We start from the raw sequence: 1,153,433 nt of genomic DNA, 5'->3' as shown, positions 1-1,153,433 counted from the left end.
ACGTTCTGCTTGTTGGCGGCCCAGGGTTCACCGGTTCGGATCCTGTGTGCGGACATGACACTTCTTGGCACGCCATGCTGTGGTAGGCGTCCCACATATAAAGTAGAGGAAGATGGCCATGGATGTTAGCTCAGGGCCCGTCTTCTTCAGCAAAAAAGAGGAGGACTGGCAGTAGTTAGCTCAGGGCTAATCTTCCTCAAAAAAAAAAAATAGGCAAACTTTCTACATTTTCTTAAACTCAAAAGGGCAAAGAAATAGAGATTTTGTGAGGATTTTATGTATGTATGTTGTTTTACTTTCTTCCACATTCTCTGTCAATTTGCTCAACTGCTAGCACTTCCTAGGATTCTCATGTGCTGTAGGTGAGCAGGGGCTCTGCCGGCAGTTCTAAGAAATAGGCTGGTGAAGACATAGTTTAGGGTCCACAAAATACCTTCTGCACTCAGAGAGACATTACTTGATCACAAAACTCTGTCCTTGGAATTGTTCTCATCCTTCTAACTCTGTGCTCTCGGCAGCCTCCCTCCATCGATAAGTAGAAGCTGACATTTGGAATCCAGTTCCTGCTCTCAAGAAGTGCACCTTTTCCAAGTGTGTATACAGAACTTACACTCAAGTTAGAATTTCATCAGTGTTTTAGAAGAGGAAAAAGAAAGTGTTGATGAGTAGGAGGATTCAGAAAAAGAAAAACACCAGTTTCAGATGTTCAGAATCTTGGGTGCTGCTGGGGTCAGAGGTAACTGATTTCCTGTCACATCCGTAATCTAGTTAGAAGCAATAATATAGTTTGGAAGTGATAAGGGATAGAAGGGGGAAGGGATGCATGTTACAAACCCTGGTCATAGCTTTTCCAACAAGAAATACTAAGTTCCTAATATATGCAGGTACCGAGATTTTCTGACTTGAAAGGACTGGTGTCCATCAACAGCTTTCCTGTCCAGTTTACTAGAAACAGCTGGACTGACCTGCAGGAAGTGTCTCCTGATGGGCAGCGCTGTCTTCATGAATAGTATGATCTAGTGTCTTCACTTCAGAAGAGCTTGCTTGAGAAAGCATATTTCTAGGAGAGGAGAAGTGCTAGGAGATGCGAGGGACCAATGATCCTTGAGCAGTGAAAGCATAATTGTGGGTCTATGTGGCTTTGGCAGGGTGGAGGGAAATGATGTGTAACTTTTTTCAGATTCCCAAAGAACCCGTGGCTCAAAGGAGGCTCACACTCTTCTCATTTATCGAGTCCAACTTCCTAGAACAGTTGTGACTTCCCTAGGACCTGGAGGCTCGCCCACAGCCAGATTTGAAGTGGTTTGTTGGCATCCATGTTAATGCTCTTTCTATCGCATCACTCTCCATGGCTTCAACTAAACTTGGAAAATGTCCTTTCCTTGTACAAACTTTTTTGCCTTAAAGCACCACTTTTGAACCGTTTTTTACAGAGGCATAAAAGCCCTTCCAGGAGGCTGTGAAGAAGGGAGTCTTTGGGATTCCCCACCTACACTCCCAACAGAGCGGTTGTGCTTTTAACTATTTCCCCTATTGGTGTTCTGAATATGATTTTTTTTTTAAAGTTTCAATTCTTCTTGAATGAAAACTATTTCTTTCAGTTTTCTAAAATGATAAACATGGATCTGGGGCCACAGTGTAGACATCACCGTGTAGTCTAAGTGATCGAAGCTTCTTAAGTTGTGCAGCACACAATTACACCATGATATATGACAGCCCTGAATAAATGGTGGTACTTTGGGGCATAATTTCCCCAAAGGGTTTTGGAAATTGGAAAACATCTTCCTAGGGTGATTTATCTCAAAACAAACTCTTTAATGTCTTATCCACCCATCCTGTTCTGTGATTTAATAATGTGAGATGTTTAGTCCTCTTATGTTGGAAAGTTTATCCCCGAAGCTTCTGAAATGTTTCAAAATAGAATTTCTGATAAAAGCTTCTATGCTCATAAAAATAGTACTGAAAGAAAAAAGGTACTTGGCCACATCTTTTTTAGATATGAAAATTGAGAAGATGATTAGTTTCATGGAAGAAATATATCGTTTTTTCAAGTAAAATGAAACAAAATGTCACAGTGATTTTTTTAAATGGCCTTTTAAAGTGCCCGGATAAATAATAATCACTTCAAAATAGAAGATTCTATTTTCTCAGTCTGCCTCCCCATCCCCACACTTAAACTCTGTTCCATGGATGTTAACTCTTGCTCATAGGTCAGGACGAGAGCTAAACATAAGACATGGAGAACTGCTGAGAGACCGAGAAGGCCCTGGCATACATATGTTATACCAGTCCATACTTAGCCCCATTAAGCCCCTATTATTTCTTTATGTATTACTTGTCTTTCAAAAAGTGATAGACAAGTTTAGTAGAATATAGACTAACTTATTTCCTTCTCAATGGCCCAGCCCATAACAAGATGCAGTAAAAGAGTTCTGAGTTTATTTGAAAGAAAAACTGATGTCTGGTCAAGGGAGAAGCTTTCTAAATCCCTTTGTGTGTTGAAGGACAAGAAAGAAAACAGATCCCACAGGATGTCAATGGTTATCTCAAACCTCTCAGAGAAAGCATTTTGCATACCACCGTAACTACACACTTCTGAAGCACACTGTTGATGTCCTGATATTGTTCTAATGGAGAAGAATTACCTGAATAGATTGAACTATAGCACAGTGGGGACCTAGCAGATATTTACACCATCTCATGTAATCTGAAGGAGATATGGAAACTTGACAAGAAAGACAAGCAGTTGGTACTGCCATGTAATTATGGAACACGTGAAAGCCCACAGGTAGGTACTTCTTCAGAGCTGGCAGGCATCAAAGGATCATTAATTATTGTCTTCACTGTTGTTTTTCTTTGACAAGCCATCTCAAATCTCACGGGGGAAACAGAGAGACAAGCTGGATAGAATGTTCTCAGTCAGCCAAGGAGCAAGAACAAAAGGGAAAGTAGAATTTGTGCAGTTTTCAATACACCAAGTAACTCTGTAGTTATCTCAAATTCCGATGTGCCTGAAAAGACTGAGGTTAAAATAGAACAGCGATTGTCTTGAGGGCAATGACAGCAACCAGAATAGTCAAGGCCTACTATACTCGGCTCAGGGAAGTGGTGCCAAGTCTATTCATACACTTGAGAGAGATGTGTTCTTAAGAGATATTTCCCCAGGGAACCAGCAAAGTTACAAAGAGAAAGCGTATGTACCAGCTGTAGACATGTTTAAGTAGGAAGGACTTTGCCCTATAGTTTCAACTTTAATTCACTCCAACTGAGAAATTTACTTTTGATATAGAAATGAAGATGGGTATGAATCTGGATCAACAACTGTTTCATTCATTCATTCATTCATCATTTAATCTCTATTGAGCAAATGCTGTATTGAAGACCCTGAGGTGGATGTTGTGGGGATACAAAAATGTAGAAGATAAAGTGCCCATCTTCAAAGAGTTCACAAAATTTGCAACTTGGGGGTGGAAGTAAGTATTTGGGAAACGAAGAGTCCCTGGCATAGGCTGACTGTTATTTTCAGACATAACATGGTTAAATGGGGAACGATAGCAATGAGTTCATAGTAATACCTGGGATCTCATCACAGCTCCTGTGCATGTGATAGAAGTGCATGCAGATTCGATGTGGGTTATTGAGCACGGTGTGTTTCATCCAGTCCCAAAGTTTGCAGGCACTCTTTTGTTATCTGAAGCAGGAGATGTGATTCTCAACACAGCTTCAGCCTTTTAACACCTTGTAATTGCAAGAAAGATGGCCAAAGTTGGAAAGATTTGACATTCATGATTTTGACATATCACCTATAAAACATCAATGTCGTACCTGTAGTTTACAATCTGGAGTTCTATCACGTAGTAAAATGAGCCCTATGACAGTCTTATACTATATGTCTCCTACGTCTACTCACGTTTTCTTTCATTTATAACTATAATCAATGATCTTCTACTAAGTTATATAGACATTCTGTGTATGATCCTTTCTTCTATAGAAGTGAGTTTGGGGGATGCTAATTTCATAATAAGACAAAGATGAAGGAGAGGAACAAAATAATGAAGACAACATGGGGCTAGAGAAATGAAGATAAGGTCCAAAACAAAGAAGAATGGTTGTTTGTAAATATGATCAAACTCGGGGCACCTGACAAGAAGAACATTTACAGGCTCTAAGGGGGAGACCATCCATGGGGGCTAATTGGCAGTCAGTGAGAAACTTGACCTCAAACTTAGAGCCCAACCAGAAAGAATCCAGATATTCAAAGTATTGATACTGTGGCAGACAGGCTACCAGCTCTGGGCAGGAAACAGATCTTAAGATTGACAACAAGATATATACAGTAAATTACTCGAATCTGACTTCTGTAATAAGCTGAGAGCTGTATTTGGTTTGTAGTCTTTCAGAATGTTTGAAACCCCCGAAACCAGAACAAATACAAAAAGAAGAAATAACAGATATAATGAAAGAAAAATATTTCTGAATAAAAGAGACCTAAACACACATTCAAAAATACTCTGATTATAGCTAGAAAGAATAATGAAAAAAGAGACTCATGTCTCAACACACTATGATCCCTTTTTTTAATGATGACGAAAAAGAAAAAAATCTTGTAGTAAAAACGTCTAGACAAAATTCCTACAAAGGAACAAAAATCAGAATGGTTTTACATTTCCCTGCAGTTTCAGATACCAGGGAGAACAGACCTCTACAACTACAGGGCTGGGAGGGAAAAGTTGTACCGCAAGAAGTCTGTACCCAGCAGCTTAGGGATGGGGGCAAAGGCAAGGCATTCTTTCAGGAGATTTTCCAGGAAAATTACTTTGACACATTCTAGCCAAAGGTCTGAGGAATCCAAAGTGAAAATTCAGAGTCATGAGAGAAATGGTTTTGAAATGACCTTGAAGTCAGCTAAAAGTCAGGTTAGATTAAATACCAAAAGCAGTACCTGCAAATGCTAAAAATTCCAGGTTATAATTATAGAAGGAAATATCAGGAAATTATAAAGGAATATAATTACGCCCTAAATACCTAGATGTATCTTGGCAGGATCAAAAGATTGTTTCATGCTCGACTTTGAGAAGAAAAATATTCATACTTTTGAAGAACTTATTGTCCCTATAGAAGTTTTAAAAAACAAAGAGTGTGCATATTTCAAGATCCTTAGATGATAATGCAAATCTCTAAAAAACAAAAGCCACAGTCCAAACCAAAAAGACAAAATATAAAGAAAGACACAGTTCAACAAAAGACAAAACATAAAGAAAACATGAAAGAAGAGTAAAACAGTAAGCCAAAAATAGAATTTCAAAATTAAGATTAGACGTATCAAATACTATAAAGAATAAATGGCTTAAAATTCCATAACTAAAGAATTAATAGGAAAAGACAGTAAAATCTAACCATAGTTTCTTACAAGAGTTATAAATAAAACTAAATAACACAAAAACATTAGCAATGTAAAAATAGTGAAAGATATATTAGCAAATATGAAAAGAGAAATACTAGCTGATTGATTAGTTGGTTGGTTTTGGCCTAGATAAAAAGAACTACTTTAAGGAAGTAGCCAAGGATCTCTCCCCCTTTAGGACAACATAATTATTAGGTATTTATGGGTCTGAAGCATGAGGAACCTGTTTTATTTATTTATTTATTTTTTGCATTCTGTTTTGTTTTGTTTTGTCTTGTTTGTGAGGGAGATTGGCCCTGAGCTAAAATCTGTTGCCAATCTTCTTCTTTTTTTTTTTCCTCCCCAAAGCCCCAGTACATACTTGTGTATCCTAGTTGTAAGTCATTCTGGTTCCTCTCCGTGGGATGCCACCACAGCATGGCTTGATGAACAGTGTGCAGGTCCACATCCAGGGTTTGAAGCTGCGAACCCCAGGCCACCAAAGTGGAGAGCACAAACTTAACTGTTCAGCCACAGAGCCAGCCCCCAGGAGCCTGTTTTCTTTGTAAGAATGCTTGGAATAACATGTATTATTTGCCTATACTTATAAATCAAAAGAACTCAAGATATGTTCTATCAAGTTGTGTGTTCGCTCAAGGGAGCCTAGGACTGCTGTGAGCCACTGAAAAATATCAGCTGATTTCATTCTGGAGATTTTTATATTTGAGGCATACGCATTTTTGAATCCTTATAAATGCATAAGGATTTGCATGCCCACATATAAAAACATATCTAAAATGCACTGGGCACCTTAATGTAAAAAATAAAAAAATTATCCACTGTGAAATTCCCAGTCTCATCTGTTGTTTTATGTTCATTTCCTGTAAAAGCTACCCTCCCTAATTTAAATAATCTAAAGAAACTTTGACAGCTTTCCAAGCAATTTCTTTATAGAGACGCAAACGACATGTTTTTTTCTTCTTTCTGCCTATTTCTGCTTTTTAATAGGAACAAATGATTAAAAGCAAAGCTATTATCAACATAGAGATACTGAAAACCCAGAGACAACAAGCAGCAGCATTAATTATCTTTTTAAAAAGGGTTTATGGGTTAGATAATACAGGCAGGAATAGGTCCATTTTAAATTGGAATTGCTGCTATCATTTTAGAGTTACAGGAGTTGCAGTGCTGCTGAATAAGTGAATTTTAATTCTAAATTAACCAACTGCGTCAGATGGAAAGGTGCAGCTGACCATTAATTTCATCCTTAGGGAGAGTAAAGGACCAGGAATCAGAGAGAAAAAAAAGAATAAACAATAAAGGATTGCAGGAATTTTAGTCTTTAGGACAAAAAAACTCCCTGCCCACTTAATTTTCCACACCAATAGGGGTGTGCTAGGACCTTTGAAAGTAAATTCTTATGTCTTCTAAGAAATTTCTTCTCATGAGGATGAAATACTCTGTTGCAGAAATGAAGCCATGTGACTTGTTTTGGGTAGCGTGTTTTAATTGCCTGCATTTGGATAGTTAAAAAAAATATGATTGAATGGGATCACTGACCTGTGGTTTCGGTTATCCTCACCGCCTATGAAAGAGGGGTCAGTGCATGTAATCCATCAGCCCCTTCCTCACTCAGTAACACTGGTTAACACCTAAAATTCATCCTTCCATATTTTTCTCTGCATATGGAGTTTCCATTGTTACTGTTCATTTTTTTAAACAATAGTGTATTATGAACTTTTCTATATCTTGCTTTACTTGCTTGAAAGTACCTCTTGGAAATTCCTCAAAGATGAATTACTACAACTCAAATTCATTCTTTTTAATAGCTGCATATTATTCCCAATGGATAGGCCAGCAGTATTCAACCATTCTCCTTTGAATAGTCTTATTTTCTCTTGGGATATTTTTTTTTCTACGAGACTCATTATCAAGAAAGAGACTGCTGGCTCAAAAGGTATACCAATTATTAATTTTATGAAATGTTGCCGGATTGATTTCCAAAACATGCCAACACCTCATATTTCCACCATACTATTTGCTCACATTCTCACATACAATATATGTTCTTAGTCTTTTAAGACTCTGGAAGTTGAGCATTCATTTTACCATGACTCAGGAAATCCTTTTGGGGGAAATCTCCATTAAAAAGAAAATCTTGCACATTACAAAGGAAACGTACAAAATATTCATAGTATTATTTCCAATAATAAAAGCTAGAAATAACTCAAATGTCCATTTACAGGAGAATGGATTTATAAATTGCATATTCACACAATAGAATATTATCAACAATCAAAGTGAATAGATTATAGCAACAAGCAACACCATGGAAAATCATAACAATATACTATATAGGGAAAATAATGAGTACCAAAAGACAGGTCATATGCTATCCTTTTCGTAACATTAAAAAGAACTAGAACAAACAAACAAATGATACATACAGAAGCAACAAATTATTTTCAAAGGGAAGCTGGGAAATGATGAACCCAGAATTTGGGATGATGGCCGCCTTGCATAGCAGGGCCAAGAGGGGTGTGCTGATGGAGGAATCAAATCACGTAATTAGATGTAAGTTATGCTCAACACGGTAGCTTTTGTTTGGGGATGGTGAATCAGCAGGTGTTTCTCACATTATTTAGAAAACACTAATTGAGTAACTAACTAATAAAAGCAAGCCATGTATGGATCAATGATGCTAATGTCATGGCACAAGGATATGATTCATCTAATACTGTGCATCTGAAGTCCAATAGGGAAAAATTATTTAAATGCATGGTTTATAGTCGAAGTCTAAAGGAAAAACGCTAATCATGCTCTGTTGTGATTATTAGGTAGTGCTACTTTTTTAACTGAAACATGAACTCTCAGTGTGTACGGTGAGAGACTGGGGAAAAAAACCTCTTGTTCAGAGATGCTACGTTATCCAGATGCAGAAATATTCTTTTTAAATAGCTTGTGTTGAAATCTAATACAGAAATCATTTTGTTCATTATCTGTTTGCATAAGTTCAGGAAGAGTTCATTTCAATTTATTTTTTTCTCTCTCTCTAGATAAGAAGCTGTTATTGAGGCTTATAGAATATGGTTAAAAACCATAAATCCTGGATCTTTCAAGCCAGAGTTTGAAAGCCAGAGCTTACTAGTTTCTTTTTTCTTTCTTTTTTTTCTTTTCTGTACAACTATGATAGGAACAATATATTTTCCACACAGTCTCAACTTTGACACTTAAGTTAATTGCTTAAGTTTGTGGGAAACCATTTTGATAACAATGGCCAGTTGCCTTGGATTTCAGCCTTAACTGACGACTGGCCTCTGGATTCCCTTGTAGTACTTAGAGATCCCAAGCCATTTTAGCAACTGGGTATTCTGATCACCTTTTTATTCAGCATCCCACACACGGTGAACCCCTTGTGTGTTTATAGCAGAGTATAAATAAGAAGGCATTCCAATCAGGAGGCTATTGTATTTCAATAGGCATGTTAGAGTCACTTATGTGGAGGAGTTGTGCTCACATCACCAGGAGGACATATTCTTCGCTAATAGCCATTTTGCTGGAGTGAAAGCATTTCTGTGTTACACAGTCAAGTACTGCATAACAATGTTTCAGTCAATGGCACACCACATATATGATGGTGGTCTCATAAGATTAGTACCATATAGCCTAGGTGTGTAGTAGGCTATGCCATCTAAGTTTGTGTAAGTGCATTCTATGAGGTTCACATAACAATGATATCACCTAACAATGCATTTCTCAGAACATATTCCCTGTCATTAAGCAACATATGATTGTATTTTAAAATTACCCATATTTTTCATGTCCATTTTCTTTGAAAACTTGATTCCCGAGAGAAGAGTGCCTGTTGGCAGTTATTTTACATTCTAATTATGTTGATCCCATTGGAAATAATGCTAGATTGTTTGTATTACAAAAAGAAGACATTCATATATATGGTGTTCAAGATCTTTCTTTGGATACATTAACGTTCGGTTGGTCTATACCAGTAGGGCCTTACTGATTATTAAAATATTGAAATTCTTCTAAACTGGTTGTTGAATGTCCTGTTACCTGAGCCTCTCAAATACCTCTCTGTTGTTCCAGACTCTCGCCCAAGACTCCAGAAAGTACTCTCAATCCTGCCACTAAATGGTTAATATCTGGCAAAAGGGATTTGGTCTAGCTGTATAGCAATGTCTGTTATTATCATTACAATTATTATAATAACAGTCATCGCATGCCTATTGTTAAATAATTTGGACTATCACCCCTGGATATTCTTTCACTATATAAGTAATGGTTCAAGTCTTCATAGGAAAACTGAGGACTGCTCAAATCTTCAAGAAGCAATGTCTAAGTAGCAAGGTTAGTTTAGTTTGATAATTATAATCATAGCAATGAATGTAATCCCCAAGGCTTATAAAAATGCATTTTAATAAACATTGTAAGCAATTCCTAACCTGTTTTTTACATTATTCAGCACACTAACACTTTCCTTGAACGTGTTGCCCAAGAAATAGATACTGAGCCAAGGGTTCAAGCGCACGTCATTGATTTGGGAGGTACAAGGAACGCCAACAAAGAAATAGGAAGTGATACAAGGAAGGGAGGCAGCTCATACAGTATATGTGTTAACACAGCGTGAGAGAAGCTTAATTCCACAGGGAAACTCAGAATTGTTGAGATGTGTGCTTCAGAATGAAGGGGAGCAGAATTTGCCACCCTAAAATATGCCTCTTTGACATAAGGACTATTTTGAGCTGGTTTTCTTTAAGAAATAACAGAAGCAGGAAAAACTCTGAAAATGAGTGGTAAAAGTTACCCTTTTGTAAGAGACATTTACATTTATAAGAGAAATCTCCACTTGTGTGTCTCCCTCTCTGTACCAGGAAGAGGAATAAGACTAAATCTCTAGAAATTCTTATCAATGGAGAAGGCATCGACTTAAATCTAGATAACAACCATATCTGTGCTTTGCCTGATAAACTCCCATAACTGGTTCCTCCTCTCCCCAACATTGTCCCTCTTTAGCTGGAATTAGTATTTAAGGTGGTGGCTTGGGCCATTTCTGGGAGTTACTCAGTTTTCCTGGGTATCTCCCATGTCTACAGAAGGTATATATGTTACTACATTTCTGTTTGCTTTTCTCCTGTTAATCTGTTTTTTATTACAGAAGGTCTCCGTCAAGACCCTGGAAGGATCGAGGGAAAATTATTTTTCCTCCCCTACAAGAATAGTTGTATTTATACACACTAGTTGTATTTATACACACACTGCCAGTCATTGGTTGAGGGCTGCTCCTCAGAATGTTAATTCCTTGGCGCCTCTGATCTGTGAGTCCCAGAACAGAGTAGCCTTCAGGAAAAGTCTTCAGACATGGAGAGCGCGATTACTTGTATGGAATTCCCGCGTTGTGAAGCGATGGGTCTGAGGGATATGGATGGGACCCTGACAGCAGCTACTATAATTATTTTATTATCATCAGAGTTGGGTTCCATGTTTTGCTGCACTCGAATTGCTTTTCTAATCTATCCTCATCAAAGATCCATTTTGCTATGATAAAGAACGATTTATTTTAGTCTTTGGAGGAGAGAGAGAATTGAAAAGCTTCTTTTAGAAAGGTCACATTTCTTAAAATAAAAGGGCTTAGTAAATTTGAAGTCTTCGAGGAGTAACTTGCCTTCCAATTTCAAGATTGCCTCCCATGTTCATGCAAGGCAATATTTATTTCCATCTAAATAATAGGCAGGATTTCCTCTCTTATATACCCCAAAAGTAGATGTGGGTATGCAGAATGGAAGTCGTAAAGATAAGTATAAGAGTTCAGGCAAACTGACTGTACAGTGCCTTCCTAAGAAGCTCTTCTGGTTCAGCTGATGATAGAGCACATTAAAAGACCAAAATAAACACGTTTACTAATATACCCAAAGTATTATAATCACTTCAGAAAATCTGGATAATGGAAAAACATATGAAGAAGAAAATTAAAAATCACCTACAGTTTTACTATCTAGCAATAACTACTATCATCATTTGTCATATTTACTTCCATTCTTTTTTTTGGACTTTTATTTATATGTCATTAAAATAATAGGTATAAGCACTTTTTCCATTCTATAACAAAATACATTTCCTAGGCTAGTGGTTTTTAAACTTTAGTGCACCTCAGAATCACCTACAGGCTTTGATAAAATGAAGATTGCTGGGCCTCATTATACCTGAACCTTCTAATTGGGCATATCTGGGGTGGAATCTGAAAATCTGCAAGTTAGAGAAACTAATAAGTCCCTGTGTAAGGTTGATGCTGCTGGTCTGAGGACTATACTTATAGAACCTAGATTTTTAAATTTTTAAGTATTGGAATGAAGGAAATGTTCTGTTTCTTGATCAGGGTATGAGTACACGTGTGTGTTTATTTTGTGAAGATTCATCCAGCTATGAATTTTTATGTGTATGTTATACATCAATAAAACTTTAAAAGAACCTTCAAAAGCATGATGGTGATGACAGTAATATTTTATCTATGCAGGTGTCAAAATTTACTATTCTTTTAGTTTTATTTGTTTCTAATGAATATTACTGTATTCTAACATTAATTCTAATATTAATATGCTAATATTTTAAAGAATTTCAGATTGTTTCATAGCAATGAAAACCCAAGATAAAACAGACATGAATATTTTAGCACTTGGTACATATTGCCATAATGCTTTCCCCAAGTTATAATAATTCATATTTCAAACAACAGTTATACAATTTCTTATTTGCTAAATGGGTGATTGCTCTCTTTGGGTGAAGAAGGTAGTATAATAATGTTTCTTCATTATTTAGGTGCATGTGTATATGTGTGTGTATACATATATGTGTATATATATATATTTGTACATTTAATTTTCCTGGGATTCTTGAATCTGAATATTAATATGAGCTGAAAGAGATTTTCAGTACATATAATTTTTCTATGTTCAGAGAGAATCACAAGTATAGTAATCAAATATTGCTATATCACTCATTTTTTTAATCTGGTAAGAACTTCTTATAACTATGACAAATAGCTCTCTCCAGTTAATGGAATAATTTCGTCTTTCCCAATATTGCCTATTTCTCATGATAGGAATTTGGGTAGCACTGTTATATGTGTTTGGACAAGAGGGAACGTGATAAGTGTAATGTAAAAGTGGAACTTTAAAGAAACTGACACATAGTGGATGCTCATGAATATTTCTTATGCAAATACATTAAAACTAAAACTGATCTTTCTATAACTGGGGCATGTTTCTGGGACAGAAGTCAAAGTCTCGATGACAGAAACAGTTGCTGGTTTTGATTCCTGTGGTTTTTCTAAATGTTTGGGAGATAAATAATAGGGGTAAAATTTGAAGATAAGGGGAAAAAGGACAATAAAATATGTTCTCCAGCGGTTGCTTGCTTCTTTCATTTCCTTTTATCTGGATGTTTGCCCTTATATTATTCCACACTCTCAATTTAATTTATTAATAGAAATAGAAAACATTTTATGTAAAGATGTATATATTTTAGGTATTTCATGATTCTGTGTTTTTCCCTCTTCAACCTTTCTTTTGCCTTTTTTGTCATTCTTTCCATATTTATCTTTAAAATTTGGCTGGATGTATCACATGGCTGCTATAAAAATGTGGTAGAATTATATACAATAATGAAAAGAGAGTGAAATCTATGTGAGAGAGCTTCCTTGAGTCTGGTATCCTTTCCTTTTGCTCTCCAGCTACTAGTGTTATTAGGATTTGGAAAGGTGTTTGACTCAAATTTTACCATCTCAGAAAGTCTTTCAGAGAGAAAAAAGGCAATCGTTTTCAATAGTATGTTATTATGTACGATATAATACCAAGGTGGGGAAAGATATGCAGCAACATAGATATGTCATTATTAAACCATTATATATCATTTTGTATACATGTAATGATATACATATTTATTTTTATCTACTTTACATATAAAATGATATATATAAAATGTGATATATATAAAATGATATATATACTACATTTATATTCATGATTTCATATACATACACCACAATTCATCTAAAAGCATCACTGAGCACTTCACAGCCAATTACTGGTCTTAAATGTCAGGGAGAGGATGTGTTAATTTTTAAGCAAAACCAAAATGACTTTCCTATCTGAGCAGCCAATGAAATTTTGCATCTAAGGGATTTTCTCCCACAAATGCCAAACTGGATATATTTGCATGTGTTCTCTCTGATGTATCAAGAATTTGGAAATTGCACGTGACTTTAAAACAATTTAATAAATTGCTTTTACAATCTGGGTGTTTGAGTCTGTGTTCAATTACTTTATTTTAATTTTTGCTGTTAGGTGACTCTAAAAAAGTAACGAGTAAAAATTGATTTCTGTTTTTTCTTATCTGTTATCTAAATATAGTTAAACTCTTAATGCTTATATAACTTGATACTCTAGCTTATATACTTAATATAGAATATAATGATTATTCCTAGACCAAAAATGTAAATATAATTGAAGTTTGGTACATCAGGGAAAGGAATATTATGCTTGAAAGCAAATAAACCTATTAGTTTTATTGTATCATTTGTGACACAAATTATTGGGGACTTCTCCTTAAAACCTACCACAGAGAGCAAGTAGTCATATGGATCTTTCTTTCTTCTGATTAACTAGCCACTAAAATTCATAAACAACAGTGGTCTCAACCCTTCTTCACTATAGGAAAGCACTGATCACTAAGTTAACTCCTTTCATATGATATTCAGAGAACCATTAAACTTCCGTTTCATCATGTAGCTTTTATATAGTCAAGAAATTCACCCCATACTTCATATAAACTTCTGAATAAAATTTATATTTAAAGTGACAACATTCACATATGAAGAATATGTACCTAGTAGGAGTAAAACACACTGGATTATGTGGGTGCATTTCAGGGTTTATTTGTATGAAACTATATTTTAATTATAGAGCATATAGTAAAAATAACAAATACGTAATAAACACTATGATAATTATGCAGGATTGCTTAATAGCCCATTGCTATTACTACCCAATTTTTAAACACCAATCTTTTCCTGCCCAGACACCAAGAACCACCCCATGAAGTGCCAACTAGGAGTCTATGAATGTGCAACATTAAAAAAACCCACAAAGTATGTACAAGAACTTAATTAAATGGGTACTTTTGCTGACAGAAAAGCCAGGATGCAAAAAGAAGAAGAACGAAAGCAGCCATAAGAAAAAGAAACTAAAATAATTCAGGGAGGAAGTGGACTTCTCCTCTATTTCTTCTTTTTCTGCCAATTCTAGGTGTGAACACTAAGATATGGAATAGGTAAAATGAGAAGACATTTTATTTCCTGCTGAGTATCTCTGACTTCCCTTCATAGGGCAGAGGCACATAAAGAGGTATCCCCACATACGTAATTTTTTCATTGTGGAAAGGATTTCCTCAAACTTGGAATTTCTATTTTGACTGTGGCAGAATAAATCCATCCAGAAATTACTTATTAACTGTCCGTTATATGCAAAGACACTGTTAGGAATCAAAAGCAAAGACAATACCACACAGTACTCCCTTTCATATCTTCCCAAAATTATTATATCCCAGTGAAAACTGCACTGTTTGACTGCAACCAGCTTGAAATGAACCTTTTTAACTTTGATACAGACCCTTTCTATTCGTTCTTCTTAATTTCTGTTTCTAATATGTTAGTTAGTGCTCAGTGTCCTAACACTGTATCTATAGTGAATTGTTGGACCTGGGAGTACCATAAGTCTTCACTTAACATGCCTGCTATATACCAAGCATTGGACTTGATGCCATGAAGATGATGAAAAGAGCTAAGTGTTGAGGGCTTTTCCGTAAACGGTGCTAACCATACAGGTAGAGATGTTAATGAAATCAGAAGTAAAACAGAACCAAAAAAAACAGACAAAATGAGAAGCAACAGGTCTGGTAAGGAATAAATTCTCCAAAGGGTGGCCTTATTGGTATTGAAATATTTGATGACTAACAAAGATCTTACCTTCTTTACATCAAGGGATGGTTTATTCAGATCAATGAACCCACACATTTACGGAAATGATTTGCACAGCAAATATGAAAAACAGCTCCTTAAACAGCATCTACTGTGGTGATTGCAGCTGGTCCATTAAGAACCTCTGGGTGCCCACATCAGTCATTTCTAAAGTGTTGCTGTTAAAAAGGAGCACCAGCTCGTGCCTCCTGAGATGGTGAGGTCTTGACCTTGTCTGGGGCTCAGGCCCTCGCTCACAGGGAGAGACATTGCATCCGGTAACTGCAGGGGAGGTCTATGTTATGACCAGAAAAGCTGTTTACAGGGGAGGCCATTTTTCTCTGAGTCCAGATATTTTTATGTGCTTGTTTTTAAATAAGGTGGGAGTCTATTGCTTTTCCTCTTGTGTGCTTTAGCTGAGATCTCTAGAGAAGCACTGAGAACTTTATGGATTTTAGCAATGACAATGTTTTGTATTTCTCATGCCTGGCTTTCAAAGCGTTTTAATCAGAACAGGAGTGCCCTCACTGGGTGAAAATGAAGAGCAGGTTGGTCATAAATCCAAGGGAAGGCTCTAGTCACTGGTTCACACTACTGTCATTCAGAGTTTTATGATCTTCTGTGCCAGACATATGGCAGCATAATGGTTTCACGGTCTCTTCTTTCATTGTTCTTTTCCTCCAGATAATGTGGTCTCCATTTCAAAAGTGCTTGCGAATTATGATGAGTCTCTGGGGATGCAAGTCCTTTGTTTATTTACAGAGCCAGAGGATTGTCTTTCCTCTCTGTTGTTGCCTTTAGATACTTTGTTGAAAGGGGTGAAGACCTTCATGACTGTGGACATTTTCTTTCATGAACACATGCCACACCAGGCAGAGCCTCTTGGCAAGCACTGGGCATTCCAGGACCAGCATCTCATCTCTTTCCATGAAGTCTCTTAAAGATGACATGACTTCAGATTTTCTTCCTTATGTTAGAACTTTGAAGGGTGGAGGTGTGAAATCTGGCTTCCCCTAAGGCTCTCATACGAGTGTGAGTATTGGTTTCACAAGCCATCTATGAAAAGGGTGTATGAACAGACTGTACAGATGCTGCGTCTGGCTTCGTTGTGCCAAAGAAATTAAAGGTACTCTGCCACCGCATTTTCTATTTCAAGATGGCTTACGTATTTTGCTTGTTTCATTCTTTACGAGATATTTGTTGTCGTTGATAACTGATCTAAATCCTTGGTCAGTGAGATGGAAAATGGCTAAGAAATTCCTTTGTAGCCAGACAGCCCAGATTTGTGAAAGGAGTAAAATCCTCAACGTAAATCATATATACAGATGGTAAAACATTTTAAAACTTGATTTGAGTATTTGAAAATAAGTGGAATTAATATCTTAGTCTTTAAACTGTCTTTAATTCAATGCAAGTTGCTCATTTCTCTTCTCTTCTCCCCCGTCTCCCTCTCCCAGAGATCACGTGCTTATGAGACCCTGACTCCCTGGGCCACACGGTGTGAACTGTCTGTGTATCACCATGGGAGTCATTCAAGGGCACATCTCTGGCTCTCTCATCTGTAATTCTACAGACTCAAGCCCCGTCGCAGCTTCCCCTTCTCCTTTTGGACATTTTCAGTAAATGTCTTAAGAGTGCTAATGAACTGGCCCTCAACTTGTATGTGACTTTCAGCATTTCCTTCTCCTCCTGTGGTTTTCTTTCCTGTCACAAATGTGAGCTGATTCAGCCTGCTGCTCTGGTTCTGTGTCCCTTCTCTGCCTCAGTGAGTTCCAAGAGTCGCCCTAAACAGAGGTTCTTGCCAGGATCTGATACAGGTGAACAGCGAGGCCATTCTGAGCCAAGACCTTATTTGAATGAATGGCTCTTTAGACTTTTATCACTGGTTAGTGGTACTTTACCTTCTCAGAGGTCAGACATTAGTCCATGAGCACTAGAACAGAAAACAGAAAGCAAGCTCTGATAAAGCTCACGCTCTCCTTTGGAGACCAGCCTATACCGCCCTGGGCCAAACTCCTTCCACAGGATGAGTTCTATCCCAGGAGAGAATTGGTCCTCCAAACATATGTCGAACTTGTCAGGATAAAGGGTGGACACAGTCTTCTGGTCAATGGTGATCCCTCCTCCCTTAGCATTACTCCTTCATCGATAGATTAAAGACAATAGATAGTCAAATAAAATTTGAAAAATCTTTATAAACAATAATAATTATTATCAATGTTGGTAGATTCTTATTCAAGCATCCCTTTTTTGTTTTCTTTAACTCTTATCAGTAGTCATATTCCAAAACATTCATTTTGTGATCTTAGTTTTAAATGTTAAACTCAATATTTGAGCAAACTCTTATGTTAACTCAAATGGCTGAACAGCACAAATATCTTGTCATTGGAACAAAGGGAGGCAATAAGCGTATGAGAAAAATCATGCTTCTGCCAAAACTTTGGTCACCACACCGCTAATTCTTGGGAACCATGACACCGTCCAATAAAGTTCTGTATTGCATGTTTGAAAGTTACCAAGAGAGTAGATCTTAAAAGTTCTCATCACAAGTAAAAAGAAACATTTTTGTAACTATGTAAGGTGGTGACAGATTTTAACTAGACTTATTGTGGTGATCATTTTGCAATGTATACAAATACCAAATCAGTATGTTGTGCAACTGAAATGAATATAATGTTATTTGTCAATTATACCCTAATAATAATAATAATAAAAATTCTGGACATTTAGAAATTCAAATGGAATTGAAAGAAAGTTCAACTAGAGCATAAAGTAAAATCTGTTGTACATTTACCTGAGAGGAATAATAAATAGGTCTCACTGCAGAATAGACCTAAGCTAGGCGACTTTATTTGTCTATCAACAAAGCTATATGTTTTAAAATAAATATGAAAAAAATGAATATACATATATTTTTACCATTGGTAACTTTTTAAAATAGACAGTGCACTTGAGAAGAAAAGTATGGTAATACCAAAGTTATGGGAAGTCTGTCTGTCTGAGACATTGGTTATAAGCAAGCCATTATGACTCCTCTTCTAGCAAACAGCTCTAACTATAGGCAAAGACCTGAGGTAAAAATAAATCCTGAATGTAAACCTTTCAGCAGAGACTACTCACTCACCAAATCTGTTTTTCTTTCTTCCAGAGTGATAGAACCCCTGATTTTTAGCTAGGGACGTGGCCTGCTGGAATAGACTACATTTACCAGCATCCCTTGAAGCTAGCTGTGGCCCTAGAAATACAAACAAAAATTTTATATGTGATTTCCAGAAAGCAAACTTTAAAACAGAGGGTTATTAATATCTAGAATATACAAAGAACCCCTGTACTTCAACAACAACAGAAAACAAACAACCTGACTTAAAATAGGCAAAGGACTAGAAGAGACATTTCTTGAAAGAAGATATACAAGTGGCCAGTAAGCACATGACAAGATGCCCAACATCACTAAGCATTAGAGAAGCGCAAATTAAAACCACAATAACATGTCAGTACACACACATTAGGATGGCTATTATTTAAAAAGAAAAGAAAAGGAGCATTAGCAAGGATGTGAAGAAATTGGAACCCTTGTACATCACTGGTGGGAATGTAACATGGTACAGCCACTGTGAAAAACAGTACGTCAATTACTCAAAAAATTAAACACAGAATTACCATATGACTCAGGAACTCCACTTCTGGATACATGTACATCTAAAAAGATTGAAAGCAGAAATTCAAACACATGTTTATAGCAGCAATACTCACAATAGCTAAAGGTGGAAGCAACTCAAGTGTTCACCGATAGATGAATGGATAAACAAAATGTGGCATATACATAAAAATGGAATATTATTCAGCTTTTAAGAGGAAGGAAATTCTGACACGTTCTACAACATGGACGGACCTTGAAGACATTATGCTAAGTGAAATAAACTAGTCCCAAAAGGATAGATATTGTACATGAGGTACCTAGAATAGTTAAATTCATAGGCAAAAAGTAGAATAGAGGTTACCATGGGCTGAGGGAAGGGAGAGGGAGTGGGGAGTCATGGTTTAATAAGTCTAGAGTTTCAGTTTGGGAAGATGAAAAAGTTACGGTAAGGGATGCTGGTGATGGTTGCAGAACAATCTGAATGTACAGAATGTCATTGAACTGTACCTGTAAATGGTTAAAAGGGTACATTTTGTTATGTATATTTTATCACACACACATAAAAGAGAGGGCATGTGATTCTGCTCCTTTCTTTCTTTCTCTGGCTGGAATGCAGACCTGACAGGTGGAGGTTGAGCAGCCGTCTGGGACTGTGAGGTAGAAGCCACATGTTGAAGATGGTGGAGCAAGAGGACACAAGGAGTCTGGGTTTCCGATCATCATGGAGTTGCTGTAGCAGTACGGGGCAACTCCTAGATTCTATTTCAGTGAGAAATAAGCTTCTATCTTGTTTGAGCCACTAACAATTTTTCTATCTCTCTTTACTGAACTTAGTCCTATTGTAACCACCTTAACACTGGCTTGCTTCGCTAGAAATAAGTGCCCTTCCAATTTTTAACCAGAATATTTGATCTGTGCTTTACATAGACGTGCACTATTATCCACTCTGACTGTGACCAGCATCAGCAAATAAATCCACAAGCAATGTGTCATAAAAATGATGATTATCTTTCTCCCTTACAAAGAGAAGGTGCAATAAACGGGTAAGAATGTACAATTTTAATCTGTCTTTGCTTCTCTTGAACTTCCCTGTGTTTTGGGTAGATTGTTTCTGTAATTGGCCTTGGTTGCTTGTAATTTTAATTCGGTCTTCCGGGACACTAGAAATTGGGCCATCCTGGCATCATTCATATGATAATTTTCTCAATTTTGCAGTTTAGATGTTTATTAGAGGGGCTGGCCTCGTGGCCGAGTGGTTGAGTCCACGTGCTCTGCTTCAGTGGCCTGAGGTTCACGGGTTTGGATCCTTGGCATGGACATACACACTGCTCATCAAGCCATGCTATGGCGGCATCCCACATAGAAGAACTAGAATGACCTACAACTGGGATATACAACTATGTACTAGGGTTTTGGGGAGAAAAAAAAGAGAAAGATTGGCAACAGATTTTGGCTCAGGGCCAATCCTCCTTACCAAAAAACATACTTGTACAAAAAAATGAACAACAACAATTCTTATCTTGACTCAGGGCCTCACCCTGACTTCTCCCTTTAAAAAGAAAACTATGTTTATTAAAAATATTAAATGAGGGAGCCAGCCCAGGGGCATAGTGGTTAAGTTCACATGCTCCACTTCAGCTGCCCAGGGTTTGCAGGTTGGGATCCCTAGCACAGACCTATGCACAGCTCGTCAAGCCTTGCTATGGTGGCGTCCCACATACAAAATGGAGGAAGATGGGCACAGATGTTAGCTCAGGGACAATCTTCCTCAGCAAAGGGGAAAAAAAGTTAAATGATACTAGACCCAGTGTCAAATCTTTAGAAGCACCATTTGAATTTCCAGCCAGTGGAGGCCAACCAAGAGACGGCTCATTTGGAGGCAACAAATGCAGGGACTTTGAAAACGAACACAAAAAATAAAACCCAATCCTTTAGAAAACTTGTCTTCAGCTCATTATTTAAAGCAGATTTTAAAAATTAGGTTGTGTCCATTATGATTCATGAAAGTCATAAGGCGTTTTATGAAGAGTGATTGATAGACTATCCATGAATTCTTCTATATTCAAACCCACAACAGGCTTAATCGAAACTGTCCCATCGTTCCACCCTGCAGGAGACGGATGGTCAGACCCTTAAGTTCTTGAAGTTTTGAGTTGAAAACAGTCATTTGCACATAATCATGGTCACTTCTATGGTCATGGAATGTACCTATCATGTATAAAATACAAATGTTTCTAATGTCTAGTGGAGAAAAAAAATCCCTATGTCTTCTCTGTGTGAATATTTATTTATTTAGTCTATTAAATGATACATGTCAAAGAAACTAATGTAAACTTCCAGCACCCTCGGGGGTTAGTTTGTATTTATTTATAGTATTCCAGGCGAGCTGACATTTGGTCATTCCCAGATTAGTAATTGACTTAATTGTGATGTTCACAAAACAAAGATGTTCAATCTGGCATGAGAGGGGAATGGGAAAAGGTGAGACTGGAGCGTGACGACCCTCCTGTGCCTTCAGATCTCATCCCCTCATTGAGAAGATAACCTGATCATCAGATTAGTTATTCTCTCAACTCTTTGGAACTCTGTCTATCACTGTATCCTCTTCCTTCACCCCTCCTTCCACCATCTCTTCCAACTCTGGAGGACAAGCTGTCTCTTTTGAAGTTCAAGGTTAACCTTCCACATACTCACATACTATATATCTTATCCCTCCTTGTCTCCTCTAGGTCCTTGGAACATCTCTTTCACCTTCCCTCTCCCTTGGCTCCTTCCCCTCAGCTGATAAAGTTGTTTATATCTCTTCCTTCTTTACAAAAGCTCAACCAATTTTTTCCCAACTCCGTGTGGTGATCTGTTGCTACCATCTCTCTCTTTGGCCCTTCACAAGCAAGCTACTTGAAAGCGTAATCTATACTCACCATTTCAGTTACTGGCCTGCCATCCACTCCTTCTAACCTGGCCTCCATCCTTTGCACTCCACTGAAAGTGATCTTGACAAGGTTACTGATGATCTCATCAGTGCTAAGTCCAATAGGTACTTTTCTATCATTATTTTACTGGAACTCTCAGCTTCAACTAGTACCTCTCTTTTTCCTTCTGATTGTGTGTCATGTGACATTTTTTCCTCCATCCCTCCCTTAAATATGATTGTGCTCCCTGGGTTCTGTCCTTCACCCTCTCTCTTCTCATTCTCTACCACTATCCCTGAGAAATTTCACCTCCCTCACAGCTTTATTTCCTGTCTTATCCTTCAAATCTATTTCCCCAGCCATTCTAGACAATTATGAAAACCTCAGAACCCAATCTTTCCATTTGGACATCCCACAGACATGTCCATCTCAACATGCAAGAATTTTGGCTTATCACCACTAATTCTCCTTATTTTCCTACATTACCTCTCTTGGTGTATGATGTTACTCAATCTTTCTCTTTCTTACAGTTTCCCAAACAAACGCTACATTTTCTTACCTCTATGCCTTTGTATGTGCTAATCCCTCTGCAAGGAATATTTCCCTAGTCCATTTCACTTAGCTAGCAGTTTTTGTCACTAAGATCTCAGCAGAAATGCTATTTCTTTCAGAAATCTTTTATTGAATCTCAAGTCTGGGCTAGAAGTCCTTACTGCATTCTTTTATTCACCCTTTTTGCTTGTCTATAATCTTTCTAGACTGTGAGTTCCTTGAGGCTTAGGGCTGTGTCTTGTTTATTATTGTGTTAATAGAGCCCAGGACATAGTACGCATGTGTATATACATATATATTTCCTGAATGACTGAATGAAACTGGAACCCTGGGAATCATCCTAGACCATTATTGTTTATTCCACAATGTACCAGGTTCTAGTGATTTAACTTCCTGGATTACTATAAAATCTGTTCCCTTGTCTTCTTCCCCTAACCTGATTTCTTACTTGGTTATTACAACGATCTTCTTACTTGTCTTCCTGCCTCTAGGTATATTCCTCTCAAATTCATCACATATGTTGGCTCCAGAATTATCTTTCTAAAATATAAATCTGATCATGTCACTTACCTACTTAAAATCTTTCCATGTCCTCATCTACCATGTACATCAAACTACCAAACACGATATACAAGGGGATTCATGCTTTGCTCCTTGCTACATTTCCAGATCCATCTCCCACCTCCCACCTCCCACACACCCGCCTGACATTTAGGTCCTGCCAAACTTGCCATAACTCCCCAAATGAGATGTCATATTTACCCCCCTGTGCCTTAGTGCAAGCTCTTCCTTCTGCTTACAATATCCAGTTCAAAAGTTGACTTTTAAAACTTGGCTCACGTTTCACATTCCCAGGCAGAACTCTTAACTCCCTTAGCGCAGGTGAGGTGCCCTCCTGATTGTCTTCATAGAATCTTCTGCATAATTCTTTATTTTATTTTAAAGGGTCCTTGGACACTGACATATATGTACTTCGGAAGGCTGGAAGTCCTGATGTGACCCTATAGCAATTTTGTCTTCCCAACTAAATTTATTTCCTTTGAGATTTTTATGATTTGTAAGGCTTAATGCTAAAATCTTCTCACATTTTTCAAGGCTGTTATTCATAACTATAGACTGAAAGCTTTTGGTCTGCTGAATGTTAAATATCAAAATAGAAGAAAGACCCAGTCTTTCTCCCTGGAGCATGACGCTGCGTTTCCTTTGTAAATGTTCTCATTCTTCATAGCTGTACGCTTACGGGCACTTTTCTTTCCTTGTATGTTCTCCTGGGATTGTATTCTTGTATCTGCCTGGGAGAGAGAATGCTGTGGCACATGGCAATGTTTTGAGAGCCAGGAGAAATAAAAGAGATACTTTCCTGAGCAGTTATGCCAGGGAGCACCTTCCAGCACACGTTGGGACTCTGATCTGATGTGCTTCCTTTTAATGCAAAAAAGTACAACTATGTGGCGGACTTCACCTCCCTCTATTCATTCATTTATAGTTCCCAAAGAATTATGGCAATGCTAGATGCTGAGGATCAAAAATGAATACAGCAGAGCTCTTTTCCCCAGGGAACTTATAGTTCAGTAAGTAGAATAAAGTTAAAAAATGCATGCATAAAGGTCAGTGATAGACAAAAATTATTCTGCAAAGATGAGCCTGATCAGGCAGTAGAGAGAATCAAAAACGAAAGATGATAGCTTTGATTTCAGCCATGCCGAGTTTGAGGTGCTTGTGTGACTTTCAGGGGGAGCTGTTGCATAGGCAGCTGCTATTACAAGTGCGACACAGGAGACAATCTTATCCTGATAACATAGATTTGGGATTCATCAGGTGAAAGAAGATGTTTGAAGTTGTGTAAAAATTGATAGAAGCAGGCTAGTGGCAGTAATATTTAAGAGATATATGAGGGGAGAAAAAGGAACCAGCAAAAGAGAATCAGTGATCTCAGAAAGAGCTTGAGATGGGGACATTTCAGACGCCTAAGAAGGATATTTATGAAGAAAAGAATGATCGTCACCAGTTAGGTGGTTCTAGGGGGTTAATAACAAGGCATCAAGAAGAGTCCATTGGTTTTAACATTGAGGAGGCCATTGATGACCATTGTCTGAGTAGATATAGCAGAATGTGGGAGCAGACGCCAGATTGGGGGACCAATGCAAAGTCAGGAAGTCCACATAGTGAATACAGAGTATTGTCAAGGATCCTGACTCTAAATGGGACAAAAGCAACAAATGAGAAGCCAGGCTAAAAAATACTCTTTATATTTAAAAAATTTGAAAGACATTAGAATGTATACATGCTGAGGAGAAGTCAGTAGAGTGGAAGCAATTGAGGATACATGAGAGAGAGGAATGAGCTGATGATAAAACAAGGTCCCAGGCGACAGGAAAAGATGGTATCAGGCTACCCATTTCACACATGGGCTTGGACAAGGGAGAAATTCAAACAGATACACAGGAGCTCACGAACACCAAGCGTCGCAGGTGCCCTCATGAAATCTATCTAGCCCCTTTCAATTGTCTATTGTGTAGAAACCTCAGCAAATGTGATGAATTTATTTTTTAGTTCACATTAGCAAATAAGAAAAACGCTCCCTGGTGCCGCAGAAGTAGTTCCAAATATTCATTTCTTTAACTAGAACAAATCTCTTCAGTCCTCTCTGGTACTGCCGAGATCACTTAACTGCTGCGCTCAGAATGTTCAGCCTCCCTCACTTCGCTGAGCATCCAAATTGAGCTTCAGCTGCACCTCGAGCGGAGCCCAGACTGTCTCTGCAGTTCCTAAATCAGACCGAAAATCGGGTCATCACCACAGTATTTATTGAGTGCTCAAACCTCCCCAATCTTTTCTTCCTACCGATAGTCCATAATTCATAACTAAACAAATGCCACAGAAATTCTAATGATCGTAAATAATTTTGTTCTCTCTTTATTTAAAATCAAATCCATAATAGTTTGACCAGCTGGCCATCACCAGCACACATTGCATAACCAAGGGCTGATTTCATTTGGACCAATATTCATATCTCTAGATTATGGTAAATAAATGCCTTCTAAAGTGAGCAGCATGTTGTATTCTTGTGGATCAATAATATTCAAATGAGAAGTGAAGATTATTTATATTATTGTGCCCACTAGAGGGTAAACAGTTCATTTAGAGCAGATATCTCCAATCGGGGGGCCTTGTGACCTAGGAGTACAGGGCTGGGGACAATTAGGGCTTTGGCTCCTATCCGTTTCTGAGCTGGAATACTGTTCCTTCAGCTTTTAAGTCTGGAAGTGTGTCTTTCTGGGACTCTCTGCAATCTCCAGAAAGGGTGAGGTGTTCCTCCTCTGAACTCACATCTCGCCTGTACACACAGATGGTGGCAGGGAAATTGCTGCATTACTTTGTCTGCACCACCCAACAAGACTGTCTCCTTAACTATTATACCACCTGGTCCTCATCCAGCTCCAGTTCCCAGCTGCCCTTTAATAGAATGCATTGAATGATGGAACGACTGAATGATTCTGTCCAAATTTTGTGATGTTGATTTGGACAGTTATTTTTGTAACTGATGTGGTGCGGGGCTAACTCCCCACTCTAGGATGTTTTCTGCTACTTAAAAGCCATGATTCTCAGCACAGTGGATGCAGAAGGTTTCCTGTAATCTTGTATCCTCGGAAAATCCCATATTCTCAGAACACCTGGAGGGGAAGTTTCTAGCTCTCAATTTAGTGGATATTTTTTTTTCTTTTTTCAAATTTTCATAGCTTTTTATGTCCTTTTTTTATGTCCTTTTTTTTGGCATTTGCCACAATCTGAGGTGTAATAGTGCTATTCAAAAAAAATTATCCTATTTTCTTTCTGGCTTGTACTTTACTTGAAGAGAGGGATTGCATTTATTTTATTATCTCCTACAGTGCTTTACATTGAGCTTTGCTTATAGGTAATGATTAATAAGTATTTGTCATATTAAACTTCACCAACAACCACCATTTAAATGGCACAGCAAAATGCAAAGGGACTTTGGTGCAACAGTAGTAGTTTATGGCATGGAAGTGGGACCAACGGATGATGCTAATGACCACGGAGTGATGCCTCCTCACAACAGCATACTCTGTGGCCTCTGACAAAGCCAAGCACAGCGCGGGGCCCTCCTGCTTGGCAAAGGCTGGTAATGACCAAGCTAATGCATATCCCAATTGCCAGGCAGTCATTTACTAAGGAGATCAATGCGGCAGTGAGAGAAACTCAACCAAATGGGAAGGGCTGACATGGAGAACCAGGTGCTATCTAAGCCAACATTTCTTGGAGGAAAAGAAATCCCAATACCCCTTAAATAATAGAATTCCATTCACAGTTGAGTTCTCTCAGGGTATCTGGAACTCACATGGTGAGGTAGGGTTGAATGAAATAAGTTGAGAAATTTGCAGTTATGACAAAACATACTCATTACAGCCAAATAGATAATCTTGTCTGAATATGTAAGATTAAATAGTCAAGTACTGATGTGTATGAAAAAGGGATGGGACAAGGTACATTCAAAGTCAACGCTAGCTGTTGCCTGTGTCATGTTATGTTCTTCAGTGCATTTAAAATCTATATGAGAGTGCACTCTGTAGCAACAATTGAATTTCAGCAATGTTTAAAAGAGAGCTTAAAATGCATTCTCTTTTCATTTATTAAAAAAAGGAATCAGTCATCCTATAAAATTGTTCAACACCCATAGGATTTATGAAGCAGAACAAAATAACCTCTCTATTTACAAGAGGACTAAGAAAACAAAGATAAGCATAACAGTAGCCCATCATTTATCACACTTAATAAATTAAGATGATTTAGAGAACTGTGGATTAGAAAACATTTCCTGCCAAACGCTAGTTTCAGAAACCTGCAATTATTTAGGAGATAAAAGTGTTTATATCTATATCTTAAATTCTGGTTATGTAGAAAAAATAGTATCAAAGAGGATGGCTTTATTAGACTTTGAGGCTATATTCAAGACACAAAGGAAATATTAAGAGGAAAATATAACAATTAAACTCAAAGTTTAGTGATTTGTATTATATATACAGAAATTACACAGAGATCTGTGATTGTTGAATTAATTATAGTAGATAGGCTTGTTAAAAATTCTTATGCTTAAGAATAAATGGTTAGTTTCAAAGTATCATCCTCATATTATTTATTAATTACAAAGGGAAAAGCTACCTTTACAGTAGAGAAGTCTGGTGGACAACACACCAAGTGATAAAACCTAGCATTGCTGATAGTGGACAAATGGACACACATTATCTCGACAAACTGTTTAACTAAAGTCTAATCATGGGGAAACAATAAAGCAAATCCAAATCGAAGGACATTCTGCAAAACAATTTTTTTCTACTCTTCAAAGATAAAAAACAAAAAGATGGTAGAGCCATTCTAGATTAAAGGAAACTGAAGAGATGTGACAAATAATTGCAATTATTTCAAAAAGCTATAAAGCACATTATTAGGACAACTGGGGAACAGGAATATGGATTGTATATTTGATAATATTTGTGGATCAACGTAAAATATCCTTAGTGCAGCACTTGAATTATGGTGCTAAGGGAGGATATCTTTATTTTTATGTGGTACAAGCTGAAATATTCGAAGTACAAGCTAAAATATTATGACTGTAACTTACTCTCAAAGTGACCGATTAAAGAGAGAGAAAAGAGAAAGAAAATGTGGCAATTTGTTAACAATTAATGGAATAAGCTAAAACATGATTTACGTGGGCATTTATTGCATTTTTCAAAATATAAAGTTAGAAGAAAAAAATGGTTGCCAGACCCAAGTTTGAAGAAGAATAGTAAGGGTTTTTCTTAAAAGTGTAAATTCCTGAACTCCACACTCATATATTCAGTGGGCCTGAAGTGGGGCCCAATAGGACAAGAGCTATATCAGAATTAGATCTATCAGCTTTCTGCAATACTATTTACGAGTACATTATTATTCTGTTGACTTGGTCCCTGATGTCCATCCTCTCACCAAGATACCAACAGGGCCAACAAAAACGGGCAGGTGAATACAAATGTCTTGGTCCAGTGGTTTGGGAGGGATTCTGGGACCATTATGTTGCAAATGCACACAACTTGCAGGTGAAGGTTCTAGTCTGTCCACCATTGATGGGGTGGGGATGCTTTCCCAATTTTTCACCCGGGTTTTCACCTGCTCACAGCACTCCCAGTTACCAGCAACAGTCGTGAGTCTGTCTACCATCTTGGGAATGTGATGGAGAAAGCTCAGATGTCAATACAACTGGCATACGGATGTCCTTTGAATTGAGCCAACACTGTCTGATGTAGGTTTTATTAAGCTCTTTAAATTTTTGGAAGTTGAGGCATCATTCACATAACATAAAATTTACTCTTATAAAGTGTACAATTTTAAAGTGATTTTAATTTTATTTACAAAGTTGTGCAAGCATCACCACTATCTAATTCCAAAACATCTTTATCACCCCATAAAGAAACTCTGTACCTTTAGTGGTCAAACTCCATTCCCCACTCCCTCCAGTTCCCGGCAAATGTAATCTACTTTTTCTGTCCCTATGGATTTGCTTATTCTAGACATTTCATATAAATAGAATCATACAATATGTGGCCTTTTGTGCCTGGCTTCTGTTTTCAAAGATCATCTATGGCATAGCATGTATCAGTACTTGATTCTTTTTTATAGCTGAATAATAATGTATGAATATAACACATCTTGTTTCTCTACTAATTACTTGATGGACATTTGTTTTTTCCTCATTTTGTGCCTATTCTGAGTAATGCTACCATGAGCATTTGTGTACAACTTTTTGTGTGAACATATGTTTTCATTTCTCACAGGTATAATTTACCCTGGAGAGGAATTGCTGAGTCATATGGTAACTTTTTATTTAACGTTTTGAGGGACTGGCAAACTGTGTTCCAAAGTGGCTGCACTATTTTATGTTCTTAACAGCAATATATGAGGGTTCCAATTTAACCAAATGCTTGCCAACACTTGTTATTTTCAAGGTTTGTTTTTTTTAATGTAATAACCATCTTAATGGGTGTGAAATAGTATCTCATTGTGGTTTTGATTTGCATTTCCCTAATGATTAGTGATGTTCAGTACCTTTTCAGGTGCCTATTGGCCATCTGTATGTCTTCTTTGGAGAAATGCCTGTTCAAATCCTTTTCTCGTTTTTTGTTTTTGTCTTTGTTATTAAGTCATAGGAGTTCTTTATATATAGGATATTAATCTATTTTTCATTTTGTTGCCTGTATGTTGTGTGTTATATTCAAGAGATTATTGCCAAATCCAGTATCATGAAGCTATTCCTATGTTTTCTTTTAAGAGTTTTATAGTGTAAGCTCTTACATTTGTTATCGATTCATTTTTAGTTAATTTTTGTATATGAACTAAATAAGAGAACAACTTCATTCTTTTGCACGTGGATATCTAGTTTTCCCAACACTATTTGTTGAAAAGACTATCCTCTCTCCACTGAATGGTCTTGGGACCCTTGTCAAAAATCATTTGACCATCTGAGTATGGATTTATTCCTGGGATCTCTATTCTATTCCATTGGTCTGTATGTCTGTCTTTATACCAGTACCACACTTTATGCCAGTATTGTAGCTTTGTAGAAAGTTTTGAAATGAGAAAGTGCAAATCCTCCAATGTTATTCTTTTTCAAGATCCTTTTGGTTACTCAGGATCCCTTGAGACTGCATATGAATTTTATAGTGGATTTTTCTATTTCCTCAAAAAACATCATTGGGGTTTTGGTAGGGATTACATTGAATCTGTAGATTGCTTTAGGTAGTATCAATATCTTAACACTATGTCTTCCCATTCGCAAATGTGAATATCTTTCCATTTATTTGTGTCTTCTTTAATTCCTTTCAGCAATATTTTATACAATTCTTTTCCCTCCTTGGTTAAGTTTATTCCTGAGAATCTTATTCTTTTTGATGTTGCCATGGACTTAGTGTTTGTGTCACCCCAAAATTCATATGTTGAAACCCTAATCCCCAGTGTGATGGTAATTGAGATGGGGCTTTTGAGGGGTCATTAGGTCTGGAGGGTGGGAACCCTCATGATGGAATTAGTTCCCTTAAAAGGAGAAACAAGAAAGCTTTCTTCCTGTCTTTCTGATCACTACCACGTGAGGACACCGCGGGAAGACAGCCATCTGCAAAAAGAAAAGAGGGCCCTCACTAGAACTCAACCAAGCTGGCAGCCTGATCTCAGACTTCCCAGCCTCCAGAATTACAAGAAATAAATATTTGTTGTTTCAGCCACCCAGTCTATGGTATTTTTGTTATAGCAACCTGGCTGACTAAAACAGATACTATTTTAAATAACGATGCTATTGTTTTCTTAATTTCCTTTTTGAATTGTTCATTGTTATTGTATAGAAATGCAACTACTTTTTGTGTGCTTATTTTTTATCCCATAACTTTACTGAATTCATTTATTACTTCTTACAGGGAATTTTCGTGTGTGTGGAATCTTTAGGATTTTCTACATATAAGATATTGTCATACACAAACAAAGATGATTTTAATTTTTCCTTTCCAATTTGGGTGCATAAACATTCATTTTTAAGCCAGAGTTTCTTGTGGTAAAAATGGAATAATTGTTCACACATTCATTTCAGTTTTGAAGTTCTGCTTGAAACCTTACATATAATTGTAAGAAGAGAGGCTTCGATATTACTGGTGTTTTAAACAAAAGGACAAATTATAGTAAGTACTCACTAGTACCTGCTATTTTTATCTTCTCACCAGATCTTGGCTCCTCCATATGACCAGTTTCAAATTCAGGCAACAACATTTAAAATGAGCTGATTTAACTGCTTTGGCAAACAGGACTGGTTTTTAAAAAGAAAAGGAAATCTTATTTTACTACCTACATTTCTACCGACTCTGGGCTGGATCTCTCTAATTGATTCTTTCACATCGACTGTTGACAATTTGATTGGTTCTCTGTAACCAACATTAGTGACACAACCCAAAACAATTTGGACCACAAATATTGAACTTGGTAGTGTTATGAAATGTAACTCACACGAAGCAGCCATATAACAGTTGAACAACAAACCCGTTAGTCTTCTGGGGAAGGAAAATGCCACAGAGAAAAAGCCATTTGAGTGATGGGGCAAATTCTTTCAGGTCAACTCCATTTGGAAGATATTATTTCTCCACCAAAATCCAGAGTTCCATAAAAATTTTCCAGGGCAAGAGTAGAAACTTGGTAATGAATTTGCACAGTCAGGTGAATGTTTTGTAAGTGAAAGTTACATAAAAATGGGCTTTAAGCATTCAGTATTCCCAGGATTCCTCAGCTGGGGGAAATACACAATAAGACCAAAAATAGAAGCAAGAATAGCAAAGACAGGAGAAATCAAAATGCAGGTGTTTAAATTTGTGCGGTTGATGCTGAAAAGTTCTGTCCTCCAAGGATTCTTTGGAGAGGTGTAGGCAGAGAATCTAAAATCTGTTATTCTCTTTGACCCCAGAAAATGACAAAACAAGTTTCCTAAGCTCAAAAAGTATTACAAGCCATGTTGTGTGTCCATGTTATAACTCATTAGCAGGTAAAGTACAGAGGATTTATGTTTTAAGAAATTTTGCTTTTTCTAACACAGGAAATGAGAACAGATTATTGCTACTACCACTGGTCTGGCAGGATTTAACTAATCAGCTTCTGAAAGAAAGTTCTGGTTTGCATTTTCCAAGTACCACTGAAAAGGGGCTTGTTTATTATAGTAATTATGCTATCAGCATACATTTAAAGAAAACTGCTATGGGAAATTTGATGAAAATGGGCTTAAAGCTTTCTTTGGACCCCATGATTTAAGCTTCCTTTTAACAGGGCAATCTACAAAAGCCTGAAGCTGCAAAGTGGCGTTTTTCCACCCATCTAAATTCCTGTCGAGGATTAAGCACTGGTAGAGTCTGAAGTGAGGAACAAACAGTCACTTAGACAGCACATCTTGCAGAAATATCCCATAAAGATGCAAGAGTCTGCATTAATCATCTGAGTGGGACAATGGGTGACCTTTTCTAATAAGAGCTGGAGCGTCTAAAGTGAACATTAAATTTCACGGCGGCCCTATTTGCTGTCTATCTGCGGCATTCGTCACTGCTGAGATGTAAATGCCCTGAGACGGCTGGAATCTGATAGTCATACTTCACGGAGACGGAATGTTCTGAAGAGCACAGAAAGCTTGTTCACCCCCAAATTCGGGCAACCTTAGGGCCATTATGGCTTCATTTCTCTTTCATTATGAAAGCAGAGCAGCTGTTGAGTGAGCAAGGTTAACAAACCTTGGAAAAACATTAAAGTTAATTTGTTTTTAGGGCTTTCCTAAACCCAGAAGTTGGAAGAAGATTATTTTATATGGACCCATTAGTCTTTCAATAGTCAAATCTGCAGAGCTACTTATAAGATTTACTCTTTGGGTTTTAAGTAGATATTATCAAGGGTGGGCATCTGTTTAACTGGCATCTGGAGTCACCTTGGGCCGATGGGTTGGCCTAAAATTGTGCTTTGGGCTAACGACCTGTTCAGAGACTGGAGAGTCGTGAAATCTCAGCTCAACTCCTGACATTTAAAAAGGCTTTGAAATTAACTGGTGAACAGGATTGATGTTTATACAGAATCAAAACATGTAGGTGGAGAGAGGAAAAGTAAGTATTAAAGGTTACTTGGGTGAATTCAAACTTTTAATTTAAAATCAGTCAATTTAAGTCAACCAAGTTTGAGCAGGCAGTATGGAAACACAATGAGAATGGCCTTTTGGGTCAGTCACAGCTACTTCTTAGCTACCCGAAAGCTATGTGATCTTCTCTGAACCTGTTTCTTCATCTTGAGATTGTTATAACGAGTGTGACCTGCAGATTTAATTTGAAGATTAAATGTAATAGATAGTAAGGTTAAATATAATAAAGTCCTGGAGTCTTACATTTACACGGTTGGTGATCTACACAAATGATATTGACGGCTGTACAAATAGTCTGAGGGATATGCATTTCAAGACACTTAGAGTCTTTCAGATAGAAAAAACAGAACACTTTTAAGACCTTAGGAATTAAATCTTAAACGGTGAAATTTTTGGACTGTGGAAGATGGACAAGAAGGAAGACATTTTTTAGGAGACCTGTCTACTGCTGTTCAAAACTTACCAGTTTGGGTTAAATATTCTGAATTTGAATTCTGGTCTAAATGCTATGTAAATTAGTAATTTCCCTTATTGTGGGCTGTGAGCAGCGTCACCTGTTTCTAGGATAGGGGTCTAAAAGCCCAGTGGCTGATGGACTCAGACCAAGGATGGGTGATATATCAATCGGAGAGTTGAAGCTAAAGGTCAGTTCAGAAGCGGAGGCTGGGTCTGAGCCTAAGAAGCTGGGATTTGGAAGGACGGAATTCCTGGGGCGCTGAGAACCAAAGAGCTCCATTGAGAGGCCTGCATCAGAAGTCATGAGACCTGTGGGAAACTGGCCATACCTGGAATTATCACCAGCCTAGTATGGGCTGTTGAAGCTAGTTTGCTTTCCTACCCTTCAGCCCCTTAATGGCCTCCGACATTTTGCTGCAGGCAGAGTGGTCGGGTGTGCCAGGACCTTCAGATTTTACTGGGTCCTGTCAGGCTACACTTCTCCATCTTGGACAGGGTCTGTGGTGGTGGTGTGCATGCAAAGCAATCAGCACAGTGTCTGTCACATCATAGGAAGTCAGGGAAGCTTACTCTTCTCAGGATGAGTATGATTGGAGAGACTTCATGATTCCCAGCAGGCATCTGAGCATCCTGTATCTGAGCATCCTGCAAAGCCATGAAGAGATCAGAGCTGAGCGCTTAGTGCAGGGTGTCCTAAGGACTTTCCCAGGAGAAGATCTGTTGTAGTGGGAAACTGTCATTTACTTTTAAATATAAAATAGGAGGGCAAATATGCTTAAAAATACTTTGATTTATTTTGATATTTGCATTGAAGCTCAATAAGCTGGGAGACGGAAGAGGAGCAGTTACAAAAGAATTGAAAACTCATCTTGAAATTGGAGAACAATGATAGGGGTACTCTACCTTTCCTGGTACACAGACTGACTTTTTGTCAGGCACTGTTCTAGTTGTTTTAATGCTCTCATTTTAACCTTATGAAGTTGATACTACTATTACCACTTCCGTTAAACAGAGAGTTTAAATAATTTGTCCAAGGTCCCAGAGCAAAACCAGGACTCAAACCCAGGCCCTGTAGCTCTGGAGTCCGCACTCTCAAGCCCTCTGCCGAACTCCCCTTTGCTTATATCTCCTTTGTTCTTACTGCCACTTAGTTTCCACAGACTAGAATGTTGCCTACTGCCTTGCTTCGCCAGCATTCCCAGGACGTATCAAAACTACTTTTGTTAACTGGAAGTGAACATGACTAACATTGACAAATGCAATCTGCTCTCAACTTGATGGAATCAATTCACATAAATTAGACATTACCACAATGTCTTTAAAAGGAATTCATTCATTAACTTAACAAGTACTCATTGAATGCCCCCTACATGGCAGGCAGTAAGCTAGATATATAGGGGTGTGTGGTGTGGTAAAGGCCATTCAATAGCCTCGTCTGACTCCTTGGTGACACTTCTGAAAATATAGATTCAATGTCTTAAAGTTGAAATATTCTGAATTATCAGGTGTCAAATTCACCCCAGGGATAACCTTTAGAGTACCAAATTCCAGGCCTCAGGAGGCTGCCTACCTCTGATAAGAACCAGCAAAAAACAAATTTAAAAAAGTGTATGTATATATACACACCCATATATATTATACATAAAGAATATATATCACTTTAGATATTGTGTACAAATAATGGAGACACGCTCCACGTAAAAGAAAAATTGACCAACCAAATTACAGGGGAGGGCTGAGGAATGTTAAATTAAATTCACGGATTTCTGGTATGTCTACTCTAGAAATAGCACTTTTGGAGGGATGGGGGGAACATTTGAAAAGAAAACAATGATTTGATACAAATCAATCAGCAACAAAGTATAGAAACACAGCAAGGGCGTTGGTCAAAGGTTTTATGCGCCAGGCTTTCAACGACCTCTGAAAGCACAGTATCAGACAATTGGTTGGAGAAAGAGTGAAGGTTGCAGTTCTATTATACAGTAATTTCATGACAAAAAGGAATTAATTGTCCGGTCTCTTTGTACTCTTGATAGTTGTGGTCAATGAATTGATCTGACACTGAAAATTAATGACTGCCATATATTTTGTGTGAAATGATGATACTATGCTCACCAAGTTGTCAAGGCAAGCTATTACCTTCAGTGAGAAATCTATCTGAAGATTAGCTTTTACAAAAAATTGGAAAGTCTAGATGTTTTATCAATCAACCATACTTTCTATTCAGCAATGAAGTTCTGCGTACCTAGCCAGAAGATCAAAGTTATCCTGAGGTTTACTCCCAGGTAAAACATAACTGAAGCTGTTTACATGTGGTACCACAAGGACACCTAGATTAGAATAAGAGAAAACTGATGAATGAGCCATGCTATCCCAGGCGGCAGCCAATACAGAATAATCCTGTTAGGAATTTAGGAGGTACAAATTCAAATTTTGCTCTAATGATTATCACATAGCAGACACACACATTAACAGTTAATTGAATCTTAAGATGGACTCAAGTCTTTTTGAGGGGGCAGGGAGCTTATCTGCAAATGTAGATAACACCATCCTTGAACAATGTTAGAGATCAGTGAGGTAATATATGTAAAATGAAATTGATTGTTCCAGGGAAAAAAAATCCCTCATCTTCAGGCTAAGTATTCTGTATGTCAGTTTTTTCCTGATCTTATAGTTAATGAAGCAAACTAGTGCAGTTAACAAAAGTCAACTTTAGCAAGTCCTCCATCTGAGAGATGCTAGGTGATTTTTGGCTAGAACGGAGAAAGAGTCTACAAGTCAATGTCATAGAGCAGATCAGCATTTCATTTATTAGTTTGAAATATATTAACTATATTTTGTTTTCCACTTTGCTTTTATTTTGCTTTTCAATAGGAAAACACAGTTGAAATATACCTTCTTAAATAATGATAAGCATAATTATTATTTAATACATCCTTGATAATCAACATCTTCTATGTAGGATGCAAAGCTTTAAATAGTAAACTTGCTATTTACATCTTCTCCTTTTACTTATGTCTACTAATAACGGATTTTTAACATGTATATATAACACATGTATATTATGTATATATATAATATGTATATGTATAATATTATATATATACACACAAATATTTTTGGACAGCATAGCTTAAAAAATGTATTTAAAAAATTTTTAAAGACATTGATTATCTTCTAAGAGGCATGATTTTCTCCTATTTGCATTATGCATTTTAAAAATCTTTGACACAGGTTGCTACTTCACTAATTACAGATTGGCAAGTGATCAGGAGAACTAATAAGAGCATGCAGATTTTCCTTTAAAAAATTCTATTATAACATTAATAAAAGAGGCAAAGTTACAGTGGCAACTGAGGAACTATTTTCTTTTCCAGACACTTGTTCTTAATGACGAGTTATACTTGAGGAAGACAAATACTGTTCTTTCCTGAAGAACTCATTTTTCCCCCATGATGGCATTTCAAAGTCTGTGATTTGTCACAACTCTCAGTAGGAAGTATAATGGCCAAGCATGACTTAACATGTCATTTACTCAAGTAACGTCGTCTCAGCTCTGTGGGTGACAAAAATTCTCAGTCTCTGATTTGCCCTTGGCCACCATTTTAGTCAACAATTACAATGAAAGAATAAAGTTTGGACTTTCAGAGGTGTTTTATTCTGGATAAAGTTCAGAGTCACCTTGCCTCATCCTATGGGAATCGTAATTAGACGTCCAGTAAGGAAATTGGATATTAGATATAGGAAATTAGAAATCCAGTTAGGAAAACGACAACAATGGCACCAACCACAAGTCCCTTACTTTTCCATATGTGGAAGGTAGCCTGAGGCTCTAAAGAGATCCCTTTCCATATACGGTAAAAGTTCCCCAGAAAAAAAGTACATAAGAAGTAGACAAGCGCCCAAATATTTTCGAAGAGCACAGCCCAGGCTAGAACCCCCAGTGTAAAGACAATGGTAGCCTTACAGAAATCAGGGATTAGTCTAGACATTTGCATGAGTATGCTGCAAGCCTTCAGGCCTGGGAATTTGCGTTGGCAGCTGAATGTGGATCGTATGAATGGAAATAGTCACCAGGCTTGAGTTCCTTCCACTTAGAAGAAAAGCCACTAGGAAGGAACTTTCTCCAACAATGAGCTTTTTGACCCAAGTCCTCTGTCTTTGTTTTATGGGACGTGTATATCACTTCTTTTCATTTTGTCCTCCTAACTTTCCTCTCTTAAATCATCCTATGTCTTTCTGAAGCCCATGTGTCCTTCAACCACCATTCCAAAAACTCCAGTTTGAAATGTTAACAGTATCCAATTTCTCCCAAGTGGTACGTTCTAGGTCTGCATAAACATTAAAAATCTAAAGTGTTGTCAAAGTCGTCCTGAAAAATCACACAAATATTTGATGAGGAGCAGCGCAACACACTTAATTTTGCATGTATAACCTGCAGACATTTTTAAATGTTGTTCTGTTAGTCAGGGTTTCTCTGTGACCCTCAACTAATCATTTAATACTTTCTCCAGGATTTAAAGAAGTCATCATCACCCACATACCTGGGCATCTTTGTAAATGGTCAGAAAACTGTTATAATTATTCATACATTACTTTCATACATTTCACGGGTGTACAACAACTGTTTAAAGCTTGATTACGTTCATTGCTTGCAGTATACAGGCACTCAAGTGGTATTTTAGAGGGAACTTCCTATACTGTTTAAAATGCTACTTTCCTTTCTTTCTCAATGCTTTTACGATATTATTATATACTTTAGGACATGAAATAGCAAAAGCTTCTTGTTTAATTTAAACTTTGAACACTAACCTATACAAAATGGTATGATCTTTCTCAACTTTGATTTGTCAAATTATAAGGACCTAGCCCAGTTAAAACAGCAATTTGCTTCTTGTAGGATTAAAGGAAATCTCAGGCGTCATCGGCTGAACAAGTGAATTAATATAGTGGAAAGAGCATAGAGGTCAGACTGCCTGGATTCAATTAAATCCTGGCTCTGCATTTTCCTACCCAGACAACCTGAAGCTAAACTCATTACCTTGTCCTGAGGCTTGGTTTCCACATCTTAATAAGGATGATCATAATATTATCAAGTCCATCGAATTATTGGGAAGTTGAATAAGAAATTCACTAAAATAAATCACTTGTATGGAAAAGTGCCTTCTAAATATTGTTCCTATTTTTTTTAAATGTGCAATTTGAAGAATAAAGCAATGTAATGAGTTTGAATAATTATATCTAAAATGGTTTCTTCCTATGAGTTGCTCATACTGTCTTAGCAGAGAGCATTCTAGAAAGAGCCACTAAGGAATGGAGATGTCCCTTCTTGCACGTGTTTCCTTCTTGTGCTTGCCTAGTTAGGGGTCTAGCGATCTAGGTAAAGCTGCATATTTGGGTTTTATTTGTTTGCTAGGTTTTCGAGAAAGGACTTGGATAGGGCTGATGGGATGCTTTTTTACATTTTAAAACATATTGTCCTTAACAAAGTGGCCAGGACCTCCTGAGTTACACTTTATTGGCCTTCATTCTGCCACCTCCTCTCCCATCTTCTTATTTCCCCATGAGCAGAACATCTATGTGGTATAAAACTGAGACCTGAGTTGGATAGCTATTTGAATTAGAGCATAAATTCTCCAATCCAATGCATTCTTCCCTACATCAGAGTGATATGTCCTAATCATTACTCACATAATTGACGGTACATAATATTTGTGATCCCTTTTTTTTACACATGTGGGATTATCACCCCTGTTGTTAAATGTCCATTCTCTTTCATGTGGCCGTGTTAACAGAAGCTGTATTCTCCAAAGTCACCATTGGCTGACTCATGGCTTAACCCTGAAGCCGGGTTTCAGGTTTCCTTGGAGCACTGGATAAGTTGATCACATCCTTCTTCACAGGCTCATCTCGATTTGCCTCTTAATTACTAGTATTTAGTGATTTACTAGTATTACTAGTATTTCCTCTCAGTCTTCAGTCTTCTTTTCTCATTGCAGACATAAACACTCAATGAGATCATCATCTCCCAAGGCTTTAACTGGCAGTTATGCAATGATAACTTCCAAATGCTTATCTCCAGAGCATTGCCATGCATTTCCACTGTCCAACAGACACATAAAAATCAAACATAATGCCAAAATTCAAACGTCATTAGCTTTCCAAGAGAAGAAATTTGCCATTTCTTTTATAATTCCTGTTTCAGTTACTTAAATCACTTTTTGCCCAATCAGATAAGGCAGAAAATTTAAGAGAATCTTTGACTCTTTTATTCTCCTTTATTCTCCATAACAAATCAGTCAGTAAGCCTTGTCAATTGCCCTTTCAAAAATGTCTCTTTAATCCATCCATTCCTTTCACCACCACTGTCCATGTTCTGGTGCAGGTTCTCATCAGCCTATTAACTGTTAATCCAACACTTTACTAGTCTCTTCTTCCTTCCATCTACCTTTTGCACAGCCGCCTAAGTGGTCTATCTAAAACAAAATCCAACTATGGAATTCTTTTACTAGTTAAAAACCAAAAAACAAATAAAAACTCAATAATTCACACTTATGTAAAGAATAAAGACTGTCTTCATTAGCAAGTTATTCTCAGATTCACACATCTAGGATTTTACACATTTTCTTTCTGGTATATGGCATATGTTTGCTTTTTCTACTCACCCTTCAAGATTTTGCTCAAACAAATCTCGTTCTAACTCTCTAGCTAGAGTGAATCCCTTCTTACTCTATGCTATCTTAGTGCTTTGAACGTGCTTCAGTATTAGTGATGGGGACCATATTTTCTTAAGCAAAAATGGGAGCATTAGGCCTTACGACTATGGTTGCACTTATTAGTAGAACATGACAGAATCTCTGAAGTGGGCCATGTCCCAAGATATTCAGTAAGAATGGTCACTGGAAAGATACATATCATATTCAAATAAAGGGAAGTATAGTATTACTTTTTTCTTCCATGTCTGTTTCCCCAACTCGACTGTAAGCTCCTCTGTAATCATAGTGACTAAAACTGATTCGGGTAGTAATTTTCCCAGAGTTGATCACAGTTGCCACATTCTAGATGCTCAATAAAAGTTTGTTAAGAAACGAGTGGCGAATGCATGAGTGAAAAAAATGAACACCTTGTTTCAGTTGTTTATAAAAATATACTAGTTTCATGGCTTGAGTCCTCTTGCACCCTATATAATTTGACCTGGGAACAAAATTCAATTCTTCTTCGTAAATTGCCAGGTGCTAGGTGCCGTCGAACTTTTAACCATTTCTCCTTTCTTCTCAATCTTTGCTCACCTTAAAAAATGGAGAAGAAAATTTCCCTGCTATGCCATCACCATATCCACTAACCTACTTACATTTATGCGCATACCTCCATCTTCCTTCCTGTTAAAATGAATTTTACATGCACTATTCGGTCCCTTCACGGGGACACTGAGTGTCATCCCCTCTTGGCTACTCAAAGACAACACTTCCGCAGGCATCCTTTCTCTCACTTGTGTCATAAATTATTCTCTTTCTACTGGATAATTCCCTTCACCATATACACATGCTAAAATACCTCATTTTTTTAAAAAGAACTACTTTTTCTATCTCCTGTAAGAGGCAATACTCCATTTTTTAATTCATCTTTTCAGCAGAACTCATTCAAAAAATTGCTTATACTCAAGGCCACTACTTCCTCCCCTTCTCCCTTGATTTCACTGTAATCAATTTTTCTTCTCCAGCAATCCACTAAAATCTCGTCTGTCAACATTAAGTATGACTTTTATGTCATCATTCAAAGTCATTTTGGTTTTCATCTTACTCTATTAGCATCATTCAACAAAAGCAATCTCTTTAATTCTGAAACAATTTCTTCACCTGGACTCCAGGCTACCATTCTGTCTTGAATCTTCTCCTTTCTTTCCCAGAGCCTTCACTAGTTCCTCATGATCTTCCAGATTCCAAACATTTGAATGCCTGAGGGCTCAAACTTCCAAGTCTTCTCTGCTTGCATTCATTCCGTAGTTGATCTCATCTGTTCTCATTGCTATAAATTCCTTACTTAAACTGACTTCCAAATTTTTACCTCTGGCCGTGACCTTATTCCTGAACTTCAGACACATTTGCGCAATTGCCTACTTGAGATTTCACCTGGATGTCTAATAGGCTTCCTACATGTTCAAAATGGAGCTCTGTCTCTCCATCATTGTTAAACATGCTCTACCTGTAGCCTCTCCATCTCAGTTATTGTCAACTCTATTTTCTATCATCCAGGCCAAAAACTGTGGAGGCATCTTTGACTTTCTTTTTTGCTCACACCCACATCCAGTGAGGCAACTTCTTACCCTCCTCACTGCTGCTTTCCTAATCCAAGTTAAGTTATTCCCACATTTACCCCATTGAGGTGGTTTCCTATCTTATCTCTCTGCTTCAGTCTTTGTCCTTCTTTGGTCTTTTCTCAACATAACAGCCAGAGAGATCCTTTAAAATATAAGTAAGATTACGTCATTCTTCCATTTAAAGCCCTTACGGCTTTCTCATTTTGCTCAGAGTAAACCCCCAAAATTCTTACTATGGCCCCAAGACCTTCTGTGGTCTTGCTTCTCTGCCCCTTTCAAACCATGCTTACCTGCAACCATCCTTCCCTCACTCGCTCAGCTCTGACCACAGTGGCCTCCTTCCTGTGTCTGGAACATGCCAAGTATGCTATAGTCTCAGGGCCTCTGTACTTTTTTTATTTTCCCAGAAACCTTTATTATTTTCTTCCTTCACTTTCTTCAGGTCTCTGTTCAAACATCGATTTATCATAGAAGTCTTTTACCACAACCTCATGTCAGTAACACCCCTTATCATTCTGTATCTCTTTGTCTTACTTCCTAGTACTTTTATCACCTTAGGAACATTATGTATTTAAGTCCAATTTATAGCATTACAATGTAAGCTCCAGTGAGGGCTAGGACTTATCTGTTTTTATTTGTTGATAATTTCCTTGGGTCTAGATGAGTACCTTGATCTACTAGGAACAATAAATATTTACTGAATAGACAGTTAACGCTGTGCATATAGAACTATGTAAGCGAGATTTTTTAAAAAACATAAGAAATTCACCACAATTTCTGTCAAAACTACTCAAAATGACTGAGAGTGGCCTATTTCAATAATCCAAAGAGGGCAACTCACGGCATTTCACCTCACATTTTGTTCAGAAAGAAACATTAATAATAATTTAGTTTTTAGCAAAGGCAGTGGTTCCACAAGGACAACTGAGCACCTGAAAAAGAGAAGAGGATTAAAATTAGTGAGACTGGAAAACCGAGAGGAACTTAATGACTAAATCAATATCACTATTTGATCTTGGCCTCTAATCAACATGTACCTGCCAGTTGACCCCATGAAGATCATTAGGACAGTGTTTACTTTTTGCTCCCAATCTCATAAATGCTAGTGATAGTCGTGCACAGACTGAGAAGTGGGTAGTCTGGAGCTGAGAATTGGTTCTTATTGCAATTAGAGTGAAATGAACCTGACAGATTAACTGGACCAGAAGTTTTCAACTATTTTTCCCCTATAGCAAGATACCTGCCGGGAAGCATTTACCTGAGCTACACACATCACTCAGCTGAGTTTGCTGCATTAGGTAACATAGCCTATGGGTTCTGTGCAATTCCCAATCACCTTCCAAGTGCCCCTCTCCTGGAGCCATTTCTCCCATCCATTTGCACACTCACAACGTGAGGCTGGGAACTGTTTTCTAGATGAACTCTGTCATGTTTCAGATAAGAAATCTGAGATTTACAGAGAATAAGTGACTTACCCAAGATGATGGAGATAGGGAATTAGAGATCTTGGAAGTCAGAGACTAGGAGATCTAAGAGATTGAAGACATCTTACTGGCCTAGTATTTGTTTGTCTTATAGCGAGAGACTAAATATACAAAGAGACAATGGCCAGACCACATATGAAAATACAATTCTGACCCACAACCTGCAGCAACCAGCCCTCGGAGCCAACCTACTGCCTACAACAACCGAGCCAAGAAGTCAGACTGCTCTCTGTAGCAAACAGTCCAGGAGGCCAAACACAACCGTGTGACAATTGGTCCAAAATGGCTCCCCTAATTTTTGCCCTATCTTTCCTTTAAGGACCAACCAGAGAAAGCCAAATATGCACCCCTAACCAATCACATAGGATTCTCTACTCCTATTTGCCCCACCTGCAGTGTCTCCATGCCGACAGCCTCCAATCACAGCACACCTGAAGCCGTCCCTTCTTCTACTAGGAAGCTTACCCACTCCTTTACTTGCCTTTGAGTTTCTGCCAAAGACAAGTGATGGTAGTTGACTTCCTTGCTATAGCAAGCATTGAATAAATAGCCTCTTCTTGCTCTCATTTGGGTGGGCTTAACTTATTTCCATAGTTCTCATGGATGTCCCATTGAGACATGGTACACACTGCCCATTGCTGCAGACCCCAGCCTTTGACCAGGGGCAACCAGAGAAGACACGGATACACCTTGTGTCTAGCAGCTCACAGCTTGTTGAATCCACGCTAACCTGGTAAGTCAGTAAAGAACCTGAACAGCTGCCTTCGCATTGAATTTCTCAGCTATTTATTCTCAGTTTGGTACCTAGGTTTTGTTCTTAGTTCCCACTTGTTTGGCATCTTTGGTGGAATTAGGCTTTTTCATCCCTTTTTGCTGTCCTTTTTGCTACTGTTTTACGTCGTGCTATCTAAAAGTATTTTTTGTCATAAGAAGGAGAATCACAATGGAAACACAGGCATAGACCCTCTAAGTCTGTTATTAGAGCTAGCCTCACAGACTGGTGAGTTTGGGGTTCTCACTGGACTGGCATCGACGTGGACAAACTTTGCTGTGGGTCACCAATGAAACCGGATGAGAGTCTCCTTCTAGTTCTATTTTTTTTCTGTCCTGAAAGCTTGACTTTGATCCAGAGAGAACATTCTCCCTATTAGAGGATGAGCTTCAGACAACTAAGAAACACCTGGAAAATATTTCACACTTGCTTAAAGTTAAAATGAAGTAAATGATGATAACAGAAATAGAGCAGTGTATAGTTTTAAATGGGAGGAAATGAGAGAGGATATGAAAAGTAGAATATGCTCATTGATTGCCTTGTAGGTATTAACTGGGTATAAAAGGTTGCTACCTTAAGTCATATGCTAAGCAAGGAGAGTAAGGTGAAAAAGAGATTACTAAGTAATTTAAATTTTGCTCATAGTAGGGAATCAACAGTCACCATTTACAAATGAGAAGACTAGGAGTATTTTAAAAGGAATTAGTATAAAGATACCCATCAGAGAAGAAATACAAACTTCAAAAATTGCAAATAAATAGTAAAAAAGATAAAGCAAATAAATACAATGGACCACAGGTCAGAATCAACACCAAACATATTGGTCATAACAATAAATGCAAATGTGTGTAATTCACTCATTGAAAAATGAAGATTTTCTAATTGGCTAATAAAACAGAACTCAATTCTGTGCTGTATACAAGTCACACACACAAACCAAATGAATTTAGAACAATTTTTTTTTTAAGGGAAATACAAACAAAAAGATGGAAGGATTGCAATACTGATATTGGACAAGGTATAATTCAGGCCAAAAAGACTTAAATAGAACAAGGAACAAAGATTATCAGGCTTAATACTATAATTTATAAAAAATATATAGTAGTTATTATATTTACACACCCAAACACTCAGAAATGACTTTTATAAATGAGAATCTACAAGAGATTCAAGAAAAAATAGACAAAACCAACACTAATTATAACATACATTCCTGTATGTCTCACAATCTAAGACCAGATCAATTAACAAAAAATACAAAATCGCAGAGGAGGTCTTCATCTCCACGTGGAATTCAACACCTCAGTCGTAGAGCGCACACCTTTTGTTACCAAAGAACTTGGAACATTTCACGTAAATTAATCACATATTAGATCTCAAAGGAAGACTCGTAATTCTAAAATAGAGATGGAAGACGAATAAAATTCTCACACCACATTGCAATAAAAGAAAATCACAAACGAAAGGGCCCTGATAGCTCGAATGTTATTGAATGCTATATTCAAAGGAGAGTTGGAGATTTGAATCAAAAGGGAAATAAAATCAAGGTTGTAAAGCTCCTTGAAAATAGCAAAAACTCAACACATCAGATTCTATTGGCTATTGCAAAAGTGGTGCTCAGAGTAAAATTTATATCATTAAATATGTATATCAATAAAAATGCTAAAAAAGCTCAAATAAATTAAACATGATTCAGAAAGCTAGAAGGAGAAGTGAAAAGTAAACCACAAGAAAGCCAAAGGAAGAATTAATAACGATAAAGCCAGAAATTAATGAATAAGAAAAGAGTAACATAAATAACAAATAAGTAAAAAACTGGTGCTTTGGAAAAATAAACAAAATAGTAAACTACTAACTAGCCAAATTAAAAAAAGAGAGGGATAGTGGGAGCACAAATACACAAAATTAAAAATAGCAAAGAGAAAAAAACATAAGGGAGAAGATAAAAAATTATCCTAAAATATAGTCTCGAGCATTATATGAAATTAAATTTGAAAACCCTGAAAATTGAACAACTTTGTAAAAACCTGTTTACCAAAAACAACTCCAAAAGAGATAGAAAGTCTAAACAGACTAATTTTAGTAAAAGAAATAGAGTTATCAAGGAGCAGCCAGCATACAGTGATGACACTCAGTTTCCCAGGGAAACGCTACTAAAACTTCAAAATCAGGTAATCTCAAAGCCATTTAAACTATTTTAGAGAGCAGAAAAAAGGATAATCTTCCAAGTTCACTTTAGAATGAAATATAACACTGATATCCAAGCTTAAAAAATATGACAAAAAAGGAAAACAACCAAGCAACCACAATTACAATTATCAATGCACAAACTATAAGTAAAATAATAACAAACAAAATTCACCACCACTACTTTAAGAATAATGCCTCCTAACCAAGGGGAGCTTATTCTAGAAAATGCAGTAATAGACTATATCATATTAAAAGACAAATTCCCAATACTCGGCAGAGCTGTATTAAAACACTAGGAATAAAGTTGGACTCTTTAAATTAAAAGCAACTAAAAATGAATGATAAACATTTTGAGTAATAAAATCTATGAGATTTGGACAAGACTGGAAAATCAGAACATAATTTTATTTAATTTCACATATATGAAATATTATTATGTTAAAACTGGGGATTAAATATTTTTTAAATATAAAACATACTAAGATAGATATTAAACAGCATCTTGAGGGATGTGATAAAGGCAGCTTTACTGAGATATAATTGACGTATAACAATGTGTAAGTTTAAGGTGTACAATGTGATGATTTGATATACACATATATTGCAAAATGATTACCACAATAAGGTTAGTTAACACATCCATCACCTCACATAGTTACCATTCTTTTTGTGTGTGTAGTGAGAACTTTTAAGATCCATTCTCTTAACAATTTTCAAGTATACTATACAGTATTGTTAACTATAGTCACCATGTTGTACATTAGATGCCCAGAACTTATTCATCTAATAACTGGAAGTGTGTACTCTTTGATCACCTTCACTTAGCATGATACCCTCAAGTTTCACCCATGTTGTCACAAATGGCAGGATTTCCTTCTTTTTCATGGGTGCATAATATTCTGTTGTACACATACCCCAAATTTTCTTTATCCAATCATCCATCAGCAGACACTTCGGTTGTTCCCATGCCTAGGCTATTGTGAATGAGGACTAACATCCCTTGGGTTCCTACCAGATCCTGGGACTTGCAGCAGAGCTGTATTGCACTTTATCAAGTGGCTTGGTCTTCCATATTTCCATAAATCCATTGTGTGTAACGTGTTTATTATTTCCAAGAAACTTTACATTATTATTAATATTATTCCTAATATTTTAATACTTTTTGCTAGAGCTCTTGGCAGGGAAATTTTGCTCACTTGGCAAATTTACCCAATGCTGGTTCTAGCTGGGCATTTTTTGTTCTGCCATGGTGCCTTGCAATTCACTTGCATATGATAGACATTTGTAGATATTTGTTTTTCTACATGGGAAATAACAGAGAAGGGGCTGATATCAAGCTGATACCCATATTTTTATTTGATCTTATGTTAACTCCATGAGGTAGATCTTATTATCTGTTTTAAACAGGAGCAAAAGGAAGATTGGAAAGATCAAGTAACTTTACCAAACCACACAGCTAGTAAGCAGTGGATTCCAGATGTATAAACCTGTTCTGTCTAGCCACACAGCCTCTGTTCTTTCTACTTTGCCACACTGCCCCTCAAGGCATAAATAAAATCGCAGTTGGAAATGTGTGGTAGAAATTAACGAAATGATGTCAACACAAAAATATTTAAAGAATAAAACTTTTTCAGGAGACTTTTGGTTGAGGTCGAAGAATGTAGGATCTTTGCTGCTAGAGCACTTATTCCAAGCTCTGGCTGCTAAAGCAGGAATTCAGTGCAACCTGCTCTCCCAGTTAATGAAGTGTGTGCTGCCCTCTACTGGCACACAGAAAATGCTACATCATGTTTTGTGTAGGCTCAGTGCGGTTTCTAAAAACCAAGAATGTGAAGATTCAACTCTCCTGCGAGATATCAGAGTTTTCCAGTGGGTCTGGGTTCTTTCTATCATATTTTCTCCCAGAATAAACTTGTGAACTTCATTTCTCTTCTCTGCTAATCTCATCCGGCTATGCCTTTCCTATTAATATATGTAAGGTTTAGCAGAAGCATCTAGAAAAACTAAAGCTGTGTCTGCATAAAAGTAAATCCAGTATATTAGAAACTGGTATACAGGCTTGGGTCACGGATGCATTAGTCCCTGTTATTTGCTCCTAATATTGCCCCATATTACAGATGACTGCTACGTAAACCTTTGAATCCATTGTTCTTTCCTGCTCTATAGAAAACAGACTGTTGATTCTCAATAGGGCAACTTTAATATTCAACCATTTATTTAATCATTCATTCATTAAACAAAGAGTCATTTGACTCTATTTTGCACCACCATGCTAATAGTGGGTAGGAATAAGGAAGAAACAGTTACCTCACAGTTCAGTGATGGAGATGGGCGTGTGAACAAATAACTGCCATCCAGTTTGATAAAGCTATGATATTTACAAAGTGTTACGGAATCTCAGAAAGAACGACTAATTTTTGCATGAGTATGACAAAGAGGTTTCACAGAGGTATGTGTGCGTGCGCTACAAAATGAGAAAGAGTTTACATGACTGAAAAAAAGGGAGGGACATTCCAAATTGAGAAAATCTCATGCACAAAGACGAGCAGATAGAGAAACGCGGAAGACCAAGGCACAGCACCCAGTTCCATATGTCGATCAGGAATAGTATCCAGGTAGTGCTGTGAGTTAAGTCCGGGACATGAAAGATAGAGTTAGGAAGGGGCTAACTTGTCTGCATAAGGAGTCTGCACTCTGTATGACGTGTACAACGTTTATATGGAGAGAAAGATGGGGGAAACTATTGAGGGATGATATTTTAAGTCCATGACTCTTGTTCTGGTTCTATCCTGTTCAATATACAGGGAGAATCAATTATAGCAAGGGAAAAATCATCCATATAAATACCAATTTTACTCTAGAAAATCCATGCCCTATGTGATATTTTCTTAAGTCTTCTAATTGATGGCCAAATTAAGTGGATAACTACTGATTCCACATAAGACTGTGTTATGTCACCATATACTGGCTCTACGACATTAAAGTGAATTTGAGAGTAAGAAATTTTGCAAGCATCTCTTGAATAAGATAATTAAAACAATTCTCCTTCTCCAATATCTGCCGTTCACGCCCCTTCAGAAACAAAATTCTTCATTATATTTTGTTGGTATAAAACAAATTTCTGGCTACATTTTATCTACTTTATACCAGTTTTGTTTTTTAGTGAATTTTACTTTTTGTATTATTAAAGTCATATTTGATAGAAAAGGTTCAAAAAGTAGAAAAACAGTTAAAAATATTCCCTTGTAACCAACTTGCAAGAATTCCCATTTTTAAGTATGTATTTTTATAGCCCAGGAAAATAGCAAAATTTTACTGCTGATTATTTTTTGGGCTACATGTTTTATATTAAGATGTTAAAATATCTCCAATGTTATCAGCTCATATGGTATCTGATTCCAGTAGCACGAATCATGGGTGAATTTGCCATTCAGACAAAATTTCCATGGCCATTGTAATTTATTGTAATGAACTGTTAATAGAAATTTTTAAAAAATGCTACCTTTCACACTCTGTTATGGTTGCTACTTTATTTTCTTCATTATTAATTAATTTTCTATTTATAGAGAACCAATACAGTTGCTGCGGAAAGCCTGCCATGTTATCATATTTAGCTAATAAGTTCTTTAAAATTCATTATACCTAACCTCTAATCAGAAGACTTTTCCATTAGGCAGCAATATCTTACTGGGTGCTAGGGTGTGGGTGGAAGTGATATGAAGGAAAGTCTCCTATATTAACCAAAGAATTTACTGAAATTTTGTTAGCAGTAGATTTCTGCTCAAATCCCTTTCTGAAATCTGTTCTCACTTTCTGCATCTCTAGGACTTTTGGCATTATTACATACAAGACATTTAAATCCTATGAATATATTATTCGAGAATGATATTAATTCCAAATTCACTTTTGGATGATCACTACCTATTCTCTTACATACTGAAAACAAAACAAAAACACCCATAAACGTGCCAAAAATATGTCTTAATTCTTTTTCCATTTCTCTCCTTTATGATCCATTAGCAGTTCCAGTTCCAACATGCTCCTGCTTTTTAAAGACATCCTCTCCTAGCTGCAATTGATGGAGTTAAGCAGTTGGCTGGGGAAGCCGACCCAATAGTGAAATGGCTCTACCATTTAGAAATTTACGTACTGAAAAGCTAGTTTTTTAAGTACCACTTTTTCCCAGCTGGAGCATTCCTGTTTCTATAGCAGGCCTGACTCAGTGGAAGAAAGCTCATAATTCATTTAAAAACAGACACTAAGCTGGAGATTCAAATGGGAAGTACTAGCAGGTGTCATCTGCTCCCAGTGTTGGGTGGAGCTGCATTCATCTTTTCCATAAAGAACATTCTCCAACTGCATCACTTGGTTAGAGTGAGATATACGCTGCTGCATTTTCCTTTCTAGGAGCTGGATAAGCATCGTGTCCTCTGAGATCAACTTAACCCCTGAGGCAAGCTCAGACATGTTGGCTCTTCAGATGATTTTGAATAGTCTTAGTGGTTCTCTGAATAGCTGTAGACTCTGGTCATCCTTGTTTCTGATGTAGACAAACATTAGACATAATTTAATCTGAAGGAGATTTGCTGTTTTCCTTGAACTTTGAGAAAGTGAAAAGCCAGATATTTGGAATTGCTTTTACTTGCCCCTCTACATTCATTCTTCATCTGTCTCCACCTTGTTCTCTGCCCTAGGAAGCTGACTTCGGTGCATTGCACCAATCAGTTTCCATTGCCTTCTGCCTTTCTGGATTAGCTGGGGGGAGGGTCAGGCAGCAGACAGAGAACTGGAAGGAACAGGAGCTCTGGTATGTATTCCTGGGTCCTCCTGCTAGGCTATGAGTTGGCAATAGCTGCATTCTGTACTGAAGGTCATGGATCCCATCGTGGTGGTCTGCTCTGATGACTGGAAGTCTCACTCAGTTCTGGTAACTGCTCCTCTCCTTTCCACTCAGGTTTACGAATGGCAGTGGCTTCCCAGAGCCTAGGATTTCTCCATCCCTGTGGGTTTCCCTCAATTCTGCTAAACCTTTGTAAGTAGTCTTGTGGCAGACACATCCTAGGATGACACCCTCCCTCCACCAAATGGGTCAGGCTCATGTGTAATCCCCTCTCCTTGAGCAGAGGTAGAATCTGTGATTTGTTTCTAATCAATAGAATATGGCAAAGGCAATGGGTTGCCATTCCCTTGATTAAGTTGTATTATGTGAGGCTCTGTTGGCCTTGAAAAAGCAATCATATTGCGAACTGCTCATGGAGAGTGTTACATGGCAGAGAACTGTGGATGGCCTTTAGAAACTGAGGGCAGCCTCTGGTCAACATGAAAATCAGAACCTCAGTCCTATAACCTTAAGGAGATGAATTCTACCAATAACCTGACAGCACTTGGAAAGGACTCTTTCCCCAGTCAAGCCTCTGATGAGACCACAGCCCCAGCCAACACCTGGATTGTAAACTGCTGAGACCTTAAGCAGAGGACTCAGATAAGCTGTGCTCAGACTCCTGAACCACAGAAACTATGAGATAATACTTGCGTGTTTTTTAAGCCACTAAGTTTGTGGTAATTTGTTATGTAGCAACAGAAAACTAACACAAATCCCTTCATTAAATGCTCTTTTGAAGGTGACATCTGTTTCTTTCCAGGACACTAAGTAATACAGATAAACCAGGAGTTAGCAATCATTTTTTTGAAAAGCCCAGATAGTAAATATTTAAAGCTTTGCAAGCCACAAATGGTTTCTGTTGCATATTCTCTCTCTCTTATGTTCCCCCATCCATTTAAAAATGTAGTAACTATTTTTAGCTCATGGGCTGTACAAAAATAAGTGTTATGCTCAATTTGACACATGAGCCTTAGTTTGCTGACTCCTGCATTTGACAAATGTATGGTATCTGGGAAATGTGTATGTCATATATTCATCATCTTGAAACTCTTCATCAAAATCTATGACCTCTACTTCCTAAGCACAAATCGAGGCAATATTTCCCAGCATATGATGTATATGTGTGGCCATGTGTCTGAATTCTGAGCAGTGGAATGAGGGTGAGGATGATATAAGGCAACTCCAGGTCTAGTCATAAAAACATCTTGTGCGATTGTCCACAGTCCCTGATTCTGCATCCCCTGGCTGGAACGAACAGCTCCAAGGTCCTAGTGGATGAAGGGTCCCCACATCTCAGCATGGAAGACTGCCTACAGAACATTCGTGTTTAACTATTACATAAATGAGAAATGAATTTTTTATGGCATAAACCACTGAGATTTGGGGGTTCATTTGTATGTATCTCAAAGCTGAAGTTACCAAGGAGTAGCTCATTCTATTTACATTTTCAGAAGAGAATGTCCTAGAGATGTATTTAGTTGCATCAACAAAGGAAACTTTCCTGATTTCATGTTGTGCAGGTGTGTTCTGTGGAAATGAGTAAAAGAAGGAAAGATCTAACAAAGTTACATTATGGCTCAAAAATCCACATCAGCTTAATGGAAAAATCCACATCTAAAGAGCTTGAGTCCTATGCTCTTGCCACTACTTTGTGCTTCCTCTGTGTCTGAGACAGAGCTCTCCTCTCTACCGGGCTCTCTCCCAGAGAGCTTCCTGGATCTCTAGACACACATCTGCTCTACCTCGACAAGGCAGGAGGTAATCACAACATCCTCCCTCTCCTGACACCTGCTTCTCATGTCCTCAGACACTTGCCACTCTAGCTTGTTCTTCACCCTGGAACTCTAGCCTTTCATGTTTCTAGCAACACTTTCCTGAATAGCTACTATTGAATGGCATATAAACACCCCCATAAAATGGATATGAATCTTCAAAGTCATTTAAATCTCATTATTTTAGACCCTTGGACAGGTAGTTCCTATTCAGTAAAATAATATCTCATACAAGGAAATTATTGTCCATTGTTTGATCAATTCATTTGGAATACATTAGTGAATTTCTTTGTTGAATTTGTCTTTTCCCTGTAATGCAAAATGACTTGGTGGTGTGTGGATTTCTCTGATATCTTTGGCTCAGCTATTGACAATAACATCCTTAGGAGGTTTGGAATTGACATGAATAGAATAAAAAGGACATGTTGCTCTTACACATGGGTTATGGCAGCATATATCTATTCATAGTGAACTTCATCCGTATGGATGATTGCCTCAAGCTACCACATTGTCTTTAGCGATTCATTAATTTAAAACATTCAAAGAATTCAATGGCCAGGCATGTTAAGAAAGCATGTCTGGAACCCAGACTATTCAAATATACAAGAGTCAATAGAAAGAGACAAAAGTTTCCTAAATAATTAATTACTAAGATTGTTGCTAAAGTAACTGATCCTTCTCTTTTTCTTTCTCTCTCTGTCTCTTTTTCCATACGAAAGCTGGTGTCTCTGACACAAAGACAAGGGATCAAGTGGAGGCAGTGCTTGTCCAGTAACACTAGGTGGCAGCAGTGGGTTTTTAGCCAAAGCACTCTCCTTTTTCCAGTGGGCAGAAGTTACCATGATTGAAAGCAAATTTGCCCTACAAGGGAGTATCAGGAATGGTGTGATTGCAGTCTATGAAAACTGAAAACAACACACATAAAATTAAAAGGCTTCCTCTTGCAGAAAATAAACTATTACTTTAGGAGAAGCAGTGGTTTCACAGAAGACTTGCATTTAAAACACTAGCGTTTGCTACCAGCTAGACAGTTCTCAGCAATCTGTAATGTGAAAGGGACAGATTTGCAAACAGATGATTGATATTTGAAAGGTAACTTGAACTTTCGTTGATTTATTTTCTGTTGCTACTCAGTGTTTTTTTAAGACTCTGGTGTAAATATATTTTAACGCGAGAGAAACCTATTAATCCTTCTGGAAAGAACTAAATTGTGTGTCAATTTTTGAATCAAGAAATAATACAAGATTAACAATCTGACTTTAGTCTGGCATGTTGAGTCAAGAAATAAAAATCGGGTATTTTCTCAGATTCTAGCAAGGTTTTACTCAGCATTTAAATTTGAACAGTTGAAAACAAGTTCAGAATAACGTTGCCAACAGAGCCAGGAGGATGCGGCGGAAGGAGGTCTAGACAGAGTCTGAATTTTAGTTCTAGCCTGCCTCTAATTTATTTCGTGACCTTGAGTGAATAACGTAGCAATCCTAGATGTCAATTGTTCATTTTTAAATATGTAAACTATGTATGTTGCTTTAGATGATTTCTATATTCTCGTCTGATGTTGTGATCAACAGATTCCAATTTCTTTGCCCAATGATCAGTTGATATATGTATTTGGCATATAATATGAAAAATTTATGTGCGTGTGTATACTAGAGGATTGACCTTGGTGTTAAACTCACAGCTTCTTGTGCAGGACTGCGCTGTGTGTATTAACTTACTTTACAAATAGCTTTTGAGAACATTGTGCAAGTCACTGTATAATGTTGTAGCCAGGAGAAGATAAAGGGGACAATAACAAGTGATTTTGTTACAACCACAGAGAATTATTTGCATTTTTCATCATTAGTTTCTTTACTCTCTCTTACCAGGTGCAAATTGAGCACCTTTCCTTGAAATCTACCACAGGGAGCAATTTCACTAAAGTCATTAGGTCTTAGCTCAGGGACTTCTGATTCTGCTAAAATGGAGAATGTCCTTGAGTCCCAGAGAGACACGGCTGATGAGATTGAACCTATTCAGTGTTCGTCACACAAATTGGACTCCATGATATTCTCAGAAATGGTGAGCTCAATGTGGCAACTTTCAGGTCTTCCTTTGTTAGAAAGATGTGTTAGCTAGGGGAAGGACACCATTGTCAAGTTAAATCATGGTTATGACACGTCATGAAATTGAGGATGGGCAGACTGGAGTTTATGAGTTTCTGGGAGGACTTAAGAGTTCTACGTCTGACAACAAGTAACGTTTATTGAGCATCTCCCATGTTCCAAACTCTGTTCTAAGTGCTTTATCTATAGTATCTCATTCAAGCTTCATGTGGAAATATGAAATTTATATGATCAATTTATAGATGAGGAAACTAAACTGGAGGAAAGTTAAGAAACATGCCCAAGGTAATTAGTGGCAGAACCAAGATTCGAGCCCAGGAAGTTTCAGTTCTGAGCCCATGTTCTAAACTGTCACTTCCAGTTATCGGTCTTAGAGCCGAATCTTCTGCTGTGAAGCATAGGGAAGAAAAACTCTTAAAGAATTAATGCAATCAGGGCCAGCCGGGTGGAGCAGCGGTTAAGTGCACACGTTCTGCTTTGGCGGCCCAGGCTTCGCCAGTTCAGATCCTGGGTGTAGACATGGCACCACTAGGCAAGCCATGCTGTGGTAGGCACCCCACATATAAAGTAGAGGAAGATGGGCACGGACGTTAGCTCAGGGCCAGGCTTCCTCAGCAAAAAGAGGAGGATTGGCAGCAGATGTTAGCTTGGGGCTAATCTTCCTCAACAAAAACCAGAGAATTAATGCAATTAATATGTAGCAGTTCTTTTTTAGGTTTGTCAATCTCAGCATTACTTTGTCTCTTTAAGGAATAATTAGAATATTAATATCCAAAGAGAACAATCAATTTTCAGCAACTCTTGCTGCAGCCATCTCTGACATCATTAGTGGGAAGGCTCTTTGCTCTTTAGTCAATACTACATGCTTTAAAAACAAACAAAAACCGCAACAGTTTTGAAGGGCTGTTTCATTATTTTAGAATGAGTCAAATGAAAAGATGTGTCATCATTTTCTCTACCAAAGAATCATATTCCATTTGTTCATGTTTCTTATTACTAATGTGTCTACCAGTCAATAGATTAATGCTGCTGAGGAAGCTTCTATTTCTCTCCTGCTACTATTACAACAGAAAGAAGCTCAGATAGTTGAAAATGGCATGAACTATCACTAGCAACAATTGCTTTCCCCAATACCTGGCTAAATGTACAAAAAAGAATAAATTAAACTGGTTCGCTTCTAACGGCATGCCTATTCCATCGCTATAAATTGGTTACGTTGTTTGTAATTCTACAAGTGAAAGAGAGAGTAATAACAAATTCCCAATTAATGGAGAGGTGCAGACCCGTGGGAAACCACGTCATTTGACCAATGATTTCTTCATTGGAGGCAAAATAATCTCTTTGGCTTTCATGCACTGTAGAAGTTACATTTTTCCTTACTTCAACCAAAAGCTGCATATCACCAGGGATGATCATTTAATTTCACATTTTATTAAAACACTTAATGCAAAGCCATGTTATAACTGAAGGCAAAGCACAGAGCCTGGTGTAAGAAGCTCTTCTTCAGAACATAGTAATGAGAGAATTACCACATTAATCTATGTATAAAGGCCCTTTGGAGATTTTCATGCCTCCTGTGGTTTCATTTTGCATGGAAATGTGGAGTGAGAAGAGCTTCAAACAAAGTTATTCATCGTTAAACATTTCCCTTTTACAGGTACCACTCGGTCAAGACGCTGCTTCCGTGGCAACATGTGATGTGACACTTTGTTCCAGCTGAGTTCTCCATAGCATCCGCCGGCAGTGCCACACCTTGATTCAGGGCATGCAGAGCTGTCACTCAGCCAATAAATATATCCTGGGCAAACTCAGCCTTCTCTGCTACACAAAGGGACATTCTCCAAGTAGCAACTCCATTATCTGTCTAATCATTGTATCAAACTGATAGATGCTGGCAAATCAAAAGAACTCTGGGTAGCGTTCTTGTAATGCTATTTATAAATGGCAACCATCCAGCCTGGAATCTCACTAGCCTGCTCAACTCTCTCTGAAGTTTCCAAAAGGGGAGGAAAGATCAGTGGTGAGACTAAAATTTATGTTGATAAATTATGTGTCTGCCCCCAGGACTCTTGCCCTGTTTTCTCTGGTTCCAGAAATCACCCAAGCAGATAATGAAGTGAGTTGCAGTAAGATGGAGCCTAGTGGGTGAGGAGACGGAGCAGCGTTCATCTGGAGCACCCTCTGTATTTCCCTAGTCCTGACAGATGCCTTTAGTCGACCAAGGTTTCAGCACAAAACTTCTGTTATCAAGTCAACAGTCAAGGGTGGTTAAATATAACGAATATGAGGGGCCAGCCCCATGGCCTAGTTGTTAAGTTTGGCACACTCTGCTTGGGTGGCTCAGGTTCGGTTCCCCCATGTGGACCTACACCACTCTTTAGCAGCCATGCCGTGGCAGTGACCCACATACAAAATAGAGGAGAATAGGCACAGATGTTAGCTCAGGGTGAATCTTCCTCAGCCAAAAAACATATATATGTATGAGGAACATCAGAAGTTCGATAGGTGCTACAAAAGAAAAAAAAGAAGTTTTAGGGCTATGGTGCTAGGAAAGCTTTAAACATCTTTGTAATAGGCTAGAGTACTGTCTCCTTAGTAACAAAAGACAGTAGATTTTATATCAGCTAAAGCCAAATGCAGTCCATGCCTGTTACCAAATGGTTCTCGTTGCTATTCAAATGATCACCAAGGAGTTCAAGGCCTGGGGAGCCATTTGAAACAGCCTTGGAAAATGTGTTGAAAGTATTGCCTCAAACCATTTTCCCTTGGTGCTTGTTCTTTATCCTTGTGCTCTAACACACAGTACATGATAAAATAGATCCTGTATATTTATAGTGTGTCCAGAAAATGCCAAAGTGCTTAAGGCTCTGACATTGTTTTCATTAGAGATGGATCCTTTAGGGAATGTAAATGCCAACGTTTCAAATTTGCTATGGGTGGAAAATCCAAATGATGCCAGCTTTTAAAAATATTTTATATTGTGTGAAGCTCTGGACCAGCTGCTTGTGACTAGAATGGAGAAAGGCTTTTGTGTAAAATGCAAACAAAAGCGCCCCCAGCTCCTAACAGGGATATTGGTGGTCATACTAGTCAAGACCCAGAAACCTGATTATTCGTCTAATCTCATCTTTCTTCAACCTCACCAATGCTAGTCAGTAAACCCAAGGTAGACAAAATAGATCTAAATGTTAGTAGCCTTTAAAATTGCAATACTGCTCCTGCCTTCTGTTCCAGTCCATCAGTTCCCTCTCCTCATCCATTGCATGTATCACAGGAATCGTGCTCCTTTATAGGTGTTCTTTTGAAGCCCTTAGTGCGTAGAGGGCCACAGCTTCTATGCTGCTGAAAAGTACCAGGCACTGCCTGCCCTTGTGGCTGCCCTTTGCTTTTCACTTGGAAACAATCACATCAAATCACAATGAGAGCAGGCCAGCCTTTCTGTTTTTGCACCCTCCGGTTCCTCTATCAAATAGACATTATAAGAATCCAAGCCAATGCTTTTCAAATCATCCCCTGACTGCCTGTGAAATCAGTCTTCTGAGGTTTTCACACCGAATGAGAAGCTTAGAGTCATCACCCATTCCAGGTAGGAGGCCAGATGACTGGATAAACACACTCAAGCCTAATTTTTGTATGCAGTGATGGCAGAACACCCCCTTGTGATTTTTCTTTGAGCAAAGAAGATGTAGTTGTCCTTTTCTCTGCATGGCGATAATAGAAGGATGATAATACCTACTTCCAGTCATGGAAGAAGATGAGGACACACATAATAATGACATCTCCTTAGCCACAGTATTAGTGTTTCTGTTGTCTTCAATAAACATGTATTTATCACATAGTTCGTGCCAGATACTGTGTCAGATACTGAAAACACAAAGAGGAATACGACACACTTCTTGTTGTTCAAGGGGCTCACAATGTAACAAGGGAGCTAGATTCATAAACACATGAGACAATGCCGCATTATGAGAGCTTGATGATGGCAGCCATGCAGAGGGCATTATTAGGAGGACGTACCCAGAGTCTCCGACTCAAAACTGGGAGGTTCAGAAAAAGTTTCTTGAGGGCAAAACCATCATGAACAAGGTTAATCGAAGAAGGGATTTGGATTGGGGAAAAGTAACTGGAGTGGAGATGGGAAGGAGGGGTGGAGTAATACAACAAGGAGGAAAAGAGCTCCAAGGGGAGGAAACATAAGTGAGAGATTAAGTGATATGTTTTGGAAACATTGAATGGTTGGGCCTGGGTGATTATAAAGCACCATTACAGGCCAGGATGCCAGGCCAGCAGAGAGCTGACCCTGAAGGGCTCTGGAAGCCTTGATGCGAAAGAAGTTGCTAGCTGATCTGAAGGTTATAAGAAGCCAGTGAAGAATTTCATCTGGAGGAGTAACATGATCTTATCTATTTTAAAAGATCACACTGCCCTTGAAGTGGACGGTGGCCCAACTATAGCGAGATTTGGAGGTGAGTTGGGGACAAATAGTGAAGGAAACCATATATGACCTTTAAAGATAAATATACCTTTGACCCGCCTCCCTTTTGTCTATTAGATAGTTTAGTATTTTCAAATTTGTACATACATGTTTTATTAAAAAATGCATTCACACTATCATTAATATTTTTAGAAATATCTTTTTTTCCCCCAGAAAGTGAAAAAATTTAAGCCAGATAGGAAAGAAGATTTTGCATAAGATCCTCAGTCTTCCTAATAAAATGATTGCTTCTGCAGCCCTAGAAAAACGAACTCTCTGAACTTAATGTGGAGGAATTGATTCAGTATCCTGCATCTTCCAGGTCCAGGAGGCACTTTGAGATATGTATATGCTAAGTCCAATTAAGTTGATAGATCAGACGGTACTGGTTTCTTGATCAACAGGTGCTGAGTTTACCGTCTAGATCTTAATCCAAATGGGAACATTTTTCTTTTTCCCTGAAATCCTAGCTAACATTGGTAGCTGTATTAAAAGAATCATGAAAGTTGTTTGTGCCTACGTAATCAGCAAACTTGACCATTTAAAAGTTCGTTCAGTGACTCTGGCTTTCTTATGTGGCAAACCTTGATTGATTTGTTGAGTATCCCGAATTGGTCATCAGAACAATATCAGGTTGCTTTTTTATATCAAGTACACATGGCCTAAGTTTATAGTTTTTATTTCTAGAGCTATATCATCAAACGCAAAATTCATCAGTTGACTTAAATATGGTGGTGGTAGTAGACATTTGTTATTTTCTGGTTAGTCAGTACATGATTTCCTCTTCCTAATAGCATCTCCCTTTCCTCTGGGGAACTTACCTTTTCCTCCTTGTCATCTTGGAAGGCCAGTGATTGAGGTGCCCTTTCTTCTTGCTAAGGAAGCTGACAGGACTTGGGTTGCTCTTTATGATAGATCTCTCTTGCTGCTCTGTTGCGGCAGAAGGGGTACATTTGTGATCTCATCTGAGCCAATCAGTTCTCCCTTCCACCATTTTGGATCCCCAGTAGAGGGTCAGACTGATGGAAGGAATGGCTGGAGGAGAATCATTCCAGCGCTGGTACTAGGTAACACTGTGCTACTCTTCCCACTTCCAATACTCTGTCTAGCACCCTCATTCTCATCCATGCCAAGCCAGTCATTTAATATCCCCTTTCAATCTCTGAGCCCCCTCATATTATTCTGATCAGTTCACTTTTTGCTTAGGTAAGCAGTATGCGTTTTCTGTTGCTTGGCATCAAAGAATCCTAACTGATTGAACCGTATTAAATAATTTGCTTTTCACAGAAGCTGAAGTACATTGCTCATGTCATGACGCACAAGCTCTAACAATATGCTTATGAAATATAGAGGATCCAGGGGGTATGAACACCATTTTATAACAGAGGCAGCTAAAGCACTAAGAAATTCAGTATTTGGTTTATGTCACGGAGCTTATCAGAAGTAAAATTAAGAGTAGAGAGCTGTTGGCTTCTAACTCTGCTAATAATTAGCAGCGTGACCTGGAGTAAGTTATTTAACCTCTTTTGCCTTCAGTTTCTTCAACTGTAAAATTAGAGGATTGGGTCAGATGATCTCTAAGACCCCTCCACCTCTAAATCCGTTTGGTTTTCTTCATCTGAGGCCCTTTTCTGGAGACTTCTGCTCCAAAGTTGGAGACCCTAATCTTTGAACAGAATCCATCAGTAGCTGAGATATAGCTCTTAATAAAATATCTTTTAATCATCTGTGAAAGCAAAATATGATAACAGATTTCTCTTTGCATTTCCAGAGGCTCTGCGACTGTCTCTCCCTAACATCAAAGTTTTCCTTTTCTTTCAAATAGAAATTTCGAGACACCCTAAATATGTATTGTCAATGGAAAAACCAGTAAAATTATCAGAGCCCAAACTGAGCCTTTTCGGCTTTTCCTAGTGATATATTTGTATATTTAAAGTAGTTAAACATAGTGGGAGACAAAAATACCTTGAGGTCGATGTTTCACTAATGTTATAGTCAGCATCATAATTTTTAATCTCAACTTTGTGAGTATGTTTGTTTGTCTGTTTCTTCATAATATCTAACCCCTGACTTTAAAGAGAATATTTTCCAAAAAGGAAATCCCATGCTGTTAATTTGTACATACCATGATTACGATAGTCTATTTTTTCTGCTCTCTACAAGAAAAAGGAAGCAAACGAGAAAAATAAGTGAAGTAACATTACAAAATGGGAATATTTAATTGGAAGAATTGTTATCCACTGTTTGATCATCTATTTCACTCATAAAATGATGAAAGCACAAATGAAAGTTTTCAAAATGGTTTTTTATATCAAATTCCTCTAGTGTTTTGAAGCACTTGGCTGAGTGGCTTCTAATAAATGAAATAACGTCATGAACTGGTTTACTCATTCTTGATGATAATACTCAGAAAAGTTTAAGCAAATACTTTGTAAGTAAAAAAGTACTGAATTATACTTAAAAGCTTATATTTTTTTAAAACTCAGCCTAAGATATATGTCACTTTTTATAATTAATAGTTAACAGTTTTCATATATTATTATTTTGAGTTTGTTGTTTCAGAAAAAGCACAATATGTATATTCTTGTGTACGTGTACATATGTGTATACACATACATTCATCCGTACACCTAGTGTGACACTAGACACTATGAGAATAAGTTAATCATGTTGATAAGCAATTAATCATTTGAAGAATACAGGTGTAACTGGCCACCAATGCCCACCATGAAACAATTATTAAAATTTCAGAAAGAGTGATTTAAAGGAAGCAAACAATGATTGCTTATAACTTTTCACACCTAATTCTAGAAAATAAAAACAGTTTACATGTGTTCTGTATCAATTTTAGTTCGTCTCAGATAGCAGAAAGCCCAAATCCCAAATTTCCCTAATGGGGGAATAAAAATTTAGCTGTTAACAAAACTGAACATTCTAGATGTAAATGGAACTAAAGGTGAAGCTTTGTCCAAGGGTTATAGCTCACAGGATGTAATCTGGACTAGTTTCTCCTTCCTCGTTTCTTGGTGTTGCTTTCCTGGTTGAATCATGGTTTCAAGAGGCTTACCAGTAATTCTGAATTCACATGCTTATAGATTAAGAAGCAAAGGCGAAAAACATGAATCTCTTCCAGAAGACCCAGGAAAAATACCATTGTGACCTGATGGCTCTGATTGGGTCACATATTCAAGCATGTAAAGGTATGAGTGGCAAGACTTGGATCACCTGCCTTCTCCCAGAGCTAGCGGAGTATTAACTCCAAAGAAAGTGCACAAATTGGGGGAGAGGTGGACCTCCAGGGGAAAGTAACAAAAGAGTGAACACAAGTTAGACAAGGAGGAGAAAAATTCCACCCATCCTCCCACCATTATGTCATCCCTCTCCTCATGAAAATATAGTGGTTCCAAAGCTCAGTCCTCAGCATACTATTTTGGGTTCTCCTCTCTCATTTGAGGAACTCATTCACTCTCGGTGCTCAGGTATTGACTTTTGACTAAACTTGTAAGTTTAGCTCTGTAGTCTACTTTGTTGTTCTGAGTTCATTGTTTGCTCATGAATTTTTCAAATTCACTCCCACACTGGGGTCTTGAAAGTGGGCACATAAGCCTGAGAGTGTGAAGAAAACATTTCACAGGGTACTTCGAGTAGAGGGTTCTAAGGGTTTTAATTTATAGATTCTCAACTTCCATATACTTTTCCCAAAAATGAGGCCGCCTGAGAACAGGCTTGTGTTCATACTGCCCTTTCCCCACTTCAGAAAAGAAAATGAAACATCATCCTCTCCAAATTGTACTAGAGTGGTTAGTTCTGGGCTTTGTTTGGTTTCAAAGATTGGCACTAAGCTAACATCTGTTGCCAATCTTTTTTTTTCATCTCCTCCCCAAAGCCCCCCGGTACATAGTTGTATATTCTGGTTGTGAGTGCCTCTGGTTGTGAGTGCCTCTGGTTGTGGCATGTGGGATGCTGCCTCAGCGTGGCCTGAAGAACAGTACCTTGTCAGCGCCCAGGACCCAAACCGGTGAAACCCTGGGCCGCCCAAGCAGAGTGTGCGAAAACCACTCCGCCAGGGGCCAGCCCTCCAGTTGTAGGTTATTAAAACTTCCTAGATATCAGAATAGTCATAATTTGAAATGCTGTTTTCAAAGATACCTCCATTATTGATTAATTAAGATATCCTAAACCTACACAGCTTTCCGTCCTTCCCTTTTCCTCATGTCTGTTAAGGCAGAGGTTGTTCAGAATTCAGAAAAAACAAAGGAGTATAGGTCATGATGTTGACTTTTCAAAATATAACTGGAATGCTTGCTGGGGTTCCCTGCATTTTGCAAGAACACATTAGATTACCATTGATAAAATATTTACATGACTTTTTCTCAAATTCTGTGAACATTATTTAATAAAGTAGTTAAAATCCATTTTAAATAAAATTATAACATTATTTAATAAAGTAGTCAAACCTATTTTTACCAAAACATGAAATATTTATTTATTAGAGTAAATTTTCATCATGTTTTACCCTACTAAATCTAATTTTCTCCTTCCGAAAAACAATAAAAAAGCAAATGTGTTTGAATTCACTTTGTAAAATTTCCAAAGCAACTTACAAGGGGTCAGAGGCACATCATTTTTTAAAAATTGTAAGGAATTATTATATGAGTTAAAATATTCAAAAGCTGCTTCCCCAAAATGTCAGGAAATGAGTCTGGGAGCCATGGGTAGGTTTAGCTACCTATGAATGTGGGGCTGGCACACGCTGGTCTAGACCGAGTTCGAAAGTAACACCTAGACTTCTTTTTTTCTGCTTAGTGTCCAGGACTTCTGTGTATCCAGAACTCCCTTCCGCAGCATGTGACAAAAACTGCCCTCCAACTTTGCTGACTTTGTCAGGTAGTCCTTTTTATCAAAAATAACACACACGCCAGTTCCAAGTGGGTCTTGCTTTCTGTTAGAGTTAGAAAGTCAAAGTGAGATTATGTGTGAAAATACTATTTTCATCAAATAATAGGTTTGGATTTTAATAAGAAGAAACACTTTCTAGAACAAATGCGACCACATGGAGAAATTCCATTGACTGTGGTAGCTCAAGGAGTAAAGAATTTGGGGGTTTCACTTTATAGTATCTTTTAAGTTGTTTTATCTATGTGGGCAGGAAGCTCTCTTGAGAGTTAGTAAATGACCATTACATATGAACTATAAAAGACTTAGATCTATTATTGAAATAATAATAGGCAAAAATACAAGTAAATTTTGTTGAATGTAAAGTTGTTGTGAATTTAATATGGTCTTCAAAAAAAGGTCGCCAAATATATACCTAGTTATTTTTAAATAGATGGAACCCACAGACTCAAAAAGATTACTTCTATCCTTTCTAAGAAACAAATAAATCTTGAGGTTGGAACCCTCATGAATAGGATCAGTGCCTTAGAAAAGAGGACCCAGAGAGATCCCTACCCACCTCTGCCATGTGAGGATTCAACCAGAAGTCTGCAGCCTGAAAGAGGGCCCTCACGTGACTGTGCTGACATCCTGGTCTCACCCAGCCTCCAGAACTGTGAGAAATAAATTTCGATTGTTCGTAAGATACCCATTCTGTTGTGTTTTGTCACAGCAGCCCAAACAGACTAACACAGTATAACTTCAGATATTTAACTTTCTATAGGACATATTATTTATCTTAGCCGTAAGCATATCTGTGGAGAGAACTTTCTGAAGCATCAGGCAACAAGCTGGTTTCTTTGCCCAGCATAAGGTTATCAACTTCCTTCTAACTATTCTGTATCAGAGAAATGTGAATGAGACCCTATACTGAGACCCAAGATATTTTCAATGATCCAGATGTCTGCAATGACATTGTTAAGACCTCAGGATATTTAACTGAACTTAAAAAACTGTCTGAATATTTTGGCACCATGCAAACACCCACACAAAGAGTGTAGGTGAACAGGTGTGCCCATGCATACTCAATAGCGTATTGTCTGAGTGGGCTCGTCTGAAAGGCACATCTCTTCTCATAAGTATAGCTATGACAGAAAGCACTTCAAGTCTTTTCTCTCAGGCTATCATAGAAGAGCAAGTAGTTATTTTCTATTTGGATTTGAAGGTGATGAGAGTTTTTATTAATCCTAGTCAGAAACTGCATCTTAAAAATAAAATTTCCTTTTAGACTAAAAAAAAGCCCAAAGTCCCCCACCCTCCTAAAACAAAAACCAGCTGTTCTTTGAAAAGCAGTATTCTGTTGATAGACTCAGTCCCTACAAGTCCACTTGCTATAAGCAACACGGGGAAGCCACCTAGGAAAGGTGGCCTGCTCTCCACTTGACTGATCATATTTCTTTCAGCATCCTTAGTTCCACCATTAAATCATAAGAGAAATAAAATAGTGATGCAACGCATACTCTGGGCGGCGTTAGTAAAACGTGAGAATTAAATGAGAACCAAGAGTATTTGGAAGTAACTAGAGTTCCACCCCTGACTCACATCCAGTCAACATAAGTTCCACGTGGATTTGACATTTAAAGATAAAAAATGAAGTTGCAAAACCGTTTCCTACAAGAAAGTGTAGGTGCTTACTTACATAGTTCTGGGGGGCCGATCATCGTAAGCACACAGAAAAGGGAGAAATCATAGCGAAAAAGAGCGATAGAGGTAAGTACCTTAAGTACACACAGGTGTGCATGCTCACACACATGCACACACACAACTATTTCTGGGTCTTAAAAAGCCATTAAAAAAGGCAAAGAGAAGCTTAGAAATATATATCGCAATTGCGATATATAATTGCAAATAAATATGTAATTGCAAATTGGCAATATATTCATATTCCCAATTATAAATAGCTTGTCTTGGCCAATGGAAATAAGACAAACATCTCTAAAACTGGGCAACTCCTAAACAGGAAATGAAATGACCAATTGAGAGCAACATATTATAGTATTACTAGTAACTCAATTGAAGGCAAAAGAGATATGAACTTTTACATAAACACTAGCAAAAATGGCCCAAAAAGATTTTCATTGTTAGTATGAAAGGTGTATATTTTCATGAGCTAGTGAGCAACTGAGCAATGTGCTCTTTGCCTTACACGTGTGCAAACCCCAGGGCACAGCCCTTCCACGTCCATGAATGTATCATAAAGAAGGACTCATAGATGTGTGCCAGTATAGAAATGTAAAGCAAAATGCTGCTGACAATTCTGAAAGATTAGAATTGAACAAACTGATCAAAAATAAGGTTTTTGATATCCATATCGACCTCTATGTTGTTATTTAAAACTATGTTAAGTAACCTTTAATTACTTGTTTTTATTTGTTTCAAGTTATTTGGTGCACATTATTGCTAGATATTTTTTTAAAAGACTGACAAATATATTTGATCCTAATAGCAGTTCTGTGAGGTGAGGCCGTTCCTATAATCATCCTTATTTTGCAGATGAGAAAACTGATGCCCTGAGCGATGATTGACAGGCTCAAGGTCATACAACCAGTACATGGGAGATCTGGTCTGCCTGACCACGCACTATTGTCTGAACTTCTATCAATATTTTGGCTAGTAGCATGTTTTAATTCTCAGGATTACAATATTCAAGTTAGGTCGGCACAATGTAATAAACTGCATTTCTTCCAAATTGTGTTCTCCTTCTGATCAAGAGCTGAATTTCAGTACATATCATTCTATGAGGGTGCAGGGAGAAGAAAATCAGCCTTGGAAATACTCCACTGTAAAGCCATTTTGAAGAATATGCAGACCCCTTTTTATATTATCCTTGCACAGTGCTCATTCAGTATAAGTCTCTTTTCTCTGAATGCTTTTGTGCTATATACATATAAAGCCATCCGTTTCAGTACACTCATAGTATGAATATATATACATATTCCCCAACCCCCGTGCTTTGAGTGCTATCTTATGCTCTGAGCCAAAGAATTAGAATAGCTAGGGCAGACTGTTTTGTACATTCTTGGCCAATGAGTTTTAGTGCAAATTCTCTCAGCCAGTAACCCTTCTAAAGTGCTGTTCAGAACTGACTGTTCTGTACTATGTACTATTTGTTTTGTCCTGACCTCAATTTCTGCCGTGTGTTTTATCTTTGACTAGGAGTTTTGACACACCTAAAGCCGATAAAGGATGAGCAAATGTTAGTGGCCCTGCCCCAAAGCAACAGAAGATGAGCATCTCTGTGAATATTAAAATGAAAGGACATGTGTGGGAACTGGGTGGGGGCGTAGGTGGCATGGAGCATAGCTCAAAGCAGAGAAAACAGATGGCAAAGACCACCAGACAGTGAAGGATTGATGGTAATTCATTGACATTATGAAGGGCAGCATAAACATCACTGCCACCTGTGAAGCTTAACCAAAATTGGATGGACGGTGAAGGGAGGGTTATGACTTCAGGGAGATTGAGAGGAAAGGAAAAGCAGTTGTTGATGTAAGATGACTAAAGCACACACTGATTCAGGTACTCTTCCATTTCCAATCTCCATTTCCTTGATTGAATCCACTCCCCTTTCCCTTATTTCCAATATTGTATTGGGTTCTCAGTATTGTGAAGGGGGAATCCAACTCAAATATTTTAATCACCTCGAATTTAGATACCTCTTAATGTTTTAAGAGCCTAAAGATAAAGATCTAGGGCCACCCCTGGTGGCTTAGTGGTTAAATTCAGCATGCTCCATTTCAGGAGCCCAGCCCTGGTTCCCAGGAGCAGACCTACACTATTTGTCTGTCACTGGCCATGCCGTGGTGGTGGCTCACGTACAAAAAGAGGGAGATTGGCAGCAGATGTTAGCTCAGGGTAAATGTTCCTCAGCAAAAAAAAAAATGGGAGAGAGAAAGAAAAAGAAAAAAGATCTAGTTTTAGTACAGACTTGCCTCCATTACTGATCAAGCTAATGTCTATAATCAAACTTTTGATCTCCATTTGGTTACACTCCACAGGGTAAATACAAAGAACGGTTTCAAGAGGATGTGATCTTTCTCCAGGACAATGCTTCCCAAACTTGTGTTCCTCCAAACGAGTCCCGCAAAGTGTTTTGAAAGACAAATGGAAAAGTTTCCTCTGGCTGAAAAAAGTTTAGGAAAAATTGGATTAAATAAAATTTCTCAGTGTTTTTTACTTCTGGATTGCTCAACAACTTATATATGCAAATGTATCTTAGGCATTTCCAAAAGTGGGCTGTATTACGATGCTGCATTTCTCAAAGAGAATTGGCCTTGAGAACCCTCTTTTACGGAGCCTATGTCACCATCTCGTGGAACTGGGGCTCTGCAGGACACACGTAGGGGATGCTGCTGGGGGGCATCATCCAACAAACTTCTGATTTGGGTTCTTTCTGTTGCCTCATTTTTCTTTTTTTGCATTTCCCACTTACTTTTTCATGGCAAACTATTAGTAGAAGAACCCTGCCAGGTGGTAGTTTATCTGTTTAAAAATTTTCCGTGTAATTTGAGTAAAAGTGTCATGGATTTTTTTTAAAGATTGTTTTTCCATTATAAAACAATATATGCTGATCACAGAAAAGATTCTAATGTGAGAATAGTATAGACGATTATGAACATACATAATCTCACACCTACAGAAAACGTTTGCATTTTAGTTTAATTTCTTCTATTTTTAAAAATTCCTATCTGATGTTGTAAAAGTCATAATTATAATCATGCTATATAATAATTTTGTATCTTTATTTCAACTTTACATCATATTATTATCAGATTTTAGTTAGATTACAAACTCTGTGCAAACTTGATAGAATAAGATCCAAATTATTTACTTAAGCCCATCGGGCCCTCAATGTCTTGTCTCCTGTTTGCAGCTCCGGTGGAGGATCCTAACCTTCTTCTTTTTAATGACCCTTTGGGCCCACCATGTCCTTGCTAGTTCCCATTTCAGAGCTTTAATGCTAGACTCTGTACACAGCATATTTGCTATTCTTAAGAAGTGAAATTCTGGTATTTTTCTTAGTATTACACTGTCATTGTACCAATTTTAAAAAACCTAAAATTGGATTCATTGATTTTTGGAGATCAAGACTAAAACTTCAGTTACCTAATTTACATGAAAAGAAGACAAAGCTCAGTGGGTACATCTGGAGTGGTGGACGCCTATAGGTGACCATGGATGGTGGCATTACAGAGCTTCTATTGCAACAATAATTTGCACTTCAAAGATATCTTCGGTTCAAAGATATTTCAAATGAGTGGCATATAAAGATGAGAGTATTGATGTTGATTCAGGCAGTTTTATCTATACAAGATAAAACTCAAGAAATGACAAGCTACAGGTGTTTTTTTAAGCAAAACCTGCAATTTCTGTTTATGATATTAATTAAAAATTATTTTTAATTAATTTAATTTTAATTTAGTATTATTAAATATAAATTTAATTTAATAAATAATTTTGTTTATTGAAATTATTAATATACAATTAATAATTAATAATTAATAAAAACACTACAGTTTCTTCAAAAATACCAAAATAAACATATAAAAGGGTTTTCAAAAGATCTCTTCAAAGATTTCTGATCGGAGATGGGATTATAAGAAGAGTGAGAAGAAAGTATTTGTAGTTAGCACAAAATCCCTGCTCACCGTCTTCTTCACTACTGGACAGACAGAATACACTTGGTTAAAAATATACTTATTATGACCTTTGCTACAAAATGATGACAGCATTAATAAACTTTCTTTTTTAGGAAATATGCTAAACAGTGCTACCTTTGAAATTTTAAGAATTAATTAAAATTTTCTCATTTTGTGGAATGTTTAGTTTGTTTTTAAGCAATAATTTTCTTCTGACAATTCCAGCTAATATTTTGTATTATAATGATCATGCTTGTTTGACCTCTGAATTTATGAATGTGTGGGTTAATTGATGTCATAATTTATTCATACATCTTTAGGTTTGAAATTATTAAATATTTAGCTTCATGGATTTGTATTTTGTGAAATCTGAACTTATTTATTTATTTTTTTGCAAAATACCAGTAGGTCAGTATTTTGTAAAATAAATGATGAAATATCAGTAAGTCCTTTTTTTTTTTTTTTGGGAAAGATTAGCCCTTAGCTAAAATCTGCTGCTAATCCTCCTGTTCTTTTTTTTTTTTTTTTGCTGAGGAAGACTGGCCCTGAGCTAACATCCATGCTCATCTTCCTCTACTTTATATATGGGATGCCTGTCACAGCATGGCTTGCCAAGCAGTGCCTAGGTCCGCACCCAGGATCCGAACTGGCAAACCCCAGGCCATCGAAGTGGAACATGTGAACTTAACCTCTGTGCCGCCAGGCTGGCCCCTATTAGTATGTCCTTCTGTTTTCAGTACTGCATTCCCTAATCACTGAATCAATTGGATGGCTTATGAAATGTCACCATCTCGGAAAGGCCTTTCTCATGACTCTGGCTGAACAGTCGACTCCAAACTTCCCCATCAGGCCCTCTTAGTACCTCCCACTGCATAATTTTCCTACCACTCAGACAGGGATCTGAGATTATATTATTTATTTTTTAATCTGTTTATTGCACGTCTTTTCTCAAAGGAATATAAGCTCTCTGGGGGTAGGAATTTTTCTGTTCGTGGCCCCAGTGCCTGAAAAAATGTCTTGTATACCGTAAGTGATTAATAAATATTTGTTAAGTGAATGTGGTAATAAGTGAATGGAATAGTTGCTTATTCCAGATTTTGAATATATAATAATAATAATGGTGACTATATAAATTGCTACAATTTGAGGATTATTAGTATTGATGCTGAGATGAATATCTTTGTTATTTTTAAATTTGGTATTATTTATTTAAGATTCAATCTCATTTTTTAAAATGACTGAGTCAAAGATAATGAATATTCTAAAGAGACTAGAAATCCATTTAAAAAATGCTCTTCAGGAAGATTATGGTAATTTACAATTCTACCAATGATTCATTCTCCCTGTACCGTTTGACTTTCAAACTTCTGTTCGTAGCCTCTGTCTCCAACACTACTGGCCTCCCTCTGCTGTCTTTCTTTCAAATGATGGTATTAGATTTGTTTTTCCCTGCTAAAAGCCACAATGCCCCTTGCTACAGAAGAAAAGATTTGCGAAAACAACTTGAAGCACCGTTGTTATAGTCCTTAGGAGTTCTCCATAAAATTTGTCATGGTAAATGATCTTAAAGATTAAAAAAAAAATTTACTAAAAATTCATCAGTTTCTTCAGATACGCCCTTGCAACCATTCCCATAAACAAAAAAAAACTAGATGCCTTTCATAGGATAGACTCAGAGTTTGTGTTTTCATCTAGTTTATACACTAGCACATTGTTTTATGGTAATTTATGTGATGTCTAACATTTTGAATTTTGCCAATATACAAAAAAAACAATTCTCTTTAGCCTTTGTTAACAAGTTGCTTGTCAAAATCTGTATGTGCGTATGACCATGGAGGCAAGTTTTTTTCTTTCTTCTTCATTTTTTTTAATACATGCTTTTATATTTTCTACGGCTAATTAATGTGGAGTGCTGTGCATACATCTGAAAGGCAGCACCTTCACTCTCAGGCTTTCATCGCAGACATCTGATAATAATTACTGCATAAATAAATTCGTAACACCAAGCAGTTAGAAGCAGTCTAATTGCAACAATTAATTTGTAGACTTACCTAATTAAATTTCCCTAGCCGGAAATGTGTTGTCTGCATACATCAAAGTTTACAAAGGAGAGGTAACAGAGCAGAATAAAAAATGACAGCATCCCTAATAGAGTCCCTCGAGAGGAACTTCTAAGGTTAAAAAAAAATCTATCAATGCTGAACAAGAAAATACGCCGTTCGGCTGAAATGATGGATGATTCTGCTAACCTTCATGCAAAATGATCCTGACACATATTATTATCAAAATAGAAGCGAGCATATCGTTGTCTACCTTATTGCTTTTATAAAGTGGATGAAATGGTTTGGGAGTCTGAAAACTCTTTTCTATGTGGTACTTGGGAACATTAAGACGAGCCTGATCTCTTTCTTCCTTTTGAGACTTCTATAGCTACTTGTTTAGCTGCTTTCTTGCCTTCTTGCAAGAGTTGAGTAATTGCACAACGGCGCGCTGAGGAGAGAAACTGCATAGCATTCGTCTTTGGCTCACACAAAAGTGCTTGCCCTGCCACTGAGGGACACCGGAAGATTCAAGTTTCCCAGCCTTGTGTGATATATACAAGAACAAACGATAATTATCATGTCATATTATTTTTAAAAAGAGAGAAAGGAAAATAATTTAGTGGCTAAAAGGAAATAATATGGATCAGTTTAACTGGGATATAGTACTATCAAAAGTTTTTCAGGAAGTCTTTTTTTTTTTTGGCAAAAGTCTCTGCTTTTGATTTTCTTATATCATGCACCTTGGTAGCTAATGCTCCTTTTAATCTCCTCGGTATTTATGAACATGTAGGGAATGCTTACTTCAATCTTGTATTACAACTATTTTACGTACATATCGCCACCCTTACTGAACTGTAAGTGCCTGTCTAGCCCTGCTTCCCCACCACTGCCTGTCTCTACCTCCCACGGTCCCCGTCCGCACTCTCAGTCCATGGCTGGCCATGACTGCCGGCTGCTGTATAAATGGCCTGCCCTGTGTGAGCTTCTGAGCCAATCTGGAAGAGGGCAGGCTGAGTATGAGGGGCCCCAGATCTCATCTGTACCCTGCCGGTGGTGAGGGGTATGGATTTAGTCAGCATGATTGAATGCTAACGGATGACCCAGGCAGTAGGGAGTCTTCCAGCTTCTTCACCTTTCTTACCACACAGTTGTCCCTGAACAACTAGCTCTTACTTGTGAGGCATGGAGATGGGTTTTCTTATTAAAATAAAGTACAAATTAATTTAGAAGGAGATCTAAAAAGGGATGTTATCAATAAAGAAAATATTATTATAGAATTGTAGTGGAGGATAAAGCCTTATTTTTAGTCACTGCCATATGCCTCTTATTCTTTTTTTTTTAAATGCCACTAGATTTCTTCTTCTTCTTCTTCTTCTTCTTCTTTTGGTGAGTAAGATTGGCCCTGAGATAACATGTGTTGCCAATCCTTGTCTTTTTGCTTAAGGAAGATTGTCACTGAGCTAACATCTATGCCAATCTTCCTCTATTTGTATATGGGATGCTGTCTCAGCATGGCTTGATGAGTGATACATAGGCGCACACCCAGGATCCAAACCCCTGAACCCTGGGCTGGCAAAGCAGAGTGGGCGAACTTAATCACTATGGCACCAGGCCAGCCCCTCTCATTCCATCTTGACCCATCTCTGGAAATGTACATAGGAGCAAAAGGCAGACAAGAGAGGTTACACATAAATTTCCTTATAGAAACTTCTGTTAAAATTTTAGTATCAAATAAGAGAATAGATAACACCAAGAGAAAACTGAGAAACTGTCAGAGTGCAAAGTGGGCGACTGCTATGTCTTAATTGATCGTGAGATAGCCTTTTCCATTCCGTGAAGACAACCTAAGTTCTTAACTTGGAGATAGAGGCATCTACGAGGAAATTTGTTGACTTCAAGTCTTTCATTGACGTCATCTCCATCCCTTTATTTTCTCTTCCATATTTTTTAACTAATAGGAGCCTTTAAATGCCAAATGAAATACCTGCCAGAAAATCCTAACAGTCTTCTCCATTCTGCCCAGGGAGGTGTAGTTCCAATGGTTTTGCCTGGGAAGGTTGCCTTTGCTTAGACTAGGCTCTATATCTCGTACCCAACAAGGAGTGACGACATGGTGAACAAAGACAGGTGGATACAGGAAAGCCAGAAAATTTCTTAGTTAATTTTTAGTCAGAATATTAGCTTGACTTCACTATTTTATTTTACATGTAGATTCCCAAAGAATTAGTTGTAGTCAAATTCAAATGCAAGTACAATGCCACGTCATTTAGAGTACAGACGATCTTAGATTCCATGTAATAATGGATTATTACCTCCCTTTGTGAAAGTAGAAAATTAGGAGCTTTCAATCCCTGTACCTATGGCATATTATTTGATTTATATATCTGATTCATATAAATTTGACTTTGAAATGTGTCTGCCACAAGAAGGGTCTACATATAGGATTCAGGTCAAAATAAAGTAAAAGTAAGTCCTAGCTTCTCAAGTGAATTAAGTTAGAAACTCTCAGAACAACAGGATGAAAGAAAGATAATGAAGTTTGGGTAATCGAATTAATGAGGAGGGACCTCCTCCCCATTTGACCTCTCTTGGAACACTCTCTCCTTTGGCATCTGTGATACCACCTCTTGTATGCTTATTCGCAGTAAACTTTACTGGCTCATTCTGTCTTCCTTGGGTCTCTTCAAGGCTTTATCCCAGCCCCTCTTCCCTCTTGCTCTGTTTTAATGGCCGTCCACGTGAGGTCTCTGAATCGGCAGCATCAGCATAAACTGACACCTGTTAAAAAGGCAAACTTCAGGCCTCACTCCCAAATCTCAAGTTCTATTTACTAAATCAGAAACTCTGGAGGTAGGACTCAGCAACAACATATGCTTTAGCAAACCCTCCAGAAGATTCTGAATGCACACTCAAGTTTGAGAATCTCTGCTCTCTTCTGAGGCTTTCTGACCCATGAAAAGGGGCTTCAGGTGCGATGTATGTACTGTGAGAGACCATAGTTTCCAAAGATGGCCACCAACATATCTCCTGTCTCATAAGCCCTTTTAGAACCTTGCAACCATCGGGTGGAATCCGATTACCCTCCTCTTGAATCTGGGCAGAATTGTGACTTTTGTAACCAGTAGTGTGCAGTGGGATTCAGTCTGAATAACTTCCAGGGATAAGCCATAAAAGGCGACGTCCTCTATCTTGTTTACTAGAACATCCACGCTTGAGGTCTTGAGCCACCAAATAAGAAGACTGACTGCCCTGAGGTTGCCATGCTGTACGGAAGGCAGCCACATAGAAAGGCTGTCTGCTCTAGCTGCTGTCCTAGACTTTGAACCCTTCCTGCTCAGGAGCCAGACATGTAAGTGCATGAGCTGTGACATGATTCTAGCTCCCATTTCTCTAGTCACCATCCTGCCTTCAAGTCTCCCCAGCTGTGGCCTGTACCTCATAGAACAGAGGCAAGCCATCTCTGCTGTACCCTTTCTATATTCTGGACTCAGAGAATCCATGAGCATAATAGAATGATTCTTCCTTTCCCGCTAAGTTTTGGGTGGTTTGTTACATAGTGAAACTGGAATGCCCAGTGACATTCAAATTTGTATTTCCATTTCAAACTTCTATTTGAGGTCCAGACATGAAGCTCTAATTGCCTACCTGACAACTCCACTGGGAAGTGCACAGGCATCTCAGACTCCAGAAAAACAAAAACAAAACAAGGATTAGTTAAAAAAGAAGAAAAAAAGTATTATTAATAAATCTAGAGGCTTGTTCTTTGGGGAAAAATCTATAAAGTATGAATCTCTAGCAAACTGAACTTTTATCAAAGAAGAAAACAAAAACTCATAAAATGAGAAAGTTTAAATAGCCATCAAAAGAGAAGAAAACTCAAAATAAAATGAGACTTCTTAGTACCACTGTACATAAATAAATTTGAAAATCTATATGAAATGTTTAACTTTCTGGAAAAATACAATTTATCAAAATTTACTCTAATAGAGATAGAAATTTTCTCCTAACAAATTTTCATGTAGGAGTTAGAGAAAGTTGTAAAAGAGTTCTCTACAAAAAAATTAACCTGATGACCCAGTGGCTTAATGTGAAATGCTCTCGAACCTAAAAAGACTGGGTATTCTTAAGCATATTTCACCATTCCAGAACATTGCAAAGTAAGAAAAATCTCCAAATTGTTTTATGAAACAAGTTTACATTGATACCAAAACTAGCAAAAAATGTACAAAATACTGTAGCACAATCTCACCTATGAATATCAACACAAAAACTTAAACAAATTAGCAGGAGAATCCAGCATTCTTATAAAAATAACATATATCATATCATGACCAAGTGGAGTTAATTATACTAACAACTCTTATAGGAAAAAGCATGCTATGAGGTCCATAGATAAAAAGACCTTGTGTCAAAACTCAACTCTCACTCATAGTAAAAAACACTCAAAATAGAAATTGATAGATATTTCCTTAATATTATATATATATAATATGTATATAAATCACATCTACTTTGCTGAAACCTTCTCTGTGGGGCTTCTCCCTTGCTTTTGTATGAAATCAGAATCTTTAACATGGTGTTATGGACTGAATATTTGTGTCTTCCCCAAATTCAGATCTTGAAATCCTAACCCTCAATGTGATGGTATTAGAAGGTGGAACTTTTGGGAGGTAATTAGGTCATGAGGGTGGAGCCCTCATGAATGAGCTTATTGCCCGTATAAGAAGAGACACAGAGCTCTCTCTCTGTCTCTGTTCTCAGCCATGTAAGAACACAGCAAGAAGATGGCCATCTGCAAACCAGGAAGTGGGTCCTCCCCAGCACTGAATCTGCCGGTACCTTGATCTTGGACTTCCTCGCCTTCAAAACTGTGAGAAATAAATGTTTGTTGCTTAAACCTCTCAGTCCATGGTAATTTGTTATAGCAGCCTGAGCTGACTAAGACAATGGCCTACATATTCATGAGTAATCTGGAGTTGACTACCTCTCTAGCTTTCTCTCTTGTCATTCGCCTCCTCGTTTTCTGAATTCTAGCCATAATAGATGTATTAGTTTCTAGAACTCATCATATTTTCTTGAACCTCAAGGTGTTTGCTGTTGTCTGTTCCTGGAATGCTCTCACCTCCATTCTGTTGATCAGTTTGTATATATTCCTCAGATTTTAGCTCCAATGTCACTTTCCCAGGAATTCCTTCCCTGACTCCCATGACTAGATTGCTCTCCTCTGCCCCCATCATTACGCACTACACTAGCACCATATAATTTCCTTTGTAGCACATATGGCAGGACGTAATTTATTTGTTCACTGTTAGCTGAGTTCTATGAGAAGGAAGCAAGTCTGGGTATTCCTCACCATAACCTCAATGCTAGTGCAGTGCCCAACACAGAGTAGTGCTCTGAAATATTTGTGGAATGAACGACTTAATGAATTCCTAGGGAAACTGAGACAGTCATAATGTAGTCCAAAACATATCGGACTTAGAGAGAGATTTGAGTTCCTTCTCCACTGTATCCTAGCTGTGGATCTTCATTCTCAGAATCTTATTTTTTCTCCATTTGTACATGATACATCACAAGATGGTCTTGAACAGTAAAGGAATAAAATATGTTTAAGCCATTATCAAAATTTAGAGCAACATACAAAAGAAAGATGCTACTGTTCTTAACAACTTCAAAATGTTCTTAATATCACACAAGTACTTCTTAGCATTATAGAACCAGGTGACATTTATATATATTAATGACTACACAATGGAAAGGTTAGAAGTATCTAGGCATTTCAGAGAGAAGTAGTGAAAACACCATAGGCTCCTCCCCTGTCTGAACCTGAGCTCTGCTGTTCAGAGACTCAGTGACTTCTGGATTCCAGGTTGGGCCCCTAAGCCTTGTGAGCCTCACTGTAGAAAGGAGAGCAATAGATACCTCATGGAAAGAGTGGAAGCTTAGCACAAGGTAGACAACAAGGAGAGTTCCTTTTCCGTTCACACGTTAATACTGTGTGTGTGTGTGTGTGTGTGTGTGTGATGTAAAAGTCAAGGATCATTGATTTTTCTAGGCTGGGTTTAATTGTGGTATTTTAAATACAAGAAAAAAGGAACAAACTTCAAGATTTAAGAGATGCTAAGAGGTTCAAGATCTAAGATCTTTTCTACAGGATATTTATTTTCTACCACAAATAACAACTAATTACATTGTCTACATTGGCTTAAGCCCTCTGCTTATATGCTTCTTCTCTCTTTGTTTAGAGAGAAAAAAATGTCCTGGCAGAGCTTACCTCTACACCACCCACACCTTTTTCCTTTACCCTAGTGTCTGTTTAAAAGGAGAGGTTGTTTTGGTGCCTTTTAAAAAGCTATTTTGAGCAGAAATTGTTCTCAGTGTTGCGAGTTAATCGTGAATCCACTACCACATTTGATGTGGGTTTAATTGATAGGTTCAATCTCTGTTTTGTAGTAGCAACTTCAGACAATAGGTCTCTTTAGAGAGAACCTCCTCAAAGGAACTTTGTAAATATTGCAGTACTACTGGTGGCAATTTATGAATTTATCTTTGGGGAAGATCACACACAGATCTCAAGCTGACATACCTAACTACAACCACACATGCTAATTCTACGTATTTCTCGTTAAAAAAATTATTAATTGTAAAAGGGAGTGATGGAGGTCATGTCAGATCCATAAAGGAGAATTTGATCAAGAGTCTTCCAGAAAAATAACATAATACTTTGATATCAGTATTCACTGAAACACTCCCAGATAATGCTCATTGAAATCCACTGCAATATGCTAGACTGATTTTGGGGTCTAACACATTCCTTTCTTTAAAAAATCTCACAAGTATTCCCCTGCTCTCCCTACAAAACTAGAACACATGCCTCTTGAGGAGCGCTAGACCAATCTCTAAATTCCTGCCATCAAAACAGACAGGGTTGCTGCATTGGCTCTCATGGCCTGTCTACCATGTCCTTGCCCAGACCCGAAGTGGGGTAGTAATTTCTGCCAGTTCACCTGCAGGCCACAACAGGAGGAAAAGGGATAGTTGGTGGGCGAGCCAGGCCAGGCCTTATAGGTGCCTCTCTGCTTAAAATTTGGTGAAAGTGACCCCTTGGACTTGGCTGGGATTATCTTTTCACTTTGTTCTGCTATTGAACAAGCAAATACACAGTGCAAATAATACGCATGAAATTACAGATGCAAGGGGACCCTTTCCTCAGGGTCTCCCTTGTCTTGTGAGGAGGATTGCTGGACCTTCTGTGGCCTCAGGAGCCGGCATGGAATAAGGAGCCCACCTCATCAAAAGAGCTCAGATTCATTTAAAATAGTTTTAAGGTGAAGCAGGACGTGGTCCAGTGATCTACACTGCCTCGCCACACCTGGTCTCAACATCTGTGTTCTGGGTTCATTACCTCCAGTCTTGCCGCAGACAGGAACTTCTGCAACGGATTTTTTTCCGCATCATGAGCCCTATTTGAAGTTTCAGTGCAGCAAGTCTAGCCACGGCAGTAACGCAGGGAGATAGAATATTCTGTGTATAACGAGTGAGGTAAACGTCCAAAGAGGAGAAGGTTCTTGGGTTATTAATCTGCAATCTATTACATGTGATAAAAGGGCCATTGAGAAAGCCACTCTCCATCAGCCTTCAAGAAATGGTGGAATAAATATAGAAAACATACAATTTCAGGGCATGTGTACTCCGACTGGAAGGAGGGGGCAGGGTAACATAGTCGACTGAGACTCAGTTACTCTGCCCATCCATGGCCCTTCCAGAACAGCACGAGATAATTGTCCCATTTAAGTGGCTACTTGGTTAGGACTACAACTGAATATTAATGTTTTCTTTATTCAAAAAGTCTCCGGCGCTCATCAACCAGTGGCATCTTGCTTTTCCTTTTCATAAGCTCCCTTTTGACTACAAGTGTGTACAACGTTTATTAATTCATCTACTCTATTCAGTCACATTTAAAGCCAGCGTATCCTGTCCCCCTTTCCTTTTAAATGAGAAGAAACTAAAACTGAAAAGAAATCTTTCATCTCTCTCCCTTTCCCTCGACTGTGAGAGCTAGGCTTCAACTAGCTTTTCTGCCACTCGTAACTTCTCGTGGAGTTGTTGAGTAGGTTTTCTTACAAAGCAAGGCAATGTATTTTGCTTTTAGGGAATAAAGAAAGATCTTTTAAAATACCTTTCATCCTCAAGTAGATTTCCATTAGCACAGTGGTCAGTTTCATTACATGGTATGAATACCTCCATTATGTGCTAGAAGCTCTCGTTCTTTTTTCAAAAATATGTTGAAAAATAATTTGATGTCAATTTCCATGGTGATAGAAAAGAACACCACTTAGAACCATAACAAGTACATTCGTCTGAATTATTGTGAAACACTGAGTTGGTCTCTTTGTGTCAAGAGTTCTCTGGTTTTTGTTATTATTGTTTCATCACCTGAGAAGGAAAAAGGCTTTTTTACCAAATGTAGGGCAATTATCGAATCTCATCCTTTTTTATATCTTGCTGGTCAATCATTCTTTTTCATGAGCTAATGCTTTAAAAGAAGCATCCTAATTCTGCTTTTTGTGAAGATTTTAATAATGAAACACTTTCTAGGTGCAAAGGGTTTTATATAATGCATCAATCAATATCTAAAATTCCCTTTGTATTGCCAAATGTCACCATATAATCTTTTTTATTGTTTCAGAGGCAGGGAAACTGTTAGATAAGTACTACTGATGCACCTTCTCTGTCTTCTGTTTCTTGCACTGTTTGTACCTACTTGGTATCACATGTGAAAAATGAACTGTATTGGTGCAGGGCATTGTGAGGGATGTAATTAACCTGGGTGGCCTGTTCTGGGTTCCAGAATCAGGCAAACAATTGTCAGATAGGGGCCACCCAGTCCGGATAGTTTCTACATCACATTGAAAAGAATGTAGAGAGTCAGAACTACAAAAAAAGAGACATACAATTAGTTGATCACTAATGAGCTCACACTCTGGGATTGCTGTATATTTTACCTTATTGAATACAACACACTCAAATAATATACCTCAATCAGTCAAATTAAATCCCAATTACTCAACACAAAAGAACTCAGGAAGACCTTGAATCCCGTAGTCAGATGTTTCTAGGGCCTTTGTCTCCATCCTATTCCTGTTCAGGTCCTCTGCTTTCATTATTCAGTTGCTATATTCTTCCTGCCTACATTCCATACCAGTCTCTATTAAAATGGCTTCTTGCTTATGTCTGGACTTTTAATGCTATTTGCAGAAATTCATTAATCTCCCTTCCTGCAAGGATCTCTTTCTTACCTATGCGTCTGTGGAGTTTCCACTTTGCGCTATACTTCCTTAAATATTGCCAGCCTTTAGTTACTGAGAAAGTTCTAGAGATGGCTTTCTCTCTGCTTGCCAGCAGCTCTTTCACAGCTTAACTGTAGTTTTAGAAGGTATTTCTTTGTCTTTAAATTTTCTCCAAGTTGGGCATGATTTAGAAATGATTGTAAAATCAAGGAGGGATTATGTTCTTGTGGTCACCTCTGGCTCCGGGAGTTACTTCAACTTAATTAACCCAGGTAATGGATCATTTTGCTGTCATGAGCATGCTGCTCTTGCTCCTTGTTACGATACGTGAATTGTGGGTAGAGTTGGACCCTTCTTTGATTTATACTGAGAGAGAGAGAGAGAGAATATAGCACACTTTGCTAAAGACTTGGAAGATGGAAGAAGTTTACTTTGCAGAAATTTAAAAGCTTGAAATCGTGTATTAAATATTCCTCTTAGAAGGTCTTTTAACTACCTTAGCACTTTAGATTTTTCCCTAATGGCTCATCATTTATTCTCTATTTGTTTCTTTCTTCCTCTTCCCTCTCATCTCTCTTCTTCAATTTCTCTAGAGTACCCCCCCACCTAAACTTTTTTCAGTCTATTTGGCAGAATAACTTGATCTTCCCTTTGCTTCCAGTCTTAAACTCGGTCCCAGGATTTCCCAAACCCACCACGGTGTTAAGTGAATGGAAAGACCACTCTCTCCATCAATAGTAGCCTAGAGGCCTGGCAAAGACCTAGAGATTTCATTGAATAGGAATATAGCTCTGACTTTTATGTCCAATTTTCCCTCCATTTTTCTGGGTTATAGTCTTATTTTAGTTTATGTTGATATAACTAAATCTGTATAATCCTATTCCATTTGTGGCATTTTATTTTGAAAAAGACTTCACTAAGCTGGAGTTAAAGGAAGATAAAGCCCTTAAAAATCAAATGTAAGAAACCAGTATAATAACCGGGGGTATTAATCTGAAGAAAAACACAAACTGAGCAAATGGGGAAAATTAGTGCATGCATTTTTTATTAGAGATATCCCTACAGAAAGTACTTTAATGTACTTCCTCTTTATAAAGTGTTTGGAAGTATAAACTTCATTCACTAACCTTGTTGTTACATAAACCGTTTGGTGGTAATTTTGTTACAATTAATTCAAATCAGGCTTTCATTTTCAAAAGGTGACTGATTGCAAATGGAAATAAAATCTTACAGTGAGAGCATAGTGTAGCCACATTCGTACCAACACCCCTCCCAACAATGCTGCACACAATTCTTCATTAATAACAGAAATTCTTGTGTGACCTTCAAGAGCGGACACAAAAACCTGGCTATGAATTTTGTGTTCAGCTCTTTAGGACAAGCAGCTGCTGAAGTTCATCCAAAAAGTTTGCCATGAAAGTGGACGTGACTGACCCTTCCAGAGCAGTGCACCTTGCGTAATTTGGATTCTCTTGAAATGGATATTTGAGGACACGATCACAGGTCCAGTTTCATGATTATCCCAAGAGAAATGCTGATCAGCATTTAATTTATTTTGGGAAAGGAAAAGTAATCCACTGTGTGTGTCTCAGTTACCTGCCAATTCTTCAGTCAGAGGTCAAATTGCTTCAGCCAGCTGTCTTGGCCTTCCAAAGTATTTTGAGCCTTGCCCTGGCCATACCTCACTACTGATCATCACCTCTGGCAGAAACTGTGTGGGAACAGACATGACCTCGGGGCAGGCTCACTTCTCATAACATCTGAGGTTGTGGAAATGCATGTGTACTTCACCTTGTGTCACTCTTACAATCTAGGGAACTCTGGAGCACTCTGCTCATAACAATAAACACAAGATTTCTATTTTATTTGCCCAAATTATCATCTGTTTATTTGTTGGAAAGACTGTGCCACAACATAGGAAGCAGGCTTAAATCATCTTGTAAAAATTATTTGCTTTGCACACACACTTCTTCTCCATTTACTCATGCCATCCATACCTCATTAACGATCAGTACTCATTAACGAACTTAGTTTGAATATGGTTGAAGAAGTTGAGTGGAGAACTTGATATTTGTTAAAAATAATTTTATATTTTTCTAAAACCAAAGACAATAAAGTTTTTAAATAAGACTACTGTACTCTTACTAGAAATTTCTGTTTAAGGGACTTCCAGGAAGCTTCTCAGAGACATTCTTTTGTTCTAAAAATAGTCATTGAGTATCTACCATGTATCAGACAATTTTTTATGCACTAGGAGTACAATGATGAATAAGATAGATAGATGCTACTCTTTATGGTTATGGAGCTCATTGTTTCCGGGAGAGGCAGCCAAAAAACAAGTTAAAAGATAGACAGAAAGGGCCAGCCCTGGTGGCCTAGTGCTTAAGTTTGGTGCATTCTGCTTCGGCAGACTGGGTTCAGTTCCTAGGCACAGAGCTACACCATTTTGTTAGCATCCATGCTGTGCTGGTGGCCCGTATACTAAAAAAAATAGAAGAAGATTGGCACAGATGTTAGCTCAGGGTGAATCTTCCTCAGCAAAAAAAAAAAAAAGAGAGAAAGAGAGAAAAGAAGGGAGATGTGTGGTGGGATGGACAAAATGGACTAGATGGAGACTGGAACAAGATGAGGTTAAAGAGAAAGACGGGAAATACGCACAGATTTATAGACCCAAGCAAGGAGTTTGGATTATACACTGAGTACAATGGCAAGTCTAATAAAAGTTTTGCTTTTTTCTAATGACATAATCCCAGTTTTACTTAAAAATGCCGTTTTTCTCACCTGTGAGTAGAAACGTTTGGAAAGGATAGAAGGAAACAAGAAAAAAAAAAAAAAAACAGGGGATACAAGTCAAGAGACTGTTGCAGGAATCCTGGAAAAGAAAATGGTGAGATGACTTAAGATGGTGAACGGTGGGAAATAAGCAAAATATCTGGATGTAGTTTGGAGGTGGAATGTGGAGAAATGGCTAATACATTGGATGTGGGAGGCAATAAAGAGAAAAAGATGACTCTAGGTTTCTGCTGAAATAATGTGGCAGAAAATGGAAACAAGACAAGACAACCTGCTCCTTATTTTGGGAACAGCAGTTTTACCCAGGACTCTGACCAGTCTGTAGAGTACAATTGTTCATATTTATTTCTCTGGCATTGAGGCTGACACTAGAGACTATATAGGCAAGAGACTTCGATGGAGAGCTCCTTTCCTGTGAGGACCAGAAAGCAGAGCTTTAGGGAACATTTGCTTTATTTCAGATGGTGATAAAGACTCTCTTCTTGACCTAACTCTAGTCAGGCTCCTCTAAATCCTCAAGGCCTCAACCTTGGCCTCTACTTTTGGCTTGTTTAGTAGAATTTTAGCAAGAATCATGCTGGGTCAGTTGAGCAAAAATTCCCCACTCTTAATATCTGACCAAATTCCTGCATCCCCTAACCCTTGAAATCTTATCCTCTGGCTTGCCTTCAGCAAGAATCCTGTCGAGTTGGTCTAGAAAGAATCTCCCTAGCTTGATGTTTCCTTTTAATAATTTTCCATCCACTGACCCCACGCTGCTCCTTGGTTATAAACCTCCAATCGTCCTTTTCGTATTGGGAGTTGAGCCCAATCTCTCTCCTCTATAGCAACCCCCCCATTACAGTGGTCCCCCTGAATAAAGTCTGCCTTACCCTCTTTAACAAAGTGCCATGAATAATTTTTTCTTTAACAGTGGAGAAAAAAACAGTCTGAGAAGAACGACAAAGGGTAGCAAGGACTAACAGTTTGGAAAATCAGAAGTGGATATATTTCAGTGGCAGGAGGAGACCAGCAGAAAGAAGTGATGATGAAGTGCCTGGGAGCGAGGGCACGCTGACATAGCTCGCAGGCGACGAGTCTCAGCATCTCGTGCACATCTGCTCATCTTCTTCCCGCTTCTCAGAGGAAGATAAGGGAAAGTCTCTTGCTCTAGGGGCCTTTCCTTCCCCTGCCTTCCAGCAGTGCAAGTTGTTTTTCTGCTAAAAGGATATTTTTCTTTTAAACCCCACAAATCCTCACCATGACAACAATTCTGTGCAAGTGGAAACATCGTGGTAACATTTGTTTACCTGAGGAAGCACCTGAATTTGTGTCTTCTTACAAGAACCTGAAAAAGATGCATGTTTATTTGGGAAGAAACAAGTATAGCTATACTACAGAGACAGCATGCTGAGTTTATGGTTATCATTTCAATGACACCTACATCTGAATTATACCTGAAGTTCTTGATTGTTTTGAATGCCTCCTTTCAGCGTCATGTAAGGCAGAGCAGATCAATCTAAAACCTTAAAAAAAAACCCACACACATCTCTTAAGGGGTATATATGATATAAATTCAGCCTACACTAGATCTTCATTGAAGATGGTGGTTTTATTCTTGGTTTAATCCCTCAAGGATTCCAATATTAATCTGAATGCAGGTTTGACTCCATTTTCAGTGCGCATCTCTTTGAAAATAGTTAATGCATTGGCAACTTAAAACCCATGCAGATTATTTTAGCATTGTTTGCCCCCTGAATTAGATGTTTTTGAGTATACTGGCCAATATTAATTTCCTAGATAGTTTGACTCAGTGTGCTTTTCTCATACTCCTAAGAGTTCAAAAGAGACTTCTTTAGAAACATGCAGCTCAGGTGAAGTGCTCCGTCTGTAATATTCTTTCTCTCTTCCTGTAGAATATTGGTGGCAATCTGTCCTGAGAGCTGAAGAGGACCAGAGTACAGGATATAATTTCAGTATCTTTGGGCTCTGACATTAGATTATTCATCTAGAAGTCATAGCGAAGGTTAAGAATCTCTCAACGACCAAACGGTCTTTGGTATTGGAATTGCAGGTATCTCGTTGACGGTTTGATCAAGCCAGCTCATCAGGCAGACCAGTGAAGTTGCACGAGCAGCCTTATTCACATAATGCAGTCTCATAGCTGTCAGTCAAGTCTCTAGGGTTTTGCACACTTGAATAGAAATAATACCCAACCACAGCATTTATCATCAGGCCCAAAGTACTTACCTATCATGAGTATTGTTTTATCACTGAATCAGGATGAGCCTGTAAAATAAATTGTTAGGGGGGTAAAAAAAAGCATCTTTTGTCCTTTGGGTTTTGAACAGAAAGGAAAGGCTTTCTTATGATAAAATGTGGCCAAATTAGGGCCTCTAGGTGAATCAGAAGATAGGACTTTTGTAGATGACAAAGGGTAGTTAGATCCCTGAAACAATTATGTAAAAATGGAAGTTTTGGTTCTAGGATCTATTTTTCACTTTCAGAACTTCGACAAAGTGCGCTAATGATGCTTAAAACTTTTCCAGACTCTGACAACCTAAGGTCTTCCTATTCTCTCCATATTTTTCTTTTAATGGTAAACAGCCCTAAGACACAGAACACAACTGACTCTCCAAACAACCAAAAACTTCTCTCACAAGGAATATGAAGCAGATATTTGACGATTATAAACCAAAGTAGAAGCAGGTGCCAATAGAATCTGGGAAAATGCAAATATACTTTTAATCTTCTTATAACAACACCTCCTGTCAGGTATTTTTCATAGTCAAAATTTCAGTTCTACCTTCTCTCTTTGTAATTTATCTTCATTCTTGATTTCTCTTCTATATTTGCATTACTTCTAAACTTCAATTTCTCTTTTATACTCGCCTTGATGGCTTTAAACATCATACTACTTGTTTCGAAGATCGACTTAATAGTCTTGTGTGTGTGTTTGTGTGGACATTCAGATGTGGGTGTGAGTAGGTGAAAACATGTTGATGTCTTTTAAGCAGCAATATTAATGTGATCACGTATTACAGGAGTCTGTTGACTATCTGAAATTAACCGGTGGTGGCAATTTCTCATTCTCACAGTGTACCCACATGGAATTTCTTCTCAAATCCTAAAAGCAAACATAGAATAACATCTTGTGCATGCTGTGTTTGAAAATTCCTCCACACTGGCTGAATTGCAATTTATTTTTTCTGCAAGCTGGGTTGCCAGCACTATTGTATGTATTGGAGTTTGCCTGAGCAGAAAGTCTAACACTCCTTCTCGTTCCTGTTGTTTACGTCTAGGGATCTGCCAAAAAGAGAGGCAGTTTGCACTCACGAGTGGCAAAAAATAAATTAATTAGATGCTTGGGGAAATAATTATGTAAATATACTTTGAGAATTCCATACATGGGCTATAAAATAAGACAACTTGGGCACTACCGGGTTGGCTCTGTAAACAGTACCCAATCACAGGGCTCATTTTTAAGGAAAAATTGTAAATAAATAATTTTAAAATTTAAAACTGTGACCATTTACACAGTTATATGATGTTTGAAGGTGTTTGAAATGCTTGACCATAATCAAGGCTTTTCCAACTTTTCTAATTTAGCAGCAGAGAAAAGTAAATAGGAATCCTTGGGTATTCAGCGTATAGTCTGCTGTTCCCTGATCCAAGAATGAAATTTCTTTGAAGTCCTGTGCTTTCTCATAAATATTCATAAGCATTTTGCATGCTATACATATAATATACATGTTTATTTCAATACAAAATTAATATGTCCTACATCACCTTGAATAAAATGATGCTGGAAGAAATACCAGCTCTATTCTGTGGTCTCCAGTAGCTGTAGGGGTTTTGTCAATACCGCTAGGCTGTCCTCCAGGGTAGGAGAAACGCAGTGATCTGGCTGGCTTGTCACAACGGCCCCCCGGAGCGTTCTAGGAAGGTAGTTCTTGTTATCCTTAGTTTACAAGGACAGGAACTGAGACTCAGAAATTTTAAGTAACCTGGTCCAGGTAAGCTGTGGTCTCCTGATGATTCCAAGCCCCGTTGCCTCTGGTTGTGCCACGGAGCTGCCTGTATCAATGAGCTTCCATCCTCAGTGCTCTCCATGGAGCCAAAACTAAGCCCCCTTCCATCAGCACCTCCCTGCTTCTCCACCCCCTCATGCCAGCCCAAGAATTTTGGAGACAAATCATATAAGACTGATATTTTTCTGCAGAACTATTTTTGCCGCAAATAAACTCTGAAAAATGTCACCAAGATTTGGTAATTTTCTGGGTGAGGAGCATGGGTAAAGAAAACATGCAAACATGGGCCTCTTCTTTCCGGGTTCATTTGCTTTCTAAGTCACTCACTCACTTGCTCACTCTGCAGGCAAGTATACATTACCGAAATTGTAGGCACCGGGTTCTAAGCGCTGTGCGGTAAGATTTAGTTGCCAGCCACAGACAAATCAAAATTTAGTTGTTCTCTCTTCTTAGTTTACTTAGATCTCTTTCATATACCAGTGAATGGAACGGAGAAAGAACTAAATATAGAAGATGATACAATGCAAACAGCTCTTTCATTGAGGTATGCCCAGGCTTTTATGAGAATGCAAAAGAGATGCATCAAAATGAGAATGATTAGCTAGGGAAGGCTTCCGGGAGAGGCGGTAAGTGGGCTGAAATTTGAAGGATGAGTAGGAGTTGGCTAGATTCACTAATGTGTGCAGAGAGGGAAGGAGGGTGCATGGGTCAGGGAGGGCAAATTGGTTTCCTCACGTTGCTCATTCTAATCCCACGGTGGAGTTAACAAAGAAATAAATTCAGGTGGATTAGAGACCTGATCCAGCCTCTGTTAACAAGAGCCCCAAATCTAACTGTGACGTCTGCCTTGGGTGTGAGGAGAATGTCAAGCATTTGCTACATTAGCCCTGTTCTCAATGGATTGTTCAAAGTGAAAGAAACAGAAAAATTCGGGTATGATTATTGTGACTTGTGGTAAGCATGGAAAGAAGAAAACCTGACAAATTACAACATTGGAAATATACTGCAGAATTAACAGGAGGAAGTTATACATTTGTCTATGTCTTTTGTGTATTCTCTCTTCTCATTTAATCAAATAAAGATGTAATTTTATTTTTCCTGTGAGATTCTAAAAATGTCACTGTTCTTATTTGCACATTTATTTATCTATTTGTTGCCTTGGTCACAATGCCATCTTTCCTATTCATATGAAGTATTTCTAGAAACCTGAGATATGGGAAGACTATTATCTATTTGTTAATGTATTATACATAAGTACGGTTTGAATCCGTTTTATCTATTCAACTTTGAGTTTGCATAAAATACGTATTTCTATTGACCTTCGAATACATGACATTTTATCAAAAGTGACCTATGTGCTCCTGTATGTTTCTCCTGGAATAATGCCTCCTGGGTTTCCCGTAACAAAGGACCTCAAGCTTCTGAGGAGAAGTTAATGTTCTTTCTTTTGAAGACTGTGAGTTTGCGAGATCACACACTAGGTAACTGAAACCTGAAATATCATAAAGGTATTTTCAAAACTCAGGCCTTCTGTGAATGAGACATGAAATGAATTCCATGCGCATCAGCTCCCTGGAGCCTTGTCACAATAGATAAGGCCAAATCGAAGGATGCAGCATTACTTCTTGTGGGCTACTGAGCAGCAGAGTTAATAACTGAATCATAATTTCACTCCAGGACATAGAAGCTGCTACATCCTGTCCTCTTTTGATCCCTTTCTCCATAATAGCAAAAGCAGAAATACTTTCGAATCAGACCAAATGATGAATACGTCTATACGTGCTCTCCTATCGTTTGGTTTAAACACTTACTCAAAATCCCTTTCTCTGGGTGGGCTTCTCAAATTAATCCTGCCATCTGATTACTTTATTATTTCATTTACGTGGTACTTTGACTTTATTAATGATCCCCATTCTTCACACACACACCCCCCACCCCATATCCCCAGCCTCTGCAACGTGACACAGCAGTTCTTGGCATTCAGGAAGTCGATTTCCCTGACCCTTGGTTCTGAGTTGGACCACGTGATGTGATTTGGCCAATGCATATTCACAGCTGTAATGTGAGTACAGACTTATAAAAGTCCCAGGCATTTCTATCTCCTCTTTCGTTCCTCTGACTTTGCCATTAGAAAATGTCTAGGCTAGCCTACTGGAGGATAAGAGATATGTGGCCCCAGATGCCCTATTGCTCCAGCTGACAGCCAGCCAACCACCAGACGTTGTTATTATGGCAAAACCCCACAGATGACTACAGATACATGACCAGCCTGCCAAGCCCAGCCAGTATCTGCCGAACCCTGCAGACTCATAAGTTAACCTCATCTGATGGCACCGAGATTTTGTGTTTGGTACACAACTGTATTGTAACAACATATAATCAGTAACAATTCATATTGTTTCTTTATATTTATATGCTTTGTAATTTATACTATAAATACATATTTATATTATGCTTTTGTCACATATACTAAAACTATTCCAATATCTTCTTCCATATGCACTAGCTTTTTTTTTCTTTTCTGTATTTTTTTGGTGAGGAAGTTTCACTTTGAGCTAACATCTGTCGCCAATCTTCCTCTTTTTTTTTTGCTTGAGGAGGATAAGCCCTGAGCTAACATTCGTGCCAATGTTCCTCCACTTTGTACATGGGATGCGGCCACAGCATGGCTAATGAGCGGAATAGGTCCACGTCTGGGATCCGAACCTGTGAACCTGGGCCGCCAAAGCAGAGAGTGTGGAACTTTAACCTCTTGGCCACAGGGCCAGCCCCTCCTATCCACCAGTTTTATTTAAAGAACATTCTCTTCGAGAACCTAGAAGAGGCTACCACATAGCCCTTCAGCCTCCTTCTGCCAGCATGACTGTTTGGACTTAGGTTACACACCTGTCTCAAGGACAGAAAAGCTGGCTGGCAGCTTAGCAGATTCCGTATCTAATCTGACGAAAGGAATTTGAATTAAGGCAGCTGAGGTGCTTGCTGAAGCTGAGGTAGTGATTGCGAGGTTAGGGACGGCATCCATAGTGGACCACATGCATGGTTAGTTCATAGTTAGAGGAAGCAGGTGGTGAAACAGAAGTCAATATGACAAAGGAAGCACAGATGAGAGACCTTGGAGCTGCTCAAAGACTGCAAGGACGACCTTGCTCCTTATTGTTGCCTGGTCCCCAGCTCTGGTTTTCCTGGGCATGGCCATGAGTCTTACCTCTGATTCTATGAGATTCCCTTTCATCTTCTGCAACCAGCCAGACTTTGTTACCTCTACTTTTTTAAATAAACTTTATTATTCAAAGCAGTCTTAGATGTACAGAAAAATTGCAAAGATAGTACACAGATTCCTATAAATTCTGCACCCAATTTTCCCTATGATTAACATCTTACATTAGTGTGGTACATTTGTTACAATTAATGAACCAATATTGATACAGTTATTTACTAACTAAAGTCCTCACTTTATTCAGATTTCCTTAGTTTTTTAACCTCATGTCTTTTTTCTGTTCCAGGATCTCATCTAAGACACCACATTACATTCGATTGTCATGTCTCCTTAGGCTCCTCTTTGTTGTGACAATTTCTAGGATTTTCCTTGTTCTGAATGACCTTAACAACTTGGAGGAGTACTGGTCAGGTATTTTGTAGAATGTGTCCTAATTGGGATTCATCTGATGTTCTCTTCATTACACCAGGGTCATGAGTTTTTGAGGCAGTTCACAGAGATAAAGGGCGGTTCTCATCACATCGCATCAAAGTTACGTGATATCAACATGATTCATCATTGATGGTGTTGACCTTGCTCACCTAGGTGACGTAGTGTTTGTCAGGTTTCTCCACTGTAAAGTTACTCTTTTTGTGCTCTTTTCATACTGTGCTCTTTAGAAGGAAGTCACTATGTGCAGCCCACATCTAAGGAGTGGGGACTTAGGCTCTCTCTCCTTGAGGGAAGTGCACATGGATATATTATTTGGAATTCTTCTGTGTGGGAGACTTGTCTACTCTCTCAAGTATTTATTTCTTCAACCATTTATTTATATCCATATTTAGAGAGTCATGGATATTTATTTTATATTTTAGGTTATAATCTGATACTATGCTATTTATTTTATTGCCAAAATTTTTTCATCTTTGGCCAGTGGGAGCTTTTCCATTGGTTCTTGTGTCCCTTTGGCATTTGTGTTTTTCGTACCTTTTTTTTTTTTTTGCTGAGGAAAATTCACCCTCAGCTAACATTTGCTGCCAATCTTTCTGGTTTTTTTTTTTGTATGTGAGTTACTGCCACAACATGGCCACTAACAGATGAATGTTGTATGTCCATGCCCAGGAACCAAACCAAGGCCCCTGAAGTGGAACGTGCTGAATTTAACCACTAGGCCACCAGGGCTGGCCAATTTTTTTTTTTAAGCTCTTCCTTACTTTCTGGCACTGGAAGATGCTCTCCATGCTACTTTTTATTCATTATTATTTTTATCCATTTATTGATACCAAGCAATGGGCTTGCTCTGCTCATCATGATCTGAGTCAATTAATCACAATGAATTTGGAATCAAGAAAGGAAGTTTTAATCAGATTAGACTAGGCAGCAAATCAGAAGACAGGTGACTAATGTCTAAAAAATCCCATCTTCGAGGATCACAGAATCTTGAGGCAGTTATATAGGGAAAATGGGCAGTAAGGAGGGGGGTTAGAAATGTACATGATGGACTCCAGGATCTCTCATTGTTCTTTTCTTCTGTAAGCGATGATGAATATCCTACAGGTGTTCTTTCTTTAGGCCTTCTTATTCCTTGGGGAAAATTCATTAAGATTGTTAGGAAGAAAACTCTCAGCTGGGGTATGTGCACAGGATCAAGTCCAGTTCAAGGCCTCAGTTCTGTTCACTTACAGTATTGCATTCAACAAGTTCCACTGGAACATAGGTTTACTTAGGTTCTCAGTTTAACGTCCTTGCTATGAACCTATTTTATTTTATCTATACATACTCCATGCAGTGTGCATATGGGCATTTGGTCACTGTGTGTGAGTATCTGCATGTGGTAGGGAGGCTGGCAGGAGGGAGAGAAGTATAGTGAGATAGAGGAATAAGAACATGAGTTAGGAAAGACTGGCTTCTAGAACACCCAAGAGAAAAGTCAGTGAAGGACCAAGCTCTTCTTGTTCTGCTCTGCTTGCTTGCCAAAAGAGAAAATAGGTATATCTTAGCCTAAATTTTTAAGATCACTTATAGTTTAAACTAATTATAACTTCATAACTACCCACATTTATAGTATTTTAACTTCTTTATTAGTAGCATGAACAAATGAAATCATGTTAAAATACGTCGAAATACCAACAGGATGTTATTTCTTTATTGGAATGAGTGGAGCAGAAGCTATTTCAGGAGCATTTGTTCCACAGTGAGCCCATAAGGGGAGAATTTACATATAAGAATAATACGGCATATTACATGCTGATTACTCCACTAAGTGCTTTACTGAAATATTAATTTTAATACTCAGAACAGAGTAGCGTCATCAAGATGGTAGTATAGGTCATTGTCGACTTCAGTCCTCCTGACAAAAACAACTAGCAACTCTTCATAAATAAGACATCATTATGAAAGTCCCAGAGCCCAGAGGTGAGGCTGAAGAACACCCCTGGAACATAGAGACTGAAATGGACCACATTAGAAGGGTAAGGAGAGGGGTTTTGTGTTGACTGCATCACCTCTCCCTCAGGCCAGTACAGCGCCCAGCAAGTGGGCACCCCAGGGCCTATGGCTTCTCCAGCAGAAAGAGAGAGCCCAGGGGGACATCCAGCTTCCTCAGTGTTACAGAACACTTTCCAGGAGGCCCCTCAGGTCTCACCTCATGAAGATCAATGGGGAATCTACAAGGCTTACCCACTGGGGATCAGATAGAGATGAAGAAGGGAGGTGGGGCTTAGAGCAACCAGGGCTCAGATCTTGGCAGATTGCATTCCTGCTTGCAGCTGCACCCAAGCAGATATTCCAGTCAGTGGCTCTGCCCATCTGCAGAGCCGAGCTGATGGCCCCATCTGGTCAGGGATATTGGTTGGCAGTTCTGCCTGATTTGGGTCCCCATCCAACAGGCTGTACTGGCCGTGGAGCCCATTCTATGACCCATCTGGGCAAGGAAGTAGACGCAAAGCCCCAACCAACTGTTGAACATAACCTCCAGTCTGCTCTACCAGAAGCAGGCCACAGGTGCCTGGCAGCCAAGGAGCATATCCTATAGCCTACCTGTGTCAGGGAGAAAAATTGCAGCCCCACTCAACTGCTGAGTGTAGTCTTTAGTCCCAACCCACCAAGAAGCCTCGCCAGAGAACCTGGGCAACCAAAGAGCCCATCCTACAGGCCAGCTCAGGTAGAGAGCCTATCCTACTGTTGAGCATAGCCTCTGCCCTTGCATAACAAGGGATCCTAAACAGAGACACTGGAGAGCCTTAGAGCCCAGCCTACAGTACGAGCCAACCGAGATGCTACAAACACTGGATATCCACACAGAAAAGAATGCAACTGGACCCCTATCTCATGCCACTCACAAAAATTAACTCAAATTGGATGGAAGAATGAAATGTAAGACCTTAAACCATAAAATTCCTAGAAGAAAATATAGGGAATAAGCTTGTCTTGGCAAAGATTTTTTGGATATGAAACCAAAAGCATAAGCTACAAAAGCAAAGATATCCAAGTGGGACTTCATCAGACTAAAAAGCTTCTGCACAGCAAAAGAAATCATCAACAAAATGAAAAAGCAACCTATGGAATAGAAGAAGATGTTGTAAACCGTATATCTGATATGGAGTTAATATCCAAAACACAAGCAACTCATGCAACTCAATAGCAAAAAAACCCAAATAATCCAATTTAAAAATGGGCAAAGGCCGTGAATAGACATTTTTCTGGAAAAGATACTCAAATGCCCAATAGGTACATGAAAAAGTGCTCCACATCAGTAATCATCAGGGAAATGCAAATCAAAACCAAAATGAGGTATCACCTCACACCTGTTAAGATATTTATTATCAAAAAGATAAGAGACAGCAAATTGCTGACAGGGATGTGGACAAAAGAGACCCATTGTGCACTGTTGGTGGGAATGTAAGTTGATGCAGCAACTATGGAAAAGAGCGTGGAGGTTCCTCAAAAAATTAAAAATAGAACTACCAAATGATCTAGCCATTCCACTTCTTGGTATATATCCAAAGGAAATGATATCACTATGTTGAAGAGATGTCTGTCCCCCCTCATGTAAATTGCAGCATTTATTCACAATAGCCAAGACACGGAAAAAACATAAGCAGCCAATGACAGATGGATGAATAAAGAAAATTTGGTACATATATGCAATATAATATTATTCAGCCATACGAAATAAGAAAATCCTGTCATTTGCAACAACTTGGATGAAATTTGAAGGTATGATGCTAAGTGAAATAGAAACATAGAGTACATTGGAGGTTGCCAAGAGCCATGGTTTGGGGGAAATAGATGAAGGTGATCAAAGGGTAAAAACTTCCAGTTATAAGGTGAATAATTTTTGGAGATATAAATGCTTGGAGACTATACTTAACAACACTGTATTATATAGTTGACAGTTGCTGATACAGTAGATCTTAAAAGTTTTCACCACACAAAAAAATGATAATTATGTGAGGTGATGGATGTGTTAACTAACATTATGGTAATTATTTTGCGATATTCATGTATCTCAAATCATCACGTTGTACACCTTAAACTTACACAGTGTTATATGTCAACTGTATCTCAATAAAGCTGGGGAAAAAATACTCAGAACAATTCTGCTACGCAGTTGGCATTATTCTATTACATAGGGGAATCTTATGCTCAAGAAGGTTAAGCAACTGACCACGGTCATACCATTAGTAAATGAGTAATCAAGATCTCGATTCACATTTTTATGATCCTCAAATCCTTTCTACAGTCAGCACCTCATTGCAAAAACTAGTGCTTGTCATGAGAGAGACTATCTAGTTGCAATAGAAAAGAAGTCAACGGGATGATCTGGAAGGTCCCTTACCTAGGCAGAAGTTATCTGGAGAATAAGACACTGCCAAGACTTCCCAGATGTACTCTTGAGTAATCGATGCTGTCTTATACATGTTTTGGAATTTCCTGTCCCCAAGAGAAGAATCCCACATAGACCCCTACATACAAGGAAAGACAAAATTCAAAATGCACTGAACATATCTTGAACACTTACAAATTTTAATTAACTAGGGGCTGGACCAGGTAATAATTTGTATGGCCTTCCACCGCTATCTCTTCTGATGATGTTAAGAAAGTTAGGATAAAAAAATAAGGAACATAATGTCAAATGCGAAGGTATAGAATTATCCTAAATTTTATAGAGCTATTTTGACTAATCTGGACTAGAATGTAACTCTCCTGATCTCAGGTCAGTGGCCTTTTCTCTAAAACATGTACTCTCCAATAGGAGGACTTGAGAAGCTGGTTGTAGTTATTGGTACTAGAGGTCTCCCTTCCGTGCCGTGATCCCGGGATAATTATAGATATCAGTTTGAGCCTCAAAATTTCAGTATAATTTACTTATGTCATAATGTCTAACCTATGGCATCTACACCATTCCAAATACAAAACCCAATCTCCTTTCAGTTCTGTCAGCATGATAATTTATATTTCATAGTGAACATCCACAAGTATTCAACAAGAGGGTCTGCAGAGGAAACTTCTAAGGTTACTGTAGATAAGGAATGAGAGAAAATTCTCTCTGTCTCTAGTTGCCTTGTGTTAGAGGTGGAAGAAACAAAGAAAATTCTTATTTTATAACCTGAGAAAGATTTGGCTATGTACCTATGTTATTTCTTGGTTTACATATATGTAAACCTTGATCCTTAGATTCTTATCTGTGGAAAATGTAGTCTCTTGTATTCTGAAATTTGAGGGAGAATAAGACTGCTGGTGATTCAGTGATGGATTAAGCTACATGACAATGTTCTCTACGCTCCGACCTTGAGAGGAGAACTTGCTATATACACTACCTAGAGGCGGTGGCTAAATCTTGTTGAAAGTACAGAGAGTTATCCTTATCCCTGGGATTTATCCAAGAATATCTTAATAAAACTCATGTAAAAACTACCATGCACTAGTTTAGAGATCATGACAAATGAAGTAGTCATTCTTTGGCTTAAATTTTGATCTCTTTAAAGAATGCAATTGAGGGGCCGGCCTGGTGTCATAGTGGTTAAGTTCATGTGCTCCACTTTGGCAGCCTTGGATTGTGACTTCAGATCCCAGGTGTGGACTTACACACTGCTCATCAAACCATACTGTGGCGGCATCCCACATACAAAAGAGAGGAAGATTGGCGTAGATGTTAGCTCCACAACAATCTTCCTCAAGCAAAAAGAGGAGAATTGGCAACAGATGTTAGCTCAGGGCCAATCTTCCTCATCAGAAAAACAAGGAATGCAGTGGAAAGAAATCCTCTGGATAAAATAAAGCCCAGAATTTGTACCATTAAATCTTCTATGTAGAGTGGAATGCAGGTTTCTTGGGGAAAAGTGTTGTGTCTTACACTCATCGTATTCCTTTCACCAGGACAGGGATTGACGAGAGTAAGTGCTCAATAAATTTGTATTGAATGAATGAAAGCTCGTATCTGACTTATTCTTTTCTCTTCTCTTTCTGCAAATTTTGTATTTCCTACTTAGTTTTATTCAATTATTTTTTCAATTTACCTTATTTCATGTCAGCAAGGCAGAAGGGAAGCTGAACTTGAGTCTATTTTTGTTCATTATTCCATAACAGAAAAACCACTTCAAAGAATTGAATAAGTTGGATAATACTTGTTAGATAATTACTATATATACTGTATTGTGGCAATCAAAACAGTGGCTGCCCTCGTCTTGCCTGTATTACTTTCCATCCCACTCAGAATCTCCAACTCTTAAAATTCTTCTCTGGTTTCAGAGTCCCAGTTGTCTCTCACCTCAGGTCTGGCTCCTTCTAAGATTCTTACTTTTTTCTGACCTTTATAAGAACACATCAAAACCATCAAATAATATGGTATCAGAGGTCAAGTGCTTGTAAGATTTTGAGTGCTTTATTGCAGCTGAGGAACAGGAAACATTTGATAAATCCTCAGCCAGTGATCATCTGTTAGCAACATAAATGATTAGTTACCAATCAAGTAGAAAAGTAAAATGAGACAGCTGTAATTTAAGCTTCTCTGTCTGAGTCCGGGAATGGTCAGAGAAAATAATGTGTTGGTTCTGTTGCTAAAGTTGACTTTGTTTTCCTTTTTCATCAGCCCCTCTTCTCATGTCTTCTTCCTTTCTCCTTCAAAGATGGTCCAATAAAAAATCCTGAAGGAAGCAAGTGTTACTCTGTGACATGCCTCCACTTCCCTCACTGCCTTTCTCCTTTCCTCACTCTGTCCCTAAGAGCCCAGGCTCCGTTTTGGATGGGACTTGACAACAGCTAGACTCTCAGAGAAAGTTCATACCTCCAGCTTGTTAGCTGATTCAATGACTAAATCTATGCAGAAACAACATCTATGTTAACCACACATAGAATCTCATTTTCTATTATAAGTGTAGTGTCCTAATTTGTGCTATGATATTTTAAGTCTTGGAAAAGATAAGCACTGACCACTCCTCCTTTGCTGGCTTCTTTTCCTATCTCTGAGTCTGAGAGTGAGAATAACCTAGGGATCTGTCCTTGATCTTTTTTTATTTTTCTTCTCTATCTTGTCTCACTATCATCAACCCTGCCCCAAAGAATATTCTGTAGTGATGGAAAGGTTCTCTGTCTGTGCTGTCCAATATGATAACCATTAACCATACATGGCCATTGAGAACACATGATGTGACTAGAACACCTAATTTATAGCCACATGTAGCTACCATATTGGACAGTGCAGCAGGATGGTTTCATATAATCCCATGGCTTTGAAAACCACCTTTAGGCTTATTTTACATTCAAATTTTATTCCAAATATTACCACTTCTTATTACCATCACCTTGGTTACCCTAGTCCAAGCAACTATAGTTGCTTTCAGGATAGCATCCTAACTAGTCTTTCTGCTGCTATCTTGCTCTTCTGACACTTTATTCTCCACTTAGTTGCCAGAGGGATTGCTTAAAACATAGGTCATAGATATCATATCACTCCCCTGCTCAAAACCCTCATATTGGTTTTGTATTGCTACCATAAAAATGACCACAAACTTAGTGACTTAAAACAACACAAATCCATTCTCTTACATCTGTAAGTCAGAAATCTGACATAGGTCTCACTAGGCTATGATCTAGGTGCCAGTAGGGCTGCATTACTTTCTGGAATCTCTAGGAAAGAATCCATTTCCTTGTCTTTTGCTTCTAGAAACCACCCACATTTCTTGACTTGTGACCTCCTCCCTCCATTTTCAAAGCCAATAACAAATCATCATTTTGACCCAGCTTTTGTCATCATGTCATCATGTCAAGAAAGTTCTTTGACTTTAAGATCTCATGTGATTAGATTCGGCCCACTCAGATAATCCAGAATAATCTCCCCATCTCAAGACATTTAATTTAATCATATTTACAAAGCCCCTTTTTCCATTTAAGGGAACATATTCACAGGCTCTGGGGCTTAGGACATGGACATCTTGGGGGTCATTATTTTGATCACCACAGCCCTCTGATCACTTCCATCATCTAAACGATTTTCATGATCTGGTCCTTCTCTAACTCTTCGAACTCTTTTTCTATGATCCACCCTGCTCTGACTCCATTCCTGCTACTTCAGAATGCTCTAATTCTCAATAATCCCTTCTCAGAGATTTCCTCTAGCTTTATCCTTCTTCTCCAGCATTTCCTTGAACCTGTTCGTGACTTATCAGGGCTCTATTCAACCGTCACTTCCTTAGAGACAAATTCCCTAACCACGTTGAATGAAAACATGAAAAACACAGACAAAACAACCCTCCACACACAGATCAAACTCTGTAGACTTCACTTTTATTGCTTGTCTTTATAGAACTTAACACTCTGGAATTATATGAAATAACATCTTTTGTGTTTTTATATCATTTATCTCCCTCAATAAGATGTAAGCTGTGAAAAAAACAGGAACCTATAGTTCTAGTTCATTCTTGAATTCCTAGTACCAGGACAATGTAGATGCTCAGTAAATATTTGTTGAATGAATGGATAATTGAAAGCATTGATAATGTTCTCATAATAACGGAAGATGATTTGGTAATTCTGATCATATTCAACAGACTTAATGGTGTTGTGTAAAGTGATATATCCACCCATGGATAACTTACATCCATTTTGACCATTATCAGACTGAATTCTTCAGCTAGGTTAACTCTATTAGTATAATTTAGAGAGAAAATATTATAACCTCATGATTGCCCTTGAAGGCAGGATGTGTATTTGCTTACTGTACCATGAAAATGTAGGTACATAAATTATATTTTATGAGAACAAAATAATTCTAATGAAAGCAAATGGGGCAAACACTTGCATGACATATAAAAACTAAATTTATCCTTATTTTCAAGAGTAAGCTTAACATCCACTGCACAGATTAAAATTGTATACTACATCAATGCAGAAGGTCCCAAAACCCCATTAATATCTGTACATAGAGCAACACACTAATTATTGCCATGATGATTTAAAAAGCCTGTAACTGGCAGGTAAAGTCTAGCTTCTCTCTATTAAATATTTATAGAGTAATAAGACATTTTCATACTTCTACAATTTTATGTGTCTACCAAATATTTCAGATTCTGAATTATACACTATAAAGTTAGAACAATTAAAACTTAAATTAAGCACGGAATAGTTATCTGTTACTGGGCATTGAAGCATTTACAAGAGCTTTTAAAAGATGATACTCAGTAGTCTTGAATAGATCTATTTTAGTGATTTCTTCCCTCGACCAACTTGATAACTGCTGGTCAGAGCTGCACATTTTCTTCATGGATTGGAAAGTTGGCTATGAATGCTGTATCATATTCATGCAATGTATTCCATATGCAATGGGAAGTATGAGTAGATGAAGAGGGAAAAGCCAGCGAAAATTGACAGCGAAAGATCCTGGTGTTCATTTCTGAAATGAAAATAGGACTACTATTATTTTGCAAAAATCCAAAAAGGCAGCAGTCAATTAAGAAATAAGAAAACGAAGTATTGAGCCAGACCTGATGGCCTAGTGGTTAAAGTTTGGTGCTCTTCACTTTGGCAGCCTGGGTTCTGTTCCCAGTCATGGAACCATACCACTCATCTGTCAGTAGCCATGCTGTGGCAGTGGCTTACATAGAAGAACTAGAAGGACTTACAACTGGAATATACAACTGTGTACCAGGGCTTTGGGGAGAAAAAGAAAGAGGAAGATTGGTGAAAGATGTTAGCTCAGGGCTAATCTTCCTCAGCAAATAAATAAATAATAAAAAATGAAGTATTGCCATTAATACCTCCCACCTAAGGATCTCCTCCTGTTTCCACATCACTTTATATTAAAGTTCAGGTGGGCACATGAACTTTCTAATACTGTGATCATTAGCTTGATTGACCACACATAGAGTACTGTTTGCCATATCAGACCTGGTTTATAGTGGTTGTCCCAGTGACTCCCTTTAACTGTAAAAGATGTCTTGTTTTGGATGACATATTGTATACTCACCAACACTAGCCCATATGCATTACAAAAGAATAGCAGTTAGCAAATGCTGCCAAGAAAAAAGACTTTTAAATACCTAATTGTCCACATAAAAATACAACAATACAGCTTTTATTTTCCTAGGAAATTATAATCAACTTATCAATTGGTTTGAGATGTTGATAGCTTTTGTGAATGTGGCAGTTGAGTTCCAGATTTAGTTACTTAGAGAAAATTTGTGATAACTTTCCATGTGCCATGGTGGTGTATGTTATCATATGCATAAACACACAGACACACAAACTTGTAAACAGAGAAAGAAGGCCCAAGTTGCTTAGACACTGTGGCTTCAGACACACCCATGCTCATGTAGAGAGCTGGTAGGATGGACCTGCCTCTGGAGTGATTGCCACTTGTCTGATGAACAGAGAAACCTATTAAAAATGTGAAGGCTCATAAACTTTGTCAGAGAAGAATGGATCCACTAAGTGTGATATGTGCTAATGTAAGTATGAATGTGTGTATCTTCTCCTTAGCTGACTCTGGTGCATTAAAGGGTGGAGGGTGATCAGGTAATGATAATTTAACAAATTCTAAGTGTGTAATTATACTTAAGCTTTCCTATGGTTACATATTTCTTTACTTCAACTGGTCTATTACAATGCCTCTTTCCTCCCTCCTTCTCTTTCTCTGCCCTTCCTCTCTGTTCCTTCTTCCTTGCTTCTTCCCTTCCTTTCTTCCTCTCCGCTTATACTTGTTTGAACCACATATAAATATTAAAAATAAATTAAATATAAACCTGACAATTGATAAAACCTTCCAAATTGTTCCTACCTAGAAATCTTACCTTCATCCAAATATATAGAACTTATCACGTGTACCTGAAACTTATAAATTCACTCCATAATGATTTATGATAGCCTTGTATTTTAGCTTGTCAATAACTTATGTGTATGTGTGTGTAAAAGTTCCACATATTTACACCTAGCTTTAAAAATAGAATGTAACGTCCTTTTGATCAAGGAGCATGTCTTACACATGTTAACACAAAAAGTGGTCAGTAAATATTTGTTAAGTTTCATTTGTGCTGGTAGACTATAAAGGGCTATGAATCCAAGTCAGAAGATTTGGGTTTCAGTCCCAGTTGTGTTCCTAACATTTGTACCATGTGGGACAAATCAATCCCTTGGGGCCTACTTCTTTGTGTATATGATAGTGCACAATTTAACAAAGAAAGAATGCAGGAGGCAAACTTGGAAAGAAACTTCTAAGATAGCTTATAAGTCTTGTTTTCTTTCTCCCTTGGGTCTCACACCTTGAAGGGATGCTGTGCCCCAAAGCAGAGCCATGCAGACCCATTCTACCTGGTGTCAACATGGCCTCTCCAGTTGCCCCAAAATAGCCTTATGGGGCAGCTTGTGGACGAGGGCTGCAGTGCTGCAGCAGCCTTGCTGTAAGAGATAACGATGTCCTCCTCTTTAATACAAGAATGAAAGGACTCCATTCTTCTCCAAGTTGCCATTTAAACTATATTGGTCCAGAAGCTCAAGTCCTATAGAACAGAACTAAAGCTTTACAACACAGTTTGCAAACAAGTAAAGGTTTTAGTAAAAATGCAAAGTAAGGCTGGATCAAAAGGACACCATGTTCAGGTGAAACACTTAGAGTGAAAACACTAAGACAAACAATGTGCTCTTGGATCCATAGATCGATTTATGGATCCAAAGCTTCTTTCAATGTAAGGACAGCATGACATTATAGTCACATAAAGGACACACACCACAAGGTCAAATGACACTCTGCTGGCCACACCTTGCCTGCCTTTGATTACTTTTTCATTTCCGCTCTCACTGGCAAAGGGATGATTCTGTGCTGTATGGACTACATTTTTGATGTGAATTCTCATACTCATAAGAATGGTAAATATTATATAATAGCTTCTAGGATAGTCTATATCATGGAATTATTGTTTGGAGCCATTTGGACAGTCCTCATTTAAGGAATGCATAAGCTCAGTACACTGATATTGGCTGACTAGATAAAGTGGAAGAAAATTGTTTATTTGATTCAGAGAATGGAGCCTCTTGTTTGTAATGTCAATGTATATGTACGTACAGGCTACGCAGATGGAAGTAAATGCCCAGGATAAAAGTAACTAGAAAGTCTGAGAAAGCCACAGATCAGAGCTGGACAGATTATTTAGGGTCTGGCTAGATGTGGTATCAAGGCATCAGTCAACAGCAACAATATTGTGATTTATAGAGCTTTTTATAGTTTAATAGGTATTTTCATGCACATTTTCTTATGCAATCCAGGCCCAGCTCTATAAGAAGCGTGTTATTATCCCCATTTTCCTGATGAAGAAGAAAGTTTAGAGAGGATTAATGAATTGCCAGTGTCCTAACTCTGCTACTAACCAGCTTGAGCAAGTAACCTTTCCTGTCAGTGTCTCAGGCTCTATAGAGGTACAATGTAGATGATAATAATAATAATACTTAGCTCATATTGATGCTGTGAGAAAAAAATGAGTTATGCATATAAAGTGCTAAAAATAGTGTGTGAAATATAGTAAGCCTCAACAAATATTAGCTAAAGATTGTGCTGATTGTATGAAGAAGGACTGGGATATAAATGTGGGTCTTCTGATGTCAAGTCCAGTGAGAGTCCCACTGTGGTACAGCTGTTCTTTGACTAGAAGGGTCTGAAGTGAAACTCAGAGGCCCTAGATTCTAGAAGCATGTGTATTTGTGTGTGTGTCTGCAGGGAAGAGAGGCAGGAAGAGAAGATCAAGCTCAAGGTCTGAGCAATAAGGACCAGGTTATTACTGTGGGGCATGACTTGAGAGAGAGGATCTCCTATTAAGTCAGATTCTTCTCTGGGAGTCTGGTTTGCTGCCTTGTAGGGCTGGGACTATGTCCCTGGAACAACTAGCCTGAGGTCTGTAGGCAGAGATGAGAGATGGGCAACTGGGCTGTTCATGACCTTGTGCCAGCTAGTTTGGACATCATGTAAACTTAGAGAATGGAAAGCCCAGTGATTTCTTCTGATTCTTGATGACAGAGAAGTATTAAAAAACTGCTTTTAGATTGTGCCTTAGAAATTTTGTGACATATAAAAGATGGAGGTTGGAAACCATGAGTCAAGTTCATAGTGTGATTGGAAAATTTTGGGAAAGAAATCGTATAATCACTAGTTATTAATCTCATAAATTCTGGTATACTTAGACCACATGACCGATTGTCTCTAACGTGAGGAGTTAGAATTTGGACAAAAAGAAGGAACTATTTAATAATTGCAAGTTTCTACATTGTACTCTGTTGAAAGTTACTCAAATTTAATAGCTCTGTGATTTTCAGCCAGAGAGTTAAATCTCTGAGTCTCATAGTCATCATTGGAAAGAGATTCCTACTTTAGGGAGTTGCTGTAAAAATCAAATGTGAAAATACTTTTTGAAAATTGTATGATGTATGATGACTAATTGTCTCCCAATTTAACATAATCTTTCCTTCCGGTTTATTTTTTAGCTGTATAATCCCAAACTTCCAAAATTTGTTGACAGAAGATACCGGTAGATTGCCAATCCAACTAGCGATAAGAACTCTATTTCCAATTTATGGATTATACCAACACATGAAGGTGTGGGAAGACTAAAGGCAGAATGACCAGTCAGGAGAGTGTTGTAAAACGGCCAGTTTATGGGAATTGGATCCTCTGTAACTGAGATTATGGGATGTCAGGAGTCAGGAGGAGGAAATGCATTGGTGAAGAGATAATGAGTTCAATCTTAGCCGTGTCCAAATGTTGAAGCAGAATCTCAGAGTCATCTCTGAAATTTATTCAGAGATGCCATTTTAAGTCATTTACTAAGCCTTGAAAAGTCACCCTTCTCGATACCTGGAAAAAGTCATCTCTCTTTCATTTTTGCTGCCAAGATGACCCTCATCATTTCTAGGCTGACAACTGCCATAGGCTCCTCACTAGTCCGTCTGCTTTCACTCTCAGGCCTTGCAATTTCCTCAGCCACACTAATCGCATTTAAGTTGCTAAGAATAAAAAAATATATTCTTCCTCACTCAACTCCAAAATCACAAGCATTTGGAGCCTATTGATCTGCCCTTGTTTAGACCCAATGAACTAGAAGTTTCACTTCAAGAGGCAACTGCTATGTGCTGAGTTAAATCACTCCTTCACTTCAAATTTTACATGAATATCCTGGGGTCCCTTGTGATTCCTCTCAGAGGACATATCAAGAAAGTAAATGGTTATTCTGAAATTGTTGCAAAGCTTTCAAGGAAGTGATGTTTGAACACTGTGAAATGTGTAAATAAGATTTACCAAGTAGTCAGTTCTTGGTTTAATTAAAGTTGAACAGGTGTTCATGAAAAGTTCATAGTTTACATAACAAAGCTTACATTTGGCTGGAATAGTTTTAAAAGTTCTACTGAGAAAAAAAGCACATGGAACATTCTGGCAAATTCTAGAATGAATAAAAACTATTGCCTAATACCCCAATGAGAGTGTAGGGACCTGAAATTGGCCACCCCAAGATATGTCTGTTTGGCATCAGGATTATTTGAGGCTGATTGCTTTTGATAAACTGGGACAGGGAAGGAGGCTCTGAGGAATGGAACTTGCCCTTTGTTAGGACACCTTTACATTTGTAAGGTAAATCTCTATCTGTAAAAGGTGTCTCCCTCTTTGTACCAGGAAGAAGAAAGGAGATGACTTTCTCTCCAAAAACTCTTAATCAATACCAAAGGCAAGGACTTAAAATCTGCATTTTATTGTGCTTCTCTGGTAACCTCCTGTAACTGACTTCCCTCCCCCTCCCAACGTTGGCATTTCTTTAAGGATTAAGCATCTTTCCTTAGGCTAGGAACTGATTGCTGTGCTCACCTGTGACTGCCCAGATCCAGACAACCGACTTGCTTCGTGCTACGCCCACCACCAAGATAGCAGACCACTACCTGCTGTGTCCATCAAGCACTATGCCGATGGGGGCAATCTTGTGACTATTGTGGGAGGGACTTTTCAGTCACATGTGAAACACCCTGTTTGGGGGTATATATCGACTATGTGCACCCCACTTCTTCGGTGCCCTTTCTTCCTTCGGGAAGAAAGGCCCCGGGCCATGGTTCCTCATAAAGCTTTGTTTAATTTTCTCTTGCTATTCTGTCTCATGTGAATTTAATTCATTCTCTGGCCAGACGAACCCACATTTGGGAAGAGGAAACGTCTTCCTCCCCTACAAGAGCTAGATATGTATTGTGAATAGTTGCAGAGAGAACATAGTAATTACAATTTGATTGTGAAGCAAAAACTAAATCAGATTAAAATTCTGAAGGGATATATCACTGGAAGTAAAGAAAGTATTTTTTTGGCAATTTCATATATTCCTAGAGTGCCTAATATCTTTGATTTTTTTTTAAATACACAGGCCCTTTATAAAGTGATTGTCTTGATTTCTTCCTATGGTTTATGAAATCCAGCAGTCTTCAAAGGTAAAATTATGAGCAAATAAGGGTGTTGAAGGTCATTTCAATCACTATCGTGCATGATATGTATGCACTTGACCTTTGAGCATTAAACCATTGGTTGAGCATCACAATTTTGAAGGTCATTAACTGTGATGGGTCTATGAAATTAAGAAAGACTGAGAGTAAAAAGCTAAAAGTTGTCAGTAACTGTAGGGTGCTCTATGTATAAAGTTATTAGATAATTAAAGAGTGAAATCTCACATGAGCATGTATATATGATATATATGTGTGTATATTATACATATATAATATGTGTGTGTGTGTGTATGTGTGATGTGGAGAGAGAGAGCAAGAGAAGGAGAGGAAGAGATGGGAGGGGAGAGAAAATAAAATTTTATTAATATTACTGAAGGAAGGGAAAAAGAAAATTGCTGTGGTGCTTTTTTAGTGGAAATATGTGATATGCTGGTAGGAGAGCAGGAGTTAGGGTAGGATTTGTTCAGAATCAGTAGAATGGTCACTTTATCACCTCTGGGGGCCTCCTGTCTTCCTTCTAGGCTGTTGGATATTATATTCCCTGTGTGGGAATGCTACACACAACTTGGTCAACTAAGAAGCTTTTGTTCTTAGATAAATTACTTTAATTCTATATCATTTATTTCACCAAATTCAAAAACTCTTATAGTAGCTACATCACAGCAGTATAGTCAGGAATTGTTTTTTTTTCAGAGGTGGGAGATTTATGGTACCCACCCATAGGAACCGCATCACCCTCACTGCAGACACAGAGCAATTAGCACGTGGCATTTTTGTTAGTTGTTTATTACCTATCTCTCCAGACCTTACTGTGAGGTCTTTGAGAGCAAGAGCTACCTCATTTGTCTTTATAATTCCAACAGAAAGGCCAATGCCTGACTCATAGAAGATGCTCAATAAATGATTATAGAATTCAAAGAAGTTTAGATTTTATCAAAAGTGCTTATGAGGGCATGACTCAATTTTACATTGCAAATTATTTAACGTAGCAAGTCCAAAAGCAAGTTTTTGTGCAGAACTATTAGCAAACCAATAACACGTATTTTTCACTTTTTAAGTAAAATGTTATAGTACAATGTTTCTTCCATAAAAAGCTCCATGACAGTAGGACACAAACGTCACTTAGGGATATACTACATTGTGGAAAAGGTCTGCGGTGACTTTAGAGTGTAGTTGCTTACTGAAATGGAAAACTATTCCACTCAAATCCAGACATTCTAGAAAATAATAAAAATTTATAGTCATGAGAATAAGGAAACTGTTTGAGGCAAATATATCTGTTTGAAGAATCTTTTTAAGGAACTTATCCTTTAATCATTATGGAGAACGGACCAAGAATAATTCAAGTAAGAGAAACTTGGAGATGGAGAAGGATGTTAAAAAAGTATTGAGAGTTTAATTAGAAAGCACTTCTTGCTGCTAAAATAACACCACTTCCTGTTATTTGATTGGCAACAGTGTACTTGGTGTGATTATCATTTAAGCCATGGAACACTATATTGGATTAGCTTCCATCTCTCTCAATCTCTTTCCTCAAACGTGACTCCCCTAGGCACCTACAAGGCCCAGAGAAAAGCTGAAGTGTTACACACGGAAACAGAAGTGTCCTTAAATACTGCTATGGAGCAGCACAGCTTGCCTTCTCCACAACAAGGCAGAAAGGGCTGAACTTTAAATCAAGCTCAGGGTGATGGTGCATGGGCTGGCTGTGTGGAATGCCCCAAGGGGTGAAAGATCAATTCAGCTTTGCTGAGCCATGTCAGCAGTGGGTATCTTTAAGATGCTGACATGGCTCTGGTTGACAGTTTGAAGAAATTTTACTGCTTTGATAAGGTTAAAGGGGGCAACCAACCAGGAATAGAAAACAAAACACGAGGCTGCTTAGAAGCTTGGTTGGATGCTAGAAACGAGTTGTCAACTGGCAATACTACCAACACTCATTACCTCCTTTTCATTAAAAAAAAAAAAAAAAAAAAAGAGGAAGAAATGAAAGCAAAGAAAAGGAAAAAAATCAAAGTCTCTCATAAAAACTAGCCCACTGATTTAGAACATTCATCAGCTAGTTTGGCTGATATTGCAAAACAAATTTTGGCTACTTCCAGTTAAATGCACATAATGTCTATCGTATATAATCCCTTTGAGCTGTATAATAGCACCAATTAAAAATCCTTATGGGATCATGGAAGGAATCACGGCCTTTATGGATCTGCTGGGAAAGATAAAAAAGTTTGTATTTTTTTCAGAAAATATGAAATCTAAAAATAAACAATTACTGTTGATGTCCATACAATATAAAAAATTAGTCCAGTAAAATTTAGTGATATACGCCTAAATATGACCTATACTCTTATTTTTAGAAATCAAGCAAAAGTGTTAAATTTATGCCTTGACATTGACCATGGCCACTTAGCTTTCATTTTAAGAAACTCAACTGAGCAACATGGGACAGAACATAACTTATTAAAGAGGTTATCAAAATATTCCCAAGGAGCCCACAATCGCTGTTGCACGAAATAATAAAATATCTGGTTGGATATATTTGTTCACTTTTTAAAAAAGAAAATTCCACTTGTGCTGCTCTCAGGATCTAAATATCTGTTTTATAAAGATGTATCTAGGGGAGTTAGTTACAAAGCATAACACTTCGAATTTCTGCTTATAATATTAATGAGTGAGTGAGTCATTAATTACTTGAAGTCATGTAAACTGAGTGTGCATTATGTACCTATTGCTGTTCTAAGATCTAGGGATTCAGCAATGAAAAAAGCAAAAGTACCTTCTCTCAAGGAGCTCAAATCGAGCAGAAGGGGCCATAGACAGAGGGAGAAAGATAGGAAAAGTAAGCATAACTGGTAAGTCAACGATCTGCAGTGTTAGAAGATGAGGAGCTCTGTAAAAGAAAAAGAAGATGAGAGAGCAGAAGAAGAGGGTGTGATGTTTGTTGCACCATTAAATACAAGGGTCAAACTAAGCTTTATGGAAGAGAGATTTGAATTAAGAGAAGAAACTGTGTGTGTCTGTGTATGTGGTGGGAGGTGGGAGGGGACTCCAAAGAGAGCGAGTGCAAGGCTCTAAGGCTGGAGTACGGACCTGGAGCATTTAAAGAAAGCAAGGGGACTCGGGTTGGTAGGAGAGCATGATAGAAATGGAGAAAAAAGGAAGTGAAGTTAGAGAGGGAATTGGGAGCCAGATTACGTGGGCTTTGTAGTCTTTGATGGAAGTAAGGAATCATTAGAGGATTTTGAGCAGAGAAGTGACATGATCTGACTTATGTGTTCAAAAGATGACTCATGGAGGCAGGAAAACCATTAGGAAGCTGTGTCAGAAATCCAGGAGAGCTGACTCAGACCAGGGTGGTAGAAATGATGGTGATAAGCATTCAGATTCTGGATATACTGTGTTTCGCTCTTTATTTTGAGCTAATTTTTTTATAGCCTTACAGAAATTTGCAAAAATAGACTAAGAATTCCTGTATATACCTCACTCAGCTTCCCCTAATGGTAACATCTTACATAACCATAGTAGAATTATCAAATTAATATTGATGCCCTGCTATTAACTAAACTCCAGGCCCTATTCAAACGTCATCAATTTTTCTAATGTCTTTTTCCTGTTCCAAGATATTATCCATGATCCTGCCTTGCATTTACTTGCTATTTCTCCTTAGTCTTCTCCAATCTGCGACAGCCCTTAGTCTTTCTTATCTTTCATAATCTTGTCTTTTTTGAATAATACTGATCAGTTATTTTGTTGAATGCCCTGCAATTTGATTGTCATGTTTTCTCATGAATAGAATGAGTTTATACATTTTAGTCAAGAATACCATAGAAATGATATATATTTCTCAGTGTAGCATGACAAAGGGTTCATGATACCAATACATCTTATTACCGGTGATGTCAACTTTAATCACTTGGTTATGGTGGTGTCTTCCCAACTTCTCTACTGCAAAGTTCATACTTATATACCACGCAAATCTGTTTCTCCTCAAACATCTGTCCACTAATTTCAGTATCCATCAGTGGATCTTGTCTGCAACAATTATTCCTATAGTGTTGTTACAGGCTGTTTCTAGCTGAAATTAAAAATACACAGGTTAAATTACAACCTGACTAGCAATGTCTTCCTTATCTGAAGTAAAACTTTCCCAGCAACTGAGGCTGGCAACTCAAAGAATATATAATCTTTCCTTCCTCATGTCGTCTGCTTATGCTCCCCTTCCCTTAGGACATAAGAATAACCCTGATTCTGGGGAGTCCAGATAACATCTTGCAACAAAGGAGTCTGGTTATCATGTCCCGCACTTTGCCAACCATAAAGAAGAAAAACTTCTGCATCAGCGGATGAGCTTCCTGCCACTAGAACCCACAATCCACCATGGAGGCAGACAACCAAAGACACCTGCCTGTGGATCCCCTTATCTCAACATCCTCCTCCCTTCCAACAGCCTCATAAGGCTAAAGGCAGGCTTGTGGGAAAGCACTGACCAACAAGGCCACAGGCTCCTCCTCCCTACAAGTAGCCACGTTCCTCACAACCTCTAAAACCCCTTACTCACTTCTTAATGAGGAATCAGCAGTTTCCAAGGGACTAGCTTGCTGCTGCTGCTCCCTTTGCCTAGTAAAGAAATAAAGCTTTATTTTTTTCCTTTTCATCCAAAACTCTTTTCTCGTTATTTGAATTGGCACCCAGTTCAGAAACCCAACTTCAGGTCACGGTTTTTGTCTAATAATGATTTTATACTTCTTTTACTATGCTTTTAATTACAGTCTTATTGTAAGGAAGGGCTATCTCCTCTCCCCTAGGTATTTATTGATTCTATTTTTTTTATCTTATTCTATTGGTTAAAATTGAATGCTATCACTTATTTTGTGTTCAAATTGTGCAGCTTTGATTATTGGAACCCTTTCAGGTTGGCGGCTCTGTTGTTTCTACCAGCCCCCATTCTTTTTTATCACTTCCTTATTTCTGGTACTATAAGACGTTTCAGGCTTGTCTTTTCTTTTCCCCTACCCCAGCCCCTAATCAACCATTTCTCCATTGATCCCTCATTTCCTTTATCGGAAAATGGTGTTTAAAAGTGATTATCAGGGCACTAATTAGTAAGCTAATCTGCTCACTGCTACTGGATTTCATCTTCTAGGTTCTCTTGGTGAACAGAGCTAGGGTGCTTTTGAAAATTCTAATGCTAGTCTAGTTCCTTTGGCTTTAATGGCCTTTCTTCAAAGCCCTTTTAATTTTTCATTTGACTCTCTTCTTCCTTGGGTATCTTCTAATTTATTCTTCATTTATCAGGTAATTTTGTCATTTTCTTGCAATTTTTTTGGCATTCAATCTACTCCTTTTTTATTTCTCCTATGTTTTAGTCCATTTCAGCCTTTAGTTTTTTGCATTTATGATTCAGGGTGAATTCTAATATCCTTAAATGCTTCTTTGAGTATCTGTATTTAATTCTGTTTGAATTATAGACCTAGACTTTTCTTTTGTTTCATGATTATTTTCTAGGGAAGTTTTCCTCTATATATTTGTGTGAAATTTTGTTTCCAGGTTTTTTCTACAATAGTTCTCTATGGATTTTACTTCTCTTTTGTCAACTTTCATGATATTGGGGTGTTTTATGTGATTCCTACTAGAATTATTTTTCTATCAGTCCAGTAAAATCTAGGTCTTTAAATGGGCTTTTGTTTGTTCGTTTTGTTTCATTGGTGGGGAAGTTGCAAACTTTCCAATGTTATAGTTCTCTTTTGTCTTGTAGAACTTTAAAATCTCTCTCTGCCCTATTAACCGTGAAATTTCCCAAAAGCAGTTCTTTCCTTTCTTTATTTTTTTTCTCCCCCAGAAGCTATGCTTTTGGAAGACTGTCTTTCTGTATTGTGCCTATGCTTTTAAATTATACCCCACCCTTAAATCTCTTTAAATTGCACACCTGGACCTTTGTATACCCTTTGGTCCTTTAAATCAAGTGTATTTTGAAACTCCTTTCCTGTACTGAGTGCTCTGATCTACCTGGTTACTTTTTGCCATAATTCAGATTTTTGTGTGGATTTAATCTTTGTAATGGCCACCCCAACTCTTGCATTTTGCTAGCGACCCTCTTTTGTTTTCTTGACAGTTTTCTCTGTCTGCCTTTGCTTACTGCACAGCTTTGTGGCTGGGCAGAAATGTGAAGGGTTAGAGTTCTGGCTTTTGTTCTTTTTTTCTCTTTAAACTCACAGGTATATTGAAGTTTCAGTATTCTCAGTTTTCAAGGAGAGTTCTGTTTTGTATCGGATTTTGTACTTGTGAAGCTATTTTTTATGGGGTTTGGGAAGTTGTTTAATACAAGACCTTCACTTGCCTTTAGCTACCTGGATGACCTCTGGATATATTTTCATTGTATAGCCAATAGGGTTTCCTAATAGATTATGTGTACGGTGAGAGAGGATGAAAGGATTAAAGGATGATTCCAAGACTTTTAGCCTAAACAACTGGAAAAACAGAGTTTCCAACAAATTATAGAAAAGACTTTTATGTGGGAAAGTTTTGGAGGGTACCTAAGTAATAACTTCAGTGTCATTCTGGACTGTGTAGTCACAGTTTTTCTCAGAAAAAAGGCAAAACCAAGATTTTACAGTTATTTCTCTCAGTCTTATAGTAGATAAATTTCAAGTCTGTTTTGTTTTTTGTATTTCTTTTCTATATATACATATCCTGGAGTCACTCTAATTTTTATTTTAACTTCTGTTGGCATTTTTTCCATTCAGGTTTATCTCTATTTTTCATCTTCAAGTTACGTTGGTTTCCCCATCACCACTCTCACTCCTTTTCAGAGAAAATCTTTCTCCAACATACAGAAGGTAATCAAAAACTGGGTTTTCTGTCTATCTCTCTCAGCTAAAGTTAAATATGCTGTGATAATAAACAACTCCAAAATCTCAGTGCCTTAAATCAATAAAATATATTTCTCACTAAAGTTACACATCTATGACAGGTTTGTTGAAGTTTGCTCCATGTCTTCTTTGCTCCAAAATTCCAGCTGATGAAATAACCTCTATCTGGAACATTACTGATCTCATGAAAGAAGGAAGAGACATGGTGAGCCATGCTTCTACTCAGAAGTGATGCACGAAACTTCTGCTCGCATTTCATTGGCTTAAGCAGGTCATATGGATGGAACTGACAGCAATGAAGGAAAGAAACTCAATCCTCCAGCAAGGGGAGTCCAGTGGGAGTGTGAGGGGTGGGCATCAGATGTAGGTGGACAGAAATCTAAATCTAACCTACCACATTCTTCCTCTTGCCTGTATGCTTTCTGAGAGAACTGTGCTCTACCATTGTAGGTTTTGCTCCCAGTGCTAGTTTTTTCATGGAGTGCTTTCTAGCTACAACTCCTCATCTGCTAGACTGTCTAGTTCCCTTTTTCAATAAAGTCCTGGATAGGAGGAATATTTTTGTGACAAGGTTCCAGTCACATGGCGTGACTACATCCTCAGGCTGGTTTGCTTCATTCATATCTTTTCAGTTTGGAGATAGAGGGTCAGCTATTCTTAGTGCCATTTTTCTAGCCTTGGAAATTCCATGACTCAATCTTCTACTAGTGTTTATTCAGTTAGTTACATGGCAGTCTTTTGAAACACAAAAGTTACCGAAGTAAAGAGATATTCTCATAGAACTGGGCATATTTACTTGCGAGTATACCTTAGGTAATTCTCCAACTTTATTCTTAAATTTGATGTAGTAAAACTGGTAGAAAAATATCACCTATAGCAAGGTGGACTTGAACTCAGACAAATACTACTAAACAAGTTTAATAAAGTCTCAATTATTCCTCTGTCTTCAAGGTAGTTTTGAAAATATGTAAAAAAAAATCTGATATTTCCAAAGATATCACATCTGCCACTGGAAAGCATTTTAGTCATTTGATCAGTGGCATAGTATAACTTCTTTATTTCTATGTCTTTTCCCTGATACTAATATTAAAATTAGTCTATATTCCATTCACTCACCCAAAAATATTTATTGATACCCAATTATGTGCCAGTACTTTGGCAAGGCATTAAGGAATCTTTGGTTTTCCTGAATGAGCTTGCTGTCTAGTGGTGAGATAAATATTGGTTAAACAAATAATTTTACAAATAATGAACTACAATTCTGAAGAAGATGTTTAGCCTACTAGTCCAGTGCATAAAAGGGAAATTTGATGGTACACAAATTGCTTGCGGGTGACTGTAAACCAGACGCTTATAAAGTTTGCTATGAATACTCTATGATACACAGAATTTGGAGACAGTTGTCAAATTACATACACAGATAAAAACCTGGCACATCATAGGCACTTCTGATGGTGTGTAACACAAAAGGTGGCCACTCAATTAGTACCCCAAGCAAATGCCAATGTTAATACAGTGTTTAAAGCAAAAATAAAAAAGATCTTTCTGAAGTCTAATATATGAGTTAAAATTTTGGAGATTTTTGAGTTTGCTTTGTCCCTAGGACTTTTATTCAAATTATTCAAAAGTTTACAGAGTTAGGAATGTTTCCTGATGAGCTGGATATTGTAGAAGAAATTTCTATTTCTAGAGGAGTTGTTAATTAACTTGGTTACCTTAAGCAAATAACAACCTCTGTGGGTGTCAGTTTTCTCAACTCTAAAATGAGAGATTAAATTGGATGATCTAAGCTTCCTTCTAGCTATGCTTGCTAAATGCTTCAAAGGATTGAAGCAGATTGAAAGGCAGTACATATTATAACAAATGCACCTGTAGGACTCCATCCTTAAGCAAACCAGGCACCTGTGCCATTTAATGTTTTCTTCCCAAGTTTTTACTCTCACTGTAATTCATCTGATACCATGAAAGCAATTAGCAACCCATACAAAGCAAACCACTAGCTTAATTATATTGACATTTAGATGTAAGGTTTATTTTGAGAAAAAAATGTCCAAAGAATCAATATAACACAAGATGATACTGTTATGTAAAATTGTTATTTATATAAATATATATAAGTATTATATACATATATGGCAATCCTATATAACTATTTTTCATGATCTTACACTTTTCTACTATAAAAGAGTTATGAGAGTTCCTGTTTGGGGAAAAAATAAATAAGTTAGTTTTTTGCTAAGAATATCAGGTCACATCCTCCTCAGAAAAATAATTTAGCACTTTTTAATTTGTATATGGTCAACTTGCACACATTGCTAAGCCCTGGGCTGTTTTGCATCCATCTGTTGGATGCTCAGACATTTCTATCAATCACACAGCAGATGCTGTTCAATCAGAATCCTTGGCTCTCTTCCCTGATTTTTTGGATGGAATGGAAGCCCAGTTAGGAGTTTTGGAGGCAGTGCTTCAATTTCTAGTGGATCCACTTGTCCATGCAAAGCAGCCACCTGATGCTCTCATGAAATCTATCAGTCAGGGTTTCCCACCCACTTGGGTGCCAGAAAGCTGTGGCTTAGATGAACTTTCAGCAACCACTCTCAGGCCACTCTTTACTACTCTTGGCCTTTAGGAAGTCTTGGTTGGTCCGGAAAGTTCCACAACAGGTCTAGCCTGACTTATAGCTAAAATTCTAGATTTGCCCTAAATCCCAGAATTCTAACAAATCCTCAGGAGAACTTGCATTCTTCCACAGGAATTTGGAATAGCTCCTGGGTATCTGAATTCTTTCAGGAAACCAGACAAGTTTCCATAGTTCTGGGCATATTCAGTTGCTTCAGAAGAGTTTTGGCTGATATTTATTAAGTAGATACACGTGTCAGGCATGGAGCTAAGTGTTTCTGAATGCATTTTCGAACGTTAATTCTCACACAACTGCCTTGAAGAGGATGCTTTTAGTATCACATTTTGCAGAGAAATTGAGTCTTAGAGAAGCTGAGTAACTTGTCCAAGCTTGCAAGTAGCATAGTCAGGAACTTCAACCCAGAACTGTCTGATTTTAACGCTCTAATACAAACCCGAAGCTATACTGCCTTTATTGGAATGTGGGCCCTCCCTACCTGTGTTTTCTTAGTACAGAAGATGACAGAAACCTGGAGGCAGATTTAGGGTTGCAGGAAGGATTTTGTTATTTTGGGTACACTTTTGAATTACACAAAGCTGGGCAAAATCGTGGCTCTGTCAATTACTGGATCTGTTATACTATACTTCTCTGAATCTCAGTGTCTATTTGTAAAAAGGGGACGATAGTGTATGTCTTACATGTTTATTACCAAGATTACATAATGTTAATGCATAGAAAACTCTTGGCAAATAACTCTTATATTGGCGTCATACCTGATAAATAAGTATTCTCTTCTTTCCTTTCCTTCTCAGACATCTCAAAGCAAACAGGGCATTCTTTGGGATATACTGGAGTCTTATGAGTTCAGGAATCGCTTGGAGAACCAAGAGATATCGTTTGTCTCCTCCACCTGGTGAACACTTTCGCATTATTAAATCTTTCTTGTGAAGATTTCCCTGACATCTTAACAAATTTAGTCATAGCTTCATCTGTGTTCCAGGGATTGTGATGATGATTCTTACACCAGTCTCCCCAACCAGACTGGATTGTCTAAGAATAGAATGTAGATTATGTGTTTTAGTCCCACTACCTAGCACACACCACATGCCCAATAAGTGAATGAATAAACTAGTGCAACCATGTTTGCTTTAAGATTTTTCACAATAGTTTTAACAAGCAATCACTGAAAAACAAATTTTAGAATCTCAAATTTTACTATTCTTAAATTCTGTAAGGTATAAAAAGATAAATGTAGAGACTTTTAAATCTCTAATAGGAGATCTATATACTTCTAATTGGAAAAGGCTTCACAAAAGTGCTTTGCCAAGAAATCAGCTTCATGTAAATTATTAAAAGAGGACTTTCCCATTGCGCCACCCTGAATCCTGCTACAGCGGGATGGTATACAATCTGAAATTAAATGCATTTACTTCACCCACTGTTATCTAGTAGGATACACTCTGGGGCCAGAGGGTGAGATGGAAATGGTGGAAATTCTCTTTGAAACAAGATATTAGAAGCAGCAGAGAGCAGTGCCACCAAAATGAGTCCCTTGGAGGAACATTGCCCAAGGTGCTTTACCCCTGACTGTATCCCCATACCTGCCCTGGTGTTCATCCTTGAGAGTGAGATCATGTGCAATAGCCACAGCAGGGCCAAAATATGCCAGGCAGTCTTGAAGTGAGGGAGTTATTTGACTAGTTCCTTGTCTTATTTGAACTTTGTATCTAGAGGCAGCCCATGATCCCTTAAATAATCCATGTCTTGAAGCTAAGGTAACGGATTAACTTGGTGAAATTGGTAATTCTGACTTCATTAGAAAACAACATGAAGACATTTTCTAGTGACTGATAACTAATACTAAGAAAAATGAATGATAGCGTAATTCTGAGCTTCAATTTTCAATATAATATAAATAAGAGGATTGCTAATTATTCTGGGGACCACTGGAAAATGCCAAACAGACGATTTGTTCTCTAAAACTCTTTGGGGAAATTGAATTACCTGCTTTTACTCTTTTCTCTGACAACTGATCTACTTTGTACGGCTCAGCCTGTTCAAAACAACAGTTGTTGTTTTTCTGTCTGAAAGTTGGGATTCTATTCATCTTTCTTTTAAAAGTTGTCACCAATTTATAACGTATTAATTGATAACAATCTCATTTAAAAGTTCAAATATTGGTTTTCTAGACTAGAAATAATGCAGAATAGGGGAGATTATTTTTTACTCTTAGGGCAAAAAAACCTTAAGCTCAAAACACTCAAGCGTACAAGTTGGCATCTTATCTTGAATTTGGGACGCAAGCATGTCACTGAACATGATGTGTTCTGTGACTAATAGAAACTGTAGTATAGTGCATTAAAGAAGCAAAGAAACAGTTTAGGAGTTTAGGGCAATGCCATTATCCTAAGAAACTAGATTATTACTCCACCATCTTACCTCTTGGCATCCATCCTCACTTCATAGTCCAACAGGACTGCTGGATATCCAGCCATACTGTCTAGATTTCATTCTGAAATAAGGGTGGGTGGAAGAGGGAAAAGTTGCCCTCTCCCTTCCCGTGAGGAATGTTTTTGGAAGTCTGCTTGTGTACCACTTACCAGGACTTAGTCACACGGGCCGCATAGCTTATAGCGAGGCCCTGTGCAGAGAGGAAAGTGGGGAAGTGGAATTAGGAGTCTTTGTCACAGCTCATAATTTAAACTGTGGACCTCACATAGTAAAGGAAACAATAAAAACTACAGATTTTTCTAAGAGTTTATTATGTGCCAAGCATTAAACTAAGTGCTTTATATGCTTTTTTATTTTTCATTTAATGTTTAAAACAACCATATACAGTTGAGGAAAATGATGTTCAGAGAGGTTAAGTAACCATTCAAGGCCACGCGCCAGTGGCAACACCAGATCTGAACCCAGATTATTCCACACTGTATTGCTTTGCTAAAGTAACAATACATTAGTAGAGCAGAATAGAGAGCATATATAATAATTTAATACAAGATAAAGCTCTCATCAATTTATTAGGGAAAAAAGATTATATATTTTATGATACAAAGGTAATTGGTTTATTATTTAGGAAAAAGCCAGGCTAGCTCCTCAACTCAGAACATACAATAAGATTAAGTTTATGTGAATTTTAAAAACCAAAACTACAAAATACTTCAACAAAATATATAAATGTATCTCATCTGTACTGACTCAACATGGGACTTCTGATCATATGTGTAAGGAACAAAATGCAAATGAAAAAAATTAATTTAACTTTGGAATCATTGCCCCCAAAAATAAGAAGAAAAAATAAAGATGAACTAGCAAAGAAGATTTAAAACAAACAGAATATTCAGAACACATTTTTGATTTGATACATAGAAGTTTCATGCAAATTTGAGTAAACTAAATATTGGCAAAAATCATGAACAATAATCAGGAAACATAAACACAAGTGAATAAACAACATAGGAACACACTAAACATGATAAATATCTGGCCATTTTTCACCTATCAAAAATTAACAAAATTAAAAAGCCAATCTTGGTTAGGTTGCAGTATTCTCATGTATTGATAAGACTGTTCTAAAAAAGCAATTGGGCACTATGGCTCAAGTCTCCTTGAAGAAACCGTACTTTTTGACTTAAAACCTTGACCACTTAATCCTTCTTTATGAATCTATTCTAAGGATATACTGGTTAAATATTTATTTCCAACTGTGTTTATCACAGAATTGTTTATAGGCAGTGACACAAAAAGAATATGTGTATCGTATAGTGACAATATGAATAGTAGAGTTTGGGCAAGACTACGGTCTACAGAGCCAGAAATTTGAGTTCCACTACTTACCCGGTGTGACACCTTAAAGAGTTGTCTAACCTCTCTGTGTCTGTTTGCTTAGCTGTGAAATAGGCATGGTAATGATAATAATAATAATAATATCTCCTTCATGGAGTTGAACAACACTTAGAACAGTAATTGGTACAAAGAAAGAGTTAGTCATTGTTTCAAGTATTGTAATTATCATTATTTTATGATTATTATTATTATGGCATATACATAGGTATCCTTTTATCCAGCCAAGAAAATTGTGCTCTTAAATACAGTTGAATGACATGAAATAGCTCTTAATAATATGTTAATAAATATACAAATTATATAAATACTATTTTTCTATTTTAGTAAAGTTATATTTATAGATTGAAGACTGGAAGAAAATATAAAAATGTGAACAGTGTTTACCTCTGGGATTGGGGGGATTATGTGTGATGGAATTCACCATATCAACAGACTAAAAAAGAAAAAAATATCGAGTCATCTCAATAGATATAGGACTTGCATTTGGTGAAATCAACATCCATTCATGATAATAACTCAGCAAACTAGGAGTAAAAGGGAAATTCTTCAACTTCATGTATGGCATCTATTGAAAAACCTACAATGAGCATACTTTACAGGTGAAAGACTGAATTGTTTTCCCCCTAAGATTGGAAACAAGGCAAGAATGTCTGTTCTTACCACTCCTTTTCAACATTAAATTGGAAGTTTTGTCCTGTCTTTCAGTACAATAATGCAAGAAAAAATTGCAAAAGGCCAACGGATTAGAAATGAAAACATAAAATTGTCTTGATTTGAGATAATGTGATTTTCTATGTAGAAAATTCCAAAAAACTTATATAAAAACTACAAAAAGATCTATTAAGTGAGTTTGGCTAAGTTGCAGGATATAAAGTCAACATACACAAACAACTGTCTATTGTATTTCTGTATGTTACCTATAAATAATTGCAAACTGTAATATTTTTTAAAGTTCCATTTAAAGTAGCACTCCCAGAAAGGAACTATTTAAGGATAAATCTAATAAAGTATGTGAAATTTTGTATGCTGAAAGCTATAGATTATTGAGAAAAGTGAAAGCTATAGAATATTATGGCCTAAATAAATTGTGAGATATATCAGACTCATTCATTGGAAGATTGAATATTGTTAGATATGTCAATTCCATCCCAAATTAATCTACAGAATCAACACAACCCCGATAAAATACCAGCAGGATTTTTTGAAGGAATCAACAAGCTAATTCTAAAATTTACATGGAGAAGAAAAGGGCGTTGAATAGCTTAAACAAAAGAACCAGGAAAGGTGGAGAACTCACATCACCAGATTTCAGTACTAATTACAAGGCTCGAGTAACCAAGACAGCATGCTATTAGCAAAGGATGTACACATAGATCAGCGGAACAGAACAGAGACACTAGAAGTAAATCAATGAATATATGATCAACTGATTTTTGACATATGTGCTAAAACAATTAAATGAACAAGTAATAGTGTTTTCAACTAATATTGCTGGAAAAATTGGGCATCCATATGCAAAAATATGAATCCTGATCTATAATTCACACCATTTATAAAAATTAACTCAAAATGGATCATAGACCGAAACGTAAAAATTAAAACTATAAAACTTCTATCAGAAATCATAAAAGGCACTTTTTGATTGTAGATTAGACAAAGGCTGTTGCTGTTGTTTTAGACAGGACACAAAAAGCATGAACCATGAAAGAAAACTTTGGTAAATTGGATTTTGTTGAAATTAAAAAGTTCTTCTCTTTGAAAGTTGCTGTTAAGATAGAAAAAGACAAGTTGCATACTTGGAGAAAATGTTTGCAAAACCATATCTGATAAAGGACATATATTTAGAACATATAAACAACTCTCACAATTCAATAATAAAAAACAATCCAAATAAAAAGTGGACAGATGGTTTGAACAGACACTTCATTGCAAAATAGACATGGACGTCAAACAAGCGCAAGCAAAGGTGTTTAACATTGTTAGGCGTAAGAGAAATGCACATTAAAAGCAAAGATACCACCACTCACATTAATATGTGTATTTTGCCCAATCTCTCATTTTTGTTTACTCAACAATCCTGAATCTAAATCTTACTTGGAATTCTGCGACTCAAATGAGGTGTGGTTTCCTTTCAGAAAGCCTAGTAGTTCTCAGCTTTGAGTCTTGGTCCTCATTAAGCACAGAGGGAGCTTCTAATACAGATGCCTTGGCTCCACTCCCTAGGATTCTGATTTATAAAATTGGCATGGGAATTTGCAAGTTTCACCAGCCTCCCAAATGAATCTGGTCTAGGTTTTCCCAGGACACATTTGGAGAGAAAATAGCTTAAAGCTGCCAGTAAAATTCTTTTTTTTTTTAAGATTTTATTTTTTCCTTTTTCTCCCAAAGCCCCCCAGTACATAGTTGTATATTCTTCATTGTGGGTCCATCTAGTTGTGGCATGTGGGACGCTGCCTCAGCGTGGTCTGTTGAGCAGTGCCATGTCCATGCCCAGGATTCGAACCAACAAAACACTGGGCCGCCTGCAGCGGAGCATGTGAACTTAACCACTCGGCCACGGGGCCAGCCCCTAAAATTCTTGAAAGAGATGTAAATCAAGTTATTATAAAAGGTGAAATAATTGCACTCAAGGTGAAATAATTGCACTAAGCTTGCCTTAAAGAAATAAAAAAGGTGAATGAATTTGTAATTTTTAAAAAATTAGGCCCATTTTTAAAAATCTGGGTATTTTATAAGTGCCAATTATTTATTCTTTTTCTCATTTTAGTTTAAGTATATCCTTTAGGAGCAGTAAGATTAACTTAAATACGTAGTCCAAGAATTCCTTATAAAGACATGAAAACAAATAAGAGTAATCATTTTTAAAAATATGGCAAATGGAGGGCAGGTTCCATGGCCAAGTGGTTAAAGTGCCACACACTCTGCTTAGGCGGCCCAGGTTCGCAGGTTCGGATCCCGAGCACGGACATACTCCACTCATCAGTCATGCTGTGGAGGCATCCCACATACAAAATAGAGGAAGACTGGGACAGATATTAGCTTAGGGCTAAGCTTCCTCGAGCAAAAAACTGAGGAAGGTTGGCAATGGATGTTAGCTCAGGGTGAATCTTCCTCGCCAAAATAATAATAATAATAAGGCAAATGGTCTTAATTTTAAAGACAATTTTGTTAAAATTTTAAGTTATAAGTAGGAATTAGGTGCAAAATTAGCTCATGAATGATTCTTTAAATTCACTTTTTAGAATTCTGTATTTCAGTGGAAATTTTGTAAAATCCAACTGAAATATAGAGCATTGATCCTTTTCTCAATATATCCTTTTCATCTATCTTTACGTTAAATAGTGCAACAAAAGGCTTCCTCATCCTGATATTTGGTATAGTTATAATGTCTGTTCAATTCACTAGACATGCCAGAAACATTTCTTCAGCATTTCTTCAGCATTTCTTCTCTGATTCTGTAGCAGTTTGTGAGTTCATCATTACCCTGAACATTTTGATTTAAGCAAAGCAGGAACTCCAAGAATGAGGCCAAACAGGAAGGAAACAGAACTCGGTGCGCCAAAGTGAGCCTTTCAAAAACTGCCTGTCATCCGTGGTCTGTGGGGGCCCAGCCAACAGCAACTCCTTGGAGGGACTTCACAGACCTGGAACTCGGAATCAAAGCCTCTGTGTGGATGGCAGCTGTGACACTGATTAGGACAACGGCATCTCACTTTCTTAGAATTTGGGCATTACCATTATTAGAGATAATTGGGTACATGTAAAATTTATAGCCACTTAAGACTTCCCACTTCCCAGTCTTAGCATCTTTTGTTCTTAGGGAAGATTTACCTCACACATTCTTTCTAGAGGCATCTTCCTTATTTATACTGAAATAAAGCCTCGAGTCATGAACAACATTTGAAGGAGCCCATCATTCGTCTCAGGAGAAGGCCAAAGTGTTCCATCTCAATTGTACAATGTCCTAGAGCTACCCTAGGCAGCATCATCTCTGCCTAAAGTTTCTCTACTTGTAAATTAAAAAATAAGAATGTGTAGAGGGTCATAATTCTTCTCTGTACCTGTTCCACTCAGTTACAATAATTTTCTTTGTCTAGCAGAGCAGGAAAATAATATATCCAGTGCTCTTGGATAACATACTGAGCTGTCATCATAAGGCATATTGGCTAGATAGCGGTACTTTGCTGCTGTTATATATTCAGTAAGAATGGAGAAGTCTAAGTGTCTTTATGTGCAATACCACTCTCTATCCTGTTTTAAGTAGTTCACAGAAGAGTACCCTGTCCTTTTTGGGGAGGGCCAACATATTCTAGGTGGTGTCCAGTTCCTGACTGTAAAGTCCGGTGACTATTTTCACACTATTTTGTTCGAAACCACTTGCCACACCAACTGTGGGAGGTGAAGTAGCTACTACTATTTTAACAGCAATCCATGGACTTCATTTTGTCCTCCTAATCCTGGTCCACAGCCAGGGGGGCAGTACCTATGTTTACCAGGGCTGTAGAATCTTGAGCATGTCCTAGTATGCTCAAGCCCGCTCACTTCAAGAGCTCTACAAGGTAAAAATTCTCTGAGATTCTCATTCTATATATTCCTATCGTATATGTATATAAAATCCATAGAGAGTTCTATCAACTAAGTCAGAATGTGTAGGGCGTGATTCTGATGTGTAAGACAGAGTTTGGAATCACCTCCCTAGGATAGGAAAGGTTAGCATGGCTGCCTATTCCTTGACCCAATTTTCACACACAAACTTTGTCAATCTGATACTCACATTGCTACTGAGTTAAAATGCCCTGCCATTTTTCCTTCAAAAATTTTTTTTCAATTTGTGTCTACCACTCCATGTTATTTTTACTGCCGTAGTTATAGGTCTGGATTATTGTAACAGCCATGAGCTCACTCCTGTTATTTGCACCCTCTACTTTGCATACCATCTTTCTGACACATTTATTATAGAGTTCATTTGGTTGATGGTGTAGAACCATACTGTCAACTTTGCTGCCAAAGTTGGTTTGTTGCCTAGACCAACTTGTCTCTGCCATGGCTATTCTCAGTGCATCCACCTAGGCAGAAGACAAAGAAAAAGGGTATCAACCTTCATTCTGCTTCCCATCAATGCAATATCAAGTGCCAATATCACTCAGAATCCAGTTCCTGGGCTTGGAAGCAGGACATAGAGGTAAAAATCCTTGTTCTGTCATTTACCAGCTTTGTGCTCTTGGCCTTCAGTTTCCTCACCTATAAAAATAGATACTGAGCATGGGGCTGGCCCCGTGGCCGAGTGGTTAAGTTCGCGCGCTCCGCTGCAGGCGACCCAGTGTTTCGTTAGTTCGAATCCTGGGCGCGGACATGGCACTGCTCATCAGACCACGCTGAGGCAGCGTCCCACATGCCACAACTAGAAGAACCCACAACGAATAATACACAACTATGTACCGGGGGGCTTTGGGGAGACAAAGGAAAAAATAAAATCTTAAAAAAAAAAAAAAAAAAAAAGATACTGAGCAGTGGTTCCTAAACTGGGCTGTATGAGAATCTGGTAGGGAACTTATTAAAAATATGGATTCCCAGGTGCCCTGTAGGCATAAAGAAACAGAATGATGAAGTGTGGAGGTCTGGAATTTCTACATTTAATAAGGTTCCCAGGTACTTTTTATGCATCTATCTAACATTTGGCTAGTGTTTGAGGAACTTTGATGAGGTGACTTTTTGATGTCCTGTCCTGATTTAATAACCTATGATTCTAGGTCAAAGAAAGAAATAAAAGGAAAATAAAAATGAATAACATCTAGTCCCATGACTGGCACATATCTGACATTTTGCTGGTGTAGTTTGGTTCCCAGTGACTGTAACAATACTATTGTACATTAAATTGACAAACATTCTTTAGCCACTTTATACGCATTATCTCATGCAGTCTTAATCATATTCTACTAGGCAGCTGTTGATACTCTGCTCCTTTCTGAGGTGGCATAGGGGTTGGGTAAGAAGTAAGAAGGAAACTACCCAACATCCTGCCCAGCTAGTCATCTACTGCCTCTGGTCACTCCTGCTCCTTCACTGATGATTTTCACATGGCGATCACTGCATTTTTTCCAGGGCTACTCCTGTCACCATTCCTGGTAACTCCAACATCCTAATGGATCATGTAGCCAACATCATTGCGTCTCCATTCTTCAATTTCCTCTCTCTAGGAAACTTTTTCTCTGCTCTATTTCAGTCACCCATTTCGACAGTCAAACCCTTGAACTTGTCATTATAAATAACCTCTAATTCTGAAATCTCAGCTTCAACCATCACCTCCTCTAACCAGTTCACTTACTCTATTATTTCTGTTCCGATTTTTCTTCAACTTCGTGAATACATTATCCATTGAACCTGCAACTTCCTCACTGTCAATCATTCCTTTCATTTCCTCACATCACTCTTTACCTAACTTAGATTCCATGTTCCATAATGATAACCATTCCCTTACAAAGACTCACAACCCCTCTCCTTCTTCTATAACATCTGGTTAAGCATGGGTGTTGCTTAAACACTACTATCAGCTTACTCTGCGCCTGCACACCAGCAGCTAATTACACATTGCTGGAAAAAGAAAACCATGTAGACCAATGTCAATGTAAATTCATGACCTAAGATTTAAATGAATTATCCCTAGTTCTTCTTTAGTTTGTTGCTCTCACTACTCTGCAAAACTACCATTGCATACTTTCTTCTCTCTCAAAACATTTACGCCTTACAACTCCAACTCTTCATCAGCTGATGGCTTATTGAGAAAAGAGAAGAGGCCAGAGTAATAAGCGTATTTATGTTCTCAAATAACTTATTTTTTATTATCCCTTTGTTTTTCGCTATCAATCCATTCCAAGCCACCATCATCTCTTTCTAAGACTTCTGCAATAGCTTTTTAACCAGTCTCCCAGCTCTAATCCATATTCCACTACAATCCCTTTTCCATTCAGCAGTAGTGATCTACGAAAATACTCTGTATACATTTCCCATCACATTTAAAATATACACAGTCTCCTCAGTCTAGCTTATGAATCTCTCCATGATTTAGCCTTTGCCTAGCAATCTTTTCCCATATTACTCTCCCCCTTATTCACAAGTACATGCTGACCTTCTTGCGGTTCCCTGAGTATGCCCCACTCATTCTTGCCTCGAGGTATTTATACCAATTATTTTCTCTTTATGAAATGTTTATCTTCTTACTATTTGTAGCTCCCCTCTTTTTAGGTCTTGGCTTGAATGTCACTCTTCACAGTGCTTTAGGTGAGCAAGGCCTCCTATTGTGACCTCTTTACTCAGCTTCTAGAATAGAGACTGACAAGAGGGTAGACTCAAAAATACTGAATGAATTAACAAATTCTACCTGTGCAGATGAGAACATTGATGCTTGAAGAAATAAAGTTACTCAACCAGGGTTGCAAAAATAGAGAATTGCACATCTGGAATACAATTCTAGAGCTCTCTTACTCCCAGGCATGTGCTCCTAACTACTACATTCTCCTCCTAAAACTAGACTTGTGACTTGTTGCTATGCCTATGTTGTCCTCCCTTTAAAACCATCCTGCTAGGTAATCTCAAGGCACTACTTTGAAAACCTTTAGTAGCTCTCCGTTGCCTGTAGGTTAAAGTGAAAGCTCCTCTTTTTAATGTTTAACGCTAGAAGTTTCTCTTTCTATCATTTCTAGATCCATTTACAGCATTTAATATTACTAGAAAGAATATTTTCTAGAATTTCTAGCATTTAAATGTTTGGATCCTAACATTAATCTAGCAGTGTGAGGATGACACTGATTTCACCTCATCTGTGAAACATTTTTTCCATTACTGTACAAAATCCCTGGCTTGTTGTAGCCAACATTTGCCATGTTTAAAAATCCCTCTATTTCTTCCATTTAACTCCCGTCTTTTGAACACTGGTTCTATTTCCTTGTTTTTGCTCTCATCGGTGGGAGACATTCATCCATTAGATGTTCATTGAGGGCCAGCTCTGTGCCAGACATTACTTGGATTCAGGACCCTCCTCTGAATCAAGGCACTAGTAAAGGCTGTGCTCTAGAACATTCCAGGATGCACACATCTTTGGGTACAATGCCATTGAAGGAAGCTCCTGTAGGGCCCATTCTTCTGATGGCTTAACTTCTCATTTCATCAATCAGGGCTCCCTTTTGGCTTCGATTTTAAAGTTTCTAGAAAATCAATGGCAAACGGTATAAATCTTGCTACAAAGTTAATATGAACCAGCAGTTATCCTTCCTTTCTCTATCAAAGCTTGTAGTGAGTGAATTAAAAAGCAGAGAAGGGAAAGAAAACTTCTAAGTGCTCTCAATCTTCCTCTGTAGAAACCCACTGCCATGCTGAGGCAAACTTTAAGAAATATATACTTTTAATGAAGTCCCATTAAAAACAGATATACTGTGCTGGGTAGCTTTTATGTATTTCTTTTCACATCATTGCTGATTTCCCAAGGTACTTGTGTTCACAGAAGCTCTCCCTTTTCCCATCAGCCTGATCCTCCTGCCAAACACTTTCGTTAAGGCCACAAGGCAAAGATTTAGAGAAATTACTTCCATGGAAGCAAAATGATGCCTCCAAAACAGCACTGCAATTTTGAATCCTAGAGAGGGAGCACGCTGATTTAAAAAGAGAGAGTTCGCTCATGTTATAATTGAGGAAATTATGTTCAGTAATGCAGAACAAAAGAGAAGAGGAAAAGATAGAATACTGTATGCCCCTTTATTATTATTATTATTATTTTGAAAAATAATATTGGTCAGAATTTGGCCATACGGGACACTGTAGGGGCATTTCTTTCATTGTTTCAAATAAAGTGTAAGACTTTGAATTCTGAAACAGATATGGTGGCCCCCAAATTCTTCTTTCTATGCCCCAGGAACAGCTGGTGTACTCACCTGTTTCTGCCTGGACAGGATTCCTCCGCATAAGGACTGGCTTCCCCTAGTGATACTGGAGGTCCAGAGCATAATTCTGGTGGCTGACTCTTCAAAATAGGAATCCCTTTGAGTCTTTCTGGGAGTTTTCACTTCCAGTAATTCTAGCTAGAACACCAGATGACCAGTCTCCTGGTTCTCCAATCACTACTGACTGTATAAACTTGGTCATTTTTCTTTACTTTTCTAGGGTTTATTTCTTTTATTCATTAAGAGAAGCAAATAATACCTATATCATATGACTATCGTAAGGATTAAATGAACTCTGTGACAGCCTTCATCAAATCCTTCGCAGTCTGAAGTTGGGCATTTTTCTTATGAGCTACGACTGTCTTCTTTGGAGACAGAATCTTATTCTCAAAATCCTGTCTCTGCATCTTCTTGCTATTCATCTTTTGATTGAAGCAATTACCTGCTTCCTGAGATTTTTATTGCTTCCTTATGCCCTACTCCTTCATAAACATCCTCCGGTCGCTTATTACTAGATTTCCCAGATGGTCTGCTTGCCTATTGCAACTTATTTCATGCATTCATTTCATAATTATTTAACGCCCAGCTGCTCTGTGCCACGGAATAAGCTAGGCACTGTGGATAACAAGACAAAAACTAAGACAAAGTCTTGGGTACAGGTGATATATTTGAAAGGTAGGCCCAGGCTGAACAAGAGGGAAGTGAGGCAAACGGGACATGGAAGAGAGAAAGCCAATAATGGATGCATTGATGGGTGGACCGTGGAGCTCATGGTGGACCACTGGGGCTCAGTCCTCCTGGACACACTCTGAGGAACCTTGTAGAATGCAGCTCAGAATTTTCCCACCAAGAAATGGGAAAGCTGGGGATATTTATCCCTTGCCTGTTATCCCTGTTTGTTTGAGGAGTAGTGTCTGGGTCTTCAATCCTGGACAGTTCCAGGTTGCCTTGAACTTGAGTTGAGAAAGGGGCACTTTCATCTTTCAGGCTGAAAAAGAGCTTTCCAAGAAAGTCCTCAGGCAGAGAAGCAGAAAGAGGCAGGTATCTGCAAGGATGCTATCGGAGTATATGCAAACTGACCCCAGTATATGCAAACTACATGGAAATGAGCTGAGAGGCTGTGGGGCAGGGCAGCCACAGAATCTGCTGCATACTTATTATTTTTCAAAGTTGAGTCCCTTGACCCGGGTCCCCTAGTTTATATTCTTGCTCACCTCACTACTGCTCTAATGTTACTTGAATCTCAGCTCCTCCACAAACAGCTAACTGGTTCTAAACAAGCAAACACTGTAGAAGATATTTTACCTTGTATTTCTTACCTGTACTTCTCTTGGTCGTAGGTATGAGTGATTTCCCCGGCAGAATCAAGGTTTATGTGCTTTACATAGGCTAGGATGAAAGGCAGCTTCCCATTATATCCCTCTGCTCCAACAGACATTAACTGATGGGTTTTTTCCAGTTTTGTCGAGAAATAATTGACATACAGCACCATATAAGTTTAAGGGGTACAGCATAATGATTTGGCTTACGTATATTGTGAAATGATTACCACAATAAGTTAGTTAGCATCCACCATCTCATATAGATACCAAAATAAAGAAAAAATAAAAAAAAAGTTTTTTTCCTTATAATGAGAACTCTTAGGGTCTACTCTCTTAACAACTTTCAAATGTACCATACAGCAGTGTTGACTATAGTCATCATGCTGTACATTACATCTCTAGTACTTGTTTATCTTATAACTGGAACCTTGTACCTTTTGAACATCTTCATCCGATTCCCACTCTCCTCAGCCCTCACTTCTAGCAATCACAAAGCTGATCTCTTCTTCTATGAGTTTTTTGTTTTCGTTTTTTTTAGATTCCATATCTAAGTGAGATCAAACAGTATTTGTCTTTCTCTGTCTGACTTATTTCGCTTAGCATAATGTCCTCAGGGCCATCCATGTTCTCTCAAATGACAAGATCCACCTCTTTGTTACGATTGAATAATATTCTGTTATATATGTACACCACAACTTCTTTATCCATCCCTCCCTCTATAGATACTTAGGTTGTTTCCATGTCTTGGCTATTGTAAACAATGCTACTGTGAACACGGGCGTGCAGATATCTCATTGAGTGAGTGTTTCTGTTTCTTTCTAACATATTCCCAGAAGTGGAAGTGCTGGATCATATGGTAGCTCTATTTTTAATTTTTAGAGGAAACTTCATACTGTTTTCCATAGTGCTTATGCCAATTAACAATCACCTGGTGGGTTTTTATAGTCTGGAGTAGGCAACACATAGGGTAATTTTCTTTACCCATTGATTGTGAGAACTTCCCTCTAGCCTCAAAGTCTTTTACGATTTATGCAACTTTTCCTAAAGTCAAAATGATACTTAAGTATTTTTGGAAACTGTTTCACCTGTACCAAGTGATTCCTTCTCCCTACTTCAAGTATCCAAAATATGGTGAATTTTATGGCAGCAGTGGCCTTAGCCCCCACACTACCTCTTCTCTCCATCTTTTCCACTACTTCCAAAATCATCTTGCTAAAATATACATCCAAAAATAGCATTATCTTCCTCAAAAGTTTTGCTGTCAAGTTCAGACTTTGGTATGATATTCAAAATCCTAAGGATCTGGCTCCATCTACATCTCCTTCCTTAGATGCTTCTTAATCTATACTCTACTCTTCAATGTCTCTTTAGTTATGTTGTTCTCAACATTTGGAATATATACCTTCTTGCTTTGTTGCCGCTTACTGAAATCTCACTCGTTATGTAAGACACGAAATAGTTGTGACTTTCCACTTGACTGCTGAGCCTCTGCTATTACAGAAGCTGACATAACTTCCACCACCACATGATGACAGTGCAGATGGGGGGAAAAAATAGAAAGAGATGAAGCAGAGCGAAATTTTATATCCTGTACATATACAAGTTCAGATATTTAGCACTGAGTAATCTCATGGAAAAATGAATTCTGGCAAATATGTGGGTTGTTTTTAACTCTATTTTCTGAAATAACATGTGGTCAAGGATGAGGAAATCTAGGAAGATGGCAGCATAGCTGTACTGAATCCCACACAGAAACAGACAGGGGACTAGGATAGCTAAACAAAAGTTCCACAGCAACTGTACATAACAAAACTGAGTGTCAAGGAATCCCCAAGAACTCTAAAAGATAAGTGAATGGAAAACTTCAACAACAGCAACAAGATTGATATGGTGTCAGGAATGCGGGAGAGAAGCTGTCTTGATTGCCAGAACCCAGAATAACCAACAGGTACTGCATAGAAAGCTGGACGTGTAAATCTGATCAGGAGCTGGAGCACGGAGGGAGTCTGTGCAGTCCTCAATTCAAGGGTAAGTGCAGGATAATGGTGGTATATTGGTCAGGGCTAGAGTGGTCTGGGCCCCAAGCACTTCCGACCGTAACTGAAGAACAAAGTCCAACATGGAGGAGAACTTCCCAGGATAGAATCAAAATTGATCAGGACTGGAACCACAAGGCAAAGAAAAGAGAAGTTCCAGATAAATATGGTGAAGAGGGATAGAGCTGGAAGATCTCAGGATGTACCAGACCTTATATCTGAACACTTCACAAACATAGTACAACAGGGTGTTGCAGAGCTGGGAAGCCGGGAAATGTAGTCCAGTCTTGCCTCCTCTCCTAAGAGAAGAAAACTCAGCTAACAACATAAGAATGGAAAAGGACCATGGAACAACTCCACACAGAGTTATTATAAAGGAGAGAACAGAAAGACATGGCCACAGAACAACTGAAATTTCTAGCCTAATATTTGAATATGACATAAAAGAAATGAAGGAAATGTTAGAAATAGATGCTTTGGATAAACAGAATAAAGGACAATTAGAAAAGCTCAGAAATAACATAATTGCAGAAAGAAAAGTTTTTAAAGAGTTGTAACAAGTCTCAAGAAAGATTTAGAAATAAAAGAAAAAAATCACTTCAGAAGTGAACATTAAATTATAAGGAACTCAAGAGTGAAGACATTCCACAGAAAATACCTTAAGAAAAACAGATGATTGGAAGGAAGAAAAAGTTTAAACTCAAAAAGTAAAGAGAGAGACAAAGAATGCAAAAGAAAGTGGAAAATATAGACTACAGGCAAAGAGGATTTTCTGTGCATAAAATAGAAATTGCCAAAGAAGAAAAATCAAGCAAAGGAAGAGAACAAACACTGGAAACATAAATCAAGAAATATCTCCTAGGATAAAAAGATTGGAAACCACAAAGTGAGAGAGTTTACTGCTTATCCAGGAAAATTAAAATTAATCTCAAATGGTCAACATTGATACATAGTCTAGTAAAACTATTGGACTTTAAATAAAAGGTATATATATACATATATATATATATGTATATACATATATATGTAGAGAGAGAGAGAGAGAGAGAGTCTCCTTTGAGCACCCAGACAAAAGGACCAAGTAACTTACAAGTGAAAGGATATCAGACCTTTTGGCTTTTATGCCAAAAAGCAGATGGAGTAATATATTTAAGATACTTATGGAAAAAGATGTGACCCAAACTGATCTTTATGTTATAAAAGCCAAAGGCAAGTGATTATCGGCTTGCAAATTTTAGGAAATATTATTCCCATGGTCATGCTCCAAAAAGTCTATTAGAGAATAAACTTCAAATGACCAAACTTATCGGAGTGACATCTTCATAAGGACTGATCATGAGCATTAAATATTTATTTACCTGTAGAAGTAAAACTAACTTATATTTCTAAGGAAGACAGTGTAGTATATAAGGGTTGTATTCTTTGACAACCAACAAAATATAGGGGAAGTTTGGAGAGAATATATGAAACAGTAGAACGGGCTCATCGTCTCATAGGTTTGATGGGGAATAAAAGGATATTACTTCAAAATAGATGGTGAGGGGGAAGAGAGGTTTGGGGAGAAAGGAGTGACTGGCTAATTTCACTGTTACTCATAATAGAGAACCAACAAAGAGAACCGCAGTCCCCTGAAAAAGAAAGAACCAAGGATACTGTACAGTAAAATGTTAATCTTTAGAACAAAACACAAACCTTTTTAAATACCTAAAGATATACAATGTCACTTTGAAGAACTATCCTAGATCTGCTGCCAAAATTGTAAAAAAAATAATAATAATATTCACAGAAAGCCACTCCTTGTAGCTCTACTGGTAACAGCAAAGACTGCAAACGAGCTAAATTATCATCAGTAGGAAACTCTGAAAACCTGTGGTAGATTCACACAATGAAATGCTAAGCAGCTATAAAAGGGAATAGATGTTAGTTTTATACTTCTATGGAATGATCACAGGATATATTACAGAGTAAGTATATATATTCAAATTTTAGCTTTTCCAGGAGTTTGTATTGCTTTGGTGACAAAATTAAATATTTGATATCAGGTTTGTACTGGTTTTCTTAGACAAGGTCCAAGTGTCTCTGGGTGGTATGTACTAAAAATGCTTAATTCCCCTAACTCATTGGCAAGTTAGATGCTGAGAAAAATATCTGAACATTTCTAGATCATTAAGTCATCAGGCTGACCCTTGGGTTGATGTAAAGTAAGTATATTTGTCTCTGGTACTTTAGCTTCCCCTTTCTTAGTACTATTTCTGCCTTTCTTACATCCTCGTCAGACATTGGAGCCCCCGAAGGTCTCTGGTTAGTCCACTGATTCAATAGCACTCATTGTGCGTTGCATCAATCCACTTGAACTTACTCAGTATCAGGTGTAGAAGAGGAAGCTAGATGTTTTTTAATATCCATTCTTCACTTCTTACTTAGTAACAGAATTGATAAAGAATAGAATTTATATAAGTAGAATTTATGTGATGACTCAGCTGAAGATCACACTTTTTATCCTCCCTTGAAGCTAAGTGTGGTCATGCAGGTAGGTTCTTCCCCTTGGGATGAGAATGCATGTTTGGGTGCCATTTCTGAGTATGCACTTCAAGAGAAGAAGCACGCCTGACCTCTCCAATGGCCTCTTCCCTGGGCTATAATGTGGATATATTGGCGGGAGCTGGAACATCCATCCTGAATGCAAGTTCTGTGCTGAGGATGGAAAGCAACGAGATGGAAGGAGTATGGGTCTCTGTTGATTGTGGCACCTCCTACCAGCTCTGGATAACTGACCTAGACTTTCATGTGAAGAGCAAGTAACTTCATTTCTTTAAATCATCATTATTTTGATCTCTCTCTTATAGCAATCAAACTTACACCCTACCTAATACATCAGGAAATGACTTAGATTCTGTGAGGCATACAGTCATTTTTTTTGTCCCTAGTTAGTATTCTTCACAATGGTTAGATTTTTTGAAAAGACTAAAAGTCTAAATACTAAAAAAGTTTAAAGACTAAGGTTAAAATAATTTTATAGTTTGAAAATCTGTGCTGATAGAAACTACTTAAATCTGTAATCCTAATATGTTTTCCTCTGGTGCCCTTAATCTTTTATGGTCTGCTCCCAAAATTCTAAAGTGCTTGAAAGTTGAGCTAAGGGACAATGTATCAAAAAGTATCGATTGAAGCAATTTACTGACACCAGTTTTAATATCAATTGTATAATGATATTGCCAATTGGCAGAAGAGTGAAATGAAATCCAGTGTAAACCTTGCCCTAAAAATAATTGTCTAAAATGTTGAAGTTCAAAGAATACGTGGGTAACCCGAGGCCTGAGCCATACTTGGAAAATGGAAATGGCAGTTGTAATATGAGAGGGAAAAAAGTTTGTGTAATTTTCAGGCTGTGAGAAAGCAATTATTTTCTCTGGTTAGAAAAATTACGCTAGGTAATTTTTCATCCCTGTTTTTCAAACTAATAGCTCCCAGGTTGTTTCAACAAGCCACCTAACTTTCAAGATAGCAGGCATCAAAATAATTTAATATTTTCATACTTAGTAAAGAGTCAAAGGCTTGACTCTGGATCTCTGAGGAATGTCTTCTAAGAATTTCAAGAATAGAGATGAGTTACGAACAATTCAACTGTGAGACAGCATTTCTCAAAGCAAGTTTTAAGGATCACCAGAGTCAGACTCTCCAAGGCTCTCTAAGGTCCTAAGAAGCTAATATTTGAGGAGCCCCCCAGGAGATGTTGTCGCACACAGAAGTCAAAGACCACCGATTAGTTGTATAAACGTACAAAAGCAAATGTATGGCTGTCATGCTCCCTCTAATAATAATAATACCGATAGTTACAATTTATCAAATATCTATTACGTGTCAGCCTTGCTCATGTTCTTTCATTTAATCCTCCGAATATCTCTAAAAGGCGGGTGACAATTCACTCTTCACAAATTTGGAAATTGAGAGGTAGAGACCTTGGGTAAATGGCGGAGTCAGGCTTTTGACCCATGTTCAGTCTCATAATATATTACCTGGGTGTTTAAAGTTGCTCATGTTTAACTTTAATGGTAATGCAGCTGATACAGTGATTAGATATTTATAAAAGCTACTTGATCATTGAGTGCTCAAGGTCTCTTAATGCCTAGATACACAGACATTAAGACATACATAAAAGACAAAAAGAAGTAGGGGCTGGCCTGGTGGTGTAGCGGTAAAGTTTGCATGTTCCATTTTGCTGGCTCGGCATTTGCCAGTTCGGATCCCAGGTGTGGACCTACAAACTGCTTATCAAGCCATGTTGTGGCAGGCATCCCACACATAAAGTAGAGGAAGTTGGGCGCAGATGTTAGCTCAGGGCCAGTCTTCCTCAGCAAAAAGAGGAGGATTTGGGGCAGATGTTAGCTCAGGGCTAATCTTCCTCAAAAATAAAAAAAAAAAAAAAGAAGTATAAGACACAATGCCTTTCCTTGACGAGCTTACAATTTAGATGGAGAATGAAAACATGTAGACAATTAAAGTAAAATAACAACAAAGAACAGTCCAGAAGAGAGCCCTTCCACAGTACAGGACTTGACAGGGTGGCCTGATGTGAAGAGTAAGTGGAAGGACATTCCAGACAGTTAATATTTAAGACAATCAGTTAAATTTTGTGATCTTTTTCTAAGTCACTTATGTTTAAATCATGAAGGCATTTGTCATCCTGATCTTTGAGGCCTTGAATTATAATTGTAATGTCATATACCATGGTGTACATAAATCTGTGCATAAGATATTACACTACCCTATTTTCTTGACATTTTGGCAGATCTCGAAGGGAAGTGAGAGATAACCTGTACCGACTCCATGATTCACAGATGAAGAAACTGAGGTTTAAAATGTTAAGTGAGTGCCCAAGGTCATTCAATTTGTCCATCGTAGTTCAATGAAACAAAGTTAATTGTTGGCAGGGCTGGAATCTGTTTCCAACTTCTCCTCATTGCCCTTTAGCAAGAAAAATGATACGGAATAAATGTTCTAAAAGAAATCACAATCCTAACGTCTTCTAGGAAGACTCAAGGGAGATGCATCATATTTTTATAGCACCTCAGATTCTATGTTGCTTTGCTTCTTCCGGTTTAGAGCAGCATGGGACTTGTGGACATGACCAGGGAGGGAGCAGACATGTCACATCACTGCACACATAACACAATTCCATAGCATCTTTATCCTGAAGAATTCAATATGCTTTGCAAACATGGTTTAATTAAGCTCCACAGTGGGGGAATCTAAGATGGAAAAGACAAGAAGGATTGTGAGAAAGAAGCATGTGATGCTTGGAAAATGAAATAGATATGAGGATGACCTTTCTATAATCAGTGTCGCTTTATTGAACTCAAAAGTGGGTTGGTCTTCTTCTAGAAGTTGTACGTTGCATCAAAAATGGTGACCTTTTTTTCTGTTAAGATATAGTATTTTTAAGTCAAAGATATGTCCATTTTGCCTTAAATCATTTTTTCATCCTGTTAACTCAGAAAATATCTACAGAGCAAGTACACATGTAAGGCACTTTGGGACATACTGTACATTAAAGGAATAAACAATAAAGATCAATAAGTCATGGTCCCTAATAACGTGGAGCCTACAGTTAGTAGAGAAATCAAGAAATGTACCAAAATCACTGTTATTCAAAGTATAACATGATAAATGCAATGTTGACTCTATGAAAGAACATTTAGAGATTTATAACAGATGGAATGATTTTACCCAAAAAGAGCTAAGTTTTGGCCTACTATCAATTAAACTCATAAGGCTGAAATTTAGGGATCTGAAATTTAGGACTCTGTTTTGCCTGCTGTTTTTACAAATGAGTTAGGTAAAGATTTAGATGACATGGCAATCAGAATTTTGAATAGTATGAGGCTGGGAGGGATAAAAGAGAGGCTGGATGATAAATTTGAGATCTAGGGTGATATTAATTATGTGAGGAGATGGGCTGCATTTAATAAGAAGACGTGTAATAAAAATAAATTTAATGCTCTGTACCTGAATGCAAAAAAATAAAAAATGCTATAAGTATGTAAAGCTATATTAACCAAGCCCATTTAGGAGAAAATTATAGTATAGTAATAATAAAACGACTAACACTTACTGAATTTTTATTATGTGCCAGTCACTCAAATATATGCTTTATATGTTGTTTCACTTAACCCTCACAATAATCCTATGGGGTAGGCACTATCACTATTCTCATTTTATAGTAGGGAAACTAAGTATTGGATAAGTTAAGTAATTTGCCTAAGGTCAACTTGATTGCTGACTCTACATTTGAAGCATGGTCTATTTTGTAGCAGATCAAAGGCATCCCTTATTTTCTCAGTCATCATATGTAGGAGTGTTCTCTGGGTACCCAATTACAAAAAATAATAATAATTACAAGTGGATTCTGACCCCCTTATCAGATCTTTTTGAAGTAAAATGTTAATCACTTAGATATGAGTAACTTTGTATGGGCATTTTTTAAAATAAAAAAGATATAAAGACTTTCTAAAAAATTATTTATTTAGTGTATTTTGTTAGCTACGTTTGCTAGATATATTTAGTGAGCAAAAAATTTCACACCATTAACATTTTTGATGAAAACAATCCTTGATAGAGTATATTATCATTTTTGAGTAACCACTATTATTATTTCTGCAAACCAGGCTTGACATTTTTATTAGCTTGCTTTGCATTTCTAGAACTTTGGCTTTGCCATCCACTTGTTCTTCTCTCCATGGTAGAATAAACCTTCTCACTTAAGCCAACTAACATCAAAATATGTTATCAATGCAAACAGGTGCAGCCACTATGAAAAACAGAATGGAGATTTCTTAAAAAACTACAAATAGAAACACCATATGACCCAGCTATCCCACTACTGGGTAGCTATCCAAAGAACTTGAAATCAACCATTCAGAGTGACTTATGCATCCTTGTGTGTGTTATAGCTTTATTCACAATAGCCAAGATGTGGAAGCAACCTACGTGCCCATCAACTGATGACTGGATAAAGAAGATGTGTATATGAATACAATGAAATACTACTCAGCCATAAAAAAGGACAAAATAGTCCATTCACAACCACATGGTTGGAGCTGGAAGGTATTATGTTAAGTGAAATAAGGCAGATGGAGAAAGACAAACAACAGATGATTTCACTCATAAGTGGAAGACAAACAAGCACTAGGGCAAAGAGAACAGTTCAGTGGTTACCAGGGGGAAGGTGGCTGCAGGGAGGACACAGGGTGCGAAGGGAGCACTTATATAGTGACAGACAATAATGTACGACCAAAATCTCACAATGTGGTAAACTATTATGAACTCAACAAAAAGTATGTTATCATTCCCATTATCAAATGAGATCTCTGCTTGGAGTTGTGATCATAGAACCAAACATATTTTAAAGCAGAATTTAAAATCATCTCCCTATATAACATGGTTTTATTCTTTACTTTGTAAGGATCAAATATTATAAATGTTGATCCTAAGTTTCATGTAGATATCTGTTTCTCCATAGTAAGTCTTACATTGCATTCCCACTGTTGAGGGCATTTATGCTTCATTTATTTAAGCAAATAATTGTTTAAACATGACCTTGGAAGAAAGTTCAGAAAAATTGGTATATTTTATGTGACAGCATAACATGGACTTAAAAAATATTTAGTATCATAAAATACAAACTACTAGCTTTCAATGCTCAACTGAAATAAAGTGTAAATATAAAGTCTAAATACTGGGGCTTGTAATAAAAGTGACACCAAATGTCCTAGTTATAAAGCCACAGAAAACTAAGTCATTATCAAAAGGTCTGAAGCTGAGACTCTAAATTTTGCTCTCAAAAGTTATAGACCCACCCTAGCCCTGGAGCCCTCCATAGCTGTCTTTCTTAGGAAAGATAAGGATGTCTAACGGTGTTGGGATAATTTATTGTTTGTCTATCATTTTCCCCTTCTCATTCCAAGCAGAGAAGGTTTGGGCCAATGTTGAAAGCGTAAGCTGTTTAAAAGTAATCTCCCTCATGGCTTTCTTTTCTAAAAGGGTTATATCAGAAGTAGCACAGAAGCCCCATGAGAAAGAAGACATGGTTCCCCACGCTGGGTGGAGAATAGAGATCGTAGGGCCCTTGAGTAGCGATGACCCATTTCACTGTGTAGCAACACTGCAGGGATGCGGCAAGATTCAGAGAGGCCAAAAGAATGGTGTGCTTGTGAGGCAGGACTCCATCCTCTCACTCATTCAACTAAATTCATGGAAACTTTCCATGTGCCAAGCACTGGGATAGACAATTGGGACACATCATTATAAAAATAAAAAATCACTCCCCTTCAGGAACTTATCCACTAGCTGGAAAAGACAGATAACAAACAATGACTATCATAAGTAAATATATAGGACATTCAAATGTAATAATTGCAATTAATAACAAAGCAAAAAGCAGGATCATAGGTATTAACTGAGGTGGCTGACAATTTTAAATAGAATCATCACGATAGGTCTCATTGAAGCATCATGTCCTTGAAAAGGTGAGATTTTAGTAAAGACTGGAAGGAGGCTAGTGGCTTAGTTATGGAGATATATATATCTCCATATAGAGAAAGAGCAATCCAGGTAGAGGCAACAGCTAGTTCAAAGGCCCCGAGGCAGAAATGTTCCTGACAATTCTGAGGAGGAGAAGGAGGCCAGTGTAGCAGAGGTGAGTAAATGTGTGTTTGTGGGAAAGAAGAAAGACAGTGTCAGCCTTTAGCCATTGTGAGGGCTTCGGCTTCTATTCTGAGTGAAAGGACAATTATTACAGGGTTTTGTCCCAAGCTGAGACACAATCTTTATTTTCAAATGATCACGCTGGTTTGTGTGTTGAGAATAGATCATTGAGGGGTTGGGGGGAGGTGCTGCACTCTCAGAACTCAAGGGTAAAAGCCTGGAAATGAGTTAGGATACTAAACCAGGAAAGACATGATGGAGCTTGAACCATGTTTGTAGGAGCAAAGGTGGAGAAAAGTGGTTGCATTGTGGATCTGTGTTGAAGGTAGTGTCCATAGGATTGCCTAATGGCTTGGGTATGAGATGGGAGAGACAGATTACAGTCAAACAAGGAACCAAGGCCCTAAGATGCAGACATCCCAGTACCAGGAAAAAAAGACGAGTCCTAGTTTCCTCTGTAAGTAGCGATGCCTGAAAGGAACACATAATTCAGAAAATAAGGACAGTATAGTAACCATAAAGCCCAAGGATGAAACGTCTTGCCTCAATTTTCTGGGTACCACAGAACCCCCCAGATTTTTACACGACCTTAGAGAGAGGAGAGCGAACTTCAGTAATTTAAGTTGTATTTCTCTATAATCTGTCAGATGCAAGTTGTTCAAATAGTATCTGCTTACACATATCGTAAGGTTACAGCTTGGCAGATTTTCCACGAAGTGAACACAGCTGTGAAACAAGCAGCTCTTCGAAAGCGTCCCTTAGTCCTCTCTTCCACTTACTGCTACTCTGGTTGCGTGTAACTACCAGCCCAACTTCTAAGACCACAGGTTGACTTTGTTTGTATTTATATGGCAGGTACGCTTTGTGGTTATAACTCCTCTGACTCAACATGTTGCTTGTGAATCCACCCATATTGTAACTTGTAGCTGTCGTTTGCTCACTCGCTTTGCCGTATTCAAGGATAGCAAACTTTTCCTATAAAAGGCCAGACAGTAAATATTTTAGGGTTTGCAGGCCACGTATAGTCTCTGGTACATGTTCTTGTTTTTTGTTGTTGTTGCTCTTGTTTGTTTCCTTTTGTTGTTGTTGCTTTTATGACTACTTAAAAATATAAAATCACACTTAGCTCAAGGATCAGTAATAAAACGGGCGTGGAGCTGGACCTGGCCAGCAGGCCGTAGTTTGTCGATCCCTGCTGTGTAGTATTGCAGTGGGGGAATACTACAGTATATTTATCTATTCTAATGTTGAAGAGTATTTGGACAGTTTCCGGTTTGCACCTATTGGAACATTCAAGTGCATGTCTTTTGGTGCACATATATACACATTTCTATTGAGTGCCTACCTGGGAGTGGAATTGCTGGGTCATAGGTTATAAGTATGTATGTATTCAATGGAAGTAGGCACTGCCAAACAGCTTCTAAAAGAATTATATCATTTATACTGCCAAGATCTGGTATTTTTTATCTTTCTAAATTTATGCCATTCTAGTGGGTAGGCAGTGGATTCTCACTGTTGTTTAATGTACATTTTCTTAATGATTAATCAAATTGAGCACCCTTTCTCAGTTTTACTGGCCATTTTGATATATATAAATTGAATTAAGGTAAATAAAAATATGAAAATCATTAAATGCAAGTTTGTGAGCTGAGATTATTTGATCATATCATTCCAATGGCTACAAATTTCACTTAGAATAAAATCTAAAAGCATCATCTTGGATTGTAAAGCTGTGCACGATCTGGTCCCTGCCTGCCTCTCTGACCTAATTTCATATTAGTCTCCTTCTTGACCACAGATCTTCAGCTGTTGTGGCCTTTTAAAAATTCCTTGACCATACCAGGCTTCTTCCCGCCTCAGGGCCTTTACACCGATTATATACTATGCCTGGAATAGTCTTACCCTAATTTTGCTATGATTGGCTCCTCCTTTTCATTAAGGTGCCAAGTTAAACATGACCTGCTATGGAAATCCTTCTCTGCTCACCCTGTCTATCCTATCTGCCAGTCATTCTTCTTCCCATCACTCCACTGTAATTTCCTGCATAGCATTCATCACTACTGACATTTTAGGGACTATGTCTGTCTTACTCCCTTTTATATTTCCAGCCCGTAGAACAGTACCGACACATAGTATACTTTCAATAAATGCTGGTTAGTAAGAGAATATGTGTGTAAGATATGTCAGTTATAATGTCTGGCCCTCCACCGCCATTTATTAGGGAAACATCTCCCCCAGTGGTCTCAGCACACAGCCACCTTATTACAAAGGTGACTTGAGAAGATGACTTCAGCTAATAAGAGTTCCTCTAAACTCTGAGCCAGGAAGCAGATAAAGGATTGCCAGAAGGCAGTGAAGACTGCATCTGAAAGATCATGAAATAGGGCTGTGGCTGGGAGAACCTAATGGAATGGTACAAACTGAAGTGAAAGGACCGGGAATGGGGAGGGAGAGAACTAGAAGTCAGCGGAGGAAGGCAGCTGAGAGTGAGAGAGCTCGAGGCATTCCTCCTTGGGGTACCTGGGAGGATAGCAGGTCACTGGAAGGAAGGTCTCTGAAGGTCTAGTAAGTTCTCTAGAACCATTTCAAACCTAGCGCTAGTCCCCAGCATCCTGAGACCCTCACTGCTGTGACTCCCGACCTTAGCGTTCCTTGAGATTCCACTTAGATTTTGAGTAAATCGACCTTTGGTTGTACTCACTTCAACAAATCAATGTTCCTTATATACCAATGAAACAGGACTGTAGTGCTAGGATAGCCTATGGGTGAATACTTAATTATCAGTTGATTAATATTTATTTATTGAACATGAGATCAATTCACTAATAAGCATTAACTGAACAATGCCTATTTCAAGCTGAGTATAAGAAAGCTGAAGACATACTTTAACAACAAAATAAGAGACTACAGCTGCAGCATTTTTGTTTTCTGCAAGTCTTCTGCCTCCTGGCCGTCAGTGGGCACCTTGCGCATCAGTCATAATCTACAGTCCCCCGCAGTGAACACAGCAGCCTACACCTAATCAGGGGCAATCATAAGGAAGATTATTTTGCACCATTTGGCTATAATTAGACCAGCTTTCTTTTTAGTGATTCATTAGCATGATACTTTGCTTTCAGAACCAACAAACTCAATCTAAATTCCTCCATAAGTAGTGGCAGAGTTGTGAATTGGAATGAGAGCTACTGGTAACAAGAACAAGTAAAAAGGAAACAGAAAAGAATATTGTTGGGTTTCCCTTCATCCCCAAACTGCAAATTGCAAAGCGGACAAAGGCAGATGCTTGCCTGCCTGCACTGTTGAACAATAACCTTCATAGACTCTGCTCCCAAAGGAAAGCTGGCTGACAATTAGACTCTTGCAGCATTGTTGGAGTTTCTCATTCAATTGTTTTAATCCTAGTTTTTCCTTGCTATTTCAAGAAGAGAAATATTATGTACATGAAATTCATACGTCCTGCTGTTCACCGGACCGTTGTCTCCTGTTGTCTTTAGTGTACAAGATATAGACATTTTTAACTCTTAAGGTTACTAACTGTCACACAAGCAGTATTTGTAGCCATTATCATTTCAATATGGAAAAAGCAGTGATAGTACTAGAAAAGGAATATCTGATTACTTGTTGAAATCAATATTTACTCAGCATTGAAAAAGCCCTCAAGTAAAGGTATACTGTAGGTACTTAAAGGGCATATCGTAGGTGCTTACAGAACTATGATAATTTCTACAAAGACACTGTGCTCAAGGGATTGCAAAGGTATGGAGAAATAAGAGACAGTGTCTGCACTGAAACTCTCTTGAAGTCAGGAAACTTCTTCTCAAGCTGTTATAAGAATACAAATAGCTTGGGCAACTTGTTAAAATGCAGATTCTGATTCAGCAGTTCTTGAGTGAGTCCCAAGATTCTGCAATTCTCACAAGCCCCAGTGGGTACAATGCTACCAGTCAGGGGGTCACATTCTGAGTAGCAAGGATCTAAGGAAGGGCTGTCCAATGGCAACACAATGTGAGCCACATATGTAAATTTCCAGTAGGCATGTTAAAAAAATTAAAAGGAAAGAGATGAGATTAATTTAATACTATGTTTCATTTGTGGGGGACTGGAATTGGCCACCCCAAGATATGTCTCTTTGGCATGAGTATTATTTGGGGCTAGTTACTTTTAAAAACTGCAGACAGGAAAGAAACTCTGAAAAGCAGAATTTACTCACCTTTCATTAAGAGATATTCACATTGTAAAGAAAATTTCCATCTGTAAAGGTGTCTCTCTCTCTCTCTGTACCAGGAAGGAGAGATGACCTTATCTCTAGAAACTCTCATCAATGTGGAAGGCAAGAACTCAAGTCTGCATAATAACCTGACTCTTCTTTACTGTACTTGTGTGGTAATCTCCTATGATCGACTCCCTCTCCACCCCAACATCCTCCTTTGCCTTTAGCTGAAGATGATATTTAAGGTGGTGGTTTCAGCCATTTCGGCAAGTTGCTCAAGTTGCCTGAGCCTCTCCCATGTATACGTGTTGTAAAGCTTTGTTTAATTTTCTCCTGTCATTCTGTCTCATGTGAATTTAATTCATTCTCCGGTCAGAAGAACCCAGAGCGGGTAGAGGAAATGTCTTCCTCCCCTACAACATCATATCCTTGCCTACACAATGTGCGCTCATTGAATTTTCAGGTTTAACTGGAAAGTTGGGTAGTGGATGTATGAGGCAAGTTTAATTGATCACTACACCTCTTTCACACACATACTTGGGAGAATTAAGTTTTCAGATTACTAAATCTTGAAAAGCAAAGAGAAGGATCAGATCAGAAATGCTTTGATGGGGAATAGTAGCAATATTGAGGAAGGGAGAAATTATATGAAAATTAGGTTAACTGAGACAAGTAAAATGACATGAGATTCCACGGTAGGGCTCTTTGGACCATAGACTTGGTTGGAAAGGGCTGACGATGTGTTTCCCACAGCAAGGAAATGAAAATAGGAGAGTAAACTATATGGTGTCACTTAGAATTAAATCAAGGTGCCATGTTATTTAATTTTGAAATCAAAAAAAACTACCTAGTGCTATGGCATATCATAGTTGTTTGTTTTTAGAGCAGTGCATGTAACCCAGAGAGTGGAGTGACTTGTCTGAGAATCAGAGGAGAGGACTTTGTCAGATGGCATACACACCCACAGAGATTTTAATTACCGCTTCACAATGCAGATTACAAAATGCAGTAACTCACTCTTAGGAATTTTCATGTGATCTATCTCTAGGGTAGAAAGCCACTGTGTTAATATATTCTTGAATAAGTTTTATTTATTGTAACCAATAGTTTATTTAGTCTTTGTGGGCAAAATGTATACCAATACTAAAATCAGATTTCTGTTTTCCATTCATTCATTCATTCCTATTTGTTTAACACATGGTTGAATGCATACTACATAAAGAGTAAACAGCTTAGTTTCTACCACCTTGAGACATTTCCTTCCCCAAACCTTTGAAATTAGATATCATTTAAAGATCTTGTTCTATTCCTCCCCTAATTCCCACCTCCAAGAATTTTTAGGGCATGTAATTTCATGTTGTAGCTAGGTCTCTCCTTGCAACATTAGGAAGTTCAAATACTTATGTTCTATGTAATAAAACGGTATTAATTCCATCCTCACAAATTCAAAATTTGTATGAATTCAGACTTGACCTTAACTATCATCTACTCTAATGGTAAGTATTAACTACACACAAATTTAATCTACAGGTTTAACTACACAGTTTTAATCCATTTAAGCATTTTGGTCACACCAAATTTTATATAATATATTCATTCATAAATAATCCTCTTCTCTATATTAAATCCAGCCTGGAAGGACCTCTATTTTCCAGCATTCATTAGCCATTAATTGTATGCATATATAACTCCGGGTCAGGAAATGAAATTCAATTTAATACCTTCTATAAAAGTGAGATTCTATTCATTTAGGCTGGTCCTCTTTCTAATTGTGTTATTAGAGAAGTTTAATCTCTTTTGAATTTTTTGTGTGTTCATGCGACATAGATTAGAAAAAATCTCCTAAAAATATTCTAAAATATTTAATAAGTTGACCATTGAAATATACACACAATGAAGGTGTGGTATGTTTCATGCATTGAATGACTGTAAGGCTGGAGTTGAGGGCCTGAAGCTTCTTGACTTCTTTTCGTACAGCCGCAATGTCCTTTAGAAAACAAACAACAAAACAAAAAACTGAATAATGAAGTTTGTATATTTAGGGCTTTAGTGTCTGTGCTAACCAAGAAACTGTCCCTGACCTGAAATCCCATTCCTTGAAAACTAGGCCTTTTAAGTAGACTGTAATCAATACTTAGCTTAGCCATCTTCCTGCTTTTGCTCATAGACTATCTAGATTCTTCTCTTCCAATTTCTTTTGTTTGATGGAAAATACCTAAGTGGACACTTTTAAATGTTCTTTTATTCATGCTATTTTTGACAGTGGATGTTTGCATCCAGTACGACGGGTCAGTGTTATAATTGCTTTTCTGTTTATGTGTCAAGTTCACTAGGTTTATAAAAATCACTTTTCGTCAAGGGGGTCTGTTGCCTGGCCGCACTGCAGATCTCCAGGGTTATGTAGCATTTGCAGAATTTTACTGCTTCCTTTGCTTCTGATGTGGTTTAATGGGCTACATTTTAGAAGTTCATTCTCCTCTCACCTAAGGTATACACTAGTAAATTATCTCATTTTAATTACCTTGTTCCTATTTTCATCACATTGCCGTAATTTCTCTTCATGCTCAATTTGTTAGCTACTTCAATAGAGAAAAAAAAAAAAAGAAAAAGCATGTCCTGCTCTTTCAGTACCATTTCTGAGCATCGGAATGGGATGGGTCATGGAAAATTTGCTAATGAAGACCAGTTGATGACAAGTTACTTGATTGTGAGTTTGGGAGCCTGATGAAACAAGGCAAAAAACCCATAACTTTAATGTTTTAAAGAGATGGAATGATCTCATCATAAATTGAGGAAGTTCTTAATATAGGCAGAGAAGTGACAACCAGAAAGTCCTCCAAGAGCTATTTCTATTTGTCCACAATATTTTCAATCCAGAGGAGATTGTCACAAGCCTTATCATTATGCTAATCTGTTCCTTAATAGGTGTAATTTTGATATAGTTATTTCCGACAAGTGAGCATGATATTTAAGCTACTTTAATATGATAAATCTGCATTTTTTTCTCTCATATACACATAACTATCTTGTCTATTGTTATTTCTCTCTATTCTGTTAATTAGTTCCTATCTCATGAATATCTTTGTCATTCTGAGGGGGAATTTTTTTCTTCTAAACAAAAACAGATCAAATAAAAATTAGTGTATGTTTTTGTTATGATATAACCATTATAAACACATATGTGTAAAAAGTATTTCTGAAGAAATGTAAAAAGCAAATGCTGTGGATCTGACAGACATGCTTGGCAGGTTGACCCCACTGCTTGTTAGCCTGGGTGATAACGCTGACTTTTCCCTGCTTCTGTGGGCCTCACCTTTCTTACTTGTGAAATGGAGAAAAGTCCTGCTGGACACAACTGCTCCTCATTGCTTGAAAACCTAGGTGCCAGAACCTGAAGTTGCCTGCAGTTCTCCACACAAACTGCATTCTTTTTCATGTCTATGCCTCTAAGCTGCGGCCCCTGCCTGGAAGTCTCTCCTCCTCAGCTCTCACCACCACTTCACCTGGCTCAGTCTTAAATCTGTTTGGGCTCAGATCTCTCTTCCTGCAGGAAAGCTTCACTGTGTGCCAATGATCCTCTCCCAATTCTGTTTAGCCCTCCAGGTCGGGAGCACCTTCTCTGTATTCCCAGCCCTCCAGCTCCATCACCACCATAGCCCCTAACAGGGTACATTAAAAATGTGTTTGTGTTTGTGTTTGTACCCCTCAACAGACTGAAAGCCATGTGAGGGCTGAGACCACCTGTGCCTTATTCATCACTTTATCCCCTCTGTTCACCATGGTGCCTGTCATAAAGAAGGCACTCTACACTTGTTAGGGCCATTCCTCCCCTCCCCGGACTCCCAAATCTCCCTAGATCCACGTCATGTTGTGTTAAGAGTATGCATTTACACTTGAGAGGCTCTCATGTGTGCTCCATGGTCCCTAGGGCACACTGTAATCATAGTACCCCAAACATTTTATTTCTTTTTAGGCTATCTTCTTATCTATACTGTGAGGTCCTTGAAAGTAAGAATTTCCTCTTACTCATCCTGATATCCTCAGAGCCTTATGTAAGACCTGGGCATAGAATGGGCACCCAGCAAATCTCAATTGAAATGAATAATTGGGGCTGGCTCCGTGGCCGAGTGGTTAAGTTCATGCACTCCGCTGCGGCGGCCCAGGGTTCGGATCCTGGGCACGGACATGGCACTGCTCGTCAGGCCACGTTGAGGCGGCGTCCCACATGCCACAACTAGAAAGCCCTGCAACTAAGATATACAACTATGTACGGGGGTTGGGGGGGGGGAATAAAGCAGAAAAAAAAAAGAAATGAATAATTATTTTAGCAATAATTATTACAGCTTTCCAGTGAAGAGAAATGAAGCCATATTGCTATTTGTAAATATCCAGCAATAGTTAATTGATAAAGATACTAAATTGTCTCTCTATATGTTACATATGGAAATCTTTATATGCAAGTTCATCGAACTCAAAAAGGAGTTATATTCTCTTTTTCTGTGAAAACAAAGTATAGGTTTTTGATTAAATGTTAAAAATATCTTCATCTATCTCTAAGCTATCCTTGTTTAAATGCTGTCTGGAGGCAGCATTTAAAGTTACGAGAGGAACTTCAGATATGTTTTCAAAGATTAACTTCCAACTCAATGATCCATTCTGAGGCCTTATTGCTCAACATAATAATAGACTCTACCTTATTGGGTCGTTTGTTAAAGTCAGACCATTTAATTTGGTGCAATGCCATTCGTAGTTATTACTCAACCTCAGCCAGGCCTTCGGCATGTTCATCACTCCTCTTATTCATCCCTGCTTAACTCCCTAGCTTATTCTGTACAGCAGATAATCCGAACATTTTCCGTTTGTTTCAAGTTCATAATTGCAGCTCCAAGCACTCATGCTCAGCTGACTTTGCCTCCTGCTTCAGTAATACAATCCATGGCAACTCATGTGGATTTCTGCCATTTGAAAACCTTTCTGACTTTGCATATTATCACTCCTGCTCACTCTTCTGTCTCCCTCCTGCTCTTTCTCTCTCCGTCAAGCTACCATTCCATTGGTCTTCTTTCCTGACAACTTTTCTAACAAACTTTCTATTTTATCACCATACATAATTCTTTGACTCCCCCATGATTGAAAAGGTCACCAACGGCCAATTTATTGGAATGGATCATAGTCCCTTCTTATTTTACATAAAACTCTTTCCATTGCAGAACTTTGGCGCCAAATATAACTTGGAGGTTGTTTGCCTCTCCCTCCGTGATTTCTGCTACTACCTCCCTCACCCTGCTCAACCTGTACCCAATACAATACAATCTAAATAAAATGATCTTCTTCTGCAAATACAGCTTCAAGACTAATGTGTTATTAGCTTTCCTTCTTATCCTTAAGCACCTTGTGCACACAAATTCTGTAGGTATTAGTGCTGCAGGATTTGACACTACTGGTTATCCACTCCCTTCTAGAAAATCTCCCTTGCCTCCAAAATAAAGCTCTCTTCTCTGTTTCCTGTTGCTTCAAAGACTGCTCTTGCTCGTTCTCCTTCCATAACTCTTTTTGCTTCTGCTGATCCCCCTATTTAGGCTTTCTCTAAGGATGTTGCCTGGGGTCTTTGCTCTCTTGGGTAATTTCATTCATTACTTTGGCTACAATGATCACTTTTGTCCTAATTGTTCCTATATTGTCAACTCCAAATCTGACCTCACTGTCTTTTACATTAACCCCTAAATACACATAAGAGATTACCTTAATACAGGGGCTCTTTAAATGCCTATTAAGATGATTTATGTGAGTATCTATGATTTACTGACAAGAGCAAATGTAGTATATTTTAGTATGTAACAATGCTATCCATAAATTTAATCTGGTTCTCATTTTCATTCAAGAGCTATTGAGTTGGCATCCAAGCATCCTTGAAATCTTTTGCAAATACCCTGATTTTTTTTTTCTCAGAAATCCTTCACACAAAATAAAGAGATCTACTTAAAGGAAGTGGACTAGCTATACAATTGTCTGTTTTAATCCAGGACATGGTAAAAGTTGCCTATCTTGCCCCACTAGCCACATTAGTTAGGACTGAAAAAAGCAGAACTTTGAATCTCCTAAGGAAAGAAACCATTCCTTTGATGCTATCACAAAACTTTCCTTAACCTCTAAACAGGGAGCAAATTTCATTATGATAATCTTTCTTTGAGATTGCTGATTAATACTTTGTGGGAAATTAATAAGCTATATATATGTATGTTTTTAATGAGGAAGATTCGCCCTAAGCTAACATCTGTTGCCAATCTTGCTCTTTTTGTTTAGGCTTGAGGAAGATTAGCCCTGAGCTAACATCTGTGCCAGTCTTCCTCTATTTTGCATGTGGCTAGCCACCACAGCGTGGCTGACAAGTGGTGTAGATCTGCACCTGGGATCTGAACCCATGAACCTGGGCTGCCAAAGCCGAGTGCACCAAACTTAACCACTAGCCACAGGGTTGACCCTAATCAGCTATATTTTATCCTTCATACACAGAAGCAAGCTCATTGCTTGTGTCTAGGTGAAGGGAGTACATAGTAATAACATCATCAATGACTACTACCATGGTAATTTATTAAGTGCTACGTGAAAGCGCAACTGAGAGCTTTACATATGTTCTTATTTAATCCCCACAATAATCCAAAGAGGTAGATACTAACATTATCTCCATTTGACAAATAGGGAAACTGAGGTTTGGGGATCACCAGTAACTTGCTGAAAGTCATAAAGCTAGTAAGTGGCAAATCTAGGATTTGAATTTATATCTGTCTAATTTCAAAACTTAGTTCTCATCTAGTATGGTGCAAAGAACACAAAATTATGTATCTAAGTAGGCTCTCATCTCAGCTCTGCCATTATCTAGCTGTGTCACTTTAAGCCAATCACCTAAACTCAATGTGCCCTAATGTGTACATGCACACTTACAATTAGAGTGTGAACCGAGGTCCCCTATAGCTCCAAGCATTTTCAACTTTCTGTTATATCTCAACATTAATTATTCAGATCTACATGGTAATAGAGCACAATTTCAGGCCATGTCAATAGCATAGATGTTTTATAAAGACAAGCTAATTCTAGCCTCAGAGTGAGACATTGGCACATTTATGTTGTCATCATGTTTCAATCACTTGAGTTTCCACTATGTCCTAGGGACTGTGATAAGCATTAGATATACAATAGTGAGCAGAAAGTGATCTTGAACACAGAAACTTTCCTTCTACTCTGTCTTAAACCAAAAAGTTAAAAATCATGGCCCCTGTATTTGTTGGTTTAGTAATATCCAATGGCCAATGGCTAACCATTGGCCGCAAACACTATTCCTAGATCATGTGCATGGGATTTTACCCAAGTTTTAGCACTGGATTTCTGGCCCTTATTGTCAAAATAAGCCAGTAAAACCAAGGCTGTGGCACTAGAATCACGTCTGGGCTGTGTCTTCCCAAAGGAAGCATTGACATAAGTTTTCTTATTTAATAGGGAAGAGTAATTTTCCTCCTCCTTTCCTTACTATCTCTGTTTAATGATAACTTTGGTGTCCTTGGGCAGCATTGTAATGATGCATTCCCTATACAAATGATTAAAAATTATTAAAAGCTTGAAAATATATGTCTTATAGTAAGTTCATCCCTACCAAACAAATTTAAGCATTTCGAAGAAAAGTAATTTTGCAACTGCAATGTATTTGCATTTCTCTTTCCTCAAAAAATTGCTTATGCAAAACATTACTTATAGTGTGTATAAAAATCATCTAAGTTTTCTGGATATAACTTTTTATTCTTTCATTTTTATTACAGAGAGAGGAAAGAAGCATGAGATATTCCATAAGGAAAACAATATAAACTCCAAAATTTTTATACAAAATTATTGGACTTATCATACGCAAGCTAACATTAGGAGCAATGTGGAATCACTAAAAGAAACAGTTTATTTTTTAGCCCATTAGAAACCTAAAAAATAAGATTTATTGGTCAGCTAGGGACTTTGTTGGAATTTACACAAAGAAGTTGGTGTACTAGTCAGCTCTGGCTGTCATAACAAAAAACCACAGATGGGCTGGCTTAAACAAAAATTTATTTTTTCACGGTCCTAGAGGCTGGAAGTCCAAGAACAAGGTGCCAACAGGGTTGGTTTTTTGTGAGACCTCTTTTCCTGGCTTCCAGACAACCACCTTCTCCTTGTGTCCTCATGCAGTTTTTCCTGTGTGCAGGTGGAAAGAGAATCTCCCGGGTCTCTTTCCCTTCTTATAAGGACACTGAGTCTATCAGATTAGAGCCCCACCCTTATGATCTCGTGTAATCATATCTCCTTAAAAGCCCTATCACCAAATACAGTCGTCTTGGGAGTTAGGGCTTCAGCATATGAATCTGGGGGGCGAACACAATTCAGGCATAACAGTTAGGGGCACCCTTCTAAGTTTCTCTCCTTCCTGGGATTCCACTCCTCACTTTGCGATGGCTGTGATTGCCCTGGTCTCTCTCCTCTGGTAACCCAGACGGGAAAATGGAGAGTTTTCTATAGAAGCTTTAACTTTGCCAAATTACGCTGCAACCACAGTCTACATTCAGCAACAATAGCAAAAGCAGGGAAGCAACCCACACCAAATTTTGACTCCTTCCAAAATCTTTCTGGCTTTTTTCATTCTCTAGAGTTGTTAGGGTGTTTAATTGTTATTATTTTGTTTGTTATTCCATCCAGAGTTTATTGTCACTGATTAATATGTCTGTCATTTTGTTACTATTACACTTTCCCTATTTGTCTAGTTTAGGGGTTGGAGGTAGTAACAATGGCCCATTTCTTTTGTAGAGACACCCCTGCTTTATAAGCAGGGCACTATGTGGGGGCAGGTAGCCTCTGGTTTCTTATCTTTCCTCTCCTGATGTGGAATCTCTGCCCTAGAAGCAAGCTAGGGAGAGGACAAGGGCAAGGGCAAGGGCAAGGGCAAAGGGAGCTAGGGCTCCAATATTCTCAGTCTGACATGCTTGGGGTAGAGCTTCTGCTCTTATCAGTGGAGGCTAGGTAGAGAAATGGAACCCCTATCCTTTCCAATCCACTTGCCTGGAGTTTAGTCTCTGCAACATGGAGTTGGGGCACATGAAAAATTTTGGCAGCTGCTCCTCTCAGATAGATACAATAGCTTGGGGCAGGGGGACATGGGAGCCCTGTATTCTTGGTCACACTCATCCAAAGTGGAGCTTTTGTCACACTGAGCTGTGGGAGGAAGAAGGGAGGTGTGGGGCTCAAGTGTTACAGACTCCCATTGTTCTTACCAAGATGTAGTAGATTTTCTTGAATAATTTTTTCGTTACTGATCTATGCCCTTAGGACAACTCCAGAGACTTTAAATGACTAGAACTTTTTAAAATACAATTTTCACCACTTATGGTAGTTTCTCTGGAAAGCAGGGCTATAGAATTCCTCATGCAATTATTCTGGAAATGGATTTCTCGCTGTATATTTAAATCCCATGTAACTGTTATCATTGTTTCATACTGTCAATATTCATTTAGATTTACCCATTTTCTCCAAGCTTCTATCCAGGATAAGTTTATTTCTGCTGACAGACACTCTTTTGTATTCACTTTAGAGCAAGTCTGCTGATGACAAATCTTCGTTTGTCATAAATGTCTTTATTTCATCATTTCTGTAGGCTATTTTTAAACTAGATTAGCAAAGAATTCTTGGCAGTACTTTTTTTCAGAACTCTGACAATATCAATTGTCTTCTGGATTTTATTGTCTATGTTGAGACACCAGCTGTCAGTCTAATTGTTACAGCTTTAAAGATACTTTGACATTTTTTGTAGTTATCATAGGTAATTTTTTTGTTTTATTTTTATGTTTTTGTGTGCTCTTGTAGGTGTGATTTTCTTTGTTTTGGTGCTGCTTGGAGTTTATAAGGCTTCCTGAATATTTAACTTGATATGCTTCATTAGTTTTAGAAAATCATTTCTTCAAACATTGCTTATGCCTCCTTTTCCATCACTTTTTCTTCTGGAATTAGAATTCTTATATTTCAGATTCTCTAACTATATTCCCTATACCTCTCCCTTTATTTAGTACATTTTCCATTCTTTTGTTTCTTCTTCATTCTTGATATTTTTTTTACCATTTTTCCTCTTTATCTATTCTCTCTTTAACTGTATCTAATCTGTTGTTAAACCAGTTCTCTCCTTAACCTATCAAGATCTTAGTTATTGTATTTTTTAATTGTAAGCTTTCCACTAGATTATTTTTCAATTCAATTATAGGAATTGAGATTATTTGAAACTGGGCTTTACCAAATTTAACAACTGGTCTGCTTCTCATTCGTACTTACCAATAAGACATAGTCTTCAGAGTCTCAATCCAAAGTCTTGCACAGTTACTCAATCTCCCCATCCTTGGCAGACACCAAAGTGCAATAATTGTTCTCCTCTCCCAGAAGCCTTTAAAATTTCTTCTCAACTCCCCACTCTCCCAGCATTAGCAGATACTTCTTGCAGAAAGCTATTCCAAATGTCTGGCTCACTTACCCAGGTTTCCCTCTTCTAAAGGGCTCAAGATACATAATTTCTCATGCTTTGTTAGCTCTCAGATGTATTCAAGCATATGATTTTTATATCTTGCCCATCTTTTCTTGTTTTGCTCAACAGGAGGGTTATTCTGCAATATCTTGTCAGTCATCACCAAAAACAGAAGCTCTGCAATATATTTTCCAAAATGAGCTCAGGAAATGTTTTAAAATCCTAAAAATAAACAAAAACCATCAATGGCTTCTGAATATGTTTACAATATAATCCAAATATGTTATCATGTTTTACAAGGCCCTACAAGACGTGGCCACAGCCTATTTCTTCAACCTTACCTTGACTAATCTCGCCTTAATTTATTAACACCCACAAGATTAACCTTTCTGTTACACATACACACCAAACAACTTCCTGCCTCTTGGACTTCTATTTATGATTCATCTGGAACACTATTACCAGAGTTTTACACAGGATTGACTCCTACACATCTTTATCTTTTCTCAGATATTACTTCCTCAAAACAGCCTAGCCTTTCCATCCAACCCATAAAGACTTCCTCACTCAGTTACTCTCTATTGCAAAAACACCTTCTTAATTTGTCTTTAGTATTTATCACAATCTGTAATTATCTGTCTTTTCATTAGAATTTTATTTTTACAAGGGCAGAAACTCGTGAGTCACCACTACTTCTTTAGCACTATGAATAAAGCCTGACACGTAGTAGCGACTAATTAAATATTTATTTAAACAAATGAATTATAGCCCATGACTATAAGCAAATTCATTAACTTTTTTGACCCTCAGTTTTTCAGTTTTCATTTTAAAGTTGGGGTGATCATAATAATAATGCCTAACATACTTAATTAAGTAATAAATATGAAAATATCTAATACCTAGAAGGTATTTAATAAACTTATTTTTCCTTCTCTCTTCTTTTCCCTTTACTTTTTTAGGTAGTTACTAATCAATAGGACAAATTAAGCATCGTTTTATCTTTTTGGTATAACCTATTCACCTGGAGAATGTAGTAAGGAGCAATTTCTAATATAATAAAATTATAGGATGGGGGAGTTTCAAATTTCCCTGGAAGCACAAGCGAATTTTCCTTGGTGCCTTTTCCATGATCTAGATTTTTTAAAAAATCTTCTTGCTTCTTGAAAATGAATTTTTGCATATGTGAAAAATGTCAAAATAAAATGAATATTTCTTTGATTGGGGTTTGGCATTAATTTGTATATAGCAACAGTTTTGGAGAGAGAGTAAAATACTTGCCTCTGCTCTGAATCCATTACTGGCTGTCACTTCCAGTTCCCCAGTCACTACCTAATTAAAGCATTGCCTGGATTTTATGTCTTAGAAGTGAGGTGGACAGAATTTATTTACTGCAAGACCCCTGGCTACATGATGGTTAAATGGTCTGAGTATATGTGGCTGTTTATTAAATATGATTTGACTATGATTTGTACCACGTTAGTGCTGAGAGTTTCTGGAACTTCAATTCCCATGTATCCCATTATTTCTGTTCTTAGGTTTTTAATGAACAAGCATTTCACCAAGTAGGTCTCATTAGCAGAAACATAGCAGGATTAGTAAATTTGTTCTACATTCATTCCATGGCGGAGCAGTATGACGGCATTCTGCAGAGGTTGGCAGGGCTATAGTCTGCTTCTATTAAGCTATAGAATATAAGATAATGCATGCATAATAAATTAGCAATTTGAAACACTTCTATCTTGATTTTATATATCCATAATATATAAAGCCTTGTTCTAAGAGAAGTACTTCTATTAAGAAAAACTCAATTTATTCCATCAAATTATCTTCACTTCCCATATCTGGCATGAGGAACAAGAAATACTTATTTATTAGGATTTCACAGTAAAATTCCGTGCATTCTGTTTTGTTTGTAGATAGTAGAGTGACTGCAAATTCTTTGTGCTTAAATACTTTGTGACCCCATTAGAGAGAGAGCACAGCATAAAAATATTCATTGTGTCATAAACATAGTCATTATTTCTAGCACATACTGAAAATTACCAGTATCAGCAAGGATATGGAAACCTTCCAATTAAAGCCACAAGATAAAACGGAGTAAATAACCACTCTTTCACAACAAATGCAAGGCTCTAAATCTATCAAATGTGAAACCAGAACTGTACACACTATGAAGTTTAATAAAATATGTCTTGAGAGTTCCCTCTCAGGTAGACACATGACTTACACCATATTCATTAGAATATTGCAATTAGAAACATTTGAAAACTCCAACTCGGAGTAGGATATCTCTGATATTGTGAATGATTTTGACATTATTATTGGATTTATTCAGCTAAAGGTAAATGCTTCTTTCGGAGATGAAAGATATAATTTTTTAGTTTCATTAATTCTCTCAGACCACGCACAATTGGCTAAATTAGACGCCTTTGAAAGTTCATAATCATATAACTTGAGTTATTAATTATTTCCCTGTTTTTGAACAACTTTATATTGGTTACTGCTGTGTACACTACATTTCATTTTCCCAGCTGTTAGATTGGCTTGTATTTTCATCGTAATTGACCAAATGGAAGTCTTTTGCTGGCAATTTATCTAAGGAAAATTCTATTGTATGTGTAGAATATTTGGTGGAGTTTCCAATAATCTAAAATTAGCGAATCCCAAATAGTGGTTGAATTGCTTCTCTTTGTCTATCATTTCTTCATTCACTAATTCCTTCATAGTAATATTATCTACCTCTTGAGTTTCTTTTGATGTAATCCATATATATGGGGCTAGGATAGTACTGGCACATAATTAGAGATCAGTAGACGTTGGTTATTACTGTTTGTATTGGTTAAATTATTAGTTCAATCAATGATTAGAATACATTATGGACAGGCAAATGCTATGTACGAATGATGAGTAAAGTAGGTAAGTCCTCACACCCACGAAACTTCTATTCTGTGGATGAACAAATGAAACAAATATAGATGTATTCTGGATGAGATGCTTTCCGATCAATCAGGTCAGCAAAATACATCAAAATACTAACTCATTTTCAAATTACCTCTTGTTAGCAACAGGTTTTCTTTTCTTAAAAACTAAGAATTCTGTGATCTAGCGAAAGTTTTAGAGCACTTCTTGATCTCTGTAGTCTCTATATCAGAAAAAGCCCAGTAGTAGGGTTAGAAAAGTTAGTTCCAGCTGGTCTCCCACTGTCTACCTGACCTTGGGCAAGTCACTTACATTCACTAGGTCATGCAGAATGGAAGGCAAATATCTGGGAAGTGAGGCACAGGGATTTGTAATTTTAAAAAGCTCCCAAGCTGCTTCTGAAACACAGCCAATCAGAGTTAAGAAGAATGCTACCAACCCTCCCGATTCTCTTGCACTGTGACAAGGACTTCCAAAGTAGGAGAATAAATGAATGATGGGATTTCTCCTCTCTGCCAGAGTGCACACACGTAAAAGACACGATTAGAAGGTTTCCAGTCTTAAGATGATTTTCACTAATGCATTTTATCAAGTAGACATTATTTTGGATTCTTAAAGGCCTCTATTAAAAAGCAATCCATCCTGAGGCCATCAGATAATCAGTCCTACTATAGCTTCGTCTGAATGACTTTACAACCTCATCCTTTTACTATCAAGCCAAAATCAATAGGGGGCTTTGGCTGTGAGACGAGAGTGAGGTAATTTTGAACTACAGGGTGCAGCTGAGGTTTTTCAGAGGCACTGTGACAGCCAAGGGGCAGAGCTAGTGATGTAGACACTTGGCAGGTAGAGAAGAGATATCAGGCTTCAGAGAAGTGATGCCAAATAGGAGATGGGGATGCAGATTCATTCATCCGCTCATTTGTCCTACAAATGTTCTTTGAATTCTGCTCAAACACAAGCATTTATGCTAGCCATCAAAATTCACAGCCCAGGGGTCAGCCTGGTGCTGTGGTGGTTAAGTTCACACACTCTGCTTCAGCATTCCGGGTTTCATGGGTTAAGATCCTGGTTGCGGACCTGCACACTGCTCATCAAGCCATGCTGTGGGTGCGTCCCACATACAAAATAGAGGAAGACTGGAACAGATGTTAGCTCAGGGATAATCTTCCTCAAACAAGGAAGAGGAAGATTGGCAACAGATTAGCTCAGGGCCAACCTTCCTCACCAAAAAAAAATAAAAATAAAAAAATAAAAGATTCACACCTAAAAGTGATTAGAGCTTACTGACCAGCAATTGTTGCCCACTTAATAATTTTGCCTTGGGATCATGGTAGTTAATAACTGTTCAACACCATTAATAACTATAACCTCTGAAATCTGATATATAGGTCTGACTAATTTATTCCAACATTTTGTTACAGTATACCACTTTCAGGACATTCACCAAATCATGTAAATCTCCATGATTATGTACGTTATATATATTTTTGAGTATCGACTTACTGTTTATACCTAAGACATTTATTTAAAAGGTAAAATCAGTGCCGTAAGTGGAAAATTAATACCTTTTGCCATTAGTGTATGTTAACCATAAAAATAAATGCAATGAAAACAAAACAAAACAAAACAATGAAAACAAAACAATACTGTTAAGTCCTTCTTAGTTGCAGTTTCCTGATCAAGGCTTAAGGATGACTTTCATATTGTCAATAAGGGGAATGAGCAATCGTTAGAAAGTTCTTAAGGATGTCTTTTCAACACACTGTTGCTTTATCCTTAACCCAAAGTATCCGAAGAAAATATTATCAATTTATTAATGTTAATTCAATCATACATTGTTCACAATATGGAGGACACTGAATTAACAAATGAAGACATTTTTTCACACAGACTAAACAATGAATATTAACATTAAAAATGCTTTCATATATGTAGAAAATCCCAAAAAATTAATTAAAAAACACTTGTGACTGAGAAGTGATGATAGCAAGGTTGCAGGATGCAAAGTTAACATACAAAAGTTAATTGCTTTCCTATATGTCAGCAATAAACAATTAGAATTTGAAATTAAAATCATAATACTGTTTGGCCAGCCCTGGTGACCTAGTGGTTAAGTTCAGTGGCCCGGGCTCGATTCGTGGGCGCAGACCTATGCCACTCTGTTAGCAGCTATGCTGTGCTGGCAGCCCACATACTAAAAAATAGAGGAAGATTGGCACAGATGTTAGCTTGGGGCAAATTCTCCTCAGCAAAAACCAAACCAAAGCAAAACAAAACATAATACCATTCACATTAGTATGTGTACCCAACGAAGGTTGACTTGTGTGTCAATTGTTGGAACTCTGAGCAAACTTTTTCAAAGAAAAAACATTCTCAAAGTGTTTAAATTCCCATTCCTATCTACAAAAGCTTTTTCAATCCAATGTGTGGTTGAGCATGTGTCCTCATACTACTAGCCAACTTAAAATGCTAGGTCTGTCAATTAGAGTTTCTACTCCCGCCTCATAAAAGTAGGGACTTTCCAGGTTCTGAGTGGATTTTATTCAGATCCCGGCCCCAGTATTTTTCAGAAAGACTACGGTAAAGATTTCAGATTTATGGGATGGAAGGGGGAGTTTCTTAGGTAATAAACAGCATCTTGGATGCAGACTAGGTTGTGCTTTTCAGCAGAATTCTTTGTTTTAGGGGTAAATCTCTAGTGGCTATGTGGTTGGGAGTTGGGAAGCTGTTTATGTGTGGGTTTGGTAAGCTTTTATTTTTCTTTTGATAAGAGGTTCTCATTTACATCAATATTTTTAAAATATGAGAATCATTATCATGGCTCATATTTAACATGTGCTTCTTCTGTGCCAGAAATTAAACGAAAGACTTGGTATGGATTGTCCAGTTAATCCTCTAAACAAACCTAAAAGATAGGTATTATTATTTTCCCCATTTTACAATAAGGAATTTTAAGCTTAGATAGCTTACATAACATACCCCGAATCACAGATTTAGTAAGTAGTTATGCCTGGATTTAAATTTGTTTAGTCTTATAGTAAAGTTCAAAATCCGAAAGTGCTATATACTGCTTCTTAAAGAAATGACTCAAATAAGAGGGAAAAATTAAAAATCAGTCTCGTTATTGATCTCGCATCCATAAACGCATAATGCAACCGGAAAACGTAACATAATGTTGAGCTCTAGGTAATTCAGGTCATGAAATACTGTGCTTACCAGAAGAATCCAGATAAGTATCCAAAAGTCAAAATGAGGGGTATATTGGTTTGAAAAATGTGCAGTCGTCTCAGTTTTAATTTGAAGTGGTGAAAGAGAAAGCAAGATTTTTTCTCCAAATTGACATATGCAGAGTAATTATTTTCCAGGTCACATCCACAGCAGCTTTCACTTTTACTAAGTGAACCTCGGCTGAAATAATACTTTGCTTCCTGTTTGATTCTTTTGTAATGAGCCTGGGCTGAATACTGGGAAGAACGCTGTGAAGAGAAGAGGGCAACAAGCAGGACATGGAGTCAATGACTTGTCTGGGCATTAGCCTCTTAGATCCTTTGATCTGGGTTGCCCTCTGATCGATGCAGCGTGCAGAGCCTCAGGTCAGGCGTGGAGCTACTTTGCCTAAATGTCCCTCAGGGGAAACAATGGGCTGAAGCTGGAGCAGAGGAAGAGAGAGAGATGGAGGGACCAGTAGGGAGCCTGCACGGAAGCATTCACACCATGGGCTGTATGGTCTGCCCCGAAAGGCAGTGATACAAAGCACATCACACAAAAGCGAGACTAGCCCTGTAAGCCTCTAGAATTCAGTTCTCAGCATCTGTGTTCTGCCTCCTGAACATTTGTATCTCACTATAGGAAAGAGGATGAAACAGCTGCACATGTTGTCTCTAGTGTTGTAAACCTGTCATCAGCCCTGCATTGTTTACATATGGCTACAAGGTCTTTAAGCTCAGGATCCCTTAGCTATACAGCAGGGACAGATATTTACATGACAGCTGTGTCAGTTGGAAGCAGCCCTGTGAGCTTGTTTGTTTCACTAAAGCTCCAGTCACCACCACCCGCCCCTCCCCCACTGCCCCAAAGACACAAATCTAATTCTTCCCCCTTTTTCAAATGAGCTCCATGTTAATAATAGAACTGCAGTGCAGATGCTCAAAATGGAAATAGCTGGCATTTCCCTAACAAGACTCATAATTCTGCTAGAAATAATGGATTTCAAGTGAAATAGCTCGAGTCCAAGAAGAGTGGTTATAATTCATGACCAGACGCCCAAATGAAATCAAAATCTGGGAAACATGCAAAGTGCTAATTTTCTACATCAGTGGAATTTATCAAGTTCCTACTGATTAATTTGAACAGTGGTTTGGTTGTTCAATTGATAGAGCTTTGTTTGCCTTGCAAAGACATCTGAATGACATTGATTCAAATGTTACTGCAACTTCCTGGTTTTGCAAAAAGATTTTAAAACTGTAAACCAAAACCCTCCAAATCACGAGTGGCTGATATTAAATGTTTTTATTTTTAAAATTCTTTACCATTTGAGGGCAAGACTCCTATTTACTTCACCAATGAGGTAAAGAGCAATACATCTTTGGAGAACAATTACTATGGAATTCTCAAGGAAGTGGAGCTTAATTCATTACTGTTGCTTTAGTTTATTATTAGCTTTTCCAAGAAAGTACTTACAACATAATAATGACTATTTACAATTAGCCTGGTTGAAAAATAACCCGCTCCTAAAATGCTTATGAATAGTTCAACGTTGATGATATGCCGTAAAATCTCTTTTTCACCATCTTACTATGCAAAATAGAAAAATATTGTCTGACTGTGGTAGGTTGAATCCTGACCCCAGCTCCCCACGCCAAGATGCCCAATCCTAATCCTAGAACCTGTGAATGTTACTTTATATGGCAAAAGAGACCTTGCTGGTGTGATTAAATTAAGGATCTTGAAATAGAAAAATTATCTTGGGTTATCTAGGTGGGCCCAATGTAACCACAGAGGTCCTTATAATAGGGAGGCAGGAGATCAGAAAGATAGAGGATTATGGGATGATGAAAACAGAGAGAGATTTGAAGATGCTACACTGCTGACTTTGAAGATGGGAAAAGGGGCCATGAGTCAAGGAATGCAGCTCTAAGAAGACAAGGAAAGAGGTTTTCCTCTTGTTGAGCACAGGATAACAGCCCCAAAATGGAGTCGCTTATACTAAGCCCCACATCACCAAACTGAGACTTAATTACAGTTTCAGCTCTCCCAGAAATGGTATCTTAAACCAGTCAAGCAGCAACTGCCTCTTCAGCATTACTTAGGTAACCTACCTGATAGACCTCTGCCACCCTCTAAAGGAAAGTAAACTTGCAATAACCAACCCGCTTTTTTGCCTAGTATCACTTCCTTGTCCCTGCTCCCTTCTGCCTATAAAGCCTTTCATTTTGTACAGCTCCTTGGAACTCCTCTCTATCTACTAGATTGGATGCTGTGCTATTCATGAATCCTTGAATGAAATCAATAAGATCTTTAAAATTTACTCAGTTGAATTTTGTTTTTTAACACCCTTGAGTGCCCTGAGGGAGTGCAGTTCTGCCTACACTTTGTTTTCAGCCAAGTGAAACCCATTTTGGTTTCAGAGCTGTAAGATAATAAATTTTTGTTTCTTTAAGCAACTAAGTTTGTGATAATTTGGTTTAGCAGCAATAGGAAGCTAATACATAGGCATTAACCTGAATACTTACAGCAATTAACGCCCTTAGATAAGTAGAGAGAGCGAGTGTTTCATTTGAACCGGAAAATATTGACTAAGATTTAATACGTTCAGTTAGCTTAAGACATATGATTTCCAGTCATTTTAAAGTGAAACACATTCTCCCACTCTGGAGCCCTGTTAGGTGATTTGGGATTCTGTTAATTTGAGCATGGCTGGTCCCAGAGCCGCGTGCCTTTGGAAGACCCAACGGCCGAAAGGACCAAGGTCATGAATGAGCTGTCCAATTATTCAGGAAATTACGGACAGGTGCTCGACAACTCATGTTCTATCATTACATATCATTCACCGAGTTAACAGCTTCAAATGGTTAACTGAAGTTCATGTTTCTCTAAGTCTTTAAAAAAATTCCAATATACAAATACAATAAATCCTCATTTGTTACCTTGTAAAAACAGAGGAGAGATTTCCCACGAAGGCAGGGACCTAGAACGTGAATTTTGAAGTTGGCAAACACTCAGGTTCAAATCTCAGCCCTACAATTTACTAAATTTGTGACCTTGGGATAGTAACCCAATCTTTCTGAACTTTGGTTTTCTCCTCTATAAATTGAGAAAGAAATGTCCTGTTGGTTTATCATAGAGATGAAAAAAGATAAAGATTGTCTGTAAAGATTATCTGAGATCATTAGCAATATGGTGCCATTGTAATACTGGAAACCATCCACACACTTCTTCTCAGAGGGTCCTGTCAATTCCTGAAAGTTTAGGATTTCACTTGTAGCCCAAAATCTACACTAAAGTTTCTAGAGGAAGAAGACCAATCTGGCTGAGAAAATGTGCCCCTTATCTGGTGTTGAGGAGTAAAGAAGGTGAAGCCGGGGAATGGACTGAATTAAGGCCATAGAAGCTGTCTTCTTTTTCTCATAGTGGAGTCCACCTCCTGCTCTTTTTCCTTCTTTTTCTTAATGACACAAGGCAGTTATTGCTGTGAAAATATTCTTCTCTAGAGAGGCATGGTTTAAGACAATGATAGCTTTAGGAACTTTGCAAAAGATTGGGATCTTGGGAGAAAGAAAATCACGAGACAACACCATTCTACCCAAAATGTGCGTTAGAAACCACGATAAATCATATCTGATCATTTTTCCTTGGCTAAGTCACATATAGCTTTAAATTAGATAATAATTAGCTTATCATTCACTTCTATTTTTCTCCTATTCACCTATAACTAGGAACCAAAAGAGATTTGAATGTAAAATTTTTGTAATCCACTAATTAATGACATTTAGTTTTCATCGAGCTTTTTTCAGAATGGATTGAGACTGGTCATTGTGAAAAGAACAATGAACCAGATATGAAGAATCCTAAAATTTAATCTCCCTTCTGTCGTCTAATATATGTTGAGGTTCTGTGTAAATAAATCTTTATGAATCTCTAGTTTTTTCATTCAGAAAATTAAAATGGTATTATCTCCCTTTCAAGAAGGCACATGCAAAAATGTCCAGTATATAGTATACACCATTTTCAGAGTATTTTTTTTACTTTTTCTTATAGAAAGAAGAGTATAATGTTAGTCAACAACCCCAGATATGTGAGAAACAACACAGATTTATTAATTTTTCTATTACTCAATGTTGAGCTCAACAGTATTGAGTTGCTGTTCCCTCAAGGTGGTAGAAATTGCAATCTGAGTCCATCCACTAAGATTGCTTCTGAAGCAATGAAAACTGTTCTCATGGTAACCAGACTGCCTGGGTTTCAATCCTGGCTCCACCAGTATTTATCTCTAAGACCTTGGGCAAGTTATTTTACCTTTTTGTGCCTTAGGATATTCATCTGTAAAGTGGGTATAATAGCAATAGCTCCATCATAGGATTTTGTGAGGATTAAGTGAAATAAAACATGAAAAACACATAGTGGGACTAACATATAGTAAGCCCGTTAATAAATGCTAGCTTTGGTGATGATGATGATGATGATGATGATGTGATACTACCAAGTTTACTGAAAGTTGGCGGAGCTGGATGGGGAGGGCAAATGCAGGTCTGCATCTCAGATGTTGATTCTCCAGATGGGCCTGAATTCTGCTCCTGGATTTTGTGGTGAATTTCGTCATTCCTCATATCAGCAGGCTCACTTTACATCTGGGATCTGGGTTCTCTCCCTGCATCTCAGACACACCCACACTTAGCCCAGAGGGACTCACTGAGACTGCCTGAGACATTGCGTGCCTGGACAAGCTATGCAGCCAGTTCTCCAGGAACATCCTACCTTTTCTAGAGTTCTACCCAGACTCTGCTAATGACATCAATCTTCCCAGATCACCCCAGAGACAAAGGTCAAAAAGTATTTTTCTTTGTTATCTTCAGGTTGCTTCATTATTTGTGCATTTAGACCTCCAATCAATCTTAAATTTATTTTGAGTGTGCTGTAAGGTAGAGAGTAGAGACTAACTTTTTAAAATGTGGATATCAAGCTGACTTAGCACCATTTAGGAAAAAAGACCATCTTTCCCTCACTGCAATGAGATGTAACTATTCTAATAAATCAAGTAACCATATATGTGCGGGCTTTCTATTCTGTTTCTACTTTGTTCATCTATTTGTCTATCCATGCACCACCGCACTGTTTTAAATACTATAGTTCTATATAAAATCTGATATCTGGTACTGCAAGTCCTCTAGATTTGCTCTTCTTCAGTATTGCCTAGACTATTCTTAGGTATTTCTATATGCATTTTAGAATCAGTTTGTCAGTTTGAACACACACACATCCCCCTCACAAAACTGCTGGAAGTTTGACTAGGACTTACTGAATCCATACATCAACCCGGAATATGTCTTTACAACACTGAATCTAATCCAGGCGCATGATATATCCTTCCATTTACTTGGGTCTTTAAAATCTCTCTATAACTTCTGTTGAGTTATAGTGTTTTCAATTGACTTATTTCTAAATATTTGATGTTTTTGGTGTCATGTAAAAATGTTAAAATTTCATTTTTCTATTAGTTTGTTGCTGATATATAGAAATACAATTGAATTTTGCATAACACCTTGTTTCTAGTGGCCTTGCTAAGTCCTCTTATTAATTCTAATAGTTGTCTGTAGATTCTTTTTGTATTTTCTATGTACACAATCATGTCGCTTGCAATAAATGAGCATTATATGTCCTCCTTTTCAATCTTTATGTCTTTTATTCCAGTTTCTTGCCTTATTGCACTGATTAGGATCTCTAGTACAATGTTAAGTATAAGATATGTTTTGACATCATCTTCCAGTTCAATAAACTTATCTTTTGCTATCTGCTGCTCTTAACTCATCTAATTAATTTTAAATATTATTTTTCTCAGGCCTCAAATTTCTACTTGATTATTTTTAAGATTCCAATTCTTGATGAAATTATCTTTTCATCTATTTTTCTATCTTTTCCTCTACTTTCTATCTTTTCCTCTATTTTCTTGAGCATATTAACTAGTTATTTAAAAATCTTTGTCTACTAACTTTATTATCCAAATACTTGTGAGTTTCTTTTCTTTGTCTTGGTTGTATCACCCTGTCTCTTGGCACTTCTGGTAATTGTTTTATATGGAATGATAGACATTGTGTATAAAATAACTACAGAGGCTGCAAATGACATCATCTTTTTCCAAAGAGAAATAACAGTTTTCCCTTCACAGCAGGTGGGGTTAGCGAGCTAATCACCTCAATCCAATCAGGAAACTTATTTGTAGTTTTGGTAATGATACATTTACCTCTTGTTCACCCTTGTTTCTAGGTCATAGCCTTCCAGCGCTTTCAAAAAAAAGCCTAGTGCATTCGTTGAGGTCCTTCCCTCGGACAGGTTCTGAACTCTAATCTTTGTCTTCTCAATACCACAAGGGTGAGAAAATTCCACTCTGCTTCTCAGAGGGCTGTAGCTTAGCTTTTTATTCTCCCACTCTGTGTGCCTTCAGAATTCTACAAATGGCTTCAGGGGAAATCCTGCCAGGAGTTGGAGGCCACTCAGCTCTCCAATTTTATCACCCCATCCCCATAAGCCCTTCAAAAGCCTTCGTGGTTTCTCTCTCCCCAGCAGGAGCACTCTACCCAGATAGACCTTAGATGCTCAGTCTCTATGCCATACTCAGAAACTGCAAGTGCCTCCAGGACAAGTCTCTTCTATACGGAATCTTCATTTCCTGCATCCTCCTTGCTTAAGGAATTCTCTGACACCTTTCCAAAGAGGCCTTCTGTATTTTATATAGCTTTTCTAGTTGTTCTCAGTGTGTGCACTAACCTGCCTCAAACTAATGCATCTAACAAGGAAATAGAAACTTTTATGGACTTTGAGAACTAATCCTTAGAACTATTTGAGAGCATAGGTCTTCAAAAAGAGGGGCAGGGGCGTGCTTCAGGCAAGCTACATCCTATAGAAGAGTGACAAAAGTGAAATAACCCCAAATTCAAAGGTTAAGAGGACTATCTAACATGGGGGCTGGCCACTGCGAATGTTCTCTCTAGAGCTATATCCAGCTGTTTTCATGTCAAGTTTCATTTTTAGTAACATATTTCAGTGCCTACAGAAAAATTTTCTGTAGGGATTAGGCCAAAGGCTACCTTATTTTCTCCCATTTCTACTTGTCTCTTTAGAAAATGTGTTCCTAAACATGTGTTCCATTGCAATTTAAAATGGCTAATTAATATGAACTACAACCGCTTCATCTGGGGCACAGACCTCAAATGTATAAATTTACTAATTAAAGTTATCTAATGCTGTTGATCTCACACACATCTTTTTTCTAGAAGTCACTCATTAGTCCACATTTTGCCCCATTTTATCACCTCCCCAAAAATTCTTCTCTGGGCCATATTTTAAAGATCTCAGACAATATGCAAACATAATATGCCATTTTTCCCAATCACAGTCAGTTGAGATAGTCTTTTTTAATACATTAGCCTTTTCTTAACTTTGACAAATTTTTATTATTATTTTTTATGTTTTCTATGTCCCACCTTTTAGTTATCAGCTTCTGACTGGTGAGGACATTGAATGATGCTGACTGTTCACATAGGCTGGCTGTCCAAAGCAATTCCCATATAATTCTTTCTTATAGCATTATAGCTTGGCATAGTGCTAGCAGGGAAAAAGTAGATTTATAATGCCCATTAATGTCATTTAAGGAGAGAAGTCAGTGTCCATGCAAATGAGGGATTAATGCTGATCCCTAAGTGAAGTGTTCGTGCTGCCAAATGCTATGACAGCATTGCCCTACAGCCTATTTAAAAGGCATTTCCATCCTGATACGATAAATTCCCCCATATTAAGCTCTGCAATCTCACTAAAACAGGAAAGGCTATTCATCCAAACAGATATAGCCATTGGGGAATCTGAAAACATTTGGTTTGGCTTCTAAGAGAAAAATCCACCCAACTTTATGCGCATCTTAAATCAGGAGTTTGGTCTCTATCATTAGCAGTGAGGTAGGTCAGTGCTTAGCTTCCATGTTCAGTGACTTTGGCAATGACCAGAGACACCAGTAAGCATATATCTTTCATGTCCCAGGTTGAGCTGTTGGGTTGCCATCAGAATAGCCCTTAGACATTTATGAAAACATTACAGCACCCAAAAAAATTGCTCTTGGAAAAAGTAGGGGTAAGTCTCTCTGATCAGAACATTGTTTAGGGAGTATTGGTTTAACACAGACAAATAGGTCAATACAATTGGCTTCATCAAAGGATCAAGCCTTATTTTTGCATTCATTTTTGTGAAAGACTGTGGTAATTTGGAAACAAAAAAATTAGACTTAGTTACTTCAAAGTGTCAAATGTAATTATCACTTGGTGATTTTTCACTTCTAAGGGTCATAGACAACACCTAGGACCTGGAATAATTTGTTCTCATCACTGTTGACATTTTGCTTTGAGACTCTGCTGTGTTTTAATGACCAAATAAAAGGTAACAAATTCATTTCTTCTTCCCCACTTCCCGCCCTCTGCCCCCTCCACGCTTGCCAAAAATACCCTTCACAGCCTTTTCAGGTAACCCAAGGCAAATACAAATCTAAGACCCTGTCTCAATTGAGCCTTTAATTATGGTGATGTTTTAGTAGATCTTAAGCTGTCTTTACACCACAAACAAACACAACATCTTTTCTAAATGACTGATATTTAATCTACATCTTTGAGTTTATGTATGTTACTTCCAATCTGTGAAGCAGTTATCTGCTATTATAATTTAAATGTGAATTAATTCAACCAGAGACCCACACCCTCTCCTGTCTTAGAAGGCATTGTAGCTTAATGAGCAAATATGTATTAGCATGTCTTAAAACTGCACATTATTGACCTGAGAGACGACGGGGAACTATAATGACTGATTATGTAAATCCTCAATTGCATATTGTCACTGTGCTCCATAATGTCATTAATTTACATTAATGTCAGTCTTTCCTTACCAGGCGCTTATTAATTAGCTGTTCCTTGTCACATATTCTAATGCAGACTTTCTGTGAGTCATTAAAGTCCTTTGTGTGGAGGCCTCCTTGAAGACCTTCTAGTTTGTGTATAATTGACAAACTAGATGACAGCTTTTACTGTCGATCATAAAACTGCAGCCAATTCACTCGGGCACTGGATTTATGTTTTGAAACCTTTCCTTTTAATGTTTTTGTAGAGAAAAAGTTTAAATGCAAGTACATGTTATTTATTAGATGGTCTAAAATATGCCCTTCTCTGCAAGGTCAAGTTCAGACAAGTTTTCTAACCAAACGCACAATTGCTTTTGGAAATTTTATAATTGCAAAACCTCCTCAGAGCACCATTACCTATATATTCTCTGAAAAAGTCTCATGCTTTAAGATAATTTTCTAAACTAGCATTTAAAAGGACAGATTTTCATGTCTTTAATACATCATCTAACTGAATTCAGCCCCTGAGCATCCAATGACTGACAACATCTACCTCCCGGAAAAAGTCAACGTCCTTTAGACTCGAGGTAGCACTTGCAACCAGGGTGCTCAAGGTCTCAGATTGCCGCAGTTTTGTATTTGTTTCATTTGAACTAATTACTGTATTGATAATCACTATAATGCATTCATTCATTGCTTTTTTCATTCAAAAATATTTATTAGGTACTTCCTCTACACCCAGTACTACCTAGAATGTAGTGAACAAAATAGACCAAAAAATCTCTGCCTATATGCAACTTACTTTCCAAGTGGGAGAGGAGATAGACAATTAGCAATAAAATCACATAGGACTTTAGAAGATAACAAAGTGGGGAGAGGTGCCAAGGAAGGGTATAGGAAGTACAATGAAGTCAAGGAGCAGGGTAGGAGTAAGGTAGGAATTTATACAAGGTAACCAGGGAAGTAGTTTTTTTTTTAATTGTGGTAACGTTGGTTTATAACATTATATAAATTTCAGGTGTACATCATCATATTTTGATTTCTGTGTAGATTACATCACATTCACCACCCAAAGACTAATTACAATCCATCACCACATGCATGTGCCTAATCACCCCTTTTGCCCTCTTCCTTACCGCTAATTCAATCTCTGTTTCTATTGTTTGTTTGCCGTTGTTTTTATGTTCTGCTTACGAGTGAGATCATATTGTATCTGGCTTTCTCCCTCTGACTTATTTCACTTAGCATAATACCCTCAAGGTCCATCCATGTTTTCACATATGTCTAGATTTCATCATTTTTCATGACTGAGTAGTATTCCATTGTGTATAAATACCACATCTTCTTTATCCATCCATCCCTTCATGGGCACTTAGACTGCTTGCAAGTCTTGGCTATTGTGAATAATGCTGCAATGAACATAAGGGTGCATGTATCTTTATGCATTCGTGTTTTCATGTTCTTTGGACAAATACCCAGCAGTGTAATAGCTGGATCATATAGTAGTCCTATTCTTAATTTTGGGGGGAATCTCCATACTGTTTTCCATAGTGGCTGCACCAGTTTGCACTCCCACCAGCAGTGTATGAGAGTTCCCTTCTCTCCACATCCTCTCCAACACTTGTTTCCTGTCTTGTTAATTATAGCCATTCTGACTGGAGTGAGGTGATATCTCATTGTAGGTTTGATTTGCATTTCCCTGATAGTTAATGATATTGAATATGTTTTCATGTGCCTGTTGGCCATCCGTATATCTTCTTTGGAGAAATGTCTGTTCAGATCTTTTGCCCATTTTTAATTGGGTTATTAGTTTTGTTGTTGTTGAGATGAATGAGTTCTTTGTATATTTTGAATATTAACTCCTCATCAGATACATGGTTTGCAAATATCTTCTCCCAATTGTTAGGTTGTCTTTTCGTTTTGTTGACAGTTTCCTTTGCTGTGCAGAAGCTTTTTAGTTTGATGGCGTACCATTTGTTTATTTTCTCTATTGTTTTCCTTGTCCAGTCAGACATGGTACTTGAAAATATGTTGCTAAGACAAATGTTGAAGAGTGTACTGCCGATGTTTTCTGCAAGAATTTTCATGGTTTCAGATCATACAGTCAAGTCTTTAATCCATTTTGAGTTAATTTTTGTGTCTGGTGTAAGATAATGGTCTACTTCCATTCTTCTACATGTGGCTGTCCAGTTTTCCCAACACCATTTATTCAAGTGACTCTCCTTTCTCCATTGTATGTTCTTGGCTTCCTTGTTGAAAACTAGCTGTCCATGGATGTTTGGGTTTATTTCTGAGCTCTCAGTTCTGTTCCATTGATCTATGTGTCTGTTTTTGTGCCAGTACCCTGCTGTTTGGATTACTATAGCTTTGTAGTATCTTTTGAAATCAGGGAGTGTGATACCTCAAGGGAAGTAATTTTAAATAAGGTGAAAATGGGGATATTGGACAACGGTTTGAGTGAGAGGAGGGATGAAACTATGCAGCAGATATCTCAAGAAAGAGAGGTCCAGGCCAAAGAAACTGAAAATTCTGGAACTGCAAGAAGGCTGGTGTGGTGGAGAAAAGCGAAAAGGTGGCTAGGAGACAGGTTTAGAGAGGTAGGAGGAGGGCAAGGCAGAGCAGAGTATGTAGGGCTTTGCAGGCCATTGTGAGATTTTAGCTTTGACTCTGAGATGGGGAGCCCTGGAGGGTTTGGAGCAGAACAGTGACAGAATCTGAATATATTAGCAGACTCTTTCTGGTTCATATGTTAAAATAAGCTGTGGATGTAGGTGGGTGGATAAGAGCAAAAGCAGAGAGAACTTTTAAGAAGATATTGCAATAATCCAGGCTACGACCAGGGTGGTAGTAGTTGATGCATTGGGAACAGGCCAGATTCTCAATACGCTTAGAATACATACTGCAGTATGTACAATATAACAAATAATCAAGATTTGCTGATAAGTTCAGTACCGCGTACAAGAGAAAGAGAAATGAAGGATGATCAAAGTTTTTGGCCTGAGAGACTAGAACTATGAGATTGCCATTAACTCAGATGGGAAGAACCATAGGATGAGCAAGTTTGAGGGGACGTAGGTGGAATTAGGAGTTTGTTTTTAAAAATGCTAAGTAGGTGATTCTCATTAGATATTTATTAGAGATGTCCAGAGTAGTTGAACACCCAGGTTCAGAGTTAAGAGGAAAAATCCACGTTAAAGATGTTCATTTGGGAATCATGAAGGTATACATGGTGTTTAAAGCCATAAGACTGAGAAAGATCACCAAAGTGCATAGAAGAGAGTAGAGAAGCCCCGAGAACTGATCCCTTGGCACTTTAGCAGGAAATAGAGGGGACAGGAAGAAGCAGCAAAGGAGACTAAGGAGGAGTGGCCAGTGAGCTGAGACAACAACCAGGAGAGTGCTGTGGAAGCCAGGTGGAGAAAGTGTTTCCAGAAGAAGGGAGTGATCAACTATTCCAAAACTGCTGATAGATCAAATGTGCAGAGGATTAAAGATTAACCATTGGATTAAGTAATATGGGCTTCATCGGTGACCTTGGCAAGACAGTTTTAATGTAATGACAAGAATAAAAGTCTGGGGGCCGGCCCCATGGCCAACTGGTTAAGTTCATGTGCTCCTCTTCACCGCCCAGGGTTTTGCCAGTTTGAGTCCTGGTCACGGACATGGCACCACTCATCAGGCCATGTCCTGGGGAGAAAAAGGAAAAATAAAATCTTAAAAATAAATAAATAAATAAAAGTCTGATTGGAGTAAGTTTAAGAGTGGATGAAAGGAGGGGAATTGAAATCCCTGATCATGGGCAACTATTTTGAGGAATTTCATTGTAAAGGGAAGCAAACTGAACAAAATCCAAGATGACATTCAGTTGACTACAAGAAATAGTAGGACTCTTGAACACAAATGTTAATAAAATATTTTTTCTTGACTTGAGGGACACTGGTATCACAGGGAGCTCTAACATGGATATTTCTCTTCTTAGATTTGTCCTATGCCCCAGCTTCTGGACATTTTAGAAGCAACAGCATCACTTAGGTAGGAGGAGATATAGAAAAATCCCTAAAGGGTTAGGGTCGTGGCCTTCCTAAATAACCAAGCTCAGATCTAGGAGTCAGAGCTCACCACCATCCTAGGTGTTGCTATCTATGAACAGTGGTTTAAAACTCCAGGGCTTCTGTCTTTGGTTTGATTGTTCACTCACAGAGGAGCCTTACGTATCCTCTCTCTTTTCAGCTGCTCCAAATTAAGATGAATGGCCCAGGGGCCAGCTTGGTGGTGTAGTAGTTAAGTTCACACATCTACTTCTGCGGCCTGGGGTTCACCAGTTCAGATCCTGGGCGAGGGCCTATACACCGCTCATCAAGCCATGCTGTGGCAGCATCCCACATAGAAGAACTAGAAGGACTTGCAACTAGGATACACAACTGTGCACTGGGGCTTTGGGGAGAAGAGAAAAGAGGGAAGATTGGCAACAGATATTAGCTCAGGGCCACTCTTCCTCAAGCAAAAAAAAAGAAGAAGTACACAGAGTTATTTGTAAAAAAAGAAAAAAAAGATGAATGGCCTAAATAAGTGGTCTCTGTGAGCTCTTGTTGGGTGAAGATCCTCTGATGTTGTATGTTAACAGCACTCTAGATTCCTAAATATTGTGAACAAACTGCATTTTTACAGAGTCTAATGCTGTTTTCGTATTTGAGTTGCAGCCTGGATCTTAAAATTACGGTAGCTGGAAAACTGGTATCTGAGAGGTGCTAAGCAATTTCTACACTACAGAGTAGAAGCTAGAATTTGTTCTTGGGGCAGGCGCTCAACTTATTCTAGGAGGGATCCTTTCACTTCTGTTCATAAATTTGCAAGGTAAAAATATTCATTTGCTTTTTTCCCAAAATGCTCCTGGGAAAGCCCCAAATGGGCAAAGTGATCCAAATATAGATGTTAAGACTAAGGTTCAGAGTATCAGCTTTAAAATGTACTTCATTGTTTTCATTGTACCAAAGAATCTCTGCATAGATTTTTATAATGGTAAGTGCGTTAATCTTCTTTTACTAGATTATAGAAGGATAAAGGAGTTTTCTGACTTGAGGAAGAGAGATCATGAGCAGAAGCCTGCTGCTTATGAGAGATGAGCTGACCTCTGCAATATGGTGTCAGATGTGGAGCTGGGGGAGAGAGACACAGTGAATGAACACTTACAGGGCATGGCTGTTAGACTTTGGAGCAGTGATGTCTGATATTTCACATGAGGTCTCCATTTCTGACCTGTAAGTCTGTTATGCTAACTCCAGCATGAGACAAAACAAACAAAGATTTAAACTATAAACTTGCATTAACTGTGCTTTGGAGATTCAATGGGGAATAACCGTGTGCTTATCTGAAAAGCAGTTAGGAACTAGCTAGAAGCAACAAAAAGAGAACCTCAGGACAAGAGACAAGACAGTCTACGGCAAGAGACAACCAAAAGAAATCTGTGAAAAAGATAAGTGGTGTTTGGGAATTCTCAGAAATAATAATGGAAGACAAATTCCCAGTAAAAAATGTAGAGTTCCTGAAGTCATTTCTTAAGAGACTTAAGCATTTAAGTTGCACCTTAAAGGGAAAGGTAACTGCTGGGGCCTGGGTTAGTTGGGGACATTCAAGTTTATTCACATTTGTGTCTCTGAATCTATTACTCACAAGATGGTATGGCTTGTAAAATAATAAAAATGTTATTCACTGAAAGAAGAAAGTTGACAAATCTTGAGTTTTTGAAAGTCACTTTTCATTGCCTGCCCAGGATCTTTTCTCTTTTTCCTCTTTCGTAACTGACCCTAAATGTTTTCTAGGGTAGCATTATGCCCAGCTGAAAAACACAGCTTCCCAAGATACCCACCAAGGAAGCGATACAACAGGGAAGTGAAAGTCACTGACTGGTACCTGTGGGAAAGCATGTTAAAGGAGGAACGCTCAAATGGCATGCACCTTTTTGCATTTTACCCTTCACCTTTGCCCTCCCACTCTTCTCATGTCTGGAGGGATGGATGCCTGGGGACGGAGCAGACAGCTTGCAACCATGCGGATGAAGACCACTCATTAAGAATGAATAGGAAGAAAGAGAGGAGGAGTCTACTTTCTTAGAGCATCGTGGAGACGCCGTGCAAACCTTGGACTTTCTACTTCTGGCCATCTCACTGTGTGAGAAAAATAAACATCTGTTCAGTTAAGATGCATTATTTGTGCTTCGGTTACATAGAGCTAAGCAGAATCCTAATTGCTACAATTTTTGTTTCCATCATTTTTATTCCCAACCCCTTACTTGTTATTACCTTTTCTTTCATTTTCAAAGGTAGCAATCTTGGTCTAGCATTTCTGATGTGGGCATTTAAAGTTGTTTTCTAAATCATGATAGTGGATTTTTGGGGCTGTCTTTATTGTCTATATGGGGCCTCTTCGTGGGTCATGGTAGGATGGCCCCCTGGGTTTGAGCACAGCCATAGCATAAAATCAAGGTGACTTGCCTACCTGAGGATTGTATCCTACTTGCTAGCTAATTTCATTAGCTCTGTCACTTGACCCTGTGAAATGACTGCCCTGAGACATAATTACTATCATTTATTCTTCCTAGAGTCATCATATTTTTATGTTAGTTGTTTTGCCATCCATTCAAAGTTGTAAGAAGCTGACTGTCCAACCTAACTTCAATGGCCAGAATCCAGTTGCATTGAAGTAGTTGTACTTATAGAATCAAAAAATGTTATTTTTGAGCCAGCCCTGATGGCCTAGTGGTTAAAGTTTGGCACTCTCACCTCTTCGGTGGCCCGGGTTCGTTTCCTGGTCATGGAACCATAACACCCATCCGTCAGTTGTCAGTTGTGGCAGCAGCTCACATAGAAGGACTTACAACTAGGATATATGAGCATGCACTGGAGTTTTGGGGAGGAAAAAAAAGAAAGAGGAAAATCAGCAACAGATGTCAGCTCAGGGCAAATCTTTCCCTGAAAAAAAAAATATATATATATTTTCTAAGTAGGTGATACAAAACCTTTGAATTCATTTTCGGCTGTTATTATTTTCATGCTGATAAAAATATGTTAATGAGAAGAAATGGAGGTAAAATAAGATTGAACCCATCATAGACTGAACTAAGTTTAACCTCTAAATTTTCAAATTTGGAAAACAGTTGGATTTTTGAACAGGCCTATCAGCCTAGTTTTGTTCCATGTCATTACCAGAGACTCCCTAGGAAACTGGATGAGCTTGGAGTCCTTCTTGAAAATTTTTACCTCTCTAGGACATAAACTCCCTAAGGACACTGTCCATCAAAATCATTTTTATAGTCCAAGTGATGAAACACAGCTTGGCATCCCGTTTTAATGTTATCAGTGAAGCACCTGAGAATTATCTATGGGCTGGATATCAATATCTTTCATGGGTTGTTTTCTGAAATACATATTAGATTATGTTCCAAATCCTTTTTGAAAGTATTTGATAATTGAATGCAATGGGATCATCCAATTATTAAGCGGAATTTTGCAAAGACAAGCATTATGATCTGTGTTTATCACTTAATTATTCTTTTTATCATCTATGGATAATCAAGACTGGCCCAGAGATAGACTCATCTCTCCTTGTCTTTCCCGGAGCTTTCTCTCTCTAATTAGCACCATAATCCTGCTTGCAGCTTCTTGTAATAACCTACCATCTGCTTCTAGTTTTGGTCTTTCCTAAAAATAAGTTAAAAATAAAATCTGATTTCTCATACACTTATTGTTGATAATAAATGGTTATACCACCATTTCTGTGAGAGGAAGGCATTGTGCTGAGCCTGCATTTGTAAAGATTTATGGTATGGTCTCTCTATTTAAGGGACTTACAGTTTAATTAAAATGAGGGAATGATTACAATGATAGTATAGAATAAGTGACAAATAAGTTGTACAAATCCTGTCTACCAAGAAGACATTCTCCACATGGAAGCTGAGGGCTCGGATAAGGTGGGACTTAGATGTGCTTTGTAGGAAGAATAGAAATATACCTCTAATAGGTACAATGGTACTTTAGTAATAACGATGACAAGAATAGCTACTATTGAGTATTTACCAAGTGCCAGACTTTATATTAAGCATTCTACAAGGATTATCCCATTTGGTCCTTATCACAAAACTATGTTTTGGAATGAATTTTTATTTTTACTCCCATTTTGGAGAAGAGAATATTGAGGGTTATAAGGGTATCTGCCCAAGATTACCTAGCTAAAAATGGTGAAAATGAGATATAAATCCAAGGAAGTGTGACCCCAGATCTGTCTCAGTTCCAGGCAGGAGGACCTGAAAAGACAAATTAAATCTACTTTTGATCCTTTTGCCATAATTTAGAATTGTTAGCTCTTAAATTATGCTCAAATTAGTGAACTAATACCCCTGGATTTCAGCATGATGGCTTTAAAATCAAGGAACCCTGTGCTTGGGTTTACTTAATGGGCTGATAAACTGCCAGGATTGTGACTTCATTGTTAAACATTAGCCTGGAAGCAAAAGATAAGAATGCACACGCTTTGTCTACAGATGGAGCAAGTTGTCATTCAAAGCTGCAAAATACAGCTAAGGAATTTAAGAACTGAGGGGAACATAAGTTCAAGACCCAGGAGGAGAACATGAGACCAGACAATATGCCAATTAATGGAATTAAACTGAAAGGATTTAAAATGAGGTCCCCTCAGGAGACAATGTAAAAGAAAAGACAGTTAATTCAATAAGGACAAAAGGATAAGCGAGCTAACTATGAGAGGATCAGAATATTTAAAGTTGATAGTGTCTGAAGAATTAAAGAACATTGCTTCATGATTGCCGTGAATTTATTATGCCCCAGTAGCTCAGTCTAATTTGGTCCCCTTCATCCTCTGAATAAATATCCTCATCCTGAGATTCCAGGACAAAAGAAATAATCCTTTTTGTTGCAGTCAAGCCATAAGCATGATTATGATCAGCAGCCATTCACAGAGGAATAAATAAAGCACCCATCCATCATGCTAGGAAAGTTTTTCTGTCCATCTGTCATGTTGCATTTCAAAAACTGTTTCACCACATTTTAGTTGTTTTAAAAGGTGTGCTTAAAAAATAGATACTTGCAAACTCCCCAGTACGGTGGGAGTTTAAATGTATAGATGTAATTTCTCTTTTGCTAAGCAGGTTTTAGAGCGCCAAAGGCATGGTACAGGGAGTTAATAGGGTGCAACAGAGTCAATCTGTATGTCTCTGTAGCAAATAACTGAAAATGTGAATTTAAGAAATTCTGTTATGGGCTATATTCTCTTGAAAAGAAGTTGTGCAGTGTCATTATTCCATTGTGTATCAACAAATGTGCCTCTAAAGACCAAAGTCTACAGATTGCAGCAGGGAGTAGGTTTAAAACGCTGCATGAAATACAGGGGTACCAAAATCCTGTAACTGAGTTTTGGCAGGTGCACAACTGGAGGGAGGGCATTGCCGAAGATGCATGCTTGGCAGAGGTAGATAACATTATCTGAGGACAGAGGGATATAACTTAGAACCATTTACGGGGAAGAAAAGTTTTTAATCAATGGGTGTCAATGAGGTTGAAACAACGCAATTATATTAAGGAACTTCCCCATCTGATATTTACACCTGGAGACTATCACGCTTCATAATTGTGCTGCAGCTGATAAATTGCATCCTTTTATTTTTTATGAAGCCCTGGTCTACATGGATTTCATCATCTGAAAAATTCAGAAGTAAGACCAATGAATTTTATAGTATTGGGTTTGTGTGTGTGTGTGAATGATCTAGATTTTCTGGCAAATCAGCTATACATGTACATAATTTTCTTTTGCTCTACTTCGCTAAGCCTATGTGTACATATAACTAAAATTGGTTTCTTAAAGGCAGAAACAAAAATGTTGTTAGTCCATAAAGAAGTACAGTAGTGTCTTAAAGTCTGTGAATTCTCTGCTTTAAAATTTCTTTAAAATATTTAATTCAAACTGGAGATGGAGGATGTGGATTCTATTCTCTTACAAACAGTCCTGGTCCCCTGATCTTTTGCTCACCATAGAGTTTAAGGGACTCACCGTTCAGATTACTGGTAGAATCATGTCATGACAGAGTGGCTGACACACATTCACTCCAGTGAATTTTAACACTTAACTAAGAAAAAAAGAGGATGCCCTTAGAGCTCCTAGAATCCCTAAGAAGAGCTTCTAAAGAGGCCCTTCTCAAGACCGAGCAAGTCCAACATTGCCATAGATCTGCCTTCCTAGGATTTTTAATATCCTTTTTATAAGGGTTTATGAATTTATACACTAAGGTCCAACCATGAGAACGTAGAGATAAATTTGAGTGAAATATACCTGAAATTTGAATCCCTGCTTGAAATGCAGTTTATATTTGACGTAGAGCTCTGTACTACATGGCACAATCCACAGGAGAGGGCTAATTTTCACACTACTCAGTAGTTGTTCCATCTCACAGCAGCATCAGATTAAGACAAGGGCCTTTTTGTAATACTGATCTACGGCAACACATGGTCCAACACTTCTCTGTAATCCATAGCACAGTGGCATTGGAAGCTCCAGGAAATGGATAATTAAAATACTCTACTATAATGTGCATGGCATTGTGGTAGATTTAAGAGAAGAAAAAAAGATATGAGTGACAAATAAAAATGGCAAGTAATAGAATATATTGGAGTATGTGAGGAAGCCATTTGGTATAAACCTAATTCGGCCTGACTTTGTTTTTTCAAAAGAGGCCTGACTGTGGCTATTGAGCACGCATTGTATATCTGCTTAGACATTTCCTATGACAAGAACAAAGGTCCTTGAGATAAAGGTGCAACTTCCCTCCCCCTCCCAACATTGGCATTTCCTTAAGGATTAAGCATCTTTCCCTAGGCTAGAAACTGACTGCGGCGCTCACCTGTGACCACTCAGCGGGAGACAACAGACTGGCCACCCTGCTGTGTTCACTGAGACAGCAGACCTACCTGCTATTTCCATCAATCGCTGTGCCGTGCCGCTGTGCCGACAGAGCAGTCTCACGACTATTGTAAAAGGGACATTTCAATCATATGTGAAACATCCTCTTTGGGGGTATATAACCACTCTGTGCACCCCACTTCTTTGGTGCCCTTTCTTCCTTTGGGAAGAAAGGCCCCAGGCCATGGTCCTCAGATTTCAGCTCAGAATAAACTCACCCAAATTTTCATTTATAGATTGGTTGTGGATTATTTTCGTCGACATGAGATATGATTCTTAATCAGCCAGAATACACAAATATGGCAGCCTGTAGTAAGTTCCAATAGGAAAGTGAGGTGAGGAGGAAACTAACAATTTCATGAAGACTTTTGACCTTAAAACCAGCAATCTTCTTTCAGGGGGAGTAGGGACAAGTATGTTTGAGATGTTGTAAGGAAAGTTTATAGATTTTAGGTAATTTAATTAACGGTGCAAATAATTGAAGTTCTAGACAGGAGTGCCAAAAAGGTAGAGAATTACTGTGGGTTTGATTATTTGGAGAAGACTTCATGCAATAGCTGTAAGACAGGCTAGAATTAAGGGATGTCAAACAAAAAATGGGTATGGTGGTTGTGGGGGAAGAAGGCCTTTGAGATAAAAAGTGATATAGCTGAGGCCAGGTGGGAGGAATTTGTGAAGATTATTCAGGGGATGAGAAATAGGACAGTTTCACTGTGCTTATCATTTGTCATTCTAATGGTGCTCCACTGATCCAAAGGCTATCAATAATTCATCTGACCAGTTTGCTTTGATAGCCACAGAAACAACTGAACGGAGATCCCTTCATTTTTTGACATTCATGGCATGTAATAAATGATCATTCAGTGGAGCCAACTTCTTGTTCTGCAAACTGCAAATGTTGCAGCAGAGCTGGGCATCCATCGTCTTGGTCAGTGTTGAGAGGTCAATGATCTCTTTTCATACTTAGGGCAGCCAGAGCTGCGTTAATCCCAGAGAAGCTGTCTGTCTTATATTGGACAGTGATTTGTTTAGTCAGCAAGAAATTATCTTCTAATGTAATTCTGAGATTGCTGACTATGATGTCTATTCAACTTAAAAGAAGCCCCTGCTTCTTTAGCCAAAGAAAATTCACTGCCATGAAATCACCTACTTGAGAAAGTCGCAAATCTCCCCACGAGGCACTCTTTAGTAGCTTGGGTGAAGTGATCAGGCCAGGAGGGAGGAAAGACAATTCTACAAAAATAGAGATCAGAAAATTCAGACAAAGGGCTTTTCGGACTTTACTTCACCTCTTTATTTTTCTACCACATTTGAAATGAGGCTAATAGATTGCTGAATGGCATTGCTAAAGTCATGCAGAAGACCTGAGCTTTTCCACCGCAAATCCAGAATTTACAAATACAATCTAAGTTTCCCCAGACTTTCCTGTCTTCTGGGTTATTTTTTCTTTTAATATTTCAAAATAAAATAACTCTAGTCTGCATTCTGCAGGACCGAAGAAATTCTGTGCTCTCTCCAAGAATTAAGAATGCACAGGGAGTGCTTAGTGCACACTGAATGTCTCTTGTCACCTCTCCCTCAAGACTGCCAGCCAGGCATTTTCCTTCAATTCCTCCTGCTATCTCCTGACTGCTTCCTGTATTGCATGACTTTCTCTGGTCCTGCAAATCCCCACCTTTCATTCTGCTAAGCCCCATTGAACCTAAGCTTTTGTGTTTAAAAAGCTTCAGGAAGGACTTGAGGTTGTCAAGGGAATTAACAAAAAAGCAAAACTAAGAACTCAGCTGCTCATATCTTTGCTCTTAGAGGTGGAAAGATGTCTTGCTGTCTCTCTCTTAGGATCCTAGCCTGCTGGCACATTCAGAGCCCCTTTCATCCATAGGAGCGCAGTCTTTCTCTTTTGCTCTCTCTTCCTAGTCCTTGGATCCATCAGAGAAAACTCCACATCCTTTCATATACCTCAAGAAATGTCTCTGCAGAGGTTCAGCCCCCATCTTTACCATGGAAAAGACTTCTACATTGTTTTTAGATACATTCCTCTTAGTTATTTCACTTTCTCCCTCCATAGAGCAATCTGGGAAAAAAAATGGCCCCGAAAGTCCATCCCTTCTCCCCAGAACACTGCCTTCATGAGCCGAAATGCAGAAATAGCTATTAACATCTTTCAGAACAGCAATAACTTTTTCATCCTTGGGCTCAATCTAGAGCCAGGGAAGATGCCAGGAATGCGTGGGAGGAATACCAGGAGAGATTGGAACATGGCAGCATTTCGATGGGAAGCGCTCTAAGATTTTAGGACGCTGTGAGGTGGAAGCTAAAAGTTAAACGTGACTGAGGCATCTGAAGTCAGCCCAGAGCTCTCTACGAGTTCAAGTGTGATAACCTGGAGATATCTTGTCTGGGTTATAAAATGCATCAGCTGGGGAGGACGAGATCTGGTGTGTGCTCAGAGAAACTCCCAAACCCTTTCTACAAATCTATTACCAAATTTTTTCATCTGCAAGTTGTACCTCTTATATTAAAATGCGAATGTATTCCTACTTATTTCTCAATTGACACCTAAGTAATTTACAATAGTAGCCTGCAAAAATAAACGACCTTTCTAAATTAAAAAAAGTAGATTTCATTATATTCTATTCTTAAAAGTAGATACGTGAGGAGGGCATTTAGGTACATAGAATGAGAAACATTCATCAAAGACATTCTTGCAAATTTCATGGGAATAGTAGACCATTTTCCGGAAAAATTATATTTTAAACACCTCTGTTCTTCATATTCAATGAATTATACTTTTTAAACGCTGCTTTACCTTCTATCCAAAAGTGACTGACTTAAAAACAAAGTAAAATATGTATTTGGAAAGGGGCAAAAAAATTCAATTTTCTGTGTTATTATTACCAGTCTCATTGTTACTGATGCTTTTCGAAGTTTATTGTTGTCTAACTGCATTTGTTACATTTAGTGGTGAACACCATAAAACTTCACACATGGGCGTCGAGACAAGTAAATGATGTTATTTTGGTGATCTTGGGAGTAAGAAATCTTTTTTTCTTCCTTTTTTATAGCTGACCTTTTCAGAAAGAAATCCCTCTTGAGAAGTCCCACTTTAATTTGGTATATTTTTCAAGCTAGACTGTCACGTATGCTTTAATGACACAGTATTTCTTAACCCCTAGAAATAAAACCAACACCGTTTCTGTGGTTTTTAACACTCATGTGGTTTTATATATTGAATACAATCTTCATTAGGAATATGCTATTTTATCCATGTTTTCTTTTTAAGGGGTTTATATGCATCAGGATGGAGCTTTTACTGAACAGAATTTAATTTAAAAAGCATCTTGGAAAATGCTCTGGTAGATATTACTTAGGTGGAAAAGATCTCCTTGGCCAGGAAGGTTAAATGAAGTCCACAAAGGAGATCTTTTGAGATTCCTAATATAGGAGTCAGCGGAGTCAGACACTTCTGTTACTTCATGGCTCATGAGAGAAGTTGGCTGAGTGCTGAGCTGAAGTAAAGGAATAAGAACATTGGAAGATAAACGTTTTCATTTCTTTCATTTTTGCTTTTTAAAATGGCAACATCATTCCACGTCTGGTAGTAGGGCTATCTTAATCTAGTTCTGTTTCTGCCGAAAATCAACTGTCCACCATTGAGATAGATCTCTTAATTTCTCTAATCCTCAGTTTCCACCTCTGTAAAAGATGTAGGTTATGTTCGATCATTCTTCAGATCCTAACTAACTGCAAATCATATGTCTGATAAGGGACTTGTATTCAGAATGTACAAAGAATTCTTGGAACTCAATAATAAAAAGATAAACAACCCCATTTAAAAATGGGCAAAGAACCTGAATAAACTTTTCTCAAAAGAATATATACAAATGCTAAATAAGCATCACTAAAGATGCTCAACTTCATTAGTCTTTAGGGAACTGGAAATCAAAATCACAATGTGGCACCCCTTCACACGCACTAGGATGGCTATAATCAAAAAGGCAGTAACAATTGATGTGGATATAGAGCGATTGGAGCCCTCATACACTGCTGGTGAGAATGTAAAATGGTGCCGCCAGTTTGGAAATAGTTTTGCAATTTTACAAAATGTTAAAAATGGAGTATCATATGCACCAGCAATTCAACTCCTAAGTATATACCCAAGGGAATTGAAAATATACAGTCACATAAATATTTGTACACAAATGTTCATACCAGCATGATTCTTAATAGCCAAAAGTAGATACAACCCAATTATTCATCAACCAATGAATGAATTTAAAAAAGTGAGATATCCATAAAATGGGATATTATTCATAAAAAGAGATATTCATATCCATAAAAAGGGATGAAGTACTGATACATGCCACAACATGGATGAACTTTGAAAATATTAAATGCTAAGTGAAGGAAACTGGTAACAGTAGACCACATATTGTATAATTCCATTTACATGAAAGCCAACAATAGACAAGTCTATTGAGACAGAAAGTAGATTAGTTGTCACTTGGGTCTGGAGAGAAGGATAGGAGGATGAGAATGGAAATTAGCTGCTAATAGGTACAGAGCTTCTGGACTGATGAAAATGTTCTAAAATTTACTGTGGTGATGGTTGAAAAACTTTAAATATACTAAAAACCATTGAGTTGTATACTTTAAATGGGTGAATTATATGGTATATGAACTGAATTGCAATAGAGCTGTTATGGAAAAATCCCAAATGTCCCTAAAATATGATTTTACTATTAATTGTAATTATTAGATATTATTTATGTACTTGTCCTTTGAGCTACTTTAATATCATTTTGCTTCCAATAAAACTGACTTTCCAGGTAAATTGGATATATGCTTCTTTGAAAGCCAATTGACTTTTACAAAAAATAAAGATTTTATTTAATCAATTACTATACCAGTATATCCACACCATTTTTGGTGTAAACTCTTCCCAGAGCAAGATATTTCTATGTATTATGATGCTTGAGGGAGCCTTAGCAATGACAAATCTTTAAAACAGATGAGTTTTAAGTCCCTGCCACGATTCCCACAAGAATGAACATTCAAAAAGTGATAAGTGCAGAAGCCTTTCTAAATTTGTTTTAGTGAAAGAATAATTTAAGAATGAGTGTTCGTGGATGCATGGAGGATGGATGGAAATTGGAAGGACCACATGGTATGAGTATCAGACATTAGTCACCATGGAGAACACATTAAGTTGTTGGTCTCAGCTAGATTCCTTAGATCCAATATTGATTACTTAGGTTCCAGAGAAAGACTCTCGGCAGAGGCTCAAGGAACAATCTAGAAGCTGCATTGTAGCAGATTTGCTCTATTATCCAGGTAATAAATGTAGCAGAATCAGCAAGAGGGCCATGATTTCAGCATAGTAAAGTGTATACAATGTTCCTTTTGCACTTAGTTTTGTGAACTTTCTAGCACTGAACACAGCATATTTGTCAGAGATGTTAGCAATCTAAAGGAAGACATTAGCAATAATGGGGTGCTCTCAACCAAGGCTTTCAAGAGCAGCAGGTTTCAATCAGGGTTGCTGGAGAGAGGAAGAAAATAAAGGGATGATTAACGGACACATAGGAGACATCCTCTGAGAATTCCAAAAACACTTGAGGCATGGGATGGGAGGTTGATAATAAACCAGGTCTTGCTTATATAGCTGAAATTTAGGAAGTCCTATTAACATGGAATAAAGAACTGTGAAGAGTCTGAAATTTTATCCTAGTAAACAACTTGAAACTTTTTAATTGCTGGCTAACATGTTAGCTTTTCACAGTTTTTTGGATGCTAACAGAAGACATGGGACTCGGGTCAGAGACAAAAATCAGTTTACTACTCACAGACATAGTAGTAGTCACAGTATCATCTCTCTCTCTCTCTCTTTTGGCACCAGTTTCCTGAGCCCCAAATCTCCGAGGGTGATGTGTTCAGGCCCAGATGATGCTTATACTGCAGTGAGTTGTGTTGCAGAAGAGAAACTCCAAACTCAGGGAAGCTGAATCTTTTATAATGGTCAGCAAGCTAATCTGCTTGATCTTTGTCTTGAAGGGAGACAGTATCTATATTATCCCGGACAGAAAACAAATCTACCCACTGCTCCAGAGGGAGACCACAGGTTTTTTTCAAGCTTGTTCACTATAAAAACAGCCTTGAAAAGATAACCTGGAACAGAAGTTGTTGCTGCTTTACCCACAAGACCTGCATAAACACAAGAGACTTATTGAGAACTGACTCCCTGTATATGACCCTATGTACACTCAGGTTATACACTGGGTGTTATGTCTTTCTTTTGAGATGGTAGTCTTCCCAAATAACTGAATTTCTCAGAGAACACAGATTATTTAGGACAGTGGGGATACTTGTGTAATTCAGTACTTTGGAGAGCACTGCCTATGCTAAAACCTTAAAAAGAGTTCCTTTCTCAGGGCTGGCCCTGTGGTGTAGTGGTCAAGTTCAAGTGCTCTACTTCAGCGGCTCAAGGTTCACAGTTCAGATCCCAGGCTCAGACCTACACACCACTCATCAAGCCATGCTGTGGCAGCACACCACATACAAAATAGTGGAAGATTGGCAACAGATGTTAGCTCAGGGCCAATCTTCCTCACATACACACTCACAAAACAGATGTGTAAAAATACCTGATTCATCACTGTTTGCTTTGCATGACCTCTTTTGAGATTATTCTTTGTACTAACCAACTATTCTGCCTATATCCATACTTTCTCTAAATTTTAAATTGCTAGAAATGGAACCACCATCTGGGTAGAGTTGAGTGTCTCAGATAGCAAAGCCATGTATAGTTGAAAATGCAAGTTTTGTGATGAATGAGTCAACTGACTAGGTATTTTGTGCTAATGCACCTCAGCAAATCGATGCTGTTCTATGGACAATGTGGTGCAGATGCTACCAACAAAAATATCTTGGAATGTTCCTATCTGAAACTCAGTGGTATTTTTTTTTTTTTTTTTGCAATATGCTGAATTTAGTCAGATTTCACCAGCGTTCCATGCATTTACGTGTGTATGTATGTAGTTCTATGCAATTTTGTAACATGCTTAAATTTGTATGATCACCACCACAGACAAGACACAGAATGGTTCCATCACAAGGATCTCTCATGCTACCCTTTTGCAGCCATAGTCACCTCTCTACCTATGCCCTTCCAAATCCTCAGCAATCACTAATCTGTTACTCATCTCTACAATTTTTTTTTTGAGGAAGATTAGCCCTACGCTAACATCCACTGTCAATCCTCTTTTTGCTGAGGAAGCCTGGCCCTGAGCTAACATCCGTGCCCATCTTCCTCTACTTTATATGTGGGACGCCTACCACAGCATGGCTTGATATGTGGTGCATAGGTCCGCACCCCGGATCGGAACCAGCGAACCCCAGGCTGCTGAAGCAGAGCATGCAAACTTGACTGCTGTGCCACCAAGCCTGCCTCCATCTCTACAATTTTGTCATCTCAAGAATGCTGTAATGGAATCACACAGTGTGCAACCTTCTGAGATGGGCTTTTTTTCTCACTCAGTCTAATTTCCTTGAGATCCACCTAAGTTAAATGCTTGAAAAGCTTGCATCTTTTTATTACTGAGTAATATTCAATACTATGGATGTACCACAGTTTGTTTAACCATTCACCCTTGATGGACATTTGGGTTATTTCCAGTTTGAGGCTGTTACAGACAAAGGTGCCATGAACATTCAAGAATACGTTTTTGTGTGAGCATAAGTTTCAGTGTCTCTGGGATAAATGCCCAAGGGTGCAGTTGCTAGACTGTGATAAACAATTTAAGCATATGTTTAGTTTTGCGAAAAACATGTACTTTTCATATACTTATTTGCCTTCTATATATCCTCGTTAGTGAAATGTCTATGTATATCTTTTGCCCAGTTTCTGTTTTTTTTCAATTGTTGAGTTTTAACAGTTCTTTGCATATTCTGAATAAAATTATTTTGTCAGATATGTAGTTTGAAAATATTTTCACCTAGTCTGTAGCTCGTCTTTTCATCTGCTTACAGGGTCCCTTGTAGAGTAAAGCTTTTAATTTTAGTGAGGTTCACTTTATCAACTTTTGCTTTTATAGATTATGTTTCTGGTGTCAGGACTAAGAACTCTTTGTTTAGCCCTACTTCCTAAAAAATTTTTCCTGTTTTTGCCTAAAAGTTTTGTAGTTTTGTGTTTTACATTTAAGTATGTGATCCATTTTGAGTTCATTTTTGTGTTAGGTATGACGTTTAGGTCAAGGTTTTTTGCCTGTGGATGACTAATTGCTCCAGGGCCCTTTGTTGGAAAGGCTATCCTTCATTGAATTGCTTTTGCATCTCTGTCAAAAACCAGTTGAGTATGATTTGTTAGGGTCTGTTCCTGAGTTCCCTATCCTGATCTATTTTTTACTGTCTATGGTAGATCTTAATTACTATAGCTATACAATAAGCATTTTCATCAATGAGTAATATTTACCACTTATTCTCCTTTTTCAAAATTGTTTTAGCTGTTCTAGCTCCAATGCCTTTACAAACAAACTTTAGAGTAAGTTTGTTGATGTCTACAAACAAACAAACAAACAAACAAACTTGTTGAGTTTTCATAGGAATTTCATTCAATGTATAGATCAATTTGGGGAAAATTGACATCTTAACTATGTTGGGGCTTTCAATTCATGAACATTGTGTCTTCATTTATTTAGATCTTCTTTCATTTCTCTCATTAATATTTTGTAATTTTTAGAAGTCAGATTTTGTATATGTTGCATTAGATCTATACTGAAATATTTTGGGGGGGCAATTATAAAGGACGTTGCATTTTTAATTTCAGTTTCCAAAGATTCATTGTTAGTTCATAGAAATGCTAGTGATTTTTTTTGTATGTTAATCTTTTTTGCTCTTGCTAAGCTTGCTTATTAGTTCTAAGAGGTCTTTTGTAGATTTCTTGCAATTTTCTATGTAGACAATCATGTCATCTACAAATAGCAAAGGCTTTATTTCTTCCTTTCCAATATGGATGCCTTTTTTCTCCTTTTATTGTACTAACCAGAACCTCTAGTACTGTGTTGAATGAGAATGGTGAGAGAGAGATCTTTGCTTTGTTCCCAGACTTGGGTGGAAACCATTCAGTCTTTCACCATTAAGTATCATGTTAATTGCAGGGGTTTTGTATATACCCTTTTCCACTTGAGGAAGTTCCCCTCTGTTCCTAGTTTTCTGACAGTTGTTATCATGAATGAGTGTTGGATTTTGTCACCTGAATTTTCTGGATCAATTGATATGATAATACGATTTTTCCCTTTAGCCTGTTGATATGGTAGATTACATTAATTGATTTTTGAATGTTGGATTAGTCTTGCATACCTGGAATAAATCACACTTGGTCTTTGTGTATAATTCTTTTTATACATTGCTGAATTTGATTTGCTAATATTTAATTGAAAATTTTTGCCTCTGAATTCATAAGAGATATTCTGTAGTTTTCTTTCCTTTTTTTTAAAAACTATCTTTTTTTAGTTTTAGCATCAGTATAATGCTAAAATGAGTTGGAAAGTGTTCTTCTTCTATTACTGGAAAATATAGTGTAAAATTGGTGTTAATTCTTCCTTAAATGTTTGGTAGCATTATCAAGTGAAGCCATCTGGGCCTGGAAATTCCTTTTGCAGGAAGTTTTTCATTTAAAATGTAATCTATTTAATGGTTATAGGACCATTCATGTTGTTGATTTCATTTTGATGGTCTTGTTTCTTTTTCTTTTTTGAGGAATCATTGGTCATTTTCACGATGATTATGACATGCACACATCAGTCAATTTTCTGCTCGCTTTCCCCACAGAGGCCTTCTTACCCCTGGATCGAATACACAATTATTCAGGGTTCCCTTGGACCAGGAGTCCCCTGGGTTTAAAGAAGAGCACTTACGGCTGATTCTTCCTGCTTTTGTGGCCCACTGCTGAGCTTGGCTCCCAGAGTTCCCAAGCGTCTGTAACAGTGGGCAGAGGTGGCCTTCAGAGCCTTTATTCTTTCAAAATTCCAGATGCCTCAGAAATCTTTTTATATAACTTCAATCTGTTAACAAGCTCAAGAGGATAGAGCATACTAGACTGGATAACAAGTAATGGTGGATATCTTAGGCTGCAGTGTTGCACTGGGCTCTATAAGATGCTGTTTTCCTCAACTTGAGGGGAGCCTAAGTAAAACCATAGCAGATTCAGCAAGAAAATGTGGCCAAATGCTCTGGCTAATGTAAATAGTGTGTTTTCAAAGACTGCCTGAAATGAATTTGGAGAATATTTTATATCCATGCTCAATTACTGGCATAAATCACATATTTTTCAATAAATATGTTAAAATTTTTATCTTTACCATCTCATGAATAATCCACCTTCAGTTGATTTAGTAATCAAATGACTGCACTTGATCCACTAAAGGTAGCAACTTTTTCTGACATAAATTATTGTCGACATAAATCTCAAAAGATTTTTTTTTAAATGCTCTTCTAGACCATAAAGTAAGGATGCTCTTTGCTATTTTCTCTTGCATCTAATACATACGAATGTCCAATGTAGTCACTCTGCCACAAAGAAAAGACTAAAAATACATGCATGTGGGAAGCATTACTGGAGAGGTTCAAGATCATAGCAATACATCAATTTTCAGTAGGCTCACAAACAGACATCTCCTTGTGTTCCCTACTCCACGTATGTGTTACCGACTATCCCCACAGTGCACTGTTCGGCCAGCGGCAATTCTCCAGCTCTGGTTCTTTCTTTTGCCACAGCATTTAAGGAGTCAGATCTATGAAGAGTGACGTTCAGGAAAGGATATTACATGTTAACCACGGTAAGTTGCAAATGATTCATAAAATACAAAGTACTCCCTCTTTAAGAGATGTTTACTTTTTAAGGAGAAAGCACTTATTTGGTATAAACCAAAGAAATTGGGACATAATTTTGACATTTTAAACTCCAGAGAGTAGGGTCAGTAGGTCACTGTTTCAGCAAGGGGATCAGCGGGTTTGAAATTATCTGTATGGCTTCCGTCACCCAAGGCAAGCTCTGGGTCTTCACCACTTTGAGTGGACTCCGTTCATTTTTTTCTTTATTTTTTAAAGATGCACACCTGAGCTAACATCTGTTGCCAGTTGTCTCTTTGGTTTTTGCAGTTTTTTTGCCTTCTTCTTCCCAACGCCTCCCAGTACATAGTTGTGTGTTCTAGCTGTCTGTTCTTCTGGTTGTGCTCCGTTCATTTTTACACTTAGGATTCTGGAAAGACATCAGCCTTACTAACATCAAAACCCCAAACTAGATGGAATTTAATCCACCGTGATAATGAAGAGTCATAGTTAGGATTTCAGCAAACAAAGAAGATTTTGTTTAATCACTGCTGGAATGGTTTAAAAGTGTTGGCAGTGAGGATTGTTCAATTTTGCCCATTTTCTTGGTATATTGCAAAGTACAAAGGCTTCAGAGGGTTGCTATTTTTCTACTTCTCAGGCTGTGTCCTCTGTCCACGGTTTGAGGAAAGACTTCCTTCTTTGACATTTTTCAGAATTATATTCAGAGTAAGGGAGCAAACTTCTTGGGTTCTCTGTGTACGTCAGAGGTTTACTTTTTGAAATAGGAGCATCTAAATGAGCCTTTGATATGCACATTGTCCCCAAGCTGCTCCCCAGATCCGTTTGGAAATATTTTAATGAGCCCCTCATTTTTCCAGAGAGTCGGCCTTCTACAAAGACAGGATTCATTCACTCCATGGGAGTTTTCATGGCATTTGGCCATGGATCCAGCTCCTCGGAACCTTTCCAACATGATTCATGGTGTTTAGTTCTGCAGCTCTCATAATTGGGTGAGTCCCTTCTCTCGGGGCACTTATAACTCCCATTAGTGTCAATGAGGTTAAAGGTCATATTTCAAGAGGATCTAAAACTTGCCAACAGTGAGAGCACATTTTAGTTTTCCATGCTTTAATTTAGGCTTCCTGGGGTGACTTTGATTCTCTGATAGGATGCCTTTTCTTTCCACGTGTTTACAGAAAATTAACTGTCTGAAGAACATAAGGCAAGCTGGAGTTTCTCTGTCTCTCTCTCTCTCACTGTCTCTCTCTATCAGATCACTGCTTTTTTATTTGAGATAATTTCCTTTTTGTTTCCTCCTCGTTGCTGTTTAGTCCAATGTCTCCACCCTTTCTTATTCTTAGCTCTAGGACTCTGACTCTCACAGGTAATATCTCCATGATCTTCATTTTATTCCTTCCCATTTATTTTGAAATGACTCATCTGTGTTTTTTGGTGTAATACAGAATTATTGACTTAAAAACTTTAGGGAGGCAATATATTTGAATTATTTAGTTTCCGTAAGCCTCATAACTATCAGTTAAATATTGAGAGAAAGTTTATCTCTATGTTATAAAAGACTTAGAAAAAAATGTTTTCCCTGGACTCAGAAGTTAAACGCTGTAATTTTGATATCATTAAATTCTCATATTTTAGGAGGCCATATATTTAAATTCAAAACATAGCCAAAGATGTAAATTCTCCCCTCCCCCAAGGCCCTTAACTCAAGATACAGAGTCACCAGAGCAAGACCTCTTAACCTAAACTCTGTGGATCCATATACATTCACGGAGCACTTCAAAGGATTTACAGAATCTCACAAAATTGTTCATTTTTGTTTATGTGCATTTTTCTAGGGAGGGGGTTCAAGTCTTTCAAAAGGATTCGTTACTTTAAAAAAATTATTAACCATTCCCTTTGAAATGCATTCTAAGTTTCTTATGTGGATAGCCTCAATTTTTATTTTCCTGAGAAGTGGTAACATCTAACAAGTTTGATGATTTCTTAAAATTTTCTCCATCCTACTTCTACTTTTGCTCCCTGATAAACTGTCTCCACACTCCTTAACAGAGACACACCAATTACTACTCCCCACCTACTCGTTCCTGATTAATCAGATTCATTTCAATGAATGAGCCACTTCATTTCAAGGTGTCAAGAGTTTAGCCCCTTGTCCCTCTCTGCCAGATGACTAGAGATTCAGGTAAACCCAGGAAGGCATAGCTCTATTTCATTCCTGCCCAGTAACAACATGGTCACTGGGTCCCTCCAATTCAGTTCACCCTGAGATGCCTGATTAGAGTTCTAATATTATGCATTTGGGCAAGATGAGGTTATCTGAATGTAAATCACACTGTGGATGAACATAAACATTTATACAGTTAAACTCATTATTACTAATTACAGCTTTACTTATTTTCCAAAAACTTTGGAACCCGCACTGTCTGTCAGCTACAGTTTGGTAATCAGATAAATTTGGAAGTCCACCACAGTTTGGTGGTCAGTAACAGTTCCTTAGACAGGGCTACCTAGGTTAGTGTCTCAATAGCACTGATTTTCTAGGTTTCGACTTGTTACTTTCGTTTGCTCTACTATTTGGTGCAGAAAATTTGCAAACTCTCTTTGTAGTTTACTCAATTAATCCCTTGCTACCTCAGTTTCTCTTGTACCTTCTCTCTTCTGACTACTTATTTTGCTTTCTTTTTCTTGCACCTTCCACACTCTGTTCATCATTTCCTTTAATATTTGCTCTCTGCTTCTAGGCTCCAAGCCTTCCGAAGGGTTTTCCCTTGTTGGTTCTCTTTGTCTGTGTCCTTCTCATAATGTCATGCTGACTTCATGCTCTTGAGGTTGTCATCATTCACACTCAATGTTGCTCACTTGAGTTCACTATTTTCCATTCTATTTGTAACTGTTGATTGGTTCTCTCTGATAGGCTATTTCTCTCACCTTAAGAAAATTCCTACTTTCTAAGGAAAATTCTAACTCCTGATCAGTATCATAAAAAAAAAATCTCAAGTATTTCCTGCTTATTTTCTTCTAAGCACTCTAAGAATAGCAAACCTATTACATGCTTTAAAGATGTCCACTATCCCTCCTGGCTCCTGTTTGTATGTGTGTGTATGTTTATTCTTTTATTCAACACACACTAATGTGTGAGGCACTGTGCAAGCTCCTAGAGACAGAAAGTTGCATGTGTTATGGTCTCTGCCCTCAGAGGGCTTCAGTCTAGCATAAGAATAATCTTTGCCTTTAACCTTTCCTGCTCACCAACCTGAAATTACATTTGCAAACTCCAGCACTCATGAATCGCCTTATTTTTTATTTTCTCAGTTGTGACATTGTTTATATTTAGTATGGCAAGATTACCATCCATAAGAAGAATATTACACATGCGGTAGAAGGCTTTCTCTTTCTTCTATGTGCCTTTTTTATAGCTACAACCTTTGACACCCGTGTCTATTCCTGTTTTCCCCTCAAGACCTTTTTCTTCGGAGCTTTCTCGTTTTATGAGAGTACTGAAAGGCATTCCTCAATCCACTTCACCTTTTCACCTTCTCTTCAGTCAGAGACACCAGCGTGCATTTATAGCACGCAAAATTGATGAGTGCCTTGGAGAGAAAGGCAAACGTAAGCCCAGACAGCTTGTTCCCTCCATCATTCTGTTCCCTTGTGCTCTCATCTCCTGGGAAGAAGGAGAGCCACAGAAACTCCCTGAGAAATTTGTCCTATAAATGTCCAAAGCAAACTGCCTTTTGGGGATGCCTGTTTATCTCTGGGATCCTGGGACCACTCTCGAAATCAGCCTAGACGTTAGTCTCTATTTCTTTTCTTTGAGACTCTATTATTCTGTTAAAATGATAGCCTAAATTACTAATTTATATTCTAGGTGTCTGTCTTCTTCAGATACCAAATAGACAAAAATGCTTTACTCAAATATTCCAGAGACATTTATTCACCTACCTTTTCTGGCAATTTTTAAACTGGGAAAATTTACCAAATACATTCAGTCATGAAACGTGTGTTATGCAACAGCCACGTGCCCGGGAACGTGTCAGACACTGGATTGCAGAGATGTATATGGCATGATCTTTGCCTTCCAGAGCCACACAGGAAAAATAGGATGACAGGTACACAAAGAGGAGGTTACAGTAAAATTGTTAAATCTCATCCAGGACATAATTCTATAGGGAAACAGGAGAAGTTACTTTCCCTACTTTTTTCCCCTTAATACTATCCAAGTATGAGAAGAAACATGATATAATGAAAAGCTTTGAAATAGTGAGAAGCTGTGAAGTCAAACAGATCTGAGGTTGAAAACAGGCTATGCCATTTACTAGCCATTAGACTTTGTAAGTCACACCTCTCTTAGCCAATTTCTTATCTGTAAAATGGGAATAATGAAAAATATTTCTCCTAGTTGTCATGAGCATTAAATGAACTATAGGTTAGAAGGCAAAGAATTTTGCTTAATATATAGTAGATGCTCAATTAAATATTTGAGTGACTAATGAATCTATGTCATTGACAAGAGTTTGGTGAACATGTAAATAAAACAAATGGCATCGAGTTTTAATGTCCCAATAATCTGTGTCTGAATCACAGCTCCCCTGTTTCCTAGCTTGTGATGATGGGTAAACAATTTTTTTGATTCTCAATTTCCTTGTCTCTAAAGTGAGAACAAGAAAACTTACTCTATAGATATGTCAGAAGAATGGAAAAAGATAATGTGTGCGAATTAGTTATTATAGTGCCTAGAATATGGTGGATATACACAAATATTAATAATTTTGATACCATACAAATTTTCCTAAGATTTAAAACATTTTTTTAAAAACTTGCAACTGGAAAACTACTAACCCACTTACTCACTGTCTATTTTCCATTGCAACAGTTCTCCAGAACAGACTACGCTGTAAGATAGCCACACAAAGAGAATTTCCAACACTTTCAAAGGAAATTGATTATTCCTAGGATTCACTTTTCCCAACATGGCCAACATCTATTACGTGTTATCCTGCCTTAGTTTTCATTTGCCCCATGGAATTTGTGTGCATTATTTATTATGTCCATAATCTTGATTAATTATTCAAAAATCACAATAATTTTTTTTTTGTCTCACTTTTTCCAAACTTTTTGAGTTATATATGAACCTCTCCTGGGGGTGGCATATCTTCCTTTTACTTTGGATTCCCTGGATTGGAATTTGTACCACAGGTACAACTTTCCATTTGAATTATTTCCATGAGCACTAGGACTCAGTAATGTGAATGCCTCATCATGCTTTAGCAACCATCTCAAATCCCCTCGCTAGAATGTGAACTCCATGAGGTAGGGTGTTGCATTATTTACTGATAAAATCCTAGGCCCAGAATAATGCCAGACATATCATAGATGGCTAAAAAAATACTGTTGAATTAAAAAAAATGAATGTGTTTACAAAAAAAGTACCAGCATAATCTACTGGGTTTCTTTTTCAGCTGTTTGAAATTATTTAATACGTATTTGTGAACTATAGAAGTTTTATTATACTTTTATTAAGTTTTTCTAATAAATTCTTTGCTAAACAATTACTTTGCATATAGTTAGATTATTTGAATTATTTAATGGTAAGCATTGCTTTTCTTGAGCTACTTCTTCCTGCCATTATATCACTCACCCACTCCACATTTTTCTATTATTTTCTTATTATCTGCTTATCTAGAGCATTCAGAGTTTTGCAATAGCCTTGGGCTAAAATATAAACTATGGAAAATTTCATTAGAAAATAAATCATTAGAATATGATCCATTAATTTTTCAAATTTCTAGAGATGTAATTGTATGAGTAGAGATGTAATACAGTGAATTGTGTCTTAGTAGAAAAAGAACTCTGTCTCTATTGACATGCTCTCAATCAGAAGAGAACAACATTGATGAGAAAAATCCCTAGGTGTGGTAATGGGTAGTATGCAAAGCAGTGAATCTCAAATTTTTTAAATGTGAGTACCCTCTTTGAGCATAAGTAATCTTTGCTTTTAGAATTCATCCACATAATGGCAAAATATGTAACAGCATTGAAAAACTATTAATTTTGTAATGTTAAAGATGTATTTTATTGATTACAATAGCATCTCAATTTTTTTAAAATAGTAGTAAATCTATATACCAATCAAGCACGTAATTGTTGGAATTTGTACTGATTTGCAAATCATGCCAAGTGAATCTTCAGGTCAATGGGCTACAAGTGGATCTCAACCCAGTTTGCTCACAAAAGTCATTAGGAGAACTTTTAAAAAAGTACCATCTCTGTGACCAGGGTGGCTTCATGGACATGCCACCTGTGCAGACACAAAGGGTCACACTTAGAAGAGCACCTCACTTGATTTAATGCTCTGTTCTTGCTCTCTTGAAGTTTTTAATAATTCTAAACAAGGGTACCATCCATTTTCACTTTGTACTAGTGCCTGCAAATGATGCAGCCAATCCTGGCTGAGGCCCAACCCCACAATTATCCAATCAGAATCTGACGAAGGGGTATGGACAAAGGGAGCTATGAAATCAGTGTTACAATTTGTTTTTAATGTAAATGCTGATATACAGTGTGCTTAAAAAAATATACATGTAGCGAAATGCACTGATCTTAAGTGTATGTCTATAGTATTGATAAATGTTTGCAAAAGCTTTTTATATTTGGTGTGGTCAGTCTTTTTAATTTTAGCTAAATTTTTACCCTAGACTGTAGATTGTCTTTTATATTTTCTTTGTCGTGTTTTACAATAAGCAGATTTATTTTTAGTTTTGAAGAAATCCAATTTGTCTTTTTTTTCTTTTATGGTTAGAGTTTTGTGTCTCACGTCAGAAATCTTTGTTTATCTCAAGGTTGCAAAATATTCTCATTTTGCTCTAGAAATGTTATAGTTTTAGCTTTTTAATGTAGATGTGGGATACATCTAATTTTTTTTTATGGCGAGGGCTGGCAAACTACATCATGCAGACTAAGTGTGGCCGACCATCTCCTTTTTAAATAAAGTTTTCTTGTAACATAGTTTCACTCATGTGGTCACATATTATCTATGGCTGCTTTTACACTACAACGACAGAGTTCAATAGTTGTGACAGAAACAGTATGGACCAAAAAGTTAAAAATATTTACTTCACTATCATATCCTTTAAAGAAAAGTTTGCCAAACCCTAGTGCATGAAATGAGAAAGAGATCAAGTTTACTTTTCTGTGAATTTATGCAGTTTTTCCTCACTATTTATTGAAAAGATTTTCTTTTCTCCACTGAATTGTCTTAAAACCTTTGCTGAAAATTAAGTGGATCTGTTTTCGGACTCTATTTTGCTCTGTTAATCTGTCTGACCTTAACACACTGACCTGATTATTTCACTTTTATAAGTCTTAGTCTTATAAGTCTTGAAATCAGGTAGGATAAGCACTCCAACATAATTTTCCTTTTTCAGGATTATATTGGTTATGTGAGTCTTTGTTATTCTATATAAAATTTAGAATCAGATTCAGAACTCCTTTGAATGATTGGAATTGCATGAATTTATAGATCGATTTGGAGGAAATTTATATCTTAACAATATAGTGTCTCTCCATCCATGAATATGGTATATGTTTCCATGCAGTAAGTCTTTATGTTTCTCAGTAATATTTTTTGTTTTTAGTATAGAAGTCTGTACATCCTTTGTTAAATTATTCTGAATTATTTTATTTCTTGATATTGTGATAAATATTTTTTATCTCCATTTTCCAATAGGCACTTTCCTATAATATAGAAATGTATTGATTTTCAACATTATATACCACAACTTTGCTGAGATTACTTATTAATTCTAGCAGCTTTTGCAGATTCCTTAGGATTTCCAATGTAAATAACCTCATCTGTAAAATATTTTTAAATGTTTAAAAATAAAAAGAATTTATTCTTTTTTATAATCTTTATGCACTTTCCTTCATTTTCTTACCTGATTTCACTGGCTGGAACATATGATACAACGTTGAATAAAAGTGTTGAGAATGAACTTCCTTATCTTGTTTTTTATCTTAGGAAGAAAGTGTTAAACATTTCACCGTTTATTGTGATGCTAGCTGTATGTTTTTCATAGATGGTCTTTGTGAGATTGACAAATTCACCTCCAATTTTAGTTTGCTGTCTTTTCAGCAAATTTGCTGAATTTTGTCAAATGCTTTTCCTGTGTTTATCAAGGTAATTATAAAGTCTTTCTCCTTTTTCTGATTACATAGTGAAATATAGTGGATGCTTTTTGAATAACATACCAGTTTTACATTCCTGTGATAAGCCTCAATGAAACATAATGAATTATCTTGTTTTTAGATATTTTAGGATTCAAGTTAAGAATATTTTGTTAATAATTTTTGCATCTATGCTTATGAGTAATACTGCTCTGTAATTATGATAGCCTCTTAATGAGGGAAGCATTCCCTCCACCTCTATTTTCTGAAAATTCTTTGCAACATTAGTGTTATTTCTGCCTTAAATGCCTGAGAGAATTGACTAGTGAATCCATCAAGGACTAGAGTTTTCTCTTCAACAGTTTTTTCTTTATTATTATAAATTAAATTTCTTTAATATATAAAGAACTAATCTTTTTTCTATTTCTGTGTCATATTTGACCAGTTGTGTTTTTGAATGAATTTTTCCATTTCACCGAAATTCTTGAACATATTGACATAAAACTTTGAATATTTCCCTTATTATTTTTAATGTCTATAGGAATCTGTATTGATGTTCATATGGTTAATTAGTATTTTGCCATTTGTAATCAGTCTTGCAAAGAGTTTATCACTTTTGTTAAGCTGTTCAAAGATCAAATTTTGACTTTTAAAATTATATTTTTCTTTTTTGTTTATTATTGTTCTCTTTATTTTGAACTTCCTTCAATTTATTTAAGGTTTAGTTTACTCTTTTTTTTCTAAATTCTCCATGTATAAACTTAGATTTTTGACTTCATATAATTCTTCTTTTATGATCTAGGCATTTAAAGCAAATTTCCTATTAAGTACTGTTTTATTTGGATTCCCAAAATTTAGATATGTTGTATTTTCATTACCACTCAGTTCAAAATATTTTCTATTTTCTCTTTTTTTTGTTTTTGTGTTCATGACTTATTTAGAAGTTTCTTGTTTCATTTCCAAAAATGTAAGGATTTTCTAGGTAATTTATATCATTGTTTTCTAATAGCATTCTGCTTTAGGCAGACAAAATATTCTGTAGTATTTCAATTATTTGAACTTATTGATTTATTTTATGGCCCATCATATTCTATCTTGAAAAGTTCAAAAGAATGTGTGCTCTGCAGTTATTGGGTATACCTGTATATATCCATTAGGTCAAGCTGGTTTATTGTGTTGTTCAAATGCTCTATGTCCCTAGAATTTGGGGGTCTGATTTTTCTATCAATTACCATAAAACAGGTTATAGAATTTTCAGCTGTAATTATGGATTTGTCTATTGGAGTTCTATCAGTTTTTTGCTTCACGTATTTTAGAGGTCTGTTATTAGGTACATACACATTTGGATTGCAATGTCTTTCTAGTGAATTGACCATTTTATCAACATAGAAAAACGTTCTTCATCACTAGTAATGCTCTTTTTCTTAAAATCTACTTTGACATTAAACCAAACTCATCAACTTTCTTATGTTTACTATTTATCCTTACTGTTCACATTCGATGTCTTTTTCTATCCTTTCATTTTCCACCGATCAGCATCATTAAAGTACATCTCTTGTAGAGTATAAGGTTAGGTAATGCTTTTCAAATTGGAGTACTGTAAAAAAAGAAATTAATAGTAATTAAAAAAAATTGGAGTACTTTACATTAACTGTAATTGTTGCTATGCTGGATTAATTTTACCAACTTTTTGTTTTCTATTTGTCCTATCTCTTTTTGGTTCTTTTGTGTCTCTGCCTCTGCTTTATTTTGTCTAATATATACATATATTTTAATATTATACTTTAATTCCCCCATTGTGTTTTCAGATATATTTCTTTCCATACTTTTTAGTGTTATTTGGGGATTAAAATATGCACCCTGAACTTTTCATTATCTACCTGAAGTTAATATTGTACCAATTCATGTGAAATGTAAGAACTTCTAACAGTGTAATTCCATCTATCACTATCCTTTGTGCTTTCATTGTCGTGTATTTTATTTCTATCAACACATAATAAATGTTAATATTTTTACTTGAAATAATCTTATAACTTTTAAAGACATAAAGATAGTCCTTTTTATTTGTACACATATTGACCATTTCTCTTAGTTCCTTACTTAATTATAACTTAATTAATTGAATTCCTAACTTAGTTATAAGTTTCTGTCTGGAAACATTTGCCTTCAGCCTGAAGAATTTCCTTTAGCATTTCCTGTAGGGCAAGTATGCCAGCAACACAGTTTCTGAACTGTTATTTAGCTGAATCTCTTTATTTCACCCTCATTATTGAAGGAGATATTTCTGGCTTTACAAGTTTCTTTTTTTCTAGGTCTTCACCTATGCTGTTTCACAGGCTTCTGGCTGTCATTATGTCTAATGGAAGTTGCCTATCATCTGTATCACTGTTCGTTTGCATATGATGTGTATTTTTTTCTCTGGCTACTTTTAATGTTTTCTGTTCATCTTTTTTCAGCATTTTGATGATGATGTGCCTAGCTGTGGTTTTCTTTGTATGCTGGTCATTCGTTTACCACTCAAAAAGGCCATGTGAGAAGAGTAAGGACGATGCCTTAGAGTAGGACCATCATTTAGGACAAAGAAAATAAAACGCTATAGACCTAGTTTAATCAAAGATAAAACCAGACCTGACAGGTTCAATAGGATACACTAACAATCTAACCAACTGCTGGAACTCAATTCAGCACTTTTCTAGCCAGACCAGACCACTGGCTTCTCCCAGGTCCATGGCCTCTGCTGTTTCTGGGGAACTCTCAGCCCTGTGGCAGCTGCTGTCTGCCAGGTTCCCCCTGCCTGTGCAGAGGAGTGATGGGAAACCCCACACCATCTTTTGGGACCACCGTCTGCATGATCCCCTCCTCGCCTGTATCCTGCTGCACAAATCCCAGTTGCTTCAGCCGTCTCAAACTGCAATCTCTGTCTCCTCTCCCGTCTGAGAGACAGCTGCTCTCTGCTGGGACTCTACCTCCCTCTTCTTAAACTGGGCAAGTAGCACCAGGCAAAAACTGGGGCAAAATGGGTCACATCTAGTATTTTTATTTCCCAAATATCACAATCCTCTGACTCTGATCGTCCATTGAATAAAAACAGTTGCCTCCTATACTCTATCCAGTTTTATACTTATTTACACGAGTAGGGTAAGTTCAATACCAGTTATTCCATCATGGCCAGAAATGGAAGCCTTTTTTTTCCTTCTTTGAAAATCCCTCAGGTGATTTTTTTTTTTTTAAAGATTTTATTTTTTCCCTTTTTCTGCCCAAAGCCCCCTGGTACATAGTTGTATATTCTTTGTTGTGGGTCCTTCTAGTTGTGGCATGTGGGACGCTGCCTCAGCGTGGTCTGATGAGCAGTGCTATGTCCGCACCCAGGATTCGAACCAACGAAACACTGGGCCGCCTGCAGCGGAGCGCACGAACTTAACCACTCGGCCACGGGGCCAGCCCCCCTCAGGTGACTTTTTAACGTGGAGCCTAGATAGAGAGCCACTGTGTTACACATCCTAGATGGTAGAGAGGCTGCTGACGCCTTCTCAACTGGGCACTCCCAGGTGCTGGCGCCCAGAGCAGGAGGAAAGGTTACCAGAGAGGAGATTCCAAGGAAAGAGTACTCAGTGTTCCTTTCCTGGAATTCCTTTTTCAGGAGATAAATTTCTGAGACAGCATAGTGTAGGGGATAATATTCTCAGAGTGAAGAAACTTACCTTTTAGTTCTAGCTCAGCTAATACCTATTGGATGTCCATCATTTAGCTTGCCTGTCTTCGTACACAGGAAAAGAGAATTAAATAGTAGAATACTTACATTTTCTTCTATCACCTACAGTCTGAATACCACAAAATAGTATGCTATCCAACGATTTCCACAACCAAGGCATAAAAAAATCAGGTTCCTATTACAAAACAAAAAACAAAAAGCCTTTGTGGAATAAAACCATCCTATTTCACGTGCCTCTAAGAAAGTGATAAGATATAAGTTAAAACTGTCTGTAAGAGGCTACAGGAGTTTTAATATACTGTCAAGAACTCTTTGCTGAATTTCAAGGTTTTCAAAGCAGAAGACCAATTTAATACTAAGTAACTGAAATGATCAGATATATGTGTATATATATATTTTTTTAATTGATAATTTACACTGGTTTATAATATTATATAAATTTCAGGTGTACATCATTATATTTGGACTTCTGTATGGACTGTGTTGTGTTCACCACCAAAAGTCTAATATCTATCAGTCACCTTACATACGTGCCCCTTTACTCCTTTTGCTCTCCTCCCACTTCCTTCCCTTATGGTAACCACCAATCTGTTCTCCATATCTATGTGTTTGTTTGTTTGTTTATCTTCTACATATAAGTGAAGTCATATGGTAATTGTCTCTTTCTGTCTGACTTATCTTGCTTAGCTTAATACCTTCAAGGTCCATCCATGTTGTTTCAAATGGCATGATTGAGTCTTTTTTATGACTAAGTAGTATTCCATTGTGTGTGTGTGTGCGTGTATATATATATATATATATATATACACACATAATATTTATATGTTACATCTTCTTCACCCATAATATGATTAGATATTTTAAACACCTATTTTCTTCTCTCAAATGTGCTCTATTGTTAAGAGGGCAAGTGAATCAAATTTTACCAGACTAAATCCAAATAAAACCATGGCCAATGAAGATAAAAAGTTGAGTGCAAAATAATTTTTAAACCTTGAACAAATTAATTACTTTCAAAGCATAGTACAGACAACTTACCCCTTAGTCTCAAATCATCACTTCCATGTGCTTTCTTACCAAGTATATGTTGGAATAGTAAACTCTATTTTCCTCTTCAGATTCCTGATTCTCCAGTTACTTAAGGTTGATAATTGAATTCCTTCCATAAGCATTAGAACTCGTTCTTGGCCTCAGCTTTCTGAGAGTCGTAATCTGTTGCGAGGATAAAATAGCCTGGAAAACTACAGCTAGCGAAAAAGTTTTGGCAAATGTTGAGTTGGAAAAATAAGACATATTTGTCTTTTATTGCATATCTTTGACAACAAGACTAGGATTCTAACAGAAACTTTAAGCCTGGGGTTCTGTGAATTCTTTCCCCTTAAAGGCCCTGATTCCCAGTCTTCCTTCTAACATAATTACATACTTCCCATCTTATTCTGACCTTCTGAAATTCTGTGATTTTGCTTTTGTCAGATTGTACTTCCTGTATCAATAAGAGACTCATTCATAATGGTCCAAACAAATTCATCTGGGTTTTCGTGTCTTTCAAAAGTAAAAACAAGAAAACACAAATGGTGGGGCCGGCCCCATGGCCGAGTAGTTAAGTTCGCATGCTCCGCTTCAGCAGCCCAGGGTTTCACAGGTTCGGATCCTGAGCGCCGATGTGGCATCGCTCATCAGGCCATGCTGAGGCAGCGTCCCACATGCCACAACTAGAAGGACTCACGACTAAAATATACAACTATGTACCGGGGGGATTTGGGGAGAAAAGGAAAAAAAAAGAAAAACACAAAGAGAAATATTTGTGGAAATTCATTTTGAGACTCATCTCAGTCTGTCTTTAGAGAGAGCACTTTTTACTTTTTATATATGTAGGGTGAAGGGGGCATAAATGTGACATAGCATTGGTATACTCATACACTTTTTAAGAAAGACATAGGTGTTAGGGTTAATGACAATTTCAGATCGATATCTGGCAGCATACTATTTACAGTAATAATATATCATGAGAAATTGTAGTTTCATTATAAGAAATGAAAATTGATGTCAGTAAATTATGCTCTAATGATTTCCTAATAAAGTAATTTGCTCATGGATCACAGGGGATACAAGCAAAAAATTGCTAATACTAAGGCCAAAGTAATTATTTTTCACCATTTAAATATTAAGTAACTTGCCTAAGGCTTCTCATGGCATGCTAAATGATGGCTCCCTATCCCACCAAGTTCTTGGGGAGTCAAAGGCAGAATTTCAGAGATAATTGAATGCACTTAAAATGCAAATGGTTACCAAGAAGGAGCAGGTTAAGTTTGTTTTTTCCCTGTGGCCGTTAGTTTTCCACCTGTGGTCTATGTGATGGATTAGGAGCTGTGTGTGCATTCCTATAGTCCCAATGCTTAACCAAGGGAAAGGACCACTGGGTAGAAGCTGCAGAAATTTTACCAAATACAATCCAACCACCACATCCTCAACTACAACCTAATTTAATCCCAGGGTAGGCAAATATGAGGATTAAATCAAACGATATATATGAAAATAGAAGAACTTTCATATATGTCTCTTTTTTGTAATTACAAAGTAGTATACAAATCAAAGTTATTAAGACACATTTGACTAGAAAAGAAAAACTGTTTTCAATATCTAATTACATTTCCCTCCAGATTTCTAAAAGTAAGCCATCTTGCAATTTAGTATTAAGAAAGAGTGAATAATTGTATTTGCATATAAGCAGTAACATGGAAATTATGTTCCTATCCAGTGGATTTTCAATCAAGCAAAACAAATTGACAAGTTAAAACACTAGGGATGGACATTTGTAGCAGCAAAGCCCTTCGGCACATGTTTTTCTTCATAATTTTTCTTTGCCTCACCTTGGGCTGCTTCTAGAGTTTATTTTAAAAGGTAAAAAGATATATATTTTTTGAGAAAGGAAGCAAAACTAACAAGGCAGATGGCTTGTCAAATCAGAAACAGGAAGCCTTTCCAAAAACAGAATAAGGAACAAGGAGAATTATAAGAGCTAAATGTTCATCATTGGTCTACTGCAGTTCCTCTGGACATAAAAATAGGTATTGTATAGTTCAGTCTTTCATTCTTCCTCCTTTCCCAGAGGGCGAGTGTGTCCACTGTACAGCTTTCTCTACCCACAAGGAGTGCTTGTCTGTTGCTCGTAGCATGTCTCCCATTTTTCTGGAAGGTATACCCCTCAGCAGAAAGAACACAGCTCATGTGCTAACTCATAGCTATGCCAAGGCTGTAAGACATGCCCAGCTCTTAGAGCACTGCTGAAGACAGTGGAAAGAACATGAACTTGGAAGTCAGATGGATGGTTGGAAGACTACCAATTTTGACGCTAGGTTTGTATGTCCATGGGAAAATTAACGAGTCTCTTTCAGTCTTGGTTTTCTAATCAATAAAAAATAATGAAGACAATAACACTACCTTGCAAAGTTTTGTTCAGAATGGAAGATTATCAATATAAGTAAATTGATGCAATCTAATAGCTGTCTCTGTGCTATATATGCCGCCCCTTCCATTAGGTGTTTTGTCTGTATTTCTCATTTAGTGCCCACAACACCTCTATCTCATAGGAAATACTATCGCTATTCAAAAATGGAAGCGCTGAGGTTCTGACAAGTTCATGCTAAAGTTCATTCACGTAACTGCTAAGTAGAAAAGTCTGTGGGTGGGGCTTGTGCAGGTCAGAGCTTGCCCTGATAACTACAATAGGAGACTAGTCCAAGGCCACAGAACTGGTGCTGGATGAGAGGAACCCTATGTTTATATCTTCAGCGACTCTACCCACTTTATCTTTTGAACCAATGAAGTCCGTTTTGAGGGCTGGGAGAAGGAATGGATGATTAGGACTTTTCCCGCACTGCTTTGGCTCCTTGTCTGATAGAGAAGAAGTGAGAAGGTGGTCTCCATAGTCTTCCGAAATGCTAAAATGCTTGACCTCTATAAAAGGAAAATAATGATTTCTTTTAGCAACAGGAAAAAAGGAGTAAAGGAAAGGAAAAAGGTTAAATGAAAGAATTTCTTGGTTATAAAATAAGAGAGAGTTTACTGAAAGAAGTAGTGGCTTTAATTGATAGATACGGTCTTCAGGTAAAAAATTATTAATCTCAAATTGTCTGAATCAATCCTATCTAAGGCAAAGATATTGACTACACTTAAATAATGCTAGTATTACGAGATGAGGGACAGTGTCCCTTAATTTCTCACGTCTGCATTTTTAATAGGACCCGTCTTCATATAGGTGGATATCTGAATCATAAAGTTTGCTAGATGTTTACAAGAATCCAAAAGATGCTATGAGTTTTGCCCTTTTGTGATCTGAAACTGTGGACACTGGTGCTTCTAGAGCAACGTTTTGATCAGGATGAGAAGGATGAACCACGTGAAGAACGACTAGACATGAAAGACTTGATGTAAGGTGGGGTTTGTGTTCTCTTCAGTGCCTCTCGCCTCTCCTCCACCTCCTTGTTCATTGCCCCTGGGAGGAGGACAAGCAGGAAGCTGGAAGCATGACCACATTTGGGAACATAGTGGGAGTTCGATTTTCTTTCCACTACATATACCTGATGCTTTTCCTCTTTTTCACCGTCTGCCTCCCACTCCCTTTGGGGGGTCCTCCAGCTTTCACCTTTTCCTATCTTTCTCCTCTCTTTGATATTCTGTTTCCCTGCTTTTTTATACTATTTTCTTTTTTCTATTTCCCTTTATCTGCTATCCCTTAGTATGTTCCTTCTCTATAGACATCATGTAAAAAATAATCCACGTCTCAAGAAATTTTTTCAGGAATAAAATATATCCAATGCTATATTTGTTAGTGTTGCCCTTTGAGAATCTGATATCAAAAACAAAATATCAAGAATTAAGCATGCGAATGACATATTATGGGAAATGCCAGTGAGATAAAATGGACAAGGGGTTTGAGGAGACTAGGAAAGCATCAGACCGTGAAGGAGGTTGGATCCTGAGGAGAGGGAAGGAAGCTGCAAGTTCAGGTGGCAGCATCTTACAGACAGTGCAGCTCTCAGGAAAGTTCAACAGGGGGATCTCATGAGTCAAAGTCACTCATCAGAAGAGTCCTCTGTTTATCAGAAATGGGCCTGACTTAGCACTCTTGCTGTGCTCAGTCCCTGGCTGGGAGCAGCCTTTGGGGAGAAGGGCCTCAGTCAGAATGTGGAGATGGATGCCAGAGTATAGAAGCTTGACACCATCAGTCAATGATGCTCTCTGCATTTGGAAATCTATGAGGTGTATTCTCATGGCTGCCATACTACTATTCTTCCAGCTATGGGCCATGTGTGTGTATAATAAATATATATGTATATATATTTATTAATGTAGACCTTACTTTTTGACAAAATGATTTGGAATATGTAAGTACAATAGCCCTGTGGGCCATTTGCCAAAGTAAAGACCTGCTCCAAGAAATTACCTTTAGATCCTCGTTTGCTAAGCTGATCAAAATGAAACATTTTTCAGAAGGAAAATAGAGTTTTTCAACAAGCTAATAATAAGAAGTTTTGTGCATATTTCAATAAATGTCAGCAGCCATCACTGCTGCTCTCATGTTTTCATCTAACGAGGCATTTATATGATTGTTAAACTTCTTTTAAAATGTGTATAAGTACAATCACCATAGGAGCCAGAAAACACAATAGTTGGTAAACGCTGTCTTTTATGTGAACAGTGCTTCTTGTAAAGATGTAGAAAAATCAACTAAGGGGAAAAAGTAAACACCGAAGATTGTGTTTAGTCTTGTGGATTTTGAACTAGACCAGTTACAATTAAATGTAAAATTTAATGGCTGGTGCTGGATATAATGCTTAACTAAAATAAATGTATTCTGTACTTCATACCTTCAAAGGACATTAGGCCAATGGTTATAAAAGGGTCATGATAATCAGGAAGACAGAATTATATGTTCCAATCCTTACCACTACTAAATTATTCTATATCTTGTCACACGTTCAGTGGAGGTAGCATATCCAGCAAGAGAAAAATAAAGAATACAACACAGTACAGAAGGAAGAAGGAAAACAGGAGTAGTGGATTGATTTAGAAAGATGATTGCAATACTGAATTCTAAATAAATTTTATTTCATCTTGATGACATCCCAAATTTTGACTTCTCAGTCCCCACTCACTTGATACTCTCAGCATATTAGTTTCATGATTTTATCTAAACTCACCTATTATTTCTGTAAAAACCAGACATAAGTTGAAATGATAAATCAGAAGAAAAAACTGGACTTGGGTAGGGTATAGTAAGAATAGAGAGGTGGTTTTCAGCTGTATTTGGGGAGGATAATGACAGTCCATGGAATCAGTGGCAGTGATGGTGATCTGGAACTTTGGAGGTTAATAAGCTGTATGAGTCAGAGTTCTCCAGAGAAACAGAACCAATAGGATATGTGTAGATATATAGAAAGAAATTTATTATAAGGAATTGGCTCACATGATTATAGAGGCTGGCAAGTCTAAAAATCTGCCAGGTAGACCAGCAGGCTGCAGACTCCAGAGGGTTGGTGTTCCTTTTTGAGTTTGAAGGTTGTCTGCTGTAGAACCAGATAAAGCCTATTTTGCAGATGAAGTAATCTGCTGCAGAATTATCTCTGACTCACAGAAGCCTTTTTGTTCTATTCAGACTTTCAACTGATTGTATGAGGCCCACCTATGTTGCGGAAAGCAATCTGCTTTACTCATGGCCCATTGATTTAAATGTTAATCTCATACCAAAACACCCTCACACATACACTCAGAATAACCTTTGACCAAATATCTGGGCACTTCATAACCAAGCCAAGGTGACACATAAAATTAACCATCATATAAACCTTCCAGATTCCTTAGCCCTGCTTGCAGGAATAAGTAATTAAGTGATGTTGAGCCCACTCTGATTCTAAATAACAATGAGAATAGGCCCTAGAAGTTGAGTCAAGTACCTCGTTAAAAAATTTTGGAAATGTGTGCCTTCTTATTAGGCTTAACTTCCTAAATTGTTGAAATTCAAAGTTCATTTACTGTTGATCTTTTCTTTATACAACATTTTATTGAGGTATAGCATACATGCAGTAAATTGCACAAATCTGAGGTGACAGCTATATACCTATATCTGTCTCTATATCTGCATGTAACCACCATCCAAAACAATATATAGATCATTTTCAACATTCCAGAAGCCTCTCTCATTTTCCTTTTCAGTTAATAGACTCCAGAGGAAAACACAACTCTGACTTTCATCACTGAAGATTCGTTTTCCCTTTTCCTGGATGTCATATAAGTGAAACCACACAAAATTTCCTCTACTAATATCTAGTTTCTTTCATGTGAAGTTTGAAACTGTAAAAAGACTGTGATTACCCTACTGTAAGATAACAAAGTAGCTTGCCACAGTTATATGCATAACTATATAACTATATATATATGTATACACACACACACACACACACACATACGTATTCATGCACTGCATAATGATGTTTCAGCCAATGATGGACTGCGTATATGATGGTGGTCCCATTAGATTAGTACCATGTAGCCTAGGTATGTATTAGGCTGTACCATCTAGGTTTGTCTAAGTGTGCTTATGAGGTTCATACAACAATGAAATTGCCTAATGGAACGTTTCTCAGAACGTATCTCTATTGTTAAGCAGCACATGGATGTACTGACAAACGAAAATAAGACCCAGGGTTAGAGACACAGATGTTTTATTACTTACAGCAACAAGTAGCCACAGCATCATCTCCCTGCTTGTTCTCCATTCTCCAATCCCCACAAGGTGACAGAATGTGGGTCAGATGTTCACCTGCTTTGGATTTGCATCACAAGAGAGGAACGCTAGAATGAGGAGACTTGGAAGTTATAAGGGGCAGCTGGCACATCTGCCATTCTCCTGCCGAGAGAGAGACCTTTACTCTGTAATGTAAACAGTTCTCTCCCAGGAAAGGGGAGGCTAAGACGACCACCCTGCAACAGAAGCAGATGTCTCTGGACAAGTGGAAGGAGATAGTACTACCCTGAACGTCTCTGGAGGTTTCTATCCTTTGGGAGGTACAGTCTCTAGCTTCTATGTGTGTTTGCAAAGCATCCCCTTTACTTAGAATGTCTAACCCATGCAGAAACGCTGAGAAATCCCAGGGAAATTGTCTGCCAACATCAGCTTTTCCTTGAGATTAATACACATGTTTGCATAAATGAGTAGTTTATTCTTTCCTTATTATCGTGGTTTATTTCTTCAGAAAGTAGTTGAGCACCTACTTACTACATGTGCAGGCACAATGTTTGGCTCCAGGATTACCATACTACAAAAATTGATGTGCCTACAGTTATGGATCATGAAATCTAGTGCAAAAGTTTTTAATGTGAGTCCCACAGATTTCTTAGTAGTTTATACTTGATGTTCAGGTAGCTCATGATCCTTTCAAAATTCTACTTAAAACGTTGTGTCATGTTGTATGCATTTTTCTGGGGAGAAGAGCGATTGCTTTTATATAAATATGATTATAACTCAAAAGATTAAGAATTCCTAGCATGGTAATTCCTTCTCGGTGAGATTCCAACAGACTTTCTTTGGTCTTGCTTTGTCCAGCCTAATCCAGACCCTGAGAGTCCAACTTCCCTCAACTGCTCCTGTTGTCTACCCTCTCAATAGAAAAGTAGAATTGCCAAAAAAAATATAGAAAAGAATAATTGAAAAAGGTGATGGGTAAGGGTAGGCAGAGAGAGTAGAAACAAAAGCACCTTAGAAGAATAATTTGACAATTTTTCTAGTCTCTTGGTTAAGTAAACACTAATAAAAACACTCAAGACCAAGGCCTGAGACCCACGTTAGGGCCGCCCTTTTCCCAGGACTTAATCTGAAAAAACCTACTGTTTCCAAATGCTCAGGCCACCTCCACTAATATGACAGACACATTTATAGCAAATCCCTAAACTTAACACTCACCTGCATGTGTTCAATTTCTTCTCAGCTGGTACTGAAAATAAATTTAACAAATGGATTCTCTTCATCATTTGAATTTCGTATTTTTGGAATATCTGCATTTTAACAGGGGCATGCCTGAAAAATAAGTCTTTGCTTGAGGGAATGTATCACTAATGTTAAAATGTTAGGCATTTGTTATAATCTAGTTGAAGAGGGATTTAAAGATGAGTAAGCTTTTCTGTCACACTGTCGCACAGAAGTGCTCATGTCACATGCTGCCATCATCTCCTTACATAGACTTCATAAAATTCTCTACTTTTCTTATTGGAACAAAATGGCTGCACAGTTGCAACATGATGTGGTGGCAAGAACCCATAACTAGGCCTCCAAGGCTGTAGTCCAAATCGTGGATCTGCCGCTCAGGCCAGCATGACCTTGGGCACATTAATTAATCCCCCAGAGACTCACTCTGATTATTGGTAATACTGAGTGACAAATAGAAATGGCAAGCAACAGGACATATTGGAATATATGAGGAAACCATTTGGTGCAAACCTAATTCGGCCTGACTTTGTTTTTCCAAAAGGGCCTGACATGGCCATTGAGCATGCATTGTATATCTGCTTAAGCATTTGCTATGTCCCCAAGACAAGAATAAATGCCCTTAAGATAAAGGTGTAACTTCTTCCACAGTGGAATTTCCTTAAAGATAAGCATCTTTCCTTAGACTAGGAACTGATTGCTGTGCTCACCTGTGACCACTCAGCTCACCTGTGACCACCCAGCTCAAGACAACAGACCTGCCACCCTTTGGTGTCTACCAAGACAGCAGACCTACCTGCTGTGTCCATCAATCACTGTGCTGACAGAGCAGTCTCATGACTATTGTAAAAGGGACATTTCAATCATATGTGAAACATCCTCTTTGAGGGTATATAACCACTCTGTACAGCCCACTTCTTTGTGCCATGGTCCTCACATTTTGGCTCAGAATAAACTCACCCAAATTTTCATTTATAGATTGGTTATGGATTATTTTTGTCGACATGAGATAATAATGCCTGTGATAATACCTTATGAACCAAAGGCTGTTTTACAGACTTACGTAATATGGTGTCATAATCAGGCCACAACCACCCCCACATGACCTAACCTGGACCTTATCTGCTAGTTATAAAAAGATTCCTTGGGGCCGGCCTGGTGGTGCAGCAGTTAAGTTCACATGCTCCGCTTCTCAGCGGCCCGGGGCTCGCCGGTTTGGATCCCAGCTGTGGACATGGCACTGCTTGGCACGCCATGCTGTGGTAGGCGTCCCACATATAAAGTAGAGGAAGATGGGCACGGATGTTAGCTCAGGGCCAGGCTTCCTCAGCAAAAAGAGGAGGACTGGCAGTAATTAGCTCAGGGCTAATCTTCCTCAAAAAAAAAAAAAGATTTCTTAAAAGTTCAAAACTGTGACACTATCAAGATCGAAGTTTTGAAATGTAGTCTGTGGACATTGGGTAACATTTTGGAGATGCAAGAAAGAGGGCAAAAAAGAGGAGTTGAGGAAAAGAGATTCTGCTGCTTTGTGAATATGCAATAGTTCATTTCCTTGGAGGAAACATCACAGCTGGCCAGGCGCCTTTGCAGTGTAGAACTCATAGGCATGAAGGTTTGGTGCTGTGTTATAAATCAATGGTGTGTTTCATACCAATGTTAGAGAGTGCTTCAATTGTCCCCTTATTAGTTAGGAGTGGGAAAGATCAACAATTCAGCCACAAAGTTACATGAAGCCTGTATCTTAATACTGTTAGCCTTGTAGGCAGTTGATGATAGCAACTGTGTGGACTGACAAGTGTGTTTCACATGTAATCTATATCCTAATAAATTTGGGAGTGTTAAAGGAAAGTAATGACATTCACTGCTCATAGAAAACAGAACATGGGGCATCTCACAGACAGCGTTAGCTTCAAACAATGGCTGAGCTATTGGAGCCCTGTTGCTTCCAGATTTATGGTAATATTTGTGCAAAGGTGGAGAACAATGGCAAAGAGTAGTTCATTATATTCTTTGGTTTAGGACAATGCCAAGTAGGTCAATTGTTGTAGTCACGTCTTCAACTAGAGGAAGTGCCATTTTAACCGACTACTTCATAGCTTTTCACAAGAAAATTTTTCTCAGTGGAGATATTTCCTATGTTTCTGGATGAGGATGAGAACAGCAACACAATGTCAGCTACTTTTTAGAAAGACAGAACAAATAAAGAGTGCAAAAGTGGGGAACATGAGGGCGGGGATGAGAAAGACACATTCTTGCATTGGATCAGAATAAAATTAATTTAGGGATGGGGAGAACTTAACTAGTTCTTTTCTTTATACTCCCATTCCTCCCAAATCTTGTGCAATCTTGAAAAAAGAATACAAATAGAAATGGCAAGAAATAGGATATATTTGAGTATATGAGGAAGCCATTTGGTGTGAACCTAATTCGACCTGAATTTTTTTCCAGAAGAGCCTGACGTGTCCATTGGGCATGCATTGTATATGTGCTTAAGCATTTGCTATGTCCCAAAGACAAGAACAAATGCCTTTAAGATAAAGGTGCAACTTCCCCCGACATTGGCATTTCCTTAAAGATAAGCATCTTTCCTTAGGCTAGGACCTGATTGCTGTGCTCACCTGTGACCACCCAGCTCACCTGTCACCACTCAGCTTATCTGTGACCACCCAGCTCAAGACAATAGACCTGCCACCCTTCTGTGTCTACCAAGACAGCAGACCTACCTGCTGTGTCTGTAAGTCACTGTGCTGACAGAGCAGTCTCGTGACTATTGTAAAAGGGACATTTCAATCATATGTGAAACATCCTCTGTACACCACACTTCTTTGCTGCCCTTCCTTCCTTTGGGAAGGAAGGCCCCGGGCTATAGTCCTCACATTTTGGCTCAGAATAAACTCACTCAAATATTCATTTATAGATTAGTTATGGATTATTTTTGTTGACAAAAAGAAAAAGAGATGTGCCAATTTTTACAATTAGTACTCCATCACAAAGGAGCAGAAACAATAGGAGAATGTAGTAAATGTCTTTTGGTCCAGGAGGAGCAAAAATGGAAAGATAAAGTTTAGTTTTTTCAAAAAGGATGAGCTCTATAATTTCAAGTTTCTTTCCTCAGCTTACCATAATCACATTATTTTTTGCCCCAAAGGTGATCTGGTTTACTTTTTCCAAAAGCTTAACATTCTTATCATTAGACGAAATTCTGACATGTCAGCATCGTGAGGAAAGACTGGAAACCTTAGTATCAGATCATAAAGTCTTTATTGGACGGCACAAAGGTCAACAGAAGACCATTACTCAGTGATTGACTACTCTGAAAGGAGGTAGTATATCAGTTTGCTCTTAGACATGGTGCAAGAGAAGTCTGCTTAAGAAATCTGAAAAGCTCCAGCTAGTGGGCTTTCTAGACTTCTCTTCACACATGCAACCCCTGAAGTTAATTTATAGAGTTTTAAGTAATGATGATACACACATTACTTTTCCTTGTCTTCTAAGAGATAACTGCTTTAAGAGAAGTAAAAAGTACTATGGCTCATATAGTGCTTTATTATAATTCCCGAAGAGTATAATGGTACCATTCTATCCTACAGATGTTAATTTCATTTTGTTCTTGGGGGAATTAGAAAAAGATTAGCCAGCATTCAAATTGAGCTTGCTCTTCTTACCTCTACTGCTATACAGACAACTTGGAGAGTCAGAGAACGTGTCCACCAGCCCAGTGGATGGTTGCACATTTGTGATTTTGGGGTCACCTCATAAAACAGGTCACTTTTCTCAGTCTTCTTGGTTGGAGGAATCTAATATGTAGAGTTTGTAAAACTTACAGAACAGGTCTTTATTTCCTGTCTTAATGCATTAGGAAATTTCCTTTGAGCCTATAATTTTTTGGGGTGTCATTTGCAAAAAACTATTTAATGTATGTATATATTTTTTACTTGTAGTCTCTTAAGTATCATTTAGATAAAGAGCCTCTAGAGCATTTATTCTTAATCTCTGTGTCCTCAATAAATCACACATATAGAAATGTAGAAATGTAGAAATTTCATGGATCTTCTGAAACTTATTCATAGACCAATAGATTCATGGTCTCCAAGTTAAAAACCACTGTTGTAGGGGAATTGGAATTGTTTCAGCTTAAATAGATTAATATCACACCCTAGATAGTGGCAGGGACTCCAAGAGCACTTCATAAAACCTTTTGGAGGAAAGAACAGAAGGAATATTTTTTCATTCTCTGCTCTGAAATTACATTTCCTGGGCCGCTCAGAGACCCAATAAAGTCATCAGTTGTCCTTTCCAACATTCCTGCCTTTCATTGCTCAACTGCAAGGAATTAGAGGCAGGCAAGTAAAGTCCATATTTCAGCATTTCATGAATGTGATCATTATTTGATATCAAAAGGTTATATTATGGGGCCAGCCCCGGGGCCGAGTGGTTGAGTTTGCGCACTCCACTTTGGCAGCCCAGGGTTTCGCCATTTTGGATCCTGGGCACAGACATGGCCCTGCTCATCAAGCCATGCTGAGGTGGCATCCCACATGCCACAACTAGAAGGAGCCACAACTAAAAATACACAACAATGTACCTGGGGGTTTTGGGGAGAAAAAGGAAAAATGAAATCTTTAAAAAGACAAAAAAAAAGAAAGGTTACATTTGGTTCTTCTCTCTTGTCTTTTATTCACGATACGAGATTTTCTAATCAGGGGGGCTAAATGAGCTTTAAATGGTTTTGTAAAGGAGAGACAAATATTTTGTTTTCTTTTTTTTAATTTTTATTCAATTGCCTCTTTCTCTCTCTCTGTCTCTTTTTCTCTCTTGGCAGACACACAAGAAGTTGTTGGATATTGCTAAAATTCTGAATGTAGTAATGAAATACTATGCTCTTGAGAAGCAAGCAAATGCTTAGTAACTCAGCCCAAACAAATAAAATCATCAGAGTTTTACAATATAGTTTTAGCTTCAGATATCACATCAAAATCCACCTGCTTATTCAAACTTAGTCATCATAATTTTACTTCCCTTCTTACTTTGTCATTGAATTATTCTGATTTTAAATCAAATGAAAAATAATTTTTAAAAATGAGAACAATAAAGTTTGTGCAATTCAATTTTCTGTGATTAAAAAAATATATATATATATACACACAAAAATTCACCTTTGTGGTTGAAAAGCTATACAAATAATACATTTCATCCTTGAGCAACTCTAATATTTTTGTCATTAATATGGAAATATTTAATCACAACAAAAGAAAAGGATATTTTATTTTCATAGTGTAGGGGAAGAAGACATTTCCTCTACCCGCACTGGATCCTACCTGCTGGACAACGAATTAAATTGACATGGGACAGAATAACAGGAGAAAATTAAACAAAGCTTTATAACACATATACATGGGAGAGGCTCAGGAAAACTGAGCAACTCACCAAAATGGCAGAAGCTCTCTCCTTAAATACCACCCTCAGCTAAAGACAAAGGAGGACGTTGGGAGTAGGGAGAGTCAGTTATGGGAGATTACCAGAAAAACACAGTAAACAAGAGTAAGGTTATTATGCAGATTTAACCTTCCACATTGATAAGAGTTTCTAGAGATAAGGTCATCCCCCCTTCTTCCTGGTACAGAGAGGGAGACACCTTTGCAGATGGAGAGTTCCTTTACAAACATAAATGTCTCTTACAAAGGGTAAGTAAATTCTGCTTTTCAGAGTTTCTTTCCTGTTTGCAGTTTTTAAAACTAACCAGCCAAAAATAATCCTCATGCCAAAGACACATATCTTGGGGTGACCAATTCCAGCCCCCCACAATAGTAAAACTTCAGCACAATCTTAAGGGGATCTTGGACTTTATGTATGCCAAAAGTTCGACCTTTTCTTAAATAACTTATGAAGTGAGTCATTTAAAAATTTGTATTGAGGAAAAGGTCAAACACATAGAAGTAGACAGAATAGTATGACTTTGTGACCAATCTTTAAATTGATTTTGAAGTCGCTGGTTGAATTATGGTATTCTAGAAAAAGCATAAATGGTTCTTGCTTTATTTCATTCTCTTTTTCATTTCCTTTCCCACCTTATTAGAATTGAAGCTAAGTAAATGCTTTTTTATGTAAAATTAATAGAAGCTTGCTTAGAAAAAGTCAAGCCATTCAGAAAATTACAAAGAAAAAAATACTTTTAAAACCATACCAATTTCTACCACCTCCAAATCACTTTAGTTACTATTTTGTGAAGATCATTTCACACATCTCCTTTAGAGAAAGCAATGGGTATTAAAGTAAAAAGTATTATATTTTCTATTTAAAATGAAAATTATGGAATTTAGAGAAAGAAAACGAAACTGAAGTAAAACTAAAGTAATGGTCTCTTCAAGAGATACTCAATCCTTTAAAATTCTTAACATTTTAATATAAAAAGGTTTATAAAAATTATATTTCTTTTTTACATAAATTCTATTTTCATTTTGATTTGAAACCATAATTCCCACAATTCTGTAAGTAAAGTGATTCGCTATTTACCACTAGTCTTTTTATCATGTTTTCTCCACATCCCAGTTTTTATTATGCTTCTTCTCTTATCTGCCTGGTATTCATTCTGCCCAAGAGTGTTTTGGACCCAAGTTGTCAACAAAGTTGCTAACTTCAAGGACATGCCTGTTGTCTTTCATTTGAAGACGCTTTGGACAGCCACTCAGAACTCTGTAGATATTGTTCACTGTCTTCAGGAATGGAGTCTTGCCTTAGAGACAGCTGTAGCCAACCCGATTTTTACCCGTCGTATACCATTTGCCTTTCTTGCCTTTCTTGTCAGATGCCAATTATTTTTTTCTGAATTGTTGAAGTACAGCAACTTCTACAAAATGTGTAAGATAATTCTGTCTGAATTTTTCAAAGATAGAATATGCCCTTTCAACTTGCAGATTCAAATTTTTTCCTTCTCATTTCTGGGTTATTTTCACCTGTGATATTGCTTTGTAATTTTAACTGGTCCGTTCATTCCATACTCTTCTTCAGCAATTATTAGTCTACTGGATCTCCTTTTCTTCCATATCTGTCAACTTATAAATAATTATTGTTCTTTCCATTTCTTTATTATTATTATCACTATTACTGTTCTTAATGTAATTTTCATCTTTATCATCGTTAAGTTTTCTCTTATATTTCCTCTATGAGTTGTACCAGCTCAATTTTTTCTCCATCTACTCTCTTATAGTTTCTTCTTTGAATCCTTATATCTACCCTGTAAGATCTCTTTAGGAGTTATCATGCTGTTTGCAATTTCTTTGAGACCTAGCAAGTTGAATACTTTTATGATATAAGCACAGCTGTTGCAGTATTTGATAGGTGTGCTTATAGTTTGAAGTTTAAAAAACTTCCTTGTTTCATTACAGATGAAAAGCTTTTCTCTTCTATTTTTTTCTATTTCATTGTTCACAGTGGGTTTGAGGAGAGGAGAGTGGAATTTAAAAAATGACTTTGCTCAACCGTCTTTGACCTAAAAGCTTACATAGAACTTTAAGTCCAAAGTTGGACACTGCTTCACTCCTATGAAGACTTCATAGACCCAGCTGGAGTGGCTTCTTTTTCCTAGGAATGAGCAAGTTCTTAGAACAGACTGATTGCAAGAACTGAGAACACAGGATTATCTTTCCAATTCTTCCAACCACCTTCACCCCAGAAAGTTGGAGGCTAGAATCACTTGCCCTGATAAAAGAGGTAGGGCCACAGCATAAGACACTGCAGATATGGTTACAAAGAGCCTTTTTTCCCACGTAGAAGAGAAATATGGAATGTTAGAGTCAGCAGCTTGACTGTGTATCTGAAAGACTGGGCTGGTTTTGGCCACTTTGCACCTTGAGTAAGATGAGTTTTTACTGTACAGAGGGTTGAGATAGGAGTGCCTCACTTTGGAGATTTGCTTCCTGTTTGAAGAGGAAAAAGAAGCCAAAAGCCTTGCCGGGAGTTTTCACCAGCAATAGGACTAAAGTCTAGCTGGAAATACTAACTTTACTGTAAGTTTTTCAAGGGACCAAATCTTATGTAACTTTGTATTTTCAGTGTCTCACACAGTGTTTGGAAAATAGTAGGTGCTTAATATTAACAATAATAAATGGTATCTGGACACTTTATGGTGCCAGACACTACGCCAATCACTTGATATGAATTACCACATTTAATTCTCACACACACACAAAACTCTTATTACCCTTTCTGATTAGGAAAGTGAGGCTCAGAAAGGTAAACGCCCAAGACTACACTATTATTAAATAGATGGAGCCAATATGTGAACCCTGGCTAACTTGCCTCAGAGTACATGAACTGAACACTGTGACCGTGACAAAGGAGGAAGCAAAGGAGAGAAAGAAGAAAGGAAGTTACGGTGAGAAGAATGATTGACGTAAGCAAGAATTTTAAGGTATTTAAGTGTTTTGACACAAACAGGAACATAAACAGCCTTTGAGTGGCCACTTGGAAGGATAAATTTGCTGTGGAGACTCTGGTACTATAAGCACAGAGAACATAAAACATACATATCTCAACACGTACATGCAAAGTCTATTAGAAACCAAAGCTGCCCTGGTGGTGAGAAGACAACTATGGGCATGGGGAGGGTAGAAACTGGTATGGAGAGACTATATAGATGCCTTTGTAAGTTTCCATGCTCTTCTTAATCTCTGCCTTCCTGACCACCATCATTTTTTTGAACATCTGGGGAAAGTGTAAACATGGGAACGACACTATTGTACCCCATGTGGACCATATAACTCCTGAGAATGCAGTCATCTTGACTGGCCCAGAATAGCTGGTTGCAGCAGCCCCAACTGTGTTAGGCAAAAGTTGGTGGTATGCAGGTTTGGTGGGAGGGAAGATCAAAGGACCTCTTAGTCCTTTCCTCAGTCAGTTTTCTTTATACCTTCAAATTGGGATACATCTGTACAAGTGTGTCTGTGTATGAGTCTGTAAAGCTATCGAAGACTCTGTCTAGACTAGGAAGACATAAACCAACAATAATCAATGTCCTCCATCTAACTTCGGTGCTAATATTACTTAATCAAAGGAGGTATTCTGTGGGTCTAAACAGTGTGATCCCGGCTAAGGGAAAATCAGTTCAGAGAGTCAAAAGTGTATACTCTCAGTCTGGCTTTTCCTCTGTGTAGCTGAATGACATGATCATTCTTAGCTTCAACTATCCATTATTTGAGGACAATTATGTTTGCCCCACTTACCTTTGCTTCACTGGTTCCAAAACGTATACAAAAATGAACAAATTGCAGATGCTTTTCAAGGTCCAGAGGAGCCGGAATATGCACTAAGTAATTTAAGACTCTTCTGAGTTCCAAATTCTCTCTGTCTCCTGATATAGGCTGGTCCTGCTCAGACCTTACTCACTGTGACTTTCCACTACGTTTGTTTCCCAACAAGGTCAATTGATTCTTGGAAGGCAAGGCCCAAGGTGTGCCTTGACACTCATAAATAGTTACCACTTGGTATTCTTTACATAGGAAAGACCTCTTTTTATTTTTCCAATTGCTCATGATCTCCTTCAAGGATTGACTTCTTTATTTTTCTCATTTCTGTGTTTCTTCTTGTTCATACAGCATCATGTACCAGCATCACGTACATATCAAGTACCATGATACCAAGTTGCCACACCCTTTTTTTTTTTGCTTTCAGTCAGAAATTGTCTCTTGACCAAATATACCACCACTATAAACCCACCTCCTACATCTTTTCCAAGCATCTGTACTTGTCCTGAACTTACATAAGATAGATTTTGTTTGACAATCAAAGCCCAAGAGGCACATGCATCAAGTGATTTATCAATTTAAGATATGCCACTATTACTAATTATTATGTCTTAGTGGCAGTGCCAACACTATCTGAGCTCTTGGCTTGTGGTTTAATTTATTTGTTCTCTTTCACCATATCTCCTTTCCCATCTCATACATTATCAACAACAGTACATAACTCTTCATTTATTCCCAAGTGCAGCCAGCTCTGAGATGAAAGAATAAAAGACGTGGTAGTCCCCTAAATAAATAAGCACTTTAGATTTAAAGTGGAAAACGTAGTATGGCTTATTGAAAGTGCAAAAAAATTGAAGAAGTTTTGAAAATAGGTGTTCCAAAAGGTACTGAAATAAAAATCTACAAAACCTTTGATCTATCAAGTTTGTCTCTAGGAATAAACTCTATAGAAATACTTGTACAAGAGCACACATAAGTATATATAAGTAAGAGTGTTAATTGCAGCTTTATTTTAGTGACAACTGTACGCAACAAATACCCATCCATTTGGGAATAATTAAATAAACTAGGGTATACCTAAAAAAAGGGCATTGTCATTGAATAGAATAAGTTAGATCTCAATGTATGACAATGAAAGAGGTCCATGAGGCTGTTGAATATTTTTAAAAAGCAAGTTGCAAACATTAAGTAGAGACATAATCTCATTTTTTATAATTCATGATTCATACACGGGAAGGTGCCTATGGTTTTAAATTATTCAAGAAGAATAAAAATGTTTTATAAATGTAAAAGATTCTTAAAATTCATTGTAGGTTTAATAATTTGAGCATTTCTCCAGCTGTCGATGTACATGCACAGATTCTGAAGGTTACTCTTGAAGATGCTAATGGTGGTTGTTCTAAGGATAGGGGAGATTGGGGAAGGGAGGTAAGGAGACATGATTTTTTACTTTTAAAACTCATCAAGTATGCGTAATTAATAAAGAATACTATATGAAAAGGTATAGTCTGCAAATAGAACTACACTATCTCCTCCATCAATGACACAGGCATAATAGTTTCTCTTATCTCTTCCCACCTCACAGACTCTTTTTTCCTTCCCTGACTTATGAAAACATACATTATAAGAAAAAAAAATAGAATGATCTAGGATAGATGTTATTGGACTGCAATTTGACTTCTATAATTGGACTTAGGTATTTGACAAATTGTAGTAGGAATAATGTGTTTGAGTTCTCTGTAGTTGCCCTCCATATGGTAGATGGAGATGTGTAGGACATGTGAGATAGCCATATTGATGACAGCAATGACTTAGACCCAAGCTTTGTTTTGTCCCAGAAGAGGTGATGTTATCCATATCAGTTAGAGTCTATCAACATGGTTTAACAACTCTATGTTAAACCATTTCCATAAAGAGCAGCTGTTTCTTCCAATCTGTCTATCCCCTGTAGTCCTTAAATATGTGTTCATACTCACATTGGTCTTTGTGCTTTGATATCATTTAAGATGGACAAAGGTGTTTTATAAATATAAAAGATAATTTTCAAAGATGGTTTTAAGGCTTAATATTTTAAACATGATTTAAACTGTAGAAGCTTAGTGTTTTCAGTGGCTTAATGCAATAAAACCCACCTGTTATTTTTGGCTGCTTTATTTAGACCATCTGCTCCACAAAGAATGAAAAGCTCAATAGTGGATGGAGAATTGTCTACTCCTCATGTGTCAATAATTTATTTATTCCCTCTATCCAAGCCTTCAGGTCATTGCAAAAGTGTTTATTCATTTTCCAACAAAAGGGAAGCCAATATGTGGTGTTTGGCTTTATTAAAAATCAACACAGGGAATTGTATTTTTTGTTAATTCATAGTTTCCTATTTTCCCCTATGTTAAATAGCTTGCCAGTTGCATTTATTTTAAGAACCCTGAACTTCTTTCTATGACAGGTGGCTTATCTGCTGAAGAGGTATTTTTGATGATGGTGAATCAATCACGTGTCATTCACGGTTCAGGTAACTACGTGAGCATCATATAGTCTTGCTCCCAAATTGTGAAGGTGTCCCAACCAGAGACAAGAATTACAAAGGTCAGGCATTTTGGTCACCTACTACTTCCACTTGAATAGAGTGGTTTTGCAGTCTTTATCCTCGTCTTGCAACACAGAATGCTAGAAATCACCTCACTTTAACTTGTAGACTTCATTTCTTGACCATGACTTTAGCTCTCTAGAGTTCACTCTCACATTTTTAACCATCTCTAATAATAATAACAATAACAACAGCAATAACAATAATAACAGCTTGTATTTACTGAGTGCTTACTAGATTCTAAATACTATGCTAATCACACATCATAGCTACTGCTAATCTCTATTCAGCTCCTCTACTTTCTCATCTTAGGCTTTCTCCAAAACCTATTCATGAGCTTTTTCTTCTACTTACTCACTCATTTCCTCAGAGAGAGCATTTTCCATATGGTTCAAAATACCACCTCTTGGTGGATCATGTCTAACTGCATTTCCAGTCTGTCTTGGTCCTTTTGGGCAGCTATAATGACACACTGTAAACTAGGTGGCTTACGAAAAACGGAATTTGTTTCTCACAGTTCTGGAGGCTGGGAAGTCCAAGATCAGGGTGCACACAGATTCAGCATCTGGTGAGAGCCAGCTTCCTCATGGACAGCTGTCTTCTCACCGTAGCCTCACATGGCAAAAGGGATGAGGGAACTCTCTTTTGGGCCTCTTATAAGGGCACTAATTCTGTTCTTGAGGATCTTGCTCTCATAACCTAATCTTCTCTCAAAGGCCTCACCTCAAAGTTTCATCACATTGTGGGTTAGGATTTCAACATATGAATTGGGTGGTGGGTGGTGCACAAACATTCAGACCATAACACAGCAACTGAACTTGAACCTGACTTTCAGGTTCTAGCTGCCTATGGGTTGCTTTAGGATTACCTAAGCAGAAAAAGGAGCTAATGTTTCTTTCATGCCTACTTATTGCCAGGCATTTGTTAGACAATTCACATGTTATCTTGCTTAACCCTCACATAAAAAACTTTAATATCATTTTAGATTTGGGAAAATTTAGGTACAAACAATTTAATAATTTTCCTGAGATCACACTGTTGGTAACAAGCAAGCAGGAATACAAACTCAAGTCTAATTCTAAAACCCAACGACTTTTACAGCATTTCATATAAGTTTCAGATGTAATACCTTCTCCATATCATTGAAAATGCATTTGAGATTATCATCCACATATTACCAGACCTTCCTTTCAATGTTTCTCTGTCTATCTCCTATCCACCTCCCTGCTATTACTCTCATCCCTGTCCTCAGCGACCTCAACCTTAGATCATCCCAGTTACTTCCCTCCCCACTCTTCATTTCCAACCCAGCCTGCACAAAAACCGCCCAATTTATATTCCTGTGGCACTGTTGTCCTACTGTCATTTCTTGGCTAAAGAATCTATAATACCACCCATGATCTATCCATCAAGGTCAAATTACAGATTCAGAGTTTTTCTTCAACCTCCTCTAATCTATCTGTCCAAAACAGTCATTATTTTATTAATTCATTTCACTCACAACTATACCCCTCACAACAGTCATTTTACTGGATTCATCACTCACTCTGCTCTTTGCCATTCCTCTCCACTTCTGGGAATCGCCTTTCCTCCTCTTCTTGGCCAATACAATCTTACCCTGGTTCAAAGTTCCCAACCAAGTTCTTTTCTTCCAAGAAAGCCATCTTGCTCTCTATGGCCCACTAACATCTTTTCTTCTCTGAATTCCTGCAGTATTTTCAGGATGCTCCTTGCCTTTATCTATTGCCTTTTATTTGCTTTTCATCATTTGAGTCTCCAGTTATTAGCAAACTTTTGAGGACAGAGGTCCTCTATGCTACTTTTCGGAGCTTGGCATATGAACTTGGCACATAGTGTGAGCTCAATGACCACTTGTAGATTAGTTGACTGGGATAAATTTTATACTTAGAAGTGACAATCATCCCGCCACTCAGAGCCCACAAACTCTCTGAAAACCTTTATTCCGGCCTATTTCTCCTAGAGGTGTTTGGAATTCCCCACCTTTGATATCATATATGCCTAATGGGAAACAACAAACAATATTTATTTAGCTCATACATATGTTTCTTATCTAATACAGTCTCTCATGCAAAAAGATAATCATGCTTATGTGCTGGCATCTTTCAGAATCTGGCTACATTTGAAAATGTAATGCCTATTATTTAAAGAGAGAGAATAAGATGAGGTAAACCACAGTAGGTCGCTAGGTTTCTTATCTATAGCCATGATTCTCTCTTCTATCCAAAGGACATTCTTACAAAATACTAGATGAAGAATTTTAAAAGTCCTTTCCATCCTGAAATGTAATTTCTTAGGAAAGAGGCTGCAAAAATTCTGAAGAGCAAAATAATTGTGATTTAATTTGAGTTCCTTTTGGTCTGAAACTAATGCTTGAACTAGCTCCAAGATTACGACCTCTGCCAGGATATTTATCACACCTTGATGAAGATATATGGTGTGACAATAAATAAGCTAAGTGACTGGGAATTCAGAGCTTAGATACCCTGATGACTCTTGAGATGCAAGCCAGATAACTCAACTCATTGTAATACGAGGACAAAGGACAGTGCCTCTGATGAAATTTAGCTTCTCAGCAAGGGCGCTGTATACAGGAAGCACCACTTTACCTTTCCAATATTTTAAAGTACGTTGGCATCATTAGTGCAGGGCCATTTAAAGGTCTATAGAATTCCAATAGAAAAATCAATGACCAGGATAGGATAACACGAAGGTCACATCAAAAAGAGCATGAAATGGTTAGCTAATTTCCGGAGATTTGCTGTGTGATTCCCAATGGGGCATCTAATAGACGAGTGATTAAGTAGAATTAAAAACTATCAGCAATACCTCTGCTTTGTTTGTACATGAAAATTGAATCTACGCTTTTGGTACGCCAAAGACGTAATCTAAATTGCATAATGATGTAGAAACATAATAATACAAATCACAGCCCAAAACAAACAGAAAATGTTACCGCTTTAGGTATTTTATCTTGTTTAATCCACTGACCCATTCTGTGATGTGGGTATTTGCATCCTAATTTTACAGATGAGTATATTAAACCTTGGAAAGATTAAATAACTTGTTCAAGGTCAACATTAGTTAGAGATAGAGTTAGGATTCAAATAATTCTGAAAGCTAATTCACTTCCCTCATTCCCCTATTCAGGATTTTGAGAAATCCTAGAGTAAATAAACCCATGCCACATTGTTCAGAGCAGGCTCTGCCATGCTCATTTGACCAGTGAAGCTGTTTTCTGTGGAACACTTTCTAAAACCCAACACACTAATGTTCTGTAGCACATATTTTGGGGAATACTGCACTGGGAAGAATAGTGGTTTGGCAGGGATAGCAGATCTCGCTCAAAGGAAAAAGCTGCCAAGGTGGTTGATTATAAATCAGCCTGTGGCTGGAGTGCACTACTTGGTGCTATGGGTTCAAAAGAGGGGCAAATCCCTCTTAGCTTCTAAAATGAGAAGTACACAGGGGCCGGCCTGGTGGCTCAGCAGTTAAGTGCGCACGTTCCGCTTCGGAGGCCCAGGGTTTGCTGGTTCGGATCCTGGGTGTGGACATGGCACTGCTTGGCAAGCCATGTTGTGGTAGGCGTCCCACATATAAAGTAGAGGAAGATGGGCACGGATGTTAGCTCAGGGCCAGTCTTCTTCAGCAACAAGAGAAGGATTGGTGGCAGATGTTAGCTCAGGGCTAATCTTCCTCAAAAAAAATAAATAAATAAGTACACAGAGCCGTCTGGCCAAAAAGTAACACTGAAGGAATGATTAACCAAGTAAACGTGGACAAATCAAGCAGGAGAACTCAAGGATGATGCCTTGCTTCTCCAAGGTTGCTCTAGACCTGAAACAGATTTGCCCATTAACTTTTTCAACACTGGGCAATGACACTCCACCTCCACCAGCTAGAAAGCACAGCTCTGAATAATCTCTCCTGGGTAATCCAGATGACCCAGTTGGAAACTGCATTTTTTTACGGAAAACTGTGAATCTTAGTAGGCCAAGAGGTTTCCATGCAGACAATTTGATGCAGCCATTTAGATGTCGTCACATTGAAACAGTTCTTTTTACATGGCCTTAAAAATTAGCTATTACATTTTAAGCTTTTCAAATTAACAATGAGAGTTCCTCCTCCTATCTTTGGGCCCAATCCATTTCTGACCCATGAGGGGAAGTGAGGAGTGGGAAGAGGATCAGAGATGAGGTAAGGTTTTATTGTGAATATCATTGCTGTTTTCAGATAATCACTTTGCATTTTGACATAGCTACATGACAAATATCCTTTGAGTCAAAATTTCCTTAGTAAAAAATAAGTCAAATTTATCAAGATACCTTGACCTCCTTTGAGGCAATGACTATGTCTTATTTATCTTATGTTCCAAGGACTTTGTATGGTGTTTCACACCAAAGAACAATAAGGAAAACCACTGCCACATCCAGTAAAACAAACCCTGAAACCAAATTGAAAATTGACTGTGGATAAAGACTATGAAGAGGGAAAAATAGAAGCTTCTAGTCCCAACTCCAATCCTCTGACTACATTTTTCCCTGGGGACTCACCACTTTTTGGGCTGTCAACATTCTCCTGGCCTCTGGGGTCACTGTTTCTTCTAGGACATCTTTTTTTATAGCAAAAATGAAAAGAGGCTGGGTATCTAAAGGAGACTTTTTACTTAAAGGTTTATTGATAAGAAAATGGTAAGAGACCCAGAGATAAATATATAACTTGATTCAAAATACGGCCTACTCGTTTTTATCTAGGAAACACCTTCAGAGGCTCTTTCTGTCTCATCTCTTACCCTGCATCCATAATATAGACACCATCTTCCCCTACTGTGAAAAGCATAAAACCTCAATTCTAGATTCCTTACAATCCAAGAAAAAGAAATTAAATTTCTCTTCTCAACTAGAGCTGCTTTACCATGTTTTTGACAGCTGTGGGAAATATTGTTTCATTTCCCAAAGATTCTGGAAGGGTATACTGTACACAGTAAGTGCTCAATACAAGGGGCTGGCTGACTCACAAATATTCTTCATTTAAAACACTAAAACCTGAAGGTAGCAACCTAGCTGAAGATAATGAGTTCAACCAGGAATTCAATTTCTCAGGAATGTTGGCTCCTGGGCTGCAAGAAAGTGTGTCTGCCTGAGTATTTCCACCCCCAGTAAGAGTCCCCAACCACTCTCCTAAGAATCACACTCCTTCAGGTTGGCGGATTCTGAATTTGAGGATGTTTCAACAGCATTTAAGATTCTTGAGGGGTTGTTTATAAAGTTGATATAGCAGGAAGTATCAATAAACATTTTACAGGAAGTTGTTTCTGTCTCCAATACCTGATACTTTTGAGGAAATACTTTGCTTCAGGTTATAGTTGCCATAGATGTAGTGTACAGAGTATCGGATTTTTACAAAGGGCCACATAATAAATAACAGCAGAGAATATTTTAATTAACTCTTTTATACTATTCATTCTTTCCCCATATTAAAAAGAGTGTTTTAAAAATAATTCTTGTCCTTTGACCTATGGCTTTTCAATTTTTTGTAAGAATTAATCTTTTAAAATGTATACATACAATGGAGGATTTTTTTCTATAACAAGAGTGTATATTTTACATATATAAGTCGTGTCGCTTAATGACCGAAATATGTTCTGAGAAATGTGTTGTTAGACAATTCTGTCGTTGTGGAAATATCTTACTGTCATTGTGCAAATATCTTAGAGTGTACCTACACAAACATAGATGGTTTAGCCTACTACACACTTAGGCTATCTGGTCTTAATCTTATGGGACCACCATCATTGTTGACCAAAACCGCTGTTGACCATAACATCATGCGGTGCATGACTGTATATAATTCATATGAAAAGCGAAAATTTATTCCAGTCCATAACTTCCTTCTTGGAATATTGATATGTTTGCTATGTTTAATTAAAAATAGCTCTTTGAGGTTCAAAAATATCTTATTGCAAGCTTCTGAGAAGGATATGAGGGAAGAAAGGGATGCAGTTTCATGGGTGGAGAAGGGAGGTTTCTTCAAGGAGTAGGCTCACAGCAGAAGGGTAGAGAATTAAGTAATTCTTCCAAGGTCAATGTCAACTTCAGTTACTGGCTACATATTTTACAGTAAACACTGCAATTTAAAGTTGCCCGTGATGATTAAATGGAGGCACTAAATTATCCCCTCTCCTGGTTCATTTGGTAGAGATAATAAGAGAGAAGGCTGAGCGTGCCCTTTGGTTCATTCCCCTTTCGTCTCTTTCATGTTCTTTATTCCCTCTTGTAGTCCTATATTTGAAAACTAAGAGGCCATCGAAATCATATTTGTGAGCAGTTGCAATGAAGCCCCAAGGACAGAAGGTCCCTCCTGGGCTATACCTTTGGGGCTATTCTCTTGTCGTTGATCCTTCATTTATTGGTTTAACCCTCACGTAGCACAAACAGCTTTAAAGTGGGTGCAGATGTTCTCAGGCTACCAAAGGCCAACTCTCTGACCCTATGCAGTCCACGAGAACTTGATACGCCTTGCCTGGCCTTTTCTATTTCTAGGATCCAGTTTTCTGAGGCTAGACCAGCTAGGCTAGACTAGCTAGGAAGTCCTTCTTGTTTATATAGACATCTAACACCGGGGAGTTATAAATCAGGAGTTTCTTTAGAAGTTACTTTTGATGTCCTAACAGAAGTCCAGGATCACAGAGGTCCTGATGGGTCGAGGATGAGGGAGACTGACTGCTGGCCGGGGGGTCTGATTCATGTGATGGAGCAAGTCACTGCTGGAGAAGGGAGTGGGTATTGGCCATGCTTCTCTCCGCTTTGGTAATTCCTAAGAAATATGAGTGACCCACACAGTTTAGTGTCTGGCCACGTCATATTTCAGGGATAACTGATGGATAATGATCAACCTATTTTGAGAACTTCTGTACTCTTAATCACTGGCTTAACAAGTAGCTCCTTTATCGCTGGTTTTCTCTGGTTTCCTAATCTCTCCTCTGAGTCAGGTATCTGGGCTTATTTTTGTAGAGACTACAGGCCCCTGAAGTGCCAGAGTCCTGCCCTTCACACTCACCTCCTTTCTTTTGTGCACTCTGTCTAGTTAAAAAATCTTTATTTCTCTCTATGGATTCCTGTTCTCTAAGACATTGTTTTCAGTGGTGGACTAGGGTAATGCAGGGGTCCTTCTACCACCAACCCCGTGGTTCCAGGACACTGTAGCTCACACTAGTGATTCTGTTTGCAGGCTGATCCCTATTTGGGAGGACTGTCAAGCCACAGTCTTATTATATATTTAACACTTCATCCTGACCACTGACACTTTTTTGCACCACCGTAAGTAAGGGCATTTTCTCAGCTTCAAAATGTCACGATGGTCACTCTAGTGGTGTTCCCTAGAACGGTGGTTCCAATAACTATGGGTATGAGTTCAAGTCAAGGACTGAATTTGAATATAGGATCTTTGACTTTTCTGTGAATGGCATGGCCCAGGAAAGCAATATTATGCTTCCACTTTGTACTCATGTTACCATTGTGCTTTCTTAGTTTTACATTCCCTATCAAATATTACTTTGTCTATGTGGATCATAGAAGGTTTGATATCTCATGAAAAGATTAACAAAAAGAAAAAATACAAATTCTTTGTATATATAGATCACAGAAATATTCACATTTTGTGCAAGAAATACCAAAGAAAACATACAGTGGGTAGGTTTTCATCACACATGTATAGAAAAGCAGAGAGTGATCAATAAGGATATGCAGTTATTGACCTATGAACACATGGCTACAGAGAATGCTCCTCTGATAAATCGAAGAAAAAAGCCAAACACCACAAATAAGAGGTCTAATAAAGTAACCCCATTAAGTCCCTCCCACGTGTCTGAGAGGCTCAGAGGTGAGTGGGGAGCATGGACGTGCCAGTAGCCTGCCCTCCCCACCTTGGATGTCTGCCTGCCTCCTCAGGCTTTCAGTCATCATTCCTCTGGCAACAGAGCATCAGTCCTCAGCTACAGGAACCTGCCCTATTCTACAAACAGTGAGAAGTTTTGCTACCATCAGGAAGAGTGAAAATTCAGCCTTGGGGGGAATCCAAGTAGTGGCCAGGACCTGAGCACAGTCATAGCTGGTAGCTCTCCCACCAACCTCAGGAGCTCTCTTTCTTTCTCAGAGTGGGTTACAAAGGCTTTGCTCCCTAGGAACCACAGTATTTCTCTTCCCTCACTTCCCCACTAAAACCGGATCATCGAGCTCCGGATAGCCTTGAACTTGGTGGAGGACATGAGAAGTATGTAAAATGTTTTTTCTTTAGGTTTTACAATGGGCTCAACATAATTGACAGGATATTTTTACCCGGAAGGAACTTTCAATCTAATAAATTCCATATGTTTATCTTAGCTTTTGTCCCTTGGAGTTATTAGTGATTGAATCCTCTGTATTTGCGTTTGTGTGGTAGGGGGAGGGGTCAAAGATTGTTGAAGCTGTGCTAGGGCTGCTGATTGCTGCTAAATAACAGGTCTGACAAAATGACTCACTTCTGAGGTGGCACTGAGTAGAGTGCAAAGCATGTAGCCAACAGTCAGTCTTCAAGGTTTCCTAGAGGCAATAAGTTCTGAATCAGGTTTTAGAAAAGATAATTTATGCTTTTGCTTAAAGGTATAGCCCACTACAACATGCAGGAGGCCAATTCAAACACCATTAGGTAGAAACAATAGAAATAAACAAGCCTTCACAATCTTAGTCTTAAAAATGATTTTCAAATGTTTTAAAATCATTAGTTATATTAGCATAGAACTGAATGAGCTGCTAGTAAAATGTGTAAGTTGCAAATGAAAAGACAAGAAAGATCTGAAATTGACAACGTCTTCTTTGTGATTAAACACCTGCCTTGTGTTTTTAGAAGAGGAAGAATAATGCAATATTTGATTTAATGCAAATGATTTCTTTGAAACGTAACTAGAATTTGATCTGGAATACACAATTGCAATGAGAGAGAAAATAACACAACGTGGTGACTCACAACAAGTAAAAGCAGATTTCTGTCAAACTCTCTTGTAATTTAATCTAACAAATTCTTTAAATCCATACAAAGTCTTTAATACAGGAGAAAATGGACAAGTCTTGGGGCAGTTTAAAATTCTTCTTCTATATAGTAATATACTGTGTAAATTGTAGAAAGGAGATCCAGTCTACTGGAAACGCCCTATGTAAACAAAAGGGGCGTCATTGAATAACTGATATGTGATGAAGTTTGTTTTTAGATCAATTACCTGCATCTACCAAGGCAAGACTCACGCTACAACACAACTCATCTTGTCTTTAAATTTTCCTATTAAGTGTGACCAGGCATGTGTTATGAATGTTCAGTGACCATTCACTACGTTCAGAATAAAATCCAAAGGCTTTATCCTGACTTTCAAAAGTCTTCCCGACGTAAACTTCATATAAATTTTGAGCTTAGTCTCCTGTTAAAACCAGTAAGACCGCAATGCTTCCATGAGACAAGCTGGCTTCACATCCTCTAACCTGAACTGCGTGCCCCCCGTCCAGGCCTTGGTCCAGGTGGTCTGGTCTGTTTGGCCAGCTTCACACTTGCTCTTCAAGCGTCTGCCTCTCCAAAGTTTCCCCTTCTTTCCTGGCCAAGTTCAAACTCCCTTTGCTCTAAATAGCCGTTGCAGAACTTCTCAGTCAGAAAGAATTCCCCCTTTTCTCCTAGCCCTCTAGCAGACCGTTAGCTGTCGTTAGCTGTTGTGACAACTGACATGCCCAGTCAAACTCCACGTGCTGTGAACTTTACTTCCTAAGGCAGAGACCAGTTGTTGGCACATAGCAGGCATTCGCTTCATATTTGTTAACTGACTTGTTCAACACCTCTCGAGTTATGCTTTCTTCCCCAAACCCCCATCACTGACCTGGTCAAGTCCCCATCTGCTTTGACCCAATCACAAAGCTAGTCCCTAACCAGTCATCTGCCTCCAGTCCTGTCCGCCTCCACACTGCTGTCGCAAGGATCTGTCTAAAACAGAAACTGAGAAGTGTCATGCTATTTTAAAAACTGCAAACAGCTGTCTCACACTCAGAGGTTGAATTCCACAGGCTTTAAATGACATACAAACCCCCGTGATTCGTCCCTTTCCTTCTCCAGTTAACTATCTAAAACTTTCTATCAGGTACTTCATCCTTGGCAACACTGGAGAGCTGCCTCTTACCCAAGTGATGAATTCCTGAAGACCCGTGTAATTTAAAATATATATTACTTAATACAAATTTTCCCACGTGAATAAATGTCAACTTGGGGAGTATTTTGGATCAGGTATATTTTAACCGTTATTAGAGGGTTTTTTTTTTTCAAGTTCTTCTGCCCAGCATTGCCTCTATTATTATTTCACAACATACTTTCTCTTAAATTTACAGGAGAACACATGATAGTGGATTTTTGGAGTTCTTTGCGACATTTTATTGCATTTAAATCCTGTTTCAAAGTTATGGATTTTCAAGCATTATTTCAGGCCTGAATTTTAGCCTTAGCCCTAGCAGTGCTATTTAATGAGGTTTTTGATTATATTGTTTTGGGGTAGAAGGAGATAGTTTAAATTATAAAGTAGTGAATGCTAAAATTGCAGGATAAAAGTTGCCAAAACATTCACAGGAGTCTGACTGCAAGTAAACAAGAGTAGTCAGACGTAAGACAGGAACCATTTCTGTTCATGAGCTGAAGTGGCCACACGGCAATAACAGAAACTGTTCTCCCCATATGTTGGCTATTTCATAACATTTTTCCTGTATGCCATTCAAAGCTGCACCCTAAACTTTCCTCAAGCAATATTTCAAAGTGGTATAGAATTCAGTGATAAGGGCACATCCCGCAGTATCGTCATTCTTTACAAGGTTTGTCATACCACCTTCTTTCTAGAACTGTGAGAACCTGCTTCTAAATCATTGATTTCATTCTCCTTTCCTGGAATCAAGCGTCAGTCCATGAGCTTGCTCTTTGCTCTCCATCTTTTCTCTTTCTTTAAAGAGGTTCATATAAACCTTTTCAATTATACACTATGATTTCTCATTCAATCTTATCCTATATAGCTGCTTTATCTTCTTTATAGCTGTCACCTCTGAACCTTTCTTTATGTTTTATAAACCTAATGCACTGTCTCTCAAACTTAAGGGGACATAGGAATCACTGGGGAACTTGATAAACCGTACAGACCACCAATATTCTGATTCAGTAGGTATAGAGAAGGGTCCAGAAAATTGCATCTTAACAGATGAGGCAGGAGAGTGTCATGCTGGTCTCTGGTCTGCAGACCTCACTGAGACACACTACTCTACAGGGCTTTCGAGCGGGCTTCACTTCCATTCTTCTCCTTTATTTATTATCTACTCTATTTAAAACTTCCTCCTTTGTTTTGTATTGTTCATTATTTATCTTTCAATTTTTTCACATTTAGTCTCAATTCTGTCTGAAGTTGAAGCCTCAAAATATTTAGTTTTGTTCTTTCGCTTGAGTTATCTCCTTACTATTGTTTGATAGACAACCACTGATACTTGAAAGTGACTTGATTAATATTTTATTATATTTTGCATGTCATCCCATTCTATGAACAAATTGGTCATATCACAGTCTAATTTCCCAGCTTTCAAAAAACGAATTTGAGATAACCTCATGATCAGAAAAGATGGTAACTTTTAATTTACATGTCATAAATTTCAAGTTTCCTATGTATAAATTGCCTGGTTTTTCTAGGGCCATTTCTCTTCATTAAATGTGTATTCAGAACCATTAGTATGTACATACAAATCAGTGCCCTTCAATCCTGATAATTTTGCAGGCTGGATGTAAATATTTGTCCTCAGAAAGTACATTGTCCCTGCTCATGCCTCTGCAATTGAAAATCCTGTCTGTTCAACATCTTTATTGTTATACTAGGAAAAGTGGTCAAATTCGTAAAGTTTCCTTCTTAGCTACTTGGCAGGAGTGGGACAGAGAATAAGTGGGATGTGAGATTGTGTTCTCAGTCCATATCCCTGATCACACATTATCCGACACAGATCTCAATCTTGTCTTCCTTCTCTCTTATTGAACCTACTAGAATTTCAGAATATTTGGGGGCGGTTGTCATGATTTCCTTATTAATTCTTCTTTCCATTACTTGTTTTGTGACATTCTACCAAATTTTTTGGACTTTTTCATTATAGTGGCTATGCATAATTCCAAGTGTGCAGGAAGCATTTTTACACGCACACCCTCTGAACTATAAACACTGTTTCTGAATTCATTCTATTACTACCTGACAAACCTTCATGATTCTCACTAAGTATAGCTGGAGAGGAGGACTTTGAGAAACAGACACGTCAGGAAATGTACTAGGCCCACTCTACATGTTTCATTCAGTTTTTACATGCACATACTTAAGAACTATTTTATTTAAATCAGTAAAATTTAAGCCACTATTTGTGTTGCCCCATGAAATAGCCACATCTCAAAAGGACTCCATCAAGTCTCAAAAAATGTTTCACTGTCTTAGATAAAAAGTATATGTCTATGCATTTGTATACTTTTTTACAGTTACGAATCCACTTGACCTTCATATCAGACTGGCATGAATACCTGAATAAGATTGCTACCAGATTTTTTTAAATCTAAAACTCTTGGGTTAAGTATTATGCAGTAGGTTTCAAAATAGAAACAAAAAATGAAAACCTACGGAGCTTTATATTAAAACTGAAAAATATCAAGTGATCCTAATCCAAGTTCAAGGAAGCATCATTGTTATTGTAATAACTAAAGTGGAAATCTAGAGGGTAACGGTTTGTTTAGATACGTGAATGGTTTATGCATGTTGACTCTGTCACTAAAGTTCCTAGACATAGCTGACCCTGGGTTTCCTCTTCTGTAGGAGAGAATTGGACTGATTGACCCGTGGTTCTCAGTGGTGGTTATCACCAAATCACCTAAATGATTCTCATCCCACTCTGACAACTTTGTTATGAGTTGAATTGTGTCCCTCCCAAAAGATGTGTTCAAGTCCTAAACCCCAGGGCCTGGCAATGTGAACTTACTTGGAAATAGAGTCATCGCAGATACAATTAGGTAAGAAGAGGTCATACTGGAGTAGGGTGGGGACTAATCCAATATAACTGGTCTCCTTGTAAGAAGAGAAGAAGAGCCACAGAGCCACACACACAGAGGGAAGAGGGCCATGTGATAATCGAGGCAGAGACTGGAGCGATGCTCCTGCAAGCCACAGAAGGCCGAAGATGGCCGGCATCCACCAGAATCCAGAAAGAGGCACGGAAGCATTCCTCTACAGCTTTCAGAGGGAGTGTGGCCCTGCTCACACCTTGATTTCAGACTTCCAGCCTCCACGACTGTGAGACAATAATTTTTTGCTGTTTTAAACCACCCAGTTTGTGGTACTTTGTTATGGCAGCCCAAAGAATCTAAAACTAATATAACTACTAACTAAGAATCTTTAGAAGTGAGGCAAGGGGATCTGTATCTTGAAAGCTCCACCCTCTCTGGTGGTGGTTCTTCTATGAGCAAGATTTGGGAGCACTGGATAGATGATCTCTGAGCTTCTGTCTAGATCTCGAATTCTATGATTCAAGGATACAGACGTGTTGCAAACAGTAAATAAAAAAACAGGGATTATATATATACACGCACTGATGAAATAAGGTTGAGAACTACTAGCATTTCATGACAATGCCAAAAGTTTCCCTCCTACTTATGATAATGAAGCCCGCAATGATCTATTCAATAGTTGCTACCCGAGAAATACGAGTCACTTGAAGGTCAATTCAATTTCATCTTGACAAACATATCCATTTGAACTTCTTTGCTCTTGGAGATAAGATGCTTATTCAGTTTTCAGTCAGTCAGTGTTGGGGTACTGTTTGTGATAGATTTGCTTCGTAATAGGTAATATATCTTCTATGTATGAACACGCAGTTCTTTTGCAATTGTCTGTGATGATTGATATTAAACTATCATTTCTTGGTCTGTGGCATCAAGTACAAACTTATCTTTCATATTGCCAACTCCAGATGCTTCTCTCTCCTGCCTGGTCTGCCCTTGAGACACAATAATGTGTGGCGCACAGCACTGCGGCAGCATCAGGGACTCGCACGGTGCCCAGAGCTGACAGACTGTCCTGAATAATGGCTGCAGCCTTCCCAAAGCACTAGGGGGACCTCCATCTATACTGCACCAGACAACAATGACCCCTAACCCCACAATACATCTTGTTCATCATTCATGTAAGCTGTTCTTCCACATTTTTCTCTTTATTTCATGTCTTTGCCAAGGACTACCACTGGGACTCCTGTAGAAAATGCAATACTTTAAGGGAAAAATGCAACGGAAGAAAAGAAACACTCTTTAGAATTTTTCCCTCCTATAGCATCTTATTGAACAAAGTAGCATTGGTAAATTAGTCAAAAGTAATCAGGCATTTGGGAAACAGAAAAGGAAGCTGTCTTTCACAGCTCTGTCTCCTGAGATGGTTTCAACACACTCTGTGGGTGCCATGTGACTTCTGTCTTCATCATATATATATATGATTATATATACATATGATTATATTTATGAGCGTATGATTATATATATAAATGTGACATTTTATATATATTTTATGAAAGAATATATATTTGGGCTTATTATCCCTGATCTTGCATGATCTCTTTGTGCCCTCTAATAGGAATGTGCATACCAGAGTTAACCATTATGGTTGTATAATAGCTGTTCTTTCTCAATCTCTTGCCTCACAGATGAAGAAGATTGCTTATTTTTTGATCAACACAAATATTTTATCTTCTATCTCTTCTATCAGAACTGACAAGATTAGTGTATTGGAGGTATTCATTATAATATTAAAATGACCAGTATATGATTCCTTAGGTTTGTACCTGGTACATACCAGGAACTCATTTTTTTTTCCACTTAATTGTTTCCTTATAGGCATAGCTATTCTGGCTTCTAACAACAGAGTGAGGAGGCGCATACAAAATCCTGTACCGTGGGGCTGCTCACTCCAAAATAGTTGGGAATCAAGTTTCAGATGGGAATCAAGCCATCAACTAATGCATCGCGCTGGTTTATAGGACTCTTGAGTTATAGACATAGCATGAAAACTCTGGAGAACTGCAGCTAAGAAGAATGGAGAAGGTCTAAATTGATGTTCCGAGCATATTTAGAGGCATAGAACCTATTGGGAAAAGTCTAAAGGGAAAGGGAATGTGCAGGAACCTAAAGTCTGAGCAGATCAATGAGCTGGAATTTAAGTCAATAGGAAAGGTGAAAACGACAGTCAATCTCAAAGATCAACATAGGTCTTTTAAGTGGAATGAGCAATAGGGGCTTAGGAATCCCATTTCTTTTCCTTTTCCCAGATGAGGAAACTGAAAATCAGGAAAAAGCTGTGTCATTTTGGGTAACAAGAGGTAAATGGTTTGGTTAAAAAATAAAAAATAAAGTACAGAAACTCGGGTATGTTTTTTGGGGATTTTTTGTGTGTGTTTTTATTTAGCATACATGAAGAATTTCCTCGAAAGAATTTTATCCAAACTTACAACTCTAGGTTTCAGATATTTAATGAAATGGCTAATAGCCCAGTTTATTTTAAAAAGTCCAGTGCTGGGGTTGATATTTACTAATTGGTCTTGCAGACCATGTTGAAACAAAACTTATTCAGTGGATTACATTCATACCTGAGCTTTAAGAGAACTCACATACAGAGCTGAATTTAAGCCGTGGTTTTGGAACACAGTATATGCTGACATTTCTGCTTTAGGAAAAAGTAATGGCTACAATTTAAAACAACTGTTACTTAGTCAATAGTACACCTGTTTATATCCATCAAATCTCTTCACACTCAAAGCCTCAGTTGTTGCAGTCAACAAAATGGCTCCACGTTAATGTCAAAATCACCAATGTGGTGCCTTGAATATTAAAAATTTAGTTCTTACTGCACGACGAGTAGTCCCAAGATGTGGGAATTAGCCTTGTGGTGTATTTTAAGACATGAGATCAGGTGGATTCAGCAATCATTTAACTAAGTACTTGCAAATGTTATGTAGAATAATTACTTAATCACAGAATATCTGCTTACAAAAGCAGAAAGCTGTTGGAAGCAACACTAAGACGAAGAATTACGACTTTTACTCATATTTTGTAGGAGTACAGTTTTTATACAGTAAAATGTCAAATCCCAAGTGATCGGCTTAATAAATTTTTTCATGTGTGTATTTCCATGGAATCATCACTTATTTAAAAATAGAAAACATTTCCACCACCTCAAAAATAATTTTTATTTTAAAATTATTTAAATTGTGAATATTGGGAAGAAGAGAGGGGGATTACATGTCCAAAATTTTAAAAGAATAATTCAGTCTACAAATATTTGATTCTCACATCATTTTCAGGTACATTTCTAATATACGTAATGATGGTCTTCCACGTATCTCAAAGTTACTTAACTACTATTTTCACTATAGCCCATTAAAATATTTTTAAAAGACGTTTGTCTGGTCATAGACCAATAAATATTATTTACTGAAGAAACAGTTGCCCATTGTTTCTTGGAATACCGCTATTTCTTCATCAGACTGCTTTACTCAACATTGATTCCTCTGAAGGTATAGATAATTGTAGTCGAGAGTATACTAGTGACACCTAGTGCTTATCCACTAAAAATGTCTGCATTTAAGAGAACATTTATTTTCTCCTGGTTAGCTACTGTTAATCAAGTTCTTGTTTATGTGCAGAAAGTGACAATGATAATATAAGTGCTATCTCATGCTGTTAAAGTCTAAATGGATAACCTTCCAACATAACCTCTTAACATAATTAAAGCAAACAGATTTGACATTAACACTGTGCATTAAGAGCAAGAGCAGAGAATGAGAGGATCACAGAATGAGAAGGCATATGCTTGAATTGCATTTTTATTATTCATAAGCAGATATGAATGCCAAAGAGATGTGGCATATTGGCTTAGTCCAGCATTAGGAAATAGTAGGTTACGTGGGAGACAGAGGTGGGACCCCTGACCACAGTGGAAAAAGACATAAATAAGCCTCCTTGTTATTAATGTGTTGGTTCTGAGAAGATTTTCCATTCCCTAGGTCAGACTCAGAAATAAACAAGTACAAGCAAGACTTGTACAGCAAGGCTTGTCACTTAAATTAGATAGATGCGTCTTAGTATCATCTCTCTTGCTCGGGTCTAGGAAGAAAATCTCAGCTCTCAGTCCCAATCTATAAAACCATTAGCTTTGTGGAGTAATAAAAACAGTGCCAAGAAGCCTCTCCATGCCCAGCCAAAGTATTTGCCCATCTGCCTATCATTACTGTTATGCCACTGTTAGAAATTTCATCCCTTTGACCTACCAAAATCCTGGTATAGTGTTATAAGCTAAACCATACTGGAGATGAGCTGGCGGTTAAACTCCGGTTAATGGTGGTGGAGCAAAAGTGACTCTAGGAGAGGGAAGAACCATGCCAGAGGTGAGGAGAACGCTAAATTAAAAACAAAAAAACAAACATATTGCACAGCTTTGCCAAAGATAAGTCATGAAACCACGTGGTTACTTTTACTCTTCTTTTCGGTTTGCCACTGTCAGCAAACATTCTTAAACATCAAGGATGTTCAGGGCAGTATGCTGGGTATTGAAACATTATATATGTGCTATATATATATATATATATATATATATATATATAATGCTAACATATGATATATATTTATATATCATATACTAGGTTCTCGATTCTGGAGGTAAAGTAATAAACAGTATAGATAAGATGTCTTTCCTTATGGAGTTTATATACTACTACAACACACAGATAATAACTGCAATAACAGTAACAGAGATCATTTTGGATCGTCATAAGTACTAAGTAGGAAAAAAAGTGAGATAATGCCATAGAGAGTGATGGTAGAGGGATAAGGAAAGAAGTTTCTACTAAGATATCCAGTGACAACCTCTCTGAGGAGGTGATGCTTGAACTGAGCTGAATGATATGGCACATGAAGACATGGGGGAAAATGAGGTCCCAGCAAATACAAAGGCCCAGAGGTAGGAATAATCTTGGTGCAGTTAAGGAACAGAAAGAGGACCTGTGTGGCAGGGGAGGAGTAGAAGACCTGGTCTGAGGGAAAGACTGGAAGGAGATCTTGCAGGTTGTTATGGGCTCGATGTTTGTGTGCCCCCAAAATTCATCTGTTGTGATCGTATTTGGAGGGGGGGTCTTTGGGAAATCATTGTATAGATTAGGTCATGAGGATGGGGCCCCCATGATGGGATTAGTGCCCTTATAAGAAGAGGAAGAGAGATCTCTCTCTCTCTCCCCACTAGCACACACCAAGGAAAGGCCATGCGAAGACACATCAAGAAGTCAGCTGTCAGGGCTGGCCCAGGGGCATAGTGGTTAAGTTTGTGCACTCTGCTTCCATTGCCAGGGGTTCGTAGGTTCAGATTCCAGGCACTGACCTACATGCCACTCATCAGTCCCTGCTGTGGTGGCAGACTACATACAAAGCAGAGGAAGAGTGGCACGATGTTAGCTCTGGGATGATCTTCCTCACCAAAAAAAAGAAGGAAAAAAAAAAAAAGAAATCAGCTGTCTACAACCCAGGAAGCAGGTTCTCATCAGACAGTGAATCTGCTGGCATCTTCTTCTTGGACCTCCCAGCCTCTAGGACTGTGAGAAATAAGTTTCTGTTGTTTAAGTCACTAGTTATGATATTTTGTTATAGCAGCCCAAGCAGACTAAGACACAAGGGATGGCATGAAATTTGGAATATATATATTATTTCATTTTATTTAAGAACACTATGGCTACCATGTCGATAATAGATAAAAGTGGTAAATAGTGAAAGCAAGGTGATCTCATGTAGTTTGCAATCTGTTTTAGGAAAGTAAGACACATACATGACAAAAGCTAAATTCATAAAGAATATAACCTACATTATGAACGTATCCTACTCCGCAGCCCTGATACTAATAAAGATTTCTCCCACTTGGTACATGTATTGCATGTGCAGGATGCCCTCAAGACATGAGCCATGATACGTTAGCAGACGTGGAAAAGCTGTATTGTGCAATTCTACTCTCTTTTGGAACCTTACACTATTACACTCCTTCTAGTCTCATACATCAAGTCACTCGATGTGTCACCTTATATGATTTAAGGCTGCAAAAGATGGTATCCATCTCTGGGTACCACCTATTGGGTGTTTGAAGGGCAGACCAATGATGGTTTAGTTCTCTGAAAACTTCCACGGCTGGAGACATGAGAAATCGCTAACAACTTTGTTGAAAAGCTAGCAAAAACTCCCACGCAACATCAAAACTGTTTTTGGAATTTTTATGTTTTTTCTTGCTTGGCTCAAGTTGAAGTTTACTTAATGACACAAGTTTTAGTTTTTGTTTTTGCTATTGCTTTTGTTTTTATATAATATATAATTTTTCAATTTTAAGGAACACAACCATACCTTCCACTCATTGTCAGTCTAAATTTAGCATTTCAATAATTGCTACTGCTTTCTAAATGCACACACACACACAGAGTTACACTTATACGAGCTCTAACAGCATCTCACCATTCTGTCACTTATTAGCTTGTTTTCTTTTTCTGCTGTGTAATTAAATGTGATCCCTCTAGAGTATCTATGTTAGATCGTAAACTCCTATTTGGAATTCTAGATGGCAAGACTTCCTTCTGACCAGCGCTCTTTTGTTTGTTTATTTACTCAACATGTGACAGATATATCCCTTTGTGTGGATGGCTAATCCTAATACGTCACGGCCCCTGCCCTCGAGGATGGCATACTTTCAAGGAGAAGCTTACCAGGGCTGAGACAAAGCTCAGCTACCCGCTTATAGAAGGTGGGAGGAGATGGTGGTGGATGGTGGTGGTGGAAGGTGGTGATGGGGTGTCTAAGAATATTATTTAAATAGAAGTTGTTTGGGGTTTAGTTGCATGATTTAGTACACATTCTGGAAGTTCCCATTCAACCTTCTGATTCTTTTGTCACTTGCCCATTCATTCAAAAAACGTTTGTTCTAAGACTGTGCTAGGCACAAAATATACGAGTGATGATCATCATGGAGTATACAGTCATGCTGTTCCTCCATCCAGACATCCAAACCAAAGGGTATTTATGGTCCGTACTCAATACGTGTAGTGTTTATTAAGTGAAATGCAAGCCTTCTAATAGGAGTCAGTATCCAGGCAGATATTTGAATGATGCCTCTCAATTATCTGATGTATTAATAAAGGGTAGAGAAATTATTGGCCCAAAGAATGACTTGATAGCTTTTTTCTTGAATTATTTAACAAATATTTATATAAAGCTTGTTGTGTGCTGTTCCACACACTTTAAAATGCAAACTCATTTAAGGTTCAGGACAACCCAGTGCTGCTGGTGCAATCCCTCCATCGTGAAGATGATGACACCAGGCAAGGAGTGGTTAGGCAACTTTTCCAAGGTCACAGAATTGATGAGAGTCAGAGCTCGGTTTTGCATCCAGTCTGGTTCCGGAGTCTACACTCTTGACCACCACACTACGCTGGTTGACCGCCCATGCTAGTCTTCCTCACATTATTGACTCTTGAATTCATACATCCATTCATGCACTTGGCAACAAAATTTCTTTCCGTGCACATGGCCATCACTATAGTGAAGCCCTCAACTTCACGTGAGGGCTTCATGTGCTCATGTTTGTGGAACAACCTCCTTTTCCTTCCTCCCAGGCTTTAATTGTTGAAATCATCCCAGCCTAGGATCTTGGTCTTCTCCTTTTATCTCTCTACATTCTCTCCCTTGGAGAGCTCCCCATACAAGGTGCTCCACCATCTGGCTCCAAATTACTTTTGCAACCTTATATCTTAATTTCTCTTTTCAAATATTCTACCCCAAACATACCTTGCAAACATGGCATGGAGCTTGCTAACTTGGACTCCATGTTCTTGCTTCTGCTTTGCCTGGTCTCCACCAGCCCCAGTTCTCTACCTGTGAAAATGCTAACTTTATCTCTAGGGAGATGAAAGAATCTCCCAGAAGACTTTGCTGGGCCTGCCAGCCCACTGGGATCCTTCCACCTCTCCCTTCTGTGTTCCTGTAATTGCCTGCTCCCCACACCTTTTATTTGGTATCTAGGTAGTACTTTGTAGTGGTTGGGAACACAGGCTCTGCAATCAAGCTGCAGGACTCATAGCCCAGCTTCACAACTTAGTTTCTCTGAAAACCACAGCAAATTAGGGCTGGCCCCGTGGCCTAGTGGTTAAGTTCACGTGCTCCACTGCAGGCGGCCCAGTGTTTCATTGGTTCGAATCCTGGGCGCGGACATGGCACTGCTCATCAAGCCACGCTGAGGCAGCATCCCACATGCCACAACTAGAAGGCCCCACAACAGAGAATATGCAACTACGTGTACTGGGGGGTTTTGGGGAGAAAAAGGAAAAATAAAATCTTTAAAAAAAAAAACAGCAAATTTTTCTGTCTCATCAATAAAACAGGGATAATAATAGCAAACTCATGAAATAGATACTAGGGTGATTAAATTAACAAATACTTTGATAGTTTAAGGATAAAATTAAGATTAGAAATTGCTTGGCACAGAGCATTTAACATATGTTAGCTAGTACTATTACTTAACTATATATGGAAACTGGTAACATCTCTGCAGATGATATCCAACTCCCCAGGTGTTTCCTATTTATTCAGTCCCTGTCTAAATTTCCATTCCTTTATTTCCTACAGTCTATCACCCTGCCATTGTTAGCTTTGTCCACTGTATTGGACTTTCTGACCCTAGCTTCTGAACCAGATCTAAAATTGGCCCCAAAGGACTGGACTTTCTACCTGTCTTTTCTGAGGCTTTCACTTGTCCTGTATTAAATCACATTCTCACCGAGTTCTATTTCTCTGTACTCTCCCGTCGGCACAACTGATTCTTTCCCCCTATTATCCTCCAATGTCTTTTCCTCTCAAGCCCCAGTCTATCACCTCCTGGAGTCTATCCAACTAGATTTTAAGAACATTAAAAAGGAGAACTATAAGCTTTCCTTCTTTGTATTCCCCATAGAGCTAGGTACGTACAAGATGCTCCAAAAATATTTATTAAATAAATTAATGACACACAAAAAAAGATGCTCATGGCTTATTATTATTTTCAGTTTCCAAGGGAAGACAATTTATTTCAGTGAAATGTGACAGACTTCTGTGATAGTCATGTTTTAAGTGGGTTCAAAGACATAATCAGAACATTTCATTTGGTTTGACAAATAACTGAGAACTTTTCCCTCCTACCAGCGCTAACACTTAAAAGAGACTTTATTTCATTAGTGGGGAGAGGTTTATTTGCTTATGGCTCCTGGAAGACAGGAATTTGATATTTATTCTCAGGCAATTGGAAAATTGATTCAACCCATTTAGGAGTTTAACAATGGATTCATAATAACTCTTCTCAAGGAGTACAAAAGAGAAGGACATCAATTGATCAATAGTACATTTTAGGAGAAAAAGAACTCAAGATCAAGAGAGTTTAAAGAGACTCCTGAAGAATAGTCTCTATTCAGAGAATTAAATCATAAAGTATCACAGAGGGAACAAAATTAATTCGGAAGTGTTTCCTTAACTTTGGGACACCAATTTCAGGGAGCGGCTTCAAAACTCCTTCCTATTAGTGTAAAATTAAAATGACAATTCCACTCAAAACTTCTGTGTCATTGAAAACTTATTTAATTTAACCCTGTGGTCAGTCTCCAATGTTGGTCTAGAGATTCTGGGTTTGCACAAAGTACACACCCTCAGCCTTGTCTTGGGGCCAGCTAGATTCACAGATGGGAGGGTAAGTCCCGGGAAGGCTCTGATGAAAAGGCTCGTGAATGGAAAAGGCTGAGTGAATCCTTCATAGTAAGTAGCCCCCATGGACTACAAGAAATCTGCCTCCTTTCTGGTTTCTTCTAGAAGAAACACCAGCAGTCTGAGAGAGAATCTTTCTCATCAGTCATTATTAGGACTTAGCTCTGATCAATACCCAGAAAATCCCAGTTCTAACAGATCTTAATTTTATCTAGCTCCATCCCTCTTTTCTTCTGGTTAGACAGGTAACTTTAGTCTTCCAGTAGGTAGTTGACCTGCAAAAGACCTCAGGTAATTAATGGATATTTTTTTAAAAAATAGGGGAACAAACAAAATAATCGCCTCAGACACTCACTCAATTATTTTCTTTGGAGATCAGAAGAGTTGGGGTAGAATGAGAGAAAAGAGAAATAAATATATTAAATTTTCAAATCTACTTGGAAAGCAAAGAAATGGACCAATATTAAAAGGTAAATTACTTTTCCAATGCTCACTTGGCAACAGAAACAGAGGGGAAATATACCATTAAAGAGAGCTGTTTGGATATACACACAAATTCTTTATTCGAGTTGTAGGTGCCTACTCTAAAAGAATTTAAGTTATATGGATAGTAGCTGAAATAGCCATTTTACAAGCTCATGCAAATGTAATGATAATTGTTAAGCTTTAGAAATACAATATAGAAAAAAATTCCTCCTCTCTTTTAAAAGAAATAATTTAGATATGAATCCAGTAAAGCTATACTCGATTAGAAAGTGATTTTGGAAGGTTTCTTTTCCTCAAGTTAGTAAGACTATAATCACTAATCCAGAAAACAGAATATTATAATAATGATAATAGGATTATTAAGCTTGAAGTTCACTAAGTAAAAAAAAAATTCTAAATATAACTCCCTTGGAAAATGATCTTAACCTTCACATACTATCTTCCCCTTCTATTGTCATTCATTTATTTACAACACAATTTGTTTGTATTATTATTTTATATTATAGCACTGTATTATTTGTTTGGATCTATTCTAGGGAAGTGGGGCAGAAACTCCTAGTTATGCCTTAATTTTTTAATAGGCTTTATTTTTTACAGTAGTTTTAGATTCACAGTAAAACTGGACAGAAAATTTAGAGAGTTCTCATATCCCCCCTCCCCCCACACAAGCAAAACCTCCCCCACTGTTGACATTCCACACTGCAGTGGCACATTTGTTACAATCAATGAAACTGCATTGACTCTATCACTCAAATTATGCCTTTATTTTCATCTTATTTTTTTTCATAGTAATAAGTTTTTTGACTATAAATTAGCCACCAATTATAAAGATCATACTTTCCAGTCTTTCTTGCAGCTATGTGTGGCCATGCAGCTTGAATCTGGCCAGCAGAAGAGATGTGACTTGTAGCGGCTTCCAGGAGCCTTTCTTAGGAGACAGAAACTAACGTACCCTCAGCTCTTTTATTCTTCAGCCTGTCTTTCTTCTCTCTGTCTGGAATGCAGAAACCAGCTTGGTTCCTGAGGCAAGGCTGTGCAACAAACATAGAAACACCAAAAGAACCTGGATCATTGAAGACTGAGAAGCACAGGTACAAGGCCAGGCCTCATTTGTTTAGACAAAAGAAAAGTAAATTTTATTTTACTGAAACCAATTTTAGTTGGGGTATTCATATACCCACATCCACATCTCCTAGAAACTAATAAGACAAAGTACTAACATTATAGATGATAAAATATAGATAAGATCCAGCCCTTGCTCTCAGGAGTCCTCTAAGATACTAAGGGAAATGAGATGCACAAATGAATAAACAGGCTGGAAAAGTCATGCAAACTGAGTCTTATAGAGCACAGAAGAAGAAAAAAATAATTTCTTGGGGTGAAAAAAGGAGAACTTTATGGGCAAGATAACGTGAAATATTTCAATAGGAGGAAATAGAAAGAATTTAATGTTTTGGGAACAGACTGAATTTAAACCCTAAGAAGGGCATTTGAGAGAATCAAAAGTGATGTAGTTTGGCTGGGGAGACCTGAGACACTGAAAAAACCTGGACAAGTAGATTGGGGCTATTTATGGAAAGTAATGTCAGGCAAACAACTGTGTTTGTAGGGACTAGGATTCGTTTAAATCTTATATTAGGAAAACTAACTTGGTTGTAATGTCAGAGAATGTTAGGACAGAAGACAGTGAAAAGAGTGGGGAAGACAGTATTCCTCTCTGCAATTAGTGGCATGGCCTTAGAGGGCAAAGAGAAGGATGGGTGGGAAAAATGTTGAAAAGGAGCAATCTTTAGACTTGGCAACTGAATATGAAATGTGAAGAGGTGTAGAAGTAAATAAAAAGCCCAGATTTCAAGCCAGATGACAGCTCAAGGTGTGGTCCATTAAATGAAGAAGGGCAGTGAGAAGCAGGAAGCTGTTTGATGGAGTGGATTTGATAAGCACTGGTGGAGGCATTGCGCATTTGAGGTCCAGGAAGGAGGCTATGTCCATCAAACCATTGGAAATATGCACCTTAAGATAGGAGAAAAGTTTCAGCCTAAACATACTGATACCGTACTCATTACACAAGAAGTAAAACAAAATATTTAAATTAGTGAGATAAAATGAGAGAGGAAAGGAAAGAGACCACAGACAGAAGCTTGAGGCATGCCTCATTCACAGGTAGAAAGAGAAAAAAGAGGCTAGCAAGGGGGCCATCTTAGACATAGTAGGGGATTCCAGAAAGTGTGAAGAGAGAAGAAATTTTTGAATTGAAAGTGGTGATGACCTGTAGAAAGTGCTTCTGAGAGGTAGAGAGCTATGAATGCTAAGAAAATCCACACTGCTTGACAATGAGCTCAATAATAAGTGGTAAGAGCATTTTTCATGATTATGAGAACAAAAGCAGTATTTCAGCAGGCAGGTAACGAATGGTACAGAAGTCCACTTAGCTGTAGTGGACAACAAGGTATTGGGAGATAGTACGGATGGATACAGGCCTACTGAAAGTAAGAGAGAAAATAAATGTGGAAAGAAGAGTTGTTGCTCAAATTCGTATTTCTCTTTTGACCTGTGAATTTCAGACGTCTTTTACCAGCAGCATTCTCAGACTGTGCTTGGGAATTTGAAGCACTCAGAAGGAGACCTTTTAGTGGTTGCCTAGGCGTGGAGGTGGGAGGAGAAGGAGGACCGCCTGCTAATGGGTAGGCAGTTTCTTTTTGGAGTGATAAAAGTGTTCTAAAATTAGATAGTGAGGAAGGTTACAGAACTTTGTGAATAACCAAAAACCATTGAATCACACTCTTTAAAAGGGTGAATGTTATGATATGTGAATTATATCTCAATAAAGCTGTTTTTTAAAAAACGGTACCCTGGCTTTAAGATGATTTTAAGTAAATTACAATATTTGCAATCCAGTACAACTGTCCTTACACCCCATTAGACTTGCCTCTAAGCAACAGCACAGGATTTCTTGTTGAACTTCTGCCTGGCTTCTCAGAGACTTGCTTCAACTTTTAGTAATTTGGTTTTTTCTCTCCCATTCCCAAGTACATTTGTTTTCCTTTTATGGGTTTACTGAATGTTAAATTAACAATTTCAACAGAAGCTATCTTAAAAAATTATTTATATTCATATTCCAAAAGAATCCTAGTTATGAAAAGCACAATGAAAAAGGTTGATGATGATGGGTCCCAGCTGTGGGTGACTTGGGCAGGCCTTCAGTGTCCTGGGGACACTATTCTCTCTTCCACCATTGGTGAACAGCTGTAGGAGGTCAGCCTGCAGTCCTGAAGCAGAGCCAAAAAAAGAGAGAGTGAATCTAGAGCCTATAGGCTAACGGAGAGGTAACAAGAAGGACTCCCAACAATTTGCTTCAGTCAGCTTTTTAGTTTTTACAGAATGAGAAAGCCACAAGTCAAATAGACCCATGACTAAGGAGGGAATAATATTACGCCTACAGGTGACAGCAAATAAGGAGGGGGTTGAGAATTTGTCTACTGTCTACATTTACCAAAAGTCCTAGAATTGAGAGTTAGTTCATTAAGATTAAGTTAGCAAAACACTGACAGTCTATTGAGGCCACCACCACAACCCTGAAGGTAAGATTGAGCCTGTCTTTGATTTTTGCTGAGACATTTCTGTAACAACTTTTTGGCCTGAGAACTAGAGCCAACTTAGGAAGGAAAAGAGTAGTGTGATTGTGCCATCCCAGTGATTCACAACAAGTGACGTGTGTGTGTGTGTGTGCGTGTGTGCACATGCACCTGTGGGCTAGGTAGGTGTTTGAAATGGTCCTTCTTGTCTGATATAATCTCTCCCCTTGAACCTGCCCCTCTCAATATTAAAATTGAACAGTAGCTCTGAGTTCCTACCAATGAAACTAAAATATCTTGATGAATTTATTTAATACATTTCTCCCCCTTGTAGCTTACTTTCTGAGGTCAGAAATTTTCTCATTCTTTGGAATTCACTCCCAAGCTCTCTTCTTACTCTATTCTCTCTCCTTAGACAATCACATATGCGTTCCATGGCTTAAATTATCATCCAAGGACCAACAATCTCAAGTTTCTATATCCAGTCCTGATCCCTCCTCAGTGCTTGAAAAGGGTAGATATAAATGTCCACCCAGCATCTCCACTTAGATTTCTCAAAGACCCACAAACTCAACATGTCCAAAACAATGGAATGCATGGATTCTCCTGTGCTAAACCTACTTTTTCTCCACTTTTCCCATTTCAACACGTGACCCCAGAGTAGGAGTTACTCTTGATTCCTCCTTCTTCTTGACTCCCCAAATCCTATTAGTTCTACTTCCTAAATCTCTGTCAAATCTATCCATCCCCTCCATCTTCCTCCAGCGGCCCACCGTCACAGCCACTATCATCTCTTAAGGAGAATACCCAAAAAGCCTCTTAAATGGTTTACCTGCACGCTTTATCACCTTCTTCCAGTTCATTCTCCACGATGTAGCCAGAGAATTCATTTTAGCAAACAAGATCTTGTCCCTCTTCCCTGCTAAGTACCTTCCAGTGGCGTCCCATTCCTCTTAGGATAAAAGACAGAGTCCATAATCCTTAATACGTCCTTTGATGTTCTGCATGATCAGGCAGCCTCCTATCTTTCCTGTCTTAACTTGCGTTTCTCTCTACATTCTAGCATTATTGGTCTTTCATAGAAAAAAATTCCTCTGATGGGCCATTCTCTTTCTTGCCCCAGGACTGAAATATACACTGTCATATAATTTTTCTCTCTCTCTCAGTTACTCTGCCTTTACTTATCTAGTGCCTCCTTTATGGTCAACACAAATTTCATTTCCTTTGGGAAGTATTTCTGGACTGTACAGTACAATTTCCTCTCATATGCTTCCACAGAACATTTCTCTACATCGAACTCAATAAAATTGTTTGATGACTCTCTTCCCTACCAAGCCGCAATCTGTCTTGTTCACTGCTGTGTATCTAGCAACCAGCACATTTTCAGGAAATAAAAGTGAATGAAGGAACAAATGCTTTAGGGAAACTATTGCAGGCTTGAGTTAAAAATTTCAAATCCATTTTTCCTTCTGGCAGAGTAGCAATTATCACCAAATAATAGCTCAGCTCAAATTTGTTAATCAGAGTAGCAGAAAGCAAGGCGTCAAGAAGAGTAACAACAGATAAGTGGGGTTTTCTATGGCAAATCAGAAGGTAAACATTAGAAATATAAGACACTATGCTGACAGGAGACCAATGGAGGGTGAAAACCTGAGAAACTAAGGAAAGCAAGATAAAACACTAAAAGAGAAAAGAAGAGACACAGAAATCGACTTTATAACATCTCGGCAATAACTTGGGCTTTAGAGTGAGAAAGACCTGGAGCTGAATCCCAACTCTGCCAATTATGAGACAATGAATTAATCGGTCTGAGTCCTTATTTCTTTCCTGTGATTTAAGGATAATGAAGGGTATGAAGATCACTTTTTTTAAAATGGCGGGAAATTCTTGGCACATAGCAAGAGTCTGAATTGTTAGTTTTCCCCTTCTTTTCTAACTCCAGGAGGACACATTCTCCTGGTTTATTTTACATTCAGCTTATCAAGCAGTAAAATTTGTGTATCAGTCAGGGTCCCAGGAGAATACATCAACCGTGCCATGTAATTTAAGAGAGTATTTTATACAAGGGACTGGGTAAAGCAGTATTAAGAGAGCTGAAAATATAACAGAGAAGGTGAGACGGCCCAAAGATTAGCAGGGGCGGGAGGCTGCTAGCACCCCTCAGGGTGGAGAATCAAAGACAGCGGAAGCACTGGAGCGCAGCTGCTGACGCAGAAAAGTGGGAGCTGCTGTGGAGAGTGAGGCTGCCTGAGGGGAAATAGTTACTTGCCCCCAAAAGATGCCACTCAAAGCAGAAAGAAGGGGAACAGTACTTCTCTCATCTTCCCTCCTGTCAACCTCCTGCCAATATCTCCCATCAGCCAAACCTAACTGAAGCCAGTGGACAGCGGATCCTGGGAAATACTGTTTCCAGAGTCAGAGTTCTGCGATGGAAAGCAGAGAGGAGAAAAGCAGGGAATAGTTCTGAGTGACAGCAGACAAATGACTGGCACAAATGGCAGAGAAGGGTAATCAAAAGGGATTAAATAAAACTCCGTTACCGAAAAAGAACTACGCTGCCGGGATGAAACTCCACTAGACCAACTCAGGAAGGATTACAAATAATAGTAATTTCACTCTTTGTACTTTGCAAAGCACTTTCAAAGGGTAATATGGTATAATGGAAACAAAACAAGCTTGGAAAGAGACAGCCTTGGTGTGTAAACAACTTAAACCTGAAGGAGAGGCAAACAGAGACAGCAAGTCTCTCAAACTCTTCTTTCCAGTCCTCCCCAAATGAATAACCACTGTATCCAAACTGGTGAAACTCTTCTAGAAATTGTTGATGTATATGTCAAATAGATTGTATATACATGTACACCGTGTAAAAAATAGTAAGAAAATGCTAACATATTGTTCTGAAACTTTCACTTCCAGATAAATCTTTGTCATCTTTCTGTACCACATTTAATTTTGTCTTGTTACTTTTAATGAATGCACAGCATTCTACTGTATACTCAGATCACAATTAATTTAACCAATTCCGTATTGGGAGTCATTTGTAGTGTATCTAATGTGTTCCTGTTGAAAATAAGATTGGAAAGAATATATTTGCACAACTATATGCAGAGTAAACTTCTAAGAGTTGAATTGCTGGGTCAAAGGATAAGATGTCATAAATTTTAATATGTATTACTACAATGCATTCCAAAATTTGTTTGAATTTACATTCTCTTCCATAGTAGATGGAGAACATTTCTCCTACACACCTTACAACACAGTGTTGTTTTTTTCATTTTTGACTGCATGAAATACACGTTCACACAAACACAAAAAAATTATTGCTATTATTTGCGTGTCTTTAATTGTTGGTTAAGTTTAACATCTAAGAGTACTTTGGCAATTTTTATCTTTTTGTGAAGTTCTAACTCATGTTCTATGCCAACTTTTATATTGGATGATTTTTTACATCTACTTACTGGTTTGTAAAAGAGAATAAACTTTATCCCAAGTTGTCAGGTGTTGCAATATTTACCTCATCTGTCTTTAGTCTTTTGCATTTTTATTTTATCTGCCATGAACAAATTTGCCACTTACAAACTGTAGTCTTAAGCAAGTAAATTAAATTTAATTTGCCTCTGATTTTTTTATTCATCTGAAAATAACAATATGCTCCTCATGTTTGTTTTGAGGATCTCTCAGAGTTTACTTTTTAATTTTCTTTGCCTAGAATATTAATATCCATTTTTATTGTTAAATGTTCTTTCATGTTACATCATCTCATTTGAAATATGAAACAACTTTCTGGACATCCTCATTTTACAGATTACAAAGCTGAGGCTCAGAAAGTTTTCCTGAATTTAGTATAGTCAGACAACTATAAAGATGTAGAGATTTATTTCTTGGTCTATGACATCAAAAGTAAACACACTTGGGGTGGGCCCAGTGGCGTAGTAGTTAAGTTTGCATGCTCTGCTTTGGTGGCCCAGGGTTCACAGGTTCTGATCCTGGGCGTGGACCTACACACTGCTCATCAAGCCATGCCATGGCAGCATCCCACGTACAAAGTAGAGGAAAATTGTAACAGATGTTAGCTCAGGGCCAATCTTCCTAAGAATATTAATTAATTAGTTAAAAATAAACACGCTTACCTCTTTACATTCTGCTTTCTAGTGGTTTCATGTTGAGGTCAAAAGGAGAGATTGTCTACTCTATGACAAGATAATTCTCTAGCTAGACTATCTTAATAGGCGGTTGAGATGGAAGCCAAATAGACTCTGTGGAGGCCTCTTCAAATTTGTTTCAAATTAACATGCTAAAGGACAAAGACATATCTTTGTGGGCAAGAGTGTGGTAAAAGGGGAAGGGATTGTTGTAAGCTCCTTTTCAATACATTTTATAGCATTATCTTCCACTCAGCTCTTGGATACTGCCTAAAACAAAAGCCCAGTCTTTATACAAACAAAAAGACAATTATTTATTGCATGCAAATCTATTCAACCAAACTTGATGCATACATATAACTCTAAGAAACAGTATATTTGAATGCAAAGGAAAAAAGCTTTCCAAAACTTTCATGTTGGAATATGCAATAGTATTTTCATAGCTTTTCATCTGCTATTCTGGGAAAGTTACCTATGACATGAAAGAGAATTTAGCAATGAAAGCTGATCATGTACAAAAAGCTAACATATAAATAAAAATGGAAATGCCCAGCGTATAGGCCATTATCAGTAAGCCAGATGAAAGTTTAAGCATTTCAAATATCTTAGGGACTGCAGTTGCTCTAATAAAACAGAAATGCTTTCAGACATACACGATTAGAGAGATTATTTCAAGGTTTATACAGATGCAAAGTATTTTAGTTTTAGAGGCAAGAATGGGAGCCTAAATTAAATGAGACTATTAGCAAGTTCGTGACTTCTGAAACCTCACACAGACACTAAAGATTTTTCACAATAATTTTAGAATGAGGTCAGCCCTGTGGCTCGGCACTGGAGAGCGACACAGCTGTTTAAGTATTTGGAAGGTGGGACAATACACAGTATACGGTACAAGCCTTTAAAGAGAGGAGCCACTGCCGGGGGGCGCTATTATGGTTCTCAGAATATCTTTGGAGACAAGAGCACATCTCCATTATGTTCCATGGCACTGGCTCTTTCAGAGAGGTGCCACCCTGGAAGACCATCCTGCACGGTAGATTTTACAGTTACAGCTAGAGATTTCAAAAATTCAAAATGTTATTGGAAGTAGATTTTACACAATAAAACGCTTGAGGTTCTTTAGTCAAGAATGTGTTAAAAAATTTTAAAAGTACAGTTCTTTGGCCAAGCATCAGCCTGAGTTTTCCAAGAGACAAGAATGTCTGTAAGACAGGGTGAGGTGAGGTCTTTCAGTGTTGACGTGGCCTAGGGAGACCTTGAACTGGTTCTGTTGTGGGTTCACAAGCACACAGGTACCTCAGACACTTTCCCTTCTACGTCACTACTATCCCTCTAGGTGACCAGGGATCTTCTGTCTCTGAGGGGATCATTGTTCATAGGTTAAGTGTGAGGGCAAAGTTCCCAGGCACAGATCGGGATCACTCTTATTGGATGTCAAGCTCTCAAAGATGGGTGGGAGGTCCTTGTCTGATGCCAATGGGAACTATGCTTAAATTGCCAGCTTGATTCAAGCAATGTACCAAGCTCCCTGGACTGGAAATACGGTGGTTTGTGGGTGATTCTTGGTTTCCGCATGGCTTTCAGGAACTGTTGACAGAATATGATTACTCATCTGGAGATGAGACAGGTCCTGGATGCTGATGCCCCTCCTGTCAGCATGATCACTCAGGTCTGGTTCTCTAGTCCTGGTCCCTCTGACTTCTGCTCACAGCATGGTCTTCTGTCTTCTTCCTTCCTCCTCCAGAATCTTCATTTAGACTATTGTCAAGATAGCCAGGATCTTCAGATTTTCTTCCAGAATTATTCTTTATGTCCTAACCTAAGTACTGGATCTAACATGCAGGAATTTGATTGTTGGATTTTTTATTTCTCTCATATTTTTTTCTTAAGGCAGTAGTTACAGGATGTGGAATGTATGGGATAGAATAGAGCTAGGAATGTCACAAGAAACAGAAAAATACAAGGCCTAGAAAACACAATGGCTAATATATAAAACTATCATCCTGCCCCATACCATTTTAAGAATTTAATAGTATTTTTGAAATTAAAACTTAGAGAAAAGAGTAGACTATAGACCCTCCTAGTTTAGCTGTGAGCTTCTAACAGATTCTATTTCAAAAGTAGCATGTACTAACAGTATTGCTTCAAACCCATCAGTATCCTCATGTGAACATTATGTCAGAGAGAGTTGGATGAAACTAGCTCTTTCCTATGGTTCTTGTTACAATAAAGCAGTCAGAGAAGAGAGTTCAGTAGTCTGGATACATTGTGCTTTTGAAATGAAAAAGGGAGGTTGCCCGTAATAGGCATTTCCACCAGAGAGCAATCACAATGCCCAGTTGGTTCTCACGCTTTTGATAGTTCTTGACTGTGTCTAACTCTCCTGCTGAATTCCTGTCTCAGGCTCACAGATTCATATTAACTCGGGCTGCAATGAGGCAGAATTCTCTTGTTGAGAGGGAGCTATTTTGATCCGTGCACTTTATCATTAAAACGTTTCCCGAAAGCCTATCTTGCAGCATTTCCCAAATCATGTTCCACAGAATCCTGGTATCCAGTGAGATGTAAAAAGGTGTTGCACAGATAAAAGGAATCTGTAGTCAAACTACTCAGCGATATTCAGCAAACTTTACCTCCTATCATACAGTCAGAATTCGATTAACATATAAAAGGCTCAGAGGAAACCTACATGAAAGAAAGCTGTCTAACTTTGATAAACCCAGCATTTCTCAAACTTTGCAAATGCAATCTTGGTTTTATTCATTTACTATCAATGAATGTCATATGGTCCACATTTTGAAAAAGGCTGCTGTATTCACATGATATAATTTATTCAGATATTTGATTCCACATATCCGTTTTCATTTAGAACAAAAACCATACAATATTCAGAAGCCTGAAAGTATTTTTTAATTGGGGAGAATTTTTTACATATTAAATTTTGAACTTCAAGTTGTCTTTGAACAACCTGGACTAAAACTTGAAGATTATGACACCATTCAAATTAATTTGTATGGACATCACTGTCATTTTATATATGCCATCAACCCATTTTAATATTTTATTTATTCTTTTTTCTCCCCAAAGCCCCCCAGTACATAGTTGTATATTTTTAGTTGTGGGTCCTTCTACCATCAACTCCCTTTAAAGTAAGAGGGCCAGATAATGCAGAGATCCAGGTAAGTCAGGAGCAGATGCACCACAAAGAATTGGGCTGCAACGGTGCCCTATGCTCAGAGCAAGATTATGAGGAGTTGACCCATGAAGCCCAAGCACAAGACAAACCAATGGACAAAGCAATCAGCTATGGGGGAGCCAAGAAAATTCAGCGACTGGAGAGCAACTTAAGGCAATAGATCAAATTTCCAGATCCTGGAAAAGTACAAATACTAGAAGATTAGACAAAGTGAGTGTGGCAGGGGAGAAGGACATACAAAAGCAAGGGTGCTGGAATAGTCAAACAGACTAGAGAGGCAGCATGGAGCACTAACAAAAAAGGACCTTGCAGCAAATGTCTGCTGTAAGAAGTAACTTACCAAAGAAAGCCTTCCTCTTGGGACAGATGACAATCACAGGCAGGGGCTATTCCAAAGTCAAGGGCTAGAGCTGTTTAGTGGTTCAGCTGGATAGAAAAGGAAAAATGAAACAAAGGCAAGGGCAACAATCATGTGGTAAGGTAGGAATCATCAGAATGCTCACCTGACTTTGGAGGAAGAGGGATTTGACCAATTTTTATGATTGAGTCATAAATTTTTTAGAAATCTCCTTAGCTAGTTTATGATCATCACTCCAAGTTGGCCTTTTTTCATTTACAAAATAATAATGGATTATATAATAGAAATACCCATATCAATGAACTGATCAAGCATGCCCATCATATATACATCCTTTATGAGAGATGACAAATTAAGTATTAGCATATTAATAAATGCAAAACGCCAATAAACACAAATTTCAATAAATACGAGGAGCCAAAATTTGAGGTGATATCATTGTGCATAAGAATTGAATATAAAATATTAAGATTTTACCATCCATTTATAATTGTAGCATAATTGATTACAATGAATTCTACGGTGATTTATCATTTTTTAATTTTACTTTTATTTTAGTAAAGTTTATTTTAACTTTAGTAAAGGCTTTCATTCTTAACCCACAGTTCACTATTTACAGAAATTAAGACAATGTGGTACTCACGATGTTACTCTTTCTGGGGACTTGAAAACCGCACATGCCATGTCTTTACGATGGCTTTGCATTCGCCTGAGCAAATATATTGAGTAGTATTTGCTGGGAATTGACCTTAGGGTCTGTCCTATTCAATAACTTTATTGATGACGTGATGAAAAAGTTTATAGTACATTAACCATATTATGGAAGCGCTTATGTCAAGCGGGTTATGAAGATTTTGAAATTAGGAAATAAAGTCCAATATGATTTTCATTAAGAGGATATATCACATTTGCAAAACCACAGTGAAATTAGCAAAAACATATGCAGGCCAATTTAGGTAAGGAAAAGAATCTGAAAAGGAATATAGGGTGTGGCAATAGTAATTAATCATATGTACAGAAAAATGATCCATGTCAATATAATACCAGATGTTGTAACATGATTAACTTGTAAAAACAATCTCAGGCTATCTTACAAGAGGACATTGAGAGTTTGTTATGAGCAGACTCTGAGGAGAGTGTGGTCAAACGTGGGGCTCCACATAAAAGTGACAGCCTTCCAGGGGTGAAGACTAAGGCCAACCTGAGAGTGTGCTGATTGGCTTACAGTGTCCTCAACTGGTTTCTTTTTTTTTGAGGAAGATTAGCCCTGACCTAACACCTGCTGCCAATCCTCCTCTTTTTGCTGAGGAAGACTGGCCCTGAGCCAACATCCATGCTGATCTTCCTCCACTTTATATGTGGGACGCCTGCCACGGCATGGCTTGCCTAGCAGTGCCATGTCCACATCCGTGACCCAAACCAGAGAACCCCGGGCCACCGAAGTGGCACGTGCGCACTTAACCACTGCACCACCAGGCCAGCCCCTCAATTGGTGTCTATTGACATCATATCTGTCAGGATTTTGTCAGGAAGTCAGAGGCCAGTCCATGCATCCCAAGCATAAAGGACTTGAATATAGGGAATCTGGGCTTAAACAACTGTTGGAATCACTGGGAAAGGCAAGGTCAGGGAAGCCACCGCTGGTGTCTCAGCCTGAATCACTGGAGAGTGTGGTTCTGCCTGCTGACTGGGCCCCTCAGGACATGAACCTCTTTGCCTGCAGCTGCCTGTAGAGATTAATGGCCATTCCTTCTCTTCCAACGTCCAAATCTTATGAGAGAACTTCTCATTGTCAAACTCTGCCACAGAGGACAAATATTCTGAGGAAGATAATTCTCGGTCTAGAAAAGGTGACGGTGTGATGCAGAGCTGACAGTACTCCAGTACAACTGTAGAAATGAGGATCCTATGAAGAAAGGATAAAATAATTTGCATGCTCAGCCTAGAGAAGACAGAATATGACAGATGTTCACAAAATTTTTGACCTCTTGTAAAACCAGGTTAAAATTCTTAGCCTATTCTGTTTGTAGATGATTGGGTCAACTATTGCCACAATAATAACAAACAACCTCTACATTTCAGTGACTACAATAACAAGCATTATGTCCTGCCCGTGTGTCTGCAGGTCAGCTCAGGTAACCCTGCTGATGTCAGCTGGGCCTGGGAATTATTTCCAGGTCAGGGTTTAGATTCAAGTTCGTTTCATATGTCTCTCATTTTTAAGAGCTAGCTATGGTAGGCAGATTAATGGTCTCCCAAACATGTCTACATCCTATTCTCCAGAATCTGTGACTGTGCTATATTACATGGCACAGGGGAATTAAAGTTGCTAATCAACTGACCTAGAGATGGGGAGACTATCCTGAATTATCCTGGATTATCTGTGTGTGCCCATTGTAATCACAGGGTCCTTAAAGGTGGAGGCAGGGAAGACAGAGACCCAGAGGGAGAGTCAGAGAGAGGGCAGCATGAGGAGAAACTGGCCTGATGTCACTGGCTTTGAAGCCAGAAAAGGAAGCCACAAGCTAAGGACTGTGGGCTCCCTCAAGAAGCAGGAAAGGGCATGGAAACAGATTGTCCCTAGAGCCTCCAGAAAGAATGCAGCCCTGCCAGCACCTTGATTTTAGCCCGGTGAGACCCATTTTGGAATTTTGACATACAGAACTGAAAATAGTAAATTGGTGTTGTTTTAAGCCACTAACTTCATGATAATTTGTTACGGCGATTATAGTGTAATAGAACCCTAATACACGACCCAAGGCTCATTACCCTCCCTGTGATGGAAGAAGCACAAGAGAGTGAGCAGAAACACTCAATGCTCTGAAGGTGTCAGCCTAGAACTGGCATCCTGTCACTTCTGATGGCATCCAGCTCACCATCAGTGCCTGAGAAAATGCACATTAGCTCTCGTGGAAGGAACTTCCAATTCATATGTCAAAAGGTGTGGACTGAGGGAGGGGTGAAGTCTTGGGCACAGTAATGTAACCTACTGCAGAGGACATCTTACAGCAGCAACGCGAATTCATGCATAACACTTATGAAAGAAGGTTAACTATTGAGTGTTCAACATATTAAATTAGAATTTAGGCATTCCTTATGATTCAGTCATAAAAAAAGGAGGAAATCTTGCCATTTGTAACACCACGGATGGACCTTGAGGGCATCGTGCTACACGAAATAGACAGAGAAAAGAAAATGTAAATAATTATGCTTTCACTTATATAGGGAATCCAAAAAAGCTAAACTCACCAGAAATGGAGAGTAGATTGGTGGTTGCTTGGTGGGGGAAGTGGGGAGATGTTGGTCAAAGGGTACAAACTTCCAGTTATGAGATGAGTAAGTTCTGGGGATCTAATGTACAACATGGTGACTAGAGTTAACAATACCTGTTGAAAGTTGCTAAGAGAGTAGATCTTAAATGTTCTCACCAGACATACAGAAAATTGTAACTATGTGAAGTGATGGATGTGTTAAATAACCTTATTATGGTAATCCCCCTCTGCAATATATACATGTATCAAATCATCTCATTGTACATCTTAACCTTACATAATGTTATACATCAATTATATCTCAATAAAGTGGAAAAATAGGTTTAAAAAATTCAGGCATTCCATTCTCTAAAACGAGATACCGTTTTACACACATTATATTGGCAAATCATGAAAATTGGATAATTTTAAACACTACATGGGAAGTGTGGAAATGAATAGCCTGGCAGCCATGTAAACTGATACTGCCATTCCAGAGAGCTATCTAGTGGCACTTTCTGATATATACCCTACTACCTAGCAAGGCCTGTCTGTCCGTCACTCAGGGAAACTCTCACACAGGTGTACAACAAGACAGCCACAAGTGAGAGGATGTTTATTGCAGTGTGGTTAAATTTTGCCAGAGTCCCCATTGTTAGGAGAATAAAACATAAAATGTGCCATGGGCATATTGTGGAATACTACGCAGCAGTCAAAAGCAGTGAGTTATATTTGCATACAGAAACATGGATAGACTACAGAAACATATGTTGGGTGGGGAAAAGAGGGAAGGAATGAGAAATACCTCAGCACAATACCATCAATGCAAAACCAAATGCCCACACTGCACTGTGTATTTTTCCAACATCTGTAATTATCTAAATAAACGTGGGTTGGAAGAACATGGACTGAATATACCTGTTGGTGCCTATAGGGGATAGGAAATGGGATTGAGAAAATCAGACAAAAGGGAAAATCACCAGATTTGTGACAGATGGTGACAATAGTAATTCATAGCCTAAGAAGTGTTGAATAAATCAAATCCTGCACAGCTGATCCTTGGGAAGCAAGGGAGAGAGAGAGAGAAGCTAAATGAAAAATAGAGACCCATGGGGAGAGGCGGAAGAGGTGTTTGAGCAGCTAAGTTTCTCTGTCACAGACCTTTTTTCCATTAAGTTTTATATTTTGGGGGGAGGGATAATAAGTATTTTCTAGCCTCTCTTAATAGCATGATGTGTGTATGTGCACGTGTGCAAGTGTGTGTCTTCTCAATGAAATTTCCCTATAGCTATTTCATTTCTCTCCTTGACTGTTCTCAGTAAGTAAGGTTTCTGAGAGCTATTGACCCTCAAGGGTTAATTTTTAAAGCTACATTTCAAAAAGTTTCTCCTTTAAAAATGCATCTTCCTTCTGAACAAATATTGCAGAATAAGGCCGCTGAAGTGATCAGTTAGCTTGGGTGTGTCCTCAGTCATGGAAAATTTTCTCTGCAGGATGGAAATTGCTTCAATCTTTCAAAGTGAAGCAGTGGAGAGAAGGCTGAGCCAGCTCGCTGAGATATTGGGGGAAATCCCAGTGTTTCAAAGAGAGGGACAGTGTAAATAGTTTCCCAGGCTGCAGAAATTGCAATGGATATTAACACGTCAGCAGCAGAAGTAAACTGTGCCTCATGCTGTCGCATCCACGCTGACTGCTCATTTGCGGTCCCCCGGCACGTTTAAATTTCATCTCTCCTACCTTAGTGCTCATTTCTTCTGACACTCTTCTTCCACATACATGACTGCTCTTGCCAGAGACAGAGGATTTGTTGAGATTGAGGCCGATGCTGAACACACCGTAATTTTGTGATTATCACATGAATTAATAGTAAAGGAAGAAACAGATGATTGTCTGTCCCATCCCTCTTTCTTGCTCCCTCTCTGTGTACACACACACACACGCCCGTACATATATTTGCCCCTAGAGACCTGTTCAGTCATTACTCTCACTGCTGTCAACTCTCCATTTCTCCTCACGCTGCTGCCTCTCAGATCCTCGCATAGCTACACCTCCCATAGGTCTCACCAGGCCCCCTGTTCAACGTGTCCAAGAGCAAGATTCAGTGGCTGCAGTGTTTAGGTAAATTGTATGGAAGGGGGGGATCTAATGGGAAACAAAAGCAGAGGTCCTTTTCTCCTAGGATCCCCTGGCCTGGTTTATCAGCACTCTCTGGCCTTTAGGCCCAAGCCCACACTGCAGGGCAGCGCAGGGCAAGGGGTGCGCGAGGCTGACTGCTGCCCGGCCCTCGCCTCCCTGTCCTTCTACCCTGTACTTTCTGGTGGCCAGTCTGTTCAGCAGTTCTCAGGGAAAACACACATATGTTCCCACAAAAGTGCAGAGGACTCCCTCTGCTTGTATTTCATTGTGAAAGAAAAGAGGGGGCCGGCCTAGTGGGGCAGTGGTTAAGTTCGCACATTCTGCTTCGGCAGCCTCTCATGGATCCCGGATGTGGACTATGCACCACTTGTCAAGCCATGCTGTGGTAGGCATCCCACATATAAAGTAGAGGAAGATGGGCATGGATGTTAGCTCAGGGCCAGGCTTCCTCAGCAAAAAGAGGAGGATTTGGCAGCAGATTTTAGCTCAGGGCTAATCTTCCTCAAAAAAGAAAAAAAGGTCTTTTTTTCCTTCGGTACGAAAAATTCTTGGTTATATGTGCATTTATGTATGTGCTTCATGTCAAGAGAGACTCTTCATGGGTATTCATTGGTTCAAATGGTTTTCCCAGAGTGTTTTCCAAAATGAACAAAACAGCAATTGGAACTAGCCTTAAAATTAGAATTAAAAACAGCTAATTTTTTAAAGCACATGTAAAAAAGCTCTCGGGTGCTGGGACTCTTTTACCATGACAACCTTAAAGTATGCAATCTGTGTACAGCAATAGGGTTCTCATCAGTGAAAAGGTTAAGCTGTATGCAGCTGGAGAGGCTGACTCTTCAAGCTTGGCTCCGAGTGGAGAATTTATTACATAGTCATGATCTCATTGAGTATGCAGGGTAAATAGCCTCATTAAGAATATAACGTGAAGGAGACTCACGACTTCCCAGCAGGTCGCAGAAGTCAACTCAGGAAGAGGGGGAGGCCGTCAGTGGAAACAGGCCTCTGACTCACGGTGCTCTTGTCCTGTTTGCTGCTTCTAAACTTAGTCATTTTAAGAAGAACGGTATCAGTCAGGGTGGGAGAAAAGGCCCTATTAGAAGGTGGAGACCCAGAAACCCTCCAGAGGTTTTATCCAGAGGTCACGCATGTGAAATCCAGTGACAGCCAGCAAGCTGAGGAAATCTGAAAGCCAAGAGGGAGACAGCGCAGCAGAAGGTAGCCATCTCTTCAGTCAGCAGCAGCATCTCGTTAATCCTGAGCTGGCCCACGGCCCAGCTGGGAAGCAAGCGAAAGCTGTTTGCGTTGTCCCCACTTTGGCTTCTTTATCTCCAATGAAATCTCTTGCTTTACTCAGGGCACAAGGATCTTCTACTTGGAATGCCCCAAACCCAACCTTTCAGCACAGGAATCTTTACAAAACGCCCCTGATGACCTAGGGCCCCATTTGGACATGATCTTTCCATCCTCTAAAGGCTGTATGCTGCCTCTAGAGTGGTCATGGCTTATCTCTTCTGGCTCCCCTGGTAGCACCTCCTACTGGAATTCACCTGGCCCTCCTTTCTTCACAGCTTTACACGCTGCTTGACAAGGTGACATTAAATAACCAGAGAGGCAGAGAAACCCGAGGGGCCACAGCCCACAGGGCCTTCAGTCCTTGACCTCCAGGTGAGAAGTGCATTCCAGCCTCGGGCTTCTGGAGGCAGCTCTTCCTCTGTGCCTTTCTCCCACAAAAGAAGGATTTTCATGAATATCAGAGCAGGTGGGTTCCATTTTGGTAGGAGAGCAGAAAGACAATACCTTTGGCATTAAGTAAAAATAATAAATGGAGAAACAGTCCTTGTAGGCTAGGAACTGTCTTTCTAAGGCATGGAGAAGACACAGTTTTAAAGGACCCAAGATACCAGTAAATATTAAAGATACACATTGGGAAAATGGCCTCATTTCCCTCAGAAAGAAGTATCTAACGATTTTTAGGAGGTAAATCTCTAATGTGCCAATATTGTGAAATGAGAGTATTAACTTTACTGGACAATCAGGCAATATTGGTATTTAAATATGATGGGGAAACTTTTAGGGACTAGTTAATTTTATTCAATTACATCTGTGACTCTGGCTGTAACAACTGTGTTTGCTAATTTTAAAAAGAAGAGAGGTAAAAATGACCTCACATTTACATGCCATTAACCACTGTAATAGGGTAAGAATGAACTTAGGGAGCTCGCAGATTGCAGAGTTACTGCTTTGCGGGGAGCCAGGGAACCATAAAAATGTCACCACCTTGTAAAAATGAGTGGAAGCTTGTCATTGTAATTTCAGTGTCCTGATTTTTAAAGGAGAGTAAACTACAGGGTCTTAAGATCTAATTCATTTGGCCACTTTTGGGCATTTAGATATTTTATACTATGATTTTTGGATCATGTATTCCTGGCTTATGATAAGCAAAATGTGTAATATACATAGAATAAAAATGAGCCAAGTAGATCTTTATAGGGTAGCCATTGGTCATTTCCAAGTCTAATGAATCTACTAGTGAAGAAAACCATTGTCTGGCTTCCCCTGTAATCTTGAGGCTGTCAGATAATCCCTTCCTTATTCTGTAGGAAGGGGGAAAAAAAACAGTGAGGGGGAAGAATATGTTAATGATATGAACGGATAGAAAAGCTATTTCCTGAGTCTGGTACTCAGTGTCTTAGCTCCAAGTGTGAAGCTCATAATCGGTGGCTAGTGTATCTTTTCCTGCCACAGCAAATTTAACAGTCTGAAAGAAGATAGAAAGACAGAACCTCTACTTCACTATCTTGCTCCCCCTACATTCACGCCCCTCACTCCCCAGTCAGTATTTGGACCAGGTAGAAAACCTAGCAGGCTCTATAGTGTCCTATTACAGATAATGTATTTCAAAGTATCCCAAACACTGCCCAATACTATCACCTTCACCTCTCCCATGCCATCACATCATTACTTCATTCTATATCCACTCAGGCGCCAAGATGCACAGAAACTTCAAAGCAGAAAGCAGGGGTTGGCCCGGTGGCGCAGAGGTTAAGTTTGCAGGTTCCGCTTCTCGGTGGCCCGAGGTTCAACAGTTCAGATCCCGGGTGTGGACATGGCACCGCTTGGCAAGCCATGCTGTGGTAGGCGTCCCACATATAAACTAGAGGAAGATGGGCACGAATGTTAGCTCAGGGCCAGTCGTCCTCAGCAAAAAAGAGGAGGATTGGCAGTAGTTAGCTCAAGGCTAATCTTCCTCCACAAAAAAAAAAAACAAAGCAGAAAGCGGGACCAAACAGGAAGTCACACATTAATTCCTGAGAAGTATATTTTGAACATGTAAAATGCCACAGTTAATGTTAGAAACTGTAAGGCATTGAGAGGCATTGAATTTAGAGACTATAAGCGTTTGTGTATTTGATTAGCTCAGATTACCAGGAAAACAATCCACGGGAGATCTGGAAAATCCCACCTCAATTCAGGCCAAGCTAAACTACACAAAAACCTTTCAGGCAGTCACCAAAGTCATTCCTGAGCAGCCTCTTCCATGACCTCATTTTACGGCAGTTTCTGACACAGAGTCCCTAAACATTTTCAGATCCTTTCCTCCTGTCCAATTAGAGTTAACATGCCGGGCAGGAACAAGGGCCTTCGGATCACTGGCTTTATTATAACTGGTAGAATATCACGTCTTCTTTTAAGACGTTGCTAAACTCTCATCATTTCCCAAGCCCTGAGTATGAGCATTATAATATTTCCCACCTGGTTCAAAGTCAACTCGATCCTTGCAAGAGGAAGGAAAACAAAGGGTTGATTATAAATGGGGTTAATTTGGATAAAATACAAACCTCACTAAGTTCCCTGTTCTGTAAAATGGGGATAATGATAATACTTTTACCCAGCCATGTGACAAGAATTAAATGACATAACGCACCTAGTACACCACTTGATAGGGAGTTAAATCTTAATAAAGTAGCAATTTTTCTTATTAAAATAAAATAGGCTATGAAATAACAATTTGAGACTATATATATAGTGTATATATATATATAGCAATGTTCAAGAAACAATATATAAATGAAATAAGCATTAAACCGGAGAAGTCAGAAAAAGGAAAATACATTAGGCATTAAAAGTCAGCCCAAAAGCAGATAGAAATCATTGCATGAGACAAGAGAAAAACTGTAAAATTAATGTAGTTTTCGTGCTAATACTTTGAAACATCTTAGTAAGTGGAGAAAATATTTTCAAGCCTCATCAAGCAAACCCAGAAAACCCAAGCGTATATTAACATATAAAAGGTCATATAAGCAGATTGTGAGGAAATTAAAGCAATTATAAGAGAATAGAATAACAGTTAACATTAAATTACAAAATATCATTGATACAGATAATTTTCTAGAAAAAAAATACAACATTAGAGCTGACACAAGAAGCAGAAAACTTGAAGAACCCGATAGCTATCCCAAGTCCCTCTGGTTCTGTCCACTGCCGCCTTTACTCTTCTAGGCCAGCGGTCAGCCAGATTTTCTACAAAGGGTCAGACAATAAACATTTTAGGCTTTGCAAGCCATACCGTCTCTATTGCAACTGCTCAATTTTGTCGTCATAACTCAAAAGCAGCCATAGATGCTACAGAGTAATGAGCTTGGCTGTGTTTCTATAAAACTTTATTTACCGAAATAAGTAGGGGGCCAGACTAGTCTGTGGGCCGAAGTTTGCAGACTCTTGTTCTAGTCCAGGTAACTGGCACCATTCCCCTAGATTGTTTCAGTAGCCTTCCAACTAGTTTCTTGGATTTACTCTGCCGACTGGCACCCCATCCTATCTGTTCCTTACGCTGCAGAAAGGCAAATCTGATTAAGTAAGAAACCTGCTGATTTGCCTTTAACATTTTTTAATATATTTGCTTTGAGGATAAAGGCAGAATGTCATAATTCCACAATGTCCCGAGATGTCTGGCCCCCGTCTGCTCCTCACACGGGCTTCTTTTCAGTCCGTTCCATCCCCCTGCTTCCTTCCACCACAGGTCTTTTTTTTTTAATGCTCCCTGGTGAGGAAGATTGGCCCTGAGATAACATCTGTTGCCAATCTTCCTCTTTCTTTTTTTTTCCTCCCCAAAGCCCCAGTACATAATTGTATAACCTAGTTATAAGTCCTTCTTGTTCTTCTGTGTAGGATGCTGCCACAGCATGTCTTGATAAGCAATGTGTAAGTCTGTGCCCAGGATCCAAACCAGCGAACCCTGGGCCATGGAAGCTGAGCGCCAAGAACTAACTACTCTGCCTCGGGGCCAGCCCCCACCACTGGTCTTTTGAATACACTGTTTCTTGGACTAAATGCTCCCACTGCTCCTCTTCACTAATTAACATCTCTTAACTTCTACCTGAGCTCACGGTTCACTTTCTCAGTTAATCATTCTGCATTTTCCCTGCCTGTTACAAAACCCCTGGCTTTTCTAGCACTACATTGTTCGAGCTGCAATTTTACACAAATCTGCTGTATTTGGATCATTGTGTGTCTCCCCACTAGATTATATACTCCAGGAGGCAGAAGACATTTCTAGTCTGTGTACCATTTTGTCCTCACATGCCGAGTATCATATCTGGTAGGTGAGAGGTGCTCAATAATTATTTGTTGAATGAGCAAACAACCTAAAGAATGTGTAAACAAATAAATGAATCATGGAACAGATTTAAACACATCAAATAAGTACCTCCATAAAAGATTTCAAATATAAAATTATTTGTTTCAATTTTCTTAGTTGTCAGGTTTTATTAAAAAGTTCCAGAGCATAAAAAATTGGGGAACTCTACCAATTTATTTTACAAAACTAGCATCAACTTACATTAAAATACAACAAGAAAAAGAAGAGCTGGGGAACGTCTTTTCACGGTATGCTTTCTTGATCTCGTTGGCCCAATGATCTGGATGTCGTCACCTTTCCAGATGACTTCAATGTGCACCCAAGGCTGACAACCAGCCATCTAGGCAGCCTCGCCTGAGGAGCGATGGGAGAAAGTGCGCCCCTTACGAGAGTAGTGGGTCATTGATATTAGATTTAGATATTTCCATTTAAGCAAACCTGTGGCCATGGATATTTATCATATTAAACACCACATTTATAAGCGACACTGAGATTACAAGATTAGGATGTATTTTTATCTCTCCAGTCACTTTGAAAACCAGGACATGCTTATCCAAGAATAGCTAGACAGAACAATAGAACAGAAGAGCCCTGAACTCTCCGCTGGCCTATATAAGAATTTATTTTAAGATAAAAGTGATTTAACAAATCAGTGTCAAAATAAACGATTATTCAATAAAGGGTCCTGGAAAATTGCTTAACTATTCAGAAGAATAAAGATTTCTAGCTAATACAATAATCCAAGTAAATTCCAGTTAAAGATAAAAGATGAAACTATAAAACAACCTGAATTTTAAAAAATAGTAAATATTTAATTCATATTGGGTAAGAATTCCCTAAAGCATAAAAATACTGACAGAAATAGAAATAAAAATGTCAATGGCTTGTGTATATAAAAATATCTGTGTTCATAGATATGTGTGTACATATACACATATATAATAGATTAAAAGACAAAACAAAAAGGGAGACAAATATTTTTTAATAAATATGGCAGAGAGTTCATTTCCTTAATATGTAAAGAGATCTTAAAATCTGTTTTAAAAAACGATTAAAACCTAGGGAAAAAATAGGAAAACAGTATCATCATGTAGTTCATGAAGGAAAGAAGAAATTTAAAAGTTTCTGACACACGTTAGTGGCATATATCCAATGCCACTAATGTTATAAAAATTGCCAATTTAGACAACGAGAGATCGTTTTTCAGGTATAAAATGGGTCTATTTTTTCCTTCCTTAATGATAATTCTCAGTGCTGAGTAGGGGGAGGGGCAATGTTTACTTTTTTTTTAAGATTGGCCATGAGCCAACATCTGTTGCCAATCTTCTTTTTTCTTCTTCTTCTTCTCCCCAAAACCCCCCAGTACATAGTTATATATTTTATTGTATATTGTAGTTGTAGGTCCTTCTAGTTCTGCTATGTGAGACACCACCTCAGCATGGCTTGATGAGCAGTGCTAGGTCCAGGCCCAGGATCCGAACTGGCAAAACCCTGGGCCACCGAGGTGGAGCCAGCGAACTTAACCACTCGGCCACAGGGTCAGCCCCTGTTTACTTTCATATGTGGTTGGTGCTAGTGTAAATGGGTAAACCTTGAAGAAAGCAAAGTAGAAACCAAAAGACCTTCAAAATTATAATTTTGGCCCAGTAATACTTCTTCTAGGATTTTACGTTGTGCGATGATATTTATTGCAGTTATTTGTAATAGTGAAACATTGGAACAACCTAAGTAATAATGCGAGAATGGTTAAATAAAAGAATGTGTTCTTTATGACTTAATATTATACATTCATTTAAATTTGTGCTACTGAAATCTACTTCAAGGTCATAGGAAAAGTCCATGATTGAATCAGGATACAACAATATACGAACTAATCAGGATATAAATACTCTGTGTGTGTGTGTGTGTGTGTGTGTGTGTGTGTGTGTGTGTGTGTGAGTGAGACTAACATGACAACAAGAGATCTCTCTGGATCAAAAAAATAAAATGAGTTTTATTTTATTCTTTACAATTGTCATCATTTTGCAAATTTCATCAAGGAGTCACATTTTCCAATCAGAAAGAAAAAAGTATTCTGAATTAAAGAAAACTATAACTTTATAAATACATTCTCAGATGTCACTTGCCTTCTCTTTTTTTACTCCCACCTGTACTAGTGTGAATTTGTTCAAAAAAGAGAGAGGAAATAACAACTGGTAAATTCAGACAATGATCTATTTGTGATGTTTATATCATAGTCCTTTTTCTTTTTCTTTATCTTTTTTAGGAAGATTAGCCCTGAGCTAACATCTGCTGCCAATCCTTCTCTTTTTGCTGAGGAAGACTGGCCCTGAGCTAACATCCATGCCCATCTTCCTCTACTTTATATGTGGGACGCCTACCACAGCATGGCTTGCCAAGCTGTGCCATGTCCACACCAGGGATCTGAACCGACGAACCCTGGGCCACTGAAGCAGAATGTGCACACTTAACCGCTGTGCCACCGGGCAGCCCCTATTTTTCTTTTACTAACCCTGAGTTTGTGCCTTGCAGTTGTGTTTGGAAAAGAGACTCCATCATGAATCGTGCATGTGGGATACTGATGTTTATCAGACAATAATATTTCATCATTATCTTTCCAGATCTAATTGGCAAAATGTCACGGCTCCACAAAATATACATTTTGCTTAAGATGATGGAAAGCCCAGCTGGGCTATGAGGAAGAAGCAGCCCAGTGAGTGGGTAAACACTCCAGTGACACTTGAGGACCCACACAGTGAGAGGAGAACTAAGGCTTCTGTCATTCGCATCTCGGGATAGTCCAAATGCTCAACTTACTTCAAAATAAAGCAAACTTCCTGGGCATCCCAAAGCCTCATGTTTCCTGAAAAACTATAGCTTCCAATTTGGGCTCTGGAAAATCTTAAGAAGTGGGGATGAGGTTATGGCACTTAAATGAATTCTCTCTCCATTTGAAGTTTTCTAACCTGTGTGGTCTTTGCAGCATGGTATCAGACCTCAGCCTTGCCAAGGACTTTCAAATTACATTTCTATTTGTTAACTATTAGTGGATTTGATTTTGGCTTAAATGTCAAAAGAGAAACAAAAGCTTTCTCCAGCTCCTATCCCCATACCTTTCCGCATCCTTAGAAGACATGTTTAACAAGTGCCTTATTGACATCTGGCAATGCTGTTGTCTTGCTTGGCACAGCAGCATTCATTCCTCGACATCAATAGCCCTTCACAGAGTAATTCAGCTTTCTGGGGCAAACCTGTGCAGACAGGAAAGGAAACCTCTGCTTCAGAACCACCCTTTCAATCCAGGCCCTATAGGGGCGCAGCCTAAGAGGACCCCATTCTGGCTAAAGGATGTGACCCTGGAACCACCTCTAGCCCAGAAGAGGCTCTTGCCTCAGTAAAGACCACTTGCCTCCAGAAAGAGAGCTGATTGGAGACCCCCCAGCCAACCTCGGTCCTTGAAAACGAGAATGTTTCCCTAAAAGCACTTATTCTGCAACAGGCATAAAAGCAACAATGATCAATATTCATTGAGCATTTACACGAGGCAATGTTCCGGTAAAAACTTATACATAATAACTCATTCAATCCTCACAACAACCCTAAGGGCTTGATGCTACTATTAGCTCTATTTCATAGATAGGGAAACTGAGGTATGGACAGAAAGATGGCAATGATAAAGATAGGATTATGAAAGTTATATTTCCATGTAGTAGGAAAAAACAATTGAAAATAAAATAATACTATTTTTAAGTAATATCGTAAAATAAAATCCTTAGGAATATTTTAACAAAAAGTATGCAAGATCTCTAGGGTGAAAATTATCAAATATAGCTGAGAAAAATTATTTTATGAGATTTCCTTTTTTTCACTAAGCACAATTCTCTGGATATTTATCCAGGTTGTTAAATGTATCAATACTTTGTTCTCTTTATTAATAGTTGTATTCCATGGTATGGATGTACCACAGTTTGTTCAAGCATTGACCCACTGTTTTCAGTTATTGATTATTGTGAATAATTCTGCTATGAACATTAGGATACAGGCTTTGTGAAAACATGTTTTCATTTCTCTGTGATGAATGCCCAAGAGGGCACATGCTGGGTTGTACGGTAAGTGTGTTATCTTTGTAAGAAACTGTTGTACTCTTTTCCAGGGTGGTGCTATCTTTTCACATTTCCACTAGCAATATGTAAGTGATCAAGTTTCTCATGCTCACCAGTTTTTGGTGTAATCACAGTCATCCTGATGGGTGTGTACTGATACCTCATTGTGCCCACCCAGAGACTTGCATGCAAAGTAGCTTGCGTTTCCCTAACGGCTGATAGTGTTGAACACCTTTTCACTTGCTTATTCGCCATCCATATATCCTCTTCAGTGTAATGTCTCTTCATGTCTTTCGCTCATTTTCTAAACAGGTTACTGATTTTTTTTTTTCTATTTAATTTTGAGAGTTCTTTATATATTCCAGATCCTAGTCCTTGGGTAGATATGTGGCTTGCAAATATTTTTCTCTCAACCTGTAGCTTGTGTTTTCATCTGCTTAAAACAGTCTTTTGCACACCAAAATTTTTAATTTTGGTGAAGTCCAATTTATCGATTTTCCTTTTAAGAATCGTGCCTTTGGTGTCAAGTCTAAGAACTCTTTGCCTAATCCCAGTTCTCGAAATTTTTCATGTATTTTTTTCCCCAAAAGTTTTATAGTTTTACATTTCACTTTTGAGTCTGTGATCCATTTGAGTTAATTTTTGCCTATGCATGTCTAATTGCACCAGTACCATTAGTTGAAAGGGCAATCCTTACTCCATTGAATTGCTTTTGCACCTCTACCAAAAATCAGTTAAGGGAGTTTTTTGCCTGGGTCTATTTCTGGACTTTCTATTCTGTTCCATTGATCTATGTGTCTACCCCTTCACCAATATCACACAGCCTTGATTATATGTCTTGAAATCAATTAGATTGATTCCTCCTACTTTTTTCCTTTTGTTCAAATTTGTTTTTGTTCTTCTAGGCCCTATGCTTTTCACTATAGATTTTAGAATAAACTTGTCTAGGCCTATAAAAAAATCTTCAGTATTGAGTTTTTGGCAATTTTTAGCAACGTTATAAGAATTGAATTCAACCTATAGGTCAATTGGGGTTAACTGAGATCTTTATAATATTGTGTCTTCCGATCTATGAGCACAGCAGATCTTTCCATTTATTTGGATCTTCAATTTTTTCCATCAGCATCTTGTCACATCTCGGATGCAGATCCCATACATTTTGTTAGATGTTCGCTTGTAGGGGTTTTTTGGAAAAACTATAGATGGTCTTGAACTTCAGTTTCTACATGTCCCTTGTTAGCATATAGAAGTGTGATTGACTTTTTGCTTGTGTTGATCTTATTTCCTGTGACATTTTTGAATTAGCTTGTTAGTTCTAGGAGGTTTCTTTTGATTATTTGGGATTTTTCTACATAGAAAATCATGACATTTCCAAATAGGGACAGTTGTATTTATTACCTTCCAACATGGATGCTTTTATTGCCTTTCTGTCTGTTGTTCTGGCTAAAGATTTCTAGCACTACGTCAAATAAGAGCGATGAGAGTGGACATGTGTGCCTTATTCCCAGTCTCAGGGGGAGAAGCGTTCAGTCTTTCACCACTGAGGACAATGTTAGCTGTAGATTCTTAGCGATGTTCTTTATTAAGTTGAGGAACGTCTCTTCTATTCTTAGTTTGCAGAGAAATGTTTTTCTATTATGAAACCAGGTTGAATTCTGTCAAATGCTTTTTCTGTGTCAATCGATAGGATCATGTGATTTTTCTTCTTTAGCCTGTTAGTATGGTGGATTATATTAGCTGATTTTCAAATGTTGAACCAGTCCTGGAATGACTCCCACTTGGTCATAGTGTACAGTTCTTTTTTTTTTCTCTTAAAGATTGGCACCTGAGCTAACATCTGTTGCCAATCTTTTTTTTCCTCCTTTTTTTCTTCTTCTCCCCAAAACCCCATGGTACATAGTTGTATATTCTAGTTGTAGGTCCTTCTGGTTCTGCTGTGTGGGATGCCCCCTCAGCATGGTTTTGATGAGTGGTCTTAGGTCCATGCCCAGGATCCAAACTGGCAAAGCCCTGGGAAGCTGAAGCGGAGCACACAAACTTAACCACTCAGCCACTGAGCTGGCCCTTAGTTCTTTTTTTATATTGCTGAATTCTATGTTTGCGGCCTTTAGTTTTCTTATTATCATTATTTATTCATTCACTTATTTATTTAATTATAGGACCACTTCATCTGGTTTTGGATCAGGTCAATGCTAGCTTCATACAATGAACTGAAAAGTAATTTGCCTCTTCTATTTTCTGGAAAAGATTGTATAGAATTTGTGTTAATTTTTCTTTAAATGTTTAAATGTTTGGTAATGTTCTACAGTGAAACCATCTGAGCCTGAAGATTTCTTTTGTGGGAGTTTTTAAATAATGAATTCAATTTCCTTAATAGTACAGGGCTAATTGTACAATCAGTTTCTTATTGGATGAATTGTGGTAGTTTATGTTTTTTGAAGAACTCGTCCATTTCATCTACATTGTGAAATTTATGCAGGTACAATTGTCTGTAGTATTCCCTTATTATTCTTTTGATATCTGCAAGGTCTCTAGTGATATCTCCTGTTTCATTCTTGATATTATTAACTCGTGTCTCATCTCTAACTAGAGATTTGTCAATTTTATGAATCTTTACGTAGAACCAGTTCTTTGCTTCACTAGTTTTTCTCTATTTTCTTGTTCTTAATTTCATTGATTTCTAATGTTATCTTTATTTTCTCCTTCCCTCTGCTTGTTTTGAATTTGTTTTACTCTTCTGTTTTTTCCCTAGGTTCTTGAGGTAGGAGCCTGGATTATTTATTAGAGACTTTTCCTCTTTTCTAATGTATACATTTAGTGCTATAAATTTCCTTCTCAGCACTGTTTTTGCTGTGTTACACAAATTTTATGTTGTCTTTTCATTTTCATTCAATCTGATGTACTTTTTAATTATTTTGTTTGGGTAACATTGGCTTATAACATTATATAAATTTCAGGTGTACATCATTATATTTTGACATCTGTATAGACTACATTGTGTTCACCACCAAAAGTCTAGTTGCCATCTGTCACCTTACACATCTCCCCTTTCACCCTCCTCCTAACCCCTTCCCATCTAGTAACCACCAATCTGTTCTCTGTATCAATGTGTGTGTTTGTTTGTTTTTCACCCACATATGAATGAAATCATATGGTATTTGTCTTTCTCCATGAGACATTTTGCTTAGCATAATATCCTCAAGTTCCATCCATGTTGTCACAAATGGCAAGATTTCATCCTTTTTATGACTGAGTAGTATTCCATTGTGTGTGTGTGTGTGTGTAAAAGACATCTTCTTTATCCATTCACTCATTCACGAGAGACGTGGGTGGAGCAAAATGGCGGGGTGAGCTGACCCAGGACTCTCTCCCCTCCAAACTACAATAAAGGATTGGAAAAAAAATGAATTTCAGCCAATAAACCTAATGCCAGGACGTCACAGACCTACGGTACCAAAAAGATGGAGGATGGAGACCCTGCAGCAGGCCTCAGAGGAGCTGGAATGGGGTAGGAGAGAACTTCGCTCCCTCCCCTAGAGACTGGGATGGCTGCTGCAGGTGTGGGAAGGAGTGGGGGAGGGGCCATGCAACCAGGGGATTGTCCAGGACTCCCGCCGCCAGTACAGTGGAAACCCGCTGATGGGTGAAAGCTTCCGTGTGTGGAGATCCCATAAACCCAGGGCCCCAGGAGTCCAGAGAAGAGAGCTGATCCGAATCCAGATCGGTCAGAGAAAACAGCCCCTCCCCCCAGGAAACCGGCAGGGCGCCGCCATCTTGCCCAAAGGCAGAGAGCTCAGAACGCACAGCTCTTACCCCCATCTAGTGGCGACAGGCTGTAACTGCAACTGAATTCTACCACCATGCGAAAAAACCGCTCCTCTACCATCCAGCAATTTATAAAAGCCCCAGACCAGAAGGAAAACAATAAAAACACAGAATTAAGTCCTGAGGACTTGGAAATAGGTAAACTAAGTGAAAATGAGTTCAGAGTAGCTATCATCAAAAAACTCACTGAGGTAGAGAGAAAGATAGAGAAACAAGCCCAGTTCTGGAGTTACTTCACAAAAGAGATTGAAATCATAAAGAAGAATCAAACAGAATTACTAGAGATGAAAAACACAATGGACCAGATAAAACTGAATATGAATTCCCTGAATGCCCGTGTAGACACCAGAGAGGAGCAAATTAGCATAATCGAAGATAGACAGGCTGAATGGCTCCAGACAGAGGACGAAAGAGAACTAAGAATTTATAAAAATGAGGAAAATCTCCAAGAGATAGCGGATTCAATGAGGAGAAAGAATTTAAGGATCATAGGAATTCCCGAGAACGTGGAAAAGGAAAATGGAGCAGATAGTCTGCTTAATGAAATTATAGAAGAGAACTTCCCAAATCTAGGGATTGAGGGAGAAATGTGTGTAGAGGAAGCTTTCAGATCTCCTAGATTTGTCAATGTAAAAAGACCTACTGCAAGGCATATAGTAGTACAAATGGCAAAAATGAAAGACAAAGAAAGAATACTCAGGGCAGCAAGACAGAAGAAAATAACCTACAAAGGAATTCCTATCAGACTTTCAGCAGATTTCTCCACGGAAACCTTACAAGCTAGGAGAGAATGGAGTGACATATTCAAAACTTTAAAAGATAAAAATCCTCAGCCAAGAATACTCTATCCAGCAAGAATATCCTTCAGATATGAGGGAGAAATTAAATCTTTTCCAGACAAACAAAAGTTAAGGGAATTTGTAACCAAAAGTCCTCCACTACAAGAAATCCTCAAGAAGGCTCTCATACCTGAAAAAAGAAAAAAGGGAGAAAGGGGTCACAAACCACAGAGTAGGGAGACAGATACATAGAACCAGAATAGGATAACAAATATTCAACTATAGCATTAGGATAAAGGTAAGGAAACTACCAAAGCAAAGACGATCTTATCACTCTAACTACAAACTCATAACATGAGTTGGAATAAGAAATGAAAATAATAATTTAGAAGGGGAAGAGCAAAGGGACTAAATCAGTCTAGGCCAAGTAAGTAAGAAACCACCAGAGAATAGACTACATTATACACAAGATTCTAAATACAAACTTCAGGGTAGCCACTAAACTAGAAAACAGAACAGAGCCACAAAACATAAATAAGCAAAAATCAAAGAAACCCAGCATAAAAAATTGCAGTATTAAATGGGTAGGCTAAAGCACACAGGAAAAGAAATGCAGGAAATCCAGATAACAAGCGACAGATTGACAGCATTAAGTCCACGTGCATCAATAATCACTCTCAATGTAAACGGATTGAACACTCCAATAAAAAGACACAGAGTGGCAAAATGGATTAAAGAACAAGATCCAACAATTTGTTGCCTCCAGGAAACACACCTCAGCCCTAAGGACAAACACACGATCAGAGTGAAGGGGTGGAGGACAATACTTCAAGCTAATAGCAAGCAGAAAAAAGCAGATGTTGCAATTCTTATATCAGACAAAGCGGATTTCAAAATAAGATAGGTAAAGAGAGACATAGAGGGACAATATATAATGATCAAAGGGATGCTTCATCAAGAAGAAATAACACTTATAAATATCTATGCACCCAACACAGGAGCACCAAGGTTCATAAAGCAACTATTAACAGACCTAAAGGAAGATGTTAAAAACAACACAATAATAGTAGGGGACCTCAACACCCCACTCACATCAATGGACAGATCATCCAGACAGAAAATCAACAGGGAAATAGGGAGCTAAACGAAAAACTAAAACAATTGGACTTAATAGACATATATAGATCACTCCACCCTGAAGGAGCTGAATACGCATTCTTCTCAAGTGCACATGGAACATTCTCAAGGATAGACCATATGTTGGGAAACAAGGCAAGCCTCTACAAATTTAAAAAAATTGAAATAATAACAAGCATCTTCTCCGATCATAATGCTATAAGGCTAGAAATCAATTACAAGATAAAAGCTGAGAAAGGCACAAAGATGTGGAGACTAAACAACACACTACTGAACAAGCAATGGATCGTTGAAGAAGTTAAAGAAGAAATCAAAAAATACCTGGAAATAAATGAAAATGATAACATGCCATACCAACTCATATGGGGTACAGCAAAAGCTGTATTAAGAGGAAAATTCATCGCAATCCAGGCACATCTTAACAAACAAGAAAAATCTCAAATAAGCAATCTTAAACGACACCTAACTGAACTAGAGAAAGAAGAACAAATAAAGCCCAAAGTCAGCATTCACTCATTCATGGGGACTTGAGTTGCTTCCAAGTCTTGGCTATTGTGAATAATGCTGCAGTGGACATAGGGGTGCATATATCTTTTAGAATTAGTGTTTTTGTGTTCTTTCAATAAATTCCCAGAAGTAGAATAGCTGGACCATATGATATTTCTATTTTTTAATTTTTTGAGGAATCTCCATATTATTTTTGATAATGGCTGCACCAATTTACATTCCCACCAGCAGTGTATAAGAGTTCCTTTTTCTCCATATCCTCTCTAACACCTGTTATTGCTTGTCTTTTTAATAATAGCAATTCTGACAGAGATGAAGTGATATTTCATTGTAGTTTTGATTTGCATTTCCCTAATAATGATGTTGAACATCTTTTCATGTGCCTATTGGCCATCTGTATATCTTTAGAAAAACGTCTGTTCAGATCCTCTGCCCATTTTTTGATCAGGTTATTTGTTTTTTTGTTGTTGAATTGTATGTGTTCTTTATGTGTTTTGGAAATTAACCCCTTGTCTGATAATATGTTTTGCAAATATTTTCTCCCAGTTGCTGGGTTCTCTTTTCATTTTGTTCATGGCTTCCTTTGTCTTGCATAAATGTGTGTTTGATGCAGTCCCATTTGTTTATTTTTTCTTTTGCTCCCTTGCTTGAGGAGACTTATTCAAAAAGATACTGCTAAGATCTACATCAAAGAGCATACTGCCTATGTTTTCTTCTAAGAATTTTATGGTTTCAGGTCTTACATTCAAACCTTATTCCATTTTTAGCTAATTTTTGTGTATGGTGTAAGATAATGATCTACTTTCATTCTTTTGCATGCGGCTGTCCAGTTTTCCTAACACCATTTATTGACGAGACTTTCCTTTCTCCATTGTATGTTCTTGGCTCCTTTGTCAAAAATTAGCTGTCCAGGGGCCAACTCGGTGATGTAGTAGTTAAGTTTGCACTCTCTGCTTTTGCAGCCTGGGGTTCACAGATCTGGATCCAGGGCATGGACCTAGCACTGCTCATTGAGCCATGCTGTGGTGGTATCCCACATAAAATAGAGGAAGATCGGCACAGACGTTAGCTCAGTGGCAATCCTCCTCAAGCAAAACAAGGAAGATTGACAACAGATGTTAGCTCAGGGCCAAACTTCCTCACACACACACACACACACACACACACACACACACACACACGATTAGCTGTCCATAGATGGTTGGGTTTATTTCTGGGTTTTAAGTTCTGTTCCATTGATCTGTGTAACTGTTTTTCTGGACGTACTGTGCTGTTTTGGTTACTACAGCTTTGCAGTATATTTTGAAATTGGGGAGTATGATAACTCCAGCTTTGTTCTTTTTTCTTGGGATTGCTTTGGTTATGTGAAGTCTTTTGTTGTTTCATATAAATTTTAGGGTTCTTTGTTCTATTTCCATGAAAAATGCCATTGGGATTCTGATTGGGATTGCACTGAATCTATAGATTGTTTAGGTAATATGGACATTTTAACTATGTTAATTCTTCCAATTCATGACCACAGAATATCTTTCCATTTCTCTATGTCTTCTACAATTTCTTTCAACAATGTCTTATAGTGTCTTATAGTTTTCAGTACGTAGGTCTTTCACTTCCTTGATTGAATTTATTCCTAGGTATTTAATTCTTTTTGTTACAATTGTCAATGGGATTGTCTTCTTAATTTCTCTTTCTTCTAGTTCATTTTTAGTATATAGAAATGCAAACTGATTTTTGTATGTTTATTTTGTACCCTGCAACTTTATTCATTAATTATTTCTAATAGTTTTTTGGTGGATTCCTTAGGGTTTTCTATATAAAAAATCATGCCATCCACAAATATTGACAGTTTTACTTCTTCCTTTCCAACTTAGACACATTTATTTCTTTTTCTTGCCTAATTGCTCTAGCGAGGACTTCCAATCCTATGTGAATAAGAGTGGCGAGAGTGGGTACCCTTGTCTTGTTCCTGTTCTTAGAGGGGTAGCTTTCAGTCTTTCATCATTTAGAATGAGGTTAGCTGTGGGTTTGTCATATCTGGCCTTTATTATGTTGAAGTACTTTCCTTCTATACTTGTTTTATTGAGAGTTTTTGTCATAAATTGATGTTGAATCTTGTCAAATGCTTTCTCTGCATCTATTGAGATAATCATGTGATTTTTATTGTTTGTCTTGATAATGTAGTGTATCACCTGATTGTTTTGTGGATGTCAAACCATCGCTTCATCCCTGGAATAAATCCTACTTGATCATGGTGTATGATCCTTCTAGTGTAGCATTGAATTTTGTTTGCTAATATTTTGTTGAGGTTTTTTGTGTCTATGTTTATCAGGTATATTGGCCTATAATTTCTTTTCTTGTAATGTCCTTCCCTGGTATTAGTATCAGGGTAATGCTGGCTTCGTAAAATGAGTTTGGGAGTGTTCCCTCCTCTTCTATTTTATGGAAGAGTTTGAGAAGGATTTGTAATAATTCTTCTTTAAACATTTGATGGAAATCACAAATGAAGCCATCTCTTCCTGGACTTTTGTTTGTTGGGAGATTTTTTATTAGTGATTTGATATCCTTACTGGTAATTGGTCTGTTCAGATTTTCTATTTCTTCATGATTCAGTCTTGGTAGTTGTATGCTTCTAGAAAAGTATCCTTTTCTTCTATGTTATCTAATTTGTTGATGTATAGTTAGTGTCTTTGATTTATTTTCTTGACTCCCTTCAGGTTGCTTGTACCATTTTGAGAATTGCTTTTTGATTTATCTATAGTGTTTTGAGTGTTTCTCTTTGTATATTTTTTGAGTAGTTGCTCTAGATATTACATTATAAACACGCATACATATATATATACACAGATATATAGATATATGCACAGATAAATAAATAAATGTAATGTCACAGTATACAGGTGTCATAATTTTACCAGTTCAAGTTAAGTGTAGAAAATTTACCTTCCTTTATGCTCCCTTAACCTCCCTTGTTATAATATAGTTGCCTTAAAACTCAAGAAGAGAAGGAAGACAAGATAGAAAGAATATTGTATTCATCCACATTTTTGCTTACCATTTTCTTTCTTCCCTCTTAATATTTCAAAATTCTTTCATTTATTTTTTTCTTTCTGCTTATGGAATTTCCTTTAGCCATTCTTTTAGGGACAGTCTATTGGTGACAAATTCTCTTAGATTCTCTTCATTTGAGAATGTCTTGATTTCTACTTGATTCCTAAAAGATATTTTTGCTTGATGTAGGAATCCGGGTTGAGAGTTCCTTTCTTTCAGCACTTAAAAAACATGGTGGCACTTCCTTCTGGCCTCCGTGGTTTCAGGAGAGAAATAAAAAATCAACAATTTTTTTTTCCCTGCAGATAAGATGTCTTTTCTCTCACTGCTTTCAAGAAATTTTTCTCTATGTCTTTAGTTTTCAGAAGTTTAACTATGATGTTTCTTGGTGTGGATTTTTTGAGTTCATCCTCTTTGGAGTTTGCTGAGTTTCTTGGTTCTGTATGTTTATGTATTTTGCCAAATTTGGGAAAGTTTCATCATTATTTCTATGAGTACTTTTTCAGCCTCACCTTCTTTCTTTTGTCTTTTTGGGACTCTGATTACACAAATGTTAGATCTTTTGTTATAGTCCTATGGGACCCTGAGTCTGTTTATCTTTTTTTTCACTCTATTTTCTCTCTTTTGTTCAGATTGTACAGTTTCTATTGTTCTGTCTTCAAGTTCATTAATTCTTTCCTCTGTCCACTCCACTTGTTTTTTATCCATTGAGTTTTTAATTTTGGTTATTTTATTTTCAGTTCTAAAATCTCATTTGGTTCTTTATGTTTTCTATTTCTTTGCTTAGACCTTCTATGTTTTCACTTGTTTCAAGTGTGTTTGGAATTAATTAACAAAGTATTTTATGATGGCTGCTTTGTCAGATAATTCTAACTTCTCTGTCATCTCAGGGTTATCTATTTATTCATCTTTTTCATTCATTTTTTATGTTTACCTGGCTTAGGGAATGAAAAGTAATTTTCGATTGAAACCTGAACATTTTGGATATCATATAACAATCTTTGGCTGAACATTTTGGATATCATATAACAATCTTTGGCTCTTATTTAAATCTTCTCTTCTAATCTTTGTTTCCTTTGACACTGCTCCAGCATAAAAAACATTGGGGGTGGTGGATTCTGCCTCATTATTGCCAGGTGAAAATAGAAGCCCAGGTTCCCCACTTTGTATCCATTGGCACCTGGGATAGGTGCTTCTTGTTACTGGCTCCCAGCTATGCCTCCATTGTTAGCTCCCTGAATGGGAATGGTAGGAATGTTTTGTTACTGCTCCTCATGTGACCTACACTGATACTACATGAGAGAGGGACGGCCTCATTTCAGCTGGGCAGTGGTGAAAGTCCTAACTCTGCACTTGTCCCCCTCTGTCACTTTCCCAGTGGTGAGAGGGAAAGTTGTATCATTACTGCTGAACTGAGAAAGAAACCCAGCCCCCCAATGTGGACTCCACTGACACCATGGGGGAAGTTCTCATTATTGCCCAGTGGACATGAAAGTCTCAGCTCCCTACTTGGCCTTCTCGGATACCATTCACCAGTGTATTTTGTATTTAGGGTGCTTCATTACAGCCTTATGAGGCTTGATATCTAGGTTCCCCATTTGGCTTTTGTTGGTATGGATTATGGAAAGACCACAGTTTTTGCTGTGGTGTCTGGCTGGAATAGATCTGTTATTGTCTTCTGTCTATCTAGGCTTCTCCTTTTCTGGTTCTATGGCTAGAGAGAACAGGCTTTGTTGGAGAAATTTTTGTCTGTGCGTTTTGGCATTTCTAGGTTGCCAGATTTTGAGCTCCAAGTGTGGGATATATAAGGGAAAAAGAAGACTGAGGAAACTGACCACCATGTCATTTCTTGGATCTTATGGTTCCTAGCCTGTCCAACTTCTTCTCTCCCCTTTCTGAGTCTTCTTATGTTTGTTTGAGATATAATGTCCAGAGTTGAGTTTTTATTTGTACTTAGAAGATGGAATCTACTCCATCTTCCCAGAAGGGCTAGTTTTAGTGTCACTTTTAAAAATAGTCAAGCATACATGGTTAAAAAATGTAAATTTGGATCAAATGTAGGACACTGAAGTCTTTACACCAAGTTCCTAGCGTTCTGAAGAAAAAGATATGAAAGCACTGTTTTGGCCATAAAGAAATTTTGGAAGACTTTTAAGACCAGGGATAACAAAGTCAGATTTCCATCAAAATGAGATAACTGGATCAATGAAGAGCATTCTCTGAAGTGGGGAGATACTGGGAAGCTAAGTAGGGGGTGGTTGTTATAGTACAAGCATGAAACATTAATGGTCTGAATGAAAGCAGCAGCATTTGGGAGAAGAAGTGATCAATTGGGGGAAAGATAGCAGACTTAACAAGACATAAGGAATGACTGGATACAAGAAAGGGGTTGGCGTTGGGGTCCAATGGTGAGGGAAAAAACTTTTTCATTTATTCCACAAGCATTTATTCATTGTCTATTCTGTCCTCTGAGCTGGATTCTGGGGACACAGCTAGGATTACAACATGTTCTTGCTATTTAGAATTCAATTGTGCCACGGACATATAAACAAATAATTGCAGTGTAAGTTCTGTCAGTTGTCTTGGCTTGATGAAAGTTTTTGTTGTTGTTGTTTTTAATGTTCACAACCAGGAGTTTAAAAGGTATAATATCTGTTATCTCAGATGTGGAGCTATCAATTCAACTCTAAGCCAAACTGCTCCATTGTTTGGGAGAAAATATCAGAGCAAGACTTAGAATCCTGAATATAAATGCCTGAGTCCTCTTGTGAAACACAGATGTTTGGGACACTGTGATTCCTGAGGGCTGCTCAATATGACAGATCACATACAAGTTGGTCCCTATCATAGGCAAAGTTATATTCCCGTAAAATTTCCATGAGAAAAGTGATGAGTTTTTATCTAACTATAGATTTATATTATAAGGAAATTACAAGTTATTTCCTGTTAATGTGGAGATGTGTTCTTGTTCAAGCAGGTGATCATGGAATCAGTAACAAGACCTAGAAAATAACAAGAAATTCTGACTTTCATTTCACGCTACCAAAGGGCACATAAAGTGGAATTCAACAGGATTTTGTCAAACTCAACCCAGACTGTACTCTTGATGCTCCACAAGTGTATTGAGAAAGTGAATATTTCTGCAAGCACTCATGTTGAAGAACTGCATTCAGTTGTTGTCCTACTAAGGACCTTGAGGGAAAATCACATCCGTACAGTTGAAGCTTCCCATTTCCCTGAATGGACTTGACAATAGCACCGTCAGACACCCTGGGAAGATGCTAAAAGTAAAGGCCTTGGACTGGATGGAGGGAGAATTCCCCAGAATTGGACCTTAAATCTGAGACAGAGGCACACACAGAAATTTCTCATTTGTGGAGTTGGCCCGGCCTCGGCCCTAGAGTCACTCCAGGAGCCTGGGGGTGCACTACAGAGGAGCCTGAACATGGATATGAATGAGTATCTGACTGTAGCCACATCTAATAGCAAGTGTAAGTTCTACTCACCTTCTGTTACTCCCGGTGCATGCACTGGGAAATCTCACCTGTGGCTTTGATTATACACTATTGCAGAGAATCAGGAAACACATCTGATCGATTTTGGGGCAGAATGAAAAAGTAGGATGCAAATCCCATTTACCCAAGGCCAGAGTGTCACTTCACTTTTGGGGTTGATTTGGGACAACATAAACCTAAAGGAAATGGTCTAGGCATGAACTGGATATTAAGTACGTCTAACTATGGTAGGGATGCAGGCAGCTATTGAAAAGTCAACATGGAAGGTGTTACTGGGAAACAATGTAAGTAAGGAAACTAGGCCAGAAGAGATAGAAGACATACTGCTCTCTTTGGGTGACAGGGGTTTTGTAAAAAAAAGAAAAAAAGAAAAAGAAAGAAAGAAGGAAAATCATCAGGTATCTTTAAAATTTCATGTAATGTTGAAAAATAGTCTATCCTTCTTAAGATGAAAGCCACTTTATTGATTTACTTGTCTCACACATTAAACAGATCATTAGAATCTGCAGAAAAATTTAAGAGTCATAAGAGGTTCAAAGTAAAAGACTATCTAGCCATGGGAAGAAACCCAAGTAGAAATATCCCAAAAGCTACAGCAAGAAGCAATGGCAACTGTTAAACTCTCCAAATGATGAGCATTCTACCCCTCTACCATAAATAATTCTTCTAACCAGCACTTTTCATAGCTGTCCTTCATTGCAGAGAATGGCACATAATTTGGTGTCAAATTTTGCTTTTGATAATATACAATAGGACTGATTATTGTCTGCCTAATTCTACAAAGTAAAGCTATGGAGAACCTGATGAACATTTAATAGCTCTTTCAGAATTTGACAGTTGAGCTAGCTTTGCATGGACTAAATAGCTTCTGTGTGAGGAGAGGAGTGGGGACTTTTTATGAATTCAAATGATTGACAGTATTGTTAGAATATGAGTATCAACCATGTGTGCAGAGGATAAAAATAGAATGAAGAAGTCCCTTGCAGCAATCTCAATCTCAGAATAAGGAAAATGTGGAAAGATGGGTGCTTTATACTAATAAAATACAGAATTGGTTAAATTTTTGTAATGCACCTGCTATGTAACGTCACCACTACACCATTCATATAACGTGTAGAACTTATAATCCTTCAAGATATGAGAAGGAGATTCTGTGTTTTTGCCTATGCTGTACCTTATGCATGGAATATTCTTTCCCTGCACCTTTAGCTGGCTGAGGATTATTTATATGTCCAGAGTATTTCCAGTGTCTTCTCCCCAGAATACTATCTGAGAGATTGAATATACAAACGGACAATGGTCAGACCGTATATAACAGTAGAACTCTAACCCATAACCTCTACAGGAACCAGCCCAGGAAGCCAAACAACTTCTCAGCAATGGACCCCAGACAGTCAGGACTTGGACAACAACTACCCCCCGCCATCTTTTTGCCCTTGCTTCCAACTCAGGACCAACATGAGACAGCCAAATATGCTCCCTAAACCAGTCACATGGGATGCCCTGTTTGTAGGTAGCCCACCTCCAGCTTCCCCTTGCCAACAGCCTCCAGGCTGAGCATACCTGAAATCTTCCCTTTGTTTCATTGTACAATTTCGCCACTTCCCTGTCTGCCTTTGAGTCTCTGCCAAACTCAAGGGATGGTGGCTTACTCTTTTGCTATTAACAGTTCAGAATAAAAAACTTTTGTTTGTTCTCATTTGTGTAATTCATTTATTTCCATATGTCCCTGTCTTTCCTCTTCTTAGCCTCAGTGTCGAATGTCTCAGTTTCAAGTAACTTTCACAAATAAGGCTGGCTTATGTCCTAGAACTGTAATGTCTCTCAATTTAATAAAGATTCTGTAAAGATTCAACAGATTGAGGAGCTGGTCTGCATTTTCATTAGAGTTTTTTAGTTTTCAGCATAAGACCCTGTTCATATTTTATTAGATATAGTCCCATTTCAATTTTGGCACAATTGCATATAGTACTGGCTGTTAAATTTGCATTCCCGATAGTTCATTACAAGTATACTGAAATATAATTGATTTTTGTATATTTACTGTGTCTTGCGACTTTTCTAAGTTTATTAATTAGTTCAAGGAGTTTTTATAGACTTCTTAGAGTTTTATATTTGTCACCACAAAATAGTATAGTGGTCCAGATTTTTTGATGGTATCCTTGCTGAATTTCAAATCATATGGTGGGCAGCTCCGCTAGCCAGTCAGTTTCAAATACTTGTAGAGCAATAAGTGTCTAATAAAAAGTTCCTTTTCCCTATGTTCTTTTTATTTCTCTAAGGAATTCTTAACCTAGAGTTTCAAAGATATATACTGTGTTCATGGAATGGAAGATTGGATATCAATGTTATTAGGAATACCAATTACCTCCAAACCAAACTACAGAATTAGCTCGATCTCAATCAAAATCCTTGAAGATCACTTTGCAGATATCAGCAAGTTTATTCTAAAACATATGTGGAATGGCAAATGAATTAGATTAGCCAAACAGTTTCTTAAAACAGAAACAAAGCTGGTGGGCTCATACATTGCTGGTAGAAGTGAAAAATTGTTCAGCTTTGGAAAGCAGTTTGTCAGTTTCTAACAAATTTAAATAAATAATTGCCATATGACCCAGCATCCCTCCCCACAATATTCACTCAAGAGAAATAAAAACCTACATTCACACAAAACCTGTATGTGAATGTTTCAGTGGCTATGAACATCATTGCCAAAAATTGGAAAAAAAATAAATTTCCCTACAAATGGTGGATGGATAAAAAAGTTATCATACCTCCATACAATGGACTACTCCTCAGCAATAAAAGTAACAAACATTCAACAATGTGGGTGACTCTCATCTATTATGCTAAGTGGAAGAAACCAGACTCAAAAGGCTACAGATACATGATTTCATTTATACAACGTTCTAGGAAAGGCAAAACAGTAGGTATGGGGAATAGATGAGAGGTTGTCATGGGTTAGTGGTGGGGAAGAGACTGGCTGCAAAGGAGCAGCAAGAGGACATGTTTTGCGATTGATGAAACCATTCTGTAGCTCGACCGTGATGGTGGTTATGTGACTGTATACATTCATCAATTCTCATAAGACTTTACAACAGAAGAGTGAATTTTATGTATTAAAATTAAAAACGTATGTCTTTCTTAAACTATTAATAGGAATGTAAGACAAAAAAAGAAAGAGGTGATTTCTCTACACTGGGTTGGTCTTGGTCCACTTAAAATAAAATAAGTTTGGTCTGGATGCCATGTTTAAGAGCCAAAGGCAGAATGGGAAGCTTCATGATGGAATGTCCAGGATGTGAAAATGGTCTCCATTCTATGCTTCTTATGGAACATGTTTTAATAATGAACTTTGGCAAAAGGAAGAATCTGTCCTGAGAGATATAGTTCTTTGTCACTGAAAATGATCGAAAAATGAATTCTGGAGAGAGGGGACTTGATGACCTTTAAATTCCTCCAAACATTGAGATTCCAATATTCTTTCAAAATGAAATCAGTGGGTTGTAAAGATAGGCGGGAATGGCTGACATGTAAAGGCAATATTAAAAAAGAGAGTGGTGGACTTGCTTGAACTTTTGAAAAATTGAATTTATTCCAGCTTTTAAAGTATCTTTTATATATAAAACATTTATATAAAACTTTTTGAAATTCGACATTATATCACTGAAGTTTTTTGATGTTTTTAAACTCATATATGTCTGCTTCATGTATTGTTATATCAATATTCCTATTTAGTGTTATCATTCCATTTGCTATTCAATATGGATATTATTGAATTTAGTTTTAATTTCTTTACAGGAAAAAAAATCACTCCATTTTAAAGAACTTAAGCCTTAGTGGCTCATTTAACTATAAAGCTCAAAATAGCTGTCCACCTAAGTTAGATTAATATATCTTCCCCTCAGGATATATACAAATGAATAGGTAAATAAAACCTGTATTTCTCGTTATTCTTTACGTCTTATTATGGGTAAATGGGCCTATAGTATTATATAAGGACAAATTGAACAGACAATCATCAGTGTTTTAGCAACATAGGAATAAATTAACTTGTGGATAGAAGATGCTTTTACGAGAGATAGGCAGAGATACCCATAATTCTGAAGAACTTCTTCCCACTGTCTTTTGTCTTTTATCTAGGCACCATGCTACCTGGGACTGGGTTTGGCAGAGGTAGCTTGGGAGACGTTATCCAGAACATTCTTTAAGTAAAAAGCAAGATTCAGATTAGATTCAGGACTAGTTGTTTTTCTCCGCATTTGTCTTTACGTTAGAGAACAAATGCAAATACACCCTTTGTGTTACTTATTTCCACTTTACGTTTGTCTATGGACACCATATATGTACACATCATATGAATAGTTATGATGTAGTGTATGCTTTTCTCCAGATTACCACACTTTGGGTATGTCAAACATCAATTTTAAACATATGTAAAGGATTTCTTGATTATAGACACTGAATTCTACAACATAGCTTTATGAGTTGTTGTTTTTGCATGGTAGACATTACTAGAAGTTCCTACCAACAAAATAGTTTTCTAAAGTAAAAGTAGTTTCTGTGATCTAACATCTAATACTTTTCAGGCCATTACCCCTAAAAAGAATTTAGAAACTTTTTCCTATAAGAAGTAAATTTAGTGCTTCATTCCTAAGCCTTTTGAGTTGCTTGTAAAAAGTGCATGCAAAGTTTTGAAATGCTTTAGCTTTGCTGAAACTGATGAGAGAGGTCATGAGTAGTAAGACAATCCACAGGGTAGCAGCACAGATAATAGCTCACGTGTGCAAAGCAGTCCTTTGCTGTGCAAGATGATAGTGTGCAGCCAAGATGCAACTTTAGTTGAGTCTTTGCCACAACAAAACCTTGAAGCAGTCTAGGCTACAGATTTACTAGCCAGTTGGAGTAATGCAAGCTTAAATATCACCGCTCAGAGGAAAATGGATTTTCTCCCTCCCTAATTGCCCTATTAGTTAGCTCAGAAAGGGATACATGATTTATGAAAAAGGGAAACACCATTGTGGCAGGTTGAATAGAGTCCGCCAAACATTCATGTCTATCCAGGACTTCAGAATATGACCTTCTTTGGAAATAGGCCTTTGCAGATGTGATTAAGTTATGGATCAAGATGAGATCATGTTGGATTATGATGGGACCTAAATCCAGTGAGCGTCCTTATAGGAGGCAGAAAGGGATACATCCAGAAAAGAAGATCATTTGAAGTCAAAGGTAGGCAGACATAGGAGTCACGCTGCACAAGCCAAGAAAAGACAGGAGTCAGCAGAAGCTGGAAGAGGTAAGGAATAAATTCTTGCCCAGAGCTCTCAGAGGGAGCATGGTCCTACTGATACCTTTGTCTCAGATTTCTAACCTCCAGAATTGTAAGAGAATATCTTTCTATTGTTTTTGTGGGGTTTTTTTGTTTTTTATTGAGGTCATAATCATTTATAACATTGGAAATTTCAGTTGTATATTATTATTTGTCAGTCACCATATAAATGTGGCCCTTCACCCCTTGTGCCCACCCCTCCAACTCCCATCCCCCTGGTAACCACTAAACTGTTCTCTTTGTCCATGTGTTTATCTTCCACGTATGAGTGAAATCGTACAGTGTTTGTCTTTCTCTGTCTGGTTTAATTAACTTAACATAACACCCTCAAGCTCCATCCATATCCATGTTGTTGCAAATTGGAAGATTTTGTCTTTTTTATGGTTAAGTAGTATTCCATTATATATATATACCACATATTCTTTATCAAATCATCAGTCAATGGGCATTTGTGTTGCTTCCACATCTTGGCTATTGTGAAGAATGCTGCAATGAACATAGGGGTGCATAACTCTCTTTGGATTGTTGATTTCAAGTTCTTTGGATAGATACCCACTAGTGGAATAGCTGGCTCATATGGTATTTCTATTTTTAATTTTTTGAGAAATCTCCATACTATTTTCCACAGTGGCTGCACCAGTTTTCATTCCTGCCAGCAGCGGATGAGGGTTCCCTTTTCTCCATGACCCCTCCAACATTTGTTATTTTTTGTCTTGGTGATTATAGCCATTCTAATGGGCGTAAGGCGATATCTAAGTGTAGTTTTGATTTACATTTCCCTGATGATTAGTGATGTTGAGCATCTTTTCATGTGCCTATTGGCCATCTGTACATCCTATTTGGAAAACCGTCTGTTCATATCCTCTGCCCATCTTTTGATCAGGTTGTTTGTTTTTTTGTAGTTCAGTTGTGTGAGTTCTTTATATATTATGAGATTAAACTCTTGTCAGATCATTTCTATTGTTTTAAGACATAATATTTGAGGAAATTTGTTATGGAAGCTCTAGGAAAATAATACAACCATGCAAAAATAAGTGGAAAAGTATTTGGGTACATTTTCATCATTGTGCATGTATCTTTTTTCTTCTTCTTCTTCTCCCCAAACCCCCCAGTGCATAGTTGTAGATTCTAGTTGTGAGTGTCTCTGGTTGCGCTATGTGGGACGCCACCTCAGTATGGCCTGATCAGCAATGTCATGTCTGCGCCCAGGATCTGAGCCAGTGAAACCCTGGGCCACCAAAGTGGAATGCATGAACTTAACCACTTGGCCATGGGGCCAGCCCCTGCATATATCTTTTAAATCTCCTTTTAATTTTAATCATTCTGTATGTTTTGTTTTGGTTTTCTTTTGAGGAAGATTAGCCCTGAGCTAACATCAGCTGCCAATCCTCCTCTTTTTTGCTGAGGAAGACTGGCCCTGAGCTAACATCCATGCCCATCTTCCTCTACTTTATATGTAGGACGCCTGCCACAGAATGGCTTGCCAAGTGGTGTGTAGTTCTGTACCCAGGATCCGAACCAGCGAACCCTGGGCCCCTGAAGCAGAATGTGCGAACTTAACCACTACTCCACCAGGCTGGCCCCTGTATGTATCTTTTTATATTAAATATCCAGATGACAGACTTTATAAGCAGTTTTCACATTATTTCCATACCATTTTCCTGAAAGGTTATTTTAATTTGAATTTTCCTCAGCAAATTGCTTTCATTTTTAACTGGCCAAAATGACCCAGCCTAATTCTAAGGGAGAATAATCAAGATAAGGGGATGAACCAATACTTCAGGAGAAAAATACTCCATACTAGCAAGATTACTCTTTTTGTACTTTCCATTCCCAGACAGAGTTGAAAGATTTTATTTATTTAACATAAAATGTATGAACACAAATACTTTCTTATTGTCCAAATGTCTTCACCTTTACATTTAGTTTTTTCAACTTGCTAATGAATGTCACCTATTTGATTCAGTAAATTACCATGTTATACTTGATTGATTAAATCTTGACTCAGCAATTTGGTTATCTTTTTTTCAAGGATATTTTTACCTGAAGAATTATCACTCTTAAGAATAGAAAACCTCCCAATGTAAGAAAAACTCTCGAAGTACTTAAGCAACACAAAAAACTTAGAAAAAGGATGATACTTGAAACCAACACAGAGAAACTGATGTCCATCAAGATTGTCCCTTATTGTTCTGGACCCACTCAGCAGAAAAATGTCCAAATGTTTTAAAATCCATTGTTGCAGTTCAGTCATCTTGAACCTCTAGGCAAAGAATTTCTTTAAAAAATATAACGGACATAGAGAAATGGGCCTTTTCATTCTACATGTGTAGCTCCACACATAAGAATGTGAAACTGAATAGTCCAGAATAGTTTCTGCTGCACCCGAGTTGAAAGTTAGTAAGGATACCAACAAAGAAATTGAATCACTCTGGCATTTTCTGGTAATAAATAGTAGAAAGACAGCTGGTTATAAAAAGACTTTTACAGCAGAAACTTGGCCCCGTCATTTCAAACAAAGTTTCCTTTTGTCTGGGTGAGACGTCATAGTCATGTTCATAGGTCCACCACGGTCAGTCAGCTAGAATGAACTCTTCCTACTTAATCGCTTCTCTGCTTACTTGACTGTTGTTATTGTTTGCATGGCAGTTTCTTTACTCCAACAAGTAAGATGTCATTTCCCTTCTTTATTGTGTTGGCATGGACCTTCTGGAGTAGAATGTTGTCCTGGCATGCAGTCATTGCTACATAACAGAGATGTGTGGCATTCGTAAAGCATTTCTCATATGTGGAGTTGCATGCCCGAATTGTGCACCATCTGGGTTAATACAAATAAAGTTGTAATCAATCATTCATTGCATTGTGAAATTTTATAAAAATTCATATGAATTCTTTTTTTTAACTCACCACGTGGACCTTTCCCAACAGATCTATGGCTCTATAAATCCAAGCAAGTTTATTTGCTAATAATCCCATGATTATAGCTTCGTTTGTTAGTGGTTTTATGCTTCACATAAAAATGTCATTTTTTTATTGCTAACAAGGGAGGCTTGATTCAAAACCATTTAATATGTTTCCTTTTGTGCAGATGGGTTTTGTCCATCCACTGTGCTTCATCATGTCTAAATTCCAGGGCGATAGCATTTTAACAATACGTCTAAGAATAAAAAACTATAATGTTATATTTTAATTGTTTCATCCTTACAAAGGTGTGATATATACATATTCCTTCTTCCTTCCTCTTAGAATAAAGGTGTCCTCCAGGAAAGGATTTATTTTTAACTTCCCAAATCACTTCCAGGAGAAAACCTATGGCAATACTTCATATACAAGGGAAATAAAAAAGAAAAGAAAACAGTGGGGGCTTGGCAGGGAGTGGCACCAAATCACTTCCAACTCTACTAAATTGGAAAGGAATTAAAATGAGCCTTCTTGTTTAATGCCCTTCTTTTCCAACCACTTTGACTTCACAGGAAGCTCCTCTTCACACAGTTCGAGATCCTTGTTGAATATTAATTTTGAATGGATCTGGAAGTAAATTATGCTAAAGGATAAAAGAATAATAGCAACTTAGCATAGTATTCTCTGGCTGTAATTAAGATGAAAAGAAATAACAAGTGTTGGAGAGGTTGTGGAGAAAAAGAAGCCCTCATACACTGCTGGGGGGAATGCAAACTGGTGGAGCCACTGTGGAAAACAATATGGAGATTTCTTAAAAAATTAAAAATAGAAATAACATATGACGCAGCTATCCCACTACTGGGTACTTATCCAAAGAACTTGAAATCAAGAATACAAAGAGACGTATGCACCCCTGTACTCATTGCAGCATTATTCATGATAGCCAAGATGTGGAACCAAGCCAAGTGCCCACTGACTGATGATTGAATGAAGAAGACCTGGTGTATATATATACAATGGAATACTACTGAGCCATAAAAAGATAAAATTGTGCCATTTGTGACAACATGGATGGACCTTGAGGGTATTATGCTAAGTGAAATAAGCCAGACAGAGAAAGACAAACACCGTATGATTTTGCTCATATGCGGAAGATAAACAAACACATGGATAAGGAGAACAGATTAGTGGTTACCAGAGACAAAGGGGGTTGGGGGAGGGTGCAAGGGGTATGGTGATTGATAAAAACTAGACTATTGGTGGGGAACATGATGTAGTCTATATAGAACCTGATATATAATAATGCACACCTGAAACTTACACGTTATAAGCCAATATGACCTAATAAAATAAGATTAAAAAAAAATAGTATTCTTGGGTGGTTCTCCTACTCCTACCATTCTTTGGTGAAATTTCTTGCTTCATGTCAGTCTTCCATCTAGATGGTAAACATGGTGTCTTTGAAACAGGGTATGTTGACCACATAAAACAAAAACAAAAGCTATTTAACTAAAGTGAAAAAGGGGGGATTTATTATTAAAGGAAACAGGGAAATCTCAGCAAACACAATTGCAAGCTGTGCCTTACAGGAATCTCAAAATTGTCACTCATGTACACACTCTCTTCTCTTCCCACCCACATTGTGTCTCATCCTTGTTTCATATTTTTGTGTCTGCTTCTTTCTCTCAACCCTCCAGAGAAGTAGGGCAAATACTATCACACTAGCTGACAAATGTTTAAGGTCAGAAAACCGCCAAGATTAAAACCTAGATTTTTCAGAATTTCAGCTTTGTGCTCCTGTTTTGACCCTGCAGCAGTGTTCAAAATGTGATGCACAATGCTTTAGGAATTGCTATTAGCCAAGAGTTAGCTGTGGCAAAGGGAAAAACAGTGGCTGTGAATGTTAACGATCTTGGTTGGAATTTCAGTTCCGTTATATACTGTCTGGCTGGCCGAAGGGTGAGTCTCTTAACCTCGACCAGCTTCAGTTTTTCATCTGTGAAATTATGGGAAATAATATCTGCCTTTGACACCCAGAATTTTGGCATTATCAAACAAAATAATATATGAAAGCATTATAAATTAAAATGTACAGACAAATAAACTATTAACTATCTATACAATATTTTATAAAAGAAGGAACATTTTATAATTCTTTGCTATTACATTTTTCAACAGCTTTTTGAACTCCTTGCACCTTTCTCCATTTCTCCTCCCATGTCCCCATCCCAAGTCTGAAGGAGGAAAAGTAAAGCTTTGTTACTCAGTGGCAGTCCTAACTGTAATACTCATCAAGAATAGATGACAAAAGGTGAACTGTGTTTCAGTGAATTCCTGTCCATTTAAAGTAGATGGAATATTTAACTGCATTTTCACAAGTCTTCAACCTTTATGATTAATTCTTAAAACAGTGATTCATACCTTTGAAGTCAACAGATAGATATATTTTTAACAACTTGTTGATTATCTCCAGAGTTTCAAAATGCCTAACTAAAGTCCTGCATGTATCCATGTACATATGGCAAATCTAGATAGGCTAAGTGTCAAATTACCTTATATATAAGGAATTATATTAAACGATCACTGATTAACTTTGTGAGAAATTCAGTTAATTACTTAAAAATTATAATTTATTTAATAGACAAAATTTTTTAAAAACATGGGGTCCATGAGAGGAAAAAAATGAACGTGCCTCTTGATAGTACAAAGTCGGAGAAACTCTGCATTCCACTTACTAAAATAAATTGATTCTTAGCTGAAGGGAGAGTCTCCTAAGAGGAGGCAACTTACACTTGGAGCCATGTCACCACATGTTCACACTGTGGGAGCAATTTCGAAGTGGAGATCCCCACAAACTGCATCATTAGTAACATGCTCATTGTATGAGGGAAGAAGTGGAATGGAAAGCTAAGTGTGAATGGGCCTCAAAAACAGGATGGGAGCATGTACTGCTTTAAGACTGACCCCCCAAAATTCGTATCTACCCAGAGCCTCAGAATGTGACCTTATTTAGAAATAGGGTCTTTGCAAATGTAGCTAGTTAAGATGAGGTCATACTGAATTAGGGTGGGCCTTTAACCCAATGACTGGTGTCCGTGTAAGAGAGAGACTTGGAGATAGGCAAACACACAAGGAAAAAGGCCATGTGACATGGAAGCAGAGATCGGAGTGATGCTGCCGTAAGCCAAGGAGAGCCAAGGGTTGCTGGCAACCACCAGAAGCTAGAAAATGGCAGTGAAGGATTTGTCCCTGGAGCCTTCAGAGAGAACGTGGCCCTGTCGATGTCTTGATTTCGTATTTCTACCCTTCAGAACTGTGAGAGAATAAATTTCTGTTGCTTTAAGCTACCCAGTTGGTGGTATTTATTATGGAAGCCCTAGGAAATTAATGCAGAAGATTGAAGGATATTTGAAAATTATGTCTATCAATTAACAAGCTTCACTCCTCTGCTTGGACCCACAAGTACAAGGCAGGAGTATTTCCCTGGATTTTCTGCTTCCTCTCACGCTTACATTTTCCAAAGTCAGGCAGTGAATTCCTAATTCACACAAATTTGTTAGTGGCCCAAACATGATCCTGCAATTTTCCAAAATACTTAATTTACTTAGCTCCTTGATTTGTTTACACTCAGAGCATCTGAGTCATTTACTTGTGTAAGTAAAGTGATGGATTATACACAACTCCCTGTGTATATGCATATATTTATACACAAGAACATGACTTATTTTTTTCCAGATTCAACACTTTTCTAATGTCTTATAGTCTCCAATAAGTCAGCAGCCATCAGGTGAAGAGCCATTAAATTGAGAAAGATTAACTTAAGCAAAAATTTACTAACGTGCAGCATTCGAGAACATTATCTGTGCCACATGTGATAAAACTGCATAAAACTAAAGATACACATACACACACACAAATAAACGGTTCCGAACATCTCCATACAGCAGAAACCCCAGTGGCATCTACAGATACCTTGGCACTGCCTCCACCAATTCTTCTTCAGTAGATGTGCAGTGGGGCACATACAGCTTTAATTTTTGGCAAACATCTCCTACATAAGTATGAGAAGCATGACTCCAGTTATCCTGAAGCAGGCTTTCAACAACCTGAGTCTTCCAGAACCCTGTGAAGACTCGAAATATAGTTTTCAACAAAGACTTTAGAGCCCTTGGCATACTTGCTACAAAACCAAAGCATGTGTGGCTCTCTGGGTCAGGGAGGGACTCAGTCTAATATTTGATGTGGGTTGATCTTCCTTTAAAAAGTATTCTAAAATTTTTGACTTATTGCTTGCTATGTTCACAAACATCAAAAAGACAAATCATACCAACCTAAAAATGTTTCGTGCAGTAACTCCAGACCCCAAATTATCGTATCACCATCTGACCAAAGAGGAAAGGGCTTTTGTTTTGTTTTTTAAACAGGAAACCTTTCTAACAGAATGGAAACAGAGTCTTGGAGGAGTTAAGTGAATCTCACGTGGCTAGTAGAGAAGAGACTGAGAGCCTGCAGTATGAGCACAAAACTCACGCTTTTCTACACTGTACCGGCTGAACAGCTATATAATCAGGAGAAATGTCTGATGGAGGAGAGAGGAAAGTGCATGTTTTGTAATACAGTTAAACCTAGTAACACCACCGTGTTATAAAAAGTTATTAAACTATCTCATAGAGACACTGGCCTCATAATAACCAGGATAATTCTGTAAGATAAGCAGGGAGGGTATGATCGATCCCTACTTTATGGATAAGAAATCTGAGTTGCTTCTCAAACTAGTGCAGTGGTTTTTAATCTTTTATGAGCATTATAATCACTTGAAAAGCTTGTTAAAACACAGATTTTTGGGCCCTACTCCTAGAGATCCTAACTTAGTTGGTCTGCGATGTGACCCAGGTGTTTGGATTTTTTGCAAGTCCCAGGTGATGCCGATGCTGCTGGTCCATGGAACACACTTTGAGGACCACCGTCTTATATCATTGTGTCTCCTTCTTATCTTCCTTTTCATTGTGCAGCATATTTATCACCTTGGCATTTGCAGATTCGAAACCCCTGAATTCACCTTTCAGAGTTACTAGAGAACATCTTTGACACATGACTATTTATAATTTTGCCAATACTAAAATTTAAAATATTCTTATTCAGAGATAATTCAAAGGAGTCTTGCAGACTGCCCAGCATGTGCATCTGAAATTTTAACAGTCTTTCCTGCTCATCCATCTATTTAGATAGCTAATCTAATCAAATGAATCTTTGAATTGTTTTCATTATGGAGACATAGAATCTAATTTTATTGAAAGTTGGGCAGTCTGTTAATTTATGTGGGTTGGTTCTTACTGGAAACATATGACTCTCCGTGAAAATGTTATTCAGGAGAAGGGAGCCTAAACAACATTTGAAAATCAGTTTTTTAGTGTTTTCAGGGCATCTGCCTAGAGCAGGGTTTCTCCATCTCAGTACTATTGACATTTTGCTCCAATAATTCCTTGTTGTAGGAGGCTGTCCTGTGCACTGCAGGATTTTTAGTAGCATTCCTGGCCTTTACCCACTAGATGCCAGTAGCAGTCTCCCAGTTGTGACAAGCAAAATTATCTCCAGAAATTGCTAAATGTCCCCTGAGGGGAAAACCACTCAAAGTTGGGACCCACTGGCCTAGAGAATGTCTACCACTGCTCATCCTCCTCCTCTTTCTTTCCTGAACAATTTAGTCCAAGAGGCATTCAGTGAGGCAGCATAAGGTAAGTGTCTGGCAGGGTGGTAGAGGAGGAGCTGTAATGGTCCAGAGCAGGATGTGTGAGCACGCTTTGGAAGGCACACATGTAAGGGTTGGGAAATGTGTTCAAGATGTCTGAGCCTGCGAGGGGTGAGTAGAGCTTTTGTATAAGGGGGACAGTTTGTCACAGTGTGTCACAGGTTGAGTGGGATGAACAGGGCTTCAACAGAAGTGAATGGCCCAGTACAGGATGTCAGAAAATACATGCAGTGAGGAGGGTGTTGATGTAAAAAGGAGTGCACTGTGTGGGTGCCAGTGCATGTGAAGGTTGAGGAGGACAGTGACACAGTGGGGTGACCTGGTGTTGATTTCACAGCCAGAGAGGGGTAAGTAGGGTAGCCCCAAGGGAGAAGAGGTAGACAGAAGTGACAGGGAAGTCATCAGTTACATTCATGGGAATTGATCCCATAAGTAACTATGCTAAGGATAACAGAAGCCGTATTTTTCACTATCAGCAAAAAGAGTTACAATTTGAAAAGTGGGAAAACTAGGTGTTGGATTGGAGCTGGAGGTTTTGATGTAACTCATGATTTTCTATATATAAAGATAGATATAGGTATGTGACACACAAATATAGGAGATATAAATTTAAGAGGTTTATTGAAAGGAACTGACAAGTCTGAAGTCTATAGGGTGGGCCATCAGAAAGGGCTGGTTAAAACTTTAAGGCACAGGCAGAATTTCTTTTTAGGAAGCCTCAGGTTTGCATTTAAGGTCTTTTAACTGATAGAATCAGGCCATCCTGTATTACCTGAGATGATCTCTTTAACTTAAAGTCAATTGATCATGAACTTTAATCACATTGACAAAATACCTTCACAGCAACACCTAGATTAGTGTTAGATTAAATAACTGAGAATTTTACTTTCACCAAGTTGACCCATCAAAAAGACCACACACATAAACATGAATGCATACACTAGCTAGAGTACCAAAGAGAGTCTGAGAGTAGTAAAACCTCAATAGCAACAAGCACACCTAGAGCCCAGATTTCAATTTCTAAATACCCTTCTCCACTGAAACTATTACCGAGTGAAGATTCACTGCACAATGCACATAGAAGCAGATACTACAGCACTGGCTTTTGAGAGAAGCAAGAGCTTTATTGCACGGCTGACCAGCAAGGAGACAGAAGACAAGGTTCAAATCTGTCTCCCCATGCTGAAGTGGGGACAGACTTTTAAGGAGTTGGGAGTGGAAGTGGTTATAAAAAAAATGCTAATTTGGTGGAACCTGATTGGAGAGTGGGAGTGTAACAGTCTTATAAGTCCCATATGCTACTGATGAAGGGACCCCTTGCTTCTTATTTGGTTCCTCATTCTACCTTCTCTTTATACTGAGTTTTGTAGTTAGGGAACTTTTGTTTCCTAGGGAGCTTGAGGTCATCTGAAGACAAGGTTTCCATCTTCTGAGCATGCTCCAGCTACATGACTTGCAGTTTTTTCTCGTTACCACTGCAAAACAATTTTTGATACAACATGGTTATTGATACAATAGGATACAAGAGGGCCAGTAAGAATTGACCTATGATGGTTGCAAATTCCCCCCTTTTCTTTGTCCATTCCTCATTCTTGAAAGATTAGGGGTCACAACTGTTGTAGCTACTTCCTGCTGGTTAGGGATGCAAATTTAGGCATTGAGAAATAAAATTGTTTTGCATTTAACTGCTAATATCCAGGGGTCCCAGGGTCTGGGCCTTTATGTTGAATGATCATCATGTGCATTGAGGGTATGAGTTTAAGGGTATGAGACATACAGCAAATACAGAGTTTGACAAGAAGGAATACAAATCCTAACAAGCACAAAATAACAATAACTAACTTAAGAAACCCTTCAAGTATAGACTTATTCCCAATGGGATCCATAAGAAGATATTTCTAATGAAATCAAACCCAATTCTTGAGGTGACACTTGTTGGAGCCAGATTGCCTGTTGTCTAATTTTATCTGTATGAATTTCAGTCTCTGAAGAAGTATTATTATAGATGCAATCGGAAGAGTTTGCTACAGGGCAAACACCTCCTTGCTCCACTGGAATGTAATCTGAAGCAATCCAGTTATAACAATATCTGTTAATATATATAATTTTTTATATAATTTGTTAATATAATATATATTATATAATAATAACAATAATGCTATTTAGCCAAGGAGTCTAATGCTTTTTGCTGGGTGGCTAAGGTTCGGGCTATTTCTCTGGCTAACATTCTTAAGGTGAGAGAGAGATTTCTAATCATGTATTCATGAGCTGCTACTCCCCATCAGGGCAATAGAGTTTGTCCAAAGAAGTATCCAGCAGAATCTGGCTGATCCCCAGGCAAATGTTTGTCAGGTATTCCCCAGATCGAATGTCCACCTAACATAGGTCTTTTAGTTGAAGTAAAAACTTTGAAGGAACTAGTCCAGTGCTGGGCTTTGCTTGAGTACAGGAAAGGGAGTGGCTAAGTCTCCAGTAGACAAGTATCTCCTGTGCACTAGCTATCGAGGCATTTATAGGCCCAGGGTTGCTGTTTTGACTCACAGACAAAGGTGTACCCTAAGGGGGCACATAGAATACCAGACATATTGTTAAAATTTAGGCTCCCATTTGGAGATTTTTATCTAGGACACGGTCTAGCCAGGGGTCTGGTGGGGCAGCACACTCTTCCTGAAGGAATTATCAACCTGCACATTGGCAGAGGTATTGGTGCCCCTTGAAAATATGTCTTTTCTTGTCTCATCTTTCTATGTAGTGGAGTGTTTCGATTTTTATCATTTTGGTTGAAACACTTAAATATTAGATGTGGAAGGGACACGGGCTTGGAAAAATAGGTAGAGTTTCTACAATATCCTGACCAAAAGGCACCTTGACAAAGCAGGCATCAGTCATTCTTTTGATCTCAGGACAGGGAAAGAGGACAGGACCAAATTTAGTCTCAGTTAAGAAAAAACAAGGGACAGGAGATTCTCTGTTGATCAACCTGACCCTCTATGTTACTTCTAAATGTTTTTTGGTGTGGCATGGTGAAATTCGCCACACTCAAGAAATTGGTTACTGGCATTCTTACAGGGTCACTATGACCATATGCTGAGTAGGGCTTTGGGTGGCAGATCCAACAGTCAGTAAAGTTTCCTGATTTTGAAAGAGCCTGCAAAATTCTTATTAAGGGATTATGTTTCCAAGCCTGAGAGGCTAGGTGAACAAAAGAACACAGCAAAGAAAGGCAGGAGACATTTTGTTCAGACCTGGTCCAGTATCTCAGGTTAAGCTATCTCCCTCAGCAGTGGGCTGCATCCGGCCTCTCAACCTGATCAGGCAGAGGCTGGTTACAAGAACAGGAGCAGCTTCTTAGTGATCTGGAGATTCAAGTTTCCCTTCAGTTTTAGCATTTGTTTTTTTCTTTCTTCCTGCAAAGTACCTTTAGATCAGTTAAAAGTTCACAAGAATACTCTTGGGTGGAAAAGTTGGGCTTAGGCCCCCACAGGCACCCGGTGATTCCGTGATTTGGTCCTTCTGTTTCTTGTTGTCCTTGAAGGACATGACATGTTTGAGAATCACAAAGGGGACAAGAGGAATCCTGACTGGAAGTGGGTATAATTTTTACTCATGAGTGATGTAGCCAAGATTTAACTCCTTTCAATTTATCTGAAGAATGTGTAACCAGAAGGACTTCATAGGGTCCATTCCACTCAGGCTGCAGTTGATCCTCAGGGTACTGATTCTTCCAAGTCTTAAGGAGGACCCAATCCTCTGTCACAAACTACCTGCCCCGAGGACCTCAAGAGTGGGTTTGGAAGCATTTAACTGTTTTTCCAAATTGCTTTTTCTCCCTTTTGTTACTTGAAGGAGATGGAATCACCAACCACCCTAAACCAGACCAAGCCTCACCACGAAAGCTACGCCTATGACCTTTGCCTTATTTTTAATGCTAAGATCTCTCCAGGAGGAGCTTAGGCCTTATTACCACAACCTGCAGTGTATGTGCAAGCAGGTTTTCCAACTGTGCAAGCGAATACCCGCCTCTCCCTTTTGAATATTCCTCCCCATCCAAAATAAAAGCTCTCTGCTTTCCTTTGTTTGAGGATGCCATGACTTTGGAAATGACTCCACATGGTCTCCTATTTGCTGCAAATATACCTTACTTTGTGAAACAACTACGTCTGGTGGAGAGTCTGATTTAACTCGCCTGGAGAGAACCCACTTCGGTTTCAGTAACACCTCAGGCTTGTGCACTGCAAGGCAATGTCTATGGGAAAGATCAATCAGCTAGAAGCATATTGATGCATAGCTGATAAAATAACACCTAGAGACTGTACACATTTTACAGCATCTAATTCTTTTACAGTGAAATCATTTTCAAGACTGCAATAATACTTAGTCTTAAGGAAAGGTCTCCCGTATAACATTTCATAAGGGCCCAATTGACACTTGCTTCTAGGGGCAATTGTTTTCTTTAAGGTATGGTTCATCTTTCAGTCTTTCCTGTAGACTGAGGTCTCTACAAAGCACATAACTTCCATTGTATTCCGAAGGCCACAGGTAGCTCTTGTGTTACCCTGGTTATGAAAGCTCCTCCATTATCACTTTGAATTGAAAGAGGCAGCCCAAAGCAAAGGATAACTTCTTTCAGTAAGGCTTTTATTACTTCAGGAGCGTTTTCTGTCCTGCATGGAAAAGTTTCGACCCATCCTGTGAAAGTGTCCATAAATAGCAGCAAATACCTATAATTTTTTATGGCTGTTGGCATAACAGTAAAGTCAATTTACCAGTCATCTCCTGGTTCTACCCCTTGGGTTTGTACCCTTTTTATTAATGGAGGTGGCTCAGTTTTGAGATTGTTTCTAGTGCAAATCAGGCAATTTTGTGCTATCTTTTCAGTAGTCCTTTGAATTTGTGGACCAATAATAGATTTTTGTAGCCAATGATAAGTTGCATTTCTCCTATAATGTGTTCCTTGATATAAGCGAATAATAATTCCTTCCATTAAATGCTCGAGTATAAGCACTAGTCCCTGTTCATTATAAATCCAGCCTTCTTTGTTTGTTTGATACTGATCACCATCTAAGTCTCGAGAGTCAGCATGAGATCCCCATTCGTCTGCTCTGTTTAGATCCATTTCTGATTACTGAGGCTTAAACAGGAACAGATACACACTCCGAATGAGTACTAGGGCCTTAGGATTTGGATTTTTGGTTCTGGCTGCCTGTTTTGCAATCTGATCAGCCAAAGTATTATCTTAAGCTATATAACTATCAGTCTTTTGTTGGCCCAGGCAATATACTATGGCTACGTCTTCTGGCATCATAACAGATTCTTATAAGACCAGTATCTTCTCTGCATGTTTAATCTCTTTTCTTCCTGATGTTAATAGACCTCTCTCTTTCTAGATAACTCCATGTGCATGCGTGACAGAAAAGGCATACTTAGAATCAGTATAAATGGCTACCATTTTCTCAATCTCACGACACAGGGCTCTTGTAAGGGCTGTGAGTTCTGCCTTCCAGGCAGACGTGGCTGGAGGGAGGGCTTCTGCTTCCAGGACCTCCTGATGAGTTACTATTGCATACCCAGCTTTCCAGAGTCTGTGATCCATGAAGCTGCTCTCGTCGGTAAACAGTTCCACGTCTGGATTTTCGCAAGGCTGATCAGTCAGGTCAGGTCTGCTAGAGTAAAGCTCTTCGATTATGTGTATACAGTCGTGGACAGGTTCTCCTGTCATGCCGGGGAGCAGGGGTGCCGGGTTTAAGGAAATATCGCCTTTAATTTTACATTTGGGTTCCGCAGTAGTATGGCCTGATATTTGCCCAATCTTCCCAAAGTAAACCAGTATCCACCTTTTTGTTCAAGTAGAGGTAGCACACAACATGGAGTGTGCTGACCCAGGGTGAACTTTTCAGCCTTTTGTAACTTTCCACAGTTTGCGGTCACAGCCCGGAGGCAAACTGGCCGCCCTCGAGTTATAATGTCCAATTATGTTGAAAAATAAGCTACTGGCTTTCTGGTTGTGCCTAAATTCTGAGTTAGCACTCCAAGACTTACTCCTCGTCTTCATGCACAGAGAGATCGAATGGCTTTTTAATGTCTGAGAGACCAAGTGCTGGGGTTGTTAAAAGTTCCTCCTGGATAAGATGAAACACCCTATGGCATTCTGCAGTCCAGTTTCACAGCTAATAGTCATTTCCTTTAAAAGCTTCATAGAGGTGTTTGGCCATAAGTCCAAAATTAGGAATCCAAATAGAACAAAACCCAGCCATTCCTAAAAGTCCTTGCAACTGTCGTCTGCTGGTGGGGATAGCCACCCTGGCTAGTGTCTCCTTTCGGTCCGATAATAAGTTTCTTTTGATAACACAAATCCGAAATATTTTACAGTTTGTTCAGAAATTCGTGCCTTCCCCTTAGAGACTTTATATCCTTATTCTGCCAGAAAGTGTAAAGTAAGGATTGTATTTTGATCTGAAGCTTCCTTAGTTTTACTGGCAATCAGTATGTCATCCACATATTGGAGTAAGACTCTCTCATTTAACTGGAGATCCTTTCAACCCTTGGCCAGGGCTTTCCCAAAGATGGCAGAGCATTTCTGAATCCTTGTGGGAGTACCATCCAGCAATATTGTTGTTTTACATTTGTCTCTGGATGGTCCCATTCACAGGCAAACAGTTCTTGAAATTCAGGGTTTAGGGGTATGCAGAAAAAGGCATCTTTTAAATCTAGAACTGTAAACCAGCAAAAGTCTCCAGAGAAAGTTGTAAGCAGAGCATAAGGATTTGGCACCACCAGACGTATGTCCTCTACAGTTTGGTTAATGGCTCTCAAATCCCGTATGAAACAATAGTGTCTGGTCCCAGCTTTTTGTACCAGCAGGATGGCAGTGTTATACAAGGATTGACATGGTCAGATTAATTGGCATCTAAGAAAGGTAGCTATCAGAGGATTTACACCCTCTTTCGCATGCCTCTTTAAAGGATATTGTTTCAAGTTTGGAACCGTGGCGCCTGGGCAGAGTTTTACCACTGCTGGATCAGTCCCCTTGGCTCTTCTCGGCCTCCAGTCAGCCCAAACACCCTCTCTCACCTTTCGTAGAACTTCTTCAGGGATTTCTGACTGAGTTTGTCTCCCAACTGCAACAGGGTGACCTGGAGGGCACAGGCGTGCTTTGGGAGGACTTTAATGTCTACTTTCTCCAGTGAAAAAGCCACTTGGGCATTTAATTTTATTAGTAGATCTCATTCCAACAATGGGATAGGGCACGCCATGATAGAAAGCTGTGCTTTAGATATGTTTTCCCTATGTGACACTCGAGGGGTTGTAGGAAAGGTTTATGAGAGACTTCCCCAGATACACCAGTAATTGACGTGGTCTTGAGGACAAGGGGGGCCTGTCTGGTGTTTATCACAGAATAAGTAGCTCCAGTGTCAATTAGAAAGTCTATACGTTTTCTTCCATGGCAATTGTCACCCAGGGTTCCTTGTGGGAAATGTCAGCGGTGCTGATAGAATCTGTCAGCAAACTGGGGCATCTGGTTAGGCATAGTGGTTTCCTCTCTGGACTTCCAAGAATAGTTGGGACATTCCCTTTCCCAATGGCCTTCCTGCTTGCAATAGGTACACTGCCTAGGTCCCAGAGTCAGATACCCGAGGTGATTGGAAGAAGGGGACCCTCCGGGGTCTATCCACACATGTCTGCATCTTCCTGTGGGCAGTTGTGATCTCAGTTGATTGCTGTGGCAAGCAGGGCAGCCTGTCATCGCATTTCCTGTTGTTTCTGTTTTTCTTGTATCTGGTTCCAGTTGCCAAACACTTTAAAGGCAATCTCAACAAGTGAGACATGGGCATCCCTAATCCTCCTTCCAATCTTTGTAACTTTTTCCTTGTATCTGGGGTACTCTGGCTGATAAAAGTCATATTGATCAGTCGCATGTTATCTGGATATTCCGGATCAATATCAGTATACTTTTTGTAAGCTTCACAGACTCTTTCTAGGAAGGTTGAAGGGTTTTCTTTTGGTCCCTGTTGCACCTCCTGGACCTTACTGATGCTCTTCAGTTTTGTGACACCCTTCTGCATTCCGGTTATTGAGCATGCTTTGTAATGGTTTAACCTTGCACGGTCTCCAGGGTCGTTGGGGTCCCAGTCTGGTTCAACCCTGGGTATGGCCTGTACCGCTGGAACCCTGACTGGATTGTTAGGTTGTAGCTCATGAAGTCTCTCAACCTCCTGATGAGGCTTGTCCTGCACCATCCTACGTTGCTCTGGAGTGAGGAGGATTTTCATGAGGGCCTGAATGTCAGCCCAGTTAGGGTTATGGATAGCAAAGATAGATGTAAATAAACTTTCCATCTTTCGGGGATCATCTCAATATGCAGGCATGTTGCTTTTCCAATTGCATAAGTCTGAAATTGAAAAGGGGGAATGCAAAAATGCTCTGGGCTGGCCTTAGTCATCAAGACCTGCAGGGACTTGCCCTAATGGGAGTTGCCCTGCATGGGGTGGACCATTCCCTGGGCTGAATTGAGTACCCCAATGGGTATGAAGAAGGGAGAGCATTCCTTTCTGACTATTGAGCAAAGGCAGGTGCAAAGATGAGCCAGTGGCTTCAGGGGGTTCATCATGCCCTTTCTGTTCATCTCCAACTGTGCCCCCAGCATACGGTGGAGGTGCTGTAGGAGATAGCAAATAAGGAAGGACAAGGTCATCCTCTGACTGATTCTGAAAGGACAAGTTTTCTCTCCAGATCCTCCCTCTGAATCATGATCTTACCTCTCTTTTGCAAATTCTGATTTTGATATAAAGACATAAAAGATTGCCCATAGGGAATATCATCCCATTTCTCTTCCCTTTGACAGAATAGGTCTAATTACAAGAAGGTATCATAGTTCAAGGATCCATTCTCAAGGCACACCTAATTCGACCCCAGTGAGTATTGGGACCAGGTCATGTTGCAAAAGAAAATCAGTTTCTTTTTATTCATGGGCTTATAATCGAATATCACCCAATTTTGAAGAATGCAACCCAATGGGCTGCAATTAGATATGCCATTTACATTTCCCATTCTAGAGGGGGCTTCTTCTAGGTGGCTTCAACAAACAAGGTCTTTCTGGAGATGGTTTTTACGTTCTGACTGTGTGGTGCTTACAGGAACAACTCCCCCAAGAATGACCAAGGGGTTGGTTTTTTCCTGTACATTTCTTGACACCAACAAAGTTCAGGTGAGTGAGCCCCAGATAAGCAGCTGCTGCTGCTTGTTTCACCATGAACAATGAAGGGGGAGGTCCGTAAGGTACATTCTTCGGGGGGCTTCCCTGTGAGGCCACTGCACATCATGGGCAGATGTTCCAACACCTCCATAAAGTCCCCAGCTACTTGAAAATGTCCCAAAGGCCTGGAGGGAACAGTACCACTTGTCTTCAGAGTCAAAAGATCCTCATAAAGTTAGTTCCTAAAGGGAATTTGTTACAGTCACCAAGAAATTAGCCCCCAAATAGCCAATTCAGTTTAGACAAACAACATTAATATACAACGATATACAATACAATTCTACATATAATATAGATCAGAGTGCTAGCCAGATCGCCCACCAAGAGTGCTCAGAACCAGATTACCAGGAGCACCTTGCATGTGAACCTTTTATCCTGTCTCTAATTATCCTGAATCCAGGCCCAAGATTCAGCACTCAGCCCACCAGGATTCCCTAGAATACAAGTCAAATTTATATTTCCAGGAGATCAAACAAGAGAGACAAGATAAGAGAGAGTTGCTTTCTTAAGGTTGCTCACCCAGAGATGTCTTGATCTAGAAGTGCAATCTTTTCTTAAAAGTGAATGTAGCGCTGAAGAGTCGGTGGTGCTGTGGTGAGGAATCAGGATCCCAAAGGTCAAACCTCCAGACTAAAACAGTCCAGGTGGCTGCTCACGGTTGATGACGAAGGCCAGAGCCACATTAAGGGGCCACTGAGCTTCTGGCAAGCAGTCAAGAGACCAGAGGTCCCTTCATGTCTGCCAAATTTGTTACAAAGAGAAGGCTCACTGCCTGATGTGCATAGAAGCCAACACTATAGCACTGGCTTTTGAGAGGAGAAAGAACTTTATTGCATGGCCAACCAGCAAGGAGACAGGAGGCAAGGCTCAAATCTGTCTGAAGTGGGGACAGACTTTTAAGGAGTTGGGAGACGGAGTGAGTATACAAAAATGCTAACTTGGAGGAATCTGATTGGAAGGGGGGAGAGTAACAGTCATTTAAGTCTGATGTGCTACAAATCAAGAGACCCCTCACTTCTTATTAGGTTCCCCATTCTACTTTCTCTCGACAATGAGTTCTGTAGTTGGGAAATTTTTGGATCGTAGGCAGCTTGAGGTCATCATACAGTTTCTATCTTCTGAGCATGCTCCAGCTACATGACTTGCAGTTTTTGCTTGTCACCCCTGCAAACAACTTTCAATACAACATTGTTATTGATACAATAGGATACAAGAGGGCCAATAGGAATTGTCCTATGATGGTTACAAAACCAGGGCTTCTTGGAGAAAAGCCTGATTTCACTGTTGTGGCAGAAAAAAAACCAAGATGAGCATGGAACATCCTGTTCTGTCACAAATTAAGTGCTCAAGGAGTTATGGAGACATACCAAAAAGACATAGCAGCCAGACTGAAGGGGATCCAATTGACCAATCTTGGAGAATCTGAGCCTCAAAGTAAATAAGAATAGTAAAGAGGGGACAGCCCAGTGGTGTAGTGGTTCAGTTCGCATGCTCTACTTCAGCAGCCTGGGGTCTGCAAGTTCAGATCCTGGACACAGGCCTACACACTGCTCATCAAGGCATCCTGTGGCAGTGTCCTACCTACAGAAAACAGAGGAAGGGGGCAGGCCCCGTGGCCGAGGGGTTAAGTTCATGCGCTCTGCTTTGGCAGCCCAGGGTTTCGCTGGTTCAGATCCTGGGCGAGGACATAGCACCACTCGTTAGGCCACACTGAGGCGGCATCCCACATGCCACAACTAAACAGATCCACAACTAAAATATACAACTGTGTACTGCGGGGATTTGGGGAGAAAAAGCAGGAAAAGAAAAAACAGAAGAAGATTGGCACAGATGTTAGTTTAGCAACAATCTTCCTCAAGCAAAAAAATTGGAAGATTGGCAGGAGATGTTAGCTCAGGGCTAATCTTCCTCATCAAAAAAAAGAAAAAAGGAATAGTAAAGATTAGCACTCATTAATTGAGACAAGAATGCATGAGTCCATACTAACATAAATAAATGAATGAATGGATGAATAGTTTGGTAAGGGAGAGATATTTACATATTCTCAAGTTACTTACCCACAAAATATTTATTAATTATTGAAAGAAAAAAGGCAATTTCACTGAGGAAAAACCTGATAGGCACCACCTTACTGAGGTGATCAAAGTTAACATCACCAGAAATAGGACATAGAGAAATCACATTCCATCTGATAGGATGCAATGAGAGGAACACAGCATTACACATGCAATATCCCTCTTAAATATGAAAAAAACGGAATCAGGTTCTGAGAAGATATCTGACAAACCCAAATTAAAGGACATCCCAGAAAATAACTAGGCATATAATTTTCAAAAAGTAGATGTCATAAAAGTCAAGAAAAGATAGCAGAACTGACGTAGAATGATGGAAGCTAAGGAGACATGATAACAAAACACTAAGTGTGATTCTGGACTGGATCCTTTTGTTGTTGGGACGTTATTGGGATTACTGGAGAAATGCAAATTGGCTCTGAGCATTATATGATAGTAATGTTACTTTCTTGATTATGATCATTTGATTTTGGATTGTGCTATGTAAGAGAATGATCTAGTGCGTAGAAAGACCAAAGTATTTGGTGGTTATGAGGCACCATGTTTACAGCTTACCTTCAAACAGTTCAGGAAAAAACTTTCTTTGTACTGTACTTGAAATATTTCTATAAGTTTGTGATTATTAAAAAAACAACTACTACATTATTTCTGAGAATATAAATAATGATATGGTAGAGATTATGCTTAGATGCCAAAAATACTTTTGTCCAGGATCTGGTCCTGAGTCCTATAGATGAAAAATATTTATTTGTAACTGTGTTTAGAAGTGATGCATATATTGGAGAGACCAACTTACATTAATCAAATTCACAAGACGAGGCAGTATAAGTCACGATGAAACATTGTTTGACTACAATTGTTTAAGAGTACAACATCCGAGGAGATCAACCCTTCAAAATCATTAGTGAAATGTTCTCTTCCTGCAAAGGAAATCTTTAATGGAAGTTCTAAGTAAATCAGAAGAGTATGTTAGGTAAACATGGAGTGAGAGGTAAAGAATGGCTAATGGCTGACGCCATCAAGTTATTATAAGTACATACATATTTTTCCATTATGTATGGTAGTCGTGGGCTTTAAAGTCAAAAAGACCTAGATTCAAATTCTGGCTCCAGACTTTATTTATGTGATCATGAGGAAATTAATTAGCCTCTTTATGCCTCAGTTTCCTCACTCAAAAAGTCAGGATGGTAACTTTGCAGGACTAATTTGAGGATTAAATAAACTAATGCATGTAAAACATTTAGCACACAGTTTATACTAAATAAATGTTAACTTGCGGTAAGTGGGCTGTGTAACTGCCTCTGAGAGGCAGAGGCCCCTTCTCTTCTAGACAGGCTTGGACATATACTGGTAAATTCTTCCTCATTGCCTTATATTTCCAGCCTGCCTGATAAGTCTCTACTTTGGGTTAACTCACTATTTCTGCAGCTTGGGTGAACATGCAATCAATACGCTAGAACTTTCGAAAAAATAGTAAACCATTCTTTTATAAGATGCTTAACCAAATGCCTGGAATAGATTAGGAGCTTAATGTATATTTGATGAGTGAATAATTCCATGAATAAGTGATAGCCTTGAATAGAATCTGGATGTCTTCAAAAGTCCTTAGTCCTCGCTTATAGATTATCAATTATGATAGATTATTTATATAGTTGTCTAACTTTAGTCATTATACAGAGATTTTTTTCCTTAATTTTATTCTCAAATTATATCCTTAAAGTTTTAGAGTTGCTTTGAAGGTGTGAGATACATTTTGGAAATATAGTGTAAAACTTAGCCAAAAAATTTTATTCTGGGCAACTTATTCTCTGGTGATTCCAATGCTTGAGTTGCTACTCTACTGAAATGCAGACTCAATGTATAAAATAACATCATAAATGCCTAATAATTTAACGTCATTTCCAGTAATGCCCAAATTATTCCCTAGGTTGTTCATTACATGTATACTATATTACAAATTCCATTTGGGGTAGAGTATCGTGTTTAATCGAAGTTTACAGACTCTATTGTAACTAACATTTATCCAAAACAACAAAGAAGGAAGAAAGCATTAGGTTTAAGAAACAGCTCATACAAAGTTTTAAGTATCTAGGAAGAGTTAAACTATTCTATTTTTAAACGCTTTAAAGTATAACTGGTATCTATAAGCAAAAATAGTTTTAAACTACAGTATTTTTTTCCGGTTAAAAGAATATTTCTTTTTTCCTTTTGAGAAATTGATGTGTCGGATCCCCAAGCTTCTCTTTCTTTGCCTCAATCCTATTTCACTTTCCGAACTAAGAAGAAAGAGGGCAGGAGAGGTAATGTCAGAGGGTCCAGTGATAACAATAGTTTTCCTGAGTGATTGGACACAAATAATTTGTACATCCTTGCTCTCGGGGCCACACATGAACAAGGCAGTCTCTCAGACCTTGCCCTGAAATCACCTCATCAGCAAGATGAGCGGCTTGACCAGCACTAAAATTCTCTACCTGGCAGGCTTAGTTCAGTCTCATGTCAAACCACTTTTCATTTCCTCAGAAATCCTAATGAGGCACCTGGACTTGAAAGTAATCCATCTTCTGCTTTCTGAAGGACTAAAATTCTCAGGGTCTCCTAGCAAACAGGTTTTAAGAGCCAGGGAAAAAATCCCACTTTTCCCTCACATAAATAAGAATATCTGGGAATAGACGCTGTGTGTCTGACAAGAGAAATGATATCACAGAAGTATTGTTCTTTTGACCCATTTTCAGCCACTTTGCATCATGCAAATAGCAGTTGTTTATCATCTCATGGACACTCTTAGATGAAGCTATATGACGTTAATTAATATCACTACGGGTAACCCTTAAGCTCTGAGCCTTGCAATTGGTATTGGCTAGGGGCAGAAAAGCGACATCTGCCAGGAAGCATTTATTTATTCAAGAGATTTTCTAGAACCCATCACCATAATCCCTTCCCACAAAAGTGAAAACTTCCAGTTACATAAATCATTCGCAGGTTGTGACGCTTAAATTGAACAATTGCTCTGACTCCCAAAATAGCAATTGCCTTATTGGAAGGGGCTTAAATTAAAAAAGCAACACATGACTCCCACTCCCCCTATTCTCCTGACAGAATGCACTGGAAGCATTGAATCCCTTATTGTTTCAAACCACACATCAAACATGGTCCAGCTGTGCTACAATGTCGCCCACCCACCAATTGTCGTTGGCCCAAAAGGAATAGGTTTTTTAAATTAATTATATAAATAAATAAAGGAAATGCCATAAACTGAATGATTCATGTTTCTCCAATTTTTACATATTTTCTCCCCTTTTGCAATCTACTTTAATAATTTCCAGCTATGAATATTGCATGTCCTTCTCCAGTTAATTATTTATGTTCATGAAACACAGCACTTACTGTGCCTTCTAGGATTCCAAGTTGAACACACTTTCTAGCCAGTCACAGAGAGGAATTACAACTCAGAGAGGGTTTTGGTTTGTGCAAAATATTTTAGGATTTTCTTTTTAATTCAACATTCACCAATGCATTTTTTCCTACAAAATAATTCAGTCTGTCACTTCAATTCTTGTTCTTTGAATGCCACTTATATATTTAAAATATCTCTTGCAACCCCTCACAATAGAGACCACCTGTCAAATTTCAGAAGTCCAGCCTACACTATAGCTGTTTAGCAACTTATAACGAATGACTCAGGACTACGAAAACTCAAAGTTTAAGAATCTTTTTGTTTTTAGCGCAAAACTCTTTCAATCAGAATCTCTGGTTATCAGAAATACTTCAGTTCTACTAGAAACGGTCTTCCCAAAATACTGGACCAACTTTAGAGAATCCTGGTTCTTTACTTATTCAGAGGGAAAGTTTGGAGGGAACATACTCAGAAGACTATTGCCTCATGACTTCTCTTCTTAACATATCTATTAGCAAACAGCCAGATTGATTTCTAGGGAGTTTCAGGTCTAGTTTTCTGATAGAACACAATAAAGAATGAAATGGCTAAAGATGATCTCCACTAGAAAAAAGGGGAAAATAAGCTGGAAGCATGGATATTACACTCATTGTAAAGTGAATTTCTAGACACTGTAAGAATTATGGACAGTAGATGGCTTGAATGCCCTTTTTAAGAAAAAGAATATAAGGGGAGAAGACACTTGTGTGAATGCTCTTTATACGCTCATAAGATCATGAAGAGCAATATGTTTAAAGAGCTTCATAAAAATATAAGCAAAAATAAATATTGAGGAAGCAAGCGAAAAAGGGAAATTTAACTGCTCTTGACCTGCTGAAACAATTAAGATAGTCTTAATTTTTTAAACTTTGCTTTTATTATGTAATTTTTTTCTAAAAAGTTAACATTCATAAAAAAAGAAAAAGAATATAAAGTTAGATACAAAGTGAATAATATTTAGAGTGAGATAAAAATCACAACAAAATATAATTTTTAAAAGCTGACAAATAAACATTACAAAAAACCAAAAATAACAACATTTTATTAATTCATGATCTGGTACACCTCTATAATATTTTTTTTAGAGATTCCACATTTCTTTTTCTTTTTTTTTTAAACTGGCCCTGAGCTAACATCTCTTGTCAATTTTCCTTTTTTTTCCTCCCCAAAAACCCAGTACATAGTTGTATATCCTAGTTGTAAGTCCTTCTAGTTCTTCAATGTGGGATGCTGCCACAGCACAGCTTGATGAGCGGTATGTAGGTCTGTGCCCAGGATCCAAACCAGTGAAGCCCCGGCCACCGAAGCGGAGCGCACAAACTTAATCCCTATGCCACCAGGCCGGCCCTTCACCTCTATCATATTTTTATTTCTTACATTTTTCAGGCTACATGCTCTTTGATCATGTCTTCATGAAACAATGATTTTTTTAAAAGATAAATTACTTTTCCTCTAGTGTGAGTAATGGACATTTACTTTTTATGATTGATAATTTAGAAATGCTTCTTTCAGCTTTAAACTTGTTTTTGGTAATGTCAAAATAAATTTTTCATGATTGTTATCAAATTTGGGACAATTCCTAATAATGTCTTATGTATATATGAGTTGTACAGTTTGGAAGAATTTTCCACAGGCAAACGTCAGTTGCTTCTTCTCCATTATCCAAATACTTGTGCTGCAGGGTATCAGCATATTGGAGCGTACGAATATTACTACAAGTTATTCCTACACTAGCACAACCAACATGGCTGAATTACAAGTGAAGCTGAACCAAATAAATATACCCCACTCAAGCCAATCAAAATGTATCCTCAACTCCACTTTTATTTAGCAAGACTCTCTAAATGCCCATGGTCACTCCAATGACACTCCCTGAGAGTAAGAAGCTCTGAAGCTGGATGTCATTAGCTTTGTTGTAAATGATAAATCTCTGATTATTGCCCTGGTAGGGAAGGAAAAACAGATATTAATATCAACAAAATGCAAACACTTTATGAGCATGGACTTCTGGAGAACAAATATGGGAAATGCTACGATATTCAGTATTTGAAATCCAGCCAATGCTGCATTAATAAAGGAAGATAAGGAAGATTTTTAACATATTGTCTTACACAAGAATTAAGAAACTGATGCCATGTTTCCTATTTCAACATTTTGAGGTGACCTTTATAATTTCTTCAATGTATCTAGGGGATTGGCTGAATTATCTCAATGTTATGTACGATTAGGTTAATAAATCTGAGAAACAGAACAAGTTTGCAAGCAATTTCTAAGAATTTCTTATGAAGCAAGCAATTCTAACAATCCTAATTGATTCTAATTCTAGAATTCCAGTTTAATTCTAATTCAATTAACAAATAGCAATTTCTAAGCTTACAACAATAAAACAGTGATTCATCTTTGTCCCATCCGTTTGTCATATGAAGGGTATTTCTGAAAAAGTCTTTTTTTCTAAAGGATCCCTCCCAGTTTTTTAAACTTGATTCCTTTGTACTCTAGATGGAGCACTTAGGCTTCTACTTTCACTTTTTGTTTCATCAAGACTGAATTACAGTCATGGAGGATTCAGGAAAAGTTTCCTTTAGAAGGCTTTACTGGTGGTCTTCAAAAATAATTGAGGGATTTCAACTCTTCCATACAAAATGGCTCCTTCTATCCAAATAGCCGTGTCTGTGTTTTAATGATTACTTTGTCAAAGCAGATTTGGTCTCCTGATTTCTGGTTCATAAATAAGGAATGAGTGTGTTGCCTAGTTCCTCATTATTTTAAGAGGTCTATGAACATTTCTTAAAAGGGTTAAAAAAATTACAAAGTAAAAACAGTCAACAATCAAGAGTGAAGTTGGCCAAGCTTCTCATATTAGCCTATGTAGTCGTTGTGTACTTGTGCCCATGGCAACATCAATGTTGGTCCTAAATTTAACGTTGTGGCTGAATGTTCCAGGAGCAATGATATTCAGGGGTTTTACGATGTTTTTGTTCTTTCTTTCTTTCTCTTAAATCAGATTTGTTACAGATTCAATCATCCATTAAGTGTCCTGTAAATTCCCAGTGATAAGATAATATGATTTCTTGTTTCCAGGGACATTGAATGAAAAAAATCAGAGCACAGGTATCTTAACATTTTGCATTAGAAAGCAAACTAACATTATAAAAACACACAGCTTTTGAAATTCAAAACTATAAAGACTCCATATAATTAATGACCCATTTTACTAGATAAAAATAAAAGACATAAAAAAAGATTCCTATGGTCACACTATAAAGTAACTTAAGATTTGTAGGACTTAAAATAATTATTAAAGCTTAGACTAAATTTTACAGCTTTGTTTGTGTTTTGTGCAGAAAGAATGATTTATTTCTGAAATATGAAAGTGGACTGGAAACTCCCCCTAGTGCATTTCTTTGTGACGGAGAGGACAAGCCAGCTTCACATGCAGTAAATTACAGCGGTAAGGACTGGGATTTCTTCAACTCAGCTATATAAAACACACCAACCTTCTTTTCCAAACAGGACTGAGAGGCAGCAAAATAGCCATAATCAGTGTGTTCTGCTCCCTAAAGTAAAATAGCCGTGAGATTGAAAAAGAAGTTTCTTTCTTCCAGCTTTGAAAGAAGCCACGTTTGCCTTAAGTGTTTCCTATAAGGCTATGTATGCGTTTATCCAAGGTAATTTTTGACTGAGGTCAACTGAAAAAACAATGCCTTTTAAATAAATTGATCATTACTAGAAAAACTGAATGCCTTCCCTGGCCTTCAAGGCATTGAAACTCATCCTTTGTGCCCCCTTCGGATGATCCCAAGCATAGTCCTCTCATAGTACTTAATGCTTGGTATTGCAATTGCCTGTTTGCTTGTCTGTTTCTCCCACCAGAGCATGGGGGATCCTTAAAGGTGGGTAATGTGCCTTGTTTATCTTTATTTCACCAGTGCAGGGCCTGTGGAAGGCACTGATCAAATATTTATTGGATGGATGGGTGGATGGATGGATGGATGGTTGAATGGATGCATAGATAAAGCACAGATGAATGAATAAAAGTAAAATCAGAAATATTCTAGGTTTTGGAACCAAGTAATCCTCATGTCTTTTTATAGACATAGCTGCACATATATTTAAATAAGGATAATTAACACCCAAAGTGCTTACAAAACTACACCTAAAACAAACGAGTAATTTCTAAAGTTTCTACTGCCAAAAAAGATCGCTTTGAGGAAAGCTGATATAAAATAATAGTTCTAAATTCTATTACTAATAACAATAATAATCCACACTTCTTGAGGGTCTCCCATCCACTGGTAGAGTATTAATTGTTTCTCACGTATTTATTTCTCACAACACTAATGGGGAAACCAAGGCAACAGAGAGGTTCTGTTGTCGTCCTAAAGTCACAGAGTAAGTGAAAGAGCTAGGGCTTGAATTCAGACACTCCGAATATAGGGTTTGTGTGCTTAATCACTACGCTATAATCTTCTCTTTAGGTAGAGAGACAAAAAGGGAAATATGACCTTGATCCACAAATTTAATGTGAGCCTAAATTACTGACAATGGAAAGAGAATTATTTCTGGAAAAGAAAAAAGCGCCAAGTTCAAGCATTTCCATTAATTGAAAAATGAATTTGTTGAAATACCATGCAATCACTTGATGCTGCTTTGCAGCAACACAGAGAACAGATTTGTCCAAGAGTTTTTATAGATTATAATCACTGTGCAAAGATAGTGAACATATTACACCAGAGCTGGCAAACAGGTCCCAGCTTTTGTGCCAAAGTGATAACTTCCTAGAGATGAACGCTGGGGCTAATCAGGAGAACACCCCAGTCAACCAGTACCACCTGCCATGAATGCCCAGGAGCCCTGCCACGGAACACATTGCCCCGTGTGCTGTCCTTCTTCTAGAAGCATTGTTGGGATGCATTTCTAGCACAGTAGTTCTTTAATCAGGTTGAATGTCAGACTGATCTGTGGCGCTTTTGTGAGATACACATACCAGGGAAAGACAATTCTTGACTTCCATAAGCTTACAGCACTGGGAGGAAAACTCAAAGCAGATTGTAATGCACAATAAAAACACAAAATATCTTCCCATGTCTTCAAAAAGTAGGTAACTACTTCAAGACTGAAGACTTGAAAATATTTCTAGTTGAATTCATATATGCCTATGCAATTAAATATTTACCTACTTCAGGTAGCAATGCAATATGCAATTTGATAGAAATATTAGGAGTATACATATGTTGTCTGTAACATTTTAATTTTAAAGGGTATTTTTTAAATGTGTAAATTATCAGCCAATAAAAAATAAAAGCAAGATAGGAAAAAAGCAAATGAGGAAATATGGTCCCATGTGGTTGTTGTGACAAACCAGTAACATCCTCACAATCTTTCTGGAATCTAGTTTGTTAGCTTCAGTTGAAGGGATAAAAACAATGCAGTTGAAGGAGTAAACTCTTTAATTTGTATTTCCATTTCAAGTGGCAAAAACTCGATATCTTCCCAAGTAAAACATTATAAATGAAAGCTCTTTCAATAACTGGAGAAGCACTAAAAGAATTTTAGTTACACGAAACATCTTTTGAGAATAAGGAAAGGGAAGAATATCAAAGAATCCTGAAAGTTACTTTTCTTTTTTATCACCACACCAAAATAATAGAGTTCTGAAATATTAGCATGTGAAGGGTAATCTCTGAGACCTTTTGCCACCTCCTAAAATGAAGAAAGGTTGCATACATTTTTGTCTTCCTGCTATGAATAATAAGAAGCCATGGGATTCCTTGTAGCAGGCCTGGAATAATTATGAAATAGCTGATTAAGTTCAAAGTTAGTATGGAAATCTGTTCTTTTAAAAGTCTCTCGTAATCTATCTCTAGAGAGAGATAATTCTATCAAATTTGAATTAATCCATAGATAATGGCAAGACTATCGCCCACTATTATGTGTCTATATATGAGATATGAATATTGCATGGACTCTCAGATTTCACATAAAAATAACTCAGGGCCAGATTACAGAGGATTAATTGTAAACAGTACGAGTTATGACAATCACCCCCAGAAAGGGATTAATCAACTTCAAACACATAACTTGACCTAACAATAATAGCCTAACCACAGATAATTCTTTCAAGAGTGGATTTTCTAAATGCAGGTCACACAATGATCCCTTCACAGATCCAATAAAACATTTAAAAAATTACCCTATCTGGTATCATTATAAAGTATAATCAGGTCCCAGGATTATCATCACTATTGAAGCCTATAGTAGAATTAATTGTTCCTCATTTCAAGTCAAAAATAGGCTCTTTATCAGGAAACCTAAATTAAAGCATCCCCAAAAGTTCCCATTTTGAATAGTTAAGCAAATTATTAGTAGTTGGGATGTAAGTACTTATTCGTTTTATCTTTTGTTCGTGCCTGGTTTCTATTGTTTCAGATTTGAATCCATACATGTACCATACACTCAGCCAAAGCTGCACAATATAAATAGAATTTTCTACATATTGGGATACATTGTTCAAAAGGTCTATGGAAAATGCTAACAAAATAGGTCTGTACTTTGTGTAAGAATATCTGTATTAAGGGTTTAATTTTTTTCAAATTGTGATAAAATACATATAAAATAAAATTTACCATCTTAACTATTTTTAAGTGTAGGGTTCAATAGTGTTTGGTACCTTCACATTGTTGTGCAGCCAATCTCCAGACTCTTCAGCTTGCAAAACTGAAACTCTATATCCATTAAACAACAGCTCCTCCTTCTCCCCTCCTCCCAGCCCCTGGCAACAGCCATTCTATTTTCTGTCTATGAGGTTGACTTCTCTAGGTACCTCATATAAGTGGAATATTACAGGATTTGTCTTTTTGTGATTGACTTATTTCACTTAGCATAACGTCCTCAAGCTTCATCCACTTTGTAGCATGTGTCAGAATTTCTTTTCTTTTTGAGGCTGAATAATATTCCATGATGTGAATTTATCACATTTTGTTTTTCCATTTAATCATTGATGGACTCTTGGGTTGCTTCCTCCTTTTGGTTATTGTGAATAATGTTATTATGTACATAAGTATACAAGTAATTCTTTGAGATTCTGCTTTCAATTCTTTTGAGTATATACCCAGAACTGGGGTTGCTGGATCATATAGAAATTCTAATTTTAATTTTTTGAGGAACCACTATACTGTTTTCTGTAGTGGTTGCACCATTGTACACTCCCGCCAAGAGTGCACAAGGTTCCAATTTCTCTCTGTACATTCTCACCCACACTTATTTTTTTGAGTTTTATTTTAACGTAAATTAAATCTAGTGTTTCTAAAGCAGTCTTAACCTAATGTTTCTAAATTAGGAAATGCCCAATTATGATTTTTTCAAATATTGTATCTAATATCCTTGCTGGGGATGAAATCTGAGATTTTTCCTTTCTATAGGAGAAGATTGTTAAAGATGAAGGTGAGGAAAATAAACTTCTCTAACAATTGTGGGTAACAGGCAAGCCCTACCACCCTCCCACAAAATACCTGATGTGATGCTTTGTATAAAGTATATGCTCAGGAAATTTTTTTAATAAATGAGATTAAATGTTTTAATTTCCCATAGAGTTTTAAAATTCAAGGTGAATTTCAAGATTCTTTGGGGTTAAGGACAACATTTTTAGGTTATTACTCTACCCTCATCTGTATGACAAACATTACCTCACTTGGTAACTACCTAGTTTGGTTATTGTGGGGATTAAATGAATAATTCACGTAAAGCACTCAGAACTGCCCACTATAAATTTAACAAATGTTCGCTATGATCATTTTTTTTTAAAGATTGGCACCTGAGCTAACAACTGTTGCCAATCTTCTTTTCTTTTTTGCTTTTTTTGCTTTTTCCCCCCAGTACACAGTTGTATATTTTTAGTTGTGGGTCCTTCTGGTTGTGCTATGTGGGATGCCACCTCAACATGGCCTGATGAGCGGTTCCATGTCTGCACCCAGGATCCGAACTGGCAAAACACTGGGCCATGGAAGCGGAGCGCGCAAACCTAACCACTCAGCCATGGGGCCAGGCCCTGCTATGATCATTTTAATAATTATTTGAATATTGTAAAAAGAAATAGATAAGAAAGTATTATCAAATGCCTAACAATGCCCTTAGTAGTATATCAGGCCCTGTGTTGAACATTGTCAAAATAATGATAATTCCTGCCCTTCCAATATAAAAATATAGTTTAATTTGAAAGGAAAGAAAGATAAGTACAAAAAATGTAAAGTATAATGCAAGGTAGGACTGAAATACCTCCTTTTGAAATCCCCTTCATCTGACATCATGACTTTGTATGATTCTTGTTCTCTTAATACTTCTTCCTCTTTCTTTTTGCCCACCCGTGTCTGATTTTGACCTCAGTCTTCTAGTCCTCTTTTTGACCTGTTCTCTCCCTTGGTGATTTTATCTGCTCTCATCTCGCCATCATGGGGATGATCACAGTCTGAATGTCTTTCTCTCAAAACTGTTGATTCAACTACCTGATGAACAATGAGATACCAGCGCCATTTTGAAAGCAAATCTAAAACTGAAGTGCCTGTTGTCATTGTTGTTGTTGCTATTGCTGATCCTTGATATAACGCTGTCAAAATCCTATAGTTCTTCTCCCTTATCTACAGAACAAAACATAGAAACCTTAGTCTGTGATTAAAAAACATTCACAATATAGCTTAAAAATTAGTTTTTCCACTTTATCCTCCCTACATACACTCTAAACTAATAAAACTAAGCTACACATAATTGTCCTTAAAGAACTTAAACAATTTTTTTCTTTATGCCTTGTGAATTTAGTTATCCCATCTCCGAATTGCCCTTTTCTTCATTACCTCCTATTGAAATCCTTTTCAGACACCAAGATCCAGCTCAAATTCTGATTCCTGCACCCCAACCAGCAGGAATGTCTCTCTGCTCTGGGCCTCATAGTTCTCTGTACATAGTCTACATCTATTCTGAGGCACCTTGTTTCTAGGTATATGTGAATATGCAGTAGATTGCCAGGCTCCGACAACGACTTCATTGTCTTTGAGTCTCCAAAAGGAATGAACAAATGAATGAATGAACAAATAAATAAATGGCTGAGTAAATGAGTGAACAAAGGAGGAAAAGTAAATGTAGGTTCTTAAAGGAAAATTAACTTTGTAATTGCAAAGAATGTAGGAGAGTCCAGAGTCAGGGAGTCACCCTGAAGACTGTTGTATCATTATAAATATAAAATTCAAGCTGGGACTGCCTCAACAGACTGGATAAGTGCGTGATTTAAACTACAAAACTGATAGTAATTTTTTATTGTAAAATGTATGTCTCCCATGGTACTTTTATTATACTCAACTATCCTTGCACATTTCATTTCAAAAACTAACCATACAGAGGGTATCTTAGTCTGCTTGGGCTGCCGTAACAAAATACTGTAGACTGGGTGGCTTAAACAACAGAATTTTTTTTTTGTCTCATAGTTCTGGAGGCTGGAAAGCCAAGATCAAGGTCCCACAGAGATCAGCTCCTGGTGAGACTGGTCCTGGTTTGTAGGTGGCCACGTTCTCCCTGTGTGCTCACATGGTGGAGAGCAAGCTCTCTGGTCTCTTTACAAGGGCATGACTCTCGTCAGGAAGCTTCACCCTCATAATCTCATCAAATCCTAATCACCTCTCAAAGGCTCGCCCCCCAAATACCATCATATTGGATGTTGGGGTTTCAATATGTGAATTTGAGGGGACATAATTCAGTCCATTGTAGTGGGAGAGGTGAGGAGATGTTTTACCTTTCAAACAGTTCTGTTCAACATTATATTAACCTTAGAGGCATTTGGCAAATTACCAGAAAAATCCTTGAGAATTCCAAAACAGGTCACACTATTCTCCTATTCAGACTTCTATGACTTTACCCACACAGCAATAGGGAGAGGAAAAGAATATATATATATTCTTATATATAATATATAGATACAGATATAGATCTAGATATCCTGACTTCCTTACTGTTGTCATCTGAGGTCCATAATATTCTCCCCAATATATGAAATTCCCACTCTATCAGTCAATACTTCAGTTAATACATTTTGAAACTTCCTGTTAAAATTTAAATCCTTAGCCAAAGTCAGAAGCAGTGTTATAATGAAACTAAAGACACTTGAGTTAAATGGGCCCTCACGTGCATGGGTTGCTGGGGAGGACTCTAGCAATGTGTCCATACTGTCTTATGTTTTTGTGAAATTTACCAAAAGGAGATTGTTTTTCTTTTACTTAAGGATACCCTCTAAAAGTGGATTAAGCTTCAAGCATCACAATACTTAGATGAACCTCTGCGTAGGAGGCGTAAAATAGCTAAAGAAGATGGGATCGGATTAACTAGACATCGAAAGATCTCTGAGATGGCAAACTAGTTTGTGGGGCTAGCAGGACGGGATACCCAGGACCGAGTGTTACCACAGACGCCCTGCAATGCTCCCACCTGTCTCATCTGATCCCAAGCACTGGGGATAATTCACGCTAACATTTTATTTAGTCTCCAGATGTCTTTTGTTACTGAAACTTACCTACAACTGGTTTCCTAATCAGTGCCCTGCTTAGAAACCCCAAAACTTGGTTTCCTTATTCACAAAATGAGAATGGAGTTAAAACCTATTTCCAGTGCTATTATAAACATAAAATGATATAACGTACATAGAAATTCTTTGTAAGCTATTCACTCTATACCTATTCCAGGCCCTCCATAATCTGGTCCTATATGAATTTTCCAGTCCTATATTCCTTGTGTATGATATGTTCTGGCCAAACTAGACTACTCCTCCAACTCTGAACTCAATTTGTAATTTTCTTTCTCCTTCTTCTCCCCAAAGCACCCCAGTACGTAGTTGTATATTCTAGTTGTAGGTCCTTCTGGTTGTGCTGTGTGAGACGCGGTATCCGCATGGCTTGATGAGCGGTGCTAGGTCCACACACAGGATCCGAATGGTCGAAATCCTGGACCACCAAAGCAGAGCACATGAACTTAACTCGGCCACTGGGCCAGCCCCTCAATTTGTAATTTTTGTTAGATCAACAACCACAGCAGAAACCAAAAAGTAAGCTCTCTGAGAGTTACCTCAAACAAACAAACAAGACCTCAGGGTTCGATTGTTTTATCTATTAACTCTTTTAAACACTTAAGCAACAAAAATTTCTCATGCTTTACGAACAGTTAACATCATTTAAAAAACCCATTAAAAAACCTCAACTTATGTAATGAAGCTAGCAAAACCAGAGACAAAAATATGTCAACATCTTCAAGTAAAAACAAATAAATGAAAATTTTTTTAATTGGTTAATTTCACTTTTTACATTACTGCAACAATAACAAAAATTCTAGTAAGTATAACTCAATGTTTCACTTAAGTCATGTTTTTCAAAATCTGGTGTGTGTTTCACGTGTTAGAATCATCGTGGTAGAGGGTGTGCTTCTAAAAACTTAAATTCTCAGCCTCATCCCGAACCTCCTGAGCCAGAATCTGCAGCATTGTTGCCATAGAGTCTGCATTTCAGCATTTGTTCCAAGTGATTTTTATGCAAACCAAAGTCAAAACCACCACAGTGACATTATCTGTCACAACCATATAACATTTGAATCAAGTAGGAATGCCAGAAATGATTAACATCAAGACATCTTGTAAGGTGAAGATTTACTTCAATAAACCCGAAAAGAAACCAAAAAAAAATCCTACACGATAGATGCTAAAAAGGCAGTCAACAAAATTCAACACCTATTCTTGTTAAAAAAAAAAAAAAACATAAAACCAAGACTAGAAGGATGCATCCTCAAAATGATAGAGAATAACCACTTTCAAGCAATATTTTCAAACAGAGGAAACGAACGTAAGAAATATTAGCAGGCTTTTTAACAGAAAAACATTAGCAGCCTTCTCATTAATAGTCTAAATGGGATATCAGAAATCTCCTGCATCACTTCGCATGGTTCTGAAGTTCTGGTGCAGACATTAAGACATGGGATATTTTAAAAAATCATTGTTGCAAAGAGGGAAACACAATTATAATTATTTTTAAAAACTATTATTCTAGCCAAAGAAAATCCAAGAGAATATACTGAAAAATACATAATTAAAATGAGAACATACTGTAGCTTTGGATCAGCAAAAAAAAGTCTATATACCAAAAATAACCACTTAGAATATTCATTTATTTGTTCAACAAACATTAACAGAATACCAAGGAAATCACTGAACAATTGAAGAATCATTGAAGAATATAGTGAATATAAAAACAAAACAAAATTTATAGAGATAATAAAGGAAACAACAAGCTTTAGAAGAAAATGAGATAGATAAATCCCAGGGAAGCCTAAAGAAGAAGAAAGAGAAATGATGGCTCAGAGCATGCGCTATGGAGCAGAGAGATGTCAGCTCACATCTTGGCTGGGTGACATTGAACTCATGCTTAACCTCCCTCAGCCAGCGAGCGCCATGGATCAGCAAATTCCCACCTACGCAGCAAATGCCGTTAGACGGTTTCAACCTGTCCTCTATCTTAGAACATTTGGGTTGTTTATGATGTTTTTGACAAATAAAGCTTTTAAATTTTTAATTAGCCAGATCGCTAAATCTTTTTTATGTGTTTGCCTCTTGGCATTACTTTCCATCTCTCTCCTTGGAATCTTCTTTTTCTAGCTCCCTTCCTAGGTTATTTTCTTTTGTCTGGGATGAGAAATCTTTAGTTGTCCATTCATTTTTTCTCAAGAGAGCCTTTTCACCACCTTCCCTTCTAGTAGAGATAGAAGTTTGCATTTTGTCAAATTAAAAGACATACTTTTTTTATTGTGATACCTTATGGAGGGGAGGTTTAGGTTGAATCAGGAACTAAAAGAGAAATAATTCCTGTTCTTAAAAGTATTTATCAACCTCAATATTTCTCTCTGTCTCTCTCTCTTATACACACACACACACTTATCCATAGATTTACTTTCCAGGGCTTATTTTCTCATCTATTCATGTTTTGTCTCTACTAGTAGAGACTATGAATTTTGTAAGATAGCTCAAGTCATTTTCAGAACAAGACACAATAAAAATAAATAATAATATCAGAATATTCTGCCTGGAGAGAGACAAGAAGTAGCTCGAGCTGTGTTCTCAAGAGAATAACCTTGGAAAGTTTCGTTACTACATCACTGTTTATCAAGAGATACAGAAGAGCTTACTGGGGAGGTACTTCATCCAAATCCCGTTGACGATGAGAGTGCTGAGCTGCCTATACTGGTACTTTGCGTGACCTCTCCCCACCCCACCCCCACCCTGCTGTTCTGTTTCCATCTTCTGGAGATTGAAACTGATCTGCATCAAGTCACTTGGGTTGAAGTCCTTTTGAGACTAACTTTTATGGTCTTTTTAACATTCATGTTCTTTCTCTTTCTTATGCAAAGATATCCTTTAATTATCTAATTCTGCTTCCTTGTGGTTGACTTTTTGGTAGAAGAATATTAATTCCTCAATCTGTTGCTATAATAATTGGCATCATCCTTAGACACTATTTTCGTGTGTCTTTGTTTTCAGAGGAATTCACTTAGGGGAAAACCTGGACCACCACCGACCCCATTAGGGCAGTCATACAGACGTATGAGGAAGTTGGAAATAAACGTTGGAAGCGCATATTGTTAGTTTCAGTGTGCATCCTGTTATCTGAAGAGTCGTGTTGCTGTAGTCCCTGAGGCTTGCATACCAGGAGGCAGATGTGACAGCATTTGGTAGTGGGGGATACTCAGAGCTGTGGGCCTGCTCAGACCTGCTCAGGCTCCTCAAACTAGCCATGACAACCAGTGTGTCTCCATGGAACTGAGGGAGGCAAGGAGAGCTCTGCCAAGAACACCCTTCTGTTCCGGCCCAGTGTATCATCCCTGAGCTAATAAACTCTTAATCCAAGCTAAATATGGCACTGAGCTCTAAGTAAACTGCAAATGTATGGTGCCTGGGCATCTGCACGCAATCCAGTGAACCAGAGTACTGTCTGTGACACGGACCAACTCCTTTGTCCGTCTCCATAGCACGTACTACAAATTCTCACCCCTTGCTCAAGGTTGCTACTTCCATTTATCACAGCCAGTGACTTCTAGAGAGACCAATGAGGCTTTTAGACAAGTTTAAAGGGTGGGAAGCAGACCACTCTGGTTTCAAGTTCCAGCTCTGCCACTTACCATATATGTGGCCTTATGCAAGTCACTTAACCTCTCTGGGCTGGTTTCCTCCTTCACCGGGTGTGGTGAGACTTAGAGCTGATAGCACAAGTACAGAGCTTAGCAGAGAGCCTGGCACATGAGCATTTAACATCTGTAGTACCAGCAGCACCAGGAGATGCCTCTGGTAAAGGTTCTTCTCTCACTGTGTGCCCAGGAGCTCATCCTCGCATGTCTCCTCCAAGACCTGCACTAGTCAGTGAGCCCCTGCGGCTCATGTCCTTCTCACGTCCCTCTCTTCGTGACCCCTCCTCTTCAGGCTTATAAACTGGCACTAGACTTTTCGTCATAAAACAAATATGAAAAACAAAACAAACAACAAAAACCTTCCTTGACTCTCTGTCTGGTTACTGTCGCCTTTCCCCTTCCCTTCATAGCCAAGCCATGTAAAACACTCCGGCAAGGATGCTTCAGTCTCCATTTTCTTAACTTTTCTTTCCTTTCAACCAAGTCTGGCTTCTACTGCCACTGTGCCACTGAAACTATCCTTTCCAAGGTCACTATTAACTGAAAAGTTACCAAATTCCTATTTTTCAATCCATGTTCGACCTGACTTTCCTGTAGCACTTGCCACAGTTGTCTGAAATGACCTCTTTCTCCACTATCTTTTCAGTCTGGTTTTCCCCTCTCTCTTGGATGCCATTATTTTGGCAAGTATTAGGTAAATCCTTCTCTACACAGCCTTAAATGTTGTGCTGGTTTATCCCTTAGCTGTCATCTTTATTCACTTTTCACACACTCCCTGGGCAATCTTTCTTAAACACACACTATCAAATTGTGCCCACCTACCTCCTAGAACTGGAAATGTCCTCAGATTTTGTCCAGGTGGCTTTTCCCAACAGCAAAGTAATGTTTGCCACTGTCCAATACATACCGGCCCTTGGCTGTCTTTGTTATCCCTCTTGAATGTGCTTTTCCTCTTCAAGTCTCTCTTGCTGCACGATACAGCATCACTTACGAAGAGCCCCTCCCTAATTAATTCCCACCCATCCATCCCTCAGCTCTCAGCTCCAATGTTGTTTCCTCAGTTAAGCCTTCCCTGAACTCCATCCTAGCACAAGGGCCTTACACTCTTGTTAAGAAAAATTCCCCAAACAAAGATGTGTTCCTTCACTTCAATAGCAATTTACATTGAATAGAGTGACTATTTAACCCGTAAAAACTCTCCAAACAGGGGTATAAACTTGAGGGCAAAAATCATTTCTGTTTTCACTAAACATTACAGTCCAATCCCTTGACATGGTGTCCCAAATAAAGTATCTGCTCCGACTTATAAAGGATGAATGATTCAACCCAGGAATCAAAGAATCATCCTGGACTCATATATCTACTCACTCTTGATGTCTTATTAGCTACCAAGTCTTACTGATTTTATTCTCTAAATATTGCTCAAAATCTCTTTTGTCTTTCCTAGTCCCTTTTCAAGTGCTTTTACTTAAACTTCCAAACTACTTTTCATCAATTTGGCAATAGCCTCTTTCTAATGTAAGTGTTGTATTTAATTACACAGATTCTGCATCCCACCGGCCCACGTTTATAACCCGGTTCTGCCATTTTCAAGCTCTGTGGCCCAGGGCAAGTCACTTCCCTTCTCAGTGCCTCCATTTCTCTATGAAACAGATTCCATAATAAAGTTGACCTCATATGATCATTGATGTGTCACATGCCAAGTGCTTCAAAGAGTGCCTTGCCCAGAGTGAACAATAAATCCAGCTTTGATTTTATTACTACTTTTTCTCCAGGTTTACCATTTCCCAAACAACCTCAACAAGCTACTAGAAACTCTAAAATGCAATTCCTGGTATACTGCAATACATGAACATCCTTTAAAGGCTCCCCATTGCCTAAGGCTGAGTTCGTGTGTAGAAGGTTATACAGAATCTAATATTTAGATGCTTCTGCTCAAAATAGTACCTTTATCTGGAATTATTCTCTCATTTCCATCCATCTGGTAAAGTCCTACTCAAGTTTTAAAATTAGCTCAGGCATCTCCTCCTCCATGAAGACTGCTCTATCCTAGGCAAAATTTGCTATCCTTCCTCCCAGCTCAAACAGCACCCTGGTCCTCCTTCCATGCAGCACTTGGCACAATTGTTTTGTAGTCATTGCTGACTTGCACTCACTTTTTTACCAGCTGTGAATTTCTTGAGGTCAGGAACTATGGATATTCAGATTGTGTATCTAGATTTTAAATATGCCTGTCACATGAATATTTGCTAATTGAATAAAGAACCATTCACTGCCAGCAGTAAGTATATTGTTTTGTTAAGAGAATCATCCATCTTATATACATGCCATTTCCTACACTTACAATCAAAATAATAGATGACCTCTTCAGGTTGGTGAAACGAGTACCTACTCTTTATACAGGGAACTGGGAACTTTCTAAAGTTTGATGTTTTTTCCTCCTCTTTACATTGCCATTTTTCTTTTATTAAAAAAAAATGCACCATCTCCCTCTCTCACTATATATCTCTATTTTGAATTTTCATTTACTCTAAACCCTCCTTCCTGGTTTCTTACTATGTACTTCCTGCCCCTCCAGTCCATCCCTGAGAAGATAACGCAGCTGTCAGCCTTCCATTCTTCCACAGGGGCCTGCCCCAATCTGTTCCCCTCCTTGGTCAAGAGACTAGTCATGGGTAACACAGAATGTCTCTTTAGGTTATCTCCAGATGAGCGGTTGGTGTTGGAGTCTGAGAAGAGGAGACACAACTGAAAATGAAGATCTCATAGCAAATATCTTCATAAAAATTTATCCCACTCCACAAGTACATTTGTTCCTCACATATCGTACTCAATTCTCAAGAAATTTCCTTCAATTAAAATCATGTAGTGGAGTGGGATATTGCTTAAGTCTTTTGGGTCATGATGAACATTTTATAACTTTTTTAAGTGTCTTAACTATTTCAGCATCCTCTCTGTCAGACCGTCATCAACAAATCAGATGAATAGCACAAAACTATGGTGAGGTAAGTTTAACTCTGTACTTTAAAACTCCAGTAAGTTCTTTTTTTTTTTTTTTTTTGAGGAAGATTAGCTCTGAACTAATATCTGCTGCCAATCCTCCTCTTTTTGCTGAGGAAGACCGGCCCTGAGATAACATCCGTGTCCATCTTCCTCTACTTTATATGTGGGACGCCTGCCACAGCATGGCTTGACATGTGGTGCCATGTCCACACCCAGGACCCGAACTGGAGAACCCCAGGCCGCCAAAGTGGAATGTGCACACTTAACTGCTGCACCACTCGGCCGGCCCCCAGTAAGTTCTTTGTAAGCAATGTTTTAAAGGTTAGTCTACTAAGGAATATAGTTTCTAACTTTGACAGCTTTTGACAGTGCAGTGTTGCTAAAAAAAATTTGTAAGAAAAACACTATTTTTGCAACAATGACAACATAAAGATACCCAGAGTTGAGGGGATATTGAATGTATGATTTTATAAAAGTAGGTGGAAGGCTAGGTGGTCAGTCACATAGAACACTTGTTCTGATTCAAAAAGATCGTCGCAAGTCTCTCCGCAGCCACTCCTGGAGGAATAACTTTCATGCTTAGTGAGAGAGATATTAGTGAAAATTAGAGATATTGAATTATGATTTATATTTTCTTTTTTTTATTTGGACCTGCTTATTTCACTGATCTTTACCCATTTAAATAGAAGCCTGCTGTAAAAAAATAATTCAATGCAAAGCAAGAATATTCTGATTTAACCGGTGGGATAAAACACAAGCTTTCCATTTTGTTATGTTGACAATAGCTGATATAACAAAAACACCATCTCCCTTATCTGGACGAGACCTTACGTGGGTGAAAACAAAGTAATAACAAAAAATAGGAAGCCCCTTGAGTGCGAACTTAGAAACCTAACCTAAAGTGATAACACTCAGTATTATTTATGTCCCTGACTTTCATCCATTTTCCCTGCTCTTTCTCTTTCTTGCTTGCTTTTCAAGAATGCTTTGCAGATTGAAGCAGTGCATTAACGATTTTATTTGTCAGCCTCTATTGTTGCCAATCCTTTTGATCCATTTTCTTCTCTTCTGACTTCTCAATGCATTATTTTCATCTTTTTATATTTTTATATTTTATTGATGCGCTGCTTTAGAACTTCCACTAAATGTTGCTTTTATTTTTATTTTATTCACTTGATTTCTTTCTCCTGGAATTAGAGTTTTTACATCTAGGATATTTATACAGAGTGCACGGCTCTCACTTGCACACAATCCACAAACAGGGATCCCTTTAAGGAAATCTGGTGAAATAATAAATGTGTGGTCTCGTGGTCTATGGAATGAGGCAGACATGGATTTGAATCCTCTCTCCATCTTTTATTTTCAAGAGACAACAGGTACTTAACTATTCTGAGCCTCAATTTCCTTCCCTTTAAAATATAGATAATAACACCCACATTGAGATATTATTTTGAGGATTAAAATTTGAGAATGTCAACTAACTTGCACCCAACAAATGGCAGCTACTATCATTATTATCGTTATGTCTACTATTTCATTGCAGTTGTGATTACGAGATTCTATGTGGATCTAAATGTGAAAGGTGAAAGCTTAAGGCTTCTAGAGGAAAACAAAGAAGAATATTTTCATGACGTAGGTTAAGAAAAGACACAAAAAGCACTAACTTAAAGAAAAGACCAATGTATTAGACTTTATTAAAATTAAAAACTTCTATGCGTAAAAAAATAAGAAACTGAAAAAGTAGGGCTCATACTATAGCATATTAGAAAGTTTTAACACTATTTAAGAAAAAGACATACAAACTAATAGAAAAATTGTCAAAAACTTTCACAAAAGAGGGTATCCAAATGGTCAATAAGCATATGACAAGGTGGCCAACCTCATTAGCCACTAGGGAAATGAAAATTAAAACCACAGTGAGATACCACTACACAACCACCAGAATGACTCAAATTAAAAGACTAACAGAAATAAGTTTTAAGGATAATGAATAACTAGAATTCTCAAACGCCACTGATGGGAGTATAAATTAGTCCAATCACTTTGGGAAAGTTGCAGTTTCTACCAAAATTGAACATACATGTCTCCAATGATCCAGTCATCTCTCTACTACATGGGAACTAAAAGACTTGTACGAGAATGTTCAAGGTTGTGTTATTTACACAACTGGGTAAAATAAAGTGCAGTATATTGATACAATGGAATACTATTCAGAAATGAAAATTAATGAATCTGCTACACACCACAACATGAGCTTGGGTATGGGAATCACAAGTATAATATTGAGAAAAATATGCCAGAGGCAAAAGAATACAAACTGTATGATTCCTTTTATAAAAAGTTCAAAATTAGGCAAAATTAAGCTACCATATTTAAAGTGAGAATGGTGTTTATCTTTGGGTGGGGAGGCACAGGTGACTTGAAAGGACATGAGGTGGGTTTTTGGGGTACTGAGAATGTTCTTTTGCTTGTCTGGGTCATCGTTATCCAGGTGTGTTCACTTTGTGGTAATTCTAATGAACCCCCAGGATGTGTGCACTTTTCTATAAGTTTGCTCTATTTCAGTATACAAGTTTATGACAGAAAAAAATCATTGCCTTATCTAAGAAAAACTTTGTTGAAGTTTGGTTTGTTGGATTTTTTTGTCGAGTGGGTTGATTCATCCAGATTTCTTTTCAAAGGTAAGTTATGTTTTGAGAGGAATGAGAGCAAATGCAATTTTGGAACTGAAAACTGAAATAATCTCAATCACCATTTACAAAAACATAAACACTTCATTTGTTGGTTTTTTTCAAATCCCTCCAGTCTCTGAAGAGAAGACCAGACATGTAGATGACCAACCCCCAGGCCTGAGAAAGACATGAATTTTAATCAACTAATCACCTTTATAAGCAGCATCTCAGTTCTTTAAAAACATCAATAACAGTTTGATACATATTGTGGACATTGAATCAGCAGTAATGGGTCTTTTAACGATGCCTTTCATTGACTTGCATTTTAGTGTTACAAAGTTTAGTTAATTAAGGGATGTATAAGGAACACATAAGAAAAGCCATGGGGGCCGGCCCAGTGGCACAGCAGTTAAGTGCACACATTCCACTTTGGCGGCCCATGGTTTGCCGGTTCAGATCCCGGGTGCAGACATGGCACTGATTGGCATGCCATGTTGTGGTAGGCTCCCACGTATAACGTGGTGGAAGATGGGCATGAATGTTAGCTCAGGACCAGTCTTCCTCAGCAAAAAGAGGAGGATTGGCAGCAGTTAGCTCAGGGCTGATCTTCCTCAAAAAATAAAAAAATTAAAAAAATTTAAAAAAAAAGGAAACCCATTTTAAAACCTCTACTGAGTGTGCTGAGGTCTGTTGTTGAGGATATTGCTCATTAATTTTCTCAGGGTCGTCGTAAGACACTTCTGTGATAGAAATTAAGCTGAAAGATTAGTGCCAGAAAACAACTTGCTCTCCCTAAAAAACTAATTTGTTTTCTTCAATGTAAATCAGGTGAATGGCTAAATTTCCTTTCCTTTGACCATCAGGATAAGTGGAGCCAAAGGGACTTATTTCCTTTACATTCTGCTTTCTGGATTGTTCACTACTTTCTATTCTGATTTGCATTTTTCTATTCCTGATTTTATTTTTATTTTATGGTTTATATTTTGTGTAAGTCATCTCCTAAGTGGAAACAAGAAGACAAAAAACATATTTCCAGACAAGTAAATAAATAAACATGTTTGTGATTCACATTTAGTGCAAAAGACAAAAAATGTCTTTCATCTTTAATAGAAAATTTTCTGCAATGAATACCCATATACAAGACAATAATACAGTAAATATCAAATAAACAAAACAGGCTACAAAAGCTATCCATTCAGAAAATGAAGTCCTCACAAGTGCACTGAAATTGGTGGAGAGGAGAAATTTGACCTGGGACCTCAAAGGTTTCTATGAAGCAGATAAACAAGAAACATTTACAAGGACACTGAATTGACTGATTACTTTTGCAGAAGATACTTGCGCTTTAAACCTTTTCTCTCATTATTGAGTGATAGATAGGAATTATGTTTCTCCATGTTAACAAAATGTATGTTTAAAAAATTAACATTTAGGAAACAGCTTAGCATATCGTAAAATTTAAATAAATGCTAGCTACTACTAAAACTATGACAATTATAGCTACTATTATAAACAGTACTCCAACGGGAGAAGTATTTTTCATTAAGATAACTATCCCGATCCAACTCAAACCACTGTGCGTGGCCAGTTACCTGTTCCACCACTGAGTGAGCACAGGCTGAAAGCGTGTTTTGTCTTTGTCTTTCACCACTGCAGCAGATCCGAGTAGATAATTGGAATATTGGTCAAGACAATGGAGCTAAAGGAGAAACAACGATAAACAAGCTTGAATGGAATCTGTGCCACTTATAATCTACTGATCTTGCATAAGTAAATTATCTAAAATGAGACCATTACTTTCTATCTATAGGTTTGTAGGATAATTACGTATGATCATATAAATAAAAGATTCTTCACATGTATTCAAGATGCTAGTGAAAGGATGGGAATCTCATGGGCCAATGTATCATAGTTAGATGCCAAACAGCGCTTTACAAATGCCACGACAAGGGAATAAAACTGCCGCACACACGGAGAGCCTGATAAAACGGCCCCAGGTGAGGCAGAGCCTTTTCTGCAGAGTTTAATGATCCAAAACTTGACGGCAACGTTCACGCTGCTTGAACTTTGGAAATTTCTTACTTGATTCTCAGTCTGTTTTGATCCACTAATGGCTCTTGTCACCCACCCTCAGTTTCACCTCTCAGATTATGGACTTTACCTGTCAATTGCTTATGGGAAGCAGGTATAAGCCCTTTGGGTTTTATTCATTCAACAAATATTTAATGGGTACCTAGTGTACATCCGACATTGTTCTAGATTCTGGATATACAGGCAAGAAGAAAACAAAATCCTTTTCATATAGAGTGTTCACTCCAAGAGGTGAGATTTAATAATGAAAATATTTTATTCAGACAACATCAAGGCTGATTGCAATAATGAAATAATTGAAGAGATGTGAATAAATAGCATAACTATATCTAAACGCAATCAGATTTAAAGCAAATGGATTTTTTATAGAGGGGTGTGGAGGAATCATTGAAGCCTATTTCAGTGGATGCGACAATAAAATGGCATCGTAATAAAGCATGGTATATTGTATATTGCAAAGACAATGGCATCAATACCATGCACTTCTTATAGTGACATTGATCTTTGAATCTGGATGGACTTGTGTAACTGTTTTAATCAACAGAATGTGACAGAAGGGTTGCTGTGAGACTTCCAATAATTACAAGGGACAAAAGATGGGTCACAATGCAACCCCCATCCTCAGTGGAGAGTCATTCCATGGCCCATTCTCCCCACATACAAACGTGTGACCTGAAGACTCATTATTCAGTCACTCAGTTCAGCATCTGTTGTTAACCTTGACTTGGATCACTTGACATGATTTGGTTTAGTTGAGCCACAAAGGCAGCCTCGCTGAGTATCTGAAGCCTTAATTGCCACACATGGCCTAACCTAAGGCCACCCAGCCATCAGGAGAAGCGTATGATCAGTTAGATTGAAATAAGATTGTGTCCGTGCGTCTTCATGTTTGGGAGCTGCCATTGACGGCACCAGGCACAACAGAAGAGTCAAGGCCCGCCTTGTTCACCTGAGTGTTTTTGTTTTTATAACACGTGAACAGAGATAACAAACTCAGCTTCAGGTCAGACTGTCAGGTGCAGCTGCCGCATCTAGAGGACAAAGAGGACTCATCATCCTCTGCCAGCCGTACCTTCTGGGGTCTAAGTTGCTCCCTCCCTGAGTGCTGGGGGGTTTCGCCCACCCTCTTCCACCAGGAAATTAGGGCATCCAGTCCCAGTACCTATAACTTTACCTTTTCTTCAAATATCCACCATTCACACCTAGAATTTTTTTCCTCATCATTACTCAAGATGCAGCCACAATGAGATGATCCTTTTCTGAGAACAAATTTATTCACACTCTTACTGATGTGTGTGGACCAGGAGGAGGCAAGGGTGGTAGAGCCAGAAGTCCTGCTAATACTCAGCACTACCCTAAATCTATAGATGGGGGGCATGGAATGTCCATCAAATACTTTGACCATTGGTTCGTTGCTGGATGGACTTTATGACAAAAAGAACATCATTGTCACACGGTAGAAGGTCCAGAAACCAAAAAACATGACATGTTAGTTTCGAGGGCCAAATGGCATGGACTGGACCACAACGCTGTAACCTAAAAAGCTGTCAGAGGCACTGTGCCACCACTGATAGCCCCAAGGGGGTGAGGAAGAACAAAAGTCCAATGTGTGCAAACTGCCAGGTACAGGAAGGGTAAACACCTTGTGCAAAGTGTCCTCCTTCACCACGAGGCAAACAAATCATCTATTGGCAGGAACCACAAACTGGGCATGCAGTGGCAACTTCAGTATCAGACATAGAACCCTAGTGCCCAATGGTGATGTGTGGCCATGTACAAAGTGACGACAGATCCACATGGCAAGGCAGTAATTTGGGCAGTGCAGGTGTGATCAGGAGCTTGGCTTCAGTCAGAGAATGAACACTTATCACGGGCCTCTATGTGAGCAACCCAGACTGCTAAGTCAGCAGCCATGATTTGTTTTCAGTTTGTGGTCCCAAAGAATGGCACCTTTAATCTGTTTATCTGTGATCTTTCAACTGACAAAACAAATGGCAAGGCCATTGGCAACAGCACAAGAGTTAGTAAAAATATCAGGGGGAGTAGTGGCCAGAACTTTGAGAACAAGCTTGAGTTCTGCCCATTGAGTGGAATCACCACTCCTGTTTCCAGTTCTGCGTAGCCCAGACTGAGGCTAACACTGCTACAGCCCCGGGGGATGCCAGAGGACACCATCAAGTGTCAGCTTAGCTGAACCATCAGTGAACAAGACCCAGGGGTTTAGGGCAACCTGTGTGAATTAAGGGCCCTTCTGAACCAGCACATTTACTTCAGGCAGCAGAGTGGGAGATCAAAGGGGTAGCTGCCACTCATCCTGGGAAACCAAGATGATGCTAGGGCCAGTTAGCTGATCCCCTGAACACATGATTTTCATTTGACTGGAGGGAGTGTTTAGCAAGGCTATGCTCTCTACAGTATTTAAAGAATCCTACAAGGGGCTGGGCTTTCTTTTCATAAGAGTAGGGCCAAAGAGATAAAAGTTTTCAATTGAGTGTTGGAGGAACTGTGCATTACAAATCCACTCACACAGTCCTAAGAACTCTCCTTGGGAAGGAAAGCAATCTCTGAATTTTGTCAGGGTTTGAGGTACTGGCTGAGGTATGATAGCATCACTGTCAGTCCCAATGAGCTGCAGCTTGTGACTTGACAATCAACAGGACATCATCCATGTAGTGAATACTCGGGACATCAGAGGAGCAAGGCACTCACACTGAATCCCGACCCACATCCACTGGGTTGAAATGGCAGGGCAGTTTGTCCTACTTGCATTTTTTCTACGCTCTAAACAACAGCCTCTCATCTGATGCTTTATGAGTATTTACAGCACAAGCATGTCCCACTTTTGTTATGTATTTTCATAATAAACGTAGGTGGGGGCCAGCCCGGTGGCATAGTGGTTAAGGTCATGTGCTCCACTTCAGCAGTCTGGGGTTCGCAGTTTCAGATCCCAGGTGTGGACCTACACACCATTCATCAAGCCAGGCTGTGGCAGCATCTCATACGTAAAGTAGAGGAAGATGGGCACAGATGTTAGCTCAGGGCCAATCTTCCTCACCAAATAAATAAATAAAGTATGTGACTTTGTCCACAGGGCTCCACCTATGAGATCATTTTAACTTCTTTTTCTTCACAATGCATTTTGTTCAAACCTTATCATTTAAATTCAGATGCTTTTTCCACCAGAGAAACACACATAAAGGAATTTAACACCTCCATTCCAGAGGCCACAGTCACAACTACCAGAAGTGGTGTTATCTCCTGGCTGGGAACTTGGGGAGTGCAGGAAGGTGGTGGAGACTAGCCTGCAGGAATGGCTGGAGCCACCAGTGAACTGTTGTTTTCTCCTTTGGTTTCTTACCTCCAGGCCAGTGCCACCTCCTCCCCATGCACCTCCAAAATCTGGAGCCTGCCCAGGTCCAGGGCTCTTTCTTTCCGCCCCTGTCACTATGGCTTCCACTGTAATCTGGGCACCATTCAACCACCCAGCACCCAATGCCCCCAGTCACGCAGGATCAGCTAAGGGTGACCTGAACTCTGGTATCCAGCACCGCCATAAAAGTTTGAGTGACTGCCTTCCCTGATGTTCCTCAGCACCTTTGGTTTCCTCCTTAAAGAAGCTAAAGATGTAGCCAAGGGGGGAAAAGGCACCAGGGGCTGTAGGAGGAAAGACCAGCTTCGTAGGCTTTGTACCAGTGGGCAAGGCTTTGCATTTACCTTTAAGTTTGAGCAGCTGACCTCTCAGGTTCAACAAACAAACTTCAAATGTTTTAAATGCACCAAAGCTCTATCTTCTCATTGCTAATACCACCTGTTCCAGCTTTAGGACCCCCTACCTCAGCAGTCACCTTGTGTTTTGGCTGTGGTCCTGGGGCTTGCTGCCCCAATGTCATTATAACATCCCTTCCTCCTCCCATTTGGAGGAAAATGAACCTAGACACCATTCAGGTGACTAGTTTCAATCTTACCGCTCACCATTCAGCCTCCCAACAGTCATTAATATGTAGAACAGTGGGAAACTCTGACCTCTACCCTACCACTGAGGTAAGAGCATTCACTACCAGTTCCTGTGGAGTTTTCTCATACGCCCTAACCCAGCCCATATGGGCCCTCATCCATTCTACTACAGAAATCCATGATACTATCAGCAACCCATCCTCATTGCCAAAACTCAAACCTGAGCAGAGTCTAAGATTTTACCCTACTTTCAAGTAATAAGTTAGGTTGTAAGTGTTTCAAGACTTACGGTGCTAGAAGACACAAGACTCCTGGCATAGAGACAAAGATCTGTATTACAAAAGCAGTAGCCAAAGCTCCATGTTGGTTTCCTTCCGTTCCCCAGAGGCAAATAAAAGGGCCCATCATGGTTCTCTGCACTTGCAATGGGTTGCGGTACAGGAGAGAAACAACGAGCTTGGGAAATTTACCATTATAATAAGTGGAAGCAAATCATGTTACTTCATCTCTCAAATATATCCTGAGGAATGGCCTGGCTAAAGAGCAGTCAGAGCCTTGCATTCTTAGCACACTCAGCAAGAATATACAGGGATGTTCAGGGTCCGTTGCAAATTGTTTCTTCCACCAGAATGAGGGTCAAAATTGGTTTGCATTCGCATGGAATAAACAAATGCACACATTCATGGTCTTGCCTCAGAGATCTTTATCTCTACTGCTATTTGTCACAATATAATTGAAAAGGCATGGATTATCTGGCACTTTCCAAGCAATATCACATTGGTCCACTATGTTGATGACATCATGTATAACAATTCCAGTGAGAAAGACGTGCAAGTGCTCTGGATTCATTGGAAAAGTATGTCTTTTCGAGGTTGGGAACAAATCCTAGATTAAGGAGCTTCTTGCATGAATAGAGTTGTTGGGGATCTAGTAGTCTGGAATACTCTAGGACAAACCTTCCAAAGTAAAATACAAGTTATTGCATTTGTCACTTTTTACCTCTAGGAAGGAAGTACAATGTTTGGAGCCCTCTTTGAGTTTTAGAGGAAAGATATTCCAAATTTGTGAATACTGTTTGAATCCATTTATCAGGTGACATTGAGGACTGTTAGATATGAGGGAAGCTAGACTAAGAAAGGGCTTGGCGACAGGATCCAGTTGTAGTTGTAGTCAACCCTGCCACATGGACCATATAACTCAGTAGATATCAGGCTATTTGAGGTATGTATGGTAGAGAAAGATGCCATACAGGGCTTCAGAAAAATTCCAATAGCAGAATTACAGCACACACCCTATGGCATCACATCAGAGAAACTACATCATTTAAAAAGGAGTTCCTGGGGGAAGATCTTTCAGAATAATTCAGTAAGGATTTCTGAAAATATGCTCACCCATAAAAGCAACAAGAACACTAGCAAAAAGTCTTCAAAATCAGCTTTTGCAGAGCTAGGGAAATTAATCAGAGTCCTGCAAAATTCAAAGACTGTTTACTCAAGAAATAAATGACTGAATCTTGTTAGCAACAGTGAGGTCTATGGTATTTTAACTTGTCTAATCCTCATTCCCACCTCCCCTCCTCCATGGTAACCATGAAAATCAACAACTTCACACTCACAATAACTATAAAAAATGGCAGGCTAGGGGCTGGCCCCGTGGCCGAGTGGTTAAGTTCGCGCGCTCCGCTGCAGGCGGCCCAGTGTTTCGTTGGTTTGAATCCTGGGCGCGGACATGGCACTGCTCATCAAACCACGCTGAGGCACCATCCCACATGCCACAACTAGGTGGACCCACAATGAAGAATATACAACTATGTAACGGCGGGGGGCTTTGGGGAGAAAAAGGAAAAAAATAAAATCTTTAAAAAAAAAATGGCAGGCTAGCAGCCATTAGAGGGGGCAAAACAGATTTGGAGTTCCCAAAAAAATATTCCCAGAACATTGTCACTCTTTGATCTATCTTGAAGCTTCCTAAAAAAGCTCAATTCTCAGAGCTTGCCTTTATTTGATTTGACTCAGAGTTCATGAACAGCCCCATCCCCAAGGCATTTGTCAAAAACAGTCAATGGCAATCATTTAATATCACATCTTCCTGAGGCAATAATACCAGTTGGGGCTAACAAGAGGCTAACTAAATAATTGAAGAGGAAAAGCTAAGAATTTGATGTCCATAGAAGGCTTTGAAAAGCTCCAGCACATTCTTGGGGATCTAAAAAGCCATCTATAGGTTCAAGGTTCTGCATATGCCCATAAAGGCATAAGAAGGCCCTATTCGCTCATCTTTGGTGGACTTTGAGGTTCTTCACAAGCAGGTAGTGAAAGCTAAGGAAGAATTTTAAACTGCCTGCTGGAGCATTGAAGCCATACCACAAAAACATACACAAAACCTTTCAGCAATGGCTGGGAGACTTACTGATTCAAGACATTTAATGACATCTCTATCCAATCATTAGCAGGCCACTAAGCCAACTGGGAAGAGAGTCCAGTGGCCACACATAATAAGGAATGCACACTTTACTGATTCATACAAAGAAAGCCACTAAGCAAACAAACAGCAGCAACAAACCCTGGGGTGGTATGTAATCTGATTTCCAAAGCTGACACATTATATCATTTAAAATGTACAGTTTTCAACAAGAAAGTACAAGTCATGCAAAGAAACAAGAAATCTGGTCCATATTCCAGCAAAAAAAAAAAAAAAAGCAATCAGTAGAAACTGCCCCTGGGGAAACACAGATATTGTTCCTACTAGACAAAGACTTTAAAACAGCTCTTATAAATAGTCTTAAAGAACTAAGTGAATCCATGACTAAAAATTAACAGAAGGTACAAAAACACTATTGGACAAAATAGAGAATACCAGTAAAGACTAATTATAAAAAAATAGAAATTCTGGAGTTAAAAAGTAAAATAAGTGATAAGACAAATCGACAGAAAGGGCTAAGAAGCAGATTTAAATTGGCAGAAGAAAGAATCAGTGAACTTGAAGATAGGTCAATTGAGATTATCTGGTCTGAGGAACAGAAAGTAAAAGAATAAAGAAAAAAGAACAAAGCCTCTGGGATGTGTGGAATATCAGCAAGTATATAAACATATGAATAAATTGAAGACTGTGAGGTGTGAATGTTTGTGTCCTTTCAAAATTCACATATTGAAATCCTAACACCCAATGTGATGATATCAGAAAATGGGTCTTTGGGAAATGCTTAGGTCATGAGGTGGAACCCGCATGAATGGAATTAGTGTTATTATAAAAGAGACAACACAGAGATCCCTCATGCCTTCCACTGTGTGAGGACACAGTGGAGAAGTACCAGCTATGAATCAGGAAGAGGGCTTTCACCAAACCATACTGGTGCCTTGATCTTGGACTTCCCAGATTCTAGAAACGTGAGAAATAAACTTCTGTTATTTATAAGCCACCCAGTCTACAGCATTCTTTTATAGCAGCCTAAATAGACAAAGACAAAGATTGAAAAAGAGAATAGATAAAGAAAGGAGTATAAAGAATATTTGAAGAAATAATGGCTAAAACTTTCCCAAATTTGATTTAAGATATTAATCTAAACATGAAGAAGTTCAACAAAATCCAAGTAAAATAAGCTCAAAGAGATCCACATCTGGAAATATTATTGTCAAACTGGCAAAATATAAAGAGAGATCTAGAAAGCAGCAAAAGAAAAGTGACTTAACAAAGAAAAGAGAGCTACAATAAGAATAACTGATGACTTTTTATGAGAAACAATGGATGCCAGAAGGCAATGGGATGTCATATTCAAAATGCTGAAAGAAAAAGATGACAGACCAATAATTTTATATCAAGCAAAATTTTTCTTCCAAAATGTAAAAAAATTGAAGACATGCCCAAATAAACACTGGGAAAATTAGTTAATAGAAGATAAATTCTACAATAAATGCTAAAGAGTGTCCTTCAGACTGAAATGAAAGTGCAGTAGACAGTAACTCAAATCCACTTGAAGAAATAAATAATAACAGAAAAGATAATTACATAGATAAATATAAAAGACAGCATGAATGCTTTTGTTTGTAACTCCTTTTTCCTCCTATAAAATACTTCACAAAGCTTCATAAAGCAATAATTATAAAACTGTTGATGGGCTGAAACTGTTAAAAGATGTAATTTTTACTAAAATAATAGAACAAAGGAGGGCAAGGGAAAAGAGCAGTATTGGAGAAAATCTTTTGTATCCTATTGAAATTAAGCTGATGTTAATTCCAAATACATTATTTTAAGATGTTAATGTTAATTGTATTCTTCAGGGCCACAATTAAACAAATAACTCAAAAAAATAGCAAAAGAAAAAAACAAGAGAATGATATTGGTACATTATAAAATGCCTGTTTAATAGAAAAGAGAAAAGTAAAGGAGGAATAGAGTAACAAAATAACATAAGATGTGTAGAAAATAAATACATTACATGAAACACAAGCATACAAACACTCCAACCGAAGGCAAAGATTAACATCTTAGTTAATTTAAAATTAGACATTTAAAAATGATCCAGTTGTATACTGTCTACAAGAGACACACCTTAGATTCAAAGATACAAATAGATTGAAAACAAATTATGAAAAAGATGTACTATGTACACAGAAACCAAAAAAAAAAATGGAATGGCTATATTAATATAAGACAAAATGGAATTTAAGATAAAAATTGTTAGTAGAGACAAAGAAAAACATTTTATAATTATAAAAGTCTCAATTGATCAAGTAGAAATAACAGTTAAAAACATATATACACCAAAGAGTTCCAAAACATATAAAGCAAAAATTAAAAGAATTGAAGGAAGAAAATAAACAAATCAACATTAATAGTTGGAAACTTCAATGCCCCTCTCTCAATAATGGATAGAACAACTAGGCATAAGATCAACAAAAAAGTACAGGACTTAAACAACACCTTAAACCAATTATACTTAACAGACACCTATAGAACTCTCCACCCAACAATGAGAGAGTACACACTCTTTACAAATACACATGAAACATTCTTCAGGATAAATCATATGTTAGGCTATAAAACAAGGTTTAATAAACTTAAAAGAATGAATTCATACAAAGTATGTTCTCTGATCACAACAAAATAAAATTAGAAATAAATAATAGAAGAAACTTTAGAAAATTTACAAATATGTGGAAAGAAATAACCAATGAGTCAAAGTGAAAATCACAAAGAAACTTATAAAATACTTTGAGATAAGTGAAAATGAATGCTAAGTGTTTCAAGATACAGACCAAGATTCACAGGGTGCAGCTAAAGCAGTATTTACAGGGAAATTTATACTATAAAGGCCTATAAATAAAAAAGAACTAATATTTCAAAAAATAACCTAATCTTCCACATAATTATCTAGAAAGAAAAGAGTAAACATAACCCAAATCAAGCAGAGAAAGTAGAAAATATAGAGTACAGTGGAAATAAGTGAAAAAGAAATAAATAGAGAAAATTAGCAAAACAAAAAGTTGTTTCTTTGAAAAAACCACCAAAATTGACAAATATTTAGCTAGACTGTCCATTATAAATAACTAAAGCTCAAATTATTAAAATCAGTAATGAAAGAGAAAAAACATCAATATTCACCTTATAGAAATAGAAAGGATTATAAAAGAACACCATAAAAACTTGTAAGCCAACAATTTAGATACCCAAACAAAAGAGGAAAAACCCTAGAAAGACACAAACTACTAAAATTGACTAAAGAAGAAATGTGAAATCTGAATAGACTTCCTACAAAGAAAATCCTAGGCCCAGATGACTTCACTGGTGAATTCTAAAACACATTTAAAAGAGTAATTAACAGTCCATCTGAAATTCTTCCCAAAAAATAGGAAAGGGAGGAACTTTTCCCACTCATTCTGAGGCCAGTTTTATGCTGACGCCTCAAAACATCACAAGAAAAGAATACTATAGACCAATATCGCTTTGAATATAGTTGCAAAAATCCTAAATGAAATACTAGCAAAGTAAATCCAATGACATATAAATAGGATTATATACAATGACCAGGTGGGAACTATACCAAGAATCCAAGGTTATTTAAGCACTTGAAAATAAATTAATGCAATTTACCGTATCAAAATAAAGGAAAGACAAAAACACATGATCATCTCAATAGATGCAGAAAACGCATTTGACAAAATCAAACACACTTTCATGATTAAAACTCTCAATAAACCAGAAATAGAAGGAAACTTCCTAAATGTGGTAAGGGGTTTCTACGAAAATCTCACAACATTCTACTTAATGGTGATTGAATGTTTTCCCCCCTAAGATTAGGAACAAAACAAGGGTGTCTATTTTTACCACTTCTATTCAACATTGTATGAGAGGTTTACCCAAGGCAATTGGGAAAGAAAAAGACGTAAAAGGCACCCAGGTTGGAAAAGAAGTAGTAAAAATAATCCTATTTTCAGAAGACATGATCTTCATGTAGTAAGGAATTCACATACACACACACAAATAAAACTATTATAACTAATAAGTGAGTTAGGCAGTGTTGCAAGACATAAGACCAATTTACGAAACTCTATTTTTTTATAAAATAGTGATGGACAATTCAAAAATGAAATTAATGAAACCCTCTATTTGCAATAACATCAGAAAGATAAAATAATTAGGAATAAATTTAACAAAAGAAGTACAAAACTTGCTCACTGATAATTACAAAACCCCCTTGAAAAATGTAAGGAAGACAATAAATGGAAAGACATGTCATAGATTGGAAGACAATATTCTTAAGATGGCAGTACTCTGTATTAGCCTACAGAGTCAGTCTAACCTCATTAAGATTCCAGATGCCTTTTTGCAGAAATTGGTACTAAAATTCATATAAATGTGAAAGGAACCCAGAATAGCCAAAACAATCTTGAAAAAGAAAAACGAAAAACAAAGTTAGAAGACGCACTTCCTGATATCAAACTCTCTACAAAGCTACTGTAATAAAAAAACAGTGTTGTACTGGCCTAAGGATAGACACATAGATCAATAGAATAGAATTGGCAGTCCAAAAACCCTTCATATTTGTGGTCAATTGATTTCTACAACACTACCAAGACAATTCAATGGGAAGGGAAAGTCTTTTTTTTTTTTTTCAAAGATTTAATTTTTTTTTCCTTTTTCTCCCCAAAGCCCCCTGGTACATAGTTGTGTATTCTTTGTTGTGGGTTCTTCTAGTTGTGGCATGTGGGACGCTGCCTCAGCGTGGTTTGATGAGCAGTGCCATGTCCGCGCCCAGGATTCGAACCAACGAAACACTGGGCCGCCTGCAGCGGAGCGCGCGTACTTAACCACTCGGCCACGGGGCCAGCCCCGAAGGGAAAGTCTTTTTAACAACTCAAAAAGAAGAAGTCATATAATCCATTTAAAAAAGTGGACAAATTATTTGAACAAATATTTTTTCAAAGAAGATAAACAAACGGTCAATAATCATATGAAAAGATGCTCAATATCATTAGTCATTAAGGAAGAACAAATCAAACCATAACAAAACAAAAATAAAAGCAAAACTGAGAGTGACGTCAGCATCATGGCAGAATGAGCTCTTCCCTTGGACCTCCCCCTCTAAAATACAACCAAAAGGACATTCATACACCAACAGAGGACATACACACAACACAAAAGACGTCTGAGAGACCCAGGCAGCCATATGTCTGAAGGTGGTGGTGGGGCTGGATCCTCCCAAGGAAGTAGAAGTTGACTGGCAGGAGCTCTGTAGAGAGAGAGGGGCCACAGCTTGGGAAGCATGCAGGTGAGGAGAGGCTCCCCATCCCCGCCCAGCACTACAGGCCTATGATCTCCCAGAGCACAACAAAGAGAGAGAGGTCCTGCAGCTGGGGGAGGTGCACAGGTGAAGAGAGGCACCCTGTCCCATGTGTCACTCCAACCCATGATCACCTGGAGCAAAGCACAGAGAGAGGGTGGCCACAGCTTGAGGAGACACACAGGTGAGGAGAGGTGCCTCGTCCCACCAGCACCCCAGCCCCACGACTGCCTGGAACATGACACAGAGAGAGAAGCACAGGCTGGTGGAGCCCCATGAGCACCCAGAGCACCACAGAGAGCGAGGGAGACATGCAGGTGTAAGAAAGTGCCCCTTCGCCTGCTAGACACTCCGGTCCTGTGATCTCCCAGAGCTCCACACAGAGAGGGAAGCCAAAGCTGGGGAAAGGGCAGGTGAAGGAGAGTACCCCTTCTCCTGCCTGGTGCTCTAGATCTGCCATCAATCAGAGCATCACAGAGAGAGAAAAGCAGTCAGTGGCCAGAGCTGTGGAGCCCCTGATCATGCTGGGCCCAGAATACACAGCACCTGATCCCCACCCAGTGGAAGCATGTGGCAGCTGCGGCCAGATACTAACACCATGCTGAGGTAAAAATCCACACCATTAAGCAGTATGAGAAAGTATATTAAATCTCCAGACTAGAAGGAAAATGACAAGTACACAGAAACCAACACCAAAGACACAGAAATCCATAACCTAAATGACAAAGAATTCAAAATAGTTATCATAAAGGCACTCAACAAGTTACAAGAAAACACAGAAAGACAAGTTAATGAAATCAGGAGGTTCTTCACAAAAGAGATTGAAACTATAAAGAAGAACCAATCAGAATTATTGGATATGAAAAACACAATGGATAAGATAAAAAATATCTGGACTCCCTAAACAACAGAACTGACAACATGAAGAACAGAATTAGCAATTCAGTTGAAAATACTATAAAAATGCTTCAGAGGGAGGAGAGGAGAGAACTAAGACTAAAAGTAAATGATGAAGCTCTCAGAGAAATGTCTGACTCAATTAGGAAATGAGACATAAGCATTACAGGTATTCCAGAGAGGGAAGAGAAGGAGAATGGAGCCGAAAGCTTGTTCAAAGAAATAATAGCAGAGAACTTCCCAAACCTGTGGAAGGAGGTGGAAATCCACGTGAAAGAGGTTACCAGATCTCCCAACTATGTCAATGTAAAAAGACCTACTGCAAGGCATATAGTAGTAAAGCTGGCAAAAGTCAATGACAAAGAAAAAATATTAAGGGCAGCAAGGCAGAAGAGAATAACTTACAAAGGAACCCCTATCAGGCTTTCAGCAGATTTCTCAGCAGAACCTTACAGGCTAAGAGAGAGTGGAATGATATATTCAAAATCCTGAAAGACAAAAATTTTCAGCCAAGAATCCTCTATCCAGTGAAAATATCCTTCAGATATGACAGAGAAATAAGAACATTCCCAGATACAAAAGCTAAGACAGGTCATCACCACAAGATCTCCCCCTACAAGAAATCCTCAAGAAAGCCCTCATACCTGAAAAGAAAAAAAAATAGCAAAGGAGTTACAAAGCCCTGAGCAAGGGGCTGAATCTGTAGGCAATAATCAGAAAATGGCAGCTCTCTATCAGATCAGCTTGGTAAACACTTAACTTTTACATCAAGGATAAAGAAAAGGAAAACACCAAAATAAAAATAATCTCATCATTTTAACCACAAATTCACAATACAAGATAGAATAAGATATAACAAAAATAGCTTAGAAGGGGAAGAGGAAAGGGAGAGAATCAGTATAGTCTAAGGAAATAAGAGGCAATCAGAAAATGGGCTATTAAGATTTCTTATATGAACCTAATGGTAACCACTAAACAAATAATTAGAACAGAGACATATATGATTTTAAAAAAGGAGAAAATGAAGAAAATCAACATAGAATATTACCTAATCAAATCAGTAGTCCAAAATACATGGGACAAGAAACAAAGGAAATGCAGAAAAACTGGAAAATCTGTGATAAGATGGCAGTATTAAGTCCTCATGTATCAATCATCACTCTAAATGTAAATGTATCAAATTCTCCAACCAAAAGATATAGAGTGGCAGGATGGACTAAAGAACAAGATCCAACAATATTCTGCCTCCAGGAAACACATTTCAGCTCTAAAGACAAACATAGGCTCAGAGTTAAGGGATGGAAGATGATCCTCCAACCTAATGGCAAACAAAAAGAAAGCAGGTGTTGCTATATTTATATCAGACAAAGTAGACTTTAAGATAAAACAGGTAAAGAGAGACAAAGAGGTGCAGTATATAAAGATAAAAGGGACACTTCACCAAGAAGACATGACACTTATAAACATACATGCACCCAACACAGGAGCACCAAAGTATGTGAAACAACTATTAACAAACCTAAAAGGAGATATTATCATCAACACAATAATAGTAAGGGACCTCAATATCCCATTTACATCAATAGATAGATCATCCAGACCAAAAGTCAACAAGGAGATCAGGGAATTAAATGAAAAACTAGACGTGATGAACTGAATAGATATATAGAGAGCACTCCATCCAAAAACAGCAGAATATACATTCTTCTCAAGCCCACATAGAACATTCTCAAGGACAGACCACACACTGGGGAACAAGGCAAACTTCAATAAATTTAAGAAGATCAAAATCATACTTACTATGTTTTCCAACCATAATGCTGTGAAACTAGAAATCAACTACAAGAAAAAAGCTGGGAAAGGAACAAAAATGCGGCGACTAAGCAACATTCTACTGAACAACAAATGGGTCATTGAAGAAATAAAGGGAAAAATCAAAAAATATTTGGAGACAAATGAGAACAAAAACACACCATACCAACTCATATGGGATGCAGCAAAAGCAGTCCTAAGAGGGCAATTTATAGCAATACAGGCCCACATTAGCAAACAAGCAAAAGCTCAAATAAGCAATCTCAAACTATATATAACAGAATTAGAAAAAGAAGAACAAAAAAAGCCTAAACTCAGCAGAATGAGAAAAATAATAAACATTAGAGCAGAAATAAATGAAATTGAAACAAAAAAGACTGTAGAAAGGATCAATGAAACAAGGAGCTGGTTCTTTGAGAAGATAAACTAAATTGACAAATCATTAGCCAAACTCACTAAGAAAAAAAGAAAGAAGGTTCAAATAAGTAAAATTAGAAATGAATGATGAGAAATTACAAAGGATACCACAGAAATACAAAAGACTATAAAAGAATACTGTGAAAACATGTATGCCAACAAACTGGACAATCTAAAAGAAATGGATAAATTCTTAGATTCTTACAACCTCCCAAAAGTGAATTAAGAAGCAATCAAGAATCTGAATAGACCAATCACAAGTAAAGAGATTGAAACAGTAATCAAAAACCTCCCCCCAAATAAAAGTTCAGGACCAGACGGCTCCTCTGGAGAATTCTACCAAACATTCAAAGAAGACTTGTTACCTATTCTTCTCAAATTATTCCCAAAACTTGAGGAAGATGCAAAAACTCCTAACACATTCTATGAGGCCAACATCACCTTGATACCAAAGCCAGACAAGAACTACAGAAAGAAGGAAAATTAAAGGCCAATATCGCCGATGAACAGAGATGGAAAAATCCTCAACAAAATATTGGCACACAGAATACAGCAACACATTACAAAGATCACATACCATGATCAAGTGGGATTCATACCAGGGACACAGGGATGGTTCAATATCCACAAGTCAATCAATGTGATACATCACATTAACAAAATGAGGAAGAAACACCACATGATAATCTCCATAGACAGAGAAAAAGCATTTGACATGATCCAACATCCATTCATGATAAAAATTCTCAATAAAAATGGGTGTAGAAGGAAAGTACCTTTTTAAAAAAAAAAAAAAAAGATTGGCACCTGAGCTAACAACTGTTGCCAATCTTCCTTTTTTTTTTTTATTCTTCTCCCCAAAGCCCCCTCAGTACATACCTGCATATTCTAGTTGTGAGTGCCTCTGGTTGTGCTATGTGGGATGCCACCTCAGCATGGCTCCATGAGTGGTGCCATGTCTGCACCCAGGATCCGAACCAGCAAAACCCTGGGCTGCTGAAGTGGAGCACATGAACTCAGCCATGGGACAGGCCCCAGGAAGGTACCTTAACATGATAAAGACCATATCTGACAAACCCACAGCCCACATCAAACTCAATGGGGAAAAACTGAAAGCCATCCCTCTGAGAACAGGAGCAACACAAGGGTGCCCACTCTCACCACTCTTATTCAACGTAGTACTAGAGATTTTGGCCTGAGCAATTAGGCAAGAAAAAGAAATAAAAGGAATCCAAATAGGCATTGAAGAAGTGTAACTCTCTCTGTTTGCAGACAACGTGATTTTATATATAGAAAACCCTAAAGAATCCATCAGAAAACTATTAGAAATAATCAACAACTACAGCAAAGTTGCAGGGTAAGAGTCAACTTACAAAAATCAGTGGCATTTCTATACTCTAATAACAAACTAACAGAACAAGAACTCAAGACAACAATCCCATTTACAATAGGAACAAAAAGAATAAAATATCTAGGAATAAATTTAACCAAGGAGGTGAAAGACCTATACAAGGAAAACTATAAGACATTACTGAAAGAAATTGATAATGACATAAAGAAATGGAAAGATATTCCAGGCACATGGATTGGAAGAATAAACATAGTTAAAATTTCCATTCTACCTGTAGAAATCTAGAGATTCAATGCAATCCAAATCAGAATCCCAATGACATTCTTCACAGCAATAAAACAAAGAACCTTAAAATTCATATGGGGCAACAAAAGACCCCAAATAGCTAAAGCAACCCTGAGAAACAAAAACAAAGCTGGTGGTATCACAACGCCTAACTTCAGCATATATTAGAAAGCTATAGTAATCAAAACAGCACGCTACTGGTACAAGAACAGGCACACAGATCAATGGAACAGAATTGAAAGCCCAGAAATAAAACCACACATTTATGGACAGCTAATCTTCAACAAAGGAAGCAAGAATATACAATGGAGAAAGGAAAGCTGCTTCAACAAATGGTGCTGGACAGCCACATGCAAAAGAATGAAAGTAGACCATTATCTTCTCCATACACAAAAATAGGCTCAAAATGGACCAAAGACTTGAAGGTAAGACCTGAAACCATAAAACCTCTGGAAGAAAATATAGGCAGTACACTCTTTGACATCAGACTTAAAAGGATCTTTTCGAATACCATGTCTACTCAGACAAGGGAAACAAAAGAAAAAATAAACAAGTGGGACTTCATCAGACTAAAGAGCTTCTGCAAGGCAAAGGAAACCAAGATCAAAATGAGAAAACAACCCACCAAATGGGAGAAAATATTTGCAAATCATATATGTGATAAGGGGTTAATCTCCATAACATATAAAGAACTCACACAACTTAACTACGAAAAAACAAACAACCCAATCAAAAAGTGAACAAAGGAGGGGCTGGCCCCGTGGCCGAGTGGTTAAGTTCGCGCGCTCCGCTGCAGGCGGCCCAGTGTTTCGTTGGTTCGAATCCTGGGCGCGGACATGGCACTGCTCATCAAACCACGCTGAGGCAGCGTCCCACATGCCACGACTAGAAGGACACACAACGAAGAATATACAACTATGTACCGGGGGGCTTTCGGGAGAAAAAGGAAAAAATAAAATCTTAAAAAAAATAATAAAAAAATAAAGTGAACAAAGGATATGAGCAGACATTTTTCCAAAGAAGATATACAGATGGCCAATAGGCACATGAAAAGATGCTCAACATCATTAATCATTGCTAACCATCAGGGAAATGCAAGATATCATCGTACGCCCATTAGAACGGCTGTAATCACCAAGACAAAAAACAGCAAATGTTGGAGAGGTCGTGGTTAAAAGGGAAGCTTCATTCACTTCCGGTGAGAATACAAACTGGTGCAGCCACTGTGGAAAACAGTATGAAGATTTCTCAAAAAATTAAAAATAGAAAGACCATATGACCCAGCTATCCCACTCCTGGGTATTTATCCAAATATCTTGAATTCAACTTGAATTCAATAACTTGAATTCAAAGAAACTTATTCCTATGTTCATTGCAGCATTATTCACAATAGCCAAGATGTGGAAGCAACCCAAGTGCCCATTGACTGATGGTTAGATAAGGAAGATGTGGTATATACATATTCCATAAACATATATTCCATATGCAATGGAATACTACTGAGCTATAAAAAAAGACAAAATCATTCCATTTGCAACCACATGGATGGACCTCGAGGGCATTATGTAAAGTGAAATAAGCCAGACAGAGAATGAAAAACACTGCATGATTTCACTCATATGTGGAAGATAAACAAACTTACGGACAAAGAGAAGAATTTAGTGGTTACTGGGGGAAAGGGGTGGAGGGTGGACACAAGGGATGAAGGGGCACACTTATATGGTGTCTGACGAATATTAATGTACAACTGAAATTTCACAATGTTACAAACTATGACCACAGTAAAAATTTTTAAAAAATGAAAGCAACTCCTACCGGGATGGTTAAAATTAAAAAGACGGAAAATGAGTGATGGTAATGCAGAGAAATTAGAAACACCAAAATTATTGGTAAGATTATAAAATGATGTAGCCACTTTGGAACATAACTTGGCAGTTCCTCAAAGTGTTAGACAGAGTTACTATTATGACCCAACAATTCCACTCTTAGGTATGTGGAACTGAAGCCATATGTCTACACAAAAACTTGTACAAAAGTGGTCATAGCAGCATTATTCATAATAGCCAAAAAGTGGAAACAATCCAAATGTCGCTCAACTGATGATGAGATAAATGAAATTGTATATCGAGCCAATGAAATATTATTTATAAATAAAAAGGAATGAAGTACCAATACATGCTACTACATGGATAAACCTTGAAAACTTTATGCTTAGTGAAAGAAGGCAGATTCATAGGACACATATTATGTGATTCTATTTGTGTGATATTTCTAGAATAGGCAAATCCGTGGAGATAGAAAGTAAATTAATGGTTGCCTAGGACTGGGGGAGTTAGAGGGACTAGGAGGTGACTTCCAATGGGTCTGGGGTTTTATTCGATGATGATGAAAATGTTCTAAAATCAGATCGTTGTAATAATAGCCCAACTCTGTGAGTAAACTAAAAAGTACTGAACGTACACTCCAGAAGGGTGAATTAGAGTATGTGTGTTATATACTAATAAAGTTGTTATAAAAACAACAACAACCAGATCCTGGAATGCTACTAGTCCATGGTAGAAACTGAGCTTCTGACTATCGGAGAGCAGGTGACCATGTGGCCAGAAGTTACCATCATGACCCTTCAAGCTAAAGGTTATGTGAGGCCCACAACAATTCATAGGATTATATATGTGCCCTACAGCATGTGCTTCCTCTCACTCAGACTAATCTACCTACTGCTACAGCTGAATATCTGACCTGCCAGCAGCAGAGACTAAGGCTGGGCCCCAGAACCATGCCATCCCTCTAGAAGGCCACTCAGCCTCTTGGTAGCAAGTTGAGGATTATGTTTTGCACTCAAGCGACTCACCGGAACATCTCTTGGTACTCCCATATCCGATTTCAACTACATGCTAAACAGGACTTAGACCCCTCAGGGATGAGGGGTCCATGTCAGCCCATCAGACAAGCCACCTGGACCAGCACATGTGCTTGCTTAGGGGAGGAGAAGCTAGAATGAGTGGAGAAGCGATGAAATAATGCAGATCAGTGACAGCAGGGCTTCTCAATCTCAGCACTATTGACCTTTGCACTGGATAATTCTTTGCTGTGGGGGTTTTCCTGTGCATTATGGGACATAATGCCAGTAGCAACCTCCAGATACGGCAACCAAAAATGTCTCCAGATGTTGCCAAATGTCCTGTGGAGGGCAAAATCTTCCCTGATTGACAGCCATTGAGTTACAGCCTCAGAAACAATGGCAGTAGCATGGGTTCTGGTTTGTCCAGCTAACTATTCCCTTTTTTAAGTTTTCCCAGAAATTGTGACCAACCAGAATCCTGGAGAAACTGTGCCTGGATGGATGAACTTGACGCGAGAACCAAGTGGGTCTGAGCAATGCCACGTGGGTACTTGGGGTGTCCCATCCAGATCCCCTTTACCAACAGGGGTACCTCTATCCCATTGCTGCTAGTGCTATGATAACAACTCAAAGATGTACTCTTCTCTGGAGACTTTCCCTCTCCCATATGGGAGCTCTCTTGCTGGAGGGGCTCCCTCCACACCCCTCCAGGTGGGACTGACTAATGCAAACTGAGCTACAGAGCTTCCCAGGGAAATCAGGCTGAGCTGAGACCACACTCAGCTAGCTTGTTCCCTCCATCCTCTTATGATTTTCTCACTCTGCTCCTGAGAGCTCTCAATCAATAAATCTCTTGACCAAGAATCTCCCACTCAGGCTCTGTTTCCCAGGACAAAAACAATCATTTATGTAATGCTTACTATGGGCTAGCATTTAACTTAGATTTTTTCATTCTTGATATCATTTAATCCTCAGGGTAAGAGCTAAAGACTATTAACCATATTTTACAAATGAGGAAAGAGGTCCAAGAAGTGTGAGTTGTCCAAAGTTACAGCCTAAAAATGGCAGAGCCACCATTTGAATCTAGTTTCATGACTTCTAAGACCATGTTCTTAACCGATGCACTAATCTTTCCTTGAAGTTAAAATATACCGAAGATATTTATAGTTTTTCTCTTAGAATGGTTGCTCCTTTCCTTGCTGGAGGGGTTCCGAGGTGTGTAAAAAGACTATGGGCTTCCATTTTATGACTGTTCACGCAAGGTTAGTGTTGGAGATATTCATTAAATGTTGAGAGCCCTATTTCCCAGTATCAGATGATATGTCCTCAAGCAAGAAGGTGTTTCTGAATTCCTATAAGAGAACTCCTATACTCTTTGGTTCTCTAGGGAGGAAAGGGAGTTGACATTCAGTATTAGCTTCTATTTTGAGGAGCACAGGGGGAGGATAGTAGGGGAAATTGCTTTCAAAGGCTTCTTGCCTTGGAAAATAAAAATAAACAAGCGGCAGTAAATTGTGTCAACATCTGACTTCACAATCCATTTTACTTAATTATTTTAATAAGAACTTGAAAGCAAGATACATTATACATAAATCCCCTGGCAGTTGAGTGAGATCCAAGCAAATTATAAACTTTAAAAAATAAGTCCCGTGGGAACTAGCTCTAGGCTATGTAGGTGTTTTGGTGATGATGAATATATTCATTTTATCTAAAGAGAATTGTAATACACCTTTGCTTTAGTGACAATCTGTTTTATCTATGCACTTCATACAAAGAGAGGCCAGTAAACATTATTGTGCTACCTTGAGTAGCTTTTGTTTTAATTGAAATGCCACCAAGAGATATAACTTCTTTAGAGAGGAGGGTATTTTGTTGTTGGTGGTGGTGTTCTGTTTTGTTTTGTTTTGACCATTTATGATTTGGTGAATATTTTTTAGCATTATGTATAACAGAATTGGTGAGGTATTATGGAACAGAAAATAACAACCAAGGCCAATACAGAACTCCCCATTTCTAAAGCAAATTTATTTTGCAGAAGGTATTTTTTAGCAGTAGTGACTGTCCAGATTTTCCTACATTTTCCTGCTAAACAACAGACATTTTTTTCTATGGGCCACAGCATGGGCATATGAAACCCAACATTGATGTAGTAGGTATAACCACAGTGGTGGAAGGAAGAGCTCCAATTTGAAAACAGCCAACTTACACACAGCTGCAGATTTCCGAATTTTCTTTCTCCTCCTCCCAGTTCTAACATACACTCCTTAGAGTCCCTGCTGCTAGATGCCGCAGCTCCCGCTATTAATGTCTTCCTTTCTCTGCTGGCTACAAGACCTTCCAAATCCCTGTCAATGAAAAATAAAAACCCCATCAACAGATAATGAGACATGAAAATATCAGTGTGACCACTTTTCCACTCAGAAATCCTGATAATTTGAATGGAAAGGCAAAGAACCAAGTCAGAGCTGTAAACAATTTGGAACTTTCAGATTAATGCATTGCAAAGTATAATTGTATGTGGAAGACAGAGGAAAAATAAAATATATAAAACTAGTTTAACTTGGGAAAGTCGGTCTAGGAGAATACATCCTAAGTAGAGCTGCCTGCCACGATTTATTTCTCATCATTTGTGACTTTTTTTTTTACCAGCACCTCCTTTATCCCGATGCCTGAAACTGGAACTGCATTAATTAATTGGCACCAACAAGTATCTCCAAAAAACAATTTTTTTGGAATATTTTTGATGTCTTGAGTCACGGCTCTATAATTTACTGGCTATGCTCTTTGAGAAAGTTCTTTAAAGAATCTGAACTCCAGTGTCCTCGGTAATAAATTTTTGTAAAGATATGAGATTATAGAGCTAACAAGCCTAACACAGTTCCAGACAAACTGTGAGTTCCAGTAAGTTTTCTCTGTATACCTGAGCATAGTTTTGCTTTCAATCATTCACACTTTATTGTGAATTAGCATAATCAGAATGCTTTCTTTTCTGCTGTCTACCCTCACTGAAGAAATGAGCTTTAGGAGAAGTACTTCAGGGGAAGCTTAATGTGCCACAGAACAGCAAGAAGGTACAGGATATCTGGGGGAGAGTCGAGTGGGGCCCTTGGAGGTAGGGAGCTAAGCAGAATGCAGTTATAGGATGTAAAAGGAAAGTGTCATCTATTTTTGACTTTTTTTGAAGCTAGGTAGGGAGAGGAAATACATCCTTTTTATTCCTTCCCAGCTAAAAGACCCCCTGCACTCAGAATCTAAGATTTGGGCACTTGATTAATATCACTCCTCAGTTACGCTTGGATTTTGCAAGTTTCTCTGAGCAATCTGGTAAGAAGTCATCATTTGAAATGTTCTTTTGATAGGAAAAAAAATCTTCTTTAAAAATATTTGTTTTCCTAATGAAGTCTAGATACATAACCTGTTCATATTAGAAACTGACTATAATTAAGAAAGCACCTAATTAAGATCTGTAACTCCAGTGATCACACCATTAAATGATATTTCCTGCATTTCATGTTTTTTAGATTAATTGCACTGTGGAAGTGCACACAACTTCTGTTTATCACTTTTGAGATTGGTTTTGACTTAGATTCTTTAGGACTCATTTCTAAACCATGTATATATTTGGTTACACTGAATGGCTTCCATCTTATTTTTGAAATTATTAACTCTACCTTCAGAATCTGAGTGAAAGAGTATCTCACATTGTATTTCAAATGTGACAACCAACATAGCTTCAAGAGTATCACAGAAAATTGAAACAATTCTACCACCCCTCACCATTCTAAGGCCAAAACTAAATAAAAAATAGTAAGTGGGTTCCATGTCCATATAGCTACCTTAATGCTGGGGAAACATTTACTCCTTACATCATTTCTTAAGATGCTGAGAATAGAGTTCAATATTTCTGTCCCATTGCCCATTTTCTCCATCACAATCCCAAGGGAAACAGGCAAATTCTCATATGATAGGGTGTTATATAAAATAATCAATAGTTGACAACTCATTTCAATCTATAAATGTCTTCTTCAAAACTCCTATCCTTTATAAAGCTTTCCATTTTTCCCCTTCAATGTTGCTGTCAAAAGTGCAATTTTATAACAAATCTTTGACAGTATTCATGCCGTGTTGCAAATTCATTCAGTAATGGTGCAAATTTCATGGAGGAAGTGCCAGAAAAACAAGCAAAGTGCCGTCATTTAGTGTCATTACTGTTATAAGATCCATGGAGCGTAAGGGGGAAAAAATCATTACACCAAGGCCAGCAGAGCCCTGAGACTCACAGAGAGTCTGCAGAGTGAGAGTGCAATGGCAGGTCACAGTCACGGTCAACTGAAACATTCCCTTCCCTTGGGAACAACTGCACATGACATAAATTGAGCCCTCTATTTATTTTTCGGCTATTAAATGAACTTGAAGAAACCTGGATATTTTAATTGTTTCCTTACAGCACTAAGAACTATGTGAGGACGATGGAAAATAAGAACATTTTGGGATAGTACAGCAATTCTGATATTTTTAAGGTTTTAAAAATGTTACTCTGTGGAATATGCTAAATAGAAAATTATGTTGATGTTATGGATTTATTTTTTATAGTCCACAAGATCCTATTTTGAACAAGGTGCCTGGTGGCTTGGCATGCTGCCAGTATTTGACAAAGTGGCAAACCAAGTGGCACTAATAGGTGGAAATAGCTCTCAAAAAATAAATAAATAAATAAATAAAGCCCTTAAGTACAAAAGAGGAACATAGCAGAAAAATAAAAGGGTCCTCAGAAAAAAAAATACTGAAACATATAGGTATAAATCTTGCCTAAGTTCAAGGTAAACAGAATACCAAAAAATCAGTTCAAAACTTTACAGCATCATCGATAGCAAACAGTCTGATGTGGAACAGATTATTAATACTCAGATTCTATTCTGTTATGCCTTAGATCTGCTTTGGTTACCAACAAGACAGCTCTATTTTTTCATGCATTCACTTAGTCACCATAGATTCATGTGTCAAACTTTGTTCTAGGCACCAAATACGCAGTAGTAAACAAGGAAAAATACAACAGTGAACGAAACAGACATAGGGAGGTGCAAGACTGGCTGTTAACGCCACACTGGGGAAAACAAATATAGGATGTTCTGGTAGACCGTAGAAGGACTAAAAACCCTAGGTTTAGGATGTCGGAAAACTTTCCTCCAAGGAAAATCGGTGAAGAATAGTCCAAGCATATAGAAATACATGTGTAAAGGTCCAAGAGACAGAGAGAAAGAGAGAGACATGACAAGAATATATTACGGCCAGAGGCTTGAGTTTGATGGGAAACAGTGGCAGAAAAAAAGACAAGAGAGATAAGCAGTGGCATTGTAATTTGGAATTCTTTAATTGTAAGTCTCAGAAACAAAATTCAAAAAATTTAAGGAAAAAAAGAGGAATTTATTAGAATTATGTTGGGATATCTCATGCATAAATTGAACAATCATACTATGGAAAGGGAAGGAGTATATCTGGGTCTCAAACAACTAGAAAGTGAGTTGAATACATTCAAACCATCTTTAGCTCTTATCTCTGCTTTTTCTGCCTACTGGCTTCATTATTCTCATTAGCTCTTAAGTTTTATGTCTAGGGTTCAACCTTTAGAGATTGAAACTGATTCCCTTCTTTGGTTTCAGCTTCAAAAATCTGGGGAAAGCACATTAACACATTCATTCTTTCCTTCTTTTCATTCACTTTTCTATGTGTCTACTATGTGCCAGGCACCATTCGATGTGCTGGGTTCATGTGATGAACAAGACAGATAAGTCCATGCCCTCATGGAGCTCACATTCTAGTGGGAGAAAAGAGGCAATAAGCAAGCAAACTAATACACTAACAATGCAATTTTAAGTAGTGCTAAAGGTCAGTGAAGAATTAAAACAGAAAGGTGATGAGGTGATTGTGTGAATAAGGCAAGAGCAAACTGGTCAACATGACCAAGGAGGTGATGTCTGAATGCAGCTGAGTTGCACAAGAGTCAGCTCCTGGTAACATCAAGAGGCAGAGAGTTTTAAGCAGAGAAAACAGTAAATGCTAAGGTCCCAAAGAGGAGACATTTGGCAAGCGCAGGGAACAAAAAGAAGGCGAGTGAAGCTAGGGTAGTAAATGGAGAGAAGAGTGGTGGGTGATTGGCCACAGACAAAATCAGCAGCCAGAAAATGTACAAGCTTACAAGGACTCGTGAAATCAATGTTATTCCAAGTGAACTAGAAAAACATTGTAGGTGACAGGATGGAGACAAAGGGTAAAAACAGGGATAGCAATTGTAAAGCTGTTGCACTAATTCAGACAAAAGATATCTGTGGCTTGGACTATAGTAATAATAGAGGAAATGGAGAGAACAGGATAGATTTGGAAAATATTTTGGAGATAGGGCCAAAAGAGCTTGTTGAAGGATTAGATGGAAAAAGGTAAGAGAGAGAGAAAACTCCTAGGTTCAGGTTGGGTGGTGATACCATTTACCAAGATGGAAATTTCCAGAAGATGAACAGGGTAGTTTTTAGGGGATGGGCTGGTTGGGTTGGGTTGGAGGAGCAGCAGGAGTTATATTTTGACCATGTTAGGTTATGTTGCAAGGCTTATTACACATTCGACAAAGTTATTTAAAATTTAGATAAATACACCCCTGGAACCTAACAACTGTGAGTAGAGGTTCACACTTTTGAACACTTGCTAAATCTAAAGTGATAGTAACTATATCATCTGGGGTAAGGAGGGGCAACAGTTTCCAAAAGAATGGTAAGGAGCTGGCAAATACATGTGCCAAATACAAATGTATACACACACACAAGTGCAGATATATGCATGTATATACACAGACACATATATCTCTGTGTATACACTCCAAGGATACACACATTTATGTTACGGCTATCTATCTATCTGTATCTATGTATACATATATGAATTCAATTTGGACTATGGCAAGAGCATGGCTTACATTAGAAGCAAAAGGGGAGGAAGCAAAGAATAGTCATCCAGCAACTTAGCAACCCTACATGCCCCCTCAGGCAGCCATTAGAATCAGCCATTCACCCTTCACTCAAGTTGTCAGCAGCGATGGGTGTTAGGAGAAATAAATATATATTGAATACCAACTATGTGCTAAATCGTATGCATATCCTTTCCTACATGATTACAGGTAAATGAGTTGAGAATTTCTGTACTTCACAGTTTTTAAAACATCTCCTCTCATCCAAAACAAAACAAAAAACCTAGCCAAAAAAGATGGCTACCATCTCAAATCCTGAAGACTTGTCAGGAATGTCCTACACAGGCAACCCTTTCTGCCTCATCCAACAAGGACATTTATAATTCTGACAAGATGTCTCTGTCTTTCAGAACATCCCTGCAGGAGGTTGTCAACTATAAAAAACGGTGCCCTAAATAGAAGAGGGAAAAGTAGTTAATGTACTTGTTTTCATGGACTGAAGTTCATGGAGAAACTCTGGACTCCTCCCCAAACACTGCTGACAACTGGTGTGACATGCAATTCATGCTGGCTCCGTTTATTTTCAAGAACATTTCTCTTCCTGAGAAATCTCTTTAATGAGTGCTTTCAGGATTGATTATTCTCCCCCTTGGCAATCCTTTCTGCATTGGTGTGATTCAATTAAATGACATATGTTAAGTATCTATATTCATGCTTGATACATAATAGATGGTCAATTGACCATAACAAATTGTTAAACTTGTGGGGTAGTGTCGCTTAGATTTAAAATTTTAGATTTTAGAAGAGCTGATTCTTCAATTACATATTCTATGCTCTATGCTATGTCTTAAGTGTTGGAGATTTATAATTTCTGCCTATTTTGAGTCTAAAGACGTTTATCATCATTCTGTCGGAATCTTTCCTGAAACAACCCATGATGATAACCTACGTACATTAGTTTGTAGGCATTGATTCCCAGAGCCTAGTTCAATGTCATACCAGAGACTGTGCTAAAATTATCTTTTTACCTGGAAGGAGCCAGCAAAGGATTACTTCTTTCCCTATATAATTTTTTAAACTGCTTTTGTTTTTTCCTTACAATAAAAATATGATTTTGATCATATTTTAGAATAGAATCTTGTCATTTCCATTGAAACGAGATTTTTATCAATATAAAAATAATAGACTATCACCATAAGAAACATAAAAGCCATACAACATTAAAATCCAGAAGTACAATTTACATCACATCTCTTCTTATTGAGGCTTTAGCCCCACTTCTCCCGGCCCCTATACTTAGAAGTGAACGCAGTGGAACACCACAGGACATATTGCATCCTGTCATTTGACAGATGGGTCCCTGAGAAACTTGTACTGTTAACTGTATTTACATTACAATGCCATAACTCCTGTTTTGACAGCCAGGTTTTGTAGCAGTTCACTTCAGTTGTCACGTTAGACATTCATTTTTAACCTGACAGTCTGTGCCAATATTTAGTTTTGTCAATTTTTGGCTTGCCAAAGTGGAAACTATATCAAAACTCCGTGATACAGTTGACAGCGGTTAACTTCACTAAGAGAATGATTCCGATTTGTGATACATTTTGCTTATATAAAAATGCATAACTAAAACATCCTTTTTAAAAAATAGTAAGACAGGGGCCAGCTCAGTGACATAGTGTTAGGTTTGCACACTCCGCTTCGGCGGCCCAGTGTTTGCAGATTAGGATCCTGGGCGTGGACCTACATGCCACTCATCAAGCCATGCTGTGGTGGCATCCAACATACAAAATAGAGAAAGATTGGCACAGATGTTAGCTCAGGGACAATCTTCCTCACCTAAGAAAAACAAACAAACAAAAAAGACAATAATGACTAAAATGAGATTTGATTCCAGAAGATTCAGATGTGTAGAAAATATTAACAAAGCACGTGATATACATGTTCCAAAATAACAATTCCTTGCAAATATCAAATGCCTAGATGACTTAAGTGTAATTTTAAGAATTTTCCTTCTTGGATTTTTGCATATTTATAATAATAAATTCTTTTAATTTGTGGGAATTCCCTGTGTCTAGACTTGTGGCAATTCTACATCAAGAGTTTTCATTCCACTACTTAAAAACAAATAACTGAAGATTTCTATAGCCATAGTTAGAGAATTGTTGTATCAAGGAAGAGGTAATAATATATTCAACTTTTTACTTTAATACACCTTACTATTTAGTGACCCATCCTTGAATTTGTCAGCATATAAAATACAAGAGAAGTTTCATTCTCCAGCGTTTGAATTAGCTACTTCTGCTGAGAATTTGCTTTTCTTACGGAAGTGAAATTAAATGAGCTCTGGAATCATAAACATTCTCATGGATAGCAGTGACAACAACAAAGATGCTTTTATGATGAGGCTCCTGGGTAAGATGGTATTTGGGGATTAAGACTGAAAGTTCATTGACGGCAAGGGCCAGGTCTCCCTCTCTTGCACAAGGCATTTGAATGAACATTTATCAAATACACGAGTGCTATGTAGGTGCATAGAACTGTTTTTATTTACTCTAGGTAGCTTTCATTCTCAGTAGCAGCATGGACAACAGTAATTTCCAAAATTTTCTTTGACCAACCATTGCTTATCTTCACTAGGGACACAAGTGGAAGGTTAACTTGAGGAATATTCATTAAATTTGGTCATTCAGAATTTACGCACTAAAAACAGACTACTGACATGCCAAAACCAGGAGAGGGATCACAAAGCAACACAGCGAAGCAATTTAGAATTGACCGAACTGTAAGAGAAGCTAATTATCAACAGAAACAACTAATTCAAATGCTGCAGAATGAAGCTTTTCCTGTAGGCTGACACATTCAGGAGATGGGTCACCAAATAGTAAAAGGTGTACTAAGGTAAAAAGTTAATATATTATTACTGAGTCCTTAAAACAACAATTTTATAACTATGGCTATGCAGTTATATAGCTTGTATGTAAAGAAGGAAGAGAATGCACTTGATGTATTTCAGAAGGTAAGATTGGTAAAATAATGAAAATTAACAATAAAAAAGATGAAGAACAGTCTGGAAGAATGATATCATTGTAGAATTCTATTCAATTATATAGAATTCTATTCTGTTATGTAGAATATATATATTCTACTGTATATACTCTATTATAATCCCATTTTATACAATTGGGTTTCAAATATGTCATAAGTTTTTCTCTTGTGTCATAGAACTAATCCACCTTTTTTTCTTCTTCTCTGGGATATAAATACTCCAACACCCAACCTCTAGGTACTGAGTAATGTAATGTTGTCTCTGGATGTGCCAGCTTTGAAATTACACAGATTGGGTCCAAATCCTGATTCTGCACTTATTCTGTGTGACTTTGGACAATTTCCTTAAGACTCTCTACTCAAGTTCCCTCATCTGTAAAATGGAAATAATAATACTCCATAACTCAGAGCATTGTTGGGGAGACTAAACGAGTAACACATCAAAGGGTTTAGAATCACTTGAACAGACATTAAATGCTTAATGATTGTCATTATCTTACAGAAGTAATTGGGTGTTATTTTCATAGAATAAAGGAAGATTTAAAATTTTAATTTACATATAATGCCCAGAAACAAGCATGTTACAATACTTTTGGTAATATTTGGTCAGCATATTATGATAGTTTTACATTGTAACTCCCTAATTTGATATTGTAGAACATGATATTTGATTACTTCTGTCCATGGTTTTTAGAACTCTAAGATTAAAAGGGTCCTGCAGAAATTCATCCTTTGTTTAATAGAGGTATTAGTAGAAAAGAAAAAGTCCCTCTGTTAGGACACAATTAATAATCCTTTAAGAGATAAATGGTTCATACTGATCACGAAATAATTTTGGTGTCAGATTTAGAGATCAAATCCAACCCCTTAATTTTATAAATGAGGAGACAGAATTAGAGAGATTAAATGGCTTACCCAGAGTCACTCAGCTGGTTACTGAGAGGCAGCGTTCGTAGTTTATTAAGAACATTTTACCACTAACTGGGTGACCTCCAGCAAGTTATGCAACCTCCCTGACCCTGCTTGTCCTTTTTGGTGTAACAAGTAAAACCTACCTATATGGCTGTTGGAAAGGTTAGAATAATATTCTGCATGGGTAACATATGGGCAAGCTTTAATGTGGCCTCATGCCCTCCTGAGACTTACAGAGGAAAAAGGGAGCATTCCTTGCTAGAAAGAGAAATGAGTGCAGATTATTATCACCATTGCAGAACAGGAATCCTGCAAGTGGTCAGCAGAGAAGCAGGGTGGATGGTATGTGGAGTTGTTCTAGCAGTTTGTATCCCCAAGAAACTAGACCTTTTCACATTCTTTCAACAGACATTGCTTGAGTGCTTACTACTGGGTGCAGGGTACTGTTCTAGGTGCTGATAATACAACAGTTAGCAAAACAAAAATCCTTCTGTATGGAGCTTGCATTCTAGTGAAGGGTGATAGACCATAAGCAAAGAAATAAGAAAATCAGATAACGTGTTAAATTATGATAAGTGATCTGGGGAAAAGAAGGCAGAGAAAGGAGTTACTGTGTCTGGGGAGGAGGATGAGATGGATTTTAAACTGGACAGTCAAGAGACAGAAGATTCCTGGAGGAAACCACTTTAGAAGCCTTTGTTTAACCAGGGAGGGAAGACATCTCTCTCAGAAAGATGTAAAAACCCCTGGCCGCTAATGTACTTAGAACTTTATCTACAAGGATGCTTATCGCAGCTTTATGTTATAATAGCAAGAAAATAGAAATAACACGAAGTCCCATGAAGAGTTCGTTAAATAAAATGTGGGCGGAAAAATATTACACAACCTTTTAAAATTGTGCCGTGGAAGAAAATCTAAAGATAAAGATATGTGCTCCATAGTTTCAAAAACATGGATGCCGTATGCTCCTGATTTCTTCAGTATATTTTCCTTGAATTAGAAAAGAAAGCAGTGGTATTCCATAAAATGTTGACAATATTACTATCGTGGAGCTGTGATAGAGATTTTTAATTTTTTTAAAACCTTTTCTTATCTTCCTACATTTTGTGCTAGGAAGAGGTATTGCCTTTAAAAAAAAATTAAAATAAGTAAACTGAAAAGATCTAGAAACTAGAACTCTTACAATTGCCTTCATAAGATATGGAAAGTATGCTTATCAAATTTGAGATGACAATCTGAAAAGAGTTAACATGGTGTATAAAGGACCAAAATTAGAAATTATTTTGACAGACCAGAGCAAGGACCAACGACAGCAAGATGAAATTTATTAAAAATAAATTTGGGGCCAGCCCGGTGGCACAGCAGTTAAGTTTGCATGTTCCACTTGGAGCCCGGGGGGTTTGCCGGTTTGGATTCCCAGTGCAGACATGGCACTGCTTGGCTAAGCCATGCTGTGGCAGGCATCCCACATATAAAGTGGAGGAAGATGGGCACGGATGTTAGCTCAGGGCCAGTCTTCCTCAGCAAAAAGAGGAGGATTTGCTGCAGATGTTAGCTCAGGGCTAATCTTCCTCAAAAAGTAAATAAATAAATAAATTTGAAATCTCCATTTGGACTTTTTAAAAAATCAATTAAAAAGTTACAGAGCTAGGGGATCCATTTGACAGCAGTGCACACAAAGAAAGACCTGAGGGTGTTAATGACCACAAGCTCAACATGAGCTCGTGGTGTGACACAGCTGCTTGGAAGCTAATGAAGTTTTACATTAATTAATATGCTTCTGTTGGCAGCATAGGAGACATAATTGTCCCCCGGTAGTCTACTCTGGTCAGATAAAATTGGGCCCCCAGATGAGGTGAAACTCTCTCACTGCATCTTGCTTTTCTCCTTCACAGCTCTAGTCACACTTGCAACTCATTCATGTATTCAATTGCTTGCTTAACATCTGTCCTCTCTGCTGTCCTGTAAGCTCCCTGAGGGCAGGGACTGTAACTTTATTGTTTACTGCTTTATCTCAACGTCTAACGTAGACACTCACAAAAAAATTGTAGATTGCTGTTTTGAGTATTGTCAGTTCCAGTAACCTCACACTTATTCTATTTAACAACACTTACATCATGTCTATACGTGCCAGGCATGAGTCTAAGTCCTTTAGCGATAGATATTAATTAATTAATCTTCATCACAACCATGTGAGGCAGGTAGTTGAGAACACTGAGCTACAGAGAGATTAAAAAATATATCCATGCTGGTAAGTGACAGAGCTGAGATCTGAACTCAGGCACTCAACGCTTTGCTGACTTTCAAAACAAAACTCTAAAAAAACTATGCCCAATCTGTATGAGGTTGACTAGGAAAAGGAGTCTAAGAAATATGTCATATTGACATGTTTGAAAGAAATGGACCAATTTAGGCTAAAAACAAACAAATAAAAAACAGATTTTTTGACTTCAAATATAGAAGCTCTTCCACAAAACAGGAAGTAATGACTAAAATTAATCTAAACCTGCATCTGATTTATTAGAGCAGTCCCCGGTTATGCCTTTTGTAGCAACACAATTATCAACACACCCTCTTTCATTCTCAGAAATGTCCCAATTTGGACAATTAGAATATAAGGACCAAGTTTATGGCTTAAAAGATTTCACATCCTTAGTATGTTTAATTCTTACAAAAGTTCTGTGTAATTGGTATTAACATTATTACACTATTCCCCATTCTTCAGCCTGAAAAAAATACAGACTTGTTCTAAAATACTCCACCAGTTAGTGGCAGAGCTGTGATTTGAACCCAGATTGTCTGATTCCAACTCTATATGCTCTTCTCAGTCTCCTCTGCTGGGTAATTCAACTTATTCTGTATTGCTACAGAATGCAGAGCTAGGACAAGTGGGTAGAAATCCCTAAAAAAAGATTCATTTCCAAATGAAGCACCACATGTCATGTACTTATACATTTTTTAAAAACCTGACAATGAATGAGCTGCCTGGTCGATCAGAAATCTCACCACGAGAAACTGCCCAAGCCCAGGACTGAATGGGCATGGGCCAAGGGTTTTACGAAGGGGACCGCCTGTACCAATAGGGTCTTGAGCCACTACCTGTGAGCTTCTCAGAATGTGGGACACAGATTTCTGGTGAGAAATGAACTATTAGCGGGTCATGAAATGATTTCGGCACTACATGGACACAGCATTCAAAATCACTGACATGCCTAATGAGATCTTTCCATTCTCTCTTCAATTATAGTTTCAATCCTTCCTTTACTGCCTAGGGGAAAGCCTCATATTGGTGCTGATATACCTTTAATACTACACACAGATGTTAACCCATCTTTCAACCAAGAGAACAGAAGGTTTTAAGACTTCAGAGGCAATAATATCCATTTAACTAAATCTGATACCATTCTTCTACCTTCATTGAATTTATTCTGATTTTGTTTCCTTTTATATTATGATATAAATTTTTCTCTTAAAAATAAATCTATAAACGAGTCAAGTTAAATAAAAACATTAACTAATTTATATTAAAAGGTGTGGCAGGCAGAAAAACAACCCCCCAAAGATGCCTACATCCTAATCCCCAGAATCTATGTATAGATCACTTTACTTGGCAAAAGGGATCTTGCAGATGGGATTAAGGTTAAGGACCTTGAAATGGCGAGATTACCCTGAACTATCTGAGGGCCCAATCTAATCACAGGAGTGCTACGTCAGAAAAATTTTCTCAGCTGTTGTCAAAAAGAGACATGAGGACCAAAATGGGGTCACAGAGATGCAATGTTGCTGTTCTGAAGATAGAGCAAGGCAGGCCATGAGCCAAGGATAGGTGACCTCTAGAAGATGGAAAATGCAAGGAAATGGACTGTCCCCTGGGGCCTCCAGAAAGTAGTGCAGCCCTGCCAAATCTTAATTTTAGCCCATGAGACTCACGTCCAGCTTTTGACCTACAGAATTAAAAGTCAACAAATTTGTATTGTTTAAGCCACCAAGTTTATGGTAATTGTTTACAGCAGGAATGCGGAACTATTAAAGAAGGGTCTGGGGATAGGCAAAAATTGTGAGAATGGTATTTAAATCATTGAAGTTTAGAAGACAATTATTCTAGATAACTTCTAATGTCCCTTCCAATTCTGAGATGCTCTGATAACATTCTATCACCAGTCAGACTTCCGTTCCTCCTGACAGCTAACTTGGTGTTTCCTGTGCTTTCATAGACATTCCAGAAAGTAACTTTAAACCAGTGAGAATTACTCATGCAAAACATAATCTTGTTTGGGAAAAGCGGTTTGTTTTCAGTGATGCAATATTGGAGATGTGTAGACAACAGTCTTACTTACAAGCACATCATTTTTATGTGTATTTCTTTAACGTCGAGAGTTATCTACTGGTCCCAGGTTAGCGAGTTTTATTATCCACACATCACAATATTTTTCTCAAAAAATATTGGACATTCTCAATTTATAGATTAATCTAAGGAACTTTCTACTCCACTTGATATGAAAAGCAATCAAATAAAATGTCCCAATAAAACAGAAGCTGAATTTGATGGCATATGGTGAGTCGTCACTATATTGTAGGAGAAAACAATTTAGTTTAACCAAGTCTATTTGCTCCAAGTCGTTTCATTCTGCCATTTTGAAAATTCACAGCCTACAAACTCATGTTTGATTACATTAATACCTGACACATCTGGTTTATGCAACAATTAACCACTCGCCATTCATCACATTCTCCTTTGACTTGATTACACATGTTGAGATATAGGGAAATGTTTTCCTCAGAGAAATAAGGGGTTAATCAAAACCAGAGGGAAATGTGTGCACTCCACATTGTGGGACTGATTATACATTACATGTGTAATCTGCAGACCAATAAAGTAGGGCATGCATATAGCCAGTGAATACACAGAGTCATTAGAAAAGAGCTTGCCATCTCATAATGTTAGTCAAATGCAATTTGACCAATTTGCTTCCAGCAACTACAGGGGCAAATTGATGTCAGCTAATCTTCTATCTAAAGAGAGGCCTGTTCTAGAACTGGATGGTTTTTAAGAAAATTTTTCATCTTTCTTAGGTTGAATTCATTTATCTTGAAGAAATGTATTTTAATGCTAATGCCACCGAAATAATACCCAAGAGTTTATTTAAAAATGGCAAGCTATAATTTATTGTGGCCATGGTGGAATGGAATGGAAATAAGATCTCCAAAAACGTCTGTTATCAAATGGTCAGAAAGGTGTTGACCAGGACACTGCTCTGAGTCATCATCTTCAGGGTACTAAAGTGCCATACCTCACTCACATGCCACAAATTGAAATAAGCAAGGAAAAATGATCCTTTCCCCTGAAGAAAAATCTTAACTTAGTCGATTTCCAACTTAGTTTTAAGAAGAAAATGTCATACTCCTTTAGTCAAGAGTGATTTGACTATGCATTAGCCCTGATCCATATGATTAAGAAATATATATTCAGGTTCTTTAATGACTGAACTATTCACGTGATACAAAGGTAATTTTGAATTACTATGCTTTCACCACTGAGGAGAATGTAAAATATCTTTTTTCTTTTTTTAAAAAATATGTGTTATTCCTGATATAATTACGAATTTCTTTGAAGTCATTTGGTATTTGCTGTAGAGCAGAGCTAATATTACCGGAATCCTGAGTTCCAGCAAATCATCAATTAGTTCATAATTAATATGGATTCATTGCAGGAGTCTTACAGATTACTTCTGAACTCTTTTTAATAAGTTGAGCTTTGTAAAATATGTTTTTATAGGCATTGCCTTTTCCTCCCATATCCCCAATTTCAGGTAGAACTGAAAGAAGCTTGATAAAATCACATAACACCATCCCATATTCACCCAGGTTAAGTTATATTACAACACTAAACTTTTCATTCCCTGGAAGCAGGAACTTACTGTCTGGAGTGATAAGATAGGGACCACACTTGTTGTTTTACTGAAATATCCCCAGTGGATAGTGTTCAAGAAACTATATACATACAGTTGTATAGTCATACTTTAATAACAACAGAGAATAATGTTTATTTTATATTTAAAGAAAAAAAATTCAGTTCACTCTAAAGTGAGCATATCAACATCCTCTCAAGCTCTCTAACAAGTAGCTGCTTTTGGTTTGAAGATTGAAACTCAGTTTCCCCAGACTGCCACTTCCTAGCGAGCTCTGTAAAACATCCTTAGCTCCAGGAACCAGGTTATATTAGTCGGCATGGGGAAAACATGATCAAATTATACTTTTTTCTTTAAACGTGAAATTAGGAAATATCTTAAACGTTGAGTTACTGACTAGAGTCGAGGGGCCCTTTGTGCTAATTTCTAATTACTATACAGACCATACATCTGCCTCAATAACCAAGTTTTTTGATTAGACAACACACGAATACTCACACACACACATTATACTATTTGATGTTTCTATTTATGTCATTAGAAGTACTGAAAGCCTTTTCCAGAGGAAAAAAAAAATCTCAAAGTTCTCAGCAATATCTTTGATATTACTATATAACTCCTATAAACCTTAGAGATATGTATTTATTTTGTGTTCTTTTTTTAGTAGAAATCAATAATTCTGTTCTCAGTGAGATAAGATAATAGAGACATGCTCTGTTTGTAAACTATCAGAACCGTTCTAAAAAGGAAATAAATAAGCTCACAGCTGCTTCCAAGACAGTATATTATTAGATCTTAATATTTAACTTAGTTTGCTCCCCAAAATCGATTTGCTGTTGCTGCTGTTACGACTGCTTCCAGGTGGTTGTCTGCTTTAAAGAAATAAACAATTAAATTAGTTCAGGAATGTTCTATGCCTAAATTATATTTGCTACTTTTATTTTTATTTTGAAATGCCCCGAAGTGCATCATTTCATTTGGCCTCTGAAAACAATAGCATGGCTTCTCCTTGCCATGTGTCTCATTTCTCAAAATATCAGTCAACAGGGAAAGCAACAAGAAGATTGAACATTTTCCACAGTGATGGCTTCTGAACAGATGTTCTCCCCTCACAGATGACCAAACTGAAGGCTGGCCATGTTTTTATTGAAAACAATGCATTTCTTGCCTTCCACATATAGTCCTCCCCAGTTTTAGTATTGAGTAACCTTCCTTTTGCCAGAGATAGTGTCTTATGAAGCAAAAGGGACAGGTTTTATCATTGGAGTAATTTAACCTTACGCTTCTTACACTGATTTTGACAGATGTTTATTCAGATTTAAGGTGAAAATTTCCAAATTCAGTATTTCTTCCAATGTTTCAAATTTCTAAGGCACATTCTATAATCTTTTACACTGGATTCTTTTTAAACCCCAGACCTTTAAAGTCAGTTCAACTTAGAATCCTCGTGCAATTTACATTTGGATCAGCTTGTTGCTCCTGTGTGTAAAGCTGGGTGTCCTTTGGTAATAAAATTTCTGAGCCTCTATGTGCCCCGTGTTCTTATTCCCTAGAAGAAAGAAACATCACTACAATGAAGCTAAAAGTACAGTACCTATGTAATTGAGTGTAGGTGGCTTCTTAAATTCCTTGCTTTGGTTTATTTTCTGGGTTTCGTTCAAAAACCACATTATGCTATGTACCACATACACCACCTTTACCAGCACTGGCTTGGTTCATAGTCTAAACAGGCAATAATCTAAAAGGTGTGACTTCAGGGACCCCAAGATGACTGCCCTTCTGTTACCAAAATATCTTTCTCTCTACCCTCTCCCTACCCAATTTCTTACTGACTGCCTGGAATGTCTTTCAGCAAAGGATGAATTTTTCTCAATGCACAGTAAAGACTAAGTTGGAAATTCAAACACAAAGCATTGCAAATACTATAAAGATTAGATGGTCTCTTGTGTGTAGATTTTGATGGAGACAAGATGTGAGGGCAGAGAATAAATATTACTTCAGGTAAGAGAAACTGGCATTAGATGGATGAAAAGGGAGGCTGAGGATGAAACTCACAACCTGCTTCTTATCTTTGCTTATGGTCGATTCTTGGGATTTTAATTCCCTTAAAAAGGTTAATACTTGCCATAGAGCTTTCTATACATACCAATTATAGAAGACCCTTTATTCTCCTCTTTGGTAGCAAATTTTTGAGAGCATGTAAAAATATTTTAACATTGGAGTTTCTATGTTCTGGTATAATTTAGATTCCTCCTGCTTTCTCTATCATGGTCTTATTAGTGTCATCTCTAGTAGTGGGACATACATCTTTAAATAATTAAGGTGTCAAAGGAAAACTGTTACTTTACATTGGGTTCTAATAGAATGGTACCCCAAAGAATTGTCATTTGTAAATCTTGAGATAGTAATGACTGTTAGTATCGTTAATGAGTTATACAGTATAGACTAATTAACATTTATTGATCAGCAATGTCCAAGTTAAAATAAATGTATCCATATAATTTTCTGAGCATGTGCCTTATTCATTTTGAGTCTAACAGTCAGAAAAGATATTGACAACAGGTAAACCTTTTTGAATTAATATTTCATTTTTCTATTTAACTTAATCAATTATGAAAAGTTAAGTACAGTTAATTTTTTATTCATGGATTTAATATTTTTTATGATTATATTTATATTCTTGAACATCTAACTTAGAATTCACTTCTAAAGATGATTGTAGATCAGGAGGTGGCAAACTTGGCCTGTGGGCCAAATTCAACTGCTGCTTGTTTTTGTAAATAGAGTTTTACTGGAACGCAGCCACATCCATTCATTTATGTATTGTCTACGGTTGTGCTACTGCGGAAGAGTTGAGTAATTGTGACAGAGACCATATGGTCCTCAAAGCTGAAAATATTTACTATCTGGCTCTTTACAGAAAAAGTTTGCCAACTCCTGCTGTAGACCATGAAAACTTCAGCAGTTGGAAAAATCTTTAGTAACTCAGTAAATTATTTTCCTGTTATCAAGGAAACAATAAAAGCTATACCTCTAGAGAAAGATGACTCAAATTCAAATGTTTGCCTAATTCAACACGACGCTATAAAAATAAAATAGCCCGTGGTAAACATCTAAGATTTTGGACACCACCACAATTAATTTGCTAGACTGGGGTTTTCTGAAAGCCACTTTTTAATATCTCAGGCAGATTTTTTTGGTGATTACGATTTTTCTCTTTTTTAAAACGTGATTATGAAACTATCAGACAGGAGAACATAGTAACTTCACATTTAGACAATCCTGTCTGATCCAAACACATAGCAATGATATATAAAATACCAAGAAAAGTCAAATATACATAATCAGGATTAAAAAGAAGATAACATTGTTAAGGACTAGAAACACAAAAGCAAGATCCATTCACAATAAAAATGATTATCAAACTAATATAAAGGGAAAGGTTTTTAATAAAATAATGGTTAAACTTTAGGAGTATTCCAGTAAGAGTCAAGAAAATAAAGATTTCTCTTATAGTCATTTCTGTTAAACATTGTAATAGATTTCTGAGACAATGAAATAGGTGACAAAAAAGAAATAAGTATAAATATTGGAAAGAAAGGTACAGTTTGTTTCTCAAAAGATAATTATTTACAAAGAAAATCCATAGGAATTAGAAAAAATAAACACTAATAAAATGTATAAGTTAACTCACCAAAATATAAAGGTCATATCCAAATTCAACATATAGAAGTTGATGATATTCCTATGCTCCATTAGAATACTGGAATATGTAATCAATTACAGCAACAAAAACCGTAAAGAACTTAGAAACAAATCTAACAAAAGTGATACAAGAACTTTTTTGAGAAAATTGCAAAATGTTATCGAAGGACATAAAAGAAGATCTGGAAAGATACTGCATATTTAGGGAGTGGAAGATTCAAATTTTACACGTGTGATTTCGTGCATATTAACCTCTAGGTTTAAAGCAATTTTGCTCAAAATTTCCACATAGTCTTTTGTAAACTGGACAAGCTATCATAAAATTAAGAGGGAAAAGTATAGGACAAAGAATATAAATTTAAAAATTTCAAATGTCTAAAGAGAAGAGATTGTGTGCTGTGGGAAGTGGGAGGAGATATGCAAGATATATTATAAAGCTGGAGTAGACTATGTGGTATTGGCAGAGGAACAGATAAATAAACCAATGGAACAGCATAGACAGCCAAGAAACAGACCCAGACATGTAAAGAAGCTTGAAATATGACATAGATGGCATTACAAAGCAGTGTGGGAAAGGATGAACTACTCAATATACATCGTTGGCACATACGTTTATTCACATGGAAAATAAAATTAGATTTCAACCTCACATCATATGGAAAATATGTATATTTTTTCAAGTTCATTAAGGCCATAAATACGAAAAGCAAACTTTAAAACTTCAAAATTTAAAAAATAAATAAAGGAGACTATTTTAGGACCTCAGGGTAAGAAAGACTTTCTTAAACAATTTAGACAAAATATCACAATCATAAAGGAAAAGTGATAAATTTGACTAAATTAGAGAAAAACAAGACTATTCAAGAAGTTACCATAAATGAAGTGAAAACCCAACAAAATGAATGAAACACACAGACTTGAAGACCTTTAAAGACACATAACCAACTAAGGATCTGTGTCTATAACATACTAACCAAACAAAATAAAACTCCTACACACCAATAAAAAAAGAAAAGACCAAGAATCTAGTAGAAAAGTGGGCATAGAATATGAACAGAAAATTCACAGAAACAGAAATCTAAGTGCCCAATAAACTCATGAAAAGAGGTTTAACCTAATTAGAAACTAGAAATAGACAAATCAAAACAAGAAATTATGTCATACCAATCAGATTGGGAAAAATTAAAAAGTCGGATAATACCAAGTATCAGTGAGTCTTAACACATGGGAGTTCTTACACACGCCGCTGGTTGACACTTAAGTTAGAACAACTGTTTTGGAGAGCAATTTGGCGATACCCAATAAAAATGGTTCATTTCCTTTGATTTGGCCATACAACTTCTAGATATATAGTCCAGAGAAACTCAGGAACAAGTGTACAAGGAGATTTGTGCTATATTGTTCACTGAATCCTTGTAACAGCAAAAAAATTGGAAACAATCAGGGCTGGTCCCGTGGCTGAGTGGTTAAGTTCGCGCCCTCGGCTGCAGGCGGCCCAGTGTTTCGTTGGTTCAAATCCTGGGCGCGGACTGGCACGGCTCGTCAAACCACGCTGAGGCGGTGTCCCATGTGCCACAGCCAGAAGGACCCACAATGAAGAATATACATACAACTATGTACCAGGGGGCTTTGAGGAGCAAAAGGAAAAAAAATAAAATCTTTAAAAAAACAAAAAATTGGAAACAATCTAAATGCCCCATCAACTAGACAATAAATAGTGGTCTACTCACACAATGAGTAGTTATTAAATTAATTAATAAAAACATGTCTAAATATTAATAATGAGGAGGAAAACTTATATAACATATATACAGTACAATAGCATTAATATAAAGGTTGAAAAATACAAAAAAATAGATATTACTTATGACACTTTTTTTATGTGTGTAGTAGTAATGACATAAAAACATGACTAGAAATGAAAAACATAAATCCAGGCTAACCGTTACTCTGGGGAAATAGGGCGTGGGGTAGAGGTACTCAGGTATCTTCAACTGTATCTCAAATTTTTTATCATTTTTAATCTTAAGGAAATTATTATAATAAACACATATTGAGTATTTATTGTATGCCAGGCACTTCCCTAAACTCTTTACATGTATCAATATATTTAAATGTGATAAAAACTCTATAAGATATTATTATGCTAACTTTACATTTGAGAAACGGAAGCTCAGAGAGGTTAAGTAACTTACCCAAAGCTCTACAGCAAGGAACTTATCTAGGTAGTAGAAGAGGGATTGCATCCAGGGAGCATCACTTTGAAGTCTGGACCCTTAACCACCATACACAGAGCCCTGCTCTATGGGAAATATGGGAAAATGCTGATATTTGACAGAGCTGGAGTCCTTGGGGTTTTCAAAAATTCTGTTGCACTGTAATAATTTTATTACACTGTAAACATTTTAGTTTGAAGAAACATATAGACACTTTAAAAGAGTAATATTTATAAGAATAACGCTTTCCAATCATTCAAAACAATGCCAAACATTGACATCTAATAATAACATTAATGATAATGACCATAAATGATTTTTCAACCTTCTATTACTTTGTAAGTGTCGAAGGAGGTCATGGAGAAGACGTGACCACCAGTTGACCCAACAGCTGGACCCGGGCAATGCAGGGCACCCCACCCCCTCCCCGTCCCTGGAATGTGTGTTGTGCCCACTGTTCCCACAATGGGAGCCACTTTCAAGGACACAGCCTCAAGAGAGCAGTGTGTTGTTGAGACCATCTGGATGGTATATGTGACTGAACCCATTAAGCCCTGTCTATAAACTTGAAAGATTCTGGCTGGACGATGTGGAAGTCTACCAATTTTGCTGCCGCCCAAGACAAGCCTTGTGTGTAAGTTCTCTTGCTTATTAACCCTGCCACCTACGCATCTGGAGTGGTCTGCCTCTTTCTTGGGTCTCTCCCTGCCCTCCATGTTCAGGGGATCAGTTTCAGATTTCACCCAGGTTACAAACCAAACACCCGAGGTTGTGAACCAACAAGAAGCATTCATTTTCTTGTCTTCAAAATATTCCTAAGCAGAATTTCTTAAAAATAGGACTCAATAGTACCATTATGTGGAAAGCAAATTTGGCTATTGTTCCTTTGTGAAGGGAAGTCGTTATGCTATTTATGCATTTACATTATCTTAATCACTACCGTGGCATTCGGAATTCTTGCAGGAATGTACAAGAGCGGCTGCGAGGGGACGTTTGTGCTTAGGGAATTATAAATATATTCAATAACGGAGAAAGCACTAGAAGGAAATTACCCAGATATCTTTAGTTTGTAACAATGTTTGCTTTCCCTGTACCAGAAGCAATTTCACGGTATTGAGGGGAATCTCTGAAAAACCACTAAAATGTAAAAGTCCATCCTGTTTACATGAGATCTTTCTGGAGATAAACAGACAATCCTGACTTTATTGATAGGAGTCTGAGTCTTAACGTGTGGAAATGAGCTGGCCCAGAAAGACATGTTAGACGACCAGCAGATCCCTAAAGACAAATGGAAAGAGTCAGACAACTGCTGGAACTGACAAATTGTGAATATATCAAGTTGGCTTCCCTGCCTTCCATTGTTCTTTGCCCGGGAAGCCACGTGTATCTTCTGTTCTTAAAGAACCACTTTCTGGATTAGCCATCGACAGACCCGTGTCTAAGGAACATGGTTTTATTCTTGATCCCAAAAATGAATTGCATAGTCCTAAATTCTAGCCTCAAAACCCAAAGAATACAGCAGCAGATAGTGGTAAGAGAAGGCATGTGCCGAGACGGGGGAGGGAGTCCCCAGTCTATTCATGCCCCTCCCTCCCCGAGATGGGATGCGCCAGTGTGATTTTGACCATGAATTCTGTCGTATGTGATTGGATAAAGACTTAACGGGGGAAACTAGTAATGATAGCAAAGCAAGTGATGCTGCAGCTCCATCTGTAAATCGAGAGGCGAGGATTTGAAGGTTAAATGTGCTGCGAGGCTTTTGCTTCCTACACAGCAGAAGAAAAGCACTTCCCTAATTTTTCAGTTCCTGAGCCTTGTTTGTTTGTTTGTTTTGAGAGTAGAATAAATGTGATATGCTTTTGGTACATGTCATTGACCTAATGCCAAATTGAAAATCATTATTGTGCCCACATACATGTAGATGCTATTTCATGTTGTCATTATCATTTTTTGGTATTAAAAAGTATTTGTAGGGCCAGCTGGTGCATAGTGGTTAAGTTCAAGTGCTCTGCTTCAGCAGCCTGGGGTTGGTGGGTTGGGATCCCCAGCACGGACCTACACACTGCTCATCCAGCATGCTGTGCTGGTGTCCCACATACAAAATAGAGGAAGACTGGAACAGCTGTTAGCTCAGTGACAATCTTCCTCCAGGAAAAAGAGGAAGATTGGCAACAGACGTTAGCTCAAGGCCAATTTTCCTCACCAAAAAAAAAAAAAAAAAAATTTCCTCGTGTGAATTGTAAAAGTAATTTTAGAATACATTGTTATTTTTATTGATATGTTAAATACAATCTATATGAAAATATGCAAACTGCTATGTAAATGCTAATGAAAGATAAAACTCCTAGCCACCTCATCTCATCAGACTGTCACTCTAAAGTCATCCCAGGGGATATTTGATATCTAAAATGGGTCATGTTTTAATATCCTTTCTTCTATACCACAAATTTGTTTTCAACAAAATCATGAAATAACACAAATTCATTTCTCATATGAACGAAAATTTGTACTCACTGAACTTAAAATAATACACTTTACAGTCTGCATTCTTCTTTCACTGTTTTAAATTTTAAACATGAATAGTCACACGACTAGAGAATTGAAATGACTCTAGTTCTGTTTCTTTATAATCCTGTCTGTGCTATCATGTTTATTTCAAATATGTTTAAATGCAAGAAGATAGAAGTAGCACAAGCTTCGAGACAGGGTGTGAACTGAACGCATGTAGCTGAGTCCCCGTGTGCGGAGGATGCGGGCTACTGTGCAACAAATTAACTCCCACGCCAATGCAAGCTTCATTAAAAGGTAAGTAATAAAAATATCAAGAGTACTTACAGTAATTATTCAGTAGTCTCATAAAAGATTTTTCAGAGAGGAATTTTTAACACTAACATTATTTACAATTGCTGCCATGTGGTGACTAAAAAGAAAAAGCAGGCCAACTTTTGATCAGTTTTATTACTGTTTTTAAATTCCCTACAGCCAATTCACCTTATGATTGCCAGCAGGTGGGTGAACTGCTCTCACTGCTCTGGCCTTGGTAAGCCACTGGCCCATCCTATTTAGAAATTCTGGAGTCCGGGCCACTCTCCTAAAAGCCGGAGCACTGAATAGCAACTGCTGTCCGAGGAAATGTGTCATGACCGGCCGTGGCTTCACCCTGGCTTCCATGCCAACTCTCTTTTTCCACTCCCATCTTTCTGACAGAAAGGCATGAAAATGGAACTGCCTGCTTACGGGGAGGTAACCTCCCAAACTGATCCTTTTTGAGTGAAGGGATAGAAACCTCAGTCATCGCAGCAAGCCAGGTGATGAGAGGAACCTGTGATGAGGGTTGAAGGATTATGTGCGAGAATTGCTGCTCTAGAAAATAAATGGCTGGAACTGAGGTCTGATTAAAGAATATGCTTTTCTTCTCTCCAGTAATGACTAGACAAAGTTGTTGTTCGAAAGTCTGACAATTTAAAGCAGATAGAAATAGTGCCACACGGAAAAGGGACGGAAATGTATTGAGCACTTACTGTGTATCAACACTCTACTCGCTTTGTCTCCTTTAAGCTTGATAGACATCATTTCTATTCTATATTATAAATGCTTTGAAGATTAGAAGAGGGCGTTTACACACAGAGCTAGGGTGAACAGTAAAGGAAAATTAGCTTTTGTTAAGGATTTATTTTGTGCTAGCCACTGAGTGTCTTGCTTTAAATACATTACAAAAAGCCTTGCAAAATACATATTATTATTCTCAGAGTACAGATAATGAAACTTAGTGCAGAGTTTATGATACTCAAACTTAGCTCACCCCACATTAACATAAAGCAAGCTAGTAAGACTCAAACCCAAGAATGTCTAAATCCCCCCATAAAACCTGCCTAATTTACTACAACACGCTTTCCTGTGGATGTAAGCAGTGGTTCAAGGCACTAAAAATAAATCAGGCCAGACCTAATGAAAGTCAAGTTCAAAGTCTGAAATAAATTTGATAAATCCTGTGTCCTGATTATAAGAATTGGTGTCTATGGGAAAATTTGATGTATGCTGGCTGCAGACAAATGCTCTTGCTATTGTAGCCCAGTAAATGGAGTGGAACAAGGCAGGCATGTTTAGAGGAGAAAGAATGATGTTGACAAACTGACAAGAACCCGTGCTGTTATTACATCCATGCTTTAGTTTGGTGCCCCCTGAAGCAAGTACAGGCTGGAGGATTCCAGCGTGAACAGTTCATTTGGGAGGTGATCCAGGACATGCTGGTAGGGGAGTGGGCAAGTAGGGTAGGGAGGGGAGGCAACACTTGAAGAGGCCATTCAGATTTTCTTTCCGGCTGGTAGTTTGTGGTTGATGTGGTATACGGAAAAGATTGGTGAATCCCAAGGTCATGTGCTTATTGTCTCACCTCCTTACTCATAAAGTGGGTCCATTTGTTCGATATTTTGGGTGATTCCATGATAATGTACCAGCATTCTGTCAGCTCTCAGTATCACATTTATGCCTCTGATTGCTGATCACATATATGTATCAGACCATATATGTATGAGTTGGTGCCCTCCAGGCTGGCAAAGGCCCAATGTCATCAACTCACCACCAAACGCAGTGTGTGCTATCTGCAAAATCTGAAGAGGCTGATCAAATACTGTGATTCTTTCTTAGTAGTAGAGGTGCAAGGTGTAATACTTGTGCTTGGACCCCGGACAACTGGACCTCTAAGAACTTCACCATATAGCTTGCCTCTTATCTCTGAAGGACTTACCTTCTAACCTCAGGCGTCAATGTTTCTTGCCTAAGCGTTCATAGAATTTGCCCCTTCTTGCTCCTCAGGTTGAATTAACACAGTATCATCTCATCAATATGGTGGACCAGCTCAACGTTTAAAGGAATGTCCAGATGATCAAGGTCCCTTGGACTGTACTATGAAAGACAGTAGGAGAGTAAACAAAAACCCAGGACAAGACCTTTAATGTGTACTGGTCTCAGTTCTAAGTGAATGCCAGCTTCTGGTTCTACTTGCTTGTGGTGATTGAAAGAACTCAATTACCAGATCAGTAGTAGCATGATTTGTTCTATAAAGATAGCACATCTGGCACTGCAGCTGAGATTAGGCTTAATTCTTGGTTAAGTTTACAATAGTCTTTTGTCACTCACCATTATGCATCTATTTTTATCAAGAGTGAGACTGATGATTTAATTATTTTTAATGGCTGAATAATATTCCATTGTGTGTGTTTGTGTGTGTGTGTATCACATTTTTTTTAACCATTCATCTACTGATAGATACCCGATGGACACTTAGGTTGCTTTCATATTTTGGTGATTGTAAATAATGCTGCAATGAACATAGGGGTGCATATATCTTTTCAAATTAATGTTCTTGTTTTCTTCAGATAAATACCAAGAAGTGGTACTGGTGGATAGTATGGTAGTTCTATTTTTAATTTTTTCTCACATTCATTTACATAGTAAAATGATCACCCTGATAAGACTAGTTACCATCTGTCAACCTACAAAGTAATTACAACATTGTTGACTATATTCCCTGTGCTGTACGTTACATCCCCATGACATTTATTTTATGACTGAAAGACTGTACCTCTTATCCCCTTCACCTATTTTGCCCTTTCTCCCACCCCACTCCTTTCTGGCAACCACCAATTTGTTGTCTGTATCTATAAGTCTGTTTCTGTTTTGTTTTGTTTGCTTACTTGTTTTGTTTCTTTAGATTCCAAATATAAGTGAAATCATATGGTATTCTTCTTTTTTGTCTGGATTATGTCACTTAGCATAATACCCTCTAGATCCATGTTGTCACAATGGGAGGATTTTATTCTTTTAATACAATATTGTATGTCAACTATACTTCAATAAAAAAAATTAATAAAAATTAAAATTAAAAAATCCAAAAATCCACTAGGGGCTGGCCCTGTGGCCTAGCAGTTAAGTTTGCTTGCTCTGCTTCGGCGGCCCAGGGTTTCACCAGTTCGGAGTTCGGATCCTGGGTGTGGACATGGCAGCACTCATCAAGCCATGCTGAGGCAGCATCCCACATGCCACAACCAGAAGGACCTACAACTAGAATATACAAGTACGTACTGAGGGGCTTTGGGGAGAAGAAGAAGAAGAACAAAAAACTCCAAACCATTTTAAATGCTGAAAAAAAAAGAGTGAGACTGCTGAGTTAAATAGGGATGTAATGAGGATCCTTTAAGTCCTCGAGGATGGCCCTAAGTGCTGCCATTTCTCCAGGGAACAGCTTTGCTTCCAATGTCCCCTCTTGACCAGGAGGGAAGTGGCAGTTTCAGGGGCTTCCACTGGGCCTTTCCTATCATGGTTCTTACGCCACAAACCAGAGAATCAATCTGAGGTTTCTTCCAACTGCTAAGTCTATCAAATCACACTACACACTCAGGATCTAGGGAAATAACCCAGGTGGGTCTGTGGACTCAGTAGACCCACAGTGAGACAGACTTGGGCCAGGAATCCGTTGATCATCTGGTTTCTGTACGACTAATCCCCAACCCCTCAGAGGGGGCATGATGGTGTTTTGGGTCCCTGATGTCAGTTTCATTCAAATGCTGTATCCAGGAGGCCTAAAAGGATTTGCGTACTTCCTTGTTCTCAGTGTTCAGATACTCTAGAAATGGTAGCAGGTCCCTTTGAGGAAGAGTTGGGGGAATTGTGCCTGATGCCTCTTGCGATGTTACAGAGTTTTTCCTAAAGGAACCTATCCTCCCATGCAATTAATGGTTTCTTAGCCTGAGAACTGGCTAGGTCTGGAAACTGGGCAAAGGGTCAAAATTTTCAACTGAGGAGCTGAAGTCATCAACTCTTGATCCTTTTTGGTTAGAGTGGTGAAACAGCATTTTCATTGTCTGCCCATTTACCTTGCCTCTAAGAACACCATGGTCCATTAGCCATTGCTACAGATCCCTGCTGTTCAGAGCCCTGGTTGCCATTCCAGCCCTGCTGCCCTTTTCAGAATTCCATTCTCCTTGCCTCTGATGATGAAGTGCAACTACCTGATTTTGCTATTCAGAAATCCTTCTCTGGTGACACGAGGGAAACCCATTTCCATAGTGGTATTCCCTATCATCAACAGTGGCCAATGGAATGAGTTGTCAGATTTAGCAAGAAAAAAAAAGCAAAATGATGTCAGTTAAATTTGAATTTCAGATAAACAGTGAATAATTTCTTAGTGAAAGTCTGTCCCAAACATTGCATCCTGCACGTTATCTGGCAGCCCTTCTTACACAGGACTTGTGAAATCTTCACAGCATTAGAGAAAGGAGTGTCCTCTGGGCCCTCCCAATGCGTATAGGCAATTGGTGGGATCTCTGGTCTTTCCTAATATTTATTCTATCACAACCAGCTCTCTGAGCCTTTGGCCTCTTCCTCAATACTTTGCCAAGGAAGTTCTGGCATCACCATCTTATTTATTGTTTGCCACTGTTTTTCCCAAGCGGTAAGGAGACATCTCAGCAGTACAGGTCTCCTCGGCAGGATATTAAATCCTCAGCCTGGGAGAGCACCCCTGTGGCAATAAACTCTCTTTTATCCAGTCTTACCTTCCATCCCTCGCCACAGCCCAGATCATCGAGATCTCTTCCCAGGCATGTTTCCTGGCTCATCCTGGTACATTTTGGCCAGATCCTGCAGCTCTTTCATTAAATAACCCCTTTCCTCCCATAGTAGGCCATGCTGAGATGCGGCCCTGGCTATTAGTCCAAAAGCAGAAAGGAGAGGTGGGAGTAGATCTTGAGGAAGATTAGTATCATCTTGAAAGTCATCTGCCTAAGGTGGGTCTTTGCGTGGTCTTCAGACAAGGGGGAGTGTGACACTTCTCCCAGCTCAGACGTTTCAGGGAAATCTGGGGTTCTGAGTCCTCCAGTGCATCCTCTCAATGTCCCCATCCCGGGTCTCAAGGTCCCAATCATTCTTCATCAGAGCTCTGATTTTACTACAGAAGGCCCTGAAATGAGCCTTCTAGATAACACAACTACTCGTCCCATCAGATCCTGGCTTGATTTTTCAGCACAAGCTACCCTCCAATTGCAAGAAATAAAGATCCCTCTAAATACTGCCATAAAGACTTTCTGGATTTTACCATTCTTTGAGATGATAGTTGGGTGACCTGAAGCTTCCTTCAGTACTTCACTTAAACTTAGCAACAATCAACTAATGCCACAACGTCTAGTTATCACTGTCCCTTCATCTCGCAGAATATTACAGATACTTCATAAGCCAGTTCGTCCTCTTGAACCTGCATCTCATTCTATAGCTGAATTCTTAGGAATGGTGATGCTATGGCACACCACAAGTTATCACCTCACTACTCAACTTCTAGCACCAACTGTCAATTTGGATTCTTCCAGAAGCAAACCCCTCCAATGATGATTAGATTACAAGTAGTTTATTTAGGACGTGATCTCAGGAAACTGGGAAAAGAATGAAGAAGGGAGAGAAAAAAAGGAAGGCAGCCAATAAAGGATGTATTAGCAAACAAGTTACCACCTTGAGCGTGTAAATTCCAGTGTAGAATTCAGGCCCCAGTGTTATATCTACTGAGGATTAGGGAGCTGGGATGTCGATTCAGCAGTCCTCTTCACTGGTTGGTTGAGGGCTGCTCCAGACACAGGAGAAGCATTAATTCTCCAGCACTTCTGGCCTGCCCCAGGAGGGGTCGGAGCAGTGATGCAGACAGATGCTGGCAGTTGGAAGCTCATGGCTCACACTGAAGCCGTGAAGCCTCAGGAGAGAGGGGTGGGCAGCAACAGTATCTTCCACACAATGTACCAGAATTTTCCAAGACCTGACTTATTCAACAGATCCTGGTCTCTTTGGAGACTGATGTGTATATGTATTTTTACTTTTTTTATTTAAAAAATTTATTTACTTTCTTAATACTAAATCTGTTCATCTGGTTCAAATAAACAAAATTTTAAATGGGGACATAGAAATATGTCTCCTCCTATTTCTCTCTTCAGAGACTTGTTTCCTACCTCACCCCTCACAGGGAACCACTGTTATTTGTTTCATAGTTTCAAATATATTCTTCCAGAGATTATATTAGGTATAAATACATATTCTCCCTCCTTCCTCTCTTTGTACACAAATGGCAAAAAAACCCCATATATATTATTTTCTATCATGTTTTTTCTACCCAGCAATGTGGTGGTGATCTTTCCATGTCAGTCCATCAGTATATCGGCTGCGTAGTAATCCAACGTATAAAGGGAACATAATACAATTAAGGAGTTTACTAAACATGAGCATTTAAATAGTTTTCCATCTTTTGTTACAAAGATTCTGTGAATAACTTTAAAGGCAAGTCTTTTCACATATGTGAAAGGATATCTACATGTGTGAGTATATCTATAAAGCAGAAGTAGAATTGGTGTATCAAAGGCCAGATGCTTTCTAAATTTTGATAGTGATTGCCCAATTGTGCTTCTAAAGGCTTTAAGGAATAAAGCTCTCTAAAAATTTGAATGAATTTTCTATTATTCCTCCTTTCTGTAGGGAAATCTGCACTTCTTTAAATTGGTAGGACAAGTGAGTAAACACTTCGGGAAAATATCCTTAGTCTGTAAAATACTCAATGATGTTTTGAAATTGCCAGTGGTATTTTTATGCTAAAGAAATGCCCAAAGCAAAGATTAAAATAATTTAGTTGCTACTGTGTATAAATAATTGATAAGATCCTTGGAGAAAAGAATTCTATTTTTAGAGGATGAATATGGAAAAATTTGACAGCTTTTTCTTAAAAACAAAGGAAGCCCATTTCGGCATGTCTGTTCTGACAAATCATGTAATAGTTTTGTGGAATAAATCATCTGTGTGACTCCTCACATTTTGAACACCAGTAATAAATACTGCAATTGATAACAATTCTAAATAGGCTCATTTCTTAGTCAGTATTTGAGGTTGAATTTAACAACAAAAAGTCAGTTGCTATTTTGTTGTTGCTGAAGAATTATTTTCTATAAATTATGGACGCAGAGGTTTTTCTTCATGAAACTGTTGACATCATTGCCAGAATTTATCAAAAAGCATGTGGCAAAAGGAGACTTTAAGTGCACTTTCTTTGATTTAGACAAGTCACCCTCACTATCCACTTCTGTTGGAAAAAGGAAATTAATTCCTTACACTCTCCTCAGGCTGAAAAGATAGTCTACACACCCAAATCCTTCTCTTTCCGCCTACAAGATTGATTAATCTATAGCATAAAAAAAATGTAAATCTTTGGGGATCTTGTCACTTTTATGATCTGTAGAAGATGAATTCAAACAAGATTTCAATATTGCTTGGCCCTCTGGCCCCAAAATAATATAGCCATGTCACCAGGGGAAAGTCTGCGGGAACATGCTGTGCTGTAATAGTTTACAGATTCATAAAAAGTATTGATCAAGCTTTGCTTCCTGTAGCTCTAAATAGAGTATTAAAGGATTTTATCTTCTAGACTATAGCAGCCCAATAACGCTAAGCATGGCAATGAACAAACACATGGAAATCAAATACAACCAACAAACACAAAAGCACCTGGCTTTGTATTTAACTCAACTTATCATCAAGTTAATGGTGCAGTCATGTAAAGCTTCTCCTTTTATTTAAATAACGAGCCCTTTTCTGATGGACAGCTTTATGCTTGGCCACACTGGCTGTTTGTAGAAGCAGAGCTGGTAGGCAAGCCACGGCAGAATAATTTGTATAGCTTCAACAAAATTCCAGAAAGCATCCACCCACTTTTTTTCTGGTTATAACTTCCCTTCCATTTTCATAAGTTTTGCTGGTGCACTGGGTATTGAAAGATTGATGACATCGACATGACAACGGTGCTGACATTTCAACCTAGTTCTAATTCTCAAATTCAAAGATCAGATAATTCTAGACTCTTACTTTCTGAAACGGGCTTTCAACAAATCACAGTAACATTTAACTTTCATTCATTTTTCTGAAATTGTAACTACGAATTTTTTTTCCACAGGTAATGTGGTGTGGCTTTGCCATTGCAGTGCCAAATGTTCTCCACATTGCTTAAGATTTTATTTCTCACTGGTCTACTGTCCTTTTAAATTTAGGTGTTTTTGTAGATATTTTCATTGGTTAGAAAGAGATCCAAGAATGGCAAAAATCTTTTACCATTCTTTGACAAGAAAACTTCAGTTATATGAAGGAGCTATTTCAGATCAAATAATATCTGCACTATTGTCAATAGGGATAAATTCTGTAAGTAAATTTACGTGTGTGCTATTGTAAAAGTCCAGAAGTCTCTGATTCTTTTGATATGGAATAAAATATAAAGATGTCAGTCGACTTGCATACATAACCCCAAATCTATTTATCAAGTTATGTTTCCTAACATGTAGATAGTCTCAAAGAAGAGGGATGCCTCTATATTTTCTTCCTTTGGGAGGGAGTGGTGAGTAGGGAGGGGCTGAGGTACTGGGAATTCTCTGGAAAAGGCACATCTCCTTCATTGTTTCATCAGAGAAAGACCTAAAACTTAACTGCTAAAAATGTTATTTGCATTTTGCATTTTTGCAACACTTACTATTCACTAGTGGTTAATAGGTATTTAAACATTTCTCTAATTAAATCGGGAAAACAACTAATCTTCACTATTAACGATTTTCTTAAAGAGGCTTTCAACAGAGCATCAAGGCAATTAGTGACAACTTATTTACCTCCATACATGAGAGAAATGTTGTTTTTCTCAATAGTCATTTTATGGTAGATTCAGGTATGATTTTTATTTTTAGTGTTGATGAAACCAGACTTCTTCTTGGGTCCACACGAGAGAATAATTTCCAACTACACTGAGCTCAGAGATTATCTTTTATCTTGAAGAAATAAATTCTCCATCAAATAATGCACATATTTTTAATGGAAAATCAATATCACTTCGAGAAATAAATCTTTCATTCTCAAAGATATACTCTGAACTTAAAGTGAACGATGAATTAACAACATCTATAACTTTACTAACATAAAAAATTACCACAGGTGCCAGCCCGGTGGCATAAAGGTTAGGTTCACAGGCTCTGCTTCAGCAGGCCAGGGTTGGGAGGTTCAGATCCTGGGCGCCAGCCTAGCACTGCTCGTCAAGCCATGCTGTTGTGGCATCCCACATAAAACAGAGGAAGACTGGCACGAATGTTAGCTCAGCAACAATCTTCCTCAAGCAAAAAGAGGTAGCTTGGCAACAGATGTTAGCTCAGGGCCAATCTTCCTCACAAAATAAACAAACAAAGTTGCAGTGAAGATGCTTAAACAGCGTAATAAGGTGGTATACAGATCCAGTAGAAAAATTTTGCTGTTTTCAACCATTTCTGTGAAATAGCTACACAAATGAATATTCTTGAAAAGACAGCTCACGAATTTTAGATTGTACACACACTATATAAGCAGATATATAACCCGGACTAAGTTCCCTTTTCTGTAAAATGAGGAAGTTAAGATAGAGGTTTTCCAAGATTCCCCTAAGTCTATAACTAGTCTCATCACAGAACATTGGCTGCTTATGCTTCATGGTCCAGAGCTCATCATTTGGATGTCCCACAGGAGAAGGTGTAGCTGTGTTCCTACTCCCCGTTTGGCCTTCTCAGGCAAATTTAATCAGGCCTAGCTCAGACTGCTCAGATCCACAGGGGGATCCATGGTTCCACTGGAAATCTGCCTTCAGGAGGTTCTGCATTTCCCCATTTTTCAGGACAACATCTGTCCAAAACACAAACATGTAGAAATGCAGGGTCTTAGGCATACATTCTCAAACCAGGCCTCTAGCTTTCTCTAGCTCTACTTTGACTGGTAGTGAACACTCCTGGAGCGGAAGCTAGGGGGTGACACACATAGCTCCTTGGCTGTCTGTAGCTTCTTTAGAAGTGTAATCACCAGCAATGCTCGAACAAAATGCCCATCAACCGACTTCCAGGTCTCCTAGAACATGTCCAAAACTAAAAGAAATGCAATGTACTGCCTCCAGGAAGTGCTATGAAGCGACGGCGGAAACTAGGCTAAAGGATTACTAGTTCCAACAGTTTCTTTCAATCTGCTGATCATTTTTTATTTACTCTATCTGCTTGATTAAAATTTCTCTGCCTTAATGATTAGGAGTTGTTTAATTCTGTGTTTAGTTACTAAATTTGTTACTCAAGTTTCTGAGAAGTATAGACCCCTTAGCCTGGGTTAGAAGCTACATCCTTTTCAACAGATTTGGATGTCTCTGCAACTTATTAATGGGTGGAGAGTTACTTTTGTTTCTTCTATCGCATAACTTCATGACTAGTACATGCTAAGCCACTTGTGGGAAATACACATCATCCTGTGTGATTGCCCTCAGTAGCAAAAGTAAAGGCAAAAAGGGAAATATTTGATACGGTATTCATGTGTCTTTTTGTTGATTACCATAATTTAATAGTAAATTTAGTAAAGATTAACTTACTACTTTTTTTCAGTATATTTTCTTTTTATAACTGACTAAGTCCACAGTGTTACAGATAATCAGTACCCTGACCCATAGCTCCTCCTTTCTGTACATCCGAATGAACCATTCTTTTATTGCTTAGATTGGAAAATAGAGAAAACACAAAGACTTTTACTTTTAATTTGTTTCTTTTGCATCAGAAGATCAGTATTTGGTAGATACAGCAAATAAATAATAACGAAAAAATATGTATGTATGAAAATTAAACCTTAAACATCTAAATAAAGTTATAAAAATTAGAATATAAAAGCAAAACACTAATTTTAACAGGACTTTGCACTTATTTATTTTATTTGATGATAATAGAAAATAATAATGTAAGATAAATAACTTTATTTAGAATGCAGAATATACCACAGTGAGAACAGCGTCTTTTTCAGCATATAAAATATCTTATTCCCTTCCAGAAGTAGAAAAGAATTCTAACTGAGAAGTGTGGCACTGGGTAAATTAGAAAATAAATATTTCAACTTATATATTCAGAGGAGAAAGATGTGTAAGAGGCTGAAGAATGATCAATACCGTTCAATGGATTATCAAAATCCTGAGGCATTTGTTCTGACACTTTATATACGTGCCAGCCTTTGTCAGTCGGCAAACTTTCGTCAATAAATAGATTGCAAAGAGAGAGAACGAGCGAGAATCAAAGCTTGGCTTACTTTATTTATTTTATTTTCTGGCCTTACTCGAATTTTCTTTATTGTTTCATAAGCGAATGTCCTTCCTTATCCTTTGCCCAACCTCACCTGTTTCATCTATTTATGATACGTGACACTCCTATGACTTGTCTTAAAATCCTGCATCCTGCTTTGAAGTTAAAGACAGAGAGATGGAGAGAGGTTTTCCAAGACCCTACATGGGGATTACACAAACTAGTACTAAGATTTTGATATAGGGTTAAATCACTTGAAGCAGTATGTAAAATATTGAGGTAGGTATTTTCATTTTGTTTTGTTTATAATGTTTTTCTTTCTCTCTTCAAAATAAAAAGGTTAATTGCATTGAGGAAGCCTATAAGAGAAACAGGAGAAATAAGTTTTTCCTCAGAAATGGTCATGACTCCCATTTAATATTAATAGCATAAAACAATTTAGCTTCTTAAGGAAACAAACCATGCACTCCTATACTTTTAGGATAAGTGTGAGATTTCTTACCATTCAGAGAAACATATTTCACTTCTTTTACGATGTAAAGGTGTTTTATGGGGTATTCCTGGGCTCTAAGAATACCTGAAGAATTCAGTAGAATATCAAGACAATGGGAAACTGATTAACTACTTTTGATATTTCTTGAATGCCTACCCTGTGCCATGTTAATTTCTATAATAGCTCTCTCTGAGATAGTCAGCAAAGTTCTAACTTGCAGGGTATAAAGCTAAAGCTTTATCTAATTTCACTCCTTCCATTAACCCATGCTGCTTTCCCAAATACGGAAAACTTCAGCTAAGCAGAGGGACAGCGCAAATATAACATGTGCGAGACGCACACAGGGAAAATGCCTCCTTCAGATGCCATTTTGCCAGGAGGAACTTAGATGTCGGTCCTCTCTGAGGACCTGTGTCTTTAGTGTAAACGACAGTTGGGCTCCCATCAAATAACATTACTTTTTGCAAGAGAAACTTGCTGGAAATTTTATAAATACATTAAAAGAAACTGCTGTTAGAAATTCAGCTCACATTATGGACGACATAATTTACTCTCCAGCTAAACTAAGTATAATTTCAGAGCCAGAACTTGGAAGGCAATGGTAGGATGCCACCAGAACATGGAAATGGGTTATAAATTTGTCGTTGAGGAGACGTGAGAAACAACTTATTTAGTATCCACAAGTGTATCTACTATTCATGACTGGGATTAATTGGTGAGAGAAGTTACTAGAGCTTTATCAATGACATTAATCTCCAGAAAAAAATGAGTCAGTAAAAGAAGGTCGCATACTCAGAATTCAGGGGGAAATTATAGTGGTGATGGATGAGGGGAGGAGAAGAAAGTCTAAAAATTGGTATCCAAGTCTTTAATAATGGCCCAGGAAACAGGGCATCCTGATAAATCCAAGTGCATGATTCAAGCTCTCTGTCAGGTGGATGTCTTTGTTACAGATGGATACATCAATTCTCACAACATGGTATTACGCTAGCCACAGGGAGAGTTAGTATGTAAATAAACCACTTGGCTTCTTTCCATAGTTTCTATCAACCCTCTGAAAATAGTATGAATTACCTTGTATTCTTTCCTAGCTTTCTGTCTTACTCTGTCTGGGCAGCTATATTTCTTGTTGAAAATAAATACAGTTACATCTGAGTTTTTACAAGTGCTCTGTCTTATCAACTCTGAATGCACTAAAGAAAACACAATTTCTGTGTGCAAGCTCAGGACTAGTACAACTATGATGGTCCATTTCAAATAATACTATTCTGAAAGGTGCAGTCTGGTTTCACATATTTGGTATATAAAGTATGTATTGTGTGGGGGGGTGTGTGTATGCATATAGAAGAACAATGTTGGTCTGACAATACAGTTTTCAACTATAGACCAACGTCCTTCCTCATGTATAGCCTGCCTGTGTGTCTTTGAAGCTGAGCCATCAGTCTACACCACATACCATCAGTCTATACCTCTATCCCTTCTCATCGCTGCTTCCTACTGATCTTCAGGACACTTGGTGTTTGGCTCATAGCCTTACTTTCAACCATACATCCTGCCGCAACCTGCCAAAATGCTCTTGGTTAAGAACGATGTAAAACTGATGATTCAGGCTCAGTTTAAGCTTCAGAGGAACTTGGCTAAAAAATCTAACCAACCAGTACAAAAACTGTAGGTCAGAGCTATAGGTGAGGTGACCTGGCTACCTGATGTAGAGTGAGAAAACTGCCAGGTCACAGAAGCCATAGCCTTATGTTTGCTGGCTTTGGAGCCATGAGGCAGGAGGAAAGAACAAGCCAGCACTTGCTCTGCGTCAGTGAAAGATGTGTGGCCTGTAGTGTTCCAGTTCCCAGTATGGCAGCAGAGCGATAGCGGGATGGCTTGCCACTACATCCCATCCAAAGGCCACTTCCTTTCTTAACTGAAAAATAAAAAAACTGCAGTCTGAGATTCCCCTGTTGTCCATGTTTTATTTTCCTCAGTCTCAGCCAGAGAGTTTCCATTCAGATGCCTGAGTAGACTGGCCTCCTCTTTCTGCACCTGCAGCCTGAGTTAGCACCTCCCGGGTTGAATTAACATAACACCAAGATCCTGTGTGTCTCAGTTTTCCAATTTTACAAAGGTTAATAAAATACACAAAGACGTTGATGTGCCAACTAAATACCCTAAATATTGAGAATTAAATACAAATTCCCTTATCCCAAGCTGGAATGGGATATATTGCCCATTGGAATACGGGAAAACTGCGTATATTACCCCACACTGCTGTTATCAGTCACGCCACCTGAAAAACGAGATCACGTAAGTGGTAAAACAAACTAATGAACAACAACAACGACAAATTTCTGTGATTCACCGTATTAAAATGCCAGTAAATTTGTGCCCATTGTTCAAAATCTCTTAACATGTGAGGTACTAATAATTTAGAATCTCCACTCACTTTTAGATTAGGATTGCATTTCTGTAGGTGTTATCCTCATCCACTTGATGTTTTCCACTTTCACTGAACAATAGGGATCTAATTCTATTTAAATGTCGGTCATTGGCCAACGTCCCTGAGGGTCTATGTCAGTTCAAACTGATTTGTTTATTGCTCGTTATGAAAGTGACATAATTGTTGAACATTCTCAATCTCTGAAGTGCTAAAGTTTAGACAGTAAACTTCCACATCTTAATCATTTGTATTCCTATAGGCTCAAACTATTTTCGCTAGTATTTTTTACTTCAAAATCTGCAACTTCAACCTGTGCAGCATTTCTCCAAAGCATATTCCACAAAAATGCCTGTAGTATTGCCAGAAACTGTCAGCAGCATTTTAGGACTTCACAAACCACCTGAGCTCCCTGAGTTTTGGCAGAGAGAGGAACACTCTCCAGGTTTAGTGCTCTCTTCCCAATTTTGCTTATTACTTTGAAGTTCTCTATTCTTTGTTCACTCTTTTGATAATGTCACAACTCTCAAAAATACAATCCGTTTGGAGCAATTTGGGATGAAAAGGGTAATCAACGACCTTCGCCATTCAGCTATTTCATACCCGGCCATTTGCTGTGTGACTTTTCAGTCCCTTTGCCATTTACAATAGGCAGAATTCTAAGACAACTCACAAGATTCCCAGTCCCTGGTATACGCACACCGTCTCCTAGTTATTTAGTGAAACACTAACTGAGGTACTGCAGAGAAAGGGATTTTGCATATGTAATTAGCTCCAAAATCAGTTGACTGTCAGATAGAGAGATTATCTAGGTGGGCCTGATCTAATCACACGAACCAGTTAAACATAAATCCAGAGTTAGAGAGAGACAGTGAGAGAGAAAGGGGTCAGAGACACTGGACGTGTGATAAAGAATTGACAGGGAAGAGATTCTTTGGTGATGGCTTTGGAGATGAAAGGGACCATATGTAAGGAATGTGTGTGGCCTCTAGGAACTGAGTGTGGCCCCCAACTTACAGCCTGCAAGGAAATGGGGACATCACTCCTAGAATCACAGGGAATTGAATTCTGCCTATGGAAGTGGGCCCTGGGCTCCAGTTGAGAATATGGGCTGGCCAACACCTTCATATCAGCCTGCAGGATGCTGAACAGAGAACCCAATGATGGATGATCAGACTTCTGACCCAAAGAGCTGCCAGCTAATAAACGACTGCTGGACTAAGCTGCGAACTGCGTGGTGATTTGTTACATAGCAATAGAATCAACTATTCTTCAACTATTTCTTGTCTACCAGTTTACCAGGCAGATTTCAGAGAGCTTGCCTCCCACCTTACTTTTTAAAGTTCTTACCAGGGATTTGAGCTCAGAATTGAATTCTACATACGGAAAAGGGTGGTGGGGTGAGAATGTAAGGAGCATATCTAAGCCTACGGTATTTCCATGTGAGGCCTTATAGCCCTTATAATGATTCCTAAAGACTTAGTTTTCAAAAGCAAGAGAAATCATGACCCTGTCTACTCTGCAGATATAAAATATAACCAATTTTTCCTTTATCAAATGTATAAAAGCTTTCTCTAAATGCTTTGATAAAAACAGTTACTTCACCATATAACTAGTCCATTGGGTCTATACTTACATATATACATATATATACCATTTGAGAATTTTTTAAGCAGTATATTTCATTTTCTAAAATATATAATATGTAGACTATAATTCTATATTACATATATATTTGGGGTTATAATTAACAATAGAGGAAGTAGTCAGATATGTTAACTCAGTACATAACATTTATTGTTGAAACTACTCAATTCAATAGGGAATATTTTAGATACCAATCAAGAATTAAGACAATAATGAGCTAGTATTCCCAAGATATAACTATTTAAGGCATAAACATTCATGGATAAAAGAAAAATGGAAAAAATAATGTTAAGAAAAATAAATGACTTTCTCTACTAGTGTATGGAAAAAATAAGTGTTACTCACCAGTGTATTATGACAGCAAAAAATAGGAAGAATAATGCCATCAGGGACACAACATGTTATTCACTGATTAAACCTCTTTAGGGACCTATGAACACACACAGATGACCCAGAATAAGCTTGAGAGAGAGAAAATGTGGATGAAAACATGATAACCACCTACAAACATTTGAACGTTGAACCTGAAATAGAGCTATATATCATTTCACTCCAGCTACAACTAAAAGTGATAACAGGACTTTACAAAGGGTCATTTTAACCCAATCTTGTATAAAAGTCCTCAGTGAATCATCTATTCTCTTTGGGATTTGAAGACGATTAATAACTTAACGAGCTAGATTTCTTTAGTCAAAATAAATTTATGACCCTAGTCAAATTGAAGCGGTTTTTAGAAGTCTCTACTGCTGTTCCATCTTAAACATCTTTAAAAATTTTATTTCCCTAAATTCTTTCTATTAAAAAATATTTTTGATGATCTTTTGCGTTTCTAATAACTCTTTTTGGACATTTCTGGAACTAGTGCAATTTTTTTCAAGTCACCATAGGGATAATCAGTACAAAAATGTAGTAACATAGTAAATTACATTCCTATGTCCTAAAAAGGATAATATATTTCTTTGTGCAAAGCATAATATTTCACTGACCGAAAGGTAATATCATATCTTACTCATAGTTCAATGCTACACTGCCTAAAACTTAGATAAAGGAAAACATATATATTTAGATGCTAAGGATTGTAAAGATAGCATTTGCAAGAATTTTTAATTTGTAAAAAAGAGCAGCTCTGTGGAGACCTTTTAAATTAATTACTGGAACACCATACTCACCACAAGGGGCTGTTGTAAATTATTTTTTAAAATATTAAGTTATATGATTTTGTTCATTTGCCCTGCAACACAAAGCTGGTTTCAAAGCACATAATAGAAATCTAATATCGCTAAAGGCATATTATTTTTTAAAGGCAGTTGATCAATTCACGCAGCAAATATTTATTTTGGGCAAACTATATTGACAGGCCCAGTTTAAACCACTATAAAGACTACAATGCCAGTCTTCCATGAAATCTCTAACAATGGCTGTTCAGCAATAATAAAAATGCTTGGCTGGAATTCCTGAAAGGTTATGACAAGTTTAAAGTTCAACTTTATGTTGATAAGCAGAGCTATGTATATTCTGAAGTTCAGTTTGATATACTACCACCTGCATAGCCACTGGCAAGATTCCTGTAGATTACATCTCTCCATTCCCTCTGCTTTTCCACCATTCCTAGTGCTAAGGCGATCATTCAGGCCACTATCATCCCTTGCCTAAATTAATGCAACAGCCTCCTCACTTGCTTCTCTGCCTCCAGCCTTATGCATTTTCCACACTGCAGCCAGCGCGAGCTTCCTGAAGTGTTATTCTCTTGCTTATTACCTTGTTCTCCCCATATTTTTGTAATAAAGTTCAGATTCCTTAAAACAACATACAAGACCCCTGCAAACATTTGCAACTTCACATTACTCACTCTAGTGTATTATATGCTCTTGCCACACTGAGCTATTTTCTGTTCTGCGAACACGTCACGCTCTCTCTCACCCCACAGCTCCTCAGATATGTTTTCTTATGGCAAAAAAGTCCCCCTTTCCCCATTCCCCCACTTTGTTCTCCATCCCATTCTTCAAATTTTAATTTAGTTGCCACTTCTGGAACTTTCCTTGATTCTCCCTGACCACTATCCCAAGGTTAAGGGGCCCTCCCATCTCCTCCTCCTAGCATTTCTTACTAAAACATGACTGTCTCTCATTGTTTTTCTCCAACGAATGTTCAGTTCCATGAGACCTCATAGTGTCACATCCTTCACACTAAACACAGTGCCTTGAGCATGGTAGACACCCAATAAGTAGGTTTAATGAGTGAGAAATGAATGATTAAATAAATTAATCAGGGAAGGGCTCTCCTTTCTTATCTGTTAAATAACATGATTGAACTGGAAATAGATTTATTCTTTAGTAGATAAAGCCTGGATTTATGATTTCTGTCTAGCTACAGAGGAGTCCAGGTGGCATGGTATTCCAAAACTGGGTACATTTAGGAAAGTTTAATAAGCAGACGATTTACAAAGATGTAGGCAGCTTTCAAAAAAATCATCCAAGAATAGTGTAGACCTCCAAGGCTAATGAAGGGATTGAAGGGGTGTGGAGTTAGCACCTTTAGGCCGGGAGGGGAAAAGAGACAGTGGTCCTAGGGCCCAGAGCAAGTAGCAGGTGTTTGAGAGTGGGGTAGCTCCCAGGAGCCACGACCTTTGGAAGAACATTTTAGCGCCTCCTAGACAACCTAGAAGAAAGCAAGCCTAGGGAATGGGGCTCTTCTGTCTCTCTGACGTCCTGTGCCAATATCCCGTTGGCAAAGCCCAGCTGGAAGCCGAAGGACAAGGAACTCTGTAAATACAGTCCAAACAGGTCTGCGCTCTGACACAGCGCAGGATGAGGAGGGTGACATTTGACATGGAGGGGCAAAGAGGAAATATTCACCACAGTGATCTAATGTTTCAAGAGTTGGCAAATAATGATTTTTATACAATGCACCAAGATAATGAACTGCTGTGTGAGCACAATTCTGAGTAAATGGAGAGAAACATGTCGTACAACCAGCTGGGAACAAGTATTGTAATCAGTGAGTTTCACTAAAACTAAAATAATCTGACCTTCTCATGTAAAGGTTAAAATTACTTTGCCTCATATGCTCCTTTTCTACCATGTTTCTAATCTTCTCCTTCCCAATCTAAACACCATATCATAACAAAATTCTATCACCCTTGAAGTTACCTTCCTTGAAACCATTGCCAGGTCCTTATATTATAGAAAAAAGGTCTCTAAGTACTGCAGACTTTATCTACTCTAGTACAAGAAACTAAGGATGCCGAATATGGGATTCTGCAAGTCTAGATTGCATGAAAATTGTGAAGTTCAAGGTTGAGTGGGGCTCACTGAGGTTCAATCTGAATAAATAAAATTTTAAATATCTTTCCTTTTAATTTTCAGATTTCTTACCTGCTGTTATGGGTTGAATTGTGTCATCCCAAAATTCATATGTTGAAGCCCTAACCCCCAGGACCTCAGAATGTGACTGTATTTGGAGGTAGGGTCTTTAAAGAGGTAACTAAGTTAAAACGAGGTCATGAGGGTGGGCTCTAATCCAGTATGACTGATGTCCTTCTAAGAAAAGATTAGGACATAGATAGGTACAGAGGGAAGACCATGAAGACACAAGGGAAGACAGCCGTCTACAAGCCGAGGAGGAGGCCTCGGAAGAAACCAACCCTGCCGACACCTTGATCTCGGATGTCCAGCCTCCAGACCTGTGAGGAAATAAATATCTGTTGTTTAAGCCACCCAGTCTGCATCACTTTGTTACAGCAGCTCTAACTAACACACCCCCATCATACCTCTTGCAATTTCAAGCTGACAAATTTCCTCCATAACTCTAGGATGTATTTTTCTCCCATGAATTATGTTGTTTCTAAGGGATTTGGACAGCCCACAATTTCATAATATGATTAAAACAACAGCGAAATAGTGAAAAAGGTTCCCAAATACCAGGAGCACAGCCAGTATTCAGGCAATGAGCTAGGGCCTGCTGTTTCCTGTCATCAGAGTCTGTGAGACCCACTTCATGGGCGTGCAGCTGCCGCTGGGTACTTTTCTTCAACAAAGAGTAAAAGCAAGCAAGACCCTGAGATTGCTGTTGTTTCAAGGTGTAAAAGTTCAAAGAAGGCCACAATTTTAGTAGGAACGCCAAGGATAAAAATGGAAAGAGACCTTGAGGAATCTTCCCTCTACAGATCACTTTAGCCAAATGAAAGATCCATTCATAATCATATGCAAAACGACACCAGAATTAATTATAGGACTGATTCTAAATTTCATCATATACCTATAGGGTGATTTACGATTTTTGTTAAAGACGTAAGTTAGAAACAAAAATAATTGACTTGCTATATTGTCTGTGTGTGTATGTGTGTGTAATTCAGACATACAAGGTCTTCATGTTATAATGAATAAACTATTTCCACACACCTAGAGGTAGACCCCCATAGAGAATATTCCTCAAGGAGAAATAATTCTATTTTAAAAGATGTTACAATCCATGAAACAATAATACAACCTCCATATTGATTCAAACTATTGTTTATTTATATTCACTATCAATAAATCTAAGTCTGACTATGCTTAAAACCCTTTGGTGGCTTCCCACTACACACGAAATGAAGTGTAAATGCCTTATCATGTCCCACAAGCCCTCCATGAACTAGGCCCTATCACTTTTTTTAGCCTCAGATCATGTCTCACCTTGGCACAGCCCATTTGGCTTCCCTTCTGTTCCCTAAATACACCAAACTCTTTCTTATCTTAGGGTTTTTGCACATGTTGATCCTTCTACCCAGAATACTGTTCCCTAGGCACTTGTCTTAGTTTACTCTTTCTCAGCTTTAAGGACACAGCTCAAACATCACCTCCTTTCCTGAACTTCTACCTCAGTATCCCCTCTCTCATATGAATCCATATAACCCTGGGTATATCCTCCATAGAAATTTTCAATCTTTACTTATCATGTTTATTTTACGTCCTTGTTTAGTGTCCTTTTCCCACTAGAGCACAAATAGCAGGAAAGCAGAGATCTTGTTTTTCTTATTTACATGCCCATCCCCAGAGGCAACTGTGAACATGAGAGATGTTCAATAAATATTTGATAAATAAGTGAACAAAATATATGGTTTCCATACACACACACACATACATATATATATTATATAATCCTTGATGCTGTCAATCTTAGCCCATTGTCTTTAAAATATTTTTCATTTTTTTCAATCTTGAAGACAGCTTAATGCTAGATTATTTGGTCTTTTCCATGGATCTTATTTTAAGTTTAATTTGATTGCATCAATAAATAAACCATGCTTACCTACAGTACGGTGGGCAGTACACTTGGCACTTGATATAACCATGTAGTTTTCCTCCCGATTCTCTTTCCATTTTCCATATTTCTCTGAGATTATGGAGCTCAGAAGTGCAGAACAACTGGTAAGAATCTCCCTAGAATTTGCTTACCCTCAACACTTTTATCTGTAAATTGGAAATAGTGATACCAAACCTCTACACCTCTAATTCTGTTGGTGTTGTAGTTCTGTTTCCATTAACTTATCTTCCTAGCAACTCTTTATATTTATACAGTGGATAAATGTCATAAATGGTTATGCCACATCCTACTGAGAACTCTATTTTACTTTCCTGCAGACAAGAAATACATGGCAGGAAAGAGACGGTTTGAGGAAAATTTTTTTCCTCATGCAGATACAATTTAAATCCTAAAACAAATGTTTAAAAGAGGCCAGTTTAATCTGATAAAGTGACAGGCTACCTAAGGTAGGCAATGGTATCTATAAATATTTACTAGTTCTTTCCATCAACAGACATGCTTTCTAAATATTCAAGAAAAGCAGGAAGGAATAATAAACACTGGGCTTTTCCTTTCCTTCCTAATTGGATGCTTTTTCATTGCTTGTAAAGATCAGATTTTGGCTGTCCTTTGCTCATCCTGCAAGCTATAGTCATTTTTTCCACCACCTATGATAATTCGTTACGGTTAAAAGTAATACCAGGTTACTGCATTTAATCCAAAGGGTAATTTAAAAGTTATTGCATTTAATCCAAAGGGCGATTTAAAAGTTTATTCATAGCTAGAGAGGGCCTGTTGAACATTTCATTTTTACACTTTAATTCCTGGTATTTACCACATTTACAATAAAGTCATCAAATTGGGACATATTTGTTCCTCCATGCCTCATGTAAAGCGTTTGCTCTCCTCCTGCTTCCTCATCACATTGAAACACATTTCACTTTTACCTCCTGTGAAAGTCTCCAGTCAGCTTGACAACAGACACGGGTGAGCTCCTACCCTGGGGAAGATATTTGCACATCTAACCCAGAGGTATAGACAGTGTTCAAAAGCTAATATACGGATATTTACTCCTCTGCTTTTAGTGGTGGTTGAAAAAAAATAACATGAGAGTTCTATAGTTTCAGGACATTTGCATAACGTATAAGAGATTTAGTACTTCATGAAGTGCAGTCAAATGTGTCTTAAAAATGCAGACTGAACATCTATGTGCAGATTTGTTAAATAGTCCTTCCACTTAAATTGAAAAATAAAACGTAAAAGGTGTATCAGCTATGATGTTGTGAAACCTTCTAATGTGGTCACTCAGCACTGAAAAATTACATTGAATCAATAACTACACTACTGATTTCCTCTGTGCACGGAGAATTTTTCAAAAGAACATTGGTATTTTGAAATTAAGAATTAAACTGCTCAGCGCAGTAGCTACAAGTTAGAATGTGAACCAAGAGAAAAGAGAGAAGACGACGAAGCACGTAAGAGATAACAGAGATATCATATCATTGAGGTATTTTTAATATCCTAACAATTAACTCATAAATGCTAAAACTATGATTCCCCATGAACTTAAATATGACAACATTTTGAGGGAGTTGCATGAAGACACATTTTTCCTTGGAAAGTTTATTCTTGGATGTCACCATGTGTTAGAAAAATGTATTGACTTTAGCCAAGAGATTATATCCAGAACTCATCTACTTTTACCTTCGTATCTAAAGTTCAATTACAAGCCAGAAATAGTGCCTTTTGTCCCCTAAAATAAGGCAGTCTTTCAAGTTTTAAATCCCACTGTCACCAATTCTCACAAATACAAAAGCAAGACAGTAAATATCTAATAGATATTAACTTTTTTCTTTCCCTCTTTTCTAAGTACTATGAGAGAATTTGTTTAAATTCTTTTTTGCAACGCAAGGGAAAAAAAGACTTTTAAGTAGAACAAATAGCCAAAATAGTGTTTAGAATAACTGTGTGTTGACAGAGATTCAGATGTGAAGAACTAAATAAACAACACGAGTTTAATGATCCCTGAATTAGTTCTGTTTTCAGCTATTTTGAATATCAACTTTAGAAAATATTTGTAATACATTTCTGATATTATATTCTAAATTTTATGAGGCTACTAAGTACAGGATTTTGTGAATTTTACACTAATTTTTTGATCTTACACATTCGTTTCAAAAATCATTATTTACCTTCATTTAAAAAAATTCCCCTGTTACCAATACACACTTTCAATGAACAGTGGACAAAAAGTCCTCAAAAAGGCTAGGACGGTCACCATGGTCTGTGTCCCCCAGGGCTGAATTGATATTAAATTTGGTGAGGTGAACCGTATATCACAAATACTCCCAGTGCTCGACAAGGAAATATTTCATCGTATGGGAGGGGTGGATTTAGAATTACTCTCTGCCCTCAGATGTCATATTTTATTGGGATACATCATTGACATATTCTCTTGATTTCATCAAATCTCTTACAACCTTGCTCGCTTTCTCTCTCCTTTTCAAACACAGACACAAACACAGACACACACACGTATATCATTGAAGAGAAATCATATAAAGCTATCTTGATCTTTCTTTTTCTTTTGCTTCCAGAAAATCTTTCTTTTTTTCCTGTAGGCTTAGCCTTTCTAAATTTAATGATATGTAATTGAAATTCATTAGTTATCACCTTATTAAAAGGGCCCACATCTTCTTAATTTTTGTATCCAAGGCACTAACACAGAGTGCCCACACTGACTGACAGCCATGCTTGGTAAATTAATTAGTAAAATATTTGTTAAGGAAGGCTCCATCACTCACTCTTCCCTAGACACCACTGAAACTTACAGTATGGAAGGCCCGTCATCAATTCAGACCATTGCAAATTACTTTTTATTTTGAGTTAGGATCTCTGAGTCATCTATCAATATCTCAACTGCCCATACCAAAAGCTGAAGTCACTTTGGAAAATAAAAATGTATGTGCCCAAATATTGCTATAGAGGAAAGTATTGCACTTTAGTGGTAACCTGTTCACATAGAATTTTCCCTATTTCAATCATCTATCAAAAAACATCAAAGATGTAAAATATAATTTCTTTATACAGAGGCACATTTGTATTTCCACATTGTATATATTTCCAATTTAGGTTTTTCTATAGATTAAACACTATATTATAAAATTTTAATAAGATTTCATCGTTCAGACTGAAAAGTGACTATTTGGAAAGGTTTCATTTTTTATTACTTTTTAAAGGAAATTCATACTTGCTTAGTTTAAGAAATTACATACATAACTTCCCCAGTGACTTTGATTTTCCTAAAATAACTGCAAGCAGTTCTTATTCAATCAACCAATCAATGCATATTTATTGACTTGCTCTATTTACCAAGACTATTAGGTGCTGACTATTCTAATTTATTTGACCTTGAATCATTGCTTTATTTGGGCCGCAGATACATAATAAAAATGGCGACATATCTTGTTTCATTTTTATTTATTTATAATTATCTTTTAGTTTTTCATCTGACTAACATTGTTTTGTCATATATTAAAGTTTTCCCTTCTTCAGGGCTCAGAGTTCTTCCTCACTTAATATTAATCCTATGCTTTCTCCAGTAATTTATTTTTCCCTTTGCATTCCCTTTGTTCGCAATAGTATTCTGAATACTTAATTTGTCCTTTAGTTATATATGTCTGGTCCTTGCTGTTATTCTTAATTTTTAAGAAAATAATCTCGTCCCTAAAAAAGTGTTAAAGACCGAGCTCAGAGAGTCAAATCTTTTTAATTTCCCCATCACACAATAAGTTGGCTCTACATTAAAGTGCAAAATTTGCTATACCGAGCTGGGTGTAGCAGGATCACTATGCTTCTAGAATCTTCCTAGACTGTAAAGTTTACTGCTTTGTCCTTTGCTCTACTTATTCCTGCTAATAAAGCCTTAAGACCTTTTCCTCTTAAATTTCAGAGAGGAAGTTCTACTTTGTATGATACCACATTCTGCATCCTGTAGGTCAACTTCAGCAAATCAGTCCCGCATTCCTCTAGTGTGCTCTCAGTTTTTGTTTTGAATTTCTTCTACTGAGGAAAAGCCTACACCAGCCTTTCCTTTTCTGATTAGAATTTGCTTTGAACGTCACTATTCAGGTAAATTGATTTGTGAAGTTGACTAATCATCTGAATAGCTTGATCAAAATAATTGACTGTGATCAGACGTCACAGAAGTTTTGAAGTTGGAAGGGTCATTAGGGCCCACCCAGTTCAATGCCTGCATGTGCTACAGATGATAAAACTGAGCCCAGGGAGAGAAGACTTACCCAGCTTCATGGCACCAAATCGAGTTCTTCAGTACTCTTTCCAGTTCATCTCATTAGCTTAAGCCAGGTCAGTGGGATAGCTTGTGTTCTCTTGTTTGTGAATCAACATAAATCATGTTCTTTCATTATTTTCCTTGTTTTACTCCTGCTCTACAGAATAAAAGCAAGAGAAGTTCCCACCGAATAAGAACAGAATAAGAGCAAGAGTAGTTTCCTATAGCTACCGGGCTATCCTCTATTGACTCGTAAAAATACTTCTTTCCAGGTAAATATATCTCTGTTTTCCCTCAAGGAAACAGTTGGAGCCACAAATAAGATGGCTTAGAGGTATCTGCAACCCCTATATGACCTTGTACATTGTGCTTAATGCACTTTTGCTGAATTATTATTTTGGCCATTCATTAAGCCAAGTTTTCACTGAGAACTGCGTGGTTGAAGAAAAGCACAAATGCGAAAACAGCAAGAGCTATCCCATAATAGTGCTGTACCCACACCTTAAAGTAGCTCTTTTGTACATAGACATACCAGGAAAATTTCCTTCCACACTGTTTTCCTACCCCTCCACCCCTATCTTCCTTACACACATTATTCATAAAAGGTGAGCAGCTCGTTGGGCTCCTTCTTTATACTATTAGTTACATTTTCAAAGTCAAGTTTGGCTGCATTTCTTATGCTTAGTCCAATATTATCTGTATTGTGATGATCAAGTCCCCCTTCCACAAAGGCATTCTTGCCATCAAATGTAACTTGAGATTTGATGCAGAAACTTCTTTTATGACTATGATTATTACTAACCTACACATTAAAGGATCAATGATCCATAAGCTTCACACTTGCCCCCAAACAGTCAATAAACATTTTAAGAAAATCAAAGAACTAAACAAAATTAATAGACCAGAGAGCTTAGAAACATGCTGTGAACCAATGTTTTAAAAATAACTCACTATGTAAAAATAAGCTTAGTTTACCTATGAAATTTAAAAAGGTGGTATTTTCACTTAAGCACATAAGTTCCAATCAAACGCTATGAGAAGATGCATCTTATACTGATGCCTGGTATGCACTTTTAGGCGATTCTTTGACGCTTTATTCATCAACCTTGGATATTCACAAAATTCAATTTCCTTAGTTATTAAAAATATTTTTAATGGCTTTGGACAGAGGTTCACAGTTCTAAGAGTTTAATTTGCTATGATAGATGAATGACATAGACTCTGAAGAATGGAAAATCCCACAATGGACTAGCAATGCCTAGCAGTACATCAATCAAGCAAATTCAATCAGAAGTTGACCTGACCACACCTAGTTTCCCCCATTAGCTACAGAAACTTTAAGAATTTAGAAGTAATCGAGTGATAATGATATTCTTGCTCCATCCCTTTATTTCACAAATGAGAAGGCACAGGCCACAAAAGTTGTATAACTTTCAGCAGCCAAGAAGTGGAGTCCAGATCTCCTGAGCCCGGCGGCTGGCATTTCTTCACTGCTCTGGTTACTGGATGGTCACAAGGCCAAGAGTTCATAGGACATGGAATGACATCCATGGGACCAAACCAAAAGTTACTAAGTTAAATTGTTTAATTCATTCAACAAGCACTCACCAATTGCCCACCAGTTAAATACAGCTCAGGGACACCACCTTGCTTCTTTAGAAGTCCAACTGCAGGAAAGGAGCTTCATTCCAGGGGTGAATAAGGACCTTCACTGCAGGAGGACAGGCATATCTGACTTAAGTGTTAATGATGAACCAGCAGACATATAAATTAAAAATAAAACTCTTACAACAGAAAAAATAAATCAGGCTCTGTTTCAAAGAACCCGGAATGGGACAAGCAAGTCCTTTAATAGCATTTCTTCAATGAATCAAAGATCACTACCACCCTACGTGTTATTCCTAAACCAACTAGTAAGACAAGACCTGAAAATGTAGAAACCTGATAACATCTCAGTTTGAAATATATATACAATATCTCATAACGTAGCAATGAGATAGGCTTAACCATTTACCACTTGAAAAAAAAAAAAGATTTTGGGCCTGCTGGTGGCATAGTGATGAAGTTTCCCAACCTGCTTTGGCACCTGGAGTTCACTCGTTCAGATCCTGGGCACAGACCTGCACACCACTCATCCAGCCATGCTGTGGCAGCGTGCCACATACAAAACAGAGGAAGCTGGGCACAGCTGTTAGCTCAGGGCCAATCTCCCTCAAGCAAAAAGAGTAAGATTGGCAACGGATGTTAGGTCAGGGCCAATCTGCCTCACACACACACAAAAATAGTGTTTCTTTGTTAATTCGTAGAAACCGCCTGAATCAATGCCCAATCAAGGGTCAGGTTAATTTTATTTGCCCCAGTTTGGTCAGATTTGGCACAACGTTTGGAATTAATTTTAAAATCTTTTAAATTTAAAGATTTAATCTTTTTAAATCTCAGTGAACTGTCTCCTTTAATGATTAAAACAAAAAAGTATCCTAATCTTGGTTTTTGCAAAGCCCTTTACAAACTGCCAACTTCAGCTTGTTCGATTTTGAAATGCGTGGCCGGAGAGATCTACGAGGTCTCCAATCCTGGAAATGGCCACTTGGCTCTTTCGTAAGAAGACTGTGCCTTCCACGATCCTGCTACTGGACTCACCAGGGCAGATTCCCGTACTGCGCCTTACGGACCCATTATCATTAATATAGATATTTTTTTAAAAATCTGTAAAGCAAGAGAAATTCTAAGACTTCGGAGTCAGTATTTGAGATAACCTACCAACCTATTGATTTGTCCTTCAGGTGCTTCTGGAACACCTGGGAAAGCAATCCGAGACAGGGCAGAGGTGAAGAGGGGAGGGTGAGTTAGGGAAGGAAGGGTGATAATTGCTTCCAGGACCACGAGTGGGTGGCACTGGAGCCCTGGGACGGGCCGGGGCTGGGAGGGAGGGCGAGTCAGCAGCAGAGGAAGGCCAGAGAGTAGGAGGAAGAGGCAACGACAAAGGCGGAGAATAAGAGGCAGAGCGGGCGGGCGATCAACGCGGGAGGCGGAGCTGCCCAGGCGGGCGGGCGGGAGCCGGGGCGGCGCCGCAGCCCCGCGGGCCGAAGGAGAGGACGAGCGGCCGACTCCGCGCCGCCCCGCGCCCGGCTCCGCGCTCCCCCGCGCCCGGCGGCCGCGCTCCCTCCTTCCCCCCGCGGCCGCGGCGGGGCGGAGTCCCCGAGAGTTTGCCCCGGAGCGCGGGGAAGTTTCCTGCCGCCGCGCCGCTCCTGGAAACGCAGTCGGTGCCCGCGCCCTTTCGCCAGGTAACCGCGCTTGGGTGGGGGCGTGGGGGTCCGAGATTGCAAGGGCGGAGAGTGTGGGGCGCCGTTCGCAGAGGGGTCTGGCTGGGCGGGGAAGTGCATCCTCACCTTTCCAGGTACTTCGCCTCTGTTGAATGTTGAATGCGGGAGGCATCTTCCTTTTCTACCCCCGCTCCTCCCCGCCCCCCATACTGGACCCTACTTCCATTCACTTTATTGGACGTGCTGGGGTTGGGGTAGGGGGTGGTGTCCAGGAGATGAGGGGTTGCGAAGACTTTGAGAGGGGTGGCGAACGGGGACAGGGTACCTGAACTTGTTAGCTACCTGTGCTGGATTCCTGGGCCCTGGCGGGACACCTTGGACTCCAGGGTTCCGGTGCCAGCCCCCACTGGGGGCGTGCAGAGGTTGGAAAGAGGACATCAGAAGGAACAGTGTGGAGTTTCTGATGCCGGTCTATCCGGTCCTCCAGCATGTTTGGCAGAAAGATGAGCATCTCTGCTGTGGTGCCCCTTTTGCATCTGTCCCAAACTCCACGACCTTCCTAAGGCTCTCTTGCTAGGGCGGCGGGCAGTGTGGGAGGGAAGTTAGGAGCCTCGGAGCCCAGGTTCCACGTGGCCCCAGCAGAGGGATTGGGAAGGGGGATCTGGGGCGGGGGCCTTGAGGCGCTTTGTGGAGAGCTGGAAGTGCGTGGTTGTTTTGTTGCTGCTGCTGTTACTTTCACACGGTTCCCGCTCCCTCTGTCTTCTGCCCCGTTTGAACATCCTGCCTAGCAGCATGTTTTTGTTAGAAGGCTAAGAGGTGTTATGTTTGGTGCCTGTCAGGAGTTATTTCCAACTAAGTTCACAGGTGCCAAGCCAGAACTGCCGCTTCTCCTCTCTGCTCTCCCTGCAGGTTCACCCCATCTCCTCCCACAGGCAGACTGTTCCGGAATAGTTCCCGGGGTTTTGAAAGGGATGGCAAGTAAATGATAGAGAGTGTGTGTTTGTGTGACTTTTTTCCCTTTATGTTAACAGAACCAAATCAAAACACTGGGGATGTTTAATAGGACTTTCCTTGCGCAGTTTTTATAGTAATTGGGTATTATTTACCAGTGTTTCTTTTTCTTCATTGTAGCCTCAAACATTGCGTTAATCTCTCTATACACAATTTTATCTATACTGTCACTGTTCCACTGGGTTTAAAGAACATGGGCTTCTTTTAGACTCACATATACACAGGAAAATACAGTGTGACCATATTTAATATTTATCTGTCTTCCTGATTCGTTGGCCTGGCACCTGCCAATTCCAGTACATAATCATAACACCATATGCCTGTCTACAAAATTGAGGGTAAGGAGAACGTTATTGTTTTTCGCGGGCAACAGTACCCTGGACTCCCAGATTTTATTATTGCTTTTTGGTTTATTATTGGTTTTTAAGGGCTTCGGTCAAAGTGAATTAAATATACAGAACAAAATTGCAATTCTGCCCAGTGCATTTAAAAAGAACACAATACCTGGACACTTGGAGTTGACTCGTTATTGAGGAAAAATTAAAATCCTCTCATCACACAGAAGACATTTTGATTGAATATCATTAATAAGAAATAGCTGATGTTGAATGCCTTGAGAAAACGAGGAGAATTTTCCTTTTGCCTCATTCAGTTTTTATCTCCTTTATGACAGTAGCATCCCCCAGAAAATGAGCACCTTGTCCGTAGATGTTGGTGTGTACTGACTAAACACCGTATTTTTTAATACGGAGGCTTGGTGACAGTCCAAAAACATAAATGTTTTAAATCATTACCGACCATCTGTTCTCTCCCACTCACTTAAAGTGCAGTGTTTTATTTTCACAGGTATCAAAATATACATTCTCATTTCATACATTTCCATTAACATCCCGAAAGCTGTTGTGGTATCTGATGTTGACCCAAGTTCAGCAACTGTTGTGTTTGGCTTATTTCACTATAAGCTCCTCTCCTATTTTCAATGAAAGAAGAAATCAAAAAAGTTTTAAAGCCTTTGGCCAAGGCTGCTGTATACTCCAGTGAAATCTGATTGCTTTTTTTTTTCCCCCCACCTTTTTGTTAGCAGAGAGAAGCTGAGATTTAGTGCAGCTGCAGGCTGTTCCTGATGACATTCTTTCCCTTCCTTCCGGGTCACAGGGGCAGCATTTGGTGCTTGGAAGCAGTGCATTAAACAGCCCCATGACTCCAGAAAATTAGTATGGTTTCCAGAAGAATGTAACATCTTCCCAGGAAGAATTTACAGAATGGGAGACTAACTTAATATTCCAAACCCCAAATTAAGTAGACCTAAGACATACGCATTGTCTCCCACACAATTATTGGATATGAATAATATAGGATATTATATAGGATATGAATGAAATGTCTGTGTAGATATATGTTTTATATTTGTGTTTGGGAATCTAGATGAGTTTTTATATAATCAGTAGATAAATTCACATCCCTAATTTTGTTCGAGTCATCATTAGAGCAAGATTTGAGGTTTTGAGTCCCCCCCATCCAAGAATGCTTTCCCATTTAGGGATGTTTGCTGTGCCTAGAACTGCAATGTTAGGATGTTGTTATGACTCAAAATTCAGTTGCAAATAAATATGTTGTTCCTTCGGTGTGGCTAGAACATTGGGAAATTCTTTTTACTCAAAGCTAGGTGTGATGTCCCAAAGTCCTTTCATCTTTTTAAGGAAAAAGATATTGACAGTCTTGCTGACACTTTGCAGATAATTGATATGTACTTGAAGAATATTAAGAACCAGAGAAAGGTGGAGCTTCTTCCTGCTGAGCTGCTACATGCTGTCTGCTGCCCTGGCCTTGAAAACAGAAGATTCTTACAACCAGGGTAGCACAGAAGGGAATGAACCCAAACTATAGATAATTTTGAAAGTAAAGTTGCCTTTAAAAATATGGTCTAATATAAACCTTTGGAAATACATAAGTATGTTACCTCTTATTTTTCTGCATACTAAAAATGAATTATTGAAGGAAAACACTTTCACCATGTATAGCAAGCACTCTGAATTATTCATGTTAATGAGAGGAATAGAGGCAGAGATAATCCAAAATCATGGTTATTTTAAAAGTCATTTGTGTTTGTTTTTGGAATGTATTACATGTTTGGTTTAAAAAAGATTTTCGTTGTTGTTGTGGGCAAGTTGCCTTTCTAATTATTTTGTTTTGTTTAGGTTAATTTTTAAATGAGCTTACATACCTCAAACAACAAAACCGATTTATAAGGAGATGGTACACACGGGCAGCCTGCCCAGAAACGAGCTGGGTGACAGAAATAAGCAAACCTAGTGTGACAGCTTTGCAGTAGGTTATATCTAAGTCACAGGAAGAACATCAAGGCTTGATTGTATACCTGCTTGATGAATATGTGTTAAAAATTAGACATGTTCCTGGAAAAAATAAAAGTCCTTCATCAAAATTTGAGAAATTCATGGGGCCGGCCCAGTGGCGCAGCTGTTAAGTTTGCACCTTCCGCTTCGGTCACCCAGGGTTTGCCAGTTCAGATCCCGGATGCAGACCTATGCACCACTTGTCAAGCCATGCTGTGGTAGGCATCCCATGTATAAAGTAGAGGAAGATGGGCACAGATGTTAGCTCAGGGCCAGGCTTCCTCAGCAAAAACAGGAGGATTGGCAGCAGATGTTAGCTCAGGGCTAATCTTGCTCAAAAAAAAAAAATTTGAGAAATTCAGTCCAACTTTACATGTAAGCGTGATTAATATCTTTTTAAAAAATGATAGTGGGGTGCTCCTGAAAACCAAATAGGAATATTCTCATTTATGAATTTTACTAGACTGAATTTTTAAGCATGAAGTTTTCCTAAAGAATACACACATGTATGTGTTAAGGTGATATGTATGTACTTTCCAAAAGAGGAAACAGCAAGAAGCCATGAGAAGAGGGAGTTGGGTCCATTTGATCTCTGCACCTCTGCCCCAGATCAACGCACATTTCTTCCAAGAGAAGCTATTGAGTATCTGCTGTTGCCGTGGACCTGGGTAGATAAAGTAGTTGAAGTTCAGCAAGATTGCCAATTTAACAGATTTCTATTGTGTTTTTCAACAGCTCTCGGGCAAAATAGGTTGTGGATGAAATAGTTACTTGAACAAGAAGTTGATTCACACCATAGCGCTTGCTGTTAAGCATCTCGTTTATAGTCAATCTTCAGTTGTCTATGCATTTTGTTTAATTGTTAGTTCTGCGGACTGTTAGAAAGAATTGAGAAAACCTCTGTGAAGAAGGTTAGAGCTGCCCAAAAACATGATTGGAAAAGCAGATAAGATCATTTTTATTTCAAGAATTCAAAGCAAAAAGTATAATTGTAGCTTTTACAGCATTGAGCAGAATGGTAGTAGAAAGATAGATGTCCCTTTCAGAATGGTGACAATGTTCTCATAATGAAGGTGCTTACTCCTTAAAGTGTACAGGTACTTCTTTTTTTAGGAAACATTTTTGTTTTTGATAGGGCATGACATTTTTTTAAAGACTTGAGTCTTTAGAGTGAGTATTTTAGAAGAAATATTGTGGTTGGAAATATAATTGAGACCCACAGGATATATTTTATATCCATTTATTAAAGGAATTAGTTTCTTTTGATCAGTGCCTAAGTCTTAGGATCAAAATTATGCATTTCGTTATAGAGTTGGACAAGATCTTAAAAGTAATTTATTCCAATGTCCTCATTTTACAGTTAAAGCAATGGAGGCCCTCAGTGATCCCTATGAGCTGCTAAAGGTCACAGTGGTAGTTAGTGGCAGAGCAGAAACTAGAAATTTGATCTCCAGATTCTTCATCCAGCTCCCTTGTAGAGAGTTGGGTAAGGGGTGTTAACTCTTTCTGGCCATCACGGTATCAACTGTACGTGATAGTCACAAAATGAAAAATGGTACAGGGGTAAATGCAGAGGCTGGTGATTTTTCTGTCTTCTGTCATTCACTGGAATTCTCATTGTGGACCAAACTGTGGTCCTCAACCCTCTTAGACTCTGTCCTCTTTTTTAATAACAAATATTTTATGTTACCCACTTAGTATCTTGAAATGTAATTCATCAATAATATAGCTACCGAATATACCTGTAAGGAAAAGGAGTGATACAATGAAAGTAGTTTGTAATAAAATGTGCCATTTCACTGTACTAATGTTGGGGGACGATGTCATTGGAACACATGTTAAAGAAGTCAGAAGCTTGCATGTCTATATAATGAATAAATTTGGATTTAAGACAAATAAAGATATCAGAAGATATTCCATACAAAAAGCACAGGAAAATGAAAGAATGAAGATAGACTGAAAGTAGTATTATAACTACATACGAGACTTATTTGTATTTGATAGCAGAAAGATGGAAATAGTGGTAATCATTGAAGGGAAAGTATGCCAAGTCAAATTATAGACTGTTGGAGTGGAGAAAATGTGGAACTATGATATTTTGCAAAGCTGAAAGTGAATATTGTTAACATACTTCCATCAAAATTCCAAAACTACTTTATGGAACATTTTCATGTTGTTACTAGTGTGAACTCTCCTGCAAGGGACTCTGCAGGTTACCCACCGTATCATCAGTAATAACAGACAAAATATTTCTAAAATGAAAATTATTGATTTAGTGTCAATATTGCCCTTTAAATTTTATTTTTTATTAATATTGTAGTCTGTGACTTGTAGAATTAGGAGACAGACTACATGAAATGATTAAATTATTCACTACAGCAATGTTATTCTAAATCTTTGAGCTTTAGCTGGAAATTCTTATAGTTGTGATTATGTACCAGATCCTACAGATTGATATTCCTTGTAGGTTTAGTTCAGTGGGGTATTGCATGTTGTATGGTTTATTTGAGAAAATTCTACTTGAAGTAGGGCTCCTTTTCTACTAAGAGTCAACAGCTCTCCCTTCCCCCAATAATTGTGACAAACCTAAGCATACCAACCCTTCCCAAAATATTCTCTAGGGGTAGCCTGGCCCTGATGAGAGTCATAGGGCTAGATAAACAAGATTTTTGTGATGGCATTGATTATTCTTGGTGCTCTGACCTCTCTATGCTTAACTTTTTTTGTTTTCTTTTTGGTGAGGAAGATTATCCATGAGCTAACATCTGTTGCCAATCTTTCTCTTTTTGCTTGAGGAAGATTGTTGCTGAGCTAACATCTGTGCCAGTCTTCCTCCATTTTGCGTGTGGGATGCCGCCACAGCGTGGCATGGTGAAAGGTGCATAGGTCCTCGCCAGGGATCTGAACCTGTGAACCCCGGGCAGCCCAAGCAGAGCGTGTGAACTTAACCTCTACGCCACCAGGACGGCCCCTATCTCTACTCTTTTAAGGTGAAACCATCCCACTTGTCAACTGGTCTGCTGCCTTCACTGGTCAGGATTACCATCTTCACTGACCATCAAGCTGCAGCTCATGTTCTCATCTTTTTCTGTCACTGTCACCTTTATAAAGATATACTTCTTCAGGTCCTTCTTCCTCTCAGGAATCTATCTTTTGTGAGTAACCATGAGTGTTGACAAACTAATGTGCAAGCTGGCTAATATTTTAGTTCTCCCAGGTTTTAGCCTTATTTAAATGCATGTCTCCTGAAAACATTGAAGGCTTTCATATAGAGAGAGAGACATTATATGTCTCTGGAAAAAAAAAAACAACAGGAAAGGAGATATTATTAGAGATCGTATTTTTAATGCCCTTGAAACATGCTTATGCAAAGAATCACTCTGGTCCAATATTGGAAGTTGCACCATAAAACACAGTGCTGTGAAGTGTGCTCACAGAAGAGGCCAAGATATGTTACCAACCCAAATAAACAGTTGTATTAGGATTTTTTGTATTGCTTGAAATAACATGTCCTGGGCCGGCATAGAGGAGTTGGGATAGGGAGGGAGTTATAGACCGCTGTGTTGTGTGCCTTGGATTATTTAGTCTATGCACCGTTGATGCACTAAAAGTGCACCAACATCTCTTCTCTTTGCAAAATATATAGTATTTGCAGAGATTAGAGAGTTTTGAAGATTCCCCGTAAACACAATATACAGCAGAGTGTAGGATCCCAGAAGCAAGGAGGGAATTGAGAGTGAAACTCAAGTTTTCTTACTTCTAATGTTCTGTCTACTAGACCATAACGTAAGACCTGCCCTTGATAATTAAGAGTTAATATGAAATGTCATTTCAGTATTAACTACAGCAAGCATCTTGAATTTACCAAACCATAAGTAAGAATTTTTTTTATTAGATTACTTCCCACTCCAGGCCCATCTTAGATGTCTTTTATAACATTATGTATCTCATTCTTCTTAAAGAAAGCTTTTGATTTAAACTCTTAACAATTGAGATTGAAGTCATAATGCATCTCTGTGTGTGTGGTGTGTCATAATGCATCTCTGTGTGTGGGGGGTGTGTGTGTGACTACACACACACACACCCCCCCACACACACACACACATAGCCACACACACACAGAGACAGTTGCTTTTGCACAATCACAAGATTCTCTACATAGAAGGACATGTTTCACCCAAGTGAGAGAGGCAGCTTTTCTTACAAAAGGGGTGCAGCAATTGTACAGGACACAATTCAATCTAGGATTGTTTGGCTGCATATTGTTCATTCTTACTGGAAGCTTCTTGGTCAATTGAATGACCCAACACTCAACCTCAGACTGACCCCTAACTTTATTTGGTCTACTTTTCTTACAGTTTCTAATAAGAGTATAGTTGTGCAATGGGAATTGAGAGAAGATGAAATTGAGGTTGTTGGATGGTGAAGGTGATAAGGAAAATAAGGAGCTTCTTTCATTTGAGCATCACAAAGATCTATATAGGCGATGAAATTTTATTGGAATATCTGCCTTTTCTTGTTATGCTTTTTATTCTTGTATGGAATAGAGGCAAAGATTGTGTAAGTAAAGCCCTCCTTCCTCTTTGTAACTGGTAACTCCACTATACAAGAGAAAACCTTCTTTGTCAGAATAAACAGATATGACACATTCCGGTCACTGGGTTCCTAGTGCCTCCTTTTACTGTGGTACTTCAGTACTGCCCTAAAGTGAAATCTAAAACATTAAAGAACATATTTAAGAAAAGGGAAAATACACCTAGTTAATGTCGTGAAGAGATTTCAGAAGCCTCCGTTAGGTATGTGTGAAAATGGGAAAACCAAATAAGACAACTTTGTCAATTCAAATCAAGAATGTGATACCTACTCTACCATTAGTTTCAGAGGCAAGAAGCTCAAAGCTGACTTAGCTTTTTAGTCATTTATATTGTTTTCTTCTTCATCACAGAGGGAATTAGAACTGTGACCTATAGTTACAGGTTACTTTAAGCAAATATAGTCTGTGAAGATTTAGATAAAATGATGATATGGATTATATACTTTAAAAAAGAAATTTCAAATTTGAAATGTAGGCAAAATTTTTTAGAACTGTACTTCTAAATAAACTTGATTTTTCCACAGCATTCTTTGAACAGTAGAATAGAATGAAGATAATTTATTCCCCACCCCCAAAATCAATTTTTTCGATGTATTAAGAAAAATGCTTAGGTGTTATGGACATTACTGGACTAAAAGCAGTAACTATCAGTACTCCTTTGCCTTCTAATATTCACACTCTATTTCCACTTAGGAGTTTTTAACATCAGAGAATGAGATTCTATTACTGTGACAAAGTTGGCATTCAGCTGGAGGCACTGGGATAGTCTTACTGGTTATTTGAGGCTGGAGCTCAATTGTACTGATTGTTAAATATTTTAAGTATTAATCCTGTGCTTATAGTTTCTTGACTTTAATACACATATAGTAGATATATCTCACTTGCTGAGAAGTCATATTTTCAGATTTTGCAGATCAGGGAATTATAACAGCGTTTAAAATAGAAATAGAGTTGCAAATTACTAAACTCCCAAGTAGCAGAGATTATTCATCTAGTCCCTTAGAACTTTAGTTCACCTTGAGTTTTCCCAACATACATACACAGAATACTCTCTGATAAGAATTCCTTGAAATTATTGCCATACGTTTTATGCAGGGCATGCTACAAAACGTACTAATGGCTCAGAACGTCCCTCTAAGTTCCCTACTTGTAGATGCAGCTGTGTACTGACATTTCATCTTGTCTGTCTTAAGGAAACATCAAATGAAACATGTCAAAATCAAACTTCTGATCTCTGCCCATCTCACCCCAACCCCCAGGATTCTCCAGGTCCTCACCTGGATTTTATCCTTTCCATTACCTCCCCTTCCACCTCATATCAGGGCCTTCACCCACTCATTGATTGTTTCCTCCAAAGTATGTTACAAATCTGCCTTTGGCCATCACTCAAGTCTAGCTTTCACCATCGGTTGTGTAGAGAACGACAAGGGCTTTATAACTGGTCTCTTGGCATCCGATATTGCTGTCCCTCCAAATCCATCTGCCACTAAGGTGCAAGAGGAGTCTTTTCAAAATGAAAATATGGTAACTATCACCCCTTCAACTACACACATCACTTAAATAGATTACCATTGCTTTGTTTATAATAAAGTACCTGATTTTTTGAAACCCAGCAAAGTCATGCTCCTCCAGTCTCATCTTTTTTGATACTCCCACTCCCTCCCTCTGATTCAGCTGGCTGGCTTTCTTCCAATTGCTCTGACTCATCCTACTGTCTCCCATCCCCACACCTGTATATGCACATACCCAAACACTGCCTAGTTAACTCTTAGTGAACACTTCAAATATCAACCCAAATGTCACTTCCACCAATGAGTCATGTCTCCCTCCTGGACTGAGCCAAATCCCCTTGTAACATACATATACACACATTTATGTTTGTCTGCAAATAGTTGCAAAGAGCTGTAAATTCACACTTATTTATGTAGTTATTTAATTAACCACTAATATAGGGACCTATCTAGTTTGATGGTCTTTATATTCCTAGAAAATACTGCAGTGCCGGCCCAGAGTGAGAGTGTAATAAGTATTTGTTGAAGAAATGTTGACTGAACATCACTATCTTTAACCCCACGTGCGCACATGCATACACATATACTGCGCACAAACACACGCTCACATCCACCCTCACATTCTAGTGAAAATCAATTAATAAATTAAAACTTACAAGCTATCAGGCCCCACTTTTTCCCTTCTTTGTGACCTCTGCAAATATCACACTCTTCTTTCTTCGCCTTCTCTTCCCTATCAGTGATTCATTCAGAGCTGACTTGAATGTGCTACATTTGCGAACAAAGTGAGGCTGGTCTATTGAATTTCTTACCAAATAAACAAACAAAATGCCCAGCATCCCTTTACATTATTTCCTCTGACATGTGAAATCCCTTGATAATTTCAGGAATTTTAAAAGGCTTTCCTTTCTGGGGGTTTTATGCTGTGCTGTTTGTGCATATTTTGGCATTAGACAGTGATCTAAGATTGTACTGTGTTGCAGAAAAGAACAGGAAAATTCTTTGGAGGTTACCTATCCATATGGTGCCCATATGGAGATAAGAGAAATGAAGGAGAACAAAAATCAAAATAAGAATAAATATATGAAATTGAAAGAGTAACATAGAAGTCTATGTTGTAAATTAAAAGTTTATACTTTTAAGAATTGCACAAAGGCTTCCAACTATGGCAAAAATGGTTAAGGAAGAGACCTACCATGCTCACTGGCACTTACTATTTCTAGGTACTATTCTAATATTTGTGCCTAACTTCAAATTCCTGTATTAAAATTGAGTTGAATTAGTCTCCTTTTTATTTAAAGCCTTCTTGCTTCAACTAGTTCAGGGGAGTATCTGCTAAGCCTGGAACACTTTGTGCCAGAAAACAAGGAATTGCTCAAAAATTGATGGGGACACATCAGAAGGACATAAGAGCTAGATTTCAGGGACTCTCACTGGTCCAATTTGGGATCATTTGAACATAAAAAAATAGTAATGTATGTAATGGATTAGGGCACCCTGAATAAGAAAAGACTCTGTCAGCCCATAGTATGTGTAGTATGCAGATGGGGTGGAGAGAAGGAGAGGCTCTGTTTCACTCAAGAACATAAGCTAATAATTTTTTTTAAATGATGGAATTGTAAAGTCACCTTTTTGCAACTGCTGTTACTAGAATAATCAAAGGATAATCCACCATTGGGTGAATGGTTGGTGGGGACAGGATATTCAGACTATCTCTACATGTCCACCCAAAGATTGCTTATTAATTACAAAGAGGAGAAAACACCTTTACAGGGAGAAATCTGGCAGACACCAGGTTAACCAAATGACATCACGACTGACTGACATCAGTCACACTTGACATCACAAATAGTGGGACAAGCTGACATCATGTACCTCTTGATATGACACATACATGGAGTAGGACACACAACACCTCTGAATTAATTTTGTCAGAAGAGTTTCGCCTGAATCAAATCACAAGGAAACAATCAGACAAACTCTAATTGGAAGATATTCTTCAGTATAACTGACCTGGGCACTTAAAAAATGTCAGTGTCATTAAAAAAAAGTCTGGAAAATTGTTCAGGATCAAAGGAGACTAGGAGACATAGCAACTAATTGCAAGGCATCCTTCTTATTAGATTTTGGATGAAAAAAAGCTAAATAGGATAATATTGGGACAATTGGAGGAATCTGAATTTGGGCTGTAGATCATGTAATAGTATTATATCCATATTAAATTTCCTGATGTGATAATCATAGTGGGGTTATGTAGGAGAATGTCTTTTTGGGGGAGAAGATATATTTGGAAGAATTTAGAGATGAAATCTCATGATTTCTGCAACATCCTTTCAAATAGTTCAGCAAATTTTTTTTTTTAATCTGGGAAAGAGAGAAATAAGAAAATGTGGCAAAATCTTAACAGTTGTTTAATCTAGATAAAGATTGTATAGTATTCATATTAATGTTAATTTTCTGTAGGTTAGACATTTTTCAAAGTAAAAATTGGGTGAAATATGCTATGATTTTAAGCCAACTATCGAATGGATGAGATCATTGTCATGTTGTATTAAAGTGAGCTAGCATGTTCAAAAGTTGTTTAATTAGTCAATTAGTGAAGTGTCCTCTCTGAAGTATCTAAATATTTTCATTTGGCATTCCATAATATTCCATAATTTATATTTAAACACTTAAGAAAATGCTATCCTTAAAAGAATATGTTTTAGGCAATATAGGAGACAGTACCTAATGAAACGGAGAACTAAGGAGTTAAAAATTCTTGCCTAGAACAAAAACTTTGAGATAAGCTGTGCTAACTGCAGCCGGGCTTATTCAGCATAATCGACTGTTGTTCAACACTAACCAGGTCTGTCTGTCCCTCCTTAGTGTATGAGTGAGCTGTCTTTCTCAGGAAGTCAAGGCCCAGACGTCAAGATTCAGCCTCACAAGGCCAAACGCAGGCTGAAGATAAAACTAACCAGAAAAGTCCAGGCAGTCAAGGAAAAAGAAATTCTGTCTTCAAGGCTGAGCTCAGGCTGGTGGGAAGGCTCCAATCAGCAAGGCCACATGCTCTCCCTCCTCTACCTCAAACCTCAGATAAAAACCCCTACCTTTTTCTCTTCAAGGAGGTAGATCTGAGTTCTAACTCCCTTCTCCTCGCCTGGCTGCCTTTTGATAGTAAGCCTCTTGCCTTGCCGCAAGCCTGATGTTTCACTTATTGGCCCTACTGTGTGGTGGGTAAACGAACCTGTTTTTGTGTTCAGTAGCACTAATATAATACTATCGGTAAACATTAGACAAATTAATATTTTTTCCATTTTTCAGTTTTATATGAGAACTTTTCAACATAAGAAATTTTAAAGGGAAATTAGGCAATATGGTTTTTCTTCTTCATATCTTTCCTTAATCATTTGGTGCTTGCCTGTAAAACGAAGTGTAAGATTACTGGTAATTTTCACTAAAATATCCACAACATAGTAGACTGCAGTGTGCAGTGTAATATAGACCTGGCCAGGGCCCCAGTAAGATTTGGATCCAGTTTGATGGTCAACTGTACATCGTCTGGAAGGTGGGCAAGCACTGTGTGTACTTATGTATTAGAAACAGGTACTGAAAGCCCAATACTGTAGATTTGCAAATACCAAAAAGACAACGCTCTCTGTTTAGTCGATTGAGGGATGATTCTATATGAAGCGCAAAGGAAAAGAGGTTAAATAAAAAATACTCACAAAATTTGTAATAAATTGACTCTTCAGAAAAATTTTAACATCAAAATAAGCATTTAAAATATTCTTCTTACCATGAAAGTATGTGATATAATATTTGTACTCAGATCCCTGTGACAATACTTTGCATAAATACTTTTCTGATGACTTTTAGGGGTGCTTCGGATACGTGCCTTTCACAACACCAGAACAAGTAGAGTAGTGCTGCTTGATGTATGATAAAAGAAGAACTTCTAGATCTTATTTCTTAAGATACAAAAAACCGAAGATAAGAATATTAATAGAGTTCTTTCTCATTATATTTCATATGATAGCTCATAAATTATAACAAGCAGAAGAGGTTTGAGTTTCTGAAAAAATCTGAAAGAGCCAGTCTCTTGATACTGACAGCTTATGCTGTCTTGAGGCTAAATTTCACTGTGATATGAACATCTCACAAAAAAAAAATTATAATTCATCTTCAGCTTATATTAAGACAAATATTACTAATCAGTTTGAACTCGGTATTGCTTTAATATGGGAAAAATAGTAAGTTATTATGGGGAGAGAGTTGGTTCTTAAAGAGTCTAGACTGTGTTCAAATAAAGGTGATAATCAGGGCCGGCCCTATGGTGTAGTGATTAAGTTCATGAACTCTGCTTCTGTGGCCTGGGGTTTGCAGGTTCGGATTCTGTGTGCAAACCTAGCACCACTTGTCAAGCCATGCTGTGGGGGCATCCCACATAAAATAGAGGAAGATTGTCACAGATGTTAGCTCAGTGACAATATTCCTCAAGCAAAAAGAAGATTGTTAGCTGAGGCCCAATCTTCCTCCCCCACACACACAAAGGTAATAATCGGTTTAGCTCTTATACCATTATCCCTCTACACCCCTCCTCCAAGCTACTCATGTGTATATCAGTAATAAGACCATCGATACCTGTCCTAGTGAGAAAATTTTAAGACTTGAGAGAACTGGGTGAAATGGAATTTTGTGATCTTATTAAACTAATATATTTTTATTTCATATATTTTGAAAAAGTTCTAAGACCGTGAACAGCATAAGTTAAAAGTTGTTTGAATTTATTGCAATAGGAAAAGTGGGCTTCCATATATTTGGCTTTAAAAGAGAACAGCTATGCAAACAATTTGTGTAGGTAATTATTAGCTAGAAGCTATTTGTACTCTAAGTTTACTGAATATACACATATGATAATAAAACTTTGCACAAATAGAAACTTTTGATAATAAGTCCATGTAAAAGATTATGCCTTGGGGAATAATTCTAGTAGTTGTAAATATATTGAATTCCCTGCACTAGACCAAGTATGTAACTATTTTTCATTTATGATGTTTAATACATCATCATTTTACCTAAAGTCTCAGAAAGGATAAGTAAAACAAGCAGTGGAAAATGGTGTTGTTCTATTTGTACATATATTCAAAACATTGCAATCACAAAAGAAATAGCAAAGTAGAATCGTGAAATCTGTTGCCAGAAATGAGCTGAACTATACTCAAAATCATAGTTATCAGAAATAAATATCTGATGATTACCTGAGCCAGCCCTGGTGGTCTAGTGCTTAAGCTTCAGTGGTCTCTCAACCACAGCCCTGGGTTGGTTTCCTAGTCGGGGAACCACACCACCCGCCTGGTGGTTGTCATACTGTGGTGACTACATGTTGCTATGATGCTGAAAGTTATGCCACCAGTATTTCAAATACCAGCAGGGTCACCCAGAGAGAATCAGGGGAGCCTCCAGACTAAGACAGACTAGGAAGAAGGAAGAAGGACCTGGCCATCCACTTCCAAAAAAATTGGCCATGAAAACCCTATAAATTGCAGCAGAGCGTTGTCTGATACAGCACCAGAAGATGAGGATGGCTTGAAAAGACCAGGCAGGGTTCCGCTCTACTGCACATGGGATCACTGGGAGTCACAATTGACACAAGGGCACTAACAACAACAATCATTATCTAAGAAGTCTTCCTGTCATTGGAATCACTAATTAACTGCTTTTTTGCTCGTTTGTGGCATCCATTCACCTGCTTAGAAAAAGCACTTTGGGGGCCCAGCCCTGCAGCATTGTGGTTAAGTTCGCCCATTCTGCTTTGGTGGCCCGGGGTTCGCTGGTTCATAACCCAGGCACGGACCTAGACACCGCTTATCAAGCCGTGCTGTGGAAGCATCCCACATAGAAGAACTAGAAGGCCTTGCAACTAGGATATACAACTGTGTACTGGGGCTTTGAGGAAAAGAAGAGAAAAAAAAGAAAAAGTACTTTAGTAGTAAAATAAAATGTAGAAGAGCTGCCTTCTCTTTATGAACCCTGTACATTTATAACACTTCATGGAGCTGTACATCCACACCCCCAAGTCAGCTTTACTGTGTGTTAACAAAATAAAAATAAAATGAAGGATCCTTCCAGTTCCTTTTGCTCATTTTAGACTTTTGTTACATTTTTATTATGTTATATTTCGTATTTACATGAAATCAGTGCTCGAAACCAGTCCTTTCATTACTGTTTTCCTTCCTGAGTTATTTTGATTTATTTTGTGGATAGTGAGATTTCATCTTCACAGAGTTTATTCTAGGAGGGCTCATGTGGACTACACTTCCTGAATTTTTGCTTGCCTGGTCCTTATCCCCCTCCCCTGCCTTTCTCTTTGCTGGTATCTCTGTCTCAAAGTCATAAGATGTTTCCTGTTTCACTCTTGATGTCATATATTCTGTCAGTTTAGATAGATTTATAATGACACGTATCCACCTTTATAGTATCATACAGAGTGATTTCACTGCACTAGTGAAGTGCTTACCTCCTTCCCCTCTAACTCCTAGCAACCATTGATCTTTCTTCTTGTCTCCATATTTTTGCCTTTTCAACAGTTGAAATCATATAGTATGTAGCCTTTTCAGATTGACTTCTTTCACAAGCATATGAGTTCACCCCATGTCTTTTCATGGCTTGATAGTTGATAATGTACACTGAATAATGTTCCAGTGTTTGGATGTACCACACTTTATTTATCCATTCACCTACTGAAGGACATCTTGGTTGCTTCCAAGTTATGGCAATTATAAATAAACTTGCTTTAAATATCTGTGGGCAGGTTTTTATGTAGACATAAGTTTTCAACTTTTTTTGGTAACTACAAAGCAGCATGATTCCTGTATAGTATGGTAAGGGTATGTTCAGTTTTGTAAGAAACTGCCAAACTGCCTTCTGACGTGATAGAACCATTTTGCTTTCCTACCAGCAATGACTGAGAGTTCCTGTTGCTCCACATTCATGCCAGCATTTGATGTTGTCTTTGTCCTGTGTTTTGGCCATTCTGATAGGTGTGTAGTGATAGTTTGTTGTTGTTTTAATTTGCATTTTCCTGATGACATATGATGTGGAACATCTGTTCATATGCTTATTTGCCCTCTGTATATTTTCTGTGTTGAGGTGTCTTTTAAGGTCTTTGGTCCACTTTTTGAGTTATTTGCTCTCTTACTATTGAGTTTTAAGAGTTCTTTGTATGTTTCAGATATATCTTCTGCAAATATTTTGTCCCAGTCCTTGACTTGTCTTTTCATTCTCATGATAGTGTCTTTTGCAGATGAAAAACTTAATTTTAATGAAGTCTGGCTTATGAATTCTTTCTTTCCTGAATCATGCCTTTTGTGTTGAATCTAAAAATGTTAGCATCAAACTCAAGGTCACCTAGATTTTCTTAAGTTATCTTCTAGGAGTTTAATAGTTTCACGTTTTACATTTAAGTCTGTGATGCATTTTGAGTTAATTTTTGTGAGAGGTGTAAGTTCTGTATCTAGATTCATTTTTTTGCATGTGAATGTCTAGTTATTCCAGTACCATTTGTTGAAAAGACTATCTTTGCTTCATTGTATGTCCTTTGTTCCTTTGTCAAAGATCAGTTGATTATATTCATGGGAGTCTATTTCTGGACTCTCTATTCTGTTCCATTCACTTATTTTTCTTTTTTTTTTCACCAATACCACACTGTCTTGATTACTGTAGCTTTATATTAACTCTTGAAATTGGGTGATATCACAGTCCTCCAACTTTGTTCTTCTCCTTCAATATCATGTTGACTATTCTGGGTCTTTTGCCTGTCCACATAAACTTTAAAATTATTTTGTTGATATCCACAAAATAACTTGCTGGAATTTTGATTGGGGTTGCGTTGAATCTATGGATCAAGTTGGGAAGAATTGACATCTCAGCAATGTTGAGTCTTCCTAGCCATGAGCATTTATTTAGTTCTTTGATTTCTTTCATCAGAATTTTATAGTTTTTTCATGTAGATCTTGCACATATTTTGTTAGATTTGTGCCTAAGTATTTAATTTGGGGGAAGTACTAATATAGATGGCATTGTGTTTTTAATTTCAAATTCTACTTGTTCATTACTGGTATAGATTAAAGCAGTTGACTTTGGTATATTTACCTTGTATCCTACAACCTTGCAGTAATCACTTATTACTCCCAGGAGTTTTTTTGGTTGATTTTTTTCGGATTTTCTATGTAGATGATCACATCATCTTGCAAACAAAGATAGTTTTATTTCTTCCTTCCTAATTTGTATACCTTTTATTTCCTTTTCTTGTCTTACTACATTAACCAGGACTTCCAGTACGATGTTGAAAAGCAGCAGTAGGAGGAGACATCCTTGCATTGTTCCTGATTTTCGTGGGAAAGCTTCTAGTTGCTCATCATTAAGTATGATGTTAGCTGTAGGTTTTCTGTAGATATTTTTTATCAAATTGAGGAAGTTCTCTTTTCCTAGTTTACTGAGAGTTTTTTATCTTGAATGGGTGTTAGAGTTTGTCAAATGCTTTTTCTGCATCTATTGATAGGCTCTTACGATTTTTCGTTTTTAGCCTGTTGATGTGATGGATTACATTAATTGATTTTTGAATGTTGAACCAGCCTTGCACACATGGGACAAATCCCACTTGATCATTGTCTATAATTCTTTCTATATATTGTTGGATTTGATTTGCCAATATTTTGTTGAGAATTTTCATGTCTATGTTCATGAGAGATATTGGTCTGTAATTTTCTTTTCTGGTAATAACTGTTTGGTTTTGGCATTAGGGTAATTGTAGACTGAGTTAGAGATTATTCTCTCTGCTTCTATCTTCTGAAAGAAAATGTCGAGAATTTGTATAATTTCTTTCTTCAATGTTTGAGAGAGTTCACCACAAACCTCTCTGAGCCTGGCACTTTCTATTTTGGAAAGTTATTAATTATTGATTCAAAATTTCTTTAATGGATATAGGCCTATTCAGATTGTCTGATTCTTCTTATGTCCGTTTTGCAAGATTGTGTCTCTCAAAGAACTGGTCCATTTCATCTAGGTTACCAAATTTGTAGGCATAGACTTGTTAGTAACATTTCTTTATTATCCTTTTAGTTTCCTTGGAATAAATATGGATGTCTTCTTTTTAGTTTATGATGTTAGCAATATGTGTCCTCTCTTGTTTTTCTTAGTTAGTCTGGCTAGAGACATTGATTTTATTGATCTTTTTCAAACCAGCAGCTTATGGTTCTGTTAATTTTCTCTATTGATTTCCTGTTTTCAATTTTATTGATTTCTGCTCTAATTTTTTTTTATTTCTTTCCTTCTGCATGTTTGGAATTAGTTTGCTATTTCTTTCCAGTTTCCTAAGCTAGGAGCTTAGATGATTGATTTTAGGTAGTATGTGCATTTGATGCTATAAAGTCTCCTCTAAGCACTGATTCTGCAGCATCCCACAAGTTTTGATAAGTTATATTTTCATTTTCATTAAGTGCAAAATATTTTTAAATTTCTCTTGAAATTTCTTCTTTGATCCATGTGTTATTTAGAGGTGTGTTGTTTAATCTCCAAGTATTTTGGGATTTTCCAGCTATCTTTCTGTTATTGATTTCTGGTTTAATTCCATTGTGATCTGAGAGCAGACATTCTATGATTTCTATCCTTTTAAATTTTTTAATGCCTATTTTATGACTCAGAATGTTGTCTATCTTGGTGAATTTTCCATGTGAGTTTGAGAAGAATGTGTATTTTTGCTGTTGTTGGATGAAGTAGTATATGTTCATTATATTCAGTCAATTGATGGTGTCGTTGAGTTTAATTTTGTCCATGCTGATTTTCTGCCTGCTGGGTCTATCTGTTTCTGATAGAGCGGTATTGAAGTCTCCAACTATAGCAGTGGATTCATCTATTTTTCTTTGCAATTCTATCAATTTTTGCCTTCCTTAGTTTGGTATGCTCTCTTGTTAGGTGCATGTACATTAAGCATCGTTATGTCTTCTTGGAGAGCTGACCTCTTTATCATTATGTAATACTCCTCCTTATCTCTGATAACTTTCCTTGCTGTGAAGTCAGGAACAACTTAACTGAGTCCTCTGCTCAGGGTACCCCAAGGCTGCAATCATGCTGTTGGCTGGGCTGCTGAAGCCCAGGGTCTTCTTCCAGGTCCATTGAGCTCATGGGCAGAATTCAGTTCTTTACAGCTAAAGAACTGAGAGCCTCAGCTCCTAGAAACTGCTCTTCTCCAAAGGAAGTTCACAGGTAGCTTTTGACTTCTTCCAGGACAGTAGGAGAGCATCTTGAACTTCAGGGAAGTCCTGGACCCTCTTTTAAAGGGATCACCTGAGTAGGTCAGGCCCACTCAGGATAGTCTTTATTTTATCTTTTTCATTGTGTAGAACATGATGATTTGATATATGTATACATTGTGAGATGGTTACCATAATCAGGTTAATTAACACATCCATCACCTCACATAGTTACCTTTTGTGTATGTGGTAAGCATGCCGAAGACCTACTCTCTTAGCAGATTTCAAGTATACAATACAGTATTATTAACTATAGTCACCATGCTATATGTTAGATCCCCAGAACTTATTTATCTTATAACTGAGGGCTTGTCCCCTGTGCCCATCAACTCCCAATTCCCCCAGCCCCCTAGCCCCTGGTAACCACCATTCTACTCTCTGCTTCTATGAGTTCAGCTTTTGTTTTTTTGGATTCCATATATAAGTGAGATCGTACAGCATTTGGCTTTCTATGTCTGGCTTATTTCACCTAACATGATGTCTTCTAAGTTCATCTATGTTGTTGCAAATGACAGGATTTCCTTCTTTCTCATAGCTGAGATAGTGCCTCTTTTAATTAACTCAAAGGCAACCAATTAAGGACATTAATTAATTCTGTAAAATTTCTTTACCTTTTTCATATGATGTTCATTAGAAGCAAATTTCAGGTCTTGTCCACACTCAAGGGGAGGAGATTATGCAGGGCTGGGCCTATTGGGGTTCATCTTAGAAGTCTGTCTACCCCAGAGATCTTGACTTGCATATTTAACTCCCTGCCTGATGCCTCTACTTGGTTTTGTCATAAATATCGAAAATTCAACATGATCAAAACTGAGCTCTTGACTTTCTCCTTCAATTCCCCCATCTCAAGTGTCATCTCAAAACTTAATTTTAAGTTTTTTCACTTCTCTCCATCTCTACTGCCATTACCCTGATCCAATTCATCATCATCATCTGTATTTGTAGACTGCAACAGCCTCCCTCTCAGTCCGTTCCTCGTACAGTATCGAATGATCTTAAAGCGTAGATCTAATCCTCTCTCTCCTCTGATTATAACCAGTCAATAGTTATCTGTTGCCCTTTAGAATTGTCCTAATGGACCCGATAGGACCTTGCCTGTCTTTCCTAGCTCATCTTAGACCACTTTCCTTTTATTCTTTAAGCTCCAACCATACTATCTCCTTCCAATTCCTACAGATTCCTTTCTCTTTCAGAGTATTTTCACATGTGATGCACTCTATGGAGAACTCTCTCCGTTTACCAGCACAACTTTGCACGTGACTAGATCCGTCCCCGCCTTCAGATCTCAGCTTGAGCATTACGTCTTCAAAGAGGTCTCCCCGACCAACATGTCTAAAAAAGGTTTGCTGGTCCTTATAACCAATATTCTCTACCTTGCCCCTTGCTTTTAGCACTTGTCATTCTTTGTAATCCTAAATTTCATTTATTTTAACTTGTTTTCTTGCTTTTCCCTGGCTCACTTTTGTGTCCCAGTACCCAAACAGAGCCTGTCAAGTAACAGATCATCAAAATACATTTGAAGAATGACTAAAGCACTGCTATTCTCGTCAATATGGCTGGAGTAATTCAAAGAAAGCTTTATGGGAGAAGTTGGCCTTGAGCTGTCCATTTGTAGGCTAGAGAATCAGAAAGGAAAAACATTCCTTGACAGATGGTAAAGAGCAAAAACAAATTGATGGATGTGGAGGTGAGCATGGAGTCTCAGGAAATCAGTAGACCGGAGAGGAGGCCTCATGTTGGGGAGCACAGGAAATTAGGTTACAGAGGTGTAGTGAGCACCTTATGAAGAGCCTAAAAGGCAGACAGCAGAGCTTCCCACTTTAAATTTAAAAAACTTGATGGCTTTTTAAGAAAAGGAAAAACATTTAATAAGCAATATTTAAGAAAGATTATTGAGGCAGCATTATTTGTGTTGAATTGAAGAGATTATCTGAGATAAGTCATTAATTCAGGAGTCTTTTTGTTCATTTATTCAACAAATATTTATATTCCATTCACTATGTCTAAGGCATTGTGTTTGGCATGAGGGTACCGTGAGCATTGCTTCAGAGATGAGTCCTAAAGAACAAACAAGGACCAGCTTGAGGTTGGTGAAGGGTTTGAAAAAGAGAGAATGTTGGTATGCCCAGGGACAAAAGAGAACACGAGTAGTTCTTAAGAATTTAAATAGTCCAGCCTACCTTGAGAGTAGAGTTTGAGGTAGAGGTATGAGTGATAAAATGAAAGAAGTGACCGAGGCCAGCCCCATGGCCTGGTGGTTAAGGTTGGCATGCTCGGCTTCTGCGGCCCTGGTTGTGTTCCTGGGTGCAGACCCTTCAGCACTCATCGGCAACCATGCTGTGGCGGCAGCCCACATACAAAATAGAGGAAGACTGGTACAGCTGTTAGCTCAGAGCACATCTTCCTTAAGCAAAAAGAGGAAAGTTGGCAATACATGTTAACTCAGGATCACTCTTCCTTAGCAAAAAAAACCAACAACAACTAAATAATTAATCAAGAGTTAGATCAGGAAGGGCCTTGTTTGTCATTATAAGAAATTTGGGCCAGCTAAGCAGTGTAAGGAATGGTAGAATATAAAAATGGAAATGTCCAATTGGCATTTGGAAATAATGAGGCCAGAACAGGTGATTTATTGGAATTGGAACATGGGTTAAATTTTTATGTTTGCAGAAATTAAATCATTTCTTGGGGGATGGAGCAGGGAAGAGAAAGTAGACCTCCAAGAAAGAAAAAAGAGAAATAAGTGAGGTTGTCAAAGGCTGAACAAGCAAAGATCCCATAGGAGCCAGGGATGTGAGACCTTTCAGAATGGTTCAAAGGTCAATAGCATGAAGAGGTCAGACGTGAAGAGGATATACTTTGCTGTGCCAAAAAGGAAATAATTTGTAACCATAAAAAAGGAAAGTTTCTATGTTGCCTGGATGACCAATTGGCAGCTAATCAGAATATTTCACTGTGGATATCCACTTTTGTGAGTACCTTAGATGCGGGTAAATGATGTAATGCTGTCAGTTGTTGGAACATAGACTGTTTTCTTAAGACAAATAGCCCCTTATATCGTCCTTAGGTTATCAGTTTATTTAGTCAGCTCTGACTTTTGGTAACTAATACAAAAGTAAATTACCTCCTTTTGAGCAAAGTTTAATAAATTTCATAATTTGGCATCACTCTGTGTAAGTTATTTGGGGACTACACTTAAGTTTAGTGGAAAGAATGTAATTTGGAGATAAGGCTGAGTTTGGATTCTGGCTCTGCCTGTTATGAGTTATGTGATCTCTTTTATTTTGGCATTTACTTCCCTGTCTCTAACAATCTACATTTTGGAACTTCATATTTAGTTTCAGGCTTTATCTATTCTTTTTTTTTTTTTTTGAGGAAGATTAGCCCTGAGCTAACTACTGCCAATCCTCCTCTTTTTGCTGAGGAAGACTGGCCCTGAGCTAACATCCATGCCCATCTTCCTCTACTTTATATGTGGGACACCCACCACAGCATGGCTTTCTTGCTAAGCAGTGCCATGTCCACACCTGGGATCCGAACCGGTGAACCCGGGGCTGCCGAGAAGCAGAACATGCAAACTTAACGGCTGCACCACTGGGCTGGCACCAGGCTTTATCTATTGATTATCCCCCATGATAGAAGAGAATTTGGTTATGTTTCCTTCCTCATCTTACCACACATCTACATCTTTGTCTTCCCTCCCAAGCATCCTTATCCTCTCAATATAGTGACAGTATTTTCTTTCCATAGGTATTCAATGTTTTTATCATCGTGACTGTGTAAATGTTATCCACAGCTTAGCCATGCAATTTAATCTAATTTTTTCCTTTCCTGCATCTTCTCTTTTCCCTAAAGTTAGTAGTGTCTTGCTCTTTCATTTGCTTAATGTTCTAAGACTTTATCACTGATTCAGGCAATCTCTTAATCATTGTCTAAATATCCTGTCTAGATGGTCAGAGAAATCAGCTAGTCTACCAGATTTATCTTTCTAAAAAGTTTTTCCCAAGCGTCTGTCCTGCTCCAATTTGAACTGCTTGCCCTCTAAACGTCTACACAGTTTTCCTCCTTTCACTACTGGCCAGAAATATCTCTTACGTCATCTCTCTCCTTTTCGGGACCTGCTGTTTTCTGTATCTCATTTCTTCCTCTTATCTTACTCTCTTGCTTTGTCAGGTCCTCCTGTAGGTTTTTGGGAGGTAAATTTTTTGAGAACTTGTCTGAAAAATGTTTATTTTACTCACATCTTTGATTGAGACTTTGGTAGAATTTGGTAGCATTTAATAGAATTTTAAGTGAAAGTGATTTTCCTTGAGGATTTTGACGGCATTCTTGCTCCATCACCTTATTCTACGTTCCAGTGTTGCTCTTGACAAGTCTGACGTCATTCTGATTCTTGATCCTCTGGATGTGATCCTTTTTGTTTCTCTGTGACAACACGTGGACTCTTTTGCCATTGATAGTGTTCTGAAATGTTAATATGATGTCCTCTGATGTGTTTATTTCTTATCCATGGTGCTGAATGCTCAATTATCCCTTTAAATCTGGAAACTCACGTCCTTCAGTTCCCTGAAGTTTTCCTGAATTGTATCACTGATGGTCTCCTTCCTTTTGTTTTCTCAGTTGTCTCTCTCTGGGACTCCTATTATTCAGATGTTGAACCTCTAAAACTTATTTCCTGTTTTGCTTTGTTTTGTTTTCTCTCCAATTTTCCATCTCTTTGTCTTTTTGCTCTACCTTCTGAGCAGTCACCTTGTCTTATAACCTGTGCGTTGAGTTTCCTATTTTGGTTTTTTCATTTGCAAGAGCTTTTTTTCTCTCCCTCTCTACTTTCTTTCTTTCTTTTTTTAAAATTATATATAGGGTCCTGTCCTGCTTTGATGGAACCAATATTTTCTCTTATTTCTCTAAGGATAGAATGAACAGTTCTTTTGAATTTTTTTTTGTTTAGGTAATGTTGGTTTTGTTTTTTCTCGTGTTCTTTGCCTTGGTTCTCTTTTGGTTATCTGTTGCTTCTCTCATGCCTTTCCTCTTGTTGGGAACCTAGTGTACCTTTCCTGGATTGTATAGCACACAGCGTCTTGCTTCTTTTTTTTTTTTTTAAGAGTGGCACCTGAGCTAACAACTGTTGCCAATCTTCTTTTTTTTCTTTTCTTTTTCTGCTTTCTCTCCCTAAATCCCGCAAGTACATAGTTGTATATTTTAGTTGTGGGTCCTTCTAGTTGTGGCATGTGGGATGCTGCCTCAATTTGGCCTAATGAGCGGTGCCATGTCTGCGCCCAGGATCTGAACAGGTGAAACTCTAGGCCACTGAAGCGGAGCGTGAGAACTTAACCACTCGGCCATGGGGCCAGCCCCAGCATCTTGCTTCTTGTTCGTATCTATGGAAACACTTTGATTTCAGCATGTGTGATCTTTTAAATTAGTTATCACTCCTCTGCTTGTGTTTCATTTTCTAGAACTTTATTATCATCTTTCTCTTGTAATCATCTCCTCTTCCTTTGTTTATATCTTTGTAAATATTTATATTATATATATACATATTTTAGTTTCTTTGCTTTTATTTTAGAGAGATTTGAGGAGGGAGTACCTGAGTTCAGTCTGCCCTCACTTAGCTAGAAATCCTCTTCATTGAATTTTTAACTAAATTAATTAAACTAAACAAGTACAATAATAGTATTAAAAGCATCAGTAATTATTCCTAATTTTATAATACTCTTGAGGTTTTACTATACTGTTTTTATATGTTTTGTTGTATTTCCTGCTTTTTTATGGAATGTTAATTTTCAGAATTATATATTATTCCCTCTTTTGCTTTGTTGACATCATTTCAGGCTTCCTAGTATATCTATACTTATTTCAGTAACTACCTTAGGCAGTTACTTTGGTATTTTAATATGAGCACTATTTTTATAGTGTGTTCTTTGAAAATCCCTTCAGAGCTTACTATATGATTTTTGTCAGTAGATACTTTTGCAGATTTAATTTATTTTTCTTTTTTAAACCAAGATTTGTGGATTAGCACCTTTGCTGTTTAGTTCATGTTATTTCTCTATTAAATGGTTGCAGGCTAAGCACAGATGGGCTAGAATGTGAAACGAGGAAAGAGAGGGAACATGTAAGAGAATTTAATAAATATTTGCATGAGATTGCTTGAAGCTAGTGCTTGGATCACAAGTTTTACTATCTATAGGAAACAAATCATATTCATTTTAGAATATACATGTATTTCTAGTGTTTTATAGAGTTTTACGTTGGCCATAGAATTTGACTATTTTATGGAAAGCAGTATTATCCTTTCTATAAGATACATTATACAATAATAACAAGACATCAGATGTATAGAAAATATATAATGAAGAAAATGATCAGTCTTCCAAATAGGTATTGACTGTCTAGCTAATCATTAACAAAAATAACTACTCAACATATCTGGCATAAGGATGCTCTCTAAAATAATACCTTTACAAGGATTTTATTGTGATGAGCAGAAGGGGGAATTTAGAAATAATGTAATATATAGGTGATGACATATAAGAGATATTTCATCTAGATAACCTGTAACAATAGTATTTATGTTTTATTGTCTCACCGTAAAAATACTTATTTGATAGCTAGACAATTTGTTGAATTTAGAGCAATGCCAAACTTTTTGTCTAAATTATTCATCACAGGAATTTGTTGCAATAGGGGTAATCTTAACTATTCGACATTAATTAAGTACAGATAGTGCTATTTTCCTGTAAAAAGTAACATTCCAAAAGCAGTTTGAACCATTCTGTTTTGTATTGTAGCTAACATTCTAATTTGAAGTACTGTGTACTCATAAGAAGTGAGTGGAAAAATTAAAATAACTTCTAACTTGCTGCTGCCTGTTGCTTCTCTAATGCTGCCAGGTTTTGTTTGCTTGTTTTTTGAGGTCTTTTGGAAGTAGATATATTGCTATGAAGCTTTAAATTTCTCTCTCTCTCTCATGAATTATCCTATTTTAGGATTATATCACTTTTTTCAGCCATAATGTCCCACTAAACTCACTAGATTTTGTAATTTCTTTATATATTGGACTCTCTCCCTGAAAAGCAACTCCCTTTTTTTGGTTGACATGAAAACTTATGGAGCCAGGTCTGATGGCCTAGTGGTTAAAGTTCGGTGCACTCCACTTCTGCGGCCCAGGTTCAGTTCCTGGGCACAGAACCACACCACTACTTTGTCAGTAGCCATGCTGTGCCGGCAGCTCACATAGAAGAACTAGAGGGACTTACAACTAGAATATACAACTGTTTACTAGGGCTTTGGGGAGGTAAAAAAAAGAGAGAGAGGGAAAGATTGGCAACAGATGTTAGCTCAGGGCAAATCTTTCCCAGCAAAAAAAAAAAGGGAAAACTTATGTCCTACTATCACTGAAACAGAAAACAAAAATTTAAATTAGCATTTATTGCTTGTTTACATAGTATCCAAAGTACCTCATTATTATTTAAGATTCAAGGGTATACAAATAACATTTGTATATATAACCACTAGCTTTCTCTTCTGTGCTCTATGGTAAAGCACAGACTCTTTTTCTCTTCTGTTACAGTCTGTGAGACAGTTCAGACTAATGGTTGGAATAGTCAATTTCTCATCTTTCAATTTCCCTCCTCAAAATCCTTTGGTCCATTTTGCTCTTCTCTTGATAAGTTCCATATTGACCAAGTCATCTTTTCTGGTTTCATCTTATTCAACTTTTGGGAAGAGTGTATTTCCTAACCCTCATTCCTACTATTCGTTAAATCCTTACCTTACATTTATTTATTAGACAAATATTTACTGTCTACTGTATAATAATATCCTATCTTGGTTTCTTAACTGCATGTTCTTTATGACATGTTTCACAATACTTTGCTTTGCATGTTTTTTTAGAAGGTCTATTCCCTGTTGTTTGGACAGAAGGAAACCCCTAAGGCGCTAACCTGTAACCTGTTTTATTCTCCCATTTTATCTGTGGATGCACTCAAGTTTAGCCATTAGTTTTATGGTACTGATTCTTATAATGCTACCCATCCATTCAATCCTGCTTGGATTATTGTATCTACTTCTGAGCCCTGCATTTAAAGAAAAGTATTAACAAATGTGAATGTGTCTGGAGGAGGATGATTAAATTGATTGAATGCTCCTAAATCATGTCCCATAAGGAATGGCTGAAGGAATTGTGTGTATTTATTGTTTATCCTGGAGTAAAAAAGATTAAGGGTAGACAGGATAATTGTTTTCGATAATTGGAAAGTCTGTCATGTAAAGGAGAAACAGATTTGTTATGAGTTGTTCTAGAAGACTCTACAAGAACCAGCTTGTGTAAGTTATGAAGAGATAGGTTCAGATATTGTCTGATGAAGATCAAGGATTAAACCTCACTCATTTTGGTTTTGCCTGGCCCAGGGCTTTAGTCCTAGTCAGGCCTAATGGATGTTTATTGATTAGATTGAATTGGCTTGAACTAAAAGAATAAACCTCTCTAACAGTAAAAGTAGACTGCCTTTTGAAGTAAAAATACCCAGTCTTTCAGCAGATACTTATTGATTAACTACAGTTAAGCTGTCCCTGTGCTCAGCATCTGGATTATAAAGATATTAACATCTTAATATTGTAGTATACTTCTATGGGCCAAGCATTCTTCTAAGTAATTTTCATGTATTAACTTATTTCACAGCAACCTCACACAGTAGGTATTTTCATTATCCTCAATTTAGATGTGAAGAAACTGAGGTACACAGAGATTACATAATAAGCTATGTCACAAACTAGTAAGTCGTTAAGCTGTGATTCGAACCCAGGCACTCAGGCTCCAGAATCTTCATATTTAACTGTAATACACTACATAGTAGCGTAATGTGTATGTAGTGTAGTACATAGTTCGTATGTAGTACAAAGTAACTACATACTTAACTTACACTACAATAAACTGCCTCCCGTAATGAAAGACAAGAGGATGTACATGAATGAATGAACAGAAGGATTTTGGGATTGGAATATGGTCTAGTCCAATTCCTGCTCTGAGGATTTTCTGGCCAATGGCTATCTTTCTCTTCCTGAATGCCTATTGTCTTCCTTACCATCATTCCAGTCTTTACATTGCCTCTAAGTAATCTTCCCAAAATGCACTTGATCATTCCACTCCTTTCGAACCCATCCTTGGTTCCCCAGTGTCCAGAGGACAAATCTGATCACCATAGGTTGATGCCAAGGCCCTCTGTGGTCCTTCTCCACCTCTCACCTCATCTCTCACTGAACTCTGCATCAGACCATTTGGTTACATGAGCCAGGCCTGCAGATTTCTTGTCTGGGAAGATAACAGGGTTATTGTGAGCATTAAATTAAATAATCAGTATAAAATGCTTAGAATAGTACTAAAATATAATAACTGCTCAATAAACGTTAGTACTATTATTTCCGTTAATTTCTGATTATCCTGACAAAATTCCTATACCCCAAATATAGCCTATTCCTTAGTTCTCTTACTATATTTACAATTACTTTGTAATAGATTGAAAAATACAAGAAATCTATTGGCTCTTCTAATTTACAAATTCAGAGGCAGAGTGGGTGCATTTGGTCTAGTCAGAGCTTTTTTCCTGTTTCTCTGCAGGTTTCTCAGCTTTGCCTGCCTCTGTGCTGCCTCATTTTTTAGGCTGGCTTCCATCAGGGCAGCCAGAGGCCTCCAGCAACAGCATGAACTGTGTGCTTTCTTGTTCACACTCACTGGGAGAGAAAATATTACTTCCCGTGACCATCCAAGGGAGGCATCATTCTGATTCAGTCACCCCTGAAACAATCACTGTGGTCACCTGGTGTGGTGGGTTGAATGATGACCCCCAAAAGATAGTCCACCTTCTAACTCTCAGAACCTGTGACCTTCTCTGGAAAATGGTTTGTGCTGATGTCATTAAGTTAAGGATCTTGAGATGAGCTCATCCTGGATTATTGGCGTGGGCCCTAAATTCAAGGACAAATATCCTTCTATGCCATGTGGAGGAAGTTGGAAGCAGAGATTGGAGCCACCAGAAGCCAGAAGAGGCAAGGAGGGATGCTCCCCTAGAGATCCAAGGTGAATGTGGTGCTGACTACACCTTGATTTGGGACTTCTGGCCTCTAGAACTGTGAGAGAATGAATTTCTATTATTTTAAGCCACCATTTTTGTAGTGATTTCTTACAGTAGCCACAGGAAACTAATACACCTGGCCTTTCCTGAACCAACTATTTTGACCAGGACTGTGGATTCATTACCCAGTTAAGATTACACTATTTCAGGCCCATCACTGGAGCTGGAGGCGGGGGACAATCTGCTCTAAACTGTGTGGCTTCCACACAGAGGAGGAGAATGGATATTAGGGGGGGCAACATAGGACCCACTTGAGAATCCTTTAATTCCACTTCCTACTTGTAATCTACCCATTTCTATTGGTTACACCACAATTGATCCCAGCTTTTATTGAAGCCCACTTTTATTTAGCACTTCTTAGGCTTCATTATTCATTACGACAATAACTAAAACTCAGTCATTTCATTGGACTTGCTAACGTCTTTACCCAGTCCATAGTAATCAATTATCTGGCAGGATCCCTTGCTGATAACACCTTCAAGCCATCTTAGACATGACCACTCAAATTACCGTTTTCTTGTACCACCATTGCCAAAGCCTAGGACGAAAAAACTTTTCAAGGACTCCCTCTATCTTCATAGGTCCCTTTAATAAAATAGAATTTGACCCCATATGCACCTGTGTATTACTTATTGTGATCCTGGTGATTCCTGACTGGCATGTAACTACATGCTAAAATTCTTGTGACTGTGCTTAAACAAATGTAAAATACAACAATAGTTTTGTATCATCTATATTTAACACTTTGAAATCTATAGAATGGGAACAAGTAAAAATGAGGAATGAGATGAACATATCATTTAACAATAGTCTCTATGGGTGGTGTTTTTTTTTCCCATCTCTAGTACAAACAAATGTTTGCAAGGGCCTTTGGTTTTAGTCTTATGCAATCTTTAAATATAGACTATTGGGGCTGGCCCTGTGGCCAAGTCGATTAAGTTCATGCACTCTGCTCCGGAGGCCCGGGCTTTCACTGGTTCTGATCCTGGGCGCAGACATGGCACCGCTCATCAGGCTATCTTGAGGCAGCGTCCCACATAGTAGAGCCAGAAGGACCTACAACTAGAATATACAACTATGCACTGGGGGGCTTTGGGGAGAAGAAGAAACAAACAAACAAAAAAAGATTAGCAACAGATGTTAGCTCAGGTGCCAATCTTTAGGAAAAAAAATCACTAAAATGAATTTACAAAAAAAATAAAGATAGACTCTTGTTGCTTAAAAGAAAAAAGCCTCTGCACTGCACACTAGAATGTAAAATATCAGTTTAAAACTTTTTCTTTTAAAACAAAGAATATAAGAGGAAAGCCTTGTCTTGTTAAAAACGTTAATTATAATTAAATTTTAATTACAACTAAAAGTAGAAGGTACCTGTTAAATAAATTATACAGGAATCAAAGTAAAAAATGTATAAGGAAGCACCTATAAATTAGTGTCTAGTAAGGGAATATGTTTTTATGTTCTGTATGACAAAACACATTGAACAATTGAGCTATTATAGGAATAGACCATGAAATACTATACCTGAGAAACCATGGGAAAAATATTTGAAAGATCAGTATTATTTTACCCATTCATAGCAATTTCCTTTAAAATGTTACTTTGTTATTTATACTGTGTTAGTTTTCTTTGCTGCTACAACAAATCGTAGCAAATTTAGTGGCTTAAACAGCCCAAAGGTATCATCTTACAGTTTGTGGGTCAGAAGTCTGGCACAGGCTAAAATCAAGGTGTCAAGAGGTGCACATTCCTTTTTGTAGGTTCCAGGTAGGATTCATTTCCTTGTCTCTTCTAGTTTCTGGAGGCTACCAGCATTCCTTGGCTCGTGGCTCCCTTCTTCCATCTCCGTCGTCTCCAAAGCTAAGAAGGTCTGGTGGAGTCCTCACATCACATCACTCTGACCTGCTTTGCTGCTTCCCTCTTCCACTTTTAAGGACCCTTATGATGACATTGGGCCTACCCAGGTAATCTAGAATAATCTTGTTATGTTAGGGTCAGTTGATTAGCAAAGCCTTCATTCCATCTGCAACCTTAATTCCCCATTGCCATGTCAGGTAATGTATTCACGGGCTTCAATGACTAGGAGGTGAACCTCTTTGAGGGTGCCATTGTCAACTTCCTGGTCTTTTTTTTAAAAGATTTTATTTTTCCTTTTTCTCCCCAAAGCCCCCCCGGTATGTAGTTGTATATATTCTTAGTTGAAGGTCCTTCCAGTTGTGGCATGTGGGACGCCACCTCAGCATGGCTTGATGAGTGGTGCCATGTCCACGCCCAGGATTCGAACCAGCAAAACCCTGGGCTGCCAAAGTCGAGCGCTCGAACTTAAACACTGGACCACACGGCTGGCCCCCACCTTCCTGGTCTTGATAAATTATTCTATGGTTAAAATGTTACCATTGGAGGAAACTGGGTAAAGGGCACACAGGCAGTCTACTATTTTTCCAGTTTATATGTGAGTCTAAAATTATTTCAAAATAAAAACTTTTAAAAAATTTTGAGAATTGAGTGAAAGTATATAGAAATTGCTTACAGAATTTCAACAATTTCACAATAATAAAATGGTTTAAAATATTTACTTCTACAGTAGTAAATACATTAAGTAATAAATAGTAAAATAGAAATCACATTTCCTCATTCAGTTAGAAGTAATTGAGTCAAAACTTACTGTCTTATAGTTGTGAACACATATTACAATGACTGAATAAGATGAGTACCAAGGTTTTTTCTCTTTAGATGAAACACTGTCCGAAAGTGACTTAAGTGTCATGAGACTGAATGCCACAATTTAATTTCACTATGGTTGATAGAGACAATATATTTCTTAAATGTTTATGTGCCCACAACACCTATCAAATAAAAATCTAGGAAGCCGGCCCTGTGGCTGAGTGGTTAAGTTCACATGCTCTGCTTCAGCAGCCTGGGGTTCGCTGGTTCAGATCCTGGGCGTGGACCTACACACTGCTCATCAAGCCATGCTGTGGCAGCATCCCACATAGAATAACTAGAATGACCTACAGCTAGGGTATACAACTATGCACTGGGGTTTGGGAGAGAGGAAAAAAAAAGAAAAAGAAGAGGAAGATTGGCAATAGATATTAGCTCAGGGCCAATCTTCCTCACCGAAAAGCATACTTAAAAAAAAAATTTCCTCATACCAGGTTACTTAAATGCTTTATAATTTCCCACTGTTTTCATAGTTTTCCAAAAAATCATTACATATTATTTTTCTTAATATTTCCTAAAGCTGTCAGATACATAGGGCAGATTTCATTATCCCATTTTTATAGATAAAGAAAATAAGTCTCCAAAGTTTACATGGGGATTTCTGGTCAAGAGAGGGAAGTATGTTTATGTTTTGGTATCCTCGTTTATTTCCAAAACAAGCCAATGGAAGATGACAGAGCAGTTAGAAATTATGTAAGATGTTCTCGAAAGGTTTCAAAATTTAGAATTTAGGGAAAAAATGTAAAAAAATGCTGAAAATTATTTGTGAAGTCAACTTCAATTTATTTATCAGAAAAGGAGAAAGATATGGGTACTCAAGCAAAAAATATAGTGTAAGAATGAAGCATTGTGATTAAAAATAAATCCATGACAAGATATATCCTATTGAAACTGTGGGCAGTTCTTAAATTATTACGTTGACAACTGATTTCTTGTTAATATCAGTGGTTGATAGAAGACAATGGATATTAATCTTCAGAGTGCTGAGAGAAAATAATTTTTATACTCAATTCATACTCAACTGTCATTCTAGAATGAGGACAAGAATAAGATAATTTTGCACATACAAAATCTAAGATAATTTGACACTCTGTTATTCACTAGAAGAAATAGTTAAGGCTGTAGTTCAATAAGAAAGAAAGTAAACTCAGAGAGAGGGTGTACTATTAAAATATTGAGACTGAACACAAAATATATAAAATTGATAAAATACCAGTAAATTTAATCATTTAATAATTAATAAGAAGAATTTATTTTAAATGATTGAAATTAAATAGAAAATCTCAAACATCATCATGGTGAGGAAACACTGTTTGATGAGTGTTGAAAGCATCCTAAAATTTTTGTGAAAACTGTAAACTTTATTAGAAAAACCTATAGTTAAGAAAGTATTTTTTAAAAATTTAGGGACCAGCCCATGGCCGAGTGATTAATTTCAGAATTTGGGATATAACAAAATCAGCATTAAAAATCAGAAGTAAAGAAATAAGCTACTCAATAAATAGAGTTGGACAAATGTTATCTGTATGGAGTGGATGCCTTACAATGCATACAAAAATAAATTCCAGGTGGAGTCAAGTACCACATATGAAGAGCAGAACTTTAAAACTTTTGAAAGGAAATATAGAAGAATAATTTTATTATTTGAGGGTAAGAAATATTATATTGGAAAATTCATAAAGAACACAAACTGAGCTTGATATTGCCCATCTCTGCTGTCCCCTACCTTGCTCTGTGGTTTGGGAGCCTCACTGGAATGTGCTGCATAGAAAGGCTTCCTGGTCCTCAGGCTATCAGTTGGGTTTGCCAAATGAGTCACTGACAGGAGGTCTAAGGACAGGGGGGAATTGAAGAGGGGATAGTTATTCTCTGGTTCCCTCAACACCTGGTTACAGCATGTTGTTTGTGTCCCTGTGCAATAGGCTATAGCTCCTGTCAGTTATCCTTCCTTCCAGCTCCTTCTGCAGGTTCCAGGAATGGAGCTCTGCTTCCTGTCTTCACTTCTCAGAGTGATTGCTATTACTTGCCCTTGGCGACTGCTCTGTCCTTTGTTGGTTTCCCCAAACTCTGATCACATCTTTTTTTTTTTTTTTTTTGAGGAAGATTAGCCCTGAGCTAACTACTGCCAATCCTCCTCTTTTTGCTGAGGAAGACTGGCCCTGAGCTAACATCCATGCCCATCTTCCTTCACTCTATATGTGGGACGCCTACCACAGCATGGCTTTTGCCAAGCAGTGCCATGTCCACACCCAGGATCCGAACCGAGAACCCCAGGCCACTGAGAAGCGGAACATGCGAACTTAACTGCTGCACCACCGGGCCGGCCCCTGATCATATCTTTGTAAATTGTCCCTTTACTAAACTCTCCACAATTTCATGAGTTTGAATACATCACATTTTCTTTCAAGACTCTGATAAATCAATAAGGAAAAGCATGACAAAAATTGATTTAAAGCTTCTGCATAATAAGACAACCACACCACCAGCAAAGGAAGGAAGCAAGGGAGGGAGGGAAGAAGGAAAGGAAAAGTCACAAGACAGGAAGATTTTTGTAATGCTTATAACTGCCAAGGAATTACCATCCAAAATGGGAAAAGAACTACAAATCAATAAGAAAAATGGGGAAGAAATGTAAACAGGAAATTCACCAAAGAGGAAACTAGATTAGCAACAAAACAAAACTCCAGAGAATTATGTTTTCAATCCATACACAACTTCTGAGCCTCGTCACATCTTCTCCTGCCACCTGGGCAGCTGTGGGTTGAGAAATGGCAGGGAGATAGATGCCTGAGGCAGTCAGGGCGAGTACTCTGTCTTCGAGCCTGTCTGGGAATGACAGCAATGGGGCAATCGCTGGAGGGCTTACAGAGGAAGAAATCGCTGGGTAAAGGGGTTCAGGATAAGACCCATGCTGGGGCGGTATTGATGGAGTTGAGTTTCACAGGAGCCTGGAGGAGATGGAGGAAAGAGTGAGGACTCTTGTTCTTCAGAGAGAGAGGCAAAAAAGTATGGATGGAGACAGATGATAGCCAACTTTGTGAGGGGCTGGTAGTAAATTGAGAAAGTTTGTCATCCCTGATGGTCTCTTATTTGCTCAGAGGGTGGGAAAGACGCAGAGAATGGTACTGCAGCTGTCGGAGAGGCAGAAGGCAAGGACTGCTGAGGTCCTGCTAAGATTGAGGCTGACAGGTGGTCCCCTGGCTCTGAGGTGGTTCTTCACCAAACTGCATAATTTAGTCCAAACTGACCTTTCTAAAATTCCATAACTCCCTCCCTAAAATCCTATACTTCTGCCAAACTGGGAAACTCATAATTTCCTCATAAATAAATTGCCTCTATGTAGAAATTTATCACTATACTCAAGTCCCAAAATGCTGCTGTTGGTAACCAAGGTTATTTCAAAGGATTTTTTCCAGGTTTATTGAGATGTAATTGACATACAGCACTGTATAAATTTAAGGTCTATGGCATAATTATTTGACTTACATATATTGTGAAATGATTACCACAATAAGTTTAGTTAACATCCATCAGCTCATATAGACACAAAAAAAAGAAGAAAAAATTTTTTTCCTTGTGATGAGAACTCTTAGGATTTACTCTCTGAACAACTTTCATATACACCGTACAGCAGTGTTAAGTATAGTCTTCATGTTGTACATTACATCCCTAATACTTATTTATCTTATAACTGACAGTTTGTACCTTTTGACCACCTTCCTCCAATTTCCCCTCGCCACCTCAGCCGTCTGCCCCCGCCACTGCCTCTGATACCCCCAAATCTGATCTCTTTTTCTATGAGCTTGTTTTTTTTTTTTCTTTTTAGATTCTACATATGAGTGAGATCATACAGTATTTGTCTTTGTCTGTCTGATTTATTTCATTTAGCATAATGCCCTCAAGGTCCATCCATGTTGTCCTCAATGGCAGGATGTCCTCCTTTTTTATGACTGAATGATATTCCATTGTATGTATATAATCTTCTTTATCTATTCATTTATCAGTGGACACTTAGATTGTTTCCATGTCTTGGCTACTGTGAATAATGCTTCTGTGAACATGGGGTACAAATACCTCTTCAACATAGTGCTTGTTTCCTTTGGATATATTCTCAGAAATGGAATTGCTAGATCATATGGTAGTTCTGTTTTTAATTTTTTGAGGAACCTCCATACTGTTTTCCGTAGTGGCTGCATCCGTTTACAGTGCCACCGACAGTGCACGAGGGTTCCTTTTTCTCCACATCCTCACCAGCATTTGTTATCTCAAGTCTTTTTGGTGCTAGCCATTCTAACAGGTGTAGGTGATATCTCATTGTGGTTATGATTTGCATTTCCTTAATGATTAGTGATGTTGAACATCTTAAAAGAATAATTTTTAAATTGTTGGAAAACAGAGAGAGAAATGAAACAATTATGTTTACAATTCTTTTCATAATTGTTAGGGGTAAATCTATAGGATGTGCAAATAACAATAGATATATATTTTTTAAGAATGTCATGTAGACCTCTCTTTCAGTATTTTAATAGTCCATATTCCTCCATTTGGAGGTTAGGACTAAGGATTTACAAGTACAACTGGAGAATTAATTATCTGTATTTTGCTACTGGTGCTCTAGATTCAGTTCAATGCCACACATTGTTGAGTACCTGTTAGGTTCAAGGTACTGTGTTTATGAGCAGGAAGAGGAAGGAGCTGTACAAAATACAGGAAGCCTTTGACCATGGAAGCGTTTTATAATGCTTGTACGTAAAATAGCATTATTCCAAGTAATTTCAATCTCCAGTAGTCTGCACTTTGTCCGCAGGCGTGGAGGTAGATGTATGATCTCCAAATAGGTGTGTTTTCCCATCATGACTGACCTTCAGGTTTGCTTAAAGCAACACTGCTGCTCCCCCGGCCTCACCTTTGTTTAATGAGAGCCATTTCCTACTGCCAGCATTGGGTTAATGGACTGAGATGGGAGAAAATCAAACGTCTCTCCGTTTTACACCAGATTGCCTTTCTGCCTTGTGGCTTTAATCACTCAATCCTACTCACATCTGCCATAATAACAATTATGGGTTTTCTACTGACTTCTTACCCAGGAGGATATGCCAGAGCAACATCTCCCGAAGAAAGGAAGGGCAAATTCTTAATCTTTTTCCAGCATCACAGGTAATAATTTTCCTCTGCAAACCCCCAAGGAGGACTTCTTTTGGCTCTCACACCCACCATTCCCACAGGTTTGTGGCTTTGTTCTGATTTATGTGTTTTCTTCTATCCTCTTTCTTCTGAGATAAGTTTTAATTATGTAGACAGATTGTAGAAGTCTCTTTCTTCTGGTAAACAACTATTTCTTTGTTAGTAGTAGATTTCGTTCGACTGCTTTCCTCCTATCTGGATCTTCTTGTGTGTCCAGGAATTATGTGTGCTCATTGTTTAACTGCGGCGTCAAGAGAGGAGACGGCTGGCTTCTCTTTGTAGCTTTCCTTGAGGAAGTTAATCTTGGAATACCTCAAATTGCAAACCTCTCGCGAACTGTTCTTTGTTGCGTGTGTTTGGAAAGCCCATATTTTAGTTTTGAATCCACAGAGGAGCAAAGTGTCACCCATTAATAAGCGGTATAGTAATCCTCTCAGTTCTTCTACTTGTTCAAAAACTTCCTTGACTACCAGTCAAGAAAATGCTCGAAATCCTCAAAAGCACTGGGGAAAATGTTAACCGCTGCCCCTTTCTCAGGGGACTCAGAGAAGTGGATTCGAGAAGGCTCCTCAGGTCATGCTGACAACCACTGTTCTTACTCTGGCCCCTTCTGGTAATAATTAAAAGGTAAAAAAAGCATATCTATAATATGCCTTTTTGGTGTTGTTCTGCATCAACACTGTTAACTATTTGGTAGTTTTCTTTTTTCTACTCAGGAGATCACTCTAGTACATTCACTTCTAATTCTGAATTTGTAGGTGACCTTTGAGGCCCAACATTTGTATGAAAATTGGTTTTGCCAAGAATAGCTAAATATTATCCTTTAACCAGCCTAGCGATTTCCCACAGCAGTTTTTAACTGTTACCTGGCACTTCACCAAATGCCTCTTAAAAAGGCTAAATCAATATTCTCCCAGAAGTTTTTGAGGCATATATGGAGGGGGCAAAAAAGAGAGAATTTTTAGACACAGCAGTGTGTGTGATGTCCTCACCTGGTGGAACCATGTATTCATTTCATCCAAAAAGGGGGAGTGGTCTGCGGCCAAGGAGCAGAGCCAAGGTCTTAGGCTAGCTTTAGATAAAAAGCCATGACCTTGGCCTCATTAGCCGGGCTGCTAACTCTGTGAGCTCATATTTGCGTGGCAGTTCATGAGGAGCAGGGCTTCTTAACTTGGGTCTCAGTGAGTGTACATTAATATACTGATATTTTATGCAAGATTTTGTGTGTGTTTATATTTTCCTAAGGATATGTTTATATTTTCATTAGATTCTCAAAAGTGGGTATGGCTTTAAAAACAAAAGGTTAAGATTACAACAAATGAGTTTGTCCTAAAACAGTCATTTCAGTATTTCTGTAAATAAAGTAACCTTTGATTACTGAGGTAGATTTCTGTAATCTGAGGGAGATTCTGTACTCCTATGTTATTGTGAGAGCGCCCTTGAACTCTGACCTTTTAATACGTATCCCTTTATGCCTCTGAGGGATTTTAAACGTACCCTTTAAGGTGGAGAAATCTACTGCTTTTACATGAGAGGGAAATGATACATTGAACTCTCTATTTTTGAACTTTATATATTTTTAAGCCATAAAGTGATTTTTTTCCTTTATTCCATGAACATGTTTTTCAAAACTCCTTCTTCAGCAATCCGTCTGTTAGTCGTCTCTCTCCTCACAATCATTTTAAGGTAACCCGAACCCTAATTTACTCTTTACAGTGTAGGAGGGTTTAAGTCTGGCCATACCGTCACCTAATTAAATGTTAGGGTGTTACTTAGTAACTGTAGGGTAATCCGTTCCTTAGATAAGATAAAGGTAGACAACAGAAAATTGCCCCTCTAGAGACATCTTCTGTAGTTTCTTCTCGTCTTCAGAGTGTTACAGTTCATGGAAGACTTCCATATTGTTGACAGCCTGCATATTTATCCCATATTTGGGAGGAAATGCCATTTGCAAGGTAAAATGTGGATTTTTTAAAAATTCTAGGTAAGCTTCATGGAAGGAGCCCTTAAGAGAACAAGAAAGGATTGAAGCTTTCTGGAAAAACAAATCATGTGGTCTTCAGAAACGAGGAGAAATGCAGCCATCTGAAATGGTCATGAACCCCAAACAAGTCTTCCTCTCGGTGCTGATATTTGGAGTAGCAGGGCTGCTCCTCTTCATGTATTTACAAGTCTGGATTGAAGAACAACATGCAGGTAACATCTTGACTTTTTTCCTATTTTAATTGTAATGGTCATTTTCTATTAAATAAGCTGTGGTGTTTATAGAGATCTACAAAGTCAGAATATTTCCAACAACAACAAAAGTTAGATACGAACTGAAATCCCCAGCTCCTAAAAGAAAGGATGATTGTTCAGTGCTAGTGAACATTTGCTTGGTGGCTTGGGGCAACACTTGGAATTTTTGTTATCTCAGAGGGAAGCAGCAGTGGCCCATTAGCCCAGCAAGGACTGCTTGTAGGGAATTTGTCTACTCTAATGTGTAGCATTTATCCTACCTCTGGTGTGTCCACTAAGTATTAGGTACAAGCCTAAAAGGAGCTAAATGTACAGCAAACTCTCTCTTTTAATTCCTTCTTAATTTTTGTGTTGGTACTCAAAATTGGTGTAGAAATTCTTTAATTCCTTTACTCTAAAGCAGGCTTGGCAACCCTTTTCTATAAAGGAAAAGTTAGACAATATTTTAGGTTTTATAGGCTATACCGTCTCTGTCACAACTACTTAACTTTGCCAATGTATCACAAAAGCAGCCCTAGATTATATGTAAACAAATGGACCAGGCTTTGTTCCAATAAAACTTTATTTGCAAAAACAAGTGGTGGGCCGGATTTGGTCCACAAGCGGTAGTTTCCTGATCCCTGCTGTGCTTATCTTGCACTTTCGTCATCTTTGCGATTGCAGCACTTTGGAGGCACTCAATTCCTGTTAAAATGGTTTATGTTTATAATGAAGGAAACAAAGGAAATGTTTTAGAGCATCATAGAAATATATACATATAGGTGTTGTGAAATTCAGTTGTTTTCCATTAGTGGAAATAGACTATGGCTTATGACCATTTGGGAAAATAAAATAAAAACAGAAGAACAATTTCTTGATTATTTCCAATTGTGGCCTATTTTTAGATTATTCTAGCTATAAAGCCCATGGGAATCTACTCTGAAAGATACTTCAATGTTGAGTGATCAAATTCATTTTAAATACCACAAATATCATTTTAAAGTTATTTCCATTCTTAAATCCTTTTCCTTGCTTTATCCTCATAGACACTTTGGATTTATTTAATTTATATAGTAATCCTTGGGAAAAGAGTTTGCATACAATTATTTTCTAGAGAATATGTAACATACTGTAAAAACTTACTCTTAATTCCCATTACAGTTTACATAAACTAAATATTTTTGAAGTTTTCTATATTCCTGCAATAATTTATCCCAGTAACATGATATTTGATGAAACCATCTGTGATAAAATATATAGGCTGATTCCTCCTGCAGTACAACTCCTAGCACAGATCTTGCCATGTAGTAAGCCTTCAGTAGACGTTTGTTGAATGAGTAAATAAAGGAATGAATGAATAGATTGAAAACTCACTGCAGATACAGACTGGAATGCAGCCAAGAGGAGGAAACAAAGAGATCTCGTTATTGGGAGGTTTGCTAATATCATAGTGTCATAACAAATTTCACAAGAAAAGGATCACAATAAGGCTCCAATACATAAAAGAAAATATATTTGTATATACAGACTAATGGAGAAATGTTATGATTTAGTCATGTCAGTAAGAAACTACATGGTCTCTGGAGAGAGTCAAGTCATATAATAATACCTTACATATATATATAAGGCAGTTTGCAAAATGTGTCCACAAGCAGCGATAGCTACCATTTATTGAAAGCTTAATAAATGCCAAGTGTTTACATGTATTTATTTTCTCTAATCCTAGCGATGTCTTACTAGGTGTGATGTTCTAAGTTTACGGATGAGGAAACTGGGGCTCAGGCAGACAAGGAACTTATCGAAGGCCTCACCTGTGCCAAGCTGCAGAGGGAAATCTAGGATTTGACCCCAAAGTTCATGCCTCTACTCTACACATTGCTTCTGTGAGGGGAAAAGGTGAATAGTGTTACCCCCTGGAATACAGTCTCAGAGTGACTTGTCCAAAAACACAAAGCTAAGAGTTGTCAAAGTGTGACCCATCCCAAGGTTTTCCTACTCCTCATGAGCTCTCAAAGTGCCTCCTAACCAAAAAACTGGATAAGATATAAATATATAAAAAATGCCAGAGTGTCAGTACAGACATTTTAAAATCACTGACTTGGTAAATCTAAGCTATTCACGGGTTCATAGATATGTAACCTCTTCTGCAAGTTGGATTCTTAATTGAATTCATAATTTTTCCAAGTTGGGAAATTATTTTCCTCAGTTAAGATAGGCTAGTAAAACATTTACCATTTATTCTCTTAATTTTTATCTGTAATTTGCCAGAAGTACTTTATCTGATTTTGATATATCTTAAATGAATTGTATAATATTTCATAATCTACTCATGACAGTGAGTAGAAACAGTGAGTATTCCTTTAGATAGCGAGTATTCCTTAGGCAAGTATTTTACTGAAGAAAAGTTTAGTTCTTCTTCAATAAGACTTCCATCTGGAGTCTAGCCTTCTCCCAGGCTGGTGCCCTGGGTTGTAATTCTGTAGCTTTCTAGGTAGACAGGTACATATAGATTTTATATGTGTTTCAAATGACATCAGGGGCATCAGGCATTTTTAAAGGGTGGTCTCTTTATAAATCAGAAAGCGTTGAATGTGTGCTTTGATGTGAAGTTAAAAATTGGAAAATCTTGGATACTTTGGAATGATCACTCGAAGAACTTTGGAAGATGAGTTGGTTTTGGCTCCTGAAACCCTCTGTAAGTCGAGCAGATTTTAAAACTCTGAATGGTTTTGATTGCATACACATTGCAGTTGTGTATGAGAACTCTTAGGTTCTTTTCATACATTTTATTTGAGGCCTTTAAAATCTAGTAAGATATGGACTATGTTCTGTGCCTTGCTAGTTTTCTTGGGTTTCTTCTATTAAAATAAAATGCTTTAGAATTACCAAAAAAAAACCCTTAAATATGCCCTGATAGGCTAGTAAAGATTATGAATAGGCAAGATTTTTTTGTAAGTGAAGAGGAAAAATGTGTGACAGAGAAACTGAAATCTATCCAGTTGTACAGAGTTCCATAATAACATTCATTTTTCAATATCATCATCAATTAAAATAGGCATTTCTTTGTGCTAATTTTCAGTATGTGGCTATATTATTATGACTTTTATTTTGTAAATTTTTTTCCCAGTTGCTAAGAGTACAAATTTTCTATTCAGAGGAGTCTTGAAAATATCAGATCTGTTTGTTAGCTCTGTGATCCTGGGCAAATTCCTTAGCCTCTCTAAACCTCAGTTTCCTCATCTGTAAAATGGGGATAATGTTTTCCACATAGGGTTGCAGTGAGGATTAAAGAGGACAAGTCCTGTAAAGCATTGAGCATGGTGCCTGGCAAGCAGTAGTGCCCAACGAATGTGAGCTCTTTTTGTCCTGGACGTGACGCAGAGCATCTGCAGACTTGCTTTTTCTGAGTTACCACAATTGAGACTCAGCCACAATTCAGGAAAGTAATCCTAAGCTTGTGCCTTGACTAAGAGAAAAAAAAAATAAAGGCTCAGTTCCAGCTCTGGTTAAAATGTTGGGAGACTGTAACTAGCTCAGAGCCATCACGTTTCACAGTGTAGAAGTTGGAAGGAGAATGATAGGATTGAGTGCAGAGAGTGTAGTCGGCGTCCAGGAGGATCTCATGTCCATACAGGCTGCCTCCAACGTCAGGGTATAGGTTCATTCAGTTCTGTTTTTTGAAAACTTAATAATCAGAGGTGCCAAACACTGTGGTGAAGAGAGAGATCTAATAGAGAACCAGATATGATCCCTGTTCTCAAGGAGACTGTAGTCTCATGGATTGTAAGGGAGAAAACGGTCTTGAGTCCAGGCCAAGGCGTTGGTACAAAAGGCCAATCCATTATGACAGAACGGAGACAGGCCCTCCATTATGAGGCAAAATAATGAGTCAGGACCAGGAGAAAGAGCCCAATCAGTTGTCAGGGATGCAATTGCTGACCAGATAGAAGCGGTGAAGGAGTGGCTTAGGGGGAGGGGCAGGGTTGGCAGGCACAGAGCACCAGATCAGAGCACAACAGACATGTCTGTGGGAAAGATGCCATAATGAAGAGGACCAATTCGGGATAAATCACAAGAATGGGTCGTTTTTTTCTCAGCTACTGTTGAGATTTGCAATTTGGTGCTCTTCCAGGTGGAATCTGACTGCTAAGTAGAATAAATGCCAAAAGGTCTGGTACTTAAGTGTTTTGTTTGTCCAATAAGACAGGGTTAAGACCCTATCATAACAGAATCAGAATCTCAGCTTCAGAAAAGGATTTGAAGGTCATCTTATACACCACTTATTTTTATTGAAAATATACATTATTGAAAATATAAATCCAATTACATCACTCCTCTGTTTAAAACTTTTCAGTGATATCTCATGCCCTTTAAGAAAACCTTCCTCGGGCCCACCAAGCTATGTGGGATGGAGCCGCTGCCTGCCTCCGTGGCCTCATCCTCTGTTCCCTCACGGTGCTCCCGGCTTCTGTCTCTTCTTCCACCAAACCAAGCCCTTTGCCAAGTCAGCGCTCTCACAGCTTCAGAAGCTGGGATGCTCTCCCAGCTCTCACCTGTAAGGGCTTAGCTCAGATGTCACCTACTTAGATCACCCCCACAGTCAGCCTCCCCCCACCTTATTTATTTCCGTCAGAGAAATGATCATAATCAGCAATTGCCTTGTTTAGTTATCTGTTGATTTAATTATCTGTTTATTGTCGGCATCCATTACTGTTTTACAAGTTCCATGGGTCCATCTCACTTACCTCGGTGTCCCCATTCCACAGCGTGGAACATGTATTTGGTGGTGCTCGGTAGTATTGTTGTACGGGTGGGTGCATAATGCTTCACTTGGTTTTCCGACATCCAGCCGAATGACTACATAGACGGTGTTTGAATATTTCTGGGGACAAAGAATCCACTGCTCCCCAAGGCGTCCACTCAACCTCACAGCTACCTCCTTGGAAGGCTCCATATATTAAGCCAGAACTCACCTCCTTGACTTCTTCCACTTGTCCTCGTTGTATCCTGGCACCACATGGGGCTCACCTTCTTCCATAGCATGGCCGACCATTTTCATGGTGAATGAAAGGTCAGATTTTTTAACCATTTCACGAAAAGACCATCTAGGTCACTCTCCTCTGAACCATAACATTTACTCTATATTTCTTTTAAAATAGGATGTATTCTAGTCTTCTATGAAACCTGTGTTAAAAATACACATATCTAATAAAATCTCCTATCAAGTAATGGAGAGTTACATACACATATTTTTAAATATACGAAGTAGTGAAAATCAAACAGATCCCACTGAATAGCCTATGTTATTTTTTTCTTGAGATTTTCCAGAATTAAGTTTAGACTCAACTATTCCAAAGTAACGTTGTTCCCTGGATTTATCCTTCATTATGAAAATCTATATAAACAACTTCCGAGCATTTTTTTTTTTTAAAGATTTTATTTTTTCCTTTTTCTCCCCAAAGCCCCCCAGTACATAGTTGTATCTTCTTCGTTGTGGGTCCTTCTAGTTGCGGCATGTGGGACGCCGCCTCAGCGTGGTCTGATGAGCAGTGCCATGTCCGCGCCCAGGATTCGAACCAACGAAACACTGGGCCGCCTGCAGCGGAGCGCGCGAACTTAACCACTCGGCCATGGGGCCAGCCCCAACTTCCGAGCATTTTTATTCACGACTAATAATTTTTTAAATAAATCAATTTATTTAAACTAAAAAAATCCCAAACAATAAAACAGTTCACTCATTTCTCCCACCCCTAATCCCGTACCTCTGGCAACCACCAATCTGTTCTCTGTATCTATGAGCTTGTTTGTTTGTGGTATTATTTTTGTTTTTTTTTGGTAAGGAAGATTGTCCCTGAGCTAACATCTGTGACAGTCTTCTTCTCTTTTGTATGTGGGATGCTGCCACAGCGTGGCTTGATGAGTAGTGTGTAGGTCCATACCTGGGATGCAAACCTGCAAAGCCCAGGCCACCAAAGTAGAGCATGTGAACTTAACTACTGTGCCACCGGGCCAGCCCCTGTGTGTGTGTGTGTGTTTTTTTAATGTATTTTTGTTTTAGATTCTACATGTAAGAGAGATCACGCAGTATTTGTCTTTCTCTGTCTGACTTATTTCACTTCCCATAATGCCGTCAGGATCCATCCATGTTGTTGAAAATGGCAAGGTTTTGTTCTTTATCACTGAATATCGTTCCATTATGTATGTATACCACAGGTTCTTTATCCATTCATCCATCAATGGACACTTAGGTTGTTTCCATGTCTTGACTGTTGTAAATAATGCTGCAGTGAACATGGGGGTGCGTATATCTTTTGAGTTAGAGTTTTTGTTTTCTTCTAATATATTCCCAGAAGTGGAATTTCTGGGTCATATGGTAGTTCTATTTTTATTTTTTGAGGAACCTCTGTACTGTTTTCCATAGTGGCTCCACCAATTTACGTTCCAACCAACAGTGCACCAGGTTCCTTTTTCTCTACATCCTTGCCAACACTTGTTGTTTCTAGTCTTTTTTTTTTTTTAATATTGGCACCTGGGCTAACATCTGTTGTGAATCTTCTTTTTCCTCTTCTCTCCAAAGCCCCCCCAGTGCATAGTTGTACATTTCTAGTTGTAGGTCCTTCTGGTTGTGCTATATGGGATGCCACCTGAGCATGGCTCAATGAGCCGTGCCCTGTGCATGCCCAGGATCCAAACCAGTGAAACCTGGGGCCACTGAAGCAGAGCACGCAAACTTAACCACTTGAACCTGGAGCCAGCTCCTCTAGTCTTTTTGATAATAGCCATTCTAACAGGTGTGAGGTGATATCTCCTTGTGGTTTTGATTTGCATTTCCCTGATGATTAATGATGTAGAGCATCTTTTCATGTACCTCTTGTTCATCTGTGTCTTCTTTTGAAAAATATCTATTCAAATCTTCTACCCATTTTTTTTTTCATGAGGAAGATTGGCCCTGACTTAACATTTGTTGCCAATCTTCCTCTTTTTGCTTGAGGAACATTGTTGCTGAGCTAACGTCTGTGGTAGTCTTCCTCTGTTTTACGTGGGATGCCACCACAGTGTGGCTTGATGAGCAGTACTAGGTCCACGCCCAGGATCCGAACCTGCAAAGTCTGGGCTAATGAAGTGGAACGTGGGAACAGAACCACTATGCCACCAGGCCGGCCCCTTCTACCCATTTTTTAATTGAATTGTTTGAGGTTTTTTGCTATTGTGTTGTATGAATTGTTTGTGTATTCTGGATATTAGCCCCTTATCAGATACATGATTTGCAAATATTTTCTCCCATTCAGTAGGTTGCCTTTTCATTTTGTTGTTGGTTTCCTTTGCTCCAGAATCTTTTTAATTTGATATAGTCCGAGTTGTTTATTTTTGCTTTTGTTGCATTTGCTTTTGTTATCAGGTTAAAAACATCATCACTAAGACCTATGTCAAGGAGTTGCTGCCTATGTTTAGTTCTGGGAGGTTTATGGTTTCAGGTCTTTTGTTCAAGTCTTTAATCCATTTTAAGTTAATTTTTGTTTATTATGTAATATAGTAGTCCAGTTTCATTCTTTTGCATGTGGCTGTCTAATTTTCCTAACGTCATTTAACGAAGAGACTGTCCTTTCCTCATTGTATATTCTTGACTCCTTTGTTGTAAATTAATTGACCGTATATGTGTGGATTTATTTTGAGGCTCTCTATTCTGTTCCATTGAGCTATGTGTCTGTTTTTATTCCAATACCATACTGTTTTAATTACTGTAGCTTTGTTATATAGTTTGAAGTCAGGGAGCATGATGCCTCCAACTTTGTTATTCTCTCTCAAGATTGATTTGGCAGAACCAATAATTTTTTAGCTATTAATTGTTAATATTTTTACATTTTTCTTAAACAGAAACTTGACTTTTGTTTCATACCTCTAACTAGACTTTTTTTTTTTTTTATTTCTACTTGTTTCTTTCTGATTTACACTAAATAACTAATGATATCTGAATTTAGTTCAGGATTCAGCATTAGCATCTAGGGTCGACTATTTAGCTATGAATTATCATAGCTAGCATATGAAAGAATCATGTAGCTATAGTCCCACCTTTTCAAAATTTATTGTCACCAATCTAGGCTCTATAGGACTCTGATCCTGAACATAGTTGGCCTATGTTCTTTTTGGTCAGTGATGTGAACTTTCTGTAGGTCAGAGTTCTATTCAGATCCCACATGTTATTATCAATGGCAAGATAGCCAAAACAGATGGCTACTTTTAATTTTTTCTTTTGCTAAAGCACAATAAACATCAGTAAGCTCGGGTTATATTTTAACCCTCCTGTGTTTGTGTGAAAGTGAAAAATAGTAGGTACAAGCTTCTGATTTCCAGCAAAGTAAAGCCACTTTATTGCTTTTTCTCAGATGATTCAGGACTTCACAAGCAAACTGGCCTCCATGCTTTGGTATTTCTTAGGAGATCTCATCTTGCTTTTTTCAAACTAAGCACACTTTGTAGCATATAAAGTTTTGCTCCTAGACTGGGTTTGCCTAATTCTTTTCTCTTGAGCCTCTCTGATGAGAAAGTGTATTCTTTCCCTCCAGAATCAGGCTATTCATCCTGATTGTGATGTTGCTGTATTGAAATTCTGTTTTCTCCGAGGGGATCATTGTACACCTGAACTGTCACATGGAAGGACTGTATGCTTACTGCCAATCATATACTCAGGAAAACAAAATTGCTTTGCTTTAAAAAGTCACTCATTTGAGTTACTTCCTCTGATTTTGATGAGGGTGGCAACTGTATTTTAATCAAATGAACACGTGCTCCCTCTGCCCACATCTGGATGCTGCCATATCCCATCTTCCTTTTATGTAATTTTCCCACCTTAGGGCCTTTGAGTTAGCTGTTCTCTTTTCTGGGAACATGTTTTCCTCGGCTGTTTCCATTGCTGGCTTTTCCTTATCCCTCAGGCTACAGCTTAAATATCGCTTTCCTTCAACATCCCATGTATGGTAGATATCATATCCTCTGATGTTTTCTCTCCCAGCACCTGTTTTATTATTTCTTAAAGTTTACTTCATGGCACTTATCCTGATCTGTAATCGTTCTTTTAATTTACCTCTGGTCTACCCCTCTCAAAAAAATATGATAACTTTCCAAGGGCAGGGACCTTGTATGTTGGTTAGGAATGATGGATGTCAGAGTTGCTTAAAATCTTCTGAAACTGAATAATGTTCACTGGCCAAGCTTTGCTACAGAGTCAATCCAATCAACATGGATTTTAAAAAATATAGCAGTAAATTGAATGCATTTGTCCTCCAAATATGTTTTGAGCACATGTAAACAATAATCCTATTGCTTTAGCCCACCACTCGCCCTTCTTCAGGGTGCCCTCCTCTGCCTCCATTTCTTTTAGGGGCTTCTCCTCCTCTCCCACACCATCTACAGAGTTGTAGCAAAAACTACTATATTATAATGGAGCCCTTCATTTGGTCCATTGTCAGATGCCCAGCCAACACTAGGCCCATCATTCATAGTATGCCACATTCACTGGATTACTAGTGCAGGGAATGGGTGGCTGATTCAAGCTTGGCCAGTGATTTCCTTTCTTGGGATTTTGGTTTTCGACACTGGGAGATTGGGCCCGAGTGCCTGGACTATGTGCTGCAAAACTCGGAAGCTATGTGGCTGTTTCCTACCATGTGGGCCGGAGCAGCTGAAGATCCTAGGCTGGAGAGAGAGAGAGTAAAAGCAGCCTGGAGGAGAGGAGCAGAGATGTAGAGGGAGCCTCAGCAAGTGTTTGGGTGCCTATGTCCGCTACTCCCAAGCGTCGATTCCGTTCCTGTGTGGTGTATTTAAGGTGACTTGTAGGGGCAGAAGAATTTTCCTTTCTTCCTTTCTGAGTTCTTTGACTGGTCTAATAATTAAATTGACATAAGACAGATTAATAGGAGAAAAACAAATTTAATTTCATATGTATTGAAGCCCCATAAAAATAAGAGACTCAAAGAAGTGACCAAAGCAGGAAGCTTTTATACCTTTTAGACAAAGAAACTATAAATTTTTGAAAAATTGACGAGACAAAGGAGTTTGGGCTTGTGGTAGTAAATTGGTGAAGAAGTCATAAGGTTTGTTTATACATTCTTCTCGACACTAAATTCCCTCTCTGTGGTGATAAGGACGCCTTCTACCCTCCCAGGACAGGGAGGATGACTTTCACATGGAGATTTATCTCCTGCTTTCATGGGGACAAAGGAGGGTCAAAGTGGCTTTCTTGGACCAGCTGTTTCTGAGTATCTTTAATTCAAAATCATCAAGATGCCAAACTGGCATATTTTAGGGTGACATATTCTGAACCCCTACAAGCTCAGGTTGGGTTTCTACAGGGGCAGCCCAAATAGTCCTCACAAATGCAGTCTGGCTCTCATATCTTAATCTTCTTTCCCAGTCTCAGATGACGTTAAGCAAACATCTTTCTCAAGGCAGGGTTACTGCAGCTGTGAAAGGCCTCTATCATAAAGGACCCCATTAGCTTTATTCATCTCTTAGAGTAGGGTCAAGGAGCAGATGGCACAGAGCAATGCTCCTTCACTGTTTCTGATTCATTTTATACCGTGGACCACAAGATTCTTCCTTATTTTCTGCTATGCCCTAGCACCTAGCAAGGTGCCTGGCACGTGGTAAATCTTTGCTGAATGAGTCAACCCACATTGAAAGCTAAGCTCAGCGGAGCTAAAGAAGGCAAATGAGGCTGGCACTTAACTCTGGATTTTTCAGAAGTTACAGTGTTTGGTTTGGAGGGGGTTTTCTCCAAGGATGTCCTGAAATGTCTTCTTGAGGTTAGGAATGAGTTACCTGGAGAGGCTTATTTTCCCTCTTGCTATGTTTTGTTTTTAACAAAGGCTGGATCATCGTTTAGCAGACATGTTAGGAAAAGTTGAAAATTAAATAAGGAATTGACCTTTTAAGGTCCTTTATAATGTTAAATTCCCTGTGACTGTCATTTTGTGTCTGAAAGACATATTAACAAATAAACAAAGACAGTCTCAGAAGCTCTCCATTTGGGAGGTAGGATTTTGTAGTGAAAAGCAATGAGCTCAAGCTACTAACTTCTAGCCTGTTTTGTGTCCTTGAACAAGTTGATTAATCTCTCCAGATTCTGGTTTCTTTTCTTCAAATTTCATACCTTCTTCCTTGCTCTCCTCAGATAACCACCATCCTAAGTTTGACATTTATCACCACATTCCTATGCATGTCTTTATAATTTTTTAACACTTGTATTTATTCTTTTTTCATGTTTTTAGCTTTATATAAAAGGTGTCTATCTGTATATACCCTTTGGCAGCTTGCTTTCTCATTCAATATCAGGTTTTTGAGATTTATTTATATCGATATATGTGGCTCTAATTCATTCACCTGACTGCTATGTAACATTTCATTATGTAAATATGCTGCAATTTATTTGTCCGTTCTCCAATTGATGTGCATTAAAGTTGCTTCTAATTTTTTGCTATCACACACAATCCTGCTAAGAACAATCTTAAGTTATCGCTGTTCGCATGTTCGAGAGTTTTTATAAGGGATCAAATTGCATGTTCTCAAAAATAACATCAGCCTCAAGATTCTATGATTCCTTATTACATCTTCTCCTCTGTTCATGCAAATCAAAACAGGACTTCCTAAAACACTGTCAATGTTTAATGATAATCCTGGTAAAATGGATACAGAAATATTTATTTGGATATGCAGATTTCCATTCAGAATTATGGATGGAAAGATACAAATATAGAGCACAGAACTTACTCTCACAGTGCTTCTTGCTTTATTGGTACACCAATGGAGTAGTTAACAGTTCATAGTTAACAGTTCATTGAGAATCTACTAAAATGATTACCAGGTCATTACTTTGAGTATGAGTGTAAAGACCTCACTCACTAAAAATTTCATAGTGACAGGCAAGTTGACTCCTGCTGGTGAGTGTTGATTTGGTCCGTAACTAATACCACCTCTCTAGTCCAAATTCTCTAATATTCCTAACAAAAATAAGCTCTTTCAAATGCCAGAGCATCATCCAGCCCTAGCATCCTCCTTTTACAGAGGAGCAACTGAAAGGCTTAAATTTGTGTAGCTAGTTAGTAACAAAATTGGCACTAAAATGTGATTCCTGCTAACTGCCTGTTTTCCATACAATGCTCTGCCCCCTCCCTTCCTCCTGGCTGCCCTTCCGCTCCTTTCCTCTTGAGATACAAGAGGATTCAGGACGTTTTTGAATTATTGCTTTTTTTCCTGAAGTGACTTGAACGTGGCCGTTCCAAAACCCAGTTGAAAAGTCTAGCAACCAGATGCAACAACAGGAGCAAAGACATGGTTTCTGTTCTCCAGTTGAAAAATTGGCACAGAGTAGAACTTACTGTTGTAACAGCCCAAACGTCAGAGTTCAACAGGACAGAACCAATGTCTTCAGGAACAACTTGCTCGGCAATTTTCTTTTCAAAGATACCTTTCAGGAGTAAACCAAGCAACTAAGAGGTTTGGTGGGAAGTTTCGTGGTATTCAGTTCATCACCAACTACAGAGGAATAAAGTTTGTAAAGAAAACATGGATTGTTTTTAAATAAAATAAGGACCTCAGTTTTCACTGTATTTTCTCAGCTATGTTTCCCCGAGTCACAGAGTACCAAAATTTTATGGAGTTTTGTACATGGGATTGAAATAATTTTGTGCTAATCCAGCAGACAGAATGAATCGCTGGTCTCCCCTTTGCTGTTCTCAGCCTTTTAGCTCCATCTCTTATGGCGTGAGGCCTGGGTGGTAAACATTTGTTTTCATGCCTGCCTCCCCAACTGGCAGCCCACTGAGGGGTTAGGACCACGGCACCTGGAACATAGGAAACCTCAATTAAGAATTCAATGGAAAGAAGCAGGAGAGAGATTCCAGAGACAGAGAGTGGCCAACCGTTTATCCAGGACTCACAATGTGTCAATCTTTGGTGTGGTCTAGGTCTGTTTGTGAGCTTTGTAGCTCTAGGTATTTCATTTTGCCTCTTCTGAAAAATTATACAACTTTTGGGTGACTGATCATATTAACCAGTCACGTGGGGATATATGTGTACCCAGAAATCATTTAATTAATGATTATCATATTAATGGAGCTGTATCTTCCCAATAGTTAGAATAGCTATATGCTCTGGCCCGTCTCCCCCACTTTCCTAGGCTCAGGATGTTGGGGAAAAAATATACTCTCCTTGGGGTCACTTAATCAATTTGGAATATTCTTGCAGGGATGTTTTGCTCAGGTCATGAAGAAGCCTCATAAACTATTTCACAAAATATTACATTTCATGGTGTCGTCCCTCAAGATCAGTCTGGCTGTCTCTTTCTATATCTGGCAACTGTAGACTGTGATAGAAAATTACATGAGACAGATTGGTACCAGGATAAACTGACTGGCTCTTAATGTTGCCTGGCAATGCTGGGTTCCCTATCGAGCTTTTTCTCTCCTATTTTCCAGAGGCAATTTCTGATAGGTAACTTTCTCCTCAGTGCTCCGAGCACATCTGCTCCCCTACGTCTCTCTGTGGATCACCTCCTCTACTGCACGGGAAAAAGATAGCATCAAAGAAAACTCTCAGAGCTTTCTCCACACAAAATGCAGACTTATCAACTTCTGTCCCATCTCTGGCTCTTCCCTCAGCTACGACTTCTTCCTCTTCTTTCATCTTTTTCTTCTCTCCTCCTTATCCTCTCACTCATATTCTGACTTCCAGGGGGTCTACTTACTCAGTGATCTAGCTCATCTTCTATTTCTTTGCTTCTCCTGTATCTTCATCTCTTTATCACTTCCTTGTATCTGTATTTATACATGATTCAATCTCACTGACCTAAAAATAAAACAACTCAAATATGCAATTCTTTCAACCATATTTTCCCTCTTTCCCCACTCTATCCCTTTCCTCCCCTTTAACTTCCTGAAAGAATTTTGTGTAATCACCATCTCTACTTTACTACTCTCCACTCACCCTCCTCTGCTTACTAAAGTCTGCCCCCATCAACCACTGGTCCTATTCCCGCCCGTAACCTGCCTGCCATTAAATCCAGTGAGTCCTTCCCAGTCCTTATGTTAGCTATCTGCAGCACTAGATACTTTGTTGTTAGTGCTGTCTAGTGGATTCCACTCCTAGCGACCCTGTATACAGCAAAGGGAACCCTGCCCAGTCTTTTTGGGCCATCCTCTCACCTTCCGGCGCTGTATCAGACAATGCTCCATTGCTATTCGTAGAGTTTTCATGGCCAGTTTTTTTGGAAGTGGGTGGCCAGGTCCTTCTTCCTAGTCTTCCTTCTTCCTGTCTTAGTCTGGAACCCTGCTCATGTTTGAAATATCGATGGCATAGCTTTCAGCATGACAGCAACACGGAGCCGCCGCAGTATGCATTAGATACTAGTGACCCTAAAATGCCACCTCCTCTTGATGTCCATGAGGACAGACTCTTCCAGTGTTCCTCCTCTTCTGTGGCTGCAGTCTCAGTTTCCTCTTCAGACTACTTTGTTTCCTTTTCCCATCCCTCAGATGTTGATGTTTCCAGAGTTCTACCCTTGGCCCTCCTTTCTTCTCACTCTACGTGCTTTCCCAGTGTGATCCCATTGATAGAAACCTGATCCCTCACAGTTCCCTCTGGTGCCCTCTGCTTCCTGGTCATCTGTGTTTAAATACCCCACAGATCCCTTAAACTCAGTAAGTACAAAGCTCAACTCATCAATTTTCTCCAAAGTCTGTCCCGAGGCAGTTGCCCTACCTAGAGACCTTATTGCCATTTGCGATGTCTCCATTTTCCTCTTCACTCCTCTGCATGAAGCTCTTCTTGGCCCCCCAGTGGCTCTCAGGACAAACCTAAACTCGATAATTTGGCTGTCAAGGCCCTTCATGATATGACCTCTCCTTAACTCTCCAGGCTCATTTCTGGCCACATTGCTCATGTTGCACTTACTCTCCAGCCATACTAAATTTCTTCCGGTTCCTTGACCTGGCCATTGGGTCTCTCATCCCAAGGCCTCTGCAGGTGGCTCTAGAAGCATTTCCTGAGTCTCGAATGTTTAAGTTGTCCCTCCTATGTGCTCCCTGTACCTCCCTATTAAAGCACTCATGATGGTGCAGTTGGAGTGTATGTTAATATCATACTCAGTGCCCTCAACCCACACAGATGTGTGAGGGTGGCACTAGGGGACCATTTCACCATGTGTCCCCTGTGCCTAGCCCGTGCTTCCGTTGGCCATGATAGCTAGGATTTAGTAACTCAATTTGAAAATACTGAGTTAGAAATCTTGGAAAAGAAATATATGTATATGCCTTCTCTTTTAGGTGCATATATGTCAGCCTCCCAACTTGCATAACCATGAAAATGATGTTTCCTATCATTGTCTGTGAGAATCCACCATCTGATTTCATGGAAAGAAAAATGCAGGGCCAGTCCCAGTGGCCTAGTGGTTAAGTTTGGTGCTCTCCACTTCGGTGGCCTCGGTTCCCTTCCCAGGCACAGACCTATACCACTCGTCTATCAATGGCCATACTATGGTGGCAGCTCACAGACAAAATGGAGGAAGATGTTAGCTTCCTCAGCAAAAAGAGGAAAATTGGCAGCAGATGTTAGCTCAGGGCAAATCTTCCTCAGCCAAAAGAAAAGAGAAGAAGAAAGAAAGAAAAGAAAAAAAACTGCATGACTGTACTCCATCATGGTGACATACTTTTGCAAAACTTCATCATACAGTATTTTAGTGATAATGTAGTTAAATTTTAGTGTAATATAATTTTATGGTTTTTCTCTGTAATAAAAAATTTCACTTTATAGGTTAGTTTATTAAACTTCTATTCTTTTGCTCAGAGTCCTCCCTTCTCTTATTTTCTCAATTTTACCTTATAAAATTTCTCTGTTTTCCAGAATGTTTTAACTTCATTTGGGTAGTCTATCTCTGTGGCCTATAGGGTAAAACTTATTGTCCACCATATTAGTGATTTTTATAAGCCAGTAAAGAAGAATGTGGGGGCAGAGTTGACATCTGTGACATTGACAGCTATCATCTCAGGAAGTTCCGCATTCATTTGGACTCATCTCAGAGAAGGAACAACATACATCCTGTGCAGATGCCATTTTCTTCTTTTCAAATGACATTTAACTGTTATGAAGGTGGCTGCTGGCACCATATTTAGCCTCTTGATGGAGAGAGAATTTTCCTTATTAATTTTGCAGAAATTGAGAAGGCCAGAAATTGACATCACAAATGGTTCAGTTGTATTCAGAGAGGAAGCAATACAAAGGCAACATGTCCAGCTTCCCATGTTGTGGTCATGCACCGAGCACAGTACTTGTGGAAATGTCTAATTGTACTCTGAATGAAAGCATCACAGTGATAAATGTCGAATTCCAGAATGTTTATCATGTACCGTATGGGTAAAGTCACAATTAATAGTTGTTTGCAGCTGAAAAACGATAGACATAAATATTTGTATATTTTGTGGTCCTGGGAACAGCTTTCAAGTTACTTTTATAACCATCTTAATATGAATTATTAGTTCATATAAATTAGGCTCACACAATTTTGCATTTCTTGTAATGTGAAATATACTTAAAAATGCAAATGATTTTTATTGTAAGATATTCTCAGTGGTTTCTACATGACTCATCACATAATAATTAACTAAGGAAGACGTATATTGTAACACTAAGGAAAATTCTCAGTTTTAAAACTTTCTTGAGATGCATGAGGCCAAAGAATGTCTAACAGCAGGAAAAAACAAGAATAGCAGTCAGCTTTCATACGCTCAATAAACCGGTGTAGGTTTTACTAAGCCTTCTTTTGAGTTTGCTCAGGAGAGAGACAAATCCATAAAGCAGTCAGGCTGCTTATGAGCACACTGCCAGAAATACACTGTAAACAATGAAATTGCCTCCGAATTTTGGACTCAGAATTTTATGATTGACATTAAGGGTCAGTGCCTGCCTTTTAGATCCATCCCCAGAAGCAATTCAATAATCTACAGAAATCAGGAATCCGTTCACCGAATCACCGGCAGAAAATTAGGCAGAGACTCCCAGTTTGCTTTGGATCAAAGGTATGTCCGATTACCTAAAACTAAGGAAAAAGACATACTGCAACCTGAAATCCCCGATCCAAAAAGAAAGATGCTATGTTTTCGGAAGAGCTGTAAAGAGTTATGAGCCATCTCAAATAGATGGGAAAATGGTGATGGACTTAAACTCCTGGTAATGGAAAACTCATGGTAATGGAAAAAATTAATAGGTTTTAATTCTGTCATTCTTCTGAAATGTTTTACGTCAACTAGGTTGAGCTTGTAATGGCAGGTGTGCATTTGAAAACATCTGAACAAATTCAAATTTTACTACGGCAATATCCTTTGAAATTTAAATAGCATAAGTCTTTTTTAATTCACAGCAACAGGTAGGCAGCTTTTTTTCTTCTGTGTCTCTAATCTTGCATTTAAATTTCATGCTTTCTGTTTACAATTGGCAAGAGGCAGGTTATCCTTGATTTCTGCCAAGATGCCAAGCTAACTTGACTGATGTTGGATTCCAGAAGGCAAAGAGCCTTCTTCCCAGAGGCAATTTCTGATTAAGAAGAAAATGAGATCTCAGGTGTATTTTTAGCATCTGGAATTCTTAAATATTCATTTATTCAGTTTTGACTTCGGGGACCCTTTGGGTTGTTACATTTTTTGTGTGTGCAGTGAGTAGCACTACCACGTGAATCATTATATTAACTTCAAACAATTGTGTTGCCATTCCTTCCAGAAAGCTCCCTTGTAAGGCTCATATAACTTCATAAGGGTGTGCATCTATCCACATTTGTATTCTCCGAATATTCATGAGAGTCATTGCCAGCCAAGGACTGCAGAGAGGAGAGAGGATTCCTGAGAGAGCAGGGTTTATGGAAACGTGACAAGACAGTATTTCATCTGCCTGACCCAGTCTGAAACACACAGATCCAAGGTTTCCTGTGGTGGCAGTGGTGGTGATTTGCAAAGAGAAGCCTTTTTGCCAGACTCTGGCTATCTCGTCAGATCCTAGCAGACCACATTATTGATGTCAGTGCATTAAAATGGGCTCTTCTCTTGCCACAGTATTTATGTCTGCCTTGGAGCATACTGCTCCCCAGCAATTCTGAAAGCTGAGGGGGTGTCTTGGGGAAATGAGCAAATCTCCCTTGCTTTTGACATTCGTACCCCTTACCTCTTAGTCCTCCCCGGTCTTCTCCCTTCTTTTTGTTGTCTTTCTGTAGAATTTAACTAAACCTAGGACGTGATATTCTATCTTTATAGTAATGTGGACTATCTTTTTCTACAAGTGTAATTTTCTATTTAAAAAACTCACATAATTCCAAAAGACTCGCTAGAGGGCTGCTGAGTGCTGTGGCCTTTTACCAGGATGGCTGCCCTGCGGAGTAGGAAGTCGTCAGACTTTTCAGGGATTACTGGACACTGGCTCTAAATTGACACTAATTTCTGGAGACCTGAAACGTCACCGTCGGAGTAGGGGCTTATTGGGGTCAGATGATCAATGGAGTTTTTAGCTCAGGTCCCTCTCACAGTGGGTCATCCCTGAACCCATCCTGTGGTTATTTCCCCAGTTCCAGGATGCATAATTGGACTAGACATACTCAGCAACTGACAGAAGCGCCGCCCTGGGGATTCCAAGAAATATGTCTAAAGAAAGAACTTGACCTGATCTGAATGTTATTTCCTAATAGATGCATATTTCAGAGAGGTAAATCATCATCGATTAGCTCCAAGGACACTCCCACCGAGTAGCTGGGAGGCCATGGCTGAGGCTGTCCGTCCATCTGGATGTGTTTCCTGGCCTAAAACAGAAGGAAGATTTGAGAGAGATTGTTCACGTTTCCTCTTGGCTCTAAATGCTGATATTTTCATTCACTTGCAACTGGTTTCTTTCAGCAGTCTTTTCCTTGAGTAGTCAGACTGGAGATGTATTGAGTTCTTATCTATTTCCTTTATGTTATAATCAAATAAAGACGGCCTTGGCACTCCCGCACATTTTTAGTGATAGATTCTGCAATTAACGCTCATGCTTTCCTACACTCTTGCTTCCACGTGTATCAGATTTGCCTTCTCCCCCTTCCCTCTTGCAGCTCCACCTCTTCATTTTGGAGTTCTTGCTAGCTTGACATGAAAAATGTGCATTAGTAAGTCTAATGGATAATTACATCAAGGAGGGAGGGCAATGATCTAAATTTCAAATTCAGAATAATTACCTAAGTCTTAACTGTAACTAGCATAACATAATTACTTTTTCTTCACATTTTTTTTATTGTTCTACATATACAAGGCTGATTTTTCATTAACTTTTAATGCTGTTTATAACTCTGATCTAGTTTATATTCAATGTGGCTTTGAATAGAGTTCAACTCACCATAAAACACAATATTGCAAAGCTTTAATATAGTGTTATAAAGGCTCTTACTGAGGCTGTGGGAAGAGCATTTTTATTAAGATTGTTTCATTTAATGGAAGGGACAGGCCTACTCATATCTGGGGTCATATCTCGGCAGTAGCAAAATTTCTGAGCAGTTCAGGATAGTAAATCAACTTTTAAAGTTTTTATGATGTTTATCTGATTCATTCATTTTAAGTACTTTGAAACATTTGCTCTCGGTTAGACTACATACTAAGCCAGAGCAGTGGCACTCCTGGCGTCGCCTCTCACCCATACCTCTGCTCTTACTTCTCTGGGCTGTTAGGGAGTTACCCCCAGCCTCTCCTCAAATTGGAATAAGCCACATTGACTACAGATATGGCAGGAAAATATCCGAAGGTATTGTGCATAACTCTGGGTTTTAAGTGACAGAAATCCATCTCCATGTAGGTTAAACCAGTAGATAAATAAGTAGATACATTCCACAAGAGAGTTCCTTAGCATCACCCAGGCCCTGGGAAGTCACAGTGGTTTCATACTTAGATCCAGCGTTCCAGTGACATCATCATCAGGACTGTCTCCAGCTCTGGCTTCCTCTCTTGGCTTTGCTTTCCTCTGTACAGTGTCATCCTCAGCAGGCTCCTGCATTTGATGGCAAAGATACCCTTGGGGAATTCCAGGCTTTTATCATCTTTATTGATAGCAGTTATAAAGAAGAGACTCTTTCTCCCCTGGTGCCCATATCAATTACTAAAAATGGACTCTGATTCAGCCTGCTGGGGTCTTCTGCTAACCTCTGTACCAGTTGCTGTACCCATGGAAATAAATACCCTGACTGGCCAAGCTGAGTTACAGACCTTCCTCTCTCTCACAGAAAGTGTGGTCCGACAGTTGACAGCCTCATGCCAATCCAGGGAATGGGAGCCGTGGGGGCAATACTGCAAAAGAAGGCATGAAGGCAAGTTTTAAAACTGTAGCTGATATCCATGCTCCCATGTTCAACCCTGCAGGGGTGGAATTCCCGAGCTCTTAAAGGAGCTGATGAAGTGACCTCAGAAATCACAATGAGAGATGAGTTAGTGGGAGTCCTCCTCTCTTTGGGACAACCCTGAGTTTCTAAAGTCCCTAGAACTGGTATTTCCTTCTGTGGTTGTGTTTCCTATTTAAATATGTCACATGAAGTCAGGATTCTCTACCTCTCATTATGCTGACAACAACCCCATAAGAACCACCATAGGTACCACTATGGTTCTCATTTTACAGTTGAGGAAACTGAGTCATAGAGAGGCTAAGTACCTTGCCCATGGGCACACAGCTAGTAGTGGAACAGGATTTCCCATTCTTTTTTCAGGTCATCATCACCTGAGAACTTTTTTCTTTTTTAACGTGGATTACCTGAGTCTCACCCTGGGACATCCCAATTCAGTAGTTCTAGAATTGGGGAACCTTACAGTTTGTAAGATGGCCACAGTTATTCTGATGCGTAACCAGGCTGCAGAGCCACTGATCCTGAGAGCAAGAAGGAAGCAGAACGGCAGAGGACCAGAAGGTTTTAGTTATGGGATAAGCAATAAGAAAGAACAAGGGAAAAAAAATTTATTTGATATCATTTGTGGCAACCTCCTGGTCATGAAATTGATCCTGTTAGATCAGGAAAAGAACATTCTGGGAAGAGGCTGAGTGGTACCATACGCTGATCTCTCCTTCAATCACTGATTTCTTTACCTGTAACCAAAATGTACTCAATATAGGCAACTGTTCCCTCTATCAGCTATAGTGAAAAACATGTCTTCTCTTTGGCTAACAAACGTTCTTACTAGTGTGAAATGTAAAACCTGAAGTCTCAGGGTGATTCTAAATGCTATTTCTTCTGCTTGAAATAGTCTTGCCCATCTCCTCAGCTAACTCCTCCTCATGCTTCAGTTCTCAGGTTCAGTATTACCACCTCCATGTGGCCTTCCCTGATCTACTGATCTCTGTTATGTTCCCCCCTAGATATGCTCTCTGTCAACACCTTGTACCTTTCCTTCAAAGCACTTCTGATGATTTGCAATTGTTGATTTACTTGTGTGACTGACAATCTAATACTGACCTTCCACACTAAACTGTAAATTAGTGACTATATTTGATTATTTAGTGCTATATTCTTAGCATGCTATCCTGTACCTGACATATCCTAAATATTTGATAATTCTCTGTTGAATGAATAAAAAGGTAGATTTCTTTAAGAAACATTGGTACCCGGCATAAGTCCTCAAGGAGACATTCCCCTAAATGGAATTTCTCGAAAGAGGAAGTTGTGCAGAGAGGCTAGGAGCAACTTAGAAAAAGCTTAGGGAGTAAGTAGCAAAAAAACTGATAGGGAGGCAATTATCACCTGCAATTATGTATAGATATAAGCAGACAGAGCCTTACGTTGTGAAAATAGCCAAGGAACCACTGGAAAGGGACAAGTAAGCAGGCCATTCGCTAGAGAAACAAGAGCTTATTACAGCGAAGTGGATATAATGTTCTTGGGGGGATTTTGTTGTTGTTTCTTTTTTCACAAAATATTACAACTAAAAAAGACTTTTAATAATACCTCTCCAGCAGTCCCCAAATGGAGGTCCCCATATCCCAGGTGCTCAGATTACTTGCTAGTGCCTCTTAAGCTCTGTTCAAATTTTCTGAAAGTCTAATGTGTGTTACATCTTTTTCTATAATGCAACTGAATGACTTAACAGAAAACGAAAGTCTTTTGCATTGGCTACCAGTCATGTCAACTCCAGGAGGTTATGGCTGCACGTTATTAATTAAAATGAGAAGGTGAAAGTAGTTGGTTTGGTGGGGCAGTCATTTACTGAGTCCCAGGGGAGATTCAATGGGATCTGGTGATTTTATACAGCGGCAATTCTCGTCGGCCGCCTACCCAGAGTCTATGGTCTTTTCAAGAACTCATGAAAATGTTTGAGTGCTAAAAGATGTAGTTTGTGGTTCCAAAAGAAAAAGAAAAAAAGAAAGGAAATTGCTAAATCAAAATTAATACATGTTCACTTAAATGCCTACAAAACGTAACTCAGTCAACTTCATTAATTGTTGAACAGAAATCATTAACATTTTCATTATATTTGAAAACTATGTAGTTGTTGAGCCAGGAGATTTTGATGCAGGTGTCAGGGGTTGGGCGGTCAAGAGGAAATGTGTCCATTCTGATAAGACCGAGGGGACCCTCAGGAAGAGCTGAGGGCCTTTTCAGTGGCTAAGTGGAAGAAGCCACCAGTGCAGTCTGGTGGTAATCTGAAATAGAATTTAGAGAAGAATTCCATTTGCAGTAGATTTTAAAAAAATAAAATATATAATTAAGGATACTTCTCACAAAAGTGTAAAACTTATACTCTGAACTACAAACCATTGTTTAAAGAACAGTGGCTTCAGTAACTCACACCTCTCCTACAAGAGATGTTGGAGAGGTCATATTAGTAGACTTATAAATCCATCCGACCCCAGATGATTAGTGGAAATCAAACTTGAACTTTAATCAGAATCACTGAAGGGTTTTTTTAAAGCATCCCCAGACTTATGAATTCCATAGGTCTTGGAAGAGGCCTGATAATTGACATTTCTAACAAATCCCCAGGTGATGCTGATGCTGCTAGCCCATCATTACACTTTCAGAACCACTGGTCTAACCATTGCCCTGGTTGTTCAAGGGTGAAGGAATGGGCATATGATCTGAATTTAGCCCCTGAAACACAAAGAGATGCCTACTGGAAGACATGACATACCTCATTTGGGAATGAACAATGCCCTCTCCCCATTTTCCATCCTTTTCCCTTGGGATATTCTGTTTCTGGATGTGCAGCCTAGAAACAGCAGTGGCCATCTGATGACCATCTGTGACCATGAGGGAAGCTGCCTCATCATGAGTAAGGCTGAGATGGCCAGAGCATGGAACTGGAAGAAATTTGGGTCTCTAATGTCATGTGGCCTGGAAGATACCTGGCCCAGGGCCTGAGCTTCCAGTTATATGAGAAAATAAATATCTTCATTGTTTTAGCCAGTTTGAGTTGGAAATTTCTATTCGTTACAGCCCAAAGTATCCTAAGTAATACCGAAATGTCAGAGAACCTGAAACCTATAAAGGGAACAAAAAGATTTTAGGTAGGAGAAAAAAAACCCATCAGATGTAAACAAAAGGAAATAGTAAACGTACAGTGTCCAGCAAGAGGAAATACAACCCTCGATCTAAGTGCAAGAAAGCAACAAAGTAAAGGCCAGTAGCAAATTAGTGAAACAAAACTTTTTTTAGGAGGCAGAAATGAAACAATCCAAACCAAGAACTGGACTATAAAACTCTTGTAAGGAACCCTGCATTGAACATTTATACTTTTGCAGTAGGATTTATTTTAATGTGTTTAAACCCTGAGGGAAAAGCTCTGTCTGCCTCCATCTGCCTTCCCAGACCACCCTGGTAATAAATTACTCAACTCCGCTTATGTCTAAACAGAGAAAATTAGACTTCCCCATCTCTCTGCTCAGCCAGGAGCTTCCCCTCCTGCTGATGGATAAGACATGGAGACCTAACTTCCCTCGAAGATGCCAAAGGCTCAGAGGCCGACTGTCCTGAACCATCTCTGATTACGAAGAGAAATATCAAATTGTCAAACTCACCTAGGTAACCAGGGCACAGCCTTGAGGTTAAAGACAAAAATTGTCAGAGTCAATTTTAGGATTCACTAGGAGCCGCTGTCAGACAAATGAAGTGGCGATGATGAAGTGATTCAGATAGAAAGTGATGGAAGTCAAGCAGCTGGCGCCAGCACCAATTAGAATCTGGCACTGGAGGAGGCAGTGTGCACATACGACTGTGTGCTCCCTCGGAATACACAAGCTGTCATGGCTACATTGGGACCGAACAATTAGATAAACTACAGATCTCAGTTGGGTTAGTAAGAGGCTTTCTGTAGTCTTCAACTGTGGCCGCATGCCCGTTTCTATCTAGGTGCAAGACAGCAGATATATCACTCAGTATTTTCCTGTCTAAATCCAGGGCAAAAATGAACAACTCCCCACAATTTAAAATAACGCAACTCCTTTAGACTATGAACAAAAGTTACTTTCCTGGGTGAAATAGAAATAGCAAATCCCAGGAACCAATAGGCTGTGTCCCATGGGTTTGTAAGAGAAAAAAGGTAGTGGTGTCTTGATTAAGGATTTATTCAAGGAGATGCAGTTCCCAGGTGGCCGGAGGCCATCTCAGATGTGGGCACAAATTCTTGATATTACAATATTATCTACTTTCACATGCTCTGTTTATTTGCTACATAAATCTTGCTGTGTAGTGGGAATTGCTAGAAACACTCTTGGCATCTGATTTTGAATGCAACTCAAGACTTCTGACCTCTTCATCCTACAGGTACCCCTTACTGCCTTGAGAATTATATGATATTTTGCATTTCCATTAATGCATGACATCATAGTCCTATATAGTGAGGACCATAGACAGAGAAGTACGCTGATATATAGTAACAACAAGGAAAATTTTAAAAGATATTTTAGTTCAAAATTTCTGGGAAAAATAAAGTTTCTGCCCCCTTGGCCTTGATAAAGAGCAGAACTGAAAAAAATAAAGAATGATTTCTACATCCCAATATGAAATGCATTAATAAGTATCATGTCTGTATATTGTATTTTATTTATCATTAACAATGATTATTTCTGTTTGATGTGATAAGAGGTGATAATAGAGCATGATTTTTTCTACACCTCCCATGACTCTTTCTTCTCCTTTTATCTCTTCCCAAATTATTCAGATATTTCTTGGTAAAAAGTGAAATAGAATTATCTTGAAAAAGAAAAGTATTCTTTGGAATAGAAAAATTCGTATTTCTCTTTAGATGCATGTTTTTCTTTCCATTTTTCCTTTCCCTTGTATATCTTCCAGTATCTATAAATGTGTAAATGTGCAATCCAAACCCTCCGTCTCTTAAAGAGATTGTCTGTATTTATCATATAAAATTCTATCAAAGTAAAACATCGTTTGAATGTATTTCACACATATTTTAAATACCCACACTAGAAAAAGCTCATTTGCTTATTTCAATGAAATAATATACTTGTTTGCATCATTTTATATTCAATAGTTGTAGAGAATGATGACTTAACTGGTGATAAAAAAAAAAAAAGCAAAACTAGAGAATGTTGAGTCTCACCCCTCAACATTGGAAGTAGGTCCAGCCACAGCTATGAGGGGAAATCTACACAGGTAGGTAGACCCTGATTCCAAGAGAGTCATACAAGTCTGTCCAGGAATAATTGGTGGGTTTCCCAGAACACAAGTAGAGAAGGTTAACAGGATTCTGGGAGCAAGCAATAGGTTGGTGTCTAGGTGGGTAGATGGTTGACGTCAGGAAATTTCATAGAGAACTGCTAAGAGTAATGGAAGACTTCAGTCTCCAAGAAACTGGAGAAATGGACAGGGGACCAAGAGAGAAACAAGCCCTGAGTAATACCATGGACATGAGATTTGAGAGTACTACAGCATAAAGCAGAAATGCAAGTGGTAGGAAATCTGCCCAGTATGCTTTGTTCTTGCCCACAATTGCCCTTCATCCAGACTTCCATCCCCCAAACACAGTACACTTGGAGGGAAAAACATGCCATTGGAGTAAAGCTTTGGAGATATTTATCAATTCAAGGTGAGTTTATGCTGAAATGATAGCAGAAGAGCTATGGTTATCTCTGTGGAATGTCCTCTATGATGACAAGGGAGCCATCTTCCTCTTCACCAGTGCTGTGAGAACAGGGGGCTAAAGACCACGCACACTCCAGAGCAGTGACAGACACTTGGTTAGGAAGCACACTATAAATTGGAACATTTTCAGCCTTTTTATCCCGGCACCAGTTCCTTACTGAAACCTGCATGTCAGCTATAGACCTACAGCCTCTGTTATAGCTCCCTTCCTGTGTAATTCCAGAGAGCATTTAACTGACAAAATTGGCTCATAAACAGTGAGACCTTAGAAAGTTCTCAGCGTGAGTCTTCTCTGTTGCTTATATGTAAAAACTGGGGGACGAGATGGCACCTAAGCAGCAGGGCTGTACAATGAGCTGAAACTGGAAAACCATAGCCAGGAGGACTCTGAGCAGATCTGTTATTTCTTAATCTAATTTTGGTAGTGCTGCAGAGATAAGCTTCCTAAGGTAAGTCCCCATCACACTACTGTTTAAAACCTGGTAACTCTCCATTGCCTGCAGAATAGCTCAAACTCCATAGGCAAGTACTTTATACAATTCAAAGTGTCGCCACTACTTACCTTTCAAGACCACTCAACTATGCTTCTACGTCTTCATACACTTCATTCCTTCAGATATCTTCTGCCTTTCCTTCCCAAAGGCCTTCCCACCCGTGGACATCCTCTTCATCCTTTATTGCCAGCTCTAAGCTATACCAGTCACCAGTTGTCCAGATTTGTCTTCAAATACACACCCACCCACACGTGAACATACGTAACCTACTGAGATATTGAAGTGTACCCAAAGTCCTATGATTATTTTTTTCCTTTTGAATTATAAGAAAGATTTAGGTAAATAAAAAAGTTATTTTATGGAACTAGCATATTGAATAGGTAGATAAACTTGTCAGCTGCTTTTTATAGTTGATAAATTGTTGATTGCAGAATTTATCAAAAATTAAAAAAATTTTTCATGTTATATTATTTCAGGTTCTTTTTTTTTGGAAGATCTAATTGATTCTATTCAACAATTCATGAATTGGGCAGCATCCCATCCAGCAAGTAGAAAGGAGCTCCAGTTATTTCAGTTTTTTGACATAGATCTTGCATAGTGAAAGGATGTGTTATGTTATGTAAATGTCATGCTTTAATTTAAGCTTTATTCCTACATTTTTTACCATTAGCCAGAAACCAAACTGTAAATATGAAATCAATTTCCATTCAGCATAGTTGGAAATAAATTATCATGTATTCAATATTTAGGAGGAGAAAAGTTTTATTATACAAATTATAAGTGTGTTTTCTTAAGGTCATATGTAAGAAGCAATGACAACAAAATGGGAACAAATAGGTTAGGCTGGTGGGTGAACTTGCTCAACTCCAACAATAGCATTAACAAAATGAGAGGGCTGGTTTTCAAATGGAGCTAATCATTAAGAGGGAGAAGTAAGAAGAACTTTCCTTAATTAATTATTTTGTTCAAAGTTTAAGCTTGGCTGATTTTACACTTAGGGTGGGAGTGTCTCTGTTTCCTCAGAGGCAAACAAACCGACTGAAAAAATACACAATTCAGTCAATCAATACTTTGGATGGTGATGCTAGCCAATTACTGAGAATAATGTGTGACTGAGTTTCCTGGCTTTTTATGCATTGATTAATCTTTCGGAAATTTATTTGACTTTCTAGCTATGTAAGTGGGATTTTTCCTCTAGACATTCAATTTATTTATTTTTTTTAGTTTCACGAGTAAAATAGCCTGCTTATACTGAAGTAAAATATTAAGTTTAGAAAGTGAGTTGGAATGCTCAAATTTGGAGGTATCTTTTTGATAAAGTGTATCATTAATGTTTTGCAATTTTTCTACATCTGTAAAGTTTTATCCTTAGTACCTTAAAATCTCCTAGGAGCTGTAAATTGTCCACTCTGATTAGCACTTGAAATTTGGAAATACAGATGATTGTATGTGTGAGTGTAGAGGGCTAAAGAACACTTCTGGTCCAAATAATCAGATTTTCAAAAGTTTCCATAACTGCATGTGTAATGCCACTTGACATTGCATAACGTAATGTTCAAAAGAGTAGCCAAAGAAATTAAAACAGAACTTCAGTATTGAATTGGGTCTCTTGAAGAACATGAAAGTGGGGCTGTTTCATTACACATAGTGATGCTTCTCAAAAGTTTCTTTCCTCGCTCTCTTATCCTCCCTTCTCTTCCTTTGTACCTTGTGGCTGCTTCAGAATTCCTCATACACCAAACCTCCAAAACGTTCTCCCAGTAAACAACAGGCGTGACCTTTTTGCCTGTTGCCTCCTTTCTCTCGGTTCTTTATTATGAGGCTCTACATCTCTTCTCCAGATTCTAAATCACAAAGAGTCCTCAGGCTGGGCTGACAAAGACAGAGCTCTTCTTAGAGAGAAAGCGAAGGGAAGAAACTGGTCAAGGATTTTCTTTCTTTACTTTAAAGGAGTAGAGTGAATGATTTCAGGAGAGGAAGAGGAAAAGACCTTGAAAAACTCAAAATTAATAAATTGTGTCTTTGTTATATAAACTTGGGGGATTTGAGAGAAGTGGAAGCCCATGTTTATGTTCATAGTTATAAATTATTTTTTTCCTTAAAACATTCATTTATTTTACTAAGGCCCCCAGTGGTGTCTCTTTTTCTGACGTTATTAGCAAAACAAAAGGAGCTAAGAAGAAAGAGGAAGGAAGGGAAGAAAACTAGAGAGGGAACCTTGAAAACCAAAATTAGTTAAACCTCATTCCCACAAATTACTGGAAGGTCACAATTCCTCTGCTTAAAGTGACTAGCAATTGCTTCTTTTATTCATTTAACAACCATTTCTTGAGTACCTACTATGAGTCAGGCACTGAGTAGTCTTCCTGCTGCCTGAGATTTAAATGCTGGACGAATTTCATTTTTCTTAAAGGAAACAAAGTGAAAGCATGGAAAAGACGGATGCCATATTTTAGATATTCTATGGGATATAGTTATTTGTCCCAATATGGTTATTCTTCCCCTTGCTTCACCTTAATTTATGAAATTTGATTTAAATGATTATGGAAAGTACATGTCTCAACAGCACCATCAATCATTTTTCAAAGTTTAAATAAACAGTCAAAGCAGTGGGTTAGCAAAGATGCCACTTGTTTTGTGGAGACACGCCACCTGAGTCAGTAACTAGGGTAGTTTTGAGACTATCTTAATGACATATTCCAGTAACGCTTCCCAATAGGGTCTCTTACCTGAACAAAATTTGATTTTATGAATAGCTTAAGGAGAGGGTCTTCGTTAAGGTTTATTTCACACAGAAAACAAAAGTAACAACTTCTGATATAAATTTCTACCTGTGAAAAGCAGGCGAAGAGTCCTTACCAAAGAGATTAGCAGAACACACGAAGTTTTGCATGTGTCCATCAGTCAGACACACAACCTCCCACTTAGATACCATGACGAATCGCACCAGTGCCCTGGCTGAGTATTCCAATATATTCAGTCCAGCTTCTGTGACTTTAGAGACGGCCTTGGAGGGATGTGGAATTTAATTACATTGCATGTAAGGGAGCACTTTTGTTGGGTACTCAGTGCTATGTCTGGCTCCTAGTAGGTGCACAGTTCATAGTGGTGGTGGTGGTGGTGGGAGTAGTGGTAAGGTAGTAGTTATTTGCTTTTAAAAATAATAGTAGTTATTCAGAGTCTGATAGAAAAATGTAAATGGCTTGTTCTCTTGTGTAGTGAGCATTTCACTTGATATGCACTCAAGGTTTATCAAAATGAATTGAATTCTCATCCTTGTATATCAGGTTGTATTGATTCATAATATGCCAGTAAATCCTAGAAATCATGTAATATTCAGAGAGTTCAGGGTAATGAGCCTCTGGCTTCTTTGTACTCACTACAGTAGTACTTATAAACAGCCATGTGAGAGCAAGGAAAGCATTTATTTCAGTTGTTATAATTAATTCTTTTCTTGAAGTCTGTTAATGACCAGCAGTTGATGATTTAAAGAAATCTGTAAACAAAAGACCACTCGGCTTCACTCGCCACGGGCATCTGTATACTCCCATGTAGAGTCCAAGATTCTTCAAAAATTCTTTTTGGTTGTAAATGAACATATGACAGGATAAACTTGGTTTTGATAAACTCCACTTAAAGGACCCCTCGTGTGGTCTTCTGCATTTGCGGAAACCAACTCAGACCCATGCAGGTTATTTGCGACATGGACACCATTGTTTTTCTGACAGTGGATTTCCAGTTACCTTGGTCGGGTTATAGGAGTTTATGAAGAAGGAGCTTGACTGAGCCATTAACTTTGTGCTGCAGCACCTGGAAGTGAGGAGTGAGGCTGAACCAGAGGTTCCACCCGTCCCCAGAGACTGACCAGTGAGCAAAGGGCGTCGTGGCTAAGAGGCAACCGAGAGCAGAGTGACCGAGCACCATGCAATGCCGAGACCACGTCAGGCACTGCTGTTTCCACTATCTTATTATATGAACTTGAGGAAATCACTTACACTTTCTATACCTAAGTTAACTCATCTTTACTATAAAGGAGGAAGGTTGGAGAAAGTATCTTCTAAGGTACTTTCAAGCCAAAGAATTCTGAGGTTCTGTTCCTCATTCATGTGGCCATTTGTCAATTGTTTTCTCTCTCTCTGTTACACACTCAGTTGAAGACTTGGGCAACAACAAGAATACGTTTGGCTACTACCACGTTAGCCTGACTAATGATTCTCCTTTTCACAGAGAGACAAATACAGACCCATTATACAGGCTGATAACTGCTATGCTTTACCTCATCACATTCAAGTCAATCACAAACAGACTACTTTAAAATCCAGTACATTAAAAAACAAAACGTGGAGTCCCAGCTATGTATCCAGCACAGTGTTAAGCACTGGGGGCATAGCTTTGGCTAAAATAAACACAGTTCCTGCCTTCAGTGCAGCTTTGAGTCTTGAGGGGTGGCAGACATTAGACAGATAATCACACATATAAATATTACAGTTGAGACCACTCCTGTGAGGGAAAAGTTGAGGGTGCTTTGCGGGTGTATCCTGGTGGAACCTAATCTCACCCAAAGGGACAGGAGTCCTTTTGTGTGACTAAACTTACCCAAAGCTTAACATCAGATGTTAAGGTGATACTATAATTGTCCGAGAAGTTAAATAATATCAACTGAACAAGAGTCTCTATTTTGTCAACAAAGAGCACTACGTACTTACGGAAAAAAATCCACTGTTCACGATGGTGGCGGGGGGGGGGGGGGAATGACAATATAATCTTACACCCTTTTTATTTTTATTGACATTATTTCCAACAATTTGTGCCACTGGACAAAAGTAGACTGAATCCCCAAATAGGGAAAATCACAGCCATTGTTTCTCAAGCTTTAGTCCTCACAACACCTTCGTAAATTTTGCCATAGCTGTGTATCACCTGTACTGTAAATTACTAATCTTTTTCCTTAAATTGATTTAAAAGATGCTTTACTTGGATTGACTCATCCAAAGATATCCATAAATTAGTGCAAAAGTTTTAATATGCTAGATCGTTTAACTTTTACAGTGAATGTATATCTATTCAAATAAAACTTGATCATCTGTATATCTCCTAACATTATCTTGAGTACCAAAATTTGGGAAACATTGACCACACCCTGTAGCCCTGTACATAAATACAGACACAAACTTTAGCAATGGAATAAGTCTTCAATGAATGTGGATGATGTGAAAGCCCACTTAGAGTCAACATCTACGCCTTTCAGCAGTTTTCTTAAATTTCCGTCATGAAGCCACCTGTGATTTCCAGTGGATTCTAATTTAATCAATAAAAAATCATGAAGTGCCAACTGTGTAATATGATTTCTAAATACAGTGACCTCTGATCACTAAAGTTTTGGAAATTTGGAGGGATTTTGATTTGACATGAAGACTAAGAACATTTTGTACCTCCAGTCTAAGAATATCCATACTTAATATAACTTTGCAACAACATGTTGGAATATATAGTTTCTCATAAATGTAATTCAAAGCCTTTGCCATGGCAGTGAGAACCCTTGGGAATCCTGATAGCAGAAATGTCATTTATGGTGGTTATCACCCATGTGATGGAAGCACAGGTATTTAAGAAGAGGGTGCAAGCCAGAAAAAGAATTTAATTTTCACCTCTGTGGAATGTTAGCTTCACTCTGCAATATTCAGAAATAATTATTCATGTAAAATAAGATAATTTCTTGAATTTTCAATACAGATTCCTCCTTTCTCTGAACAAGTTAATTATGCTTTAGCTCTTTCTCCCAAATACTATAACTAAAAGTAATTTTTTTGAGTCATAAACTTTGTAGGATGGGTTACGTCTTACATAGTGATGCACTTTGGATTTAACAATAATTTAGAGATTACTGTTTTCTAATTACTTGAAAGCAAAGAAAATCAATTATATTTGGCTTTTCAGGGATTTAGGTTTCTGCATTAATAAATCACCAGAGATTAAGGCATGTAGAACAAGGGTTTATCTGTGTCTGGGAACCAAGTTTTCCTGAAAAGTGTGCAAACTATTCTTAAAAGAGGAGAATTAAAGTGAGCAGTGTGCTTCACAGATAGGAAAATATACCTGCCTTGGCTGATAAAGGTTGGCTGCAGCAGTCTTCTCTGTACCAACCAATGGGAGATGCCAAAATCAATTAGGATGAATGCTGGACTATGGCAAGGGGGTGGGTGTATTGGTTGCTGTCAAAGCCCTATAAACTGGGTCTGAATGACATGTCATGGTTTCTTCCTGTTTATTTTATATAAAGTTATTTAAAATCTAAAATTGTCAGAAAGATATTTCAGGCCGCCATATTGATTTCCTTATCATGTTCTGATTTCACGCTTATTGCCCATAGCATATACATACCAGGAATTCCACTTGTAACTGAACTGTGCAGCTTAATTTTAGTTAAAAGATTGTTCTATTGGCATTTGTGACAGATCTGAGAATTATGGGGAAATTTACAACATGGATTGCTTTTCTTTCAGAGTAGCTCTTATTTCCTAACTGTAAAATATTTAGTATGCATTCAAAAAGCTCTCGTCCCACTAATTATCCAGTACTTATTCAACGCCAGGAAACAAAGATTTGCACATTTCATATGTGCCTTAAAGTTGTGAGTTAGTAAACTTTATGTTATAGGGAATCCACCCAAACAGTTATTTTATAATGTAAATTAACCTCTATATGTTAGTGTAGTGGATAGAATGCAGATCTTGGAAATAGAAAACCTGGGTTTTAGTTGTACTTTAAAAATTGTATGAATCACTTCACCTTACTAGGGTGCTATTATCTCGTATGTAAAAAGAGGGCAACATGGTATATGGAGACAATCAAGGGCTTTAAATCAGAAAACAGAGGCATGAGTCCTGTATTAGACACCTGCTAGCTATGTGACCTTTGGTGAGCCACCTAACCTCTCTGGACCTCATTTTCCTCATCTCTAAATTTGGAGTTGTAGCTTAGACTTCATTGAGTTGCCATGAAGGTTAACTGAAATTTCAAAGTTCTAAACATTGTGTCTGGCCCATAGTAGGAACATAAGACTTGATGGATCCCATTCCTTTATCTCTAACTTACTGAAATCCATCTCTGGCATATTTAAAATGAAATGCCATATATAATTTCCATTGCTAACGTTCATATAAGTACACATAGATATCAACATAAAAATAGCTATACATAAAAGGAGATTGCTAAACCTACTTACCAATTTTGTAACAGGAACTAAGAACTCAATCATAGGCATTTTGCTTAATGTTATCACCTGGCAGACAAGGCTTCTAAATTTTTCTAATGTCAGTATTTATTATGAATCTTGGAATATAAGAAAGGATTTTATTTAGTATATATATATATATATATATATATGTATATGACACAACAAAAAAAATGAGAGTGAAGATTTTCTTTGAATAATATTTTCTATTTTATTTAACATGAGTTCAGTAATTTGTTTCCTGCACCACACCCCAACAGTGAATGTGAAAAGATATTCCAGTTTTGTCAAGTGGCCTCAGTTTTTGATGACTATGACCCTTTCAGTTTACTCTCTCTTTTAGAGCAAATGAGACATTTCCTCTATGTATATATAGTGCCCTATACGTATTTGTGAGAAACATACAAATAAAAGTGGGAAAAATTAGTTTCCATGACATCCTTTATGTGAAAATGTGAAAATAATGTGAAAATAAACTCCATTTCCTATGTTTAACCTAAAATCTCGATGTCCAATAAAAGCTTCTTTACTCTTGATTCTGACTTAACATGAAGATGAAGAGTAAGATCATTAGCCTTTTTATGTTCGAAAGCATCAATCATGTCACAGCCTCTTTGGCCAAAAAAAAAGAAAAAACAAAAGAGAAAAAAAAGAGAGAGAAAAAGAGGAAGAGGGTCTTTATTAACAATTATGTGGAATATGGCTGTAAGTTTTGCAAATAGTATGAAGTTGGAAACTATGGGAAATTAACCAGACTATTAATTAATATGTTTTAATGTCAAATAAAATAATGACACTTTATTGGAAACAGTGACTAAAGAGCAGCCTCTTCTCATCTCAGTATACATAGGTTCTCAAGGGCCAACTGGCACAGCTGCCAGCGCGTTGTCCTCGGCATTCTGCAGTATTCTAAACTGGGTGCCAGGTCTGTGAAATCCTGTCTAGCAGCTCCTCTTTGTAGCATGTTACTAGACCTGTGCATCTCAAAGATGGCACTGAATTTACTAGCAACTTTCATAGATAACCCCCTTCTATTCCTAAGGGAAGTTTCCCAGCATATAGGCTTAAAAAAAAAAGTGATAATAGCTGGAAATGCAGTACAGATGGTTGTAACTTAATATAATGGCAACATGGGAAATCAGATGGGCAAGGAGGTACATGTAACTTGAAGGTAAAGAAGACATTTCTCAGTACTCTGTCTCCTTTAACTTTGCCCAGTCAATCTTCCTTTACAACCTTTTAATTGCTAGTATGGTTCTCCTATGGCCATATGTAAATTCCTTCCTGGTTTCATTTACCATGGAATCCAAAACTGTATACAAAGTAGTCTGCAAAATCCTGGATGTCATATATTCTGAGATGATGGGAGAATTATCACTATTATAAAGTGAGAGCCTGTAATGTTACATTATACTTAAAGGACAGGAGTAAGTTTCCAGATTTCCCAAGTCTTTGAATATGAGCGTTTGTCCTTTTGAAGAGTCACCAAGTGGGAGGGCTAAAGAATCCCTAACATGATTGTCCTGTAATACCTGAAATTGTCAGGAGATTGCTCATTAACAAAAAGATCACTTTGGGCGCTCTGGGCCCAACAAGAGTATTCATAGGCCGCCATTTCTGCCTGCAGAGTGTCCTTTCACAAATGCTATTCACCAGGGGACTGGCTTGTACATTACCTTTCTTGGGAAGGTAGACTGCTAGTAAAGTTATCTGGTTGGTGATTATTAGCTAGAAGACTATTAGATACTCATGGCTTAATCCCAAAAGTCATTGTGAGATAATGTTCCTAACAATTTGCTAGTGTCTTGGGAGCTGGGGGAGGGGAAGGGCAGGCACGTATGAAGATACAGTCACTATGAGTTATGGTTCTCCACATTTCAAATTCTTATAATTTGCAAAGCAGGACCTACTAAGAATATTGAAGTGAAATATGCCTCATACACTTTCTTTATGAAAAGAAGGCGCTCAGTAAATATTAAGGATGAATGATTGAATAACCTGCTGCAACCTGCTGTTGGAAAAACCAACCAACAAGGCAAAGATACTGAACAAAAGGGCAAAGAAGCTCAGTTAGAAAGGGAGTTTTGCCAGTGTTTCTGCTAACGTTGGGTCCAGATGAGCACTGAAAGTAACAGGTACTGACAGCAGAGATGACAAGACAGAAACAAGCTTCCTGACACCTTTTTGAAGTGTTTTTTTCTCCTTTTCCTACTAGCTCCATGCTGACGTTTCTGATGTCAATAAATATAAATTTTTATAACAGCCTCTGGGGAAGAGAATAGAGGCCAATGCAAGAAAGCTAACTTTCAAATATCCAGTAACTGTTCTGCAGTTTTATTATTGTGTGATTAGATCCATACAGTAGAAAGTGTAAGTGGCTACCATTCTCTTTATAGACTTACTTTCAAGACAGTGTAACACACACTTCAATTCCTGCCTCATATGTATACATAGAAGCCATCCAGCTATCCATGAATCACTTCTCAAGGGTCTTCTTTGTGTTCCATTTGAACTTATTTAGAAAGTTGAAGAGGCCAGCTCATTCAAGAGACCCCACATTCTAGTTAAGCAAGAGTATCCAGGCTTCATATTCTGATACTTTCTCTTACTTTTTAGAGACCCTTGCAGAAACTCATTAGAATCTTATCTTATTCATCTAAGTACTCATTAAGACTTTGAATCTCTGAAATTATATAAAGTATACACCCTTCATCCAATTTTAGGCTTCTTCAGAGCTTTCCATCAGGAAACAAGTCACAAATTGTTTTATGGGTTTTTTTTTTTTTAAGTAATTGACACCTTTGTTAAAAATCCCGTGCTTCAGAATGTGGTTTTGTTTAACATCAAGCACACCAGCTTTAGAGTCTGATAGGCTGGGTTCAGCTTCCAGTTCTGCTACTTAAGAGCTCTGTGACCTTGGGCAAATTATTTGATCATTTTAATCCTCGGTTTCCTTATCTGTTAGAAAACTCTTTTGATTACTGTTAGAATTCAATGAGATGTTGTTTATGAGTGTCAACATAAAGAAAGCACTCAGTAAAGGATGCTATTATTTTTAGATTTTCTTGAGTAGTTTTAGGAAATTCCAATTCAATTTGCCAAACACCGTTTCCCCCAAGCTAATTGGCAAGGGCCAATTCACCAAATTTTCAGTCCAAAGAAAAATTTACTTTAAACTGTTAGACAGGTATTTTAAACTAGGTCTAGGACAGGTGGGTGCAGCCAGAGGTGGGAGTTGAGGCAAGAATAAGGTCAGACAGGAGAGCTCAGGTGGGATGGAGACAGGTGGGAAAGCCAGAGGCAGAACCTCCAGAAGTTCTAGGCATCTGAAGTTTGAAACACGCCAAATTGGATCTTAGCTAAACCCAGCTGATAAGCCAGTGGGAGAGGAGGCAGAAACCATGTGGTGAAATTAACGCTTGGAAAAAAATTTGGCAAATCGGTCATTTGACAAACTAATTTTTGGTGAATGTGTTTTGTATAAATTAGCCATTTAGCAAATTGATCTGCTTTTCTATGAGGCCTATTTTTATAACAAGTGGAGAAGAATTAACATTTTGAATTTATCTTACAAAAACACATGTTCAGAGGCAATCAAATTGTAAGTTAATGTATGTACATCAACTTTGTAATACAAAATAAATTTTTCACCTCACCCAAAGTTTTCACGTGCTTGGATCTTCCTCAGAATGTGCTTTGAACAATTCGCAACAAAATAAATTATAATGGATTCAAATTTTAATCATGCAAAACAAGCTTGTCACAATTCTAGATATGAGGATAAATGGTAAATAGAAAGAACACTGCATCACTTCTTTCCCAGTAACTATTTTACCAGCTTAATAACAGCTAAATGGGAGTTGATGAGTAAATAGAGCTATCATTCTTCAGGTTAATCTTAATGCCTTTCCTTGTAGCTCTCTCCATACTGGTTCCACATTTCTTTATGGAACCTTAATCACTTGGGTTGCAAATAAGCAATACTATATGATTTAATAATTTGTCTCACATGAGATCCAACACACCTTCCAACAAAGCATGATATTGTCTCACTCTAAAAAATATCCATTCCCTAAAAGATGTGAAAATCTCCTGATTCCTATAGGAATTTAAACCTAACAAATTGCACACAGCACACCAAATAAGCATTTAGAGAAAATTTTCTAGAGCTTGAGTACCCTTTCAACTGGACATATCAAAGCCTAAATGTGTTCCTCTTCCGCTGTCATCTCATTCCCTCAGGCAGAAAGATGCCTGAAGTCGTCTCTTCTCTGTGAATTGATAAAACTTCAAGCAAATGACAGTGGGAACCAGCTGTGAAAAGCTTTTGAAATTTTGTCAGAAAGTTTTACTTGGAAAGTGACTTGCTTTGAAAAATTAATCCCAGATTCTGAATAGTGTAATTCACTCATTAATTTGATTTTTCAGTTTTACTGTCATTCATAGTATTGAGGCAGGGTAAGTGCCACAGTGAGGATGGGAAAATCAGCTAAAAAGGTTAATGGACCCGTTGGATGGTCATTGCCGCAGAACATGCTTGGAAAGATGGAGGCATGGCTGTAAAGGAGCTTGCACTTATTTGGGTGTGGTAGAAACACAATCTAAACATTATATGTTTATCCACATAATATTTTCCTTTACGTAAATCAGCGCTAAATCTGAGAATTATCTGAAAGTAGGAAAACTTATTGAAGTTAATAAATTGTCATTTCTTTTACGTTTAAATATAAAATGTGAACACTTCAATGAATTTTTCAAATATTATTATGACTATATTCAAAAGCAAATTGTCATTATCTAAATAATTTCAAATATGTGAATGTCCTTTGTCCTGAGTCTTTTGAAATCCCGTTCTGTGAGCTGTCTTTGTATTTAACATACTTTTTGAGATCCACTTTTGCGGTAAACTTGGTAGATCTTTTATTAGAGCTACATTTCTAGTAATTTAAGTACTGATTATCCCCAGGGGGGAGTATTCAGTCAGAGTGACTGGTAAACATGTTACAGGTGACTTTAGGATTAAATCTCGTCTTGGGACAGAAAGCTCCCATTTATATTTTTAATTAAGTGCAGGCTTCTGTCCTTTATTTGAACCTGAGAAGTATCATGTAGCAGGAAGTTTCAGTTGAGCAGCACACCGCTGTTTTCATGCAGTTCCACTTTGCAAACCAGGCAGAGAATCAACACAAGATGTGCTTTTAGTCTGTGGCCTCTGCATAGTGTCTTTAAGCTCCTTTGTAACATTTATTTTCATTCCAGGACCTTAGGCAAACTTAGGAGAAAATGGAAATATTATTAAGAAAAGAAATACCACATCATCAGAATCTCATTAATTTATGATTCTGCTGATGAGTATACTAAGTGTGAAGAGCTGAAGAACAGAGTTCAGCACCCAGGAGACATAAAAATGGAAAGATGAAGCCCCTGCCCTCCAAAAGTGTATCAGCTAGGAGACTGGGGAAGACCAATGCTATCCTCAAATAACCATAATGCCAAGTAGATACACTAGGTTGTGCCATCTAGCGGCTCAGAGGAGGAGCAATCGCTCACTCTCCTGTGAACGGAGAAACAGTCATCTGGAGAAAAATTGCTCCATGCTTCATCTGATGTTGGCTTGATTCTTTAAAAAGCACTGTTTGAGCTGAGTCCCTCTGAATATGTTTGCCAACATTCTGTTCCTGGCTCTTTTCTTTTTATTTCTTTTTGACCATCTTTCCCTTCAAGTCACCCCTATGGTTCATACTATCACTCCTAAAGAGACGAATTCCAAATACTACGCTGATTTTTCTCCTAAATTCTACCTCTTTGTTTCCTGGTCATCTCAGTCATTCTAGCTCAAACTCTTCAGATTCATGGAGCCCAAAGTGAAGTCACAATCGCCCACGTCAAATCTAAACTGTCACTATTTTTGTTATTATTTCTGTTATAGCCATGACCATCTTTCTGGTCACCCAGGCTTCAAAGTGGAGCTTCATCCTTGACTTCTCTCTAGACCTTTCTTCCAGCTCCTCCCTGATCTCTCCCCTTGCCATTAGTTAGTTGAAAAGGCCCTCTTGACCCCAGCTCCAGTATGTGGCTTACCTTCCCACTCTACATGACATCCTCACTGCCTGAAATTAGATAGTTGGACATCATGCGTTCTATGCACAGTGTCCACCCACGTTAATTCACTCATCAAATATTTGCTGGGTATCTATTATATGTAAATCACCATGAGGTTTCAAGGATACAAAAATGAAAAAGAAACTGGAAGAGTTTCTTTTTTTAAATTTTTTTTTAAAGATTGGCATCTGTTGCCAATCTTGTTTTTTTTCTTCTTCTCCCCAAAGCCCCTAGGAACATAGTTGAATATTCTAGTTGCAGGTCCTTTTAGTTCTGCAATGTGGGACACAGTCTCAGCATGTCTTGATGAGCGGTGCTAGGTCTGTGCCCAGGATGCAAACTGGCAAAACCCTGGGCTGCTGAAGCAGAGTGCATGAACTTAACCACTTGGCTATGGCGCTGGCCCCTGGAAAAGTTTCTTAGAAGACAAGAACTCTGTCTAATGAGAGATGCACATAATTAAACTATTTTTAAAAAACAGTGTGACAAGAGTACCATCTCTGCTTGGGGCATGAGGGGACATGTCCCAAAAGAAGTGACCCTTGAATTTTAAAGAATGAGTAGAAGTTAACCAAGCACAAAAGGAAGAAATGGCATTTCCAGATGAAGGATGAATAGGGACAAGGGCGTATGTTAGCTTGGGGATCTATGCAGATTGAGATTTATCAGTCAGTTAGTGACCCATCTCTTCCTTCTCTGAACTCCTTTAGGACTTGGAAGCTACTCTGCCTTGTTTTATGGTTATTGTAGTACTTGCCAGCTCCTGCCTAGATTACCGGTATTAAGGTAGAGACCATACCTCAGTTGTTTTTGAACTCACTATAGCACTTGTACCCAATAATGGCCCTAAAGATGCCCATATCGTAATCCCTAGAAATGATGAATATATTCCCCCACGTGGCAAATGGGGAGATTATTCTGAATTATCTGGATGGGCCCAATGTAATCACAAGGATCCTCATAGGAGGGAGACAGGAAGGTCAGAGTCAGAGGAGATGTGGGGACAGAAGCAGAAGTCAGAGCAGTGTGATTTCTGACTTTTGAAAATGAGGGGATCTTTGTGTACCAGGGAATGTGGACAACCTCTCGAAGCTGCAAAAGGCCAGGAATGGATTCTCCCTCAGAACCTTCAGAAGCAATGCAACTCTGCCAGCACATTTTAGACCTCAGACCTGTAAGATAATGAAATTGGGTTGTTTTAAGCCACTGAGTTTGTGATAGTTTGTTACAAAAGCAATAGAAAACTGATATAATGTTTAATATTCATGAATATTGTATAGTTCATGACATGACAATATTTTCCTCTACATTAGCATGACAGTAGCAGAGTCATCTTTTTAAATTTTTGTATAGAGAATCCTAAATGTAACAACCGTTAGATTGTGCTCATTTGATAAAATAAGTGGAAAATTTTCATCATACAAGTTTTAGTCATCAAAGAAGATTAAAAAAGAAATCTGATGAGAAATTCCAGGTATTGTGATAAGGCCACTTTCATCAACTAATGATATCCCTTCCTTTGGAATACAGTCCCAGAAGATTTCTTTGGGTACAATTATCAGAAAATGTGAGGGCCTGGCCCAGTGACATAGTAGTTATGTTCACACGCTCTGCTTTGGCGGCCTGGGGTTCATGGGTTCAGATCCCAGTGCGAACGTACACACCGTTCATCAAGCCATGCTGTGGCAGCATCCCACATACAAAATAGAGGAAGACTGGCACAGATGTTAACTCAGTGACAATCTTCCTCAAGCAAAAAGAAGATTGGCAATGGATGTTAGCTCAGGGAAAATCTTCCTCAGCAAAAAAAAGAAGTGAATTTTTACTGAAGTTCCCACAAAATATTATTCTACATTTGTCTTTAGCTCCATAGAGTACAAAGATAATACTTGGTGTGCATTGCAAATCTTTCAGTGTTTTCAAAGAAGATCCATAATCCATTTTGATAGGTGTTGGTAGACAATGATGAAGCATGGTATAGAATGGAAACATTCAGCAGCCAGGGGTCTCAGAGGGGCCTCAGAGCACACTCACACGTGTCACTGGCAGGTGGTAGAAACAAGCACTTAGGGGCCCTCAAGCCTATACAGGACATTGGCCTAGGAACGGAGCCACCCAGAATTTAGTCCTAAGCTTAAATGACTTATGCTGATGCAAGATTGCAAGCACAGTCAATCCTCATTATTTGAGGATTCTGGGTTTGCAAATTTGCCTATTTGTTAAAATGTATTTGTAACCCTAAAATCAATACTTGTGGCATTTCAACAGTCATATGTGGACATGCACAGAGTGGCAAAAATTTGTGTCACCCAAGGCATGTGTTCCCGCTGAGGTCAAAGAGGCCACACTCTGCCTTCTTGTTTCAGCTCTCCTACAGAGGTGACTGGAGGAGGGAGACGGTAGCGGGCAGCACAGTGTAGTGCAGGAAGCTCTGGTTCTGGGGCCAGTTGGATGAGGTTAGAGTCCCAACTCTGAGACCTGTTATGGGGCAGTCTCAAGCAAGTCACTTAACACTTCTGAACCTTGCTTTCTCTTTTGTAAAATAAAGAAAAGTGGAATCAGGGCTGGCCCAGTGGTGTAGTGGTTAAGTTCACACACTCTGCTTCAGTGGCCCAGGGTTCACGGGTTCAGATCCTGGGCACAGACGTATGCACTGCTTGTCAAGCCATGCTGAGACGGCGTCCCACATACAAAATAGAAGAAGATTGGCATAGATGTTAGCTCAGCAACAATCTTCCTCGAGCAAAATGAGGAAAATTTGCAACAGATGTTAGCTCAGGGCAAATCTTCATCATCAAAAAAGAGAAAAGTAGAATCTACCAGAATCAATTGTTTTTAGGATTTTAGGTTACAATATATGTGGGATATATGCACGCACGCACATTCACACACACACACGTTTCCCCTAGGAACAATGGTTCCGTGTTCATTAATTCAGTGTTTGTGGTGACTATAGAACATAACTACCACAATAATGAGAATCAACCATACATTTCAGTGTCGAATATTTTTGAGAGCAGCTGGAGCTGGGCATGATGCTACTTAGAAGACGACCGTAATTAACCTCAGTTGGAGGTGTGTGGGCTGAACTCATGCCTTAGTGACACAGGGCAGCTGTATACCACACCCTAGTACGATGATTCTCTCTTGTAGAAACAATAATGGACAAAATAATGAATTTCATCTACTGTATTGTATTCTTTTCTGTCATTATGTAAGCAAAGTACATTATTTGCTTATTTATTTGTAGCAAGTTAGAAGTTTTACTGTTACAGTATTACATTTCAGAGATGCAGATAAAAATTATACAGAATTCATAGAGATTTAATCACTTTATCACTCCTCACTTTCCTCAAAGAAGTTTATTTCTTTATGCAAACCAAGGCTTCACCCCACAACGTTTATCTATTATGAAACTGAATTTTTGTTTTCAAGGCTCTTTCAACAAGGATTTGTTAAGCACTGAGCTGAGTGCTGTGGAAGATTCAGATATAGAAGGTACTTTTTCTTCTCACCAAAGCATTTTTACTGTTCCTAGGGAAACTAAGTGAACATACAGAAAAGAAAAGGAAAAGTATATCATCAAATATATGCAAGTACATTGGAGTCTATATATTTAGTAGCTAACTTAAAGCGTTCCAAGAGAATTTAGGGAAACTGCAAAGCAGAATTTCAGCATTTGGAATTTTCCTTGATTTTCATTCATGTTCTAATTAAAATTATAAGTACTTTTCTCTCTTCTATCAATGTGATTGATTCCAAACATTGGTAAAGAAAAAGAAAACAAACACCCCAGACGCCACCAATGTCTATAACAAAAATTGTTCCAAAGTTTCTGCACAGAGTCAATAAACTCTAGCTTGGTGGGTTAAATGAGCCATGTGAAGCTATACATTCAGAATTTTCTGCACCTTCTAAGAACACAGTGTAAAACGTAGAGGGACTGCCTCTTGTAGTAGAGTGAGAAGTGCCTGATCAGTGTTTGCAGTTATGCTTTGTATGAAAGCTACTAGAGTCCGTTTGACAAATCACCTCTCTCAAGGGCTAACTGTGTGGTTAAGTGATTGGTTATTCTCCTGGTTCACCTCCTTTCCCCTCATCTGGCATATCATCCTTGTCTCCTTTTCCCATTGTGTAAAGAAAATATGGAACAACCTCTGTACTAAGTTTTTTGTCAAACACGTTATTGGCCTGATTGTGGATGAAAGAGAAAGATGCGTAAGAGTCACTGCAGACAGGATGTCTGTTCTGGGCTTGTTCCGGTAAACACAAACAAAAACCTAACTGACTTTAAATAAGGTTTGGGGACTGCGTATATTCATTCTGAACCCCTTGGCATTGGTTCTGGGTTGCCACACCAACCCACAGCTATCCCAGGGTTCATTTATTGGTCAGGCACCAAAGTGCTCCAAGCATCCTAGAGAGTTCCCCTTTTGAGAATAATTTTTAAATGGAACCTTAGAGGGGTAGAAAAAGCTGAGCCTACTAAAGTGAGTCAATGTTACACACACACACACACACACACACCCATTCGTTAAAAACAAGTTGTCCCTTTAAATTAAATGAAATAGGACAGTTACTGCTACTGCTCTGGAATTGTCCCATATCAGAAGGCCTAAAATTTCTAATTATGTCATTTAACTAAACTCTCAGGAATTGAATCCTTTTCAATTAGAGCCTATTTTCTTGAAATTGCACATTTAGATAAGGGAGCTGAGTCCTTTTACCAAAGTACTTCATGCTTGTGGAGAAACGCCAGGTTCAATAATTTATCACCTGGATACCGCGTGCTTTGAAGTTGAGGACATGGTAACGGTGGTAATGACACGGTAAATTATGTTGCCATGGCATGACGGCCTCCAATGGCTGCTCGGGTTTCAGCTCTGTGGACTTCACATCTTTATCAGGACGTGGCTCAGAGGGGCGTAACGCGTTAAAATTGTTTGATCTCGTGGAATTTAACAGTTTGTTCCTTGGATTCAGGCATCCATGATGATCTTTTAGATACCATAGGAAATCCTAAATATGGCAGATCTTTAAATATTAAGGTGTTTTGTAATCAATCTTAGTCATTCTCACACTGTATATTTGAGAAGAGTGAGTGTTTTCCATCTCTAATGGGAGATGTTAGAAGTTTCACGCTTGTGGGAGTACGTGTGTGGAAGAGATATTTCATTGGAGGTAATTGATGCTTAGTAAATGAGATTTTTAAGATTTATTATAAACCAAAAAAGCACTCCCGGTGTAGTCTAATTTTACACATTATCATGGTCCAAGAATCTACGTTCACATAAATTTTACCTACAAAAGGATAAATGAAGTAAATTTTGGAAACATGTCAGACTGTTTGGAGTCACATAGAATGTATTTTCTCAACATTGAATCAGAGGCTAAGTGAGGATGAGTGATACTTTTAGATAAGACCAGTTGGCAGCTCAGAGTTTGTTTTATTCTTCCTTCTTTGGTATCCTTCTGGAAATAAGGACTTCTTTGTGTGTGTGTGTGTGTGTGTGTGTGTGTGTGTGTGTGTGTGTATTTGTGTACTTTGCTTTTGTAAAGCAGTAGAAATTTAATATGTTTGCTATCTGGTTGGACAAGTTTATAAACTGAGTGTGACAAACATGAGTCATCCAGTGGAGCTCCTTGCAGCTAATGAAATGTAGCAGCAAAAAACCCCACTTCTCGTGAGAGCTGCTATGTGCTAGTCAGAGAGGCAGCTGCTGCATCAGTGCGGGGGCACTTCATTTTTCTTCATCAGTCATCTACAGTCTCTACTTCCTAGCTTTTAAAAATTAAAAAAAAAAAAAAATAGAAAAACATGGTGGGGGAACATTTTCTTTTTTTTTTTTTTAGGAAGATTAACCTTGAGCTAACTGCTGCCAGTCCTCCTCTTTTTGCTGAGGAAGACTGGCCCTGAGCTAACATCCGTGTCCATCTTCCTCTACTTTACATGTGGGATGCCTACCACAGCATGGCCTGCCAAGCAGCGCCTGTCCACACCCTGGATCCGAACCGGCGAACCCCGAGCTGCTGAAGAGGAATGTGTGCACTTAACCACTGCGCCACTGGGCCGGCCCCAGAACATTTTCTTTAAAGCATGGTTTTATTACTTCCATTCGATGACTATGTTTTAGCTGTCAAATCTTATATATTGCTGTGCTCTCAGTATATAAATATATAAGATTTGTATGTATATATTAGATATGATATAGTATTATATATGAAATGTATTTATATAATTACGTAAATTATTTATTATAGTTTTTAAATTACATATAAATTATATATTAATATTATTTATCTTACATTAGGATTTAATATATATTAAGTCATATATTGTGGTGCTGTCCTCCTCTATCAGTAATATATTAAAAAAACAGGGTGTCATGACTGTTGCTTATGCAAAGCTAGCAAAAGAAAATATTGCTTGTGCTTTGTACAAGTAGAATACCAACATCAGGACACAAACCACTCAGCCCTATTACCAGAGGCAGGCTGATGGCACTATGTCAATGTGAATACTTGGGGTGCAGGTTGGGGGTTAGTCTGGGGGGTGGGAATCTTTTGTGGTCAACATCTCCTAGAGAAAGTCACAATTTGTCTGATGGAGAAAGGATAACAGTAGTAGATTCCATTTTATTCAGCTCTACAAAGAACACACAAAACCTTTTACCCCCCAGGCTATTTTGAAAGTGCTAATTTGTTATAAGTCACTCGCATTCATTTGAAAACATTTTTATAGTTTTTTCTTTGTTTAAAAACGCATACCAGTCATTAAAGACTCCATCAGTTACTAAGTAGATAGTATGCATGTGGATTCAGATATTTGGGATAAATGATAAAGAAGAAAATGAAATGAATTTGAGAAAAGATCCATTTGAGAAAAGATCCTTCATGCTAAACTGGCCAAAATGAATCACAGTTTTCAAAATAACATATCTCTTGGGAGAACGTTGCTTCCAGGCTTCATATCTTAAGGATGTTAGTCTCATAAACTTTCACACATTCGGAGTGAATGGTAAACAGCTAGGTATCATATTCAGAAGTGCTAAGATAAAATATGCACATCTGTATTCTCTTCTTAACTTTGTCACCAAATGTGCTACCTTAGGTGAGGCAGGTGGTTCTGTCACAGTTCTAGCTCAGTTTCGACTAATCAAAGATAAATTATACCTGCACCTCCTCATAGAGTTGTGGGCACAACAGAGATTAGATAAAACAAGGAAAGATGAGATGATAAATATAAACCCAGAGAAACAGAAAGTATGATGGACTGCTCTGTATACAGGAAAAAACAGATTTAGTCATAACAAGTTAGTAAAATACTGTTTAAAGATATACTAAATGTCAGAAGCCACAAATAGTTTCCTGGGGAGGAGGACCACAGAGGGAGCAAAAGTGAGTGAGCTGCGGTGGTGCCTGAATCCCTCAGGCCACAGATTGGCCTTGCCTTCTTCCAACAACAAGTTCTCAGCATCAGCCTTAGATCACCCCTCTGAATCACCCCCAGGAACTTTCCTGTCTGGGCTATGTCTTCTCTCTAGTCCTACTGCTAGTTTACTGCTAGTGCATACGCTCTAATGATGTCACCTCGGTGTGCCAGATAGTTGTTTATAGTCTGGGCTACTCAGTCTTAGCTACTGTCAGCTAAGTGCCATCCATGTGCTAGCCTAACTTGTTAACCCAGCAGTAACATCGTTCTCAGGCTGTCCTAGTCTCCAGAGTTGATCATGGAAAATCTCTCAATGAGGTCTGCACTCCAACTGGCTAGCCATGTCCCTCGAATACTCATGCTCTCCCTGTGCCAAGTCTCTGGGGCCTTGCGTGTCCCCTGCTGGTTGGAATTCTCAGAACACTGTGAGATAGATCATTATGAATTCCAGCTTCCTCATCTAAAAGCACAAAGGTCCTATTGCCAATGAGAGGAGGCCCAGGTGCTATTTCTGCAATAGTCACCTGGTGATTTAGGTCAATGCTTCTCAAATTTCAATGTGCAAACAAATTACTTAATCTTGCTGAAATGCAGATTCTGATTCAGAAGATCCTGGAGTATAGGCTGAGATTCTTCACATCTGATGAGTTGCTAGGTAGTGACAATGCACTTGTCCCTCACAGTTTGAGTTGCTAGAATCTAAACAGAGTTGAGTTGAATGTCTCAAATACAGAGGGAGCCCCCGCGGCTGGAGCATTAAGGACACTTCTTATGGAAAACTGCCAGCCACTAATTCCATCGGTTGCTTTAAGACTATAAACTGAAGTAGCGTCTTCTGCTAAGGCTTGGACTGGAGCGACAAAGCCCACTGTATCTGTTAGGAAAGAGCCTGTCTCTCTCTGCCAGGGCGGGCTGTCCCAACTCCCTGTATCTCATCACTGTGGCTTTGGATCCAAGTGAAGCTGAACATCTGGCCCAGCAGGACTAGCTCACCTATGAGGCTGTGTCAAGGCTCTGTCTTGGTTACAGGTCACACATGTGGACACCCAGGCCTGCAACTTCAACCTTTGCACCCATTATGTTGCCTTACTAACTTAAGCCATTTCATCAGCTATGGTAAATATGTATTGCCAAGAAGCTGCTAAGAAGCCCTGTGGCATTTAGATGGTGTGCCTTCAATGCTCGTCATAAGCCCACTGGAATGAGCAAATCATGAAATTGACAATCCTGGTCATACAGCATTGCGAAGTGTGGGAACTGCCAACAATTACGCCAGAAGGAAGGCTTTAAGGATGTGCTACATCCTAGCTTCAAACAACAAAGCTTTGCTGTGGACTGCTAGAAGGCAGCAGAAACAGGGAGAAGAGGCTGGCGTATCGCAATCCACAATGGAAGAGCTGTTTCTCTGAACAAAGACTTCACAAGCTTGCTATTAGTTTAAGAGTTAGAGTTGCAAAGAGTCAGCCTCTCAAAAGCTCAGCTGTAGCCCAATCAAAGAACAATCTTCACAATGGACAATATGGAAATAGCTATTGAATCAACATTCATCCTGACAGCCACACTTATACGTACTGGTAAGCAGGAATAGCATCTTCTTCAAATAGAAGAGACTGAAAATATGGAGAAGCCCACAGCCCACTTGATTATAAAATATCTCGAATGTAGATGTATGTCTTGCGGGAAGAAGGGCAAGTTGAGAGACTCTTTACAATAATTGTGAAGATGTCTATAAGTTGATAGAATCTTAGAATCATGAAAATACGGACCCCTTCCTGAGGACTTCTGTTATTATATTAATGCCTGTCCATTATTTTTATGTCTTCAAGCAATGATAGCACTTTTATCTGAATAAGACACAGTTCATTTTGTCCTGGCGATTAATTTCCCAACACTGTATTCGTATGAGGAATGCAGATATTTCAATGGAAATATTAATTTCTGCAAAAACACCAATAAATTAAAGTTTTTGAATTGAAAAAGATAGAGTATCTAACATTCACTATCTATTTAGAGGAATACAGCAATGTGTTTATTGAGTCCCTGGTATGACGTTGTCTTAGAATACATCTCACATTGCAGGTGTGATTGCTCACTCACTCTAGAGTGTGTCCCTGTGGTCAAGGACAACAGACACATCTACATAAGCAATTATCAAATAAGTTCAAACATTTTAAATATTAAAAGAGAACTATAAAAAGTGGACTGGACTTGTACTCTGAAGAGTGAATAGAAATACTGACATATATCAATGATGGAAGGCTAGGTAGAGAGGAGGCATAATTTCAGAAGAAAAGAATAAGATCCAAATAGAAAAGAGAAACTACTCTGGCTACACAGGGGCTTGAAGAGCTAAGGAGCCTAATAGTGGATGGTGAGACACCCCAAGATTAGTCAGAGCAGGAGGCCACTACCACCACGAGGACTGGAAGGACAATAATGTTACTGGAGCCCAGAAGCCAGGGCCACTCGGCAGAGGCTGACCAGCAGAAGCTGGGACCATGGAGGGAGAGGCTGACACTTGACAACTGGACCCATGGAGTTGTCACAGGACCCTGCGGGGCAGTGGGGGATGGAAAGTGGCATAAAGTCTGGCTACTCTCCTCCTTTTGTCTTCCAGACTTTCATCGATACCTACCATTGGCCAAACCTACCCAAGAGTACAAGAAAACCTGGGAAATTTAGTTTCTGGTGACATGAAGCGACACAAGATAAGGGTGGGGCATGAATTGGAGAGCAGGCAGGCAGTGGAGCAGCATAACTGGCAAAAGCAATGATCGCAGAAAGCAAGGGATGTTTGGGAATTGACAAGTAGTGCTGTTCACCTCTAACATAGGGTGAGTTAGGAGAGTTCATACCTCTTTTCTTCACACTTAACTAGAGGACCAGCAGAGTACCTGGCATATGGTGAGTCTTAAGAAATAAATCTTGATTAGACAAATGCATGAATGAAGGAATGAATGAAGTCAGGTAAACTAAATATGGAATCAGATATTGGAACCACATCTTGGAAGGTATTGAATGACAGGCTGAGAAGTTTGACATTTATGTGGTAGGCAATAGAGAGCCATCCAAGACCTTTATGTCTGGAAACATGATCACAATTATGCTTCCTATTGGACAGATATAGAGATAGCCTTATTATATTTAGCCCCGTCAGGACAGGCTACATAATTTCTGGGGCTCAGTGTGAAATACAAATGTAAGACCTCTTGTTCAAACATGATTAAGACTTTTTAATAAAGACTTAAGATTACAAGACAACAACAGCAGGGTGTTCAGTGTGACGCCCTTGAAACTGAGCTGAGCCCAGTGTATTATATTAGATGCTTCTGAAAAATAAATTTACCAGGACTAATGTTAATCGTCAAACTTTCTGCAGACAGTAGCCACAAGAAAGTTCTAAATATAATTTAAGACAACTGTCATTATTTGATTGATTCTTGAATGGACATTATCCTGCTCTTTCCTGGAATTAACTCTTTGTGGGCTAAACATAGGCAGATGGGGGCTTGAGACAAAAAGCTTCTTCCTGTGAAATAATTGCTTTTAAAATCATGTAACATGTTAAAGGCTCCGTTGCTGAAATGTTAGGCTGTGTTCTCATGCTGTATTTCATTCATTGGTCTTGAAATACTTTATTTTCAACCTCTTCCTGGGCTCACATAGGAACTAGGACACTGATGTTTGGTTTACTAATATTCAATTTAGTACAATATTCATTTTGTCGTCATTTGTGTCTGGTGGTGCTCACTTCAATGTGGGTAGTCCCCCAAGTTATTTGTCATGTATCTAATTAATCTTCATTTTCCTGTTCTTCTTATACTTATTTTGCTTTGTAGCGATATAAGACAGGTCTATCAAAAAAATCACAATAACTGAATATAGCAGGAATCTGGAAACTGGCGTCTCCCAGCATACAGCCCCTATGATGTCAACAGCTGTTCTGGAGTGTGTTCACTTGCTTACAGCAGACTGGTGCTATCTGTATAGTGGTTGGCATCTCCAATCTATCAAGACTTTATTCTCAGTGAAGAAAGAGTGTTGATTTTGTATTTAATATGAGTGTGGGAATAAGATTAACCTTTTGGAAAACTTTTCTATCATTCTGGCTTTTAAAATGTCACTTGTTTTCTCATTTTTCCATGTGAAGGACTTATAAAAGAAATTCTTAGAAATGCTTGCATTTTCTCATAGACATTTTAAACCGGAGAAATGGAGACAAGAGACCATGTCCCATGTAGGAGCATTGCTTTTTAGAACTATAAAGACATGTTAGGAAACTGTAAGGTATATTAGAGGGCATAAACAGCCCTCGCTTAAGTTAGGATGGGAAAACTGGCGGTCAAAGAGTAAGCAATAAAGGTACCAGTTCCATAAATTAATTTTCTCTTATTCACTCATTTACTCATTCACCAACTATTTATATAGTCCCTCCAGCACTGTACGTGTAGGCTATCCCTAGACTCATGAGCTTACAATCTACAGGAGGAGAAAAATAAGTAAAGAAAAGTAAGCAAGGATTTCCAGTCAGTTTGGCAACCTGAACTGATATAAAAGAATTTCCTCCCCAACTGCAAACACATCAAATGTCAGACAAAATACAACAAAATCTTTCAAGCTTAGCATGAAACAACAATGGAAAACCTTCATATGCTAGAAACAAAGAGGAATTAAAAGTAAGAAATGTGAACAAGAGCAGAAGCTGATACCGTTCTTGTATCTACATTTGAAGAGAAATCCAGGCAACAGGGCCCCATGCAAACAAATGTGCAGAAGCTGATACCGTTCTTGTATCTACATTTGAAGAGAAATCCAGGCAACAGGGCCCCATGCAAACAAATGTATGGAATCATGACCATATTTGTGACAGGGACCTGGAAGAACCCAGCAACTGTCCCAGATGCAGCATTAGCAAGTAAGGTATGGGCCTCGAGAAGAAAATGAGTCACCCAGAAGAAACTGGAATCTCTGGCTTACATACTCTGTGGGTGTTGGATACAAATTCAGCTATCCTAGTGGGGCAGTCTGATAAATTAAAATAACACATGGTCCAAAGGTGGTGAAACACCTAGATACCATCAGAGGCAAACTCATAACTACCCTGTAGAAATATTTCCATGGCCGGGGAAAATGGAACGTCTACAAAGAACTCTCCCCATTAAAGGAGAGCTTGTGTGCAAAGATTAAAAAACATAAGGCCAGAATGCAAAAAGAACATTTACATATATGTAAAAACACAGTGAAATTCTAGAACTTAAAAACAAGTAGCTCTTAAAATAAAATTTAATAAATGGATTAGACAGAAGACTAGTCACAGTTTTCAAAATTACTCATTTAGAAGGCAGATATGAGGAAATGACAGAGAATGAAATAGAAACTAAGAAATAAAAAAATGCCAGTTAAGTTAAAAGAGAAGGGCAAGGAAGTCCAACGTGTAGATAATAGAAGTTAAATAAAGAGCAAACAAAGAAGAAATAAATATTCAAAGCAATAACTATTGTAAATTTGCCAGAATTGAAGATTCTGAGTTGATGAAACCCATCAAATCCCAAATGTGATAAATAATTTCACATCTAGAAATAGCATAGTGAATCTGCAGAATGCCAAAGATAAAGAGATAAACACTCCCAAGAGAGAAAAGAATGTTATTTAAACTGATGGTAAACATCTTCAGCAGCAATAGGTGTTAGAAAACAATAAATTAGCTCTTCAAAGTGTTATGAAAAAATAACTGTCAACCTAGAACTCTGTACCTAGCTAAACTATCATTTTAGAGTTAGGAAAAAATATATATATTTTTTCAGGTATATAAAGACTGAGAGAGTTTAATCTACAAAGAACCTCAATGAAATGCCAAGACCAAGGATAACTCCTGCCTTTCCAGCTTAGGCAACTGGGTGAATACTATTTCTGTTACTGAGCCAGGGAACACATAGGAGTATATTGAATTTTAGAGGTTTTGGAACATGTAAGTGGAGATGTTTGGTAGACAATGGGAGCTGACGGTTTTGCTGGGGATAGAGAGCTAAGAGTCATTGACATTTGAAAGATACTTAAGGATATGGGAATGGATGTGGTAGTCCAGGGAGAGAATTAAAAGTAAGAATAAAAGAGGACCCAGGTAAGAACCCTAAAAGACCCAACATTTAGGGGATGGGCAAAAGAAGAACATGAGGAAAGACTGAGAAGGATTTATCACAGAAACAAGAAAAACCAAAAGAAAATGCTATCACATGAACAAAGGAAACAGCAGTAGACACCAGTGCTGCATGTTGGAGATGTCAGAGATGGTAGAAATGTCAGAGATGGGGGCTGGCCCAGTGACACAGCAGTTTAGTTCACACGTTCTGCTTCAGTGACCTGGGATTCACTGGTTTGGATCCTGGGTGCGGACATGGCAAGCCATGCTGTGGTGGGTGTCCCACACATAAAGTAGAGGGAGACGGGCAGAGATGTTAGCTCAGCGCAAGTCTTTCTCAGCAAAAAGAGGAGGATTGGCAGCAGTTACCTCAGGGCTAATCTTCCTCCAAAAAAAAAAAGAAATGTCAGAGATGAAATAAAGACTGAAAAGCTTTCCACTGGTTTTACCCAAAAGGAGATTTTAGATGATTTAGGCAAGAAAAGAGTCATTGGAATAGTGGAAACAGAAGACAATTATAGTCACTTGAGGATTGAATGGGAAGTGAGCAAGTGAAGACAGTGAACGTGGGCAGCTCTCACAATTCTTGGCTGCGAATGAGGCGAGAGGGAGAACAGGAGCTGGAATGAAATGTAGGGCAGAGGGAGTTTCATTTGTTATTATAAAGGAGAGACTTCATCATATTTAAATACTATGGAAAGGATCTATTGGAGAACAAATAAGAGAAAATGGATGTAATTTGTGGAGCTTGGAAGGTATGGGATCAAGAACAGCCTTGGAGAGAGAAGGTATACTTTTTCCATTGTGACAAAGAGAATGGAATATGAATTGCATGAAGCAGATGCATTGGCAGAACTTTGAATGGGAAGCCCATGCAATGGTGTCTATTTTAATCTCTGAGATACAAAATAGGATGATGTCCTTTTTTTGCAGATAAAGGAGAAGGTTGAAATGCCTATAAAACAGCCCTAGTGGTCTAGTGGTTAAGATTCAGTGCTCTCACCTCCAGAGCCCAGGTTTGTTTCCCAGTCAGGGAACCACACCATCTGTCTGTCAGTTGTCATACTGTGGCAGCTGCATGTTCCTGTGATGCTGAAAGCTATGCCACCAATCTTTCGAATGCCAGCAGGGTCACCCATGGTGGACAGGTATCAGCAGAGCTTCCAGACCAAGACAGACTAGGAAGAAGGACCTGGCCACCCACGTGCAAACAAATTGGCCATGAACACCCTATGAATAGCAGCCGAGCATTGTCTGATAGAGCGCCAGAAGGTGAGAGGACGGCACAAAAAGAACCGATAGGGTTCCCTCTGTTGTACGCAGGGTTGCCAGGAGTCAGAATTGACTGGATGGACGCTAACAACAACTATTTGAACTGCCTATAATGATTGATAAGAAAGAGAACTAAGGAAACCCAGGAGAATTTTGAGGCACCCTGACAGCCTGTTTAGAGTTGGATACCATGAATTTTGGGTTGTGTGTTGTGAATGTATCTTATCTGTGAAATGTGTGCATTCAAGTATTTTATTGCATCTTCACTCAACAGTCAACTGAAAAAGTAGAGAGTTAACTTTGATCCCAGAATGTGATTTGACCAGACAGTTAAGCAGAAAGACAAGAGAACAAGAAGGTTGAGGCCATGATAAGACAGAGTTCAAAGCGTGGACTCTTGGGGAAATGGCACTAATTTGCATATACAGTGTTCATTTATGGATCTAAGAGAGACAGAATATTTTTGAACTAAGGTTGTTAACAATTTTTCACTTTTGATAAAGAAAATAATGTTTCCTGTAGTGTGACTGGCATAACTGGATTCAATGGTCAAGAACAATTTTTAGGATTAAGTGATTGGAACCTTTTTCATAAAGAATTGATCCCTGCCTCTCTTTATTCTCCTTATTTTCTCCAAATTAATTTCTACAAAATATTTGTCCTGTCTATAGGATCTTATCATCACTTCATCATTACCCCTGTAGGGGCATCACTGAGATTGGGAGAGAGAGAGGAACAGGCAGTGAAAGTTGCAGACGCAAACATTTATGAGAGTCTTCAGTGCCCAAGAGAGAGGAAAAATGATCATTTAAAGAGTCCCCAAAGTAATATAATATGCCGTAGTTATAACTTGCTTGTTTTCTCACAGATTATAAAAAAAAAAATCTGCTTTGAGTTTCAGTACCCAGACCATGCCCTGCTGTTGCTGCAGGAAAGTGATTGAGGGGCTGAGGGGCTTAATAAACTAAAAACTGGATAAGTATTCCCAGAATAATCAAACAGCCTGTCAATCTAAATGTATCAGATTTAACATTCTAAAACTCACAGTAACTATTCCTTTTTAAGTTCTACTTTTATAAAGGGGTGCTTAAGGCCTATAAAAAGTGGAGATAGGGACTAGGACTAGAAATGCTCAAAACAATCCACTTCTTCGTAAAAAGGGATAAATGAAAAAGGAATACCTTGGGTAGTATCCTGGCATTGAAATTGACAGAATTGAGTTAGTAGTTGGATTTCTTTGACCCTGTTTCAAGAAAGCTTTTTGTTTTTTCACTTTTCTTTCTTTTTAAGTTTCTAAAGAGGAAGAAAATGTCAGGCAGTAGTGTGTTGTCACTGCCACAAAATATTATTAAAGCATAACTACCAAACCAGAAATCAGCACCCTGTAAATTTAATGCACTGTCAGTTTTGATCTAGGTATTTTGCTCTCCAAAGAGATGCTTAATCTTCTAAATAAAATTGAACTGAATGGATTTCAAACAAAGTCTGTTGTGGTAAAGTGTCAGTACAGTTTACCAGCCAAATAACCAACTACAGACATTCCCATAGGTGAGTATTTGAATTTGAAACTTTGGTGTAACTATGAAAATATTGATCAGGTGGTGCAAGGAAAAATGGTACCATTTTACTTTCAAGAAGGCAGTTAGAAAATTGGGTTATTACTACTTGAATTTAATGTTTTGAATGTAGAAACTTCTGTCTTAATGAAAAAATAAAATCAGAAGGATCAAGACCAAATGAGATCATAGACATGAAATGGAAGCCACTACAGAAATGTAAGGATTTATTAGAAATAATCTTTAGCAAGACTTGAAGATATTTACTGAACATAGTGATTTCCTGGAAGTCACTATATTTACAAAGTTTAATGAGACTTTAGTTATTAATCTTTTTAGAAGTGGCTTTAGTTATATTTTTAATAACCAAATAAATACACTTAAAATGAAACATAATGAAAAAAGACAACTAAATTTACATGACTATTGTATGTAAAATATCAGCAACTAATTAAGACACTTCATTAAATAGTGAATGTAGGAGGTATGTGAATAATTTAGGCATTTTGGGGATAGTGTGATCCTGACAGATTTAAAGAATTATATTGATTTTTATTGTGAATTTAGATTCAGCATTTACTGAGAATGTAATATTCAACATTTCTTTTCATTTTTATAACAACTCTAATAGTTTGGTGTTATTGCTTCCATCTTGAACATGAGGAGATGGAAATACAGAGAGGAAAGCAATTGGCCCAGATCACATGACTTAAATGGAAGAATGAGGATCCAAATGCAGGCCCTCCCTCTCCTTTGCCATGTTAATTCCTAGCAATACTCAAAACATGCAAATAACAGTCTTACAACATAGTCTTCTCCTTTTGATTTTGTTGCCTAGACCCCAAAGTCCTCTCCCTTTCTTCTGTCACTCATTGTTTTAATATCCAAATAAACAGACTATTCCCCCATCCTACATAAAGTCCACTGTTCTCTGCTCCCTGCCCCAGAGGGCTTGTCATTTCTTCTGCTCATCATCTATTCCATCTTCTGCTTACACCACGTTCTTGATCCTACTCCATGTTCTGTACCCTAGAACAAAACACTCTCCAGCCTATATCAGTCCAAATATGGTTCATAACCTTTTGCCATCCTCACAAAACACTTGTGCCTAACCAACTATTATTGATTTGGGGGTTAATAGAATGGGGTTCAGTGCACACAGAATTGGAAACCACTTAATATTGAAAGTATTTGTGATCCCAAACATGTGTTAGCCATTTCCTAAAAAGAGAATTTTTTCTGGGTTGTATCCTTCCTTAGGTTCCATGTGATCATCATATTCGTATATTCACTCAGCCTCTCACTTTTTGGAACATTCAGGGTCGTTTAACCTCTCAAAAAGATTAATGAACAACTCCACAATTCCTCTTAATTCATTATATAGAAAAACCCACCTTTCCTTTTCTCTATACTCTCTCAACTAAACTATCTCAGGAGTCTCACTTTTCTAACCAAAATGGATTTTTAAGGCACCAGGGAATTTTCCTAAAGAACCAGTTTCCCTAGAGATGGCATTCTGCCACTCCCCAGAAGGCAAAAAGTAGCTGCCATTTGTTTTGGTTTTAATAGCAAGCTTTCTTTGTTGTTACGTTAGTATTTTTAATACGTACGTATTTTCACACAGTGACTAGGAAAAATACCAGAATGACAAATATAAGGCCTAAAATTGTTGGTTTTTCAGAATTGGGAAAAAATACTCCAAAGACCCTTGCATTCCTTTAAAAGCAGACCAAGCTGTGAGGTGCTCTTCACCCTGCCAACTTCCTTAATATATATGTATTTTAATTGCATTACGTGGAATTTTCCAGCCTTAAAGATGAAATATTAAAATGTTTATTGAAGAGTTTTCTGTCACTTACACACAGGAAGAAAAGCTCCAGGTGGTGACTCTTCTTTCTGTTCCCTCAAGTTTGTACACTGGAACCCTTATTTGTATGCACCAAAACGAAACATCTTGCCAGAGGATACGTATCCCCATGTGCCCTGCTAAGGAGGTGGTCTGTGATGCTTGAAATGTTTGAGATGACAAATAGCCCAGCAGGTCTGGCCTCTTCCCCTCCTGCCCTGAGCTGCTGGCAATCTACTTCAAATTGTGTGTGCATTGTAGGGTGAAGCGTGTATCAGCGAGTGCCAACCTCACCCCAAGCAGTGTCCTATTGAATATGGGATTAAGTGAGAGTCTCTGGGGACTAGCCAGAGAATGAAAGTGCCCATCATCACCAGAGGCATGATCAACTTAACAGAAGAAACCTCCACATTCCATGCTTCTTTCAAATGTTTATAGTGTCATACGCAATTCTGTCAAATATTTCTGAAATGGCAAAAAATAAAAATATGCACCAACCACATTTCTTGAGATGAATAGTTTACCCATCCTTGGGGGCATCATTTGAATACCAAGAACAAAATCTAGATTTTGAACTATCTTGAGTTGAAGCTAGCCTTGCCATTTTGTTTAAAGCTCAAGTAGTACTTTCCACTACAAAATGTCACTGGTCTGAATCTCAGGGAACAGAGTGCTGTGTTTGTGTTAATCCTGCATCCGAATGTGCGGGTGAAACACACACAGCAACCTGGCCCCATCCTGCTGACTCCATGAAAATGATGGCAGAGTTCACAACCTGCCTTTTCTTTCACTGTAAAGCTTACCTATTACAAGTGTGAGCTGGATTTTGTAAATTTTTCTTCACGCTCTGAAATGACTCTTTTCTATATATCTCTATATCGCTTTTCCAGAATTTCCAACTAGCTTCTCAAGAACTCAGATCAGCCTGCCTGTTAATGCTCAGACTTGATTTTTTTTTCCAAAATATTTAGCAGGGTCACAACAGAGTTCGAAAAAAAAAAAATATCAAGGTATATCTCATAGATATTCAGGGTTCTGGGAGAAATCTCTTAAGCGTCCCTAGAAATATAAGTAGATTGTGCACACGTGGAATTGACATCTCCTCCTTTGAGGGCTACACCAGGAAAGATGGAGAGCAATACTATGCAGGTCTACAACCCTCCAGGCCTCCCATGTCTACTGCCTTCATCCATGTTGAAATATAATTGGTTCAACTGGAGGATAAAACCAAAATTTTAAAAAACCGTAATATTCAAATCAACTCATAACTTTTTAAAAAATTTGTAGCAAATAGCGAATTGGGGAATTTAAAATCAAAGTGACAGATTGGGGCTATGTAAACAGCCAGTTCAGATAATTTTATGAAAAAAAACTTACATATTTTGCACAACAAAGGAAAAAGGATAGATATGACCCATTTCCAAAAGACTTCAGAGAACATTTTATACAAATGACAGTGGATCATTTATATCCTATAAGACCAGGCGAGGAGGAAAGGCTAACCCTGTCCCACTTTATTTACTTTATACCAGGATAGTACTTTTTAAGAATTTTTTCAATTTTTTAACACACAAATAAATAACAATGATTCATTTATAAAGAAATTTAATGGAATTTAATTTATTTGTATTTTATCCCCTTAGAGAAAGCATTGCTAAGTATTTTTGAGATAGGAAACTGGAGACTGTACAGATAAAAAGGATAATTTAAATCAATCTGTATCTTAATTTCATATGGGAATCAAGCTGATGTCACAGATAATCTGAGGGAGTCTATGTGGTAAACAGTGCGATCTTTGGAAGTCCTGGATTCCAATCCAGGATCTAACTCGTACCCATCATCTTGGGCAATTCACCTCTCTGAGCCTCCATTGTCTCCTCATTTATAAACTGTGGATAAAGTACTTCCTGCTTCCTTCCCTCGGACTGCTGTGAGAATTCAGTGAGGATGTATGCATTTCCATTGTTTCTGTGCATTCTTACAAGAACAACCCTTGGTGTTTATGTCTTGACAGACCTGCCCCTATAATTGCTGGGCCTGGAGCAAGAGAACCAGCATAGACCCCCTTTTCTTTCTACCTCCATAACAATCCCTCCACAGGCCCTCCAGCATTGTGAGGGGCCTCATGTACAAGGAATGGAACCAGTCTGCACACACATCCAAGCCTCAGGCATTCTCTGAACATCCCTCAGGCCTCAGGGTCCACACACCAGTGGTACAGTCTGGTCCCCTCTCTAGAGATCTGATCTGGCCAGAAGACTCATACAGAGCCTACAGGGCCTTGGGGATGTTTAGCCAAGGAATTCTGTCATCAGGTACTCAAAGCATGATCTAGGTAAGGCTTGGACTCAGTGGGCAAACACCTTGGCCATCCTCACCTTATGTGGAGGTAATATAAGGTTCCTCACCTTATCTGGAAAAGGATAAGAGTGGACCCTCTAAAGTGCAACCTCTGGCTGGGGAATAGTCTCACCCCCTAATTCCTGGGGCTTTCTTAAGGCCAATGCTCTTTCCTTCCAGTTTTATTCCTAGTTTATTTAGCATAGAATATCTAGCTAAATGAATATTTAGCATTCTTAGTTCATTTAACATAGTGTAGTATTATTTTGTGGTTGGCCTATGTAGAATAGAGTATAGGATGTGTTCAGCTGCAAGTAACTAAAAATTTGGACTTAAACAAAAAAGACTTAAGTAACATGAGAAATCCTAAGATAGGGTGGCTCCGTGGTGCATTAGTTCAGAGCCTCAGGGACATCGTTCTGGGTTGTGTTCCCTTCCGTCATCCTTGTGGTCTGTTGGTTTTGTCCTCATGTCCCAGGCACCATACCCAGATGTGACAGCATCCACTGAAAGAAGAGATGTTTTCTCTCTTCTTTCCGTCTCTTTTTATCGGCAAGGAAAGCCTTTTAATGATGTTCTTCAACAGTATTCATCTCACTTGTCATTGGCCAGAAATGTCAAACAAGCACCTAAAGCAAGAGAATGGAACCAGGATGATTAGTTAACGTCAGTCATGTTTCATCCATGTCATGTGAGAGGAGGGCTGGGTACCAGCACAGAAAATAAGAGGAGAAATGACTGCAGGGTAAACGCTCAACAATGTCTTCCATAGTAAATAAAACTAAAAAGTTACTTCCCTCCCTGGGGAATGCCAAATTCTCTTGTGCAAATCTAAGCTTCCCGTGGCTGAAGACTGTTGGAAGACTCAGTTTTCCCACTCCCTCCCTGTGCTCACCTACACCCACCCCCAAGGGTCCTCCAGAAGGGGCTACCGCTGTGCTGTGTCAGCACCTGGCTTGCTTTTTCTGAAATCATCGTCTCACATTGAATGTCAATAAAAGATTTTGCCAGAAAATAGCTTATTGCCTTAGGTGTTCAGATGATATTTACTTCTTCAGTCCTGGAGTGTCTCCCACTTTCTCTAGTATTAGGGAAAGGCCCATTTCCAGCCCCTCCTGGAGGCTGATTCGGTTGAGAGGTCTACAGATTCCTCTGGCCCCTTCCCTTGACTGTGAATTTCCTGTTTACTCTTTTTTTTAAATGTTTTATTTTATTGGGGTCATATTGGCTTATAACATTGTGTAAATTTCAGGTGTATATCATTATATTTCAGTTTCTTATAGACTGCATCATGTTTACCACCAATAGTCCAGTTTTTATCCATCACCATACATGTGTGCCCCTTTACCCCGTTTGCCCTCTTCTCCTCTGGTAGCCACCAATCTGTTCTCCTTACCTATGTGTTTGTATGTTTATCTTCCACATATGAGTGAAATCATATGACATTTATTTACTCTTTACAGTAGCATCGCAGACATAGAATGCCCAGCTTTCTGCCTGTCACGCAAAAGGCTCTCAACGACCTTTGTTCTCTTTCTGCTTTCCCTTAAGTATCCACCTGTTGGTGAGCCTCTTCTACACGTAAAATGTACTAGATAATTAACTTTTCTAGTAAATTCGGATAGTCAACCAGGTTTACAGAGGCCAGTTTTACATGATTGCAAAGTACACGGCAACACCTGAAAGCAGTAAATCAACATCCACAGCTCTAAGCACTTGCCTTATTGTCGCCCTTCTGTCCTCAAAGTTGAGTTTCCCCAAATGTCTAAGGCCCAAACCTTTGATGCAGGCCCACGTGAAGGAAAAGATGAGAATGATGAGGATTTTTTTAAGATAAAAAAGGAAAAACTTGAGGCTAGTGGGAATGAAAACCGTGCTGACATCTCAAAGAATAAAATTAAACTCACCTCTGGCCTCCACCAGCTTTGTCCACAAGCCAGTGAGGTGATGATTAAGAGCATCAAAGAGAGAGAGCAATGAAATGTGGTCGTTTCCTCCAGATGAAAAGCTGTGCAGGATGGTGTGTCTGTTAGCCAAATAAATTGCTGTTTAAAGGGAATAAACCCTGACTTCACAAGTCCAAACTCTGACTGGACTCATATCATTACCTTTCATAGTGAAATGTTTCCCCTTGTTACCCTCATACAGAAATGAACCCTAAATAATACTAAAGCTCTTCATTCAATGTAGGTTCTACTAATTTATCCTTTAAAAGTAAATCTACCTAGGGAAAATAAGGTAATTTTAAATTATTTAGCAGAAATCGCTGTTGAATCTTTTCAGTGTTTCAGTTCAGGGAGTTTCTATATAATTCTAATGATAAATGGTAAAGTTTTAAAGCCTGAATGAATATTTAAATGTTGTTCCACATGGATATCCTATTTGATGGTTTACAAGTTGTAAAATGCTAGATAACTGGCAAATCTCCAGTTTACTTTTGGTCAGTAACCTGGACATAGGGTAAGATTGTAATACTTTTATAAAACCAAAATACGTATTCATCTATGTAGATTATACTTTAACCACACACCTACTAATAACAAGTTTTATTCTCTTCCATGAAAAGAAATAAGTTTAGATGCTAAAATACAAGGTAATAGAACATATTTATAGGTATAGTAAGCAAACCATCTTAGGAAAGAAGGAATCTAGGTGAGCCCAGCCTTAGGGGAAAAAATATCAATTGGTATAGATTGATATATATATCTCAATAAATATTCTCATTATGAAAACAGAAAAGGAGTGGCTTTTACTATCTTTTGCTGCATGACAAAGTATGCCAAAACTTATTGGTAAAATAAACGTTTATTTTGCTTGCACTTTTGTGGTTTAGGAATTTGGAAAGGGTTCAGCTGGGCACTTTGTCTCTGATCCAGATGGTGTCCGCTGAGGTGATTGGAGCTGGAGGATCCACTTCCAGGATGGTTTCTTCATTCACACACGTCTGGCACCTGGTTGGGGTGGCTGGAACATCTTGTTTCTGGTCATGTACAGTTTGGGCAGTTCTGTTTCCATGTGGTCTCTGTGTGTGGCTAGCTTGAGCTTCCTCACAGCATGGTGGTCTCAGGGTAGTCTGACTTTTCACATTGTGGCTGGCTTCTCCCAGAGCAAGTATCAAAAGACTCAGGAAGTGGAAGCTGCCTGATTCTTAAGCCTAGAAACTGGCATTTCTACCACACCCTATTAGTTAAGCCATTTACTAAGGTCTGGACAGATTCAATGGGAAGGAAATTCAATTCCACCTCTCAACATATGCTCATGTTTATTCTAGCACAGGAGTGAATAGTATTATGAAAAGATTTCTTTACAAAATAATTTATTCCTGTTTCTTTTATAGAATGAACATTCCAAAGACATTTAGAATATTATATCATTTAAAAACAATTATTCACACCTAACTTACTAGAAACATGTTATTGCACAAAAGAAACAAAACACACATCCCTGCTTTGGTCCGTGGCTAAAGCATATGTTAGTAAAATTGGCGTTCCCATTTTGCAGAGATATTTAAGACCTGGCAATCACTGGTTTTTGGGGTTTTTTTTTTTTTAATCCAATCTGACTTCAACATCTAAAGGTCTTCCAAAAAACTTCTCTGCTAACAAATGACTGTCTCAGAGTAAAGTTCTGAATATCAAAAGGTTTACCCTAAGATTTAATTCACCCAGGCCAGTGTTGGGAATCTGAAAGGAACTGTTCCTTGTCACATTAATTATGTGCTTGTCAGGTGGATCTAAGTGGGAAGAAATTCTGTGCTTGAGAATTTCCAAGACAACATAAAACTGTTGTTTCCCATACTGATTTTGCTATCTCTTTTAGAGGGGTCAGCCCAGGAAAAATCTGGGGGCATTCAGTTCTTCTCAGGCTTTCTACACGCTGTGACGGATGGCAGACCCCAGGGCTGGGGAGGGCAGATGGAGTGTCAGCTCTGCCAAGGCAGATGGTCACCCTCGGAGGTCCAGATCTATCTGTGTCGATGTTTCCGAAGGGCCAGTTTCTGTAGCTGAGGACACACTGTCTGGAGTTCACAGCACGCAGTGTGCTCATAATGATTCTCTTTGCCTGAACATCCTAGCAACATGTCAACTAAGCAAATAGAAATGGCCAGAAGAGCAGGTAGAATTTATCTAAACTGGCAGGAGGGCAGTGAGGATCCACAGCCATGCAGAGGCTCATCACCCGTGCCTGCGGAGGCCAGTGCCCATGTCAACATCAGCATAATCCACACGTAAATAGTAAAATATTGACCAAACAAGAACTATGCAGTTTATAATGTCTCGTGTAGACCACTTTAGACTAGTTGGTCTTAAAATTGGCCCAGTTAACCTTCTCTGTTCCTGCTCTGCAGTACTTAAAATCTTCTCATATCCCTGTTCACACAATTTCTTTTGGTATTATTAAAAGAGAGTATTTACCTATCTACCTAAAGAGACCATTGGATCTTAGAAAAGTTAGGTTACTTGTTCAGAGTCCTATCATTTGTTGCAAAGAGTAAGTTCTAGCAGTGAGGTCTTCTGATTTCTAGCAAAGCTCTCCTTTTCTGTTTAGATCGTATCAGACTTTTGATCTTCCATAGTGCTGCTCACTATAAAGTGTGGATAAGGATTTGAACCACAAACCTGGGATTCTAAAATCCTGTCATCTTGGCTCATAAGTGGGGAGAGGTTTTCATGTCAATTTGTGTTTCATCACCCCAATTTGCATTTGGAAAGAGTTATGACATGAGGAGGAGAGGAAAGAAATTTGCTGAAATGGAAAGCCGCTTCTCCCTTAGAAATTCTAAAGGAAGGCAAAAGAGAGAAGTAATGGTAAAGATGTCAAGAAATTCTCAAAGGCTGAACTTCATATTATTTGTATAGATGAAGCCACTGACCTTGAGAATATTAAGAATTATCATATGTTAATAGGGACTACCTGACATGGAATGGTCGTAAAGAGAAGCACCCAGCAATACACTATTTGCTGTGTCAAGGTACTGTGGTGAAAGCATTGTAAACATGATTGCATCATGTACTCAAAACATTTAGGATTATTGAACATACCACTTTATTTAACCCTCACAATGACCCCGTGAAGTAGGAACTAGTATTACCCCAATTTCCAGATAAATACAACGTGATTTAGAGGTTAAATGATGTGCCCAATATCCTACACTGATTAAGTGGCAGAGTCGCCAGGTTGAGTTCTTCACCACTCTACAAAACTGTCCTCACTCTCCATAGGCAATAAGCCCAGAAAAGGTAAAAATCTCTGGTTCATATTTCAATCTTGCCAACCGCTAACTAGAACCTGTTACAAAAAAATTCTGAGCCTGCTTTCTCCACTGGAAAATAGAAGTAATTATCATCTACTCCATAGAATTATTGTGAAGATTAAATTAAATGATATGTTAGTATCATTAGAGTACCCAATTCATAGTAGATACTAAATAAATACTAAATTACTAAAAAAATTTCAAAGGCTGAAGGTCTTTTTGGCATTCTACTGCTGAAACATTGTGATTAGGTATTTAGCAGTTGATTCATTCAAACAAATAGTTTGATAAATAATAAATAGCTAGGAAAAAAAGTCTGCTGAAATATTTTTAACAAAATAATTTATAAAAAAATAATTTCAGGCAACCCTCCAAACCCAGGGACTGATTATATATGGCTTCTTGATATCCCAGGCCTTCCTCCTTCTCGTCCTTCCACCCCAACCATATTTTTTCTCTCTCACTTTTTATTTGTCACTTAGGAGTTCAGTGATTTGGCAAAGTTATTTAACCAATTTGTACCAAGTTTCCTTACCTGAAAATGGATATAATGTTTGTTAAAGGCTCATAATACTGTAAGGATAAAATTAATTAATTCATATATTATGCTGATGACAATGATAAGTACATAGATATTGCTTAATAACATTTTTAAGATATTGATGCCAATTTTTTTTTAAGATATTGATGCAGGCATTTTTTCTCTTATTGCTCAAACGCACGTTCTAAAGACTACTTTTCTCGTAAGTGTTGCATTATAATAGCTACACATGGCAATAGCAGTGACCTGTGTTTTAGGTTGGCTCTGCAAATCAGCCAGCACTGTAACCTGGTTACCCTGTCTATATGCCTGCAATTGAGGCATTTGAAGTGAGTAAATCTAAAGCCCTTTCCTCTCTAAGTCCCTATAAAGTAAACAGGATTAAAACCCTATCTCCTTCCACTTTTCCTAGTTAACTCAGAAGTATAGGAATACTACAGATTCTCATTATCCAAAAATACTGCCGATGTTTTTCCATTAAAATCTAGGTGAAACAAAAACAATATTAAAAAATTCATGGGAGTTAGCATCATATTATCTGGTAGTTATGTTACTCTCTCTCCCACCCCTACCTGCCACCTTTTGTTTTTTAATAAGTAACATATGCACAGTAATTTTCTTTGTCAGGATTCTATGCCTTCTTCAGAGTGCATTTTGCCAAAGAAACATCGGACATAAATGAACATTTGCAGGTATCCTAGCAACAGGATGTGATTAATAATACCTCTCAGAGCAGGGCAGATAAAATGCCTGTGAGTGCACACAAACTCAGAATTGGCTACTGAGAAATTGGTGGTGCAGTGAGGGAAGCTTGATGAGATTCCATGACAGACTGTATTATACAGATGGAGGCAGGAAGAAGAGAGAGTATATTTTAGAGACTAGACTATTATCTGAGTATAAAAATACAGTGTATATGTGTATATATTCATCTATCACATATACATATATGCTATGCATGTATATGTATGTGTATATGTATGCATGTACATACACATGTGTATACACTGTATATGTGTATATACACTGTCTCTATATACATATAAACGTGTATATGTATGCACAAAATTTCATTTTCACCAGAAGTGACATAAGATATTGTAATACAAATGCCCCTACTCATTATTAGTGAGACATCCTTGGATAGCTTTTTATCTGCTTGTGGTTTTAAAAGATCAGAAACAGTCATTGTGATTAAGGGACTATTTCCATATAGAAGTACTGAAATGTGCTAGAAATTGATATATATTTAATATTTCTTCATGGAACAATACCAACAACCTCAAAGCTAAAGCTTTTAAAAATATTTACTCAGTTTATAGAAATAAATAGTCATGAGATGTGGAATTTTAATGTTCAATTAAATACATTTTCTCAGAAGAAAAGTTTTACCCTGCAAATTCTATTTGTATGAGATTACAATCCCTTTTTATTCCTCACAGGCGGAGTACTGCATCCAGGTTTAAAGAGAAAGTGCAAACCACACTTGAATGTTTTGTTTTTAAATAAGAATCTGTGATAAAGCACAACTAGGGCAGAATGCATGTTCATTATGCGGAAAGCCTCGCTGTTATTTTATGACCCACTTTTCTAACATCATAATTTTCTAGGTTGTCAGTTGTAATGTAAATACTTGGAAAAAGCTCTGTTCTTGGTTGTGCTTGCACTCAATGTTAGCAATATAAAATTTACTTCATGTTCTCCAGCATTTTGAGGTGGGTTGGGATATTACATAACTCTCTGTGTGTCAACTCCATCCCAAGCATTTGTGTTCAAGGCACTGTAAGGCCTGAGGTGACAGAGAGGCGTAGGATACACCCCTTGCCCTAAAGGAGGCCACAGTCCAGTTGGGGGCACAAACCTGTAATTAATTTTGAACCAAAGGTATAAATAAAGGGCTAAAGGAGCATAAAAGAGGGTGATTAATTCCGCAGGGAGTGGGGAGTTGGGGGAGGTGTCACAAAGCAAGAGCTCAGCTCCAAAGGATGAATAGAGTTTTCATAGTCAGGAATGACATGGCAGGCCATCTCAGGAAGTAGAAACAGCATGAACAGGGGGTTGGGGTGTGAGGTGTAATTCCTGGCACAATTGGTAAGTGTTCTGTATGGTGCTCGAACGATGGTAGCAGAAGGTAGGTCATGGCCACATCTTCTAGGGTCATAAATTCCATATTAGGGAATGTGGATTTTGATCTTTAAGACTGCAGGGACAGAAAAAATGTCCCTAAAACCAACAAAATCAGTTAGGAGCCTGGAGAAAATAACCCCAGGAAGAAGGATCAACTTCATGAACTAGGGCAATGGCAGTGAGAAAGGAGAGGACAGATCTGAAAGGCTCTGTGGAGAGAGAGCGTAATGATCTGAGGGTCAGATTAGATATGGAGGTTGAGTGAAGGGAGGAGCTGAGGATCCTTAGGTTTTGTGTTTGAGTGTCTAAGCAGATTGGGGACAACTCTAAAGATAAGGAGTTTTGTAGGGGATTATAAGGATTTAAGTTAAGGACATGTGTTGTAGTGCAGTGGAAAACACAGATAGAAATTTCTAGTGGGCCTAAAACCTAGGAAGATTTTGGAGCTAGGGACATAGATCTGAGAATCGTCTCTTCCTATGAAGGTAAACCCTGCGAGAATGAGAGATTGGATCACCCCTACAGAGCAAGACAGACTGAAAAGGAAACGTAGACGGTCTTCTCCAGTTAAGGAGTGCATCCTCTGTGTCCCTTCATCAATATAACATCATCTTATTGATCTAGTTTTCATTTTTCTAATTTGGAGTTGAGTGTATGTGTAACTAAGAATGGAACTCTATAACAGAACTAATAGGATAATAAAACTAATAAATAACGTTTGTAAAGCACTCTACAGTTTACAAAGCCCTTTCACGTAACACGGGCAGAGAACTTTTTGAGGTCTCGGTAAAAAAGCATTATCAGCAACGCCTTCCAGTCTCCCTTCTGAAACATCAACCCCCAATAGTTTATATGAGTTTCCTCCATTTCTTGCTGGCTCTGCATGTGGAATTAAATTTTAATTAATTAAAATTAATTTAATTAATCCTCACAATATTTAATCCTCACAACATTCCAGATAAGCAGATTCTCATCCTCATTTTACAAATGAGAAAGTCAGGGAGACTGATTTACCACATCTAGCATCACTGTAGGTGTATTGTATTAAGTAATAAATTAACTCAAACTTTTATGATAAAATTATCTAATAGGTATTAATTGTCTGTTACTGTATAACAATTTACCCAACACTTCGCAGCTGTAAACAACAATAAACATTTATCATCTGACACAGTTTCTGTGGGGAACTCTGGAGTGGCTAACTGGATGGTTCTGGGTGAAGGTCTCCCATGAAGTGGCAGTGAAGGTGTTGGCCAGAGCTGCAGCCATCTGAAGGTTTGACCACGGCTGAGGGATGGGCTGCTCACGTGCCTGGCAAGTTGATGCTGACTGCTGGCAAGAGGCCTTAGTTCCTCATTGGCTGTTGCCCAGAGGCCTGAGTCCTTTGCCATGTGTTCCACTCCATAGTACTGCCTGAGTGTCCTCATATTATCTGGCTTCACTCAGGAGTCATCTGAGAGAAAGCAAGATGGAAGCCACAGTGCTTTTTAAGGCCCAACGTCAAGGACTGCATAAGGACATAAATACCAGGAGGAGAGAAGACGGGGATCACTGGGGTCCCCTTGGAGATGGACTACCATATCATATGATTTATGTCCACTACATTTATTGTCAACTTTCAGGATTTATGACTCTTATACAAGTTAAAGACTCTCCAAAGAGATACTTTTTTAACATTTTCTAATTCAGGACTTGAATAACATTTTTAAAAATTCATGAAAATATTTGAGGCCTCTAGTATACAGAAATTTGTAATCAAATAGTAAACAGTAGCTTGCCCAATAAAAAAACTTAAATGAGGAGGTACCCTGTCACACTTGGTAATGAATGAAGCCTTTAAATGGACTATTCATGCTATTTGTCTGTTTGAATCATTGGAATAAATTGTATCAAACAAGTCCTCTGGAAATCACCCAGATGAATAGAATGCATTATTAATCACGTTGCCAGTTAAATGAATTCTACACTTCTGGCAGCTGCATGAACGGATGATTGTACATTGTCGCCTTATATTTTAGGATTTTAAAGACATGAAGGGATGGTAGACAAACTTGGATGAACTTTACATGCAGCTTCCATGTGCTGCATAAACTCTCAGTAAGCAGCTCCATCTGTGAATTGTTGATAGCTGACAAGAAAGCGATGGCTGGGAGAGTACCCCTTGCCTACCCGTCACAAAACCAAGGCTTTCACCTCGACGGTGGTGCGGACGGTGGTGCTTACACACACCACTGCCCTGGGGCCGAGATTCCTATCTAAGGCTGTAAGCATGCTGAAGGGCCCCACAGCCTGGCAGAAACCTTGACTGTGCTCCTGCTCAAGCTGTGGCCCCATCGTGCTCATTTGCATGCTGCCAAATTTCGTGAACAGAAGCCATTTCCTCAGTCTCACCTTCCTCATCACCCACTTACTGCTCAGGCCCTCACAGTCTCTCTTGTGTTCCCGGCCCCACTCTGCTAAAACTGCTCTCTCACAATCTAGTACCAACCGCTGGAACTCGGCAGCATCAGGTGCTGTTGGTCCCCCATACTTCCTGAAACTTTATTCATGGTACATGACTCTCTGCTCTGTTGATCTCCATGGATCTCTGCTTCTTATTAACTGTCCTCTCATGGTCCTACATCACAAGACAAAAGTAGCATTTTTGTTTTCTTGGTCACTCAGCCCAGCCCTCTGGGCCGTCTGCCCTTATGTAACCATTCACTCCCTTGTTCCAGCCATCTTCTCTACATGGACATTTTCTGTGTCTATAATTTCAATTCTGATCTCTCTCCCAAGCTCCGTGTCCCCATAGCACTCAAAACTCAGTAAGTCTTGGGGCTGGCTGGTGGCATAGTGGTTAAGTTCCTGTGCTCCAGCTGAGTGGCCGGGGGTTCGCAGGTTCGGGTCCCAGCACAGATGTAGCACTGCTCATCAAGTCACGCTGTGGTAGGCGTCCCACATAAAATAGAGGAAGATTGGCACAGATGTTAGCTCAGCGACAGTCTTCCTCACACACAGAAAAAAACTCAATAAGTCTAAAACTGAACTTGTCACTCCCATGCTCCCATCACATTTTACTACTTCCCTGAATTGCATCACCACACCCAGGTGACCATCCATCTTGACCTTCTGGTCTCCCTTGCATTTCACATTTTGTAAATCCCTGGGCCCTATAAGTTCTGCCTTCCCGCTGTCTCTTGCATTCATCGCCTGCCTTGTCTCCAATTCCACTGCCATTCTCAGTCCATTACCTCTTGCCTAACCTCCAGGATAGCCCTCTTCCTATGCAACGCTACTGGTGTTCAAGTTCTTAAAGCAAGCTCTAAACGTGACTTTTCTTGCTCAAGTAGGCTTGTCCTACATAGCCCACACTATTTCTTTTGCCAAAAATCAATCTTTTCCCTATTTCAAATTCCCCAAATCACATGTATCTCTCAAGATCCGAGTCAAATACCATTTTCTCCATAACTTCATGGGCACCTCTTTATTTCTTAAAATAATCTCTTTATCCTCTCATAGCTTTAAACATTTTGTATGTTTTGGAGCACATCTCATTTCATGTTGTATTGGCTGTCCTTTATCTTCCCAAGTAGGTCGTAAGAGGCCATGGTCTTATTTTATTCAGGTTTTCCCCATACAGTTTGTTCTATGAGGATTTGCACCTTGTGTATTTATTGTTGAGTAAATTACTCATACTAAGAAAATTTTTAAAACCCATCAGAGTATTTAATGGTACCCCTTTATTTTGGACTTTTGTAAATTGATTTGAAAGCGTTTTTCCTGCCTTTCAGCAGTGCCCAGTCATCTCTAGACGTGTGTTTGACATGGCAGACGTAGTGATTGTATTTGGAAATTGCCATAAACTGCACTTTCATCTGAGTTACATCTCATGGCCCCCCACTGCAACTGATCTCCCACTTCTCATTTCAGGGAGAGTGGAGAAGAAAAGAGAGCAAAAAGTCACTTCAGGTAAGATTTTGACTAATTGTCTCCAGCTTTATTTTCTGTTTTTACTTCCACCTTTAAAAAAAAAATCTGTTTGCAATTTAAAAACTCACATTAAAAAAAGTAATAGTTTATGGTCCTAGAATTGATTGATATTAAATTAATTAAAGTATACGAATACGTTTAGCTTTTGCACGCTCATATCAATCATGTCTTTTTCCATCTACCATTTTATTTAAAAGAAAATGAGATGGAATGTTATTTAATTTTTTTATGATTACCTAATAAAAGGTAAGTCTTGCAACCACCAATTTTAAAACATGGAGTTATAATAGTTGATAACCATTTTATTTTCCCAAATATCTATGAATCTCAATTATTTTTCTTAAAACCATTTATGTAGTTGATGTTTTTCAGGACAGTGTTGATTACTTAACTGAGAAGAATCTTTACATTTTGGAGGAATTTTAAGAATTATTGCATTTCTAAACTCTAATATGTATCCAGAAGTGAATGCTGCTTTGGCACAGTGCCATTGCACATAGTAGGGGTCAATATTTGCTGCCTATACAAAAATAAGTTTTACATTTCCGTATTTTCATTGCTTGGATTTGGCTTAAAGTCGTGAGGTCAGATAGATTTTCATTTACCAAGTCGATCTTTGCATAAGAGCAATCTTCCAGCTCCCAATGCCCTCAGTTTGCCGATAATCATAAAAAGCTCTGATTTGGACTCCACCTTTCCAAGTCTCCACCAACCCATTATTCTATGCAATATAAGAGCTGCCAGCATAAAGACACATTGCTCCTAACCATTATCTCCTTTCAACTTCATTTCTTGTCTGGTAACAAGGTATCATGTGCATTTCCAAACAGTGTGGTCAATAGAAGACAAAAGTCTGCATTAATCAAAAAATGGATACACAGCCTAAGCTCCTGTCTCTTTTCTCCTTTCCACCCTTAGCATTCGTCTCACACAACTCGGCAACTTATTACCTGATGACTTCCCTCTTAAATGTCATTGTTTGCATTCTCTTTGTGGATCATATAAAGCCTGATCATGAATATAAAAAAATATATATAAAGGCAAGAAAGTGTCTGGTCTCCTCATAGATGCGATTACCTCCATTATTGCTCCTTGGGGGAAAATTATTTATACTGTTTCCAAATTGCTTTTGCTATGATCCTGTAGATACTGGCTTAAAGAAACTTTATAGTCTGGAAGAAAGCTATATTGGCCAAAGCGTTAAACCAGATGCCTCTTTAAGGTCCTCCATACTCATGGATTCTAACATCTGTGTGACCAAGGTGACACAAAGGGCTAGAGGCAGAGGTAGGACAAGAACTCAGGTTTCTTCATGTCTTATTCTTTTCAATTTCCCACCATCCTAACCTTTCTTTTCAAATCAAAGTCCTAGTCACTTTGATACTGTGTTGAGTTTCTTGCTTAATAAAATATTTTTCAGTAATTGGAAAATCTTTTTAAGGCAACAGCATCTTTGGCAGGGAACACTAGTCACCATGTTATGAGGCAACTCCCTTTATTAATGGAGCTAATTTGCCCAACTGGTTCACAGTTTGTCACTGTGTCCAATTTATATGAGAAAGTGAAAGAAACTGGCTAAGAGAAAGTGAAGTCAATGATAGCTAATGGATGGAACTCAGAGTATTGGAGAAAATTGTTAGGCTCCTCATCATTTCAAAGAACACAAATCCTGCCCACGGGAAATCTATATTTGTAAAGATAGTCTGAGTTCTCAAAATTGGGACATAACCTTTGCCAATGTAGTCATAAATATCACCACGTTCCGTTTATGAAGCTGGTCTGAACGTCTGCATCTTTGGAGACCAAGAACATCATGGGCTTCCTTGCTTCTGACTTCCTGCCTGTTTGTCTCTGTATCATTTGTTGTTCATTCTGCTCAGATTCTGCATCCTGCCTGCTGAATTAGACAATACATCTCACACACTCCTATTTATAGCAGCTCCATCTCTCAGCTATGGGAGATCAGTATTATGTCCTCGACCCTTTTAATCTACTCCTTCTTGTTGCACTGATCATGACTGAAACCAAAAAATTTAGAAAAAAATATTGTAGACAAAAATACTCCCATTGAAACAGGGACTTCGAGGACCCTCACTTTTTGGTTGGTTAAGGCTGGTTAATTCTTTGTTTAAGGAATGTTGCACTCAGATGAAAGTTACAGAGGTAAGTTTTTGCTCAGGATAAGAAATAACTTCCTAACAAGGAAACCTCTCCAGGACTGGGAAGAATGAGATTATGTGGGTAAAACTGTTAGGAGAATTTGGACCATCACCTTTAAGGGATGTTGATTAGAGATTCATGAAGTGTGGTGGGATCAGGCTCTTTCCAATTTTGTGTCTGTGATTCTACTTACCATTATTACTTTATTGAAATGGCTCTACCTTGTGTGTATGGTTCCACACAAAGAAATCCTAAATGCTTCACACTTCATTATATAACTGAATGAATCATGTTCCAAAGCTTATGCTAAGTTAGTTTGGACTGAGTTGCTTAGTACAGCATATAGCTAATGGGGTTCAGACATTGGAATAAAGTTGTCCTATAGTCTATTTAGCTTCTTTTAGGGAGAAAGTTGTTTGAACCCTCATTGCAACCCTGTCTGTGGTGTCAAATATGATGCTCTTTTCGGTAAGCCAGGAATAAGTCACAAGTAAAGTCACTGGTAAAGAAGAACAATGAGAATATGTATAACCCAATATCATTTTTGAAAAGTTGTGGTAAACTTAGCCTTTTTTTTTAAAGCAGTTCAATGCAAATATCTCTTGACACCGAGCTTAGAAACCCATGTCAAATTCATACAACATGGCCAACAAAATCAAAGCTAAATTTGGCTATTTGAGGTGGTAAAAAATATTAGAAATGTATGATAGCATAATGATAAATGGACACAATTTCAGGGGGCAAGTTCCTGATATCAGTAATTATCTTTTTTGCCCTTGATTTTTTTAAAGAACCAATTTCTTCACAGAAAAATAGGAAAAAATGGCCAGCTATACTCCAGAGATTTTACATAAAACTCATATTGAGTTTGAAGTATTTTTATCTTATCAGAAGAAAGATCCCTTTTTAGGTCAAGGAATTCTTGATTTTAAAAAGCAACACAGCCAACAAATGAAGAATTCTTGCAGAGAAAGGTGCTTCATATATTATTGTTTAGAAAAGCTATATTAGAAGGCTTACTAAGGTAGACTATAGAGACACCATCTGTTAAATATATATTGTTCCAGTTTTTCCAAGGAGAATACTTTCAAATCCAGTTAAGTATTAAATAAAGAATGGTCCTGATGGACCAGAGAATGGAGTTATCGGTGGAGATGATAATGAGTATTTTAAAATAAAGTTGAGTACTTTGCATTTATGACATTAGACCATTCCTGAAGTTAGAGATGTTTTGTTCATTTGCATAATTTGCAAAAATTTACTGGTAAAGAAGAACAATGTTATTTTTTTCTCAACTCAAAAGGTGAAATTTATTATTGGAAATTCAGCAAATGGTAGAACATATGCCTTGCAAGCTCAGTCCCTTGCTGCTTACTCTTTGACTGGGCTTTTCACTTCTTTGAAATGTTCTAAAACAGCAACAGCACCTGCATTTCAAAACTTTAACACACATTGAACGCAGTCACTCAGGATTTAAAAAGTAGTTAAATAGATACTGAATAAATTCTTCCAACTGTGCGCGAATAACATGTTCAATTTCTTTTATGGTAGTCATTTATTAAATGCAAATTTTCAAGAAGATGGCTATTTAGCATGATTTTTCTCTATGCTAGTACCATTTTTGTAGTGTTTTTTGCCATAGTTCCTATGCAGTAGCAACAAACCCCTCAAAAATAAGCATGAGAAGACCTAATCTGTCATTGTTTTAATTATTAGTGACCAACATAAAACATATGAAGTTAGCAGGCAGAGTACGTTGTGACAAATACATTTAAGTAAATTATCATTCTTGAAAAGCCCACTGTTTTTTGCACGTTAATATTTTGTAATATTCTACATGTTTTACTCTCACTTTGTGAATCATTCTCCCAGTTAGAATCAAGTTCGAAAATGCATGTCGTCCTAACTTGTTCATAGCTTACAAAACCTCTTGTCCCCTAATACTGTGTTGCATATTTGAAAGTTGCCGAGAGTAGATCATAAAAGTTTTCATTACAAGAAAAAAAAATTATAGCTATGTATGGTGACAGATGTTAACTAGATTTATTGTGATGATCATTTCACCGTGTATACAAATATCAAATCATTATGGTGTGCACCTGAAACTAGTATAATGTTATATGTCAATTATATCTTAATAAAAAAAAAAAAAAGAAGCTCTTGTTTTGACCTCATCTCCTTTGGTACCACAAAGGGGCAGGAAAGGAACCCGAGGTGACATTTATAAGCTGATATATTCGAATTGCTAAACCCTTTTTTTTTTTTTTTTTTTTTGAGAAAGATTAGCCCTGAGCTAACTGCTGCCTATCTTCCTCTTTTCGCTGAGGAAGACTGGCGCTGAGCTAACATCCATGCCCATCTTCCTCTACTTTATACGTGGGACGCCTACCACAGCATGGCGTGCCAAGCAGTGCCATGTCCACACCCAGGATCTGAACCAGTGAACCCCGGGCCACCGAAGCGGAACGTGCAAACTTAACTGCTGTGCCACCGGGCCGGCCCCTTGCTAAACATTTTTGCGGTCCAGGCTTTGTGCTTGATATTGGAGATGCAACGTGAATGAGTTTGGTAGTAGTGTCCTCAATTCATTCACTTTCAGCTGGAGGAGAGAAGCAAGTATAGATGATTATAATACAGTGTGAAGCGTGTATGCACTAGGTGTCATGAGGATTTCAAAGACGGCTTCATGGAAGAGGGGAGACTTGAGTTGATCCTTGAAGAAAGAATTGGGGCTTACTAGGTAGAAAAAGGGAAAGAGCTGGCTGTGCAGAGACAAAGACAAGAGAAAGTGTGGCCTACTGAAGGAAAGATTAGGGCTTTGATCAGAGTGGAGCACAGTCATGAACAGACAAGGAGCAAGAGATGTGGTCAGAAAAGTAGGCCTGAGCCAGAATCGACAAGGGCCCTTATGCCATTCCATGGAGTTTGGACTTTATGCAGTAGGTGTTGGAAGCTAATAAAGTACAAGGAATTACACAATCTATTTGCATTTTATAAAAATCCTTCCAGAGGAAGTATGGATTGGAAGAGGAATTGACTGGAGACAGAGTAGTCAGGTGGTATATCACTTTAATTATCTAAAAATGAAAGGATGAAGGTCTGAGGGGTCTTTCCTAAGAAAGTGGCATTGAGGTGGAAGCTAATGAAATGGAATGCAGATGTATTTACAAGAGAGAATTGGCTTGTCTGGATATGGGAGGTCAAGAGGATACTCCCAGGTCTCCAGCTTAAGAAATGAGATGAAAAGTGCATCCTGCATAGGGAACATGGGAGGAGGGACAGGTCTGGTGGGGAAAATGATAAATTGAGTCATATCTACATTTATTATAATGTGGCCTATGGGATATGGAGGCGGAAATGTCAAGAATGCTGAATAAGCAGTACACATTACAAGCCCGAGACTCCAGAGAGAGGTCTGGGATGCAGGCTTTCCTTTTCAGTCACTGGTACCTGGATGAGAGTTCAAACCCTGGTTATAAATGAGCTTGCCCAAAGGGAATGGGAGGTGTGAGAAGAGAAGAGGCGAGGATGAGTCCTTGGGAGATCCCTAATATTAATGAAGAACACAATAAGAGAAAGCAGAGACTGAGAGCCTAAGAAAGATCAATCACAGTTGTCCTGTGAGGAGCAGCAGCATTCTTCGTTTCTGAATCAAAGAGGAAGAAAGTCAGAAGGAGGGACTGGTCAAGCATGTCACATGCCACAGAGCAATCAAATGAAATAAGCACTGAAAAATATCCATTGAAGTGGGGGGAGAAATCTGCTGGTCACCACAGAGAAATTATTTTTTAGGAGTTCTGGAAGTGAAAACTAGATAGCGATGAGTTGAGTGAGGGAGTATAGCACAAATGCAGCCTTGTTCTTTCAAAGGGTTTGTCTGTGAAGAGAAGGATAGAGAGAGAGACAGAGATACAGAGAAGGACATAATCATGAAGTCAGGGAATTGATGTGGACTGAGGACCTGCTATTTCTGGCTCTGTGCTCAATACCTTCTAATTTATCCTCAAAATGACTGTGTAATGTTGTATGGCCAACATTTTAAAACTTAGAAAATGGAGATGCAGAGAAGTCAAGTAACTTATCTTAGGCTCCATATATTAACTGATTTAGCCGGAAATGGAATCTAGGCAGTAGTGTGCTGGAGCCAGCTGGTAGTATCCTAGGAGATATCTGGAGAGAACTGCCTGTGCACATCTCTTCCCAACTCTGCCTTCAGCGAGGTCGTGCAGGTAGATGAGAATTGGCCACAGTGGGAGTGTTTACACATGGAAATTGGCAGACATTACAAAGCAGGGTTGGTTGATCGATTGGTTCCTGGAGAGCCAGTTGTTAAACACTGACAGGTGCACCCCTGGATCTAGGTCTGAGTGGTAGCAAAGCCTAAGCTTTTCCCACCACCCTGCATATGTGACTTGGCCAAGGTCACAAGATTAGCTAACAGATAGCAGTGTGAGACTTGAACTCAGACCTGTGGTCCACATCCGGCCCAATACAAGCCAAAGGGCTTTGATGAAAAAACAAGTAAAATCTCACATTCTATGACCAAATTGCCCAGGTTGGTATAAACAGCCTTACATTTATCCGTCCTCTAGTTCTAAGCTACCAATTTTCTGCTTCGGCCTCTCAGGCAATCCGTCTCTGGCATGTTTGCTTTTTTAAATAGCTTTCCCGAAGAACTGGCTCTCCGAACTCTGTTAATGCATTCTATTAAAAAAAAAAAGATAACCAATTTTCTCCTGGGTTTATGGTTTCAAAACAATATTTATTATTGAGTGAAATAAAGTATCACAGATGCATTTTTCCATCCACAAAATGGAAGACTTACACACAGGCTGTTCATGAAAACAAGTCCCGAAGAGTTTATTTTTAAACAAAGTTCGTTTTCCAGCTAGTCGAATTTATGATAGAGAATAAATAACAACACAGCTGTGCCACATTATTTCAAAAATACCTTGAATTTCATTGTGTAACACTGCTTTTAAAACAGTGTGTTTATGCAAACTAAACAAATCTGAAACGATCAGTAGCTGACGTAAGAGAAATTACCATGTCACACCACATAGTCAAAGTGCAGATATGAAATCATTTCCCTGAAATTCCCTCCACGTGTTTAATTTGGATTGCTATTGTAGCACACACAACAGGATTTATTTGCAGACAGTTGAGACTTGAAGCATGGTTTCTTTAGGTGGCAGGGGAGAAATATTATCTTTAGCTGCATCACAGTAGATTTCATCTGAAAGCAGTGTGCCTCATTGTATAACCGAAAAAAAGAACCTTTTATCTAGGTTGATTCTTACACAATATATGTGTTCCTTTCACCCAGGAAAGAAAATGAAGAAGAGCTTCATAATTTTGTTAGCCAAAAATTACTGTAGGCTTTCATCTTAAATATTCTATAAAAAAGCCACAAGGAATTCCCAATTAAAATGGAAAGTAACTCAAATAAAAATGGACGTTCAGGAGCTAGAGGATAGATCTTATTAAGGCAGCCTGGGCCAAAGCAGTTCTCAACAAAATGAGGCTCATGGTAGTTTGAATTTTTTGTGGAAGCTGCATCAAAGGGCATTCTATGTGTGTATAGCAGTCAATATAAGGGTAAGCACACTTTTATCTGACATGACTTGGAAATGGAGCATTCTAGGTAAATGCATATTTTGATTAGTTAAAAATAGAACTTATACTAACAAAAGATTTAAAACACCCACAGAAATAGAATATGGGAGATCCTTAGGCTCTCTTGTGAAAGGAGTCTTAAGTCATACCTGATTTTCCCACAGAGAAAACAATGAACTTGTATTTCTAACCAAGAAACAGATGCCCAGCTTTTTTTAAAATTTTCATATAAATGACCACAAACATTTTAATCAAGTGTAAATGATATACTTGTACACTGTGTAACTGAAAACTTCTTAAGTGAATGTAAGTCAGTTGAGCTGAGCAATACAGTAATTGATCATGTAAATTGTCCTATTATTTCACTGAAAATTCCCAGATAAAAGGATTTTTCAGGACAAGAGAGAAGTCATGAGACTGTAAGGAAACAAGAAACAGCTGAAGACTGCTCACCCCAGAAGTGAGATTATGACTTGAGTGGCAGGTGGAGGAACCCTGAAAGGGGTGGAGCCTCGGCTGGAGAAGTAGAGAGAGCCGGGGAGGTCAGAACCAGGGGACTCTTTCAGAAGCAGCTGAGTATTCTGATCAGCTAATTCACACTGAGGGGCTAATAAATGGCCTTGAATTACTATATTATTGATTCCAGATAGCATATTTAAATTTTGTTCAACGTGATCATTAGTGTCTTGCCTTCCATTTGAAACATTTATAGAAGATGATCCTGACCACAGCCCATGCCTTTGTTTGAACATCTTGGCCTTGTTGGAGTCCTTGCAGAATGTCTCTTGAATGCTGGCTATCCTTGCTTGCCTGAATTTGCTTATACATCTTCACTATGACCTAGTTATTAGTAAGGACTGTAAATCTCTGATACATTTCTCACTGCACAGAAACAATTTCTCAGTCAAATGTGGTCCTTTCCGCCTCAAAAAGACACCTGAAATGCAATTGTACCCAAGCCTTCTCTGAAAACATATAGCTGTCTGTTTCACTGATACATCAAGACAAACGAAACACCACATTCAAAACCTGACTTTATTTAATACATCTTTCTCTTGTTTTCTTTGGCCATTTTTCCATCTGATCTGCTGACTTCCCTGCCGTTTCAAAATGTTCATCCCAGGATCCACAGATAAGCAAATATGAACTACGTTAAATTTAATATTTTTCATTGACCCTCATAATACCTAGAAATGTACTAAATCTTACTAGACCAATATAGTTATTTTCCCCACAAGGTTTTTAAAATTTTTTAATCTTTTAAAAATTGTAGTAAAATATGTATAACAAATTTTGCCATCTTCACAATTTTTAAGTGCACAGTTCAGTGGCATTGAGTACATTCACATTGTTGTACTACCATGCCCACCAGTCATCCAAAGAGCTCTTCTCATCTTCCAAAACTGAAACTCTATATCTGTTAAACAACTCTCCATTTTTTCCTTCCCCACCCTCCGGCAATGACCGTTCTACTTTCTGTCTCTATGAATTTGACTATGCTAGGTACCTCATATAAATGGAATCCTACAATATTTGTCCTTTTGTGACTGGCTTATTTCACTCAGCGTAATGTCTTCAAGGTTCATCCATGTTGTAGCATGTTTCAAAATTTTCTTCCTTTTTAAGGCTGAATAATATTCAATTATATGTTTATCCATTCATCCATCAATAGGCACTTGGGTTGTTTCTACCTCTTGGCTATTGTGAATAATGCTGTTATGAACATGGGTATGTAAGTATCTATTTGAGACCCTGCTTTCAATTCTTTTGAGTATATACCCAGAAGTGAAATGGCTGGGTCATGTGGTGTCCTATAAGGTTTTTAACTTAAGCAGGAAGAATGATTAAATTTGTAACATTCTCCAGATTTCAGAATTATTTGTTTATTTTTTCCTCTCTCTTGCTTTCTTGTAGATCAGCAATATCCAATAGAAATAGAATGTAAACTATATATGTAAATTGAAATTTTTGAGTAGCCACATTTTAAAAAGTAAAAAGAAATAGATGAGATTAATTTAATAATGTTATTTAACCCAGTGTATTAAAAATATATCATTTCAACATGTAATCAATATAAAGATAAAATAAAAAATTGTAAACGAGATGCTAGAAACAATGCATATGCCAGACATGTATATTACAATAAAGGTTGATAGAGTACATGATACAAAAGTCAAAGAAAAATATAGTCCTACCAAAACAATAAAGTTATGTTGAATGGAAAAATTATCTTACACTGCTTTAGTTTTTAAATTAAAAATTAAATTAATTAAAATTAAAAGTTCAGTCCCAGAATGTACTAGTTGCATGTCACATGCTCATTAGCCACATGTGGCCGGGGACCACCACAGTGACAATGCAGACCCTAGCATTTCCATCATCATTGGGAGTTCTAGTGGACAGCACTGCTCTGGGCTGTGAGCTCTCTGAGGGCAGGGAACTTGCATCTTTTGTTTATCATCACAGCCTTAGCGCCTAGTGCATAGGAAGTGTTCAATATTTATTTGTTGAATGATCAACTAAGTTTATTTAGCAGTCGTTTATTGAATGCTTGCCATTTTCCAGGCACTGTCACTGTCATGGCACTGGGACCTTACCCAGTGAGCCGATACCAGCAACATGCCTCGTCCTGGAAGGCCTTTTCAGAGACTGAGGTCCTTGCAGGTTCTGTTTGCTTGGTTTCTGAGCTAGGTTTTGAATGAAATGGAAAAATGCAGTGGAAACAAAGACAGAAATTGCTTGTATGGTTCCGTTTTGTCTCTGGTGCCTCCCATAGGGCCTGGAAGAAGCAGACCCGCAGTAAATGCTGGTTCAACCCACAAAGGAGCAAGGGGCTTGGTTAAATCATCAGACACAGCAAATGGCCCTGTGGGTTTCCTAAGGAAACAAGTCCCTAAGAATGGTGAGAGGGAATTGCAAAGGTAGTCAGGAGAAGATGGGAGAAACGGGCACATAGGTGAGAAGGGTGTGAACACCCTATACAGTGCACTTGAGGAAGTACAGAGGATCATCTCTAACCAATGCCAGAGTCGTGAGCACTTCCGTGTCCATAAATTAAAGTGAAAACTTTATTCATTCTGCTATAAATTTCTGTATCTTAATTCAATTTGGAAGCAAAGTCACTCATTTATTCATTCATTTGTTGAAGAACTATTAAAAGAATATTTATTATTTACAGCTAGGAATCAAGGGCAAAGCACTAAAGTTATATTTGAGATGGAGAGAAATCTCAAACATATTTTAAAAAGAACTTCTTTGATTTGATTATTTAGGAGAAGTGGGGATGGGATGATATTTTCTGAATTTTGTCTTCAGATTCATGATTGATGAATCTTGATTGCCCTGGAATGAGTCTGTGTGTCTGAAGAGAGAATGAATATTACCTTTTTCAGTGTCACTGCAACATTAAAAACAAAAATCACTGTGTTTCTTTGATAATTCTGTCTTTATTGCACTTGGTTTTCAGTAGTCTGCTATTATTTTTTTAATTATGTATGTAAATACAAGGAAAGAATATTATTTTGCATAAAGAATTCCTCTCCTACCTGCCTATGTGCTATTGGAAATGAGAGTCTACATTTAGAAGTAATTTAGGGGATTGGACTGAAAAGAGATTGCAGGATATCATTAACATTTGTCTCACACCTTTAACACAACTCTTTGTTGCATGTCTTCTAATTGCAATCAATGACATTTATCAGTAACTCATTTGCCATTAATATAGGGGCCTCTAAGTTTTAGAAAATAATAGGATGTGAGTGATGATTTCTGTGTGTCAAGGAATGTTCAATCTTTTTTATTTTTTTTTTTTTGCACAATGAACCTAACCAGTATTTGCATGCCTTCCCAGTGTGTGCTGTCAGCCAGGCCTTCTCAGCGGTGGTGAACAGTAGTGGTCATTGTGTGCCGGGGGGACAGCTGTGCACTGACTTCCTGGGAATTATAAGGGCATTTGTGAAAAGTCAAGCTATAGCATTCAAAATGCCTTAATCAACATGTTTGTACAATCATTGCTATAAAGTAAAAAAAAAAAATCCTCATATTCAGAATATGTAAGTCATACTTGATTCATATGTAACTATGGTTGTTTTTTTAATATTAATTAAATGACAACAATAAACATCATTACAGTGGTTTAGGTAAAATAATTTTTGGCCTGAAATACTCAACACATGTCTATATAATTTATTACAATGTTTTTGATTGTTGAATATATTAGAAAGTTAGCATCTTCTCTCTTTATTTAACTTGCTGCACATGTGCTGAGTATTTTTTAAAAGGTAAAAAGTAAATTTATTCCAAGAATTTAATTTACCTCTCTGGTGTTTATTGAGGAAACAAGAAAAAATCATTTTCCTCCTCCACATGAGGAAGAAAATCAAAAGAGAGAGAATTAATTGAATATTATTTAACTCCATAGCACAAGTCTTTAAATAACAACTTCCTCGCACATCTGGATTAGATCCTGGTTTCACATTAAAGTACCAGGGATGTCCTATTCTTAGTATTCTAATTATAGCCACACTGTTTGAATTGCTCTGAACTTTTCAGGAAGCATTTAAAGCTGGTAGTAGTTAAAGTCTTTGAGAGATTGTAAAAATTAAACAAACAAAAACTAAATGGCCTGAAAGATGGATTTCATTATCTCCTGTTTTAAATACTGTCTAGTGATTGGTGGCAGAAACAGATAAAGCAAACAGGCTCTGTTTATTAACTCCCCTCCCCCCTGCCCAGCCCCTGGTCAGTTCTAGAGATCTACTGTACAACATTGCGCCTAGCGTTAACAGTACTGTATTATACACTTAAAAAGTTGTTAAGAAGGTAGATCTCATGTTAAGTGTGCTGACCACAATAAAATAAAATTTAACCTGAATAAAAGAAAATAGTCAGGTTCTATCTGCAGGTATAATTACACTAAGTAAGGTGAACAGAATGTCAAAACTGATCATGCAATGGTGCAGTCCTTTTCTCAGGCAGTTAGAGGTTTAGAATATAATGGTCCCACCTCCTTGCAGGCCATTTGGTCCTGTCCCAGACATCCATAATACATTTGGTCAAAGTCCTTGATACTTGGAAATATTTGGTCCTATCCAAGACATCCATGGAGACATTTGGTCCATGCCAAAAAGTCTTTGATATTTGGTGCTGTCCAAAATCACTTGGCATGAACCAAACATACTCATGGATGTTTTGGACAGGACCAAGTGTCAAGGACCTTGTGGCGTGAACCAAATGTCTTTTGGACTAAATGTCTTAGGGACATTTTGAACAGGACCAAATGTCTGCTAATCATCCCACCCTGTAGTTGGGGAATATTTTTTTTTTTAAGATTTTATTCTTTTCCTTTTTCTTCCCAAAGCCCCCCAGTACATAGTTGTATATTCTTCGTTGTGGGTCCTTCTAGTTGTGGCATGTGGGACGCTGCCTCAGCGTGGTTTGATGAGCAGTGCCACGTCCGTGCCCAGGATTCAAACCAACGAAACACTGAGCCGCCTGCAGCGGAACGTGCGAACTTAACCACTTGGCCATGGGGCCAGCCCCTAGTTGTGGAATTTTGAGACCACTTGGGTCTATCTGAAGTAGGGAGAAATGTGATCTTAAGTAATTAAACTTCCATTTTTCTGTATGTTTGAAATTTAATAATAAAATAAAGAAAAGGCATGGCAGGTTGCCTTTGTTTTTCCTTCTGTAGAAACCCTATAATGTAACTCTAGGACACATTATCTTTCCAGAAATTATTGTTGGATTCAGTAATCAGATCGCATCTTCCAGACAGTTCAGGCAAGCAGAAGAGAGAGAAGAATTTGTTTTTTGACTGTCCATCCACCTTCTTTCTTCCTTGAAATTGAAGAGAAAGGAGAGGTAAAGATCTGATCCCCCTCAGCTTTGGGAACTTACCTACAAAGGAGGATTCCTGCTTCTTCTGTGTCTCTTCTGACTAGCTGATGCTACTGATTCTCCTCTTTTCACCAGTTTGAATCATCCAGTGTCTGTACTCAGTCTGCATTCAAAATTATGTCATATACATTGTTACACAGTCATGAGGTATATGTGCTTTCAAATTCTGCACATGAATATTGATATATAATATGTAGCATTTTTATTTTCATTGGTTTTTCTAATTTTGAATAACCTGCTTTATCAGGTTCACATTTTTCTATTTTCAGTTGGTCATTATTCCAGAAGAAGAGATAAAATGAAATACTGGGGAGTTATACAGTGGGGTACCACTTTAGCTAGAGTAATCGAGAAAGACCTCTCTGAGGAGCTGGTGTTTTGAACTGAATCATGAATGATGCAAAGGAACCAGCCACAAGCAGTTCTGAGAGGAGGGAATGGCAAGTGCAAAGGCCCTGAGGCCGGACAAGCTTGATGGGTTGAAGGAACCAGAAGGAAACTCAGCATGACTGGAGCATGATGAGCAAGAATGAATGTGTAGGCAGCATCCAGCTTATGGAGGGCTGTGTAGACTGTGATAAAGAGCTTAGATTTTATGAAAATTGCAATGTAAAATCATTGGGGAGTTTTAAGCAAGGTAATGAGATGATTTTTTTAAGCCCTCTGGCTTGGGAGGGATTCTAGAAAAAAAATGGAGATAGGGAGACCATTTAGAAAGCTGTTAACATAAACCAGGAGAAAAATGAAGTGGCCTCAACCAGGGTAGTTTCAGTAGAAATACTGAGACGCTATCAGATTTCGGATTATTTTTGAGGTAGAAATGATGGCAAATTCTGATAGATTGGATGTGGGTGGATAGGAAAAGAGCGAAATAAAAGATGACTCTAGGTTTTTGGCTTGAGCGAGTTGGTGAATAGTACCATTATCTGAGATGGAACAGAACATGAGAGGACCAATTTGGGGGCTGAGGATAAAAGGAGATTTCTATTTTGGATATGTTAAATTTGAGATGACTCTTACCTACCCAGGCAAAGAGGCTTCCTGGATATCTGTTGCAATTATCCAGCTGAGAAATAATAGTAGCCTGAACCAGCAATGTGGCAGTGGGGCTGTAGGAAGAGGGTGGATTTGGGAAAAGTTTGAAGAAGGAGTAAACAGGACTTGGTTAGTGATGACAAGGGAGCCATGAGGGAGTGAGAGAGGATTCCAAGGCCCCTGATTTAGGATGACTGAGTGGTGCCAGTCCCTAGAGGGAGCACTGGGGAAGGAACGATTGAAAAAGAAGAGGACTTCATATTTAAAAAGGCTCAGCTTTAGTGCTTATGGGAGACCTAAGGCCATGTCACTGAGCATCTTTTTATTTGAGTCTGGGACTCAGGTGAGAGAGACAGTTTAGAGAGATTTGGGAGTCACCAGTGTAAACATAGTCGTCGTCGATCTAACAAAGTGGAGGAAATTACTCAAAAAGAGCCTGGAGTGCAAAACCATGAAGAGACTGTATTCTGAATGAGAAGAAATAGCTTGATGTGGCTTATGCTAGTTAGCAAAGCAATCCCGAAAATGCAAAGAAAGGAACGAATAATGTAAATACCCTTCCAAATCAGGAGCGTTATTCTGTCTGCGGAGCTCCTCTTCAGCCAGAACTCACAACGAGGCAATATTGGACATGAAGGCAAGTCCCACATCCAAAGAGCAAAACCTACAGCCATAGAACAAGATGATAAAGAAGTCAGAAATTGCACACTATTGATGGGAATGCAAAACGGCATAACCACTATGGAAATCAATATGGAGATTCCTCAAAAACTTGAAAATAGAACTACCATATATTCCACAATCCCACTTTTGAGTATTTATACAAGAAAATTGAAATCCGGATCTCAAAGAGATATTTGCATTCCCATGTTCATTGCAGCACTATTCACACTAACCAAGATGTGGAAACAACCTAAATGTCCATTGACAGATGAATGGACAAAAAGGTGTGGTGTATACGTACAATGGAGTACTGTTCAGCCTTAAAAAAGGAAATTCTGCAAGATGCAACAACATGAATGAACCTTGAGGGCATTATGCTAAGTGAAATAAGATAGACACAAAAAGACACATACTGCATGATTCCACTTATATGAAGTATCTAAAATAGTCAAAGTCATAATCAAAGAGTGGAATGGTGGTTACCATGAGCTGGGTAATATGGGGGTAATACGGGGAGTTACGAATCAATGGGCATAAAGTGTCAGTCAAGCAGTATGACTACAGTCCAACATTGTACCTATAGTCAGCAATAATGTATTGTCCACTTAAAAAATTGTTAAGAGGGTAGATCATTGTATTTCCAGATGATATTTGGGCTGAGCGATTGTCTTTGAGGCATTTGAGGTCAGCAGAGGACAAGCCAGAAGTGATAGCTGCAGACTACTGTGACACGGGCCAATGACCCGGGTGCTGGCTATTAAAATAAACCTAGTTCTTCTGACTCCGAAATCAGTGAACGCCCACTCACCGGCAGCTGCCTCTTTAGAATAATAGAAGGTCTGTGTCTGGCAGGAACTCTGGAGATTATTTGGTGCTAATTTTCATTTTACAAATGGATTGAATGGAGCCCTCAAAGGATAACATGTTAAAAGTCAGACACTTGCTTTCAGGTGATGTCTGTGAGAGTATTGCAAGCGTTCCTGTTGCATCCTGATACTATTTATGGGACTCTCTTGAAAGGAAATGAAACCAATTTTACCTATGCCCCATGTATGCTGCATAGCTGAATCTCCTCCTGGGGGGAGTCCAGTGTGAGGGTTAAGTGTGCGGGTCTAGTCTTAAACTCCAGGGCTGGAATCCCAGCTGTGTCCCTTAGGAGTCATACGACCTTAACCTCTCTCAACGTAGTCCCCTTACATGTAAAATGGAGATAGTAATAGGATTCTGTCATAGAATTGTATAAGGATTGAGTGCGAGAATTCCTGTCAAGCCCTGGGCCTAATGCCTAGCTCACTGTGTGTTCTTTTCAGCAATTTTTTTTATTGTTCATTTGGGAGGCAGCAAATCTCAGGAGTGAACAGCATGCCGGGCTAAGCCCCTGACATATATTAACATATTTTTTCCTTAACCTCATCAGGTAAGTACTATCACCATTCCTACTTTACAGGTGAGCAGTTTTAGCAATTTTTTTATTGCTTTTGATAGTACTTTATATTACTTGCCTGTGTCTTTTAGCATCTAGGATGGAAACATTAACAACACACCCAGAGGTCTGTTTTTCTAGCATGCAATGTGCATAAAACAAATATTTGTCGAGGGAGTGACAAAGGAAGGAAGAAAAGAAAGAAGAAAGTGAGGGAGTGAGATTATAACATTGAAAGATCTTTCTTCGTTGTCTGGCCCACTTTCTGAAATCTGGAAACGTATAAGGTATTTTTATTATTCGTATTACCCCTTTTCTGATCTGTGAGATGTGCAGCCAGCACCTTGAGCATCACATAGGAAGGGTCAAGAGGAAGGGGTGTGTTTCTGTGTGTTTTCAGCATGGCAGACAGTATCAGAGGTTTGCCATTGTTTCTACTGCTAACCTCGCTCCCTGTACCTCTTAGTTTGCTCATACGGGGTGTGTCTGCAAGTCAGAGGTACAGAAGACAGAGACACAGCGCTTTCCCTTAAGGAGCTTGCATGTGGTAGAGACAGCTGATGCAGAAGGATTTACCTAACAACAGAAGCCGCTCTAGATCCTGTGCTGTGAGGGTCAGGAGCATGGACTCCACGGCCAGGCCACCTGGGTGTGAATCCAGCATCTAGCAGCTTTGTGACCTAGGCAAGTGAGTAACCTCTCTGAGCCACACGCTCACCCGTAAAGTAGGAATGGTGATAGTACTTACCTGATGAGGTTAAGGAAAAAAATACATGAATATATGTCAGGGCTTAGCCCGGCATGCTGTTCACTCCTGGGCTTTGCTGCCTCCCAAATGAGCAGTAACTACCATAGTTCAGAAGATGACCGCTCTGAACACAGAATGAAGTCATCAAGGTTAGGTCTTGAAGAAGGAATGGGACTTTGTCAAACAGAAGGAAGACAGCCGGCTATTTCAGGCTTGGGAATAGAGTGGATGTGGCCTATTCAGGGGACTTTTAGGATTTGTAAAGGAAAGTTCCGAGTGACATGGGTAAGCAGGAATCATATTTTAGTGAGCACTGAATGCAGAGTTAGAGGGGATCGTGTAACAGTGAGAAGCAGATAGAGGTTTTGGGGAGGAGATTAACATGGACAAAGACATTTTTTAAACAATTAATTTGGTAAATTAACATTAGGGTGGACTGTAATCAGGGATACCAGTTTGAGACAATTGCAATACCATAGGCTTTGATGTGCTAGGGAACTTGGCAGGAATGATGAGGGGTTAAAAAAGAAGAATGTGTAAGAGACCTAGGGAAAAAGGATCAAAAGGTGACCTCTGGAAACAGGTGTGGGGAGGAGATGGAGGAACTGGCTGGCAGGAAGAAATCTATATAATAGACAGACATGTGCAAGTTCACAGGGGCAGGCGGTTTGGGGAAAAGGATTACGAGTTTCATTCACATCTAGTTGCATTTGATCCAACAACAGGGCACTGATGTGGAAGTTAGAATTCGGAGAAGCAGAATTGAAGTTCAGCTAAGGGTGTGTATATATTTGGGACTAAATCAAGTATAGGTGACAGGGAAAGAAATGAGAGAGGGTGAAATTTCTGAGGAGGTGAAGTGGCAAGAGGAAGGCAGGATAACATGCCAGCCAGTAAGCCCCCAGCAACAGCTGTGAGGATCAAATGAGGTGAGGTATAGGACAGCACATACGGGGGCAGGGCTGATTAAATAGAGCATAAATAGGAAAAACATAGTGCGTGCATGATAATGAAAAGCTGCCTGCTTTTTTCTTCCCTCGCCCTCCCTCCCATTTCCTAGAATCTCAAGCTGAAATGAACATTAAGACCTTTTGTAGATGAGTGAATTAGGGCTCAGTGTTTGCCCCGGAGATAGCTGTAGAACCAGACCTGCCCTGTTGCGAGGTTGTTCTCATATTACAGGCTGCCGCTTGGGCTAGTCCGGTCTCAGCGCCTCACTGGATACGATTTGGTTAGTAGTCGGTTTATACAAAGCACGCTCTCAACGAGCTGGATGCCCCTGCGCTGGGAGCCTGGCGCGAGTGCGGGTGCGCTCAGCAGCCCGCGGAGCACAGAGGACCCGTCAGCTGGAGCGCAGCTCGGTGAAAAGGAGCACCCAGTACAGACCCTGACTTTGGGTCTCGCCCTGTTTCTTTTTTTCTCTTGTAGTTCCTTTTAGTTAATTAACTAATTATGCAATCTTTAGAAAATGAAATAAGCTGTTTACTCATAGGCTCCTTAACTGTGTGCTCATGTTAATTAAATAATCAATCCATTGTTTCTAATATTGCTTCCAAAAAGGTATTGAAATGAAGTACTGTTTTATACAAAGGAGGCTTTAAATCTCAACCACGTTTATAGGCAAATAATTGCAACAGTTATTTTTTACACCAGATCAGTTAAAATCGAAATAGCTATTTTCAAAAGTGTATAAAAATTATGTCGCATGTACGAACATTTTGCACAATTTAACATAATTTTATTGAAGGGATAGCCATTTGAGATCTTAACCTTTTTATGAATTCCTTATGAAGTCATAGAAATCTTAATACCTTTCTAATTTTCTTCTTGAAGGAAATAATTTGGAAAATGCCACGGACAGTAACATAGAAAGCATTTAACATAAACTGAAATCATTAATACTTAATGGAAAAACATAATAATGCATTCCAAGGCATTTTAAAACAGCAAGTATAAAATCGTCTCTTCTGGGAGGCCAGAAAGTTCTTCCAAACTGGTGCTTAGATAGTCTTACTCAAAGAAGAGCTTGACGGAAATAGAACCTGTAAAACCCAAGGATTAGAAGGAGGTGGGTGGGGAGATTCAAATACCTTCATTTTAATTGCTATTTGTCATCACAGATTTCCACTGAGCTTGTACCCACGAGACCATTGGGTCAGAGGTTCTTCTGCGTTGTTTACTTTTTGCTGCAGAGGAGGGATGCCCTTTCAGGGTTTTTGTTCTGAAAAGAGTGGGCACTATCAATTGGCCAAATCTGTTTGCTGAAACCCCTTTTGTTTTGAATCAGTGAGGCCCAAGGTCAAGAAATACTTGGATTAACGTGAGGAAACCACAGTTACAGGGTTCTTGTTTTGCAAATTTCTAAGACTCCTGCATCGTTTTCTGGCTGATTCTCTTGTTACTGTGCCCCTCGCTGGCTGTTCTTGAGCTGCCTCAAGCCCCTTTCTGGGCGGCAGCCGCCCTCTCCCCTCCACAGTCACCTCTGTCCTGAGACTCCTGGGCTAGAGGTAAAGAATGCTAAAATGTGAGGCTTGGAGGCCGAATTCTACAGCCAAATCTTAGTTCCACCTCTAGTTTTGAAATCCTGGACAAGATATGTAAACTCACTCTCTTCCTCCTTTTCCCTTCATTTAAAAAAAAAAAAATTATTTTTTATTTTAATTTTATCAAAGTAATGCCTACACAGTTAAAGTATCAAATACAAGAGAAGTTCTTTTGCCTGGCTTCTCTTAAATGATTTTTCGGATTAAGCAACTCTCTCCCTTCCCTCGATTTAAGCTACTGACTGATGCTTACAGCTGCCTCATCACCAGGGCCTCACCTGCTGTCTCCCCAGCCCACCTGTAAACTGAGCCCACTTGTGGGCATGTATGTGGCCCAAGAGTCAGTTGTGCTTGTTCCCAAACCTGCTGTGCCAATTGTACTTGTTCATATAATTATTCAATTCAATTATAAATTATGTTAACTAATGACATATGGGTGCATAAAAGAATTACTGTTTCTGTGAAACGTTTCAGAAAGACTCAAAGTTGAGTTACTGAAAATAAAATGCTACAGAATTAGATGTGAAAGCATATTTCACATCTTATGTCAAATATTAGGTAAATATTAGGTAAAATATTAGGAAAAACTCAAACAAATATTAAAGGATTCTGCTTTGTGGCTTTAAGTTCTAAATCCACTTAAATGGAACCGAAACTAGGAAATATAGATGCTGATTATGGGTGTGGTTTATGTAAAAAAGTGAAGAAGCAGAAACATGTAGGTAGTTCTATTCCATAAGCAGAAACCCAGGTCGTATCCCATAGGATTCTTCTGGTATTAAATTAGGTAAGGCTCACATACAGTGCTCCACAGCATGTCTGATGTTTAATAAGGATTCAGTACATATTTGTTGTAACTGTGGTTATTATTGATTTAATAATTGTACATCCACGTAATTTTAGAAGAAAAAAGAAAGGTTAAACCAAATCAATATTTCAAAAGAAAATATTGGGATAAACTTTTAAATCCAACAACCAAGTATTAGACAGCAAAGGACTTAAACTTCACTGTGATAATGTTTTTTGCATCAAAATATCTGTATGTAAAATTAAGAGGGTATTGATAATAACATTTATGAAAGGTTTAACTGGGGGAAAAACCCATTAGTTCGTGAAATGTAACCCTATTTCAATTTTAACAGCAAATTGCCACATGGGCTTAAGAGACTGTCCAACCTTTTCCTGTCTTTGAGTTCTCTGTTAGGTAAGGATGATGACAGACAACCTACCATGTGGCCAGAAGAGTTACGTCGAGAAAAGTACATTGGTCCTATTTCTGTTCTCTCACTTGAGCATGAGCTTTGCTTGACTCGCTGAGCTATTCATGCTGCATGGAGCTCTCAGACTCTCAGGAAAAGGATCAGTGAAACACTATTTAAAAAAAAAAGATTTCCCATCAAAGCTCTAGACCTGTTCACTTAGTATGGTGCTTATGCCAAGTTTCATCAGATGAAACGTGCTGTACCACCAAAAACAAAAATGGCTCAGAATAAAGTAATGTGATGAAGGGGGAAGATCACATTTCATTTGATTGTCTATGTCACTAAATTAAGACTTTAATATCGTAATCAATCTTGTAAGCACAATATAAGAACATGTACCCTAGAAGTGGGGTTTAAACTCATTAATTTTAGAGACTCTGGCCAAACCCAATTAATTTCAGTTATGTGAAGCAAGCCAAATGCTGACATTTAAAGTCATTTTCACGGCTTGACCATAGAGGAATACTCATAATTATTTAATATATGATCATGTAGCAAGGAAGTCAGTCTATATTGATTATATGGACTGAGCCCAACATCCTAGGTAGTTGTTACATTTAAAAACATATAGGAATAACAACAATTTAGAAGATATAGTCAAAACCTTTTTTTTTTTCTTTGAGGAAGATTAGCCCTGAGCTAACTACTGCCAGTCCTCCTCTTTTTGCTGAGGAAGCCTGGCCCTGAGCTAACATCAGTGCCCATCTTCCTCTACTTTATATGTGGGACACCTACCACAGTATGGCGTGCCAAGCTATGCCATGTCCGCACCCGGGATCCGAACCAGCGAACCCCGGGCCGCAGAAGCAGAACATGCGAACATAACTGCTGCGACACTGGGCCAGCCCCTAGTCAAAACCTTTAAAGAGCTATACATACTGTTACTATTATTGGGAAGTGAGAGAGGATGCCTTTTTTAGGAGACAAATCATAAATTCAAAAGTAAATGGTATTTACCTTCTTTTTATCAGATCCTTAAAATTAATATTAATAAATATTAGCCCTTGAAAATAAATATTAGAATTTAATTGAATTCAATACATATTTATCCATGACACTAGACTGGGTTCAGGGAAGTTATAAAGAGGGGTAAAACTGGATCATCCTTGTGTTCAACAAGTTTACTGTATAGTGTGGGAGACAGGGATCCGTCTAACTAATACACTTCAGTCTGTGATGTGTGGAGACCCAGACTAGACCAGGGAAGAGTATCCAATCGCTGAGTGTACTCTCATTCTTAATGCCCTAGCGTCAGGTTTCCTGAAACCCTTAAGAAATTGGCAAGTGGTGGCTTCCTGGGGCTGTGGAGAGGTGAATGGGGAATTGCTGTTCAGTGCATGAAGAGTTTCAGTCACACGTGGTGAACAAGTTCTAGAGATCTGCTGTACTACATTCTCCTTATAGTAAACAATACTGTACTGTACATTTGAAAATTTGTTAAAAGGGTAGATCTCATGGGCTAAAAAGGTTTTGCTTTGTTTTTTGGAGGAAGATTAGCCCTGAGCTAACATCTGCTGCCAATCCTCTTCCTTTTTTTTGCTGAGGAAGACTGGCCCTGAGCTGACATCCATGCTCATCTTCCTCTGCAGTATATGTGGGATGCCTGCCACAGCATGGCTTGACAAGGCATGTGTAGGTCCGCACCCAGGATCCAAACCAGCGAACCCCAGGCTGCCGAAGTGGAACGTGCGAACTTAACCGCTATACCACTGGGCTCGTCCCAAATCTCATGTTTTTTTACCGCCATACATAAAAAAGGAACTTGGCAGATGGCCTTGCACAGCCTTTATATTTGACTCATTGTGGATGGGGGAAACAGCCTATCATATCACGTGTTTTAAGGAAATGACTCGATCATTATAAGCCAGAGAGCTTAAAAGCAATACCTGATGAGAAGAATTCCTCAAGCAATCAATGAACAACTGACCAGAATATCATAAGAGATAAAGAAGCAGCCTCAGTTGATTTTTCAAATAGCTATTTTTTCCACATCAATTTAATTTCCTTCCATGGTTACGTGACAGATTACATAAAAAATGAGAGTGTGCAGGATAAAATCAGTTTTGTATGGAGGGAGATTTTGGGTTCCAGCCTAAACCACATTGTTATCACCAAGCCATGAAAGTATGACCTTAATCATGCTCCTGTTACGTGGGTGAACAAGTAAATATCGAGTTGCAATTACATCAAAGTGAGTTGAAGCAGTGGATTACATATCAAGTTCCAACCCGTGGGGATCAGTTGTACTGTAGGACCTATAATTTATTGATGCACTATACAAATGGCTTATAAATGCCTTCATCCAAAATGCAGAAATTGCTAAATCAAGTGGAGCTGTGGATACCTTATACCAGGAAACTCCTGTCAATACAATTCAAAATGCCCTGGGATGTATCTTTTTAAATCATTCTAAAGACAGAATAGCATTTAATTGACATAAGTATAAACTGTTATGTTTTGGCACAAATGAAACTTGGTGAAAGATTGATCAAAAAGGCAGGAGCCAATTTGTCTCAATTGGGGTTAGAAAAGCAATATTATAAATGAATCACATTGATGGCAGGTTATTTCAATGGAGCAGGATAGCAGGACAGAGAATTCATCCTACCACTGCTTAAACCTCCGTTCTTAAATATTTGTTCTAGTTTTTATCAACATAGTGTGAAAGCGATATTTAAAAAAAACAAGACAGTGGGGACTGGCCCCGTGGCCAAGTGGTTTGCACGCTCTGCTTCGGTTGCCCAGGGTTTCACTGGTTGGGATCCTGGGCGCGGACATGGCACCGCTCATCAGGCCACGCTGAGGCAGCGTCCCACACAGCACAACCAGAGGCATTCACAACTAGAGTATACAACTATGTACTGGGGGGCTTTCGGGAGAAGAAGATAAAAAAAGAAGATTGGCAGCAGATGTTAGCTTGGGTGCCAGTCTTTAACAAAAAAAAAAAGACAGCATGTAGACAGCAAAACATTACAATACATGTACATAATATAGGATATAATATATAGTTTGGTGTGCAATATATTATAAATACATTAAAATTATACAAAATATGTAGTGTACTGTACAGTATATAATATGTATTATATGTTTGTCATCTTTTAAGGGAAAATTGGAATTGTATAATCTAGAAAGCGAAAGTCTAAATGGTCATAAAATTACCATCTTGCAGTTCCCTCGAATTGATCTCAGAATGAGCTGAGGCTCTCCTCTCCCCATAGATGACTAAACCAGAAGAAATATACTATGTTACATTTAGCAACTGCATTTGAGAGAAAAAAATCCTTCTTGATTATCAAGGTGAAAAATCATTGGCTCAAGAAAAAACCCAAAATTGCTTTCTTAGAGCTTTTCACTGCAGATTAAACTATCATTAGTTCTGGATAATTTCAATATCCATGGGATCACTTCCCTCAAAGAGCTTTTTTCTGTTATTGTAGATTTCAGTTCATTTACTCTTCTAAGCTGCACAAACCAAGGTGTCCAACAGTGGGCCACTGGCCACTCCATGCCAGGAGGTGCGCATAGCGTATCTATCCCAAGAACTAATTTTACCCCAAGAGATCTATCTCAATGCTCAAAGATTTTAAGCAGAAACTATAATTGTATATCAACACCATGATATGTTATGGAGTAGATTACAAAGAATCCAGGGAAATTTTCTTTCTCTTGATGGATATTTTGCAGCTCCACCCACCCCACCAGTCCCCAGCTGCATTTCTCTGATGCAGAGGATACAGGCACAAAGTTCAGTCTTTTCTGTGGCCAAGTCTGAAGGTAATACCAGGTTTCCTAGTAAATGACACTAACCCTTTCCCCTCTTCAGTAGCCCAGAAACACAGGGGTGACTTATTCTCTTTTACCACCATCTCCCTGCCCGTGATTTTCTTTACTAGAAATAAAATATCAGACGCTTTGAGGCATCTTTATGTAGAAAGTTTCTTAAATGTCTTCACATGTGATGGTAATATATCAATTTCCTTTCTCTTCTCTTCTCTTTCAGGATGGGGGCCAGTAAATTACCTGCAGCCTATACCGGGAATCAGTGAGTAAATTCTCCATACTGTTTGAGTCTCAGGTAGTTGGAGATAAGCAGAGTGACACTAGAATTTCTGAAAACCCCATAGTGTCACTTTTAAACACCTGTTATGATAGTAACCATGCCCAGAAAGCACAGGCGAGGTGGCCTTCTTGGGGTGGATCAAGTCTTGGAGGGTGGAGGAGAGGAGCAAGCAAACCACGGTCCTTGCCCTCAAGAAATTTACAAAAGAAACCAAAGGCTTTAAAGGTAGATTTCAGTTATATGTAGTTTAATGAATAATTCATTTCATCTTATTTGAAAAAGTTGACATTTTTCCTACTTTCATTTTAAGACTATTTAGCATTTCCCTGGGACATTGCATTATAGTCTTTATTTTCCAAAAATGTCTTCTTCTAAGAGTATAGTAAAACCTTATTAATTCAGGTATTGCTCATACACAATTTTTGACGATTTGACCCAGACTAAGATGAAATTTACCTTTGAATTGTTGTGCAAGAAATGGATTTGATAAGAGGAATGGAGGAAACACCTGTAACTTATTTAAAGAGAATAATTGTTTTCATGGCTTTAGTATATACAGTGATCTTCAGGCAGAAGATTCAGCTATAGACTAAGGATCCATGTCATTAAGTAGATATGTCCTTAGAAAGACTTTATGATCAGATCAAAGTATTGAAAGTAATAAAGCTGCATTTATGTCAATAAATTCTGGCTTTCATAATTCGGTCTAGCTTGTCCCTTTTCCTCTTCACCTCCCCAAACTCAGTATTCCAATCTAGTGTAATGTAACACTATTGTGTTGTATGTGAACGTAAGCATTTATTAATAAAAGAGGATTAATTCCTATTATCTGATTTTTTAAATTTACAAATATAAATTTTATTTTTTTGGATGCTTGTCTGTGACATTGATCCCTTGGATGACAGTAGCATATTTACTTTTATAGGAAAAATGATGTATCGTTCCCCTTCCTTTTTCATGACTTCATAGAGCAGGTAACTTTTTTTAATTTAAAACTCAATGCTTTCACAAAGCAGGCAAGACAAACTCCTGGGATAATAGTGAATATTTAAGTTGAGAAAAAAATAAGCCCCAAATCAGATCATGCTCTCTTTGGGACATGTTTAAATTGGAGGAATAACTGAATCACCATTCATTTATTCATTCAACAAACACATAGTCAAGGGCAACGCTTATTACTTCAAGGTTTGTAGAGATAAGTAAAATTCTCTTCTTGTCTTCATTGTGCTGACAGCCTATGAGTTGAAACAGAGATGAAGATAATAATTTTCTCATGTGATAAGTAATGTGTTATCCTTATAAGCAAAGTGCTTTGGGAACACAGAGAATATATCAGTAAATCTGACTCGAAGGGTTGGGGAAATATTCATAGCAGGTATAACATTTGAGCTCATTCTTAAAGAATGAATAGAATTTCTACAAGTAGAGAAAAGGACAACATTTCAAATCAGTATGAGCAAAAGTAGGGAGGTATGGAAGTACCAGGATTGCTCAAGAGAAGCAGAGCAGACATGATTAGTCATAGAGAGCTGAAGGGGTGGGACAGCGGGATATGGTGTATATAAAGGTGTGTTACTAAAAAGATGTGCCCTTCCTTCTGATTGGAAACAGCAGTTGGAGCTCAGAGAAAGATTTGAGAGTCATCTGCAGACAGTTGAAATGTCAAAAATGGGAGCAGATAAGACTGTTCATGGACAATTGAGAAAACTTTTAGAAACACGGAATAGAGTCAACTTCTCCCTGAGACAGGAGGAAAGGAAGGGTAAAGAAAGATAAATTTGAAGGTAGTTATAAAGGAATTTGAGGGAGTTTATGTTTGAGAACTTCAATATTCTTTGCACTAGACGGTTGGAGAAGCATGGGTTGTAGCATAGGAGGACACATGTTTGAATCCCAGCTCAGCTGCCCAGCGATGATGTGACGTGGGCAGGTCACATAACTGATCTATGTTTCACTGTTATCTTCTGTAAAACAGAGGCAATAATACTATGTAATTTATAGGCTGGAGAACCACATAAGGTATGTGGAAGCACATTCTACACTAAAGCACTCTATTGACAAGTGACCTGACGTAGTGGCCAAAACACATACAGAGTGACCTTACTGAGCTCTTGTCTATAAAACAGGGATAACAATATATAACAGATATGGGGTATTGAGATTATTAAAGATAAGGTAAGTACAACATATTCACATAAAGGGGCTCTTCAGATGGGAGCTGCTGGGTGATTCTCATCTGTGAATAGGAGCTTGTCTCCAGGGAAAAAGAAAAAAATTGCAATGGAGAATGAAAAAAAGAAAGGGACATGTAAAAATGTTTTTAAGCAGAATTAAGAGCCCATTCTGAAAACATGACTTTGCATGTAGAGTCATACCTCTGAGCTCCAAAGCTGTCAAAATGGATAACTTGATGGTCTGGAGCTGGGGAAGGTCAAAGCAGGTACTATGCCATTGAGGGAACAATTGAAAATGGTGGTCAATGCAGATCCCAGATGCTTGAAGGCCTGGCACCCCAAGACCTGTACTCCAGCCTCAACACTGAGTTGGCGGAATCCTTCCTGTGATCCTAAGGGTCTTGTCATTATCAAGTAAGTGAGCTGAGTTGCCAAATGTCCCCAAGTTTGTAGACTGTCCCATCAGCTAAGCTCCAGCCAAACGCTACTGCTCAGAGATCCGCCAGACCCCTGCCCGTCCCTCCTACCCTCTCACAATCACCCTGGCTCACAATCCTTACCCCAGCCTATACCCAGCCTCCCCTTCCACTTGAGTTTTGAGTTTCTTCCTTAGCACACGAGGCAGTAAAAAAGTTTTCCACCTCCTCCAGAATAGAACACTAGAATACGAACCAAGTAAAAAGGAGCCAGACTGCATGCTACTTGTCCCTCATGCTTTCAGCATGAGTTCTAGATCTCAGTACTGAATTCACTGGTTGCAATAGGCAGGCCCATGCTTCCTCTCCCATACCTGGAAGTGGGTTATCTCACCGGCCATTAGGATAACAGCCAGTGTCCTCTTAAAATGCTTAGTGAGCTTTGGGGACCCCAGGAGAGAGCTGCCAAGATCTATTTTGATAGTTACTAAACTTAGAGGGAGATTTGAATTGCTACCGCTCGTCCTCAATTTGCCAAATGGCAGTAATAAGGAAAATATAGGCTATATCTAGCACATTACTGACTCCTATTTTAATTAATGTGAGACATTTCTCATTTGGGAACATGGGTGATTCATTCAGTAATTATTCATTAAGAATATACTAAATTCAAGGTGCTAGCTACTATCCAAGATCTTTGAAGATAATGAATATAAGTATCTTCTGTGAATAACATTTGAAACATTAAGAAAACCCTGTGAAATTCATACAAAATTCTTGGTTTCTGTGAACATACCACTGCAGAGATTAATTGTCGTTAGTGCAGTCGAGTCGATTCCAACTCCTAGCGTCCCTGTGTACAGCAGAGCAGAGCCCTGCCCGGTCTTTTTGCACCATCCTCTCACCTTCTGGCACTGTATCGGACAATGCTTCACTCTATTCATAGGGTTTTTGTGGCCAATTTTTTTGAAAGTGGGTGGCCAGGTGCTTCTTCCTAGTCTGTCTTAGTTTGGAAGCTCTGCTGAAACCTGTCCTTAAGAGACTCATTAGGGGTTGGGAAACCCCAGAGCCGTTTCTTCTCTCTCCTCAGGCTTGGCTCCCAAAGCCTACTTTGCTGTGAATACCAACAGTGATCCCACAGAATTCACCTCTAAGCACCCAGCTTCCCATATATTCCTTTCAGTCGCCTGTGGTAACCTGCGGATATGTAGGTTGTCCCAGAACATATAACATTCTCATTCCCCACACATGGTCCTTCCCTGTGTGGCGGGAGCCACGTCATACTGAAGTACAGCCCATCTCTGCCTCCCCCAGGGCAGTAAGCCCCGTGTGATGCTTCTCCTGATTTGGTTTCAGACTGGATGTTCTCCCTCCATGTCACAAAAGCACATCAGCCTTTCTTGAATGCACTTTAACCACCAGGCGCCATGTCAACCAGACCAGAGCACCCTCTGCAACTACCATTTCATTTCTACCTGGTTTGTCCACAGTCTTCATTCTAAATCTGCTAAAGGGAGCAACTCACCTCTCATTAAAAATAAACACAGAAGGGTGATGTCAGCAGCATGGCAGAGTGAGTTATTCCCTTTGTCTCTCCACTCTAAGTTACAACCAAATGGACATCCACTGACCAACAGAGGGTTCCCTACACAGCACAACAGGACACCTGAGAGATCCACGCAGCTTTACATCTGAAGGTGGGTGGACTGGAGCCCCAAGAAGCAGTGGAACTAGGGGAGTGGACTCTTCCCCAACCCCAGGGGCAACGATCTAGGGTATAGATCCTCATGCAGCAGCCTGCACAACTGAGTGGAGACAAGGGCAGCCTGGCCCATATGTAACTGCCCATGGAGTGGTGGCAGCAGAAGCCCAGCCCATGTGAATGCCCATGGAATGATGGTGGCACTGATGGCCCCACTTGCACAAATGCCCACAGAGCAGCAGCAGTGAGCAGCCCCACCCACATGATGGCCAGCGGAGAGACAGTGGCCCAACCCACAAAACTGTGAGCAGACAGGTCAGGCAGCAGCAGAAAAAACAGCTCCTGCCCCTGCCCAATGGTGGCAGGTGGAACCTGCAATCAGAAATATCAGGAACCACAGCAGAACCAGTGACCCAGCCTCCAGTGGTGGCACCCCCAACACCAGCTCCACTAGCAGCAGTGGTTGCATATAAGTCCCTGGTTCCCCAGGCCTTCACCAGCAACAGTGACACCCATGAACCCAGTATCCCTGGCAGTGGTGCAACCAGCTATCCCAGACAACCTGGGAATAGCAGCACAGGTGGTGCACAGGACAGCAGTATCCGAGCCTGCAGAGAGCCGCTGGAAACACAAGACCCAAGCTACCCTGGAAGCTGCAGAAGTGCTCACAGAGTGGTGATCCTGGTGGTGTCACCTGAGGCTGCAGCAACGTCTTAAGCAGCAAGGCACCAGCAACCCCAGAGGCACAAGTGGCACAAGGAGGGCACTGACAGCCCCTCTGGCAAAGGCGGAGGAGGGTGGAAACTACAGGCTCTCAAATACGATTAGAAGCAGCTCAGAACCAAAGTAACCAAAGCCATACCCAAGTAAGAAAATGTGGTTACTACCACAAATGAGCTGGCAGAGGATCCAATTCATCGAATGCCATGGAGAACTACAGCAACACTCCAGAACAGAAGAAAGTGACAACTCTCCAGAAACCAAACCTGAAGTCACCGAAGATTAAAAACTAACCAACAGAGAATTCAAAATAGCTGTCATAAAGGAACTCACTGAGTTACAAGAAAACTCAGAAAGACAGTCCAATGAACTCAGGAATAAAATTAATGAACAGGAGGAATATTTCAACAAAGAGATTGAAACTCTAAAAAAAAATCAAACATTCTGGAGATGAAGAACACAATTAATGAGATTAAAAAAATAATGTAGAAAACATTAAAAAATAGAGCAGACCTTATGAAGGAGAGAATTAGTGATCTTGAAGATAGAAACCTAGAAATTATTCAGGTGGAAGAAAGAGACCTAAGATTTTTAAAAAATGAATAAATTCTTCGAGAAATATCTGACTCAATTAGGAAAAGTAACGTAAGAATTATAGGTATTCCAGAGGGAGAAGAGGGGCAGAAAGAAGCAGAGAGCTTATTCAAAGAAATAATAGATGAGAACTTACCAAACCTGGGGAAAGAACTGGACATGGAAGTACGTGCAACTAATAAAACTTCTAATTACATCAATGCAAAAATACCTTCTCCAAGGCACATAATATTACAGCTGTCAAAAGTGACAAAGAAAGTGTATTAAGGGCAGCAAGAGAGAAGAAAATAACCTACAAAGGAACTCCCAGCAGGATTTCAGCGGATTTCTCAACAGAAACCTTACAGGCTGGGAGAGACTGAAATGATACATTCAAAATACTGAAAGAAAAAAACTATCAGCCAAGAATATTCTATCTAGCAAAATTATCCTTCAGATATGATGAGGAAATAAAAGCTTTCCCAGACAAACAAAAGCTGAGGGAATTTATCACCACTAGACCTGCCTTACAAGAAATGTTGAAGGGAGCCTTCCTACCAGAAACAAAAAGGCAGACATTTACAAAGCTTTGCACAAGGAGATAAATAGACAAACAAAATCAGAAAATTGCAGATCTATATCAGAATAGGTTAGCAAATGCTGAATTATAACATAAAAGATAAAGGGAAAGAAAGCATCAAAAATAACTATAAACACTTTAAGTGTTTGGTCACAAACTCACAACACAAAAAAAGAATAATTCATGACAACAAAAACATAGAAGGGGAAGACGAGAGGGATAGAACCTGCAGAGGCTAATGGAGATACGAGGCTATCACAAAAAGGACCATCTCATCCATGAGATCCTTTGTACAAACCTCATGTAACCACAAAAACAAAGACAAACATCATCTATCTTTTTCATTTCCTTACCTCTAACTACACCTTCTTCTGTTTCCTCCTTAATCAGCATGTCTCCCATTTCTGGATTCTTTGTGTATTTTCCTCTTTCCACCTCATCTCTCTACCCTTTATATATTTTACAGATTTTAGTAACCATTGGGAGACAGTCTTTTGGTTTATTTCCCACTTAGTTGGAAGAACAGAGACTCATGTCCATTCAATGGCAAACTCAAAATTAGGAGTGTGTGTGCAGTGGCATTTCATTTACATGTTTTCCTCATTGTTCTTTAAAAATCCTTTGCTGCATAGTGAAATGACGTTCAATGTGTGACAATCCCATAAATCCTTGCTAGCAAGAAGACAGTCCAGATTGTAACATCACAGACTTGGGGATCTTGATAAAATGGTCAAGGCAGAATCTAAAACTTGAATCTTCTTCCTCTGGATCCTATACTTCCTTGGGTCTCCATTTATGGAGACTAAAAAGAAATGCTTTCCTTCTGTTTCCTGAGTGGAAGTAATTCAAAATCATTTCTTAGGGTCATTGAACTGAGAAATGTTCCTTGGATTTTCCTGAAGAAAATCATCAGGCAGGGTTTATGTCCCAGCAAATGGGTACACACTTTCAAGGATAATACCTTTTTACATATTGATAGCATACTTTCTCCCGGAGGAGAGGAGCCACATTTGTGGAAAAGCTTCAGTGTGTGTGTGATTTACAGGAAGAGTTGCTCCTGGCCACCTCTGCAGGTGCTCATGTAGATTCAGTCCACACTCACAGTGCTCCAGCCCTAGAGCTGTGCATTTTATAGACGTGTTCTCTGCGGCACAGTTCCTGGAAGGGACTGTCGTTTATGTGTACCCAGTGTCCTTATGCTCATTCAGCTCCAAGGGAGGCAGGCACATGTGGTATTCATGACCACTGCAGATTGCAGAGAGATGGCTTACCTACAAGTGGGGACTCCAACCCCACACTGGGCATGGCCCGGGGCATTTTCTAGGGCACACGATGCTAGTTCCTCTGTGCTCAGCTTCTCTGGGGAATGAGGAGAATTGAAAAGAAGGTGCTACAGTGTTAGAATCAAGTCGGGGTTGTTATTAAGGTTAGAGTGTAAAGGGGGCAGTTGCCCAGATTGTTTGTGTCCCTACCTGGCAGCCCTGCACTTAGACATGCCTGGGACATGCTCCCCACTGTCGGCCAGAACATTCTTTTCTTTAAATCTAGGATTACCAAAGCTAGTAAGAAGGGATTGTGAGAGACTATTCTACAGCCTTCCTGAGCTTATGTGAGAATTAGTCCTTACAAATCTTATAAGAATTGATGAACATGGTGATATTAAAAAAAAAAAAAAATACAGCACAAACCTTCAGATTCATGGCCTAACAGTCTCAGCTGAAAAGCCCTCATATTGCAGGATAAAAAAAGCACTCTCTGCCAGTCTTCCCCACTCTGAGACAGATTCTAGTATCGAAACAGCTGCAAATTCTGCACAAACTGATGCTGTTATTCCCACATCCATAAAAACAATCCGTGGAGTTGTTGGCATTTTTTCTTTTGTCGGGAAATGGAATGCACATTTTTCTTGTATGGGAATAATTAGCAAAGAAAAAGTGGCATCCCACAGTTAATTTAGCTGTTCTTTTAAATATTTTCCTGGTACCTGAATTACATGAACATATTATTTTAATAAGCTGATCTGCAAGTGTTTTTCCCCTTCTCACTGAGGTGCAGAGTAATCTAGAGGGTCAAGGTTTCCAATCTTTTTCTCTTGCATTAAAATGATCTGTCATTTCCATTGTGCTTACACCCAAAAGTCAATTTTTGGTCTTGCTAAAGAGCCCTATAAAATAATTCAGTGGCTACGAAGATGGAATTTTTCTCAAAGTGTAACTACTCCCCTTGCTGGTGTATTGTGGCAATAACATTCATCCCTGAAAACTTAATCGTGATACAGGATTTTTTGTTTTGGGGTTTGTTTGGGGCTTTTGGTAATTCTTCATGTTTTTGAACTTCACAATAAATTGACGCTTAATCTAATGAAACTGGATATGTTAATATTGTCATAAGACATTGTAAACCAGGTACGTTAAATTCAGTAGAACAAGAATGTTTTTAATGTTTCTCGTGCCTAGAAAGTAGGGAAATATTCTGAATAATGTTAGGGTTAAAGTTTTTTTAAAATAATAAAATTTCTTAATTTTTTAAATTGAGGTATGATTTATATGCAATAAAATGCACAAATCTTAAGTGGTCAATCCAATGAGTTTTGAAAATTGTATACACCCTGAATAATAGCCACTCAAAATAAGACATCAAATCTCATATCCTAAATATTTCCCTCATGACCCTTTATAGTCAACTCCAGTCCAGGACCCCACCACCTCCCTCCCACCCCTTCATCTCCCCGCTACTGCCCAGGTAACCACTTTCTTAATCCTATGACTATAGCTTAGTTTGGTCTATTCCTGGACTTCATCTAAATGGACTCATACAGCATATACTTTGTAAATGTTCTGTTCACATACCGTGATATTTTTGAGGTTATTGCATATATCCGTAGTTAACTCCTTTTTTATTGTTGAATAATATTCCATTTTATGACTAAACTACAAATTATTTATCCATTATCCTATTTTTGACATTTGCATTGTTTCTAGTTTGGGACTATTATGAATAATACAGCTCTGAAAATTCTTGTGCTAGTCTGTTTGTGAATATCTGTTTTCATTCCCATTGGATAAAGACCAAGGAGTAGAATTCCTGGATCATAAGGTAAATGTTTAACATTGTGAGAAACTGCCCAGCTGTTTACCAGCAATGGTGAAGGTTCCAGCTGCTCCTCATCCTCACCGACAGTGGGTATGAAATGGTATCTCCTGTGGCTTCAATTTGCATATCCCTGATGGCTAATGATGTTGATCATCTTTTTATGTGCTGTTGTCCATTTGTCTGTCTTCTTTGGTGAGATGTCTGTTTGAGTTTTTTCTCATTGTTACTGGTTGGTTTGTCTGTGGTTGATGGGAGGAGTTCTTCGTATATTCTGGCTACAAGTCGTTTGTTAGATACATGTATTGTAAGTATTTTCCCAGTTTGTGATTTGCCTATTCATTTTATTTACAGTGCTGTTTGATGAGCTGAAATTTTTAAATATGAGAAAGAGCAATAAATTACTTTTCTCTTTTATGGTTAATGCTTTTTAGTGTCCTGTCTAAGAAATCTTTGTTTATCCCAAGGTTGTGAAGATATTCTGCTATTACTCAAAAAGTGGTGATAGCAACTTTTTTAATTGAGAACAATCATAAGGACAGTTTTTAGGCAGATTTAGAGGCATATTTATAATGACTGAAACACAGGGCACTCTGCATTTTTATAAATTTATGATTACGTGTTAATTTTCAAGTGTCTCCTTGATTTATCCTCCTTTTTTCTGAGAAATAAAAAGTAAATCTGGGTGTTTTGAGAACTGTCAGGATTGAAGTACTAGAAAAGAAAGCTCAACGTGAGCTTTGAATGTCCTATGTATGATAATGACTTTAGATAATGATCTTTAGAGTACAAGTGATTTTATAGCATTATTCACTGTCCTTGAGCAATGACTTCAATGCCAGGGAGCCAGACCATGCTATTCTGTTCTTTATCCTCATCTTTGCAGCAAGAGGATAATAGCAAATTATCAGACTTTCTTTATAATATCATTCATTGCATACATTGATTTAATATACAAAATTTGTAATATCTTAAATATATATGCAAGCTATATATATATATATATATAATATTCTCATCACCTTAACTAAGGTGATACTCTAACATCACCTAGAGCTAAGGAAAGCTTTGAGAATATTTATTCCTTTGATTAATATTTATTGGGCAGTCCAGCCCTGATGGCCTAGTGGTTAAAGTTTGGCATGCTCTGCTTCAGCAGCCAGGGTTCAGTTCCTAGTCGTGGAACCATACCACTTGTCTGTCTGTAGCCATGCTGTGGCAGTGGGTCACATAGAAGGACTTACAACTAGAATATACAACTATGTACTGGGGCGTTGGGAAGGGGGAAAAAAAAGGAAGATTGACAACAATGTTAGCTCAGGGAAAATCTTCCCCAGCAAAAAAAAAAATAAAAAGAAGAGGAAGAAGACTTTAGGGAAAAAAAATTTATTGATCCATACTATGTGCCAGGCAGTAGATATGCTGTGATGCACAAACAGACCAGGTACCCGACCTCTAGGGGCTTACTATCTAAATGAGGAGAGCTGGTCAAGTAAACAAAGGGATTGTTTAGATTTTGTTAGATGTTCTGCAGAATATTATAGGGCACTGTGAAAGACAGTAACAAGAATTACCTCTTTTAGAGAGGCCTGTCTGAGCAGGTGACATCTAATCAGAGAGTTGGGTTGAGAGGGACCCAGCCATGGAGCAAGTGGGGGAAGAGGAATCGGTACAAGAGGAGCAACAGAGATGAAAGCCTTAGGCAGGTAAGAGCCAGTGTGAGCTCGGCCAGGGTGGTAGGGTGCAGGGGCCAGAGGGAGAGACATGGTAAGGTGAGGAAGGAGAGAGGTAGCAGTAGGCTCATGGAAAGACCTGACTGGCCATGGTCAGGAGTTAAGTTGATGAAGACTAACCTCTCTTTCAAGACCTTACAAGCAAAGCCCACACTCCTCACAAAATAAGTATGAGGTGTTTATAGCTAGAATAAGGCATATTAATTAATACTTTCGTTTTAGAGTCTTGAAGGGTAGCTTATATTTATAAGTGGTGACTGATAGCATGTGGCCTGAGATGACTGGGGTCACTCAGTGGGGTTCATTGAACAGTATTCTTAAGCCAAGATGTCCACAGAAGTGTGAGCCAGAGAGGGGGATACTGACCAGGAGGATAGGGATTTAGAACCCACCTAAGGGATGTGAGATACCTGTGCATGGACATACTGAAGAAGTGGGGAGAAGGCCAGGACTCCGAAGACTAAGTTGAGGCAAAGTCTTGAAATAATGTCCCAGACTTAGGATGAGACCATGTGGGGGACACCAAATCTCACATGGACCAACTCATTATAGATCATTCTCAGGCAGGTAGTGTAGACTGAACAGAGAGAAACTGGAAGGAGGGAATTCCACTAAAAAGAGTTTAAAAGAATTCATGTAAGTTATACAGAGTGGTAAAGGAAAGGAAGGCATGAGACCAAGAATTGTTGTGCAGAGACGTCTACCAATTGGTCAGGTTTGCTGATTAATTTTCAAGACCAGCCTAGTCTCTTGGGGTATAGGAGCCCCTACATGACCCTCTCTGGGACTTGAACTTATTTCAGGTCATTAGGAAGTGTGGACAATATATGTTAGCATGTATCCCTCCCCATAAAGTCTTCAAGAGAGGCAGGGATGTGGCTAGAAGCTACCAGCATGGCTCTGGGCAGGCAGATGAATGAGCTGGGTGCAGGGTCAAAGTCAGCATCCTCTCCCTGCCTCCATGCCCCTACCACAGGCTGGGCAGCATTAGTCCTTCCTCTTCTCAAATGAGCATTCCCCTCACCCTCTCCCGAGGTTGCACAGTGCCTGCACAGACTTACGCACAACTCCCTCTCTGGTGGTCATTTAAACTTGGGAAAATAAAAGTATGTTTCCCTCATACTGAAGAGACAAGAACCTTTTGAAAGAAAGATGTCGGGATGACTGAATATAGAGCATAAAACACCACGATTGTGAGCTTGCAAAAGAGCCAGAATACAACAGTTACAAAAACATCTAAGCAGTAAAGTCAAGCAATTTTTTTTTTTTTTGGAGCTTTAGGGTCAAGTTGGTTATCTGCATATGTCTAGAAATAAAACCTAGTTTTGGGAGAGGCTCAGATGGAAGTAAATATTCGGGAACAATTAACTTCATAGATGGGAGACAGAAGACTAGCTGTAGAGATAAATGCATAAGGGCTGAGGGACGGAGTCCTTGGTGACACGCACAGTGAGGATTGATAAAGAAATAAATTTTTTAAATGGAAAAGGCAGAGACACTAAAAGAATGGTAAAAACTAGAAAAGCAAGAAAGAAGGGCATCCCAGAGATAAGATCAAGGGCATGTCTAGAATGTGCTGTTAATAGTGTTTACTACCATTGAGAAAGCTAAGATTTAAAACAGAAAAAGTTCCCCCCGGTCTTTATAATGTGCATGCAGAAAATATTTTTCAGTCAATCAGTTTGATTTTTTTTTCAAGAAATGGACTCTATTTCTTACATAAAACCTCTAGTCCTTGATTCACTGCTTTTGCAGTCTAGATGCAAATCCATGGGTATGCTCAGTTATTTTGTAATAGAGTAGTTTGAGGGGCTCTTTTACAACACTAAATATATTTTTGTTGAGTTAGTTGCAAAAACATTAGTTTTAACAGATCTCTGATTGTTTAAAAGGCTTTCCGTTCATTGTACTAGATATGTTTTCATACCTCCTGAGGCTAAATTTGGCTGGTTGATATCACTGTGGAATTGGAACATGGGAACATAGAACTAATTTCCTCATTTGACTTTTAAATTAGTTTTTTTGTGTGTGTTAACTAAAATTGAAATGTTTCAATTATGAATAATGCCAAGATGAACGGGTACACTCCATTGACTTTAATGAAGTGCACATGTTCTTCAGGCTTGTGAATGATGGCGTGGTAGTGCAGTCCTTGAATCTTATTATTTAATATTTGCTGCACTCACATATTTTATTTATGATACTACTTACCACATTCATAGCTTTTTAATTTTATGAACACAATTGAACTTAACTTTTTTGTTTCATCAACTTTTCCAAGGGTTTGATATTACCAAGGGTGCCCCCAACCTATTTTTACATAAAAGCAAGAGTTGACAACCAATTTGTTAAATTCAAATAACTAACGTTGACTACATGACTATTATTTAAAAGGCAGTATGACAGGAGATTAATTTTCAAGGAATAAAAAAATCATCTAGGTAATTGAAACTTTCAAATAAAATTTTTAGTCTTCAGTGATCATAATAAAGCATGTATAATAAACACCAAACAACACTTGCTTCTAATATATGCAATAGAGTGGAGCAACTAGGAAAATTCTGAATAATGACGTTGATTGCACAATACTTTGAGTAAGGCTCTTTGCTTATTTTTTTAAACCAGGAAGTCCTTTCTTAAGTTAACTCTTCAATGGTTGTTAGAAGAGTGAGATATGCTCAGATGCTTCTAAGTGTATTTAAATTTCATGTCTTATGTCTAGGGCTTAAAGCTCAAGCTATGGTTTTCTTGTTTGATTATTTTTGCTAATTTTTTCGTGCCAAACAAGTAGTCAAATTATAAAAGTATATTTAAATTAACAACTGTTCATTCAGTATTAGAAGACCAAACAACTTAATAATTTGTGAATGTACTAATGTGTGTTAAAGAGTTTTGAAATGAACAGTGGATTCAGCATATGTAACGTGCTCTGAAAATTAGCTATTGCACAGACTTGGCAAGTGTTGTACTCTGTACCAATTCATGGAATGAGAAATTATGAACATCACTTTACTTGTTGCTATTGGATACGTTGCATGTGTCATGAAAGCCCTTACTGCTTGAACCATACAGTCCTTTATTTCATAAATGACAGAGTTTAAGTGGCCCTACCCCAGCTCATACACTAAGTGAAAGAATTAGATCTAGAAGCCAGGACTCCAGTTTCTGGCTTGATGGAGGTGTATTACAGAGGTAACGTACATACTACAGGGGTTGCCTAGCATCTTGCACACTGAAAAGTTCGATGGGCATGTAATCTAATTTAATATCCAGTTTCAAAGTCTGCAATTCTTTGATGGATAGCCATTAGCTACAGTTTTTAGCTCCAGGTCCAAAATGGTTGAAGGTAAAATTTATTTATCATTGCATCTTTTTGTTTTACTTTGGATTCTGAACTTGGAAAATATACGTCCTGGACTAGAGTTCTAAGTCCATTATTATATCCTGTCTGTGTGATTTGAGGAATCCCACTTTACCTCTCTGAGCTCCAGGCTTCTGTTTTTGTTTTGTTTGTTTGTTGTTTCCATGTCAAAGAGCTCTGTAAAGTGTACATAAAGTATAATTAACAAGTATGAATTTATTTATGTATTTGTTGGTTTGAGGGGTTGGGTGCCTACCAGTGGCCTCAGAGTCGGGGAAGATGCATGCGTCCCCTTCCCCCAGCAACCTGTAGAAAGGCTTGGGCCAAGGCACAGCCACATACACGTGGGTCTGTGCATCAAGGGAGGGGGAGCACACCTCCTTTGACAACTTTGCCCTTCTAAAGGGCAAAGGCAAGAGTGGCCTTGCCAGCAGAAGGCAAGCAATCTAAACTTAGGAGCCAGTGTGCAGTGAATTATCTGGAAATGCCAGCTGCTAACACCTGCCAGCCTTGTGGGAATTTGGGTCCACAAGCTGCCTCTCCTGAGGAGGGGGCATGGGGACCAGAAGCCATGAATCCAGCTCATTACCTGACAACCCAGAGAGACCTTCTGGGTCACTCACTGACAAGCCTCTTTGTCGCCCTAAGACTGACAGTTTTGAAATGTTTAAATAAGAGAAATAGAAACAATAGACAGTGATTTCAACCATGCAAGTTAAATTGTACCCCTAGTTTACGTCTTTGTCTTTCTGTTTAAAGGCCCTCCCTTGTCTGTTTCCACCCCACTACTGGGCTCTAGCTCTCACCCCCTCCCCTGGGTGGCTACGCTCATCCTCTGGTTGAATTTCCTAGTTCTAGCACCTCCACTCCACTATTCTTGGCTTGAGCCTCCTAGGTGAGTGTTACCCAGATCTGCCCTTGTCATGTTCTCTCTCTGCCTGATAGTGGCTCTCAAAGTTATCATAATCAGGCTTTCCAGTTCTGTCTGCATTCCAGCCCCTCCCTTCCACTCACACCAGACTTCTCATGTCTCCACATTCTTGACACTATGAACCTTTTAAGCATATCTGTGCTATACCAATAAAGCACTGTCTGCCCTGTGTGGTCTCTGACATAAGACAAAAGTCCTATCACTTTGGTGGTAGGTTTCCACGCAGTTTTCCTGATTATTTCAGTCCACGCTGATCTTTCATTTATCTGCACTCATGCTACCTTAGTTATTAAATGCTGATCAATTTGGAATTTAATTGTCCCACAATTGTTCAGCCTCCTGCCTTCCTGGACAAGACAAGAGACTGTTCCGTGAACTTCTGCTCTGTCATACCCTGCCCTTCCCACATCACATGCTTCATAACCACCTGCTTCTGGCTTCAAAGTACATAAGAGTGAAAGATGGGCAACGTTGGGTCTATTTTATTTTTTCCCGCCATCAACCTTCCCCCTGTGGCTTTGTGCTTGATTCTGGCTCCCTTTCCTTCCCTTGGGCATTACAAGCCTTTGGACTCTGGAATCTGATAGAACCTGGCTCATGCCCTGGCCCATTGTAGGACCTTAGTCAAGTTGTCTGACCCCTCCGAGCCTCAGTTCCTCTATAAAATGCCCATGTATTAAGAGTTGTGGGGGGATTTTGGGGAGGAAGGCTGTTTCGTTTTATTTTATGGATGTGTTGACCATTCTATAATGCATGTAGAGAAGTGTTTAAAGATACATGTATAAAAGATGTTTCTAAAAGTGCTGCTTGTGCACCAGGTTAAGAACAGTGTTATTTCAGGGAATGGATGCATTGTGGATGAGAAACCCGAGATTCAGAAGAATTATGTTTCTTGTCCTCAGCCCCACAGGTAGTAGGTGTGGAGTTGTGATACAAACCTAAGACTGTGGGACCCCAAACCTCACACTCTTCTCTTTCCACCTGCCCTGTCTCTATGTCTGTGGAACATAGGATCACTCCAGGTGATGATAAGAGAATGTCTGTCTTGAAGGACTCTTACAATTACGTCAACTCATGTAACATTCATCCTTGGTCAATAACTTACATTAGTCAAGTGCACAAGGAGAGAGGGACTTCTTTCTCCATATCTCACTAGTACACTAATGGTCTGAAAGAGGACAGTTGAAGTGAGAAAAGCATTATAGACCATGAGAGGTGACATCACTTAAATCCCTGGGCTAAAAGCCAAGGATACTAGGTCCTGCTTACAGCTGTCAAGTATTATTTTGTTATCATAGATAAATTTACTCCATATGAAAAGGAAAAATTACCTATCTCCAGACATTTATAAATGAAATTGATTACCGAGTATTGTATAATTATATTTAAGTAAGGAACATAGCAGCCATGGAAATATCTACAATGTCTAAGACATATAAGCCTGCGCAGAAAGCTGAGGTTAAAGGGTGATATAAATGAAAACAATAAAAGTATTACTTTGTTACTTTTGCTGGTTTGGTTTGGAGACTGTGCTTTCAGGTTTCACCTCTGAGGCTTATGATTCGAAGTGTGTGTTTCTGATGCAACCCAAAGTAAGTTACCATGGATTTCATTCTACCAAAGGCAAAAAGAAAAGAAGAGGAAAACCTAAAGGAGACGAGAGAATGCTTTTGCAGAATTCAATAATATGAAAGAACTTCAGAAGTTGCGTTTCAGAAGATATGTTTTTAAAAGTATTTGATGCTACCCTTTTCGGCAGAGCCATAGCATAATAAAAGCTTATTTAATTTAATTTTCTACTCCATTACTCGCCAAAGTACAGGGCCGAGCGAAGGAATGCCCTCACAGATTGCATGCCACATGTCAGAAATTTATTACTATACTCGCTGGCAGTATTTCACCCATTTTTCTGTAATGTTTTAATTCTAAACTGAAGAAAGGGAAATTATACTAAAACCTAGATCTTAGTCTGATAATGACTTGGCAACCTCCATGGATCCAAATATCTGTGCTCATTTTGTTACTAAAAGATCCTGAACAACAAATTCAAATTACCCAGCATTCGTTAAGCAGTAGTGCACACAGAACACCATGCTAGTATCTGTGGGCAAAGAAAAATATGAACGTGCCAACTCCTTGCCCCCTCCTAGGAGTTAGCTCTGTACTCTGTTCACTGAAGACTGAGGCCACCAAGTCATGGAATGGGCTCCTCAGGCCACACGTGAAACTGTTGTCAGTTTCTCGTCCATAAAATGGAGTGCAGTCCAGGCTGGTGGGGAGATTAATTGGTTTCTCAGATCCTTTTCTACATTAAAGTTTTGAGATTCTCTGACTGAGTCAGAGTTACACATATACACAAATTGCAACAAAATGTTAAGTACAACGCAGCAGGGCCTCCTTTCTTCAAGTCCTTGATGTTTATAGCAAAAACCTGCCTAAAATATAGAGGTATGTTTCTGTATGTGTGAGAGAGAGGAGCACAGGAAGAGAGGGAGAGAGCTCTTGCAAGTGACTTCCTTGGTTTCCAATTTGGATTTTCAGTATTTTTGACAAAGGAAAGGAAAAAGCAAAACAAGAAAACCAAGAGCCTACCACAACCCTATGTCTCAGGTTTGAAGGGCCACTGTAGATCAACTCTTCATGGTGGCACAAAAGATACAATTAGAAATACTGATATTATGAATACTTCCTGTGAGCACAGCAGCGTGCTGGATGCTAAAGGAATAAGAAAGCATGGAAGGAAGGGAGGGAAAAAATAGATACAGCAGAACTCGTTGCGGGTGGTTGAATGAAGGCATGCCTCCTGGCCAGCAAAGAACTTGTTTCACAATTTTATTTACAATTAATTTTCATTGTTTGCATCAAATGTTTTCCATTTAAAAAACTTCTGCTCAAAACACACTATTTCTAACAGAAAAGTTTATTAAGTAACGGAAAATTACAAATTATGCAAAGAACTACATTTACTGTGGTTTTAATATAGCATATTTAAGAGGGGGGTGTAATGCTCTCAGGATTTCTATCTGATATACTCCAATTTCTGACTAATTGTTGTTGCAGCTACATAAAAGGACCAGTTGACCATTCCAAAATTATTCTCCAGTTAGGTCATTCTCTGAAATAACCATTTCCTACTTCCTCTGGTTTGAAATTTCATCCTCCAAACCTCATCTTCCACACGGCTCCTCCTCAGTGGAGGACCTTGCTTTGTGTTTCAGAGAAGTTAACAGAAGCCACCTGCTGAGAACTCTCTCACATACCTACACCAAATCTGCAAGCCCATTTGCTTTTGTTCCCATTCCTTCCTCCCCCTCTTACAGCTGAGGAAGTGGACCCACCTGCCATCAATGCTGAGTTCCACCTGTGCTCTGTGTCCCTTCTATTCTGTCCTCTCATGGACCTCCCTGAATGGTTTACTCACTTTTTATTCTGGATCTTAAACCTCTTCCTCTCTATGGTTGCTTTCTGTAAGTATTCACAAATGCTCTATTTCCTTCTTAAAAAAAAAAAATCCTCCCTGAATCCTGTATCTTCTTCCAACTACAGCCTTTTCCCCATCTCAAAAGAGTTATCCACATCCTTCCTCACCCCCCACCCATTTACTTCCTGTCCACACCAATGTGGCTTCTGCCCCAACCACTCTACTGGCTTGCTCTTGCTAATCATCTCTGTCTGAGTTGTTAAATTGAAAGGATACTTCACAGTCCATCTGCCTTGACCTGTCTTCATCTTATTACTCTTTCTTTGAAAAACGGGTTTTCCTCCTCCCTCTCTGAGTGTTCCTTCTCCATCCTTTTGAAGAGCTATTTTCTTCCATCTAAATTTTACATATTCGATTCCTTTTAATTTGGCCATAAGTCCACTTTGCTTTTTAATCTCCACTCTTCCCTAGTGATTCCTATAAACCCGTTCCTATAAACCAGCCTCTCTTCTCTCCTTGCTATCTTCACAACATCAGAGGCGTATAACTAAGTGCCTGTTGGTGTACCACTATTGTATCCCCCTCAAACCTGCCCCTCCTCCAACATACCTCATCTCAGTAAATGTCACCTAATTGTTCCTGCTGGAAACATGAGACTTGACACTTTCCCTTTTCTTTAGCTCACATATTCAATTATCAAGTCCTATCCATTTTACTTCCAAAATATCTATCAAGCTGTCTCTATCCCTGTGCTTCTCCACCCGCCACCATCTCTCACTGGCTATGGAAACAGCCTCCTAACGGCTCTCCCCATGTCCACTCTGACTCTGCTCTATTTCATTGTCCATATCACAGGCAGAATGAATTTTACCAAATGCAGATCTGAGTGTATCACTCCATATCTTGAAATGTTTCAGAGGCTTCCCACTGTCCTTAGAGTAAAACGCGAGCTCCTTCACATGATCTTACGTGATCTGCTCTTTCCCTGTTGACCTCTCTCCCTACTTCCTATCGTTCTGTCTGACCCATTCACCCTGCTGTTGTACTGAGCTTCTCTCAGCACATTGATCACAGAGTCTCCTTCGCAGCCATGTGTTGTTCTTTATGTCAGAAATTCTCTCCCCGCCTCATTCCACCCATCCCTCCCCACCTCCACTCTTTGCCTTGGGGTTCAGATTAAATATCACTTCCTCCAGGAAGTTCTCTAATCTTCCCAGCTCCTCTTGACTACATTTGTTCTCCCTGCTGTTTGCTAACACCCTCTACTCCATTATGTCAGTTACCACAAATGTACTTATATAATTATTGGGTAATTTTGTTTGACATACCTTCCCAGCCAGACTGTAGCCATCCTTGAACCTCCGTCAGCCAGCCAATTTCCTAATACATAGTAGGTCTCAAAAATTTTTGTTGATTAAATGAATGAATAAATGATGAAGCTTCTCCTTTTTCTTTCTCTCTTTTAAGATCTTCATTCCAGCCACTCCAAGTTTACCTTAGGTAGGTTTCCCGTCTTGTAGGGAAACATCTGAATGAAAGGTAGAAACAGCTTTGATTCTGTTTTGGTCTTGGTCTTAACCCATTCCTTCTGAGGCTGTTCTCTGCTTTTTTTAAGAGAATAATAAATAATACAGGTGGAATTTAAAACCACTAATACATTGCATTATTCTCACAATAAATATCAAAGGGCTTTACTTCCGTTTGTTTAGATCCTCAGTGGCTTACATGAGTTAGTCCCAGGTCTCATAACTGACGCGTCATCAGGCTGCCTCTCTAGAGTGGGTGCCCTTCGTGGGTCTCTTGGTCCATGTTTTCCTTTTGACAGATATGGTACAGATTGAGAAGTTTATGTTCAATATTATAAATGTGAATTTTAACCTCATTCATCTTCTACTTTTTAAAGTTCTATTTTAAACACGCTTTTAGTTGTAGGTAGCTGAAAGCACATCTCAGTAACCTAGATGCCTCTACCCACAGGTGAATTTTGATATTTCTACTTCTGATTCTCCGGGCTTTATGGGATTAGTAAGTCCCAAAATAAATAGATGTATAGATGTGTTATCTTGATTTAGATTTTGCAATAACAATGGTTTTTTTCATAAGTCCGCACCCTTTTGTATTACCCCTTCTGTATTTAATAGAATATATGTATAAGGCAGCATGGTCAGAAGTACAGCCAATCATCATAGAACAAAACAAAACAAACTGGCCTACCTGGAAACACACCTAAACTGTGGCCTCTGGAATACTGTGTTTTGATCAAATGAACCAAACAATAATATATAGACACAATTAGTAGCATATAGCCAAAGAATCATTCATTCATTCATTCATTCATCTGGCCATAATTTATAGAATTCCAACTATACAGCAGTCATTGTATATTTAATAAATAAAAAATTTATATAAATAGTTTTTTAAATTAGCACCACATTTTGGGCAAATCAAGTATGATATAAATGTATGATACAATCAAAGGAATAGTCAACTCTTGAGGCATGTCCAAAAATAGTAATTTGAATCTTCCAAGGTTCTATGATCTCTCAAAAGCAGGGTGAGACTTAGATGAAGGAGGCCTTGCCTTCTTTGTTGAGAAGGACCCACAGTCACTGATGCCCAAAGTACTCTTTAACAGGAGGCAGCTATTCGTGACATAATTGAAGGGAATAATTAAGCACAGAGGTAACATATTGCCAACAATTCACGTTTGGGTGCAAGAGACTAAAATTCGTTTCTCCAGTAAAGAGACTTTGATACCAACATGGGGAATGTGCATGTCGGACTTGGAATTTTAAGAGTTGAGGTCAGCCTTGTGGAATAAATGGCAATGCACACACACACACACACACAGTGGGGACTTGAGTATTGAAATCAGACTGTGCCCTCTTGCCAACTTTCACACTACACTTGATATTGTCATAAGTTCACTGACTCAGAGGGCTTGCTCATTGACCAGTGTCCTATTTACCTGCACTGAAGCTACTCGGACAACTTGGTGTTGCTGGCCTGACTTGTTAACCAGATCAGTGAGATTAGACCATTCTATGCACCTTTTTACTTGACAGGTTGAACAGAAGTAACTTCTAAAATTGCAGCAATCCCAGGAAGACTGAGAAGTAATCACATAAATCAGTTGAATGTGGAAAAGGGGTTGTGGGGGTGACAGATTTTGGTACAGAATAACAGATCTGCAACTGAAATGGGATATAGTTTTCAGAAGCTGTTATTACAGCTATATAGTGACACACTAGGATGCTAGGAGGATAAAGAACTACAGATCTCTGAATATCTCAACCATACTTGATAGGAAGTGAATGAAAATTAAATGATAAAGTAGGCCAAACAGAAGTACAATAAAAAATTATATGGCAGGGAATACTATTTTAAACTCAGTTCATCATCTATGCATTGCTAGAGGATTTCAGAACAATGAAAGTACTTACTTGCCCCAAATTCATTGAAATTGGTTGACTTCTATGAATATAACATGCCCTCCCCATGCCTGGGGTATAAATTTTTGAGATCTCTGAAAATAGATTCGTCAATGAGCATTTGATCCTTGCCAAATAAATAAATAGGAAAATTTAATAAAGCCTAGAGCAGCTAACCTCTTTCCCTTCGGGGCACTGGCTAAAGTCTATTATTCTGATTACATCAGAGAGAATATTCCAATTGCATACTGATCCTTTTAACTTCATGCTAATCAGTTTTCCTTTTAACTAGGTCTGTAAATAGGTGCTGGAAATAGGACTAGGGCGGTATTGGGAGTGGAAGTGAGGAAAACCAGAAATATTTGAAGCTAAAAATTCTGAATACAAGAATTAGAAGCAATTCCTTCTATGTGGCTGTAGAAATATAAATAAAAGTAAGTATGATTGACTTGGGTTCTAATTTAAGATCAGTTACTCACCCACTGGTCCCTAACCTTGTTCCCATCCCAGAAGTGGCTAAGGAATTTAATACACTTTTGTCAATAATAGTGGCTTGGGAGCTGCAAAGGCAGAACTATTCTATTCTTAAGCATCTCATGGCCATGAAGGAGTGTGGGAAAATCTAGGAAAATTACTCCGTCCAGGAGATTTGATACCTCCCCTGGAAGGCTGTCCCTTCCCCCATTGAGACCAATTGATGTAACCCGTCTGTTCCTTAGTTTCCTCATTGATAAAATGAGGATGATATGTTCAAGAATCTGTAAATGTATAAAGGGATATACAAGGAAAACTTTTAATATCTCCCATTTGCCTTTTTTATTCAGACAATTTGTTAGATACGGTACAACAGGACTGGATTTGTTGGATGTTCTAGTTAAGCTCTTGAGCACTTAGATTCTAAACAGAATCTAAAAATAGCATTGATCAGAAGTAAACAAGGTCCCCAGTCTATCTAAAGGTCATTGTGACTGCTTCAGAGTATTGAGATTTTTTTTCTACCCAGTTTTTTTAAGAGAGAAGAAAGACACAGAGTTGGCCTATATCAATTATTGGGCTGCACATCATAATAACTATCACGTGTTAAGCCCTAAATATATGCAGATATGATGCTAAGAGCTTAACATGTAATATCTTATTTAATCCCCCACAACAGTCTTTTTTTATTATTCCCGTTTTACAGATATAAAAATGATGCTTGAAGAAATTACATAGCATGCCCCATATCCCACAAAAAGTTGCTAAATCAATATTTCAGCCTAAATTTTGATGATTGCAATATTTTTCCTCTTAGCTGCCTGCTAAGTTTATAGGGGTATTAGAAGTAATCAGGAGAAATCACAACTGGAAAAGAGTTGTAGAGCGGCATGTCATTCTTCATGGCTGTGCTGCTGTTTTATTGTTTCACAAAATGAATGAAAAGAAATTGTCAGGAATCCAACTCTTAATAAAACTTCACAGAAGAGGAGGAGCATGTGAGTGACTACACTCCCAAATAGTTTATTTTGTAATTGTATAACTGAGAGAAATCTGTTCTTGTAATGGGAGACTATTGGTTTTTCCAGTTATAAATTAATTTACAAAGAATAGCAGTAACTCACTGTGATGGTGTCCAAGACCTACTCAGGAAACTTTCCCCTCTGCCTAATCAAAAGAAGTTGGTAATAATTGGTAATAAGGTGGACACTTTGTCCCTGAGACGGCCACATTTGTACCAGGAAAAGGAAACGTTTGGAACAAAATTACTGTGAAAGAGATTTTGAAATTGGACCTTGTCACTAGGGGGCACTTAGGGATATAAAATCAGCGTTGCCAAAAGTACTTTCTGAAATAGAACAATCACTGACATATGTCTTTTCAGGGGAGGAAAAAATATCTGATTATGGACATAAGAATTCAGGACATCTTCTGATGGACTATTTTTAGATGCCAAGTTGGTTAGAGAAAGAGCATTTAAAGGGAGCACCGTTTTGAAGTCGGAAGTCCTATCTTCTCTCTCCTTCTGTCTTTCACCACTGGAAGTAGACTGTGATGTTAAGGAAAAAAATAATAATAAAAAAGAAAGAACAGTGGGAACAAAAACCTTCGGCTTGCTCGGTCCCTTTCATTGCTTCCTCCTGGTCTCTTTCTCACTGTCCTTGGACCTTCCTTTCATCTTTCCATGAGAACATTCGTGCTCCCCTCTCTGTTGCTCACAGTTATTTGGTCTTCATTTTTACAGGCCTCTTTCATTTCATTTTTCCTCCCATTATGCCTAGCTTTGTTCTTCCGCTTTATTGTTGTTCATTGGTTTCATTAGCTGTGAGATTGAGTTCTCCTTTGGTTTTTATTCCTATCTTGTAGGGTTGTATTTTTTTTCTTCTTTTCAGACACTTGCATCCCTATTTCCTTAAGAAATCAATAAAGTATGTTTCCAGGATCTGTTTTACTTAAACCTGATGGTAATAGACAACATGTTATCTGAAGCCAGAAGAGAATAGTTTCTCACTCTGATCAAGTAAATGGGGAGAAAAATAGGAGCTAAAAAACACATTCTTACATTATAGTCTCCTGCAGGACACAAACAAGCAGAAAAACCTGTTTCATGGCGTGTATACAAGAGTAAAACCACAGATTGAAAAGTGAAAGGTGTGGCCAAAAAAAGCTTGTTTTTGTCCACATGACACCAAACAACCAGTTTAATTTGATTTTTTTTTTCCAAATCCACCGTTTCTTTTGGTTATCATGTGAAGAGGCTGTAAACTACATAAAATCATCAAGCGCTGTATTTAGGGATATCAGATATCTCAACAACATCTTAGAGCAAAGATGGGAGACCTTCAGTTGCCCTATTCCTTAATGCAAAGGGAAAAAAAATCTTCCTATATTATGCACCCTGTCTGCGGAAATTACCCTGCAGTTATAATTAAGAAAATAATTGCAAGCACAATTCATGAGGTCCATGCCCATCATTTCATCCTGTAAATTGAAATACTTCACCCACCGACCTAGTTTGTGAGCTTTGGGCTAACCTCCCATGAGTGGTAGATCTGGGTCTTGAATAATGAAATGATGATCTGGGACTGCGAATCCTGAATTTGCTTCCTTGTTCCCCTGACTCACCATGTGGTCATGGGAAAGTCTACATAACATCAGTTTTTCTGGTAGGAAAATGATTAGTATAATTGTTATGTAGAGTACTTAGCGCTTTGATTTCAATAAGCCACTCTTAGCGCCCAATTTTGCCCTCAACCTTTAAAGAAACTTTTTATTCACACAAACAACTAATGTTACTTCAGATGCCAGTTTTCACAAAATTATTATTTCAAAATTATTTTTAGGCTACGCTAATTTTTCTACTTATTTAAAGCTGAATCAAATCATAAGATGTCCTTCCAGTTAGTCCATCCACATAGTTGAATTATAATAAATGAATTAATTTTAGTTTTAGTTTTTTGCCTGAGTAGAAGATTTTTATTTGTCTACATTTTTGCCATGTGACTTCTCCTTCCACCTGGCACTACTCCAATGACCTAACCTCACATTTGATAAATTTATTTACACAGTCATTAATATTGTGTAATTCCTTAATGCCTCTGCTAGGTAGATAAAACGTTTGCTTTTCTTACACACTGTAGTACATTGCATTTCTATATCGCATCCACTTCCTGGCTTCTAGGAATACAAAGATGGTGCATGAGTGCAAAAAGCTCAGTTTTTGTAGCAGGAGCCTATAAGCAGACTATCCTAATGCAAGACACTGTAACGTGCGATAATATATGCGACAACAGCAGGATAACACTTTATTGAACAGAGCAGTGATTTTATCAGGGGCCAGATGCCCTCCTAGGAAGAATTTTTGGAAATTTGTGAGGACAGTTTTTCGTTATCACAAAAATTGACGGTCACTGGCCTTTAGTGGCTGGGAGCCAACACTGTTGGACATCCTTCAACGCACAGGTCAGTTCTGCCCACCAAAGAACCGACCTCAGTGGCACATGGCTTTCTAAAATCCTAGTGGACATTCTTGCAAATCATGTTTATAATTCGGTGGTCCTAGACCTTCACTCTATTTGAGATATAAACGCAAAGAAATTGTTGCTATTAGGGAAGCTAGATACACTAAATTTTCCAGAAAGTAATTTCCCTGTAAACCAAGGAAAAACCCTCTGTTATTTTGTTCACGAATTGACCAAGAATTATTTCTTTGAAAAATTATGTCCCCAGATGCTGCTTTGGGCATTTGGAACACGAGTACACAGTCTGTATCGATCTGGGATGGTTGCTGGCACAGTCAGCGTTCTAGGAGTAAGTTCAGGCTTCTTCTACTTTGTTAATGCCTTTTGTGGTCTTACCTAGGAACTTCCATATTGAAGTTCGTATTGTTGTATTATAAATATTTACCCTTTAGTCCTCCTTTATTATAATTAGAACATTTAATTGACTTTTTAAAATCACGTGTGCATGTAAGTTTTAACATCTATGCATTTTGTTTCAAGATGGCTGAATCGGTTAGCTATTGCTGCATAATAAACCACTCCCAAAACTTCATAGCTTCAAACAGCGACCGTTTATTTAACTCACAGTTCTGTCGGTTGGTAATTGAGGCTTCCTCATGATTCTGCAGACATGTGCAGGGGTCAGTTAGTCGGCTCTGCTAAGGTGGACCAGACCTCGCATCTCTAGGACCTCAGCTGGGACAACCAGGCTGCCTCGGTTCTACTCCTTGTCTCTCACCCTCCAGCAGGATAGCCTAGACTTGGTCACGTGGCAGAGGCAGGGGACTCAATCATGCAAACCTAGACTCAAAACTGTCACGCCAGACTTCTCTGGTATTCCATTTACCAAAACAAGTCACAGAGACTCCCAGATTCAAAGGATGGGAAAAGAAATTCCATCTTTTGGGAGGAGCTGCAAAGTCATATTACAAGGGGGTATGAGTACAGGAAAGGGAATTACAAACAGCTGGCCACAAACATTTGTTATAAGACAGGTCTAATTGATGGGTCTAAGAGCCACTACTATAGTCAAAGCAGACGCGAGGAAACAGTACAATCGTATTTGCACTTAGATCATCATCCAGCAGTCTAGAGAAGGTGGATTGCAAGGATACGGGCATGGAATAAAGGAAGTAGCACGGCTGTTGCAGGCTTCCAAGTGAGGGACCGGTTTTTTAAAAATTAAGATTGATGCAGGCCCCCAGGCAGGGTTCTGCAGTTTGTGCACTTCAGGGTGAACAGGAACTGAAAGCTCAGCTACGTTGTTTCATAAGCTGTGGGCCCTGGCCCAGGGCTGAATTAGCTAAAAGGAAAGGGCACCTTTTCCTAATTCATCCACTCAAATCATGTGCCTTTTCTTTACTTCACCAGCCTCAAGGGGGAACATTTTTAAAAATGTGTCTTTCCACGGGAGCAGCATTTTGTAATTGGCACAAAGGGTCTATGTATGCTTGGCCTTGAGTCCAGAGACTGGATTACTGTCTCACAATTCCACCCCTTTGCTCACGCTTTTCCTCCTGCTTAGAATGACCTTTCCCCTGTGTGCCTGGCAAACATCTTCTTGTCTTTCAAGAGTGATACTAGGATTACCTGTTCCAGGATTACCTGCTCCATGAGTGTTTCTGATTCCATGCCATTCCCCACCTTGGTAGAAGAGAATGCCACCCACCCCTTGTGTTGATGTTTTACCCAGTACAAACTTCCATCATAAGTAGGTCGTGTCTGAAACGGCATCCTGAATAATCCAGTTCTGTCCTGTCCAAGCTGCTCCTGCCCCTGCCACCCTCCTACCATGCATGTTGAGGTCGCCGAGGAAGGTGTGCACAGCAGACAGAATCAAGCAAAGGTACACTTTTTATTTTTATATTGTTTTTATGCCAAACCCCATAAAGGCTCTGCAAGCCAAAGTCAGAGGCAGGCCAAATGGCCTCCAACCCAGTCAAGCCATGGAACTTCCTTTCCCCTCCCGACTCGTTCCATATCCAAATCTCAGCTTGTCTTAACATTCTAAAAGTGAAAGCGCCCATAGGAAAGCAAGAAAAAATTGTTTGCAAAACAAATTTCCTTATATCTTTCCTGCTAATGCTACACCCAAATAACATTCTTGGGCTGGATGCAGTGTCTCTGCATCCCTCTCCACCAGTGTGAAGCCAGGGTACCGAGGGTGGAGCCTCTCCCAAGGGAATGGAATTCTCTCACTTCCTCCTCTTATTCTATCAAGATTAATGTCCAGTCATGCATCAGTCAGACTATTTATTATCCCCTTCTGAGAAGATCCATGGATTCTTAGAAAACCTCAGCCATTCTTTTCTTAGACTATTTCTCCCACCCATGCCACTGCTCTTATGAATCTAAGAGATAAACACACACACGCACTCACAAACAACAACCAAAAACAATCAAAAGACTTGATTATCTAAAAATTAAAATCTTTTCTAAACCATGCAATGCCTTAGTCATATAAAAAGGCAAATGATAAACTAGGGAAAATAGAATTTACAACACACTTGAGAGAAAGGAGGTTAATAATCTTAGTATAAAGAGCTTTTACACATCAATAAGAGTTAAAAATGAACGCCCTAATACAACTGTGCAAAGGATGTGGGAATAGGCAATGAAAAGAAATGTTGTACACAATTAATCAAAGCAATCCTGGTGTTTGAAATGGGCAATATTAAGTGTTGATACCAAATTTTATATAAAACAGCAAAAATTGCTCAATAACGTGTATGTATAAATGTATAGAATATAGCAATATATAGAATATAATGGAGTACATGTATAAAATCTAACTTCATAGTGATTTGTGATATTATTGTTATTTTGGCAGTGACACATTGTTAAGTTTGATATGTGTATGTTTTCTGTGTCACTCTACTGTATTTAACTGTGGACTTGCTTCCACTGGACCACTGGTGAGTTTTCAAATTTATTCACGGTACCCGCCCCGGTGTCTGGCACAGAGCAGGCATTCAGTGAATTTGTCTCAAGCGATTAGATTCTTGTGAAATATAGTTAGTGCTCTGTTCAATCTTGTCCCATTGAACTAGAGAGGAAAAGTATTTTACTGAATCAAATGCACTTAGTATCCAACTAAATTAATTATGTATTTTGAATTTTTGTTTTAATTTGTCAATAGACTTCCCTAAATATTTACATAACAAAAACTTTGCTACTATTAACTCTGTTATATTTTATAAATTATAATACTTGTAAAATTGTAATACTTGTAAAAACTGAAAGGTAGATCATTTTTATCCCTTTGGTTATGATGTAGAAAGTGAGAGAGAAAAATACAACTTTCTCAAGATATAGAAAATGATATACTATAATGAATCCTTTTACTTTTTCTAACTTCCATGTTTTCTTTATATACACTCTTAAAATTTGTAACACTCTTAAAATTTGTATTCTGTTTAAATTTAAAATTAAATATTGAGTTTGATCTTATAAAACATTTAATTACTTTTGGAAATGCATTTTATGAGACCAGTAAAGTCATTTTCAATGATATGGACTAAAAATCTAATATCGTGCTTGGAACACAATTTTTGAGAACACACTGCATCAGTGGTGGTATTTGCTTTCGAAAATGAATTATTGTGTTATGGGCTAAATCCTGCCAGAACTGATTTTGAAATCCAAAGTGGAATATTTTGGATACTATAGTTTAATATGAACTGAACACGCAAATAGTATTTTTATTTCTAAAAGAAGTAATGACATGGTTTCAATAAATTGTTATATCTATTACCTGCTCTGCGACTCTGAACCATATATCGAGGGCGACATCTGAAGTGTAAGCAAATCCTGTTCTATATAAATGTAGTATAAGCATTTTCAAAGCTTGTTGCACAATCTCATTATCATGATCAGTTATTGCTTTTCTTCCCCAGAGAAGGGTTGTCCATCCTAATTTACTAGGGAAGAACTGATTTTTATTATGTTCTCCCAAGTGAAAAGTAGCTCCAATTCTTTCAAATGGAATGATAGCCAGAATGACTTATGGGGGAGCTGGGGGCAGGGGAACGGCTAGATCCTACAGCTATAGAGAAAAACCCATTGATGCCAAAAATGGTGCAGCTGACTGTCCCCTTAGGGGATGGGCATGGCCTAAAAGGTCCTTCCCATACATTCCCACATGATATTCAATGATTTCCAGCATTTATAGGAAATTCTTTCCGATTTGATATGTATGAAAAAGAAGACTAAGACATAGTAGTCTCTCTGGATTTCTTTAAACTCTCATTTTCTTATTTTCATCTTTTCTGTTTTTTATTTTCCTTGTCCATTCATTATTTGTCCAATATTTTTTTAATATCTGTTTTGTGTGTGACCCAGTGCCAGGTCCTGAGGTTGCAGAGACAGGAGATTTACTCTCTCAGAAGGGAAGACAGATGTGCAAACCAGTAAGTGAGACCCAAGGGTACGAGTGCCGCAATAAAGCTGTGCGCAGGGTGCCACGAGGGCACAGTGGGGAGGAGGCGAGGTACACTCTGGAGTCTTCCCGCAGCCCAGCCTGGTGCTGCTCTGTGAAAGGAGAGAGGCTGTTCTTCAGATCTGACGTGGGGTTGTGCCCTAAGCCACAACCGGCCAGGACTGCTGCTGCTGCTGCTGATACTGCTACTCCTGATGACAACAGAATTAAAAAGTTAAAGAACCAGCCATGTCGAATGGGAACTTAAAATAAAAACACATTTACATAATTTCATAATCCAAGGTTGTATTCCATAGTGTAGGACTGTGTGCTTTGTGGGAAAAATTAATGGCAGAAAATATGTATACTGGATCTTTCTAGGCCCTGACCAGAGGCCTGAGGCACACATTTGTAGTAGGCTGGAAAAATGATGGTTGGGCCTTGTTTCCCAGGCCTAGAAGACAGTGCAGGAACATAGTAAAGTGATAATATGCTAATATAAAGGGAAAGTAATTAGCAGTTGGAGATGGCATTGTATGGCTAGAGTACTAGAATGGCTAGTAGGCTACAGGACAGCAGCCATCTCAACCTCTTCCTTGTCAAAAGTTCCCAACTCGATTTGCAGGGACTCTTTTCCATGGAATCATAGCCACTCTAGTGATGCAGATCAATGGGATGATGCCTTTACATGCAGCTTAGCTGGAAACCTTCCATTGTGTAGAGAGATTCTCTCTTATACACTGGTCCCTCCTCTGATTCCATGCCATAGGATCAGTTTAAATGAGATTATGTCATAATGAGCAACCATCCCCTCCCAGATGGTTTAGAAAAATGGATTTCATAATAACTCTTGTGCCTCGTAATAAATAATATTGAAACATTTTGGTTTTATAGCTAAAGACTACTACTAGTTATAGCACTTTCCCTACTTGGGATTTTGTTTGTAGTGGTATTGTAGAGAACTGCTTATTTCAGGGAAATTTCTTCCACCCTTCTGCATGATTGATGACATTTATTGGGCAATGGCCTGAGGTCAGGGGGAGTCCTAAGCATGCTACAACTCATCAATAAAGTCTGCTGCTGTCCCCTTTTAAAGACAAAAAATGAAGCCCACAGATTATACAAGTTGCCCACTTAGCTAACAAGCAGTTGAGCAAAACTGGAACTCAGGTGGTCAGAGGTCAAGACCCACGCAATGACACATGATGCCAAGATATATATAATTCTTATAAAAAGTACTATATATTCTTCTGACAGTTATGGGACATTTGCTTAACGATACAAACAATTATTGTTGACAACAGAAAAATATGGCCCAAATTAACTAATTTTCTACTGTTTTTCTCTGATAAATAGCATTAGGTCAAATTAAGAGATTAGGCATAGTTTATATACTCATATGTACACATAGATATAATATCTGACATCATATTTTACACACGTATGCACACAGGCATGCACTCACACACTACACACTCACATACTACATACTCACATACACACTGTAAAAGAACAAGAGACCATTGGACAGAAATCCAAGGCCATCCTTGAACTTGAGTTGATATTCTTGAGTCTGACTAGGAAATTATTAAGCTGCCAGGCTCTAGTATCATTTTGGGCAGCAATCCTTCCTCCTCCCTTTCAGCCTCTCTGGCCAATGGAGTTTGGTTTTGTCCTATGTAGAGTGATTGCTACCATAACTCTTAACGAATCATTGTAAAAGCATTGGTGAAGAACAGACCTTTTTTCTCCCTCACTTCCTGTGTCTAGAGCCCTCCAATATAAAGCTATGATGCTGGCTAAGAGTCATGATTACAGAGTATAAGTAATAAGAGTGTATGTACAAAGTATGAAAGTGTGGGACTGTGCATGATGAACTCTTTCCCAGAGCTGTCCCCCAGGCCTGCCCACAGACTTCTGCATGGACAGAGTACCACAGGATGCAGTGCTGCACAAAGCATGATGGGACGCAGAGGGTGAGTCAGATCCAGTCTTTGCTGGCAAAATGTGTAAGCAGTGGATAGATAATCTGGCTCTATCCCCAGATGGGCATTGCATATTGACTATATAATTTCTTATTACTAAAACTATTAAAAACAAGGTCTTTGATAATTCTTGGATTTTTTAGTTCTCTCTTAAAAGGGAATCTGAAATTTCAACTGAAATAAAGGAAAACCCAACCTAAATTAGATACTTATAGAACTAAAATTAAAAGCAATTAAGATATGCTGTAAACCATTTTCATTTAATAATGGGAAGATAGAGCAAAGAAACTCTCTTTTCTGGTTCCCTGTTGTGTTAAAAACTGTGACATGGACTCATCCTAAATTTTTAATCTCAGTTTAAAGTTGTTAATAAAAATTATCTGAAATAGATTTTTTTAAACACTTACTAAATTTTCACATATCTCTGAGCTCCAGCTTCAGAAGCGAATTTTTGTCTGATATTTGTAGGCTGAATTTGTATTAGTTATCTATTGCTGTGTAACAAATTACCCCAACACTTAGCCGCTGAAAACAACATTTATTATTTCACAGTTTCTGTGGGTCAGGAGTCCAGTCACAGCTTAACTAGAGAGTTTTAGCTTGGAGTTTCCCATAAGGCTACAGTCATCTTAAGTCTTACTACTTCCTAGCTCACTCATGTGAGCAGGCCTCATAAGATCTGCTTCCAAGCTCTGTCACATGGATCTTTCCTCAGGACTGCCTCGTGACATGGCAACAGGCTTCCCCCAGAAGTGAGCAATCCAAGAGAGAGAGCCCAAGATGCAAGCCACAATCTTTTTATAACCTAAAGTTGAAACTGATATCCCAACACTTCTGCCAATACTGTTTCTTAGAAGGGAATCAATAAATCGTGCTCATACTCAAGGGGAAGGGATCACACAAGTGCATGAATACCAGGAGGCGGGGATCATTGAGAACCATTTTAGAGGCTGCCTAATGTGGTTGTGTATCAGAAACTAAACTGAAAGGAATTGGGGAAAAGAACTGGAGAAAAGATACTGAAAATCTCTCTTAACTTTCTCTCTCTCTCTCTCTTTCTTTCACAAACACACACACACAGAGTAAGCATTTGGCTGATCATAGCTGTTAGAAATTAGAATACTTTAGTACTCAGAAGAATTGCAATAAAAAGGCAAAACACTTTCTAGCCTTTTGTTGTTGTTTTGCTTTTAGTAAGCAAACTTTAAACAGATTGTTTATATTATTTTTAAAATGCATGTATTAATATGTAAATATTTTTCTAAAGGCTAGAGTTATGGACTGAATTGTTTCCCCCCCAAAAATTCATATGTTGAAGTCCTAATATCCAGTACTTCAGAAAGGGCCTGTACTTAGAGACAAGGTCTTTAGACAGGCATTTAAGTTAAAATGAGGTCGTTAAGGGAGGCTTTAATCCAATCTGACTGGTGTCCTTTTAAGAAGAGGAAATGTGGACGCAAAGAGAGACACTAGATATGCACGGACATAGAAGAAAGACCACGTAAAGACAAAGGGAGAAGCTGGCCGTCCACAAGCTAGAAAGAGATGCCTCAGAGTGAAATCAACCCTGCCAACACCTTGATCTCAGACTTGTAGCCCCTAGAACTGTGAGAAATGAATTCCTGTTGTTTAAGCCATCCAGTCTGCAATATTTTGCTGTGGCAGCCCTAGAAAACTAGTTCAATTCGTTGTTTTATAACCAAAATCTCTCTGTGTACTCTCCATGTCCCAGTTTCTCATTGGCCTTATATAGAACAAAGTAAAGGTTCTATTTTACTTTGTTTTAGTTACCTCTAGATATAGTTCTAACCGTTATATTTTTAAGATTGTTTGTATTTTTCCAAAGAAACAGATAAATTGAATTTAATCGTTATCTTTCTTTAGTTTTTTTCCTGTTATTCATTTATCATATTTCTTCCTCATTTGTCTTTGCCTCATCTTTACTAAGATAATATTAAACTACCTTTGCAGTGTCTTGATAGCAATACTTGTGGCTTGATAGGAATCTCAGCACTATGGTGATAGCATAAAAAATTCAGAGATGAAGAACATTTCTTGGATCCTTTTGTCATTTTTTATGGGACACCCATTGATAAAATTATACAAACACAATTCATTATCTGCCTTCATTTCTGGACCTAAAAGTTTTGACTTTTCCCGAGAGAATAACACTTAAAGTTTAAATTCTCTTGAATTTCTGTGATTTTTCTATTTCGTGGGATGGACAAATGCTCGGCTTTGGTGTTGAGTGCCAAAGAGTTTTCCAAAGTCATTGTGCACATTACACTCTTCCATTAGTGCTTGAGAGGTCCTATTATTCCATATCCTCACCTACGCTTGCCATTGCTTGTTCATTTTCGCCGTACTGGTGAGTGTGTGTGGCATAGAATTTTCATCTCCCTGATGACCAATTGACATTGAGTAACTTTTCATGGTTTTGGTCATTTGAGAATCCTCCTTTATGAAGTGTCTTTTCAAATTCTACCCCATTTTTCTGAGTGGTTGACTTTATCTTATTGATTTGTAGGAGTTTTTTATATAGTCTTTTGTCGGATACACACATTGCAGGTATCTTATCCTTCTTGGTGGATTTTATTTTTATTATATTAATGTTGTCATTGAGTAGTCAGAGTTTCTTAATTTTAATGTAGCCAAGTTTACCAATTTTTTCTTTTTTGGTTAGTTCTTTTGTACCCTATTTAAGAAAGTATTGCTTATTCCAAGTTCATGAAGATATTACCCAATGTTTTGTTCTAAAAGCTTTATTGTTTACCATTCTCAGTTAATTCTACAACCCATCTGGAAGTAATCTTTGTTTGTGGTGTGAAGCAGGGGTCAAGATAGGAGTAACCAATTGCCATAGCATAATTAATTGAAAAGACCATCCTTTCTGAGCCAGCGCTTTTTGATCATTGGTTATGCTACAGGCACTGTGCAAGTTGATACTTCATTTTATCCTCACAAAATCCCTATAAGATAGGTGTTTCCTCACTTCATAAATGAGAACTTATAATTAGATGAGTTAAATTAATTTCCCAAGTATTCATGGCTAGTAAATTTTGTGAATCTGGGTTTTCAGCTTAGGGCTTTTGCAAAGCCTTCCTTAAAGTAATCGTAAGTCAGTGTCATCCAAAGGTATAATTACATTTTGTTAGTAAAAATCAAGATAGTGAAGGGGTTAGAAACCACTGGGAATGTGAAGGTGAAGAAGAGTTGACCCTAGAAAACAACAGGACCTTGAATAGTGTGTTGCATATAGTAGGACTCAGTAATAATTTACCAAATTGCAAGAGGCATCCACTTTGGAATAACTATAAAGCTTTGTTATTTATACTCCTAGGGCATATATGATTTTTATATACATGATAGTGGTTTCCAAAGCATGGTTCAATAACACCAGCATCATCTGGGAACTAGTTAGAAATACAAATTATTGGGCCTCACCCAAGACCTACTAAATGAGAAATTCTGAAGATGGAACTGGAAAATTGTGTTTTAACAGGTTCTTCAGGTCCACTAAATTTGATAAACACTAGCCCAGGGCCTACACTCTCACCATCCCTACTACAGAGGCTTCCTCTAACCTACCATGCTTGCTCATACCTCCAGGTGGGTGCTTATTGACAGTGCCTCTGCCTGGTTTCCCATCATGATTCCTAGCCTGGCTAATACCTTCTTGGAGATCAGCTCTTCTTCCTTACATATGTGCACACACACACAGATTTAGATCCAGTCCCTCATCACTCTTCTTGTCGTACTACTTTATAATTGTCTGCTTATCTGCATCTGCCACTAGACCATGAGGAGCTTAAGGCAAGGGCCTTTGAATTCCCAGAGTATGGCATAAAGTAGGTGTTCAATATAATTTTTTGAGTAAGTGAATTCTGTTCAATTTTATTCTTGAACGACTGTCATATTGAAAAGGAATTACATAATTTTTGAGTAAATCAATAAATATTTGTAGAACTCTCTTGTGAAAAAGGAATCATAGAAGAACGCACAGTGAATGGCAACTTCACGAAGGCAAGGAACACTGAGATACCTGTCATAATAGGTGTTCAAGAAAAAACTGGAGTCTCCAAGGCCTCTTCAACCTCTTTCCCACCCTTCTAAATTGTGAGCTCCTTGAGGCCAGTGACAACATCCCATTCACTGTGTATCCCCAGTACCCAACAGGGGCTGGTATGGTGCCTAGCACACAATGAATTCACTATAAGTAAATGAATGAACAAGTTACTAATGGCATATGTGGAGTTCTGTTGTTGCTACTCTTTTGTTTGCTTGAATGTTTTTTGCTGGAGAGACAACTACAGTTCCAGATCACCCAGTTGGCCAAGTATGCAAATTCTTAGGAGCACTAGTAAAGCAGAGGGGAAAAAAAGTGAGAGAAGTTTTGCTTTGATAAACTTATCCAGAATTTTGTAATCAGAAATGTTTTAAGAAAAAATTTTAACTACAGTCTGCATATGTGTTCTGTGTTTTGTGGTTTCTTCCTTTTTCTTAATTACAAATGGGTGAAGGAACTAAGGAGTAGGGTACCATAATCTTTTCAGTGTTGGGAGGCTCTGAATTTAGCCCCTGGGCAGAGGCCAGACCATGAAGAGCCTTGTGGGTCTTGTTTACCCCGTGTAGGAGTTTGTACTTTATCTTAAAGGCAGCTGTAAGCCATTGACTGATGTTAAGGAGGGAAAATAACATAATAGATTTGCTTTTCTAAAGGTCAGTCTGACTGCTGCGTGGAGGATTGATTGGGGAGTGGGAAGGGGAGGATGGAGACTGGAGTGCGGAAGACGGGTTAAAAGAAATGTTGAAACTGATCAAGACAGAATTGATGAGAACTTGAACCGGGGCTATGAGAGGACGGAGGAAAAGAGTGACTGAATTCAACAGATATTTATAAGTTGACTCAACCCACTGAATTTGCTGACAACGATAGGGGGCTTGTCAGAAATTATTAGAGTTAGCCTCAAATTTAATAGTAATAATTAAATTGTCAGGCCTCCGCTTCTTTGGATCTGAAAGGTTATGTAATAGAAGCCTTTGTTAACTACAAAGCACTGAATACACTCCAAGTGGGATAATTACCCACAGAAATCATACCTCCAAGTCCATGTGCCAGAGGCAAGCGCTGAGAGTTTGAAAATGAGTTCATGTTTATTGGTGATCAACAGCAGGATTGCACATGTATTCCTGAACAATGAACTTACTGTTCTTTCTCAAGTGCTCATTACAATGGAAATTAGTAACACTTGAATGATTGATACTGCTCTCCTCTAAACATGCCACTTAGCAAATACTTACTGCAGCTAAGTATGTTAGGAATTCACATGGTGATTGATGCCAGACATGAGTGGCTACTTTTTGTGAATGGGATGAAGGTGAGGACCTCGCCATGAAGAATAGCCTTCATATCCGCCTGGGTTATGAGCAAGATTTTGTTTATAAGTCAGCATTTGGCTGTGAAGGACTTGGTCTGGTTGTACATATTTGTGTTTTGGGCCCTGTATAAAGGAACATTTAGCTTCTTCTTACTGATACTTTATTTTATGGGTTTTTTCAAAACCAAAAGCCTTTATTGAACTTGTAAAATTCAGTCCACAACCAATCCTAATTTCCCAATCCACTTCTAATTTGGGAAACTAGAAGAAAATGATATGTAATATTCCAACTCTGCTATGAGAGTATGTGCAAAAATGAGAAAAAATAGGAGTCTTCTGTAGCCCTAATCCATTTCCATCAACCTCACAGAATTCTCCTTACATATTTAAGGATCCTTTTTATATAAATGACTATAGTTCAACATTTTGAAGAAAGACCAAAGAAGTGAAAAGTAGTCCCTATAATCTTTAAAATCACCTCATTTTTTCCTTTGTGCACTGGAATTTAGACATAGAATATTCTGGCTTCTGTTTTTGGCCATTGGGTTGCTATGAAAGAATTCCATAACCTCTTTCATATCACATATCACTTTGCTCATTTTCTGGTTTTGGTAAAATATTCATTATTAACTGTTATAAATTATAAAATCTTTTTTTCCCAGGAAAAGTGTGGACTTTCTTTTTTAACAGATTTGCATCTGATAGGGCTGCTTGCCTTAGGCAACAGTACTAGTAATTGAATCTGCATGAAGCAGTATAAACCCTAGGAATATTTGGAGGAAGGGAATCTGCTGTATAAAACAGAGTAATGGCAGGTTTATGTAGAAGGGAAAATTCATTGCTCCGAAACCTTCTGACTCCAGCATGTGACTCGTTGAATAACTGAATATTATAGCATGTATTGAATGTTAATTCTGTCAAGATTTCCAGAGTAAAAAATTCCACTAATTCTATATCTCTCTGGCCTCCACGTTATGTTTGGTACATAATAATCATTTCCATTATTATTTTTATTCGTGGATCAATTTTATTATGTAGTTGGATTAAATATTAGCTATTTGTGGTCAGCAAGAATGTTTTGAGAATCTCTTAGACTTCTGGGCAGTGGGGATTATAAAAATTAGTAAGACTTGTCTCTTGCCTTAAAAGAGCTCATAGTCTTGTCTGGAAGAAAGGAGGAGTAAATATGTCACTGTAATAAAGCCTCGTAAGTCTATGGTGGAGGGTTATATAGAAGTACAGAGGAGGAACACCTAAGCTTGACAGGTCAGAGGTGGTCGGGGAACACAGAAGGCTTCCTGGAGGAAGATACACTAAATGGTCTTAGTGGCATCTTGACAAATGTGGGGATATAGCCTGGAAATGGTGAAAATAGATGCAACTTCTTTCAAAGTCATTGGGCAATATACGTCGTCATAAAAAAATGTTTAGACCTAAAATTTCCCGTCTTTGAATCTTTGGTTTAAAAAAAACTGAAATACAGAAAAAATGTATATTTAAAAATATTAATTACATAGTTATTTGTAGTAACAATTTTGAAACCTACAATAGAGGGATTTTTAAGGAATTGTGATTTATCTACTCAAACGACTGTAGAGCAGACACTCATGATTTTTTGCTAAGAATTTATCACAACATTCGGTGGTTTATTCTACAAATAATAGTTGAGCAGTCCATGCCAGCCACTGATCTAGGGTCTTTGTACTCATAGTCAATAGACATGGTTCCTATTGAAGGAGCTCATGGTAAAATGGGGAATATTGATGATTCAATTAACTTAGGAGAAAAAGAGAGATGGACTCCAGTGGTGACCTAAGCATGTTATTAGAATGCAGCTCATGTAAATCAAATTAGCAGGACATGTTAAGCTACCAAAAGGAGATGGTACAGGACTTGAGTTTTGAATGATAAGAAGAGAGAAAGGGAATGGAAACATAGAAAATTGCTTATTTTATAATGTTATCTGGGAAATAAAAGCAGACTATAACATTAGATATGCAGTTTGACCATAACTGTTTGACCATAACTATATAAAACCAGCCAACCAAAAAAATACATGCATGGGAAAAAAAGAGAGCAAAGAAATAAAGCATTGATAGTGGTTGTCTGAGGATGGTGGTGCTATGAGTGATATTTTCCTCACTTCTGTTTTTTGATCTTTCCCAAATATTCTATTATGATCATACTGCTTTTTGTTTTGTTCTGTTTTTATTTTTATATTTTTATTTTATTTTATTTTTTTGCTGAGAAAGATTTGCCCTGAGCTAACATCTGTTGCCAGTCTTCCACTTGTTTTTTTCTTTGGCTTGAGGAAGATTCGGCCTGAATTAACATCTGTGCCAATCTTCCTCTGTTTTGTATGTGGGCTGCCACCACAGCATGGCCCCCGATAAGTGGTGTAGGTCTTCACTCAGGAACTGAACCTGAGGCACCGAAGCAGAGCATGCTGAACTTAACCACTAGGCCACAGGGCTCGCCCTGAACATATTGCTTTTATAATGAAAGAAATGGATGCAAGAGGTTGTCAGCAAGAGAATAAAAGGCACAAAGTGTTTACATTTTATAGGGGAACTATTCATGGTCAAATTCTCACAACAAAACAGGATGGGCACATTTCCAGAATGTAATAGCACAGGATAACATTCTCAAGGATAAAAGACCCTTCTGTTCCCCTGACATACTGGCCCTAATTCTAAAAAAAAAAAAAAAAAAAAAACAGATAGAGGCTGTGTCACCTAAGTCACCTAGAAAATTCTTACTGCCTGCTAAAGTCATGACTCTCTCTTGGATTCCTCCCTTTGTAGAAAACCCACTCTACTTAGCACTGAGCTAGGCACTGAATCTGTCACTTCCAATGCATTAGTGCCTTAAATTTACATAACACTTTGGAATTTATGAGGCACTTTCACGAAGTTTTCATTTTTATTGTCTCCACAGCCTTGGGAGGTAGGTAGGACCGATAATATTTTTCTCATTTTACAGTTGAAGAAAGTAAGTCTTAGATGAAGTTTCTTGCCTCCAGTTACAAGACTGGTAAGTGTCGGAAGCAACACTGGAACCCAGATTTCTTTCTGAACAGAGTGTTTGTTCTTCCACGTCACAAATTCCAAGTGATCGGTACTTCTCTCTTCAACTAACAACACCAGACCAACAGTTGTGAGGGCAGACGAGGTGGTTATTTTTAATTTATGTGGGCTCCAGTGTCTAGGGGAGTTCTAGCACTCAAACAGATGTTCCATACATTTTTCTTGGGGCAAACAACAAAAGAATTGTTAATACTCTGATTTAGTACTTAATAAACATGCAGGTCCTAAATAAATCATCTATATAGATGTCATCATTGTCTTTAAGGTATCTATCTAAAGTGCAAAAAAGCAAAATAATTATATTAACACAAAAATCAGAAAAAGGGGGAAGAAAGAGATTAGTGAGAAAGAATGAAAAGGAAATCTTTGAGACAAAGGGATTCCTAATTAAATAAAGTAGAATAATTTATTATGAATTTCTGTTTACTACAAGAAAAGTAAATCGATTCCACATTAAATATCATTTTTAATTGAAAAAAGAAAGCAAGCATAGGAGAAGAGAATGTCTTTGAGAATCATCAAAGCACGTATTTCTTACACAGGCACACACCTGCTCTCCTTCTGCCTGCATCTGAAAGGGGCTCATTTAGCATTCACTGACGGCAGGAGAGTGTTTCTGCACTCCTGCTGAGCTCGTGAAGTTTTTTTAAAACTTATTAAGGTGGCACATGTAATCATGCCCTAGTGGCTTCAGCTATATATGCCCTTTGAAAAATTTCTAATGACCTCTTGGACACCCTGCATATAAATGTCACCACTTGGAATAAGAGTCGGACTTTTTGCTCATCAGAATGTTCTCTGTTTGGCTTCAGTGTAATATTATCCCCGATCTAATGAAAGCAAATGGATCTCAGTAACTCCCTCCTAAATAATACTGCATATTCTTTTTCTGTTATATGTATGGTGTTGGTACAAAGCTTAGCACTACACACAGGAACAATTCTACTGATGGGTAAGGAAAGAAAATTAAATTGTTATCTGTGTAGCCCTAGACCTTTTAGATTATTTTCAAAAGTCATCACAGCAACAATGATTTCCCCCATATTACTTTTGACTAGCATTGCAGACTTGGCTTTCTACATATATGGGAGGCATCTTTAAATCCATTTTACTTTTTTTTTTTTTGCAGATGACCTTTGGAAATGATTTCCAATAACTGCAGCCGACTTTAAGCTCAAGGCTTGGTAGTGAAAGGTCACTCTACATTTAGACTAAATGCGGATAGATTTGTACTCCCTGCAGCAGGCTATTGCTTTAGGACCCACTATTGTATTTGACCCAATCTTCTTTCTAACCCAAGCATTTAGACAGCTTCCATCTGGGTTTTGTTTAAACTGCTTTTTTTAACTTCAGTACAAATTAAATGGCTTTCTATATTAGCAAGTAACATATTTTCTTATGAGATGCACATTTTCCTTAGAAATTTAAGAAAATATAATGGGATATGCATGTTGGACTTCTCGTAAGATGATTCCGTGACTTTACACAGGATGCTTCTGGTCCGTGCTAGCACTTCACACATTGAAAGGGTCTGGAGAGCATGCTCCGAGGCATATGAGAGTCCCAGGTCCCTCGTCTTCCTCTCATTCTTCCCTTCAAATAGGACTGTTCCTTATAAAAGTGAGGGGAAGGAATAAAGCCTCTAATCCAGGCAGCTGTGAAGAAACCCTTCATGGGGCCGCATGACAGAGAATGCAAGGAGATGGATTTTTTTCCCTCTTCTAAACTGAGAAGCAATGCCCACTTCTGCCCCCAGCTTCCTTCCCAGCCCCGGTCCTGCTGGTTTCCCATTTGAGCTTTATGTGGATTCTGTACCTGTGCCTGCCACGCCATGCGGCCTCCATAAATGAGTCACAGGGGTGCTTTTCTTGTCCTACGAGAGTCCATTCATGGTGGAGAAGGACTTCAAAAACATCAATCTCAATTCAGCTTCAGAAATCTCAGTCTCCTCTCCATGTCTGAGCAGGCTCTAGGAATGCTGGCTGTCAGTGTCTAGGGAGGGAACACGCCCCTAACCTCTGCCCTCCTGGATCCTTACCTCAGCCCTGCCCAGCTGGAAAGCAAGGTTGCTTCCTCTTGCTTGTGGGGATCTGGAAAGGACTCTGGACTGGGTGTCAGGAGACCTGGGTTCTGCCATTTACCAGTTAGGTATGTGACTTGGGGCTAAATCTCTTGTCCTTCATGCTGGATCTTTGATCTGAACAGAATGAGTTAATAGAATTAATTTCAATTAATTAATTAATTAATTCAATGAAGCAATGTCCAGCCTTGACCACACCTCCTTTTTCTAAATGAGTATCTTTGATCAGATTCCCCAGGGAGAGAGTCAGGTTACTGCAGCTCTATCTGATTCTGATTACAAAGAAGGTGCCTGGATGTTCAGTCTGCCCTAAGAATGCACTGATATAAAATGATTTCTTATATTCGTATGGCATGTAAAAAATTCTAAGTTGCTTTCACTTATCCCACTTACAGTAGCTCATTTAACCCTGCTGATTAGCATAGATTTGGGGTACAGTGTCAGAACCCCTTCAAGTCTGCTGTGCTGCTAACAGGTACCCTTCAGAGGATTGCTCCAGGCACAGGGTGCTCTTCTAAGCTAGTGGAGGGTACCCCCTGCTGACTGGCTAATGATAGAGATGTGTAGGAATACGAAAGTCCAACTCCTTTGCCTCGAGGTGGAATAAATTCTGAGATGTGATTTACCCTCCATAGCACCCCTCCCTCAAGAATCAGGCTGAGTCTGGCATCTGGAATCATCCATATTTGGCTCCTTCCTCCTCCTCATCCTGCTCCCCTATCCCTTACTGGCTTCTCCTGGAAGCCTGTCCTTACTGCATAACTTGCCCCTGAAACCTTGGCTCAGGAGAACCTGATCTAATAAAACAGTAGCTTTAAGTGACACATTAAGGTTGACAGGGCACAGTAGGTATATTATCAAAAGACCCCTGTTGGCAGCTCTGCCTCTTAGCTCTGCAGCCTGGAGCAAGTTACCCAGAGCTTAGAGCCTCTCTTCTCATTTATAAATGCTCTGCCTACTGATGAGTTGTTGGGAGGGTCAGATGAGATCGTGGATTTTGGAAGCATTTGAAAGCTGCCAAACACCATACAAACATAAGGAAACTGATTTTTTTCACCTAACACAAAACTTTATCCTAATACTAAAATCACTAATAAGTTTTCAGTGGAAACCAACTAACAGCAGTTTTAAGATTCAGAAAACGTACTTCATATCTTAGTCTCCTCCCACCTCTTCCTTCCTCATACTCCTCATGCTTCTCTCATCTAAATGTTTCCTGTTCTTTTACTTAGCCCAGCAGTGTCCCACATAGTCACTAAAGAAAGCGGAAAGTGCAGCATTTGCTTCTGTGTCTCAGTGACTTACTGTCCTCACCTAGCTAAAGAAATTTGCCATGCCTACTAATGCCTACCAGCATCCACTACCCATTCCTGAACCAGGATTTTCATGTTATTAGTCCCTTATTTCTGTCATTTCAAAATGTATTGGGTTTTAAAACTTTTAAAAGGAAATAGACATCTCCTTGAGTTGTCATATATCATAGATCAAATCTTATGCTTCAGGTTTTATAATGTTGTCATGAATTGATGGAACATGCCAAAATAGCGTTAATAGAATGTGTGACCCAGATGGTGGCTTGACTAGAAACATCTCAATGTATCTGAAAGATCATGACATGTGTCCAAAGTTTTTTCCATGAAGGCCCTACCAGATTCATGATAAGATTTTATTTTTAACAAGGATCTAATTAGAGAGCTCAGCATGAGAGAGTTAGAAGACATGAGTAGTCCATACAGTTTGGTACAAAAAGTATTTGTCAAACTTAGGCACCAGGGATAAAAGAAAGAATAGTACATAGTCCCTGGTGGAGGAAACAGATACAAAAACAGATCATTAAAAGAGACTATGATAAGTGCCCAGCACACTCAGAAGGATGGTATCCAGTCTGGGGTTCACAAAACACCTCACCGTCTAAAGCATCCCCTCTCAAGTCTTTATGAGATACTTGATAATCTCTTTAATTTCCCCTGGGACCTTTTATCCACTGACTTGCATCTTTGCTTCACTGATTCCAACTTATCCTTCAGTACTCTTCATTCATTTGTTCTTGCACACATTTGTCAGGCAGTGAATTCTGCCAGGGCTGATCTAGACACTGGAAATTCCACTTAGAACAAGACAGACCCAGTCCCAGCTATCTGATCGTGAAGCTTACATTGTAGTGGTCAGAAATAGCCAATTAACAAGGAATTAAATGAGCAATAAAATTTCAGATTGTTTTAAGAGCCGGGAAGGAAATACACAGAGGAATCATACCAAAAATAACCAAGAGAAGCCTCTTTAAGCTACCTGGTCAACGAAGCCCTCTCTAACGTGAGGCATTTGAGCTGAGACACAAAAAAGAGAGAGTGTTCTCATGAAGGGAATGTCCAGCAAGGCTGGGAAGAACTTGGGGAAATCAAGTGCCTAAAAGGAGGCCAGTGTACCTGGAGTTCATGTACAAAGAGCAGGGTGTCAAAGGACAAAGCTAGAGGAAGGCAGAGGCCATCGTGGGGGCCGTGGGAAGAAACTAGATTTCATTCTCAGTGTCATGCAGCGTTTGAAAACTAAAACCACATTTTGAAACACCCTTCTGAAAGGAAATCTGAAATCAGAGCCCATGGCAAGGAAAAATGCCATCAGGCTGTGTGAGCCGGAGCCGTCGTCAGCTCACCCAGATTACTGCAGCAGCCGCTCACCCTTCAAGAGTTCATTCTTAACTCAGGTCCTTCCCAAAGTTAAGTGAAATCATGTTGTTTTCCTGCTCAAAACCCTCCCTTGGCTCCCTGCGTCATTCAGAGTAAAAGCCAGAATCCTTACGGTGGCCTCCAAGGCCCCACACGGTCTGGCCTCAGCTCCTAGGTCCTGGCTCGTCCCCATCTGCCCCAGCCACGTTAGCTTCCTTGCTGTTCCTCAGACACATGGAGATGCTCTCACTTTAAAGCTCCCTGCTGCTTCTTCTGCCTAGAACCCCCTTTCCTCGATAACTGACTCTTTCACCTCCTCCAAGTCCTCGTTCAATGATGCTGCCTTGATGGACACCCCAGTTTACACTGCACCCCTACTGTCATTTCCACCACAGCCCTGATACTCCCAGCCCCTTGTCTTACTCTTTTTCTTTTTCCATAACACTTATGGTCTTCTAACAGATTCTTTAGTTTACTTATCTATTCTATCTATGAGTTATTGTCTACCTCCCCCTCTAGGATAAGCTCCAGAAGGCAGAAATCTTTGTTGGTGGGCAGCCATGGGAGCCATCCACTGACATTCAACTCTATCTCTTTCCAAGTCTAGTGTAGGGGTCTGGTTCCCTTATGCTCAAGTGTAGATGAGGCTGTGTGACGTTTTTGGCCAATAGAAGGTGAACAGACAGCACATGTACCACGTCTGGGCAGAGTTTTCATGGCCAGCACACTCTCTGCCACATTCTCCTCTCCCTCTGACATAGCATCCACACCTTTCAAGATGGAGGCCATTGGGATCAGTCCCTGGGTGAGTAATTTGAGCAAAATCTCCCTGGCAGCCGTCAAAGACTATATAGCATGACCAAGAAATAAACCTTTCATTTTAAGCACTGTGACTTGGCAGTCTTTTGCTATCACAGCATCCCCTGGCCTAACCTAAGTCTCATTTTTTCAGTGATATGTCACAGGGATGTAGAGCAAAGCCTAGAGCATGGCAAAAGCTCAATAAGTGTTTGTTGAGTGAATCTCTCTGTCTTTATTCTTAAGTTTTTATATGGCATGTTTTAAACTTAAACATACTAAAGTTTTCACTACCATCTGGATACAGGTTTTCTTTCATAAAGTATCCTATAACCAACCCAGTCAGCAATTGACATTAAGTACCTACTGAATGAGCTATGTCTTTCTTCGGGTCTCAGAGGAGTAAGCCACTGTATCTGCCTTGATGTAGTTTTCACTCTAGTTGCCGAAACAGAACACATATACAAAATCAGGTGTACCACTGTGCAGTGGTGGGTGTCGCATCCTAAAGTTATCCTAATTAAAATTATCCTGAGAATTTTGAGATGGGAGCAACCACTGAGGGCGAGGCTTGTTAGAGAGGGGTTGGAAGGCTACCAGAGCTGGGCGTTAAGGATTTAGACAAGCAGAAATAGAGCTAGGGTGAGAGCACTCCTGCCTGGAGAGACAGCATCAATCACACCCAAGCAGGAAGGGATTTTGAAATGGTAGAAGGTAGTGTATATCACTCTGGTTAGAGGCCAGATTGTAAAGCTAGACTTCCTCAATTGAAATCCTGGCTCTCTATGTGCTGGCTCTGTGACCTTAGACAAGTCAGTTAACTTCTCTGCACTTCTGCCTCCTCATTTGTAAAATGACGGTCATTATAGTACCTCCCTCAGAGGGTTGTGAGGATTAAATGAATCAATGCATACAGTGTTTAGAATCATACCTGGCAGAGAGTAAGGGTTGCTTTGGAAAGAAGACTTGAGAATTGTGCAGACCTCAGATTTTGCAGGATCCTGACTTTGAGAAGAAGTCTATTGTTTCATTCTGTAGGCAAAAATGTTTTCCACCAGCAGCTCAAAGGTTTTTATCAGAAAGCTGTAGAAGGTTAATATCACAGGGTGAGTAGGGGCTGAAAAGTGGAGGCAGAGAAACTGGTCTAGGGGCAAATGTGATAATCTCATTTGGGAAGATGAAGGCACGTGCCACAGCGATGGCCACGGCAAGAAAGAGATGGATGGTGAAGATGTCCTAGAGAAGCTGCTCTAGACCTGCTAACGGGCAGGCACAGAAAGAAAAGAAAGAAGGAAGTGACTCAAAGGTCTCAGGGTCTAGATGTCTTAGAGATAGAATGGTAACACCAACCAAAATGGTGAACACCAGAGGGGAACAGACTTTAATGGAAAGATGGAAAATTCTATTTTAGACACTGAACTATCAAGATCAAGCTATTTAGAAGGAAATTAGATATGATAAACTGAAGCTTAACTAACTTAGGGCTATGCTCAAATGTCACTCAGAAAACCTGCCCCAACTAGCTTATCTAAAATATCTCCCTCCTCCCCTCACTCTCTATCTCATCCCCGTTTATTTTCTTCCTTCCACTTCATGGTGCAATATTGCATTATCTATTTGTGGATTTTCTTGTTGACTGTTTCCCTCCCCCCTTTCTATAATGTAAGCTCAGTAAGAACAGGACCTTTTTGTTCTTATCTATTGCCCTATCCTCAGAGCCTAGGATAGTGCCTGGCTCTGTAGTCTTTCAGAAACTATTTTGTGAAATAAAAACATATTTATCGGGGCCAGCCCCAGGGCCTAGTGGTTAAGTTCAGCACGCTCTGCTTCAGCAGCCTGGGATTGGTTCCCAGGCACAGACCTCCACCACTCATCAGTGGCCATGCTGTGGCAGTGACCCACCTACAAAACAGAGGAAGATTGGCACAGATGTTAGCTCAGGGCGAAAAAACCCAAAAAGCAAAAAAAGATATTTATCTGTGAGCACAATTGTCAAATATATGCTAACAACCAGAGGTCACCTTCAGCCTGTGTAGAGGCTTCCACCCTTATATTATTTGAAAATTAACAGGGAAAAAAAAAAAGAGGAATGAAAAAGGAGGACTAGATAGTCAAGCATTAAAACATAAAGCTGCATAAATTCAAATAGATGGAGCAGAGTTGAGAGGCAGCCTGAATGTAGGTGGATATTTTGTGTGAGTGAAGGTGGCATTTCATCAGTGGAGGAAAGATGTATTTTTTTAATCGATGAGTTTGGGCAAAACTGGCTAGCCATCTAGAAGAAAACTATATCTTGGCTCTTTCCTCAAGCATTGCCCCAAAATAAATTTAAAAATTTTAAGTATAAGATAAGAAATCAGCCAAAAATAATAAATCATAAAAGTACTAGAAGAAAATAGCTGATTTTTTTAAACAACCATAGATTAGGAAAAATGTCTCTAAGAATGACATGAAATGCATGCACCACAGTAGAACATTTAATAAACTTATTTCACAAATAGTAAAAATACCTACACAAAAAATATTTTCCATGATTCAAGTCGAAAAACAGTGAAGAGGTAAAAATGCTTCAGAATTTGGCACACAAACGTCTAATTTCTTTTTTTTTAAAGATTAGTTTTTCTCAACACCTAACTTTTGTTTTTCTGCTTTTTTCTCCCCAAATCCCCCCAGTACGTAGTTGTATATATTAGTTGTGGGTCCTTCTAGTTGTGGCTCTAATTTCTTTAAAGTGTAGTAAACTATTATAAATAAAAAGTAGATTGTGGAAAATGGACAATAGCAGAAAAAATAATCACAAATTATCAGTAAATGTGAAAGAATCAACCTCACTCATAATTTTTAAAATTCCAGTTAAAACCATGAGATAGCAATGGAAATGATTTCAAAGCTTGATAATGCTAAAGGCTAGAGAATGTAGTAAAAACATACTCTCACACATTGTTGGTAGAATTAGTGGACATTGATTCTGTCCAAAACATCCGTAAGACATTTGGTCCATGCCAAACTGTCCTGAATAGTTGGTCCTGTCCAAAATGTCCATAAGAGATTTGGTCCATAAGACATTTGGTCCATACCAAAAGGTCTTTAACATTTGGTCCTGTCCAAAAACCAGTCCGTGAACAAATTTGGTCTATGCCAAATGGTTTTGGACAGGAGCAAATATAGAGGACCTTTTGGCATGGACCCAATGTCTCCATAGATGTTTTGGGCATGACCAAATATGACCTGATATCAAGGACCTTTTGGCATGGACCCAGTGTCTGGTGAATGTTTTGGACTGGACCAAATGTCTTATGGACGTTTTGAACAGGACTAAATGCCCTGCAAGGGTTGGAGGGAATGTAAATTTGTATAACCTTTTTTTCGGTCATTTGGCAAGGACAACCAAAATTTTAAATTTACCCACCCTTTGGCCAAGGAATTCTAGCTTTGAGAATTTAACCTACAGAATATACTTTTATGAGTACCAAAGGAAAAAGAAAGTTCATTGACAAATTGCTTGTAATTAAGACATTTCTAAACACATACAATAGCTAACTGCTAAAACGAGACAGGACTTCTATTCAGTAGAATACGATGCAGTGATGGGGTATATCTATATGAACTGACAGGGAGATGTTTGCAATATACTGTAAAATGAAAGACAAAACAAGAGTAGCTAAACAAAACATATTGCTTGGTCCCATTTGTGTTAAAAGCAAAAAGACAAATGTAAAAGTCTTTGTGTATGCAACAAAAACTATAGAGAATGCTATATAGAAACTTCAGAATACTATACAAGAATATGTTAACTGTGGCTGCCCATGGGGAGTCAGACGGGGGTGAGGTGACACTTAGTTTTCATGTTATACTTCCACAATATTGGAAATATTTTCACAATGAATATGACTACTTTTAGAATTTCATAAAAGAAAGAAAAAGCCCCCGATATTTAGGTCATGCTATCCTTTTGACCTATCCCCCCAAAAAGTGTATAGTAGTGTTTGCTTGATTATTCCTAAGAATAGAATTATGTGAATCCTCAGGCTAGCACAAAGCATCTGCCGACTGAAAGATTAGGAGGTTATGTAGATTTCCAGGATCCTTTGTGCTTCTGCAGGAACTTCTGTAAATCTTTATTAGAGAGGAACAATTAAAGTCTTGTTTTAGTGCCCATCAAAGGACGAATAGATAATGAAGATGTGGTATATATATAGGCAATGAAATGCTACTCAGCCATAAAAAAGATGAAATTTTGCCAGTTTTGACATGGATGGACCTTGAGGGTATTATGCTAAACAAACTAAGTCAGAGGGAGAAAGTCGAATATCATATGATCTCACTCATAAATGCAAGATAAAAACAACAACAACAAACAAACAGACACAGAGATTAGTTGGTGGTTATGAGAGAGGTTGGGGGAGGGAGAAGGGAGAAAGAGGTGACCATGCACATGTATATGGCAATGGACGGTAATTAGTCTTTGGGTGGTGAGCAGGATGTAATCTTCACAGAAATCAAAATATACTGATATACACCTGAAATTTGTGTAATGTTATAAACCAGTTACCTCAATAAAAAAAAATAAAACAATAAATAAATAAAAATGAAGTCTTGTTTTCATATCACTCGTAATCACCAAACGTTAGCCAAGGAGAACGGAAAATGCTAAAATGATTTGTGTGCCTCAGATAGCCAAGTATCCTTCACTTGTTCAGCTGATACCAACTCAGGATCCTTTCCAACATTGCCAAGGGAACTAGCAAGTGATGAGACAACTGAGACGATGATGCCATAACAGGAAGATCTGTGCTTAATTCATTGCAAGACTGAAGAGTTATAAACAACTATGTATGTGTATGTGTGTATGCCCATGTATGTGTGTGCAAGTGAATGTATGTGTGTCAGGGAGAGCAATTCTCAGCATTTCAGCAAGGATTTGGTTTAAGTCAAGAAGTACTATATCCAATATTTATATTCTTGCCTTGTTTCAAAAGAATTTAAGGCAGGGAAATGAAATTTTTTAAATCTCCAAAGTACTAGATTACTATTCTTACAACTTAAAATGAATGTATATTTCTGTTTTAGAGTGAAAGACAACAAGAACTAATTTTTCAAGGCTTTGACTTACTTTTGCCATGCCTGATCTTTTCCAAGAATTTAGAAGAGATTTCTTTAGAAAAAAATGAAAGTGTCTTGGGGCTGGCCCCATGGCCGAGTGGTTAGGTTTGCGTGCTCCACTGCAGGCGGCCCGGTGTTTCGTTGGTTCGAATCCTGGGTGCCGATGTGGCACTGCTCATCAAACCACACTGAGGCAGCGTCCCACATGCCACAACTAGAAGGACCCACAACAAAGAATATACATCTATGTACCGGGGGGCTTTGGGGAGAAAAAGGAAAAAAAATAAAATCTTTAAAAAAAAATGAAAGTATCTTATCAATTATAGGTTTTCTGTGATGTTTTTTACAATAGCTATCATAGAAATCCGTTTTTATAAAGTATTTCACCTTTGAAACTTACCAACAAGAATCTTGTTAAAAATTATTAACAATATTGAATTTTCCTAACTTACACTTCCCACCCCAAATGATCAGTAGAGTCTATCAATTGGGAATGCCAGAGACTTTAGAAAGAAACAGAACAATTAGTTGAGAAGAATAAAAACAGTATTATAAATAAACTATATATTTTTGCTAAACCACATAACATTAGGCATACAAACTGAGTTAGATCATACACAGGTTTGTTCTGTTCTAATTGCCAGTCTCCTCCCACTGGGTGGTAGAGTCAGGATTCCAGAGGGATTTTTTTCCTCACATCCACTTCTTCAATATCCTTTCTTGTCCCACTATGAGTAGGACAAGAGTCTCTCACTAGCCCTACCAGTTGGCCACTAGACTTTCTGATCCCCGTGAATTTATTCAACATCTGATGGCACTGATATAAGAGCTTGTTCCTGGTAACTCTCCAGGTACTTTTCACTGTTGTTGCAGGAGCAAAGAGAAGAGTCAACATGTATTAAGCTCTTCTAGGCACTTGACACACATCATTCATTTCATCTTCACAGCAACGCCATGAAATCACTTCTGTTTTTATCCACATCTCTCTAATTTGCAATCCGTGGCTTAGAGATGTCAAATAACTGCCCGAGGTTGCACAGCTAAGGAGTGGCAGTGCTCAGACTAGAACTCCGGTCTGTGGGTGCCAAAGTCCATGCTACAGGCCAGGGTCAAAGTAAAGGGCAAGCCAGATGGCCTGCTGCCGGGGGTGCCAATCTATAAAAAGCACAGAACATTACTGGAGTCAATGAGTAATGTGTTGTCAGTTCACTCAGGTTTCCACACACAAATCTTCACATAGTTATAAACTGGTTGCACTCCCACCAAAACAGACTGCTCTTGCAAGTGGAAATAACACTCCCTGGGCACCGGTATGTCTTACCTCAGATGAGTATTTTTTTTTTTTTTTTAAAGATTTTATTTTTTCCTTTTTCTCCCCAAAGCCCCCCGGTACATAGTTGTGTATTCTTCGTTGTGGGTTCCTCTAGTTGTGGCATGTGGGACGCTGCCTCAGCGTGGTCTGACGAGCAGTGCCATGTCCGCGCCCAGGATTCGAACCGACGAAACACTGGGCCGCCTGCAGCGGAGCGCGCGAACTTAACCACTCGGCCACGGGGCCAGCCCCCCTCAGATGAGTATTTTTGTGAAACACATGGCAAGTTGCACACTGCAGCTTCAGGCCCTGACCCACCAACCAGGTGACACTCACCTGAGGTTCACAGTCCAGTCACAGCCAGCTAAAATTCTAAACCCAAATAATGCCTGGCCCAGTGCTGTTAATTGGGAGTGATTCCTCGTATCGTTGTTTTGTTTTGTTTTTTATTGAGGTCACATGGGTTTATAACACTGTGTAAATTTCAGGTGTACATTACTATATTTCAGCTTCTATATAGATTGCATCTTGTTCACCACCAATAGTCTACCTTCCATCCGTCACTGTACATGTGCCCCTTTACCCCTTTTGCCCTTCCCCCACCCCCCTCGTATTAGGTTTTACATTGTTTTAATAAGCTTCCCAAGAAGTTGTTGACTTTGCACAACTGCAAGTAATAAGGGGAAGCAACAGATCACTATCCTAAACATGAAAAAGGAGGTATGTCTGTTATTTTCTAGACTAAAGCTCCCTGGCCTTACCTCGGACCTCTAGGGAGAAAGACCTCCCATATTACACCTTTCCCTGTGCATTGGTTTGTGGTGTGCCCTCTTTCTCATCGTGGTTGCCTTGTGCTCCTTCCTTGAGCTATCCTGTTAAATACAGCATCAAGCCTGCACATTTCCTTTGGCCTTGTTCTGAAAGGGCACCGCTCAAAACTTCTCCTTCTCCAAGTCAGAGCTTTCCATCCTTTCCCACATAACTGCACACAGAGAAAAGGGTGTTACTGGTGAGGAGTACACATTTGTGCTATAAGCACACAAGACTGCTGGAAGTGGGAAGGCGAAGGGCCCAGAGACCTGGGCCACCCAGGACCTGGGAGCCGGGGCTCAGTATCTCGGCACAACTATTTGCTCTTCCCAGTGCCCTGCCTGAGAAGCTCTGCCATAAGGAACACTAGATTTTCCATTACTGTAATCTGGGCCTACCTTTGATTTTCTCACTTATTGCAAATGCATCCGGAAAAATAAAACAGCACATATAAGTACTGTGCACTAAATGGGAAAAAGAAATTTGAAGTCTAAAATGATCATATCTGTTTCTGGAGGAAAAAAAATGCCTTCTCACCTCTCCCTGCACTTGCATGAATACATAATTGTCCTTTGCTGAGACGCCAACCACACAACCCTCCCAGCCCTCTGCCTAAGACAGGTGCAAACAGACCGGAACGGACCGAAGCAGAGGCAGCCTGTCCTTATCTGGGCTCCAGCCTGGTAGCCAGATGGGTGGTTGAGAACCACCATACACTTTAGGTAACCAATATCCTGTTAAGGTGGTTAACTGAAACATGTAAGGCAAGAGCTGCCTCTGAGTAAATCCATAAATTATTGCACTCATTTCTTAGTGGCCAAGGTCAGTGTGAGCAGCGGAATAAAGTACATGATCTGAATTTCGATTTGGTCTTCAATTTTTAAAAAGCCCTAGATCTTGAGTAAATGTCATCAAACTTGTGTTAGCGACATCAAGATCTCAGTTCTGCTTCTAGTTTCTTATGTTAATGAAATTTATGGTTTCTCTCAAATTTATCTAAAATTTTCTTCTTATAAAACTAGGGCTTTGCTGCCCTGGTTACAAATGCTTGAGTTGTGCAATCATTTCCCCTTCCCTTCTTAGTGCTGTGGGAAGTAAAGTAGATCCAGCACGTCGTAATAGTGGCTAGATTTCTTGAGCACTTACCGTGTACCAGCCACTGTGCTAATTAAGATACATGCATGATGGCATTCATTCCTCATGAAAACCTCATGAGGTCATTCTTATTCTGATAATCCCCATTTTAGAGGAAGAAATCAAGGTTTAGAGATGCTAAGTACGTTGTCTGAGGTCACACAACCGGAAAATAGAGTTGGTAAGAATAGAATAGAATAGAAGCCTCATGTGTCGGACAACCAGGTCTGCGCTCCTGGTTACACATTCTGCTGCTACAGGATATCCTTTAAGTTGTAATAGGCGTTTACATTTGAAGAGACACATAGTTGTTTCACTTATTTTTTGAAGGCTCTTTAAAAATACAAGCTTGAATGTGTGCCGCCAGCCCCCTACGGCTCTGTGAAGTTTTTCCATTTGAACAGCTGGGGGAGCTTGTAGGCAGCGAATCTTTTCATTCTCTGTGTTCTTAAAAATAGACCCAACAGCTCAGGAAGAAGCACCAGCCTTAGCTTTTCTGACTGGTCCCAGTGATGACTTACCAGGCTGCAGAGTTCTGGAAGCTTGGAGATACTGCCAGGCTTAACCGAAAGCGTGCATCGGAAAGAGGACAAGATGCAGAAGTAGTTCCACAGGCTGTGGCATCCCAGGAAGTGGAAGAGGAATGGGTCTTTTAAGTAATGTTTGGGCAAAGCGAGATGTCGTCAAATCCTTGAAGAGAGGCAGCATGAGGCAGCAGAAAGCGTGCGGAGTTTCGAGGTAGACCGGCTTGGGTTCGAATCTGGCCCCGTGGGGGAAGGGCTTTTAGTTTGTTTTCTCCACTCTTTATCCTCAGTACAGTGCCTGGTGGTTAGTATGCCCTCAGTATTTGCTGAATGAATGAATGAATGGGCAAATTAAATAACTTATTAAAGCCTCGATTTCCTCATCTAAGTGACGAGTGTTTCTCAGAAAACATCAGCCCTAGAGTTCAAAACAAACAAACAAACAAAAAATGTTATCATTATAAAACCAACTCTGTTTCTCTGGCTCCATCCCATCTCGCTAATTATTTCTGTAAGTCTTCAGGGTCTGTCCTACTCGACTCAGAAACACAGTACCATCTACCACGTACCACCTGCCACCTACCAGTTTTCTCTCCGTTACATCAGACACCTGTACAGCTATTGGCTGCAGTGGCCTTGATCTCAAGGCCGAGGTGACATGTAGCCACCACAAGGGATGCAGCCGTCCTTCAGCCCTGTCAGTGCCCAGCTGGGCTGCAGCTGTCCCGAGGCCACAGCCACCACGTATCAGTAAATGTCCCTAAGGAAACGGAGGCCACTCTCAAGTTGAGATAAGGAGAGACTATTGTGAAAGGGACCATTTCCAAAATGGGGAGGAGGGAAGGAGCGGACCACATGAGGCAAAGTAGTAACCCTGCGTTAGTGACAGGAGAGCTCTTACCACCGGGGGCTGGATAGACAGGAAGGGGAACAGGCAATGGGAGAATTCTGTAGGAGTATGTCCCTGTTTAAATGCTACCTCCTTTGAGAAGTTTTTCTTGACACCCCCAAGTGCAGGCTGACATTGGCCCTCCTTCTCCAGTGTGCTGACCGTCCTTTGCCTTATTCCTAACACCTATGGCATTGGAATTGTTCTGTTTTCTCCCTGCTAGACTATGAGGAGGGAGTGGGCACATCCTCTCACCTCTGTGTTCCCCTCATCCAGCCCAAGACCCACACAAAGTAGACTTTCAAACAATATATCTTGAATGGTTGAGCAAATGGATGAACAAATGAATGCCTGTCCTAAGGTGCAGAGGAGAAAAGGCATATTCAGAGCCTTGCCATACCTTCTTCTCCAAAACAGAACTGTCATTCTCTTTAGATCGAGATTGATGCAGTGCGTTCATAGGAAGAAGTTTCTTAAAAAACAGATGTGTCTAAATCAGAAGTGAATATCGTCCCTCTCCCGCAGGCCCCACATATAACAAAGTGTTAAAATGTTTCTCCTCTGACTTCTTTGTTTACATATAAATATATGTACTTTTAAAAGCAGATTAGTTATACATGCTGTTCTGAGAATACAATGAAAATATTGTTCTATATCATTACACAGATTTGATTGTATTATTTTTAGTAGCTACACAGTTAGACCTTTCCAAGCGTAACAGTGAAGGCAGAAACAGGAAAGAGTGATGGCAGGCTCGAAGTCAGGAGGTTGGGCTCTCTGCTTCCCAGCTCTGTGGTCTTAGGCACATTAACTTCTCTAAGCCCCGGTCTTTACCATCTGCGCTACTGGATACCAATAGCCTTGTCTCAAGAGAGCGTGGGGAAGACTAAGTGGACAATGCTTGTGATGCGGCCAGCATGGTACTGATATACTGGAAGTGCTCACTAAATCCTGGCCATTGCAGTCATTATCTCATCCTTTGATTACCTAGACACTGTAAACAAGTAAAGGCAAATGACAAATTAGGAAAAATACTCACAAAATGTATAATAGGCAAAAATTAATGTTACTAAGGGAAAGAGACATGTTCTATTAAAAAAGGGAGCCAGGGAGATGAACAGAAGAAGAAATATCAACGTGCTTTAAGAATATGAAAATGGTCAACCTCTCTAATAAAAAAAATGAGGCAAAGTCAAAACAATAGGATTGCATAACAGAATGTTTCCTAAAAAATTGTCACCATTTTTTTTAAGTCAAGTTGACAGAAGGGTTGGGAAATGGGCTTATAAGAATATTTTTAATATTAGTATTAGACACAGTAAAACTTTTTAACTCATCAATTTTACTTCTAGGAATCTTGCTCAGGAAGGGTCATGGATGTACTCAAAGGTATATATGTGATAGGGGCCCTTCCCCCCCAAAAAAACACAGTAAATAAACATCTTAAAAAAGGAAATTAGAGGCCAGCCGCATGGCCAAGTGGTTAAGTTCGATTGCTCTGCTTCAGTGGCCCAGGATTCACAGGTTTGGATCCTGGACGTGGACCTAACACCACTCATCAAGCCATGCTGTGACACCATCCCACATAGAGGAACTAGAATGACGTACAGCTAGGATATACAACTATGTGCTGGGGCTTTGGGGAGAAAAAAAAAGAGGAAGATTGGCAACAGATGTTAGCTCAGGGCCAATCTTCCTCACAAAAAAAAAGAAGAAGAAGATGATTTGATATATTAAGAAAAATACTATGTAACCATTCAAAATGATACAGATTGAGAATACTTAATGGCATGCAAAGATTATGCATAATATATTAAGTGAACAAAAAAGATTTTAAAGTTTATGTGTTAGATGGTAACCATTTTTGAAAACATAAAAATAAATATCTGGATGCACATACCACAGTGTTAGAATCTACAGGTGCTAGAATCACAGGTATTCATTGTTTCCTTCTTATCTGTATTTCCTAAATTCTTCACAACAAACATTGATTTAGTAATAATAAATAAGATAAACTTTTTTTTAGCACAGCTATGTTAAAGGCTATGTTTCATTTTCAATTTATTTTAAATTCTAACTCTTTATTACGCAAGTAACGCAACTCACTGTAGAAAATTAGAATGTACAAAGAAACGAAAAGAACAACCCACCCACGAATCCATCACCCAGGGAGTCCTAATGTTTAATAAAAATAGGTTCATGATATAAATGCTGTTTTGTAACTTACTTTTATCATTAAATGTATCCATGGTTCGTTACATATATCCACATCATCATTTTCGATTGTCTAGGTTAAGAGGCCCACTGAAAGATTTCACCACAACTCCTTTAGCCAGTCCGCTCCTGAGAGCCTCTTAAATTGTTTTCAGACTTGCTCCTACCCAGCCTGGAACACATATGCTGAGCCAGCTTTGTGTACTACCCTGAAGATTTCCTTCGAATAAATCCCAGAACGGGAATTCCTGCTTCATTCTTGAGTCTTTCCAATTCCTCTTGGTTGGTTAAAAATAGAGCAAGGCAATTAAAATTTGAGTAAGGCAATTTTTTTTCAATGGCAGTAAACCAAAATTCGGTCCCCTCACTGACAGAATTTCCTTCAAACTTCTTCTGATGGAAATTGAAGTAAAGCGTCTGCTCGTCTAGCTCTAAAGATCTATGGTTCTGGGGCAACTTTGTTGCAACCATGAGCTTAATTTCTGCTCTGCCTCAGCCACTGGCTCCCAAGGCCGCAACTGGATCTTGACCTGTAATTGCTCTACTTCAAAATCTGAAACTCAAAGATCCCAGTCTCTGACCACATCTTGCTGTTATTCTCTGGGCATTTTTGTTTTATCTTCCCCTCCCCCCCGCCCCCGCCCCAAGGAAGATTAGCCCTGAGCTAACATCTGCTGCCAATCCTCCTCTTTTTGCTGAGGAAGACTGGCTCTGAGCTAACATCTGTTGCCAATCTTCCTCTACTTTACATGTGAGACGCCTACCACAGCATGGCTTGCCAAGTGGTGCCATGTCTGCACCTGGGATCCAAACTGGTGAACCCCGGGCTGCCAAAGCAGAATGTGTGCACTTAAGCGCTGTGCCACCGGGCCGGCCCCTATTCTCTGGGCACTTTTTACCCACCTAACTGTTCTTTGACCTCATAGATATTTCTGGGCCTTTCATCCTGCCATTCTCTACGTTATTCTCTGCCTTCAGCCACCTTCCTTCTTAATCTCTCCTGAGCCTCATGGCCCATCATCGGATTTCCCCTTCTTCAGGACCCTGCAGCCCTGGCACCTTCTATTTTCACATCGCCTGCCTAGAAAAGTGGAGAACATTACACAACGATGCTGACGGATGCCGCTTTGAAGTCATGACAAAGGCCTTTACATCACCCAGTATCCTAACATCCTCTTCCCTTTAATGATTATTCCAACCCTTCACTGCCTTAAATTTTCATCTTTTCATATTTAGCAGACTGCCTTGCTTCAGATTTTTGGGGGGAAATTGCAGCCACAGGAATGGTCTCTCAGCTTCCCACTTTCCCTACACACTCACTGTACACCCTCTCTCCTCATTTCCTCCAGGATCGGAAGATGGTGTGTCCCTCCTTAGTCCAAAGCCACGCCTGCGCCTTGGATATGTTGCCCACCTTCCTTCCCACCCAGGACCTGAAAGCTTCCATCACTTTCTCTCAAATATTGTCAACCTCTTCTTCTCAGCAGGCTTCTTGCCCTCAGCCCAGGATTATTTTTAAGTTCTCTGATTCCATTAATATTTCTACATTAACTCAATCTCTTGCCTCCATCTTCACTCAACTTTTGCGTATGTGGAGCCTGGTCTTCCTGTTCCCACGTCCAAAGTCACTGACTCTGGCTCCAGCTCCCACCATTCTTTTGAAACTGTTCTTACTACACTCACCATGGGTCAAGAAGGGACTCTTTTTTTAGATCTTATCTCTGGCATACTTAGCACTTTCAAGTATTCTCTTCTTTTTTTCCCCCCAACTTGATATGATGAAAATTTTCAAACATACAGAAAGTTGAAAGAATAGTACAATGAGCATCTATATGACCATCACCAGGATTCACCAGTTGTTAACATTTTGTCTCATTTACTGCCCCCACCTCGTGTATGTGCATGTATGCGTTTAAAAGTAAGTTGCAGACATCATAACACCTCACTCCTAAATACTTCATCACGTGTCTCCTCAGAATAAGGGCATTCTCCTACATAAACACAATGCCATCTTCACACCTAAGAAAGTTGGCAATAATCCTGTAATGTCTTCTGATACCAAGTCCTTATTCAAATGTCTCCAATAGTCTCAAGAATGTCTGTTACGACTATTTCCTCCCTGAACCAGGATCTGAACAATATTCAGACACTGAAGTTGGTTTTTATGTTTCTTTCTTCTTTTGTAATCTCGTACCCTAACCTTTTTTTTTTTTCCATGACATTGAATGGTTTAGGAGTCCAGGTCGTTTGTCTTTAGGATGTGCTGCATTCTGAGTGTTTTCTTATAGCATAGTTTACATTGCTTCTTTCCTAAGTAAACTGGCGGTTAGGTCCAGAAGCTAGGTTGAATTTTCGGCACTGATACCCCATGGGTAAGATGTCCACTTCATGTTACATGTTGTCACTTGTTCCTCTGCTAGTGGTGCCAAGTCTGATCACTTTGTTAAAAGTGTGAACAACAGCTCTCTATTTTAAAAGTATGTTTTTCCTTTGCGATTATTAGGAGATCTATGGAGTAATATTTTGCATGATGGTAATATCTATTTTAGAATCCATTGACAATCACTGCCTGAATCAATTATTACATTGGAGATTTTAAACATTTTTTCTTAATTCTATCATTTCTTCTACATTTATTAGATGGTGTTTTTTTTTTTTTATTAATGTTATGATAGATTACAACCTTGTGAGATTTCAGTTGTACATTTTTGTTAGTCATGTTGTGGGTACACCACTTCCCCCTCCGTACCCTCCCCCCACCCCCCCTTTTCCCTGGTAACCACCGATCAGATCTCCTTCTCAATATACTAATTTCCACCTATGAGTGGAGTCATATAGAGTTCGTCTTTCTCTGACTGACTTATTTCGCTTAACATAATGCCCTCGAGGTCCATCCACATTGTTGTGAATGGGCCAATTTCGTCTTTTTTTATGGCTGAGTAGTATTCCATTGTGTATATATACCACATCTTCTTTATCCAATCATCAGTTTCTGGGCATGTAGGCTGGTTCCACGTCTTGGCTATTGTAAATAATGCTGCGATGAACATAGGGGTGCAACGGACTCTTGAGATATCTGATTTCAGGTTCTTAGGATAGATACCCAGTAATGGGATGGCTGGGTCATAGGGTATTTCTATTTTTAACTTTTTGAGAAATCTCCATACTGTTTTCCATAGTGGCTGTACCAGTTTGCATTCCCACCAACAGTGTATGAGGGTTCCTCTTTCTCCACAACCTCTCCAACATTTGTCGTTCTTGGTTTTGGATGCTTTTGCCAATCTAACGGGTGTAAGGTGACATCTTAGTGTAGTTTTGATTTGCATTTCCCTGATGATTAGCGATGATGAACATCTTTTCATGTGTCTATTGGCCATATTCATATCTTCTTTTGAGAAATGTCTGTTCATGTCCTCTGCCCATTTTTTGATCGGGTTGTTTGTTTTTTTGTTGTTAAGCAGTGTGAGTTCTTTGTATATTATGGAGATTAACCCTTTGTCGGATAAGTGGCTTGTAAATATTTTTTCCCAATTAGTGAGCTGTTTTTTTGTTTCAATCCTGTTTTCCCTTGCCTTGAAGAAGCTCTTTAGTCTGATGAAGTCCCATTTGTTTATTCTTTCTATTGTTTCCCTCAACTGAGGAGTTACAGTGTCCGAAAAGATTCTTTTGAAACTGATGTCAAAGAGTGTACTGCCTATATTCTCTTCCAAAAGACTTATTGTCTCAGGCTTAATCTTTAGGTCTTTGATCCATTTTGAGTTTATTTTGGTGTGTGGTGAAAAAGAATGGTCAATTTTCAATCTTTTGCATGTGGCTGTCCAGTTTTCCCAGCACCATTTGTTGAAGAGACTTTCTTTTCTCCATTGTAGGCCCTCTGCTCCTTTGTCGAAGATTAGCTGTCCATAGATGTGTGGTTTTATCTCTGGGCTTTCAATTCTGTTCCATTGATCTGTGGACCAGTTTTTGTACCAGTACCATGCTGTTTTGATCACTGTAGCTTTGTAGTATGTTTTGAAATCGGGGATTGTGATTCCGCCAGCTTTGTTTTTCTTGCTCAGGATTGCTTTAGCAATTCGCGGTCTTTTGTTGCCCCATATGAATTTTAGGATTGTTTGTTCAATTTCTGTGAAGAATGTTCTTGGGATTCTGATTGGCATAGCATTGAATCTGTATATTGCTTTAGGTAGTATGGACATTTTAACTATGTTTATTCTTCCAATCCATGTGCAAGGAATGTTTTTCCATCTCTTTATGTCATCGCCTATTTCTTTCAAGAAAGTCTTGTAGTTTTCATTGTATAGATCCTTCACTTCCTTGGTTAAGTTTATCCCAAGGTATTTTATTCTTTTCGTTGCGATTGTGAATGGGATAGAGTTCTTGAGTTCTTTTTCTGTTAGTTTATTGTTAGTGTATAGAAATGCTACTGATTTATGCACGTTAATTTTGTACCCTGCTACTTTGCTGTAGTTGTTGATTATTTCGAATAGTTTTTCTGTGGATTCTTTGGGGTTTTCTATGTATAAGATCATGTCGTCTGCAAACAACGAGAGTTTTACTTCTTCGTTACCTATTTGGATTCCTTTTATTTCTTTTTCCTGCCGAATTGCTCTGGCCAGCACCTCCAGAACTATGTTGAATAGGAGTGGTGAAAGTGGGCACCCTTGTCTTGTTCCTGTCCTCAGAGGGATGGCTTTCAGCTTTTGTCCATTGAGTATGATGTTGGCTGTGGGTCTATCATATATGGCCTTTATTATGTTGAGGTACTTTCCTTCTATACCCATTTTACTGAGGGTTTTTATCATAAATGGGTGTTGGATCTTGTCGAATGCTTTCTCTGCATCTATTGAGATGATCATGTGGTTTTTGGTTTTCATTTTGTTGATGTAGTGTATCACGTTGATTGACTTGCGGATGTTGAACCATCCCTGTGTCCCTGGTATAAATCCCACTTGATCATGGTGTATAATCTTTTTGATGTATTGCTGTAATCGGTTTGCCAAAATTTTGTTGAGGATTTTTGCATCTATGTTCATCAGTGATATCGGCCTGTAGTTCTCCTTCTTTGTGTTGTCCTTGTCAGGTTTGGGGATCAGAGTGATGTTGGCTTCATAGAATGTGTTAGGGAGTTCTCCATCTTTCTCAATTTTCTGGAACAGTTTGAGGAGAATAGGTATTAAGTCTTCTTTGAATGTTTGGTAGAATTCTCCAGAGAAGCCGTCTGGTCCTGGACTCTTGTTTTTGGGGAGGTTTTTGATTACCGTTTCTATTTCCTTACTTGTGATTGGTCTATTCAGATTCTCCATTTCTTCCTGATTCAGTTTGGGGAGATTGTAGGAGTCTAGGAATTTGTCCATTTCTTCCAGGTTGTTCAATTTGTTGGCATATAGTTTTTCATAGTATTCTCTTATGATCTCTTGTATTTCATTGGTATCTGTTGTGATTTCTCCTCTGTCATTCCTGATTTTATTAATTTGCGATTTCTCTCTTCTTTTCTTGGTGAGTCTGGCTAGGGGTTTGTCAATTTTGTTAATTCTTTCGAAGAACCAACTCTTTGTTTCATTGATCCTTTATATTGTCTTTTTTGTTTCAATATCGTTTATTTCTGCTCTTATTTTTATTATTTCCCTCCTTCTACTGACTCTGGGCCTTGTTTGTTCTTCTTTTTCTAGTTCTGTTAGGTGTCGTTTGAGGTTGCTTACGTGAGCTTTTTCTTGTTTAGTGAGGTGAGCCTGTATTGCGATGAATTTCCCTCTTAGGACTGCTTTTGCTGCATCCCAAATGATTTGGTATGTCGTGTTCTCATTTTCATTTGTCTCCAGATAATATTTGATTTCTTCTTTAATTTCTTCAATGATCCATTGTTTGTTGAGAACCGTGTTGTTTAGTCTCCACATTTTTGCACCTTTCTCTGCTTTTTTCTTGTAGTTGATTTCTAGTTTAATAGCGTTATGATCAGAAAAGATGCTTGATATTATTTCAACTCTCTTGTATTTATTGATGTTTGCTTTGGTTCCCAAAATATGGTCAATCCTTGAGAATGTTCCATGTGCACTTGAGAAGAATGTGTAACCTGCTGTTTTTGGATGAAGTGTTCTATATATATCTATTAAGTCCATCTGGTCTAATTTTTCATTTAATTCTATTATTTCCTTGTTGATTTTCTGTCTGGATGTTCTGTCCATTGGTGTTAATGGTGTGTTGAGGTCCCCTACTATTATTGTATTGTTGTTGATGTCTTCTTTTAGTTCTATTAAGAGTTGCTTTACAAATTTTGGTGCTCCTGTGTTGGGTGCATATATATTTATAAGTGTTATGTCTTCTTGGTGGAGAGTCCCTTTTATCATTATATACTGTCCCTCTTTGTCTTTCTTTATCTGTTTTGCTTTGAAATCTACCTTGTCTGATATTAGTATAGCGACACCTGCTTTCTTTTGTTCATTATTAGCTTGGAGTATTGTTCTCCATCCCTTCACTCTGAGTCTGTGTTTGTCTTTGGGGCTGAGGTGTGTTTCCTGGAGGCAGCATATTGTTGGATCTTGTTCTTTGATCCATCCTGCCACTCTGTGTCTTTTGATTGGGGAGTTCAATCCATTTACATTTAGAGTGATTATTGAGACGTGGGGGCCTACCACTACCATTTTGTGTCTTGTTTTCCGGTTTTCTTCAGTTTCCTTTGTTTCTCGTCCCATGGTTTAATCTGTTCTGATGTAGAGCTGCTACTCTCTGTTGTTGTCCTTCTACTTATCTCCTCTGCTCTTGGTTTTGTAGCCCCTTTCCTTTTTTGGATTTTTCAGGAATGAGGGTTTTCCTGAGGATTTCCTGAAGAGGAGGTTTTGTGACAATGAACTCCCTTAATTTTTGTTTATCTGGGAAAGTTTTTATTTCTCCATCGTATTTGAAGGATATTTTCGCTGGGTAGAGAATTCTCGGCTGTAGGTTTTTGTCCTTCAGATTTTTGAATATATCATTCCACTCTCTTCTAGCCTGTAAAGTTTCTGCTGAGAAATCTGCTGATAGCCTGATGGGGGTTCCTTTGTAGGTTAGTTTCTTTTGCCTGGCTGTCCTTAATATTTTCTCCTTGTCGTTGACTTTTGCTAGCTTCACTACTATATGCCGTGGAGTTGGTCTTCTTGCATTGATAAAGTTTGGAGATCTATTGGCTTCTGTCACCTGAAGATCCATCTCCCTCACCAGATTTGGGAAGTTCTCAGCCATTATTTCTTTGAATAGGTTTTCTGCCCCTTTCTCCTTCTCTTCTCCCTCTGGTATACCTATAATCCTTACGTTGCATCTCCTAATTGTGTCTGATAATTCTCGGAGAGTTTCTTCATTTCTTTTAAGTCTTGCTTCTCTCTCCTCCTCTGCCTGCAACAATTCTATATTGCCATCTTCCAAATTGCTAATTCTTTCCTCCATATTATCGGCCCTACTGTTCAGAGCATCTAGATTTTTCTTAATCTCCTCTATTGTGTTCTTCATTTCCAATATTTCTGTTTGGTTCTTCTTTATCGAATCAAACTCTTTTGTGACATAGCTCCTGAACTCGTTGAGTTGTCGGTCAGAATTCTCTCTTAACTCAGTGAGTATTTTAATGATGGCTGTTTTGAAGTCATCATCATTTAGGTTATATATCTCATTTTCTTTGGGATTGTTTTCTGTGTATTTGTTACTTTCTTTCTGTTCTGGAGATTTAATGTATTTTTTCATATTGCTTGATGATGTTGATTTGTGCCTCCGCATGGAGATAGAGTTTAGTTGCTCCTTTCACTTGTTTCAGCTGCTGCGGTGGGGGGAGCAGCTGTTTATACTTCACCAACCAGGAACCCTGTCCGTAGTTGCTAACTGGGCCTGGGCCCCTCTTCGTAGCCACAGTGGCCCTTTGGATTCCCTCCTCTGCCGTGGAGGCCGTCACGGGGGGCTTCAGGCTGCAGGTGCCTACTGTTGTTGCCCACCTAGATGCGCTCTCTCCTTGGGGTCTGCAATGGTGTTATGGGCTTTTCCAGTGGCCAGGGGTGGGATCACTTATATTTGTCGCTCCGTTGCTGTCGGCACCCACCAAATCTCACTTGTCCTCTATGGGTCGCAGGAGAGCTATTGGCATCTTCTACAGTCTGTGGTTAGTACACCTAGCTATGCTGCTTTTGCCCTGGGGTCTTCCAGCCTTGTGGCTGGCGGCTGGGTGCCTTCTACTGGTGCTGTGCAGAGGCTTTCCCTAAGGCTTCTGTGAGCCTGTAGGGTTTCCCCGTAGGCTACTAAGCTGGGTCTCTGGAACTCTCTCCAGCCCCAGTCCTCTCCGAGATCTCCGGCAATCCCTAGCCTCCCTGGGCGGACAACGGCAGCTGGGGGTCGCCCCGCCCTCTGGGCTTCTCTCCGGGCCTCTGCCGGGAGCTCTGAATGCTCAGCGTGGCCCCTCTGCTACCGGCAGACAGAGAGTTTTGTCTGCTGCCTGGCGGAGCTCCGGCGCTTCCCCTCCGGGTCGCCGAACCGGCCTTTGAAAGTTCCCCCGCCCCGGTCCTCTCCGAGATCTCCGGCAATCCCTAGTCCCACGGGGCGGGCAACGGCAGCTGGGGGTCGCCCCGCCCTCTGGGATTCTTTCCGGGCCTCTCCCGGAGCCGTGAGTGCTCAGCGTGGCCCCTCTGCTAATGGCAGACAGAGAGTTTTGTCTGCTGCCGGGCGGAGCTCCAGCGCTTCCCCTCCGGGTCGCCGAACCAGCCTTTGAAAGTTCCCCCGCCCCGGTCCTCTCCGAGATCTCCGGCAATCCCTAGTCCCACGGGGCGGGCAACGGCAGCTGGGAGACCTCCGTGCCCTCCGTGTCTCTCTCTGGGACCCTCCGGGCGCCCCGAGCACCAGGCTGGGTCTCCCCGCCAATGGCGGGGAGAGACTCTCCCCGCGGGCTCAGGTGTGCAACTCCAAAGTTTCCCTCTGCGTTTAGGAGTAATTGCGGGGGGTTTAAGTAGGGTTCTGGTCACCTGTTTCCACCGTCACTCCTCTGTTGTGTTCTCGCTCCTGCCCTAGATGTGTGTGGATCCTCTGGGGGCGTCCGTTGGAAGAAAGCCGCTTGCGGGTACTAGGCTGCCCGTCGGGGTCGGAGAGTTTTCACCTATTTCCACATCCTCCCGGAGGAAAGTCCGTCCGCCTTCCAATGTATAGTCGCGTGGGTGTCTCAGACGTCCTGAGATGCTGTCTGGATATCCTTTGTCAAGCGATAAGTGTCCAAATAATTGTAGACTCGAAGGGCGAGAGACAAAGAGGACTACTCACGGCGCCATCTTGGAATTCCTCCTAGATGGTGTTTTTTAATAAAGAAATCTTCCCTTTTTTCCCCCTCTGCCTTTTTTTGTTTGGTCTGGGGAACCACTGTGAACTCATTGATTTTTACTGATGCAATGTATTGCAACCAGTTATAATCATTATTCTTTTTGGCATGCACGTTTTTCCTAATATGACATTGCAAAACTCTTTAAGCCAGCTTCTGTGTCTTTTTGATATGACTTTATTCATTTTGAGCACTTCTTCGGATTGTTGGAGAAAAGAGCTATCTTTTGCCTGCCCCAGCCCTGGAATTGGTTTCTCTAAGGAGCCCTGGTTCCTTTTAATGGGGAATAGCATGTAAAAACTAAGATCTCAATGTTGAGTGTGCTCATTGCTGCTGGGGTGTTTGGTTTTTTTTGCTAAATGATGGCTTCATATAATGTAATATACTTAAAATTGTTTCAAACTTGTAATGCCAATATTACTACTGATGATAAATCTACTGGGTGAAGCTTACAATTTCCTTGCACTGCTTTTTTGTTCTTCGAATATAAACCATAAAGATAAATAATCAACGGACTGTGTTCACAGTGACTTGAAATTATTTTTTTTCTGGTTTTCTTATCAGCCTGATACAGAGTTAAGTTCATTTGTTTCAGTTTGTGTTCAATTTTAGGATTTGCCTTTTTATTTAATTTCACATTTTGGATATGGAGAACATTCACATGGTTCAAAAGTCACAACTATATAAAAAGGTATTCTCAGAGAGGTCTTCTTCCCAATCATGTCCTCTTCTCCCTGTCTACCCACACTCTCCCCCAAAAGTAACCATTTTCATTAGCATCTGGTTTATTCTCTCTGCATTTATTTTTACAAATATGACCATATAGATAGATACATATTCTTATCGCAGAGACATTTTCCTTATTCTGTTTTTATAACTAAATAGTCCTCTATTGGGTGGATGCACTTATAGTTGTTTCTCATGGTTTGTTTCTTAGCTTTTGTTATTACTTGTAATGCTGCATTGAATAACCACATGTATATATTTTTTATATTGTAGAAGTGTATCTTCAGGGTAGGTGGTATCTTCTAGAAGTAGGAGTCAAAGGGCAAATTCATAAGTAATTTTGTCAGATACTGACAAATTCTCCTCCTACAGGGTTGTGTCATTGTGCCTCTACTGCCACCAGTGAAGAGCAGATCCCTCCCAACTTCTTGATTCCCTTGATACCCATGATAACGCACCATTGTTAAATTTCTTATATCTTTGTGGTTACTCTTTCTCTTCACCTTTCCTCCCATCTCAGCCTCATTTCATCTCACTCTATACATTCTCCTTGAGTAATATTATTAACTGTCCATGCCAATTAACTCCTGTTCACTTCCTCGCCTGATAACCCTGGTAACTTCCACACCTGCATTGGCAGTCCAGAGAGCTCCCTGGAGCTCCAGACTCAGGTATTCCTCTGCCTGCTCAGCATTTCCATCCCTAGATGTCCCTTAGATAATGAAACCATGTCTGTTATCAGAACTTATTATCTTACCCTCTAAAACTGCTCCTTAGATGGCACCACCATCCAAGTAAACATCAAACTTGGAACCTGCTAGTTGTCCTGATTTCTGTCTTTTGCTTATCCATCAGCAGCTGATTTTACTTCCTGTGCGTTTCTGGAATGGGGCCCTCTACATCCCAACACCACTGCCCTCTCTCAGGACCTCCTCACCTCTCCCTGACAGCATTGCAATGGTCTTCTAGCTTGTCCTCTGCCTCCACCCCAGTCCTTCTGAAAATCATCTCAACACAGTAGCCACAATGAGATTTTTTTATAGATTTCAAAGTTCTGCATTGCTTAAAGTGAAGGGTGTTGAAATAACTTGCTATAGTCATTGCCGAATAGCTAATCCATTAAAAGTAGTCTAGATTTCATGAATGTTCTGATGTGTTTGGGAGAAATTTTAGGTAGCAATTTAAAAGGAGAAGTGGCGGCCCAGGGTTCGCCAGTTCGGATCCCAGGTGCGGACATGGCACCACTTGGCACGCCATGCCATGGTAGGCATCCCACATATAAAGTAGAGGAAGATGGGCACGGATGTTAGCTCAGGGCTAGGCTTCCTCAGCAAAAAGAGGAGAACTGGCAGTAGTTAGCTCAGGGCTAATGTTCCTCGGAAAAAAATAAATAAATAAAAATAAATAAATAAATGAGAAGTGGTATTCACAGACTGCTTTCTGAAATAACCCTTCCCAGGGCCAGTGTTGTTACAGAAGAAATATAATGTATCCAGTTATTTGAGCCAACAACCAGCATCATGCTATTATGACTAGTTTTTTACACAGCAAATATTCTCGAACAGCGGAAAAAAGAAAGTCCTCTTTAAGTAGTGAATTTAATCAAAGTCAAGGCAAAAGGATTTTCTAGTTGTATATAAGATTGTGATTGGTGATTCAAACTACCAAAATATTATTGACCCTAACTTGGTTAACAGAGAAGGGTGGAATGGGCAAGACAGTGAGAGGAGATAGGTTAGCATCTTAAATTCTTATTTATACCACTTGGGTGTAATTTAAATGTAAGGAGAATTACAGTGATGTAAGCGTTCATTGTAGCACTCTAGCGGAATTAGTATTATTTGCCTGTACCATAAAACTCTAAAGGCTTATGTTCTCTGTTGTTTCAAGGAAAAAAAGAAGAATGGGAGATTTTAAAATGAAAAATCATATAACAATTCATGTATAAAATGGTTTAGGGACTCATGAGTTTAAGTTTCCTGTTTAAATTATTACTTTCATAGCAACAACCAAAGTTGACCAGAGTTATACGTTTACCAAAGGGAAGGGAAAAAAAAAAACAAAAAGAAAAGAAAATTAATCTGTCACCATTGTGAAACAGAATAAATCAACACATTTTCCAAAAATTTTTTTTCCAAAAAACAAGAAGCTAGGAATCAATTATGATTCAAATGAATATTAAATGTTTTCCTTTTAATTAATTTTAATGATGTAAAATAAATATCTGATTGGAAAAGAATTTGCTATGGTACAACTATAGATCACGTCCAACTTTGTTATTTCCACCCTTTCCTGGGTGTTTCAAAAAGATTCCCACCACAGAAGTGATCTTATGACCCATCCGTATGCTAACCTACCGCCACTCCCTGCTCCCACCCCCTCACCTCTCACTCTCCAGCCAGCAGGAGGGGTGATTAGAATACACGTAGGACCTCTGAATTGTAAAGCAAGCAAACAAATGGCAAAATTCCCCCAAATGCAAAAATATACAAAAAAGTGAAAGAGATGAAATTCATCGGAATCCTGAGTCCCTCCTCTCCTGTTGGTATTGTACAGGAAAAATATCTCATAGGTTGATATTGGGAAAATGGTGCTACGTGGAGCCACCTACCAGCTGCCTGTTTACATTTGGTCTCTGCTGCCTGAACCACAGGCCCGCCACATGCTGCAGCGTGACCCCCTGATCATACAGAGGGACCATTGGAAAAGGCTTAGCCTTCCCTCTTTCTCTCCACAGAACGTAATCTATACTATCCAAACAAACTCTCTGGAGGTCTGTTTACATCATGTACAAAGAGCTGGGAGACTGACTAACAATTACTGGACATTAACAATCCTTTCAGCTAGTTCTAGCCTGAAGTGGGTGAATGTTGATATGTGGAAAAGAGGTAATTGAGAAAACATCCATATATACCATCTAGTACTCCAAAAGTTAACTAAGAATAACCAGCTGTCCCAATTCAATGTTGTTTTCTTAAAAAAAATTCTTGCTTGAATTTGAAAGAAAAACAGCAGCCCATTTCAAAAATCTGCATTTGATTATTCTTTCAAAAAGCTAGTGTTTCTCATCACTTCCAAAGGTGAGGGGGAGGGAACTTTACTTTTAATTAGAATGTGGATCCTGCTGTAAGTGACATTGTGAGGTCCATTGATTGATGGTGTCATTTACACTTTCCCTGACTGTATACTAAGGCTTTGAGCCATCACTAAGGCTAATTAGAAGCTGAAAGTACATGGGATCTGCAAATTTAGTAAGAGATTAATAAAACCCAGTAGTTTCTGGACAGATAATGGATGTGAAGCAAAGAAAATAAATTTAATGCTAAAATGTTAGGTGTGTTGAAAAAGATGATTCTGACACTTAAAATGGTGAGGAAGACTTTATTTAGGTTTATTGTAGTAGGGGTGCTTGTAATAGAGGAGAGAGATAGGTCTCCACTCCAGATACAACAAGGATTAAGTAGGCATTTATAGCCAAGGAGCAGAGTGTGGGGGTCAGCCAGCAGTGATGTCCCCTACTAAGAGGGGACACCAAGGGTAGAGGAATCCTTGCTGAACTGACCTAACAGGATTCTTGCTAAACACAGGCCAAGGACTTAGACCCATCAAAGGTGGGTGACAAGAAACTTGATCAGATATCAAGGGTGATCACATATCAAGTGTGGGGGGACTCTTGCTAAACTCATTTAGCAGGATTCTTGCTAAGACTCGGCTGGACAGGCAGAAGACAGGACTGGGGTCAAAGTTAAGGCCTAGATGAGAAGAGGGCTCAGAGGATCCTGACTAAAGTTTGATCAGGGAGAGAATCTTTGTCAGGTGCCACATCGTAATTCACCCTAAGAAGTATCAAAAGATAAACAGGAAGTTGTACGCACTCTTCTTCTCAAAGCCTGTTTTGCATGAGAACCAGAATTGGTTCACTAGAGAGGCACCAACCCCCCAGTTCTCGTGAGAAGTCCTGCTGCCTTTGTCGCAACTGGTCCCTCCAACCGCACTTCCCTGGAGCGAAAGAGCAGGATTCTGTCTCCTGTGCAGTGTGGCAGTCTGGGGAATGGAGGCCAAGGGCAGGACTTGGCTATATGCCTGTGCCTTTATGCCTGAAGGTAAAAATACGATTTTAAGCATTTTAATTTTTATTAATTGACTAAACAAAAGTTCTTGACTATTTGTAAATCATTTAAATTTGATTGAATTTTTTTCTCTTTTTTTGACATTGAAAATACATATTATTCCTAGTTCTCTTCACTACTCCCTGGTCATTCCAGAGTAGAATACTTTGTTGTCTTGAAATTTGTTCTTATCCTTCTTAACCACATTCAAAAACAGCTTCCATCTGGATTTGAAACACTCTGGTTTTATTCTCCTTGGCTAGGATATCCTGTGACACAAAGGAATGAGAACTGGAGTCATTGCAGATGCCAGGTATTGTGTTAAGCCCCTTACATATGTTATCTCATTGAATAACCAAAAATGATTCTATAATATAAGTATGTTTGTTCTTATTTTATAGATGAGTAAGCTCAGAGAGGTTGATAGTTGCCCAAGATCACACAGACAGAGAGTAAAGAATTTGAGATTCAAGCCCAGACATTCTGATTACTTGCCCTCACTCTAGACCATTACTAAAATCTGTGTTCTAGACTCAGCTCTGCCATTAACTTGGTTGGTGTCCTTAGACAAACTTTCATAAGCCTCAGTTTATAAATAAGGAAATTGACTTAAGTTTCTTCTGCTAGAACTTGCGATTGCCTTTATGATATTCTGATTTATAATAAGAAATATATATTTGGTCTTTGTCCCTGTTCCCAGCACGGAGCTCCAAAAACTCTTGGAATTTCCTAAGAGATGAGAGCAATTAATGTCTTTTGTTATGTTAATGAGGAGACTTTTGGACCTCACCTGAGGATGGGGGCTGGGTGCCAGGAGAACCAACCATGTGATTAGAGGGTTGGAACTTTCAGACCCCTCCACCAGACTCCCTACCCCAACCTTCAGGAAAGGAAGAGGAGCTGGAGGTTAAATCAGTTGCCAATTGCCCATCAACCATGCCTGTGTAATGAATCCTTCATAAAAACCCAAAAAGATGGGATTCCAAGAGCTTCCAGATTGATGAAGGTGTGGAGGTGCTGGGAGAGCAGAGCACCCAGAGGGCATGGAAGCTCCACACCCCTTCCACATACCTTGTCCTATCCATTCTCTTCCGTCTGGCTCTTCCTAAGTTACATCCTTATGTAAAAAACTGGTAATCTAGTAAGTAAAATGTTTTTCTGAGCTCTCTGAGACACTCTAGCAAATTAATCAAACCCAAGGGTGGGGTTGTGAGGACTTTTATCTAAGGCTGCTGGGTCAGAAGCACAGGTGACAACCTGGACTTGCCACTGGCGTGGAGGGGGCAGTCTTGTGGGACTGAGCCCTTAACCTGTGGGATCTGATGCTGTCTCTAGGTAGATAGGATCAGAATTGAGTTAAGTTTGTAGGCTACCTGGTCAGTACCCATGAAAAACTGAGTTAATTGTTTGGTGTTGTGGGGGAGGAAGACATTTCCTCTACCTGCTCTGGGTTCTTCTGGCTGGGGAACAAATTGAATTCGCATGAGACTAGAATAACAGGAGAAATTAAACAAAGTTTTATAACATGTGTACATAGGAGAGGCTCAGGCAACCTGAGCAACTTGCCAAAATGGCTGAAGCCGCCACCTTAAATATCATCTTCAGCTAAAGACAAAGAAGGATGTTGGGGGTGGAGGGTAAGCCGATCATGGGAGATTACCACACAAGTACAGTAAACAAGAGTCAGGTTATTATGCAGACTTGAGTCCTTGCCTTCCACATTGATCAAGAGTTTCTAGAGATAAGGTCATCCCTGCTTCTTCCTGGTACAGAGAGGGAGACACCTTTACAGATGGAGATTTCCTTTACAAATGTAAATGTCTCTTAACAAAGGGTAAGCAAATTCCACTTTTCAGAGTTTCTTTTCTGTCTGCAGTTTTTAAAAGTAAGCAGCCCAAAATAATCCTCATGCCAAAGAGGCATATCTTGGGGTGGCCAATTCCAGTCCCCCACGGTGTGTTAAAGAAAAAATACACACTGGGATTGGTGTCAGGATTGTAGCCTTTGACTCAACTCCAGGACCAATGAGAACTTAAGCTCTAAAACCAAACTTCTAACTTGCTAGTTCCTGATAGTAAATCCTTCTGTTAGCTTCAAAAGGGTGTCTCTTCTTATTCACTGTGGATGATGTAAAATTTGCATCCCATTACCTTAGGAGGCATCAAATGATTAAAATATAAATAAAATACAATGGTCTCCCGAAGTTCTAATTTGGTATTTATTTCCCTCTCCATACTTTAACAGTCTTGCACCCTGCAGGTTCCTCTGTCCTCTCTCTTCAGAAGACTGCCTGATAGTGACCTCTTTCCTGAGCTCACTTTCTGCCTCCTCCAGGATGTCTTCCTGGTATTTTAAACTTAACAAATGCTGAACTGAGCTAATCATCCAGCCTCTATGTTACTCAACAAATTGACTTCTTTAAAGATTTTTTTTTTCCTTTTTCTCCCCAAAGCCCCCCGGTACATAGTTGTATATTCTTCATTGTGTTTCCTTCTAGTTGTGGCATGTGGGACGCTGCCTCAGCATGGTCCGATGAGCAATGCCATGTCCGACCAAATTGACTTCTTTAAACTGGCCTTATTCCTTGTTTCCTCCTTTGCATTAAGAGCATCTTCTTCAAGTAACCGAGCTTAAGATCTTGGTCATCTTTAATTCCTTTCTTTCCACTGTCCTACAGCCTCAACCCCCCATCTGAATCGTAAAGTCTGTTCTACCTATGCAGTGTGTCACACATTCACCTACATTCTTCCATCTCCTTACCAGTGTCCTCCATCCTCAAGTCATAGCACTGTTAGATTATTCTTCTTAAAACAATTTTGATCATTCTCTGGCTCAAAAATCTTCTAGAGATCCCTTACCAAATAAGTGTCAAGATCTCTCCTTAACTATTTAGGGCCCTCCATGATATTGGTCCATCACATGCATTTTGCCTGCCTCTTATACTCGCTGATATACAGACTACACTTCAGTCAGGCAGGACTATTCACTGCTCTGTGTACACAGCCCATGCGTTTCCTGGTTCTGTGATTTTGCTCATGCTTTTCCTTCTGGGTGAAATGCCTTTCCTCCAATCTGCTTCTGTGAGTATCCTACCCAAATCAAATGCTGTCTCCTCCGTGAAGCCTCCCCAGGTTCCCCCACCACACCTGACCTCTTCTCTTTTTTGTTTCTGCCAATTCTATGGAAATTTTCAATCTCCCTCATTCTTTTTAGGGCCAAAGAACTTAAGTAACTATAAACAAATTTAGCGACCATCTGTACTTGCAACACTGTCATTATGCACTAAAGACAAAGCAAAAATGAGAGGAAGTGAAGTTATTGGCTAAATACCATATGGTTTGATAGTGGCAAAGCCAAGACCAAAAAAGTCTGAAAGTGAATCCATCACCATTTCTACTATATTAAGATTTAAGTACCGTTTTTTTCCTTCTCCCCAAAGTCCCGCAGTACATAGTTGTGTATTCTAGTTGCAGGTCCTTCTGGCTCTGCTATATGGGACACCACCCCAGTGTGGCCTGACAAGCGGTGCTAGGTCCATATCCAGGATTCAAACTGGTGAAACCCTGCGTCACTGAAGCAGAGTGTGCAAACTTAACCACTTGGCCATGGGGCTGGCCCCTAAATACCTTTTGATCTGACTACCTGTACAATTTACTAATAAATCATCCCTTTCAGCTCCATGATTTCATGCTGCTACTTTTTCTGTGTGCTCATCTTGTTTCCTCTACTTCTGTACCTCCAGAGCACCTAGCATATTCTCCAGAAAGATCGCTCATTAAAATATTGCTTTAGGATCAAATGAATGAGTTTTGCTAGAGTCAAAGCATCTCTAAGCTTGGGGATAATCTGAAAATCCTTTAACCTGAACACTATGGCTGTTGAGAGTTCATCCATTCTTTTCTTTACTTTACCAATATTTTTTTGAGTGGTTCAAGTTACATATTTAAGCTCATAAAATTTAAACATTTAACTGAATACAACCAATGTGTTTATAAACAAGGAAGAGAAGCCATCATTAATGCATCTATGTCTCAGGTTGAATTAAATTCCTTTTGACTCTGATTGTTAACTCAAACACAAGTTATTTAACTGTTATTGAACCATCACTGTAGCCACCTCAAACACTTTCTAAAATGAACTAGAAAAAAATAATCAGCAATTTAATTTTTCAACTCATAACCGTAAAATGTATGTAGGTACTTTTCACCTTCTTTTTTGCACAGGTGTGTGGGGATGCACACATACGTGTGCACTCACATGACACAACCCCCACATACACATGCAATCCACCTGCACCACGGTTATCTTTGAAAAATGGATAACTGCAGCTCCCAAGGGACATTCTCTGATGGTGGTGAAGAATTGTCATTCTTTATTATGACAATAATAATCGTTATTACTATTGTCATTATTATTTAAAGTCCAGAGTTGGTGCCTGAGTTTTTTAGCAGTAGAGTTATAAACAATGAGTACTAATTTTAAAAAATATCACGAGATCAAGGTAGTAGCTACACGTGACACCTAAAGATCCCTCTTTCTAGATAGCTCTCAGTGGGGGAGAGAACGCAATTGATAGCCCTCTTAGGGACGAAATGGCAAGATAACATGTCTACACTATATATGTTAGAACATGGTCTTCTTAGCCATCCGTCACAGAAACAGACGGACTCCAACCAGCAGTTTACATCAAACTCATTTCCTAGACAGAGAAATTGAGGCTTGATGGAGAATGAAGTATCGGCACAGAGAGAGGGGATCCTGAGCTCCCGTAATTCACTTCGCCCCTAGGTTCCTGCACCCCTCATCCTTTTTCCTCTCAGCGTTTCAGGGCATTGTTCCTTCAGTTTGCACTAAGTTGGTTGGAGGTAGGCACCATAGGTTTGATTGATACTGCAATTTGCATCTCAAGGCATCGCTCGATAAATACAGTGCAATGAAAGGCTACTCTCTCACAAGCCAATTTCCCCCTCCGGGCTGACTTTGGAAGCTCATTGATGTCACTTCCTTCCTCAGTCAGCAAGTGAATTTTCTTTAATTCTCAAGACCAGCTGTCCATGCTGTCAACAGAAAGTTATTAAAATTCCTTTAAAGTGAATAAAAATAGCCTAAAAGCAAATGTACTTGGAAACAGGAAAGAATCAGTATGCAAAGTCCACAAACCTCTGAGCAAAATAATGTTGATCCAACCAGAGATTTCAAACACTGTACATTCAAGATGCTAGAAAAAATAATTAAAAGATGCTAAACCACATACTTCTTAATCTTTTATTAGCAGTGGCTTATGCAGTTAAAATTTATCCCCTAAATTCCATGCCTCTTTTTCAAATATGATTTGAATAAATTTGGGAATGACTTAGGTTTTCCTTAAATGGGATTCCCTCCTTTTTTCTTGCAACTGCCAGGGAACATTTACATCTCCACCAGGCAAAGACTATCCATACGCAAGAAAAAAAGTTATTAGCAGCCATCGCAATCATTAGGGCCACAAAATAATTATATAGTTATATATTTTAATTTATTAGGGTTTTAATAGCTCAAGGGAGGAGATCATGTTTCTCATATTTAAATGGCTGTGACTCACAGAAATGGTCTCTCTGGCTCCTGAGTCCCCATGATCCTCAACCAAGTGCCTGACCTCAGGAACCGGAAGGCTGCCCCGCTGCCTTCTAAAGCAGTCCTTGCCTAGTCCCTTGGCGTCACTCCTACCTTGTTACCTGAGGTGTACATGACCTGATACCTAAGTCCCTCCAAAACATGGCTATGTTCCCTGCCACTATGTCACCAATAGTCACCTTTCTCTTCCCTATTTGGACAGACACCATGAATCCTGGACTCACTCTGACCTTTGGCCAAGGAAACTTGTATCCAGCCTGTCTTATCATCCTGAGACACAGCCCAGGTTTGTGTCTTGGGTTCCTGCCTATATCTGGGGCACTCAGGTGAAACCTGCCCTGGTGCTGCCCAGCCTGCCACCACCCAAGGCCCCTGATTGTGCATCCTGCCCAAGGCAATTAGAAAGAAGCCTATATATTCACTGCAGCTGTGCCAAGAAACCTTATTTTAGTAAATCATGGTTTAATGAAAGAAAATAGTAGAAGTTTGGGTAAATTCAACCTAAAAGGACAATTAAAATCTTGCTGATCTTCAGGAAAATTATAAAGCATGATGGTATAAGTTATCTAGAGTTAGCTCTCAGTCCTTCACTTCAACTCCCACATTTTTTAACACTATTTTGTTCCTAACACACTGCTAGGATTCTACAGATGTTGAATAAAATAAAGGGAAGAAAGGACCTTTGGCATAATCACTGTTACTAGAATACCTAAACGTTCTTGGAAAATCAGTTGAGAACTAATACAAAAATGGCTGCTTTCACAAAACAAAGTATTTGGTATGGTACAGAATTCATCAGTAGTTGACTTTGGGCCCTAATGTGGTCCATCTAATGCTTTTTACTTGCATGTACTTTCCTTTCGCTAGGGAGTGAGAGCCAGGAGCAGCTTCCCTTAAAATGTGGGAGGCTGGTGCAAGCCTCTGCCACTGAAACAACTGTCAATCATTCCATAAATTTGTACTGAACCCCTAGTGTGCCAGCACTGGGCCCTGAGGACACAACACTAAGCAAGATGGGCATAGTCCCCAACCTCAGGGACTCACACTGTAGAATAGGAGACAAGCAAAAAAGCAAGCAAACATACAAATAACAAAATAATAGCAAGTTGTGATAAGTGCTGTGACAGAAACAAATGATGGACTGAGATCAAGAATCCTAAGAGGAGATGGAGAAGACCAGAGAAGAGCCCATAAGGTCTTAATATTAAACTGGGACCTGAAAAAATCGAAAGAGCAAGGCCTGCACAATTGGAGAGACAACAGCATGTGCAAAGGACCAGAGGTCAAAAAAGACCAGAAATTAATATAAGACTGAAGTGATTGGAGGGTAGAAAGGGAGAGGGGACAGAGAGAAAGGCAAGATTGGAGAGATGGGCAAGGAGCAGATGGCATGTAGGATGTAGTAAGGCATTTAGAGAGAAGAAGAATAGAAGAAGGGAACCACCAGAAGGCTAAAGTCGTAATCCATGGAAGAGCTACTGATGGGCTGCCACAAGGCAGTGGCTGTGGACAGAAGGACATGAATTTAGAATTTACTCTGTCCAGTCTGTTCACCAGTTTACTTTTCCTTCATGTCCTGTCTATGCTGAATAAACCATAATTGCGCCAAAATTGTCTACTGCTTCAAACATAAGACAATTGACTTGTTTCCAGGGCACCCAACCCTACCTGAGTGATGGTATTTCTTCCAAAACCCCCTCCTCTAGTCAGAGCAGTCTTTTTCACAATGCCTTCCAAATTCTATCCATCTTGAAGATCTGGTTCAAGTTCCACCTTCTCATGAACAACTCCTACATCCCAAAGACGAGTCTTATCTAAACTTATTTTTAAGTTCTTGTATTCATCATATCTTTAAGCATTTGTTCAAACATGCCTATATACAGAAGATATCCTTGAACTCCATTAAGTAAAAGGCCAATAATAAATCAGCTAAAATTGTGGTTCTTGGTTGTTTATGACACATTTCCGTATAAATTAAAAGGGAGAATAACAGTGGTCAGTGGCAACACACCTCCCAGAAACCTATTTGTTCCCTAAGACCAACCACATTGGTTGCTCCTCTTCTGTTCCCACAGCATGTCATTCATAACTATTAAAATACTTCTCAGGAGGTGTTGCAGTTTATCTCTACTTATCTCTCTCTCCATCTCTCTCTCCCACTTAACCTTGACCTTCTTGAGGGTGGGCATCCTGCTGTTTACATCTTTGCACACCAGCATTTAGGAGGCACCTGACACATTAAAGGTATTATATTTTTTAGAATGAATATACTATAAGGAAATGGACTCATACCTCCAGTCTGTGAAGTTAGGGGAAATGGCTAAACAACTTACGAGTCTAGTTTTGAGGGACTAAAAATGGTCCAGAGGAGCTGGAATCTGAGAAATTATTTCATACGTGGGAGCCTATTGTTTAAAATAGACTTTAAATTGCAGATTCTTGCCAATCTGTGCCTGGCTTCAGAGGCCTCTTGGCCTTCTGGCTTTGTCCCATTTTGCTCTGTGTTGGCATTTTTCTGAGGAGCAGATTCATGGCGACTCTTAGGTTCTCAAAGGGGCGTGTAACTGGGAAGAGTTTAAACTGTTTCGGCAGCAAAAGACTGGATCTGAAGTTTTATTCAGTTTGAGGTGATGAATCAAATTACTTACAATGGGAGAGATGAGTGAGTCTCATCCTAGAGTTCGGAGAATTTGAGGCAGTTATCCTAGAATTATAAATCTTGGAGAAATAGGTCCCCTCAAATTTTGGTGAGGGTGGATTGGGCTGTTTCTATAGCTTCCATTCCTAAAGCTCATGATGGACAGCAGTGTCCCAAAACTATGTTCACTGTAAGCTGAGCTGACAATGTCCATGACCTCCCTCTGCAGTTTATTCTGCTCCATTTTTTTAAGACATCACGAGATTAAAATGTAAGGATTCTGGAGTGGCTATTTCTGTGTTCTGCTTAACCTGCCGCTCCAACCACCTTGCCTAGTGTTTTCATTTTTCCCCCTTCTAGTCCTCATCTAACCAAAGGCTGGAGGGACAAGACCCAAATATGAGACAGACAGACTGGTTTTATCCTCAAAGATCAGCTGTTGCTATGTGCTAAGACTAGTAACACTGTATCTTACGTCATTGGGTGTCCTTTCACTAATAGACCATGTGAACTTGAACAAGTTTCTTATTTGATCCTTTGTCTCCTTATCTAAAAAAACAGGAGTGATAGTCTCTGCTTCACAAGGTTGCTCCTGCGGTGCCTAACATAGGCCTGGGGCATCGTGGTTCCTCAGTCTAGGTGTGCTTCCTCCCCATCCCTTGAGAACAGCCAAAACAGAGCATGAGAGCTTGTTTGAATTCATTTCTCATGGCTGCTATAACAAATTACCACAAGCTTCGTGGTTTAAAGTAATACAAATTTATTAACGTTGCAGTTCTAGAGGTCAGAAGTTCAAAACAGGTCTCACTAGACTAAAAGCAAGGCATTGGCAAGTCGTGTTCCTCCTGGAAGCTCTAGGGGAGAATCCATTTCCTTCCCTTTTCCAGGTCTTGAGGCTGCCCACATTCCTGGCTCATGATCCCCTTCCAGCCACTGGATCTCTCTGCTTCCAGTGTCACACCGCCTTCTCCCTGCCTTTGACTCGCCTGTCTCTCTCTTATAAGAACCCTTGTGATTACATTGGGCCCATCCAGAGAATCCAAGTTAATCTTCCCATCTCAAGATCCTTAACTTAATCACATCTATAAAGTCCCTTTGCCATGTAAGGTACTATATTCACAGGTTACAGAGATTGGGATATGGACATTTTGGGGGGGCCGTTATTCAATCTACCATACTTGCCACGTCAGCTTTCATAACCTACACATCTCTTCATTTTAACTATGGGAACAAGCCCATAGGACTCACGTAATAACTTCCCCTTAAATTCTGTTCCTTCTCCCACTAGTATCATTATCCACAAGTTCCCCTAGCTAAAAACCCGGAGGTGGCCCTCGCTCCCTGCTCCTGTACTTCCTGTGTCCAGTCTCCAGAACCCACCTCTGAAATGCCCCCTGCTCCAGGTATCCCTCCATCCCTGCTCTCACTCCTGGGCTGAAGCCCTCATCAGTCCTGCCTGGACATGGGACATGCTTATTGCTCCTTCTGCCACTGGTCTCCCCCTCACCCTCAACCCGTCCTCCACACCACCACCCAAGTCATCTTTCTCAATAACAGCTTTGGTTACCTTATCCCCCTTCTGAAAAACCTCTGCTGGCTTCCCACAGCCTGCAAAGCCCTTCTCAGTCTCAAATCAAGTCGACAACCTCCCAAGGCTGGTCTCTTGTCCTCTTGCCACACCACACACTTTCCTCCTGCTATGGTATGTGCTTGTTCTATATAAGCCACTCAGAACATCTCATGATTCACCCAACCCTCTTCTTGCCTCTGAGACTTTACTTACCTGTCCCAACTCCCTGAAATGCCCTTCTCTTTGCCTGCAGAATTCATACTTATTTCATTTTAATCCTCAAAAATCTGGAGGGGGTAGATATTATTAACTCTTTGATATATATGGCAAAATAGGACAGAGCATTAAGTAACTGGCCCCCAATCAAACATCTAGTAAATGGCAGGGCTGTAATTAGATACCAGGTTGTTGTCTGTTCCATTTTCTCGAGTCCAGTAGGTTACTACATTATTGGGTAGTGATTATTGGATTTTTGGGCTCCTATTTTCCTCTTGAATTCCTTCAGATTTCCTTCGTTCCCAAGGAAATGAAACTAAGATTCTGTAGTGCTGCTGCCACCTGTGACATCCCCTCCAGCCTATTTCCAGTTAGCAACCAGAGTTGAGTGGTCTTTTAAAAATGCAAATGGAACCAAGGCGTTCCTTCCAATGTTCCTACCTACACCTGGCCTAAATCTCCTTCATGGCTGACTTTCCACTGCTCTTGGCATGATCATAAATCTCCCAAAAATGGTCTACATGAAGTTACTTGCTGTATGTTTCCTGCCTGGCTGTCCAACCTCATCTCACACCATGCCCCCCGCCTCAGAGACTTCTCCACTCTGGCCACGCTGGCTTCTTCTCTGTGGCTTGGACACACTTGCTCCCTCATCACGCTTTGCACATGCCCTTCCTTCTGCCTGAACATTCTTCCCCCTCTTCTTGTCAATACTGGTGATCTGACTCAAAAAGCCAAATTTTTGCCCACAAACCATTAAATACTCATCTTTAAACACTTCACACGTAATCTGACAAAAGAAATCTAAATATTAAAGCATATCAAGAGTATCTAATTGAGCAATGCCATTAAAAATGAGGAAAATTTGTTTTCGTTAACTGGAAACTCCAAGACTGGCCCCTGGCATTTGTGGCAGTGGGATGATAGAATAGCTCACTCTTAACACCACCTTTCCATTTTCTGTGCTCCTTATACTTCTACCGTATCCCATATAACACCTAGCCTGGTACTGAACACTCAATAAATTTCCAAATATACTTATTATTGTTTGATTAGTTGACTGATAAATATCACTTATTCATTACGTGTCCTTTTTTTGGAAAAGAGTTTGGCAGTCTATTAAGCAACTGAATATACAACTACCATATAACCCAGGGATTGCACTCCTGGGCATTTATCCCAGAGAAATGAAGACTTGTGTCCACATAAAAACTTTTACACAAATGTTGATAGAAGGTTTATTCATAATAGCTAGAAAATACCCAGATGTCCTTCAATGGATGAAAAGCCAAACAAACTTTGCTACATCCATACATTGAATAGTGCTCAGCAGTAAAAAAGAATGAACTCACAGGAATACACACAGCAACCTGGATGACTCTCCAGAGAACTATGCTGAGTGAGAAAAGCCTATCTCAAAAGGTTATAAAATGTATGATTCCATTTATACAACATTCTTGAAATGACAAAGTGATAGAAGTGAAGAACAGATTAGTGGTTGCCTTGGATTAAGAAGAGAGTGGGAGGGAAGTAGATGTGGCTATAAAAGGGCAACATGAGGGGGCCAGCCCCAGTGACCTAGCGGTTAAGTTTGGCCAGCTCCACTTCAGCGGCCCAGTAGCCATGCTGTGGTGGCAGCTCACATACAAAAAGAGGAAGATTGGCACTAGATGTCAGCTCATGGTGAAACTTCCTCAGCAAAAAGAGAGAGATTGGCATTAGGTTAGCTACAAGGCAGCATGAGGGATCCCTGTGCTCTGTATGCTCTGTATCTTGACTGTGTCAACATCAGTATCCTGGTTGTGTTATTGTACTACAGATCTTCCATATGTTACAGGCAGGAGAAACTTGGCAAAGGGTACATGGAATCTGTCTGCATTATTTCTTATAAATGGCAAGTGGCTGCACAATTATCTTAATTAAAATTTTAAGAGGACATATTTAATAAAGTGTGTGTATCACACTGAGATGTGCACAAGCACATAGTAACTGTGGTGCCACAAAATTCCTTCATTCCTCTGTTTCCTAGTGGTTTGTTGGTTGTTTATTATGACTAAGGATTTATTTCCTTCTATTTAGGACATATATAACACTGATCTCTTTCAGGCTATTTTCATGACTGAAGTTTATTATTTTAGTGTCTTTATTTATACCTCTCTGTTGCCTTTCATATGTTACTCTCATTTCTTTGTGTCCTGACCAAGATACAGTTTATAAAATTATTGGTTTGTACTTTCATCTCTAGCAGTACTATAATAACAAAGTATAATAATGTCTTCATCATCTTCACAAGTAAGAGAAAAGTTTTAAAAAGTAGCACTTCTGCCACCTGCCACCTCCCTGTCCAGTCCTCAAGTTTCCACGAGCTCAGTGTTAGTTATACTTGAACAAGTTGTCATTGTTTGGAAACCTTTGACTGGCTGCTGTTCAAATTTTTCTTCAGTCCTTTTCATCTCTTTCATTTCTCTGCCAAAGTTTAATACATTGTTCTGGTCTCACCCTTCCCAGATTTCCATTTCACTTTCTATTATCTTTGTCTAATGTGGTTTATTTAGGTTTGACTTTTTTTTATTCCAGTTATTGGAGTGATTGTAAAAGTCTATATTGTGATACCAGTCCTTGCTCAGAGAGCCCGTGACTGCTATTAGAGTTTTGAGTGAGAACAGAGCAGGATTTTATTCATTTATGCATTTTATTCATTTTCATACTTTAATGTGAAATTTCTTTCTGCTTTCTCTTTCAGTGACTAGAGAAAAAATCCAGGAACATATCACCAACCAGGTATATCCTCACTTGTCATAAACTGTAATGCAGAATTTTGCTTTAAATGTTAATAATTAAACATTTGTAAATTTTTTTTTTAAAAAAAGGCATTGGGGCCAGCGTGGTGGCATAGTGGTTAAGTTCGTGCACTCCACTTTGGCAGCCCAGGGTCCAGAGGTTCAGATCCTGGGCGTGGACTTACGCACTGCTCATCAAGCCATGCTGTGGTGGCATCCCACATACAAAATAGAGGAAGATGGGCACAGATGTTAGCTCAGGGACAATTTTTCTCAGCAAAAAGAGGAAGATTGACAAGAGATGTTAGCTCAGGGCTAATCTTCCTCAGCAAAAATAAATAAATAAATAAAAGGGCATTGCTGGTTATGGGTATGAGTAATATATACATTATCAGTTCTAAGAACAAATGAATTGGTCATATGTGGATGATCACATACTTTCTTTGTCTCCCCCATCTCATTCCTTCCCTCCACACACCCAAGGATGGGAAACAGTGGAGAAGTGGGAATCTGCCAGTTCTCACTTGTAAGCTACTCTCTGAGCATGCTGTGACCTCTGCATTGATACTATCACGGCTGCAAATAGATACTTTTATCTACTTTTCCCTCAACTAAGGTGACTCTCCTCTGTGATTTTCCCAAGTTTTAATTCACCCAGCTGAAAGCCACTCCCTCCCAAACAGTTAAGCGCTGGATCCCTAGCTGTGGTAATGTACAAGCTGAATTTCCATTCCAGTCTTTGAGTTCTATCCACGTTAGCCAATGTCTTCCCGTCTGCTTCACTATTTTCTTATCCAATCTTTTTACTGATTTATTTTTTATATTTACCACCAGTAGATGGAGTCACTCTGTGTAACTGCTTAAGGGGCTTGACACAGGCAGCGACTCATACAAACCAAGGACGGCCTTCGCCAAACCTTGTCTTGCCCCACCCCACCTCCTCTTCCCATAGGTCAGTATAGCTGCAGTTTCTCTGAATGCTTCCTGTGCCACTGGACTCAGGGAATGTGGATACTGACCTGTGACAAAATATGCCCAGGCTTCACTGTGGACATAAATCGCCATGTCTTTTTGTCATGGTTCTCTTCTCGGATAAATTATAACTCACCCTTGCCAAAGAGAAGAGTGGTAAATCTACATTTATACCAGACAAGAGTACATTTTCCACAGTCTTCTTGTAATGTACTCCAAATAAGTTCCAATTCTCGTCCCTATTGTCATTCCACCCAAATTAAGTTCTAAATTTACCTAATCTGTACCAGATGCCCTTTAACTCATCAAGCTTTAAAAATAGTTAACTTGTTTGACTAATGGACTATACTGCAAATGCAGTAGGCAAAATCTAATGCTGATCAGGTGCCATTTTGCTTTTGAATATAATCTCAAACATTGACTCGTAGTAGCAGCCATGTTAATATTTGAAAATGCTGTCATTGTGCAATGGCAAAATCAGTTGGCTATTACAAACAGTTTGTTTGCCTTTTCAGCTTAGTTTCTTTATTATTGTATTTTCAATTATTTGTATATACTCAAGTGGTTTGGGAAGGCTGAGCAACAGTAGACCAGTAAAGTTTATTGCTACCATTTTTATTTATTTAAGTCACGTAGGGAATACGTTTCCTTATAAAGAGACCTGTTTTCTTTATTAACAAATTAAAGCAGTTGGTCAAGAAATATATTAAGGCCACACCTTACGGGCAGATTTTCATTTCCTGTATTTTCCTTCTTTTTACATTTGGCTAAACTAATAGAAGATGTGGACACCAAAATAGAACACCAAATACTTACTCATAATCTTAAACATTGATTTGATGCCAGATAAAATCATAATGGCTGTCAGTCCCAAGAAGAGAGTGAAATTCTTTTGACTTTAACATAAGAGGGAAGGGTCTTAAGTATATTAGTTACATAGTCATTCTCAGAACAGAGAGCTGTATTGTTCAATTAGTACCTGCCAGCTGGTATTTCTAATTCTACAATGGAATTTCTATTCTTTCTTCTCTCAAGTAGGGAGGTGCTCCCCACTCTCAAGAATGTCCTGGCAGTACAATTCAGAGGCATCTTACACCTCTAATGCATCTAAATTCTGGCAAAGAGCCAAGAAACAAAGTCTTACCCCTTCTTTAAATCACTGTGCCACCCAAAGAATTTGACCCTTCAAAAACATTTTTGAAATCTCACTTTGGATAATCAATACAGAGTTCTTTTATCAAAAAGGAATGTAAAATAGAGCACCGTTGAGCGTTAATCTTGCCCCTAAATCCTTCCCACCGGGCACTATATATTGTGTAATTAAATTGAAATTGAAAATCGAGTCCTCCCCCCCCCCCCCCCCCCCCCCGCCATTAGGCAAGCTACGAGTTGCACACCAATGAGAGAAATCAGGGCTGCGGTGGAGGGAAAGCTCAAGCCTGCTGGCCAACATCCAGCGTGCATTTCTAGCCCACAGCTATTTTACCACACCTGAGCTGGAGAACAAACAACTATTTGAGTTCTCCAGGGGGAACGCTGGGTTCTTTCCTGTGTAATTCACTGGGGAAATTAGTATGCTTTTTTAAAGTAACTTGTTAACGCAGCTTGTTTACGAGAAGAGGACAAAAATGAGCAGTGAACCGCTTGGCAGCTTATGTCCCAGAATGGGATGAATGCATGACCCATTTTTTTCAGCTGTCTCTTTGGCAGTTCAGTGCTGCAACAATTTCCTCTCTGAAAAATGTTCCTTATAGAGATGAAATCTCCTGTAGGTTTTCCGAATAATTTTTACTGTGGTAGATTAAAGATAATAGCTTAAAATACTACCCCAAATCCTTCAAAACCAAATTACAATATGGTCAGTAGGAGAATGGGAAAACTGAATATAAAAAACTTTTAACTTAACTTTTGGAAACTGCCTTATTATATAGCAGACAGTTGAAACCTGTAGTAAATTAATACCTTCTGTTTCTGCCTTTCTGTATGGTAGATAACTGAAACCCATAGTGAATTAATACTTTGTTTTTATGCAGCTAGGTGACAAAGGGGGACACTGAATATAGGGCTCCGTTTCTTGTGGAGGATGTGCATGTTGTGGTGGACATTCACAGGTCAGGCACCTGCTATGACAAAGGCTTGTGTTCACCCATTGCCCGGTTCAGAGAGAGCCAACCCCCTCGGCGTGCTGTTACAGCTTACGGATTTGTTTCTGGGGCTGCTGTAACCAACTGTCCCAGCGCAGTGCTTTCAAACAACACAAATGCATTGTCTCACAGTTTTGGAGGCTGGAAGTTTGAAATCAAGGTGTCGGTAGGGCCACGGTCTCCCTGAAACCTGTAGAGGAGGATCCTTCCTTGCTTCTGGCAATAGCCAGCAATCCTTGACATTCCTTGGCTTGTAGCTGCATCACGTCAATCACTGCCTCTCTCATCACATGGCTGTCCTCCCTGTGTGTCTCTTCTCTTCTTATAAGGACACCAGCCATATTGGCCTAGGGCCCCCTAGTGACGTCATCTTAACTTGATTACATCTGCAAAGACCCCATTTCCAAATAAGGTCACATTCACAGGTACCAAGAGTTAGGATTTCAGCAGATGTGTTTGGGGGACACAGTTCAACCCATAACAAGCTGGAAACCTCAGAGGCGTCCTCAACTCCTTCTCTCCCTCTGACGTCCAAGCTCTGCTGATGTGATCTCCTGTCGCCCTCTCCAATCCGGCTTCTCCTCCTCTGCCCAGCCCAAGGCCCCTGCTTCCTCCAGGCCCTCGTCTCACTTGCTGGGTGGCTCCTTAAGGCTCTCCAGCTTCAGTCTCACCACTTTTCCATTCATCTTCCATGCTGCTCCACTTTACTTTCTAAAATACCAATCGTCTAGCATCCCTCCACTGTTAAAAAGCACAAATTAAACAGAAACCCTTCCATCTTCCATCACTTTTAGCAGTGATTATTAATCCTACCTGTGCATTGTAATAGCCTGTGAAGCTCCCTTAGCACAGACCCTGAGACCCCTCCCCGACCCTCACCGCCAACCCAAGAAATTCTGGGTCAGTAGTTGGCTTCAGACATAGCACAACCCTTAGAGGAGGCAAGAGGGGTCATGTGCTTCAGAAGACCCCAAACATCACAAACAGAGAAATACAAAGACATTTTTTGTTTCTTTTCAGCCTCATTTTTTAAAGTTTGGTAATTAATTAAACACACAAAATATATGGGAGCAGGACCACGGCTGAATTGGACCCTCTCATCGAGTGGGGTGGGGTCGGGCCGGGGGATAAAAACTCAGCCAGTGCTCTTTGAAACCAGAGAAAGAGGGGCTGCTTTAGTTGCAAGGTAGCCACCCCACATCCCCGGAAGAGAGAGGACGTGTAGGCGGATGGCGTTCCTGGGGTAACTGTGCTTCCGCCCTCCCCTCTGCGTGGGAGGTAAGTGGAGCGGGTGGCTGGAGTTTCGGGTGGGTAGAAGTGCCTGGCAATTCCGAGTCAGGAAAGTGAGCCTGAGGTAAGAGGACCTACCCTCCCCAGGAGCCTGCAGAGCCGGACTGAGGCGGCCGCGTCCTTGAGGGGGCAGGTCCACCACTGCCCGGGAGTCCCTGGCCTGAGTCCCTGCCCTCCTCCTGGAGGTCCAGGCAAACACTTAGGCTTCTGGTGGCAATATGGCCCTCAGGGCCTGGGGGGACCCTTTAGCCTCCAAACCCAGAGCAGTCCTTTGGGACAGGCTGAGGCCCTGGGTGGAAACAAGCGCCAGGTCTTGGGTATCACCTACTTTAAAATTTTTAAATCTATTATTTTAAATAAAGGCATACAGTATGTGGGCCTCCATTCATACTCTTTCCCTAGGCCCCACAAATGTTAGGGATGACCCTGCAGAGACATCGGCAGCTTTAAACACTCAATATGTGATTCTAATAAAAAGCCAAGGTTGAACCCCCGTGTCTGTTGTCCATAGGATAAAATCCTAACCTTTGAGTCTGCAATCTGAGGCCTTGTGATTTCATAGTCCTTTAAAAAGCTTGCTTCTCACCTCCAAAGACTTATTTCCCATTCTGCTCCCTTATGTAAAGCTATTGTGCAGTATATAAAATTGTTCGATCAACATGCCCCTTTCTTTGCATGTACGAAATTTACTTATATTCCAAGACCTAACTTAGATACCACCTCTTCCATGAACCTTTCCTTCATCGTGTAGCTGAGAATAATCTCTCCCTCTTCTGTGCTCCCATATTATTTTTCTGCCCCTTTGCTATAGATCCTTGCATTTTCTACTCGATATTCTATTTATCCCTATATGATTTTGTAACCAGATAGTCTCCTCCTAAAGGGACGAAATCATGTTTGGTTCATTTCTGTGTTCACTGTTAGTTGGACCTTGCACATCATAAACACGCAACCAATTGCTGGTCGAATGTAAATTCTTCAGCTCACTAAATTATTATCCTAGTAGCCAGAGGGACTGCTCAATGTGGGCAGTCTACTCTCTGTACACCAGACTGCCCAAACCTGTTGTGTCATTGACGCTTACAAGGCAGAAACCAAGTGCTGTCCTTTGCCCTCCCCGGCAAGGAATCTGAACCAAAAACAGAAGGAACAAGCTAAGCCTGCACATGATTTCTACGAATAATGGTCACACAGTTGGAGAATGAAAGAGTTGAAGGGCAGGGAGACCCACACCATTGTTTCACCTTTATGTCTACATTCCGTAATGCCTGTAGAACGTCCGTTAAATGATTTGCTCAGGTAAAGACTTGGGCAACTGATTTTTTTCTTGAATGTAAGTATGGCAATGCCATTCACTGCTGCCTTTTCAGTGTAGCGTGAACTTTACAACTTCTAAATTTAAAGTGGGATTGCATTACCTTGCACTATTCTTATCAAAATGGCCATGCACTCAAGGAAACAACTTTGACTTCAAGAGAGTTTCTCTTTGCAAGGTCACTACTAATGGAGCTAGTAAAGATCCCATCCCCCTAATTCTCTTTTAAGATTACCTTCAAGAGTTGGCAGTTGTGCTGTGAAAAAGCTATCCAACTTAGGAGTCTTTTTAAAAAATGCTTGAGAGCAAGACTGAAAAGATCAAAAAGTGGTGGCACTAGTGGTGGTTAACAAAGAAGGGTTTATAAAAAATGGTCTTTATTAAAGGTCAGATGGCTTCATATCTAGAAAATACTTACATGTAAATGTAAAAGGTGAGCTGGGACTCGCTTCTTTAATTGGAAGCCAAGAAAGCGAAAATATTGTTTGAGGTTGTCTGTGGAAATAGATAATAGACAATAGTCCATGGAAATATATCGTCAAGACAAAGGGAGGAGGAGAAAAATGGCCCCTGGGTGTTTTAAGCATGAACAGAAGAAGAATGTAATGGTTTGAATAAAGAAAATTGTTTATTAGCAACACTGCAAGATCTGTTAGGAATCAAATATGCAGATAATTCTCACTCAAACACTCAGAAGGCTTCTGAATAATTTCAACCAATAATTGTGCTAGTCACTCAATGCGCCATCTCATTTATTTGTCTCAACAACCCCATGAGGATGCATACTTTAATCTCCTTTTTATTCAGGTGGAAACTCAGGCTTGAAAGGTGCAGTAATTTTTCAAGTCCTGCTGTGCTTATCACTAAATTAGTAATAATAATGGTTGGCATTATTATTAAGTGCTTAATGAGCTTTCTGTGTGTTGGTAAAATTTTCTCTTGTAAACCTCACAGCAGTAACCCTGTGAGGTAGCTATAAATCAAGGCAGTCAAGGCCAGTGAGGTTAAGTACCTTGCCCAAGATCACACACTAGCATGGAAGCAAGCAACCCAAGGCTACAGTGGAAGCACCAGCCACCATTCTATGCTACTTGGAATGTCTTTATTTAGAGGCACAGAGCTGGAATCGGAATCCATGTGTATCTCATTCTGAAATCGTTTCTCTTCACTCTTGTGTTATCACTACTTGTTCTGGAAGTTTTTCTTAACAGAAACGATCCCACTTATGACCACCTAATCGGCACTCCAATTTTGACACCAACTCTGAAGCAATTGGTTAAGAGACCCTAGCATACAGATATTTATGATGTAGTGGGTCTTTTTTTCAAAGCATTTTAACAATCAAGATGAGCATATACTCATTCTGGGATTCCTGTTGAGCATTAAATTGCCTTTTAATTAAGTGAAAAATCAAGTGAATCTGGTCTTAGAGAAAAACTACTTGTCACCTGAAAAGAGATTCAAAGCTGGAAAAAAAAACAAGTATACATTGGAATAATTTGTTGTCCACTGACAGTTTTCCTTGGCAGAGCCCAGACAGAACTATCATGGCCATAAAACGAAAATTGAAATAGAAATCTTTATTCTCATCAACTATAAAATGTTCTCTTGTTCTTTTATTTTCCAGAAAAATACCTTCTAAGAACTCTTTTATAAGTTCCTCAATATTAGTAATAATAGTATCATTGCATGTGTCCTCATGTGAGAAAATATGGGATACTGCAACAGTGCTGAAACTGTAGCATCTATTAAAAAGAATAAAAGTAGTTAATTTACCATCTAGTGTAAACAAATCACACCACCTAAGATGCTATCACCCAATAGGCCAGTGAAATATTTTCCCTAAGTGATTTCTAGTTAATCAGTTTCTCTTCTTTTTCCTCCTTTTTTTTTTCTTCAGTTTTTCTAATCATTTCCCTCCCTACTCGCTAACATCTGTACCTGAATATGAGTAAGTGGGTAACTGAAACTTTTCAGCTTAGCAGATTTTATTAGCAAAATGGTTAGCACCATCATTTGTGATTTTTCTCTCAACATCTAACAACAAACCTCAGTAGCCAAGTTCTGCTAGCCAGGGACACAATTAGTAGAGACCCCCTCAGTACTCAATAACTCAAACACCACCTGTGTAGAAAGTCTTTCTTTCACTTCTTGGGTTAAAGCTATGATCAAAATGGGGCATGGAGAGGCCGACCTGGTGACGTAGCAGTGAAGTTCGCACGTTCCGCTTCGGCAGCCTGGGGTTCATCAGTTTGGATCCTGGGTTGGGACCTACGCACCACTTATCAAGCCATGCTGTGGCAGGTGTCCCACATATGAAATAGGGCACGGACGTTAGCTGAGGGCCAGTCTTCCTCAGCAAAAAGAGGGGGATCGGCAGCAGATAAAGAACTGAATGAAGGACTTATGTAAGAACTTGATATCTTCTGGAATTGTGTGAAAGAGGCAGTTGAGTAGTCATCATTTTGAACAGAAGTTGCTTTTTAACATTGAAAAAAATGTCTTTTAAGAAGTAGTGATCAAAGGATCAGGAATATTTTTATACTATATACCTATCATTGCTTAAGATATATTCCAAATAATGATACTAAAGTGACTATTTCCTTTGTATTTACAAATTAAAACACTTTCTATCTTTATCAGTTTGAATTTCAGTATTTCCAACAGTTGGCCACATAAGTATTTCTAAAAGCCCAAAAAGAAAACAGTAACAAGTAGTGGTCATTAATACTAGTCCCATTCTGTAGAATCCATGTTATATATGCTGTTTAGACCCCTTAGGGCAGATCCCCGAGGGATCCGTCGAGGGGCTTCCCTGATATCTTGTGTAGACTTTGACGTCTATCTGCATTTTGCTGAGGAAATGCTTTTTGGTTCTCATCGGAATCACAGGAGTGAAAGAAAGTACCCTAGACAATTTTTCTACCTCTCATTAGAGAGAAAAAGTGACCACACTTCTCTCTTTTATTATGCATAAATTAAAACCAATTTTATTCAAACTTTATTTTATAAAGTAGCACTTAGAGAACAAATTTCTGGGAAGGAAAAGATACATAGACAAGTGGTGAAAATTCAGAGTACCAGTAAAGATCCCAGTGAAAGCTACCTTGTCTTTATTATCCAGAGAAGTGTTACGTTACATTCTGTGGTTGATCATCAAACAAGAGTGGAATAAACAGCATTCTTCACTGTTTCATCACTGGTATGCGCCTTGCTCAAAATGTATTAAAAGGGAATATTTTCATCATACTATTACTGGATAATTCAATTAGGCCAATGTTCTGTGGATGTGGAATAATGTAATTTACTATGTTGAATGATTAGCCAATCAGATTTCTCTCATTTTCTAAGGCAATGGATTGACTAAAATGTGACCATAAACAAAATAGATTTTATTAGGCATAATCTACTTTATAAACAAATGAAATTAATTCTTCGCCTGACCTAAAGCTTTGAAAATGAAAGACCAAAATTGAACACATGCTTCCAATTTTGATTCTGTTACTAAGATGACACTTAATATAAAAGTTACAATTTAACTTCCCCTCAAGTATTCCATACTTGAGACTAAATGACTCTTAGAAATATGTTCATCAACAGATGGGAGCCACTTATGGCCTCATAAACTCCAAAGCAAGTGAAATTATCTCAGCAAAATAGAAAGATTACAAGAAAGCCTCATCTGGTTATCTCAGAGATGATTAATGCACTGCATATTGGTTCAATGGTGCAATGAAGATTGACAGATAATCACCCTTCTTCATATAGAGAAATACCGAAGAGAAAAATGCTAGTGATGTATGTTTTTAATCAATCAATAAGCAATTTCAACATGTGCCCTGTGTTTAGAGCTGTGCTAAGTGAGATGGAGGATGTGGAAGAAAGTGCCAACATGGAGCTGTTTGAAAGAGATTTTCTATCTTGAAAGAGAAGACTAACGTACCTTAAATACTGCACAGAATAACAGAGAAGTGGTATTACTTGCTTCCTTGTTAACGACACAGTATAGATAGTGTGGGAGTTTGGAGAAGTCAACAATCAATGAAAAGCAGCCAGGGAAGGATCATGGAGGACTATGAAAACCGAAACTATTCAGATTTGATTCAGCAGGAAATAGAATGTGCAGGTACTGAAAATTTTGGAGTTGAGAAATGACCTCAGGAAGATTAGTGTGGAATTTTCCTAAAACCTGTATTTTCCTTTTCGTTCCATCTCTACTGGTACCAGCCACCAGTCTGTCTCCAAGTTACTCTGACTGACTCGTACTTCTTCTCTTACCAGCCCCAGTCCATGATCCACCTGGCCATGAGACTGAGCTTTATGGATCTCAACCACATCGTGCTATCCCCCTGTCTAAAACCTCCAATGGCTTATATTGCCCCCCTGATAAAATGCAAAGTCCTTCGCGTGATCTCCACGATCTGATATTCCTGCAAGATGTGGTCCTGCCCTCCTTTTTTATTTCATCTTGTGTCACTGGGCCCTTCTCACTCATGTGACAGCCACAGCCTTCCCTCTGTCCTTCCACCCCGCCCAGCTCATTCCCACATGACGGCCCTTTGCACTTGCTACCCCTAGCTGAAATGCTCTGCTCCCAGATCTTGCTTTCCTTCTTGTCGTTCGGATCTCAGCTCAAGCAGCTTCTCCACAGATGGATCTTACCTGGATATCTGTTTAATGTAGTCTCTCCCACTCTCATCCTTCTGCTAACACTCTATCACATCAGTCTGTTCTAGTGTTTACATCACAGTCATCGCTATCAAAATTGTTTTGTTCATTCATTTGTTTGCTTGTTCATTGTCAACCTTCACCCACAAGAACCTGAGTACCATGAGAACAGGACCCCCATCAGAGATGTTTGCCCCTCTAACCCCTATACCATTAAATAGTGCACATATTAGATGCTCAATAAATACTTCTCGAATAAATGCATTGCTTAATTAATTCTGCTGTCAGGCTATGACAATAGTCTGGGCATGAAAAAAAAGTGTCTAAGTGGTATATTGATAGTGGGAATGAACAGCTTGGAGGAAAGAGGAATAGAGTTTTGTGTCTGAACAGGGGAAATGAATGAACAATCTAAGACAAGGATTAACACAAGGTCCCTAGAGTCACTGCAGAAGAGTGACACTCTTGGCAGAGATGCAAAAGTTGTGGTTAGAAGCCATTTAATGAGTATATACCACATATTGGGCATTATGTATTTATTCTCTTTATTTTTCACAACTCTGTTAGGTAGCCATCATTATCTCTGTTTTATAGGTAGGAGGTTGGGTCAACTACCCCAAGCTGTTTAGTTAGGTATCCTGTTCCAGTGAGTGAGTTTGATTTGGTAGAAAAGTACTGATTTAAGGTCACTTGACAGTTGCAAGTAAAGCATGAAGTCTGGTCTTCAGAACTACCTCCCTCCCATTTCACAAGTTGTTGGGCTGCAGTAGGTGTGGAATATGTGTCTCACAACCTACCTTGGCACACAGCGGTTCTTTTCCAAATTAGTCTGGGCACATGTAGACTGCCAAGGTTGTCTTCCTCATTCCGCAACCGTGCAGGGCTGGGGTCCAGGAATACGTTGAAGACACTGAGCAGAAAAGTGACTGGAGGAAGGTAGGAGATGAGATTAGTAGAGCAGGATGATACCAGTTACCTTGGAGACGACCACCTGAACGGTGATACAGCCCCCGAGAAACTAACCAAAATGCAGGACACAAACATTTTTTGCTTCCGTCTTTTTGGCTACTCATCTGATAAGTTACTACCTAGAACATGGGAACTAGATTTTGCTAAAAATGAGTTTCATACTAGGGGCCCAGAGAGACAATCCTGCTGATGAGTCTGGGGAGTTAGGAGATGCTGTGACTGAACACTCAGGTGTCCTCTTAATCGTGGCAGGAAATAGATGGTTTTCCTCAATGTATAAATCCCCATGGAAATGACATCACAGAGCTGGTGTCTCAGTGATAAAAAGCCATGGGGACCAGGATCACTGGTCACTGGGATGTTATCTGGGACTGAAAGATGTCTTCAACGTCCCTGCTTTCATCTCGGATCCAGGCACACAGCTCACAAGTGCTCACACATTATTGTTTTTTCCCAGATTTGCAGCCACTAAAATGCCAAGATATAAAACATGTTTTTCTTGAAAAGGCCACCATGGATGGAGTGAAGACGTCATCACTCCATAGCTACTAAGTCTGGATGTATGTGTTTCTAATGGGAGCATAGAGGCAGAAGAGGAAATAAAGACACCGTGCGGATAAGGAGCTTTGTTCTAAGGCTGGCATAAAAGCTGAGCAGATGATCACAAGCCCTGTTTGGCAAGAGACCCAAAGTCTGGGCAGCACTAGCTTACATCATGGTTTTCTAGAAGCAAGAGCCCAGTACCCACTTGGCCATGCTAAGCATTTGGGGTTGTTCAGCAGAGCAGCAGTTCCTGGTACCCAACATATAGAATTCAAATTGGAGGAGAGAAGCAACCACAGGGTGGGTGATGCCCACTGTCCGCTCTAACTAGAGTTGACTCAGGCACATTTGGCCACCTCAACGTAGCCCTGTGCAGAGGACAGTAGGCACTTGGATCGAATAGCAAGGAAGCCCTCTTCTAATCACAGATGTGATGGCACTGAGAACCCTGTGAGTAAACGTGTGTTATACAAGAGAAACACAAGGTTTGGAGCCAGAATTTTAATCCCAGCTCTAGCAGTTGCCAGTTATAAGACACTGAGCAAGTTTAATGGAAACAGGATTATGAGCCCCTGACAGAGCTGGAGTGAGGGTTAATTTGTACAGCACCTGGCACAAGTGAAGCACTCTGTCACTACTGATCCCAAACCCACTGTCACCATTCATTCTCTCCCAGCAGCCTTGGTCCAGGAGCTTTCCTTTAACTGAAGGAGACTGGAGCCCTGGCAAGGGCCAAGATAGGCAAACCAAACTTCGCTGCCAATTAGTATAAATGCATCCCTCCTCGCTCGGGAGGGAGCATGCACTGGACCTGAGATTCTCAATATATAAGTCACGAGTCACAAGTGAGGCAAGAGGGTCTTCCCATTGGTCTGGGAACTAGTCCAGAAGCACTAATCTTTTCTTTGGTTTTCATGGGTGAATGGCACTCAAATCCATCCACTTCCATCTTGGTATAGTATTGGCTATAGGCTAGTTACTAGTGGCCTACCATTATAGGAGGCCCTAAGAAAATCCCCATATGGAGCCTGAGACTTCCTTCCCCCTGCTGTGGACAGTTTTCCTTTGTGTGCGGAGTAGATGGAATTAATAAGCTATGATATTATCTCTGAGTAAGGTATGCCCAGATGTGTTTGTACCGTCCAAGGAGCAGAGTACAGAACTGTAGTCAGGAGGGAGGGTGACGATGCCGTGTCTGAAGGACCTTTAGAGAATTATGCTTGCTTGCCTTATGATGTCTGTGTCTCTATATATAGACTAGGTAGAATCCTGTCCATCAGTGTCTCTATATAAGACAATTGTGGTAGATGTCAACACCAGCCCTGCCAGTGTCACTGCTGCTCTCGCAGTTGACATTGCTGTTCCCAGGGCTCAAGTAGATTGGGACTAGTAGGTAAGGGGTGGGGGAAGGCACAGGAAGGGTTGGGCCGCCTCCAGTCCCCCTCGCCTCCACCAGTTGCACAGTTGCACTTACCTAGGCTGGGCTGCAGGTGGCAGGCACCCCTCTGTGACCCTCCCAAGTCCAGCGGGAGCTCAATCTATTCCAGCTCTGGGGAATGAGGTTGTACAGACACTGAAGACTCTCACCTCAGGATAACAGATCAGGACCAGTGCAGCTCACACCTGGCCTTGCAAAGAAAGGGGGACCAAAAGGAGAGACCATGCCCCTGGTCATAGAGGCTTCTTAGTAGCCATTTCAATGACATCTTAAATCCAGTACCATCATCTTCAGGAGAAACAACCTATTTTGGAAACCAAAAAAAAAGCTTTAGGGGCCGGCTCTGTGGCTGAGTGGTTAAGTTTGCACGCTCCGCTGCAGCGGCCCAGGGTTCGGATCCTGTGCGCGGACATGGCACCACTCATCAGGCCACGTTGAGGCGGCGTCCCACATCCCACAACTAGAAGGACCTGCAACTAAGATATACAACTGTGTACAGGGGGAGTTTGGGGAGATAAAGCAGAAAAAGAAAAAAAACGAAAGATTGGCGACACTTGTTAGCCCAGGTGCCAATCCTTAAAAAAAAAAAAAATGAAGGTTGGCAACAGTTGTTAGCCCAGGTGCCAATCTTAAAAAAAAAAAGCTTTAAAATGTATAATTAATAAAATAATATTCTTAAAATAAATGTGATAAAATTTATCTTAATGCATGAATATATAAAACCTTACAAATCTCCATTTGATCATCACTTTGTTTCATTAGAGATTTGTTTGCTCTGACCCCCTCATATGGTAACCCACTCTACTCCTCCTTACCTCTCTTTCTTTCTGCTTTGCTGCTAGCTTATGTCTTACACTCTTCCTTTGCATTCTGTCTCAAACTGAAATCACAAAAAGAAACCCTTCTCAGCGTGGCCTTGGGATCCCCATGCATGATCTGGCCACAGACAGCCCTCTCTTCCTCGTGCAGCGCCCAGGTAACCCATGGTAGCACTGAAGAGTGAGTGGCCTACTCTAGACTGAGAGGGTTGGGCCAGACTTTGGGGAGGCAGCCTTGAGCAAAGCTGAGTTGTCAAACACGCAGGCGAAGTAAGCCCAAGGGGCGTGTGTGTCACTCAAAGGTGCTGACACAGGCAAATCTGATCTGGGGCTGGCAGATGCTTAACCAAATAAGACAAATGGAATGTGTTCCTGCCACTGTCACTGCTGCTCTCATGCTGGCATTACTGTTCCCAGGGCTTAAGTAGCTTGGACTAGTTGGCAATGTGTGGGGAAGAGGCAGGCCCTCAGGTATACGCTGCATCCTGGGATTGGGCTCTCCCCCGTGCTGGACCCCTCAGCCCTACCATTATCTTGACTCAGCTCTTGGGCTCTGCTTCTCTTTATGGCTGCTCTTAATTTTATTTCTTCTTTACCAGTAAGTGACCAAACTTCTCCATATTTTCCAGTCTGGAGTCCAGAGGGGAAATGGACTAATGGATTTAGCTAGTGACTGTCCACACACCTGGGCAGAGGCTATTGCCCCAGGCCCTCTCATTGGCTGCCAGCTGGCCTGTGGATAAGCTGCCCTTAGGGCAGGTGCCCATTCCTAATTGAATTAGTGTCCATCCCTCTCGTTGCTTACATGAACAGGAGCTGTTGCCGTGGTCATTTCAATCTGAGGTTGGGAAGGCGGGCATTCTGGATGACCTGTCCCGTGTAAAGGGAGAATCAGAGAAGAAAGCACAGAGACAAGATGCTTTAACATTTTGGAGAAACCTACTGATGTCAGATTCTGCATTAGGTGCTTTATAACTGCATCTATCTAATTAATGTTCAGAAAGACTCATCTTTCCCTGCCATTTGAGGTGGAGATTTTACATGACTTTGGGTAAGTGGATACAAAGAGGAGGCTTTGGTTGATGTGACTCGAAATTCAGTGTTCTTTATACTCTGCTGATCTAGTCAGCCACTGTGCTCCTGGCCTCACAATAGCCGCCTTCTGTCTTACACTTCCATCTCCATCCTATGACACCCCAACTTCCTCCTCCACTGCTGACCCATGTCTCTGACCCTCCCTGACCCCGTAGTCCACCCCAGTCAGTCTCCAATTCCTTTGTCACCTCATGGACTCATTCCCCTTGCCTAGGAAAATCTCTTGCTTGTTAATCCATGCCCATAACAACAGCCCCTACCCTAAAAAAGAAAAGTGTACACTTAGGCATTCCAACCCAAGGCAGCTGGTCCTTCTTCTCCGCTGTACTCCTGAAAACAAGAGCAAGAACTGCCTAGCAACTGAACTCTAGAACAAGCTGTCAGAGTCAGAGTGCCCTCCATTTCCTCCAGAACCCTCTGAAATAGCCTCACTATTATTGTTGTTCATCTTCAAAGCAAGAGGAGAAGAGGCTGGCTGACAAATACTAATTTTAGAAAACTAAACACCAACCTGGAGATAATAAAGAACCATATTCCAGATCTATTAGATACCTAAAGTTCCAGTAAAATAGCAAAATCCTAGTAGTCAAACATCCACTTATTCTTCTTTCATGCCAAAGGTAATTGACTGGATTTTGTCATTCTCATTCACATTTGACATGTGCAACACAACGCAGGAGATGAAATAGGGAGGACCGAACATTTTGAATGTATTTCACTTTATCAAGTTGCAGCTTCCCATTAAGTTTTGAGTTTCTTTAAAAAGCAAGGTCTTCTGTTAATTAAATCCCCCTAAGTTGGACTTAGAGAACTGTTCCCTGTTCCTAACTTCTCCACTGACTTTACAGAGTGACCTTGGGCAAGATAGACACAAGTCTATCTTTATCTGTAAATTTGAAAACCAAAAAATAGCCTCATTTTCTCAACAAAACTTAGAAGGAAGATCAAATGATAAATCTATAACAGCATATTGAACCCGCTGGGGAGAAGCCTTATCTCCTTGTATACGTTAACGTTCTGTCTGTTGTCAGTTTCTGATGGTCTTGCCAAACCAGAGAGCAGCCCAATTCTCAGTGGAAACTTCCCTGGATCTTCACAGGCTGCATCCTCAGTCCTCATATTTTAAGCTTCTTTGGCTTTAAGGGAAGAAAATGGAAAGGAATTAAATCCAAAATTGAAAGCATTGGCAAATAAAATCATAATTTCAATCCTTGCATCCAAGATGACCATAGAAATTAGCTTGTTGGATCAACTTGAATAGCCTCACTACCAATCTGTTGCTTTGCGTGTATGCAGTTTAAATGATTTGAAGATTGCAGCCTGGAGAGGCTAAAACTCACCAGTTTCTCTCTAACCCGGAGTGTTCATTATTCCCTCCTATTACCTATAATTGTGCTTTCCTTTCTTGTTTTCTTTCTTTGCCTTTGCCTCCACTTCAATTGATTTTTTTCTTTCCCATTCTGTCTCTCAATTGTCTTCATCCTTCTTTCTTCCACTCATCTTTATCTCCATTGAACATACATCATATCCTCTTAACTTTGTGAAGTGTTAGAGAGAGAAGAGGAGGAAGAGATGAAAAAAGCAGAGGAAAACACTATTATTCACCTAGAAAATGGTTGTCACCTAGAGATAATAATTAAATATTTATTGAATAAATCAATAAAGATACATAATATTTATAGAAAATATACTTTGTGCTAAGCACTCTCTACACATATTTCCTATAATTCAGCTACCCTATGAGGTAGATACTACTATTATCCCCATTTTACAGACAAGGAAACCAAAGGTCCTAAATAAAATACGGGGCTGTCCCATGGCCTAGTGGTTAAGTTTGGCACACTCTGCTTCGGCGGCCTGGGTTTGCTTCCGGGGCACAGACCTTCACCACTCGTTGGTGGCCATGTTGTGGCAACAACCCAGATACAAAAAATAGAGGAAGGTTGGCACAGATGTTAGTTCAGGGCAAATCTTCCTCAAGCAAAAAGAGGAAGATTGGCAACAGATGTTAGCTCAAGGAAGATCTTCTTCAGCAAAAAACCAAAAAAAAGAAGAAGAAGAAGAAGAAAAACAAAAAAAAATTTAGGAAAAGAAAAAGAAAATAGGTTAGTCAAGGTTCTCCAGATAGAAAATGATGGAACAGGGACACAAAACCAGGTCCGTATGACTCAAAATCCAGGTTCTCAACTACTGTACTCTCATGACAGGTATGTGCTTGCTGCTTTACTTACATCAATTCATTCAATGGCCATTAAACAGGGAATAGATTGCTTGATATATGATGCAGCTGAAAAAAGTCATAAATGACTAAGACTGAGATTTGAAGTACAGCATTAGCAATAGCTGTGTTACCTTGAGCAAGTTACCTGGACTCTCTGAGCTTCAAGCCCTTTATCTGTAAAATGAACATATCCCATATCCATGTCTCGTCTTGGGTTGATGCACTGATTAAATCAGCTTGCTCCATGCGCCAGCCTTTTATCAAGGCAAACTAAATGAAGAAGAATATTCAAGAGAGAGGAAACACATCACAGAGACAGGAAATGGAAATGATTTTGCATGGTACACACCTTCTCCAAGAAACCCTCCCTGACTTCCAAGCCAGGCTTAAACGCCACTTTTATGCTCTCCTAGCATCACATTCTTCTTGTGTCTATCACCTGCCCTAAGTACGGTAATTCTTGATTTTCTTTTCTGTGTCTCTCTCCCCTACCCTGACCCCGAGGCTGCCCCATAGGAGTGGGGACCAAGTCTGGCTCACTAGCTATACCTCCAACTGCAGCCCAGCGCCTCATACACAGTAAGTGCTCAGGAAATATTTGCTTGATGAGTAACTGAAGATGGAAGAGTGGGAGGTGAGGATGGAGAAGGAGACAGGGACAGATGGCACTGGATGTTAGGACTGATTACTCACACTTTTCCCAGTTGTCCCAGAGTCCTGTTGGAAATGCAGTCACAGTCTTCACTCCTCTCATAACTAAGCAATCAGCTTCTGATGCCCTTGACCTGAGGTTTGAGAGCGGTCGCTGTGGCACAGAGGGATCACGCAGAGATACACTGATCTGTATCCCTAGAAAGGACCAGCTTTCAAGCATCCCATCCACTCCCATCATTACTCTTTCTAATGATTAGAACTTCATGATGGTGTCAAGAAATGTAACTGCACTCATAACTAGATTCAAGGTAAATCAGAAAAGTTTCATTATAAAAGCAATACTATATAATTAAACTAGAAAAATTGTTAAAGCTAAATGATAAGGGAAAAAATCACCATCTAATGACTGATATTATCATCATCAAATTTGTCTGTTAATTGCCCACCAAAGTCTCCCCACAACAGACACAGTCCACAATATTTAGGACACTCTCAGAAATGGCACCATCAGCACAACTTCGTAGTCAGCATGAAAGACACAGAGCTGACGGCAGGCATATTTACCATAAGTGCTGTCTTTCAACTTTGTAAAACCAAGCAATACTTCTTAGCTGGAAGCAAATAAATTCTTCCTGAAAGATGGCCATCATAATGTTGCTTGCTATGTGCCGGGAACTTTTATAAGCATTTTGCTTATATTAACTCATTTGATCTTCACCACCTTTGGGAAAGTGACTGCATTGTCCCCACTTTTCAGATAAAGTAACTGAGTCCTGGCAAGGCGAAGAAGCTTACCCACAGTCACTGCTCAACCAAAGCCCACTGCGCTCTTGGCCATTCCAGTGGTGTCTGTCATTTTCAGGAGAAACTGGAAACCAGACTTGTTCCTACAACTCAAGGTTGGGTCCACACCAAGCCCTGAAGCTGCCAGTGGGGACTGTCACATTCCCACCCTTTTGGATTCTGAATCTCACAAAAGGGCTTCTGGGGGTTTTACACTTCTTCCTACTGCATCTCTGGTCCAGACTGGATTTGTGGAGGTGCCTGACTTCTCTTATACAAGGAGGAAGGCAGAGTCCCAGGCCCTCTAAGGAGCTCAGACAAGAAGAGGAAAGCATTTATTTGCACCCCGAGCCGGTCATTACAGTGTCACTCACAGGCTCCTCTTCCCCGTCATCGCTCTCCCAGTGGTGGACTCCTTCGCATCAGCGCCTAGATCCTCCTCTTTACTCCGCAAGGTACGATGAGAACAGGAAAAGTCTTTGAGCTCAGAAAAAAAAAAAAAACTGGGCTGACGAATTGTCCTTTTTTTCTCAAGTTGTGTGACTTAAACAAATTAATATTTGTGAGGCTCCATTTCTTCATCTGGAAAATGGAAGCGAAAGATTATCGCAGCAATAGGTAGCAGTGTGTGCACTGGCTCTGGCACGTAGCAGGCACTCAGTAAACGGCAGACGTTGTGAGCATTTCTATGCTCTGTCCAGGCAATGCCTGCAAGGCCCATAAATCCAGCTAGCACCTCCACCAGCCAACGCCTCCCAAATCTGTATACCCAGCTTTGGAGTTCTAATATCAACATCCAGATCTCCCGAGGGCGCCTCACAATCAAGATCTGAAATTGAAGGGAGTGAATACCCACACCTACCCCATAGCCTCTCCTACTCCCTGCTACTCCTATTTGCTCTCTGGGAAATGGGAAGCCATTCTTTACGCTTCCTTCGCTCCAGCTCTTCCAGGCTGATCAGTTTCCTAAATTTGCCTCAAATAATTCCCTTTTTATTCATTTTGACCCCATTGTCTCTGTTCCTCTCTGAAGAATCCCTGATGGACAGTCAATCACAGTTGTCTTCTAGATGATCCCCGTCCTCCCAGCCACACCTCCTCACCGCTGCTAGAATGTTCATTCTAAGTCCCTGCCTTATTGGAAACCCTGTCACCTGTGTGGCAAAGTCTAGACTCTATGTGGGCACAAGGCCCTCCTGGAGTGAATCCCAACCCTGACTGCCTCTCCCTCTCATCTGAACCTGGTCCCCAAGTGTCCCTTCAATGGTGGCATATACCGACTTCCCCATCTCCGGCTTGTCCACCTGCAATGTCCCACATCATCCTCTCAGACTCATGTCAGGCATCACCTCCTCTGCAAAACTTGCCCCCAAAAATCTCTTGACAAAAATTAAGTACTCTTTTCTCTGTTTCCCAAATACCCTATGCATCCTTTCATTATGGCAATTATCATATTTTTTGCATAAACTGCTATTTTTATCAATCCAATTGAACTTTTTTATAAAAACAATTTTTTTCAAATTTTTTTTGAAAACAAGTTTTTACCAAAACAATATCAAAACAAAACCGTTATATCAAAACAATTGAACTAGGTTTATAACACTGCACACTGATCTTTAACAAACTTAAAGTACATGGGAGAGATAGTTGCCTAACCAACTAACTATAACAACTAACTAGGGTAAAATAAAAAGTGCTAAGCAGAAGACAACACTCAAACTGAGTCACACTTGTCTTTATTCCCTGCACTCCCATGTGTGCTCTCCCGAGCTCCGATAGTACATTGCTGTGGCCCTTGCCACCATGGTAATAGATTAATTCATTGGGCAATTTTTTGCTTAATATGTATTTTCCATATAAGAATATCATCTCCATGTGGGCAAGGACCACGGTGGTCATGTGCTGCCATCCCCGACATCTAGCACAGCACCTGATGTGTAGGATACGCTCCATGACTTTGAGGGCAAGAGAAGAAGAGCAATTAATTCCAGTGTCGAAGATCAGAGAAGACTTCACAGGAGGCATAGTGACACAGAGGCCTAAAAACCAAGAGGAATGACCTTTCAGTTTTACTCCAGAGTTAATGGATATTCCACAAATTTTTTTCATTAGACTTCTTCGAATACTTCTTTTTTTTCTCTGTAGTTATACATCTTTCAATGGACTTGGCAATAATATCAACTCTTGAAAGATACTTATGGAAAATTATGGCTTTCTGCCATAGTTTACAACTTAGCTGTGGTTAAAAGACTTTCTCCAGTGAGAAAATCAAATAATGTGAGCTGGAAAACAATTACTTTCTGTACGGGTGGTACAGACTAAGTTTTAAAGTTGTTTCAAAGAGAGTGGAATGTCTCGCTGGAGACCTGAGTGGTTTGCATGGAAAAAGCAGGATTTTATATCAGCCTAGGATATTTGGAAAGTGCTGAGAAAGGGGGAGGACATGGGTAGGGGATGCTGAGAGCCTGATGGAAGCAAGCAGAGGACAGGGAACATGTCAAGAGAGGAGCAAAGCACACAGTGACAAGAGGGTTCATGGTGACAGGCCACCAATGCCAGCTAAGGGATCTGTTTCTTTCAACAATGTTTTGTAGTTTTCGGTGTACAGATCTTTCACCTCTTTGGTTAAGTTTATTCCTAGGTATTTTATTCTTTTTGTTGCAATTGTAAATGGGATTGTATTCTTAATTTCTCATTCTGCTGCTTCATTGTTAGTGTATAGAAACGCACCAGATTTTTGTACATTGATTTTGTATCCCGCAACTTGAATGTATTCCTTTATTATTTCTAAAAGTTTTTTAGTGGACTCTTTAGGGTTTTCTAGATATAAAATCATGTCATCTGCAAAGAGTGAGTGACAGTTTCACTTCTTCTTTTCCAATGTGGATCCCTTTTATTTCTTTTTCTTGCCTGATTGCTCTGGCTAGGACTTCCAATACTATATTAAATAAGAGTGGTGACAGTGGGCATCCTTGTCTGGTTCCTGTTCTTAGAGGGATAGCTTTCAGTTTTTCTCCATTGAGAATGATATTTGCTGTGGGTTTGTCATATATGGCCTTTATTATGTTGAGGTATTTTCCTTCTATACCCAATTTATTTAGAGTTTTTATCATAAATGGATGCTGTATCTTGTCAAATGCTTTCTCTGCATCTATTGAGATAATCATGTGATTTTTATTCTTGATTTGTTAATGTGGTGTATCACGTTCATAGATTTGCGGATGTTGAACCATCCCTGCATCCCCAGAATGAAACCCACTTGATCATGATGTATGATTTTTTTAATGTATTGTTGTATTTGATTTGCTAGCATTTTGTTGAGGATTTTTGCATCAATGTTCACCAGTGATATTGGCCTGTAATTTTCTTTTTTTGTGTTGTCCTTGTCTGGTTTTGGAATCAGGATAATGTTTGCTTTGTAGAAGGAGTTAGGAAGCCTCCCCTCCTCTTCAATTTTTTGGAAGAGTTTGACAAGGATAGGTATTAAGTCTTCTTTGAACGTTTGGTAGAATTCACCAGGGAAGCCATCTGGTCCTGGACTTTTATTTTTTGGGAGGTTTTTAATTGCTGTTTCGATCTCCTTACTGGTGATCGGTCTATTCAATTTTTCTACATCTTCTTGGTCCAGTTTTGGAAGGTTGTATGTTTCTAAGAATTTATCCATTTCTTCTAGATTATCCAATTTGTTGGTGTATAGCTTTTCATAGTATTCTCTTATTATCTTTTGTATTTCTGAGGTGTCCATTGTAATCTCTCCTCTTTCGTTTCTGATTTTATTTACTTGAGCCTTCTCTTTTTCTTGGTGAGTCTAGCTAAGGGTTTGTCAATTTTGTTTATCTTTTCAAAGAACCAGCTCTTGGTTTCATTAATTTTTTCTATTGTTTTTTTAATCTCTATTTCGTTTATTTCTGCTCTGATTTTTATTATTTCCTTCCTTCTGCTGATTTTGGGCTTTATTTGTTGTTCTTTTTCCAGTACCTTTAGGTGCACTTTTAGATTGTCTATTTGGGATTTTTCTTCTTTGTTGAGGTAGGCCTGAATTGCTATAAACTTCCCTTGTAGAACCGCTTTTGCTGTATCCGACAGATTTTGGCATGTCGTGTTTTCATTTGTCTCCAGGAATTTTTTTATTTCTTCTTTGATTTCTTCGTTGACCCAATCATTGTTCAGTAGCATTTTGTTCAATCTCCACATTTTTGTAGCTTTTCTGGTTTTCTTTCTGTAGTTGATTTCCAGTTTCATACCTTTGTGTTCAGAAAAGATGCATGGTATTATTTCGATCTTCTTAAATTGATTGAGACTTGTTTTGTGGCCTAATATGTGATCAATCCTGGAGAATGTTCCATGGGCATTTGAAAAGAATATGTATTCTGTGGTTTTTGGATGGAATGTTCTGTATATATCTACTAAGTCCATCTGGTCTAATGTGTCCTTTAAGGTGAGTGTTTCCTTATTGATCTTCTGTTTGGATGATATATCCATTGGTGTAAGTGGAGTGTTAAAGTCCCCTACTATTATTGTGTTACTGTCTATTTCTCCTCTTATGTCTGTTAATAGTTGCTTTATATATTTAGGTGCTCCTATGTTGGGTGCGTAGATATTTACAAGTGTTATATTTTCTTGTTGGATTGTTCCCTTTATCATTATGTAGTGCCCATCTTTGTCTCTTATTACAGTTTTTGATTTAAAGTCTATTTTGTCTGATATAAGTATTGCTACCCCCTCTTTCTTTTCTTTGCCATTTGCATGGAATACCTTTGTCCATCCTTTCACTTTCAGTTTGTGAGTGTCTGTAGGTCTGAAGTGTGTCTCTTGTATGCAGCATATACATGGATCTTGTTTTTTTATCCAGTTGGCCACCCTATGGCATTTGATTGGAGTATTTAGTCCATTGACATTTAAAGTAGCTATTGATAAATATGTATTTATTGCCATTTTGTCACTTTTTCTTTTTTGGGGGGTGTTTTAGTAGTTCTTCTCAGTTCCTTTCTTTTTCTCTTGCTGTCTTCACTTGTGGTTTGATGGCTATCTTCAGTAATATGTTTGATTTCTTTTGTCTTACTTTTTTTCCTGCTTGTTACAGGTTTCTGGTTTGTGGTTACCATGAGGATCCTATTTAATATACTATGCATATAACAGTCTACATTGAGTAGATAGACTCTTTAGCTTGACCTCTTTCTAAAAGCTCTACTTTTTCACTCCCCTCCTCCCACATTATATGTTTTTCTCATCATATATAGTCTTTTGTTTAGTGTGTGTATATCCATTACCCTCTTATCATTGAAATAGGTAATTTTAGTACATTTGTCTTTTAACCTTCATATTACCTTCACAGGTAGTTGATCTGCTGCCTTTACTATACTTTTACCTTACAAGTGATTTTATTGCCTGTTTTTTCTTGTTGTTGTTTTGGGGTTTTTTGATAATTTTTTTTCTCTTATCTCTATTTGTGGTCATTACTTTCCCACTTAAATAAGTCCCTTCAGCATTTCTTGTAGAACTGGTTTCTTAGTGATAAACTCCTTTAATTTTGGCTTGTCTGGGAAGCTCTTTATCTCTCCTTCCATTCTGAATGACAGCCTTGATGGATAGAGGTTTTTTCCTTTTAGCACTTCAAATATGTCGTGCCATTCTCTTCTCGCCTGTAGGGTCTCCGCTGAGAAGTCTGCTGACAGCCTGATGGGCTTCCCTTTATATGTCACTTGTGGCCTTTCTCTTGCTGCTTTTAGGATTCTCTCTTTGTCTTTAATTTTAGACATTTTGATTATAATATGTCTTGGTGTGGGCCTCTTTGGGCTTCTCTTGTTTGGAGCTCTCTGTGCTTCCTGAACTTGGACGTCTGTTTCCTTCCTCAGGTGAGGAAAATTTTCCTCTATTATTTTGACAAATAAATTTTCTGCCCCTTTGTCTCTCTCTTCTCCTTCTGGGACCCCTATAATCCGAATGTTAGCACGCTTGATATTGTCCCAGAGTTCCCTTACACTGTTCTCATTCTGTCTAATTCTTTTTTCTCTTTTCTGTTCTGCTTGGGTGATTTCCTCTAGTCTTTCATCTAGCTCACTGATCCGATCTTCTGCTTCCTCTACTCTTCTATTGAGTCCCTCTAGTGAATTTCTCATTTCAAGTATTGTATTCTTCACTTCTGATTGGTTCTTTTTTATATCTTCCAATTCTTTGCTGATGTGCTCACTGTGTTCATCCATTCTTCTCTGCATATCTGTAAGCATTCTCATTATATTTTGTTTGAATTCCTTGTCAAGGAGGTTGCTAGTTTCTGTTTCCCTTAGTTCTTTTTCTGGTGTTTTGTAGTGTTCCCTTGCTTGGAAAGTATTCCTTTACCTCCTCATTATGCCTCTTTCTCTGTGCTATTTTCTTTGTACTAGGTGAGTTGGCTATGTCTCCTGATCTTGGAGAAGTGGCCTTATGTATGAGATGCCTTATGAGGCACAGCAGTATGCTTCCCTCTCGTCACCAGACCATAAGAACCAGGAGTGACCCCTTTGTGGGCTACTTGTGTTCTTCTGCTGTGGCAGGGTTGCTCCCACTGCAGGTACCCAGGGAGTGTGATCTTTCCTTCCCTGGCCAGCTGGTTGTAAATCCGGTTTGGAGGGGCCTCAGCACTGTTGGCTACAAAGTCTATTAGCACACTCTTATTGCAAGTGTCCTCTTAATTGGGTTGGTACCCAGTGTAGCTGGTTGCTAGGCTCAGGGGCATACAGTTGTGATAGGCCTGAGGCCAACAAGGCTGATGTCAGTTCTCTTAGGAGTGCAGCTGAGTGGCGCTAGCCCTCGGCATGGAGGCACTCAGTTGTTTCAGGCTTTGGAAGGTGGGGCTGATCCTTTTTGTGGCTATTTGTGAAGCACAAGTCTTCTGCCACTGATAAGCGTCACCCCTCTTTGGACCACATGCACTGTCAACACAGTCCTGGTCTGTGCACACTTCTCAACCCCCTGGAGCGTACCCCACCGCGACACTGCAGAGGCCCCCACCTCTGCCCCAATGCCCCCAACAGTTCACCTTGTCCTCATGCAAGCCCTGCCCCACAGAGGCAGACACCCTTGCCTGCCTGTAGAGGATCAAGGCATTCAGTCAATGCAGGCTGAAAAGTAGCCTGAGGGCTTGCTGTTAGGTGTGGCCAGTCCCTAGGGCGGGTTGCCTGCCCTGGCTGAACTGGATTAAATCTGTGCTCTAGTGGGTGTGGCAGACCCCTGGGCTAACAGCCCAAGGGACGCACCTCAATGGCCCCCACCAGTGTCGGTATCAGCACGCCTGGACCAGCTCAGGACAATGGCCCCCACCAATGTCTCAGTCTCAGGAGAGGATCCTCCTCTCACCAAGATGTCCCCAGAGCCCACCAGGTGAGTCTCGTTTCACCAAAGGACAGTCAACCTTCTCTCTGGTGATTTTAGGTTGCTGCAATGAGTGAGTTTGTGCGTGGGCCCTTTAAGACCCGGATCTTTTCGGCTTTCGGCTGATAGCTTTTCTGGGGTGTCCTCGCTGCAGTTAATAGCCAGCAAAGCCAGATAGTAAGACCCCCATCTCAGTTGGGCTGAGTCCGAAGGATGGTTATAGCAGTGTTGCCCCCGCTCCGGACCTCACTCCTCCAGGGAGGGCTGCGTACCTTAGGTTGGCTCCCGCCTGGCCAGCTGAGAAGCTCCGCTACTCCCAAAGGTGCCTTTTTTCCTCTCTGGCCGGAGTTACTGCCTCTTCTGCTTTCGTCAGGACTGTCCCTTGTTGTGGGGGTTCTTTTTATCCAGTTTTCAATCCAGGGTGATTCTTCCTAAAGTTGTTGTAACCTGGTTGTGTTCGTGGGAGGAGGCGAGTTCAACGTCTGCTCACAGCGCCATCTTGACGAGAACTCCCCAGCCAAGGGATCTGGACTTTAGTTTGTATATAGTTGAGCCAGTCCCAAATTTTAAGGGATGAAAAGTAAAATGTTTTAGGAAGACTAATTTGGTAATAATTTTCAGGGATACTAATTAGGAGGATACTAAAGAATATCCAATTAAGAGAGAAGAAGTAAAAAAGAAAAGATTTCTTAAAAAGACATTATGAGATGCAAATTAACCAATTTACTTTCTGATTGTTAAGGCATCTCTCTGATTTTGTGAGTGGGTGACCAGAATGTAATAGAACCATTTCAGAAATAGAAAAGTGTGGGAGGAGCCACTTTTGGGAGGAATGGGATAAGTTTGGCTTTATATACCTTTTGCTTTGGGAACAATCAGAACAGAGGAAGATGTAAGGGTTTACTCTTTTTTTAATTGTTGTTGTTGTTGTTATCACTATGATGATGGTGGTGGAACTTCATTGGTTTAAGCTTCAAATTTAAAATACCATTAACCTCAATTTTAGTCATCCAAGCCCCTCAGTCATGCCTGAAGGAAATGGGGTGGGGGTGGGAGGAGGGAGCGTGTCATCACATCCTATTAATAGTTTTTATAAGGTGAGTGATGATGAAGTGGTTGCTGGGAGGAGATCTAGTGGCCATCCAACAAGAAGCCTCATGAGGTGTCATTACTTAGAATTAACCCTTTGCCCATATCTTGATTTGGTCAGAGCTGAGGAAACTGACAAGTACTAATTAAACTAATGGGAGTTTAAAGTCTAACTTATGAGCAATGAACCTTTCCCTCATGCAGTGGTCTCCCTAGCCAAACTAGTCATTAGGAAGTGGCCTGGGGAACATGGACTTCCAGTGAAGGGAGGTGGACAAATGTGAGTGTATTTCATCTGGTCCATGTGAGGGCTGATGACATCCTTGCCTACTCCACAGTATTTGTCTCTGCTGACTGAAAAATTCACATCCACCATATTTGGTGTCTTTCTGTCCTTGGTGGTATGAGATGAATTCTCATTTTTCTTCACTTTCCTTTTCTATGCTTTAGTTCAGTGGTTCACAAATAGCATTACTGCCTATGGAGGGCCCAGAGAGCTTGTTTAAATTAGAGTCAGGAACCCCAACCCCCGAGATTCTGTGTAGACATGTCCACTGTGAGGCCTAGGCATCCAGATTTCTGGCAAGCCTCCAGGGGTTCCGAGGCAGCAGTGAGTGACTTTGAACCAATCTGATTTGGCAGGCAGATAAGGCTCCGAGCCCGCCATACCTACTTTAGCACGAGCAGCTCTACTTTGTGCCTATTTTATTTGTTTTCTCTCCTGCCAAAGATTTGTTTGAATACAGATTTTCAGCTTCTTAACAAGAACTGGTAGACTATTTATCTAAGTTAACCTTCACCTTTTGATTAACACTGTTTTTCTTTGACAAGGTCATAAAACAATTCTTTGGAAACCCATCCTTAAGTTATAATCACATGTTCTCATTCAGCAATTATTTATGGATCATCTCTGTGTGCCGGGCTCTGTGCTAGGTACCAGAGATCAAACAGAGAACAAGAAAGATAAGGCGTCTGCAGTCATAGTCTAGTGCAAGAGACGGGGAATGGGCAAAAAAAGACAATGTGGAAGTCAATAAAATCATTCCACATTGTGATAAGTGCTATGAGGAAAATAAGCAGGGGTCTGTGGGAGAGACTCTCCGAGGGGACCATAATTTAGACAAGGCAGACAGGGACCAGAGGTGACTTTCTAAGAGCTAAAAGAAGAAGAACCAGGCCTGTTGGATGCTAAGAGCTTAGATAACATGATGAAAAGTGGCCAAAGAATTGCAAAACTGGAACTACTAATGAGCTGGAGGGTTAGATGATGGTGGTCGCAGAGACGGTGATGGCCGTGCAGGCTCCAGCAATGCAAAGGTCTATGCGAAATAGAGAACACGTCTGTTAAAGGTGAGGTGGTCAAGGAAACGAGAGTTTATTGGGTGTCAGAGTCACTACACATAATGACAAGAGTGGGGATGGAGAAGCAAAGTCAGAGCTAGGAGCTAAGTCTTCAGTGCATAGAGCGGAAAGATTAGTAGTAAAGGCAGATGACCACGTGAGGGGGAGGAAGGGAGCTCAGCAGGACACTTGGGCTTCACAGAAGCAGGAGGCTTTGCTGGGGGAAGTGTCCTGGAAGCAGCAGTGGAAGTAGCATCCTGTCTTCTGAGCTGAGAGACAAGCAGTTCGAGGAAGTGAACTTTCATCTACTTGAGAAAGTGCAAGGGAAGCGGAGTCTTGGGGGCCAGCCAGGTTTCATTTAGAGAAAGTCATGGGAAACAAACATTCCAGAAGTCCCTGAAGATTAAAGGGGAATTTGATGACCACAAGCAAAAGTTCCAGAGGGCACAGGAGAAAGCACTTTTTGTTTTTGTTAGTGGGGTGGGGAGAGAACTAATTAGGGCATATGTAGAGACACACAAATTACAGTCTGCCTAGTAGTGGACAACCGGGGAACCTTGAAAGTCACTAGGTCACTGGAGCAAAATACCATTACTCCTGCTACTATTAAAACAATAATAATAGCAATTATTATTTATAGTTGTAGTAATAGAAGAAGTAATAGTAGAAATATAGTGGCAGTTTTATTTCAAACCTGTGTGAAGTACTTCCCATGCTGTCTACCAATAACTCCGTAATCTTTCAAATCTCAAGTCAAATTTTATATTATCTGTGAAAACTTTCTGGATGACAAGTCATTGATCAGAGTAAAGGGAGATTCAGAGCTTTGAAGTCATCCTGGCAGTCTCTGAGAAGACAGCAGACAAGAGCTTTTAGAGTTGAAACCCCAAAGAGATGGCTCAACAGTATGGAGGATTTGGGCAGCGGTTTTATGGGGCTGCACAAGCTGGTGTTGCTCATATAATCTTGCCCTAGAAAGAGGCACCCTCCTTAAAGCTCAGCTAGTAAAAGGACCATGATGCCTGGAGTGGCTCCCATCCACCATGCTTCGTTCCTCTGCTCTTTTGCTCAACTTGGTAGAAAATTCCTAATCAATCTTGAAGACCTAATTCCATTCATTCATTCATTCACTCATTCAGCAAATATCTGAGAGCAATTACTATAGGCTATAGACCATTCTAGATACAGGGTACAATGATAAATATAACTATATCTTTTTCTATATCTACATCTATATCTATATTATCTGTCTCTCCACATAGACTCATCTCCTCTAGGAAACTTTCCTCACCATTCCCTCCAACTCTAGGCTGGTGGCCCCATGTATTACTCCTGCAGCTCATCATTTATTCATTAATTTTTCCAATAACATGCTGATATGTATATGTATATGTATGTATATATATGAATATCTCCAGTCCAATATTCTCCTTAACCGTCCTTTTCAAGTCTAAGTGAGATCATGTTACTTCTCTGCTCAGAACCCTGCAAAGGCTCCCCAGTTCACCTAGAGTAAATCTAAAGTCGTTACAATTTTTGTCCTATCGGAGGATGCCACCTTGTAAATCCTGTTTTCCGTGTCTTCCTTTACCCAGTCACTGTGAGAGTTGTAGGAAGGATGTGGTCAGATGAAGAGTAAAGGTAGATGGGCTGATTGATCCCGCTGACTAGAGAACTAAATTCTCATTCTACTTTTGTTGCAATTTTATATATCAGGACATCTAGTAGACTTTTCTGGATTCCTTAGTCATTCTTCGCTTGGGAAAGAGAGAAGTTCTCATACATGGATGAAAAATTGTATGCTAGTATGATTACAGTCATTAAATTATTCTAATAAATGAACTTAGAAAAGCAAAACATTTTCCAAGGGAAAAAAATATATCACTTTTTGCAAGTGCTTGAAAAACAGAAGCGATCATCAGGATTTTATAATCAGCCTTGCTACGATTTTAAGTTGTAATTTATGACTTTGAACTGTTCTGTGCTTCACAAAATTGTCCCACAAACAACAACAAAATTTTAATCAGAAAAAAGTTACATTTTGTATTTACATTCAGGTACAATAACTAGATCAGTGCTTGAAGGTAACATACTCCTTAATAGCTCAGGATAACTGACCTACAGAACGATGGAGTTACATTCTATTGCATTACAGGCGAAACTAAGATGAAAATTCAGGGCCCTTTCTTTCCGTCTTATGGACACTTCTTTTTTTGTAGTTTGAAAGGTTATATAATTGATAACCATAGATGCAAAGATAGTACAAAGACAATAACAAACTTACTATGATCATAGATTCAAATTAACAACTAGTAGTTTTATCCCAATAATGTCCAGATGATTTCGCATGAGAAAATCTATTAATGTAATTAATGTAACATTAAATGAATAATAACATAGAAGTAACCAAAATATATATAATATAAAATATGAAACTGGTTCAAAATGATGCATAGATACCATTTTTCATGGTAATGTTTTCTGGGAAGAAGCTTACTAGAAATGTATATTCAGCATGCTTTGCTAAACTTTTCTGGCAGCTTATATGAAATGTGCTCTCCTCTGTAGTATTTTGAAACAAAATATGTTAAGTTCCTTACCTGGTATATCCATGTTTGTGAATGTGCTGTCAACATTTCTCCTTTTCTATTTTGACAGAACACCAAGTTCCACCTACCTGAGGATCCCAAGGGAAAAAAAGAAAATCTAAACTCTGAGAGGCCTACTAGGGTCTTGACAGAGACCAGACACTCACAAAGAGAGGATCAATCTTTGGGTAAGACCACAGGGTTGCCAACAACTAAGTTGGCTGAAAAACGTCAGAGAACTAAGACCCTTTTCAAGAAGTTCAATGAAATGAATTGGCCATTGGACATTCGCCCTTTAAACAAAACTTTAGTCCAAGACAACAAATGGAAGAAAACTGATGAGACCCAAGAGAAACGCAGGTCTTTCCTTCAGGAGTTTTGCAAGAAATACGGTGGAGTGAGTCGTCCTCAGTCACATCTTTTTCATATGGTATCCAGGATCTATGTGGAAGATAAACACAAAATCTTATATTGTGAAGTACCCAAAGCTGGCTGTTCCAACTGGAAAAGAATTCTGATGGTACTAAATGGATTGGCTCCCTCTACATACAACATCTCCCATGATGCTGTTCACTATGGGAAGCATTTGAAAAAGCTAGATGGCTTTGACTTAAAAGGGATATATACTCGTTTGAATACCTACACCAAAGCTGTGTTTGTTCGTGATCCCATGGAAAGATTAGTGTCAGCATTTAGGGACAAATTTGAACACCCCAATAGTTATTACCATCCAGTATTTGGGAAGGCAATTATAAAGAAATATAGACCAAATGCCTGTGAAGAAGCATTGAATAATGGATCTGGAGTCCAATTCAAAGAATTCATCCACTATTTGCTGGATTCCCACCGTCCAGTAGGAATGGACATTCACTGGGAAAAGGTCAGCAAACTCTGCTATCCATGTTTGATCAACTATGATTTTGTAGGGAAATTTGAAACTTTGGAAGAAGATGCCAATTACTTTTTACAGCTGATTGGTGCTCCAAAAGAGCTGAAATTTCCAAACTTTAAGGATAGGCACTCTTCCGATGAAAGAACCAATGCTCAGGTCGTGAGACAATATTTAAAGGATCTGACGAGAACTGAGAGACAGTTAATCTATGACTTTTATTACTTGGACTATTTGATGTTTAATTATACAACTCCGTTTTTGTAGTTTGCATTCATTTTCTAAAACCCTATATTTACTTCATGATTATGGCCTCAAATCAGCTAACTGTAATTTTCCTATAATTCTCTGTATGAGAGAAATTTAACTAAGTGCAGTTGTCTTGATTTAATGAAGATTTTTGCCAAATAGTATGACACCAATTGGCACAAAGTTATAGGAAAATTACCTAACAGAGACATGTAAACAACTTGAGTTGCTCTAAAATGTTTGGAAAAGAGCTGCTTTTGCATTATGAATTATATTATAGAAGCAATAACCTAGCCAGCTGCTACATTCGCTAAAACAGCCTCTTGCAATGGGAGGAGAAGGGATCTAAAATAGCATGAGTATATGTCTGCATCCTGGAATTTGTTGTCTAAAATGCATGGATATATTTTTAGCGGTCTGTGGCATATTAATCAAACATTGGATACTTTTCTGACACCCTGGAAATCGTTTTACCAACTATAGTGATAAATCAATTTTGAAATGATATTTTGGACCTGGGCATTTTGCTTTAGATTGGAAGGCATTATGTGATTTAGAATATGAAAATATAGCAGAAAAACCAGATGAGGCTATGGCTTTTTATATTCAACAGCCAATAAAAAATGCACAACATGCTAAGATCAAAGCAACAGAAGCAACCTTCCTCTTCCAGAAAAACTTAAGGGAATTGATTCTGCTTTCTTTTGAGCCCTCTATGCAGAGACCAAATGAACACCACTGCTAAAGGTCTTCGCTTCTGAAGCAGGCAGTTGAGAAGTTTAACCCTCATCAGATATAAATGTGCTCCTAATTCTGCTTTAATTGGGCAGGGGGGAAATTGTTTCAGGATGGAATAATCATCAAAAACAAAAGTTACCACTCTGAATATAGACCTCAAACAATAGCAAAGTCTTATAAGAATATTATTTGAATCAAAGCATCATGTGCATAGCTTTATATGTGGAATATTCTCTAAGAATAGCTTATTTTCAGTCTAATTATTCAGCTTGGGAATGACTTTTTAAAAACTAAGATACCACTTCAAAGATACATTATGTTCTAGAGAATAAACTTAACAAGAGCCCCTAGAAATGTTTTTTAATAGGCTCATGCATAAACAAATTAAGTATTTTCTTTTTAAGTTTAAATATTCTTTACTAACAGAGTCAAATACCATTGCATTCCAATATTAAATCAAAGTCTTTGGAAAATAGGACCATGTGTCACGCCTATGAAAAGTTGTAATGTATTTTAGAGACTTTTTCCAAGGGACCCTACATTAGAAGACGCATTTGGATAGGAACTTAATTTAATTGGTCGACTGTTACCCTGAGTTAAGCAAACCACTGTTTCAATGCATTTCGTGAACATGGTCCACTTCTTAAACTATCATTTTTTTTTCTTGTCAGTAAATATTCGGCAATGTCTTTCAAAGAAAAGTAGGTATTAATATTGGAATATTAATAGACCAAGATAGTTAGAGCTGTACTTACTGCATTTTGATTTTCCATTTCATGGCTGAGTATCCATGAATTGCTTCTCTCTTGACACACGCCTGCCCCGTCCCAGCTGTGTCTCCCAAGGAGTGGCTCTATACTGGGCTTCAGATCATAAGCATTAAACCCTCGAAACCACCTTTTACTCTTTTTCCACCCCATTTATTCTTGCCTCTAGACCATACACTTAAGCTGTGCTCTCTGTTTTTAAGGAGTTTTACTCTAGAGTAATCTAAATTGTATAATTTAAATTTTGCTATCCCATGTAGAATGGATTCCTCGTCACATAGAGACATTGAAATTATCTTTTTATGGAGAGAGAGAGAGAGAATAGAAAATATGCCAAGAAGCCTGAAATTTTATTCCTAAACTAAGCAAAACTAGTTTTAGATGGTCTCTGCTATAAAAGATAGAGGTAATTTTCTCAAAGTTACTCCTAAAACCATATAAGGAACAAACAAAACAAACTTTCTTTTCATAACTTTGGAAAGAAAAAAATGGAAATAAAGGTCCTCTCTCTCTTATTAGCATTTCTAATGTACTTGAGAGGATGGTGTATATATATATATATATATTATACATATACAATTATATATATATACACACACATATATAATACACAAATCTGTGATTGTTGGTGGCATTGACGGTAGAGAAGAGGGGTGAGAGGAAGAAAATGGTATGCAATGCTCTCTATCAAAGCTGCTCTGTCCCTTTTGCTATGTATGCTCCTTTCCTGACCCTTCCCGCCAAGCCTGATAACCATAGGTGGTCCTTCAGTCATTCTTTTCCTAAACGGACTTTCTGATGCCAGCTGACATCTTGTGTGGTTGTGCATTCCAGAGGCCATGTGTGTTTTTATGAAGGAAGAAGACATTTTCTTTATGCACCTACTCTTCCTTTTAAATGACTTCTTTTCACGTTAAAACCAAAGAAGCCAGGCATCATCCTGGATTCCTTGTGACTTTAAGTACTTCTTCCATTTATCTCCCCTGAATTGTTCTGCTTTGAGACCAGCTTACATTCACCTTTGTCATTTCTGCCTGTGTGTAAACCCCACGTTGTGAGCATCTCTGCTCCTTTGGACAGCCATAATTTCTTGGGTCTAGTCCCCTAATGGCAAGTGACCAAATATAGACTCATCTTCCAGATGTCCAATGTTCCCATTTTAACATTAGCATGCTTTAGGTGTAATTATAAGTTCTCTAATTAAACCCTGAGGATCTTCTTTTCATAGGCAGCAGTAATACACTGGGCAGGCTCCTTCACTCTGTTGTTCTCCTATCTGGAATAACTATTAAGAGCAGCAAGTTGGCAATTAAATTCAAAACCAGTTATTTAACCTGGTAAACTACCTATGGATATGCATTATTGATGTGATTGTGCCCAGAAGCTGCCGCAAAGTTCGATGGAAATCTATGTACAGGAGACCCAACTTTCTGATTTTCTCACATGTGTTTGGAAATGTGGGGCCACTTTCTAAATTCTCCAACTTCATGGTCTATAAAATATTATCTAGCAATTCAAGAATTACTTGGACACCACTGATAACTAGAAAGAGGAAAAAAGACTTTTACACTTTATTCATGAATAATTATTCTTCAAAAAGGTATTATCTTCTAAAGTATATTGTGTTTAGCTGAAGGGAATATATAAGCAAATGCAGAGAATTTTGACAATTAGAGTTCCCTTTGAAAAGATCAGTTGCAGAACTAGTAGAACTTGGAATTAGTCAGTTGGGATGACAATGAACATCTCCCTACTGTGAATTCTCATTTGCCCTCTTCGGGCATCTTTAGGCTCTAGGTCTTGGTGTTATACCACTACCAGACTCTATTCTTAGAATATTATCAACTTAAATATTTACTTTTTTTCTTTCTTGCTTCTTCTTCTTCTTCTTTTTTTTTTTTTTTTTTTTTTTTGCTGAGGAAGATTCACCCTGAGCTAACATATGTTTCCAGTCTTCCTCTTTTGCTCGAGGAAGATTAGCCCTGAGCTAACATCTGTGCCAGTCTTCCTCTATTTTGTATGTGGGTCACCACCACAGTTGGGCTGATAAGAGGTGTAGGTCAGGCTAGGATCTGAACCCACAAACCCAAGCCCCCATAACGGAGCACGGCAAACTTAAACACTATGGCACAGGACCAGCCCCAACTTAAATATTTACTTTTGCTTTCTATTACCTATGTGCAGAACAGCTAAGGGCAAAAAATATGTATTAGCATCTTGAAACTTTTTTGATACGAATATGGATATATAAACACGTGTGTGTGTTTAGCTAGTTAGCTATCTAGCTAGTTAATTATCTCATTTCAAATTAGCTTACCCCTTTATTCCTGCTGAGTTAAACTGACAGATTCAAAGATTTTGTAAGAAATGAGGCTTCCTTCTTCCTCCTTTTTTTCAGTTCCCAGTCAATCATGGGACACAATGTTTTTAAAAGAGAAAAAAGTCCCTGGAACAAATTTAACCTAACAAAAACAAAATATCATTTTGACAAGAAAGTCCAGACAGCTACAGGAGTAGGCAAGGTCAAGGGGAACAGAGTCCAAGAAGGAGGGAATCAACCAATTTTCCACACACAGGCACTCGATGGCTGCTGAAGACCATCAAAGCTCAGCAAGCCAGCCAGAGTGACAGCTCCGTAGCTACCTAAGCGACTAAGCAGTGGTACATGGTCTTTTTTTCCTGAGTCCGCACCCCAGTGTAGTTGTTAGAGAACCCTAAACAGACTCAGGAAGACTATATAGAAAAGAATAGAGGAGCAAGTTGACTTAAACCAACTGAAAAACACCATGAAAAACATCAGGATAAATAAGTGTGCAGCTAGGAGAGGGCAGACTTCTCCCAGGCCCGCGGGACCCTCTACCTGAGGAAGGCCCAGGCTGAGGAGATCAGCACAAGGTGTTGCCTCGCATCAGTTAGTTCTCAGAAGGCCTGCTCAGTCCCTTAGTCCTTTACCAAGAGCATATCCTTCCAGGCATATTCACATCCATTTACGCAATCATTTTTTCCCATTGCTAAGCCTCTGCTCAAGTCTTAACTCTATCTGAAATACTCTCCTCTATCTCTGGACATCTGTTTCATGTTCACTCACCAAGGAATCTCTTTAAATTATTTGATTTGGAGTCTCATCACTTCATGAGCTCTCTGATCAATGGAAAAAGGCAAAATGATTTTCCTCTGATGTCACGTGTGTCAGACTCTTCTCTTACTAACAAAGATGCAGGCATTCCTCGGGCCGGCCCCATGGCCCAGTGGTTAAATTCACGGGCTCCACTTAGGCGCTCCAGGGTTTCGCCAGTTTGGATCCTGGGCGCAGACATGGCACCGCTCGTCAGGCCATGCTGAGGTTGGGTCCCACCTGGCAGAGCCAGAGGCACTCACAACTAGAATATACAACTACGTACTGGGGGGGCTTTGGGGAAAAGAAGAAAAAAAAAGACTGGCAACAGATGTTAGCTCAGGTGCCAATCTTAAAAAAAGAAAAATGCAGGCATTCCTTTCATTAATTTATTTGTTCATTTGCGATATCCCTTTTCATATGAATACAAAATCTCTGGCGTCATTGGAATATGTCTGAGGTCTTCCAAGACGAAAGGTACTGTGTCTGTTTCATTTACTTTGCATCTTTTCTGGCAAAGCACTGCTTGGAAAGAAAGAGTTACTTTAATAAATGTTTTGGACGATGTAGTTTAAATGTTCGACTGAAGCTTCTCTTGGTGTCTAATATGTCTATTTCTGCCTCATCACTTTCAGGCTTCTATAGGATCAGTGGTTCTAAAGAGAAGGTGCTAGGGCAGGGCAATTGCGGGAGGTGAGCTAAGCCATGTGCCTTTCCTATACTAATAGTCACACCTTAACCTAAAGCACAGCTGTGTTCTAAGGTGACATATTTGTTTATTAAGTTCTTGGAGGAAATGTTGAAAAAATGCATGATTCTGGTCAATATGAGAGCCATTTACTGAGCATCTTCTAGGTAACAGACACTGGAAAAATACTTTACATACATTGACTTAATGACATGAAGAGTGTGTCTAATCCTTTTCCAAAAAAAGTAGAAGTTGGGTATTACTCCACCCATCATTTTATGAATGAGAAAACTGAGAGTCAGAGAGGTTTAGTGAATAGTGACAGGGCCAGCTTCCTGCCTGGGTCTCTCTTGCTCCAAAGCTGAGACCACACGACAGCCTATGGGCCACATCTGGCCACAGATATGTTTGGGTTGGCCTACAGTGCATTATATTTCCTATTTAAATTAGTTGCCAACATTTTAAACTTGGAACTCTCTCGTCAATGGTAGGGAATTTCTGTGATCCTGCATCCTACATGCCCACCTGAAAATAGTTGGGCAGAATCGAGGCCAGCCCCTTTAAAGAAGAGATCTCTCGTTGTTCATGCTCTCCATCTAGCCGTCATCCCTCATTTACCTTACCTGGCTGGCCCCGAAGTGTCCCACTTTTCAACCCCTGTTCTGAAGTGTGTGCTCTTTCACCCACTAAGCTTCCAAAGGAAAAGCAATTCCTGAACCTTTTCTTGGACCATATTTGTGTTGTGCAAGCCGTGCGGTTGACATATTCTGGGTTTCCTTATCCTCAATCAAAATGCTACCTGTCCTTTCGTCTTCTACCCAATGGGATCGCCAAACAATATTTCATTGTTTAAGGAAGTCTCTTTTGACCAACAACAAAGTTGTTGGGAGAAATCCAGTACCTCTCTTTGGCATCCTTCTGTCTTAGCCACTGGGCCCCCCTGGCAACAACATTCCTTCCCATCCTCTTCAGCAGAGATGAGTCATTCTCCCATGCCCTTGGAACCTCAATGCCTAGGGACAGAAAGTGGTTCCCACTGACACATCCAGACTGCTATTCCATAACTTTCCTTCAAAAACTCCTCCTGTTTTGAAGGTGTACCTGCCCTTCCTCAACTCCAAAAATTGCCTGTTTCCCAGCTTCTTCTGAGGATTTCCCTATGTGGCTACCTTATTCCTGCTGTTATCCTGGGTGACTTTAGCATTCCCAGCAACATTCTACTATCTTTGCTCCTTACTTCTCTATCCTCCTGCTTCTCCCACTTGAACACTTGGAGAGCTGGAAAAAACAGAAACACAACCACGGGAAGCGATAACCATGACTCATTCCCCAAAAAGCAGAAAACCTGTGACAAACTACATATTACTTTCTTTTATGCATTCATTTCCTCAAAATACTTCCAAAGTTTAGAAAATGTTCTTCAGAAATATTATGAACTCAAATGTACTCAGAATGCTACAGTATCTACTAACTAACTTAAAATGACAATATTATTAGAATGACTATAATTATCCTTAGGAAAAAATAAACCCTGATTTAGTTTATCAGTTCCTCAAAAAATAGTACATGGACTGCCTGTTTCAGAGTTTCCCAAATTTTTGTTAAAAATAGATTCCTGTGCCCCACCCAAGAGGTGCTGAATCAGAATCTCTGAACCCCACTTGAAAATTTTCTTTTTTAACACTCTCCTGGGATGAGTCTTAAATACCGCAAAGTTTGAGCATCATTTATGTGTGTGTGATTGTTTTTAAATCCTGGTCGGTTATAGGTGACAATAAAGTCTGCTGATTTCATTCCATTACTTTGTTGAAAAGTTAAAGACTCTCAGCTCAGAGAAGGGTGGTAGGGTGTTGGTACCAAAGTCTTCCATGGGACTGTGACCAGTACTAAAGCATAATCTTGGCTCTGAGGTCTGCCAACTGCAAGAAGTGGAGCTGAAATGATGAAGTGAGTTATGGGGACAGCGCTGGGCACTGCCCAAACTTTTTGAAAGCTTTCAGGAGGAAATGGGGAAATGGAAACTTTCTCTTTTTGAAACACAGAAGACAAATGTGGACTGAAGGCAATTTTGGCAACTCAACTTCACATTGAACTAAGTAAAGACAGGATGAGTTTCTCCAATAAAAACAAAAAGCCATTTTCAAATTGACCTAAGATGATTGAAAATGGAAAATGTTTGCTATTTGAGTTATTAGTTTGAAAGCAAGTGCCCCAGGAAATATTTTGCAATTTAACTTAAATGGTAAAGATGCACATTTTCTTGGACTTCATTAAGGAATTTGTCTCTCCTTGCCTTTCTATTAGGTTGAACCATATGACATTACCAACATTTGACCATCTCTGATGTACAAACCCAGCCTTTTCTTATGATTCCTGCTGCCTACCCAATTCTGGGCTCATTAGCATTCACTTGGCCTATTAGAAATGGCCTCTGAAAAGAAGCCCTAGCCCTCATCATTCTTCTCTTTTTTCTCTTTCTTTTTCCCTCTTTTTTTTTTCCTTTTTGGTTTTTAATTGTGGTAAAATACATATAACATAAAATTTACTGTCTCAACCATTTTTAAGTGACATTAAGTAGTTCCACATTGTCATGCAACCATCACTATCATCCATTTCCAGAACTCTTTTCATCTTATAAAACTGAAACTCCACACCCATTAAACAATAACTCCCTTTCCCTTTCCCCCAGCCCCTGGCAGCCAGCATTCTACTTTCAGACTCTCTGAATTTGACTACTCTAGGTATCTCATATAAGTGGAATCATACAAGACTTGTCCTTTTGTGACTGCTAATGTCCTCAAGGTTCATCCATGTTGTAGATGTATCGGAATTTCCTTCTTTTCTAAAGGTGAATAACATTCTCTTGTGTGTATAACTCCTCCCTTTAATCCACTCCACACACATTGAAAATAAACTTCCTACAGCATCATTCTGCTCCCAGTTTCTCATTGCCTGGCTTCAGGGCCCCCAACAATATAAAAGTATAACCCTTACTCAATATCTCCAAATAACTGCATCACGCTCATTATCATCCAGCCAAATTGAACTATTACATTGTTTGAAAAGACCCTTGCCTTTCCTGTATTTTGTTCCTTACATTTGCAATACCTGAAGTGTCCATTTCTCCTCTCTAACGATCTCCTCATGTGGGCCCTCCAACATGATACTGCGCCCCCAATCCCCCCACTCCCACCACATCCCCTTCTCTTCTCCCCCACCACCCCTCACTCAGCTCGATTCACCCACTAGGCCTGGGGAATCTCTTCCATTCTCCTTGCTTTAACTCAACCCATAAGCTGATGATTCCAAAATCTCTTTCTCCAGCCCACACCTCTGTCATGGACTTTGACACAGATTTCCTACTTCCTGCTGGACCTCTTCACTTGAATGTCTCATTGGCACTTCCAACTCAACATGACTAAAGTTGAACTCATCGTCTAACCTCTAAACTTGCTTTCTCCTTATTTGATGGCATCACCATCCATCTCCACTGTCTCCTATGTCAGGAACCGAGGAATCAAGCAGACTTCTCTCTGTGCTGGTTCCCCACAGCCATAGGAAAGACCATTAAGTTCATCACCTACATTTTTCTCAAGTTTCGCCTCTCCTCCCATCCATTCTGCTGCTCTCCTGGTTCCAACCCTCACCCTCCCTTGCCTGCAACACTGCAATCAATACTTTCTGTGCTCCCACTCTTGTTCCCCTCAATGCCACCCTCCATACTGCCGCCATTGAAATTACTCTGCAAATTAAACCCAAGCCTGGCATTTCTCCACTTAAAGTTCCTTAGTGGCTCCAATCATCCAATTCTGCTTCCTGACATAGGATCCACTCTACATACCTACACACTTTGAAAATAAACCTCCTTCAGTGTACTCATGCAATGTCTCCATGATCCCAATCCTTCTCCAATCACGTTTTCTGCCAATTCCTGCCTCCCTGTCTACTCTCCAACAACCTAGAATAACCATGATCCCCTGACATCGGGTAGTTTCCTGCCTCCTGGGCTTTTACCCATGCTATCCCCTCTGCTGGAGCACCCACTGACCACTCATTCACCTCCCTGGTACCCATTAATCCCTAAACTCAGCTCAGGGAGGCATTCCTCGCCTCTGCCTTGGCTCTGATGAGATGCCCTGCTCTGAGCATCCATGTGATACTGGGAAGCAGTATACTGTGGTGGTTAAGAGCCTGGGCTTGTCATCAGTAAGAACTGGGTTTGAATTTTATATCTTCAACTTTCAAACTTTGGAACCTCTTCAATTTATTTAACTTCCCTGAGTGCTAGTTTTCTCATCTCAGAAATGAGGATAGCAATACCTACCTTGTAAGGTTATTGTGAGAATGAAATGGAAAAATGTGTGTAAAGTGTTTAATAAGTACTCAATAAATTATAACTATTGTTATTATCCCATTAGAGCCTGTGTGTATCTCTATCTTTGCACCTATAGAATTCTAATTATTTATGTATGTATTTGTCTCCCCCAGTAGACTGAATTTCTTGTCTTGTTCATCTTTGTAACCCCAGAGAAGGCACTCATTAAGTATTTGTTGAAGAAATGAATGCAGGAACGAATCCCACACATCCTCCCGTGTTCACATAGCACTGTGTCCTTCCCTTAAGGCACGTTCTGACTTGGATCATAACAATAAGAAAATGTGGCTTAACTTTTCTGTTAGATTTTAAGTTACCTGAGGGCAGAAACTATGTCTTGCTCAATAAATGTACATCTAATTGAATTTCAGACTTTCAAGTGTTGCTTCCTTTTAATAAGATAATGGTTTAAAATAGTGGGCTTCCTAACCACAACATAGAAACAAATAAACTAAAAAGCCATTACGTCGTTCATCTTCAGCCCCTTTCTCTCTATCAGCTCTTCACCTTGACGGGTTGAACATGCATCTCCTCAGATAAGCCACGCTGTTCCCTGCCTTGGAGCCCTTCTGAGGGCAGCTCCCTGAGCTGGGAACACTGTGGGCCAATCTAATACTTCATTAGTCTTCAGAAAATCCTTTCCTGACCCCGAGACCAGGTTCAGTCATTTGCAGTTACTTTTCCAAAGTTACATGTTCCCAATGGAAAAGGAGACCATTCTCTGTGTCAGGGAAAGTCTCTGTCACATTTCTTGCTTTTTCCTCAGCACTGAGCATGTAGCAAACTCATGTTGCTCACTCAACAAACTCGTGTGATCGACTGAATAAACAAAGCTCTGGCTTTTAGGCTTTCCTTTACACAAGACATTGGTAACTGCTAGATTGAAAGGATTACAGAGTTACTTTATGACTAACTTCTTAAAGACTGCATTATAGGTGATAGAAGGAAAGGCAGAAGTATGGATTTGTTCTATAATGGAAAAGACTAGGAAAAATTAAAGGTGACTTCTATGTTGACCAAAAGCGCTAACTGACCTGATTTCACTTGGGAGTAATGTTGTGGTGAAACTCTTCCAAAAATTGGAATGGGCAAGAGAGGGGCTGGAGAAAACTTTGTCAGCTCACACCACTGGGTGGTGGGTCCATCCAATCCCAAAGTTCCATCTTGCTGAATTCCTGACAAGCTGTATTCATTTCTGGTAGGGACTTTGTAGAACAGGTGTCATTCCCGTTTCTGTAGCCTTCCAGGCATTTCTTGCGGGTAGTGACTTTGCCGTGCTTCTTCACCTGTGTAATCTGCCAAGCCTGTGAGCCTCCCCACAAAACTTAATGAGGCTCAACATGACTAATACTTTGGCCTTGTGGCAATAGACAAATCCACAAATCTCCACTAATGCCAGTGATCTTATAAAGTCTATACAATCAGCCTTTATGTTCTTATTTTCCATTTATCCGCTGGCAAAGGTAACTACTTATTATTGTTTAATCTGGGTATTTCAGAGCCCCCTATTTGGTCTCGTAAGTGGGCCTTCCTAGGTACCCTACATAAGGCAGCTTTGGGAAGAACATTGACCCAAATGGTCCCTCTGTCATAAGGATCAATCTACTATGCAGTGGCCCCATTGAGCAAGGCCAGTACATCAGCTGCAACATGAGACTATCTTGGTGGTGGCCAGGACAGATTCTCGGAAATCACTGCTATGCCCTTTCCCAGTGCCACCATGCCTGTGTCTGTCCCTGGCCTACTGACTGTCAGATTCATTTCTCATCCTTCCTTGCTTTACGTCAAAGGTCACTTGTAGGCTGCTGCATTTCCCAGGACCCTGAGTCAAGTGGCTCTGGCTGCGTTCAGACAGTGAAAGGGATTAGCTGGAAGTTGGAGGTTAAGGAAGGGAGGAGCTTGTGCATTTTTCCTCCTCTCTCTTCTTTGGATGATGTCTGATAGCAGCTGCAGGTCCTCCATGGCTCCAGACGTCCCACTGAGAAAACCCAGTGTCAAAGCATGTGTGATCTGTACATGGAGGAGAGTTAATGCCCCAGGAGGTCAACTTTTGATCAATGGAAATGTGACCATGTGCATATATTATTCCCCTTTCTCTCCTCAATAGACAGTACTGAGATGTTATTTCTGTATTCTTTTCAACGTTCCCACAGCTAATGGCAACCAGCTATATATTACATCCTTGCACTGGACGTCCCCCCTTCCCTGATTCACTCCACTGACCCTCACTTCTGCTCACTGGGATTGTACTACCTGATATAGGACTAACATGTAAGACCCCTGCCTCAGATAGTGTTTTCTGGGGAACTTGGGTGGATTCATTTCCCAGGGCTGTGATAACAAAGTATCAGAAACTAGATGGTTTAAAACAACTGATATTTATTCTCTCACAGCTCAGGAAGACAGAAGTCTGAAATCAAGGCTGTAGGGTTGGTTACTTCTGGAGACTCTGAAGGAGAATTTGCCCCATGCCTCTCTCCTAGCTTCTGGTGGTTGCCAGCAATCCTTGGCATTTCTTGGTTTGCAGCTTCATCACTCCAATCTCTGCATCTGTCATTACATGGTGTTCTTCTCTGTGTGCCTCAGTGTCTCTTCACATGGTCTTGTAAGGACACCAGGCGTTGGATTTAGGGCCCACCCTAACCCAGTATGACCTCATCTTAACAACTAATTACATCTTCAAAGACCCTATTTCCAACTAAGCTCACCTTCCACGGGTCGAAGTGGACATGAATTTTAGGAGGACACTGTTCAACCCAGCACAATGGGCTATAATATTTGGAGACAAGAGTGAGGTAATGGTGATTCCTAGGAAGCAGTGGCATTACAGTTACTAAAGCTTTTACCTGTGGTTAGTTAGTGGTTAGATAAGGTTTATGTGGAAGGTGAGTCATTGAAATACGCAGTGTCCGGATAATGATAATTATAAGGGTTGTGGAGTGAACTGGCTTCTTTTAACAGCATTTGAAACCTTGAAGAAAGAAAATGATAGGCTCAGGGTGGCCTACTGCCAACTCAAGGTAAACTCTCAGAGCCAGAGACCTTACGACAGTTTTGAAGTAGATTCTCAACTCTTGAAGCAGTAAGACAGATTATGCTGAAAACTCAGGCCAGAGATCAAACAGCAATGATGGCAGAGCTGAATACATAGCTCACCAGTTCCTGTATGTCAATGCCGAGGCCCTGAATGGAAGAGAGTGGGACACTAAGATCTGTCTGGGGTTCTTTAGATGGAAGGGTTTGAGAATCTTAAACAGAAGCAGCCCCATTCTCCTTTCTAGAGGAGAACAATCACACCTTCCATGAAGACCACAGAAAAACATACCAGAGGCAGGTATAAGGCAATGCTTGTTTTCCTCAAGATCTTCCATCACCACCCCTCTTTACTTCCAAGTTTATAATCAAGGTTAGCACAGCCCAACAGAGGAAGTTCTGGAATAAAAAAGTTTGTATTCCCAAAGCATTGTAGGACCTCACCAATAGGTCTCAGCAGGAATGAGGGGAACACATGTGACATGGGATACTTACCTGGGCTGTTCCGGCAAGGAGCTAATCCTGATAGTTGGTTGGGCTGGCTCCTTGAATCTCAGATATGATGATAGCCTACAGAAAATGAAATGGAGATGCCAGAACTTTTTGCACAGTACTGAAGAAGGGGTGAAACGTTTCAGAATATTCAGATTTTAGAGTGAAATTCATATGTAAAACCCTGATACTATGATACTGGACTATGATAACCAGTATGGATCACAGAACACTCTCTTCCCTAAGACAATACGGAGTGCACTAGTGAATGGACAGCAGCATTTTTGAGAAGCTCAAAAATATTTCTGTAGGGCAGGATTGACAGTTGAAGATACTATGAAATACCTGAACTCTATAATATCACTGGAGAAGATGGGGTTTTGGAATGGTAGAAGCCAGAGTTGCACTTGGCTTTCTAAGACAAAGTAGATATGATTACCATAATGGGAAAGAAGGCTGGACTAGTAATCAGGGGCTTGATCTGCAGGGATCTATGGCAATGGTTAATACATTATTTGTATCTAAGGGTGAGACAGCTGGTCAGCTGACCAGGAAGTTGCTCAATTTGTGTAATCAGAAAATTTGAGCACAAAAGAGCAGATGGGGAAATCATTTGCCTCAGTGGAAAATCATGGATGTCTGTGCAGTTTCTAGATCTATTCTGGTTTATAGACAGAGCCCCTTGGTTGATGAGAATATTATATTCCCTTGAGGAAGGACCTTGAAAAACTCCTGCAAGAATATGTAGATACAAATAATCCACAATCAATCCATAAATAAAAATTTGGAGTGAGTTTATTTAATGAGCCAGTTCTTAGGAGTATAGCCCAGGGGGCTTCCTTCCCCAAGGAAGGAAGGGCACCAAAGAAGAGGAGTGTACAGAGTGATTATATACCATCTTGAAATAAAGAGCATACATCACATATGACAGGAATATTCCTTTTACTAATGTCACAAGATGCTTAGCTGGCACAGCACATCAGTGATCACAAGGTGAACCCAGCAGGTTGGTAGTTAATCTCTAGTTTCCAGGAAGAGATGCTTATCCTTAAAGAAATGCCCAAATGAGAGGAAGCTACATCCTTATCTTTTTTGAGGAAGATTAGCCCTGAGCTAACACCTGCCACCAAAGCTCCTCTTTTTGCTGAGGAGGACTGGCCCTGAGCAAAGATCTGTGCCCATCCTCCCCTACTTTATACGTGGGATGCCTGCCACAGCATGGTCAACAAGCAGTGCTTTGGTCTGCACCCGGGATCCAAATCATTGAATCCCGAGCCGCCGAACCAGAACACGTGAACTTAACTTAGCACCACTGGGTCGGCCCCCATCCCTATCTTTAAGGGCATCATTCTTGTCTTTGGGACACTGTAAGTGTTTAAAGCAGATGTACAATGCATGCTCAATAGGCCACATCAGATCCTTTTGGAAAAACAAGGTAGGGCCGAATTCGGTTTAAACCAAATGGCTTCCTCATATATTCCAACATATCCTATTACTTTTCATTTATTTATCAAATACATGGTGAATATTCCCCCAATATTTTCAAAAATGGACTTGCCACTATTTTTTAGGGTAACAGTGCATTGGGGTAAATACCTTGATTTTTCCAGGTTTGTAAGATATGGGATCTGAACTGACATTAATACCTGGGGACCCAAAATCCATTATGATCCTCCAGTAAGAGTGGAGGCATGTGAAGAACTGGTGACAAATGAAATTCCAACATGTATCTGTTTTTCAGTGAGCCCAGTGGGTTCACAGACCTACTCTGTGTTTATTTCCTCTGTCTCTGAGTTTGTAATTGGGATAGATAGACTTAGAAGTGGCATAATTCTCACATTGGTCCACTTAGCTGTGGAGTCAGGGCCATTATGATAGGAAAAGACAAGTGGAATCCCCTGAAATTGCTTCCAGCCCTGGCCCAGATGCTAAATCAGAAGCAATACCGCATCCCAGGAGTAGTTTTAGATTAGTCCTCAAAGACTTAAAGGATGCAAGGGTGATGCTCTCCATCGCATCCACATTCAAGGGCTACTGTAATCGGAACCAAGTGATAGCTGACCAGATGTGGTGTCTTTGTTGCAACAAATCAACGTGGTCTCTAACATCTGGTTTATGGATTTTGATCTAGTGAGAGCATTCTTCTGTTTCAGTAGAAAAGATCAAACAGATCACCTTCACACAGAAGAGAGAGAATAGTCACTATCTTGCTCGAGGGCTATGTTAATTTTGTTGCCTTTTGTTGTAGTATGGTCCACAGGGACATTGACTATCTTGATAGTCTGCAAATCATCACTGGCTCACTAAACTGATAACGTCAGGTTAATTTGCCATGTAGAACAGGAAATGGCAAGTTTCCCAGATGTCCTATGAAGATACACGTGTGCAACAGAATGAGAGATAAACGCCATGAAAATTTAGGAGTCTGTCACATCAGTGAAGATTTTAGGGCTATGGCAATCTGGGAGATGTGGGACATTGCCTCTATCATAAATGACAAGTTGTTGTACCTTATACCTCATACACTAAGAAAGGGGCTTTGTTCTTGAAGGGCCTCTTTGGATTTTGGAGGCAGCAAATAGTGTACTTGGGAATACTGGTCTAACCCATGTTGGGAGCCACTCAGAAGACTGCCAGTTCAGCTGGGGCTCAGACCAAGAGAGAACTCTGAAGCAAGCCCAGGCTAGGGTGCAAGCTGCTCTGTCACTTAGCCACATGACCCGGCATGTCTGATGGTACCAGATGTGTCTGGGATGGATAAAGATGCTGTGTAGAATTTCCGGGAAGTCCCAAGAGGAAAGCTACAGCATATACTTCTTCGGTTCTGGAGCAAAGCCATGCCTTCAGCAGGTTAAAACTACTCTCCATTTGAAAAATAGTTATTGGCATCTAAGAGAAACTCTACCTGACCATGGGACAGCAAATGCCTCTGTAACTGGAGCTTCCTGTTAATAATGGAGTATAATCAGATCCCCAAGGTTATTAAGTCAGAGGTGCACAACAGCAATCCATTATACAACAGAATTGCTATATTTAGAATCAGGGCTAGCAGTTCTAGAAGGTATGAGTAAATCACGTAAGTAGGTGATGAGTAAGTAGCCCATATTCCCACGTCACCTGCCTCTATTGCATCGGTGCCTCTCCTTCAACTTGGAGTCGGTCACAAGGAATCGGAAGGGGGATTCCTTATGACCAACTGATGAAGAAGGAAATAACCTGGGCCTGGTTCACAGACGGGTTAATGTGACATGTGGTTTTAGACAAAAATAGACTGGGCCCCATTACAGCCCCTCAGGGGCAGTTCTAAAGGGCAGTGGATAAAGAGAATTTCTTGCAGATGGGAAAGCTGCAAAAAAATACATTTTGGTCATCCACCTTGCACAGAGGGAGTAGCTTGAGAGGTGGATCTGCGAGGGTCCCTGGGTAGAGACCAATGGCTTGGCTTTGTTCAAGAAAAGGCCTGTAAAAAAATGAGGTTGAAAGATGAAGGAAATGATATCCAGGAGGAGGTATGTGGACGGTCCTATGGGAATGGGCACAAACAGTGCATGCAGATATTTGTGTCTTAGGAGCATCCACTCCAAGAGAAGCTCTCAGCAATCACATGGACAGGACAGCTGTCAGTTTGCCTCTCGGCTCTATCTCCTCAGTGCTGGTACAATGGGCCCATGAGCCGAGTGACCATGATAGGAGCAGGGATGGAGGCAACGCATGAAGCCAACAGCATAACTCCCTGTTACCAAAACACATCTAGCTATTCCCACTACTCAGTGCCCTATCTGCTGCCAGCAGAGACCAGACAGCTACATGGCATCAGCTGATTGCACTGAACCTGTCCCACTCTGGAGGGAGCATCAGTTGGTCTCACTGGAATCTATATCTATTCCAAACGTAGGTTTGCCTTTAGTGCCATCATGGGCACCACCATCCAAAACACTCAAAAAGCCTGATGGAACAGAATCAAGAACCCAGAAATAAACCCACATGTCTATGGACTGCTAATTTTTGACAAGGTAGCCAAGAATATATAATGGACAAAGGGAAGTCTCTTTAATAAATAGTGTTGTGAAAACTGGACAGCCACATGCAAAAGAATGAAAGTAGACCATTATCTTACACTATATACAAATATTAACTCAAAATGGATTAAAGACTTGAATGTAAGTCCTGAAACCATAAAACTTCTAGAAGGAAACATAGGCAGTGTGCTCTTTGACATCAGTCTTAGCAGTATATTTTTGAATACCATGTCTCACCAGGCAGGGGAAACAAAAGAAAAAAACAACTGGGACTACGTCAAACTAAAAACCTTCTGCACAGCAGAGGAAACCATCAACAAAACAAAAAGACAACCTAACAATTGGGAGAAGATATTTGCAAATCATATATCTGATAATGGGTTAATATCCAAAATATATAAAGAATTTATAAAACTCAACAACAACAACAAAAACAACCCAATTAAAAAATAAGCCAAGGATCTGAACAGATATTTTTAGAAAGAAGATATACAGATGGCCAACAGACAAATGAAAAGGTGTTCAGCATCACTAATTATTAGGGAAATGCAAACCAAAACTACAAAGAGATATCACCTAACACCCATCAGAATGGCTATAATTAAGAAGACAAAAAAATAACAAATGTTGGGGAGGATATGGAGAAAAGGGAACACTCATATACTGCTAGTGGAAATGCAAACTGGTGCAGCCACTATGGAAAACAGTATCGAGATTCCCCAAAAAATCAAAAATAGAATTACCATATGATCCAGCTATTCCACCTCTGGATATTTATCCAAAGAACGTGAAAACACAAATGCAAAAAGGTATTTACCCCCCATGTTCATTACAGCATCATTCACAATAGCCAAGACTTGGAAGCAACATTAGTGCCCATCAATGGATGCACGGATTAAAAAGATGTGGTTATATATATACAATGGAATAGTATTCAGCCACAAAAAAGATGAGATCTTGCCATTTATGACAATATGGATGGAGCTTTAGGGTATTATGCTAGGCGAAATAAGTCAGAGGCTGAAAATCAAATACTGTATGATTTCACACATAAACGTGGAAGATAAAAACAACAACAACAACATACAAACATATAGATACAGAGATTAGATTGGTGGTTACCAGAGAAGAAGTGGGGAGGGAGAAGGGTAACAGGGGCACATGTATACAGTGACAGACGGCAATTAGTCTTTGGTTGGTGAACATGATGAACTCTACACAGAAATCAAAATATAATGATGTACACCTGAAACTTACATAATGTTATAAATCAATGTTACCTCTATAAAAAAATTTTTTTAACAATAAAAAATAAAACTCCTCTTGCCTTTGGGGGAAAAAGGCAAAGAAAGGAATCGCTATACTAGCAAGGGAATTTGACTCTGATCTCCATAAGAAACTAGAGATGCTGCTACCCAGCAGGGCAGGGAGGAGGACGTCTAGACCCAGTGGATTACTGGAATGTCTCTTCGTGCTTCCATGTTCGGTGAGAACAGTAAGTAAACAATTGCAGCAACCACAGTCCAACAAGCATCAAGCAACTAAATGTCTTAAATCCCTGAAGGATGCTGCTCTGACTCGTAACACCAGACAAGCAATCCGATCAAGCAGAAGTGCTGGCTGAGGGTGAAAAGATTTCGATTGGGTCGTGGAGGAAGGAGGGGATGAATATCTATCATAATCTTGAGACAAGCTGCAACAGAAGGGAGCCTTCTTGTTTCATTCTTTTAGAAAATTTTGGTTTTGAAGGAGACTCTCTGCTTGATTGAATTTATAATTTCCCTCCTGAGGGAACAGTGAGGACAACTCGTTCTCACAAAAGTGGAGGCTCATGTTGTAGTATGGGAGGCTATAATGGACGGCAGAAGTGGTAAAGGGGGGGACTGTATTGGACACCTCACAGACACCACTTCAGATCTTCTCAGCCAACCTGCCTCCTTTTCAGCTGCCACTGCAGCAACCAGCTTTGCATGGGCTCCAGCTAACTTCCTGTGGTCTCAAGCTGACAGCATCTTACCTTATGCATATACTGCATGGCCTCTTGTGTCTTTCCCCAGGGCTTTCCTATTAATCCCTTGTGGGAGCATTAACACCCCATCAGGTGAACTTCTGACCAATGGAAAATGAGAACTAGTAGATAAATTCTTGAGATGCTGGGTATTTTTTCAGCTGCTCTGACAGTACCTCAGTATCAGGCAAGTAATCACCCTTAGTGGCAGTTAGCTAGAGAATGAATCCTTAAATCTGCTCTCTCTCTTTCCCTGCTTCACTCTTCTTGTCCCTCACTTTTGCTCCCTCAGGGGCATCACCTGCACTGTATCAGTGTTTAACCAGAAAAGAAGAATCACTAGGAATGAAATACAGTGAGGGAGTTTTTTTGTATTTTTTTTTTTTTTTGAGGAAGATTAGCCCTGAGCTAACATCTGCTGCCAATCCCCCTCTTTTTGCTGAGGAAGACTGGCCCTGAGCTAACATCTGTGCCCATCTTCCTCTATTTTATATGTGGGACGCCTACCACAGCATGGCTTGACAAGTGGTGCATAGGTCCACACCCGGGATCTGAACCGACAAACCCCAGGCCACCAAAGCAGAATGTGCGAACTCCACCACGCACCACGGGCCGGCCCCAGAATGAAGGTTTTTTTTTTTTTATAGGAATTTGGCTTTATACATTTGTGTGAACCTGTTAAAGAGTCTATGAATAGCTGTTGTTTATGTGTCTTATGCTAGACAGGGCAGATAGTTGGAAAAGAAAACTGCACATGAAGTGGGTGAGAGCAAGGACAAACTAGAACCCACTAGGATGAGCGGTAACCCCAGGACAGACTGGTACCTGTGTCAGTCTCTTATTACCTGGAAGTCTTTCAGTTCCATGATGCGGATGACCTATGGGAGTCACAAGTCAGATAAGCTGAAGGAGAAAATCTGATGGGGGCTGGGGGAGCTGCTAGCCTGGGGGCTACTTCAATGGGTTTGTGAACAAAGTAGCCTTAGTGGCATAAACAGAGACTATATGTGGTGTCAGAAACATACTTCAAGGCAGATCTAGCCAGAGTCACTGAGTGCCAAAACTGCCACCAGTAGAAAATACTACCCTACTCCACCCCCACCTCAATTCCAGCTGCTGATATGGCACCATTCCCCGTCCCCAGCAGCACCCGCCCGCCATCTGGAAGACAGGCTAATTACATAGCATCACGCCCATTATGGAAGGAACAGTGATCTTCTCACTATTACTGCTAGTCATCCACTAGCGAACTTTCTCAGTTGGATCTAACTTCCTATTCTTTCCACCCTGATCCCACACCCTGGGATCCATTCCCACACATGTTCCCCAGATGTCTAGAGTTCTGAATCCAAAAAAAAAGTCAACCTCCTTAGACAGGGATAGAAGAGTTGCATCTATTGGCAGAGGAGTATCAGCAGAACTTAAGGATTCAAGATCCTGAGCTTTATGAGAATATGCCCAAATTTCTCCATCCCAATTTTTAGAATTCTCTACTTCCCAATCAATGCCCTATTTAATATAAGATATCCAGTGAGGTGGAGAATCCATTGTATGTTGTAACTCAGCTACTTACAGGATTAGAATTTCGGTTTAGTTTTCATAAATCTCAGCCCTGCAGCTTCAGAATATAAGGGGTTTGGGGGAGGGAGCACTCATAGAGACTTTCAGGTCCCTTATATAGATCTTGTGTTGGGAATTTAAAGCACTAAATTCATCATTTTCTTTCCCCAAGCTCTCCAGCACACTTAGAAGCAACCAACAAATCCCGTTAGACTCCTTATTTCCACTGAAATGGTAGCAAATAGTGGTCACCTAAAGCCACACCTTCTACAGGCACTTGATTACAGATGAAAATCTAGTTAAATGTTTGCCACTGAATGTGAGGAACTACCCCTGTCCCCCTTATTACTGTAAACAGTATCATTAATGCTTTTAAATCTCATCAGTTAAGAGAACCAATTCCAGATAAGCCAGAATCAATTCAGAGAACCCATTCTTAACATTCTGTTTTTGTTTTTCCAGTACCAAATTTTCTCTCAGTCAGAGTCTGATCAACAAATAGACCATTAGGATTGATGTACACTAAGGGATTTATTATAGAGATTTGACCTTATTCCATTGTGGGAACTGGTTAAACAGTCTATGTATGGCTGTCACTTTTGTGTCTGGAGTGGTCCTGGAGTGAGCAGAGCAGGCAGTTGGGGAGGGAAGTTGGACATAAAGTGGAGGAGAGCAAGGACCAAGTGTAACCTGCACCCACCTCTCAGGGCCTTTGAGCCTCCAACTTTTCTAATGCAAGTGACCTCAGGTGAAGCTGCTGCCCTGCATCATGGAGCCAAATCTACACTTGGCCCAGGAGTCAGAGAAGCTGACGGAGGCAATCCAAGACACCCAGTGTGTCCTTTACCCATAAGTCATGCTAAACTAAATCATCCTCTAAAAGGTAACTGTCTACCTTTCATTTTTCATTGGAATATTTGAAAGTATTTTCATATTCCCTAAAATTACAAGTTAAAATTGAATTTAAGAAGCTCTTTTCAAAAGTGAATCATCCATTTTTCTGAATAATTAGTGGCACAAACTCAGAGAAAATAAAGCTACTAGGCTCTCGTTAAGTGTAATTTATATTACTCTAGCTTTGTTTTTGCTGATCTATTTTCTACATTTTCCCATTATACTTAATTTAATTTTAAAATATTTAGTTCCTCCTTTGTACATGCAAACTCTGTAGGAGATAGGCATATAAATAAGATTCTGCACCAAAGATTATATAATTTAGAAGGGAAAATAGAAATTTTTTAAAACTCAGAATGTGATAAATTTCATACAATAACATTAAAGAAAGTTTTATGATAATTTAAAGAAATGAGAAATTACATCCACGAGTGGAGAGATTCAGGAATAACATACTAAGGAAATGGCATTCTGGCTGCATGTTGAAGCTTGATTTGGATTCCTACAAAAGTGGAGGAATGGGAAGAGGAGATCTTTTAAGGCAGACAGCAAACAGCACAGGCAATGTTGTGTTTAAAAGAAAGCATAGCATGGCTTTTGATAATGAGGAGTATTCCAGATTGGCTAGGGTGTGAGAAGGATTTAAGGGAAAAGAAAGGTATGTTGAGGGCATAGATCAAGGGACTTATTTCTGGGCTTCAGAGTTGGTGCTTTTATTTAGTGGTCCATAGAGAGACACTGGGAGTTTTTGAATAGAAGAATGACAGGTTCAAAGCAGTGTTCCAGGAAGATTTCTTTGGCAGTCGTACATAGAGGGGAGAAGTGCAATGAATTAGCAAGAGCCCCAGACTGGGAGGAGGGCGCCTGGGCAGATCTAACCTGTGTCTAATTTTTTGGCAAGTCATTTCCTCCAGTGGACCTCAGTTTTCTCCTGTGAGAAATCAGGAAGGGGGATTTAGTTACCTCTAAATCCCTTCCAGCTCTAAAAAGGAAAGAAAGATCAATAGTAAGAGGTTTTGCAACAATGAAACCTTAAAATAGGTGACTCTTACATCTGTGGTTTGCTTTATTACAAAGAAATTAAAGATATGATTAAAAGAAAACATTCCTTTAAGATACTCATATAGGACATCTTTTATCAAAGAGCAGTCCAAATGACTTCATCTCAAACTGGCTCCAAAAAGAAGTTGGTAAGAAGTTTTAATAGCAATAGTATCTCCTTCTATCTATATACATTCTTAAACAATTATTAAGTACTTGCTGGAGTTACAAAAGAGCCAAAATGGCAGGTGAGCAGGCAGATCTGGGAAAAAGAACCTGAGACAGCTCCCCAGTCTCTAGGGAACAGCAGGCAAGCTGCACAGTTCCCTGTGCGCTCTGTTGCCCAGAAAGCATGGAAAGGCAGTGAGCTGGCAGGGAACTAAGGGGGCTCACAGCAGTGAGGATGACTCCGAGCACTTGGGCCAGTAACCAGAGACACTGCGACATAATAACATTCATCTCAGAAGATGCCAGAATGACAGGGATCAGCAACCAGAATTCACAGTGCAGCCATGGACAGCTCAGAAGTGGTAACACAAGCCAGAAGGAGGCCCTGGAGGGCACTTCCTTCCAGAGGCTGTGATGATATTTCTGCTACTCAGAAGTTAAAGGTCACCTTGGAAAGGAAGGTGGGAAAGGATGAACCCTAAATTGTGAAGATTACCTATAAGATACTGAGAAAACCCTGAATGACTGAGTTGACTCAGAATTGGTGAATAAGCAATTAAGTTACGTTACAGAAAACCAAAGAAAGTACAACTTGAACACCCTGAGTGTGTGGCTTGTGAGAATCACACTGAGTTGATTAAAGAGTGAAATGAAAGATGAAGAATTTAAACAGAAAGTATAGACTATTCTTTCAAAAATTTTGATTATATAAGGGGAAATATAGGATGGTGGCTACAGGGTTTGTTTTATTCTAGGATGGGAGAAACTTAAGCACGTGTATATGTAAGGAGAAATAACCAGCAAAAAGGAAGAGGTTAAAGACAGGAGGGAGAAGAAGGATTGGTGCAGGAAAGTCCTTGAGGAGACAGAAGAAGAGGATCCAAGACAATTGGGAAGATTAGCCTTGATTGGCATATAAATCTTTTGTAGAGTAAAAAAGGGAAGAATATTTGGATTCAGAAAAATTGTAGTGGGCAGGAGATAAACTATTTTTAGATTGCTAATTTTAAATTACTAATGTCATAAATGAAGGAAGGATCATCACTACTAATCTCATAGACATTAAAAAGGTAATAAAGGAATACTACAAACAGCTCCATCCCTAAAAACTTGATAATTAGATGAAATGGACCAATTTTTTGGAAAGACACAATACCAAAACTCACACAAGGAAATAAAAATAACCCAAATAGCCATATATCTATTAAAGAAATTGAATCAGTAATCAGTAATCTTTCAAAAGGAAAGCACCAGGCCCAGATGGTTTTGCTGATGAATCCTACCAGACGTTTAAGGAAGAAATGCTACAGTTCTCATGATCCTTTCCAGAAAGCAGAAGGAAAATTTCCAAACTCGTTCCATGAGGTAGCATTACTAAAACAAGATAAAGTCGTTAGAATAAAGAAAAACTACAGACCAATATTTTTTATAAACATAGATGTTTCTTCAAAACATAGACCATATGCTAAGCTATAAAAGCCTCAATAAATTTAAAAAGATTAAACCCAGAGTATGTTCCCTGACCACAATGGAAATAAATTGGAAATCAATGACAATCAGATATCTAAGGAAGCACCATATAGTTGGAAATTAAGCAACACACTTCTGAATAATCCATGGGTCAAAGAAGAAATTACAAAAGCAATGTGAAAATATTGCATACTGAATCATAATAAAAATATAATATATCCAAATTTTGTGGATGCAGCTAAGATAATGCTTAGATTCCTCCATTAAATGATTTTATCAGAATATATGAAAGGTCTAAAATCGATGACACAAAATTCCACTCAAAAAGCTAGAAAAAGAAAAGCAAAGTAAATCCAAAAGAAGTTGAAGGAAAGAAATAATAAATACAAGAGCAGAAATCAATAAACAGAAGACAAACAATAGAGCAAATAAAGTCAAAATTTTGTGAGGGGCTGGCCTCGTGGCGTAGCAGTTTAAATTCGCACACTCTGCTTTGGCAGCCCAGCATTCGCCGGTTCAGACCTTCAGCACAGACCTATGCACCACTTATTAAGCCATGCTGTGGCAGACATCCTACACATAAAGTAGAGGAAGATGGGCACAGATGTTAGCTCAGGGCCAGTCTTCCTCAGCAAAAGAATTTTGTTCCTTGAAAATATCAATAACATTGATAAATCTTTTGTTAGACTGTTCAATGAAAAGAGAGAAACACAAATTACTATTTTCAGGAACAAAATATCCTACAGATACTAAAAGGATGATAAGAGAATATTATGAACAACTTTATGCCAAAAAATTTGACAACTCAGATAAAATAGACAAATTCATTGAAAAATACAACTTACCAAAATCGATACAAGATGAAACAGAAAATCTAAATAATCCCACATTTATTGAAGAAATTGAACTTATTATTTAAAAAAAGAACTTTCCCATTAAGGAAATTTGAGGCCCAAGTGATTTGACTGGTAAATTCATTCATCATTTAAGGACAAATCTTTCCAATTTTACACAAAATCTTTCAGAAAGTAAAGGAAGAGGAACACATTTCAGCTTGTTTTGTGAGAATAGCAAGTCGAAATCCAGCAATATATAAAATGGAAAATATAGATGAAGAAGTAAGATTTAACTCAGGAATGTAATGTTGGTTTAATGTTCAAAAATCAATGCAATTCATAATATTAATAAAATAAAGGAAATAAACCATATGATCATTTCAAGAGATGCAGAAAAAATATTTGATAAAATTTAACACTCATGTATGATTTTTTTAAAACTCTCAGAAAACTAGAAATTGAAGGCAACTATCACAAACTGATAAAGATAATGTAGCAAATGCTTTCCTCCAAAGATGGAGAACAAGGTGAAGATGCTCACTCTCATTCCTTCTATTCAACATTGTACTGGAGTTCCTAGTCATTGCAATAAGATAAGAAAAAGAAATAAAAGGCTTAAATATCACAAGGGAAGAATGAAAGCTGTCTCTTTTTCAGATGACATGATAGTATATGTAGAAAATCCCAAAGAATCTGACAAATAACTACTAGAATTAATATGTAAATTTATCAATATTGCAAGGTATAAGGTTAATATATAAAATTCAATCACATTTTTAATACTATCAGCAACTAGACAATGAAAATTTTTCTAATTCCGTTTATGTAGGTAAAAACTAAAACTCTGAAGAATCAATTTAATAAAAATATGCAGAATGTTTTACACTAAGAACCATGAGATTTTCCTGAAAAAAAATTTAAAGACATATATATGCTTATAAATTGGAGGACTCAATATTATTAATACATCAATTCTCCCCAGACTGATCTAGACTCAACACAATCCCAATCAAAATCCCAATGGTTTTTTTTGTAAAAAGTGAAAAGCTGTTTCTCAAATTTATATGAAAATACAAAGGACCTAGACTATTCAATGCATCTTGAAAAAGAATAAAGTTGAGGAGGGGCTGGCTCCATGGCCGAGTGGTTAAGTTTGCACGCTCCGCTGTAGCAGCCCGGGGTTCGGATCCTGGGCTCGGACATGGTACTGCTCGTCAGGCCATGTTGAGGCAGCATCCCACATCCCACAACTAGAAGGACCTGCAACTAAGATATACAACTATGTACATGGGGGGTTTGGGGAGATAAAGCAGGAAAAAAAAAAAAAAAGATTGGCAACAGTCGTTAGCCCAGGTGCAAATCTTTTAAAAAAAAAAAAAAGAATAAAGTTGAGGAAACACACTCCCTGATTTGAAGACTTACTACAAAGCTACAGTAATCAAGATAGTGAAGGACTGGCACATGATGTGTTAAATCAATGAAACAAGGAAATAGACCCACTCCTCTAAGATCTCTTGATTATACACAAATTCAGCCAAGCAATCCAATGAGGAAAGTCTTTTGAACAAGCACAGCTAAAGCAACAAGATATCCACATGGAAAGAAATGAACCTTGCTTTCTGCCTCACATTATATACAAAATTAATCTGAGATGGATCATAGACAAACCTAAGAGCTAAAACCATAAAACACTTAATGAAAGAATGAGAGAATATCTTTTTGACTTGAAGGTACGTAAAAGTTTCTTAGACAAGTTTCACAGAAAGCAAATAGCCATAAAAGAAAAGAAAAAGGTAAGTTAGATTTCATAAATTTTTAAAAATTTCTTCTCATCAAAAGACAGGGGTAAGAAAATAAATATGGAAGCCAGAGACTGGGAGAAAATATTCATAGAACATCTATCTGACAAATGACTGGTAACCAGGATATAAAAAGAACTCTTGTAATTCATAATGAAAAGAAAAACTACCCAATTAAAAATGGCCAAAAAGTGGTCACCATCATCAGCCATCAAAGATATGCAAATGAAAGCCACAATAAGATAACACTCCACACCCACCAAATGTTGGAGAGATTGTAGAGTAACTGAGCTCTCACGTATTGTTGCTGGTTCTTAAAGCTTCTGCCTGGAAGTAACCCATCATTATTTCTCAGCCAAAGTGACTATCATGGTCAAGCTTGAGTGCAGCCAGGTGGGGAGACTCAAGACTTCCACAAAGAGGGCACCAGATACTGGCGAACAGTAATTCATCTCCCTCGAGTATAGTCTCCTTTAAAGTTAGGACTATGAGTCCTACTTCTTTCAAATCTCAATTTGATTGAGACAATCCTAAGCACCGGGAGACCCAAAATACCTTTTGGGTATTTTGTACTGTATGTGTTGTATGGGTGTTTTAGTATTTATAGCATTGTTTACTGGTTGCTTCATTTTGTTAGATTCCCACAAGCCTTTCAAGTTCCTTAAAGAAAGATATTATCATTTTTATATAATGAACGTTTAGCCCAGAATCTGAACTATAATTTACGAATCATTGAACATTTGAAGAAGAAATGAATGAATGAATGAATGAATGGAACAATAAATTCCTAAGTTGATTTTTTTTTTAAAGATTGGCACCTGAGCTAACAACGGTTGCCAATCTTCTTCTCCTTTTTTTTTTTTTTCTGTTTTATCTCCCCAAATCCCCCCAGTACATAGTTGTATATTTCAGTTGGGTCCTTCTAGTTGTGGCATGTGGGATGCCGCCTCAACGTGGCCTGACAAGTGGTGCCATGTCCGTGCCAAGGATCCAAACCAGTGAAACCCCAGGCCGCCTAAGCGGAGTGCGTGAACTTAACCACTTTGCCAGGGGGCAGACCCCCAAGTTGATTTTTTTAATTGACTTGTTATAGTAAAACAAAAGATTGTTATCAATGATCTTTATGTCAACTTACATATGAAATAATTATACTCCTAAAAGTTAAAAACACATTTTTCAATATTTTTAAATGAGGTCATTTTTTCTGGGAAATAAATTTTTAAAATTAAAATCAGTTTTAGATCACTGAACTATTATCATGAAAAAATTTTTGAAACTGTTTTATTATAAATAACTGAAACACCTGTCCTGAGCTCTCTGTTCCCAACATTGCCAGTGACCATAGCAAGTACAGATTTTATGAAATTTTTATAAAAAAAGATAAAAACTTTAAATTTTCAGCACAAGGAACCTGAAATAACTATAATCGTCTTTGTGTTGAAAATGAGAAAAGAAAATCCAATCATTTGTGATGTATTTTTTAATTTTCCTGAATGACAGATTTCAAAATTCAGGGTAAAGCTGAGTTGCCAAAACTGGTTACCTACTGCATTTTTTATTATTATTATGGCCATTACTATTTTGATAATGCTTGTGACTGTAGTTACCCTCAAATCCTTTGTGGAAAGAAGTCATGTGTAAATACAAATGAAGGCATTTAAAGGTAGACTCTACATTTTATGGTAAACAGTTATTAAAATGCTGACCATTTCAAAATAAGAAAGAATGAAAGATGCACCATCACTTACTGAACGTTGCCACCTGGATATACTCAAGGCCCTTCAATCTCTATACTAGAAAAACACACGAGAGGTCTTATCTCTCTCTTTTTTCCCCCTCATTCCGTTGTCTACCTTAATGTACTACCAGCTCCCTCCCCTGCGTAATCCCAAAGTCACTGCTTTATCTGAGGCCATCACTGTATCTACCTCTTTGGGCCTCCCGCAACAGATTTCTAACAGCTCTCCCTGGGTCTCTCAGTATTGTCATTAGAATGACCTTCCTGGAACATAAATATCACTTCTCTGCCTAAACCTTGCTGATGACAGGAGACACAGTAAATGAACTGGGCCATGTCTTACAGAAGAATACTACACAACCTCCACAAATCACACTTTAGAGGAATATTTTGTGATATGAGAACATGTTCATGACAACTGAGTGGGACAAATTTCTTATGGAGTATGTCCATCAATGTCTTACAGCTTTCAGAATAAAGGTCTTTCACCTTCGTGGTTCAATTTATCCCTAGGTACAGAATTTCCATTTTTAAATACTGTATGCATGTTTTTAAATACGTATATTACTGGGTAATGTCTTTTAAACACAGAAAGATCCTTTTTTCTTCATTTCTGGTATGTGACCTGTCTGTGGTCAACTTGAGACATCTTCTGCCTGGTTGGGGTCGGGCTGGGCCCCCAGGATTAGACCTGTCCCAGCAGAAAGAAGAAATACGAAGACAGTATTCAGCTTTTGGTTATTGAAATGGAATGTTTGTGATAGTCTTGAAAGCCACTCTTTACCAAAACAAGAACAAGAACAAGTTCTTTTAGCTCCTTTCTATGCCCTTAACATATAAGAAACCAGACTGGTGACAAGATCATAGAGTTGCTTAGATGTGAAGAAAAACTCAGGATACAAGAGAGAGCAGTTGTTCTCCAACGTTTGATCTCAGAACTCCTTCACAACTCTTTAAAATTATCGAGGACCCTAATAATTTCTACTGTTTTAACTATTAATAGGTATTTGTTTATGTGGGTTACATCTATTGATAGTTACCTTGTGCCATAGACTGAATGTCTGTGTCCCCCCCAAAATTCATATGCTGAAGCCCAGATCCCCAGTGTGATGGTGGTTGGAAGTGGGGCCTTTGGGAGGTAATTAGGGTTAGACTAGGTTGTGAGGGTGGGGCTCTCGTCATGGGCTTAATGCTCTTATAAAAACGGGAGAGACATGAGAACTTTCTCTCTTCCATGTAAGGATGCAGCAAGAAGATGGCCATCAGCAAACCAGGAAGAGAGTTCTCATCAGACACTGAATCTATGGCCACCTTGATCGTGGACTTCCCAGCCTCCAGAACTGTGAGAAGCAAATGTCTGTTTTTTAAGCCAGCCAGTCTATGATAATCTGTTATAGCTGCCCAAGCTAAGACATCATACTAGAAATTCAAACTGAAAAATTTTTAAATATTTATTAATGCACCTAAGATAACAAATCCACTACTGTAACAGAAATTACATATTTTTATGAAAAACATATTTTCCAACCCCAAAAGAATGAGTGTGAAGAATGGAATTATTTATATTTTTGCAAATCTATTTAATGTTTGGCTTAATGGAAGACAGCTGGATTCTGATATCTGCTTCTCCATACATCCTGTTGTGATATGTTGTTTTGGTTAAAGTATAACAAAAAAATCCAAAGGCTAGTCTGGTGGCATACTGGTTGGGTTTGCACACTCTGCTTAGGTGGCCTGGGGTTCATGGGTTCAGATCATGGGTACGGACCTATACACCACACATCAAGCCATGCTGTGGCAGTGTCCCACATGCAAAATAGAGGAAGATTGGCACAGATGTTAGCTCAGTGACAGTCTTCCTCACCACAGAAAGAAAAAAACATACAGAGCTTGTCTTTCTCTATCTGACTTATTTTGCTTAACGTAATACCCTCTAGGTCCATCCATGTTGTTGTGAATGGGATGATTTTATCATTTTTTATGGCTGAGCAGTATTCCATTGTGTGTGTGTGTGTGTGTGTGTGTGTGTGTGTGTGTATGTGTATATATATACCCTATATCTTCCTTGTCCAGTCATCAGTTGATGGGTACTTCGGTTCCTTCCAAGTCTTGGCTATTGTGAATAATGCTGCAATGAACAAAGGGGTACATGGGTCTCTTTGAATTGCTGATTTCAAGTTCTTTGGATAGCTACCCAGTAGTAGGATGGCTGGGCCATATGGTATTTCTATTTTTAATTTTTTGAGAAATTTCCATACTGTTTTCCATAGTGGCTGCACCAGTTTGCATTCCTACCAGCAGTGTAGGAGGGTTCCTTTTTCTCCACAACCTCTCGAACTTTTGTTATTTTTTGTTTTAGTTATTATAGCCATTCTAATGGGTGTAAGGTGAAATCTTAGTGTAGTTTTGATTTGCATTTCCCTGATGATCAGTGATGATGAGCATCTTTTCATGTGCCTATTGGCCATCCATATATTTTCTTTGGAGAAATGTCTGTTCATATCCCCTGCCCATTTTTTGATCGGGTTGTTTGATTTTTTTGTTGTTGAGTTGTGTGAGTTCTTTATATATGATAGAGCTTAGCCCTTTGTCAGATATATGATTTTCCACTATTTTTTCACAGTTGGTGGGTTATCTTTTCGTTTCAATCCTGTTTTCCTTGCCTTGTAGAAGCTCTTTACTCTGATGAAGTCCTACCTGTTTATTCTTTCTATTGTTTCCCTTGTCCAGGGAGACATGGTGTCGAGAAAGATTCTTTTGAGACTGGTGTCAAAGAGTGTACTGGCTACATTTTCTTCTAGAAGTCTTATGATTTCAGGTCTTGCCTTTAAGTCTTGGATCCATTTTGAGTTTATTTTTGTGAATGGCGTAAGAGAATGGTCTATTTTCATTCTAAAAAAGAAGTGTTTTAACAGCCTTTTCAGATAATTGTGGATATTCTTCTTTGATACTATGCCAAAACTCAACAATTAATAGTTTCTTAAAAGTCAGTTACAATATGGAATCTGAGGTCAAATAAATGAACACTTATACTGTTACGTTAGAGTCCATTCATTTATCTTAAACTCTGAATGGATCTTTAACCCATGCATAATTTTAAACATCATACATTCATTGATCATTTGGAGAATATTAGTTCACCATGTTTTGTAGATTTTCCAAATGTTGACATTTTTATTTTACAATATTAAAAATCACATCTATTTCCATCATCACAAATCTCATCAGAAAAATCCTTAACTATTGGGGAAGCTATCAAGTTCCTGGCAGTAGATACAAGTTTTCCAAATGTCTACTTTTTGGTTGAAAGCTCAAATTTCATTATTGGCCACAAATAGTTTTAGTTGTTTTCCTTGATATGACAGGCTCACTTCATTCATTTTTGAGAAAATGTCCACCAAAAATGCAAATCTGACTACTCAGAGATTATCTGTTTATCATAGTTTATTATAGTATCATAGATTATCAGTTGTTCTTTCAGGTAAAAAATGGTGTTCCAGGGAAAAAGCTGCTAGTTCAGCTCACAACTCAGATAATTGCATAACTGCCTTTCCTCAAAACAGCCATCATGTTTCAATATGAATCAGAAGTACTTTATTTGTGCTTCCTAGTTAGCCACACAGAATACAGAATATTAAAAAGATGTACAAGGAAAAATTGAGATTTAATATAGTTTTTTTCTGCTTTATCAAAGATGCTCCTAAGTGAAACTAGCAGGTTACTTTTAATTTCTTCCTTGTCTCTTGGGGGGGGGGGGGTGGGTGTGTTTCCTGTGTGGTGTTCAGAATACGACTACTGGTACAGTTCAGAGCTGCTGCCTGGGTTAGTGCTACGTTGCTTTGACATCATCAGTGCAAATGTCACAGAGTGCAAAGGGGAAAGAATTTCTCAATATTTTTATGAAAATAGTTTTGATTTCATGGACCCCCTGAAAAGGTCTCAGGGACCCCCAGAGATCTGTGAGTCACACTCTGAGGACTGCTGACACAGAGGAACTAACCACCCTTTCTCGCCCAAATGCTTTAGGGAACAAATTGGAGACAGAGGTAGAAGAAGCCAGAAGTCAGTCACCTGGCTTGGGGACATTTGGAGAGGACTGGTGGCATAGTGACCTGGGCATACTGGGAGGAGGTGATAGGGCTCCTGGAAATGCCTTACTTTTAGCAATTCCAGCAGGACATGAGTGATGGTGCCGCTGGGCAGCAGTGGAAGATAACTAGTAAGGTGAGTCTGAAGGAGCACTTCTGGCTCCCTGTGGCCTGTGTGACCACTGGAGGGAATCCAGAGGTTTCCATGAGCCCCATGGAAGGGTCACGAAGGTGCTGGGAGGATCACAGGATCACCACATTTGAGATGAAGAGACCACTAAGAGATACAGACTTACTGGAAAGAAAATGAGAAGGACCGGGGACTCCTGCAGTAGGTACCAATACATCACATCAAGAGACCAGATGACCCAGGGGCATTTTGCAGTCACTGGTCAGGAGTAGATCAGAACAGCTCCTCTACCACAGAGGTCATACTCACTGCCAGAAAGGCACATAACTTGCTTCATACACTCAATTGTCACCTTGGAAAGGAGAAGGGAAAGAAGTGGAAATCTGAAAGACTGAGCATTCAACCACAGAGTCTAGCTCATCCAAAAGAAATTGTTTAAACTGGTCTTGATCGGGATGCTGAAAAGACTGAATATTGAAACAGAAAGCAAGTATTTTTAAGACCGAGAGATGGTTCATTCTTGAGCAACGTTTCCCTACAAACCATCAGGATAGGACCTCCTAGATAGCTATAGAATTAGCTATAGAATATTGTGAGTAAATTTATAGGACGCAAAAAGAAGTATGTTCAGTGTTACCAGCAGTTATCTCTGGGTGATGGAGTCACAAATTTCTATTATCTTATCAGACTTATCTGAATGTTGTTCATTTTTCATAATAAAGAACTATTACTGAGGGCCAGCACTATGGCTGAGTGGTTAAGTTCAAGCGCTCTGCTTCGGCGGCCCAGGGTTTTGCCAGTTTGGATCCTGGGCCGGGACATGGCAGCGCTCATCAAGCCGTGCTGAGGTGGCATCCCACATGCCACAACTAGAAGGACCCACAACTAAAAATACACAACTATGTACTGGGGGGCTTTGGGGAGAAAAAGGAAAAATAAAATCTTTAAAAAAAAAAAAAAGAACCATTATTTTAATAATCCCCTGAAAATATGTGGTGATGTCATATAACCTGAAAGATAATGTTTACATTCCTGAACCTGGCAGAAAAATGCTTCTCCTTCTGCCCCAGCTCTACCTCCTCATCGTCCTCTCCCACCCCCTCAACTCTGTGCCCCTCAGGCCAAGCTTGCTCAAGGTTTAAAAAAAATTCTAGCAATATATGCATACTTAATCTTAAATAGAGAAACAGACAGCTATAGCAAAGTACAGGCCAAGGTTCACACAACATTTGTGTTACCCCCAAATATCTTTGTATTAAAAAGGATATCATTCGTCACTTCCAGAAGCTCGCTTGATTAGCTAATATTTGAAACAATAAAATTACAGCAGAATAAAAAAAAAGCTGAGCAACTTCTTAGAGCGGCACTATTTAATACAGTGGCCACTTGGCCATGTGTTGCTTACTGAGTACCTGAAATGGGACTAGTGAAACAGAAATTGAATTTTCAGTTTTATTTCATTTTAATTAACTTAAAATTGTTACTCAATTCAGTTATGGGAAATTTTTAAAGTATGTTTGTGAATCTACTTTTGCAACTCTTAAGCTTTATGATATCTGAATACAAATCAAGTATTTCCAATGAAAATTTAGCATCCAAATGGAGAGAGACTGTAAATACAGAATACTAAAATTCAAACAATAAGAAAAAATGTAAAAGTTTTCGTTACTAATTTTTTATATTGATTATAGATTGAAGTGATAATATTTTACACACGTTGGGATAAATAGAACACAGTGTTATAATTAAGTTTACCTGTTTGTTTTTACTTTTTTTAATGTAGCTACTAGAACATTTTAATTGTATATGTGGCTCACATTGTATTTCTATTGGACAGTGCCGACTTCAAACTTGCTGTGATAGAATTAGACCTAAATAATTTTGTTTGCTATACTGATTTTTTTCTGCTTTTGACTGTTACTACAGATCTACTTAAAATCCTTCCACATCTCAACTGGAGATAGTAGTATTCTTTTTTCGAAGATTGTCTCTCATAAGTACTATAATCTCCAAGCTACTTAACCAGGGTATGTGTAGTGTGTGAAAGAATGAATACTTACGATGAGTATGTGCTTATGAGGAGTATCATTATGTTACGGCAATTTGTTGCTATGACATCTCTTTAAACCTAGAAAGTGCTGTCTTTCTTTCAAAGCCATGCTAGGGGAAAATGGCTCCAGACATTGGGCACTTTTGTATTAAAGCTAACAGTACTTTTATTTTCTATTTGCCATTATGACTCAACCTCCTTTGTCTTGACTATGTGGCAAAGAATTAAACAATTAAAATTTCCCAGAGGTCCCTTTTCTAAACTCTTAACAAAGCCCTAGCAAGTGCTTCTGTCTCTTATTCACAGCAATGGTTTTTGCCTTTCAATGAAAAAGTAAAACTGAGAACAGTTTCCAGAGCTTTCAGAACTTTTTCCATTGAAATGCAAATACTCCTCTGGCGCCTCTGAAAATTCTGAGAAATTGTTGGGTTCTGGCGATGTTTCCAGAAAACCTGGCATTCTTCTCCTGTTCATGGCTGGTTTATGTTCTTCTCTTTCCAAGTGCATTCAAGTAAAGTCAGCAGTTGACTGTCTCTTGCAGGGCAAACTCCCAACTTGAACCTTGAACAAAAGAGTAACTTTTTCGTGCCAATTTTGGAATTGTGACAACCTCACAACCCCACTTTATCACATCTCTCCAAATGCAACTGAGCTTCCTAACATACACCCTTCTCAACCCTGTCCATGACCTGCCCGGTAGGCAGCTTTTGCAGTGACTAGGCACACACTTGAACAAAGATCACTTGTATGTTATAAAGATAATGACAGACATTGTCTTGGGGCTTCTCCAGTGTGGACATCCTAACTGGTCTGAAAATTATCCATCCACAGTTTTTATTATGCCATACAGCCCATGCTCTCTATTCCAAAGTTTCAGTGCAAAATGAAACCACCGACATTTTCTATCTTCATCTCCTCAACAGGATAAGCAGTCTGAATGGGTAAACCAAGAGAGCAGCTTCCAGCTGTTCAATGAACACATCACCAGATTCTGATCTTAGATAGAATCAACTCAGATATGCCCTCCTTATTTTTCATCTATAATATACAACTTGGCTCCTATTATGCCATCACATAATAATAATTTGAAAGATGATGTTATTCACTGTTTCACGTGTATTTATCTCATCTAGGAGTTGGAATCATGTCTAGTTTTCTTTTGTAGCTCATAGATTTAGCTCAGTGGAAACTTTTCTAATGATTGTGGCTTAAGAAAGAACTTATCTAACAGCTCCTAGGATGCTGGAGGAATGAACATGGCAAATTCATGCTCAGGTAGAAGATAAAAAGATCTCATCTGGGATAGAGCGACAAGTGGCTAATGTATGTGGAAGCAGAGCAAAGCAAAACTAAGAAGAGAGGCCAGCCCCGTGGCAGAGTGGTTAAGTTCACGCACTCCGCTTTAGTGGTCCAGTGTTTGTCGGTTCTGATTCTGGGCACAGACCTAGACACCGCTCATCAAGCCATGCTGTGGAGGCATCCCACATAGAAGAACTAGAAGGACTTACAACTAGTATATACAACTAGGTACTGGAGCTTTGGGAGAGAAAAAAACCAAAACTAAGAAGAAATGAGCTCTCTGCTATTAGGTGCTATGCAACCTCTCAATCTAGTAAATCATCTTCAATCTCCAAACACACCAAGTATCAGATACTTAAACATTATAACAAAACCCAAGTTAAAATTCTTATAAAAAATTCTAGTATAAAAATTATTGTTAAAAGCACAACTGTCCACTTTTATCAATAAATCTCTCTGGGACTCTGATTCATCTTCTGAAAAGTGAGGGAATTAGACTAGACAATATCCAAATTCCAGTGATTCCATAAATCTGAGTGATGAACCTTTACTTAATAAGTAATACTTAATAAGTACTTAATAAGTAATAAGTCTTAAATAAAGATTTGCAAGCCTGTAGCCCAAAATAAAATCAAAAGATCAGTACTAATTTTTTAACAACAAAATTGACATATACAGTTAATAGTGATTTTTCTTGAAAATGCAAAACATTTTTTAAAAACCAAATGGTAGAAAAGATCAAAATACAAAACAACTTTTAGCGTTAGTCCCTCACTACTGTTCATACCTGGACACTAGGAGGGCTCAGGCACAGGGCCAGGCACATAGTACATGTTCAGGAAATTGTCCTCTAGCCTCATGTAAATACATCTCAGAGCACTCTGTGAGAGCCCAGATAGCAGGTTTGGAGAACTGCAGACCAGTCAGCATCTTCTGGACATGATGTGAATGAGGAGAAAGTGGCCTCACTTACGTGAGCCCCACTGACCTTGCCCTGTGGTCAGGGAAGGCTCTCCTCCTGGACCTCCTCTCCCAACCACCCGTCCCCACCAACTCTCCATTCCACTCTACAGCTGGCCAAGAAATAGGTTCAGAGCATCTTTCATACACGTTTGTAGGCTCTTGCGTATAGCTTTATTGGGGTTCAAACTTGAGGCTGTAACTAAAGTTCTAGTGTCAACAGCGCATTTCCTGAATACAGATTTTAAATGGTAGTAAATTTAAGAATCCAAAGTACTTAAAACTATCATTTGCAAGGCAAGATGTTGTTTGGAAAGTACCATATAGACAGTGGATTTCCCTTTTATTTTACACACACACAACCTTTCCGTAGTAAGCTAACAGGACAGACATGAGGACTGGGGAAATGAGTAGAGGCTATCCATGATCAATGCTGTATTCCAAGAAACACAGTAAACTTAGTATTTATCTCCAGGAGAAAAAAACGTATTTTTCTTACATTTGATAGATTACTGATGGAGGTATAATATATTAAAAAACTATTGGGGCCAGCCCAGTGGTGTAGTAATTAAGTCCGTGCACTCTACTTCTGCAGCCCAGGATTTGCAGATTCGGATCCTGGGCATGGACGTACACACCACTCATCAAGACATGCTGTGGTGGGCATCTCGCATACAAAATAGAGGAAGATTGGCCCAAATGTTAACTCAGTGACAATCTTGATCAAGCCAAAGAAAGAAGAAGATTGGCAACAGGTGTTAGCTCAGGGGCAATCTTCCTCACCAAAAGAAAACCAAAGCAAAACAAACTATTTAAACTGGGAAATAAGATCTTGAGTAGGTGATGTACATATGTGGAAAGTGAAAATTCTTTAAAAGTCATTTGCTTGATTCTTACAATCTTCCAAGCAAGCAAATTGACAAAGGAACCAGTGCAATCACATCAGTACCAATATTAGGGAAAGACTCTCCTTGGTTAAATCATAAACTGACTCTAACTTTATCACTCTGCCACACATCTCCTATTTAGAAAGCCATGGTGGGGCTCTACCATATGGCACAGAACAGTACAGAGGATGGTGGGATCCTGGGTAGAAGAGGCAGAGCGAGCCAGCCAGAGCAGCAAACTGCTTTAAATCAGCGCTTCTGTTACAAAGCAGACAGAGTGATGTGTCAGTTTGCACAGAAATAAAATGAAGAATTGCTTTCAAACGCCTTAAAATGGTCCCTGCTTTGAGGCATTGGAAAAAATTGATTTCGGTAATTGAAAGCGAGTTTTGCTGTGCATGAACAATCAGCTTCGCGGAAGCTTCTGCCTCCACGGCCCACTGACTGTCCCCATCTCTGAATTAGGATGTTCTGTGCCCACAGACAAGCAAACAAGGCAGGTGGGCTAAAATCTGTGTCTCTTTTTCCAAATGCCTCTGAACGTAAGTCTGAAAGTTAGTTATTACAAATGCCAGTTAAAATCTTCTGCAAATGACAGCAAATTTCTTCCCTGATGCGGCCATGTTACTAAATCTTAACCGAATGGAAGACTAACCCAATCCGGATTGAATTTTTTTCACCTGATAAAGGGAACATTGTCAGAGACAGTGACAATTTTCAACCACAGTACAGGTAGCCAAATTATTTTGTTTGAAAATCTATCTTCTCAATTCTAAATAATGAGATTAAACCCTTATTTTTTTTTTTCTATCAGTGGAAGTCTAATCAAAACAAAACAAATAACATCAAGCTTAGTTTCACATCCCTAAAGATAGGAAGGGATTTTGGGTGATCTTATTCTTTACCAGGCTGCTTCTAAACATAGCTACATCCAAAATATTCCAAAACAGCCAAAATAATCCATCCGATATTTTAATGACCTTCAGAAAAGATCACTATCCTCTATCTTAGGAATTCTGGAATTGTCAAATCTTTAAAGTTAAATTGTTCATACTGAAATTCCATCCATCTCTAATGTAAGGTGAAGCAATTGGACACAAATTTCTGGAACCTTCACCAAGCCCTGGAATCACCCTGACCTTCCTTCTTCCCCAGCCTGCTAACCCTCTTGTAGTCACATGACTCCTGCTCTACCCAAAGATGATGCATTTAAAGACCTAAGAACAGAAATTGGCATATAGTAAGAGCTCATAAAAACAGTGATGATGATGATGACAATTGGCCCAGCCGGCATGGGCTGCCACTTCAGTGCTGCTGTCACCAAGCACTGGATGTTTTTTTTAAGTGGGAACTGTGCCAAGCTTGACATAACCCCCTCCATACATTTTCCCTCTTCCTCCTCCTGACTGTAGAGCATTGCTAGAGAATGTTACAGAATTTTGCCAGTCTCCCTACAGATTCATGCTAACTTCAAATGTGCTCCTAGTCAACCAAAACATTCTTATTTATCTCATGTGCCTTCCCGAGCACACTCTCTCAACAAATTACTCCAAATCTTCTCTATCGTAAATCTTCTCCACCTGAAGTCTCTTCTCCTTTCTAATCCCCTCAGGAATTGATTTTCATCCTATTTTATGTACATCAGTACCTTGCGTAATACCTGAAAGATAGAGTTTGTTTGATACAGTACCTTGCATAATACCTGAAAGATAGAGTTTGTTTGATACATACGTATCTGATTGAAACTAAAAGCAATACTATAGTTTCCACACAAACTTCCATTTCCTTTTTTCTAAAGAATTGGGGAAAATCTTAGCCAAATGCAGGTAAGAAAAGATTTTCTATGTTCATCCCATTCGGGCCCCTCCCCTCCTCTTTTTTTTTTTTTTTTTTTTTTGCTGAGGAAGATTAGCCCTGAGCTAACATCTGTGCCAATCTTCTTCCACTTTATATGCGGTTGCCACCACAGCATGGCTGTTGAGTGATATAGGTCCGTGCCTGGGATCCAAACCTGCAAACCTGGGCTGCCAAAGTGGAGCATGCCAAACTTAACCACTATGCCATGGGACCAGCCCATCAGGTCACTTTTTCTTGTCCTGTTTCCACTACTTTTACTGTTCTGTGTCCTGCATTACCCTGTTCCACTTGGGTCTGCATCAAAATGGTCACAGTGGTGACTTCTATGATACTAGTCTTTGGCACTAATTGCACACAGCACCCCATCTCTTGGTCTGCAGTTGTTCAAGTTCCCATTTTGAAGAGTTTTCTTCACAATATTTGCACACCTCTAGCTAATTCTATTCTTACCATAAATTGACAAATATGTACAAATGATGGAACCCACAGTACATGTTCCCTTTGAACTGTCTCTCTTGTTTCCTGGAAATAGCTCTCTCTTTTTGGCTCAGTTCTCTGACTCTGGAGTAATCAACTTCACTCCTAATATTTGCAAGACTGTGCCCCCCTTCTCTTCCCAGTCACAGCTCCATGCTACACCATGAGGAGCCTAGCATGCACAAGTGTGGACCTCCAGTCCAGCTCCATACACACGCATCTGCTAACAGCTCTTTGTCAGCCACTGTTGGGACCTAAGTTTGCACACATCAGCAGTGTGGCCCAGGCAGGGAGAGGGATGCAAAAGAAGAGGCTGGCTCAGACCTTAGAGCAGAGAATTCCAAAGTCCCAGTTATGGAGCTTGTGGTCTAGAGGGGCTCAGGTGTGCCCGAGAAGGAAGATGGCTCACCCAGAGGAAGGGCAGAGGCTTCTGAAGCAGGGGCCCAGTGAAGGGCCCCATTGCCTGCATCTAAGGACAGTACTGCTGCACTTTCAACATTTTCTGATCTGCATAACAGGTACCAATGGACAGCAGAGCCCAAGCCTTTCACCTGAAAAAATGCAAATCTTTTATTCAGAAGTAATTAATTCTATAATGATTTCTGTGCTGCTCTATCAAACATTCCTTGATCTATGTAGCCTGAAGGGCTAACCATTTTTTACCACCTTCACATAAGATACACATAGATCTTCATTTCCCACCCTTTTTCATTCCATCTTGATATAAGGCATTTCCTCCTGAATCCTCTCTTCCTTTCCACCTTTCTCAAAAAGTGTCATTTCTCATCATGGAGGCAGGATGTACACACTAATAGTATGCAAGGTGGCTTTAGGTGGTACACAGCATTGCTTTTGTGAAAATTATATACTGAGTTTAATACCCATTATGAAAATCTAACCAGCGTAGCAAACTGGTGATACTGTTGCATATTACTGCTAAGTAAAAATCTGAGTTGAACAATTATGTTCATTGTAGCATTATTCACAATAGCCAAGACTTGGAAGCAACCCAAGTATCCATCAACGAATGAATGGATAAAAAAGATGTGGTATATGTATGCCATGGAATAGTACTCAGCCATAAAAAAAAGACAAAATGGTGCCATTTGCAACAACATGGATGGACGTTGAAGGTATTATACTAAGCAAAATAAGTCAGATGGAGAAAGACAAATACTGTATGGTTTCACTGATTTATGTGGAAGATAAACAAACAAACAAACACATAGATAAGCAGAACAGACTGGTGGTTACCAGAGGCTAATGGGGTTGGGGGAGAGCAAAAGGGATAAAGGGGCACATATGTAAGGTGATGGATAAAAACTAGACTATTGGTGGTGAGCACAATGTAGTCTATACAGAAGCTGAAACATAACATACACCCGAAATTTACACAGTGTTATATGCCAATATGACCTCAATAAAATAACTTTCAAAAAAATCTGAGTTGACTTTAAATATACATATATTTATAAGATAGTAGTAAGGAATTGACTTAGATACAGAAAAAATGGTGAAAGTAGAACAGAAATGATAAAAGTTTGGGAAATGCTGTGTGCAGGAGAGCCCATTAGGAAAAGATACACATTCCTTGTCCGGGGCCTTCCACTTCCCAACTGTACAAACCTGACCCCTGTCAAACCGAGTCTTCTCATCTGCCTGTTTCACAGGAGCTTTGGGAAGATCAAATGGAGAAATACACGGAAGCGTTATAACATGGTTCTCTCCAAGGCTGGCCTCTCTGGAATCCCAGTCCTCGCATTTCCAGACTCTGGCTTCCTCAGCTGTGCCTTTCTTTTCAGTAATTCATTTTTTTCCTATTCGTTACTATTGGCTCATTCCCTCCTACTTGGTTGGATTTCCAGTAGCCTGGAAATAAAATCCTCTACCTTACATCTTAGTCAGCTTGGGTCGACATAACAAAATACCACAACTGGGTGGCTTCAACAACGGATATTTACTTTCTCACAGTTCTGGAGGCTGGAAGTCCGAGGTCCAGGTGTCGGCGGGGTTTGTTTCTGGGGTGACCTCTCTTCCTGGCTTCTGGACAGCTGCCTTCTCTCAGTGTCCCACACAGCCTTCCCTCTGTGCACGTTCACAGAGAAAGAGAGAGATCTGTGATGTCTCTTCTTATAAGGACACCAGTCCTATCAGATTAGCACCCCACCCTTATGATCTCACTTAACCTTAATTCTCTTTAAAGGCCCATCTCCAAATACAGTCACGTTAGGGGTTAGAGCTTCAACATATAAATTTGGGGAAGGACACAATTCAGTCCACAACACTTACTATTTTCTTCTTTCTGCACGAGCCAAACTAATGAAATGATAAATATACACTAGCGATTTCCAACCAGAGGTTAAGTCACCCATAATGCTTTTTAAAATCACAGAATCCCAAGCACCGTTCCAGATCTACTGAACCAGAAAAGCTTGAGAATGGTGTCCAGAGAGCTGTACTTTTTGCATCTATACAGGTGAACTGATGTAATACCCAGTTGAGAACCACTGAACCAGTTCCTGGCTTCACCCTCAACATCCACTTCTTCGCCATCCACTCTTTGCCCATTCTCTGATTTTGATTCTTATTATTCAGTTGAAACAGTTCTTTCAAAAGCCATCAAATGATTTCATAATTGCAAAATTGCATGGCATTTCTACAATCTTTATTTCCATTAATGTTTCCGCAACAGTTGTACCATAGAGTTTCCCTATTTCAGGAAATTCCCTCCTTTTTTGTTTTTCTGGCATTGTACCCACACGTGTTACACCTCTAGCTCATCTGTGTTCTTCACCAGCTCTTATTTCCCCATTCCCCCAGGTACTGTCCTTGGCATTTTTTTTCTTCCTTTCCCATAGTGTCTAACCCATTCCGACAACTTCAAACACTATTTCTATGAAAGTAATTCTAAAATTTTCAGACCACTCTTGTGAGCACCTTTCCCCACTAACCACTTCCAGATACTCATCTCCTCAGGAAAGTCCCATCGATTCCTCAAACCCAGCATATTTGTTTACTTATCAAATGTTGAAAGACAATTTAGCCAAGCCCTGTGCTAGATTCTGGGGATTCAAGGTGAAAATCAGACACAGTTTCGCTTTCCCCGAGCCAGAAATTAGTAAAGAAATGTAAACCAGAAGCTAGAATGCACCATAAAGTACCGCTGTGAGCGGGGAAGCCCAGAGTAGGGAGGGGCACAGCCAATCCAGATTTGGAGTGCAGGAAAGGCTTCTGGGGGTGGGGCAGGGCACGAGATAGGTGTGGCCATTTCAGTCAGCTCTCCCAGGACTTTGAATCTTGAGCAAACCAAGAACATGGGACAAGCATTTTTTTCACACCCAAAGAAGACTAGAGCAAACAGCAGAGAAGAAAGAAAACAAAGCTGAAGAGTGATGTCGTGGTTAACGGAAGCAAGTGTTTCAAGAAGGAGGTGTACTGTGGTGCTTAAGACCTCTGGCTTTGGGGTCACAGAGACTTAAGTCAGAGACTCTGCACTTCTGTTTGTGAGCTGTATGACCTTGGGCAGTTTCCTCGGTTTTCTTACTTGTGAGATGAAATAATAATCCTCGCTACATCTTCGGGTTGCCACGAGGATTAAAGGAACTGTCCTGTGTAAAGCACTCAGCACAACGCCAGGCGCATATGATCATGGACAAGCGGTCTGCAGGGTCAGGTGCTGGGAGGCTCAAGGAAGGTAAGGATTGGAGCGTGTCCGCTAGAGTCACAGAACAAGGAAGGCCCTGGGAACCAAAGAGAGCAATTTACAGGAAGAGATGGGGGCAGAAACTAGATGGCAATGGGTGTGAAAGGATGGATCACGAAAAAAGCAGAGACATTAAATGGAGATGATTCTTTAAGCATATTTGGCTGTAAAGGGAAAAAGAGATTTAATGGTCTCTGTTGGATCACTTAGGGTTAAGGGAAGATTTATTTCGGTGTTTTTTTTCAATATAGGAGATACATATCCATGTTGAAAAACTAATAGAAAGAAACAATATTTGCTTAGACAATTGGGATACAGTAAAAGGGAATAATCGATCAGAAGCTGTGGGTCTCCAAGTGTGGTTCACACCATTAGGGGTCCCTGAGACCTATTCAGGGAGCCTGGGCAATCACAACTATTTTCATAATCATGATAAGAGGTTACTTGCCTTTTTCACTATCTGACTTCTGTATTGTTGGTACAAAAGCAATGGTGGGTAAAACTGTTGGCACTTGGCGTGAATCAAGGCACCAAACCATCATAGGTGTGGTTGTCCTCTCCATCATCACACACAGCAAAATCAGTGTCAGGTCCACTTAAGAATGTCCTTGATGAAGCACAAAAATTACTGATTTTATTAAATTTAACTCTTGAGTGCATGTCTTTGTAATAGTCTATGTGACAAAGTGGAAGCACAAAGCCCTTCCACAGCAGACCAAGTATAGTAGCTGTCTTCGAGACTGATGGAGTTGTGGGCCCCTTTGTTCAGGGGATACCATTTTTACTTTAAAGAATGGCTGACAAACTATGGCTACTCAAATGAGTGTTTGGCAGACATTTTCTTGGAAATGAGCAAAAGGAGGCTGTCACTTCAAGAAAAACTGACAGTATTTGTTGCCAATAATAATATTTAAACTTTCAAGTAAAAATTATAATTTTGGAAACTCTGCATCTACCATCATGAGTTTGACAGTTCTTGACACTTAAATACTTTTCTGATGTAATTGGTGGTGATATTATTGAATACGACATTTTTGTTATTATGAAATAAAATATGCCAATATTTGGAAGATCTGCATAACTCAGTGAACAAATATTTTCCAAAGGACTACGCATTGTGTTCAAAATCATGCCTTTTTAGTAAAAGATTAGTTCAAAGAGAAAAATAGATGGATGGATTTTAAAGTAACAAGATACAAAAAATTCATTAACACGCTTTCAGAATCCACTTTGCAACTAGCCTTTAAAAAACCACCACTTGTTGAGTTTTGGTGTAATATCAAAGAAAAACAACTACAATTATCTGAAAAAGTTTTTAAAATAGTCTTCCTTTTCCAAATATAGTCATGCACTGCATAACGACATTGCAGTCAACAACGGACTACATATACGACGGGGGTCCCATAAGATTAGCACCATATAGCCTAGGTGTGTAGTAGGCTATACCATCTAGATTTGTGTAAGTGCACTCTATGATGTTCACACAATGACAAAATCACCTAACAACACATCTCTTAGAACCTATCTCTGCCACTAAGCAACGCATGGCTGTACATATCCGTGTGAGGCAGGATTCTTTTCCCATACTTCAACCAAATGATCATTTCACAACAGATTGTATGCAGAAGCAGAAACAAGAATCCAGCTGTCTTCTATTAAACTGGACATTAAAGAGATTTGCAAAAATGTAAAACAATGCTACTCTTATTTACATATATTGGGTTTATTACTGTAATCTTTCAGTGAAGTAATAGTTTTTTTTTTAATTCTCTGTTTCAGTTCCTAACATGGTAAGTGTCAGTACCTATAGCTCACATAAAAAAGAAGCTCATTGGGGTGATTAATAATTTTCAACTGTAAGGGGTTTCTGAGATCAAAAAGTTCGCTCAAAAAGCTGGATTAGAGAATGGTACTAGAGAAGGCAGGAGAGTGTGGGACCCAGAACAGGAGTGGAGGAATTCATCCAAAACAAAGGGAGAGAGCTTTCTCCCTTAAGAAACAAAGAAGGGGGTGAGGATTAGCAGATGCCAAGACATTTTGGGTTTGGTGGCAAGAGTGCCAAGGATTTCTCATCTAATGTCTTGTTTTCACTGTGCTATCAGGGTTGAGGACTTCCATGGAAAGTGAGGGGAAAGAGCAAGAGGGGACAGAAGTTTGAGGGATCCAGGGAGCACCTGTGGAAGACAGGTGAACCACCTGACCGGAGCCATGCAGGGGGGAGACTGAGCAGGATGGGGACCCAGCGTGGGGTGAGCATTCCTCAGCAGGGACCCCCTGCCACTCGGCAGGTGCCTTCACACAACATCCACCAGCTGGTTTTAATAGTTATTTCATTGCTTATCGAGTTAATATTACTGCCATACAGAAATAGAATAACGAATGCCCTTCTGACTACCACAAACATTCTAACAACTTTAATGTTCTGCCATAGGTAACTGAGACTGAATGTTAAGCTAACTCATTCCCAGAAATGTTAAAATGTCCTAAATTCCTTTATTAGTTTCTTAGTTCACTCTTCATATTCTGATTTTATAAATGTACGGTTTTTAAATTCTGCTTCTGATGTTGATTTTGAAATGTAAATCTAGGAAATTGGACAATTGAAGATCTTGCTGTCTTATTTTAGCTTCACAGAGCCAACAACAATTTTACTGGGGAAAATGGTTAAATGGATTTGTTTTCACTTTCTCTTCTTAAAGATATATAATATGGCTTGGGGCCAGCCTGGTGGCATAGTGGTTAAGTTTGCACACTCCACCTCGGTGGCCAGGGTTCACAAGTTCAGATCCCGGGCATGGACCTAGCACCACTCGTCAAACCACACTGTGGTGGCATCCCATATAAAATAGAGGAAGATTGGCACAGATGTTAGCTCAGCAACAATCTTCCTCAAGCAAAAAGAGGAGATGTTAGCTTGGGGCCAATCTTCCTCACCAAAGAAAAAAAAAGAAAAGAAAAGATATAATATGGTCTGTTGACTCCATGTGAGGATGTGATGCAACCAGAAATCTCAAAGCTCGGCTTCCTTGTCTGAAGTGAGCAAACTCCAAGGTTAAAGTAAAATCTTCAGAATTCAAACTCCAAGATTGGTTCATGTCCTCGATTATATAATTTTAATAGGTAACTACCATTAGAACTTTAGTCTCAACAACTATGGAAGCACTTATTCTCTTTTCACAAAAGTAAACTTTCAGAGGATTACACAATATTCTGAAGCACTGGAGAAGTTATATCCTCATGTTGGATGGAGGTCATCTCAGTTGAGGTCAAGGTCAAGGACCCTCACAGATTCTGATACTAGCAATCTCTTTCTGCCTCCCTAACATTCCCAAGACCCACAGGCCACTTGGTGCAGCTCTTCTTCTATTCAAAATGTTGTATAACATGAGACGGGTAATATGAGGTTTACATACTTATTCTGAGAAATCTGCAATGTAATATGTTATCGAAGAGTATAATGTTGGTACTACCAAGACACTTCAGAGTCTTTCATTTATTGCACACAACAATCTTTCATTTTAAGGAATTATTACAATAATAATAAATAAGAATTGCTCTTGAAAGTTTATAAGGTGATTTTCATATGCCCCTTTGGGTGATTATAAAGACTTTTACTACAACAGAAGTATAAACTATACACTGAGTACATCTATAAAGCTATTTACACCTTGTTACAATGTTTTATTGTACCGACTACTCCCACATGTCAATGAGAATCGTAGTTCATTAAGTCAGTACATCACTAGTTCACTAAACTGTTTTTTAAAAAAAGTCCTCCCAGGGCAGGCCCAGGGGCCCAGTGGTTACGTTCCTGCTCTCCACTTCGGCAGCCTAGGGTTTTGCCTGTTCACATACTAGGCATGGACCTAGCGCTACTCATCAAGCCCTGCTGAGGCGGGGGTCCCACATAGCAGAGCCGGAAGGACCTACAACTGGAACATACAACTACGTACTGGGGGGCTTTGGGGAGAAGAAGAAGAAAAGAAAGACTGGCAACAGATGTTAGCTCAGGTGCCAATCAAAAAAAAAGCCCCTCCCATTTGAAATGAAAATGCTATTTTTTAAAAAGGAAAAGATTATCTAACCAGTTTACAAGAACAGTATTCTGTGTTTGTTAAAAGACTCTATCAAATGATCCTGAAATTAGCAAATTTCCCCCCACAAACTATTCTGTTTTCAAAAGAAAATGAAAGCATAAACTTCCCTTTAAGTCTCTTAGATAAAGAGGATAATATATAAAAAGAAACACTTGTATCCTGAAAGAATTAATGTCCTTAAAAAGCAACAACAGCTCCATAGGGGCCAGCCTTGTGGCCGAGCGGTTAAGTTCTTGCTCCGCTTCAGTGGCCCAGGGTTTCTCCAGTTTGGATCCTGGGCATGGACTCAGCACCGCTCATCAAGCCATGCTGAGGCTGTGTCCCACATGACAGAACTAGAAGGACCTTCAACTAGAATGTACAACTATGTACTGGTGGGCTTTGGGGAGAAGAAAAAAAAAAAAGAGGAAGATTGGCAACAGATGTTAGCTCAGGGCCAATCTTAAAAAGGAAACAAAAAGCAGCAACAGCTCCATAGTAGACAGAAAATGTACTTGTATAATATACATAATATTACAAATTTAGTTCAATTAACTTCTGACCTTCCAGGTCACTTAAACTCTCCATTAACTCAGATCTAAACCAGGGAAGCAAAACTCTGTTTATCTCATAAACACATTGAAAAAATATGTGAAACCACTTTTGTAAACTCCTCATTCATTCATTTACTCATCTAACCAACCAAAATGTATTGACCACCTTCTATTTTTCAGAGTTGCATAAACAACTAACACATAATCTCTGCCCTAAAGAATTTACTTCTTGTGTTAGAGATAAAGACATAAACCGTTAATTGCCAAGCAGTATAATTATAACTAATGAAACCCTATTTGGAAACCCCATGCACAATTCCCAATGTTTGTTGTCAAGTACTGGTTATAAGGCCTTTGATTTTTGTACCTCCTTACTGGGGCAACCCACATCTTTTTGGGAAGGATATGAAGGGCATTTGGTATTTACATGCTTGGAAATTGGACAGGTACAAAGCTATTTTAGAGGGCGCTGTGAAAGAAAAGAGAAATGACATCTAAATAAAATGAGAGGAACTGGGAAGGTTTTGCAGAGAAAGAAAAACCTAAATTGAGTTTTAAAGAACAAAGTATGAGTTATCTAGGCAGGGACTTCTAGGTTGTGAGAAAATAGATTTCTGTTGCTTAAGCCACACAGTCTGTGGTCTTTTGTTATGGCAGCCTTGGGAGACCAATACAGTCACAAGTGACTAGAAAGAAGAGAGGGTGTCAGGGATGGTGGAAGGTGAGGATTAAATGAGTTCATGTAAAACAGTTAGCTGCCTTCGTTACCTCTCACGCACTGAGTGTGGGCTTGGTAGCAGGATACTTCCTGATGACTCTTTCCCCCTAGAGATGCTATCTCCATCCCTGACACAATATGGAACCTCGCTCCTGGGACTTGACATCTTGAGATAGTCATGGAAGAACAGGAGTGCTTGAAGGCCAGCCATCCCAGCAGCTGAGGCGTAGGTCTGCCCCAGCTTCTGGAGCTGCCTGGGGCGTTGCCACTTGCAAGCTGGTTCTCCAGCCTCCCTTCAATTCTTTGAGCCTCAATATCCTTTCCATAAAGTCTACTTTGCTTTGGAAAGCCAGAGTCATTTTCTGTTTCAGCTAAGGTCCCTGCCTACAATTTTCATCTCTTTCCCAACTGGAGAATGAGAGAGACAGATGATTTTGGACCTATAAGATTGCTGGATGACATTGAGGCGAAAGTTTACTTTAAAAATGATACATTTTTAGAATTATCAATCTTCATTGGTGTTTTTTTCCCAGCAGTATTCAGTGGCCTGAGTGGAAATGTGATAGCCATAAATGTCATTAATTATCATTCCCAAAGAGTGACTGAGCCAATAAGGAGATGACATATGAGTCAGTTTCTTAGTTTTTAAAAAAATTTGCTGAGACATTTTGGATTAACCTGTAAGACAAAGTTTTTAAAAATATTCCTTCTGTCTTCAACTCTGAAATGTGGCCTTGGAATTATCTACATCCATTTGAAGCTTATAAAATTTTATCATTTGTATTAGCACTTTGCATTTACCCAGCTGTTTATTTCAAAACTCTTATACGTACATTAATAACATTGTTTCCAACTTCTTGCCTGAGCTAGAAAAGACATTATTTCATTCTGTAAATGGAGAAATAAGATTAAGAATACATGGCTTTTTTGAGGTTTGACACGGATAAGCTTCTTGATTTATAATCGAATGCCCTTTTTTTATCATAAGCATCAGCATCATCACTATGTACATTTATTAATTCTATTTGCAAAGCACTTCTGCTAATATGACCCTATTTGAGCCTCATTCACTTGTTTAAAATTATTCCAGAATGTTTTTTCATCTTTAAAATGTGTCTTGGATCTATACTAGGTGCTGAAGATACAGCAACTAATTTCTAAAGTTAATTAATTACTAAGGTGGCCAGGAAAGTGTCTCCTGCTCTCATCGCAATCACAGACTAGTTAGGAGTTAGACAAGCAAACAGGTGATTCCGGCAGCCTGGGAACAATTCTATGATGGGATCTGGGGAACCAAAGGATTATAGAAGCACATAAGAGATGGTCCAAGCGGGAATATGGACTCACCATAACTCTGAAAAAGAGAGGACAGAGATAACGCGCCATTCCATTTCACAGATGAAGAAACAGGGCTCCGGGAGGTCCAGTGGCCTACAGCCAATACAATTAAGTGATGGAGCCAAGATTGCCAACTCTTACCCTTTCCTTCCACTGAATACAATGGTATTCAGTTTATCTAAAAGGAGAGAGCAAACTAGCATCAAAACACCAGTGGATGATACAAATACATTTCCCAGTTATAACTGTGGAGTATCATAGACTCATGGGTTGCTGAGGGTTTTTAAGTGACTAGAGCCCAGCAAGTTTGAGATGGGGAGGTTTCATGGAGACAATAAATGCTGAGCAGTTCTTAAAGAGGAATCAGAGAATCCTGTGGCAAAGAGAAAAGGGGAAGGGATTGAAGATGAAAGGATCACCTTGGTTGGCTCCTTAGAGGTGGGAACTGACAAGATGTGGCCACGCGTGGTCCTCTACAGCAGGCACCCAGGCCAAGCTGTAGCTAGAGATAAGAACATTCAGGTGAGGTGAAACCACCCCTGAGACTTGACAGCTCTAAGAGGCGCTGTGACTGTCTCCCAATCTAGATTTCTTCTGATTGTATGAAAAAAGGAAGCACAGAAGTTAAAGAGAAGAATGCATAATAATTTAGGAAAGATGCAAGCCAAAGTTTTGTCTAAATTATTTAGGGAATTCCTGAATAACTTGACTATTGAGAGTCAGTCACATTTTTGGTGGCCACAGATTGTGACCATTTCTGCTGTTTTCTTAGAAAATAGAATCTTAGAAAATCTTATTTTCTTCAAAAATAGATTTCTTAGAATCTAGCCTTATTCTAAAAGCATTTTTTTAACTGCCTCGTTTTTTGGTTTACTCCTCCTGTCATAGTCCCCTTGTGCATGGAATTTTAAACATCTTGCTCTTTCCTTGAAACTGGGAATATCTTTGTTAGTCTATTAAAAATGTGAGGATTCTCAGCCTTTTTGAACAATAGGTCATAACAATCGCCAAAATGTTGGTTTAGCTCTTAATATGTTCAAATTTAATTTAAATTCAAATGATTGCTGCTATAGACTACATGTCGATTATTGACCATTTCAAATATTTTGGTCCAACCCATTAGATCCCAAAGTTCCTTGCTCCCCAGAGAACTGATTTTTGACGATGGATGTCTAAGCAGCCTTTAAAATGCCCAACCAAACGCTGAACTGTCATAGTAGCTGGGTAAGAGATAAGGGGTAAGAAAAGTATCCAGTCATCCAACCACATTTCTGCTTTTTTGTACAAGCTTCAGGTGAAATACAGTCACTCAATAAAGTCCTTCTCTTTGTCTTTCCCTCCCTCCCTTTCTCTTTCCCCATTCGCCTAGAGAGGAGAACCCTAAACCCCTTGGATCCCTGCCAGCAGCACCAAAAGAATCTCTTGACTATTTTCCCAGGGAATTCCTGCCTTAAATGTCAGCAGAGCACAACTTCCCAGCCAAAGCAGAGTCTGCCAGGATCTGAATCAACGAAAATGTGCCTGCTATACCAAAGGGGAAAACCAGGATCCATGGGGCATGCGGCAGGAGTGGAGATTTAGTGAAGGGTTCCGAGTCCATTGGAAAGGTCAAGGTTTTCTCACATTCACCTCACTGAGGAACGGGAGGCCAAGTCAGACATTTTGGTTCCTTGCTGGAATTTTGGTTGTGATTTTTATTTTCCTCTCTTGGTGGTGAACTATATTTCTGGAAACCACTCTGAATTATCACAATAAGGTAACACCTCTTTGAAAAGGAAATGAAGCTCCATTAAAGCCCTTTGTTATGGTGGTTGCGGTTGCCGCTGTTGTTCTGTTTGTTTGTTTTTAAGGAACATACTGATATATAAGTGCTCTGGCAGGAACTCATGACCCTGTGATTCATGAAAAGCAAAATAAGATTTATGAGGTGAGATCGAATCTACCCCTACTGGCCTGGAGACACTTCCCGTGTGGTACTGAGGCATTGCTGGCATTTTTAGTGCTTTTGTGTTAGTCTTCAAACTCTGAACACAGGAAGAAATAGTAAAAGTTTTGAGGGCAGCATTGGGAGGCACTCACAAATCCCAAAGACATACATCAGCACCAAAGGAAAACAGTACGAGGTAGTAGATTAAAAATTCAGAAGCAAAGTGTGTTAATCGGCTAGTTTTTGCTGAGTACTCTTGTAATTTTCATTTATCCTTCTTTAATTTTCCTCATATGTTACTGACCTACAACTTGACAAGGCTATTGACAAAGCTAAAAATTCACAAGTTTGCTTGACATAAAGGAGTGATTTTAAACCAACATGCCATGTTACCACCCCCCCCCCCCCAGCAAAGATCACAGCACAGAACAGTAGGAAAGTCAAGAAGATTTCATCAATAAATTATTCAATTTTTAAATGAATTAAGCTCCTTTAAAGTTACCAGTGGGGAAAAAGATTAGATTCTAAATCTCATTTGGTTCTAGGATCAGACCAGTTCAAAACTAATCAACTTAGAAGCTATTACTTATATCAGCCAAGTTCCCCACCTCATACTGCCCCCCATATCACCACAAGCTCATTTTAGCTGCTTCCTTCCATCATTGTAACCTGCGTGCATCACCACAGACAATCCTATTGGAAATTTCTGTCCCTAGTCCAAAGAAAAAGTGGGCAAGTAGCTGGTTATCGCACAGGGCTGAAAGGTTGCAGGAGGATCAATAATACCATCTCAAATATAAAAAGGATGATAAGTAATGCGTAATAAGAAAAACTACCTCCAGTAGGTGAAGGGTTAATCCCTGGTCAATTTTAAGCCATTCTGCTGAGAATAATAATAAGTGTATCAGTTGATGCCAATTAGGGTGGCCCTTCCCTTGATGGGAACAGCCATCCCTTTGGAACTAGACTGTCAACACATTCTACCAGGGCAGTGATCAGCCAGCCAGAAGAAAGGGAAAGGGTCTGAGAAACTGTGGTAACCAAGTTTTGTTGGCACTTTGTAAAATGGTGACGGGAACTGCCAGTGCCATGGTGTGAATGCTAAAGATCCTCGGGCAACTTGCAAAGAGTGGACCTGAAAAATGCCCCCCAACAACCAGCAATCCCCAGGAGCACCACTCTTTGTGGGTGCCTATGGATAGGACCACAGGCCTCATCCACAGGAAGAACCTAACACTGCAGCATTGCTCCTTGCGCGCATGAACCTCACAAACACTTCTGACTCAATGTTCTTAGAGTCAGACCAATTACATTTAGCACACCTGCCTAGAGAGTCAAAGTTTTCAAATTTCTAAAAAAACATTTTGCACCCTTTTTTTTATCTCATTCTAAAATCTGAATGGTAAACAGCTTTAAGAATCAACCTTTTAAGTCTTCTTTGTAAATTCACATAAATTCCCCCTTTTCTTCTCATCAGAATTTGTTCTGACTTTCAGGGAGCACATTCTGTAAAGGCTGAAACCCCTGATGGACAACCATCAGTGCTCAACCACATTATTAAAGGATACATTCAATCTTTGTTATCTGAGAATGCTTCAAACAGTAATAAAGTGCTCCTCTGAAATTCACACTCAAAATCTTAAGTCCTCTTCCTAAGGAGAGCTTTTCACTCATTCCCAAGTCTCAAGTACCCAAATGAGACAAGAAAACAAAAAAACTGTGATGCGAAAGTACAATAGTTTTTGTTCTTCTCTCTTCTGTATTTCTTCTTTGCCACACTTCATCCTGAAAAACACTTGGCTCTGAATGAGACGATAGGTGGAGAAGCGGGGCAGGGATGGGGAGAATCCCATGGGTAAATGTAAATTGTCACAGTTCTAGTTGTTGCCTTCAGTGGTGGGCTCACGGACGTTCATTGAATTATTAAAAAGTAATTAATTAACTATTACAAAATAAAAGAGAGCCATATACGTACCAGTGATGATAGAGTGTAATAAACCAAGGATTGTGATTATTTCAATTCTAGGCACCTGAGGTCCTTTTAAAGAAAAAAATTGAGATAGTGATGCAGGCAGCTAATTCTCAGACCTTCCAGAGTTCACCAAACTCCTTAGTCGGGGATGCCCTCATGTGCGGTTGCACAGGGCCCTGCATTTAGGAAGGCCCCACATTTAATTTAATGTCTTACTGTTGCAATCTTGAAATTCTTAATAATTTTTGAACAAGAAGCCTTGCATTCATTTTGCACTGAGCCCCACAAATGATGTAGTCGGTCTTGTCTCTAGGTTTCCAGACAGTATATTTACCTACAGTTCCCAAAAATCTTCTACCCACCCAACCTCTGTATTTTTAAATTTGCTACATCTTACCCAACAATTGTTGTTAATATAGCAGCCAGGTGAGTACCCTGGAGTAGTCTCATTTCCTGTTTTTCCTTCCTTCCTCTTATCCAAATCAGTGCCACCCAGGCTACAAATGGACCTGCAGTTATCTTTATGCTTAAACTGCTGCTTCTCAGTTCAAAAACTTCAGATAGAACCCACTGGATATTTTGCCACTCAAAAACAAACGCACTGCAGCTGAGATTTCAGTCATCTCAAGTGCTGGATAATGCAAATCTGTTTTCTAATGCTTGCCCGATTTCAACCACAACACATCACCAAACAAGACAAATTCTCGGCAATTCTTTGTGAGAGAAAGAACTCAAAGCTTTGGAGAAATCCTCCTTTTCAAAGATTACCAGCTAAAGAAACAATGTAAGCAAACGTTTTTGTGTTCCTGAAATGCCCTGTGTCCATAGTGATCAGGTAGAGAGAAGTTATTTCAAGTTCAAATATAACTTGGCGATTGCCACATGGTGCAGAATCTTTCCACCCCTAGACTCCAAAAACCCAATCAGACAAGTGGCCGTAATCTGACTCCCAGCACACTGGGAGCTGCGGGCAGGCAATGAGAGCTGCACTCTGGCCAGGGAAGGCATGAGCGACAGACCTGCAGCCAGGCGGTGGGGGTAAGTCCTTCTTTGCCTTAAGGGAACAATGCTCAGGGCCAAAAGATGAAACTCAGATTCTTTTACTACAGGTATTTGTGCCCTCGCAGGCAGAATCTAAAAGGAAACTCTAGGGCAGAAGGGTGGTTCTTTTAGATCTGGGCACTGGGCACATTCATCAGAGAGGCACAGAGAAGGTAGAAGGGATGCTTTGTAGCAAAATCCTCCATATATGCCAGACCTGTGAAAGCACAGGAAAACTACCCCATGGAGGTAAATCTATCTGTAGTATTTTCATCAGGAAAAGTACTCACCCGGGGGCTTGGCTGTCGGGAAGTGGATCGGGCTGGGTGTTCAGCTAGAAAGTAATGTGTCTGGGTCAATACAACCAGGGCACATCAACAAACCCCCTTTGTTCTGGGGAAAAAGAAGCAAAACAAATGGTGTTGATCCATATCCAGAGTGTGAACATTGATGATCACAGCAGGGCGCTATGGCAGACGCTGGGGTGAGCACTTGAAAGGCCAGAGGTATGTACGTGCTTCAGAAACTTTGGGGTTTAAAGCCGACTGAGGTTGGTCACTCTGCCCTGTAAGGAGGTCAGATTTTTGTGGGTTTTCTAAAAAAGCTAAATGTAGTTTTAAGGAATATATTTGTGTTTGTGTTTTTTGTTTTTTTAGTTTCTCTGGCTGATGAAAATTTGAAGCTAGGAGAACGACTGAGTTTCTTAAATTAGGTCTCTGGAGAGGTAGACAGATGCATAAGAGAATGAGCAGGAGAGCAAACTCAGGGACCTGGGGAGAGTGAGGGGAGAAGGGGAGCAGCCAGGAGGCGGCCTCTCCCTGGGCCCGCCCCTCCTGGTATTCTCCTATTTGGCTGAAAAGGGACCTGCTTCCTGCCCACCAGCTGCCTTAGCTTCCTGCTTCGTCCGCTTCCTTTTCCCCACTAAATCCCGCCACAGATGACCAGCACCTGTGATACCACCTTGCCCCTTTGCCATCCCGGCTACAGCCGTGGGCAGCTGGTGAGTTCAGAAGCCACCCTCACAACTTCTTTTTCAATTTGTGAGTTCTTTGAGTTTCTCCCCCTTTGGGATATTTTTAATGCCTCTCCCAGGGCACCCTATTTTTGCCTCTTTATTTTCTCTTCTCTAGGGAGTGTGATGTCATTGTCCTCCCAGCTGGGGGGTTTCATAATTACTCAATTTGAGCAGTTCACTTGGGCAACGGACGCTGGGGGCAGGGCTGGCTGTTCCCCTTCTGGAGCCACCAGGACTTGGGCAGAAAATGGGTTTCTCTTTCCAACTCTGAAGCAAAGCCCCAGATCAAACCAGAGGCTGAGCTGAGATCCTAAAGGTCACGGGAAAGTTCCCCTAGCTCTTTTGGGCACAGCATTTCCCTACTTCCCACCCAGAACCCAGGCTCCCGGGGACAGTAAGTGATATGGGGGGGAAAGGGCTCCACTCAGTAATGTGTGGAAAGGAAAGCTGCCATACCACAAATCTGTTAAAATATGTGGCTGTCTTGCCCAACCCTTTTCATAGTCCTCTGTGAGCAGTCTGCTAACTGCTCTCCACACTCCTTGGCTTCCAGGCTATCACAGGCAAAGGATAAGGGCACATGTTTTGAATAATGGAGTAACCGGGGTAACCGCCCCTCCAAGGGCGATCCTAGCCGTTTCTTGCCAGAACGAGCAGTTGGCATTAATATCCTCAAACTTCATCCCTGCTCAGCTCCAAAGATCCGCAGACACTAAGAGGCAAAGAGACTGGAGGAAGAAAGTGTCTTCCCTCCCAATGGCTGCCCTGCTGCTCCCCAACCTCCCTCACCCTCCCTCACCCTCCCTCACCCTCCCTCACTCTCCTCCCTTACCCTCCCCTCCCCCCTCCCCCCTCCTCCTCCGCCCGCGACCATGACACACACACACACACACACACACAAGCTCCCCTAGGAAGAGGTACGCCGTCTTGCAGGGCCAAGCAGAAGGAGGAGCAGGCTGTCAAGAATACACTAGAGAAACACCGCTTCCCGCGGAGCCTCGCACTCTGAGGACCAGTTCCCCTGCCACACCCCCTTTCGTCCTCGCCGGCCGCGGTGGCGCCTCCCCGGCTTTCAGCCGCACTAGGGTGCCTGGGCGGGCGGGCAGGGTGCCCGGGGCGCTGCTTGCAGACGCCAGCCTCCAGGACCCCTTTGGGGAGCTTTATCTGAGGGGTAACCTCAGGGTTTGAGAGAGGGTCAGGCAGGAGAAGGGACTGTCCCCTGACACTACAGAAGGACCGCGGAGGCCAGGACGCAGCTTTCCCAGGCGAGGCTGCCGGGCCGCCGAGGAGGCCTGCGGGCGGGCATGGCGCAGGTCCCAGGCTGATAAGCGGCTGTGTTTGTGCACCTGGCCGTTGCCCGGGAGCCTGGCAAGGGCCTGGGAGTGGCCGCTCCCCTGCCTTTGGAGAGGCGCTGCAGGCTCCTCTGGGGCTGAGAGTGACACGTCCCGCGCCGCACGTCCAGACCCGGGCGGCCACGAGGTCCCTCGGCGGCCCGGCTCCGGGACTCCTCCCGCTGGCAGGGGACAAAGAGGGAGTGTCCCGTCCCAGCTCAGGCCCTGCCAGTTCCCGCCGCCGAAGCCAGTCACCATGAGCTCCCCTCCCCGCAACGAGTTTACCTTCTGGGAAGACAGACTTCCAGCATTCCTGGCTTCCCAGCAGACCTCCGGTTAATCCAGTCTCCACTGGGGAGAGGCGAGGGAGCATCACGCTCTAAAAGCCGGTTTCAGAATGCTAGGTTCAGCAATAAATTAACGAAACTGAAAAAGAGCTCCCTTTTTAAAATTGTTTTATGTTCAAAATATAAATAGTATCTGAAAAGTACATTGAACTTAAAAACTTGTTCTGAGGGAATTAACTATAGGGTAAATATATTTTACTCAATTTTTAAGGAAATTGATATAGACATTTTCCTTTCTAGGAACAATTCAGATAATTTTCCAGTGAAATTGGATGATCTTTGAATATTAAATAAAAGGAGACTAGAATAACAATCTCTTGATTATTAATTAAGGAGACAATTAATTAAGGAGATGTTCCAGAAGCATTCTTTCTTGGTCTGCAAGTAACCATGAGAGGGGCCCTGCCCACATTAGGGCAATACTACAGGCCTGGCATCTTCACCTAAATTCATAAACCCTGGTTGGGTAGCCTCTGATGCCAATTTGTCTTTCTTTTCAGTAAGTGTGGACCTTTGTGTAGAAGAGAGAGCATCATGGTGGCCTTCAAAGGGGTCTGGACTCAAGCTTTCTGGAAAGCAGTCACCGCGGAATTTCTGGCTATGCTTATTTTCGTTCTTCTCAGCCTGGGATCCACCATCAACTGGGGTGGAATGGAAAAGCCCTTACCCGTCGACATGGTTCTCATCTCTCTTTGCTTTGGACTCAGCATTGCCACTATGGTGCAGTGCTTCGGCCACATCAGTGGCGGCCACATCAACCCCGCTGTGACCGTGGCCATGGTGTGCACCAGGAAGATTAGCATCGCCAAGTCTGTCTTCTACATTGCAGCCCAGTGCCTGGGTGCCATCATTGGAGCGGGCATTCTCTACCTCGTCACACCTCCGAGTGTGGTGGGGGGCTTGGGAGTCACCACGGTAACATCCTTAACTCTTCTTTTCAAACTAGGACTCCAGGCTTCTTACATACTCTGCTAGATGACACCCTGGTGGCCTGAGAGACCTTCTTAAGATTGCTGATTTATTCCCAAGGAATTTCAGATGATTCTTGATAGGGGTGAAACTGATTCCACCAACATTGACTATATCATATGAAATCATTGTTTGCTAGTGAGTGACTTGGACATTGCTAAGTCTGGGTGGCACAAAAATCGTGTTGGTTTTTGGTTTTTTTCCCCTCTCTCTCATCCCAGTGACCATACTGACTATATAGTTAATCAAAGGCATTTTTATTACAATTATTTGTTGGTTCCCTAGCATAGGAAACAGTTTTGTTTCTTGTCATGTTCATAAGATTTAAAATGATCTACATCGAGTCACACTTGAAAAAATAAATGGGCCTTTGATCCTAGTTTTGTTCTTAGCTGATTAGGAATATCATTTGTTAGCTCAGCACCAGGGTTGATTAAAAACCCGCACACAGTTTAAATGTTAATTGAAATGTATATTAATTAATTTAAACCTAATTAATGGATTTAATCATTACCTTATAAAATTCCAAGACTCAAGAAACTTTTCTAAGATAAGTGCAGCAGTGGCACATTTTGCTCCCTTTGTAGAAACGGACATTCAGCACAAACTCCCGTTTAGTCATTGTAAGAGTAATGAATTACCTGTGATGGCCCCAAATGGGTAGAAATTTATTCCTTCTTTTTCTGGGGGTCTGGGGGACACTGTCTCAATTGACAGTGGGATAGAAGATTCAAATTAACCATCAGTTTTTACAGGGATAAAATATGCTTTTCTCAATGTTATGTTGTCATAGAAAATGTACTCTTGCTTCAATTCAGATGGAGTATTTTTCTCTTTGTAGGTTCATGGAAATCTCAGCGCTGGTCATGGTCTCCTGGTGGAGTTGATAATCACATTTCAGTTGGTGTTTACTATTTTCGCCAGCTGTGATTCCAAACGGACTGATGTCACTGGTTCAATAGCTTTAGCAATTGGATTTTCTGTGGCAATTGGACATTTATTTGCAGTAAGTTTCCAAGTCCATTTAAATAATTGATCCATTTCATTTATCCTCCCCCTAGAGCTGGCCTGAAGATGTTGTGTTTTATAGCTGTAGTTCTTTAGTATCCAGCCACGTCTGTCCATTTTCGGTGATTATTATGCTAACTGTGTGATGAGAATGTTGATACGGCTGCTAACATCTTGAGTTCCTCTAACTAACTTGGCAAATGGCAGCAAATTCCCGTGAATGATACCTGTTAGTAGCTGTGTTTCAGCAATGCCTGAAGTTGTTTTCTTTTTCCCTCTAGATCAATTACACTGGTGCCAGCATGAACCCCGCCCGATCCTTTGGACCTGCAGTTATCATGGGAAATTGGGAAAACCATTGGGTAACCATCATGTTGATAGTTTCCATCTTTCTACAGTTGAGGACAATTACCCATGGAGCTCTTGGTTTTTATTTTTTTTTCATTATATTGCTCACTAGTTTCTCTTACTTCCTCTCAACCTTGACCCCCTCCCCCTACTTTATTACATCTTTCATAAAGACTAGGGAGAGACTAGAACAAACCTGCTGCAAAACATCTCATCTTATATCTGCTTTGGGCCTTCAGTAATAGCCTTTTTTTTTTTTTAAGCACTGCTCTGGGCACTGTATCTGACAGACTGCAGCAGAATATATTGTACATGGAGGTTGCCTATGTGGAACAAGTTACAATCAGGATGGTGTAGTGAATATGGTGTTTAATAATTGAAAATAAAGCCTTCCTGACAATGACAGGAAATATACTTGCCAAAAAAAAAGAAGAAAAAGAAAGAAATGCTTAAAAGCACTGCCTATAGCAAAAATATTTACCTTTTTGTTTACAGAAGCATGAACCCAATTAATAGTATGCAAGTTGGAAGCATGTGAACTGCAGATGGTGAGGAATAAATGGTGCAAATGTTTACACTATTATCACCATAACGAAAGGCGGAAAAATAAATGACGTTCAGAAAAGGCACACTTTTCAATATCATGTCTAATCTACTTATTAATGTGGTGGCAATGCCTCCAGAGAGCAGCGGTATCCATTTTTAAATATCACAATCCATTTTATTTTAATTGTTTCTTACAAAAAAGGAATTTAAATCCATTAAATGAATAATATGGCAGTTTTGAAGGCCACTCACATACTAACATACAATAACCAATAAAAATATGAGACATATGTAAGCCAGCTTCAAATGGGGCTAACTTTTACTGTCATTTATATGTTGTGAATGCTATTTTACACCTTTTATTTTTAATTCATGAATATAAGAATATGTCACTTATGTTTTAATCTCACACATACGGTGATTATTGACCCAGTCAATAATCATGACTGGGTCCACCCAACCATGAGCTACATTGCAAATGAGGAGAAATTGCAACACTGCTATGTACATTTTTCTAAGAAAAGTGTACCAAGTCTTTACCAGTAATCTGTACCATTAAATAACAGCACGAGAGTCCATGTTCAAAAGTAAGAATTTGGACCCAGCCATACAAAAACTTAGTCAACAGTACTATTCATGAGATTGGTCATTTTGCCACTGATATTTCCATTTATGTCCCGAAAGATTTGCCACATTAACAGGAATGGAAATTTTTAATGGGCAGTATATAGATCTTATAATAAAAGTACTTTTAGTTTAACTTATAAATTCAAACTATTTTTGTAATTAAAATTTAGAAAAATGACAACTTTCAATTTAATTTATGAGGACTTTAATATGTGGATGAAAATATGTTTTATTAATTACTTGTTAGTTTCAGTAAACTAGTTAAAATTTAAACAGTAGGAAAATTCTTAACTTGTTGATTGAATCAAGTTTCCCCTTGTTGCTATTTTATAACACACTTAATCCCTACTGAAAAGGAATGTCCATTCTGTAGCAATGGATGTGGGAAACTTAGAACAAATTTAAAGTATATTTGCAGATAGATAGACTGATAGACTAGAAATAACAGCAAAATATTAATGTGAACTTTTTGTATAGTGTAATAATGTTTTATAGTTTTCTTCTTTATACATTTCTGTATTTTCTATATTTTTAGCAATAAAAATTGTTTATCTTATAAATTTTTAAAGTTACTTTAAAGTACATTATGACTTTGTTTTGGAATAGCAACTTGAAATTGAGATTTGTTTATTTTTGAGAGCTTGCAGCCAGATGTGTTCGACAGAGGTCTTTCGGGGAAGTGTTATAATTATGTCACAGTCCTTATTCTCCCTTGTGGGATTTGTAGCTTATGGAACTCACCAAAGGAACAAAGAGCAAAGACATTCAGAGGAGGGCTCTCCTTGTTTCTCCTTTGAAAGGGCATGGAGAGGTCAAGTCTCACATAGTTTCTTTCATGTTCAAGATAAGGAACTTGGTTCCTGCAGTCACCCTACCAACAGTTTTTCTCTTAGGTATATATATTCAGCTTCAGCTTCAAGTTCAAATTTTCTTTAGATTTTGCAATGAGGATGCTAAGTGAGATTAATTCCAGAGAGTGTTTTAAGCCAGAAGCGTTCATCATATTTTTTCATATGGGAGAAGCATAGTGTAATGGAAAATAGTATAGTGGTTCAAAAGAGAGATTTGAAATCAGACAGACCTGAAATCCCAGCTCCACCGCTTGCTAAGCAAGAAATCCTAAGCAAGCTTCTTGCCCTCTCAATGTCAATTTTCTTACCCATAAAATGGCGATAATAATAATATCTACCTCAAAGGTTATTGTTAGAATTAATCCAGGAAAAGTGCTAAGTACAGCCAGCTCAGGAAGAGTGCTCAATAAACAGGGTTTCTGTTGCTCAAGTTTATCTGTTGAGTGTATGTCTGATTTCTACAGCTTTCACGTGCTTTAAAGGAAGTGTTGAGGTTTATCCAAACTCAAAACTTAGCTTATTCTAGACATATATGTGATATGATAAAAACTTCCAGTTATTGAATTAAAATCCTATGGAATTGTTAATCCTCAAGTAACCATCATCTGTAAACTCAGTACAGATCTTTTCTCCAAGTGAGCATTGGCAGAACCATGAGCATGAAAGCACTCTTCAAGAAGAGTCATAAACAAACCATGAGGTTTTCTGTTAAATCAAATTACCAAATTTTAGAGAGGAAAAATATGTAACATAAGGAAAATGACTTAGAGCCAGCCTAGCCACATACATCTTTAAATTGTCTAGGAAACATGCAATGGAGCAGGTTACTATACAATTGGAACTATTAAGTATTATACAAGAATTATTTCAATTTAATCCTGATAATCCATGAGGTATGTATTATTATAATCCCCACTATTCAGATGAGGAAATTAAGGTTTAGGAAGTTAAGTAACTGATGTAAGCGTTCATAAAATGGCTAAGTGGTAGAGCTGGGATTCCATGTATCATGCTGTACTGAATAATGAAAGCCCCAAATGCTAAAATCTGTACTACGATCGTGATTATGCAGAAACCAATGTAAGACGGCAATGTTAAGAAAACAAGATAAGTATTCTCCAGAAATTCTTTTTTTTTTCTAGTTTAATTGAAGAATTCTTAGTGTCTGCTTAATTTGCAGTACCACCAAAGAGGAGCCATCTTTACTTTAAGGATTATCAGAAAATACAAAGAACGTAATTAATGAAAGCAGGAAAAGAGAAGAGGAAACAGTCTTTTCTTGTTTTCTGTTCAAATGTTATTTAGCAATATATGGCTCTCTGGTGTGCATTTGATGTATTTTCTTTCCAATTCTTCTCTTTTTTTATGCATGACACATTTGTTCTCTTAATTTAAACCAGCTAAGTTCTATAGTCATGTGTTGTTCAAAGGAATAGTTTTATTCTACTTACACTCTATAACTTCCATCTTTCCCCCAGATATATTGGGTTGGACCAATAATAGGAGCTGTCCTCGCTGGTGGCCTTTATGAGTATGTCTTCTGTCCAGATGTTGAACTCAAACGTCGTTTTAAAGAAGCTTTCAGCAAAGCTGCCCAGCAAACAAAAGGGAGCTACATGGAGGTGGAGGACAACAGGAGCCAGGTAGAGACCGATGACTTGATTCTAAAACCTGGAGTGGTGCATGTGATTGACATTGACCGGGGTGAGGAGAAGAAGGGGAAAGACCCATCTGGAGAGGTATTGTCTTCAGTATGACTAGAAGACAGCACTGAAAGCAGACAAGAACCCTTAGAACTGTCCTCAGATTTCCTCCCACCCATTAAGGAAACAGATTTGTTATAAATTAGACACGTGCAGGTTTGTTGTTTCATGTCATATTACTCAGTCTAGATAATAAATATCTCATTATTTACCAAGGAGGAATGGAAGAAACCTATTGTGAATTCCAAGTCTTAAAAAAATCTTTTAAAAATATCCCAAAGCAAATATGTATCTAATTTGTCTAGGTGCCATTCACTAATAATCGATTTAAAATGCGTGTCAAGATTTGGTTAAGTCTTGCCTGACAAAACTTATAGACATACCTATCAGCTTACTCCTCCTCTACCGTGAAACTGGCATTGTCAATCTTCATTTGAGTATTTATCCTGTTAACTCAAGTTTATCAATGGCAAAGTACAGTATGTCACAGAATCATGCACATTCAAGAAAGGAAATATACCGAGCTCTTTTATGGACAATCCCTTATTTATAAACTACCTCGGCAAAAGAATATTAACAACGGTCATTGCTAATGAATTGTTTCCATTTATATTTCAAATACCCAACTTTCAACCCAAACTCCAATTTATAATATTCCTTCTTCCTCCTCAATGCCCAAGGTAATGGAGAACTAAAGCCCAGAAATTTGAAGAATGTTCAGAAACCCTGTATAATTATTAATTCCACCCACTAAAACATCCAAATCATAAGGAACCCCTCTTGAGATTCAGGACAAACAGACTTGTAAGATCTTATGGGGGTGAGGGGGGAATTACCATCATACAAAAATCATAAGGACAAAGGAAATCTGTATTTTGGCCTCAAATAGTTGATCTGTTTTCAGTGCACATCCTCAAATACACTACCTGAAGTTAACAATCTAAGCTTTTAACCACTTAACAAGTCTGCTTAGTTTTTTTAACTTACTGGCAAAACTGGGGGGTTTGTGTGTTTGTAACTTTGGTTATCTACATTTAAACATTACTGAGACATATTTTTGATAACAAGAACATAACTAGTTGAGTCCTGACTTTTTGATGATGATTAAGCTCTGCTCACTCTAGAAGGTGTAGGCCAGTCCTGCCCAGCCCCAATCTCTATTGCCCTCTCACTTCTCATGACATTTGTTGATAGTCTTCACTGTGTGTGTAATAATATTTTAATGAATTAAAATGCGTGAGAGACAAGGAACAACATGGTTGCAGAATAAAAGGGTGAACACATCACAGAACTGTGTATTCAAAGCTGACTAGGTAACCAGTCTCACTTGCAGAGGTATTGTATGTAACTCAACACATTTTTGAAGTGTTTTCATTACTCACCCATTTATTTGTCAAAATAGTTTGTCTTTCCTGTACCGCTTTGCCTTATGTCAATAGAAAGGGCTCTGGAAACCCCAGTTTCTATCATCTGAACCGTCTAGTCTAGCTTTTTATCTTAGACAAGGAGCTGCAAATATCAGTTTCACTGAACAAAAGCGAGGAGTAAAGCAAAAATCAATCACTGCAAAGAGTGGCTTGTAAATAGCTGATAATCAAGGGCCTCCTTCTCCCATGCACAGTTCCAACTGTGTGCCACTTTTTAGTGTTAATGGCAGTTGTGTGTCTGTGGCAGTGAGATAATGGACCACTATTAAACCTGATTCTCTTCGGTGCTAGAAAAGTGATGCATAAGTTTGCCAGAAAGTCCTCACACGGGTAGGCCTGGGAGTGCTGCTAGTGTTTTTTATGGCAGGTGTGAAATCCCAGGCTTCCTTCTCAAGGATGTAGCCAACCACCCCCTTCGCCAGTGATGCACGTTGCTTCCTGTTTGTGGCAGCATCTATAGGATCTAGGGTTCGATTCTAAGGATGGTTTATGCCCGTCTTTTCAAATGTTTGTACAATATACCACTAAAGGCTTAAAATTGGGGGTGGTTCAGCTTATAACATAATACTATCAACCATCGGCAAACACGTCAGTTCAAAAAGAAGTTACGTTAACAAAGAAAAGTTAAACCGAATTTCTGAATACGCTTACAATTTACTGGCTTATAATCATTTTTATTCAGTCATATGATTTACTTCTTATACACTCATTTCCAGTTAGAGCATTCAATAAGTTAGTGCTTGAAAAAAAAGGGTGAACGATGTTTTTGTAATTTGTTTTCCAGCAACTAGCAGAGTGCCTAGCACTTAGTAGGTATTCAAAATAAGTGTGTTAGTTAATAAAAATATATAAATTTCATTTGAGATTTAAGAATATGAATAATTTTCCTTTAACCTTTATTTTGCTCAATATTTAATAAAAGCATGGTTTCAAGGACTATTGAGGGAAGGCAATGTAAACGTAAACCCATAAAATATATTTTTCCATTCTACTATTTTAGAGGTACGCAGTGAACGAAAGCTTTAGCGCATTTTTTCCCCGCATATGAGACAACATATTCTGTATTTCACTCAAGGCTCTGCCAGTAAAAAGTAATGAAATTGTACCTTTCTAATGACATCTATGCAGCAGGGGTCTATTGCCTTGTGGATGGCACCAAATTATCCAAGTGTATTAGGAGACTAGGGCTTTTTCCTTTAATCCCTTCTTATTAATGAAGTGCATCAGGCTGCTCCCAGGAGAGTGCTGCTGACAGATACACAGAAAAGAGATCAGAGAGAAAAAACTGGAAGGACATAAATGAATTATATCCAGCCAGGAAACGATGCCAACCATCTCTTCCCTAAGGAAAAGTACACAAGTGCCCCCAAATTATAAGGTGGTCCCTACACTGAAAATGTATATAGTTTGCCAAAAGAGTACAAAGAGTAAGAGTCATTTTTTAAATTTTCAGGGCTTTCTTAATAATTTGGTGCCCAGAATTTGAATGTATGTTTTTGTTGCTGAAGATGACATTTTCTTCAGAGTCCTAAACTTTTACACTGGAAGGAAATATTTTCTGATACCTAAATAGTTTCCTAAATTTAAGATTCCTACACTTTGTTTCTGCTCTTTGACACTTTTCATAAATTCTTGTACTTTCTTTCTGTCGTCTGGCCCTTTTCCTAATGAAGTTGATAGGTGCTAGCAAGAACTGCTACTCAGTCTGGAAGATTTTACAAGGAGACTAGAAATATTTGAATAACATACATCATGGAATTAAGTTGTCTAATTAATTATTACGGTCTGAGTCCAAATAGCACAGAATAGTCTTCTTAGGCCGTGAAACTAGGCAACTCATTTACTGGTTTAAACTCAATAATGAACAGGAAAGTTTCAAAGAAGAGTAGCAAATTGAAACGCTAAAATTCATCCTATTCTGGTGCAGCCCTTTGTCGCAACATGTTGACACTGTCCCAACATGTTGTGAACGTTTGACAGAGAAATTGCCTTTGTGACAACTGAAGATGATATTGGGAGTTCAATAGATAACGTTATCAAACAATAGAAAGCCAATATAAATTCTCCTCATAAGCACTAGAGAATACGCAAATTCAGAATATTTTATACCTGAGAGGAATTGTCTTTCATAATGTTTATGGCAACAAAAATATTAGGAAGATATGGTGACTATTTGGAAAGTGTAATGTAACAAAACTCACTTTCTTCACCACAAATTTTGTGTGTTTGCATTGGTATTGTAGTACTTTATAGATCACCCCAAAAGTGTATTAACTTTTGAAACCCATAATTCTCTGAAATGCATGGACAACATTTAATTGAGGCCCCAAAACTGTGGCTGCTCACTTTTGCAAATGACCATAGCTTGTGAAAATACATATCAAATAAATATGATACGATATGTACAATGAACATTAAATTTAAGAGCAGCTATAATGGTACCCATGCATGCCAAAATCCAAGAGCTAAAAAATGTACCTAATTTATATAACCCATTGGAATATATTTCTAGATTCTCTTCAGAATTAATTAAATAAGCATGCAATTTATGAAAGTATATAAACAATTGTTTATCACTTTTATGACCCAAATCACAATAAACTTGTAATTCATGATAAACTGGTGAGAATAAACTGAGCATATGGTTATATTCACAATTATTTATTAACTGAAATTTTATTCCAACATTAGAGCTAATATTAAGGAGATTTAAACTATAATGTCTAATATTCGGAATAATCTATTAAACGATTAGCATTGTGGTTGATTCCCATGAATTATGTTGTATCTCATACTACTAAGCTTGTGCAAATAAACTTTTTAATGTTTTAAAAGGCAAGCACTGTGTTTGATGATGTTTGAAAATTCATTCATAGTTTTTGCATGTTAGATCTTAGGAGCATCCTGTAGAATGACCAGAAGATTTAGATATTTGACTATAACCAACACCAAATGAAGTGATGGGAGGATCCATATAATAAAATGTATTTTTTGAGAGCCTGCAAAGTATATACTGTAGTATGCCCTGATGTAGACAGTGAAAATTGCGTTTGCATGGGCTTAAATCTAAATTTCCACATCTATGTAAAATAGATCATTGAATATTAGCGATCATTATAGTGAGTCTAAAAGTGAAGACTTAAACAACTGTGACTCAAATAGATGACCCATCCTTAGGGCATTTGGCAGATTCTGTCTACCCAGTTGGATAGCATAGACACCATGAGTACTGGTTTAGTCCCTTGGGTTCTTGGTTTGAAGGGCTTCTCAATTTTGAGAGGTTAGAGACCCTCAGGGAAGGATTGAGGACAATCTCTTATGCAGTGTGCAACCCATCAGATGAGCGGTGAATGACACCTCAGGAGCCAGGTGGATATGCACCTCTCTTATAGCATTTGTCACGTTGTAGTGAAATCATTTGTGTAGGTGTCTGTCTCCCCTGCTAGGTTCTAAACGCCTTTAGGGTTAAGACTGTGTCTTATTTATTCTGTATCCCCCACCCTCAATTGAGCACTAGGCTTGACATTTTGCTCAATAAATGCTTGTTGCATAAATGAATAAAGAACTTAAGGATTATCTTACAATCATTAGGAAATGTCTAATGAGCACTATCCCTCAATTTAGTTGTTTTTTGCTGTTGTATATGTGTGTGCTAAATATTTGAATTCTTATAGTTCCAGTTAGGATCTCAAAATTAGCTCAAACACCAAAGCAAAATAAAACAAAAAAATGCACAGAAAGAATGAAACACTAATTGGATTTCTAAAATTTATATCTGATGTGTAGGCAACAAGACATGTTTTCATTGCTATATTTATACAATGGCCAGATGTTAGATGAAATTTAGCTCAATGACTATTTCAGCAAGTAAAGTATTTTAACAAGCATGGGGAGCCAGAGATATAAATGTCAGCCTGAGTTTAGATAATTATCCTGCTTGAAAATGTCTAAAACAATATGTCACCTGAATTAATTCTTACTATTTTTTAGTTTTTCCACCTCTTCACTTCTCAGGTTTAAGGAGACTTTGAGGACCCTTAAAAGCTGAGTTGACTTCTGCTGCCTCCACATATTCAGAAGTCTCTGAGAAACCGTGACATTTATTTTTGCAACCTTTGTGCATAGCACAGTGGTAGTACATGGCTAGTGCTCAATAAATGCAAGATGAATGGATGGGTGAATGGATAGATGGATGGATGGAGGGATAGATGGAGGGAAGAAACACTTCAGTCTGGAGGTATTAAGTTACTCTGTGAACAGATAGAAATCAAATTGCTTTTCTCCTTATGAAAGCACTGGCCAAGGATTAGAATGGTAGAGGAGGAAAGCACGGAGTCGAATAATCATCAATAATGAGCATATATATATATATATATATATACATATATATATATATATATGCTTTAGAATTTATAAATATTACTCTCAATCATTTAATCTTCAAAGCTCATTGTGAGGTAAGTATTACTATCATTCTCATTTCCAAACATGGGGAAACCAAGTATCAAGAAGATTAAGTAAATTACCCAAAATTATACCCAGTGGTAAAGCAGAAACTAGAATCTGCATCACGATTAATCCCAATCCCCTGTGTTATTCCCCTAAATCACACACAGTTCCCCCATTCCTCTATCAGCCTAATTTCCCATCAGCCATGTTTCCTTAAGTGGCAAGAAACATATTCTATCCACAGTAGGGCAAATCCTTATGTACAATACCAACAAGGTGCAATAAATTAAGTACTACAGACCTGGAGTAAGTATTACAGAGCTTAGAAATGATCTCAAATAAGAGAATAGGGTTGACTGTTGAAATGGGTTTACTTTAGGATACTTTGGGTGATTTAGAAAAATTTTGATTGGTTTTTCCTTAGGAAAATATTATAAAGACCACTATTTAAGATATGTTTCATTTGGTACAGAAAAGAGAGTAGGGGATTAATTGCAAAGTTACTGATAGGTGTCCCACATTTCAATAATAATAATAACAACTTTCAATGATTGAACACTTCCTCTGCATCAGACGTATACTTTACCCTGTGTACTCATTCCTCATAGAAACCTTAAGAGGTGGGTATTGCTGTTACCCTCATTTGACAGTTGAGGAAACCGAGGTTTAAGAGAAGTAAGTAACTTGTCCAAAGTCAAGCAGCTACTAAGTGGTAGAAGTGGGATTTGAACCCAGGCAGTCTGTCCATAGACTCCACTCTTAGCCTCTGCCCTGTATTGTCTCCTACCGGTGGTGCTGGAGGTTTCCAGTCCTTCCAACTTTCATATCTGCTTTTTCCAAGGCTTTGACTTTTCATATCCAGCACAGATTGCAGTGTGTTTGAACCTCTCAGTTGTTGCCAACTTAACCTCTGATTATCATTCTGACCACCTCTGAAGGAAGACTGAAATATTCAAGTGCAAATGCCACAAAGATAAATCAACTAAACTTACAAAGTACTATTTTTGAAAGGGATTTGGAATGGCCAAGAAAACTTTCTTTAGTGAGCAGGGGTATGACAGAAACCTCTTATACACTATACCTTCCACTTTTTAGCTCAGATTTCCTGGTTGGTCTTTAATTTATCTAATTTGATCATTTCTCTTTGCCCTTCACTGGGACAAGTAACATGTATTTCAATTCTTCTTTACCCATTAATCACCCAATCAATATATATGCTTGAATATCTATTTTGTTCAAGGCTCTATAGAAAATTTTAATAAATTATATTTATTTATTAAATATTTATTTTATTGATAAAATAAAATTTAAATAAGGGAATCAGTTAAATGGTGTTTGACAATACTTACCCTAGATCAGCCAGTAAGTTTACAGACTGTATTTTTTTTTAATAAAATAAAATAAAGGTATTTTTGAGTGGGCCAATTGTAACATTGTTACAATGGCAACAGCTTTGGGAAACAATTGCACAGAATGACCACTGCCAGTACTTTCCCTTTCCTTCAATAGTAAGAGGAGAAAATTTGCATTTATAAAATGGAACTGAACACAGTTAGTACCTCCGTTTCCAAACTAAAGGACTGGCGACTAAGTGTCCAAATATTTTGATTCAGACTCTCAGAAGACAAAAATTGTTTTAAATATAGAGATGTACAACCAATGACTGTGGAAAACTGTTTAGATTTTGGGCCCCCAGAGGGGAAAGACAAGAAAAGAGGCGAAGAGGGAGAGAAGGAGGGACGGTGGGAGGGAGGGCTGGCAGGAATCCCTCAGTTACAGCGAAGTCTGTGCAGAGGGGCTCCTAGGGCTCCAGCCCCATCCAGCGCAGGAGTTGAGAAGACAGCAGTTGCCCCTGTGCAGAGAAAAGTCCCTGTCCTAAGTTAGAGTGTTCTTGTCATCCTATATTGTAATTAGCGCTGCTGTCATTCTATATCGCAATTAGCCCCAAAGAGAACTGGACTAGGCATTGTCTTCAACAAACTTAAGCCCTCATCTCAATTTTAATTGTCAAAATGTCAGGCAAAAGGGAAATAGATCCCTCCCAGGAAATGAAAGGTCTCGCTGAATCTCGATTTTCAGGAAAAAAGGCAGGATGAAAGCAGGATCTCTCCATTTCTCTGAAGAAATCTGGCCTCTAAAATTTATTTCTTTAAGAAAGAAAAATTATGAGCCTACATCTCAGCACATGGGCCCTGGAACTAACTCGCCATATTAAGCTACTCCAGAATTTCAATGTCAAAACTTATCACAAAGGACGTAAGTTTTATCTTGTTGTTTCAAAAGCTAATCTTCTGGAAACAGTCGCAGTAGAACTGAAGACTGAGAGTGGCTGGGATTTCTCTAGCGACCTGCTGTAAAGAAGAGTTGAGAGAGACTGAGAGGGATTATTCAGCCCTGTGGTGTTGCTACATTGTGGTTAAATCATTCATATTCTTTGAACTCTAATAAAAAATTCTCATCAAACAATGATGACATTTTCATCTCATCAAAGTTTAATCACAAGAGTATTGTAATTCTGATTTTCCTCACCTCAGTTCAAATTGAAAGTAATTGTCAGACGTCATTTTAATTCTAACCATTACATCCCTTCTTACATGTTCTCCCTCACGTTATTATGGCCCATTTTGTTCTCTAAGAGGCATGTCATTTTTTTCTGCTATTTAAGCAGTTTTAAAAGAACTCTGTCACCTACTTACAAATAGTACACTTAAGGTTCATTTTAAAAAGCATTTGAGATAACAAATTAACATGAATAGAAAATGTTTCCTTGAAACGCTGAGAGACACGAGGGGTAATAGATTCTGCCTATGGAATTGTTTGATGTTGGAAAAACACTTAATTGCCTGAATTCTTGATGGTTTCAAAAAATTTTTTTCTTAGCAAATCCCAGCATGATGGGCTTAAGTTGTACAAAAGCAGAGAGGTAAATACAAGCTTGTTTAATTTTCTCCCATTGACATTTTGGAGAAATAACTCTCCTTTAGTCATGAAGCATCCTGGGATCTGGGCTGAGAAGTGAGAGCAATTTTACTCCAATTGAGAGAGAGAATGGTGGCTCCCTCCAGGGGATGGCAAGTAAGTCCTTATCACCGCTTCCAAGGATGTATGGAAAGCTTGCAACAAAATCCAAGAGCATTGTGGAACTGGGGATGATATGTGTGTTGTATTTTCTGTGTTTTCCACAAGGGATTATCATCAGAATCAGAAGGGAAAAAACGAACGTTATAATTATAGAGACCTAAGAGACCTGACTTAAGTATAAGGGTCGGAGGGGAACATGGAGGATAGAATGTGGAGCCGTTTAGGTGGTAATGGTTCTCATGTCTGTGTCTCTGTCAAAGAACAGAAAGCTCAACCAAAGCAAGGATCCTACACTCAAATTCTTACGGGGTAAGTGGGCAAGTGATGGAAAGGAGTCAAGAAGTCCCCGGGGAGACTGGAGCAAACTTGACTCAGCAGATTCTTGTCGTCTATGACCTTGGGTCCAGTATGGCCTGATCTTCTAGTATTTTAGGCAAACTTGAAATTCAAAACTAAACATGTAGTCTCAAATTCTTAAATCTTGGGTTAAATGTATTTTTTTTAAACTATAGAGGCAAAGAAAATATGACTGAGGCTGGACCAGGCTCAAGGATCATCAGTTTGAGATCTTTAACACCTCTTGGACATCTTCATATAGGTTCCTCAAACACCTCAAAAACATGTTCTAAGCTAAACTAATTGCCCTCATTTCTTCCAGCTTGTTTCTCCTCTTGTGTACCCCAAACCACAGAGTTGTCTAAGCCAAAACATGGCGGTCAGCCACATGTAGTTCCCCCTTCCCATTCAATTATTTGCCAAATCTATGATCTCTTAAATCCATCTTGCCTCCATCCCTACTGTCTCTACTTTGGTTCAGGCCAATGCAATAATTATGTAGATAATTATATTAGCTCCAAACCCAGTGGTCCTCAACCAGGGATGACTTGGCACCCCAGATGATAATTGGCAATGTCTGGAGATATTTTTGGTTGTTACAACTCAGGGTAAGTTTCTGGCATCTAATGGACAGATGCCAGGGATACTTCTAAACATCCTACAATGCAAAGGACAGTCCTCTATCCCCTAACAAAGAATTATCTGTCTCAATATGTCAATAGTTCTGAGGTTGAGAAATCCTGCAACTGGTCTACCTGCCTTCAGTCTTGCTTTTCTCCAAGCAAGAAGGATAACTCTCTCTTAAAAATGAAATATTTCAAGGTTATCTTTTCAAATTGAAATAATATCTTTTCATCTTTTAAAGGTTATCTTTTAAAAATGAAATCAGGAGGCCGGCCGTGTGGCCTACTGGTTAAGTTCAGCATGCTCCACTTCAGTGGCCTGGGTTCACAGGTTCAGATTCCAGGTGCAGACCTACAAGACTCATCAGCCATGCTGTGGCAGTGACCCACATATAAAACAGAGGAAGACTGGCACAGATGTTAGCTCAGGGCTAATCTTCCTCAGCAAAAAAAAAAAAATATATATATATATATATATGTATATATATCATATTTCTTTAGTAAAATCTGGGAGATATTGTTTATTTTTCTATCCAAATCCCACACACATACTTCTTTGCAACAAGAATCCTTTTGCTCCAGAGAAGAAAGGGCCCTCAGTTCCATGGAGTAAAGGTTTATTAGGCTTACCCAATCAAAGTAATTTAGTTGCCCTCTTCAGTGATTGGTTTAGGAAAGGGCCTGAGAATAATTTAATGTCATCTGAGAAAATATTCTCTATTCCTGAAGGAGGCTGTGATAGATTTAACTGCAAAGATGGCATAATAACAAAACATTCCTGTGTATGTGTCTCTTTGCGATATGACTGCTCTTCTTCCCACGGTGGGGTGAAATCCATTTCTCATCTCTTGCACTAGGGCTGTTCCTGTAACTTGCCTTTACCAATAGAATGTTGCAGAATGGCCTTGTGGGATTTTTGAGACTAGGCCTCAAGATGCCTTGTAGCTTCAGCTCTCACTTCCTTGGATCACTGCCTTGAGATTGCCATGTGAAGCTCAGTCTAGTTAACTGGGAGATGAAAGACCGCTTGGAGCAGGGAGGCCAGCTGCCCCAGCCATCCCAGCTGAGGCCCCAGACATGTAAGTGAGGTTTTCTTAGACCATCCCGCCCCAGTTAAGCGACCAATTGACTGACTGCAGGTGAATGAGTGAGTCCAGGAGAGAGCAGCAGGCCTGCCCAGCTAAGCCCAACCCAAATCGCTGACTCACAGAGTCATAAGTGAAATGGTGATTGACTGTTTTCGGCCATTAAGTTTTGATGTGGTTTGTTATGTAGCAGTAAATAACTGATACAGAGACATAGGAAGGAACATGGCTTTTTCCCTCCTTCCACCCTTTGGACGCTGTTGCGTGAGGAAGCAATATCGGGCTTTTGCAGCTATTCTGAGAGACATACCTGGCGCACTGAGAAGAGCAGAGTAGAAAGAGTCTGGTCCTTCACGATGTCACTGAGCTGCTGAATTAACCTCCCTACCTCTAGTCCTCTTGTTACATACTAAAGTACAGTAAAATTCCCTTATTGTTTAAGGCACTTTTATTTGACCTCTCTCTCACTTGCAGAAAAAAGTGTCCTTCACTGGATTTCCACTGTCCTTAGGATAAAATTAAGTCCACTCACGATCTAGTCCCGCTTATCCTCTAGCTTCATATCTTGGTACCACCCACCTTGCTCCCTTACTCCTCTGCCCATCACACTTACCTTGACCTTCTTTCAGTTCATCAAATGAGCCATGCTCTTGCTCAGGGCCTTCACGTGTCCTATTCCTTCTGCCTGGAGCTCTCTACTAACCCAACCACCACACACCATCACTCTACCTTTCATTAGGGATTTGGTCCCTAATCCTCCCACCACAAGTGTGGAACTTCTGAACTGTGCACTTCACCATAGGGTGGTCTGACCGGGCAGTTTAGGTGCAGAAGCCTTGACGTCACTATCTTCAGGCCTTTGTTCTTAGGCTGGTCAGATTCCCCAGAGAAACTCTTCAATCCCCTGCATGCAAGGTGAAGGCCTGGCTGTTCAGCATCTCGAAGCTGAATGTGGGAAGAAGTCTGGGGGGTGATCTCCACGTCCAATGTCAGATGCACTCCCTTAATCCCCTGTTTTCTGTACTGTATCTCCATCCTCAACTGAGCCCAGTTTCTCTCTCTGGAAAAATTAATCCTCCTTTTCTTGCCAAGGTGGTTGGTTGTTGAGCTGGCAAGGTGATCTGGAAATCTGACAGCTTCAAAAACTCACTTTCAATCAGTCCCTCTCATTTTAGTTTGTCTAAGCACTCCATTTCTAGAAGTTCCAAGTGCTACCCATTTCTGAGCTGTGGATTCTGAGTACAGAGAGTTGGATTTCATCTTTCTCTACTTGAGGTTAACTTTCAGTTCTCTCAGGTGCTTTATCACTCATCCATCAGCTTTCCAGGTTACAAAATTTGTACTTATAGCCTCCTTTCCTGTTCTTCCTATCTTTGGGGGCTTAAGACTTTTTAAAAATCACTTTAGAATTGTTTTATGAGGATCTTAGGAGGGAGTTAAAATCTTAATCTGCCATCTTTGTACAGGAATCCTCCAATCTCTTCTGTTCTTGGCTTAACATTACTTCCTCTGAACCCCTCGAGCCTGCCTTGGGTGCCTCTGCTACAGCTCCCCTGTCAACACTTTGTGCTCCTCCATCGGACATGTGCATGTGGGTGTGGATAGCACCAAAACACAAATTTATTTTTGTCTCTTCCTGTTCCTTTAAACTGTTATTCAGTGAAGATAATCTTCCGCTGTCTCTAGAAGTTGACATAGCCTCATGATTTTCTGCTTACTCACATGAAAAAGACAAATTCACAAAACCAGATTCACTAAGTAGAATGTTTCCTGCCCAAAATATTAAGCAATTCCTCAACCTTCAAAGTTAAGAATGCTCCCTCTCACCCTTGCTAAGGCCTATAGTTGGCAGCTGCCTGACTTCCAGGAAAAGGGTAAGACGAGCTTCTGCTCTCTTTCTCTCTTCTTCTCTCCTCCTTTCCCTTTCACAGCGGCTCACTCAGTTGTGAGCAGAGGGGAAAGTAAGCAGAGTTGCCAGGTTTAACAAATAAAAATACTGGTTAGGTAGCTTTGAGCTCTCTGATCTGTCTCGTGATTATTGCTCACTCTTTCCCTCATAGATTATATTTTTGTTTTGTGTCATTTGTTTTTTAATTCTTTGGCATTCCCATCCCTAGAGACTCCTCACTTGCAAGTCTCAAGACGAGCTGAAGGGGCCATGTTCCATCTTCCAGGCCTGCAATCAGCTCTCTGACCCTGGTTCACAGCAGGAATTAAGATGGTTCCAGCCTGGCCCTTTCTCCCATGGGAAACACTCAGACATTCTCCATTCTGACAAACTCTGAGCATGCCGGCTGATCCCTGTGCAGCATCAAAGCAGCTCCTCATCCTTTCTGTCCCCCTCTAGATTTCCCAGGTCAGAGTTAGGCTCCAGTCTAAGGTGACCCCATTCCCAATACACACAGCAAGCTCTCTAAGTAATCATGTTAAGAGTTTGAGGTGAAGATGTGGTATTCCCTTTCCATCCTACCCTTTCGGGTAAAACCTGTGGGCTCATAACCCCATTTCCTCTAGGGAATTCCTTCTCAAATCCTTCTTTCTGCTCTACAGGCTTATAAAGCCTTCATCTGGATGTGGGTCCAAAAGTTAAGGAACTCGTTCTAGTATATTACTTTATAAATTACGTGTCAGGAAGAACCTGTTTCACATTGACTTTGATTTCTCATGTCTGTCACAGCAATGTCTTAGTTGAAACAGAGGCAGAAAGAGTTCATTTTCAAAATTCTCTTTCACTTCGTAAGATGTCTGCGTCTGCCCACTAGTTCACAAAACTTGCTGAGGATAAGGGGTCATTGGAGCATCTCCAGAACCTGGCACACAGACAGCAATCTGTAAATATTTACTGGTTGGTAACCGAATGACTGAATTGGCCAATACTGGTTTTCTACACCGGGCTGTTACACCACAAATGGCCGTCGATTATTTCTCTCTACCCAGGAGAGGCGATTTTTAGTTTCAATTTGCAGAAAGAACAGAAATGCTGTCTTGAGACAAAGTTACAAGTGAAGATCGTTAAAATTTCTTTTTCAGAAGATTTTAACATGGGATCAATATCCGTCTGTTTCAAGTGGTTCAGGGGCTATACTTGATAAGGAGTCAATTAAAATACCCAACTGGGGAGATGTTCCAACATCATAATTCTATGAAAATACAATAGCTTTGTCTCATTTCTATGAAGAAACTGAAACTAGATTAGCAGAAAATTAAGTTGGTCAGGACTCTTTTTATTATTTAAGCTAAGGGAAACATGAAAAGTAAAATTATATCTTATTCTAAAATTCTATGATCCTATGATAGGAATAGTGGAAAATAATTTGGACTTTTCAAATACTTCCAGCCATAATTTTGCAATTTCTAGTTATAAGCATTTGGAACATATTATATTAGAATTTCTGTCTTGAATCATTCTCACATTAATACTGAATTTGCTGGTAGTTATTCAAGAAAGAGTGGAAAAGTTTATCCAGGGTTATAGAGAGGATTTTGGACCACATAAAATTTACCTGATGTAAATATCACCTAAAGTGAGTTTTCTTTCTAATCTATTATTACGGAATTCATGAATTTATCATATGTACACCTAACTGTTTCCCAAAAGGATTTAAGGCAGATCTCAATTTTTAAAAAAAGATATCTGGGTACACAGAGTCAATATAGGAAACAACAAAGGCTCTAGACAGAATGACACTTATCTATATTGAGTCGGAGGTGAGACATTCACAGCACTTAAGCACTAAATTTAGCTCTAAAATTTCTGATATCAAGTCAAAAGAGGAAATATAATGGCCTATATTAAATCTGCCATGACATAAAAGGGAAAATATCAACTCTTCAAGGGTTGCTATTTTAGTTTTGTACTAATCCAGGAATAATTTATCCTATGATTCCTCATATAATGATAGCTAACACATAGTGAGTATCTATTTGGTGCTCAGCACTTACCTAAACTCTTTATACGTATCAATAATTTAATCATCATAACAGAACTGCAAGATAGATATTATCCCTGCTTTACAGATTAGAAAATAAAAGCACAGAGAGATAAGTTACCTGTGGTTACTGCTAGAAAGCAGCAGCCATAATCTGGAACCCTAAAGCTCCTGCTCCTGACTGCCACATGGCGTAAAATCTTCTTCAGTGGCTCCACAGATGATGTCAAAGGTATCCATTTCTTACATCAACACTCAGTTGAAGCCAGGGGTGTAATGTTGAACTTAATGTAAGCATTTGCACTATTAAAACCTAGCTAATAGAACTATTGGAACTTAGCTAACGACACACAAATTATTCATTACTCAGTATACTATAGGAGTAGTCCTCGACCCCCATGATGCTTTGAAATTTATCCTAATGCAGAGGATGCCCCAATGTGGCTCGGCTAGAGTAGGGATGGCATCACAGAGGGAAGGAAAAGATCGAGCTGACACAGGGGGCTTCCTCCCAACATCCAGGATGGAAGAAGCAACCAGAGAGCTGCAGGCTAGGTCTGTCCCTCCCTCATGGTGTGTTGACCAACCAAAGATTGTCATGCACAGTTTATTCAAAAAAAAAAAAAAAAAAAAAAAAAGCTGCCAATATTGAAATTTGCAGGAAATTTTACAAGCTTCTCCTTAAAAATTGGATAATGAGGCATGCCTGGACCCCCATCCTTGCAAGCTGCCATGGCCAAAGCTAAGGGCTTACACTCCATTTGGATGAACTGTGTCTCTGTCAACCACACTCTGCCCACTCCACCCTGCCTCTTCCCCCAGACCCCTTTGACTCATGTGTGTCACCTCCTGGATTCCTGGAGGCATTTGAGATTGTATTCCTCATGACTAGGAGGCAGTGAGGCAAGACTTTGAGCAGTGAGTTAGAACAAGCACTTGTGCCATGAAAAAAATTAATTAATTTTGGGTTTCGTCTTTATCCTCTATGTGGGAGAGATCTTGTTTAATTGATTTGCAGGTGCCACAAATATATCTAAGTGCAAAATGCACCCAAGTGGAAAAAACTGAATTCCTTTCAGAGATTGCTGCCCTAAATGAGACAAGGAGAAGAAATTCTTAAATGTGCCAGGAGAAGAGGTAACAAAAAGAGAGGAAGAAAGAGGTGGGAGCTCGGAGCTAGGTGGTGGGAGGCTGTTCCCCTGAGATGTGATTCCTCCTAGTGACCTACCAAATGCTCAAAGTCGCACACATGCGTGTGCGTGTGCGTGTGTGTGTGCGTGTGTGTGTGTGTGTGTGTCCTGCCACAAAAGAGAAAGGAAGGACGGAGGGCAAGATGGCAAGCTAGCTTGATATGAGTTTTTATGATGCTGAATTCTGCATCCAAAGTTTTACTAAAGCCAGCAGAAGCAGCCAGTATTAACACGGGGCCCAGAGATAGAAAAGCATAAAAAAGACAGCTGTGGGGACTTGCAGAAATTAAAATGAATGCTCTGGACTCTCAAGACCTGGGAGGCAGGCTTTCAAGCCAAATCTAAGCAGATCTCAAAGGTACAGGGCATCCCAGCTGACCTAGGGTCGCCCCAAATGAAGCCTATTCCCCACTCAGCATCCAGGAGGGTCAAAGGGTTGCTTAGATGCGATAAAGTTGGTAGATAATTTTCTATTAAAACTCAGTCTCTAAACAACTAGTTTCCAACATTTAATGAAAATTTCCTTTAGTAACATTAGACAGATTTGGATGTACAATTTCCCCCTGCCCTGACACACACGTACGCACATACACACACACATTCCTTCTCTAAAAGCAAAATAATAGCAGTAGCAACAACCACTTATATCTTGGTATTATGACAACCTTATCCACATATATTCTGGAACAATTACAAGGACTTTAGTGGGAAAATAAAAAGGGGAAAGGAAAAAAATAAACCCGATGTAGGATAATTGCACTACTGGTAATTTCTCGGGATTTACATTCTAATTTTTTTCACTTTTCAGCTGTTTTGAGAACAGTTCCCCAGAAGCCAGGTGTTAAAGGTCAGGATGTGACTAACCTACAGTGAAAACGATGTTGATGACAATAAGCAACAACAGGAATCAGAAGAAATAACTGTGATGATAGCAATAATCCTGGAGGTGCCATCGGAGCAAACTGTTGCCATGGAAACTGAAAATGGGGGTGGGGGCAGAGGTAGAAACTCTGTTACAATGGAATGCTGTTTTCCTACAACTTCTGAGAATCAGTTCATATATTGTATTTTTTTTAAAGATTCAGATAAATAGCAATCTTTTGTGATTATACACAACAGAGTTAAGGACAAAAGGACTTGCCAAGATCAGAAAGGATGTGCTGGGGTGACGGGTTGGGATATTCGCCCTCAGGTTTTGCCTCAGAGAAACAGCAGCACAACATCTTTTTAGAGAGAATTCATACCAGCTTCACCATAAGGAATACACACAACAAAATGAAAATGTTCCAAGCGTGGTATTTCTTTTCCATCTTCACAGTTGTCCAGACAGTTCAAATTTAATAGTGGCACACGTTGCTCTTTAAGGCACAAGAGAGATACTTTCTGAGTCCCAGGATTGAAATGTGAAGGGATATAAAAATCTCTCCAGCTATTTCCAAGAACATAAAGAAAACGTTGGTGCAGAAAGGGGTCAGAAAATCCATCTGGATCACTTTTGAGCTTGGCAATCCTATATCTTCAGGGTATTTTTTGTTTAAAAACATTCATCACAATGTTACACAATTATATATGAAATCATTCTTCCTGTTAGGCCACACCCTGGCAAACACTTGCAAAGAAAATGGCTCTCATTTCTTGGGATGGCCAGCCTGTCCAAGTGCGGGCTGTGACACTGCTTCAGAAAGCAAGCCCAGAGAGAAGTTGGGCCACAGAAGGTGTGCCAGCCCCTGCCAGCCAGGGAGCCCACTTGCAAGGAGACCAAAGAAAAACTCACTGCATACGGTAGCCTCACCAAACCTGGTTCACCGTAAGTACCAAAGATTGACATCTGCAGTGACCAGTTGAGCTGGCACTTATTTCACAAGGAAGAACAGTTTTCCCCTCATTTGGGTTTATACTTTATATTATTATAAGATATTCTCTATTCTCCATTCTCTTTCCTACCTGTGAGACAATAGTTACTAATTTCTCTTCCTTTTTCTTATGCTGAATAAATACACCATGACGATAGAGATATGATATCTGTTCAGCGCATGGAAGTTGATCTGTTAAGAATACAATAATTAAAAATATTTGCCTTTTGGGGCCGCCCCACGGCCAAGTGGTTAAGTGTGGATGCTTCGTTTCAGCCCACCGATTCACACAGTTTCAGATCCCCGGCGGGGACCTAGCACAGCTCATCAGGCCATGCTGAAGTGGCATCCCACATGCCACAACCAGAAGGACCTACAACTAGAATATGCCACTATGTGCTGGGGGGCTTTGGGGAGAAGATGAAGAAGGAAAGACAAATATGTAATATGTGCCTTTTCAATTCCAGGAATTGAAGAGATGCCATACTTTGGCCATAGTAAGTGCTCATTGTTATTATTAGAGGTGACAAGTGGACATCTGGTAAGTTTTGCTACTGTAAGTCATTGTAAGACATTCGTTCACTCAAGTGGAAAGAATGGGAAGGCAGCATCATTCTATAGATTTGTACTGCAGATTCCTTTTCTCACCAAGACGAGGCACATCCATTAGAGCCAGACCGGCTCCGGAGAGTTTGCTGGCGGAGGAAGTCGGGCCAGCATCCTCGGCGGATGCCCCGCATGGACGGCAGGGGTCTTCTGTCCTTCCTATAGTAACCCCCAGAAATCTCCCAAAAGATACCACCACTTAAAGAGTTGCCCCAAAAGTAAGTAAGGAAAAAAGCTGTAGGACGAGAAACTGCTCTCACGACTGCAGCCGTGAGGCATCTGATGACAACAACAAAAAATACCCGTCAGTCCAATTTGAAAATATTCTTGAAGCACAGACCTGGCTCCAGGTTGCTCCTGAAGTCTCACAAAATGACTACTTCCTCTGAGCACCTACTCTGGGCTAATTTAGAACTCTGCCAACAGTCTAGAACACAGGCCTCAGCTCTTTCCGTTCCTAACGATTCCGTTTTCACAATCATCCCACCAAGTTGCTAGAGGAAACCCGAAGTAGTATAAAACGCATATTCAGTTTTCAAAGTTTTTGCTCCTCAAGTCACTTTGATTTCACTAAAAGCAATCATTCAAAGGACATCTTGTAAGCTGGTATCCCAAACAAACAGACTAACGTGTAGCAGGAGTGATTTGAATTCTAAGAGATTTTTCCCTGAAATAAGCTTTGTAGTAAAGGTTGTGATGCCGAGAAAAGATAAAAAGGAGCAAAGTTGCAGACAGAGTTCAGAATGACTTAAAAATCAAATACCATCATCAAATGTTAGGAGTTTAGCCAGACGAGCTCACAGCAACATCTCAGGCCGCTGTTCTTTCATTAGGATTTCTATTTCGTATACTGTGAAGGCTGATGTCAAGGGGTGAACCAGCCCTGGGGGGGCCCCTAGGGAGGGTTCAGAGGGCTCCCAGTCAAGGTTGGCCCTATCATTAGGCAGAACAGGCAGTAGCCTAGAGCTGTGAAATATTAGGAGCAATGAAAATACGTAGTGACTGGCTATTCTGTGACTGACTGTAGGCTTACAGGCACCAACATTTTCTAGTCCACCTGGGGCAATAAATGTCTTCATCTCCACCTCTCCATTCAATCAGGGACATACAGTATTGATTTCCAACATTAAGTTACACTGAGGGTTTGTGGGGGTTTTTTTTACCTTTATTGTTCAACACAGAGATTTCCCATTGTTTATAATACAAACGTCTTTTAGGAACAAAGAAAAAAATGAATAAAAGGAGTTTGAGTTACCCTGCACTCAGAAGTGTTTTAATACACAGATTTCACTAATTTATACATTTCTATTGCCTGAATAAAGACTCACCGACTCCCTAAGACAAGACCAAATTGTAGAGGACTCAGCATTGCAATTGTGTAAAGTCAAGAGGCATTATCTAAGGGCAACCATTCTGTACGTTGACGCAATGAAAGAATATGGAAGAGTTGCTCGTTGACATTCAAGGACCTACATACTTGATGATACTGATTCAAAAACCCTCTCCAAACCAGCCTCCATCCAACCAAGAAAGAGTAACCGGGACTCTCATTGCCCTCTGTAAAACGCACTGTTTGGTACCCATGCAATGCCAAGTTCTCGTAACTCATAGACCACCCAATAGTGTCCCCATACAATTCTGCCCAAGCCCCTGAGTCAGATGCTCAGCAAGACACAGAGGTTCCTGTTCCTAAACCCAGTGTTGCCAGTTGTACTTGTTACCGTAATTATGTAATTTAACTAAGTATTATTGAAAGGAACTTATATAAATACAAAGAGCATAAGATCTATTTTGACAAAAGCCACATCAAATGTGTTGAAAAACCAATAAAAATGTTGCTTCAAAAATGCTTTCATATTAAGTGTGAGCAAGACAACTGTAAAGGATCGAAAAGGGGGAAAATCATAAAAATCTAGACGAATACTGATCTCAGATTGCCTTGTAAATTTCTGTAAGTTCTCCCTTCACTTAAGAAACTGACTCTGAACATTGTAAATGATGCTGTATGCATTTCACTTGTTCCAAAGAGCCAAGGAAGAACATTAATCGGCAAGTCTGAGCTCAAGGACAAGGTCTTGACTTACTTCACAAGGCTTGTGAATTAGTGTATGATTATGGGTTTCCAGTTTAAATAAAGCCTGTAAAATTTGTGTAAGCTATATTTTATGATTCTCCACTTAAACGGACTTTTTTTTGATTGAGCAATCAACTAAGTGTTCTATTTTGATCAAAGAAGAATGTTATTATATAACACATGGAAATGGTAATTGGGGGGTTATATTGAGGTAATTTCCCCTTTCTTTAATTGTCAGGGGCAACCTCACTTTGAAAGATACAGAAATACTGTATATATCCTTGCTAGTGATCTTGATAATAGGTTGACATCAGCATCTGTTTCCAGCTCAGATGGCATACAATTCCCTCCCCTGCTAAGAGTTACTGTTTCTGTGCCTCTCCCAAAAGATACAATAAAAATAAGATTGAAAATGGGCTTTTAATCTTGGAGTCATAAAAGAAATGTTGAGGGATGGGGTTCAAACCACTCCCAGATGAGACATCACAAGTTGAGAAGAGAAAGAGCATATGGTTTTCCATGTGTGAGGCTTCCTCTTGCAGAACAATAAAGGCAAATTACAGACAGGATCAGGAACATCCTGATTATGGCTTTGGTTTAATCTGTTATATCTTGGATTCTGGGAAACAAAGCAGGGCAACATGCTTCACTGTCTAGCTTCATCCACACAAGCTGTGATTATTTCTACACAGAAGATCAGAGACTGTTATAGGGTGATGATTCTGAGGTTGTCTAGCTGTCTCAATGAAAAATGCCCCAGCTGCAAATTGATTTCCAAATAGCCAGTCCTAATGGGCCACTTTTAGTGAATAAACAACTGAACCAAATCTTGTTATTTTGTAGTTAAGGTGAGTGGACAAGTCAACCATATACGATCTGATCAGTTTACTCATTAAAGAAAAAGTTGATTTGTTTGTTCTAACACGTTGCCTGTGTCACATATATAGTAGTGACACAGCAGAAAAAAATTTGTTAAACAGCTAATCATTTTATAACTTATCCCTATAAACAGAACAAAATTCTATTATCATGGGATTTGATATATCCAGAATAGGAAATATCCAGGTTAAACTATGTTCCTGCAAACATCTGCTAACCTGTGAATTCTATGACACAGCGTTACTTTTCTTTGCCTCCATCTCAAGACTCATCCTCTCTTTATATCCCTACCATCCCTCTAGCTCTATTTAATCAGCAAGGATTACTGCAACCATTTTTCTTAACTTTACAGTCTTGGTCAAACTACTGTCTCTGTACATTCTAGGAAAGATTCACCCTAGAAGGTGAGCCACTTTGAAACCACACCATTAAGCTGGTAATTCCCAGGATCCCTATAGCTTCCTGTCACCAGACACAGTCATCTTTGTCTTAGCAGAGTCCTAAGAGGAAATCTTGGAACATGTTTGCATTATAGCTCCCTGCTGAGAGCTGGTAACCCCCTGGGATTCCACCAATCCTTACTTACTAAAAAGGAGATAGCAGAGAAATAACATACTGGCCACCTGTTTATTTTTATTTTAAACTCAGAATTTCCCAGAAAAAAATGTAATTCCAATGGGAGCATTCCAAAGAGAAGCCTGAAAGATACATAAAGTTGTGCTCTCAAAGTGGAGGAAAGAAAAGAGGAAGAAGGGAGGGAGCGAGGGAAAAAAGGAAAGAAGGGAAGAAAAAGGAAAGGAAAGACATGGAAAGAAAAGAGAAAAATGGCACGTTTTCTATGAAGAAATTAAATACTATTTTAAAAGATAAATATGAAGAAAAGGGGTAGAGAGTCACTGAATAGCTATAGCTTTCTTGAGGTGATGACCATATAACACTCTCAGAGAAAACTCTAAGAGTGCAGGAGAATGTAAACTAGTGGGGAGTTACGGACTATCTCCCCACCACCATTGTGCTCCATTGACAGGAGGTTTTAAAAATACATATTCAGTTGGAGCCTAGAGCAGGGGCTCCTCCAAAGTGCTGGAAGCATTAGTCATTGTCTCATCTCTGCTCAAAGCCACAAAGCGTCATCCACAATGTAATACTGATAAAGGCTTAAATGTTGGGTACCATGCCATGCAATTTTCCTCACTTCTCACAGCCACCCCAATTTAAAACAGTCTGTAGATACTTTAGATGTAAAGTTAGATTGTATATTTGAGATTTTTCTTGTTTCCTGCAATAGGCCTGTATTGCTATAAGCTTCTCTCTTAGAACTGCTTTTGCTGCATCTCATAGATTCTGGACCATTTGCATTTCCATTTTCATTTGTCTCAAGGTATGTTTGATTTCCTCTTTGATTTCTTCATTGACCCACTGTTTACTTAATAGCATGTTCTTCAGCCTCTATGTGTTGGTGTTTTTCCCAGTTTTCTTCCTGTAATTTATTTCTAGTTACATACCATTGTGGCCAGAAAAGATGCTTGATATGATGTCAATCTCACATTTTTCCAAAGAAGACATACAGATGACCAACAGGTACTGATCAACTAGTCAACATCGCTAATCATCAGGGAAATGCAAATCAAAACCACAATAAGATACCTCACACTTGTCAGAATGGCTGTTATCAAAAAGACAACAAATAACAAGTTTTGGTGAGGACCTGGAGAAGAGAGAACCCTCATTTACTATTGATGGGAATGTAAATTGGTGCAGTCACTATAGAAAACAGTATGGATGCTCCTCAAAAAATTAAAAATAGAACTACCATATGATCCAGCAATACCACTTCTGGGTATTTATCTGAAAAAAATCAAAACACTAATTCAAAAATATATATGCACCTCTATGTTCATTGAAGCACTATTTACAATAGCCAAGATATGGAAGCAACCTAAGTGTCCATCAGTAGATGGATGGATAAAGAAGATGTGATATGTAGATACAGATATAGATGTAGATATATACACAATAGAATATTACTCAGCCATAAAAAAGAACGAAATCCTCTCATTTGTGACAACATGGATCAATCTAGAGTATATTATGCTAAGTGAAATAAGCCAGACAGACAAAGAAGACTATGGTATTCTATTTCACTTGTATGTGAAATCTAAACAAAACAAAGCAAATATTAACAAACAAACAAGAAACAGACTTGTAGATACAGAGAACAGATTGATGGTTACCAGAGGGGTTGGGAGAGAGGGGAAGGGTGAAGCAGGTGAAGGGGATTAGGAAGTATAAACTTTCAGTCATAAAATAAAGAAGGCATGGGATGTAATGTACACCACAGGGAATATAGTCAACAATATTGTGATAACTTTGTATGATGACAGATGGTAGCTAGTCTTAGGGTGAGCATTTGAAATGTAAATAAATGTCAAATCAGTGTGATATACACCTAAAACTAATACAATATTGTATGTAAATTATACTTCAATAAAAAAAAGAATAAATAAACAAGACAGTCCATAGAATACAAAGATATCTGCATTTGGATGTTAACTGCAACAGCAGCTATAACAGCAAAAAAGAGAATATTACAAAAAATGAGCAACAATAGAAAATGGTGAAATGTATTGTAACACATCTATGCAATGGAATACTATGCAGCCATTTTTGGTTTAAAAAAACAAAAATTAGTATGTGTGTGTGTGTTACAAATGCAGAGAAAACGAGACAGATATTTATAGAACCATAGGAAATGTAACAATACAGGAAAGAGTTGAAAAGGGTACACACCATACTTAACAAAGACTACTTCTGATAGAGAATGAAATTGGAAGAATGGACAAGGAATATTTTTTAATTCCTATTTACATAATTCAAAATTTTTAGAATTGTATACTTTCTTTTTTGTGATATACGAGTATTTTCTCTCAAATTTCAAAATGTAAATCTTTTGTGACAATAGTCCTGCGCACACTCTGGGTAGGAACCACAAGTTCCAGCATCCCAAGGGTTTTTAGGATGGAATTTGAAGAACCCTAGACATAAGAGGGGTTCCCGTTATAGAGTCAGGAAGCCCCAGAAGAAGGCAAGACAAGAATTTGTGGGCACACCTAACCTCCCAGGGTCTCCAAGAGGAGAAGCTGCTGAACACAATTTGTGGAGTTTGTGACCATGTCAGGCTTAAATGCCTAGCATGTGAATGTCAGAACTGAGAGCTAGACAGATACAGACAACAGATTGGTGGCTGTCAGAAGGGGGTGCTGGGCATGGGTGAAATGGGTGAAGGAGGTCAAAAGGCACAAGTTCCAGTTATAAAATAAATAAGTCATGGGGTGACCTTTTTTTTTAAAGATTTTATTTTTCTTTCTCCCCAAAGCCCCCTGGTACCTAGTTGTTTATATTTGTAGTTGTGGGTCCTTCTAGTTGTGGCATGTGGGATGCCGCCTCAGCATGGCTTGATGAGTGGTGCTAGGTTGGCGCCCAGAATCTGAACCTGTGAAACCCCAGGCCACTGAAGCAGAGTGCATGAACTTAACCACTCAGCCACAGGGCTGGCCCCAACTTATTTATAAAATGAATAAGTCATGGGGTGAACAGCATGGTAACTGTAGTTAATAATATTGTATTGCATATTTGAAAGTTGCTAAGAAGTAGATCTTAAAAGTTCTCATCACAAGGGAAAAAAATTGGTGACAGATGTTAACTAGACTTATTGTGATGGCCATTTTGCAACATAAACAAATATTGAATCATTACATTGTACACCTGAAACTAATATAATGTTTTATGTCAGTTCTACCTCAATTAAAAAAAAAAAAAAGAATTGAGATCTAGGGGCCAGCCTGGTGGTATAGTGGTTAAGTTCACACACTCCACTTTGGTGGTCTGGGGTTCACAGGTTTGGATCCCGGGCATGGACCTATACATTGTTCATCAGGCTGTGCTGTGGGGGTATCCCACATACAAAACAGAGGAAGAGTGGCACAGATGTTAGCTCAGGGCCAAACTTCCTCATCAAAAAAAAAAAAGAAAAGAATTGAGAATTAGAATATCAAAGATTGCATTTCCCTCCTAAGGGTATACTACATGGAGGAGTTTTTAGAAGCTAGCCTTCTTCTTCAAATATCCTGGAAAGTTGCATTGCTTATTTAAATTAAATTTTGTGGATTCCATGGGTAAAGAAGAATACTCTCGAAAGTGGTAACAGAAACTGTACAGACTGTTTTTTTTTTTTATTAATGTTATGATAGATTACAACCTTGTGAGATTTCAGTTGTACATTTTTGTTAGTCATGTTGTGGGTACACCACTTCCCCCTCCATACCCTCCCCCCACCCCCCCTTTTCCCTGGTAACCACCGATCAGATCTCCTTATCATTATACTAATTTCCACCTATGAGTGGAGTCATATAGAGTTCGTCTTTCTCTGACTGGCTTATTTCGCTTAACATAATACCCTCGAGGTCCATCCACGTTGTTGTGAATGGGCCAATTTTGTCTTTTTTTATGGCTGAGTAGTATTCCATTGTGTATATATACCACATCTTCTTTATCCAATCATCAGTTTCTGGGCATGTAGGCTGGTTCCACATCTTGGCTATTGTAAATAATGCTGCGATGAACATAGGGGTGCAACGGACTCTTGAGATTTCTGATATCAGGTTCTTAGGATAGATACCCAGTAATGGGATGGCTGGGTCATAGGGTATTTCTATTTTTAACTTTTTGAGAAATCTCCATACTGTTTTCCATAGTGGCTGTACCAGTTTGCATTCCCACCAACAGTGTATGAGGGTTCCTTTTTCTCCACAACCTCTCCAACATTTGTCACTCTTGGTTTTGGATGTTTTTGCCAATCTAACGGGGGTAAGGTGATATCTTAGTGTAGTTTTGATTTGCATTTCCCTGATGATTAGCGATGATGAACATCTTTTCATGTGTCTGTTGGCCATATTCATATCTTCTTTTGAGAAATGTCTGTTCATGTTCTCTGCCCATTTTTTGATCGGGTTGTTTGTTTTTTTGTTGTTAAGCAGTGTGAGTTCTTTGTATATTATGTAGATTAACCCTTTGTCGGATAAGTGGCTTGTAAATATTTTTTCCCAATTAGTGAGCTGTTTTTTTGTTTCAATCCTGTTTTCCCTTGCCTTGAAGAAGCTCTTTAGTCTGATGAAGTCCCATTTGTTTATTCTTTCTATTGTTTCCCTCAACTGAGGAGTTACAGTGTCCGAAAAGATTCTTTTGAAACTGATGTCAAAGAGTGTACTGCCTATATTCTCTTCCAAAAGACTTATTGTCTCAGGCCTAATCTTTAGGTCTTTGATCCATTTTGAGTTTATTTTGGTGTGTGGTGAAAAAGACTGGTCAATTTTCAATCTTTTGCATGTGGCTGTCCAGTTTTGCCAGCACCATTTGTTGAAGAGACTTTCTTTTCTCCATCGTAGGCCCTCTGCTCCTTTGTCGAAGATTAGCTGTCCATAGATGTGTGGTTTTATCTCTGGGCTTTCAATTCTGTTCCATTGATCTGTGGACCTGTTTTTGTACCAGTACCATGCTGTTTTGATCACTGTAGCTTTGTAGTATGTTTTGAAATCTGGGATTGTGATTCCGCCGGTTTTGTTTTTCTTGCTCAGGATTGCTTTAGCAATTCGCGGTCTTTTGTTGCCCCATATGAATTTTAGGATGGTTTGTTCAATATCTGTGAAGAATGTTCTTGGGATTCTGATTGGGATAGCATTGAATCTGTATATTGCTTTAGGTAGTATGGACATTTTAACTATGTTTATCCTTCCAATCCATGTGCAAGGAATGTCTTTCCATCTCTTTATGTCATCGTCAAATTCTTTCTAGAAAGTCTTGTAGTTTTCATTGTATAGATCCTTCACTTCCTTGGTTAAGTTTATCCCAAGGTATTTTATTCTTTTCGTTGTGATTGTGAATGGGATTGAGTTCTTGAGTTCTTTTTCTGTTAGTTCATTGTTAGTGTATAGAAATGCTACTGATTTATGCATGTTAATTTTATACCCTGCTACTTAGCTGTAGTTGTTGATTATTTCTAATAGTTTTTCTGTGGATTCTTTGGGGTTTTCTATGTATAAGATCATGTCGTCTGCAAACAACGAGAGTTTTACTTCTTCGTTACCTATTTGGATTCCTTTTATTTCTTTTTCCTGCCGAATTGCTCTGGCCAGCACCTCCAGTACTATGTTGAATAGGAGTGGTGAAAGTGGGCACCCTTGTCTTGTTCCTGTCCTCAGAGGGATGGCTTTCAGTTTTTGTCCATTGAGTATGATGTTGGCTGTGGGTCTATCATATATGGCCTTTATTATGTTGAGGTACTTTCCTTCTATACCCATTTTACTGAGAGTTTTTATCATAAATGGGTGTTGGATCTTGTCGAATGCTTTCTCTGCATCTATTGAGATGATCATGTGGTTTTTGTTTTTCATTTTGTTGATGTAGTGTATCACGTTGATTGACTTGCGGATGTTGAACCATCCCTGTGTCCCTGGTATAAATCCCACTTGATCATGGTGTATAATCTTTTTGATGTATTGCTGTAATCGGTTTGCCAAAATTTTGTTGAGGATTTTTGCATCTATGTTCATCAGTGATATCGGCCTGTAGTTCTCCTTCTTTGTGTTGTCCTTGTCAGGTTTGGGGATCAGAGTGATGTTGGCTTCATAGAATGTGTTAGGGAGTTCTCCATCTTTCTCAATTTTCTGGAACAGTTTGAGGAGAATAGGTATTAAGTCTTCTTTGAATGTTTGGTAGAATTCTCCAGAGAAGCCGTCTGGTCCTGGACTCTTGTTTTTGGGGAGGTTTTTGATTACCGTTTCTATTTCCTTACTTGTGATTGGCCTATTCAGATTCTCCATTTCTTCCTGATTCAGTTTGGGGAGATTGTAGGAGTCTAGGAATTTGTCCATTTCTTCCAGGTTGTTCAATTTGTTGGCATATAGTTTTTCATAGTATTCTCTTATGATCTCTTGTATTTCATTGGTATCTGTTGTGATTTCTCCTCTGTCATTCCTGATTTTATTAATTTGCGATTTCTCTCTTCTTTTCTTGGTGAGTCTGGCTAGGGGTTTGTCAATTTTGTTAATTCTTTCGAAGAACCAACTCTTTGTTTCATTGATCCTTTCTATTGTCTTTTTTGTTTCAATATCGTTTATTTCTGCTCTTATTTTTATTATTTCCCTCCTTCTACTGACTCTGGGCTTTGTTTGTTCTTCTTTTTCTAGTTCTGTTAGGTGTCGTTTGAGGTTGCTTATGTGAGCTTTTTCTTGTTTAGTGAGGTGAGCCTGTATTGCGATGAATTTCCCTCTTAGGACTGCTTTTGCTGCATCCCAAATGATTTGGTATGTCGTGTTCTCATTTTCATTAGTCTCCAGATAAAATTTGATTTCTTCTTTAATTTCTTCAATGATCCATTGTTTGTTGAGAAGCGTGTTGTTTAGTCTCCACATTTTTGCACCTTTCTCTGCTTTTTTCTTGTAGTTGATTTCTAGTTTAATAGCATTATGATCAGAAAAGATGCTTGATATTATTTCAACTCTCTTGTATTTATTGATGTTTGCTTTGGTTCCCAAAATATGGTCAATCCTTGAGAATGTTCCATGTGCACTTGAGAAGAATGTGTAACCTGCTGTTTTTGGATGAAGTGTTCTATATATATCTATTAAGTCCATCTGGTCTAATTTTTCATTTAATTCTATTATTTCCTTGTTGATTTTCTGTCTGGATGTTCTGTCCATTGGTGTTAATGGTGTGTTGAGGTCCCCTACTATTATTGTATTGTTGTTGATGTCTTCTTTTAGTTCTATTAAGAGTTGCTTTACAAATTTTGGTGCTCCTGTGTTGGGTGTGTATATATTTATAAGTGTTATGTCTTCTTGGTGGAGAGTCCCTTTTATCATTATATACTGTCCCTCTTTATCTTTCTTTATCTGTTTTGCTTTGAAATCTACCTTGTCTGATATTAGTATAGCGACACCTGCTTTCTTTTGTTCATTATTAGCTTGGAGTATTGTTCTCCATCCCTTCACTCTGAGTCTGTGTTTGTCTTTGGGGCTGAGGTGTGTTTCCTGGAGACAGCATATTGTTGGATCTTGTTCTTTGATCCATCCTGCCACTCTGTGTCTTTTGATTGGGGAGTTCAATCCATTTACATTCAGAGTGATTATTGAGATGTGGGGGCCTACCACTACCATTTTGTGTCTTGTTTTCCGGTTTTCTTCAGTTTCCTTTGTTTCTCGTCCCATGGTTTAATCTGTTCTGATGTAGAGCTGCTACTCTCTGTTGTTGTCCTTCTACTTATCTCCTCTGCTCTTGGTTTTGTAGCCCCTTTCCTTTTTTGGATTTTTCAGGAATGAGGGTTTTCCTGAGGATTTCCTGAAGAGGAGGTTTTGTGGCAATGAACTCCCTTAATTTTTGTTTATCTGGGAAAGTTTTTATTTCTCCATCGTATTTGAAGCATATTTTTGCTGGGTAGAGAATTCCTGGCTGTAGATTTTTGTCCTTCAGATTTTTGAATATATCATTCCACTCTCTTCTAGCCTGTAAAGTTTCTGCTGAGAAATCTGCTGATAGCCTGATGGGGGTTCCTTTGTAGGTTAGTTTCTTTTGCCTGGCTGTCCTTAGTATTTTCTCCTTGTCATTGACTTTTGCTAGCTTCACTACTATATGCCGTGGAGTTGGTCTTCTTGCATTGATAAAGTTTGGAGATCTATTGGCTTCTGTCACCTGAAGATCCATCTCCCTCACCAGATTTGGGAAGTTCTCAGCCATTATTTCTTTGAATAGGCTTTCTGCCCCTTTCTCCTTCTCTTCTCCCTCTGGTATACCTATAATCCTTACGTTGCATCTCCTAATTGTGTCTGATAATTCTTGGAGAGTTTCTTCATTTCTTTTTAGTCTTGCTTCTCTCTCCTCCTCTGCCTGCAGCAATTCTATATTGCCATCTTCCAAATTGCTAATTCTTTCCTCCATATTATCGGCCCTACTGTTCAGTGCATCTAGATTTTTCTTAATCTCCTCTATTGTGTTCTTCATTTCCAATATTTCTGTTTGGTTCTTCTTTATCGTATCAAACTCTTTTGTGACATAGCTCCTGAACTCGTTGAGTTGTCGGTCAGAATTCTCTCTTAACTCATTGAGAATTTTAATGATGGCTGTTTTGAAGTCATCATCATTTAGGTTATATATCTCATTTTCTTTGGGATTGTTTTCTGTGTATTTGTTACTTTCTTTCTGTTCTGGAGATTTAATGTATTTTTTCATATTGCTTGATGTAGTTGATTTGCGCCTCCGCATGGAGATAGAGTTTAGTTGCTCCTTTCACTTGTTTCAGCTGCTGCAGTGGGGGAGCAGCTGTTTATACTGCACCAACCAGGAACCCTGTCCACAGTTGCTAACTGGGCCTGGGCCCCTCCTCGTAGCCACAGTGGCCCTTTGGATTCCCTCCTCTGCCGTGGGGGCCGTCACAGGGGGGCTTCAGGCTGCTGGTGCCTACTGTTGCAGCCCACCTAGATGTGCTCTCTCCTTGGGGTCTGCAACGGTGTTATGGGCTTTTCCAGCGGCCAGGGGTGGGATCACTTATATTTGTCGCTCCGTTGCTGTCGGCACCCACCAAATCTCACTTGTCCTCTATGGGTCGCAGGAGAGCTATTGGCATCTTCTACAGTCTGTGGTTAGTTCACCTAGCTATGCTGCTTTTGCCCTGGGGTCTTCCAGCCTTGTGGCTGGTGGCTGGGTGCCTTCTACTGGTGCTGTGCAGAGGCTTTCCCTAAGGCTGCTGTGAGCCTGTAGGGTTTCCCCCTAGGCTACGAAGCTGGGTCTCTGGAAATCCCCCCAGCCCCAGTCCTCTCCGAGATCTCCAGCTATCCCTAGTCCCACGGGGCGGGCAGCGGCAGCTGGGGGTCGCCCCGCCCTCTGGGATTCTCTCCGGGCCTCTCCCGGAGCCGTGAATGCTGGGCGTGGCCCCTCTGCTAATGGCAGACAGAGAGCTTTGTCTGCTGCCCGGGTGGAACTCCAAGGCTTCCCCTCCGGGTTGCAGAGCTGGCCTTTGAAACTTCCTCCAGCCCCAGTCCTCTCCGAGATCTCCGGCAATCCCTAGTCCCACGGGGCGGGCAAGGGCAGCTGGGGGTCGCCCCGCCCTCTGGGCTTCTCTCCGGGCCTCTCCCAGAGCCATGACTGCTCGGCGTGGCCCCTCTGCTAATGGCAGACAGAGAGTTTTGTCTGCTGCCCGGGCGGAACTCCGGCACTTCCCCTCCGGGTCGCAGAGCCGGCCTTTGAAAGTTCCCCCAGCCCCGGTCCTCTCTGAGATCTCCGGCAATCCCTACTCCCACAGGGTGGGCAACGGCAGCTGGGAGACCTCCGTACCCTCAGTGACTCTCTCTGGGACCCTCTGGGTGCCGCGAACACCAGGCAGGGTCTCCCCGCCAATGGTGGGGAGAGACTCTCCCCACGGGCTCAGGTGTGCAACTCCAAAGTTTCCCTCTGCGTTTAGGAGTAATTGCGGGGGGTTTAGGTAGGGTTCTGGTCACCTGTTTCCACCGTCGCTCCTCTGTTGTGTGCTCGCTCCTGCCCTAGATGTGTGTAGTTCCTCTGGGGGCGTCCGTTGGAAGAAAGCCGCTTGTGGGTACTAGGCTGCTCGTCAGGGTCGGAGAGTTTTCACCTATTTCCACATCCTCCCGGAGGAAAGTCCGTCCGCCTTCTGATGTATAGTCGCGTGGGTGTCTCAGACGTCCTGAGATGCTGTCTGGATATCCTTTGTCAAGCAATAAGTGTCCAAATAATTGTAGACTCGAAGGGGGAGAGACAAAGAGGACTACTCACGGCGCCATCTTGGATCTTCCCCCCCTGTACATACTGTTTTTAATAAGTGTTACCCTGCCTGCTCCCAAAATCATTCAGGACAACTGAAAAGTAGTATGTCATATGTAGCAATATGTAATGGAGAACAAATTTTTAATCTTCAATTAAGGAGTCATTTGGAAACAAGAAGAGTTTGAGACTATGTCCTTAATATAAACCACTGTTGTTGTTTCAATTTTCTGATAACAAGGTAACTTATAATACCCCGCAACAGAGTAAGTATGATTATGTGTCATATTTGTGAATAGTCACGTATGTTGTCTCACAGAAACATCCACCTCTTTCCACAAACTAAGTTTGATGTGGTTTCTCTACATTTCAAAAGTCAATGTAGAATCAATTTTCTCTCCATACAGTACTTCATTTATTCATTCAACAATTTTTTGAGGCCTTACATACTGTTGTTCCAAGAACTCTGACATGTGAAAATTCTTTGTAAAGTAGAAAGTGCTGTTCAAATATTCATGATCGTTTCCATTTGAGCAGCCATTTCCCAGTCTGCTGTTTCCTTACAGCGGTTATTGGTTACTCTTGAGGAAAAAAGGAGAGAATCTGGTGAGCTTCACAGAGGTGATAGAGAAATCTCAGCCCCTTCCACCTTTTACAAGATTATCATGTAATGTTGTACCCACAGGAAAGGTGGAAGGACTCATGTAGGCGGCCTAACAGCGTGCGGAATGTTGGTTAGGCAGCACCACCTCATGGCTGCTGGACAGAACCTATATCCTCCACCTAGGGAACATGGCCGCTCTGTCACTTTTTCCTAGATGGGTTTTAGATATAGGCAGCATAGGCAGCGACCCTATTATTTGTGCCAAGGGCTAAAGAGCGCTGGACCACCTCCTTAAACCTGGTAGAAAAGTCACTAGACCCTGTCAGGCTTACTCAGAATCAATGGGAACCACTCAGCCTACTCAGAGCCCGTAAATCCAGGGCACCACAACTAAGAAGACAGCACCTCGTGTTCTGTTTAAAGGCACCTCTTTTGATTCTCGCTACAGCCAGGGAAAGAAGAAATAGAAACTTCTTATAATAAATCCTGCCATAACTTAGCATATGTCTGAAAAAGAACCTCAGGCGACATTTAGACTGACATTCTATTTCCAAAGATTAACTGGAAAGAATATAGTGATTGAATGAGGAACAATGTCCCCTCCTTCTCATTGTGACACATAGATCTCGAGGAAATGCTCTCTCCAGGTCTGTCTTCTCTAACCATGAGTGATTGTCACCCGCAAACAGTAAGGTATACTTGGGCACCAAAAATGCAAAGGGGTGTTGTTTATTGGGTTAGCCCATGAAAACTTCTAACTTCATTACTTCCTCATTTTTTCTGGGGAAAAAATAATAATACCGTATATAATGAACACACCAAACTTTCCACCTCTTGCATCCTCTCTCACAGCTGCTGAATCTGGTCTTCGTCTGCAAGGCTTTCAATCCTTGACCTTTACCTCCTCACTCAATTCCTTACTACTCTTGCTTCTTTTCCTTGGACATACATCCAAGATGCTGGCTTTCTGGAGCCCACTAATCCACCTCCACACCCTCCTGTCCAATTTTTAATCTCACACTATTCCAGTCAGTCATTTTGCTTTTGATCCCCATTTTGAATACTGAGCGTTGTGCGGGTGGGGGACGGGGGACAGACACAACTGAGTAGATTGGATCCGCAACAAGTGCATGCCTTCTAATCCATCTCACCTTAGTCCACTGAGCAATTCTGTCAATTGTCTCTACTATCTCTATGGAGCTTCTCTTTACAGCTCTTCCAATTCTTTTCCACCCTTCTCAAGCCCCCACCAATCCATAGCCAGATTACCCTGTTACCTACTTCACTGAGATGATGGATGTCCTCCATTTGAACTCCCTCAATTATCTCCCCCTAAGCCTCAAATTTCCCTACTTCTCACTTTTTTCCCCTTTTATCTTCATTCAACCAGAATTGTCCTCCTAGGCTAACTTTTTTCCTCAGGGTTTTCTCCTCCCCTTTCCTCTCAGATACTTAATCTATGGATCACTGCCTCTCTTCACATCTTCCATCTCTCTCTCTCCTTGCGCATCTTCCTTCTTTGGTTTAAAAATACAACTCTTCCTGCGAACCTTTTTTGTCCTCAAGATAAAGTCCCATCCTGCTCCTCTTGTTTGCCAACAAAGAAACAGTAGCTGGAAACTACTGGAAACTATTTCGGGAAACAGTAGTTGCAACTCATTGTCACCACATCATTCCACCCCTTTAACCTTCTAATCACTATCAGGTTTTTCTGCCACTATCCAATGGCATTCGGACTTTCCAAGGCACCAGTATCCTCATTACCAAGTTGGATGATTTTTCCTTGGGTCTCACTTTTTTCTATCTTTCCTCAGTATCCAGCCTTGTTTACCATCCCCTTCATGAAACCCCTCCTGCACTGGCTTCCAGAACCATATCCTCCTACCTTTCCACTCATTCCTGCCCACTGTTCCTGCTTCCTTTACCTTAGAGTTACCTCCAAGGTAACCATGTACCAGGCACATGGGATACCTTAGGGAACAATGCAAATAAAAATCTCTGCCCCCATGAAGCTAACACACTAGGAGGAGACAGAAATTAACATAGTAATTAGACGAATTATTTCACATGTTAGAAGGTGAAGCAGATATGATTATTATCTCTGTCTTGTGATACGGAAATGATGCCTAGAGAGAGTAGGTAACTTGTACAAGTGCAAATAATCTGCACTGGGATTACTCCAACCCAGAGCTCTGACTCCCAAACCCACATTCATACCCACTGTGCTGTACAAAATCTCCAATGCCTGAGCAAAGACCTTTGGAAAAGGAACCCTCAGGTAGAAAAGAATTCTGTCCAGCAGACCTTGACTTTTCCCCCAAGCTTTGCCTTTCCATGGTACATGTTCTCTTCCAGGACCCTGATACCACCATGCTTAACCCCTGGCGCATGTTGCTCTCCATGTAAACTTCCAACCCAAGGAAGAAAAGAACAGTCTAAAGTTGGCCTTGTTTTCCTTCACTCACCTAACAAAGACAGACTGGAATTTGGAAAAATGTCAACACCTAAGGAAAAAGTTAACTTGAAAGTACAAAGACAATACAAGAGGCGTAACTACAGTGAATCTTATAAAGTACAGGTTTCTGAGTTAGGCATAAATACGTAAGTGACTCACCCAACTCATCAATTCCATCCCTCCCCTTGCTTTTGGAAAATGTCTATGTATAAGATCTCTGAGGCTTCTGTGGTCACTGTCCACCTCCAGGCTGAGAGACCCGGCAGAAGACACAGGGGACTCCCACTGCGCCTCCATGCTCCAGTCCTTAAGACACAGGTTATTAGCTCTATCCTCTCATGGAACAGCTATTGTGTCTCCACCTCTTCATCCTATCTCCATTCAGTTAATAGTCTTACTAAAATGCACCAATTAGAAGTTCTCAATATAATGATAACTTAACTATGTGGAAATCCATAAAAGTCGAGTTGAGTTAACAATTATTTATTTCCTACTATATGCCAGGCCTTTAGCCTGATACCAGATGGGCATTTAATCAATATTGATTGCATGAATGAATAAACAAATAAGTAAATAAATGTTTTACTGTCTGCTGAGGCCACACAGGTGAATGAGACATAGTCCAGTCCTCACGGAGCAACTTTAGCTCACTTGCTGAACATGCACACATACAAAATTCAACATATTCAAAAAGAAGCTCTTCATCTTCTTATTAAAATAAATCTTGTCCCATTTCCTTACTTCCTTTAGGATCCCCGTTGCACTTAATCCCACAGTCATTTGTACCTCCCTCTCTCTGGGTCTCAACACCTCCACACCTCCTTTTCCTTCCCACTCTCACTTTCCCAGGTCATGATTTTACCAGCTCTCAAGTAAGATTGAATAGCTTGCAGACCGGACACAGCAGCTCCATCTGTCCTGTGCCCCCACTCCCATCCATGCCATCCATTATCCACTCTTTCCCCAGAATGATCTTTCTAAAATCTATATAACCACATCAACTCCTTTTTTCAAAAACGTGGACTGGCTTCCCACCTTCGTCTTACCTGGCAGTCATAGCCATCCACAGTCACGCCCCAGCCTCCATCTCCAATCTTCCCTAAGCCATGCCCTCCCAATTTACCTGACCTCCATGCATCCTCGCCTCAGCCTCATTGGATTATCCTCTGCTCTGTAGCAGGCCGTGCTCTCTCCAGCCTCTGTGCATATGTCCAGGCTGTCCTCTCCTCCTGAAATACCCTTCCCCTAGTCTGTACCTGCTACCATTCTACACCTCATCCAAGGCCTGACTCAAATCCCTCCTTCATCCAGATGCCTCCCAAGTTGGAAACATCCTCCCTCTCTTTTGTTTCTCTTAATGAAATCCATTCATACTTTTATTACCACATGTTTCATAGTCTTTCTAATGTTAGAATCACTCCTATCTGTCTCCCCTGTGGGATTTTGAGCTTGCGGACTCTATCTAACTCCTCTTTATAATCCCTGCAGTACTCAGCCCGGTGGTGGCTGATTGGCTTGAGAGTAAAATATTTTGTCTACAAGTAAAATGAGCATAGCATGGTGCTAATGAACAACCACTGAAGTTAAACCTCTTTTTAAAAAGAAGAAAAGACACAATTTTGCATGAAGAGAAGTTAGTCCCCTAATTATGGAGAGTGTTTCAATCTTATCAGTCTTCCTGCACATATGTAGTCTTCCAGGAAACCCCAGTAATTCCTCTACAAATGCAAAGCCATATTCACAGGGGAGACTGAGGAGAGAGTTTCACTACCCCAAGCTTAATTCATCACCACTACTATAAATACAACTCAACGTACATGGCCTGCAGACAGTAGGTCAATAATATTAACACTCACATGAAGGATGACCCCAGCAAAGGACAGAGTAAGCTGGAAAAAATATGAAAACAAAATTTAATTTGTCCAATGCCAGCTTCTGAACCATCCTAGAATACAGCCTCTTGATGACTAGAAGGCATTGGGGTGGGGCGGGGGGTGGTCTATAGGAGGAAGAGAATTACTACTTCAAGGGGATTGAGACAAAGAGAAGGACCCACTACCACCTGCTGGTCCCCAGCCAGTGACATTCCATGTTATTCAACCTGATATTTGCTGCCTGGATGCTTATGAGACCCCTTCGTATCTTCGCGACTTGTCCTGTAATTTCTCCATCCCATCCTTGGCCACACAATGGTGGTCAGCACACTCCTTTCTTGGATAACTCCATGTATTTGCTCAGCTGCCCTAACAAATTGCCACAGACTACGTGGCTTAAACATCAGAAATTTATTTTCTCTCAGTCTGGAGGCTAGCAGTTCGAGATCAAGGTGTGGGCAGGGTTGTTTCTTCTGAGGTCTCTCCCATTGGCTTGTAGGTGGCCATCTTCTTTCTTTGTCTTCACGTCATCTTCCTCTGTATTTGTCTGTGTCCTAATCTCCTCTTCTTATAAGGACACCAGTCATACTGGATTAGAGCCCGCCCTCACGACATCATTTTGATTAATTACCTCTTTAAAGACCCTATCTCCAAATATGGTCACATTATGAGGTTCTGAGGGCTAGAACTTCAACATATGAATTTGGCAAGGGGACACAATTCAGCCCATAACACTCCATGAGATGTCACGTCCCCCTCTGATCTCTGACTCTGGCTATTACTCATCTCTCTGATGGAAATAAAGAGACAAATGGCTCTGATCCCAAATCCCTGAATCCTCTACAACTTATCAGTCTAGTGGTAAAAAGAAACTAGAAAAGATGAACCTAGAGAAAAGACTAACAAGAACAGTGTGTGTTTGCCTGATGTGTTCCCTCTACGTGACCTACCAGAGGACGTGGGAAAATTTGGAAATGCTGGGCCATGGCTCTACAAAAGAAACATGACAAGAATGGACCATGTCTCCTACTTACTGGATACCCTGGCATTGACATCCAGATCATTCCTTGAATTCACAGTCACCAGTCAGCTTGGGTCATTTCTGCTGCTTTACACAATCAAACTTAACCCCCAATATAAGCTCATCATTGAAAGCCCTAATGCCAATTTCAGGTTCCCTTTTATCCCATATTTTCCCTAATGTCCCTCTGCAATCTTACCCCACATTAATAATTTTATTGCACAATTACTGATACTGGTGTTAACATGGTTTATCAAAAAATATAACAAAATTTTCCTTAACAAGAAACCAAGCTGACCAAAATTTTGATTAAACTTTTTGCACAAGTTACTTTTTAAAGAAAAATTCAAAGGATAATGAAAACTAGTAGATAGTGGGTTTAAAAAAAAATAAACTTCTAGAAAATGTCCCAGGATCAATCCATATTTAGTCCAATTTCCTTCAACTTCTCCATGTAAAATATTGTACAATGAGAATTTATCCTCTGACTGATAACCCTGAGGCACTGTAAAATTCTTAATCATCAAAAATGCAATTATGCTCACTATACTGTAATTACTAAGGAAAGAAAGTGCACTCATACATTTTACAAAGATTTTCTAAAGAGAAGAAATGGTAGCTTATGTGTGTTGGAGGGGAGAGTTTCTAATTAACTTTCAATTAATCAGAAATTCAAGTAACCAGAAAAATCCCATTTCTTAACATTCCATGAGCACTTGCCCTGTGCCGAGCATTGAATTACTTTACTTTAGAAAAATGCAAGAAAGCCCATTTCTTAATAGACAGATGGAACATCTTTGTGGAAATACAATTTAACAAATGACTCCGCTCTAGATTTGCATATGAAGGGAGGTCATATGTAAATACACAAAGCTTTGAAATTTTTAGATAGTTTATACATCTAAATACGAAGGAGATAGTTTTCAAATTTGATCTCATGAAACCATGAAGTGTTTCTCGCTGCCATAGGAACGTTTTAACTATGACACAGAGTTTCAGTAGGGACAGACCTTTTATGGTACAAGTGACCAAAAACTCAACTCAGATAGATTTAATAAAGGAAATTTGTTGAGTTGCGGCTGAAAAAGCCAGAGGAAGCTGTGGTGAGGTTGCATGCAGGAGCTGGAAAGATGTTATCTGATGCTGACTTCTTCCTAAATTTGCCAAATTCCAGCTCTCACATCCTCACATCCTTATACCCCATCATCCAGAGGAAGAGAGAAGCTCTCTTCCTATAGCATTTGAGAGGAAGTGTTGCATTTTTCTTTCCCAGAATCCCCTGGTCCTGATTGGTTTGAAGGTCCTTCACCGAGCCAATCACAGTAGCTAGAGGAGATGGGGGTAGTCTGATGGCACAGCAATCAGGGGCTAGCCTGAAACCAAGGGTAAGTTCAATTCTACCCCTGAGAATGAAGGAAAGTGGCTTCCAAAGGAAATTCAGGGTACTCTCAGGAAGGAGAAAGGGAGACTGGACGCTAAAACATAAATAAATTAATGTCTAACTAGACCCACAAATACAAAGCACACTCTGAGGGTTTTGCTCTTACTTCCCAGTCTCGGCATCAGGTCAACTGCAATTGTCCTATCAACAGTTTTTTAACATGTTTATTTTAAGGAATTTTCATAAGTGAGGAACGGGAGGGTGGAATAACAAGTTAAAGCTGCCCACCTTCCTCTAGAATTCTGGTAAACTGAGTCAAAACATAGACATCCTGAGCATAAGTCTCAATTGGCCCTTCGGAAAAATAGGAACCAGGGGTCAGTCCCTGGAATATAAAGTTCAAAACTTCCTAATAATAATAGTAACCGACATTGGGTGTGTGCTTACTGTGAGCCTGGTATTGTTCTAAACCCATCACGTGCATGGAGTCATTTAATCCTCACAACAACTCTAGGAGTGGATCCTGTGATTACCCCCATATTACAGGAGGAAACTGAGGCAGAGAGAAGTTAGGCAACTCACCCAAGATCACACTGCTAGGAAGTTCATGATCTGAACTCAGGCCACATAGCTAGAGGAAGATGAGGGCATGACTCAGGGGGCCAGAGTTTTGAGTATGGCTTGCTCGTTGGTGGCAAGGGACACTTCCAGTTTTGATAATTGGTGCCGTCATTCAAATGTGCTCCAATCCAGCTTCAGGCGTATGTATGCCACATTCCCAGAGAGAGAGCACTATACAGTCCTGAGAGCCCAGAGTCAGCCTTGGGAAGCCCAGCAAGAGTACCTTCAGCGATACAAGTAATGGGTCAACAAAGCCTCAACAGGAGTGGCAGGGTCACTGTGGGCAGCAGAGAAGTCTCTCCTCTGAGAGACTGGAGTAATGAGCACCAGGTAAAAAGAAACCGTAATGGCCTCCAAGGAGAAGAGCCTATAAGCCAGAACCTGCCAAGGGGAGGGCAGGCAATATGCGGACATGGCCCCTGAGGTTCTGCTGGATGGAGAACCTGGAGCCAAAGACAATCATCGCCACACTTATTATTGTTAACTGCCCTTCGAAATTTGTCCCTCCAGCCAGTTTGACCTGGGAAAGTAAAGGCTACACCTTATACGACATGATTAAAGGAAAGGTGTTACATTAGCAGATGCAGAGAATCCTAGTAATTACCATGATTTTGTTTTTTAACTATTCTTTTCTACTTTTGCCCAAACATTGGAAGGCAGGGATGAGATTCTAGAATGGCAATTGTCACAAAACACAGCATCCCATTAGACTAATTCTCTGGACCCACTGCAAACGTAACACACACCAAAAACACACACCAATAGAGCCTCCAGTCCAAGCTGAGTGCAGGTTTTGACATGTACAGTGCAGCTGCCAGTAAAAATCCTGCCGCTGAAAAGAAGAGCTAAAGCAACAGGGGGGCACCCGGCTCAGAAACCGCAGGGGGCAAAGAGAATCTGAGTGAGCAGCCGGAGCAGCTAGAGACCAAATGTTAAAACAAAGAGTGTCAGAGGCGCACAAAAACCTCTGCCGCCGGTTTCCATGCACACTGTTTTCTGCAATCTTTAATGGTTAAAAAAAGGTTGAGGACAGGGCCCAGGAATTTCTGCCTTGGTGGCACAGCTTGCTTCCATCTAGTGTAAGTGATTGGTGGCTGCAGTGTGCCACCTAACGGTGACACCAGTTGCTTCTGATTCAAGTGCATGATTGCATTTTTTAAAAATCGGAAGTTTCTCTTCTCACTCTATTTAAGTGAAATGATAAGAGCATGAATAGCTTTGTTACAATTACAAACAGTAGGCTTGCTTTAATTTTTTATGGCACTAATGAAGATCTTGCGTATGCTTCTAAATATGAAAATTCAGATTAAATATCAACTAGGTGAGATAACAGCTGAAAACTGGGTGAGTACATTGCTAGGCTTCATGAATATAAACACCGAAAAGGCTGGGCTTAATTTACTGCCTTCCTTCAAATCCAGGCATTTCAGGCTACATTCGGCTACACCTTCGTTTTCTCCGTCAATCCCTGTGTTTTAACTAAGTGGCAGTTCCCGCACAAAGTTTTAAAACTAAACCTGTTGAAGTTAACAGTCCTTGCCTGAGAAACACATTCTCTGCACCATCATTTTCTCCGGCCACTTATTTCCTTGCTACGTTTTACGCACACATCTGATCAAATACGTTCCTTGAGGGCTATACTCTGGAGCATCTGTCCCCACTCAGATCTTATATCACAGGGGTGAATTGTGAAGGAATTTACATCACATTTATAATCAGGGTAAAATTACCAGGAAGGAAAAGACCTAAGAGTCCAGTACTAAATAAGGAAGAGTGGGCCTGCCTAAGTGGTAGATAAATGCAGTACTGATGGCATAGAAAAAGCAGCCCCACCAATCTGTGGTTCTATGCCTCCATCCGCTGGCAGGTGTATTGAAAGTAGACAATTTCTGTATCAGCCATCTTTTTTTACATTAGATGTGCATCTGTGTGTGTGTGTGTGTGTGTGTGTGTGTGTGTGTGAAGATTTAAGTTTTGGGAGATGGAGGATGATTAAGAGAACGGTGAAGCTATTTTTCGGCAAGGAGAACATCATAGTAAAGCTATGAAAGGAGACATAATGATTTTCTCCTTTCATCCTATGATTTCCTGTCAATTGCTTTAACGTCAATTGCAGTGACCTCAAGTTTGGTGCCTCAAAACAGTAAGATGATGAGGTCAAAAGATGCTAAAACCAAGCAACTTAACCATAAGTCAGCTTTTTATCCTTGCACGTCCAGGCAAATGCTAAATGCTCAGCTCGTTGCCAGTTATTTTTTAGACTCAAGATGTCTTGTAAACTCAGCAAATCATCCAACATATGCGAGATCCACAATGACATCACACAACAGTATCATTAATAAATTTGTACGCAACATCCCTAGAGGCAAGAGAAGTGATATTTAAGAAAAACAACGCCTTGGTTGAAAATAATGATTGGTGTTTCCAATAAATAAGGTAACGAAGGCCAGTGGAGGGGGTGGGTGTAGGGAGAGGTCTGGTGGGTGCTATGTGATGACTTCTGCCTGCAGCTGTGTGCAGCCCCAGTAGAATTTGTTACTCACCTTCCAGAAACAGCGCTAGGCTGCAGGGCCTGTGCTGAAACCCAGAGGCTGGGGCGAGGAGGTGCTGCGAGTGGCCTGCCGCCCCACTGCTGTGTGCTTCTCCAAGTCAGAACTGATTTTCCTACCCTTCCAGACGTGAAAAGTAGGCTGTGGGAGCCTAAGATGTTCTTCCACAAGCTCGAGAAGCCTTTGCCCATGGTGCTGGGCTTAAGGGTGATGGCGCTGCAGTCTGGACTTACTCGGGACATTATTTCATGAAGAAATTTGAGAATTTTCAGAATTGTCAATTGCTTCAAAGGTTGCTCTTGGGGTCTAGCTTGGAAATATTTGCCTCTTCAGCCCTTAATTGCCTAAAGCTTAGATTACAGTTCTTTTGGGTACTTGGTAAACTTATTATTATATCATACTTTTAGTCAATAAAAGGGTTTTTTGTAATGGAGAAGAGCTAACGGCAACTCATGGGGGAGAGTCTAATGGAACATCTAAAATCCAGTTGAGGAGGCGGACAGTTTGAGGGCCTGTGTGACATCCTCAACAGGGAAACTCACACCTTCCTCTTGATGTTAAAGATTGTCCTTTGATTGCAGACCCTAGGTTTTAAAATTTTTTTAATATTTAAATTTCAAAATATTTAAAATTCATAGTCCCCAGTCACACAGGAAAACCTCTCAGGAGCTGCTTTCGTCATTCGTCTCCCATCCACTCGCCTAGTGAATGTTCTCATCCATTCCCTGCTTCCTAATGGGAAGACGCTCTCCAAGTTTAAGTAAATAAATAAGTTAAAATCAACCCCAGCTGCAATAAAATCACCCACGAGCTTTTACAAACTCTGGATGCATGCTCCTACCCCAAGAGATTCTAATTTTAATTGTCAAGGGTGGGGTCCAAATATCAGCATTTTTTTTACTCACCAGATACACCTAATGTGCAGCCAAGGTGAGACATATAATTTTAAATAATTGGGTCTAATTCACATACTCACTTGACATCTTGCGAGCCTAACCTTGGGTTCAATAAGGTATTATTAATGGTGAACTCCAAGAAGGCCCGGTTACTCTCTCAATGAATCTTGGAGCTGTCTCAAGTCTCTCCCACGGTTTACACGCGGCTGGCAGAAGAAGGGTGTGTTTCTTAAACCATCAGAGACCTCATTATGCTACCCTGGCTCTTTAAGAGTTATGTTAAATTTTGCTCTATTTTCTATTCGGACAAAGCTTTAAAAGGATTTTTTGAACTGTTTACTACATCCCTGTCCCTCTCTCTCATCTTGAAAGCAAAGGAAAATCTTCAGGTGTCACAGTCATTTCCCAAAGGGTTTTTAGGATGAATGATACAGCTCCTACTGATGTCATAAAAACCTCACTGTGTTAAAAATAATAATAATAATAAATCAAGTCCCTTGAGACTCCTAATCATAGGAAATTGGCCATACACCTAAAAAGATCAGCCTTCCATGCTGCTCAAATTTATTTAGTTATTTATTTTTTGGTGAGGAAGATTTGCCCTGAGCTGACATCTGTCGCCAATCTTCCTCTTTGATTATTTTTTCCCTCCCCAAAGCCCCAGTACGTGGTTGTGTACCCTAGTTGTAAGTCATTCTAGTTCTATGTGAGATGCCGCCACAGCATGGCTTGATGAGTGGTGCACAGATCCGCACCCAGAATCTGAACCCTCGAACCCCAGGCTACCGAAGCAGATCACACGAACTTAACCACTCAGCCACAGGGCTGGCCCTCACATTTATTTTTGAAAGAATGTCTTGAGAAGCAGGAGCCAAAGCAAGAAAGTCACAGGCCCTTTGCACGTGTTCTGGAAACAAACAGGCCAGACAAGGCTTCAGATCCCTGGGTTGAGCTTTAACATCCCAAACTGAGTCTCCTTGCTCTACTGAAAAATGGGGGAAATAAAATTGTCCTACTCCTCTGACAGGGTGGTTGTGGGGACAAATGTGATCGAATGGGTGTAAGAGTGTGTCATCTACTATGAAGCCCCTTACACATGAAATGCTTCAGTATGGGGCAGTAAAAAAAAGACACCACTGACTGATCAGAGGCTGCACAGGGACTGTTCCAGTTCCCTCACATATGTTCTGCAAACTATTACTCCTACATCACATAAAATTGTCTGTAAGACAGGTATTAGAAGCCAAGTTTACTCCAAATACTTAAAACGAAGTTTAATAAATCTTCCAGGTAATTCATAATAATTCATTTTTTAGGAACTTAATATCAATCAGAGATGTGAAGAAAGATTTGTATCTTTTAATGTATTGATCAACATTTATTGAGTACATACTATGTTTATACCACAGCATTGGTGACAAAATTATTTATGATACCAAAAATATGGGAAAATCAAGATGTCAAACATTATAGGAATAATTAGATAAGTTTGTGTTTTATCTCAATTATAGAATACAGTAACTAGAAATGTTTTGAAGAATATTAAAGACATGGGGAGGTGTTTATGAGATAATGTAAGTAAAAAGTTAACATACTAAATGAAAATACATAAGCAATCTCAATTTCAATATATATGATTGAAACACACACACACACACACACATATATATATACACTAAAAATGTTTTTTAAATTACTTCACTCTGGGTGGTAGGATTATTTTTTAATTCTCTTTCTTACATTTACTGAATTTTCTAATTTTTCTATACTAAGCATGCATGATCATTATAATCCCCAAGTGAAAAACAACTTACTTTTTCTAAAATAAAAAAGACAGGGGCCGGCCCCATGGCATAGTGGTTAAGTCCAGTGCATGCCGCTTTGGCAGCCCGGGTTCATGGGTTTGGATCCCGGGCATGGACCTACACCACTGTCAAGCCATGCTGTCTTGGTGACCCACACACTAAATAGAGGAAGATTGGCACAGATGTTAGCTTAGCAACAATCTTCCTCAAGCAAAAAATAGGAAGATTGGCAACAGATGTTAGCTCAGAGTAAATCTTCCTCACCAGCAACAACAAAACATAGTAAGTGTGTAACAATGAACATAAATTATTGTTCTTATTAAACATTATAGTGGAGCCTCACTAATGCTCTCATTTGGCATTTCCCCACATTATACTGTTTCCAAAGTATATTGACTCAGAAAAATTTAAAGAGACTCTCTTGTATTTAAATGGTCTTTATAAAATTAGCTATTTCTTTGTATGTATTTAAGCTCTTAGAACCACCTTTTAAGTTGGAGTACAGCCATTCCAACTGAGGTCTTCTGGTTGCTATGACAATTTATTTCTTATCTCTGCTACCCTGTGATCCCATCACTTTAGCACTTGGCAGTATCTTCGTTGAATTGTTTGTGTAGTGATGCAGAGAAGCTTTGAACATTCTTGCCTTTATATAATATTCTTTTATAAAGAACTAGTCCTTTGCAACGTGCCATTTGAAGAAAGTTCAGAGGGGGGAAGATAAATAATTCATAAGAAATAACAAGAGAACCATCATGCCTAGGTAGTTCTAAGCATAGACGCATATGCCACAGCTGAGTTGTAAATAGGATTTGAGTAGCATAGTTGATGTGTATTCTGGTTGAGAACCAAGCCTGGGCTTATCTTTTGAAATATACAGAAAAACAATGCTACCATCCCATCATTCACGTATTCTTTCATTCATGAAATATTTAAAGAACCCCTCTTCTGCACAAGGCCTGTGCTATTTGTATAATGGGGGATACAAAGAAGGAAAAGATAGTCCCTACCCTGAAGAAGCTAACATTTGGGGAAGAATGGGGGGTGCAGAGTGTTGTCACTGGGAAATGGCTGCCCAGCCAGAGACGACATTTTGCAGCCCCCCTTGAATCCAGAGGTGGCCATATGATCACCACCACTGAAATGAGAATGGACGTGATATATGTTACTTTCAGATCAGTGTTTTTAAGAAGCTGGTCTGCCTTTTCCACATGTTCATCTTCTCTCTGTTGGAAGCTAAAGAATCTAGGTCTTAGGAGATGGCAGAACCCCATGAAATGGAAGAAGTGTGGGTCCCTTGCTCTAGTGGTTTTAAAATAGGTCCACAGGGGCTGGCCTGTGGCACAGCGGTTAAGTTCGCGCGTTCCTCATAAGTGGCCCACGATTCGCCGGTTTGGATCCCGGATGCGGACATGGCACTGCTTGGCGCTCCATGCTGTGGTAGGCGTCCCACATATAAAGTAGAGAAAGATGGGCAGGGATGTTAGCTCAGGACCAGTCTTTCTCAGCAAAAAGAGGAGGATTGGCAGCAGATGTTAGCTCAGGGCTAATCTTCCTCAAAAAAATAAATAAATAAAATTAAAATATAAAAATAAAATAGGTCCACAAATTCTTTGATACTCTTCCCTTGAAAGTTTGAGCTTAATCCTCACCCCCTTGAGTGTAAACTGGACTTAGTGACTCACTTCTATCACATAGAATGCAGAAATAATGACAGAATGTGGCTTCTAAGGGGAGGTCATAAAAGACAAGTCTCCATCTTGTTATCTCTTGGGTCTCTCACTCTGGGGAAAACCAGTTGCTATGCCATGAGGACACTCATGGACAGGTGGCATGAGTCCACAGTAAGTCAGTCCACTTACTGTGAGTGAGTCATTTTGGAAATGGATCCACCATCCCCAGTCAAGCCTTCAAGTGACTACAGCCCCAGCCAACAGCTTGACTACAACCTCATGAGAAACCCAATAGTCAGAACCACCCAACTAAACCTCTCCTGAATCCCTGACCCACAGAAGTCATGAAATAATAAGAGTTTCTTTAAGCCAGTAGATTTGGGGCTAATTTGTTGCCTAGCTAATTTGTTATCTATAATAGATAAAACTAATAAAGCCCTTGGGGCCAGCCTGGTGACGCAGCAGTTAAGTGCGCACATTCTGCTTCTCAGCAGCCCGGGGTTCACTGGTTCAGATCTCAGGTATGGACATGTCACCACTTGGCATGCCATGCTGTGGTAGGCGTCCCACACATAAAGTAGAGGAAGATGGGCATGGATGTTAGCTCAGGGCTAATCTTCCTCAAAAAAACAAAACAAAAAAAAACTAATAAAGCCCTTGAATCAACATGTAGAGAATAGCCTCCAACAAATCATAAACACCATGTTGGACAATCACATTAAATCACTAAAAGTTGGAGGTTTGTTTCTTAGAGCAGCTAGCACAACCTTGACTAATATGAGGAGGTTACATACATTTGTATTCAACCTCCCATGTACCTCAATGTTTAGCATTTTTAGGCATTCAATTAATATTTATTGAAGGAATAAATGATTATTTGAAAAAACCACACATGAGCTAAAAGAGATGCAAACCAAATCCCAGAGACACTCAGAGGACAGAGAGCTTCTTCATTTGTGAGAACAGAAAATTTTTCTTGGAACTGTGACATTTGATGAGTGCCTTGAAATGAAAGAATGTTGAGAGACAGTATTGGGAACAGAGTGTTCCAGCCAGGAGTAACATCGGAAGAGCAGACACAGAGGTAAGAAAAAGTGGAAAAATGTGAGGGCTAATTGATGATCCAATTTGACTGAAATGTTGAGTGATAAGGAGGTTGAGGAGTCAAAATTAGAAGGAAAACCTGGGATCAAACCCGGAAGACTTTAAATACAAAAGAACTGGGTTTGTTTTTTTTTTTTTTTTAAGATTTTATTATTTCCTTTTTCTCCCCAAAGCCCCCCGGTACATAGTTGTATATTATTCGTTGTGGGTTCTTCTAGTTGTGGCATGTGGGACGCTGCCTAAGCGTGGTCTGATGAGCAGTGCCATGTCCGCGCCCAGGATTCGAACCAACGAAACACTGGGCTGCCTGCAGCAGAGCGCGCGAACTTAACCACTCGGCCACAGGGCCAGCCCCAAAAGAACTGGGTTTTAATTTTAGGGCCATTGATAAAAAAGGCATGAATAGAGCCACACTTGGCCTTCATGTGTAAGACAATTAGGGTGGAAAGAAATTAAAAACACCTAGAATGTTAGAAGACCACTGAAGTAAGCTGTGACAGGTCACAAGGGCCTCTCCTCCCAGAATGGAAAGAAGGAATGGGTGTGAGAAACACAGGAAGAGCTTAGGCCCTTCCTTGGTTTCCCAGGGGGTGATTATGGCTTTGTCTTGAGCAGTTGCCACTATTTCTCTTTGTGAGTAAATTCTGTAAGCATGGGAGAGATTTTCTACGTAAAGTTAAAGCATGAGATATCAAAAACATTTGCTTTAATCTTCAATAGCATCATGTTCTAACCAACTGAGCTAACTAGTCTTTGAGGAAGACCACACCTGCATCTTGAGCTGGTCTAATAAAGGGAAGCCAGGTACCAATTCACCAGTGCTGCTCATTGCAGAGCCTCAAAGCATCAGCTGTTCTTTTGAAGCAATGGATCCCAGGAGGTGGGAACTTCATAGGTAGAATACATCACATTGTTCCAAGAAATTCAAGCTTACGTTCAGCCCAGCTAAGAAGTAATCTGTTCTCCTCAAATAAGCAAGCTGTGAAATTCTGTAGGAAAATGGGAGAGCAGGAGGCAAGATGGAAAAAAAAAAGTCATCTCTGGGTTCAAGGAATCCTCGTGCATCTTCAAACAAATACCTTCCCTCAGACATTCTCTTCTCTGCCTCTGGCTTTCCTATCCAGGTCTTTCTCTGCCTGTTACCTGTCCTTACGCTCTTACTGACATTTGGCCATTTCCTATGGTGAAACTCTTCCTAAAGCTTTGGTCTTCCTAGAAGATGGACCAATTTCATCCAGCAAATCTTCGTTCCCTCTCTGTTTCTGTCATAAAAAATTACTCACCACACACCCTTCATCTCTGGTTTTGGGGTGGGAGCCGCTCCAGCCCACACTTAGGAATCCTCTGCAGCACACAGAAGGAGATGAGAAAGTTGCTGGTATATTTCAGCTTGCTTTGTTAAAAACAACTCTAGGCACTACAAAGTGTGTGTTGTTAATATGCATATGTGATATCTTCGAGGCAGAGCTGCCTTTAAGGTGCATTTTCAGTGGGACAACATCTTCCCACGTGAGGTGGGGAACAACAGTGGATCATACGTGTGGGAAGGAAAAGCCTGTGGACTATGTACAATACTTACTCCCTTTGTGTCTTGGCTGCTTCTCTCCAACTCCTCCCCACCTATTTTATTAACGGTTTCTACAATTACTGGTAACAGAGCCTTGCTACCAAAGAAAAATTGGTGACAGTCTGACAGACTGTCGAAAGGAGGGGCAAGAGAGAAGATGTATGTGAAGAGAAACAAGAGGATTGCAACTACAAAATGGAGTTTCTGAAGCCAGGGTATTCCAGGATATCTGGAGGTCAGAAATTCAGTTGGGTATAGGATTCTCGGATATTTTATAAATGAAAAGGGAGCTCTCAGAACAGGAGAGGTCACCCTGAAAGTACATCTAACTATCTAAGACAATGCTTATCAAGGGATTCCAAGTGGGAGGCCCTGAGAAACTGGATGGAGCATATTTTTATAAATCCATTATAAGGTAAAAGGGACAAATTCTAAGCGGAATGCAGTGGTTAAAATATCCAAGGAATGGATTTGACATTTTTTCCTCTTATTTATTACTTGGTGTACAAAAGAAGGATTTCATATTACAGACAGAAACAGAAAGAGTAGCCTCTGAAAGAACTGTCACATTAAATAAGTAAACAAATAGATGTATAGTCCCTAAGAGGAGTATCAAGAAATGCTGTTACAACTTGGCTCTGGTTAGTGGATTTGACAATGGAAATGTCAGCCCAGCTAAATGCAACTGGGTTCTTATTCACATGGTATAGCAGAATTCCAAAATGGGACACAACTTAAAACAGGTTGGAATGATTTTGCCCATCAGAATGACTATATTGCACCTGAAACCAAAAACTAATATTGAGATTCAGTAGAAGGAGAATATTTCCACTTGTTCACCTCCTATTAGTTTACAAACATCAAGTGTTCAGTGGATATCGTATATTTATATTTTAATATTGGAAGGAGACTTACTGGGCAGAAGGAGATATTTGTACTTGAAAAGACAAATCTCCATTATGTGTTGTGCAGTCAGCATTTATATCTTATCCTTTATTATATTTCAGTGGAATAACTGGCAATAATTGTCTTAATAACATTTGGTTCTTTTTCAAACTACTAGGCTTAGAGTTTTTAAGACATATGTGACTACACATACTAAAATTTTACGGACTCCGTTTGGTTCCATCACAAAATTTTGTCAAGTTAAAGAAAACATGCCTAGGTCCCCAACCAGACCTTAGTGATGACTCAAATCCTTTCTTTTATTTCTTAGTGAACCTTAAAAGAACGAATGAGTCCTGACAATATTACTATAATCTTCTTTCCTCTTCAATCCTCTATCTTCCCAAATCTGTGATTACTGACACACTCCAGAAAATTCTCTTATCTATGCTCTTCCCTCACAAATACCTCTTCCTCATAGACACACACACACACACACACATACAGGGGTCCTCTTGCATAACACTCTCCAATTGGTGATGATGGCCACAGCCCACATCCCCTTTAACAAAGCAGTTACTGTCACCTCTTCTCTCAGGAGAACAAATCTGTCAGCCTGTACAACTTCCGTCCTTTCCTTTCCTTGGCTGTTCCTCTCCTCTCCTGCATGGGGGCTGTGTTAATATTAACATGTCAATGTTTTTACTCTCTGTAACACACAGCACACACACACAATTGTGAGATATATATGTGTGTGTGTGTATGTAGAGCCATACAGAGAGAGAATTTGCAGGCCTCCTGCTCTCTGGTCCTTGGCTCTCTCAGATGATCCATTCTGTAAAATCCCATCCAGCTCTAAGATTCTGTTGCTCTATGTTCTATGGGGTCTCTGGTAAACTCAGTTCAACAAACCCACATCACAGAACCTACTGTAAGCCCCATCCCCGCTAGAAAGCAGAGAAGTGGAAAGCTACAAATCATCTTATACCCACTACACTGTTTAAGGAAAAAAAAGTTAAGTCTGACAATACCAAGGGCTGTAGAGAAAGCAGATCAATGGGGAATCTCATAGAAGGCTGGTGGGAGAATAAGTTGGTAATCCACTTTAGAAAATAGTTTGGCACTGTCTTGCCAGGTTGACCACTTGCAGGCCCTACTCCTAAGTGTATATACCGCAAATAAATGCTTACACATGTTCTGGGTTCATACCAGCAAAATATAACAGCAAAATGATACACAAGCCAAATGTCCATCAACAGAAAATGAAAAAACAATTGTACTTTCACACCATAGTATATTATGTATCAGTGAAAATTATTAAACTACCACTACATGCCACAACGTGAATACATTTTGGAAATATAATTTTAAGTAAAGAAAATAAATTTCCAGAAACCTACAAGTGAGATGATAGGATTTTTTTAATATAACTTCAAAACAAATACAAGTAAACAGTTGATTGCTTAAGCATATACACATTGACTTAAAACTGTATTTAAGATGAAATGCAATGGACATAAGTGTTAGGAGAGTTGTCATTGCAGGGTTTGGGGTGGAAGAAAACTACACCGCAAGGTGGGAGTTTTTATAACATTCTAGCTCTTGGATTGGGTGGTTCATGGCTATTGCATTTATTTTTCAGCTTTATAACTATCGTTTTTTACATAATAACATTTTTAAAGTATCAAACAATAGGACAAAATAAAAAGGAAACAATATTAAAAATTTGTTCTCAATTTTTTAATTAGTATCTAAAAATGAAAGCATTTATGAAACAATACTTTTATTTAAAGTGTATTATTATTATTCTTTTAAAAAACCTAATCAATGTCAGTTGTTGTGCTAGGCACTTTCGAAATTCAAAAATAAGGGCTTTCGTCGAAGCGTCAACTCTCTAATGGCAGGATGGGAACGTCAAACTGGAGAAGTAAGCGTCATTAACACGGGTCAATAGATTCTCTCACTCAGCTCATATTCAGTGTCCAGCTAAGCCAAGGGATGAATGAGATAAAACCCCGCTATTGGAGGACTCCACACATCAGTGTAGTTCACACGGTTTAGGAAATAACGGAGGAGAGACAATGTCACCCACTAAATCTAGCAGACGTTTACCTAGAGAAGGGTGTCACAGTCTTCAAACATGCAAGATGCCACTCAGAATTCTGACCTATTTCCCTGGTGGCCTGAGCTGGCCTTATCCTCCAGGCCTTCTCCCTCCCTACCCTCAGCACTTTGAGGTTAAATGTTTGTTAATGACCCAACAGAGTTAGCCTCTTCCTCAGAGCCTAGCTGTGCCCAAGAGCACTGAGGATTCTGAGAAGACATCTGCTTAAAAATGCCCTGGCAGGGTTTCACAGCCATCCCCTCCACCAAAAAGGCAGCTTCCACACGTCATGACACAGGGCCAGTTCTTTCCCCAGGGTGGCCTCTGGAGTGGATCTCCAGCTCTTGAAAATGTAAGAGGCTTTCAAAGCCTGCCTGCTTTCTCTCTCACCCTTTCAGTTCCAGTCTATGCCACTCAACTCAAGCATTTGGAGAGCACCTTCTGCACTAGGTGCAGCAGGAGACGCGAAGATGAGGTGAGGTCAGCCCCACCCTCAGGGAATGCACAGCTCAGCAGGACATGAAGAGTTGTGAGGAAGAATGTCCAAGCACTGAATGCTCTAGGACATCCAATAGAGAGAGAGTCCATCTTCGGGGGAAATCAGAGAACACTTTGTGGAAAAAACAACATTGGAAATAGGCATTGAAGAAGGCCTCTGGCTCTCCCCAAAACCCATCTAAAGCTACATGTGAAGACTCAAGAACATCGGGATTCTACAGCATGTGACATCCCACTGCAGGCAAGGAGTCTCCATCACAAAATTTGACAGAGAGAGAGAGAATGTTTTGTTAATTTATCCAAAAAGTTCAGATCTCTGCTCTCCAAACCTATCTCTCCTCTCTTACAGTAGGAGAGCAATCCCCCTCATCCACAGGGGAAATGTACCAAGACCCCTAGGGGATGCCTGAAACTGTGGATAGTATTGAACCCTAGATATACCATGTTTTTTTGCTATATGCACATACCTGTGATAAAGTTTAATTTATAAATTAGGCTCAGTAAGAGGTTAACAACAATAACTAATAATAAAATAGAACAATTATAACAATACAGCTGGTCCCTGACTTAGGATGTTTCAACTGAACAATTTTTCAACTTTACGATGGCATGGAAGCAACAGGAAATCAGTAGAAACTGGAACTTCAAATTTTGAATTTTGATCTTTTCCGGGGTTAGTGATCTGTAGTATGATCCTCTCCTGATGCTGGGCAGTGAATTGCAGCTCCCAGGCAGCCCCATGATCGCAAGGATGAACAACCGATACACTTACAACCATCCTGTACCCAAACGACCATTCCGTTTTTCACTTTCAGTAGAGTATTCAATAAATTACATAAGATATTCAAGACTTTACTATAAAATAGGCTTTATGTTCAATGATTTTGCCCAACTGTAGGCTAATGTAAGTGTTCTGAGCATGTGTAAGCAGGCTAGGCTAAGCTATGATGTTTGGTAGGTTGGGTGTATTAAATGCATTTTTAACTTACAATGTTTTCAACTTACAATGTGTTTATTGGGGTGCAGCCCCATCATAAGTCAAAGAATATCTGTATACTGTAACAAAAGTAAATGTAGATCTTAGCAACCTCAGCAATTTTTTTTCTTTCCTCATTAAGTTGAAAATGTTCAACTTTTCACTTAAAGAAAGCACTTTCCTGCTTCTCTTTGGCATATCCAAGTTGCCAGCATCACTACTCATGATCTTTAGGGCCATTATTAAGTAAAATAAAGGTTACCAGAACACAAGCACTGTGACATTGCGACAGTCAATCTGATAACCAAAGTGGCTGCTCAGTGGTCAACAGTGGGCAGCGTATACAGCTCGGATCCACTGGACAAAGGGATGATTCATTTCCCCGGTGGGACGGAGTGGGAGGGCAAGAGATTTCATCATGCTATTCAGAATGGCCCACAATTTAAAACTTATGAATTGTTTTATTTCTGGGATTTTCCGTTTAATATTTTTGAACCTCGGTTGGCCAGGGGTAATTGAAACCACAGAAAGTGAAACTGAGGATAAGAGGGAACTGCTGAACAATTATAGATTCCACACACCTTCTCTTTAAAAGACTCCTCCATTCTTTTCACATGCTTTGCTTCCACTCACCCCCTCTAATACCCTGGCATTTCATTAAATGGTAGGAAAAGTCATCCTCAACAGATAGGTTAAGGGAGCTAAGAGAGGTACTTTGCCATTGGCTTCCAAGGATCAGCCTTCCAATAAAATTAACAGCCCTCCAGTTTACAGAGGAAGCACTAAGGTAGCCACTAAATGCCAACCGAACACTTGAAAAACAGGTCAGATGTTATTTGGACGTAAAACTTCTACCATTAATGTACATAAATGCCTACTAAAAAGGCAAGGAGGAACAATCATAAAGTAGGTGGACAGACTGGCTGCCAATAATGGACAGAGAGGGACTTAAAAATGCATCTGGTACCAGGAACCCAAGTGCAACTCATGGATCCACATCAGCCAAGTGATACTAGCCCAGACTGCCTATCAGGATGAGTCATAGAGCTGGGTATCACAAGGGCATCTGTTAAAATGAAGAGAACAGTATTTAATTTAAATTGGTCTCATCTCAAGTCACACTATATTTAAACTTATGTAAGAGGAATCAGGAAAAATACCCTGAAAAGCTATGTACCAAAAAAAAAATCATTTACAACTTATTTGCGTTTCTCTTAGTTATTTCGGGCAAAATAATGTTAATTCTCTGATGAGTGAATGAGATGGAAAACAGTCATCCAGATGCCTGAAGACCCTGAAGAACCCAGATAAAAAAGGTAAGTATTTTGGATATTTGAGATCCTGAACTGTAGGAATTTCTGCTGCCTTGTGGAACATGCTAACGTAGATTCCTAATCCAATTTGTCTGTGGATTAGCTGATCATTCCATATTTTCTCTCTTTTGTATTGTCAATTTCCAAAAAGAAGTTTTCAAATAATGTCTAACAGAATTCTTGACCTGGTCTTGCAAAGAAGTGCTACAGAATCCAAACACATTTCACAGAGTAGAAATCATCTACAGATGTCTCTTTCGTTCTGTGGAAAGGGACCCCATCAGTACCCCCACAGAAAACTGTCAGTTCAGAGAAAAGAGGGAAACCTACTGAAGCAGATTCCATTCAATTCAACTCAACAGGAATTTTCCAAATTCTCCCTTGTGGCTGCCAGAGTGCATTGCTGTCTTGAAAAGTATTTAGCATGGTCCCTTCTCTAAGATGATGATGGAGAAAGGGTTCTGAGATTTGGATGCCAATGGACTTGGTACAATGCCAATGGTAAGTGATAACCATTAAATTCTCTGATAGCTCAGATATTGCCCCATCTCACCACTGAAAAATGTGAGGGCTTTGTGTTCACACCATATACTGGTTCCATGCAGTAGGTCCAGCATGCAGGAACAGAAGTCCCTGCACAGAAGGACATTTATCAAAGACATATAAGAGAGCATTCAATTCAGGAAAACTACTAAGAGTAGCCTAGACTCTGTTAAGATTAAGGAACAAACGAAGTTACCAATATTGTGTTGACTTCAAGGACCTTTCAAAATGATAGAGGGCCCCAAATGGACCTGGATGTCATACCAACGAATTTTAGTTTGAGTACATAAGCTATGATTTTTTTCAGTTTTTTTCTTTTTTCATTTCATAAAGCACATGAAAATGATGATTCTAGTAGTAGTATATAAATCTAATAGTCAATAAAGTGTTTGAGGGAAATGATAGACTCTAAAAGAGAAAAGACCTAGGGCCAGATGCAAGACAGATGCTATAGAAAGGAAGAATTCAACACATAGGAAAACTTCCTAAAGGTTCTAAAATCCCTTAAAGAGAATTTGTTGTTGGTGTAGGAGTCAATTCTGACTCCTAGCGACCCTGAGTACAGCAGAGCAGAACGCTGCCCAGTCTTTTCACACCATCCTCTCACCTGCCAGTGCTCTATCAAGAAAATGCCCTGCTGCTATTCATAGTTTTCATGGCCAATTTTTTCAAAAGTGGGTAGCCACTTTTGAAGAAGTGGGTAGTCCTTCTTCTAGTCTGTCTTGGTCTGGAAGCTCTACTGAAACCTGTCCACGGTGGGTGACCCTACTGGTATTCGAAATACCAGTGGCATACCTTTCAGCATCACAACAACATGCAGCCGCCACAGTAAGACAACTGACAGATGGGTGGTGTGGTTCCCTGACCAGGAAACAAACCCCTGCTTCAGTGGTCAGAGTGCTGAATCTTAACCACTGGACCACCAAAAACCAGAATGGGCTACCTTATTAGGTGATGAACTCTCCATCACTAGAAACATGCAAGACAAGGCAGCCCTTGTCAGGAATGCTGTGAGGTCATTCCTATAATGGGGTGGGAGGTGGTACCAGACGACCTCTAAAAGCTGGAAGAGCCTAGGGCTCCATTATACGGCTCCCTCCTGGCCCTCAGAAATATGCTGTGCTTCGGTAAGCACAGCTATATCAAACCAGGAGATGTTAAACCATCATTCCAGAGAGCATGTTAATTCTGAATAGCACAGGGACCTGGAGATTAGTGAATAATAAATAAAGCATTTCTTCTTTTGTTGGTAGCATCCGTCCCTGTTCATTAACTGTCTTTCTGGGCAGCCACGGGGATTTCTGAGAGGCGTGACACCTGTGGGTATTCTCACTGCTGAGCAGAGTCACTAAACAGCCGGAAGCATGCTGCTCCTGCTCCCCAATGAGAGAATCCAGAGTCTTTTCCTTTTTTCCATCCTCAACACCTTACTTCCCCTCTCTCCTGCTAATCTACATACATGTTCACACCCACTATCCATTGGCACTCATCTGTTAACGACTTAGACTCAAACACTGGAAAGATGAGTAATTATGGCCTTGTTTTTAAGCTATACTTTTCATTTTTTTAAGGTCATATTATGGAATGTCTTTTTTTTTTCTTCATTGTTCTTACTTGAAATTTTAGAATTGGAGGCTTTTTTTCTCCTCAAAAAGCAAATTAGTTGTTTTTCACTGTAGCCATTTTTATTTTGATAAATGAGAAATGACTGAAAGCAAGAACTGGAGATGAACTCTCCAGATCACAGCTCATGAGGAGACCTCACAGTAACTTCCTCAGTGGCCATTCATTCATGACCTACCCGCTACTCTTGATCAGCACAGGTTACCGACAAGCCACAGCCCGCGGTGTCTTCCCAGCCCTGATGCTCACAACCTCTCTGCAGCATTTTGCATGTAGGCCCTTCCTCCAGGAAACTTTTTCTGGCTTCTGCACCACTGAATTCTTCTGATTCTCCTCTTATTTCTCTGATGCTAATTCTATGCCTCTTTTGTTGGTTTCAAATTCTCCTCTTTCCATCTAAATATCAGTCTCCCTTTTCTTTCCATATTCTTCCCTTGCCCTCAAGCCCTAATTACCTCATTGAAATTTTTCTCAAAATTGTATCTATCCCTGACCCTTCTTCTCAGCCTCAGACCTGTTTGTCAACTGCCTGGTGGACATCCCCACCTCGACACCCCATGGACCTTAGAACCACAACAGCCCACTAACTAGTCACGTAACCCCCACAGGTCAGTTCCTTCAGGGTCTCCCCAGCTGGAAAACAAAGGAGCTTAACGGAATTATCTCCAAGCTTCCTCCTAAATCTATAACATGGTGATTTCATCAGATATGGAACTCATCTTCTTCTCCCATAATAAGCTCTTTTTCTTGTCTTGTGCTTGACTCCTTCCAAAGTAGACTCAAGACCCCAAAGATCTCTAGGCATGGTTAAAAACAGAAAAACCAAATCTGAACCAGGTCCTGCGTCAGCTCAGCGTTCATCACACCTCCCGCCACCTCAGGATCTCTCCATCTGCCTCTTAGCTTTATCTTCTCCTGGACACAGGATACTCCAGCTTGCATTGAGGTGGTTCACTTATGTTTCCTAAATACCTACTCCCCAGATTCACACCTCTGAGGCTTTTCTCGTGCTTTTCCTCCTCCTCAAACACCTCCTTTCACTCCCAAATTCCTTTGCCTACTGGAATCACACCCACTTTTCAAGACTCTTTTTTGCATAAAAAGTAAGGTTTTCTGATCCCAACAAATCCAAAGCGTCTCGTGGACATCTCTTAGATGCTCTTTGCCAGTGGTTCTTAACCTTGGCTGTGCATTTGAATCACCTGGAAAGCTGTCCTGAAATCCCAGTTCCCAGGCTACGCCGCAGACCAACTAAATCAGGAGCTCTGGAGGGGAACCTGTGGTGCTGCTATAGCTCTCCAGGTGGTTCCAATATGCGGTCAAGGTCGATAACCACTGCCTCGCACCATTTATCACTTTCTTCCTTGTAGTTGTAATTACGCTGTATTTGTCTTATTCCCACTACTAAATTTGAAACTCCTTGAGGGCACAGACCATCTCACCACATCTGCTTATCCCCTGCAGTTCTTAGTGAGTCAGAGATGCAATAAATATTGTTGAATTGAATTAGGAAACTTGAAATTAACCATAAACCTCAATTTTAGGTCTCATGTGTCATTTTAGAAGAGAAATCATATTAGTGGAGGACTAATTTGAATTCCAAAAAAAACGAAAACAAGGTGCTGTTTGCTGTTACCAAAAATATTCTAATATGACTTTGAAATCAGAATAGCTCTTGTTAAAGACCAATGACCTGCAAATACGTGCATGGCTGATGCTGTCCTTTGCTTTTACACTTTCCTTTCTGAACTCTTCACAAATAAAATGAAGGTTCTATAATTCTTTGAGAACAGACGTAAAAGGTGACTGCGTCTATGTTCTCATTTCTAATTAAAATAAACAAAAGCTGTCAGTGACTTACACAGTGCTCTGCCTTCCCCAGCTCTGAGACAGAAGGTACCACAAGTAGAACCGCAATGTGAACTTAACACAGAGCATCTGACCTCCTTTCAGGAACTGCAGAAAATGAAATGAAAAATGAGACAAGGAAGACTTGCCAGCCTTTCGTGCGGCTACAGTTGCTAAGGAAACTGCTTTCTTAGCTTCAACCTGTCCAGTACAGCCCGTTTCACATATTCTTCTGGGTTTTTTGAAAATAACAATACGAAAGAGGGAAAAGATGATAGAGAATAAGAGTCAGGGTTGTCCTGGTCCAAACAGAGCCTTGTGCTGTTTCTCCCTGCTATGCTTTTTCCCAGTCACCTAGCATATTTGCCACCTCGCAAAACCCCCTGGAACTAAAATCATAGAATTAGTCAATAAGGTAAACAAAACAATAGGAAGCCCTATTTGACATGCAGCAGTAGCTAAAAAACTGCTTCCTTACCCCAGTCGGGCTTTCTTTCCTGCTGGGAAGGTAGGAGGCAACTCTTAACACCGCAGGAGGAACACCTCAGCCCTCTCCTGCCCCACATCTCGGGAGAAAGTACTTCAAGTTTCTCAGCACCGTGAATGCGACCTGGAGCTCCGAGGCAGCACCCACACGGCACACGCGAGAAGGCGCGGGCGGGGAACTCCAAAGGCTCCTAGGCAGGCTGCTCAGGGAACCGAAGGTGAGGAGGCCCAACGTGCCTCGTTCTAGGCCCTCGCAGAGGTTTTAACAACAGAAGGAAGCACACAGAAGCATATGACGGGTGAGGAAGATGGGATCCCATCCACAGCCAATTCGAGGATCAAATATTTCTTCAGCATCTAATGACAGGGCACCACGTCTGGGGAGCAAATCATAGGGATTGATTTTGAAAAGTAATTTGGTGATAAATATTGCTGTACTGCATATTCAGGGATGACGCCATGTTTTTCCTCCATTTTCCATCAATTTTTCTTTTTGCTTTCAATTGGAATGATCTATTTCCTCTTCCAATTCTACTTGAATATGGCATAAATAAAAGTTCTCTATACAAGTCACTAGCAGCACTGTTTGCACCGGGGAAGGGGAGGTGGGTAGCTGGGAGAGGGCTTTTCACTGTTAACTACTTGCACCTTTTGAATTTTTAACTCTGTGAATATTAGAAAATAAGCAAACAAGGGGGCTGGCTGGTGGTGTAGTGGTTGAGCTCATGGGCTCTGCTTCATCACCTGCCTGCTTCCCGGGTTTGGATCCAGGTGTGGCCCTTCACACCACTCATCAAGCCATGCTGTGGCGGCATCCTACATACAAAATGGAGGACGATTGGCACAGCTGTTAGCTCAGGGACGATGTTCCTCGAGCAAAAAGAGGAAGATTGGCAACAGATGTGAGCTCAGGGCCAACCTTCCTCACCAAAAATAAATAAATAATAAAATAAAAATGAAAATAAGTAAATAAAATTTTCAAGTAAAATTAAATGCTGCCTACCTACATTAAAATATCCAAACTATACTATGGATATTTTTTTAGGATGCCTTAGGGGAAATGTGTATGGATTTTTCTCAAATTTATATGCTCTTCATAGGATCCAGATAATAGATTAAATGTTATCATCTAGTTACTAATCCTATGAAAGGCAATACAAATATTTTTATTATATTTTATATAATATATATGACATATACTTTTAAAATGTGGAATTGTATATTATGCAACACAGCTTAATAAATTATTCTTATTCAGACTCCTGCGATATTATAAATGAGCCAGCAATAATGCCCTAAGAACTAAAGACATTTTGGGTGTTCTCAGTCCTTATGTCAAAAAGCATTTCTCCTTAAGACTTCAAGAGAGAGCGTGCTGTACGAGGGAAATGGACTCACCGTAGTGTGAAACTGTGAGCAGGCTGGTCCAATCATAACCAGCTAACTCTGACCAAGTTACCCATGTACATCCTCTTCCTCAGCTAAGAAACAAGAAGCACAGTATGATCACAGCAATTTGAAAAGGCTAGTTAACGACCAGTGGGATCGTCTCAGATGGAGTTTGGAATCCATCCAAACATTAATGATTTGGTTTTTTCCCTCATTTTACAGGTGAGTGAAAAGATGCCAATGGGTTCCCTTAGATGCGTGTCTCCTGACAGGGCAGTTTCCCCGGACGTTATAGCTGGAGGCTAGTAGAAATCGGCTAAACCCAAAGATTACCATGTGGTCGCATAGAACCGAGTGAACATTTTACACTTCTGGAGACCCGCTCTCCAAAATCAATAGGTCAAAAGGATTTCCTGTATCTAAAAAGCATGACTGTAGACTACACAAGAAATCCACTTGAAATACAATATGACGAGCATATTATAATCTGGCTTAAACTCAGAGTTCTGCCCTCACCCTCTCCTGCAGGCTTAGCAGGAATGATCCGTGAAGCAAGTGAGGGATGGTCTGCAGTGCTTCTCCACACATGTCAGGGGTTCCCAGCCCTGCCTGAACGTTAGAGCCATGCCCGGAACAAGTGGAGAAGACCCAAGCCCCAGACCCACTCCAGAACAATTCAATCAAAGCCTGTAAGTGTGGGGCCCTAGGTGCTTTCCACGCTGAGTCACTGGTTTATATGAAGAGTACTTTCCAAATGTGATTAGTCAAAGGTAAAAATATTTCTGAATGCAAGGGCCATCTCAGGAAGGTCTTAAGATATTAGTTGTTGGGCCTGTGGTCCCAAGGTAGGTAGATGTGTGCACATGCATGCGTGTGTGCGCATGTGAGTGTGTGTTTCGTATGACAACGTATTTTCTCCGTGTTATTGTTCTTTGGTTGGTTTGCTTGTGTTTACAAAATTGCTTTTGCTGATACAAACTTGGGGCAACCCAGACACAGAAAGGCATACCTCAAAGAAGTAAAAGTTGCACCTTCCTACTAGGGAATGCTTTCGTTGCATGGGTGCCAATGACGTTGCCTGCCCGAGAATGCAAACTCCCATGTGAAACCTTGGCCAACCCTCCCTGAGCTGGCTGAGAGATTCTACTCTGGGCCAGGAAGCATTTTCTCTTCCCCACAGCAACCAGTTGGCAAGGACTTTGCTCACACACGCAGATTCTCTCTCTCAGGTCTCGTGGCCAGGAGCTTTTTGGGCATTCTGAGCAAAACTTCTCCTTCAAGGCTTCCTCGTCTCCAGCAAGCATGTCTATACGCTCTACACACATATGTGTTTTGGCAACGGAGAGATTTCCTTGAGGATTTCCTTTGAGGATGCATTATAAAGCACTGACTTCCGGCAGGGCCAAAACGACCTGTGGACAGAGGCATCAGCAGGCAGCATATGTGTTCTTTCCACCTAGCAAGAAATTTGACAGAGCATCTTTGGGTCCGGGGAAAAGAAGGTGGGCAGAGAACTGAGGAATGTCTTCATTTCCTTTCCTGTCATTAAGCCCCACCGGAGCCTGGGGCTTTGTCAGCTCCAGGCAGACTCCCATCTCCAACGTGAGGCCAGGCTGCTTTGATTTCGCTTCGTTTGGGATCTAACTCAACCTTGTTATATGCCAAATACCCTCCAGGCTGTCCTACTTTTCTGGATCTTCTCCTGTGTCAGAGCTCCTGTACAGCTCCGTCTTTCTGTCCTTTAGGAGAACAGCACCCCGCCACCACCCCACTGTTCCCAGAGAGAGAGAACCCTAAGCTGGTTTGCCTGCTATTTAAAACACGTTGCAATTACATTTGGCAATCTTAAGTGAAGATTATGAAAATGTGAATCACTATGATGAAATTTTACCAGCCAGGTTTGAAAATAAATGGAGCATGCTCTAAGTTTGATTGAAAGAAAAAAAAAAAGATTCAAAAATCATTTGAAAATTGGGCTAGGGAAAAAATTCCTTCTTCTCTGCCCCTGCCCAGGTTTTTCTTGGTTCCTTTCTTCCCTCCCTATCCAAACCCGACTTACTTCCACTTCTAGCGATTTCTCAAGTCTGAGAAACTAATGGAGGTGGAAGTTGGTTTGTTTTGAGAAAGCAAAAGTATTTCAAAGCACACAGGCTCCAGACGGATTTATGGTGCACTGGAATTTCACGGGCTCTGGAGTTAGGTAGACGGGTTAGGTTCCTGATCTGCCACATAATAACCGTGTACCTTGAGCAACTATCTTGATCTCTTTGGGCCTCAGTTTCCTTGCTAGTAAAAGAAGAAGAAGATCGGAGGATTATGATAAGTAAATGAAATAACACGTCATATTGGTGTCAGGAAATATTGTCTTTAGAAGATGCAACTCGGTTAAGAGTGAGGGCTTCAGAGTTCAAGTTACATTTTTAAACTTACCGGTTGGATAACCCAAGACAAGTTACTTAACCTCTCCAAGCCCCAGTTTTTTCAAATAGTAAATAGAAATTTAAAATTTAGCTCACCGTATATGGCACATTTTAACGGCTTGAAAAGTCATAATTTTCGGAAAGCCTTATTTTAAACCACTTTCAGATTTATAAAGAAAATTATAATATTTTCCTATTAACATGTAGATAGCTTTGTCTCAAAATATTTGCTTTACTGGTTTATGGGAAATTTACTAAAGAACATGGTTATCTTTCTTTATAAACTAAATATGTTTGTGTTTAGTTAAAGGAGTTCTTTTTTTACATTGACTGTTTGTTTTGAGCATTTGAATCAAAGATAACATTGTACTAGTCAATACGATATGGCCACAAAAATGTTTCTGTCCCCAAGTGTAACTAAGCTATGTCACCTTACACAAGATAATCAGCTCTATTATTGATGCGGCCCTTGGTGAGGATCTTAGGAGTAAAAAGTCAAGAAGAGAGAAGCCCCCTTTGTAATTAAGGATTTGGGCATGCCACTGGAAAGCTTGTTTGGTTCGAATAGGAGCCTGGGGATGGGGCGTGGAGGTGAGGGAGAGGTGGGCACTGTAGGAGGACTGCCTTCCAATCAGGAGCCCAAGACCAGACCAGCAGAGCAGGTGCCGCCTGCCTGATCAGACAACGCCCAGCAACCTAGTCTGCTCCCATGACTTTCTGTTATGGAGATACAATACCGACAGGACATGATCCGATTTTTCCTACACATCAGCCACATCCATTGCAAGAGACAACACGCTCCAGAGTAAGAGAATCTGGTCCTGGGAACTCAAGCAGGAGACTGGGGGACAGCTGATGGCAATCCTTCTTTTCTTTTGTTTATTTGTCTGGTACCGAGATTTTGCAATTTGGATGACACATATGGATAAATGAGATAAAAGTGTGCAACATTATGCAATAGCGGGGTGCAAGAATGAACTTCATGTGACTTTAAAGAACCTTCGGAGTCTGCATAGTAGGAATTGTATGTGATTATTATTTTCAGAAATTAACTGAGAATTGAAGCACTGAGGATCTCCCATGTTCATAAGCGAAGGGCACTCAACTCATTCAACCCTCCCTCTCTACCATATGCCCTTGCCCACCCGTGAAAATGTGTGCACACGCACACACATACACATATGCACACATACACCTTTCACAGCACCCCTCAAATCGCCTCAGGTCAGCAATTGCCTATTTACCTTTCCTACCAGGCTAATAATCTCAGGTAGCTAGAATCTCCATTCTCCCATCATAATCCGCTAGACACATCACAACCCCCCACCGTGACTGTTAATTAAAACAGGGACTAGCACTTGCTTATCCCCATTCCATGCTTCATTATGCTGACACATAGTAGGCATTCGTTAAGGCAAGGGAGGGCGGGAAGCATGGAGGGAAGAAAGAAGAAAACTTTTACAATTTAACAATAACTTGCCCCAACTTCAGTCATTATCTTGTTTCTTTTCTCATTTTTGCTCTAATTCCAAGGTCCCAGGGGGAAAGAGTGATTCAAAATCAAAATCAAATACTTTACTGCTCAACATAAAAGCATTTCTAAGAGAAAGTCTACAGATATAAAAATAGATGCTGTATTATTTATCCATATGCATATGAACAATCAAAGGCAGATTTTCTTAAAGTTCCACCGTAAGGAAATGGTTAAGTAAATATGATACACCTATATAGTATAAAACTGTGCCACCTAAAAATTTGTGTTTTAGAAGAATATTCAATTGCATGGAGAAATTCTCACAATATGTTTTTAGGTGGAAAAAAAGCAAATTGTACAACAAAATATACAGTAGATCCCAATTTTGAATATATATATATATCTATATCACAGATATAAATATGAAAGAATAGAAAGGTATATCCCAGGTGAATTATAAGTGATTTTTATTTCAACTTTATACCTTTACACATCTTCCCCAAAATTCTTACAAAATTTATATATATTAAATTTATAATCAAAAAGGAAATTACTACAAGAAAATAAAAGCCATATGAATACAAAATTGGAAAGAAATGATTTAAGAAAATCTCTTCATGCCAGTCAAGATTCCCAGAATGTGATGGTTAGTACCAGATGTCATAGAGGCAGGAAGGGTTGTTATACTTATTGTTTTCCAGACAAAAATTCCCAGAAACTTCCATTGCTGTGTGAGTAATTTCTCATTACTCTATACAATAAACCAAGTTCTTAGTTTTACTGCTCATTTTCCAAGCAAGGCTGACCATGATCTCTAAGGAAATACATTATACTCAAGACTCAAGACTTTATACTCAAGACTATATACTCAAGTTCTTCTGAAAACTGCAATGCCACCACAGCTAGTTTTGTTGCTGTCGTTGTTGTGGCGATTGTCTGCTTATTTGTTTGTTTAGAAGGGCTGTAAAAACACAGATCCACACACAGACAGGAAACCGTAGAATAGCGACCTCACTGTTTCGAAACTCAGGAAGACGTGTCTCCGGGTATACCATGATAACATCTGCTTCTAATTGAGATGATTTATCAGTGTGGCCATCAGCAGGAACGGGTCAGCAAGAGCATAAATCTAGTACAAACACCTTCAGCTCTGAGCCTGAAAACACAAAGTCTGGTCTTGTTCCTGATGTTAAGCAGCTAGCTGGCTGAGCCCGTGTAAATCAATTAATCTCTCAATAACTCAGTCTCTCCATCTGCAAAGTGGAATTAACATTAGGCACTGAGTACCGATTTGTATCTCCGGCCACAGGGACGTCCTCCTTCACTCATTTATTCTTCCAATAACCACATATGAGGGCCTCCAATGTGCCAGACATTAATCTTCCAGGTCCCCTGTATCCAACATCACTCTGTCCCCACAGACAGGGTGCCTGAGGACTCCTGGGCCCCCAGTAACCCTGTGCTTACACTCCCTGTCCCATAGGCCACCAAGGTGGAAATGACGGAGGAAGGGGCAGCACTTGCGAATAGAACAGTAGGGGCCTGACACTTGCTTAGGTGTGTTATTACGTGACAGATGACTGTATTAGTTACATAGAACACAGTTGGTTTCTCGCGTAACATCACCATATCAGCTGAGAGCCGAGTTACCATCAGGGTGGTCATACCTGGAAATGATGAAAGTCTTGCTTGCTTGGTTTTGCCTCGTTTGTTTGTTAGTTTTGGCTATGTCACTAGGACCTAAGGAAGGTCAAAAGCAAATACACTGTAAACAAAAAGATGACCCCACAGGCCACAGCAGGGTCAAAAGAGGGATGATTTGGCTTCTGTTAAAAAATGTTAGAAATACTTGCCGGGTCTCGCCAGCAGGAGAGCAGGGGCTCACTCGACTCAGGAGGTTTAGCTGCACAAGGAAGAGCAGACGCCATTGCTTCTCCCCAGCAGTAAGGCATCCGCAAACACTGGTGTCCACGACTTCCTACCTCAAAGGAACCCTGGTCTTCAGATTTTTTTTTTTAATCAATTCTGGGATCTCTGAATTCTTTATAACAGTGCTAGGGTTGCCATATGTGCTCTGAGTCATGGAGTGAGCATGACCAGAGCCCTTTCCTTGTAAACAGTGAGGAAGTTTGATACCAGTTCAAATGGAAGCATGTAGCCTGGCACAGGGCGGAGGAAGCCGCGTTTCCAGAACGTTTCTGAAACGAGTAGCACTGTGTCTTGTTTGAACATTGTCTCATTTTTCATATTTTTCTTTTTTGGGTGAATCCAACCCAAGCAGGCAATTCCCAAGCTTTAATTTTAAACAGTAAGAACTCTTCACAAATATTTCCCTAAATAAGGGGACTGGAACAGAGGTGGGACTGCAACATTCACTTGTGTCGTGGACACAGGTCCCCATAAGCAGGAAGGAATTCATGTAGTCATGCAGGGCGAACAATAGGAAACAAAAATGTAGCACTAGAGGAGAGTGGCCAGCATTAATCCCTCTATGAGAAGAACTAACCTGAGAAGTACATAAGCAAGCACATAATAGTAGTCTACACTACTATTAAAAAAAGTGTACATCCATGTGCATAAAAGTATTATTCACAACAGCCAAAGGGTGGAAGCAACCCAAGTGTCCAATGGCACACGGATGGATACACAAAATGCGGTGTATACCTACAATGAAATATTATTCAGTCCTAAACAGGAAAGAAATTCTGACACATGGATGAAACTTGAGGACATTATGCTAAATGAAATAAGCCAATAACAAAAGGACAAATGCTGTCTAATTCCACTTACATACAGTACCTAGAGTAGTCAAATGCACAGAGACAGAAAGTAGAATGGTGGTTGCCAGGGGCCGAGGGACAGGGCAATGGGAGTTATTGTTGAATGGGTACAGAGTTTCCATTGGGAAAGATGAAGAAGTTCTGGAGATGGATGGTGGTGATGGCTGCACAACAATGTGAATGTACTGAATGCCACAGCACTGTACGCTTAAAAATGGTTAAAATGGTAAATTTTATGTATATTTACCACAATTTTAAAAAGCTTAGTATTCATAGAACATCTTTACCAAAAGTTAGAGTAACACAGTCTTTGACCACGGAAGATGTCTGTAAACAAAGACAGTCATCGGGAATCGCGTTGCTGTAGCGATGACGTGTTTACATCCGTTCATCTGCCTGCTTTCATACCATGAGGCTGCGGGGGTGTAAATGACTGTGGGGAATGTACGGCAAAGTCTCTAGGCATAAAGAAAAAAGAAATTCTTTTCTCCTGCAAACTCAAATGCTGCTCATGCACCTGAAGGCTGAGTCTCTGACCTTCGTTGGCTCCTTTGCACCACACACTATTATTCAATCATATTATCATCAAGCAGCATTGAGTGAGCACCTACAGTATACAAACCACCAGTTAAGTCACAGTGGGAATTAATTATAATTATAATCAATGAGATGTGAAATACAATCCTTCTGAGACATAATAGTCTACTTGAGATGATAAAACACCTGTGTAAAGATAAACACCAATGAAGGATAGCACTTAAGTACCAAATCAGCTTAGCAACTCTGAGAAATAAGAAACTTATAAAATAGAAAAAAAGCGCTAAATAACTTCTCTAAAGTTATATTGCAAGATTGCAGGCACTACTTATATTCTTGCATTAATAATATCTACTATTTATTGAGTCTGTCCTATGCCAGGGACTCTGCCAAACTTTTTATGTAGATTATCTTATTTACTCTATGTAAGAGCCTGTTGAGGTAGTTATTAACATTATCCAATATTCCATATGAGGAAGCAGGTTTAGTGAGGTTAGATAACTGTTTGAGACACAGCATTGCACAGGGTTCTCCTCCAAGGTCTGTCCAACTCCACAGCCCTTACTCCCCTTAACTCTCCTTCTCTGTTGAACTTGCAGTGTCATGCTCTATATCTGATTTCCTTTTCTGCATCCCTTAAATGTGCCTTGAATTGTCACTTGGCTACAAATAGAAAAATATAAGATATTTGGCAGTTACCATTGCTGAGCATGTAAACTATGTTAATCATCTAGAGCAAATGATATTTCGCTTTAGATACCCAGAGTCACATATGGACAAAAAAAAAAAAGGAAGAAAGGAAAAACCCCAGGTTGTGATTTTGTACCACAGAATGACAATTAGCATTCTAGGAATCACCCGTGCACTAATTAATCATGGAAGTCGCTGATGGCTTTAGGACACGTGGATAAGAAACTGCTTTTAATACCCAATTCCATATTAAGGACAGTCCTTTTCATGATTCTAGGAGAAAAGATAGGTATTAACATCTTTGTAATAACATCATTTATAACAGCCTGCGACTCCATCCAAAGTCTCTGGCTTTCTACATCCCACCACCAATAAAAGTGAGCATTCTTCCACAGCAGTCATTCACTCTTAATATGATACCATCAGTAGTGATTATTAGAATATGTGGTTTGGGTCATTTTTGTAACAGCGAGCATTTACTTCTACGGATTCATCCACAGATTTTCGGGCCAGATGCCCCATTGGCAAAGCCCCGGAGCCTTCCCCTCATTAGTTCCCCGCTCCAGCCATCCGAGGTAATTCCTTCCCCTCCTCTCTCCTGATCTGCCGGTTGCAAACAGACTCTATCCGAGGAATAAACAAACCTTGTGGAATGGATAAACTAGGCTGCTCTGAGGTATACATTGGAAGAGTCTGCAGGCTCAGAGCTTGAACTCGGAAGGAGGCTGCCTTTCTCCGCCCCTGACACCTTCCCTTGGGCAGGGTTAAGAGCAAGGTGGAAAGGACGAGGCCACCAGTGAAAGGGAGAAAATAAAGGAAACGTTTGCTGCTGTGGAGAAAAACCATCTATGTGCTTCAAGGTCCTCGATTTCTGTTCAAATTTGTTTTAAGGACTTTTTTCAGGTTAGCTTTTATTGTAAGACACTTGGAGACCAGTTTTTAAGTGAGCTAGACTTTGAGTCTCACTGCTACGTGAGCAGAGAGAAATAATGCAATGCATGTGTGCATGCAGGCGTGCGCGTGTGTTTTTTAACTCGGCAATACCATATTTTAGTCCCCAAGGTTTCAAAGCTTGTCAATGATTAGGGGGAAAACAGTGAAGTAAAGACTGTTGAAAACACACCACCACGGAATGTATTGCTCTCCTAATGACTTTGCCTCAAGGCAAGAAAGACACAAAGGGAGCTGAACCTGGAAAAGAGAGAGGAAACTAACATTTACTGGGTACTTACTGTGTGCACAGGTGATTCACTTAAGGTAGCTTATTAAATCCTCCAACACACCTTTCAAGTTAGTATGGTTAACTCCATCTTCTGGTTGCGGAAACTGAATCCCAGAAAGGTTAACTTATCCAATGATCCAAGGAAAGTGGTAGACATGGAATTCAACCAGGTGTTTCCACCTTCACCCAGCAGGGAGAGGCTAACTGAATAGAAAAAGTGAGAAAGCCAAAGAAGATGTCTGCTCATTAGCTAACCACCCACCATACTAAGCATGACTTGTCTGTGCCTTTGACAACCACTGATAGTCAAATACAGCATTTCAAAGGGCTCTGGAAAAGCTGGGCATGACTACAACTTCCTAGGGCATATAAAAACCCCATAGGATGCACAACCTGATGACAGACAAGAGTTAATTAAGGGGCTGTTGATTTTCTAAAGTATTAAGTATACAGAATCCATATTCAATTTTACAAAGAGATCCACATTAAATATTTTGCTCTTTTATTCTTAGCCATTTAATAAATAGGTTGTTTTTAAAAGAAAATACATAATCAAGGGAGAAAATGAGAATGCGTTAATAATCCTCCTGAGTTAGACCATAAACTCACACCTAAGACAGCATCTCTAAACCCACTTTAACACATCCTAACTATAGGAAATAAACCCTCTCTAGGGCACTGGACTTACAGATAGAAACTTACGAAATGACAGCTTGTGATAGATCAAAGATGGCCACAATTTTTTTTTTTTACATTCTTCCCATCAAGAATTGGGATTAGGAGCACTCTAGGGTTAGAGCCCCTTGAATCTAGGTGGACTTGACTGTTGACCAACAGAATATGGCAGAAATGACTCTATGTGCATTCCTGGACCTTGAATACTGACACTTTCTTGGAACCTAGCCACCATGCTGTGAGGAAGCCCAAGCAGCCCCATAGAGATGATCCAGTAGAGAGGAAAAGAGGCCCTCAGCCACAACCCCAGCTGAGCTCCCAAATGACAACCAGTAGCAAATATGTGAGTCAGCCACCTTAGATTTGGACCCTTCAACCCCTGTCAAGCTGCCTCAGCTGGTGCAGTGGGGAGCAGAGAGAAGCTGTTCCCCTGAGTCCTGTCCAAATGGCAGATCTGGGAGCAGAACAAATGACTGTGGTTGTTTGAAGCCACTAAATTTCAGTGTGAAATACAATGCAGCAATAGGTAACAAAAACATTCCATTGCCTCCTTAGCATTTAATAAAATTTGAAATTACATAGATATTTGCTTTTATCTTGTTTGTGGTCTGTTTCTCCCACTAGAGTGTAAGTTATATAAGGACAGAAACTGTGTCTGTGTCATTCATTTCTCTACAGCCAGCACTAAGCACTGTATCTTGCCCAGGAGAGGTGCTCAATAAAATATTTGTTAATTGAATAAATAAATGAGAGCAGCATCATGCTTGCATATGCTGTACTCCTTCCTCCCTACTTAAAAGATCAAAACTAGAAATTGGAACCATTTAAAACGTTCTTCCAGTACAGTGATATTTCATGAAACAAAAGAACAGAAACAGCTGAAAAAGATCAACAACTCAGCAAATATTAGACCCCACCCAGTGTGAAGAGAGGACACCCAGGGTCTCTGGTCAAGGATTATAGGTTGCTGAGCAGAGCCCATCAAACATTCTGACACGGTCAAGTTGTCTACTCTAAGATATATGTTCTCTGGGTTAAACATGCCCTGTTTCATCACTTATTACTCCAATGACATTAAGAATGACAAGAGCACAGGATTTGATCTTTGGGCAAGTCATTTAATCTCTCTGTGCTTCACATTCAAGATCTGTGAAGTCACTATGTTAAAAAGTCCTGTTTAACATGATTTTTGTATGTTTCAAATTAAATAACAGTTGTGAAAGCTTTTTTTTTTTTTGTGAAGAAGATTAGCCCTGAGGTAACACCTGTTGCAATCTTCCTCTTTTTGTTTGAGGAAGATTGTTGCTGAGCTAACATCTGTGCCAATCTTCCTCTACTTTATGTGGGATGCCACTGCAGCCTGCCTTGACAAGTGGTGCTAGGTCCGTGCCTGGGATCCAAACCCATGAACCCCAGGCCGCTGAAGTGGAGTGAGTGAACCCAACCACTATGCCACTGGCCCAGCCCCAAAATCTTTTTTTTTTTTTTTTTGGTGAGGAAGACTGGCCCTGAGATAATATTTGTTGCCAATCTTCTTTTTTGCTTGAGGAAGATTGTCACTGAGCTAACATCTGTGGCCATCTTCCTCTATTTTTTTTTTTTTTTGAGGAAGATTAGCCCTGAGCTAACTGGTGCCAATCCTCGTCTTTTTGCTGTGGAAGACTGGCCCTGAGCTCACATCCATGCCCATCTTCCTCTACTTTATATGGGGACGCCTACCACAGCAATGGCTTGCCAAGCGGTGCCATGTCTGCACCCAGGATCTGAACCTACGGATCCCGGCCCGCCAAAGCAGAATGTGCAAACTCAACCCTGTTCCACCAGGCTGGCCCTCTTCCTCTATTTTTTATGTGTGGGACACTGCCACAGCATGGCTTGATGAGTGGTACATAGGTCCATGCCCAGAATCTGAACCCACGAACCCCAGGCCACGGAAACAGAGTGCACAAACAACCACTACACCACCAGGCTGGCCCCAAAAAGGATTTTTAACTGAAATGCAATTTGATTATTAGTTATCACCATCGTTTTCATGAAGGTTGATGAGTTAATATTTGTGAAGCATTTAGAACACTACCTGGCACAGAGTAAGTGCTATATACGCAATTATTTAATATAATAAAATAAACGGGATTGTCTTCCATCCGCATACTAGAGTCCTCCCCACCAAACTTTCCCCCGTCTCTGACCTCACTCCATACCACTCTCCTCCCTGCTTTTTGTGTTCCCGGCCGGCGCACCAGCCCTCTTCCTATGGTCTAAGCTTTTTCCCATCTCAGCACTTCTGCACTAGCTGTTCCTTCTGCCCATAGAATTCTCCTCCTGGATCTTGCTATGCATGCCTTGTACTCATTCTTTAGATTTCAACTCTTCAGAAGGGCTCTCTCTGACCTTCTTATATAAGTAAATTATTCCTCCTTTTCACTTATTTTCCATAAAACCTTATCCTATATATAATTATCTTATTTATTTGAGCACTAATTTACTGACTTTCTCTCCCCACTGGAACATAGGCTAACTGGGAGCAGAGATCTTGTCTGTCTTGTTTGTGGCTAAATCCCCAGTGTCTAGAAAAGAACCTGCACTTAGTAGGTGTTCAATAAATATTTGGGGAATGAACGAACAAATGAAGCCTCTCTCCTGGCTACCTTCTGGAGTGTCAATGATCTCTGTAAAGTGTGTTCCCCAGTACTGGATCAGTGCACTAGGTGATATCAGACCAAGACCTGTTGCAAATACTAGTGACATCTATCAGCGCAGCCAGAGATCAAATCAGCTATTTTGACAATGACGTTCTAATCTTGACTCATCGTGCTTTGAACTCAAACCCCTGAGCCTTTTTTCAATATGCTACTCCTAGACATAGTTCCCCCTTTCTGTATTTATGCTTGTCCACACCTGGCTGGTGCCTTTATCTGTTCCCTCCCGCCCATGCCTAAGGCCGACACAACAGATAAAGACAGTACAGCAACCATCAGCACAGGAACTGCCCCGGGCTCTGCCTACAACCTGCCTCCTGCACCCTCTTCAAGACCTCTCTGTCACAGATCTCTATCTGCCTGGCTTTGCAGCCAGATGCTCCCGCCCTCCCTCACCTCTTTGGATATTACTCTGTTGAACAGCCTGGCCAGTTTTTAGTTCAGCATCTCCCCAAGACAATGCCATCCTGCCCTTTACACCCCCATCCCCCACACCCGAATACTACACGCAAGTCCAGGCTTCTGAACCCAATCCTTCCTCATCTGGGAGACAAGAACAGATAGTACTAGTGTGTGTGTGTGTGTGTGTGTGTGTGTGTGTGTGTGTGTGTTGGACCTAAGCATGAGATTTTACATTTATCCCTGTTGAAGTCTATCTTGTTAGATTTCACCCACTCTCCCAATGTTTCCGGGTTTTTATTCTGTTGTTCAATGTATTTGCTAAACTCACCCTGTTTCCAATAATCAACAATGGTGATCAGAGTGTCATGAATGGTCTCATCCAAGTCACTGATAACAAATATTGAACAGTACAGATTAAAGACAGACCCTCTTCAAACATCCTCCAGGTTGACAACGATCTTTTAATCAGCATCCTCATAAACTAGTGGTTCCATCAATACAGCCTAAACATGGGGTCATCTGATCCACACATTCCCTCGAATTCACAAAAGAGTTTGCCAGCTGCCTTGCTGGAATTGGTTAGTTTGTTTGCCCATGTAGTTCTGGTTCCATGCCTACAGGGAGCGTATAGTTAGGAATTGGAAATACTCCTGTGAGGATTGGGACCACCCTTAACTTTACCCCCATGGACCCACCAGGAATGAATGCAGCCAGGGACCAAAGTTCAGGACGGTGTGCCCAGAGCCATGTAGACTAAAAAGGAGTGTCTGGCTACACCTAGCAGCAATTACTGCCTGCTCAGTCTTGACAGGCTCGCCCCCACCTCTCAGAGGGCCACAGAGGATCCAGATGGATTCCCCTGCCTGCCCTCGTTGGATTTCTTGAGGAGGACAGATTGATCACACACCCATATGGCTGTAGTTCAAAGCAGCGAGTTAAGCAGCAAGGTGCCCGAGGGAGAGGATGTCTTTCTGCCAGAGCGAGAACACAGGCAGCTATAAACTTCGAAGTCCAAACCCAAAAATGCTACTACATTGGAGTGGGAATGGGGAAGCCACTCAGGGAAGTCAGTGGTATCTTTTGAAAGCATCTTGCACTGTAAATAAAGGAAAGATAAAGGCTAGAATTACTTCCTCTAGAGAAAAGTGGAAAGGCTACCTTTAATCTGAACTTCCTGAGCCTCTGTATCTAAAAGACACACACCAAAAAGCTGAGGGATGAGAAAAAAGCAAACTATTTTTAACTATAACCTGGCTTATTGGTTTTATATTGACATTTTCATTGATTTCTTTTCCCCATTGACTGGGTCATACTGGTAAATATTGATACATGGTTTTCTTAATAAAGATATAAACAGACAAAGAAAAAGACTAGAACATTCTTCCACTGTTTGAGGAGTTAAAGATTTAACACACTACAAATGCATTGTCATATTAGGTGACCAGCTAAATGATGACCATTTGGAGTGAGCAGTATGAAAAATGTGGGCAAAGGCTGTCAGAAAATGATCAGGACCCAGAATTTGTAACTCAAATAATTTTACCCTACTTTCTAAAGTACATCCAATTTGGCTCTTCATTAAAACTGCAAAAAGTAGGACCACTTGTTTTCCAAATTCCTAGAAAAAATAACTGTAATGTTTTGTGGAAAAAATCAATTTTTCTTTATTAACTGAGAAGAAATAAGCATGAACCTTTTAACTACACAAACATAGAAGAATCATAGATGCCAAATATTAGAAGGCATGAATCCAAGTTGCTTTTTGAAAACATCAAGAACAAACATACCTTTGTTCATTCATTCAATAAGTATTTAATAGGCATTTACTATATGCAAAATCCTTCACTGAATACTTTGCGGAGGATACCAAGGCATTTAAGAAACCATCCTTCTTCTCCAGAATTATGTAATGTTTTTATAGAGGTAAGACAAACCCAAACACCTATAATAAAGGAAGAATTGTATGTGATAGCCCAGTGTTATCAAATAATGTTTGCATCAGTTATCTGCTGCTATGCAACAAATTGCTACAAACTTAGCCACTTAACAGACATTTGTTATCTCATAGATACTGTGGGTCAAGAATCTGGGCACAACTTAACTGAGTCCTCTAATTCAGGGTTTCTCACAAGGCTGCAATCAAGGTCCCCAGCTAGGGCTGGGGTCTCATCTGAAAGCTCAGTTAGGGAAGAATTTGCTTCTCTAATGTGATAGTTGGAAAGATTCAGTTCCTTTTGGGTTGTTGAACTGAGGGGATCAGTTTCTAGCTGGCTATTGGCTGGAGATCACCCTCTGATCCTTGTCATGTGGGCTTCCCAAATATGGTAACTTGTTTCATCCTGCCTGCAAGGAAGAGTGTCCACCAGCAAGACAGAAGTCACAAGCTCTTGTAATGTGATCACGGTATTGGCCCCCCCTCAAGATTGAGATATTCTATTCATTAGAAGCAAATTCCTCAAGGAGAGGAGGTTACATAAGGTAGGGAATTTCAAGAGACAGGGATCAGTAAAGGCCATCTTGGAAACTACCTACTACAATATTTAAATATGAAAAATAGCAAAGTACCAAAAAAAAGAAGAAAAGCACCCATTCAAGTTTGGTCAACATTTTCCGCTTATTACATAAGGTGTTTAAAAACAGGAGAAAAAGAGGAAAATCTTAGTAATCTTTGTTGCCCCTGGTACTGGAAAGATAAGGATGACAATTGTCCTAGAGTTACCCTCACATGGGGAAAAGAACAGGAGAGGAAGAAACAAGGCTTTACTGGGTGCTGCTCAGGCAGGCACTCTAGAAGCTACCACCTATCCAGACAGCTCAGCAAGAGCACTCCTTTGGACTTTTTTCCATAAAGCAACAACTAGACATGAGCGGATGGAAGCACTTCATTGCATTGTTAGAAAAGTAACATTTGGCTTAAAAATGACAAAGGAACCTTTCAAAGTCATCAGGGGATAGAAACCATCTACCTTCTTAAAATTAGACCAGTAGGGTCTACTTAAAAAGTCATGTGCCACATCAACTTTTCATGATTTAAAAGGCCACCCATGTCTTCACCATTCACTAATGGTATCATCAACAACTGACCCTTGCAAAAACACAAAATTCGGAGGACTTATATTTTCATGTTGTCTCGCTATGTCTTCTACTTAAGTGAATAATATAACACTCCATACTCTATACAATACTTCTTTGGAATTTTTGTTTTAAAAACTAGCCTCTTTATCTCATTTGCTGCTTTGAAGTGCTCTAGTATATATGCAATGGATTAGAAGTGAAGTTGGATAGATACGACAAGTCATATCCACAAGCAGCAAGTTGAAACAGCAGCATCTCCTGCATTTCCCTTAGAGGAAAGTGTAAGGGCAGCGTTTGCTTCTCCCCCTTCTCTCTTACTCCAAAGCAAACTGTTGAGAGTTCTTTGGGAGATACCTACAGGTAAGAAAGCATCACTGCTTTGACTTTGCCAATGAACTACTAGTGTCAGCTTGCCACTCGAGCATCCTATCCAGGTGTAAAAGGAGAAACCCTTCGGTTGGTTCCCCTTCCTCTACCAATGCCCTAATTGATGAAGATCTTTATCTGCATGGAGCAAGTCTTGGCTGACGCTTTACATTGTGACAATTATTATCAAATGCAAAGATCAGGGGCTGGCCCGTGGCCAAGTGGTTAAGTTCGCATGCTCCGCTTCAGCAGCCCAGGGTTTCACCGGTTCAGATCCTGGGCGCGGACATGACACCGCTAATCAGGCCACGCTGAGGCAGAATCCCACATGCCACAACTAGAAGGACCCACAACTAAAAAAAAAAAAAATATGCAACTTTTTACTGGGGGGATTTGGGGAGACAGAAGCAAAAGAAACAAGATTGGCAACAGTTGTTAGTTCAGGTGCCAATCTTTAAAAAAAAAATAAACAAGCAAAGATCAGTAGCTAAAATAAACAAGCAAAGATCAGTAGCTTTCAATGCTGCTGGAATGTTGCTTTACATCTTGTCCCCAATCTCAGTAAAAGAAATTTCCCATGACTTATTTTAGTGCCACTGAATGGAACCTAAATCTACTATTGGTAACAGTCCCATTGTGTCATATGTAATTTTTCCTCCTCCCAATTTCTCCCCTTTCTGTTTTCCCGGGATCTCTCCTTCCTTCTCTCCTGTAACCTTTAAGATTAAATATCCCTCTCCCCAAAGAGTGATGATGGCATATGGAGGCTGCCTTCCAGCGCGACGCAGAGAAGTCAATGTGTTCTTTAAACTCTAGGGTCAAGGTCCAGGCATCAGTATTTTTTAAGTTTCCTAAGTAATGATTCTACTGTGTGGCCAGGGTTGAGAGCTTCTCCCATACCTGGCCTGATTCTCTAACTGTATTTGGTTTTCATATCTGAAGGAGTAGAAAGAGGAAAAAGTTATGGAGCGTGTCAGAAAGACACCAAGTCTACCGATTTTTCCATAATATGGCAGGTCCAGTCAGATCTGTGGATCTCAAACTTAGCGCACGTTAGCATCACCTCAGAAACTGTTTTAAATGCTAAAGTCCCACCACACCCCAGAGCAGTTAGGTCAGAATCTCAGGAAATGAGACCCAGATGCTCTCCCAAGAAAGCTCCCAGACAGACCTGTTCCTCCTCCAATGAGACCAGCTTCCCCTCAGTAGTTTTTAAAGATCTCCAGGTGATTGTAAAGTGCAGCAAGGCTGAGAACTATTAAGTTAGGATCATTTCATTTTATGATCTAACCAAGCATGACATTTTGAATCAAGTTTATCTACTTCAACGTAAATGCTAACAATTGCCTAGCCTTCAGTTCTGTGCATTTCAACAAACTTCTGCAGCAGTCAGTGCCAGTGTATTAGGAGACAGGGATACAAAAATGAACACGACAGGCTCTGCCTTCCAGAACCTTAGAGTCTAGGAAAGGAGACAGACATAACAAATGCTTCTGATACAATGTGGTAAATGTTTTGATAGACACTACACAGGGACTTAGGGATTATAGAAGGGAGTACTTAGTTCAAGGTTGTGGAGACAGGGGAGAGGACAAAGAGAATAGCAGTAAAAGAACAGCTTCTTAAGGACAGCTAAATGGGTTTTCCAGTTGACCATGCACAGAGGATATCCTAAGTAGAGGGAACAGCTTGAAGCAACCAACCGGTATGAAAGTCCATGAGGCATAAAACTCCAGAGTGTGGTGTAAAGCTGGAGAGAATGGAAATGGGGCAGAGTGGAAGGTAAAGCCCTAGTTAGGAAGCATATGGCAGGTGATACCCAAGGGCTGGGCTTTATCCATCAGAAAGGGTCACATGAAACGTGCAGGGGAGTGCTGGGATCCATTCTTGATTTTAAAGAGGGGACTCTAACAGCATCTTACCTGAATTCAAGGATCATGAAGATTAGCTTGAAGTAGTCCGAGAAAGGAGTTACAAGGGCTGAAACAAGCCAATGGCAGCAGGAAGAGAGAGGAGAGGAATAATTGGAGATCTTAGGATTGGGTGCCGGACTCAATGTGTCCTGACTCTTCGGAGTGAGCAACAAAGTGAATGAATGGTCCTGCGTTAACTGAAGCAGGGCATATGAGGCGAGCTGGTCCCAGGAAAAGAAATCTCTCTGTGCACCTTCTTGGAAGAATTTCATAATGATCCCAGTTACAACGTGTGACTGATCCTCAGAGACACCCCAGGGTCCGGGACTCAGCTGCTATCATGGAGAGCTTGGCTGAGTGCCTTCTCATCCCTTTGTCTTTCAAACCACAGAGCCACTCTGGGTGGCTGCTGGAATTCTTCATTTTTTTTTTTTTTTTTTTTGAGGGAGATTAGCCCTGAGCTAACTACTGCCAGTCCTCCCCTTTTTGCTGAGGAATCCTGGCCCTGAGCTAACATCAGTGCCCATCTTCCTCTACTTTATATGTGAGACACCTACCCCATGGAGTGCCAAATGGTGCCATGTCTGCACCCGGGATCCGAACCAGTGAACCCCGGGCCGCCAAGCAGAACGTGCGCACTTAGCCGCTGCGCCACTGGGCTGGCTCCCTGGAATTCTTGACTTATGTTTTAGGATAAATCTTTTCTCAACCAGAACTCAGATGAGCTCCCCAAAAATTCATCTTTCAATGCTGCTGGAATGTTGCTTTACATCTTGTCCCCAATCTCAGAGTTTCAGGACCCAGGACTCCTGATTCTCATCCAAAGTGGGGTCTTAAACTCACTATAATCCCCAGCCGGGGGGACAAGCAGGATTCCTGTTAGGCTCTGGATCACAGCTGGGTCCACATTATTTCCACAGCAGTACATGGTGGTTCTGACAGAGGAGAAGGAGAACGGAGAGGTTGAGGGCCCTCCACCTAAACCTTTAGATCATTCTCCAAAGCCTGGTTCTCTGGGACACGGTGGCTTGAGCTGGATCAGACTACCCCAGGCCAGTCAGTGACCCTACACCACCTGGAGGGATCACACCACCCGCTCCTCTAGGAAAACAAGGAGAATGGTGATTTAAAACACTAGACAGTGAATTAACTCCTCCAAAAATTCTATGCTACTTTAACATCCTGTGGTCATGTTGTTTGGTTTTTTTCCTATTTCAACAAAAGCTTAAAATTTTGTCAAAACCGAGAGAACTGTAATCACGCTTTGTTCTGCTGACATTATTCACACTTGCTAATGATTAACTCCCTTTGACACTGTAGCGTTGTCGAAGGCAGAGTTGAACAAACACCTTCAGGGGGCCCAGAAATGAGTTACACTAGTCTGGGCCAACTGACTTGGAAGAGCTCCAGCGCTATTTCCCTGGTTTAGACTTGTCCTAAGGGGCATTTCCATTTGGGGACCTGAAGTTCTGGAATTCCTTCCTCTTCCTGGTTCAACAAAACTCTAGTTTATTGACCTTCAGGGCACAGTGTAAGACATCTGTTAAGTATGGCATTTCCTTGACCTGTACAGAGAATTCTGTCAAATAAAAAAAGGTTTGCCTTTTTTAATTCCAGATTTTGTATTTATAGCGTGCGTGCATCCAGGCTCTGATCTAAAGGAGGTCCCTTTTTAAAAACCCAGGAAACAAAAACGTGCTGCTCCTTTGTGTCAAAACTGTTTCCTTTGGGGTATTACCTTAAAGAAGGCCTTTCTTTCAGTGTGATGAAACCTTGGCTAAAGAACCAAGAATCCTTCCTTTACTGCACAAGGGGAAGAGAAGAAAATTTATTGAACAGCAAATTTTCATGCTTCGCATGGAGAAAATCAGTCCTGCAAGAATGCGAGGAAATTCCTGTACACCAGCCAATCAACTGTTTTATGAGCACTGTCTAATAGCACATGCTCACCTTGGATGAAAAAGATAGTGAAACGTAAACCAGCTTTGGAACCAAGGAAAAGGAACAGAAAGGCTTACAAAGCTCCCACCTTGCATGTTTTCTCGCCAGCAACTGACGGCCCGGCAACGCTTGGCGGGTCTCAGAAACAGAGGAAAGAGGCTAGAGATGACACGTTCTCCACTCCCAAGGAGGGGTCCCCTGGGTGACACTTAATACTGCTTCATCTGGAATAGGAAAAAGATTCAAGCTGAAAGAGGCCTGGGGTTAGATTTCTATAGTCCCTCTATCAGCTAAAGAGAGAGGCAGGAAACTTGCACAAGGACTGGTGGACTCCCAATCCCTTCATTTTATCAGGAACAAGCTTCCCTAACTTTAAAAAAAGAAAGAAAAAGCCAAGCTTTTATCCCAAAATGAGAGATTTCTTCTTTAGTGTATCCAGATCAAAAGGGGAAATAACTCCAATTTGTTTATCGAAAATGTAGACATGCCCAGGGGTTCTGATAAATTGAGATCTATGTTTCCTGTAGGATTTGAGCCTGCACAGCTTACAAGAATGCTAGACTGTTTGCAATGTCTTTAGTAGAGACAATGTCCTCAGACCTTTCAAAGCCAGTATAATTGAAAATCTTAGGCAGGAGAAGATTAAGCTGTTTGATCAAGGATAGAAAGAGATACACTTTCACTGAAGTTTAAGAGGAGCCAGCAAGTTGAAAAAGATGGCAAAAGGTAGACTTAGGACTATATATAAGAATTTCAGGAGTGAACACATAACACTCTTCGTGTAACCTCTTCATTATCTAATCATCTAAAATACGGATTACATCAATGTTTGAAGAAAGAGGAAGATATCTTCTGATTTTTTCTATACGTAAGTATTGAAGAAAACAAATTATATAATCTTAAACAAAACATGTGATTATATATTTTTTCGTGGTTTCTAGAGGACAAGATGGAGTCCACAGAGAAAGAAGAAAGGGAGTCTATCGTGGTTCACGTTAAATTACTAACGATAATAAAAAGTATTAAACTTGGTGGAGGGTCAAAGATTCTGCCCCAGTGGGCCATTTTCTGGTAGATTTCCAGCAGCGGGAATGAACTGCATGGACCTGTCCATACTATTTTTTCTAAAAGCAGCTGCTAAGATTAGGTACCGTCTACAGATAGAGAGTGCGGCTAACTGGCACCTGTCCAAAGCTAAACCCTCAGATTGGTTTTCATGGGCACCCTTAATTACACCAGAGTCATCCAGCAAAACAGAGCAGGACATTCCCTGTCTTGTGTGGTTTTTGCTGATTGAACGCAAACTAGTGCCAGATCCTTCTTAAACAGTTTAGCCTAAACCCTGTGGCCATTTGCAGTGGTAAGAAAAGACTTGAAGCCAAGATTCATCTGACTTGAAGAGTTGTTTCAATTTTTATGTTCTGCTCCAAATAGCAAGTTTTATGAGGGCACTGGCTAGAGAACCCAGGTGGGATCAAGTTTTGGCTACAAAAGGAACGAAAACACAGAAGAATCTGATTGTGATAGGAAAAAGTTGATATGGAAAATCCACCGTTGTATTGTTCATTAGAGCTGCCATAACACAGACTGGGTGTCTTAAAGAGCAGAATTGTTTTTTTCACATTTCTGGAGGCTAGAAGTTCGAGCTCAAGGTGTCTGCAGGTTGGTCTCTCCTGAGCCATCTTTCCTTGGCTTGTAGATGGCCGTTTTCTCCCTGTGTCTGCACATGGTCTTCCCTCTGTGCGTGTCTATGTCTTAATCTCCTCCTCTTATAAGGACACTAGTAATATTGGATTAGGGCCACCCAAATGATCTCATTTTAACTTAATTATCTCCTTAAAGACCCTTTCTCCAAATACAGTCACATTCTGAAGTACTGGGGGTGAGGAATCCAGCATATGAGTTGGGGGTGAAGCAATTCTTCCCACAGCAACAGTTAAATGTGTTAGTATCCCCACAAGGGACTGCTGCAAGGAAGAAAGAGAATCACAGACACATGAATTTGAACTGCATGTGATTTCTTTGAAAAAATTCAATCTGCCATCCACGTAGCTAAAAGTTACCTGCACTTGAGATGGTAAGGTTCAAGAGCCCTGCTTCCCCCCAGAAAAGGATTGAATTAATCCCTGAAATTACGTTAGAGAGTTTCTGCACTAAACAGAGCCACAGAGAATCATGCTCCATCCTTTCCCCAGGAAAAGGAGGTCAGAGTTTGTTGATCTACATAGATATCTACTTACGGCCCATGAGAAACATAGACGGCACCTAGCATTGTACTTGGCACAGAGTAGACCCCCTCAGTAAAGGTTAATTGTATCATAAGCATCTGGTTTGAAACAAGTATGGGCTTTGTAATCCCAGATATTACAAATAAATTGTTTTAAGAACTCAGAAAATGTATTTCTCAGGGTCAGATCACTGAAATGCATTTCAGTTTCCTTCCCTGCTTCCCTTTTTACTATTAATTTATTAAATAAACATGTATCTAGCATCTACTAAATTCCAGAAACCATACTAGACACTGAAAACAGTGTTTACCCTGGAGGAGGTCGCAGCCTAGGAGATGAGGCAGACATAAAAACACATGGGTAACCAAGTAACAGGCCAAAGCTGTGAGGTAGGTGTGATAGTTTCTTTTATGTGTCAACTTGGCTGGGCTGATGTGCCCACATATTTGGTCAGTCTTCTGGATCTTTCTGTGAAGGCATTTTTTGGATAGAATTAACATTTAAATTAGTTGACTTCAAGTAAAGCAGATTGCCTTGCATAATATGGGTGGGCATCATCCACCACTTAAAGGCCTGAATAGAACAAAGATTGACCTTCTCCGAGGAAGAAGGAATTCTGCCAGCAGATGGCCTTTGGATTCAAACTGTAACTCTTCTCTCAGTCTCCAGCCTGCTGGCCTACTCCATCAGATTTTGGACTCACCAGCCTCCACAATTATGTGAGCCATTGCTCAAAATAAATCTCTTTGTCTCTCTCTTGCCACATATACATATATATACACACACATACACACACACACATACACACACACACTCTGTTGGTTATTTTTCTCTGGAGAACCCTGACCAATAAAGTAGGCTTAATTTTTTTTACCCCCAAAAACTTACAGAAGGTTTCACAGAAGAACTGTCATCTGAATTGGATCTGGAGAAGAGAATACTTTCTAAAACCAGCCAGTTATAAATCTGGCTAGAGACTAGGTCAAGGGGCAGTTTTTCTAAAACCAGTTTCCATCAACCAGATAAATATTCTGGAATCCAAAGTTCTCTACAAGAATTGTTTTTAGTTTCCATTTTGATAATCTTTATAAATATTAACATAAGCACACTTCATATCTCTCGGATAACTACATAATAACAGAGGCTTTCGTGCAATTTTAGCATCTCCTATTGCATTTACGTCTATGAAAAGTTTGCATGAAATGAAATTAAAACAGGATCTACAAATGAGACGGTGAGAGAACTGAGACTCCACATTGCACATCCTGTGCTGGGCTGCATAATAGTTAGATCAGGGAAAGCAGAGGTGTGCATTTAAACACACACAGATTCATTCATATGGGGTTTTTTCCAAATAATTTGATATTTTAATATTTATAAAATGGTAATTAAACTAATGCAGAAATCCTTCCCCTACACACCTAGAAATGCTGCGCAAAAATTGAACAGTTGAGCTTTGAAAGAAGAAAAGGAAAGAGAAAGAAAGAGACAGAGAGAAAAGGAAGGAAGGAAGAATAATGGCTGAGTATTTCTCAAAATCGATTAAAAGCATGAATCCTCAGATGAAGAAGGATTTTTAATCTTAAGCAGAATAAGTAAATTAAAAATATCCTTTGATATAGTATTGTGAAACCAGAGAGAGAAAATCTTAAAAGTAATTAGAGTGAAAGAACAGACACGCCTAAAAGGAAAAACAATTAGATAGGCAAATTACTTCTCAGTAACAAAAGTAGAGGCCCAAACACAAGAAGACAATGAAATAATTTCTTCAAAGTACTAAAAATAAAACCAGAATTTCATACCCACCTAAACTACCATTCAGTGAAAACTTTTTTAGACAAACATTGAAAGAATTTAAAATTCATAAACCCTCAATTAAAGAATTATGAAATGATGTACTTTTAAATGGACTCTAAACTCCCCACAAATAAATTGAATTTAAAATAAGTGATCCCAGGAATAAACCCCTAAATACACAGTGAACTAATATTTGACAAGGGAGCCAAGAATGTTCAATGGGGAAAGGACCATCTCTTCAATAAATGGTGCTGGGAAAACTGGACAGCCACACACAAAAGAATGAAACAGGACCCCTACATTACACTGTTCACCAAAATTAACTTGAAATGGATTAAAGATTAAAATATAAGACCTTAAACTGTAAAAATCCCAGAAAAAAACATAATATAAAAGCTCCTTGACACTGGTGTTGGCAATGACTTGGATATGACACCAAAAGCACAAGCAACAAAAGCAAAAATAAATAAGTGGGACTATGTAAAACTAAAAGTCATCTGCACAGCAAAAGGAACAATCAACAAAATGAAAAGGCAACACATGGAATGGGAAAAAAATATTTGCAAACCATATATCTGATAATGGATTAATATTCAAAATATGTAAGGAACACAATACAACACATTCAATAACAAAAAATCAAATAACCTGATTAAAAAAATGAAAGCAGACTTGAATTGATGTTTTTCCAAAGAAGATATACAAATATCCTACAGATAAGTGAAAAGATGCCCAACATCACTAATCATCAGGGAAACGCAAATCAAAACCCCAATGAGCTGGAGTGATGTCAGCATCATCCTGGAGTGAGGTCTCTCAGAAATCTTTCTCCTCCAATATACAACCAAAAAAAATCCATAATCCAATGGAGGACATCCAAACACAACACAAAAAACGTCAGAGAAACCCACACAGCCATACGACGGAGGGTGCAGAGACTGGAGCCCTGCTTGAAGGAGGTGGAACAGTGTAAGAGAAATCTTCACTCCCTCCCCTTAAAGACTGCAATCCAGGACCACAGAAGGCCTCCAGGAGGAAAGGAACAGGGGAGAGGACACTTGTTCCCCGGAACATCAAGGACTCCCAAGGGCCCTTGCAACATAGAGGCAAGGCCTCTACCAGTCAAAAACTTTCACGGGGCATGACCTTATCAAGCCAACACCCCAGAAGAGCAGAAGGAGAAAACTCTGAGAGCATGCAGGACAAAGCACCCCTCCTTCCACCGGCTCACCGTGGCTCCAGCCCCTGGGATTTTGGCTGAAAGCAGAGGGCTGAGAATACATGGCTCTTGATCCCCACCCAGTGGTGATAGGCAGTAACTGTGACCAAATAAAACCAGGATGTGAAAGAACAGAGCAACTCCCTGTAGCAATATCAAATATTATATTAGATCTCCAGACCAGAGAGAAAATGACAAGTACCCAGAAATCGGTCCTGAGGACGCAGAAATATGTAATCAAAATGACAAAGAATTCAAAACGGCTATCATCAAAAGGCTCAATGAGGTAAAAGAGAATGTAGAGAAATAATTCAATGAGTTCCGGAGCTACTTCACAAAAGAGATTGAAACTATAAAGAAGAATCAGTCAGAAATATTAGAGATGAAAGACACAATGGAAGAAATAAAACAAAATATGGATTCCCTGAACTCTTGAGCAGACACCCTAGAGGAGTATATCAGCATAATCAAAGATGGACATGTTGAAATGCCCCATACAGAGGAGGAGAGAGAACTAAGACTAAAAAGAAATGAAGAAAGTCTCCAAGAAATATTCGACTCAATTAGGAAATGCAACATAAGAATTATAGGTTTTCAAGAAGGCGAAGGGAAGGAGAATGGAGTAGAAAGCTTGTTCAAAGAAATAATAGCAGAGAACTTTCCAAACCTAGGGAAGGAAATCCATGTGGAAGAAGATGCCAGATCTCCTAAATATGTCAATGTAAAAGGACCTACTGCAAGGCATATAGTAGTGAAACTGGTAAAACTGAATGATGAAGACAGAATACTAAGGGCAGCAAGGCAGAAGAAAATAACTGACAAAGGAACCCCCATCAGGCTTTTAGTGGATTTCTCTGCAGAAACCTTACAGGCTAGGAGAGACTGGGATAACATATTCAAATCATTGAAGGACAAAAACTTTCAGCCAAGAATATTCTATCCAGTGAAAATATCCTTCAGATATGATGGAGAAATAAAAGTTTTCCCAGACAAACATAAGCTAAGGGAGTTCGTAGCCACAAGACCTCCTCCAAGAAATCCTCAAGAAGGCTCTCATACCAGAAAAAAAAAAGGGGGGGAGAAAAGGGTTACAAAGCATGGACTAAGGAGTTAAATAGGTAGACAGAGGGGCTGGCCTAGTGGTGCAGCGGTTAAGTGCACATGTTCCACTTCAGCAGCCTGGGGTTCACCAGTTTGGATTCCAGGTGCAGACATGGCACCGTTTGACAAGCCATGCTGTGGTAGGCGTCCCACATATAAACTAGAGGAAGATGGGCACTCATGTTAGCTCAGGGCCAGACTTCCTCAGCAAAAAGAGGAGGATTGGCAGCAGATGTTAGCTCATGGCTAATCTTCCTCAAAAAAAAAAAAAAATAAGTAGACAGAATCAGAACAGGATAGCAAATACTCAAGTATAGCATTAAAGACAAACGGAAGAAAAACACCAAAAACAAAGATAATCTTGTCATTTTAACCACAAACTCATAACACAATATGGAATAACATGTGAGAAAAACAACTTAGTAGGGGAAGAGGAAAAGGATTAGTTTAGTCTAAGGAAATTAGAGGTCATCAGAAAGGGACTATCTTATCCATGAGATCTTGAATACAAACCTCAGGGTAACCACTAAACAAAAAAAGCAGAACAGAGACAAAAATAATAAATAAGGAGAAAACAAAGAAAAACAACATAAAAAACTACATAACTCAATTGGTAGACCAAAATACACAGGATGAGAAACAAAGAAAATGTAGGAAAACTGGAATATGAGTGACAAAATGGCAGTATTAAGCCTTCATATACTGATAATCACCCTAAACATGAATGTATTAAATCTCCAATAAAAAGACACAGAGTTGCGAGATGGATTAAAGAACAAGACCCAACATATGCTGCCTCCAGGAAACACATCTCAGCTCCAATCACAAACACAGGCTGAGAGTGAAGGGATGGAAGATGATACTCCAAGCTAATGCCAAATAAAAGAAAGCAGGTGTTGCAATACTTATTGGTAAAGAGAGACAAAGAGGGGCAGTATATAATGATCAAAGGGATACTCCATCAAGAAGAAATAACAGTTATAAATATCCATGCACCCAACATAGGAGCACCAAAGTACATAAAGCAGCTATTAACAAACCTAAAAGAAGACATTAATAATAACACAATAATAGTAGGGGACCTCAACAGTCCACTCACGTTAATGAATAGATCATCCAGACAGAAAATCGACAAGGAAACAGCGGAATTAAATGAAAAGCTAAACCAGATGGACTTAATAGACAATTTATAGAACACTCCATCCAAAGACAGCAGAATACACATTCTTCTCAAGTGTGCATGGAACATTCTCAAGAATAGACCATATGTTGGGATACAAGTCAAGCCTCAACAAATTTAAGAAGATTGAAATAATAACTAGCATCTTTTCCAATCATAATACTATAAAGCTAGAAATTAATTACAAGAAAAAACCTGAGAACAGGACAAAGATGTGGAGACTAAACAACAATGCTATTGAACAACCAATGGATCATTGAAGAAATTAAAGGAGAAATCAAAAAATATCTGGAGACAAATGAAAATGAAAACATACCATATCAACTCCCATGGGATGCAGCAAAAGCAGTAATAAGAGGAAATTCATCACAATACAGGCTCACCTTAACAAATAAGAAAAAACCCAAGTGAGCAGTCTCAGACTACACCTAACTGAATTAGAAAAACAAGAACAAACAAAGCCCAGGGTCAGTAAAAGGAAAGAAATAATAAAAATTGGAGCAGAAATAAATGCCATTGAAACAAAAAAGGCAGTAGAACAGATCAATGCAACAAAAAGCTGGTTCTTTGAGAAGATAAATAAAATTAACAAACCCCTAGCCATACTTATAAAGAAAAAAAGAGAGAAAGCTCAGATAAATAAAATTAGAAATGAAAGAGGAGAAATAACAACAGATACCACAGAAATACAATGGATTTTAAGAGAATACTACGAAAAACTATATGCCAACAAAATGGGTAATCTGGAGGAAATGGATGAATTCTTAGATTCTTACAACCTCCCAAAGCTGAATCAAGAAGAAAATAGAGAATCTGAATAGACCAATCACAAGGAAAGAGATTGAAACAGTAATCAAAAGCATCCCAAAGAATAAAAGCCCAGGACCAGACGGCTTCCCTGGGGAATTCTACTGAACTTTCAGACAGGATTTAATACCTATCATTCTCAAGCTATTCCAAAAAATTAGGGAAGATGGAACATTTCCTAACACATTCTATGAGGCCAACATCACTCTGATACCAAAGCCTGACAAGGACAACACAAAAAAGGAAAACTATAGGTCAATATTGCTGATGAACATAGGTGCAAAAATCCTCAACAAAATTTTGGCAACTCGAATATAGCAATACATCAAAAGGATCCTACAGCATGATCAAGTGGGATTTATACCAGGGACACAGGGATGGTTCAATATCCACAAATCAATCAATGTGATAAGCCACATTAACAAAATGAGAAATAAAAACCACACGATCATCTCAATAGACACAGAAAAAGCAATTGACAAGATCCAACAGCCATTTATGACAAAAACTCATAACAAAATGGGGATAGAAGGAAATTACCTCAACATAATAAAGGCCATATATGAAAAACCCACAGCCAACATCATACTCAATGGGTAACAACTGAGCGCAATCCCTCTGAGAACAGGAACAAGACAAGGATGCCCACTATCACCACTGTTATTCAACATAACACTGGAGGTTTTGGCCAGAGCAATTGGACAAGAGAAAGGACTAAAAGGAACCCAAATAGGAATCCAAACAGGAATCCAAACAGTGAAGAACTGAAACTCACTGTTTGCAGATGACATGATCTTATATATAGAAAACCCTAAAGAATCCATTGGAAAACTATTAGAAATAATTAAAAGCTACAGTAAAGTTGTGGGGTACAAAATCAACTTGCAAAAATCAGTTGCATTTCTGTACTCTAATAACGAACTTACAGAAAGAGAACTCCAGAATACAATTCCATTTACAATAGCAAAAAAAGAATAAAGTACCTAGGAATAAATTTAACCAAGGAGGCAAAGGACTTATCCAATGAAAACTATAAGACATTACTGAAAGAAATAGATAATGACATAAAGAGATGGAAAGAGATTCCATGCACATGGATTGGAAAAATAAACATAGTTAAAATCTCCATATTACCCAAAGCAATCTACAGATTCAATGCAATCCCAATCAGAATCCCAATGACATTCTTCACAGAAATAGAGCAAAGAATCCTAAAATTGATATGGGGCAACCAAAGACCCCGAATTGCTAAAGCAGTACTGAGAAAAAAGAACAAAGCTGGAGGCATCACAATCTCTGACTTCAAAATGTACTACAAAGCCGTAGTGATCAAAACAGCATGGTACTGGTACAAAAACAGACACACGGATCAATGGAACAGAACTGAAAGCCCAGAAATAAAACTGCACATCTATGGACAGCTAATCTTCAACAAAGGTACCAAGAACATACAATGGAGAAAAGACAGTCTCCTCAATAAATGGTGTGGGGAAAACTGGACAGCCACATGCAAAAGAATGAAAGTAGACTATTATCTCATGCTATACACAAAAATAAACTCACAATGGATCAAAGACTTGAAGATAAGTCCTGAGAGCATAAAACTCCTGGTAGTAATATAGGTAGTACACTCTTTGACATGGAACTTAAAAGGATCTTTTCGAATTCCATGTCATCTCAGACAAGGGAAACAAAAGAAAAAATACACAAGTGGAACTTCATCAGACTAAAGAGCTTCTGCAAGGCAAAAGAAACTAGGATGAAAACCAAAAGACAACCCACCAATTGGGAGAAAATTTTTGCAAATCATACATCCGATAAGGGGTTAATCTCCATAATATATAAGGTACGCACACAACTAAACAACAAAAAAACAACAGCCCGATCAAAAAGTGGGCAGAGGATATGAACAGACATTTTTCCTAAGAAGATATACAGTTGGCCAACAAACACATGAAAAGATGTTCAACATCACTAATCATCAGGGAAATGCAAGTCAAAACTACTCTAAGATACCATCTTACACCTGTTAAAATGGCTATAATCACCAAGACTAAAAATAACAAATGTTGGAGAGGATGTGGAGAAAAGGGAACCCTCATACACTGCTGGTGGGAATGAAAACTGGTGCAGCCATTATGGAAAACAATGGAGATTCCTCAAAAAACTAAAAATACAGGGGCCAGTCCGGTGGCACAGCAGTTAAATTTGCACATTCCACTTTGGCAGCCTGGGTTCACTGGTTCGGATCCTGCGTGCAGACCTAAGCACTGCTTGTCAAGCCATGCTGTGGCAGGAGTCCCACATAAAATAGGGGAAGATGGTCTCTTCAACAAATGGTGCTGGGAAAACTGGACAGCCACATGCAAAAGATTGAAAATTGACCATTCTTTTTCACCACACACCAAAATAAACTCAAAATGGATCAAAGACCTAAAGATTAGGCCTGAGACAATAAGTCTTTTGGAAGAGAATATAGGCAGTACACTCTTTGACATCAGTTTCAAAAGAATCTTTTCGGACACTGTAACTCCTCAGTTGAGGGAAACAATAGAAAGAATAAACAAATGGGACTTCATCAGACTAAAGAGCTTCTTCAAGGCAAGGGAAAACAGGATTGAAACAAAAAAACAGCTCACTAATTGGGAAAAAATATTTACAAGCCACTTATCTGACAAAGGGTTAATCTACATAATATACAAAGAACTCACACTGCTTAACAACAAAAAAACAAACAACCCGATCAAAAAATGGGCAGAGGACATGAACAGACATTTCTCAAAAGAAGATATGAATATGGCCAACAGACACATGAAAAGATGTTCATCATCGCTAATCATCAGGGAAATGCAAATCAAAACTACACTAAGATATCACCTTACCCCCGTTAGATTGGCAAAAACATCCAAACCAAGAGTGACAAATGTTGGAGAGGTTGTGGAGAAAGAGGAACCCTCATACACTGTTGGTGGGAATGCAAACTGGTACAGCCACTATGGAAAACAGTATGGAGATTTCTCAAAAAGTTAAAAATAGAAATACCCTATGACCCAGCCATCCCATTACTGGGTATCTATCCTAAGAACCTGATATCAGATATCTCAAGAGTCCGTTGCACCCCTATGTTCATCGCAGCATTATTTACAATAGCCAAGATGTGGAACCAGCCTACATGCCCAGAAACTGATGATTGGATAAAGAAGATGTGGTATATATACACAATGGAATACTACTCAGCCATAAAAAAAGACGAAATTGGCCCATTCACAACAACGTGGATGGACCTCGAGGGCATTATGTTAAGCGAAATAAGTCAGTCAGAGAAAGACGAACTCTATATGACTCCACTCATAGGTGGAAATTAGTATAATGATAAGGAGATCTGATCGGTGGTTACCAGGGAAAAGGGGGGGTGGGGGGAGGGTATGGAGGGGGAAGTGGTGTACCCACAACATGACTAACAAAAATGTACAACTGAAATCTCACAAGGTTGTAATCTATCATAACATTAATAAAAAAAAAAAATTAAAAAAAAATTAAAAAAAAATAAAAAAAAAAAACACAGTGAGCTATCACCTCACACCTGTTAGAATGCCTACTATCAAAAAAACAAGAGCTGGGGCCAGCCCAGTGGCATAGTGGTTAAGTTCTCACACTCTGCTTTGGTGGCCCAGGGTTCACAGGTTCAGACCCCTGGGGCAAACCTAGGCCCCGCTCATCAAGCCATGCTGTGGTGGCATCTCATATACAAAATAGAAGAAGACTGGCACAGTTGTTAACTCAGGGATAATCTTCCTCAGCAAAAAGAGGGAGATCGGCAACAGATGTTAGCTCAGGGCCAATCTTCCTTACAAAAAAAAAAAAAAAGACAAGAGCTACCAAATGTTGGTGAGGATGTGGAAAAAAGGGAACCCCTGTGCACTGTTGGTGGGAATGTAAGTTGGTACAGCCACTATGGAAAACAATATGGAGGTTCCTCAAAAAATCAAAAACAGATCTACCATTTGACCCAGCAATTCCACTTCTGAGCATATATCCAAAGGAAATGAAATCACCATCTCAAAGAGACATCTGCACTCCCTTGTTATTCACAATAGCCAAGACATGGAAACACCTGTGTCCACAGATGGATGGAAAGACAAAGAAGATAAGGTGCCTATATACAATGGAATATTATTTGGCCATAGAAAAGAAGGAAATCCTGGATTTGTGACAATGTGGATGTATTGAGGGCATTATGCTAAGTGAAATAAGTCAAAAAGAGAAAGACAGAGTACTGTATGATATCACTTATATACGGAATCTGAAAAAGCCCAACTCATAGAAACAGAGAGTAGAATGGTGGCTGCCAGGGACTGGGACGTAGGGAAAATGGGGAGATGCTGGTCAATGCATACAAGCGTCCAGTTATAAGATGATAAGTTCTGGGCATCTAATGTACAGCGTGGTGATTAAAGTTAACAATGCCATACTACATACTTGAAAGTTGCTAAGAGGGTAGATCTTAAATGTTCTCACCACACACAAAAGAGGTAATTATATGAGATGATGGAGGTGTTAATTAACCTTATCGTGGTCATCAGTTCACAATAGATACACATAGCAAATTATTACATCGTATACCTTAAACTTACACACTGCGACATGTCAATTATGTCTCAGGAAAGCTGGGAAACAAATAAAAGAAATGATGAGCAAAGTAATTTCTAAGCATGTGTATGAACTTAATCAAGCAGTGACTGTAAAATACTGGGAAACAATAACATATACTAGGAGGGGGTGATTTTAAAGCATTCTAAGATCGCCGTATTTTAAAGAAAATGGTAAAGATATTCATTACTTACAGATTTGGTTTGGTCAAATAGTCATTTAAAAAATTTAAAGATAGCCACCAGGAATAGAAACTGATGTTAAACCGAGGATAAAGGGAGGAATTGTTTAAAGTAGAAACGGGGGGCGAAAGTAAAGAAAAATCAGGCAGTTAGAAAGCCCTAAAGGAGACAGTAGAAGTAAATTTCAAATATCAGTATCTCAATCAACATAAAGAATCAAACTCATCAGTTAAAAGACGGAAACTCTCAGATTGGATAATTTCCATTCAAAGGAAGTACAGGGATTACAGAACAAGATAAATGTTATCACAAAGAAAACTTGGACTTCAAAAATGCAAAATATGAGACATTCTGCAGGAAACTAACTTGTTCCTGAAATAAGTCATTAAGTTTCGGAAATAAGTCAATAGCATGAAAGAAAAAAGAAAAGGAGAACTGTTCTATATTGAAAGAGACTTAGACATCACAACCAAATTAACTACATGCCTTGTTTAGATCCTGATTTAAATTGATGACTGTAAGAAAGCAGGAGAAAATTAGAGGAACCAAATTATATATTGGGTATTATATGATACCAAAAGATTATTACTAATTTTGTTGGATGTGATAATGGTATTTTGTTATGAAAGAAAATGCTCATATGATTTAGAAATATATACAGTGAACTGCATAGGGTGAACTGACATCATATCTGGGAAGTACTTTATGCAAAGAACACAAAACAAAAAGAAAACGAACATTTTAAAAGGGGTAGGGGAGGTAAATGTGATAAAATCTTGATAATTGATTAATTTGGTTAATGTCTATATTGTCTATTTCTGAATACGTTTTTAAAAGATTTTGGTCCAACTATATGCTATTTTCAAAAACACCTCTAAAAGGCAATAAACACAAAATTTTTAAATAAAATGATAGAAAATAATAAAACACATAAACACTCACGCAGAGTAAAGCTGGAAAAAAACTATGTTCATATTGGACAACTAGATCTTAAAGCAAAGAACAAACAAAAAAATGGGGGAGCATAAAGAAGGTCATTACCTAATGAAGGGAAAAATTAATCACAGAGGGAGAATCCTAAAGCGGCGGGTACCTAATAACATCACCTCGAAAGTACATAAAATAAAAATTGGCAGAGGTATAAGGATTTGAATGGTGTCCTCCCAAAGATATGTCCTCATCTTGACCCCCAAAACCTGTAAATGCAACCTTTTTTGGAAAAAGGGTCTTTGCAGATGTTAATAAGTTAAGGATCTCAAGATAGAATCATACTAGATTAGCTGGGTGGGCCTTAAATCCAACGACAATTATTCTTATGAGAGATAAAAGAGGAGAAGACACAGACCCAGAGAAGCCCATGTGAAGATGGCGGCAGAGATTGGAGGGATGAAGCCTCAATCCAAGGAAAGTCTGGAGCCACCAGAAGCTGGAAGAGGCAAGAAAGGATTCTGCTCTAGAGCCATTGGAGGGAGCGTAGCCCTTTCACCACCTTGATTTCAGACTCTGGCCTCCAGAACTGTGAGAGAATAAACTTCCACTGTGGGAATTTGTAACAGGAGCCCTAGGAAACTAAAACATCTACCTCTCTCAACAGTTGGCAAATCAAGAAGACAAAAGCAATAAAACATATAAAAGATTTGAACACTATAACTAGTAATTTTTCTCTAACAGGCTTATGTGCTATCCTACTCATTACTTTTAAAATAACTCATTATTTTTAAAAATACACATTCTTTTTAATTGCACATGAACTGTCTATAAAGTTGAGTAATACTATAACAGAAAATAATTTAAGTCAATACTGTAGAGCTGAAATCATTTTTGCCCTCTAAAAGAGCAGATGCATAGCCCAAATGTAAGAAAAATTGGCTTAGAACTTTCTGACCCTTTAATCTGCTAGAGACAGCTTGTCATCTTTGTGCTTAGGAGAGAATATAGTTCACTAATTAGCCACAAATAAACAACTACACCCAGGCTTTTAGTTTTATCTATTTTGGATGACTCTTAGAAGAATTAAAATTTTCAAGGACATATAGATTCCATTGTCATTTCAAAGTAAGTGCTCATGCTGGAGTCATTGTCATCATTACTAGCAGGATAATTACTCTTAAAATAACAGTCCCCGGAAGCAAGAAGGCTCTTTTTTCCCCCTGGTGTTGCTGATCAGCCCCGAGGCGTCATAAGTAAATATACACAAAATTAACATGCTTAAATAAATTTTGCATGAATCAGATCATACATTTTATATGCCTCTCACAAAAGGAAGTAGGTTAACAGGTGCAACACATTAGACATCTAGGCAAGAAAAATGTAGACAATTTTCAGAAAACAGCAATACTTATTTTTCTTAACTAGTATACCAACATAAAACAAAAATCAAAATAGAGCAAAACGATGAGAGAATACTGACAACATGGGCCCTCTCCTTTCTTCTTGAATTGCATCATTCATATCATTACCTCCCCAGGGCAAGGACTAAGTTGTTATTTTTTGGCACAATTCTGTTTAACCATGCAAGGCATGTACACTTCCAGCTTGTAGAAATGTTAGATAATAATTTTATAAAAAGACAAAAACTCTTCACTACTTCTGCAACCCATTGTGTCTCCTGGCCCCCAGTGAGGGCAGAAATCTTTAGAACTGAATCCATTTGGAAGGAGGGACGTTTGCCCAGTGAAGCATAAAGTGTGTCCTAGGATATCTGGGAGAAAGGTCACTGTGCCAGGGTTTCCATTTCATCAACGATACACTGTCACGGCATTTCCTGGAGGGATCATGTAATGTATTTGGACAAAGACCTCTGTGGTTGCCCACTCTTAGTGAAAAGTCAGCTTTGGAAGGAACAGTTAAGGCAGAAAAAGACAATTCCTTAGGGCAGCTTTGCAGATAGAGCCACAAAGCCTCATGACCCATAAAATACTTTAAGTTCTAACCAGCTCTTGCCACAGAGCAGTGTCAGAATCACATCTAACAGCATGAGCTGCATCTGCCAGCAGACGTCAAGTGATGGCTTCCAAATTTCTGTTTAATTCTCACTCTTCCTCGTATTGTGGTTTCTTTTGGAATGAGACGGATTGGTTTTGAATTCTGAACCTAGAGATCTGTGCTAATTTGCATGTCTGCCTTAAAGATGTGGAATGATACCTTCTGAGAAGCCACATCAAAGGTTAGGTAAAAGCACATTTCTTGTGCCAAATTTCAGAGCAATAATGTGGTGCCCTAATTGCCCTTTCTGAAAACAATTATTTTTTTTCTTTTTTAAGAGATTCTCTCAGGCAATAGCTAAACAGCTGATTGTAAACTGATGTATAAATGCTATTCCTTGACTTTCAGGAATAGAGCAGTTGAAATCAAAATCTTGAATTAATTACAGCATGTAAATGTTTCATGGATACACAGAAGCACTTTCCTTTTGAGAGGCAGATATTTATAAGCTGGTGATGTTGATGGGGAAGAGAAATGCCTAGAGCTTCTGCTAGGAGAAACGAGCGCTTCCAGAAGAGGACTGTCCCACCCTTGGGGGACGTTCTGCAGACCTGCAGCTGTAGAGGTTGTCCCTGCCGACCCCTTACTGGACCCTTACAGCTTTCTGCTCCAGTAGATTCTCAATATCATGTCAAAGGCTGTCTTCCCCATTGTTTTCAACTATCCGCACTTTCCTGAGGACGCTACATTCATTTCCCATTGCCCTAGACATCAAGACTTAGTCTGTCCTTCAAGAAATTGGGCCCTAACATTCCACAAAGATTCTACAACCAAAATACCCTACATTTCAAAGCCCTTCCAGGGCCCCCCAGTGGGTTTCCTTCCTTTGTCTCCTCCCTTCCTTTGCTTATTCTCTGCTCCCCACTACCCCTCCCACACATGCCTCCAAAAAAGGAGAAAAAAGAAAGGTGAGCTCTACCTGTCTGTTTAAGCCATACTGACCTTGCACCACGAACTCTCAGCCTAGCCCCGCCCTCTCCAAAGGTAAATAGTTCCCGAATCCTTTCTGTCCTCTTTGCCTCCTTCTTCAACTCCCTAAGAGCTTTTGCAGTTCTGCCACATGCCTCTTTGTCCCCTGTTACACTCCCACCTCACCTCCATGCACTGGATTTCCCTATTCCTTGGCTTTTTAGTGGGGGCCTAGCAGAGTGCCAGGTGGTATACACATTCACGAGATAAACATGGCATATCTCCCAGAGGTAACAATTCTCAGATTGAACAGGGGTGGAATGAGGGGGCAGGAATTAAGTAATTTATCTAAGTAATTTAAAACATTATTTTTGTATTAAAACAAACACGGATGTGTTATGGAGTAGCATGCAAAAATCCACATTAATTTTTAAAATGAAAATGAGACTTGAAAGAAGTTTAGCGTCTGTGGAGGGTGGCTCCTGGCAGCCCCAGGAGATCTCTCCACTCATACATTCTCACTTTCCTCTACCTGAGGGGTGAGCAGAGACACCAGAAAACACCTGTCAAAAAATCGGGCTGCTCTTAACTTATTGTCAATTTCTTCTTCACCAAATTGAGTACCTACTATGTATCAGGCCCTGTGAATATAAATATGATTTAAACACAGTCCCTACCTTCAAGCAGCCCACAATTTAAAGAGACTAACATAAATAACTAGCTATAATAGTTAATAGTAATAACTTTAATAATAAAAATAAAGGTATGTGCAAAATGTTATGGTACCACATATAAGGTAGCAATTACCCATTTCAGACAGAAACAAAGAATAGTTCAGTTTGACAATCTACCTGTATTCCTTAAATTGTGTATATTTTTCTACCATATCTTCTACTATCCACGAAGCCTGCCTTAGGCACTACATTTCCATGTCTAATTAATTTACTTTGCATAGTACCAAATGCATAGAAAACCTAATGTATTCTTTTGATGCTGGGAAATGGTATGGTTAAGCACGTTGTGATGGGTTGAATTGCAGGCCCCTCAAAAAGGATATGTTAACGTCCTAATCCCCAGTGCCTCAGAATGTGACCTTATTTGGAAATAGTGTCTTTCCAGAAGTAAAAAAATTAAGATGAAGTCATTAGAGTGGCCCTAACCCATATAACCTATATAAAGGGGAAGTTTGGGCACAGACACACACAGAGAAGATGAGGCGAGGAGACACAGGTAGAAGATGGCACGTGACTGGAGTGATGCATCTATAAACCAAGGAACACCAAGGACTGTGGGCAACCCCAGAGGCCACAAGAAAGGATTCTCCCCTGAAGCTGTCAGAGAGCGTGGCCCTGCTGACACCTTGATCTCAGACGTCCAGCCTCCAGACCTGTGAGACAACAAATTTCTGTTGTTTAAGCCACGCAGTTTGTGGTACCTGTTACGGAAGCCCTAGGAAACTAATGCACACATGTTCTCCATTTCAGTGTAAGATTATAATCTTTTTTCTAAAAGTCAACCTCAGCTTTGTCTCCCTTAGCAATGTTCTCTGCTTGAAGCTAGCTGCCAAGTCAACTTCTCTACGGCAGTAGTTCTCAAAGTACCGTCATCGCTGGACCTGTAGCATGAGCATCAGTGGGGAACTTGTTAGAAATGCAAACAATCCAAAGACCACCCCAGATCTACTAAAATCAGAAACTATTTGAGCAAGTTTTCCAGATGATTCTGGTTTGAGAACAGAGGCTCGACTGCATGTGTCAGCCAATCTCACTTTGCCCCTGAATCCTACTCTATTCCAACTCTTAAGGATTATTAGATATTAGTTCTCATCTCCTGAAATATCATAACAATAAAAATAAGCCACAGCTTTCATATTATTGTCTCCCAACTAGACCTGCAAAGACGCAGCAGAGTTTCTTTGGAAGGACCTTTAATTCTGTGGTAGAGAAAACTGACAAGTGAAGAAGTGTAGGGATTGTTGAAATTTTGTCCCATGCTTGGCCTGGCCTTCTGTCTCCCAGGTGCCCTGGTATCCAGCGTCCTCATCTACAGCATGTCAACCCAAACTCACCAGACCACTTTGTCCAGGCCTCTCTTCCCGCAACACCCCATGACCCAAAATTTCCACCTCTCTCTTCTTCCAACAAAATGTCCATTCACTCAGAAGTTTGGTCTCAACAAAGTGTCTGGAGGAAACTATTGGAGAATTTATAATCGTAATATTAATGACAATAGCCTTTCCTCTTTAATTAGCCCAGGTTGTATAATTTTATTTTAAATGTGATTTTTCACCCAAACGTACTCTATTTGGACAGGTTTCGAGCACCTCATGGAAATAAAACAAAGATCTGTTTGTTTTCTTGTTTTTCGTTTTGATGGTGGGTTATAGGACTGGGTGTCCAGTGCCCTTTAAGTGACAACAAGCTCACGGAATAAACATTGGGCTCATATGAGGCCAGTCCTGTCTGGCAGCTCCGTCTCATCTCTGGTCACCAGCCTGCCAGCTTGTTGACCTTGAAGAAATGGCACCAGGCCTATCCCTCAACTTTTGCTGCATTCCATATTGGGTGGGTTTTTTTGGATATTTCAATTTCTTAACAGGAAATTTTAGCTGCTGGTTTGAATCTAATTGAAGTATTTTGTATGCAGACCCTGAGACCCTCAGGCTAGGTTGTATTTTTAATAAATCAAACAAATAAATTCCAAGTTTTGTACTAACTGAAATGTCCTCATGCCTTTAATGGTGGCCCCTTAAATGAAAATACTAAGAAATGCAGGAATAATGCCTTCTTAGTGGCAAACAAACCTTATGAAGCGATGGGGGGGAGGCCAACTTTAAAAAGACAATGAAATTCATGGCATAAATTGTCCTGGAAATTGGCCCCCAGTTCTCAACTTGCAGAGATTACTCTGAACCTAAAGCTATGCATAGGGGAAAAGGAAAATTAATGTCTAACGAACATTGTGCCAGGTGCTTTCCTTCTGTTATGGGACAGTTGGATTAAGAGACTTCAACCAATAGATATTGCCCCCTGAAAAGCAACCTTAGTTCTTGGTCAAATTTTTAGGACTGATTTAGGATCAGCCAAGGTTAAACCACGTAGATTTAACCTTGAATCTAGTAGATTCATTCCCAAACTAACTCCTTGCCCTTAAACCTGAATGGAAACCAAACCAACTACCAGAGGAATGGAATGTAGGCCATTGTATCAGTTAGGATATTGTTTTAAATAATCAAGAAAGTTTGTTGGTTCATAATTGTAATGTCGGTGGGAAGATAGATTTCAGGGTCTGCTTGATTAAGTAACTCAAAAATGTCGTTAAGAAAGGATCCAAGTCCTTGCCATCCCTCCACTCTGCCTTCCACAGGACAGGCGACTTCAACCCAAGTCTTTTTCCTGGTGGCAAAGTGGTGGCAGCAATTCCAGGCTTCATGCTGATATGTCACAGTAACCAGAGGAGAGACACAGTCTTTTCCAATACCACTCTCAGAAGAGTGAGGTCACTTTTTTCCCCAGAAGTCCCCAGCAAAACTCTGTTTTTTTCTTCATTCATTCATCTAATACTATTCATTGAGGACCTACCACGTGGCAGGCACTTGGGATTCATCAGAAAATAAAATAAAACTTTCCGCCCACATGTAGCTCAGGTTCTAGCAGAAACTTACATTTTAATGTCTCTTGAGCCTCATTTGAGCCGTCCTATGAGCTCTGAGGTTCTGGCAACCTCCCTGCCTCCCTTTGGTCCCCCAGCCTTACATGTGGGAGCTGCCTTCAGCAGTTGCTGATTTCTGGTTAGCTGAGCGTCCTCTTTTTATTCTTTCAACCTTTGAACATCTGTGTAACCAATCACCTATATTAAACCTCCTCTGTTTGAAACAACAATCTCTTTTCTTGATGGGATGCTGACTGATACAGGATGAAAACCTAAACAAAGATGTAGCTACTACTGGAAAAGTTGTGAAGGCGAGAGTGAATCCTGTGTAGGCATCCAATCACTGTCAATAATCACTGATGATTCACCAACTAGAAGACTTGTGAGTGAAAAGCCATGAGGCAACAATACTAGAGGAATTTCGTGTTTCTATAAAGTTGACACATATCTGGGAAAAACTGGTGAATTGATCTCCAGGCATTTTTCTGCATGGATTGCTTTGAACTGAATGTAAGGAAACCTCCTAGAAGACATTTTCTGAATAGGCACCTAGAAGCAGAGAAGGTACCAGAGGAGGGAAGGAAAAGGGAAGGAATTATAGGAAGACAGCATGGTAATGTTTCCTCTATCCAGCCACATGGTCTAAATCTGCGGCCCATGGAGAGATAGGGTGCAAGTCACCACAGGCGACAAGCAGTGCTACTTGAAGCCCAGGTGACAATTGGCTGGAGCATCCTCGGACTCTGTATAGAACTCAGCAAGCTCTTGTTCATTTTCTTGGGTCTCATTCTAATCAGGCTTACAACCCCATCGTTCCACCAAAACTGCTCTTGTGAAGGTCACAAATGACCTCTGTGTTGCCAAATCGACTGCTCAGATGTCAGTTCTCATCTTCCTTCATTATCAGCGTCACTAATCTTTTGTGTTCTTTTCCAAAAGTTTGTATTTTAGAGACATTCAGCTGCCCTGAATGAATGCCAAATAACTAAAGGAAAACTAATCAGTCTAACAATTTGACTAGTAAGAATGATGACAACAATAATAGCCAACATTATTGAGCATTTACTATGTACCAGTTACTATGCTAAACACATTACGCGGATTTAATCCTCACTGCAGTCCTGTGAGATGAATACTATTATTATCTTCCATTTACAGATGAGGACTCTCAGGTATAGAAGAGATGAGTAATTTGCTAAGGTCACACAACCAGTGTGCAGACTAAGTGATACAGCCAGGCAGTCTCCAGATCTCCATTATTTGACCTCAACAGATCAAATTCTATATCAGAATTTTTAAATTGTTATCCAGATAGGTTTTATATCCATATCAGAAGGCTAGAGAACTGAGCTCAAGGAAGTCAGCTTCTTGGAAAGGTCTCCTTTTTTTGCCTTCACATTACTGGCATAGCTCAGGCCATGGTTGGCCATGGTGTACTTACCTGCAGCTGGAAGGGTCAGAGCAGCAGTCTCAGGAGCCAGGTGGGGCATGCAGCCCAGTGAGCAGGTGGTCTATGAATGGCCATCAACGTTCAAGAAGACTAGAGCAGGACAAAAGAAAACCTCACGAGTAGATGATGCTCTGATTAAAGACCAATGCAGAGATCTTTGGAGGGTCCCAGGGATCTGGATATGAGGTTGGGGTTCAGGGATAGAACTGTTATTCCCGAAAAAGGAACTAGGAAAACAAAACAAGATAGTAGCACTAGAGAAAAAGCGTATTCTGCAGATTATAGGAGAATCAGGAACAGTGAACAAAACACAAAACCATAGGCTCCAGAGGGACAGGAAACTTCTTGGTCTTGCACCATCATACCCACCATACAACTGGGCACACACCCCATATTGTTCATTGAGTTCCAGTCATCTAGTCTCAAGCCAAAGACCTGGCACTAATAGTTTGCTCAAGTTCCTATTCAGTGGACATTGGCATTTTCATGGCAAGAGGTGCTGTTCCAGTTCCCTCATACTGGATCTAAGAGGGCTGGACTACAATTTCTTGACCATCTCCATCCTAGGGATATATGAGTACTAATGAGTACGAGCTCATATAGTACTAATACAAGTACTATACGGGTACTAAAGATCAGGCTGATGCTGGGTCTGCTGTTGGGGGTCTTAGCAACCAAGAGTGGAGGGTAGAAACTAGCTGGGTCAAGCCTTTTTCTTTTATCTTTCTTACCATAAGTACTCCTCATACTTCTACATTTCTATGTCATTGTTCATTCAAGTCATACTGCTGACAGAAGGCTAAACTATCACCTAGTGCTCTCGAAGTTTGATAAAACTGATGGGATAGTCCGATATTTTTTGAATAACCTTAGCAATGGAATCAATTAAAATCAGAAGCAGATTATTTCCAAAAAATCTATTTTTTCCCTTTGTAAATGCCCTTTATTTATTGATTTCAACCTGGCTAAAATGTTACTGAGACTTTTTTGACCCTTGTTGAAATTCTCCATACAAGTGACTAAATGCTAAAACTAAATGGCATCAACACTCAGAACCAAACCAACCAATTGAAAAGGAGCTCGTCCACATGAGTACAGAGTCACCTGTGTTTTCATTAATACATTGATTTTCTAATATCCAAAAATGCAGAATTGTGCAAAACTATGAATTAGTTACAACACAGCTTTCCAAGGCTCTCAAAATATATTTTGTTTTCTGATGACAATGGTGTATTTCCCTTTTTTTGTAGTTTTATCATCCCATGAACCATAAAGTCTCAGTCCCAATTATCAAAATTCAATTCCATGAGGCCCCTGTATCATCAGAAGGTTCATGTCACCCAAAAGATGGCATTTAGAGTCAACACTCCTTGCTCATATTCCATTTTAATCCTTCATTTCAACCCTTCTATCTTACCAAAAAAACCTCTATCCTAAAGCAGGATGAAAGAAGGGAGTAGATCTTTGAGATTGTTGAGTAAAGACCCCTAGAGTCATAAGTTTGAATTGGAAGTAACAGTGTAAATTCAGTATAAACAAAGACTGCAAAATAATTATGAGACAGGGGCCGGCCCCGTGGCCGAGTGGTTAAGTTCACCCGCTCGGCTTCGGTGGCCCAGGGTTTCACTCGTTCGGATCCTGGGCGTGGACATGGCACCGCTCGGCAGGCCACACTGGGGCAGCATCCCACGTGCCACAGCTGGGAGGACCCACAACTAAAATATGCAACTATGTGCTCGGAGGATTTGGGGAGAAAAAGCAGAAAAATTAAAAAAAAAAATTTTTTTTAAATAATGAGACAATTAGAAACATGAACTCTAACCGGATATTTGATGATATTAAGGAATTAATGCTAAACTTCTTAGGTATAATAATGATATTATCATAGTGTTTTTAAAAACAATCTTTATCTTAGAAAATGATACAAAAATATTTTTCAATAAAATGATATGATGTCTGAGATTTTCTTAAAAATACTGCAAGGGTAGAAGAAGCAGGTGCTGAATTCGGATGATGGTATATGGGATGTTAATGGTGCTAATCGGTCTGACTTCCACTCATGAGGAGAAGAATCAGATTGAGGATGAATAAAGGACAAATTAGACAGCAATTCATAAGAAAGTCAATTAGATATGTCATTTGGGGGTGGAGCTAGCAGTAAAACCTTAGTGTTTTTTTTTTTTTTTGAGGAAGGCTGGCCCTGAGCTAACACCCGTGCCCATCTTCCTCTATTTTATATGTGGGATGCCTGCCACAGCATGGCTTGATAAGCGGTGCATATGTCCTCACCCAGGATGCGAACCAGTGAACCCTGGACCGCTGGAGCAGAGCACACAAACTCAATAACTACACCACTGGGCCGGCCTCTAGATTATTTTTTATTTCCTAAGGAGGTTACTGTTTATTACTTCATTACTTCATAAAGACTTTATTGTGTCTTCAATACTGAAAACATCCTTGACCACCATGTAGCTTAAGATCACCCCAATCTGTGCATCTTGGAAAATGTTAATTCTGCAATCTCTAGTGTGCAAAAGGCTGAGAAACATTACTATGTCTCTCAGTGCATTTCCAGAACTTTCCCCTTAATACGCTTGAGGTACCAACAGCTAAACATTCATTACGAAAAGTAAACGCCAGGGCCAGCTCAGTGACGTAATGGTTAAGTTTGTGCACTCCAGTTCAGTGGCCAGGGGTTCGTGGGTTCAGATCCTGGGTAGAGACCTACACACCACTCATCAAGCCATGCTGTGACAGTGTCCCATATACAAAGTAGAGGAAGACTGGCACAGATGTTAGCTCAGGGCCAATCTTCCTCACAAGAAAATAAAATGAAATTTTTTTAAAAAGAAAAGTAAAGTAAATATCAGGGGCAAGTTTCTGAAGACTAACTTCAGTCACTCTGGATGGAAATGATAACAATGATAGAAATTATTCCAGTTTATATATATAAGGAAACTAATGTTAAGATTAAGTAATTTTTCAAAAAAATTTTCAAAAAATCCAGTAACTAGTAAGAAACAGAACCAGGATTCGAAACTGGGTCTGAGGGTATTCCAGACCTGCTGCCAATTGCTGAATGTCACCTGGAAGAACACACATTCCTGTTTCCTCTTTAAATTCACAACCACAAATCCTCAATGCGTACTCAACTCTTCTGGAAAATCCTGCTACACTCCCCTATTTAGTTCACTCTTCCACTTTCCAAAAAGATGATTTCATTCCTTTTTGGTTCTGCTCAAATGTCCAGTAACTCCTTCCCATGCCCTCTCTCATAATCGTTGACTTTGCCCTATGCAACTTTAGAAAAATAAAAGCCATCAGAAGGGAATTCCATTGTCTTCCACAGACAACTCTATCAGCTGGCCCCATCTCTGCCAGTGCTCCCTGCCCTCTCTCCTGTTACTAAGGCAGACTCCTACTGCGCGAGGTGTCTGGTGAACAAACTCTCCTTCACCCCTTCTCCCTTCTGGAGGAGTTTGTCCTTATTAGCCATTTCTCCTCTACATCTCAAAGACACAGAAACATGCCCTATTATCTACCATCTATAATACATAAAATAACAACACTGCCCTGTACCACACATCCTCCTCCAGCTACCGCCCCATTTCTCCGCTCTCCTTCATAGCAAAATGCCTTGAAAGAGCTCCCTCCAAAACATCCTCCTCTTTCTCCTCTCCTTTTCTCTCCTCCACCCATGACAATGAAGCTTCCACTCCCACCAGAGAAATTGCTATCATCAGAGCCTCTAATGACCCCCATTTTCCCAAAGTTAAGGAGCAATTCTCTTAACCAACATACCCAAACTCTCAATATCTCTCAACACGGTTGGTCATGCCCTCCTTCTTGAAACAGTCTTCTCTTAGCCTTCATGATACCAAACCTCTTGTACCAAGGCAGGGATGAGGTGAGTAATTAAAGGAGCAGAAAGAAAACCAGTGTGGCTGGAGTGTAGCGAGTGATGGAAGAGGAAGATGACATGGGGTTGGAATACCAAGGGGACAGAGCATCAGATAGGACCTTTTAGGTGAGGGGAAGAAGTCTGGGAGATTTTTAGGGGATTTTAAGTGGGTGACCAATGTGCTCTTTTTCCTTTCTTTTTTTTTTTTTTTTTTTGCTTAAGAATATGCACTCTGAGCTAACATCTGTGCCAATCTTCCTCTGTTTTGTATATGGGTCACCACCACAGCATGGCGAGTGATGTAGTCGGCACCAAACCTGGGCTGCTGAAGTATAGCATGCTAAACTTAACCACTAGGCCATGGGACCAGCCCTTGATCAATGAGCTCTTAACTAATGTTTTTACAGGTCACTTTGGCTGACTGTGGAAAGCAGACAGTTCAGGCATGAGACTAGGAGCACAGACAGCAATTAGAAGGCTCATAGTAAATTCTAAGTAAGTGTTTGTTAGCTTGAATAAACTGGGAAGAAAGGAGGGCACCAGTAAGCAGAAACGTCTGGAGGACAGAAATAGAACCAAAGAGTGAAACTCCAGAGGACAGATAAAGAGCTCTTGGAATTAGTGAGGGGACAACTTCACCTATGGGATCTGGCCCAGTTCCCAGTAAACCCAAGAACTGTCAAACGAGGTTTCCTGTCTGGATGCGCCCATGGAGCACATTTGCTCCTCCAGATGGTGAACGCACAGCCTTCATCAGCCGCTGTGATGACTATCAGGCGATGCTCTGCAGCGGGGAGGATTTGACTCATTATCTTCCACTGTGGCTGTCACATCACGTTACTCTTCAGGTCCTGACAGAACACTCTAGAGGCCCGGTGCATTAGGACTTGACACCAGTTACCCAGTGCTGTGTCTCATTAGAGGGAGCAGGAAAGGAACAAGCGAGGGACAACCTGCTTTGTACTATCCCAACTCTCTCCACGACTTCATTAGTCTGTTGATCTTTTTGTAGTTGTCATTAGGGGCTCAGAGTTTTATGTCCTGGTCAATTTCCAAATGACAGCTTTTAGTGTCAAAGTGATCAAGGAGAGCTGCTTTCCCCTCCCCAGAGTGACAGCAGCAAACAATCACAGGAAATTGATCATGTTGGATAAACTCACCTGATCCTAAAAATGATACTGACTTCATGCTCCAGGGCAGGGCAAAAACAACTAAAAAATAATTGCCAGTACACCCCAGAGGGAAATTCTTTCCCTTCCCCAAATTTGACAATCAATCTAACCCAGTACACGTGACTAAAAATCACTGCTGTAGAGAACATAATTCCATTTACACACCAAAACACCAAGGCAATTTGGTTTGAATTCAGGGTCATTCTGTCTGGATTTTTATTTTTCCTTATGAACAACTATATCCACAAGAGCTGCAAGGGCTTACAATATGAAAACGACAACCAGATCCAGAACAAATAAGCACGTCCCTATCAATCCTGGTTAGATTAGCTAGTCTCTAGCCATGTTTTGATTATTTCTTCTCAATTTTTACTATATTAAAAAAATATGTGGGCGCTGGCCCAGTGGCGCAGCGGTTAAGTTCCCACGTTCTTGGCAGCCTGGGGTTCTCTGGTTCGGATGCCAGGTGCGGACATGGCACCGCTTGGCAAAAGCCAGGCTGTGGTAGGCATCCCAAGTACAAAATTGAGGAAGATGGGCATGGATGTTAGCTCAGGGTCAGTCTTCTTCAGCAAAAAGAGGAAGATTGGAAGTAGTTAGCTCAGGGCTGATCTTCCTCAGAAATAAATAAATAAATATGTGGCACATTGCAATGTTCTTTTCTACCTAGTCTCGGAGTTAAATGTGCTGGCTATCTTCAGAAAACACACCACATTTTGTATTATATTTGTCTTCCACATATGGAAAGTCTCTAGAAGGGTTTATTCATCTCTGTAGAAGTCAGGAGTCCAACCTGACCAATATGATTCCAAGAGGGGCTTTCTAAAACCAGGAAAAATAGTTTGCATTCCTTTACATTTAATTTTCAAATGCAACCTGGGCTTTTAATCTTTGCAACCTTTGAATTCTTAGGGAAGTGCTGGGGAAGGCACTTTGGGTAAAGCTGCTCTCTGAATTAGTGAAAGAGCCTGCAGGGTTAGGTTGTGGCTCTATAGCGTGTGCTGTCCTTTGAAGATCTTGAACTAATTAGGTCCTGTCTGCTCACCACTTACAGTACCTGACCTTCCACGGGCAAAATGACCTGGTGCTCATTTGCATGTTATTTTGAATATGTTCCATTTGTAGTTTTCTCTCTGAGGGCTCTGCTCTGTCCCCAAGCCCTTCAAAGACTAGAGGTTTTCAGTTACCATCCTTTCCCCACAGAGCCGCTCGCCATGGCCGTTTGCCTCTACACAGCCTACCTGGGTATTTCCAACTAGGACAATGGCCCTGGTTTGTGTGCAACAAACCAAGCCATTTGGAAAAGAAAGCCAGGTTCAGAGGCCTAGAAGACTAACCGGAATCATATTCCAGAACTGTGTTTCCTAGACTCTAGGTTGTTTTAATAGTTAGAAGGAGATTCAGTAGCCAATAAAGATGTAAGAAACTCTAATTGATAAAGGACAAGGGAGACATTGGAAGACAAATGACAAGCTTGCCCAACATCATCAAAGGACAGTATCTGCTTATAAGCAGTTGTGTCACCAGTATTTCCCATCCACAAAGTATAGTCTACTTATTTATCCACTTATCTATCTATTTATTTACAAGACGGGTATCTCTTTTTTTCTTCACACCTTTTCCTGGATGTATAACAAAGGCCACAAAACTTAGGAAATAAAAACTACAATTGGAAGTTGTGTGATGTGCATGGTTTCTTGATTTGTCCTAGAGGGCTTCACGGTCAAGTATTTTTGACAAATCTAAGGTTAAATCTACCTAAGGATAGGGTGATCTAAGATCTCAGGATGAATGAAGCTATGCCAACTAGTTAGGCAGTGTGGGTTCAGGTTGAATCCCAGGCCCACTATTGATTTATCACTGTATTTCTTTGGGCAGACTTCCTAATCCCCCTGCATCTTAGTTTTATTAACTTTCAATGGGCCCATAATAACACTCGTAGGGTTATTGTGAGGATCTAATGAATAATATATGTAAAACAGTTAGCACAGTTCCTGGTACATTTTAGGCGATCAATGCTACCAGTTCTTTTCCTTTTTGCCTCCAGTTAGATTTCTAGAGCTATACATCAATCCAGGTTTATAAAGTTCTTAGAAGTCCACACTTATATTTTAACATGATCTGTAATAAACTTGAGCATAACTACGAGGTGTTTCAGTTTTCTTCGAGATCCCAGCTTACATCTTCCCCTTGTCTATTTGAAGACTAAAGCCGAAACATCCATGCCACATGTGGCTACTGAACACTTGAAAAGTGGCTTGTACAATCTGAGCTGTGCTGTAGGTATAAAATACTTAACAGATTTCAAACACATGGTACTAAAAAAGAAAGTAAAATATCTCATTAATAATTTTATACTGATTACACTTGTAAATGATAATATTTTTATATGTTGAGCTAAATAAAATGTATCATTAAAAATAGCTTGACCTGCTTCTTTTTCCCTTTTTAATGTGGCCACAGAAAAATTTTAAATTACGTATGTGGTTCATGTTCTATTTCTATTGGACACTGTTGGTCTAGAGGATAAAGACCCAGAGATAACCTAAAGGCTCACAAAAGGTATGGTGTTAGCCAAGTTCACCAACACTCTTTGGGACAAACTCAAAGCATTCAGGGTCCATGCACTTATTTACCTCAGTCCCCTATTGCGCCCACACATCACAAAAAGTACTTCACATCTGGCACCGCTGACACCTCCCCCTCCAGTCCTGCTTTTTCTGCTGGTGACAAGTATGCAACCACTATGGAGAAAGGTCTAACACAGTGTTGTCTCTCAGTCCAGATGAGCCACTTTGCAAGCGCTCAACAGCCGCCAGTCGTTAATGGGTACGGTATGGGACAGCTCAGCTGCAAAGTATAAAGCCACTAGGTTTTCTTGAGTATAAAAACTGAGACGAATTGTCAAAATAACCAAAATACAGCCTCCCCAAAAGAACTAATCTCAAGCCATTTCCCTAATCCTTATCAAGCTCTACATTTTTATAGGTTACAATAATAACCTTTGTATAACAATAGCTTCTATTTCATAGTTTTGGATTGGCCTGGCAATGAGAAGTGTCTGTCCCATCATAGGCTTACAGAACAGAAAGATATACAGTCTAAAAGGAGGCAACTTAATCTCCCATTTGCTACTAGTTAGGAGATGTTGCATTTTGACACTTGAAGAATTCAGAGCACACATCTTGACTGATTGCAGGCTGGATAGGAGACGTAACAACATGGAAAAGATTAGCCACGTGAGGAGTCTTGAATCAAAGGGTCTTTTCAGGATTTAGTGGATATTCCTTCCTTCCACTAAATGACAAAAGACTTTTAAAAATCATAAAACACTAATCAGTGTGCTTCTCAGTTTTCTAGGGCCCCATTAGTAGAGCGGTTCTGTGTTTGAAATGGCATGTAGTCTACAACCACTGCAGTTTATTTTCTACTGAAGATTGATATGTAATTTTCAAAGTGACATCTTCAAAATGCTGGGGAAATAAAAGTTAACATTTTCTACAGAATTCTGGTAACAAAGGCTTGCAAAGGAATTGATTGTTTATTACCTTGGGATAAATGCACTTTGAGACTTTTCCCCCAAAGAGAGAAAGTTCAAGTAGAGGTAGTGGCCATGAAGAACAAGGATGCTATTGTGAGCGACTGTTGTGTTATGCTCTGAGAACTAACTTTATTGCTCCCCCTTCTTTAATTTGACCAATATCTTAAATTGATTTATCCACTTTACGAAATAGATTCACTTTAGAAAGGCAAATCTGTATTTTTTTAAAGAGCAAATGTCACTTATTTGAGTCATTGGACCACACAGGAAGCACAGTGGTGAGAACAGTGGGATTAGGGGGCTGTCTTCTTCTCCTCCACCTCTCAACTCTACCCAAGCAACCATGGACTAGTCACTTAGCCCCTCTGGGTCTCTGTTTCCCATTAGCAAATTGAAAGTAATGACTCTAGCTCTTCTCTACTGCACAAAGACGTTTGGATGGCTAGCAGAACTAAGGGTTGGCTCATTCCTCTGCCTTAACCACACTGGGAACATAGACTGACTACTCACCCCAACCTCCAACCACCCCATCCAGCTCAAGGAGAGAGGCAGAGAAGTAGAAGAGAGGTCTATAAAGCAGAACTCAACGAGAAAAAGTAGTGCACTGAAATCAACTAATCCTAATGGTTTGAAGAAAACTCAAAATTCCTAGCTAATTTAATCTAACTTCATAAGTCACTAAATGCTCAGTGCCTTTTCTGTCTCCAGCACCATAGTAGCCTCTGGAGGCAACGCAAGAGACCCTCCAGACATGATCACCACAAACTGTTTATTATCTTGCCATGGAGAAGACATTCATTCATGCATCCAGCAGACCAGGTATGGACAACTTTTGAAAAATAAAGTAACAAATTGTCTATTCCCGTTCTGCTGAAGTATTAAGGATGGAAGGAGAAGGAGAGAGTAACGACTACGCCTAATCTCATATGTGGTGGTCAGAAGTGGAGAAAGTGTAGTGAGGTTCTGCATAAGCCAACTTTTTTGTTCTTCTTCTGTTTCTCCCCAAAGCCGCCCAGTACACAGTTGTATATTCTAGTTCTTGGCCCTTCTGGATCTGCTATGTGGGACGTCACCTCAGCATGGCTTGATGAGCAGTGCTAGGTCTGCGCCCAGGATCTGAATCAGCCAAACCCTGGGCTGCCAAAGCAGAGCACACAAACTTAATCCCTCAGCCATGGGGCCAACCCCTATGCCAACTCTTGAAATTCACTGTGTGGTGATAGAGAAGCAGGGTATTTTCGTGTATTCAGACACTGAATAGGAAGAATATATTATTTCCAACTATGAAACATACATAATTAAACTTATGGATTTTTTATATAAAATATCAGATTGTAACAAAATGTTTGTAGCTTGCTGCTTCAATTTATCCTGCTCGAGAGGACATGTTCACCACCTTTTGCCCTTAGAGGTTCTTTGGTGTGAGTTTTTGAGAACTTAACTTCCTGAATTTTTCTGATACCACCAGTGGTACTTGTCACTCAAGTATTTCAACAGACAGATCCTCAGAGATGATCCTCATGGAGGCACAGGGAGAACAGGCTAATCTTCATTGTTCTAAGAAACAAATGCAAAAAAAAATCAGGCTGTGCTATGGGATGTTTATGGAGATAAATAGCACACATCCATGAAGAACTCAGAGTGCAACAAACATATCCAGCCCATCTTTTTCATTTTCAATCTACTTATCAATAGAACTGAGTTCAAAAAAGTCCTGGAGTTCTGTCAGGCAAATGGGTTACACTGGAGATTCTGTTTAGAAGCAAAGATGGACGATAAAGGACTTGCCTTTCTTTCCTCTGAACTTGTTATTTTCCAACTTTAAAATGCTTTTGAGGAGCCGGCCCCAATGGCACAGTGGTTAAGTGAGCACGTTCTGCTTCAGCGGCCTGGGGTTCACCAGTTCGGATCCCAGGAGCAGACAAGGCACTGCTTGGCACACCATGCTGTGGTAGGCATCCCACATATAAAGTAGAGGAAGATGGGCATGGATGTTAGCTCAGGGCCAGTCTTCCTCAGCAAAAAGAGGTGGATTGGCAGCAGTTAGCTCAGGGCTAATCTTCCTCAAAAAATAAATAAAATAAAATGCTTTTGATAAGAGGAAATAACACACAAGACAGGACTTCTGCTTATAGAGAATAACAGAAACTGAATTTATCCTCCTGCCTTAAACAACAACAAAATACTAGAACAAAACCTATGACTAGTATTCAGACATTAAACAATAGGCAGTAGGGACTGTGATCCCTGAGAGAATGGTGACTGACTACAGTTGATGAAGGCACGTTTCAGGGTGCAGGGCAGGGAGGCAGAATCTAAACAGAGACCAGCAGTCCTTCTAAGTTGAGAAGGCAGAGATCAGAGTTCAGAGAAGCCAAGGCAGCTGACACTTGTGGGACAGAGAGCCAGGGATTAGGGAACTGCATAGTGAGAGAGCTCTGGGTATCTGTAGAAGGGTGCTCTCAAGTCTTTGGCTGAGTAGTGAATACTGATCAGCAGTAAATACTGATCACATGCAAGAGAAGAAATTATCTGAGTTGAAAAAAGAATCACTAGAAATTAATACATACAACAATTTCCAAAGCTCACACGAGGCTGGGAACAGTCTGTGTCCTCAACCCCAGCAAAGTGGAAAGACACTGTAATATGGTGCATCAGGCAGAATCCACAAAAACGTATTACCCTAGCAAGGGATTAAATGAGACCTAGACTAAAAGCTGCCCTGGACGTGCCATAACAAAGCTTATAAGCAAATCAAAAAGACAAACTGATTCCAAGTCACTTAACTGTGCAGCAGAACAAAATCCAACAATAGTTTTTAAAATGCAACAAAATCCAGCAAGCAACAATTAAAATTCATGATGTATAGGATTAAATAAAAAATTACAGGGCACGAGAAGAAGCAATGAAATATGTCCAATACAAACAGAAAAATCAATGAATAGAAACAAACCAAGAAGTAACAGAGATGGGACTAGAAGATAAGGACGTTAAAACCAATAAAGAATAATAATAAAATTAAAAACTACAGCTAATAAGCAAAAAGTAAAGATAAAATGGAATCAGAAAAAATTAATGTAAAAGTAGGAAGGAAAGAAGATAAAAGGCACAAAGAACAGATGAGACAAATAGAAAACAAATAGCAAAATGGAAGTTTTAAACTCAAATAGATAATTACATTAAATATAAATGGTCCAAGCCCTTAAATTAAAATACAGAGTTTCTCAAATTGGCTAAAAAAGCAAAATCCTACTACATGCTGTCTGCAGAAAACATACTTTAAATATAAACTCATGGATAAGTTAAAAACAAATGGATGAAAAATTATACACATAAAAAGGACTAATCAAAAAAAGGTTAGAATAGCTATATTAGACAAGTTAGATTTTAGAACACAGAATCTGGGATAAAGAAAGAGATTTTATGATAGAGAAGTCAACTCATCAAGAGGATTATATAACAATCCTAAATGTATGTACCTAATAACAGAGTTTCAAAATATACGAAGCAAAATTGACAAAATTTAAAAGAAAAATAGACGATTACAGTTGGAGAGTTCAAAATCTCTCAGTAATTGATAGAACAAATAGAAAATCAGTACAGATAAAGGACACTGAAAGAACCTTATGAATTTGACCTACTTGACATTTATAGAACACTCCACTCAACAGTGCCTAGAACAGTCACCAAGATAGACCATAATGTGAGCTGTAAAACAAGTCTGTGTATATATATATATATATATGTGTGTATATGTGTATGTGTGTGTGTATAAATTAATGAAATTTAAAACAGAAGAACTATGAAAACAAAAGTTGGTTTTTGAAAAGATGAACAAAATCGATAAACTTCTGGCCTGACTGATGAAAAACAAAGGAGAAATGACATAAATCACCAACATCAGGAATGAAAAATAGGATGTCACTACAGATCCCACAGCTGTTAAAAGATAAGGGAATATTTCAAATTTTGAATTTGATGCCAATAAGTTTGACAATATAGATGTATTGAAAAATGTATTTGAAAGACACAAACAACCAAAGCTTATTCAAGAAGTAGATAACCTGAATAGCCTCATATACAATAAAGAAATTTAATTCATAGTCTAAAACCTCCACATGAAGAAAACTTAACATAAGGAATTCACTGATGAATCCTTCCAAACACATAAGAAATAAAAGATATAAATTCTATGCTAATTTTTTTCATAAAAATAAGAGGAGTGAACACTTCCTATCTCATTTTATAAGACCAACAATACTTTGATACCAAAACCCCGCAAGATATTACAAAGAAAAATAATTACAGACTAATTTCCTTCATAAACACAAACAATAAAATCTTTGAGAAAGCTTAGAAAATCAAGTCCAGCAATACAAAAAAAGGATAATACCTGCTGACCAAGTGAAACTCATCGCAAGAACACGTTTGGTTTAATATTCAAGACCTATTGGTGTAATTCACCATCTTAACAAACTGAAAAAGAGAAACCACAAGTTCGTCTCAATAGATTCAGAAAGAGTATTTGACATAATTCAACATCTACTCAGAATAAAACTCTCAGCAAACTAGAAATAGAGAGAAACTTCCTCCACTGGATAAAGAACAGCTGAAAAACCCTGCAGCAAACATTATACTTAATGGCAAAAGACTAAAAGTCTCACCCCAAAATCAGGAACAAGGTGGACTTCTTTCTCTCAAAGACTGGGAGAAAATATTTGCAAACATATACCAAATAAAGAACGTGTATCTTTAAAACTCAATAATAAGAAGAAAAACAAACCAATTAAAAAACAGGACAAAAAATTAGGTTAGACGCTTCACTAAAAAAAGATATAAATGAAGATACGAATACAAATGGCAAATAAACACAACAAAAGATGCCTAACATCATTAGTCTCTAGGGAAATGCACTTTAAACTCACAATGAGATCTCATTAAATGCCCATAGAACCCTTAAAATTTTAAAAACTACACTGACTAGGATGCTGACAAGGATGTGGAGAAACTAGAATCCTCATTCACTGCTAGTGGGAATGCAAAATGGTAGAGCTCCATTGGAAACAGTTTGCCAGTTTCCTATAAAATTAAAAATACACGTACCATATGACTCAGCAATCTCTCTCAGTATTTATCAAAAAGAAATGAAAATATACATTTACACAAAGTCTTGTACTCAGATGTTCATATCAGTTTTATTTATAATAACCAAAAACCAGAAACAATACAAATGTTCATCAATTGTTGAAAGGATAAACAAATTGCAGTCTATTTATTTAATGGACTATTACTCAGTAATAAAAAGGAAAAAACTAATGATACATGAAATAATAATGGATGAGTCTCAAAAATTTATGATAAACAAGAGAAATCAGTCACAAAAGACTGCATAGTGTGAGATTCCGTTTATATGAAACTCTAGAAAAGACAAAACCATAGTGACGGAAAGCAGATCAGTGATTGTCATGTACAAGAGCTAGGAGGAGGAGAATGCCGACAAAGAGGCACAAGGCAAGTTTCAGGGTGATTACATATGCTGCAATAGACATTTGCATTGAAGTTTTTGTGTGAACACATGTTTTCATTTCTCTCAGGCATATCCCTAGGAGTGGAATTGTTGGATTGTGTGATAACTCCAAGTTTAACTCTTTGAGGAACTATATCTATATCATGATTGCAGTGGCGGTTACACACTGTATACATACGTCAGAACTTAGCAAATGATACACCTAAACTCGGTCAATTTTATTGCATGTAAATTATGCCAGAATAAAGTTAATTTTTAAGGAAAAAACAAAAAAATAGAGATCAAACAAAAATAATCACGATTATTCCTGAATTATACAGCTTACTGATGCACAGTGCTCAAATTAACAAGATGTTGCCAGAATCTCTACTTGCTTTGCGCTGTGTGGCCCAGCCAAGTGCAAAGTCTCTTGTGCCTATTACAGAGTTGTGACAGGAACATGGGCGTTAGAGAGAAAAGGCCTGGATCATCCTCCTGGAGCCATCGCCTCCACCAGATGAGTATGCTAGCTTCACTGCCTCCAAGTCCCCCTGCTTCAAGGACCCGCCACCTCCACTTGGCGCCCCTCCAGCCCCTTGCAAGAGCACTCTCTGTGAGCACTGCAGCTTGGGGCTTCCTTCTTCAATCTGAATCGGTCTGCTTTCCATCCTTCCAGGATTCCTCATAGTTTATGGTCCACTGAGAAGATTCCTTCTCTTGTCTTTAAATGTGTGTGTGTGTGTGTGTGCGTGTTTTCTGTCATTTCTAAGGCCTGGGACAGAACGTTGTGTGCTCAGTTTACCTTATCATATCTCTCTGAGGTCTGTTTTCTGATCCAAAAATTATAGTATAGTCTCTTCTCAATTTTGTTGGAAGAATCAAATAACATAACGATGTAAAAGAATTATGTAAATAGAAAGCAAATAAAAGACTTATAATTCAAGTCAATGTGTTCTCTAGAGTGAGTTAAAGCCAAACATGAGATTTCTCATTAAGAATTTAATTCTTTTCACTAATAAATTTTTCCTGTCCACATATGTCCACTTGAGGTCTCCCACTCTCCCCAGGAAAATCCTAAAGTGTATTTACCCGGAAAGATAAATGAAATTAGTGTTGGATTTTTAGAATGATAAATAGATGAGAGATGACTAGACAGATGATTGATAGATAGATGAGAGAGAGAGAAAGATAGAAATAAAGGGAAAATTTCCTTATTTTCAAATGTTTTAAACATACTTGTATGTGTCTTTATTTAAAAGTGATGAAACTGGGGTGGAATTCCAAGATGGCGCCGTGAGTAGTCCTCTTTGTCTCTCGCCCTTCGAGTCTACAATTATTTGGACACTTATCGCTTGACAAAGGATATCCAGACAGCATCTCAGGACGTCTGAGACACCCACGCGACTATACATCGGAAGGCGGACGGACTTTCCTCCGGGAGGATGTGGAAATAGGTGAAAACTCTCCGACCCCGACGGGCAGCCTAGTACCCGCAAGCGGCTTTCTTCCAACGGACGCCCCCAGAGGATCCACACACATCTAGGGCAGGAGCGAGAACACAACAGAGGAGCAACGGTGGAAACAGGTGACCAGAACCCTACTTAAACCCCCCGCAATTACTCCTAAACGCAGAGGGAAACTTTGGAGTTGCACACCTGAGCCCGCGGGGAGAGTCTCTCCCCGCCATTGGCGGGGAGACCCGGCCTGGTGCTCGGGGCGCCCGGAGGGTCCCAGAGAGACGCCCGCCCCGGGGGACTAGGGATTGCCGGAGATCTCGGAGAGGACCGGGGCGGGGGAACTTTCAAAGGCGGGTCCGGCGACCCGGAGGGGAAGCGCCGGAGCTCCGCCAGGCAGCAGACAAAACTCTCTGTCTGCCGGTAGCAGAGGGGCCAGGCTGAGCATTCAGAGCTCCCGGCAGAGGCCCGGAGAGAAGCCCAGAGGGCGGGGCGACCCCCAGCTGCCGTTGCCCACCCGGTGAGGCTAGGGATTGCCGGAGATCTCGGAGAGGACTGGGGCTGGAGAGAGTTCCAGAGACCCAGCTTAGTAGCCTAGGGGGAAACCCTACAGGCTCACAGAAGCCTTAGGGAAAGCCTCTGCACAGCATCAGTAGAAGGCACCCAGCCGCCAGCCACAAGGCTGGAAGACCCCAGGGCAAAAGCAGCATAGCTAGGTGTACTAACCACAGACTGTAGAAGATGCCAATAGCTCTCCTGCGACCCATAGAGGACAAGTGAGATTTGGTGGGTGCCGACAGCAACCGAGCGACAAATAAAAGTGATCCCACCCCTGGCCGCTGGAAAAGCCCATAACACCGTTGCAGACCCCAAGGAGAGAGCGCATCTAGGTGGGCAACAACAGTAGGCACCTGCAGCCTGAAGCCCCCTGTGACGGCCCCCACGGCAGAGGAGGGAATCCAAAGGGCCACTGTGGCTACGAAGAGGGGCCCAGGCCCAGTTAGCAACTACGGACAGGGTTCCTGGTTGGTGAAGTATAAACAGCTGCTCCCCCCACCGCAGCAGCTGAAACAAGTGAAAGGAGCAACTAAACTCTATCTCCATGCGGAGGCACAAATCAACATCATCAAGCAATATGAAAAAATACATTAAATCTCCAGAACAGAAAGAAAGTAACAAATACACAGAAATCAATCCCAAAGAAAATGAGATATATAACCTAAATGATGATGACTTCAAAACAGCCATCATTAAAATACTCACTGAGTTAAGAGAGAATTCTGACCGACAACTCAACGAGTTCAGGAGCTATGTCACAAAAGAGTTTGATACGATAAAGAAGAACCAAACAGAAATACTGGAAATGAAGAACACAATAGAGGAGATTAAGAAAAATCTAGATGCTCTGAACAGTAGGGCCGATAATATGGAGGAAAGAATTAGCAATTTGGAAGATGGCAATATAGAATTGTTGCAGGCAGAGGAGGAGAGAGAAGCAAGACTTAAAAGAAATGAAGAAACTCTCCGAGAATTATCAGACACAATTAGGAGATGCAACGTAAGGATTATAGGTATACCAGAGGGAGAAGAGAAGGAGAAAGGGGCAGAAAACCTATTCAAAGAAATAATGGCTGAGAACTTCCCAAATCTGGTGAGGGAGATGGATCTTCAGGTGACAGAAGCCAATAGATCTCCAAACTTTATCAATGCAAGAAGACCAACTCCACGGCATATAGTAGTGAAGCTAGCAAAAGTCAACGACAAGGAGAAAATATTAAGGACAGCCAGGCAAAAGAAACTAACCTACAAAGGAACCCCCATCAGGCTATCAGCAGATTTCTCAGCAGAAACTTTACAGGCTAGAAGAGAGTGGAATGATATATTCAAAAATCTGAAGGACAAAAACCTACAGCCGAGAATTCTCTACCCAGCGAAAATATCCTTCAAATACGATGGAGAAATAAAAACTTTCCCAGATAAACAAAAATTAAGGGAGTTCATTGCCACAAAACCTCCTCTTCAGGAAATCCTCAGGAAAACCCTCATTCCTGAAAAATCCAAAAAAGGAAAGGGGCTACAAAACCAAGAGCAGAGGAGATAAGTAGAAGGACAACAACAGAGAGTAGCAGCTCTACATCAGAACAGATTAAACCATGGGACGAGAAACAAAGGAAACTGAAGAAAACCGGAAAACAAGACACAAAATGGTAGTGGTAGGACCCCACGTCTCAATAATCACTCTAAATGTAAACGGATTGAACTCCCCAATCAAAAGACACAGAGTGGCAGGATGGATCAAAGAACAAGATCCAACAATATGCTGCCTCCAGGAAACACACCTCAGCCCCAAAGACAAACACAGACTCAGAGTGAAGGGATGGAGAACAATACTCCAAGCTAATAATGAACAAAAGAAAGCAGGTGTCGCTATACTAATATCAGACAAGGTAGATTTCAAAGCAAAACAGATAAAGAAAGACAAAGAGGGACAGTATATAATGATAAAAGGGACTCTCCACCAAGAAGACATAACACTTATAAATATATACGCACCCAACACAGGAGCACCAAAATTTGTAAAGCAACTCTTAATAGAACTAAAAGAAGACATCAACAACAATACAATAATAGTAGGGGACCTCAACACACCATTAACACCAATGGACAGAACATCCAGACAGAAAATCAACAAGGAAATAATAGAATTAAATGAAAAATTAGACCAGATGGACTTAATAGATATATATAGAACACTTCATCCAAAAACAGCAGGTTACACATTCTTCTCAAGTGCACATGGAACATTCTCAAGGATTGACCATATTTTGGGAACCAAAGCAAACATCAATAAATACAAGAGAGTTGAAATAATATCAAGCATCTTTTCTGATCATAACGCTATTAAACTAGAAATCAACTACAAGAAAAAAGCAGAGAAAGGTGCAAAAATGTGGAGACTAAACAACACGCTTCTCAACAAACAATGGATCATTGAAGAAATTAAAGAAGAAATCAAATATTATCTGGAGACAAATGAAAATGAGAACACGACATACCAAATCATTTGGGATGCAGCAAAAGCAGTCCTAAGAGGGAAATTCATCGCAATACAGGCTCACCTCACTAAACAAGAAAAAGCTCACGTAAGCAACCTCAAACGACACCTAACAGAACTAGAAAAAGAAGAACAAACAAGGCCCAGAGTCAGTAGAAGGAGGGAAATAATAAAAATAAGAGCAGAAATAAACGATATTGAAACAAAAAAGACAATAGAAAGGATCAATGAAACAAAGAGTTGGTTCTTCGAAAGAATTAACAAAATTGACAAACCCCTAGCCAGACTCACCAAGAAAAGAAGAGAGAAATCGCAAATTAATAAAATCAGGAATGACAGAGGAGAAATCACAACAGATACCAATGAAATACAAGAGATCATAAGAGAATACTATGAAAAACTATATGCCAACAAATTGAACAACCTGGAAGAAATGGACAAATTCCTAGACTCCTACAATCTCCCCAAACTGAATCAGGAAGAAATGGAGAATCTGAATAGACCAATCACAAGTAAGGAAATAGAAACGGTAATCAAAAACCTCCCCAAAAACAAGAGTCCAGGACCAGACGGCTTCTCCGGAGAATTCTACCAAACATTCAAAGAAGACTTAATACCTATTCTCCTCAAACTGTTCCAGAAAATTGAGAAAGATGGAGAACTCCCTAACACATTCTATGAAGCCAACATCACTCTGATCCCCAAACCTGACAAGGACAACACAAAGAAGGAGAACTACAGGCCGATATCACTGATGAACATAGATGCAAAAATCCTCAACAAAATTTTGGCAAACCGATTACAGCAATACATCAAAAAGATTATACACCATGATCAAGTGGGATTTATACCAGGGACACAGGGATGGTTCAACATCCGCAAGTCAATCAACGTGATACACTACATTAACAAAATGAAAACCAAAAACCACATGATCATCTCAATAGATGCAGAGAAAGCATTCGACAAGATCCAACACCCATTTATGATAAAAACCCTCAGTAAAATGGGTATAGAAGGAAAGTACCTCAACATAATAAAGGCCATATATGATAGACCCACAGCCAACATCATACTCAATGGACAAAAGCTGAAAGCCATCCCTCTGAGGACAGGAACAAGACAAGGGTGCCCACTTTCACCACTCCTATTCAACATAGTTCTGGAGGTGCTGGCCAGAGCAATTCGGCAGGAAAAAGAAATAAAAGGAATCCAAATAGGTAACGAAGAAGTAAAACTCTCGTTGTTTGCAGACGACATGATCTTATACATAGAAAACCCCAAAGAATCCACAGAAAAACTATTAGAAATAATCAACAACTACAGCAAAGTAGCAGGGTATAAAATTAACGTGCATAAATCAGTAGCATTTCTATACACTAACAATAAACTAACAGAAAAAGAACTCAAGAACTCTATCCCATTCACAATTGCAACGAAAAGAATAAAATACCTTGGGATAAACTTAACCAAGGAAGTGAAGGATCTATACAATGAAAACTACAAGACTTTCTTGAAAGAAATAGGCGATGACATAAAGAGATGGAAAGACATCCCTTGCACATGGATTGGAAGAATAAACATAGTTAAAATGTCCATACTACCTAAAGCAATATACAGATTCAATGCTACCCCAATCAGAATCCCAAGAACATTTTTCACAGAAATTGAACAAACAATCCTAAAATTCATATGGGGCAACAAAAGACCGCGAATTGCTAAAGCAATCCTGAGCAAGAAAAACAAAGCCGGCGGAATCACAATCCCCGATTTCAAAACATACTACAAAGCTACAGTGATCAAAACAGCATGGTACTGGTACAAAAACAGGTCCACAGATCAATGGAACAGAATTGAAAGCCCAGAGATAAAACCACACATCTATGGACAGCTAATCTTCGACAAAGGAGCAGAGGGCCTACAATGGAGAAAAGAAAGTCTCTTCAACAAATGGTGCTGGGAAAACTGGACAGCCACATGCAAAAGATTGAAAATTGACCATTCTTTTTCACCACACACCAAAATAAACTCAAAATGGATCAAAGACCTAAAGATTAGGCCTGAGACAATAAGTCTTTTGGAAGAGAATATAGGCAGTACACTCTTTGACATCAGTTTCAAAAGAATCTTTTCGGACACTGCAACTCCTCAGTTGAGGGAAACAATAGAAAGAATAAACAAATGGGACTTCATCAGACTAAAGAGCTTCTTCAAGGCAAGGGAAAACAGGATTGAAACAAAAAAACAGCTCACTAATTGGGAAAAAATATTTACAAGCCACTTATCCGACAAAGGGTTAATCTCCATAATATACAAAGAACTCACACTGCTTAACAACAAAAAAACAAACAACCCGATCAAAAAATGGGCAGAGGACATGAACAGACATTTCTCAAAAGAAGATATGAATATGGCCAATAGACACATGAAAAGATGTTCATCATCGCTAATCATCAGGGAAATGCAAATCAAAACTACACTAAGATATCACCTTACCCCCGTTAGATTGGCAAAAACATCCAAAACCAAGAACGACAAATGTTGGAGAGGTTGTGGAGAAAGAGGAACCCTCATACACTGTTGGTGGGAATGCAAACTGGTACAGCCACTATGGAAAACAGTATGGAGATTTCTCAAAAAGTTAAAAATAGAAATACCCTATGACCCAGCCATCCCATTACTGGGTATCTATCCTAAGAACCTGATATCAGATATCTCAAGAGTCCGTTGCACCCCTATGTTCATTGCAGCATTATTTACAATAGCCAAGACGTGGAACCAGCCTACATGCCCAGAAACTAATGATTGGATAAAGAAGATGTGGTATATATACACAATGGAATACTACTCAGCCATAAAAAAAGACGAAATTGGCCCATTCACAACAATGTGGATGGACCTCGAGGGTATTATGTTAAGCGAAATAAGTCAGTCAGAGAAAGACGAACTCTATATGACTCCACTCATAGGTGGAAATTAGTATATTGAGAAGGAGATCTGATTGGTGGTTACCAGGGAAAAGGGGGGGTGGGGGGAGGGTACGGAGGGGGAAGTGGTGTACCCACAACATGACTAACAAAAATGTACAACTGAAATCTCACAAGGTTGTAATCTATCATAACATTAATAAAAAAAAAATAAATAAATAAAAGTGATGAAACTGATCTAGAACATAAGAAAATCTTCTGAAGTGACTGACCTTCTAAAATTCTGACTAAAAACACAAATGGAAATACATCTGTCATCTTTTCTCCATCATATAGCACATATTTAAAATTCTAAGTTTCTCTAGCTTCTCTAAGCAAAGAGAAGTGGATTCTGTGCTCCTACTTATGCAAAATTGCACCACAAGCATTCACCTGATGGCGTCTGCTCAGTTGAGCCTGAAGTTGCCCAGCCAGAGGTTTTCTCAGGACAAGAGAAAGTGCTAGAGGAGAAAAAAACTGGTCAGGAGCCAACGTCAGACCTGGCTGACACCCCAGACAAGAATGGATTGAGTGGTCAGACCTGAACTACACTTGCACCATGCTAAAGTATGCGTTCCAAAGTAACACTAACCATTTAACACATTAACAAGTAAAACTTGTCATGCACAAAAGTGCGCAATATCAGGTCTAAATGCCAACTATATTTAGCTAACAAAGGAAAGGTTGAAGTTGGCCAGAATTATCAAACACAAAAACCAATTTGCAGTCATTGCAACGTTCCAGCGGATGCTGGACAGCGCCCACAACCAGAAAACGAAATGAGCTTAGTAACTCACACGCCCACCCCACCGCAGCGGCTTAGCCCATCAGGCAGAAGTGACAGGGCTGTTGTGACCAAGACATTTGCTCACAGGGCTTCCAATGCAATAGAGACGCATGTGAATATCGAGTAATAGAGAGTGACATTCCTTATGTTGTGTCAGTTTTAAAATCCAGTGAGATGGAGATATAGATGTCAGCGCCTAGGACAGGCCGTCTTCATTGCCCATGGACATTGCACTGCCAGCACCTGTCCGCTCAGCAGGTTGTGTGCCTTGAAGTGGAGAAATACGAGTGATTCCTCCCCAGCCTCTCCTCCCCGGGCTGCTGTGGCCGTAAAGGGGGCGCCTCCCCTCAGTCTGTGCCAGCACATGGAGAGCAGTCAGGAGAGACCACTTATAATTATTTGATGCAGATGGTCACTTCATTAGCATACATGCCGAGCAGCCTGATACAAGGGGTTGAGCTGCCTACCAAGTCCTCCTCCTGTGCAAGCCTTCAGGCTGTCTGGCCACGTCTTTTAAGCAAAGAAGAGCCTTCTCGCACCACTCTGGTGGCCCATGTTGTGAAACAGGTAGAGGGGTTTTAGGAAACCCTAAAAGAATGACAAGTTCCTGGGTTTGTGTGACTTAAAAGCAAGACACAGATACAGATGCTCACCTATTGCCAAATGAGGTCATCAGAGTGTGGAACTTGTCATTAGAGCTGGCAGGTTTCTCAGCCCCCATTCCAGGGATTTAGATCGCGTGAATCCGTACCAGGTTCTGAATTGTAGAAATGGGTCCTCACAATAACACTGAGCTAAGACTCATCTTGATCAGTCACGTGTCCCAGCACAAAGAAAGGAAACCAGGTGGCCGGAACAGCTGGACACTCGGGTCTCCAAATTTTAAAGTGAGAAGGGAACTTAAGAGACACACAAGTCCTGTGGTTTTTCAAAGACGTTTGAGGAGCACATCTTATTTGCAAACGACATCTCTGAGTGAATGCCATTGGAGAGAACAGGAAAAGTAAAAGAATTTTGAAAGAGAGTTGGGGACCCAGAACCCTGTCCACCTGTCCTCCTTGCCCCAAGATGCCACAGGAGAGCTTGTGCAGGAAACCTAGGTCTCTTCAGAATGCAATTTGGAAAACACGGATTAAAGATGCTTTTCTTGGGGCTGGCCCCGTGGCCGAGTGGTTAAGTTTGCACGCTCCACTGCAGGCGGCCCAGTGTTTCGTTGGTTCGAATCCTGGGCGCGGACATGGCACTGCTCATCAAACCACGCTGAGGCAGCGTCCCACATGCCACAACTAGAAGGACCCACAACGAAGAATATACAACTATGTACCGGGGGGCTTTGGGGAGAAAAAGGAAAAATAAAATCTTTAAAAAAAAAAAAAAAGATGCTTTTCTTGTGGAAAGGGAACGAAGCCCCAGGGAAAAAGCCTAGTGGCCTGTAATCTAGTCTCTCTCCTCCTGCTTGGCAGGTGCTCCCTACTGACTCCACAGACTCCGAAGTGTGACTAACAGAAATGCAGTGACTTCTTGGACAAAGAGCAGTGCAGTTCACCCTTAGCCCTGAGTTCTCTCACACATACAATGGGATCCCCACCAAGGGGATATAGACCGTCCAGCACAGCCCGCAAAGCCCCTCAAAAAGACACCTTCATCGGGGCTGGCCCCGTGGCCGAGTGGTTAAGTTCGCGTGCTCCGCTGCAGGCGGCCCAGTGTTTCGTTGGTTCGAATCCTGGGCGCGGACATGGCACTGCTCATCAAACCACGCTGAGGCAGCATCCCACACGCCACAACTAGATGGACCCACAACGAAGAATATACAACTATGTACCGGGGGGCTTTGGGGAGAAAAAGGAAAAAATAAAATCTTTAAAAAAAAAAAAAAAAGACGCCTTCATCATCTCACCATCCACCTGCCTTCCAGCTCCATGCCACCAAGAGCACACATATCCAGCCCATGCTATGGATTTTGTGCTGAATTTATAAGGAGATCCCACCTTCACAGGGAAACAGAAATGAGGAGGCAGGAATCTGAACCTGATCACTAAGGACAGACCATCTGTAAGAATATATGACCCTCCACTCCTTCCCACTCTCCCCTCACCAGAATTTTGCTGCCTGAGTTATCTGAATAATTGCGCTTTGCCTGACCTTCTGTTGACACAGCAGAAAAAAAACATTCCTGTTCACAAAGAGAAATTTCCTAGGATTCTTACCCACATCTCTTCTGTGGATTTTTAAAAGTCTTTTAACAAAAACTTGCACCATTCTTAAAAAGTGCCAGCTATCTGGAAGGCATGCCTTAATCTCGGAGTGCAAGGTTGATTTGTATACCTAAGCAATCATGACTAAGATGCTGTAGCCACATTTATTTAACAGTTCACAGAAGGCTCCTTGCTCAGCGCAGTCTCCACGCAGCTTTTCACTAGTCAAGTCAACATCAATGTCCTTTTAAAAACACAGTAAATCTCTTTGATTGGGACTTAAGGCTGGAATCATTCAATTTGTGTTCAACTAAACTGTCTTATCTCCATGTATGCCAGGCTGTCCTGGCATGTCCAGAACGACATCCCAGCATGGCCTCAGATGCCCGCGCAACAAAGCAACAAGCAGGAGCATTCGAGCAGCACTGACAGGCTTTCTCCAGCTCTCCCACCACTGGGATCCCAGGGATGACGGACACGAAAATGTCACGCGATCACTGCTCCAAGAACAAGAAGATGGCTGCTCCTCCCGTATAGAGACAAAGAGTGGCCTCAACACAGACCTATTAATTTCAAGGGGAAGAGACGGCTACATATGTATTGCCTGTGAGTGATCTTAGGCAGAGTCTGCAAGTGCCAGGAAAAATATTCCTGTCAGGAACATTTTTTTAAGTATAGCATTTCTCCTGCCATTTCAATGCTCTTTTCTTTTTCATTCATTCATTCCATCACCGGACATATATCAAACAACTACTACATGTAGGCATTATCTTGTACATGAATGCATTCACTCATTGCCTCATCATGTATTCATTCATTTAACAACCAAGTAGTGAACAACTATTTAGTACCAGAAGTCTTGCAAGGTGCTGGGCATACGGAGAGCAGACACTATGGCCCTCTTGGAGAAGGTGCCTTAGTGCTGAGTCAACGGCTGCTTGGCACCAGGCCCTTGCCAAGAGCTCTATGGCCATTGTCTCATTCAAGACTCATGGCAATCTTGGGCCCATTTTACAGATGAGGAAACTAAGGACCCACAAAATTGAAGACACCATCCCAAGCCTTTCTAATTCCAAAGTTGAAATTCCTTCCAGCCCACTAATGACTATAACATAAGAGGAAAAGGAATGTGCTATAAGAAAGATACATAAAGAATAACATTACAGCACCATCCTTTCCATCCAAAGATGACAGCAATTTCTGTTTTTCTTTCTGTACCTGTGGTTAAAAAGAGATGAATGATGTGGAAAAGGGTTTGGGAGTTTCTCAAAAAGTTAAACATAATTACTGTATGATCTGACAATCCCAGTCCTAGGCACAGAAAACTCAGAGAACTGAAAACATTTGTTTTTATAAAAACGTGTACATGAATGTCCACAGCAGCATTATTCATAATAGCCCCAAAGTGGAAACAACCCAAATCTCCATCAAATGATAAATGGATAAACAAAATGTGGTATATTCATAAAACGGACAAAGTAGGTTCATGGTTGCCAGGGGCTCGGAGGAGGGGGTAAGGAAGAGTGACTGCTAATGGGTATAGAGTTTCTTTTGGGGGTGATAAGAATGTTCTAGAATTAGATAGTAGTGATGGCTGTGCAACCTTGTGAATATACTAAAAACCACTGAGTTGTACACTTTAAAATAGTGACTTCTATGATACGTAGATAATATTTCAATTTTAAAAAGAGAGAGAGAGAGATGAATGGGCTGCAAGGAGTCAAGAAGCTGGCAAGGATTCTGCTTCCTCCTCTCCTCTAAGTCGTGGCCCAAGAAGAACTTCACTAAAGGACCCCTTTGCCGGCTCCTGCTGCTTCAGGCGCTCACGGCAGGGAACAGAAGTCACTCTGGGGGAGACCCCCATCCCTAATGCAGAGAAGCCAGAAGGGCAGCCCTAGGCCGAGTTTGGAGGCAGGTGACGTTTATCTCTCCAGCTCCCAGCTGTCCTTTCCCTGAGCCGGGCCCGGGCTGAGTGTCAGGAGACCTTGACCCTAGTCTCAGCCCTGCCACTAACTTGCTTTTTGACTTCAGACAAGTCTTAGTGCTCTTTCAAATGGGCTAATTCTTCAGACTTTTTGCCTTAAATAAATGACTGGGGAGGAGAGGAATCATCCTTACCCATTTTTTTCTCTTCTCATATAATGGCAGCTGCGTACTTAACCTTGGGGAATACCAAAAATCAAGCCAACAACCACTGGATGGGAATGTAAAGCCCATTAGCCCTCAGGCCGCCAGATCTAAGGTGGACAGCCGCAGACGGGAAATCTCCTTCAAGAAAATGCACCTCCATCAGGGGCACCCCGGGAAGCTGAGAAATTCACACTACCCAGGAAGGGCCGGCTGGGTGCTTCAATTCATTAAGTCGTAGATCTTCTGAGCTGGAAGGGTCTTCCAGATCATTTAGCTTAGGTCCCTTGTTTTATAAATGAGAAAGCTGAGCCCTGGGCGCTTATGTTCCTTATCCCCAAGTCACAAGCTAATGGAGGCACAACCCCATTCTCTCCTGCCTCCTGCCCAGGGCTCTTTTTAACCCAGCACACTGCTTCTTTAGAGCCATCTCTTATTTGTAGAAATCCTATGCCTACGATGGCCAAAATACGTTTGTCCTAACACCTGCGTCAGGCCTGACCCTTGCTGAACCCACTGTAGCTTAGACATGAAATTTCACTCTTTTAGGGCTTGTTTGCATGTTCAGAGTAGATTCCCAATTATATGAAAGTCAAGAAAAAGCAAAGAGTATCATTTAGGGGAAAGTAAATGCTGCCCCTAAAATTCTTATCTTAATTATGAGAGTCTTAACCCACGAAACCGTTCCTCACCATCATAGCATCTGTTTCATGGGTTAAGGTGGTGGTTTTTTTTATATTGTGACTATTAGAACTCTTGACTAAAAGTGAGAGGAAACCCAACTCAAACTAGCTTGTGTAAATAAAATAAAATAAAAATTTATCAGCACACAGAGGTAGACTTTAGGCAAGGCGTGATCCAGGTTTCAAAAATGTCACCAAAGATTCGGTGTCCCTTTCTCTACCTCTCGACTCTGCTCTCCTCCATATTGGCTCTGTGCTCACAGAGACTCACTCCATTCCGGAACTTACACACTCTTACCTTCAAGACCTGTGGAGAATAGTAAACATCCACTTCCCCGAGAGCTCCGACAAAAGTCCGAGAATTGAGTCTCAATGCCTCAGCTTGGCTCAACAGAGTTACTTTTTCTCCTTCCTTAGAAATATTGCTGTATTTTCATTCTCTCTGTGATATCGCACACTAATTAATAAAGGGTCATTAAACACAGAAGAGAATTCTGCTACCATTTGACCAATATTTATTAATAAAGATAATCTCAACATCAGACCACACCTTCTCAAGAGTGGCTTTCTCACTCAGCTAGGACACCAAAAACCTATAAAAGAAAAAAGAAAGACCCTGACAAGAATCCTCTATGAGGTCCACACAATATTTTCCTTAGACTAAGAGATTATTCTCTGGAGGTTTGCATTGCTAATTATAACACACAGTTTGAGACCTTGAAATTGATCTAGTATGAAAGCAGACTAAAGCCTCCTGCTATCTGGGATGATTCATCAAAGCCAGAAAGTGTGCCATGTCACCCCCCACAAGAGGCAATTGCTGGAAAACACGCTATTTTTGTAGAGTCATTTGGCTTGGCAAATACAATCATGCTAGTCAGGGTCAGCCCCAGGCAAAATGTGAAATAGGAAAAGTTGGGTCTTCACTGTTAGCAACATTCCTCCTCCCAATCTCCTTTTGAAGCAGAACTTTTCTCACCTTTCAGTCGCCTTGACCCTTCCCACCCCCACACTAGTGCCCTCGTGTTGCACCGGGATGCCCAGACTTTCTGTCTTTGGGGTCAGGGTATCCCCTCTCTTGGAAATACTTCCTCATTGTTATCAACAAACATCAGTAGAACACCTATAATGTGAAAGCATTTGTAGGGTGAGTTGGACATCTGTTACTTTTTTGACTACACTGTATCACTTTCCTTGGGAACCTGCGTCTTCCTTATCCTATGCAATTCTTGCGGGGCTGTCAATCAAGCGGAAACACTTCCCTCCACAAATAGGTGAACTGTCACTCAGGCTGACCAATCAGAACAAAGGACTATGTGACTCAAGTGAGACCAATCAGAGTCATTCTTAGGGATGGCTATTAAGGCTGAGACAGACAGAATATTTTCCTTCTGCTATATAAGCATGTACTGTAAGAACCATAGATGCTTGATACTGATAGTGTCCATCTTTGGGCTTGAGAATAAAACCAACCCAGAAGAGAAGAGAATTGAAAATGGGAGAGATATGGTCTTGATGGCATCATTTGAGTATTGGATTAAGCCGCACCTAAACTTTTATCCCTACATTTTTCATTTACCTGAGCTATTAAATGATCTCTTTGGTTAGATTTGCCCATGTCATTTCCCCTGCTTTCAATCTAAAAGCTTAACTGATATAACAAGATATCAAGAAGTATAATATATCAACACTCTGCTATATAATCAGCCAAAGAAGGCCATGGTCTAATGGCCCAGGTAAGAAATTCAAAGTAGCCATCAACAACACAAGCTTCCTGGCAGAGCTCATTGCTTCCCAGAAATCTGTAACCAGCTGGCTGATTTTGCTGCCACATGGTCGCTTCTCTTCACTCTCTTTCTTGATTCTTAGATCTTCACGTTGATTACATGGCACCCCCTTGTCTGCCCCTCCACTGGCCTCATTCACTGATTTCCTCTGAAAACTTTGTCCCATAAATTTTGAAAGGCTCCAAGCTTTGCCCAGCAGACAGCAGATTTTCAGCCTTCATTCTTCCCCTCTGTTTGTTAACACAGGCTTCCCTCTAAACAGGTCCCTGATGCACTCAAACCTCAGTCACTGTGCAGTTGTACAGTATCACCCTCCTTGGATCACTGCCAACTCCACTCCATCCTATCTATCTCCTAGGATCCCTGGTCCCAGCCTGTGCAACACAAATCGCTGAGACATGAGTTGAGTATTTAGTATGTACCACTGTGCTAAACTATTCACACGCCTTGTCCCACCCTGCTCCAAATAACATAGCTACAATCTTTCCAACTTACTGAAAAGAATGTCAACCTGAAGGTCCATATCTGCTGAAACAGAACTAATTCCTAAATGCATAACCCAGCTGTATTCCTCACTCTCCAGCCTCTGTCTGCCCTTACTTACATGTCCTCTGTTGTATATTCCATTGACATTCCAGGCTAAGTTTCAAGGGACCAAGGAGATGTTACTCAGACTTTTGGTCCAAATTCATTTTATGATCTCTCCACTGTAGATTTCTCCACATATTTCACTGTTAATACGAATAAAGTTACTACTACACTAGGTTGGTATAAAGACCTCAAGCATGAACTCAAACTAATGATAAAGGACGAACAAAGAAGAAACTGCCAGCAGTGGGCTTCCAAACCGGCTAGCCAAGGCCAGAGAGGAATTTCTGACAACCCTCTCAGAAATAATAATCCGTAATATTTACTGGATTCTTGCCATGTATGAGGCACTCACTCTTCCATATTCTGTGTATCTATCATCTCATTTAGTCCTCACACTATCAATGAGCTGGGTGCTATTATTCTTCCCATTTTATACAAGGAACCCAAGGCAGAGATGTTAAGTAATCTGCCCAAAGTCACATGGCTTGTCTGGTTTCAGAATGCTTGCTATTAACAAGGATGTAGTACCACGCAATGGTGTCATAAATCAGAGCATCACCTCCCTGACACGTTCATTCACATAAATACCAGTGGAGGGTGGCCTAAAAGTGGAGCAATTGTAACTGGGACATCATTTTTCTATTGTTGCATAACAAATTACCACAAAATTTAGTGCTTAAAACAATACACATTTATTATCTCACAGTTCCACAAGTCAGGAATTTGGGTACAACTTAGCTGGACCCTCTGCTGCAGTCAAAGTGTTGGCCAGGACTTGGGTCTCATCTGAGGCTCAGGGTCCTCTTCCAAGCTCATGTTAATTGTTGGAAGAACTCATTTCCTTGCAGCTATGGAACTCATTATGGTTTGTCTTTTTTTCAAGACCAGCAGAGAGGGCCTCTGATCTCAGGGAGGGCCAAGTCTCTCTTTTAAAGGATTCATCTGCGTAGGTCAGGCTCACCCAAAATAATATCTCTTTTGAATAACTCAAAGTCAACTGAGTAGGGACCTTAATTACATCTGCAAAATTCTTTCATCTTTGCCATATAATGTAACATAATCATGGGAGTAATATCCCATCACTTTTTCCATATTCTGTGGTTCATAAACACACTATAGGTCCTACCCCGACTCAAGAGGAAGAAATTATACAAAGGTATGGGTCATTGGAGACCATCTGAGAATCCTGTTTACCATGCCATCCACACCAGGTCTTGGGTTGATTAAGTAGCTAGACTTGCTGCCCACAAATAGGACCATTCTCTAATGACCTGATTCTGTCAGGGCTTCCATCTAGAGGGTAGAACCTGACACCTAGTGTCCTGGTAGAACCAGAACATGTCTTTTTGTTACCAAGGAGCCAGAGCCTTAGTGATTTGCAGTGTGGTCCTGGTACCTCTATCCATTGCACAGACCCACCTACCAGAACAGAGACACAGCTACTCCACCTGGCAGAGCAGCTCTGCGATGATTCAGTGCTTGATGGGTAACACCTTGTACACCCTCTGGATTGAGACTTTGAGGACTATCTGGTCAATAAAGCGAAAACCAAGAAGACAAGGAAGTCATCGATCTGGAGGGAAGAGGCAGAGGGCAGAATCCAGGTAAAAGCATCATGAGAGAACCCAGGATGCTGCCTGGACAAGCAGCAATCACTACTTCTCACTCCCACCCAAATTATCCTCTCTTCCTTCAGATCACTCACCTTGTTCCTGAGCACTCCAGGAGCTGACATTAAAGCTGGCAAATGAAAAAAATAACTATGATAAAGACAAGACTTGATAAATGCATGATACAGGTAATGAATGTTAGGAATTCAGATGGGGCAGAGCTCGTGTCTTCTCAGGTAGTTCAGAAAACACTGCAGAAAAAAGATAAGAATTGAAGTGGACAGTTGAGGTAGAGTTGAATTTCAATGGCAGCAAGGGTGCATTTAAAGCAATAGAATATACATTTACAAAGGCACACTGTCAAGACAGCACACAGCCTATTGAAAATACTTTTCCTAGTTCCCTTTCCAATCAAACTGGACTTCCTATCTCCCATTCCTTGGGGCCCTAATCTCTTTCCTCTGATCTGATAAACTAATCGTTGCTAAGGTGCAAATGGATTGATGAGTAGAATATTTGCATTTTAATAGGGACCTTCTGGACATAGAGCCTTAAACCAAAGAAATGGCTACAAATCCTGGTCATCTCTAGTACTATGATAAGTTGGTAGGGGAGAAATTATAGCTAAGTTTTCATTTTCCCTCAAATCACCCTTTTTGCACGTAGAACTGATGCTCATCTCAGGGTTCAGAGTTTAATAAACCTCAGTTTGTCTAGTAAGGCACGTTTCTCATGGGAATACTGGTGTCCATGTGCCAGGCACCCAAAGCACAGCTATGTAAGTAAAGCAGACTCAAAAAGCCCTGGTACTTTTCCTAAATGCTCCATAGGTCAAATGATAACTTCATACGGGCCAAAGCTGTTCGTGCCATGGACTTGTCACTCCAGGTCGACATGATGGCAAAGTCCCTTAACTACATTAAAACACTATAAATATAACATGTTGCTTTGGGATTTCTTGATTCTAAATGCTCTCAAGTTTGGGAAATCTTGTGAAGCGATGGTTAAGTAATAAACAAATCACGAAGGAAATCTTCTCAATTATAAGAAAAAATGATAAATAGCAACGTCTTTTCACTTTAAGGTTTTTTGGGTTTTTTTAAAGTAGTAGTGGCAGCATTGATCTGGAAAGGATATTCTATCCTGAAGCATAAAATGGGAGGTAACTATGATGGTACTGACAATTTTCTCACTCTAGCTCACATTCGTTTATTCGTTTCTTTTAATCACAGGTACTTGCCATCAACCCAAAGTTAAATATTGTGATACCACTGATACTGAACTCAATACATTAATGAACCACAAAATACATAAGACTATCAAAGTCCATGGCAGAAGAACTCATGAGTTGATTTTTGAGACAAGAGAAAAAGGTTTGATTGGACCGTACCTCAACTTCTTTTGGGACATGAACCAGTTCTTTAACCTTTCTGGATTTTACTATTCTCCTTAGCAAAATGTAGGCAATGCCTTGTCAACCGCAAAGCAGTGTCATCATAACTTGTTGGGTCTTTGTTGAAGACCCAACTAAATACCAAGTTTAAACTATTACTTATTCTGTATTACACTTTTCACTCACTACAATTCAGCTTTAAAATATAACGGAATATATAACAAGGTTACTTTTGTAGGCATTCTATAAAGACTTCAAAATCAAAGACTATAATGAAGTATATAATTAACTTTTACCACATCCATACGATAGAAGAATTGGCCTCATCCAGTGGCCTTTATTGGAACGTTGATTAAAGTCAAGCTCAGAATGGCTGTTGTTGGCTACAGTTTAGTACCTGGTAATTATATCAAGTGTCCCTGGTTCTTAACATGAGGATACCTTTAAAGAATTTCTTTTCAATTCCCAGAAGAGCCATTGTAGGTTTCTCACTTTCTCTGAAGTTTAACATATGTACAATTTCAGACCAAACACATTTCTTTTAAAAACCCACATATCAAAATTGTGCACTGCATCTTAATGCCGTCTGTGCCCCAGTATGTAATTTGTTTGGGGTTTCTCTGTTGCTTTTTTGTTGTTGTTGCCTTACTTTGAATAAGTAAATTAACCAATGAATGCCTGAGGACACGCAGCACATGTTCAGGGTTTGTGACACAGGAGGGCATAAAAGCAAGGATGGTAATATCTGCTAATAGAACTTCCCATCCCATGAGGGGGGTTTCATTTCTTTTGTTTGCACAATTTAAATAGGCAAAGCTACTCCTTTAAATGCCATGAACCTTTTGTCCCTATGAGATTTCCGTTATCAGGCCACAGTCTGTCAGTTTGAAACCATTTCCTTCCCAATTAGCTTGCAGTTGGGTGGTGCGGCGTGCTGTTTTGCGGTTTCTCTACCTTCATTTGACCTTCAGCATCATCTGCAGTGCTCTCTGTTTAACACCAAAATCACAGTGAATGCAGAGAGGCACCTGGTGTGTTTGCTCAAGAATTTTGTGTTTGAAACCTTACAGCTTGGGAGGATTTGGGGGCTGTGGGTTGTCTCTAGTTGAAGGTTTCCTCTGTGACCAGGATACTTTCTCTTCCTGGCACTTCAGGGAATAAAGATCCAGGAAAATCTCCCATCCATTGAAGGCATTAGCAGCAGGGCAAGAGAAAACACCTTTACTGGCAGATTCTATCTCTTCAACCCTTATCTTGTTTTAACCAAGATTTGGGCTATTTCCCCTGAAGCCAATCCTCTCTAGCTATTTCCATCTCCCTTTCTTCCTGTTCCAAAATGATTGCCTGCAGACAGAGTACAATGACCTAAACATCCTTTCTCACATTCTTCTCTCTCTTTACCACCACCACCCAATTATCAAAGACAACTGGACGGCACAGAATAACAACGTAAGTGGGAAAAAAAATCAACGAATCCAGTGCAAACACCCAGTCTGTCGGAAGAGATCCCAGAGCAAATGCAAAATAAACACCAGCTCCCCCAGCAGTTCCGTAGCTGGAGGCAGAATCCTCCACTAGAGTGAACTGCAGCGTCTGATAACAGCCAAGGGCATAATTAAGGAAATCTCTAAGTCAAAAGAGAAAAGAGAAACCTGTTTCCCTGAATATATTAGGGTGTCATTAGGGTGCTGGAGGGAATGTAAGAAATGTTATAGGATCTCAGAAGTTTTTTAAAAAATTAGAATCTTGATCTTAAAGCTTTAAAGAATTTCTTCATTTCTAGACAAAGCAGAAATTGGTTTGTCTTTTTGAAATTTCAAAAAGACGTAAAACCTTAAATATCATTTGATTCAGCGTTGTTCTAGAAGGGAGGAAACTGAGGCCCCATAACGTCAAGGCACCCAGTCAAGATGAACGAAATGACCCACTCACACGGAGCTGCTGCCCAGCTGAGCACGAAGGCAGCTCCTAACTCCCAGCTCATCTTCTTCCATACTTTCTGGGGGGATCAGAAGAGGCTTGGGAGGTAACGACGACAGAAAAGAGACATCTAAGCCTTCAAAACTGTTTATTCTGCATTTTACTTGGAGTCTGCCTCTTTTGACATTTAAATCATCCACCTTTTGCCGGGTGAGAACTCTGAAAAGAAAGAGAAATGGCAATCTGGCCTAAGAAGTTTGTCTGACAAAGAAGCAAAACCAACAAATGTCACAAGGGTCAAAGCTAAGCATCCAGCCTACACAAAGAAGCCCGAGTGAGTTTATTGTACTGGGAGCATTAGCCTGAAATCAGTACTGCCCCGAGCTCTTCCATCTGTCAATCAGCAAACAGGAGGGCGGGTACTCAGAGAGCTAAAGGGATGAGTTTCCAAGTGAAATCTAGGGAATATCAACAGTAATTTGTGCTAGAGGATATCTGTCATTCCATCATAACTATCATCTTTGCTATCAACATCACTTTCTACCTAGACACCCACCAGAATGGCTGAATTTTAAAAGACAGATGACACCAAACACTAGCAAAGATGTGGAGCAACCAGGACTATGGTGCACTATTGATGGGACTAACATGGGGCCACCACTTTGACGGGGTCTTACAGTTTCTTATAAAACTAAACATACGCCTACCCTATGGCCCAACAATGCTTCTCCCAGACATTTACCCAAGAGCGACAAAAACATACATTCCCCAAAAAACTTGTACAAGAATATTCATAACAGCTTTATTCATGAAATCCCAAAATCAAGAAAAGTCCATCAGTGGGAAAATGGATAAACTATATCATATTCATATAACGAAATACCATTCAGCAACAAAAAGAAACAAACTACTCATACACACAACAATACGTATGAATCTCAAAAACATGCCGCTGAGCGGAAGAAGCCTCATAGAAGAGTACATTGGTGGGAAAACTGGAACAGTGGTTGTCTCTGTCGAGGGGAAGGGGAGGCAGGAGTTTACTGGGAAGAGGTGTGAGGGAACTCTCTGAGGTGATGATAATACTTTCTATCTCGAGGAGAGGTTGGGTTACATAGATATATGTATTTATTAAAACTTAGTAAATGAGCACATAAATCTTACATCAAAAGAAAAGAGCTATAAACAAATACTGAACTTCAGTAAAACGTGCTTTATGAAGTATTTAGGGGGAATTAGAACAGTGTATTAGTGTACTAATGTCTGCAATTTAGTTTGAAATGCCTCAAGAAAAGATACACTCATAGATGATAGAGGTATGGCTAGATAGATAGATAGATAGATAGATAGATAGATAGATAGATGCATGATAAAATAAGTATAGTAAAATACTAATGGCAGAATATAGTAGGTCAGTATATAAGAGTTCACTATAAAATTCTTTCAGCTTTGCTGTATGTATGAAAAGTTTTATAATAAAATGGGGGGGGGCAAATCCTTTGAGACTTAGAACTATGCTCAATCTGTTTTAGCAAATCTCTCTCTGTGTCTCTCTGTCTCTGTCTCCATCTCTCTCTTTCTCTCTCTCTCTCTGTCACATATACACACATATACACACTAGCTTGTTCTCTAGGAGTTTTCCAATCCAAGGTATAAAGTGAATGTGAACACATCAGTAAGAACTTTCTCTAAGGGTCCTTTCACCGTGCACAGGAAGAAATAGGGTGGGCCCATGGCAAGTTGGTGCCGTTTGACCAGCCTGGCCTTGGAGGCTGGATCTACTACTACAGACAGACTATTATGTCTGAGCCTTACTCTTTCCATCTGTAAAATGGGCTCATCATCACCTACCTCTGAGAGTTGGTATGAGGATTGAGATGACCATGGTGACCTTGGTCCCCAGCTAGGTCCCTACAAAGCACTCAACATATGAACCTCTCATCAGGTTGGGCACCAACAAGCAGCACTCAATTTAGTTCGATAACAGGTTAGCTTCAATATACTAGATAATTGTTCATTTAGGGAAAACCGTACTTGAGAAGTGCGCACTGTTTTGACATCCTAATTTCCTTCTGAGTTTTTCAAATATAACAATCTGGAGGCAGTATGGGACGCATATGAGAAGGAATATGCACATACTTTGTACATAGCACAGTGCTGTATAAACCAAAGCAGACAAAATACTTCCATCGAGCTAGGGGCGTTCAGGGCACTAATGTTCCTTGTTCGTTTTTGTAATTTTTCTAGTTCTACACGCACACACAGGCACATGCACACAATTGCCTGTGCGCTGTTGGAAGGATATCTCAAAGGGCATCCATTTACTCTTATTTTCTCTTGAGGACCCCCCACCCCTCACCCCTCCACAGAGTGTCACTACTTCATCAGCATTTCCTTGGCTCGGCCAGGGCCCTGCCATGCACGACAAAAGCCCTCTGTTTCTCACGACTGTGCTTGTGCCAAAAAAAAATCTTTGTGCCATGCCAAGATTAAAATCTTCCCCATGTTTTATGCAAATGCCTGTGTTTCAACATTGTGAATTCTTAGATAAAACCATACCAAGATAGTCCAAACTGTATATACTCATTGTATAAATCATAGTTTTTGAGTGAGTTATTCAAAACATGTTGTCCCTGGAGGGTGGAGACCCATCCTCCTTGCTGCAAAGCCAGAGCACCCCCAAACAAGAAAACATGGGATCCTGGCAATCCTAGACAAAGCCACCAGCACACTCTGATTAACCCCCCTTGCCAGTTGAGAACACTCCCTTGCCAGTTTCACAAATAGCGCACACTGCTTTGGGACCATTGCCTCTGACTGAAGGATACTCATCATGAGTTGAGGAAGTCTGAGAACTGAGGACCAAGGTAACTTGGCAGTAGGCATCCACATAGGGTAACTTGTGAGCCGAATATAAAAGTGCTGTTACATGAGGGTACAGCTGGCCCTCTCTGCAGGAGACCCTATACATTATTTGCCCAATACAAGGCGGGCCTAATTTATCTGCCTGCTGGGGAACTGAACCATAAGCAGGCATTGTGTCTGTTCGCCTTGACACCACCACACCCAGCACACTTCCAGACACATAGAAGGCCCTCAATAAATGTCAGTTGGACTAAAAGAGAAGGCTGCAGGATGGAGGCAGGACAGTGCAGTGTTTATATGCACAGGCTCTGGAGTCTCCTGGGTTCAATTCCTGGCTCTGCTATGTACTAGCTATGCAAACTTGGATAAGCTATTTAACCTCTGTGTTCCTGTTTTCTCATCTGTAAAATGGTAGTAAAGGGCCTGGCCCTGTGGCCAAGTGGTTAAAGTCCCACACGCTCAGCTTCAGCGACCTGAGTTCACGGGTTCAGGTCCCAGGCATGGATATGGATATACTCCACTCACTAGCCATGCTGTGGAGGCATCCCACATACAAAGCAGAGGAGGATTGGCACAGATGATAGCTCAGGGATAGTTTTCCTCAACCAGAAGAAAAAAAGCCGGAGGATTGGCAATGGATGTTAGCTCAGGGTGAATCTTACCAAGCAAAAAAAAAAAAAAAAGGTAATAAAAATAGACCACCAGTCTCAGGGTTTTGTGAGGATTGAATAAGTTAATATGTATAAAAACTCATAGAACAGTGCTTAACTTATGGTAAGTGCTATATAGATGTTATCTATTATTTTTGTCTTACTAGAGCAAGTCAATAGGAGTACAATTTGCACGAGAAATCTCTAGGCCTTCTTGGGAGAAAATAAGAAGGAAACTGTCAGACTAATAAGTAGGCACCTGACCACTACCCCTAAAAAAATTAGGCACATTGGAGGGAAGACAAGAAAGACAATCCTATACTCCCCTGCGATTCTGGTATAATTATTCACAGCACTTCTATTCACTCTCAAAATGGTTGCAGTTTGGACCACAGAGTATGTGATCACGAGACACGTGATCCACCTCCAGACGCTGGTTCGGAGTGATGAAGAATGCAGCTGGTGCATCACCAAATGTGCCCTTCAAGGACCCGCCAGCTCTGATTCTGGGGGACCCATTCAAAATTTTTTGGTGGAAATCACTATAAAATGAAAGAGCAAAACCCTTTGATCACCAAAGAGTTGTAATTATTGGAGAGAAGATGGATGCTCTCTCACTCTGAGAACCCTAGAGCTAGGACGGTGATGCGTGGAAGGAGACAAGTCAAAAGAGGGGCAACGCCGTGAGAAACGGAAGTGCAGGGAGAGCAGAGCAGCAGGGGGAAGCTGGAGGAAGCTCAGGGTCAGCCCCAGCTGTGATGACAGGCAATGGCAGTAGCCAACCCATCATGGGTACCCGGGAAGATTGCCGAGTGCCTGAACTCTATCCTCCAGAAGGGGCGAGGCCTTGGGAATTTGGAGACTTGGAGACCCAGGAACCACACTGGGACTAGCTCCTGCGTCTAGCATGTACCAGGTACGTAACAAATTCTCTTTCTGAAATTCAACTGTGATCACTCTATCCTAGGCCCAAAACTTACTCGTCTGTCCACAAAACACCTGCTGACTCCTAGAGATAAGTTGCAAGTGTGTAAGCCGGGGAGCAAGACACCTGTCCAGAACACTCTCTCCTTGCTTGTTCCTCACGTATCTGAGGTGCTGAGCTATTGCCCCAGCTTTAAGCTCATGGATCTACAGGGTAGATTTTTTTTATTGAGCTATAACTGACATATAACACTATATTAGTTTCCGGTGTACAACATAATGATTCGATATTTGTATATATTGTGAAATGATCACCACAATAAGTCTAGTTAACATCCATCACCATACATAGTTACAAAATTGTTTTTTCTTTTTTTCCTTGTGATGAGCATTTTTTTCTTTTCTTCAGGAAGATTGGCCCTGAGCTAACACCTGCTTCCAATCCTCCTCTTTTTTTTTTCCTTGAAGAATATTGTGCCTGAGTTAACAATGTGATGAGGACTTTTATGACCTACTGTCTTTATAGGCTAGATTTTGATGCCCACCTCTGAGCCTTCCCACTTGGTGTTTATCATGTAATCCTTGGATATCAGGCCTTGGAATTTTCTAGACTGCAAACAGGCTAGCCCTTTGGCCCCCGAGTTTCCCCACTGCCCAGGAGAAGCTCCTTGCTCAAGGCTGATTCTCTCAGAAGCAGCAACTAGCCCAGCGGTGGCCACAGAGCAGGCACTCAGTAAACTTTGGTGAATGAAGGAAGGTGTTTGGGGACAATGCTTGTCCCTATTCTCAAGCAGAGGGAACTGCAGCAGCATTAACACGCTTCACCTCTCTGTACGTTCTCTCGCTCCTCACAGGAAAGCAAGAAGAAAGCATCAACTTGGGGAATGGAGGGGAAAGCATCTGGTGATGCTGACTCAGCTCATCGCTCTCTGCCATCTAGTGAAAGGGTCTACCTGAGAAGGGAGGCCTGCTGTTTCCAGAGACGCCTGTGCTGGGAGGGTAAGTCCACCAAATCCCGGGCTTCAGGATTTTCAGCCCACTTGCCCACAGAACAAAGCCATGCTCTCCAAGCTCAGCTGCATCTGTGTCACAACACCTCTTCTACAATTCTTTGTTTTTAAGGCATGACTTTATCCATCCAGTATTCGTTATGCTCATTCCGAAGCCACTGGGAGGACCAAGATCAAAACTTGAGCCTCTTCACTTTCATTTCTTGATGAAATCTCTGGACTAAGCACACGATTTCCATGTTTATATTGCTCAGAGGAGGATGGAGCGCTTCGTGTAGACACCCACGGGAAGAAGGAAGACACGAGGTAGCTGGCGCCGCTGTGAACCAGTCAATAAGGAAGAAGGTGATGTGATCCAACGGTGACAGAAAGTAAACGACCTGGAACTCACGGAGTGCTCCTGTCCTGGGACACTTGCCCTTGACAGGAAAACCAAGCTGTTGGTTTAGAGAGGAAGGGCCGATCTTTCTAGGGCTACCACGTCCCTGAACTGGATTTGCCTTCTCCGAGGACCACTGCTCCTGCGAGGGTTCCAGAACACAACAGCTCTTCCCTAGAGAAGCAGAGCTCAAACTCTGGTCTTAGGATCCCTTTACATTCTTAACAATCATTGAGAATCCCTAAGATCTTTTGTTTATGTGGGTTATAACTATCCATATTGCCCATATTAGAAATTAAAAAATTTTAAATTATTTATGTAGTAGTTTATTTTAAAAGAATAACAAACCAATTACATGTTAACATAAATAATGCTTAGATAACATAAATAGCATTTTTTATTTTATAAAAAAACTATATTTTCCAAAACAAAAATTAGTGAGAAGAATAATGCTGTCTTACAATTTTGTAAATCTCTTTATTGTCTGTCAGTAAAAAATAACGAGATTCTTATATCAGCCTCTGTCTTCAATTTGTTGCAATATGTTGCTTTAATTGATGGATCTGAAGAAAATCCAGCCTCACATAGATAGGAAAACAGAGGGCCTCATAGAGCCCCAATGGGTCTTGGGGACCTCCAAGAGCCCCCAAACAACGCTTGAGAACCAGGACACTAGCAGACTCTTGAAGTCATAAAGGAGGGGGACAGGCGGGGTTCTCGTTTCCACCATCTCTCCTCTGTCCTGTCCTCTTTGATTCCCACCTCTGTCTGCTTTGCCGTCTTCCTTTTGAATGTAGATAATGAGGAAAAGCCTCACCTGAGAATGTCTTCCACTTGGGAGGACTCCCCCACCCACCCACTGCCGATTGCCAAGCAGAGCATGCAGAAAACCAAACTAGCAATTTGCCTGGAATAGTCTCTGCTTTGAACATCCCCTGGGAACCCAGGGCAACAGCAGGCAGCTCATTGCATAGATAGCCATCTAAACATTGGTTCTCTCTTTTTTCATCAAAAATGTCATATCTTCTCCTCATCTGCTTTTCCTTTCTTAGTATCACCCAACAGTCTCCCCAGGTATGCCTATGGGACACTGGGGGTTTTATAACATTTAAGAGCCTCTGGGTGAGATTCATTTGAAGAGATAAAGAAAGATCCCAGAAGGAGATACAGACACCATCCTGAGAGATTTTAAGCAGAAGTAAAGTCAAGGATCCAAGAGGAGAAATAAAGGAAAGAGGGACTGCGTGCTTGTGTGTGTGTGTGTGTGTGTGTGTGAATTTTTCATATGTTCCATCATAATTTCGAAGGAATTATTTTGAAAACAATAATTTGATAAAAGGAAATATTTGGGACCCAGAGCGGGAATAAAAATTTCACTTAAGAATTATAATATCCATATCAGGGACCACTCCATCTTCTAAGTAAGCATCATGTATCTACTTCCCAAGTAACCCGTGTCAAAAGTTAGCCAATGGACAACCAAGGCATGTGGATTTCTCACCATCATCTAACACCACAGTTGATGTCTATGTCTGCTGGAGTTTATCACTGATTTCCGTAGACCTGAGTATCCTTGGCTTTCCTTTCTTACAGAATATTTAGCTGAATGACTAAGTGCTATTTTTCAATATCTCAAGCAAGGCAGTTAGCCTCTGCTGCAAATTCTCTGCATAATATGATTGCCGAGCTATCAGAAGTACACACGCAGCAGCTCAGAGCGGTGGTTTTAATGTTCACATGCGCCTCAGCCACTCACCATAAACAAACTAGGAAGCCTGTGTGCTCACAAGCACCTGCATCCACGCGTCCTTTCTCTCTGCAGAGAAGAGGCAGAGGCAGCCTTCCTCCTCCCGCACCCATTTATCCCAGTCCTGCTAGTATGCCTCTCATTTGTTTTCCTTTCTTTAGAGCCCTGGAGCTTTAATCTTATAAAGAATTGCTTAGGGACAGCCTCTCCAGTCTCTGCTCTGGAAAGAAGCTTTTAAACTCTCAGGAAATTGTGAAGAGGCTAGGCAGAGGGGGTGGGGCTAATTCTCAGTCACCTTTCACCCTTCACCACTGCCAAGCTCAAAGGAGCACTTTTTATCACCTCTCCCCGCCCCACCTTAAGAGAATGTTATCAACCCCAAAAAGGGTCTCCCTTTCTCTTTCTTCCTCTCTCTCTCCCTCTCATCCCCTCCCTCTGCTCTTGCTGCAAGTCATCAGAGTTAAATCCTTCTCATCCTGGTTTGTGGATGAGAGATGTGCATTACACATACTGGGGTGTGGGCAGAAATGTGCAAGCATTCCAATTCCTTTTTCTGTTTCCATCCCGCTCAGATGCCGGCTGCCCCAGAGTCCCTGTGCCCCTGGGAAGTCCTTGGTAGCCCACCCCATGCCCTCCAGGAAAGGAGAACAGCCCTGCGCCACCCCCCACCATACCTCATTAGAGGGGCATTCAAAGAAGCACATTAGCTGACAGGGCTCTGTGAAGATTTTTTTCCATTCCCATAGGAGCATCTTCCCAAAGGGAGATTCAGATCACCGCCTTGGTTTGTTCATCGCTGCAACTTTAGTTTGCAGCTCCCCCTTTGCAGGAAATCAATCAACAAATATTTAATCAGCACCTACTATGGATCTATCACTTGGAGAGGCTCTGAGTGAGAAACAAGGGAGACTCAAGCACAATCTTTGCCCTCAAGGAGAACATGACCTATTTAGGAAGAAAAAGCTAACACAAAACAATTAAATGCTACACTGTGAGGATCTAAATAAGGGAGAGAGTAGGAGGAAACTATATCCTAGAAAAGAGAGAATTTGTCTTAGCACTTGAAAGATGTGTAGGATTTAAACCAGAGAGGAGCGAGGTCACCAAAAGCAAGAGGAGATTGTATAATTAGGGGCACTGAGGACACTGCAACAATTAGAAAGCAGATAACACCCCGGGAAGTCTTGGCAAATAGGATGATTAGAGACCAGAGTGTGGAAAGTCAGAGACTTCGGTAAATTTGAACACAATCTTGATGTTTTCTGTAGTTCATAATTTTAGATTTTCCCTTAGATTCTTTCCTTGAAAAACAGGGCATATTTTCACCAGGTTCTGGTGGCTGAGATGTCTGGAATTATGTGATGTATACTTTATCTGAAATTCAATTTATAGCTATGAATGTTGCCCTTTTCTCAAAAAAAAATTTTAAGTATCATTAAAACAAACAGCAAACAATAAAAATGTTCATTTTAATGATTCTTTAGGGCAATTGTTTTCAGCCTGGCTCCTCCGAGCCCTAGGATTCCACAGGGAGGCCTCCAGGGCAGCCTTGGGACATGCAATAGAGATGCCAATGTCTGCCTGGATGCCTGAGAGCAACTAGACTTTTATCTACTTGTTATTGGGTTTCCATTTAGGATTTTCAAACATACACATAAATAAATCCCTGATGCAAAGAAATCCTTGGTGACCAGTTCTTTGTGTGTCATCAAAAGCCCTTATCAATTTACTGGAGTTGAATCCTGCACACACACGCATACACACACACACACACCGCTGTGATGATAATATTATTGATGGATTCATTCTTTTGTTTCTCCAGAACTTGTTGGGGCCCTGCTAAGCACCCAGCACTTTCTAGTCAACATCATATAAGGGGTGAAGTCAGATTGGCGGACTTTGGCCTTGAACACCAGGATAAGAAATGGATGTGAGGAGGCTGATTAATGACAATGATGATGATGACAATGATGACGATAACACCAAAGCTGATCACCTACTATGTGCCAACCACTGTATACCACATACATTATCTAACAATTTTTGCCACAATCTTATGAAATATTATTAAACTGAGACTGACTGAGGTTTAAGACATTTGCCTACAGTCGTATGGCTAGAAAGAGGTGAAAACCAACGTCATAGGTCATGCTCTTAGTCACAAGGATTAATTGACGTGGTTTTATAACAAAGACACACTGCTAGAAACATCCCTTAGTTCTTTAAATATTATTTTATGCATATGGACATTTTCTGAATATTTTTCCTACAAACTCGCTCAGACTTACAGGTTAAATAACCCATCCTCCGGGCCCCTAACCAGGGAAGGACCCTTCCACTATATATTTCTCCTCGCCCTGCCAGCCCATCTCACCCTCATGCTCTAAGGCCACACCCAGCCAAGCCCAAGAGGACAACAAATGAAAACAAGAAAATGGGGACAAGACTTGAGGACCCTTTTAGAGAAAATAGGAACTTCCAGACTCAAACACCATATATTTTTGAAAACATGTGACTATTAACTTCATCTCATAGCTAGTGACACACACCCTGTAACAACATTAGTCCAGAACCCAAGCTCAGAAATCACATTATTTGCTAACAAGATTTGGGTATTATTGTTGCACTGCAATAAAAAAATTTAAAAAAAAAGTAGAAGCACTTCTAAATTGCTCCTGGAACGGGGGGGTTTCTCACAAAATTGCCCAGTTGCACCATAAGTTACCATTACTCTTGCGGTCAGTATGAACAAAATCAGGCATACTTTGCAGAAGTCCGCAAAATTAATGGGGTCCTAAGCGCCTCCTTATTTGTTGGCATCAGCAATGCATTATCAACAGAGGCAGGAGGAGGAAAGGGAGAACGTAGGACGCCACAAAGATGATCCTTTGCTGGAGTTATTTCAGTACACATCGATTCCACCAGAGAGCTTTTAGAACATTTTCCATTATCCTATGAATCAGGTTGTTTTACATCAAAGAAAACAAAACAAAAAGTACATTATTAGCATAAAACAATATTAACATTAATAGAAAGAGAAGCAGGATGTTTGGGGGGGTGGGAGAAAATAGCTCACATAAGTGGCCTACTCATTTCAGTCAACTTCACTGTAGGTGATAAACTGTGAAATTGCCATAATAATATAAGCACAGAAAACAAACAGCAATTTTATTTGATAGGGAAATTGCATCCTGTTACTGGATATAAAATTCTACAGCACATTCAATGGTATTTTCAAAGCATTGAAAATGGAGACATATGTTTTCATTTTTAAATGCAACTATAACGTAAATAATAAATCCACCACAATTTGGCTGGTCCAGAGACTGCTGGCATCATTAACTCAGGAACCCAGAAATCCAAACGCTCTACTTATCTTGCTAGGCCCTCAGCCAGAAGTCCCTTGTAACTGTGGATGTTAAAACATGCCCTCTGCTTCATCTACATTTCTGTCTTGCTCAAGGGTCTTCTGGGGTTCCCCAGCGCTACTTGTATCACAGTTTAACCACTCATTGCTCTTTGATGCCCTTCTTTCTCCTCTGCCTGTATTCTTTTTTATTTCTTCCTACTTCTCTGCTCACTCCTTCAACAACAAATCAAGCCTATCTTCCCTCAGCTTCCAAATATTGTCCATTTTGGTAAATTGATTGAAAAATGTCCGCACTTTTCCCTTCCCTGTATCCATGCCCTTTTAAATGTGACTTTGCAGCCCTTCTCATCAAGACAGCTAGGCTTATCATTTGCTTGGGCCAATAGCACATAGTGGAAGTAACAGAGACTAGAACAAGACTAATCCTCAGGGGGCCTCATGTGTTTCCACCTTCTCTTAAAACTCTGCCATGGCTGTGGGAATAAGCTCATGATAGCCTTCTAGAGGATGAGAGACCGTGTGGAGGAGAGTCAAGAGCTCCAACCAACAGCTGCCAACCCCCAGGAGACCAACCTCATCAGCCCAGGGATTGCAACAGACACAGAAAGAAGACCAAACCAAGACTGAACCCAGCCTAAATTGCCAGACCCCAGAATCAGATGCTAAATAGATGGTTGTCGTTTTAAGCCACTAAGTTTTTAAGGTGGTTTGTTACACAGCAACAGCAAACTATATTGTCTTGTCCTCCTCTTACTTCTCTGCATTACTCACTCCTGACAGAACACTTAACTCTTCCAGGAATTCTAGTACGCCTTGGAAAAAACACTCACCAACCAACCAAATCAGATCCACCACTAATTCCCGAATATGAATGTGTGGGTAGATGGAGTCACCAAGCTAAAGGGATAAGGATGCGATTCTCAGTTTCTACCACCACCAACCTCCATGTTTTTTTTCACTTTTCCTTTTCTGCCTCAATGTTCCTTAACGTAGGAATGAAACCTTTATTTACCTACTATGGAGAAATTACTAAAACAAGCTATTTCAAAATTCTTCATAGATTACATGACACTCATTAAGCTTCCCAATTTTAAAGCTGAAAAAGACTTGCTCTCTTTCAAATTCACCCAGCAATGTAAAGTACCTCTGTGAGGCAAATAGAATTGAATCCATTGATTCCCATGTAATTTATTAATTACAAACCCTGACAAATACCTGCAGAATCTGAATCAGAGCTATTGTGAGACAGGGGCTCTTAGGCAGTGTTTAAACCATAAGAAACAACATTTATCCCAACTACAACATGCATAACACCATGCGTCTCATTCCACTCCTAAAATGCCCCCAAATTTTATTTTCAAACAGGCGTTTTAATTGGTTTGTGATTCTAAATTAAATTTGTGTATTACGGCCACACATTTACCATTGACAAATCTCATTGGTCTAGCACAGCACTGGGAACATTGGAACAATTGAACCATTTTGGTTTGCATTGAATTTAATTTGAACATTGCTGTAATTATTTGTATAATGTATCCAGAAAGACTATATCAACATCTCATGGACTTTGCATACACTAACTGTACTCATTTTTAGCTTCATGGATAGGCAAACAGAGATTGAGAAAATAATTTAGACTCTTAGAAAACATATTCTTAGAACTGCCATAGGAAGAAACAGTCAGGATTAGGCCTGGCACTAACTAAAACTCAATAACAATGAGTTAAACAGGTTAGAGATTTCCTTCTTTCTCAAGTAAAAATTCAGATTGTAAGAAAGCCAGGTCTGTAAGATGGCTTGCTCCCTGAGGTCCTTAGGGACCCAGGCTCCTTTCAGTTCATAATTCTGCCATTTCCAAGATAAAGCCCTGGCCTCATGGCACAAGATGGTAGTTAGAGTTCCAGCTATCATATCGCCATTTCAGGCAGCAGGATGAAGCAGAAAGAAAGAAAGAAAAAACGGTAAAGGATACATGCCAGCTATTTTTTGAGAAAATTACCTGGAGGAGCTGCTTAAGTCCCATTGGTCAGAGTTTAGTCACATGGTCACACTGAGTCACAAAGGCATCTGACAAAGTCTCTTTTAAAAATTAGTCATGTGTCCAGCTATAATTAGGAATTTAAGAGGGAAGAACAAATATCAGATTAGGTAACTAGCAACCAATCCAGAATGTGCTCTATGTTGGGGAGATTGTCTTTATATTTTCTCAGAGTGTAAAATTGTCCATAACTTGCCAATTTCCCATTTTGCCCTTATTTTGCACAGCAGCCTCCTAATGGACAAGCTCTATCTCTAACATCCCATGGCATAGACTGGTAGCAAGAGATACTTCCCCAGTCAGGACTCTCTTTGCTGAAAATTGAAAAACACTCCACCAAAACTGGCTCAATCCATAAGGGCGTTTAAGGGCTCACTTAAATGAAAAGTCCAGAATGGGACTCTCTTCAAGAATGATTTGATTTGGGCTCCACTGATGCCATCAAGACCCACTTTTGTCCATCTCTCAGCTGGGCTCTGCATTCCTTTACTCATTGACCTTACTTTTTGTCTACATGTGGTGGCAAAGGGGCAATAGTGGCACCAGTGCACATGTTTCCAGTTTCCAGTCCCTTGGGAAACAACAACAGTCTCATTGTGCGTGACTTTGATTGGGTCACATAAGCAATCGCTGTAACCAAGGAGAAAGTAGCACGTTGAGCGCCTTAAGGCCAATCAGCAATTACCGCTGGTGTTAGGGATGTCTGATGCCTTTTAACCCCTGTGGCCTGAGAGTAGGTGGTTTTCAAAAGGAATTTAAGATATCATTTTACCTTAAAAACAGTAAATGGATACTGAGCAAACAAGAAATCCTTGCTATGGAGACATATTTCACACACAATGTGGGATTCAGAGGTATTTTCCATGACTCAGGATATAACCACTTCCCAAGACATTCCCAGGACCATAAGGCTAAGAATGAAACCAACTTCACAGGCTTGACATGATAATTAAATGATATAACATACTTGAAAATATATAATATAACATCTTGAAGCAGGAATAGAACCTAAGATACCATTCCGTGATAGATACTATTACCTGCTCTGCCAGATTAGGCCACTAGAAAATTGTCCTCCTCATCATTAGCGTTCCCAGTATTCTGTGGTGCCCAATTAGGGAACTAATGAGACCCTAAGCCAGGCCTTTTATGCAGTATTCTGTTCTCCTTTCGTCATCTGAAGTCTGTTCACCTGCTGAGCCTTTTCTGTATCCTACTCTGTTCCATCTCTTTTATGAAAACTTCCACACTAACACTAGAGAATTATTAGCTCCTCTGTCTTCAGTGGCCCGAAGTTCTCATTTCATGTCCGCAGTCTTCATCACATGAATTTCTAGGTAAATTTGCTATCTTCCAGCACAGAGTCTCTGTAAAAATGTAGCAGTCCTCTGGAACGGCTTCCCTCTATAACTCCTACGTGTACTTTCTCTCTCTGTCTTCTCCTCCAAGGAACTCTGGGAGAGGTTTACGGGCCCCAGGTTTGGGCAGGCAGCGAGCAGCTGTCAGGTTCAGGTCAATCTAACTGTGCACACCAGGAACGTCCCAAAATTTCCTTATATGTACTATCTGTGGATTCAGCAGCTATTTGTAAATGGTGAATAATAATAAGTGTCATCTATTGAGCATCTACCATATCCCAAACTTTCCTTGCATATCATTATTTTTCCTCAAACCCAGCACATTAGCAATTTATTATTCCTATATCACAGACAAGGGAACTGAGCTCAGAGACATTCAAGTTTTTACCAAACATCTCATGAGGGTGAACCATGAAACTGATTTCAAACCAGGGTTGTCTGATTCCAAAGTCTGCTTTTTCCACTCTGATATGCTGCTATGCAAAAGCTGTTGCTTGACGCTGGCCCGGTTGCACAATGGTTAAGTTCATGTGCTCTCCTTCAGTGGGCCTGGGTCTGGGGGTTTGGATCTTGGGCGCAGACCTACATACCACTCATCAAGCCATGCTGTGGTGGCATCCCATATACAAAAAAGTAGAGGAGGATTGGCACAGATGTTAGCTCAGCAACAATCTTCCTGACTAAAAAAAAAGTGCTATTTCTTAACCATACTGATTTGGCTGGAAAGCAATTTACTTTTACATTTGATAATTATTTCAAATAGAATTGTAGTTATGTGTGATGATTTTGCACCAGTGTACTGTCTCACTACAAATCAGGATTTAGCATGGAGGCAATGAGTGTGCTCCAAAGATACCCTCCCTTGGCCAAAAAGAGTAGGGCAGGGTTTGGAAGGCATTTTTGGCTGGGAGCCTATTTTAGTTTGGGCTGAGCTCCAGGACACCATGAATAGAGGGAGATGCAAAGTCCATGCAGTATAGAGTAGATAGGACTATACATTAGACCTTGCAAAGTAGTTTCAAATATTAGTTCAAGCACATCCCCATCACATGCAGGTTTTACAGTGCAGGTTCCTGGGCTCCACTCTCGGGTGACTCTGCTGCAGGTGGCCCATTGACCACACTTGGAGAATGACTGTCCAAGATCTCCATGCCCAATTTAGGATGCAGAAAGAATCAGGAGTGGTTGAGTGGAAATGGATTCTCCTCTTGAGCATGCCTGAGATTTGAAACATTTACTGGAGAAGATCATTCTGTACAAAAATCTTCTGACCTATAATGTTTCTAGAAAGTGTTTTGAGAAAGAAAAACATATTTACATATATATTCTTAGAAATGATTGAGTTCAATCTTTTCCATTGAATTCAATTTACTATTTTGTAAATTAATTTATTACCGTGGGAAAGTCAAAGCTTCAAAGAAGCCTACTGTGGATGATCTCTAAAAGGAAAAACCTTTTGGAAAGCAAATAATTGCCTCTGATTGGTCTACTTTGAATCCTTGATATTCCTTTCCATTGAATGTTGTCATAGCAGGACACACCTGGTATCTGGTTTGTCTAAATACTTAGAAATTCAAATTGTCCAGTTATCAAAGCACCATCCTTATTTCCCGAACATGTATGGCTGGGCCTTCAGGAGCCACTCACAGTGATGTGCAGAGACAAAAAATATCTGTTGTTCATAAATGCATTTTCCAGAGGGTCTATGTCTAACTTTCTAACAGATAAAGACAATAAAAATGTTTGGGTCCAACACTGCCATATAGTCTGAAATTCCTTGCCTACTGAAATCCTAGCCAAAGGCTTTCTTTAGTTTTGTATTAAATTATCCCATTTGGTTGGTCTCCTTAATCAACTTAACTGATTATTTGCCAGATCACCATTTCACTTTGTGCAGACCCCATATCAGAGCTCATGGGAAGAATTTCTTGGGCCCTAACTCCTTTCTTTCTTTTTTCTGAATGCTCAGACCGTCTCCCTTCTCACCTTTAGACAAGGCTCCAGCCTGCAACCTCAGGTTCACAGTGCTTTGTGGCTTTGTCATTTGGTTTGTCTACAAAAAACAGTCATTTCAGATTTTTATTTCCCATTTGGGGGTGAGATGATTTGGGGGAGAGTTGGTGAGGCGACTGAACAAAACCAGTTGAACAGTTAATGCTTTAACCTTGCGTATAATTTATACAATAAACAAAGTCACATGCTCCCCTAATAATTTAGATGTAAGCAAATGTTGATTTATTCAGGAAGGCTACTGCCAGAAGCCAAGCCTGCAGCACTAAAATTTGAATTAAACTAGGACAGAAGCAGGCTAGTCTATAATAACATTTGTATAATTTTATTTTTGCCCTTGGCTCAGTTCATTTCCTTGTACAGTAGATGCATGAAATTGGTTCTCCAGCCACCTTTAGCTGATGTTCATTGATATCCGGGCAGGCAGGGGAGCAGGAGAATGCACCTTTCTAAGCTTTGTGTTTTCAATCACAAGGCCTTGAATTCCTAGGTCATTTCTGACAACGATTATCTTTCTCTGAATTGTGTTTTTGGCACATATCTCAGAATAGCTTCATTTAACCTCGGGATGCGGTTTTCCCCTCATACTGTGAGGGGGCTCTTAGAACCAAGACTGTTAAATAGATGCAAATGTTGTGCTGTTTTCATTCCTTTATTCAAGCCCGGGGGCGTGAAATCTGAGTTCTCTTACTCTGCTTTCAGCGGTGAAATAAGGGCCTTAGGACATTCTTTAAATGATGATCAAAAATAAACATTAACTTGAAACAGTGAGGGACCAACCCCCCTTTTGCTGTTAACCTTTGACTTAAATAAAAATTAGGAGCTACATCTTACAACTTACCACTTTTGTTAGGGACCGAGGCTCCTTTTGAGGGATCGGGTTTAAGCCAGTAAATAATTTGCAAGAGCTTCTGAAAAGTAGGCGAAGTTTTCCATCCAAACAGAGCGAAACTTGGTTTTTCACAGTATTTCCCTGCTATCCGACACCCACCAGCACGCAGGGGACACAAAGGAAAACATTCTCAAAACCCACAATCACTCGAAATGTCTTACAATTTTTATTCAGTCTCCTCCATAGTTTCATTTCAGGCAAAGTAACAGCTCTTTGGGGGTCAAAAGTTCTGAAATAAAAAGAATTTGTTCCCTTAGGTCAGGAAATCAAATATGTTAAAAAAAAAAATTTTCCCTAGCCTTTTGTTTTGAGGGAGTTAAGAAGGAGGAAAAGATCCTGAAAATTAGAAATGAAAGAATTGGTATTTGCACTTCATGTGAAATACGCATTTCTCTCTCACTTCTTCCAGCTGAGAAGGTAAATAGCAGCCCAAGTGTTTTGGAGGCAAATATTGTTCTGTCCTATTCTTGGTAACAAAATCTGCTCTCAGGCCTTCTCCATCCCTGTCTGATTGTGCCCTGGGGCTGCTGCAGGCAGCCAAAGGAGCCTTTCAGAAAATCCAGGCCATGTTTTGACTTCATTACAAATTCCAAATAGAACAAGTTTTTGCCTGGCTTAGGCTCGGTTATGAAAGTTTCCCACAGCTCTCGAAAATATACAGAATAATAAATGGCGGGGCAGAGAAACAGGAGGCAACAGTAATTCCATCAAAGGCTTCTAGTCACATCATAAACCACAATGCAGTGCCTCAGGAGCTTATGTCACTAGGACCCAGAGATAAAATGTTTTGCCTTCGGCCCTGAGGTCATGCGTTGGGGCAGAAGCTTCGAGGTTCTGTCCTTTGTTCACAGGCTGGCAGAGAGAAGGGCACTTGATCCCGGACTAGGAAGAGAAAGAATGCCTCTCTCCCCTACCCCAGGGGCCCCTGGCCTTCCCTAGGGACACGCGGTGAGGTTCAGTGAGCATTGTGAAACCTTCTCACCCCCGGGGGTGGCTGTGAAGCTTCAAATGTTTGGGGGCATTTCCAGCATAAAAGCAAAAAATTGATGAGTTTCAGTGGGATAAGCTCTGAGGCGCAAAGGAAAAACCCCTGAGGCGGTGGGCGGCAAGAGGAAACTTTTTATTGTCTTGCTGCGGATTTCTTCTTTCATTTTTCTCTTCTTTTCCTTTTGCTACTCTCTTTATTAAGTCAAGATGTTACACGAATGCACCAGTGAAATATTACATGCAGACTTCTTAAGGAACCCTTTCCTCCCCAGTTTAGGGATGAGACTCCAGTGTGGCCATATTCCTGTTCCCCATAGGTCCTCCTCCTTCCTTCTCCCTCGTTCCAGGTTCTCCCTTCTCTCTTTTTTTTGGGGGGGGGGGGGTGGAGGGGCAGGGCGGGGAACATAATGCAACAGTTTCATGACAAATTCTAGAAAGCCATTTCCTACTTTATGAGAACTCTAGCTATTGACCCTACTAACTTCCTCAGCATGCCCTTCTTTTTCCACATATTTTTATTTTAGAAAACACACATGAAATACTTAAAATAACACCAACAATGGGGGGTTTACATTAATTTTTTTCCAAAATATGCTATTAACATATCCCTAGAAGCAAGTTTCATTGACTCCTTGTTTTTTAAAAGCCAGTGACTGTAGCGTGACAGTTCACAATCCATCATGCTGACATCAGATTGGTGAGCTGTGGCTTTATGACATCAGAGCCATGGATTATGGCTTTTCACATGTGGTTTACAATGCAGTTATTGCCGTTATCCATACATTATACACTATCCTCCTGGAGCCACTGAAGTAATGAGAGAGACATGCTGTGGTTAGTGATTAAAGACTGGACACAAAATTGTCCCAAAACTCATTTTTAAAAAGTCTTTCAACATGATCACAATTTTATTAATGAGCTTTGGCTGGGAAGAACACTATTGTGTCTCTATCTCTGTTTCCCACATTTAGTTAAACTTGTAAACTCATGCTCCACATGGCCTCCACTGGTAACCATATTCAACGGAAGCGTTAGATAGAGTCTAAAAGAAAATATTATAGCCTTTTCCATTTATACACTACCTGGCAGAGCATACACACCTTAAAGATACACAAGGATTTAGTAAATATTTCTAATTCAACCCGACTAGGATTATAATATAAAGAGAAACTATTCCATTGGAAAATTTACCATTTGCAGGGAACGATGTGCACGTGCACGTGCCTGGGTGCATGTGTCTGTATCAAGGCAATGGAGGAAAAGCAGCCAGGAACAAGGTGAAAAGAAGTTCATTCACCATCTCAAGGAAATAAGAGCTTCAGATTTTTAAAATGAAAATATACCATTGGCATCAGATACTAATCACAAGGTAATTATTTTTAAAGAACTTCCTGAGTAAGACACACGCACCCAAGACACCTTTAGGCTAATATATGCACCTAGAGACTAATTCTGCCCTTGGTTGTATGCGAGTTAGTTGTCCTTGGAGTGAATAAAAGCAGCTTTCCATGTTACTCTACCCTCCTATAAAAAAGAAAAAAAAAAAGCCACTTCAGAAGATGTATACGGATAAAAACATATCAGATTAAAAAACACTCCTTGAGGGCAATTTGGATGAAAAGTTAAGTTGGGCAACATCAAACTAGGCCCCTTCCTGTAAAATACATCAAATTCAAAGAAGTGCTTTTTTTTAAAATTACTAATCTTTCTAATGACTCTCAGATTCCCATCAGCCAAAGGGTTTTCTGGGCAAGAGCAGTTTTTACCTATGTAAAGACGGCAAGGACTGGTTTAACAGAAAACACCCAAGATATTAATCACCGGGTAAAAAGACTTTTCTATTCTTTGTCCAAGGAGAAAGTCTTTGTTCAAGGAATTTCAAGCTCAGAGAATCCCACCCTGGAGAGGATAGTCCCTGTCAATCCAGAGGACTTGTACGGTGGGTCGTGTCCCTGGGATGCCCCGTCGGTGGGCACCCCGAGAGAACCTCCGCTCCCGCACATCCTCTGCAGCCTCGCTGGAATGCGCTGCAACACGAGGTCACCTTTCCCGGACCTCTCCATTGACAAACCTTCAACAGTGTAAGATATCAGATGTGGGGTCAGAGTTTGTAAGGATTTTTTTCAAGTATAAAGATAATTCCTGACCTCATTAGGCTACATTTCAGACTCCATATATGTCCATATCTTACACCCAACCTAGGAGGCACCCAGTGTTCTGTAACTCTACTTGAAACTATATTGTAGTCAGCATTCTGCTTTCATTCATTCATTCATTCAACCATTACTTGTTGAAGACCTACATTGTCCCAGGCATTGCTTCTAGGAGCTGAGGAATCAGCGGTAAAGGGGACAGATGACATCCCACTCTCAAGGAGTTTGTTTTCTACGAGGCAGAGGAATCAACAAACCAGCCAACAAATGAAGACAATACTTTCAGACAATGATTAGTGGAATAACAATAAAGGAACGTGATGATATAGAGTCAGGTAACGTGGATGGGAAGGCCTCGTCGGGGAGGTGAAGATGTTGAGCTGAAACCTGAATGCCAAGAAAGAGCCAGTTGTTGCAAATCCAGGAAGACAAACTGCGCCTGTTTCTTAGTTATGACATTTACCCCTATTCTTGTGTAGATTGTACAACCTCACGACTGGCGTCTCAGAAAACTCAAGTGATTTCAGGCGTAGTGAGAACACTTACCTTTTACTCACCAGCAGGACAACCCCAGGCATTATGTTTCAGCTGAGGGCATATTTAATTACCAAATGTTCTGCAAATGTCTTCCAAATTGTATAGATAAAGCCATCTAAACTGCTGACTGCCAAGAGCATGGACTTCATCCTTTATCATAGAAACGCCCATATTCCCTGATGAATTTGCATCTTCCATGATTCAGCATTCATTTTAATTTACAATTACTTCTTACATTCCTCTAAACAACCGGATCCCTCCAAAGTGTGTTTGCTTTATTTCATTAGATAACTAACTTCATTGCTAGATAAGCAATTTTATGCTTGAGAAAAAAAAGCAGCTGTCCACTGTTCAGGCAGCACACTCGCGATGCGGGCCAGATTTACAAATGATTACTTTAGCTTGTGGCTTACAAGAAAAGACTTTATATCACATATTAATTTTTCAAATGTTTTCTTAAGCCCCTTTTAGCCTTTATGGCAAACCTGGAGGCCAGGTAAAAATGAATTCTTGTGATATGGTTTTGTTTAAAGGCATGAAACTTTGCCATAGCCTTTTCCCCATGTCACATCTGGACACTTCCCTTATGGTTGCTTAGGTGTCTGATGGTTTGTCAGAAATCTGGCCATAACTTAGGCGGAAAACTGGACTCCATTAAAAAAACATTAAAAGCTGAGAGGGAGGCAAGTTGATGTGGCATGGCTCCCAGCAATAAGGAAGCAAGAGTGCATGCTGAAGCTTAGAAATAGAAAGTGATGTCCTCATAAAAACATGGCTCCAGGCTGGTGTGCCACTAGAAATTCTTCTGTCAGTTTAGAATATTTAGCTCTAAGGGATTTCGACTTTCAAATGTATCTTTGGATGCAAAATAGGCTGCACAGGAGGAGATAGCATTGAAGAAGGGAAAGAAGCATTTGCTCCCAATTATGATCGGTTTACGTTAAACTGAAGATTTTTTTTTCTCAGATAGAATATTTGATCAGGAAGTGTGCAAGAGGGTTCGATGAGCTATCGCGCTGACATCAAGCAATCCGCTGGCCTTCATAACTAGAAAATGTTGCTGATAACTGATAGAGCTAAACAATATTAAAAGCCTCAGCACTACTGGTTATCAAGGGAAACTTTCAGCCTAATTGGAAAGCTCAAAGCTTCAGGCATCTGAAGTCTTTGGTTTGGGGCTCTTCTCCCGCATTCCAATGCAGTCTTTCCAATCAATAACGGGATGCTATGCATAGCACCATCGCGAGGCTTAACTCCTCTGAGTTTTGTATTTGACTTGTTAAACTGTAAAAAGAGTTGGAGAAACAAACAGAAAAGAAATATCTTGGTCCCTAGCTGCCAAAATAAAAAACAATCAAATAAACAAATACCAGTGCTCAAAGAAAACAGAAAAGGGCAAAATAGAAAATTTGTACAGATGTATTTTCATGCATAAAACATGAGCATCTCGGGTGACCTTCCTTCGTGTGATCTGTCCTTCAGGGTGCTGGGCAAAGGGGTCATCTCTCCAGGCAGATTGAATTACGGGGTAAGATTGAGTTATGACAGTGTACATTTCCCCCTAAAACCTTCAGACATGAGGCTTTTTTCCACAACAGACTGTGGTATTTTTCAGCCCAACCTAGCTATAAGCAGTGGGTTGTGGACGCCGCAATTAAAGCATCCAGAGGAAGCCCAGGACAGTCAGTTCCTCAGAGCGACTGTCATCTGCACCTGGAGTACTTCACAATTTTCTTAACCAATCTCCTTGAACAAATCAAACAGCAGAATCTTCCTACTCTGGCCATTCTGCTGTGTATGGAATTGTGCGCTCTGGAGAACTTCCGCTGAAATCAACAGGGAATGTTGAAACTGGAGCAAGGTCTTCACTGGGTTTTGAATTTCCCTTTTCCCCCAAAGGGTCACCAAACTACCTTCATCAGAGGTTTGAAGGGGAACATAGGAGACATCACCAGTAGAATGAGAGGTGAGGAGCTGAATAACTTTGAGTGCAAATCAAATCCAGCACCTGCTCCTGCCCTTTGGTGTGAAACATCGGCTTCTGGAAGTGGACGACAAAAGCCTCCTTTGCGCCTGGGATAAGACAGAGACAGACCTCAATTTGAACCTAAAGATACATATTTATTTATAGTTTTCTGATGGAATTAAATCTTTGAATACTATGAAAGAAAAATACATATTTACTCATATTTTAATATTTCTGAAATCAGAATCTATCTTACAATCGCTGTTGACCAGGAGTGGTTGGCTGTGGTTGTCATTGCCTATACACAGGCCTAAAACCTGTGGAATGGCTCAGACGGGAATCCTAGAGATGACAGCGGAGCAAACTTCTAGGAAATAGTACATCACCAATGCTCTTCATGGCACAGAGGATGAGCCTGTGCAGCAAAATTGGACCATTGCTGACTCCAAGTTAGAAAATAATTCATAAGAGTGACACTCTGAATGTGAAGACTTATAAATACCTTCATCAGTTTATTTCATTTATATTTTTCTTTTTACATATGCACAAGAGACATAGATAAGAGAAATCAATGCCAAAATAAGTTCAACAACCTTACCAATAAGTACATAATAAAAATTCAAAGGCATCGGAAATCACTGTGCTACAGTTGTGGGAATATTTCTTGCTTTCTTAATGGTACATAAAGTCGCGGTGGGTCTCACAAACGGTGGTATCTAAAATTCAATGAAATGAAAAATTTGTGTGACCTAGAATAGTTTACTTCACAGCTCTGAACTTCAGATTTGTCTTCTGAAAAATGAGAGGCATAGCCCCCACGTCCTGTCCCGGAGAGATGAACTGACGGAGCTAGCCCCAGGAGAGTTCACAGAACGGTAAGTGGCACATTGTCCATTCCTAGTCAATGGCAGTAAATATCATTCTCTAGTCATCTCTCTACTTCATCCGGGCGACCATACAAATACCACAAACAAACTCATTTACTCATCCCAGGGTGCTTTCCTTTGTTCCTTCAACTTGCTGCCTCTGCACCAGGTAGACAAAAAGCAAACGCCAATAAGGAAGGCCTTGACGGCAAGCGTAGTTTTTGGTGATCATCTGTGAACTGGATGAAATGAAATGATTATTTGGATCCAGTGTTCTACTGACAGAATGATTGTGGCACCAAATCAGATTTCTTTAAATGCCACTCCAGGAGAATAGTAAAGAATACATCAATCTCCAAGTAGGTGGAGGGAAATGTTTTCCAAAAAATTTTTAACTAAAAAGAAATTGACAATCAGAGAATGAACCAACTAAAATGTTTTTAAGTTAAAAGGCTGAGCAATAGTTTTTTTTTCTGATTCTAAAAGATCCTATTAAAAAAAAAAAAGGTGTGAGTAAATGAACAATCTTCAACCGAAACTAAAATTTTTAAAACTATCTTTTATTTTTACTTGATTTTTCCTCTTTGAAGATCCATTTTAAATGGCGGGTTCTTTGTCAGTGGATAAACAGAGAACCTATAGGCTTCTCCTGCTATTTCCTCTCTTTCTTTACCAGTATTTTTCTGCACAGATCTTTCCCACAACACTGGATATCTTCCTTCTGCTTGGGTAAGATCACCTTTGGTGGAGTCATAATACAGAAGAGATCAAGTTAGCCAATTTACACCCTAGCAAATGTGCGACGCTGCCTTCTTAAAAGGCTACTCAGAGAGAGAGATGGACATCAAACTAGAGAATATCAGGACAAGCCAGCAATAGTAAGTGTATTCTTAGATGTTTGGCATTTACTACCAAATTACAATGCCATAGTTGTAGGTCAATGTACACCTCAAACAAAGAAAATAATCTGTTTCTAACACTCAGGGGGAGAAAAGATAATATAAAGTATAACACGAATAGAAAATAATTACACGTGATAGAGACCCAAAGAACAGTGAACTGAACAAGGAAGCATGGACATCTGCCTTCACCCTAGATTGCCCTCCCTTCAGTCAACTAAGCTGGGCCTCTCGTACTGTGGTTGCAGTTACAGAATCTTCACAAGACCCACTATTTCAGGCTGTTTGCTGTTGTGCATCTTTGCAAATAAATATTCTGCACTTCCCAAAACAAGCTCACGTGGTGCAGGTGGCACCCAGAGCAAAGAAGAGGCTCCATAACCTGAGACCACATGGCTGCATGCCCATAGCACACCACAACTGCTGCTGGAATAAAAAGGGGGTGTTCCCCGCACTCTGCCCAGCTCTGCTAAGCCGGCCCCACACGTTTAGATAAATATAGCTGCCTAGAGTTTATTCAGAGGAGGTGGAGAAAGACAGTACAGCTTTGTGCTCCAACAACCTCTGCTCCAACAAAACTGCTCTCATTAAGGACACCAGTGACTTGTGGTCCAATCTTCTGGGCAGTTTTCAGCATCTTTTCCTCTCTTGATCATATCCTCCTTAAAATCCTCTCTTCACCTGCGGGCTTCAGAACACCATCTTTTCTTGGGATTCTTCTTCCCTCTCAGAGTCCATGGGCTCTGCCTTTTAGGTTCTTTCTTGTATCACCCCTTGAAGGTTGATGTACCCTAAGGCATCTTACTCTATGTGGGTTCAACAACCAGCAGCACAGGCATCACCTGGGAGCTTGTTAGAAATGTGAATGATCAGGTTGAAGCTTTGAGAATGAATCTACCTTCCAGCATCGCCAGTCTGATGCCACCTCTCTCTCCCCACTGCCACTGTCTTAGTCTGTGACCTGATTATCCTTCGTCTGGAATACTAATCAGCCTCTGAGCTGGCCCCCCTTGCTCCCTTCTCTCCGCTTCCACCAAGTTTTTAAATGCAAATTTTATCATATCTGAGGCTGAATAATGCCCCCCACCAAGATGTCCACATTCTATCTCCGGAAACTGTGAATATGTTATCTTACATGAAAAAAGGCATATTGCAGATGTGGTTAAATTAGTAATCTTGACATGCACAGACTATCCTCGATTATCCAGATTGGCCAAATGTAACGACAAGGGTGCTTATAAGATGGAGGCAGGAGGATCAGAGTGAGTAGTAGGAGTTGTGACAACAGAAGCAAGAGATCGGAGGGATGTGAAGAAGAGGACCTAATCCAAGAAATGCACATGACCGCTAGAAGCTGTAAAAGGCAAGGATACGGGTGCTCCCTCAGAGCCTCCAAAAGGAACACAGCCCTGCTGACACCTCGGTTTTCTATTTCCAACCTTCAGAACTGTACAATAATAAGTTTGCATTACTTTAAGCCACTAAGTTTGTGGTAATTTGTTACAGCAGCCATAGGAAACTAATACAATCTAATACCCTCTTAAAAGTCTCTTATACTTACTGCTCCCATATATCCATTTCCAGTCTCACTGTGTGATCCCCAATCCATTCCCTGAAGCTGAGCCCTTCTGCCCCTTGAAGACTTGAACACATGCTGTTCCCTCCAACGCCCTTTTCATTCTGCCAAACTCGTACCTCTCCAGGCCCAAGTCAAACGTAACATTTTCTGTAGGTGCCAGGAGAGGTACCCTTCTTCCTGTCTACCCACTGATAGCACTCTGTCCAGTCATGTGCTGCATAACAACGTTTCGGTCAAAGGCAGACCACATGTATGACAGTGATCCCATTAGATTAGTACCATATAGCCTAGGTGTGTAGTAGGCTATACTGTCTATGTTTAAGTACACTCTATGATGTTCACACAATGATGAAATCACCTAAGAATGCATTTCTCAGAATGTATCCCCAACGTTAAGTGATGCATGACTGTAAATATTCCACTGTGGCTCAGAGATCTTGAGAGGGATCTTGTGTAAATGAGGGGTCTCAAAGCCTGAGCTTCATTAGCTTCATGGTAAATCTGTTTCTGATTGAGAGGAAAAGGGAAACATAATTGTATGTTAAAAGTAAACTGTTAAGCAAAAAAAATGAGGAGCTGTTTAGAGTTTCTTTAAGATGCAGGTAACCTCCCTTTGCCTCAGCTTGTCCTCTGGCAAGTTGGAATAATCATAGCATCTTCTGCCTTGGGTTACGGGGTTGATTACACTTCAAGATAATCCACATACGTGGTTGGCACCGTAGCTGTAACATAATCGTGCTCAGTAACGTTCGCTATTAACTACTCTTCTTTATTAACATCCAACTAAAGTTGTTGACATCTATTGAGCCTTTATCATACAACAGGTACTGTATTAAGTGTTTTATGTGTAGTCACTTATTTAATCCTCCACTACCCTCTCAGGTAGACACTATTATCATCATCCCAACAGATGAGGAAACTGAGGCACAGGGAAGTTAAGTGGCTTGCCCCAGCTCAAACATTAAACAACAGAGCTGAGATTCAAATGCAAGCAGGCTGACTCTAAGTGTACACGTTACTACTGTGCTACACATTTCATTGATTCTAAAATATGCATTTTTCTTACAGGATGGTCTTATAATCAATGATTGTCATAGTTTAATTGGCTGCGTTCTTTTTTCTTGTGAGACATAAAATAATGTTATGTCCTGCCATTGATGATATCTTGGATTCTATGAGATACTGTATTGCTTCATTACAGAGCCAACGTGGAGAAGCTTGGTTCCCACTGGAATTCTCAAATAAGAGACCTCTTCACAATCCAGAAGAGTGATACCAACGTTAGTCCAGGACTTCGCAGGGGCCAGAAACCTTCTTTTGTTTTCAGGAGGAGGCCACGGGGAGCAGACTTCTCCTCCCGTACAGCTGAGAGGCAGAGCGGAGCCTTGTAGGGCAGACCCAGGTCAAGGCCCCCAGGCAGCTTGTCCCCATCCTCATCCAGAAGGGGATGAGGGTGCAGGATTCCTGGAGTGCATTCTCACAGATGGGGCTGAAGGACAGCCAAAGTTCACAATAACAAAGGCCCAGAAGCAAATTAGAGGAAGATTCCATGTATATCCCTTAGAGGAAAACTCTCCCAAATTAGACACCAATTCCTAAAGAATGGCAGGGCTTACTGAAGCTTCGTTATACTAATGTCTCCAGTCAAGCTTGCGCTTCAGCTAACACGTGATTAAGCTTAGTAAGAGATATATAAACAGAATCATGGTTATTTTATGATAGGGAAATTAAATTCAACCTAAATCCATGATCTTTCCTTTCCAGGGGTCCTGAGGCCCCTATCCTGAGGGTAACACTTGCAACAGGCCACATCCTAAGACTATAGTTCAGATCTTATATTTATACACGTCATAGCCTCTCACAGGCCTTTCTCCAGGTATTTGTGGATTGAGCGTAAGAATGAATCAATGGAAGAATGAATGAATGAGACGAGATGAACTGCAATATTCTCAGAGCCCCAGGAGTCCGGGACGGGAGCTAGTTTAGAGGAGGCTGTTCAGGGTCAGGTGCTCTGAGATCATTGCTGGTCCCAGGAGCAGGGATATCTGGTTGACTTTAGGGTATAGGAGCAGGGTCATGCTCATGACTGCAGTAGACTATATACCGGACCCTAGTGGTAAATGCAAAATCTCCAGAATGTTCTCAAGCCCTAAGAACTCCAGGGAAGTCCCCAATTTTTTTTTCCTGAGGAAGATTCAACTCTGAGCTAACATCTGTTGTCAGTCTTCCTCTTTTTTTATAAGTGAGCCACCACCATAACATGGCCACTGACAGAAGAGTGGCATAGGTCCACGCCTGGGAATTGAACCCAGACCGCCAAAGTAGAGCGTACCAAACTTAACCACTAGGCCATTGGAGCTGGCCCACTGAATATTTTGAATATATTTAAAAGAGACAGAAAGATGGAAAGAAGCCTTCAGCCTCGTTTGGAGCTGAGCTCTTCTGCTGGACTAGGAAGCAGGGGCAGGCATTTCTGGAAGGAAGAATGACACTTATCAGGCTCAGAGTCAAAAGTGGAGGTTGGTTTTTCAGCTTATTTTCATGACTTAAAGAGTGAGTAAAGTCTGGATGCAGTGGATGGGGAATGGGCAATTAGGAAGATAAGGGGAAAGAAAGCCTAAGAATGATAAAGACACTTTCACTTCCAGTTGAAAGGAAATTGGGAACAACTGTCACGCTTCTAAGAAGGGAAATGAAAGGATAGGAAGCGAAGAAAAGGAAAGGAGAAGGCAGGGAAGGAGGGAGGGGAGAGAAGAAGAGTCCCCCCATAGGATGAAGAGGATTCTTCAAGAAGCCCAAGGCAGCATCCTACTATGACTTTCACTGCCCAAGAACAGACACCCTGAAGCCCCTTCACTCCTTCCTCCAATGTCAACCGCATAAGTTGTATGTGACTCACAGGAGAAAATAACTTAGAAAAATAAAAAAAGCCATTAGATTTCAAAGCCGAATCATCCAAAAGACCCTTACTTTCACTAAGACAGAAATATGCATACACTTAGTCACCAGGCAATAACTTGGGTTGTTAAAACAATGGTAATAGTTAGAACAACAAAGGTTCTCTGGGGTTTTTTCCTATGAAGCATTCTAGGTGCTACAGGGGAGGTGACATACTGGTGCCTTATAAACGACTCCTTCTTAATACAACTTGTGTGGGTGTCTGCCAGTGAGGAGGAGAGAATTCATTAGTCTTGTACACCAGGTCGAAGTCTGAGTGTGGGAGCTGCAATGGGCAGCTAGCTCACCACAAAAGCTAGGTTTGATATTATAATTGAGGGTGACTCCCAAGAGAAAGTCTGTAACAGTGAACTTGAGGGAAAAGGGCAAAATCCAGGAATAAGAAGAAAATGGTTAACAGCAAGCTGAAGGGCAAAGAGAAGCTGAACCCTTGGAATCAGCTGGAGGCTAGTTAAGACACCATGTAGAGGTGCTCAAGGTCTCCGTGCCTCTGAGCACAAAACCAAAGTATGAAAGAGGGAGGTAAATTGGAGACTGTTAAACAGAAAAGTGTAGATTTATGAAAGCAGCCTTTAAAAACTGTGCACTTTTTCAGAACCTAATGACACAGAAGACTCCTCTGCCTCATCTCCCCTCCTCCTTTACCATCGCTAATCAAAAGAACTGACAAATAAAATAAAAGATGGGGAAAATTTGAAGGCGAAAATAAAAGGACAGACAGAGAGGGTTTGGCGAGGAGGGGAGGAGAATTCTACATTTGAAGACAGAATCCTACAGGTGAGACTAGGGGCAAGAGTTTCCAATTACGGGGAAGGGTGAAAATGGCAGAGAAGATATGAAATATCGTATTTGTGTTTGTTCTGTACCGAAAATGAGGATTTTCCTACCTCAAGGACAATTTTCACAGAAAGCAAAATGTACTGTGCGGGAGGATGGCGGGCTCTACACATTCACCAAGCAGCCCAAACAGGGCTGTTCCACCTACCAGCGAGAGCGTGGACTGGATGCCCCGACCCCGACCCTGCATCTAAGACGAGACCCAGCTATGACCCCCGAGGGCTCTTCACTCCACACTAAAGTATTCACCGCGGACCCAGCCAAAGCACGAACACAAACACCCACAAAGGTATCTCCTTTTTCATAAGATGCTACTATAGTTCTGCCTCTGATTTTTTTTCTTTTCCTCCTCCCACGTCTAGTCCACACTACTTTCTGATAAATCGGGAAAATTCAATCTTCTCTGCCCTTCCTACTACCCTGGGGAGGCCTGGGGCTGCCTCTAAGGTTAACTTTGAATGACTACGCTTGATCTTAAATGACCCCCCCTTAGCACTCCACCCCCTCCCACAATTCTTCAGCATAAATATTCTCTCAAACCTGTGCTTGCATCACACAGTCCATTTCTCAACTGCTGTGTCCTCTTGCTCTTCTCTATCTTTCCGAATACTGTATCTCATTTAAGATTCACCTCATTTTCTAAAAGTTTTATTGAGATATATTTCATATACCACAGAGTTCACTCATTTAAAGTGTACAGCTCAGTGGCATCTGATACATTTGCAATGTTCTACAACCATCACCATTACCTAATTCCAGAACACGTTCATCACCCCAAAAAGAAACCTCAAATCCATTAGCAGTCACTCCCTCTTCCCTCCCTCCTTCCCCCCCACCACCTACCCCATCCCCAGCAACCACCAATCTACTTTCAGTCTCTATGGATGATTTGCCTATTTTGGACATTCCAAATAAACAGAGTCATACAATATATGGTCTTTGGTGACCATATATATTAGGCTTCTTTCACCTAGTTTTCAAGGTTCACCCATCTCTTAGCATGTCTCAGTACTTCCTTCTTTTTTATTGCTGAATAATATTCCACTGTATGGATGTAACACATTATGTTTATCTATTCATCAGTTGATGGACATTTGGGTTGTTTCAGTTTAGGGCTATTATTAATAATGCTGCTGTAAATATCTGTGTACCAGTTTTGTGTGTATATATGTTTTCATTTCTCTTGGAGTGGAATTGCTGGGTCATATGATAATTCCATGTTTAATATTTTGAGGTACGACCAGACTATTTTCCAAAGTGGCTGCACCATTTTACATTCTCATGAGCAACGTATGAGGGTTCCAATTTCTCCACATCCTCGAAATCACTTGTTATCGTCTAAGATTCACAAGAAACACATACATATAGCCAACTTGTTGATCTTTTACTGTGTACCAGCATCTGTGCTTGGTGCTCTCTCTGTTATCTTGTTTAATCTTTACAACACCTTGAGAAGCAAATATCACACTCCTCTTTTCCCAAATGAGGTAATCTAAGATTACAGTTTAGTAATTGGACAAAAACACCAGTGGTGGAGCTGGGACTCATCCTATCCGTCTGCTTGTGAAGTCCGCTTTCAAATACCACCCTACGCAGCCTCACAAGATGCCTTTCCAAGCCAACCGCAGCCCCTCGGATCATTTCTTCTTCAGAAATGAGAGCGAGTTAGTCATGGTTTGCACATCACCTTGTATTATTCTCTGGTCATTTCCTGTATAAAACATTATGTTCCCAACTAGACAATAAACACTGTGTTGGCTGGACATATTCTTCCTCCATTTTGTACTAGGGAAATAAAATGTTTAATAAACACTTAATGAGTTCACAACATTTTTTGAGAGTTTCACGTTTGCTTTCTTTCTTCTGAGAGGAGAGGGACAGGCTGAAGACACGATTTCCCTTTCAGCTTGCTTCCACAATGTTTGAGTGACGCAAGAAGGAATCGACCATGACAACGCTCACACTCAAACTCACATAACACCTAAAACACTGTAGAAATTTGTGTCTCAGAGAGTGTTACTTGGTTATTTTTTAAAAAGCAAGACTATACGATAGAAAGCCTTGGCTTTTTCTTGGAAACCCAAGATAGACACACACATCCCTCAAATATATACATCTATACATATATTTACATATATGTAAATTCACGTGAGCACTTTTTGCATGTGTATTACATGCCAGGGGCTTTATATGTTATCTCTTATCTGTCTAATACAACCACAAAGTAAATGTTAATTATCCCCACTTTATTCATAAGCAAACTGATGCTCACAAGTTCATTCGACCGAGTTACACAGCCAGTAAACGACGTACGAACTTTGGCCCTTAAGCCAAGTTCTTTTCATTACACCACACTACTACTCTCAGATATTCAAGAAGGAGCCACGAAGCTTGGCCATGGGGCCCCATTAATATGTCCTCTTATCTTCATTCAGCACCCAGCCTATGGTCGCCACAACCTGCATTCCCATCTCCACACCCTCTTCACCCAAACATCTCAATCAAATCCTGGAGATTTATATAACAGCGTCTGGAATAAGCAGCAGGTGCAGTTTGGACTCATGGGCCTGCGGCTTCAGATTTTGAAACAATGTGCTAGGATTGGATGGTATTCAAATCAATTCTTAAAAATGTGCTCAGCTTCAATGAATTCCAAAGTGTTACTGAACACACCCTGTGAGACAAAAATAATAGTAAACTCCACAAGTTAAAATGGGGTCACCTTGGTCAGCCCTGGTGGCCTCGTGGTTAAGTTTGGCACACTCCACTTCCGTGGCCTGGGTTCAGTTCCCAGGCATAGGTCTACACCACTCATCTAACAGTGGCCATGCTGTGATGGCCGCTTACATACAAAATAGAGGAAGATTGGCAACAGATGTCAGCTCAGGGTGAATCTTCCTCAGCAAAATAAAATAAAATTTAAAAAAATAAAATGAAGTCACCTTGATCATGTTCTCATTAGTTACATCTCCCAGACGAATGTGAATGAACATCTTCAAAAGAACCTTCAACTAAATCCAGATAGCTCGGTTTTAATCCAGTGTAACATTAGTCACTTAATCTCCCTGGGCCTCTGTTTCTTCTACTATTAAAAAAAAAAAAAAGATTTGATTGAATTACATGATCCCTAAAGCCTCCTTTAAATATGAAATTATATGATTCTTTAATAATGAGGAAGGAGCCTCTCTGGGAGGAAGAGGATCAAGAAGAGGGTAATTTACCTGGAGTCTGCAGATGTGCTTCAAGGAGACAAGAACCCCCTGGAGGGAATGCAGAAAATTTTGTGAGTTCATATCTGAAGAGAGAGGATTCATGGCTTCCCTGGATTTTCAATAGAATTGGTAACCTCCCCAAATTGCCAACTACTGGCTGTAGACTGAAACTGAAAAGTGGTTGTGGAACTGCTTCCCACGGAGGACCAAATTCATATTGAGGTCAGTCTCAAAGTCTTCTCCTTACCTCTTACAAATAGAACAATACAAAATATTTAGACACGGATGCGGACTTAACTGAGTTCTCTAAAAGTTCCTCCTCTACGGTAGTGAGCGAGGTAGACCAGTTTTCCTGAGTGTGTGTGTGATGAGGCTCACCTGCATCAGAATGCCCTTAGAGGACAGTTGGGGATGCTGATTTTCACCATCACATGCCAAACTTGCTGGCCTGGGGTCCTGGAAATTTACAGAGAATTTTTACCCATATTTGAGATGATCATTCTTCATTTGAGAACCAATGTTAGCGATTCATACACTAGCCATACTCCTTTATACATAACCCTAAGGAAAGTCTAGATTTGGCTTTAAACACTATAATGGTCTCTTGGACCTAGTTCATCTCTATAGATAAATGATAGACTGGATCTGAGAGCCAATTAAACTTACAAATTCAGAGGAAGTATAAAAATAACAGCTGCGTTGGTTTCTCCTTGAGATGTTTCTACTTTGAAAACAGACTAAATACAGAAGCTTAAAAGGGAGAAAACTTCAGGACTGATATTTTGTTGTGGAAGTGCAATATTCTATTCTATTCTATTCAATATTCTCTTCTACCTTGGCATCAGAGGAGATGGTACCTCTGCAGAAAAAGGCACAGACGCACACACTACGTGTCTACCAGTCCTTACCCCATCACTCAACGTGACGGCAAAGAGGAAGACCTGGATATTTTAAAAACGGAAAATACGGAATGAAAGGTAAGGTGTGTTTTAAAGAGAATCATATAGGTACAATGGGCCTTCATTTTAAGCAAATGGACCCTCAACTTGAGGGGATCTTAGATGTGTGTGTGTGTGTGTGTGTGTGTGTGTGTATGTGTTTAGCACTCCCTTGCTTTTTGTTTTAATTGTGGCAAAATACACATAACATAAAACTTACCATTTTAACCATTTCTCATTTTAAAATTTTTTTATTTTTTTTTATTGCAGTAACATTGGATTATAACATTATGTAGCTTTTGGGTGTACATCGTAATATATTTCGAATTCTGTATAGATTACATCATGTTCACCACCCAAAAACTAATTATAATCCATCCCCTCGCATGTGAGCCTAATCACTCCTTTTGCCCTCCCCTCTCCTCCCTTCCCCTATGGTAACCATCAATCCAGTCTCCATTGCTCCATTTTAACCCTACATCTGTCATTTTAACCCTTTCTAAGTGTACAGGCCAGTGGCATTAAGTATAGTCACATCATTATGCAACCGTCATCACCATCCATCTCCAGAAAATTTTCACCATCCCAAACTAAGAGGACCTACCTATTACACACTAACTTCGCATTTCCTCCTCTCCCCAGCCCCTGGCAACCACCATTTAATTTTCTGTTTCTGTGAATTTGACAACTCTAGGTACTTTATAGAAGTAGAATCATATAATATTTGTCCTTTCATTTCTGGTTTATCTCATTGAGCAGAATATCTTCAAAGTTCATCCACGTTATAGCGTGTGTCAGGATTTCATTCCTTTTTAAGGCTGAATAATATTCCATTGTATGTATTCACCACAATTTGTGTATCTGTTCATCTATCAGTGCACCTTTGCCTTGTTTCCACCTTTGGCTATTGTGACAAACGCTGCTGTGAACCTTGGTGTACAAACACCTCATCAAGTCCCTGCTCTCCAGTCTTCTAGGCCGGGATCTTAGATTTTAGGATAAGTTCTCTGGGGCCTTGAAAAGCAATGACAAAAAACACCAATGCCAAACTCATAAAATCACCAAATCCCAAGGGCACTTATTCCTCCCCTGATCTGCCTATTAATAATCTTGGTCCTTTTTTTCTTTTCAGTTGTTTTTCTAACGTGTCCTTTCCTTTCTAATCATCTACTCACTAATTTATTCATTCAAAACCAAGTATTTATTGGGCACCATCTGTGTGCCAACCATTATGTTAGGCCCTGGACGCACTTGTAAGAGAAGGCAGATAGAGTGCCTACCTTATGAAGCAGATGGTAATCAATTAATAAACAAATACATAATTGCAAACTGATTAGTACTTTAAAGGAAAAAGTCCAGGGAACTATGAGTACTTGTAACAAAGAGCACTGAGCTGGTCCTGAGAGGAAGGAAGGCTTCCCTGAGGAAGTGATACTGAGCTGAAGGATAAGCAGGAGTCACCAGGCTAGAGGAGGGAAACAGCATTCTATGTGCAGAAGATGCCTCCTATGCAAAGACCCTGGGGCAGTGAGCAGAGCGGGAGGAGCTAAAGGAAACCCAGCGTATTAGGGGCAACCCAGAGTAGGGAGAGAGCAACCTCATGTGGGTACAGAGGGAGATGAGTCAGATCACACAGGGCCTTGGGAAATGTTGGTCTTTACTCCAAGAGCAGGGAGAAACCATTGAGGACATTTGCTTATTATTGAGAGCCTCCTGAGGGCCAGGGCCCTTCTATCAAGAAGAGAAGTCTAAGTCCTCAGAAAGCACAGGAAGAGGAGAGTCTCTGTGTCTCTGTCCTGTGGTGTGCATCTTTCCTTGTGCGAATGGGAGAAGTGGCCCTCTGCATAACACAAAGGCTCCGGGGCTCGTAGTTGACTGGCTTGTTTTCTGTGTTAGGAGTTGGTGGTTTGGGTTCATACTCTTTGGAAACTTCTCTTGTTATTGCCCAAACAACTACTACTATAGCTGTGGACGTGGAGTTTAGAATTCCACATCAGTCAGGCATTTTGCTGTCTACCAAGGACATCTGGAATTAAGCAAGCCAAGAGTAATCAATTGTGATGCTTTAGGCTATTAGACCACCGTGGGGCTCGGGAGAGATACTTCCTCTTTATATAAAATACTATGATTGGCTTTGTGTGTGAGGGGCTCTCCTCTCCCTCGCCCTGATGTCTTACATAGCAGCCTCTGCCAGTGGCAAGGTACCTAACTACCCAGATCAGGGTCCAGCTCAGTTTAGGAAATCTGAGATTCATTAAAAAATAATTGAATTTGTTTTTATTTGCAGGAACAATTTCCTTTTCCTTCTTCAAAAGGAAATGTGCATATCTATACCTGTAATTCACATGAAATTGCATAGAGAGATACAGTACAGGCAGAGAAAAGAAAACTGGGAGAATCTTACATAGTCAAGTGTTACACTTAGACCTCTGCAAGATGATTCTGTGATTTGATGCACGTTGTAAAACTGAGGAAGGAGTACAAGGCTTTCATCTTGTAAGAGGCTCAAGTTTATAACTGAAGCTAAAGTTGGGTAAAGTAATTACAAAGAGAAGAAGCCATAGTTGCCTTTGGATGGTAGCTGTTTCGTGTTCACAGCTTGCCTGGGGGAGGCAGTGTCAGCACTCCCATTAGGTTTTCCTACTCTAATTAGGAAACATACTCAGTCAAGTTTCTCTGAAATTAAGAGCCAGCCAGCTAATTAGGCTGTGAAGATTTTCCTCTAGAACTTGCTTTGGTTGGGAAATAGTTTTCCCTTCATTTGTCACCAATAGAGGATGAGGGGAGACACTGAAAAGGAGAAGAAAGATATGATGCAAGAGAAAAACCAATAGGGATAGAATATGAATGGGGTATCCAAAGAATGGAGACCATATGCTCTACCCTCTCAAGGGCTATCTATGTCCATTCAGCCTCTAGTAACCCCTGCGTTGGACCCTGTGAGCTAAGGCAAGTTGCAGGGATTACAACCCAGCACAGCATTGCAGGGGTATTTATCAGCATAGAAACATGAGGAAGACATTTTGTGCTACTTGTGTGCCTGCCTCTTTCCTTTCCTTTCCTTTTTTTTTGCAGATGATTTGCCCTGAGCTAACATCTGTTGCCAATCTTCCTCTTTTTGCTGAGGAAGAGTTGCCCTGAGCCAACATCTGTGCCAATCTTCCTCTATTTTGTATGTGGGTCACCATCACAGCATGGCCACTGGCAAGTGATGTAGGCCTGTGCCCAGGAACTGAACCTGGGCTGCCCAAGTGGAGCATGCTGAAATTAACCACTAACCCACCAAGGCTGGCCTTGCCTCTTTCCTTTCTTATTTCAAAAAATGAGGGTGGCATATACCATATTCCATGGGCAATAGAAAGGCTCCACCTCACTCTTAATAGTTACTCTTTCTTCAGGGCAAAGTCATCCCTGTCCTGCTCAGTCATGGGACAGAAACGTCTTAATGAGGTTTCCAAAGACAGCGGCACCTCGTTTGATGTATCTGAGTTGTGAGTTTGACTAACCCACCACCACATCAGAGCATGTGAACTCCTCCCAGGACCCAGGCTCTGTCTACAGAAAGATCATCAAAGACTCTCAGGAGACCTTACAAGAAGTGTGATAGAAAAACTACAGGAGTCAAGTTCTTCATAGAAAAGAGAAAGAGAAAGGAGGAGAAGAAGGAGGAGAAAGAAGCCAGTTTCCGGTTTCATCATTCAGACTAGGAGCTTGTTATCCTATGGATAAAGAAATTGGTTGACTTGATTTCTCTTGTTTTACTTACTGACTATTATGGCATAGAATGAATTATCGGAAAAGTTCATTCACTACTTCAGTTTACAAATGCTTACGACAAGAGCCTGGTTTTTGTCTAAGAAGCCAAAGATGGGTACAGAATAGACAAAATTGAGAGCGAAATGACTGGTTATGACTAAAACAAATGTGACTTCTCATCGGATAGAAAGAACATTGATCTTGGGGTCAGAAGAAGGCTCTTCCTCTTGCCACACAACTTTTGGGGATCACTCTTTCTCTTTCCTCATCCTCAACACAATTGGGATAACAATCCCAGCTGAGAGGACCAAATGAAGTAATGGAGGTGACAGTGTTTGGGAAATTGTACAATTATAACCTCTCCTTGCTTCAGTCTGAATAAGAAAAGTTAGAAAAAAAGGAAAGTCATAACAGAAAACCAACAGGACTAGGTGGAATAATGGCAGAGCTAGCTAAGGCTAGATTTATCCTACATTAAAATATAAACTCAAATCTGTGTCAAGATGCTTTGAAATCAAACATGTTGCCTAAAACTGGAGATTAATATTATCATCTTAATTTACTCCTTCTAGTTCTTCGGGGAATGACATAAGAACTTGTAACTTCTAAGAGCCCAAAGAGGGAAAGAGAGAAGTAGGTTTATTTATTCTCCAACAGCCAACCCCAATCCTTCTCCCCAAACCTGCAGAGAAGTGGGCAGCTTGAGTTGGGTCTGTCCTGTAATTTATTCATTATCAATTTAAAATTTTTTCTTAAGTTTCTACCATAGTCTTAATTCTTTCGGGATCAAACACTCGGAAGCACCTTTCCATTCTGTTCAACATTCTCCCTTTCGCTTAGACGAGCTTCTGGGAAACCCAAGAGACAATACTGGGAGGACAAGCTGAATAACACCAATATCTAGAAAAGACACCTGTCTAAATGTGATTATGATCGCCCACTCTGCCATCAGCACCAACATTCCTTACAGAGGAGCCACAGAAACAATAAAAGATGAACCACAGACGGAGACCAGTGTTTAGGTTGACTAGATTAAAAAACCAGACAGTGACATCCATATAGGAACTGAAGGAAACAGGAAAAAGATGTGTTCTTACTCTTTAAAGTCTAAAGGTTTCTCTTGCTATTGTTCCCAGAATAAAAAAATCCATTTCTGGGGCCAGTCCCATGGCTGGGTGGCTAAGTTTGTGCGCTCCAGCTTTAGTAGTCCAGGGTTTCACTGGTTCGGATCCTAGGCACAGATCTAGCACCACTCATCAAGACATGCTGAGGCAGCATCCCACATAGCACAGCTAGAAGCACCTAGAACTAGTATATATGACTATGTACTAGGGGACTTTGGGGAGAAGAAAAATAAAAGATTGGCAGTGGTGTTAGCTCAGGTGCCAATCTTTTAAAAAAAATCCATTTCTGGGAAATAAAAGGCACCAATAGAACTATAAAAAGTTACTATGAGGCCAAAGGAAGTAGGTATTTAGGCTGAATGGACAGATCTAAGCATCTTTAGGTGGCCACAAGAAATTAAGCAAGAAAACCAAGGCTGTAGGTACACGTGGTTGATTCAACCCAACCCAAACAGCAGAGAAATTAAAAAGTAAAAACAGAGATTTTTAGTTTCATGAATTCTAAAAACAAAACAAAAGGCATCAAGTTGTCTGATTCCCAAATCTTAACTAGTGTTAGGCCCATAACATGCAGCAAATGATTCAGTTTAGTTAATCATTTCACCACTCTGCAAGCTGTTTTAGATTTTGTATTTTCAGGTACAAGGCCATGTCCACACAATGACAAACAGATAGGGCACATCTAAAATATTGTCAAACAGTAGGCTGTTTTGCCCACATAATTCCCACTATTTAGATGCAGATGCTTTCTCTTTAGTACATGAAGATAAGGTTTAAAATATGAATTTGTTGCAGACCAAAGGTTTAGCACCTCCCAAGCCCCAAAAAGTTCTTTCCGTAGGCTTTACTGTAGTGGGAAAACCTAGGGAAATTCAGCAACTTCCAAGAATTGAACCTGACTCACCATATCCAAGTTTTCATAACACAATGAAGGCATCTGCAGTGAATGGGGCATTTTAGCTGAGCTGGGTACAGAAGGGTGAAGTGGTCTGTCTGAGTTCACACTCCGGTTGCGTCTTGAGTGTGATGCCAGGAACAACAGAGTGTTGGGTTTTCTGCTCCACTTCTTGATAGGAGCTGTAATCAGGTACAAATCATTTGCCATGTGTTCTGGATGTACCATCAGTGAAGAAAGGAATCTGAGAACTAGCTGCCTTGTTTTGGTTTGGTTTTTAGCATATTGTACTTTCCCCACTATATTTGTTAGAGTTTAGTATCTGTACAGTTTATTTGTTTGGGGGTGTTTTTGTGGTGGTGGTAAAATATAGATAAAATTTACCATTTTAATCATTTTTAAGTATACGGTTCAACGGCATTAAGTACATTCACATTGTTGTGCAACTATCACCATTATCCATCTCCAGTTCTCTTCCATCTTCCCAAATGGAAGCTCTGTACCCATTAAATAATAACTCCTCTCCCCCAGCCCCAGTAAGCACTGATCTCATTTCTGTCTCTATGAATTTGTCTACTCTAGGAACCCTATAAGTAGAATCAGACGTTTGTCTTTTTGTCCCCACTATATTTTGACATGGCCAGAGAATCCAAAAATTAGAAATAGCTAGACCCTGGGTCCAACCCTGTCGCCTAGTGGTTAAGTTCAGCGCGCTCCACTTCGGCGGCCCAGGTTTGGTTCCCAGGCTCAGATCTACACCACATGTTGGTGGCCATGCTGTGGTGGCAACCCACATACAAAATAGAGGAAGACTGGCACAGATGTTAGCTCAAGGCGAATCTTCTTCAGGAAAAAAAAAGAAAAGAAAAGAGAAATAGCTAGACCCTAGGTGCAACAAAACTAAAACAACGTATCTACTAATACTGACTATTTTCCAGGTTCTGAGTTAGATGCTTTCTCCTTGTTATTTCTCTTTACTACATAAAGATAAGTCTTGAATTATTATTTGTTGCAGACCAAAGGTTTAGCCCCATCCACTCCCCCCCAAATTTCTTTCAGTAGGCTTTACTGTTGGGGAAATTCTTGCCCCCACCTTGGGGAAATGAGGAGTAATAGGATTATAATCATGCTTTACCTACCAAAAATCTTCAGAAGCAAAAAAATAAAAGGCTGATGAGTTACTATCATTATCTTATAAGCCTTTGTTTTGTTTAGGGACATTAACAGTTAGAAAAGAAATAGACACCCAGGCTTTGTTTTCTCAGCAGGAGCTGTTGTACGTTTGGTACAATGGATGGGGTTTTTTTTTTCTTTTTAAAAAATTAAGATATCCATTATCTACAAAGCAACCTTGGAGGGACAGATTGAGGATTTAATTTTAGAATTTCATGTCTGACTCTCATAGCCAGATGGTCGTACACAATGGAAGTTCCCTACCATCATTTATAATTGTTTCTTATCACAACTATCATTAATGGTATTATTAAGAATAATGTTGAAATCATTTAAACGCCCATATTGACTAGTCTTGTCGATTGGCTCCCCACCTCCCAGTGCCCATTTTAACCGATCAGGCTTATAATCACTAAGACTCTAGAAACTGCTGTCTGTCTTGGTAACTTTAAGAAAGTACACAGCTTCTTGCCTCGCACAGCAATTTGTTTATCGTGGCTCTTCCCAAAACCTGAAGAGTAATACGTTTGTCTCTTGTTTAATTATCATTTTTTGATCAGATTTTTTCTGTTCTTGGGTTTGTTTTTAACTAGGCCATATTCAGGATTCCTTTTCTTTTAAGTAAATTTTATGTTTTTAACCATAGGATGATTCCATTGGATAAGTTTTATAGGGTTTTTCTCTGGGGTGGAACAGGGAAAGGTTTTTTAAAAATTGAAATATGACATCCATATCATTAGAGTTTTAAAGTTAGTAATATGCTTAAGGCAGATATTTTATGGTTAGCAAAGCTGAGAGGTTCTGACACCCAAAGGATGCACGAAGAGATAACTTACATAAATGTATATGGTGCCCCTGAGGGGCCTCGATTGTATTACGAGGTTTCTCGTGAACAGCCTTGGTTCCGACAAAAGAACAGTGACGCAAAGCTAAGTGGTTCTCTACCGGATGGGCTGTGCGTGAGACGTATTACACCGCAAACGGAAGTACCTTTCAACGCCAGCGAGTTTACTACGAGGCGCTGAAATATGAAACAGAACAAAATACATATCTAATGACATGTTTATCCTATTAAAAATGTTCCCTTAAAACACCACTGCATAACTTTAAAAATTGATAGCCTAACAAATAACATGGAACAATCTGAAAATGATAAGTTCTAAAGCTTTGGAAAGAAGAATCTATAAACTGGAGGACATAGAAAATTGGGTAATATGATATGATTGATTGGTTGAACTATTTCTTAGAGATTTGAATCAGCTCTGAGGTTCACTTCTTCCGGTTTTCAAAACTACATTTTCTTTTCTTAAATTTTGTTTTAAAATCACTTGCTGGTACTGATTCTGTAATTCCTGAAAAGCAAAAAAGCAAATGATTATGAAGAAAGTGATTCATTTCATGGCAGAATTCTAGTTGAATCTCATTTCCTATACAAGCAATTATACAAAAGGCTTAATTAATTGTTTGATATATGTAAACAGTCTTGTCAAAATCAAGGACGCTCAAAGGAAAAGGAGTGCTCCCTAGTAAACAGCATCATAGATAGATGATTTTTTCATAGCTAGACTCCACCTTCGTGAGAATCTCATTTCCCCCATTATTTTACATAAAAAAGTGAGGTGCACGTGTGTTTTCCAGATGAAATAACAAAATGAGATTTAGTTAGTATCTCTAATAAAGATCAGCCACAGAGATTTCAATAAATTAGTCACGTCCATTGCATAAATATCCTTCTTCTGTGCTATTAACTTAAACAGTAACACTTTACTAGGGACCATGCTATTTATTCAACAACTCCCCTAAACCATAATGACAATAATTGTCATCATTTATTGGGAACTCACTGTATGCTAGGCACAATTCTAAACAGTTTCCCCATATTGTCCCGTTTAACCTCAAAATAATGTTTCAGTGTAGGAATTTCCACCCATGTTTTATGCCTAAAGAAACTAAGGATCGGGTCACACCAAAAGTTAAAGTGCAGAGTTATGATTGACACTCAATTAGAGTCATTAAAACCTCTTGCAATCATTTATTTGAATATAGAATCTGAATGTCCAGCAAAGAATCTTAATTGCCAGAAACAAACATAGGTGCTTTACAACTGTCTTCACACATCTATCCTTGCAAAACAAATGCTCTTCTCTACGGAATAAGACTATCTAAAATAGCAGACATGGTATCCGACCACACTTAAGTTTTATTTCTGCACTTGCTTTCCGTGTTGCGCCAGAATGTGAGATTATAACCTGCATTCACATTGCACAACTACAGAGGAAACCTTAATAAAAGACCAAGCTGACTGAGGGCTCAGTAGAAGGACTTGGTATCAGTTTCTACTCAGAATCACGGGTAAGCTGAAATCGATGCCCGTCAGCAGATCGGCCACTGTCAGATCTACCTTTTCAGAAAGTGAGCTATTACAGACTCTTAACAGGGACAGTGGTATAGAAAACTAGTATGTTTTCCAGAGGCTAATTATAAACAGGTGGCGGTTGGGGCCAAACCTCCAGGAATCACAAACCCATTCTGTTTGAGCTCGTTAATGCTTCCATTCAGCTCCAGGAAAATGTGCACATTCCACAGCATTATATGGAGTTTTGGGTTGGCTGATAAAAAACAGGTGATTCCCCCCAAAAAACTGGCTCAAAGATAAAACAAAACAACATAATTTGCCTTCCCATGTTGCAGGGCCTCTTGTGGCAGTTATAGGTGGATGCTGCTGCAGCAATGACGGAAATACCGTCACTTAGAGATGCATAGGGAGAAAAGTGCGGCAGCCTTGCCATGGCTACTGCTATCCATATGCGTCCATCCAACCCAAGAACTGAGGCTTCTCCCCTCTTCCTAATGGAAAGAGCAATGGAATCTTTAACTTTGATCTGAGTGTCTGGCTGCTTCAGTGGAGGGCTCTTCAATTTCACATTTCATCTCAGCAACTAACATCCACATCCTGTCAAATTGCCACAAAGAATGTACCGCAGGGCTACCCCAGGACAAAGCTGTGATGTTCTGTGCACACTTGCACTGTGAGGGTTCGGTGACACGATGCAACCAAATGAGCCGTCCCCACGTTAACATTCGAAGAGGCTGCCGCTCCCCTTACAGACATCCCGTTTTCTCTTCCTCAATGGTCCTAATACTAAACCTTTTTCCAACAGCCTCCTGCTTTCAACTCAAAATATCATTGTTTTTATGCCTTTAAAAACTGGTGGAACTCATTTTGTCAGAGAGATTCTGGAAGATGGAAACAGGGTTCTGTGTTTTCTTTCTGATTGTTTTCTTGCTGACAATTTTATTGCCATTGTCTTCCCTGTTGATAATGATTTTTAGGCTGCTGGTCTCACTTCAACTATTTTTTGAAAAAGGAGGTTAGTAGGATTTTTAATATACTCTCTTGCCCAACTTCTTCACGATTGGCAAAAAAAAGCACTGTAGAGATCTCAAGATGCAGAAGCTCACTTGCACAGGTATTAATTAGATTAAAATTACTTTCAGGTAATTTCATGATTGCAGAGGCTGATTGAGGTGAAGTTGGTAGGTTTGTATCTTGCACTTGGCAAGATATAGGCCCTGCTTTCTACATGCCATTTCATTAAATGGCTATTTTAAAATTTGAATAAGTTGTCATCATCCTTGATTTGAAGGTCATGAAGTTTATTCATCTCTTTGCATTGCATGGTAGAAAATAAATTTCATTCTGAAGCCCCCTAGTCTCAATTTTGAGTCCCCTTCAAACTACATGAAAATTAAGGTTCTTATCACAATAAAATAAGACCTTACTCTGCAGTCTATTTACAACTGGGTTTACCACAAACTTAGTGACCAACTAAATCGGTTGGACCACTTTTAAATGTCAGTCGGGCCCAGCCCCATGGCCTAGTGGTTAAGTTCAGTGTGCTCCACTTTGGCGCCTGGGGTTCAATTCCTGGGCACAGACCTGCACCACTCATTGGCGGCCATGCTGCAGCGGAGACCTACATACAAAATAGAGGAAGACTGGCAACAGATGTTAGCTCAGGGCATATCTTCCTCAGCAAAAAGAAAAAAAAATAAGTCAATGACCTAATGCTTAAAAAGAGCATCGTTTTGTAAGTGGTGTCATTCTGAAGTATTAAAACATCTGAAAAATGAACATTTCAGAGGTTGATTTGTTTCAATGAATATTATTCCCTTCAAAGTCATTATCTTGGAAAGCAAAGCTCTCATCCCAGTAACGATTCTATTACTTAAAATATTTTGAGAATTGTCTTTAGTTTGTTTAGAAACTAAGAAGAAGACAATTGGCTTCACTGGGTTTTTTTGTGATATTTTCTTTTTTGACTCTAAATAGCATAAACCATATCCATCATTCATTTATTCCCCAGAACTGGTACCAGTTTTTGAGGGGGGTGGGGTAGCAGCTGGAGGCAGAGGGAAGGAGATTGTTTCCAAAAGTTAAACAACAAAGGACAAAGATTTGCTGCCATCAGAGATACCCAATGGAATGTTCTAACAAGCACTTAGGACAATTCCAGAAAGGGAATTCCGAAAGTAGGGCTTAAGCCATGTCAGTACAATTTAGACTGCTGTGCAGTTTCTCTAGGTGAGTGCCTTCGGGGGGGCACCATGCACCTTTCTTTTGTCCTGCCTCTTGTGGCCTAGTCTTGGCCCTGTCAATGGCTGGCTGGAGACCTTGGGCAAGCTGCTTTAGTTTCCTCGTCTGTAAAATGATGCAGAGGACAAGATGCCTGCAGAGGATCTTCCCAGCTCTAACACTCCAGGACAAGGATACAAGGTTCTGCAGACTTTGATGAAAAGTCACTTTAAGCCACCCCTTCAATGGATGAAGTCATACCAGGGGTTGAGGATGTTTCTTCCACGTCTCTTTATTTCTCAGGTCCACCTATGCTAACGTTTAGTGCCCTGTCGGGGCAAGAACAAAGTTTTATTCAACTGACTTTGCAGTTCTGTGGACATTTTAAAATTTTTATTGCAGATCAGAGGATGTATCTACCTCATGTCGGGGCAGGGGGCCGGGGAGTTAGGGGTGGAGAGAAAGAGAATGTGCAAAGAATAATATGATTTTGTTTTGAGTTGTTTTGCAAGCCACTATTTTTTTCTCCTTATAGGGCATTGATATTCTGAAACCAGATTCCCACCTCATATGGACTTAAGGTAAAAAAAAATCTACCCACACCCCTGATTTGCATTATGACATTAATCTCTCATGTCATTATAGCACTGATCTGATTGACTCTAGTTTTTAAACACTTGGCCCTTCCCCTTTCTGCTAGTATTACAACAATTGCTTACCTTAAAGGTAAAACGATGATTAAAAAATACTTCCTGCAAAATGCTGCCAATTGCAGGTACTCACAGGATATGGCTGGTCCTATTTAAGGGGTTTTTTTTTTTTTTTCTTGCTTGCTTGCTTTTTTTAGTTTCCTTGGCCTTACAGCCTGGTCTTTTTCATAAGAAATGTCAGCAAAGTCTTTGAATTAATGAACTGTGAAGTGCTCAAAAAACATACCATTTCAAAAAGTATCCTGCAAGGATATAACACTAATGGGAGGTGACCCTTGAGTTATAACCAACATCCCACTGCAACTAAAGAGAATTAAGATAAGGACCGGCTCAGGCACAGTCTCCTTGAACAAAGACCTAGAGAGGAAGGAGAAGTGATGACGAGTGGGGGAGGTCAGAACTAGAGTAGCCAACTGGGGAAAATGTTTATGTCCGAGTCTCTCTAGCTCTGCGGAGCACTTCCGTCAAATAATGAATTATACACACCCCCCTGTAAAAGATACCAGGTGGAGAGAAGCAGAGAGAAGGGAGTAGGGAAGATATGTTCAGAAGGTTGGTCAAATAAATGGCAGGTCCTTGGCTACACCTCATGTACGTTTTGTTTTCTTTTAATTTCGCTATTTAAAAAAAAAAAAGAATGCGGTGTAACTCCTTCAATCTTTCTGCAATTCTGCATGGTTGAACATTTGAAATGAGTTTGTGTATCACCCCCAGGGGCTGATTCAGACTTGATTGGGGCAAAGCAGACTGCATGTGCTTATTTTTATCCACGTCATTTGGGACGTTATGTCGCCAAAGGAACCAAAAAATGTGCTGCTCTATTGCCAAATTATCACCTATCCTTCGACCAGACAGGGCGGTGACGCTCATCAACAAGTTGCGCGACCTTAGTGTAACAGCAATGTCAGGTCAACTTGAGAAAGTGAAGAGAGAGCCCTAAACACAAATGAAAAGAAACAACCAACAATCCTTATAATTATCATCATCTGCTGCTTTTCCCTCTTTTGGCAAAGAAACACTCCATCCATTTGCAGAAATCGCCCGCGGAAACGTTACATCAAAACTAATCACAACGATTAAAATCAGCTTTTCTGTGCAAGAGGAGGGTAAAAAGCAAGTTGGAGGCTGGAATAAGACTGGTTTTCCACCCAAAAAAATCTGGAAAAAAATTTCCTATATGTATATTTATCTATACGTAAATGTAGAGCTTTATTTTCGAAGGAGATCAATTGTCTGCCCTGTGATCAGTTAATTTGATTTAAGTTTTATTTTGGAGATTGATTTAGACTGGAGGTAGAGGCATGAGCTAATTGTATCCTGATCCTTGCCTTGAGGGGTTTCAAAGCCCTGGAGCAACTCTTCTCTGTATTTTGTTCTGTCTACCTTAGCCAAGCTATTGCATTTCTCTCTGGTGTGGCGAGCCGAGCAGATCGCTGGGAGAGAAATCGGAAAAGGGGGGAGAGGAAAAGGAAAAGGGGACTTGGAGAGAGACTTTGTGCTTCAATGTTTCAGGTAAGATCTGACGGTTTGGGTTTGTTATTATTTGCTAAGGAGGGTATGGCTGGGACTTTGGGCGCAACTCGCTTTTACGCATGTGCCAGGCATGGGGCGAGAGCGCGGCACACTCGCACACACACAGCCCGCCGCCGCGGCTCGGGATCCGCTCGGACCGGCGGTGGGGCAGTGGTCGCCGCCTCCTCCGGGGCTGCTTCTGCCGTTTCTCGGCTTTCTTCCTCGAGCGGGAGCGGGCGCGCGGGGCGGAGCGGGCGGAGGAGCGGGCGCGGCCGGGGCCGGGGCGGCCGGGGGCTGGGAGCCCGCGCGCCGGGGCTGGGTTTCCGGATCCCGGGGCCCGGTTCCGGATCTCGGAGCGGAGCCGCGGCGGCTTTCGGAGCCGGTGCCAGCGCCGCCCGCGCGCCAGCCTCCCCGCCGGCCGCTCTGCAGCGGCTCTCCCCCGCCCTCCCCGCTCCCCTCCCTCCTCGCCCGACCCGTGCGCCTCCTTTCTTCCCCGGAGCGGGGCTCAGCGCCTGCAAACCACCCCGCCGACAGCCTCCCCGCGCGCGGCCCCGACCCGCAGCCGCGGGCTGAGCGCCCCCAGCCGGGCGCAGCGTCCTGCGGGGAGCGCGGGGGTGGCGGCGCCCGGGGCGCGCTCCCGCCCGCGGGGTCCGCTGCGGCCGGGGGGGCGTCCTCCGCCCCCTCGTCGCAGGAAGCCTCGGTGGCGCCCCCGGACGCCCCTGAAAGACGCCATTGTAGCTGCCGAGCGGATGGGGCCCCGGGGCGGTTTGTTCTTCCCCTTTTGCCCGCGCCGCTCCCCTTTGTGAGCGGCGACCGAGCCCAGCGCTGTCCGCCGTCCGTCTCCGGCCGGGCTGATCCGGATCCGCCGCCTCCGCCCACCAGGGCGCCTTTAAAGCCCCCTCCCACCACCCCTCCCTTTTCCAGCTCCCCCCGCCACCACCACCCTTTTGAGTGCAAACGTTTCATTTATTTTTAAAAAGCTCTCGTTTCTCTTCCTCCCCACCTCCTCCCCTGATAAAGGGCACGGCACATGCTCCGGATTAGAAGTCTCCTTGGGAGGCGGGGACGGGGGAGGGGGCGCAGCGGTGGGGGAAGGATGTGAGCGCTGCAGGTAATGGCTGTGGCTTTGCTGCGTTCGCCTCTTCTCCGCGTTGCCTGCAGCGCCGGGTCCGGAGCCCGCATCCTTCCCTCCCCTTCTGGCGGCCAAGGTTCCCTTAAAGGGACAGAGTTTCCTGGCCGCCTCCGGTCTCCGCCGTCTGAACCAGCGCTTGGGGCACAGAGGTGGGCGAGAGGGATGCAGTTTGGCTCCCTTCTGACCTCTTTCCTCCCCCAACTCCCCATCCCGGCCGCCCCTCTTTATTGAAACGTTAAGTGTGCTTCCTCTCCCGTCCCCAAGAGGGACCTGGCTGGAAAATAAAGAGTCGGCGCCTCCTGGCAAAAGAACGTGGTGGGGGGCGCGTTATGGTGAATTCGCGTTAAAAGTGAGGTCGAGCCCCAAAACATCCAGGAAGAGGAAAACAGACCTGTGGTACAGGAATCCCTTACCTGGACGCGTGCTCCGCACAGCCGCCCGGAGTGCCGCAACTTCCTAGCTAGCGCGGCTCGACAGTGTCTGCCTTTGTGCTTTCGAACACTTAGCACTATCGTGGAAATGATTTTCTGGTATCCTAACGTCTTCACCGTGACTGTGCTTCGGGGGCCGGCTGGGCGGGAGCCAACTAAGTTTGCGAAGTTGCAAATGGGGCTGTCGGCTTTGTGCGTGGAGAACGGCACGCAGGAACTGTCCAATATCCCTGTGGCACTGACTCGCTCGCTCGGAGGTGCACCGCAGTAGGCAGAAGTAATTTGGTACAAATGCAGCATTACCTTTTAGACCATAGAACTGGCTGCTTTCAAGCAAATCCTTGACTCGTATGTGCGTGTGTGCGCGCGTGTGTGTGTGTATCCTTGGTGGAATGGTGGAACTGGGAGAGACATAACAGTTTAACATACTCATTCTTTAAGAAACGTTTGCCTTCTGTTTTCAATCAACTAAGCTGGCAGCTAGAGATACAAGTTTATTTGAGAATACCCTCTGGGTACCAAGCATGCTTGGATTGTTTTAGCAAATTAAAAATGAGCAAAATGCTTTTACCTTCTCAGCAGTAGACTCCTTAAGAGACCTCCTGTTTTGTGTGTATGTGTGTGTTTTGTAGAGAAACATTTTCTGTGTGTATCTCAAATGTGTTTTTAATGTGGAAAAGGAAGAAAAAAATGGATTTTTAAAGGCTGAGGCTGATGCCATAGAATGTTTCATTAAATCTGATTTTTACATCAAGGAATTTACCTGCATATATGGGAATCTGTGAAAACTAATAGCTAACCTACTTGGTGAATTAAAAATAGTAGTGGATCCATTTGTCTCCCGGATAGTGGGCAATGTGCCGATCTATTCCTGGTGTTTATACTTGTGTGGCATTTGGCTTACCATGAGGGGCTGGTGTTCAGGAGACTGCACACGGACTGCCACAATTTGGCTGAGGGGTCCTGCTGCTGTTTGAATGAAAAGAATTGTTAGCAATTGTTATGATGACAGTAGGTTTAATGTTTACTAATTAGGTTGCAAAGGTGACCGTTGAATTGGAAAACTTTGCATCACAGAGAAAACTTCATTGGTTTAGGCAATATGTTTATAAAAAGAAAGTAACTAATTAGGCAAAAATATTATACATTTGCTGGGAAGAAATTTTGAAATGAATTGAGCATGAATGATAGTTGGCAAAAAAATCTCCCACTACAGTACTCAAAATGACTGCGGTGATTTTGCTGTGTTAATTATGCCCGAAGCACAATACAGAGTTCTCCAACACACGCTAGAGGTCTCTCTTCCAGCTGTAAGATTTTCGTGTGTGTAATCCTTTGCCAGAGCTTACATAGTAGGGATGCGCAATGATAGCTTGGTTCACACTTATTTAAGTAGTAGTGATTAACTGACCATTCATATTATGCTGGTGTGAAATACTTATTTTGGAGAATATTCAGTAATTACTGTAAAAATTATACTACCTAAGTACTAGGAAAGTAACTGTAATAAGACCTATACTAGATGATGATGAAAACATATTATGCAATTTGTTACATAGCGTTATGGACCTTTTGGCATACAATTATTTATCCAAAACAATTTGTTTTTAAATATAAAAGTAATTAGTGAAAGACGTATTTTATCAGAGAACTTTCTCTAAATTAAACTTCCATTTAGCTCTAGGTATAGCAGTAAGTGGCTTGCACAAGTGCTTTATCTTGTTGATGTTTCTAAAATCAGAATGATTGCTTTCTAATTCCGAAATGTGATGTGTGCTGCTAAGATCTTTTCCCATTTACGTTGCTTTTGAGTCAAAGGATGTTTGTTTGTTTGTGAACCATCAGTTGACCAGGGCTTTTATTTAGTTGGATCTTAAACTGTGTTTCCAAACCTTCTTTGGGACTGCGAGTTATAATTTCCCAAGCAAATGGAGCTTTTATTTTCTCTCTCTTTAGGATGAACCATCTTGGGAATAAAAATGAAATTTTCAGATGCAAGCATGTCTGTTTAATTTAGTAGCTTACTCATGCAGAAGTGAGAAACAATTCCGTTTTCCTAGGCACTGTAATAGTACTCCAGCTCTTCATTCATAAAAACGTGCTAGACATAAATCATGCTATGCTTGTTGATGAGTTTGGTTTGAGATAATCATGCAGAAAGCAAAACAGAGAGATTATTCTTTAAGAATAACTAGACAATATTCATTAAGTTCATTCATTCATTCAACAAATATTTATTTTCTACTTGCTGTACACAAGACACCGTGTTAGATGCCGGAGACATGATGGTGAGAAAAAGCGTTCAGAGTCCCAATCTCCCGGAGCTTATGATTCAGATAGGGAGACAGACGGTCAACAAATAGTTGAACAATGGACAGACAGAGTTTAGTGCTTTGAAGAAAAAGGAACATGGGACTCTCTTAGCATTAACCAAAGTGGGGCAGAATGGCCAAGACTGGGGTCAGGGTTCCAGACGCAGTGTTACAAACTAAGATCTAAGTGACAGACAGGGGCGAGAGAAGAAGTGAGAGAACAGGGGGTAAGATCCAGGCCGGGGGAGAGGGAACAGCGTTTGCCAAGTCGGGAGAGGTATAGCAAAGGGAGAGGAACTAAGGGTTAGCTAGCTGGAGTTGAAAGAAGGAGGCAGTGATGGGAGAGCAGGCTGTGGGGACAGCCTCTGGTCTTCCCCTAAGAGCAGTGTGAAGGGTGGGCCAGGAGGATTGGGAGGGAGGCAGCAGTGACATAATCAGATTTGTGTTTGGAAAGGACAATTCTGGTGTCACTGTGGGCAGTGAATTATAGGGACCCAGAGTGGGTGAAGCATAGCCCTTGGAAGGCTGTTACAGTCATCAAGGCAAGAGAAGATATAGCTGGGGTTTGGGTAGTGGCAGGGGAAGCAGAGGGATGGAAGGATTCCATAGCTATTTGGAAAGTAAAATTGACAGAACATAGGAAAGGATTGGTTATGGGCGAACAAGGAGAGAGAGAGAGATGTTAAGCAGACGCCTGGGTTTCTGACACGTTAACCGAATGGACATTGGGATTCTGAAGACTGAATAGACTTTGTACCTTCCATTTCATTTCTAGTAGCCAGAATGAGTAGCAATGATAAGCCTCATTCACATCCTGTGTAGCTGAATTCACAAGGGAAACCAAAGTTATTCTTTTTTTTTTAATCGAAGTAACATTGGTTTATAACATTATATAAATTTCAGGTGTACATCATTATATTTCTGCTTCTGTACAGAGTGCATCATATTCACCACTAAAAGTCTAGTTGCCATCTATCACCGTACACCTCTATCCCTTTACCCCTCTCACCCTCCCCTCACCCCCTTCCCCTCTGGTAACCACCAATGTGTTCTCCATATCTATGTGTGTTTTTGTTTATCTTCCACATATGATTGAAATCATATGGTATTTGTCTTTCTCCATCTGACTTATTTCAGTTAGCATAATACCTTTAAGGTCCATCCATGTTGTGGTAAATGGCAAGATTTCATCCTTTTCATGGCTGAGTAGTATTCCATTGTATATATACACCACATCTTCTTTATCCGTTCATCCATGCATGGGTGCTTAGGTTGCTTCTGCATCTTGGCTGTTGTGAATAATGCTGCAACGGATATAGGGGTGCATATATCTTCAAATTAGTGTTTTCATGTTCTTTGGATAAATACCCAGAAGTGGAATAGCTGGATCACATGGTAGTTCTATTTTTAGTTTTCTGAGAAATCTCCATACTGTTTTCCACAGTGGCTGCACCAATTTACATTCCCACCAGCAGTGTATGAGGGTTCCAAGGTCATTTTGTAATCCCTCTGTTTGTTCACCAGCCATGTATGGAGCACCCACGGTGTGTCAAGCGCTGTTCTCCTTGCTCTTATCCTGTCCTCCACGATGCCTTTTCCTTTATGAACTGCACCACGATGTCTCATTGATCCAACTCCAGCTAAGTTGGAATTCATCATTTGAATAGGCCTATGTTTAACCTTCTGAAACAAAGTGAAGTCTGTGCCTTGTAGCGCCAGTTAGTTGTGCTTAAAAATATTATAAACATGTATTAAATGACTATAAAAATTAACTGTTCAACTCTGCTTTTTAAAAGCCCATTTACATACAAATAACGGGCACAGTTATTGCAAATCACTCACTGAAAAAACTTTTAAGGACCTTAAGACGGGAAAGTTAGTTTGGTCTGATTGAGTTTGCTCAGCTCTGCTTCCTCCCAGTTAGATTTTAGTGCATTTGCCGCTAACTTTTTGTGTCTCTAACTTTTTGTACTGATCCTTGGTTAGTGTCTCAATGAGACATTTCCATACTTTTCCTAAGTGGACATTGTTTTTGGTATTTCTAATAATTTTGTTCATTCTTTCCATTTGTTCTTCCTTCTCTAAAACTCATTCCCCCATGTCTGGCTTCACAATCATGTATAACCATCAGGAAATAGTGTTTTGCCCAATAAATGTGTTAGTCACCGCCAAAAGAACATGGGCTGATGAACAGTTGATTAATTTTAAAATAACCTAACTTTGGGCATTAGTTTTTCTTTTAACATCAAAACTTATTAGGAAGGGAATTTCAGTAAAAGAAATCTGCCATGAATGTTGTATAATAGCTGTCCCCTTTCTGGTTGTACCCCTTCCAGGAAATTCCAGGTTGGAGCTCCTTCCAAGAAATTCAAGTTTCAGTTATTTCCAGGAATTTGAATATCACTCTCTGCATAGGGGTTTGATACATAATGCAATTCTGTAAGATGCTTTTCTCGGTGGTTCTCATGGCTGCCCCTGAGGGCAGGCTCTGGTTGGGAAAACATCTTCATTTTAGCCAGGTCACCCGGGGATCCATTTCTTCTGTAAATGTGGGAATGATAATCTCTCTTCAACCTGCCTTCTAGGATTGTTGAGAGGAAAAATAAGAGTATGTATGGCAAACTGACGTGCAAATAAGGAGCATCAAGCAACCCTAAAGGGCGATTTTCCTTCACAGATTCTGCCTCCTGCTGTAAGCAGCAGAGGCCAGCCCAGATCACCTCTCTGCGCCCCCAAAACAATGCTGTGGGGCAACTCCATCTTACAGGTGAAAGAACTAGGGATTAGAAAGGCGCGTGACTTGCCTGAGGTCCAAGACCAGGCTAGTGGCAGAGCAGGGATTCTAGTCCTGCAGGCTGACTACAAACCCCTACCTGCTGTTAGCCGCTCTACTGTCGCACCAGCACTCCTAGTTCTTTCCGTCCAGTAGGTACTATTTGAGCGCTTCTCACAGGCATTCGACACAGTGACTGTCTTCTCTGCCACCAGTTTCCATTCATGCTCTCCTCTTTTCTCCCCCATCCCACCCACCTCCCTGGCCATCCGTCCCTAGGATCTCTGCACCAGCACTATCACCCTGCTCTTATCGGGAGAGAAAGAGATTGTTGTGATCAGAACATCGGAATTGCTCTTGCTGAGCAAATCCTTCGCTCACACATACTCTGTCATGCTGACCAATATACAGATTTGTTTCCTATCCAATGAGAACTGACAACAATTCAGGTCTTGCTGCCGACACCAAGGCTGCTATTAAGAAGAAGAGTTATGAACTGGAGAGAATGTTAACTAGATAGATTTCAGATGCTTGCTAGAGGACAGGATATTCTTCCTGATAAATCTTTCCAAAGCATCTACTGCTATCATCACTTACTGTTTTGTAGCACTTCCACTTTGCTAGAAATTTGTAGCTAATGGAACAAAAAATTGTGTAAAACAAAAGATCCAGACTCTCCATGTGGGGGAGAAAAAAGGCTACATTTATCCATGTTATCAACACTTCTTTCCTCCACCTCCCCACCCCCACTACCCTGTATTCAAACACGACTCCATCCCTTCCTCGCTGTACTATCTTGGGGAAATTACTTAATCTCTCTAAGCTTCAGTTTTCTGAACTATAAATGAGATAGTCACTATAAATGAGATAATAATATGAGATCATTTTAAATGAGATAATAATAGATCCTAGGGTTGTTCTGAGGATTAAATGACGGGTAATGGGATGTATATGCCTGGCACATAGTAGGCCATTCAGAAAATATCCATACAATATTATTTGGGTTTTTTGTTTTTGGTGATGAAGATTGGCCCTGAGCTAACATCTGTTGCCAATCTTCCCCTTTTTGCTTGAGGAAGATTGGCCCTGAGCTAACATCTGTGTCAGTCTTCCTCCATTTTGTATGTGGGATGCCGCCACAGCAAGGCTTGATGAGCAATGTGTAAGTCTGTGCCCAGGATCTGAACCCATGAACCCTGGGCCACCGAAGCCAAGTGCACGAACTTTACTAGGCCACCAGCCTGGCCCCCATCCAACATTATTAAGAACAGGGACTGCAGGGCTGCTCCAGCAGCATAGTGGTTAAGTTCACACACTCTGCTTGGGTGGCCCAGGATTTGCAGGTTCAGATCCCAGGTGCAAACCTAGCACCACTCGTCAAGCCATGCTGTGGCAGTACCCCACATAAAATAGAGGAAGACTGGCACAGATGTTAGCTCAGTAACAATCCTCCTCAAGCCAAAAGATGAAGATTGGCAACAGATGTTACCTCAGGGCCACTCTTCTCCCCACACACAGAAAAGAACAGGGACTTTGTTTATTCGTCTTTGCTTACTCGGTTCATAATACAGTGCCTGGCTCACAGGATGTGTGCAATTGTTGGATGCATGAACATAGACTTTCAGAGAACACCAGAATAAAGCCAGGTGGTGATTTCATTTCTCTGTAGGTACTTTTTGCCATTCACAAGAGGGTCCAAGTTCTGCCAGATGCCCCTGCCTGATAGTTGTGGGCTTTCTCTAACCAATTATATCAGCCATTTGGAAACAGACCAAATTTTATCTAGGGAACTGTTGATGCTGAATAGGATGTTACTTCAGAGATGTCTCAGTTGGCCTTTTGATTACTCACGTGAAGGTCCTCCTGTGCACAGTTGTCATGAGATTTCCAAATTCTGCAGACATTTAGAACTGGTGCTATGAAATGATGAAAACACTACATTCTGGACCCACAGTGGGATTCAGTGAATTTGATTATTACACAGCAAAGAAACAGGTGTGATACCCATTCCATCCAGTAGATGGCAGCGGTATACATTCACAAACAAATTCTTGGAGTAGCCTCTGGTCTTTCTCTTAGTTTCTCACCATTGCCCCACCTCTGGTGAAAAGGAAGTCAGAACCACTTTAAAAACCTTCCTTGGCTCCTTCGCAGGAACCACTGAGGCTCACCAGGGGCACCTGGAAGAATCCCCACCTCCGAGTCTCCCATTTGCCCCTGTGCTGTGAGGCGGGGAGGGGAGAGAAAGCAGGTACCGTGGTCTGTTAGAATCTGCTCTCTGCCAGTTCCCAGAGATAGAGGCCTGTTTTCCTGTGCATTTAAGCGAATCAACAGAAGAACGTGCTATCAACCTCCAGCATCTATGATGCTACCACATGCTCTGGGTTGAGAGCACATGATGCCAATTAGGAATCAGGAGGACTAGCAGAGAAGATAACCCATTTTAGGCAGGCACGTGCCGCCAGGGAATGGAGCAGCGACATGTGCGACTAAAGACCCACATATAGCCCTCTCATGTGGGGTAGTGAAATGAGCTTGGTCTTCCAGTTGATTGGAACTGTGGACCCCCTGTTAGCTGTGTGACCCTGAACCTTAGCTTCATTATCTGTACAAATGGGGCGACAAAAAACCACCTCAGAGGGCTGTTGTCAGAATTATGTACGTAACACCAGTTCAATTCTTCTGTGAGTCAGGCTGTTTTCCAAGGACTTGACAAGTATTATCTCAGCGAATCCTCACCCATCCCCCCAGAGGACAGTCTGCTGGTGTCCCTGTTTTTGACACAAGGAAATTGAGGCACAGAGAGCTTAAGTAACTTGCCCAGGGTCACCTATTGGTGAGTGGGAGAGTCAGGATTTGGATGAGGCTCAGGCTTCAGAGTCTGTGCTCTCAACCCTCCAAGCATTACTGCCTCTTATTAATAATTATTGTTACCAATAGGTAATTATTAAGCACTTTTCCTTGTGCTAGGAACTTCATATATGTTAACCCCTCTAATCCTTTCAGCTACCCTATAAAATGGATGCTGTTACTTTTCCCATCTTACCAAATGAAGACGAAATATTGATTCCGTGCTCCACTCTATAAGAAACACAGGAAACAAATTAATGGCGAGATCGTAATATATTAAAGTACTAATTGGTAAATCCCTCTGTAACTGCGAGAGTGATTAAGAGATAAGAGAAATCAACAATGAAGCCATATGGGGTTACGTTCCAATAGTATAAGATAACATATGTGAAAAAATAAATGTCTTACCCTTTTAAATTTCCGTCAGGGCCCCTAGATATTTATAGCCTCAGAACCCTGTTCAGAAATGGTGAATGGCCGCAAAGATTGGGGTCAGCCCCACTCTTGTTTGGCATTGCTTTCCTCCCCTGAGAGTCATCACTCATCATTTTTTGAGCAGTAGGAAGATCCAGGTGCGTTGCTAAATATTTGGCCATCACTTTCCTCTCATACCTGAGAGCCAGCTCTTAGCACAGCTCTTTTGCCTGAGTTCCAGGAACTCTCAATGGTGAGGGAAATTCACCTGACATATGAACTAACAGCCTCTCCCTGATTGGAAATGCCATTCCAAGCCTGGGACGGAAGACACGTTTCAGAGTCTGGAGCCTAATGATTTTGGACCCAGCTTTCTGCAGTACGTCCAAATGAGGTTTGGGAGAACAGACAACTCTCTAAATGAGGGCCAAAATTTCAAAATGACATCTTCCTCAGTGGCTGTACTATATTTCAAAGATCCAGAGTATCTGAGAAGTGGATCATTCTAAGTTTGCACAAGTCGAACTAGCTGTGTAGGAATTGCAGGTGGTTTTCTACAAGAAAAGCAGATCTTAATTTAGACTCGCCTTCCGTGTAGCTCATCCCCACTTAGTAGAAAAAGCCACAGGAGTTCCTGACCAATGGCATCACCAGGCCCCCACCAATCATGCATCTTGCTGGGCCGTAAACGAGTAAGTGAAAGACGGAATGGAAGTTCTACAAACTTCCACCCTAAGAAATCAGGGACATTTCTTACCATTTTTTTCTTCCAATTAAGCCTTTGTGCTCATGAAAATCTTTGCACAATGTTATTCTTTCATTTCTGCTGTGTCTTTATGTCTAAATGCATTAGAAACTAAGAATATTTCTGACTAAAGCACTTTAAAAAGCTCCACCATTTAGCTCTGCATAATCACTCAAGGGGTCTTCTTTGTTTCTTTTTCTCTCTTAAAGAAAATTCGGAGTTAAAATGCATTTTAAGATTTAGACTTAGCCTCAAATTTTGCTTTTGAAAACACACACCTAGATCCCTTTTAGACTCCTACTTTTTTTTCCATTGTACAGTTGAAGCATTCGTATATCCGAGTTATTTTTGCTGGCTCTTCCTCAAACTATAAATGTATGGTGAATACCTTTCCAAGTTATTCTGCTAAGGAGTAGGACAAATACATTTTTTTAACTCTTGAAAATTAGACCTTCTGATAAATGTTTTAACCCCCAAACCATTTTTTATAGAAGTGGATAAAGTACTCCTGAGCTGACTCATTGATAAAGCTCTTTGCAAATAATTGCTTTTTAAATCCACTTTTAAATATGAATTTATATGGCCACACATATAATGCAGATACTTAGGGTCAGTTTTTGGTTATTCAAGAGCTGATGATCCACTTTTCACATGATCCATCTTCTCTTCTTCCTTTCCATTGCTGTGTACCTTTTGGCCTCATAATTACTTTTTGGTAACTCTGTCAAAGGATGGAGAAGGGAAAAGAAAGGAAATAATTTTCAAATCCATTTCTCTTTCTTTCCTTCTCCCCCCACAGCTTGATAAAGTATGTTGGAAAGGAGTCAGCTCTTGATTCATGCTAAGGAGAGGGACATAACAGTATGAATAATCCAAAGGAATAGGCAATCCATAGTCATTTGATTAATATGTTGATGTGATTTATTAATTAGGCTAGTACTAATTTTTGCAATCTTAATTTGCACGTTATTGTTGGACACACATTTTTCTTCTCTATTTCAGTTTCTGCAGTCATACTATCTGACTTCAGCATTAACATGAATGACTTATCCCACCCGTTAACAAATAGTCTTTCCCAACTATGAACATGAATCAGTCTTGTCCAAAGTATTTTCTAGCTTGGTGGTCATGAACTTTAGCATGCATCAGAATCACCTGGAGGACTTGTTAAACACAGATTCCTGCCTCCACTCTGAGTTTCTGATTAGATGGGTCTGGGGTAGGGCCAGAACTTGCATTTCTAACAGGTTCCCAATGGATGCTGAAGTTGCTGTTCCAGGGACCACACTTTGAGAACCTCTGTTCTCTGGAAACAGCAGACCCTAGAGATGTTCCTGGTGGGAAAGAAAAAGGGTTCATCAGTCAAATAAATTTAGGAAACACTACACCCTCTTTTTTTTTTTTTATTAAGATTATGATAGATTACAACCTTGTGAGATTTCAGTTGTACATTATTGTTAGTAATGTTGTGGGTACACCACTTCCCCCTTTGTGCCCTCTCCCCACCCCCCCTTTTCCCTGGTAACCACCGATCAGTTCTCCTTGTCTATATGTTAACTTCCACCTATAAGTGGAGTCATATAGAGTTCGTCTTTCTCTGTCTGGCTTATTTCGCTTAACATAATATCCTCAAGGTCCATCCATGTTGATGCGAATGGAACAATTTGGTCCTTTTTATGGCTGAGTAGTATTCCATTGTGTATATATACCATATCTTCTTTATCCAGTCATCAGTTTCTGGGCATTTAGGTTGGTTCCACATCTTGGCTATTGTAAATAATGCTGCGATGAACATAGGGGTGCATGGGACTCTTGGGATTGCTGATTTCAGGTTCTTAGGATAGATACCCAGTAGTGGGATGGCTGGGTCATAGAGTATTTCTATTTTTAACTTTTTGAGGAATCTCCATACTGTTTTCCATAACACTATACCCTCTTTTGAAGTCTCTTTTAAGTGTGTTAAAGATTTGTAGAAGTCTTGCAGTACATGAATCAGTTTTCTAACTGGTATTTTCTAAACTTAATTGACTGCAGGGCCCTTTATTCTGTCAGTACCAATCAACTCTCAGAGTTACTGGACCACGTTCTGAAAGACTGCCCTGCTTCATGGTGCCTTGATGGGCTAAACTTCCGTGCCTCTCACTTTCCACTTCCTGTTGGCAACCACCCGCCTGGACACAAGTTGAACGTTTTCATCTCTTATCACCTCTCCAACACAGCATCTCCCACTCCAGCACTCTTCTTTAAACCAGGGTATCTTACTCTCTTACTCATTCCCACTAAACCTGCTTTTTGACCCTTCCTTGCTTTCTCTTTTCCCATCTCTCTGATCCTGCCTCCCTCCCTGTTTTTCTTCCTTGTCATCTCTCCCTCCGTATTCAGCCTGGGCTCAGTGGACCACCATTTCCACATTGCACTCGCTACCACCCTTAATTCCTCCCTCGTCTTGCCATCTCTGTCATTCCCACCTGGTCAACGCTCCGTCCTGGATGGACTTTCTTTTTCCTCACTTTTGTTCCTGGGACCCTGAGTGACACTGGTAGAATGTCACATAATTCTTTTCTTTGGTGTCATTACAAAATACTTCATCCATTCAGCCGGCAGAGACTTCTTTGGTTTTTACTGTGCTAGGCACTACCCTAACGCTCAGAAATACTGCATCAAGCAAAGCAAAGAGATCCAGGTCTCATGGAGTTTACATTTAGTGGGGGAATAACAACTTAGTCAGATACGATTAAGTGCTATGCTGAAAATTAAAACAGCGTGGTCAGGTGAGACCTCTGTAAAGAGGCGACATTAAAGCTGATGTCTGCGTGGCAATCATGTGAGCTCACCTTGGCTGGCCTCTTGGCAGTGCTCAGTTGACTTCCTATATCATTCCCCATGGAGGCTTTTCTGGATCTTTTTACGCTTCTCAAATTCTAAACCTATTCCCACTATCAGGTAAACGGCCCTCATGATTTACTGAGTTATCCACTCCTTCCTTTCTCTAACACCAAAAATCCCATCCATGGCTCCACTAGTGCTCTCTTCCTTTCTTGCTGTACCCCCTCAATGTCTCATCTTTCCTCTCTCCACACTGGCCCCTTCCCTTTAGCCTAAAATCATTGCAAAGCAATCCATCTGCTTTTGTCCCCCCAAATCCATATGTTCAAGCCCTAACCCCCAATGTGACTGAATTTGGAGGTAGGACCTTTCTGGAGGTAGTTAAGGATAAATGAGGTCATAAGGGTAGGGCACTGATCTGATAAGGTGAGTTTCCTCATAAGAAAAGACACCAGAGGGCTGGCCCTCTCCATTAGAGCACTAAGTCATGTGAGCTCACAGCTAGAAGGTGCCCACCTATAGAAAGAGAGTCCTCACCTTGATCTTGGACTTCCAGCCTTCAGAACTGTGAGAAATAAATTTCTGCTGTTTAAGCCACTGCGTCCATGGCAGCCTGAGCTGACTAAGACACCACCCTTCAACACAAAACAGAAAACCTCCCTGCCTCCTGCTTCTGCTTCCCTCGCCTCACCACCAGCACACAGCCACTTCTGCACACACCCTGCCCACCACAGTCTGGCTTCTCACACCTCCCTCCCTTCTCCCCTCCCTCGCAGGTTGTACTTTTCAAACCACCTTTTATTTTAGTGTGTGTTCTTGTGCCTTTTCCAAGTGCAACAGCATTGCAAAACCTAGGATGTTCTAAAAGGCATTATTTTGAACTCCTCTTGGGATCCGAACCTCTGCGGTCTTCCAGTGTTTCATGCCACTTAGCTGACCTTAAGCACCAAATGTAATCCCTGCTTGTCCCCAAATCCAGTCATGTTTCTCAGTGAAGTTCCCTTTTGTGTTTCCTCAACTGAATGTTTTTTTTAAAAACAATTTAGGGAAATAGGGAATAGTTATTGCTCTATTTGTATTTTTCTACATCAACACTCTTGGTTTTCTACCACTTTCCAACTGAAATGGTAATAGCCCTTAGCAGGAGTGGGAGTTTAAAAATTAAGATTGGGAAGATGGTTTATTCTTAAGGAAACTTTCCCTCTTAAACTCTGTCTTCTCTTTTTAATTTAATTAGAACCCCATCAAACATTGCTTGTTTAGCAGAATATTGTCACAGACGCATGCTCCACAGGCACTGGATGCCTAGGGGAAGGTCAAGTGTCATTGCTTCTCCAAGTTGACCTGTGGCATCCAGACCCTGGTCACTCTCTCTTAGGGAGAGGTGATAAGAGATAGAGATGAGGCAGGATAAGGTCATCTCACTTGACTGCTACTGTGGATTTCCTCCAAAGCTTCTGTGCTGACCGTAGAAGGTTTCTGGGTCTACCTCCTTCATGCCCCCACAGAGAAAGTGAAAAATTCCTATCCAGTGTTGCAGGGCTTTAGGAGCATCCCCAAGATTCTGCAGGGCGTGGAAGAGTGGCAGGCAGGGAAGGGAGGATTCAATGAAATGTCTATAAAGCAGTTTGCAGAGTGCCTTGCATGGTGCAAGTGCTCAGAAAATGGTAGCTATTAATATCCACACCACTGTTATCATTGTTCCTCATCATATACACACACACACACAAATACATGTATACACATGGATATAAGCAAGGATTCTGTCTGGCCGTACATGGAACCTGCGAAGACTAAAGAAACTCACAATGAAATTGTGAGCTCTGGTGGAGGTCTGCCATTATAGTTGCCTGGAGGGTTGGTGAAAAGTTGTTGAATTCTATGCGAAAAGAAGGATCGTGGAGCAAAGAAGGATGGTGGAGCGGGCTATACCCATCTTAATCCCATCAGATTAGTGAATAGCCTCACAGAGTTAAATGGTTAGGCGTACTCACTGCGTATGGGAAGGTATGCACCACGGGTTCTAGGATGAGGGGCTGTCGTAAATGGGGAGTGAGGGAGATGGAGAGATGGCTGCAGTAGAGACCAGTAGGGAAATGAAAAGAGGAAAGTGAACAGAAGATGAGTCTGCTCTCGGGCTGCCTGGGGAGTGTTTGAGGAGCAAAATGCCAAGCCAACGGGGAAGAATATGCCATGGGAAGAATTCACAAAGCTGAGACTGAGCTAAAAAGGGCAGAGGAGCTTCTGGTGTAGAGAAAGTATATTTTTAAAAATCCAAACTATACAAGAAAAAGAATAAGCTTTGAGGGTTATAAGCAACCCATTATCCAGCACCTTGTTCTCAGGCACTGAGAAGCTACAAGGAAGGCAGAGCCCCTGCCCCAGATGCTTGGAATCGTGGGAGGAAACAAGATAAATGAGAGTAGGGGGGAGGGAGGATGTGGAGAGAGAGCTGGAGGCCCAGGGGCAAGCAGCTTGAGAAGGCTTGCTGGAGGAGGTGGGAGCATCCCAGGCTGGAACAACGAATGAACCGGAGATGAACATGTAAAAATGATTTTGACAGGCGGGTAAGAGGTTAGCCCTGCAGAAACAGGGGTTTGGGGAGGAGAGCCGCGGACCCTCTTCCTGTTCCCATCCCAACCTTCTCTATGATCTCTGCATGTTGGCCACCTTCAGATCTAACTCTCCGACTCTGCTGTCCTCTCTGACCATGTCCCTAAGCTTCCTCTGCAGATTTTCCCTTTTTATTCACTCCATTCTTCCCAGGGAACTTTGACTCCAGCACCAACAATGCAGCCAATTCCACTCTGTTTTTCCACCTGTGTCTTTTTTCTTTTTTTTTGAGGAAGATTAGCCCTGAGCTAACATCTGCTGCCAATCTTCCTCTTTTTGCTGAGGAAGACTGGCCCTGAGCTAACATCCGTGCCCATCTTCCTCTACTTTATATGTGGGACACCTACCACAGCATGGCTTGCCAAGTGGTGCCATGTCCGCATCCAGGATCTGAACCAGCAAACCTTGGGCCACCAAGGCAGAATGTGTGAACTTAACTGCTGTGCCACCGGGCAGGCCCCCACCTGAGTGTCCTTAACTGCCTAGTGAACATGTCCACCTGGCAGACTGCCTGGCCCCTCATGGGGTCTCGAAGGGACTCATCCGCTTCCTGGCCTCCCAAACACTTTTCTCTTATATAACGGCTTTAGCATCCAACCAGGCATTCAGTAAAGAATCCTCAGGATTCTCCTTCAGTCCTTCCTTTCCCTCAACTCCTGCCTAGACACACATACAGACACACGCATGCACTGAGTCATCAAGGTCTGTTGGCTCCTCCTCCTAAAGGTCTCAGTATCCATCACCTCATCCCCACCCTCCCTCTCAGTGCGTCACCCTTGTTCGTCGTCTTTCCTGTGGAACGGTGCAGAAGCCATCTAGCTTATCTCCCTCCCACCGCATTCTCTGAACTACTCCCCACCTACACAGCTCCTTTATGCTCTCACCAAATTCAGAACATTAGGATACCAAACTCTATGTTAAAGAAAACTTTACATCTCTCTCTGTATGTGTGTGTGTTGATTGTGTAACCGCCGAGCGGCAACGTGCCCTGGGGGTTCAGAACTCGGATGCTGCAGCCCAGTTGTTTCGAAGCCCAACTCTGCCACTTACAGACTGTGTGACCCAGAGAAGCTTCTTAATGCTTCCTCATCTGTAAATGGGAATAATAATTTTATCTATAGCATAGAGGTGTGAGGATTACATGAGGAAAGCTCTTGTAACAGTTCCTGGTACATAGTAAGCACTCCTTGCACAGTAGTCACACTGAGAGAGATGGGGAGGGGGGGCAGGGGTGAGAATAAGAAGTAAATACAATGATATCGTCAATATTTATCTCTGGGCCATAGGATTTTTATTTTCCAATTTTTACTTTGGTGTATTTTTCCAATTCTCTGTAACAACCACAAAATCCTTTTTGACCATTAAACTGATCTCTTCTTTGAAAATTGCTAGATGTTACAACCTTGCTTAAGAATGGTCAGTAACCTCCCACTGCCCACAGGCTACAACCCAAAGCCCAGGGCTGGCCTGGGGAGCCCCTGTCCACCTGCCTCGGCTCCATTTACTGGCGTCACCTCCCACTGCCCCACTTACGCCCCAGACTTCAGCCTCTTCAGACTTGTTTGCCCCAAATGCTGTGTCCTGCCATCATCTTCTCTTTATACTCTGTCCTTTCTTCCCAGAGACTCTCTTCTCCTCTGACTTAACACGACCCACCCAGACCCCTCTTCACACGTGGAGACACAGCTCAGATGTCAGCTTCCTCAGGGGCATTCATTTCTCTTCTAGGTTCCCCTTGTATTCTGGGCCCTCGTCACACTCCCTGCCAACCGGACAGAGAACTCCCCGTCTGCAGGCTGGGTCGAAGTCCTGTTGGCATCTCTGGATATGTGTAGGATTCTCAGATGTTTGAAGACAGGTGCAGAGATGTGGAAGCAAAGGAGGGTGAGAAGCGAGAGGGAGGAAATTGTGAGGCTATTCCATGCAGCATTCTAAACAAAGACTGTCTTAGTCAAGGTGGAATTTTTGAAGGTTTTTTTGAGTAGAAGGACAACATGATAAAAGTCACATTTTAGGAATAGAAGTTGGCAACAGTATGCCAAACAGATAGTGTGGGAAGGCCAGAAAGTCGATTAAGAGGTGGGCAGGAGTTGAGGCAAGAGGAGATATGGCTTTGCTCTCAGGTGGACTGGCCACTGAAGACACAGCTCCCAGTCCTGGGCTTCTGCCCTGTGCCGCCCTGCTGAGCTCCTCCCCTTGTGGGCCCAGGGGCCCCTACCAGCCTCTGACGGGTACTAATGTCAACCCACCTTACACATGGGACTTAGTCACATAGCTGACTGCTCAGCAGTAGCGATACGATGCAAACCTAGGTCCGTCTGACCCCAAACAAAGGCCACTAACCAAGCTTCCTACACCCTTAACAGCCTGCAAAACACCTTCAGAACAGAAACAGAAGGTGAGAAAAAAACAGGAGAGGGTTCTCAGCCCTGGAATATTCTTGCAGGTATACTTTAAGAAAGTCTAAAAGTTACCAGAAAAACTGTGGTGAGAGAGAAATAAAATGTTAAAGAGGAAAAAGAAGATATTCAAGTGTCTAGGAAATTATGACAGTTAGGAATGGGTAAACACTGATTCGCCATTGAACTGTGAAGTGTGGGAGCTTTTGGATAAGTGAAAGAAGCTTCTGTTTCACACAGAGGGCTGCAGGGCTGCTCACCGTTGTACCTGCAGGGATGATACAGGCTGAGAATAGAAAATGAGCTCAAAAGATTTGGATGGATGGATGATTGATTTGCAACTAATTTTTCAAAACTGACTCCATGTATGTGGGAGAGATTTCCCCCTTTTTTTTTTTTTTGAGGAAGATTAACCCTGAGCTAACTACTGCCAGTCCTCCTCTTTTTGCTGAGGAAGCCTGGCCCTGAGCTAACATCCGACCCATCTTCCTCTACTTTATATGCGGGACGCCTACCACAGCATGGTGTGCCAAGCGGTGCCATGTCCACACCCGGGATCCGAACCAGCGAACCCCGGGCCGCTGAGAAGCGGAGCGTGTGAACTTCACCGCTGTGCCACCGGGCCGGCCCCCTCCCCTAACCTTTTGAAGGGACACCAGGGAGAGCCAGTCTATGGTCTCAGACTGTCCTCCATTAGACCCTCTAAGATAGAAAGAATGATGACAATAGCTACAGTGACCTCTGTACCAGGCACTGTACCCTCATCATCTTATTCAATGCTCACAACAACTGTTTGAGGAAGGAGTTATTATCCCCACTCTTCAGATGAGGAAACTGAGGCACAGAGGGTTTACATACCCTTCACGCAGTCACACAGCTAGTATACTGGCAAAGCTGGGATTTGAGCCCAGGTCAATGGACTCCAAAGTCGATGCTGTTTCCATTATAAACACTGCCTGTAAGGTGGGTTGAACACTGGACTCATGCAGAGGAGCCTTCCTAATACTTTTTTCTGAAAGCTTCTCCAATAGCAGAAAACAAACCTCATCCCACTGAAGTGACAAGGCTGCCTCTCCACCGAAAAGACACGGAACCTCTTAGTCATGGCCCACCTTCTCTCTGCTTCTAGTTCTTGAAATCAGCAGGGGGGAGGGTAACCACACTAGATGGGCTGACCCCATAATAGAAGACAACACATTTCGTTTTCCTGCCCACACACAGGCACCTCCTCCTCACAGCTAACCTCACACCACCCCCAGCAATCTGGACAGTCCCTGTGCCATTTGAGAGAACATTCTTAGTTGTTCACAGTCTCTGGTGTTCACACGAAGCCAAAGTTAACGCTCTGAAGCGTTCCATCATCCTGTGACAAATCTGGACTAGGGCTCAAAAGGAACACGTGAGGTACCTCACCAATATCAGTCCAAAGGACGTGGAGTTGGGAGGAGAAAGGAGAGAAAGAACAAAATGTGGAAGATGCATGAAGATTTCCAAGCACCATGCAGGAAAAAAAATTAAGAACTATTTAAGCAATTTGAGAAGCAGGAACAGTGTTTGAAATGTCAGCAGTATACAGAGCACAGACCATGGGACTGGAGTCACCCAAGGTGCCCTTGGAGTTGGCGAGGCGGGCCAGGAAGGGGGTGGGTTAGAGCACTAGCCTCGGGAGTATGCTTACTGGAGTCTGGGTCCTTGCTTCACTACCCCCCAGCCGCAGAGTCACAGCTTAACCTTTGTAAACCTGTTTCCTCTTCTTTATAATGGGGGTGATAATAATTGCGAAAGTGAAAAATGGCCCCAGCAGCTGCCAGCTAGGCTGTGATGGGTCCGATCCTTGGAGGGGTGTGGCCCCAAGCAAATGTATTTTGTGGGGCCCCATCTATAGAAGCAATCTGAGTGGAAACTAAAAAAAGTCAAATTTAGAGAAACAGAGAGTAGAAAAGTGGTTGCCATGGCCTGGGGAGTGGGGAAACAGGGAGAGGTTGGTAAAAGGGCACAAACTTTTGGCTTCATAAGAGGAATAAGGTCTGAGGATTGAATGTGTAACATCGTGACTATAGTTGATGCTGTATTATATAATTGAAATGTGCTAAGAGAGTAGAACTTAAATGTTCTCACCAAAAAAAAAAAAAAAAGATAACTGTGAGGTGATGGGTGTGTGAATTAACTAGATGGGGGAATCCTTTCACAATGTCTACATATATCAAATCATCAGGACATACACTTTAAATATCTTATAATTTTACTTATCAATTATAGCTCAGTGCAGTAGTCCCTGGTTGGTAGTCCATGTTTTACTTTCTGAGGTTTCAGTTACCCACTGCGGTCCAAAAATATTAAGTGGAAAATTCCAGAAATAAACAATTTATAACCTTTCAATTGCATGCTGTTCTGAGTAGCATGATGAAATCTCAGGCCATCCTGCTCCATCCAGCCCGGGACGTGAATCACCCCTTTGTCCAGCAGATCTGTGCTGCATGTGCTACCCGCCCTGTTAGTCACTTAGTAGCCATCTCAGTTGTCAGATCGACTGTCATGGTATCGCAATGCTTGTGTTCAAATAATCCTTACTTTACTTAATAACGACCCCAGAGTAGTGATGTTGGCAATCTGGATATGCCAAAGAGAAGCTGTAAAGTGTTTCCTTTAAGTGAAAAGGTGAAAGTTCTCGACTTAATAAGGAAAGAAAAAAATCATATGCTGAGGTTGCTAAGATCTATGGTAACTTTTATTACGGTGTATTGTCATAATTGATCTATTTTATTATTAGTTATTGTGCCTAATTTACAAATTAAACTTTATCATAGACATCTATGTGTAGGAAAAAACACAGTATATACAGGGTTCAGTACTATCTGTGGTTTCAGGCATCCTCTGCTGGTCTTGGCCCATATCCCCCATGGATAAAGGGGGACTGCTATAGACCTGAAAAAGAGTTAATCAATATATCTGTTAAAAAGTAAATAAAACACTAAATGTAAAAAAAAATTTGAGTTACTCCAAACCAGCACGTCAGCACCATTCTGGCAGCTCAGTTTCACATAATTCTGCAAAAGAAATACTGCGTCGGCCGGTGGGAGCGAGCTGCTCGCCGGGCGTCCCTCCTGGAACAGGAGTCCAGACTCAGGGCCGTGGATGACCAGATGGGCCTAAGTCCCCGAGCTCCTCAGGGCGTCAGGACCACCCTGTACTCAGGGTAGAGATTCAGAGTGTGCTCCGAAGGGGAGAAACAGGGTCCGCACGAGTTCGAGTCCAGACTCAGGGCACTCTGCGTGATGGCACTGACAGCCCTGGGCAGTCTTGGGCACCAGGGGAGGGACTTAGAAAGTTCCAAGGAAACTGACTCAATGTGAGGGGCCTTCTGAGACACAGGGCCAGGATTGGGGTCCAGCTTGTCCAGGTCTGGTCAGCATTGGCTGCAATGTTCCTAAAGGAATGTAAGCATCACTCGCAAAATAAAAGCAGTCATCAGACAAGGTCACTCCACAACTGGGTTGGAACAAACCAGCCACAAGGCCACTTGTGACTCTCTCTGACACAAAACAGAGAGAAGGACACTCTGCAACTGCAAACATAATTAACGTCTCCCTCTTCTGACAAACATGTGTGACTACTGCTTCTCTATAATGGCAGCTCTACCCAGTTTAATCCTCTGCCCTCTTGAACAACAACAAAATTGCAAGAGGCCCAATCATCAAATTGCCCTTGTGCCTGGATCGCACCCAGACCGGAACTGGCACACCACCCCATAACCCCAGTGCAGACTCTCCCAGCGCAAGCCCAGATCCCATAATAAACCCCTCCAACTCCCTCTTGTAGTTCCTCAGTGTGTGTTCTCTCTTGCGGCAGCTGAATAAATCTAACTTTGTGTGACTAGAGGTGTGTTCTTCATGGTCTTTGGCTGGTGGGTGCCAACATAGCAAAACCCATCCAGGGCTACTGTAAGGATTCAAATGCTCCCAGCCATGCCTGGTGTGTGTGCCTTGTCATTATTCTGGTGCGTTTCAGTCTTTCCGAACCATTTGCCATGTGTCCTGCCTGGTAGCTCCTCAGTACTCAAGGAGAGGGAGGTCTGTGGACCAGTAAGATGTGCGTCACGTGGGAGCTTGTTAGAAACGCAGACTCTCATGCCCCAACCCAGAGAGACCAAGTCCGAATGTGGTTTTTAAAGATCCCAGGGTGATCTGTGTGCACATTCAAGATAGAGAAGCACTGCTCTAGCTTACGAGGTCCGTTCTCGTGCCACATACTCAGACCTGAGGGCTGCGTGGTTGATGAAGGCTACTGCACCTGCCAAATGGCGAGCCAAACAAAGATGAGAATTACAGGGGATTTCCCAGCCGTGGGTGTGGGCAGGCCAGTTGTATGGATGCGTGTCCAAGTCTGGGGGATTCAACTTGCTTACCCCTTCCTGAGCAACTCCAGTAGCAAGAATATGGATGCTTCACAGGCAAGGTCTTATTCACATCTTAGTTTCTCACCACTGCCCTGTGAAGTGGGCAGGTAAATGATCGTCCCCACTTTATGGAAGAGAAAACTGAGCCTCAGAGATGCAGTGCCTCGCTTAGTTTCACACGATTGCCTAATGGTGGAGACGAGCAGGGCCGGGGTTAGGGTGAGGCAAGTGTGTTACTTACCTCAGGCACTACATTTAAGGGGACACCAAAAAATTCAGTAACTGAGATAAATAATATTTTAAGGCAATATTCTTTTGAAGTCAAAATTAATGTAAAAAAAATCTATGATGAGCAAAATATCAAAATTTTCAAGAAAGACAAGAGCCAAGGGGACTGGGATTAAGGTGAGGCCGGGGGAGGCGGGGTGGGCCATGCAAGTGCCAGTTGGATCCTGTCCGTATTTAAAATTTTGATATTTTTGTTCAATGTGGATTTTTTTGCATTAATTTCATTTTTTTTTCAAATATTATTTCTCTGGCTTTCTGAGTGTCCTGGCACGCCTTTAATTTTGTGCCCAAGATGAGGACCTCACTCACTATTGCCAGACTCTCGGAAGGCATTTGGTGAACACTGAGCTGCGTGTGTGGCTTGTGGAGTTAGAATGCCTGGGTTCAAATCCATAGTTTGCACATCCTCGCTGTGTTGGTTTGGGCAAGTCTATCAGCTTTACAGTTTTAATCTCTTCTTTGTAAAATAGAGAGGGCTAAAGTTCAATTCAGGAAAAGTCAAGAAGGGCCAAGATAATGTAGTCCAAGTACATAGTTCCAAAGGTCTGGTTTAAGCCAAGGATCAAATTCAAGGTATCTATAAGACGGACGGCATTTTCTTTGAGTAATCCTCTATAATTATACATTTTAAATACGCAAATGTAATCGTGTCCTGTATCCTGTTGTTTTCAGCTCGGTCTTTTCTCTTTCAGCTTGATGCTCCTCTCCCCCTCTTTTCCTTCCATTCCCCGCCATTTGTAATCCATGTTAACATCCCTAATATGTATCTTTCCATGTTTTGTTCCATATTCCTACAATGAGATACGGACACAACATGCACATGCATATACATATATACACATTTAGATATGGGGGTAGGGTCAGTATTTCACAGCATGGGATTATATAGTTAATGCTTTTCAACAGTAGTTTATGGAAATCCCTCCAAGCCAACTGGTCTACCTCTAGTCCTTTCTTTTTCATTGGCAATATACTAGTCTTTGATGTGGACTGTGGTGATTCATTCAATTACCCATTCCGTATTAATGAGGATTCAGTTTGTTTCTAGTTTTTTGCCACTCTGAACCGTGCTATAATTAAACCTCCTGACACATATGTTCTAATATTGTAGATTAGTTTTCTCTCTTGTAGAAGTTGACATAAATGGACTCGTACAGTCTGGACTCTTTTGTGTCTGGATTATTTTGTCAGCATAATGTTTTTGAGATTAACCACCTTGTTGCATGTAGAATAGTTCCTTCCTTTTTACTGCTGAGTAGCATTCCATTGCATGCAGATACCACAATTTATTTATCTATTCTTCTGAGTATGCATATTTTAAATTTTAATAGATACTGCTAGATTTCTTTCCCAAATGCTGTAAAATTTATATTCCCACCAATAATATATGTTGTAATTGTGTTTAATTTTGACTGGCCTGGTGATCACAAAGTGATGTCTTGTTATTACTTTAATTTGCATTTCCCCAACTATGGTAAATTCAAGCATCTTTTTTGTACATTTGTTGGCTGTCTGGATTTGTGCTTCTGTAGATTACCTTTTCATATTCTTTGATCATTTTTCTATTGAGTTGCCCCAAATTTATAAAGTCCCTTTCTATATTATATAAATCAATTGCTGTGTAATGAATTTCTAGATTATATAAATTAATATAAACACTATATAAATTAATTAAATACTTGTCCATACAAGTATTTTTTCCCAAATCTATCATTTGTGTTTTGAATTTGTTTGTAATATCTTTTACAGTGCACATTTTTAATGTCGACAAATATATCTTTTCTTTTATAATCTCTGTGTTTTCCAATTTTGTTAAGGTTTCCTTGTCCCTTGATGTACATGAAGTCTCCTGGATATTACTGCAATATTTTGTTCTGTTTTGTTGTTCACCATTAAGACATTAATCTCTGGGGAATCTATTTTTGTATATGGTGTAAAATAGGAACTTTATTTCAAATGGATATTCAGTTATACTGGTATCATTTTTAAAATAACATTATTTTCCCACTAAATTGAACTACCACATTTGATATATAATGTATACAAGACTATATAATGTATACAACATTCTCTTTTCTTTTCTACCGGTCTATTTCTCATTCTCATAACAAACTATATTTATTTCATAACGGCTTTATAGTTATGATGTCCGATGTCTAGTAAAGCAACCTCCTTGTCGCTGTTCTGTTTTATTCTTTTCTTGGCTATTCTTGAGCATTTATTCTTCCATATGAAGTTTAAAATCATTTTATCTAGTCTCCTTCTCCCCTCTCAAACAAAACAAAACAACAAACTGTGTAATTGTAGTGGCATTATATTTACATATTTCTTTGGAGAGAATTAATAATTTTGTGATATTCCACCTTCCCACTCAAGAACATGGTGTATCTTTCCACTTGTTCAGAGTTTGTTTTGTGATCCTTAATAAGATTAATTTTCTTCATATAGATGTGCCTTTATTATTAGCTATAGTCTTTGCTATTTTTGCTCCCTGTTTTATGAATAGAATATTTTCCTCTTTTCCATTTCTGTAGGCTTATTATTAGAATAAACAAAAGCTAATAATTTATGTGCATTTATCTTATATCCTCGGATTCTTAAATTCTCTTATTAATTCTAGTACTTTTAAAAAACCTAGAATCTCTTGGATTTTCGTATCATCAGCAAAAATGCATAGTTTTTATTTCTTCTCAAGTGTTTACTCCTGTTATTCATTTCCTTCTTTTATTGCAATCACTAGATCTCCCAAGACAAAGTTAAACTGTAATGTTCATAACAGGCTTTCCTGTCTAGGTCTTGATTTTAAATGAAATGGTTTTGGTGTTGCCATTAAGACATTTGATGAAGGGTTTTTTTGAAACTATTTTTTTTATATATATATTTAAGTGGTTTCTTTAAAAAAAAAAAAAGATTTTATTTTTCCTTTTTCTCCCAAAAGTCCCCTGGTACATAGTCGTATATTTTTAGTTAGGGGTCCTTCTAGTTGTGGCATGTGGGACGCTGCCTCAGCATGGCCTGACGAGCAGCGCCATGTCCAAGCCAGGATCCGAACCTGCAAAACCCTGGGCCCCCGAAGCAGAGCGTGGGAACTTAACCACTTGGCCACGAGGCCGGCCCAAAGGTTTCTTTATAGTCATATTTCAGTTAAGTTTTATTAGGAATGTCTGCTATCTTGAATCAAATGCCTTTTGAGCATCTATTGATAAAATCATATTAATTTTCTCCTTTAATTTGTCTAAGTAATGATATGTTAACCAATTTCCTGATATCGAAATACTTTTGCATTCCTGGAATAAACCCTAGCTGATTTACTGATATGGTGTTCCATTCTATTCTAATTAGAATTTTTGTATGTATATTTAAAAATAAAATGCAATTTTTCACAAAGAAGGTTTTGACAAATTTCCATGGAAGAATTAGAGATTATATGGTCTGACAGGTACCTGGAATATTATTGTCATCAATCTTATCAGAAAGATTTATAAGTATTGAGAAGATATCAAGGTCACAATAGCAGGTGTAAGTTTTCCAAAATTCTAAAATTTTCACTTGAAAGCTTGAATTGTATCATTGGCAACAAACACTGTTGGTTGTTTTCCTTGAAGTGATAGCCATCCTATATTCGTTTTCAAGACAGTGTCTGCTGGTTACCCAAGTCTTAATCACCATAGTTTGTCTCCCAGTCATTCTTTCAAGTAAAAATGGTGTTCCATGAAAAAGTGGCCAGTGGAGCTCACAACTCGGTGACACATGTGCTTTTCCTTGAGACTACCTTTATTCTCCAGTATGCAGCCAGACGTGCCTTATACATACTTTCCAGTTAGCAACACAGATTATTAAAAAGATGTGTACTCAAGGGTAAGGTTTAAGAAAAACTAAGGATTTTTACCGCTTCATCAAAGACCTTCTTAAGTGAACCGGCATTTTTTTAAAACTGAGTGTGTGGCAGTGAAAAACAGTGACTACTTGTACCTTTTGTTGTCGTTGCCTTTATTATCACAATAAGGTGCCTGCGATTTTACCCCCCATTGCTTCCGCACCATTGTGCAAATATCAACACAGAGGAAAAAGCCCATTACATCTCAGTGTTACTATGAACACAGTTTTGACCTTGCCAGCCTCCTGAAAGGGTATCAGGGAACCCCAGCATTCTGTGGATCACACTTTGGAAACCACTACTCTAGAAAAATTGGGCTCCTTCTTAGTTCTTTGAAAGAGCCAAGCTCTTTCCCACCTCAGGAACTTTGCCCATGTTGGTCCCTCTGACCAGAATGCTGATCCCACAGCACTCTGCCTGGTCAACTTTCCTCCTCATCTTTGAGGTTCAAGTTTAAACTTCACAGGGAAGGTTTTCCAGGGCCCACTGCTAAACCAGGCTCAATCCCTATGTTCTGCGTTCTCAGTAAACCTTGATATTTCTATCATAGCTCTTACTACAGCTTTAATTAACATATTACTTGTATGTTTATCCATTACCATCTGCTCTCCAAGAATGTACACTTGATCCTGTGCACCTTGTCTGCCTCAGTATCCTTCTCACCTAGCACACTGCACTCCAGCAAGATCATTGAGTAAATGAATGAGTGAATGATCTGTTTTGCCCATGACTGATTGGCTCAGGTGGGTAGCCTGAAGGGCAAAGCCAAGGTCCTGGGTTGGACCTACCTCCCTCTTTTACTCCTCCAGCCATCAGCTTGTACTTCCCGAGCTGGCACTACAGATAAGCTAGGATGAAGGGTGCAGGTGAATGAGGGCAGGTCCATCACCATTAGGCGGAAGGGCGCTTAAAACTTCCTCCCTAAAGATTTGTTGTAGGTTTGTTGTCATCTGCAGAGCCAGAAAGACAACCACAGCACTTCCTGACCATCTGAGACCTACTTAAACTTCCTGCGACTGTGAAATCTTTCTTATTTATTCATTTACTGGAAGTCCCCTGGTCCCCCAGCAAATACACACGCCTTGCAGAACCTTGAAAAATCATCGGAAACTCTCCAGCAGTTATGAGCCATAGTTTAAAAACCTCTGAGCTAACAAAATTATCATTCTGTCCCAGATTTAAACTGAATTGTGGTGATTATAGCGTATACTCTGCAGTTCTGGTTGAGAGGGCAATTTAATTAGAAGCCTCTATCTTGAGGCTCTTGTAACTCCACCCTGGACCCCCCCCCCCAAAATAATTCTTTAGGATGAAATTTCTAATGCTGTCTCTCAGCCTAAAGGTATGTTTTCTTGTAGAAAGTTGAGTAAGATTCCATTCAGGCTATTTTTTAAACTCAAGAAAAAGGGCAGAAAGGGGGATTTCACCATTTAAGAAATCACTCAGATACTTTCTTATTATTTTTTTCCCCAAATGCAAACTGCTTCCTTTAGAACTTTCAAGTTGTCCTTCTTAGTGCCTTTGGCATGTTGGAAGAAATTTGGTTGAGCGGTAATGAAGTTGTTCACAAAATCCGTATTGCTGACGTGAAGATTTATTTCCACTCTTTAAAAGAAACTTGCACGGAGATGCCACATGGGGACATATGAGCAAAATCAGATCTATGAACACAAGTATGTGTGTGTGTGTATGTGTGTGTGTGTGTGTGTGTCTATAATAGGTGCATTAACACCTTGCCGATGAAAAGTCATTCGTCAGCCACATGGTGTTGCTAAAAATGACCTTAGAAATCTTTTAGTCTGGGTCCTTGCTTTAGAGTTAGGAAACTGAGGTCCAAAGAGGTATATGTGTTTTAGTCCAGATGAAAAATAAACAATTATTTCTGAAACATGGCCCTTACAGAAAGAATACAGACTCATAAAGCAGAAGTAAAATTTTACGCCACTTTGCCCTTCTGGAGGGAAAGGAGGGCCCCCAACCCCAGGGAAGGTTATAATTCTCACCACGCCTGGCAGATCACATGATCGGAAGTGAGGGGAGGGCCAAGGGCATCGTGCTGGCAGCAAGCAGGTCCCTGGGGGCGCCACTCTGTCTTTCCTCAGTCAGGCACAGGAGAACAGTTCCATCAACAGAGTTCCTGGGCCCAGAGAAAGGCCCCGGGGTGCTTCCTTTATGTGTAACTGGGGACAGTCGTGGTTTCTATCAGAAGAGGCCAGGAATTTCGGGCCTAGGTGACACATGTACTAAGATGCCGTCGCTTTTTTCAAATCATATCACCAAAAAAAGGTCACGTACAAAATTCAAATGTAGCATCCAAACCTAAATTCAGACAAATGCTAAACTGCATAGTGGTTTTGTACAAATAATTTACCATGCACAACTAATTTGGGGGACACTCAGGTGATCAAAGACACATTTCATTACAAAGGAGTACTTCCTTGGAAGTCCCAAGTTCCACAAAGGGCATTTTTCTGGAACCACGACCAATGCATTTGGACAGTTAGTGGCAGAGTGGGACTATAGTGCAATTAAAGATGACGTTATAATATGGGTTGAGCCATATGAAATTGCTGATGTTTGATACCTGACCCCACAAAAAATTACAATTCCACATGGTTCAATCTAATATTTCAAATGCCCCCTGGTAAGGAGGCCGTGAATCTAGAAGCATGGTGTATTTTCACAGCAATTAGGCTGACTAGCATTAAGCTTTTGTGACAGACGCATCAAAAACAAAAGACGCTCTCAAAGACTAGAATCAAATTGAGGAGAGTCAATAAAAATCGTAAGAAAAAATCGGAAGGTCATAGACGACAGTATATTGGAGCTCCTTTCCAAGTGCCACTTTCCGAGTGCAAAGGATGGTACAACACTGTAGTCCAAAGGAGAAGGGACCTGTTGCTCCAAACTTTCAGGGAAAGTTCAAGAAGGAGGTGGGGCATAAGCTAGGCCTTGAGATCTTCAAAAGATTTATAGAAAGAAGAGCAAGTAATTAAGGAAAGAGGAATAAGCATCATTGTTTTGTACTACTGTCCCCCTTGCTCAGCCACAGGGCCTCCTGTCTGTTCCTGGAACCCACCAAGCTCTTTTCGGGCTACAGGGCCTTTGCACTGGGAGTTCCTTTTAGAATGTTCTTCTCCTTCATCTACCCATGGCTAGCTCCTGTTTCTCATTAAAAATCACCTCCTCCGAGAAGCCTTCCCTGACTACCCGATCTAAAATAGCTTTCCCTCTGTCCAACCCTTTTCTATCATTTTGTTTCATTTTCTTTTCTTCACAGAACTTGCCAATATAAAAAATTATCTTTTTTATTTATCTCTTGGTTTTTTGGATGCCTCCTCCAAGCCCTATAGTAGGAGGTTAGCTTTGTGAGAGAAGGGGTTTGTTGGAGCCATGCCTGGTTTGTAGTAGGCTTAGGCAGTTAGGATGCTGTCAGTTGCAAGCAACAGAAAGCCCTAATCAAACGAGCTTAAGCAATCAAAGGGGTTTTATTGGCTCATGTATCTGTAGAGTCCAGGGTCCCATGTCATCAAGGAAGGATCTGGTTTCTTTCCATCTCTTCACTCCACTTTCCACAGTGTCAACTTCAGCCTAGACTTTCTGGTGGAAAAAGGACCACAGCAGTTCCAAGCTTCACATTCAGGCATACGTCATGCAGGAGAGAGAGCACCTCTGTCCTAGGATTGAAGAATGCAATATGCGCTCCCATTGGTTTGGCTCACTCTGCATGTTCTCCCCAAAGCAATGATGGTAACCGGGGAATGGGGACATCCTAAGCCAGGGCGGGCTATGTAAAGATGTGGGACACAGAAGTAAACGCTGGACCCTGTCAGGAAGGGGGAATGGGAAGGTGAAGCGCACCCATTACCTCATCACGGAGGCCTGAAGGCATGGAGATGCCTGGCTGTGAGGAGGCTTCTTATGTGGAGGAACAGTATTATAGGGCACCAGGGCAGAACGGCTAAAATGCGGCCGCAATGTTGAGGATCTTAGGGGAAGAGGAATTTAATCATTTTTTGATAGGCAATAGGAAGCCATTGAAGAGTTTGAGTGGTGGCATAGTAGAATGAAAGTAGTATTAAGGAAAATCAGTTGGCAGCAGTTTTCAGACTTAAAGAGGAAAAATGTAAGAAGAAGGGAACAGGACCGGTAGCTGGGCAAGGGGAAGAAGCCTGGAGCCGTGGAGCCAATTAAGAGATTGTCCAGTCATGAGGAGAAGGCCTGGATCAGACACTAAATATGAAAGGATGTAAGAGAGAGAAAGATGTTCAAAATAAAGATTAACTTGATTTGATGACTGATTGGATATGGATGATGAATAGAGGATTAATGAAATACAACCTGCCATTTCTCTTGGAGCAAAACCATCCCTGGTTGACCCAGAGGACCCCGTGTGCCTCTTCCACCTGGATCTTGCCCCTTTCTCACTCACTCATTACCCTCGTGTCACACAGGCCCTCTTTCAACTCCTGATGCATTTCCTCCACCCCTCTCTGCTGCCCTCGCCTCCTGCTTCAGGTCTCAGCTTAAACGTCACCTGCTCAGAGAGACCTTAGGTTCCTCTCTCTCCCAGGCACACACCCCACCCCCCCACACACACACATTGTTTTCAATTAAGAATCCTTCTTTTCTTCATAGAACTCACCACCATTTATAACAGCCTGTGTATTTGTTCATTCCTAATGTCTCCCCCACCAGACTTTAGCTCTAGGATCAATGTCTGGCACAGAGGCCTGGGCTGAGGTCTAGGTTAGTAGGAGGAAATTTAGCGTGCTCTCAGCGGGCAAGGATGCTGAGAAAGAGAGATGGTTTATAGAGAGAGGACTATGGCTTTGGTGTGTGGCAAGGTGATCCTCTGGTAGACATCCAAGTAAAAATATAAAAATATATAAAAAATATAAAATAGGTAGTCGAATATCGGAATTTAGAGCTTGAAGAGATCTTAGTCCAGTATTTCCCCAAAATGAGACACATCTTTCTCACACCCTCTCACCTCCTCCTCTCTTCCTCCCCTTGGTTTATCATGACTTGGTTCCTCTGCCCTCACCTCTTTCTTCTTCCTCCTGTGGTCTTTAGTAGAGAATTTAGATAGCTTGCAATCCATACTTTTACTGGATTGAGAAATGTTGGCCCTAATGAATCCCTTTATTTTACAAATAAGAAAAATATGTCCCAGAGATGCGAAATGACTTACTCATCAAAGCCACACAACTAGTTAGAGAGAAAACCTGAACTAAAATCCATGTTGTTGTTTTAAATTCCCGTTCAGTGCCCTTTCATTAGCCCACGCTCAGTACAGAAGTGTAGGTCAAGCCTTGGGAATGGATTGCCTGAAATCCATGAACTTCTTGGTTCCTTTCTGGAACCAATTTAATTCCCCTACAAAGAGGCCACTGAAAGTACACGAGGACCCTCCAATGTATATTTTGTTCCTATTTAACATGGATTAAAATGGGCTTTCTGGAATGCGTGATGACTTTGTTAAAGAAACAGTTGGCTGTTCCAGGGCCTTTTAATAAGAGAAAGTGTATTTGTAAACCGACTCCGTATTAACAGATATTAAAAAATAACATTCCCAAAGGTCAAACGATGCAACGGGTTGGCGTTCACCGCAGCTCTGGTCTGCCCCCTTGTGCATGCTTCGTGTTAGTGCATTTTGTCAGGACAGCTGGGGTGCAGGGAGAGGTCGGATTCTTCCCTTTTGCCTTCTCCCTTTCCCCTCTCCCCCACACCATCCCTCCTCCTCCCCTTTCTCCACTTACAGCCCAAATTACAGAATCAGTGCATGGACAGCTTGGATTTTGTGCGACCATGAATTTCCCCTCCAGTTTTTGGCTGTTCATTCAACAAACATTTGTGGAACAACTAGAAGGTACTGAGTTAGAGGTGAGGGCAAATGTGGTCCCTGACTTCACAGAGCTTCCCGCCTAACAGGGAAAGCACACAGTGGACAAGTAAGCGCCAGCGCAGCTGCTGTTCCAAAAAGGAAAGGATGGGGTGGGGGTGGGGGATCAATTAACAGGGGCCCATCCACATTCATCCAAACAGCGGGTTGCACCCCCATATTAAAAAAAAGAAACAAATTCCTGGGGCCAGCCGGTGGTGCAGCGGTTAAGTTCGCACGTTCTGCTTCTCAGCAGCCCCAGGTTTGCCAGCCCGCATCCCTGGTGCGGACATGGCGCTGCTTGGCAAGCCATGCTGTGGTAGGCGTCCCACATAGAAAGTAGAGGAAGATGGGCACGGATGTTAGCTCAGGGCCAGTCTTCCTCAGCAAAAAGAGGAGGATTGGCAGCAGTTAGCTCAGGGCTAATCTCCCTCAAAAAAAAAAATACAATAAGAAATGAATTCCTAAACACCGCTTCGTGAAGCATTCTTTTTTCAGTTAGGCAATGAGCATCACTTCAGGTCTTTGAGGATGAGTGCCAGCCTGCAAAGGAAGTCACACCACAACTTTTATCTCTTGTTTTAATATCGCTATCAATGCTCAGTTTTGATCTCTGTCCTAAGGCAGTTTCAGATTAATATGTTACAGTTTTTTCCCTAAGATTTACCTTCAGCAAATGCAGACTCAGGTGTGGCTTTGGGAAGCCCAGCTCACTACAGACCAGCTGAGGACGACATGAGCATGCTCAATAAGTAACTGTCACCTACTATTGGGGGGCTCTTCAGTCATCGGTTTCCTCATTCCACAAAATCTCAGTCGCTACGTTGTGCCAGATACCGTGCTGGGGTCTGAGCGTGCGGGCAAAAAAGAAAAGCAAAACCCCCAACCTCCGCAATCAGAGCTCACTCGGAGCCTTGTGGGAAACAAGCAAATGGATAACTACAATTTTGCAGAGTTTGCTTTTAAAGACTATTTTATGACAAGGAAAGTGCACACAATATACTATCGAGAGAGTGAACGCATGAGAGGTAGGATGATCTTGGCTACAAGTAACAGAAACACGAGAAGTGACTTAAATAAGAAGGCCACTTGTTATCTCACATAACAGGAAGTCCAGAGAGGGCATTCCAGAGCCCACGAATTCAGTGGCTCATCAAGAAGGGAGGGGCTCTTCTCTTCTCCGCTCTGCCATTTGCAGTGCTGGCAGGGTCTTCCCTTCTGATTTGAAGAGCAGACAGTATTACCGCTGGCAAAGAAGGGGCATTTCTTCCTATGCTTCTGTTTTACACGCCCCCCACCCATCCACAGACATCTCCCCTGGTCCTATCACCCAGGATTGGGTCCCATGCCCAGTCCTTAAGGCAATCATTGTCCCAGCAACTTGAGACCTGGAGAGCTGGCTCCAGCTAGCCTCGCTCAAGTGCGTGACTCTGGGAAGCCTGAATACAACCAGGTTCAAAGAGCAATGAAAATGGGGGAAATGGCTATCTAGACAAGCTGCAATATCAACCACAATACATCTGTATCACCTCCACAAACATGCACCAAAATGTTATTAGCGGCATTGCTGGGAAGTAATATTATGGAAATTTTTCATCTTTTTCTTTTTCTATTTCCAAATTTACAAAAGTGACCACGTAGTCTTTCTATAATCAGAAGTGAAATCTATTTAAAAGTCAAGTAGAGAAATAAGCAGTACTTTGGGGCAATTGTTAGGGAAACACTTTCACAGGAAGAATGGAGTAGGAACGCAAGTAGCATCTGATATAGCTTTCATCCAAAAGGATCTTGGCATCTATTTAGGACACACTACTTTATGAACAGCTAAAAGATTCTGCACCCAATTCCAATGTGTGGGGTTGGGGGTTCCCCCACACCAACAAGCAATTCTCGGGCACCAGCTGGGTGTCCTACAATTCAACTCAATCCTGACACTATCTACCCAGAGATAACATCAGATCCCATAGATATAGGGCTCAGTCCTGCAAGACTGTCTCCTTCCCCTCAGATGCCAGGTGCAAGCCCAGGTTGTCACCTGTGCTTCTGACCCAATGGCCATAGATTAGAGGTTCCGACCACCTCTTGCGGGTTATTAATATGCTAGAACGGCTCACAGAACTCCGAGAAACATGGTACTTACTGGATTACCAGTGTATTATAAAAGGATACAACTCAGGAACAACCGGATGGAAGAGTGCACAGGGCAAGGCATGTGGGAAGAGCTCAGAGCTCCCGCGCTCTGCAAGTGCTCCACTCTCCCAGCACGTCCACACCTTCGCCAACATGGAAGCTCTCTGAACCTCATCCTTTTGGGGTTTTTATGGAGGCTTTATTACACAGGCATGATTGATTACATCATTAGCCATTGGCCATAGATCCGACCTCCAACCCCTCTCCCCTCCCCAGAGGCGGGGGGCGCCGGGGCTGAAAGTTCCAAAGCTTTAATCACAAGGTTGGTTCTCCTGACAACTAGCCCCCATCCTTAGGTAAGGTCCAAAAGTCGCCTCGTTAACATAAAAAAAGACAGTTATTGTTCTTATCACTTCAGAAATTCTGAGGATTTTAGGAGCTCTGCCAGAAATGGAGACAAAGACCAAATATATATTTCTGATTATAAATCACAATATCACAACAACAAAGGCATATATTCACAACATATCTAGGCTAAATTTTTTTTCTAGGACTGAAAATTAGAGACCAGGACGGTATCAATTATGCTAATTCTGCCAAATAGGCAATAATTGTGCAAGAATTCAAGGAGGGCAGAGAACGTGTAGAACTTCCAACTATGGCAAGAATAACTGGGCACTGGCTTTTCATGGAGGATTGTGAAATGCTGATCTTCCTTTTCTTAAAGAAACACTGGAAAGGGCAGCATCCAAATAAAAATGCACTTCTTCTATATATAACTTCCCAAATGTCAGTAGAAATGCAGCTTCTTTAATTCTAAATAATAACAACCCTAATTCAGAGAACAGTTGAAACAGAGCACTAAACGGATTTGCAGCACAGCCAGTCCTGTACAGGACGGGAAATACAGTGGGTAAATAAAGTGGGTCTGCAGGTCATTCTTGAAACACTTTCTTGCCTTAAGGTCCCTCCCCATTCACATTTATCTTTGTCAGAGGATCTGAGTGTCCAACAAAGATGAAGATAGAGGCATTGTTTATTCTGAAAGTATGTTTCCTTGAGTCCTTGACTTGTGGTTCTTTGAAGATGGAGTCAGAGATGGAAGGTGGAACACACTCATTCCCTGCAGCATGAGCTCCAGTCCACTTGATAGGTTCTCTGAAACCATAGAGACACCATAATTCATCATTAAGGAGTACTGACAATACGAAGCATGCCGCTTCATCTCCCTAATCCAGTCAATTAACTTCTTGAAGGTATATCTTCTTTTGAACCTGCGAGAATTCCTTACATTTGTATAACACTTGACAGCTTCAAAGGCATTCATCTAGTCTGCACAATCACTTGTAAGATAGTTGTCCCACCTATTGTACAAATGAGAAAAAATAAGATTTAGAAAGATAGAACGACTTGCTCAAGGTCACATGGCTTTGAAGAGCAGAGTCTATTTTTTTAACCAAGGTCTTATTATTCATCCAAGCTCAGGGTTTTTTCCATCATTAACACAGTCTTGATACCCAAGCATAGGAAGAACCAGTCAACAAAGAAGGTATTTTTACTGTATTGAGAAGGGTTGTATTTCAAAAGTTCACATAGACTTTCTGGCTTTCTTCCTTTCTTTTCTTTCTTACTTTTGTTTTCTTTCTATTCTCTCCTCTTTCTTCCTTGCTTCCTCTCTTCCTCCCTTCCTCCTTCCTTGTCTTATGTTTCTCTCGTCGCTTAACACTAAGCTCACAGCTGCAGTGTTTGGGATAAAAACAAATACATTAAGTTAAGTTCTCTCTTCCACCCACACCCTCTTATTTTCTTACCCAACTTTTGGTTCTATTATAACCAACATATGGGAGACTTGGACACCACATTCTAAATGCCCAAACCATTCTCCACCGCACAGGAGACTGTGGCATAGTTTGAAAAAATACATGCATTAAAATTGGATTGTTGGCTACTTAAAATACCTTTCATCATTTATAAAACATTATCCTATTTGGTTTCTCATATTTTTAGCTCAATAAATATCCAGTAGACAAAAAGCTCTTATTATTTATCCTGATTTTTCCATCTCATATTGCGAAAGCTAAATGGTTAGTTACCCTGACTATTGAGAGACTTTCCTCCCCGGACAAAGCTTGGAAGAGAGGTCTGTGGAGACGCTTCAGCTATGATACATGTCTTTGTATGGTGGTTGACAGCATGCATTCCTCCTGGCTGATGTAACTAGCTCTGTGGATTATTGCAATGCCTGTTCCTTGACCCTGAATGTAACAGTACTCAAGACATAGTGTATTCTTTTTTTTTTTGAGCAGTGTTTTTGAAGGGGCCAAGCCTAGAGAAATGACCTTGAAAGATTATCTTGGAATGGTCAATTTGTTTAAAATGCATGGGTCTACCACTCAAAGGTGTTAAGTGAGCAGAGAAAGACAAACTCGGCAATTCCCATCCTCTTTCCCTTCCATGCTCCACCAAATAAAAATCAGGCCAAGTACACTCAACAGTCTAATAATAACTGGGACAAGTTTTGCTTGTTCCCTACATTGGTGAGATACAAAGAATTGAATTTATATATGAAACCCTATGGGACTGGATTGAGCATCCATATTTCACACGTCCCTGGTGTGAAAGAGCATCCCACCTGGCACTCTCTGTGTCATCCCTGGGAGAAGGGATAAGCAAAATGTGGTGGAATTCTAGGGTGCGTTAGAAGTGATGGATTAGATGTAAATGTAATATAATGGATGGGCCTTGAAGGAATATTACAGAGTGAAAAAAGGAGTAGGTATATAAAACAACAATCCACACCTGGCAAGAACATATATAACAGAGAAACACACCTTAAACACCAAAGAAGGGAGCCTGTGGTTGGGGGACAGAGGGGAGATGGGGAAAAAAGGTACTGGATCAATCTATCAATCGTTCAGCGGAGAGAGGGCCTGGCACAGGACGATGAGCCACAAACTGAGGAGTATGATTAACTCCAACTCAGGACCTGAGGCCCAACTAGGAAAAAAGGAAAAAAATTTTTTTTAAATTATTGTTTCCCATGACAATTAAAAGCATTGGTGGTGGAAATTCCATTTCTATAGGCTAGCGCTATAATGTTTTCTTTGGAGTCCAGGTCCTATCCTTGGAATTTCGTTTTGTCTCTATCCAACAAAAACGCTCCCATTTTAAAATGAGTAGACAAGTGTTCACGTTCCAATCACAGTGGGATGGGATAGTGTAGCTCAGACTTTTTAAGCACCAGTACTTCGGGAGACAGGGTATGGAGACTGGAGGCGCTCACCCCAAGCAGGTATTTCCTTCACATCTCCTGTCCCAGCTTTAAAACCCAAGTAGACTTTGCACTCTGCTCATAATAGAGCCTCATTTGAGCATGAAAATACTCAATACTACTTATTTCTTAAATTATTTAACTCTTCTCTCTTCCTCCACCAACACCAACCCTTCCCCCAAACTGAGTCAAACCGACAGACTAACAAAGTGTCCACCTCGATGGTGTGGTTTCCAGTAGCCCTGACATCACCTGCTTTTGCCCAGAGATGAGAAGGGTAGAAAAAGCTCCGACCTGACTCATAGGTTTGGTTCAGCCGCTAAGCAGCTGGGAGCCATTGGTCCAGTCATTCCTTCTGGCTGAAGCTCAGTTTCTCATCCATCAAGTGGTGGGATTGGTTTGAGCTGGGTGGGGTGGGAAGGGATGGGTTGGGATGGGAGGTTTATTTACAAAGCTTTGCTAGTCTATGAGGTTTCCATCAGTCCATAATATTCCCCTGCTCAGGTGGGGAGAATATTATGATTTGCGTGCCACTTCACTGTTTTGTCCTTCTTATATTGATTGCATGGGATTCATTTGGCACATGTGACCCGATCCAGAGGCCTCCTCAAGAAAATGCTGGGTTCATTTTTATACAGACATATAAATGAAGACCTCTTGTAAGGTAAGTTTAATAATTAAAAAAAATAAATGAATCAATCAGCAAATTGTCAGTGAAAGGTCTTAATCACTCTTTGCAGTGGTGCAACACTTTCATGGTATGTAATTGCTGGGAGAAAAGGTGTCACTCCACATGTTTAGGAGAGCAGATGAGCATGGGTGGTCACCACATGAATGGTTCACATTCAATGGTATGCTGATAACCCCCCGGGTTTCCTGGACAGGAGATGGACTAGCTAAAGATGGTTTTAAAATACTACCTTGCTTAACTCCACTAAGATAAATTCCAAAAGCATTTGCTGACTTTCCATGATCAGGCCCCAAAACCTCCATTCTTGCCCCATCTCCTGCTACATCTTCACAAATCCAACAGGTCTCCTCTCAGATCGAAAACAGGCCTGCCACTATAAAATCCCAAATGCCACTCACTCTGTGCCTTCAGGCTGGACTCCCCAGCCCTCCCCCCTCTGCCATCAAACTTCTGTGGTAAGAGTCATGGCAAAAGCCACTCTGCCTCTCTCCACCCCTCCTTCCTTTGTGCTTTCCAAATACATCATGGAATCCATTCTTCTGCTTTGGAGCGTAGTCCTAGATTTTTGTGCTTTTCCTCTTCCTAGAAGATAAACTCCTTGAAAGTAGGAATTGGGGTGATTCATATCATAATCCCTCCAGTGCCTTTGCACAGAGTAGGAAATCAGCAAATGTTGGTTCATTCATTCAACAAATATTTATTGAATGCATACTGTGTGCCAGGCACTGTTGTAGATGCTGAGAATACAGTCGGGAAAGTTTCTATTCTCTTGGAGTATATACTCTAGTCAAGGAGGGAAAGACAAATAAATGTTGTGTTGGATAAACATATATGTGTATATATACATATCTTTTTTTTTTTACTATCAAGTGGTGAGTGATAAATGAAATGAAGAAAATAAAGCAGAGTAAGTGAAAAGAATGTCACGTGGAGCAAAAGTGGGGGGCTGCCATGCTCTTTTAGATAGGGCTGTCAGGGAAGGCCTTGCTGAAAAGGTGACCTTTGAGCATAGACGTAAATGAAGTGAGGGAGTGAGCATTGTAGATATCTGAGAGATCAGCAATCCAGAAGGAACAGTATGTGCAAAGGCCCTGAGGTAGGGCCATTTGATGATTGTTGAATAAATGTATACACTTATGTTATTAGCATATTGTCTCAGCATCTGGTCATATGAAAGTGCCTGTTCTCTCTTTGTTCAAAGCATGGCAAAAATTCCTGCCTGCCTTGTAAATGATGTATTAAAGCCATGAGTCTATAGCTATACAACTCAAACAGCTTATACGTGGAAAATCTTAGACTGGAGTTTCTTGTGTATCTTATATCTCTCAGTGGACACCTTCCTTTAGCAGTACAATAAAAAACTGAGTTAATTTGAAACTCCACAATGAAACAAAAAAATGGGCTTCTCTGTTATTCCTTTCATACCTCCGTCAGGGAAAGCCTGGGTTCCAAACAGCGTTGTATCCTTCTTTGAGAAGAGCTGAGAGACAAACAAACACTACGGGCAGGACATCCAGATGAGCAGTGACAGGCTGTTCACTTTACTTCACAGTCTGGGTGGTTTGGGCCCAAGAATTTCTTCCACAGCTCTGTGCTGTAATATATTAACTTAAATGGCTATTAACTTAAAAACGAACTAGAGAGTCACTTTTTTTTTTGAGTAAGATTAGCCCTGAGCTAACATCTACTGCCAATCCTCCTCTTTTTGCTGAGGAAGACTGGCCCTGAGCTAACATCCGTGCCCATCTTCCTCTACTTTATATGTGGGACGCCTGCCACAGCATGGCTTGCCAAGCAGTGCGTAGGTCTGCACCTGGGATCCGAACTGGCGAACCCCGGGCCGCCAAAGCGGAATGTGCGCACTTAACTGCTGTGCCACCAGACTGGCCCCTAGAGTGTCATTTCTTTGAAAACAAGACAGGAACAAAAATATTGTAGTTTCAGGATATTTTTCACACACTACAAATATCAAGTTGAATAAGAAATTTTGCATCCATTGAGTTTTTATCATGAGTCAGTCCTCAGTACGCCAAGTCTGAGGAACCAAAAATATGCTGGTTAGCTCAATATGCACCGCACTCCTATTATGGGCAGGGCAGCAGCCTGGCCATTGTGATTGGTATAAAGGAGTATTAGACATGGCCTCTTATCTCAAAGTTTACAATCCCATTGGCCAGACAAGACACGGTCACGAGAATATTAAACAGGGAGAGTGGACACCATGCAATTAAGAATCAAATGAGGGGCCGGCCCAGTGGTGCAGCAGTTAAGTTCACACGTTCTGCTTCGGAGGCCAGGGGTTCACCGGTTCGGATCCCGGGTGCCGACATGGGCCAGTCTTCCTCAGCAAAAAGAGGAGGATTGGCAGTAGTTAGCTCAGAGCTAATCTTCCTCCAAAAAAAAAGAATCAAATGGATGAAGACTTCTGCTCCAGTCAAGATGGAGTAACAGGGACTAGATTTCCCCTTCCACCTGAAACAGCAACAAAAATCAAAGACTCTGGTTTTAAGACACTGTTTATCAGACAACAAAAGACTATGATCCCTGAGAGATGGGAAACAAACTCAGTGAGCCCTATGATTGTTCTAGCTGACTGCCTTGAGAGTGCTCCAGACTACAGTGCGAGGAAGATGTGTTGCTTTCCTAGGGCCACCTTAACAAAGTACCACAAACAGGGGCTTAAACAAGAGAAATTTATTGGCCATAACTCCAAAGGCTAAAAGTCCAAAATCAAAGTGTTGGCAGGGTCGGTTCCCTCTGAGGATTGTGAAGAAGAATCTATTCCAGACCTCTCTTCTAGCTTCTGGTAGCCTCTGGCATTCCTTGGCTTGTAGATGGCATTCTCCCTGTGTCTTTACATTGTTTCCCCTCTGTATGTGTCTGTATCCAAATTTCCTCGTCTTATAAGGACACCAGTCATTGGATTAGGTGCTACCCTAATAACCTCACTTTAACTTGATTACCACTATAAAGACCCTATTTCCAAATAAGGTCACATGCTGAGGCACTAGGGGAGAACACAGTTCAGCCCATCTCAGAGAGGGACTCCAGAGAGAGCCTGGTAGACTCCCTGAGTTGACAAGATGAACCAAGAGTTCAGCAACATCAAGGCTGCTAGAGTTCGCAGGACAATACCAGAGAGGAGAAAACTGTACAAAGAGAATCCTGGAGGTCCGCACTGGGTCCCCTGCAATATTTGGCAGAATAGGATCAGCACATGCATATGAGGAATTACCCAAGACCATTCAAAAAAATTAGAGGGAACAGTGTGTAGTAGTCACACAGTAGCGCCTCTTCCTATTGGCCAGGTGGAAAACCTCATAACTCTTGGGGCATTGGGTAGATTATTAAAGGAGTCTTGCCTCAGTAGTGGTAAATAATTAGCCTGCGCTTTGCTCCATACCCACCTAACAAATCATAAAAGCAAGACCCAAAAGGATCAAACTATGTCCAACTAAACTGCGTCCCAGAATAAAGCTCAAGAATGTTTATAGAAATGCAAAAGTATCCAGCACCCAACAAGGTAAAATTCACCATGTCTAGCATCCAATTAAAAATTATCAGGCATGCAAAGAAGCAGGAAAACATGACCTATAATGAGGGGAACAGTCAATCAATCAAAACCAACCCAGAACCAACACAGATGTTAAATGAGCAGATAAAGGCATTAAAATAGTAATTATAACTGTGTCCCACATGTCCAAAAAGTTACGTGAGACATGGAAGATATCAAAAAGACCCACTTTAAACTTCTAGAAATGAAAATTACAAGGTTTGAGATGAAAAGTACGCTGAGTAGGGAGCTGGCCCAGTGGCATAGGAGTTAAGTTCACGTGCTTTGCTTTGGCAGCCCGAGGTTCACCAGTTCGGATCCCAGGCACGGACCTATGCACCACTTATCAAGCCATGCTGTGGCAGGCATCCCACATATAAAATAGAGGAAGATTGGCACAGATGTTAGCTCAGGGCCACTCTTCCTCAGCAAAAAGAGGAGGATTGGTGGTGGATGTTAGCTCAGGGCTAATCTTCCTCAAAAAAAAGGGAATGCACTGGATAGGATTAATGGCAAATTAGACATTGCATAAGAAAAGATTAGTGACCTTGAAGACGGCAACAGAAACCATCCAAAATGAAAAACACAGAGAAAAATTACTTTTAGAAAAATGAAAGTGCATCAATGAGATATGTGACAACTTCAAGCAAACTAATCTACCTGGAATTGGAGTGCCCAAAAAAGAGAGAGAACAAGAATATTAAAAAATATTTGAAGAAATAATGGCCAAAAACTTTCCAAACTCCATGAAAATCATAAACCCACAGGTCCAAGTAGATCAATGAATCCCAAATGCAAGAAACATGAACAAAACTATATCAACACATGTCCTAATCAAATTGCTCAAAATCAGTTATAAAATCTTAAAAGCAGCCAAAGAAAAAAGACGTGTTAACTACAGAAGAACAAAGATAAACATGAGAGAGATTTCTTGTCATACGGTCCAGAGATCGACCCACATATGTAAGTACAATGGATTGTTGACAAAGATACCAAGACAATTCAGTGGAGAAAAGACAGTCTTTTCAACAAATGGGGCTACAAAATTGTATATTCATATGCAAAAAATTGAACTTCGATCCATATGTCACACTATAAACAAAAAAGTAACTCAAAATGGACTATACACCTAAATATGAAATCTAAAACTATAAAACTTCTAGAGGAAAACCAATGTGACCTTTGGTTAGGCAAAGATTTCTTCAATACAACAGCAAAAGCTTAATCCATAAAAGAAAAAATTGATAAATTGAGCTTGAAAAAAATTTAAAAGTTCTGGTTTTAAAAACTACCCACAGACTGTAAGATTATATTTGTGAAGCATATATATGATAAAGGACTTATATTCAGAATATATAAGGAGCTCTCAAAACTCTGTAACGGAAGCAAACACCACCCAAAAAGTGAACAAAAACCTGAACAAATACTTCACTAAAGATATTCAGATGGCAAATAAACAGATGCTCAATATCATTCACCATTAGGGAAGTGCAAATTAAAACCACAATCAGACACTACTATATACCTATATAATGGTTAAAATTTAAAAGATTGATCTTACCAAGTGTTGGCAAGGATGTGGAGGAACTGGAAATTTCATACAATCTGGTGGGAATGTAAAATGGTATAGCCATTTGGAAAATGTTTTGGCAATTTCTTGAAAAGTTAAGCATATACCTACCATATGATCCAGCCATTCCATCCCTAAATAATTACCGAAGAGAAAATAAAGCATATATCCATACAAAGACTTGTACATGAATGTTCATTGCAGCTTTACTTATTAAAGCCCCAAACTGGAATTAACTCAAATGGCCATCAACAAGTGAATGGATGAACAAATTTTGGTATTTCTATACAATGGAATACTATGCAGCAAAAATAAAAAAATCAATGAACGATCAATACAACAAATGGATGAATTTCAAAATAATTAAGCTGAGTGAAAGAAACCAGATCCAAAAAAGGTGTATACTGTATGATTCCATTTATATAAATCTTTAGAAAATGCAAATTAACTTATAGTGACAGAAAACAGATCAGTAATTTCCTGGGGTGGGGGTGGGGAGATGGGTGTGAAGATGAGATTACAAAGGGGCAAAAGGAAACCTTTGGAGGTGATGGATATCTTCATTATCATGATTGTGGTGATAGTTTCATGAGCATATACATATGGGAAAAATTCTCAAATTGTACACTCTAAATATGTACAGTTTATTGTATATCAACTATGTCTCAATAAAGGTCCTTTTAAAAAAGAATCAAATGAGTGGTCCAGATGATGGCCCTTAGAAGGAGCCAGAAAGGGAGAAAATGCTGAGGATTAGAGTGAATGAGGAACGTCTTCTTGGAGATGGCACCTTAAAGGGCAGGTAAGATTTGTATGGGCATAAAGGGTGCAGGGTCTTCCGGACAGGGAGCACAGCACAAGCAAAGTTGGGGGAAGGGAATTAATGGATATTTATTCATTGTCTCTTTAAGGGACTCCAGTGAGGATATAATAGTTGGGCCCACAGAGAAGATGATGAAGTCTGAATCTACATTTTGTGGTGATTTATACCCATTGTAAAAATTATAGTTCCTTCTCCTGTTTTTTTTTGGTTATCTATTGCTGTGTAACAAACCACCCCAAAACTTAGTGCCTTAAAACATCCATTTGTTACTGCTCATGATTCTGTGGGTGGTTCTTCTATTCTATGTGATGTTGGCTGAGGTATTGGGAAGGCTGGGGGTCCACTGTGTTGGAGCATCCTAGATGGCTCCCTCACATGGCAGCGAGCTCAGCTGGGACTGGCTACTGACACGCCTTCCTCCAGCTCGGGCTTCTCACAACATAGCAGCTGAGTTTCTAGAGGGAGCATCTCAAGAACAGGAGAATCAAGAAACCCAGGTGGAGCTGGCCCAGTGGTGCAGCCATTAAGTTCACACATTCTGCCCCTCGGCAGCCCAGGGTCCACCAGTTCGGATCCCAGGTGAGGACATGATACCGCTTGGCATGCCATGCTGTGGCAGGTGTTCCACTTATAAAGTAGAGGAAGATAGGCATAGATGTTAGCTCAGGGCCAGTCTTCCTCAGCACAAAAGGAGGATTAGCAGTAGTTAGCTTAGGGTTAATCTTCCTCAAAAAAAAAAAAAAGAAAGAAAGAAAAGAAACCCAGGTAGAAACAGCACAGCTTCTTATGGTCTAGCTTCAGAAGCCATGCAGCTTCTGCAGCAGTGTTCTTTTGGTCAAAGCAAGTCAAGTCACAGGCCCAGGTCAGATTCAAGGGGTGGGAAAACATATGCCACCTCTCAATGGGAGGAATACTGCAGAACTCCTAGTCATCTTTGATCTACTGCACCCTCCCTTCCCTGACACTCGCCCTTGTGCTTTTATATTTATTTATACACTGGGGTACAAGGTATATACAGACAGGCACCACACAAATCTTATGTCAAGCCTCATTCTCTTGGCTCCTCAAAATAAATCTTTAAATGAAACACTTTTGGGGCTGGCCCTGTGGCCGAGTGGTTAAGTTCGTGCGCTCCGCTGCAGGCGGCCCAGGGTTTCGTTGGTTCGAATCCTGGGCGCAGACATGGCACTGCTCATCAAACCACGCTGAGGCAGCATCCCACATGCCACAACTAGAAGGACCCACAACGAAGAATATACAACTATATACTGAGGGGCTTTGTGGAGAAAAAGGAAAAAATAAAGTCTTAAAATGAAGCATTTTTGAATGAGTTGTTAAATCTCCAGTAGACAAAATACTCACAAGGTGGGCATAGTGCACATATCCCCATTTTGCAGATTACAGACCAAAATCAGCCAGTAGACACACTTTATGTATTTTAGGGAGGAAATTTAGTTCACTTTCGGCAATTCCACTTTAGAGGTTTATCATTGGAGCCTTTGGAATTTAAATGAACTATTTCAAATGAAATACAATTGGTTTCATGCCTGTAGAAGTCACATTTTGAAGGCCCTTTCTAGAACGCGAAGGCTGTAGTTTCAGCCAGCAAGAAAACAGAAAATCCTGCAGGTGATGAGACTGGCAGGCATGTTAATACTTGAGTGTTAGAGTTGATCCAAACTACCCCATTTAGAGCTCAAAGGCTTCCATACCATTCTGAGAAACAATGTTAATGGGGGTAGGGGGAATCACTCAATGATTTAAAAGGCAAATTGTATCCAGAATTTTAAAGAGCAAAGGTCTTTACTGCGAGGCATCACTGTCCCTTCAACTGTTGGTGAGACACCACTTTTAGGTACGGTGGCCCAGCAGCCGGTAATATGGCCCCATTGGCCTACTGAGCGCTACACTGGGTGCTCCAGCAAGAAGCCCTTTGCCTCAGGCAGTTGGCTCGGTTTGCCTGGCACGGCTGCATACTGTACCAGAGAGGAGGGAGCTGAATTCATTTTAAAATCACAGCCCATTAGAGAAAATTAGGCCATGATGTGCTACTGCCGGGCACTTGAGATGTTTGCTCTTTTCATTACATTTTTTCTTCTTAAATATTTAATGCTTAGGGATTTTTATTTAAATGTACCATACAGAATGCAATGGCTGATGTGGCAGGAATTTTTAATTGCATTGTATGAGGTCTTGGTTCTACTTTAAAAATTTATCCTATGAATCCAGAGAGGTCTAGTGGACAGGGCACAGGAGTTACAACCCCAGTTTTTTTGTTTGTTTCTTTCAAAGATTTTATTTTTCTTTTTTCTCCCCAAAGGTCCCCCCATACATAGGTGTGCATTTTTAGTTGTGGGTCTCCTTCCAGTTGTGGTATGTGGGACGCCACCTCAGCATGGCCTGATGAGTGGTGCCATGTCCACGCCCAGGATTCAAACTGGCGAAACCCTGGGCCACCAAAGCGGAGAGTGAGAACTTAACCACTCGGCCATGGAGCCGGCCCCGCAACCCCAGTTTTGACATCATCTTCTGCAACCTTGGGCAGTCACTCATTCTTGTCTATGTTTCAATATCTATAAAACAAGCATCATAATTTACTGAGCCCCAGCTGAATACAGTGAAGTATAACTAATTAGTGTTTACAATCTGATTTGATGAAATGTTGTTATTGTATTATAATATAAATGATGACCAACTTTAACATCAGAAACAATTGGCTTGTGACAGCAAGGCTTTCTGATGGAATCAGATCTTGCAAGAAGCACACACTTCTTGCCAGTAGATTCCCTTCTTCAAAATAATTAAATATACTGTGTTCAATATAAAGTCGAAGAGGCATCACTGTGTGTAGTAAGACATAGGATGTGATTAATTATATACATTCAGATGTTTGGGGACTGACACATAAAATACAAGAAAGGGTACTGGTGGGGAGGGCAGTGGGCTAGGAGGGCAGCTTAGAGGATAGGGAACAGCCCATGAAAGCCTTTCCCACGTGTGGACTGATGTCTTCTCCCAGGCTGCTTCCAGGAATGCTACAGCAATCAGAAGGATCATTTTTGTGCCTTTCTTCAGGTCCATTTATCATTTTCACTAAGGACTGGCAATCGAGCCAAGTCCAACTGGCTTATAACAAATGAAGCTCTGAGCAAATGGGGTGAAGTCTAAAGAACCAAAAACCACAAAATCGTACCTAGTTGCCAATAAGCCTGTGGTTAGAACAATTTCCTCAGCCATCTCTATTCTCACTTAGGAAGAGAAAATTAGTGAGATGAATAAGATGAGAAATCAGACAAGGTGACCTTGAATCACTTTTAAGGAAGCTGATGGTAGGGCGTTAAAAACAAACAGGTAGATTTTTAGTTTATTTACAAGGATCTTGGTGAATGTGATTGAAAATTAAGTTGAACAATTGAGAAACTTTAAGGATTTGAAATTTTCAAAGAGTGTTTGCAAGTAACATGACTGTCCAATATGGGAAATTACCAAACAAGGAAAATACAGCTCTGCATAGACTTCAAAGCCACATGTGGAAAGGAAAAGAGGCATAGTGTTTCATAAAACATCATAACATCATAATGTTTGTTTCATCAAACATCATAAAATATGAGCCAATATGCGATAAATGACCAAAATTTGAGGGAAGCATCACAGAAAGAAGGACCTTGGTTTAGGAGAAAGTGTATTTATAGTTTAGAATAAATAGTAAAGAGAAAGGATTATATATGCTTCACATCCTAGCATTTATTTATTCACTCATGCAACAAATGTTTTTGGTGCACATCGTATGATAGATCGTCCTTGCCCTCCGCCAGCTCAGCCTAAAGGAGATGGTTGTGGGACAAGCAACTACATGTTGCGTGTGATAACAGAGGGGTGAAGCTCATTGAAGAAAGTGACTAGATCTGCCCAGACAGGAACAGGAAGCTTTCCCAGTTAATAGTACATTCGATCTGGGTCTTGAGAGATGGATTTAGAAGGCTACCAGACTGAAAAAAAATAGGCATTTTAAGGCAAAGGAATAGCACATACAAAAGCACTGTATCCTTGAGCTCTTGCCACAATGAATGCTGCAAACAAGCCTCCCGAAGCTTAGTGGCTTAAAACAGAACCATCTGTTGTCTCATGAATCTACATGTCAGTGAGGCCATTCTACTGATTTGAGTGTGGCTCAGTGGATCTTGGCTGGGCTGGCTCTCAGGTCTCAGGTCAGCTGGCAGGTCAGCTGAGGGCTGGATGGCAGAGTTGGCCTTGGCTAGGATGACTCAGCACCAATCTGCTTGGTCGCTCATTGTCCAGCAGGCTGGCCCAGGCTTGTTCTAGTGGTGGAGACAGGGGTCTAAGAGACAGCAGAAGTACACAGGGCAGCATTATAGGCCTGGGCTCAGAACTGGCACACGGTTATTTCAGACATATTCCACTGGCCAAAGCAAGTCACAAGGCCAGCCCAGATTCAAAGGGTGTGGAAACAGACCCCTTCTCCTGATGGGAAGAACTACAAAGTCACATTGTAAACAGAGAGGGGTAAAAAATTGTTGCAGTCAATCTACCACAGTTACTAAGATGTAAAAGAATATGATGTATTCAGGAAAAAACTAGGATTTAAGTATGGCTTGAGCATAAAGTTCCAGTAGAGGGAGAGATGGACAGAAAATGAAGTTGTATGAGCAGACTGGAGCTGGGTCATAAAAGGCCGTGTAGGGTCAGCCCCGGTAGCCTACTGGTTAAGATTGGTGCACTCTGCTTTGGTGGCCCAGGTTTGGTTCCCAGGCGCCAACCTACACCACTCATCTATCAGAGGCTATGCTGTGTCAGCAGCTCACATACAAAAAGAGAAAGATTGGCAATGGATGTTAGTTCAGGGCAAATCTTCTTCAGCAAAAAAAATAATAATAAAATAAATAAATAAAAATAAAGGAGCTGTAAACCACATTTGGAAGGTTTTTTTTTTTTAAAGCAAGCTATTATGTGATTGATGTGATTACATCTGTATTTTAGAAAAAAATATAAGGGAAAATTTCCCAGAGAGACTGAAGTTAGAAAGACCTAACTGGAGTTAGTTAAGAAGCTACTATGGTAGTTTAGCTGAGAAATGGTTAGGGTTTGTACAAGGGAAGGAGGAATGGAGAAGAAAAAGGGGTGACAAATTTGGAAAAATGTCGGGGGCAGAATTGATAGATGGAATGTGTGGTGGTAACTACTTGTTATCACTCCTCTTTTCCTATGATAATAAACCCCCTAATTTCCATGAGCCCATGTTGACCCAGAATAAAGACCACATTTCCCAGCTTCCCTTGCAGCTAAAGGAGACCATGTGAGCACAGGATCCTGGTCACTGAGATGTAAACAGTGTGTCATACAGCAGTTTCCTGGAACCTAAACTAAAAGGCAGCTGAGGCGTGCCCTTTTTCCACTTCTTTTTCCTTCCTCTATCCAGTTGCCTGGAATGCAGACATCCATTTTTGGACCAGGAGAATAAGGGCTGCACCTTGGGGACGGCAGTGTAGTGAGCTGGAGGAGCCTGGCTTCCTAAAGAGGTACAGAATTAAGCCACCATGTCAGACCTGGATGGCCTACCTCCTTCCTGACTTTTAAATGAAAGAGAAGTAAACCACTATCACATTTAGGTCTCTGTTATTTGGCGGTCTCTGTTATTCACAGCTGAGCCTAATCTGAACTGATACAGATGTGGAAGTAGAGTTTAAGATTTGTGTGGGTCATGATGTTTTCAGGCCAAGAGGAGGAGGAAGGATCCAGAGAAGTTCATGAGTTCAATTAGGTAGCTGATAAGTTTATAATGCCTGGGGAAAAAACTGATAAACGTCTTTACTTCTGGGGAGAGCCTTGGGGAGGGTACTGAAAAGACTTACCTGATAGTAAAAGCACTTTTGTATCTTTGATATGTATTTTATACCATTTACTTGTTTTACCTACGCATAAATAAATACCAATATTTCACAAATACATTCAAAAACTAAAAGAGGATAACACTTCCCAGCTCATTCTACGAGGCTGGTATGACTCTGATGCCAAAACAAGACAAAGAGCCAGCCCTGATGGCCTAGCATTTAAAGTTCAGCGTGCTCCACTTCCAAGGCCCAGGTTTGGCTCTTGGGTGTGAAACAACACCACTCATCTGTCAGTAGCCATGCTGTAGCAGCGTCTCACACAGAACTAGAAGAACTAACAACTATACACAACTATGTACTGGGGCTTTAGTGGGGAGAATAAGGAGGAAGATTGGCGAGAAATGTTAGCAAAGAGTGAATCTTCCCCTGCAAAAACCAAAAGAACAAAAAACAATGAGACAAAGACATCAAGAAAAGAAAACTACACCAATATTCCTAATAAATATAGATGCTGGGGCCAGCCCTGTGGCTGGGTGGTTAAGTTTGTGTGCTGCACTTCGGCAGCCCACGGTTTCGCTGGTTCAGATCCTGGGCGCAGTCATGGCACCGCTCATCAAGCCACACTGAGGTGGCGTCCCACATAGTACAACTAGAAGGACCCACAAGTAAAATATACAGTTATGTACTGGGGGGGGGGGGGGGGTCTGGGGAGAAAAAGCAGAAAAAAATAGAAAGAGAGATGCAAAAATCATTAACAAAATGCTAGTAAATGAATCCAGCAACATATAAAACTATGGTCAAGTGGGATTTATCCTGAGAATCCAAGCTTAGTTTAACATATGAAAATCAATGTGTAATACACCATAGTAATAGAATAAAAGGTAAAAATCACATGATCATCTCAATCAACACAGAAAAATCATCTGACAAAATTGAAGACCACTGCATGATAAAAACACTAAAAAAGTTCTTCAACCAGATAAAAGCCATCTATGAAAAATGGACAGTTAAATCACACTTAAGGATGAAAGACTGGATGCTTTCTCCCTCAGATCATAACAAAACAAGGATGTCTGCCCTCACCACTTCTATTTAACATTCTACTGGAGGTTCTAGCAAGGGCAATTAGACAGGAAAATAAAATAAAAGCAGCCAGACTGGAAAAGAAGTAAAATTATCTCTATTCTCAGATGACATGATTTTGTATGTAGGAAATACCAAGGAATCCACCAAAAGCTGTTAAAATAAACAAACTCTGCAAGGTTGCAAGATATAAGATCAATATACAAAAATCAATTGTGTACACTAGCAATGAATAATCTGCAAATGAAATTAAGGAAACAATTCCATTTATAAAAAGAAGAAAATACCTAGGAATAACTTTAATAGAGGAAGTGGAAGACTTGTACACTGAAAACTACAAAAAACATTGAAGGAAATTAAAGAAAACAAATAAATGGAAAGACACCTCATGTTCATGGATTGGAAGGCTTAATTTTGTCAAGACTGCAATTTTCCCACAAGTGATCTGTAGACTCAATGCGATTGCTATCAAAATCATAGCTGCTTATGTTGCAGAAATTGACAAACATCCTGAAATTCATGTGAAAATGCAAAGGACTCATAATAGCCAAAGAAATCTTGAAAAAAAGGAATAAAGTTGGAAGACTCACACTTCTTGATTTCAAAACTTATTGCAAGCTCCAGTAATCAAGACAGTGTGGTACTGGCATAAGATAAGACATAAATCAATGGAATAAAATTGAGAGTCCATACAGCCACATGCAAAAGAGTGAAAGTAGACCTTTATATTTCACCATACACAAAAATTAACTCAAAGTGGATTAAAGGCTTGAAGGTAAGATGTGAAACCATAAAACTCTTAGAAGAAAATATAGGAGGTACACTCTCTGACATCAGTCTTAGAAGGATCTTTTTGAATACCATGTCCACTTGGGCAAGGGAAACCAAAGAAAAAATAGACAAAGGAACTTCATCAGACTAAAGAGCTTCTGCAAGGCAAAGGAAACCAGGAACAAAACAAAATGAAAAGACAACCCACCAACTGGGAGAAAATATTTGCAAATCATATATCTGACAAGGGGTTAATATCCAAAATACCTAAAGAACTCACACAACTCAACAACAAAAAAACAAACAACCCGATCAAAAAATGGGCAGGGGATCTGAACAGACATTTGTTCCAAAGAAGATATACAGATGGCCAACAGGCACATGAAAAGATGTTCAACATCACTAATCATCAGGGAAATGCAAATCAAAACTGCAATGAGAAATCACCCTACACCTGTTAGAATGGCTATAATTACCAAGATAGAAAATAGCAAATGTTGGAGAGGACGTGGAGAAAAGGGAACCCTCATACACTGTTGGTGGGAATGCAAACTGGTGCAGCCACTATGGAAAACAGTATGGAGATTTCTCAAAAAATTAAAAATAGAAATACCATACGACCCAGCTATCCCACTACTGGGTATTTATCCAAAGAATTAATCCAAAGAGACTTATGCATCCCTATGTTCATTGCAGCATTATTCACAGTAGCCAAGACATTGAAGCAACCCAAGTGCCCATCAACTGATGACTGGATAAAGAAGATGTGGTATATATATACAATGGAATACTACCCACTCATAAAAAAAAAGACAAAATTGTCCCATTCACAACAACATGGATGGACCTTGAGGGTACTAGGTTAAGTGAAATAAGCCAGATAGAGAAAGACAAACACCACATGATTTCACTCATATGTGTAAGATAAACAAATACATGGACAAAGAGAACAGATTAGTGGTTACCAGAGGGGAAGGGGGTTGAGGGGTGGGCATAAGGGGTAAAGGGGCACATATATATGGTGACAGACAAATAGTAATGTACAACTGAAATTTCACAGTGTTATAAACTATTATGACCTCAATAAAATAAAATAAATTGAGTCCGTAAATAAGCCTTTATATTTGTGGTCAATTGAATTTCAATAAGGTTGCCAAGACAATTCAATGGACAAGGAATGATCTTTTCAACAAATGGTGCTAGGATAACTGGATATCCACATACAAAAAAATGTTTCAAGAAAATGAAACAAAAGAAAGGTACCCTATCTTAGTAGAAACATTTAGAGAACTTGTATGTGTACACATATGCATACATTTGCATCTATATTTATTTCTATATTTACCTGTATTGAAAGACTTGAGGTCATACCAATACCTCCAATTCTAATCCCTCATCACACGGTAGTTCTCTCCCCTCCCATATTTGTTAACTCCCTTCTCTGATGGTGAGAATCAGCTCCCGTTATCTATCAGATATTTACTTATTGATCAGTCCCCTGTATGTAATCAATACCCCATCACCACTACTGCTCAGCCCTGCATGAGGCCCTCCTCTCAGTTTCCAGCAGCTCATGGCAGTTCACCCTTCCCGCATGGCCTGCTCACTTTGCCTGGTCTGTGACAACATACACCCAGTCACACCTTTGCAGGGCTGTCCTCCTGCCCTCACTCCAGGCTCTAACTTCCACCTCAGGCTTCCCCTCTCTGGGGGTGCCCTCCTCAACCTCGCTTGGGCTCCAAAAACCTGCACTAGTCTGCCCCTGCCGTGGAACGCCCACTTCCACTAGCTGGGACTCTGCTTCATCCAACAGGCAGCCCTCCTACATATACATCCTCCATATCCTACTTTGCTCTGCCCTAATGGCTTTACAACCCGATTTTTCAAGAAGAAAAGTAGACAAGAAAGAGGAAAACGAAGAGCCACTTGTGATTATAAGAGCTCTTTCATCAGCAGTCCCACCAAACATCTCTCAGTTTCTCTGTGAACTAGGAGGTGAGTCACCTCCTGAGAGTGAGGGTGACAGGGGTGGAGCTCAAGGCTCAAAGAAAGAATGTTTAAAACAACCATTATGGATAATAATAACAATAGTAAAAACAATAGCAATGGCTACCTGCCAGTTATTAAACCATTAGTATGTGCTGGGCACTTTGATTTAATTTGACCTTCACAACAACCTTGTGAGTTGGATGTTAATTATTATCTCCATTTTGCAGAAGAACCACCTGATGCTTAAGAAGGTGAAGTGACTTGGTCAAGGTCACTCAACTCTTATGGGCAAGGTGGAATCCAAATGTAGATCTATGTGAATTCAAAGCATGAGCCGTTTAATCACTAAACTCCCTTGCTAAAAATCTCTTACTGGGTACACTAGTTAGGATGGGGTTACATTACATTTTTAATATTAAGCCTTCCCTTGTTAAATATGAACCTTGGAACTTTAATAAGAGAGTATAATTAAAAGTAGATGGAAGCCCAGGAAATCCACTGGTGGTAAGCTCAAGTAGATGAGAGCGTAACAGTGCTGGGCACCCAGGCTTGTTTGTGATTGACCCTCTGTGCATGATTGCCAACCCAAAGTCACCTCCTGGAGATCTAGCCATCACATCTACATTCTGCCAACAAGTGGAGAGGAAGACCAGCACCCACCAGTGGCACAGACCACTTCCTCTTACATCCCATTGGCCAGAATGTAGTAACATGGCAACATACACCTGGCAAGGGACACCCGGAAATGTACCCTTTATTCTAGATGGCCAAGGGTTTGCCTAAAAAGCGAGGATTCTGTTTTTACCAAAGAATGGAGAAAGGTTATCAGCAGTACCCCAGCGGCTCTGCCACACCAGAGAAGAATGAAGGAATCGTAACGAAACTGAGGGCTGAGCTAAAGATGGAAAGAAGAAATTTGTAGTGATGCTCAGGGCCTATCATGGGAATGGGGAAGGGGGTGAGGAAAAGACCCTGTCCCAGACCTGACCTCATTCATGAAGGGCCTCAAATTTAGACTTTCAACTTTATATCTAAATACAGCTACACTTACAATTAGTCAGGGTTCTCCAGAGAAATAGACCCAATTTGATGAAGAGAGGGGGAGAGAGAGAGTCTAAGGAATTGGCTCAGGTGATTGTGAGGGCTGGCCTGTCTGAAATCTGCAGGGGCAGGTGGAAATCCCAACAGGAGGTGATGTTGCAGTCTTGAGTCCGAGGGCAGTCTGGAGGCAGAATTCCTTCTTCCAGTTTTTTCTCTTGAGGCTTTCAGTTGATTGGGTAAGGCCCACCCACATTATGGACGATACACTGATTTATTCAATGTCTACTGATTTGAAAGTTAATCATATCTAATAAAATACCTTCACAACAACATCTAGACTGATATTTAACCAAACAGCTGGACACCACAGCCCAGCCAAGAGAACACAGACAATGAACCATCCCAAGATCATGAGGACACGCTGACAGGACTGAAATACTCACCCCATAGCGTCCTTCGTGCTGAAGTCATCCAACTGACACTACTTTGATAGAGTACACTGTGATTTTTGTTTCAGTTTCTCTATCATACGACCAGCACGATCATAATGCACTATATTTTTAACTTTAAAAGCCTAATTTGTGAAATACAAACTTTGGGATTTTTAAGAGAACCCAATAAAAATCACTTCTCTTCACCTGACATCAATTAAGAAATGAGTCAGCATATGGATGCTAAAATTTTACCTTTACTACTAAATAAGCTTTCTATCGGGGAATGCGGCACATAGCTGCAGGTAAATGAGCCTCCTGACAGTGATTTAGGCCAACTTACCCTCCCTGTCAGGGACAGCACTTGGCCTAGGTCTTCCCCAGTTGGAGGGAGAGGAAGCAACCCCTTTTTGAGGATCACACCTGGGAGATAAAAAGGACAGAAGAGGAGCTACTGCAGGCCCAGCTTCTGCTTCCAAACTCACCAAGCTAAAAAATGGCCACTTACGCTAACGGAGTTTCAGGGCCAGGGATGGAGAGTTACCCCCAAACATAAGCATTTAAATAGTCCTCAATATTTTGACATTTCCTCCCCACTCCCTTCTCTTCCCATCTCCTTTCCCCCTCCCCTCCCTCTTCCCTGCTCCCGCTCTTTTAATAAAAGAGAGGCTTCAAAGACAGAAATGCCCAGGGCCTCCTGGCCAAGCTGAGTGCCCTCAGCAGCCTGGGAGCAAGGATGAATCATGAAAGTGTGGCGTTTTTCCAAAGTTGTGCGTTAACCAGGACCATGTGGTGGGACATCCAAGGACGCCTGGGAGAGTGAATAAAATGACTGCCTTGGGAGCCCAGAGGGAGATGAGAGACCGGGAGAGCAACAAGACCAGCCCTCTCTTTGAGATCTAAGAATAAAGTTAGCAGGTGTGAGAACTAGAAAGAATGAAGGGGAGGGGAGAAACTAGCTTTACTGAGCATCAGCTAAGTGTGTTGCTAGGTGCTCTCAGTCCCAGGATTGTAACCCACATTACCATCCTGAAAAGTCGGTGTTGTTATTCCTCTTCCACAGGTAAAGAGTATGAGGCTTTGAAATATAAAGTAATTTGCCTGAAGTCACACAGCTAGCAAGTGGCAGGGCCAATATTTAAACCCATATCTCTCTGGTTCCAAAGCCTGTATTTTATTTGATCATAATAGCAGGGACATGAGAAAACTAGAAAAGAGAAAGTTGCAGAGAAAGGGGGATTATAATGTTTAAGCTTTCAGAGCTGGAGCAGTTTCAACTTAAGGGTGTGGCCATGGGAGTAGGGTGCTGAAGTGGCATGGAGGTCAAGATCCCTGGGGGAGAGAATACGGGGCTCATGTTGAATGGAGCATCAGTGTGGACAGTGAACTTGTCTAGGAGGCTTGTCTGAATAGAGGTAGAGTAAGCATGTTAGGTAGAAACCCCAAACAGATGTTGGGGGGAGAATTAGAGATCGGTAGGCATGGAATGATGGGCACAAAACCATTACAGCTTGGTCACGTGCTAGCCATGCAAATAATGTAAATGACCAATCCTAAGGTAACTGTGGAATTCTGAGTTCTTATTCTTTTCATGTTTTCCTTTTTTAGGGTGGGGAGGTCTTCACAGGGGGAAAGTTCTTGTCCAAATATCTAAAGAGAGGAATGTTTCTGAAACCTTGGGATATGTCTAAGCATGTCCATCTGTGAGTGCTTCTATCAGGGACTAAGTTGTCTGGGGCAGCATGGTTAGCAATTATAGACAGGCGAGAGTGTGTCCAGAAGTGGTTCTTCAAAATGCTCATGAGAAGGCAAAAAAGAGAGACAATAATAAACACAGTTGTTTAAGAGTGCATGGTGGCGTGGGAGAAGGTACACTTCAGTCCTGGCCAAGCGGACCAGAGCCTGGGGCCTGGGGCAGATCTGGGGAACCCTGGGTAGCATCGGGACTCCAGTTTGATGGCTGTGTGTGTTTGCTCAGGTTACTAAAAACAAAGTACTGCGTTTTTCTGTGCCAAGGATATATTGCACTTTCTCGAGACCACAGGCATCTGCAGATACTTCACTGTAGCAGAACTAAACAGCTTCGAAGGATTATTTAAATTACTTTTCCAGCAAAGGAAAAAAATCGTTTCTAAATTTTTGTAATCTAAGGGGTTTTTTTAAAGGATGACTTTTAAGAATGGAGACAATTCTGCTCTTAATAGGTGGAACCTAGGAGCTTAATCCTTTGGTACTAGTGTAACAAAGTAACCAGTAGTTATGGTTACTGTGTAAATGCATGATTTTAGGCTCTAATGTTAAAAACAAGTCATTATCCCAGGATTTTTATTTAATTGCTTCCAATAGCATTTAAGAGTTACTAGAGAGTTTGTATAGCGGATTGCCGGGTATGGAAATTAGGGACGTCTTTTGCTCCTCTCTCTTCTCCTGGGCATCTTTTGAGCAGTTTGCAGGCAGTGTCTGCAGGCAGGTGGCCCTGGTGAAGGCGGGGGGTAATTCCAGCATTCGGACGGAGTTTGGGGTGCAGCTGGGCTCTGCAGTCAGGCGGACTGGGCTTCAATCTCAGTTCAGGGCCTCTTTTTGACCCAGTGGGAGATGTTGGGCAATTTGCTTTAACTTTCATCTTCAGTTACCTTTTCTGAAAGAAGATAAAAAATATGGGTAAAGGAATTTGAAAATAATTTAGTTTTTCAAAGTATTTTCCTATAGGGGCCGGCCCGGTGGCACAGCGGTTAAGTTTGCACATTCTGCTTCGGTCGCCCAGGGTTCGCCAGTTTGGATCCCGGGTGTGGACCTACGCACCAGTTGTCAAGCCATGCTGTGGCAGGCATCCCAAATATAAAGTAGAGGAAGATGGGCACAGATCTTAGCTCAGGGCTAATCTTCCTCAAAAAAAAAAAAAAAACAGGCAAAGTATTTTCCTACACATTGTCTAATCTGAACCCTTGATCTTTATGTTAGCTTTAGCGTGGATAATCAATAATTAGCACTCCTGGTCTGTCAAATAAACCAGCAGTGATTTGCAGTTCACCATCAGGACTTTTGGCCATGGAAATACTTTTTAAAATCATTATTTACATAGTTTTCTTTTAAAATTAATCCCTGTAAGAGGGATAATATGGGACCTAGCCCAAATCTATTGAACACTTGATAAAATGCTATATTTGATGTGTATAATAGATCCACATTCCTGGAGTGAGAAATATCAAAAATGCATATAGGCTATTTCCACCCACTATGGCATGTAAACAGTAACCGAAATAAGTGAATATTTGCAGCTGCATCGTGTTACCTTTTAACATTGCTCTGCAAATAGCTATTCATTTTTCAACAGGTACAGTGGTGCCAGATTAGCAGAAAAAAGGCCTGATTGAGTTCACGTTTTCTAAGAGAAGCTCTGATAAAGCAAAACAACTGTACATTTTAAAGTATTGCTTGATTGGCTACTTTTCTAAATAGGGCAATACGAGTAACAATGTCATTTAGGATGCTTTGGGCTGCAAATAATAGACTAAAAAATGGTCTAATACATTTCCAATAAATAAGAAAAATGTGCTGTCACTTAAAAAGTACAGAGGTTGCATCGTTCCAGGGTTTGCTAATTTAGCAGCTCAAGAACAAAAGTTTTGCCTCCTTTCAGTTCTGCCTTCTCAGATTGGTCCCCTCGTGGTCACAAGATGGCTGCCACTGATCTGGTTATCATATACAGTATGACTACATTATGTAGGAAAAGGGGCTGTTTCTTCCCATGCAACTCTGTATCAGCAGGAGCACATAACAATCTTCCAGTAAACTTCCCATCTCTCACTGGCCAGAATTGCCTTATGTACCCATTTCTGAACTTGCAAGGGAATGGAATCACCCCGCTGGGTGATTCAAATTAATTAACATATCCATCACCTCACATAGTTATTTATGTTTTGGTGTGTATGTGAGAACATTTAAGTTCTACTCTCAGCAAATTTCAATTATACAATACAGTGTTATCCACTATAGTCACCACGTTATACCTTCAATCCTCACACCTTATCCATCTTATAGCTGAAAGTTTATACCCTTTCACCAACCTCTCTCTCTTTCTCCCATCCCCTAGCTCCTGGCAACCACTTTTCTACTCTCTGTTTCTTTGACTTTTTTTTAGATTTCACATATAGGTGATATCATGCAGCATTTGTCTTAAAATCAACTCAGTTGTCTTGATAGTGGCCTAATTTCATTTCCAAAGCTGTAACTACAGCTCAGACTCTATTCTGCTCTCAGTTCTCTCTTCCTGACTCAGGACACCTCCAACCGGATGTTCTCTGAGCATTAAAGATCAAATGTTGGAAACTCCCTGAGGGCAGGGACCATGCTCAGCGCTGTAGCTTCTGTGAGGTACTTAGTGGGCACTTCACAGATGCTTGTTGAATGGATGGCTGAAGGAATGGAGGAAACAACCAGCTCATTACTGCACCTTCCTTCCTAAACCAGGACAGCTTAGTGCTCAAGAAGAAGGGCTCTGGGGTCATATTGCCGAGTTCAAAACCTGGCTCCACCACTTACACCTGTACCCCTTTGCGCCAGTTACTAAATTTTATCAAGCTTCTGTAAAATGTGGAAGGTAATAATGCCTCATAGAGGTTTTGTAAGGGTTAAACAAGATCATTCTTAGAAAGTGCTTAACAGAATGCCTGGCATAGAGTAAGTTCTCAGTATTCTTATTAATCCTCCACTCTTTACGATGTCCTCTTGTGGCCAATTGGCTGGCCCTGGGGCCAAGACACAAACTCTGAGCCCCACCTCTGAGTCCTGTCTCTCTCTTGGCATCCTGTCCTCTCCCAGCTCTAATCCCACAGCCACAGGTCTAGTCAGAGCCTTTCATTGTGACAGAGCCTCCTGCAGACATGCCTCCCTTCCAAGCCTTCCTGGCCCATCTCCCCAGCAGCTGGGCCCAGGGAGGGAACCCTGGAGCAGACGCCCAAGAGTATTTACCCGGCTCTGCCGATTGTTTGCAGTTAGATCAGTGGTTTTCTGCCTGCTTTTTCTGGATGTCCAGGGTCCAGAGGCCATGCTTATGTTGAGACAGGAGGAGGAAGAAGGAAGCCAGGCCACACAGACCCCTTCCTTACTTCAGCCAGACTGTTCCATACTTTATATATCAGAGCTTCATGTTAGACTCTTTTGAAAAAGGAGCTCCGCTTCTTGTAGAAAGTCTGAAAAGAGACGGACTGGATGATGTCCCCAGAGGGCTGTCAGAAACCTCTCAGAACCTCTCCTGGCTCTGCGCATTGTTTCCCACCTCATGCAAACTCCCAGGAGCTTGAAGTCCCTCCCCAGTCGGTTCCTCCTCTGCTGCGTGCGCTTCCTTCACCACCCAGCTCGTCAGGAGAACGGTTCCCAGGCCCCTGAAAACATCTTCTACCTTGTTTCTAATGTCATCTGCCCCCTGGGCAATTGTCACGCTCAATGCTGCACCAACTCGTCTGCACTTGGCCCGCAGAACCAACGTCTCAGCCACTCTTTATTGCTAATCCCATATTTATTGATAAGCTTCAATATGTTCAAACTCTGTTTTCTACAGAATACAGTTACTTTTGAGCTAATCTGTAAGCCAGAAGTTCTCAGAGTGTGTTCCAGGGTCCCCTGGGGCTCCTCAAAAAACCATCCAGTGGGCGTCTGCAAGTCAAAACTATTTTCACAATAATACCAGGTATTATTTGCCTCTTTCATTCTCATTCTCTCACAATTGTGAGAGTGGAGTTTTCTAGAAGCCACTTGACATGGGATATCGCAATAGAATGAAAGCAGAAGCTGATAGGAGAATCCAGCTGTCTTCTATTAAATCAGACATTAAAGAGATTTGCAAAAACATAAAAATAATATATTTCTCACTAAATTTTTTGTTTCTAAAAACATAGCTATTTTCATAAAAATATATCATGTATGCTAACATAATCAGTTTGTTACTGTTATTTTTAAGTGAGTTTAAAAATAAATATTAGAATGTTTACTCAGTTTAAATTTCTCAGGGGCCAGCCCCCGTGACACAGTGGTAGAGTTTGGCACACTCCACTTGGGCGGCCCAGGGTTTGGGGGTTCGGATCCTGGGTGCGGACCTGCACCACTCGAAGGCCATGCTGTAGGGGCATCCCACATATCAAGTCAAGGATGATTGGCACACACGTTAGCTCAGGGCTGATCTTCCTCAGCAAAAAACAAAACAAAACAAACAAACAAAAAAATTTCTTAGATGATAAATATTGATAGATAGAACCCATATAGACAAAAGCTTTTGGGAATCTTCAATAACTTTTAAGAATGTAAAGCCATCCCCATACTAAAAAGTTTGAGAACTGATACTCTACACTATGTTGTTTTAGTATCTCCCTGACGGTATACTACATTCCACAGTGGAATCTAGAATGTTCCACGCAAGAGGAGCTCCGTGATGCCTGCTGACCACTGACTTGAGCCAGAAATGCCCCCAAAGATCTTGGAAAATCTATTGGGTCAAAACTGTGCTAGTTTTATTTGCCTATTTAATATTTTTATAACATACATTTATTGAAATATAACACCTCTTAAGTTTTAACCACAGTTAATCAAATTTGGTAGATTTAAAAATTATTATCAGGAACAATCTATCTAAGGGATGCTTATTGCTCTCATTTTGCCAATTTTGCTAAAAAAAAATCAGTTGCATCACACAGTAAAATTCAATAAAATATGACACTTTGAATAATAGTGGCAAAATATGTAATTAATTCTCTGACCTGGACTATTAAACTGAATGAAATCCCATTTTTGCCTTCTTGCCATTGTACCCAGACTTTTCTTGATTCGATAATTCCTTATTAGTGTGCATGCCATTTACCAGGCTCTGTGAAAGCTAAAACTGAAGAGAAAATAGAGATTACTGAGTTGAAATCCCTTATTAACACATGAACAGAGGCCGGAGCGTGTCAGCTGTCTTGTTGAAGGTCACTCATTAAATAGCAGAGCAAACATTTCTGGCTGCAGCATTTATTGCACTGCCCTGGTCAAACATTTAATTCTTTGTACAGGTAAAGAATTCCATTGGATAGTAAACTCGGCCTTAAATAAGTTATCGATATGGATACTGGTCTTACCATAGTTGAAAACGTATTTGCTAAAATGTATTGGTTACCAAAAGCATGCCAGTAATCAACGTGAACACAGAACAGATCTTGCAGCTGATGGTAGGGCTGGCTGCACAGGGAAGCCAGGAGTCCCACTAAATGCACCTTTCTCTTTGGCTCCCTAAGGCAGTCCTCCAGCCTAGCATGGAGGGGCAGAATCAGACCACAGTAAGTATAGTCCAGAATATTCAAGAGGTGTCACCCAGAGTCAGTAGCAGGAAACATCTGGAAGGAAGAGGGTTCCTGGTGATTTGAACCAGCCTGCCCCTTCCACAGTCACTTCTTTTCACTCCCAAACTCCAGCTGGGCCACTGCTGCTCCTAAAGGAAGCCATCTTCTCTCCGTTTCCCATGCTTGCGCCTGTGGTTACCCACGCCCGCAACACCTTCACCCACAATCCTCCTTTGCCCAATCTGGTTAACTCCTGCCAATTTCTCAGCATTCGCCTCATATCTCATCTACTCCAGGGAACCTTCCCTCCCCAGCCTCCATCACCACACCCCACCCAGGGCACTGAGTCAGGAGTCCCTCCCAAGCTCTTCCAAACATCATGTGACTAACTGCCTCATTGCACTCCTCATCTTCCTTTTGCACTAACGTGAAAGCTCCTTGAAGGCAGGGACTATGCCCTATTCCTCATGGTATCTCCTGGCCCAGCACAATGCCTCGTGCATAAGCATCTGCTTATAAATAATTGTTGAGTGACTGACTGACTGACTGAGTCCATAAGGACTAACCCTCTAACATAGTGCCATCCAATAGGAACATAACATAAGCCACACATGCAATTTTTAATTTTCCAGTGGCCACATGAAAAAAGGAAAAAGAAACAGATGCAATTAATTTTATTAATACATTTTATTTAACCCACTATATCCAAAATATTCTTTTTCAACATGTACTCAATCTAAAACATTATTAATGAAATGTTTTACTCTTTTTTTTTTTTTTTTGGTCTTAAGTCTTCAAAATCCAGTACTATACATTTTATACTCACAGCACAGTTCCATCTGTGCTAGCCACATTTCAAAGCTGGTGCTATTGTCCTGGAGAACATAGGTAGACGCACTCTAAGAAATTTCTGTCCAGGATCTTGCCAGAACACTGGGCCCATCATCACTCCCACTCCAGTCCCAATACTGCCTCAAAATCCTGGTCTTCCAGACCAGAATGACCTCAAGTTAAGCGAAACCTTGTGGGCCAGCACCAAACCCAAGTGGCATCTGGAAAATACAGAGAGGCCACTGTGTAGAACTTGTCCCTGGAGCTTTGGACGGATGTTAACTTGAGGATGTGAAAGAACAACATGTGGAGGAAACTGGGCGGCTGTCCTGTGCAGAAAGAAAGTAGACACCGAGACTAAGATGACCACACTCTTCCCAGGGACCTTAGGAGCAGATTTGTATTTTGAAAGTCTGAGAAGTCATTTCTTAAAAACTTTTCTTAAACAGAAAGGATGTCTTCAAATTTCCTAAAACAACTGTTCAGAAAATGTCATGTAATCACAATGATAGCTGACATGGCTGACCACTGACCTAACTGTATCTTCGCTGTGCTAAAGATGTAGACGGTGACAGGATCCGATGAAAGAACCTTCTATCAATTTTAATTCAAATTCTCTATGGCCAGAGCCTTTGAATCCCTTTAAGGTAAAGTAGAGTATATCAGATAGCGTCTGTTAGCATAAAATAAAGTTGCATATGGAGCCAAATTACCTATTTTAGATGATTTGGTGGTTGTAGTAGGTATTAGAGTAAATCCTATGCTCTGAATAAAGAAATAGAAGCCCATGTTCACTTTTACTCTCTTATATCTTCATTATGGCTTATTTTTTATTACTATCTATCCACTATTAAACATAGAAATACATAATTTAAAAGTGAAAGTTCTGGGGCCAGCCTGGTGGCGCAGCGGTTAAGTTCGCACGTTCCACTTCAGCGGCTTGGGGTTCGCTGGTTCGGATCCCAGGTGTGGACATGGCACCACTTGTCAAGCCATGCTGTGGCAGGCGTCCCACATAGAAAGTAGAGGAAGATGGGCACAGATGTTAGCTCAGGGCCAGTCTTCCTCAGCAAAAAGAGGAGGATTGGCGACAGACGTTAGCTCAGGGCTAATCTTCCTCAAAAAAAAACAAAAAGTGAAAGTTCCCTATAATGTTAATTGTATATATTCTTTCAGATTTTTCTATGTATGTTTGGCATTTTTTCAAAACTAAGTTCATATAGGAGCCAGCCTGGTAGCATAGTGGTTAAGTTTGCACGCTCTGTTTTGGTGGCCCGGGGTTTGTGGTTTCAGATCCTGGGTGGGGACCTACACACTGCTCATCAAGCCATGCTGTGGTGGGCGTCTCACATACAAAATACTAGAGGAGGATTGGCACAGATGTTAGCTCAGGGCCGATCTTCCTTAAAATATATATATCTATATTAAGCTCATATAATTCACATTTCAATGTTAAGTATATTTATTAAGTATGATACTAAAAGGACCAAAAGGCATGAAGTAAAAGTGAGGCTCTCTTCCTTCCTGTTCCCCAGCCGAAGAGTTCCCCTTTTCAAAGGCAACCACTGTTACCACTTTCTTCTGTACTTTTCTTTAGATAGTCTATGCAAGAAACTTCATATAAATCTTTTTTTCTTTCTTTTTTTTTTGAGGAAGATTAGCCCTGAGCTAACATCTGCTGCCAATCCTCCTCTTTGTTCTGAGGAAGACTGGCCCTGAGCCAACATCCATGTCCATTTTCCTCTACTTTACATGTGGGATGCCTACCACAGCATGGCTTCCCAAGTGGTGCCATGTCTGCACCTGGGACCCCAACCGGGGAACCCCTGGCCGCTGAAGCAGAACATGCGAACTTAACCACTGTGCCACCGGGCCAGCCCACATTTCCAGTATTTTAGGATTGAAAACAATGCCAAAGTAAATGTGTGATCATATCATTTCAGATGTGACTATTTCTACAGGATGACTTTCTAGCATTAGAATCACTAGGTCAAAGAGCGCATGCACTCTTGGGCTGGCCCTGTGGCCAAGTGAATAAGTTCATGTGGTCCACTTCGGTGGCCGAGGGTTTCACCAGTTTGGATCCTAGGCTTGGACATCAAGCTGTGCTGAGGTGGCATCCCACATGCCACAACTAGAAGGACCCACAACTAACAATATACAACTATGTACCAGGGGGCTTTGGGGAGAAAAAGGAAAAATAAAATCTTAAAAAAAAAAAAAAAAAAAAAAGAGTGCATGCACTCTAGATTCTGGCTAGATATTGTCAAATTGTACTCCCTAGAAAGTTTTGCCAATTTACAATTTCACTAGAACAATGCGTCCTCATTAACTGAGAGGTGGAAAAATAGTATCTCATTTAGTTTAATTCGCTTTTCTCTTGTAAGTAGCTTAATGATCTTTTCAGAGGTTTAAGAGCCACTTGCAGTTTCCTTTTCTGGGAATTGCCTGTTGATATCCTTTATCCACTTTTCTGTTGGGTTGTTGTTTGTCTTCTTGTTGATTTGAGGAGCTCATTAAAGAATAGACTTGGTGCTTTTTTTGAGGTTTATCTTTAGTCTGTTGACTTTATTCCTGGTGTTCCTGTCATGCAAAAATTAAATGTTTTATTTTTTAAGTTTTTATGTAGCCAAATTTATAAATCTTTCATTTTATAGCTCCCTAGATGTTTTGTTACATTCATTGATTTATTCATTCAACAACTATTTACTGAGAGTGTACTATGGGTCACAAGTTTCTAGGTACTGAGGAGGCAACAGGTGAACAAAACAAACCAAAAGGGCACTCATGGAGCTTCTATCACAGGGAGCAGCCAAATGTATTGCATTCAAATTGTTTTTGTTTATTTAACACATCACAGACATCCTCCTGTGGCAATATATAATTACCTAATTCTTCTTCATGGTTATAATATTTTCAGCATATACAGTCGTCCCTCAGTATCCACGGGGGATTAGTTCAGGACCCCCCACGGATGCCAAAATCTGAGGATGCTCAAGTCCCTCATATAAAAAGGCATATAAACCTACGCACATCCTCCCATATACTTTAAATCATCTCTAGATTACTTATAATACCTAATACAATGTATATGCTGTGTAAATAGTTGTTATACTGTATTGTTGAGGAAATAATGACAAGAAAAATGTCTGTACACGTGCAGTACAAACACCACCATTGTAGGCCTTTCTCACTACAGTTAGTTGAACCCTTGGATGCAGAACCCACCTACAGGGAGGGCCAACTGTACTATCAATGTCACAGCCAGTTCCTTGTTGAGTCCGTATTCTTGTGTGTGTGTGTGTGTGAAGGAGATTGGCCCTGAGCTAACATCTATTGCAAATCTTCCTCTGTTTGCTTGAGGAAGATTGTCCCTGAGCTAACATCTGTGCCAATCTTCCTCTATTTTTTGCATGTGAGATGCTGCCACAGCATGGCTTGATGAGCAGTGTGTAGGTCCACGCCTGGCATCTGAACCTGCAAACCCCAGGCTGCCAAAGTGAAGCACACAAACTTAACCACCAGGTCACTGGGCTGGCCCCTGAGCCCATATTCTTAACCAGAGGTCAGCATATTTTCTCTTGTAGGGACAAATATTTTAAGCTTCATAGGCCATACAGTGTTGTCACAACATTCAACTCTGCTGTTGTAGCATGAAAGCAGTCATACACAATACTTAAAAAATAGCATGACCATATTCCAATAAAACTTTATTTATGAACACTGAAATTTGAATTTCACATAATTCGCACGTCAATAACTATTATATATATATTTTTTTCACAGCCTTTTAAAAGTGTAAAGAAAAATGCTTAGCCCATGGCCATATAAAACAAACATAAAAACATATAGTGGGCTGGCTTTGGCATGCAGGCCATAGTTCAATGACCTCTGCTCTGAACTGTTCGGCTGCATTGCCTCCCAGATGTCCTCTGAGCTATCAGTTTCAGTGGCCTCTTTTAGAATCAGATTAGAAAATCACAGGAACTTTATTGCCAAGGCCAACAACAGTGATAACAATCGTTATAGTATAGTCATGCACCACATAACAACGTTTTGATCAACAACGGACCACATTTACAATGGTGGTCCCATAAGATTAGTACCATATAGCCTAGGTGTGTAGTAGGTGTGGCTATACCATCTAAGTTTGTGTAAGTACTGTAGGGGAGGAAGAAATTTTTCTCTACCCTTCTAGGTTCTTCTGGCTAGTCTAAGAATTCAATCGACATGAGACAGAATCACAGAAGAAAAACAAGCAAAAGTTTAATAATATGTATCCATGGGAGAAACCCAGGAAAACCAAGTAACTCACCAAAATGGCTGAAACCCTCACCTTAAATACCATCTTCAGTATTATGTTAAGCAAAATAAGCCAGATAGAGGGGCTGGCCCCGTGGCCGAGCCGTTAAGTTCGTGCGCTCCGCTGCAGGCGGCCCAGTGTTTCATCAGTTCGAATCCTGGGCGCGGACATGGCACTGCTCGTCAGACCACGCTGAGGCAGCGTCCCACATGCCACAACTAGAAGAACCCACAACGAAGAATACACAACTATGTACTGGGGGGCTTTGGGGAGAAAAAGGAAAAAATAAAATCTTTAAAAAAAAAAAAAAAAAATAAGCCAGATAGAGAAAGACAAACACCATATGATTTCACTCATATGTGGAAGATAAACAAACACGTGGACAGAGAGAACAGATTAGTGGTTACCAGAGAGGAAGGGGGTGGGAGGAGGGTAAAAGGGGCACATAAGTATGGTGACAGATAAAGGCTAGACTGTTGGCGGTGAGCATGATGAAGTCTATACAGAAACTGATATATAACAATGTACACCTGAAATTACACAATGTTATAAACCAAACGACCTCAAAATTATTTTTTAAAAAATACCATCCTCAGCTAAAGACAAAAGAAGATGTTGGGGGTGGGGAGAGTCAGGGACTTCAAAGGGAAGGAAGGGGATTCACAGGTAGGTGAGAGAAGCAAATGTGCGGAAAACAGGTGTTTGGCCACACAGAAACAGAAGAACACGGAGGGGAGCCCAGCAAACAGGCTTCTCTAGGTTCCCCCCTGTCTCCCGCCTAGTTCATGTTATGCTAAGGTGATAGCTCTCTGAGACAGATTTTTTTATCTGAATTCTTTTAAGCAGTTAAGGGTGAGATAACAAGAAAAACTTTGTGAGTCTTTTGTTTCTTAAAAATAACCAGCGTAAAATAATCATCGTGTTAAACAGACACATTTTGGGGTGGCAAATTTTGTCCCCCTTCAGTACACACTATAATGTTCACACAGCAACAACATTGCTTACAACACATTTCTCAGAATGTATCCCCATCGTTCAGGGATACAGGACTGTAATAATAATCATAATAAATCGTAATAAATCCTCAACTGCAGAAAACAAAGGCCAGCCCCCAGCTGCCGCTTGTCCCGCAGTGGTGGTTATCGCAGTGTGTCCTGAAGGATTAAGGGACCTGGTTCACTCCGGAATCACAGTTCATTGAGCCCTCCAGGCTCTGGGCATCTCAGGGCTGCTCCCTTACCAGCAGCAAGCCCTGCCCTCCCCACCCGCCTTTGGCTCATCACTCCGTCCACTAACCTTGATGTGTTTTTCCTCACTGCATTCAGGACCCCTGACATTACATTATATATTCAAGTGTTTCTTGTTTGCCTCACCCACAAGAATGGGAGCAGGAACTTTGCCTGCCCTACCCACTGTTCCCAGAGCCTAGAAATGGGCTTGGCATGTGGTGGGTGCTCAATAGATATTTGTTGACTGAATGAATCAATTCTTTTCACAAGTCACCCACTTGGCATTAGCAGGTGGAGCCTGAACTCTCATAAACGTAGAAAGTCTTACTACAAATAGAACTTACCTGCTTCAGAAAGAATCAATGAGGACTGGGTTACTGTTGGCCAACATCTCTACACAGCTGGATAGATACAGAAGCAGCAAATATGGGGGCAGCTCACATTTTGTTCATTGTCCTAAACTTCCTCCATGATTCAAAGGATATACAAGGCTCCTTCTCACGTCCAGAGTTCTAAGGACCAATGATGAAACAGTCCAGAAATGGCCAAACCAGAGCCTGAGAACAATAGGTGGGACCTAAGTACTTTGTTTTTGACTGTTAAGCTGGAATGAGAAATCTAAACCAATTTCTCTGGCTGGTTCAAAGAGAAATTGGTTTGCTTTTCTCCTTCCAGCTTAACAATCAAAAACAAAGTACTCAGGCACTTACCTATCTATTGTTCTCAGGCTCTGGTTTGGCCATTTCTGGACTATTTCATCATTCCTGAATATTTCTGCATGCTAATAAGGAATGGGAATATGAAATCGTGATGATGGGAAATAACTTCTGGTTTTTGCATGTAATTTCTGAAAAATCTGACTTTTTTCCCAAAATATTTCTCTGCAAAATTTATATTTACAACTAAATTTTAAGAAGAAAATTAAACTTCATAAAGGAAGCAGTACAGAAAACCCTAAGTGAACTTTATCTAAATCAGATTGAACACTCCAGACAACAGTTATTGAAAACATGTAGTGTTTTGTTTTCTCTATAGTCATCTACAAAATAGTTGTCTAATTTAACTAGTTCCAAGGTCACGCACAAAATAAAACAATTACCAAACACCAAATATGCTGCCATTGCCAAGTGTGTAAGACAACATTTTTGGACACTAACCGGGGGGTAAATATGGGTGAGATTCCGGGCAGATACAAAAGGAGTATTTGATGAGGTATTTGCTCAGAGAGTGATTACAACCAAGTGGAAATTGTAGGGCATAAACCCTGCGAAGGGTCTCTTTGGCCTTGTGGTTACATTGTCACAGTGAGCCTTATTTACTTCCATTGTGAAATTGGTCGTGGGGAGGAGGTAGATTATTAATCACTAAAGTACTTTCCAGCTCTAAAACTTTTTGTAAATTTAAATACCCACCTAGCCCATTCAGACCTTTGGATGCTTTTTTTGTGACAGCAAGAAAAAGCCCACACCGTAAAAAATTAACTTCCTTTCTACTATAAGTATTACAAAGATCCAATAAGTCTATTTTGAGCACCGGTGTGCACGGCTAGGTTCCTGGAGATACAATGCGGTAAGACAAATAAGGAGTTTGCTGTCTAGTATATTTCCTACTTCTTTAGTCTTTGTCTTCCATATGTATTCAGTATTTGGTGGAGTAAAAAAAAAAAACCAGGTAAGAACAGATCCTGTGAGAACTATATGGGACACGTAAAATAAGCCTGGCTTTGTTGAAAAGCATTCTTATTTCCTATGCAATTGGCATGTGGTAATTATATTTGCTTTCTAATTCTTAATGAGCACTTCTTAAGTAATTGGCACCCTGTTCATGCTCCCCAGTACTAAGAATTATACTGGATAACCTCCACGGAAGTGATGTGTGTGTAATTTGATGAACTGGAAGGGTAAGGCATGCAGTGTAATTGAAATCAGTTTCCCTGTTGCATTTAATATTGGCATACCAAGAAGGGGAGGAGAAGACATGTGTAATTATGATTAAAGGGGAGCTTCTCAGGCATTTCAAGAGCTCATATACAGTGACCTAGGGAAGAATTGGGTAAAGTCATGCTATTCCCATGGCATGGAGCCCAGAAGTCTGCAATAGAGAAGCAACTGCCAAGGTCAGTTCAGTTAAGTTCAGCAAACCTATTCGAACACCAACTACATGACATGCATGTTGCTAGGTAGGAAAAAAAAATAATAATAAGATGCAGGCTCAGAAGCTCTCTGTAATTTTTCAAAGAGTTTACTATCTGTTTGGGAAGATAGGGCATAAGCACAAATGGTGACAATAGTCTATGATACAAGCAATTTGAATTCCTTGATACAGTTTTAATTTTAGTGTAAATATATTCTCATTAAAGTCAGTTCAGGTCTTTTATAAACAATATCAAGCTACCAAAGTTTGTAAAAGTGACTTTTGGGAAAGCAAAAATACATCATTATTTATTGAAGAACTTTGCTGTTAGTGCTTATCAGGAAGTAAAGTAGAGATGGGTAAATAGGAAAAACTAAAGTGAGCTACAGTGATGGCCTAGAAATAGTAATCTTGATTGACATCTTCCCAAATCCTTAATTTCTTTTAACACAATTCAAACCACAGATACAGCTGTACTTATGGGTGCTCAGAATTAAGAAATGCTAGTGAACTTACCTGAAAGAAATCATCACTTTGAAAAGAAGCAGAAGAACCCAGTTCAAGATGACAGGCTAAGTATTTCTCTCTCCTATTTCCCCAAACCCCATCGAGATAATAAAAAGATATCCTAGAGGCCGGCCCCGTGGCCAAGTGGTTGAGTTCACCCACTCCGCTGCAGCGGCCCAGGGTTTCACCAGTTTGGATCCTGGGTGCAGACGTGGCACCGCTCATTGGGCCATGCTGGGGCTGCGTCCCACATGCCACAACTGGAAGGACCCACAACTAAAAATACACAACTATGTACCGGGGGGCTTTGGGGGAAAAAAGGAAGAATAAAATCTTAAAAAAATGATATCCTAAAAAGAACTAATTCATAACAACCTAACAACAAGATGGTATTAACAGACAAGAAATCTCATCTAAGTTCTGGACGCCAAAAACAGAGGCGTTGCACATGAGAAATGGAAACTGCTAGAGCCCCGATGTAAAGATCATAGACATTGACAGTGATGGTGTACCTGGGAGGAATTTGCAGGAGTGGGGTGGGGAGGGGAATGTTGATGATCTTACATGCCAAAAGCACACAGCAGGGTACCTGAAGGTGCAGGCTAAAGTTTACAGAGCAAGATAGCTTATCAGTGCAATCACTAGAATAACTAAACACAACAACAGAAAGAAAATGGGGGGGGGGGCGGTGGGGAGTGGAGTAAATGCACTAAATTGTTCAACTTTCTTATCGAGGAGTTGATAGATACTATCTAATGTTGAGAAATCAAGAAGTAATTTGGAGTTGCTGGAGTAACCACCAAAAGTAGTAAAAGTAGGCACAATTACAAGTGTTTGTCTACCTCTGAAGTGTGAATGGCCAAGAGTGCAACAGCCAGAGACCGCTTTACTTTTCATTTTATACCTTCCACACTTTGATTTTTCGAAGTGTATTGGACATTTTTATAATGAATAAATAAGAAAATGAATACTTGAACAAATAAATATTCTGAGCTTATAAATAAACAAAAATGAGAGCTTTTATATATTACGTAGAAAAAAAAGCAAGACCCAGAATGCTATAAAATATAACCCTGTTGTATTTTTAGAAATATTTTTGTTGGTATATTAAATATAAGTTTATAAATGCAAAGAAAAGGCTTTAACAGTGGTTTCCTCTGGAGGAACGGAGTTGGGTTGGTGGGGAAGGATGAAAGGAGATTCATCGTTTCCTCTTGGTGTACTTCTGAATTATTGGAAATGGTTACCAGGAGGCTCTCTAACTCTTGAAAGCTGAAAAACAATTCATAAGAACTAATAAATTAAAGAAATCAAGAGAATGGCAAAAATACATAAAAATCTTAATGTAGGTCTACAGTCATATGTATCCATTCATCCTTTTAGCATGTACTGAATCCCCACCGTGGGCTATGCATTCTACTCATCACAGGTCAAAGGGCAACGAATAATACAATCTCTGCCTTCAAGGAATTCATAGTCAAATGGCTAAACAGATAATAAACATACAATTACAATACAGGGTGATAAAGTGATAGTTTTCGGTACAGAATGCTGGAGAAGGGTCTCAAAGGGACGCTTACTCATGAGGTGGGTGGGACGGTGTTGTAAGACCTCCTGAATGTGATGATGTCCAAATGCAGGACAGCTTTATGAGGGTAGGGTGCTATGGAGCGTATACTTCTCTAGATATTTATAAGTGCTTGTATTTGTATGAAATAAAAGCAAGAAGCCATGCTAACAACAAAGTGACACCAAATATTGCCGTGGCTGACACCAGAGCCTCAACCCTTGGCTCTGTTTCAGGAGCTCCAGTAATCAAAAGATAAGTATGCTGAATGAGGCTTTGGGGAGGTCTGAGGAGGAAGGAAGACAACCTTCTCAAGTTTGCAAGTGACCCAAACTGCCTGAGAAATTTGGGGAGCACAATGAAGTATGATCAGCACAGCCTAAAAGATGTACAAATATTTGAATAATGGTTCAGCAGTCTTCCCTTTGAGGAGCCGAGAGCACTTGTGCCAGAAAAGACTCTGCTTTTACAGATGGCCAGCCTGAGGCTAGGATAGCCATTTCCCCAAATAGGGAGCAGACCAGGACTTGCAGAAACAAAACAGATCACGCCATTGCTGGCTTGTCTCTTTGTTCTGGTGTCGAGATCAGGCCCCTCCCTCCACCACTGAAGAGACGGAGAGGAAAGCTAAAAATGGCTCTGTTCAGGGGGTCACAGAATTTGGAGTCAGCTTTGTGCCTCGGGCCGTGGTCGCGCGCCCACTGTGTTCCTCGGGAGACGCCACACGCGGTTGCAGGCGGGCGCGGGCGGGGCGCTCAGCATGGCAAGTCTGCACGTGTATCCAAGTTGCCGCGACTCGGCGATGATTTTCTGGCAGGTTAGTTATGCCCTGCAGGATTTTCGGTTGGTTGTTATGGTCTTTAAAGCCACCATGAAAGTCAATGGGCCTGGAATTCAAACTTCTGAAATATCCTGCTCTGTTGCTGAGATTTCACTGTTCCAACCTGTTTCTTTTTGCAACAGGAGTCAGCATTTAAGACAAGATAAACATGATAAGACAATGGCAGAGGAAATTGTGGGTTTATGTCTCCAGGTGGGCTAATTTCCAAATTGCACTAGAGAAAATTGCTCAGGATAATTTCACACGTTTTCTCCATGGGTCGCAGTGGCAGGATTGTTGCACCTGCAAAATTTAATTACACGTTTATTTTTTTTTTCCACAGCAAAGATATCACTATAATTGGGGGTTGCTTGCCTTAGCCAAACTTGTTTCTTGTAGGGCCCAGGAGAAACAGTTTTATCCTGGGAATGAATAAATGATGACGCAAGGCTATCTGACATAATTACTCTGCAGATTTCAGGTTACTTCATTTTATCTACAACGAAATCACTGGGCAAATAACTGCCGTGAAGAGTTTTGATCTTCACTGTGACTGACTCACGTGTGTCTTCCTTGACTGTGAAATGATGACATTCTCCAAAGTGAAATATAGCACATTAAAATCCTATCTATCTGGTGGGACTGAAGCTAGGGTATTTTCATTGATTTAATATTGATAGTTACTATAACTATCTTACATGGACAAATTCAGTTCATTTCAACAGATATTTATTAATTTATTTATTTATTCATTCATTTTTGAGGAAGGTTAGCCCTGAGCTAACATCTGCTGCCAATCCTCCTCTTTTTTGCTGAGGAAGACTGGCCCTGAGCCAACATCCAAGCCTATCTTCCTCTACTTTATATGTGGGAAGCCTACCACAGAATGGCTTGACAAGCGCTGCCATGTCTGCAACCCGGGATCCAGACCAGTGAACCCCGGGCTGCTGAAGTGGAATGTGCACACTTAACCACTGTGCCACTAGGCCGGCCCCTCAACAGATATTTATGGAGTGCCTTCTGTGCTCACGGCTACATGAGAGGTGCTGTGAGAAATGTGAGAATGCAGAAGGCCTGTCGTCACAGCACTTGCATTCTTGAGAATTATGAATTTTTTAGTGAAAAGACCTCAGTCACAGTGCGTGTTAACTCGGACCCATTTTGCCTGTGAGTCAATCTTCCTTAAATGACTGGAGGCATTTCAGACACTGCGCTTGCCTGAAGGGCAGTGGTGAGGGGTCCCATGACAACATGCACCAAGGGTTAATGTTTAGAACTAATATCTGATATCAACTCATTTGTCAGCTTTTATAAAAGTAGATAGGAGAAAGCATGTTTACTTAAGTTTCCCTCTTATTCGCTTTTCAGTTAATTAGGCAACACGGTTAAAAGCCATTTAATTATTTATTAATTATGATTGATAGAAGATAAGCGAACTTTGAGCTCCAAGAAGGAGGAAATCACAGTGGAATGAGAACTCTGAGACAGAATCAATGAGTGGATGATTGGATCTGGGGCAAAAAGTATGGTCAGCATTTGGGTGTGATGGAGGGGCATGATGAAATTCGGGGGGACTTTTGGCTGTCATAATGACCATGGGGTACCGCTGGTATTCAGTGGGCAGGGGCCAGCGATGGGAGATATACTGTGGTGCTAGGAACACTCTCAAACCACAAAGATTTGTTCTGTGTCGTTTACAAACCAATATATACGTGAAGAATCTCCTTATAATATTCTAAGAATCCAACTTGTTTTACATAGAAACACAATATATATATTCTGCACAATTCTAAATACGCTGAATTTTCCCCAAAAAATGCAACTACCATATACATCAAGAAAAAACTGTGCTTTGTTTTGTGCAGAACTTGCCAGGAGTCATTCACTCTTTGGCAAATGCCACCCTCAGTATCACTGCTCTGGAAACATACACATCAGATCGCATTTTTATTGCTCACATCCATGGTGAGGCCACAGATAGCCAGCTTCTAACCAGCTCCTTACGTCCTCTAGCATAGTCGTGCCCAGGCATTAACATTTTGTTGTTCATATTATTTGAAAATAAATTACTTTCCCTTCATTTCTCTTTTATATTACAAGTAGGTCAATATAATTACTTTTCTAAATTGTGATAAAATACACATAACATATTTACCATCTTAACCACTTTTAAGTGTACGGTTCAGTGGTATTAAGTATATTCACATTGTGCAGCCATCACCGCCATCCATTCATAGAATGCCTTTCATTTTGCACAGCTGAAACTCTGATCCCATTAAACAATAACTCCCCGTTCCCTCCTTCCCCCAACCCCTGGCAACCATCATTCTCCTTTCTGTCTCTATGAATTTGGCGACCTCAGTACTACTCACAATATGATGATTTTTGAGTCTATGTGTAGATAGCTTATATTATCTATGAATTTTATTGCAGGACAGTGAGGAGGAGTTACAAGACGTGTTATAAGAAGGAGGCATTGAGTCTGATAGGGTTAGAATTACTGGCTAACATTACATTTGTATGGTCTGTATCTTCGAAAATCAACCTTTAACTTAGTAATATATTTAAGATAAACTCATTTCCTCCAAACCCAAGCCATTTTGGGGAGGGCCTTTGTTTACTTGAGCTTTTCCAGCATTGTTTCCACTTCTACACTCGTTTGACCTGATCTAAGAAACACGACAATACCCTTGAAATTGAATTTACTGTAGTCAACAAAAGTGGGAGCTCCTCACCTAGACTCTGGTCTACCTTATTAAGTATCTCAGGGTTCACCGCCATGCTGGGCAACTCCTGAAGAAACGATTGTCGGTGGGTTGATTGAAAGACATTTTAAAGAGAAGAAAACGGGAGTGTTTGGCAGCCCCACCCCAAGTGGCTCATGAACATCATTCCACATCCCACTTTGCAGTGCCTGACTCCTGACTCAACCAAGCACCTCGCCTGGTATCGTGACCCCACACGCTAATCAGGTCTAACAGGAGCACCATACGGTGACAGTCATCCTGATGTGACAGCCATTAGCCCTTCTGATAACTCTGGCCCTAATAAAATACCACCCAAAACCAATAAAAAGAACTTGGTGTGATCTGACCCATGCACTGGTTTGTACCACGGCTGTGACTTCACTTTCCTTGAATTACCTAAGGTAATGTTCTCACACCGAGAGAAATCTCATTTGTCATTCTTTAATGGTGTCAGCTAAGAATACAAAACCTTACCACTAGCATGAGGTTCAATTTTTAAAAATGGATACAGAATTAAGTACCATCTACTATTTTGCATTCAGAGTAAACTCTCTGGGTGAGTTAATTTCTTCTTCTTGACTACTATACCAAACACTTCATGCCTTTGTTTAAAGAGGCAGTATGGATCATTATATATATATAGGTACATTTTAGCAAAGCTTTTGCTACCCTGTGATTTTTTTTTAAAAGGAATATCTGTTTGAAATGGGTTACATTATCACGGCCAGTTAATATGCACAATCACCATACATGATTCCAGAATATCTATATATAATACTAACTTTTTTATCCTTGAAGTAGTCACTCAGATGTGGGCATTTAAAAAAAACTACAACATAAAGTATTCTTTATTATTTTTCCTCTTTTTTGTTAAGGCTATAGCAGTTTTCCCAACGTTTAAAGAACTGAAACTCTGTCGTTCATTTAATTACTCCTTCATTCAACATGTATTGTCTTTACTGGCCTAATATGTTCAAGGGACAACACTGGTTCCTGTTATTGCAACAATGAATGACACTCCATCCCTGCCCTCCAACTAGTGAAAGAATTTTGTTCATATTCAGTGATTACTTGGAAATTTACTGTTGAGCTCTTACATTCTGTAAAAGAAAGCTGAGGAATTTCAGATGCAATGGATGTTTACCAGTAAAAATATTTTATGATTAGTAGCAATAGAAGTGAAGAATTTGGAAATTTCATCTGGTGAAAATACCCTTAGAATCATGGAAGTGCCTGGCGCACACTCAGAGAGTAATGGCGTTATACTCAGAGAGTATCTTCACCGAGTAATGGAGTTATACTCAGAAAGCATCTTCACAGAATAATGGAGTTATACTCAGAGGATAACTGAGACATCCGACAGAGTAATGGAGCTATATATGACTGGGCCACCCCCACAGAGGAAGGAAGCTCAGAGTATACTGGGGCATCCCAGTATATAAAGTATATCTCTATATACTTTATATCTCTATAAAGTAATAATGTCAGTGAGTCATATGTTATAATGTTAGTGAGACTGGAGCATACTAGGATAGAATGGAGTTATACTCAGAGTATGACTGGAGCATCCTCAGACAGAATTGAGCTATGCAATTTCCCCTATGAGAAGCCTTTTTCTGAGTTTCCTCATTTCAGTCAACTGAAGCACGTTTTCCCTGTCCCAGAAGTGTGAATCACTGGAATCATAAAATTCTTTCATATTAGAGAAAGAAGGCAACTTAGCTGTTTTCAGAGGAAGGAACTTAAGCCCAGAAAGGCTAGATGATTTGCCTGATGTCAGAGGTCTCATAATAAATTAGGAGAAGCTCTCAAACTAGAGCCCAGTTCCCTGAGGAGGATGTCTTCACTGAATTCCTTTTAATCAATCATGAATTCTAGAAACCATTCCTTGCAATGTTTCTCAGATTTTTACCCTACCTCATCTCCGGTTCTCTTAAGCCTCTTTCTCCTACAAATGTTTCCACGCACTTGTTACAAAATTAATATTCTCCGAACACAGCCTTCTCTGTGTCGCTCCCCATTATGAGATCTACCACAACGTAAGCTAATACTTCCTGAAGAGTAACACAAAGTTCCCCCTCTCCCGCCTCCATGAAGCCCTTCTGGGTTGTTCCAAAGTATATTTAGCTCACTCTCTTTGGAACTTAGTCACTTTACTACCTAGCATGTGAGGACAGCCTGATTGGTATTGTTGGGTAATGATTTTACCAATATAATGTAGGTCTTTTCTCAATATTGTAGTCAAGGATCTTTGGTTGCAGAGAAGTTAAGTTCTTTTTGCATCCAGATTATCTGTTCTTACTCCTGGGCCCTTGGCTACCCAATAATTTTGTTTTGCACATGACTTTGGTTGGCCTTGGTGCCAAAACTACATGATCTTTCAGTTAACTGACTGCCGCTATCTAATTAATTCTGTTTCTCAGACAATATATTACTCGTCATTATCTGGGAGTGAATCACTTTATAAGCTATGTGTCTCTCTGTCTAAAACTAAGTTCTAATCGGTGATTTCAGATCTGAGCCAGGAGAGGGTTAAGATCAAGTTAGAGGAGGTATTTCATAACCAGAGGTGAGTTGGGAATTGTCTGTTCTTTGCAAAGAATCTGTGCCCCTACTTCCCCCTCAACAATTAATGTAACAGTCGAGTTGTCATTGCCGTGAGAGTCAAGGCAACGTGCCCCCCTCCTCCCTGATTTGAGTCCCGAATGCCTTGCCAGAAGAATCTGACAGGCTGAATGGGAGAGAAGAATGTTGTCGGGGGCGCAGGAGAAAGGCGAGAGAGGTAGGAAGTGTTTCTTTTCTATGACATTTGAGCTGTGAGTTGTCAGGAAGGGAGAGATCTGAGTGGGTTTTTATCAGTTGCAGAGTGAAGCTCTGCTCAAAGCACTCAGCTGATGTCTGAGAGCCTCGGGGGTTCCACAATTTTTAGGTGGTAGCTGTAGGGTAGTGGAGGAAAACAGCATTTGGGATCGCCAAGGACTGGGTTCAGTTCTTGACCTCGCATCTTAATACCTGGCTTAAATAATTTGGGGGCAAATTGTTTAAATGCTCTCCATTTTCTTATCTGTCAAGTGGGGAATAATAATAGCACTTCATTCTTTGTTGTGAAGTTTAGATAGGATAATACATATGAAAGTGCTTTGCAAACTCTAACTGACCGTACAAAGGTCAAGTACATACGACTAAACGTGCCTCAGCTCAGTCCTGTGCTGCAATGCTGCTTATGCAATGGAGGTGGGATCAATTAACAGGCTAACTGCCTTTTTAAAATGTTCAACAGTAATTCCTCTCCTTTGTCCCCAATCCAAGCCAATTTTTATGCCAAAACAAAAAGAAAGAAAAAGAACACTGTTTATTTTCACGAAGAAGATATATTTGAAATGTAACTAGATTTTTCAGCAGAACCAACAAGGGTCACGTTAGTGCCAAAGGAGACATCAGGGCTGTTTGTGGGGCTTCGATTCTATAAAGCTCAGTCTCAAAAGTGTATCAGTAGCCGCAAATTAGTTACAAATTAATAGGGTGCAAAGAGAGTGTTGGCCTTCATTAAGCTCTCAATGGATCCTGTTAATCACTCTATTTTTTTGCTGGTATTATTCTACAGTGTAACAGTTTTAGATGCAATAATTACATAAATGACTGCCTTTACATCCTACCTACCTCAGTTTTTTTAAGTTGAAAGAAAAAAATCACTAAAAAATGCATGAGCTCACCTATTTGTATTTGTTAACTTCTCCACTCTTTTCCCTTGATAATTCCACTTACACTATTTTTGCTGTATTGCAGGTTTCATTTAACATCACCTTATGGAATCTGTTAATCATGCCTTATTAAGTAGAGAGGAAACGGGTAGGGAAGGAATTTTCAAGGGGCCTGAGAAGAAAAGGATCTAAAATGTCCTAACTTAAAATCCTACAAACGTTTAAGAAAGTAAGCCCTTGATTGTCTTAATTTTGATTTCATAAACAATATTTTTCTGAAAATATGTCATTTCATTGTTGGTTTTCTTCTGACGGGGTCACACACAGAGACCACTACCTTTTTTTACATAGATTAGAAGAAATCACAATCACCATCTAAAAAGTGTGTCTTCAATTCCTCTTTGCGGTGGTGGATGTTTTACTAGAGCTGTGTTTCTAGAACATCCGCCGCAGTTCCCTCTCATTCCCACACCACCCCTAAGATGGTCGTCCTTTGGAGCTATAATAATTTCTCTGCCCCTATACTCTCAAGAAAGCACATTGGAATTGCAAATAGATTCCAGGGTGGTTGTTATATAATTTGTAACTAAATAATTTTCCAATTTAAGCATTTTAGAATTAGTAACACATTTCTTGAAACATTGAGAAATGCCTGGAGATTTCTTATCCTAACATAGAGATTAGCAGAAACCATCCGAATCCCTGTCCTGGGGGATGTACTACAAAACAGAAGCATTCCGTGCCAGCCCGGTGGAGCAGCAGTTAAGTCCACATCTTCCACTTTGGCTGCCCAGGCTTTGCTGGATTGGATCCCGGGTGCAGACCTACACGCTGCTTATCAAGCCATGCTGTGGCAGGTGTCCTACATATAGAGTAGAGGAAGATGGGCATGGATGTTAGCTCAGGGTTAATCTTCCTCAAAAAAAAAAAAAAAAAAAAAGAGGCATTGATGTTGTTTGGATACATCTCTTTAAGAAATAATTTTTGGAATACTAGGCAACTAGTACCAAGGGAAACCTGATTAGCATTTGAACTTCACAGGGAGGGACAGAGACGGTTTGCAGGAGACCCTCAGAATCATTTCCCTTCTTCCCTAGCTCCCCAAGAGAATCCTGCAACACAGAAAACCTTCCCTTGTTCTTTTGGCTCAGGAAGCAGCCCTCTGTGGCACCAACCTCAAAGCTGGTGCCTGAACCAGCCTGAGGACACAGGGGCACAGATTCTTGAGTGTAAAGAAACAGATGGTTTCGTCACTACCTCATCCTAGTCCCTTCAAGACCTTGCCTCCAAAACAGAGCCTGGGGATTCTTATCTAAGGTTCTCAAGCCACCAGGGGAAATGCCAGTTGTGTGGGCTGTGACTTTGGGACGAGATCACAGAGCCTGTAGAGTCAAGTTGAACCTCCAAGTGCCGGGCTCGTGGATTTCAGCACACACACGGCTCCAGCAGAATGTTCGTGCAGAAGCTCCCCGAACAAGCTTTCTCCCTAAACTGCAAACTCAGATTTTCTCAAACAGATTCATCAAGTTGGAAACCTCTATATATACCCACCTCACCCTCTGTAGGCAGGAGCAATTTCAGAGCTGTCTTCTTGGTGAATTGTTAACCGGCTCGAAGTCTGGCAGTGCACCCAGAGTGGCAAGCTTTTGTTGGTTTGTTTCAGGCCAGCCAACAGGCGTTCGGTAGAACTGGTCTGGTGCCTCTGCAGTGCAGGTGTGGACCTGGTGGGGTAGGCAGTGAAGCCAGAGAAAACACAGGGCCGGAGCCCACGCAGACATGGCTGGCCGTATGGAATCGGCTTCCTCCTGCCCTATTCAAGCCACAGATACAGCGTGAGGATACTTGGACAGACCATGAAACCTTGAAATTGGGATTTCAGGAAGAAAAATGGTTAAAAATGCCAAAATCCTGTGTTGACTTAATTGAAGAGGAAACAATATTTAATTACAGCTATTTGATCACATTTCAAAATGGCAAGCCATTAGATTCAATTTGGTGCAACCAATGGTTGTTGGGCCCTACTGTGTGCTTGGGTTTGTGTTAGCACTGGGTATAGAGTGAAGAAATAGACAGACTATAGGCCATAGGGTTCAGACTCTATTCAGATAGAAAGCTATCTTGGGTAAGAAAAGTAAAGGATACTTGTGAAAGAAACATATTTTTCCTAAATAAAACTGAAGATGTCATAAATTCAGGGAGAAAATTATTCAGTAATAAAATGCTCTTTGAATGGCAAATTCCCACAATAATAACCAAAACAGAAATGACATGTATACTTAGTACAGATCTAATTTGCCTTTCATCTAATGATTTCAAAGAGTTTAGCAACCACTGCTGAGTTAATCCTTAGTACTAAACCTGACTCTTCCATCTTCTTTAGGAAAAAAAAAAAATTGGCACTAACACTTTAACATCCCACATCGAAGAAGTTCTGGAAACAAAGCATGCTCACCCCCACACCAGCACCAAGCAGCAAATTAAAGACAGTCTAATTTATTCAAAAAAGTAAGTAGGGACTCAGAAGAATCAAACCAATGCTCACAAAATGAAAGTTAGTGAAAAAAGAAGTGTAAGTTTATTTCTCGCAGGTAGACATGAAGAACTTTTTTTTTTTTATGATGAGGAAGATCGGCCCTGAGCTAACATCTGTATCAATCTTCCTCTATTTTGTATGTCAGACGCTGCTACAGCATGGCTTGATGAGTGGTATGCAGTTCTGTGCCCAGGATCCAAACCCAGGAACACCAGGCCACCGGAGTGGAGTGTGCAAACTTAACCACTATGCCACCAGGCCGGCCCCCATGAAGAACTCTTTAACACACCTTTGGGCATTCTTGTTGGGCTTTCTCTATCTCTCAGAGACCTAAGGTCCAGAGTATATTTTGGGAAGGCTTGCTTTATACTCAGAGAGAATTGCTTCCTCCTACTTTAAAAACAGAAAGGAAGATAAAGATCTCATTTCCATAACACAATGTATAAAGACAACCTGATTCAGCTGATGACTGCCAAGCCCTTTGATGGGTCCCCTCAGAACCATATTCATATGAAGGGTAAGGTTATGAATGAAAGAATTTGATTGTTTGCGATAATAAAGTGAAACTCTGCCAGAGATGGAGACGATGTGGAACAGACTGGATCCCTAATTACAAAGTAATCCGATACTTAGCACTCTCACCTGGCAGTCTTCATCTTCAAAGGATCTTACCAATATTAATTAATTCTTCACCTCCTTTCCTCTCACCTACTCCCCAAATAGCTACTCTTTAAAGAAAAGTCTGTCTAACTTTTTGGCTCACATTATCACATCATTCTAGGATACAGTCACAAGTTTCTCCTCCTTTTGATGTTTTGTGATGTTTCCTTGTGCTTTGTTTTGAATAGATATACATATTCTATGATCCTGCCAAACTCTTCTTAAAAAATACACACACATACAGGCACACTGGAGCTTCTCTGTGGAGATATTATTATAATAAAATAATACAGAAGTATTAGCACCGGACAAAGAGCAGAGATGGCTTCAGGTAAGCCTCTAGCTCATGTGAGCTAGGTCCTAGCAGATAAGTAGGACTGTGTCAGGTGTGTAAGAGGGAAATGCATGCACAAAGGCCCAGGACATGGATGGGCCTTGATGGTCCAGATATAAAGCACAATGCAGTGAGCTAGAGACCAGGCGCGGCTGTGGAAAGTTATTTGGAATGAGACTGGAAAAGTGACTTGCTCAAGGCTACACAGCTAGGTAGTGGCACAGCAAGGATTTAAAGCAGGCTGTCTGGCTCTGAGTCCATGCTCCATCTAACTTATCACCACCCTGCCCTTCCTCATACAAGGAATAAGATGGATATACAGAATAAGATGAAGCTCACAGATTAATGCGTGATACACACAAGTAAATTCATGATTACAATACATGCAACAGACATCGACTGGACATCTTCTGTGTGCCAGTACCCATGCTAGGCAAAGTGAATACAAAAAATTAAGCTCCTCTCTTTTAATGAAGGCCAAGGAGTCTGGTTAAGGAAAGAATAACAATCATAATACACACAACTGCTAAAACTGGGGGTCTGTCCAAAACACCAGGAAGCATAAGCATAGGGAGCCAGAGAAGGTCCCTCAGAGGACTTGAGCTGAAACTGGAGGCCCACAGTTCAGTGCAAGGTGCCATGGGTATGTGCAGGGTCATGATTATTGCTAGCATTCATTAAGTGTTACAGGCTGCCAGGCGCTGTTCTGAGCACTTTTCCATATTAACTCACTAATCGTCACAACAATCTCCCCTTCTGCAAACAAAGACACAGACACAGAGAGGTGAAGAATTTTCCCCAAGATCACACAACACGTAAGCGGCAGAGCCAGGATTTGGATCCAAGTTGGTTGGCACCAGAGCCCAAGCACTTAACCACTACACTCTACTCTCGCTATAGAGAAAGGGAACCCCCAGCCTGCTGAAGTCAGGGAAGGCTTCCAAGAGGGGCAACATGTGAAATCATTCCAAAAAGATCTCTGGGAGTTCAGCTATTGAGCGAGGGGAGGAAGAGGATGTCAGGCCCAGGGAGTACAAGCCAAAGAACGCGGGATGAGAGAGAAGTAATTGCAAGGAAAACAATTACCTTCTGGTAGCTGGAGGGTAGGGTGGGTGTTGGATGGTGGATGCCACTAAAGGAGCAGGCAGGGAGCACATTTTAGTCTGGGTTTGTGGGGTTTCAAGTAAGAGAAAGACAAACAGGCCAAGTTAATGGATATAAAGAAGGCATCCCATGGACATCCAAGAACCAGAAACCAATCAGAGCCTGGACATGTGTGGAGCAGCTCCCTCTTCCGTGGGCGGCACCACCGCAGTGTCAGCTTCTTCTCTGTTCCCTGAGTCACAGAGCAGTGGAGGTGGCCTGAGTCAGAGTGATGCCATTGGAACTGCAGAGCAGGAGCGCAGTGGGTCAGATTTGACGTGAACATGAGGGAACAGTGAAGGTGACTACTGGGTTCCTAGCTTGGGTGCATTGCAGAGAGAGGAAATAAGGAAGGAGGAGCAGGTTTGGAGGGTGTGATGAATTGAATTGTGCCACCCCCCCAAATTCATGTGTTGAAACCCTAACTCCCAATGTGGCTGTATTTGGAAATAGGGTCTTTAAGGGGGTGATTAGGTTAAACGAGGCCATGAGGGTGGGGCCTTCATCCAGTAAGACTGGTGTGTCCTTATAAGGAGAGAGAGAGACACCAGAGATCTCGCTCTCTCCCCACACACACACAGGGAAGAAGCCATGTGAGGACACAGGGAAGGCAGCCGTCTACAAGCCTGGAAGAGAGGTCTCACCAGAAACCAACCGTGACAGCACCTTGATCTTGGACTTCTAGCTTCCGGAACTGTAAGAAAATAAATTTCTGTTGTTTAATCCACCCAGTCTGTGGTATTTTGTTATGGCAGCCCAAGCAAACTAATCCAGAGGGAAAGACAATTAATCTACACTTGGATGAAAACACAGTAGATGGATTTAAAGGAAATGGTGAGTTCGAATTGGCAGGGTTTGGTGCTTTGGTGGAAGTGGAGGGTGAGAAGGAGCATGAAGGAGGAAGCAGAGGAAGGCATATTGTCAAGGTTTCAATCTTGGATAGAGGAAGAATTTCAGTGACTTTCTCTGAGTCTGAGACTTGGGAGCTGGACATGGGTAGAGAGTGAAGGTGCAGTTAGGATTTCTTGGATGTAAGCAAGAGGAATTCAAGTGATGGCTGATTAACTGTAGGGATGCAGTGGGACCAGAATGAAAGTGGAATCTCACTGAAACCCAAGGTCAGGATTCTAGGAGGTTCTGGCCTCTGGAGTCTGGACACAGAACAGCGCTGGGGGTCTCTCAGCAGGAGCTCATGCCACAAGCAAGACTGGGCTGCTTCAATGTCTCTGCTCCCTTTCTCTTCCCTACTGGCTGATTTACTCTTACTCTCATCATATTTCCTAGAAACAGAAACTGTTTGGCTCAGGAGTTTTAATCCAGGCTTCTAGCTAGCCTAGGGATTGGTTGTCCAGGGACCCATCCTTGATCCCGTCAGTTAGGGCTGGTGGTCATGTGATAGAACACCAGGCTTGACAAATCTGTCCCTTCATCAGTGGCTGTGAGCAAGGCAGCGTCCCTTAGACAGCATCTCTTACACACTTAGACAGGTCTGGGGTATGCCTGGCAGTGTAACTGAAACATCTAGAATGGAGGGTAGGGGTGGAAGGAAGATTATTATTTTGGTTTTAGGCTTGTTAGGTACACTCGTAAATTATGCATATATCTTTTTAGTTTAGTTTTCAAGAAATGAACTTATACTTTACATTAATATTCTTTACTCATTTAATAAAATGCCTTGGAGATCATTTCACTCAGTACCTACAAGTCTAAGTTATTCTTTGTATCTATAGCTAGCATTCTGTTGAATAGATGAGACACAATTTACTTACTCACCATCCACCTCTAGAGTTAGATTGTATCCAATGATTCTTTAGTACAAACAATGCTTCAAGAACATCCTTGTACGTTTTTCTTTGTGTGCAGCCTAGATTCCTAGAAATGAATTACTGGGTTGAAAGGGATGAGCATTTTGCCTGCTGGTAGCTACTGCCGAATTGTCCTGTAGAAACACTGTACCAATTTATACTTCCAGCAACAGAGGATGCATGTGCTTATTTCTCCACATCCATACGAACGTTTCTTAAACTATTTTGTCATAAATCCCTTTAGATTCTGCTGAAAGCTATGAGTCCTTGTCCTAGGAAAATACACAGTTGTATGTACAGAATATTTTGCATACAATTTCTGTGGGTTCTCAGACCACTTGAAGATCACCCAGGAACCCCAAGACTTTATAAAAGCTCCCCTGAACAGACATGTATGAATGAGTCTCCCAGTCTAGGGCAGTGGGTCTCAATCTTAGCTGCACATTCGAGTCACCTGGAGAGAGCTTTGAAAAATTCCCATGCCCAGGCCAATTCCATCAGATTCTCTAGGGAAAGGATCTAGGCATCGATATTTTTTGCAAGTTTTCCAGGTGATTCCAACATGCACTCAATGGCAAGAATCAGTGCAGTCTAGAAGAGGCCTACAGAGGGATAAAAAGAAGTAATTTGAAGACAGAGAACCCAAGAGTGTACAAGGGGCTCTCAGGGATCTCAGACCAGACTGCAGGCGTTTTTATTTTAATGAGTCAGGGGTGGGGGGTGAGGGGAACCTGGCATTGATAAGTATGTTTTCACTGGAAAACTGTTCGGCATACACAGAAGTAGAGAGAATGAACACACACATGACCTATGTGAAACACTTCTTAAAATGTTGCCATATTTGCTCTGTTTCTTGTCGGGTGGCGAAGGCTAACATTCCTCCCTTAAATTATTCAGTGGCATCGGTACTTTTTAAAAGCTCCCTCTGGTGATTCTAAGGTGTACCCAACCTTGAGAATCACTGTTGAAGCTTCCCAAAGAGAAGAAACTCCAAGCAGTGAGGGTAGAAGGAAGAAAAGCCAAATGCAACCCTGAAAACTTGCAACTTAGAACCAAAGGGCAGTATGAGCTCCAGTAGATGGCACTGATGAAAGGGGCTGGCCACAGGCATCAAAAGCTGTGACAGTTTGCTTCTAGCTGCAAGGGTGGGAGAAGGCTTCATGGAGAAGTGAGATTTGAAGCTGGGCCTTAAACAAGACAATTTAGATCAGCAGAGGGGAGGGAAGGAGGAATTTCCCAGTTGGAAAGGAAGCTCGTGTTTGGGCTGGTTCGGGCTTCCTAACAGCTCCTCCCATCATAGGCTCAGCCATGAGAATCATACGAGAGTCCTTCCCTGGGCCCTGCTTAAGTGACTCAGCCAGGCTTACCAGGCTCCACCACCTCAACTCCTAGCCCCAGCTTTCCTCCTTCCCTGTGCCAATTCTTCCCTTTGGATATGTTTATCTACCTTCTTCCAGGCCAGTGGTTCTCAAAGTGGGGCCCAGGAAGCAGCAGCATCAGCATCACCTGGGAGCTTGCATATTCTTGGGCCCAACCTGGGACCTGCCGCATCAGACCCACTGGGGATGGGCCCAGCACTGGGTTTTGACAAGCCCTCCACAGGATTCGGATGCGCGCTCAAATTTGAGGATCAATGTCCTGGGGACTCCCAGCCATGGCTCCTCCCTTTCCAGTGCTATGCTTTCTGGAGTCCTCCCCCACAGAGGGCTGGACTCTTGTTAGGGAGACGCAATGAAGAATGTTGGGAAATTAAACTGGGTAAGATTAGGGGGAGTTTGGATTTGAAACTAAAATAAGAAAGGAGCCACAATGACTTTTAGACCAGGCGAGAAAAAGTATAAAATGGCGTTGGAGACCACGTAACAACATTTTAACAATGCAGCTGGACCCCAATCCTCCCTGAAATGGTAGGCAGAATTGGTGGTGTGTGTGCATCTTCTGAGGCAGAGGTTTCATAACTCTCATACAATTTTCAAATGGCTTCATGGCCCCCAAATTATTTAGTAATCATTGCTAGAGAGGAGATTTTATTTTATTGCTTGCTAGATTATATTAGATTTTGAGACCGTGTTCCTCAAAGTATGGTCAGATTAGTATTAGAATTGTCTGAGCTGTGTGTTAAAAATGTACATTCTTGGGCTGTGTCCTGGACCTACGAAATCAGAATCTCTGGAGTTGGCACCAAAGACTCTGCATTTTAAAAGAAGTTCCCTAGGTGATTCTGGTTGATTCTGAGGTACTCAAAGGTTCACGAACTGCCTCAGGCTTTAAATCTAAAAGCCAGCAAGTCTAGGAAAGCTAAATTAATAGTGAGTTTAGAAAGCACGTGAGCCACTAAAGCATGGTACTAAGGCACAAAAGGCCTCACAATGCCACAGAACTAGGAGCAACAGCCAGAGCACACATTTTCCTGGGCATCTCAGTGATCATCCACTTAAAGCTGTATTCCACGTGTGTTACCATCTGGATGGCAAAAAAGACATGGACAGTGAGGGTCATCCTCAAACTCTGACAGCTAACTCCACTTCCCAGAGTTGGATAAAGAATAAAGTAATGCGTTTTTCTGTGGCAGATGGCAATAAGAGAACTACGAGAAAGCGACAAGGGAAACTGTTGACCACATGGACCCACTGAAGGTTCACCCCATCCTGGAGTCAGGCCAGGCATGTTCCTGGAGAGAATATTCTGCCCTTCCTGCCTCTTAGCATGTGCTTGGCAGAGTTTGCCAAAAACCCACTGATTACATATTTTGAAATATGTAGTACTTAAAAAGTAAGCCACGTAAGATCAAATTCATGGAGATACACTCAAATGTAAAGAGTGTTTTTTTCTGGGCAGTGGAAATAAAATGGAATGAACTGGCCCCGTAGATTCTTAAGAAAGTGTGTGTGCTCTAGAGTCTGACCCTCATTAGCTGCGTGATGTTGGGCCAGTTATTTAAGCTCTCTGGATTTCTACTCATCCAGAACAGTCTTCACATATATTCATGAGAATGATTTGACAGTGTTAATATAAAAGGCCAGATCCACAGCAAGCACTCACTCAATGTTAACAAGAAATGTGGCATTGGGGCTGGCCCCGTGGTGCAGCTGTTAAGTGCGCACATTCTGCTTTGGTGGCCTGGGGTTCGCAGGTTCGTATCCCGGGTGCGGACATGGCACAGTTTGGCACGCCATGCTGTGGCAAGTGTCCCACATATAAAATAGAGGAAGATAGACACGGATGTTAGATCAGGGCCAGCCTTCCTCAGTGAAAAGAGGAGGATTGGCAGCAGATGTTAGCTCAGGACTAATCTTCCTCAAAAAAAAAAGAAAGAAAGAAATGTGGCACATAGAAATTTTTCCAGATTTCTGTACTGTTTGAATCTTCTCCAATGAAGACTTACTGCTTTTATAATCAGAAAATAATGATAAACCGTAGTTTTGCTTTGTTTTTTGTTTGTTTGTTTGTTTTTAATTTAAGAGAATGAGCCATAAAGAGAGAAAAGATAGTAAAACAGATGCAGCCCCCATCAGGGGAGTCTGTTTTTATTTGGAGTAATGACAGCATGTGACTCCTGGGGTATCCTAATCAAAGCACAGACTGTAGGAAGAGTAAACATGAGGAATTATGAGTTCTATCCTGGTATCAACTGTGTCCTGGCTCTGTAAACTTAGATCTCCAAATAGAGGGGGTAGGTCACAGTGTTTCCTGCCCCCCCACCCCCACCCCAAGGCAGTCCTCTTCCATCAGGTGCAAAGCCTGGATCTGCAGCATCAAATTAAAGAAATAGAACAAACCCATCCCAGGGCTTCTTTAAATATTCAGATAAACCCATGTGCCCCTATCAGTTAAATTAAGCTTTCCTAAGAAAAAGTAAGTCAATTAGTTCAAAATGTGGGTTAATGCTTCTGGGTATTTAAAAGAGAAATTTTTTTTTTCTTTTTTAGTTCATTTAGAAACATAGCCACAGGGCAGGTACATACTCACTCCTCAGCACATCCTGTGAATTGCCACGATATATCTAGATACTAATTTCTGATACCTAGATCTTCAAAATCTGGTCCTTAAACTTTCTCAAAGTCATGAAGATATTGAAATATGAGCTTTAAAATTTATCTTGCTTTGCCCTTTTAGCTCATATGCTTTATCTTCACCATCACTATCAATATTCATCAAAGGATGCTTGACATTACTATAGAACATTGAGAAGATATGGTTCTACCCTAATTGAACTTCCTTCCTTCGTTCAACAAATACTCTCTAAACTTCTGGAAACAAAGGTAGGTCCCTAAGACATTATGAAACGTAGTTCTAGAGCTAACTGTGTGACGTGTACAGCAAAACATTTGCCAAGTGGTCTAGAGGCAATAAACCAAACTTTACCAAAATACAAATAAGATTAGATACTTCTTAAGAAGATGAATTTCCAGAAGCAATTTCTGGATCACAGAATATGAACATTTTCATGGCTTTTGAGAGGTTGCCCAATTGCTCTCTTAAAAGGCTACCTTAACTGATACTGAAAAGAAACACAAGAATAACATTTTCATACCAACATTTGGGTATAAAGTGGTTTTTTACATGTTTTGTTTGTTTTGCTTTGCTTTTACTAATTTAATAGGCTACCTTTTTGAAATGCAGCAAACAGTTTCAGGAATATTTTGTGTTCTGAGACAACTGTAAATAGTTCCTCCATTATTTAAAATACACGTGTTTGTTTTGTTACATGATATTAACACATACCTTTATCTCTTTTTCCTCCTTAGTTAGTACTGCAATAGCATTGATTTAAATGTTATTTAATAATAGGACTGACATCTACCTCAATCCTACATACAGTTTAAATATAAATGACTAGAAGACAAAGAAAGAAATATCATTATTAATCTTATGTTTGATTTAACTTTGACAGCCTTTGCATTTGACTTCTTTATTAACCAAGTGAAGTTTCAGTATGAGAATTATATAAGAAAGACAGATAGCACACTTTTAGGCTCCACAAAAACACAATTTACTTATGGAAAACTCCATTCCCCTCATACGTTACCTGTTTTTAAAAACAGCCTAGGAGACTGGTAAGTGATTCTTAGGTGGAAAGATCAAGAATTACAGTCACCAGGTGGCAAACAGAAACTAAAAATTCTACCCCTGTCAATCACTGGGTTAAGTTCATTCCGACCTGTTTTTTGACAAAGCATCAAAGATAAAAATAGGTAACGCCCTCCTTGCCCCCAGGAGCTTTATGTAGAACAGCCCAAGATTTCAATGGAAAACACCACATTCTAGTCTGGTTGGGTTTGTGGGCATTCCTTTTGCCCTCTAAGTTGCTCACTGTCATTTCTTCTAAGACATAAATGGGTTCCTATTTCCAATAGCCCAGGAAAGCAGTACCTGTGCTTTAGGTGGCCAAATGACAAAGGTGACACTGTTTGTTAGGCCATTTCTGCTGTGCTCAGAGTCAAAGGCCTCGGCTTAGTACTATTCTGGCTTTGCAAGATTCCCAAATCAAATGACACACAGAAGTATTTTAATGGCAGGGAATTGTTCCCTTGAACATTTTCTTTTTCATTCTTTGGTTCCTAGAAGCTGAATGTGGTCAAGTGGCTCAAGCGTGAGCTATAGAGACAAACTTTCTTGCCCTACTGAGGTCTGGGAGACCTTGGGCAAGTGGCTTAACCTTTGGGAGCTTCTCTGGCCTTGGTTTTCTTGTTTATAAACAAGCCTAGAAAGTATTATAGCCTTAAAAAAAATAATAAGCTGATAGGTGAAAGTTTCCTAATGTTCTAGGCACTGTGTTACATACTTTACTCATATTAATCTATTTAATTCTTGCCACAATCCTATGAGGTAGGGGCTATTATTATTATCATCCAGATAATAAAATAATGAGAGAACGGCAACATAAGAACGGGCAGCTGGTAAGGCCAAATTAGGATTCAAACCTAGGCAGTCTGGTTTCAAAGATGAAGCTTTTAACCACTCTGCTACACAACCTTTTGTTGAGGTTAGCTCTCTTCCCACACATAAATATTTGTATATTTACTGAGTGTCTACTGCATACCAGCCATTCTGCTTAAATATGCTAAGGAACTGTATTGGGAATGAACCAGAAATGCAGTAATAAATAAGACTTAGTTTCTGCTCTTGTGGAGTTTTCTTTTCTTTTACTTTGTAGAGTTAGATTACATGGGTTCTATTTTCATCTGAGTTCAAAAAAACATTACTCAAGATGATCTCCAACTAAATTCAACAGAATTGAGTGGTGAAACTGTGAAACAAAGATATGTCAAAATAGCTTCAATTTGAATTCATATTTAACCTCCAAAATACTTTATGAATCTTTTAGTCCTTAAGTCAAGCATAACTTAAAAGTGATGAACTAAAAAGTGACTTAAAAGCCCACAAAATTCCTTGAATTTATCAATTTAAATCCTCCCCAACCCACCTCTCTTAATTCATAGCTCCCTCCATGCCCTGGTCCCTCTACTTCTGCAATAGCTTCCTATAGAATGTTCCACTAGAGAGGGAGTTAGCGGTGGGGAAATACACAGTAAACCAAAGCAGTCATTACATTCATTTTAACTTGCAAACAATAATGTTGCCTTGTAGTTACTTTTTGTCCTGATTTTTAATATAGAAATTCAGATCCATGATATTTTAGATTTTTCACACACAAAAAACCCCACATTTCTTGCTAAATATAGGATTTAGCTCAACACAGATCCTGTTCATTCAATCATCAAGAGAAAGGACTGGAGTGCTCACCATGTCCCAGGCGCCAGCCTAACCTACGAAGGTATATTGGTTTAGCAGAGGAAATAGGCAGATAAAAAGCAACTACATCAGTTGTATAACAGATGATGCTCAGAAGACTAGAACCAAAGAGGAGGAAGAAGAGCTGAGTATGTCTTTTTATGGCATAACCTTTCATAAAGTGTGAACCTGAAATGGGAGGAGGTGGGTTATAAAACAAGGGGGAAACATTTGGAGTTTTTCCTTCCAAAATAACCAGGACACTACTTTCAAGTAATCTAAGAAACAGAGAAGCACGAATATATAGGTGGTACTTTATAATGATGATGACAGAGACCAAAAAATGTGAAGCATCTCGTTGAAATTGTAAACATCTTAGGGTAGTTTATAGTAAAGAGTTCTGATAATTAAATAATTGCAATACATGTTCCATATAGTAGTGGAATCGTTTTTACATAAAGAAACTATGAATTCTGCACAAGAAATAAAGCATCTTTTCAGAGGAGTGACAGGCAGCAGTCGGTTTTAAGTGGTGGGTTCCATGGGCTTCACGATGGGGCAAAATCCAGGTGGAGGAATCTGGGGCTAGGCTGACAACCAGAAGACAACCAATACTGCCTCTCCACCAAAATAAGAAGAAAGCTTTTTTGATGCTTTCAATTTGGAATTGAGTGGATGGAACCACAGCATGTTTTTAAGAGATCATTTATTAAGCTTGGAGTTGAACTCCTCTATGAACTTAACTGTAATTTTGTGTTATTGAGTTTTAATAATTAAGCAAGTTTTTCTTTTGGTCGGGAGAGGGAAAAAGGGTTTATAACTTCTTGGTTTTCCTGGGTGTTCTTCCCGGTAAATACTGTATATTTGATGAAGTATCATGGGCAAAGAATTTTGGTAGCGTTTCAAGAGCTGGTGCCACGAAGCGGATTCACAGTCGCCCGATAATCAGGCCAAGGAATACTTTCCAAGGTGCGTTTTTCGTATCTAATGTTAGCGGAGGTCCCTCCCGTTGTTTGCAAACTGTCCACGCAGCGTCTGAAGCTGCTGTTTTTCCAAGTCCGTTAAAAAGTTATTTGCGCTTGGGGTTTTCTGGTTCTGCCATTCCCCACCCCCGCCCCCCAGCTTCTGCCAGTAGAGACCTGCCCTGGGGGGTATTTTGTCCCGGGAGAACAGAACTATTTTCTGGAAATAAGTTGACGTCAACTGGGAGCTGTTTTGGGTTGCTTTGTTTCCCGGAGCGTCCAACCCAGCACACCGCCTCCGGCAAATTACGAGCAATTCAAAGCAGCTCGCCCAGCAGGGAGGGGAGCTGGGGGAGGGGGACCCCGCCGCCCGCAAAAGCGGGGAGACCTAGGGAGCGGCTCCGCTCCTGGGCTGGAGCGCGGCTCCTAATCCCCAGGCCCAGGCAGGAGCGTAGCCCCGGGCCAGCGCGGGCCCTCAGTTCACTGCGTTCGCGGTGAGGGCCGCCGGAGAGCAGCCCCCGGTAGGTAACTTGCCGGGCGCCCAACGGAGTTCTCAGCACCGCTGAAATGCCCCACCGGACCGTTCCGGCGGCTGGAAAACCTGGGAGCACCCCGGGACAAAGGGCCAGCCCTCCGGAAGTAGCCATGTGCGACTGGTGTGTGCCAGCTCGTGTGCGCGGGTCCGCGTGTGCAACTAACTTAGCTGCCTACTGCCCTGGGCTCCGGGAAACAAACACGCGTTTCTACATATTTCCGAGGGGCAGTGCATTTGAACAAAGACGGCCGCACCTCGGGGACGACTCCCGAGGAGCGCAACCCCCGGGTTCCTCGCCTCCCGCGGCGTACGCTTCTCCGCGGAGAGCAGGGCAGATGAGCGCGCGGCGTGTGCGTGTGCGTGTGTGTGTGTGTGTGTGTGTGTGTTTCCCCGAGGAGAGGGAGGGGGCCCGCGAGGCAGGAACTTGCTCTAACTTGTCCACACCTGGCGCGGTTTCCCCAACGCTCCGCGGCGTCCATGGCCAAGGAGACACGCAGAGGGCGAGGACTGATCGCTGGAGAAGACACCGTCAACTCCTACTTAGACGCCCACGCGGCTCAGAGACCCAGTCTTCCTTCCCTCCTTTTTCTTTCTTTTTTTTAAATTACAAATTGACTGATGGGTTTCTATTGATGCGTTAAATTATAAACTGCCCTGAACGTAAGACGGAGGGCAGGGGAGGGAAAACGGGCAAGTGACAAGACTCTCACAGCCGAACTGCAGAATTCGAGGCGAATCTGAGCACCCACTCGAGGAGCTGGCGAGGCTACCTCACCGAAGGGCCGCCCCAACCTAGGGAGGCGCTTCTAGGACCTGACTCCTTGGGTTCCCCTCGCCCCCGGGACTCTGAGCTGGCCGGCGCGCCAGGGGACACTCGGGCTGCCCGAGGAGGATAAAGTTAGGATGCAGTGAGAGCTCCGGAGATGGCCGAGGCTGTGCCTCCCAGGAAAACAGCCGAAGTCTCCGGCGGCTCTGGGGGCGCTGCCCGTGGGCACCGAGAAGTGGAGGCGGCGACGCGAGGACGCGCCCGGAGGCTGGGCGCGCGGGGGGCGGGCGTTTGGCTGGAAGTGGGACAGTGTCTCCTATGGGAAAGCGGGACCCGGCGAGCTCTTAGGCCGCCTTTCCAGTTTCGGAGGTGCCCGCCCCCGCGTGCCGGAGGCAGCGCAGCCCCGAGGGCGAACGAATGGCGGATGGTAAACTTGGAACGAGAGCGCGCTCGGGATCCGAATTGCCAGAATTGTGGCGGAGGCGGCGACGGCCGAGACCCAAGTTCACTTTTTCCGCCCGCCCGCCCGACGGGCTTTAGGGACAAAACAGGCATTGCTCTAGCTCCAACCAGGTGGAGCGCCTCGCCAGAGGGAGTTGTGTCAGTTTGCTCCGAGACAGGGAGGGCGGTGGCCCGGGCGGATGGGGAGGGGTCCCTGGGGTCCCTAGCGTCTCTCCCCGCGTCTCCCCTCCCACACGCCCCTCCCAGTCTTTCTTTCTCGCTCCCTCCCCAGGCTGGCTGAACCGGCGCGGACTTGTCCTAGACCTACGGGGAGCGCCCCAGGTCTTTAATGACAGCTTAAAAGTGCCTGTTGGAAAAGTCGAAAGGGATGAGGCTGACGTGGGGCGTGTTTCGCTCCTTTGCAAGAGTCGGAAAGGGAGCTGGGAGCCGTGCGGCTGGCCCCAGGCTTCTGCGCCTCGCCGCCAGCAAGTAGGTGGGGGAGCCGCCGCCAGCCCCATCCCGCTCCCAAGCCTCGCCCGCTGCGCCCTGGCCGCGGGCGCAGAGAGGGTGCGGGGCCTCGCCGTGCCTCCTCCACCCTGCTCATTAACCTGCCTGCTCCGCTCCGCTCCGGGCGGCCCCAGACACGGGCTTCTCGAAGCAGCACCCGCGGCCCGCCCGGCGCAGCCGCCTCCTCGAACCCCCAGCTCCGGGGGGCAATGAGGGGGCGGTGGAAGGGGCACTGCTCCTCGGGCATTACTTAGAGAAGCGAGACCGCCCCGCCCTCCCGCCGGCCCTCCCTCTTCTCCCGCCCGGGCCCGCGCGCCACTCCGCCAGAGGGTAAGTTGGGAGTGTTTCACCCCCACCGACAGCTCTCCCTCCCCTTCCTTTTTTTTCCCCTTCAAAGTTTTCTTAGGAGCGGGGAGAGGGGTAGGAGAGGAAGAGCGTCCAGCCAGCCTCCGTCCTCACCCTCTCCCTGTCTAACTTACCCCCGCCTCCCCTCCATCCCCGGCGCGCCGCGGCCCCTCCGGAGCAGCGCTCCTAACTGACAATTGGAGCGCGGCTCCTTTAAGAGCCCGGCTTTGCCTCCCGGTAGCTGAAGGTCATTAAACACAAAAGCTCTCAGCGCTGCGGTCCAATATAGCGCATGCGCCCTGCCCGAGGACTGGCAGAGAGACGGCAATATGGCGAGAATGCCTGGCAGCGGGGACTGTAACACCAGCGCGGGCGGCAGCGCCAGCGCCGCCGCCGCCGCCGCCGCCGAGAACAATGGGGAGCGGGGCGAGGGCGAGCGCGGTGCGGGGGGCCGCGGCCGCCGCCACGGTCGCCCGCACTACTGCAGCGCGGGCGAGGAGGAGGAGGAAGAGGAGGAGGAGGACGAGATCCAGGAGGTGCAGATAACGGGGGACGAGGAGGAGGACGGAGGTGGGGGGCTGGAGGAGGACGAGGAGGAGGAAGAGGAGGAGGAAGAGATGGGGCTGGACTGGGACGAGCCCCTGGAGCCCGAGGACTCGGCCGGGGAGGAGCTAGAGCCCGAGCCGGTCCATATGATCAATATGGACCAGAGCGCCGCGCTGGAGCCCGAGGCACCGCCGCGACTGCTGGCGCCCCGGGCCCGCGGCGGGCCGCCCGGGGACGGCGCCGAGCTGGACCCCGACGTGCTGCAGCGCCCCGAGCGGGCCCGGCTGAGCGAGAACACCCGGCTGGCCACCCGCTACGCCGTGCGCATCTTCCGGGAGTACCTGAGCGAGAAGGCTCAGAGCCCGGACTTCGAGACCATGGACAAGGGGGCGCTGTGCCGCGTGCTGCGCTCCTTCTACGCCGAGGCCCGCTCCAAGAGCGGCCAGCTCTACAGCAAGTCGTCGCTCATCAGCATCCGCAGCTCCCTCAACCGCTACCTCAACGAGCCCCCGTACTGCCGCACGCTCGACCTCACCAAGGACCCCGAGCTTCGCAGCGCCAACCTGACGCTGGCCGCGGTCATCCGCAAGCTCGAGGAGCAGGGCGCCGGGCCCGTGGTGCAGAAGCAAGCCATCACGCGCGCCGACCTGCGCAAGCTCTACACCTCCAGCGTCTTCAGCACCAACACGCCCTTCGGGCTGCTCAACAAGGTCTGGTTCGAGACGTGCATGTACTTCTGCACGCGCGGCCGCGAGAACCAGCGCGAGCTGGAGGAGGACTCTTTCGGGCTGGCCATGGACGAGGACGGCCGCAAGTTCGTCTACTTTAAATCCCTCGGGCCCTACCACAAGTCGCGCTCGTCGTCGTGGAGCAAGAAGCGCGCCGAGAGCAGCGACGAGGAGAACTTGCCCCGCATGTACGAGACCGGCACCGAGTTCTGCCCCTACGCCAGCTTCGTCAAGTACCTGTCGAAGCGCAACCCCCTCTGCAAGGCGTTCTTCCAGCGGCCCCGGGACCACTGCAGCGAGGGCGATGTGACCTGGTACGAGAACAAAGCCATCGGCAAGAACTTGCTGGGCACCAGGATGCAGATGCTCTCTAAGGCGGCCAAGCTCTCCAAGACCTACACCAACCATTGCATCGGCGCCGTCTCCATCGCCACGCTCAACAGCATCGCGGGCATCGGCACCAAACTGGGCTCGCCCACCCCGCAGGGCTGCTACGCTGAGGCTCTGAACGGGGCGGCTCGCCACCACTCCCACCACCCCCCCACCCATCCCTCCCACCACCACCGCCCCCAGCCGCCCTCGCTGGGGAACAGCTATATCCTCCCCAAAGACAGCCAGCTCGGGCCCGACGTGAAATCCGAGGCTGCGCCCAAGCGCGCCCTGTACGAGTCCGTGTTCGGGTCCGGGGACATCTGCGGCCCCTCTTCCCCCAAAAGACTTTGTATCCGCCCCTCGGAGCCTGTGGATGCGGTGGTGGTGGTTTCCGTGAAACACGACCCCCTGCCTCTTCTTCCAGAAGCCAATGGGCACAGAAGCACCAATTCTCCCACAGTAGTTTCACCTGCTATTGTTTCCCCCGCCCAGGTAACCAAACCAAACTCTATGCATGAAATGTTTCTCTGGTACCACTTCGAGCCTAACTTGTGCTGATGCAGGTCTGGGTTGGGGGGGAAGTTTTTAAAAGTAGCAACTACACCGAATCGGATTTGGTTTCACTCTTAGAAGCTTAACTCTGGGTGCTTTTCAGGAAAGTTTACACCTAACCTTAGATGTGAGAGGGCAAGCTACGGAACAGTCACTGCTGCGCAGTAACGCTGCAAACTTGAAAGTTCGCAGAACAAAAGGGTTGGCTCAACCCTCAGCCTCTCCGTCGAACGCCTGAGTTTTATAAGGCAAAGAGTGCAGGTATACTGTACGTGTAAATGAAACAGTTACTTAAAATAGTTTTGGATAAAGTAGGCATTAAAATACTCTATTACATATTCACTGTAACTTAGGAAGGTAGGAAAACAGTTACAAATTATTGAAAAGAAAACATGCCAATCCCACTTCCTGTAAGGAGGCGAGTTGAGAGACTGGCGGCTGAGTGCCAATTTATACTGTAACTTGTAGTCGAATGTAAAGTGATGTTTGGGGTGTAGTTCCTGTAAACTAAAGTCACTTGTTAAAGTTATTATTAGATGGAAAGGTGGTGTCTGCACTATCAGCCAGACTCCCAGTGTAGCGAGCCCCGTGGTGCCCAGCACTGTGGGTGCTAAAACATTGCCATCTTTCCCCAGCCCCACGGAGCTCACCATCTAGGGGGCAGATAAGATTTAGGAAGATAGACAATCAATGAAGACAAACAGCAGGGTAGAGTATCAAGATGGCCAAAGTAAGAGTGCTAGCGCAGAAGCTGTGCCACCCTGGGCAAATGAATCCACCTCTCTGGGCTTCAGTGTCTTCATTCAAAATAAGGGAACTGTTTGACATTAAAATTATTTAATTCTAAGCAGTACCAAATTCTAGGTCGAGATTGGGGGCCCAAGTGGATGCTTCTTGTCTTACTATTTTTCCTAGAGAAATATATTTGTATTATTAAAGTTATATTCATCTCTTGGATACTTTTCTTTAGGAGCCAGAAACCAGAGATCTTTGGGGACTGCACTCTATTCTGCAGGCAGGAGTAGCCACAGGAGGTTTTACAACTTTGACCTCCCTGCCATCAAGCAAAAGTAGGAATTTCGACTCTAAGTCTGGAGGGGTAGTGCAGGCCCTTCAAGGAACAGATGTCAGGTACCTGTGTGCTTTTTCCAAAGTGGAAATTCCAGTTCTGGACAAACTGACCCTCTCAGACGATTCCCAGCTAATCAGCAAGCCTCAAGGCCAACTAAGAAGGGGGTTGTGAATGGTCATAGAAACTCCCAGCTTCTCTAAAATACGTGAGACCTGCCGGCCGTGCGTCTCTCTGTGTTTCAGAGAACATTTCTGACAGACAGAGGTGGTTTTAGGGAGATTTAAGGATGGAGAGGAGAATTCTTTCTCTGTGGAGAATTCGGGTTTTTGCTTTTTGTTTGAAAGCAAAAATAGACATTCACCTTTTTCCAATAAAGTAAAAACCCTTAAAATGTCCTGATTTAAAGTAGCACCAGATTAATTAAGAGTTAAAAGTCTAAGAAACTTGGTTAAAGTGTCTATTGGCTTGGAATAATAAGGAAACAGTTTGTCTACTGGCATCTGTCTGCTGTTTTCTTGACGTCAGTGTCATATAGAATCATGACTAAAGAGCCACAAAAGATGGGGGGGGGGGTTGTTTAGTTGGTTTTATTTTGTTCTAAGGAATGCAGTTGCTGTTTCAGTCTTTTATTTTAACCGAGATAAATTATTTTCACTGAGATACATCTGTTCTATAAACTTCAATGCTGATTCCGTAATTATTCTTGAGTTACTATCCGGTAACTCCCCAGTTAAATATAGATTTGAGCATGTTGGTTATATTATTGTGGCTCTCAAGCATTATCTTAGCTATGTCCCTTCTAGTTAAAACATTACGAAAGTTCTCTTTGCCTATGTTTTACTCAGCTGTTCACTTACGTTAGAGTAAAATTTTTTTCATCAGCGTTAAAAAGTTTAAGGGAACTCTTTAGTAACTCCAGTTTGTGAAGTCTAAGCATTCTGAGTATGAAACAGAAGTTTGGTTTAACTAGGAAGCTGATATTGAACTTTTCCCTCCTGTATTTATTAAGATCACTGTAGTGACTGAGGCCCAGCGCGTTTCCTGGGATTAGTGACTGGCGGGGTTACTGGCCCAAGGCATTGCTTTAGGTCTTCAACGACTCAAGCTGGTCATTAATCCTCAGGAAATGCCCTGTGTACCTCGAGCTTCAGTCATTACTACTTAATTATAAACACTGACTGTCTAACCTTAATCCTGATGAGACCTCATCTAGTGGTGTCGCGCTGAATTCCACGGTTGACCATATTTTCTAGACTCGATAATACAGTCATGCTGTCATGCTTTGATTCTCTTCTGACATTGCAAGTGTCTCAAAAAACCAAGAAACTCTCTTCTTGAGGGTGTTGATAAGTGTGTCATTTGTGGGACTGGTTGAAAAATGAAGGCACTTGAGGATTAACAAAGATTATGGAATTTGTGATTTCTATTCCTGGGAAGTACCTGGCTTTGGTTGTTTTGGGGGGGGGGGTGCGGGAAGGGTCGGGGCGGTTGTGTGATGGTCACTTTAACAGACTCTTTCTCTTGAATGGCTGTGTTCAAAGTCAATGGTAGTTTTAGTCCCCTTTTCCCTGCAGCTGTTAGGATCCAGTTACTGGTGCAGCCTCCTAGCGCCAGGTGGAGATCACGTGGTACATTTCCAAAGGTGTAACGCCGTATCCCACATCTTCATAGCTGTGCTCTGTGCTTGAAAAGTACAGCAGTTCTCCTGCCTCGGAGAACAGTACTTCAGCTTAGATGGATGATAAAGATGTGTAACTTTAGTCTTTATCATTTACACAAAAAAGAATATTAATAGGAGTTTAGATTCTAAGTATCATAGTTTTGTTGCTAAAGTTTTTATAGACTGAGACTCTATCCATGACCAAGCAAAAAATGTGAAAAGTCGCTCCCTAAAATACACTTAGAAGCATCCGTAAGCTTGTGACAAAGGTATCTTCAGTTGCACTTGCTTGACCTAACCCAGATTATTTCCTGAAATCCTTTTAAGGAATTCTCTAAATAGGAAATCTGTTAGTGGAAAGATTCTGGGGTCACTGGTGCATGTCCACTATTTCTGTTCCATTGTCTTCACCAGGAGCCAGGGTCATTCCTTAGAGTTTCCGAGCTGAAAACTGGAGCAGCCTCCCCGTGGGGCGCACGCAGTCATGTACGACCTTGCCTTTGAGGACAAGCCAGATGCTGATAGCACTGGGAGTTTCCTTTGGTTCAGGTGCTACCGTGTGGGAAGGGAGAGAGAATGTGCTATCTATCTCCTTGGTAGGAGAAACACGCGTTTTATGTATCATTGAAATAATCGCCAAAGTCTTAGTTTGAATTTGGACGCTAGGTGGGCGAGAGGTTTATTTTCTTGAAAAGATGGAATCTAACTTCTATAAATGGGAAACGAGTCATGTGTTGAATAGCTATAGCAATTGTAACAAGACTTTTTTGCAGTGGTTATCTGGAGCTATTAGGATTAACTGCTGTGTTTAAAACGGATGTTTTCCTGATTTTTAATATTAATATGTGGCAACATTCCTTTTTCTACTGAAAGGATGTTTGCTCTCCTTTATGGAAAGTTCAGATTGGTAGAGAAACTAAGTGTCATTGACATAAATATGTAACTGTTTTCATTCACTCAGGGAACAATTACTGAGCACCTACCATTGTAGCTTTTGTACCAGAAACCTGTAAATTAATCTATTTTCCACTTAGCAAGTGGTCTCACAGGCAAGATTTTGACCTCATTAATTATTAAAACTAGATCAAAATAAAGTTAAAAGGTGACGCACTCAATGTTTTGCAACAGTCATTTGGGGAAAGAAATCTGTACTTTTACTTTTGCATATTGTAATCAATACTCAGGTGTATTATTTTAAATTGATGTAAACGCACATATAGGTCAGCTCACTGTCTATTAAATCTAATCCAGGAAATAGAAAAATAAGTATTTGCTGCCAAGGGAGAGTGTGGATCCCATTCATCTAAAACTTAAATCTTTGTGTCACGCTGATTTTAAAATTGGGCTCCCCTAACGAATGTCACCTAAAAGGCCGTCTTCTTGTCATTGCAAATAGATTTCAAGCAAGAAGAGCTCCTTCCTCTGACAGGACTGCTGTTGTATATGAGGCCACTTAGGCAGTTTCTCACCTTGGCGTAGGCCAGTCAAAGCTCCACTTCAGTTATTTAATAAAAAGTTCAATTTCAAGTTATCTTTTGGTATCTTAACTGCCGTGTTAAAAGCATAATCGATACAGGAGTTGCTGTGCACTTACCTGTGTTAAAAATCTCAGGACCAAATATCAGCAAGTCCTCTGTGGGTCTGACATCTGCTGGAACGTTTATTCAAGGACCTATTTTATTTCCCTGATCAACCAGTCACTGCATTCTACCATTCAGTCAGGATGCTTTTTGAAAGATGTCTTTGGAGAATTTAGATAGGGGATCGGATAGTGGGAATTAGTTGGTCCAAGAAGGGATATTGATTGACCTTGATAAAACTCAATGAAAGAAAACGTAGTGTTAGGATTTGAAACATTGTGCTGAACAATAAACTTTTTAATTTAACACTAGTACTTCAATACTTCAGCCTCTTTCTACATACTACATGCTGCCAAGAGGAGCGGGATGCAGCCCGTGCCCTTAGTAGGGGTTTGCAAGGGAACCAGGAAGTTAGTGGACTTCAAGGTGAAGTGATTCCCTGCTGGATACATGAACAGCACGGCAGAAACAGATGAACTTTTAAAGTTTTAAGTTCTATAAGTTTTAGGCTTTTTGGGTTTTCAGATTCGTAAAAGTTTCTCTTTGCTTGCTATTCTCTTTCAAGAGAGGATGGACTCTGAATGATGTCGAGTCTTTATAATAGAGAATGAACTTCTGTATGATCTAGAAATAAAGGAGTGTTTAAGCAGTTTGAGCTATCTGGCTACAGCAAGGGCTTTGGGCTGAGATTAAACCTGCATATGAGGGGCCGGCCCCATGCCCAAGTGGTTAAAGTTACTTGCACTCTGCTTCGGTGGCACAGGGTTTGCAGGTTCAGATCCTGGGCGCAGACCTACTCCACTGATCAGCCATGCTGTGGAGTCATCCTACATACAAAATAGAGGAAGATTGGCACGGATGTTAGCTAAGGGTAAATCTTCCTCACCCAAAAAAAGAAAAAGAAAAACCCGCATATGAGACTGTAGTACCTAACACCCATGACTATAAACAAGACGGCAGACCACAGTGTATCCACCCTTACTAAAGGACGCCAACCGAATTAGACGAGGTTTAGATTTTCAGTAATTCTCCACATCCTTCTGTTCAACTTTCTTTACAGCCCGACTTCCTTCCTTTCAGCTTATATTTTAACAACTTAATGAAGCCTTTTCTTTTTCCCTAAAAATGATGCATTTATATATGACAGCAAACTTTCATGAGTGACTGATTTTTTTTTTCTTCATTTCACCTGAATTTTGTCCAAGTCTTGGGTCACCGAATTTTCAAAAATAATGGAAGTAGGAAATATCTTACAGTATTGTGAGTCCAGAGTGTCTGAGCTTTAGTGGGAGTTTTCTTCACAGCAGTTTCCTCTTGGGCTGCTTTGGGAACCCCAGTGGGGACTTCCTCTTTTGGAAACACACTACATTCTGAGATTGCTGATTCGTGTTTAGTGATTACAAACAGTCCAGCTACTGCTGGCTCTCCAGGCAGTGAGTTTGGTTGTTTCTAATATGTGGGGTGCAGGGAAAGTCCCAAAGGTGTGAAGGGGCAGTGTGAGGATGGTGAAAGTCTCCTGTGTTGAGTGCGTTTATATAAGCCTGGAAAACTGGGGAGACCTTGAAGGAGAGGATTGGGGATGTGCGCAAACAGGTCAGTTATTCCCGCATCACCAGCCCATTCTCTGCCTTTCAGCCCCATCTCCACCAGAATACAGACATTTGGAACTCATCTTTATAATGCAAACCTTTCCTGGGAGTGTCTAGACTCATTCACACCTTGAATTACTGCTTTCTCCTGATCACCTGGCAGGGAACGCTGGCAGATGGGCGTTTTGATCCGGTCTGTGAGGAAGGAGGTAAAAACGTGCTACCTGAAAAGGGCTGAGAGATTTAAGAGAGCATTAGGTTGTAGACCTCCGAGAAAAAATGAGGAATTCGGAAAGGAATGCTGAAGGATGACAGAGATGAATGTTGCTTCCTTTGTGAGTAATTTGGTTACCAAATTAGAATGTCAAGACTAGTTTGGAAGCTTGTAATCATCAATTTCTAGTTTTACTCCATGTCTCCAGTCCTGGTTCATCCAGTTCAGTCCAGTGTCTCACCATTCAGTCCCCATCCTTCCTCTTTTGACAGAAGAAAAAGGGAACTATTATTTTTAGCTCTCATTCCCATTTGGACCCTTTCCACCACATGCCAGGGACCAAGCTAGTAAGTATATATTAGTATATATTCTAATTTAATAGTTATAGATTTCCCTACCTCCCCCTCTATTTAGATGAAATGTTCGTGGATAATACGTTCATATAGATAGAGATACACATATCTATATATAAATTTGATTCATGAGAAAATCCTCCATTTTGTTATTGGAGTCTGAGACATAAGTGTTTAAGACAAATTTCTTGAGCTTGTGGATTAGTTCTGATACCTGAATTCGCTGTGGTTTTTGCCATCTAGTTTTTAAGGAACTTAGAAATGTGAACTATTTCACCATCCTGGCTTCCTAGCTGTTCTGGGTCAGGGAGTGGCCGGTTGGACCAGATCCAGGCAGGAGTCAATGAAGGGAGTGCCGGGCCATGAGGCTTTCATCTCATTGGGCTGCCATCCGCAGAGACAAACATGATTCCTTCCTGGCTGTCCCAACTTCTGATTCTGTATTTTGAAGTGAAGTGTAATCATTAATAATAACCAAGATGTACCGAGGGCTTTAATGTGGTCCCCAGCCGGCAGCCGCGGCGTCACTTAGGAGCAGCGGTCAACTTGGTCTCTCGTGTAATCCTCACACAGCCCTTCAGAGAGTTATGGTTCTTATTTCCATTTTACAAAGGAGGAAACTAAGGTTATCAGATGTTGACTCATTTGCTGAAGGTCTAACAACTGGTAAGTAACTATGCTGGGATTTGAATCCAGGCCTGTCTGATTCCAGAGTCTGTGCTTTCAAATTCGTGGTCTGTTGTTTCTAGAATTCTTATCAACTGTTCAAATAAAAGAATCCAGTAAAGAGAAGAAGATATGACATTCGATTCCTTTCACTACCTTACGTACTTTCCTAGAGCAACTTAAGAAGAGAGAACTTGTTAAAATACAGGAAAACAAAAGAAAAAGCAGAGAATACAAAAGAATATTTCCAGGACGTAACGTGCTTCCCTTTTGCTATGTGTGATCCCCAGCCTTTCCTGACTCTGGGGACTTATCCACCTGTTTTGAGAAGCCCTGTCACATCGTGGTTAAGAACAAACCCCAGGGGCTGGCCCGGTGGTGCAGCACTTAAGTTCGCACGTTCCGCGTCTCGGTGGCCGGGGTTCGCTGGTTCGGATCCCGGGTGCGGACATGGCACTGCTTGGCACGCCATGCTGGGCTAGGCGTCCCATGTATAAAGTAGAGGAAGATGGGCACAGATGTTAGCTCAGGGCCAGGCTGCCTCAGCAAAAAAGAGAAGGACTGGCGGTAGTTAGCTCAGGGCTAATTTTCCTCAAAAAAAAAAAAAAAAAAACAGATGCCCTGGGCCAAATCGCAGTTCTGCCCAGAACCTCCCTGTGCTTCACTTTCCCCCTTGGTCAGATGGGGCTGGTGGTAAGACTTCCCTCAGAAGGTCCTCAGTGTGACATTGGTTGCTATTCGAAAAGTCCTTAAAGCATTTTCTATCATTTTATTATCTTAGCGCAGAATGTTTTACATATGAAAAACTACTGATCTTGATGATGAAGTCCTAGCCTTCAGTTTTTCTCGTGTACATAGCTTGTCCATGTGCTGTGCTGGGCCTTTCCGCTGTTTCTTTTTCCGGGGTGTCCATAGCCTGGGCCAGTAGCACTTCCTCTGGTCTCGAGTAGACGGAATCTCAGGGCGGCCTCTGCGCTCCAGCTCACTGGGCCCTCCTCCCTCTCAGTCAGCTCAAAAGGCCCATCCATGTGGATGCTTTACCCCAGGCCTGTTTTTCTCTCCTCTGCTTTTCTTTCAGATTCACATATGCGGGATGTAGCTCCACGCCTCCTCCTAGGTTCGTTCTGCAGACCCTTCCCATTTCTTTCAGAGAGCCTTGGACATTTTCAGGTGCTGATGCGGGCAGAGGGAGCTCTCTGATGCTGATGCGGGCAGAGGGAGCTCTCTGATGGGCAGAATTGCTGCCTGAATGCCAGCGGATTCACAAAAGTTGGCTTAGAATGACATCAGCAGCTTTTCACGGGAGATTAAATTTCATTTGGAATGGTTTGGAATTAGGGAGCGGTCGTCGTACTGGGATTCTTCAAAGATTGTCAAGGTTGATGTAGCTATAACTTTCGTAAAGTCTAGTTTCAGTGTTCCGAAAGCAGGGCCTGTATTTGGCTAGATCCTATGTTACTATATTTGCATTTCCCTAATGCGTAACTGGACTATGATTTTCTAATACTTAACTTCTGTCTTGGAGACTGTATAAACCAGTAGACGTCCCACTTAAAGTTGACGTGTACTAATGTATGTTTTAAGTAGACCACAGAATCGGAGTAATTGGTCGGTGTTTGATGCAACGTTGCTGACCGATTAATGACCTCTTGTGACTTGTTTTTAGTTTGACAGAATGCTTACAAAATAGAAATGATTTGTAGGACGATACAGGGATTAATTACCTCTAATTTAATTTGCCCTTCAAATATTCACATTATTCAGCCATCACAGTCCTTATAGGATAAGTCCATGGGGTTTTAGAATTATATTCTATTACCTAATAAGTAATAACTTTAATTCATAACTCTTACTTTTATTAAGCCAGCTCATCTGGAATTTTGGTTTCTATTTTGTGACATTCTTTCTGACAAAACTATGTATAAATAGATTTTAGATATTTTCTTCCATCTTGAACAAATATCTCATTGTTTTTTACTCCAAAAAAAAAAAAAATGGGAAACTTGCAGAATATTTAGTTTTTAGGGGTTGAGTAGTGGTTTAAAAACATATTGTTGCAGAAACACACAGACCTAAATAAAAGTATAATAAGAATATTAGAAAACTGATTATGTTAGCTTCATTTTTTCTTCTCAACTTGATGTTCGTTCATATGTTAGTTTTTTACAGTTAATGGTAGGATATTCATAGTGCTGATGATTTCACTGTTTTCAGGCTCATTTTATAAGGAGGTGGGGGAGTGGTAAAATTACAGGTGTGTTTCTCAAGTTGTTATTTCTTTTAACTGATGAAGAAGACCATGGCATCATAGATCTTGTTCCCAGCATTTCACTACTATTGCGAGTGATGTATTTTAGAACCACTGCTTGGGGTGTGAGTGACGATCTAAGAAGAGAAACGTCAAGGTGAAGGAGAATGCTGTACGAAAAGCTCTGAAAATAGGATTCATTTATAAAAGCATCTATGGAGCACTTACTGTGTGCAAGGGCAGGAATTTGAAGGTGAGGAATAAGTTAGAAATAGTTCAGAGAAGACACTGGAGAAGCTCCAGTGGGAATGTCTAGGATAAGTCAGGTGGAGGGCTGGGTGGAGAGGAGGAAGAGGGTCTTAGCTCATTAAATGACTGTCCCCAGTGACCCCCAGAGAGGAAACAGTGTACGTCGCTCTGTGAGAAATGGGGCCAAAGGTGGCCTGACTCAACTGGAAGTCTAAACATTTAAACCTTAAAAGTGTGTTAGGAGAGGGGCTGGCCCTGTGGCCGAGTGGTTAAGTCCGTGTGCTCCGCTGCAGGCGGCCCAGTGTTTCGTTGGTTCGAATCCTGGGCGCGGACATGGCACTGCTCATCAAACCACACTGAGGCAGCGTCCCACATGCCACAACTAGAAGGACCCACAACGAAGAATATACAACTATGTACCGGGGGGCTTTGGGGAGAAAAAGGAAAAAATAAAATCTTTAAAAAAAAAAAAAAGTGTGTTAGGAGAATGTGAAAACTCGGAAAAAATACAATCTTGCCTTGTCAAAAATTTAAGCCTTTTCTTTGCTATCACATTGATTGGAAAAGACTTAGGACACTGCTATTTTAATGTCCCAGGACGAAGTAGGCTGCCACATCTCACTGTACATCAGCCCCTCTAAATGTTCACCCTGTTGTTATCCACATATTTTAAGATTATTTGTGCAATAACCCAAAGACAGTCAGAACTGGTAATGGGTCCCAGTTTGCATTGTCATCACGGCTCTTACGATTCCTAAAATCCTGGCTCCTCTGGTACCTAGCATCACTGCTTTCACGTCTCAGGCCTGTGGGACCATATTGTGAATAATCGGTTACTAAGGTACGTGTGAACGGTGCTTTACAGTTTGCAAAGGGCTTTCCTGTATGTGATTTCATTCTAAGGAAGTTTTGTGGGGCACTTCCTAGTGTCGGGTACTGGGTTAGATAAACGGTGGGGACACAGATAAAATTCTGGTCCTTGGAGGACTCACTCACAGTCTCCTGCAGGAGGCAGATAAGTAACCTGAAGAATAAACCCTGACCATGGGATAAGTCCTGTGATGTTCTGTATATATAGTAAAGCAAGCTGAAGGAGGAGAATAGGAACTGTGATTATACCCTTGCTACAGATGAGAAAAACTGGCCCTCGGAGAGGTTAAGCAGTTTCTCAAGGTCGCCTTGCTACTGGGAAGCAAAATTAAATTTCCGGTTCCCACTCCAGGTCCAGGCTTCTTACATAGCGGTTCTTTTTTAGCTGTAATTTAGAGCCAGAGTTATAAAAGTGGTGCAGTTAGGCATTAAAGAAAAGGAAAAAAGGATGCCGAGACACCAGTATGTGGATGGATGTGTCTTTTAAAAACTAAAAGAATCTTAATGTGATTTTTGTGCTTTGGGAGTTTCAGGAAAAGAAAAAGGAACATTCTGGATTAGGGTGAAATAGGATGGCCCAGTCTTCCAGATGTCAGCACGTGCTGGAAATGATGGTCAGATTGATTTGGGGATCTTTTCTTAATGTAAAGTCGAGCTCCTGGGGAGCCCTTTCTGCAGCCATCGGTCGAGGGCTGGCCGACTGCTCATCGGGCCTGATGCTCCCTAGGAGCCGGTCTCGGTTCTCTGCGGTTCTCTGTTTCCTGACTGTTCGGCCGTGGAAGACTTATTCCCCAAGGCCTTCAGTCTTCTCTACTTCACTCAGAGCACTTAATTAAAAGAAAAAGTGAACGCAGTTCTGATGCGGAGTTGTGACTAGTAAAAAGAACCAATAAAAATGACTATAAAGTGCCTGACAAATAGAAAATGTTTAATAATACTAAGGCGCTTTATGGGGCCAGGGTTTACCTCTTGGCACAGGATGACACGCCTTCCCGCGGAGGCTTCTCCCTGGCTGCTGCTCTTGGCAGGCAGCTCTTGCCCAGCCGGAACAGGCGAGGGAACGGATTCCGTAGTCCTGGGGTCGCCTGACTTCTTGCTGCGAGAACATTGTTGGGAAGTGACAGCCACAGACATGTAGCCCTTTAGTTGGTGACAACAGATAACACAAGGGATTAAGGACACTTTGGTGACAGAGCAAAAAGGAAAACAAGGAAAAGAGACAGTAGGAATAAAAGGAAAGGAGAGGTAAGTGGCTAAGTCTTATAGGAAGTTTGGAGCAAAACTAACATCCCCTCTCAGTTCTTACCAAGGAGAGGCCACATTAAAGTTAGGAGACTAGGGGCCGGCCGGGTGGTGCAGCAGTTAAATGCGCACGTTCTGCTTCTCCTAGGCCTAGAGTTTTCCAGTTCGAATCCCGGGTGCGGACATGGCACCGCTTGGCACACCATGCTGTGGTAGGCATCCCACATATAAAGCAGAGGATGATGGGCATGATGTTAGCTCAGGGCCAGGCTTCCTCAGCAAAAAGAGGAGGACTGGCAGTAGTTAGCTCAGGGCTAATCTTCCTAAGGAAAAAAAAAAAGGAAAAAAAAGGAGAATAATTGACCTGAATGGTTTTGGGCAAGTTACCAAGTTTCTCATCTGTTAGGTAGGGATGATGGGAATACCACTGTCATGAGTAGTAAAAACCCAACGGATGCACTCAATGATGGATAACTTTTTTAAAAAACATTCTCTTGGTTAGAGGTTATTGACAGGCTGGAAGAAAAGTAGAGGGGTTGTATACAATTCTCAATATTCTCTTTGAAAGCTAAGACAGAGGATCCCCAAAAAAATCACAAAATATTTATAAGCACAGATGAAAGAATGGAAATATACAAAGAAACCAGTTGAAGAACCTACATCTACGGTAAGAAAATAACGATAATCAAAAGAAAAATAATAAAAATTGTAAGGTTTAGAGAAAGATGGATATTAAATTGTAGATATCCCTGTTTGAGCCAATGTGTAACTCACTCAAATATAAAAATAAAATTAAATCCTCTTTTATTCTCTGCTCACTTATATCATGAAGATAATTTAAATACTTTGTATAAATTTACATAAAATTTATATAAAAATACACTTTGTATAAAATGTTTAAGGATTAATTTTGGACTAACTTTTAAGTCGATCTTGAACAGCTAAAAGTTGAAATGACTTACAAGTATTGACCATATAAGGCTTCAGTGTTCAATGAAATCATCCATCTCATTAGAAAATATTTGTTTTCCTAATTATAAACAATGAATCTATAGAAATTGATCTCTTTATAATTTTCATTAGAATGTTGTGATACCAGTAAAGTATATTCCAAATTTGTGTGAATAAACAAATATCTTAATCATACAGAATACGGAACTAGGACCCTCTAAACTTTTATCATTAAAAATAATACATATGACCAGATGATAAATTACAGGGTTTTTTTTAATAATAGTTTTAAAAAACATTCTCATGGCCACTTTACAACCAGAAAAGATCTCATCGATAAAATAAAGAATATGAAACTTTCAGGCAATGTATTACCTATAACAGAAGCCCTCTCTGTGTTAAAAGTGCTAATTTGAAAGAGATTATGTCATTCTCTTAACTCTCTTTCCCTACTTGACAAATAAAATACTCGCTCAACTGACATAACTCATCAAATAATTCACATTTTAGTCTTAATTTAGTTTATACCAACTTGTTTAGAAATGAAGTCAGTAAATATTATCTGCATCATGAAGTATGAATTGTAATTAGATTATTAGCCTTCAGTGCATCAATTGCTTGGTATCAGGACTACACATCTCATTCCTGAAGAATTGGACCCCACGATCAATCCAGTACTGTAGATACTCAGTGTACATGATGCCAGCTCATCCTCATAACAGTCTCATAGGCTAGAGAGATTAAGTAGCCTGTCCCAGGAAGTAAATGGCAAATCCATACTGTATCCCAGGTCTCTCACTTGTCCATTCACTCAACAAATATTTATTCAGCACCCACTATGTGGTAGTCACTGACGACCCAGTAAAGATCAAGACAGGTCACATTTCTCATGGACTTGACATACAAGTGGGAGTGACAGATATTAAAACCAACAAAGTTATCATTAAAAGAGACTGAAGGGACTGGGTGGCTGCTCCCTTCTTCACTTGGGTCCCACCCATGCAGAAGCAGGCCACACACGCCGACCACTCGTGCTAACGTAATCACACATGAAGCTCTGCATGGACCCAGCACAGATGAAGCTGTGCCTGGCTTTGTCCACTCTTCCAGATAAAGGCGGTCACTTTTGGATGAGCCACATCAGATTTAGTTTCCCTATTTAAAATATCAGGAGAAGGATGGGTAAACTGTATAGAATGGGTGTTAGCATAGTTTCCTTCTTAAAAACTCAAGAGTGGATAACACCTCTGACCACCTCAACTAATTGGGTAGAGTGAAGAAATGGACGCCCAGAGAGACTGAGTAGCAGAATCTGGTCCAGAGTCAGGAAGTGATCCTGATTCACAGGCTCGGGATCTCTCCTGGTCAACAAAGCCCCGTCTCCTCACTTGGTAGGTTGTGTGTAACCTTTACCATGTGATTGCTTCAGACTTAACTCAGTTGATTCTCATGCTGCGTGAGTTGCTGAAGAACTGAGGTCACTTTTGAGAGAGAGAGAGAACTGCCTCACCGAATAGGTCTGTCAGAAAATCTGTGCTTTTCTCCCTGTTCCTGTAAAAGAAAACAGCTAAGGTTTTATTGATGGAATAAAAACTGTATATACTAACATAGGTAGGCACTTGTTTTTGAGCTGCTTAGTCCATATTTGTGATGCTAAAGAATTGTGGGATTAGCATTTGAGAATGAGAGATCAGCTGGCACAGCTAAACCGCATCCTAACCTCCTGGGTGTTAATTACACTAGCTCACCTAAACCAGTTTACCAGAAGCCCTTCTCAGTAAGACAGCTATTACAGGAACACCTGGTCAGGTGACCTTCCACCCTAAGAACCTATGATTTTATGCTGGCAAAAATCTCTGCAAATCAAATTTTTACAAATCAGATGTTTGTAAATGAGATCGCAGTTTGTATACACTGAGGGAAATTCTGTTTTAGAGCCCTCATTTGTCCTTGATGTGACTTCCAATATCAGCTCTGGCTGTTCAAACATACTTGGTATACTTATAATGTCTGTTGCCATTTCTGGTTGGGATTTATATGTTTTAAGGAGATATATGTGTATATATATATCCTTTTTACAATATTTGACTAAATGTGATGTATAAAGTAATGTATCTGATATGTGTTTCAATCTGTGGTTGAAATTTTCTCATTGATTTAGGGTTATTTTATCTTTTATTTGCTGTATGCAGAGTAGCCCTTCAAAAACTAATGGTTGAATATTTTCCGAGTGAGAGTTTGTATTTTCATGATCTTTATTCATCCAATACTCTTTACATAAGGTTTCTTTCTGGGACGTTGCCTCTTTTGTTCTCTACTCTATTCCCAGTACCTGGCACACTGGCTGGCACATTTTAGGTGCTCAAAAGTATTTGTAGAAATGAATAAAAATATTTTGTAATAACAGTTTAAGGTTAATTTATAATCCTTGCCCTCCTAGCCTTCAGCAGAAACCATCTAAATATTTCACCTTCATTTGAAAAAATGAAAACCAATTCTTTAGCTGTGAAGGTTAGAAATAAAAAGCTCCTTCAATAGCACATAAGGGGGAGGAAAAAAACCCTTTCCTTAAATATTTGTTGCACACCTACTGTGTGCCTGGGAGTGTGCTGTGCTCTGAAGGGTCAGATGATGGAGACAGTGCCCCTGAAGACTGTCAAGTTCTCTACTGCATATGTTCCAAGTTTAATTTGTTCTCTTCTGTTGAGTTCTTAGCACACAGCGGGAATCACATACACCCAAATAAATCACCAGCCCAGTGGAACGTGGTGGTGGTAGCAGTGCTGTCCTGTTAGAGATGTGGGTCTGGTTAGCGAGCTGGTGCCCTCTGGGGATGGGGGAGGGGCAGGACTAAGAGGGACTTGCCCCGAGGTCAGCAAACCTGGACTTCAGCCTCTTCTGTGCTTTAGGTCTGGACCAATGTTCTTCACCTCCCTACCTCATGCCCACTCAGATTTTCTTTTCTTTCCGTTTTTCCATTTCCCATAGCTCTCATTTCTCCTCTGCCTTTCCCTGGCTTAACTGCCAACCTCATAAGAGCTAAGAGAAACCCTTTTATAAAGGGACACATTTGATTTCACAGAATTATCCAATATATAGTATCTGCTCAAATTATAGTGGACATTGCACAGCTAAGAAATTCTTAGGGAGGGAACTCCAACTTGAGGGGGTCAGTGGTATAATTTGTGTTTCATGAGAAGAGTTCCTTTTACCCATCAGTCCGTCCACCTGTCTGCCTTGGCTCTTTGTGGCTGTTAGCTAGCCTCTTCTCCCTCTCCTATGTCAATTCTATTCATATTAGGACGTATGACATACTGTATTAGGAAATATTGATGACCATTGCCACTAATCCTATTTTACTTCTACGACATTTGATGATGGACTCCAGTCACTTTTTTTTTTTTTTTAAAGATTTTATTTTTTCCTTTTTCTCCCCAAAGCCCCCCGGTACATAGTTGTGTATTCTTCGTTGTGGGTTCTTCTAGTTGTGGCATGTGGGACGCTGCCTCAGCGTGGTCTGATGAGCAGTGCCATGTCCACGCCCAGGATTCGAACTAACGAAACACTGGGCCGCCTGCAGCGGAGCGCGCGAACTTAACCACTTGGCCACGGGGCCAGCCCCTCCAGTCACCTTTTTGATTGTTCACAGTTGCAGAAAATAAAATCAGTCCTCTCACAGTTGTTTAATACCGTTTGGGAATTTACATCTGTCCTAGTTTAGGCACAATCTCCTTGGGTTACATTTTCTTTTAAACTTAAAGAATATGGTCTGAGAAGGCAAAGTACAGTTAATAAAAGGATATAAACCTACCTCTTTTTCCTTCTTGGTCTTTTTCTCTCAGTTTTTGTTCTCCTTTGGGTTTTATACTCTTTATTTTCACTTCAAGGGGGTGCAGAGAACAAAAACGGGAAGAAGGATTTTGATCTGAGAGACATAGTAGACAGAGGCAAGTGCATGTGCAAAGGCCCTGAGACAGGAAAGAGCATGGAACATACCAGAATATTCCAGAACAGAAAGGAGGTCCCTGGGCTTTGAGCATAGAGAGTGATGGGGAAGTGGCGAGAGAAAGCTGAAGAGTTCGTCAAGGGTCCTATGGTGTCTAGGCCATTTTAAAGGTTTCAAACTTCATCTTACGGTCTGGGCAGTTATGGAAGAGTTTCAAGCAGAGGTGGACAGGATCCAACTTGGTTTTTTTTTAAACAAGTTCTCTTCAGTTGAGATATGGACCATGGATTGCAGAGGAACTAGAGCAAGGGAGAGGTGATCGTGTCAAAGGACTGAGATAGAAGTAGTGGGGTGGGGAGGAGTAGTAGATGGTTCTGAGAGATATTGGGAGGTAGAATCCACAGGACATGGGGATTGATATTGGAGCTCGGAAGGAGTTCTGGCAGTGCACAAGACAAATGGTGGTGCTGCATATTGAAACGGGGGCTACTTGCAGGAGGAGCACGGGGGGAGTAGGGTGGGTTTTGCTTTGGAGATGTTGAATTCTAGAGGCTCATGGGGCACCCAAGTGGAAATGTTGGATAAGTAGGTAGATTAGCAGGTCTGGTAAAAAGTCTGGGCTGAGGGATAAAATTTGGAAGTTCATCAGTTTATTGGTGATAATTGAAGCCACTTGGGTGGATTATTTTGCTTATAAAGAAATCATAGTGGGAGAAGAGAAGAGGGCCCCAAGAAACTGGAAGATTCCGAGGCAGGGCTGAGAAGGAGTTAAGGGCATAGAGCCACAATGAGCAGCCAGACAGAGAGGAGGGGAACTGGTGGGATATTGTGTACCAGGAGCTGAGGGAGTGGTCGGTGTTATGAATGCAGCTGAGAGTTCAGGTAAGATGAGACCACAGGGTCTGTCGTCTGAATTCTCCGCAGGGAGGTGGTTAGTGGTCTTTGCAAAGCAGTTTTGTGGGGAGATGGGCAGAAGCCACACTGGAGAGTGCAGAGGGACCAATGAGAGGCTAGGAAAGGGAAGTGCGGGGACTTCTTTCAGGTTTGACTTTCCAGGAGAGGGAGCAGGAGAGCGGGAGCTGGAGCTGGAGATGAGTTTGGGGGGGAATTTTGTGGTTTTTTTAAGGTGGGAGAGACCTGAATCGTATTCATATGCTGGGGGGAAGGAGTGAGTAGAGAGTAAGAAGGACAGTGAGGTGGCAGGATCCAGAGGACAGGTGAAATTGGCTTTGAGTTGTTTTATTAATATTTTATGTACTTTTCTAAAACACGGAAGGAAAAGACTGACCCCAGGGTAGACTCAGATGAGCCTGCAGCCTCAGCTCCCTGGCTGGGCCTCCCTCCGAGCTCCCTCCTTGGCCACCCACCCACTGTGCTCCCCAGGGAGTCTGGATTTGGTCATAAAGGATCGCCACTCGCACTTAAAGGTCGTTCCTCATTCAACCAAGTCCTCTCCTTTAGGAGGAGGAGGAGTGAACATCCTTTGTGTCTGAACTGAGTCAGTGACAAAGCGGAGGATCAAGTTCAAGGTAGGGGCCCATCTTACTGAACGAAAAGCTAGATAAAATAGAAACGCTGTCTGAAAGTGTTTCTCAGACCAGGGAGAGAGCGCATGAGTTGCATTCTGTGAAGCCTGCTGGGTCTCAAGTTTCTTGGAATTAATATAGGCTCTTGTTGGCACCTTTTTAACTGATTTTAAGTATCGTGCATGTGTGCAGAGAAATTTCTAGATTTCAGTCTGAGTTGGGCCTGAGTAAAGTAGATGCACGTAAGGGAAAAAGATCAGCTTCTATTTGCTGGCTTTTTCTGGAAAAAAAAAAATGACTGTGATTTGCAGCAAGTGTAATTTTTCAATTTTTCTTAAATGTTATTTTTTAGAGCAGTTCTAGTTTCCCAAGAAAACTGAGCAGAAAATTCAGTGTCCTTATACGCCCTGTCCCCACATAGGTCCAGCCTCCCCCACTATCAACATCCACACCAGTGTGGTACGTTGTTACAGTGGATGATGCTACATTGATACCTCCTTAGCACCTAAACTCCATAGTTTACGTTAGGCTTCATTCTTGGTAGTGTACATTCTGTAGGTTTTGACAAATGTAAATGATGTATTGACCATGGGAGTATTGTACAGAATAGTTTCACTGCCCCCAAAGTCCTCTTCGCTCTGCCTGTCCACTCTCCTCTCTATTTGTTTGTTTGCAGTCATCCTCTTTCATGTAAACATAAACATTAGTTTTTCAGGCTCTCCTTTCTGAAGATCTTGAGAGAACCTTAGTAATAGCCTTGTTTTGGTTAGAGTGTTTTTGTAACACAAAAGAAAAATTCAGTCACTGACCTGGAATTATGACTTTAAAGCACTAAGACATCTAATTCCAGCTTTATTTTTCTCTCTGTGAGTATTCCCCACCCGCTTTTTAAGCTCTCTGTAGTTAACATTTCAGCAGAAGCTTTTTTCCCTCTTCTTCATTGGCCGGGATGGAGGGAGGGCAGAGAGACCCGCCCTTGACCCTGGCCTCCCAAAGCGCTGCAGGGCAACGGGCTGAGGATGTGTTCTTGGCCTCTCCTGTGTATTACGGAGAAAATTTCTGTTTCTAAAGGGCCAGAGGAGAAGCTGTGCTTCTTAAAGGTTCTGACAACCATGTTTGCAGCAGGGACCTTAAAAGAAAGACAGAGAAAGGTAGTGTGGGGGTTAAGGGGTTACAGCATTAGTGTTCAGGGCTCTGCTGTTTACTCATTGTTACTTTGTACAGAAAATATGTTGCTTTAAAGCTTATGGAAACTGGTAATTGTAAATCCTGCAGTTTGAAAGTTATTGGGGGAAAAAATCCCAAAACATGCAGGGCGAATTGGACTGAAAATACCAGTTCTTCAGAGAAGAGCCCCCAGGCGTTAAGCTGCTTTATCCACGCCCAGTGTTCTCCCTTTCCAAGCCTTTGCCCAACGTCTCTGCTTTCCAGCATCCCTCCGGATGCCTCAGAGGGGACAGGAGTAAATCGGAAGTGTCCTGGACTTCGCGCACCGCTGCGGGGACTTCTCTTTCTCGTTTCGCCAGTATTCATACCTACCTAGTATTTTTCTGTTGACTGTTTTACACTCAGGCCAAGTGATAGTAGCCACGAAGTCAGAGGTGTGATGCGCTAGCTCTCCTTTCTAATACTTAGTATAAAACACGCTTATGACTACTTAGAAACAAGAACATAGTCCGCCGCCTAGACCCTGGAGTGACCTTGCACCTCCGCAGGGATGCGTGTTACCTGTTTGGAAGACCCACTAGACCGCAGCCTCCCAGAGCTGGAAGCCCCCAGATTTCCTGAAGTTCATGAATGAGGCCCAAGGAGGTTCATTGTGCGTGCGAGACATGGCCGCCCTCTTCCAGTTGCTCGCTGGGTACGCTGAAATGTCAAGGAAGGGCTCCTCTCTTGCTGGTCTCTTCTCACATTCAACTAACTCACAATTTTGTGCATACTTGGATTTTTTTTTTCTACCTAGAGGAAAGTGCTATTAAAGACTAGTCTCTCTCCAGGGTTGTGTAAACTGAGGGCCCCACCCTGGGGGATAGGGACTTAGAGAGATCTAAATAATTTGCATGTCTCTCAACTACCTTCCTTAAACCCCTGCTACAGGTGCTGTGTTGGCTCTGGAAATGACACTGGTCCACCAGAATGACAAGGGCCCTGCCCTTTTGGAGTTTATATTCTAGGGAGAATGAGAGGGACAGAAAAGGGAAATAGGTAACAAGAAGAAAATGTGATGTAGTAATAAGTGTTGTAGAGAAAATAAAAAGCAGCAGACGTGACAGGTGGTTATGGGGGAGCAGGGCTGCTTAGAGGGGGCCTTCCGGAAAGAAAGCTCAGAGGCACGAAGGGACCCACCCTGGGAGGAGCACTCTGGGCAGAGGGAGGTGCAAAGAAGGCAATGAGATGGGGCAGCCGGCCTCTCTGGAGGCGATGGGGAGTTATGAATACTGGCTTGTATGGAATAATCCTGTCCCCGCATTCAGCCCCAGAAATGAAGCAGCTTGCAAAGCGGACCAGAGCACGTGCATTGTTGCAGTTTGTCGTGAGGCCTGAGGCAGGTTACTCATCTCCTGCCTACACTTGATCTGCCGGGTGTGGATCCTAGCAGCCCTGCCTCTCAAGGGATGTCTGTCTCCCACTTAGCACAAGGCCTGGCACACCGAAGCACCATAGCGTGCAGGCTGGGTTATCTTCCTCTTAACCCTGAAGGCTTTCTGGAAAAGTCTTTACTGGTAGAAAGAGAGTTGCATTGTGAGAAATAAGCCAAGATTTTAAAAGTTTGTGTTTGCATAGTTCTGTTCTCTGCCAGACTCGTCAAAGGAAGGCTCTGGAGACTGGTAGCTGGTATTGGCTGAGTTTTCTAGGAGAGAGACTTTTTTTAGGGAAATGAGCTCTTTTGATATTGAGCATTCTTTCCAGAGGACCTTTCTGGGTGGAGTTTTTCCAGGCGGTTCATAGAACCAGGGAGATCAAGGCATTTTGTCAGAAGAGAAGTAAAAGCTGCAGGTCTGACAAATAACCCTGGAAGGGTGTATGTGGTTCTGTGCCTCTCGATTTTTTTAAATTTAAAAAATGTTTTATAATTGAACACATATACATGTTAAAATTTTAAAATATACCATGGAAAATAACCTTGCTTCCTACTTCTGACTTCCAGTTCCCATTTTCCCCCCTAGAGACAACCACTGTTACATTTCCTTATGAATTCTTATGGCTTCAGACATTTAATATGCATCTTCAAACATATTGCACGCATCCTGGATAATTTTTGAAAGGTAGCACTTTCTTACATGTTTAGTGTGTGGCAGATGCTCAAAGGTTTGGAAAAAAATCAGACATTATAGAAAGAAGATGGAATAATGTCATTGGGATATTGATTCCTGAGCTTGAGTGAATTTGGGGCCTCATGTAAATAATACAGATCATTGCTAAGGGAAAAAATTAAATCGTATGTACAGTGAAATGGAGCTAATTCTACCTGTAGAGACAGAATGTTTGGAAATAAAACAGGACCTTGGATATTCTCATTATGTGTACTTGAGAGGAATCTTCTGGAGTCTTCTCTCTCTCACCAAAGCCTGAAAGGGATGGGGAGCCTGTGGGCACCTTCACCTTGGCACCCGCAGCAGGAAGATGTGGACACGAGTAAGGGTGGACGTGGTCCAGGAGCTGTCCCTGGTGACAGGCAGGCCCCCTGCTGGAAAGCAGGCAGTTTGCTCAGGTGAGGTCCAGCATCCCAATCCAGTTGTTAGGGTGAGTTCCTCACCTCGAGGTAGGCGCCCAGGTGCACCTCCTGCCCAGAGCAGCAGGAGGCCAGTGGCAGGATGCCCATGCTGGTGATCTCAGGGCATTTGCCTTAGAAGCCACCGAGGTAACAGTTGAGGAGCTCTTGAGTTGATACCTCCCTACTCCTCCTCATTGTGTCCAGTTCCACTCCTGAAGCCCTCGAATCCTGTCCAGTCGAGGTGTTCCTGGACGGCAGATTCCAGTCTTTTCTCTGCTGGGAGCCGCACTGGCATGAGCTGGGCTTTCTAGTGAGAGCGTTCGGACCCCGGAGCCCAGGAGTGTTCTGAACAGCACCTAAGATTTCCATCACCTAACCCTTAATCCTTGTTCCACAGATTGCGTTTTCCAGTCTGCTAGAAGCTTTTCTTATACTAGCAAAGAAGAATCAGCAGTAGGCTAAGCAAGGCTCCCCACCACTATTTCTCCAAACTCAAAACTGTATTAAACAGAGACCAGCCCAGTGGCGCAGCGGTTAAGTTCGCACGTTCTGCTTCGCCGGCCCGGGGTTCGCCTGTTCAGATCCTGGGTGCGGACATGGCACTGCTTGGCAAGCCATGCTGTGGTAGGTGTCCCACATATAAAGTAGAGGAAGATGGGCATGGATGTGAGCTCAGGGCCAGTCTTCCTCAGCAAAAAGAGGAGGACTGGCAGCAGATGTTAGCTCAGGGCTAATCTTCCTCAAAACAAATAAATAAATAAAAATAAATAAATAAATAAACTGTGTTAAATAGTAAGATGTTCAGAAAACCACACAAGGCTGCCTTAGGTTTATGATTTTTCAGATTTTATTTTATTTATTTATTTATTTATTTTGAGGAAGATTAGCCCTGAGCTAACTACCGCCAATCCTCCTCTTTTTGCTGAGGAAGACTGGCCTTGAGCTCACATCCATGCCCATCTTCCTCTGCTTTATATGTGGGATTCCTGCCACAGCATGGCTTTTGCCAAGCGGTGCCGTGTCCACACCCGGGATCCAAACTGGTGAACCCCGGGCAGCAGGAAAGTGAAACATGCGAACTTAACCACTGTGCCACCGGGCCGGCCCCTGATTTTTCAGATTTTAATGTCCTTTCATATATTTTACCTTATTTGACCCTTACAAACCACCCTTTGAGATAGTAAAAGATTGATTATTATCCACATTATATAGATGCAAAAATTGAGTTTTGTAATAGCCACATCCAATGGCAGGTTCAAACAGAAAGTAAGTCATTATGCACAGCAGACTTTCTCCAAAGTAAGTGAGGGGGAACACTGTTCCTGCAATGGGTGCCGAAAACGTAGTGTTCCCCAGTCAGGTAGGTAAGTTTGGGGAACAATGCCAACATCTTGGAAACCCTATAGAAAGAAATTTACTTAATTCAGTGACTCCCAAATTTGTTTGATCATTAACTCGCCACCTTCCACCACTAGTAATATCTGGTGCTGCTGTTTCTCATAACATTTTGGGAAACACGTCTACAACATCACCAGGAAAAAAGTAATTTTTTAGTAACTTTAAAAAAAAAATGCATCCCTGGGGCCGGCCCCGTGGTGGAGTGGTTAAGTTTGCGTGCTCCACTGCAGCGGCCCAGGGTTTCGCTGGTTCGGATCCTGGGCGTGGACATGGCACCGCTTGTCAGGCCACACTGAGGCAGCATCCCACATGCAACAACTAGAAGGACCCACAACTAAAATGTGCAACTATGTACTGGGGGCGTTTGGGGAGAAAAAGCAAGAAAGAAAAAAAAAAAGATTGAGAACAGTTGTTAGCTCAGGTGCCAATCTTAAAAAAAATTGCATCCCTGTAAGTTTATTTGTGCTATTTACAATAATTTTAGCTCTAATAATTTAGGAACTGCAAAAGTTACCCACATGGCTGTCAGCCGCCAGTGCTGTTTCTGATTCCTGGAGTGTGCACAGGCGCTGTGGGAGATGCTTGAAATCTCCGCCACTTACTGGCTTTGTGACTTGGTCAAATTACTTAACCTTTGTAAACCTCAGTTTCTCTCTCTGAAGATGGTGTTACATTAGTTCTTACTCTATGGTCGTTGAAGAGGTGAAATGAGTTGACTCATGTAAAGTGCTTGGCACAGAGTAAGTGCTCAGAAAATACTAACCTTTATTATTGATGAGCAAATTCATGCAGATTTGTTGTGGAGCAGAGTCTGGTAGACTCCTGTCTCGGGGATAGATGGCATCAAGATCTGATTAAACTTGAGCACATTACAGTTGGTTAAAATGTTCAATCCTAATGTGACTGGAGAAAAAAGAAAGGACCCTATTGTGTTAATTTCCTAGGGCTGCGGGAATGATGTACCACAAACCAAGGGGCTTAAACAGGGGAAATGTATTGTCTCTCAGCTCCGGAGGCCAGAAGTCTGAGATCAAGGTGTCAGTAGGGGTGGTTCCTTCTGAGGGTCATGAGGGAGAATCTGTCCAGGCCTCTCTCCTAGCTTCCTGTGGTGGGCTGGCAGACTCTGCTGTTCCTTACCTTGTAGTCGCATCACCCTGATCCTTGCCTTCAGGTTCACGTGGTGTTCTCCCTCTGTGCATGTCTGTGAACAAATTTCCCCTTTGTATAAGGCCACCAGTCATAGTGGATCAGGGGCCCGCCCTACTCCAGTAGACCTCGTCTTAACTGATCACATCTGCCAGACCCTGTTTCCAGATAAGGTCACATCCTGAGGGCCTGGAGGTTAGGGTTTTAATATATGAATATGTGGAGGATACAGCTCAACCCACAACAGCGATGTGGTAGGTCAGTCCCGATAAGAACATGCAAGAGGAAAGAGATTTGGTTAAACATCCAGTTGTGAAATTTTGTGCTTGCCTTTTTTTTCTTAGAACGACTTTTTTTTTTCAATTACCTTTATTGGGGTTGCTTTACCTACAATAAAATGCATCCATTTTAAGATTTTTTTTTTTCCTTTTTCTCCCCAAAGCCTCCCAGTACATAGTTGTATATTCTTCGTTGTGGGTCCTTCTAGTTGTGGCGTGTGGGACGCTGCCTCAGCGCGGTTTGATGAGCAGTGCCATGTCCGCGCCCAGGATTCGAAACAACGAAACACCGGGCCGCCTGCAGCGGAGCACGCGAACTTAACCACTCCGCCACGGGGCCAGCCCCTAAATGCATCCATTTTAAGTGCACAGTTGAGTAAGTTTTGACAAATGTATGTGCCCATGTAACCATCACCCCAGTCAAGACATAGACCATCTCTATCATCCTAAAAGTTTCCGCCTGTCCGTCCCCAGTCGGTCCCCCAACCACGCCCCAGCCCTGGAGCGGTCCCTGCTCTGCTTCCTGCCACAATAGGTTGGTTGTAGGTGTATCTTTTGTAGCATTTCGTATAAATGAAATTATGGAGTATATTTAGTCTTCTGTTCTGGCTTTTTGCTTGTGTCTGCTTTTAAAGGGAACCATTAATCCCCAGGAATCTAGTGTAGAAGTTTTTAATAACTATATATCCAGTCCTTGGAATTCTTAGAATTCTGTAGAGCACAATTTTGATGGGTCCTTTAAAAAAAAAAACCTTTATTATTTCTTTACTGAACCCATGGTCCTATTAGACACCTCATACCCTCGTTAAATCCTCAGAGCAGCCTTGTGAGGTACGTATTCTTTTCCCCATATGTAAAAGAGGCAGTTTCTTCAGGCATTTTTTTTTTAAGTCTGATTACTGCTACCTAGAAAATGGGTTAATTTGAGGGAAGTTGAACTTTTGCCAAGATTGGAGCGTCAGAATATTGAATGTGTCTGTAATCGTAGTTTTAGTGACGTGTCACAAGGTCATTGTAAAGATTACATGAGATAGTGCATGTCAGGTGTTGAGTATGGTGCCTAGCACACCGTAAGGGCCCCCCAAATGCTACTTGTCATTACTCTTATTAGAGGGCTCAGAGGCTGTCAGCTGGAGCCCCTCTATGGGAATCCAGGCCCAAGCTCTTCACTGAACTTCAGGGGCCTGGATGGTCCACCCTCCTCCAGGGAGCGGCAGGGAGTGGCCCTGACCCCTTCCCCAACCTCTCTTCCCCAGCAGCACTGCCTTTTTCTGCATTTCCTCTGCAGCTCCACTGTAAGATATCCTCTGAAAAGAAAAGGTTCCACGTGAACAAGTGTGGGCACACCCCTGAAGGACTTCTGCCTTCTCATTTTATGGCGGTAGAGGGTGTAGCCGCGTCGTGCAGCAGGCCTGTGCAGGAGCACTCGAACCCAGCTCTCCAAACCTCCAGCCTGTAGGAAATTAAGACGGGAGATGCCAGCCCAACGTTGAGATGGTTTAATGTCATGCCAGTTCAAAGCGGGGTCTGTTCTTACCCATCTCTATCTTCCCAGTGCCAGCCAGGCTGGAGTAAACTTTCCTAGATGTCAATTGAAAGTTAATCATCTTATAGTTTCTTCTTGGGGACTTATTAAACATTTTAGAGCTAAAATATGGAATGGCTTCTATCTTTTTAGCAGTTATTTTCATTTTAGGGTTTTTTTAGTTCTAATTTGTCGTCTTTTCCTCATCCCTTATCCTTCCTATCACTTTTGAAATAGGTGTGAATTAAGGTCAATTAGCGTGTGTTGACATCCACCTCAAACTAAATCTCCAAATTATCTTCGTATAAATCTTGAAGAGGTAGTAATTTCAGCTGAAGTGGCAATTACAAAGCGAGAATTATGCTTAATAACCTCCACGGGTTGTTCTGTTGTGGAATCTTAACAAATAGTATTCGTCATCAATAATTTAGGTGGGATATCATCTGACTTCCATTTCGTTTTACAAGGTTACACAGGACTCCAGATCTCTCTGGGGACGTGGCAGGGAGAAAATAGCTGGGCATTTGCATGCATTGAAGCTGTGCTTGTGGGCAGTTCTCAGCTGTGGGCCCTGAGCAAGCCTCCACGTCTCCCTGAGACTCAGTTTCCCTTTTTTGGGAAACAGTCACAAACCAGCCCTGAGTTTTTTCCAGCCCTGAGTTCATTTGCTATTCATTATCAAAACATTAATATGCAAATTGTGTTTTAGAGCTGCTAACTCAAATATGATCCTGTGTTACAGGATTAACATTAATTTAGTTAAGAGTATTGTCAGATTTGACATTGAGGACATATTCATGCTAATTAGAACAGGTACGGTGAATAGGCTTCTGCTAGAGCTGTCTCATTAAGACTGAGCTGAACTGATTTTGATGCTTTCTTACAGATTTTTAAATTAAGAGTAACAAATGGCAGCACTTGGCTCTGAATATATAGGTTTTTCCCTTGAACAGCCACCGTCCCTCTCCACGATTGTTATTTTTTACATTTCAAGTATGCTAATTTCTTCCCTCCTCCTTTCTCCTTCTTTAATATCATCCAACTAAATTTTATTAGTGCAGCAGAATATAGCTTTAGAGAGAGAAGTGGTAATCGCTGCTTCATTTGTTTAATATTTTAATTTCCGTATACCAATTACATGAAACAGGATATCAAGTACATTATTAGCAGATAAAATAACTCCAGTGATGAAATTTATTTTGAGTCTTAGTTTATATAAATGGTTGAATGAATATTAATGCTCAGATCCTCTTCTCCAAATGGTGCTAAACAGGCCAGAAATTAAGTGACGTTTTTATTAACTTAATTTCATTACCTTTTAGTTTAGGATTTCCATTAGAAGGCCAGCACATTTCAAATGTACAGATTTACAATATTTTTTATTTGTTTCAGCAAAACATTTTTCCATATAATACTGGACCAACTTAGAAACACATGTGCAGGTAATATTTTAGCATCACTCACGTACCGGAGTCTCATCTTTTGTTTATTTTTTGCACATAAGAACTACAGAAAGGAGGCATGTTCTGTATTTCTGAGGGCACCTCTATTCACATGGGAATTCTTTGTTTTTTTTTAATTTTATTGATGTCGTATTGGTTTATAACACTGTGTAATTTCAGGGGTACATTATTATATATCAGTTTCTGTATAGAGTGCATCGTGCTCACCACCAACAGTCTAGTTTTTATCTGTCATCATACATATGCGCCCCTTTACCACTTATGCCCCCCCAACATGGGGATTCTTAAAGCAGTAGCTATCTAAGGCCATCATTAGAGTTAGGAGTTCGTGAAGATATGTGAAAAGCAATACATGTGAGATTTAACGTAAGTGTGAAAGTCAGGCAAATTTTCATTCTCCAAGTGTCTTCACTGAGATGGAAGTTGTACTTAGATCTGAGAATAAGTAAAAGCAGGGACAAATGAATTTACTGTTTATTATTCTTGGTGGTTAATAATATCAAAACTTCATTACATGTATCAGATAATTACGTATTATCTTTTCCTCTGAAAAGTATAAGGTTCTGGGTATTTGTATAGCACTGCACACTATGTAGTGTAAAGTAAGCTGGGATTTCACAGCAAGTTCAGAACCACTGGAAAACAGAGGGAATAAAGAAATAAGAATGGTTGTATGAGCAACATATGCATATTCTGGTATTTTGTAAGTATCCCTTAAAAATAATCATTAAATCCTTTAAAAACAATTATCATTTATAAATTGTTACAAACATCATTAAAAATAATAGCTTACCTTTTTTTGAGTTATATTCCTGGCCCTAGGTAAGTGCTTTTCACAACTTTCTATTTTTTTTACATGAATTGCTGATTTTTCACAATAATCCTAAAAGGCATTATTATTACCATCTTAAAGATGGGGAAACTGAGGCATGGAGAGGTTAAATCACACAGCAGGCGTGATGGAACTAGCGCTGAAGCCCAGCACGCTGGCGCTGGAGCTCGCAATTCCATTCTGCGTCTGTCTACCATTGCTAATGTGTTAGTAACATTTTTCCAAATGGAATTTATAAAGAGTAGCTGTCAATTCATAAGATTATACCATAAAATATTTTACTTCATTTAAAAATGTTATTACTTTTATTACAGAATAAACGTCCACCTAAGTTATTCACAGCATTCCTCATAGCCTGTGTTTAAATCATGTGCGGCTGTATTGCTGTCTTACATTATTTGAAGCATCTGCCTGTTCCAGCCCCAGGTTAGTTTCATATTTCCCCTTCTGCTCCTGTTCTCTATACTAAAGTGGTCTCTAATATCTTATATGGTTGCTGGAGAGATGAGAAAGAAGTCATGTGAAGGAAGGTGAAAGATGGGGAGCCGTGGTGGACCCACCTTTTACATCTCTTCTGGAGTTCAATGTTAAGTCATGCAGCAAGTGTTTATTTCGTGCCTCCTCCACGCCAGGCCCTGGGCTAGAGGCTGGGATACGGTGAATAAAAGACGCAGCTCCCGTGCCTGCGGAGCCCGCAACCTGGTTGATTTCCAAGGGTGATTCTGAGGACGTTTCTTCTGTGAAAACGCTTCTCCCTGGATTGGGACTTGTTGGGGTTTGACTCCCTTGTCCTGCCCAGCCCCGCCCCCATCTGTCCCAAGAGTTTGTCCCTTAGAGCTACAGGGATCCCGAGTCAGCCCTACAGAGCTGATTGCCACCGCCTTGTCATTTTGTTACACCTGAGCCATACCAAGACTCCTAACCCCTGCCTCTCGCTGTGTGGACTGCTAACCGGAGATTCCTCCAGAGCCCCGCGCTGCCTGGTTCCTTGTAGCACCGGTGTTTCTGCTGCACAGTAGGACAGCATCAGGCTTTTCTGTTTGTGTTATGCGTTTACTTAATTTCCACAAAATCCCTATCACCTCACTGGAGTTTAATTTTGCCTTAATTGACATTTGCGCCGGTTTACGCCGTGAGATCTTGGGTTTTGTTTTTTCTTTTTATTTGACAGGTGGGATGGATAGGTAACAAATGAAAAAGCTGTTGAGGGCCCCTGCCCTAAGGGAAAAGTCACTGGGGTCGATTACTGGAAGGAGATCAGAACACTCAATTATAGAGCCTTATAGACTTGCTTTAACGTCCTCGGAAGTTTATTCATTTTCTACTGTGTGCAAAAATAAAAAAGATTTCATTAAGTACTGTGGGGAGTGGGTGGAAAAAACAACTGAGTATGCTTACCCCCGATTGCATTCCAGTGGTGTCTGTAGGCTTTCCACTGATGCCTGTGGTCTTCCATTCTGCAGGCTAGAACCATTTATCTCTGAGCTCATTTATTCAGAGAACTTTCCAACAGCGTCAAGAAAGTACCTGGTTCTCTAATAATTAGGCTTCAGCCCCACCATCTTCAGAAGGGAGCAGTACGTAGCGGGATCGTAGACCCTAGCAGATTACGAGACTGGAGAATCCTTTAAACCCTCCCCCCAAACCTCTCACGGCTGCCTGTTGAAGGAGCCCACTTACAGGGATCAAGTAGGGTCCTACTTTGGAATAAACAAGAGGACCTACGGGCAAGCAGACGGGGGTTAGAAACTGACCTTCTGAATAGATGAGTGGACAGGCGGTTGGAAAGTGAGGAGACAGAAGTAGTCCGACCCACTCCACTCCCTGCAACACATACTTATCTTCTGTCTCTTTCTTCTCGACTCTCCTGTATTTTCCTTTCTACCAGTTTCTCTTCCTGTCTCCCTCCCACGTCACTGTCCTTTTCTCACTTCCTTCCCCTCTTTTGTTCCTTCTCATCTTCTCACTTCTTCTTGGCCTGTTCTCCGTCCCTTTCCTGTTTCTCTAACACTGACCAAAAAATTTTCTCCTTAGACAGAATTTCATTCCCCACCTCACTCCGCCACCCCCACCATTGCCGTGGCTTTAAATACTGTGTCTTGTGGTTAAATAACCGTCTAATAAAATTAGGCTGGGGCTTTAAGAATACCTAAGACGTTCTGCTGCGCGTTTCGCTTCCTTGAGTGGAAATGCTCTAGTGCAATGCTGTCTGCTGCCACGGGCAGATGAGAGGGCTGTTTGCAGAGTCTCATCCACGTCCTGGTGGTCAGACACCACCAGACTGGCCCAGACCGAGACAGCACGTTGGAGTCGGGAGAACGCAGGTTTAGATTCCAGAATATTCTGCTTCTAACTTTAAATCAACTAACTTTTCTTGACCTTGCACAATTAATCTAATATTCTCGCCTCAATTTTCCTTCTTTGCAAACGACAGTAGTTAGCCTTGCTGTCTTCCCTCTCTGGACCTTTTAGAAGGCTTATGGGTTATGATTGTTCATAAGATCTTTGGAGTTCTAGTACCTCATAGATAACTGCTTCATATGCATAAGGCGCTATGTAAATTCCAGGTAGGATTTTTTTTCTAATGCATTTCCGTGTTTGTGCCAAACTTTTCTTGCCAGTCAGGTTGATCTTTAAAAAGTTAGTTTGTTTTTTTAACTCTTGTTGGTATTTATTTTAAGATGCTTCTCCAAGAACACAGATGTCTCCTTTACAGTGTGAAAATTGCAAAGAATAGCTCGTCGCAATGAACTAGCAAGGAGGATGGCTGCTTTGCTGCTGTTGTTACCGCTCACTCGCCTTCTTCCTAATCCGTGCTTTCAACGCTATCTCCTCTCCCATCTGCTCCTGCACAGGAAGTTTCATCAATCACTGTCCCCTCTAAAATATCCCAAGAAACAGGTCTACTGTGCTCATACCAGGACTAACAGTTCAGCTTCAGGAACTTTTGGGCCTCCCAGGGTCACTGGCCACAGTTGGCTGCTGGCAGGCCTGGCTTCGGCCACATCACGAGGAGCAGAGCCAGAGGAGGCCATCAGTTTATCGCGACTTTCATTTAATAGCAGTTCCCACTAGCAGCTCAAATGGGAATAATGTAACAAAGAACCAGGATGACCCGAACAGCCAGCAGAGAAACAGTCTACGTCTTCTGAGAATAAAGATCCCACCTAGCACGGGATTTCACCTAGGAGAAGCATTTTTGGCAAATCACAAGACCTGGCATCCCTGCCAACATGACACCACCCATTGTTTCTGGTGCGGAAACATTGAAACTCTGTCCCTCAGTCATTCCAGTTTTTTTATTCAGTGTGTCTTTTTGAAAAGATGACACTCATTCTGCTTACAAGAGATTCTTACTGTATTAAAAAGGCATCTGTTTTCTATCACCAAAACAAGTTATTTCTGTTCTGTAAGGGAATCTCAGATAAGCTTCTTTCAGACCCCTAGTATTTTAGAACATTGCAAGATGTAGATAAATAAACAATACTCCAATAAAATGGTAACTAAGTAAAGAAGCTCTCTGAAGTTGGCATTCTGCTCATTAAGCACCATATTTATTGGCCATTTCCTCCTGTCAGTAAAGGCGAATAAAAAGCAGTAGTGGTTAAAATGTAATCTTCCTAATCAGTTAGAGAAAATGCTGTGATTGTTAAGAAATCTTGAAATCTTAGTCTTGGCTTCTTTTTTCTTTGGCACTCATGCTTTTGGAATGCTTTTCATTTCATGACCAGTTCCCTTTCTTTCAAAGGAATTTTGAATTCCAAATCTGACCTCCTAAAATGCTAAATTTCTTAAGACATTTGAATTATCTATGGTTTATATCTTTTAGAATCATAGAATTGTAAAAACATCAGGACTGAAAAGAGCATTATAGGCCAGGTGGTTCAACTGCATATATTCTAAATGCGAAAACTGAAGTGAGAGATGCAGTAATTTGCCAAAGTGACGTGGCTCAGAGGAAAACTTGGGTCTCTACTTTGTCACATCCTCAAGAAAACGTTTCTGGGTTTAGAAACCTCGATCAATGCCGACTCTCTTAGAAGCACTGCAACTAGTTCCTTCTTTAAAAGGTAATTGGGTCAAAAATTAGGAGTATGATCTTTGTAATGTAGAATTACTAAATATAGGTATGTCTTCTTTAAAAATAATGTACCCTGGGGGCCAACCCGGTGGCAGAGTGGTTAAGTTCACTTGCTCTGCTTCAGCAGCCCGGGGTTCATGGGTTTGGATCCTGGGTGCAGACCTAGCACTGCTTATCAAGCCATGCTGTGACAGTAACATAATAAGGGAAGCTGGGCACAGATGTTAGCTCAGGGCCAATCTTCATCACCAAAAATGAAAAAAATAATGTACCCTGGATTCATAAAACCAAGTGTGGTACATTCTTGCTGTACCAAAATATTATTGTTTGCCCTCAAAATCATTTACTTAAGAGTGTCAATAAGTAGTTCTCAGAGCATTTAAAGCATAATTTGGTTTAAAATATTTTTAGTTACATGAGGATCTCTTGTCCTCAGGAGATCCCTGTGCATATGACCAGTTCCCAAATCAGACTCTCAACTCTCTGAAAAGTTCACCTCCACAGGGCCTTAGCCCAGCACCAAATAGAATAGCCAGCCAGCATTTTCTAAATGAGTGAACAAGTGAGCAAATGAACTTTTTGAACACATCTGTTACTTGTTAGAGTAAGCTAGTGTATTTTCAAACCTGTGTATTGTAATTTTTGATTTTTTAGTGCAAAAGGCTCAAGCAAATAGCCATTTAAGAATCTTAAGAGGAGGTTCCCAGGGACCCAATTAAATTTAGAAGGAACATGTTTAGCTTTTGACACTGCTGGACAAAGCATTTTTATGACCACATTCCAGAAGTCAGTAAGTCAAGTTTATTGTCTATTTAGAGGCTGATGTATCCTGTAGTTAACATTCTAGGACTGGCAGTCAGAGGAGTACATAAAATGCCAATTCTCTGTGACGGGGGGAGGAGCCCATTTCCTGGGCCAGCAGCTCCTGCCTTCTGCATGACCACTGACAGTCCTTCTAACCCTCCAGCCAGTTGTGTTCATCCCCAGGCAGACCTAGTGGAAGAATGTGGACGGAGCAAGGCAAGTCTGTCTCTTCCCTCGTGAAAGCCAAAGCATGGATAGCCTAGGAATGGAGAGTGGTCACCTTATCCTGGTACACAATGGCTAGCGTGTAAAATATCACAGTAAATTCATTACTAGATAATTATAGGCTAAGCCACTTGACCTCAGAGTCAACTTCCTTCTGTGTGAAATGGTGATAATGCTTAACATTGTGCCGAGGTTTCTGATTTCAGCCTGGAAGGCCGTCTATGAGTGTTAGATACTGTTTCATTGCCAACCTTTGCTGCCATCCGCATCTTCCTTCCAAGAGAGCGCGTGCAGAACACCAACTTCTGGAAATGCAAGAGGTGTCCATGTAGAGCTTTTACCCTCTTGCTGTTGCTGTATTTTAGATCTGGGAGCGGAGGGGGTCTGGGGGAGGGGACAGGTGACCAGATAGCTCCCAAAAGTGTGGAAACCATACACTCCTGCTCCTTTCTTTCAGGATCAAACTAAATAGACTTCTGTGTCAGCTAAATATGAGCTTACCATGACCTGAGGCCCATTTAATTTTCTGTTCTGCACATTTCCTCCCTGGCAAGAAAATAAAGGGAAAGGAAGCCTTATCCCTAAGTTCAGTTCCTTTTCTGTATTTCTTCATTCAGTCCTTCATTTAAAAATGTCCCAAAAAACCCTGATTATGAAGGTAAAATATAGCAGCATACCAAGAGTATGTAGTAATTGATTTAATTGGACAATACATTTTTTCCTTTTTAAAAATAGCATTTTGTAATTTCAAAAGTAGTGAATGTTCAATGTCATAAAGCACAAAAGAATAAAAACAAAAACTAAATTTGCCTGTAATATCATCACCCAGTCCTAGCCCCTACTAATATTTTCGTGTGTTTAATTCCAGAATTTTTCATTGTATGTACAACATATCTTTGCAAAAATGGCCTTTCCCTATACAACTGTTAAAGAATCTACTTGCACTTTAATGCTGTGTTTTAATTTTTTTAAAAATTAGTAACACCCATAGTTGAGCAGTAGTGTATATTTAAAAATACTCTGTGATATTTTAAGTACATTTAAAAATATCTAAGAAATCTAATTGAATAATTAATCTAGCTGTAATAAAAGGCAAAATTCTATCAAAATGTTCTCTTTTTTGAGTTCACTTTCCTTTGGGGGGAAAAAAGAGAAATTTGGGCAAATAGTTGTTCTTTTCATGGTCCCAGCTTGGTAATCTAACAAGGGAGCGTCTTGGATACATATTTCACTATGAAAAAGAAAACAATAAAAAGGCATATTGAGGTCACATACTCCGTATCTGGCAGAGATTGTGCATTGAAACAGATAAGCACTAGGAACTCCTCTTCCTGACCCGCAGCAAGAATAGATTAGCAGATGTTTGGTCTTGTCCAAAACGTCCGGAAGACCTTTGGTCTAGAAGACATTTGGTCCGCACCAAAAGGTCCTTGATATCTGGTCATCTTTGGTCCTGTATGAAATGTCCATGGAGACATTTGATCCACGCCAAAGGGTCCTTGACATTTGCAGGACCATTTGGTCCTGTCCAAAACATCCAGAAGACATTTGGTTCACGCCAAAAGGTCCTTGATATCCAGTCATATTTGGTCCTGTCCAAAACCATTTGGCATGCACCAAATATGTTCATGGATGTTTTGGACAAGACCAAATGTCAAGGACCTTTTGACATGGACCAAATGTATTGTGGACGTTTTGGAGAGGACCAAATATCAAGGACTTTTTGGCGTGGACCAAATGTTTGACGGACATTTTGGACAGGACCAAATGTCCTGCAAGGGAAGAATAGCATTTTGCTATTTCGTTTTGCTATTAGGAAGTAATTGCACATTAATTTAACACAGTTGCTAGTCATTGTGAAAAAACTTTAAAGTGTCCTATTTTTGATTTTGGGGGTTTTTTTAATCTGTGAAATTAAGATTTTGATCTGAAAAGAAAAATCAGTCCAGATCAAGTGCCATTTCATTTTATGAACCTACTGTGATTATTTCATTCTCTGCTTCCTTTCATACACTTTGTCCAAAGCAGATAACTGGCATCTTGTTATGCCCTGCCCTATTTGCTTTTTATTCATCTACACCTCACAGTGTAATGCTTTATCAGTGTAAAATGTTGTCTTTCTCAGCCATGGATCTTGCCTCATCAACTACTTTAAAAGTTCTCTAGGGCCAGCCCTGGTGGCCTAGTGGTTAAGGTTTAGCAGCCCGGGTTCGGTTCCCAGGGGTGGACCTACACCTCTCTGTTAGTGGCCATGCTATGCTGGTGGCCTTCATACTAAAAAATAGAGGAAGATTGGCATGGATGTTAGCTCAGGGCGAATCTTCCTTAGCAAGGAAAAAAAAAAAGTTCTGTATACTTCTCACCAAGTCCATAGACGTCTCCTCTGTACATCTGGTTTACTGGATTGTCAAATTTCAGTTTTCATGTGCGAAAGGAAAGAAACTTCCTTTCTCCTTCTCTAGGTGAGGCACTGTATTGTATGCTTTCACAGACTTGTCTCACCCTCTGCCAGCTTTACCTCTCAGTAAGGTGAGAAGATTCACCCCTGTCTTAGAGATGAGGACACTGCAGTCTGATGGGTTTGGGAACTTCTCTGAGATCACACAAAGGGTAAGGCTGAGCTCAAACCAGGTCCTCAGATCCCAAAACCCAGGGCTGTCTCTCCTGTACTCTGTGCCTGTTCTGTATGGGTGACTTTTCCGTCTATATGAAGTTTTAAAAGTTGTCTCACCTTTATTTTTATTTATTTATTTATTTTTTAAAGATTGATGCCTCAGTTAACAACTGTTGCCAATCTTTTTTTTTCTTTCTTTCTTTCTTTTTTCTCTCCAAATCCCCCCAGTGCATAGTTGTATATTTTAGTTGTGGGTCCTTCTAGTTGTGGGACGTGGGACACACCGCCTCAATGTGGCCTGACGAGCGGTGCCATGTCCGCACCCAGGATCCGAACCAGCGAAACCCTGGGCCACCGTAGCAGAGCGCGTAAACTTAACCACTTGGCCACCGGGCCGGCCCTTTGTCTTACCTTTAAAAAAATGTTTTTCTTTATGTTTTTTGGCAGAAATCTTTCTTCAATATATCATATACTTTCTAATCTAAGCTAGTCTAGGGTTTGATTTTGGAACAACTTAATTTTGGATGAATTTTGCAATTAGTTATTGTCCTGTGAACTAGAAAACCAATGACCACATTATTATACATGCATGAATTAAGAGTAAGTAGGTCTGTGAATTTGAAGGGGGTTCCTATGAGTGAAGTAAATGGAATATTTGAGATCAAATTTGAATGCTCAGAAGGCTTTTTGGCTTAATTTTCTGCTGTTTTCAGAGATTGACAGAAACTATCCTCTAAATAAATTATGTATGCAGTACTCATCAATTTCGAAGCGCTGTGGTGTTTTGTGTTTTTTTTTAACTCGTGAAGTTACAGGAAAAGATTTTTTTTCCCTCTTTATTACTTGAATGAATGAAGGAACCAGTGAGGCCTCTTAGAAAATACATTGACCTTGTGGTTGAGAGTCTTGTTATACAATTAGGTGACTGTGATCAGTAAGGTGATGTCTTTGTGAGCCCAATAGGATTGTGCCCGTGGTAAAATAGCACTCCCAAAGTCATCACAAATTTCCATCCCAGGAACTTCAGTGTTCTTGCCTGAGATACTTTGATTACAGTTTGCATATCCTAAATATTGGCCAAGTATCAGAAAATAGAGTTAATCAGAACACTCCATTCTCCAGGTATTCCGTATAATATTGATGCTACTTGAATGTGGATGTGTGATAGAAATATATCACATGTATATTAAACCCAGGTTGAAATTCGTGGAAAAGTTATGATTTGTATTAAGTTCCTTCTCTGCTGTATTGAATGTAATGAATTACTCTACCAAATAATATAGATAAGTATTTTATTATTGATGTGCTTTTGTGGAAATATGTCCAAGAAACCTGTTTCTTTTCCCAGTGAAAGAGGTGATATTGTCCAATTTGATGGTGAAACGTGATATAGGACAGGGGCAGACATTCTTAACAAATAAAGTCGTTAATGCTTTGAGTTTAAACTTCAGCTCATTTGTTCAAGGCAGTGCCCCTGCGGCTCCTGTTTGAACAGCACACAGCTAGGCTAGATTTAGGAGGCAAATTTTTCATTAGCTTCTTTTGAAAGATGCCTGAAGTCAAAGCCCTTGAAGGACTCTGCTACCGAAAAATCATTGCCGCCCTGGTGGGTAGGTGAGATGGATGATTAAGCTACAAGGAAGCCACACACTGGGAAATGGAAATTTTAAAGATAAACTGATCAACCTGCCTAGAAAATCCATATAAGATAGAAATGGGGGAAAGAAGATTTAGAAATAAAATTTCCTGCGGCTGTTCCATGTCAGAGTATTGTCGTCAGATTTGGTGAATCCTATGAGAGCAAATAATAAACATCTTTTTGGCTTTTAAAAAAGACAATATTTCACAGAAATTTAAATTTCTGTATTAGAAATTTAAATTTGGAGTATTAGAACAGTAAAGTGTTTTGATTGGAAGAGTTTTTTCCAAGATTAGTTTTGGTTTATTTTCTTTTTAAGCAGAACATAAAGGGAATCAATCTTAAGCGTACATATGTATACAACTGTGTAACCATCCAGATCAAGATTTAACGCTTTTCTAGTTCTCTAGAAGGCTTATTCTTACCCTTTCTAGTCTCTACCCCCCAGAGGTGGCCAGTGTTCTGAGCTTTGTCATAACATTCATTTTGCTGTTGTAACTTCTTGTGAATGGAATCATGGCGGGATGTGCTCTGGAGTCTGTCTTTTCTTTTTCTTTTCTCAGCGCTGTCTCTGTGAGATCCATAGATGTTGCCTATGCAGCAGGACATCATTTGTTTTCCTCACTGTGTGGCTATTAATTTATTTTATTTTCATAAAATCAGTAAAGAAGAGAGTGAGACAGTTAGAAAGGGAGAGGGAAATGAATGTGTTGTGGGGCCCTAAGCTGTTTGTATTCACTTCTAAAATACCCCTGCTTCTCCATTTAGACATGAGTGATAAGTTCAAGTTGTTGTGATTTGAGCTTCCATATATTAAGAAAAATTCAAGCAAGGTTTAACTATGCTGTCCAATATGATAGCCACTGGCTACATTAAAATTTAAATAATTAAAATAAAATTAAAAATTCAGTCCCTCAGTTGGCCTAGCCACGCTTTAAATGCTCAGTCACATGTAGCTAGCGGCTGCCTTACTGAATGGTGCAGATCATAACATATCCATTGTTGCGGAAAGTTCTATTGGACAGCGCTGTTTAGAAAACCACCTGTTAGCTCCCTTCTTCTTCCTCTTCCCCTTTTCCAGATATAAGGATGTTATGGTGGGTTTTATTTATTTTTTATTGTAAGTTATCATTTAATTTTGTGGTTCTCTGATCGTCATATTACAAACTTCTATTTCCTGCATTGTTGCCCTACCCTGGGGAAAAAATAAGTGGGAGAATTCTCACAATATGCTGAACGTATAATTTCTAGAATGTACCATGTGCTGTCCCACTTTGGGGCCTTGGCAATACTGCTTGGAGCCCTCCTTCCAGCTTCCCACTGTGCGTTGGCTTCTCATCCATCCGATCTCAGCATAGACTGTCTCCAGGGAACCTCCCCATCCCTCCTCCCAGCCCCCAAGCCTGGCTTACGTATCCCCTCGATTATGCTACCACAGGAACCTGGCCTCCTCCTGCCTGGCCGCTGGGTGCTTGTTTCCTGGCTTCTCTGTCCCACTGGACAACAAGCCCAGTGAGGCCAGAGACCAGTCTGTCATGTTCACTGTTGTATATCCATCCCTTGGGACAGTGCCTGGCACTTAGGAGATGTTAATAAATATTGTGCAAGGAAGGAACAATGGGACGCATGAGGAAGGGGCAGTAACCAAGTAGCTTAATTTGGGGGTGGGGTTCCTCTCCCCTGGGCGAGGAGACTGTCCCAGAAGGGGGTTTATCAGAGATAGCTTTCTACGTGGCTGCCTTTCAGAACATATCAGTGCTTTGGGCTGTTTCTTCAATAGCGATAATGCCACCTTCAAGACATTTGCACCCTTTCCGGTTGAAGTTAATGGTTTTCATTCCCCGGAAGTAATACTAAAAGGCATATCCAAACTGAGACGATGATGGGTGAGTGATTGAAGGGGAAGGCAGCTGGAGAAGTGAAGTTGGAGAATGGTGATAATATGACAGAATTCTGCTGCATCCATCAGCCGGCAGCTGTTCTTGGCATCACAGGCCAAGACTCACCAAGCCAAATGCCCTCACGGGGAGGCAACTGTAAATGAAGCGTATTCTATCCGGACAGGTAACAGAAATCCCAACTCAAACTAGCTTGAAAAATAAAGAGATTTATTTTCCCAAGTAACAGGAAATTTAGAGATAGAGGCTCAGAGTTGGTTGATTCCATGTCTAAACAATGTCAGTGAGAACCCAGCTTTCAGCTCAGGCCTCCTGGGTGTTGCCTTCCTCCTGGGCGGGTAGGGAAATGGCTGCTGCAGGTCAGTATCCCCTCCGGGACCTCAGTGCCAGATAAAGAAGAGAAACATCAGCTCCAGTCACTGGCGAGGGAAGGAGCTTGCCAGAATTGTGTTAGATGAAACATCTAGATATTAAGTGTCCACTACAAGCGCCAAGACCTCCCAGCCCCAAAGATCCTCCCCCAACCCCAGCCCATGGATTTTAAAAGTTCTGTCAGTCTCACCAATCCAGAAAATACAGAAGGAAAAGCCTTTACTCTGTTAGCTAATGTCAGTTAGTGCCTTGGAAATGATCATAACTAAGGGGCCGCATACAGAACAGCGAAAGCTTCTGGGATGGAAAGAGAGAGCCTAGGAAAACAGCTAGGAGGGCTCACCAGAGACCACTTCTGTGCTTCCGGGTCCTGATAGAGTCTGATGAGTGCAGCCACCAGGAACTCTCTCCTTGCCCTTAAGGGTTAATCTCCACTCCCCCCCACCCCCACCCCAGCTGAAGAAACATGGGTTTAGTTTTAAATTTAGCAATATCCATACATTTATGATTTATAATGTAAATGGGATAGATTCTGAGAAATCTGGAATCCTTCAACCGATCGGTTATGCTTTAATTTTTTTCTCCTTCTATATAGACCTTGCAGTGTTAGAGCTGCGCTGAATGAGGTCACAGTCTAACTACAGTATTAACCCTGCAAATCTGTTCATTTTCGCCTGAGCACCCTCAGGCAGGATATAGAATGTGTCCAATTGAAAAACTATTACAGACACCGCGGTGCTGTGATGGGCTGAATTGTAACAGGGTGTGTGTGGGGGGGGTGCCTTTAGCTGGGAAATCATTTGTAAAAGGAAGTCAGGAGGTATGTATCTCTTAAAAGCACAGATTATGTGATTGCATTTTAAAAGGAAAACAATGTGGTTTTGGTCATCCGAATTTTAACATGCTACTTTTAATATTTCCAAGTCTTAACTGTTTTATATTTCCTACCAACTGTCTTTGTTCTTTAATTTTTTCTCGTATTCAATACCTCTTTGACTTCTTTTCTCTGTTGTGTTACAAACATCCTTTTGTGCTTTTTTAAATATCTATTTTGCATTATTAAAAATACACAAGAATGTATAAAAAAGAATAGAGTGAACACCCATGAACCCACCACCCAATTTAAGAAATAAAACATTAACTCTGTTTCTGTGACTGTTTCTGGGCTCTGTTTGATCCAGCGTGGAGAAAAGCATAAACACAGATGGTCAGCATTTTGTGTAAAGGCCCAAGCACCAGCCCGTTCACAGTAGACGCGGAGTTTCGGAAAGCCTGTGCGTTCACGGTCTTGCCTGGACATGTGGTTAATGCTAAGTAGTCTAACATTGTGCCCCAGGTAACTCCTAAAGCTGTTTCCAATCATAAAATCTATGATGTTTTGCAAATTTATATTTTATCATGCTGGGTTTTATGCACAAAAACTAAATGACTTCCCCTTTTTAATCTCCATCCAAGGCATTTTTCAAAATCCCTTTATTATGCCTTATCACTGGCTTTGCCACACATTGTTTGCATGTTTGAAAACAATCTCTGGCAAAATTATAAATCTGAGAGTTATACTAGTGGTGTTGGTCTTGCAGAATTTAGACATACACAAATGCTATTCTAGCTTATTCCTCAGATGTGGACTCTAAATATTTGACCCCTTCATTGAACACAAGCAACCTGACTTTACTTGTCTGTGATTTGGGCTCTAATTTAAAGGCAATCAACCATGTTTGGAGAGTGTTTGAAATATGTATATTGTATCCACGGAAAGGATGTAACATTTTATTTTCTCAAGAGGACAGTTTCTTCAGCATGGTCTCGCTGCCACCATGTGCTATGTTCCTGCTCTCTTTGCTCCCATTGCACCTCTGCCGTGGGACTGCCCACTGCTCCGTGGACATCTGCCTCAGCACCTCCTTGGGAACTTGACCTCCTCAAGAAACGCGGCGTGCAGAAGAGCAGCGTGCTCGTGGCTCACAAGCATATACTTATCACTGGAGGGTACACTCTTTTCAAAGTGTCCCCAGACCACAGTGTTATAGGGAGAGAAACAGAGAGCCAAATGCATAGAGTGGGGGTAGTTTTTTTTTTTTTTAATCTGTTGACTGATAAACTTGTGCCTATTTACAAGATTGCTTTGAGTATGTGAGCTGATGTCTAGACCAGTCATGCCCTCTTTTTCCCGATTTGAAAAATAGACATCGAAGAAAACTTTTTGCAGAACACGAGTGCTGAAGGTCTGTATTTATTCCAAGTGCATATAGCAATAAGGGAGTTTTCAAAGAGAAGGAGAAAGCATGCCTATTTTATTTAGATGTGATTGTTTTAAGTGTGGATTATCTTTTCATTCGGAGTGAACAGTATTTCTTTACATGCCATTTACCAGTTGTAAAATGTGAGAAGTCATTAGTAAAATAAGCTGTCACAGTGCTCAGGATGATTTGAAATGAACATGAATTCGGCTCCTTGATCCTGAGCATGCAAAGTTTCCCTTTGCTCTGTCATAGAATTTATTTTTCAAATATTCATTATAACAAAAGCAAGAGCTTCTGGATTTTATTGCTGAATGAATATCAACGCTAGTCACTGGCTTATTCTTTATGATGTGTGTGTTTCCTTTCTCTCCAGTGCAAAAAGAAGACATGTCTAAATTGGCTTCTCTCTCTGTAGGACAGTCGGCCCAATATGTCAAGACCTCTGATCACTAGATCTCCTGCGTCTCCACTGAACAACCAAGGCATTCCGACTCCAGCACAGCTCACCAAATCCAATGCGCCCGTCCACATTGACGTGGGCGGCCACATGTACACCAGCAGCCTGGCCACCCTCACCAAATACCCTGAATCAAGGTAATCTGAACAACGGAAAAGTCACACTCAGAGTGCATGTATTTGATGATCTAACTGTTTTTCCTTTGATCAGCGTAGCAGGATGGCCTCACCAGGGCCAGGGTTAGGACAGGAAAGTGCCAGGCAGGCCACCCTACGACCAAGGCCACTCTTGGATGTGGCTGCAAATCTTCTACGAGTCAGGGTTGACCCACAGCTTAGTCAAGTATGAACATGTCAAAATGTCACATGAGAATGAAGTTCTGTGATATTTTGTTCTACAAAGAGATTCACGGTTCTCAACATAGTTCAGAAAGGACCATGATTTCTCCCACTGACCTTTCTCCTGTCCTCTTCTAAAACACACTTTCTTATCAGTTCTTGTAATTTAATAGGAGGTCACTTGGCCCAGTAACTTGTGAACTAGAGAGAAAAAAAAAGAGAGAGAGACTCTTATCAGTGAGGCAGTATATTTAGAACAGTATGCAAAAGTCCAGGAAGCCAAGATAGTCTTGTTTAAAAAAAAATAAAGGGCAGTGGAACTTATGAGAGCTCAAGGCAGATAAGTAAATATCGACAGAGTCTTTTCAGGGAGCGTGGGGTACAGTTAGGCAGGATATGTTTATGTTTATGAGATACCCCCTCCCAGGCCCACACCCACCTATTCTAAAGGAGTTCCAGGGGAACAATTTACTCTGTATCCTGGGGCAACCTTCCTGGCTCTGCCTAGATTTGGGGGCTATGCCCAGATCCTCTAACAGAATTTGTCTTCACCAGCTCTGTGGTGGATAGAGGACGAGGCATGAGCTCCCGTGGGCTAATATCAGGAAAAAGGGTCTCTGCCTGTTTTTTGCTCACGTGAAATGGGAACACACCACTCAGGCTTCAGATGGGCATCAATTGCATTTTTAAGATCCTCTTACAAAGAGACAGATATCAGGTAGCTTACCGCCTAGGTAGATAGCGCTGACATAAAAATCACTGTCGGGGCCAGCCCGGTGCCGCAGCGGTTAAGTGCGTGAGTTCTGCTTCACTGGCCCAGGGTTCGCCGGTTCACATCCTGGGTGTGGATGTGGCACCGCTTGGCAGGCCATGCTGTGGCAGGCATCCCACATACAAAGCAGAGGAAGATGGGCATGGATGTTAGCTCAGGGCCAGTCTTCCTCAGCAAAAAGAGGAGGATTGGCAGCAGATGTTAGCTCAGGGCTAATCTTCCTCAAAAAAAAAAACCACTGTCGTCTTGATAACTGGACGAAGGCTGGTGTTTTGTTTTTGTTTTTTTATGTCACTCCACTACCTGATATTGTATGAAAGAATGTGAAGGTTGAGAAGACAGCTGAAATATTTCCTCCTTGATTTCCAGATTTAATTTATAAATTCAAAATGAAATCATTTTTTTTAAAAAACCAGATGTCTATTAATACAATTACCCAAAAAGACTATGTATTTTTAAATGAAATGATCATATCAGTTATTAGGATTATTGAGTTCCCAAATTCCCTAAGTGCATTATAGCAGGTGCTACAAAATCGTGTTAGATGATGGCTATATTTCTCAAGAATATCGTAAGTAGTGTTCTTTTAAAAAAAAGTGCTATTTCCATTCCTTCTAACCTTCTGCTAGACGCACAGCAACGACTGAAAATCCCGGTGCCCCTTCTCATGAATGCTTAATTGTAGGAGGCAAGGCACAAAACAAACCTGAGTCAAAAAACGAATCCTCAGCTGTAGCAAAATTCGCTGGTCTGGTCTGATGAGCTTTTGCCTCAGTCTGATTTTTAAACTCTGATGCAGAGGGAAGTTCATAATTACACCATTTGCATATGATGTAAGCAGTAGGTTTTCTTCTAGTGTTTGTTGCAGCTGGATGGGTCTCTTCCCACTAACTAAGGCCCCACGGGGGTTTTGGTCTTCGTGAAGCTCCCTGGTGTCACTTGGCCTGTTGGCAATGGTAGAAGATAGAAGGCGAGAGGCTCTGTTTAGTCAGTCCCTCTCTCTCAAATAATTTGCCACTTTAATCATTTTGGGCCTTCATGTTATTAAAGACCTCGAAGAGCGTCTCATTTGGAGAGTCTTCCTGTGGCCACCTGTCCATAAGTATTTCTAAGAGTCTCCTGATTGTCCCTCGTTATCCACACCCTGAGACGTGCATCACCTCCATGGATCTTGTCCCTTCAGTATCTTCACTCTCTCATGGCAGCCACTGACCACGTGTAACTGTTGAGCACTTGAAATGTGGCCCATCCAAATTGAAATGTCCTCTAAGTGTGAAATATACACTGGCTTTTCAAGACTTAGTACAGAAAAAAGAATAAAAGGAAAATCTCTCAATTTTTATACTGATTTTATGTTTGAATAATAATGTTAAGTTAAATAAAATATATCATTAAAATTAGTTTCACCTGTTTCTTTTTACTTTTTTAATGTGACCACTAGAAAACACAAAACTACGTATGTGTCTTGCTCTTTATTTCTATTGGACAGTACTGAACTATATACAGATTTTTTTTAAAAACCATTTAATTAAACCTATCCGTCCCCCAGCCTGATGCTTATATGCATCATGAATTGAATTTCTCTTTCACCAACTTAATTAGAAAAGATAAAATTGTTCATCTTCCTTTCCCAATCTTCCCTGTGCTTCCTTGTCTCCACTGGGCCACGGGATCACAGGAGCAACATTGAAAATAATTTGTAGAGCTAATAGTCCCAGATTTGAATGCTGACGCTGCCACTAATAGTTGTTTGGCTATGGATAGGTCCAATTTCTAAGCACCTGTATTCTCTCTTGTAAAATAGGCACAAATATGTCTTGCAAGGTTATTGGGAGGATTAAATGTGATTATGAAAAGCACGCCATGGCCCCACGCCCAACGCATACTATTGCCTTTATACTTAATCTTCTGCCAAACCCAGCAATTGTTTCTTTTCCAACTGCCTTCCAAATTCCAAATATATCCCATTCCTTCATTTCCTAGACCATGGAAACAGCTCTACTTCTGGATTCTTGCCTGGATTACTACAGGCTCAAGGGACTCCGCGCCTGCACCTTCTGATCCTTTATCTTAAATGCCCCTGCCTGTTGCAGAACTGCTGCGCTGGTCCAAGATGATTTTTATCATTAGGAGATACGTTTGAGCACATGTCAAGACTCTTTGAAACAAGCCTTACAAAGTAACTTCTGTTTCTATAGCTTACAGCTAAAGCAGATGACACTGGGTTAGATGTTGAATTGACTGCTGTATGTTACTTTGATCCCTCTTGGGGTTTTTTTTGGGGGGGGGGAGGGAGTAATTAAAAGTTCATTTCAAAGCAACAATCAGATTAATGGGACCCATACACAAATTTTAGTAGTCAGATATACAGGGAAGAAATAGTTCTTCATGCTTTTCCCATAGATGTCAGGTGTTCTTTGCAACTTGTGAGAGAATCTCTTGCATATCATTAGCACTTTGGGGATAAATCCTGGGGCGTTAGGTTGCCCATGACCATAGAATTAGTTCTGTAGCTTCTGGTCCTTTGAGCCCTTCTCATGCTATGGGCCCATTCCCTGCCGCTCTCCCTACTTAGAGCACCCTGGCTCTGCTCTCCCCCACCTTTTCCTGGGTGTGGCCCGGAGGGGAGGGGGCTCTTTCCTTGGTTTTGTTTCCTAGGGTTTTGTTTCCTAGTGTAAAAGTACTAATTCGTTTGTAACGAGTGATATTTAAAGATGTAATATCTTTCTGCCATTTCAAAGGTCCTGCAAAGAGCCTGTACTCCATTTTGAAATATTGTAGGTGATTTTTTATTCTATTTACTGCCCTCTTTGCTACAGACCACCTTTAGAACATTGTCCCCAGAAAGTGGTACAGTGGACCACACAGCTAAAATTTAGAAGCACCTGGGAAGCATTAGAAGGCCATGCGAGGCCCTGGCCCAGACCAATAAAACGGGAATCTCTGCGATTTTCCTGAGAGATCCTGATTTTCCCCATCTGGCTTTGAACAACACCAAGTTGTATGGTCCCTCCAAGTGAATATAGCCCTCTTCCTCAATGAATATTTCATGCTATATCATAAGGGTCATTCCACCAAAAGAAAATATCTTTTGATTTTCATTTCTTTAATTACCAAGTTTACCTGGTTCCACTGTGTGTGTACCCATGTCCTTTTTTTTTTTGGCTTGTATACCCTGAGTCAGATTCAATAAGCAATTTGACTTTTAAATTTTACAACAAGGTTAATCACTTCCCTTGTTACTCACTTGCATCATCAGGTGGTTTTTAGCTAAGCGGACCGAAGGTTTCAAATTAACTGAAGTACCACGTACATCACTGATGTGCTCTGTCTTTGCCAGTGTTTTGTGTAAGATGCAAAACAGCTCTTTGGGGGCGTTTACGAGACACAGGCTGATCCGCACGACCTCAGTGATAAACACGGTTCCCCTTCAGAGGAGCCTGCAAGTCTCCAATTCTGGTTGCTATTTTGAATTGTAATCACCAAGAAAAACACCCAGTTCAGATCTGCAGTAATTTTACATCAAATAAGTAAAACAAAAAAAGTCAAGAAAAATACATCAGCATCATGAAAAGATTTTAAACGGATATACAAAGAAGTTGGAACATACTTAACAGTTTGTTAGCTTGGTTTATAAGTTGTAAATATCTAGACATGTGGGAGGTGGGCCTCCCTTGTCCTCTGCCCTGGGACCCACAAATTTTAAGGACAGACCTGATTATATATCTGATTCAAAAGTCCAAGGCACCTACTATTAACATCATTGATAAGGAAAAATCTAGGTATCTAAATAATTAGTCATAAGTAATTAAGATTGGTACCAAATTACGTGGTCTTTTTGAAATCTCCCACTGTTGACACTCTGAAATGTCTTCTTAGGCACATGTGTGTGTGATATTAAAGAAAGATTCTATGCTTTAAAAGAAGACACGAGTCTGAGTTCAGAGTTCCGTCTATTTCGTCCTTCACTATCAACTCAAACAAAAACAATATTAATAGCAGCTGTGTGGATGGTTATTCAGATGTGGACTTTTGAAAACCCGGAAGTGGGCTGATGCTGCCAATTAGCCAAGCCAATCGGGTGGTAATAAGGCAGGGGTCTGAGCTAACTGAGCTGTCAGCCAGTGACCTAGAGGTAAAAGACAAGATCTCATGTTACAATCCCCTGAGCCATCTGATCTGACTGCTTAACAGAGCTTTTGTATATTTTAAACCCAGTACATGAGTTAACTCCTACATAAGCAGATTATGCTAAATTGGTCTCTTCTAAATAGCAGCAGAGTTACTAAGCACACTAGCATATGTACGTAATTGCAAAACTCCAGGGACTCTGCTTTCAGCTTTGCAGTCAACACCCACGGCCACCCAAGGGGTGTGTGTATTTGGAGCGTTAGAATGGAGATGCCAAGCATGGGTGCCTTGCCAGCAGAGATTCGGCTTCTGGCGTGCTCCGCTCACGGATGTGTGAGCCATCACAGGATGGTTTATGTGGAGCTGCACTGAAAGGAAAGTCGGATGGGTGCAATATTAAGGGACTGGTGCACACACTCTTGGGACGACTGAGTTCTAATGTTTGGATTTCCATGTAATTGTTGTGCACCAGCCGAGGGAGTTTTCTGTAACCCTGTGCTAGGGCTGGGGATTCTGTGCTATGACTTCATGACTTCACAGTTCCAGTTTAACACTGCAGTCCCGAGACAAGGGTCCAACGGTGTCGTCACACGGGCCCACGTTTCAGGATCTCAACAAAAATGCCAAAGCATAAATGCATCCTATTTGCCAAACAGTTCACGGAGCTCTCTTTCAGGACTACTGCATGGCACTGAATAGAAAGCGTTTATTATAACCTGCTCTTTAGATCGGCGTGATTTATAATTCAGTGTCTATCTTAAGTTTAAAAAAAATTGCAGAATAGGTTATTGGGGGTTTTTAGAGGAGTGGCATTCGACCTGAGATATACAGTTTCTGCACAAATGGGAAGAGAGTGTGTGTCCCATTGCTGTGAAAATGCCCGTGGAAACGCATGGAACGAGGACAGTCTAACCAGTGGTGAACAGCTTTGAGTGGTAATATTGGTCGATCTTAAAAACAAAGAAAATTAGTTTACGGAGGGATTTAAAGGAGGAAAGGCACCTGGCAAATGAAAAATGGAAAGTTTCTTCAGGATAATAGGGGAAATTTTCCTCTTTTCTGTCTCTTCTCTTCATCCTTCAATATTGCTTTTCCAAAATTGCCCCTCAGTTATATAGGCAAAGAGTAAATGAAGCCAGCTTCAAAAGACTTTTTTTAAAAAAACAATGAAACTGGATTTTCCGTTGAATGCTGAAAAGCTAGTCCCTCAGTAACAGACACTGCCCTACTGGCGGGTTCCGCAAACTTCCTTAGCCACTTGGGTACAAAATAAGCGCAGCCTTTAAAGTAATCTAACTCATAAAGTCTTGTCTTCGAGTGTAATTCAAAGAAAAATGCAGCCACACTACGGTGCCTGTAGTTTTCTCTGTCAGATTCTTTAATTCATTTGACAGATTTGCTCTGTGTTCCCCCACAGCCGGGGCGTATACTGGCCAGCGAAAGTCCATGCTATCTTGTAGTTTACATGGGGGAGGGGAAGGACAGACAATAAACAAGAAAACAAACAATAAACAGTATTTGAGTTAGTAGTAAGTGAAGCGGGAAGTAAGGAAAATAACAGGATAAATGGGCCCACTTTGGGATGTTATTTGCCCCCTATACTAAATCTAAAGATAACTTTATTCCTATGTTTTGTTTTGTTTTCTCAAGAAACGTCTTTATTTGTTCATCTACATTTCCAAGATAAAATCTAGTTTACAATTTAGTGTCGATTTAGAAGCAGATTTTTGTCCCTTCAGTGTCACATATCACCCCCGATCCAGGATCAGTTGCCCATTCTGGATTCTGTTCTCCACCTCCTGTTATCTGATCCGTAGCAAATATATACGCTCACCCTTCATCCCAGTGGGAGGGAAACACCTGGTGCAGTCTACTCTCTGGGCGGTGGGTGTGGACCAGCTCAAGGCCAGATCATCTTCAGATCTCCTCGCTAGTATAACCATAATACTTCCCATCACTTTGCTAGTTCTTTTAACTGTAATACTGTTTCTGATACATTTTCTTTAATTTTGCATTTGCGGGTTACTGAAGTTATATTTAGTTTTGACCAATGTAGAGAGTTAAAAGATGTTAAAATAGATGTGGGCAGAAGCCCCTTGGAGGCAAATAATAAGGCTGACATCCCTCAGCCCCTGCCGAGCTTAGACCAGGAAGAAAGGGAGGGCCACCTTGCCACCGCAGACCTCTAGCATCCATGGCCCCGTGCTGTGCCTTTGATGGCAGAGCAGTGATGCAGGGAGTAACACTGGGTATCTCACGTGAAGCAGCTCAGGGCAGGACTGTGGGTCCTGTTCTCAATTTTTATTAACTTCTCGCTTGCCAAGAACTCAACCTCAGCTTAGATAGAAGCCCTCTCCCTGGAAAGCTCTTTCTCACTCAGTTTTCATCCTTATATTCTTGGAACCTAGTGTTGGGCCTGCTACAGAGTGCACATTCAAAAGTTTGCTTAAGGGCCGGCCCAGTGGCATAGTGGTTAAGTTCACGCACTCTGCTGTGGCGGCCCAGGGTCCACCGGTTCAGATCCTGGGCACGGACTTACACACTGCTCATCAAGCCATGCTTTAGTGGCATCCCACATAGAAGAACTAGAAGGACTTACAACTGGAATATACAACTATGTACTGGGGCTTTGGGGAGGAAAAAAAGCATGTAAAAAAGTTTGCTTAATATATGAATTAATTATTGGGTAAAATATTGTATACAGAGGTCAGATCCTCAAAACAGTAAAGGGCAGGGCCAGTCCCAGTGGCCTGGTTGTTAAGTTTGGCACACTCTGCTTCGACAGCCCAGGTTTGGTTCCCAGACGCCAACCTACACCACTCTTCTGTCAGTGGCCATGCTGTGGGGGCCGCTCACATACAGAAAGAGGAAGATTGGCAACAGATGTTAGCCCAGGGCGAATCTTCTTCAGAAAAAAAAAAAAAGCTATAAAAAACACAATAAAGGGCAAATAATTGGGTACAGCTATTCAAAATAGGAAGTATAGTTTAAAGGCTGGGCTGGGTTCGTTACGTGTATTACCTCATCTAATGTGCCACCATAACCTTATAAGAAGGAGCTGTTTACCCCAGTTAACAGATAAGAGCACTGAAACTCTGAGAGGCTAAGACATGTTCAGTCTTATTTGGCAAATGGGGACGAGCCAGGATTCCAGCTCCCACTCTGACTCCTGGACCTTCGTCTTTCCCTCTTTTGTAGCCTTACTTCTCAACCCTAGGGGCATGTTAGAATCAACTGGGGCTCTTAAAAAAAAAACCTGGCCTTTCCCACAAAGATTCCAATTTCTTCGTCGGGAGCAGGGCCTGACGTGGGATTTTTTAATGCTTCGCATATTCAGCCATGTGGTCCATTTTACCACCTCCCAGAACTGTGTTCTAAACGTGGTCTTCAGCTAAGAGAGCAGCTCATCCACGATATCTCAGGCCACTTTATTCTCAACGTGGCCTTCACCTAATTGCCCACTCAAGAGCTTCTCAGTCAGTGCTGGGGTGGGGGTTATATGGTGACCCCTTCAGCCCCCCGGGTAGCTGGAGCTCCCCGGCTGGCCACCTCCAGCCATGAGCAGCCTTCTCTTGTTGCCCCAGTGTCGTACAAATACAGTGCTATCATTTTCTATGTGTGTCATGACTTTAAAAGTCTGAAAAGCACACTGCCTTTGGCTGAGCAATGGGATAAATGAGCCTTATTTGCCTATGGGTTTCAGGATTTCCTTTTTTCAGGCCCCAGTGTCCAGTGCACAGAGTCTGACCGCAGCAAGGGACAAGGATGGCCTTGAACCAGTGACCTTGTCACTTGCTGATGCCTGCTTGGTTATACCTGTGAAGAGAAAATCACTGGCAGCGCATTCAGTGACCAGCTTTGGCCCTAGCACGCTGTGCCCACCCACCCTGGGAGGAATGATACATGGGACCACCTGGGATGTGCAAGGCTGTTCATCATGGTGGGGGTGTCTAGGCCCAGGGATGCATTAGTCACCTGCTTCCTGCTCAGCTCCTCCCTTCCTGTTGCTAGTGGGACAGTAGAACCAAGAGTGCCCCACAGTGCAGCACGCTATCTCAGGTACACATCTTTGCACAAAACACACATGCACAAAACACACATGCATGCCCCAATCAGAAAAAATTTTTAAAGATTTTTTAAAAATTCATTTCTAAAACATGCTCTCCAAAACTATGTCCTAGGTTTTCAAGCAAATAATAGATCCCCCAGTCATCTTCAGTGCCCTGCACACTGTGCCTGGCACCTAGGAAATGCTTGATAAATATTTGTTGAATGTTGACTGAGTTTTGCTTAGTTAGTTGGATGAGTTTTGCTATGACCTGGAACAACTCAGCTGCCACAGGGCTGCTGCAGCGGGAAGGTCAAACGTTTTGAATCATCAGGTGCAGGGTGACGGTAAGACTTAATGGCAGGCTGAATCCAATCTGGTCAGCAAAGATTGACGTCCTTTGTTCTTCAAGGCAGAGACCAGAAAGGGATTTTCTAGTCTACTTACCCGGAAGGGAAAGAGTAAGGAGAAAGGAATAAATCAATCCACTCACAGCCCAGACACCAACGAGCCAGATTAACAGAAGCGTGACACCTGCCTTCAGGATGTTTTCCTCCACCTGATCCCTCCTCCCTAACCCCACCCCCCCATATCAGGGTCATCTCCAGATGATTGAAAAAATGCAGATTCTTGGGTTCCACCCACCGTGTATGTAATCTGCATCTCAGGATTCGAGAGAAATCTGTAGTTTTCCTCAGCATCCAGGTGATCCACCTGCATCTTAGAGTTTGGGTACCAGAGAGGGTACAGAGAAGGGTGGTGGAACAAATGCATCAGCGTGCAGCATGATGGGAACAGCGTGGGGTGGCCAGGGATGAGTTGTTAAAACAAGGCTTTTGGGGCCTGCCCCGTGGCCAAGTGGTTAAGTTTGCGCGCTCTGCTTCGGAGGCCCAGGGTTTCGCCAGTTTGGATCCTGGGCACGGACGTGGCGCCACTCATCAGGCCATGCTGAGGTGGTGTCCCACATGGCAGAACCAGAGGCACTCACAACTACAATATATAACCATGTCCTGGGGGGCTTTGGGGAGAAGAAGAAAAACAAAACAGAAAAAGAAGATTGGCAACAGGTGTTAGCTCAGTTGCCAATCTTTTTAAAAAAAACAAAAAATGAGGCTTTTCTTATGGATTCTGCCTTGATTCTCATCACTCAGGACAATACTACTGACTGTGCTCATTTTGATCGGTCGTGGTGAAAGCAGTCATTAAGTCACACCAAGGTCATTTTTGCTCTTTTTTTAATTGAATTTTCATGTTTCCCCTCACCCTACAAGAAAGTACTACAAGACAGTACTTTTATAATAATAAACTGTTTGAAAAGTTAATTAGTAAGAATTCCATAGAAGATTCTGGTAACCTCTTACAAAGTTAATATGTGAAAAAGATGCTCCACTTTACTGTGTTCTTGAGAACAGTAACATTAAAAGGGCTTGAAATCGACGGTGTTATTTCACACAGCCCAGCTCCCGGGTCTCCTATGACTTTGGCTCTTCAAACCCAGTAGTTTCTGTCAGTCACATAACTCTGATTCTGGCTGAGCGCTTTGAGAGCTTCTTCCTGGTAAATGAGGACCAGCATTAAAACATTTTAAGTGACTTTCCAAAAGACAAAGTGCATTTTGGCCACGTAGAGAGCTTTGTGGGCAGGACTATTACACGCCACCGCATTGTTCTTGCGTCCACCATATCGCTCTGACGCCATCTTCCCAGGCCACCGTGATCTCCTTCATACAGATACGAAATCTCCTTGTATCAGAAGAGAAGCACCCCTACTTCAGGGCACAGTGAGGTGTCCATGCTGTGTGTATTCTTGCTGGACTACAACAATGATGTGCAAGTTATTCTCAAGTTCGGCAGGCAGGGCGGGTTGGGGGGGGGAGTCTTTTTTATTAAGCCAATTCAGAAAATAAACTTTTTCCCCCTTAAGTTCCAAACAGAGGCATTTATTCACAACCAAAACACATGATTTTATAATTTGCATTTAAACTTTGAGGACTTTTAAAAAAATAATAAACCTCAGAAAGTCACACTGAAGGATACCTTATGGGTCACCTGAACATAAATGCCCTCTGCTGAAACCTGAGGTGTGCGTCTGCCTGCCAGACAGTTCAGTCTATCATCATTTTATAAATAGCCCACTAAAATGCCATTTCTTTTCACTAGAAGTGCAGGATTTATAGCCTCAATAGATGAATTATCAATATTCTGCTTCTGAAAGATTACTCTCAAGATGTCTAGAGATAGAAAGTAGCAACACTTCATCCGCAAAGCAGCAAGCTGAGGGGGTTGCATATGTTTACATGCTGGGCTTCTGACTGTGCCCAGGATGGTCGTGTGGGAGAATGGGGGAGTGTGAGGTGGTGGGGCTGAGAAGTCAGCTGCACTCTTACGAGGTGTATACGTTTCATGTATACGTATTCCATGCTGTGTGCATGGCACATACCCAGAAGCTCCAGTCTGGTGGCAATCCCATTTGCAAAAGAAAAGGTTAAAAAATAAAATCCAGGGGCCACCCCAGTGGTGCAGTGGTTATGTTTGCACGTTCTGCTTCAGTGGCCCAGGGTTTGCCGGTTCCAATCCTGGGTGTGGATATGGCACTGCTTGGCAAGCCATGCTGTGGTGGGCATCCCACATATAAAGTAGAGGAAGATGGGCACGGATGTTAGCTCGGGCCAGTCTTCCTCGGCAAAAAGAGGAGGATTGGCAGCAGATGTTAGCTCAGGGCTAATCTTCCTCAAAAAAAAAAAAAAACCATGTTTCAGTCCCACAATTATATTGGCTATTTGCTGGACTGTCTGAATCTAATCAAGATGCAGTATCCGTGGAAATGACACTGTCACTGGATAATGGCTTCCCACAGCTACTTAAATGCCATGTGTTGGTTTGCTTAGTAATGCCATTACTGTTTATCTTTTTTGGTGGTAATGATTATTTTTACTCTTGTGCAGCTCTTCTTATTGTATTCCCCATATTCAGAAGATAAATTACAACTGTGCATGACAGCTAACCACCTCTTTCAAACAATGGCAAACCTTGCCAGACCGAGAGGGCTTTGTAACTGAAAGGTGAATTTCAGCTCGCCCAAACCTGTTCCATGATGTGTTCCAGAACTCCCACCCAGCCTAATTAAGCCTTGGCTAGGCCCCTGCCACCCCTCCAAAAATTGATTTTTTTAAAAACAGTTTAGAAGGCCCTGAGGGCTTTAGAGCTTACCTGAACAATGAAAGCTCCTCTGGTCTCAAAGCGGTGCAAACAGTCAATATAAAAGAAAAAAGGAAGGCTCTTTTAAGTGTATCCTGCTGATCTATAATCTCAGGGGCCCTAAGGAGGGTACTTCATCAAAACATCACCATTTTGATGATACATTGAAGAAGGAACAAGATGCACGAAGGGGGGGAATTCAGAGAAAATTCAGAGAAAACGTTAAAATGGACTTAGTTGTAACAACCAAGCAAACCCAGGGAAGCGTGTTACTCTGCATGCAGCTCTGATCTTCGCCCTGGCTAGATGGCTGTGACGAATAGAAACACCGAACGTGACAGTACGGTTTGCATTGCCAAGTACACAGCCTGTCAGGCTCTTAAAGAACCCATTTGCCTTTATATAGATATCTAAACTTCGCAAAAGTTTTTATGAGAAAAATGAGCTTTGGCTTTAGTGCATGTCTCAGCAGGACTTCGAAATGACAGGTTATAGGGACAGTCCCCGTGGGAAGCAGTGGAGTCAAGTGACGACTAAGACTTGTCCCCTTTTGTGTATGATCATCTGAAAAGGAAGAGAAAAAATGAGAAGTTCTTGTGAATAGCTGGGAAACTCATTTCTTTACTTTGCAGCTTAGGGCTTGGTTCTGTTTTTTTTTTGTCGGAAGAGATAGGGAGAAATATTGATAAATACGCCTACCGCCCAGCGAGTCTATGGACCAGCTGGGTGCCTCTGGGTAAATTCCTGAACCCTGACAAAGCAGGCCTGAGCCCCAGGAGGGCTGCGACGGTTTCGCAAGACACACACCTACGACCGCATTGCCGGCCGTGGTGCAGCCAAAGGCACAGTGCTGTCAGCGGCCTCGTTCATTATTGCCCAACTCCACATGCCCGAGAATGTTGTCTTTGAGTCATGAGCTGATAGAAACTTAGTATTTTTCACATGTCATTTTGATTTGGTGACTATTTAAATAATCTTGCGACATACCTTTGAAATCTTGAGCTTCTCAGCGTATAAAGCCAACCAGGCACATTGTCCATCACGATTTGAAGAAACAATTAGGCTTTTTTTAAACAGAAGGGTGGTATGGACATTTTATATATTCTTTAAAGTGCTTCTATACCTTTGAAGTTGGGTAAAAAGGAGTCTCATCCAGTCCAGTGTGCAGCTTGCTTTCCTTCCTCTAAGGATGTATAACTCACAGTCCTGAGGCTAAACCTCCTCCCTTTGATTTTGTCATCTTAAAGCTGGTTTCTGAAAGTGTTTTTAAGCTTCCTAGTCACTCTGAAGTCAGACAGCTGTGGAATAATTCATTCATTTTCATTCATCCAACCACCTCTCCATACTCTTGAATACCTGAATGATACTCTGCTGCTGTAAGACCCTTGAATGACGTCGGGAATGAAGGAGTGTGTGTGTGTGTGTGTGTGTGTGTATGAAGGATGGAAAAGGAATACAAAGGAATCAGGATAGAGTCACTTATTTTCTTCCAGACATCTTCTGTTAGGTTTTCGAAAGCATTTACCTAGTCTTTAGGTAAGTTATATTTCTCCTGTTCTTTCTTTTTTTATTAAGCACTGTATTAAGCCTCTGGTTTTTCACTTATAGGTACTAAGCAAAAGATTTAAATACTTCATTGTAAGCTGCTGTTTCACTGGCCCCATTACAAGTAGGAAAAAATTGTTCATTGAAAATAGAAACAGCTGGCTTCGCCATAGTCCTCTCGTAGTGTCATGTAATTAATACAGTGCTTTTATTTGAAGTGACTACTATGGCATATTGTAAGTGAATTCTTACAGTCTGGAACCGTAAAACACCAAAGGAAGTGGGGACAAGTTCCATTTCATGTCCTGTTCTCGTTGATAATCTCGAAGTACAGCAGAGAGGGTGGAGCCACTGGGAAAGCAGCAATCTCAGAGGAACAGGCCGAGAGTCTGTTCCCTTTATTAGAGAGACTGATGGCATAGATGGAAGGATCAGGGATGTGTCCTCCTGGAGGAAGGCACTGGTTCAATAGTTAGGGCTGCTGATGCTCAGAAGCCCAGGAATAACAACGGTCACTCCAAAACAGATTAAATTCAGTGGGAACACATGCAAAAGAATTACCTTGTATAACAAGAAAACTGGAGTGGAGGGGCCAGCCCGGTGGTGCAGCAGTTAAGTTTGTGCGTTCCGCTTCAGCAGCCCAGGATTTGCTGGTTCCAAACCCGGGGTTTGCCAGTTCGGATCCCGGGTGCAGACCTTAGCACCGCTTATCAAGCCATGCTGTGGCAGGCATCCCACGTATAAGGTAGAGGAAGATGGGCATGGATGTTAGCTCAGGGCCAGTCTTCCTCAGCAAAAAGAGGAGGATTGGCGGCAGATGTTAGCTCAGGGCTAATCTTCTTCAAAAAAAAAACCCCAAGAAACAAAAATAATAATTAAATAAATAAAAGGTTGTAAAAAAAAAAAAGAAAGAAGGAAAACTGGAGTGAAACTGCAACATGAAGAAAGGATGGCAGGTACTGCCAGAGCGAGAGGGGAGCTGGCAATTCTGGGTCAGACAGACCCTGAGTCGGGGACGATGTTGAACATGGGCTGGCCCTTGCTCTTCAGGGAAAAGAGACCGCATAGCTCAGCAACCCGCGGCAAGTTACCTGATGGCTCTGTGCCTCAGTTTCTCCATCAGTAAAGTCAAAACATTACTTGTAAGTACTTTATAGAGTTGTGAGGATTAAATCAGATAATCCATAAGTTTTTAGCAGAGTGCCTAACAAACTCTCAAAAACTGTTAGCTATTGTCACATTTTTTTCTCTGAATAGTAATTATTGTAAAATGGAAAACATATTCTAAAGTTTCAAGAGAAAAAAGGAGTGTCAAAAATACCTCCAAATATAGAACAGAGTGTTGGGAGGAGGCTGGGGGCGGGCTGTGGGGGCAGGCCCATGTGCACATGTGCAGGCTTGCCTGCCCAAAGAGAAAGCAAGAGAAAACCTAAACAGAAACTGTTTGAGCCGAAAATACCAAAGTGGGCTCCCAAGGGAGGTTATGGTGATCTGACCCTGGGCTGATCTTAAAAAATAGCCATCTGCCCTAGAAATCATTTTTAAACAGACACTTGCTCAAAGCAAAGAGCAGGACCAGGTGATCTTAAAAGGTTTCGTCCAATTCTAGATTCCCAAAAGGATTTTATATACAGTCAGGATTCTGTTTTGGCATAACACATCATCGCTGAAGGATGAAAACCTGTCAGCACTCACGGAACCCGTGCAGGCCGGCCCAGCGCCACCCGAGGAGGGGGGACCACTGGGCAGTGAGGGAGCGGCTGCGCGCCGGGCCCTGCCGTCCACCCTCCCGACTGTGAGTTCCGGCCTCGGGCTTGGTTAGCTGGCTGCAGTGCCCTCGCCTGTAAACTGGGGATGATAGGATCTGGCTAGTCAAGTTGTGAAGACTCAGTACCATGCTCTGCATGTAGTGAACACTCAGTAAATTAGACATCCATTTATTATAATCCTTTATTATCCATTTATTCCTCGTAAGAGTTCTTTGTGTTAAGTATAACCCCCTTTCTCAGATAAAGAAATCAAAACTCAAACTGAATTAGGCTTAAAGATAGTTAAACCAGGATTCAGACCCAGGTCTGTGAGTTTTGGAGCTGACTGTTCCAGGGGCTCCTGCAACATACTGAATGAACCAGGCCTGGGCTCTTGTGAATAATCGTGCCGTATGTGCCCCACTCAGGTCAACGCTTTGCGAGAGCTGCTCTTCACTCGCTGTGTCCCCAGCTCACCCATCGTGTTCTCTCCTGCCTGAAATCCCTCCTTCTTATGCCTAGTGATCCTGAAAACCCCGTACAGGGCTTGCCTCCTGCGGGAAGCCTTCCCTGCCTGCCTCAGGCTGGCGAGGTCCCTCTCCTCTGTCCTTCCATGGCTCCAGTGGGACTGTATGATGCTCATTTTAAGAGGCCTGGCAGAGTACCAGGAACATGGTGGGCATTCAATAAAGGTAGAAACGAAAAGCCTACTTATGTAAATTCTGGGCTTTTAAAAATCAGGTTAATTGTAATAAGACATTTTTCATAGTAAACAGTCAATGTAACTCTCCTAATTTAAAAAATGTTCTTGCCAAAGAGTCATGGGGAGGACTCATGAGGTTCCTAGAGGATTAGCAGGCCCTGAGTGGCCTGGAGCTGCCCCCAAGCAATCAGTGATCAGTTCTCCAAAATGCTGAGTCCTGGAGTTGTTGGTGCTCTCGCACTTTCTCTTATATCTTAAACTTATCTTTTACTTCTTCCCTACTTTCCTCAGTTCTGTGTATCATTTAAGAAAATGATGCTGCCTCAGGAAACAGGTACTGGAAACATTACTTCCTCATAAGTAGATATAATTTCTTTTTACTAAGAAGGTATTTTCTCTCTTCTCTAAATTACTCCTGTTCGTTTCTATAACAAGCTCTGAATTAATTTTTGTGTTCATGAAATATAGACAAAATCCCAACTGTGAAACATAAAGAATGATTCCTAGATTTTTTTTTTTTTTTGAGGAAGATTAGCCCTGAGCTAACTGCTGCCAATCCTCCTCTTTTTGCTGAGGAAGACCGACCCTGAGCCAACACCCATGCCCATCTTCCTCTGCTTTATACATGGGACACCCACCACAGCATGGCGTGCCAAGCAGTGCCATGTCTGCACCCGGGATCCGAACTGGCAAACCCGGGCCGCCGAAGCAGAACGTGCGAACTCAACCGCTGCACTACCGGGCCAGACCCCCTAGAATTCTTTTTTAACAATTATGAAACTTTAAGCAAATTAAATGCTATTTATGATCGTTCAGACTTCAAAAACAATAAGTTGACTGTGGTTTCTTTCTTTCTTTTTCTTTTTTTTTACATTATAATAATGTCCAGTGTAACATTTCCTTTTTAAATAAGAAAAAGTTTTTGCTATGGGCATTTAAAATATGTACAAAAATAGAGAGAATACAATATTGAACGCCCACCTTTCAGAAAGTTTCAGATATCAACCTAGCATTTCTCTTCCCTTCCACCCACTTCTTTTCTTCCTCTCCCATCTCAGCAGAAGAGAGGAAAAGATCCCCACTGGTGGCAGTGCTCCTTCCCATGTCTCTTTCCCTCCCTGCTGTTCTGAGTGCAGGTTCCACCTGCAGTGACAGCTCTCCACACACCTCTCGTTCACGCACACACACACCCACAAACACCCACACACTCACGATTGCACATGCACAAACAAATGTGTGCACCTGCACCCAGCGCTCTACCCCATCTGCCATCTTTCTTAGGTTTCAGATATAAGGAGAGAGACTTGGTCAGGAAACTACTAATGTGGATTAGTAGCCATAAAAAAGTATGAAGCTGCTAGTGCTTCCGAAAACAAAATTATTCAATAGAAAAATACTCTTTAAATCTGATTTTTAAAAAAGTAATATCCTCTTGATTAGTGGATTCATGGCAGATTGTTTTTCTATTTTCCTGCTTCTTCGTCCTCTATGCTTTTCCAATTTTTAACAATGAATAGGCATCACTTTTATAATTTAAAAATATCCCTTGGGGCCGGCCCGGTGGCGCAGCAGTTAAGTTCGCACGTTCCGCTTCTCGGCGGCCCGGGGTTCGCTGGTTCGGATCCCGGGTGCGGACATGGCACTGCTTGGCAGCCATGCTGTGGTAGGCGTCCCACGTATAAACTAGAGGAAGATGGGCACGGATGTTAGCTCAGAGCCAGGCTTCCTCAGCAAAAAGAGGAGGACTGGCAGTAGTTAGCTGAGGGCTAATCTTCCTCCAAAAAAAAAAAAACAAAAAACAAAAAAATAATCCCCAAAAAGTAGTGCTAAAGAGGTAATTTGGAAGTTGCCTCTGAATCTCTTAGCCAGCGAAATAAAGCTGGACCAGAAACTAAATTAAATCTTTTCCTCATGTCCAAACCCTATTTTCCATGGCTTGAAAGCCCAGAGGTGGAAAAAAAGGGGCATTTCTTGGCACAGGAGAGCTAAGTGGGTGAAAAGTCACAACAAGCTGTGTCCTGCCCTTTTCTCACCATCTTTATCCCTCCATCTGTCTTTGGAACTTTGTTCTCAGCCCCACCTCTGGGCAGGGGCTCCTCCACCCTCCCTGGGCAAGTCCACCCTAAGGCTCCACAGAGGAGCCCTCCTCCCACCGCCTGCCTCCCAGTGTAATTACCAAGTGTGGCCCGGCTCTGGGGAGTTGAAAGGATTAAGCCACTTGCCTCCGGTAAAGTGGGGTCTGGTCTGGTGTCGTGTTACATGCCCTGGTGGCTGATGGGCTTGGCGTTCACCAGGCGTTGGAAGGAGGATTGGGTGCGGGAAACCCCTCCAAGCTAAACTTCCTAAACTATAGGAAAACCTCACAGGGGTTTGTCAGGATTCGGTGTAGGGACACAGCTAACATGGGACACAAGAGCTGCAAGGTCAGTGGAACTGGAACCTCCTGTGTATCCCTCTCTCCAGAAGTTTTCATTGTCCTAAGGATCCTCACTTTCCCATTCCTTATTATGCCCCTTCACGGGTATGCCAACAGTTTGAGAGTAACCTCTGAAGTCTTGGGGTGTTTTGGTCCCATTCAGTTCCCTTCAGTGTAGGGTATCTTCTCCGTATCCCCAGCTCTCAACTACACCAAGCCCCTGAGCCTCAACTTTTTGTATCCCAGCTAGGAATTAAGTTAGTTTCCCTACCAAGTTGATAATAACCAAACTTGGGATAACATGCAACATTAGCAAACTCGACTGAACTATAACAATTGTGCATTTCTCAAGGGAAGTTGTTCAGTTATCTTCTTCTTCTTTGTTGTTTTGTTTTTGTGTGTGGTGTTTTTTTAATTATAAATAAAAAGGCATTATATTTAGTGGTCAAGAACACAGGCTTTAGAATCAGACCTAGGTTGGAAGCTAAGGCAAGTGACAGGCATTCTGGGCTTCCGTTTCCTCGTCTGTGAAATGGGAATGATGTGGTCATCTCATAGGATCGCTGTAAGAATGAAGTGAGATAAAGTCTGTAAGACAGCCAGCTCACTCTTTGGCACATAATGCTATTCAATAGATAGTAACAAGCATTAGATCAGTTGTCCTCCATGGGCTTGAATGTGACCGTCCTCTGCCCATCTCCCCAGGGGCAGCATGGCAGGTTTAGAGCCAGCTTTGTGTCTAGCCAGCTGTGCATTCTTGAGCATTACATATTTGGAACTCTTTTTCTCCATTTGTAAACTGGGAGGTAGAATTAGGTTGTCCTGGACACCCTTCATTTCTAAAAGTGTGGTTGGCAATTTAAGAAAAAGTGCTATGACAGTTCAAAGTGACAGAATGACTCACTGAAAGCATTTCAAGTCGATGACGTTGACTTGCTCCTGCTTAGTCTCTCTGCTCATCCTCCTTTGCCCTGGTTCTCAACTCAGCCCATTCATTAGACTTACTTGGGAGCTTTTTAAGAAATGCAGATGCCTGGGCCCAAACCTCAACCAAGAATTACGTCAGAATATCTGGCGGTGCGCATCAGTATTTCTTAAAAGCTCCCCAGGTGACTTCATTCAACCCAGGGTTAAGAACCACTGCGGGGCCGGCTCCGTGGCCAAGTGGTTAAGTTTGCGCGCTCCGCTGCGGTGGCCCGGGGTTCGGATCCTGGGCACGGACATGGCACCGCTCGTCAGGCCACGTTGAGGCGGCATCCCACCTCCCACAACTAGAAGGACATGCAACTAAAATATACAACTGTGTACAGGGGTACAGGGGAGTTGGGGGAGATAAAGCAGAAAAAAAAAAAAGAACCACTGCTCTGTGCAAATGACACAGTGAAAAGCAAGGCAGAGGAGATGGGATTTGGATAAGCCACAGGCTGCTGTGAGATGTGATTTCAGATATGATATTTCGATTCTCACTTCTAAATTTGCTCTTTTCCTTCACATTGCCGAGAGCATAGCCTTACATCAGTCCCCATCGCTCTTGAAACCAAATCCAAACTCCTTGACCTGGCTTATTATACAGCTCTTCGAGATCTGACTTCTCCTGCCCCAGCCTCATTTTTCAGTCGGCCTGGCTCTATGCCCCAGTGGAGGGTAATCACATGTCAGGTTTTTTCCAGCTTCAAGCTTATCTTCCCTACCCCTCGCCTTTCTTACCTAACCTTACCTCCCGCCCCTGTACTTGGCCGACTTCTGCTTGTCCTTCAGGTCTCCAGTGAACTTTTTCTTCCCTGCCTCCTCAAAGTGAGTTGGGTGCACTTCCTGTGTACGCCGTAGCCCACTCGACACACCCAGTGACACACTCCATCACGCTGCACTTGATCTGCATTCCCAGCCCCACAGACTGTTAAATTCCACGAAAGCAACGAGTGGGGCTTATTCACCACTGCATCCCCTATATTTCACATGGTTAGGCTCAGTGAATATTGGTGGAAAGAATGAATGAATAACTGAATGACTACACAATAACAAAGAGAAATTCTTAAGGAATGAAGTCATGGTAAATTAGAGAAACCAGGTCCCATAAATGAATGAATACACAAGAAAAAATAAATTCGTAATGACTGACTCACACTCAACCAGTTTAAATCAGGTCCTACCCCTGTAGACCAATGAAATAGACGTTTCATTGAAGGCCATTCTTTTTTTTTTTTTTAAAGATTTTATTTTTTCCTTTTTCTCCCCAAAGCCCCCCAGGACATAGTTGTATATTTTTTTGTTGTTGTGGGTCCTTCTAGTTGTGGTATGTGGGATCCCGCCTCAGCATGGCCTGATGAGCAGTGCCATGTCTGCGCCCAGGATCTGAACCGGGAAACCCTGGGCCGCCGCAGCCGAGTGTGCCAACTTAACCACTTGGCCACGTGGCCAGCCCCCGAAGACATTCTTTAATGCCAGGGCAAGGGAGACCCGTGGTGGAGAACCACATTTGCTTTCCACCAACGGAGCTTAATTTCCTCCGAGACTTGGTCCTGCATTATTTGCTCCATAAACAAGTGTAATCAACAGAATGTTAATATTAAAAAGCAAGAAAGAGGAATATATTTCAGTATCTGTTAATGGATATTTTCAGTAAACTTTTATAATCCTATTACGTAATGAAAATATTTACAGATAAAATGATATGATGTTTGGGATTTACTTTAAAAATCCCAGTGCGGGAGAGGGCGACCTGGAGATAGAGGTGAAGCGAATCAGACAAGAGCTGATAGCTTTGAGGCTGGACGGACACATGGGGGTTCATGATATTATTTTCTCTGCTTTTACATGTTTTAAATTGTCCAAAGTAAAATGTTCAAAAGCAAATGTATTGAAAAAAACTGTGGAAGGAAGCTTTTCTCAGCTTTGCCACTTGGTTCAATGAATGTTTGAAAAAAAAAAAAAAAGAGAGAGAGAGCCATACATCATCCAGAACAACCAGCTTGGTCTTGGTCAGTTGGAAAACAGGAATGTTCTCCAAGGTTAGTAAACTGTAATGAGTTCCACGTAGTTTTCAGGCACCAGAGTTTACAAATCCCTGCAGTTTGATTTGTAACTCCATTCATATGTCCACAAGAAATACAGCCCGTGTCCACGTTCCTTACTTGCTTAGCCAAACAATGCTTTTCCACAGCACGTTCAGGCCGATCTCAGAACGGACCCAGGGACGCCATTTTACGATCTTCAGGACCACCCTGTCCTGCCCCATTGTTTTCACAACTCAAAACGTTCCTCCTTTTAGAGCTAGCAAAACTCAGCAGCACTGTGCTTCCTTTTGTCGCTCCTAACGTTGCCTCAGAAACGGGGATTCTTTCCTCTTGGAAAGGCCTTTCCCCTCAGGAATGTGCCTCGGCCTGGCCCAGGGCTCTCCCTTCCCAAGCCTTCTCTCTTCTCTTCACAGACCTTTCCCTCCATTCCGGGGGGCCTCACAGCTTCCTCCGCCCTGAGCAGGAGGCCAGGAAGGTGTCCCCACCATCCCAGGCCCTTGCTCTGCTCTCCTGGGCCGCCAAGCGCAGCCTCCCGGGCCTGGTGCCACCTCGGGGCACAAGGTGTGGGCCGCCGCAGGTTCCGAACCTCGCTGCTCAGCCTACGGGCCGGGCCGGCTGGCTGGTGTTCCTGATCTGCCCCATGGAGTCTGGTCCTTCCTCCTCAGCTTCTCGCGCCCTTTTGCCTTGAATGATCCCGCCTGGAGACTCCACTTCTCCCACTGCCCAGAGGCCGCTGCCACCTCTCCTGCCTGCACTGAGCATCCTTTCCAATTGCCCTCCTGCTCCTTCTTTGGCGTCTTTTCCTGTTTCGCCTAAGTTGGAGGTGAGGGTGCTTCTGAATGCAACAGTGCCCAATTTCCTGCAGCTGCCGGAAGTGTTTTCTTATTGTTCTTTTTGTTTTCTAATCCTAAAAACCATTTTTTAAATATTTCTTAGATTTTTTTATGCTTTTTTTTTTGTTTTTAAGATTGACATCTGGTTTAACATCTGTTGCCAATTGTTTTTCCTCCTCCCCCCCCACCCCACCCCACCAAGCTCCCCAGTACATAGTTGTATATTCTGGTTGTGAGTGCCTCTGGTTGTGCTGTGTGGGACACCACCTCAGCATGGCCTCATGAGCCACACCATGTCAGGCGCCCAGGATCTGAGCAGGGAAAACCTGGGCCGCCAAAGCAGAGCCTGTGGTCTTAACCATTTGGACACCGGCTGGCCCCCTAAAAACCATTAAAATGACCCTCTCTCCTCTCTTGGAAAGGGCTACAACAATACCGTTCTGCGAAGATTGGTCCTCTTACTCCTTAAGTCCTGTTTCTTAGTGTCTGCATTCTTTTACGAGCTGCTTCCATAGAAATTTTTATTTGCTAGTTTGAGGTATCTTCCATTGCTGTGTTCTTTTTGAGCATGCCATGACCCCATTTGATTTTCTCATCAACGCTGAGAAAAACTTAGGGTAATTTTATAAAAGAAATGGAGACAATTTTATAAAAGACATGGAGAGCAGAGAAGTCAGTTCACCCAGATTACCGCTCATAACTGGTCAGGCCTCATTCCCGCCCCATCAGTCACTCTTACTCATTCACTCAGTAAAGATTTATTAATCACCCATTCTCTGCCTGCAGATGTCCAAGTCCAGATTTTGAAAATGAGCCCTTAAGAATAAAAAGCATAGGATTTGTTTAAGAACAAAATATTTACTTTTTACCTCTTCACTAAAGTGACTTGCAATCACTGATACTAATTTATTTCAGGCCACAAAAATTATCAGTATACACTCTTGGATTTTATTGTAAAGCTCTTGCTGAACAAATATAAGATAGAAATAAAAACTCAACACCAAAAGCTTTCATTCCAGAGTAGTAATTCTTTTCATTCCAATCATTGTAGGAGGCCCCTTTAAGATCAAACAGACTGGGCCCCAATCCCCCAATGCTACTTAACTAGTTGAGCAAGTTACTCATCATTTTGAGCCTATTTCTTCATCTTGAAAAGGAGGATAATGGATTAGTTACAGACACAAAGTTCTTAGGATAGTGCTGAGTATCTGGAAAGCACAGAATAAATATAACTCCCTTTTCTTCCCCTGTCAACTGTAAATTTATCATGTGTTTAACAGTGAAGAGTAAAATGTTTTAATAATAGACAAACAAGTCTCATTCTTTAGCATGCTGCACCAGGCTGTCCCGGAAGCACTATAAATAAGTGACTAAGTGTATTTTAGTTTCACTGCCACATCTTTATATGAATTATTGTTTGACTGATGTGTTAATGAGAAATGAATGACAAGGTAGCGGGCAGTGAAAGAATCCTTGAATGGTTGTAATCCACACTCTGGATAATCACCCTCAAATCATGGAAAGTTGGATGGAAACATTAGCTGAGAAAAATACATTGTTTTAGAAATATGACCTGACTGTAATTGGTTGCTTTCTTCTTTGTGCTACATACCTTCAGGTAGGACAAGTTTTCTAATTATCTTTAAAAGATTTTTATTGAAATAGAAATTCACACACCTTTCTTTTTTTGGAAGAGAGAGGAGTAGCTTTCCTATTTGTCTGTGTATTGTATTTTAAGAAGGGTGGAATTATTGATTTACCATTCCATCTGTCCCATTTCAACATAAGATTAAAAATGTATGATTTCAAAATCATCTTCAAAGCAATAAAATGATGTTCCATATCAGAGATAGACTTGTTCTGCAAAAGCTTTTCACTAAAAAATGGAGTCATTTGCCTGCCTACAGTGTTAATGAAAAGTAAAATGCACCTTTTGGTAAAGGAAGTGATTTCTAGTGTTTAAATTCTACTTTCTGATATCGGATATTTGTTTGTTATTGGCCAGACCTCTGCTTGTGCATAGTACGGATGTGACCACTTTCTGTGAACTGAATATATACTGAAGTCTGCAGGTTCAGTGTTTCTTAAAGGGATAAAGGATAATGGATTGAAAATGCTTTAACTGTAGCACACTGTTCAAATGTTGACTCTGTAAATGGGAAAAACATACTATGGATCCCTATTTTTAAAAATTACGCATAGCCACTTATGTTCCAGAACTAGGTCATATTTTTTGGGTGGTCAAATATTTCTAATAATATAATATTATACTAATATAATAATATAATTCCTGACTGTTACAGATGATTTTTGCTGAGACCTAAGAAACTAGACTGCGTAATGTTAATGGAAGACATGTTCTCTTGGACCAGTGATATTTTCAATTATTCTTTTTTGTGATTAAATATAGATGTTAGCATGTAGGCATAGCTTTATTTTTAGAAAGTTTGGGACTCACAGGTAGGGGAAAGCTCAGAAAACAGATTTCTTAAAAACAAAATTGCTTTTTTCATAGAATCTGTTTAAAAGATACTTTGGAGCAATAATATATATATATATTTTTAAGCAGCAGAGAAGGTTGTTTTAAGTAACACAGAAGGAAAGACAAGCTCTTCCATCCCAGTGACAGCACTTAGCCATAACCACCATGTCAGGGACATTTTCTTTACAGGTAAAGGACAGTGAATAAAAGAATTTACTTGAGAAAGTCTGAGACTATTTTGAATTGTTCGCTCCTGAGATCCTTATCAAGCAGGGGCCAGTACTTCTCAGAGAACCCTAACTACTTAACGAGTGATTTTCCTGACTGCCATCTTTGAAAATGCTAGCTTTGACAGTGACACAAAAAGTAGCTCTTAGTCTAAGTGGCTGAACAATTGATTCTAATTGTCTTCACTGTTTCCTCTTTTCTATCACAGAATCGGAAGACTTTTTGATGGTACAGAGCCCATTGTTTTGGACAGTCTCAAACAGCACTATTTCATTGACAGAGATGGACAGATGTTCAGATATATCTTGAATTTTCTACGAACATCAAAACTCCTCATTCCCGATGATTTCAAGGTGAGGGATTCATATTAAATTACCAATAGCATAAATATGTGATTTGTTTTGATGTGCTCCAAAAAATATTTCTAGTTCTACATTTTTAACATATACCAACTCTGATGGCATCAGAGGTCTCTGACAGACGCAGACATACTGTCTTCATGAAATAGAGTATATGGTCATTAAAGTTTTACGTGACCAAAAGAAGACTGCTTTTTACTTAAAGAATTGAATTACAATTCATTTTAACACATTGAAAATAAGTTGGTAAAATTCAAAACTTAGTTCTGAGAGTCTTAGTGAGGTAGAGAATAAGAGAAAACATCCATAGCTTAATAAAGACTTTCTCTCCCAGAAATTGAAAGCATGCATTCTACTTCCATTATATGAAATTTTAGAATTGTTCCCTTTTAAAGTTAGTAATAAGTGTTATGGTTAGTCCCACCTTGTGCTGGCAACTGTAGGCACTGGAATTAGATCAGAACAAATAGAAAGTGTTAATATTAGAAGGGAATGTACAAAAATGTAATCTTTGCAGCCATTAATACTTCTCTAAATAGAAGATTCTGAAGAGTCAGCTAAATACTATTAGAACTAATAAAGAACTTATTAAAGCATCTAAATTCAGGATCAATACATTACAATCAATAGCTTTCCTGGCAAGAGCTAATCATAAGATATAATGGACAAATATACCACTCACAATAACAACAAAAGCTATAACACCTAAGAATAAACCTATCAAGAAATATGCAAAGCCTGATTGAGAAAACAGCAAATCTCTACATACAAGGATAAAAGAAGAGTTGACTAAATGAAAGGATATTCTGTGTTCCTGGATGGGAAGACTCGAGATTGTTAAGCTGTCAGCTATGCCCAAATTACTTAATACATTCAATACAAACCCATTTAAGTCACAGATTTTTAAAAAATGAAAATTGACCCATTTATGAAGCTTGTTTAGAATGTAAAAATGCTTAAGAATAGCTGAAAATATGGCTGGCCTGGTTGCCTACTGGTTAAGTTTTGAGTGCTCCACTTCAGCAGCCCAGATTTGCAGGTTCAGATCCCAAGCGTGGACATATACCACTTGTCAAGCCATGCTGTGGCAGTGACCCACAGGTAAAATAGAGGAAGATTGGCACTGATGTTGGCTCAGGGCCAGTCTTCCTCAAGCAAAAAGAGGAAGGTTGGCAGCTGATATTAGCTTACGGCCAATCCTCCTCACCAAAAAAAAAAAAAAAAAAAAGCACTAAAAAGATTTTTGGTGGTGATAGTAGTAGTGGGCAATGGTGGATGTGTCCTACCAGACATCAAAACATCCCATAGAGCTATAGTGATTAGAAAGTGTGATCCTGAGGGTGCTAAAATAGACAAATAGATCAATGGAGTAGAACAAGGTCTGAAGAGAGAGGGAGGGATGTGTGTATAGGAATTTGATATATTATAAAGGCAGTATTTTGAATCAGTAGGAAAAGAATAATCAGGAATTGGCACTGAGACAATTAGCGCCAAGACATTTGGAAAAAGGTAAAACCAGAACCCTATCTCATATCATAAGTTCACAAAGATTCCAGAAATAAACACAAAAGTTAAAGCTATAAAAGTATTAGAAAAAATATAAAGGAATTTCTAAAAGTATAATTTTGAGGCAGAGAGGGCCTACTAAGCAAGACTTAATCACCAGTAGATCTCCTTTAAAACAAAAATTGAATTAAAGACACTATATACAATAACGGATGTGTCAGAAGAGATACTTGCAACAGAAGATTAATATCCATCATAACACAGCTCCCAAAAAGCTGTAAGAAACATCCAAACAACCCACTGGGAAACATTTTTAGATAGAAACAAAAATTTCTCAAAGAAAAAACAGAAATTGCCAATAAACATTTGAAAAGATATTTGATCTCTCTAGCATCAGAGAAGCAAAACTTAACTGAGATACCCTCTTTATCCATCAGATTGGCAAAAATTTAAAAATTGATAATATATAGTGTTGGGACATATACAGTGTGGTTGGGAATGAAAATTATTAAACATTTTTGGAGGGCAATTCAGCAGTCCTTTTTAAATTTTCAAAATACATATTCTTTGATCTAGCAATTCCATGTCTATTAATTTATCTTCTAGAAATATTCACATAAATGTGCAAAGATATGTACATAGGATGTTTACTGTAGTCATATTTGAAATAGCAAAAACTGGACACAGCTAAAAAATGTCCAGTAATGGCACATGGTTACAAATATTATAGACTATCCGTACTATGGCAGAGTTTAAAAGAGTGTGGTAGATCTATGTCTGTTGATGGGGGAGATCACCAAGATTTTATTGTTCAGTGAAAATATTACATTGCAGAATATGTATAGTATGTTCCTATTTATGTAAAAAATTGTGTGTGTGTGATTAAATACATAGAAAAAGATCTAGAAGAACAGATCCCAAATTAATAGGGGTCAGGGTGCCTCTCATCCAGCCTCTCCTTCAGGATTTTGAACCTGGGGCACATGCCAAGGATGACTAGCCAAAGGGAAAAGAGAGTATGGAAAGGGTCATATTATGTACACATTTATCTTACATGAAAACAACTCTATCCATCTGGCAAGAAAATAAAGAGAGAGAGAAACTGCAGCTAGCACGTGCAGTTCCCTGCGCCCTGGAATGAGCCTGAGGAGGATCCCAGCCTCACTGCTCCCGAGCCCATGGCAGCTCCCAGGGCCCTCTGAGTGTGCCTCTTATGGTGCTGGGCGTAGTCCAGGGTTTCAAGATGTGTGGGGCTGGTTTGTGCAACACGGCTCCTGAGTGAAAGTCAGCTACCTCATCAGTGATGATGTCTCTCAACTCAGGAAGGAAAACGGGTTGGGAATATTTCTAATGTGGCACCTTCCTACAGGGTTTTCAAGGATACTTTTCAATGTTGTATTTTCTTTCCATGCCACTTTCAAACCTCCTTCCTGCCTTCCCCTCTCACCACTTCCTTCACTGGCCAGCGTCTTATGCTGGACTCTCAGATAGTAGCTGGATTAGAGATGCCCCGTAGGCCTGAGGCCGAAGAGAAGTCTCCTGCCTCCAGCCCTCAGTCTCAACCTGGGATGCACCTGCTTAGACACGACTGCAGAGAGAGCTGGCTGCGTTTAGACAGCAGGCCCCAGGGCCGCTGGGACCACCGCTGACAGCCAAGGACAGCAGGCCCGCTTCACACACTAGCTGCAGGCAGAACAGTGAGCTCAGAAGACAGTCAGGACTGCTTCTAGGAGGCAGGCCCTGGCCCCCACGGAGCTAGGAAATGGGGCTGAGTCCTGCACTAGGCACGGGAAGTGAAAGGAGTCGGGAGAGGCCAGAGGGCCTGCTGTCCGTGGGCACGGACCCCAGCAGTGCCCCCAGCCCTAATTACACCTGGTGCTGCGGATGTCGGGTGTTCCCCACTTGGCTCTGGCCTTCCTCCCGTGTGGGAGAGCAAGTAAGGGAGTAGAGAGAAGGGCTGAAAGTGTGATATGGCGAGGTGGGTGAACGTTTTCTTAGTCTCTCATATTTTCCTGGAAGGAAGGCAGTAGAAGGAAGGGGAGGGGGGTGAAGGAGGGAAATTTCACTTTTAGTTCTACATTAAGATGATTGCATTTCCAAAGGCCCACTCCGAATCTCCACCTGGATAGTCCTTGGCTCCTTAAACTTAAGCTGCCCAACATAAGCAGGCCATGCCCACCTCCCCCGGCCCTCCCCCACCACCATGAAACCTGCTCCTCTTCCTTTGTGTCCTATCGCAGTAAAAGATGCCAGGATCTGCCTGCTCGCTCCACACAGGAAGCTGAGAGCCATTCTGCGCTTCTTCCTCTCTGCCCCCGAAGTGGGATCCTCAGGGAGTCTCTCCATCAGACCTCCCGGATGCTTCTCGAATCAGTCCACTCCTCTCATCCCCCCTCCCTAGTCCAGGCCCAGCAGCTCTCTGGAAGACCTGGAGTCGTCCCCTCTCCCACCCTTACCCCCCTCAACCACTCTCCGTGTTGAAACCAGGAGACACTTTTTTTCACTAAACTTTTAACCTGAAGATCATTGTGGCTTCCCATGCACTTGCAAGAAATAACAGAGAGATCCTACGTTACTAGTTCCCCCAGTAGCGACGTCTTACAAAATTATCGTATAACATCACAACTGGGCTGTAGACGTTGATACAGTCAAGGTACAGGACATTTGCGCCATCACAAAGATCCCTCCTGTTGCCCTTTTATAGCCTCACACCCTCTCCCCTTCCTCCATCTCCCACCCATCCCTGACCAAAGGACACTTCAGAAAGGACAGTGTATGATGACTTGCTCCTGCTTAAAACTCTGCAGAGGCTTCCCCTTCATTGTTCCTGGAGCAAAGCAGCACATCCTTGTCAGAGCCCACGAGGCCCAGAAGGCTCTGGCCCCTGCCCACCTCACCCGACTCTCATCCTACACTTATGCCCTACAAGACTTCTGTTAGCTCCTCAAACACGCCGTCTTTCTGCCCCCATCAGAACAAACCGTTCTGTCTGCCTGATGCTCTTTTCCTGGCCTTTGTTTGTCACTCAGGGCTCATGGTATAGATCACTAAGCTGTCCCATGCCTGGGCTAGCTTAGGTTTTCCTCTGCCTCCTGATTCTCCGTGGTCACACACTGTACATTTGTAATTATTTATCTATATTGTTTAGCACCGTATACCCAGCTGTAAGTTATGAATGGTTTTAGCTACAGGCGTCGGAATGGCTGATCACCAGTGCCTTAAACTAATGGAGATTTGTTTTTCTCACATAAGATGTCAGAGGTCCATGGTTGTTGGCAGTGGTATCTGCTCAGTGATGTTATCAAGGACCAGAATTCTCTGTCTTTTTTGTTTGCCAACCTCAGTGTTGACGTTTTGGCCTCATGCTTGGTTACCTCAAAGTCATAAGGTGACTGCCACAACTCCAGGCATCACATCCTCGTTCAAGGCAGGGAAAAGGGGCAAAGGCTTTTAACTCAAAAGACTTTATCCTTGTCAAAAGATCCCCACTAGCCTTCCCCTTCATAGCTCGTTGGCCAGAACTGAGCTTCCTGTAGCTCAAAGGAGGCTGAGCAGGTGATTTATTCCCTTTAGCCCTTATAGTGAGAGAAATGGGCAAGGGCTGAGGGATTGGAAATAGCTGTTGGGGAAGCTAGCCAGCAGGGTCTGTCACACGAGCTCAGCACTGCCACTCAGGAAGCATGTAAGTATTTGTGGCGAGAGCGAATGAATGCACAGATGGGTAAATAAATGAATGAGTGAGTCTCACATTCAAACCAGATTCTTTTTCATACCTGGTCATCTACTTTCTTATACTTGAACCCTAGATATTTTGCACATTTATCTTGACTTTCTAACTACTTTGTAAGGGTCTCACAGGCAGGGACATTTTTATGTTTTTCTAAAGGACACTGTGTGCTGGACACATAACAGTTGCTTAGTATTAATTTAAGCACAGCAGAAAAAGGTCAAAAGAGTCATTAGGAGGCTTGTAGGCCCTGCACCTTTATTTAAAATGATATAGGACTTATAGGACTTATATTAAATGGAAAATATAAAACATGTATGTGTGCAACACCATTGTCCTAAACTACTTATCAGGGTAATATATTTAATTTATAATTCTCATGATTAAAAGAGAAGCAGACTCCAGGGAATCCAAAACAGTTTATGGGGAATTATGGTTAGAAAACGATAATAGCTATTTGTTTTTAGTTGCAGTCCGTTCCAGAAATGGAGCTGGATATTTGAAACACATTTAAATGTGGCAGGCATCATTTTTCCTCCAAGAACATTCAGGTTAGATGCTGGGAGGGAAAGTACATGGGAGTTAAGCTGTGGCCAATTCCCAAGGACAGTCCCTTAAGGACACACCCAGTCACCCCTTGGCTAGGATTGGGCTGGTGGCTTCCCTGCCCCTTTCAAGCTCCCTGAGGATTCCAGAGCCCCGAAGGACCTGCCGCTATTCAGTGCCAAGCGCAGAACACGCCCTTTCACTGGCTCAGGGTTTAGCTGTGGCCCGTGCTTGGGGGGAAAAGACAAAAAACATGTCAAATAAAACTCACGTATCCCAGGGCCCTGAAATCTTTCCCACGGAGGCTCTGGGTGCCCGGCTGTAAATTACAGGGTGTTCTGGAACACGGAGCAGGGGCAGAAGGCAAATGGAAACTGAGGTGGCCATTCAGCCCTTGTGGCTGAGCATGGAATTGCACCACCAGCAGCCGTCGGTTTCTGGGAATCCCAGATACAGGGGCACCGATGAGCTCTCAGCCTGCCCATCCCTGAACTGTATAATAGGTGCTTTCTTCCTTGTCAGAGTTCATTTCCTGACCCTGGAAAAGGGACACAGCATCTGGCGGGTGGAGAGAATCTCTCTTTCCGGGTTTGCTAGGGAGAGCGTTCCTTGATTCCCTGCTTCCGTCTCCAGCTATTTAATGCTGGGTTGAGCAAATGCACGAAATCTTGAAATCACAACATCCTACGCCCCCTAAAATCTCATTCTGCAAATGTGCTGTCTGAGCTAGACACCCATTTAACAATTTAGATAATTTCATCTTGCAGAACACCATTTAAGTGGCAGCTGCTTGTGTCCTGCTCCCGCTGAAAGCGGTTGGAATCTGTTCTCTGGAAAAATGATTGCAGAACTTCTCTGCAGTGTTTTATTATGGATATGACTGTTTCTCCCTCTTCCCTTAATTTCCCCCTTCCCCCGAATTATACTGATTTGTTCATTGCTGCTTTATTTTATGCTTATGCATATGTGTATATGTGCACACACCCTGTTGTACTCCCCAACACACCAGGGGTCCAGAGCCTTGGTTCCATTTTTGACAGGGAACCACAAAATTCTCTCTCTCTAGCCTTTTATTTTGAACACCTTTGGTAGGTGACCCTGATGTTGCTAACATCTTTTGTGGTCTCTGGATGAATTTCCACCCTTCCTAGATGTAGAAAAATTTGCTGGCAGACAGCCCCCAACTTACCTATCTCTGGCTTAGGTTGAAAAATCTATTAGTTATTTTTAATAAGCTTTTAATATTATAGAAGAAGTATATATACACTGTAGAAAATCTGAAGATATGGACAAGCAAAAAAGAAGTTTAAACAGCATATTCCCACCACTTAGAGATAGCCACTGTTAAAACCTTTGTGCATAGCCTTCTGGATGTTTCTCTATGCTTATTTCAGATAATAATCTCTACCTTTTCATTTTTCTTTTCCCCAAAGCCCCAGTACATAGTTGTATATCCTAGTTGTAAGTCATTCTAGTTCTTCTATGTGTGACGCCACCACAGCATGGCTTGGTAAGCGGTGTGTAGGTCCACGCCCGGGATCCAAACTGGCGAACATCAGGCCACCAAAGCGGAGCACACGAACTTAACCATTCGGCCACAGGGCCAGCCCCTCTACCTTTTCATTTTAGTAAAATTGTATTTCCTCTAAAACCACAACTATATTTACATTTCCCTGGTTGACCCTAAAATGTTCTTTAGGGTTGGTTTTTCCAAGATGGTCTCTGATCCAAGACCACATATTGAATCCAGTTATGTCCCTTCCTTTTATTATGAGCCATAGTCCCTTTTCATATGATCTTGACTTGCTGAAGAGACCAGGCAGTTGCCCTACAGAACATCCCACCATCTGTATTTGCCTGGTTGCCTTGTCATATGTAGTTTAGCTCCTTACCCTATCCTCTAATTTCCTGTAAACTGCAAGTTATGTCTAAAGGCTTGATGGGTTTAAGTTAAAAGTTTTGGCAAGAATACATGTCAAGTGATATTGTGTGCTTCGTATTACATCACATTAGCAAACATATGTGGTTGAACGCCCATGAATGACTGACCATTTGACCAGGGTGAGTTATGTGTTCCTTAGGTTGCAACAAAAATGATCCCTGTGAAGCTCAGTTTTTCAGCCTCACACTATTGATATTTTGAGCCAGATAATTGTAGGGCCCTGTCCTGTGCATTGTAGGATGTTGAGCAGCATCCCTGGCCTCTACCCACCAGATGCCAATAGCAGTTATACAACCAAGAATGTTTCCAGGAGCCGGCCCCGTGGCTGAGTGGTTAAATTCCCCTGCTCTGCTTCAGCGGCCCAGGGTTTCACCGGTTCAGATCCTGGATGTGGACATGGCACCGCTCATCAGGCCACGCTGAGGTGGTGTCCCACATGCCACAACTAGGAGGACCCACATCTAAAATATACAACTGTGTACTTGGGTTATTTGGGGAGAAAAAGCAGAAAAAAATAAGAAAGATTGGCAACAGTTGTTAGCTCAGGTGCCAATCTTTAAAAAAAAAAAGCCTATCTATTAAAAAAAAAAAGAATGTTTCCAGACATTACTAAATGTCCTCTAGGATCAAAATCACCCCCAGTTGAGAACCAGTAGTCTAGCGTAAGGAAAAGAGGAAGGAAGTATTTATGGGAAGGATACTAGTTTATCTCCTAAAATTAGTGGGGACGTTCTCTCAGGTGGAAACACCCAGGCACCTCTGAGGACCTTGGTCATGGGAGTTTGAGGGCTCCTAGAGCGCTGCCATTAACACGGCTCTGCCCCAGCGATGCCCAGAGTCTCTTTCCCCTCCTGTGATTCTAGGGAGAGACCAGCTGATTCACTCAGGTTGGCTCCAGTGCTTACTTTTTAGCCAATCAGCTGTGGCAACACAGACATGGCTTCTAGGTACTCACTCCGGAGGGCCGAACTTTCTCAGAGAAGGCAGAGCACTAAGCTGGGTAAACCCCCAAGAAGTTTCTTCTTCTCTAGTACCTAAGAGAGTGCCCATTAGGACGTCTGCCTCAGCCCCTGGTCTCAGCTGCTGCCACCTAGAATCTGCGTCCCTGGTGCAGAGACTGTTACTCTTAGACCCCTGCCCAGGCCCATCTCTGTCCTTCTCTCCCAAGCCTACGCCCTCGGAGGCAGGACCAGCTGCAGCAACCAAGGAGGACCAGGAGGCGAGCAGAGCAGCCCACTCTAGCCCCATCTCAGACAGCATCTCTAGCCCCTGCCCTCTCCACGCCCCACACATCAGGCCTAAGTCCTGCAGGGTAGTTAGCCAGGGTGTGGCTTCAAAATGCAAATGGATCTGCCTGCGGCTCTGCCACCAGCAACCCATCAGTATCACTTGTGTATAATTTAGCCTTTCTCTAGCAGATTCAGAGAGTGGGGGATTGAGACAATGGCCAGGTAGAAAAGGGACACTATGCCACTGCTTCCGTTTCCTTTAATAGCTATCAGGATACATCTCAGGCTGGATAACCTTGCCCCAGAAAAACAAGAATAGTCGCGAGAAGCTGGAAGCTGGTGCCACCGGACAGGGAGGAGGTCTCCTGGCGGGAAGTATCAAGTGGTAGCAGCAGAAAAGGAGTAAGTGGGCCAGTCTTTCTCGCTTGAAGAAAAGAAAGAGGTTAAGGGTTGGGGGGGAGGAATGAATAGCTGGAGCACGGAGGCGTATTAGGGCAGTGAAATTGTAATTGTGGATATATGCCGTTATACATTTGTCCGAACACAGAGTGTATAACAGCAGGAGTGGACCCTAGCGTAACTGTGGACTCGGGGTGTGATGATGTGTCAGTGCAATTCATCCGCTGTAACTAATGCTCCCCTCTGGTGGGGAATGGCAATAATGGGGGAGGCTGTGCGTGTGTGGCGGCTGCGGGTATATGGGAAATCTCTGCACCTTCCCCTCAATTTTGCTGTGAAGCAAAAACTGCTCTTAAAAAGTGAAGTCCTTTTAAAGAAAAGAAAGAGTGTCAGCCCACAAAAGTATTTCAGAGCCAGGAAAATTAAGAACTTTAGATGCCCCAAACCTCAAACACTGGGAAAACTATGGCGGCCCACCTCCCCTTCAAAAAAGATCTTTAAAACTAAAGGAAAGTCCTGCAGAGATCTGTTTTTTTTCTTATGATGACTACTACTTGGATGCTATTTTTGAAGTATGAAATATAAACTCCTTTCATTTCCCCTCATTTTCTTGGTGCCCCTGCTTTGTGGGTCCTCTCATGTATCTGTACTCTGCCTTCTGGGGAACCGAGCACCGCAGGGGCCCAGGAGCAGTGAGTGGGCAGGAGAAGAGCTCTAGGGCTCCTGGAAAACTGGATGCGTTCCCCCTAGAAAACCCCTGTTTGTGCCACAGTGCCTCACGTGGCATCGGCACATACACAGATTTTAAAATGAATGAGCGAGCGGTTGAGGATAAGGAACTGTCAACTACTGTGTAAAATTTCAAGTACATTAGGAGTTAAATAAACCTTTGAACTGTTTTGTCGGACCAGTAAATGTGTACCGTAAGCTGAATAATGGCCCCCAAAGGTGTCTACATCCTAATGCCCAGAACCCGTGAATAGGTTACCTTACACAGGAAAGCGACTTTGCAGATGTGATTAAATTCAGGGTCTTGAGATGGGGGGATTATCCGGGATAATCCAGGTGGCCCCACTGGAATCACAAGGGTTCTTATGAGTGAACGAGGGAGGCGGGAGGGTCAGGGTCAGAGATGTGAGGCTGGAAGTGATGGGACTGCTGGCCAGGAGCCAAGGAATGCAGCAGCCTCTGGAAGCTGGAAAAGGCGAGGAAACCAATGCTCCCCTAGGGCCTCCAGGAGGAAGGCAGCCCCACCGACCCCCTGACATTAGCCCTGGGAGACCCATTGGGACTTCTGACCTCCAGAACCATAAGAGAATAAATTTGCGTTGTTTTCATCAAATCTGTGGTGACTTCTTACCGCAGCAAGAGGAAAGTCATGCACTGCATATATCGCTTTCCTCCCCCTAGGGAAAACGTTTTCTGAATTCCAGATATTTAATCAAGAAATAAGCCTTTGAAACATGGCCCATTTGCATTTTGGAGTCCACCCTTATTTACCTTCTTGTTCCGTTGTGTCTATCTCCAGGGTCTTAGGGAAGCCAAACTTATTCATCTGTAGAATGAGATCTTGATCTTTCTGCCTTGAAAAACCACTGTAAACCTCCAAAAGATTTTTATTTTAAAAACATGTACTCTTGGATTTTAAAATTATTTAAACATGATAATAGGCCTGTGAAAAACCTATTTCCCTTTAACTGGATATGAGGGTAAGCAAGAAATATGGATGAGGCTTTCTTAATTAGAGAAGATCAAATTGGCAGAGAAGAGTGACAGCATCTAGTACATTCTGAAGTTGCTTTGCTGAAAGCAAACGTGGATGCTTTGGGTTCATTTCCTTCAAAAGAACTAGGGCTGAACCTGCTACCCCCTAAACTCCTGCCCATTTCCCCCTCGTACCTTGGGAATAAGAGACTGAGTTGTCTAGCATTTGTAAAAGTTTTTGTAAAAGGAACGGTGGGCGCTGTCAGATAAGAACTGATGCTTAAGGAAAGAAGATTTCAAAAGATTCCGAGACCAGAAGGAAAGGGACTCAAGGCCAGAAAATCTAAAAGGAAACATGATAAACTCGAAAACATGGGATTTAGATAATAAAATTAAATGATGCTGATTGAGGAAGGGAAGGAGGACGTGGTTTCTAAAGAAAGCAGCCACGGGGCTGAGTCTGTTCTGCAGGGAGTTCTCTAATGAGCCAAGACTGGAAGTGCACGTTAGGAAGTAGAGAAAGACAAATATAAAGGAGGCTGCCAAGAAAACGAATGGCCAGTGTGAGCTTAACCATGCAGAAAATGGTAACAACAACAAGAAGGGCCTTTTTAGTTCTCGGGCTGGCTGATGCTTGGAGGCAAGTCAGCGTGGGCAGCTGATGGCCAAGCGAAGCCCGTGTGCTCAGCTGTTCTCTAGCGTGCACTGCCCCCAGCACAGACGGCGGCTCTGCCTTGGAGCCCAGACAGAACTGGGTGGTAAAGGGGAGAAATGGAGCCCAGATAGTCAAGAGACAGTAAAAGAACACCTGGTGGTTTGAGGTAGTTCAAGGCTAGGCCTGTGAGATTACGTCCCAGGGTGCAGGATGACCTTCGGGGGAGCCCTTTTAAACTTTCACTATAATGACCACTAGCAGGATCCTTGAGGAATCACTGAGCAGGGCTAAAAGTCTCAGAAGGGCCAGTGTCTCCCTAATATTCCAAGAGCAGATACCGATGAACGTGAACAACATTCCATAGGGAGGTGCTCTGCCGGTCCACGGCCAGACTGCAGAGTGCATTAGTACATGTGTGGTTTGTGAACTCAGAGGAAGAAAGAAGGTGGTGAGGATTCAGAGTCAGCACGGGGGGCCTTGTAACCCCAAGTCCTGTTAGCCTCATTGCCTCTGGGTTAATGTAGACAAACGGGTAGATCAGGGCATTGTCATGGGCATAGACTCATAGACTATCAGGACTGGAAGCAACTGTAATGTAATTTATTCCCCTCATTTTACAGATAAGGAGATGAGCCCTAAACAGTCAGAGGAGACTGTCTGGGCAATACAGAGACTTGGGCCCCTCCAACTCCAGCCTTCCCCTTGGAGTCTCACGCTAACGCACAGGATTTCAACAAGGCATCTAGCAGATGCCACAATTATGGGCTGGATGACCTTAGAATTATGGGCTTTATCACTGCTTGAACAGCCAAAATCCAGAGTCTTAATTTACTCCCTGAGCATTAACCTGAACAAAGGCTTGTATATAGCTCTCTCCTCTCGGTACTTTAAGAAATGATTCACATGTACAAATAGAACACCCAGTTCAAGAAGACACAAAGAGGAGAGAGAGACCTAAAGCACTGGATGAAAGAACCCAAGATTTCTCAGTACCTTGAAAGAAGTTCAGAACCAAGAGTCTACAATTTAAAGAAGGGTGAATAATGGAGGATTTAAACAATTTCACAAACGCCGAATGAGGAAGACCTAGCTCAATGGCAGCTCTTGTGAAAAAGATGGAGGGACTTTAGCATAAGTAAAACGTGAACTAATAGAGCAATGGGGCTGCCAAGAAGGCGAATACGGCCTTATGCTGTGTGGTAGGCAGACTGGTGGCCCCCCAAAGATATCCATGTCCTCAGTCCTGAGGCCATGATTATCTCACCGTCCATGGCAAAGGGGACTTTGCAGATGTGATTGAAATAAGGATCTTGAGATGGGGAAGTTGTCCTGGATAATCCAGGTGGGCCCATTGTACTCACAAGGGTCCTTACAAGTGACAGGAGGCAGGAGGGTCAGAGGAAGAGAAGGAAGTGTGACAACAGAAGTAGAGGTAGGAGTGATGCTGGACCACAAGCCAAGGAATGCGGGCTGCCTCTGGAAGCTGGAAAAGGCAAGGAAATGGATTTTCTCCTAGACCTTCCAGAAGAAACACAGCCTTAATAACCTATTTTAGCTTTCTGACTTCTAGAACTGTAAGAGAATAAATTTGTGACAGCTGTTACAGCAGCAACAGGAAACTAACACAGGTTGCATTCACAGTGATTAGAGTGTCCAGCCAAGCAGAGGCTGTACAGTGCACTCATTAGATGACATCTGAAATGTGAGGTTCCGTTCTGGTTTGGGTTTTAGGAAGCATGTTGACAAAGTCAAGTACATACCAAATGTTGAAGAACTTCAGAGTCACAGCAAATGAAAAGGAGCTGAAGGGATTGGATATTTCCAGCCTGAATAAGATGAACACATTACAGTTGTCTTCAAATGTTTAAAGGGGGAACAGGTCAAAGAGAGATTAAGATCACTGGAACCCCAGAGGGCAGGATTAGAACTAGGAAGTTGGAGTTACAGGGAAATTCAGGTCATTCTAATGAAGACGTTTACAGCAATCCAAGCTGCAGACCCAGTAAATGCTGTGTCTTGCTAGGCCGTAAGCATCCCATCACTGGAAGCATTCAATCAGAGACTGAGTGGTCACTATTCAGTGATGTTAGAGAGGATTCCTCCGTGGGGTCACGATCGGTCAGGAAGACTGCTCTAAGCGCCTTTAGGATTTGAAGACTTGATGGCTCTAGAAAAGACAAAGCATATTTTCACTAGAGTCCAGATCTTCCTTGTGCTAAAATTTGTAATTAAATCTCATGGGAAAATAAAAAGCAGTAGCAGAAGTTCTCACTTCTGTTTCTTGTGTAACCTTCAGTGCTGTTTTTAATCTTCTCGAGAGCTGTCATCTTGATAAGTAAATATTGAGGTCAGTATCTCACAGTTGGTGTACTTCGAAGACTGCAAGGCCCCCGCAGTGGGGGTCCGTGGGTCGTCTGGGAGGAACCTGCAGTCTCCCCACTCTGACCCTCAGGCTGGGCTAGGGGACCTCGGTTCTGCCCTACCTTAAGAGCGGCCACACCTCAGATTAGTTCTTCACTCCTCAAACAAAACAGTATCTCCTTCAGGTCAGGAGGCAAAGGAGGTAGCAACATGTGAAATGAAGATGATTAGATCAGTGGGCCGCTCCCCTTTGGGAACCAAGTCTCCTGTAGTAATGGAGTTGCTGGGAGAGGACAGAATGAAGCAGCGGCCCATTCTGCTGATGAGTATTGATGACAGCATCTTCCACCTGGCCCAAGGTTCTCAATATGGAAGGTGGATGACCCAGCTAGAGGCCACTGGTGCTTTCTCGCCTCTCCGCAGTTTTCTCTGGAAGCCTTGACTAATTTCTGCTGCTGCTTGATTTACAAGAAAAAGAGCAAAGTGCCAAGTAAAACCAGTTCTCCTGTGGTCATCCTCTCCCCATGCTCCATCCTGTCCAGATGGTAGAGGCCTCTGACAGCACTCAGGCCCTGGGCTGACAGCCTCAGCTCTCCTGCAGGCACCAGGCACCAGGCACCGCCTGCCAGCTCTAGCCCCTGGAAGGAAAGCAGAAGTGCCTGTGTCAGTTGATTAAAACATTCTCAGTCAACGTGTCTGGACAAGTATCCACTTACCTCACACCCAGAGATGATTGTGGCCATAGCTACGTTTAGACATAATATTGACCTGCTTGATAACATTGTTCCTAAGTTGCTGCCTCCCCTTCATGCTCCTTTGTCCTTCCATTCAGGGACTTGTGTGTGTGTGTGTTTTATACCTATCTGCTACATTTCTGTTTTAATTCAATAGATTCTTTTTTTAAGGCAAGAGAAAAAGAAACCATGCCTAAACACTGGGTGAGTGCGCGTTCAGAAATGGCCTCGTTTCCTTCCTGCACTTCTGTCTTGCAGGAGTCAAGGCCTGATGTTGTTTGTCTCTCACTTTATGATGACAACACCCATAGGGGGCTGAGGGCAGTGTGTCAACCTTCCCCACACCATCACACAGCAACACTCAAGTTTAGGTAAAAGCAGCATGCACACCCCAAGGCGCCCACCCGCCCCCTCTCCTGCCCCACTTCTGCCATCGCGCTGCCCACGCCCTCCCGCGAGAAGCTCTGGAGCTGCCTCTGAAGATAGTCAGGAGCCTGGGCTTCTGGTGAGCAGTGCGCAGCGGTGCCTCCTCCTCCTCAGGCGACATTTGTGCTCCATCCAAGAGGACGTACAGTGGCTTCTCTCCAACACCATCAAACTTTCCCAAAGGCATTTTTCTACGAAAAGTGAAAAGTCTTGGGGGACTCCGTTCACATCCCAGTTTTCTCATCGGCAAAATGGGAATAATGATGGTTCCCAAGTCACTGAGCAATTATGGGGATTACAGGACTTAATTCATGTAAAGCACTTAGAAGAGGCCCACCTAGCCCTTAATACGCAGAGCTCCTATTGTAATAACTGAATGAACAAAGAAATGAATGAATGAGTGAGTGCAACTTGAGTCTGTGCAAATGCCTTGGAAGTGAAAATTTTACACCCAGATTTGATTACTGAAATAACAGAGGTGAAAAATTCACCTCTTCTATGTAGACATTTTCAGAATTTTATGTTTGTATTTTGCCTTTGAAATACCTTTTTTTTTTGTTCAGGACTACACTTTGTTATATGAAGAGGCAAAATATTTTCAGCTTCAGCCTATGTTGTTGGAGATGGAAAGATGGAAGCAGGACAGAGAAACTGGTCGCTTTTCAAGGCCCTGTGAGTGCCTAGTGGTGCGCGTTGCCCCCGACCTCGGAGAAAGGATCACGCTCAGCGGTGACAAATCCTTGATAGAAGAAGTGTTTCCAGAGATCGGCGACGTGATGTGTAACTCTGTCAACGCAGGCTGGAATCACGACTCGACGCACGTCATCAGGTTTCCACTGAATGGCTACTGTCACCTCAACTCAGTCCAGGTATAGCATTGTCATATACTATGTGGCATTGAATGTCACTCTTAACATTGTTAACTTAACCTTGCCCTCACATGGTGCCTTTCCTCCAGAGAGCTGGAGAACTCTCATGTGGTAACACTTCCGTTGGGTAGGTAAACATATTCACCCCTCTACAGCATTCACTCAGTCCTTCCACAAATGTTATTGAATGTCGACTGTGTGCCAGGTGCTGGTATGAGCACTGGAGATATAGAAAAGAAGAAATAGACATTAGCACTGTTTTCATGAAACTTACATTAGGGGAATGGAGTGGGGGGCAAACTGTAACCAGCATTAATGTGGGTCACGTAGTGAGAAGAGGATATCTGGGATAGAGTATTCCAGGCAGAGCGACCAGCAAGTTCTGAAGACTCCACAGTAGGAACATCCTTGGCATACTGAGGAATATCGGGAAAACCAGTGTGGCTTGAAGAAGTGAAGCAGGGTTAGGGAGTGCTAAGACACGAGGCCAGCAGGCGGCCCGGGACAGATACTGGATTGCCTCATTAAGGGTAGTAAGCACTCTGGGGTTTTTTGTTTTGGTTTCTTTGGGTTTGGGTTCATTTTCACATGGGAGTAAAACGGAAGCCATTTGAGGATTTTGTGTGAAAGAGTGACATGCTGTAACTTGTATTTGAAAATGAATACTCCAGCAGCAGGTGGAAAACAGTGGAAGCAAGGGGACCAGTTGGAAAGCTATGGTCCAAGCCACAGTTGAGTCGTGTCTGACTCTGAATATCTTGAATGTAGAGCTAACAAGGTTTTTTGTTAACGGCTGTGGGTTGTAAAACAGAAGCCAAAGACAACTAAGATTTTTGGCAGAGGAACTGAATAAATGGAATTGCCGTTTTCTAAGATGGACAAGTCTATGGGAGGAGATGTGAGGGTGAAATACAGAACATTGGTTTACATCATGTGCGGTGCCATATGCCTTAGACACTGGTAGGTGTGGTCATCATCTTAGCTAACATGTGCCAGCGGCTGTATACGCATCATCATCTTATAACAGCTCGTAACAAGTCAGCCGTATTAATCCCCCTGAACTGTTGATGACAAAATGGAGGCACGCCTGGGTCTTGACTCCAGGTCTGTGTGCAAAATGATTTGAAGTCAATGGAGTGAGGGTTTGGCAGTTCCCCCCCTTTTTTAATTGGAATGGCCCATGACTTTATTCAATATTGACCCAACAAAACATCTCCCAAAGCTCAAAGACTAGAAGCACCCACTATACCATTCTGTCTCTTGAAGATTTTTCCATAACTATTTATAATTTTTAAAATTTATGAAAAGATGTCTGAGCAGAACAGCAGGAAACTGACAGAAACTGAGCCCTGGACGTCCCAGAGGAAGGCACACACTCTCAGGCAGTGGGGTAGCCGCTGGGTTGCACGGTCCAGAGGTGCGCCCCCATGCTGCCCTGTGCAGCATTCCTGAGTGGGGACGCTATTTATAAACGCCCCTGGAGCCCTGAAAGCCTTTCCCTTCCCACACACACCCTTCCTGGCGCTCCCCTAGACAGAGGGAGAGGCAGAGCCCTTCAGAGCCAGGACAGCATCCCATCGCTTCCCTAGGCCTCCACCTCTCACACAGAAAGCCTTGGCCCCACCCCTCAGGCCACCGAATAACTCTCATACATTCATATGCCTGCCAAGTTTCCCGATCATCCGAGGTTGATCAGTTGCAGAAATTTTCATCTGGATTAACCTCCTGCTTCCTGCCAAGAAACAGGCCCATCCTGTAGGCATTCAGAGGCTTTGGGATGGGGCACAGGAGACCTGCTGCCCCACAGAGTGAGTTTAATCTCTCAAATGATCCCTAACTTTAAGGAACTTTGCTATTAATAAGTTGATGTTTGAAAAGTAATGGCCAACGGGCATAACCTATTTGCATTAACGTTGGAATAAGCTTCGACCACATCCGAGCTAGCCCCGGGTCACACTGAAAAGTTATCCTATTATACGTTGCAGACAGACCCCCTGGGGAGGGAGCTTAGCGATTTCCTGATATTAGCAATTTAGCGACCTAACAACATTGAAAGACAAATGACACCAGAGTTAGGGTCTTTATTGTTCAAAGCATCCTCGACCTTTGAACTTCCTCTCCTAAGCGCAGCAAAGAACCCTCTCCAGGGCGGTGGTTTGGCCCAGCAAACTGGGCTTTTTCTTGCTGACAGGCTGCATCCCTGCCTCTGCTGGGGAGACCTCAGAGCGCGCTGGTCTTCACCTTCGATTCATCTGCCACCAGCGCACATCTTGATTTTGAACTTAGGCATTGTTTTCTTCATCCTGTCCTTTTGGGGACTGGCGTGCATATGCGTTGTGAATTTATGTACAAAAATAGAGCACGCAGCGTGGAGTGTTCATTTTGTTCTCATAAGGACTTTTTTAATTTGCCAGCATTTGAAGTTTTAATTTTTAGAAAGCATACTCTCTTGCTTTCCGGTCTCATCTAGTTAGCTGTTTTGCAAAATAGCAGATTATATTCCATATAAAAGTAGGTGACCAAAAACTAATAATTAAAAAAAAAACCAGTAAGGGTTCACTTTACATTGACTATATTTTGAAAGTTATTTCGTAACATTTCACTTCATTCCAAAAAAAAATCTGACTCAGGCCTTTTTTTTTTAAAAGCTGTGATTGAGTCATTTTGCCTTTAGAGTGGGGTAGCAGTAATCTAATTATATCCAGAATCCTGATGGGGAACGTTTGCAAGTCTAATATTCGTTGAATTCCTAAAGATACAGATGCTCTACATCAATTTCCTGTATCTCTGTCCAAGTCTTGCAGGAAACGTTTCCTGCCTTTAAGAGTGTCAGACACATGGTGACAAACCCAGGGATCTTTCTGGCATTAGATATTTGATTTCAAAATTAAAGAAGAGATTATGTGGCTTATGTTTATATGAGAAGTTTAGAATATCTTTATTTTGGATGTTTTCTAATATATACCCATTGCATTTATTCTTGCCTTCCTGAATGCATACAAAACAATAAATCTATTTCAAATGCCACAAATTGAAAACCTGTAGATAAACTTCAACTGTCTTCAGGAGTCCATTTGCTCTGCTATTGAAAGTACATCAGGGGCCGGCTCAGTAGCCGAGTGGTTAAGTTCACGCGCTCCGCTGCGGTGGCCCAGGGTTCGGATCCTGGGCGTGGACATGGCACCACTAGTCAGGCCACGTTGAGGCAGCATCCCACATCCCACAACTAGAAGGACCTGCAACTAAGATATACAGCTGTGTACAGGGGTGTTTGGGGAGATAAAGCAGGAAAAAAAAAAAAAAGATTGCAACAGTTGTTAGCCCAGGTGCCAATCTTTAAAAAAAAAAAAAGAAAGTACATCAGTTTTCCAAGCTGAAATATATTGACTCAGCATCGGGACACTTGAACAAGGGCAGAGTGGAGCATGAATCACTGGCTGAGTAAATTCAGATAATATCACTGACTTTCCACATCCTTTATCATCTCATTGAATATATTCTAGTGGTAAATGAGCGTTGAAATGTGAACCCTCTCTTTTTGCAGAGAAAGTAGTATTGCTCATTGCAAAAAACATGGGATTTGAGGCCAAACAGAGCTGAGTTGGAAACCCAGTTCCATCACTTACTAGCTCTGCGCCTCGGTTTTCTCATCTATAAAATGGGCTGACACCAGTCATTATGCCAGGGGGTTGTAATGATTTCATGCACTTGGCATGTGTAAAGTCAGCATGTAAAGGCCCATTTTAGGTACTGTATTAGGAACATTTGCTCCCTCCCTCCTGCCTTTTAATCCAGAGTCTTCGTTTGAAACCAGAAACTCAAAGAGACTTAGGGGTTGGATAACACTCACCAGAGCCGCACATGATCTCAAACTTTGGGAGATTTCTTTGGGCTGTTTCTGTGGCCAAAGGACCCATGTCGCCTCTAACCGGATGCTTGTCTTGGCCCCTCGCAGGTCCTCGAGAGGTTGCAGCAAAGAGGCTTTGAAATCGTGGGCTCCTGTGGGGGAGGAGTGGACTCGTCTCAGTTCAGCGAATACGTCCTGCGGCGGGAGCTGAGGCGGACGCCCCGTGTCCCCTCTGTCATCCGGATAAAGCAAGAGCCTCTGGACTAAACGGACATATTTCTTATGCAAAAAGGAAAAAACCTGCACAACCAATAACGCAAATAAAAAAGGGACATTTATGTGCAGTTGCGACAGCAAACCAAGTCCTGGACCTAAAATTGAATAAAAGACACATTTATATCCAGTAGAGACCACACCTGTATTCATATGGGAACAATTGGAATAGTGATATCCTCAAGGTGTAAAAAATATATAAATATATATATATATGTCAAAAGGTAGGAAATGCAAAAAAAGAGAAAAAAAAAGAAAACAGAAAAAAAAAGGTGGTAGCTACAGTTGGTGCTGTGATGGCCGTGAAGTGTCCTGGGCCTCCCAAGGCCTCTGACCAGTAAACAAGCCATGAGCAGTGAGGACGCATCTCCTTACAGTTTCCATTGCCAACAGCCATCCATTGTTTCTTTTTCTTTTGTCTTTCTTTTTCCTTTTTTTTTTTTTTTAAAAAAAACAAAACAAAACAAAAAAAACACCTTGAATCGAGTTTCTTTGCATATGGCGGTTTCACGTCTGTTTAGGCGGGGACCAGGCAGGACTTCAGAAAAACGCTCATGAGCACACTGCATTCAAAAGACGTTAGACATGAAATTTTAAATGTAGTTTGTACAGAAGTCACACTTTTTTGTCCGCCTCACAGATGTGAACATTACTTTGTTTTTAAACTGATCAGTTTTGCAAAGGGGCCAGAATTATTACTTGTTAGAGTTGCTCCAGTTTGAGTCTGCTGCTTTCCTACAATTTTTCAAATTTTATAATGTATTAAATACAATAAACTCTGTTTAAAAAATAAGGTCTGTGTGAAACACACATGTTGGGGTAAGGCTGTACTAAAAATGAAATTTTTCCTTTTTTAAATTTTCTGTGTTGAGCATCAAAAAGAAGCCCACCAGCGGAGGCCAGTTTTGAGGTCAAAACTCACTGAAGGATGAGGATTGTTGTCACCTGAACAGTTCCGTTCCCACTCAGCAAGTGTTATGTCTCATGCTTTGTTATTCTGCATCGGTTAGCAAGATAAGTCTTCCTTCGTGTGAACTTTTTGTTTACAAATTTCAGTTATCTATTGCTTCAGAGCAAATCACGCCAAAACTCAGCAGCTTAAAACATTTTATTCTCTCTCATGGATCTGTGATTCTCTTGTATCTGCTGGCCTTTGCTGGGCTGCTGCTGCTGCACGTGATGTCATCCGGAGCAGGACTGGGCTGGGACATCCAAGGTAGCTCCTCCACGGGGCTGCCGATGGATACTGGTCGTGGGCCTCTCCATGTGGCTTGGGCCCCTCCCAGTGTGGGAGCTGGGTTCCAAGAGAGAGGAAGCGGAAGCCTCAGTCCTCTGAAAGGCTGGGCCTGGAACCACTCAGTGCCTTTCTGCGGGTGAATTGTTGGTTCAACAGACACAGAGCCAGCCCAGGTTCAAGGGGAGGGGAAATAAAACCCGCCTCTTGGTGGGCAGAGTGACAAAGAATTTGTAGCCAACTTGAATCTACCATAACACCTGTCCAAAAAAAATCCAAAAAGTAGGGCATTAAGGCTTTGGAAGAAGTAGGGAAAATCTCAGAGCCAGAACCATCCCTTCTTATCCAGAAAGGTAAGAAACCTGAGATTTCTGTACGACTTCGGAATTAAGCCCTCAGCTTTCCCGAGGGGTTAGTGACTCCGGAGGCTCCTGCATCAGCCCTGCCATCTCCTTTCTTCCCTACCTCCTCTTCGTCCTTCCAGACATTCAGAATAAACCTGGCATGGTGATAAGATTGACAGGTAAACTATAATGTGTTTCTGGCGCAGAGACGTTCCTGTGGTGACGGGCTATTTCCATCCTGAACTTACTTTCTTTTTTTAAATTAAAAAGTCTGTGCCCGAGGACACTAGTAATGAAAATATCTCTGGCTTTTGAAACTAAAAGTAAGCTGTTAATGGCTCCGATCACCCCCTGAAACAAGAGGCGGCCCAAATGCTGAATTACTCTAATGACTGCAGCCGGCCTTCCACGAGGTGGTTTAATTTCCCCCTATTTGAGACTGATTCACCCTTGTCTCAGATGGAGACAGCCAGGGTTGCGCCCACCGGCTGCTTGGCATCCATGTCCTCCCGAAGGAGATGGAATGTGATTTTACTAATAATCCATCCTCATGAGGCAAAATTTTCTAAAAGCAGTAAAGCAAGGGCCCCACTTTGGGACCTTCTGCAGGTTATTGTCATCAGTTCACATTTGCCCAGCACTCTCCATGTGCGTTTAGTATTGTCCCAACCAAACCTGCACAGAATGACATGCATTAGTATTAGCATCCACTTTGTTCTTTTCTATTCTTATGCCCATTTATACAACTAGAGCCCAAGTGCACACTCTATCTACAAAAACTCTGACCCAATTCAACGGAGCGAACATATCACATGCAACTCTCACATTTTTAGGTCTTACAACATAAAAATTCACAGATACCAAAGCACTTCAGGAAAGAGCTGATCAATCAAAATATAACTGAGTCACAATCTTATTTTTCCCTACTTTTTATTATCCAATACACAGCTCATAGTCAGATTTCACCAGTCATCCCAATAAGTCTCTGTGGCTATGCTTATCTTCGCCCTAGAAGATCTGATCAAGGCTCATGCACTGCATTTATGAATAATGTCTCTTTGGACTCAAATTTAGAAAGGTTTCCCCATCTTTCTGTCTGTTTGCTCTTCCCTCAAATTGGCTTATTTGAAGAGTCTACGCCAATCATTTTGGAGTTTGTTGCACAATATGGATTTGTCTGGTTGGTTCCTCATTGGTAGAATCAGGTTAATTTTTTTTTTGCAAGAATACTACATAGATGATGTTATTTCCTCATTACATCACATCATGAGGGTCTATTTGGCCCATAGTAGTGATGGTAATTTATTTTTATTTTTATTTTTTGCTCTTATAAATCTCATTGCCTGTCTCTTATGGTTTTTCTTTGGTGATGGGAATTTTTGTTGTTGTAGTTGTGAGGAAGATTGGCCCTGCGCTAACATCTGTTGCCAATCTTCCTCTTTTTGCTTGAGGAACATTGTTGCTGAGCTAACATCTGTGCTAATCTTCCTCTATTTTATGTGGGATGCGGCCACAGCATGGCTTGATGAGCGATGCTAGGTCCACACCTGGGATCCAAACCTGCCAACTCCAGGCCACTGAAATGGAGCATGCGAACCTAACCACTACTCCACCAGGCTGGACCCAGTGATGGGAATTTTGACCACTTAGTTGAAATGACACCCACCAAATTTCTCCAATGCAAAAGTAATTTTCTCCCTTTATAATTAATAAGTAATCTATGGGATGAAATTGTGAGACTGTGTAAATACCCTGTTCCTCAACACACTTTTGTCCCAATGGTTTTAACATTCTTTGGTAATGTTTTCCTGAATCAATCATTACCATGCTGTTTATAAAAGTGTACTTTTTAAAAAGCTACTATTGTCTGAACCATCAGTATTTGAAATAACCTTTTTTCTTTTTAGCAAAACACATTTCTTTAGAGCACACAAACAACAATCTTTGACCTGCTGTTTCCTATGAAGTAGTTTAGAAAAATAGAATGAAGCAAGCCACTTCTAAATACTAGTTATATTTCTACATAGCAATAATAATACTGATACGTTTAACGTACGCTCTGTGCTAAGCACTTTACCTGCTTAACTCACTCAGTCCTTACGACCACATGAGAGGTGGTATTATCCCTGTTTCTCACTTAAAGAAACTAAGACTCCAGGACATCAGGTACATATGATAAAGACGAATGTTCAGGTAAGCTTTCTAAGGAAGGCCTCAAACAAAGTATTTGAGAAAAAGTAAGTTTTCACGTTGTAATAGGATGAGGAAAAAAAGTAGATTAATAGCATTCTCTACTTAGAAGGGAAATGTATTCCTGTATTTAAATTTTTTTAAAGATTTTTTTATTTTTCCTTTTTCTCCCCAAAGCCCCCCTGTACATAGTTGTGTATTTTTAGTTGTGGGTCCCTCTAGTTGTGGCACATGGGACACCACCTCAGTATGGCTCGATGAGTGGTGCCATGTCTGAGCCCAGGATCAAACTGGTGATACCCTGGGCTGCCCAAGGTGGAGTGCGTGAACTTAACCACTTGGCCACGGGGCTGGCTTGTGTATTTAAATGTTTTGAGCATCGCTTACAATATGTTGGGCACTGGGATTTGGCGATACTATGATGACCATAATATGGTTTCTTCGATGGGGTGCTGGGGTGGGTGGGGACCTGCACATCAGCAGCAGAATTGGGCTAATACAGAGCTAACTACAGGACAGGGCTATTGGGTATCTGTCATTTCATATTTACAAACCAAGGATTATAGAAATGCCAAATGATAAGGGATCACATGTAGCTGGGGACATGAGAAAAGCCTCAGGGGGGAGGTGGCACTTGAGAGATGGGTAGGCTTTCACAAGGAAGGGGTATTGAGGGAAGGCGGGGGCTCTGAGTTGGGAAAGCATAAGGCAGATTCAAAGAGTGGGGTGGCATGCAGCTGCGGTAACTGAGGAAGAGTGAAACATGGCTGGAAAAGGAAGGTAAAGTTGGACTGGAGTGGGGGTGGATCGTGAGTGCCACACTGGAGGTTGGACTTCACTCAGGAGCTGTCGGAGAATCATGGAGGGGGGGCTCTGTGGATAGTCACCTAGGGGATCCGCACACTTGATTGGCTGGAACAGTCTGTTTGTCTAGAGGGGCAGTTAAGTGGCTGTTTTTCTGGTTCATCCATTCATGACCTACTAACCAGGCTAAGAGCTGACAATCCAAAGAAATATGAGAAAATAAGACATCACCTTGGGTGTAGGGGTGACAAACTCAGATGCCTGCAAGGGCCAGGTGAGTCACATCAGTTAAGAGACAGACAAGCCCCAGCCTGTGTATCCCGTTCAAAGGGGCGGACCCTACTGAACTCCAGCAGGTTCTCCCTTAGGAGAACAAGGATCCTCTTTACTTAAACTCCTCATTTTCCTAGAAAACACAGAAATCTAGATTTTTGTGTGAAATCCCTAGATATATAAATGTTGGAACTCATTCATTTTTTCAAATGTACAGACCAAACAAGACATCTGCAGGATTTGTAGCTCTGAGAGTTATGAAATAATAAAACAGTTTTAGACATTCTAGAAAAATTCTACTTGGGTAGACTCACAAGTATTGGCACAAGAATTAAGTTGTTTGAGGACATATCTTTTATAGAAAATGAGGAGTTGATGCACCTTTAGTCATATCATTTGATCGTAGATTTAAATCCTGGTGTATAACTGGTGATAGTGATAATAAGAACCCTCACTAATGCTTACTCCGTGCCAGGCCCTGTGCTAAGGGCTTCCCAGATGTTCTTTCCTTCAATCCTCATAGAAACCCTAAGAATTTAGCATTCATTATTATCCCCCTTTGACAGATGAGAACATTGGTATGTCGAAAAGTTTTGCCAAAGGCCACAAGAAACTTGGAATAACACATATACATACACACACACATGCACGCACACACACACCATGTTTGATTAATACCCCAGACTTTCTGGTTTCCTAACCCTTGCAAAAAATGATTTTGCTCTGTCACTGGCAACTTCAGTGTACTTCATTATAAGACACTAGACAAAAATGTCACTACAGTAACTTACTGGTCAGAGAGTAGGAATTACTAAGCTCTGGGAATATTTGTTGTCTCTGACATAGCTGTCAAGCAGGTCTTCTCAATAAGAGTTTACATTGGTTATAGCAGGGTTCCCCAAACTGTCTGCTCATAAGATACACGAAAGGCACGTGTTAAAGTTATAGGCTCCAGTCCACCACCGCTCCTTCCACCCCATCTCCCCATGGATGTCCTGAATCTCAGTCTCGAAGTGAAGAGCCTGGGAATCTGTATTTTAACAATGCTCACCCTAGGTGACTCTTCGATCAGGCAAGTTTGGAAAATACTGGGTAATATCATGCTCTCTCAATCTAGGCTAAGAACAGTAGATGAGAATCTTCAGGGGGTACTTTTGTGAAGTGCCTTTTTATAACTTCATTGATGTTTATTAAACAATGGTTGGCTTCTCGTAGTCCTTTTGTGTGTGTGTGAGGAAGAGTGGCCCAGAGCTAACAGCTGTTACCAATCTTCCTCTTTTTTGCTTGAGGAAGACTGTCACTGAGCTAACATCTGTGCCAATTTTGCTCTATTTTATGTGGGATGCCACCACAGCATGGCTTGATGAGTGGTGGTAGGTCTGCACCTGGGAGCCAAACCTGCAAACCCATGGGGCACTGAAGTGGAGCACGTGAATTTAACCACTATACCACCGGGGCAGCCCCAGCTTCTTTTGAAGGCCAGATTGAATACTTCAAATGGAGTCAGCGGGAATGGGGAAGTACTTAACTGAAATTTAACCCGAGGGCCTTCATCCTTCCCCAATTAGGTAGAGAACTGCCCGATCCTGTGGAAATAGCTGACCATTTAAGAATTCTTCCACCTCCTCTTAAAAAGCTATCAGAGGCTTGAATGAACCTTACAGCACAGGAAATAATTACAGTAGCATCTACCACCTATAACAGAAGCTTCTACAGATGTGCAGGAATCCACATTTTCCCATATATTTTAACTTGTATGAGTTTCTTTGAAATTTAAATTATTTCAGACTTTCAAATTTGAAGAGGTGTGTAAATCTATAACCCTAACCATTTACCACAAAACTCCTCTGCATATGCTTTGATATATGTAAGGTTCAGAGAGCTCATTCTGACTATATTTCACGGGACTCCAAGTTCATTTTCTCTCTCTCTGTTTCTCCTTTCCCCCTCACCCTCAATGTGAAACCCAGTATTTCATCACTCCTCCTAATGAGTCCATCAGATTGTGCTTGTCAGAATAAGGAATAGACAGTATAGGTATTAAAGCATACTGTTGACCAACAGGACTGAAAAAGCCAGAGAAGCTGAAAAAGCTGTGTGTTCCATTCAAAGTCTGGAATTTGACTGGGAAAGCCCGTCCTGGAAGCTAGAGACCAAATCCTTGTCACAAAATGTTCTCATTCGTTGGAAAAGCAGCAAGACCAGTAGGGACAGTTGACTAAATCCAGTCTGAGGAGACCTTAAAGACCATTTAAAGGTCTGCAACTTGAGCAATCTCTTTTGCTGGCTTTCCTGTTAGTCAGCAGTACTGGGCAACTGGATTGGCAAGAGGAACAGTGGGAGGTGGATTGTTGGTGGGCCCTAAAATTTAAATATCTCATCCATTATTGCTCTTTGTTTGAAATGGTATTTTACTATTTAAAGTATTGTTCTCCTATAAGTAATATTCTCAAATATTTGGCCCCTTAATATATAAATACCAGTAAATTTGGAATTCTGTTAAGTAGGTTACATATTCATGAAAATAATTCAGTTGGAGCTCTTACTTTAAGCAGTGTAGCTGTGTCTCCAAAACGGAACATTGACCTGTACAATCTTTTCCCTATTGCTATTATAATTTCAAAATCAGAGCTATTTTGCCATAGCTCCTAGAGAAGGGGAGGGAACTACACACACCGCCCCTAATCCTTCCTTCCAATAGCTTTCTGCCCCAGTCCCGTCTGTATTAACCATGCTCCACCCCTCACCCACAGCCCTGCCCACTCCTTGGAACTTTTCTTCTAAGCAAATTTAGTCAAGTGATGCATAGAAACGATTTCTGCATGACCACTCAAAGCCTTCATGTTAATATTAAAAATATATAAAGGGAATGACTTACCTAAAGCAAAAACTGACAAAGCAGCAGGACTGCATCTGGGTGGCATTTCACAAGGCCCGCAGAAGAGACCTGTGACAAAGTGAGGCCACTAGTTCCCTCATTTCTAATTCTCAGCCCAAGGTGTAAACAACTTTTTCTTATGTGTCAATGCTCTTCTCAGCCTACTCCCTCTTCCCTGAGTGATCTCATCCATTGATGGCTTCCTTGTCACCTGTGCTTCAGGTCCAACCTCTCCCAGGGCTTCCAGCAGGGTAACCAGCGCTGAGAATATAGCAACAAATAAGACATGGGCCTGCCATTCAACTCTTAGTTATGCAGGAAAGGCATAATCAGATCATTTCAGTATATTGTGTCAAAAGCAATGACAGAGAGTTTCCATTTGACTCTCCAGAGCTTATTTGGCCCCTAGACCTTTCCTTTCTCCTTTCAGATTTCCTATCTCAGTTCAAGATGCTCCTTTCCTTCCAAACCAGGAATCCATTTCCTGCACTCCCTACTTTAGTTGCTTACCAAGTTCTACAGAAAGTATCTCCTGAACATTTCTCAAATTAATCTCTTCCTCTCCATTTCTACGGACACTTCCCTATGTCATATGATTAACTCTTCTTATGTACACCATTTCCATAAGATCTTAACTGTTTTTTCTGCTGGGAATTGGGAGTGTCAACCCTAAAATGCATCCTCCACATTGCAGCCCCCTCACCCACATTAAAAGCCGAACAGTGTTTCCTCGTTGCTTTCAGAATCATCTTGTCTCCTTAGTGTGGCATTTAAGGCCCTCCTTGATCAACCCCTACCTCGATTCTACCCCCCCCTCAACCTCAGCTGTGGCCACCTTTGGCCTCCTGCATAATGCTTTTAGCTCCCCTACACATCATATTGGTTTAAATCTCCCTGCTTTGCAATATATTTATCCTCTTATTTGCTTAATCACTTGTCACTCAACCTTCAAGACTCCTTTCACCTATCACTAGCTTTCCATGTAGCCCTCAGCTGGGTGACCCTTCTCTATGGTCCTAAAGCACCCTATTTGTACTTTTATTATTGCACTTACCATATAATATCGAAATACCTTTGTACGTGTCTTCATCTAATGGCCAAACTTAAGATATTCAATGAGAGATATCTGACTTATTTATGTCACACCTAGTAGGTGCTAATGAAACGTTTGTTGATGACAGATGAAATCAATAAATGAAGGCTATTATTCCTAGAACAAGGTAGAGTGTGGGTTTCACCTTACTAACTCCATCACTTGGAGAGCTTGTTAGTAATCACAAGCACTAGACTAAATGAAAATGTATGTAAAGTAACTGGCATACAATAGGGAACCAATTATTAGTAATATTAAATCCCTTAAACACTATGCGTGTTTTAATGTTTACTTTGGATTTCGCCCAATAAAAAGTCACGGAAGACTTCCACATCTGACCAATATGGAATAACTAATTTAGTCTCCCACCTGAAACAACTAAAGAGCTAGACAAAATGTATGAAACAATGGTTTTAAATACATTGGATATCAGGCAACAGAGGACAGTGCTCTCTGAGAAGTGGATAACAAACAAGGTGAGCCATATGGTTGCCTCAGCTAACTGCCTCCAGAAAGTTTCCAGGCATGGTGCAGGGAAGGGTAACCCAGGCAGAGGCCAGTGGTCTCCTTGGGTTGAAGAAACAGCTGGCATTCTAGGGAAGCCAAGGCATTTGGAGTTCATAGGGCAGAGTAATGGAGAGGAGAGAGCTCCACACAGAGGGAGAAGACCAAGGAACTGAAGAGGGTCTCCTCGGAGTCTTCAGCGAGTTCTGATCAGAGCATGTGTCTGAGGATACTACCCAAGGCTAGGCAAAGAACTATGTGGAAGAACTAGAAAAAACAACCCCATAGCTCACACAGGGCCAGCAAAAGTTCCTATTCCCACCAGCCGGAGTGGAAAACTTCAAAATTATTGGGCATTGGCTAGAATAGTCAGAATGCCTCAGTGGTAGGGAAAAATTAGCCCTAGACTAAACATAGCTCTGATCTCACCTAACAAAGTTTAAAAGCAAATCCCAAAAGGATCAAACTATTTCCAAGTAACTCAACTTCATGCTAAAACAAAGTTCAAGAATATTTATAGGAATATAAATATATCTAGCACTCAACAAGGTAAAATTCACAATATCTGGCACCCCATAAAATATTACCAGGCATGCAAAGAACCAGGAAAATACAACCCATAGTAAGAAGAAAAATCAATCAATCTAAACCAACCTAGAAATGATAGAGATGACAGAAGTTGATGAAGACACTAAAACAGTTATTAAACTATATTCCATATGTTCAATGAGCTAAAGTAAAGACTGAACATGTTAAGCGGCAACATGGAAAACATAAAAAAGAACAAAATCAAATATCTAGAAATGAAAATCACAGTTTCTAAAAAATACACCCAATAGGATTAACAGCAGATTACATATTAGAGAAGAAAAATATTAGTAAACTTGAAGAGATAGCAATAGAAACTATGTAAAATGAAACACAGATATTTTAAAAGGCTGAAACAAAATGAACAAAGCATCACTAAGCTGTGGGACAACTTTAAGCAGCCTAACATATATGTAATTGGAGTCTCTTTCAAGGAGTTGGGGGGAGGGAACAGAAAAATATTTGAAGAAATAATGGTTCAATATTTTCCAAATTTGAGAATGACTATCAACCCACAGATCCAAGAAGCTCAGTGAACTCTGATCAAAAGAAATTTGGCGCTGGCCCAGTAGCACAGCAGTTAAGTTCACACGTTCTGCTTCGGCAGCCCAGGGTTCGTTGGTTCGGATCCCGAGTGCAGACATGGCACCACTTGGCAAGCCATGCTGTGGTAGGCATCCCACATATAAAGTAGAGGAAGATGGGCACAGATGTGAGCTCAGGGCCAGTCTTCCTTAGCAAAAAGAGGAGAATCAGCAGCAGATGTTAGCTCATGGCTAATCTTCCCCAAAAGAAAAAAAGAAATTTGGAGAAAAACATACCAAAGCACATAATAATCAAATTGATTGAAACAAGTGATAAACAAAAAACCTTAAAAGCAGCCATGTGGGGAGAGGTAAGATACCTTATGAACAGAGGAAGAAAGATAGCAGACTTCTTGTCAGAAAAAATGCAAACTAGAAGACATTGGAGCAATAACTTTAAAGCACTGAAAGACAAAAACTATTGACCTGGATTTCTATACCCAGTAAAAACTTCTTTCAGAAACAATGGCAAAATAAAGACTTTTCCAGACATACAGAAGTTAAAAGAATTCATCGCTAGCAGATCTCTCTACAAAAATATTGAAGGAAGTCCTTCAGGCAGAGGGAAAATGATACCAGATGTAAACCTGCATCTATACAAAGAATGAAGAGCACTGAAAATGATAACTACACAGGCAAACATAAAAGGCTTTATTCCTTATTTTTAAAATATTTTAAAAGGTAATTGACTGTTTAAAGCAAAAATAACACTGCATTATGGATTTATAGCATATGTAGAAGTAAAATATATGACAACAATAGCACAAGGAAGGGAGAAATGGAAGTATAAGGTTCTCATACTATATGGCAAGTGATATAATATCACTTAAGGCAGACTGTGATATATTAACAATGATGCTATAAACACTAAAGCAGCCACTAAAATAGTGCAACAAAGAGTTATAGCTGATAAGCCAACAGGGATGAAATGAAATCATAAAATATACTCCTTTTATCCAAAAGAAGACAGAAAAGGAATAAAAGCAAGCAAAGTCTGATGGAATAGGTAAAAAAATAGCACCTAACTAGAATTAAACCAAGCCATATCAATCACAATATTAAATGGAAATGGCCTAATACCTCAATTAAGAGACAAAGATTGTCAGATTGGATGAAAGTAGAACAGACAACTATAAGCTGCCTACCAGAACCTTGTTTTCAATTAAAAAAAAAATGAGTGAAAAATAAAAGGATGGAAAAGATACATCATACTAACACCAATCAAAAGAAAGCTGGAAGTGCTATATTAATATCAGGCAGATTTCAGAGCAGAAAATATTAGGAAGAGAAAAATGTCACTTCATAATTATAAAGAGGTCAAGAGGACATACACTTTACCATTTTTTTTTTGCACATAATGACAGCACATTAGAACAGAATACAGGAAATACAGATTGATAGAATTGGAAGGAGATATAAGCAAATGACAATTATTCTGGATTTCAACACAGCTCTCTCAAGAATTGATAGAAAAAGTAGACAGAAAATCAGTCAGGATGTGGATGACTTCAACAACCCTAACAACATAAAAAAGAAATGAGTTAAGTCATACAAAGGATGTTCTCTAACTGCAATCAAATGAAATTAGAAATTAATAACAAAAACATCTCTGGAAAATCCCCAAATATTTGAACACTAAACACATTTCTACACAATCCATGGGTCAAAGAAGAAATCAAAAGGTTGATTAGAATGTATTTTGAACTGAATGAAAATGAAAATACAACATATCAAAATGTGTGGGATTCTGCTAAAACAGTACTTATATTATAGCACTAAACATCTTTCTGAGAAAAGAAGAAAGCTTTCCAATCAAAGACTCCAGCTTCCACCTTAAGAAACTAGAAAAAGAAGAGCAAATGAAATCCAAAGTAAGCAGAAGAATGAAAATAATAAAGATCAGAACAGAAATCAGAAAAGAGAAAAACAAAAGTCAATAGAGGAAAGCAATGAAATCAAAAGCTGGTTCTTTGAGACTGACAAACAATAATGTACAACTGAAATTTCACAAGATTGTAACCTATCATTAACTCAATAAAAATTCAAAAAAGAAACAAAAAGATAAAAAAAAAAAGCTGGTTCTTTGATAAAATCAATAACACTGATAAAACTAGCCAGACTGACCTGGGGAAAACAGTGAGAGGTCAATATTAGGGATGAGCCAAAGAGTAAATCAATGAAGGAGCCCAGATTCTAAGTCAGGCCTGGCCACCTGTTGTGCCCATGACCCATGGACCCCTGGGGGCTTAGAGAGGCACACTAGACGACAAAGAGGTTGGGAGCAGCTAGAGTAAAATTTTCCTGAGTCCACAGAAGTGTCTCTAACAAGACTAGTAACCTTCCAAATTATGCATTTGCAACCTAAACACTTCCAAGCAACACTATAACGTAAGAAGTTTTATATTTTGTTACCCTCTAAATGAATTTGTAATGAATTAAAAAAACAAATATTCATTTTTTATTTGGCAAATTATCTGACTTTGAACATTAAAATGATTTTTAAAAGTAGATTCTTAAAGGGGCCAGCCCAGTGGCGCAGCCATTAAGTTCACACATTATGCTTCAACGGCCTGGGGTTCACTGGTTCAGATTCTGGGTGCAGACTACACATGGCTTATCAAGCCATGCTGTGGTGGCGTCCCACATATAAAGTAGAGGAAGCTGGGCATGGATGTTAGGGCCAAGCTTCCTCAGCAAAAAGAGGAGGATTGGTGGCAGATGTTAGCTCAGGGCTAATCTTGCTCAAAGAAAAAGACAACTGTACTTTTTTCAAACTGAGAGTATTTGCCTGCGAAACGAAAGTAATTATGGCTTATATTTCAAAGATGCTTTACGTGAGGCGACAAGCTAGAATCCCGCCTATATTAGAGTTTTAGGTTGGGCTGCCTCCTCTTCTTATAAGCATCAGGAAGTAACTACAGGGTTAAATCAGAGCCATGGGATGGGGTGGAGAAAAGAAACTTAAACAGTCTGATCTTTCCCTCTGCCTCTCCAGTCTGAATGCGGCTGATAAATGAGTTCATCTACCACACAAAATAGCCTTTGTTTTATTCTGGAGCTTACTGGCTTTCCACTGCTAAGAAAAGAAAAGAGGTAATATGGTTTGCCTCAACTTGTCTACTTCCCACTGAAGCCTTTCATTTTTAGGCTCACAATACAGTAGAAGTATTTCTTAAAATTTGCCTTTATTCAGTGTTAACCACGTTTGCTCCAACTTTCATTTGAAAATACTCAAAGCCACAGAAAAGTTGAAAAAATAGTACAAATAATGCCATATATCCTTCACTTAGATTCATCAGTTGTTAACATTTTGCCACATTTACTTTCTCCATTTACTTTGCTCCCTTCTCTCTCTCTGTGTATTGTTTTTGCTGAAGCATTTGAAAATAAACTGCAACCATCATGACAATCCCTTCCAAAGTACTTCAGCATGAAATCTCCTAAAGAAAGGAACATACGCCTACATAACTCACAAGAAATTTAACATTGGTGTGATAATATCACACACACACAGGCACAGACACACACACACAAAGACAATGTTCAAATTTCCCCAATTGTCCCAATATGTTTTTTAGAACCGTTCTGTTTTGCTTGCTGATTCTGGAACGAGTCAAGGATCACACATTGCATTGAGTTGTCATGTTGCTGAGCACTTTTCAACCCGCACTAAATGTGTCTGTCTGATTTGCCACTCCCGCCAGTCAGAAAGTCTCAGATAAATGAAAGCTTGATTTGGCAATTAATTCAGAAGTAATAACCCTTGAAGTAAAGCCCTGAATATCACACACACTGTTCCAAAAGGCAGAAGCAGCGATTTCATTAAATTATCCTTTTGAATAAACGACATAACTCATTGAAAAATGACACAGGACACTGAAGTCAGGGAAAGCACCGTCTTCTAGCCCTTACATGGAACATCTCTCGCAAGTCATGCTGGTGTTCGCCAGTCGCTGGTAGGAGACATAAGAACGTCAACTGCTTGCAACCTCTCGTCTCCTGCATACTGACAGTTTGCATAGTGACGAACACAGACAGTTTACAGTGGAGCCTGACATCCTGAACGGGGCATCCTCATAATTACAGACACTCAGAGCTGGGGAATCTTAAAGGCAGCCTTTCTCCAGCCCACGGAACGACTCACCTCTGCGGCATCCCTGCCAGGGTCTTCCAGCTTCTCCTTCAACACCTTGGTCGTGGGAATTTCAGGGAATCCATCAGACTGGAAGCCAGAACATCTGGATTCTAGCCTTAGCCCTGCAACTTGTGAAGTGTGTGACCTTGGACAGGTCACTTAAACACTTTTTCTTTAGCTGCACAGTTTGGCTCTAACGAGAGCCCAGCATCGTCTGCCTCAACTCTGCCTGAAGGCTGTGTGGTGAATAAGAAAGAATGTGGAAGGGCAAAGCCCTACTCAAACGGAAGCCACTGCTGCCATCATGCCCTAACAGCTTTTCCACAACAAGACCGTCCTGATTATACGTCTATGCCGTTCTCCTTATTGACCTGTAAGTCCATCAAGAAGGAAATGGCCTTCTGAGGGGTTTAGAAAAGTCTGATTTTTTGGGTAAAGAATTTATACACAGTTCAGAATCTGGTGAGGAATTGGGTGTCAGCTTGGACACGCCCCCGTCTGAGAAACTTCTCTACCCCCCTGGCCCAATTCCCTTTGAACTGACCACATACACACGCCCTCTCCACACCCACCCCCCTTACAGGTGGAGCAGCTCTGTTTACCCAGGACCCTCTCCCTCACTGATCAGCTCAGAGTCCTTTACCTGTAAATACATAACTGGGTTCCAGAGACTTGGTCTCAGTCTGGTTGGACTCTCAAAAAGAGGAACTATCAACACCGGCTGTGTGGGCAGACAGTTCTGTATCCTTATAATAAGCTCTACTTTAAGCTGTTTAAACTGGTTTATGTTATTTCCAATTTAAAAATTCTACCTAATACATAATACAGAAAAGATGTGGCTAATGGTCTGTTTTCAGACCCTCTGTGATCATTGGAACACCTACTGACGTTCAGTATTTAGCCCTCTCCCTTCCTCCAGGAAACCTCACTAGTTAACACATCCACAAGTCCTCTCCTCACCTGGAATTGCATTTCGTCTAAACCAAGAGACTGAAATGCACGCCAGCCCACACTCTGCACCTACCCTGCCGTCCAGCTCCTTCCTTATTGTATGTGTTCTCCTCCTTCTAATTTGAAGTCCATTCTCAGAGATGGGAAAGGCAGAGACAGAACCGCCGTGAAGTAGATCTGCTTTCTCTTGGCCACAAGTCACATTGCACTGACTTGTCTCAGCAGCGGGCCTCTCCCTCCGCCCTGCCTAGAGGAGCACTGTGGCCTGATGGATATCAGTGTAGGTTCAGATTCCTGCGCCCCTGCTCACTTTCTGTGTGACCTTGGAAAAGGCAGGCAACCTCTCTGTGCCTCAGAGTCCTCATCTAAAAACCAGGGGTAATGGCAGTATCCACCGCACTGGGCTCCTGTGAGGATGTGAATAAATGAATTAACGCACACAGAGGACAGGGCTCAATGTTCACTATTATTTTTTCTCTTCCTATTCTGACAATAGCTAAAAGAGCCCTCTTTTGTGTGCAGATTCAAATATCCTATAAGCTTCATTTTTAGTCTTCTTGTCATTTTTCATGGTTGTTATTTTTCGTTAGGATTTTCTTGCTTTCTTGTGAAACCAAGGCCGAGTACTAACCGAAAGGGCCTAGCCCACCTACAAGAAGAATCCACTCCTGGAGTGTCACACCGCGCCCTCTGAATAGGTGCCTGCCCCACAGTTGACTGTCCAGACGTCCCCCTTGGCTGGCCTTGGTCTGCTGCTGCTCCCTTGCCCAGGCTGCAAAAGTTAGGCCAAAGGCAGCGCCCTGCTGGGGGAAGAAATGGATGTTCCCTCCCAGGGCTCCGCGGGGCATGTCCGCTTGGACGTTCTGACAGTGAAATCCGAGACTTTCACTACACCCAAATAAAACGAATAAAACGGCCTTGCTAGGCGTCAAAGTGGAGAAGGCTCACGCGGGACGCTGGAATTCTCTTTCCCGATGCCCCTCCTCAGCCCCGCCTTAATTTTCTTCTACTGAAATAGTAGACATAAGTGAAATAAAATTTACCACGACTGACTCAGAGAAACTGGAGATCCTGACGAAAGGACATTTACAAAACTGCGCTCAGTTTCTGCTAACTGTTAGTTCTGCCGATGGCAGCATCTGACAGGCAGTGCTCAAAATAGGAAAAGAGAAGAAAGAAGGCAGCTTCATTCACTCACTCGCTGGCCAAGCATTGAGTGGGGCTGGCACGCCAGGCACTGTGCCAGACACCAAGGATGCAGCAGGAGGAGACGGCGTCCTGCTAGTGAGGGAGCCGCTCCCAGCAAGGGGAGGCAGGTGCCCTTGTAATCTATCAGCAGAGTTAATAGATGCCCTGACGGGGGTATGTTCAGACTGCCCTGGGAACGCAGAGGAGGGAACAACTAATTCATCCTGGGGAAACCAGAGAAGGCTTCAGAGAGCTGGGGGTAAGAGCAGAATCTTGTAGAAAGACAAGAGAAGGGGTGTGAGGAGCAGAGGGTGTTCCAGGTACAGACCAGAGCACATGCAAAGCAGAGGCTCGAACAAGCCAGAATGCTAAGAATAGCAAGTTCCCTGTGGAAGAGAGCTTCGGGAGACCTGCCTGCGGAGGTTAGGAAGGGAGCGCTTTTTGATGCAGATATCCAGGCCCCACCTACTGCCTCTGAATCCCTAGGGTGGGGCCCCAGGAGTCTACCTCCAGATGGCACTGGAGCCAGGCGCCCATGTGGGAACCAGCCATAGGCAACAAGGAATCGGTGACATTTTTAAGCAGAAGAGTGATGTAATCAGATTTGTTTTCAAGAAATACTATTTCTGTGGCAGAATGGAGAAGGAAGTGGAGCGGACAGAGAATGCAGAGATAAATCAGAAGATTATTCCAGCTGTCTCATGGAGCGATGATAAATGAAAGCAATTGGGAGGTAGAAGAGAGGATGAATTCGTGAGATATTTCCAAGGCACAACAGCAGAACTTGATGAGCAATTAGATGCGGGTGGCGAAGGAGAGAAAATCAAGAATGAGTCCGAAGTTTCTACCTCAGGCTCCCAGGTTGTTGGGGAGCCCTTATGAGAAAGAACTGGCAAAACTCGTTTCCAGTGATAGCAGTTAGAAGCCTTCCATAGGGTGGAGGTGAGAGGTTGGGGGGCAAGTGGCGAGACAGGGGCTTGAGGGGTAATGAAAATGTTTTCTATGAGGGTGGTTGTCCCGAATGTAGTCATAATACATTTTAGAAGTCAGGAAAGGGCCCAGAGATAATTGGTGGAGCAAGGCCCAGGAACAGGCTGAGGGGCCAGGTTAATAACCAGAGATGTAGTCTTAGCTCCAGACAAGCCTCTAAGGCCCGGGAAGGAGGGAGAGTCAGCCCAGTGGCCTGGGGGGTGGCCTGGCAGTGGCCAGCTGAGCGAGTTAGTGTCGGAAGGCCCATGTGTCGTTCAGCTGGAAGAGTGAGCACATGGGAAAATTCTTTTCCAAGGGCAGAGGTTCTTGAGGTTGAGGACGTTGGGGCTGGGAGAGAATCCCCCTTTATGGATAAAGACCCAATGTTAGTGTCGTATTCATGGTTACATGGCTAATTAGCCACAGAGCTGGGGTTAGCACTTAGTTCTCTTACATCCCTAGGAGAAGTCAGTTGGGGCAGTGTCAGGCCCTCCTCAAAGGCATGGCCCTGCCTCACCTCCCACTGCTAATGAGACCCCTTACTGTTGCTTACACAAAGCAAGGAAACATTCATTAATCACTGACCATTGGCCAGGTGCTGTTAGGTGCTGAAAATCAATACAAAGCCATGGCCCCTGTTCTCAGATAACTCGAGGTTGGTTAGAGGAGACTGACTTGAACCGACAACATACTCTAGTGTTAAGAGCATTAAGAGAGGGAGATAAGGTTTGCTGGTGGTAGTTCGAGCAATTCTGCTAAAGTGCAGAGTTGCGAAGCCTTCCTAGAGAAGAGGTTTAAGCTTCTGAGAGGATGGGGCAGGCTGAGGTTAGGGAACTGAAGAAAGTTTAAGGATAAAATAAGCATTGTCAAAAGCATGGGGAAGCACCTTGCAAAGGGAAACTGCCCTTCCCCACTTCCCCATCCAAAGGCATACCCTGGCAACGCTTAGCTAAGTGCACCAGCCAAGGGGACCCATCTTATCAATCAACGTCAACAATGCCCACGAAGAGACTGACTTATACACCCCTGAAAATAAATATGACAGACGCTCAACCTGCGCTTATTCTGCAAATGGAATTTCCACGATAGAGTTAGGATTCAGTTTCGGTGAGTGGAAACACGACGTTTCTAAGCACATTTTAACCAAAACGATGATCTTAAAACGGGCACCTAAACTGGTTCCACAGGCAATAGTCCTGGGCAGTAACCTGCTGGCTTTATCAACCAATATCTCCTGAATCTGAGAAACGCGCACACTCACTGAATGCAGGCTACAGCTCCACCAGTGATGGAGAGCGAAACAAGGCAGCACTAATGAAAAATTAATGAAAACAGTTACTTCCATGAGAAAAATGATCTGTTCTCTCCACCTCTGTATTGACTTTTGACCAGCCCTGTAATTGGAAATGTATCATTTCCTCCTAAGGTATAGGCAGGCAGAAGGCAGAGTGTGGAATCCAGTGAGATGAGAACAGGCTTTCAGCCACACAGCAAAGATTTACCCGGGGACAACTAGCCCCCATCCCTCTCACATTCTCTCCACTTGGCCTGAAACCCCATCCTCTCAAGCCCTGAAGCCTGAGTCATTTGAAGGTTACTGGTAACAATGATACCCTAATGTTCCCATGTCCTCTAGCCTTTTGGGATCACCTTTTCCTATAGCATTCAATTAAAATAAATACAGCCCCAACCTACTTCATGCAGGAAGTCCCACCTCTTCCCCAAACTTTTAAGGAATCCCTTGGGAAGGTGTTTCTCTTTTCTCTGGTAGTCACCTGTCACATCTCACTCAATGCCACCCTCAACTCTCCCATCCCGTCTTTCCTCATCGGCCCTGTCTACCACACTCGGCGCCAGCTTGGACAGAACCTACCTCCTCGCCTCTCCAAAGACACTAACCTAAAGCAGTACTAGGTTAGGTTAGTTAAAGTTAGTTAAAGTAGACTTTACCGGAGGTTGGAGGGCAGAAACTTCATTCACCTTGCTCACTGTTAAATCCCACATGCCAAACCACCACCTGAGTCATTGCAGGAGTTTAAAAACAATTATTGACCTAGAGCAGTCGAATTCATAGATGCAGAAAGTAGAACGGTGGTTAGCAGGGCCTGGGGAACGGGGAGTTATTGTTTGATAGGTACGGAGTCAGTTTGGGGAGATGAAAGAGTTCTGGAGATGGATGGTGGCGATGGCAGCACAACAATGTGAATGTACTTAACGTCACTATACACTTAAAAAGGGCTAAGGTGGTAAATTTTGTGTTATGTATGTTTTGCCACAATTTTAAAATATGTTGAATGAAGTAATAATATTATAAGAAAGGGCTGCAACTCAGAATAAAAAATAACCTAAAACTGAACACCAGATCTCAGGGTTCCTAAATTTCCCGGCTTGCAGGGTGGCTGATCCAGAATTCTCCAAAGTGAGCGCTCCAAGTCTATTCCTAACACAATCCAACCAGGAACAGGAAAAAATATTAGAACTTCTGGGTGTATATTTTAATTCATTCTTTAAATTTTTCCTTTTGGGGATAGATTTAAATACACATAATATAGAACAGTATAGATGCATACGTATATAATTTATAAATAAATAGACTTACCTTGGAGGAACAGGGTCAAAAACCTTGTTCTCTGTGTTGCATGGCCAACAAACTTTGAGGACCACTGTTAGGATGACCTTGCATTGTGTGGCTCACCCCCTAGGCTGCGAGCTCCCTGAGGGCAGGGGTCTTGGTACTTTGTTCATGCATGTATTCCACACTCCAGAACAGTGCCCAGCACGATAAGGTCTCACTCAGTAGTAGCTAGTTGAATGAGCTGTGGCTGCTGTTACTGGCGCTCTCCCAAATGCAAATGCTCTTAGCCCATGACTGCCATGCTGCTGGGGGCTCTGGCTTCCCTGGGACGTGTCCTCCTGCTCCTCCTCCTCGTTCTTTGTCACTCTACACCCCCCCCCCCCAACTTTTTTCATCTGTAAAATGAGGATGTTGGATCAAATGCTTCCAAAGTTCTTACACATCTGTAATGCCAAGTCCCCCAGAAGTCATTCTAAGTGACAGCGTGATTCTGTGTCAGGGATGGAGGCACTTTATTCTTGCTGCCCTAGCTTCAGGGTGACTTTGAGGACTTGGCCTGACTTTCCTCTCAGTCACAGACAAACTGCCAACCCCTCCTCTAGGACACCAAAAGCCACGTACCCCATCAAAGATCACCAGTTAGAGCCCCTCCACTGTTCAAAGTAGGCATCGCGAAAGCTGACCCTTTCAAGGCTAGAAAAGCAAATCTACACCGAGTTTGCATTATGGTCTTTCCTACAGAATTTGGGTCAGGTGGGAAATCTGAGTTTTTGAGGACTTGGCCTAGTGCTGGCTTTGCAGCCAGTCCAGGATGTAAGTGCCTTGTCCTCCATGCATTCTCTGGGTGACTTCAAGCAAGTTGCTTAACCTTCCTGAATCTCAAGTTCTTCTTTTGATAATTCCAGAAAACAACACCCGTCTTGTGGGGCCACTGGGAGATTAAAAAGACAAGTACATAGTAAGACTGCAATAAAATACGGCCATGATTACTACTATTACATTTAGTTTCCCCATGTGTGAAATGAGAGATTAAATCAGTAGTGTTCAGAGGAATTCTAGAATTTTGAAGGGATACCAGAACTGTTAGCGGATGTTAGCTCACCCTCCAAATGCCTCTTTTTTCCAGCTCTGCTTTTCTCAGATTTATGAATTTTTATTTATTTTTAAAAAAAGTGTATTCTGCAGATTTTAAAAAGTGTTTTAAAAGTTCTGGACTACAGAATCAGGTAATTTTTAATCGTATGAATCTAATGAAAAGAGAGTAAGACCTCTGAACTCCAGTTGGAGATAAGGATCTCGCCTGACAGGGAAAGTATGATGGCCCGCCGCCAGAATTCCAGACCCCAGACTCCAGGTTTCCTTCCCTGGGCTCTGTAAAGACTAGTTTCCTGTTAGCGTAACCTCCAGGACCAGTTGCTTATCTGCTAGGCAAGTGGTAGTTAAACACCTTGGTGAAATACCTCACACTGTCATCTCTGCCTACGACTGCTCATCTCCTAATCTCTTGAATTCAAAAAAAGGAAGGGAGAGAGTTCCTTACTAGGAAATACTTCTGAGTACACTTAAGATTGCTGTCTCTCACACCTTTTCAATCCAATTTCAGCCCTGGGCATGGATTTAAAATGGAGATATCCTGAAGGTGGTCTTCCAATGCAATGGGCAATGATGAATATTTGCACTAGACTTTGAGGCCATGGGCAACCTTTTGTACTATTCTTCATGAGTGCTGCTGACCTGCACTCTGGACCTGGTGGAAATAGCCTGGTCTAGAAGCTTGGGGCATGCCCAGCTCCTTTATTTTTTGGCAAAAATCTTGGGCAAACAACTTGCATTCTTATGTCTTGGTTTCCATGTCTGAAAAATAAAGGTAGATAATGTTCACTTTGCCCACCTCTCAGGATCTTTATAAAGGTGTCATGAAAGAATGGATGTAAGAACCATATAGAACCACACAGAAAGGAGGCCCCAAGGTTACCAGAGATCTTCTGAGCCCGCCCCGCATTGAAAAGGTCCAGCTTGGCAGGGAGGGGCCATACTGTGGATACACTCATGGATCCCCAGGCATGAGGTCATCTGGAGAAGGTGAGGCTGTTGGGGCTGCAGGTTACTACATGATCCCTCCTCACATCTGAGCCCAGCAGTTCACTTTCATGGCTTACCCGATGCCGGGCAGGTTAGGATGAAAGAGTCCTAGCTGAGATTCCATCCAGATACCACCAGTTCTTCCATGACTAAACAGATAGTGACTCTTACTCCCACTGCTTCTTGAAGGCAGAACTGGCCTTTGGCTCAGTGGGGCCTAAGGCAAGGATGGGTGGGGCGCCTCCTCCTCCTGCCACTCCCACTTAGTCCCTGTGGAAGGTGAGGGTGAGGGATCCACAGGTTAGCCACTTGTTTTGGGAACATCTAGGCTGTGCAAATCCAGAGAAAACCAAAAGAAGAAGGCTAATGACATGGACCAGGGAACATGTGTGGCTGAACCAACTTGGTAAGTAAATGATTTAGGAAAGTGAAACAAGGCGAATGCAAGTCCACTACAAAGTACTTTGGGTTGGGACTCAGGACCCCTGGCTCTGCTCTCTACTCTGGGTTGCCCAGGGCAAGTCCACAGGGCTCCTGGACCCAATCCAATGTGTGAGTGTGTGGAGGCAGTTCTCGGACGCCAGGAGGGGGTCTGAGAACTCACCTCAATTCTGACACTATCCACCTGGAAATAGAATCAGATTCCACAGGTGAGGGCCTCAGTCCCACAAGACCACCCGCCAACTCAGGATGCCAGTCATAAGTCCAGGTTCCTACCTGTACTTCTGACCTGTTGTCTATAAATCAGAGGTTCCCACCACCACCTCCTTGTGTTCGATTAATTTGCTAGAACAGCTCATGGAACTCAAGAAAACCCATTTACTCACTAGATGACCAATTTATTACAAAGGATACTAAAGGATATGAATCAACAGCCAAATGAAGAGATACATAGGGTGAAGTCTCAAACAAAAGAGCTGCTGTCCTTGTCGAGCTTGGGGTCTGGCACATGGAAGCTCTCTGAAAAAAAGGCCAACGAGCCTCCTTTTGGGTTTTGATGGAGGCTTCACTACGTAGTCATGAGTGACTAAATCGTTAGCCATTGGCAACTGATTGGACCTCAATCCTGCCTCATCCCTCCCAGGAAATGAGGGCAGGAGACTGAAAGCTGTAATCCTCTGATCACGAGCTGGTTCTCCTGGCAACCAGCTCCCCCTTGGGTGGGGTCCAAAGTCACTTTCATTAACATAAACAAGACGCTCACTTCACCTTTGCGGCCCTGAAGCATTTTTAGGAACTGGGGATAAGAGACCCAAATATTTTAACAAAAGAGGCTCTCATTGCTCTTATCCCTCAGGAAATTCCAAGGATTTGGGGAGCTGTGAACTAGAAACTGTGGAACAACACCAAATATATCTGAAGAATACATTTTGGTCATCTGAATGAACAAATATATGTATTTCTTATAAATCACAAAATCGCAGCAAGCCACATTGCCTCCTCAGATGGCGTTGGACCGGAATCTCACTTCTCAAATGGGCAAATTTAACCCCAGCTTACTCAGTGGTGAAAGCCTACAAGTTACTCATCTTTCCGGAATGCCAATTTTACTTGAAGATTGGGAGGGATAAGTTGTTGGGTTTTTTAAAGCAGTTTTATGAGCTATAATTCACATCCCATACAATCCACCCATTTAAAGCATACAAGTCAATGGTTTTTAATATATGCAGATTGTGCAACTGTCACATAATCAATTTGAGATCATTTTCATCACCCCAAAAAAGCAACCGTGTAGCCTTTAGCTATCATTCCCATGTCCCCCAGCCTTCACAGCCCTAGGCACCCACTGATCTACTGTCTGTCTCTATAGATTTGCCTGTTCTGGGCATTTCATATAAATGGAATCATATAATATGTGGTCTTAGGAGGATAATTTTTATATTAAAACAAACAGCTATGTTATGAAAAGCATACAAAAATTACATCAATTTTTAAATCATAAAAGATACTTCAAAGAAATTTTCCTTGTGTCTGGCAGCTTCATGCTGAGTCCAAGTCTCCCTCAGGGACAGTGATTCACGCCGCTCTGCCCCTAGGGCTATTTTGTGGAAATTCTGGGAGTATTGGACTTACTGATCTTTTATCCTCAGTCTAGCTCTAACCTTTAGAAGATACCAGGGCCCAGTCTGAAAACCTACAGAGAGATTTTCCAGGAAAAACTGTTATTGACCTTCTGTTACCTCCTTCATCTCATCTCTCCATCTTATCTCATCTCCACCCAGAAGTCTACATTTAGAAGAACTGAAAAAATAATACGATTACACCAGTATTTCAGATTTCTATATAAAAAGTTTGGAGTTGTCCTCCCTGCCCACTCACCCGATGCCATCCCCCAGCTCTTGGGAGAAGCTTCTTGATCTTTTTATTCACTGCAGCCTCTCCAGTACCCAGTGCAGTGCCTTAGAATACCATAGGGGCTCACAGGGGCTTTCTGGAAGGAAGAAATGACAGAAAGGATGAAGGAAGAAAAGGAGGGAGGGAAAGAGGGAAGGAAGGAAGGAAGGAAGGAGGAAGGGAAGGGAGGAAGGAGGGAGGGAAGGGAGTAAGGAGGGAGGAAGCAGGGTGAGCCTGGATTAGTATAACCAAGCATACATGGAAGGGAGACCACAAGAGGCACTCAATATTAGCATGAGGAACATTTGTCTGTCTTCCAGGCTTTATACCCTGAAGGAATCGACTCTGCCCCTTGAGTTTCATCAAATGGGGAAGAAAAAAGGTAACCATGAGTAGAGAAAAGAAATAGGAAGATGAGACAGAGGAGATAGAGAAGGGTCTCAGGGGTGCCTCTCAGAGGAGGACGCTGATAGGCGACTCGAAAAAAGAGTAGACAGGGAGGAGCATCCTCTCCACCCAGCTCAGGATTGTCTAACAGAGTTTCTTTCCAGTGTAAAGTCCTCACCCAATATGAATGACAAATAACCCCAGAATCCTGCCTTACAAATGTGGGCAGAGAAGCAGCTCAGAGAGATTTTGAGACAAAGAGCCACCACTCACCAGAAATAGCAGAGAAGATCATTGAAGGGCCACCCAGGCCACAGGCAAGTGGGCAGTGAACTTCTATGGATTTGTCCTGTCCTGGTTACCTAGACCCCTGGCTGCCTAGACCCCAAGGTTCTAAAGGCAAGAAATGAATGAAATAAGTTTTTAGGCCCCATGAAATCTATTAATTTAGACATGAAGATTACTGTTCTTATCACCAAACTGATGCAAATAAGGGAACAGGAAAATAAAGCCCACTTTTTCCCTTTGTATCCTCCAGCTTTTGCTAGGTTAAGCTGTGTAACAAATGTCCCCCAAAATCTGAGTCTTACCAGCCACCACCACAACGGGTTTATTTCTTGCTCAGTTTCACACCTTCTATGGATCAACTGCAGCTTTTCTTTCATTCCAGAACCAAGACTGAATGTGCAGCCCCCCTCTGGGGCAAGCTAGCCTCATGGCAGGGACAAAAGAACAAGAGAACTGGTGGAGATATGCAATGGCTCAGAAGTGGTGTATACCACTTACATTCACATTTCATTTCATAAGTCATATGTCCAGCCAAGGTCAATGAGGTAGAGAAAAATTATCCTCTCATAAGAAGGGCAGCAAATCATTGCAAACAATAGTATGGTCTACCACACTACTCCAAACATTGCCAGAAAGACTTGGGTGAACTTCCTGAAGGCAAGAATTGAGACTTTTGTTCCTGCGTCCCCCATGCCTAGCACAAAATCTGGTTACAGTAGAATGCTCAATAATGAAAGGATGCTGCCCACATTTAAAGGTGGAAAATAAGGCCGATGACATTGCCAAGACTAGAAATCAGATATCCTGATATCAGCCTTCTGTCTTCCTATCCCTGTACCCTGCTGAAATGCAACCACCTAAGGGCTTTGACCTTGCACATATCGAGAACTTTCCTCTTCAGAAATCATCACTGCCTCAAATCAAGACAACGAAACCAACTGTTGACTGAGGAATTTGAAGATGAAGAGTGGTGAGTGGGTTCGAGGGAGGGGGTGTGTTAAACCAGGAAGCGTAGCGCTTTTAACTTATAAAGTGCTTTTGCACACATTGTCTCATTTGACCGACCCAGAAACCTGGTGAGAAAGCCAGAGCAAGGATTATTCAGGCTGCTTTTGATGAAGAAACAGCATTTAACTAGCATGCAGTGGGGTAGTACACAGGTTCTAGAATCACGCAGCCTGATTTAAGTTCTGCCTCTGCCGCTTGCTAGCCACGTGACCTTGGGAACATTGCTTGACCTCAGTTATGCTAATGGACACTGTCTTTGAGGCAGGCTGGGACTCACAGGGAGAAGGGCCAATTGGTGCATGGGTGCCCCGTTCCCTCAGCATGGTGTGCCATGCTTGTGCTCTAGGGCAGGAGAGCTATTTCTACTGGGCATGAAAGGAGTCTTGAATGGTGAGGGACAAATCATGCTGGGGTACTAGGAAGTCTGAGCATAGACACGGACTGTTCAAGGAGGTGATGGGAATGTCAGTGCCCAGGATCTGGAGATAGTGAGCAAGCCAAGATTATACACGGCTCCTCCCACCTCTGTTCCAGAGACCCTGTTACCAGGCAACTTGAGGGTCATCCACTGAACAATTCATCATTTCTCTACATCTTTTCTACATCTTAGTTTCCTCATCTGTAAAATGGGTGCAATAGCACCTCCCTGGGAGGATTATGATGAGGTTAAAATGAGAAGTGCATGAAGTCTTTTGCCCAGAACCTGGCATATCATCAGTGCTGGAAAGGGCACTGCCCCACCCATAGCTGGCAGTACTGGAACTGGCACCTTGATCCAGATTGCCTAGGTGCTTGTCCAGGGCCCCTGCAGTGACACAGGTGTCCCCATAAGCCCACCGCACTGTCAGCTCCGTGCACTTAACCTCAGAGGAGCTTCATGCCTTACCCCGTGGGCATCTGTCTCAAGGCTCCTGCTGCCCTAGGACACAGTGGAGGGAATGAGTTCACCCGGGAGGCATGGAGAACATTCTCCGTTTATCACAGGCTTCTCACTCCTTCACAAATCCAGGAGTCAGAAGGAATTTTCCTGAAAAAGTAAATGTACAAACTAAGCTGTCGTGATAGGCATCCACTCCAGCAAAGACTCCTGGGTGCTGCCTGGGTCCCCAGGACACCAGAGGGCATTCATCCCACGGATGGAGAGCGGGCAGCGTGCGCCCTGCTCCGTGCCTCACCAGGAGGGCGCTTACCCAGTGGAAGCAGTATGTAGCCTTGGCCTCAGCACTGTCACCTTGGGGTCCTTGACAGGATGGGCAGTCCTAGCAGCCCTCCAGCCCTAAAGCTGTGATCATAATAGTGTTCTCTCGGTGCTGCCCTGGGGGCAGGGGGCCCTCAGAGCACTTTTCCCACCCACTCTTGCCAAACCTTCTGAATTGTCTGGCTCACCTTCTTGCTGCTGAGAGAACCTGAGGGCCGAAGCTGTGAGGTGTCTGATAACATAGTCAATGCCAAACACGCAAGGCTGCCTGTGCCTTTTGGGGACTCAAGGCACCTTTGCCTCTGTGGGTCCCTTCCTCTGTATAAAATATTAAAAATTATATTTTATAACTATATTGGCGTGAAGACAAATATAATCCAAACTGGATTTATATGTTATATATTGTATATTTATTATTATTATATTCACTCTTCTGATTTTAAAAGAAGTTAAAACATTTTCGTGGGCGCTATGCCCTGTGTGTGCTACACCGAGTGGAGAAGCTGGTCCTGAGGCTGGGACAATTGAAGAGCCTGTGATGCCGAGAGCCCAGAGCTCCTTAGACTGAACCAACCACCCTACCCGCCCCCCCCCACCCCCACCGCCACCCCGGGTGTTACGCTAGTCCAATAAGGAACCCTCCACGCAGAAGTCTGCACGTGCAGAAATAAGAAACTGGAAACAGGCTCTTTTTAACAAAAACTGAAGCTCCACTGTATGAACAACTGCAAGGGAAAACGAAAGAAGGTAGGTTTAAACAGTGTTTTAAATCTCTTGGTAGCCTTAATACACACACACACCCCTCCCTACAAGGTGAGAGCCTAGTGCTTCACAGTGGATTTTAGCTAGGAAATGAGTTTGGTTTGAAAAAGGGATATTTTGGGAGGCTAGAAAGAGCTTCCATCTTATCTGGAAGGAAAACAAGCCCCTCTGTGGGGTTTCCACAGAGTGCTGCCCACAGAACGAAGCCTCCTAGTCATTCCAACACTGGCTGACGCCTGGCACGTGCTAGGCACAGTGTCCGACATTTGGGGTGGGCATGGCTAGGCTGCACTGCCTGCCTGGAGAAGCTCACCGGGTGGTGGGGGCAGACACGGAGAATGTGGGTGTAACAAGGCGGGTGTGGTGGGAGATGGCAGGGGTGCTCAAGCAGCCCAGCGGCCGGGAGGAGGGATGCTCAAGGAGGGTGGAGGAAATGGGGAGGCCTCCCAGGCTGGGGCAGCGTGAGCAACGCCAGTGGCGAGAAACTGTGCGGGGAGTGTCAAGGAGCTGCATAAGGGAAGAGCACCCCTGAGCCCTGCTGCAGCAGAGAGACCAGCTGGGGAAGGTCTGGGGGTGCAGGAGCCCGGCCCAGAGAGATCTCCAGGCCCAGACTTCCTTCCGCAGGGATGGAGAACCAGTGAGGCAGGACTGGCTACATAGCTCACAAGGCCCAGTGCAAAATGAGTACGCGGGCCCGCTGTTCAAAGAGTGTTCCGAATTTCATGACCGTGGCAGGAGAACATCAAACCACGTGCAGGTCCTGAGTAGGGGACCTGTGTGACCGCCCAGGCCACACACCTGCGAAACGGGTCCTGGGTGTGGTTTGGGGAACGAATCCAGCCCCAGTAGATAGCAATTTCCAGTCTCAGCCAAAAAAGGCCTTGTGTTTGTATTGTCTGCATATTATTGCTATTTTCCTTTCTCTTCAAATACAAGATTAAAAACTACATATTTTAATCTTTTATGGGATATTGACAATGTTTTTTTTTCAATGTTATATACCATTAAATACACAAATTATTCAACTAATAGAAACATTTCAGAGACAGGTTTTTTTCACTCTCCCTTCTCCAGACAATAAAGTAAGGCAGAAGGGCCAGCCTGGTGGCACAGCAGTTAAGTTTGCACGTTCTGCTTCAGCAGCCCAGGGGTCACCAGTTTGGATCTGGGTGCGGACATGGCACCGCTTAGCAAGCCATGCTGTGGCAGGCATCCCACATATAAAGTGGAGGAAGATGGGCATGGATGTCAGCTCAGGGCCAGTCTTCCTCAGCAAAGAGGGGAGGATTGGCGGCAGATGTTAGCTCAGGGCTAATCTTCCTCAATAAATAAATAAATAAAATAATAAAAAATAAGAAAAATAAAAATAAAGTAAGGCCGACTCCTGCAGCTCGAACATCACCGAGAGTTCCTCCTGCGGTGGGTACACAACTCACCTCTAGGGTCACGAGCCAGTGCTGCCTTGAAAAACAGTGCAGCAGAAACTAAGGTTTAAGTTCTGGCAACAGCAGGGTTTTGAAACTCTCCCAGGTATTTTACAGCTACGCCAGCCAAATTCATTCCGAAACTCCCTAAGAATTTCTCTCGCTACATCCCTAGGAGAAGGCAGAGCTGGAGGGAACAAAAGAAATTGCATTTTCAAAGGGTAGGCGAGGACCCTCTTTTTGGGAGCACTCACACCTGCCCCTGGCCCCTGAGTCCTCGGCTCGTCCAGCTCTGCACGGCCCTGTGGGACCTGCAGAATTCCATCAGGATTCAGGGTCAGACTCTGCGTCCCACAGGAGGGCCAAGGCTGTGACAGAGTCTCCCTTTCTCATGGAGGGAGGCTCTGCTTCTTCTCGCTCCAAGAGGGCAGTGTGGACGGCAGCAACCTTTCCAACGTAGATGCGATTGCTTAGGCTCTTATTTCTCTAGTGCTTAAATTTCCGTGTGGAAGTGAGGAAGTTTCCACAGAAGACGGCGAACTGTACCCTGAAGCAAAACATGGAGGAAGTGGGAGCCTGGGCTTCCTACCCAGATTCACAGAGGGCGTCACTCAGCCCCCCTCAGCTTAACTTTCCTCATCTATAAATGGGTATAATAACACTCTGTTGCCACGAGTCACAGCTGTGCCATGGCTGTGAAATGGGAAGATGGACAGGCTGCGTTTTTTAACCTCGCATCTAGCACACAGGGAGAGTCTAATGAATGTTGGCTAACTTTATGATTTCTGCCCAGTTCATTAAAGCAAATATCCTCAATCTGGAAGGTTCCCAGAGCAGTCAAGTGGTTAGAAACAGTGTGAGTGGAAGCCTGATTTTTCAAAAAATTACTATCTCCACCCATACCCTCCATGGGATGCCTGCCCTGTGGCACCAGTATTCCCCTGTGAACACACTGCCCTGGATTTTACCTGTGGCCTTTGGCCACTAGCAATCGCCATGGATGGGATTCCTGGCAATTCTCCCGAGCTTATGCACCCTTCTCCACTGCCCCGTGCCTGCTGCACCCCAGCAAATGTCTTTAGCTGCCATAACAATGCAAGCTGCTCCCCAAAACACTGCTTCAACTTTTTGCATCCCTAAACCATACCTCACACGCTTAAACTAGCAACAGAAGGACCATCAGCACATAAATGTGGATCTTGCCCCTTCTATCAGAGAGAGGAAGGAAGGGGGAAAAATCATTTAAAGGGTTTTTAGAAACGAGCGACTGAGAGCTCTTGGTCCTGAGTAGGCTAGAAGACGACACCCTGCTCTCCCCTCCACAGGGTGCTCTGACCGGCTCAATAGTGAGCTGCCGCCAAAAATAAGAGAGACAGAGGAAATCTCGAAGGTATGAGAGTTTGTGGACCTTCTTAAGGACCATTCTTACAGGGCATGACTTGGGCCCTGGGAACAACCCAAGAACTATTACCCTGGCTCTGAAGACTTTTAGCTAAAAAGCAGAATCTTAATTATAACTGCTGATGCTCACTGTGAATCTCCAGAAGGGGAAAATAACATGCAACATTTCCCAAACAAAATTCACCACAAAATGCTTTTATTCAAGGAGTTCTGAATAAATGGCTCTCTCAAGCCATCGATCTAGGGGTGTGAGGCAAAGGGTGAAGACACAGCTCCTGGACACAGGGGCAGGGCAAGTAAGTCGAGGCCGTGCTGCCACCATGTTGAAGAAGCTAGATGCACGACCCCAAGTAACCAAGCAAAGGGTGGGTTGTTGTGCCTTGAGGCGTGTTCCCCTTCCTTTGTCTCTTCCTTCTCTCTACAATATTACGCTCCTGGGTGTTTTTGTTGTTCCATCACAGTCAAAGAATCTCTTGTGTGGGAGGCTGCAGGCCGTTACATGTCACTGGACACCTGAAGCCAGACCACATTCAGGACTGCAGCAGAAGTGGGGGTCCCAAGTTTTTTTTTGGCGTTTTTTAGGACTGTACATTCCAACATCAAATAGAATTTTTCAAAGCAGTCATTCTCATCATTTTAAAGGATGAAATTTATGGTTTGAAAGTAATGGCTGCCAACCTCATAAAACGAGCTTTAATATCACCACAGACATTCTTACAATTGGCCAAATTCCCAAGACCCTTATGAAGACTGAAATGCCCTAGGCAGAAAGGTATTAAATTCACTCAATATCATAAAAATACACAATGAGCTCCACATCGCTTCTCCTTTTCCAGTAACAGTCACGCTGGGCAGGGGTCCTCTGGACACGATCTTCTCTCACCTCACCATGTCCACTTCCCAGCTCCTATCTTTGTTCACCTCCACACTAACAGCACATGGCCTTGTTTTCCACCCCTGGTTTCAACCTCTGATATGGACCTGTACCTGCTCCAGCCCTGTCACAGTCAGTGTCTTCTCTTAGATCCTAAAGAACCAACTGAATCTAGAATTGTGTCCAGATATTAGGAATATGGCCTTGTTAATTAACATTGGCCAAGTGAAAGCTTATATTCACTTTGACCTATGAGACATGTGAAAAATGTCTTGATAGACTGTGCTCTGCTTTATAGACTATGACCTTGAGATTGCCTAATCACTCTGAAACTGTTTACTCATTTGTCAGAAATGTTTTAAAAATATAGAAAGGTAACTTTATTATATCATCTCACTTAATACTCACTAAAATCCTATGCAATAAGTGATATTACCCTCTCAGAAATTGAGGAAACTGACACTACTCAGACAGCAAATAGTGGAGTTGGGATCCCAATCCTAGTTTGTCTGATTCTAAAATTAACACTCTTTTTCCATAGACCTCCATCACATCCTGGGGGGAATTTTTGGAATACTAGGTAACGGTGTGCAAGATGGTTGACAAAGGAAAGAGACTGATAGCAGAGGCATCAGCAGGGAGCCTGCACTAATCCGAAAGGTGGGGTCCTAAACTAGAGTAAAGGCACCAGAAAGGGAAAGAAATAGTGCAGAGGCAGAACCAACATGATAGGAGGCAAGGGACAGAGGAATAAGAAAGTGGAAGGGACCAAACTAAACTGAGATTTTTGAGCCTAAATGACCCAAGAGGCAATGGAAGAGATGAATGCAAAAAAGAAAAATTAGGAAGGAGAGCCATCTTGAGCATAGGGACACTAAATGAAAATGTCTGGGAGGAATTTAGGGATGCAAGATTTTAGATTTAGAAGAGATGAGGGACAGAGAATCAAGATGTGAAGAGCAGCCACATTAATAATAGCTTAAGTCATGAAGGCAGGGATCCCTCAGTACAGAGAGGAAAGCTGTGAGCTGAGAACAGGCTTGGGTGGAGGGGCGGGTGTGAAAGAAGAGCAGGCAGAGGGTAGGGGGCGAACCTGGTACTGCAGGGTCACCAGGGGCAGAGGATGCTTCCCCAGCAGGAATGCACTGGATCGTGTACAATAAGCTGAGGAGAAGACTTGGTGATAACAGAAGGAAAGCTTTCATTTTTAAGAGGGTAATCTCAATAGAGTGGTGAGGGTGGAGGTTAGATTACAGATGGTTAAAGAAAGACTCAGGGCAAAGAAAGAAGACAGAATTCACAGACCATATGTTAAGGATATTTAGAAGGGAAAAGAAGAAAAAAAAAAAAGGCAACAGCAGGACCAAGTAAGGATATTTTCCTTTCCCTTCAATGTCAAATAATCAATGTGTCTGATCATAGATGGGAGGGATATAGTGAAGATGGAGATTGAGCAAGAAAAAGAGGTCATAGAAAAAGATGTTTTCTGGAGAAGACAAGAAAAGATCCATTTGTTAATTCAACAGCATTTACAATGAGCCACTATATGCAAAGTATTGTGCTTAGCAAAGTAAGAAATAGTAAGGATAAAACAAAACACAGTGCCTTCTCTAAGGAGCCCACGATTTAGTAGGAGAGATGACAGTTATGCAAATAGCAATATTGCATGGTAGTGTAAGCCCTGTGTTCTTCTTAACAATAAAGTGCTATTGGAGTTCGGTGAGGAAATTTGAAATGAAAGGGGAAGGGACATCTCAAAAGCATCACAGAAGAGAAAGTACTATATTCAGCCTTGCAAGATTAGCAACAATATTATTGGCAAAAGATGCAGAGGAAGGGTGTAGGAAAGGAGGCATTCCAGCTGCAAAGACAGTATTCATAGCAAGGATAGAGGAGTTGGCCTTGGAAAGAAGGGACAATTCTCCAAATGGGACTTAAGGGAAGAATACGTAGGAAGGATTAATAGGATAAAGAAGCAACTGTCAAGCAGAGAGGATGGGGTACAAGAGAACAAATACATCATGGTCTCACTATACTTTGTGATGTAGGAAAGCAGAGGAGCCTCTGAAAGCAGAGGGTCAAGGGTCAAGGTCAGGAGGAAAAGGTGAATCTGAAAGAGATGGAGAAAAGGGACTGCAAAGCAGCCAGGTGGGCTTGCTCTGTTGAAGTTAGAAACTCCCAAAACTTTGCCTAGCAAAAATTAGCACTCTGAGAATCAAGGCTGGAATAGTAACCATGGGGAGGACTCTTACTTCTGAAAGCATGATGGCCTATCCTGCTATGGAAAACAATTAACAATGCTGATACATATAAAAAGTATTGTTGAGTTTGGCCAGAAAAATGGCAAGAGACTGAAAACTAAGTGAAAGTAAAAAAATCAAAGAGAGAAGCAGAATTCTAAAGCCAGCTTACACCTTGAGGACATTCACTGGAACAATCTTTCACAGTCTTGTTGTGCGAAGGAAACAGAGTCCAGTCAAAGTGGAGATTCAAACACAAGAGTCCTCTGCATAAAGTTAGAACCCCCATGGGCAACACCTTCTATGTAAGAGCGAACTGAGAAACAGACCTGCCTACCTCCTTTTCCAAGGCAGTGCAAGGAATTTGCCTCCTTGGATCTTGAACTGAGGAGGAAGGGAAAACTTCAAGTTGAATATTTAGTTTAAAGATGTCTATGACTGGAGCTGCCCCCATATGCTTGGAAGAGACAAATACAAATCTTCCCAAGAGAAACTCATCAACTAAACCTCAGATAATTCCCACAGATATGAACTCACAGTCAAGAATCACAGAATACATAAAGAAACAAAGCATGAGTAAGTACAAGCAGGAGAAAAAAACCCAGAAGAATCAGACTCATGAAATTATCAGATACAGAATATAAAATAAATGTTTAATATGTTTTAAAAGATAAAATTAGAAATGTAAAATATGAATAAAGAGCAAGAGACTATACATGATCATATTTGAAAAAGAACCAAATAAAATGTCAACAAATAAAAATGATAATTAAAATGTGAAACTCAGTAGTTGAGTTTAACAACAGATTGGACACAGTTGAAGAGAGAATTAGTGAACTAGAAGTAGTTCTGAAGAAATTAGGTAGACTGTATCACAGAAAGTCAAAGAAACAGAAAATATAGAAGAACATTTAAAATTTATGAAAGAAAGCATGAGAAAGTTTAACATATGTCTAATTGGCATTCCATCAAGAGAAGGAAAAAAATGAGGAATATCATATTTCAAGAGATGAAAAATTTCTAGACCTGATAGAAGATACCAATTCATAGATTCAAGAAGCCTAAAACAATCCCTACCAGGATAAATAAAGGCTAAAATCATCATCATCATCACCCATATCCAGATACATCATGATGAAACTTTTAACACCATAACACAGTGTAAAAATATCACTGTTTTTTAAAACTATTTTTTTAACACAAAAAACAGGTGGTAGGAAGATCCTAAAAGCAGCAAAAAAGACAGATTATCTATAGGAAGAATATTTAAACTAGTTAGACTCAATGCTGACTTCTCAACAGCAACTCAGGAAGCCAGGAGACAGTGGAATGATATATTTAACAAAGTGAGAGAAAATAGTCATTTACCTAATAATGTATATCCACTGGAAAATGTTTCCAGAATGAGAATAAAATGAAGACATTTTCAGATCAAGAAAAATTCAGTGACTTTCCCCCAAAAGACTCAGAAAGGAAGTTCTAAAGGTTATACTTCAAGCTAAAGGAAAGTGACTTCATATGGAAGATCTGAAATGCAACAGGAATGATGAGTAAAAAAGTAGTAAATACGTGGGTAAATCTAAACAAATGTTAATGATACAAGATAATAATAATGTCTTATAGGGTTAAAAATTAGAACCAAAATATAGGACACCAGTAGCATATAATCTGAGATTAGAGGAAGGGTTCATTGTGTGAAAATTAATATAAGGGAAACCTCATTTAAAATGGGAGCTGGGAAGCCCTGAAGGGGGAGCTCTCGTGCAAGTACTTTTCATTGGAGCTTACTTCACATTCTTGGGCAGGAAGAAGCTTACTTTACTACTCCAATAGGAGGAAGGAAGAGGTTCTCATTGCCCAGCAATAGTCCCAGCCAGTGAGAAACTGCTCCAACTCAGCCAAAGGAAAACCATCGCCTCTTTGAACTCCCACTCTCCTCCAATGAACTTTTGTTCAAAACAGCCCCTCTCAACTTCCTCCTTTGCTCTATAAAAGCAAGCCCCTCTCTTTTGCTCTCTGGACTTGCCTGTGGTTCACATAGCTTGCTTGTCCTAAATTGCAATTCTCTGCTCTTCCTGAGTAGACACATTTTGATGGTAAAATAGTTGGATATTTTATTTTTGCAGTTGACAGTTGGTAGGAGTTAATGTGTCCCAAAGGTTGTATAACGTTCAGAGAAGAAAAAATACTGATTAACTTTAGGCTTTAAGTTAGAATTTCTAAAATAAGAAGAAAAAAATGGAAACAAAGTGAATGATTTCTAAGCTAGTAAGGGAAAAATAAGATAAGAAAAATAATGTTTACTCTAAAAGAAGAAAGAAATGAGTGGGTGGACCTTCTTAGATCCAATTCTAACAAACCAGTGCTAAAAAAAATAATAATTTCTGTGTGAGACTACTAGGAAAATTTGAACACTAACTGGATATTTAATGATATTAAAGAAGTACTATTTTTTAAGATGTAATCATGGTAATGCAGCTTTGTTTTATAAAAAATCTCTCAAATACTATAGATACATGAAGAATTTATGACTGAAGTTATATGATGGCTTGGTTTTGCTTAAAAACAATCCAGTGTTGGGTTGTGGGGAGGGCACAGAGGATACATAAAATTTGTTGATCTTTGGCAGAACGGAAAGATAATTTCTCCACTTTTGTGTGTGTTTAAAATTTTCTATAATGAAAAATTAAAATAAAACAAATATTTAAAAGAAGACAAAGAAGCAGAGAAAGTAAGACAAACAGAAAGCTTTTAATAAAACGGCAAATATATCAGTAATTGCAATCAATATAAATTGACAAAGTTTCAGTTTAAAAAAATCTGTCTATGTGCTATTTATAGGTAACACACTTAAGACATAAGACATAAAATGTTAAAAGTAAAAAGGACTGAAAATGATAGTCCAGGCAAATGCTAATCAAAGAAGCTGGTGTACGTAAATTAACAGCAGACAAAATAGGTTCTAAGGCAGGAAGCACTACTAGAAAAAAAGAAGATCACTATACAATGATTAAAGTTTTAGTTCACTGGGAAAATACGCAATTTTAAACATGTGTAACCTTAATAATATAGCCTCTAAATATATATCCCAGAACATACACAATTAAAAGGTAAATAAATAAATTCACTCTTATGGTGGAAGAATTTATTAAACCTATCCCAGTAATTTAAGTATCAAGAAGATTAAAAAAAAACTGTATGAATATAGAAGATTTTACGGCACCACAATGTTGATCTAATACATATTTACAGAAAATTGTACCCAACAACTATAGAATACAAATTATTTTCAGCGACAACACACCGATCAAAAGAGTCTCAACATATTTTAAAGTATCAGTGTCATGGACCACATTCTCTGACTAGAGTGCAGTTAAATGAGAAATCAACAACAAAAGATAAGTTCCCAATGATTGGAAATTAAAAAATATGTTTATAACCAATGGCTGAAAGAAGCTAAAACATACAACTTATAATAGAACTAATGAGGTCAGCATACCATCTAAGAAGATAGGAAAAGAATAGAATAAACCCAAAGAAAGATTTAAAAAAAAAAATAGAAGAAATTAATGAAATAGAGGACAAAAATAAAATAGAACCAACATAGCCAAAAGTTATTTCTTTAACAAAACTAATAAAATTGATAAATTCCAGGCAAGACTGATCAGGAAAAAGAGACGACACAAACAACACAATCAGAAATGAAAAAAGACACACTTAGAGATGCTACCCACATTACCAAGATTTACAAGGTTATTATAAACAACTTTTGCCAATAAGTTTGAAAATGTAGATGAAACAGATAAATTACTAGATAAATATAGCTTTCTATAACTGACTCAAGAAAAAATAGAAAATTCAAATACTCCTATAACCATTAAATAAATTGAAACACTAGCTAACAATCTTTCCACAAAGGAAACACCAGGCTCAGAGGACTTTTACCAGCAAGTTCTACCAACATTCAGGAAATCAAACTAGCCTTAAATTATTTTAAAATAGAGAAAAGTAGGTAAGAATCACCATCTCATTTTAACGAGGCTAGCATCACTTTGGTATCAAAGCCAGATAAGGACAGTTAGCAGAAAGGAAAATTGCAATCTCACTTAGGAAATAGATATGTAAAAATCATACACTACAAGCTAACTATGGTATATTAAAGATGATTGCACAATTTTTGCCACTTCTCCCACTGAGAGGTAGAGTCTAATTCCTTCCCCCTCGAATCTAGGTTGACAAAGCACTTTGTCAGGACAATGTGGTTTCAGTGCCACTGCATGGCTTGCTAAGCTAGTGAGAAGAAGCAGCTTGCAGCTTCCACCTTAGTCTCTTAGAACACTTTCTAGGAGCCCTGAGCTCTGAGCCCGTGTAAGAAGACTACCCTGAGAATGCCAGGGGGAGGGGCAACAGGAAGACACTGCAATTGACAATCCCTGGGCGATTCTATTTTTCAGTCATTTCTATCAAGGTGCCAGGTATATGAATGAGGAGGCCGTCCTGGAGCCACCACACTAGATCATCTGCCAGCTTAATTTGATCAAGTGATCTCTAAGGGTCCTCATGGAGCAGGGAAATCCTGAGCTGAGTCCTGCCCAAATTCCTGATCTGCAAAATTATAAATGAAATAAAATGGATATTGTTTTAATCAATTAAGTCTTGAGGGTACTTTGTTATGCAGCAAGAGATAACCAGAACACTAACAAACTCCAGCATTGTATAAAATCATCACAACCTAGTTGGTCATAAACATTAGAAAATCAATTAATGTAACTTACTCCATTAACCGATTAAAGGAGAAAAGTTATGTTCTCTTCTCAATTAAAGCAGAAAAAAGTAGCTGTTAAAATACTATGTCCATCCATGGTTTCAAAAAACAAACAAACAACTCCTAATCTAAGGATATGTAGTGTCAAAGTTGACTTCAGTGGAGCCATTTTAAAATAGAGTCAAAGCTGCCTTTCCAGAGAAACTGCCTTGCTGTCTTGAACCTTGGGCTGGGTCAAACCTTTGGACTGGGCCAAAAAGGCAATTGTTTTACATGCAATTGTTTGAGAAGTCAGCAGAACGGACATCCTGATCACAAAGACATGATTGCGGACTTCCTGAAGATAGAATCAATAGTCAATCAATGTCTTGCCGAGACTAGCTCTCTGCCTCCAACTTCAGTGAAAATTCGTTGCAATACAGCCTCCCTTCTTTGTCTTTAAAACCCCTGACTTTTACTCCCTAGCGGGATGCTATTTGGGTTTTGGCCTGAATCTGTGCGCCTGGAATTGCAATTCCTTTTATTTTTTTCCTCCCCAAAGCCCCAGTACATAGCTGTATATTCTAGTTGCAAGTCCTTCTAGTTCTTCTCTGTGAGCCACCACCACAGCATGACAGATGAGTGGTGTGCTTCCATGCCTGGGAACTGAACCCAGGCTGCCAAAGCAGAGTGTGCCGAGCTTTAACCCCTAAGCCGTCAGGGCTGGCTGAATCTTGCAATTCTTGGATCCCAGATAAACACTGGGCCTCTTAAGCTGGCTTCTGTTCTTGGAGGTTGACAACAGGAGCTTCTTCAGCCTAAACATCATTCTGCAGACATCATTCTTAATGGTGAAACATTGTTTGTGTTCCCTTAACATCAGGTACAAGACGAATGTGTCCATTCTCACTACTTGTAGTCCATTTTGTATTGAGCATTCAAGCCAATAGAAGGGAGAAAGAAAAAGTTTAAAGATTGCAAAGGAAAAAACAAAGCTGTACTTATTTGTAGACGACATAACTGTCTTCAAAAACAACCATCAAAAATCTACAGAAAGATTATTAGTATTGATGGGATTTTAGTAAGGTACTAGATATAAAATCAACACACAAAGATTAATTGCATTTTCCTATATCAACATCAAATGCTAGAAAATTTGTTTTAAAAGTACAGTTTAGAGTAGTATCAAAAATTTTTAATAGGGGCCGGTCCGGTGGCCGAGTGGTTAAGTTAGCGCGATCTGCTTTGGCGGCCCAGGATTTCACCAATTTGGATCCTGGGCGTGCACATGGCACCATTCAAGTGGCCACACTGAGGTGGCGTCCCACATAGCACAACCATGGGCACTCACAACTAGAATCTACAACTATGTACTGGGGGGCTCTGGGCAGAAGAAGAAGAAAAAAAAGAAGATTGGAAATACTTGTAAGCTCAGGTGCCAATCTTTAAAAAAATTTTTTTTCTTAATAAATAAAGATACCAGTTTTTCCCAAATTCATCTACAGATGTAGTTCAATTCCAGTCAAAATATCAACAGAGTTTTTGTGGAACTTGACAAACTGATTGTAAAATTTATATGGAAATGCAAAGGGGCAAGAACAGCAGTAGCCAAGACACCCTCGAAGAAGAACTGGGAGGAGGGGGTGGAACTTATAAGATATCAACATTTACTCTAAGCTGTAGTACATAAAACAGGGCAGTACTGGAGACAGCAAATAGGCCAATAGAATAGAGAGCCTCAAAGAGATGTATCTATCTATCACCTAGCTATCTACCTATCTATCTATATCTATCTATCTATCTATATCTATCTATCTATCTATCTATATGAAATTGGCAGCATTACTGATCGGGGGGAAGGACTAACTCTCAATAAATTGGTGGAACAATGGCTTATCCATACAGGGGAAAAATTAAAACTGGACCCTAAAAATGGTTTTTTTTCTTCTTTCCAAAGCAGTTTTTCCACCTGAGCTACGTTCTGGGACATCTCTGACTCTGATGGATTAAGGATTATATATGTGTGAACATGCGTGTGGCCAGGGGAGGGGCTGAAGAAAGATGAGGGGAAGTGAGAGAAGAGAAAAGGGTGGTGCTGGTGCCATTTAGGCCCCAAAGATGAGGCACCAAATGGGAGAGGTTAGTGAAAGCTCCTCAAATCTCTCAAAGAAAATGAGGATTAACGCAGAATGCACTAATTAATGCACATTGCTTCTACACTCAGGGCCTGATGAAACCGGTTTGATTCTGGCCAAGAACCAAGGGAAAAAACCCCACTGGGCCCAATTTCACAGTGCCCTTGTGGATGTGCCTGGTAAATGGGCACGTTGGAAGAAGGAATAAAGGATTGTGTCAGTTCCTGCCAACTTCTTATCCTTGCAAGGTTCTAGCATCAGTTAAAAATGCCTCCGTCCTGTTCAGCCTGTCTGCCAGGCGACAGGGTGGAATACCTTGGCCTCGCCTAATACCAGGGATTGCTCTGCGTTCGTTTTTCCTGAAGCAAAACTTGGCACTGGCCTCCAGCGTGGCAGGAAGACGCGCCCGTCCCTCCCAGGCCGTTCATTCTCTGCCTCAGCTTGGGCCGGGAAGCAGGTGGTGCATGAAGCGCCTCTGGGAAGGGCCCCGCGGAGTGCCCCAGCTTCTCCAGGGCTTGAATCAAAGGGCACAGGGGGAGGCGCCGTGGCTCCAGTCCGCCTGTCTTCAGAGCTCCAGCTGTTGGGTCTTTTTGGTTTTTATTATATTAGTCTTAAAAAAAGTTTTTAATCAGCAAGAATCAGTGAAGCAGGCTTTATGGTGCAATAATTCTGCATGTTTTGTTATAAATATCCCCAGGCAAAGTTAAGGTTATTTCATACGACTATCAAAGTAACACACCCGCTTCGGTTGCAACAAGGAATCTGAGGATTAGCAAGCAGGAGGCGTATCATCTGCATTGTAAGAGGCTTTTCTTTTAATAAAATGGGCACACATTAACCTATAAAAGAGACTGACCAGTTTGGTAAATTCAGAGTCCGTGAGAAGTAAAGATACAGAGAGAAGCTACCTTATTTGCTGAATTAAACATCGACAAAAAATTCTCCCATCCACCCACTTCCCAGGAACAGTGCTCGGTTGTGGGTTTTGGCGATGCCGATGTTTACAATAAACCCTCAGAGCTCAAAGGCTCCAGGTCCAGTCCTAGAGGGTTTGGCTCTGCAGAACACGCTGAGGGCTGTTTTTTTATTGAGTTAAGATCCTCCTCCTTCCTTCCTCTGAAAAAACATCAGAAGAAAGTTTGAAATTGTTAAATCCAGGATGAAAAGCTGCTCTCGTGGTTCTGTTTCATATATTGCCTTCCATCTTGTTTCTTTAGACCCTGAAGAGCTTTGGCGGTGGACACAAGTCAGCTCGCAGAGGGGCGGTGCAGAGGCAACAGGCCCTCACGCTCCGCTCTTCCCTGCGCACACTCACTGATGGGTCTCTTAAGACAGATTTCCACACGCTGTGCTTCCTGCCCGGGAAAATTTCACAATTCTTTTCCATCAAACTTCCCCAAAGCTGCAACTCTTGAAGCAAACGTTGTCCTGGGTTGGAAGGAAATCCCTACTTGGTGTCAGATTTGGTAGGAAGTTTGTTTGTTCACTTACCTTTCAGTTTACTAAGCAACTCTCACACCCTAGCCTTGGCCCCCGGCATGTACATATTGAATCATCCAAAGATCTCGCAAGGCAGGCATCTCTCCGCCTGCACAGAGGCGGAAGAAGAGAGGAAGGTGCCCAGAAGCACAGGTCACTGAGGGCTTGGGAAGCAGAAATGCCTGCTGTCCCCAGCCTTACTCTTTCCCACCATAACCCTTTCTGCTCTCCCGCCTCGGGCCCCTCCACCATCCAGGCGGGTGAGTGGTGAGAAACACAGGCTCTCATGAAATGCAGCATGACCTCGACCTGGAGGCAGACCCTGTGGGGATCCTCCGGCTCTCGTGCTATGGAGACAGTAGCTGTGGGGCCTCCATGTCAAACCACCAATCCGGATTTTGAGTAGGAAGATATGGCACTGACTGTAGGGCCTCAGGGACCCTCCCTCTGCCCTTGGACTGCATGCTTTCCTTCGAGCCCTTCCTAGGCGTGTACCCCAGGGACATTGCCAGCCTCCTGTCCCACACTGAGGGGCAGACCAAATGTCTTCATTCTCCTGACCTCTGATCTCACATTTCCAAGCTGTGTGGAGATGTGGCCTCTGACACGTGGTCTGTGAGCCAGGCGAGGCTTCTGCCCAGCATCGGTCCCCCAGTCACATCCCCTGGAACTGCTGTAACTCAGGGCTTCCCTTCCAGCTGGGATGGTGACAGCCACACCAGTGGGGCCGCGAGTCTCAGGGGAGCTACTGATCTCCCTCACACCTATAAATGCACCCTCGGCCCCACATAACACCCTCAGGGCACAGTCAGAAGCCAACAGGGGTATCTGCAAGGGATTTCTGCTCTCCAACCCCTTCCTGCAACGGACAGACTAGGCTACTACGCAATAAACTAGTTCCCCCAGCGAAACGATTAGGGAGCCAGTTGTTGGTTAACAGGCCTTTACTTGGCGCCAGAATGGAAGACATGGGGGTCCAGTTAGAAGTAGAAGGGTCTGGAAGTGAAACAGGTCATCCGTCTTGATTGTGGAGGTAGAGCCTTCCCCGCCAAGGACAATGGGTGATGACAGGAGAAAAACACCAAGCTTCTCTCCTCAGTTTTCCAGTTTGAGAGACAACATCCACTCCTGTGGGGGAGAAATGGCCAGGATACCACACGACCACCAACTGGTGGGAGGAGAAGCGACAGCAGGAGGAGCTGCGGCTGGCTCTCCCGGTCGAACTGCATGCTGGGAAGAATGGTTCTGACAGGCCCAGAGACCCGGGGACTGTACCTGGAAAGCCTGAGGAGGTTTTTTATTCCAGAACACATCTGAAAATGCTTACCCAGGGTTCACGGTTTAAAGGGCACAAGCGAACCTGCTGGCACCAGTGAACCTCCAGGAGGCGACTTAAAGGGTTCTTCACTCAGAGGACCCACCTAGCCCTCAGGAGGAGCCCAGAGGAACATGCCTATGACTCAAAGGTGGCCTTTGCTGCCACCAACAGTCAGGAGAACCACCGCCAGGCCTGCCCAGCCGGTTTGGCTCCTGCTGACTTCCAGAGTTTCCATTCCAGAGGAGCTAAAAAAAAGATGATAAAATCCCTAATTATGGCTTCTGTAGGCACTTCTTCCCCCGGGCTCAGGCTGGCTGGCAGGCAGCTGAGAAGCTTCCCAGGTGCCGAATGCCTAGGGAGGGGGCCCTGCCAGGGGCCAGGGCCCACAAGCCCTCCCTCAACCTTCACTCCTCCAAACAGCCAGGATTTTTCCAGAAGTGAGGTCGCAGTGAAGGGCACT

The 1,153,433-nt window shown here is 40.0% G+C and overlaps 3 protein-coding genes and 9 long non-coding RNA genes across 41 annotated transcripts; 4 read left to right on the top strand and 8 right to left on the bottom strand.

Annotated features, from left to right (window-relative positions):
- Positions 1-56,606: 56,606 nt before the first annotated feature.
- On the bottom strand, positions 56,607-60,680 carry LOC139084920 (uncharacterized). Its single transcript, XR_011542859.1, has 2 exons — positions 60,490-60,680; positions 56,607-57,702 (listed from the first exon to the last, which is right to left on the bottom strand). It is a non-coding gene; the product is annotated as an uncharacterized lncRNA (long non-coding RNA).
- A 10,449-nt stretch (positions 60,681-71,129) lies between these two features.
- On the top strand, positions 71,130-77,179 carry LOC103553927 (uncharacterized). Its single transcript, XR_545587.2, has 3 exons — positions 71,130-71,268; positions 75,485-75,633; positions 77,046-77,179. It is a non-coding gene; the product is annotated as an uncharacterized lncRNA (long non-coding RNA).
- Positions 77,180-142,900: 65,721 nt separating this feature from the next.
- LOC139084919 (uncharacterized) lies at positions 142,901-163,158 on the bottom strand. The gene is made up of 3 exons (XR_011542857.1): positions 162,724-163,158; positions 156,399-156,807; positions 142,901-148,053 (listed from the first exon to the last, which is right to left on the bottom strand). It is a non-coding gene; the product is annotated as an uncharacterized lncRNA (long non-coding RNA).
- Positions 163,159-386,198: 223,040 nt separating this feature from the next.
- On the bottom strand, positions 386,199-412,864 carry LOC139084523 (uncharacterized). The gene is made up of 5 exons (XR_011541965.1): positions 412,487-412,864; positions 411,331-411,433; positions 409,730-409,879; positions 400,491-400,575; positions 386,199-386,356 (listed from the first exon to the last, which is right to left on the bottom strand). It is a non-coding gene; the product is annotated as an uncharacterized lncRNA (long non-coding RNA).
- Positions 412,678-669,333, top strand: CHST9 (carbohydrate sulfotransferase 9). 9 transcript variants are annotated; one of them, XM_070627518.1, is made up of 7 exons: positions 412,782-413,006; positions 444,679-444,847; positions 452,776-452,987; positions 525,392-525,430; positions 550,803-550,844; positions 636,296-636,333; positions 667,681-669,333. In XM_070627518.1, the coding sequence occupies exons 3-7, from the start codon at positions 452,867-452,869 to the stop codon at positions 668,764-668,766; spliced, it is 1,326 nt and encodes a 441-aa protein (XP_070483619.1). In that variant the 5' UTR covers positions 412,782-413,006; positions 444,679-444,847; positions 452,776-452,866; the 3' UTR covers positions 668,767-669,333. The 9 variants fall into 9 exon arrangements, with proteins under 9 accessions (XP_070483618.1, XP_070483622.1, XP_070483619.1 ...); XM_070627517.1 differs by lacking the exon at positions 444,679-444,847 and having other exon boundaries at positions 412,678-413,006; XM_070627523.1 differs by lacking the exons at positions 444,679-444,847; positions 525,392-525,430 and adding an exon at positions 623,779-623,828 and having other exon boundaries at positions 412,839-413,006.
- On the bottom strand, positions 512,806-544,251 carry LOC139084526 (uncharacterized). 2 transcript variants are annotated; one of them, XR_011541970.1, is made up of 4 exons: positions 544,144-544,251; positions 540,717-540,824; positions 539,126-539,228; positions 512,806-514,186 (listed from the first exon to the last, which is right to left on the bottom strand). It is a non-coding gene; the product is annotated as an uncharacterized lncRNA (long non-coding RNA). The 2 variants fall into 2 exon arrangements; XR_011541969.1 differs by having other exon boundaries at positions 544,083-544,228.
- On the bottom strand, positions 578,805-655,997 carry LOC139084521 (uncharacterized). Its single transcript, XR_011541961.1, has 9 exons — positions 655,024-655,997; positions 654,499-654,654; positions 653,951-654,059; positions 652,969-653,120; positions 651,295-652,720; positions 649,708-649,856; positions 647,519-647,647; positions 606,259-606,679; positions 578,805-581,597 (listed from the first exon to the last, which is right to left on the bottom strand). It is a non-coding gene; the product is annotated as an uncharacterized lncRNA (long non-coding RNA).
- On the bottom strand, positions 661,480-921,705 carry LOC139084522 (uncharacterized). Of its 3 annotated transcripts, none has more exons than XR_011541963.1 (4): positions 921,393-921,705; positions 711,199-711,322; positions 681,960-682,034; positions 661,480-668,051 (listed from the first exon to the last, which is right to left on the bottom strand). It is a non-coding gene; the product is annotated as an uncharacterized lncRNA (long non-coding RNA). The 3 variants fall into 3 exon arrangements; XR_011541964.1 differs by lacking the exon at positions 921,393-921,705 and adding an exon at positions 793,489-793,665 and having other exon boundaries at positions 664,117-668,051; XR_011541962.1 differs by lacking the exon at positions 921,393-921,705 and adding an exon at positions 724,857-724,931 and having other exon boundaries at positions 664,385-668,051.
- Positions 724,272-751,531, top strand: AQP4 (aquaporin 4). Of its 14 annotated transcripts, none has more exons than XR_011541960.1 (7): positions 724,408-724,563; positions 727,760-728,174; positions 729,070-729,234; positions 729,518-729,598; positions 733,087-733,251; positions 738,753-739,862; positions 741,471-741,653. XR_011541960.1 is itself a non-coding variant. In XM_008507708.2 (6 exons), exons 1-6 carry the CDS (start codon positions 724,532-724,534, stop codon positions 750,246-750,248), a joined length of 867 nt encoding a protein of 288 aa, XP_008505930.1. In that variant the 5' UTR covers positions 724,409-724,531; the 3' UTR covers positions 750,249-751,531. The 14 variants fall into 14 exon arrangements, 12 of the variants coding, with proteins under 12 accessions (XP_008505928.1, XP_008505930.1, XP_008505929.1 ...); XR_011541959.1 differs by lacking the exon at positions 724,408-724,563 and adding an exon at positions 724,934-725,072; XM_008507708.2 differs by lacking the exons at positions 738,753-739,862; positions 741,471-741,653 and adding an exon at positions 750,240-751,531 and having other exon boundaries at positions 724,409-724,563.
- Positions 919,438-1,109,782, top strand: KCTD1 (potassium channel tetramerization domain containing 1). Of its 5 annotated transcripts, XM_070627515.1 has the most exons (7): positions 1,044,969-1,045,180; positions 1,046,093-1,046,329; positions 1,048,939-1,049,050; positions 1,062,916-1,063,094; positions 1,088,621-1,088,765; positions 1,104,564-1,104,869; positions 1,108,825-1,109,782. In XM_070627515.1, exons 4-7 carry the CDS (start codon positions 1,062,931-1,062,933, stop codon positions 1,108,981-1,108,983), a joined length of 774 nt encoding a protein of 257 aa, XP_070483616.1. In that variant the 5' UTR covers positions 1,044,969-1,045,180; positions 1,046,093-1,046,329; positions 1,048,939-1,049,050; positions 1,062,916-1,062,930; the 3' UTR covers positions 1,108,984-1,109,782. The 5 variants fall into 5 exon arrangements, with proteins under 5 accessions (XP_008525796.1, XP_008525797.1, XP_070483617.1 ...); XM_008527574.2 differs by lacking the exons at positions 1,044,969-1,045,180; positions 1,046,093-1,046,329; positions 1,048,939-1,049,050 and adding an exon at positions 919,438-919,847; XM_008527575.2 differs by lacking the exons at positions 1,044,969-1,045,180; positions 1,046,093-1,046,329; positions 1,048,939-1,049,050 and adding an exon at positions 1,017,005-1,017,888.
- Positions 993,359-994,008, bottom strand: LOC139084525 (uncharacterized). Its single transcript, XR_011541968.1, has 2 exons — positions 993,883-994,008; positions 993,359-993,574 (listed from the first exon to the last, which is right to left on the bottom strand). It is a non-coding gene; the product is annotated as an uncharacterized lncRNA (long non-coding RNA).
- LOC139084524 (uncharacterized) lies at positions 1,073,465-1,075,757 on the bottom strand. 2 transcript variants are annotated; one of them, XR_011541966.1, is made up of 2 exons: positions 1,075,456-1,075,757; positions 1,073,465-1,074,060 (listed from the first exon to the last, which is right to left on the bottom strand). It is a non-coding gene; the product is annotated as an uncharacterized lncRNA (long non-coding RNA). The 2 variants fall into 2 exon arrangements; XR_011541967.1 differs by having other exon boundaries at positions 1,073,465-1,073,800.
- Positions 1,109,783-1,153,433: the final 43,651 nt, after the last annotated feature.

The sequence above is a fragment of the Equus przewalskii genome, chromosome 7, assembly GCF_037783145.1.
Source record: "Equus przewalskii isolate Varuska chromosome 7, EquPr2, whole genome shotgun sequence".
Taxonomy (NCBI): Eukaryota; Metazoa; Chordata; class Mammalia; order Perissodactyla; family Equidae; genus Equus; species Equus przewalskii.
This window is presented reverse-complemented; position numbering and strand designations above follow the sequence as displayed.

Bases quoted from the DNA above. Each gene is read 5' to 3' on its own strand.
- CHST9 (XM_070627517.1), top strand. From the start codon at position 452,867: ATGCAGCCATCTGAAATGGTCATGAACCCCAAACAAGTCTTCCTCTCG. The intron at 452,988-525,391 runs GTAACATCTTGA...TTCTCATTTCAG, and splicing joins GATTGAAGAACAACATGCAG to GGAGAGTGGAGAAGAAAAGA. The intron at 550,845-636,295 runs GTGAGTAAATTC...TTTCTCTTTCAG, and splicing joins GCAGCCTATACCGGGAATCA to TGACTAGAGAAAAAATCCAG.
- AQP4 (XM_070627527.1), top strand. From the start codon at position 725,017: ATGATCACAGCAGGGCGCTATGGCAGACGCTGGGGTGAGCACTTGAAA. The intron at 728,175-729,069 runs GTAACATCCTTA...TTCTCTTTGTAG, and splicing joins GGGGCTTGGGAGTCACCACG to GTTCATGGAAATCTCAGCGC. The intron at 729,599-733,086 runs GTAACCATCATG...TCTTTCCCCCAG, and splicing joins GAAATTGGGAAAACCATTGG to ATATATTGGGTTGGACCAAT.
- KCTD1 (XM_070627513.1), top strand. From the start codon at position 1,018,233: ATGGCGAGAATGCCTGGCAGCGGGGACTGTAACACCAGCGCGGGCGGC. The intron at 1,088,766-1,104,563 runs GTGAGGGATTCA...TTTTTTGTTCAG, and splicing joins TCATTCCCGATGATTTCAAG to GACTACACTTTGTTATATGA. The intron at 1,104,870-1,108,824 runs GTATAGCATTGT...GGCCCCTCGCAG, and splicing joins GTCACCTCAACTCAGTCCAG to GTCCTCGAGAGGTTGCAGCA.